Genomic DNA, 1,153,433 nt, shown 5'->3' on the forward strand with positions numbered 1-1,153,433 from the left:
CACTCATCCCACAGTGTGGAATCAAACGGTTACAGAACCAGAATTCCATGGGATGGACTCAAGTGGTTGGTAGTAGGGTGCCTCACTCTCAACTCCAAGTATTAAAAAGAACCCTGAGAGAAAAATGCAGAAAGCCTACCATACTTTTCCAGAAGTAATCGTGTTAGCTTTCTGTTACTAAAAAGAAATACCTGAAGCAATCAAGTTATAAAGTGAAAAGGTTTAAGATCTCACAGTTTTAGGGATTTATTCCGTGACTAGGGGGTCATGTTACAGCAGCCCAGCACAGCAGGAGATGAGAAGTGAAAGAAAAAGAGGAATGGCTTGGGATCCATCTGTTCCCCTCTGAGGACATGCCCCCAATGACCTGAAGACCTCCCACTGGGCTCCACCTCTCAAAGGTTCCTCCACCTCCCAACAGCACCATGGACTGAGAGCCAAGCCCTGAACACACTTGGGCCTTTGGACGCCATTGCAGGTCCAAGCTACGAAGTGATCTATGCTATGCTGTGAAAGTCCAAAGTGAAAGGAGGGTTTTGTAATTTGCAATGTGGTTTTGTCAGGAAAAGTATGTTTACAATGTTCACGTTGAAGCTGGGCACTGGTGCCTCAAACCTGTAATCCCAGTTACTTGGGAAGCTGAGATCAGGAGCATGGAGGTTCGAGGTCAGCCCAGGCAAACAGTTTATGAGCCCTCCATCTCCAAAATAACCAGAGCAAAATGGATTGGAGGTGTGGCTGAAGGGGTAGAGCGCCTGCTTTGCAGCACAAAGACCTGAGTTCAAACCCCAGTTCCACCCCCTCACCCAGAAAGTTCATACTGAGTCATTCTTTGTTCATTCGAACAATTAGCACGTTTCAAATACAACAGAAATTTTGTTTTTTTACTTGCAGTAAAGTTGAACTCAGGGCTCATACATGCAAAGCAGGCACTCTATGAATTGAGTCATGCCTCTAGTCCCTTACAACAGAAATTTTGACGATTACAAAACAAATTTAATTTTCCGATTTTCAGTTTTATTTAATAAACTTCAGACATGGACAATTTCTGATTATCTTAAAAGGTGCCCAAGCACCAATCCGGGGCCTCAGACTGAGAGGAGGGGGTAGGAGAGGAGGCAATGGGGTGTCTGGACTCTCCTGTCCCACGGTACTGAGCCATATCTGGAGCTCAGGTGCTCTCTGATTTCCATGGATGTCACATGGTGGCAGCTGTACCACAGGGGTCTCTAGATTTATAAGGGTTACAAATCTGAGGAAAGAAGGAAAAGGATCTGGAAAGCAGTTGGTGTGGAAACCCTTTTGTGCATTCTGAGTTAGTGATGGTACACAGTTCTCCAGGACTATCAAAGCAGGATTCTTTTGTCTGGGAACACAGGGTAGTGTAGAGTTACGACCTAAACACTACAGCCATGGACCTGCATTTTCTGAATTGTTTGTTCATTGGGTTTATATATTTATTTCTTTGGTGCCTATTACACAGGCGAGGCAAGCTACCACTGAGCTACACCACCAGCCCCCGAATTCAGATTTTTATTCATCAACATTTAAGAACTCTCACGATCTTTCAATTCTGTGTATGGACCCAAGCAATACAAACTCCTGTGTTCTTTTAAGTTTAAAATCAAACGCTAGTTTAATGTTATTTTTTAAATTGGTGAATGTACACGAGGAAGACATGCAGACTTTCCTTCTATGCCTCCCACTGCCCCCACCAAAACCACAACGCTGGTCAGGCTCTTCGTTACAAACAAGTCCACTCGGAGTCGTATTTAAAATCAGCAAGAGTTCCTGTTACCATTCAGAGTTAGACCACAGACTCAAGGTGCATTTCCCTGCAGTGCTGGCCAAACCCTTGCTTCCCAAGTGCCCAGTGAGAAACCCACCGCCACTCGTGCCTCCAAGACTGAGCACAAATGCTGCTGCAGTTGTCCCCACGCCACCACCTCAGGTCCATTTCCACTCTGGGAAGTCCCACCTTGCAACACTCCTGCTCCCAAGGCCAGGCACCTCTGCTGCTGGCTACAAAATGATTGTGGCAGGACCCTTTGGTCATGTTGATTGCTTTTGATCAAAGTCTCATCCAGGTGTACAGGATTGGCACTGTCCATGCCACATGTCACATCACTGCCGTGTCCACAGCTCAGCAGCAAAGGAGTCTGGGAACTCAGCACTGTGGAGGTGGCGGGCCACATCGCTTAGAAACTTCTGCAAATATTAAAAGGCTACTCAAAAAGTAATGAGCAGGCACAAGCTCAAAGTTTAGTTAGCCTGATTCCTTGCACCTCTTCACCGAGAAAAAGCAGCCCCAGGGGGCTCTTTCCCTTTTTTTTGGGCGGGTGGGTACTAGAGTTTGAACACACTTGCTAGGCAGGCACTCTACCATTTGAGCCACACCCGGGGCCCTGTTGCTTTAGTTAATATTCAGATAGTGTCTCACACATTTTGTCTCCGGCCGAGCCTCCCCCCTATGCCTCCCAAATAGCTGGGATTACATGAATGCACCACCACTACTCAGCGTGTTTGTAGAGATGGGAGTCTTGCTAACTTTTGCCTGGGCTGGTCTCAAACCTCAATCCTTCCCATCTCTGCCTCCCGAGTAGTTGAGGTCACAGGCATGAGCCACCACATCTGGTCCTACAGGGGATGAAATTGTGTATGAAATTGCCCAGGTAACAAAGGTGCTGAATCAAAGCAGGTCTGTTCCCCTGTTCATGATGAGCCAGCATCATTTACTGAGCTGTGCAAAGAGCTGCACGATAATATTTCGTTTTTCCTCTCGACAACCCTGGAGGAAGGAATGCTCACCATGGTTTCACAGGTGAAGGCTCTGAGGTATGGGGAGGTCAGCCTTTGCCCTAAAGACCCAGGACCTGTATGAAAAGCTGGGCTTTGAACCCAGGATGCCTGGAAATTCAAGGTTTGATCACTACCCTCTGCCAACTCACTAGGGCCTCTCCTGGGACACGCAGATGCTCCAAGCGCATGGAGATGGTGGGTAGAGAGGGAAGCACGTGCTGTTTACCTGCCCAGTGCCCCTTCCTTGGGGAGCCTGTCCCTCCTATGCCCCAAGGTCCTGTGAACAGCGATTCCTCAAGTGCCCCCAGTGGTGAACGTGACCCAGGACTGAGTCAGACAGTTCTCCCAGGACTTCACTGCTGGAGATCTCGGGAAGGAGGTTCTTGTCTCCTCCTTCTTCCTCTGGAAGGAGTGTGTAATAAATGTTTCCCTGGGGAAGGAGTTGGGGATGTTTCAGAGCAGGCCACACACCTTCCACATGGAGGTGGGCCTCCAAAAATTTGCAAAAGACTGTGTTGAAGATGCAGAGTTAGTTCTACAGAGAAGACTCGGACAAGTGTTAATCAAAAAAACTATCTTAGTCAAGCATGGTGGCACCTGCCTGTAATCCCAGCACTCAGGAGGTGGGAGGATCATGGGTTTAAGGCCAGCCAGTTTTGCACAGTGAAACCCTGCCTTAAAGAAAAACAAAGTCTGGAGATGTAGCTCAGTGGTAGAGCACTGGACTAGCATGTGTGAGACCTTGGGTTCATTACCCAGCACCACAAAAAATGCCACCCGAACCCTAAAAAACCGAGACCTCAACGTGCAGGCCATTGGCGGTAATGAAGTCTATGAAGCACGGAGTACAGTTAATGACCACAAATCAACACAAAAAGCCTCAGAATTCCTTCATTCTGTCGACTTACAGGCAAAAAGGGATTAGTGTCACTGGCAGTTAATAAATATCTTTGTCTTTTCACTTGATAGGTGTACTCACACATTACCAAAACTGGTTAAAAGTAAGCTCCCTGACTCCTTTGCTCCCAAAATTCTGAAACCATTTTACAGTCTTATAAATGCTTTTGAAATAATTCCAACAAAAACTTTATTTTCCTAAGAAACAAGTAAAACTCTGAGTACACATTTTTTTTTCTGCTAAGATGATTGCAAAAGAAGATATGTGTGCCAGATGCAGTGGTTCATACTTATAATCCCAGCTACTTGGAAGGCAAAGATTGAGAAGATCAAAATTTGAAGCCAGCCCAGGCAAAAAGATACAGAGACCCCTGTCTCAATAAACAAGCCAGGTGTGGTGGCTTACACTGTAATACCAGCTACGCAGGAGGCACAGGCAGGAGGATGACAGTGCAAGGCCAGCCTGGGCAAAAACTGGGGATCCTATCTGATAAATAACCTAAAGCAAAAAGGGTGGGAGGCGTGGCTGAAATGGTAGAGCACCTGCCTAGCAAGTGCAAGGCTCTGAGTTCAAACTCCAGTACCACCAGAAAAAGAGGAAGAAATAAAGCAAAACAGAATGATGGGAAAACATCATTCTCAGTATATTCTAAATAATGTCAACATGCTCGAACATCAACATATACATTGATAGTGGGAATTAAACGGCTATGAATCAGTATGAGGTTTATCCCTGCTTGAATGAATTTAACAGGATTATGGGTCTTGATGGAGTCCAGAGCCCTGTCTCAGGGACACTGCAGTCGCTGCCTCTTCACTGGGGATGCTGGGAAAGATGGTCAGACTGATGACTGGGCTGTGCAGGACCAATGGCAGCAGAGGTGCTGCCTCTGCGCCTGCACCTGGCTCCTGTTCGACTTCTCAGTTGGTGACATTCCCACTGGCAGCCTGAGAAGCTTTTGTTTCTTTTTCCCTTTCCCTTTGTGGTATACTTAGGTATTATGGGTAGACGTCGGGCACTAGAAAAACACTAGGCATATATGTATTTGTCTGACGCGCACATTGCTTCCTGGTATTATCATTTACGCGTCGTAGGTACACATGGATGCATGCATGAGTGTGTGTGTGCATCTGAGCATACGCACGTGTGCAGGGCTCCGGTGCCTGAGACGTCACATCCTTTGGTCACCCTTGTCACACAACAGACACCTACCTTCAGTCAGGTGTCGAATTAGATGGAAGGCAGGCATCCTGTGTCATCTGCCTCATGTCACATTCTTCTGAGGCCCCAAGGCTAAGGACACCCTCCAGTGGCACTTCATCCTCTAAAACAAAATACAAGAAAGAAAACAACACTCACACCTCCCTGAGCCACGCACGACTGGCAAAACATTTACAGTAGAGGAAAAGAAAGATCAAGCGTTTAGCCCATTTGGACTTCTGGAACAAAAGTGCCATAGGCCGTGGGTAAAGACATTTACTTCCCAAGTCCTACAGGCTGGCAAGTTCAAGATCGAGGGGCTAGCTGCTTCTGAAAGTGGTGAGGGGGCTTCTCTTAGACGCAGCTCCTGCGTGCACCGTGGAGGGAGGGGCACTAATCATTCCTTATGATCTAATCACCCCTCCAGACCCTGCTCCCTAATACCAACGCCCTGTTGTTGAATAGATGTTCACGTATCTATTTTCAGGCTGGGGAGTGGCTCAAGCGTGAGGCCCTGAGTTCAAACCTCAGTGCTGCCAAAAAAAAAAAAAAAGAAAAGAAAAGAAATACTATTCCTTGTTATAAAAAAAGAATGAATTTTCAGGACAACACAGACATTCAGACTATATAGCACCATGCAAGAATGAATTTAAAAAGAAAAGCTACAAAAGCTGTTTGATTATCTCCAGAATAATTAACCCAACCCTTCGTGAAGCTCCCATCTCAACAAAGATAGCTCTGGTCAGTCTGAAAACTTAGGTACTTTGCATACCGTAACCAGCAGCACACTGTCACTGGTGGGTGTCTCAGAAGACCCTGGTTGAGACGATCTCAGGTCCTTAGCAGCTCAAGCAAAGCCTTGAGCAGAGACGCACAGACTGCAAAGTAGCATCAAAGTTTTATTGAGAGTGAAAGCAGGGAACACACTCCCCAAGGAAGGGGGAGTGGCTCTGAGCAAGGCGGCTTAAGAGTGGCACTTGTAGAAAAAGCTCTGGTGCCCTAGTTTGGAAGGGTTTTTATAGCAAGGGGAGGAGATTTGGGTGGCACTGAGGAGGGGCTTTTAGCGATTGACAGACTGATTGACTGCACCTGTGGATTCACTGGGCCTTCCATAGTCATTAGACTGTAATTAGGGACCCGGATTTGTCTGCCCCAGTTAGGGTCCAGATGAAAATGCTGTTTCAAAAGGGGCGTTTTGGGGTGGTTCTGGGTGGAGCTAAACCTCTTGTTCCTTGCAAGTGTTCTGCAAGGAGACCACCTGTTCCCTGTGACCTGGTTTGGGTACTTTGCTTGATCTTCCTGCCTCAATACCAGGCAAATAATTCCACCTTCAAAATTATTACTGCCAAGAAAATTTGGTAGCAGCAAAACCAACAATGGACTGAACTCTTCAGGTCAAATAAGGGGAAAAAAAGGGAGTTTCCATGTGGGTAGCATGACAGAGGAAGGCTGGATGATTGGGAAGGGTGAACCTGAGATCCCAAAAAGAGAGGTGGCACTGCCTGGGGATGGAGAGAGAGAGCTTGGTGGTATAGCAGGAGGGAGGGACCATGCCTGGTCTGTGGGTGAGCTGGGTCCCCTGAGACCCATGGAGTCTCTCAAGATGGCTTCCTGCAGAGGCTGGCCCTTGGTGGGGATGGAGTGAAAGCCTTTCTGAGGTGTGGACTCCAGAGAGGATGGCAGCTTGCAGGTGAGAGGAGAAGTCGGGGCTTTTGGAGACCCTTCCTCAGTGTGTGTCACTTGGAGCTGTGTGGCATTGAACTGCTCCCAATCCCCAGCCACAGCAGTTCCCACGTAGAATCAGAAGCTATTGTCACCTCCTCTTTCTGGGGAGAACACTGCCCAGATTGTCCCCTGGACTCTCAGTCTGGTTGTCCTGCTGGGGTCACCACACCCACCTCTGTGTGGGAGCAGGGACCCAGAGCAGAGTTAATTGCACCTTCACCCCCCCTGCCTCAGGGACATCTCCATCAGACTGCCTGATGCCACTGGGCCACTGGGAGGCCATGAGCCACCTCCTAAGAAGAGTGGCACATGGTATTCTCTTCCCTCTGTGACTGAGACCTGAGCGGATGTAGGTCACATCTGAGGCACCATCTCCACACTGCTGGAGCTATCTCATCTCCATGGGAGATGAAAGTGAGCATCACTGGGGCCCCTGAATCCAGCCAGGCCTGCTGAGTCCATGCTTAGACTTTCTTTTTCCTCACTTGGTTCTCCACTAAGTTCACCTTTTCTTTAAACTAGTTGGGCTCAGGTAATTACGTGTCAAACTTGTGCTGCTTCCTCTGCCTGGACTTCTCCTACTTCACCACACCTCCCCCCCACCAGCAAATCACTTCTCTTTTGTGTCAGTGCACTTCACGTTACTGCAGCGAAGTACCTGAAGCAATCAGCTTACAAAGAGTAAAGGTTACTTAGCTCATGGTTCTGGAGGTTCCAGTTGAAGATGGGGTTCCCTTTGCTTTGGGAAGGCAGGAATGTGTGGTGGAGCAAAACCACTTAGATCACAAGCCAGGAAGCAGAGAGACTGAGGGGCTGAGGTCTGACAGTTCCCCGCAAGGGGTCACACCCTTGACTTAAGAACCTTCTATGAGGTCTGGCTTCTTGAGGAAAGCACTACCCTGGGGGGGCCAAGCCTTTAACACACGGACCTTCAGGACACTCATCCAAACCATAGCACTTAAAGATGGCTAAAAACTGATCAATCCAGCCAGATGGATCGATCACCTATAATCATGGCCATCTGGGAGGCTGAGATTGGGAGGATCAAGGTTTGAGGCCAGTCCAGGCAAATAGTTTGGGAGACCTCATCTCCAAAATAACCAGAGCAAAATGGACTGGGGCTGTGGCTCGAGTGGTAGAGCGTCTGCTTTGCAAGTGTGAAGTCCTGAGTTCAAACCCCAGTCCCACAAAAACCAAAAAAGATTCATCCACCCTCTTCCTACGTGTTTATGAGCTAGGGTGTGGTGTTTTGATCCGTGAGTCCATTGGATAGTGATCAACTCAGGGTAGTTAGCACACCCATCACTTTAGACTTTATCATTTCTTTATGGCAAGTATATCCAAATTTATTTCCTTTAATTATTCTCTCTCTCTCTCTCTCTCTCTCTCTCTCTCTCTCTCTCAGAGATACTGCCTTTTTTTTATTGTTTTATTATTCATATGTGTGTACAAGGCTTGGGTCATTTCTCCCCCCTGCCCCCACCCCCTCCCTTACCACCCACACCGCCCCCTCCCTCTCCCCCCACCCCCTCACTACCCGGCAGAAACTATTTTGCCCTTATTTCTAATTTTGTTGTAGAGAGAGTATAAGCAATAATAGGAAGGAACAAGGGTTTTTGCTGGTTGAGATAAGGATAGCTATACAGGGAGTTGACTCACATTGATTTCCTGTGCGTGTGTGCTACCTTCTAGGTTAATTCTTTTTGATCTAACCTTTTCTCTAGTTCCTGGTCCCCTTCTCCTATTGGCCTCAGTTGCTTTTAAGGTATCTGCTTTAGTTTCTCTGCATTAAGGGCAACAAATGCTAGCTAGTTTTTTAGGTGTCTTACCTATCCTCACCCCTCCCTTGTGTGCTCTCGCTTTTATCATGTGCTCATCGTCCAATCCCCTTGTTGTGTTTGCCCTTGATCTAATGTCCACATATGAGGGAGAACATACGATTTTTGGTCTTTTGGGCCAGGCTAACCTCACTCAGAATGATGTTCTCCAATTCCATCCATTTACCAGCGAATGATAACATTTCGTTCTTCTTCATGGCTGCATAAAATTCCATTGTGTATAGATACCACATTTTCTTAATCCATTCGTCAGTGCTGGGGCATCTTGGCTGTTTCCATAACTTGGCTATTGTGAATAGTGCCGCAATAAACATGGGTGTGCAGGTGCCTCTGGAGTAACCTGTGTCACAGTCTTTTGGGCATATCCCCAAGAGTGGTATTGCTGGATCAAATGGTAGATCAATGTCTAGCTTTTTAAGTAGCCTCCAAATTTTTTTCCAGAGTGGTTGTACTAGTCTACATCCCCACCAACAGTGTAAGAGGGTTCCTTTTTCCCCGCATCCTCGCCAACACCTATTGTTGGTGGTGTTGCTGATGATGGCTATTCTAACAGGGGTGAGGTGGAATCTTAGTGTGGTTTTAATTTGCATTTCCTTTATTGCTAGAGATGGTGAGCATTTTTTCATGTGTTTTCTGACCATTTGAATTTCTTCTTTTGAGAAAGTTCTGTTTAGTTCACTTGCCCATTTCTTTATTGGTTCATTAGTTTTGGGAGAATTTAGTTTTTTAAGTTCCCTATATATTCTGGTTATCAGTCCTTTGTCTGATGTATAGTTGGCAAATATTTTCTCCCACTCTGTGGGTGGTCTCTTCAGTTTAGAGACCATTTCTTTTGATGAACAGAAGCTTTTTAGTTTTATGAGGTCCCATTTATCTATGCTATCTCTTAGCTGCTGTGCTGCTGGGGTTTCGTTGAGAAAGTTCTTACCTATACCTACTAACTCCAGAGTATTTCCTACTCTTTCCTGTACGAACTTTAGAGTTTGTGGTCTGATATTAAGATCCTTGATCCATTTTGAGTTAATCTTGGTATAGGGTGATATACATGGATCTAGTTTCAGTTTTTTGCAGACTGCTAACCAGTTTTCCCAGCAGTTTTTGTTGAAGAGGCTGCTATTTCTCCATCATATATTTTTAGCGCCTTTGTCAAAGACAAGTTGGTTCTAGTTGTGTGGCTTCATATCTGGGTCCTCTATTCTGTTCCACTGGTGTTCATGTCTGTTTTTGTGCCAGTACCATGCTGTTTTTATTGTTATTGCTTTGTAATATGGTTTGAAGTCAGGTATTGTGATACCTCCTGCATTGCTCTTTTGACTGAGTATTGCCTTGGCTGTTCGGAGACACTGCCTCATTGTTAATTATACTCTTCCTATCAAACAATAACACTGTGCCCGTCAGTTCACCTCTCTTCCTTGCCCTCCCCTCACCAGTGTCCCCCGTCTCTGTGACCACTATTCAGCTCTCAACTTCTATGACACCAGCTGTGAGACGATACAGCATTTGTCTTTCTGTGCTTGACTTGGTTCACCTAACACAATATCATCCAGGTGCAGCCCCACTGTCACAAGTAACGGGACTGCACGCTTTTTTGTGGCAGAGTAGTATTCTCTGTGCATGTATACTGCATTTGCTTTATCCCTTTGCCTGTTGATGGACTTTAAGGTTGATTCCCTGCCCTGGCTGTGCCGACTAGTGCTGCAGCCAGCGAGGGGGTGCAGTGAACCACGGTGTCTTTTCAGATTCGCTTCAGCACCCATCGTCTGTGAGTGTTCTTAGCCTCTGGGGGATGGACTGCCCCTCTGCTTGTCCCTGTTTTACCCTGCACACTTGTCACAGCACCTCCACTGATTGAGGTCCTGCTTTCTTACTGCTGTGGGCCTCTCTCTAGAAAGCTGTAATCTGTCGAGGGCAGGAGCTGTCATTTGTGGGTTTTGCAGCTTGAGTCCAGTCCAGCTGCTCACGCAGACCGCTCCTGACTAGTATTTGTGGCATGAATGAATGAGTGAATGAATGAGCGAACAAATGAAGCAAGAGTCTCTCCCCAAGTTTTTCAAGAAGAGATATTTGCATCTCAGCAGATAGAGGCAGGGCAGCATTTGGAATGGATAATGAAAGGAACCATTCTATCCATCAGTCTGTGTGTCCATGTGTCTGTCTGTCTGAATGTCCTTAGGCATAGCTGGAGATGGGGACTTGCAGGATGCAAGAGTGGCTCCTGCTTGGGAGGACAAAGCCAGGGCTGTTAAGGGCTACCTGCCCCCAGCACTAGTTTTTGTAGCAACTATCATCACCACCTGCTCTCAGGTGGGGAGTTTGGTGGGCACCTCTGGGAAACTGAGGCAGAACTGAGGAGGGGGAGGGGGAGTGCAGGGAGTTGTCTCCAAGCAGCTCGTGTATTCTTGTTGGTTGATTGAATTTGTTTCCTGTAGGGATTTTTCCTCTCCATCAGTATGAGAAACCGTGTAGGTTCTAAATAGACCAGAGCAGAATCTGATTACATTAATAGATGTAAAAAGAAAGTGCTCAAAGCATCAGATGGTTTTCTAAAATTATTCTCAAGACCATCCTAGCAAATAGACCTGATTAACTATTAGTTCTTTTTTCCAGTATGGGTTTTGAACTCAGGGCCTTGTGTTTGCTAGGTAGGCACTCTGCCACTTAAGCCACACCCCACACCCTTTTGGCTTTATTTATTTTTCAGGTAGGGTCTCAAGTTTTTGCCCAGGCAGGCCTTAGACCTTTATCTTCCTTCCTGTGGCCTCCTGTATTGTGGGGATCACAGACACTCATCACCACACCTGGCTTGTTAATGAAGATGGGGTCTCACTGACATTTTTGCCCGTGTGGGCCTCAAACTATGGTCCTATCAATCTCCACTTCCTGAATAGTTGGGATTACAGGTGTGAGCCACCTGGCCAGGGCAACTGTTAGGTTTTGATGTACTGACCTTGTTCCTACAACAGAAGGAGGCCAGCTCCAAGCTTCGTCATGTATTAGCTAGGAGACTTGGGCAAGTCACTCAACATCCAGTGACATACTTTTATCACTTCGACAACACAATAAAGCCATCACAGCTACTACTCCCTCATGGGTGTAGTGGGATGAAATGAAGGGGAAGTAGTCTTATGTTCAACCCTGTGCTGCTTTTTATAGACGGTACCTGCCATGACTTTCTCTGTTTTCAAGTGACAGAGAAAACAACACAACCACGGAAGCAAAACCAAAATGTACCGGCTCTCTCTCAACACCGGAAGGTAGGTCTTGGCTCAAAGACTGCACACCTGGAATCCCAGATACATAGGAGGTGTAGCTCAAAGTACTGGTACTTCTGCCCCAATCTCCCACGGCATCCAGAGGGCGGAGATGTCACACACCATGCAGAAAAGACCAAATCCTTCCGCAGGAAGGTGTCTCTTTCCACTTCTCCAAAGGGCTTACTCCCATTTCTGCCACCCACTTCTTTTTTTGTTTTTGGTGATACTGGGGTTTGAACTCAGGGTCTCATGCTAGACTTGCTAGGCAGGCACTCTACTACTTGAGCCACTCCACCAGCCCTCACCCACTCCTTATCTGATAAATGAGGGCCAGAAGTTGAGCACTTGGGCAACTGGTAAGCCAGGAGATGGAGGTGGAATACCATTATTTGTGGTTCTAAAACCAAAGACAGGAAAGGCGTGATGGTGTACACCATAATCCCAGCTACTCGGGAGGTGGAGATGGGAAGATCACAGGTTCCAGGTCAGCCCAGGCAAAAACATTAGTGAGACCCTATCTCAACAGCTGGGTGTAATGGCTCTTGCCTATAATCACAGCTAAGCAGGAGGCATAAGTAAGAGGATTGCAATCCCAGGCCATCCCTGAGCAAAAACAGAGGTCCCTGTCCAAAAAATAACTAAAGCGTAAAAGGGCTGTGGCATGGCTCAAGTACAGCGCCTGCCTAGAAAGCGCAAGGGCCTGAGTTCAAACCCCAGTACTGCCAAGCAAAGAGAACAAAATGAAACAATCCAAGTGCATGCAGTCATGGAGCCAGTGCCAATTCCTGGATGCCTTGCCAGTTCAAGCCTCAGTTCAGAGCCCAAGTGCAGGGAGGAAGGAGAGCAGCTGGCTGAGCACCAATGTGCCAATGGCCTTCAGCCGTGCTTTCCCATGGTGGCTCCCAGAGCTGACGCCTGGGCAGACACAGTGTTCTGGTGGGTGGGTGGGAGTGGGGCATGCCTCCTCTTTCTTGTAACCTGTTGCATTGGGAGCCCCCAGGGGCTGCTGGAGCCTCTCCCTCAGTGGTGGCTTGTTATTGCTGTCAGCGCAGACCCAGGGTCCCAACTCTGTGTCCCTCAGGTGGGAATCTCCCAGGTCCCTTTCTTCTCCATGAAAACACAGGCAGCCCATCCAGCTGCAGGCTCTGCACCCATGGCTTCCACACATCGCTAACTGAAAAGATTTGGGGGAAGTCTTGCACTGAACACATACAGACGCCCCCTTCCCGGTCATTCCCTAGACAACACCGTCTGACGTGGCCTGCTGAGCACTTATATGTTACTGTAAATTCCAGGGGTGTTTTTCACTGCCTGGGAGGATGGGCCTGGGCTGCATGCAAACACAACAGCATTTTAGGCAAGGGGCTTGAGCAGTTGCAGATTTTGGTATTCAAGGGGTGCCAAACCAGCCCCCCTACCATAACCGGGGAACTGTGCCTGTCAGGTAACCGTGTGGCAGTTGGACTTGACTGCTCTGCTGGTGCTCCAGCCATCTCTTAACACTGGAGCCAGGCGGGGATGCAAGGACTTAGTCCTCTTCACTCTTTTCCACTGTTCTGGTGAGGTAGGCTAAAATTAGGGAAAGTTTGGGGCTCATTAAAAATATATAGATAGATACAGATATAGATCTATATATCTCTCTATATATTTTAAACATCTTAGATTAACCGTGCTGTGGCTTAGGACCCACCCACACCTGGCTGGGACCATCCATGCCTTCCCACTCATCGATTATTGGATGGGAATCACCTGGCTCCCGCCGCCCATGGGTTAGCTTAAGTTTTCAAAGTACCTGAGAAAGAGAAGCAGCTCTCTAGCCAGCATACTCCACCTGCACCCATCACGCTCCCTCTTGCCTAATTTTTAATAAACTCCCTTTATACCCACGTGTCCTGCCATGGATTCTTCACTCGGGACAAAGAATTTGGAAGTCTTCTGATCACAGACTGAACTTGCGCTGCTAATACTGGGAGCTAGGAGCTGTTACTGCTCACAGGTTAGGATGAGGTCCCAGCAGCAAAGAAAGGATTAGTAAACATAACACTGTCTGCCTCCATCACCGACACATTCTTTTTTAAAAAATATTTTTTGTTTATTAGCATAGTTGTATGGGGGGATCATTGTAACATTTACATATGTGCTTACGATATATTTTAATTCACCCACCCCATTGTTCTCCCTCATCTCCCTCCCCCCTTCTTAGAACAAGTTCAACAGGTATCCATGCAGGAATACAAAGTTCATCCACCTTCATTTATCCTTTCCTCCCACTGTACCCATCCTGGAAAAGACCTGTTTTTCCTTCCTGCCCTTCATTTTTTAAAGTGTGTATTCATTGTTTAAGGGGGTTCCACCCTGGTATTTCACCACGTATATCTTGTACTTAATTAGATTAACCCCCATTATTTTTTCTCTGTCACCCTGCTCCCTGTTACTTGACAGCTTCTAGTGCGTTTCCTTATACTGTCTCCATACACAGTTGTTCCCAAGGCCTGATCTTCCTTCCTTCCTTCCTTCCTTCCCTCCCTCCCTCTCTCCCTCCCTCTCTTCCTCTCTCTCTCCCTCCCACCCTCTCTCCCTCCCTCCCTCCTTCCTTCTTTTGGTGGTTTGAACCAGGGCCTCATGCTTGCTGGGCAGGCGTTCTACCACTTGAGCCGAATTCCTACCGCTTTTTGCTTTAGTTATTTTTGAGACAGGGTCTTCTGATCAAGGTCCTCCTATTTGTCCCCTCATAGTTGGGAGGACAAGTGCATGTGCATACCACAATGCCCAGCTATTGGTTGAGGTGGGGTCTTGTTAACTTTTTGCCCAAGTTGTCCTTGAACCTTGATCCTCTGGATCTCTGCTTCCTCAGTAACTAGGATTATAGATATGCCCAGCCCCAAACCACCATTTTTTACGGTGGGGGAGGATAATTGGGGTTTTAACTGGTGCTTGCTAGGCAGTCACTCGACCATTGAATCAAGACCCCAGCCCTGATTTTTGAGTTAGTCAATAATGTTTTTTTGAATTGATAGATGGTGCCATGGATGTTGTGTGGCCTTTCTGATCTCTTGTTCAAGGTCAAGGCTCTCATTCCCCCAGACTCTGGGTGTGTTGATTGCTAAAGGCTTCTGGGTGGCATCTCTCCAGGAATTTCCCACACAACAAGGTTACAACCCCTCCCCAAAGACTGCACCCAAGACTGCTCCATGTAGGAGTTAAAAATGTGATCCTTGGCTGGTCACTGACTGGTGTCTGTAATCCCTGCTACTCAGGAGACATAGGTGAGAGGATCATGGTCCAAGCTGGCAAGGGTGAAAAAGAGAAGTGAGACCCTATCCAAAAAAAAAAAAGCTAAAGTAAAAAAGGCTGGAAGAGTGGCTCAAGTGGTAGAGCACCTGCCTAGCAAGCGTGGGGCCCTGAGTTCAAACCCCAGTATGGAGAAAAAAAAATCAGTCCCAATTGTGAAGACTGCAAGGGCCACCCAGCTCCATCTGAGGGTGGACCCTCTGAGCGCCTGTCACACACCACACTGCAGCTCAGTATCCCCTCTGCCTGTCCTGATGCCCTCCCCTCCACAGGCATTGTTAGTGATAACAGTCCTAAGTGAACCCCTGCACACAGGCTCCCCAGAGGACTCAGGCCAGCAGAAAGTGCTACTCACTCAGCCTGTGGCTGTCACCTCTGCCATAGTCTCCGTGGGCCGCTGGAGGCAGACAGTTGCTCCAACATGTGGTGTTGCAGAAGCCTAGGGCATCCTGACCATAGCCTGGAAAGTTCTGAAGAGGCCACCTCTCCTCTCAGCTGCTCTCACACTGGAGCTCTGGACTCAGCCCTGTGGCTGGGGGTGGCTCCCTCACCCACTGTAGAGGCCACAAGATACCAAGAAGGCTGCTATACCCTGTGGGATGCTGTCAGGAGCTCATCCAGCTAACAGCTTTTGCTAGTGGCGCCTCAGCCATTAGTTCAGGCTTCTCCCACCTGCCAGGTGACATCCCTCACAGGTCTCTTACTCTTGCCTGTCATCAGGGCCACACTTTAGAACCACACTCTGGTCCACCTTCTCCCCCTGTCTCCTCTGTAAAGCCGCCTGACTCTCGTTCCTGTCACCTGTCCCCAGTAACCTACAAATTCTGCAAAGACAGAATGTGTTGGAGCAGGGAAAGGATGAGGTGGAAGGAGAAGAAATGACACCTTCTTGAGAGGCAAGGCCCAGACCCTGACAATGTCTTGTTGCTTACAGCAGCGCCCAGCCCCAGCAGAGTTCAGAACCCCCCGGCTTCCCAGCTTATCACGTGCAGGTTGAGGATGCTTCATGTAAGACAACGAGTCAGGTAATGCCTGCACAGCACTAGGCATGGTGGCTGACTCGCAGTGAGCCCCAATCAATGGCATTTGTGTCAGCTGCCAGGTTTTTGTCTCTCAGCTCCAAACCCACTGTTGTGTGCTCTGCTCTGTGGGGCCGGGGCTGGGGCTCTGGGGTCACAGTTTTGCTGTTATCATTTTTGCTGTGGCCATGGGGAAACCGGAAGGAGGTGCAAGGCTGGAGGAAGGAGAGGGGCCTTGCTCGCCCCCGTGGGCTTGGATCTGCTTCCTGTTCTGTGAGCATCACACCAGCAATGCTGCCTTACCCCTTCCTGGAGCAGAACGTGAATCCAGCCTGAAGCCCCCTCACTTCCACCCCGTCCCCAGAGACCCTTGATCGTCCTCTCAGCTTCTCCCCCTTTCTTCTCCTCTAGAGGATGCCAGCTGTCTCCTGCAGCTGCTGCTATCCTCTTGTAACCCGTCAATTACCTACGTACCTTTATGCCCAGCTGGCGTTTTTTATATTTACTCCTCACTGCTCAGGTAACTGGAATGGTTTCTGTCTCTCACCCAGACCCCTGTGCATACAACTTTGTATGATGAGAAGACAGAGGTTCGTGTTGGTTCAGGAATTCCCGCAAGGTGACAGAGCACTTAGGTGGCTCTTTGGCATTTGAATTCAGGTCCACCAGATGTCAGGACTGCGACTTTGAATCTGTATAACACAGCTGAGACAGACAGGACCCTCCGCCCCAGGGCACTGTCGTCTTTTCATCTCTGCTCTGGCCTCAGCCATCTGACGCATCATGGGATGTGCTCCATCCACCACCGTGGGGCCTGGAACTAAAGATAAACCAGGGGTGCTGCGCTGGAAAAGGTGACACCGAGTGCCTCCGAAGGTGAGGTCTTCTCGAAGATTCTCTGCTTGAGAGAGTTGTTTGAGTCAACTGCTGAATTTTTCCAGAAAAAGAAGAATCGATCATAAATTAGTTATAAAACTTTCAGAAGCTCATAAATCAAAACAAAAAATTCACGAAGGGATATAAAATTGTCTTCACAGAATCTAGTTCTGTGAGGGGGAAAAAGTCTCAAAACACAGCCATTTTAATTTCACTTTTATTAAAAGAGATTCTCACGAGTGTCTTTTGATGAAAGGGAGTCAGCGCAAAGGAGAAATCATTCACAGCGAACATGGACGATGTTCACCATCCCAAGGTGACAGCCAGCGTTCTAATAGGCTATTTGGGGGAAGGCACAATGAACCACGTCGCTGGGAAGCTGACCAAAGTAGGGAGTATTACTGGATGTTTCTGACTTTGTTCAGAATATTCCTGGAACTCAAATTTCTTTATAATGTCATAGAGGTAGAATTGTTTTTCTCCTGTGAGGAAAATACACCACAGTCCTCTAGCAGAAACTGAGCTGTGTGTTAATTAGAAATGGTATCTCAACGACAAATGAGCTGTTAAATAATCACTGTCGGGAAATGAGCAAAGCTGTTAGAAGAATGCAAAAGGCCTTCAGTGAAAGCAGAAAATGCAGGCCAACCTCAGGGTCATTGCGTAGGAATGGGGGCAGAGCATTCCAAGCAGTGATAACTTCTATCCTGATGTCTCTCTGCTAGGAAAAACAAAAATCACATAAGCAAAAAAGTCATTTTTACATGTTTGAGAAATTAAGGCCACCTAATTTTTTACATCACCAAAAAAGAATGTTCCTAGGGAAAAAAATCTCTGACAAATATAATTTTTTATGAGAAACTAGAGTCAAGCCAGGTTGTTGAGCATTCAGAATTTATCAAATATTAAACATTGCTAAATAAAAGCCCAGAAAAGCACATATTCCTCCCCTTGAGTTTCTTCTCTTCTGTGTGGTGTTCCCACATCTTGCTGGTGACTGACTGCATCCTGCCTGCTTATTTATTGGATGATCCTATTATTTACGCTGTTTACTTATCACCGAATTTAAAGATGTTTGCCAATCTTCCAGCTGCCTAAAGTTCACATTTTAAAATAGTTTTTATGACTTTTACTGAGATCACTGGTGGAGCATTTTTGGTTTTTTGCAGTGCTGGGGATAGAAGAGCTCTACCCACGAGCTATATCCTCAATCCTACTGTGAACAGTATTTCCTCAAAAAAAATCTTTTTTCGTTCTACAAATCCACAACAAAAGTCGAGAGAAGCCAGCAATGGCAGCGTGGCATCCTGGGTCATAGGTTCCAGGGGCCAAGAGGCCTGTGTTTGGAGTCTTGGTTCAGACACTCACTAGCCATGTGACCATGAGGCCAGAGAGGTCACCCAGCCCCTCATCCATGGAGGATGTTCACAGCCACTAATAGGCTATTTATCTGAAGCACTGAGTGTGTGTGTGTGTGTGTGTCTGTTTGTCTGTCTGTCTCCGTCCGTCTCCCTGGGGAGTTACTATTTCATGAGAATGTAGGGACCCAGAATAGGACTGAAGCGGGGGTTGCCTCTTGTCAGACATCACTTATGTATGACAAAGAAACACGGCCACGTTCAGTAACATTTTTAATTATTACGTATACTTAAGGTATACAATATAATCTTTTAATACACACAGCAAGTGAAATGGCTGCTAAGGTGAAGAACATCTGTCATCTCACATAACGACTCATTTTTTGTATGTGTGACAAGATCATCTAAGAATCTACTCTTAGCAAAACTCCCAAGTGCAATGCTGCACTAACCGTTGTCGTGGGGCGTTAGCTCTTGTCATCCTTGGGTTCTTCACTGTGTTGCCTGCTTTCTGTTTTCTCCACCCTCCCTGTTTTATTCTCTATGTCTGTGTGTTCATCTTTAAAAAAAATAGACTTTGGGCTGGGGGGTTAGCTCAGTGGGTTTGATCCCCAGCACTCCTCCCATCACTAAAACACTAAGGGTATGAAAGTAAGTTTTTTCAGACACTGTCAGCTTTTTCATTGACACCTTTGTGCATTCACCTATTCACAAATAGATCTATGTGTGTCTTCTTATTGAAAGTGGTTTTCTTGTAGACAACATATAGTTGGGCTTCTTTTTTGATTTACTCTGACAATCTGTCTTTCAATTGATGCGTTTAGACCATTAAAACATTTTTTTGGCAGTACTGGGGTTTGAACTCAAGGCTTCGTGCTTGTGAGGCAGGTGGTCTAATGCCTGAGCCACACCTCCAACTAGACCATTAATTTTAAAGTGACTATTGATATGGTTAAATAAATAAATAACCACATGTCTTACCATTTCTATTTGTTTCCCTTTCTTTGACCTATGCTTGTATTCCACTCTTTTTCTATCTTTTGTGGTTCTTTTTTGTTTGTTTGGTGGTATTGGAATTTGAACTCAGAGCCTTGTGCTTGCTAAGTAGGCAGTCTACCATTTGGAACCCCCCTCCAGCCCTTTTGTCTTTAGTTCTTCTTCAGGTAGGGTCTCACATTTTCTTTGCCTAAACCAGCCTCAAACTTAAATCCTTCTGATTTCTGCCTCCAGAGTAGCTGAGATTACAGGCATGAGCCACCGTGCCCAGCCTCTTTTGTGGTTGTCATTGAGAATTTTATGATTCTATTTTCTCTCCTTTTAGCATGATACTTGTACTTAAGAATTTTTTTTTAGTAATTTCTCTAGATGTTGAAATATCCATTTACAAATAATTCATGTCCACTTCCAAGTAGCACTATAGTCCTCACTGGCAGTGCAATTTCTTATAATAGATTAACCCTGATTCTTCATTTGTGTCATTGCTGGCATTAATTTTGCTTATACATAAATGTATACATGAAAACCTATATGAACTATATATATATATATATATATATATATATATACACACACACACACACACGTACATGCACAGACTGTTGTATTGCTTGTTGCTAGTATTGTTTTGAGCAAACTGTTTTTGCTAAATTAATTAAAAATAAGGAAAGTCAGCCAGCACCAGTGGCTCACACCTATAATCCTAGCTTCTTGGGAGGCAGAGATCAGGAGGCTCAAAGCCAACCCCAGCAAATAGTTTGTAAGACCCTATCTTTAAAAAAAAAATCACAAAAAAGAACTGGCAGGGTGGCTCAAGTGGTAGAGCACCTGCCTAGCAATTGTGAGGCCCTGAGTTCAAACCCCAGTGCTGCCAAAAGAGAGAGACAGAGAGAGAAATCACAGGTTTTATTTTCAATTCACTTACTCCTCTTCAAACATCCTTCTTTGTTTATGTAGATCAGGTCCTGACCTACGTCACTTTTCTTCCCTAAAAGGCTTCTTTTAACTTTTCTTGTGAGGCACATCTGTGGACGCAGCTCCCTCAATCTGTGTAAATCTGAGAGCATTTCTCCTCACGTTTGAAGAATAATTTTGTAGAGTGCAGAATTCTAGGCTTTCTGCACTCTACAATATTTTATGTTTCTCTGCTAATTTTTTGTGTATTTCATTCCACTCTCATTGTCTTATTTTCTTGTCCCACAGCAGTCCTGGGATTTGAACTCAGGGCCTCATACTCACTAGGCAGGTGCTCTACCGCTTGAGCCACACCTCTTGCCCTTTCTGTTCCTGTTCGAGTCTTGCTTTTTGCCTAGAATGGCCTGGACTGTGATCCACATTCTAACTTCTGCTGTTGCTGGGATGACAGGTGCTCACCAACTTACCCAGCTTCTTATGTTGAGGTGCAGCCTCGAGAACTTTTTTATCTGGGTTGACCTGAAACTGCAATCATCCTGATGTCAGCCCCCTACATAGCTGGGATGATAGGCATGCATCACAGTGCCCAGCTATTGGTTAAGATGAGGTCTGGAGGACATTTTGCCTGGGGTAGCCTTAAACCACAATCCTCCCAAGCTCAGCCTCCCGAGTAGCTAGGACTACAGGTGTGAGCCACTGCACCTGGCTTTCATCTCTCTTCTTGCTCTTGTGGTTTCCGAGAAGCCACATATGATTCTCATCTTTGCTCTTTTATAGGGAAAGTGCTTTTATCCTTTGGCATCTTTTAGGATTTTTTAATTTGTCTTTGATTTTCTGTACTTTGAGAATGATTTGCCTGGATGTAGTTTTCTGGCATATATGCTTGGTGTTCTCTGAGCTGCCTGGATTTGGATTTGACATTTGAGGAAATTCTCAAATGTTGTATCCGTTTCAAGTATTCTTCTGTTCCTTTTTCTCTTTCTTTTCCTTCTGGGTTCCCCATCATACATGTATAGCTTTTGTATTTGGTTACAGTTCTTGGATATTGTTATTTCTTTTTAGACTTTTTTCTCTTTCTGTATCAGCTTTGGAGGTTTTTATTGAGATATTCTTAAGCTCAGAGAGTCTTTTTTCAGCCCTTCTTCACCACTTACCAATGAGCACATTAAAGGCTTCTTACTCGTGTAACAGTGGGTTTTTAAACAAATCTTTAGTGCTTCTTTTTGCTTCTTTCTTAGAATTTCCATCTGTCTGCTTGCCCTGCTGCCTGCCGTTCTTCTCTGCTGTCTACTGGATCCATTGCTGCTCTCAGCACATTAATTATCTGTTTTAAACTCCCAGCTTGAGCATCTAACATCCTTGCCACATCTGGATCTGGCTCTGATACTTGCTCTACCCTTTCAAACTGTGACCCAGGGGTAAAGAGAACGGCTGTGACTGGGTCTTCAGAATGTGGAAGTACAGCCTGGAGACTCTGGACTGTGAACTTCACGTGTGCTTCTAGGACATACTCCCCCCCCCCCGCCACACACCCCTTAGGTGTGACAGGATGGCTGGAGGAGGCTGGGGTGGGAATTCCCCTGCCCCATGATTAGACTCAGATAAAAACCCAGCAGGTTAGGCTCGGGGTGAATATTGTTTCCTGAGGGTCAACCCTGTTAAGAAGAACAGAATGCTATGTTGGTTTCAAAATGGCTCTTACCCTCTCCCTGCTGGAACCACAAGGGGATTTTCCCTCAATATCCACTGTGAGGCCAGTAGAGCTCCTAGAGGCAAAAGTCACAAAAGTGTGGGGCCTTCCTAGGACTCAGCTCCCTGGAGGCTCATCGTGTCTTAGGCTTTCCTACCCAGTCCTGCCTCCCTGGGCATTTCTGCTCTAGGAAGTTGTGGTGTCTGTATTTGCCCATCTAGCCCCTATTTGGAGCACTTAGTGATGTCACTTCTCTTACAGTCTAAGAAGAGTGTCAATTCTTCCCTTTGTTTTGCTTTTTACATGTTACCTTTTCTTGTCAGCTTCTTCTGTCTTGTTTATTTTTTAGGCTTTGCCTGAGTGTCTTCCTCTAGGAACATTGGCCTTTCCTGATGTTCTGGTCTGGATTAGAGACTCTTACTATGTGCTCTCAGAATTCCATGGCTTTTATCCTTCTGTATCATGATTGGTAATTCACTTTAAGGGCCAGGAATGGTGGTGCAGGCTTGTAATCCTAGCCACATAGGCGTGGAGATGGGAGGATCTGGGTTTGAGGCCAGCATAAGCAAAAAAGTTAGTGAGATCCCACTTGAAAAAACAAGCCAAAGCCAGGTGCAGTGGCTTATGCCTCTAATCCTAGTTACTTGGGAGGCTGAGACCCAGAAGATCGTGGTTCAAGGCCAGCTAGGACAAAAAAAGTTTGAGAGACCCAATCTTAACAGAAAAAGCTGGGAGTGATGATGCATGCCTGTCATCCCAGCTATAACAGGAAATGTAAAATAGAGAAATCTTGGGTCTAGGCCTGCCCAGGCAAAAAGCAAGAGCCTATCTCAAAATAACCAGAGCAAAATGGCTCAAGCAGTAGACTACCTGCCTGGCAAGCAAGAAGCCCTGAGTTCAAACTAGCACCACCACCAAAAAAAAAAAAAAAAAGCCAGGCATGGTGGCACAAGCCCATAATCCCAGCCTCAAGGCAGTTCAAGTGATAGAGCACCTGCCTAGCCAGTGTAAGGCCCTGAGTGCAAGCCCCAGTACCGGCAAAAGGAAAATAAAGATTCCCCCTTAGGCCATTACTCTGTGTGGAAAGGGCCGTGTCTTTCTTGATCACGGCTGTGTGCCAGCACACTCACCAGTGCCCGGCATGGGTGGTACTCAACAGATATGAGTTACAGAGAGAATGAATGAGCTAGCTTACTCACTCATGCAATCTATAGTTACAAATGACTTAGGAACAACTGTTTTGTCTTGTAATAAGCAATCCATCCAATCGCTGTTTACTAAGGGCGAAGAAACTTCAGAAATACGGAAAGATGTTTACAGTGTCATTTAATGAAAGAAGGAGAAGAAAACAACACAAAACAAAATCTACAACATGATTACAACCCTGCAAAATATGGAAGAGGCACCCTGGTATGGTGCAGTGGTTTTAAGGTTTTCTGTTTTTAGCTAAAACCTCATTCTTCAAAGGAAATCTTAGGAGCCCAAAGTATAAAGAAAAAGGCAGAAGTTTCCTGCTTTGTGCTGGGGAGTGTCAGAGCCTGGTCTCTTCCTCTCCTGTCCCCTTCCTCTCCTGTCCCCTTCTTCTCCTGTCCCCCTTTCTCCCCTGTCCCCCTTCCTCTCCTGTCCCCTTCCTCCCCTGTCCCCTTCCTCTCCTGTCCCCTTCCTCTCCTGCCACCCTCCTGGCCCAGCCCAATGCACCCACTGTGTCTCTTCAAGAACATTATTTGAAAAACCCCCAAATAGACTCTGGTTAGATGTGACAGTTTAAAAACATGCCTTTTCCTTTGAGCTCTCAAAATGCCACCGAACAGCAGCAAGAAGCCCTGAGGCCAAAGTTCCCAGGACAGAGGGAGTGGGTAAAGAGTCTATGTCAGCATGCTTTAGGGACCGGGGCAGGACAGAGACTGAATGAGGGGGACTAGCCCAGCAAGGCTGAGAGAGCTGAAACCCGGTGTGAAAGCTGATTCATGGCATGACACCCCAGAAATGCCCTGAAGTAAGAGGGAGTGACTTCTGAAAAGGATGGCGTGAGGCAGTGCTGAAAAGAAGGTTTGTGGGAAGTCTTGGAGTAGTCAGACCCCTGGATTCCATCGTGGCCTCTCAGCCATCTCTTTCCTCCCCCAGGCCAGGCTTACCCTCTGGGGCTCCAGGCTCAGGGACAGAGGCCAGCCTAGGGTGGTGGAGAGACTTCACTGAAAGAGGACACTTAACTGATTGGCCCAAGGTCTGGCAAGTGACCTACATGGGGTCATTTTAGTCCATTCTTGGCATTTTTATGTTCTGAAGTTGGGAGGGAAGCACAAAATAGGAAGTATTAAATAAAAATGACAGGAAGCCATTGTTTTGGACTAATCCCAACACACCAGGCTAAAAATCAAGATGGAGTCACTCAGGCTAAAATTCCATGCCACCAGCTGTATCTGACCTTGGGAGATAATAGTCAATATCCCAAGTAGGTAAGTTTCAGTTGGCACAATAATGGAGTTTCCTCTGCCTCAATCCTTATAGGGAGGAGGTAACCTGAACCCACTGATCTCACCTAATCGGTCATTTTCCTGCTGCTCTGCCTTACAAGAAAAGTAACCTTGAAAAGACCAGTCTACTTGTCCTTTTTTTTCTGCTTTTCAGCCCTTTTTCTGTCTATAAAACAGACTTCTCCTTAGTCCATTGGAATATTTATTCTGTTAATTGGTATTTTTTTTTAGGTCTGGGGATTGAACCCAGGACCTCACACATGCTAGGCGAGCACTCTGTCACTTGAAGTTTTGATTCTTCTGCCTCCACCTCCTGAGTAGTTTGGGATTACAGGCGTGCACCACCTTGCTCAGTTGGGACACTTATTCTATTTTAAGAAGTGAAGTGTTGCCCGATTCTAGAATTAAAAAATAAATTGTTGGGATTTCGCCCTTTCACAGACACTATGCTTCATGTCCAAGGGAGAAAGCCCATCTAAGACAGACAAGGATGAAGTCAGACATGGCGGGGTGGAGGAGACAGAGGAAAGAAAGACAGGCTGTGTGTGTCCTGGCTGTGAGGCCCTTGTCCTCATCCCTGAGGCTCCTGGCTCTGACAGGTTCGGTGGCTTTTCTTTCATTCTGTGAAATGCTTGGTATTCCACCTTGGTCTGCTCAGCCTGCTTTAACCAGGCACACAGGCAGGGCGTTTAAAGAGGAATTTGTTTCCTCATTTTGGAGGCTGGAGGTGTGAGAGCCAGGCACAAGCAGGTTTGGTTTCATTCTGAAGCCTCCCTTGGTGGGCATGTGTGTCTCCTCTACGTGGTCTCCCTCCATGTGCCTGGGCCCAACCTCATTTTCAACAGAGACACCAGTCAGGTTCCCTGAGGGCCCCTAATGATCTCGTGTGACTTAATTACCTCTTGAAGGCTCAGTCTCCAAATGTGGCCGTCACATTCTGAGGTACTGCAGATAAGAATAACACTGGGATGGGGGGGGTTGCAATTCATCCCATCCCTTCTTTTGATACGGATAGCAAACAGCTTTTTCGTGGGGGGGCGGTATCAGGGTTTGAACTCAGGGCTTTGCACTTGCTAGGCAGGGGCTCTACCACTTGAGCCACTCCCCCATACCCCGGCCCTTTTGGCTTTACATATTTTTCAAACAGGGCCTTGCATTTTTGCCTAGGCCGTCCTGGAGTGCGATTCTCTTACCTATGCCTCCCACTTAGCTCGCTCACAGGCGTGTTCTGCCGTGCCCCATCTAATTGGTTTCTTTTTTAATAAAAAAATTGTATTTACTTAGAAGCATTCAGAATGTCAACAAAACAGCTGCAACTTTTCTTTTTTTGCAATTACAGAGTGGTCTTCAGTTAACAGAACAATTATTTCATATAAGCTGCATCAGAGACAACTGAAGATGAAAAAACTACCGTCCCCACATAGAACAAATTTGCGCTATGCCCCAACAAGAACCTGCTTTAAATTTCCACACCAATTTGCAACCCCCATACTGCACGAGATCAGTGGCTATTGAAAATACCACCAGGACAGGGCAAGCTAAAGACACATTTGGCAGTGTGTTGACTACACAAAAAAAGACTCTGTACAGTTTAAAAACAGATCTTACACAGCCTTACATTTCAACTTTTTTAAAAGGAGTGAGTGGTGTATGGGCGGTTAAATGCTTCCTGGACAAGAAAAACTGTGCTAGACCCAACTTACTCATCGTCATCGTCTTCCTCCTCTTCGTCCTCCTCCTCCTTCTTTTCCTTGCTCTTTTCAGCCTTGGCAATTCCCCTTTTCGCTGCATCAGGTTTGCCTGTAGCTCGGTAGGCAGTGACATTCGTTTCTTGCTTTTCCTTCAGCTTGGCCCTTCTTTCATAAGACTGCTTTTTGTCTGTGCCACTTGTCTCAGCTTCTCTGCAGTGTCACCAATGAACAGGCTGGGTGCTCACCTTTGACTTGGGCGATGCTCAGAACAGAGCAAGGAGAAGCAGGAGGCCTCTCGGGTGCACTGGGGTGCTGGAACTACTTTTCTGTCCCCTTTAGGAGGAATCTAAGCTTTCATTTCTCTTTCATAAGCAGCTTTGTCCGCCTTTGCCACGTCTTCAGATGTCCCTTTCTCTTTAGCAGACATGGTCCCACCTCTCTGAGCACGTCTTAGAAAGCTCTGAGAAGGTGACTGAAGCATCGGGGTGCATCTTGTGCTCCTCCTGGCAAGTTTGCACGAAGAATGCATGTGGTGACAGCTTGCCTCTCAGCTCCTTAGGCTCTCCTTTGCCCATCTTTAGCTTTTTTCCTAGCGAGGCGCAGGGTCGCCCAGTGCCCCTCTGGCTCCCACTTGCCTGGCTCTGGCTCCATAGAGCCCAGTGCACTGCAATGGCTGTGTCTGGTTTATTTGTAGAGATGAGTTCTCACTAACTTTTTTGCCATGGCTGGCCACAAACGCTGGGATTAGAGGCTGGCCCTGTATTTCTTACCTGTGAAAGAGTGTCTTATGTGATCAGATCCTTTAAAAGATTCCTGGAAAGTTACAACCTCCTCTCTTACTCCAACTATCGTGGCAATAACAGTGCATGGTGACTCTGAAACACGTAAGATGTGTGCCTAGGTGTCAGGTATATGAAGGAGAAAGAAATGATCAAAATTTGGCAATATTAGTATCAGTTATAATATTGTAATAATTTGAGTAGTGTTTTATTTCCCAATAATTAATCACCCCCCCCAAAACCCTGATATGGCAAGAAAAGAATTAAAAATGCTATTTTATTGAATTTTAACTCCTTGGCCAGTCCTCACTCTTCACAATAGCACTCTGAGCCCTGACCTTGTAGAAACAGTTTGTCAACTGCAGAGTCTCCGTGCACTGAAGGACCCGGGTGAGCATGGCAGGGGAGGAGGCAAAGGAAGCGAAATATGTGATGTGGCTGCTACTTGGTATTGTGACTGCTCGCACAAATCACACAGAAATATTAACACGTGTGTCCCCCATATGTGTGGCATAGCATCTTTATCTCATTCAACAAAGTGTGTCAGCTGTCCTCTCTGGTCCTGGGGATCTCTGAGGACACGACAGAGGTCTAGCCCTTGTGGGCTTGATATTTTAGTAAATATGTGCCTCTGAATAAAAGAAGGGACTTAGGCACAGTGAGGGCGAATCATCCCTTCACCAGCCCCCCGCCCCCCCCCCCCGGAGGGTTCCCACAAGCGGCAGGGGGCGGAGCGGTCAGGCAGGGAGGACCCCCATCCCCAGGGCAGCCCAGGGCTGAGGGAAGCTTGTGCCTCTGGGCTATCTCCCTGCTCATGGAGCAGACTGACTTTTCACGCCAGCCTCCCCAATGCATTGTTTTTAGTAACCATGGAATAAAGGAAATAATTATTAGTGACTTAAAAGAAATATAGTGAGGTTTTTCTTTTATTGAACTTTGTATATTAAATATGCCAATAAGATAAGTAATAGAAAATTATTACAGTATGAAAAAGAGGGGAAAGTAATAGATTGAATTCTTAATTACATCATAGTGTTGAAAAGAAAGCAAAAAAATGCATCTGCCTTCATATCAGCCTGCAACAGAGACGACCAATAACACGAGTTTAATAGTACTTACTGCTGGAAGTTCTACTAAAGATACCAAAGGTGCCACCCAAGTGCAGTAAAATACTTCACCTGTGAACTAGAACTTGTATCTACCAAACAAAAATATCACACCTAGGCAATTTAGATTTTACTATATAAAATTTTTATCACGAACAAACACTCCAAGTGCTTTTATGAGAGAATTAAATTGAATAAGAAAGAAGTGAAGGACTCAAGTTCATCTAAACATAGGTTCTGGAATGACGCGTGGGCTGTTCACCTGTTGGGTGCGTGCACGGGGGAGTGGGTGCATGTGTGTATGTGAGTGCAGCCTGTGTGGATGGGGTGAGGTCAGGGAGGGGGAGCAGAGCACTAGGTGACATGAGATGAATTTGTGCCCTCTCCTGGAAACAACGGGAAATTCTGTTTTTAAATTAGTGTGAATTTCAACCCTCTTCTGTCCAAGTTCAAATACTCACAGATCGCACAGCATTTTTCCTTGTGGTTTCCCTGCAGGTTCGGCAAAGACCAGTTTAATAAAGCAGAAATTGTGGTGGGATATTTGGTGACCCCCTCCCCCTCTCCAGGAGGAATCTGGGGATCAGTAGATTGGTTTTAGATAAAAAAGAAAAAGAATCAGACCGAGTCAATAATTGCAACTACTCAAAGCTATTATTTATTTAGGAGTGCAATCCGACGTGTGGGGGAGGTGAAAACGGATACTCCCAACCATCCAGCCATGGCTTTCTAGACACAACCAAGAAAATGTCCTGTGTGCGCCTGGAGACACATGTAAGAATGTTCTGTCAGCTTGAGTGCACTGGGCCTCGGCCAGGCTTTTCTACTCAGATATGGAGACCCTGCAGGGCGATCACCTTCTTCTGAGCTGGAAGAGGGGGTGTCGGTCATTGCCCTGGGGAGCCCATCACTGCAGAAGCTGGGCTGTTGTGATGTCCCCCTGCTCAGCAGCTGGGCGCATTGCTCCGATCATTCCCACGGCCCAACTCAAGTTCACACTACCTGGTGCCTTGGATTGCAGGTGCAGGCTGCTTCTCTCCCACCCTGGGCCCTCACTGTCACCAGGTCCAAGATGTAGTGGGGTCACTGGAGCCCAGGAAGCTACAGGTTAAAGGCAGAAAGACTCCTTGACTCACGCTGTGATCTAAGGGTCACAGTGGGCAGATGTCATTGCAACTTCCCTCATGGCTGCCCAGAGGTTCAGAAGTTAATTCCCACTGAAGTGACAATTGCCCACTGAGAGCCAGGTGAGGGAACTCATGGATAACTTCTTCTCTTTCCCTCCCCGAAGGAGCTTTCTGAGAAGGGTTTCTATGTGGACTTTCTGGAAACTTTCATAAAATGGAGCAACTAGTGAAGCCGAGGCCAGCTGTGTATGAGCCACCCTCCCCTTGCTCCTCCTGCCTCGTCGGCTTGTCCTCCCTCATTCTGTGGCCCTGAGTTTGCACAATTACGAAAGCCGCGCAGGGTAGGTTCTGCCTCAGGCTGACACAAAGAATGTTTACGGCAGCAAGATTGTCACAATCCTCAGGCACTGTCAGAGTCACAAAAAGCAATTGAACCATGAGTACAGAGAAAAGGAAAAAAAATACAGAAAGAAAGGAATTGCACAGCTGGAGACGAGAGTTAAAACAGACATGGGCTCCCTGCAAAGAACGGTCCATGACTGTTCAAGATTTCCCTTCTGCTCTTTCTCTGCTGCTCACTAGCATACAGTCTTGTCAACGCTGTATTTTAAACGGTTGCAACCTTGTGGAAGGCTTTGAACTCTTAATAAATGTTTAAGTACAGTTATGTGTCACTTAATGACAGGGACATGGACTGAGAAATGCATCCTCAGCAGGTCTCATTGTTGGGTGTGAACAGCACGGTACCCTTATACACTTGGGTGCCATAGGTCAATCACTGGATGCAGTCTCTTTTTTGGTGACACTGGGGTTTGAACTCAGGGCCTCATACTTGCTAGGCAGGTGCTCTACCACTTGAGCCACTCTACCAGTCCTGTTTTTGTGTTGTTATTTTTTTGAGAGAGGGTCTCCTGAACTATTTGCCCAGGCTGGCCTCAAATGGTGATCCTCCTGATCTCTGCCTCCCGAGTAGCTAGGATTGCAGTCATGATGTCTGAGGCTACTTATAAGGAGAAGGAAAATGAAAATAGTGATTAGGAGCTGGGCAGGTGGTTCACTGGGAGAGTGCGTGTTCAGCATGAGCAGGGAACCATAAATGAATGGATGAAATGCAGAGCGCAGTAAATACGTACAGCAATGCCGTCATTTATTATCTTTACCCAGTATTGTGGATGGCATGTGAGCATATCTGCTACACTTTCATTTGGCGGCCAGCACAGTAGACAGTTCCACCAGCATCACCACAAATGCATGAGTACTGCAGTATTCTATGACGTCATGATGGCACCCATGTCACCAGCAATCCAATTTTTCATATATGCGCCATGGCGTATGTGACCCAAAGTTGACCAGATCGTCAGAGGCTCTGTATGACTGAACATGCAATGATTGGCCAACAAAAGGAGGAAAAACTATTCAGAGGAAAATTGTGATTTCAAGTAAAATTTTAATATATTTTGTTTTGCGAAATAGGTCAGTTTCAGAAGTTCAACCAAGAGTTCTGGGCTCAGGTGTCCTGGGGATAAAAACCTGGCTCCAGCCATCAATTAAAAGTTATTTCTGAATATATTCCCTCCCTGCCTCCCTCCCTGCCTCCCTCTCTTCCTCAAGATCTCACTATGTAGCTCAGGCTGGCCTCAAGCTCATGATGCTCCCATTTCAGCCTCCCAAGTTGCTGATATTACAGGCATGCTGCACCACGCCTGCCAAGTGGCTGAATCTCTGTTAAGTTTTCCTTTTCTCTTCTTTGAGATGGGGATAGGGTAGCACAGGCACGGCGGGGCGGGGGTCGTGGGGTTTAAAAGTGATGATTTGCTGTCTGGCACACAATACTGGATAGACATTTCTACTGTGACCCACAACAGTCCCGGTGAGGAAGACTAACTGTTGGTGAGCAAAGGTCGAAGTTGAACAAAGCTACGTTGATGCTTCCTAACTTGGGAGATGAATTCCAGTGGAGCTTTGCCACAGAAAACAGATGAGTTTTCATTCTTTTAGCGTGCACATGTGTGTGAACTCACTCTGCCCGTTCTGTGAGGCACCTTAGGTGGGTCTGACATTTTTCTAGGTGTGAAGATAGGTGAAAACCAGGATTGACTACCACCCTATTTACAGAGATAGAGTTTTCAGTTCATAAAAACTCACTCGTTACTGCTTTTCATTTGCCTTCTGTTTCAAAAGTACTTTGTTCTGCACTTGGCAGTGACAGAAGAAATCTTGATCTTGGTGTTTTGATGCACCAAGGTCTCTTTTGAAGGAAACCGGGGAATGCTGGTCCCTGGGGAGGTGTGAAAAGAGGCTGGAGACCACAGCCCAAACACCTGAGGCCACAGGGGGAAAAAGGTCCCGGCCAGGAGCCCAGGAAGTCAGCAGGAGCACAGCAGGGACAGCAGTGTCAGAAGCCTTGTCACCTGGGCTTGCTCTGGTGACAAGTATAGCTGAGGTATGCACCTCCTGGGGGAGAACTGGATTTTGTACACCCTTGGGAAGATTGTTTTTTCCACTGTGGGCTTCCTAGAGCTCATGCTACCCTGTCACAAGCCTGTCACTAGCCCCATGAGGACTTCCCTCTCCCTGGGGATTGCTAAGTCCCTGAAGCTACTTATCCCACACCGTAAGCATGGACTTAGCAGGGAAGGAGGCTTTCCCCAGACCATCTTCTCCATTTTCCTGCCGGGCTCCCCTCAGCCACACTTGTCCCTTCTCCTGTTCCTTGAATAAGCCAACTGTATCATCACAGTTCACAGTGTACTATGACTGAGTCCCTTTACTTATTTAGGCAGTAGTGGGGTTTGAACTCAGGGCTTAGCACCTGAGCCACTCCACCAGCCCTTTTTTTTGTGATGGGTTTTTTAAAGATAGGGTGTCCTGAACTATTTTTCTGGGCTGGCTTCAAACCACTATCCTCCTGATATCTGCCTCCTGAGTAGCTGGGATTACAGGTATGAGCTACTGGCTACAGGCCCAGTTACCTTTCTTTCATCTCTGGTTTCCACTTTTATTCCACGGTAAGTTAAGGGTAAGTGTTCTTGCATACAAGTGTGGCATCACGTGGAAGTGCTATCCGGTTTGTTAGATGTCTTAGGGTTTGATAAGTAGAATTGCACAATGGACCTTGTAGTCACTATGCTTTGTGGCCCCGCTGGATTTAGCCATCCAGCTACATGTGCTCTGTGCCTGTACCTTTGCATATCATCTCTAGAATTCTGTGGTGTGGCTGTCCCTACCCCTGCCGTGCATGCATCCACCTCCCGACTCCAGGTGTAGTAGCTCTGCAGGGCATAGCTTCACTTTTGTCCTTTTGGGACCCTTGTGGGAATGGATTTGGATAGATGTGCTGGGGAGAGGTAACTGGGCTGTATCTATACAGATATATTCTCAGTGCTGTGCACTCAGTCCTCACAACCGTATGAGGTAGTCCTTATCTTCATTTTACCCATGAAGAAACTGAGGCACAGAGTGGTTAATGATTTCCCCAAGATCTTTAGTAAGCGGCAGAGCTGGGCTTTAAATTTGCAGGTGGGTCCCTCCAGGTGAGTGTAAGAGCCCACTGGGCGTGGTGGTGCACACCTGTAATCCCAGAACTCAGGAGGTGGATGCAGGAAGATTACAAGTGTAAGGACAGTCTGTACTACAGAGGGAGACCCTGTCTCTATTTTGCCTTCATTTTCACCCAGCTTTCTTGAGCTATAATTGACAAATAAAACTTGAATACGTTTGTTCTACAATGTGTGTTCACGTACACGTGCGTTGTGAAATGATGAGCACAGCCAGCCTAAAGAACACTGAAGCCATCTCAAGTGCACAGGGTGCTGAGGTTAACCACAGTCCGTGCTGGACACTCAGCCTCTCGAGCTTCTTCATTGCCGTAGGAAATCTGTCCCGTGATCGGCGTCTGCTTTCCCCACCCTGACCCTCCGTAGCTTCGGCTCCGTTTCTGTGAAGTCTGCTCTCACATTCTACATGTGAGCAACCACGCGGCACTTGTCCTTCTGTGCCTGCTTTCACTTCGTTTAGCATGTTTTCCAGGTTCCTGCCTGTTGTAAAAAATAACAAGATTTCCTTCCTTTTTTGAAGGCTGAGTAAGATTCCTCTCTGTGTGTGTGTGCTTATTATACTTTCTTTTTGCAGTACTGGGGCTTGAACTCAGGGCCTACACCCTGAGCCACTCTTTTGGTGATCACCTTCTTTTGGTGATGGGTTTTTAAAGATAGGATCTCCTGAACTACTTTTCTGGGCTGGCTTTGAACCACTCTCCTCCTGACCTCTGCCTCCTGAGTAGCTGAGATTACAGGCATGAGCCACTGGTGCCCAGCTGCACATTTTCTTTATCCATTCATCTCTTGATGGAAGCTTAGGTGATCTCCATATCTAAGGTACTGTGAATAATTCTGCAGTGAACACGAGAACACACACATCTCTTGGAGACACTGTTTTCATTTCCTCTGGTTGTATACTTAGAAGTAGAATTTCTGGATCATATGGCAGGTCTATTTTTAAATTTTGAGAAACTTCCCCACTACTTCCTATAACAACTAATCTGATTGCCACTCCCACCCTCAATATATCAGAGCTTCCTTTTTTCTACACCCTTGCCCTTGAGTATTATCTTTTGACTTTTTGGTAATAGCCTTGTGTGTTAGTCAGCTTTCCATGACTGTAACAAGATACCTGAGATAATTCACTTACAAGGAGGAAAGGTTTATTTCAGCTCACACATTCGGAGGCTTCTGTCCATGATCAATTGGCCTCATTGCTTTTGGGCCCATGGTGAGGCAGCACATCATGGAAGCAGTACACAGAGCAAAGTCATTGACCTTGGGAAGCAAAAGACAGAAATAGGAAGGGGATGGTCCCATTCCTCCCTCAAGAGCATTCCCTCAGTGACCAGAAGACCACACTAGGGCCCGTCTCTCAAAGTTTCCACCATCTCTCAATAGCACCAAGCTGGGTTCTAGGCCTTTAACACATGGATTTTTGGGGTACAGTTCCAATCCACACTATAGCTCCATCCTAACAGGTATGTCACTCATGGGTAGTTGTTAAAATTGGTAATTCTTCAGGGAGATGATGGTAGGAAGCTCCCGTTCCACCATCTTACTGATGTCCCAATTTTTATTTCTTAAGTGAATCAAATTCATCCCCAGAAGAACTGATAAAAATAATTTCAAAATAAGCTAATTGTATCAGCTACATACTTCTCTGAACTAACACCCTCAAAATTCTCAGGGGTGTGTGAAATAAAATGTGTAGCTCAAGGGCGTGAGTTGAGCATCAGAGGACCTGTGGTCTGGGTTTGGAGCTGGCACATTTTCACTCCTGTCTTGTGCAATTGGCCAGACAAGTCCAAGGATGCACTGTGTGGGAGAGGAAGGGCAAAGTGACCTTGCCAAGAGAGTGGGTTCAGGAGGATGGATGGACAGAGGTCATAGTACACTCTACCGCACCGGCAGAGGGAAATGAAGGCTTGATGCAACTCCTGGTCACTACCGCTTAACATTGGTGATCCCAGAATCACAGGGAGCCTTTCATTGTTTTTCAAATTGCTTATAAAATGGACTTATAAAATGGACACTCAATCCATAAAATCCTACTTTTGCCAAATTTCCACGTTAGTTATGTAAGCCGGTTACAATTGAACTCCTAAGGAATGTTCAAAGAACTCCCAAAATAAGTTCTTTCTAGTGCTCGTCTGCAAGAGATGAAGGGTTATACACACTTGGCCTCTAGCGTGCTTTCTGGCAGTTGGATTGACTGAGTAGCTAATAGGGTGCGAATAGTAATTACAAAGTGTATTATTACATCAGTTCACCCAAAGGGATTAGTTTTGCCACTGAACAGGGCAAGGCACACTTTTGAAGGAGTGTGTCTCTTCTGATAACCAGTTGTATTAATTGAGCTGCAGACTGGGGTAGGAAGGGAGGAGAATAAAGAAATTAATTAAAAACATAAAACCAAAGGCAACACACCAAGACCCTTCTTGAAGTCTATGGGGTCTAAGAAAAATAAGAACAATCCCTCTCTTGGATTGGTTCTTTTTGTCCAGGTAGTCCAAAACCCTTTCAAAGGAATCCCTGTGTCCTTGTTATGGGAAAGAGAAGTATTTTATTCTCAGTTTGTGTAGAAATTTAATGAGTGTCTGTGGAAATGAACATAACTGGTGTAAAGTTCAGTAATTAGTTGTTTGGTCCATTTTAATTTTATTTCAGTGGTGTTGCTTAATTGATCAGTGCCAATGAAACAATGGACAGCTGACCTTTAATTTATTATTTATCCAGTGCCTATCATGTGATAGATACTGAGGGAATTCTGAAGATAACCTAGCCCTTGTTCCCATGGAGCATATAGTCTTTGGGGGAGGTAATAAATAGGTATATTTTTAAAAACTAGTAAGAGAATAGAGAAAAAAGAAAAACCTTATAACTTCACCTGTAAGTTCTGTTCAGGGGAGGGGGCGATGTTTTCTCTCCAACTTCCACGAAGCTTCAACTCATTTTGAAAGTCACATTATTTATGTGGGGTTACACGGAATCGCCCTTCCCCCAGCTCCAGGAATCGTCCCTAATTGGCCTAAATCAATCAGGACAATCCCACCCTCCAGACAGAAGTGGTGGGTTCCAGGAGTTCAGGGAATCCCTACAGTTCAGGACTTCTGTGGAGACTGGGACATCGATGTCCTCTCTCCTTCTGAATGGCCATAGGAAGTGGCTGTGATGACTGCACCTGCTCCCTAACACCTTGCCAGGTTTGGGGAGATCCCCATTCTGTGCATATCTGTCTTCAGTGTAGAAACTGCCAAGGGCCAGATAATCACAATCCCAGGCAGTGTCCCCACCGGGACACAGGTGTGCCCAGTCTACTTGGCCATCGGAGTCACCTGCAAGGCTCTGTGAATCCTGAGCTAGTGAAATGAATGCGTTCCTCACTCCCAATCGCAACCCTTCTCAAGTGTTGAGTGTATTCTGGACGCTGCTTCATGAGTGGCCTTTGGTGTCCTCCATCCAGTGTGGAGCCCTATCACCAACAGTGCCAACCTTCTACAGCCAGATTTGTGACTGTCTTCCTTTCTGCTTTGGAATTACCCAGAATTCTTTACAAATTTGTTACTACGGACTGCTAAGCAGGGAGTGTGTGTCACACATCGCAGTCTAGTGCATCCATGGCTGGCTAGGTGGTTGTGACATAGTCACTTGGTGACCGCAGCTACAGAGGGGACTCAGGGCTGAGCTGAGTTCAGCAGCCTGACTCCTCCTGGGATGGAGGGTGGGCTCCATGCCCTCTCTTCCTCCCTGTTTGCTGTGGGGAAGGCAGGTGGGAAAAATGACAGACTAGCTTTCCCTTCGTAGAATCTCCAAACTCCAGACCAGTTGTATTTCAATATTATCAGGGACAGGTTCAGAAACCTGGTCAGGTGTCTGTGGTCTGACACTGAGATGCCCAGGAACGTTCTCTCCCAATGGCTCCTATCTGGACTCGCCCACGTGCATAGGTTCCTCAAGGCATATCGGACAGCCATTGAACGTGGAGGACTTACTCACCAGGTCCTCAAGACATGAGCATATGAGGGAAATTCCCCACACAAGCTAAGAATGCATTCAGAAATTATCTGGAGTGGGCACTAGTGGCTCACGTCTATAATCCTGGGTTCTTATGAGGCTGAGATTGTGAGGATCACAGTTCATGGCCAGCCAGGGCAAAACGTTTGCAAGACTGAATCCCAGTGGAAAAAAAGCTGAGCCTGGTAGCATGCACCTGTCATCCCAGCTACAGCAGGAAGCATAAAATAGGAGACCCTATCTCCAAAATAACCAGAGCAAAAGGGCTGGAGGCGTGGCTCAAGCAGTAGAGTGCCTCCCTGGCATAGTGGAAAGCCCTGAGTTCAAATCCTAGTACTGCCAAAAGAAATTATCTCGAATAAATAATATTGATTTCATCAGTGTGCTGATTCTCCACATTTCCACTGGTGCTTAGATTTTGGCTTGGTTATTTCTTATTATCTTGTTAGCTTTTTAATGCATCTAACTTTCTTTTTTTCTAATTTAGTCAGTTTTCAATGGGAGAGTAATCCAAAGTGTCTTGGTCACTTTTATTAACTAGCAGAAATGGAAATCTCCCATTGATTTTTAAGTTTCATCATCAGTTTTTTCATTCTTAAAAGTTTTAATTGGCTTTTGAAGTTCCTTTGACATTTTTAAATGAGTTCCCACTGCACACCTGTATTTTCGAGGTTGTGCTAAATTTTTCTAAAATTCTTAGGATGCTTATTGTATGTTTTACATCTGCTGTGTCCTATATCTGCAGTCTTTGGGGCCCTTCACTGCTATCTACTTTTTTCTGCTGGTTCTTGATCATGGTGTCCTGTTGCCTTATGTGTTTAATATTTTTTTTGTTCTTTTTTTTGGTGTTTAATATTTTTAATTGAGGGTGTTTTCTTTCTTGGAATTCTCTCTCTCTCTGTGTGTGTGTGTGTGTGTGTGTGTGTGTATAAATTTCCAGAAGTGATTGAAAAAAGTCTCTAGATTCAAAGAGGCACCTTTTCCCTAAGAGGACAAATTAAAAAAAAAAAAAATATATATATATATATATACACACAATTAACATTCAAAATAAAGCTATGTTAGCTTGAAATAAAAGCTCGAAGTTTGCGAATTGGTTGTCGATGTGGATGGATGTCAGTGTGGAGGTGAAATATTAAGAGGAGAAAGGAAAAGGAAGTGGTGTTGAGGGGAAGGACAGCAAGCAACAGCAGGCGACAGCAACAAAAAAGGGACAAAAAAGAAAATTTCCATCCTTTCTTGGTGGGGCATTCACACCTTTGACAACGCCAGCCGCTACCCATCTGATGTGAAAGAAAAAAGAGAGAAAGGAGAAAATGAAAAATTTTGTGAAGAATTTTTATAAAAGTACACATGTAGAAAGTTTAGAAATAAAGTCTTTTTTAAAAAAAACACTTAAAAATATGAACAAAATGAAGCAAGATATCTCTTCTTATAAAGTTATATATACAATAATTCAAAATTGAGTGTGAAAATGCATTGAGGAATAGTGCCCTGTGGCCACACTGAAAAGATGATTTAATTTTAGGAAAATCTATCAACATAATTCAGTGGATGTATCAACTAATTAAAAGTCATCTTGTGTTAGAATAAATAGATGCTTCCCAAAAGGAGTTGATAAAATTCATGAAGAGTTAGTTTAAAAAAATCAGCAATTAATTAAAAAGAAGCAAAGGACCTTAAAAGGTCAACTTCAAAAGGGGAAAAGCAAGTAGTTAATAAAGATATGGAAAATTCAGTTGTCATTAAATTCAAAAGCACACGCACTGGGAACCTTCCACCTTCCTCTGTCATGTCTGCAACAGGCTTTCTCTTCTAGTCCAATTCTGGCTTTCTGGCCAGCGTGCAGGCTTCAGTGCTATCATGCATTCAGATTTCTCGCTCTTTTCATTTATAACTGTGATGTCATTGTTTGCCCTTGAGATTTCCAGAAAACTGAAGAGGTGATGCTAACACAGCATGTTGACAGGTTGAGGAAACCGATCTTCAAATTCTGTCCTTGGAGGGGGGACAGCAGATTTGATATGCAACCAAGGCAAAAATATAAAAAGTGGAGGAGATGAACCAATTCAGGTTATGATACACACATATACGGAAATGTCACAAGGAAACTCCCTGTGTAGCTGTCTTAGACAAACACAAGAGTCTTTTTTTCAAAAACAGAGAATAGGAAGGTAAAACAGGTGCCGTCTGGGAGTTGGCACCAGTGGGAGGAGGGAAGATTTAAGGAAAGGATGTAGGAGAGTGAATACGGTGGAGTATTGCGCACTCACGTATGGAAATGGAAAAATGAGACCTTTGACTCTGTTCCAGGAATGGGGGGGAGAATGATGGGAGGTGGGGGTGAATTGAACTAAGACATTGTAAGAACTTTTGTAAATGTCACAATGTCCCCAGTACAATAATAAAAAATGAAATAAAAATAAATGAGTAAAAACACACACATTGTCTCCTGCTCTTGCATTCCCATTTGAGAAGTCTGCATTCTAGAAACAGATGAACCACACAGCACAAGGATATTTCTTGCCATACTATTTATAGAATAAAACTCTGCAGGAGGTGGAGGAGAGCCAAGGGGACATCCATCGGTAATGGAATGGTGTGTCTCCTGGGGATTCCTGTCATTGGCTTGTATTATTCTGGGTAATTTATATGGAAGAATATTCTGATCCATACTACAAGGGAAGACGGAAGACACAGAGCACACATAGATGTGTTGCTTTGCTCACCTTTCTGGTCAAATGGAGTGTGGGCTTTCATTTGGGAGTCTACTCTCGATCTGTGTGTGTCCATGACACGTTTCTGGTGGTGCCAGTCCACCTCAGTCCAAGCATTTCTCTGGCCACGGGCATTGGTTCAAGAATAGCCATTCAATTTTATCAAGGCGCTGAGTACAAACTCTCAGAACTGTTGTTGATCCTGTTGAGAGGTCTTCTCTTCTTCCTGTTGGTTTTGGAATTGAAAATGTGAGTCACCAGAAAGAAGATCTGCCTATTGATGGACCAATAGAGAGAAATATGGAGCTAAGACAAAGCCAAGTTGAGTGCTGGCTTAAGTTCCTGGATCCAGCTATTCCTAAAGCCTTCCAGGTACATGAACCAATAAATCCCCCTTTACCCAAATCACACTCTGATTCTCTGACTTGCTACCAAAGAGTCCTGACTAATAGAATAATGTAGATGATTCGACTGACTTTATAAAACAGAACCTTTGTAATTATGCACTCGTGTGCAGGGGTACGACTGGTGTGGGGTGGAGGTGATCCAGTACAATGAAATACCAAGAGTCTGAGGGGAGCTGGATTAGAAGTGATAAGGGGGCAGTCACGGCCCCACTGTTCTCCCAAGTAGTATTTGACCCACATACAAGTGTATAAGTCTTTTGTATTATTAAAATCCTGTAAGATTCAGATGAGCATTATATAGATTTTGTGTTTTTCCAAATACCGGGTTTTATAGAGGAGAGAGTAAGACAGGTGACCTGGGAAAAGAAAACAAAAGCTAACATTTGAAATTAGAAAAAAAATTAGTAGCTGATGAAAACCTAGAAAAGCTTTTCTGAATAAGATGATTTCAAAAATTAAACGTAAGTGAAAGTGATGATTGCTCTTTGTATATTAATCCTGAATGCAAATGGCTAATTCTCTTAGAATGTCCTCCCTAGCTAACCTGACGGACGTGTAACATTAATCCAATAATTTATGAACGAGTACAGGATTTCTCCCTAAAGATTAAAATATACCCTCACCCAGGGCAAGAAAACAAAGTACTAAGTTATTTCACTTTTTATCTCATAATTTGACTTTCTCAAATTAATTCTGAGTTTTGAAAAACCTGATTATAAGTGTTTATTATAATTTTTGCAATGTCTTAAATGATTGCTTATGATCACATGTGAGACATTTTTTCCTGCAATGGTGCCTTTCATTTTTGACTATAAATGTTAACCACATATATGATGAAAAATCTTGATGCCAGCTGGGCCCTGGTGGCTCATGCCTGTAATCCTAGCTACTCTGGAGCCAGAGACCAGGAGGATGGCGGCTCGAAGCCAGCTTGGGCAAATAGTTCCCAAGATCCTATCTTGAAAAAACCCACAAAAAGGGCTGGTAGAGTGGCTCAAGGTGTAGACCCTGAGTTCAAACCCCAGTACTGCAAAAGAAAAAGTCTTGATGCCAAGAGTGGTGGGTGGCTCACGCCTATGATTCCAGCTACTCAAGAGGTAGAGATTGGAAGGATCAAGGTTAGAGGCCAGCAAGGGCAAAAAATCATGAAGACCCATCTCAACCAATAAGCCAGGTGTGGTGGTGCACACTTGTGATCTCAACTACAAGGGAGGCAAGGTGGGAGGATAACAGTCCAGGGCCTGAACAAAAATTTCTGACTGTATCTGAAAAATGACAAGCAAAAAGGCCTAGGGGCATGGTTCACCTGCCTAGCAAGCACAAAGTCCTGAGTTCAAACTCTAGTATGACAGAAGAAAAAAAAGTCTTGACCTCATAATTTTATGCAAAGACCATTCAAAGCCACAGGAGTACAATATTTACATTTGCATTATTCATGAGAGCTTTTCATTCCCCTCCTGGGGTCAGGGAAAGAGGAGATCAGGCAGAACACTGAGGCAGAGTGCAGGGGACACTGCCATCTCCAACCTTGAAGTGGCACCTCACAGGTCTGCAGCTTGCAGTCCATTTCAGTCCCAGAAAAGGTCACTTACCTTCTCTGGCAAGCCTTTAGCCACTTGAGAGACCAAGCACCTGTGGATTGGGAACCTGGCTTTGGGGACTGGCTGTGCAGTAGCTAAGGTGAAAGATAAACAGACAGTAAACATTTGTGCACAGAGGTCCTCGGTGCTCTGATTATTCATCAGTCCTGTCTTCACAGCCCGTCAAAGCTCATTTTCAACATGAGTAAAAGTGGGGGATGGTCTCCCTGAATTGGAGCAAATCTGATTATTATATTGTTTTGTTCCTGCAAATCCAGGATGCCATACTTAGATAGTTCATGTCTGTTGGAAATTTATAGAAAAGGACACACTTTTATCAGTGTAGGATTTTTTAAATGTGCCAGGTGTTAATTTTTTGGAGGACTAGTGGGGTTTGAACTCAGGGCCTTACACTTGCTAAGCAGTTACTCTACCATTCAAGCCATGCCCCCAGCCCTTTAAACATTTTATTTAAAAGAAAGTTTTAACAATTGCTAATGAGTGACAGAAGTAGGCAAAGCAGAATAATATGTAAATAATTTTTATCTTATAAACTCTAACCCTTAAGGGAACAAAATTGATCTTATTGATTTATAGTACGGTCGGCATCTTGTAATGTTAAATTCAGTAGGCAGCTTAGACATTAAATTTTAAACTCAGTCAGCATCAATCTTTTATTTAGGTCTGATAAGCTTCTGAGGTTGTTCCAATGGTGGAATCCTAATATGGCCTTCCGCAGAGAGCAAAATTCACCTTCGGGATATTATGTCCTTAATCACGAATCTGGAAACAGATGTTTTACTTACTGTATCAGAAATAATGTATAGCTATAATATCCTTCAGTTTGTTTTAGGATTACGGTGCTTTGCCTCACAGCTTATTGCATTCCCCTCAGCGTTATTAACTCCAGCCAAGATCTTAATTTTCACAATTAGAATTGAAAATGCTTTTTTTTTTTTTTCTGGAATCTTCTGAGTTAAATTCTGGGTCACACAAAGATTAAGCAAAGTGACTCCAAACCAAGAATCCTGTAATTCTTGAATGTTGCTGCTTATTGTTCCTTTTCCGTCTCTGAAATTGGGAACAGAGTTTTGGGGACTGCGAATTAGGAAAGCCTTGCCTTGCTCATCCATGGTAAAGTCAACAGATTTCAACAAGGCATCTACGGGCTGGAGGTGTGGCTCGAGTGGCAGAGCTCCTGCTTTGCAAGCACAAAGCCCCGTGTTCAAATCCCAGCCCCACCAAAACAAAATAGGCCAACTATTACTTTTGTTTAATCTGACATTAGGCCAAGGCGTACAAAGGAAATCCATGAAATTTGGAGCGAACAGGATCTTTAAGACAGTGTTACTTGACTGTCGTTTCTTCCAATAGCCTCTTCTGAGTGGTCTGTGATGGGAGGTGGGGAGTAAATAATTTAAACTCTGAAGAATTCAAGGATGACGATCTGGAGCAAGCAGAAATATCTGCAAAGTGATCTAACACTTACGACAGGATTTCTAAATGACATCCTGTTTCTTCTCTGATTTTTTTTTCCTTTTGAGTCAGAGTCTACAGCCCAGGCTGGCTTCAAATCTCAACCCTTCTGCCTCAGCCTCCCAAGTGCTGGGATTATAGCAGTGTGTCACTGCGCCTGGTCTCCTAACTACATTTTGGGGCATAATTTATTTATTCTCTCTCTTTTGTATTAGCATATATTAATTCTACAAGGGATTTCACTGTGATATTTCCATGCATGCCCACCATCTGATCAATTTCACCCCTGTTACTCATTCTTAACATCTAACGGGTTTCATTATTTTCATACATGTGTATGAAGTACTGTGTTCACTTACCACCCCGTTTTATTTTCCAAAATAACATTCCAATGGGCTTCATTTTACCTGATTTTTAAAGATGTTTGTAACAATTTCTTTAAAGATTACTGATTTTTTTGACCACTGACTATCACCTCAGGGAAGCACATGAAATTTGTTACTGTAATGACCTGGTGAGGAAAGCCCCAGGGGAGGGAAGGCAGCACTCTGGCTTCTAACTGTGCTGTGATGAAGCAGAGGCACGTCACAAGGGGACACGGGGACAGGAGGGCTGCTGACCTGTCCAGAGCAACCCGTAGGCAGCAGGCCTTGTTGTGTAAAGTCTCCAAGAGCCCGACACTGAGCACCTTCTACCTTCAAAATTGGACATTTTGTTGAAGAAGGACTGCCAGAGGTAGTGTGCCCTTTTGCCTATAGACAGTATTATTTATTGATGAAGAGTGTTACATTAGTTCAGTTTACTTTCATAATTCCATAAACTGAAGAAATGGCCAGTGGTCCTTCAAAGTAGGAAAACTCATTTTCTGTGAGAGGGATGATGGTGAGTTGGAGTGAGGACTGGGGACCAAGCAGAGGGACAGACCTGAGTTTCCATCTCAGCATTTGCTTTCAGGAATCCAGTGGCTTACCAGGTCACGGTTGCTGGCCGGCTGACCGTGAATGTGAACTCACTCCCTCTGTTTCCTCAGTCAGGTGGGATCCAGGACAGTTATATTTACAGTAATGTGTGCAAAGTGCCCAACACATAGTACATGCTCTGATGTGTTGCCTTCCTCCTGCTTCCTTCTGACCCCTTGCTAAGTCACTCAGCCTCCAGGTGGACTGCACCATTCTCTTTGCCCCAGCTCCTAAGTGCCTTCCCTTGTGAAAATGGGAAGGTTCGCCTACAGTTGGGATGTTATTCCCAAGTGGTCTTCTTGTTCCTCCAAAAAACAGAACAAATGGGCTTCCAGCAGGGAAGATTCCAGCAGAAGCTTCAGCAGCAGACCACGAGCCAGGCTTCTGAGTCAGGGAAGGTCTCTTTTGTACCATCCATCACTAGCTCTGCCAAGTCAATCTACTAATCTCCAAACCTAATAATGTCTGGCTCATCTCCCCAGTTGATTTGTCCTTTGGTCTAATTGTCCACGCCCTGCCTGCCTGATTGAGAAATGGGTTACATCTGCAGAAACTGAGCAGCCAGCAGTCACCTGACCTGGTGCCATGTGGCTGCCCCTTGGTAGACTTTCCTCCTCTCGTCTGTCTGAGGTCCCAGGTCTTCAGAGTGGCCCTCGCCGCTCTGCATGTGTTTTTGTCCTACTTCAGTGAAGAGAGACAGCTAGATCAATACTTTTGATCTGTTTTGCTGCCAGAATTCGATGATCTGTCATGGTTCTTGCCCAATGCACCCAATCATTACGGTTAAAATGTTTTTGGTGTAGTTCAGAGAATTGCTTTCGTTTATAATCCACCTTTGAGAGCTAAACCTTGAAGCTGATGGAACATTAGCTCCATTTCTCTATGCTTTTTCATAACCCAGAGCAATTCTGTTTTATGCCTAACGGCTAATCTAATTGCATATGATCTTCCACCTGGGAAAGGCTTTGCTGAATCACCCCGCCCCCCAGCCCTTCTGTGTCACCAGTCATTGCTCAGCTACAGACTAAGCAAGACTTGGTCGAGTTGATCTTGACTAAGACGCTATGGTCCTATAAAGTCTTTGATGTGTGTGTCAAAATTTAATCACTCATAGGTTTTCTTTTCTTTTTTGTAGTACTGGGGTTTGAACTCAGGGCGTTCACCTTAAGCCACTTCACCAGCCCTTTTTTGTGAAGGGTTTTTTGAGATAGGGTCTTGTGAACTATTTGCCTGGACTGGCTTTGAACCTCGATCCTCCTGATCTCTGTCTCCTGAGTAGCTAGGATTACAGGCGTGAGCCACCAGCACCCGGCTGTAGGTTTTCAAAAAATAAATCTTTCACTTCTGCAACTGGGAGTGTTTATGTTAAACAATTTCTCTATCATGCTTTGCACATTAAATAAAGCAGCCCTTTCAAATCAATTTTCTGTTGTGTCTATAAGGTTATCATTTTGTCAGGGGTCCACAGATTTTTCTGTGAAGGGCCAAATAGTAAATATTCTGAGTTTTGTGTGTCATTCTCAATTCTGTCATTGTAGCTATAATGCAGCCGTAGACAATATACAAATGAATGTGGCTGTAAGCCAACATAGCTTTATTTATGGACATCAAAATTTGAATTTTGCATAGTTTCACATATCATGAAACCTTACTCTTTGATCTTTCTTTCAACCATAAACATGTCAAAACTATTCTTAGCTTGTGGGATTACGATGAGCAGTAGACCAGACCTGCCCTGGGCTGGACTGATCTAACCACAGCATAGTTTCTGCTCGCAGGGAGATGTAGGTTTGTGTGGGAACTGAGGTCTTTATAATTAGGACTCTTCTTTAAGACAAGGAATATAAAATTACAAATGCAAAATGAGGTACAGTGGTTTGGAAATGATCCAGAGGGGCCCTAAACTTCAAGCCTCTCCCGAATCCTGATGAGTCTGCCTCTGGTAACGTGGAAGATTCTGCTCAGAGTTCCCAGACCTGGCAGACCACCAGTGTCACCAAGGGAGCTTTTCGTTTATTTTTTAATTTGCTAATTTATTTATTTATTATTTTCTGGTACAGGGGCTTAAACTCAGGGTCTTGTGCTTGCATGCTCTACCACTTGAGCTGTGCCCCTAGCCTTTTGCTTTTAGTATTTTTTGATATAGAGTCTTATGTTTTTGCCTGGGGGCCAGCCACAGACCACGATCCTCCTACCTTCACCTCCCACACGGCTGAGATTATAGACGGGAACCACCACACCTAGCTTGCTTTTGAGACAGGGTCTGGTTGACTTTATTGCCTGGGCTGGCCCAGAACCCTGGTCTTCTGCCCTCACCTTCCAAGTGGCTGGGATTACTAACATGTGCCACCACACCCAGCTCCTGTTTTAATTTACTTAATTTTATTTTGTGGTACTGGGGCTTGAACTCAGGGCCTACACCTTGAATTACTCCACCAGCCCTTTTTTGTGATGGGTGTTTTCAGGATAGGGTCTATGAACTCTTTGTCCTGGTTGGCCTTGAACCTCGATCCTCCTGATCTCTGCCTCCCGAGTAGCTAGGATTATAGGCATGAGCCACAGGCATCCAGCCTATTTTTTATTTTTTGAGACAAGGTCTCAACTATGTAGCCCACATTTTTCTGGAACTCCCGATCCTCCTGACTCAGCCTCCTGATTACAGGCTGTGCCACCACACCCTGCCCAGGGAGCATTTTAAATGCTAGCCTGAGGCGAGCACCTGGAATCAGCTGTATGGAGAGCTCCCTAGGAAATTCTGCTGCACAACTGGGTTTGTCCATAACAGCACAGGCCCAGGCCCCTTGTGTGTGTCGAGTTTGGCTGATATAACATGAACTGGCTAAAATGCACTGAGCAGTTACGGCGTGTGGCATTGAGCCAAAGTGTCTTGTGTCCATTCACTGAGTCCTTACACTACTACAAAGTAAGAAATATTTCTAACTCCCTTGTAGAGCTGAGGAAAGGGAGGACTAGAGAGGCAAAGTGTCTTGTCTAAGACTATGAGATACTGGTGTGAGAAGTCAAACCCAGATGCAAGAGATAAAGCTTAGAACATGGATGCAAGCCCCAGTGCCCAGGCCTTGACTTTGTGTCCCCTGGGCCCCATCACAAGGCCAAGACTGCAGCAGCAGTGCCCCACCAGACTGGCCTCCCCAGGGGTCCAGTAGGTGAGGTTCCACCTCACCAAACAGGTTCTCCCACTCCCGACCCCCTGCAACCCCTCCCATGCCTAGATCCCAACCCCCCCACCCACCCAGCATCCTTCTGGAACACATTCCTGAGCCTTGCCCAGGCCCTGCAGGAACCCAGCGAGAGGCATTTTCTTGCCCCCTCCTTCCACAGCTCATTTCCCCTGTGCTCTGTTTTACGTGGTCCTGAAAGGGCCTTTTTGGGAACCCTTACAGGTTGGAGATCACCGTGCAGTGACTTTGGGTTTGTGTATGCAGGAAACATAAGAAAATTCCACTGCCCCCAACATAGGGTCCAGATTTTCTTACTTGTTGTGAACACTTCAGGCTGCTCCTCCTCAAGGTTGTCTGCTGTGGGGAGCAAGGGGACAATGTGGCAGACACAAGGAACTTGTGGGTTCTAAAATGGCCCAAACACCTGGGTAGCTATTCCAGGCAGGCCTCTCATTTTTCAGGATGGCACTTGTTTTCCTTAGGGATTTTTCTGGAGAACATTGTGAACTCATGGGCAACTAAGTGACACTCTGACTTGACAGGTACCTTTTTCCAAATCATTTATGGGATTGCGCAGCAAGAACAGGGAGAGAGACTGGAGACATAGCTCATGTGGAAGAGCGCATGCCTAGCACGTGCAAGGCCCTGAGTTCAAACCCCAGTGCTGCCAAAAAAAAGAAAAAAATGGGGAGAAAAGAATTTATGTTTTATAGGTACCCTGATATTTATGATAGGCTCCATTTTATTATGCCCAAGAAGAAAGGGAGAACCTGTCTTCACCATACTGGAGTCTGACTCTCAGGACATCTGGGACTCATCCTTCCAGGACAATGTCCCGTGCCATAATAGAGTAAATGATGGCCTGGGGGCTAAGATATTCCTGCGAAGCAGTAAGATGTGGAGAAGGTGGTAGACTTGCCACCTCTTCTCTTTAACCTCTGCTTAGCAGGCTCTCCCGGGGAGCACAGTGATTTATGCCACTGGCTGTGGATCCTTTGTGTGTTAAGGTGAAAAACTGGCACCCATTATTGCAAAGCTTTGCACTTGGCAAGACATAAGTAATACCAGGAACCAAATGACGGGCTCCTGGGCAGGATTTCACCTGTGCCATCTTTCCTATTTGGTCCTTCCTCTAGGAGTTAAAATTGGCAAGAAGAAAATATCAAAATAAAAAATTTCAAAAATCAACTCAAAACCAAAAAAATCAAAAAAGCAGCAGTTACAACAGGATAAGAACACTTGGACTCAGCTCTCTTATTTTCTTCTATGTTTATCTGCAGAAATATCTGTGTTTAAATACATTTTTGTACTTTGTGATATTTCCGTCGACTAAAATAGGACGACTAGGAGGGAACGCTCAGCTGAGGTCTATAACCACCGTCACAGCGAACTTACAGTGGGGTGGGGATGCACTAAGACAGAATTGAGGATTGTGGAGTAAAGAACCACCCCGGTCATCTTCAAGTGAGGGGTGCATCGTGGCGAGAGTGCCATTTTGTGCTGGCACATGTTCAGATGACTTCCCTCCTCCTTGCAGCTTTCCACGTGTACGTTTATACTTGCAGAGGATCAGGCTGGGAAGGATGGGAAGGATGGGAAGGATGGGAGGTGTGAGCAGGCAGGCTGTGGCGCCTTCTCTTCAGTCAAGTTTCAAAGGTGATCATGCTCCTTAGATTTCCAACAGCTTTTAGGAATTCCTTTGCTATTTAAGAAAAGAATTTGAAGGTCAGAAACTGATAGTGGACTTCTCAGAGGAGAGGAAAAAGTCATTTACAAGTGAACCAAAGTCATGTCATGTCTATGTGCAGATTTTCCTTCCCTGACAAGCTGTGGATTTTGAGTTGATGGTGTATGTCAATATTTTTTCATTCCCTTCTCTGTTCTCCTTCTAGTACCCTTCCTTCCTTCCTTCCTTCCTTCTTTCCTTCCTTCCTTTCCTTCCTTCCTTCCTTCCTTCCTTCCTTCCTTCCTTCCTTCCTTCCTTCCTTCCTTCCTTCCTTCCTTCCTCTCTTCTCTTCTCTTCCTTCTCTTTCTCTCTCTCTCTCTCTCTCTCTCTCTCTCTCTCTCTCTCTCTCTCTCTCAGCAGTAGTGGAGCTAGAACTCAGGGCCTAACACTTGCTAGGCAAGTGGTCTGAACCATGGTCTTAGTCCTTTTTGCTTTTTGAGTTTGGTTTTCAAATAGAATTGCACTTTGGCTCAGGCTGGCCTCAAACCCTAAGCACTTACCTCCATCACCTCAGTAGCTGGGACCACAGGCATATGCTACCACACAGGCTTGTTCTGGAGATAGGATCTCACTGACTTTTGCCCTGCTGCTGTTCCCATTTTACACGTTACAGCTTTTTTAATTGTTCCATAGTTCTTAGATATTCTTTTCTGGTGTGTGTTTTCTCAGTTTTTTTTTTCTTCCTCCTTTTTCAGGTTTAGAAGTGTGTGTTTGCATTGGTGTTTGAATCTTTCTTAAAGTTCACACCTATCTGGAATTACTTATCTTTGGTGCATGTTGTCTACTTTTTCCATTGAAATCCTTAGCATAAGGATTTAAAATTCCCAATCTACTAATCTCAGCATTCCTGCCATAGCTGGAGGTAGTTCTGATGCTTGCTCTGTCTCCTCAAACTGTTTTGTTTGTTTTTTGTTGAAAACTAGACATGACACGGTCAACAGGAACATGTAAACTTTGACTTGTCAAATTCTATGCTGTGTGAAATACTAACTACTTTATGTATTTTTTTTAAAAAGAAAGAAAACTAGACATATATTCTGGGTCATAAAACAAAACAAAATAAAAGACAAACTTGGTACTGGTTCCTGCAGAGATTTCTTCCCTGGGTTTCTGCTCTGGGGCTCTCTGTATCCACCTGTCCATCTCTGCAGTTTGGGAGCGGGTGGCAGTTTGATCTGTGACAGCTCTAAGATGAATTACTGATTGTTCACTTCAGCTTGTTACTTGTTGCTTTTCACTTGTTAGTGACAATTTCCAACCTGTCATTCTGGAAAGTGGAAGTCCTCAGTGTATATTCTTTAATCACAGGAAACAAAAACCTTCTGACTAACTTATGAGGGGAAAAGAGTGAGGCAGAATTTATTGCAAGGCGGTGGGTTAGCTTGCCAGAGGCATGAAATCCTGTGCAGGTGAGTAATGGAAAGTGTAGAATAAGAGCAGCTTGGCTTGCAGGCCCACCTTGGGTCACACGCCTCCCCTGGCCTAGTAGAAGAGTCCCTCCAAGGTTCAGTGGGAGTCATCTTTACTAAAGGAAATTTGTGGTACTGCTGGTAGAAGAAGGGGGTGTATTACAGAGAGAAGTACCTTTGTCCAGAAGAAAACAACTTCTGAAATTCTGACTCATTTCAGGCCACTTCCCACTGGGATGGAGGGCCACACTTAATTTTAAATCGAAGACTCCAAGAATTCTTGTTCAGTGTTAGAATTTTGTGTACCCTTTATAGTAGTGGACTTTTAGTTATTAAAGAAGGGGTATTGAGATGAGCATTATATAAACTACATTGAGAACAATTATACAAACTACCTCAAAATACGGGACTACCATTAATTATGTGATTTTTTTAGATTTCTTTCATTTGACATGTATCTGTCTTATGTCTCCCTTCACTCATTTTAGGTTCCATTAAGGGAAAAAGTTTTCCTAGGTAATATCTTCCTAATGTTTCTTTTTTACTTGATCCAAAACCTGCCTTGTCTTGCCAAGGAAATTAAAGGTAAACAAATCAAGAGGCCCAGCAGCCTACTTGCCAGTGGTTTGGGGAATAAGGAACCATGGCTTCCCAGTCCTGATCCTCATCTGTTTCTGCTTACCTAGTGCATCAACTTGAGATCTGTTGCAGACAACAGAATCCACTCAAGCTAGGTGGGGTTGAATTGGATTTTTCACAGGCATCAGTTGGCTTACAAAGTCGCTAGATGATTTGGAGGAGAAGACGCAAGGTTGAGCTTCCTGAACAAGAATTGTGATGCCTCTGCTATGAGCAGGAACAGTGACAGGAAGAGCAGAATCATAAAGCTTTTCACCAAGGCCTCTTACTACTAATAGAGATGGTCTGTGTCACACTTTGAGAAAACTGACTTTGGGCATGACCCTGGGAAGACAAGCTAGGAAAGGATATTGTATAAGATTATCATAGGGCTGGCAGAGTGGCTCAAGTGGTAAAGCACCTGCCTAGCAAGTGTGAGGCCCTGAGTTCAAACCTCAGCACCTCCAATAAGAAAAGAAAAAAAAAGGAGTATCACAGTCACAGAGGCTGAGGAGAGAGTGTCTCATGGAGAAGGGAATGAAAAGGATCGAAGAAATGTCTACCAGTGAACTGAACAAGGAGGTGATTAGAAAGTTTAACAAGAGTCATTCTAGTGAGGCTGATGAAGCCAGAATGCAATGGGTGGGGAGTGAGTGATAAGAAAATATAGACAAAATATAGTGCTCTTTCACAAAAGCCTGCTGGTAAAAGAGGAGAGAGAGGGGGTGGTCGTTAGAGAGTGACAGAGTGACGTAGTGTTTGCTGGCCAGCTGGGGGCTGGGCTGTGAGCACACTTCCCCTCCCCCTGTCTGCAACCAGACGCTCCTGAACTCCAACAGAAACACCACATCGATAGGATGTTTGGCTTGACATGGCATCCACAGGCCACGAACTTGTCCCCTGGTCCTTGTCCTCATACTTTCCAAGGGTGGAGATGAGTGGTATGCCTGTGTGCCACACAGCCAAGGGGTTGGATGAAGTGGATGCTGTTCTTGACAACCCATCATACCTTCCTACGGGAAACTAGCTCCACCCTGCTGGAGGATTTGGAAAGGGCTCAAGTCACACATCTTGTCTTCAGAACAGTCCATGTGACCTCAGGTAGGCCAACCAAAATACTCTTGTCCAAGAATTTGAATTCTGGGGACAGACACAAGGGGACCAGAGAATAGTTGACATTTGCCTATCTGGTAGCAGAGCCTTGAGAGGCTGGCGCTCCTGGCTGCAGTCTCTAGCATTGCCTGGCTAGAGACTGGTCCTTCCTGGTCCTTCCTGACCCATGGATCAACTCTATGCACTGAGTGAATTTCCCATTGTTCCTCCTCCAAACCTTTTCTTGCTTCATTGAGAACCAACAGCTTCTATCAGAAACATGAGTCATGTGATTTAAACAGCAATTGCCACAGAGCTAAAGGTCTGAAGTTGGCTTCCTGGCTGCTATAAGAAGAACATGCCAAGGGCTCTTCTTAGGACAAACTTACACTCTTCATTTCTGTCTGCTGATTTTTATTTTTTAAAAAGAGTAATTTTTGATTAGTGCTCCACATATTTTACTGGTACTTTAGAAATACTTTGCTGAAGAATATCTTCTGAACACACAAGAGGCATACAGAAGCAGTCCTAAATGCTGCGCTTACAAATAATTTATTCACATTTTATACATTTGTTTTTCAGCAAAAAATGCATAGTTACATTATTTATACAGAATTTCATGTTCAAGACAGTAAGGAATAAATGTCTTCCAAAACCTAAATCATAGCAAACGATACAAGGGAAACGAGTCACAATTTGTTCAGCTACATGCACAGTTGACTGAAGAGATATCTATTTCTATAGATTATTTTGCTTAATTTCTCTGGGATTGTGATTAACTAATGCTCTTCTGTCAGAATACACTATGGATTGGAACCCACCACAGACCAGGTGGGAAGTTCTCATCCCTGAGCCTGCCTCTCCAGCTGACTAAACCTAGCTCTTTTGGGTGTCAGGGTAGCCTAGGAAGAATTAATTTAGCAAGCAGTGGGAAAAATTCTTTCTTTATGCCTGCATTTTCCTTTAACTCCCTTCTTCCTCCATAATCACCATGAAATGAGTTAAAAACAAAATAAAACAAACAAAAAAAGAAAACAGACACACACCAAGGAGGTTTCTATTGTGTCACTGGTTGAATCCTCCCTCTGCCTCTGACCTGAGGAAACGTGAAGATGGCCCTTCAAATATTGTCCTTTATTGCAAAAGGGGACCTGGTGGTTGTACATTCTTGCCAATCTGACTACAGTTACCATATTTAAATCCTTAGATTAGAAATGAATGCACCTCATAAGGCAGATGGTTGAGGGCCTGAAGTACACACGGAATCCTTTCAGGCTGGCTTTGTGGGAAGAGAAGGCTTTCAGGGTGGTGGAAATGGGCCGAGAAAAGTATGGAGGGAAGGTTCAAGTTCAGAGCCAACACACGCTTTCTGGAGAGGAAAGAGTAGGCACGGACTCCTCACCCAGCCCTGAAGTACAGAAAGCTTTTCCTGGTCCATGAAGCAAAGGCATGAGACTTCTCTCCTCTCTGAAGAAGCAAGGGACACAGTGCCTTGCTCTCTCCTTGTCACTGTGGTTACACTCACCAGCAGGAAATGTCCCCCTCCCCTTAGTGCCTGGACACTCAGTTCCTTGGTCAGAATAATTTTGCTCACAGCAAAACCATTTGGCAAAAAAAGACCACTGGTAAGCCTTCCGTGTAGAGGGAATTCAATGAAGAGTCTAACAAGAATTTTTAAACCTTTTAAATTTAGTCTCGCTACACACTTAGGACCTATCTGACATCTTTTTTTTTTTCCTTTAAAAAATGGTTTTCATCCTTGTTTAAACTATACAGTATTTACATTTTTAAAGACCTAGAAGGTCTTTCTTGTTTAGGTAAAAGGTTGAGGTGATTAAACAACCAGGACAAAGATGAGGTTTTCCAAAAAGCACTGGCTCCTACCTACGTGCTAAGGCCTATTTCTACAAATTGCTATTACAAACTTTTGGAATATAAAATTAAAATACTTTAAAATTTTTCCCAGGAATTGCCTCTATTTTTTGCGTGCAGCATATTAAAAACAGATTATGCTTTCTAACTCAGATGGACCTGAAAGACAAAATGAAATTTTGTTCCAATGAATAGTGTCCCACTATTTCATTCAGAAACAAGATTTAATGACGGGGTGTCCTTTCTTGATGTTGTGATAAACTGAGAGACACAAGGCCATCTTTGTGACATGGCTCAGTGATCAGCTGAAGACCCTCCTACTCTGTCTGGAGTGTTTATTGCATATTTTGGGAGGTGCTGTAAGGCCTGAGAAGGGTGGCCTGCCATTTTTTACACACTTGAGAATAAGTTTGTACACTCAAGAGATTTTCCTTAAGAAATGCCCAGTTTGGAATAGCCTCAAGAGGTTGAGAAACAAAAGCATTAAAGTTCCTGTATTACATTTAGAAACACAAAACACTTGGAAGATTTTCAAAAGCTCAGCGCAAAGGCTGCTTTTTCATTGAGTGAAACAGAAAAAAAGTGAACCTGTAAGTGTGTGTTCAGAGCTCTCAAAAGTTGTGTCGTGCCACAATTAATAGCTAAGTGAGCATTCTTGGCCCCTGATGTATAAATAAACACTCTAATTCTGCAACTTGCTCCCAGACTCTGTAAGAAGATGATTTAAAACAAAACAAAAAAAAGCCTGCAAACTCCTTAGAAATTTGCAAGCCAGAAACGCAATACAGTTGTCCTTTTTAAAATGATAAGCGAAAATGGTGTTGAGGTATTTGGAACAGTGACTAAGAATTGACATCCATTTTTTGCAATTAAGAAATAATTATTCACAATATTAAAGAAATCAAATCTTCAGTAGGAGGGCAAGAGGCCTCTCACAAAGGAATCCAGCAGTGATCAGGAAACGCCATTGAAGGTTTCCTGTACCAGTGAGCCTAGCTAGGCTTGCAGGCTTTCTCTCTGATAGTATGTCAGAGAGTACTACAATTCTTCAAGAAAATGATTCAAAAGTGGATTTCCAATTGGCTGGTGCTAACCCCCAATGCCTGTTCGAGTTATGTTGTAATTTTATGGAAACAAATTAGGGACGTTAAGCCAGGGAGAAAATGCCCTACTCAAAATATATCCCAGCACCCTGTGCTCAAGTCAAATGTTACAGGATGTAGTTCAGATGCCAGATGGAATTCCTTGCTACCTGTCTGGGCACTTACACCTTAGGAGTTCACATGCTTTTCTAAGGAAAAAATTTATACCCCAAACTGTCCAGAGTTCAACTTTCTGCCCCAGTCTAGCTGTGTCCTTCTGGTTCTCTCTTTCCCATGCCCACTTCCTGTCTTTTTTTACCCCTGTTTTGAAAAACGATTTCCACCAGATGTATTGTTTCTACAGTATGTTCTAAACAACCCAAAGATCTTAAAACAGGAAAAGGGCTAGGGCATTAATTAGTTTTATTTTTGGAGATTTAAGCATTTAAACTCATTTGTGAGTGTGTTCTGTGTTTTACTTTATTATACTGTCTATAAAATTCACTTAATGTTAGCACAATTTGGCACTTTGAATGAATCACACTTTATAATGATCTTGACACTATTAGCCTCCCAACAGTTATTGTCATTATTATCTTTATTAGTAGCAAAGATAAGATTTTTCATTTCTGCACACTATCCCTTCATCTGAATTGTACATTAAAATTTTCAAGTTTTTTTAACCTTAGTCCTTGGAGCAGACAGAAAAACAAGAAACTGACTGCAGATAAATTAACAGATTGATTCAGGTAAGATTCTATGCTCTTATGCTAATAGGAGAAAAGATCCAAACTTCTAACTCTGCTCCACCACAAGACAAAGTAATGACTGTCAATAATACAGACGGATGGACGGATCCTTGTCCAGTGTCTTGTATACAGAAAAGGTGTTCAGTGGTCCTTAACAGGATTACATGAATGAATGAGCAATGACTCAAAAGCCCTAACAGAACCAAGTCAGCAGTGTAAACTTCAACAGATAAACAACAAATGGAAAAAAAACAGATGAAGAACAAGATGACAAAATCATTTAAGTGGCCAATAACACTTTAAGATTTTATAATCTAAGATCTAATTTTGAAGACAGCTATCTCTTGCTTTGCTCTATTTAAAAATTATATGTTGTTAATAAAAGGAATATATATCTAAATATTATATATAATATATCCAATTAGCATCCCTATCTGTTATTGCTGTTAGCCTTGATTCAGCACCAAATCAGACAAAAATGATAAAAATCACCTCCCTCCCCAAGTTTTACATTCTTAGAAATGGTTCCCATGACATAGGATGATGAGTTAGGCTAACTGGTTTGCAGGACTGCAAGCACTTAGAGGCACGATTTATGAATGGAAGTTGTGAAGGCCACTCTGGTTGGTTCGGGAACCCCACACTTTCTTCCAGGGCTATTTATGGAAAGTGTAGGGCCAGTGGAAAAAGATCACGTTTATTTTTACAAACCAGTCATGACATGAAAAAAGGATACTACTTCCTCTCCCTGGGAAGGTCACCTTCTTTACCTGAGCTGCAAGGAGGACAGGAAAGAGAGGAAACCCATTAACCAATGAAGTCAGCCCCAGGGACCCACGCACAGGGTGACAAGCACAGAAGACAGACACCCTCATTTCTCAGGCATGACTCCAATGTGCTCCTCCTTGAGCTGTCACCTAGATCATGACTGACAAGTAAAAATAAAATGTATTACATAATGTGCTTCCCAAATTCTACTGCTAAAATAGACTGTATGAAGACAATGGGGTGAGCTCTTATTCTTAATTTGTCCTATATTTCAAACAGTTGAGCACAATAAAGCAAAGCCAACTTTGAATGGATGTGGCAAAACAAAGAGGGTGGAAAAATATTTCTAAGATATTTATTCTGATTCCCACATTTCCCTGAAGTGTGTAATAAACCTGGAGAGTTTCATGCAAATGTGGAGAGTCAGTGAACAACTACTTCTTAAACAGTATCATCTTTCTTGACAGAAATCTGATATACCATTTGGCGAATAACCTACATAGTTAGACAAACCATCCCTGGTCTTAAATAGCATATGTGGTACCTATTTGCGAATATGAAGCGAAGCCAAACCACTGCTTTCAACCAGAACGTTTTCTTGCCAGTGTAATACATGGTACGGAACATCTAAGGCAGAAGAGGAAGAAAGAGTAGGAGGAGGAAAAGGCAGATGAAAGGGAGGTGAGTCCTCATTCTGTCTGGAAATCTTTCCCAGGAAAAGTGTGCCATCTCACTGGTTAGTGCAGCAGTCACTTCAAAATGATATGGGTAGCATTTTATCCTTAAATGGCCTCTGCAGAAGACACAGGGCAAGAAGACAATTGTTTGTGGACACAGAAGAGCTCCAAGAAAAATTTAAAATGACAAATGCTGAGGTTATTTTCTGTTCTCAAACTCATAGCTCCTTTGAAAGTTCCTTCTGAAGGGGAGTTCCCATTTGCCAAGGAAGCTGTAGCATACTCAGCCCAGCTCCCTAGCTTCTGAACCAACATTCTGTGTGGCTCAAAGAGATAAGAGTGACATGAGATAAGCTTGTGTGTGAAAATATCCTGGTTAACAGTTGTCCTTGAACTTGTGCTGAATGAAGTCAGAGCAGAGGAATAATGTCCGTGGTAAGTACAACTTACCAACCTCTGTAACCTAACAGGAATTCCCTTGAACTTGGCAAAGGACAAGACACTAGCTTTCATTACGAGTTGTGCAAAGGGTATTCACAATCCCATTAGGAGGACCTGAATTAATTGTAGACATCCCTGTGCTTAATTTCTGTGTGCAAATTAGTACACACAAGGATATGTCTCCTTCAGGGAACTGTCCTGAACTCTGTTCATCAGCACAGTAGCAATTTAAAGTATCAATAAAACAGCAGTGCTTTTAGGAGTGCCATCCAATCAGTGCTGAGGTAAGGATTCGCCAATCTTATGTGCATTAGGCCATAAAGACTTAACCCAAACCATTTACCAAGCAGTATCAACAAGTATTTAAATAAGCTAACTCAGTGGTTTGGGTTCATCCAGAGTGGCCATTTCAATTGCATGTTAGCATTTATAAGAAATATCTAAATAACACCAACCAACCTGGCCATTTGAAAGCACCTTGCGATGTGTTTGTTGATTTTTCTAGGACTCAGGGTGACTGACAACCATTGCCATAGATCTGGACCCAAATGAGACCTTAGTGTTTAACTGGGCAATGTAACCTTACTTAACTCAAAAATTTCAGTTACAACCCAAGTAATAACAGGCCTGACTTTCGTAATATGAAGTCTCATTTATTCCTGAAGATTACACTTTCAGTTTTAAGCAAGGATGGATGGCATGAGTGCCCTCTTGCCCTCCCCCACGGCTGCATTAGGAACCACAGTCACATTAGTGGGTTGGCTCTGTCTCCAGAAAGAGAAGTCAAATGCCCTGTGCGCCCCTATGTAAGCCACTTCCAATCCTACTCAAAACTTAAAGGCCACACCATCTTCCTTCCTTCCTGGGTGGAATGTCAAAACGTGGATTTGCAATAAAATAAGAAACCATGATTTCTGCTACTCTCCCCATTCAAGAAACTGTGTCTGAGGACCAGTCATTTGGGAATTGCTTCAAAAGGTGCATTTATTCCAGTGGCAATTGAAATAAGTAGAGAGGAAAGAATAAGATAAAAAACAAAACAAACAACAACAAAAAAAAACTGGGATGGATTTTGTGGAATACATTGAAGAGGAATCTGGGATCTATACAAACCACTTGAGCTTCCTCACCAACAGTCTAAACCAGAGTCCCTAAGGTAGAGTCATTCACAGTGGATCATGACACTCACAGGCCTTCAGAAAACACTGCTTTAAGAAAGTAAGTTGAGAACTCTCCAGGTTCCAGTGTGCGCAATGTAGAAGGCTGCAAACTTCTAAATTATGTGACAAAGAAAATTCAGTGCATATCACAGGCTTTGATAATTTATGAAATAAACTTGTATATATTATTATTTAAATAATATCTGAGAAACATTTTGAAATCATTTGCTCCTGTTTACATTCCATGCACTCTAGCAGGTTAAGCCCTTGGGTCTGTGTCTTTGTGCCCCATTTTCTACAAAGCTCCATTCTTTTCACAAATCCAGACATTCCTCAGGCTAAAATGGGAATACCCAGAGATTTTGTCTATCCACTATACAACATACCTAACCTCTGGAGGGCTACCTGTTACTATCGCCGACACAGAAGACCATTAGAATAGCCAACTGTTTGGGGCTTTATTTGGGACTTTATTCGCTGCCTTTGTAAAATCCCTGGACATCACCGACACTACCTGCATATTTTTCCCAGGGCCAAGAACCAGCAGGCCCCTTCCTCCTGCGGGATCCCATCTCCCTCTTCCAAAGCCCCAAGTGGACTGGGAATTAATCCTCCCTGGTCGCAATGAACTTCCTTTCCCCCCTTGTGGCTTTGCAGCATCCTTCTCTACTTCTCTAGCATAGAAGGAAACACAACAAAACCTGAAAACAAACCAACAACAGAAACTCCAAACAGGTGGGCAAACCAGCAGGAGCCTCCTTCTCCTCCTCCTCCTCGTTTTTCCTCCTTGGTGGCAGTGGTGGCAGGCTCACTTCTTACTGCAGAATTCCGAGCTGTTTAGGAACTTCCTGATGACCAACCCTAGGCAGACGACCAGCAGCAGCATGTAGCCCACGGTGCCCGAGAAGGTGGGCGCGGCGGGCGGCGCCTGGAGGAACTGGCGCAGGCCCTCCTCCACGTAGTACACCTGGTCGTAGATGCTGAGGAAGGTGAAGATGTGGAAGAGCTGGTGGCTGTGGCCGATGATGTCAAAGAGGCCCGGCTGGATGCGCTCGGGGATCTTGCTAACATTGAAGAAGGCGGCCACCACCAGCCAGAAGTAGCGGCGGTAGAAGTGCACGAAGAGCGTGGGGTTCTCCCCACGCAGGTCGAAGAGCCAGCTCTCCAGCATGATGGGACAGGCCATGCTGAGCGGCATGACGAAGACGAAGGTGCGCAAGGCGAACGGGTAGGCGCACCAGTCGGTGCGGCTCTTGCAGCAGGCCACGGTGCAGGCCACGGCCAGCACGAAGGCCACGGGCAGCACGAGCGCGCGGTAGGCGGCGATGAGGCGCGTGCAGTCCACGTGCCAGCCCAGGCGCTGCTGCACGTAGGGGGTCATGACTCTGGCGTCCAGCAAGCTCAGGCCGGGCAGCAGGTAGTAGTAGTAGGCCACCGTGCTACCGAAGCCATAGTAGCTGATGGATGCATAGTCCAGGTAGAAGAAGGCAGCGCGCAGGCGCAGAGACAGGCAGCTGAACACGTGCGCCGTGCAGCTCATGGCGAAGGTCAACAGCACTCCCGACGCGTAGCACCACAGCGGCAGCAGCCAGGGGTGGTGGAAGGGCACCTCGCGGCCACTCAGAAAGAACAGGCGACAGAACTTGCTCAGGAACAGCAGCAGCGGGATGAAGTGCGTCCAGAAGTTGAGCGTCTCGTTGGTGGGCTTCAGCACCGAGGCCAGGCACTCCTGCGCCGTACATGGCAGGCGCCGGTAGCCGGACAGGATGAAGCACTCCACGAAGTCATCGGGCACCTCATCCCAACGCAGCAGCGGCTTGGCCGACGCGGGGGGGTCCCCGGAGGCAGCGGGATGGGACTGCCGGGCGGTCCCTGGAGCTGCCACCGCTGTGGCAGGCGGCCCTTTTGTGCCCGCGCCCCGGGGCTGCAGACGCCGCGGCATGGTGCCCGGGGCTCGGCTAGGGCGCGCGCAGGCGACCTCTGGCGCCGGCTCCCGCGCGCTCGGCAGTCCCCGCCGGTCGCCGTCGGAGCCTTTGTGCCAGCGCCGGGGGCGTCGCTGCAGGCTCCAGAGCAGACCTGCGCCTCCGAGCAGACGCTCCTAAGGAAAAGGATAAATGGGAAGGAGAGGATCAGCAGGCAGCGCGGCGAGCCGCAGGAGCGCGCGGGGCTCGCCAAGCTCCCGGCTCTGCTCGCGCGGCCGGCCGCGCTGCGGCAGCGGTGGCGGTGGCGGTGGCCGTGGCCGTGGCCGTGGTCGTGGCCGTGGCGGTGGCGGTGGCAGCAGTACGGCGGACTGCGGCGGCGGCGGCAGCGGCGGCGCTGCGGTGACTGGGCATCGCGCGGTGCGGGCGCTGTGCCGCCGCCCCCGGAGCGGGAGGCGGGGATGTGCTGGAGGCGCCGGCGGGAGGGAGGGAAGGAGGGAGGGATCGGCGCACCGGGGAAGGGCGGGGGCCTCCCCAGCTAGGGTTTCGTGGCCGCCGCGGGGGAGAGAGTTGTCCCCAGTCTCCAGTTCCGTACCATCCCCCTCCTCGGGCTGCTGCAGCTCAGGCCAACCCGTTAATGATTGATGTGGGGGCCAAAGGCTGGCCAGCGACTCCGTGGCCCGCACCGAGGGCGAGGAGGGCGAGGGTCGGCGCCGGGATTCGAAACTCAGCCACGCGGGCGTTCGAGAGGACACTGGGGAACCGCGTTCTCGGGGTGGGGGGTGACGGGGGGGCGGGGAGCCGCGCCGCGGGGGGAGGGGAGGGGAGGCGGGCACGCCCGCACCCGGTCGGCCCCAGAGATGCGCTAAGTGTAATCGGCCGGGGAGGGGGCGCTGGCGGCGGGGGGGGGGTGTCTTGGAGATCGTGTCGCGATCGAGCGGTGTCAATCGTCAGGTACCTACCGGGTGCTGCTTCTCTCTCGTGCTCCCTCTTTCTCTCCTTCTGTGCGCGACATCCAGCCCTGGTTTATCTCCTTTCCCTCTAGTGGACTTCTGCAGGTGCGTCACCATCCCTAGCCCTTATCGTGTGCAAACGGACCGTCCCCAAATTGGCCTCGCATCCTTCTGAGCCGCGGCTCACCTATTTGCTTGTTTTGGAGCCCAAAGTCTGCCAGCTCGGGACAGGCTGCCCAAAGTCTACTATTAATGAAAAATTTCACCGGATGTCTGGGACATCCAGAACTCCTCTAAGGATCTGAGGAATTGATTTAAAAAGGGCTGTTGACGGGGGAAGACCAGGAGGTAGGTGCACAGAAATGAGAATTGAGACCATTTTGCAGAGACGGTTGCATAAAACCCATGTGTAATTAACCAGAGGTACCTGGCAGGCTAAGTTAGGTGGCTGGAGGCCAGAAGAGAGAATAACTTGAAGGGTCCAAACCGGGTTGTGGTGCACTGGTGTCTTTTAAAATGCATCATGTCACAGAAATTTCTCTCAGCGATGCACAGGGCATATGACAAGAGGGTGACTTGCATCTCTGACCTGTGTTAGCCATAACAAGAACTAGCTTTTAAGGGGCTAGACCCTGTCTAAGTGGCTCATGGTTGTAAATCTTTTAGGTACTGAGGAGAAACAGAGGTGCCTTGACAGTAAAGTACATGACCAAGTGGTAGAAGGAGACCCTGAACTGGCAGGATGTTTCCAGATTGATCTGTTAAACTAGAGCACACGACTGCTCTAAGGAAACCACTAGGACAGTCTGGTTTAGATATAGGCTTTGACTTTTCATTTTAAAACTCATCTCACGCTCAGTTTTAACAATGACAAGCTACCTTCATCACTGGAGCAAATCCTGTAAAAGTTAAGGAAGATGTACTTAGTAGAGGTTCAAGGTGGACTTAAATTATGGATAAGAATAATTTATAATGGGGAGATCAATATTGACAATGTCTAGAATTACTTAACACTCTCTTTAGAAGTTTCAGCCTTCTCTTGGACATATTTTCTGCTGGTAATTGATTTAGCAAACTCTTACACAATTAGGGTGAAGGTACACATGGGCCCTGTGACTTTCTGACTATGTCACACATTCCTCACGGATTTTTAATAAATAAGATTTTGCTAAAGTTATTTAAATACATCTTTTGTTTTTAGTGTTTTCTGGTTTTCCAATGTCTGTTGCCTTGTTGTTTTAAAGTGAAATCTAATTCCTTTTGCATCTGGACCAAGTCCCCATGCTAATTTACAAAAGGGATTAAGAGTGAAGCACTTAATTCAAGCCTAGGAATGCTAAATCCGATTCAGGGCAACTCAGAAAATAAAAACAATGTTCATATTCTCTGTTAGTCCACAAACAACCCAAAACCAAACAAAGTGTTGACCATACAATAATTTCCACATTTAGCAATCTCTTACTTGCATAACTGATTCATTTACATCACTGGGAAAAAATATGATAGAAAGTTCATTTCAAGAAAGTATGGGACTTGACTAAATGAGTTGCAAAACCTCTAAGTTAGATAACAGTTGTCTTTACAACCAAAAGTGATGAGATCAACTCTAATAAAACATGATACTTTTATTTATTTTTGGTGGTACTGGGGTTTGAACCCAGGCTCTCACACAGGCTAGGCAGGCACTCTTACCACTTGAGCCACTCCACCAGCCCTGTTTTGTGTTGGATATTTTTGAGATAGAGCCTAGTGAACTATTTACCCAGGCTGGCTTCGAACCTCAATCCTCCTGATCGCTGCCTTCTGAGTAGCTAGGATTACAGGTGTGAGCCACCAACACCTAGCAAGATATTTTTGTGGGGGGGGGTTGAATCAGGGCCTCATGCTTGCTAAGCAGGCACCCTGTCACTTGAGCCACTCTGCCAGCCCCTGGTATTCTTTTTAAAAAGTCAAAATATCTGTCATGATATACTTGTTTTTCAGAAAGTCTCTGTGACTTTTTTCTCATAATTCCCAACCCCATAAAACCAACAGGTGCTGTGAGTAGAGTCATGCTCTTGAAAGTTCTTTGCTGTGCTTTGCTATGGCCTGACATAACTAAGTAAAAAAGAAACAGGGAAACAGCAAAACTTAAAATTATGGAATGTTTCCATTATAAGACAAAACAGCAATATGCCTTTCCCTTAATTACTAATCTATAGGATTAATTTCTCCTACTTCTTAAAGTTGAGGTAGGAAAATGTGTCTGGGCTTCACAGCTTAACTCTGGCAAACTGTCACTTGACAGTAGGAGTCTTGCCCAGGTTGCTGGGGTTGGCTGAACAGACAGAAGCAATAGGGTAGCTGCCATCCCCTGAAGGTGCCCTGGGAGATAAGGGGGGCAGGACCCACTACAAAGTTCCTAGCCACTAGCCACCAGGCCTGACCTTGGGGAATTAGCTGGGTCTCCTGTGACTTCCTGTAGCTTGGGTAATCTGTGGAAGTCTGTATGTTGAGGCGCCATGGGTATAGACTGCAGCGCGGTCACACGTAGGAGCTGGAGCAAAGGGGACGAATGTTCTTCCAATCTGGTTTTCTTTGGTGGCGTTCTTCTAAACCTGCTACAGGTTCATTTGTGCGTCTCTCTCCAGTAGCGTAACGAAGCATATGTAAAACTTCCACTGCAAATTTGATGTCTAATGAGGACAATTAGCTTTCTGTAAAAGCTGCACGTAGCATTTGCTAATAATACACGTTTTCAGAGGAAATCATTTTTCTAGTAGGCAAGCAAACAAACAAACAAACAAACACCACTTAATTGTACTCAATAATTTGTATAAAGAGGACTTTGGGGGTTGAATTCTAGTTTGGTACCTGATCATGCCAAGGGCAATTTGTTTCTATCTCTTAAAGTCAATGCCATGTTCCCCAGTCTCTGCCAGCTCACCTTTTCTCTCCCAGTACCCTTCAAAGCAGTGCGCACAAAGACTAACTGAAAGCTGGATGTGGTAACCCTTGTCTGTCATTCCAGCTACTGGGAGGCATAGGTAGGAGGATTGAGGTCCGAGGCCTCCCTGGGAAAAATCTTGAGACCCTATCTGTAAAATAAAGTAAAAAGGGCAGGGTGTAGCTCGAGTGGTAGAGGGCCTGAGTAGCAAATGCAAAGCCCTGAGTTCAAACCCCAGTACTACCAAAAAAAAAAATAAGATGAAAAATAGGGCCAGGCTTGGCTCATGCCTGTGTCCTAGCTACTTGGAAGGCTGACATTGATCGGAAAGATTGTGGTTCAAGGCCAGCCTGGGCAAATAATTCTTGAGATTATTTGACCAAAATAGTCTCCAAATAACCAGAGCAAAATGGACTGGGGGTATGGTTCAAGTGGTAGAGCACCTACTTTGCAAGTGTGGAGCCCTCAGTTAAAACCCCAGTCCCACTAAAAAAAATAAAGATAAGGTTGGCATGGAAGAAGTTCTAACCGACTGACACAGGTGTGTGAGCAGGGCTGTCCATTCATCTCAGCCCCATAGTCCACTGTCCTGGCTAATTCTGTCCGCCCCCATCCTCTCCCACTTCCAGGCTGGACTCCCCTTCCCAGCCTTTCAGGTCACCGGAAAGGTTCTTTGTGGGTCACCATCTGTCAGCACCCAGTCCCTAAGCTCAGATCAGACCTGCCCAAATACCTGGGCCTTCAGGGCCCTCTACAGCTTCCCTGACCAAAGCTGGTAGTCTCCATTCTGGAGTTATTTCTTCCCATTTTGCCCGTTTCCTGACCAGATCCTGTGTTAGCTTCCTGCAAAACTTCCTATCTGCTTGTTACATTGAGCCTAATTCTGGATTATCCTCTGGGGAGGACACTGTTGTTGCTGTCCCTTGATTTTGATAGGGCTTTTTTTTTTGGGAGGGGGTCCATTTATTTAATTTGAGAAGCAGTTATAGAACTGTGGAAGGTAGATGACCAAGTTCCCCATCATTTATTCAGTTTTCCTTGAGGCAGGTCTTCGCTCATAGCAAACACTGGACGTATTATTATGTGGAAAATATTGTCAGTACTGTAAGCCTTTGGAAGGTCAGATCTTTGGACCCTGGAGTGTGAGAGTAAGAATGCTACATAATCCGTGGAGTCGTCCAGTCTTCCTCGTCTCATTGGTGGTAATTGCTTTGTCTACTGAGCGTGTTCTACACACAATAACGCAGTAGGAGCTTTACACGTTTTATCTCGAATTCTTTGCAGATATGTTTCTCCCATTTTCAGACAAAAAAACCCAAAGACAAATGAAAAACCACAGTCAGGCTCAGAGAGCCTGCGCAGCTAGGTGCAGAGCTGGGGTAAAATTGTCCTTGTTCCAAAGCCCTCGCTCCTCTCTCTTACAGAGCGCTGTCCCCCGGGTTGCTGCCGTGTAGCTGGCCTTGAACGTTTCCAGTAAGGGCCTTAGCATCTTCCATTTCAGGTTGTTTTCATCGTTGTTATTGGAAAACCTTGTTAATAATTAAATGAGCATCACTGATGAGAAAAACACACCATTGCATCTTGGGCCAAAGCAGGGACATAAGGCTCATTGGTGAATATGGCTACCCACTGGATCTGGTTAGAAAGTCGCCCAAACGATAATGCCAGTGGGACAGGTGGGCATGTGGGATGAGATGGCTGGATATGGACCAGAGTAATTAATATAAAGAGCATCATCTTCCAAGCCAGTCGCATCTCCTGATCCTTGGGGCCTTGCGAACAGATAGCCACAGAGAGGCAGGTAGAAGGTTCTGGGCGTCCACAGACAATCGCTGCGTGTAGCAGAGTGTTATTGATCTTAATAATTGATTCATCCAGGAAGGAAAGCATTCGCTTGTGATGTCACTGTGCATTTAATACCAAAGGGTAGGCATCACAGTTACTGGGTGTTTGAGCCTCAATTAAATTCAGCTGCCATTGGTTCTGTTTAGTTTTTCAATACAATGCTGTTCACTTTCTTCAAGATTCAGTAACAGTTTGTGAGAATAATTATCTTGGTGTCAATTGCTAAACCAATGGAAGCATTGTAGCCTATAGATACTGACTGGGAGACTGTGCTTCGGTGACCTCACATTCATCTGCGCCCCATTTATGTGAAGACCACATGGATTTGTCCCCACGCGTCTCCTCAGAACACCAGGCGTTTCTACACAATGAGCAAGGAGCATTTTTTTTTCTAGCAACATATTTATTCATAACCATGATCACACATTGGTGTATTTCCTTGGAGCCTCGTGCTCTGGGAAGTCTAGAGTCAGAATGCATTGTTGTGCTGGACTCTTGGTCCCTGCCTTGCTCCTCCAACGCCTCTCCCTTCCTCCCTCCTTCCCTCCCCAGTCTCCACTCTGGGCGCCCCTCTCTCATGCACACTTAACTCCCTGTCTGGAGATGCTTGCCAGTCCTGGGAGGGATTGTTGGGTAAGTCTGCAGTCAGCAGTCAGCAGTCCACACTTGCGTATTTAGCAGGCACTAAGAAGCATTACTGTGTGCAAAGCTGGTGCAGGAGCTCAGGGTATAGCTGAGCAGAGCCGCAAATCCAGGCACAAGACAGTGAACTCAGAATTGACCTTGGTCTGAGCTGTGGGGAAATGGCTCCCCTGCTTTCATGCAGCCTTTTGTGATTACTTAGTTGGTGTCACCATGTTGAAACCAGGAATATTTTAATGCTGCCTTAAGCACCATTAAGCTCTGGATGGTTTGTTTATTTTTTATTTAGGCAGTACTGGGGTTTGAACTCAGGGCCTCACGATGGCTAGACAGGTGCTCTACCACTTGAGCCATGCCCTCACCTGTTTTTAGCTTGAGTTATTTTTCAGGTAGGATGACTGGATCTTGCCCAGGGCTGACCTCTGACCACAATCCTCCTTTCTGACAGACGTGCACCACTATACCCAGCTTGTTTGTTGCAGTGGGGTCTTGCTAACTTTTTGCCCAACGTGGCCTTGAACCATTATCCTCCTGATCTCTACTTCCCTAGTAGCTGGGATTTCAGATGTGAGCCGCTGTGCCCAACCTGGATATTTTTCCCTAAGTAATATGGTAAGTAAACACCAGCCCTTCATTCTTGACCCCAACCCCATGGGGGTCAGGGCTAGGGTGAGGGTATGAAGCACCTTCTGGCAGCAAACCACGTAGAACTCGGAAACTTGAGTCATCCACACTGGCACATCTCTGGGAGAGCTGTCACTCCTGCAGAACTGTCATCTGGCTTGCGTCTCGCAGTCTGGGTTCCCCTTTGCAGTAGCAATGCACAGGCTCACTTACTGGTAATGAACAATAGGTTTGGATGCTGGAGAGCAGACCTTTCTTTTGTACTTGAAATTGCATAAGTGGCTGTTTTGCATTTAGCAGGCTTCCTGATTCTACCAGTCTTATTGAATTGAGTGTATGTTGGGGGGAGCTCTGTGGGCTCCAGTTCTATCCTGTCTTCCCAGTGCCACAGTGCCCTGGAAATATTCATGTTTCAAACCCGTCTCTTGGCCGTGTACATTCTTTATGACTCCTTTATAATAACCACTCAGGGACAAACTCACACAGTTCTGGCAGATGGAAACACAGCACAATACTTTGTTTTCTCAAATTATTTTTAAAATGTCAAGTCTCAAATAATTGAATGTGGAGTTGTCAAAGCTGGAGATTTGTAAAGCATCTGAAACAACTCAGAAATAGAAAAGAAAAATGAGTCTTGTAAAGAAAGGAGTTCTCCTGGAAGTGGGGGGGGGGTGTGTGGAGAGAATCTGATTTACCTGGGGGAGGGTTGTAATTTTAAAAATATTAGGGCTGGGTGTGGTGGTGTACATCCTGGCTACTCAGGAGGCAGAGATGGAGAGGATCAAGGTTACCAGGACAGCCCTGGGGAAAAAGTTTTCAAGACCCCAACTCAACCAATAAGCAGGTCTTGGTGGCAAGTGCCTGTGATCCCAGCTGTGCAAGAGATAGAGGAAGGAAGATCACGGTCAAAGGCCAGCCGTGGGGGAAAAAAAATCCATGAGACCCTATATGAAAAATAGTTAATGCAAAGAGGGCTGAGATGCGGCTCAAGTGGTAGAGCACTTGCCTTGAGTTCAAGCCCCAGTACTACCAAAAAATATTCAATAGTAGCCGTCTTACACTTAGGTGAGGCTATTTTGACTTGGCTGTGCAGAGTGCCTTGCGGCTTGAAATATTCAAATGGAAGGGCTGGCAGGAGGGAGGATGTTACTCTGCATGAGACAGTCATGGAAACAGCCAGCCTCACTTTCCATATTGAGATTTTATTGCCATCAGGGCTGACATGATTTTAAAATTCTACCACAGCCTCCTTGGTGATGGCAGGAAACCATCCCCTGATGGGAGACAGAAGGGGACCCAGCAGAGAGGCTGCCTTTAAATTCTGGTCTACATTGTTTTTTGGAGACAGGGTCTTGCTATGTAGCCCAGGCTGACCTTGACTCATGATCCTCCTGCCTCAGCCTCCTGAGTGATGAGTTTACAGGTGTGCACCACCACGCGTGGCTCAAGAAAAGGGTTTTTGAAACGCTGAGATTGCCAGGTGCCTCTCTCCCTCCCATCCTCTCTCCTCTCTTACTGCACCAACCTTCCTATGATTCCACCAGGTGCCCAGAATGTGCCACCAGAAGAGACTTCTTGTGGCTGTGCACAGGCTGTCCCCTGCACAGTGACCCTGCTGAGGGGGCAGAGGAGGTTTGATAGGCAGCTTATGCTCTGCCAACAACACCTTAACCCCAGGCATGTGCTGTCTGTTCCAGAGAAGACACACCTTTCTCCTGACTCACTGGTGGGTGGGCTGGCAGCTGCCCCAGGGCCCTTGCACTTGCTGTTTCTTAACTGCTTTCCTTGCAGACAGTCTCCCTTCATTCAACACTGCTTAGCATCACTACCTCTCTGGAAACTTTGCTGCCCACCCCATCTAAAAATGACAGCCTCTGTCACCCTCTGCTTCCTTGCCCTGCCTTAATTTGTTCACATTCCCACTATCTGACATTGTATATAATTCCTCATGCAATATATTTGTTTATTTCTTTCTCCCCTGGGAGGGCAGGAACTTGGCTGGGTGGAGGCAGCCCCCAGCTCCTATCAGACTGCCTGGCACCTAGAAGCACTCAACAACTATTTGGAAATGATTAAAAGACACTCCCTCCAAAGGCTTTCTAAGCCCAGAGCTGGGTTCAGTTGAGAATATTTGTATTGACATGGTCCCTGGTAGAATCATTTCCAACTAACTGACCTCCACAGCCCAGAACTGCAAAACCAAAAATAGAAAATTGGCTGTGATCTTCACGAGCAGGGCAGCACTTTCTGCACTTCCAAATCAATCACTCGGGGACCTTAAAAAGAAACGAGAACGCAAGCGATGCCTGCTGCATCCTCCACCCCCCCCTTGCTGGGCCTCCGGAACAAGGCCTGTGGATTTGCTGGACCAACAATTTATTGCAAAGAATCCTCACAGAACATGGGCCCTTATGGCAGGAAGGACCCACAGCGCTTTGATTCAGATTTGAAAGGTCAATTCTAACAAAGTGGTTTGTAGCAAAGAGAATTCCTCAAAACTCTACAGTTAATAGCATCGTGTTGCAGCCCTGCAGCTTGGCAGAGCAGTTCCGGATTCTGTCTCACCTTGACTGAACTACAGTAGAGAGCAGCAAATGTCAGCGCACACAGCGTGCCATGGAGGTGTAAAGAATTCACTTGACCATGACCTGAGCTTTCAGCACGTACCAGAGCCCGTCCCTAGAAGTCTGGTTTTAAAACATTAGGAGTTTGCAAATGTCCTAAGAGCTTGTAAGACTGCTGGCCGCTGGTAGGAGAGAGCCTGGTTTACACAGGAATCATGTCTACCCCTGCTGGCACTGGCTCACAGGCACACATGGCCTCCTGGCAAGTCCTGCTTGGGAAGGGCAGCAGAGAGGGTAGCCAGACTGGGCTTGCCACCAGCTTGGTTGAATGCCTTCTCTTGCCCTCTCTTGAACGTGGCAGCTCCTGCAGGTGCCAGGTGACCTGTGAGCCCAGAGACTCAGGAAGGGAATTGCTCTGGGAGCTGTGGGCGAGGGAGAGGTGGGGAGAGATCTGAGTTGGGCACCAGTGATCTGGACATCCAGGTTGATGGAAGGTGGATCTCACATTGCCTAATGCAACAGGAAGTTTAGAGCAAGTATTGCGGTGTATTTAAGAGCAGTACTGATGGACCTATGGAGGAAGAAGTAGGGAGGTGGCAGCTAGAGGGGCCTCCTGGGAACAGCTCAGTTCCTATCTCATTGCCTGACCTGCTGACACTTCCCTCATTTGCATTCTGCAAGCTTTCTTTGGTGACAGAGAAATTTCTATGGTGAAATTATTCAGTCTTGAGGGCAAAAACTACATGCAGATGGAGTTCTTCCTTCCATCCCTTCCTGCAAGTTCACACCATCCCCACCCTGTCCTGGGACCTCCCATGGCTAAGCAATCCTGCACCCAGGGCCACAGCTGAGAACATCTCTAGCCCGACCTTCCCCAACTGGGAGCTGTCTGTCAGAAATGGCCCTCTTGCTGTGTGAGGATCCCCAAACTTGCTTCTTCACGTGACGGGGGACAGCGCTGACCACACTTGACCCTTTCTCTTCTCCCACACAAATGGCCAACTGCCCAGAGTTGTGCCTTGTAGGGAAGTGTGATGACCTATCCAGCATGGTGAGATGGGGTGAAGTAGGGGCTCTTTTGCCCACTTCCCAAGCTCTTTCTTTTTCTACTGGGCCTTCTTGGAAGCCCAGCACTTTCACAAAGCCCAGAGAAGTGAAAAGCAATTGTTCACGGTCACACAGATGGGTTTCTGATAGTGAAAGAGATTTCAAAACGCCCTGGTTTTCAAGTCACATTGTCCCAGGCTTGAAGCTGGATTTTGTCAGGTACCAGCTGTGTTACCTGGGGCAAGTTTAGCCTCTCTGATCTGTGAAGGGAAACCTTGTGGCTTTCTGCAAAGTTGTGAAGATTAATGTAGGAAAGCTCCAACCATGGGAAGGTGTCAGTAAAAGGTCACCGCTTCTGTTATCCCCATGTCCCCCTTGCTCAAAGACTAGCAAATCCAACCCGGATATTACCAAATGCCAGCTTAAGACGGCCACATCTCCCCAGGGTGTTCGTCTTTTACCAGGAATCCATGAAAATGCTAAGCCATTGAGATCGAAAGGGGTGGACTGTAGGAGTGGGTGCACATCTGGGAGTTCTGTTACCTGCAGGGGAAGAGGGCAAATCCACCTGAACACCAGCAACCCAGAGGAGGAGCTGTCACGCTTGGTCTACACAGCTCATGTGAGTGTGATGGGGTCGCAGACCCCATCTGTTGGGGACAGATGGACAAACCCCAACATATAGCCAAATGCTTCTGCTCTTCCCTTTGAAGTCTGGCAAGAATAGCTCCAGTAAGTTGTTTGAAATGTCAGGTGACATTTGTTCTAATTTGCATAAAAGAGTGTTGGGTTTTTTTTAAGTAAAAGATTTATAGGGGGAAAAAACCCCTAATTACATTCTAAACCATTGGCAATATTCTAAGTTCTCTTCCAATCCTTTTTAATATACCTACAGATGTTTCATACCCTTATAGCGTATGTGTGAATTCCATTTTATGTTCTATTTCAAATGTAGATATTTCCATGAAATATCATACTACACACCCTTTCACTTTAAATCTCTCTGTTCTGTTTCAATCAGAGCACATTTTTGTTCTCCAGTGAATTATTTGAGTTGCTAAGACTATCATGATTACCGACTACGCTGTTATGAAAATGTCTTTGGATCCTTTTTGGGGGGCTGTTTCCTCCCTGTAAATTCCCCCAAAATGGAATGAGGAGATCAAATTTATCAACAGTTCTGCCACTCCTGCTTTGATTAACAAATTTCTTTTTTGAAAAAAAATAGTTTTCCCTTACTACCCCGTCAACCTAAAAAGACCTTGTAAAGCCCACACTTCTTACTCCTCAGGGAACCCCAGATTTGTGCCCCACTGTGCCCTGTACCCTGGAGACACGCACTGTGTGCCTCCAAGCAGGGCCAGCCTTGAGGCAGAGGGATGGCCCATGCTGATGGACTAACTCATGGTGGCCTCAGCACAAGACTGACCTCAGTCCCAGAGAGAAGGCCCAGGGGAAGTGTGACTTTTCTCTGCTTAGAAAAGGTGTACCTGGCACAGGGCAGGGGAGAGGACACAGAAGAAGGCTGGAGAAGGAATTTCCTACATGTCACTCTGCTGAGTCTGCCATTATCAGGTCTTTCATGATTAATAAAGCCCTCCTATTCCTTTAGATGTGGAGGCCATCACTCCTTCATTTGTTGATTGCATTTTATTTTGTTGTTCCAAAAGACCTGGGTAGTACTGTCACCAGCCCATAAGCTCCATGAGCATAGGCGCCTGCCCCCATGTGACCAATCTATCCACAGCTCCTGGTACAGGGCATCACCTGTAACAGTGTTGGCTACGTTCATCAATGAGCATGTTCTTAAATATAGGAAACTGCCCATCAATAAGCAACCAGTTTTTTCTCTCTTGAGAACTTTCTATCCAAGGTATATGTGTGGCTTTTTAAGCTACAGGAACAGTAATGTGAAAGTGAACAGCAGTCCAGCCATGGGTACAAAGACCATCCTGAACAGAAGGAAATTAATTCCAGAAATTCTCCTGTGTAACAAAAAACTTCATTAGTAATCTTCTGGGAAGTCAGAGGATTGTTTTGAACTGGGCTGGAGCCTGGGTCCAAGCAGAGGGAAGGAAGAGCTGTGGTGGGGGAGGTGTCCCAACCCTCTCTCTAAATGGTTTCCCATGAATTAATCACCAGGCCACAGGCACTGCTCCACCCGCTCTTACCGCACCTTTCAAGATAAGAGTTTCATGAATATCTGAATGATGCTGACAATCTCTCCTCCAAAAGTTCTGTTAAAAAATAAAAGTATAGGACTTGTGGAGTGGTTCAAGTGCTAGAGTGCCTGCATAGCAAGCTGGAGACCCTGAGTTCAAACCCCAGTACCAGAAAGAAAAAAAAAAAAAAAAAAAACTGGTAGAATGAACATTTTTTTTCATTTCCAGTTCTAACTGGTTTTTGTTGGTGTTTAGGCACTGTCATTCTTTTACACATTGCTGGATTTAACTTGCTTCTACTTTATTTAGAATAGTTTACAACTATTTTCATAAGAAATACTGCTTTTTAGTTTTTGTGTTAGGTGTTTTGTGGCAAATTTTGGTGTTAAAGATATGATAAAATCATACAGTGAACTACAGAGCGCCTCATCTTTTTCCATGGTCTGGGATGGTTTGAAATGCAATGACCATGAATTGTAACATTTTATAGCATCAGGAAAATATCAATATCTAGAATATTGTTATCAAGTTAAAGGTAAAATTATGTGATTATGGCAATAGATTAAAAAAATGAAGTTAAGTAGGATTTCGTTTGTTTTTGCAGTGCTGGGAATTGAACCAGGCTCTTGCACACACTAAGGGGAGCACTTACCACTGAGCCACAGCCCCAGCCTGTTAAGTAAGGTTTCTAATTCTAAAATTCCAAGTGTAATTGGAACAGAACCTAAACTTGATGAAGATCATGACTTCCTATCATACTCCCGAGTGAAAAATAAGGTCACCATCGTCAAGGACAAAGCTGGAAATCCACATTCATCACTACTATCCAATAGTTTTTGAAGATTTTAACTAACATAATAAGATTCTCTGTCCATAACTTTAGCAACTGGTATAAATATTGTGAAATACTTAGAAAATGCAAAAGCTTCCATGAAAAACCAGTTGGAACAATTAGAACTTTTATCTCAATTGCTGAATACAGGATGCATTTGCCCAAATCACTAGATTCCCTCCACAGCTGCTCCAATCCTTGGGAAGGCTAACACAGTTGGCAAATGAATTAAAATTAAACTTGTTTATACCCTTTTACTCAGCAGTCCCACTTTTGAAAATCTAACCTATAGAAATAAAAATGCCAGTAATTAAAAGACGTAGATGTTTAAAGAAATTTGTTACACTTTTTTGGTCTTTTGGCTACTGGGGTTTGAACTCAGGGCTTCATGCTTGCTAGGTCACACCTCCAGCCCTTTCTGCTCTGGTTATTTTGGAGACAAGGTCTTGCTTTTTGCCCAGGCCACCCTGGATTGTGATCTTCCTATTTTGCACTTCCTGCCGTAGCTGGGATGACAGGTGCGCACTACCACACCCAGCTTTTCTCTGTTGAGATGGCGTGTTGCAAATGTTTTTGACCAGACTGGCCTGGAATTGGGATCCTCCTGATCTTGGCCTCCCACATATCTTGGGATGACAAGAACATGCCAGCATGCTTAGCTACTGGTTGACATGAGTTCTCAATAACTTTTTGCCTTGGGCTGGACTCAAACTGTGATCCTCCTGATCTCAGCCTCCCAAGAAGCTGGGATTACAGTCCTGAGCTGCCGGTCCCAACTTGTTGCACCATTTTTTTTGGGGGGGTGGGTTGGTGTGTTGGTGTTCCTCCTTTGGAGGAGGGAGCTAAAATGAAAATAATCTGAACATTTCTTACATAAGGGAATAGATGAAAACGTTACAGAATATTATGTACTTCTACAAAAGAATAGATTACATGGCTCTGTATTGACACAGAGTAACAAGCAGGTCCCAGATAATGGTATAATAACATTTTTTGAATACTTAGACTTTGTGCTATGGTTGGGCCTCCAGGCTAAATATAGCCCAAGGGTTCCTATGCTGGAGGCTTGGTCCTTCGTGTGGTGGAATTGAGATGTGGTGGCTGTTTAAAAGGTGGGGCCCAGAGGGAGGTGGTTAGGTTAATAAAGCACTTCCCTTGGATGAGATTAAGGTCATTCTTGTGGGACCCCAGTTAGTTCTGGAGGAAACCAGAAAAGACCGAGTCTGACCCCTGTATTGCTCTCTGGCTTCCTATCTCACCACGTGATGTCCCCCACTTTCCCATGTTCCCACCATGGCAACCATCCATCGTGCTGTGACAGAGCCAAGAGAGTCCTCGGTAGAGGCTGACCCAATGAGGCCCACCAATCTTGGATTCCAGACTCCAACACTTTGAGCTAACTAAACTTCTTTTCTTTACAAGTTATTCAGGTATTTTATTACAGCAACGGAAAATGGTTGATAGAACCCACGTGGATGTGGTGTCCTTGTTAAGCTCGTTACAAGGATCCTCAGCCTGTGTGTATTCTCCCCCTGGTGTACTCTGGGCGCTGGCTTTCTCTGCTGTTTATCTGACTGTCTTCCAGCAACATATTGTCCAGTGGTGGCTTCGTCTCCTTTTCTCTTTGATTATTCATTTTATCTCCCTCCCTTTAAAAATATCCACACAGCAATGGCCTCTGGGACAGCAGAGGCAAACATGCATGCTTAGTTAACACCTTTGATTTGGGTGGGCGGGGCCCAGCTCTGCATCTGCATGCATTAGTTAGACTTCCACCAGGGCAGGGGAAGGCATGAGAGACACACAAGAGTTACCTAGCCCTTGATTGACACCTAGGCAATCTACTGCCCTCCAGTGGAAAGCTCTGATGGTTTTGTAAATGACATCATTTCACTTTACAATTGTGGGTATGAGCTGAATCAGCAAAGTACCGTGTCTACTGTCATCACACTACTTTGTCACTTTTGAGTATTTGCTCACAAAGGCAAAACTGCTACAACATATCATCTTGGCATATTAATGCCAAGCAGAATAAAGTCTTTAAAATCCAAGTACCCATGAACAAATCATGATGTTTTAGGATTTAAGAAGTGCATTGTATTAATTGGGTAGGGCTGCCATACCACAATATCGTAGAATGGGTGACTTAAACCCGAGAATTTTATTTTCTCATTTCTTGGTGGTAGAAGTCCTGGGTGGAGGACTGGTAGGGTTGGTTTCTGCGAGGCCTGTCTTCCTGGCTTGCAGACAAGCTGCCTTCTCACATGGCAGAGCCGGAGTACTCTGGTGTCTCTTCCTCTTATAAGGACACAATCTGTATCACATGAGAACCCTCCCTGATGACTTTGTTTAACTTTAGTCACTGCCTCCTGGGCCCCATGTCCAAATGCAACCAGGCTGCTGGTTAGGGCCTGGTCATGTGAATTTTGGAGGGACACAATTCAGTCCAGAGCAACTGCCCTTCAGAGTCCTATGCTAACTTTTGAAAAGAGCTATAGAGAAAAGCCTGTAAGAAAAGGAAAGTACATTTAAGTGCATCTGTGTGACATTCTGAAGACATAAGGAGATTTTAAACTATTTCAGCCCTCTTAACATGTATGTCTCTGTAAAATTATTTTCTTTGCTTTTCTGCTAGCCAGTGGAGTAAGCTCATTAAGGCAGTGGAGCTGCATGTTCCATTATCAGCCCACTAAACCACAGGATTAAGGAATATTCTAGCAAAGGCAATCACATTTATTAATGGCCTCATAGAACTGTGGTCTAAAAAAAAATAAACTTCACCATAACAATTTGATATCCATTAATCTGGTCTAAAACAACAAATTTCACCGTAATAATTCACCATTATCTAATCAAATAAATTAATTCCCCAATCTACTCTTTCTATTATATTGCAAATTTCCTGATAAGAAAGGGGGAGAGGACAGACATTTTATTGTTAGAAAGGATAGTGTTGGAAGAATAAACCCAAAGGTGTGTGAACAATTAATTTGCATCTCCACTTAGGATTCTGCAATGGAAAGGGTTAAGTGGACTCCATTTTTAACCACATTCCAGAGTTGGAGGAGAGGGCCTGAGCTTGTGGGGTGAGGGGACCAAGAACGGTTCTCTCAATTCACTGTCTAAGTCAACGTTGGCTTCAAGAAGAATGCAGCGTGCATGACTTGTTAGCCAACTATAAACAAAGGAATAAAAAAGATTTCGAGGCTGGGTTCCTGGGGGTCACGTCCACAGTCAGGCCCTGGGAGTAGGAGACGTGCGGGTCTAGCCATGTGTGAGTTTTGTCCCCTGGAAATGTGAGTGAATTGAAATTTACTGTGAGTGATGAAGACTTGTACAAAAAAAGGAGAACGTGAATTTACACATCGGTAATCCTTACTATTGATTACATGTTGACATGGTAACACTTTAGACATATTGTGTAAAATAAAATGTGTTATTAAAAGTTATTAAACTGCTCCCAGGTTGTTTTTTCTTTTTTTTGTGGTGCTGGGGTTTGAACTCAGGGCCTATACCTTGAACCACTCCACCAGCCCTTTTTTGGGTTGGGGTTTTTTGAGATAGGGTCTCACGAACTTTTTGCTGGGGTTGGTTTTGCACTGTGATCCTCCTGATCTTTGAGTAGCTAGGATTACAGGCGTGAGCCACTGGGGCCTGCCTGTACCTACTTTTCCAGTGTACCTATTAGACAATTTTAAGTTAGGATTGTGGCTCATATTTTTATTTCTACTGGGCAAAGTTAGTCTTAAAAATTGAAGGAAAAGACTGGCTATGTGGTTCAAGCAGTAAGCATGCCTGCTTAGCAAGCATGAGGCCCTGAGTTAAAATCCCAGTACTGCCAGAAAAAAAAAATTCAAGGGAAAGGTTGGTGGGGGAGGCGAGGTCAGAGCAGGGCTGAGGGGCACGGAGATGAGAGGCATTTTGAAGATGATGGCTTCACTTAGGTACTTGTTAGTCACAGATTGTATTTGGGTTTATCTCAGCTTGGCGGGGAGAGCTGGGGCTGGACAGGTCGAGGGGTGACATCAAAGGCCTGATTATTGGAATAATAGTTCAGGATTTTTCCAGATTCCCTTTTTCCTTGTTAAAATGCACTTCTTCCTCAAGTTTTCACTCAGCTAATAATACCTTAAGTTCATAAAGCAGGAGCTTTAGGAAGATGAAGTGACAGAGGCTGTCAGAACTGTAATCCAACACTTCCAGGTAGGCTGCGACTGATGACCCAATCCTGGCATTTATCTGCAGAGTCACAGTGCAAAATGAAATATGTAAGAAGGTCTTCACTGCAGCACTGTTTTTTGTGACAGCTGAAATGTCCATTCGTAAAATCTGATTAAAGAGATTATGGGAGGCCTAATTTTAAGAGAAGGTAATGTAACTTCATTAATAACAAACATCAACAGGAGGCAGCCACTTCCAATAATAAGCCAATCTGTGTCCAGCTGTGCAAGTACCTCTAGGATTTAATAAGTTAAAACGAAGAGGCTGGCAGAGGGGCTCAAGTGGTAGAGCACCTGCCTAGCAATCGTGAGGCTCTGAGTTCAAATCCCCAGAGCCACCAAAATAATAACAACAAAAGCAGAGAAGAAGGGAAGAACAGTGTGTGCAGCACGCCGCCATTTCTGGGGGGGAGAAAACTGGATAACATTTGCTGAGCTAAATGTCTGTAAATGTAGGATATACAGAAATTAGTAAGCAGTGCTTTCCAAGGTGGAAGCTGGGGTAGGGAGAACAGGGTACAAAGAAGACTTTTCCTTTTGCCGTCTGTGTTTTGTTCTTAATTTTTTTCTTAATGATATACAGGTCAGGTGTGTAATACATGCCTACCAACCCAGCTACTCAGGAGATCAGAAGGACCAAGGTTTGAGGCCGGTCTGGGCAAAAACTTAGTGAAAATCCATCTCAATAATAAACTGGGTGTGGTGGTAACATCTGTAATCCCAGCAACTTGGTAGGTCTAAGTAGGAGGATTTCTGTCCTGGGTATAAGTGCAAAACCTCTTTTTAAAAATGATAAAAGCGAGAGCACACAAGGGAGGGGTGAGGTTAGGTAAGACACCTAAAAAATTAGTTAGCATTTGTTGTCCCTAACGCAGAGAAACTAAAGCAGATACCTTAAAAGCAACTGAGGCCAATAGGAAAAGGGGACCAGGAACTAGAGAAAAGGTGAGATCAAGAAGAATTAACCTAGAAGGTAACACCCACACACAGGAAATCAATGTGAGTCAACTCCCTGTATAGCTATCCTTATCTCAACCAGCAAAACCCCTTGTTCCTTCCTATTATTGCTTATACTCTCTCTACAACAAAATTAGAAATAAGGGCAAAATAGTTTCTGCTGGGTATTGAGGCGGGGGGAGGAGGGAGGGGATGGAGTGGGTGGTAAGGGAGGGGGTGGGGGCAGGGGGGAGAAATGAACCAAGCCTTGTATGCACATATGAATAATAAAAGAAAAAAAAAGTTAGTTAAAGCAAAAGGGCTTGGGGCGTGGCTCAAATAGTTCAGCACCTGCCTAGCAAATTCAAGGCCCTGAGTTCAAATCCAAGTACTGCCAGAAAAAAAGAGCATGCTATACATATATGGCCAATCAAAAAACTAAATAAAACACGTGAGAGCTGTCTAAACAGGAAATTTCCTCTTTGCACTACTCAGTAGTCCTTCTCTTCCCTTTTCCCCGGGGATGGGACCATTTTTATTTACCAGGAGTCAGAGCTCTTCTTCCCACTTAACACCTGAAGAGAACATTTTATGCATTGATCGATTGTGAAGGACAAACCTGGATCTACCAGGTTTTAGAATTCAAAGATATCCCTGTCCTCCATTTTGTCCCTTTCTTCAAACTTAAACATTTACCATTAAGCAAGTGAATGATTTTCTAAGATATTTACATAAAATTGCATCTCTGGTCTTCTTTGACATTGTCTTGAAGTACACATTTTTTTGTTGCTGGGAAAAGTGGTTATCCATCTGCAAGAAACTGCAACTAGATTCAGGTCTATCATCCTGTACTAGTATCAACTCAAAATGGATCAAGGACCTTAATATCAGACCTCAAACTCTGAAGTTGGTACAGGAAGGAGCAGGAAACACTCTGGAAGTAATAGGTATAGGCAAGGACTTCCTCAATAAAACCCCAGCAGCTCAGCATCTAAGAGAAAGGAAGGACAAATGGGACTTCATAAAACTGAAAAGCTTCCGTACAACAAAAGAAATGGTCTAAACTGAAGAGACCACTCACAGAGTGGGAGAAAATATTTGCCAGCTACACATCAGACAAGGGACTGATAACCAGAATTTACAGGGAGCTCAAAAAACTAAACTCCCCCAAAATCAATGACCCAATAAAGAAATGGGCAACAGAACTAAACAGAGCTTTTTCAAAATTAGAAAATCAAATGGCCAAAAAACACATGGAAAAATGCTCACCATCTCCAGCCATAAAGGAAATGTAAATCAAAACCACACTAAGATTCCACCTCACCCCTGTTAGAATAGCCATCATTAGCAACACCACCAACAACAGGTGTTGGCGAGGATGCAGGGGAAAAAGGAACCCTCTTACACTGTTGGTGGGAATGTAAACTAGTACAACCACTCTGGAAAAAAATTTGGAGGCTTCTTAAAAATCTAAACATAGATCTGCCATATGATCCAGCAATACCATTCTTGGGGGTATACCCAAAAGAATGTGACACAGGTTACTCCAGAGGCACCTGCACATTCATGTTTATTGCGGCACTATTCACAATAGCCAAGTTATGGAAACAGCCAAGATGCCCCACCACTGATGAATGGATTAAGAAAATGTGGTATCTATACACAATGGAATTCTATGCAGCCATGAAGAAGAACGAAATGTTATCATTCGCTGGTAAATGGATGGAACTGGAGAACATCATTCTGAGCGAGGTCAGCCAGGCTCAGAAGACCAAAAATCGTATGTTCTCCCTCATATGCAGACTTTAGATCTAGGGCAAATGCAGTAATGTGATTGGACTTGGGTCACATGACAAGGGGAGAGCACATAAGGGAGATATAAGAATAGGTAGAAAACCCAAAACATGAAAGCATTTGATGTCCCCACTCCAGAGGAACTAATACAGAAACCTTAAAGTGACAGAGGTTATCATGAGAAGGGGATCAGGAACCAGTGTAATGATCAGCTAGAGATGAATCAACCTGGATCATAACATGTGTACACGAAAGCAATGCTAGGAATATTTCTGTATAGCTATCCTTAACTAGCAAAAACACTTTTTCTTCCTTATTATTCTTGTGCCTTTTCTTCAACAAAATTAGAGATAAGGGCAGAACAGGTTCTGCCTGGAAGTGAGGGGGCTTGGGGGGCAGAGGGTGGGGAGGGGGCAGGGGGGAGAAATGACCCAAACAATGTATGCACATGTGAGTAAATGAATAATTAAAAAGAAAAAAGAAATACACTTTTTTTTTTTTTGCAGAATTGAAAGGGGGAAAAAAAACCCAACCCGGATACAATGCGCCCTCTAGTGGTGAAAGAAAATATTCTCCAACTGTTCTTCCACCAGCCCTATTTTCACAATGATCAAGGGTTGTCTATTAAAAAAAATCTGAGCGAAAACTCTAAGTTCCAAAGAAAAAACAAATATGTACATTAAAAAACTAGAATTAAAACAACACAAAACATGGGACTCATCAATATGACATTTCTTATGGAGGAATCGAACAGTAACACAGGAAGGAGATGAACAAAGATGTCTTTGGTTGGCTTCACCATCCTCCTGTCCAGTATGACTCTCCAGTCTAAGCTGAGTCACAGGGATTACCGAACTGAACTGGAGATGGAAAGGTAAACAAAGCAACCAGGACTCATCATGAACCATCATGGTGATTGGTTATGAAAGAATGCCTTTTTGATAAGTGATCTAACAATGGAATTTGTAGAAAATTGTCCCAAATTGTGTCATTTGTGAAGGATTGTTCTGCCCAGCCATGGTCTGGAAGCCTGTGGAGAATTGGGGTGCCCTCTTCTCAGAGTCCCTTTGTTCAACAGGCCTGGCAGATCAGCTAGGTGTGGGGTGGTTGGTGGGGGTCTTGACGAAGGTGGTCAGCGAGTCCACTCAGGTCAGTGGCAGGAAAATGTGATCTAGAACAGGTATCGTAAGGGGAGCAATGACAGAAGTGACTCCATTTTGCATCAGAGAGACACTTTAGAAGCAGACGTGTAAAAGGGCGTGGGAAACAACGGGCTTCTCACAGAAGTAACAAACCCCCCACCAAAATAACAAGATGCAGCTGCAGAATGGGGGTGGTGGGCCCCAAGGCCAGGACGACTTGGGGAGACTTCCAAGGCCAGGACGAGCTGACCAGACCTTTGTGGAATGCTCAGTTCGATAAGGAGAGGGACGGACAGGTGGCCGAGTTCAGCAAGAAACTGACTCAATCCCAAATTTAGTTTCCAGGTAGAATCATCGGCCCTAAGCCAGTTAGTGCCCTATGTCACCTCCGGGACTTCAGCCACAGTTCTACTTAGCTCTTTTGCTAAGGCCCACCTAGCAGGGTGCTTTGCTATAAACTTTGTGCTTGCTTTGCTCTTAACTCGTCTGGCATCTTCAGTCATCGACGAGGCCAGGACTTGAACTCAGGGTCAACAATCCAGTATCAGTATGGACACTTTTCAAGGAAGAATACCCAGTCCCCATGCCTGTCCTGCTTGGACTCTGGCAACAGGTCACAGAACACACCACATTTTCTTGAAAGTGGCCTTTAGATGGCGATATGACCTGCAAATGTGATTTTTGTCCCTGGACTAACCCTTCCTCTTTCTTGGCTCTTGTCTTTTCTGAACTTGACAATTCTTTAATATTCAATGATGACAGGGACACGAGTGCAGGAAGGGACAGAGGAGACGAAGGAGCTGTCCTTACCCCTTTTTTCTACCTGGACTTCAACTACAAGGCTCTCAGGTGACTATGGTTCTCAGTTCAGGGCACATTGTTGCTGTTGATCTGGGCAGAGTTCTGTTGTGACTGACTGACTAAATAATCGCTTCTTCCCTTGTCTACTTTAAGCCCTCTCCCAAAGGCAGCAATGATGTGCTTAATGTGTATCTCTTTGTTTATATGCTTCTTGCAAGTCATTTATTGTTTCTGTGTATTTTTTAAATTGCTGTGCTGACTGGGGTCCGCTGAAGCGTTTACAAAGGTTCTTACAACATATCAAATATGTCATATTTGGACTTGACCTTCCACCACTCTCCTTTATCTCCCCTCCCCCACTCTTGGGATAGTTTCAACAGGTCTCATTTCTCCATTTACACTCACGTGTACACAGTATTTGCACCATATTCGCCCTCCCACACCCTTTCCCCACCTTCCCCCTCCTCCCATTGGTATCAAACTCCCTCCCCAGAAGAACCTATTCTCCCATGCTGCAAAAGGGGGAAAAAAGAAATGACATTTTTTCTTTTTCTTTTTTTTTCTTTTCCGGTACTGGGGCTTGAACTCAGGGCCTTCACCTTGAGCCACTCCACCAGCCCTTTTTTGTGAAGGGTGTTTTCAAGTTAGGGTCTCGTGAACTATTTGCCCAGGCTGGCTTTGAACTTCTATCCTCCTAATCTCTGCCGCCTGAGTAGCTAGGATTACAGGCGTGAGCTACTGGTGCCCACCAATTTTGGTTGTTTAAGATAGCTACACGGGGAGTTTCCTTGTGGCACTTCCCTGTTTGTCTCTATTACAGCCCAATTTGGTTCATCTCCTCTATTTTTCCTTTTTCTACTTTAGTCCCTTTCTTATAGTTGTTTCAACCAGTTTAAAAATTCTATATTCATTCTTGTATAGAGAGTACATCAACCATATTCACCTTAACTTCCTTCTTTTACCCTCCCTGTCCTGAATGTGACTTCCCCTTAGTGTGACCTGTCTTTCATAATATTGCTGTATTTGTGTTAGGTCTGATGTCCACATGTGACAGAAAAACATGCAGTTTTTGGCCCTCTGAGCCTGGCTAACTTTGCTTAAGATGATGTTCTCCAGTTCCATGCATTTACAAATGTCATTCTTCTTTGTGGCTGAATAACGTTCCATTGTGTATAAATACCACATTTTCTTAATCCATTTGTCAGTAGTGGGGCATCTTTGCTGTTTCCATAGCCTGGCTACTGTGAATAGTGCTCTAGTGAACATGGCTGTGCAAGTGTCCTTATCATAACCTGACTCACGTTCCTTTGAGTAGATCCCTGAGAGCGGAATTGTTGGGCCATATGGCAGATCTGTTTTTAACAGAATGGAATGTTGTATCATTCACCTCATTCTCTCATTCATCTCAGTCCATCCAGCCTTTGAGATCTACTCATATCATGTGTTTCCGTTAACCCATCATTTTTATCTGCCACGTAATACTCCATGTTGTGTATTCATCTCTTTTTAATAATCCATTCACCAAGTGATGGTTATCCAATTGTCTCTAACTCTGTACCACTACAAATGTTCGCTCCTTAGGAGCCAGTGAGAAGATGGTTGGGATATACACTCAGCGAGACAATTTCTGAACCATAGGATATGAGTATATTTCATTTGACAATAGTGCCAAAAAAAAAAAAAATCAAGTTGAGTCTCTTTCCCTCCCCTTTGCATCTGATTTGACCTTGTGACTTTTTCGAACAGTAAATCCATTGACAAGAAATACACTGTCTGACTTCTGTACTGAGACCTGTAGAGATCTTGAAGTTCCTGTTGCAGAGTTTGAAGCCTGTCTACCATCATGTGGATGCTCAGGGAAGTCGATGGAGGGTAAGACGCCACAGGGAGAAAGGGCCTGGGTGGCCCAGCCACCTCAGCTGAGGCACCAGCCACCTGAGGGAGCCAAGAGCAGTTGGAACAGAAGATGGCTTCCTAGAAGAGTCTGCTCCAAATCTCCAGCTACAGAGTCACGAGTTATTAAAATAGTTGTTTTGAAGCAGTGTCCAACCACGCCTGGTGAGATCAGTATTTTATCTCTATTTTCCATAGAAGGAAACAGTGGCCAAGAAAATTGAAACTCATTGCCCAAGGTTCACGTGCTGTTGATGGCACAGTTACAATCCAGAGCCTCATTTTCCTGATTCTACAACATGCCCAGCTCGCCAGCTCAGCGCCCAGTTGTTCTTCAAGTTCACTGAGGAGCCTGACCAACTGGGAGTGGGGAAAATTCACCCTGTGTATTTCATGGCTGTAGGTTATAGTTGACTCATTCTTCTCACTCAGTCCCCATGGTATTTTAAACAAATAAGACGAGTACCAGAAATGGTCAAAGTTTTAAAATCCATGTTCTGTGCTGGATTTGGCTAGGACATGTGAGATAATTAAAAAAACAAACAACAAAAAAAACCAAAAACAGACCTACAGGTGCTACGAATGATGTAACATTTTAGATTACAATACATGTAATTTAGCTAAATAGAGAAAAATTAAAAAGTCAATGAGCCCAGGTCTTCACAATGTAAAACGCAGTGTAGTTATTTCCCTCCCCCTTCCTCCATTCAGCAGACCCCTGATTGTCCTGAGATGACTCACTCCCCAGTCAGCCCCGTGGTCCTTATGAGGCAATCACGGTCACCTGACTCGTGTCATCAGTTGGTTAGGTGTGGGTATCTACACATCTCTGGCCAATGAGACCAGAGGAGAAAATATGCTAGGGTGGCATCTAGGAAGTCTTAAGCAAACAGATACGCAAGCTTTCAGGAAGAAAGGAATGTTTCTTTCTTATTTTGGGGGAGTGATGTAGGGAGCTGCAGCAGCTGTTCTGTGACTGTAACGAGATTAGGCTGACCTACTGAAGACGGCAGAGCAAAGAGATGGCAAGAACCTGGGTCTGTGATGAGACCGAGCTGAACCAATATGTCCTGGCCCAGTCTTCTCTCTGAACTTCTGGAGTTTAAGCTACCCTGGGGTGGGGGGAGGCTTCAGTCAATTGTAACTGAAGTGCCTGCATGTGCATCCTATGCAAACACTTATGTCTCTCACGAGTGCAGGTCAAGTGTGAGCAACCTCTATGTGGCAGCCACATGCTCTCCTGTTCTGGTAGGACCGTGCACTGGAAATGATAAAGCTCAAAAGTCACGGTCTCCATCTCCCTGCTTTCTACGTCTTTTCTTTTCATCTCCAAGGAGATCACTGTCTATTGGGAGAGATGGGTAAAAACCTACCTGGGATTAAGAACAGGAGTGGCCCAAAGGAGTGGGGGGACAAAGATGAGAGGATTGGGGCTGGAGTGGGCTGAGAGTAGAAGAGAAGAGCCTGCAGTTGGGTCTTAAACTGTGCACAGGAGTCAGAAGAGGGGCTGGAGGAAAGCATTTCAAGCTGAGAGAAGGTGTAAGTTGAGGGAAGGCAGGGAACAAGAACCAGGATGAGCTGGAACCCCAGGTGCGGCTGGAGCACAGGGGAGCCAGGCCAAGAAGCAGACAAGGAGGCAGAAAGGAAGGGATTTTTTGCTGTTCCTCCAGAAAGGTGGAAGGAAATAGTCTACTTCTCATGTGTAACAATTTGATACATGCTGAAGGTAAAGAAAGCACAAGAAAACTTTTTTTTAATGGTTCTGGGGTTTGAACTCAGGGCTTCACAGTTGTTAGGCAGGTGCTCTACCACTTGAGTCATGCCCCCAGTTTGAGAAAATTCTTTGTGGGCAGTGAAGGTAAGTAAATATGGAAACACATTTCCTTGAGAGTTTCAGAACTGGCTCTTGGGAATTAATGTTTATTGGAGGGTGTTAACGATACTATTAATAAAAGATTTTTTTTTCAGTACTGGGGTTTGAATTCAGGGCCTATACCTTGAGCCACTCCACTAGCCCTTTTTTTGTGATGAGTTTTTTTGAGATAGGGTCTTGCCAACTATCTGCCTGGGCTGGCTTCGAACAGCAATCTTCCTGATCTCTGCCTCCTGAGCAACTAGGATTACGGGCGTGAGCCTCTTGCATCCGGCAACAATACTGTTAAGAACTGTGAACAGAGAACCAGGCATGGTGGTGAATGTCTGTAATTCTAGCACTCAGGAGGCTGAGATAGGAGGATTGTGAGTTAGAGGCCAGCCAGCCTGGGCTACAGTGAGACTTTTGTTTTTGATGGTACGGGGGTTTGAATTCAGGGTCTCATGCCTGCTAGGCAGGTGCTCTACCGCTTGAGCCACTCCACTAGCCCTTTTTTGTGATGGGTTTTTTTGAGATAGGTTCTTGTGAACTATTTGTCCCAGCTGGCTTTGAACCATGATCCTCCTGATCTCTGCCAACTGAATAGGTAGGATTACAGGTGTGAGCCACTGGCACCCAGTTTATAGTGAGATCTTCTCTCAAAAAAAGAAAAAAGAATCATGAATGGGGCAGTTGTATATGTGTGCATGTGTGTATATATATATATATATATATATATACGCACACATATATATGAGAACTACACACACACACACACACACACACACACACACGGGCCATGACAACCATTAATAAATCAATAGTAGTACATATTAATATTGAAAACACAGAAAATAGTAACCACATCCCTCTTGCTGTGCTCTTCTCATTACTACTATTTAGTTATTTAAATGTGACTTTGTCCTCATGTGAAACCATGACAATTTCCCAAAACAGACCAAAGGGTATACAGTGAAAAGTAAATTGTCTGCCACCCCCACCTCCCAGAATCTTGTTTCCTTCCCTAGTGGCAAGTGGAGTTACCAGTTTTAAAAGAAATATTGTATGTATACATCAACGCACACACGTTTTATTATACAAGGTAATAAAATCACCCAATAATTGTGAACTGGAAACCACAAGCATTTACCATCTCACCCCCCTCCCCACAGGGCTAAGCTGGCCCTCAGCGCTTGGAGGAAAGCTGGAGTCAAGCTGTCACTGGCCCATGATCCTCTCACAGCTCTACTCAAGTGGCAGCTGGCAGGGTTTAGTTCCTCCCAGGCTGTCGGACAGAAGGCCTCATTTGGGTGCAGGCTCTTGGCCTAAAGCCTCCCTCAGGGACAGACAGACACACGGTCACTTAGAACACATATTTTCACAGTACTCCTTTTGGATCATCCTGGGTTTATTAATCTTGTTGATACAGCAATTGCTACACAAGTGAAGGTATTTTCATCAGGATCATAGTTAAAACAGCAGTTTATATTATCTTCAATATATCACCAGCCCATTCTTAGGTTATTGAATTTTTGACAGCATTTTTACATCTCTTACTTCCCTGGCCTTTGTGGTTTTTTTGTTTTTGTTTTAAATATACTGCTGCTAACTACTATTATCAAAAAATTCTCTATATAATAATGTCAGGTAATTCTGTTTCTGGGAGGGGGGGAAGAGAAGAGGGGAGAAACTGCTGTTGTCACTGAAGTTACTTGAAGGGCTGGGCTCCTTGAGTGGGTGTGGGCAGGAAGAATGGGATGTCCATGCAGACACCCTCGAGGGCTGTTCTCAGACTCTTCCTTTAGGCAGCTAGGCTCTGTCTTAGCAGGAAAGGTAAGTCTGATTTTTAGCCACCTCTTCCTTCATCTTCTTCCTCTAGAGACTTTTACATGCTAGAAATCCAGCAAATGCCCAATGACCAAGTGGATGGGATTATGTTTTCATCTGAACTCTAGACTTCCCCATTTTCCCAAGAAAAGCTGAGCTTTATGTAAAATCTCCCAATTTTAAAGTACTACCTCAAATTTCAAAGACAAGCTCTTCCTGATGGAGTCAAACAAAAACACCCAGATGGATGGTCTCTTGAACTACTTCGTGATTTCTCCTGAATGCAGGCACTGGCCGGGTACCCTTGCTAACAAACAGCAGCTGTGGGGATTGGAAAGCCATGACACCAGGAAGGGAAAAATGCTGCTGTGTTAGCGCGATAGTAGAAAGATAATGTCGAGTGCAGGAAATTATATGCTCCCCATAAATTATGTGTGGTCTTTTGGTAATAATCATCCATTAAATTAAAATTCTTCATATTCTGTAAAATTCCATTTGAATTATTTTCAGGCTGTGCCACTCTGACTGTAGTTTGAGTAATAGAGCAAAGATTTCATAACTTAAATGCATTAATGAGAACCCTGCTTATAATTGTTATTTGGAATTTCTTAAAAGTATATTTAATTAGGCCTTACTAAAGGCCTTACTTACTAAATATCTTACTTCCAGTCAGATCATATTATTTATTTTTTATAAAAACAAATTTATTTTTTTTTGGCCATACTAGAATTTAGACTGAGGGCCTCAAGCTTGTTAGCAAAGAGCTCTACCACTTGCACCACACTTTGTTTTTTGCTTTAGTTATTTTTTTAGATAGGGTCTCATGCTTTTGCCTGGGGCCGGCCTCAGCCTGCAATCTTCTCATCTCTGCTTCCCAAGTAGTGGGGATTACAGGCATAAGTCACTGTGCTGAACCCCATTCCTTTAGCCTTCTAGAAGTAAATATTTAGTAAAAATTCTTTTTAAAAGCAGTAGGACTTTGGTGGTTTGATGGAAAAGTTGTATGTATTCACTTTCTAGTGAACAAAGTGAGCCTGTGGCATCATTGCCAGAGAACCAGCAGGCACACCACATCCCACAACTTCTTTCATCTCAGTGCAGACTTCACTTTCTGAAGTCTAAACAATTAAGCTATTTCCAGTGGGCAGGCAGAGGTTCCCATGGAAACAGAAGTAAGTCCTCCACTTAGGCTTGGTGGGGGGAGGGAAGTCTATAAACCTTCCTGAAGGAAGTGACACTCATCAGTAAGAGTAGAAAATTTGATTAGACTTTAGTTAGAGACTAGGGCAAGGGTGAGGGAGATGCTCAGAATTCAAAAAGTGTAACAGGATCCCAGACTGGAATGAAATTCAAGTGGGGTGAAGGGTGCAGAGCATCAGTGTCTTTTAACTTCATGTACAGTAATTGTCACTTTCTGATCTTGAACGGATGTTCTTCTGCCTCCATCACCTCACAGGAGGCTCAGCACACAGGATATATTGACCTCGCCTGAGTCATAAGTCACATCCTAAGAGCTATCCTCAACCCCCCTACCCCACCCACCATCCAAGATAAAATTTGCCTTCTTCAGAGCAAATGTTTTCTCCTCTGTGAATCCACCCCTCTTTACCCTACTCCTACTCTCTCAGAATTAATTACTTCTTTCAGAGTTCCCCATCTACTGATCTTTGCCCGAATCAACTTAATTATGCATGATGCTAGTTGGCTGTTTGATTCCCCATTCCTCACTAAGTTTTGCAGCAAATAAAGACAGCCTAGAATTGTCTCTGTAAGCCTCACACTTCGGGTAGGCTTTAGACACAAAAAGGGGTTCAAAAATATTTTGAATGAATTAGGGACAGAAGATCACGAACATTCCCCTTCTCTAAGAACAGCATTTTATCCATTTATTTTTTGTGGTACTGGGGTTTGAACTCAGGGTCTACACTTCAAGTCACTTCCCCAACCCTTTTTCTGTGATGGGTTTTTTCATAGGGTCTCAAGAACTAGTTTCCCCGGGGGCTGGCTTCAAACCTTGATTTCCCAATCTCTGTCTCCTATGTAGCCACCTGGCGCCTGGTTCCTCAGAACAATTAAAAAAAAAAAATGTGACCACACCACATCTCTACCTAACCCTGAAGGCCACACTTGATCCTTAGGATTGTTAACTTCTAACCACACTGGCTACAATGTGCAGCCCTATCTGGACCTGTTCCCATTCACCACCGAAGCAGCGCCCTCCCTACACCTGGTCTAATTGGATTTGACTGCTTCTGGTGACCTGCCCATGGGGCTGGACTGATTCTTGCTACAAGGCTTCTATTTCAACTACTTGTGCCTGGAATGTCCTTTCCATGTTCTTTACCTGGCTTGGTTCCTGGATGACGTTCCTCTCCTTGAATCTACATCCTCATTTTTTTTTCCTGCGGTAGTGGGGTTTGAACTCATGGCCTACATCTTGAGCCCCTACACCAGCCCCTTTTTGTGAAGGGTCCGGGAACTATTTGCCTGGGCTGTTTTTCAACTGCGATCCTCCGGATCTCTGCCTCCTGAATAGCTAGGATTACACACGTGGTCCACCGCGCCGGGCTCCAAATCCTAAGAACTTTTTTTTTTTTTTTTTTTTTTGTGGTGCTGGGGTTTGAACTCAGGGTTTCGTGCTTGCTAAGTAGGCGCTCTACCACTTGAGCCACTCCACCAGCCCCCAAAGAACGCTTAAATAAAAGTACTAAGTTCCTGGTGCTCACCCATTTATGTGATTAAAACAACACTCAAGCGTAAACTACAGCTTTAAAGATGACACAAGATCCCGCGTACGCCTGTTTGGAACACCGTCCATATTTGCAATTTCCTCGGTCTCTGCACCGACCCACGTGCAGACGCTCTGTAAACGGCTTCCATCGAATCGCCCTCCTTTGCAGTCAAATGGTTCGTTTCTCGACCTCAATATTCACCATCCGAACCTGAGCAGCTTGCAAATTTGCCTTCCCCCCAGGGTGTGAGCTCCCGAGGGGACGCAAACAGGCGTCATTTGTCGCTCAGACCTATTCTGAGTTAAAAGCTCTCCCCGGTGGCTAGACCTTAAGAAGCAGTTCGCTTCCTTCCCAGGCAGGACCACTGGTCCTGCACCAATCAAGAACCGGCTTTGGGAAACAGGAGTAAAATCTCAGCCGGCCGTGAAAGTCACCCCAAGGAGATTTTCTAAATTCCCAGGCGGAACAACACCACCACGCAGCTAACACTCTCACAGGAAGTCCAATGGAGTGGGCGGGGCCGGGGAATTACGACACCGGAAGTCACGTGGCGCTGCGCGGCCGTAATCCGCCGGCTCGGCGCTCGATTCGTCAGCCTCGCAGGCCTCTGGCGGGCTCTGCTGACATCCACTCTTTCGGTGCTCGACTCCGCCGCGCTGCTGCCGCCGCCGAAGGAGGGGCAAAGCTCAAGATGGCGGACAAAACGCCAGGCGGGTCTCAGAAGGCCAGTTCAAAGGTAATTTCTTAGAGGCCTCCGTAAGTCAGTGGGACTGTCGCTGTCGTGTGGGGCCCGTAGCCGCTTTGGACCTACGAGAGGTGACTGGGGTGCGGGCCCGAGCTCTGGGCGCAGCGTTGGGCCTGGGCGCCGCCGCACCGTGGTGCGCAGGTGGGGAGGCCTCCTGTCGTCCCTCGGTTCTCTGTCTGGGTTGGGCTCGAGCCCGGCGTGCCCCGTGGGTGGTGGCGTGTGCAGGTCGCTCCCTCGGTGGCATTGGAGTGAAACGAGAATTCAGATTGGGATCAGGAGCCATGAGAACGCGCCCTTGGATCCAGGCTTTCTGCGCCCCGAGGCCGCGGGATAGCGCCCGGCAGAGGCGGGAATCGCTTCCCAGGGCCTCGATGTCTCTTTTTTTCCTTCCGTTCTTGGGAATCGCGTTGCCTCCCGGCTTCCCTTCAGTTCCCTTCGGACCCTCTAGGGATAAACAGCCTTTGGGGTGGCAGGGACCGAAGGTGGAAGGACGCGGGGCGGGAAGTGCAGAGGCGGGAGCAGCGCAGCTTTGCAGGGCTGCGTGGCCAAGGTTAATGCTCCGCCCTGCACGTGGCCCCCCCCGTTTAGAGGAAGTGGCCGAGGAGCTCGGCTTTTGAGGGGGTCTCTATCTCTGCGTGCCGTGTTTCCCCCCGGAAGGAAAACTTGCGTGGACTGGGAAGCTGTTACCTGATGGGGGATATGGCATTTGCGTTTACAAGAGAGCCAAGTGCGGGTCTTGTGAAATCACTGAGCTAACACAGCTTAGCATTGGGAGGGCCGTTTAATCTTTGTGTGTGTGTGTGTGCTATTATTTTTGCTTGGAGGTTAAAAGTAATAAGTATTGTTGTGCAATAGTTAAGCTTTTAGATGCTGATAGAAGAAGTAGTGTAACACATATAGAGCCCAAAGACCTAGGTGTGATTTTTAAGTCAGTTGTTAGGAAGTTAGGGTTCCTGTGGAGAGAGACTTGCATAACCCAGCTCGTACTTGCCCTCTCAGTTTCTAACAAAGCTGAATATACCATTTGGTGAATGTATTCACCAGATAACTTAGTTTGTAAATAGTGATGACCGTATTCATTTATTGACTTTAGTTAGGTGAAACGGTGGCAGGGGGCCGGTTGTGAGTGCTTTCACATCAAATCACCATTTTCCTCTCTCCCCGGTAGGTTTCCCCTCTTCCTCTTCAACACACTCATGACAAAAACAGCTCCACATCTGGTTAGGAAGCTATGAAGCTGGTTACATCCATAATCACTCACAAATTTTGTTTCTTTTCACAGTATTAAGTATCCCTTATTTGAGGCCTTGGATACATTGAAAACGTTTCAATGTATATATTCCGGCTTCCTTCTAAAATAATACTTCTCATAGTTGTCAATGTGTGGCGCTTCCTTAAGTAAAATTATTGGTTTTCCAGGAATAAATATTTTCAGTTTAAATCGCTTTAGATATCATCTATTAATGCTGTTGGCAGGTTTCTTACTGCTGTCTGTAAAAAGATCAGAATATTTATTTTTATTTTTGATTTTTGTCGGTACTGGGGTTTGAACTCGGCCTCACACATGCCAAGCAGGTGCTCTACCTCTTGAGCACTCCACCAGCCCCAGAATATTTAGATTCAGACAGTATTGACATGATTTCTTTGTTAATGGGGGAGTTCCATAATGTAGTGGGAAGGTTATGGATTTGAACTCAAATCCTGACTTGGGATAGTTATGTTTATGATAATATTAAGGCAGATTACTTAAGCTCTGGAGCCTCATTGTTCTCCCCTGTTTACAGGGTTGATAAGAATTAAGTGACCTAGTGTCTGTAAAATTACAATAAATCTTAGTCCTCTTCCCTTCTCTTTTTTGTTTGTGTAGGAAGTAAAAAGTCCTTGCTTTTCAAAATAACAGGATGAATTTTAATCCTGAGATTTGGGTTTTTAAGTCACCAGCTATCATAATGATTGTCCAGATTATTGCTTTTTATTTCTGTCATGAACCCAGAATTTAAAAGAGTATGAGATCATTTTGGGTAGAATTACAGCATTTGGAATTTGGCCTCTGTGGCTTGATTTCCCTCTTGTGGAAAGAGCAGATAGATGGTATAGTCTACAATGCAGATAGTGGATGGATACTTCTATTTCATACTCAGTGTTTGGTAGTTGAGTTTCCATTGATATGGGTACAGATACTTATTAATTATGATTCTAGACATTAAGGAGCATGTTAACTTAAAAATGTACAATTATAGGATTTTTGCCATTAACAGTGGCCAAAAAATTAACATCTCTTAATTTAAAAATAAGGAAATTAAATTAGTAACTTCTAGAGCTCCTTTTAACTTTAAAATTACTTGTATTTATTTTTTCTTTTAGTTGCACTAGGATTTGAACTCAGAACCTCATGCTTACTAGCAGATGTTCTTACCACTTAAGCCACTATGCCAGCCTTTCTGTGTGTGTGTGTGTGTGTGTGTGTGTGTGTGTGTGTGTGTGTATGTATGTATGTATGTATGTATGTATGTATGTATATGTATGTATGTGTGAGTGAGTGAGTGAGTGAGTGAGAGAGATAGGGTTTTTCGAGGTAGGGTCTCACAAACTGTTTGCCTGGGGCTGGTTTCAAACCGTGATCCTCCTGAGTTCTGCCTCCAGTAGCTAGGATTACAGGTCTGAGATACTGGTGTCTGGGTTTAAAGTAATTTTTGAAAAAATTACTTTCCTTTTTATGCATGTATAGTCAAATGATGCACCTGGGTGTGTAGTTGTCACTAATGCCCTTTTGTTTTCTGTGTAATTTTACCAAACTTTTCATTTTAAAGCCTGGAGTATGTAGACATTCAGTAAATGTTTTAGAAATTACCAGAAATTTCCTATGCATTCATTTCTGTTAATCATTGGACCCAAATATTGCTTGGGTGGGGGAGGGGTTTTGGTGCCATAGTATAGCTTTGATTTTTGAGACAGAACCTATAATTATTAGCTAAAAAAATTGGTTAACATTTTTTAGAATGTAATTTGTAAAAACTTAATTCTTTTGACTTTAAGAACTGGTTGCATGTTCAGAGCAATGAGATCAGAAGAGAATGTGATATTTTCTTTTTTCTGTTATTTTCTTGTGTCTTTATCTCTCTGCTGGAAGATAATATAATAGAATTGTGTGTTCTGTTATTTCTTTCTGTGATACTGCTTATTTTTTCCGTACCTTTAGAATTTGGGTTAGAGAGGTGAGTAGATAAAGTAGGAAATACTTCTGGTTACCTTGGATATCCAGCATGAATTGATTTGGGAACTGTTTTGATTTACTGCCTTTGCTGATTAGAAACAAAAAAACACTTAAAAATAATTAAAATGAGGATCTGATCAAGTATTTATTACTTCTGCTGTTCATTTTTTGTGATACCTGACAATTTAAATGAGATTCCTAACAAGGACGGTGTGGTGGCTCAAGTCTTAATTCTAACTACTCAGAAGGTGGAGATTGGGAAGATCTCTGTTTAAGGCCAGCCTAGGCAAAAAGTACATGAGACCCCCATTTCAACCAATAAAAGCTGGGCTCAGTGACCTGCACCTGTCATCCCAGCTACATGGGAAACAAATAGGAGGATTGAGGTCCAGGCTTGTCAAGGCATTCAGTGAGACCCTATCTCAAAAGTAGCCGTGCAAAAAAGGGCTGGTTGTGTGGTACTGCACTTGCCTAGAAAACGCTAGGCCCTTAGTTCAGCACCCAATACCGCCAAAAAGAAAGAGAAGAAAGAAAAAAACCAAAAAATTCAAAACGAAACACAAAGAATTCCCATTTTACTAGACTGGATTGTTCTCTAAAAGCCCAGCTTTTATTTTCTTTTGGTTTTTATTTCTGAAGCTTTGTGTTCCTTGGAAGGTGGACCTAAGAAAGAAAGTCATTTGCTTTAGTGGCAAATGAACCAAGAGATCATTTGGTGCACAAGTTGAAGCCTCTTGCCTCTACCTCTTTACAAAGAGCATCATTTTTGAAATAAAACTTGCTACAGGATTTGCTTCTTCTGCTGTTTTAAGGAATTTCAACATTTTTATTGCACATCAGCCGGGTATTGGATATTTTGCTGAAATAGCTTTTTTTTCCCCCTTGTGTATTGATCCCAGGGCTTTGCACATGCACAGTGTGCACCCCCAGCCCTGAAATAGTTTTTCTGAAAGCCAGATACATTTGCCAATAACAGTGTCTATTCCTTGAGAAGTTAACAATTTGTTAACTTCTTCCTCAGTTTAGATGCAAGAAATTCAAAGTGTACTTAAAACTTCATAAAGTATTGATAATGTTTTGGATGTTGTTGAAAAAAATATTAGACTTTAATATAATTATATTGTACACAGTGCATGTTTTAATGCTCTTGGAAAAATTTTTTTTAAAGAGGTGGAAACCTTGGTTTGTCTTGTTTGTACTAGGCTCTATAAGCTGTCCTTGCTAATTTATGGACAGGATATTGTGTTGACAGTATGGAGTGTCTTTTTGTTTGGTAGATAGTTGTTTGAACAGGTTAAGCAGCAGTTACATTGAGGCTCTGTCACTTGTCAGATCTCGTGTTTGATGTTGAGGTAGAAAATGTTAAATTAGACTGTACCCACTCTGGAGGAGCATGCTATTTAGTAGAAGACAGTGAACAGATAGAGGTATCTTTAGGAAGTGGTGACATCTGTTGGGAGTTGTGGTTGGGGAAGAGAGAGGCTTCAAAAGCTTAGTGGAATTTGACTGAGTCTTTTGAGCAGTGAGCAGTGTTTTGGAGGGAATAAATAGGGGAATAAAAGAGATGAATGAGGTGAAGAAAACAAGTTGCTAAAGATGTGTTGATAACTGGTCTGGTTTAGTTAGTGCATAGCGCACTTGCATGGAGAATCAAAGGAGCTGAGACTGGAAAGACAAGGTTTGGGCTAAGTTGTGGAGTGCTCTGAATGCTAGGGAATAAAATTAGCTATGAGAAATTTGAGTCCTGTAGGAGAGCTAATCCAGGATATAGGTTGGGAAAGACTTGAGGGTTATGAGGACCAGTGCTGAAGTTACTGCGGTGTGAGTGCTGGCCCCTACTGAGATTGCTTCAAAAATCTCACCTCAGGTCCTCTCGGGAAGCTTTTCCTAACAACTTTCCTTTCCCCACCCAGTTAAGATTTGTCTTCCTTTCTGTTCCTGTGACTTAACCACATTGTTTTTACCTGTCACTTTTTATTAGCTTCTAAGGCCAGGAGCTATATTTTACTTTGTATCTCTAATATAAGCACAGCATCAATCTAGTAAGAGGTGCCCAATAATAATAAAGGGAAGATCTGGACCACAGTGATGTGTTTAGAAGGACAAGAAAGGTCCCCATGGGCGATCTCTGTTAGATGATCAGGATTTGGCTCAGCTGACTGAGGAATAAGGAAGGAGTCTGATACAGTGCTGCTGCTGGCTAATACTGAGCAGATTGCTAAGTAACAACTGCTGTAAGTGCTTTGCCTGTATTTGTCCTTCACAGCAGTCAGGAGGCAGGCGTTCTTCAGCTTCATACATGAAGAAACTGGGCCCAGAATAGCTGAGAAGTGCTAATACCAAGAAGTTTGATCCAGAACCTGTGCTCTTAACATTTTGCTACTTCGAGATTATGAGTGTTGAGAGTTATGTCCCAGAGTCAGGATGAGAAAAGATACTTTGGGAAGAACTTTCGATATGTGAGGCTTCAGGAGCTCGTGGACATGCAGGTGATGTCCTGGAGACAGTTTGAGATCTACTGAAACCTAGGAGATGGCCAAGATTGAAGGTCAAGAATTAGAGATGGCAGTGTGGGAAAGGCGTTGGTGTGCTTCCTATGGGCGAGATGGTTAACTTGTGGAGCTGAAAGCTCATGTTAGAGGGTGAGAGGAGACCAAGGATGTTTAGGAGGCAGGGAAAGGAGAGCTGACATGCAGAGTCATGGTGGTGGAGGAGGATGTTTCTGTGCTAATTTGAAAATTTAAGTTTGGCTGCTTTCATCTAAAGTAAGGTAAAAGCAGTGAGAAAAACATGGCTCTTCTTCTCAGCCAGCATGGTACAGACCATCAAGTATGTGTGGTTGGCTTTACCTTTACTCCCAGTAGACATCAGGACGACGCCTTTCCTTTTGCATTTTCTTGCTATCTTTTCCCACATCTGTACTACTTGCTTTTCTCTGCTCTAAAATATATTTCTTTTGTGTCTGTTTTTCTTCCTGAAGCGTCCCTTACCTCCTCTTTTATTTCTTCCTTTTTTGTCTTCTTTTGGTAAGGAAGTACACTGTACACTTCAGAAGATATTTAAGCATCATTAGTTTGTGTTTTTTGGTTAACAGAAATAAATACAACTGGAGACATTGTATAGTTCAGTTCCAGGTTAAGGAGAGAGAGAGAGAGGCTGAGCTTCTGTAGTGTTTTTTACTGTTTGCCTCTGCCAGAGCTTTCTAAGTTGGCCCTTATTTTAAAAATCTTATTAATTATATTTGCGTCACTCTAGCAATCCCAAGTTCCATTTTGAGTGCTGTGTATCAGTCTGTGGTACGTGATTGGTTTGAAGTAAATATGGCCAGTGACATTTTAGGTTAATTGAAATCAGCCTATTCATTTTCATAAGCCATGCTGTTACCACTGTTTGCAAATTCATCAAATTATGTTACTTGGGAAGTAGATGGCAGTGGTACTTTTGAACTGGTCACTTGTAATGTGTCGGTTTGCTGAATGGTTATGCAAGTGATGTCATGATGATTAGATTAGAGCTTCATCTCTTAAATGACTTGGAGTCAGGAAAGAGTTAACTAATCAGTTAGGGTATTGTTGACATGGTCTTTTTACTGAGTTTTCTTATCCAGGAATATTGAATGGCTTGAATAACTGAATCTTTCCATAAAATTTTGTGTTTTCTTCACAGTTATTCTATATATTTTATTGGTGCCTGGGTGTTTTCTATTTTTTGTTGCTGTTATGATTAGGATTTTTTTCTCCCTAACAGGTTAATACTGGTGTAGTGGAAGATGGTTCATTTTATTTTTCTTTACTCCATTCAGCCTGTTGATTGAATGTGTCTTTTGTATAAGTAGGTATTTATTACTTTGGATTTTCTAAATTCTACTGCCTGCAAGTGGGTACATTTCAAAGAGTGTTTCGCAGAATTAAGTTAAATGTAAACAGTTTTCTTCTGTAACATCTTGACTCTTAACAGCGGTTAGCTGGGAGAAGAAAATGAATGTAGGAACACAATAAAGGTTGTCAGAAAACGATGGAGAGGAAGACTCAGGATGGGCAGTATCTCAGTGCTTGGATGTCTTGAGCTAGTTTTTGCTTAAAACTCAGTAGAGGGGAGTCGGGAGTGAATTGAGTTGGTGTGAAAATATGTCCAGTTGTTTTTAGTCTGTATTGACCCGTATTGATCTTATATTTGCTCTTTCCTGTGACATACAATTTTAATTTTTCTCTAAGTTAATGTTGTTCATTTTATTAGAAATTTAGAATGCAGAGCTAAGGTCAGGTAAGATATTTATGATCTCAAGATTCTTAGTTTCACTTTTAACACTTAAATATTAATAAAATCCCACTACTCATTATTTTCAGTAATAAAAACACATCAGTGACAAAGTTTAAATTCCGAGTCTCCAAGTACAAATTTCCGAAAGATTTTATGTACTTAGTAGCCTTGCAGCCTGGCTTCTTTGTCCTTAGATGTATAATAGGAAAAACAAGTAATTACATGCCTTGTGTAATCTGAAATGTAAATCAATTAAGAGAAAATAATGTGAAATTCTCACAGTTGACATTGTTGGAAAGTGCCATTGTTTGAAGAGAGATTTCTTCTTGGGCTGGCAGTTAGCCTGTGGCATGCTGAATTAGAAGCAGCACTCTTAAAACAAGTTGAAGGTGGTGGCCTTTTGGAGATTTGATAATATTTCCCTTCTCTTGAACTGTTTCTGAGTAGAGTTTTACTTAGCAGGGTTTATATTGAGTTTTCTTGCTGTTAGACTCTGCTTCTTTATGTGGCTTTGAGTGGTTGGAAAAGGAAGAGAGGTCTCTTTGCATTCTACCAAGAAGTTGCAGGTTGGGCAATGTGGCAGTGGTTTATTTTATGACTTGGGATGAGGGTTGGAGGCATGGCTCCAGTGGTAGAGAAATGAATGACTTAGAAAGAGTTTTTGCACAAATACTGTCGTAAGGAGTGGCTATGTTTCCACTCTGTACTATAAAAAGATAACTACGTCTCTAGATTTATTTCATTAGACTTAGCGCAAAACTCTGGAAATATGCATTCTGAGTTTTAAATAATGACTTGTACATGTTTATCTTGGATCACAGTCTTTTCTGAAATCAGAAGTTGTTTTTGTTCAGTTTTATTAGCTGAAAAGAAATCGCTAAAAGTTAGGGGAACATTAACCCATATAACATGAGAAACACTGTTAGTATAACAATATCTGATCCTTTAAATAGTGACTTTTATTTTTAATGCTTGCAGACCAGATCATCAGATGTTCATTCATCTGGATCTTCAGATGCACATGTAAGTATAAAAGATAATCTTTGTCTTATTTCTTTAGAAAATAAAATTTAATTTATACATATGTCTGGTTTTATAACGGTAAGTAAATATGATTCTATTGTATGTACATTTTTTTCCTTTTACCCTTCCTTTTTTGTGTTCTACTTGTATGTTCTTTCAAACCACGTTAGAAACCTAATAGGGCTATTTCCTTATTTTTTATTGTATCTATAAAATTTTATACACTTACAAATGTGTGTACGTATACATTAACTATGGAATTGTATTATACACACTCTATTTCCTCACTGCACATTACACCTGTTGAAATCCCTGGAAGTAATCTGTTCTTCATAATGATGTTGTCATGTTCCACAGTGGAGATACAGTTATTTGTTAAGCTGCTGCTCTGTTGGTGGGCATTTGCTTTTTGTTTAAAGCTTTCTGACATTTTGAATATTGCAATAAATATTTGTTTACAAATAGCAGTGTTCACAGTGTGATCTTGCAGACCCCTACTAGAGGTGGTTGAGACTCTTTCATAAAACTATTCTGTAGAAATACTAAGTCACTGGCTTTCTCACTGTTAACATTTTCACTGATGGTGCAAAAACAATAGATAGGTAAACCATTGGTGCTTTACTGTGGGTCAAGGAAGCGATCTGAAGAGGTACTCGTAGTCATTGGATTCTTCCTCACTAGGCTCAGTAAAAGCAGGCTAGTTTCACTTAGGAATGTTTTTAGTGGAGCAGTAAAAGCTATTAATATTACTAAGACTTGACTCATGTCTGTGTAATGAACAAGAAGCACATATAAGTCACCTCTGCTTACCTAAGTGTAATGCTTGTCTAGAGGGAAAACCTTGTGTGATTGTTTGAAGTGAAAAATGAATTAGCTGCTTTTTTCCTGACACACAAACTCTGGTTAACTAGGCTTGGGTATTTAGCAGACATTTTCTTGGAAGAACCTGTGGCTTTAAGAATAACTGTTAACCAATGTACCTTTTGAGCTTTTGAGTACAAGTTGGAATTACTGAAAATTTGCCCTGTTCTTAATGACTTTGATGAAGTCTCTGGTGATAATTAAAAGAATGTGTTTTTGGATAGTCTGCAATGAAATTTGTCAATATTTAGGCACTTGGATTATTTCTAGTTTTCAATACTGTATATGTGGTTTTTAAAAGTTTTCTTTAAACCTTTCCTGAAGATGGACGCATCGGGACCCTCAGATAGTGACATGCCAAGTCGGACACGGCCTAAGAGCCCCAGAAAACATAACTACAGGAATGAAAGTGCCCGTGAAAGCCTTTGTGATTCTCCTCATCAGAATCTCTCAAGAGTGAGTATGGGTAAAAATAAGTAAGAACAGGTAATGATTTTAATCTGTCCTTGAGTGGATGTGGTTGTGGAATATCTTGGTTTTGTACTTGATTCATTTTGTACTGTTTGAGAATATTATTATTGATGCTAAGTTCAAGTTCATGTAAGGAAACGTTTTTTAGGTCATATGAGATGCTTCATTTACAGTGTTAGCTTTTGCTTGAAAAATAAAGAGGTGTTTGAATGTGAAGTGTTTATTGTCATATTTATCTTCTTATTTATTGAATCAAGTGCTAAATACCAGTCACTGGAAACACACAGGTCATTCAGACATAGTCCTTGCTCTGAGTGTGTGGTCAGACAGGAGCAGGTGCTGTTTGCTGTGGTGAGTGTGGTGCATGGAGCAGTGAGGAACAGAGGGAGGTCCTTTATTGCTGGATCTGCAGGATGCCCTTGGGCTCTCTCAGGGCTTTTTTTTTTTTTTTTTTTTTCTTGTGATTAAATTTTGGAAATGAAGAATGTAATCATCAGCCAGTGTTAACCACTGATAACACAATTTTTTTGCTTAATATTTCTATGCAAAGATTTATTTTTACTTATCTGAGATCAATTTTTATAGGAACACATCTTAAAATATCTTGTTTTCAGCTCTAATTTTTTTTTTCATTTCAGCAAAAACCATAAACAAATTTTTTAATGGACTGTATTACTTCTTTGAGTAAACACTCCCTATTTTCCTTAGCCATTTCTTCCCTGAGTACCTAAATCAAGCTGTTGGGATATAAATAAAATTTAAGCACACAAACATTGTTTTGTAAAACTATGTTTTTCATTGAGTTTATGTATAATTTTACCATTCATTTAAACTTCTGAAACTGACTTAGAATACTGAGTGATGGTAAAACATTTTGAGGGGAAAAAGATACTTTGATCTGTTCCTGAAATCCAGTATTGACTTTTGGGCTATAAACTGCCTTATTTTTCTCAGGGATTTTAAGTTAACTTTTAAATAGTTGGCATTAATGTTACTCTTTTATTCCACATCTTCCAAGGGCAAGACTAATAGCCAGGGAATTGATAAAGTGTAGTTTGGCAATTTGTTAACTCTTCTCATTTTAGTAGGAGAGGGAGAAATCTTCATAATTCAGTATTTTGGGTTGTGCTCTCCTCTCCCTTAAGTTTGAGTCATTGAGGGACTTAAGGAACAGCTAAAAGGTCTATAGCCGTTGAGACCATCTTTCAGAAGGAAGTTGCTCTTCTAAGTACATAATAAGGGAGTCACTAAAACACCATTTTCTTACATAGGCTGGTGTCCCTTATCTGAAGCGCTTGAGATCACAAGTGTTAGATTTGGGATTTTTTCACATTGTTTGATTTTGGAATGTGTCTATACGCATGAGGTATCTCGAGCTTGGGACTCAAGACTAAACCTGAAGTTCTTATGCACAGAGCCCAAAGGTGATTCTCTCAGTGTTTTTAGTGCTCTTGAATTTTGACCACAACCTGTTCCATGAGGTCAGGTGTGCAGTCACCCACTTGAGGCACCATGCTGGTGCTTAAGAGATTTTCAGAGCTTGGATTTTCAGATTAGGAATGCTTAATTAATGGAATTTTACTTGCACTGAAACCTAAAATACTGTAGGTGATACATTCCCACCAAAGAAAATGAAATGATTGTGTTCACTATGTCAGTGTTGCTGATGAAGAATGAGGTGACATGCTAAATTCCTAAAGGACATGATGTGATCTATTGTACTTGAGATGGGGGTTACAGATGGCAGATCTCTGGACTGTGAAAGTGTATGCCTTTGTCTCCATACTGGAGCATCTCTCTCTCTCTCTCTCTCTCTCTCTCTCTCTCTCTCAAGTCTTTGCTACTTTTGCCTAGAAATGTCTGTATTTCCCCTCCTCATAAGCTTTTACTTTTGTTCTAAGGCTGTGTGTTTTTTTTCTCTGTTCTTTTTACGGCTTTTACCTGTTACTGACCTTGAGCTAGCAAATAAAACATTTTTTTCATGAATCAGAATACAAGACCAAGGCAGGTACCTGATACTTAAAGAAAACCCAATTTTTCTTTCTAGTCAAAATTTTAAAAGCAATAACTTGTTCCAAAAACTTTGTTATCAGTTAAGGTGTATTAAATTTATAGATCGCATTAAGCACACATAGGTAAAAACTAACTTTTTATTTCTTTTCATAGCCTCTTCTAGAAAACAAACTTAAAGCATTCAGTATTGGAAAAATGAGCACAGCTAAGCGAACTTTAAGTAAGAAGGAACAAGAGGAATTAAAGAAAAAGGTAATGTTGAAGATGTGTTTTGAGTTAGTGTTGGAAGTGAGTGTGTCTAAGGGGGCTGTGCGTATGGGCAGTAGAGAAATGTTTCTCAAAGATTTTTGATTACCAAGATGTACTCACCTCTACCCCAAATCAAATCTGTAGCCATGAGGTATGTTCAGAGGAGTCCAGCTTCACACCCTGTTGGCGCTCACCTGTTTTCTCTCTGTGGCATAATAAATTGGTTATTTTCTGGTCTGTTCTTTGTGTGTGTGTGTGTGTGTGTGTGTGTGTAATAAATTGGTTATTTTCTGGTCTGTTCTTTGTGTGTGTGTGTGTGTGTGTGTGTGTGTGTGTGTGTTATTGTGCCTACTTTCCTTGGATGAATGATAGCCTGCTATATAGTAAGTGCTTTTCTCCATGCTGGTTTTTAACTTAACATTGTATCTTTAGAGATTACTTCTAGTGTAGAAATACTCTTTTTTAATAGATGTGTAGATAGGAAGTAGTTTATTCATCTAAAATTCTGTGGAGGGCTTTTGCATTTTGGTTTTTTACCTTTACAGATAATGTTATGGATAGTTTTATACATACAGTCTTTTGTTGTTTGTTTTTTTTACAGTTTGTCTTTGGGATGTAGTCCTAGAAATGAGATTGCTAAGTTGAAGGGTAACCGTCTAAATGTAGTTCAGCTGTATTTGTCATTTGTCAAACAGTTCTCTGTGGGGGCAGGGACACCCTCTTGCAAGTAGAGGGTGAAGTTTTGCCAGTCTACTAGGTGAAAAGTACTATTTCACTGTAGTTTTAAGTCTGTATTTGTCTTGCTTGCAAAGTTGAACAGTTTTTCTTGTGCTTGTTTCTATAAACTATTTTCCCATATCCATCCTTTTTTTTCTAGAAGTTACACTGACTATAATACAGGGTGCAGAGGGTTTTTTTTTTTTTTCTTTCTTTCTTTTTCTTTTTCTTTTTCTTGATTTCTTTTTATTTTCCTCCTGGTTTTTTACCCCATAAAAAAAACTATTGATATGTGATCACATCTACCAGTGTTTCCCTATGTTTTTTTAGTCAAGTTTTTCCCCCTCTGAGCTTCTAATGGAATTTCCCTATACTTTTAGAACTTGCATGTTTTCATTTTTAAGAAACTCATTTCTGATTATTTGGAGCTTTTCCTGATACAGGATGTGAAGAATTGATTTCATTTTGGGGAGGGGGACTAGCAGAGTGAATGGCTCAAGTGGTAAAGCAACTACTTAGCAAACGTGAGGCTCTGAGTTAAAACACCAGTATCACCAAAAAATAAAAGGGCTTCATTTTTATCTTTTTATCAAATAGTAATCCTGTCATCCTGACATCATTCATTATCAAATAGTCCACGTATTTATCATTTATTTGAAATATCCCTTTTATTGAATACTAACTCTCCACATGCTGTTGGATTTATTTCTTTATCCTTTTATCTATTCCATTGGTCTCATTCGTACATATTTTGGGGATATTTAAATGATCTACAAGCAAGATGTCAAGGTTCTTGTGACTTTTTTCTTTAATGCTATGTGTCAGGAATAAATATTGCTGCTTTAACTTCTGATACTCATGCTAGTGGTTTGAAGAGGAAATAAAGTTTAAGTCCTGCCTGGGAAACTTCTTAAACATACTACTTTTTCATACACTTAGTTGTCTTATTTAGTCTGGCCCTTGAATTGACTGTAAACAAATGAGTGGTTATCCTATACATAATGAATTCATTTATGCTTCTGAAAAATTGCCAGTAAAGGAGAAAAACCATTTAGCTTCAATGTCCTAACAAGAATTACATTACATATTAGAGCTATTTAACTTGGGGAGAGAGAGGTTTCTTCCACATCATTATTTTTGTGTGTGGTACTGGGGATCGAACCCAGGGCCTTGCACACTTAGGCTAGCACTTTACCATTTGAGCCACACTTCCGTCCATCTTTTTGTTTTGCGTCTGCCTCTAGAGTAGCTGGGGTTACAGGTGTTCACCACCTTGCCCCTCTTTGTCCGCATTACGTCTGGATGGATTTAACTCTTACGTTATTACTATTTTATTATGTATATAGGAGGATGAAAAGGCAGCTGCAGAGATTTATGAGGAATTTCTTGCTGCTTTTGAAGGAAGCGATGGTAATAAGGTGAAAACGTTTGTGCGAGGAGGGGTTGTTAATGCTGCTAAAGGTAAGTGTAATGTGATAGTCTTCGAGAAATTCTAAGTCTTGGTTGGATGACTATAGGTAGATGATTATGGAAGAAGTTTGACTTTGAATTTCACATTTCCTGTTCTGTCAGCACCCTCTAGTGGTTATATTAATTAGCAAATAAATGACTGAATGTGGATTAGTGAGATACTCAAGCCAGATAATTAAAAAAAAGTACCTTCCAAGTTTTAACACAGCAGAATACTCTGCAAAAGTTTTAATATATTGCAGTTATCCTACAAAGTGATTAAGCTAGTATTTTTGAGGGTAAGGTGATAATATTTGATATTTTAATATGAAAGCATGTTAGTTTTTGAGTCAATGTGAAATTGATTTTGCAACTTAGTATTTTAAATTTCAGAAGAACATGAAACAGATGAAAAAAGAGGTAAAATCTATAAGCCATCTTCAAGATTTGCAGATCAAAAAAATCCTCCAAATCAGTCATCCAATGAAAGACCACCCTCTCTGCTTGTGATAGAAACAAAAAAACCTGTAAGTCATTCTTCAGTAATTGATCTTTGAAGTTCAAAGATGGCACTGTCACCAATATTTTTAGTACTTGCACTGTGGGCAGGAGTTTGGTTTTTGTGGTTTTTTTTGGGAGTGAATGTTTAGTGTTGATGCTTCCTAACCCATGAATTTGTGTAGTGGAGAGATAATAAATTAGAGTAGGGTGTACAGGCCATGTTCCGGCTCTTAAGTACTTTTGCCTGAGGCTGTGCTGGGACTGAGATCCTCCCATCCTCCCTTTGAGTGTCAGTTGTTGCTCTTATTTCCTGAGCAGTTGGAGTCCCATCCAGAAAACCATCACCTTTGCCTATGTCTTCCTGTCATTTCCTGTGCTTTCCTCTGGTAGTTTCAAAGTTTCAGGTCTTACAGTAAGATCTTTGATCCATTATGAATTGATTATTGTGCAGGGTAAGAAATAGGGATCTAGTATCTATCTTGTACATATGGGTGTCTATGTACATGTACATATAGTACATAGTTAATTTTTTAAGTAGGGTCTTGCTTGTATGCCCTGCTGGCCTGGACCACCATTTTCCTATTTATACTTCCTGCATAGCTGGGATGACAGGTGCCTGCCCCCATGGCCCAGCTTTTTATTGGTTGAGATGGGGTTTTGCTTACTCTTTTGCCCAGGTCAAACTTCAGTCATCCACATCTCCACCTCCTGAGGAGCTAGGATTACAGGCATGAGGCAACATCATTTCTTGAAGAGGCTGTCTTGTCTCCAACATGTGTTTTTGGCTCCTTTGTCAAAAATCTGATGGTTGTAGCTATGGATCTTCTGTTTTATTTCATTGGTCTATGTGTCTCTTTTTGTTACTATGGCCTGTAGTACAATTTGAAGTCAGGTATTTTTTGTTGTTTTTATTTTGGTGGTACTGGGCTTGAACTCCGGGCCTCATACCTGGTAGGCAGGTGCTTGCCTCTCCACCAGCTCCTGAAAAGTCAGATATTGTGGTACCTCAAGCATTGCTCTTTTTGTTCAGGATTGCTTTGGCTACTTGGGGTCTTTGATGCTTCCATATAAATTTTAGGATTGATTTTTCTATTTAGGTGAAGAATGAGATTGGGATTTTGATAGGGATTGCATTGAGTCTGTAGATTGCCTTGGTAATATGGCTGTTTTCACAATATTAATTCTGCCAGTCTGTGGACATGGGAGTCTTTCCATTTTCTAGTGTCTTTCTCACCTTCTCTCTTCAGCGTTTTGTAGTTGTCACTGTAGATGTAGCTTAGTTTATTCCTAGGCTAGTTTTTCCTTTTTCTTTCTTTGAGCCATTGTGAATGGGATTGTTTTCCTGAATAAGCATAATTACATTAAAAAGGGGGACTGGATTTTCTTACTGGCTTTTAAGATGGCTCGAAAGCAATTAAAAGAATAACAGCATTATTGAGATATAATTCACATACCATAAAATTCACTTTTTTAAGATGTACAGATTGTTGGGTCTTAGTTTATTAATGGTTGTTCAACAGTTACCTCGCTGCAGTTTCAGAACATTTTCATCATCCCCTAAAGAAACCCACCATTTTATCAGTCATCCCTTCAGACTCTAAGCACTTGGCAGCAGTCCGTCTGCTTTCCACCTCTCACTCGCTCATTCTGGGCAGTTTGTTCAGATGGAGTCAAGCAGTATGTGGTGTTCTGTCTACCTTCTTCACTTGGCATGGTTATTCAAGGTTCATCTTTGTTGTGGCATGTGTCAGTGCTTTAGTCCTTTTGTGGTCACATAATCCTCCATTTAATTATATGCCACATTTTTTGTCCATTCATTGATGGACATTTGGTTGTTTCTGCTTTTTAACTTTCATTTATGAATAATACAAAATAAACATTTCTGTATGGGCTTTTGTGTAGACATAAGTCTTAGTTCTTGCTGATATACCAGGAGTGGAATTGCTCAGGCACATAGTGGCTCTGTGTTTAGCATTTTGAGAAACTGCCAAACTTTTGCAAAGTTTTCCATCCCATCAGTAATGTTCGAGGCTTCCAGTTCCCCATCTTCACCAGCGCTGGCTGACTCTTCAGCCATGCAAGGGTGAGCTTGTGCTTCATCCTAAAGGTTTTCTTCTGTTTTGGTGACTAGGCTGGAACTCAGGTCATTGCACGCTGCACCACTTGAACCACTCCCTAGTCCTTGTGCTTCTAGTTTGTTTCTAAATAGGGCCTTGTGCTAACTTTGCCTGGGGTGTCCTTATGCTGCCCTCAGACCCATATCCTTTCACCTCTATCTTCCTGAGTAGCTGGGGTTGCAGGCGTATACCACCATTCCCAGCTTGTTTTTTGGATAGGGTCTTGCTAACTTTTTGCCTGTGCTGGCTTCAAACTGTGGTCCTTCTGCTTCACCTCACAAGTAGCTGGGATATTATAGGTATGAGCCACCACTCCTAGCTCATTGTAGGGTTTTTTTCTTTTTGTGGTACTGGGGTTTGAACTCAGCCTCATGCTTGCTAGACATGTGCTCTACCACTTGAGCCCTTTTTTGTGTTGGTTATTTTTGAGACCCGTTTTCCTGAAGTATTTGTTCAGACTGGCCTTGAGCCACAATCCTCCTGATGTCTGCCTCCCAAGTAGCTAGAATTACAGGTGTGAACCACTGGCACCCAGCTTCATTTTAGTTTTGCTGTGCACTTACCTGATGATGTTGAGCGTCTTTTCGTGTTATTGCCCATTTGTAATTTCTTTGGAGAAATATGTATTCAAATCCTTGGCCCATAGTTTAACTGTGCTGTCTTTATTGTTTAGAGTATTGTCTCTCTTCTGGGGTCTTAATTATCTATATGGTTTGCAAGTGTTTTCTCCCATTTTGTGACTTTCTTGATTGAAGCACAGAAGTCTTAAATTTTAATTAAGATGTCACTTATGCTTTTGGTTTCATATCTAAGAGACCATTGCTTAACTAAAGCTTACAAAGCTTTATTCTTATATTTTCCTGTAAGAGTTTTATAGATGTAGCTTTTACTTTTATGTCTGTGACCTTTGAGTTAGTTTTGTATATAATGGGAGCAGGGGCTCAGCTCCATTCTTTTGCATGTTGATATTCAGTTGCTCCGGCACTTTGTTGAAATGACCATCTATCCTTCCCCATCAGATAATCTTGGCAGATTCCTAAGACAGATTCTAAAGGGAGTTTTAGAGTTATTTTTAAAAGAAAAATTCAGCGTTGTTACTCTTTGTTTTAGTAATTCTTGTGCTCCAAAGGTGATTATTTGAATAGCACATATGTTTGATAGTTGGTCATGACCGTTACTGTGCATGGTAGTTTAGTTACTGAATGTTCATGAGTTCCCTTGACCCTCTGTCCAGGTCTGCCTAGTGTAGGCTTGTGGGGAATAAAGTCAGTGGCTCTCTTTCATCTCAGACTACAGTGTCATTTTAATACTTAATTGTTTTAAAGTTTAATTCCTTAGTTGTGGTTTTGGGGGAGCAGGAAGAAAAAGAAGTTGAGTGTTGATGGGACTGTTGACAGAAATGAGAACTAAAAGTGAAAATGGCTTCAAAGTGCTTTTAATTGAGCCAGTAGTTTTGTTTAATCTTGTTTGAGATGTAACTTGTCATATCCTTTGTTGTTATATAATTCCATAGCCACTAAAGAAAGGGGAGAAAGAAAAGAAAAAAAGCAACTTGGAGCTCTTCAAAGAAGAATTAAAACAGTAAGTAGTAGTATGGAGAACTGACTGTCATAGCATATCAAGTTGATTCTTAAGAGATGTGAGTGTGAACAATGTTTGTACCAGTTATTATTAACTGCCTTGCCGTGAGATCCTTTGAGAAACTGTATTTGGCAGAATGTGTTTGAAAATGCATTAGCATTTAGTCTAGCACCTAGATCACTTACATCATGTGCATTTATCTTATGGTTGGAGTCCTCTTTGCGGTGAGGAGCAGTGGGGTAAGGTGAGGGGCTGTCAAACTAAACAAAACCAACTAATTCGATCTCCAGGTCTTGCCTCGGCTGTAACTTAGAGGCTCACTGACTTTGGTTATCATCACTGGCATTTAATTACAAATACTTAAGCTTAAGATGTGAACACGAACATTATAGCTCATTTTTAGTTGATTATAAATGTTTTTAACAGAATTCAAGAAGAACGGGATGAGAGACATAAAACAAAAGGGAGGTTAAGTCGATTTGAGCCTCCTCAATCAGACTCTGATGGTCAGCGTCGTTCTAGTAAGTGATGTTTATTTTAATGTGTATATTTATGATTGATTATTCTAAAAACTAAGAATTGTTTTCTTTTTTCCTGTTAAGTGGATGTGCCTTCAAGAAGAAATCGCTCATCTGGTGGTAATACAGTTTTTTGCTTTTGAATCAGTAAGAAGTTGTCCCCTTTGTGCTTGGCAGGTTGTAATTGTTTTTTTCTCCTGGCCCTAGTTCTTGATGACTATGCACCAGGCTCCCACGATGTAGGAGATCCAAGCACTACCAATTTATACCTTGGAAACATTAATCCACAGGTAATGCCAGTAAAGTAAAATGAACACTCGTCCATATGTTGCATGCTTTTTAAAAAAACTGCTGTACTAGTCAATAAAAAAAATAAAGATTCTGAAGCTGGCAATTATGATGGAACTGGGTAATCTGTAAAATTATTTTGTAAATTTGGGACTTACTGGTGTGGCCCACATACCTTTGCTGAAGATTCCTGGGGACTTGGTTCCTTTTCTAGTGACTGCAGTGTTTGCTAGGTGCTGCTTTGATTATTTAGCAATGATTAGTGATGACCAGGGATGGGTAGTATTCTTTTGAGACCTACTTGCTTATACATACCTTGCTTCCTTATGGAGTTCCTTTTTCTTTTACCTGCTCATAACAACTTTTTTAGGATTAATGTTTTTGAGACAGGATCTTGCTATGTAACCCTGGCTGGCCTGGAACTTGTAGTCCTCTCTGCCTCCCAAGTGCTGAGCTTATGCATGTGTACCATGCCTGGATTGTCTTTTATATTTTAATTCTTTTCTACTTCAGTATTGTTAATTATGTTTTGGGGAATGTGGTGGCTATACAGAATATTCTATTTTTTAAGAATTACAGATAGCTTTGACCTTACCTACTTATTCTTTCCTTCTTGCTGTGCTCTTGACTACACTGACGGTTGGGTGCTGGAAAGAGGAAAAGTAACGAGTTTTTTTTCTCTTTTTATCAAAAAATACACTCTTTAACTTGTTAACCACTCCTTCCTGAAAATTGTTGCTGAATTCCTAAAGATGAGCCATTGCTATAGAACAGGTTATTTAGGTTCTGGGATCTTAAAACAGGAAGGATGGAGTTGAAGGGTGCTTTTGATTTCTGCAGCTTCCTGTATTTCTAAGTCCTGGCATCTTACTTAGGTAAAACAAGAGATTTCTGGTATGAAATACTTACTTGCACGCGCCCCAGGAGGGCAGGGTTTTACCTGCGTAGAGTTCCCAGCACTTGAATAAAACATTGTAGCATTAATGTGTTGTTGCTTTTCATTTTGCAAAAACTACTTTGGTTTCTGTTGTGTAGAATTCTCCCTTCCCTCCCTTTCCTGTTTCGCATACCAAAACAATTATACTTTTAATAGATGAATGAAGAAATGCTGTGCCAAGAGTTCGGAAGATTTGGACCACTAGCCAGTGTAAAGATTATGTGGCCTAGAACTGATGAAGAGCGAGCGAGAGAAAGAAATTGTGGCTTCGTGGCCTTTATGAATAGAAGAGACGCCGAAAGAGCGCTGAAGAATTTAAATGGTAAGTTTTTTTTTTTTTTAATGCACTGATAGAATTTATACATTTCTTTGGTTCAGAAAAGAATTAAAAAAAATTCTAGTGAGGAATTGAACTGAAACTGGAGAGGCTAAAAGGAAATTTAATTGAAATCATCAGATATACTTACATTTTCTTTTGAGACTTACAGAGTGGCCTTTTCTTCTTTCTTGTAGGAAAAATGATTATGTCTTTTGAGATGAAGCTGGGCTGGGGTAAAGCGGTACCTATCCCACCACATCCAATATACATTCCACCTTCTATGATGGAGCACACACTTCCCCCGCCTCCATCCGGACTGCCTTTTAATGCGCAGCCTAGAGAGCGGTTAAAAAACCCCAATGCTCCTATGTTACCGCCACCTAAAAACAAGGAGGATTTTGAGAAGGTAATTTGACAGATGTACATAGGGCTGAATCTAATTTGTAAATACTAAATCTGTGGTAGTATTTCTTTTCAACAAGTTTATAGAAAGTGTGTGTGTTATTCTGTTTAGCACTCTTAAAGAGATCAGATGTGTTCCCTGCCTTAGCCCATGGAAACCCTGTATTGAAATAGTAGGTCATGTTTTTATTTGTGGCTACCATTCCTTTTTTGACCACTTGCTAAGTTTTTTCCCCTTTGTTCAGCGTTCTATCCAGGTTTGCTTAAGTGCAGTATCTAAATTTACTTTGTTCTGAGAAAGCAATGGTTTATATTTGCTTAAGTGACTTTTCAATTAGAAAGATACCTAAATAGTTAAATCGTGTGGCTGGCAGCTAGCTAACTTAATTCTCAAGGTCTTGAGGTATTAGAATATTTGAGAGTGTATGTGATATTTAAAAACCAGTTAATCTAGTAAAAGTAAAGGGTGAGTATTTCTCTTTATTAAACATAAAACCAACTTAATTTCAAGTTCAAAGAATTTGTTGGTTCTATTATGACTTTTTAATTACACTTAAAATGACAGGGCTGGTTTTAAAGGCTTGGGAACAAATTAGTAAACTGTATGGTCAGAGGCAAACAGTTAATTATTTCACAAATTAAAATCTTTATCTGATAATTCTCAGTGTAGTACCTATTTCAGTGCATTGATGTGCATTCTGGCAGGAATGTTCTGATTCTTTGCATTTGGTGAACATTAATTGTTCACTGAACACATCCATTTGCATTTATGTAATTGCTTAGTGTATGATTACTTCAAGTGCAGTGATTGCCTGCAAAACTTGTGATTAGATGTGTAGTATTTTCAATGCATATGTATATTTTTGCTTGTTACTTGTTAACAATACTCACATATTCTATGTTTATTATCTGATGTGACTTCATATACAGACTCTGTCGCAAGCCATAGTCAAAGTGGTTATCCCAACAGAAAGGTACATGTTTTTCTTTATTATTACTGATCTAAATATAGACAATATCCCCTTCTGAATTAAAAAAAAAATGGTGTTGAGGAAAAGGTAATATCTTGACTGAGCAATGGTTCCTTCCCAGTACTTTTGAGGGGGGGGGATATGTGAAATTTAACTTACTTTAGTATATTTTGCAATCTTATATCATTATCTTTTTGGTTTTATTGATATCAGTGTAGGGAGTTTTTATAGCTTTAGACGTGAGAATGTGTTTAATGGGTGAATTTGGAGTTGTTGGTCTAATGATGTGAAGGAAAAATAGGTATTTTATATAAAATGTGCCTTAAATTTTAGATGTTACGATTTGACTCAATCTGTTACTTTCTTAGCTTTTGGATTATCTACACTGAATTTACAGCCTTGGATTTAGTTCAACTAACTGAAGGCATTTGCAGTTTTATTTTTTTCCTAATTGATTTTAAGAAGAAAATCCTATTTTCATGGACACTAGATATATCAGGAACTTTTTTTTTCTAGAACAGCAAAGGTATTTGGATCACTTTTATTTTTCTTTCTTCCTTTTTTTCTTTTTTCAATCTACTGTTAATGCAGAAGAATTCGTGTTCTAGGTATGCTCTTGCTCAGTCAAGCTAAGCCTTTTCCCAAACACAGGAACACAACACTGGTTGAATAATAAATGAACACAAAAGAATACCAAATTCTCTTTGACATTGGCCTTGGTGAGCAACACCAGCTGAACTGTCTGCGGCAGCGGGGGACCAGGAAACATCATGGGATGGATTGGGAAAGTATACAGTTTTTGACCAGACATTGGTACGATCAACTCCAATAAATGTGGTTTTATTATAACTGAGACAATTTTTGGTTTTTTTTTTTTTTTTCATTGTGGTTGCCCAGAATAAGATAATTACCATTTTAAAATAAAATAATGCACTTTAAAATATACATCCTTTTTTTGTACTACACTGTTTCATTATGATAGAAAATTCACCATTTTTTAAAATAATTAAAGTATGATTATATTTCTTTAATCTTGAATTCAAGTTAGCAACAATTAATTGTCAGATTTTGATTTTAAATAATCATATGAAACACTTAAGGTCTTTTAATTTTAATTTTATAAAAATAGATTTTATCAGTTACAAGCCTGTTTAAAACTATAGTGGGTTGTTTTTTTCCACTGATAGAGTATTCACAGGAAAAGTATTTTTGTAGCATTCAAACACAGAGATCCAGTAGTAACTTCACGTGTGGCTCAGCTCATTCCTAAACAAAATGTTGAGAATACATTTTGCTGTAAAGTCTTAATCATTAAAATGAATCCTTTGGTTTTAAGCTTGCTAAGCCGTTTTTTTCTTCTTCTTTTTTTAATCTATCTTTAATACTGAAGTCAAGTTGCTTTTGACTTAATTCTTGCAAGTTTCTGGGTGTATAGCATTGTCCACCTAGTAGGTCATATATCTTATACATAAAACTTCCCTTATCTTTAATTTGGCAGCTACTAGCAGGAATTTATCTCCCTTCAAAATAATGTCATTAAATGTATGGATGCTGAGAATTTGTTCTCACGGGGACATCAAGAACTGCGTATTTGCAGAGCAGTTAGCACTTCTGCAGAAGGAAAATAATTTTAATGTTTAAAATTAAGCAATGCTTTTTGTTAACCATTCAAGGTTGAACTAATAGTTCTAAATGTGTAGTTTCCCCTTTGTAAAGATTTAAAGATTTTTGATCTCCTTTAGAATCAAATTGATTTTTTTTCCATTACATAGCAATTTTAGTATCCACTTAAGTAGGTTTCCTTGAAAAACCTACTTAAACTTGAAAAACTCAACATAAGAGATTATTTACTGCTCAGGTACTCTGAAACAGGGCATTATAGAGCCAAAAAAATGTCTTGTTCTATATCTCATTTATATTCTAGCAGTTATCTGAACTGAACTTGAGCTGGGAATGCTAAAGATGTAATTTAGTGTGTGTCTTCTATCACGAGCCAATATCCTTTTGCTTTCCCAATTGTTGTTTGCCATCTCTGTGTACTGGGGACTGGTGAAATAGAAGTCAAAAATAGCTTATAAGAAAGCTGAATCATTTTTGCCTGACCGCATAATCAATGTCTGAAATTGTTGGGAGTCTCTTTATTAGAGATTTTAGCTTCAGATTGAAAAAAAGGCTTTCGATGAATCCAATCAGTAAAGTGACTGTGTTAGAAAGTAACTCACACATTTATTTTTTGGCTCAGATATTGAAGGATAATTGTTACAGAAAATGGGAAGGGCATCTCACCATGTCCCCTATTTTGGAATTTGGAAAGAGTAGGACTATTCATATAAGGCTTTGGCAATAGAATTTCTTCATGGATTCATAATATCCTGATAGAATTACACATCATGAATTACAAGCTAGTTTGAAGTGTGATCCAAAGGGATGTTGCCTCATTAAAGGTCAGATTTAATAAAATCTTTATCTGGTATATGTGTATAAGAAAAGCACAGGAATTGGATGGATCTTTTATTAAATCAGGCCTTAAATTTGTTAGTTTTGCATTTTCATAAATTATAATCATGGTTATAACATTTCAGAATCACTACAGAAGTGCTTGAATTAGGAATATTTTCTTAAAAAACTCAGATAGTATGTAAATTTTTAGATGACTATTCTAACATATAAGCTCTAAGTTACTGATTTTATATATTTACAGCTTTCTAATTAGTTGTAATTCATAATTTAATGTTTTGCATTTGGAAAATAAAATTAAGTGGCATTTAGAAAGTTAAATCTTTATCACTATGAGGCTGTGTTGTGGTTTCTCACCTTCCCTTCAATTTTCCTTCCCTTCCACTCCCCTCCCCCACTGCCCTCTTCCCTCTTCCCTCATAATGCAACAGGCATTAACATATGCTCCAGATTACTTTTTTGGTGTTAAATTCTATATTAGGCAGCAGAATAATCTTTTCTGCACAATTATATTAACTAGGTCAAGTGTAGTTTTACTATAGTGGTAGGTCTGAATCCATTTTCTTTAACTGTGTTATTGTTGTAGGAATTTGCTCGCCCTGATACATCGAATGATAGAGTTTGTTGTACGTGAAGGGCCGATGTTTGAAGCTATGATTATGAACAGAGAAATCAACAATCCTATGTTCAGGTGTGCATTCTTTAAAAACTATGGGAATAGCCTGTAACAAAAAATACCCTTAGCCGTTTTTAAGTGTGTAGTTCAGTGGCATTAAGTATATTAACATTGTTTTGCCACCACCACCACCACCACTGTCTCCTTCCATCTTCCAAAACCCAAGCCTTGCACCATTATGCAGCACCTCCTCATCCTCCTGGCCCCTGGTAACCACAATGTTGCTTTCCGTGAGTGAGTTCGATAATTCTTGTTATCTCACCAGTGGAGACACATAGCATTTGTCTGTTTGGGACTGTCTTATTTCACTTAGCATAATGTCTTCAAGTTCATCCATGTTGTAGGTATACCCAGAATTCCTTTCCTTTTAAAGGCTGAATAATAATCCATTTTATGTGTATGTCATATTCTGTTTATCTTCACATGTATATTGAAAATTGCTTTTAATTTATTTTTTTGGGAATTAAAACTGTTTCCAAGAATAAAATTCTTTAAGTATAGGATTATTTCTGCAGAAGGATCACAAGTCAGTCTTACGAGTTAGACTAGAATGTGCTTAGTCAGTTTTCCATCACATTTTAATTTAATTAACCAGCATTGTTTTTAGCATTCTCTAGGAGGAAAATCCTTTTCATTATGCTTTTCAGTGAAAGAGTCTTTCATAACTAAGGTAGTTGACCCAGAGGGTTTAAAAGGAAATTGCATACATATCTTCTGAATTGCTATGGTATCTAACATACTCCTTGAATTCTCTTTAAGTAGTACAAAATCACTGCTTTTGAAATTACATGTTGAGAAAATGTCTGCATGGCCAAGCACAGAGTCTGACTTGTGTTTCATAATAGCGATCTTAAGACCCAGCAAGATGGATGGATGCCTTCGAGGTGTTAACATTAGTCATCAAGGCAGTCCAGGGGGGAGCAGGGAGGGGTGGCAACAGATTGCTCTGGGTGAGGATTTCTCTTCAGGGGTCTTTGCTTTTGGTTTTACCTAGAACTAAGCAGGCAAATAGTACTTCTTTCTTAATTGAAGATAGCTCTTTCTTAAAGAATATGGTATTTTTTCCACTTGTTTTATTTAGGTTCTTATTTGAAAACCAGACACCAGCCCATGTTTACTACAGGTGGAAGCTGTATTCTATTCTGCAGGCAAGTAAAACTAATTACTGTGTTAATTATGACTCTGATTCATTAGACCTTTCTAGTAACCTTCTGGATGTTTATTAGGGAGATTCTCCAACTAAATGGCGGACAGAAGATTTTCGTATGTTCAAAAATGGATCGTTTTGGAGGCCGCCACCATTAAATCCGTATCTGCATGGAATGTCAGAAGAGCAGGAAACTGAAGCTTTTGTAGAGGAGCCTAGTAAAAAGGGTGCACTTAAGGAAGAGTAAGACTTTCTTTTTTCCTTTTCTGTCGCATATTCAGAAAAGTTGCTTTAATGGTTTCTTTAGTTAATAGTCTTACCTAGGCTATTTTGACCTAAAATAAAATGTTGTTTTTACTTGTGAAATATGACATCTTTCATCATATGCTTTATAGTCTTAAATGTCTTGGCAAATACAGGTGTGTGTCCTATTCACCTTGACATCTGAGTGATGATCTCTTCCCTATAGTTCAGTTCTTTCTCTATTGTTGGAATACTTGAGATTCTTACAGAAATTATCTCGGGACTATTAGAATTCTTGCCTCTCTAGGTGCCAGTAAAAAGGAAAAGCACTGCATGATTGGTAGGGTGAGACACTGACAGTACAAAGCACTTGTTTCCATGGAGTTGGCAGCATGGCACGCTGTGAGATGGCCACTGTGGAAACATGCCATTTTCACTGCTCGTGCAACATTGGCATAGCATAGTCAGCCTCTGTTAGAAAGCAGTGACGTTGCATTGCATCCGTGCATCATTTGTGAGACTGTTTGCAAATGAGTGCTGCAGTATTGTGGTGTATTTCTTTCCATAGATGTGTGTTCCTTACTTCAGCTCCAAACTCAGACCACAGGCTAAATACAGCTGTCTTTTATTTTTGCAAATGAAGTTTTATTGGAACACGACCATTCCCATTTCTGTACATGTTGTCTGTGGCTGCTTTGGTACATAACAGTAGAGTAACTGTGACAGATACTACACAGCCTGGAAAACCTAAAATATTATGAACTTATCCTTTGGAGAAACAGCCTAAGCCCACCAAGTGCTAAAGTAATACTTCATTCAAAGGAGGGGAATAAAAAACTTGAAGACTCTTTTTCAGTGCAATGGGATAATAGGATACAGACACTTTGGAAGACTTGAAAAAATGCCCTAATTTAAAATTTACTTAATTTGTAAGCTAAAGAAATTTACTCTAATCTTCTGTTCGTCCAGGAAAGCTATTCTTCTCTAGGAGAATAGCTAGGTAAAATTCTTCAAAAAAAATTATAACATATTTGGGGGACTTAACACAGTTGGTCGATTGTTCAGAATTATTCTATCTGAGTGGGTTATAAAGAAACTAGTTTGTGAGCAAAACTGTAATAGCATTTGAACTTTGTATTTATAGGTATTGATAAGTTAAACATTTTTATTCAGACAGAGGGACAAATTAGAAGAAATCTTGCGGGGATTAACTCCAAGGAAAAATGATATTGGAGATGCAATGGTTTTCTGTCTTAATAATGCTGAAGCTGCTGAAGAAATAGTAGACTGCATTACTGAGTCGCTGTCCATCTTAAAGACACCTCTTCCTAAAAAGGTATTGGGAGCCATTTCTCTTTCTGAATGCTTAAAAGAAAAGGGGAAATAATGGTTGACTTTTTTTTGGATTGGAATTAGTTTCCTTTTTTGCATGAAGAACTTAACTGATGAAATCTTCCCTGAGCAGTCTTGTTTTCCTTCTGCCTGGGGAGCTTGCTATGTTCATTGGTACACAGGTTTCCAGGTTGAAATGCACATGAGTGATGAGAATTTACTCCTGCCGAAGTCATGGTTGTGGGGACATTGAACTTAATGCAGCTCTGCTAGTTAGTGATTATTAAATTATAGCTAAACTATATATATGTATATATGTATATATACATATAAAAACTTTCTATACAGTTTAGTTTTATAGCCTTAAGCCACTATTCCAAGAAATGAGAATGCAGATAGCGGGTTGTTTTTTTTTTTTTTTTTTAATCTTAATGTTATCTTTTGGTATTATAGATCGCCAGATTATATTTGGTTTCTGATGTTTTGTACAACTCTTCAGCCAAAGTTGCCAATGCTTCATATTATAGAAAATTGTAAGTATAATGATATAGGCTGATAATCCTGAAATGAAATATTTAAGGGTAAGGCGTTCAGAAAAGAGGATTGCTTTGTTAGCATCCTTCAGTAATAAGTAATTTGAATTTACTTGTTTTGTAGAATTTTTGTTTTAAAAAAACAGGCTTGCATTTATTGGGAAAACATTGGCAAACTCAGTTTTTTTTGAAATACTCTTATTTGATAGTATTTTTTAAATTATTGACAATAGGACAAATAGGTGGAGTTACAAACTAACTTCATTTCTTAATAGCTTCATTTTTATTGCTTATTTAGCTATTGTATTAGAAACTAAAACTGTAAGTAGTGACAAACATAAAGGAAGAGATCCAAGAGGTCACATTAGCTGAAGCATCTGTTTCTTCCGTCATCCATTTGTACTGATGGCTTTTCATTGCTGATGTTTCCCAAAACACTAGGGAGTTAGACTGCTGTGCTGTCATTCACGTGTGACTCTTCCAGTTCCATAGACTTCCTCTGCTGTGTTTAGCTCATGGGTAGGCTCAGAGAAAGAAATTGATTCTGAAATAAAATTTAGAAATACGGGTCAATTCTTAACTCTCAATAGTTTTTTTCCCTGGAAAAGTTGCCTGACTTTTAAGTTTCCTGTCTTATGAAACAAAGAAGTTGGATTTGATGGCTCAAAGTATCCTAGATATAAAGTTGCTTACTAATGAAGGGAACTAGTGCTTAAGGCTCTTGGGGAATTGACAGGAAAGAAGATAGGAGTTAAATCAATTCAGCTATAATTTTAGAGTTCAGATACCTACCTCTTGATTTTTAAGAATTTCTTGATTAATTAATTGAGAAGTATTTTAAATCCAGGAGGGGTTTTCATTGACTAGCATACTAAAGAGCATATGGATTTTTAAGCAAATTCTATTTTAAAGAATATATTATTTAAATTTCAGTTTTGAAACAAAGTTATGTCAGATATTTTCAGACCTCAATGCTACCTATCGTACAATTCAAGGCCATTTACAATCTGAAAACTTTAAGGTATGTGTATTGTTTTACTATTTTTGCCCGTATGTGTTAAATAGATAGAGGAGGAGGGCATCGGAGGGCACTTCTTTTTAACTTCGTAAACTGTAGACTAATGTTAAGCCAAACAAGGCCAAAAAAAAAAAAAAAAAAAAAACCTTAAAATGGAATAAATAAATTTTCATGGGAAGAAGACTTTGTTAAGAAAATTTTTTAGATGGGAAAAATGCCCATGACCGCATCATTCAGGGAATTAAAACAATTCATTTAAAAATGTTTTGACCCTAAGTAACAACTTACAGAAAAGCTTAGGGAATGGGCCAGAATCAGGATGTACTTCATTGGACTACAGGGATTCAGGTCAAATCCTGGCTACTTGGATGCCCAGCTTCCTAAGTTACTGACTGTGTATTTCTCAGAATGTGGGTTACTGACGCATGAGAGTTGGCCTTACGTGGTAAAGAGCAACTACTGTGCCCCTCTGCCCCCCAATATTTTTACTGTCCCCCGCAGCCCCTTAAATTTTAAAAAGAGATTCAGCTTTAAAGAAAATGCAACAAATCTTGATGGTCATTCTCATGAACTGACATCCAAGATACATTGTCCCAAATTGTCATTCATTGTTTGCTTCCTGTTTGTTTAGCAACGGGTTATGACCTGCTTCAGAGCATGGGAAGATTGGGCAATCTATCCGGAACCATTTTTGATCAAACTACAAAATATTTTCTTAGGACTTGTAAATATCATTGAAGAGAAGGAGACAGAGGTAGGCATTCTGTACCCATATGTTTTTGAAAATTGTTTTAGAGAGGAGAGTGCTGTGGTATGATACATATGCAAGTAGCATTTCTTTGTGAAAAATCTCCTGTTCTGTTAAATAGTGGATTTTTATTGTTAGAATTTTAGAAGCCAGGAGTTAGGTACATATAGCAGGAGTTTTCTGTGCTATCCTCCTATATGAAAATTTGTGACTGGTTTTTATTTGATGACATGAAAATATTTATGATACATCAGTAGAAAAAAATGTACAGATGCTCCTCCACTTACTGTGGAGTCCTGATAAACCCATTATCAGTTGGTTATTAAATAACAGGATGGCGATATGCTTCTTTTGTAGCAGTTATATGTGTATTGGATTTCCTGGGGCACTTCTCTAACAACAACCACCACCTTTACTGAGCTGTGTGACAAGAGGTTCTTGTTACTGACTCAGTGTTACCTGGTACCAGTAAGCACTTGGTAAATATTGAATAAATGTATAGATGACTGCTGCTTTGGCAGATGGATGATAAAATATTATGGGAATGTGAGTATCCAGCAAGGTTGGCTGGCACTGGATTGTTTGCCATATGACTTTGGCAAGCACAGGGAACATTACAGTACTCGCTGGTTCCATAGGATGTTCCAGATGATCTGGATGGTGCTCCCATTGAGGAAGAGCTTGACGGCGCCCCTCTGGAGGACGTGGATGGTATTCCCATTGATGCCACTCCCATGGACGATCTCGACGGAGTGCCCATCAAAAACCTCGATGATGATCTGGATGGAGTGCCTTGTGAGTTCATTGCAAACATCAAGTCTAGGTAGTCAGTTCAATTAGCAAAGCTCTTTTATTTCCACAGTGCCGATATGGGAAAAGGTAATCTCTGATTGTATCAGTCACAAACTTTTTTCTGACTTTTAAAATTTTGAATATCCAGCCGTATATATGACTGCCAAGGAAAAGGCTTTTTTTTCATGGTTACCTTCTTTGTTGGGACAGTCAGCTTCCTATAATTTTAGCAAGTTTTCCTTTTTGTCTTAGTTGTCAGGAAATTATTGGCAAAATCTTGTGCTCAGTTATATTTGCAATACCAGATACCTGGTTTTATCTGTTCTGTTTTTATTTGTTTTCCAACTTAAAGGTTCAGTTTTCCTAGCTGCCTAAAATTATGTTCAAATATTGAACAAATGCTGAATTTTGTAGTTTAGACAGTGATTAGGTACGGTGTTAAAGATTTTCCTTACTTCTTACCTCCACTTGCTTAAAATATTACCTGTGTTTTCTGAGCTGATAAACACAGTAGTCCCCTCACCCCTTATTTGCAGTTTTGCTTTCCATAGTACTCACCCATTGTCAGTCTTCATCCAGAAATGTGGAAAATTCCAGAAGTAAAGAATTCATAAGGTTTATGGCTGGATATGGTGACTCATGGCTGTAATCTCAGCTTCTTGGAAGGCAGAGATTGGGAGAAATGCAGTTAGAGGCCAGCCTGGGCAAAAAATTAGTGAGACCTCAATTCCACCAATAAACCAGGAGTGATGGTACATGTTTATAATCTCCGCTACATAGGAGGCATAAATAGGTGGGATTGTAGTTCAAGCCAGCCCTGGCAGGGACCCTATCTGAAAAATAACTAAAGCAAAAGGGCCCAGGTGTGGCTCAAATGGTAAAGTGCCTGCTTAGAAAATGTGAGGCCCTGAGTTCAAACGCCGGTACCACCACAAAAAAAAAAAAGTGTAAGTTTTAAATAACTTGTATTATAGTATTTTATTATGATTATTCTGTTTCCAGGTTGGTTGTGTTAACTCTTACTACGCCTACTGTATAAACTTTATCATAAGTATGTATGGATAAGAAGACACACAGTAGATTTCAGGGTCAGAACTGTGTCCTGGTTTTAGGTGTCCTCCATGGGTGTGGGTGGGGCGGGGAAACTGTGCTGTCGTATAGTGTTTAATGTTGGGACGTAGAAGCAGAGAACTGAGCTGATTAGAATCTTCGCTCTCAGTACTATTAGTGTTCTCCACAGGTGGCCTTAGTTATTCAGTGTTTTAATAATTCAGTAGCCCCCCCAGGCATGTTAGTGTGGGTCACATGCTACTAGTCAGAGCTCACAGCCATCTTTGTCTGACAGTGGATGCCGCTGAAGACTCAAAGAAGAACGAGCCTATATTTAAGGTTGCCCCATCAAAATGGGAAGCTGTGGACGAGTCTGAACTGGAAGCACAAGGTGAGTAAAAGCACAAGACATACTGAGCTTAAAAAGTCGAGTACTGGGGTAGGGGTGTAGCTTAGTGGTAGAGTGATCGCCTAGCATGTGCAGGGTCCTGGGTATAATTATAAATTAATCATTGGTGTCTTTGTATGCCTGTGTGAATGTACATGAATGTACATGTATGCTTTCCTTTTATGTGTTGTATAGCATTTTTCAAACTCAGAGTTACTTTATATCTAGTGTAAGCTTTCATTGAGGTTGGTGCTCCTGTGATAGTGTTCTTAGAACCTTAGTTTGGAAGCTGTGAGAGTAATTGGAGAAATCACTGAAAACCTTTTAGTTAAGGTATTGTGATACACAGTGTGGCCAGGAAGCTGGACCTATTTGGAAATATACTTAGGTGGGTTCCAGAGAAACCACCAGCGGCCTCCCATAATGCCTCTCAGCTGCAGTTCACCTGCTTTCACACTTACTGGACCTGTATCCCACTGCTGAATTATTAATATTTGCAGCTTCTGATGAAGGGAGTCTTAACAGCAATACAAACCAACTGAATTTGACTAAAGATTAATACAAATTTTGAATTTGACTAAAGATTAATACAGGTGTGAGGACAGAAAGAGACTTATTCAGCACATAGAATTGGCTGTTCAAAGAGGAGATAAACTGAGGTAAAAAGTTGTGTGATACAGACTTTGAGCTCTAAAGCTGAGCCTCTGCTGTGCTGCTATAAAAATGCTCACTTACCTTAAGGAATTACATCCTCTCTTTCCCTCCACCCAGCTGTTACCACTTCTAAGTGGGAGTTATTTGACCAGCATGAAGAATCAGAAGAAGAAGAAAATCAAAAGTAAGAATCTTAAGTTTTGAATATCCTCATTTTCTTGTGCGAACCTCCCTTTTTCTCGAAGAGGTATGGTTGAAATACTAGTGAAGAGGAAAGCTTCCTTTTAAAAACCGGTGAGAGGATCGTGTTTGGTTTTCCATTGCTTTTCCAGTAAGGAGCCTTGGTTTCTGGTCTTTCACTCTGCTTTTGAGTTTATTTTCTAGGCTGGGCTGTACATTCTCACTTTTTTTTTTTTTTAGTTGATCACCTGCATTTGTTTTGACTCTTTATCATCAAATGTTTAGGCTCCACAAAAGGTGGTTTTAAAAGTGTTGAGTGGAAAGGTTACAACTATTCCTTTTCTTTTTGACAGTACATTGCTAAGAAAAATATTGCAGTGTGACTGTTTTGTTGCTTAAATGTAAATACCTCAGTGGAACTAAGAATAAAGGGGAAAACCATTTTCTTCAAAGTACAGAAAAATTATAGTATTGATTTTTGCTCTTTAGTAATCACTCCAAAACTGTTTTTGTGGTTGAATTGCTCCCAACTTTCCTGAAAAATTGTCTTGTAATTTTTAGGAAGCACTTGACACTTTTTAAGATCATTGCAATGTAAATTGAGTTTTCACATAGGAAGAGATGGCATTGAGGACACAAAGCAGAGGTTTTCATTTTTTTTAAATCTCTATATTCCTTCATTGTTCTCAAATGGAAGAAGGAACAAAAGGAGCCCACTTGACTGTGTCCCTGTAGAGGGATGTGCACTGTGCAGACTCAGCACAAGAAGTAGGCTTTGGATTGTTGAGGAAGTGGGATCAGTCAGCAGTTTGGAGAAAGTCTGATGGGATGAAAACTTGTCACAGTGACATCGTCCCAGAAATGTTAGGGTGTTGTAATGACTCAGCAGTGATTATGGAAAAATACTTAGAAAGTGGCGATGTGGCTTACTAATGGAAGCAGTGTCTGAGAATGTTGAGCAGTACAGGAGTTGGGGGGGTTTCGTTCAGTTTGCTTTGAAACAGTGGCTTTGTTGACTTTATGCCCTCGATCCTATCATTGCTCACACATCAGCATTTTAAGTCATTGCTTTAAAATGTGTATTACACTCCAAAGTAGTTATTTAATTTAGAAGGAAAAGGGTGGAGAAGCCATCAAAGAACTCAGAACATACTGCTGAGCTGGTTTTATTTCTAGAGGTATTAGTGGATATTTGTGTTAATGTTTGGGGTATGAATACATTTTAACAGTGATGTTGGACTGATCACTGACAGAAGCGTTAGAAGTATGATACATGCAATGATTTTTCTCAGAGACGCCAGATAATTGTGATAATATAAACATAACCAAAGGAGAACAACTCTGTGCAAATTTCTGATCCTTGAAATTTTCTTATTTCTTGCTGCTCTCTAGTGGTTGAATCCAAAAATGCCTTTTTACTTACTTTGGGGCTGCTTTATACAGCTAGTAATTACGGTATCTAGGTCAGAAATGTGATTTTTTTGTTTGTTTGTTTTTGTTTTTAAATACAGCACTTGTAACACTTTGGAGAAAAATTCCAAAAGGTAATTTCATTTGTAATGAGTTCTGTATGGATTTAGAATTTTAAATTTCCCCTTTTTTAATAAAAGAGTGCAGCAGGATGCTGTAATGATACCTGAACCTAGAACTGGTAACTAAATGCTGAGGAGAAAACCAATTAAAACAAATTGCTCAGGCCTTAAAAATTATAGTAGCAGTGAAAACTGGACTCCTTTAGAGTTACCAAGGAGTGTAGCTCATTTTAAAAATCTTGAATAATATGGTTAATGTTAGTGCCAGCCATTGGGAACATTTTGTTACTTCTGTTCCAGCACTGGCAACTGGCTTTACCCAAGCTGCCTGCCTGTCTAAATTGTTCCTGGAATGACAGAAGAATTTTCTTCTTTATATCCTCTATGACCTATCCATGGTGCTTAGTTGGATTTCTGTTTTCTTCATGTGTGACTTAGAAGTGGTACAACTTCCAGCATCAGCTATAACATGAGCACTGCTGTTTGCTGCTACTTAAAATTTATACATTGCTTTATTCTTAGGGCTGAGTGCTAATCACATGAGGTCTTTATATGCCTCATCATTTCATGGTGACTGTGACAAACTCACTTATTTTCTAGATTGTTGGCTCTGTTGAAGGAAGGGTAACCACCTGGCTTCCTACACATAAGCCTTCATGAAGTTCCTGTAAACTGAGGAATATGTATACTCCTTGTTTATTTGTTCATGTAACTGCACAGAGAAGGTTTACTGCAGAAGGAAAGGCTCCCAGATAGCATTAATGTGAGTGGATCTTAGGGAGTGTCCAAGCTCAGCTGCTTCTGTGAGGAAATGGCCTATTAAAAATTGTCTAAAAGATATGTGGTCAGTTACTTTGTAAATTTTTTTTTTTGGAGGAGTTGTTCCCATATGTTTTACTAACATTATTTAAGCACTTCAGACAGTGAAAGAAGAAAAGAATCCTGATTATAAAATTTAACTTTTTTTTGCCGCCTTAACATACAGTATTTTCTTTTTATTTCCAAAGTCAAGAAGAAGAAAGTGAAGATGAAGAAGATACTCAAAGTTCTAAGTCTGAAGAACATCATTTATACTCTAATCCAATCAAAGAAGAAATGACTGAGTCCAAGTTCTCTAAGTACTCTGAAATGAGTGAGGAGAAGCGAGCCAAACTTCGTGAAATTGAGGTTAGCATTGCATGGAAGCTGAAACTGCATTTTACTGGCCTTTATCCTCCAGACTGAGTGAGCTCCGTCTTACTGTCATACCTTGTCATTGTGCCACTCTCTCCGCTGAGACACCTGCACTCCAGGTGGCCCTCCTTCATGCTCCTTCAAGCATCCCTTTTGTACTTGCTTCCTCTCCTTATCTCTATGTGGTTTTCCAGAGTTGTGATGGGCCTGTGGATGTATGTGGGTGTTTTGTTTGTGTGCCGACTTGCTTCCTTATTAATGTCTGGCTCTCAAGTACATGATTCTAATGAATAGATTAGATCTGATCCTGTAGGAAGTCCATTACATTTGAATGTATGTAGTGTGTAATAGGAAAAAGCAAAACATTTTCTGGAACTTTCAAGTGATGTTTACATGTTTATTTTAAAGGTTTGCACCTTTCATAAGTGGGGAGAAGGTAGATTGAGTGGGTCTTAATATTAAGAAGGGGAAAATGTATGGTCTCCTATCTCTGGTGTCCCTTCTCTTCTCCTTTTGATAATTCTTTTTTTTTTTTTTTCCCCCAGTACTAGGGATTTAGCCCAGGACTAGGCAAGCACTCCGTTACTTGAGCCATGCCCGTAGCCCTTTTGTTTGTATTTTGTTTCTGGGATAGGGTCTTCTGACTTTCTTGGCTATCTTCTTCTAAGTACCTGGAATTACAGGCATGTACCACCATGCCCAGCTTTTATTGGTTCAGATAGGGTCTCGTGAACTTTTTACCCAGACTTAACCTCGAACCACGAGCTTCCTGATTTCTCCCTCCCAAATAGCCAGAATTATAGGCTTGGGCCGCCATACCCAGCCTACTCATGTTTTTAAAATTAGATTTCCAGGGGAATAGTTGTGTGTGAGTGAACATACTATCCTTGGATCTTGTTCCTCCTGCACATGCTGCTTCATAACTCACTAATCTGTCCATTTTAACTGAGAAGCTCTGCTTTACTGACCTGATGAAACTATCTTAAGAGTAGAAGTAGACAAGTGTAGTTGCGCACCTGCTACTTAGGCGGCAGAGATTGGGAGGATTGCTGTTCAAGGCCAGCTTGCGAAAACTTTAGGTGTAAGTAGGAGGATTGCAGCCTGGGCTGGCCCAGGCAAAAATCTGAAAAATAGCTAAAGCAAAAAGGGTTGGTACATGGCTCAAGTAGTAGAGAGCCTGCCTAGTAAGCATGAGGTCCTGAGTTCAAACTCCAGTACCACAAAAAAAGGAAAGAAAAGAAATTAGTTTAGTGCAAACATTTCATGATAGTTGAAGTTATCCTTTTAAGTTCTTTACAGTGATTGCTTCCTTATTACTATGTAGAGAAGAGACGCCCACCCACGTAGCTTTAGTTAGGTTGGCTGCTGTACGCACACTTGTTTTTCCACATTGTCCGTGCAGGCACACGCATCCATCCTGCAAGTGTGCTTTCATCACCTGGTCTTTCCCTTTTTGGACGGATAGTCAGTGATTATTTCTCTCCTGCTTTCATAGCACCTGCTTCTGGCATAGGAGCCAATCCTAGTTTCAAAATGCAGGTCTTAGAATTATCCAGTCCCTGTTCCTTGTTTACTTTGAGAGATTTAAGTCATGTGGAATAAAGTTCCATAGGTGGTGGCAAATTTGGACTTCAGCTCGAGTCATGAGCTTTTCAGCAGTTCGCTTTCTTCTCTGCTTCTTAATTTGAGTATCAGTTTCTGAAAAACCATTAATAATGGATAAAGCTCTAAACTAATTTCTCCAAATTATTTTTTGCTGTGTTTTATATTCTGTAGCTTTTCTTTTTAAACACTATCTCTTCCCCAAATGTGCCCCATTAAAGACATCTGTAGCTGCATATTTTTAAACAAGGGATTAATAAAAATCAAAGGATTTGTGTTATAAAATACTGAGCATTCTCTGAACACTCTGAAAGCTTCTATCCATATGATAGCATAGTGTTGACCAGAAGCAAGTTGTTAATTTTTCACATACCATCTAGAGTTGTGCTTGGGCTGGATAGAGTTGTCTTTTCCTATCTCCTGTGTCCATTTGTTCCAAGAGGGGATGGAAGATTGAAGAAACCAGTAGAGAAGAAAATATCCCTTTGGATATTGGTGTGCTGGTGGAGAATAAATGGCCCTTTTTGCCTTGGGCTCTGAGTACAGAAGGACTAGTTGTGTGGGAATGTGATACCTGCCATTGTTCCTAGACAACAGGTTGTAGGTGGCTAAGGATCCATTGCAGTGATCTTTAAAAAGATTTCCTGGGAGTGCCTCCTGTCCTTTAACATTCAAAACGGATTTACCAAAAGTACATTGTGTAGAACAGAACTGCTTCTGGTGAGTGAGTGAGTGAGTGAATGAGTGAGCCATTTTACATTGCTCCTTCTTTCTTTTTCCTTAGTCTTAACTACCTTTTAAAAGTGTAAATGTTTCATTCAAACATGAAAAACTGCCAAGAATTTTTAAGATTTTTAGAAGGGAAGACGGAGATAACCTTAAAGCTCTGACTGTAAAATGCATTTTACAGAAGTGAAATTTGGTTAAAAAAGAGCAGAAATTGGAGAACTTACAAGAAACATGAAGTCTAAAATGAAAATACCACTGGGTGAGGGTGAGGGGGAAGGCTGTAGCCTGTTTCCATTGTATCAGAGCCTCATTTGTAATGAAGAGGGGGGAAAAAAGCCTAAAATAAATAGGTGTTGCTTTTCCAATGTAAATAAAATGCTGTTTGGCAGACGTTCCGTTTAAAGGACATAGGAGTATCTGAATGAAACAATGTATGGTGGTAGCCTGTGCAGGAATTTCATGAGACAAGACTGTTTCCTCGATGTCTTTGTGTAAAACAACATTGGGCACGTTTGGGACAGCGATACAGTGGTATGACCCAGGACCCTGGTGCTCCCTACCTCCGCCTTTGACATCCTGTTTCCCTGGTGCTTGTCACCTTGTTTGCCCTCCCATAGTTCAAGAAGAAGGAATTCTCACCTTTGTCAGTCTCTAAATTTAAAATGCACCATGACTTTATTCTTTTAGTACAAAATTTTAGTATAACTTAGTATAAAATTTTAGTACAGAATTTAGTATAAAATTCTTTTAGGATAAATTATATGGAATGGAATGAGAAAGTTTTATAATTTTTTTTTCCTCAGTATTTCTCGTATTGTCTTAAAAAGTACATTCTGCTGGGCGCTGTGGCATACGCCTGTAATCCCAGCTGTTCAGGAGGGAGAGATCAGGAGGATCGAGGATTAAAGTGAAAACTGGGCAAATAGTTGGTGAGACCCTATCTCGAAAAACCCTTCATAAAAATAGGGCTGGTGGAGTGGCTCAAGGTGGAGACCCTGAGTTCAAGCCCTAATACTGCAAAAATAAATAAATAAAAAGTGCATTCTCAATATAAGTGAGACTTTTCTTTGTGTCAGCTGATGTCCAGTGATGAGCTGCGCTGTAAAAGAAGTAAAGTCATTAGATGGTGCAGCCCTGTGTTTGGTCATACATGAGTTGTAACCAGTATACTGCCTTTTACAAGGCTGCTGAATTCATTATTGCTGGCTTGGAGAATAAATAGTCTCTCAAGTGCATGAAGCACAGGTGGTGGCTTTGGAGCCCTCTTCACAGTGGCTGTGCAGACAGCATGTGTGGGCTGATGTGTGACCCTTGCCTTTCGCATGACTGGGCTTGTCTGTGACAAGTGGCCTTCTGATGAGAGAGTCTTATGTTGAGGCTGTTGTAACTGAGTCCTAATCAGTTACCATTTTGCTGTAGTAGCAAAGCTGTGTTTAAAAAACGGTAAGTTGTGGAAATACCTACTTTAACAGTGTTTTATTTCACAGCTCAAAGTAATGAAGTTTCAGGATGAATTGGAATCTGGAAAAAGACCTAAAAAACCAGGCCAGAGTTTCCAGGAGCAAGTAGAACACTACAGAGACAAACTTCTTCAGCGAGTAAGGAATAAGTTTATTTAATAATAAGCATTTTCCATAGCTAGTTACTTGACTTGCTAGAACATTTGTATATTGGTATACTTAAGGAAAGTGTATTTCAAATTATGTTCTTCGATGTGTACGTGTCAAATACTGTCGACAATCAGGCCTTCATTGGAAATTTGATGTTTTAAAGCCACTTCAACATAGAAAAGAGATCTTAGGGCAATAGCACACTACTTTATTCTAGTATTTCCTGTGGACTAGAAGACTAATCCTGGTAAGTGCATGCCTTCAGAACAGGAGCACATATTCGTGGCAGTGACACAACAACAACCCTAAGAAGAGGCACAGAGACAAAGATGGAGGCCGGGGTTAGGAAGTTCATTTAGAACTTCTTTCCCTCTGCAAGGAAGGGGCAAAGGGGTAGAATTCCTTACCAGTGAATTCATGCTTTCAAGCAACTTTGCATTCTTTTGCATAACGAGAGGACTATACAACTACGCAGAGGGTTTTAGAACCAGCGCCCCATGTGGTTATTACTGAGAGAACACTGGAGTTGGGCTGGGGCAGTTATTTAACCCATACCTTGACTGTTAGAAAGAGAAATGGTGAAAAGGGAGCTTGCAGTCACTATGAAGTTGTGTTAATTTTCAGAACTGGTGATGGGAACAACCTGCTAAAGTGACTGCAGCTACACAGATCTATGGAATCCTGGTCCCATTCTGCTGTGTTCCTTGGCTTTTCTCTGTGGAAATGGGTGGATGGTCCCTAGTCTTGCAAGATTGTTAGACAGTAGCTATTATTATTACAAGCACTCTACATTATTGAATTAAAGTATTTTAAGTAGGTAACAATAGTATAGTTTCTGTAAAATATGCATCTCAATCAGGAAATAAGTTTCGTTATCAGCAGGAAAATATTCTACAGATGATTAGAGGAAGTCTGTCTCCTCAGTGCCGCTTCTAGAACGTGTACACTCTGTTGTATTTAGAAAAAAAAGGTAAATGAGATTTCTTGAAAGATTCTAATTGAGTCCCTTTGGAATGGTGGTAGTTACTCGTCTGCATGGAAAGGAACACAAGATGCCTCCTGGTCCTACTGTTAGTAAGCTCAAAATAAGCACTGCATGAATTCCTACTTCAGTCTCCTTGGCTGCATTTCTTCAAGGTGCATGCCAGGGACCAGGGGACCAGGGCCATGCCACTGTCCCCACCTGATTTTGTAAATAAGAGCACATCCCTGCCCGTTCAGTTAGAAGGTGGCTTCTTGCTGCAGTGGCACAGTTGAGAAGCTGTTACAAAGACTGTGTGGCCTACAAAGCAGAAGATGCTTACTGTCTGGCTCTATGCAAAAAAAGACTGCCAGTGTCTAGTGTAGGCTTTTTTAAAAACAAGAAGAATCCGCTATTAGATAGCTTTTCTGATACATACAAATCATAGAGAAATTCCTTTTGTTAAAGAATTAAATAGGGTTTATGGGTTCACTATCTGTAGCCACTCCTTAATTCTATTATCAACAGAAAATAGAATTTCAAGTGAGAAGTGGGGATGAGCAAACAAGTGATTTTTTTGGTTCATATGATATCATTGTATAGTCAGTTTATAGTTTTACAAATTAGGGTTTAAAATTTCCTTTATAAATGGGTACTTGTTTCTCACTAGTAAAATCTTAATGGAGATTATATGAATAGCCATTCCCACTGTAAGTCTGAATTTTTTTTTTTGGTGGTTGCTGGGTAGCAGTGGGGAAGACTCTTGATGCTTTGATCAAAATCTTGACTTCAGTGACCATGGTGACCACGAACAGTATCATCTTTCTGGGTGTCTTTTTTCATCTGTCCATTGAAGATACTCTGTTCCTAGGGGTATTGCAGAGGATTGCGTAAGATGGCATATGGAAACCTTCAGACCCTGTGTGGACTATGATAAGCGCTCAGTAAATACTTAGCTGTCCTGCAAATACTATTCAGCCAAGTAGAAGAAATGGCTGGAGTTCCTGGAAGGGTAGATAGTTTTTGAAAATGAAAATTGTATTGTACCTTAATTAATGTTTAAAAAAATTGTTTCCTAAAAGAGAAAATAAGCTTACAGAAGTGGAATTAGCCTATATTGATATTTTTTAAATAACTACTTCCTTTTAAAAAACAAAACAGGAGAAAGAAAAAGAACTAGAAAGAGAACGAGAAAGAGACAAAAAGGATAAAGAGAAGTTGGAATCTCGATCCAAAGACAAGAAGGAGAAAGATGAGTGTACGCCAACAAGGAAAGAAAGGTACAACATTCCTCATTTAATACGTTTACTGGCTCCAAGATTTGGAGTGGTATTTCATTTTATGTTTTCCTAATTGATACCAATAAACTGGATGTGTTTTTCCCTGGCAAATAAGTTTGGCTCCTGCCTGCAGGAGACAGAATTAGCTGAGAAAACAGGGCAGTTAGCAGCTTTTGGTTTAAGTGACTAGGACATCATTTCTTTATGTGGTTCATGTGTCTTTAGCCTGACTTCACGTAAGAATTCAGTTACAGTATTAGGTATCAAGCCTGAAGCTTGAATATCCTTGGGGCCTCCACGCTGAGCATTTTTTTTCCTGTCTCTATGCTGAGGCTGCTCTGCAAACTCAAGGAGACTGTGCACCTAGGCCACAGTTAAGCCTTCAGTCATCGTCCTAACTAAGCACTTTGCTCTCAGTTTTTATTTCTTTCACAGTTCCTAAGTCTCTAACTTAGTGAAAAAAATTGCTTCAGTTAGCAGAATTGAGGTTTTCCAAACTATAAAAACAAGTGAGTGCAAATAAAAAGCTCTGACTTGGTCACTCTATAGATGTAAATAACAAAGTTACACTTATTGGTTAAATTAAAAAAATTTTTTTAATTATTTTGGCATCATTTATAGGCAAGTTGCAAGAATAGTATAAACAGTCCTTGAATGGTCTTCACCCACATTCCCCAGATCTTAAAATATTTCTGCTTTAGCTTTCAAATCTTCCTTATCCACTCCACATCCATCCTTACAAAATTTTTGGCCAGTATCGTTCATTTCCGCTCTCTCTCGCTCTCTCTGCAGTACTGGGGATTGAATCTAGGGACTTGTGTTTGCTGGGCAGGTGCTTGGCTATTTTTGAGACAGGGTCTCTTCATGCCTGAGCCACCCTGGACCAGGATCCTCATTTGCACCTCCCCTGTGGCCAGAGTGACAGGCACATGCCACCATGCCCAGATTTTATTGGTTGACGTGGTCCAGCCTGACCTTAAACCTCCATCCTGTCGATCTTTGCCTCCTGAGCAGCTAGTGCCCAGCTGCCCCATTGTCCTAACCATACTCAATCTCAGTAATAGTATAGATGAGAAAATTTGCTTGAAGAACTTCAGTTATCCCTTCCAGAAACCTTGATTAAAATTTGTTAATCATCCCAGTAGTCTCTCTTACAGCGAAAGAAAATGAAGTATAGCTGAACTCAGTTGTCTCTTGGTGAGCCTTTTTATTGGTGGTTCTGTGGTTTGAACTCAGGGCTCAGTCACGTGAACCACTTGTCTAGCCCTTTAGCCAACCTGTTTTAAGACATGCTGGTTTTTCTGTAAAGGACTTTGAGTGTTGTTGGAGTGTAACATTGAATGGTTAGAATAAAGGTAGCGTAGACTGGTAGAAATTAATAGCAGGTTTAGTGAAGGGGAAATGGATCTGTGCTCCTTTGCTCACCTATGGAATGTGTTGGGGCTTTGTTCCTAGGAAAAGGCGGCACAGCAACTCCCCCAGCCCATCTCGCAGTAGCAGTGGTAGAAGGGTGAAATCCCCATCGCCAAAATCAGAACGATCAGAGCGCTCAGAAAGATCTCATAAAGAAAGCTCTCGGTCCAGGTCGTCTCACAAAGATTCGCCCAGAGATGCCAGCAAGAAAGCCAAAAGGTAAGCGCAGGTCGTCATTTCCTTGTCATTCCTCCAGCTCTTGAAAATAAATTTGGTTGGCAGGCGGGCTTTTTTTCTTTTTTTTTTTGTAAGATTTCTACATCCTGTCCCAGTCTCTCTCATGACTCAAGTATAAGAAGGCTTCCAGCAAGCTAAAGACCAGCCAAGAATTTCAAACATCCATTTTTGTTATGGAATGGGGTTGGGGGATGTGGAGGTGGAGAGGCCTGCTTTACTTTCATTCTGCTCCTTTGTTTTTGTAGAATAGTCTCAGATTTTGTCAAAGTTAAAAGAAAATTCACCCCCCCCCCCCATAGGATTATTAACAAGTTCGTGGGTAGAGATTTGTGGAAGTAAATGCCATAAATACTGTTTATCCCACTTGTTCAGTTACTTCGTATATGTTGTATTTAAACCTTTTAGTTCCAGAAAAGTGGTTCAGAAATGTTTTGTTTGGTATAACTGAGAGGAATTTTCCTGAGAGCTACAATTGCTTTATATGCTAACATTTAAAACTATCTTTAATAAAATTTTTGTATAATAGCTGGCTTTCTCCCGTTATAAGTGATACTTGAATGTGTGCATGGATGGGTGTGGATGTAGATGTGGGGGTGTTTTGGAAGTATTCATGAGCAGCACTTAATAAAATCATGCTGTCGTAAGTGAATGACACTGTAGTGGTAAATGCTTTTTCTCTCAAGGGTTCCGTGAGTGATCTGAGGCGTCACCTTGAACTTTAGCTAGTATATTAGTATATTAGAGGTTCAAATTTTGGGGGTGTCAATAACCTGAGGAGCTCATTCTCAGTGCAAATGCTCAGTAAAGCAGTTCAAACAAGCACGTGGCTGACAGTTATTAATGCAATGCATGGTAAACCTATGTGTGGATTTGAGAGGTTCACGGTCTCATTTCTTCAGTGACTTATGTGCCCGCTTACAGATCATTGTAGATAGTTTACAGATGTACAGTTTTGATTCCTGAGTATCTTGATATATTGGCTTTTTGTTTGTTTGCTTCCTCAGATCACCATCGGGTTCAAGGACACCTAAAAGGTCTAGGCGATCTCGGTCTAGATCCCCTAAAAAATCAGGGAAGAAATCCAGATCCCAGTCCCGGTCTCCACACAGGTCTCATAAAAAATCAAAGAAAAACAAACACTGACATACATTTTTAAGATGCTGTCACTTATTGGAAATGCAATTTTGTTTTGTGCCTGAATGGTCTGTTTTTTTTTTTTTTTTGTTTTTGTTTTTTTTTTTAAAAAACCAAAACAACAACAACAAAAAAAAATCAAATGAAAGAGCATTCCTGGGATTTTTGTTTGTTTGTGAATGCATGTATAAACTCATGAGTAACTGCATCTGTAGACCTGTCACTGTTTTATATTGTATAAATTACTTTCATTGTGGCTGTTTCTCAAGATGAAATTTTTATTGTGCTAATGAATTTCATCAGAACTGTGTATAATGGATCTGCTGGCAGTAGTAGTGTTTGTTTCAGGGTGTTGTGACTTAGCAAAAATAATACAGATGTCGTCCCCCCTTTTGTAGCTTTGACAATTTGAATTAGATTTCAAATAAAATCTGAACAGAAAACTATAATGTTGTTTTTTTGCCCACCTGGTGATATCAAGTTCCCTAAAGTCCTTCTGAGTCAATTTGGCACTGCTGTTGTGTATCTCACACCTAACGCACTTACAAGCCCCAGCGTTCAAGCAGCTAAAATTTTGTATTTAGTAAGATGATGATCAAAATTGAGGGACCTGAGACTCCTATGTAGCAGGCTTGCTTACCCATTTCTTTAATGAGTCTTGGATAATACTTATACCCAGAGATAAATGACTAAGTAGATATGACATGGTATTTTGCTGATGGAATATCTTGCTAAAACATTTCTGTTTTCAAAGAAGCAATATGATTTCAATATACTTAACCCGTGTTCTGAGCAACTATGTATTTTTAGAGGAAAATTATATCTCTTTTGATTTTTATCTTCTATCATGAAAAGTTTATTTATAAGAGAAATTTTGTAACTAGATCTGGCCATAGAATTCTTTTGTATAATAGTTGTCTTTTTATAATCTGTAGGCTATCTTTCAAACACTGGTATCTGAATATTTCTACAAGTTTATGTTTAAAACAGCATAATTTTTTGTTTTTAAGGATTTGGTTTTGGCTGTAGTGTGAGTAAAATTTAAAAATAAATGGTTTTCAATAAATTTAATACACAGTGGTTTGTAACTCAAGGTGCAAAAAGTTGACTTGAACCATTTGCAGAGTTGAAGTCTATTATGAATGAGAAAGAAATTGCTTCAGCCTGAGGAGGAAATGAGAAAGTTATGTAATGTTGATCATAATATTGCTATAAAGATGATATAATAAAGGGTTACAGAGACTTGAACTGACACTTTTTGTCAATCTCTCAGTATTTCATTGAGACACTTTATGCCGTGGTTTGATGTATTTGCCCTGTAATAGAGAAAGTAGGAAATGACTCTAGTATTGGATTGTTTTGATTTAACTTACTTACTTTAAAAAAATATTTTTTTAGCTTTTTTACTTAGTTTTGTGTAATTACAAAAGTAAGACACTGGCACCCAGGACTTGGGGAGTAGCTGCCTTAGCTGAGCAGTAAGGCATGCTGCTTCCAAACCGGGCAAAGCAACAGACTCTGTGGACATGAGCCAGTCACACGGGTCCCATGATTGTTGTTAGCCTTCACATACTGCTTAGGCACCATTCCCTTACTCACTCTTGTTTATCCATTTTGTTAGGAAATGGCAGTTCCCAAAAGTTGCTCAGAATTAGTATCATGAGCAAATAAACTTACTTGGTGCAGATATTTAAAGAGCTCTAAATATAGTTATTTAAAAGCAACATGTTTTTCTCTCCTGTTCACTGCTAAGGAGAAGGGAATTTTATATAATCTACCTGTCTTTGCAGAAGTAATAATGCTGGTGAGTTTGGCATTCTCATGCATTGGAATCTTGTATAGACTTAGAAATAATTGGCCAGGTAGCCATTTTCCCAGTCAAGTTATGAGACATGCCCCTTCCCTTTTCTCTCTTTCTCTCCCTCCCTCTTTCCTCCTTCTTCTTTTCCTTCCTTCCCTCTTTCTGTTTAAAAAAAAAAAATCCTGGGGAAGGACAGGTGAAGTGAGTATAAACTGTTAGGTTGGTTTGGGGTGCTTGTTTGTAATATTTTTCTTCCTTCAGTGGAGTTGAGCAGTTTTCTTTATCTGGATATCTGAATCCTGATACAGCTATCAGTTTATATTGCAGTGGATAAAACTGACTTCTTAGGAGGTAGAGAATTGCTTAGGCCTGTTAGAATATGTGTTCTGTAGCTGTTAGTGTGTGTCTTAGGTTATACTGGAGTTTGTTTTCTTGGATTGCACATAGTATTAGATAGGTATTTCCAAAGTTACTTTATGAGGAAACATCTAGAGAAAGCATGTTTAATTCCCTATAGATTGAGCTGGACATGGTGATGTATGCCTCTAATCTCAGCACTCAGGAGGCTGAGGCAGGGGGGATCATTTTAGCTCAGGAGTTTGAAACTAACAGGCAACATTTCTCAAAAAACAGAAAGACTAAATTTCATATTAGGTTCTAAGAAAGTACAATAGGATCAGAAATGGGTGAATTATAATAATGAGGCAAATGTTCTATCATATTTTTATAATAGTGTAGTATTCAATTATATCTTATCTAACCTAAAGAACACTGTTACATAGCCACAGTTCTAGAGAGGGTGATCTTGTAAGCACGATCTTCTAGTTACAGGAGAGACTGTCCAGCCATGTGATGGACAGCTGTTGTACTCTGCCACAGCCACTTGCAAGAGAAAATCCTCTGCTGTGTGTCCTAAAGGAATTCTGTACCAGGTTAATGCCACTCAGCTCCCCTCTTTCTTCTAGGAGAGAGGGAGAGTGTCAGTCTGTTTCTTACAAAGAGAGACTGTGACTGAGAAGGATGGTGTTGGCGAATCTTTTCTTTGACGTGTATTTCCTTATTATTCTTCATAAGGTGATGGGGATTTCTAAATTCTAACAGATTTGAGAAGTTATTGATTAAAGAACTAACATAACCCAAAACCCTGATCCGAAAGAACACTTTCACTTGGCTCAAAAGAGTTTTGGTTTTTCTGCTAAAGTTTGCAGAAATTACTTTGCCCGACCTAATATTTCTTTATTGCAGACCATTCCTGAGGGTTTACCCTGAGCCTTTCATCACCATTAGCAAGTCTTAGAGGAAATACATGTGAGTTACGTGTTTCCCCCAAACTTTAATCTTCTTGAGCACTTGAAGATACCCCGAAAGGAATGTTGAGCATGATAAATTTAGGTTTGTTAAATTATTCTGTACACATTTGCCTCGAGGGTGGTGCACGTTTTGAAAAATCACACTGACCATGATAACAGTTTGTTCTTGGTATTAAAATTAAGGGCAAATTAATCTCTATATTGCTAAAATGACTATTCTGATGACCACGACAGGATGATTTCTTTTGCAGAGAGTTGGGTTTTTAAAAAAATAAATAGTACGTATTTTAAAAACAAGCCTTTTTGTTGTTTTTCTTTCATATTTTAATGGAAAAGCTAATTGCAGAAAACTCAGTGAAGACACTGGTATAAGCGTAAAGGCATATGTGACTAAAATTCAAATTTAAGGGCTGGCAGAGCGGCTCAAGTGGCAGTGCCTTCCTGGCAAGCATGAGGCCCTAAGTTCAACCCCCTGAGTTCCACCAAAAACCAAACCAACTACCACAACAAGAAGCCTCACATTTGCAAAGTGTTTGGTGTCTTCATTTTTCACACGCATGTTTTAGAGTAGATTTTAAAGGAGTGTTTATTGTCCTTTTGACTCTTACTTTTGTTACGGACTTTCTAGGACTTAGATAATACACGAATACAAATCCCATGGGAAGTGCAGTGACAGACTGAAGGGAATGTGCTGCTGCTCCCTGTTGACAACCCTGAACATCAGTGTACGTGGATTCTGTGTATAATTGGTCATTTGTATGAATTTTATAGGTCAATTTCATGTGTAATTGTGCTTGGAGGGTTTGTGCTTTCCCTTTTCACTTTAAAGGCTCCTGTATGTTATGTCCCTGTTGATTTGAAATATCAAAAAAGACAAATTTTTAGAAATAAGAAGAATATAGTTGAAATCAGCTGGAATACTCTACAGGGAGATCATTTCTTTTGATGAGCTGAGTTTTAGTTTCTCTTGACGTAAGTTAGATTTACTGTGGAGCTGCTGACCTGATCACTCCCTTTATCCTTTTTCTACATGAAGATTATGTAGTTGTTAGCAAAACTTGTGGAGTTTCTCTTTTGTTTTTTCGACTTTTAATTAATAAAAATCTGCTTTTTCATAGTGAGTTTAGACTCTTGAGCTCATTTTGTCCATGTAACTTTTCTGATGCTAGCCCAGTAAGCCATCTCTGGTTTTCTACCAGGTGAAATAGGTTGTACCCACTTACCAGTTGTAGCAAACAGGTTGCCACAGTTCACTTTGAAACTGTAGCAAATAATTTCACATAGCCGGTTCTCTGTCAGGAAATTTATTTCCCAGTTCTCTGTTAAAAAACTTGAAATGTCATTTTGTTTATTTTATTTCATTGAGGGACATTTCAAATACAAAAAATGCGTAGTACAAGCCTCCATCTACCAATCAGCCTTTAAATACCAGCTTAATAGTGTGTACCTGCTTTGTTTTAAAAACATGACTACACTGTTACCACATTAAAAATATTTTGTGTTTCCTTTTTAAGAAAACTTACTTATTTTCAATTGTGGTAAAATGCTCTTAACAAAATTTATCATCTAGGCCATTGTTAAGTGTACAGTTCACCGTGTCAGGTGTATTTGCATTGTTGTGCAACCAATTTCCATGACTTTCATCTTGCAAAATTGAAACTCTGTACCCATTAAACAAGTCCCCATTTCCCTTTCTACCCCACCATGGACACATTCTGTTTTCTGTTTCTGTGAGTTTGACTACTCTAGAAAGTGAAGTCATACGATACATCACTTAATTAAAATGCTTTACCATTTTTACAACTTGGTGTGTGCTCTGTGTTCTCTTTAATGGTTGTGTCTGATGTAATTTCACATCAACACTTCGTAGCATGGCTTCCTAAAATGTACTTAAGAAGCAAGCTGAGTTTGAAATTGCACTGGATTAATATCAGTGACATACATAAACGCTTTTCTGATTTTATTTATTGCTTGGTGGAAAGGAAAGGAAAAATTTAGCATTAATAAACTTGGTATGCATATTAGATTCTCATTTTGCCACACACACAAAAACTTCCCTGATTTTGGAAAATGTTATTTTCCCCTGTCTTGGAATGCAGAGAGCGTATCTGAAATTGTTTTACAATAAAGAACTTACTCTTGATTTTTTTTTTTTTTTTTAATGTAATGTGGCGTACCATCGTTGATGAGGGAGAGGAAATGAAATGCCTGGGACGTGGAGTTCTATGTGGATTTGAACACCAGCTGTTCTCTGTTAAGCATGTGATCTTTTGGGATCTCACCTACAAAGTGGGGATGATGAGTTTGGTGATGGACAGGATGAAATAACATGTAATCACCTGCATGCAGTGGTACCCAAGTTAAACAGTCAGGGTCCCCGGGAACTGACGGCACGGGTAGCACAGCCTCAGTGCCTTTAAGAGACTTTAAAGTACTTGACTTACATTGGCTAACATGTTTTATAAACTTGGTGTTGGCATATTGATTGCATACTAAACACCACTTTACAATCTGCTGTCCCAGTCTTTTAGGTGACATTTAATTCCTAATCCCCTTGGAGAAAAACATTTTAAGTAGACTTTTAAAATACTTTTTACCAGTTGTCATTTTTTTATCATGGAATTCCACTAACCAAAGTTTCTTACGAGGAAGAATTCCTATGAAGGAAAGTCTCAAGTCCACAGCTGGCGTAGGGGGTGTGTGGGGAGAGCCTGTGCAGTAGTATGAAATCTGATGAAGCACTGACTTTACTTTCTTTACCCAAGATCAAAACCAAAAAGGAAAAATCTGAACAGATTACCAATTTTCAAGAAACAAGTGGATAGAGAATAATACTGAGAGACGTGAGGTTTAAGCCACGAGTGTATATTTGCAAGTTAAGAGTTTGCATTTTCAGATTGTGCAGGAAGGAGAAATGTACCCTAAAACTACTTTTAGAACACAGCTGAAACTATATAGAGTTTGAAAAGGAAATTACACTTTAAATCCTATTCAGAAATAGCTTCGTGAACATTGGCAAAGCCCCTCGGAGTTCTCGAAGCTGCACACCGTGTCTGGAGGAGCACAACTTTGTTGAAAACACCATTGGGGCCCTTCCCCTGCATCACAGGAACGTTGAATTTGAGAAGAATAAACGCCTCACTACAGACAGGCTGCCTGAGCAGCTAAATATTCCTATTATGTGAAGTAGTAGGTGTTTTTTCTTGTTTTAGCTCATCGTGCTGTGTAATAGCTGTGGCTGTGTACAGTCTAGTAAGAGCATTTAAGAAAGGGTTTTCCGTTGGCTTTTGGCTATGCTAACTCTTGCTTCCTTTTGGGGAAACTAAATGGTCTGGACCTGACAAAGGCCTCTGTCATGGGGTGCAGTGAGTTATCAGGAACCAGCATGTATTCTAACTAGGTGTCTTCTGATTGCAATAGCATTTAGCTAATGTGAACTTAAACCCTGCAGATTTCAAGTTCGTGTGTTGTGTAGATGCTTACCGTCACTTCTGATGATCCCATATATATATATATATATATATATATATATATGACCAGTACTGGAATTTGAACTCACGCTTGCTAAGCAGGTGCTCTACCACTTGAGCCACTCTTACCAGCCCCATCCTATTTTTAAAATGTTCTCCCCAGAAGAAATCCACAGCGCATCCAACTCTGTCCTTCGTACTGTATGTGTATACGTGCCACAAAGCAGAAATACTACTCGTGAAACATTTCTTGAGACGTCTGCACCTAAAAATACCAGTTTAATTCTGAATTGATTGCTCTGAAAGCAGGCTTAATTTGACTTAAATAGGTATGTTAGAGAAAGTCTTTAAATCAGGAAGGATCATTTTACTTGTTTGTTCTCATGAGTGACACAGAAATTGTCAAAACTCAGTATTCATTTACCTGTAATTTGGAATAAAGTCTAGGTGTTTCATGGTACTGGGTTTGAAATCGGCCTTGCGCTTGCTAGCCAGGGGCCCTAGCACTTAGGTACACCCCCATTCCTTTTTTATTTTCAGATAGGGTCTCTTCTGTCCTCAGAAGACTGTGATCTTCCTACCAATACATAACCTCCTGTGTAAGTGGACGTGCCACCATACTTGGCTTGTTGGTTGAGATATGGTCTTGCTAACTTTCTGCCTATGCAGGCCTCCAACTGTGATCCTTTCTGATTTCCATCTCCTGAGTAACTGGGATTAAAGGCATGTACCACCATGTCTGGACCATGTGCTTTCTTTGCAAGTATTTCTTGATAAAACAATGACTGAACACTATAGAGACGGAGAAGAATTTGGTGTTACTCTACCTGTGTATCTCAGAGCTGTACATAAGTGGCAGAATTCGGCTCTCTAGAATAGTGTATATTTTATATTTATTTACTGTTGATAATGTATCTTAATGATAAGCAGTTGGGATGCATAACGAGACACTGTCCTCTGTGAAGAGTTCATATAACCCCTTCCAGCGCCAGAGTTCATGCCTTAGCTACGCAAATCGCCACCTCAGCATTCCTTGCACCTCTGTCTCCTTAAGTAACTCAGATGCTAGGAAGAAAAACTTCCCGCTGTTTTTGGTGTCTGACCGCATACTTTGGCCCTTTGTCCGTCTATCTCCATGTGTCCTTGTCACACCCTTTGTGGGCCTCGCAAAGCTATGACTATGGAAGGTGGTTACTCTGTTGATGCAAACCCTTTATGCGACCAGGGAGCAGTCTGATGGCCTTTTGGAAGAAATGGAAGACTTGTCTTGCCCTTCCCACTTCCTCTGCAGCTTCTAGTTCTCCTTGCAAACAAGATAAACATGATAAACAGCCTGGTCTCAGCCAAAGTGGTATTTCTCTATAAACTGCTTATTTAAAAGTTTCTTACCTTTGGCCAAAGCCCTTCCCAAAGCAAGAAGACTGGGGCAAGGATACGAAATACTAAATGTCAACACTTTTGTAATCTGGGTGATGTGACTCAGCCCTTCAGGACCTTTGAACTCTGTGTGTGGAATATTTCTGTGCATGACTTTCAGACTTTTATCATCTTTAATAAACCCAGGTCAGCTCTCAGGGGCTTGATGAGACAAAGTTGACACAAGTTGATGTCTTCTTACAAACCTAGCTCTTGGTGTTGGGTGGCCCATCAGGACTTGGCCAGCCATGCAGCATACTTTATGGGCGCAAAGGCAGCCTACACAAGTGACAAAGTATGGGTGCCAGCGGCTTCCCAGCTGTGTGCCTTCCGTCACGATGTTTGGGGCTTTGGGAGCCTGGCCCTCACCTGCAGTGAGTCGTCCACTTCACAGGGCAACTCTGCAAGCTGAGCTCTCGCTGTGCACCGGGCACTGGGATGACTATGACAGGCAGGCAGGGTCCTTTCTGTCCTGGAGTATACTAATGGGAGGAGCCAGATCAAAGGGGAACAGGAGAATTGGAGATGGTAAGGCGTTCTGAAAAGTGAAAAATGGCGGTGTGATAGGGAGGGAGGGGAGCTAGAGTTTAGACAGGATGGTCAGTGTCTGAGCTGAGAGTGGAGTTCTGAGGTGGAACTGGCCATGGCAAGATGGGGCAGTGAGTGGTCCAGGCCAAGGAGAAGTCGTGGGTGCATTGAGGCAATTAGTGTGGCCCAGTGCGCTGAGGAGAGGAGAGTATGGCACGGGATGAGGTTAGGTAGGACTGGACAGTTTTACCAACAAGGAAGTGTCGTTTTAGATCACTGGCTGCTATGCAGACCAAATGGGACAGGGGCAAGAGCAGCAGGGAAGCCATTGAGAGGCCCTGGGCTGAGAGGAGTAAATGCAGCAGAGAAGGAGGGGGTCTGGCACTGCCCCAAGTGCACAGTGGCTCCTACTTCCCAACCTGTCGTGGTATCCTGGGAGTCCCTTCCCCCAGCAGAGGCTAAGTAGTCACCCTGCGGTAACTTCACTGGAATCGCAGAAACCCGACCAGCAGATGATCAAGACGGAGCCCTCCTGATGCTCTCAGACCACCCAGCATCTCTCATTCCTGCCACCCCCTGCCTCAGCCACCCAGTACACTGCAGGGTGTTAGCGGAGCATTTGGGAAGCTTTGTCGTGGGGCTGACAACACTGGCAGTGTGAGGTTCAGCTGGAAGGTGTAGGGCTATGCTGGGAGGAATTGTGGGGTGTCCTCACCGCAGTGCTTTTCAGAGCCTTGCGTGGACTGTGCATCCGGACACCCTGTGCTTCTGGAACCTAACTGATTTCAGAAGACTGAAGTGCCACCCAACATGTTTTGGAAAACACTTTGGAATTATGAGTGACTTTCTTTTTCAGAGGGTCCTTTGGTAAACACAACAGAGACTATCTCTAGCTAAATTAAGAAAAATTAGTCCAGTGGGAACCTGTGAGGCTCTGAGAATGGACAGAACCTCCTGGAAATGCAGCTGTAGGAGTCAGCAGGGCTGTAGGGGACAGTGGGAGGCCATGGAAGCCAGGATCTTGGGGGGCAGTCCAGCCAGGACCCCACCAGGAAGGAAGAAAGCTCCCTTATTCTTCAGCCTCTGTCTTTCTGCTGGAGGCTCAGATCCAGGAAGGGGGCACCTGATGGGCTTATCTCTCTGGTACGAACCTGCAGAAAATGGAATTCCAAAGGCTGCACATGATCATTTGCTATGGTTGACTTTGCCAATACCCTGTTGGAAGTTTGGGTTGTTTCCACTTTTGTCTCATCGAAATAATGCCGAGATGAATACCACCCATGCCTAACGTTTTTGTTTCCATACATTTAAGTTTTGGGAGATTATTCTCAGCTATGGAATTATTGGGTCAAAGAATATAAACGTGAAAGCTCCTATGAAGCCTTGTCAACTTTCTTTTCAAAAATGTACTATTTTAGACTTCTCCTCGGGTTGGAGAATGAGTATTTACCATACCTTTGGCAGCACTGGGAGTTTGTGACACAGTGTTGTAAAAAGTAATTCAGATTGGATGAAATGACTTGCTCCCAGCTGGGGAGATTTCTGGGATCCGTAAAACAGAGGGAGGTTTTGGCAGGCTGGCTAGATGAGTGAAGTTACTGGTTTGGTTATCTGGAGACTTTTGTACATCTCAAGCAATGCCACTTGTATCAGCCATGCTGAGTGACAGCCATGTCCCCAGGATCCACGCCGGTACCCTCTGACAGCCGAGGCAAAAAGCCAGACTCCCGAATGAATCCCTTGTGGCCCAGATTCTCGCTTTTTAACCACTATACTATTTTTAGAAGACAGAAAATATAATAACCCAAACATGTTAAGTCTTTGGGTGACTTCAGCTGTTTTCAATTTTTAGATGCAATTTTGCCCAGTGAGTTGTGTGTGTGTGAAGTATGCGAATGTAGGTGTGTGTTTCCAGGTGAGGATAAGGGAAGCGAGAAGGGAAGACATTTCTGATAAATCTGTAAAACTCAAGCCAAGTAATACAGCGTCTTCTTCCAGGCCAGGACTCGCACAGCTGGGTTACCGTTTTCCTGCTGTGTACTGTCGTGTGGTCAGGTGGAATCTCCTCCCGAATGGGTGTTTGGATGGAACGCTGTGGGGTCCTCCTGCACTGGGAGTTCAGCAGAAACTGGGCCTCAGGTTCTTATCCTGCAGATCTTATCTTGTGCTTGATTAAAGAGCAGGGGTATTGAACGTCAAATGTAGCCATGCAAAATAGAAAACCATTGCTCCCCTGCGCCTCCTACTCCCTTACTCATGGCTGAAGAGACACCCCAGCTTCTGTCTCACAAAAACTGTGCCACAGTTTTTGGAGTGGGTCGACCCCTTTCCCAGTAGTGGTCAGATTAGGAATGACACCCCATCACCAAAAGCCAAGAAGAGGCCCTCACATGAAACGGTGGTCAGGAGAAAGTAAGACCCTCAACCCTCCTCTCCTTTTGCTTGTCTCAACCTCTCCTACCATTATGTCCCTATAACCCAGCAAGATGGAATTGACTCCCTCCTTTATCATCAGTTGTCATGAGAAGTCCAGACTCACAGGTTACCCTAATACCTCGAAGACTGGACACCTCCTTTTCTGTCCAGGATTCAAAATCCAGCATTAGCAAAATCCCCTATATCCTCAACCTCAAGAGGTTGTGTTTGGCTAATGAGAAGCAATATTGACTGTGAAAATCACTGTGGCCAGAAGAGCTCACAGAGGGCGAGGGTAGAGGACTTTTGCTGAGGTGGACTCGGAACTGTAAGGATAATGGGGAAGCTTTGTGACCTTCATGGAGAATCTGGTTTAGAAATAACGTCAGCTGTCTGTGTGTGAGCCCCCATGTAGCTGTGACTCATAGGGCCCCTTCCTTTCCACAGTGGACACCAAGGTCCTCACAGCCTTTTGGAACTATGACTTCAGGGATGAACAGAAAGCTGTGGATGTGTGCATTTAAACTGGGTCATCCTGTTACCTAAGAAGGGAATACATTTAGAGGTGAGGACTTTAGCATTCCAAAGATTGCCTAGATCTCACACAGGACCCTGGGTCAGAATTTCACAACTTGTCTTCCTCCATGAGCTGGCTGTGTGAGCTTGGGCGATAAATTTACTGTCCCTGCCATCATGCTGCCTCAATTTTCTTGAGTCAAATCATAGTTATTCCAGGCATGGGTCCATAGACCAACTTCCTCGACTCCAGAGCCCCAGCTCTGAGAATCTGGTTCAGCAAGTCTGGGGTGGGGCCTAGCACCTGACATTAATCTGTTTTTTCTTTTAATTATAGAAAAATTCAAACGTGTACAAAAAGAGGAAGAGGAGTGTAATGAAACTCACGTATGGTCATCATTACTCTGAATAAATCCCAGCTGTGTGATCTTCAATTGTACATGTGTTAGAATATTTTGCACAGATACAGATTTTAAAAATATTCATGATATTATTATACATCAGAAAAAGTTAAGTGGATCCTTAATATAAGTCCAAATTAGGATTATGTATTATAATTGGCTAATAAATCTTTCCGGTAATTTTTAATCCGTTGGTGTCCCTCCCTTTCAATATTTTCCTTTAAATGTTTTATTGAAGAAACCATGTTCTCTTTCATAGTTTCCCACGGTCTTGAGTTTGTTTACAGCCCTCTTGCCGGTGTGTATTTTCTGAAAATGAGTAATTTGATCTAGAGGTTTGATTAGATCTGGGCTCAAACATTTTGGTGAGCCTAGTTCATAGGAAGTGGTGTGCACTTCCTTCATGGCACACAGTGTCTGCTGGTGTCACTAACAGGACATTAGCTGCCATTCTGCCTGAGTCCATTGTCCACTAGGGTTCGTGGTGTCCTCAGTTTACCATTCTCTTTCCACTTACCCTTGCTACTCTCTGCCTTTTGCATGTTAACTGCTCCTGCAGGAAAGGCGGCCTCAAGTGTTTGATTCTCTCCCTTCTCTTCCCAGTTTTCAAAGTCAGAAGTGAGTATCATCCTCTAAAGTGACCACTGAAGTGCTATTACTGTCAGTGTCATGATAATTGGGTTTGATGTTGTTTAATGCATCCCAATCCTGACTTTTAGAATTCCTCTCTGTGGCCAGTGGGTGCCTCTTGAGCTGGCTCCTGAGCCTTCCTGATGGATGCCATCGCTCGCTCGTTCTCCACGCAGTTCTCCAGGCCCACCTTACACAGTTTTTACTCCAGACTGCAAACACTTATTTCTCCATGGAGCTTTAGTGGGACTGGTGTCATTCAAAGACTCCTCAGGTAACCCTGATGTGCTGTCAAGTTCAAGGAGCGCTGGGTTGGATCCAAGGTCCAAACTGCTGGTTTTTTATTCTTTCCTGCCCATTAGAGCTGTATTTTAAAATTCTGTAGGTCTGTGTAATTTAGAAAGGACAGGGCTTAGGGATAAGGGACACAGAGCACAAGGCACATCCCAAAGTTTGGGACATTGCCGGGAGAGTGACGTGGTGGGAGAGAACTGTGATGCACTGGGCAGAGAAGGGTCAGTGTGTGACTGGCCCTCACGGGCAGTTACACCTGAGTTGTCTTCACTTTGCTACAAGTGTGGACTTGTCTCTCTACAGACACCTCAGAAATGTCACCAGGGAGTACTCAGGGTCAATGTTCACACCACGGACATCACGAATGATGTATGGACAGATGCCCAGCCTGGCATCCTAAGGAATTTGGTAGCCAGGAGAACTGATGAGAATTTGAATTTGTCCTTTTAATGACTGAGTTTCTTTGGGTTGTAGTTCTTGGTAGTCCGAGGCTTCTTTTTCAAGTTACTCCTCATAGCTCTAGTGTGTCCCCTCACTTTCTCTTGACAGGAGGTGGTACCTGAGGCAAAGTTGGAGGAGGGGAGAGAAGCTCCCGACTGACTGCCAGCACCCACCCCTGGTCTCTTTGACCCACTTCATGACCTCTATTCAAGGGCACTTATCACTCCAGCGTTTTACTGTTATGAGAGAGATGGCATGTGGGGGTGGAAATGGGGCCAGGCGACCAGGAGCCCCATTACAGAGGACTTGGAATGCAGGGCAGCTTTCCAACTTTGTTCTATAGGTACCAACCAAGGGGTTTGGAGCAAAGGATTGGTGTGAGCTGACCACAATGTAAGAGAGCCACTTGGCATAGACCTTGACTTATGGTGTCAGGGGGTGTCCTGTCTCATATGCAAAGTCCAAACATGAGTATAAGACTGTAATCTATTCCCTCAGAGTGAAAAATAGATAAAGCACAGGTCTAAAAGACATTCCACAAACGCTCTTTGTCCTTCATGTATTTTATTTGGTTTCCATAGGGAACCATTTCTGGGGAGAACTGAACACAAGACAGGTGTTAAACTCAGCTGCACTCAGGCTGAAATTGGGTCCCTGGAGACTTGGTGGATCAGGGTGGAGAAATACAGGGACACATGTCACAGTGTGAAGGGGGAAGGGCTGGAGGGAGTGGGGCCGGAGGTAGGGGAGCAGTCCAGGCCAGCAGAGCAAGTTTCTGGATGAAAACAATTTGGTGCACACCTTAAGGATTTTTTGGTTGCACACATATTCAGAAGTCATAAAAACTTAGGTCTTATACACTACGGAGTGGAATGGAGGTGATAGCTAACAATTTGTTCTTAGGATTTCTGAATCCTTTCTTTACATACTCCCCACACTCCTCTCCCCCACCTTATTTTAACTTGCTTTTTATACTTACGATCTCTTGGATATACTTCCTTGTTGTTGCCTATAAATCTGCCTTGTTGTTTAACGGCTCTTGACAGAATGGAAGTTATTTCCATTTTATCACAAACACCATTGCAAAGAACAGGCTTTGAGCACTGTGCATGCACTTCAAGGAACGATCCCCGCAGGGGAAGGCGCTGGGGTGGGATTTCCGTCTAAAGAGAATTTAAATTTCCCTCCCAAATACACCAGTACTTTCTGTTTTTTTGAGGGCCAGTTGTGGAGTCAAGGAGGTTGGCGGAGGTGTGGAGGGAGGATGGGTCCTGGTAGAAGACAGGAGGATGAGGCAGAGGAAGAAATGACTGCAGGCTCCAGCCATCAGGCCGCGGGGAAAGGGGCACAGGCTTACTTTCATATTTTCTTGTTACTGTATTGACAGTATTGACATTCTTTTTTCCTTTTTTTGCTGGTACTGGAGATTGAACTCAGGGCTTAAGTCATGCCCCCCAGTCCTTTTGTTTTTCTTCTTCTGTTTTTTTTTCGTTTCTTTTTCAGGCTGGGTCTCATGCTTTTGCCCAGCCAGGTTTGGACCTCGTCTGTGCCTCCTGGATAGCTGGGATTATAGGCATGCCCTCCCCCCACATCCAGTCCTTAAAATTCTTAATTTGTGAACCACGAGCTCTGAATTTTCATTTTGTATTGGGCACCCAAAATTATGTAGCCCATCCCAGCAAGGGCGAAAGGGGGGGGGGGCAGAAGCCAGCAGGAGGGAGGAGCTCATGTGCACAGATGACACTTGGTTGAGGTCAAAGTGAGTTGGTTTGGGCTCTCCCGGGAAGGTTGGGCTCCCAAGAGCGTGCAGGATATCACAGTGCACCCAGTGGGATTTGAGGGCCAGAGTCCAAAAAAATAGCTGGACTGAGCTGCTGGCAAGAGCCTGTGCTGAGTGGCTCCCTTAGAAAGTCCTAACCCATCCTGGAACCCCACTGGTTCTAGAACTTGGTCCCCAGACCAGCCATCAGTGTCCCCTAAATGGTTGGAAATAGTAGTTCTCAGGCCCCACCCCAGGCTGACAGAACCAGAACTTCTGGTAGGGCTCAGAAATGTGCATTTAAAAAATCCAGCCCTCCAAGGTGGCTCTGAAAAGTGCTCAAGTATGAGAGCCACTGTCCAGACCAACCCAGAATCCGAGGGGACCTCACAGTTGATTTCCAGAACAGCACCAATATTCTGGCCTTTAAGGGACAGAGGTGACTAGGGTCCTGCCTTTCCCCGTGCCCCAGCCAGGACCTCTCTCTCCTGTTTCAGCCTGAAATAAAAGCTTGGCCCATCACTAGTCCCCGGGGTGCTACCTTGCCTTTTCCCCTCCATCATTAACTTGATCTATTGAGCCAATAAAATGCCTTTGCAGGCCTCATTCTGTGGGTCCCCTGGTGCCTCCAAGATGCAGTCTGTAATAACTCCTCCCCACATAGGGGGATAAAGAAGAGCTAAAAGACTTATTAATGATGTGAATTCTGCTTTGGAGAAGATAAAAGTCACCGTGTTAGCTAATAGCTTTCTGATCGTATTTTAGACTCCTGGAAGTTACACATATTGAAGGTAAATATCTTTGTCAGGAAAGGCACCTCTTGGGATGCACAGAGTATGGAAATATTCGATTTGAAAAGGGCAGCTCGAAGTGCTAATAAAGTTGTATCTCACCTAGGAATAATATTGAAAAATGCTAACACAAATTATTGAAACTCTCTGAGGAGTTAGCTCTTCCGGCCGTGGCCTGGCGAGGATGGGCCAGTAGAGTCACTGTACCGAATGGGCATGGTGGGTGACCCAGGTGTGCACACCTCCTCCACGTCCCCACCTGCTAGGGACAGCAGGATTCCAGTGGAACCTGGAACAGCTGATGCTCAGGGGGTCACACATGTTTTGCAGGCGTGCAAAGGAAGTACACCCATCTGACTGAGGCCTCTCGTTATGCCCTGGAAGGGGACACGGCAGGCTGAGGGCACATGTGGGATGCCCAACCTTCCCTACCTTGGAGGCTGGAACCCCATCCTCCCCCCAGGCCCCTACAGAGGCCCAAGACTAGGGGAACACCTGCCGTCCATAAGCGGTGCCTCACAAGGGTCACGGATACAGCAGAGGCAGGAGGTCACCCTCTACATCCAGTTTTAATATTTTCTTGGTAGCATCTTCCCCAAAAGGAATCTCAGACTGGCTGGCCATAGCCACATCTATGCCTGTTGGAGATACGCCAGGGGTAGGTGACAGACCGATTCACAGAATTTTCTCTAAGCTGCAGGTGTGAAAAAGAGATGGGTTCAGGGTGTCATAGCAGATGCCAGAGGCTCTGGGGAATAACCTTGACTTTCCAAGACATGGACTCCAGGCAGGCAGGGAAAAGTGATCTTGGTTCGAGCAGCTTGTCCTGGTGTCAAGTTGGGGAGGCCCAGGGGCCTCCATCTGCCTGTGGCACCTGCGGGGGCGGGGGCGGGGGCGGGGTCCCTTGTTCATATTTTTCAACATATCTGCACCAAGAGGGACAGGACACTGTTGGACAGATTTGCAAATAAAGCATGTGACAGTCTCTAATAGCATGGGTATCTTGACCTTGTATGATGGGATGTTCTTTAGATATACTGCTTCAGTTTTTAAAAAGATTTTATTCCCCACTTTTTTTCTTTTTCTTTGTTTTTTTTTTAGCTCTTCTATCTTAATGGTATATCCATTCTGATGGTAAACCTGTCCAGCCAAATCTCCATATTTTTCCCCCTTAAAGTGACCTCTTCCTGAGAACAGCCCTCTGATGTTCAAGGTTTCCTTGTGATGGCAGACTTTTCTCTTTCTGGGCTCATTCTGGTGACATGGTTACCACGAGTCCCTGCATCTGCTCTGAAGGCGTCATAGGAAGTTGAGGCTGGTAAGACGAATTCTTAAAAGGCTGGGGTCCTGTGTTATCTCGGTAGCAGAGAAGAATCAGGCAGGAAACCGCATAGACGCTGCGATAAGCAGGGCTGCAGGGCTGACTGAATAACGCTCTTGGGAGCATCAGCTGACACTGTGGAGTCTGAGTAAAAGCTCCCTCTTCTCCTAGGGGCTCTATGAATCCTGAACCCCGAGCCGGCTCCCCTGGGGCTGGGCTCACTAACTGCCTGCAGGAACTGGAACCTGGAGAGGGAACAGCTTTTGTGCAACGAAGTCTCCTTTCTCCTCTGGCTCTAAAATGTAAAATCAGCTGGTTCAGAAACATAGACGTTTTTGTCCACATCATTTAATAATTCCAAATGACATTTGCATTTTTACAAGTGATTTTTAAAAAAGAATTAGTGTGAAATACAGCTAATGTTAGCAGGGCCCTATTTTTTTTTTTATTGTTGTGCGGGGTGGGGGTACATTGTGGCATTTACAAAAGTTCTTATGACATATCAAATATACTTAAATTCACCCCTCCACCACTTTTTGATCCCCCTCCCCCCATTCCTGGAATAGTTTCAGCAGGTCTCATTTTTGTATTTACACACGTGTATACAGTTTTTGTAGCATATTCACCCTCTCACACCCTCTCCTCACCTCTTCTCCCCCTCCCACTGGTACCAACCCCCCCCCACTCCCAGGCAGGAAGCAGGACCTTATTTTTGGTGGGAAATTGAGGCATGAGTTAGAGATCTGGCATCTAATCAGAGCACAGTGCAGAGGAAGTGAGTTGTTGGTCATCTCCTGGAATCACTAGGGGGAGTGGACAGAGTCCAAGGCCCCAGCAGCACAGACGTTTGGTGGCCACTGCACATGGATTCTCATCTGTTCCAGGCTCTGCACGGGGGACCAGCCAGACGGGGGCTGCAGATGTGAAGGTCTGGCTCCTCCACGGGGAAGTTCCCCAGCTATGAGAAAGGGACCTGGTTTCTGGTGACATCTTTTCAAATCTGGCCCATTACTTTCTTATGTTGATAACTCATGAAATTTTTTCTTTCTGAAAAGTCTTTCTGTCTTTGGAATTTCTGAAAAACAATGAATAATTTAGGAAGATGAGAACCAGTTAATTGATAAGCCATAAATTTAATATTAAGAGTATTTACTTCACGTACTAAATTATTTATTGCACGCAGTTTGGAAATATTTGGTGTGTGGAACTAATAAGGAGCCCTGGATGTCTTGACCTTTCATTTTTCTAGCTATCAGGCATAATCTCAGAGCTGAATGCAAAATAATTAAACAACTGGGGAAGAAAAGAATTTCATTTGCTATGTTTTGATTTTCAGAAGAAATAATGTCCTAAAATTCGAACCTCAGAAACAAAACAAGTGTTCTAGTTGAACCAGGAGTGCCTCGCTGGTCTAAAAACATGAGCTAGAATTTCTTTGGGGCTCAGGTAAGCGGCTATTGTGATAGTAGAAGTACTTCTCGAAATCTATCTATTCTTTTAAAAGCTAAGCAATTATAGTGTCCTCTCTTGTCCACCCTTCCTTCTTAAAAACTCCATCATCAAACAAATAAGCATCAAAGTCCCCCAAAGAAGCAAGTCCTTCCAGAAGACCCAAACCTGTCTGTACCTTGTGGAAAGGCTGGTGAGCCACCCTATCCATGGCATCGGTGCAGAAGCAGCTTTCAGTCAAGGAGACACTTGTCCTGTTGGGGACAGTGGCTTTTTGATGGTGCGATAGTCAGTGGTTACGGGGCAGGCAGGGAACCCCAGTGGAGTGATGGGTGTTCCTTCCCTGGCATTTGATTCAGAGATTGAGGCTTGGCTCTCATTCACCCCCATGGCTGTGCCTGGTCAGGACTGCACGGTCTCTGTGGCCCCTCCACCCCTGGCCAGAACTTCTGGCCTGTTCTTTCTGAGTTTCCTTCCTGTGCACCTGAGATCACCTTCCCACACAGCTGTCTAACACAGACTGGAGTGACAAGGCCCCACGCGACCTTGACCTGCACATGGAGAGCAGCCACTGAGGCAGGGGAGAGAAAGGCACTTTCTGCAACACTGGGCTTCTCTTTCTCTCCCTTTCCCTCTTCCTCACCTCCTTCCCCACCCTGGCAGCAGCCACCCAGCTCAGGCCCGCCTGGCTCTGCTGGCTGAGCAGCCAGGGGTGGTGGCAGTGGCAGGCTTATGGGGCTTGGAGGTCACCTTGCCCCTAAGGAGGGGATGACTGTGGAGTGGAACTCCATTCTGCAGCTGAGGCCCCTCCTGATGAGGAAGGGACCCCTTTCTGCTGTCTGCTTTCACCCCCGTTCGTCCAGGTGGAGGGGCCCTGCAGGACTGGTGGGCAGGCCCCTTCCTGCTCACCCCCACTCACTGACCTCGGGGTCTCTTAGCTACTTTGCCAAGTCAGAGTATAACGAGGAGCTGACCACTGGAGCCTGAAGCCAGAACTCGCCTCCACCCACTGGCTCTGGACCCTGGCCAGCTCCCAGCCCTTCCAGGGCACAGGGGGGTCCAAATCCCACACCGCCTGCAGGCTTCATAAGCACGGGCATTGTTCTGTCTATTGCAAGACTTGGTGGCTCTGTCTTCATTCTGCCACACGGATGGGACACATCTGCTTTCCCAGCAACAAACTCAGTGGGCTGCACTCTGCTCTCTGGGTCAGTGATCTGTGGTGCCAACAAACCACCTGCACCTTTGGGTCTGAACACCACAGTGCTGGATGATTTCACACTTTGGGGGGCACCAGGCTGTTGATGCTGCCCACGTGCACTCACCTGGTGGGTCTGCCAGGCCAGTGGTCCTCTGGGGCCTCCAGTAGGTGGCCTCCAGTAGGGGGCCTCCAGTAGGGGGCCTCCCTCCATGTCATCTTCCATCCTGGGCCTCTTTGTGCTGAGGCGGTCACAGGATGTGGTTGGGGGATGGGAGCTGCAAAGCCTTCTAAGCCTCGACTCTGAAGCTGCACAATTTCCCTGCCACTATTTTCCCTTGGCCAAAACCACAGGCAAGATCAGCCCAGATATGAAGAGTGGGGAACTGGACTCCACCATTTGATAGGAGAGAGTCGAATTCACCTTGCAAAGGAGTAAGGACTGGGGAGGGGCGGTGTGAATCATGCAGGAGGACTGGGCATGAATTGTAACAATGTAGCTACTGAAGGTTTTTTCCGGCATACTGTATGACTCTTAAAACCCTCTGCACTTAAAAAAAATGGAGGGAGGGCTGGACGTGGTGGCACACACCTGTAGTCCCTGCTGTCTTGGAGGTGGAAACAGTCCAAGACTGGCCCCCAGGCAAAAATGGGAGACCCTACCTGAAAAATAACTAGGGCAAAAAAGGGCAGTTGTGTAGCTCAGGTGGTAGAGCACCTGCTTAGCAAGCGTGAGGCCATGAGTTCAAATTCCAGTATGGCAAAAACCAAACAAAGCAACCAAAAAACCCTGGGGTGTTTAAAGTGTCATTTTCAGAGGAAGCCTAGCTTAAAGGCGAAAGCAAGTTTTAGCTTCTTCTCTTTGTAGGTGTGTGACTTCAGATAAGTCACTTTCCTGTTTGTGTCTCAGGTATCTTAGCTAAAAGATGGGGACACTGACAACGACAGCTCCTCCAGGGGTGATGGTAAGTAGCAGGTAAAATGCCTACACGGAGAACACTGGAACTGTGGCTGGTGCAGAGAGTGTGTTATAAACATGCGGTGTTGTCACGAAGGTCCCCACCATCCACTTGGGTTTGAGACATTAGAACTGGAACTTTGAAGTCACCCTGGGATGAGGCTCCATTTTGCAATATCTTCAGAGGACACATGGTTCTTTCCTTCAATTCCAACTAAAAGGCAAGCACACACCTGTCATCCCACCTATGGGGGAGGTGGAGGCAGGAGGACCGAGGTCTCAGACGGCCCCAGAAAAAAGCACAAGACACTGTCTGAAAAATAGCTAAAGCAGAAAGGGCTGAGGCGTGGCTCAAGGTGTATGAGGTCCTGAGTTCTAACCCCAGACAAAACCTTGTCTTTCTCTTCTTTGCCTCTTTTTTTCTTTCTTTTTTTTCTCAGTCTCCCCCTCCCTCCCTCTCTCTTTTTTCCCTCCTTCTCCTTTCCTCTCTCCCTCCTTCTCTCTGTCTCTGTCTCCATCTCCATCTCCCTCTCCCTCTCTGTTTTTGGTGGCACTGTGTTTAAATTCAGGGCCTTGCACTCGGTAGGCAGGTGCTCTACCACCTGAACCACACCCAAGCCCTTTTTACTGTAGTTATTTTTCAAATACACTCTCATGCTTTTTTGCCTTTGCTAGTCTTGGACTCTGGTCCTCCTACCTCTATGTCCCAGAAGGTGAGATTACAGGCATGAGCCATCATGCCTGACCCCAACCTTGCCTTTCTGACATTGGGTTAATGCTGTTTGTGCACACACACACACACACACACACGCACACACATGCACGCACACACACACACGCACACACACGCACACACATACACACACACACACGCACACACACACACGCACGCACACACACACACACGCACACACACACACGCACACACACACACGCACACACACACACACGCACACACGCACACACACGCACGCACACACACACACGCACACACACACGCACGCACACACACACACGCACACACACACACTGCATCAGTGGCTGCTGGGACTAGCGGATTTTTCAGGCAGATGTTCTAAACCATATGATTCTCCTCCCCAGCCCAGGGTGCTAGCCGCCTAACCAGCCGTCTGGTGGGAGCAGTGGATGCGCCTCTGCTCTTAGAGCAGGAGCTGGTTCCATGGTTATTTTAAGGGCCGTGAAGCCACTGACCAGGGAGAGGCCCTCACCCCTAACTTGTTCTCACAGTCTCTCTTATTCTATTCTGGTGGGCAGTCCAATTCCAAGCTGTCTGACTATGGCCATGGGTCACCTCTAGACTGGCAGAGCCGTCATGACACTGGTTTGACTTGGGTCAAGTTTATTCCTAGCAACAAGGCACTCCAGGAGAGCCCTGAGCAGAGGGAGGTGAGGGTCAGCTGTGCTGGTCACATGAGTCCCAAAGCACAGGGAACAGCAGCAGCACTGTTGTCCTTACCGATCCCACAGAGGAGGGGGCAGCAGGCCACGTGGGGCTCATGACAAGAGGGGGCTGTCTGGGGGGGCATGAGCACTTGACCAGGGAGCACAAGAGAGAACCAGGGACCCATGGCCCCAGACCTTTATTGGGGTGCAGGCGATACCGAAGGGGAGTTCTAACCGGTGGGTTGGAGCGGCCAGGCACGAGTCTCACAGAGCCACACAGAGATGAGAGGTGACCATGGAGCAGCACATGGGGGTGGAGGTCAGTGAGGTCAGCCAAGGAGCTGTCCCATGGGGAGGTGGCCGGTTGTGTGGTTGTGGAAGACAGGCATCTCTGGATGGACCACACGGAGACTGGGAGCAGGCCTGGAGCTGGAAAAGGTGCCCATGGTGGCTAAGCCCCGCTTTAGGCATGAGAGAGTGACAGCTGAGTTCAAGACAGGCGTCAAGGTGACATGATGTTATAGGAAGTCCATACAAATGGGAAGACAATGCGTTTTTATTGCTGCTCTTCAAAGATGCAGGTTACAGCAGAAATAATAAGAGGGAAAGAGATTCCCATGATTTCACCCAAAGAAACAAGGAAGGGACACTGGGGGGCGCATTGATTGCTGAGATCCCAAAGGCCACAGAAGTTTGGGACTTTCTCCTGGCCTCTCCTTCTCTCCAGTCCGCTAAGCCAACCCCAATATATGTCATAAAAGTCGCCATTCTCTCCTTCACCACTGAGCTCCTGGAGAGCTCGCCACTCAGAGGGCCAGAAAAAGCATAAAGCATCGCCCAGGCTTCCCTTAGTTTTGGTGGGAAATATTTGGGGTAACAGGAATAGTTTTGGAGCACATGCTTATAAATGAGTCTAAAAGTGCACAGTATTGAGTATGGTTTTTTGGAGTTTGCACACAAACAACTACTTATTTTTTTCTTGTAAGAGAAAAACTTCTGAGACTTCATTTTACTTAGCAGGAAGCTAATTAAAGTGGATTTCACAACCTGTCCAGGCCACAAAGCTGTGCTCTGATTGACTGTATTACAAAGTCATTGGTGAGGACCACATGGAATAAGTGCGGAAATTCTTAGATATATATATCTATGGTAAAATAACAAATTTCAAATGGATAAAAGAGTTAAAAACAGAAACTAAAAATCTCTTCCTTCAATTACCAGGACCTAATCCCACAGGCAAGTAGTGTCAACAGTTTTTGTCCTGCTGGGGATGTAGCTCAGTGGTAGACCTCTTGGCTCGCTCGTGTGAGGCTTTGGGTTTCAACTCCCAGTACTGGGGAAAAAAAAAAGCGTTTTTGTCCTAAATTCTTCTATCACTTACCATTATGAATTAATGTAAAATGTTTGTACCTCTGTTGATTTATCAACTCTAAATGGAAACTTTTAATTTCCCTCTATTAAGAAAGAAGACTGGCCAGGCATGGTGGCTCACATCTGTAATCCCATCTACTCAGGAGGCAAAGATTAGAATTAAGGTTTGAGGCTGGCCTGGGCAAAAAGTTAGTGAGCTCTTGTTTCAACAAAGAAGCTGGGCATATTGGTACATGTCTGTAATGCCAGCTACTCTGGAGGCATAGGTGAAAGGATTTTGGTCCTAGCCTGGCCCTGGACAAAAATATGACACCTGATCTGAAAAAAAACTAACACAAAAAAAGGATGGGCATGTGGCTTAAGTGGTGGAGTGCCTGCCTAGCAAGCACGAGCCCTGAGTCCAAACCCCGACTACATTCTGCGCGTGTAGTTGTAACTGAAAACCCACCAACAGCGTTTACAGTTATGTTCTTATGTAGGTCACTTTTCGTCACTGTGACAAGATTCCTGAGAAAACAACTTAAAAGGAGGAAGGATGTGTTTCAGGTCATGGTTTCAGTCCATAGTTCTTGGCCCTGATGCTTCTGGGCCCATGCATGGTGAGGCAGAGCATCATGGTGGAGTGTGATGGGGAGCAAAGTGGCTGTCCTCATGCTCTCATGGTGGACAGGAGGCAGAGAGAGGGAGAGGGAGGGGACAGGGTCCCAGCACGCCCTTCAAGGACAGGCACCTCAGTGACAGACTTCTTCCCACGGACCCCACCTCCTAACAGCCCATCAGTGATGAAGTCATCAACGGATCATTGCACTGATGAAGGCAGTGCCCTCCATGGTCCAGTCCCTCTCAACAGCACCACCAGAGGGGACCAAGCTTCAGCAGGTGAGCCTTTTAGGGGACAGTTCATATTCCAAGCCATAATAGTCGCTGTAGAGCCAACAACAATTTGGGCTATACAGCAGAAGTTACCATTCTTCTTCTTCTTTTTGTTAAAAGCAACTTTTAGGGCTTAGGGTGTGACTCAGGGGTAGAGCACTTACCCAGCATGCCTGAGGAACTGGGCTCAATTCCCCAGCACCGCAGGCAAAAGAGACACAACACAACACAACACCACCAAACCAAGCCACACAGCGGCATTAACAACCAAATCAAACAGAACCAAACCCCTTTGCTCACTGAAGGAGAATTTCCTAAGCATCCCTGCCTGGTGGATTTTCCCTTATTCTTTCAGTTCCTTCACTATTAGAAAATCACATTTTTTATTACATAATGTGAAATTTGTTTTATTTTATTTAATTTTGTTTGTTTAGTTCTTTCATCTAAGGTATGTGGGAGGTAAATCTTTTGCTACTTGTTGACTGGAATTATCTTTATTTTACCCTAATATTTGACTCAACATTTGCCAAGGCATAAAATTCTAGGTAGAAATAATTTTCATTAGCGTATTAAATCTATTGAGTGATTGTTTTCAACACTGTTGGGTAAGAAAAGCGTGGCCTTTTTTTTTTTTTTCCCATTTTAGGAATCTGATTTTTTTTTTCTGGAAGTTTTTGTTTGTTTTTCAAGATAGGGTCTCACTGTGGAACCTAAGCTGACTTCAAACTTGAGATTCTCCTACCTCAGCCTCCTGAGTGTTGGAATTACAGGCATCCTCCATCTTTCTGGAATTTTGTAGGATTTTCTTTCTATCTTTACAGTCAGGCATGTTAGCAGGGTGTGTCTGGATGGCGGTCTTTTTCTTTAATCTCGTTGGAACTTGGTGAACCCTCTCAACCTGAAATCCACATCTATTTTCACATAAAAGTTTAGGGCATCTTCTATTACCATTTGATTGTTTTCTCTTCAGGTGTGAGTGGACACTCTTACTGAAGTCACCATTTGATAGATGTCAAGTTTCCTGAGTAATTGGCTCATGTCTACTTTTCTGCCTCATTTACAAAATTTGTCTTTTACTCTGTATTCTGGGAGGTTTGGGCTCTGCCCTTAAAATCAACAACTTGGTCTTCAATCCACCCTACCACCTCCTCCCTCTCCTCCCCCTCCTCCTCCTCCCCCTCCTCCTCCCCCTCCTCCTCCTCCCCCTCCTCCTCCATCTTCTCCTGCTCCTCCTCCCCCTCCCCCCTCCCCCCCTCTTCCCTCTCCTCCTCCTCATCCTCCCCACCCTGCTCCTCCTTCATTTTGGTCACACCCTTCTCCTTTTCCTTGTTCTTCTTTTTGGTCACACACACACATGAGCGTGCGTGCACAGTTTTTCTTTTTGAGACAGGGGCTTGCTGTGTTCCCCAGGCTGACCTCAAACTTGTGATCCTCCTGCCTCAGCCTCCCGAGTAGCTGAGACTATAGACATGCTGCATCATGCTTGGGTTGAACATACATTTTAATTGCTAAGGTTTTTTTTTTTCTGATCACTTTCCACAGCACCAGTAGCTGGCGTGCATTTCCTCTTTGGATGTGTAGGTTGAGTTTTCCTGAAACCAGAGCCTTGCACTTTCATGTAAATTGGTGGGGAATGATGAAAGGCCACGCTAGGCAGGTGACCTGGAAAACCCCACTCGCCAGCCTGAGGATGGGTACATTGTGGGAGAAGGGTTCAGGGTTCCCAGCCCTTCTGAGAGCACTGCCTGGCCTGCCTGTCCTCTCTACCATCCCATGCTTGCTCCAGGGTACCTCCTTATGCCTTGTGGAGCTTGTGGCTTCTCCAGGGTGCTTCAGGATCACCCTACACTTTACCACTCTCTCTCTCTCTCTCCTCTCTTTTCCCCCACTCTAGTCATTTCTTAGGGATACCCCCATCCCTAAATTTCTCATCTGCTGTTGGTGGATACTTTTTTCCTGGTGGCTGGGGAAGGGTATGAGATAGGCGGGTGTCCTGGGTCCATCCTCAGAAGCCAGGAGGCTGGAAAGGTTTTCTCTTGTGTTGGTCACCATTTTGCTATGAAATGCCCCTCATGGAACACCTCCCACAAAGAAGCATGTGTTTTCTAGATTTCTAAAGGAGCTAATATGCCTTGGTGTCTGGATGCCCAATTAGCAGGAAGAAGATGCGGTCTTTGCACATTCCTTGGGTGATTAACTCTGCTATGGAATCACTCACTTGATGGCCACCCTGAGGGAGCTAATAGCGTCCTCTTCTGAGGCAGCCCGCTCCTGTCCCTTAAGCACTGTACCTCGCCCAGCCTCACTGGCACCACAGCCAACAGACTCATTATCTTCCAAATTCTCATGTCTACTTTCACGCTCTGTTGGTTTCATTAGATACGAAATAAAATCACTACCTATTAAAATTGCATTAAAGCGCTAACTTAAATTGGCAAAAGCTGAGAACTTGGAGGGTGAGCTCTGGTTGGACCTCTGGAACATGTGAAATTCTTGTCTCATTACAGATTGAGTGGATGGAACCTGATGTCATGCCTCTCCCTCACTGAATGTGAAGCCAGCTGCCAATGAGTGACAGGTTCCTCATCAAGGAGCCACTCAACAGTATTTTGATGGGTCACTGATTATTTTCTGATTGCCAGGATCTGATGGAGGTGAAAGTAAGGATGGAAAGAGGCAATTTTCACGTGGTCACTGTAATGCCTTCAGAAAGACCACTGAAGGAGACACTCCCACTGTCCTGGCTGCTTATACACTGGCGGATAGGGTGGTATCTTTCTTGCATCATGTGAAATTAACAGAGATTTAAAAAAAATTTTTTTATTCATTTATTCACATGTGCATACATTGTTTGGGCCATTTCCTTGCCCCCCCACTCCCTCCCTTTCCCCCTAACCCCCCTCACTTCCAGGCAGAACCTGTTCTGCCCTTTTCTCCAGTTTTGTTGAAGAGCAGACATAAGCAATAATAAGAAAGACACAGCATTTTTGCTAGTTGAGATAAGGATAGCTATACAGAGAGATTCCTAGCATTGCTTCCATGCACAAGTGTGTTACAACCCGAAGTGATTCATTTCTTCCTGACCTCTTCACTACTTCCCAGTCACCTTCCCATATTGACCTCTGTCACTTTAAGGTTTCTGTATTAGCTCCTCTGCAGTGGGGACATCAAACACTTTCAAGTTTTGGTTTCTTACCTATCCCCACACTCTCTCCCTTTAGCGTGTGACACAAGTCCAACAACATTGCTATATTTGCCCTAGATCTGAAGTCTGCATATGAGGGAGAACATACGATTTTTGGTCTTCTGAGCCTGGCTAACTTCGCTCAGAATGATGTTCTCCAGTTCCACTTATTTACTTGCAAATGATAAGATTTTGTTCCTCTTCATGGCTGCATAAAATTCCATTGTGTATACATACCACATTTTCTTAATCCATTCGTCAGTGCTGGGGCATCTTGGCTGTTTCCATAACTTGGCTATTGTGAATAGTGCCGCAATAAACATGGGTGTGCAGGTGCCTCTGGAGTAAACTGAGTCGCATTCCTTTAGGTATATCCCTAGGAGTGGGATTGCTGGATCATATGGCAGATCTATGTTTAGATTTTTAAGAAGCCTCCATATTGTTTTCCAGAGTGGTTGCACTAGGTTGCATCCACGCCAACACCTGTTGTTGGTGGTGTTGCTGATGATGGCTATTCTAACAGGGGTGAGGTGGAATCTTAGTGTGGTTTTGATTTGCATTTCCTTTATGGCTAGAGATGGTGAGTATTTTTTCATGTGTTTTTTGGCCATTTGAATTTCTTTTTTTGAGAAAGTTCAGTTTAGTTCAGTTGCCCATTTCTTTATTGGTTCATTGATTTTGGGAGAGTTTAGTTTTTTAAGTTCTGTATATATTCTTTACCAGAGATTTAAAAAGCAAAAACTAACCAACCAAACAAACATACAAGATGACCTTGGTTCTGATATAAAAAAAAATAGGAACAGAAGGTTAAGTGGTCACACAAATGTCTCTAGAGGGAGTGATGGAAGGCAGCCACCCAGGGACATGTTTGGGGAGTGTGTGATTGGCAGTAACAGAGGGAGGAAGACACAGGCTGAGAACAGCACTCTGTTCCTGCTCCACAGCTGGATTAACTTGGGCTCTTCTGTCAGTCACTCTGTGGGCGTTAGCTTCCTGGTCTGCGAATGGGTTGATTGGACCACATTAGACTGTTCCTCTCACATGCCAGCCATGTGTACATGTTGTGATTTTTTTAAAAAAAGTGCTCTCTTAAAAATTGTCTTTTCCCAAATTGAGTAACACCACTCAGCTCTGGAATGTTTGTCTTAGAAGAATGCAGGTCTGATGTTGCCAGGTCATCAGATTTTTCAACACAAGCCAGAAATTGGACTTTTTATATGAAATCTCAGGATTTGCAATGTGGACAGTTGTATAAGTCAGGCAAAGCCGCTGTAACAAATGTACTTTGGCATACTGTTATTAGATGGAAGTTTACTTCTCCCTGTGGGGTGGCTGTGTTCCACACGGGTATTCAGGAGCCAAGGCTCCCATTTGTTGTCTTCTGCCATCCCAAAGGCATTGTTCTCATCTGTGTAGTCAAGCTGGGTCACAGGCCTGGCTGTGCTCCCATGGCTCTGGGCAGCTGAGGTCGAGACCTCCAACCACTTCCTGCCCCTGGGCAGGATGTCCTTCCTTGTGTGGGCACCCAGAAGCATCTCTCTGTGGCTGCACACTAAATGACCCATCACATCAGTGAGTCCATTTCTACAATGTCATTTGTAATGGTATGTAGGCTTTGGCCACATGGGTATACTTATTTGCTTCTCATTTTTGAACTTTTAGATTACTTATTTACTGTTGTTACAAAATGTTGTAAGTGATGGTGGGTTCCCCAAAGCACTCTTCTCTTTCTCAATCACACATTGCTTTCTCCTCCATGACACAGGAAACCACCATCTGACCACTTTGGAAATCATTTCTTGCTCTTTTAAAATGTAATTTTCTTACCTGTGTATACATCTTAAAAGAGCACACTTTGATTTCACCTGTTCTTCACCTTTATGTGAATGAGACGACACTTCATCTTTTTACTCACCACTGTTTGTAGCAGCCATTCATATTTTTGTTTAGCTCGTTCCTTGTCATTTCACATTCCATTCCATTTGTCTGATTTGGTGTTTGGGTTTTACAAACAATATCACTTTGAAGACTTTAGTCTATGTCTCCTGGTGCACAAGTCCACACAGTCTCTAAGAAATGTGCCCAATGACTAGAATTGCTTCTAGTTTGCCAGAAAATACTGGAACTTTTTTTCCCAAATTATCAATAATTTATGATTTTCACAGGAGTATGTAGGAGTTCTGATTCTCACCTATCTGCTGCCAGGTGTTTTACATTTTCAACAATTTGATGGCATGTATAATCTCATTGTGGCTTTTAATTACACCTCCCTCATTAATAACGGGATGGAGAATGTTTTCATGTCTGTTGGCTATTTCGTCTTCTTTGTATTCAAATCTCTGGCGTTTCTTTCTGTTAGGTCACTTGCCTTTTCCATATCTATCTGCTGAACTATTTCTGACATGTGGCTAGAAATTCTTTGTCACTTGCTTGTGTTGGGCTCTCTTCTCCCATTCCATGATTCATCATTTCACTAGTTCTTCATGGTATTTTTGATGAACAGAGTTCTCACACACACACACACACACACACACACACACACACGTTCCACAGTCAGTGATTTTTGTGTGTTGTTTAAAATTCTTTTCCCCTGTTGAGACCAGTAAGCTATTCTGCTACATCATTGCCTAAAAGCTTTATTGTTTTGCCTTTCCCATTCAGGTTTATAATTCAGCTGGAATTGAGTGCTATGTAAAAGGCAGGTGTCCAGTGTGACTTTTCCCCATATAGAAAATGCTTGCTGTACAAGCATTATTTATCAAAAGACTGTCTTTGTCCTACCCTTTCGAAGTGCCAACTTTGTGACAACTCAGGGTCCACATGCATGAGTGTGACAGAACCACTTGGTCTATGGTGTAGTTTTTATCTTTGCATTAATACCACATCGTCTGAATTGTGAGAGCTTCATACTAAGTTTTGCTCTCTGGAAGAACAAATCTTCCTTCTGGTTTTTCTTTGAAGGTTTGACCCTTTACCTAATATAGTCAGTGGTGTGCTGACCTGTAACAAGTTTGTCATAGTGGAAGCAGAACCTTCTGTCAAAAGATACCCAAATCCTTAAAAATATGTCAAACGTTTTGAAAGATTTTGGTGCATAACAGCAAATGGCTTTCTGGAAGAGGCAATACTGTGAGCTGACTATAACAAGATTGGGGTGGAAAAGGACAATAGAAGAACTGTAGTTTGTGATTTCACTTAGGGTTATTCCTTTCAAAAGGAATGCTGGATATATGAGTTATATTAGATTTTGGAAGCAGAGTGTATTACTGTAATTGTGTATGTGGGGCCTGCTGTCGGGTGACTGTACCCCCAGTTGCATGTGTTGGAACGCTGACCTTCAATGTGGTGGAATTTAAAGGAAGGGCCTTTGGGTCCGAAATAATCAGGGTTAGATGAAATCATAAAGATGTGACCCTCACGATGAGATTAGTGGCTTTATTAGAAGGAGAACTCTCTCGCCACCAGCTGGGAACACAGACAGAAGGTGGCCATCTTGAAGCCAGAAGAGGACCTACACCAGTTGCTGAGTGAGCAGCAGACTTTTTTTGGACTTCCCAGCCTTCAGAACGGTGAGAGACAAAGGACTGGGAAGCCACCCGGTCTCTGGTATTCTGCTATCAGCTGAAATAATCTAACACCCACATGGCTTTGAACTTAGAAAATATTTGGCTGGAAACTATGCTGAAAAGAAAGCCTAGATACATGTAAAAGTGAAGCAAAGGCATGTTTTAAAAATCCTTTATAAACAATAAACCTTATTAACTGAAGCGAACTCTGTGTGTTTGTTGTTTCTATAAGCATTTCAAAAAGGATTCTCAGATTTTGGATGCATGATGTTGGCTAGCATTTTTTGCAAGGCTTGTGAGCCAAGAATGAAAATGTTTACCATTAAATTAATAAGAAAGCAGCATGCAAAATTTGCTCAGTGAGCTGATGCCAGAGCTCCAGGTTGACTGAAACTGCTTTAGGTTTCAGTGTGGTAAACACAAACTCTCAGGTACAGAGCAAGTTTAGTGACTGGAGGAGTCCTATTAGATGTACAGACCTAGACCAAAACCCAAACTGAAAATCCAACTAGTGGTTCTGATCAACCGTGTGCGTCACGACTCAGCATAAACAAAAAGGGTGACTTGGCACACAAAATGGATGGTGTAGGAAACAAACAAGAAATCCACTTCAACCTCCAGAAGGGACCAAGCTGACTGCCACCAAATCACATGCAAATCAGGTGCTGTCCACTTGAATTGTATCCCCTCACAGGGTGGGGGACACTCATAGGGTCAACTTTGTGTTGCACTGGGGAGACACCAAAGACTGCCAGAGGTTAATGGAGCAGTTTTACCGAGGAAAGGCACAAAATCAGTTTTACAGCCAGGATACTTATACAATCCTTCATTCATTTTCTCAACAAATATTTGTTCCGTGCTCGCCTAATTCAAAGCACTCACACTGAATCCTGAAGCAGTTTTAAAGATGTGCATGACAATTCTATAAAATCTTCACAGTGATCTCTTATGGGGCAAAATGTTTACTATTGAATCGTCTCCTATAAAATATGGCCCTTGTCTTTGAGAAACTGTAAATTTCTGGAGCAGTGTTTCTTAAAGAATAGGAACCTACTATTTCCTAATGGTACGTGAGATAGTTTTCAGGGGAATACAAGCTGCTGCTTTTCCTTGTTAGCCTGGCACAGTCTGTCTTCAACACTATCTAATAGTTCGTGTACATTTCCTTTGAAAACATAAAACAAAACAAAGCAGAATTTAATCAAACCAGAATTTAATAACTTCCTCCAATTCTTTAAAAATTTTTGTTTTGGTTGCTTTTCATTTCTGGAACATGGTAATGGTTGGCCATTTATGGTGGTGACGTGTGATTTCTGTTTAAAATAAACATAACTAAGATCTGACACAGAGAGCTAGCTGAAAGAAAAACGTAAACAACAGGACAAACCGTATCTGCACGTGGCAGAAGAGAATGACGCTGTAGAGGGATGTGTACGTGAATGAAATAAGATGCAGAGTATCTCCACAGTGGACTCTAACTCAGGGGTTCAAACAGGAGCTACAGAAGGAGCTCTGGGCACTGGATGCCTCTTCTTCCAGGAGGAATTCTGGAAGGCTCCCTGGAGGAAGCTTTCTATGGATAAAGACTCGCAGTGGAACCAGGGGCCTTCCAAATAGAGGGGCGTGACTGAGAAAGGTAAGCCTGCTGCCCTGGAAGGTGGTCACCCAGTTACACATGAATCAAAACCAGCAGAGGGCTTTTCCAACATGCTGAGTTCCAACTGTCTCCTCAGAGTTAAGGGTTCAGTGGTGAAAAGAGAATTTTCCAACTTCACTTTGACGAAGACTTTGGACCACTTGACTGTAGGGGACCAATGCAGAGCTAGAGGGCAGAAGGAAGGACTGAGCCTGGAGGCAGCCTTCCTATGCAGGTGGTCATTTCAGTATGGTGGGCTGCTTCCAGTTTCAGGGCTCCGGGTTGCAATCAATGGCTAGCTCAGTTTCAGCACGGTCATATGTCCCTTGAGTTGCCCATGAGGCTCACTTGCAGATTTGTGACAACCAGGCATTGGGAAGAGGATGCGTGGATGTGGGAGCTTTCTGGATGCCACTGGGCATCCAGTGGTCTTTGGAGGACACTGTGAAATGAGAATGCTACCATTCTGCTCGATCTCACTATTTATGGGCAGCAGTCTTCTTGGAATTTCCATCCTCTCTGGCGAGAGATTAGAAAGACTAGCATCTGGAAATTGCTTTGGAAGTAGACCGCGGTTGTGGAAGGAGATGGCATTTTCTGCCTTCCACTGACAGCGAGGATCAGTGATGGGGAGGAGGGTCTCATAGGCAAATGAAGACTCTGGTTCTGGTGGAACCATGGGATTAAACTGATCGCGAGCCCCAAATACACACAGTGCATCATACTCAGCACCTTGCGTTAAATTGCCAGATGGATAATGTTCTGGGCAGGGATTACAGCGTGGGTTATTTGAGAGGACGAGAAGATTGCTGACCCAGGCTGGGACAGTGGGCAAGCTGTGGGCTTGTCTGCAGTATTGAGCACATATTTCTAAGGCTTTCCAGGGAACATTAGTAAGCCATTGTCTGCTCGAGTGAGATGGGACTTTCAAAAGGACCATAAACATCCAAGCTGATGGCTAACATGGCTGGCCAAATCCAGCTGTTCATAGAATCAATGCCATTTAGCCAAAACCTTACCAAAATGGCACCATCCTCTCTATCATGGCATTCCAAGTGAAAGGGGCACTTTGAGAGGTGGATCCCCAAAGAGCTCTGATCTGATGACACCAGCAAAAATGCTGCAACTATGTGACAGTGTTGACCTCCACATCCTCACGGACAGAACCGAACAAGCCAGGGATCCAGAAGCTTCCAGAGTAGTTGCCAGGCATCTGAATTGAGAAAATTAATTTTCACCGGCAGGAGAGGGCTTCCTCTGTCATGAGTGATGGCTGCTCCCACTTAGTCAGCATTGCCATTCTGTCAGGCACAACACCACAGGCTCTGATGTATGTCAAATTTGCATTTTCTGGGTGCAGAGTCCAGGCAGGGGCATGGATGAAACATTTGCGTGGTTTTCGTAATGAGTACAAGGCAATCAACTGAAAAGATACCTCTGAAGCCCTCTGGTCTCCTATATCCTAGGTAAAGAAGATGGAGGAAAAAAGAAATAAAATAGCTATCATTAAAATAACAATGAAAAAGTAAATTTGATAAACCCAGGCTTGTCATCAAAAATCAAACCAGACATCTCAATACCATAAATTTCTTCTCTTGTACTGAAATTTCTTATATTGCACTGGAATATCATTGGGTCAATTAAATCCTGAAATAAATGACAAAGGAGGTATTGACAGGAGCTGGAAAAAAAAACTATGCATTTTCAAAGGAAAGCTAGGGATTTAGATGTTTGTTGTTTGGCATTTGACCTATGGCATAAAATTGTAGATTGTCTCCAAAAATTGTAAGTGGGGCATGGTTTTACAGGAGAGACACTTCTGCATAATAAGTTGTATCCTAACAATGAAATCTTGTATAAAAAGAGACAGTTAACAAGGCAGAGGAAAAGAGACAGTTCACCGAGTCAACAAAACATTTTGTGCTCTAGAAATGGATATGCAGAAACTGCACTTGAGCCGAGAGGTTGTGCTTTTGAAGCAAGTCGAACCACGTGTAATGTGGTGACTGAGAAAAGAGAAGTCTGCAGAGGATGAGGGTACATCACTGGAAAACTAATGAGTTGTTACATTTTGAGCCAAGATTGCATCTGACTGTTCAGAATGGAAGTAAGACAAGATCAGAGCAAAGTATAGAGAGTGGATATAAAACTTTGGGAATTCAGAGTGCAGACACTGCAACAGAAAAGGAAAGTAAGAAAAGAAACAAACTGATGATAGAGTCCAGAAGTTGCAGAATGAGACCATGTAGGTCCAATACTATTTTCTTTCTTCAATTATTTCCCCTCTTGGATTTTTCTGTCTTGTGATACCTAATGAGATATGCATGAACTTGTATATTCCAATACACCACAGGAATTAAACGCTTGGGCTGGGTGTGGTGGCTTACACCTGTCATCCCTATAACTCCGGAGGCATAGGTAAGAGGATCACAGTTTAAGGCTGACCCCAGGAGAAAAGCACAAGAATCTGCCTGAAAGAAAAATGGGCTGGTGAAGTGGCTCAAGTGGTAGAGCACCAATTTAGCAAGTGGGCTGCCCTGAGTTCAAATTCTAGTACCAAAAAAAAAAAAAGAAAAGAAAAAGGAACACATAAGCACAAAGGTCACCTATGGAAAACTCTTATGTCTCTGTATAATGGTTTATCTGTGAAATAGCATTGCCTAGAATGGAATTTGCTTTTGTGTGTGACAAAAGGTACCATGAGGCTCACGACAAGCCCAAAGTACTCACCTTTCATCAGAGAGAACCTGTGCCACATGTGATTCTATTGTGATTAAATGCTGCTACAATATCATTTGCTTTCTGCTTAATGCAAGCACTATTTGACTAATTTTCACCCTAAGCCCTTCTATGCTGTGTGAAGGTTGTGTCCTGCCCCAAAGCTCCTGTGTAGGGAATGAGTGACTCTGAAATACAGCCTGCATCTGCTCTCTGGCCATGCACCCTGGTATGGGGTGGCACAGGAAGCCCATGGGGGTGGAGGGATGGCTCTTTTTGATTTTCAAATTTGTACAGCATGGGCCACCAGTTGCATCAGAAGAAGCCCCTATTGGCCACCTGCAAACCTCATGCAATAGAAGGTCAGGGAAGAAAGTCCACCCATGTATAGCCCTGAGTTATTCACCGTAGATGTTTACTCACCACTAAACACTAGCATGGCCACTACCATGCTTCTTGAACTCCAATGTGCAGACCAATCATCTGAGATCTTGCTAACATGTGGGCTCTGACCCAGGAGGTTTGGTCCCCTAACAAGCTCTCAGGGAACTCTGATTAGCCTGATCCACTGGCCACACCGTGAGTAGCAAGATCTGTGGATGTCAAGGCCAAAGAAACCCATGGTAAACTCTGGCTACCATGGACCCTGCACTCTCTGCTGACCATGGATCCCACCCAGCTATCTTTCTGTCCCTGTGAACTTCAACCAGAATCCTCCCTACCTTACTAAACAGCCATCACCAAACCAAATTCACAGCATCCCAACCAAGAAAGGGGTAAAGAAAGTGAGCGAACATCCTGCTTCTTCCTGACCCTGGGTTATTCCACCTGCTTCTTCTACTTTCTAGGGAGAAGAGGCCCTTCACTCCAGCCTTTTCTGGAGCCAGGAAGGAGTCGTTGCTGACTAACCACTCTGTGTGGCTCTTATTATTTCTGTGTTACAGATAGGGAAACTGAGGCTCAATGCGATTACATCCCTGTATAAGAGCACAGATCAAGTGGGTTAACTTGTAGGAAATTAAACCGAGGGTGGATTCCAAATTCATGACCCTTCACATCTTGTCTCTAAATTTTAAGAAACTTAATTCGTATTGTCAATAAAGAGGACATTTTCCAATTTACAACTCTTATCAGGTGCCATGGCACCTGATGTAGAAGTGACACTGAAAGGCAGGTGGCACTGCGGTAGACATCCTTTTGTTTGTTTTAAACACAATTCTATTACTGTAGAGCCAAATGTGTATCTCAAGGAGTTTCTCCTAATATGACATTATCTCTGCTTCCTTGTGACAATTGATTCTGGTGACTATTTTTAAAGCATTTTGATCACGGACTAAAACTTCAATGTCAAATCTCCTCCATCCTTTCAAACATCGTGATTCTGAATAGAGCAGTGAGGGTCTTTTCTCCCGAGTGATTGGGGCCAGATGGGCGAGGGTCTGGAATGTTCATAGTGCAGGGGACGGCCAGCTCTGCAAACAGGGACAGGGCACTGCCTTCTAAGCAGCCAACCATCAAGGGCAGTCCCCGTGGACAGCACAGGCTGGCTCCCAGGAGGAATTCCTGCAAACTGGAGCTCTAGGCAGGGATGAGGGACAACGGTCAGACCAAGCACACAGCATAATCCCAAATGCACCCCCTCATTTAGTGGGTTCATGGCTCATGGGAAGCTGAGGAGGAAGGAAAATGATTTTGAGTTGCTTCAAGACCACTGTGGAGCTGAGGAACAACTGCTGGGAGACAGATGTGGCAGAAGCCAGGACTCTTGTGTTTGGGCACCAGTTTCTTCTTTTCCCAGAAGGTGGCTGTCTACCCACTTTGGCATGATAAACAGCTTTGCAAAGCATGCTGAGCTGAGACAGCAGCCAGCCCAGCAGAGTGGGGACACGGGGATGCACCCCACCCTAAACTGCCTTCAGTTAGCATGGAATTGACGTTACACCATTGCATTGCATCAATTTGCTTTCTAAGAGCCGGCACTTCCTCCTCAACTCTGCAGTTGTTTTTGTTATGCATAGTTAAGGACACACCTTGCTTTTTATACCACATAGTTCTTTTTATAAGGACTCACAGGAAGTCAGTCAATAAATATTTATTGAGCACTTATATGCCAGACACTGTTAGTCCCTTATAGAGCAGTGAACAAAGAAACCACATAAATGAAACTCACATTGTTGTTGGAGGGAATTTTTTTCTTGGGTCTCTGCCAGGCAAAGTTGTCAAACTCCTAAGAAAATTTCCTTCTTTACTGTGGTTACTAGGAAGCTCAGAGCCAAGTTCTTCAGTTTACCTCTAGCAATTTGCCCAGGATCTCAGGGAATGAATTGTTATACAGACCATGCCCCCAGTTTCATGTTGTTTTCCTCTTGATAAATTTTGTCATTTTTATCTTTTTAGGCTACCTTATGTCCTTATTAACTTTTTAAAAATAAGGGTGCTATAATGATATAACAATAACAGCAAATCCTTGGGACAGACATTGATGGGGAGATGTGATTTCTGGAAGTGAATCCATCTGGAAACACATGGTAGTTAGTGTGAGGCCATGCTGGCTGCTGGGGGTCACAGGTGGGCAGCCCAGCCAGTGCAGGTGAGAAACAAAGCCAGGGAAAAAGAGTTAGGGTGCCTGGCAGGATGCCAGAATTTAAAGGTGGAAGATCAGAGAGAAAGCACCATTGAAAGGTGGATGGAAAATAATGCAGAGATGTGAATGGAACCAAATTTGTGCCTCGGCAGTGAGCTGCTGGGTGGATTCTTCATTGTAAGAAACAGAACTGGACTTGATGAATCTGATGGGGAGAAAGGAGAGAAGTGTGAAGCTTACAGAGTCTAAAAAATCCCCAATTAAAGAGCTTCAAAGAGACAGGGTCCCCTCTGCGAGGATAACAGGTTTCACTGTTGGGATGAGAAGGCAGCAACTGTTTCCCACCTTCTTGTCTCGCTGCTGAAGAATCAGACTGCTTGACACGTGACAGGGTTGAGTGAATTGGGAAGTGAAGGAATGAATGAACGAAATGCCCATAAAACAATGTCTAGTTAGCGGCCGTGCACCTGCCCATCAGAGGAGTGCCTTCCCCGAACGTCTTACGAAAGCCACAGACAATGGAACGGGGTGTTTCAGACTCTTACCAAAGAAAGGGAGAATGGGCGTGGGGCAGGCTGGCAGGCTAGAGAAGGCAGTGGCTCTAGTTGTGGCAGTGGCATGTGTCCTGCTCCAGCTCGCTAGCCCAGGTCCTCCAATGTCTGGCAGGAAAGTAAAAGATGCAGGAAGAATCTCCCAGGCATCACCATCAACCCTCAAGATGGGGTTAGACCTAGGATGGAGGCAGCTGCGCTAGGTCAAAAAGGTGGAGATGCAGATGGTGTGAGCAAGGCCAGGGGAGGAGGGAGTAGCTCTCAAACCAGGACAACCCCAGAGTGACACATTTGGACACATATGTGTTTGTGGAGAAGTGAACCTGAACGCTGTTGGCCTCTGTTTTAAAGTCTAATACCCTTTGGGTATTGCAAGCCTGGGGAAATTGGGACCTCCAATCAGGAGCCACCAGGATCTCACTTGCTGGGCTCCAGCCCATCAGACCTCTTGCTGTTCCTTACACAGGTCTGCACTCATGGCATCATTCACGTGCAATTCTCAGCCCTTGGGTTTCACTGGGTTGCATCCTTTTTCTTTGCAAGGGTCACCTCCCCTTTGCAAAAGTCACCTTGCCAATTTGATGGATTTTATTTTCTCTACAGCACTTGTCACATTGATGGATTTTATTTTCTCTACAGCACTTGTCAACCTCCACAATAATCTTGCTTACAAACACATGCACTGGATGTCTCCCACTAAAGAGAATACGTTTCGTGAGGGCGGGAACCACGCCTGTTTCACACTTGTGTCCCAGAGCTAGACCAGCTCTGGTCTAGAATTACTTAGTAATTCTGCCTTATGTTCCTGGGGCAAACGCAACTTTGCTGTCCTGCACTGCCCTTCCCTAATACGTGATTAGGTCTGTTTTGTTGAAGCTTAAGCATTAAGTACACACACATATTCATATCTATATAATATGTACATTACACACACATATATGAAGTATTCCCTCTTTTAATTCTGTGGAAGGGTTTGTATAAGACAGAAACTATCTAGGCCTTGGAAGTTTGCTAGAGCCCTCTGTAAATCCTCTGAGCCTGTTGTTTTCCTTATGGGAAGATTTAAAAAAGACTGCTCAGTTTCTTAATAATCCCAAGACAATTCAGGCTTTTTCTTTTTTGGATTACTAAGGCAAGCATTTTAAAAACTTACCTCTGGGAACATCACATTTCATCTAAGTTTCTAAATGAAATCAGGTAGGAGTGGTTTACCTCTGGAGATTCTGGGGCTGTTCATACATATTTACAGTAAAACATATAAAAGAAAAAAGGGTCACTCTTGGACTGGTCAAGGATTAGTTAGTTCAAGGATTTTTTTTGGCAGTACTGGGGTTTGAACTCAATGGCCCACACTTGCTAGGCAGGCGCTCTACCACTTGTGCCCCTCCACCAGTCCCAAAAGAAGGATTTTAATCTGGTCTGTGCACTCAAATTCCATTGAAATTTCCTATTTGTTGAAAATACATGGGAATGAATGAATGTAGCTTAGTGTCTAGGGACAATGGTCCCCATACATAAACTTGCAGGCTCCCAGGGACACAGGCCTGGATGAGAAGTGTCCAGGTGACTCTGCCTTACATTTTCCCCAAGTTCAGACTCTGCAAGAAGGTATTTGAAGATCTCTCTGCCATTTCTAGGATTAGGTAAAAGCCACAGCAAGTTTCCATCAGCACGTTCCTTCCAGAGGCAGAGAAGAAAGACGGAGGGCATCCTAGGAGGGATCGAATTGCCATGAACTAAACTGTGAGCTGAAACTAAAGACAGCCCTGTGGCATGGCTACATTTTCTGCAAATGAAATTATTATGTGACTTATTTTATGTCTGGGTCATTACTATGCTAAAAAGGATAAGTAGATTAAAATGAAAGGAATTTCAGAACAAATGCGGGAAGGAAAGCATTATTAAGTTTTTGGATGTCATGAGCTGTCACAAAGTTTGGAATTAATCATGACACCGTGCAAAATGGTAAAATATTTGCAAGTAAGGAGAAGGTAGAGAAAGCAGAGCCTGCAAATTTCTGCCAGCTGTGCACTTACAACTCAGCCTTGCTGTGGGAGTGTCTGACAAATGGATTTACTATTTTGTCAACTCTAGTAAAGTGTTACAAAACTGCAACAAAACTGTCTCTGTGCAAACAATTGTTTTAACAAGGGTCTTTACCTCAAATGACCTCAAGTCAGGGCTTTCTGGGTAAGCACAAAGCCAGAGAGTAAACTGAAAATATTAGAAATTCTTTCTCTTGAAATTATACTGAACATTAGGATTGCAGGCTTTTTTCCTCCCCAGTTCTTCTCTCAGTCTTTTGGTGTGACAACATTCCTTTAGTTTTTGTAGGGAAAGAGTACAGGGAGGAAGGGACAGGGATATTTGAAGTAGCACTGGAAGGGGCGGGGGTGGGGGGGTGTCCAGAAAAGGAAAGAGGGGAGGTGGGTCCATCATTTAAAGTCTATCAGCTTCATCTACATATAGGCAGGAAACACTTGTCTGTCCTGACCAACTCCCAGAAGTGATGCCTTGCTACTTGAGAAAAGTATAGGGTGAAACTGGAGCTCTGCTCCCCTCCCACCCCCATGAGCAGTAAAATCTTAGAAACCTCTCATCTTTACACTTTATCAGAACCTCAGGGGAAGACATTAGCCGAAGTCTATGTGTGATCTTATGGATTTTTCTGGAAAATGGGACTAGGTCAAGTTCTTTGAACATTTCTTTAAATCCTGAAACTAAATTCATAAAAACTCACTGTTAGAAACCCAGGAAAGGAGTTAGGTAGCTTTTTCAAGAGTCCTTGAAAAAGGACTGAGTCCTTCACGACTCAGTGAAGGATAATGTGTCAAAGACTACATTTAAATTTAGAAGGGTTCTCTGGCTTTGAGAAGGATGTTCAAATAACGCAAAGCTAATTTTGCAGGAACTTTGTCAAACTTGTTAAAAAACAACAAAGGGAAGGGAGGCAACAAAGCACCTGCAGGTGATCCGCACTGTTACCCACACCAAGTTTTAGGAGCCCTAGGCGGGTCACCTTCTGCACTTGGAGGCCTGAACTGGAGTCTAATCTCAATCTTCCCTGTGCATGTCTAACCCCAGTCACCTTAGTCACCTTTTCATCGGGGTGGGGGAGGGGGTGTTACAGTCGCTTCCAGTTTATTGATGAAATTGAGGCTATGGCTTAGTGTTCTCTCTCTCTCTCTCTCTCTCTCTCTCTCTCTTTCTCATATACAAACACAGAGTAGCTTTTAAAAAGTACATAAACCAACCCAACTCAAACTAAAAATAACTTTCAGCAACGCTGTTACTATAGATTAGAATGAAATGTCGCCGCTCCCCCTTCTCCCCCGCAATTCCGGAGGATGTCAGTCAGTCACGGTGGACCCAGCCTCAGGAGCAGAAAGAGGGACAGCCTCTGCTGGGGGCGCCAGCGGCCCTGCCATAGGTCCGGTAAACCGGGAGAAGGCGCCCCGCCGGCATATTCCTCTGGAAAACCGAAGCGTCTTTCTTTGAAGCTGGGGTCAGGAAGATTTACGACTTCCTCCTCGACGGACAAACCACAGACCAGCTGGGAAGGGCGAGCAGGGTGTCCGTCGAAAGTCTGGGAACCGCGATGCTGGTTCTGCCGGCGCTCCGGGACGCGCGGTGCGTCTTCGGCTCCCGCAGGGGACGCCGGTGTCGACCCCGAGGACAGAGCGCAGCGTGTGGCCGCCGAGGGATTTCTGCCCAAACTTTAGCACCAACTCTTTCCGAGGGCGAAACGAGGGGCCGCGGCCGGCAGTCACTCAGAGTCCAAGTTTCTCGCTGCGCATCCCGCATCCGCGCCCCGGCTCGGTGCGCGCGGAGAGCCACGGCCCGGGACCCGCGGCTGGCGGCCCCAGCAGGGCCGCTGTAAGGCGGGTGGCACCTCCAGCCCCCAAGGAGGCGGCGGCGGGAGTCGGGAGCCGCGAGGAGGGCGGGCCGGGACGGGCAGAGGGGGAGGGCGGCGCGGCGAAGGGGAGGAGCCGCGGCGACAGACGGCGGCGCGCACCAACCCGCGGCGGGCAGGCGGGAGCCGCGCAGAGGCCGGCCGGGCGCGTTGCGGGCGCCGGGCGTAGGGTAGGGGGAGTCGGAGAGCATCCTCCTCCCGGGAGCCGCTTTCGCGCGGCGGCGGCTGTGGCGGCGGCGGCGGCGGTGGGGACTGCTCCGCCCGGATCCCTCGTTGGCCAGAAGCTGCGGGCGCCGGGGGCGGGGCGGCCAGGGGATCGCTGCGGCCCTGGGCTCCTCTGCCTACAGCTGGATGTGCAGGGACCTTGCGGGCCAGTCCGAGGCCACGGAGCGGCGGGACTTGCCTGCGCCGCCCTCCCGGGCATCCTCCCGGTGATGGAAGCCGCCGCCACCGCCGCCCCTGCGGGCTTGTGCTGCGCCCCATCCGCCGCCGCCGCCGCCGCCGGAGATAGGGACAGATTCGCCGTGCGGAGGCCGGGAGCCAGCGAGAGGGAGCCTCTCGGCCGGGAGCTGGGTCCCGTGTAAGCCACCCTGCCCCCCCCCCACCGTCGGCTCTAGCCCGCTTCGCTCCCCGGAGCCAGGAAGGAAGCTGCGGTCCCGAGAGAGTGGAGGAGACGTCGCAGGAGCCGGGACGCACCGGGCACGGCGGAGCGCGGAGCAGGGCTCGGGGCCCGGTGAAAGTTTCCCTTCCCGAGCCGCAGGGCGCCCGCTGCCGGGAAAGTCTGCTCAGGGCTAGGGCTGCGCAGTCCCGCGGCCCCCTCGGAAGCGCGGGGACCCCCAGCAGAAGACAGCAGGAGAGGGATCGAGGAACGAGTGACAGCCGGAGAGTCCGCACATCGGCGACCCCGGGACGCTGCGGGGCGCGCCCGCCCCTTCAGGTGAGCGGGGAGACGGCGGACCCGAGGGTGGGCGGAGGAGGTAGCCGGGAAGGAGATCGGGGCGCACCCACTCACTCCGCTTCCCCTCGCAGGTCCTGCTCGGAGCCGCTGCCATGGGAGAGCCAGCTCTGGGCGCTGGGGAGCACCCGCCGCTGCCGCCGCGCCCGCCTCGGATCCGCGGCCCCAGCCCCGGCGCCCGCAGCCGGCCCGCTGCGTCCCCTCCCCGGGCTGCAGGGCCGCCTCCACCGCCTTGCCGGCCCGGGCTGTGCCTGTGATGAGCCGCAGCTCGCCGCGAGCCCTGCCCCCGGGCGCGCTCCCCCGGCTGCTCCCGGCTGTGCCTGCAGCCGCGCCGCGCGCCCTGCTCCCGCCGTGGCCCCGGCGCCCAGGACGCCGCTGGCCTGCGTCCCCGCTCGGAATGAAGGTGTTCCGCAGGAAGGCGCTGGTGCTGTGCGCGGGCTATGCACTGCTGCTCGTGCTTACCATGCTCAACCTCTTGGACTACAAGTGGCACAAGGAGCCGCTGCAGCAGTGCAACCCCGACGGGCCGCTGGGGGCCGTGTCCGGGGCAGCCGGGGCCGCCTGGGGGCGCCCGGGGCCGCCTCCTGCCGCGCCACCCCGCGCGCACAGCCGCTTGGACCCTCGCACTCCGTACCGCCCTCCCGCCGCCGCCGCCGCCGCCGTCGGGGCGGCTTCTGCAGTCGCGGCGGGGGTCGTGGGGGCCGCGGCTCCTCCGGGCAATGCCTCTCGGGGCGCCGGGGGCGGCGGGGACAAGCGGCAGCTGGTCTATGTGTTTACCACGTGGCGCTCGGGCTCGTCCTTCTTCGGTGAGCTGTTCAACCAGAACCCCGAGGTGTTCTTCCTTTACGAGCCGGTGTGGCACGTGTGGCAGAAACTGTACCCGGGGGACGCTGTCTCCTTGCAGGGGGCAGCGCGGGACATGCTGAGCGCGCTTTACCGCTGCGATCTCTCGGTTTTCCAGCTGTATAGCCCCGCGGGCAGTGGGGGGCGCAACCTCACCACGCTGGGCATATTTGGGGCAGCCACCAACAAGGTGGTGTGCTCGTCGCCGCTTTGCCCCGCCTACCGCAAGGAGGTCGTAGGGCTGGTGGACGATCGCGTGTGCAAGAAGTGCCCGCCTCAGCGCCTGGCACGCTTCGAGGAGGAGTGTCGCAAGTACCGCACGCTGGTCATCAAGGGCGTGCGCGTCTTCGACGTGGCCGTGTTGGCGCCGCTGCTTCGAGACCCAGCCCTGGACCTCAAGGTCATCCACCTGGTGCGTGATCCTCGCGCGGTTGCCAGCTCGCGCATCCGCTCCCGCCACGGCCTCATCCGGGAAAGCCTGCAGGTGGTGCGCAGTCGGGATCCCCGAGCCCACCGTATGCCCTTCCTGGAGGCCGCCGGCCACAAACTGGGCGCCAAGAAGGAGGGCATGGGTGGCCCAGCTGACTACCATGCCCTTGGCGCCATGGAGGTCATCTGTAACAGCATGGCCAAGACACTGCAGACTGCCCTGCAGCCCCCGGACTGGCTGCAGGGCCACTACCTGGTGGTGCGGTACGAGGATCTAGTGGGGGACCCCGTCAAGACCCTACGGAGGGTGTACGACTTTGTGGGGCTGCTGGTGAGTCCTGAAATGGAGCAGTTTGCTCTGAACATGACCAGTGGCTCCGGCTCCTCGTCCAAGCCTTTCGTGGTGTCAGCACGCAACGCCACGCAGGCAGCTAACGCCTGGCGGACGGCGCTCACCTTCCAGCAGATCAAACAGGTGGAGGAGTTTTGCTCCCAGCCCATGGCGGTGCTGGGCTACGAGCGGGTCAACAGCCCCGAGGAGGTCAAAGACCTCAGCAAGACCCTGCTTCGGAAGCCCAGGCTCTGAGAAGGGGGTCCCAGGGGATCTGATGCCCTCTGGGGACACCCATAAAGAGGACTACGTTGTGTTTCAACAAACACAGCCCAGACCCAAGCTGAGGACGCCCACATAGTCTATTATAGATGTGTAATATAAATAACCACGCGGGCACTTGCTGTCAATGTTTTGAGTCAGTGAATTTCAAGGAACACACACACACACACACACACACACACATGCACACACATGCACACACTCCTCAGAAAAGGCAAGACTTGAAAGTTCTGACCAGTCCTCCCTCCGCTCCTGTCCCGGTTTCCCCCTCCTCCCCTTTTATCCCACTTCTTATCCTTTCCCCCACCTGCCTTCCATACTGAGGTGGAATGGTGATAAAATCAAGTTCCAGTAACCCAAATCTTGTTTACAAAATTTTTGTGGTATCTGTGAACATGTATAAGAGTCATTAGGATTGGGGGTGGGCTGGGTGGAGAAAGGGGAAGAGGTCCAGGAACAAAAACTCCCTAGGTGTGATAAACTGAGCAGGCATTCTTCAGAAGTTGACTTTTGTGTAAACAACAAAGGTGACATGTGAGTATTAATAAAGAAGATAATAAATAATATTCTTTTTTTTATATTTGCCTCCGTTCCTTTGGATTGACCTGTGTTACAGTTCTTTATAATTTCAGATCACACCTGCTCCCCCACCCCCATGTCCTGGAGGACAGCTGAATGGGGAGAGGCTTCTGGCTCCCCAATAATAACCTGGGAGTTGATTTCTCATATGTAAATCACAGCCTGCCCAGTGCCCAGGAATGGGACAAATCTCCACATTGGACAGGCATCACTGAACAGGGCGGTAGAAGAAAAAGCACACACCATTCTCCCATTCAGCTTTGAGTTGGGAAAGGAGGAAGCAAACCCCTGGAGGGTTTGAAAGCAGGTGGTTCTGATTACTACTGTATTGAGTTAAGATGGGGGACCCAGAAGCAGAGGGCGATGTTTTTGTTCTGAGGTTGGTACAGAAAAAGGATTGTGTACGATTAGAAAAAGTTTGATGTTTAGAATACAAGCCTCAAAAATGAGTATGACCCTGTCGCTGTTGATGGCAGCAGCTTCTTTGGTTAGCAAAGTGACACAGTGACAGAATTATCTGCAGTGTTCTTTTCTTTCTTTTTCGCCTTTGACACAGTGTCTGGAGGCACAGGAAGGCAGGGAAGTTTTATCTGAGAACCTTCAGGGAACCCACAGGCTTTCCCTCCCAGTCCTTGCTTCTCATCCAAACTAGCACAAAAGTGAATAGGATTTTGTAGCTTACTTGGATGCCGTGTGTAAGGAACTTCTTTGTCATGTTCCCTAAAAGTAAATTTGCAAAGAAAATACCATGTTACAGACACTGTAAGGCTCTGGCAAAGAGCTTCTTTTAGATATGAAAATGAATTATGGGGAAGAGGAAGTAAAAAATCTTAGCGTGTAAGATTTTGATAATTTGGTATTTTCCAGGGAGAAAACCATTGAGCTTTCCTGCCGTAGTTAGGCTGTTTCTGTGTCCTGACCCAATTCTGTGCTGAAGTACTCTCTCTGTTCAACATCATAGTGTGGTAAGAAGTTGTGAAGCCCAGTACTATACATAGCTGTGTATTACGTTAAATTCACCAAGTCCAATTTCAATATCATCAGGGCTTTATTTCCTTATAGTTCATTTTGAGATTTCTGAAAGACAACAGGAATAGCTAAGATGCGGAAGATTTTGTTTCAGGGAAAATGTTGAAAACAATATGTATATGGGAAATCTTTTGGTACAAGGTGACTCGTAGGTGTGATTGTCACTCAGTGTGAAATCTAACTACATTGGTAAGAATTCTACAATGAATAAGCATATAGGTTTTAACCTATATGGATTTTATAATATTCTAGAGTGAGTGTTTCTTAATTTACCAAAATAGTTTCTAGTATTGTGTTTATTAAGCTAGATTACAGCTATAATATATCCATCATATTTTTCATATTTTTGTGGTAATGCCTGGGCTGAGTTATCTTCGGCAGCAGTAGAATATTTGGAAGAGCTTTAATTTAAGAATACTTTAAAATTAAATGAACAAAATAAATATTAATGTTGGATGACTAGCGATGAAAAGGGTTTAGCAGGAAATTAAGATAGCATCATTAAAAAGCAACCACTCTGAATAAAATAACCATTTAAAAACAAATTTCATGTGGTACAGGATGAGTTCTTATCAAGCACAGTGAAATTCTCTCCTGGTTCTTGAGCAAAGAATTTTTAAGCGGCGCACTCCAAGGACTGGGATTGCACTCAGGTACAATTATGAGGCTTTTGGATCTTGTATTTAAAACTCGTTAGATGCTACACCGCGCCTTTGTGGCCTACAGCACATTCAAGGCCTCTGCTCAGATGAAATTTTAAGCCAATGCCAACAGTTCACCCTTTCACTGTTTGCACAGGGTTTCTGCCTGCAAGTCCCTTGTTTTGTAGCAGCTGTAGTATTCTCTCCACTCTGTCACTCTTGGGCTCTGTGATTTGAAAAGGTGAATTTTTGCTCCTGGACATCTGCACCTAGCTGCATTCTAGGAAAGTGAGAAGGGTGTTAAGGCTGAGATAGTCGAATCAGTGGCATTCAGCTTCCACAGCTGAATGAGAAGGACAGAAAGATTTTTGGTGTTAACAAGCTCCTGTCAGTCCTGGTGCAGGCAGACCTGTGGCATGAACAAATTGCAAGAGCGCCTGGGACCAGTTCAGAGACAGCATGGATGCAAGAGCTCCTCCCTCATTTCCCAACCCTGCAAGGTGCCCATCAGCAGGAGGAAATATTCTTCAGAGTGGGTTATCAGAGTGATTTTTATTTTTAAGTTCTGCTCAACTGCACTGTGACTTTGGGATATATTTGTTTGTTAGAAAGCTCTATTTAGAAAATGAAGTCCGTGCCATGCATTTAGTGAACAGTATGAGCTTGGACAAGGCGGAGGCCCAGGCTGGGTGCTTGGGTTTCAGGAGGTCCAGAGCTACTCAAAGGCTGCATTCAGGCTGACCCATGGGACACCTGGCAGGCAGGGATCAGAGTACATCTGTACTCTTCAGCGTCCTCTACACACTGAGTACTGGATAAATATTTATTAAATAAGTGAATGAAATATGTGAGTATCAAGTTTTGAAAGCACTCAGAGGGCAGGAGTAAAGGAATGTGGTACCTGTTTGGAGAAAATGCCAGCTACTCAGCAGTTTGCTGATGGAAGTGGGCTCTATGTAGATGTAGGGTGTGAATTCCAGGTGCATCTTTGAGATTCCCAGGGTGAGTGAGCACAGACCAATACTTCCCACTGAAGAGTTAGAAAAAAAAATTGCAGAATTGATGAAGGTGGAGAGCTAAAAGTTTCAAAATAAGGAATTACTTTTTTTTTTTTTTTTGGTGGCAGTACTAGGGTTTGAACTCAGGGCCTTGCACTTGCTAGGCAGGCGCTCTACCACCTGAGCCACACGTCAAGCCCTTTTTTTTCTGCTTTTGGTATTTTTTTCCAGTAGGGTCTCTCACAGTCTATGCCCAGGTCAGACTGGACAGTGATCTTCCTAGTTATGCTTCCCAAGTAGGGGGATGATAGGCAAATGCCACTGTGCCCACTTTTTTATTGGTTGAGATGGTGGGCTCAAGTACTTTTCAAGAGGGCTGGCCTAGATCTCTGTCTCCTGAGTAGCCAGGATTACAGGTACGAGCCACGGTGCCTGGTTTGGGAATTAGGCTTTTAATATTTGCTCTCCTAATTGCGTGAACAGAAGAAACACAGAGACAACCTGTAGAACAAATGAGGTCCAGAGGCCTAGGAGAAGGCTATGAAGTTCACTTTCACAGAAGCCTTGTGATTGCTGTTTTAGTGCTGCGAACATGCAGACTGAAGGACTGCAGTGTGAATTTTACCCAGGCACAGGAATGACTACTCTTGACGTTTTTCCTCTTGTAATGCTGAATAAGACAATGCCTGTATCTATGCATTGCCTGCCTGCCTGCGGCCAGTTCCTTCCAGGATTGTTGTCACCTACAGTACAGTTGTGGCTGGATTAAAGTGCTGGTTTGAAATTAATGTGAATTTGGATGAGACTATTAAGTTCTCAGACCCTGGGAACTGGGCAATTAAGTAATGATTATGTTTGAAACCCAGTCACTAGACATGGCTTCAGGAATACGAAGAGTGAAAAAAAAAAGATGTTTCTTATTTGTGGTCATAGTAAACAGGGATGAGATGTCACTTTAATCTCCCTCTCCAACCTTCTTCTTTCCTTACACACAGTGTACACGCCCACGTGTGCTTGTGGGGACACACGCTATTGTTGAGTTCCTGTGTTGTCTTGAAGGAGCCTTGACAAGAGATCACTGCCCCCCCACCACCCTTTTTGTGGTGTTAGGGATTGAACCCAGGCTCTTGCACATGCTAGGCAATGTGCAAGCCACATCGCCAACCAAGAGAACCTTTTAATACCTGCTAACGGGTATATGGTGAGTTGACTTTGATCTCAGGTCTCTGGAGAGTGAGTGGCCAATTATTCTATCAGAACCTGTGACAATTTGGTGTCAAGATCCAATGTGGATAGGTAGAAAATGACAAACTCAATTTGAGAAATGACTCCAGGTGTGTGATGGGATGTCCCCAGGTAGATGCATTGTTTACAGACCCCTTTTGTCACTCACCCTGAGGCAAGCCCTTTCAAATCTGTCATGGCTAAGAAAATAATTTTTTGAAATGCTTTCCCTCCTTCCTGGACATTAGGCTGTACTTTTGCAGTTCAAGTATGAGCCACTGAAGTGCTCTGGGATGGGCTATGGTACAAGTGTTTAATAATTGAGATTATAAGATTTGACTTTTATTACATCTGATACAATTCTCACCCTTAATCAAATTACACTAAAGAAAATGTGAAATCTTGCAGAACACATCAAGTTTACAGAATGGGAAAGTTTATGACCCAGTGTTTGGGGATGGTGTTTATGAACTTGAAGGAGCTTTGTAGGAGCCCATCACTTGGTGACAGAGTGATAATGAGGCTCAAGGTCAAAGCTTAACTTGTGGTCAAATCAGTTATCTGTGAAGAAATGGCAAAAGTATTTTGGGGCTGCTTGAACTGTTGGCTTGTGGTAGTCACCCTGCCAAATGAATGATGGCAAAAATAATCACCGCAAGGCAGATGCTGGTGGCTCACGCCTGTAATCCTAGCTACTCAGGAGGCAGAGAGCAGGAGGCTCAAGGTTCAAGACCAACTTGGGCAAAATGAAAGTTAAGACCCTATCTCAAAAATACCCAACACAAAAAAGGGCTGGTGAGTGACTCACATGGTAAAGTGCCTGCCTAGCAAGAGTGAGGCCCTGAGTTCAAACCCCAGTGCCATTAAAAAAAAAAAGTCACTGTAGCTAAAAGCTATACTCAGAACCATTTTGAAACAACTTACATCCCAGATAGGTAGATAGGGCTTGATTGAAATTCAACTTGAAGTGGTTAGTTTTCTGGACAGGACCAGCTACATAATTTGCAAAACTCAGTAACAAATGAAAATGTATTGTTCCTTGTTAAAAAAAAAGTTAGTAAGCCTTTCAAGATGGCAACTACAGAGAATTAAGCCAAGTGTGGCTCCATTCTAACCATGGGGCTTTGTGTAACTATGCAGGCTGTACACCTCTGGGGTTCCAGTCTCCAGATGCAGGAAATGAAATGCCTAGCCACAGAATATAGCAAATATGGGTGCGAAGGAAAATGGGGTGCCCAAGTCTGAGCTATTGTGCACAGCTATAATGAAAGCAGATGCACTAGTGTACATTGCGATGAAATTCTAAGGCATTAAATGCACATGCAGTGAATAACGTTTGGTGGCTGCAGCAAGTGACCAGGCATACCCTCTCAGTCACTGATTGGGCTTGAGGACACACAGGATGATCCTGTGGACGATGGAGACAGCAGTTCCTGGAATCCTTCTCAGAAGAATGGGTTGGTCAGCTTACATGTGGATGCTGGCAAGTTTTGCAGCTACTATTCCCTTCCTTCTGGAACTTTTGTGGGACTCTCCTCCTTCCATCTGCTTAGTATGTAATAAAGACAGAAAGTCCAAGCAGAGAGCACAAAGTCAGGTTACAATGAACTTAAGGAATAAAGATGTGAGATGTACGAAGACAACTGGGATACCTCCTTATTATGTAATGTGTGGCTGGCCGAGGTAGTTTTTATTATAGATTTAATACATCACATTTTCTCCTGGGTACCAATTCTCTACCTTCTCTGCTCCTCTCCCTGCCTCTCGTTTCTTCTTCCCATTTTATCCTCTTCCTCCTCTCCTCTTCCCTTCCTCTCCTTTTCATCCTTTTCTTCCTCCTTCTTTTACAGGGTCCCATTGTGTACCCAAGGTTGCCTCGAACTCCCACTCCCCCTGCCTCCACTTCCTATGTGCTGAGATTGCAGGCATGTGTGTCACTACACTGGGCCAATTTCTTCTTTTCTTTGTTAATTCTTACTCATTATTGAAGATCCTGGATCTTTTTGAAGCTGTTATTTAAGAGCCCGGCTCCAAGGTGCAAGAAATCTTTCTGTTCCCTGTTCTCCCTTGCTGCCTTGTGCACAGATCTGTCAGAATGTGTCACTGCAGACTGGAATTATTGGTTCATAGGCCTATTTCCCTTTCCTAGGCTAGACCCTTCAGGAGGGAAGGGATGGGGGTCTTAATTTGTGCTTCTGTATGTCTCACCAATGCCAGAGCAGTGCCTTGCACATAAGTCTGTAATAAGTGAGTACTAAATGAAAGATGTAGAGTAAGAAGCCAGAACAGAAGGGACTGGGGACAATATTTGTCAAATAGGTTTTAGAGTTGGTACAGCCAGGTCCCACTGTGTCCTGTCCTGCATATAGTGGTAGGCAGAAACTGAGAGAGCAAGACAAATGAACACAGATGAAAGCAATGCCTGAGGAAGGCCTCAAAAGTGGCTTTTCCATATGAGTGTTTGAAATAGAGAAACAAACAAATGAGAACCCTCCAAAATAAAGTTAGCAAGTGAATTACAGTCAAACAAAAGCAATGCATTTTTTTAAAGATCCGAGTAGGAAAACGTTTTATTGGAATGTGGGTTGAGGCTGTGTAGTTGTTTTTGACAAGCAGAGGTCACCGTCAGTATGACCATCTTTTAAGCATTTCAGGGACTGGAAAAATTTCAAGAAACAGCGTTGAGGGCTAAATATTACCTTTCCATTTTCAGATGCCCCAGTTCTTCTGGCAAATTCTCAGTCTCTCTAGGATTGAACTACTTCCTGGGAGAAATGAAACTATTTCAGATTCTTATATGTGTGTTCAGTATTTGCAGGAAGGATGGCATTGCCTTATTACCTTCCAAGAGAAGAACAGAAAGGCAACACGTCTTTCTGAGGTGATGGCCTTGACACCTGTGGTTTTCAGCCCAGTTATTTAACCAGGCCTACTTGCTGGCCAGGCCTGTGTTCTCCCATGGCTGTGAGCTCTGAGTTCCTTTATGGAGGTGAAATCTGTGCTCCAGGTAGTTTTCATTTATATTTTCACATTTCCCAGGCGAGTCTTTCATGTGCCGTGTTGTCTGTGACTTGCCATCACCATTTTAATTTAACTTTCAAACACTCTTAACGAGCAAGAGTGACGGGTTTCAGTCCACGTGCAGAGTGCTTTCTAAGTAGGGCTCCATTGGACTCTCCTAACAATTCCACGAGGAGGTATTATGGTGGTCTCCATTTTGCAGAAGGAAATACAAGTTTAGGTAGGTAATTTTATTTATTATCTTTTTGCAGTACCAGGGTTTGAATTCAGGGCCTTACACTTGCTAGGCAGGTGCTCTACCATTTGAGCCACTCTGCCAGCCAAAAAACTTAAGACTTTTTTTTTTTTGGTAGTACTGGGGTTTGAACCCAGGGCCACCCTCTTGTTAGAAGCTAGGCTCCCACTTGAGCCTCATTCCCTAGCTCTTTTTTTCTTTAGTTACTTTTCAGTTAGGGTCTCTCATTTTTGTCAGGGGTTGGCCTGGAATTGAGATCCTGCTGATTTCCGTATATCTGTGCTTACAGGTATGTATCAACACAGCCAGCTTGTTGGTTGAGATAGGGTCTTGATAACTTTTTGCTTGTGCTGGCCTTGAACTGTGATTCTCCTGGTCTCCACCTTCTGAGTAGCTGGGATTATAGGTGTGAACCACAGTGCCTGACTCTAGGTGCATAATTTTCTTAAAGTCATACAGCTAGTGAATGACAAACTTTCCTTCTATTTGCTTGGTACACACTTGTCCATTTAAAGGTTACCAACAAAGTAACTTCTCTGTCCCACCCAAATGCTTCCTAAGTACTCCATCCAAATACCTTCTACACTTCGCCTGCAACACGGAATATGTGGTAGGGTCTTTAGAGCTGCAGCTGTGTGCAACAGAAAGAAAAAGGTAATTGTTATTTTAAGGACAGTTGGTCAAAATCCCTCTTAGAATGACTTTTGTTCAGGAAACATTGAAATCAGTCATTTTGGGTTAGAAAGAAACTATGTAAAAAACCTGAATAGGAAATTTGGAGGTAGAGAGAAAGAAGGGATAATAAGGGACAAGCCCCATGACAGGATGCTGGTGTCCAAGAGGAGAGGCCACAGTCAGCTCCCTGGAAGGCAAGAGACTGGCCAGGAACAGGGATGGCAGGTGTCTAGCTTGGAGCTACTGAGCCACCATGCAGCCATCACTGTTGTCCCAAACTTCTGGTAAAGGTTCTACAGTACCTTTGCAAGTTGAAGGGGTTAGGACAGTGCTACCTGGGCTGACAGGAGGCAAAGCTAGCCAGTTCCCACCAGAGGTGAAACCCAGAGAGGCCAGTGGCAATTTAGTGGAAGCCGGAAGTCAGAGCTGGAGCTGACCTATGGGGTTGGATCACAGAGGCCTCCCCCAACTGAGTCTCTTCTCAAAGCAAGCTTCTGTGATGAAGTTGTAAAGCGTCGGTGGCCTCAGCCCAGCTCAAGTTACAGGGGAGGTCTGGGGGCCTGACACAAGGCCTGTACCTCGAAAGGCTGCACAGGTAGGATGGGTGGGCAGAGACATAGCAAGGTTAGGAACTGTTGGCGTGGTACATTCTTTGGTTCCTACCAGTCTTTTACCAATGTCTCTGTAGAGTATCTGGGGATCAGAGAAGAAGGGCACCTTGGATTTCTGGTCAAGCTTTGGGAGCTGATGAAGTTGGAACCAAAGCAGACAGCTGAGGTGTCTGAGTGTCAGTCTGGGATCTTTGATTGCAAAACCAACTCATGTGGAGTAGAAATAAAGGTCAATTGGAAAAGATGGGGGGCATCCACAGGTGGGGAGCAGCTGAAGAGCTGGGCCAGAAACTCTTTGGTTCCTTTTTTTTTTTCCGTCCCTCCCTCTCTCTTTCCCTGTGTTTTTTTCCTCTCTTTTCTTTTCATTTCTTTCCCTCCCTTTCTCTCTTCTCATTCTTCCTTTCTTTGCCTTTCTCCACATATTCAGAAGTCCTGGAAGAGAGAGTTGGATTTGTTGAGGTTGGATCAAGTGTTCATTCCTTGGCACCTGAGCAGGGGCCCTTGGCTGAAAGTCCCACCAATCTGCAAACAATAGGGGCTAGTCATTTCTCACCAAAAGATCAGGCATAATCATTAAAAGTAGAGGAAATGGATGCCAGGAGGTCTTAAACCAGTACATGTCTTCTGTACTCATTTGATACATTTATTGTTATGAATGGGTAATTGGGGACTATTTTCTTTAAAGTCCGTTACACATGAGGTTGTCCACATTTCATTGCTATGTTAAAATGTGGGCAGAGATAGGCCTCATTAGTTAATTGGGCTGCCATGCTTGTTGAACACAAATAAGACCATTCATTTATTTAGTCTTCATTAATGCAGATGGATGGGATGTCAGGGAAGATTCATGTGGTGACATTCCTGTAGGTGCCATATTTTGTGATGTGCTTTCCTTCAGGTTTTTATAAGTATGCCATTTTACATGTCCAAAATACTTTGGTGTTTACTAAAGATATTGCTGGCTTCCCACCCACTATCCAGTTTTGTCTTCTTTTTTACTCCCAGAACCTTAATTTTGTTCAGGGATGCAATATGCTCAGCTAAAAATATTTCCTAGTGTCCTTTGTGGGTAGGAATGATGGTGTGACGGCCACAAGATGTAAATGGACGTCAGCTGGGGTATCTGGGTGAGTTTTGGATTTCTGATATAAGCAGGGCTTCTTCTTGCCCAACCCCCTCCCTCCTTCCCTCCCTTACTTCCTCCCCTCGTGTCTTTCACTTTCTTTTTCTTTGCCTTTCTCCACATATTCAGAAGTCCTGGAAGAGAGAGTTGGATTTGTTGAGGTTGGATCAAGTGTTCATTCCTTGGCACCTGAGCAGGGGCCAAGGAATATTATGGAATCATACTCTCCCTTGTGAGTGACAGGCATTCACGATGGTAAAAGCTGCTTTCAGAAAGATGGAGGGACCAGGGGTATCATCAGCCATGGGCCACTAGTCTCCAGAATACTTGAGATGTGGGGAAAATACACATGTACTCATGTCAGCTGTTGCTGCCAGCTTTCTGTTACAAGCAAACAACCCTAATGAGCTCACCAAATAGTCTGTTAATATTTTATTAGGTCATTTGAGACTTGTAACCATGACTAGAGGTGTCATTATGATTCTTCTTTTATAGAAGAAACAGGGGGGAGAAATGAACCAAGCCTTGTATGCACATATGAATAATAAAAGAAAAATGAAAAAAAAATAGAAGAAACAGATTCAGAGAGGCTACAAGGTTGGTTCGAGTGCTGCAAGTCAAGCAGATGTCAGCTTTGGTGTCTAGTCTTACGTTCTCTCTACTTAACCAGTGGTTCCCAACTGGGTATGGGACTGTCCCTGAAATCAAGGGTGGGGAATGTTATGGAGGATAGCCTTTGAGTTTTTTATTTTTGCCATGAATGGGAAAGGGTACTGGTCTTCAGTAGACTGGGAACATCAGTGTTGTTCCATGTTCCGGCCAGTTCCTTGGGATGAAGAATTGTCCTGCTGTCACTGCAGTGTGGTTCCTTTGAGAAACAGTAACCGAAATTAAGCCAAAGAAAATTATATACTTACTGATTCAGAACCAAACACAAGACTGGCTCCTAACTGTACTAAATAAATGTTAGTAAGTGAGGTCACCATCGTCATCGTTGCTAACTTGGACATTTGTGGCTGTAATGAATTTAAAGATTGCTTGATTTTCTCTAGTTACATTCTGCTTGAGGTTAGGTATGGAGAAGAAGGGTAGCTTGATGATGCGTCGTGGACAAAATAGGAGGACACTGGTTTCCAGCTCTTTATGAGATGGAAGATTTGATATAGGAACTATGAGATGACAGATTATATGTATAATCCTTATGATAGAGAAAGTAAAGAACGTATGCATATTTTGAGGGCTTTGGTAGGACAGAATGTAGAACGTGGCAAGGTCAGGAATTCCTGAAATCTGTTCTTCTGAGTTGGGTTGTTGCTGGTTAAAGACTGGGATAGCTGTGTTCAGTTAGAGACCAAGGTGATAAGAAACTGAAAGGCCAGGATGTTAAATGGCCAGTCTCCAAGATGGACACTAATGTCATGGGTAAGTGTAGACGGGGTCATGATGGAGAGGAAGTCATTGACCTGGGTAGTTGTTCTCATTTTTTTGGTGGCACTGGGGTTTGAACTCAGAGCTGTGCACTTGCTTGGCGTCCCTACCACCTGAGCCACAACTCCATCCCTATTTGCTCTGGTTATTTTTGAGATAGGGTCTTGCTTTTTGCCTGGGCTAGTCTGGACGAGATCCTCTTATTTCACTCTCCACTGTTTTTAGGATGACAGACATGCACCACCACATCACAGTGGTGGAGATGGGGTCTCTTGAACTTTTTGCTCAGACTGGCCTTGAACTGTGACCCTCCCTATGTCCACCTTCCAAGTAGCAAGGATTACAGGTGTGAGCCACCATGCCAGCTTGTTCTCATTTTTGAAGATGGCACTGTGCTCTCCTACCACTCATTTGTCCTCTTTATGTTCCAGTACACAAGACAGCTCCTTACTGTGTTATCAGGTGATGCCTGTGGAGGCTTCTATCCCAGAGGAAGGGCTCCATTCTCTGAGCACAAATGAACACTCAGCCACACAGCCTTTTGTACTTGTGTGGCAATCTGGCTTATACTCCAACGTAACCATCATCTCCTATGGAGAAATTAAGCCACACTTTTCACTTCATATCTTCTGCACAGGAAGTAGTGAGTGAGAAATTTCTGGAGTGGCTGATTGTCTTGGGATCCGTATCTTCTGCTGTCTTGATACAAGTGGCACTGCTGAGCTCTGGGGCTTGCCATGCTGAAAGTTTGGTTTTCTTAGGACCACCATGATTGGTTGAAGATTGAGCACATGAGCCAATTGGAACCAATGGAGACTTTTGCTGAGATTTCTGGGATAGGTAGGCTTTATTTATTTATTTATTTTTGGTGGGACTGGGGTTTGAACTCAGGGCTTCACATTTGCTAGACAGGTGCTCTACCATTTGAAGAAGGCTTCCATCCCTTTTTGTGCTGGCTATTTTGGAGACAGGGTCTTGCTCTTTGCCCAGACTGGCCTGGCTACTCCTATTTTACACTTCCCACCATCACTGGGATGACAGCATGTGCCACCCTATCAGCTTTTTCCTATTGAGATGGGGTCTTTCTTGCAAACTTTTTTGCCTGGGCTGGCCTGGAACCATGATCTTTCTTATCTCAGCCTCCCATGTGGCTTGGGATGACAGGCGTGTGCCACTATGCCCAGCCATTGTTGAGATTGGGTCTTATGAACTTTTTTTTACCTGGAATGTCCTCCAATGACAATCTTCCCAATCTCAGCATCCCAAGTAGCTAGGATTACAGGCATGAGCTATTGGTGCCAGACTTCAGACTTTCTTATTAAGAGGAAAGCCCCTGAGAACTAGTTCTCAGTGCAGAACTTACCCAGTGTGTTGTAAACTGTTTCCCTGTTACATGACACGCCCCTCTAAGGCAGGGTCCTTGTCCTATCATTGTGTATCGCTAGCAGAAGGCACAGAGCCTGGCACCTGGGATGCCTCCAAACCGTGTTCGTTTGATTGTGAGTGGAATGACCTCATGCTACATAGAGCATCGCTACTCATGGTGAGGCCCTCAGACCCCACTCCCCGAGTGCCACGTCAGAAGCTGTATTCTGATGAGATCCTCGGTGATCCACGTGTTTAGGGGACAGACAGCTTTCTGGACCTATAGTGAGCATTATTTTGTTAACATCTAGCCTGGAGGGGTTGCACTGGGCAAGAGTGTTTGGTGCACTTGGCCACACTGGCTGTCACCACTGAAAGCTGAAGACAGAACTCAGAGTGGTGGGAAAACCCCACAGAGCCTGGCGGGACATGGCAATCAGCTTGTTTTCCTTATTATAATAGGCAAACATATGTGTGTGTGCATTTTCAGGGAAGCTATCTCATAGACCAGTAACATTTTGCCATGTCAGTGCAGTGCAGGGTGAGGGTTGGGCTACCCAGGGCTTGAGTACCTCTGATGGCAAGAGGTGCCTTCTTCCTCCAAGAGAGCCAGGCTTTGTAGATTTGCTAAGCTCAGGGTTCATTCGCTTTGGAAAAGAGACTTTGTATTTGCAACGAGTGAGTAAAACAGATCTTCTCCTGCCCTTGGCATCCTTGGGATGGTGATTGGCAGCCTTGATTGACAGTCTAGCATTCAGGCAACCTCAAGGTCCCATCACTCACTTTCCTGTCCACAGATGAGGCTTAGAGGGGTAGCATAATCTGCCCAAGGTCACATGGTTTGTAATTGGTTGAGCCAAGCTGTCTCTTCCTGAGCTTTTACCATTCAACTCTAGTTCCCAAAGAATTTGTAGTTATTCTTTTTTTAATTTATTTTTTGAGAGAGGGTCTTGCTTGCATACCCGGACTGGCCTTGAACTCCATCTTCCTGCTTCAGGCTGCCTAGCACTGGGATTATAAGCCTGTACCACAACTCTCAGCTTAGTTGTTTTCATTTTCAACCTATGTGGCTACACTACCTTCTGCCAAGTAAAAAGCCTAAAAAGGTGTAGTCATTTTTCAAGAAGGTGAAAACACTGCACAACTCCTTTATCACTTGTGGGTAACTACTGAAGGGTCCTTTGTTTCCTTTTCCTTAGGCTTTTCGTAGTACACTTCAAGTTATCTTATCCAAATACCCAATTAGGACCTAATTTCTGACTTGAGTCATCATCACGTATCATCTCTATTTTGAATCAAATTAGCAGTTTTAATGGGAATGTCCTCTCTGGGGAATGGGAAAGTGTTCATTCCTGCTTGGGCTGATGTAGAGTCAGTCAACACGGATTGGCTAGAGAAGACGTATTCACTTATTCTCTTAATCAGAAGTACAACCACGAATCTCAGTGACCCCACTGTTAATAAACATGCATGTCTAAAACTCAGTCACACACCGGTAGTGTTTTTTAGAGATCAGGTCCTCAAGGCATTGTGAAGATATCCTGTGATGTTTGGAGTAGGTTGGAAGAAACACTCCAAGGCTGTCACCTTCCGCAGTGTCACATATGAGAAAGGAGAAAGGCACTGTTTGTGTGACAGCTACAGCCGCCTCACACACTAGCATGGTGCTCCCTGACAAGGGACAAAGTCATGGAACCGATTTGGTTATGCATGGTCTACACAGTAGACCATGCTACAGGGGATGTCCCCTGGCCACAGGGGACATCTAACACCTAGAAAGCAGCAAGACGTCAGACCCACTGATGGATGGTGGTGTTATCAGTTGATGGTATCACAGACTAGTGTGAGCCAAGGACCCAGAATGATCTCTGGGCTTATTAACTTCTTAATAAAAGAGTTCCTGGGTACCTCTCAACTTCCCCAGACTTATCAGAGAGAAAAAAACCAAACTTCTTATTCAGGTGAGAATACAGTATCATTTACAAGTGGAGGCCCACTCTGAGCTCCATTCCATAACTGACTTTGTGTGGCTACAAGAAATTAAATGAGTTGAGCCCTAGGATAGCTGGACGCTTAGAATGCTGGCTGTTCTAGTATTGAAAACCCTCCCTTCCCTCAAACTGAGAACAGCAACCCTCAGCCCACAAACACAGGTTGCAAACTGTGTTGGAAGTGAACACAGCAGTAAGCAAAGAAAGGAGGGCAGGTGGATCTCAGCCCAGGAGCGGTGAGGATTAGGGTTCCTGCACTGGGTCATCCTTGGCAAATAGTGACTTCACTTTATTCTTCCATCTGGGCTGGATAGTTCTCTGTCTTTCCCTTTGTGGAAACATGGGCAAGCAAAACAACCCAGAACCACGCCTCTCACTTTCCTTCACCAAATAAACAAAAATAAGCCCTGAATCCGCAGACATATATTTAAGACTTTGATTTGAAACGAAAGGAAATGGTATTGAGGGAGGTGAGTTAGTGTTTTGGTTGAAATGTTTTTTCTCTTTGGCTCACACAGTTTTGCCTTCAGCTCACAGGGCAGCGAAGGAGAGATTAATCTGGAAAAAAAAAAATCAAAGGCTTTTCCCATTAAACAGGCTTTTCATGTTCGTAAGCCATCTGTGCTGTGACTTCAACCAGAGAAGTCCGGATGTTGCCACACGAGCTCTCCTTGCTCAGGAAGCGAGCACGAGCTGGCTGAGTCCAGAGGCTCCTGTGGGTTCGGCTGAGCTCCTCGCGGGAGGTGTGGGTGACGACCTGTGTTGTCCAGCAGCTCAGCTGCTGTAAACACAAGCCAGGAGCAGGGAAACTGTCCCTGCGGCCACAGCACTTGGATTGATTCCTTTCATAAGCAGTGGGTCTGATTCACTGGTGCCTCCTCTACCCAGCCTGGGTCTGGGACGGGGTGATCATACTTATTCGAAGACGATTCTGCCATTGGGCAAAGAAACAGTAGCTTGGAAAGTTCTTGAGAGCCCACACTTAATAATGCAGCAGGAATTTCAAGAGCTGTAGCGTGTGAGGGGCACAGAGTTATTCTCTGCCCTTTTGTAGTTGACATTGTCATAGGCAGACTAATAAAGAGGTCAGGGGCAATGTGACAGATGCCAACATTGCACAAATTCTGGGAAGAGGACTTGAGTGAAGGAGGAGGAACCCATCTCTACTGAGTGGCGGTGATGTCAAGAAAGTAAGATGTCTTCCTGGGAACTAGGGATTCTCCAACGTGCTGAGGTTAAGGACAAGTTAGGCACCAGGCAAAAGGACTGGTAAGTGCTGATCCCAGGACTGGGGTAGAGAATGTCAAGGTCAAGAGAGTAGAGGGTGCTGGTGGCCTCCCTTCACCACAGCAGAACCACCAAGTTTTGGCAGAGCCCCCAGCAGCCAGAATAACGAATGTTTGTCAGCCTTCCTTGCAGCTGGGTGTGGCCCGTGTCTGAGTTCTGATCCGTGAGACGGAAACAAAAGTGATGTGGACATCCCCACAGCTCTGCCCTGAAGAGACATGCCCTTCCTCCTGGCCTCTTCTGCTTCCTGCTGACAGGAATGTGGATGAGGTCAGGAGCCTTCTGGGAACGGCCCCACCCCTACAGAGGAGCTCTGTCCTGGTCCTGGAGGCGTCTTACAGTCACATGGTTATGGGACAGAAAAAAGAAACTTTGGCCTTGCCCCGGTTGCTGGCAAGTTGGACCTTTGTGATAGCAAGTGGGTTTATGTCATAAATAATTCAAGAAGTCACCTAGGTCTGGATTCTTTTTCCATTCGAGTAGCATGGTTATCTAGAGCCTTCTCCGTGGACAGCAGTGACCAAGATGGACAGAGTGCCCGCTCTCATGGAACTAGAGTCTGATGAGGGCTTTAAGCAAAAGAGTAATGGTGATGAAGATTGACAAAAGAGCAGTCAATGTTTATCGGGAAATTTCTCTCCACCACACAAGTGTTCTCGGCGGTAATGTCACCTAACGCCCACACCTGCCCTAAGATTTATCTGCTGTTATTGGACCCATTTTTACAATGAACAATGAAGAGGTGAAGTGACTTGTTAAAGCCTCCTTAAGGCATTTGCTGTCCTCTTGATGCCTTTGGCCAGTTACTTTGTGTATGGTCCCTTAATTAAGGCTTGTCTAGGTTTCATGATGATTAAATTCAGGCAATGAATTTTTGACAAGAATGGCACAGAAGTGAGTCCATGTCCTTCTGTGTGTTATGTATCAGGAAAGTAGCTGGAAGCAGGGTGTAGATGAAGCACCTGCGGGTATAACCAGGTAAGGGCAGCCCCAGCTGCCCCTACCTATAAGGTTGGCAAGTGAGTGTCCCTTGAGGTCACTGTGCTTGCTTCTGGGCCTGATTTCTTAGCTTTCTGACCACCCACACAGACTGGTCTCTACGAAGTTGGTTTGAATATCCTGCTCTGACTTGCCAACCCCAACCATTCCCCAGGAAGAACCACTAAAAGCCATTTTCTTTAGTTTTTAACACTTCATTTTGCAATAGTTTCAGACTTGCAAAAAGTTGTAAGAATAGCATAAAGAATTCTCATGTACATTTCACCCAGATTCTCCAAGTGTCAGCATCTCACATACCTCAGTAAAAACGATAACATCAAAACATTGACACTGACGGAATAACCTAGAGACCTTATTCACATTTCTTCAGTCATCTATCTCTCCAATGCCCCTTTCCTGGCCCAGGATCCATCTGGGACAACAGGGCACATTTAGGTGTCATGTTCTTCTTAGTTTTCTTTCATCTGTAAACTTGCTCCTTGGTCTCTCCTTTATCACCCTGAAACTTTTGACGAATACTAGTTATTTTATGATGGTCCCTTAATTAGGGATGGTCAAATTCAGGCTACAAATTTGGACAAGACACCACAGAAATGATGCCATGTTGTTCTGTGTGCCATGGATCAGGTAACACCTGAGATTGCTTTGTTCTTTAACTGGGGATATTAACTCTGGTAACCTGGTTGAGGTGATGTCTGACAGGTTACTATTTTTCTCTTTATATTTAACAAATATTTGCACTCTACCACTCTAGCTACTCCACCAGCCCTTTTCTGTGTTGGATATTTTTGAGATGGAGTCTCATGAACTTGCCTGGACTGGCTTCAAACTGCAATCCTCCTGATCTCTGTTTCCTGAGTGGCTAGGATTACAGGTGTGAGCCACGGCTCCCAGCTTGTGTAAATATCTTGTTTGCTTTTCATTCTTGTACCCATTAATTTTAGCATTCACTGCTTGTTCTTGCCAAACAATTGCTGTGGCATTTGTTAAGTGATAATTTTCTATTTCCATCATTTTCTACACTTAATTAAAATTCAGCAGCAAAGAAAGCTTTTCCTTCTGTCTTGTTTATTTTATTATTTTTATTATTATTGATAGCACTGGGGATCGAACTCAGGGCATTGCACTTGCTAGGTAGTCACTCCACTACTTGAACCACTTTACCAGCCCTTTTTTGCTTTAGTTTTTATTTATTTATTTGGTGGAACTAGGGTTTGAACTTAGGACCTTGTACTTGCAAAGTAGGCACTCTACTGCTTGAGCAATACCTCCAATCCATTTTGCTTTGTTTATTTTGGAGATGGAGTCTCACAAACTATTTGCCCAGACTGGCCTCAAACCACTATCTTCCCAATCTCAGCTTCTCAAATAGCCAGGATTACAGGCATGAGTCGCCAGTGCCCAACTTGCTTTAGCTATTTTCCAGTTAGGGTCTTGCTTTATACCTTGGGCTTGCCTGGACTGTGATCCTTCCTTTTGTGCTTCTATGCATAGCCTGGCAGATGCATACCACTGAGCCAAGCCATTGGTTGAGATGGGGTCTTGTGAGTTTTTGCCTGAGCTGGCCTCAAACCTTGACCCAAATGATTTCTACCTCCCAAGTAGCTAGGTTTATAAGCTTGAGCCACCTGGCCTGGCCTTATGTTTATTTATTTATTCAAATTTTATACCAGTGTGGATTGGTGAATTTTATTTTATTCTATAGGAAAGCATCTGTTCCTATTTATTTTATCACCAAAACTGTCCAAGATTTTGCTCACTGGTTCCTGTGTCATTTTGACATAGTCACACTTGTTTGTGAAGATTTCTTACTTTTTTGGTAGTGTGATATTGTTCAGACTTATCTTTTGCTTTCCTTCCTTGATCTGGAATCAGTCATTTCTCCAAGGAGCCCTGATTCCTTTTCGAGGTATAATAGTATTTTGAAGTAAAGATCTGGGTGTGAAATTTGGTAATTCAAGCAGAACCATATTAAATCTCGATATAAGAGGGCTTTGTTAACCACACTAAGATCACCCTGTTAGAATAGCCATCATCAAAAACACCACCACCAACAGGTATTGGTGAGAATGTGGGGAAAAAGGAAACCCTCATACACTGCTGGTGGGAATGCAAGCTGGGCAACCACTCTGAAAAAAAATTTGGAGTCTTCTTGAAAATCTGAACACAGATCTGCCATATGATCCAGCAATCCCACTCCTGCAAATATACCCAAAGGAATGCCACTCAGGTTATTCCAGAGGCCCTGCACACCCATATTTATTGCAGCACTATTCACAATAGCCAAGCTATGGAAACAGCCCAAATGCCCCACTACTGAAGAATGGATCAAGAAAATGTGGTATTTATACACAATGGAATTTTACTCAGCCATGAAGAAGAATGAAATCTTATCATTTGCTGGTAAATAGATGGAACTGGAGAACATCATCCTGAGTGAGGTTAGCCAGGCTCAGAAGATCAAAAATCATATGTTCTCCCTCATATGCGGACTTTAGATCTAGGGCAAATACAGCAATGTTGTTGGACTTGGGTTGCATGACAAGGGGAGAGCACATATGGGAGGAATGGGGATAGGTAAGAAACCCAAAACTTGAAAGTGTTTGATGTCCCCACTGCAGAGGAACTAATACAGAAACCTTAAAGTGACAGAGATCAATATGGGAAGGTGACTGGGAAGTAGTGAAGAGGTCAGGAAGAAATGAATCACTTCGGGTTGTAACACACTTGTGCGTGGAAGCAATGCTAGGAATCTCTCTGTATAGCTATCCTTATCTCAAGTAGCAAAAATGCTATGTCTTTCTTATTATTGCTTATGTCTGCTCTTCAACAAAATTGGAGAAAAGAGCAGAACAAGTTCTGCCTGGAAGCTAGGGGACGGGGGTGCGGAGAGGGAGGGGGTGGGTCAGGGGGAGAAATGGCCCAAACAATGTATGCACATACGAATAAATGAATAAATAAATGAACAAAAAAAAGAGAGGGCTTTGTTGGTCTTGTCCTTTTGCATTCTTTCCTTTTTGGTTACTTCTTTATTATGAACTTATTTTTAATGGCTTGTGAGGGATCAAAACATAAGCCACTGTTAACAGTTACAGAATATCAGTATAAATGTTTGTTTTTATTTACTATGTTGCAACAAATATTTACTATTTATTGTTGTGACAATTCATCTGTTTTCCCAAGAGCACCAAAATTTATTGCTGCTGTAACTGAGAGGAGAACAGATTACATGGGTAATCTAACTCTGATACTTGTATGTTTTGGTGTGAACAGTCTGTAGCATTCCATTCCTTACTGCTTGTAGTTTGAATCTGGAATGTTCCCCAAAGGTCCATGTGTATAAGTCTTGGTCTGTAGCTTGGCATTATGGAATTTTAAGAGGTGGAGCCTGATGGGAGGTCTTTAGGTCACGAGGCACGTGCCCTAAAAGGACTCTGGTCTCTTTCATTCGCTCTCTTGTGCTCCCTGGCCATGAACTGAGCAGTTTTGCTCTTCCATGTGCTCCCTGCCATGATGCCCTGCCTTGCCACAGGCCCAAAGGTGTGGGGCCAACTGTGATGGAGTGGAGCCTCTGAAAATGTGAGTCAAAGTAAACCTTTTCTCTTTATAAGTTGATTTGTCTAACACATAGTGACAGAAAGCTGGCTAACACACTTATCAACTGTTTAACTCAAGGAATAGCAAGTGCAAGTCAAGCAGTCAAGTCAATTTTGTGGAGTGAAAATAAGACTGGCTAGTTGTTTGCCATTGTTAGATCCGAATTAACTCATTTTCCATGTTTTAAACAATCGTATCATTGCATACCCCAAACTTTTGTTAAAAATTCAATTTGCCAGTTGGTAATATGTCGGCCTAGATGGTTGAATCTTGTCAAATGTCAGCATGCCCGATGTTCTGGAACACCCACTTCCCTGAGGGCTATCACACAGTTATGTGCACAGTCAGCAGGTAATTTATGACCTCCAGGGGCAAATCTCCCAGTGCGAAAGTAAATCTGCTCGGTTCTAACAAAGGAGGTCCTGATTTCATTTTCTAAGGATTCCTCATCAAAATCACTCTTACGGATCAAACGGGAGCAAGGAGAGAAACCCTTGGAGCACAATTCAGTCATGTTGATTTAGCCAACAGTTTGCCGCATGGGTAACGCAGTTAGAGCAATGGTATAAATCAAAGCACAAATTCCTCCTGTCCAGACAGTACAAGACTTTGCCACATCGTGGTTGATGGTTTTGGTGGCAGATGATAGATAAAGAAGGAAAGCTGCAAGAATTGAAGAGGATTTAGAGGGAATTCTGCACAGCCTCATTAAACAGGTTTTTTTGGTTGCTGTTGCCTAGCACCCGGTCTTGAAAAGTTCCCGCAATGTTCAAACTTGGGCTGCTGTGATAGAAGTGGCTACCATGCAAGACGTGCATTTGCATAGGGTGCCTACCAGAATTTACAATGGTGCCACTCTCTCAAGGACACCCAGGTGTCCCTTTGCTTCCCGTGTGCTTTGAAAGCTGCTTTTGATCAGTGGTTGTGCCTTGGAGTTACGTTAGGAAAAAGCAGCATCAGTTGGAGTCTCTGACTTAAATCTTTCAAGACCAACATGGTGCCATGCTGGAGCCACTTGGGAGCTTTGTTTCTTCATTCAGAGCTCCTGGTGTGGAGGAGGTCGCTTCTATCACCCTGGCACACATAGACCTGTCTTCTGTTGGCTCCGGCTCAGATGGACAGTCCATCACCTCCCAGGCAGCCCCTCTTACCATCATGAGTATGGGAAACTTGTGGTCCATCCAGATCAACAGAGAGGGTGACTGCTTAATATTTGTGAAAATGTTTACAAACGACCTGGTGTTTGTCCAACACCTCAGACCTCCCCACTTGCACCTTGATTCCCTGTGTGGTCGCTACTGGAAGGGCTTAGAAGGGGACTCCGTAGGCCATTCCTGGCTCCTAGAAGACAGCGTTCATATTTTTCCTCTTCCTTGGGACTCCGTGTCCTCATGATCTTTTCTCACTGCATTTACTACTTCATCAATAAGGTGACCATTTTGTGTATGGGAAACGCACCCATGTTCTACCCTGGAACAGCACCATCTATGTAAGAAATACTGCAGTGAGAACATCTGACTCACCTCAGGGCCTTTGCACATAAAGAGCCCTCTGCCCGGGAGGATTTTGTTTTCCTCAGAGCTCTGCATGGCCGCTCCCCTCTTGCCTTTCAAGTCTCAGCTTCCACAGCCCCTCCCCTGAGTTGCAGTTCTGACCACAGGGCATGTTTCAAATTCTGTACTGTAATTTTCTTCATCACACCTGTCATTGTCTGATGTTTTGTTTACTTGACACTTGGAGCTAGAACAGGATCCCCTAGAGAGCAGTGGCCTCACATATTTATCCTCAGGTTTAGAACAGGAATGGCAAATCTGCTTGGGAAGAAGCCTGCAACGCCTGTGCTGATCAGTGCACAGATCAACTGAACCTGGACAAACAAGTCTTTGGGCTCCTTTGCTGCAGGTCACGGTCTCAGGCAGAGCTCCAAACTGAATGCACAGGCCCGGGCTGCTGTCTGTCTGACTCTCATTTTGATCACCGTCTTTGTAGAGGTTCGGAAAGATGGATTTTGGTGACACATAAAGAGTCATTTACCTCTTAGCTAACTTACTTTTCCTTCCTTCCTTCCTTCCTTCCTTCCTTCCTTCCTTCCTTCCTTCCTTCCTTCCTTCCTTCCTTCCTTCCTTCCTTCTTTCCTTCCTTCCTTCCTTCCTTCTTTCCTTTCTTCCTCCTTCCCTCCCTTCCCTCTCTCCCTCCCTCCCTTCCTTCTCCTCTTCCTCCTTCTCTCTCTCTCTCTTCCTCCTTCCCTCCCTTCTTGGCAGTACTGGGGCCTTGCACTTGCTAGGCAGGCTCTCTACCGCTTGAGTCATTCTGCCATTGGTTTTTTTTTGCATTGGTTGCTTTTGAAATAGGGTCTTGTTTTATGTCCTGAGCTGGCCTGGACTGCAATCCTTCTATTTAAGATTTCTGGAGTAGTTGGGATAACAGGTGTGCACCACTGAGCCCGGTCATTGGTTGAGATGAGATCTCATGAACTTTTTGCCTGGGCTGGCCTCAAACTGTGATCTTCCTGATTTCCCCTTTGAGAGTAGCTAGGATTATAGGTGGAGCCACAGTGCCTGGCCTTACTAAACTTTCTAACCTTCCTCCCTGCTGAGCATTTCATCAAGCAAGCAGTCACACGTCCAGGTCAGCAAGCTGTCCTCTGTGGAGGGCACATCAGGCTGTAAGGCATTCCATCACGGGTGGGGAGTGAAGACAGGGTTTACAGCTACTGCTTTGTGGGGTTGAAGAAGTTCTGTGCCGCTGGGCTGCCTCACCGCCGGAGCCGACTGAAGGCCTACCATCTGCCATCTCTCTCTACCCCAATTAATATCACAAAAGGGCAATGTTTATGCAGAACCGCATGCAGAGAGGCCTTTTCGCACCTAATTTAAACTATTAAAATGTCATTAATAATTGCACAGCTCTGTTTTCTTTCCCTATGTCTTTTTGAAGAACAGCCATGTGGAGAGGAACGTGTTTCCTTTGCAGGCAAGGGGGGCTCGTTTTTCAGGACAGTTTATGATGCCCTGTGGTGGGATTTACAGTCCCCTCACCCAGCCCTGCTACACAGAGATGGAGTCAGCAGATACGATTTCTATGCACGAGAACAAGTATCGCTGATAGGAACGTCCCCGGCATTTATTTTAAACATGTGGCTGGGTAAATTACCGCGGTTACCACGCTGGGGACAGTGCTCAGTTCAGCCATGAGCATCGGGGACCCCGTGATATTTCTGTTCTGTTTGCTTGCTCCTCTTCATAAAGCACTGTTCTTTACTGAACCATGGCAAGTGCCCCATCCCAGGTCACATCTGGTGCTCAGACCCAAACACGGTTTTCATGAGCACATAGTCTACCCACAGGACCTGTCATTTTTGAAGCTTTGGGCCCATTTACATGTTTTGAAGATTAAAACACACACACGGTTTGATCTCGGCTTTGACCTTTTCAGTTGCTACCAGTTAATCTTTGCTAAAAGCACGGGGAGTGGAAATAGCGATGTTTTGTGAAAGAAGCAGGGTGTAGGCACAGAGGGCAACAGCAGTTATGGTAATGTGTCTCGTGGACCAGGTGTCCATGCTAGCAATGGTCCAAACAAAGAAAAGCTGTGTTTTTGTGCATTTTTATTGAAAGAGTGGCCTTTGATTCTGAGGGTAGCTGCTTTGCAGACCAGCCCCTCCTCGGCGTGTCTTTGCCTGGCTGGTTGTCCCCTGCGTCAGTGATGATTCTTTCTGGCAAACACCACCCATGGGCACTGTGGCAGGACACAGGGACACTTTCCAGGTCATGTACTCAGTGATCCGTTTAGGGGGCAAGGGTGGCTTGGTCTGAAGTCACAGACCCTTTAGGTTAGGCCATGTCTTGCTGATCTGTCTTCGCATTTTTTTTATTGTTGTGTGGGGGGTACACTGTGTTACTTACAAAACTTCCTACAAATACCTCAAGTACATCGTAACTGAATTCACCCCCTCCATCACTCTCCTTCATCTCCCCTCCCCCCATTCCTGGGACAGTTTCAGCAGGTCTCATTTTTCCATTTACACACACGTGTGCACAGTATTTGCACATCTTCCCCTCCCACACCTGCTCCCCCCACTGGTACCACCCCCAGACAGGACCTGTTCTGCCCTCCTCTTCTCCAACTTTGTAAAAGAAAAAAAAAATGACATTTTTGTTTAGGATGGCTACACCCATGTACATATGTATTATAACCTGAACGGGTTCATCTCTATTTTTCTTCTTTTTACCTCAGTCCCCTTTCTTATGGTAGTTTCAACAGGTTTAAATTTCTGTATTCATTTTTGAATAGAAAGTGCATCAACCGTAGTCACCTTCCTAACTTCCTTCTTTACCCTCCCTCTCCTCTGTGACCTCCCCTCAGCGTGGCCTGGTTTTCACAATATTGCAGTTTCTGCATTAGGTCTATATTGCACATATGAGAGAACTCTCTCTGACCTTTGACCTTCTCTCCCTGGTCACTCCCCACAGCTAGGAGAAGGTGGCTCCTCGGGGACCCTTGACTTCCAGCTGAAAGGGACAGAAGTAATTGCTAAGCCTGCTGGTAACACTCCCGTGCTCTAGGCTTGGCACCCACTCCCAAGGAATGTTCCAGTCATCCCCATTTTGCAGGTGGGGGAAACAGAAGTCGTCCACCTGGTGGGAGCCACATCCGGTCTGTCCTTCACTTCCACCATCTGTGTGACTGTGCAAGTGAGCAGAAGTTCTAGAATTCTCTGAGCCCCTGTGTGCTCCACCGGGAGAGTCCATTGTGTCCTCCCAGGGGATAAGAAGCAATGTGGTGTCACATGGTGAGATCTCACCAGTGGTGACCACCAGGTAAGTCAACCATTTTTGAACACATGTGTGACCTCCCCCAAGGTCAAACCCAGTTGGAGGATGGCTCCCTCCAATGATACTTCCGGTGCCAAAAACACGTTTCTCTTTCTGCTGCCTCCTGACCTCCATGTTCTGTGCTGGACCAGGAAGCTTCTGTAGAAATGGGGGAAAGGACACGGACATGGTGTCGTAGGCTGAGGCTCCCACCTGGACTCTGATGACAACAGAATAGGTGACCGCAGGCTGCTGAGTCTCCACTTCCTCTTCTGTGGACTGAGATAATTATGACCTTGACCTTGTCTCCAGTGAGGGGCCAGTCTTATTTATTTATTTATTAATTCAGTGGTACTGAGGATTGAGCTCAGAGCCTGGGGCTTCCAGTTCTGGCCAGTCTTTGTCCTTTGAGGATGGGGTTGATTTCTGGGAAGGAGCTGTGACAAGTGGAGTCGGGGTGTGAGAGGCTGGGCAGGTAGACGTGACTGTGCACGACTTTGCTCGTCGTGGGACTGGACACTGACCGCACAGAGACTTCAGAAATTACTGTCACTTTGGCATGCCACAGAAGAGGTGCAGCGCTTCCTATTGGACGGCTGGAAAAGTCCCGTTGGATGGATTTGCCTCTCGTGCAGCACCTTCTAGATTTCTATGTCCTCTGACACCATGGTTGGGTGCTTGCTGCTTCTTAAGTTTTCTTTGTGAGGCTCTCAGGCCTGGGTGATGCAGAGAAGTTTTTGACCATATAGTGAAAAAGAATATGGTCACTTACTCCTTCTGATATTACCTTAGACAATTCACTGAAATTCTTTCCCCCTCCTTTGGCTGTCCTGGGCTTTGAACTCAGGGCCTTGCACACCCCATTACAGGTAGCTTATTGATTGGGATGGGGTCTCGCTAACTTTTTGGCTAGCTAGCCTTCAATCTCAATCTTCCTGATCTCTGCTTCCCAAGTAGCTGGGATTACAGGTATGCATTGCCGTGCCCTGCTTTCATTGAAACTCTTGATATGTTTCTCAATTCAAAAATGGGAAAATGTCACCTTCTTTACAAGATTATTGAAAGGAGCGGAAAAAATGTGAAAGACACACAGAACACTGATTGTGTGAAGTAGGTACTCAATAAATGGATATGACAAAATTACATCTGTCATCTGACCAGTGAAATTCTTTGAGACATTGTTTTATCAGTGCTGGGGTTTGGACTCAGAGCCTCACACTACTTGAACTATGTGCCTGGCCCTTTTTACTTCAGTTTATTTATAGAAAGGGCCTTGAGCTGTTGCCTGAGACTGCAATTCTCCTATCTCTGCCTCCTAGTAGCTGGGGCCACAGGCATCAACAACTGTGCTCAGCTTGTTTTTCGAGATAGGGTCTCTCCAACTTTTTCCTAGACTAGCCTTGAACTTTGATCACCCCATCTCTACCTCCTGAAGAGCTGGGATTACAGATGTGAATCACCACACTTGGCTGCAGCCATTCTGGTTAATATGGAAAATTAGGTAAATATGAGAACCAAAAAAAATCACAGAAGGTAAGCTACATGCAGCTGAGTGGAAAACTGGAATTACACCCCTATAATTTTAGAGGTGCTACTTCCCCCTTTCCCCTTGGATAATCCCAACACTACTTAGACCCACTTCATAGCCTTGGAAAACGGAACCATTTACAAACTAACCCAGGTACAAAGATGCAGCATCGAATGTAAAATGCCCGTGTTCTTCCAACCCCTTCCAGACTCAGCCGACTACAGCCCATGCACGGAATGACGGACATATTGCTCAGGCTGTTTGTGACTGTGCCACCGAGCTGGTCCTGCTGGTCGCCTATCTGAGATATAGACTCACTTTAGTAACAGAGCGGAAATTTGGGTAGGAGGTGGTTATATGCCAGCTAGAAGTGCACACCTGTCAGACTCCTTTGCAAAAAAGAGTGGCCATGTGACACCACTCTGGTCACTGGGTTGTAAGTTGTATGATTCTCAGGGATTTTTGGAAAAGAAAACAAACCTGTTATCTGGATACAAATGCCACCCCTTTCTGTTTCTTTCTTTTTTTCTGGCCTGGAATGTGGATGTGATGACCGAAAGCATAGCAGCTATTTTGGAACCTTGAGGCCTAACATCCCAGGCTGTGGAGCAGAAAGAAGGAAAAGGTTGGAATGGTGAGCTGGTCTTGAGTCTGAGTTGTTGCGAGATTCCTGACTCGCACACAGCTTCTGGTAGAAGACCCACAAATCCTTCCCCATTGAAGCGCCCCCAGTCAGGCTTTCTGAATGCATTTCTGAGTGATATGGAGGGTGTCCACGCGGACGGGTGAGTGGACGTGTACATTTCCCGTTGGAGATGGGCACCGGGTTTTACGTGACAGCTGAGGACACTCAAATGAGTGGACAATGAAACCAACAAGCAGGCCGCGTCTTGGTGGAGAAGAGGCCTTTGTGCTGCTGCTTTCTCTTCAGGTATGGCGTGTGGCCTCCTGGCTCTTCTGTTTCTTGAAGAAATGCGAATCGAAGCAGTGCCCTGTGAGACAGCAGGTGGCCCTTGTGACTGGGGGTCTGGCTGGGCTTCGGCTGCTCTCTCTCGGCCTGATTCCTGGCCCTGGCTCTTTCTTTTCCGTCACACCCTGGGCTGTTCCTGGTGCTCTCTCTGCAGCTGTCATTTCACACCCCACCAGGTCAGCCAGGAGTGACCTGACCCAAAGCCACAAGGGTGGCCACAGAGGCCAGTGACAGTCCTATTCACTTTGCCTGGCTCTTTAAAAAATATTTTTGGCAGTAGTGGGGTTTGAACTCGGGGATTTGTGCTTGCTAGACAGGTGCTCTACTGCTTGAGCCACACCTCCAGCCCTTTTTTGCTTTAGTTATTTTTCAGATAGGGTTTTGTGCTTTTGCCTGGCCAGCCTCAGAACACAGTCCTCCCACGTATGCCTCCTGCATAGCTGGGATCACAGACGCACACCACCATACCCGACTTTTTGATTGAGATGGGGTCTCCCTAGCTTTTTGCTTCAGCTGGTCTTGAATCATAAATCCTCTTAATCTGTGCTTGCTGAGTAGCTGGGATTATAGATGTAAGATCCACACCAGTCCTTTTTAGCTCTTTAGGAAGAAATTCAATGTCCAATGGGCCCCAGGTGACTGTGTTTTTCACCCCACCTCCTTGCTTCAGCCCCTGGTTTGCTGAAAGAGAAAGAAAGCCACAGTTGCAGGCAGCTGTAGGTGGCATTTGATGCTCCCTCCCCACCCTCTGACGTCTGCCATGGTGTCACCCAGCCTTCAGGCTCCTCTTTTCTGCTGTGTCCACAACTGTCTAGAGGGTCCACACAAAAGAACTGCAGGTGTTTCCTCTTCCAAATTGATGAAGGGCATGTGAAATGAAGAAGGGGTGAAATGCAGAAGTGAATACAGCATTTATTTCATTTATTTATTTTTGATGGCAGTGGGGTTTGAACTCAGGGCTTCGTGCTTGCTGGGTAGGTGCTCTTACCACTTGAGCTGCTCCTCCAGTCCTTTCTACCTGGTTATTATCTTTAAGATGGAGTCTCTTGCTTTTGCCCAGGGTGGGTCTGTGCTGTGATCCTCCTGCTCACGCTTCTGGTGTAGCTGGGGTGGCAGGCGTACACCACTGCACCTGTGTGGGTGCAGTGTTTGTTTTGTTGTTTTTCTTTTTAAATTATCATATTATTATTGTGCTGGGGGTACATTGTGACAGTTACAGAAGTTCTTGCAACATATCATAGTTGAATTCACCCCCTCCATTATTCTCCTTTATCCCCTCCCCCCCATTCCTGGGACTGTTGCTGTGTTTATGAACTCTCTTGCTGCGGGGGACAGTTGCCCTCACTGTCCCTCCTTTCCCAATAAACAGATAATGATATTCTCCATCTAGAAGTGCTACTACCACCTACCTGCAAGTACCACAAATCGTAAAAATATTGAAATGAAACAGGACTCTTCAAAGTCACTCTGTCACCCTGGGTAGTGCTGGCAACTTCTGCCTGCTGCATCTGAACTCTGTATTGTATGAAAGACATTTTTCCCAGGCTTAGACTTCCTTTTCGTCACCTCTTTGTCCTTGTGTTATTTATGGGGCAGGGCTCAGAAGCAAATGGCTTGGGAGCTTTTCAGCATATGCCTCATAAGTTTTATGACCCTCGACTGAATTTGCTCTTCTCTTTCCCCAGTGTAGACTGAATAAGTGCGGTCCTGGATTAGAACCCCTCCGTGGCTGAATGCAGTGAGTACAGCCCTAGTCTTCCCAACCACATCCTTCGTTTCCTCATGGGACAAGGACACCTGAAACGGGGCATGGTGATCTGCGGGCACTACACCACTGCTCTCTTCTTAGCTCAGTAGGTTCCCCTCCCATGAGCACCACCCCTGACTCCCTCTTCAGAAGCTGGGCTGCTCTGGTCTGGGGAGCCTCTGCCCTTCCTCAGTGCTCACCTGAAGCACTCAGCAATCAGAAGCTAAGGAATTTTCTAGATCTAGGAAAATGGATAGGCACTTTGGGTCCCTGTTGAACAACCAAGCTAAACATATAGTAGAACCATCCATGCGTGGGTGACATGTGTCACTGTTGGCTTCCTGAGCATTAGAGAACTCTTCTTATCTGAGGCCATCACTCCCTGTGGACTCAGGGGAGTCGGGTCCCCAATGCTCAAATGAATCAGAGATGGAGACAGACCCTTCCACCTTAGGCTTGGCACTTGAGATGTTTCCCCAGAGTCTGGAATTTCCAGGGAGTGATGCAAAGATGCAGGGCCATTGGAAATTGGAGGTGGCAGGCAGAGCTGTGGCTGTGGCTCTGCTGGAGGCGACCCGACAGTGCCCTGCCTAGTGGGGACTTGTCTGAGTCCCTGGCTGCCCGGCCTCCATTTCTGCCTGTTTTCTTTTGTTTTGTTTTGTTTTTCTTCTCTGCTTGTTTTCTAGTCTAGCTCTTCAGATTGTCCACATCCTTTCAATGCAAACTGCAGCCACAACTCGCACACCAAAGACAAATGAAATTCTGGCTCCCATCCCTCCACATCCCCTGGTCTACTTCAGCAAAATGGCGAGACAGTGGCCTGGTCCTCTGTCAGTCATCAGTCCTGCTGAGATGAACACCAGCTCATTTGTCTATGTGATGGGGCTGTGACCTCACTCCCAGCTGTCATGGTCTGGATGAAATTCAGGCTTGTTTTAGGGAGGAGAATGGAAGAGGCACTCAAGTGCTGGTGTTTTTACAACACAAGTCGTGTGCGAATGGACACTCCTTGTGAGAGAGCCAAACAGCACAGGACTGTGGAGGTGGCTGTGAGGGCCTCTTTCATGCAGCCCCACTTCCCATTCCTTCTGCTCATGTGCCTTGAGCAGATGGGACGTCCTGTGGAGGTTGCTTTTTGACTTGTTTTTTCAATGAACAATTTGAGAGATCTTTCCATAAAGCCACTCATATGTTCTTTTCATGACTGCATAATATTTCATACCATACTTTATTTAACCTCTTTTAGGAGTATCTAATTTTTTTATTAACGGAAAAACATTCCCATGAAAACCCATGCATATGCATCTTTGTGTTCATATGTAAATGATTATTTTTCTAGAATAGATTTTTCTAGAATTGAGTTCTTCCTAGAACAGAGTTTCTGGATCACATGTTATACACATTTGAGTTTTGATAGATGCCACCCACAGCTTTCTTGATTCGCAGTCCCCCTACCAGGACAGCCTGGAGTTCATTCCTTTCAACAGTTGTGTAGGCAACTGGCACTCTTTCCAATTAAAATCATCAAAGTGGTTTTAATTTTCAGCAGAACTCTGCCAGTAATCACAGCTCCTTTGTTTAAAGCACTCAGGTGACAACTAAACACAGTCCCAACTGAAATGTTACTTGCCTCCTTCACCCTGACTTTTACTCACAGACCAGGCATAGCTTCTCTTGTCTCGGATGCCAAGAACGACTCAGGTCACTTTTCAGGCTCTCCAGAGTACTGTCCTCTGGCCTCACAGTCAGTGTGGTTCCTCTGTGTCCTCACATCCATCCTGTGTCCTAAACAGCCTGTCTCCCACTGGTCTCTTCTCTGCAAAGTGGCACTGCTTGGCACCTGCCCAGATGTACTCCTGTCACCAGCTCCTTGCCCCTTCCTTCCTTCATCTGTGCACACCAAGCTTAGGACGATCCCTGGCTGGCGATGACAGCACTTTTTCTCCTGCTTGTACTCCTTTCTGAGATCTGTGCTTTGGTGCACACTTGATTGTATCAGTAAAGCTTTTCTTTGGTGACTATTTCATATATGTATATTTTGTCCCGATCTACAGACAACGTCCTCATGTACAAAGTCTAATATTTTACTTTTGTTTTTATTTTTTGAGACAGGGTCTTCCAATGTAGCCCAGGTTGGCTTTGAACTCTGATCCTCCTGTCTTAGTTCCCCAAGTGCTGGGATTACAGTCACACACCACACCTAGAAAACGGTGCTATATCTTGTTTTCCTTTTGTGCCGTAAATGCTTTAAACAAGAGAAAAGAAAAGAAAGGGTATTACTGAATACCTACCTTGGATAAAATGCTTTCTTAACACGACCTCATTTAATATTCACAGCAATCCTGGAAAAGACATTTTTATATTTCAGAGATAGGAACAACTTTCCCCTCGAAATTCCCTAAATTCAAATTCAGCGATGGCTTAGAATGGTGCTTCCTAAATACGTTGACTGACAGTTGCCCTGAAGGCCGCTGTACTGCAGTGGCAAAAGCGGTGAATGCCTACTGTGGGTAACTAATTCATGGAGAACGAGCACGTGCTCTTCCTAGAAAGACAATGTTTCAGAACTCCAAAGTATTTCCTATGTGCTTTTTCCCCTTTCAGATATTAAAATACAACTTTTGTTTTTTTAGTGGTACCAGGCTTTGAACTCAGGATCTCACTCTTGCTAAGCAGGTGCTCTATCACTTAAGCTATGCTCTGAAACCTTTTTTGCTTTGGTTATTCTTCAGATAGGGTCTTGCATTTTGGCCTATCTTCAGCTAGGCCACCCACATAGCTGGAATCACAGGTGCATGTCACCAAGCCTGACTTATTTGTAGAGATGAGGTCTCACTAACTTTTTGCTCTAATTGGCCTTAAACCCCAATCTTCCTGATGTTCATCTTCTGAATAGTTAGAGCTACAGGCATGAGCCACTGTGCCTGACCTTAACAACCTTTTATTTTGAAATCATTTTAGACTTAGAGAAAAGTTGCAAAAATAGCTTCCATATAACCTTTACCAGGTTTTTCCTAATATTAAATCTTGTGTAACTATAATGAAAATGAAGCAAGAAACTCTGGTCTAGTGTTATTAACTAAATTACAGACTATTATTAGAATTTCCTATTAATATCCTATCCTATTTCAGAGTCTTGTCCATCTTGGTCCACAGTGGAAAACCTGAAAGTGTTTCCCATAAACTGAGGAGCAAGGCAAGGATGGCCTCTCTCACCACTTCATTCAACATAGCATTGACATACTTGCTAGAGCAGTTAGGCAAGAAAAAGAATTGAGAGGCATCCAAAGTAAAATTTCCTGTACTTCCAGATAATGTGAGCCCATATGAGGAAACTCTGAAGACAGCACAAGAACCCAAATTTATTATGAGTTTGTACATTTATTAACTAATAAAGGGATGGTGCAAAAATATTGGGCACAAAATCAGCACATCAAAGCTAGCTACATTTCTGTACACTGGCAATGAATAGTCTGCAAAGGAAATGAACAAAATAATTCCATTTGCAATAGCACCAGAAAGAACAAAATACTTAAGAATACACTTAACCAAGGAGGGGAAAGACTAATTTATTTATTAGCATCTTTTCATGTATTTATTGGCTGTTTTAAAAAAATTAAATTAATTTTAATGGATACATAATAACACAAACATACATATTAATAAAGTAATGTGATGTTTGATACACTGATATACATTGAAAATGTTTAAATAAGGTTAAACATATCTGTCTCCTCACCTAAACGTGTATGATTCCTTTCAGATAAAAACTTCCTAAATCTTTTCTTCTAGCTTTTTGAAAGATATTTACATCAAAACTATAAAATACTGTGAAACTAAAGAAAAAAAATTTAGAGAAGATTGCATACAATGAGAGAGGTTCAATGTGTATATACTGAACCATGCTTTAAAAGAGGGTTATCATATATATATATATATATACGTATATATATATATACATATATATATATATACATATATATATATATATACATATATATATATATATACATACACCTATATATAAAAATACCTGTATATATCTATGAACATCTAGTGGATGAAAAGGCTCAGACCTTGGGGGACAGGAGGCCCCCATGGGGGACTTGATGGTGAGACACAAAACCAGAGGGGCACAGAGCACCTCTGTGCCACAGTTTTGTTTTGGAAATTGTACCTGGACCTGTATATTTGTGAAGCTCCTTATCCACCCCCAGAGCCTCCATGCCTCCCGCCCCATGTTCTAGCATTTAGCCTGCTACCTGGCAGAGAGTTTTAACTTATTAACACCTGAGAAGGTTTATGCTGTGTTTAAGGGGATCGTCTAGAATGTACGTCCAGCCCAGCACTGGGCTGTCGGCCCTCTGGAGCCTAAATGACCCTTCAATTAGAAGTGGTTCCAGTGGGCATTTTTTTTTTTAATTTCCTGTGGCTCTCTTTTCAGGGGAATTAGATTTCTACAGGATCTTTCTTTAGGAGATTTTGGTTTTTTGGACTTCAAAGTGAGCTGGTATTTTCATACAGGTTCTTCTAATTATTGTGTATTCTAGGCAGGAGTCATTGTCCAGGGGTGACTGTCCTGCACGCAGGTTCAGATATTACTAGATGCTACAAGTTTATATATATCAGTATATAATTTATTGAGTTTTACAAGATGTATTTGCTGTACACTTAACACTTAACACTTCTTATGTAATGCTTCTCGACTTTTATAGCCTGGACTGGTACTTTTCAAAGCTGTGAATTCAGTTTTGTACTGTTAATGGCCCCAAGCCTGTGGGGCTGCTCCTTGCTGGTCAGCCAGGGTTGGGGCTCAGAGGGTCTTTTCTTAGGCTCAGCAGCATGGTTTGTTCACACATACTGGCAGATTTGATTTTGTTAACCTAGTCAATGTACTTCCCAAAAAATAAAGAGAACAAGTGGTTCAGAACCCCCCTGCCCCACACACACACAAAAAAAAGTTTATCATAATTTTTTTTTTGTGGGACTGGGGTTTGAACTCAGAGTTTCATGCTTGCAAAACAGGTTCTCTACTGTTTGAGCTGTACCTCCAGACCATTTTATTCTGGTTGTTTTGGAGATGGGGTCTCTTGAACTATTTGCCCAGACTGGCCTTGAACCAATTTCTCCTGATCTCAGCCTCTCAAGTAGCTAGGATTACTTTTGGGAGTCACTGGTGTCACTGGCTTAATTTTATATTATGTATATTTTATGTATATTTAACCAAAACAGTTCTAAATTCACACTGCTATCTCTGGCTTCAATCCAACATCACATGGCTTATTCTGGCCTCTCCCTTTATTTGTAATTTTGTTCTCTAATACTAAGAAACTTGGTTCTCATTATCTATAACAGATCTATTTTTATGTTCAACAGTGGTAATGCATACAAATATCAGGATTGCTAACCCAATACCCCTGTGAGAAACAAAGTCACCCACAAGAGAAAGGTGTTTAGTATGTTCTTTTTGTCTTTAGCCTTGTAGTATATGGTACAGATTCTGCTTTCCAGAACTACTTAGCTCGGTTCCTCTCTTCCTCACCTTCTTCAGTGTGCTTATGTCATTCATTTGCAGTATATCAGATGCATTTGTCAAAAGTACTGACTTGATGGCCAATGAGACAACGTGAAGTACTTAATGCACTCCCTGGCAGGGAGCAGGATTGCAAGAGATATGGGCTGAACTTGACTTTGCGGCATGGATTAGTATTGTCTATCAGCTTCACAACTCTGGCCCCATGGAAGTCAAAAGAGCCTTGACCTGGTTTGGAGCGCTATTTGGGTCTGCGAGTCTCAACTAGAGTAACCAGGCCACAAGGATCAAGTCAGGACCACTGACCTTGTTAGTGTCATATTCGAGACAGCTCAGCAACTTGTCACAGGACATGAAATCTGTGTGCTTAAACGATGAGTAATACTGAAGGATGTGAATCATGCATGCAAGGTGCAGAGGACGTTAGGGGTGTCAAACTGTCCAATACCCAGCAAAACAAGAGTGTGTTCCTGCATCTCCTTGTTTGTTAAGGCAGCTCACACTTACCCACTCTCCAGCTCTTCCATGTCACATGTCTGGGTCTCTGTAGTAGCCTCTGATCCCACAATGCACCAGTAAAATTATGTGTCTCCTATACCAACCTGACATTCAATGAGGATTTGTTTTTGTTGCATGCAACAGACACCAATCCTAGCAGCAAAGCAAACTGAGCAGAGGAGCAATGGGTTGGGGAATATGAGGTGACTCACAGAAGTGGAGGGAGAGCTTCTGGGCTTTGTTTCAGAACAATGGGGGCTTGAGAAGTCCTGGGAGTCCAGCAGCAGGAGCCAAAGGTCAGTGTGTCCAGGGCAAGTCTCTTGGGATGATTAACTCCACAGAAACCTCTCCTGAATCTGTCCCCTCAAGACTCCTGGGAGTGTCCTCTGGGCCTAGACTGAGTCACATGTCTGTCCCTGGGATGTGGAACGGCAGATAGAGACCAACTCCTACGGAATGAGAAACTCCAAGCAACAGATACCCACAAGGTTCTCTGAGGTGCCTGTCTTCTTCCCATCGAGCATGAGCACCAGATTAATTTATCAATAAAAAAATAAAGGAATAGACTTTCTTTCCCCGTGTTATCTACAAGTCTTTAAATCCTCTCCCTTCAGGGCCAGGACAGGTGTGTGAGCTGGACAATAATATGGAGGTTGACATTATTGTCCAAAATCCCTCTATGGCAGTATGAAGACTGTGGGCGGGGGTGGGGGGCGGTCACTCTGACATCTATCCAGCTTATTATGGCCAGCCCTTCACCATGGGGGTTGTTTTGAGGCCCTAAGATATTCCTGATTTCATATTTTATTGACATCCTGAAAGAAAATCCAAATAGAAATGAGATTGCATGTGAGAGCTGACTTAATACAACACTGATTTTAAGAGCACGTGGAACTGGAAGGATTGAGGCTCAGATCCTGACATGGTGACTCTTCAGCTCTGTGTTCCTTGATGACATCTGACTTCTGCGGGGCTCATTTTCCCGTCTGTATAGCGTGGAGAAAGTTAAGCAGGCTAAGGCAGAATCAATGGGGTCAGACACTTGGTCAGGTCAGACCTGTCTACACCAGTCAGATAACTGCAGGCAAGTTATTTGATCTTTAAATTCTTTTCTTCTCTGTAAAATGGGTTAACAGTGGTATCTCTCCAAGGCTTGATTTGAGAACTAAATGAGATAATTTGTGTAAATTGCCACTATTATTATGAGAGTGTTTTCTGGAGGATTAACTGAGTCTGTGAGGTGAGGAGCCTGGCACAGGGCCTTTTTCTTTTTCTTTTTTTTTTTTTTTACTATGATAAGCCCTTCATAAATGGTGGCCAATGATATTTTGTGGCTTTGTGGCTGTTTGTGAATCATCTATGTGGGTAATAAATTGAGTTCTTGTGATGCACATATATTTCATGCAAATTGCTTTTATCTGGTGAGAGTCTCCCTCTTGCTGTTATTTTCTCCAGAGAATTCAAAAGATTGCAAAGACTTAAGGAGATATTTATAAACTGATTTGATTCAGCCCTATGAATTCCTCTTGAGTTACTGGAATGGTGATCCTTGTCCCTAATTGACAAGATCATGTTGCCTTTACAGTGGAGCTGAGAAAGTACTGTAACAATGTAGATGAAGAAAACAACGGGACAATCATTTTTTCTTTTAAGGTTGAGTTCTTTGCTCCTTGCTTCCCCAGATTTGTGGCTGTGGGACTGCTCCATTGTGCCAATATTAGGGCCGCCCACAGATTCCATGGATGGATTTCAGAGCTCTCCTTCTTGGCCATCTAGTTGGGAGAATTTCTCTTCACATCTGGGCTTCATATCTAGTTGCATGCTCTCCCTTTCAGCTTGCTAATTCCTTCGGAATTCCTGGATGCTGCCTGTCCTCATGATTTATCACACCTGTGTTTCTCCAGAGGCAGCCTTACCTCTCCCCTGAAGCCCTCAGGCTTTATTGCAGCCACCTCTTGATTTCCTGTTGACAGCATCTGTGGGATGAAGATGGCAACTCCTCTAAGGGACAAGCCATTTTGAAGATTTCATTTAACTTCTCAGTCACTGTGTTACCCCTTTGGTGGGCCCTGGTGGCTTTTCAGATTCCCAGACTCTACCGTCCTCCAAGGTCACTGCTTTTTAGCTGTATTTCTTGATGTCCTTTGAGCTTCTGGTGGGGGCTTCCCTTTGGGTAGCTCTGCTCCATGACCTCTCATTCTGGTGAGAGTGGCCTTTTTAATTCTTCAGAAGGACTTCTTTGGGATTTCCCAGAATCCTTCATACTGACAGCGCCTCAAGTTTCTGTTCTCAGACTCCATCATAATTGTTCTGTGTCTAGTAGCCCACACATATTTTATGTTTATGACAAAGTGAGATGCCTGGAATCTTTCTGTTTACAAAGCAGCTCACAAACACCATCCCCATTACCCTTCATGAGATGGGTGTGCAGCAGGGCGAGTGGTGTTGTAGGGTGACACAGAGATTCAGATTCTAGATAGTTGCAGTTGATAGGGAGAGAGTGGGACATGGCCAGAATTACTGAAAAGTTCTCTAAATCATCTATGAAATGCATGGTGGAGGTTTCAACTCTGTATGGTAATATGTATAATTCTATAATATTGCAAGGTAGAGTGGGCAATACAAGTGCACATGCAGACTATAAATTTTTAATATTTTAATTAAAATATCATTGTGTTGCTTAACCCATGTAGGAATTGCCTAAGGAGTACAAGATACACCTCTCCTATGGTATGAACCCTTTAGAAAAGAGGATCCTGGATTATGATGAATTAAGGGATCAATAGGCAGCTCTGAAGTGTACAGCCAGGCTTTGAACTCATGTTTTCTCCTTCTGACTTTTAAAAAAATGATTTTTTTTCTATTTTCATACTGTAGGATGGGAGGTAAATGAATACAGTAATACTTCTTTCCAACCATCTCCTCTAGCTAATTTCAACATCCTAAATTTACTTGACTCCCTCTGATTCTTGTTCTACTTATTCCCTCTTGCTGCCTCATGGTGGATGAAGGAGATTTAGCTATTGTCTTCAGATTTTATCTTTTCATTTCCTTCCTTCCTTTTCTTTCTTAATTCTTTTTTTTTTGGAGACAGTATCTTGTTAGGTAACCCAGGCTGGCCTTAAACTCACAGTCCTCCTGCCTCAGCCTCCCAACTGCTGGAACTATAGGTGCAAAACACCACACCCAGCTTTTAATACTCTGAGCTTCCAGAGTGGGCTTATTTGTTTTTAAACTTTCCCTTCTTAATATTTCATTGTTTTTCCAACTTCTACATAAAGGAATTCTCTCACTAAAATTCTACAAAATTTGCACAATAAACCCAGGGTTAGGCAGAAGTGTATGGCTTTAGGAATGCTGAGTTGTGGGGGAAAAACTCATTGTATTCATCAAAATATAACTAAATTTAGTTTTTATCATTTGGCAGTTTAAAACCTTAGGAAGTTAATTTCTTTTTTTTTTTTGGTTTTAAATCCACCATTTTTCTGCCCCTCTGCATTATCATCACTTGGTTATGCCAACAGTGGAGGGAGCCTGATAAACCATCTGGAGGCTTGGGAATTGAAGTCCTTTTCTGTACCTCGATGTGAGATAGCAGTGACGCTATTTATTTGTGGGGGTGCCTGAAGCAGGATCTCATGTAAGGCAAAGTATCTTGGAACAAGGTATGAGGTGCAGGACTCACTGCTCAAATGGACAGTTGTTTTGTCACTCAGAGGGCATTTATTGAACACCTGCCATACACCCAGCACTTGCTTGGTAGTATACAAGACATGACATTAAACCTCAAAATAATATTGCTGGAATTGGAAGAACAAATTAGACAGCTAACGTAGGTATCAATTGGAAAATGATGCAAATTGGTTTAACAACAACCATCACTGTAATTAAATTCAAACTCTGAATGCAATGGGAACTTAGGAAATGAGGTAAGGGAAGAATGGATGTGCTTGAGAAGTCTGCTTGAGTGGGTCTTTGAAGGAGGAAGCTGTAGTAGGAGTTCTAAAAGGGAGCTCTTTGTAGACAGTAAGACCTAGATATGAATCACTTGTCTCGTCTCAGGAGTTGTGGGGCAGTGGGTAAGTTGCTCCGTCTTACTGAGCTTCCGTTTTTGACATGTGAAGTAGGATTGTGGCAAAGATTAAGTAAGGTGGCAAAGTAATTTGACCAAGTTGCCAAGTTATTTAGATGGGAGAATAAAAATTCTTTTCAACACAGCACTAGAATAACTACGTCTGTCCACATATAAAGATGGATTCTTCCAAAGTGGTGAAATTTTGTGGACATAATATTAGTTTGATGTTGCCATGACAAGTACATGAGAAAATCACCTTAAAGAAGGAAAGATTGATTTTTTTTGGCAAATAAGCCTTTAACATGAATTTTGAGGGGATTTTTTTCATGTTCAAGCTATAACATTCCATCCTTGGTCCCCAAAGACTCATGCTCACATCACAATTCAAAATCCATTTAATCCATTTCCAAGAGTCCTTAAAGTCTTTATAGTCCCAGTCCAAGTCCAAAGCCTCTTCTGTGACTCTTTGCTGTGAGCCCAGGTAAAAATATAAACCAAGTTACATACTTCCAAGGTATAATGGCACAGAACAGACACTGCCATTCCAAAAGGATGAGTGGGGGCATAGAAAGAAGGAATTAGACCAAAGCAAGCTTGCAACTCAGCAGGGAAAGCATTAAATCCTGTAACTCTATGTACAGCACCTGCGGCACCTGAGGATGTGGTGTGGACTCAGAAGGACCAGGGCAGTTCCACCTTACAGCCTTGAGGCTGCAGCCTATGTGGCCTCTCTACTGCACTGGCTGTGCTTGCTGCCTGTGGCTTTTCTCAGCAGATAGTCCATGCTCCAGGTATCTCTGACTTCCTGGGGTCTCCATTGCATCTTCAGTTCTCTCTCAGCAAACTTATATGTCACCCTTTGAGAGGCTGCCCACGGGTATTCTTACCCTGCCACACATGGTGTGACTTCTCAGGCCTTCCTTTGAAGTCTGGGTTGAAGCCTCTGTGACTTTACAACCCATGCATTCTGCATACTTGCAAAACCAGCATCATGTGGTCAATGCCAAAGTCTGGCCAACCTGAGTGATAAGTGAGCCTTCTTGGATCCTGGTTGCAGGTGGTCTCTGAGTGCCTGGTGACTCAGCCTGGTGAAATGAATCATGGGAAACAACTTCATGGGTGGCCTTGTGCAGCCAGGGTGCCCCAGTGGGGAGCCTTTTAAATGAGTTCACTCTTTTATACCCTTGAGCCTATGATGGGTGGGGTCTGGTCAATTTCTGACATGACTTTAAAGGGCATATTTCCTATTGGCCCTGTGAAAAGTATTCAGCTTCCATTTAATGGTGATAAACTCTTTAGCAACTATATTCTCCTTGGCTCCAATTTTACACCTGCATAATTTCTGGCCAAACTGCAAGTTTTAAAAATTTTTTCCACTCACTTTTTGCCCACAATCCTCACTGCAAACTTGGCTAAAAGAAGCCAGTAATAGCAATGCCACTGCCTGAATGCTGTGCTAGCTTGAAATCTTCTCTATCAGATAAACTAGTCTGTTACCTTCAAACTTAGCCTCACACAAAGTCTCAGGGCACGGACAAAATGTAAATAGGTTCTCTGACATCCACACCTCTAGTTCAGTTTCCAATAGAACCTCATTCTCATCTGAAGTCTTTACACATTCCTGTCTTCATTCTGGTCTTCTGAGTCCTCAGCAGAATCACTCATTAAGCTCTGCACACAGTATACCAGGACTTTACTAAATTTTTTCCATAAACTAGCTCCAAGGGTTTTTCAGTCTTCTGTGGTCTCAGCAATGTTCCCACTTCTCATTACCAACTTTCTGTCAGTTTTCCTGTTGCTGTGACAAAAACCTGAGAAAAACAACTTAAAGGAGGGAAGCTGTATTTTGGTTCACTGTTTGAGAGGTTTCAGGCCATAGTCACATGGTCCTATCACTTTGGGCCTCAGTGACACTGAACTTCATGGTGGAGAGCATGTGGTGAAGCAAAGCTGCTCATAGCATGACAGTCAGGAAGCAGAAAGACAGACAGGGGGGTGCCGGGGACAAATCATGCCTCCATCACTTCCCAATAATGACACCAAATTGCAATGGAGTCAGATTATAGTGAAGTCAGAGCCCTCATAATCTAGCCATCTTCCAAAAGCCCCATCAGTTGGCAACACACAAGCCTCCAGGGGACATTTCAGATTCAAATCATAACAGCAGATAAAAATCAGAATCACAAATCTGAAAGAAAAGAAGAGAGGGTATCTTAGTAATCATAGGCAGAGACTATTGTGTCAGAGCATAAAAAAATCACTAACCATAATTGAGAATTTAGACTATATTACAACAAACTATCCAAAAGAAGAAATGAAGAAAACAGTCTTGTGTGGAGTGTATAGCTCAGCAGTAAGCACTTGCCTACCAGGCATGAGGCCCTGGGTTTCATCCCCAGCTCCAGGAAAGAAAGAAAGAAAAGGATTCCACCTACAAATACAAGGAAAGAAGAAAGAAGGAATGAAGGAATGAAGGAAAGAAGGAAGGAAGGAAGAAATAAGGAAAGAAGGAAAGAAAGAAAAAGAAAGGAAGGAAGGAAAAGTACTTATAATACATTTAACCAAGGAGGTGAAAGGCCTGTATACTGCATTATAGTTTTATGAGACATTGATAAAAGAAATCGAAGACGATGGAAGTAACTGCACTGACTGACACGGTGTTCATAAATTTAAGACTCAATGCTGTTACAATGTCCACGGTACCCAAAGCGATCTGCAGAGTCAGTGCACTCACTGTAAAAAGTCTAACATTATTAGAAAATAAGAAGCAATCTTAAAATTTGTATGGAACATAAAAGGATCTAGATAACTAAGCAATCGAGCAAAAAGAATAAAACTAGACACATTACACGACTGACTTCAAAATAAACCAGAAAGCTACAGCGATCAAAACAGCATGGGGCTGGCAAGAAAAACAGACATGTGACCATTGGAACAGAACAGAGAGCTCAAAAACAATCCCGTCATTAAGTTGATCAATTGTCAGTAAAGTCACCAGAGTGCAAATGGGTAAAAGGACAGTGTCTTCAATAAATGGTGTTTGGACAACCAAACACCATTCGGTTTATTATATATATTTATTCGTATATTCACATGCAGAAGAACAAAATGAGACCTCTGTCTCCCATCAAGAACTGAAACCGTGAAACCACTGCAGAGCAAACCATCGGAGAGGAAAGGCTCCACGGCGTTGCTTGGAGCAATGATTTCTTTGGGCATGAACTCAAAAGCACAGCCAACAAAACATGGACAGACAAATGGGATGACATGAAACTAAAAAGCTTCGGCACAGCCAAGGAAAGCAGCAGAGTGAGGAGGCAGACTACGGCATGAAAGAAAATATTTGCAACCCAAAATCTGATAAGGGATTAATATTTAAAACATGTAACGAATTCAGACAACTCAACAGTAAGAAAAAGTAACGGAATTAAGCATAGGCAAGGAACGTGAACGGCCATTTCTCAAAAGGACACACATGAATGGCCAACTCTTGTATGAAAACTGTTCAACAGGAGGAATCACTAGATAAATGAAGATTAAAACCACAAGGCATCCTCCAACCCGGACCATCATTCTGTTGTCATTCTGCTAGAATGACTGTTATCAGAAAGACACAGGTAAGTGGGAGAGGGATGGAGAAGGGGCAAAGCGTGCCTCATCTGTCTTCGCTGGCCCAGGGGTGACATGAGTGCGTGTCACTGTCCAAACTCACCAGGCTGAACACTTCAGAGTTTTGCATTTTTTGTGTGTAATTTATTCCTAAATTCAACAAAAGATAGCATGGGAGACAGATAGTCCATGTCTACTTCTCTAACGGGGCTGTGCTGACCAGGGTGGACACCACCACCAGGAGTGTCAGTTTTGACTCCCTACTTGACCGGCCATCTCTTCTGTGCAGCAGGATCCCCTGGGACTCTGGACCAACTTTTCTCAGATGCCACATTTCCATTCTGTTTCTCCCAGTCGTGGACTTCACCTGGACAGTTTGTTTTTTACATTCTTAAAATGGGATTCCTTATGACATTTTCATATAAGTACAGAGTGCACCGTGATCTTCTTCACCCTTTCCTCCCACTACCCTTTGTTGCTCCCTCTCCTTCTCCTGCTGGCTCCTTCCTCTTCTCAAGTAGTCCGTCTACTGCTTTTACGCCTTTAAAAAAATTCTGGATTCTGCACATGAGAGAAAACATGTGAGCTTGCCTGCTAAGCCTGGCTTATTTCACTTAACGTGGTGCTGTCCAGTTCCATCCATTTTCCTGCAAGTGCTATCATTTCTTTCTTCTTTATGGCTTAATAATACTCCAAGGTGTACATATGCTGCATTTCCTTTATTCATTCATTGCTTGATGGACACCTCGCCTGACTTCATAGCTTGGCTCTTGTGAACAGCTGTTGCTAAACATGGCTGTGGAGGTGCCTCTATTTTACGGCGATCTTGAGCCTTTTGGGTGACTACCCAGCAGTGCCAAAGCAGGATCTGTGGAAGTTCTACTTGTAGTTTTTTGAGACCCTCTATACTGATTTCCATAGCAACTACACTAATTTGCATTCCCACCAACAGTGTGTAAGGTCCCTTTCCCCCTGCGTCTTTCCCAGCGTTGTTGTTTTCTCGATGGTGGCCACTCTGCCTAGGATATGACGGAATCTCAACGTAGCTTGATGTTCCCTGGTTGCCTGGGCAGTTTTTATGAAGAACTATTCGGGAATCAGATTCTGTCTCTCTCACACACACACAACCATAATTGGATCTTTTTCTTCCATCTCTCCCTTCTTCCCTCCCTCCTTTCCTTCCCTCCTTCCTTCCCCTTTTCCTATCTTCATCCCATCTCATTCCAAGGCTGATTTAATGTGACTTATAAAAATATGTGTCGGCCATTGGTGTAGGCAGTGTAAAACCAAAGCCACAAAGAGAGAGTCACCACTTGATCCCTCACCCTTGCTTGAGGCAGGTGACAAATTTGGCAGAGTTCTGCAGCCACAGCAAGAGAAAGGGAAGGCTGGCTAGGGCACATTGGCCTGCTCCAATTTGTTGGCCTCAGTGGTGACTTAGTGGCAAGGAGAAGCTGGAGGGTTTTGCTCTTGGCTCTGTACCGTTGGCAGGAAGGCACTGGATGTTTCTTTCTGGAAGGGAGTGGTGTTGGGGTTCTCCCTCCAGCAGAGGCGGGAAGCCATTATTAGTATTCTGAGTCTGTTGTCATCTGCTGTGGGTGTCAGTTGTCCCACTGCACAGTTCAGTCTCACACTGTCCTCCTGTAATCTCAGGTTTGATGTTGACACCTTTTGTTGAGTTTTTCTGGCAAGGTGTACCTGTCACTGAATGGCCAGTCCACTCAAGTGCTATCATTCTTTCATTCTTCTTGCTGGTTTTCTTTGATTGTGGTAGACTTACTGGTTTCCTTGTCCATTCTCAGAGTTATTTTAGACTTAGGGTTTTAGCTGGAGCTGACAAGCACATGGATGCAGGCATGTGTCTGTGGAGAGCTCTCCCCCTTGACCTTTTAAGAATGAGCTAAGTGTAGACAACTGCTGGTCTTGCAATGGATTGGAGATTCATCTTCTGTCTGTCTTAAAGAGTTACTTCCCCTAAGACTTGCCATTTGAAAGCTGGAAATAAGATTTTCAGAGAGCTTGCTGGAATTAAATCTTGACTTCCTAAAATGGTAGCATCAAGTACACCAAGAGTGGTTTCTGGGATACAATTTCAGGTTAACTTCAAGGAGATAGGCAGCAACACAACACTTCCTCCTGGTGCAACAAGAGAAATAATTTCCAAAGGCTGTTGAGAAGGTCAAACAAGACATAAAAAGTGCTGTGTGTGACAATTCTAGAGTTCACATTCTAAGTCTTTCGGGGAGAGAACCAGAAGGAGTGTATTTAATACATTTGATCACTGGTCACCAGCATTGACTCTACAGGTTGCATTCAGCATCTTGGTGGGGGATAGAAGAGACAGGGGGAATATCATTTCCCATCCTGAAGTGTTTCAGACAGAGATCAAAGGTTGTGAAATACAAAACAATTACTTTATTTTTTTTGGCAGCTCTGAGGTTTGAACTGAGGGCCTCATGCTTGATAGGCAGGTGCTCTTGCCACTTGAACCACTCAGCCAGCCCCCCATTTTTCTGATAGTTTTTTTTTTTTTGAGATAAGGTAAACTCTTTGCACGGGCTGGCTTCAAACCGTGATCCTCCTGATCTTTGCCTCCTGAGTAGCTAGGATTACAGGTGTGAGCCACTGGTGCCTGGCTAAAGCAGTTACTCTTAAAACTCTTTCTGTTTGGTCTGAAGATTTTAGGCCTCAAATTGTTTGTTTAAAAAATATTTTTCTAAATATTTAATTTCTTCCTTCTGACTCTGATAACTAGACATTACGAAATATCTTTTTTTAAAACCTCCCTGGAGTGAAATGTTTGAGATAAGTAGAGTTAAATAACTCATGTTTCCCTTTTCACTTTGGCTACCAGCAACCTCAGAGTTACACCTATTGCTTTGTCTAAATAATCATGTTGCCCTAGGTGTTTGAAGCATTTTCTTTTTGCACTCTTTTTTCTTACATGATTTATATAAATTGGAAGTCTAAATAATGCCACAAACAAAATAAAACAGACCCTGTCCTACAGAAAAGGGAGATCTAATTCAGCATCTGTCCTACTGCCTCGGCGGGTGAAAGAAGAGCCGTGCTGAAGGACATGGGTGCCAGGTGGAGGCTCCAGCTAAGTGACACTTCTGGAGTTTGAAGGGGGAGGGAGTCTTTCAGGTGGTTTCCCTCTTGCAGCTCAGGGTGATCTGTCTGAGTGGTTCCCTGGTCTCCATTTGCGCACATGGGTATGTTAGTGCTTGGCACTCCACCCAGTGCTTCTCAAACTTTAAAATTCACAAGAATAGCTGGGTGTGGTGGCACACAACTGTAATCCCAGGTAATTGGGAGGTGGAGGCAGGAAGATTTCAGTTAGAGGCCAGCTTGGGCAAAGTTAGGGAGAATATATATCAGAAACAAAATTCACAAAATGCCAGAGGTGTGGATAAAGTGGTAGAATGCTTGCCTAGCATGTGTGAGGCCCTAAGTTCAATTCCCAGTGCTGCAAACAAACAAACAAACAGACAAACATTCATTTGTGGAACCTAGATCTAAAATGATGACAATGGCCATGAATGTGAAAGAGGGATGGTGGGGGGATCAACAGGAGAGGGGAGGGGAAAGGGAGAGGATACTGAGGGGAGAAGAGGATTGAAATATGCTACTTGTGTATGTTTGATGACAGCATAAGGAAACCCAGCAGACACTGTTTGAAAAAGGGAGGGGGCAAAAAGAATGGGAATATAATGGAGGGGACGAACCTGTTAAAAGTACTGAACTACACAGAGAACTCCTCTCGTATTATTAACATATACTAATTCAAAATATAATCATAAAAAAGAAAACGAAAATGTATGTGAACCACTTGACAAACTCCAGCTGTGGAATCACTGCTCCTGGGATGGGGGTGGAGGCGTCTACACGGGTAAGTTCCCAGGCTAGGCTACAGCTGCTGTTGTGTGGGCGATGCTTCCAGTAGCAAGGCCTTAGAAGTCTGCTGAATGCAAGAAGGTGACTCTTTCATGAGTCACACTTCTCATTTCAGAAGTGACCATGTCACCAGCTCTGTGTTCTTTTAAAGCTCTTCATTCTTCTTAGTTCCTCCTTTGTGTCTCTAAGATTCTTCTGCCAGAAACTCACCCTCTCTCTTCTTCTTGATGTGTTTCTTCCTTCTTTCACTCTCTTCTTCTCTCCAGAACCACACCACTCCCTGAAGTCCGTTCCCAAACAGAACATGCTGGAGCCAAAGTGCCATTGGATGTCTTAGGACACATTGGCCCAGTACCCATCAGGTCTTGCGTCTAGTGCGTGCTTTTTGGATGTTTGTTAACCGATCGATAGGCCTATGACTCTAAATAGTTTAGATAACAGGAAATTGATAAAAACAGGTGACCCTCCACCAGCCTTTCTGCGTGTAGGAGCAGAGGCTACTACTACTGCAATTGCCCCGGTCTTTCAATAGTTTCTGTGAAGATTACAGCTTTAATCTGCAAAAGACCAATAGGTGAAGACGGTTATTTGTGCCCAAGCACTGGTGAATTTGGGGCAGTCTTTCAATCTGTAGTGTTGATCACCGTACATTTGACCGCAGTGACCACAGGCATTCACAGCCCAAGGGCTGTAGCTGGAAACCACCACCCAGTGTAGGGTTTGAACAAGTGAAGCCACTGTCACCACTACCATGCCATATGCTCTCTGCTCTGTCACTTTCCTTCCTGCCTTTCTGTCAGGGAGGTGACTCAGGAATGCCAGGGACCATTGGACTGGCTTTCTTCTTTGCCCCTTGATGTGTGATAAGTATTACAAAGTAATACTTATAACCTACATAGCCACATAAACGGGCCTCTCTGGATTGAGTCATTCACGTTGGCGTGAGATCATAATTGGCCAAGTGAAGGAAGGGCTCCATTTATACAGCAAAACACCAGTTGAGATGTGTGTTAAAAGAAACTTGTCATTACTCAGGCTTATAGCATCCAAGTTCAGTAATAATAGATTTTTAAATAACTTACAGCTGATTCTGGGGTTTCTGAATAATAATTTCATTCTCATTGACTTGCCTTTGGTATGATTTTGTAAGTGGGAGGAAAAGGTTTTGTTGCAATTCGTGAGTGGCAGCCTGCGTGTGCATCAGACGTTGAGTGACACTTCTGCTGTCAGTGGAAAGCCAGTAATGATAGGACCATTCATTTGTAGGGTCTTGTTTCTGGACATGTCCCTGCAACACTTAAGAGGTGTGATCATCAGCCCCAAACCACTTCCTACCTCAGTGAAGACAGGACTAGAAACCCAGGGGCCGACCAAGGGCTTGGATCACACAACCCAGAGGGAGGAGGCTTTGGCTCTTCTGCCCAGCTTGGGTGGGGGCTTCCCAAAGAGGGATGGGTGCAGCGTGAGAGACAGTGGAAGTATAGACCACTGTCCACCCTCTGTGGGGGTCAGGGCGAGGCTGAAGTGGGTGGGCGTTCCGTCGTTGAGGGAGAAGAATCTGAGCACTTAATTGCATGAGACTGATGTTTGATTGAGCCTAGACAGAGCCCAAGAGTGACTCGCAGTTAGGAAAAGGAAGTCTGTTTATAGAACTGACAGTGATTGGGAGATTCTGGACTCTGTCCAGTGGTAGCCCAGGGGCGGAGAAGGGAGGTCTGACAGGGCCAGTCTGCAGGCCATGACTGCAGGAAAATTAAGTTTTATCCCATCATCAGAATGAGGCTTCTTTCAGACCAGTCAATCAGCTGGCTGCCTTGTAGCCGTGGGTGCAGGTGTGGGAGAATGTTTTGACAATGGTTTTCATCTGTCCTGGGGGTTTCAGGGGAAAGGAGTAGGGAGGCTTTGGGTCAGACTTTCGCATTCCAGTAACGGCCACCTTGGTGTCAAAGGAAAGATCTGAAGAAGGGTTGGAGGTTCCAGTCCCAAGAATCATCCCATTTGATACTGCTTTCTTTGGGTTAGCAAGCACAGTTTGCTTTTATGATTTTTTTTTGTGCGTGTGGTACTAGGGTTTGAATTCAGGACCTTGTGTTTGTAAGGCAGGTACTATTACTGCTTGAGCCATGCCTCTGGCCCTTTTTGCTCTGGTTATTTTGGGGAGATATGGTGTTACTTTGGGGAGATATGGTGTTACTTTTTGCCCAGGCCGGACTGGACCACGACCTTCCTAATTTAAACATCCCACTGTATCTGCAGTGACAGATGTGCACCACCAGGCCCAGCTTTTTCCCATTGAGATGGCGTCTTGCAAACTTTTTTGCCCAGGCTGGCCTAGAAATGTGATCCTACAGATCTCAGCTTCCTGCATAGGTTGGGATGACAGGTGTACACTACCATGCCCAGCTATTGGTTGAGATGGGGTCTTGCAAACTCCTTGCCTGGGCTGGCCTTGAATGGAAATCCTTCCAATCTCAGCCTCCCAAGGAGCTGGGCGTACAGGGTAAGCCACCATGCTCACGTTGTCTTTAGGAAATTGTTTATTGAATTATGACTTTTCCAGGAGGACGTCACCTGAGGCAGGATCAGTCAGCCACTTGGGAGAGAGCGTTGTCTGACCTGATCAAGTCTCCATCCCTGCTGAGAAATCGCCAGTGGTGTAATTAAGTCTGAACAACATAGCCTGGCAGACAGGGTCCTCCAGAACCTGGGCCTAGGAAACTCCGACTGGACTCCTCCTAAGTTCTCCCTCATGTTGACATCACGTGCTCTCTGCAACATGCTGTTCCTTTCCCATCATGCTTTTCTCTCCATCATTACCTTTAAAAGGTCTACCCACTGGGAGCTGGGTATGGTGCTGAGTGCCTGTAATCCCAGCTACTCCAGACGCTGAGGCAGGAGAATTGCAAGTTTGAGAACAGCTTGGGCTACATAGCAAGACACCGTTTTTAAAAAATTACAAGCAACCCCCCCAAAACCTGAAGTCCACCCATGGGACTGGCTGCCTTCTATTATCACGTCCTTCATAAACTCTTTCTTGAGCCTCCCGGTTGATTTCTCTTTCCCCCAGGGATACTTCATGGGGAATCCAGCCCCTCAAGAGAACATTACCCACCAGCAATTAGAGAGACACAGTAAAGATTACCAAATTAAGTCAAAATGACATTGAGGGTCCATCTCACCCCGCTCAGAATGGCCATGAACCAGAAAACAAGGAACAATCGATGCTGGTGAGGAAGTGGGGGAGAAAGAACCCTCATGCACTGTTGGTGGGGATGTACATTAGGGCAGCCACTATGGAAATCAGAAATCTGAAAACAGAACCAGCTGTACCCCTTCTGGGTGTCTATCTGAAGGAATCAAAGTCCGTGTGCAACAGACACACCCGTGCACCCATGTTTATTACAGCACTATTCACGATCACCAGGTTGGGGAATCAGCTGAGGTGTTCACATACAGATGAATGGATGGAGAAAATGTGGTTCCCATACACAATGGAGTATTATTTAGCCACAAAGAAGAACAAATTTGTGTCATTTGCAGGAAAGTTCAAATAGTGTGAAGTAAAATCAGTTGGACTCAGAAAGACAAATATCACATAGGAAATCTAGATTAAAAAAAGCAAGAGGGAGGTGTTTAAGCAGAGGAAGGGGCTGAGTTGGAAGGGGGAGGGGGACGAGAGATGGTAAGGGGTGAACATGTATGAAAATGCTATAAAGAGCCCCGTTATTTTGTACAGTTAATATACACTAATTAAAAAGATGCAGCAAGCTGGCAGCTTGTGAGTTTTACTGGACAACCTGGGTCCTTTTTCAAGTGTCTGTTACCAACACCCTGCTTTTTTGTTATTTGTTTAAAGCAATCAAGGTTTTCCTTTTCTTCTTATACTGAGAGCTCCTGTCCTCTCCTCTGAGTCACCAGGGTCCCCTCCCCGATGCTCCTAAGGTGACTGTCAGAAGGCTCCTTTGTCTTATGTGCCAACAAGCTGACTGACAAGCTCCCCCCTTCCTGCAATGCAGGTCTTGCAGCTCTGATAGTGCACGGCATCAGTCTCCCGTCTGTCCCAAAAGAGACGTCATATTTGTTGGTGGTCTCATCACTGGGAACACAGTTCCTACTCCACAGAGCATTCTGTACATTGTAGACGTTTAGCAAACGTTTGGTGAATGACAGCCTGTAACAGCTGGGCCCAATGAGAGAAAACTCCAGACAGAGGCAAAATGGAGGTGGAAAGAGGTGTTAGAAGTTTTGGAGAAGCAAGGGCTTTGAGAACCAGCTTCCATCATGGCGCCATTTTGCCTGAGATGGGCCTGGAAACAGGTGGAATCATTCCTGTTCACCCAAGGTCACAGACATGACCTATGGGGAAAGAGAACCTTTCTCCTTCCTTCAGGGCCTTGCACTTGCTAGGCAAGCACTTTGCCACTTGAGCCATGTCCCCAGCCTTTTTTGCTTCAGTTTATTTTTCAGATAGGTCAAGCATTTTTTGCTCAGGCCAGCCTCTGACTGGGATCCTCCTGCTCTGCCTCCCGTGTTGCTGGGATTATAGGCATGAGCCACTGCACCCAGCCCCACTTTACCTCTTTATACATGTTCAAGTACGTGTGTATAAGATGGGGGAAGACAGCACAGTGTGTGTTTGGGAATGAGGGGAAATAGTTTTGATCACATACTTCATTGTGTGAAGAAGGTTTGAATTTTCACTGGATTCCATCAGCTCCATCATATCTTCCTTGACTGAGTGGCAAAATGCAACACCCATATTATACCCAGACCCCCCCCTCAAAAAAATGGGTACAAGAAGTGCACCAGTGTTCTTATGGCTGGTTTTCCCTTCTTCATGGACTATATTGTATAGTCCTCAATAATCATTCCTACAGCACTTAATACTTGCTGCTGCTTTATCTAGCCTCGAGGATAAAGTCTTGCTATTTTGGGTTAGTTTCTTTAAAAATATAACTTCTGCTCCCTCAGACTTCAAATCTCTTCATTGCTTCTTCTTGTTTCAAGAAGCAGCGTAAAACCTGCAGACAGAAGAAACTGAATAATTTGGAATTTTTTTACACTCTTATTAGATCTCCTGCGGAGCAAATACTGTAGGGTGCTGGTTTTTAGGGGTGCAGGAAAGGAATTTGGGGGAGTCATCTCCAAAGAAGAAATGTACAAATTTGAACAGAGTTTGCCTCTCTGTACTGGCCCCAAGGACTTGAGGCAGATCAACAGACTTTTTAAGAAATAAACCACAAGCAGCCCAAAACACACGAAAGTTCAAATCACATCCGGTGCAATGCTGAGAGAGAAGTTCTAGGGTGGAAGGAAGTCTGTCATTCTCGACCCTAACCTCAGTTATTTCTGCAGTCGTGCAGGAGCTGCATTAATCTCTCTGATGAAATTATATCTTATCTATAAGTCTCATCTGAAACGAGAGAAACCGTTTGGCTGATAGAGAAAATGTCCCCAGCTGCCATGTACAGACAGCATGGTGTGTACACTTAAATCAAGCTGACTAGCTAATTTTATAGCAACTTCATCTCAGTTTTGAGGGGGTGTTTCTTCTTTATTTGGTGTGCTTTATTTTGAAAACACAAGACTCAGACTTTAAATTAGAAATAAGGGCAAAATAGTTTCTGCTGGGTATTGGGGGGTGGGGGAGAAGGAGGGGGTGGAGTGGGTGGTAAGGGAGGGGGTGGGGGCAGGGGGGAGAAATGACCCAAGCCTTGTATGCACATATGAATAATAAAATTAAAAAAATGAAAAAAAAAAAGACTCAGACTTTGACCTCCCCACCCCCACGCCTCCAGCATCATTTTTGTTGAAGCTTGCAACCAGGGGGCTTGGCAAGATCTTTTTTAACCACAGTTCCCATCATTAGTGTTTCTGCTATCCAAGCAGAAAAAACTGGGATGCAGTTAACAACGGGCTTCAGGAAAACAGAACGGACGAAGGGTAATAGATCTACTTCTCAAACGGTTTTCCTGGGTAATGAGTTGTCCTACTGACTTTTGTTTTTTTTTCAGTTAAAGTATTTTCACTTATCTCAAAATAGGTGACCCAGGAATATTTTGGTGGACTGATTGCCACTTACTGAGCTGTGTTAAGTTTGGGGTCACTGGTCTTAGCTCAGTTCTTGCCTTGTCAGGCTTCTCCAGGTGACATCTTTCCCTTCCTGGCTCTCCCAGCTTGGTGTCAGCTCCTGCTGTGACATCTGGGTTCCACACTGGACAGACAGTTCAAAAATGCTCTGTTGAGATTTCTAAGTCAACGAGCCCCCCGACATTATCCCCAAGCAACCCTTGTGTGACACTGCCCTGACATCCTCCACACACTTGTGTCAAATTTGACTTACTGTCCCAGCCGGACTTGGATGAGACCCCTTTCCTGCTGAGACCCTTGGGTAAGTCCCAGTGGCCTGTGAAGCCTTTCCAGCTCTGTACCTCACCTTCTGCAGGTCCCCGACATCTCCCCGGGGGAACCCCAAGAGACGGCTCATTATGGCTCAGTGACAATCCAGCTTCACCCTCCATCCCTTTGCTTGGGTTTCAACTCCTCAGCACCTAGAAGACCACACACAAATGTTCTGTGGCCACCTGCTTCCCCTCACCTGCCTGCCCCACACCTCACTCTTTCTTTGAAGTTTTTTTTTAATTCTCTTTGGCAAGCTTTCTGAAAACTTTGTTTATATTTCTGTCTCTCTTCAACATCAAACTTGCATCCCCAGAGCACAAAATTTATCTGTCTTTGTTGAGACTCATCTGAATGGTTGCTTCATAGTAAGTGCTCAGTGAAGTCGACTTGCTGAGTTAATGAGTTCTTGCTGTCATTTGGATCTTTATCTGCTCTTCTCAAGTAAATTCATTTTCTCTTGTATATACCCTTTTGTATTTATCTATGAGTTTTTTCTTTGTATCTGGTTGACAGCACTTTTTGGTTTTGGTTTCTTTTTTGTTGTTGTTTTTGAGCCAGGGTCTTGCTCTGTAGCCCAGATTGGCCTGAAAGTCATCATTCTTCTGCCTCAGCATCCTGGGTGCTGGGATTACAGGTGTGTGTCACCTTGCCTGGCCTAGGTTCCACCTGTATTAATGATGTGCTTTGGTGTGTTTTCTTTTGTAGTTTTATCCTTGTGTGGTCTGAGGTGCTTCTTGAGTCTGTGGTTTGGTGTCTTTTGTCATCTGTGATTTGGAAATTTCTTTGTCATTATTTCTTCACCTATTGCTCTGCCCCCCCTTTCCCCCTTTTCTTTTTTTGAGACTTTAATTCCATATATGTCATATTTTCCTCCTGGGTTCCCCATGTTTCTTGCAGACTTTTCATTTTCTCTGAATGAACTTTGCTGTCTTCCACATTGTAAGTTCTTTCTTCCATCTATGTCTAATCTATTAAATCTATTTGTTGAGTTCTTAACTTCTATTATTTATCGTGGTGCTGGGACTCAAACCTTGCATATGTTAGGCAATGTAATATCAATTTAGAATTTCCATTTGATTCTGGGGTTTAAACTCAGGGCTTCACATTTGCAAAGCAGGTGGCTCTGCTGCTTGAGCCACACCTCCAGTCCACTTTGCTCTGGTTACTTTGGAAATGGGGCCTTGCAAACTATTTGCCCGGACTGGCCTCGAACCTCCAGATTTCAGCCTCCCAAATTGTTGGATTACAGATGTAATAGACCTACTATATAGATGTACAGACCTAATTCTCTGGTGAATCTTTCGTCTATTTTCATTAACTTATCCACATCAGGTGTTTAAAAATATTTAAGTAGCTCCTTGGATCTCTGTTTTTTTTTATTTATTGCCATGCTGAGGAAGGAACCCAGAGACTCCTCTGTGACTGCCAAGTGCACTAACATTGGGCTCTATCTCCAGATCCGAATCTGTTCCTATTGTGTTTAAAAAATATAAACCTCTTAGTCATATCTCTTGGTATGTCTATGAACATTTATGTACCTATATTTTTATTTTATTATTTTTTTGGTGGTATTGGGGTTTGAACTCAGGACATTATGCTCGCAAGCAGGTGCTCTACCACTTGAGCCACTCTTGCAGCCCCTTTGTGAACATTTTATTGGATACCAAACATATGTATAAGAAATGACAGAGGTTATGGATGATGCAGAGGGAATTTTAGAAATCTTCCTTCATGTGACATTGCTGGCAGCCCTGCTGGCTTCTTAGGGTCTTAGAAGCCACCATCTGCCTCTCTGTAGGTGTTCTGATGAGTCAGTAACATCTCAAGAAGAAATGTCCAAATTCTTGGGCTCTACCAGGTCTGGTGGCTCGTGCCTATAATCTCAGGCAGCGGTAGGAGGATCACGGCCCAAGGCCAGCCCAGGGAAAAAGCAAGACCCTACCTGAAAAACAGCTAAAACAAAAAGGGCTGGGAGTGTGGCTCAAGTGGTAGAGCACCTACCTAGCAAGTGCAAGGGCCTCACTTCAGCCTTTAGTGTTGGGCTCCTCTCCTCCTGCTTCCCCTTTCTCTTGGCTCCATCAGTCTTGGGTGTTTTGTTGGCCCTGAACTCCCCAGCCCTGTAGGGTCCTCCAAACTCTGCTCAGCTATTTGTTTGTTTGTTTGTTGTTAGTTTTGCCTCTTAGCACTGACTTCTGTTTATCTTCCCAGCCACACAGACTTCAAATGCTCTGAGGCCAAAGAGGAGGGGGAACCCACCTGAGGGAGTTTGCACGTTCTGCATGTCCTGGCTGCCTGAGAGTTTCCAATGTCTTCAAAGTGATTTTATTTATTTTTACATCTTTTCAGCCTTTTGCCATTTGTTTAGTGACACGATTATTCTGCCACAGGGTAGTTTGCGCTCTCTGTAGTGGGAGCCCGTGCATTCTTTATAGCACTTTCTTCTGCTGTAACTTTCAGATTTGTTCCTCTCTCTTATTTAGGAGCTCCTCAAGAGCAAGAACAGTGATTTAGTCTAATTCAAATGAGAACTATCAATTCATTCAACAGCTTCTTATTTAGAGGTACTAAGAATTGAACTCAGAGCCTCGAGCTCGAGTTGCACTTGAGCCCTACCCTTAGCCCTTTTGCTTTTGGTTTGTTTTTTAGATAGGGTTCTTGGCTTTGGACCATGATTCTCTTACCTCTGCCTCCTGAGTGGCTGGGATTACAGCATGTGCCACCATACCTGGCTTCAACAATATTGTTTGATCACCTACTAGGGCCACACGCTGAGGATGTAGCAGTGAGCAAGACAGACAAAGTCTCAGTCGTGGAGCTTAAAGCTGAGCACAGGAGAAGGCAAATAAAGAAGCAGGAACAACATCTAGTAGCAAAAGCTGTGTGTACAGGATTAGGTTAGGATGCTAACATAGAAGATGGCGGCCACCTAAGGCTCTCTTTAAGTGGGTAATCATTAAGTAGAGATTTAAATGACAAGAGCTCTTCAGCCATGAAGGGATTTAGGGGATTCCAGGTAGAGGGAGGAACAAGGGTAAGGGATCCACTGGGGTTGCTAAAGTGGATTAATGTTGTGAGATTCTAAATTAAAATTTCCAACATAAGATTTTTTTTTAAAAAGAGAAAATTACTTTACACACTTCAAAACATTTCCAATCTTTGCTAAGTAATTCCTTCCGGGTTGTGAGTGGGTGCTACGGATGGGGTACTTTAACTCATCTAGGAGTCGTGGATATTGCTAACAGTGCCTAAAAAAGTTGGATACCTGCCAGAGGCATGGCATCTTGCAGGAGGGACCCCCACTCACCTGGCTGGTAGAGCTGAGTACAAATAATACCGGTTTTTATGACCTTTGAGACTATATGTATATGTAAATATGCTATTTTTGTTTAAAATAACATTAATAATTTGCATAAAGTTATTATATTTTTACCAGGGCTTTTTTGCCCCACCTCCCACCTTGCTTTGTTTTCAATTTTTTGTTAGCACACAATCGTTGTGTAGAGGCAGATATTTCCATATGTGCTTACAATACACCTTAGTTAAATTCACCCCTCCATAGTTCTCCCTCCTCCTCCCTTCTTAGAACAATTGCAACAGGTTTCATTCTTCTATTTTCATATATGAATACAAAACACATCCACCAAATTCCCCCTTTCCTTATGCCCTCCTCCCTCCCACTGACACCCACCGCCTGAAATCCCTGTTTTACCTTCCTGTCCATTTTTTAAAAAAAATGTATGTTGATAGTTCAAGATGGTTTCACCTTGGCATTTCAAACCTGTATAGATCAGGCTTTAATCTGTTTAAGCCCCATTCCTTATACTTTCTCCATCACCCTGCTTCCCTATTTATTCAACAGCTCACAGTGCATTAGGTTACATTGTGTTCATATATAAATGAAGTGTTCCAATAGTTTTCACTCTCTATCCCTCTCCTGCCTCCTGTAGTCCCCTCCGACAGACCCACTAATACACTCTTCTCTCACTATATATATATATATATATATATATATATCCATGTGTGTATTTATGTGTACTATAGGTCTAGCCTCCACATATGAGGAAAACATGTGACCTTTGACTTTTTGACCTGGCTTCCTTTGCTCTCCAGTTCCATCCATTACCTGAAACAACATAAATTTACTCTTCTTTATGATTGCATAAAACTCCACGTGTATAAATACCACACTCTTGATCCATTCATCAGTGCAGGGCATCTGGCTGCTTCCAAAGCTTGGCTATTGTGAACAGTGCTGCAATAAATGTGGGTGTGCAGGTGCCTCTGTCATATCCTGGAGCACATTCCTTCTTAGTCCACAGGTGAAGAAGCTGCTTGCAGTGGTGTGGATAAGATTGAGGGAACAGGCAGGACAGCGAGGTTCCCAGAGGCCAGCAGCAGTGGTAGACTTTACCACCTCAGGTGTGAAGGGACAAGGAGATTTACAAAGTGTGTGACTTCAGTCGAGTGGGAGTCAAAGTCAGGGAGGGAGATAGCCAGAAAACATGGCCCAGGGCTGGAGAGAACAGGAAAGAAAGGTCCTACCTTCTCTCTCCTCTTGCCCCACCCTGAAGTTCAAAGTCCCTGGTTAAAATCCAAGCAAGGTCTGCTGGCAGCGGGGCCAGGATGGTGCTGGTTATGGGAGCCAGGCTCTGGTGCTCAGCACTGCACAGAGAAGGGCAAACAATGGAACTGGGGAGATGGAGGGAAGCAGACACAACACCCAGGCTCAGTTTTGAAATAACATGAAGGAGTCTACAGGCTTTGCTTGTAGCTCCAGCCTCTCTGGGACCCGTGTGACATAAAAATGTCTTCCTCACACCAAGGACAGAGAGTCTGAGGGGTTGCAGTCCTTCATTTGTCTTTAAGGACAGAAAATTATTTTGAGGAAGCTTGAAATGAGCTTGGGAGAATATGAGGCCTTGGGAAGAGTTTTAAGTATTGTTTTAAGGAAGAGCTTGGCATTTGTGCGGGTGGGAAGAAGAGACAGGCCAAGAGAGAGACTGGGGACAAAGATGAAGGAAGTCAGAGACAGGGCAGGCAGGGGGCTGCAGAGACACATGGATTCTCAGTGTGTCATTGACACTCAAGAGACTGCTTTATATCTCCTCGTATACCGAAAATCTGCTAGCGAAGTTCACAACGTTGATAACAAATAGGAGCTTATGGCCCAGAAATAGCTATTTTTTTTCAATTTATTGATTTTAAATGGTGAAATTTTATTGCACAGCACACACGAAAGTATTCATATTTTGCATAACCACCTGTACAAAATGTCAGTATCTCCAGAGCCCGGGACTTGGTGTAATTAGGCTAACTTGCATAGAGTTCTTGTCTGATATTTTTCTGTAAAATGTCCCAAATGGAACAACCTCTTATTTCTACATATGAATATTATATAATGTTCCAGTCACTATTTTTGCAATGTCTCTTTAAATTTCCATGGTTTCTTTTTCTTTGACTGTCCTGGGATTTGAATTCAAGGCTTTGTGCTTGCAAGGCTGAGCTTCCAGCCCCATAGTTTCTTTTCCATATTGGAAACAGGACAATTCTTTGCTAGGGAAATGGCCACAGGATAAAGCTTGTGCTCCAAAGTGTACATGCACTGTTTTGCCCCTGAGAGCCCAAAAGTATTCATACTACATATTATTTTTCCAAAAGCTTTGTTAATATTTACTGTTATAAGCACTTCCTATATTTTAAGCTCATAAAATCTCACAGCAACAATGTGAGTAGGTATTACTATCATTCTCATTATACATATGGAGAGGCTGAGAGGTACGACACAGAGGGCAAATGACCACACAAGACCACACATTAAACAGAGGAAGCCAAGATTCAAACCCAGGGAGTCTGATTCTAAGGTCTGCGGGCTCAATCACTAAGCCAGGTCATTTGCCCCCAGTGGAGACTTGGGTTTATGGTAATCCTGCCCTGCGGGGATTCAGATTTCCATATTATGAAATAAAGTATTTGTCAAACATTCAATCCAACACTTGCGAATGTATCCTCACCTTAAAATGTTGGTTAGAATAGCACGGTGAGGAAATCTATTATGATTTCTTGAGGGTCGGTCGATAAAAGGAAAAGACAAAATCCAGCATCTCTTAGCTTGTGTTCACCACAGGACTGGCCCTGTAGGAGGTTCCCTGTAAAATGGTTTCCAATGTTAAAGAAGGGTGACAATCGTCACATGCCACATGTAAGGGTCACAGGTATATACAGGAAGTCCTCCAGTAAAGACACCCATTTAATTTCTTTCAACCTAGGGTTTACCAAATTAAATTAACCTAAGAATTATTTTTTCATAAAAACACTTAACATCCTACAGACCAGTGTTGGGCAATTTTGAATTCTGAGAAAATTTTGAACATCTTGAATGTTTCTGAATGCCCAAAGCACAGGAGGCGAGATTTCTAGGAAGTCTGTGCGAAGTGCAAAGTGGAGAGAGGCTGAAAGAAACAACACGAGGACAGATGAGGATACAGACCGCGCTCTCTGTCTGCATGAATTCACCTTCCACGCTTATGGCAGTCTCCCAGTGGATCTTTCACACAGCACTGAACAGTGTTGTCTTGCTTGGATTTCCTTCTCATCCTAGGCAGCTTAGAAAAGTCTGGAAGTGAGTGGAGGGCCTCACTTTCCCGGTGGGGTGTGACATGGATGCCTCCTCATGCACCACTGCTTTGTTTGACATTTTGGAGTGATTTCTGAATGCTCAAAAAGGGCACATTCTAAATGCAGACCTGGTGAGACATGGTGTGACTTCTCTGAGAAGATCAGCCATGAAGATGGCAGTCACATGTGAGAAGGAGATCATTTAAAAACAGAGAGAGACAGAGAGAGTTGAAGGTTGATGTGGGGATTTATTTATTATTTTTTGAAACTGTAGTCATCACAATTATCCCATGGTGTAACTTATCTCTATCTGGGCTGGAGTTCTGAGCACACTTCGAGAACAGGTCAAGACGATTGCATTTCCTCTTTCCTCCTGTAATGCAGATGCATCCTCTCTCAGCACCGATCAGATTTAAGCTTACTGTGCTTTTGGATATCAGGCTCTGGCTGAGGTATTGGGTCCCTGGGTTTGTGTTCTCTTTTCCCAACTTCCCAGTGGTGGCACTTCCTTCCCTTTCACCCTCCTCCCTCCCCCAGTTTTTTTGGTCCCTTCCCAAGAGCAACAGTGGAGGTTTCTCATGGTCAGTTCTTGATTGTGTCTCACTCCCTCAGCTGGGCTCCTAAGATCAGGGCTTTTGGGAACCACTGTTGCATGGACCCTCAATGCTGCACTTCAATTTTTCCATTAGACTTGGGCCTGCTGTGGCAGGAAGGAAACTGCTCTCTGGAAGTAAACTTGTGACCTGTGCAAAATGAATTCAGTCTTCCACAGCACCAAAGGACCATTTAGTAAATTACTTTCATTGCACAGAATACTACACCCTGGTGTCCTGGATGATGGAACTGGTGTCACGTGGTGAGTTATTTTCTCCCTGAGAAGAAGTGTGCTTACACAAAGGACCCTGGTGTGTTCATAGAGCCTGACTCTGGTGGGTGGACTGGGGGATGTTTGGTCAAGGGTCTACGGGGACAGGGCAAGACTGCCTAAGATATGCTGCTCCTACTGGAATTGTGTTTGGTTTCTGAAGATTCTCAAAGACCAGGAGGATTTTCTGGAGACTCTAATACTAATTTCTGAGCACAATTTACTGCAGTAACATTGATTAATGATGGCAGCAGCAATAACAACACATTCGGGCACAATGAAAGATACTTATATGACACTTACTTTAGGAACAACAGCCTTCCAAAATATATGTGTGTCCAGTTCTCCTTTGTATTTTTGATGCTCCACACAAGTGACAGACACATAATAGCATTAAGACATGGATGGATTGGGTCAGTCCAATCACTCCCCTCTCTGAGTTCATTCATTTTGGGGGTCTTATTTGGTTCAAAATGAATGAATTCAGAGAGGGGAAGTGATTGATCCAAGGCAACACAGTCAGAACCAACATAAGAACCCAGGGAAACCAATGTTTAGTTCACTTCCAGCTAGTGCCACCACTCACGATGTGCAGACTGCACACGTGGCTGAGCCCACATCGGGATAGATATGCTTGCTACAGGAAGGCAGAGGAACCAAAGTCTTTTACCTCTTACAAAATACTTTATGCTGCTCAAGCCATGTACCTGAGAGGCTTCATCTGCCAGGAAGGAGGGAGTGTCTTTTCCTGGTTTTCAGTAAGGCACTATAAAGGCTGGTCATTGTCTTTTCTCTTTTGATGGGCGATGTTAAACACCTGGTACCCATTAACCATGCAGGCCAGGTGGCCTAGCCTCTAGATCTGTGGAAGAGTTCTTTTCTAGGTCTCCATGAATGGATCACATGGACACCTCCACTCTTCACCTTAAGGATAGATGGGTAGAAAATCTGTTTCATCACCACCCCTCCTTGTACCTTTTAAAACTTGTACAGGGAAGCAAGTTGCCCAGCAGAACAGTCTGGGAGAGGCCTCTGCCCACTCGCCAGCCCTCACACCACTTTGAGCCGTACGAACGTACAGTTGCTTCCTACCTTTCCCATTGGGAGACTTCCTGGACTGATCCCATGTGGGTTATGAATATTTCAGCCTGACCCTTAGTCCCCATCAGACAACTCATCATTGCATGTCCCTTGTCTTTACATGTTTTGTGCATGCCAAAATCTGACCCTTCTTCAGAGCTCATGATCCAAAAGGCAGACATAAATTCTCATCTCCTTCCCTGAGAGTTCCCTTTTCCTTCTCAGTCTGACTGGAACCTGGCTCTCCCTAAGGACACTGCTTCTCCAGCAGTGCTCTCAAGTCAACCCTTTTGATTTCATACCTCCCAGACCTTAAAGCCTGGAAAAAGAGTGAGTCTCTTCCTTACTCCCCTTTTCTGCTTTTAATTAATCCTTTCACTTGCTTTCGACTTCAAAGGCCTTGGCCCCTTTGAAGCGCATCATCAGATGTTACCAGCTGCTACCCCACCTTGTTGCTGTCATTCCCTGACCTTAGTCCTTCGTGCCTCGAGCACCTGCTGGCTGCCTTCATCTCTACCGCTGACATAATGAGAGTGAGCATTTATGGAGTGTTTCTCTTTTCCTGGACCCTTCTAAGCACTCTAAAAGCATTGTTTTACTTAGTTCCTACAGTACTATGAGACAGGTACCATTGACAACTTCATTTATAGATGAGTATGCCGAGGAGCAAAGGGACATTATAGTTCACCTAGTATCACATGCACAGTGACAGAGTCAGGGTTGAAATATAACTTGGTCCCAGAGCACATGAACCTGAGGACCGTTAAGCTGTTTTCTTATCGATGTTGCTGGCACATGGTGCGTCTGATGCCCTGGCCTCTCTGTGGCTTGACCTTGATGGCTGCTCTGCCATCCATAACTACCCAGTCTTGCGGCCAAATCCATCAGTTGCAATAGAATGACCTCAAACCACTGATTTCAACTCTTCTGCTCTATTGCATCACTTCCAGTCGTTGCACTCCTTTACAGAAGTTCTTCAGCTTTGTGGAAACCTCAAACCCATCCGCTCCATCAACCACTGTTACACCTACACCAAGCCCCACTGAACTCCAGATTTTCTTCAGTAGCTGATGGCAACAAGGCTGAGAAGTATTTCCCACTCCAGTTTTCTGATGTGGTGTAATGTATCACTCTGAAGCTCAGTGGTTCCAAACAACAACTATTTGATTTGCCCGTAATTCTATGTGCCAGAAATTTGAGCAGGGCTCTGCTGGATGGTTCTTCTTGTCCATATGGTATTGACTGGGATTTCCCCAAGAGGCTGTGGTTAGATGGTGAATGAAGTTAGAGAAGATGGTTTCATTTACTGGTTCCTTGGTGCTTGGTGGTGATCTCTCTCTCTTTCTCTCTCCTCTCTCTCTCTCTCTCTCTCTCTCTCTCTCTCTCTCTCCCTCTCCAGAGATACCTCCAGATTAGGCTTCTTTACATAGCAGCTGGTTCTCAAGAGCAAGCATTGTGATTAGTAAAGGAAGAAGCTGCAAATTTCTTAATGCTCTAAGTCCAGATCTGAAGGGGGTGGAGGAATACACTCCACCTCACGATCACACTGTGAAATAGCATGTAGAACGAGGGTGCTGGTGTTTTGTTGCAGCTCTCCTTGGAAATGAAATTTAATTAGGATACAACATTATAATTTCTTCTCTGCAAGCACCATGTGTCCCATGTCCTCTACCCTTTCTTACTTGACAATATTCTTGACCTGGCCAAATCCAACCTGCAGTTGAGTAGCTAAATATTTCTGGAGAAAAAAAAATCACACAACTTCTCTAACCATTCTCACTTTCCCATTATGACCATGAATCTCAAGTGATCATTAATGACTCCTAGACAATCTTAACAGTTCTCTTCCTCCCTCTCTTCCAGGATCATTACACACCTCTTCATAAATCCTCAGGAGCATAGTAACAAACTAGTTAACTAGCCCAGCCCTCTAGTTAGCTTTACAATGGGATTAAGTTCATCTCATAATTTATGGAGAAAATAAATGCGATTATATAGGAAGTACCTCATTTTTCCATCCTTGCATTCATCAACTTACATGAGCTGCCCTCACAAGGCTATGCCTTCCCTTCTGTTGATGTGGGAAGAATTCCTGAGCCCATCCAATGCAAACCCTTCTGTGTAGGCATGGGGCTTACCATCTTTTCTCATCTCTCACAGACTTCGTTCCTGCAAATAAGTTTCCTCTTTTCAATATTATCAATTTAGTTCTATTTAATGAATTGTTCTCATTAACATTCAAGCAGTTTAGTTAACACCACATCACCTTAAAACAAGACAAAACACAATCCTTCTTTGACCATGCCTTCTTGAGCTGCTAAGACACCTGTCTCTTCTCCTCATACATAACTCCTCAAAAGAATTATTTCAGCTCCATAATTCTAATTCCTCCCCTATTCCCCTTTCAAGGCATTCCTGACTCTGCTACTCCATGGAAATTTCTTTTACCTTATCAGAATCAATGGTCAGCTCTGTGTTCATGTGACTTGACTTTTCTGCAGTATCCAGCACAGCTGAGCACTTCCTCCTTCTGAAGCATGTTCCTCTCCTGTTTTCAGTGACACCATCAATTGTCTGGTTGACATCCCACCTCATGAACCATTGTCTTTGCTGACTTCCTTCATTGTCTTGATTGATTCCCCCTGGCCTACTGACCTGCTAAATATTGGTGTCTCCTTGACTAGTCTCTGGGGATGTCTTCTTGGTTTTATTTGGACTCTCTTCTTGGTGACTATATCAAGTTTCATAGCCTTAAAATGCAATATATCTCCTGTTGACTCCTAAATTCTATATCTAGATAGAACTTTCCTTCTAAATCCCAGACTTGCATATACTGTTGCATATTCCATCTCTCCACTTGAATGTCTAATAGATATTTCCATTTTAACAGGGCTAACACAGAACAATGGATTTGAGTCCCTACTCTTACCCTAAACTTCTGCTTCTCACATTCTCACCTTAGTTTCTCAAAAAAACTATCACACACACAGTAGGTCCCTTGATTTTCTCCATTCCCTCTTCCGCTTCCCTCTTTACCTCCATCCATTCATCCATCCAAAAGTCTTTATTGTTCCTCCAAATACATTCTGAATCTGACTGCTTTACTCTAGTGCTAGTCTCCTGTTTCAAATCACACACCACCTTGCTGCCCATCCTACCTTCAATGGATGACAATTAATTCTGTTGCCAGTTAGAAAGTGGCCAAAAAAATCATAGCTTGTGTCAACACACTACCCAATTCAAATGACAAACTTGGTAGAGTGAGATTTAATTCAGATATCACTCTCCTACTTAAAACCTGTTAATAACTTTGCATTTTAATTGCACAAAATCAAATTATTAATCATGACTTAAAAGACCTAATAAAATCTGGCTCCCACCAAACTTCCTGAACTTATTTCCCCCCATTCCATGTCAACCCTGGCTTGTTTTCTAGCCTGTGATCATGACAAGCTTCTTCTAGTCTCAGACCTTTGAAACCAACACTTTCCCAAACACTTCTGCCTTTTCTCTTCTGCACATCTCATTCAAGTGTCATATCCTCCCAAAGGCCTTTTTGGATTTCCTAGATAAAGCAGATTTTACACGCCTCCCTTGTAGGCACGCCATACCTCATTACCCAATTTTCATAGTAATTATTATCCCAAACTTACTGATCAGGTCATTTCCATGTTTACTGACCAGAATGTTAGCTTTTTGAGGGCAAGGATTTTGTTTTCCTGACTCTCAGAACCTAGAGAAGGCTTGGAGGACAGTAGATACTCTACAAATATTTATTGGCTGATTAAACCAGTGAGTTTTAATTTATGAAATGTAAGTAATGTATTATAAGAAATTCAAACGCATAAGAAAAATTTCAGATAGCATTGTCCTCCTGCCAGCTTGCGAGACATCCCTGACCCTGTGCTGCCTGTTCCTGCTCGAAGTCACACACTAATGTTACTACTTTCCTCCTCACCACATAAAGGAGTTACATTGCCTAAAATGTCTTCCTTAGGTTATTTTTATTGCCATCAACAGCACATTTGAACTTTGTTGCTTGGATGCCCACTATATAAGGAGAAAACTCGTGTGTCCTCTACACTTTCTCCCTCTCTTCCTGGCCCCTGCCTTCTCACCTTTGATTATTACTTTTAGAAGATCAAGGTTTATTACATTTATATTCTTATCTGTGACTGTAATTAAGTCTTCTGTGCTTTGACGATGGGTTAGTTTCCTAAAATCGAATACCATTAGATGGCAATTGGAAATTATGATTATGTAAATATTATTCAGCGGAGCATCAAGTAGTTTGATTAGACTTGTAGAGAAGGAAAAATAACCCTAAATTTCCAAGCCCACAGCCCTCAAAGGCGAAAACGCCCACCTTCAAGGTCAAATGAATTCTCTCTTTTCAGTTTATCTACTCATCCGCTCAGAATCATTCTGTATCTTCATTTGATTTGACATGACATTTCTTGACAGCTTTATTTTGTCTTTTCTAAAATCTCTAATTGCCTCTCTTTTTTGATACAAAAAAGTATAACAATACAAACAAACCTTTTCATAGAAGTTGCTGAGGGTTGGGTATTAAATTTGTATGAACCATTGCATTTAATACCCAGTATGGTTGTATGAAATAGGAATGATTTTTAGCTCATTCTTTTTTTGTCTTTTTGAGTCAGAGTCTCACTATGAGCCCAGACTGGCTTCAAACTCACAATCCTCCTTCTTCAGTCTCCCAAGTGCTGGGGTTACAAGCATACACCACCACACCTGCTTTATATTCATTTCTCTTTCTTCCTTTCTTTTCTTCCCTCCCTCTCACTCCCTGTCTCCTTTGCCCTCCCTCCTTCCCCTCACCCTGTTTTTTCCCCCCTTCCTCTGTCCTTTCCTTCCTTCCTTCCTTTCTCTTTTCTTTTTTTGGCAGTACTGGGATTTGAACTCGGGACCTTATGCTTGCTAGGCAAGCAGCTCTGTCAGCTCTGTCATATGAACTATGCCTCCAGCCCATTTGCTTGAGTTACTTTTCTGGGAGGGTCTTGAGTTTTTGCCTAGAGCTGCCTCCTAACCCATAATTATGGCCTCTTCCACAATCCTACTTATGACTCCCAAGTAGCCGGGACCACAGGTGTGTTCCAACAAGCTGAGGTTATTGATTGAGATAGGTTCTGGTTACCCCCTCCTTTTTTTTTTTTTGCCCCATCTGTCCTCAAACCTCAATCTTCCTGATCTAGGCCTCCTGAGTAGTTGGGATTAGAGGCATGAGCCACTGTGCCTGGCCTCATTTTTCAAATAAAGAAATGAAGTCTCAGAAAATTTAAACAACTGTCCAAGGTCGTATGCATCATTTGTGAATATGAACCAAGAAGTCTGGTTCTGGAGACTGGGATTTTAGCCACATTGGGATATCTTTACACAGTTAATAAATTTATCAAATTTCTTAATTGCAATGTTATTGAAGTAAGCATGCATTTTTAAATTGAAGACCTTTTGGCGGGGATTTCTGACTTCCTGTTTGATTTTGCTCTTCTAGTTTTGGTATTACTGAGTGGATGTCATCTTGAGATCTTATTTACTGTTTTATTTACTTCATTTCTGGTTTGTCCCATGTCATCCTTTTTCTTCTGTTTAAATTATTTTGCTGGCTTACAGTGACAGATGCATTTTTCAGAAGGATAACTTGGAGGTGAAAACTCTGAGTCCGTGCATGTTTAAAGTCACTATATTGCCCTCACACTTGTCTATCGTTTGGCTAGCTGTAGAATTTAGGTTGAAAATCGTCTATCTTGCTCCACTGTCTTCTAGCACGCAGTTCGCTGGGTGAGAAATCTGAAGACAGTTCTGGAGTTTTGGTTTTTTTTTTTTTGCCTCTAGAAGTTTTACATTCTTCACTTGGTCTTTGGTGTCTCAGAATTCACGAGACTGTGTTTCGATGTGGGTCACTTTGCTCAGTTACTGGACCATTCGAGTTTTGTAATTGCGTCTGCTCCAGGAGATTTTCTTCCATGAGTGATTTAATTTTTGGAACTCCTGTTGGATTAGTATTAGAATTCTTGGACTGATGTTAGATGTACCATATCACACCTCCCCTCTTCTCCTTTCCTCCCTCCCTTCTTTCTTTTTTCTTTCTTCTTTCCCTACCTCCCTTACTAACTCAGTACTGGGATTTGAACTCAGGGCCTTGTACTTACTAAGCAATCATTCTACCACTTGAACTATACCCATGGCTCATTTTGATTTAGTTATTTTTTAGACAGGGTCTTGCATTTTTTTGTTCAGGCCAGCCTGGAATGTGATCCTCCTATTTACTCCTCTCACAAAGCTTTTTTGTTGAGACCTCTCTTGCTAACTTTTTGCCTGGCTAATCTTGAGCAGCAGTCTTCCTAATCACTGCCTCTTGAGTAGCTGGGATTACAGATATGAGGCACTGTGCCAAGCCCTTCTCTTTGTTTTAAAATGTCTTCTTCATTTCTTTTTTATTCTTTATTTTTACTCTGTAATTTTTCTTTGACTTTATCACCTAGGTCTTACATTAATTTTATTTTGACAACTTATTTTTCTAAAACTTCTAAAATGTCATGTTGGTTCTCTGCCCCATGTTCGAGTAAGCTGCTCTATTTTGATGGATGAGGTCTTTCTTCAAACCCTCACATGCATCTTTGATAATCCGTTATTCTGTTTACGTAGCGATTCTCTTTCGTCATGTTGACTTTCTTTGAACGTTTGTTGAGTCTTGACTGCTTGTTCCTCTTTGTAATACAATGATTAGATTGATTAATCTGGACCACTAGGGTAGAGTTCTTCTGTAGTTGAATGGATCGGTTTCCAGGACAGATCTCACCACCCTTTTCTTCTTAAAAATGCTAAAATAGCATGGAATTTCTAAGAAGCATCACCATTCATGTGAAAAATTTCAGCATTCCCAAGGTTCTGTACAGTTTCAAGTTGAAGCTGAATCCTGAACTAAACAGCGTTGGGAGGCAGGACCTTTAAAATGTGATTAGGCCACAGGGTCTTTAGTGATGGGATTAGGGCCTGGGGTCTGTCCCTTTGTGCCCTTCCGAATTTTGCCATGTGAAGACACAGCATCTGTCCTTCTGCAAGAGGTGGGGAGTTCAAGGTGTCATCCCGGAAGCAAGATGAGGTGTCTGGGCTCTCATCAGACACCATGTCTGCTGGTGTCTTTACCTTGGACTTCTCAACCTCTAGAATTGTGACAAATAAATTATTATTCTTTATGCATTACCCACGTGTTGTCGTACAGCACAAATGGAGTAAGACACAAGGTAAATACGCACTGTCTTTACAGAAGAGTTCTGGCCTTATGTAGAGGGCAGTGGTGTGGCTGACATATTCCCTCACATACGGGGAAGGGGCAGGCGTTGGCGATCTGCTCTGGCTGGTTTGTGTAATCACTGGGATGATAGCCCCAATCCTTTCCATTCCCAGCCAGGGGGTCTCATCTTCTGGAAGAATAGCTCTGACTTTGGCTTGAGCCTTATCTTCTTTGCATCCTGAGATTCCGTTGTCTAAGCTCTGGCTTATTCCTCAGTAGAGTCACTTTGACTTACACAGATTCACCAGTCTCTGGGATATTTGTACTCTGGGGACAGTTCACACTGCTTGTTTTCCAAACATACTCCATGCATCATTTTCCAAGTGAAATTAGCATAAAGTGAGTATTACAGGAATGCTTGAGGGAGACAGACACGCTTTGTGAAAACTCTGTATGGCTCTTGGGGTAGGTGTGAGGAGAAGTTTGTGTTATGGTAGTGGTTCTACCATTGGTTAGTGTTCAATGAGATGTATCAGAAACCTAGAAGGTTTTTAATAGTGTGAGCTTTATTTTCCCTTTAAACAGCACTAGCCAGAACTGTCTCCTTCAGCTTCTGAGTACCTCACAGAGTCACCAGCGCCCAGCCATAACCATGAGCAGCACAGATGACCTAATGGTCTCAGAGTTGACAATTGTTTAAATCTACATCGTCTAGAGAAATGGCTTGGTATACAACTCTTGGACCAGCTCTGAACCCTTCCTGACTTGATATTCAGTGTCTATTTTACTAACAAAATTTTTCTCTTATAAATATAGGCCATTATGAAAATGTGAAAAATTCAATGGAACGCTGAAAACTGTTGATGTTATTTTAAGATGGGGAATGGGGTAGGAGGGAGAATGAAGGACATGAATGAAACCAGGGTGTAATACACACACAGGAAACTGTCACAATGAACCTCCCTGTATAGCCATCATACACTAATAAAAACGCTGAAAAAAGAAAATTTGAAAAATCAGAAGAGTTAAAAGCACCAAATAGCAGTAACATTCTTCCACTCAGAAAAAAGATTAACATTCCAGTGTATGCTTTTCCAATTTTTTGGAGGAGAAATAAGTGGTCTACACTCTGTAGTTATCAGTGAACTTTTAGCTCTCATCTTTCAACATTCTTGAAAAAGCATAATGCTTGATTATGTACATGATACACATCTCATGGCTACAAGATGGTTTAATTATTCCCTACTTTTGACTTTTGGGATATTCCCAGAGTTTTAAAAAATTATGAATAATACTACAAGGAAATCCTTATTCATGAAGTTCATACAGAAGAACAAGTAGTCAGGAATTTATTCTTTTGTATGAACTTCACAATAATTCACCCACACTCCTCTGTGTCTGCAATCTACCAAATCTACAGAAATTAATTAGTATAATTTCGTGTAAAACTCTTCAGCATCTTCATATTACCCATGCTTCTCCCGACATGGTCTACCTTTTCTTCAATTAGTCAGATAGTCAACTTATTTCTACATAATCAGTAAAATACTTGTGATAGCATACCTTGAATAAACCTATAAAATTATGCAGAAGTGAGATTTGACACCATCATTCCTGGATATTCCTTGTTCTTGCCCAGCTCTGCCACTGATTGGCTGTAGGAGCTTTGACCGTGAATGGCTTTGGTTGACAGTGCTTTCCTCTGTAGACGAAGAAGGTTTGCTTGTGTTTGCTAAGATTTTTCCAGTAACTACGATTTGGATTCTACTAAACATAATGGAAAATTCAGCTTGCAAGTGGTCTTTAACAGGGGAGTGTAGCTCACTGCACCGTCACAGGCAGTGTCAGACCTCGAGTGGACCTGACCGTGCACCTCTCCTTAGGAATTCACTAAGAAACAGAACTGGGTATACTTTGGAATTAATTCAATGCTGTGCTAAAAGACAAATCTAAAACCACTCCGCAATACCTTTGTTGCCATTCCAAAGCAAGGGTGAGATGTGCTCCTGCAATGGGAGGGGCCGGACCTCATGTTGAAGACAGGAACCCTGGCCCTTGTCACCATTTTGCAAAGCTCCAGGGAACTGAAATGAAAGAACCAACAGCTTTGGAGGCCCTGCCAAATACCTCCTAAGAGAAATAGGATAAGGAGGAAAACGAAACTTCTAGGAGCATGAGCAGGCTTTCAGTACTGCCTTGGATCCCACAAAACAAAAATACAACCATTGTCATCTTACCGCTGAAGACATGAAGGATGATGGCTTTGCTTGATCTCTTTAATTGGATTATAAAGCTTACATGAAAATTCTTTTGCCATGAAGGGTTCAAAATTTTATGGCCAGGACAGAATAACTGAGAGAAGAAAATCAGGTCCACTCAAAACTTTTTATTCCCAAAGGAAGGGGGCTTAATTTTATATTATAAATGGTTTTAATTTGCACAATTTTTCCTATTGCTCTCAGAAACAATTTAATTTTGAGAACAACAGAAACTTGAACTCACTTTGGTGGTGACCATTAATAGCTTTCATCTGGATGAATATTTTTCAATTTATTATTATTCTTTTGTTATCACAAAAGAATAAGCTGGCTATGCACTAGCAAGTACTAAAGAACAGAGAAAAACCCAAGCACGCACCAAAGGAATATATCATGGACATAAGCCATAAAAATATTTTCAATGTCTTCCGGTGTTAAGATATAGCTTAAGAAACAAGTCAGTTTCTGGAGAGTCATTTGAGGCAATTTGCATATAGAATGTTTACTGCAGGATGGCAGATGTGTCTTTGAATAAGCCAGGCCAAGTCTTATGAATTCTGCTGTCCAGGCTACCAGCATCTGTGGGGTGTGACCAGGCTGCAGTAAGAGAAACGATCCAAGGGACTGAGAGACAGTATTAGATCTTTTCTCCCAAGTTAATTTGCCCCTAATTGACATAGCACTGTTAGAGGGTTTTGGAAGATGAGTCCTCTTGAGGAACTCTTTCAACATCAAGAGAAATGTTATGTTTTTCCCCCAGCCCTAGAAACTTTAATTTTTTTAAATAAAAACTGGTATAGCATAAATTCATCTTGTGTACACGTTGAGGTGGTTTTCCATTTTATCAGGGAAATAGCTTGCTACAAAGCTTTATTGACAGCTGGATTGTTGGGAAGGATTTAGTTACATACCAAGGGATGGAGTGAAGGGTTCACGTGAGTAAAGAGTGAGGAAGAGCCTAATATGCTAGATTGTGAAACAACCGGCCAGTTTTCGTGGACTTAGAAAGAGGCAGTACAAGCCAACCATCTGTGAACAGAATGGCTGTCCCCTCTAGGGGCCCTGGGAAAGGGGAGGATGGGCAGAGAGAGCTCCATAGGTTGCAGTACATTAAACATGTCCCATTTCAAATACAAGGTAACAATGGACCAGGCTCACTTTCTCTTTTGGTTGCCTTTGGTGTTAGGCTTCAATGCTGAGCGAGAGGCTACCCATGAGCCTCTGCCAGCATGGCTTCTTTTCCAGCCACTGTTTATAGGTTCCCAGTGTTCTTCAAGAGCAAGAGTCACCTCTCAGAGAGTCCTTCCACAACCTGCCATCTAAGTGAGACCTCCTGGTTACGAATGCACACAGCACCCTGTGGGTTTCCTTTAGAGATTCTACTCTTGTCTTGCCAATGGGCATTTATCTGTGCACTTAACTGGTTTCCCTGGCTAACTTGGGTATCCCAGGCAGGTCTCACTGCTACTTCCTGGAATGCAGGACAGGCCTGGCACAGAGAAGGTGTGATGAATGAACTTTGTGGTTTTCCAAGGAAGACTGGTCTCCATTTCTCTGCCTTGTCCAAAGACATTTCTCCCGCAGTTTGATTTCCATCCATCTTCTTTCACATTTGTCTGTCCCTTTCTCTGTCCCTCCTGTCTTTCCTCTGTTCATTTGTAACAGCTTTATTGGTTTCTGTGCTTTTTCTCCCATGTCGCTGCAGAAGGAAACAGATGGGTGGAGGATTTCAGATGAATACTGAGTATCACACCCCCATTGATGAGATCATTTTGGAATTTTCTAAAATTATTCTTCATGGTTACATGGCCAGGGAGAAAATATCGCTGGGTTTTTGAGAGCTGGGAAGCTGCTGCCTGGATTAAATCATTATTAAAGAGACAAAGACTCACCAAGATAAAGCTGTGGAAAGTTTTCTCCAGCAGAAGAATATATTCAATAAATAGTCCTTACCTGGAGGAACGTCAGGCGAGAACTCCTTCCTTTGTGTGTGTAATTACTTGTCACTGTATCTAAATGTCATATCTGCAGAGTTTATCTTTCTTTAGACCTTTACAATAGCATCTACAGTGGCACTGCCAACAGGAGTTATTTGGCCTTGGAAGGAATGTTTTTAATGGTACAATATTAATAGCAAGAGATTTGTTTCCCCTCCCTTCAAAAATGGGGGCCAACATGTTGGAAGGGTGATGTCATGCCTAGAGCATGTGAAAGGCCTTCCAGGTATTATTTTCTACTTGCCACGTTTGATTATGTCATTCTTCAATTTTGGACAATAAACTGCCTATGGGTTTGGTTCCTGCAGAGAAGCAATCCACACTTTGTCAGAGTTAAGCATTGATAGGTGAAGTTGAGTCGTTGGACTCAAAGAGCGAGCAAACAGAGCCATGGTACCTGCAAGCTAAAAACCTTCTCTTTCCATTGATGCTTATAGCAATTTGACTCTAGGCCAATCCTCACTCTCACTTTCAGCTCAGCTAGGGAAAGGCTGCCTTTGAGCAAGGCTGCAGCAAGTCTCAACATCTCAGGCAAGCAGGGAGGTCTGCCAGTAACCTAGCAACGTGGCCACAGAAGCACCCTTGTGCCATCTAGGTTTTCAAGTAATGAAATGATAGTCACAACATTTTACATTTCAACAGCACAGTCTTGGAGGATCTTCAAGTTTGTTATAGAAAAGGAATCCCAAGAAGCTGATCTTCTAGGGATGGTTAAGCCCATTTTACAGATGGATAAAGTAGAGTAAGCAGGCACAAGGGCTCATGCTATGTGAGTGGCAGAATCACTGAGGAAGTACACAGAGAGAATTTCTAACTAGCAGACAAAAACTAGAGAAAAGATGCTGTAAGCAGCCCATTTTTTAAATGGGCTCATTAAACTTTACAACTCTTAGGGAGCAGAGTCTGTGTTCTTTCCATATTTTGGAAAGTACGAACCATACTGATTGTTAAATTATAGATGAAATCAATGGGTGGGTGGTCTGTCTATAGCTTCTCTGCTAAATAGGAAATTGGCTATTGGAAACTTTTTGCAAGGCATTTTCCAGAAGTGTCATTATTCTGTGATTGTTTTCAGAAAATGTAACTGATTTCTGATCCAAAAGTAGAAATGTTTGCCTTCTCTTGCTTTTTGCTAACAGTAGTGATTTTAAGGAACAGCTACAAAGGTTTTGATTTCCTCTTTCCATTGAGGATAGTCTTATGCTCTCCCCTGTGGCTAGGGTGGGTTTAGGACTCATATAACCAATGGAGGTTGGTGGGAAGTTATTCTATATGGCTTCCTAAAGGTGGTATGGCTTTCTCTGTGTCCACTGCATCACTGACATTTGGAGCCCAGGAAAGCAAGGGAAGAAGTCTGACCATCAAAAGGCCACCACACTATGTGGAAGCCCAGGCCATGGAAAGGGCATGGGAGGGCCCTGTGGCTAATCACCATCTGATTATCATCCTTCCAGTCATTTCCATCCAGGCACCAGGTAGGAGAGAAAGGAGCCTCCAGATAACTCTTCTGGGACTTCAGAAAATTCAATCTTCCTATCCGAGACTTTAGATGTCATAAAGCAGATAACATCATTACTACAGTGCCCTTCCAAATGATCTGTGAGCATAATTAAATCATTGTTTTATGATGATAAGTTTAAGGATTGTTTTCTTTGCAGTGCTGGGTTTTGAACTCAGGGCCTACACCTTGAGCCGCTCCACCCACCCTTTTTTGGGATAGGTGTTTTTGAGATAGGGTCTCATGAATTATTTGTCTGGGCTGGCTTCAAACCAGGATCCTCCTGATCTCTGCCTCCTAAGTAGCTAGGATTACAGGCGTGAACTGCTGGTGCCTGACAGAAACTACATTTTTGATAAGGCTTAAAATGGGTGATGTTCAATTCCTAGAACTACTTCTACCAGGCACAGCTTCCTAACTGGCTATTGATATTTCATAGGTTCCAGGCTAAGATACAGGTTCAAGTCTTGGTTCTACAATATATGAGGTATGAAATTTTGAGTTGCTCTGACCTTGAGTCTCCATTTGTAAAATGAAGATAAGAATGTTTTCTCATTGAATTCTTGTGGAGATGAAACTACAATAAGCACTTACCGAGAGCTTGCTTTGTGCTCACCCCATTCCTAGTACCCGGAAATTAGCTTTGAGTTAGACAGGTGAGTTTCCAGGCCTCAAGGTAGAGAGGGAGACAGACAGTAAACAAATAAACTGGTAAGATAATCTCAGAGAGTAGCCAAAGGGAAAAAGACACGAGGTATGGAAGTATGCAAAAAGTTTAGCCCTAGGGCTGCTACCCAGAAAGCAATCAGTAATGGACTTGGACTGCTGTAATGCATACATCGATTGGGTGGATTAAACAGTATTTATTTCTCACAGTTTTGGAGGCTACAAAATCCAAGGTCAAGGTACTTGTAGGCATGGTGTCTGGTGAGGCCTTTTTCTTTGTTCATGGATGTTTATCTTTGTGCAGTACCCTCAGTATATGGAAAGAGAAGACAGGTCTCTGTATAAGGACATTAGTCCCATTCATGAGGGCTCCACCCTCATGACCAAAGGATTTCAGCATATGAAATCAGCATAGCATCCTACTCCCGACCCCAGAACACATCCTTCTTGCATGAAAGATCAATGAATTCTATCCCAATAGTTCTAAAAATATTAACACATTACAGCACCATCACTAAACTCTATAGTTCAAAGTCTCATCTAAAGATCATCTGAATCAGATACGGATGAGACCCAAGGTATGATCTATCCAATGGTGAGCTTCCTCTCCAGCTATGAGCTGTGAAACTAGACAAGCTATATGCATGCCACTACACTGTGAGACAAACGTAGGATAGACATTTCCATTCCAAAAGGGAGAAATGGGACAGAAGAAAAGGGTAATAGGTCACATGTAAGTCCAACACCTAACATTAAATCTTGAGGCTCCATGGTCTACCCTCTGGGTGGTGGTTCTGTCCCCCAAGCCTATTCCATGTGGTGGGCTATATGTCTTAAGAAAAAGTGGTGAGTTAGTCAGCCTTTTGTTGTTGTGACAAGATACCTGAGAGAAGCAAGTTATAGGGTGAAGGGTTTATTTTGGCTCACAGTTTCAGAGGTTTTGGTCCATGGTTCACTTTCTCCATTGCTTTTAGGTCCACAGCAAGCAAGAAACATCATGATGGAAGGGCGTGGAGAAGAAAAGCTGTTGACTTCATGATGGCCAGAAAACAGAAAGCTAGAGAGAGGGAGAAAGGAGTTGAGAATAATCATACCCTTCAAAGGCACACTCTCGGTGACCTACTTCTTTCAGCCAGGCCCTATACCCCCAATAGCTCATTCACCATGAACTTATGAATGGATTAACCCATTGAAGAAGTTAGCATCTTCACGATCCACTCACTTCTTAATATTGTCACCTTCTGTGGCCCAAGCCTTCAACAAAGCACATGAACTTTGGGGATTGGGGTGGGGAGGGAACTTCATATTCAAACCATAGCAAATGGTATCTCTTACTTTTAAAATTAAAGTTAATAGTATTAAAATCACCATTAGGAAAAGAGGGCTTGAGTGGATTTCGGTTTTGGCCTGGGGGTTGTAGAAAACTGAAGGGTACTCTCCCTCCATTTTCACTCACTAGGATTAGATAGCTGAGGTCAGCTCTGCAATGTACTGGTCTGAATTTTCACTGCTTGCTTAGGATCCTGGAATTGGCTCTTTTCTTGTTTCTGCCCCACACTGAATGAGCTGGGGAGAGGTGTGAGTGTGTTATGGGTGAATTAGCAGAGCTAATTCATGAGCCTCAGGGCTTGTTCTAGTTCCAAATATCTCAAATACCTAGAAGTTGGAGAATAATGACAAAAATGACTCAGTGTGAATTTTGGCAGGAAGGCATGAGGCTTTTGCAAAGTGTCTTTAAATGGTAGTGATGTCTAGGAAAGGTTACTGCCTGAAATGTCCCGACTCTCAGCTCAAAGTGAGTGGCAGAAAGAATTCTCTTGTAAGGTGGTCTGCATCTAATTCCCATGACTGACAGAGCTCATACTACCTTTTGCACTGTTTTTTTTTTTTTGCTTTTCTCTATTAAGGGCCTCAACTACTTTTTCCTTGTTCACTTTTTCCTAGAATCCTCAGCTTGTCGATGATAAATAGTGCTTGGGAACAGTTTTAATACTCACCCATGCCACCAGCTGAGAAACTCAGTTGAAGGATTTCCTTGCCTGTCTGTTTCAGAGTGTTGCTTATGCTGTGTGGCTGCCTTGACCTTGGCTAAGCTGGTGAATAGCTTCTTATGTTTCAGCTCTCTGCCTGCACTGGAATTTGATCTGGCTGGTTTGCTGGGCAGTCCTTTAGACCTGGCTGAGGACTTCAGGCCGCTGTTGTCAAGCCCATGGACTAGACAAGTGAGTGAATCTTCCTAGCCCTCGATGCTGGGCTCTTGACAACTGCAGATGTGTGGCCATCCTGCCATGGGTAATGGGCCATGACCACTCAATGGTGCAAAGTCTCATCTCCAAAACTTCACCTGTAGCTCTTGTGTGTGCACACGTGCATGCACATACAGGCCTGATTCTGTTCATGGAGACATTCCTTGGAGCTCAGGATGGTGCATTTTTAAGAAGAAGACTGTCTATTCCAAGTGCTTCTTGTAACCCTGCAAAGGAAACCTGCTAGTTACTAGGGATGGCCAAGTACCGTGGCCAGAGCTGACATTTGTTGGGCGTTTCTGATGGGCAGTACAACGCTTAAGGTCTGTGAGAAGGGGCAGGTGGGTTTATGAGGAAGCTTCTAAGTTCTAGAAGCTTAGCTGTCAACTACCTTTATTATTTCCCTCTTTTGGTTATTAAGAAAATGCATGGGTTCCTGGATCAGGCAGACATAGGCTTGAAAGCAGAATTTGCCAATTAGACAGTTTGACCTTGACTTTGGGTTAAGTTGCTTACTCTCTCTGAATCTGCTTTTTTTGCCTAAGGAAATGAAAAAGAAAAACCAAAAAAAAAAAAAAAAAACAAAAAAACCTTAATTCAGAGGGTTGTTGGAGGATTGGATGAATTCACTGCACCATTCAATGCTCAATAAGTATTTCGTTTTCCTTTTCAAAAAATGCAAGTGTCAAATCAAGGATTCTCAAAATACAATGTGTGCTTATCAATGAACACTGCCTGTCTGAGTTTATTATGGGTGCCAAATCACTGAGTGATTTATAAACCACAGAAATTTATTTTTCACAGTTCTAGAGATTGAAAGTCAGGAAGCAGAGTTACCAGGACGGTTGGGTTCTGGTGGGAGCCCTCTTCCGAATTGCAGACTACTGTCTTCTTGCTGTGTCCTAGGACAGTGGAAGAAGCAAAAGATCTCTTTGGAGCTCTTTCAAAAGGGCACTGATCTCATTCACAAGGGTTCCATCTTCTTGGCCTCATTACCTCTCAAATGGCCCATCTAATGCCATCACTTTGAGGGCTAGGATTTTGACATATAAATTTGGTGGGGAACCCAAATACCAGAACATAGCAATCCTTCATCACCTAATGATAAACACATCAAGTATTGGCAGGAATTAAGTAGGGAGGGTCAGAGAGGAGAAATAAGATCTTGTAGGAAGGTAGCACCAAGTAAGTGATAGCACCAAAGATCCTGACTGTTTTATCTCATGACTTTCCCTGGGGTGAAGCCCTTTGGGGGGAAACTATTGTGTACATCTAGAAAAGAGCTCTAAGGTACACATTGGTACACCTATTGATTTAATATCACCTAAGTTTGAAATTATTAGACAATTTATTTGACAATTTATAGCATTCTTTCCCTGGTTATTTTGAGATGAGGTCTTTTTTATTTCTTGGTGGCACTGGGGTTTGAACTCAGGACCTCATGCTTGCTAGGCAGGCATTCTTATTGCTTGTGCCACTCAACCAGCCCTTATAGCATTCTTAATGACTTTCGCCTTTTGGTGCTGGAGATGGAACTCAGGGCCTTGTGTATGCTAGGCAGGAGTTGTACCATGAGCTGCACCCCAGCCTCATTTGTAATTATAAATTTAAATGGCATATGAAATAAGAATGTGTCTATTGATGACATCTGAGTTTTCATGATTATGGTAGCACTTTTTGTAAACAACAACAGTTTCAGGAATCTGGGGCCTTTGTTGGGATCTTGTACACTGATGTCATGTGATACAGTAACGTGAGGATTTTGAGCACTTGAAATTGGGGCTAGTTCAGACTGTGATGTTCTCCAGGGAAAGCGCTTATAAGATCTTGAATACTTAGTACAGAAAAAAAGTAATCTAACTTATTCAAATTTTAAAAATTGATTATATGTTGAAATGATAACACATTTTGGATAAGTTGGCTTAAATAAACCATATTGTTACAATTCATGTCACTCTTTTCAATTTTTAATTGTGGCCTCTAGACATTTCACATTTTCACATGCAGCTCACACTACACTTCTAAATGGTTCGGCCTTAGAAATCTGCCCTTGATGGTCATTGGCTGTGTCCCTGAAACACTGGACGCCCTGCCACCAGCAAAAATTTGGTTTCGATGTTGAGACTGATGATATGGGTCTGAAAAGGTTTGTAGTTCAGATAATGGGACTTTCTGGAGAGAGCAAGGTGGTTTCCAGGGAGGTCCCAAAATGGCTCAAGAGCAGAGGAAGGAGGCTAGCATGGGGTTTTGGCAGTTATGGAATGAGGCCAGGGTGAGCATTCTTGCACGCTGGAGGGTTATGTGGTTTGAAACTCTACCCAGTGACCCCCAGGCTGCCTTATCAGTGTTCCCAGATGTGGAGCAGAAGAGCAAGAGGGAGGGGCGAAGCTTAAAAGTGTCTGTTTCAAGTGCTGACAATAAACAAATAAGACTTATTATATTATCTAATTCAGTGCCTTCATTCTACCCATGAGACTCAGAATCAGATATGATTTGCCAGGGCTCCATGGCTAGGTAGTGGCTCTGTTGGCACTGGAATTCAATCCTCTGCAAACCAGAAACTTCCCCTCTCCTCTATAGCTCCTCATGGAAAGCCACTTAAAGGACAAGCTGATTCTTTCTCCAGGGGATGGTTGCCATGTTTTGTGGGCAGAAGCAGTGCTGATGGACAGTGGTGAGGCATAGCGTCAGCTACCAGGGTCTCTTTCATGAGAACTGCTCCAAGCCAACTCTGCTGATGTTTATTGACAAGGTGGATCAGGAAAGTGACCTGAAACTTAAATACTAACTCAACAGAAGATGAAACGGAAACGAAAAGGAAGTCAAGAGTCTAAAGAAACCCCAAACCAAAACCAAATCCGTAAACACAGAGTGGGCCTCATGCCTCTCTTCTGTTAACATTAAAGGAGCTTTGAATCCAGCCAGAAAGTTCCCATACCTATATTCTGCTTGAGTATTAAAAACTTCTAAGAGAGGTTATTAGTCCAGGGACAGAGGTATCCCCTTGCAGGAGAAGAGCCTAAATGCTTTAGAAAGAAAAGGAAATAAACTTATTGCAGTTTGCTTTAATACTTCCAGGAGAGCAGTTTTGAACATACAGCCTGCATTTTGAAAGTCGTGAATTCTTAAAAAGTCACCTGGGAAGGGACTGGCTCTAAAACTGGAATCTTTGCTTGGCTTCTCTGAAGAATCAGTAGGTTAGTATTTGCTGTTTATTGCGCCACAGAAAGAGAAATCTAAATTTGTTTTGATTTTTCTGATTCTCTTTAACTCTGAAAGTAGAGTAGACTTCTCAGTGGAAGCGACTTTGGGTAGTCTCAGATCATTCATTGCCAGTTTCAACTGACAGTGGCTGGATACCTGCTGTCTTCTAGGAAGAACAAAGGATGGAAAGAGATAATTAGGAGCTAGATTTCGAACTGAGTACCAGTGGCTCACGCTTGTAATCCTAGCTATTTGGGAGGATGAGATCAGGAGGATCACTGTGCAGGCCAGCCTGGGCAAATAGTTTGAGACACGCCATCTCAACCAATAGCTGAGAGTGGTGGTGTGCACCTGTCATTCCAGCAATGGTGGTAAAGGTAAAATAGGAGAATCGAGGCTCAGGTGGGCCTGGGAAAAAAGCGAGACCTTATCTCCAAAATAACCAAATCAGAAAAGGCTTGGAGGTATGGCTCAAGCAGTAGAGCTCCTGTTTAATATATGTGAAGTCCTGAGTTCAAACCCTAGTACTATTTAAAAAAAACCAAAACCCCAAACCAACCAACCTCTCTCCCCAGACTCCAGAGAACTCCGTAAGTATTTTCACATAGAGTGAATCCTTAATCATCTGATGAATGGCACTCAGTGCAGTTGACAGTCGGGTCCATGTATTTAGCACACTTCCCCAGGTGTGTGGGCCTCCATGTCTCTAGGCTTCTGGGAAAATATGTTTACAGAACTTCAGCCTCTCCTACTGGGATTCTTTCCAAAGTGTTGTGTCATGAATTCTGTAAGAGTCTCCTTATATCAGGAAACTCTTTTTTGGCACATTTTTATATTCTACCCTCACGGTCAGTATCACTTGATCCACCATTTCATTCATTCTCTTACAGTCGGCTGTCACATGTTGGCAAGAAGATAGATTGACTTGGTCAGTTGTCATTTGCCATCTTGTGCCATCAGTCATCTCAGTGTTGACTTAATGGGTCATGTCCACAAGTTTCCATGGTGACTGAGATGGGGCTATGGATGCACATAACTGCAGGCACTTACATCACCAGGGCTGTTCTAGCTACTATTACCACTGGACGTCCAACCCAGCAACAACAGACACCAATGTTACGTCCCAATGTTCATTGATGACAGGTTGACTGGTTAGGCTACTTTCACACTGGAAGAGGTGGAGGTGAAGGTAGTGCATTTTCACTAAACTCAACATACTTACCAGGCCTTTCCCACAGGGCTGAGCCAGCACTGCTAACTAAGGACTTACCAAACATTTTGCCCACTAAAGTTCTATAAAGCTTTTTACCGGACCGAGGAGCCCATTTTACACTAAAAGAAGTATGACAGTAGGCATATAGTCATAGGAGCTATGATCTATGCACTGTATCCTCTAGAAGCTTCCAGCCCTGATAGAGCAATAAAATAGCCTTTTGAGAGTATAGTGGAGGGCTGGGTATAGTGGCTCACACCTGTAATCGCAGCTACCTAGGAGGTATAGATCAGGAGGGTCATGATATGAGGCTGACCCTGGGCAAAAAGCCCAAGACCCTATCTGGAAAATAACTAAAGCAAAAAGGGCTGAGGGGGAGGCCTCAAGGGGTAGAGTATTTCTCTAGTAAGTGTGACATCCTGAGTTTAAAACTCCATCAAAACAAAAGAAAAGTGTATGTCTGAGGTGCCAGTCTTTGAGAGCACACGGTGAACCAGCAGTTGTTATGTGGTTCTATGTCCCCAGTAAGTAGAGATGTGAGTCTGGAAAGAAGAGTGTGCAAGTAGGAGTGGCTCAGTTTACTGTCATTCCCAGTGGTTCCTTTGGGAAATTTTTGTTTCTCTCTCTATAATTCTAGGTCTGTAGGTCCTTGACAGTCCACCAGGGAACCCTATATGAGTACCATTAAACTTGAAGCTATGGGTACCATGTAGTCATATTGGAATTCTTGACCAGCAAGCAGGGAAAAGTTACTATTTGGCAGAGTTACCTTGACCATGATGATCAGGAGATAGAACTAATGCTGCACAAAGAGGCAGAAAAGACCATGTATGGCACATTGAACCAGCTGACTCTCACCTTGCTGATTTTGAGGGAAAATGGACAGTGTAGCACCATGGCCTAAAAAGAGCAGGGTAGCAGGAATCTAGATCTGAGAGGGAGAGGGAACTCTAGATTAGCCAAGTTGCTTACTGCCATGAGGCTTCTAGAATAAATAGGCAAGAAGGGAGATGCTGTATATCCACTGCAGCCAAGCTAACCAACCATTCCAGCTTTCCTTGAACTGCCCTGGTTTTTAACCACTGAAAATCTCACATCCCAGGAAACCTCTACATCTTGGGTGAGCCAGGGCAATGGTTTGCACTTGTTTCAGCCTGGAATCCTGCTGTGGTGGTGGGCACTTGTCCTACTAATTTTTATCTTGCAAGTTTCTCTAGGAAAAGGAACCAACTGGAAACCAGGAGCAGCTATTTCTAAGTGGAGTGGACTGACAAAATATGAAGCAAGTACACTGGGAGTCCCAAGGAGTGGACTGTACATGTGTACTGCAGAGTCCGTTTCCTGCAGTGTGCTATTTCATCCTCTTGGGTACAAGGCTGGACTCTTTGGAATGGGTCACTGTGTGTAACCACTGAGGTTATTGGCTTCAACCCTCCCTTTGCCTCAGTCTACTGGTACTGCTCCATCCTTCCTATTCCTGATCTATAGCAGAAAACACTCAAAATAATACTCATTAAAATCCTTACAAATAAGGCATAATTTGTCATATTCATATTTATTTTTCATTTTGACTACCATCTTGAATAAATTATATTTTTTGCTTTGAGTGGGATAGAGAATTCATGGTCTTTCACACATATGTACACACATATAATGTATTTCCTTTTTCGCTATCGTACATGTTTTAATGTAATAACTTAAAGTTTCACTACTCATGGTTACTACTATATAAATATTTAAACAAAATCATCAGCGATTTTAAATAAGAGAGTGTGTGCAAGCAAGACAGGAAACACGACAGTTCTCCTGTTTCCAATCTTAGACACAATGTGTTTCGATCAACTTTAAGTATGCTCTCCATCTGTACTCAAACAGTCCCATCCTGACCAATTGGGATCTTTTCTCACAGGTTCCTTTTACTGATCCTAATACTCTTTAATGCATTCTTACTTATTTCAGATCCATCTTGAACTTTTCTCCCCACAAGATATGGAAACTTCCAACTTTTAAGGATCATGGTTCTCTGTAGACCAAGATTTGAGTATTAGGGCGACATCTAAGCTGGTCATTGGCAAGGTACAGCTGCTGCCACTGGGCCACTTTCATCAGTGGTAGTGTTGGAGAAGATAAAGTTGTAATTTCAATCTAATATCTCAACTGGACATGGTGTACCTTCTTTATTCACGTTTCCATTGATCACGAAGTCGATCAAAGTTCTGTGGACTGCTAAGACATTCTACCATATTGATAGTCTTATTGATTTCTAAATGACAATTTTTTGAATAGACATTGCTATTTTATCTAAAGATAATGATAATGAAGACCTACAAGTTTAAGAGCCTTCCAAAGGCTCAGTAAGATTGGGTTCCAGCTTGTGTGTGTGTTTTGTTTTTCTTTGGTGGGACTGGAGTTTGAACTCAGGGCTCCACATTTGCAAAGTAGGTGCTCTACTGCGTGGGTCATACCTCTAGTCCCCAGCTTGTGTGTTTGCAAGTCATAATGGGTCCACTGGCTTTTAGCATAGTCTAGTAGCAGGTACTGGAATTAATAACACTGACACTAAGAATGACTCTCTCTTTTGAAACGTACTCTATAGGTGTTGGAGTCCATTTTATTTTTGGCTCCAACCAGTCTCTTTCTATGCTGGATGTGGAAAGTACTATACCTAAATTCAATTTCCTTCTCATTTCCTGAGCTGTTTTTTTTTCTAGGACCAGGTGAACCACAATATTACCTGGGAAAGAAATGACTGTCTTGATAGTTGGGTCTGTGTGTGGTGATAAAACCCCAATCCTCCCTTACCGTTGACTGGCGTAGTGTCTATCTGGTCTTCTGTTTTCGTGGTTTGAACACTAAGATTTGCTACATAATATTAACAAGCGCTACTGTGTATCTATTATAATTAATTCTTACCTGTGCGATCTGAATCTTTAGTACAGGTCACATGCCTAAAGATGGTTAGTATCACTTAGAAATGTATATGATTTGAAAGATAATGTTTTACCTTTCCTTTGGTAATAGACTCAAGGCATCACTTTGGTGACTTCTCAGCTCACACTAACTTACTCTTTTGGAGGACTACTCTCTTACTCACAGGGATGTACTCTTTGCAGCCAGGTTGGTAGCAGCAGACTCTGCCTCTCTGGCTATGGTTGATTGAGCCCAGGGTAGACCCGTGATCCCTGGTTCAGGTGGACCAACCAGCATTCTTTTCAATGGAATTTGAATTGAGAATATGTCTTTTTCCACATGGGCTGGCCTTCTGAAAAGGGAAAACACAGTCTTGGGGCTTTCCAAGTTCACCCTCTGCCCCTATGTACGTAGAGAAGTATCAAAGGCTGGCCTCAGAGGGAAGAGAAGCAGATGGTCAGAGAGTGTTCCTCTTTTTGGCTTCCCCTCCTCCCTGATCCCAACTTCCTTTAGCCTCTGGAGATTGATTCTGTACACTTAGAACCTCTTTTCCCCTTCTTTAAGCAAATGCAAGCTGTTACAACTGAGAAGACTTAACTAGGGTAGATGCCCTTTTGCTGGGTTCTACTTCTGACGCCCGAATGTGCTATATGCTATAAAACTTAACTTTCTTTCCCCACTCCCTCCCTTCCTTCCCTCCTTTTCCTTCTTCTCCCTTCCTCCGTCCCTACCTCTACTATATTTTTTCTGCAAAACTGCATTATGATTGTGTATTCAGGTGGCAGAGGTTCCCTGCTCTAACCCAAAGCCATTTTCTTGCCTGGAATCCCTAGCTTCAAACCTTAAGCTTTGAAGAGGGAAATTAAACCTCCCAGAATATAGCTCACTAGCTATTGTCTGAGGAAAATAAGCAAAGCCATTATTCTTCCCTAAGGGCAGCCTCCTCTTAGTTAAGTACATATGTTGGTTCATTTGTGCGAGTGTCAACAGCTCCTTTTACAGAGAAGGGAATAATAAGTACCCAGAAGACAAGGGGAAACACGAAGGTATGGAGGCCCTTTACATGAGTTTCTTCATTCTTCTTTAAGATTCCTTAATATAGAAGAGAGGCTTAGCAGTCCCCTCACCTGTCAGTCAAACGGAGCAAAAATGCATGGATTTGTTTAAATATATTTCAAGAAATCCTCACTCATATTCAATACTTTTGCTGTGTGGCAAAGGGAAAAATAACAAAAACCTGGAAACAGCCACGCATGATTGGCACAACTGTAAACCCAGCTACTCAGGAGGTGATGATAGAAAGATTATGGTCTGCGGGTGGCCCAGGTGAAAGTTAGTTTTGTGTTTCAAAAATAGGCCAGAAGGGATGTGTGTGGTGGCACACTGTTGTAATCCTAGCCACTTGGGAGGTGGCAGTGGGAGAACAGCAGTTCAAGGCTGGCCTCGCCAAAAGCATGAGACCCTACCTGAAAAAGAGACTAAAGTAGAAATGACTAGGGCTGTGGCTCAAGTGGTAGAGCACTTGCCACCAAGTGCAAGGCCCTGAGTTCGATTACCAGTGCAGCAAAACCAAACCCCAAATTTAATTCAGACATAGGAGGAAGTTTGGGTAAACTGTAACATATCCACACTTAGAAACTGAGCAGTTATTAAAAAGCATGATGTAGAGCAAATATTTCCCTTCCTCGTCTCCCATAAATCTAGCCCTTTCCAGGATTTTTCACTGACCACATAGCGGCCAGGGAAAAGGACTACATTTCCCAGTTTCATTTGGGACAAGATGTAGTCTTGTAGAACGGCATCTTACAGAAGACCATTGAAAAAGTATTAAGTAAATTTAAAATGACATTCCTAATTTGACATAGGCATAGTAGAAAGAACTCAGAGTTGGGATCAGATGGATCTGGTTTGTCCAGTTCTATTAGTGCAATAGGATGTGAACCTTCTTTGGTATCAATTTTGGCTAGGGTTTCAAGACCATGATACTTATTTCTGTGACAAAGTGAGGTCTGAGACCAGCATGCAGGACATAGAAAGTGTGTTCAAAGCCAGCTTGGGGACTCTTCCCCGCCCCCCACCCCCAACTGTCAAGGTTCTAGAAGGGTTAGAGCTCAGAAGGAAATTTTGTTTGGAAGAACTCTAGGAAGAGGTCTTTAATGGGGCCACTAGTGAGCTTGACATATGTCCCAGTGGACAGACATCTGAGTCACATCTGGGATGTCAGAATGGGGACAGACTGCTGCTGTTTCGCTTCTTGAAGGAAGGAGGAGAAGACATTGCTGAGAAGGCGATGACTTTCACAACTCAAGTGGATGGGACAGGGAATCTGTTTCCTTTTGATCAGACATTGAACATGAGAAAACTGAGGGGATATTATCTTAAATATCAAGCAAGACGAGTGTCTGGAAGGGCTGGGAAGACCCAGCAGAAATTGCTCTTGGGTACTGCTGGACCCAGAGTCATGACCCAGTATTGTATTTTTTTGGGGGTGTCTCCTTTTTCACTCTCAAGCCTAACCAGAAATGAGCACTGGAGCCTTTGTCCTTTATTTCTTTTTTAAGTTTAAATTAAGTGTATTTTACCTGATATATAAAAACATAATTGTACATATTAGTGGAGTATCTGTATTGATGTTTCAATACAGGTAATGTAGTGTAATGTTAAAAGCAGAATAAACATGTCTATCTCCTCAAACTTACTATTTTTTAGTTAGAAACATTCAAAGTCCTTTCTCCCAGCTGTTTGAGATAGAGCGTACATAATGGTTATCTATAGTCACCTGTCGTGCAGGATCACACCATAATGTCTCACTCCTGTCAGACTGAAATGTAGCACCCACTGACCAGCCTCCCCCACCTCTCCACTGCCCTCTGCTCTCCCTGGCCTCTGGTAACCACTGCTCTACGTTCAGTTCCTATGAGGTCAACTTTTAAATATTCCACATGTGAGTGAGGTCATGCAGCACTTGTCTTTCTGTGTCTGGCTTATTTCATTTGACATAATGCTCTCCAGCACATCCATTGCAAATGATAGTTTATCTTTTATGTCTGAACAGTATCAGTATCCTCTTGTATATGTGCACTAAAATCCTTTGTCCATTCACTGGTTGGTGGACGCTTAGGCTGTTTCCATTTCTTGGCTATTGTGACTAGAGCTATGACAAATAAAGCAAAGTATTTTCACAAATCGTTTGGTTTTATGATGAAGGACAAGGGTTAAGATTCCAGTCTTGTGACTTTAAGAACAGGTTTCCACGATTAAGTGATAGTTTGCACAGCTGAGAAGATGCAGGGTTGAGATGTAAAACGTGCTCTTCTGAGCCACTGAGGCAGGGAACTCAAAGCAAAATGACAACTACCTTTTCCCAGCACCCTTTCAGTTAGTGTGAGACTGTGGGCCAGATTCTGGCCATCAGATGAATGCAGAAGTGCTGTAAGCTGCACACCTGGCTCTTAAAAACCTCCTGGGCATACCCTCTGGATTCCTCTTTTTCTGCCACTGTGACACCTAAAGGTCACTCTTTCTAGAGGGAGCAGCCTCAAGAGGGAGGATGTCCTCCTGACCTGCACCTGACCTGTCCAGGGCTTTCCACAAGCAAGTTAAGCCACAAACTGTTGGGTTTAACTGTAGGTTGAAGTAGCCTCACCGAATATACAGGAAAAGAGCCACAGAGAATAAATGAACAAGAAGAGGCAGTGTTTTTCACACACAGAGCTCTGAACATAGAATCAATGTTTCTTTTAGATCAATGCTTGTTGGGGAGAACAGGAAATAGGCAAAGAGAGGAGAAAAGACATTGACTCACTCTACTGTGTGCTGAACTTAAAAAACAAAATTTTTAATCGAAGAAAAAATATACTTATTGAAATGTACTGCGTAGAATGTTTACGAACTGAACATGCCAGCATGGGAGTAAGAGAGTCTTAGGAGGATTGGCCTCTTTCAGTCACAGTTTCACACGAGTAGACTCCTTCTTGACATCTAATGCTTTGGCCTCACACCGGCCATTTCTTGATCACATGGTTAAAAAGAGTGTCCCTTCCAGTTCCATTTCAGTTCCCACATTACTCAGAAACCCTGAGCTTCTAGAAATTTCACAGTTTTTCTAGTTTTTCATAACTAATGGAAACATCAGAACACAATGAGGAATTGAATGAAGCAATTATAAAACTGATTTAAATTCTTTTTGGTGCTGGAATTGAACCTGGGTGCTTGCACATGTTTAAAGAGGGAGATTTTATAAGGTGAATCCTATGGTATAATCCAATACAATAATAAATGAAAATACTGGAAAGTACACAGTGATTTTATTCTTATTCATAGAAAACAAGAATAAATGGTTAATTCTTGGTAAATCCAAACCAAATTTGAAATCTACTGAAAGTCAATGAAAATAGTACTTTATATGAAAAGACTAACAGTTACACAAAAGCTGTTCTAGAAAAATCCACAGCCCTAAATATCTTTATTAGTACAGAAGACCAAACATAAGTGTATTATTGATCTTAAAAAGTAGCAAAAAATGTAAAAGAACCCAAACAAACAGGAAGTGAGGATTGCCATGTTTCATCAATTCGTAGGCTCACTATATTTTTTGACTTCTCTAAAATTAGGATGTGTGCTCAATGTCTGTGGATCACGTAGCACTGTGACATCACTGTTGCCTATTTGTGTAAGAACTCAACTGTTCTTTCTGGTGGCATGATTGAAATCCCTTCTTCTCAGGCGAAGCGCCATTCGAGCAGCATCTGAGGGGGATATTAATGCTGATAGATGTCTGAAATATTTGGATGACAATTCCATTGAGAGAACCAGCGTTGAAACCTGGAGAACGAGGATGAAGAGCTTGGGAGAAAAGCTTGCAAACCACAGTGGAATCTTTTTCCAAGAAACGTTGCCTTCCCAGCAAGGATAAGACTGTGTCAAACCATGAACGTGGGTGATTCAGTCCACAGTGACTTCGAAGAGCTGACTCTGGATGGGAAGCCATTTTTAAACATGTAAACCAGTTTTACATCTTCCTTTTATGGGTGTACAAGAGAAATCTGATTAAAATTTACACCTAAATAAATCTAAAAGAGCTCTTCCAAGAAGTACAAAATAAACATTGTAAGTGATAAGGAGGCCTTATGGTCTACACTATGTGAAAGTGCTGTGTTTTTCTAAGTGCTCCAAAAAAAAAAAAAAAATAACGATGAAATGTAACACAGCCAAATGCTACAGTAAGTGAAATAGGAAACAAAGAGTAGAACATATAACTGAGTACAAAAACGAGCTTTTTGGAAAAGTTAAGAATGTATATATAAACTCTTTGGGAGCCTGGTTAAGAACAGAGTGTGAAGCAAAAATTTGCAGGAGTGGGAGTAAGAAAGATGGGGCTTCAGCTAGTGCAGAGATTGAAGGGTTGAGGGAATGTTCCAGACACATTGACAAGCTATTTGGAAACCCAGAACACAGGTGAGCAAACTTTGTAGCAAATATACCTCTGGCTTTGTGAGTTAAAAGGTAAAATGGAGGTTATTAAATGTGCATTTAAATAGCCATTTAAAATGTAGCCATTTCAAAATTCAGAACTCATTTTTAGCTCAATCACTAGAAAAATGGTTGGGGGGCCACGGTCATTGTTTTGTGACTTGATCCAGAAGAAAACAATGCTTCTCAGAAAAAAATATAATCTCCTCAAACTGACTCAATAAGAAGTGGAACATTTGAATCGAACACTTACTGCATTAGAATTAGAGTCTATTTAAAGATCTATTAGTACAAAAACCAGGAACAGATGATTTCACAGCTGGGTAATATTTTATCTTTAAAGCACAAAGAATGCCAGTGAAATTATAGCTCACAGGAAGCTCAGATCATAGAAAAAAGGTGGGAATCCCTCAGATTCCCTTAACGAAGCTGGCGTAGCATTGATATCAAGGCTAGCTGTTGCACAAGTAGTACAAAAGTATAGACCAGCACTACTTATGGGCACAGCTGCAGAAATTATAAATGAAATATTACTGGAAAGAACACAGCAAATTAACAAAGCCTGGCCGCCACCTCCAAGTAGGAAGGCAGGGTGATGGGGTATCTGGAAATTGTCAATGTTATTTATCAAATTAAGAAAGAATCACATGACCAGGGAGATAGTTACTAAAAAGGCATTTATTTAAACATAACAAAAGCAAAATAATAGCCATCAGTGATTCCTACTAAAAACCCTAAATGACCCCCAAATAAATGAAAGTTATTTAAATGAGATAAAGACTATTTTTGAAAACAAATAGGAAATACTCAAGTACTAAAATAGTAAATGTAATTCAGGGATGAGACAGCGTTGATTGTTTGATATGATTTTGGAGACCTTAGTGAATGCACCAAGATAAAATAATAAAATAATATGTGTAAACATCAGAGGAAAATGATCTTGTTTAGCTAGAAAGTTTAAAAATCTAGTTTTATTCATTTCTAGAATGATTAAGAGAATTTGGTAATATTGAATACAAAACTTTCTTTGTTTTCAAAATGCAAATAGGAAAACATACCAATTACAACACCAACAAAAATTTTAGGATATTCCTAAGAATGTATAGAATCTTTATGAAGTAAGCTCTAATTGCAAGTGGAAGAGTACAAATGAACATCTGAATAAGTGAAAAATTTATGTTCCTTCATGGGAAGAGCTAATATCATAATAAATCAATGATGTCAATATTATGATAGGGATGGAATCCCAATTAAAATTCCAATCAGGACTTTTGGGGGACGTCATTGATATGATGATCTTAAATTTCATAAGGAGGAATGACGTTTGTGAACAGCCAGTAAAAGTGTAAAATGAAACACACGACACACCTGCTTCGCTACAAAGACACTGAATGCTACATAATAATCAGTTTGATAGAGAACACAGATGGACCCAGCAGAAGTAGATCCCACTTTGTATGAGAGCTTTGTACATGACAATGAGCACCACATCTCAGTTCAGTGGTGGAAGAATGGCTTATCTTGTGATCTCTGTGGTGCAACAGGCTCTCCATCTAGAAGATGGAGGACAAACATCTAGTAACATTTTATAAAAATAAATTTCAAATAGTTGAGAAGAAGGAGACTTACGAGGACTGCATGTTTCAAAAGTCTAGTTTGGCAACTACATCTCGTGTCATGTTGTCCTAAGTCCTCCCAGGATGAAGGAGAAGCTGCAGGGCAGATGACAAGGTCAGTCAAATCTGCCTAGCTGCAAGGAAGACAGACGTGAAAGAAGTAAAGTCTTAAACATGATGATGACAAGGAGATTGGGAAACCAGTAAGTCTGCTAAAGAAAGCCGGCTGGAGAGAGATGAGTGTGTGTGAGAGCAAGATGTCAACATTGGTGTAATGAGACTTTGGTCAATGACAGGTGACAAATGATAGTAGTCTCATATGGCTGTAATGGAGCTGAAAAATGCCTGTTGCTCAGTGACATCACAGCAGCTGCAATGTTGTAGTGCCATGTATCACTCCTGTGTTTGTGGCAATGCTAATGTAAATACCACATTGGTAGTTGCGTAAATGTGTATATTATCTACAGTGTATATTACTCAATAGTGACAATAAACAACTATTTGTTACTGATTTATGTATTTACCGCACTATACTTTTATCATTATTTTAGAGTGTACTCTTTGTACTTGCAAAAACTGTTTACTGAGGCTGGGTGTGTTGGTGTGCACCTGTCATCCCAGCTACTTGGGAGTTGGAGATCAGGAGGATCACAGCTCAAGGCCAGCCTAGGCAAAAAGTTTGCAAGACCCCATCTCAATCAATAAAGCTGGGCATGGAGGTGTGTGTCTGCCATCCCAGCTATGCAGGAGGCATAAATAGGAGGACTGAGGTTCAGGCTGACTGGGGCTAACCCATGAGAACTTATATGAAAAATACCTAAGGCAAAAACTGCTGGGGGTGTTGCTCAAGTAGTAGGGCATCTGCCTACCAGGGGAAAGTCCCTGAGTTCAAACCCCCGTAATGCCAAAAATAGCTTTTTTAAACTGAAAAGTGGTATGTAATACCACGGAGAAAGCAGCCTCATAGGTCTGGTGATTCCAGTCTCCTGATTGCATCAAGAGCCCACAGGGTGTGATTGGTCCACACCACCTGGAGACCCAACAGCAAAGTCCCCTACCGACACATTTCTCAGAATGTAACGCTGTTGCTAAAGACATACTTGTAATCGTGTGTTCCCCTCATATGTGGACATTAGATCAAGGGCAAACACAACAATGGGATGGGACTTTGAGCACATGATAAAGCGATAGCACACAAGGGAGGGGTGAGGATAGGTAAGACACCTAAAAAACTAGCTAGCATTTGTTGCCCTTAACGCAGAGAAACTAAAGCAGATACCTTAAAGCAACTGAGGCCAATAGGAAAAGGGGACCAGGAACTAGAGAAAAGGTTAGATCAAAAAGAATTAACCTAGAAGGTAACACCCACGCACAGGAAATCAATGTGAGTCAATGCCCTGTATAGCTATCCTTATCTCAACCAGCAAAACCCCTTGTTCCTTCCTATTATTGCTTATACTCTCTCTACAACAAAATTAGAAATAAGGGCAAAATAGTTTCTGCTGGGTATCGAGGGGGTGGGAGGGTAAAGGAGAGGGTGGTGGAGAGAGGGAGGTGGCGGAGGGAAGGGGGGAGAAATGACCCAAACATTGTATGACTATATGAATAAAAAAAATAAAGACATGATCGTATTTTTGTCACTGGCTGGGATCAGTCACTGTTACTACATGACAGACCTTTCCTCTGGTCCCTGCAAGCTGCCCTAGAAGAATGGGAAGACTGGCCTTTGTCACCCCAAACACTTGTGTTAGAAAACCAAGCGAAACTGCCCACTGTGCTTTCTTCACCAACTTTTAAGGGACTAAAGTTAGTCACTGTATGCAGGTGTAGGGTTGTGTGTCATTTCCCCAGCAGCCAGGGAAGAGAGGCCTCGAGAGGGAACGGTTAGCAGGGAGCAGTTAAGGCCCATATTGACTGCTGTCCCAGATAGATCCAACTCCTGATGCTTCTGCCACTATTCTTAAAAGACAGCCAGGCCCAGGTATCTGCTGGCTGAGACAAGTGGTGGGCGTGAGGAGGAGGCTGGCTGGGCAGTGAGCAGGGTGAGGCCAGCACACTTCCCCTTAGGGCCTGCCACCTGCTGGGCTGCAGGGAGAGCAGTGATCTAAACAAGGTCACAAGAGAGGGAAGTGGCTGTTCTCCAAGCTCACTGGGGCTGGGGACACTTGAGCTCCAATCCCAAGGCAATGCCTTGCCTTGGCCACAGCTAACCATAGGCAAGATGGAGGAGGTTTGGGGAGGGCGGCCATGGGGGCTCCCTAGAGACATATAGCCCTGCCCCAAGCCAGACAGATGTTTATTTAAGGGGGAGGTAATGAGGACAGAGGCAAAGCTCATCTGGAACCTTCAAGCTCACTGCTGGAGCTTCCTAACAGAGCCAGGTCAGGACCTGGGCAGGGCTTGTATCCGTGGGTCATGATGGAGACATGATAACAGTGTGAGTCATCTCCCCAGCTCTCACCAACCATGCCAGTTCCCAGGAGTTCCCCAGTGCGATGTGAGCAGGGTGGCTGCCCCTCAGGAAGGGAGTCTGAGAAACAGGTAGCTTGGGGTCCCACTGACCTGACCTTGAATCCTAGTGGGACACTCATTAACTAGCCATCTGACCTTGGGCAGCCTCAAGCCCTCTGAGACTCACTTGTCTGGTTGATATGACAATGACAAGACCTCGAAGTTCCTCAGCATCATGAGTCAGGCAGCACCTAGCCTCCTTCTCTCAGAGGGAGCAAGGGCAGCCTTCCCAGAGCCTCGAGGCCACCTCCCTTTAGCTGGGCTCACCTGGCCCTGTCCTAGGTGGGGTGGGAGCTCTAGTCAAGGTACAGTTTATTATGTCATTATCTGCTATTTTTTCTAACTTCTTCACTATTCTGCTTCTTTGCCAAGATTGGTGCCTCGTACATGGAGGTGGTCACTCAATCCTGTTGAACGAATGAATGCTTTGGCTTCTTTTATCCTTAGACTACTTTGAGAAAAACCTTAAAAATTCCACAATTTTCACCTAACCATCATTGTTACCTGGACTGTCATCTCCCTTTTCCAATTCAGCATTTGTAACAAAGAACTGTTACATTATAAGGCCAGTATCAGTTTCTGAACCTCACACCACCCTATATACATGAATACACCCAAAGCCCACATTAAAAATGTATTTTATATAAAATGAGAGATTTCTGTAGGATTCTTTGGAAATGATTGGCTACTGGAAACCTATTTAACTGGCAATTTGTTAGGCCCTGTTGGCAAACTTCACGTTCACCCAGGAGGTTTTATAAGGTGAACAGATCTAACAGATGTAATGAAATTCTTAGGAGTACAAAACCAAACAATTAATAAGGTTAAAATAAGATTATATTTTGGCAGTGAGCATCTATTAATTTGTGTTTTGTTGGTTCTTTTTGTGTTTGAGAGTCAATGCTTTTATATCCTGGCCTCAAATATTTTTGTAGGTCCCTGAAGAATTCACATGGTGTAAGCACTGAGCCTACAATGCTGGATTGATAAAACAGTCTCCAAGGACTGACGACTCAGCGTGTTTGTAATGTATCCTTATCCAAAGTGGGGCAAGGTGCTCTCTTGAAAGGGAAAGGACATTGTAGGACACACTCTTTAGCTCTGGCCTCTTCTCTATTCAGTGCTATTTCTCCTTTTCGTATCTTCCTCCCTACCCATCTCAGTTTGTCTTTTTACCCTCTGAATTAAAACCTCATCTATTACACCACCTGCTTCAAGGCCGTGGTTCCTGCTTAATGGGACACTGATATACATTATTAAATTCTTGCAATGGTAGATAGAGTCATTCGTTTTTGTATTTCTTCAAAGGGAAGTTGGTGAGTGTGAAAGTAAGAAATAGTGGGTAAAGCCAGGTGCAGTGGCTCGTGCCTGTAATCCCAGCTACTCAGAAGGCAGCGATCAGGAGGATTACCATTCCAGACCAGCCCCAGGAAAAAGTTACCAAGACCCCAAAAAGTACATGTGTCATCCCAGCTTAGCGGAAGGCATAGGTAAGAGAATGGAAGTCTTGGCTGGCTGGGCAGAAAACATGAGACTCCACCCAACAGACAACTAAAGAAAAAGGGTTGGGGGCATGCCTCAGCTAGAACAGCCCTCGCCTAGCAAGTGCTAGGCCCAGAATTCAAATCTCAGTGCCATCAAAAAAAGAAAAGAAATAGCGGTTGAATTGTTTGCATCAGCACCAAGCCATCTTCCCTTCCCAGGTAACGAGGCTGTCCCTGTGGTCTTGGGGGAAGGCGCTGCTGTCTGGAAATCTGAGTTTCGTCTCCTCATTCTAACACTGATCCTGTGTCTTTGGTTCAGAGAGCAGACAGTGGGATGAGGACATGAAGAAGTGGATGAAGGGCAGGTAGGTGAGACCTATTTCTCTAACTGCCACTCAGCCTGCAGTCTGAGGAAGGGCATGTGTAGCACCTGGGCTCTTGATGGAAATGCACCATGCAGAAGGCGCCACTGCCAAGCTGCGGAGTGAGCAGTGCATCTGAAGAAGCCCTCGGGTGAGTTTGCGTTCACATTAAGGTTGAGAGCCCTGTGCTGGACATCACCACCTTGACGCCTTTTAGGCACCTCAGTGTCCACTTTTAGAAGCTGTCCTGACTGTCTTCCCCCCACACTGGTCCGCCTCCTGGAGTTCCTCCTTTCTTCTGGATATCTGGCGTGCCTTACACATAATTTCTTCATAGAAGTTGCTTGTTGTATGTTGTTCTACTTTTGCTGCTTTTCCCCAACTAGATTATAAGCTTCTTAAAGATGGATTATGTACATTCATTTTCTAGCACCAACAGCTTTCACTGAGCCTGAAACAAGACTGGACTTCTGTAGACCTCAGTGTTCTTATTTCCGTGTGGAAGCTGGGTCTCATCTCCCGGTTCTAACAAAAATTCTCATTCTATAATTAACCTGCAGAATCAGAACTGCAAGACCGAAGAGTGCCTTGCATGTCACCTAGCTCAGCAACTTCTTCTCACCCACACCACCCACCCGTTAGGTGCATCCATCAAATGTGTTGTTGAGTGACAACCTTGGCCATGTCTAGTGATAGCGGCTTAGTTCCTCTGTAGTAGAGCCTATTTTCAGAAGACTCTGTGTTTGTAGAACCTTGCTTTTATATTTGTGAAGCTGCGTGGTCAAATAGAAAGACAATGAGAAACAGAACTGGTGTCTAGTTACACTGAGTGTGTGACTCGGACACACATGAAGGTGACCGGGACCCTTGACTCCTGGTGCTCAGGCCTTTGTGTAGTTCTGTTCTCTTGAGTGTATGAGTCCTGTGACTTTACTTTTAAATGATAGAATAGAGCAAAGGTAATGGGTTGTCACTCTTGTGATTATATTATGTGGCAAAGGTGATGTCACTCTGTAATTATTAGACTCTGGGCCCCTCCCTGGGTTGTTATCTCCAAATCTGTTATTTTCCTCCATTGTTGTTGGGAGTGGGGTTTTCTCAGGGTTTCACACTTGCTAGGCAGGTACTCTAGAACTTGAGCTACTTTTCCAACCCTTTACTCTGGCTGTTTTGGAGATAGGGTCTCTCTTTTGACCCAGACCGACCTGGACTCCGATCTTTCTACTTTAGGCTTCCTGCTGTTACTGGGATGATAGGCATGAGCCACCATGCCCAAGTGTTTCCCACTGAGATGGCCTCTCACAAACTTATTTTGCCCGGCTGGCTTGGAACCTGGATCCTCCCTATCATAGCCTCCCATGTAGCTTGGGAGACAGGCATGAGCCACCGGCACCCAGCCAAAGTGGTTTCGAAGAAGCACGCAGTCATGAGTTCCATAGCTGCAAGGAATACATTCTGCCACCAAGCGAGAGAGCTCAAAAGTTGTCCCTTCCCCAGTGGAATCTCCAGATAAAAATCATCTGACTGACACCTTGATTACAGCTTTGCAGAGGGCCCAGCCAAACCACTCCAAGCCACAGAAACTGCAAGAATAAATGCTTGCCGTTTCAAGCTGTTAAATTTGTGTAATTTATTATACAATCCAGAAAACAAATCATTGTATAGTCTTGGCCAAGGTTCTTCACCTTACCAGGTTTCTGTAAAATAGAGAGAATGGTATCGGAGGCAGTTTAGTGGCAGATATTTGATCCCCATAAACAGCAGCTTTACTTATTTTGCTAGTTTTGGTCACTTCTTCTTGTAGCTCCTGAACCTTTTCAGAGACAATGTCGTGAGCCTTCACAGGCCATCGCTGCGTCTTTGCTGCTCAGCCACTGGTCAGCCTTCTGCCACCTAGATTCTGTTTGAACCTTACCTTTGAAATGGCGCTTGTCAAGGTGACTGGCGACTTCTAGTTTAAATCCAATGTCTGCTTTACTCGGTCATCAGTTTACTGATGTCTCACTAGATTTTGCTGACCACGCCTGCCTCAAAATGCCCATCTGACTTCTGCGACAGCACACCCTCGTGGTCTTTCTTTTTTGTTATTGCCTTCTGTCCTTGGCTGACGTTCTGCCTCTACCCCGTGTCCCGGTTCCACAGGGCTTGGTGTTAAGTCCTGTTTCCTCACATACTCTGGTTTTAAGTCCATGCATCTATAGGTTTACGCTCCCAAATCAGTAGGTCCTCAGTGTGCTCCTCTGCGATCTCAGTTCATCTGTCCACTGTCACCTGACTCCTTCACGTGGCTACTTCGTGATCAACTTAAATCAACACATCCATCACTGAATGCCCCACGCCTCCCACGCCAGCTCATCTGGTCTTCTTTTACCTCTTGATACACGTACCACCATCCACCAGTTTGTTCCAAGCAAAAACCAGGGAGTCACCCTTGATTCCTTGCTTTCACTTCCTTTCCCTGCCTCCCCCACAAGTCCTACCTACTCTGATTTTTAAACTATGTCTTGGATGTGTTCACTTCTCTCTAGCCCTCCACGAGCAACCTCTCAACACACTACTATGCAGGCTGCAGTCATCTTTAGAAAACTTGATTTTGTTTGTGTCACTGTCTTTTAAAGACTTTTAACGGCATGGCTTTCCTTTGTATTTAAATTAAAATTCTAACTTTCGAAAGTCCTAAAACTCCCTCCTCTTCCATTTTCCCTTCCTTCTTCCCTCTCTCCCTCCCTCCTCCCTCTTTCCTTCCTTCCTTCCTTCCTTCCTTCCTTCCTTCCTTCCTTCCTTCCTTCCTTCCTTCCTTCCTTCCTTCCTTCCTTCCTTCCTTCCTTCCTTCCTTCCTTCCTTCCTTCCTTCCTTCCTCAGTGCTGGGGAATGGGATCCAGGGTCCTGCACATGCAGGGCAAGTGCTCTACCACTGAGCTACAGTCTCAGTCCTGTTTGTATGTCTCTCTGCAGACACAACAGCTCATTGTTTAAATGAACTATTCTAATATATAGGGTAACATTTTGAAAGCCTTTTAAACCTCACTGACCCTTATCACTTACCTGGCAACCATGTGTTTAACTCAGTTGGAATGATGACAATATGAACATTGATGACCAAGTTTGTCACTCTAGGCAATGACAACTCTACCATGATTGCCTTGGTTCTAAGACACATGGGGTTAAAAAAACGTGTGTATGTGTGTGAGGCAGTTTTAAAGTCAATGAAGTATGGTACATCTGAATAGCTCCATAGTCAGCGGCTTGATTAAAACCGTTGATGGCTCCATGTCCCTCTGTGTGCCTGAGTAAGCAGGGTCACTGTAGCATGCTCAAAATGCAGGGGAGGCAGGTCAGTCCTGGCATGAGCGGTTCTAATTAGATCAGAGAGACGCAGTGCAGGGAGCTTTGCTGGGCTGGTCGTTCAACATGAGTGGTTACCATCACCGCTGGTAATTTTCTTACTGCTAATTGGACAAATGCTTGTGTCATCTGTCACTTCCTGCATTTGTTTTCTGCCTGACTGCTCTTTTCACCAAGGCAGTGAGATTCTGCTAGAAAGAAAGGTGTGTGTGTGTGTGTGTGTGTGTAGAGAGAGAGAGTGAGTGAGAACTGGTCTGTCTGTTTTGTGTTTAGCAAAGAAAAACCCTTACCTTTAAAAAAATCAGTTCCAGTGATGATGGGATTCGATCAGCCATGTGACATCAAAAGGGACAACACAGGCTTTGGGGGGTGGGAAGCTGTGAAAGGGTGACTTGATGCAGTTTCTCCCAAGGACCCCTCACTGAGACGAGGTCAGGCCCCTGCTGAGTCTGACTCAAACCCCTGAAAACTGTAGAAAATAAAACCAGGCCTAAGACCAGCCCTCCCTGCTGAGATACAGATTTCTAGGGGAAAAAGAATAAAAAAGATGATTTGAGAGCCTCTTGTCTGAAGTCAAAGGAATTGAAAAGGTGCTTTTCTTTTTTCAACAATTCACTGAAGAAGGCAAAGTTCCACCCTGCTTTAGAGCTTGTTTTTCTTTCTCATCCTGGTCCCTGGACCACCCACTCTGCGCGATTCTTTCCTGCGTGGAATGAACTAGACTAACATCAGTGTGTGCTTGTCAGATCTAGAAAGGAAGGATTAGTTTACCAAACATCTCTTCTCCTGATGCCCTTCTCCTCCTCCTTCTTGTGGTACTGGGGTTGAACTCAGGGTCTTGCACTTGCTAGGCAGGTGCTCTGTCACTTGAGCCTCGTCCCCAGCTCTCTTAGCGTTAGTTACTCTGGGAATAGGTTCTTGCGTTTTTGCCCCAGGCTGACCTGGACCATGACCTTATTTATGCTTCCTGCCTGCTGGGATGACATGCATGTGCCACCATGCCCAGATTTTTTTGTTGAGATGGGGACTTAACTGTGATCCTCCTTATCTCTGCCTCCTCAGTAGCTGGAATGCTAGGCTACTATGCCTGGCCTCCATGTTGCCTTTTTTGCTCCCTAGGCAGGCTATGGCTGAGGCAGTTTCCAGTGTGATTTGAACTTTTTCTATTCTTGCTTCTCATAGCCTCCAAATCATTAAGTTTCTTCTGCTTGTATTATAAAATTTCACTTTTTTGTTAGAATAGAGCAGAATCAAGCAAATTTCTTTTTTGTAAATAGTACATGGATTAGACCATCACATTTAGTTAAAGGCTTACACTCTATAGTCTGATAGAACGAGATTCAAAACTTGGCTCCTTTGCTTACTCAGTTGGCATCTTGGACCAGTTTGTCAACTCTGTGAGCCTCAATTTGTGCCTGTGAGACATGAGGAGAGTCGTGGAAGATCCCAGTTGTTCTGAGGGTGAATGAGACTGTCACTGACAGCCATATAGTGTGTGGCACCTGCTGTCAATAAGTGATAGCCACACTAGGAGGTCTAGGTGGCTGGTGAGGTTTCAGTCCATGTTCATCTCTACTGATTTCCCGGGTGTCCTGAATTGAGGATCCTGACCTTGTCCACGTTCTCCTTTCACAGACATGCCTACCTCCATCCTGGCTTTCTGGGCTTCTACTTCTTTGCTCAAGCCTCTCTTCCTAAACCCAGACCTATGAACCCAAATGTGGACAAAGCCCATCCTGCAGCTAAAACTAATAAAGTCCCTGTCCTCTTCCCAACTACGCTTTTCCTCCAAGGTGTTTTTCTTGGTGCCATTTGCCAGTCTTTCAATGAAAAAAAAAGATTCCCTCTGGCCCCTTCACTCTGCCTCTCCATGTCCCGAGGTTCACCGAGTGTCCTCTGTCCCCTCCATGCCATCCTGCTCATTCCCTCTTGAGGCCCCTTGGTTTCTAATTTCACTATTAACTAGTGCTCCTATCTGGCCCCCTCCACTTACATTTTCTCTGTCTTCCAATCCATCCTGCACTCTGTTGGCTATTCACCACACCCTGCACAAAGCCTCCAGTGGCTCCCCATCTCCTCAGTGTGAAATCCAAGCACTTTGACAGCCCTTCCTAAGGTCCCCTCATCCAGCCCACCTCTCTCCCTTTGTCTTTAAGTCCCTCACACTTGTCACACTGGAATGCTGGGATCATCCTCCTGATCTGATGGATGCCCTTGGGTTTTATCTACTCTTCCTTTTGTAATACAGTTTCCCTAAGTTTTTCATCGGGTTATTCATTTTTTGAATATTCAGCTCAGTTGACACTTTCAGAAAGCCTTTCTGACTCTTCCCTCAAATCTGGGCTGAGTCTTCCTCCCTTTACATCCTAGGTATTTCTTAATTCCAACTTGTGTCACATTCATTGAATGACGGGAATTCACTGATGTTATAGCTATCACTTTTTATCTCTGTACCCACTGTATTTAGTTTGGCTCACAATAGAAAAGCAGTATCTGTTTCCTGAAGAGTGTGAAGGGAGAAGGTAAGAAAGAATGGACAAGATGTTTACCCTCTGGGAGGTCGATTGTTGTCTAAGATATGGTGTCTACACAGTGGCACTTGCACAGGGAACTTAAAATTATGAAATGAGCGGTCAGTAGTCCTTCTCAGTTATCGACACACGGAGAGCACCTCCAGTGATTCCTGTACTCTTGACAATTGAAATGACATTGCACACTACAACCAGGTCCCCAGGCTAGAAGGAGCTAAGCTACGGGTATGGCAGGTTCTGTCTTTGTGACAGCAGAGGTCACACAGAGGCTGTAAGTCATCTTCTTGGCTATTTGTCTTAAGAGAACTGAGGCATTCAGAAGAATGGAGGCCAACATGTGTTGACATGTCAGCCGATCCCAGCTTCCTCACTGGGCTCTGCTGTTGAGGTTCTATGATCTGCTCTGCAATCACTAATACCTTCGCTTTCTCCCCATGGTCGATGTAATTTCCTGTTTCCCCATAACAAAAATGACATGTTGACAACTCATTGAATTGTGTATCTGGAGTGGCCTTGGAAAGTTTGTGTAGCTCTGATCAACTTACTTTCCAAAGCATTTATCATCAGCACCCAGAGGGGATTGTAACATGTCCTTTACCTAGTTTGGTGCATTTCCAGTATTTTTGTCTTCTCTTCTTTTTTTGGGGGGGATGGGACTGAGTTTTGAACTCAGGGCTTTGGACTTGCAAAGCAGGGACTCACATTACAAAGCAAGTACTCTACCACTTGAGCTAGATTTCCAGTCCTGTCTCCTCTTTAAATAATGGATGTAAAGTGATGGAGAGGGAGGTAAGGTAGGATCTACTAGGAGGACTTGACTATCTCTCCCATTCACAACTCATCCTTTCTTCACTCAGTTACTGTAGATCTACAACTCATTTTAGATGATGGCTAATGCCTTTTGTTTCTCGAAAGATCTTTTAAGTGCCAAGAAGCCCACGTAAGTGGGCTAAACTGTAAATGGGTAAACTTGGCAAGGGAGGTTGATAGATTTATCCTACAGCATGTAGCAAATGAGCATCCAAGTCTGGGTTGAGCAAACATCACATGTTGTCACTTCAAGGTTTTGCTCACTGTACCAACTTTGTTGGTGACAAGGTTCCTTTATCAGTCACTGTCCTCCTGTGTGACTGGACAGGGCGATTTTTTTTTCCTTCTCATAGCAGAGGAGATTTGGCCTTCTTTAACACTGACCTCAGAATCCTTTAATTCATAAGTTTATCACCCACAAGGACTAGAGACACGATGAGTGGGACATACAACTCCACAGACCTTTGTAGATGGGGTAGGTGGATTTTCCCAGGTGACACCAAACTCCAGATGAATCAGAAATGCTGACCCAGACCTGCTGCCCAGGAGCTCAACTTTTTCTTTGCAGTTCTTCTCAACTTTGCTGGACATTTAAAGAAAATTTTAGAACTTAGGCCCCAACCTCACAGAACTGTATTTAATTGGTTTAGGGTGATTCTCAGGCATGGCTATTTAAAAAATCTTTTGAACAATTTTACTGGATTATCAGAACTAAGAACCCATATTCTTGGCTATGGTACCAATTTGGTGTGAAACCACTTCATCCTAAAGAGTTGACTTTGTAGAACCGTGGCCAAATACATTAGAACTTTGTTCTTCTTATTTAATTTGAGTCACATTTATTATATACCAGATGTTGAAAGAAGGATATTGGCTTATCCTTGGGAATTACAGATGGAAGATAAAACTCCTTTGTAAGGAGGAATGAGGCAAATGAACTCACAGGCCTTCTGAAGCAACCGGCTGGGTAGAATTTGAGTGGAACAAACCGGGTGTGAGTAAAATTATGCCTCTTGAACCTGTCAGAAGTTCTAAAAATAAGACAGTGGATAAAAGGGCCCAGTGGCTATAATTTATTTAGCCTTTCCAGAGGCCTTTGATGAAGTCAATTCATAAGAGGACTCAGTAATCACGTGGGAGACTGGGGAACTGCCAGGGATTGGGGACTGATTAGGAGATGGGACACCCTGAGCCAGGAACAAATGGTCATTTTCCATGTAGCCAACTTTGGTGGGGACCCACGCAGTGATCTCTCAGCCACATTTGTGGTTTAAAATTTTCTCTTCTTGTTTTTCTTACCCATTGAGAAACGAACCTCCTCAAATGAAGGGCTTGTTAGCCCTCTGACCTGCGCCTGCTCTCCTCTCAGCTCAGATCCTTTCCCCTGCCAGTCCATGACCGAGCAGCAGGATCGAGTGGATGCCTGGGTACATTGAGTGTGCCCAGACCATATGCACACTCAAGGCAATGTCAAGCCCTCAAAGGCTATAAAGAAAATGAGTTGTGGCCATGCCAGGGCCAGCAGGTGGAATGTGCTCCACTTACTGATGGGCAGACAGGGTGAGATTTGTAACGCACACCTCTGCTTTGACATTACCTGTCTCCACTCTCATCTCCAGGGCCTTCCACCATGGCTGGGAGATCGCGTGTTGCCAAGGTGACATAGCTTCAGTGTTCCGGAAGAACTAAGAGCAAACTACTCATCAACCAACTCCCAATTCATGAACTCAGGTGGGAGTTGACACTATGGCCCCCTTCCTGCAACATCCATATGTGTTAGACCCAAGGGTGCGCATGTTCCCCAGGTCTGGCTGGTTAGCAGATTTCATTCCTTTGACTGAATGACTGGTATAGGGATGGTCACTTGGTTCAAGGTGGTCCAGTGAATTCTGGCCCAGGATTTTGTTGGAACTCTTGAGAAAGAGGCTCCTACTGCCTGCTGACTTTGCCAGGTTTGTGACCAGAAGTCACTCTCAGGGGCATAGCTTCTTGAGAAAGGGAAATAGAACAGAAGAAAGAAAAGTCAAGAGATGGAGTGTGACTCAAATCTTGACAATGTCTGTTACCTACCAGGATCCACTCATATCCACCAGATAGTCCTACTAGACTTTTCTTGCACATTAGGGCAACTCCCCTGCCACACCCTAGCTTTCTCTTCTGACCGCTATTAAAGCTGTGTTTCTGTTACAGGATCCTTTTACAAGATGTCTGTGGTGGATACCTTACTGCACACCTCTCATTAAACCAGGCTGCCCGATTTCCTTAGAAATGGGCTTTGAGGGCAGCAGTGCAGGGTGAACTTATCTGAAAAATGAGTGTTGGCCTCTGAGGATAGGCAAGGGTCAGGGTGTGGTAGAGGGTCACTCTGGAAAAAAGTTAACCTTTTGACAACAGTTTTCTGAAGCCACTGGTTCATCCTTTATGGTTAACTCAGCAGAGTGACTGGGGGGAGGTTAGGGAAATGGGATTAGGAATGAGTCATTTCTAAGCACTTTCCCAGGCCAGGTACTGTGTCTGGTGCTTAATGCATGATGCCTCACTTGGTTCTTACCAAAAACCTTGTGCATATTATTATTTCTGTTTCAGAGATCAGAAAATCATGTCAATAGCTGTCGACATAGTATTGGGTACTGAGCTCCAATATTTCCATAATTCTATTTTATCCATTACAATTGTAACCAGAAAGGTAGATTATAATCCATATTTTATAGATGATGAGGCCAAAGTTTAGAAAAGTTAAGTACATTGTTTATGGGCACAGAGCTAAAAAGAGGACATGTCTGTATTCAGATAGGCTCAGTTTGGAAGCCAAACTTGATATTAAACAGATCTTGACTTACAGATTTGTAATAGCACTGACTGGGGAGATGACTGGACTAATGAGGATCCCTGGGTGTGCCTGGGCTCTAAAGGGATACTTTCAAGATGAGTAGAATTCATGTACAATATTGGCCCTAAGCCACCCACCCCAGCCCTTGTCATAGTGACCACCACCTTTAGTAAGGGCCTCTGGTGAGGTTACTAGCTTAATAAGTATTGAAGGAATTATCTACCCAGGACTTTATAAAGACATCAAGAAGGAGTAATTAAGAACATAGTGTAGAATACAATTCTCATCTGCTTTATATATTATAAAAAAAGCACAAAGGTCCTGAGAATTGAGCATCTGGTGTCAATTTCTAGTTGGACCTGTCTGGGATCACGGGATATTTGCTGGGCCCTATCTGTATTCTTTCCTTGCATTCTGGGGCCACACTAATGTGTTGTGCTAACCTGTGTCTCAGGCTGACTCATGTCAGCTCACTTCACACACTGAGCTGTGTCAACTTCTTCCTGAGCCAGAGCCAAAATCCAAGTTGCAGGGTGACTGCAGCCACTCAGAATCCATCTTTAAGGCTTATCAGCTGCAGTCAGTCATGCCATTCCCACTCACGCTGTTCTGTTCCCACCCATAGCTGTGACACTGAAGTAGACTGAATAATGCCTCCCAAAGATGTTCACATCCTTCTCCTGTGGATATGTTACTGCACACAGTGAGAAGTACTTTGCAGATTCGAGTCAGGAGTTTGTGATGGGGAAATCATGCTAGATTATCTAGAGTCTATAAGAGCGGGGATCAGGGAGACTCAGAGTCGAGCAGAAACTGTTATGATGGAAGTCAGAGGCTGAGTGATACAGGGAAGGGGTCATGAGCCAAGGAATGAAGGCAGCCTCTAGAAGCAGAAAAGGCCAGGAAACAGCAGCTCCCTGCAGAGCCTACAGAAGGAACCAGCTCTGCCTATACCTGGGCTGAAGGCCAGTGCCACTGACTTTGGACTTGACTTCTAGCACTGTAATATAATAACTTTGTGTGTTTTAAGCAACTAAGTTTGAGAGGAGTTTTTACAGTAGCAATAGGAAATGAATTTCAGGCTTAGATGTCAGCGATTGTTTTTTTCCTCCAGCAAATGCCTTCTGCCAACACCTGCCTTTATCGTATTTTAGTTACACGTTTGTGAAGGCGTGAAAGTGACTTCCCTTGTTCCTTGTGGATGGGCTTCAAGGATCCCTCTGGCTTTAAGAGAGGAGAGGACGACTTTTGGCTTGTGCATATCCTCAAAAACCCACCCCTCCTTTACAATGCCTTTTTCCTCCTGTGTCACACTAATCATCTTCTGTCTGTAGCAGGCAGAGGTAAAACCAGTCCAATTGCTCATTCACTGGGTGTTGTTGATAGAAGAGTTCTTATCAACTGACTGTTTCAAAACTAACCATGTGAAGGTACAGAAGACCATCTGATGGGTCCCTGAGAGCCTCAAGGGTGGTGAATTCCTAGTGGGGCTGGTCCTCAGCTGTACAGGAGGGTGACTTACTTGCAATATGACCCAGGTGTTCCTGGGACCAATTAAGCTTGCAAGAGATTGATGATTGTGCTGGATTTCCCACATCTGTCATTGGGCATATGTAAGGCTGGGGACCGAAACTTGTATTTGCCATTTGGAAGCCTTCTTCCTTTTAGTTTTCTTAGTAGCCATGATGTCATAGCAAAGGGAACTATTAGTATGTAAGAGAATCTTGGAGATATTTACTTCAGGAAAGCTGTTTTCAAATGAAGGCATTTTTTAAAAAAATGACATGTTCTGTGGAGAACAGAAATCACTGAGTCTTTGTAAGAGTGGAAATCAGGTGGCTCGGAGTCAAGCAGGAAATGCCATGATTGAAGCAAGAGGTTGGTGCAAAGACCATGGGACTCCCCAGGGGGAGCTGTTCTGGGTACTTCAGAGCTTGGAGTTCCAGAACACAGCTGCTGGGTTCCTCCACCTCACCTGTGCTGGCCTTGGGGTACCTGATGTGTCAGTTCTCACCACAGCAGACTGGAGCACCTTGGTGATACCTGCTCACCTGCAGCTGCCGCTCTGTGGTCTCCTTTCCTTGTGCTCCAGGTCAGCCAGCCCCTTTGCTTTCCAGAGTATCTTCTTAAACTGGGTACAATGTAATTGGTTAGGATTTATTTTTCTCAATTACAATCACAGTCGAGTTTGGTTTCTTTGAAATTACACCCTGGTCCCCTTGATTGGAGTTTTGAATGTTTCTGATCGCTCCTGTCACTCATCTACAATTGTTTGGTTCATTTCCACAGATGGCTGAACTCATGCATATGAATGGGTTTTACTGGTGATGTCTTGGAGGGCAAAGTGGTTCAGAGCTTTTTCTGGGTCCTATAGTCACTGTTGTGTCTTACCTAGGTGTGGTGACAGTCTTACCTCTGAGTGGGGATGCCTACTTTCCTCATGGGGTACCCACTCAAGAGCATATAGCAGGGCAGGGTGGGGGAACAGAGAAAGTATGGGTTCATGTCCCCCCCCCCCACATTTCTGAATGGGGAGGGGACTCTAAGTGTTGAAATTGAACCAGAAGTATCAAAAGCCTATAAACTCGGCTTCTGAACTTGGGGAACTCAGGTCATGGTTCTCTTAGTTCTGCAACAGTGTACAATCCTGTACTTTTCATCAATCTAGAAGAGCAAAACAAAAGCAATCTGAACACTTGTACAACTCCACCCCAGCATCTCTGTCTTCCACGTGACCGTGACTGTGCCACCTAAGCATGGCTTGGCTTAGTTCCAATGCTTCTTACTCTCCTTTAATAAAGTGCTACTTCTGCTGTGGTTGGCTGTGACTTCTTTCTGGTAACTGAGTTGAACGAAAAATGATGTCGAAACAATAGTTTCCCCATTTGGGTGGCCTTTAGGGGCTATGCATATGTTGTAGTTTCTCGTCTCTTCCTCTGCTCCCTCCTCTTTCACATCAGCGTATCCCTCACCTGGCTCACAACTCTTGGAGAAATGTCATCTGGGCCTCAGGAGGAAGAGGAATAGTGATGCTGGCACACACCCATCAGTGTTTGCACCACCTCTCCAGCCACATGCCATATGGGCTAAACTGTCCTGTCACCAGGGCATCAGTGTTTGTGCTGAGATCTCTTCGCCCAGCCCCCTCTCTACAAAGGGCTCACTGTAATGATATGCAGCTGTGCTACCTGCCTTCTTCACTTGAACTTGACCTGCTAATGCTGTTCAGAAGATCAGCTCAGGGTGGGAGATGCATCGATGGGCTAATTATATAGGAGAGAGGAGCGTTTGTGCCTCAGAGTGAGAACGGTTTTGGGATCAGAGTCCCCATAAGTGCCTAGAGAGAAAGAGGTAACAGTTCTCTTGTTGTTTCCAGGCCACCAGAGAAAGCTAAGTCTCCTGGGTGGTGGAGGGGAAAAGCTGTCATTGTAACAAGTGTGATGACTAGAGGTCATCTTCATTGAGCTGCCACGTGGAGCTATGTTCTTTTTTTCCTTTTAATGTGGTTGGGTCACTGTTTTTATGACTGAACTTGTTTCATCTTTCTTATAATTCGTTTGGCTTATTGGCACAGATGGGTGTTGCTGACTGAAAAATCACTAGGAGTATTTTTTTCCGTCAGATGGAGAGCTTCCTGTGCTTGATCCTAGGCTATCTGTCACAGGCACTTAGTGTAACCTGGCTGTGGAAGGCAAGGGAGTGAAGTGAATGTGCTTACAGCTTCTCAATTCATGTCTCAAAATGTAAGGAATTCATGAGCTGTCTATCAGCCGTTTGGTAGACTTGGAGGCCATTTTCATGGGAAAAAGATCTATTGCTGTTTGTCCACAGTAAAATTAAAACTGCATTTAAATTGAAAATCATAAGAATTTTGTCCCAGTGGAGACGGGATAATCTGTAGTGTACAAGCCTTCCCTAGTGTCACCACCGCATGTTCAATGGTGGAGTTTGAACCAGGATGAGTTTCTCTATCCAGTTCATTGGTTTTTCTTAGCTTTTTTTCTCCTGGATTTGAAGTCTTTGGTGATGAATGGGCATGTTTAGTGGCTCAGCCAGGTGGCTCTGGATATTTGAACAGGATATGAACCCAAATTACAGAGCACTCTCCATAGCGTCTTGGTGCCCTCCAGACCTGGTTTCGATCACCATGTTCTACCATGGAAATGTGGGCACATCAACAGGGAAGATGGTGGTGAATGGGTTCCTTATTTATTCTTTGGTTGTATTTGTAAGTTTTATTCTAATTCTGTCATAATATTTATACATGGCATTTAAATATGCCCACTTACTAGCGACATATTTCTCACTGTTAGAAGATTGTCTTAGAAAATTGCCATTTTCAGGGATGGAGTTGTCTTCAATTTGTTTCTTAATGATCCTGATGTCTATCCCTGACATTAAATATGTGGTATTTCAGCTGTTGAAATGATAGGTTCAGGTTATTTGGGACACCGAACGTGACTATTATATGGAACTTGAGCATCATAAGTGAAAAGAGAAGTTATAAAAATGGTCTCTTCTGGCATCCAGTGTCATGAAGCGAAAAAAAAAAGGGATTATCTATTTATCTATCTATCTATTTATCTATCATCTATGTACCTTTCTATCTATATCCATCCATCCATTTGTCCATCCATCCATCCATCCATCCATCTTATCGTTCACTAAAAACCATTCCATAAGACCCTCTGCCTTCACTTTCAGAGCATTTTGACAAGTCAAAGCACAGAAGACTCACTGTCCATTCTTTACACAGCATGTTAAAAACTATACTCAGTGGCCATGATTTGATTTGATATGCAACTTTAATGTGAAATCAAGATCATAGCTTGAAATGTCATCTGTAATACCAATGATTCCCATAATAAGAAAATTCCAGGTCTAACCAGCTGGTCCCAGAGGAGGATGGGAACTGGAGCATCCCAAGAGTACCCAGCCTGGTTCAACAGACCCTCAAATGACACACAGGTGCATGAGCTAAATAAATTCTTACTGTTTGTGTCACTGAGATTTTGTGATTGTTTGCTATACAGCAGTGGCTGACCCAAATTCCTTATTTCTATCATTACCTCCCTAGCCTCTGTTTTCACACAGTAGGCAGAGTGAGTCCTTTGGAAGTTGTGTTTTGTCGTTTGCTTGTTGTGATTGACTGCAATTCGTTCTTATTTCACCAAGAATGAAACCAAAGTCTTTCCAAGAACCTACCAGAACTGCCTCTGCCCCTACTGCTTTCCACTTGGACCTCCTCTTGCACAGCTCTTCCCCTTGCTCATTCTGTTCTAACCACACTGTTTCCCTGTTGCCTCGAATGTTCCAGACAAACTTGGAAGCCTCTCCCTGCAGCTGTGGTTCACTGTTCACCTTTGCTGAGTCTTTGCTTAACTGCTCATCCTGTTTAAAATTCTAGGCCCCACAATTCTTCCATCCTGTATCTCCACCTCCCCTACACTGCTCACCCACCCCTCACCAAACTATGGCAATATACTAAGTAATCTACATACCAACATCAGCCTTCCTTTTTAAAATTTATGTATGGTTTTTATTAATACTCTAGGTGGGGTACATTGCAACATTTACAAAAGTTCTCACAATATATCAAATATGCTTGAATTCACCCCCTCTATCATTCTCCTTTTTCCCGCCCATCCCTCATTCCTGGAATAGTGTCAACAGGTCTCATTTTTCCATTTACATACATGTGTACACAGTATTTGCACCATCTTCACCTCCTACACCCTTTCCCCACCTCCTCCCCCAACATCTGCCTTCTGTTAGATGTGACGAAGGAACACTGCCTGTTATTCATTATATATTTGTTGAATAAATAAAGGTCAAGAGATCTGTTGGTGACTACCAAGGTTCTCTCTGACTAAAACAGTGTGTGGTCAGACATTTTTATTTACGTAGGAAAGATATTCCTGGCTACCCCAACAGTATTTTGTTTATATGATCCTGAGATACGTCACCATGCACAAAATAATCATTTTCAGAATGGAAAGTCTTTTCTGCATTGAGGGTTTTCAATGACAGGAGGAGAGAGAGAGAGAGAGAAAGAGAGAGAGAGAGAGAGAGAGAGAGAGAGAGAGAGAGAGAGAGAGGAGAGAGGAGAGAGAGAAACCGGTTTTATTTCATCTATTTATTGCATATGTAAGCTGTGAGCTGATTCATATTCTGTGTTCAGTGATGGCATTGTCCAATGGGAAAATGAAATGCTAACTAGCAAATGCACATGACCTTGAAAGTCATGTCCTAGAGTTCTTTTTTTTTTGTGGTACTGGGGATTGAACCCAGAGCCTCGTGCCTTCCACCACTTGAGCCACACCCACAGTCTTTTGCTTTTAGTTTGCTTCTGAGACAGAGTCTTGCTAACTTTTGCCACAGCTGGCCTTGAACTTGATCCATCCAGCTCCACCTCCTGAGTTGCTAAGGATTACAGATATGCTCCTCCATGCCTGGTCAAGTTCATTCTTTTTAACAAACTTTGGTTTGTTAAAGTTTGGTTTAGCAAACTTTTTTTTTTTTTTTTTGGCAAAAGTATAGTCTGACCTTTTTTTTTGCTGCTTGGTATACATTTTGAATGACATTCCTGTAACCAAGGATCTACTTCAACCTTAGACCAAATTTGTCAATTTTGTGCTAGAAAGAATTATTTTTTATTTGCTCTAGAAAAATCCCAGAGTCATATGAGAAAGGGTGAGAGAAGATTCCCTCTGTGCTCTGGAGATGAAGATAAAGCTTCACTTATGGACTTATGTCCACCTCTGCAGGCTTCAGAGCAGATGGGGTCATGCCGAGTAGATGGATGAAATGACAACACTCATTTTTGGATACTTTTCTTTTGTGGGCACCTATGTGCACCTGTAGCCTTGTGTGCTCACCTGCCTGGCCTCTGGAATCACAGTGTATGTTCTTCCTGAAGTCTTGTACGCCATCCTGATTCGCAATATTTTACATTCTTATTTACATCTCTAATTCTGTGTTCCAGTGAGCTACAACTCATTGGCCAATGTTTATGAGTTGTGGTGGCACAATACTAACAACCAAATGTGTATTTTTTGAGACAGGTTCTTGCTGTGTAGTCTAGACTGGTCTCAAACTCTTGATCTTCCTGTCTCAGCTTCCTGAGTGCTAGGATTACAGATGTGTACCACCATGCCCAGACTAAAATGCATATATGATAAATGTAAACGTTGATGCCCAAATAAGATGAAAATACACTAATCAGAGTGAGCTGTGCCCTGCTAACTGGAAGATTAGTTGAGGCAAATAGACTAAGACCATCCTTATCATATGTGGACAAACTTTAAAAATAGAAAATCTCAGTTAATACATGTTAAATGACAAGACAGTGAAGAAGACAGTTCTGTTGCTTTATCTCTGAAGCTGCCAAACTACCTGTCCACCCTTGACAGATAACCAAGTCCCTAGTCTGATAAATACCACTCTGGCCTCCGGCTACTAGAGTGTCACAGCCACATGGGAGCTCACTAGCAGACTTCCAGGTCCCACTCAGACTTTCTGAGTCTGCATTTTAATACTATGCATCCAAATGCACATTAAAGATTGAGAAGCACTGTTCTAAACATCCCTTTGGACTGAGATGGATCGGAGGAGGGCTAATTTGCTCTCTCCTGAAAGAGAGCACCTACACTAGTAGGTGCTCAAATACTTACTGAAGGAATGAATGATGAGTAAGTTTGCACTGGGTTTTAGAATCTGGAAAATACACTTTTATGTATCCTGTTACTGTAACTTCACAATAATTTGGAATTTTTATAGATGAGAATGAGGTTCAGATGAGACTTCAGGAAGAAGAAGGTAGCTTCTGGAATTGAACATTGCTTGAGTTCTAATTCCAATTCCAACACTGACTTTGGGGGTTTCAATGGCCCTAAATGCAAAGGAAGGTTATCTTGGATCCTTTGGACTGCTGTAATAAAACATACAGACTAGAAACTTTATGAAGAGTACAGATCGATTTCTCATTGTTCTTGAGACTGGAAAGTCTACGATCAAGGCACCAGCAGGCTGAAGGTCCAATCACCACTTCCAAGATGGTGCCCAGTTGCTTCGACCAGCAAGGGGAAAAGTGCTGTGTTTTCATGTGGCTGAAAGGGAAAGGGAAAAAGGGACAAACTCCCTCTGCCAAACCATTTTATAAGTACACCTCATTGCATTCACAGCTGTCCACCCTCAGGACTTCATCTCCTCCTGAGGACCAGAACAATAGTGACAAATGAAGTAGACACCTACTTACAGTTGTTAAAATCTGGTTGAATCAATGATCGTGTTTCTGTTTTCAGCTAGTGTAGACTGTGGGGTGAAGGTAGGGACAGGAGGTAGCTGTTGCTCAGGTTTCACCAAGAAATGAATGCACTTAGAAGTCCCCTAGACAAGTTGGACCGAGCCAGAGTGGAGCCGAATTCTGATGCAGTTCTCAGCTTTGGGTCTGGTGCTAATGAAAAGGAGACAATTAGAAGTGATGTGACAGATGACGTCACATGGTCACGGACCATGCTCCATGCTTGGCAGGAGCAGTTATTTTTTCTTCTTTTGTTCAGGCAGCAGCTGTGGGTCCCTAAAATGATATCCCAAATGCGTTGCGTGCCAAGGACTGAGAACTTGGTGACGCACAGGTTTTGTGAGTTGGAGCTTTTATAGTCAGACAGAGGTCTGAGCAAGGCCAGGAGTTACAGCCTGAGGGCTCCGAGGGAGAACACAAATGACAGCAGCATCCTTGTCACCTTGCAGGGACTTTTTATCTTATACATGCCTCGTTGTCCCAGAAGATGGGACAACACCTCTGTGGGGAGAACTTGTTCAAGTTCTCTTCTCCTCAGCTTTCCTCCCTCGTTTGCAAATCTCTTCCAGTCCATCCCAACTATGGCTTCCCCAGGGAAGCCTCTGACAATTTCCTGTGACCAGAAGACATTTCTCCTGGAAAGTCCCTGTAATCTAGTGGTTCTCAACCTTGGCTGCACATGAGCCACCTGGGAGGTTTTAAAAAAGCTCCTGAAATTTGGGCCATAGTCCAAACTGATGAAGTTGGCGGTGCCCAGGCATTAATAGTGTTTAAAACTCTCCAGGTGAGTCCAGGTAGAAGAACCAAACCATAATCCCTTTCTTCTTAGGATTCCTTTGGAGCCTAACCCTTCCATAGATTATGGAAGAGAATGTCATGTTTACTTTATTCCCATGGAAGTTACTAGAAGTCAGGGCACTTTTCTCCTGTCTGAATCCCAACAGCATGTAGCTGAGTGCCCCTGCTGTCTCTCCTTCCAGGCACTCATCCTTCTGTGGGGTTCTTGGGTGACCATGATTGGAGGGTGTGTGGTTACCACTGCTTTTCCTGCCACCAACCATCACCTTCATTCCTGTATCCAGGATTGGGGTGGAGGAAATCAGATACATGTGTGTTAAGACTGGGCGATCCTGATCCCTTGTCTTCTAGGGCCTTCAAAATTAAGCAAAAAAGTGCTTATTGGTATGGGTGGCTACAGACTTCTTTTTGTACATTCAGGCACTTTTCTTGGAACTATCTATTGGTTAACCAATTACTCCAAACTCTAGTGAGTTAAAACAATAGCAAGTGTTTATTATTTTGCACAATTTCTGTGAATCAGGAATCTGGGAACAGGTACACGGGGTAGCTCTGGCTCAGGGTCTTCCATGAAGTTTCAGTGAAGATGTCACCCAAGACCGTCCTCATCTGAAGGCCTGGCAGGGGGAGAGGATACCTTTCACAGTGAGTCACTCATGTGGTTGACCAGTTGGTGCTGGACATTGGGAAGAGGACTTACTTCCTGGCCATATGAACGTCACATGACTGTTTGAATGACTTTTTACTACAGGACAACTGGTTTCCCCCAGAGGGGAGATCTAAGACAGCATGGCAGAAGTTGAAATATTTTTAAATTATGAAACATTACCTCCACAATATCCTATGGGCTACACAGGTTAACTTGGGAAGAGACACAGAAAGGACTTAATCTTTGTTCTCCACAGGAGCTTCACTTACATATTCCTACTTGAGCCATCATGACATGGGCACGTGACATAGGCTGGCCAACCCAGCAACTCTGCCCCTGAGTGAATATGACTGGGAAATAGGTGGGCATGTGACCTAAGCTTGCTAACCATTGTGTTTCTAAGAATTTACTAGAGCAATCGAAGGAAAGCCACCTCATGGTCCAGGAATTACTGGCTGTAAGAATGGTGGAAGTCCAGGCCGTTTCTGCCATTGCACTGGGACTACTGAGAATGAGGTCAAATGGAGAGCAATGAAGGAAGAAAGAGAGAGGCAGCTCTCTCTTCTCCCCTTTATTGCAGTACTGAGGTTTCAACTCAGGGCCTTGTGCTTGCTAGATAAGCATTCTACCACTTAAGCAAAAAGCACAAGACCCTGTCTGAAAAAACAACTGAATTAAAAAGGGCTGGTGGGTAGAGCACAGGGCTTCAGGAAGGGTGACTTGGTATTTCCCTTAGGCCAAGCAGGGCTTGGTGAGTCTCACAGATGATTCTGCATTGCTTTCAGCCATATTATAAATCTCATCCTTTCACTGGTTCCATGCTGAGTGCTCCCTCCCACTGAACCAGTTCCCAGTGGGCAGGGGCATGAAAGAGGAGGCTAGCATGTACAGACACCACTTGTGTGTTGTAGTCAGATGGCCCAGTGCCTCCTTTTCCCACAGGTTGGCTTGTGGGAGCTCCCCAGCCTTCCCAGCACATTGCTGGAATTAATTAAGCTGTGTGATGATGTGAAGAGGTCATCTGGCCTCCAAATTCGTGGACTTTCTGGACTTGATCATGGCTCTTTCTGTCCCATCTGTATTTATCCTATAGTGACACTGATATTGGTAATTCCTATCCTTGGTTATCAGTAACACATTGCAAGTGTTCAAAAATGTTTGTTGACTTGGATGAATAACAGGTTAGTGGAAAACTTTTGGGAGGTATATGGAAACGTCTACATGAAACAGGTAAACTTCTTACGTCTCCAAACCACTCCCTCACCTGGCCTAACAGCTACCTTGCCATGAATGATGGGTGCACTTGAACACTTCTCTGCTGGTCTGGCAAGTACTTCAAGATTTTGTTTCAGGGCCATCTTTAAGAACGTCAGTTCTCCTTGAGTTATGCTGCAGATGGAGAAGGGGTGGGAGACTGCATCAACATAATGGAACATGTTTTTAAGAAATAAATCCTGGAAGTGCTCCTTTCAAAAAATTTAAATTTATCAAATAATCTCCTTGCTTCATTTATTTTTGTGAATATTCTTCTTACAGCTTTCATCCTTCTGTTCCTGTCTGAAGGAGGGAGGGAGAGAGGAGGGAGAGAGAGATTTATTGTGAGGATTACAAGGCTGGAGAGCATCTGGAACCCTCTGGCATGGGCTGAAGCCATGCCATAGGTGGAATTTCTCCTTCCCAGAAACCTCTGTTCTGTTTTCGAGACCTTTCAACTGATTGAGTCAGGATCTCCAAGATTATCTAGTATAATATTGTTTAATTGAAGTTAACTACTTATCAACATTAATCATATCTACAAAGTATGACATAGAAACAACTAGATTAGTATTCGATTGAATTCTGGTAACCTATTTAGATCGACACCTGAAAATGGCTAGGAACATTCATCCTTGTCAACTTGGCACCATACATATCTCCTTAATTCATACTTAGTCTCCAAATAAAGAAAGACAATAACAAGATTATTTCCTCCTAATGCTATAACTACCCAGCATGCAACAGGAAACATGTTAACCCTTTTCCCAGAAGAGAATGAAAAGTTTTTGCATCATTTTCTTTTTTTCTTTTTGACTTTCTATAACCTATTCCTGTTAACCAGTAATTATCTATGAAATTAACTATTATTAGTATATTAACTATTAATGTATCTATAAAATTAACTATTATTAATTAATATATCTTACGTTGGAGGGTAGCATCTTAAGAGAAGAAAACAAAATACTTGCTTATATTATAAGAAATATTTATAATATTTCATAGGAAAAAGAGAAAGAAATAACCATAGCTATTTCAGCCTCCATTTCTGCAAGTAGTCATGTGTTTGTAGCTATCTTCATCTACTGACCATTCCACGTTCCCTCTGCTCTCAGTAAGCCCATTGACTAGTTGTGGTTCTTAGACTACAGAATAACCCAGAACTTGGACCATTAGCAGCTTTTCCTGAATTGCCCTGTTGTGATTTTCCATTGACTTTCATCACAGGATCTGGTAGTACTAAGAAATGCCCTAAGGGACCTTTATTATTCTAGACACAGTCTTCTTTTCCTCCATTGTGTTACACTGGTTTGCCTCAAACACAGCCTCCTGGAAGACACAGCTCTGCCAGGCTTTGCCACCTACTTGGCACTGTAACTAAGTTTTCCATGTCCATTCCGTTATTGTCAGGCCAGAAGCTTCAGGATGGTGGAGAACATGGTAAGACCAGTGGATTCCATGAGCACAGCTCATTGCTACACCTCTTTGTTGGAAGTGTTGAGAAGCAATGCTGTGTGTGACTGCATGAAGGCTGACAAGGCAACCTGCAAGTCCTTCAATGGCAGTTTCAGCAGAAGCATTGCTCACATAACATCCAAGTGGGTATCTACGAACGAAGTGTTGATGAAGTCCAGTGTAATCACCTTACTACCAGAGCTCTTGTAACCAATTGCCATGAACTGGTGGCTTAAAACATGGAGATGGATTTTTTTCACAGTTCCAGAGGCCAGAAGTGTGTAGTAGGGTGTTGCTTCTTCTGGAGGCTTTGAGGGAGATGGGTTCCTTGCCCTCCCCTGGCTTGTGATCTTGCAGCAATCCTTGGCATTCTTGGCTTATAGCTGTGTCCCTCCAATCTCTGTCTCCATTGTCATGGCTCTCCTGAGCCTCTGTCTTCTTATAAGGACACTAGTCATGAGAGTTAGGGCTCACTGCAATCCGGTATCACCTCAACTTGATTACATCTGCAACAACCCTGTTAGCAAATGAAGCCACATTTGTAGATATTATGTCTTTGGGGGAACAATTCAACCTTGGTAAGTGGGCTGAAGCATCATAAAAAGAGTATATTGTTCCACAATCCAAGGCATTGTGCATTCTGCCTTTCTTTGGTTGTACAGGGGACAGTTTCTCCTTCACCTTAGAGGGGAGACCTCAAAATGCCCATAGCACTGCACTTGGCAAATTCCCCAAGACAGAAGTTCCTGCCACTTGTGTCATATTAATTTCAAACTTCTGACAAGCAAATTTCTTACCATTATGTCTAGAGTAATAGCTACTTCTTGTTCAGTAGGTCCAAATATCACCAATGCAATGGGCCAGTGTGACATCTTGGCAAAGAGAAACGTGATCAGGGTCCCTGAGGACCAAATCATGATGAGACTAGAGTGTGGACATGCCACTAGAGTAGGACAGGGAGGCTGTATTGCTGGCTTTGCCAGCTGAAAGCACACCGCTTCTGGTGGTTTCTAACAGGTAGGGAAAACAAAGCATTTGGTGGATCAAAGCTGCAAAGCAGGTACCAGGGGATGGGATCATTTGCTCATGCTGACTGTCACGGCTGGGGAAGAGGGAGCAAGTGTGTAAGGCCAGTAAGAGTAGAGATCCACGTTTCTCTTATACCATTCCCTGTACAAGGCCTGTGCCAGATCTTCTTGGAATGACAGTGAGGATTCTCCAAGGTGTGTCTCGCAGGTGCACAGCCAGTCCAACCAGAATTTAGTGCTTCTCAGTTCTCTTACTCCCTTCTTCTTCTTGACAGTGTTCCTCCCCAAGGTGTGAGTCACAATCACTGGTGGTGCTTTTTGAAGAAAAATATGCTTTTCTTCTCAGAGATTATGACATAGTCCTTTTGCAGGGAGAGGATATCAAAATGTCTTCATAGGAGTTAGAGAAAAATGAGGAGGGCTGTATGGCACATGAAAAACGCATCAATAAACCTGTGGTGCCTATCTGATGCCTCTGAATATACGTCTAGAACTTTGACTTAGTCTTTTATTATCATTGCAGTGCTAGGGCTCTAATTCAGGGCCTGCACATGCCAGGTGAGCACTCTGCCACTGAGCAACACAGCCAGCCTCTACTTAAATTTTATTTTTATTCATTTTTCTTTTTTTGGTGGCACTAGGGTTTGAACTCAGGTCCTCATGCTTGCTAGGCAGATGCTCTTACCACTTGCGCCACTCCACCAGTCCCCTACTTAAACTTTAGAACCACTTAAACAACACAGGGGTTCTCCCTGCATCTTTCTATAGGAATCTCGGGCTTAACAGACTCAAGAGCCAAATTCCCTGGCTTTCCTACAAACCTGTCCTCCTCTCAGTTCCCTTTTGATGGCTGGACTTATCAACCAATCACCTAAGGCTTAAACCTGAGGTCATTCTGTCGCTCTTAGGTCTCCTTCCATCCAATCATACCAACTTTATAGATATCAGCTCTGCAGCTGGGGAGACCTGTCCTCCTCCCCATCCTCTCACATTCTGCCCTAGCTCTGTGTCCCTTCATCTCTTCTGAGCTAGGGTAAGAGCAGCTGGGATGGGCTATTCATGGCCTCCAGCCTTATCTGCACCACATGTCCCCATAACCCAGGCAACTGTCTTCCCTGCTTGAAGCACTTCAGTAGCTCCGTGTTCTCACAGGGTTGGAGCCCAGACTCCTTACTTTGTGCTCCACTTCCTCCTACTGCGTTTCCCAGTCTCACACACATAAGCAACACATGGGTGCCAGGCAACTTCCCACCCCTTTGTCTCTGCCCAGGCTCCTTCTTCTGCTGGAACGCCTTGCCAGACACCTAGCCTTCCTCTACACCATGGGCCAGAGCCAATCAGGCCAGTCTGCTTGGGAAAAGTCTCTCGTCTTTCCAGACCTTGATCAATTTAAGCATTTCTTTGAAGTCTTTCTTGACCATGCTTCCCTCTCTTGTCTGGAAGGCAAGGCTACTTTTTTCTACATTTTCTTTTATGGCTCCTCCTTATCTCAGACAGAAGTCAGCAAGGTTATGTATATTACTTTACTCACTTATATTTTTCATCCTTTTACATTGATTCCAGTAAACAGGGAAATCATGATTATTGTATGATTATAAAAATTAAACAATCCTACAGACAAACCAAGAGGTTCTCTTTGATCCAGCCCTCCTAATCCCAACTCCCTTTTGGTTGTCAGTTTGCTGTCATTTCAGTTCACTGACAATATATCTTGGAAACATTTCCATCTGAGTTAGACTCAGTCTACACAGAGTGAGAGTGCTGTGGCGTACCCACTACCACAGGATTGGTGTATCTCAGTTCACTCTTCTGTTTTTGACAGATATTTTCAATAATAAATAATGCCACAATGAATATCATTTTATATAACTCCTTATGCATAAGTGCCAAGCCTTTATTTTCCATGCATATACCAAAAGTAGAAATTCTGTATAGAAGGTGTACATATTTAATTCTGTGCGGGCTTGGCATAATTTTGTAATTTTTAATCTTTTTCTAAGCATTGGTAAGAGTACTTTGTATATTCTTAAGAATAATACTTAGTCTAATTCATATACATATCCAAAAAGAATATATATAACACATACATATGTATATACTTACGCATATATTATTTGCATATGTATTTTTCTCCTAGTTTATTTCTCATTTGAAAATTTTTATTGTGTCTTCTATCATAAGAAGTTTCATATATATGTATATAATAAACAGAATACATATGCATACAAAATATATATACATACTTATATGTGTATATATTTATATATGTCATTATTTTTTGGTGGTACTGGGGTTTGCACTCAAGGCCTCGTGCTTGCTAGGCAGGTGCTCTACCACTTGAGCCATGTCCCCACCTCTTGTTTTGCTTTTAGATACAGTTTTCTTTCAGATACAGTCTCATCCTTTTTTCCCCAGGGCTAACCTCAGACCAAGATCCTCCTAACTCTACCTCCCATGTAGCTGGGATTACAGATATGTGACACCATGCTCAGATTATTAATTGAGGTGAGCGGGCCTCACTCTATGTTCTATCCAACTCTGCCTCCTGAGTAGCTGGAATTATAGACATGAGTTCCCATGCTCACTCCCTGGTAGGTTTCATTTTTCTCTTTTCTTGTTCATTTGTAAGAGTTCTTTGTAGGGCGGGGTGTGGCTCGAGTGGTAGGGTACCTGCCTAGCAAGCACAAGGCCCTGAGTTCAACATTAGTACCATAATAAATAAATAATTTTTTCTTCCAGTTTTTTCTCATTTTAAAATTCATTTCATTGTGTCTTTTAATATGAGAAGTTTCATATTTTAAGTAGTCAAATTTCTTATTTTTTTAGTCTGTGTTTTTCTTAGGAAGATTGTCCATATTCCATGATTATTAACATTTTTTTAAGTTATTTACTGGTATCCCTTAGTTTTGTTTTCATGTTAAGCTATTTAAATTGCTTGGAATTTAACCTTAGATATGTTAAAGGATATTATCTATTTTTCTTCCTTTTTTTTTTCTAAACAAAACCAATCAGTTTAGAAAAATTGAAACAGCATTTTTCTAGGAACTAAATTTCTAAATATATACACGGGTCTGGTTTTGTACCTCATACTAGATTTTCTTGGTCTCATTTCTGTTTCTGGGCCAGTATCGCAGTGAGTTAGTTATTTTCATTTTCTCCTGTGCAGAGAGGTAGTATTGTTAGGCATGGAAGCGAATTTATTGTATCTAATGGAAAATCATTGTTCAGCTGCCCTCTGCTCCACGTTGGATGGCGATGATTACTTACCACGGAATTTCAAGGCCTCTTAGCGTGTGCATGCATCTGTGTTGACCGGCATAAATGAGTAAACCTGGAAACTCATGGGACTGCTGGTATGTATTTGTACTCTTAAAGTCTCAAAAAAGATTATGGTGAAAAAAAATAGCCTTTTACTCCATCTCCTATGGCAGGTCAGTTCTTGGAAGGAATTATTTTGGAACTCATTACATTATTTTATAATTTTGTCATCTTATTATTACGACTCAATTTGGTTTTGAAGAAATAGTGCGTATGAAGTGTACAAAGCTAAAAAGGGACAAGTGACACTTTGTCTCCTTCAAGTCTGTAAGAGGCAACCAGTTCTACCTATACTCTAGTCTGCACCTTGCCGATTTAACAATCTTCCTTGGAACTCATTCCATAGCAGTGTACGTGATGTTGTTTTGCAAAATGGCTGCATCATAACTTACTTAACCAGACTGGCAATTCAATTGTCTTCATAAATGCTTTAAATATGCACAATTTCTCACATGTCTAGAAGACAAGTTCTGCACGTGAAGTTGGTGGGTCAAAGGATAGTTAAAATTTCAACCTTGATTTATATTGTTAAATTGCTCCCCAGGAAGTTTCTAGAAATTTTATGACTTAAAAACTCTGATGGCACTTGCTGCCTGGCTCCAGACCTGCTCAGACATGCATAAGTGTCAAGGGAGACCCCACAGAGGCGCTCGCCAGGTCCCTGATGGTGAGTGGAGGTCTGCGTGCGTGTGTGCGTGTGCACTCCCAGGATGTCTGTGTGATGTGCACATCATAAGAAATTGAAGGAAGACCTCAAGTCAGCTAATTAATTAGAGTCCTGTTTAACGCTCTCATAATGAGTGGAAATATTAGTAGTTTGAATAAAGCTCTTTGGCTTTTATTATTCATTAGAAGTTGGCAGTAAATAATAGATTTTTATTTCACAGTCCCAAGGCTGCTATCAAAGCACAGAGCATTTCTTCAGATCATAAATATTATCCTTCACAACAGGAGCATAAAGGGAATTTGGTTTCATGAATTGCTGACTGGGACACCAGCCTGTGATGGGGTCTTGGGATGATTAAGAAGAATCATTCTTCAGGAAGAAGGCTGGTAATCACATCTTGATGCTGGCATACTGTCTGTCAGGTTGAATGGGCCCGATTTCCTCACTCACAACATTGTACATACCTGCAGTCAGCCCGGTAAGCGGTACCCAGCTCTCCTTGTTCCAGAAATTCAAGATGCTCAGTTGGAAAGCACTTGTGTTTTTAAGCAGGAAGAGGTCTTTGTCTTAGAGGCACACTTATTTTTGCTACGCCCTCTTAGCACTTTATCTCATTTCCATCTGGCCAGTCACGTTCCCCTTCCCTTCTGCTCCCATTAATGCTGCCTTTGGGGGTGGGGGGCTTTTCTCTTGCCCACTTGTCTTTCTTCAGACACACGAAACACATTGTTCTCAGCTGTCCTTGTCACCTTATCTTCTGCCTTTCTTTCCTCATTTAGAGTCTCCTCTCCTCATCTTTGTAACTCTTCATAAGTTCTGGTCACTTTCAGTGGGAAAGGGAGAGGCTGTTTCATTCTGCTTGACTCAGTTTCCCTTCTCTGGGACATCCTCCTGCCCAATACCACTTGCTTCATTCCTTCAGTGGCTTGTTGTGCCAGCTCCTCTGGCTGTTCTTGGGCCCCAGGGCCTTTGCATCCTCCTTATGTTCATCTAGCACTCTGAGTACAAAACTTTAGGTCTACCAGTTACTCTGAACAGAGAAGCTGTCTTTAAATAAAGCATTAGCCAACACAGTCATACTTTATAACAAAATTTTATTAGGATTAAGTTAAATGAGAAAATTTCATGCTTCCCTTTCTGCCATGTTTACTTGGAAAGACAAGATTACTCTTAGTTGAGTATAAAACAGTTTATATTCCAGATTCTACTATTTGGAAAGCAAGAAAATGGATAAGTACAGTAGCATACCTGACAACTCATGGTGAAAGTTTAAGGCCTAACAAGTGGTCAGCAGTCAGCAAAGCATGCATTAAACTTTGGGTTTAAGGAAGAAGTTACTCCCCACCTCCCTCAAAGGCTGACCTGTCATAGCCTGGGCACCTGAGTCTGGAGCCTGCTCTTTGGAATCTAATAACCTGTGTTTCAGGCGAAGTGAGGCTGAGGTATCTATGGCTTCAAGGCACAGGGCATATAGCTGAATTCAAAGCTACTGTGTTGGTCTCTCCAGCGTGGGCCACTGAGCCACACCTTGAGAGGGGGAGTCCTGCTGCTTGTTCTTGCCTTCTCAGTGTGACTCACACAGCCCTGTTCCTGTGCTGCTACTCAGCTGTACTTGCTGCAATGGGGACAGGTCCAGCCCCTGCTCAGTCTCTTGCATGTGAAGAGCAATGTGTGTTGTGGAATCTTGCTCCCCAGCATTGAGGGGACCTGATGCAAAGCCAAGAAGAGGCTCTAATGCAAGCAAGGAAGACAGGCTCCTTCTTCAGATGAAATGTGGTATGTGGAAAAGAAAGCAGCTTTCCCCAGAAGGGGTCCTTACTGGCTGGAAAGCTCCCCTGTGTTTAGCATAGGTGCACCCAACTGCAAGCAGGCTCTTGGACCAATGGGAGAAGGAGAGTGGAGAGGATGCCAGCAAGAATAAGAGGGCCCCGACTCACATGGGTTCTGGGAGGCCATCAACAGTGGGTGTTGAGCACTTACCAGGCTTTGCACATAACCTTGGGGTCATTTAGAACAAGTGTGAGTCAAGCCTTAAAAATATAAAACTTACCACTTACTAAACAATTGCACAAGGGTTCAGCTTAGGCACTGCATGGTTACACTTAAAAGCTTGATTTTTCTGATTTTTAAAGTCTCCCTAATGAAGAGAATAAAACCCAAAATCCAAGTGAATGTCCTGGAGAGCTGCCCTGGAACCGGAACTCCCCCCCCCAATAGAGCAAAGCACTTCCGGTTCATCCTGACAGCAACTTGACCCTGACTCCCCCTGCCCCCCACCCAATCCAGTAATAAAAATGGTGACTGTAAATAATTCAATTCAGTTGTAATACAGAGATGACAATAAGTTTTCATTTCTGCAGGTACCAGAGGATACACGTGACAGTCTTGCTTCTCTCCAATCTATGCTTAGTACGTTTTCCAGTGTCTCCCTTACCCTGCATCCTTGTATTACGGTCATGACATCTGCACTCATGCCAATTAATTCATCTGGGATTGACCTGGAGTCTGCTCAAGCTTGAGTTCATAGCCTCCTAGGCCGAGGTCTCCCTCATAAATGTTTTCCTTGCTTGGAGTCTGGGGTGAAGCTTTCTGCTCCAGACCTAGCCTGGCAGGAGGACTGCAAGGTGAGGAGGCTTGCTCCTGGTAATTCATGGCTAGCTCGTCCTGGGTTACAATGCACTCCACATCGTCCCCTTTCAGCTGGTCCTGGTTTGAGAAAGAAAAAGAGAGAGGCAGGTCACTTCATGATGAAGGCAGAGAGAGATAGCAGTTCCACAAAAAGAAAATAGAATTTTCCCTTTCCTTTCCTTAACTGCCCTGCCTTGCCTTGGCTGGGCTCTGCTGTGGCCATGGCCTAGCATTTCCTTGAGGCAATATTGAAAACTGGTCTCCATGCCAAGGCAAGAGCTGTCAGAGCACCTGCCAATGAAGCACTTCCTTGGGTTAAGGGAGTGAAAATGGAATCCGATGGGATCCCTCCATTGGGATCCAGTAGGGTTGAGAGGAACCAGGAGGGAGCTGAGTTTTGTGACCTCAGGGCAGGGAGGAGGGGCACCTGTTGGTTTTGTAATACTCCACAAAACAATTTCTGTTATATTTGATCTTAAAAGCATGTCCTCTCAAGACGTTCTTGGGATGAGCGTCTCAAGACTAGAAATGGTTGGAAGTCACCACAGTGGGTAACGGTAGAAACTAACTAGACATGGCCAATAATAGTCTTCTTCATTCAGAAGTTTCATTGAAGGAGGCAGCTGGGATCTCAACTTTGATTCCACTGTGTTGGGGAAGACCACATGAACTACTGGTATAATGAGGGCCAGCTAGGGTGGCCCTAGCTGGTGGTGGTTCTCACCTTCAGCCTGCATCAAGAGAGCCTGTTAAAAGACAGATTGTGGGGCCCCAGGTTCAAAGTTTCTGAGGTTGGGCCCTGAGACTGTGAATTTCTAGCAAGTTCCCAAGTGACTCTGAGGCTGCAGGTCTGGAGACCACACTTTGAGAAACAGTCATAGGCTTTTGTGCCCTGAATATGTCTGAGACATGGTTTTCTAGATTTATGCATGGGGACAGCCAGCTGGACAGCCTCTAGGGGAACTTCCAACCCTGAGACTGTCCTCCTCCAATTCCCTGACTCTGATTTGCTGGTAAAGACCCTAATAGCTTCTCAGCATTTTTATTCCACTCCCTTGAGCTGTATAGCACAGGCCTAATATTCAAAACCTTGAAACACAGCAGTTTGTGAGGACACATTTCTTCTTTTACACTTTCTAAGTTCATTTTATGGTTAAAAATATTGGTAACAATAAAAAATTGCATTTTTAAAAGAAGAATAAGCTAACATCAGCAACAACTGGAAGAGAAAGAAAATGCTTCTTGGTGCAGTAAATTTAAAAATGCTCCCTGCTCTAGTAATAGCCCCGAGTTTCCCGGGCTCGTCAGTGGTCACCATGTGGGATAGTTACTCACCCCAAAGGCCTGGGCGCTGGTGAGCAGCCTGGAAACTGGACCGCACCATTCAGGTAGCGTGGTGGTCAGCGGAGGGCCGGAGTGGGTTAAAATTGGTTTCAGATATCTGCAAGGCCTGTTAAGGAACACTAGTCCAGAGGAAGTTAGAGGTTCGTTTCTCAGACAGCACAAACCTTCACCTGCTGCCAAAGAGACAGTTATGTTCACCTTTAAATCTCCTGCTCCCTCATTTAGAAAGCAATTTGGCCTGCAAAAATTGCTGTTTATAATCTTTGCTTCACAGACCTCTCCAGGCCTCCTGATAGGCTTTAATCATGAAGAAATGGTGAAAGGTCCATGCCGTGTCAGAGAAAGGTGCAAATGTGCCTCTTCCCGTCCCCTCCCTCACCCCATGCCTCTTCTGCTCAGAGAAGGCATTCTTAAGAATTACCTTGAACAGTAGCAGAAAAGATTGTTTCCTTAACACAGTCCTGCACACACACTCTCAGCTTAAGCCACCACTCATTTTCACAAAGAAGCAAGAGATATTTCAGAAAATGCTCAGTAATTTTAGAGTCGGGTAGTCAACACAGATTGTTTTCCAAAATACTTTATTTCTACTACTCAACTCACTTTATACGTCATCCATCACTGCATTTCTGTACAAAATTATGTAAATAAGTGCCAGGTTTATTTCATTGTCTAGCACCTATCTTTCTCATCTCCTCATCCCAAAGTGCCCTAACCAGTTAAAAGAAAAACCTGTTCATCTAAAGCCATTACGTTTCATTCCAATCTAGCGATAATGAAATCCCCAGAGGCCTGCCTAAAGTTGCCTTATTATTATTATTGTTATCATCATTTTTTTTTTTTGCTCAAAGAAAAGTAGTGGGATTATTTCATCATTCCATCAGAAATGACTTTAAAGCTTCATATCATTTTTCTCTGGTGGAGAATATTTCACCTCATCAACTTTCTGAAAAAGCTTTAATAAAAAGGGAACAGGAAAAAATTGGAAAGCAGTTAACATCCGTTGTCTTGTGAAGATCTAGTCACCCCCAGGCACTCGAGGTGTAGAAGATCTTGGCAATTCCTCCACAGGAGCTGCCCACACTGGACAGCAGCACGCTGTCCTTCCTGCTGTGCCCTGAGCAGGTAGGCACAGAGGATGCAGCCCAGAGGGGACCAGGAATAAGTTGCCCCTGGCTACAAATCATTGGACAGCAGAGCAGGAGATGGTGGTGAGCATGGTCTACTGGTGATAAGAAGAGAAGGACTGAAAGGAAAATCCATTATCTACGAGAGTCTGCAGCTCCAACTGCCAATGCAAAGTCTAACTCCTCCTCTCAGATGGGGCGCTGTGGAGCCCAGCGGAAGTGTATCTGCAAATCTGGACAGCCTTTGATCTTGTATTAATTAATTTTCATTAGTGTGTTGTTCCCTCATTTTTATGGATGAAGGAACTGACACCTGGAGATAATATGATTTTAAATAATCCAAAGATTCCCTTTGCTGTATGGAAACTACCATGATCGCCCACAGAAGATAATTTACTGGGCAAAGTTATACACAGTGATCAGCTGGGTTCTGTGGAAATCGCAGTGTGCAGGGCTCCTTCCTGCAGGTGGGCTGACGGCCCTCCCAGGCTGGGGCACACGAGGCATGTGATCTTCCTAGGGTTTATGGCACGCATAGGCCAACAAAAGTGCTCTTCAGGAAGCTGCAGAAGGCAAGGTATACATACAACCGAAGTGTAAATCTAGGAAAATCCAGCCACCTTTATTTCAAGATGGAAAGGGGCAGTAAGTAAGCAACGTTTTTAATGGTGTCACTTGAAAAAATGAAGTTTGTCAGAGCTTTATGAGTTTGAGAGAGGCCTGAGCAGCTTCCTTTGAGCTTCTCAGTAGACTGAGATGACAGTGCCCAAACAGGTGATGCAAGTGATATAAAAATTTAGAATTGAGTAATGGACACTTTTTCCTTTTGCTCCTGATGAAGTATCTCTGTAAATTATGTTTAATGGCATTGGTGCTAACACTTAAAGACTACATTTATAGCTTTCTATTAAAATGAAGATTGGACCAAATGAGACCATATGGCTCCCTCTGGTCACACTCTGGGACTTTGACACAAATGTCAACTCTGCCATACCGTAAAACCTGTGGTCTCCTGAGGCTCAAGTTCATTATGAATCTGAACTGAAATCACATATGTACAAGTGTTTTTAAACTTGAGCTTGATATTCAAATGCTGTTTATTTTATTTTTAACATTTATTTTTTGAGCCATGCTTTCTGGAGAAACAGAAAGTTATTCAAATAATGGTGGATCCCTCTAGGCATTGGGATTCGTGGGCTTTTAAGTGTGTAGAAAATTTAAGTTAGTCTTATACCCCAAATAGCTATCTTAGTTAACCATTATTGTACGAGGGATTAGCATAAGGTAGTGAGTGAGAGAAATAGGCAGCACTTATTGAGGTAAAACTCTCTTGGGAAGCACGTGGTGCCACTTTGGCTGCTCTGGTACCTGAGCAATGCTAGTCAAAGGAATGAAGCCATACAGGAGATATGCAGAGCGCTCCCTGGAGCCGTGGGGTGCAAAGATCCCAGCACTGCTCTCTGACCTGTGATGTGTTCGATGACTGTCTGTTGTATTTTGAGTATAGGAAGCATTCTGAGGTGTTATGGCAGAAGGAAGTAGATTCTGAGTAACTTCCAGAGAAGAACGAAAGGGTAGATTACAGTCAGTCAATGAGGTTTTCTTGAGGATTAAAGGCTAAGAAAGGTCAAACTGAAAATGGATCACTTGGGTGTGAGTCATAGGTTCCAAGAAGAGTAGTAATGGAAAATAAGGTGCTTAGATTTTGATTACCTTTCCGTTTCACTCACTCACTCACTCACTTGTTTTGGATATATGTGCTAAACTAGTGAGGGACAGAGACAAGGCACCCACACAAGGAAAGTGACAGTTGTGTTACAGCATGGAAAGCTTCCTTGTCTCCAGTTTGTGGAATCCTTGAAAGCAGGGCTGGTACTTCACCTGGATACGGTGTGTGGCACATTTTAGATGCTCAAGAGCTTGTGGTTGAACTGGTAATGACAATGGACTTAGAGAGGGCAAAGAAATTGCTCAGTGGAACCCAGCCAATCAGCTTATGGCAGAGCTGGGCCTGAGACAAGGGGCTCTTCTGCCACATCTAGCTGTCCTCCTGCTGTCACAGAGATGCTGATTAACTGAATTTGCCTAATGGGATAAATCCAGTGATTTTCTGAGTTCTTCCTTGCAGAGCACTGTCTGGAAAGTGGCTGGATCTCTAGGGCTACCTGAATTATTAAAAAGTAAGAAAAATCTTTTGATCTAACAAAAAGCCTCAGCAGCAGATTTTGTAAAATGTGTTATTTTTCTCATCAGGTTCTTGGTGATGTTTGGGGAGGGAGATTTCCCCATTGGGTACTTTTTGGTAGGGCTAGTGTTGCTTCTCTAATAAGTTGGAAATGCGTTGAGACAAAATTTTAAGTTCTTTGGAGAAAAAGAGTGACTTTTCTCATATTTAAAGGGCATAAGCTTGGGAATAGCAGTTTTTGTTCAGGAGTAAGTAAAAGCTGGGACTCTACTCAGAATTTAACATGCGTGAAATAGAAAAGACAATTAACAAACGCATTTTCTCCTTTGGCCTGGTCTATCAGCAGGTCCAGAGCTAAATTTAGTGCTTAACTGCACTAACAACCAAAAATGCCTGGTAACACTCATTCTCTCTATCTCTTCTGTTTGTTCTGGGTCTGATTATTTTAAATCATCAGGTTTTGTTCATTTTAAGTTGCCAAAACAATGGACTCACAGCTTGCTCATGCTTGTGGTTCATGTAAAGTGGTTTTACATAGGTTAGTGAAAAGCAAAAGCTGTGAGCAAAGATCCAATTCAATTGAACATCTTCCCCTTTGAAGGGATGAACCCCCACTGCTACTTGTTAAGGACTAAATTTTTGTTCACTCCCTTCCATTCCTATGTTAGATGTAGCCCTAGTTCCCAAAGTGATGCCTTTGGGAGGTAATGAGAATTTGATGAGTAGGGGGCCCTTCTGATGGAATTAGTGCCCTCAAAAGAAGAGACACCAGACAGCTCTCTCTCTCTCTCTCTCTCTCTCTCTCTCTCTCTCTCCTTCACGCAAGGAAGAGGTGTGAAATCTGTGGTCTGCAAGCCAGCAGAGGGCCCTCTCCAAACCTTGACCAGAATGGCACCCTCTTCTTGGATTTCAGCTTCCAGAACTGTAAGAAAATACATTCTGTTGCTTAAGCCACCAGTCTATGGTATTTTGTTATGGAAGCCCAAGCAGACTAAAAGATCTCTGTAAAAGTCATTGGTTTGACTAGATAGAACTATGTTCTATGTTGGTTTTTACTAAACTTGCATCATGTGTTGAACATCTAGGATATTTGTTAAAAATTCAGATTTCAAAGGCTTCCCTTGGAGATTATGACTTAGTAGGTCTGGAAAGTGGCTGAGATTTTATTTTTAATAAATACCCAGGTAACTGATGATCAGGTAAGCGTGGAACCCAGTGGTCTCTCCCTGGAATATTACCTCCATATGAGATTCAAACCTTCAATAGGAAGACAAAGAACATGGTCTTTTGTGTTCAGAAAGCCATAATTCTTAGGATGAGGATGGGTATTAAGAACAGCTCATTTGGGCCTGAACCCAGATCTTTGTAATGGTCCTGACAATGGTTCCATCTTGTCTGAGGGATGAAACAGATGCTTGGCTCGAGAATGCTTGCTGTTACACCTGGGAGTGGATGACTGGAGCATCAGGTCTCACCTTGTGGAGGAAGAACTTGTCCTTGTTGGGAACGTTTGCATGTGTCTATAGGTGTAGGCTTGGTAACTGGTTTTCATATAACGATAAAATGTTTGTCGATACACAGCTGCATAAAGAATGACAGCACATTTATCTTTGTATAGGGTTTTAAGGACTACTTTACATTCTGTACCTCTTCATAAGGCATTTCCACATCTATAGTCCCATTTTACAGGTCAATAAATGTGTAAACAGATGGATTTTCAAGTCTCTTCTGATCCATTCTTACCTCCATTTCCAGAATGATTTTTAGCATCAGTGCCAGCTGGTCAGGGACCAATGCCAGTTGGCTGAGAACGTTAAGTGCATTTTGGAGTGGGTGCCAACCTTGTTCTCCTTGTTCTGTTATTTTCAGGGCATTCAGGTGGTAAGCTGACAAGGACACCATTGCTCTTTGACTCCAATTCACAAATCCTAGTCCTTTGGGTTGCCTCTCAGAAAATTTGGCCTAACAAATTTTGTCCTTCTTCGTCCCCCTGGATATGTCATATTCTGAAATTGGATATATACCTGCTTGCCTTGTTGGTTAAACAGGTAATAAGCCATTCTATGGAGCTGGTGTTTGGGGTTCAGGTAGGAGGAAGGTTCTTCCATCTCTGTGCACTGAGTGCTTGTTTGGAGATTCTGCTTTTGCAGCAGCCGCTCTATTTTAGAAGAAGCTATGTAGAAGCTTCCTTATCGCAGATCATCCATGAGGTTCTGGTTTTAAAACAAAGAAATGGAGAGGGGCTCTAGTTCATTCACAAACTCATGTGAAAATACGCTCTTTTGGTCAGTGATCCGAACCTTCAGTATCTTAGAGGAAATGGCCCTGGATAACTACAGGGTCACAGAGGAAGCAGCAATGCCAGGATGAATGTTGTGGGGTGTGCAGGACTGCGTGGAGGAAGCCACCAGAGAGTGACTGGGAAGAGACCCCTGGCAGCCCAGACTCTGAACTCTGCCACTCACATTTCCATTCAGAAAAAGCTGTCCCTTCAAACCTGGGCTGTGTGTCCCTTCCTCCTTGCAGCCCACTTGGACCTGCCCCGCTGAATTGCTTCAGCCCCACATTGGGCCCATAACAATGTGTATATACCTGGTTGGGAGCAGTTATCATATTGCTGTGATGCTATTTACATCTCTGTTTTCCTCTCTAGACTTTGCGCTCCTGGAGGAAAAGAATTTGATTATTTTAAAAATATTTGTATTGCAAAATGAAACAAGGACTTGGTAAACCTTATAAATCCAAGGCACAACTTAATAAATCATTATAAGGTAAGGAAATCACCCATGCCAGGAAACAGAACTGTCACCTACCCTCAAAGACCCTCCCAGGTATCTCAGCCTCATCACAGCTCGTCCCTCCTTCCACAAAGATCACTTCCTTGAGCTTACATCATAGTTCTGTCACTCAAATGGGCGTGCTTACACACTACAGTTTGGTCTTGCCCATATCTAAAGGCTCCTTTTCCATCTTTTTAATCCCTTTACAATTTATCATCTCATGATTCATTTGACCTCTGGAGTTTCCCATACAGTCTGGAGTTTTCTGATTACAAACTCAAGTGCAACTGGAATGTTCTCCTACCCTTAGTATTTCCTGCAAATTTCCAGTTGAATCCAGAGATTGGATCAGATTCAGGTTCTATTCAGATCTGACTGTCGCTTTGTGTGATCTTAGCAGTCATTACACTAATGTGTAAATCTTAAATCTATTTGTTCACTGAAGATGGCAAGATAGTGAAATTCCAACGATATCTTTAAAATAATGTATTAGATAGAAATATTTTTTGTAAAGAGACACTTATCTACTTGGTATATTCAGTGATACATTTGCTTGACTGGTTCCATGCATTTGTTAGTTTTCAGGATGATGGTTTATTCCTGATCACTTTCTGAAGATGAAGAATTCCTTTTTTTAAAACTAATGTAATTGTGATTGTCATCACTGATGTCTGGATTGAGCCACCTTTGGTCAATGAGAGTCTTTTCAATGTAGCTCGAGTCCTAGTGACCTGTGTCAGTATCTTTGATAATTTCCTTATCATCTGTGAGACAAGTCGTTCTAGGCTCATCTCGTACATATCCTGTCTCAGACCTTGAACCAAACATTTCTCCAAAATTTCCTGTTTTTTTCCTTTTAGTGAAAAATGATATTTCAAACCACAACCTAGATACTAAGAATTGCTATATGTAGTGGAACGCAGTTAAATGTTTACAACGGACTCTTTTTTTTTTCTTTTTTAAGCCGGGTTAATTGCACTTTCTAATTTCCATCGTGCAAATCCCATCATGGCTAATTTCAGCCATGTGAACACAAGGGAAAAGTTGTGTGCAAACTATTCTCCTCGGGGATAGCAGTGTGTATCTCTGGTTATGTATCTCGTGAGCTCCTGCGGTCATTTCCCAGTGAAGGTCAAGAACTTGTGATTCTTAAGGGCACAAAAAATTCTAGAACATTCTCTGATCACTCGATTGTCTTCTTCTGTATCACACACACACAGCAGTCACAGAAAAATAATAATTACCTGACACATTAAAACTGCTTTGCACTAAAACTTTTTTGCATTCAGACTCCTCATTTACATAAAACACATAGTTCAACTGTAGATAGCTGTCCTGTATCTGTATTTGTGATGCACAGCTATTAAATCCTTCTCCCTCCTCTCCCTCATTGAGCCCTTGCTCTGCCAGTTGCTGTGTGTTGAATGCTCGCCACCAGGCCTCTGTTGGTGTCTCTCTGGTTGTTCTGTTTGAAGCTTGTTATTCAGGAAATTCCTCAGGAAGGGCTCGTGAGATCACCAGCCTCTGAATTTTTGCATATTGATAAGTCTCAGCCTATTATATTTTGAAAGTCAATTTTGCTGGAAATAAAATCACTAGCTTATACTTTCTTTATTTGGGTACCTTAAATATATTATTCTATTTATTTTGACACAAGGAGTTGTTCTCAAAAAGTATAATGAAAAAGTAATTTTCCCCTTATAAACTATATACTTGTTTTCTAGATGTTCAAGGGATCTTTTCTCTGGAGTTTATTCATGTTACTAAAATTTGTCCGATGTTGTTTGTCCCAGGTTGAGAATCACAGGTATGTGGTGTGCTCTTTCAATTTGTAGCTGCAAATACGTTATTTCAGAAAAGTTCTCTTAGTGTTTGTTCTGTTTCCTTGCTGTTATGGTTTGGATAGGAAGCATTTCCCCAAGACTCCTTTAATGAAGGCTTGGTTCCCAATGCAGCAATGTTCAGAGGTGAACAATGATTGGAGCAATGACTGGATCATGAGGGCACTAATTCCTCAATGGATTAATAAGTCACTAATAATCATAGCTGGAAGGGCTATTAGGAGGTGTGACTTAGTTGGAGGAAGTAGGTCACTGAGCTATGTCCTTTAAGCATGTCCCTGAAGGAATTTGTGTATTTTCTCCTCTCTCTCTCTCTTTCTCTCTTTCTCTCACACTCTCTTCTTCCTGGCTGCCATGAGGTAAGCAGCCTCCTTCAACACATGCTCTCACTGTCCTGATGCTCTGCCTCACCTCAGTCCTGAAGCAACCATGGAATGAAATGGAAGGAAACTTCTGTAACTGTGAGCCCAAGTCAACCTTTCCTCCTTTAAGTTGCTTTCTTTAGGTATTTTGTCATAATGAGGAAAGGATGACTAATACACTTGCTTTCCTTCTTCAGTGTCTCTTGTTTTCTGAATGCTCAATTTTCTTTGATATTTGTCACTTTTTTTCAAATACTTTTTATACTTTTCTTCATTTCTTTCTGATTTAAGGTTTTTCATCTTTTTTGTCTGCTGTTTCTCTGAAGGTATTATCCATTGTGTTTATTTGCATTTGTATTCCTTTTAACTTAGTCTTGATTTCTGAAATGATTTTTTTAATCATTTTAAACTTGACTGATGCTGTCTTTTCGTATCTTGTATCATTTTTTAGTCTTTTAACTTATTTAATGTAGTAGAGTTTTTATTTATTTTATGGGTATATCTTTTTGATACACTTTTTTTGCCTGTGGGGATGTTATTCTACGCCTTACTCTCTTTTTCATGGTATGGGATTTGACCTCAGGGCCTCGCACTTCCTAGGCAGGCGCTCTGCACCTTGAGCCACCCTGCCACCCCTCTTTTGTGATGGGTTTTTTCAAGATAGGGTCTCACAGACTGTCTGCCCAGACTGCCTTGCAACTGCAGTCCTCCTCATCTCTGCCTCCCAAATAGCTAGGATAACAGGGGTAAACCACCAGCACCTGGCTTTTTTTTTTAAATAATAACTACAATGGACTTGACCTCTATTCTTTGCCATTGTTCATTTTTATGTGAAATTGTTTTTCTTGAACTTGTAGAATGATGTAGGGTTCAGGAAACATTTCTAAATTCAGAGTCTTCTCTTCTGTTGTATTTGTAGTGTTAACTATGGTGGCTTACAATCTGATCTTTCCTACCCTATTTGCCTCCTCAGCTGATCTGGACATCATTTTATCTTTGCCACCATGTCCTTATCTGCTCATTATTTTTTTTAAAGCCTACAGCACCCAGTATTCTTGTGGGGTCTCCCATCTAAGTACTAACTAGCCTGACCTTGCTTAGCTTCCGAGATCAGGTGTGATCAGGGCAGTATGGCTATACACGATGACCCCCTAGCCTGCTCGGTTCTAATTCTCTTCCTGACAGTCTCTTCTCAGTGCACTGATGGATTCATCTTGAGGGCTCTCAGGGGTCTTGACTACTCCAGCCCCCTTCAGTCTCATCTGCTGGGACCCTTGCTTGAGTTACTCCCATGATCCTTCATTTATATATGTGAAAGGTGATAACCTCCCATTCCCTGCCCAACTCCACTTTTAGGACCATGTTTTGAAAACACCTCAACTACCCTTTCCAGTTCTGCCATTGGCTCTTTGGGTCCTGCTGGTCTCAGGTCAGCCAGATTTGCTCCATTGTTTCTTCTTTCCTTCTGCATGGACACCTTACTATTGGTGGATTGTCTACTTGTAAACTGGGCTTTGACAGAAAACTGTCCCCAAATTTTGTAAACGTGTCCATGGATTTTTTGTTTTGTTATCTAATTGTTCTGCCTACTTTTACATAAGGATTTGGAGAGATTGAAAGATGGTGATGCCACTGATGTCTTCCCAGAGTCATCCAAGAACTGTGCTATATTTGATCTTCTGTACTTGGTGATTAGTGAGCGTCTAGCATGTTATGAATGAACAGGAACATGGTCTATTTTAATATTGTACTCTATTGGCTATAGCTGCCTAAACTGCCTGAGACCTGTCCATGGTCCAACAATGTATCTTAGAATTATCAAAATGAACATCCTATGTCACAGCAAGGTGAGCCAGGTGACCAGACAATCCCTGTAGCCATCATTCTTAACCTTCCCTGGCAGTGAACTTGGAAATCTAAAAAGTTCCAGCATACTCATCATTTGCACACAATTTCACACAACATTTCAGAGTCCCAGATGTCTTGAAGCTCATCCATAATTCCCTAGATGCTTGAGTTAGGGAACTCTGAATGGGAGCGATTAGGTACTAAGAATGAGGGCAGATTAAGGACTGATAAACTGGTATGCCTACTAATCCTATTTGTATTGGGAGTTGGGCTTAGCAGGGCTATCTATAGGATCTACTTAGCACTTGCTAAGTTGATTCTATTTGGCTTCTCTGATCCAGACAATCCAGGGACAGGAAGAGGACAACAGGGTTTGTTGGAAAGATTAAAGGAAAGAAGATAGTTCCAGGATACCAAGTAACCAGCATAAGTAGGACAAACGGACCCAAGATAAAGGAGTGGACATATTGGATCATGAGGCTGGAGGAAACCTGAGAGTTCATCTGATCCACATTCTTGATCTCCATACAGAAGAAAGTCTAAACCCAGAGTCTCTCTAAGTGGGTCACCTAACTGCATCAGAATCTCCTGTTGTGTTCATTAAAAATGTAGCTTGCTGGGCCCTTGAGCCTTCCCCTCTCAGATTGCCTTGGTGATCTGCACTTAAATAATCACTTGAAAACCATTGATTTAAGTGATGGATACCAAAATGACCTCTGGTCTCTTGAAGGACTCTGGGTTTGGAGGTGTTACAGTTTGAGCCTCAAACGCAGGAACACTAACAACAACAATTTACTTTTACTAATACTTTTCCTCCTGCTGTTGTTTCTTTCAAACTTTTCCCTTTGGATACGTGATGGGACCAACAGATTTTTAGGGCTCTTTGCTGCCTACCAGATGCAGGTGAGATCTATTTGGCCATATGGCTTGGTACATTTGGCTCAAGTTGTCTTGAAAGAAAACAGTTCTGGAGAAAAGTGCTTCTGCCTCTCACATGGAGTGAGTCTTGCTTTTGGGGGCTTTCTGCTTGATGGCTTTCTGCTTGATGGAGGTGCCACTTAGACCCACAGACTCTCTGTTAGTTCACAGGGATTTTGACAATGGACCTCTTGAGGCACTCTGGTTTGGGGGAACTTTCCATTGATATCTGCCCAACACTGATTATAGTCTTGTGAGAATTAGAGGCTCAGTTAGATAGCCCAGAATTCATATTTAAGACAGTGGTAGCCAGTACTGCCCAAGAACATCCAGGCTCATCCAGCACCTTTTGAAGCTGGTCTTTCCCCTGGTTCCCAGAATGGAGTGGGAGCCTTAGAGGGGGCAGTTCTCCATGTGCGTGGACAGGAATTCCATGGGGATGCATTACTGTATTGTCCTCTTCCTCTAGGAAGATAAGAGCAATCATTTTTGCCTGGGCAACCACAGACTAGGCTTCACAATTCAGGATTTCAAGCACAAAGTTAAAGTAGAAACGACCATCAGTGCATTCATGAGTGAGACAGCCACACCAAAACATATGGGCAAGGATCTGTAACTCCTTAATTTGAGCAAAAGCCTCCAAATCTTTGTGTCTTGATTTTCTTATTACTAAGGATACACATGATGTTAAATCTGGGTAGGTAATTATTTGGAGATTGTAATTACTCTATGTACTCATGTCCCACCACACAAAGTACCACATACTGGGGTGGATTAAAACACTTTATTTTCGCTCAGCTCTGAAGGCTAAAAGTACAAGAGCAAGGCATTGATGGTGTGGGTTCCTTCCAGGGGCTCTAAGAGCAACGGGTTCCATGTGTCTCTTCTGGCTCTTGGTGATGCCCAGCAATCCTTGGTGCTCCTTGGCTTGTAGATGTGTCACTCCAGTCTCTATTTCCAGGGTTCTTCTATTGTTCTGTGTCTTCACATGGCTTATCCTCTTATAAGCAAACCAGTGGTGTTGGACTAAGGCCACACTATTCCAATGTGACCTCATCTCTGAACTGTTTATCCCTCTGAACTAACCCACTTCCAAAAGATGTTATATTTTGAGGTTCTGGGAGTTAGGACTTTAGCATATCTTTCTTAGCCTATAATACACCTGAATAATCCCAAACCTTCTGTTTGTTTATCTACGCTTTTGGTAGTAGAAAGACAGAGAGACTGCATTTGAGTATAGCTCTACTACTTATTTGTGAATGGCCAAATTTCCTGAGCTCTTTGAACCTTGCAAAATGGAAATAACTTACGGTAATGACTTCACAAAGGAGAGGATTAAGCAAGATCAAAATCGATATAATTTTAGCACCATTCTGGGCACATCATGAGCTCTCAGTAGATTTTAACTAACATTATTAATTTTTCATTGTGTCCCTTGAGGAGTTACAAGTATTAGAAGTATATTTCAAACATCCCCAAGTCAGTTTACTCATGTAACACCTAGCGCATGCCCTGCGGAATTGATAACATTTCTTTCGCTGGCAGCTGGAACCTTGAGAAAGACATTGCTAAGTTTCTCCCAGGAGGTTTCCTTCTTGTCTTCTCTTCCTCCTGGAGGTCCCCAAGGAAAGACTGCTCATTGTATGTCTGACACCACTGTTTCACAGCAAGTTTCTTCATACAGAAGTGACCGTGTCTCCACAGAAGTGAGGTCCTTGCTGAGCAGGTGGGGGTTTGCGTACCAGGCATCAGATTTTTGCTTTACATTTGTTTTTGGTGGTACTGTGGTTTGAACTCAGGGTCAAATGCTTTCTAGGCAGGTGTTCTACAGGCCACAGATTTTTAAATACCATCTTTGAGCAAGCTTTTTTCATCATCGTGTTTGTTTCTCTAGTCCTGGTTGTCCTTGAGTTCACCTTCTAACTTTCCTACGCTCTATGGAAGCCTTCTCTTCCTGACCATTTAGTCTTGGTAGGATGCCTGTCTTGTGGTTCTTTGAGAAAGACAAAGCTTACACACACGCACACACACACACACACACACACACACACACACACACATATACACATACACATATACACACACACATACAAACACATACACATATACACACACACATACACACATACACATATACACACACATACAAACACATACACACACACACATACAAACACACACACATACACATATACACGCACACACACACACATACAAACACATACACACACATACACATATACACACATACACACATACACACACACACACACACACACACACACACACACACTGGACAATGTTAACTATAACCTACTGAGTTTGTTACAGGTGACACTGGGTGATTTTGATCTATGGAATGAAAACTCTTCAAGAGACATTAGAAAGTCTATTTTTCTTTGAGCAGACACAAAAGAGAGCCCTTTGTTCTTCCAAGGTTATATGTCACAAATTATCCCTTTGCTCCAGGCACATTTTTTCCCTCTCAGATACAGTCACTTTCAAACTTTTTTTCACTTCCAACCCCTACTACAAATACATTTTACAATTGCCTTTCAGTACATGCTCAAGCATACACAAATAAAACTAAAACTACTTTTTGTGGTGCACTTGGAACTATTCTGTTCTATGTTCTATTCTGTTCCATCCCATTCCATTCTGTTCCATTCATTCCATCATCTTCTGTTCTGTACATATTGGACATTGCTAGCTCAGGTTTCCCAGTGCTCAGTTCTCCTCCTCTTCCAGGTACCAGAAGCAGGTGCATCAGTATCCTTGAGTAGCAAAGCTCTATATGACTAATTCTGGACAGTGCTATAGTCATAAGGAGTAAAACATCACTTCTACATAGAAACACAGGAAGGCCACCACCTTCCAGCCTACTCTTTCCCTACAGAGGCCAGGAGGCCTCAGGTTGAGACAGTGGAGCCACTGTCTGGATCACTGAGTTACCACCTGGAGGACAGTTGTCTGAAGAGTCACCTATCTCCTCAGCAGGCTTCAAGTGTGAGAGAAATAAACCTTTGTGTGATGAGCCACTGTGATTTTGGAAATGTTTGTTACCACAGCGTGGTCTATCCTATTTTGATTGATACAAGTTGAGTATCCCTTATCAGAAATGTGGTTCTTTGAGACCAGAGTGTTTAGGATTTCAGAGTTTTGGGGGGCTTGGGATTTTGTGTATACAAAAGGAGATATCTTGGAGATGAGACTCAAGTCTAAACACAAAAGTCATTTATGTTTCATATATATATACTTTATACACCTAGTCTGAAGGTAATTTTATATGACGTTTTTAGTGTGCTTGTGTTTTGACTGTGACCTACCACATGAGGTTGTATGGGAAATTTTCAACTTGTAGCATCATGTTGGCACTCAAGAAATTTCAAAATTTGAGAGGATTTCCTATATGGTAGATTCATAATACCCACCATATTCTGGCATCTCCATGAACCTGAACTAAGACCTTGGATACATGGCTACAAGGAAAAGCAGGATAATTTAGTAAGACAAGGGAGAACACCAGAAAAGGAATAGACAGAGAACAAGGAAATAAAAAAATATTGAACTTTGATCTCTAGAAGAAATAATGGGAAAAATTCACTCAAGTGGAGCCCAGAGAAGCTGATCAACACTATGCAAAAAGAGTACCTGGCGGGCTGAGGGAAGCCAGTAAACACTGCTGCAGGCAGCCTTAAGCTAACTAGAGCAGAGTCTGGGTTCCCTGTCCAGGGCAAAGTCCCTTAGGCACAGGGCAAGCTGCAAACCATGGGAGTGACCAAATTCTGTGGAGCATCACCTAACACACTTTGTCTCTAAACCCTCAGCCCCATAGGGTTATAATCCCACCAAGTTGTAAACAGAGCTTTGCCAAGCTGTAAACAAAGCATACAATGGGTTAGGGCAAGACAGAAAATGTCACTGTGGATGACTCAGAGCTAACTGAAGTAGAGCCTGAGTCCCCTGCCTGGGGTGAATTCCCTTGGGCAAAGGCAGAGTGTGAGGTATGGGAGAGACCAAACTCCATGGAGCACAACTTAACTTACTTCATCCCTAAACCTACAGACCCATGGGTATAGGGTAGAGCTAGCCACTGTAAACAGAGTGCTCACCAAGTTGTTAATAGAGTGCCCAATGGCAAACATCACTGCAATAAGCAGGAGTACTTGGTGCTCTGAGTCATCAGCTTAGGGCAGGGAATGGGCCAAGAGACAAGCTGCAGGAAGAAGCATACTTAACAGAGCACACCCTGACCCACTAACAGTGCATGGAGGCCACCCTCACCCCAGTTGCTGCCACCCATGCCTGGAACAGCCCTACCCCAACCAGAACTGCTGCAAAGGGCTATAATGGCCCCACCCCAGAGGACTCTCTTTCTGTGGAATTGCTGCCAGGAACCTCCTCCCCATCCAACCACTGTCACAGAGCCTTAACCAGCCATCAGCACCCAACATGGAGTCCAGGGACCAGACGGCAATTGGATGGGAACATGTTGGGAGAATCAGAAACAGAAACTGAGGGTAGAGATTGGAAGAGAATACTTGCTACACTGACTGAGCACAACTAGTAGACACTCTCCTCCTCAACAAGGAAAAAGTACCAACTTTTATTTATTTTATTTAAAAATTTTTCAATATTTATTTTATTTCACTTTATTTCTTAATTTTTTGGATCCTTTTCATTCCCTGACTATATTGTCTTTCTCTGCTGTAATTTGTACCGCATTCTCCAACACCATCATTTTGTATACTCTCATCCCATATTCTACACTGCTCTCTCCACATTTTTCTTTTTCCTTCCCCCACCCCCATTTCTTTTTACTTCTTAATTCTTAACTCTTATACCTTCAATATTTTCTAAACTACTAGCATACCCTACAAGAGGCTTAGTTCCTTTTGTATATAATCTTATTAGGTATATAAATTGTGTTTCCAGTTGTTCCTTACTTCATGTAAATATTTGGTTTGGTTTTGAATTATTGATTTTATTATTGCTGAGCTACAACCCAAGTACAATGGTGAGAAACTGCATATCAACCCTGCCACTTTCTGGTCCAGCCAGACCATTAAGCACATTTCACATGGAAGACTACAGGTGACTAAAACCTCTAGCCAACAACTTGACTGCATATGCACAAATCTCAACATAGTAACACTAGAAATATGAAAAAAACAAGGCAACAGTTGAATGAAATGAGGACAATTCAGGGTTTGAAAAGAGAACTTAATAAAGTTATAGAAAATTTGAAAATGAATCAAATTAACACTCTAGAAATAAAAACTCAACACTCAAATAAAAAACTTGAGCAGGAGTAGCCATACTCATATCTGGCAAATTTAGTTAGAGGACAAAATGATGGTCATGTCATTTTGATAAAGGAAACAATCCATCAAAGGGATATAACAGTTGTAAACATGTACACCTTGGATTTTGGCATGCCCAGTTTCATAAAGCAAACACTACTGGGCATGAAAGAATACATAAATTCCAACATGATAATAGTGGGTGGCTTCAATATCCTACTTTTACCAATAGGTCATCCAGATAAAAGAAATTAACAAAGAAACTTCAGAATTAAATGACATTAGAAATAAAATGGACTTACCAGACACATTCAGAATATTCCACCCAACAACCAATGGAATACACATTCTTCTCAGTAGCCCATGGAACTTTATGCAAAATAGGTAATTTCAGACATAAAGTCTTAACAAATATAAGAAAATTCAATAACTGCCAAAATTTATCAGATCACAATGGAATAATACTAGAAATCACCAACAACAAAACTACAGAAAATATTCAAACACATGGAGATTGAATAACACTGTTGAATGATCAATGGGTCATCAAAGAAAACAGCATAATACTGGCAACCAAAGCAGATGTGTAGACCCATGAAATAGTGCAGAACAGCCAGAAATAAACATGCATACCTACAGTCATCTGATCTTTGACAAAGAAGCCAAAATATGTGTTGGAGAAAAGACAGCCTCTTCAACAAATGGTGTTGAGAAAACTGGATATCCACACGTGAAAGACTGAAACTACACCCCTATCTCTCACCTTGTACAAAACTCAACTAAAAAATATATTCAAGATCTTTGGAACTACTGTAGTAAAACATAGGGGAAACATTTGAAGATGTGGGTCTAAGCAATGACTTTCTGGATAGGACTCCAATTGCTTAGGAAATAAGATGAAGAATTAACAAATGGATTTATGTCAGATTAAAATAGACAACAAAAGATCAGATAACTTAATAAATGGACAAATAGTTCTCAAAAGAAGTACAAATGGCAAATAAATACATGAAGAAATGTTAAAAATCCTTAGCCATAGAGGAAATGCACATCAAAACAACACTGACATTCCATCTTACCCCAGTCAAAATGGTAATCATCAAGAAAATAAATAAAAATGCTGGCAAGGATAGGTGGAGGGGAAGGAACTCTTATACACTGCTAGTGGGAATATAAATTAGGTAGTCATTGTGGAAATCAGTATGGAGGGTCCTCAAAAAACAAACAAACCATAAAATGGAATTACCATATAATCTTACTATGTCACTCCTGGGCATACATCTGAAGGAGTGTAAGTCTGCATACAATAGAGACACCTGTACACCCATGTTTATAGCAGTGCAATTCACAATAGCTAAAGTATGTAATCAGCCTAGGTACCCAACAACCCATGGATGGACAAAGAAAATGTGGTATGTTTACACAATGGAGTATTATTCAGCCATAAAGAAAAATGGAATTGTGTTGTCTGCAGGAAGGAACTGGGATCACCATACTAAGCGAGATATGGCAAGCTCAGAAAGACATATGGCATGTTTCTGCTCAAATGTTGAATCTAGATCTAAAAACATACTATGACATGGTTGTAGAAGAGAGACTATTTTCAAGGGGGATCAATGAGAGGGGGAGGGAAAAGCAGAGGGTGATGAAGGGTGGATGTGATGGAAATACATTAGGTGTACATCTAAAAATAGCATAATGAAACTCATTGAAGACTTAAAGGGGGAGGGGAAAGGACGTTAAGAGAGAGTAATGGAGAGGGTGAGGCTGTAAAGTACAGTATATGCAAGTATGGAATATCATGATGAAAAGTAAGACTAACACTAGAGTTTTTCTAACATGTGAAGATAAGGTATTAATTCTAGCGTGGGTGCTGATTTTGAGGAACGTTTGAAACGAACAGTTCTTAGATTCTGGGTATCTGTCAGTGCAATATGACTGCCTTTTGCATTTTCAGTGATGTATGCAAGAAGTTTCTTAGAAAAATGAAATGTAAAAAGTGGGACATTGAGCACATGTGAGGCACGGAGAGTGTGAAGCAGGGTGCAGGGGGATAAGACGTAGAGTGTAAATGCCACCCTCAGTACAGCCATATTTTACTCATTTTAATTTTTCACTTATTTAAAGGTAATCTCACAGTAAACAAAATTTGCAAGCACCTTAAAAAGGAATTTCTTTTTCCCGAAATCTTTGAGAGTGAGTTGCCAACCTAATACTCCTCCACCCCTGGATTCTTCAGCATCTTCTACAAACAAGGATGTCCTCCTTCATAACCAGCATATAATGAACAAGACCGGGAAAATAACAATCGTACATTACTCTCACCTAATCTTCAAAACTCACTTAGGCTTCACCAGTTATCTTGATGATAATGCTTTAGAGCCAAAGTCCCCAGCTGAGAATTATACACTGCATTTAGCTGTCAATTCTTGTAGGCTTCAATTTGGAACAATTCCTCAGTCCTGACTTGACTTTCAGAAGTTAACTATTTTGATACTGCTGAAGATTATGGGGTTCTTATTTGTAAAATGTTCTTTAACTGGTGTTTGTCTAATGCTTCTTTGTGATCAATAAGTTTGGCAGAAATGACACAGTGTTCTTCTCCCAGCATCCTAGCAGGTGGTACAGAATTTCTATTTGTCCTTTTATCAGTGAGACTAACTTTGACACCTTGATTAGCCAATGCTTGTTTTACTCATTTTTCCTGTAGTAATTAGAAAGTATTTTTCAGAATGGGTGTAGTGGATATTTTGAGACTATGTAAATATTCCACTCCATGTTTATTAAAAGCTTCAGATTTTGGAGCATTTTGGATTTTTGGATTAGGGATCCTCAATCTGTGTAGCATTCTCTTCTTTTTCTTTTTTAAATTCTGGTTCTGAGCTACTGAAATGACATGACCCATTATGGAGAGTTGTATAGACTTTACAAATAGTTTTTCTGAAGCCTCTGCCCCAATCTATATCCTGAGTGGAGATGGAGAGCTCCATGGAGGAGGGAGAGTCCAGTGCTGTCCTTCCTCAGGCCCTAGCCTCCTGGGAGTGACGGACCTGAGGATTAGCAACAGAGTTAGGCTGTGGTGGCAGCGAAGGGCCCAGGGGCTGGTTTCAAAGCAGATGGAGGTTGTTCCTTCTGTAGGATTCTGTCATTCTGATGTATACGGACCCAGATTCTCATGCATCCTGTGCTGTAACGACAGGCCTCTGTGCATGGAGAATCCTGCTGATTCATAGAAGACTGGGGTGCAGAAGCATAACTGCTAGTGTTGCACTGTCTGGTGGTGAGCTGGGAGGCCCCATCATGGCTGCCCTTGCAAGATTCTCCATCTGCGGGATTCCCATCAATCCTCGTCCACTTGCCTTTCCAGCCTTCCTCCCCACACTCTTTCACAAACCATTTCCCACTCATATTCTCTGTCTCTCTGGACTTTCCCATATGTTGTTCCTTCCATTTGACCAGCTTTTCTTTGTGCCCTGACACTTGGAAGCCCTGTATCCATTCAGATACAGCTCTTCTGCCACTGCCTCTGATGTCCCAGAGATGTTTTATTTATCACTCTCCCAGGACTTGTCTTTCTCTTACATTATAAGTATTGAACTTCAGTGCCCTTCCTTCTTCTGTACCCTGAACCAGAGCTACTTCTCTTTTAGCTTTTCATCCTGGGGTTCCAAATAAAATTTCACCCAATTGAAAGAGTTCAAGTGAACAACAATGATACTAAGGCAAGGTTAGGAAAGCCAGTCACTTGAAAGGACAAGGTTGACCTACCAAGGTGGATGCAGAAGGCCTTTCTATGCTGAGCACAGTTCCCCGTGTCCATCAAATACTTTTCAGACTTTCATCTTTGCATACTCTGCTACCAATGTCCTTCCTCACTTTGTCTTTCTGCCCATTATTCTTTGAAGCCTGTGGAGTAGATTGCTATTTGCCTACTCAATACCTTTCCTTCTTATAATAAAAGCTTTAATCCATTGAAAGTGTTCTGTTTCTTAAATGGATTGGGTGGCCAATGAAATAGAAGTTGTTGGGTAGGATTTCTAGCTACTTAAAAAGAGCATCAGTTTTACCTCTTCTCCATTCCAGTCTAGAGAATGAATGAACTGTATGGACCTCCAGCAGCCATTTTGAATTCAAGAGGTAAACTTGAGGGCAGAAGCTATACACGAAGAGAAGAAAGATGGACGCATTGGTGACATCATGGTACCCCATTACCTTCCACAGATTATCTAATGGCAGACTTCTTTTTTTTTTTTTTACACTACTGGGGCTTGAACTCAGGGCCTTCACCTTGAGCCACTCTACCAGCCTTATTTTTGTAAAGGGTTTTTCGAGATAGGGTCTCGTGAACTATATGCCTGGGCTGGCTTTGGACTGTGATCCTCCTGACCTCTGCCTCTTGAGTAGCTAGGATTACAGGCATGAGCCATCGGCATCTGGCTGTCAGTCTTCTTTTACTGAAATTAAATATCTCTACTCTAATTAGCTCATAATTATTTGGATATTTGTGTCATAGGCGGCCAAAATAATCCCAATAGATTTAATGGCCCAGTTCAAACAGTGCCTCTAGAGAATTTCTTCACTAAGGCTCCCACAGACCTTCACTCACACCTTTCTGATTATATTTATTATAATGTATCAGAATTGTTTGATCGTTCATTTCCTCTCCTGTTAGACTGTGAGTTTCTTGAGGCAGGAACACCTTGTCATTCTTCTTTGTCCACAATTGCTCAGTGTTCAGTAATTAGAAATAAGATGTTTATTAAATTTAATAGAGACTTGAGTTTTCTGTTAACATGCAAATTCTTTGGGGAAGGTTGTTACTGAAACCTGCATGTAATGCTGGATTTAGTTGGTGAGTGATGAAGTCATGGAAAATGAAGGGGCGTTACAAATGTGTTAGGGGCGTTACAAACGAGTGGGGACTCCACACTTCCTGCTGGAAGGAAAGGGGGAACAGAGCAGCTGTGGATTTCAGCTTATCTGGAGTTCCCTAGTGTAGTTTAGTTCCTGCTTCCTGTACAAACTGGCTGTCCCTGGAGAGCTCTAGGGGTGGCTGCCTGCCTTGGGATGCCTGCATGGTTCCTCCTGCCTCCCTGTGAGGCAAGGCTGTTCTCCTGAGACCAGGTATCACAGATAACTGGCTCCTGAGGTCCACCTGCATGCATTCTCTCCACCAGCCCCAGCCCTGTGTCCTCGGTCCTCCCAAACCACTTTGGAAGGGCCTTTCACTCTTGAGTTGCAAGATTAAATGAATGTATATTTGGATAAGATGCTTTTAAGCCCAAGATCAAAGTCTTCACTGCTCAGGGTCTGGACCCCTTTCAGAGTGAGTACAAAACCAGCTTTCCCTTGGAGTCCATTATAGCTGCAAAAGGAGAGTCCTGCCTCTACCCACAGCATCAGCTCCTCTTCTCAGGAGTAAAGCTCTGACAGCTACTTGGAAAACCAATATGCTGAGAAAACAGAAAGATGTACTTTCTATTAAAACCCCTCCAAAATTTTATTGGCGTGAACAAATCTGATCCTTTGGCTAAATAAAACCACTAGAGAGCAAATTATACCATGACTCATAATATGATTATTCTCTCTTAGTAAAAATAATAAAAAAATGTTTTGGTAGGTTTTCTGGTGGGTGTTTGTGTGTTACTTTAATAAACAGTTCCAGGGCCTTTTATTTTATTTTTTTTTTGGTAAGGTGCAGATCTGAACCAAAACCAGAGGAGGGGCAGGAGTTGCCTTGCCTTGCCATGGGAAGGGAAGAGAAAGTCCCGAGTCGTGGTACACTTTCATTCTCCTAAATCAAACTTTCCATTCGCCACAATTATTTACCATTGCTTTGTAATCATGAGCAGACAGCTGAGTGGAGCTGGAAGTCTATTCATTCTTTAAAGTGACATAAAGTGGCACTTGGAGTCCCAAACGATAATTGTTCTTTTCTCCTTGTTAATATTCCAACTGCTGCTCTGGTTCTGGGAAGGAAGATTCATTGAATGCCAGCTCCAGAAATTTCAGTGGGATTCAATTCTTGGTCTGTTTTTTGAAACCCAGTTTGAAATCACCCTGGGGAATTGGGAAGGCTGAATTGATTGTGACCTTCGTGTAGAATTCCTCTCTAAATGTTTTAGCAGAATGGAGAGTTTTTCTTCATTTACAGCTGCATACTACTCAGTAGTTGTCATGAGTGGGAAGTATTAGCAAGTTTTAGGAATATTGTGTTGTGGATACTTCCAGTTCAACCTGAGGCGTGGGGAACTGGAATTTGGTAAGGAAAACTGGAGATAATGGGATTTCCTTTCACTCTGATAGGATCACAGTGTCTAGACAGTCTGGTAAGCATTTATACATCTCAGAAAACTTGAGCCCATGGAACCACACTTCAATGGAGTATGGGACTCTGTTCTTCAATCATACTTTCAGGGGCTCCCCTAACACACATAAAGGTGATCTTTCATGGACCACCTGCTATAAACCCCCAAACTTTCGGCTGGTGAACTGCATGGTACAGACAGCTGGATTCTTTGGAGCTACATGAGGTTTCAGATACCTTTGTGATCCCTGTTGACTGACAATTGATAAAGCTGGAGAAGTAAATGCATGGTGATGAAATGGCCCTTCCATGCTATGGATACTTTCCTGCTGTGCCTGCCCCCAGTTCCGTGCAACATGGTTCAGCTTCTGATCTCAGAAACAGAAGCAGCCAGCTCATGCTTCTCTGACCCTGGGGCTCAGAATTGCGAAATTAATGGTGTCTCTCTCGCATTTATTGCACAGGAAGTGTATTGGAAGCTTGGTGTAAGGATTTTTATATGAAACATCTCCTTTAACCCAAGGATACAGTTTTATCATTATTCCCATTCTAAGGGTGAAGAAACTGAGGCACAGGGAGGTAGAGAGGCCAGTCCAGGGCTATGTGGCTCAGAAGTTGTGAAGGCAGATGTGAACTCTTTTTAGAAGAGTTCTTCTGAGTGTCTCCAGACTGAAACTGGTACCAACACAGGTCACCTCTGAGACAGTGTAGCCCATGTCATCAGAAGTCTTCAATCAAAATGAGGCTCCCCTATTTCTGGACCTCACAAGCGTGCATTGGCAATAGTCCTCTGTCCTGGTGCCTGGGTTGACACGGGATGGGAGGAATGGTCAGCATGCAAGGGAGGCCCAAGAATGACCAATCAAGGCAGGTCAAGATGGATGGTCAACCCTGATGGGAGGAAGTGGCAAAGTTGGCAACACTTCTTGTTTTGTGTTTGACCTTTGACTTGTTGAGGTCTCACCTTGAAACAAAGTTTTTGCTTTGCTAATTTAGAAGTGTGCTAGCAAGGCAAACTGTGATTATTTCACCTCTCAAATAATAGCCTGGCAATGGGCAGATATGAAAGGGTTCTATAAAATAAAGGGAAAAAAATCAAAATCCTTTAAGCATTCCTTCCCCTCCAGTGTGCATCATTTTGAGTTTCTCCTGTGATGTGGTGTCTCATTTTTAAGGATTCAAAAGAAATAGCCAGAACAGATCACCCGTTGTTTTGGGTTCTCCTTGCAAATTCCCTCTGTTAGCTCACACAATGAAGGAGCTGAATGTGTAGCTGTTCCCTCAGAGTTTGGAGACATTTCTGAATCTCCTGCTCATCAGGCCTGTACATTTCTGCTCTGCACCTTGACCTTCAGTGGTAATGGAGTAATGGGATTTGGTTTATGACTACTGTACCTGTAGAGCAGCTGCATTTTAGTTAGGAGGGGCCTGGGTTAAGAGGGGCGCTTGCATGGCATGGTCTCTGAGGAACATTTTAAAGATTAAAAAAAACTTTCCAGAGATAAACTATATGATTTTTCAGAAAGGGCTCAAAATTGTACCAACTGCTTACTTTTAAGTACAACTAGAATGGTGGTCACCAGTAGACGCTGGTCTGTACCAAAAAAAAAAAAAAAATAGTCTTACTGAAAAAGAACTTAGGCTTTTGATTGATTTGTTTTTGTTCAGAAGAGCTGAAACGGAATTAATTTTAGATGAGGGGAACTGGTCATTTCATCTACTGCTGACAGTTCTACAATAGGCAAAAATGGAACGCTTCCTTCTGAACTGAGTTTCAGTGAATTGAGAACTAAAGAGCTTATGGAAAATAGCTTTCAAATGATTATTTTTGTTTGCTTAAATGCTTGATTATGGTGATTGTAATTCCAGCTATAAGCAGAAAGATCAAGGAGAAAAGGCTAAGCCTGGGCTCCCATTAGAACGAAAACCAAAGAACACGTCACACTTTATAAAGTCCAAATGTTTGCAGGTTTCTTGGGACTTCTAAGTAAAAATTAAATATACAGTTCAAGTTATACTTGTTTGGATTTTTAGGACAAGAATTCTTTCTAGGCTATCTTTAAAAGAGTTACCTTGTTCCTGGGTCACTGTAACAAATTATGAAAGGAAACTTGAATTTTCTTGCTTTCTGTGTAAAAGTTGCCTCCTGAACTACAACCGATGGTCCTTGGAAGGAGAAGAATACACCTTCAGGTGGCTCAGAGTTCTAGACATTGCACTTAGCCCATCACTGATAGCTGCCTTTAGATGAGATGATGTCACGATTTCTATAGAGGATACCGCCTGCTGTAGCGCCACCTACTGAGCACAACCCAACTGATGGAGATGTTCCACAAAGTCATTCTTCTTGTTCTTTGGGTGGAAAGAGTAGAATTACTACAGATATTTGGTCACTTTAATTTCTTAGACTATGACCAAGAAAAGACTTGATCAAGATGATCAATAGACTTTGAATCCCAGAACCTAAAGGCAAAAATGGTTGGAGAATTAACTAGAGGACTTCAAATGACCTTGAAAGATCTGAGGGCAACCATGGCTAATTAAAGCTCCGATCAAAACAAATTTCATTTCCCAGAACCTCTTCCCACCTGCATAATGACCCCAGAGTGATTTGGTACCCGGAGAAGCAGCAGCACGTGAATGGATGGGGTTGGTGGATGGTTGTCAGATCATTCACAACCAGACTTTAAATCCATATCTGCCTGAGGAGGGACTGAGGCCACTTGATAACTGGTGGTCCCCAGCTGGGCTGTTGGTGGTAGCAAAGACTGGAAACCAAGGGCTCTGTGCTCTGGGTGGATGATGCTTTCAGGGCCTTTGTCTATACCCAACTGTTGTGGGGTGAACAGAGGAGCTAGGCGTTGAAGGCTCAATTCACTGCCTCCTGAACAACAGCAGCCAGTGATTCATCGTGCCAGTAACCAAGCCGCTCTGGTACACTTTGACTTGGCTTTTTGTTTCATTCAGTTTCAAAAATGTTTCTGAATCATTTTTTTAAATGTCCCTTTGTCTTTACCCTGTTGGCACTGAAGCTCTGGAAAGGGCCAAGGACTCTCAGAGGCACAGGAGGTGGCATTTTTCATTTATCCTCACCAAAACTGAACTCATCGTCTCCCCTTTCCCCCAGACTCATCAACCAATTTCATGCTCAAAATGGGTATGACTTTCAACTCTTCTCTCTTCCCCACCATAGCCAATCGCTCACCAAGTCCTGTCCACTATACCTTCCTTATTCTTCCTTGCATCCATCTGTATATCCATCCATCCATCCATCCACCCATCTCTTCCTCCCTCCAAACATGTATCCCTCCATCCCTCCTTCCGTCCATCCTTTCCAGCCCACAACTACTGCCCCTATCCAGACTGCCAGCACCTCTCCTTGGGGTAATTGCAACAGTGCCCTCATTGGTCTAGGGGTTTTGCTGACTGGCCCCTGCTCCACCTCTGCTTCCATTCACAGCCAGAGAAGTTCTTCTGCAATGTTGATCATGTGACATCTCTGATTAAAATTTCATCAAAGGCTCCTTGTGGTTCTTAGAAGGAGTCTCAAGTATGTAGCCTGATACATCTGAGACCCATTTCCTTCTGTGGAACTGCATGAGCTAAGCCTTGTTTTCTGTTCACCCTTTGCACTTGCACTTTCCTCCCCTGAATGTAGACCCCACCACTGTCTTTGGTTACCTCCTCTTCAGTCACTCAGAACCCAAGTGTCACATCCTCTGAGCAGCTTTTCTTGACCCTCTTCCCTCTGGACTTTGACAGTCTGTACCCATTATAACCATGGGTAACATGTGACCTAGTGTCAAAAACTAGGATACTTATGGGAAAGAAAAGGGGCATCTGTCCATATTACACAGAGATGACAGGTGTAAACTATGAATGCCCTGGGAAAACCAGGATGATGGTCACCTCCATTATGGCATTTAACATACCATGAATTGTGAGGTCAGGCCCCTTCCCACTCTACTTGGAAGACTGGAAGCTTCCCGAGGACAGGGACTGCTCAGTTTTAAGTGTAGCTGTTTCCATAGTAGGTGCTCAGTTACATACATGTTAAATAAGCCACGGGATGAATGTAGCAGAAACAAGTAGGAGTCTGCTCACGTGGTCTCAGGCTCCAGAGCACAGTGGGAGGTCTTCATCCTCTACATGCTGCCAGAGGCCTCGATGTCGTGTAGAGCTAGACCTTTCCTGCTTCTCTTCTGATGAAGCCCCCAGCCATCACACACAACACAGAAAAAGAACGTACCACATTCTGAAGGCATATCTGGTTGAAATTAACCAGAGGGGTAGGTCTAAAAGTGAGTTCCAGGGTGGACAAACACCTTAGTATCTTAAGGTACAACAGATGGACTCGGGGCCCTAATAAGTCATGGACATTAAGCATATTCTTTCTTGCTAAGACCTTCAAAGGCACTGCAATTAAAATTAGTTGCTCATGTATCTCTAGGTGGCTGACAGCTTAAGACTGTGCTTTGTTGATGTCCTGTCAGGGCCTATCCTAGGACCTGGCAAACAGTTGATGCTCAAAAAATGTTTGTTGCAGTGGAATAGAATGTCACACACTCAACTGGGGACAGAACAACTTGTGGTTGGGGAAAGTCACATATATTTTACAGGCCAGGAAAAGCACTGTAGGTGGCTGAGGAGTAGGGAGAATTCTGACTTTCCTAGAAATGATACAGCGAACATGAGTTTAGAGAAGCTTGTCTCTCACACCTTGATGTCCTCCCTTTGAGCAAAGCCCTCCTTGGTCGTCCTGCAGTGTGTACTTCCATTTGTGGATTTGGTTGTCAATCTCTGCTCACCAAAGTGCTAAGCAGATGAGATTTGGCCTCCATCAGAAGCATTTGCCTTAGATGGCTCCTGCTGACTGAAACCCTCTGGACTCAAAGAAGAATGGTGGAGTGGCAGAAGGCCAGGGGGCAGGAGCTGTCCACCATGCCTTCCCATTGTATTTCCTACTCTGCCATCTTGTAGGGCTGGTCTTGTCACATGCCACATCCCTATATTCCCTCCATGCCCCTGGAAAGGACAGCTGGGGGCCTCACGGTCAGCATTCAGAGAGGAAGAAGATATGGCTGTTGAGCTGGAGATATTAGAAAAGGAGAGGAGAGATCCCACTCCTTTTAACTACCCAATAATGGAGGAAAACAAAGATGATGATCAGAAGTTCAATCCACTCCCCAAGGAGCAGGTATAGAAAGTCTGTGTCTTCAAGGATTTTTGCAATGTCCCTTGGCTTTTTTTTTTTTTTTCCTGAAATACCATTCCTTCTTTCAAGTTAATTCTATGTCACACAGTGACAAAATTCCACTAAGCTACAAGCTGAGTCTCTTCCTTTTCTGGTTTAAAAGGGGCAAAGAAAAGAGTCAAAAATGCCACAGTGAAATTTTGCAGCTGAACCAATGTGTTCTTCAAGTCTGGCTGGAGAGAATCTGACCCCATACCTCTGCTGTAAACCATTGCGAATGGGTCCAACAAAATTCTGCAAGTTCTGTTTGTCTGAACAGAAAAGCCACCCTCTGGACTCTTCCTGGCCTAGCCTGCTACCCCAACTAGAGTGAAGGACAGAGCAAGGAGGCATGGGATCAGCAGATGAGGATGCAGAGCCAGAAGTCTTACAGTTGCCTTGGAGACCCCTCCGCTGACCCTGGGCACGGCACTCAGCTGCTGTGGGATGCTGTGTGGCCTCACATTTACTTCTAGTCTGCTTTTGTCTCCAATGAAGCTCAATTCTGGTCAGATTTACCTCCAAATTTGCCAAAGTTGTTTTGCCTAAGACAACTTGTGAACCTACACTGTTATTTCTATTGTATAGTTGAGTAAACTGAGGGTCAGAAAAGTTAGGGCTTTTACCTCAGTTTACACATCTGAGATTTGCAACATGCATGGCCTAGTTATAGAGCCCAGGTTTTCTTCCACATCCTGTATCTTGTCACCTCAAGGTCCTTTGCTCTTCTGTGTCTACTGAGTGGCCTCTGTGTGGTTGGGGGATGTCCCAGAGCTATGGGTTAGGTGATCATGAAGGTCACTTCTTGACTCATATTCCATGCCTCTGGCATGTCTTCCTGACTAAGATGGGCTCACTCCTGAGTGTGATACCTGGGGAGAAAGATATGCAACCCCACACCTGCAGGACCAATTCCAAAGTAGTGATTTTGGACCGAGTGGCGTATGCGAGTCCTCTGATCCCTGTGTGCCTGGTCAGACTGCAGCATAGATGGCATTAACTAAGACAGGAACCTGATACTGGTTAGTGCTACCCTGCTGAGGGACAAAAGAGAAGAAACTAACTATACTAGGACCCCAGAGCAATAACTAGAGCTCTGACTTCTCTTTCATTGTGGGACGGGGAAGGGTCCCTTAAATTAGGGAACATATAGGCGTAAATCTCTCTTCCCATCTATCTTTACTTTGGAGTCTGTTTAAGGATACAAATTATATGCATTTCTCTTCCTATATGTCTCTATGCTCATATCAATTCATAAATAAAATAGATAGCTCCTCGGCTAAAATGTATCACTTGTCTGCAAGATTCTTCCTGCAGGTTAATGTTTCCTGCCAGGGGAACTGCCCTGATTTGCACTGACTTTCAATGACCTACTTGTATGCATTGGTTCTGGCCTACCTTAACAAGTGGCCTGGTGGATATGTGCCTCTGCACGTATTACTCATTCTGACATTATTTGAGATTATTTGGTGTCCCCCTGCCAGAAATGCACACAATCTCACCTCACCATATGCAACCTGACATGTAACTACTTTTGGAGATTGTTGGGAAGGGGAGACTAATTCATACTGTTTGTTATTGTATGACTCTTCTGACATTGCACAATTGACATTTTCCCCAGAACAGCCCCCAGTCTCCTCGGTGCTGCTAAAAGAGGACTGAGGAGCATTATGCAAGTTCACTGTGTTTTGTTGAATGTGATCTGAGATTGAGGTTGGCGGTTGTGCATTTTAGTATGTTACTGTCAATCACAGAAGCTTATCTGAGTCTTATTTGGCCTGGAATTGGAAATTCTTGAATAATGTGACACTCAAGTCCTGGGTAGTCTTAGACTCAGAAGTTGGTTTAGTCACTGCAATCAGATTTTAAAGTAAGATTCCTACAGTATTTACTCATCCTGAAGAATTCCATCCTTTAGCAAAAGTCAATGTTTTCAGTGCCTCTGTAGCTTTTGTAGGAGATACTCATCGTTAATACGGAAGGGAAAATTTTATAAATCTCTTTTCTCATACATGTCTGTAAAAACAAATGGAACACATGCGGTGAGACGGTGAAACGTAAATTCACGTAAAATGCTGCAGAACATTACTTAGCTAAGTCAAACACTTGGTGCATTGAGAATGGTCCTGTGTCTTGTAAACTAAATTACAAAAAGTTGGATAAAAAAAATCAATGGACTGTTATTTATGTTTCATTTAATCTAGGTGCTTTAATAATGTCTATCTGGCCAAATACAGTATTGATTTTTCATTGCTGTGGGATTCACTTAACCTCAAATAAAACTAAACAAAACTAAACCCAAATCGCCTACTCTTTCTTGGAATTGTTGGTGTTTACAGTGGGAAAGAGCACACTGAATTTAGGCAGGCGAGTCAGGAAGAGGAACAGATGTAGGAGACTTGGTTTTCTGCCTGCTTTCAGCTAACAAAACACCTATTGCAGGGCAGGACTCAAAATATTATTGCACGTTTTCAAATTTTGACAAGGCAAGGTATCCAGGAAGTGTGGAATGAGATATCTAGAAGAACCTGCTTCAGACAAAATTAGAAACTCCAGTTTTTATTTTACATTAACCTTGTAAGGAAATCAACTGGATTCTAAAAGGGCTGTCCAACTGATGAAAGAAAAGAAATACACAGACAAGGGGGTTGGGGGGTAGAAGATGGTCAGTGGCTTTGATCAAGTTCCCTCTGACAGTCCTGTGTACAATAACATCTAATAATCCCTCATTTAAATTTTCTATCAACTGTAATTCACAAGTCAGTGTGGCCATTTTTCAGATGGAGAAACTGTATGCTTAGAGTGGTGAATTACTCCAAAATAAAATTAGCTCAAGGTCATGGGGCTCCCATGTAACAGAACTGGGATCCCAAGGTTGTTGCATCAACATGCATGTTCTTTCTTACACCTGCCCCATGGAATAGTTACTGTATGTCTAAAATAACATGAGGATTAATATTTATGAGTTCAATTAGTACTTAGGACATAAATTTTTTGTCTGATCAGAAGGTCACTGGGACCCTGTCCGAGGGACAGTTGGCTCTGGGGAGCAGTTGTTCACTTTAGCTGTTTTCTGCAATTCACCTTTTTGCTATTGTCCCCCATCAATCCCTATCGTCTCCACAACACTGATGCACAATGCTCAATGTTTTGCTTGTTTCTTTTTTCCTTTTTCTCTCTCAAATCTGGAAGCTCCTCTTATTTACACTATCTGCCTTGCCCTTGTAGACATTTTGAGGTGGTTTTCCTGTCACAAAGAACAGTGAAAGCTAGAAGAGACTTGTGTTCAAGAACTTACCATGCTACAGATCAGCTCTGTGATCTTTGGCAGGGCCATTAACCACTTGGAGCCTCAGATTTCTCTTTTGTTACACAGGAATGATGAATGGTTTGGAAAAGATTAAATAAAATGACCCATGAGATTGTACTCAGTAGGTAGATATTAACCAACTCTCAAACAGTCTTAGAAAACATTTCTTAAAGCAATGTTGTCCCTGCATTTTCTTTATCCATTCATGGATGGATGCTTAGGTTGATACTAATCCACAGAAGATGCTACAACTGACAAAGAACCTGTGACCTCTGGTGTCCATTCTCACAGCTAACCTTTCTAGCCACTTATACCCTTTTCTAGCTTTTCCCCTCCCTCTTTCATTCTCTCTCTAGCCAAGTGACTTAATTATGCTTTTAGACCATTTTCAGCATTCCTGTAATTATGAGGCAATGGAACACAAAATGGAACAAGTGAGTAGAAATGTGCAAATGCTCCTGCTGTCCCCTCACCTAGCTGCTCACAGCCTGCCTCCTTTTCCCATTGAGAAAGGAGGTCCCACACTTTCTGGATCTATCCATTATTCTGTTTCAAGGCCCTGCAACAGTCAGTAATATGGCATTTCCCATTTTAAAATTTGTTAAGTAATTGTTAGAACTCTGGAATGAGATCTACCCTCTTAAGACTTTCTAACATACACAGTGACAATAGTGCTCACTATAGCTGTGACCTTGAACAGACACAGTGTTGACCTGTATTTATAGGCATAATGTTTGTCTCTTAGAACTGAATCATCTTGTGTAATCAGAACGCTACACCAGTGAACAGAATCTTCTCATTTCTCCCTCTCCTCAACCCCAGAAAGCACCTTGTACTCTTCAATGAGTCTTCTCTCCTAGACACACCATGTAAGTGGAACCAAGCAGTGTTTATCCTTCTGTGCTGGCTTATTCCATTTAGTGTAATGTCCACCAGGTTCAGCCATATTGCCTCACATGGCAAGAGCTCCTTCTTTTTAAAGAAGAGTAATATTCCTTTGTTTGTGTACACTTGAATTTTCTTTATCGATCCATTGATGGATGCTTGTGTTGGTTGATTCCATATCTTGAAAACTGAATAATTTCAAATATCCTTAGAGATCTGACTTTCAGTTATTTGGAGATGGACTCAGAAATGGCATTGTCAGTCATATAGGAACTCTATTTTAAGATTTTCAGGAACCTCGGGGTTTTTTTCTATAGCAGCCATACCACTTTACATTCCCACCTGAAGTGCAGGAGTGTGTTCCAGTTTCTCCCCATCCTCAACAAAACCTGTCTTAAAAATAAAAAAACTGCCATAATAACTAGTAGGACATGACAGCTCATTGGAATTTTGATTTGTGTTTCCCTAATTAGTTGTGACATTGAGCATCCTCTCACATGTTGGGGGTCATTTGCATGTCTTCTTCGAAGAGTCCATGTGGAGAAATACCTACTCGGGTCCTTTGCCCGTTGTTAAATCAGGACTTTTTTTCCCACTGAGTGGTAGGAGTTCCTTATATATTTTGGATATTAAACCCTTATCAGATACATGGTTTGTAAATAGTTTCTCCCATTTTGCAGGATGTCTTTTCATTCTATTGACTGTTTCTTTCCTTGTACAAATGCTTTCAACGTGATGTAGTCTGGCTTATCTGCTTTTTCTTTAGTTGCCTTGCACTTTTTGGTGTCATGTTGAAGAAATCATTATCCAGACAAAGTTGTGAAAATTTCTCCCTGTTTCGTTCTAGGAGTTCTACAGTTTCAGGTCTTATGCTTATTTATTTATTTATTTTGATGAGCACCTAGGGCTCCTTGCTTGCAAAGCAGGTACTCTACTGCTTGAGCCATTTTTCTCTGGTTGTTTTGGAGATGGGTCCTTGAGAACTATTTACCTGGGCTGGCCTTGAACCGTGATCCTCTGTATCTCAGTCTCTTCCCAAGTAGTTAGAATTATAGACATGTGCTACCTGCATCCGGCTTGTACTTAAATCTTTAATCCATTTTGAACTGATTTTTGTGTACCCAACTTCACTGATTTTTCATGAGTATATCTAACACTATTTGCTTTGAGAGATTCTCCTTTCCTCATTTTGTTCCTGGCATCCTTGTCAAAGATGAGTTGACTTTATATTGACCAATGGGCCAGAAAGTCTGTGTTCTGATTCATTGATCTGCACCAGTTACATATCAGTTACATACTGTTTTAATTACTCTGGTTTTGTAGTATGTTTTGAAACCACGAAATGTGAACCCTTTAAACTTGACTCTTCTTTCTCAAGATTGTTTTAACTGTTTGGGTTATTTTGTGTTTCTATATGAATTTTGGGATTGTCTTTTCTATTTTTATAAAAAATGCCATTAAGATTTTGATAAGGATTGGATCTACAGTTCATTTAGGGTAGTCTGAACACAAGGTGTCTTTCCATTAATTTGTGCTGGCTTTAATGTCTTTCATCAGTATTTTGTAGCTGTTGGTGTACAGGTCCGCTCCTCCCCACTCCCCTGCCCCCAGTCTTTATTCTTTTTGATGTTATTGCAATGGGATGGTTTTTCTTAATTTCCTTTTTTGGATCATTTATTGCTAGTGAATATAAACAACTGAGCTTTGTAAGTTTGATTTTACATCCTGTAACTCGACTGAATTCATTCTTGACTTGAGTCTAAGAGTTTTCCCCTGATGGTAAGGTAGGTTTCTCAAAGAGGTGGTGGGATTAGAATTTGAAGTCCCAGTGGTGACAAGTAAATGAGGATCCCAGGGCTGAATGCAGGTTTATAAGTAACCTCAGGCATGACTAAACTCTAACAAGAAGGAAAAACGACCCTTATAGAAATAATCGACCTGCGTTTTGGCAACAATATATAATTCAAATAAAACAGAGCAGAGAGTGGCTTTTCCTTTGCATGGATGAGAAAGGCTAAGACTTTTTTTTGTGTCTACTATAGTCGTTTGGACCAAGTGCTGTTAAAACTTCCCTCATCTTGATGTTCAGGCTAACCACTGTGGGTCCCTCCTGCAGATAAACATGGTGACTGGGAATTGGGTGCCTAAGGTTGTGCTGGGACAAACAGACAGGGAAAGAAGCCCATACAGATCCATATGCAGTCCCTGCCGACCTTCAACCATCTCGCCCATTCTGTTCTTTGTTGGATAACTCAGTGCCTGACACATTTAGTAGCATAGACAAGAGCTCTTACTGCAGAGGTAGGGAGGATGGAGCTCACTAGCACTACCTTCATGGTTCCTTTACCTTGGTGTTTTGTTCCCCAGGTTCTAGGTGTGGCAAAATGGTTTCCTGGTCTTGTGAAGAGCAAGGCTTAAGGCTGCTCAGCCAGGCATTGGCCACGCCAGCTCTGCTGCCTTGGAACAGAGGCTCCTGGTTAAGAATAGGCTTCTAAGAGTTTTGGGTTGTGCAAGCGCAGTGGAGCTGTTGCACTTTCCAAGGCCGATGTGGTCTGAGAGCAGCTCCACAGAACATCAGCACAGGGCCCTCCCCAAAGACACAGGAAAAGAGTGCTGAGTTAGGCATCCTGGGGCTTTAATGGGAGCTTGTTCTGGGATTTCTGCACTCCAGTTGTTCCATATACCGGAACGATTAAACTCGTTTCTGCTGGAGGACAAAGAACACAGGGGCACAGGCTACGGAACAAGTCCTGGGGCCACCATTGCTACTTTGTGATCTTATGCAAGTCACTTCATCTCTCTTGAGTCTGTTTCCACATTCCTTAGACGACGGGGATCGCTGTGCTCATGAGATAATGGGTGAATGAAATACGCGTGCTATGGCCCTGGAGGCCTATGGTAACTGCTCCAGAAATGCCAGTTTTCCTTCCCTTATTATTATTTTTGGGACAGGGTCTTACTACGTAGCTTCGGCTAGCCTGGAACTTGGGATCCTCCTGCCTCAGCAGTGTTGGGGTTACAGGTGTGCGCCACCACACCCGGCTCTCTCCTTTTCTTTCTGCTGTCCACATGTTTACTGCCCCAGCAGAAAGTGGGTTAAGAGCATGAAAAAGAGCATTTAATATTTTATCTGTTAGCCATCATTTTCTCTCTCCTCTCTAAAGCATTACAGCTCTTTCCTAAAAGGTAAAGAAGGCCCTAAGAAGATTAAATCGGCATGTAAATTTCAGCTTAGTTGAACGCTAAGCCCCTTAAGAAACCTTTGTTTGGAGAGAAGCTGTGGGCCTGGGCTGTAGCAGGGCTGGGAGTCAGGGCAGGCAGTCACTGGGGGCTGCTTGTCTCAGCGCACTGGTTCTCACACTGGTTCTCACACCGGAGAGCATCAGAATCACTCCAAAGCCTTGTTAAAAAGCTTGTGGGGTGGGTGGCAGTGGAGGTAGTGGGACCTGCAAATGTGAGTCTCTCACAAGTTCCCTGAGGGCTAGATGCTCCTGATCAGGGACTCCTTCTTCATTGGGAGGAGGGGTGCAGGCAGTGGGGACTCCTGGGTTCTGGGCCCATCCGAGTTTTAAGGAGCTGGCTGGCCTTTGGCAGATCACTTAGACCTTAAGGAGACATAGCTCCTCCTTTGCTCAACAGTGGGCAGCAAGGATGATTGGAAGAACTGAGAGCAGAGCTCCTTCATCATGTCTCTAGTGGGTAGCCACCCAGGCTCCATGAGGCCTGGCTCTGGGTGCATCTGGAACCCACTCAGAATTTGGCACCCAGGCTGGACAATTCTGACTGAGTGGTTAAAATATGTGGTTTCTTTACCTTATCGTAAGCCCTCCTCTGCTTACCCCGAAGGTCTTACCGCTCTTCACCTAGGCCTGAGCCTCAGTCTGGTCATCTGTGACGTGGGCACAGTGCTTGTAATGAATGTCAAATGAAGTGATGCATGTAGGATCTTTGGCATGTGCATTATTTCCTCTTATTAGCTGACATTATTTCCATTTCTAAAATTCTGTGATTCACTCTCTTGCTTATCCTATACCTAATTGGAAGAAGATAAACCTCTTCAGTGTTGGGAATGTAAAACCTTTTTGTTTTTTTTCCAGAAATGGGGAGGGCTCTAAAATAGTGTCTCTCAGTCTTTAATGTGCATTCAAAACATCTGGGGATCTTATTAAAATGCAAAATCTGATTGAGTAAATTGTGGAAGGAGCCTGAGAGGCTGCCTTTCTGAGCAGCTCTTAGGTGGTATCACTCAGTGAGGCTGAGTGGCAAGACTGCAGCAGTGGCCTTTGAACGTGGTGGCACATTGACCCTCTTGGGGATCTCTTACCAAGCCCAGGCCACACTCCCAGCTAGTTAAATTGAAATCTCTCCGGGTGGGATACAAGCCTCCCCGTTGGAAACTCCCAGGTGATTCTGATGTATACACGGTTTGAGTACCACAACTCTTTGGCAGGGGTCCTCAAAGCTGAATGCATACTTGACTTTAAAAAAATAATGGTACTTGTGCCCTGCCCCCAAAGACTGATTTGGTTCAGGGTGAGGCTGAGCACCAACATTTTTTAAAAGCTCCCTGCAGCAAAGTTTGGGTAGCACTCTCTAAAGTCTAAAACACTGTTTAGCAAAGCACAGGGAGAAAGCAAATTGATTCATTTTCTAGGGGCTTGCAGAATTAATTTCCCTTCAGATGGTCCTTCTTGTCCCCAGGAGATCTGCACCGAAATACAGCAAATAAGAACTTTTTTTAACCTTTATTTTAAAGACAGAAGTCTGTTTCACATCTGCTTTGGGGAAGGGGGGTTTTCCAGTTGCTCAGAAACAGGACCAAGACACAAAGAGCACTGAGCTCTGATCCTCTTCACTGCTGCCTCCAGTGTGACCTTGGGGGATCTTCTCATGTTTATGGTTCCATCTTTTCTCATTTGCAAGACTTGGCTAATCCTATAAAGTGACCAGGGGACCGGTGAGTGGTCAGATGCAGCTTCAAAAACCCTTGTGCTGTGTGTTTCTCACGCTGCTCTGATTTACTGACTGAATATTGACAGTTATGCAGAATGCATACTTTGGAAGTCTTGAAAGTTGGTCATATGTTAAACTGTAGTTTTCTATCTTTCTCCTTTTAATGGAACCAATGGCTTCCTGCTCCGTTCACACCAAGTTTAGGCTTAATTACCCCAGAGATACAGGGAATGACCAAGAGGGTGGAAATGAGTTTTTAAAAACTGTGGAGGGTTAGCCTGTTTTCTGGCTCTCCGGTGGAAAATTCCATCTACCCTGGAGGCTGGGGGTTCACGGGAACAGGTTGGTTAGTAGGAAGCTATCTGGGAATTATGACCATCCTGCTGCAGGAAGATACACTAGAGGCAACACAGCAGTGGGTCTTATGCCTGGGTGTGTGACAGAAGCCCTGGGGCCACTAGCAGAACCCATAGAGATGCAGGTCATCAAGGCAGGAGAGGGCCTGGCTCTTGTTTTTTGGCCAAGTTCCCATGGTGATTCCAGTACTAAGGAAAAATTAAGTTGAGAAGCTCTGTTTTAACCAGTTCTTGGTGTTTTCAGAAAGGCTCTGATGTACAAAACCCCAGAAGACTGAATTCTGAAGCCACCAGAAAAGGACAAGCCTGACAGAGTATGACAGAATGGGAATAAAAGAGAGGTTGAGATCCTCACTGTCTCACCCTAGGAAAAGTGAGGGGCAGGAGGAAGCATCGCTGTCTGCTGGCCTGGTGTATGCTGAGTCAGGTAGGGGACAGAAAAGGGCAGGGCTGAGGCTGAGTCTGCCCTTGTGATCCTCAGAGCACAGAAATGCTGTCCGGTTCCCACCTGGTCCTGTCAGGGGCTCTAAGAACAATGTGTGACCCTCTCACCTTTGGCACAGTTGGCCAGGAGCCCCTTGAAGTGATGGTGAGGTCGGGTGGTATAAGTGACAGGAAGGTGGTGGTGGAGGGGGTGGGGAGGCTGATGCAAGCTGTCACTTCTGCACAACTCATGCCTGAACTCTGCTGGGTATGTTTGCTTCCCTCCACTAGCAAGCTGCCTAAAGTATGACAAGGAGGTGCTTAAGAAGTACTTGTCAAACCAGTGAATAAATGAAGTGTCCAGAAGATGTAAGGCAGGCAGCACAGAGATGCCAAGGATGCCAGAAAGCAGGATGGAAATGATATTTAAGGAGAAAAGCAGGTGAGAGTCAGGTGTTGATTTAATAAGTACTGAGAGAATTGAGCAAAGGCTGGAAAAGCCTCTCCAAGGAGCTGCAGGAAGGGTGGGGAGTCTGAGAGGACTGAATAGAGCAGAAAAGGGCAGGCCCCTGAGACAGTCAGAGAAGAAGTCAAAAATGACAGGAGAGAAAGAAAGGGACAGAGGGAAGGTGAAGACAGAGGAAAGAGCCAGGAAGAGGAGTCGGGGACTGAGGGGCCTGGCGGGCAGGACCCTTCCCAGGCCAGGAGGGTTGGTCTCACCCATGACTGAGGGACAGGCAGAGTGACTGTTTCTGGAGGAGAAATGGCTTAGGACTCCAGGAAAAGCCAGATCCACACAGGTGAAGCGGGCACTGACAGGAATCGTCACCTTTTCTGCAACTGGCTGTTTTCAAATTGCATAAACCTCCTTATTCTCAATTATCCTCTACAAGACAGCAGAGTCCCTCCCACGTCACAAATCCACCTCAGCTAAGCCCCAGACATCCTCTACTAATACCACAGACAAGTCCTTGGCAGTCTTCTCCCCTCACCTTCCCGCCCACCACATCCTGGATCTCCAGGCATTTCCCTTCCAGGCTGTCCTCCTGACACCTTCCTGTCCCCACAGACCCCCTCGCTCCTCCGGGGTCACTGCCAGCCAATCCACAGCTTTTGTATAAATTAGAAAAAGGAGCCCTTGTGGGTCCTGGGCAGATGAGCTAGAAAAGGTGTAGGGAAGAGGAAACAAGACAGAGACAGAGACTTGACCAGGAGGAAGCTTGGTGTATGTGTTGGGGGAAGCGGTCAGGAAAGGTTTCTCACAGAACAGTGTTAGAAGTGAGTTTCCAAAGGTGCTCATGTTTTCCTGTGACTTTTGAGGAATGGAGGGACAAAGGGAGAGGCCCCTGGAACAGCTGGTGTGATGGAGCAGAGGTGTGAAGAGTGTGAAACTGAGTATTCCTGGAGTGAGCCTGTGGGAGAGGCAGTGTGGAAGGACCAAGCAGCTGCATGAGGTGAGACTAGGTCAGAAGGCCCAAGTGTCTGACATAAAGCAGAGGCAAGACACAGACTCGCCTGCCTGTGAGAATGATTACTTTGAACAGGTATGATTTGCTTTCTACATAGGCGCAAACTAGGTTTCAAAGAGGTATTTATAAATGACCCTGTCACACCGTCCATGGTGGAACCAGAACCTCAGTTCACTTTGTCGTGCTAAACCCAGGAGGTCTTCGCCCACACTTCAGGTTGGGATGACCTCTGAGAGATTTCCCTGTGGAACTTTCCAGGCCTTCTCACCACCCTCTAAAGCCAAAAATGTACTTAGATTTGGGTCAGCACAGATATTGCCCTTGGCACCCTAAAGAGGTGGTTTAAATAGCTCTTTCCTCTGTTTCTTAACAGAAGGATTTTATTTGTTCCATGTTACTTTTTAGGAAGTTAAACCAAAACCTTCTACTGGGTGTTTATTGGCATGGATTTCTAGAAAACATTTATACTGAATGTCAGTTAAATTGGGGGGTGGGGAGGAGGATAAAGAGCCCAGGTTTTGTGGGAAGCAGCAATTACAGTCACTTCTTAGTCATCCACTGGAATGGTAGATGAGTAAGCCAAGTCAAATCCATTGGCTTTGGCCTAGTCCTTCCTCTTAACTTTGTACCAGGTCTGCTGATGATAAAATGAAGTTTCTTTATTTCTCCCACCTTTCCCTGTCTCCTTTATGTACGTGAAGTTACACTAGAGAGATGACCTCATGGAGAAAATGATGGGAAATGGCCAATAAGATCCAAACCATGGCCATGACCTTCTGTGTCACTGGCTCACTGAGCCATTGGGAAACATCTGCATTGATGGGGGAGCCTGGGGGGAGTCTGTGTTTGACTCCAGCACAAACACTGGACTGAACAGGGGGATGCCCCCCAAATCTAAGACAAGAAACTGAAGGAGGAACTCAGAGAGATCCTAACTCCTGTGGAGTTTTACCAGAAAGACTGTGGGAGAAGAGGGAATTGCTCATGCCTTTTTTAGACTTGACTTCATCTTGGCCGTAGTCAGGCCTTGGGTAGAAACTCGGTCCCAAGTTGACAAATAAAAGTCCAGCCAAGGCTGGCTCATAAACGAGACACCGAGATTTGTCTTGCAGAGAAGCCAATAAATTACAGTTATCACTTGATAAAGCAGTGTCTCTTAGGAGTTTGTCTCAGCAAAGATAATGTAAATAATAATGACTGTTTTCCAAATGTTCCCTCAGACATTCAAAACCTACCTCCTTTCAATTTTTTAAACTTTGGCTTAACCTCCTTTCCCTCTTCTAGAATATTGCTATTAAAATGTAAGTGCTGTGGAATTAGGGCTTAGTTCAAACACATGGATCTTTCCAACGATTGACTGTTTACCTGCATGAAGAGTGTCACCATCCCTAGGTCTAAAACCCAGCCCTACACACTCTTTGGTGGTCTAGCTCCTCCTGCTGGTGGCAGCTCATTCTGCAGGAAACTTTATAAATCAATCGATTGACTTGGGTCTTTGGATAATGATTTTGAAGAATACTTTCATATTTTTATATCTGACCCAGGGATGTCAGAATTGTTAATTTCTGGGATTAAAGATAAGATTCCCTTTTAAATATACTCAGGCAACAGTAAAGCAAAAGACAGCTTTTATGTTCTATGTGTTTGCTGGAGAATTCTAAATGCTAACTGGTGGGGTCATTTGGGAGGGTTGCGAAGGGGAGGGTTGAAGGAAACTTTCGGTAGTGCCATTAGGCATTTCTGCTTCTTCTCACATTGTCCTAGTCGTTACCCTTGATTCCTCTTCTTAACGGTCTGAGTCACAATCACTTAGCTAGGCTGCTGTGTGCTGTCTTCAATAGTGGTAGCGATAGATGTTCTGAATGCTAAGAACGTTATGAATTTTGCCTCATTTCTTCTTGACAACCATAAAAGGTAGACAATATCATTTTATAGCTGAGAAACAGGCTCAGATAAGTTAAATAGATTTCTCAGAGTCACAGAGCTCGTGAGTGTGAGAAATCACGACTTGGAGACTTGAACTGGGTCTGTTTGACTTCAATGTCTTGAAGGCAATTTTTTCCCCTTTACGAAAACTCACAACCACTTGGGCTGCAACGTCTTTATGACAGGGATGCTGAGGGGAAGTGAGCGATTCGGAAGAGAAAGCCTGAGGAAGACACTATCTACAAAGATATGAGCAACAGGATATGCAATGGTCTCAAGGAAATCTTTTGGCCAATTTGATGGATCTAGTTACAGAGGTCAAGTCTGTTTAAGGCCTCTGATCAAAACTAACTGCCTATTACCCCATAAAGAAAGAAATGGCTGAAGATAACAAGAAGTGTGTCTCTGGCCAGAGTAGCTGAGCATTGCTGGAGTCACAGAGCTGTCTCCTTGGCTGCTTTCCTGCCTTGCTGCCATTTCTCAGCTGCCAAGTGGTGGAGAAGCACGCTTGGCGTTTGTCTATTCTCTCTCTATTTCAGCAAAACCTCCTTTTGTGGTGTGTTCTAATTGGTAAGTTAATAAGGTGATGAGTATTTGGGTTTTGCTCTTTGTGTGTATTATCTGAAAATCATAAATATGGAATTCCTTAGAACAACATTCTAAAATGTGAGCCTGTCACGAGTCTGGATATCATTCTTCTTCTTGTCCCAATGTAACCTGGTTGTTTCCTGAACTAAGACCCAACTGTATATTAGCAGCGCCACCAGGGAGAAAGCAGGGGAGCTAGGCTAGGGCCATGCACAGGAGGAAAAGGGCTGGTTAGCAGAAGTTTGGGGGCTCCCCTGGGGACCTGGCCCCCTCTGCCCTCACTTCAGCACCCACATACCTTGCAGCCCCCACAGCTCACCTCACAGAAAGCAGCTAACATCCTGGTTCCTGTACTGTGATCCCACCTGCTTCATTTTCCACCCAGTATCTCAATCCAGGGTAACATCTGGATTTATGCTCACAGCTGTGTGAGCTAAATGAGACAACACATGCCAGGTGTTAAGTACTGTGCCTGGCGTGGGGTAAGCACTCAAGAGTTAAGTGCTATTATAATTTTAGAGACATTTTCTACTTGCCTGTAAGTTCCATGAATGCTAAGAAAGCGTGCTTGATGAATCACCAAGAGCAAGAACAGCAATAGGTGTGGCACCAACTCAATAAATGCCTGTTAAACAAGTACAGTTGGCCCTGTATATCTGGGGACTCACATGGCTCTGCCTCCATAGACTCAATTAGCCATGGACTGAAAATCCCTCAGAAAAATGTGTGATGGCTGTAGTGCACGTGTACAGACAGACATCTCTTATCATTATTCCCTAAACAACACAACATAGCATCTACATTCTGTAAGAGGTTATAAGCAACGTAGAAGTGATTTGAAGTATAGTGAGTGTGCCTTATTCACGGGTTTATTAACCGGTATTACCATGACCAAATGTGGTAATAGAGATAAATAAAAGTAAAAAAAATTTGAAAACCCAAAAATTTAAAATCCCCCACGCACATCACGCAATTTAGTGGATTGGAGAAGCCCTCGCTCAGTCCACATGATCCTGGGGCGTGTTCGCCATGCGTTTCCCAGTCTTGATTTTATGAAAATATATTTGCCTCCTCAGAAGCAAATTCTGCCCCCAAAGCACGGTAGAAGTTATGGCAATCCTCTCAAGCCAAAAAGGACACATAATGTGCTTAACATAAGTGATAAAGTGAAAATTTGAGATTTGTTGATGGGTAGACTGTCTTTCGCAGAAGTTGTGGGAAAAAAATCAGTGACGCATCTTCAGAACAGCATTGAACTTGGTGCGTTGTGAGCACGCGTACTTTTTCCTTTATGGCAGTCTCCTTGGAACCAGTTAGTCATGGATCCCAAGTGCCTGTGGGAGTGGGGCTAGGGGTGAAGCTCAGGGGTAGAGTGTTTCTATGTGCAAGGCCCCAGGTTCCATCCCTAGCACTACAAGAATAAACAAAATAAAAACAGTATTCAGAGGGAGGTGCGTATGCTATAAGCAAACACAATGCCACTTTTTATGAGGGACTTCAGCATCTGTAGATTTTATTATCCACAGAGGGTGCTGGAATCAATATCCCATGGATACTGAGAACAACTGACTACAAATCCTGGCCCAGGGCACCAGCATTTTTTGCCTGGGACACTGCTGTGGCCTGACCTCCTGCTTACACTCTTATCCCCAAACGCATTCTCCATACTGCAGCCAGGGCAATGGCTCTAAAATAGAAGGGTTATTCCCATGACTTCCTTAGCACAAAAGCCACCTCTGGAACCTGGCAAACTTGGCCCCTGTGTTCTCTGGCTTCTGCCCCCGTATAACCCTATCTTTTCCTGTCCTGGGCCTTTCTCAAATACGCTCTTCTTTCTTCCTGTTCTCTTCCCTCCTGGCCTGCACATCAGCTGTTTTCTTGTTCCATTTATGCTGTGGCCATCGTGTCAGTAGAATATCTTCTTCCTCAGGGAGGCCCTCCCCACTCTCTGTCTGCAGTCCTCTTGACCGCTTTTCCCCTCTCTGTCCTCTGCTATGGTACCACAGTCTGTGTGTTCTTTCTAATAGAAGGGTGTGCCCAGTGATTGGCTGGTGTAGGCTCCCTAGAGCAGCCTGTGGACAACTCTCCCCAGCTCTGTGTTCAGTGACCTCACAGTGGTTAGACTGATGTCAACCATGGTTGATATTTACACCGTGGAAACTGGTATATGCTACCAAGTAGTTTTTACTTTTTCTCCAGACAACTGGATGCCATTGGTTGGTCTCACAAGAGTGGGGAGTGGGTATTGCAGTCTGTCCCACAGAGCCTGGCTCATATTAGCTCATATATGTATTAGAGCTCTATAAATATTTATAGGATTAAATAAACATAAATTGAAACTTTCAGTGTGGCCGTCTGAACTGTGCAGTATGTAGATGAAATCTTTCATCTTGACATTTGCCTCCTGAGGTTAGTATGACTTCCCTAATGTTTCAAATGAGGAAATATTTAGGCTTAGCAACGTAAAGTGACTTGCCCAGGTCACAGAGCAAGTAAGCTGGAGATCCCCTGAGCCTGCACGCTGGGGTTCTGCTTCAGCCTGTCGCCTTCTGCTCTTAGCTGTCTGCATCGACACTGTCTGCAGCCTGGTTTGGGTCTCTGAACATGGCCTGAAGCCTGCCTGCTTTAAGATAACTGGTCCCTCTGGCTTCATTTGCCTGGTCCCCAGCCTTGCAATGACAGCAAGTTGGCTGTCTGCCCATTCACTGCCTGGATACAGGTCTCCAGCCTACCCTTTAGGGGACTCTGTCTTTGGGAGCCCACTTATGGCATAGGATAGGGCATAACACATAAAGGCTGAGAAGCTTCTGGAGCCCCATACCTAGGACTCAGCAGTAGGACAGCCAACTCATTCCAGTTTCCTAGGGACTTTTCTGATTTTAGCATTGAAAGGGGATTCTTAGGAATTTCCTACAGTCCAGAGCAAACTGAGATGGTTGGTCCCTCTACTTGGCCACATGAATCCAGAGCACAGAAACTTGACGTCATTGGCAGAAGTGAGATTCCCAAAGAGCTCTGGAGTCATGGGGTCCACTTAGTATTTCCTTTGGTCAGCAATGTGTCTGCCTCCTACCTTCACCCTGCTGCTGACTCTGTTGTCTGTAGCCTCATCTTGGCAAGTGGTCAGGACCAAAGAAAGCAATTTAATTTCTCTAATCCTCTGTTGACACATTTATAAAATGGAGATAATGAGGACCAGCTACATAATTTGTGGGGCTCAGTGCCAAATGAAAATGTGGGGCCCCTTGTTCAAAAATAATTAAGGATTTCAAGATGGTGGCTACAGAATACTAAAGCAAGTCCAGCACTCTTCTGAATGGGGTTCCCTGACGCACAGATCTCGTGACCAGCAAGCTGGCCCTGGAGATGATGTGCAGATCATGCAGAGCTGTGGAGTTTTAATGGCCCAAAATCTTAATAGCATTGAGCATGTGCCCAGCCCTAAGTAACGTCTGGTAGGCAATAGTGACAATGTCTGAGGTCTGGCCTAGCTTCCCTTGTTTCTTGGCCTGTCTCAGAACAGACACTTGAATTTTTACCTTGACATTGATATGTACTGTATGATCTCTTGTAAGTCACTTGAGCTTCTCTGGGCTCAGTTTTTTCCCTCTCTGAAATATAGGGATTGTAGGAAATCTCCAAAGAGCTCACCAGCTCTAAATGTGCTTTGGCCAACACCGTGACATTTATACATAAGAGCATGGTCTTTCTTTTGAAAGCAGCTTCTTCTTCCTCGGACTGGCTGTAATTCTATTTGAACTTAAGTTCCATTCATATCAGAGTCTCTACCTCCAACACCAAATATATAAATCCAGGAATCTTAGATTATTTCTAAAATTTCTCTAATTCAAAGGTCAACCCATTTTACACATAAGCAGCTTGAGGCTTGGAAGGGTTGGATGACTCTCCTGGGGCCACATAAGATGTTGGAATGTGGGAATCAAAATTAGTTCTCCATAGTATTAGATATTTGTTCTTTCTGGACTAAGAAAACACCATGGGGATACCTTTATGATTGTACTTTGCAATTATTCTTTCTTGAATAATTTCTTGTAGAAAAAAAAATAGAAGAAACAGAAAAAAAAAAGGAAAAAAATTACTTGTCATTTGTGCTCACTGGGTGAATTTTCTTTTTTGAGAAAATGTCCCATTTTCTTAAATCTGGGACACCTGACCCAAGCTGAGTTTTATGATTTCTCAGTAGTGTTTCTTTGGTAAGGATAAGGGTTTCCTCTCTTCCTATGCTTTCTTCTCACATTTCTGTACTTGGGTGAATAAGCAGATGTTGCTTTAAAGGAGCATCATCTTAGTCTTTTGTTTCCCTTTATCTCAAGTAGCCTTTTGGGAATTTGTAGTCATTCCCTTGAAAGAAAAGGTTGGAAAGGGAAGGAATGTTCTTGGCTCTGGATCTGGTCCCTGCGAATTCCCCCTGGGCCTCTGGTTATGTGCCTAGTGGTTGAAAATTTTTGAGCTTTTCCCAAGGGTGAGAGTTAAAGAGGAAAAATGTCTCTGAAATCCTGTGGTGCTGGTCCTTTCACTGCTGAGCCCTGGCTGGGCAATGAATCTGGCTTACTTTTTAAGTGATTAAAAAAAAAAATTCATGTTACACTTTCAACATGAACTGACTTAGGACCAAAACACTGCTTATTGGGAACCATTGTGACTTGATCATATTTAGGCTTGCTTTTTTCTTGGTTTCATGCAACCTTCTGATAATACAGTGTCACTGAATGTCAGAGGCACCAGAGGCAAGTGGAAAGGGCTTCCTGGTGCCACTCACAGTACTTGCCGACATCCAGGGAAACATGTCTTTGTCTCCATTTTCAAGCAGCTTAGGAAGGAAGCCCAAAGGCTCAACTTCTAAAAGGCACTGTGATTTGATGGCCAGTGTGAGTCTGCCTTCGAGTGAGGCTTGTAAACTGAGAATAGTTTCCGGTGGGCACTTTCTTCCTTTTCCATCTCTTCTCTAGAAGAAAAGTCACATAGATCTGGGGCTGCTATGAATTTACAACTGGTACCAGGCCAACACAAGAGCTGACATGCTTAGAGTGAAATGCGGGGGTGGAGTGGCCTTTACAAAACAAAACCAGATAGTCTTACACTTGTTTTTCTTTTTAAATCTTAATTTAGAATTCCAGTTTGCACCAATGTCAGAATGGATGCTTTTGGTTTCCTGCTGACTCTCTTGATGCAGGGAAGTGGTGTACTTGTAGAAAACTTTTCTGTCATGGTTGAAAATGGTGTGAACATAGGTGGGACCTATACTAGGGCAATAGGTGCAGATAAGGCAGTGATGAGAACTGGGTCAGGCAGAAGAATTGTGTCCTGGGTCCCTAACATGCTCACGAGAATGCGTAAACATTGGCAAGCACAGGTATCATAACCAGAAAATCTAAAGGAATATTTAGAAAAATCGTTTGGGCCTCTAATCTCTGAGAGCTCAGAACGGCTGTGAGTCAAACTGGATTGTTTATCTGGGAGGATGTCGGATGTCCTCAGGCCTCTCATTTTAGTGATCAGGAAGTGGGTGCCCAGAAAGGTCAAGTGAGTTGCCCGAGATTGTAAAAGGGAAGAGATCTCTGTGTAAACAACTTGATATCCAGGGAACCTCTTCCCATCCAGCTTGGCCAGCACTAAAACTGGCTTTTTACACCTCACAGTCAGTGGAGATGGTGGTCTTTTCTTTAAGAGCAAGTCTGCTGTGCTCTAAATGGCCCTTGCTCAATTGTCTTGTGTGCAGCCCTGAGGCCTTCTCCTCACTGCCCAGCACCTCTCTCTATGTGGTAGGGCTCTTGCTTTGGCAGTAAAGAGAAGGTTGTCTCAGTAAGCAGAAAAGATGATGACATGGCTCTGAGAGCCAGAAAGCAAAAGTAATATGACTTTATAGTCTAGATCTTGATAATAATATTGGTCTACACAAGCAGAGGAGGTGCCTTCCATGACTAGTGGGGTGAAATGGCATATTATATCAGCATGGGGTCAGAAATAGTCTGTATTAATAAACTAATGGGCCTGCTTTCCTTGCTGGCAGTGACCCTCTCTTCTGGCTAGCTGGGAAGGTACATGGAATAAATACATTTAAATGTCGTTCTCTTAGCATACATTTGAACGAGACTTCACAGTTTACAAGGCCTTTCACACACATCATCTCTGCATCCCAAACATATGTTTCATGAGGCACGAGTTCCCATTTTTACAGATCAGGAAACTAAAAGCCTAAGAAAGAACAATTTGCTGAAGAGCCTGCTATTAAGTGGTAGACGTGGGTTTTGAACCCAGGACTTTGTATTCCAATTCGAAATTCTCTTTCTGCCACATGAAAATTCACCTTTGCTTGGTTGTAAGAAATTGTCTCTAGGACTCAGGTAAAGGCAGACATGCCTCGGGCAGGCTGGTGCTTTTATCATCAGTGACTACTTCTTTGACTTGAGAACAAAGCAATGGTAGTGGGAGGATTAGGACCAAGTACAGTTGCACTACTGGCAGGTGAAATGCAAGGTCTTATGATGAAAAATAAAAATATTGGGAAAAAGTCCCTTCTTTCTGTGATAGCACGTTTTCTTAGGATGTACGCCTCACTTTGGTGATGGCAGTGAGGACAGGAAATACATTCTGAATGCTTTTCTGTGGCCATGTCCCTGGCTGACTTGATTCCCATTAGCACCAAAGACCAACCTAAACATGGGAATGAAGAGTGAAGACAATAATTCCATATTTTAATTTCTCTGAGAATTTCCTAAAATCAGGCTCAGAAAACATTTTGAAAATATATCACACGTCCCTACCCAATGGAGAAAAATTTACATGAGTTAGTCCTTTTGAGAGATAGAAACATTGCTATTTCTATTTCTAGAAGGAGAAACAAAACATTAGGCTCTGATATTCATGGAGGAACAAAGCTTGAATGATGCCAATTTTGTTTCTTAAATATTTGTTAAGTTACAGAGAATTGACATATCCCAGGAAAATAATCAAGTGCCCTCCCTTGGTGTCAGAGGATAGGGTCTAACCTATTTCTGCCATTTAGTGAGCAAGAACTGGTGTGTGGGTGGTGGATGGTTTAAAGTGCACTGCCACGAAGCTCAATCTAACAGTAAGTCCAAAGGAGCAGGAATAAACTTTGGAGGAACAACAGAAGTGTTTTTCAAACAGTTGACCCTATTGCAATGAATGTCACAGCAGACCCTGCAAAAGGTCTGACCTTGCTGTTTTCAGAAGCATTTGTATATGTTTCAGAGCATTTGTGTGGAATGAGGTTATTGTCAAATTGTTGCACAAATCTCCATCTATGAATCTGTCCCACAGAAAAGAAGCAGGTAAGCTGCTGGATGTCACCCTCCAGGGTAGTAAGCCATGTCCACATTGGACACTGGCTCAGCAGACCAAGGGACAAAGGGAAATCAGCTGTTCCATTGGCCTGTCTTTCTGTCCAGAAGATGAAAACTTAACCTGCTTTACACAGATAACGAGGTGGCAATTTTCTACATCTTCCTTCAGGCCCCTGATTCCTTGAGGTGACATTCATAGTCATTTGGAAGAGCTTCTCATTTTCAGAGCTGAGTCCCTCATGTTGCAGAGTTTGGCCAGTACCTTACCTACCTTCGGTACAGCTGATTACCCTTTTCTACTGCAGTCAGGCATTTGAGGACTGAAGTCACCCCTCAGGTTTTTGTCCCTCCATTTCTGACCATTACTCAGACCAAGATGGCAGCCTCTGCTCCATGATAACCCCTGCCTTATGCTGCTGACTCAGAGCATTTCCTGGTCAGTCTTCCATCCCAGAGAACAAGTCTTTTTTAGACAAATACCACCTCTTCTTTCAAGAAAGGTCACTGTCTGGTCAAGAAAGCTAACTAATCCTCAGTGGAGATTGTGATGAAGCTATCCTATTAAACAAGAAACAGAACATAGGCTGAGGAAATTAAGAAAGTAACAAGAAGCTAGAATTAATTGATCCTCTGCTTTGGATCAAATACCACACCAAGGGCTTTCACATGGAACACTGTGGTGGCCCTTGTGGGAGTCCTTTGAGGTAGGTTTGGCTGCTATCACTTGTGGTTGGAAAAGTGGAGGCTGAGTTGGGCATCAGTAGGAGAGCTGCAGTTCAGTGTCTTGTTGATGCTCCAGCTCTACTTAGCTACATGGTTACTGAAAGATGACAGGACCAGTGGTGGGAGTGAGTTCCATCTCACAGATCAACTCCTGTTCCTGTCTCTCTTTTTTTTGGCTTTCTACAGTCATAGGAACATAGCGCCATAGGTAACTCACAAAACACACCTAGGGCTCTGCTGGTTTAGTGACTGGCGATCATCTAAGCTACACCCCTGCTCCTTCTTGGTGGCCACAATGGCCAGTAACACAGCCCCCCTCTCACCACTGCCTTTTTTCACCATAAGATTTCTTCATGCCCCCTTGCCAGAACACTGACAGTTCTACTTACTCCTCAATCCTTCCTAAAATGTCTCGAGTGTTATTTCCTTTGTACAGGTAGAGACACACATGTGCTGAGAGAAATGGAGGAGTGAATGTTGACAACCTTTGGACGCCTTGGCTTTTGGAGAGCACTGGTGTTTTCCCACTCCCACCATTCTGACTAGACTGTGTTTCTGTCTCTGTTCTAGAAGTTCTGGTGGATGGCACTGGGTAGGATTCTAGCTTTCAAAGTGGCCTTGTCATTCACAGGAAGTGCCACAGTGCTGATCAAGATAGCAGCCAGGGACTCAGTACACCAGGATGCCACACCAGGCAGAACCCTCTCTGGGGAGTGGCAATGCTAGGTGCAGGCAGGAAGCTGGTCATGTCACCCTCATGTCTCTCTGTGGACAGCAGATGTGAGTGATGTCGGTGAGATGGAGGAGTTCAGCAGCCCTCCTCTGAACTCCTCCTATTGGAGATCTCACCTCAACCTTCAGACTTAACTCAACCTTCAGACAAAGCTTTTTGGAACGCTTTGGTCTCCCCCATTGCACTGTGAACTCCTTGAAAATAGGGTACCCATTTTTCTTTCTCCATCCCTAGCAGACAGCAGCTCCCTACTGCATAGAGACTGCTCAATAAATGTGAACTGGACCATGGAAAGAGAAACACTTAGAGCTCACATGGATCATGTTCCTTGCAGCTGAGACCTCTGACTTTTGTGTCTTATCAGATGGCAGGAGCCTGTGCTCCTCCCCTGACACTGCTGACCTCTCCCTCTGACCTGCCCCACAGAATGGCTGACCCAAGGGAAGAGCAGTGGGGAACCTGGCCATGCAAATGAGCATTCCCAGTAGGTGGGGAGAGGATGGTTTGAATTATAGTTTTCCAGGGTTCGAAGAGGGTGTGACACAGCGCAGCTGTTTCCGCTTAAAATTGATTAGCAAATATCACTACCAATGAACTCAGATTTAAAACCAGACTCCATAGAAACGGATCATTCTCAATCATTCTAAACTGGCTGAAGGAAAGAACTGTCTCCTGATGACAAAAAGAATCTTCCTCAGTCCTGCTTTTCCAAACTGACCTCAAGGCCTCATCACAGATATGCAGTGAAGCCCGATTGCTTCCTGATGACTGCTTGACATGAAAGTTGTCACTGGCTCCAACAAATGTCCTGGCACTGTCTACAAACTGCAGGTGAAGTGTCATCTGAGACAGAGCTGCCCAGCCAGCCTCATCCTCTTTGGGCAACAGAGATTAATCCCAGAACCACCCTTGGGACTCTTAGAACTGGTCCATTACTGTACTCCACCCACAGTGTGCTGATTGGTTGGTAGGCAGTGCTTACCCTTCCTCACCTCGTATGTTAAACATAAAATACTGTTTGGTTTTTGAAATGCTCTCATTAGAATTAAAAGTCTAACGTGCTGAAACAAATAACTCCAAGGTGTGATACTCAAGGAAATTTCAGAGTGTCCTGTGGTTATTAATGGCCAGACAATTGGGTAGTCTTGGTAGAAAGCCTGACAGGGGAGGTAAATCAAATAAAATCAATTTTTGAGAATAAATTAAATTTAAAATGTGTTAGCTGTAGGGCCCCGGCTAAGACAAGTTGTACTACATCTTCTGGTCATCTGACTAATGGAAGTCACACTTCATTCCCATTATTCTGGGCACACATTACCAAGATCTGACCTCTAAAATTAGATATTTTCAAAGATGCAGTTGGCTCATCCTGACCAAGCTGATGGGCGGCGAGGGCCTCCAATAGCAATGAGCTCCTGGGCAGAGTCTGCTCTGCTCAGCTCTGTGAAGCATTGTTTGTAATTTGGGAGCCGATGTGCTGCTACCTGGCACGATGAAACAAAGCTTGTGGGCTGCTTTTTCCTCTGTTGCTTTACAGAAAAGAAAAGTAGTTGGCTGGTCTTAGCCAAATTTCTTGATAATCCCAATAAGCATGGAGAGATGCTACTTTGTGACTTTTCTAAATTTAAAAATCATGCATTAGGCTCATGGATTAGGAACCGTAAGATACTGAAGACCCAGGAGCTGCTTGTCCCTTGGCTCATGGATTAGGAATCGTAAGATACTGAAGACCCAGGAGCTGCTTGTCCCTTGGGAAAAGAAATTTAATGATACTTATACTCAGTACCAAGTGTAGGCTTTTACATTATCTTCTTTAATTGTAAGAATTCTCATTTGGGCAGAATTAAAATAGACCTCGCTTTTAATGCTGCCCTGGAGTAATGCTAAAATATGTATTAATTGTGCAACAGTATGGGGAAGATGATCGTATGGCCCTATTTTGTGGAGAGGAGAGGAATTGGAGGCTGAGCTGGCTGAAGAGAAGGGGTCAAAATGGCAGCCAATAGCAATCAGGATCCTTAGCAGGCGAGGAGTCAGGAGCCAGAGAGAGAAGATGCTAGCACAGAGGTCCTGTTGCCCAGCGGGTTCTGTGATGTGTCTCTGAGTTTCTGAAGACAAGAATTGGTTCATACTTGGCTGAGGCAGCCAGGAGTGAGGGTTTTGGGGATGGAGAGTGAAGCCAAAGATATGAGGCAGAAATGCTGCATTGTTGAAATTATCCACGTGACAACATTCCCCCATTGTTAGCCGTTGAAAACTACCCACCACCCACAAGACACATGGGCAAAGGAGGTTGCCAGTTTTATGTCATTTTATTGACAGAGCCACCCAACATTTATGAGATGTCATTAGTATGTCAGACTTTGCTAGCCAATGGGGATGTAACGGTCATCACGCCACAGTCCCTGCCCTCAAACTTGATCCTATTCTATGAAAGACAAAGAAAGTAAAGGCACAATTTCAATTTCAAGTGCTCTGAGAGAAGTGAGATGGGATTCTCTGCAAGTACATAGGACCGGCAGCAATTAGCAAACGGTGTTAGGCAGGAGGACCTCTGCTATGTTACAGTGCTTCTCAGAGGGCTGGTTACAACAGGGTGACAAGCCCACAGTATTTCATGCAGTGAGCTGCCTTTAGGATGTGCCTTTAGGATTGTACTGTTATGGATAGATCACAGTACTATTAAGAGAATACCTTGTTAATTCCACATCAGATATGTAAATAGGAAGGAAGACACTCTTGGTTATTTTTTGGTCCATGTGGCATGAACCCAAAATAGAACAGTGGGGAAAGTTGGCCCTGCTAGGATATGGCAGACAGAGCAGTAGAGAAGGATGATATGGACAACATAAACAGAAAATTCGTATTGAGCACTAAAACATTTTACCAGTGTTACTGCACTTATTTCTCCCAACAAACCATTGAGGAAGGAGCTGTCATTATTCTTATTTCATTGGTGAATTACAGAGGCTCAAAGAGGTCAAGAACAGTAGTTTGCCTGGGATCCCACAGGTACCAAGTGGTGAGTGCAGAATTTGATCTCAGTTTGGTAGGGCTATGCTGAGAATTAAACACTTCCACACGTGGAGCTTGCTAGGATCAGTGCCAGGAACACAGTCAACACTAGATAATTGTTACTAGTGTTTTGAACACGCATAAATTTCCACTCTAGACCTCTTCCAAGAAAAAATTAAATGATTTTCCACTCCCTCCCCCCAAATAACCAACCTAACAGATTTTCAGCGATTATTGGCACTAATTATCCGCCTCTAAAGGTGAAAAATGAGACAAGAACTTGCCAGCTCCCCTGTCCAGCCAGGTACCAGGTCCAGACTCTCCCAGGAGCCCCAGCCAAGGATCTCCTGGGTTCATCTGCTCTTGGGCTGGATGTCTCAGTGTTCCCGAGGTTGGAAGCCTTTTCCCCAGTCACAATCCAGCAGGAGGGTGTGAGTCATCGGGGGTGACAGATAAGAACTGGTGAGCCAAACTTTCCCCTAGTGGTGTGAAGATGTGCACTAGCTGCCTCCTGGGGTAGGCAGACATCTATTTTCTTTCAAGAAAGCAGAACCTGTAGTTTTCATTATTTATTTCTAAGGTTTAAAATGGTTTGTGTTCCATTTTCTTTCACCTCTCTCACCATCCTGATTTTATAGGCCTTTGCCACCCAATGGGATTTTTAGAAGGTTGTTACAGTCACCAGCAGTGGGCCTGGACAGTGATCTAGAGACTTCTTTTTATTTTTACTGTTTCTCAGACAATGTACTTTCAAAAACTATACCTAAGATTGTCTTAGTACTGATGAATAAATGCTTTTAAATGCATTTTGCCCATCTTTCAACAAATCAAGCCTGGGATGTCTCAAAAAGAAGATGAAAAATAACATGAGAATCTGTCATTCATGTGGTCTTTAAAATAAGAAAAATAAGCAGATATTTTTGTGTCATTTCTTTGAGGAACTCAAAGTAACAATTACTGCAGTGAAGTAATTAATGGAGAAATGTTATCAGGAACTTTGTTTTCTCATAGGGCACAAACATGGAGGGGAAAAGTGATTTGCTTGTTCAGAACACACAACGTGGCCATAAAGACATCACAATTAGTCAATGTAATAACAACGGCCTGGATCATGTAGTGACTCAAATAAAACAAAGCAAACCATCAGTCTCAAATGACTGCCTTTTATGGGACAAAAAGCTCTCAGGCTTGCCAGAGCTCACACCACTTCTCCCTGAGATGGGGTAAAGTCTTAATTGTCATTCCTGGTCTTTACTTGGCTTGCCATACCCAGTTTTGTTAGTAACCTGGAAATAAGTATACAAACATAGGTGTGTTGGGCAGCTTTGTGTAATTGTGACCAAATGTCGGGGAGATATATCTTAAAGGAGAAAAGGTTTATTTTGGTTCACTATTTTGGAGGTTTCAGTCCACGGTCAGCTGGTTCCATCACTTTGGGTCTGAAGTAAAGCAGAATATCATGGCGGCAGCAGCATGTGGAAGGTTGCTCACAAGTGAAGAGAGAAAGAGGAAGGAACCAGGCACCCCCAAGGGCACACCCCCAAGGACTTATTCCTTTCCACTAGATCCCAACTCCCAGTTCCTGTCATCTCTTAACAGCCATCAAATTCAGAACCCACCAATGGATTAACTCATCTATGACATCAGCAGTCTTGTGGCCCAATTACTTCCTGAAAGGTCATTAGTTGGCCACCAGATCTTCAGCATATGGCTTTGGGGGGACAATTTAGACACAAATCATAACAATAGGTGTTGCTCAGATCCTTGAGACAAGGTGCATGGGACCCAGGCAGGACAAAGGGAGTTAAAGATGAGAGATGCTAACAGGAAGGCTGCTTGGGAGAGATGGACTTGAACTTGGCCTTGGAAGGGGATGACTGACAAAGTGGAGAGGGCCATGAAAGGTGACAGAGAAGGCCTGGGCTGTGACTCCACTAAATAAAGGAATTGACACAGTGAGGCTGGGCTGGGGATGTCTTCCAATTTTACTTGTCTCTGGCCCTGGTCTTTGGACAATCTCTTATCCTGACTTTGATTTCCTACAATACAGAATTTTGACTGATAATAAATAATTGTCTAAAAACACACCACCCCGTATGTAAAAACAGTGGAAATGGCCACCTATTTGGCCTCAAGAAGCTGTACCATCTTTGACCTGGATTGACAGAGAAAGCCCTCCATAGCATTTCAAGAATGAATGTACGAGGTTCAAGGTGGACCTGGGCAGCCTCAGCCAAGGCTTCTAGGATTCTCTTCCTGGGTGTCCCACAGATTTCCTTTTTGACCTTGGCATAACCACTTTGTTGCCTCAGGTCTCCATCTGCAAACAGTAACTAATGAGTGACACCTACCCACAGGGTGTGGGTGGATTAATTAGTTAATGTTTGTCAAGAGCTTTGAAGATCTGAGCTCTACCTGCAGGAAAAGCCTTTTATTTCTGTTCCTGAGAAGTCAACTTCTTCAGAAGAGGCTGCTCTCCATCTGATGGTATATCTTCCCTGCATTTTCATCTGTCAGAAGAAAGGGGCTTGTTTCATTAGCAGGCAGCGCTTTCTAGAAACAGCCTGTGTGAATTAGCAAAGAGGCTGCAACTCTCCAAGTATTATTATTGTTTGTCTTTTTCCTTGGCTGACATTTGCAGTCTGCTGCAAGACACAAATTCCTCAAGGATAGATGTATTGGGGTAGGAAGGAGCTAAATGGGACAGTGACAAGTCACTATGGATTTCTGCTGATATTGAAATGTAAAATCTGGTCAGAAGCATCTGTAAAGATCATCAGGGCAAAATGGTAGCAGCGAGAGAGCGGGCCTGGAGGCCTTTCCAATTTGTGTTTCTATTTTCCTAACTCAGAAACTGGGGAGATAGTCCTGACCTGTCCCTTTGTTTCCCTGGCATGGGGTATGGGCCAGGGAAGTCACTTGTCTGTTGGAGATGGAGTTCTCTGTTTCCTGGATTGTCTCCTTGGAGTGGTAGCCGATGAGTTTTTACCACTTTGCCATTTATTTTGCTGGCTTGTTCAGAGGCTGTCTCTCGCTGGCCCCGTGGGCTCCATGAGAGCAGGCACCTCGTCTGCCTTACTCACTATGGTGTTTCAGTGTCTGGACTGGTCTGGGCATAGTAGCTGGTCAAAAAGTAGTTACTGAGTGGGTTACTGCCTGGTCTCTATGTGACCACTCCAGCGACAAGGTCCCGTCCAGAAGAGGAGGGCGTTTCCCTATCTGAAGTTTTGTGAGTTGGAGCATCAACTCACAAAAATATCAACTCAAGATATATTCAAATCCTAACCCTGATACCTGTGAATGAGACCTTATTTGGAAATAGGGTCTTTGGTAGATGTAATCAAATTAAGATGAGGTCATACTAGATGGGTTAGGTGGGCCTTCAGTCTAACATAACTGGTGACTTTATAAGAAGAAGGAGAGCCAGGTGTGTTGGTGCACACCTGTAATCCCAGCTACCTGAGAGGTGGAGATAGGAGGGTCTTAGTCTGAGGCCAGCCCAGGCAAAAACTGAGAGACTATGCAAAAAGCAAGCTGACAGCAAAAGAGCTAGCTGTGGGTCCAGTATCTAGCAAGTGCAAGGGCCTGAGTTCAAACACCAGTACACCCTAGAAAAGAGAAGTTTGTACGTAGAGACAAACTCTCAGGGGAGAGTGCCTCCTGGAGACAAAGGCAGAGACTGGAGTGGTACATGTATAAACGAAGGGATCCCAAGGATTGCCAGCGACTATCAGAAGCCAGAAGAGGCAGGGAGAGGTCCTTCCCTAGAGTCACTAGAGGAACCTGCCATGCGACATCTTCATTTCAAACATCTAGCTTCGAACACGGAGAGAAAAAACTCTTGTTTTAAGTCATCCCCAGTTTGCAGTACCTTGTTGCGACTGCCCTAGAAGACTCATACCTGATCACAGAGTAACAAGAAGCCCTCTGGGGATGAGATGGGAAGGCTTGTTCACCTGTGCTCAGAAGCTCAGTCAACGATGGCCTCTACTTCAGACCAATCCCAGAAGACTGGCCAGAGAGTAACAGATGTGTCTAGAAAGGGAGGGAAGTGTGTGGAATTTACCAAGGCTTTCCCTCTGTGCCAGCGTACCAGGGATCCTTGCTGGTCTGTCTGTCCACCTGGAGTCCTCCTTGTTCCTGGAGGCATTTCTCCTGGGGTTGGCTTTACTCAGGTGTGTTCACTGCCACAGATATATCAGCTATTCGCTGATTGCCCTTCATGGGGAAGCTTTAAGTTCTTACCTTGTGTGCATGGTGTTTTCTGTTTCCAGTGAGACCAGTAGGTCTGCTCTGAGCACGGGGATCTGCATGTCAGATTTGAGGACATCTCCCCGCCCGGTTAGTGATTTAATCAGAAAGGCTCCAAGAATCAGCTGAAGTGGCACAGACATTGTTCTGAAGTACACTCCTTATACACAAGGAATAGTTGGAAATTCAATTCTGATAGAGATGAAAGGTCAGTGGTCCTGGGTTCTGAGTTTTATCTCCTTAAGGAGGGCTCCACCCCCCTGGAGCAGCGATTTTTGATCTCACTGAGGTGTAGACCTGTGAGAAGCTGACCATGTTATGGAGTCTTTCTCCGAGAGGCTAGCATCCACACAACATAAGAATGACACCTCTAGGGCACTGGACTGCAAATTAGGAACCTGTGCTCTGCCCTGGCTGGATCATTTTCTCCCTCATTCCTGTTGGTTAAAGGGGAAGCTACTTGACCCTTCCTTCCAGTGACTTCTTTTCATTGATCAGAAAAAGATTAAAATCGACCTCCAACACTTCTTCTTCCATACCAGTGAAAACAGTTCTGAGCTTACTGTTCAGTGGCCCTGGTTGAATTTGTTCTCAGTGGCTATGTCACCATGTCCGTTCCTCTCCCTCAACCTCAGATTCTCCACAGCTATAAAGTATGGCTCACACTAGCACTGAAGGGGAAAATCATGTAAGACACACACCTGGCGTTTAAGCTGTGGAGGTGATGAGCCCAGGAAGGGCTTGTGACCTTGGCCTTGCTAAGTATTTGTCAATAGATCTGAGGAACTTAGTCTACTACCTCTGTCATTTCCTCTCCCTCTGTAACCTCGCCCCTAGCCTCAGCTCAGACAGAGCTTACTGTCATTCTGGGGTTTGTTTTGACAGGGCCAGTCTGGCTGTCCTTGTGGTGTTTTCCTCTGTCTGTGACCAAGATCCCGAAGTCATGGCACTGCCTTCCACAGTACATGTGCAAGTCAGGGTGTGAGGACTTCTTTAGCTTTGCTAAGGGTGAGGATATCATGGGCAGGAGCAACTGAGTTCTAGAGACAGTCCTGGAAGGCCTTGGCCAGTTCCGCAGGACGTGTCCTGTCGGGCTCTGTGGGGTTTTCAGATCTGTGGACCTTGTGATGGTTTTGGAGTAGCAGCCTCGAAAGGGATAACTGTGGCCAATTTATTGGTCCCTTGTCAGTGACTGCTGAAAGTGAGTCCTGCAGACCTAGCTTTTCACTTTGGGATCTGTCCTGAGCAAACACAGAGAATGTCAGATTGGTGCATGTTCTACCATGATGTATCCTGCTTCAGTGTGACATAAAGTGAGTCCAGCAGGCACCTCTAGAAGCAAGAGCCATCCTCTGCCTGACAGCACTGGAGGACATTACTCACCTGAGTCATGGTGGCAAACCCCAGCTGGATCCTCACCCTGACAGAGACAATGTGGTGGGCTTTTAGAAGACTTTCTAAATTCCCATTGTCTGAAATGACTTGTCCTGCCCCTCTCCTGCTCTCCCCACATAGCCAGCCAATAATCTCACCACAGACTCTATTGAGAAGAGGTAGCAGATGTGAACCCCCCCCCCCCGTCTTCCCACCCCTGTCTGTCTGCACACTTGCCCTCCTGCTCCTCCTCCACTTACTCTTTTCTCCATGTGCTCGTTCCTCCCCTCAAAGGCCAGTCCCTCCTCTTGGATCCAAACAGCATGCTCTGATACCTCTTTAGGCCATTCCTTTTCTTCACTTCTTCTCACTGTCGTCTGCTCTCTGTGGAGCCATTCCCGTCAGCTTCGCACCGACAAGAACGACTCCTTCCCATATGGACCTCTTCTCAAATTTTCCCCAGTCCTTTGCTTTCCTTTAAAGCTCATATTCTCTAAAGAATTCATTTGTACCCCGTCTCCTCTTCCTCATTTTGGTTCACTCCTAAGTCCACCCCCAAATGGCCTTTGCTCCTGCCATTCCACTGAATTTGCTTGTCAAGGTCATCCATGACCTCTGCATTTCTAGCTGTAAAGGACTTTTCTCTCTGTGTCCCTCAGATCTGTGGCACCTGGGCACTCAGGGCCCTGCACACACATAGTTTGCCCCTTCCTCATGAGCCTTATTTCAGTCATCTTTCTGAATGCCCATGCCCTAGCTAGGTCTAAATGCTACTGTGCTTAGAGGCTGTCCTCAGACCTCCTCTCTTCCCCTAAACACTGTCTTCATAAAAGACCTTATCCCACAGCTTGAAAGAGCATCTGTAGATGAACAAATCACAGATTTTCACATCTATTCTGAGCTCTAGACTCAGTTATCCAACTGGCTACTCACTTTCTCCATTAGCAAATGTCAAATTTAATACATCTAAAACTGAACCCTTCAGTCCTCCAAGCCCCTACTGTGTTCGTCAGTATCTTGTCACTGTGACAAAGTACCTGAGAAACCAACTTAAGGGGAGAAGGGTTTAGTTTGGTTCATGGTTTCAGAAGTTTCAGACCATCGTCAGCTGGCTTCTGGGCCATGCAGAGGCAGAACATCATGGAGGCAAGAGTCTGTGATGGAAGCTGCTTACCTCATGATGGCCAGGAAGCAAAAATAAATAACAGGAAGGAGCCAGGGCCAAGACACCCTTCAAAGGCATGCCCCCAGTGAGCCATTTCCTCCAATTGGTCTCTACCCCCTCTCAATAGTGCATTCAAAATTTAATCCATCAGTGGATTAAACCATTCATTGTCAGAGCCCTCAAGATCTAATTACTCTGGGTCCCTTATAAACACAGCCAGAGGCATGCTTTACTAATCTTCTGGGCATCTCCATCACATCCACTCAGGCCTCCCTACCTGTAGGCAGCACCATTATTCCCATGGTGCCTGAGTCAGAAGCCTGGGGATCAGCCTTGACTTCTCCTGTCTCTCACCCCCCTCACACTGAGTGCGCTGGAAATGATTCTGCCTGCAGAATGGATACCAAAGCACCATGATGTCCCCATCCAGGTCACCACCTTCTTTTGCCTATATTAATGCAATAGCCTCCTAACTAGCCTCCCAGGGCCACACTGGCTTTCCTAGACTCCGCGCAGTAGACTCCATCATTTTCACTGCTCAAAATGCTTTGATGGATGTCTAGTTCACTTGGAACGAAACCTCCACTCCAGCTGTTCTGCTATGTGGCTGTCTGCCTGTAGCTACCCCTGGGACGTCCCTCCTTGCTCACTCTCCTTTACTACACTTCAGCCACACTGCTTTTTTTCTTTCAGATCTTCTCACATGCGATTCCTTCTTCCTGGAAAGTACTTCTTGCAGTTTCTTGGGAGACTGGCTCCTTCTCATGCTCTTTTCCAGAAAGCCTTTTCTGGCTACTTTCTTTAATGGAGCTTCTTGCCTCTGTTGTTTGTCCATTATGGCAAATAATGATTACATTGCAAAATTGTTCTTCATGGTTAATTTGGCTATAGCTTCCCCCAGCCAATACATTCTTAGACTGCAAACTGCATGAGCACAGGAGGCATATCTTTCATTCCCAGCACCTAATACAGTGCCTGACACTTAGTAGGCACTAAAAATATTTGTTCAATCAGTGAAGTGTTATGGCTTTGTGCCCTTAAGATCAATGGTCACATGAGTCTCTTGTCTTCTGCTCATAGTTGTATAAACAGGAATAGAAGCCTCTCATATGGTGAAAAAAAGTAATTTTTATTTCTCAGTGGTAATAATTTCCTTGAATTTGTCAATAGACAGAGTATACTGTTGAAACAAAAGTACTGTTTGGATAATTCCAGCCTAAAAAAACTCATAGGTGGTCCTTGCAAGTATTCTGAGAGTACAGGGAAGAGCTGGTAACAAATTCTTGTAGCATTTCACTTAGAACTTCACTTGAAGAGGCTCCCTCAGACAGGATAGAAAGAGGAAGGAAGACTAAATTCTCCAAAAATGGCAGGTGATGAATCCAAATTTCCTTTCTAAAAGGTCACCACCTCCCACAATTGAAAAACTAATGATCAAAGTAGACTTGTGGGGGTGAGGTCCAGTAGCAAGAGGAATGAGCAGTAAAGACTTCTCTTAAATGTGGGTGGTGGTGGTGATGGGGGACCAGTTTAGACACTGAACCAGACAGTGCAAAAAGTACCTTATGAAATGAATTTTTAATTCAAGAGAAACAGCCATGGCTTCTGCCTGTCTTACTTTTTCTATCTCCTCTTGTTACTACTACTAGATTGTTTCTGTTTCTTGTGCCCTGAGGCTTTTCTTGTTTCCTATCATTTGAATTTAGAAGTTTTTTCTCCAGCCCCTCTCCCACCTCCTCTTTGCTGTTCTAGGTGCTTCACCAACATCTTCCATCTGTGACCATCTACTGAAGATCCAGAGATACCCCAAGTTCTTGTTCAGTGTACTCAGGAGGGTAATGCTCTTATGTAACCCAGGATTTACAGGACACGCTGATCTCAGGGTCCCCATGAGCATATTCCCACACTGTCTGGGATGCAGCAATTAGAGGCTGCGGTTTCCAGGTTATCCTGGGGAAAATCAAGCGCGTGGAGTGATTTTTGTGAGGATCAGTGCCAATTATTCCAAATCAATTCTAAACTCTCTTTGCTCACTAACTAGTCTAGTCCTCAACTTTTTTGTTCCACTAGAAGTTGTAAAGGAAGTTGGATAAGATGTTCTTATTAAGAAAAGAAAGGTTCTGAAGGGCAGTGCATATCGACAGAGTGGGTTTTTCCATATGGACATTTTTGCTCTTTGCACAAGTCCCATGTGTGCTTTAATCAAGACTAGGTAGGTTGCTAGAAATCAGAGTGTGAGTTTCCTTTAATCAGTGGTTACGTATCTTACTATAATGGTGGATACGTGGTTACATATGTGTCAAAACTGTAGAATGTGCAATACAAAGACAGAACTCCAATGTCAACTGTGGACTTCAGTTAATAACAATGTAGCAACATTAGTTCATCAATTTTAATGAAAGAGCCACTAACGCAGGATGTCAGTAACAGGGAAAATTATCCAGGGGCGATAATAAGGCAACTCTGTACTTTTTACTCAAAATTCTTTGATAAATCTAAGCCTATTGTAAAAGAAAAATATATTTAATTTAAAAGTACAAAGTAGTTTATGATCCTTTTGGTTTAAAGATCTTCAATGATATCAAAGATTATTCTACTGAACTAATTATGAGCAGTCTGAAAACACAGCGATAGTGAACCAGGAAGAGGCAGGTGCTGATGGACACTTGGGCTTCTGTGTCCGCGTCACACTGGACACATTCTCCTCTCTCCCTCTCCTGATTCCAACTCTATACAGCATTCAAAGCCCACTTCAGTACTGTCTGCTTTGTCAGGACCTCCAACTCTCCACCTGGAAGTCAGTTCTGTCACTCCTGAATGCACGTGGTAATTTTCTGGGATGTCCCCAGGCTGCACATGCTGAACACAGGCCTCTCCTTTAGCTGCTGGAAGGTACTGGGGTTGTTTTTCCTGACTGGCTTGATTCCCCCACCCCCCATCATCTTTGTTATGGACCCCAGGGACCCTACAAATAGTACTTGGGTTTTTCCTTCTTGTCTGCTGGTAAGACTGAAGGGTTTTCCTGCTGGCTAATACCTTGTTAATTTTGCTTGACTATGTTCCACCCATTTGAGGATCTTGCTGAAAGGTCCTGAAAATATGACCTCTTGCTTGCTGTGGGCCCTGACGTTCCACTCAAGCTGACCTCTGCAAGTGGCACTTGCTCAAAAAAAGATCATGGAGTCAAAAGACCAGTTTTCAAGCATCCAACCACGTAAGAGGTGGGAGTCGTTCAGGGGCCCCACTACAGCCATAATAGGAACAGCAGGCGCAGCCCGGCTCACAGTAAGTCCTGTATCAGCGAAGGGATGTTTTCTATAGAGGAACTGTAATCTACTGCAGCTTGGAGGTGAGTGCTCCTGTCTGGGGCAGAGGATGAGAGCCTGAGACATGGGCAGAGCAGGGGACTGAGTAGCGCCAAGGGGACCAAGACAGCTTAAATGAAACCAGAAAGTTGTAGAACCTGCCAGGAAACTCGCTTGCAACAGTACCAGTCTGTACTGACATGAACTTTGAAATAAATGGCTGATGAGAAAATCACACTTCTCATCAAGTTTTTTGTGCTTGTGTGTGTGTGTGTGTGTGTGTGTGAATAATATCAGTAGGCGAGGCTGTGCTCACCCGAAGCTCTGCTCCTTGCCGGGGCGTGCAGACACCTGTGCCAAGGCGGTTCTGCTGCTTCTGGGCTGGTTCTTGGGGCAGGTGAGACGCGTGGACCTCTGGCTCAGGGAGCTTCACTTCCGATCCATTCATGTCCCTGGCAGCACCCTATCTGTCCCGACCTAGGCGTCTTGGGTGGCAAGATCTGGGATCCTTTCCAGCTTTGTCCCTCACAGCACCTGCACCTTTCCTGCTTGCGGGTCTGGCCCTGCGCGCATTCTTGACCTGTGTTTTCTCCTCCAAGATACAGAAGAGAGGGAAATTGGGGGGGGGGGACATCCTGAGAAAGAACCTTCAAAATACTGAAAAAATACCGAAAAAATGCTGGCGGTGCAATTCATAGAAAGCGGAACTTGGTCTGGCAGTGACCCCGCAGCCAGGCTTTGGCTCTGGGTGGAGGAGACAGGTGATGGCAGGAAGAGCGGCCTGTGACCCGACCATCCGAGACCAGGACAAGCAGCAGGAGCTGGTAGCAGAGTATGGCCCATTTTGCAACCAACATGGACTTTAGGGCGGGAGAAGAAAAGGATGAAACCTAAATCGGAAGTGAAGATGTTTGGGAAAGCTATGAGCTCCAGCGTTTTATTGTAAATTCAGAATCAAGGTGGGGGGAGGGGCATGCATTTTACCAGTTTCAAACCTCACATGCAACATTGGCGACAGCTGGCTCATCAGAAAGGGACAGTCCTAGTACTTTTCTGAGAAATGTACCCTCAGTCAGATCTGAACTGCGGAACACAGAAGCAGCTCAAAACTTCTTTCTCATTCATCTTCATTTATACACAGACAGTGAAGCGGTTTGGATGTTATTTTGAGAGTGTCTCTCTAACCAAAAATTTATTACTGATGGCAAATATTTTAGGGCATAGTTATATATATGTCTTTCTGAGAGTTGGACACAAGCCATTTCTTGAAAATAAAAAAAGAATATAAAAAAAGAAAATAAAAAAAGAAAAAAAGAAAAAAAATGCTCCCTCTGCTCCTCAGAGGAGTGACATGTCCCCTTGTCTTGTTTCCACAATGCTTAGCTGTGTCATAGCAAATGTCAATAGTGAATCAGTTGTCCCTTTGAATGTTTCAAATGTGACTTTTAATTAAGCATATTAACCTGATGTATCATCATTTGAGCAGTAACTAAAATAAGATTATATGCGTTTTAAACTTTTGGATGCCTGTGGAACATGAAAAGCACTTTATGAAGCTTGCATTAATGTATATTTCATTATAATGTAATTTTATATTAGATATTCCACTTACGCATTAGAGCCAAAATAGTTTCTGCTCTGTAGCAATGATGATTTAAATGAGTAAATCACAAGGAATTGAGAGAGCTTAACACTTTGTGAATCTCAGCATTTCTGTGCTTGTAAAGAATTACGAATATACACACTTTTTAAAAAAAATGAAGGGTAGGAATGCGAGACAGGTCCTGTTTGGGGGGGGTGGATTTTAGTGGAAGGGGGTGGGTGAACAGAGAGGGAAAAGGAGGGTGAATTTGGTCAATGTATGCCATGTACTTATGTGAAAATAGAACAATGAACCCTGTTGCAATGGTTTTAAATAGGGGCGAGGGGAGTAAGGGAGAATGATGGTGGGGGGAACCTAACTGAGGTACATTGTAAGCATATATGGAAATGTCATGATGAAACCCCCATGCACAACCAATGAATGCTATTAAGTGTTTAAAAAGGGAATTCCTTGAAGCCAGAATCTCACCTGCAGTAAACATAGTCCAGCATTTAGGTTTCAGTTGGGATGGAGTGAGGAAGGATAGATATGACCATTCTTCTGCACAAATTAACCAATTCGAAACCATCCTAAGTGATTTTTCCTTTACTCCACACATAGCAGGTGGTGGGTTTTGACACACTGAGCAGGCAGTAAGGCCGCATCACTTGGGAGAGACTTGTGAGGGGCTGATGGGTTGCTTGATACACAGATAAGAGCACGTGCGACGTCATTGCATAAAGAAAACCTGGAATCTAGATGCGTGGTGCTCTGCAGGGCTGCCTTAAAGCATCCCATGCACTATTACGAATAGACCTGTTACGATTTTTATAGTTTCCTGAGTTATTTTTGAGTCAGTGCTAGCATTCAATTATTTCCTGTTGAATACAGAACAAAACAGGCCTAAAGACTGAAAGGAAAAGCAGCTGTGGGGAGCAGTCTCTCCAGATGGAAGTTTTCTGGCAGATTGTGATTTGTGACTCAGAATGAGCCCAGATTATTGTGCCATATGGGTGGCAGCAGAGTCCAGAGACACTGATTCAGTCACTTGGCAGATTCTTCCTGAACTCCTACTATGTGTTGTTGGTTATCACTAGGCACTGGGGAATGGGTAAATGATCAGGTTTGCAACCAAGGAATCTACTCATGTTCATTCATTCATTCATTCATTCACTCATTCATTCATTTGTTGGGCATCAGTGATTTGCATTCTATATTAGAAGCATGCAAACATGGAGTAAGTTACCATATGGTGTGACAAAGTCAGTTACAAAGATAGGGAAGAATGCTCTGCAGTTTAGAAGTGGAGGGAGAGAGAATAATTATATTTGGGGCAGTCAGAAATCTGCAGAGAAAGGGTGACATTCAAGCTGAATTTGAAGTAGGATTAGGAGAGTATTGGGAAGAAGGAAGGGTAAGGGTATTCTAGGCAAAAGGCCTGGTGTGAACTAAGTTGTTGAGTTAAGGATTCATGCTTGGGAGGAAAAATAAGATAATAAGAAGTTGTGGGTATGTTTTTAGGATCTTGGGCAGGAAAGGCAGCTAGCAAAATAACCTGTGCAGGATCTTCTGTGTCATGTCAGAACTTTGGCTATTTCTCTAGGCTAGGAATGGCAAATCCCAGAGCTCCCTCATTTCTATCCTTATGGCAGATGTCCCCAGTCTGGCATGATCGGTGTTCTTTTGTGCTGGGCCCCGGCCAACTCTCAGAATCCTCTACACAGTGTTTTAAGAAGCTACATCAACTTACTGGAATTGGTGCATAGGAAAAGTATAGTTACTATCTTTGCTATACAGGCAAAAGAAGTTAAGGTTTAGGCAACTGTCAAGGCCACTTTTGATCTCAAGGGAGATTACGTGGTTCAGCACCTTTGAATGAGCTGGAGTGGGGAAAGTCATGGAATAGGACCAGGAACAGGGAAGTGATTAATCGTTTAAGTCACTGGTTCTCAACTTGGATGCACATTGCAGAATCTGGGGTGCTTGTTAAAAAATGTTACACTGAGATTCTACCCCAGACTAATTTATCCACAATGAAAACAAAATAAAACCAAAACCAAGTGGTTCCGTGTATGCTCATGGGTTGAGATCTATTTGTCTGGGTTGCTGATAATGAAAACATTTATTTATTTACTAAGCAGAAAAGGTTTTCTCTTCTTTGATATGGATTTCAAGAGGAGAGAGAATGACTTAAGGAAGACAGGAAACAATTTGCCCCTATTTGGCCTTCACTCATGCAGTGCTACTGAAAATGACTGCTTTGTGGTTGTTTTCTTTGTGTCTGCTGACTTGGGTATAGACGTGTCTTTCATTTAGTCTCCCACATTAACCTCTGAATATGTATCTATTATCCCCAGTAAACAGATGAGCTGACCAACCGTCAGAGACATTTAAGTAACTTGCTTAAGATCACAGGGCAATTAACTGGTGCCACCTACGATTGGCAACACACCTACTGTAGCGTTTTGTGGAAATGTGAGGATTTCTTCCAGGGTTAAGTCAAGGTCATTTTCACCCATCAGGAACTATGCTTTCACTTTGTGTTCCTATTGTCTCAAATTCTCATCCTCTGCACATCACACCTACCCTGATAGAAATCCTAATGAAGAAAACATGCCTATCTCCAGTACAAAGACACCCTCCTCCCCCAAACGAGGAGGGTCTCATTCATTCTCTTTAAAGTGCTTTCACAAATGTCTATAAAAATTGGATTATTTTCCCCAATTATTACTTATCAACCAAATAATGCTCTATGGCTGCCTAATTATCTGGATTATTTCAGAAGTAGTAAGCAGGAAATTAGTAGTTGTGGTAGTGTTCTTGTTTTGTCTGAAACTTCCATTCTAGAATCTGTCTACACGACTAAAGCCGCTGTAATAGCTAGCACCCGTGATGTGCATTTAATTTGACATCCTGGATCTCATCTATAAGCCAGCAGGATGCTTCCTGATCTGTGTGATAGGCTGTGGAGCTTGGACTTCAGGAGAGGTGGGCTCCTGCAGCTAGGTGAGTCCCAGGGCCTGCCTTAAAGATAAAGGATGTCAGAAACTGAGCACACGAGAGAAGGAAGAATTTCTAATTCTGAATCTCATGTTTTCAGTGATCAGATCATTTTAATTCCTAGCAATGGAGTCAAGTAAGGGGAATTTTGTTTATTTGTGATGGCCTACTCTCCTACAAATCATAGCATTTCACTAGCACCTGCACTTTTACTTATCAGTGGGGAAACCACCCAGGACCTTGGCTTTTCAGATGGGCTCTATCCAGGATTCCTTAGAAGGGGAGGGGCCCTTCGTGGATGTCATGGGGAACAGAAAAAGATGGAGGAGAAGGGTGAACTCATGCTCTAGGATTTCTATCCCATCTTCAAGCAGAGTGGGTTTGCTTTATTAATTTTATATCTGAAAAAAGAATCTGTTACAATTGGTGTTAAGAGATAAGAGAAATCTCTAGGAAAATATTTACATATGTCAATCAATTGAACTTCTTATTATTTTAATTATTGGGAAACCCAATTTTGATCCTATACACGTCTTGAAAAAGTGGCATGAGCATAGCAGAAAAGCATTGTCACAAAGACCATGAACTTGACTCTTAGGAGAGGACTGGGTCCACTTGTAGCCCCTTATAACATGGTCAGAGGACTTAAACTGGGTTTTAAGACAAGATTTCTGATTGAATAATCCTGGTTCCTCGATTTCAAGAAGCAATGTAGATTAGAAAAGCCTGATGGAAGTAGGCATGCTGAAATGCAGCACAGGTCGCAAGGGGAGAAGTGAGTCAAGACTTAGTCACTCACTGCACTGCAGGGACAGTCTCATAGTGAGCGAGAGTGTGGACTCAGGAGTGCGGTAGATTTTGGTTCATGACCCAATTTCCCCTTTACTTGCTTTGTGACTTGGAGCCTCATTGTTCTCGTCTATAAAATGGGCAGAGTTTCAATACCTACCTCATTACATTATTGTGTCGATTAAATGGGTTTGTGTGTGTATAGTGTACTCAGATAAAAGGCCCAGCCACAGAAGCTCTACTATGGAGTGACTCAGGTCATTTTTTCTTTATAGAAGGAAAACTTCTTAAGGGATACCAGAACACTGTACCTTTATATTTTATATCCTAATTCATCATGATAACCCCAAATCATAAAAGATGTGGTAAACTATGGCTAAGAAGACAGAGTCTATGTGATACATTTCAGAAAACTTTACAAATAACTTCATGTTTAAGACAAAAACAACTTTTCAGGAATAAGGGAAGTTTCTTGATTCTTGTTACTTCTAATCAATGTAGTCATGGAAGTGCTAGTCAGATAAATTGCATTTCTATATATTGACACTGAACAAGCTTAAAAGGAATTAAGGAGCCAATCCCATGTATAATAATGTCAAGAAGAATAAAATACTTAGGAATAAACTTACCAAAGGAAATGACAGGCTTGTTCACTAAAAGCTATGAAAAGACTGATGAAAGAATTAAAGCAGACACACGTAATGGGAAGGACATCCTGTGATCATTGATTGGAAGACTAGAATTATGGAAACGTCCTTTCTACCCAAAGTGGCACACAGATTCAATGCCATCACCATCAAGATCCCAATGGTACTTTTCACAGAAATAGAAAAAAATTCTCAAAATTTATATGGAATTTCAAGGACCCTGAATCATTCTTGAAAAAGAAGAACAAAGCTGAAGACCTCATACTTCCTGATTTCAAACATATTACAAAGTTACAAAAATCAAAATAGTGTGGTACTAGCATAAGGACAAGTGGACCAGATTAAAGAACCTAGAAATACTGTCCTCTTCATGTGGTCAGATGATCTTCCACAAAGGACCATATAATGGGGACAAAGGACAGTCTCTTTAAAAATGGTGTTGTAAAACTGAACATCCATAGGCAAAAAAATGAGGTTAGAGTATCACCTTACAAAGTAAAGAAAAATCAATTCAAAATGCATCAAAGAGCTAAAACTGTAAGATTCCTAGAGGAAAACACAGGGGAGAGACATCATGACATTGGGCTTGGTGATTATTTCCTGGATGTGACACCAAAAACAATAAAAGAAAAGTAGACAAGTATCCTATATCAAACTTAAAAACTTCTTCACATCAAAGGAAACATAGAGTGAAAAAGTCACTACAGAATGGGAGAAAATATTTGCAAATCAATTGATAAGGGATTAATAGACAGAATATATAAAGAACCCCCACAAATTGACAAGAAAAATAAATTAGCCAGATTAAAAAAAAAATGGGCAAAGAACTTGAAGAGACACTTATTCAGAGAAGATATGCAAATGACTAACAAGTTTATGAACAGATTCTTAACATCACTAGTCATTAGAGAAATGCAAGTTTAGACTTCAATAAGACATCACGTCAATGAGGATACCCACTGTTAAAAAAAGCTCCCCTTGTCTGTTCATTTATTGGATTTGATCACTCACAAGTTGCCTACACTAGGTGAATGCAGCAAGGCAGCTCCTTCCTAGGACTTGGATTTTTCCAGGACTTTTCTGTCCATTTCCTGTAACAGAATCCCCAGGGGCACTGGTTAAACATCCAGATCTGCTGGTGGTACTGCAAGACTACCTGAATTCCAAAGTTTAGAGGCAAGCAGGCCTGTGAACTGAGCTCTAAATTCTGGATAATTCTGTACCTGAAGAGACTTTCAAAAGAAACCCTGATGAAGGTTCTTGGGAGAGAGAGTGGGAAGAAGAATCTCTAGTACGGCAACCTTGGCCCTTGGCCTGGCACATTCCTTTCTTTGTAGACACTTGCCCTCTTTGCTGATGTTGGAACATCTGCCTGCAGTCTTTGGAAGTCAGAGCTGATGGAAGCTTCTGGTCAGGGCCAGAGTAGAAGCAGTCTTGGCCCCATGAGGAGCCCCATGCTTTAAGCTAGTCTGTCCTTGAAGAAAAGGGTGAAAGAAGAAAGGGGATATTTGAATGGCAAGTAAGTGGTTTTTGCATATGTTAATATGGATATCCCTTTAAATAAAACACGCTCATGTATATTTGGAGAGATGTGAAATGTGTACTTGCACACAGGCTGAAGAACAGGCCCTGTTGTCATAGTGGTCTTGGATACTGTCAGGAAAGGAAAGAGGTCCATTTTGGCAATGTCCAAGTGTTATGGTTGTCGACCAGGTGTGCTTAAGTACATTTTAGGAAGCTTCGCCGTGAGTAAAGCTAAATCCTGCTTTCTGTAATGTTTCAGTTTGCACAAAGAATGCAGCAAAGGGGAGGGCATTGTAAACATTTTCGGTCCGATTTGATCTGTATGTTTTTTCTGTGTCAGACTGGAAATCCTGACAGGCAGACAGAGCGGTGTTATATTTAACACACACCTTTGTAAAGCCCAGGGAGAGAGAGGGAGGGTGGAGGAGAGAGAGTGGGAGTAAGGGAGACAGCAGCTAGGCAGCTCGGTTTAATCCTTTGTTTCTCATTAACTCTTTCCCAACCAAAACTGTGTGCACCGACCTTGGGATGTGCGTACATACATTTAAAAATAATTCATCAAGGATGGCAACACAGCTGATCACATGTCTGTGGTCTCATAGGTGTTTGTTTTTACATGGGCTGTCACCTGGGTAAGGAAAAGGATCAGAATGTTCCTGGGCAAACCCATGATCTTTATGTTAAAACCATCTAAACGCGGTCTGAGAATTGTGTACTTCGGCTTCCACGTTATGAATAATCGTGAATATGGCCGTGGCTCTTGGCACTTTATCCTTATAACAATGTATTTCTCTCTTTCAAAATATTAGAAAACAGAGATTTGAAAACATGACTTGCCCAGGTCACTCAGTTATTAAGTGAGAGAGTCAGAGATGTGAACCCATATCCACAACACGCCCACACCTTAAACTGAAAGAAACAACCTGGAAGAATGCTGTGTGACCCGAGATTCTCTCCAATCCTGTTCTCTACAAGGCTTTGCTGGCTTAGTAAGGAATTATAGCCAAGGAGTGGTTAAGAAAGGTGGAACCATTCAGATGCCGTAATTTGAATATCGATGTCCCCCACACAAGGCACTGTGTCAACTGACAGCCTGAAGGATGGAATTCTGGTTTTGCTGTGCCACTGCCTGCCACCAATGGTTTCCCTCTCAATCATCATCAGTAATTATTTGAGAGCTCCCTGGCGTTCGCCTGGCTCTGCCTCACGATCTCATTAGAACTCTGTCCTGGTGCGGGGCTCCTGTGTGGCTCCTTGGGACAGGGGCGCTCAAGCCTCCTTCCCTGCTGGTGTGTCTTGTCTGTCATCTTTCTCTTTCATAATTAATTGCAATTTGCACAGCTTCCTATGAGGTGAGCGGCTGGAGGGAGAGGCAGCTTCCAGCTCCCTTGCTCACCTGCACAGCTCAGGGTTTGGCTGAAGATTTTCTCTGCGTGCATCGCAGGCTGCTCATTTCTCACTCGGTGGAGAGCAGTGCTTTTCCCTCTACCTGTCTTTCCATGGTACCCACTCCTACATTGACAAACTACTCTGTTTCTTAACCTGAATAAATTACTCTCCAGATCCTTCTCGCTGATGTTCTTAAGGCCTTTCCCTCACATTCTGTTGTCACATCATTTAGAAAGGCTGGAGTGCCTGTCAAACAATAGTTGTTACAAAAGCAGATTGCTGAGTGTAGTGTGGAGGTATCAATAATCAGATACTCAGGTGATTCCTTTCCTACGCCAAACCCCAGCCTGGCGATTCACTTCTGATCCTCAGGTTCATGTGAACAAATGCTCAATTCACTGTTTTCTTATAATTATGAATTCAGTTCTAGGAATGACAGCTACTTCTGGAAAAGAGTGCTGCTGACTGAATTATGGGGTGCGCTACGTACAATTACAGCTTCCAAAAGGGTGTTGACTGACACGGAAAGAAATAGCCACCAAGTCAAAGATGAATACATAGAAGAAATCTCAAAAGCACTGAGCATAGGACACGCAAACTTTTTTGCATTGTGACATTGTAAACAAAATAATAAGGGATTTGGACTCATGGTTGATTAAATTCATGTTAGAAGCTTTCTGTACTGTTATATCCCCCTCAGTCTCCTGGGCACCCTTGCACATTGTTATCAGCCAACAAACCATAATTTCATGCTTGACTGGCCTAATATAGTCGTAGGTTCCAGATTCTGTGTACAGTCATGCTAGGCCACAGAACTGACGTGCAAAGCAAATAAATAATTCAGACGATGGGCAGCAGTCAAAGGACAGTGGCCACCAGCAACCTGAAATACAGCTGAGAGGTCTCCTTGGAACCCAGCAGGGCTTTTGCTGTCATCCAACCGAAGGGCTGATGATTTCCTGCTGATTCAACTTAACTGGACACTTACCAGAGCCCCTGCCTTGGCCAGGCACAGTGGAAGGCCTGCGGAACATAACGGGGAGCGCATAGGTACTAACGAGCAGCTGGAATTGCTCAATGGAAACCCAGGTGGTTCTCCATTGCAACCACTCAGTCGCTGGTGGAGGTTGTGAAGACACTCATAAAAAGGTTTCAGTTCCCGTCTTTGGCAACTTTCCCAGGGCTTCGTTTGCACTTTCTTCAAGATTTGTGCAGGACAACAGTGCACCTGCTTTACTTGTTCTCATCAACACAGAGTGGTAAACACTTGCCAAATGTCATCAGGGTTAGATGGGAGATGATATTTTGTGGTGGCTATTTTCTCTTATTGTTAATATTTTTAATGTGTTAATAACCACTGTGAACTCCCTGATGCCAGCATCTGGCATGTGAAATCAATGCTTATTGTTGACATGCATTTATTCTTGGCTAAAGTTGAGGTTTCAGTCTTGCCCAGTTTTGTCTTATGATTATAGACCACACCATGTTGTTTACATCTTTTATATTTGTTACTTCCCTCAGTTAATTATTCTTATTAATTTTTGATAAATTACATTGCTAAATTACTAAAATTTGTGAAATACACAAGTTTAAACAGACAGTCCTATTTATTAATTTCTTTTCAGAGTTCTTTAATTTTTTGCTCTGGTTTCCTCTGTGTTGACATCAAATACTCACCAATATTTTTCATAGGGGCTTTTTTTTTTTTTTTTTTTTTGGCAGTACCAGGGCGTGAACTCAGGACCTTGCACTTGCTGAGCAGGTGCTCTACCACTTGAGCCACACCCCAGGCCTCTTTTTTTTTAACTTGTTTTTCAGATAGGGGCTCCCCTTTGTCCCCAGGGCCAACCTCAGACTGCCATCCTCCTACCAGTGCCTCCCATCTAGCTGGATTATAGATTGTTGGTTTGAGATGAGCCCTGGCCTGCTTTGGATGGAGATCTTCCTACCTTCACCTCCTGAGTAACTGGGATTACAGGCATGAGTCACTTTGCCCAGCCCTGCTCAAGTCTTATCTGTGGTCAGTCAAGATTCTCTTAGGCCCAGAAACCTATCAGCAGGCACCTTTTCCTTTCCTCTTTTTAGGGTGACAATATAAATGGGTTGGTGTGAGGACTATAAAGAAGAAAGACTGGAATTTGTTGAAGTTTGTTTGTAGTCAGCATGAACGACTTTATTCGTTTCTGCATATTTTGGGTAGCTATGATCATCTGAACTTATGCACTTTTGCTGGTAGTAGAATCATAATTAAAGCTGAAAAGGATACTTAATTCTAAGAAAATTCTTTAAGAACAAAATTCTTTGGACTATCTCTCCCATTATCCTTTAGGTTGAAATGTCTGTCCAAATGCTTTTGGCACTTGCAATGATTTAATAAATTCTTCTTTTGGAGGCTGTCTCAGGGTGGCATTCATTTGGTATGATTAGGAGGCAATTTTCTTTAATTAGCATCTTTTTCACTGTTCTTAATGGTTCTATTGAGCAGGCCTAAAGGTGTGTAGTTCCTGGGAATTTTGGTCTTGAGAATGTGAGCTGGGATCAGTTTGGGAGTCTCTAGTGCCTGCAGTCTAAGGAATTCAGAGTAGGGTTTTAAAAAATATTAATCAATGCATAACTGGACTGAGTTGCAAGAATGGTAGATGATTTAGTCCAGGCCGTGGTTGTACATTGCACATTTTGATGAGGAATAAGGGGTATTGGAGGCTCCCTGCAATAGACATTGAGCTACACCGTGAATCAAGCCACACTCTTCAGGAGGTGACAAGTTACATGCTATAGTGATATGAGCAGGGGGAGCTGTGCAAAGTGATTGAGGAGGGATGATTGCATTAGCATCAGACACCAAATTGAGAATTAAAATTCCTCAGGAATTTTTGAACGCTGCTGAAATAAACTGAAAATGTATTCATTTACCAAAACCACTCCAGTAAGTAAATGCAGAAAGTGGTGTCATATTGAGTGCTAGGGATTGAACTCTGTCATAACTGAGACTTACTGTGCTATTTAGTATTGCAAGACCATCAGTTCTTCCTATTTTCCTACAGTGTTTGCTCACGTGGACTGGAAAAGAGCCAGATTTTGTGAAGCATGACGTTTATCCATGGTCTCTTGAAAGAGGACCAGGGAAGTGCCTTTGCATCATAGATACAGGAGTTTATTTGCAAAACAGACACAGGAAGCAGAGTGGCTCTGATCCCTTCCCAAGAGGAATCCACTTCTGCACGTAGGGTTGTGATATGGGGACTGTGTCCTGGGCAGGACCACACTCTCCTGTCACCTCATAGGACGCAGATGAAGGGAAGTGAGGAAACCACAGTTCTGAGGTTTGCACTGCATGCTTGAGTACTTTGCTGACCATCTTAGAAGCTGCTGGTGGATCCTTTCAGAAGAGATCTTCCAATGAAACAAATATCAGAGCTTCTGTATGACCCATGGTCAAGAATTTACTGAGTTAGAAGGTTCCTGATGAGGCCACTCATGAATGTATTACTTATGTGGTCCATGTCACCATCAGGCAACTGTGGATTTAAAGCACCCCATTCCATGCTGCTCTCCGTGGAGCAACTATAGAAGGCTCCACAAATTAAATAACCTTCAAGGCCAAACAGCTGCCAAAAACCAGAGTTTTCAAGATTAACTCGAGCAAGTTTTTAAAATCAGGCAATGTTTAAAGACCCACACCCCTGTGGACACCATAAAATATCACCTTATTTCAAAAGATTGAACAAACTGAAAATGGACTGCAAAAATTCTCACTGTGTGAACTGTTAGTCAGTCAGGTAGAGTATGGCGTGTCTGGAGCAGGATCAGCCTTGGCCACATGGGCAGACTCACGTCTCTTCTGAAAAGATGACTCCTTCTTTCTGTCTCACCAGTCTGGGAACAAATTGTCAAAGCAACCCTCAACCACTGGGTAATACAGTCCTCAAATACTAGTAATATAAAAATGACTGTAATAATATAAGTAATATCATTGCTGTCCATGACACCGGTTCTTTTACAGTTTCTCAAATCTGCACCAACCCTATTTCCCAGTCTTTATTCCTTTAGTTACCAGAATGACTGACATGGCACTTTAGACACCCAGACGAGGAGATAGTGTTCTGACCTTAATAGGTGGTTTGACTGTGTGGTGCAGGCCGTGGATGCAATCCTGGCAGAGGATTTGATGTTTCCCCTCGTGCTGTTTTTCTCTCTTTATTGTTTAGGAGACTGATTGTGTGTGTCATGTGTGTGACAGGAAATGTTAAATTCCTTTTGATTTTTCTTTTTGTGCTGCCAAGAGCAGGAGGACATTCTTTTAAAGTTCTTTTCTTTTACTAAGCAAAGTGTGAGAATGGAGGGTGAGAGTTAGTCAATTCTCAGAATAAGATGTTCTACCAAGATGTAAAGGGGGGGGGAGGCGGGAAGTAATTTTCAACAGCTAGGACAGAAAGTGCCACAAGCGGGAGTCGAAGAAATCAATGACACGGCTTCATTATGGCGTCTCGGATTCGGTAAAAAAACAACACTAGGGAGAGAAAACCTCAGGAGTCCCTATTGTGTCCTCCCCATATGAATTAAATGGTCTGCTGGAACTTTGAGGGCTCTGAGGGGAAGTGGACACCATTGGCTCTTCTGATCTCGTAGACAGGACGCACTCTTTGTCTGCTATCTGTATCTTTGAAATGGGTTCATCTAGGAGATTTATCCACATGGTGCCTTGCAAGCCTAATTCTAGGTCTCAGGAGTTCTCACGTTAGGAGTCTCTGTCTATGATCTGAGACTTGAGCAAGATACTCAGATGACTACGTGAGCAATGTTCTTTCTAAACTGACAGCCAGGTGTAGTGATCAGCGGTTGGAACAGCTTGCAAATTATGGCTGAAAGAATGGCTAACCCACGAAGCCCATGTAACTCCTGGAATAATTATGATTCTAGCTTTTGGGCTGGAAATTATTTAAATGAAAGATTATTTACAAAAGGAACAGCAGGGGAAGAATCGTGTAAATTAGCTTCATTAAATGGATGGATTTCATGCCAGTTTTCTCTGATGTCATCTGCTGCTCAGGTTAATAATTAGTCAAGCCCATTATTAACTGACAGGGGTGGGGTGTTGCTTTGTGTATTGGCAGAGGGAGGCCTGTTATTTGGGGAAGTGCCTGTGACAATGAGCTTTCAATATGGATACAAGAGTTTATTTGCAAAAATGCAACTTTCATTTTCCCAAAGAATTCAAAATCCTGATGCATTTATCTTCAAAGTTTCATGAGCCTGCGAAGTGTACAAATAATCAAAAGAGAATAGGGCAAAGCATTTGTTTAGTGCTTTCTGCTTAGAACGAAAGGTAATATTTTTAACTATATTAAGAGATGTCTCTTTTATAGGCCAAGTTTCTGACCTGCTTTTGAGAGGTCTAATGTGAAGATGCTCGTTCACCAGATTTGATGATCGCAATGTTAACCAGAATTCCACCATGTGTAAGAAATATATGTATCTAAGAAGGTGAGACATTGAGCCATATAGACTTTTTGAAGTTCTTGATACAGCTGGAAGTCCTTATGTGTCTCAATTCTGTGTAATCTAGTGACTCTGACCTTGAGACAACGAGAATGGTGCCCACTATTAATGGTGTTTCTGAGAAAACAAAATGTTTCCTGGCAAGTAATTGTTTTTTTTTTTTCTAAAAATGCTTGACCCTGTGCAGTATTTTACACTTACATCATTTCCTCACTTATAATTATTTCATGTTTTACTGTGTTGAAGGGGAAAAAAGTATTAAGTAGTTCTTTTATAAAAAGCACCCAAATGATAATAAGAATCATAATATTCTACAGTAGTTCCCTTGAGCGTAGATTCTGAAGAAATGCGCAAATGACGATTTACATAACATCTGGTTGTGGGGGAGGGTATCCGTTACTCTGGAGCTCTTTGTTTGAATAGCAGAATGGAGGGAGTACTGTGCTTAGTTTTGGATATGACTGTGATGTGTCTTTGGTACATGCAAGCAGAGATAAGAAGTCAGTTGCATTTAGGTGTCCAGGGATTGACTGAGGTATAAATGTATGATTCACCTGTTACCAAGTTATTTTAATCCAAGGATATAATGAAATCACCTAGGGGTAGATAATTTAGTAAAAAGGGAAGAGAGCATTGAATAGAACCTTAATTAACTCCAGTATTTAATGGACAAAGGAAGATGAGCTTGAAAATGATTGTCCAGAGAAGCAGGAAAAAACTCAAAAACAACACTATGTTAGGGAAGACAAGGGCAGGTGCAATCAGCAGTATCACACGCTCCAGAAAAGAATTGAAAAATACCAATCTGGTTTAATGACACAGTGGTCACTGTGGACCTAAAAAACTGCTTTAGCAAAGTGGCTGAGGGGAGAGCCAGGTAAGTGGGTGAGGAGTGAGTAGAAGGAGAGAGCAAATGTAGAGAGATGATATGATCAACTCTTCTGAGTTTACCTCTGAAAGGAAGGTGATAAAGGTGATGCAGATGGGTTGTGGAGTCACCACTTATGGGGTTGTTGTTAAATGCTTAAGATTTATGCATTTAAAAGTCATTTCAGGGGATTTGGTTGAGATGAAATGTAAGAAAAGATAAAGTGTAGAGGTAGATTGGCTTTGATGTTTGGTTGATTGATAGGAAGGGTTGCCACCCAACGTCTTCCATGTTTTCAATAAAGTAGGAGTAGGATCAGTTGTTGAGAGTGAGAAGAGAGGTTGGAGGGCTGGAGATTTCAGGAAAGTAGAAATAGGTTTGGAAAAGTAGTCAAAATGAAAAATGATGGTGGGATGTAGGATAATTGGGTCATATGGGTCAATTTGAAGTTGACGAAGAATAGTTTATAAGGAAACCAGTCCTCACATGTGTAACTCTCTTCACCAGGACTCATCTACTCAGAGATGGCTTCCCCCAAAACCAAGTGTTAGGCTTGGGGCTTTTCCAGATGGATGTAACAAAAAAGGTGATGGAATCTGGAATGTTTGAAGGGTGTTACTGAAGTCATGGAGCACGGGTTCACACCTGGACAAATAGGAAAGTGGACAAAGGATGGACCTTGGTGAACTGGGGCCTATTAGCTTGAAGAAGGATCTCATTTTATCATATGAACATATGTCACCTTTAATACAGGTGTCCATATAGAAGGAGGAAAAACACATCTTTTTTAAAGTTATAAATTGTTACAGCCACTGAATAAAAAGAATTTCTTTTTGATTAAGCTAAAGGGAAAAAGAGAATGAAGTCCAATTTGAACATCTCTTTCTCCCCTCAAATTTGTAGGAGGCCCAACCACAGACAAAATAAGTTCCAGACAAGCCCAGGCTTATATATGTTCTTATCTGAATATAGATTTCTCTCTATGTGCTGGTTGCAAATATCTCAGCATAATAAATTTATGGAAAAAAAGCTCTATCTTTTCACTTGACTAATGGTAAAGGAAGACAACTGCATATAATGAATTGTAGTCCAGATAAGGATGAAAGCAAGACAGGATAAAAATTATAATTTTACTCAAACGGGAACCTCATTTAATTTTTCCAGTACTCTCAGTGAAATAAAAGCTGAGCCTTTTAATTTTACATTATTTTTTTATTAAAATCATTGGATGATATGAAAAAGGAAAGAATAAAGCACTATGTAGAAAAAATAGCGAGGAAATGGATTTATAGTCAAACTTTACAAAATTTTTTCCCCTGACTCATCAATTTCCTTCATCAAATAATAAGTTCGGTCACAGTTAAGGGCAGGTCTACCCTTTCTTCTTTTTCCAGAAAGGAATATGACTAGTTATTTCAGAGAAGCAAATGAAAGGAAATGGAATTTTCTTTGTCACCAAGAAAATCTCAAATAAACAAAAAGCACCAAACAATTCAAAGACCTGAAGTTGGGTCTGGGAGGAGACACACATTGAAGCAGTGGGCTCGAACCCCAGGATGTGCTGATGAATGAACCTTGGGATGATGGTTCAGGTTTTTCTCAGCAAGGAACAGCCAAGCTGTTTTAAAAATCATATTGAATTTGTCTGTGTGCTGGCTCAGTGGTCTTCAAGCATAGCAACCAGTCACTTATGGCTTTAATAGAGAAGGGGCCTTATGTATGACTTAATCATATATTCAACTAAGTGTTGTTAAGGAGCAAGAATAGTTTTCATTAGCAAAGGGAGTGACGAGAAAGATGGAAGGGGAAACCAAGAAGATTGTTCAAAGGAAACAGGTAAGTGAAGAAATGAGAATAAAATTAAAACTTTCCCAAAGAGAATTTGTCATAAGGAAATGCAGCTATTTCTGGCTTCATGGGAAGTCCAACAGAAAATACATTTATTTGTGGTCCAGAGTTACAAGGCACAGGACAGGAAAATGACCTCGGGATAGGGAAGTCCCTTGCTCTGGATTTTAGAACTAGCTTTGCTTAGCTCCAGCTTCCTCCTTACCACCCACATTGCCACCTGCCCACTCTCATCCACTGCCATCCTATTTGACTTGGGATAGATGTCTTTTCAACCCTTTCTTCCAAATACTTGGGATCTATTGTAGACACAGATAACCTATGAGTAAGCAGCTATTTCTCACTCTTTCTTAAAGGGATTATTCCCAGATCAAGATGATGAAGGGAAGGCAATGAGGAAAAATATTTGTAAGGTGACAATATTTGTAAGGACTTTCACAGAATAGCTGCCTGCATGTCAGGAGCAAGGTAAGATTGCTTGCTTTGTTGTTTCTGCTAGGAAAAAGGCAAAAGCATGTCATATTGGGGGCTAGATATGAAGTCAAAGAGTTATCGATGGTGGCACATTAGGCTTTATCCCATTCATTTCTTCCATATTCATGTGTGCTTCCTATGGCTGAATCACAGAGAGTTACTGCATCCATTCTTTACTTCCTGGTCACCTAAGAAAGCACCTTCATTTTACTACATGCTGTTGAACAGAGCTATTACATTTTGTTGAACACATGACAAGTGCACCATATTTCTGGAAAACAGATTTGAAGTGTGTAACAGAGAGCCAGGAATCTTGCTCCTTTCTTCACATAAAACCATGGGACAATATGTATTCCTTTTGATAAAGGTAGCTTTTGTTTGGCCAGTAAGAGGCCAAATTCTCACAGATTAAAGCACTTCTGTAGGGAATATGATTTTGGTTGACTAACAGAAAAGTGAGGGAGTTTCTCAGCCAACTGAAAAGCATGGAGAAAGCCTGATAAGGACATGGGTTCACAAGGCTGTTGGGGATCTTGAACTTGTGTGTAGACTGCCTTGGGTTAGGGAAGTTGCTTTTGTGACTAAAGATCAGGAAAGGCATTTCCCTTTAATTTACAGATGAGGAAATAGGACTTAGGGAATGGTTACACTCACATGGTGGGCAACGAGTGGGCTCAAAGCTACCTCTTTTGCTCCCGTTCTGGTGACCTCTGGGTCACAATTGCATGTTCCTTGAATGTGATTTTTAGTTGAGTTGAAAAATACCTAAATTTTCTTACAATGAACACACCATTCACTTAACTAATAGGAGCTTGTGTGTAATACTTACAGTCACATTTTATGATAGAAAAATAGGCAGCTTATTTTCATGACCAGATGAAATCTATTCTCTTGGTCATGGGTCAGCTGCTACAGGCTTCTGCTGATTGCAGTCATTAGGATCCACTCCCCCCCAGCCCCTAGCTACTTGGAGATCAGAGAATTGTGCATGCAGTTATCCCAGCTTTGCCTGTTATTCTTGTGGGATACTTGGCATTTTTTCAGACCAAATTGAGCTGAACAAAGTTATTTTGCCTGAAGAGTTGTAGCTGGGCAAAGGTGTTGACCAGATAGGAGAGGAGCATGAGAACCCTTTGGTCCTGCAGGGCAGGACCTGCTGGGCCAGCCTGGAAGCTTCTCTCCTTGTCAGAACCTAGGGCTCTTCCCATGGAACTAGGGAGCAGCTGCAGGGTGTACTTGTGAAGCAGACGCATCCGTATAACCCTAGAAAAATAACAAACCAGTCCTTTATTACGGGCCTATTTTTTTCCTAAGCATTGTGCTGAGTATAAAAGTATGAATCTCACCAACATCCTGCAAGCTAGGTGGTATTATCGTTGTCATGATCCCTGATTTACAGATCAGGAGATCAAGGTTTAGGGAGTTCAAGTAATTTTCCTCATGTCACCCAGCTAGTAAGTGACAAAGATCTGAACTAAGCTGTTTGACTCGTGCTCTGTGCTGCTCAGGCTAATGAGTTTGAACTTGACGTGGTAGGATGTGGTACAGCAGTGCTGCATTTACAACAAAAGTTAGCCTGGGGTTAATTTAAGTGAGATCTACTGGGAGAAGACAGGTTGATGAGACCAAATTAGCACAAAATCTTAAAATAAATGTTCTGCCTCTTTTTGACTAGGATATGGAGTAGGATATTAATTGTGGAGCATTTCTCTATGAGAGAGCAGCTCAAAGAGAAAAAACAAGTTCACTCAGAGGTCTTGAGAACTCCATCTGTGAGGCAAGACTGAGCAAGTGGCTTGTTTATTCCCCTAAAAGAACAGGCTCAGCGAGAAAATGGAGCAGGTTCACATGAACAGGGTTCTACCTGGGGCAAATCATCCCTCTCATCTTCTCCCCCAAAGAGTAGTCTGTCTACCTTCCCTGCTGCTGTGACTGCCATAAGCTTACCAACAGTCATCAAGCCTGCATCCCCCAGTTCCCTGCTCTCCCCAATTCCTACAGCTGGCCCCTGCCTGGCCCTTTTGTCTGTAACCCTTATCACTCCAATAATACCGACCAGACTGTGAGAATTTGGGGCCAGAGTTTTCAAGCATTTGTCTCTTTTCTTTCTATTCCTATTGTAACTATCATAATTCAGAACCCTGTGACTTCTCCCTAATCAATGCTGTTAGATCGCTCTTTCTAAAACAACTGTTTGTCACTCCTGTGTCTACAAACCACCTGATTCTTCATTATCTACTGAATCAAATCCAGACATCTTCCCCGATACTCAAAATCTTTACAAATTTCTCTAAAGCAGCTTTGTAGTCTCTCCTTCTCTGACAGCTAACCCTAAATGTGCTAATCCTCCCATTATTCCAGGCACACATAATCCTTTCCCTCCTTCTCACCTTTCCTGGTGACCTTTGCTTTGTCTAGAAAAAAAATCAATGTGCATAACTGGTGTTTTGTACTTGATAGTTTTCAGTGTGTTTTCGCTCCATTTGGACATTACAGTTTCTCTTCATGGCAGATGCAACCATATTTATTTTGCATATTGGAAAACAGTAACTCAGGGCAGGTTGAGTGTGAACCCTAAGGTTCCATAGCTACAGAGCCGAGGCAGGACTGGATCTTGCAACCCATTGCTCTACACCACCTCCATGTTGTTTTTCTTTCTCCTTCATCTGGCCCTCCTGTTTTCACTTGTCAAGTTTCTACTTGTCAAATTCTACTTTGATAAAACTCTTCCAAAATAAAGAATTCTGCAGTTTTCCAAAATAAAGAATTGATGGCTCTCTCTCTTCTCTGAGCTCGACAGCTCCTTGTCCAACTTGCTGGGCACTAAAATCATTGCATAAGGTCCTGATGCCAGCATAGACCAAGGTTTTAAAGCCCTTTGCACACGATCATATTAAGAAACACATTTTATATCACAACCAAGTGTCCACATACCCACACACACGTCTTGAAATGAGTGTCACAAGACATTTACTTCTAATTCTAAAATGTACTTCATTTATTAAAAAGTTCTGGTTAGGAGCCCACTAAATTAATTTTGAGAACCACTAATGAGTCCTGAAGAGCAGTTTGAAAAACTCTGATCTAAATCTTATCTGCCTCTTCTAAATGGACTGACAACATTTTCAATGATTTGTGAAAGTCTGGGTGAGCAGGAGAGATAGGTCCGCCAGGATTTTAATCTGTAGTTCCTATCAGGAACACAGATATTTCCCAGAAGGCTGGGCCAGGAAGGAAGAGGCTCTGCAGAGAGATCTGCTCCCCTGCTTGCCATGATGCGCCAGGGCAGGGATTCTCAGAGAGCTGACTTGAAGGGAGGGGAGTGTGTGTTCCACACTGGGACATCTTTGAAGAGTGAGATCTGTGGGAGCTGAAGACCTGAGGGGGAAGATTTCTCAATAAGTCACATCTGAAGACTGAGAGGAGACTTATGTGCTCATCACGTAATCAGCTAGGATTTAAAAAAATAGTAAAAATGTAATAAACTCTTTGTTTATACCTGCATAGTGAGTCTGAGGGCCTTCAGGCTTATAAACCTGCCACTGAATTTGGGATCATTTCAACTTTATGAACCACTTGACGTTTGCAAAGTGCCTGTACAATTGCCAGTTACCACAATGCGCATCTTCTGAACATTTCAGTTCAGAGAAGGCCTGAGGACTTCAGACTACACATTTTAAAAAAAGGGAAAAAATGGTTAAACTAGTTAAAGCTCAGGCTTCTGAGCATGTGCTGTTGGACCTGGGTAAGACAGGGGGTACCTGCCTAAAATACTTGGGGATCCCTTCGTCCTTCAACACTCAGGGCCTGTGGTGCATGCAGCCAGCCTATTTTGACTAACTCCCATGATGCTTTGGAATAAAGAACATGAGTGAAGAGCATGAGTTGGTGTCTATGTGAAGCTGGGGAAGGAAAGCCAAAGGGCATGGCACCTGCAACCCAAGGGCTGGGCGGTAGTGAGGGATGTGGGAAGAGGTGTTTGCAGTTGCTGGGGAATAGCAGGGAGAGGCTGTCACAGTCTTTCCTGTTCTAGCTAGTTTTGGATCAGGAACAGGTTTGCCTAGTGAACTGCATGCACTAGGAATAAGTCTTGCCCATGTTTACCAGCAACAGGTCAGTGACACCCAATCCACTGGAGGATTTCAAGGAATTCCAAGGAAATGATTTTAAGGGATGTCAAAGTCATTGATTTCAGGATGCATCTGTTTCCTTTGGAAAAAGGTTAGCTTTTCTGGTCTTCTTCCCTGGTATTTAAAAGCTCACAGTGCCAGTAACTATGGGCAAGAGGTTGCCCCAGGAAGCTAGTTATAGATGGGGTACTGGTGTCATTCCAGTTTAGCAAGTTAGGAACAAAAGGCAGCTTTTCATTTGAATGTACATTTTAATTCAAGTATTTTCAATTAGTTTAGTTGAAATGTTTGTCAGCAATTCTTCAGGTTCTGACTATGGGTAGCTGATTAAATACCAGAAAATTAGCTGAGACATGGATTGGGGTCTTCAGCTGGAAAAGCATCTGTTAGATGACCCAGGCCCTGATAATAATTCCACCACTGGTCATTTTCACTAGCGGGAAATGGAATGATGCTTCTGTATTTTAACACATTTGTGTTCTAGAACCCATGGCGAGTATCCCAAAACATCTTTTAAGTTGGAATGCGAACATTCCTGTCCTGTTTTCATCCACATAAAAAAATGGGTGGGTTTTTTTGGGAGCAACTGGATTCTTTTCAGTTTATCCTTGTCCCCCTGTCACACCACCTTCCCCAGGGGCCACTAGTTCCCTTTATCACAACTAATTGCACCATGAGACTGTGCTTAAAGTGCTTCATTGGTCTCCTGCTGTCCAGAAATAAATCCGTTGTCTTGACCATGCCACTGGGACAGTCTTTGTGCCAGGGCTAAACATCCCATCTCAATTCCTACCAGTTGCACTGGAACTCTTGCCTTTTTCCAAATGCCCCATGTCCTGTTTTGCATGAGCTGTTTCTGTGACCAGAAAGCCCCTCATACCCTCATTCTTGCTCCTGACAGATTCTGACTTGTTATCCTCCCCCAGTTCCCAGGTTCTCTCTGTACAGCTTCCTAGTTCTCCAAAGCTGTAACTCTTGCTCTGGTTTGAATGCTCGTGTCCATTTATCCCACTAGGTGATGGCATTGAGGGGTGGGGTTCTTTGGGAGGTGATTAGGTTTGGAGGCTCTGCCTCTTGAGAAGACATATATTTTTTCCTAAGGAAGAAGTACTGAAGCTAAATTCATTTAAAACAACTGAAGAAAATGTAAACAGAAACTTATTTTCTACCGGGGGGGGGGAGGGAGAAATATTAAAACTAAACTCAGTATTGGAAGCATTAAGTGTGTAGAAACCTGATAAATGACTGTCACAGGAATGAATCAGATTTGTGACAAAAAAGAAACTTTAAAGGACACTAGCTTGTGACATATCACTCTATCTTTAGCCATTGGAGCCACCAAACAAAAACATAAAATTAATACCAATGAGAGAGAATTCTGATTACACCAGGCTTTGGGAATGAGTCTCCTGCTTTGCTTCAAGGGTTTACACGCAGCCTCTAGAGACTGCCTCCTTCTCTTCCGTCTGATTCTGTGCCCTGCAGACTTTCTCAGGCTCTCCTTCATTCCCTTTCTCGCCACACCTTCATAGGATCTTCCCCACGTTATCCTCTCCGCTCTGAATGCTCTTCCTCCCTCTCTTTATTTCATTTCATGTTAGGAAATCCCAGTCCCTCCAAGGACTCTTTCCCACATGACTGGAAGAATAGTGTTTACTTCTCCATCAGGCTTGTCTTCCTTTAACTGTCAGCACTCATCTCTTTGCCTGCTCTTCTTTATGAGGTGGTTTGATAGATGTTGCAAATGGATCGTCATCTAGCTACCCTGTGAATAAACCTTAATTAAGGCAGGGCCACACCTGCCGGCACGCTCTGTGTGGTGTCCATGACAGCTTTACATGGACAGGTAATGAAGAACCACGGTCCAGCAGGGAGACCCAAGATGGTGCCACTGTCAGGTGACAATACGTGCAGCCTGTAGCCCGGGTCCCTGCTGATAATGTGTCTTGGGTAGCTCAGGAATTTGTTGGCAGCCTGCAGATACCTTGGCTGCTACACTTGAGCAGGAGTGACTAAGTAACAATTAAAGAAAATTTAACCAAAAGACTCCTTTTCCCAGATCAAGAAAGATCCAATAAGAAATATTAAAACTAAACTCAGTACTGACAACGTGAAGGTAATAGGTGTGTTTTTGTAAGCATTAGCATTTTTCCTTCTCCTTGTTTTCTAATGAAATGATCCGATACTGACGTAGACATCCTTAATGGAACATCATACTGCTAATGACAAAACACCACAGCCTCACCTGAAAGGTACAATTGAAAGGTTTCCTTTATCATGGGAAGGCACGGGAAGAATAATTATCATAAAAGGCTGATATTGCTTCCATTGTGGGAGAGAAAAATTGCCGTACTTCTCTATCAAGTCAAAATTGCTATCTGTGGTGTAATTTCCGGAAAAATAACTGTGGGATGATGGACCATAACTTAGAAAAACCATAAATGAAACAATTGCACATGCAGAACAGAGGGCACAAAAGAATAGCTTAGCATCCAGCTACAGTCACTGGCTCAAGATCAAATAAGAATTATGCCTGACTTACAGCCACAGAGAAGTTTTTGTTTATGGAGACTGAAGATTTTCTTATGGTATTTGTTTTCTTTGCACTGGGTTTGAACTCGGGGCTTTGCTCTTGATAGGCAGGTTCTCTACCACTTGAGCCACACCTCCAGCAGCCTTCTTATGGTATTAAAATATAGCAGTTGCAACTAAAAACTATTGCCAGAGTATAAAATATGGAAATTTGGGTCACTCACACATAGTAAATGACAATGAATATTAAATACATGACCTCTGGTGTTTTTCTTTAAGAGGATGTGGTATCAATAGGTAGTAAAGATAATGCTAACATTTATGGAACACTGTTTTAAATGCTTTGTGTTAATTTTGTTTAAATTATGAAAACAAGCCTCCGAAGTAGGAACCTGTATTATCCATAGTCCTCAGATGGGAGACTGGGGCACAGAGAAGGTAAATAACTTTGCTAAAGTTATGTAAGCAGTAGCAGCTAGCCATGTTAGCAAGTCAATAATTCCTTACTGCTAACCCAGACCTTCCTCTAGTTGACTAAAAACAATTGTGGAGTGTCTTTCTTTATTCCATGCATGCGTTTCTGAAAAGACATCTGCAAAACAGAAATTTGAAATCAGAACCATATTGGAATGTAAGCTCTGTGAGAATTTGTCCATGGCAGCAGTGTCTCCACTACCAGGATGGTGATGGGCACATGGAAGGCTCTTAATAAAGATGTGATAAAAACAATTTTCCTTGGTCTATCAATTAATGAAGGAGTTTGGAAAGTTTAATGTAGTGCTTTGCATTGAAAGAATACTCAATATATTTCTTTGGTATTGAGTTTAAAGGAATTTATTTTGTGACTAATTCATTTTCTATGAGAGAGGAGTTATCTTCTGATTTCTTTCCTTTTTTTTCTGTTTGTTTTGAGACAAGGTCTGGCTAGGTAGCCAAGACTGGAGTAGCTGAGATTATGGGTGTGAGACACCATTCTGGGTTTGTATGATATCATTTTTTTTTTATGGTGCTGGGAATTGAACCGAAGGACTTATACATACTAGGCTCTACCACTGTGCTATCTCCGCAGCACCTTCTTATTTCTTGTTTGTGTAAATCTATGTTTTATGCTGTTTACTTAATGTTAAGATTAAATGAGAAAGCATTTTTATTTATAACAGAGAAATTAGCAATGAAAAGGGAAAAGGCAAAAATAATGCAGTGATCCCAAAGCTCATTAGGATCTTAGGGCCATTGTGGAATAGTCAGTTGCAACCTCTGGACTCACGACGTTTTACAGTCACTATGGGGAGCCATTATGTTTAGGCAGGTCTCCAGGAGAGTTTTATTCCAGTCAGGAGGTATTGCAATACATTTAGGCCACGGGGTCTTGAGAGTACCACACTATTTGAATGTATTAAATGTTTCATTTGAGAGGCAAGTGAATGAGTTGCCATCAGTGGGATGCTGTCTTAGCAACCAGCCAACTTTTCTGATGGATTCAGCCAAGACAGAAGATAGCATGGATGATTTCCATTAGATGGAAGAAGAAATTATGGAAGATCTAAGTTATGGTCTGAATGAAAGACAGCTTATGTTTCATTGTTAAAATTCCCTTGCATTGCTTCTCACCAAAAAGTCACAAGAACACAGGGGTCCAGGAAGCTGGTGTTTTCTTTCAGGGAGTTTTAATTTCACTTCGTTTCAGCACTAAGACAAGGGCTAGCTACAAGATCTTTCTGCAGTAGCCCCTGTGAAGACAAGATGACCCAAAGCTAAACGGAATGCCCATGATCTAACCAGGGGATGACAGTGTGGTCAACCTGCTACTGCCCAGTTGTAAGAACGACTCCTCAGAACAGCCAGCTTCCAGGGGAAGCCATTAAAACACTGGGTTGCACTCTTGTGAGGATGCCATCAGGGAATATAGTGAGAGAGAGTTTTTAGAAAGCTGTTTGCTTTTGTTTGTCTTAAATATTTTGAAATTTTGGTGCTTTCTGAAATCACTTGGGAGTTATCTGATCATATTTTGTAACAAATGACTTTAAGTTATGGCTCCCCTAAACAAAGTCCCCATATTTAAGTGAATACTGGTGAAGCCAGTGTCTTCTCTTCTGTGATTTCAAATGGGATTGGAGTTGTGACTCATTTCAATGAGGCCGAAAGGAAGACTTCATGATGGTTAACCCCACCTACCTTGTCTGCTGCTGGGCCCTAGATGATTGCCTGGCACATAGTGGGCACTCATTAAAGTATCCATTGAACAAAGGATTGATTGTATCCCCAGCTACCTCTCCTGCTTGCTAATGAAAGTAAAACACACCTCACATCCAGACTGGCAAAGCACTAAAGAAGTAATCACATGAAAACTATCAATGACATGCCAGGCACTTTTGCAACAGTGACATCACACACATATGAATGCTACCAGACCTTAGTGGATGGACCACCTGGATGGCCCAGGGTCCTTGGCTTTCTCAGGGGGGTTCAACCTGCTCTTCTTTTGATTATGAATGTCAGTTCTGAGTCCATCTGTACAACCTTGGATGTGCCTTTTCTTTCCTTTGGACACAGGGATCACAGAACTAACATTCCTTGTTCCTTTGAGAGTATTTTGTGAGGCAAACTCAAGTCATTCACAAGGCCATGGTACTACCCCAATAAATAATTCATGGCTGCTTTGAGATGGAATAGGGAAAGCCTGAAATGCAGGGATCATCATTTAAAATGGAAATTGCTGCTCACAAAATTCACACCTATGATTTCACATAAGCGTGACTGTGTGGGATATAATGAATTCTGTCAAATTGTAGGACGGGAAGTGTTTTTAAACTTTTTTTTAATTAAGACTAAAATACCATTACATTTAAATCCAAGCATTGTTTTGAAGAACCCTTGATACTCATGTTTACCTGTCCTGGAGTAGAAGTTGAATCTGTAATACCTTGGGATGGGAGGGAGCCTGGTGACCAACACTTTCCTTCCTAGATTCTTCAGGAGTGCACACATCCTTCCATTTTGTGGGCAAGGCCTTAGTGGACTCTCATTCTAAAACAGTGATAGGAAGGCGTTTCCATCCACATGGCTTTGCAGAATTTTGTTAGGGTGTCAACTCACCAATCCATTGTAATCCCTGAGCATTCGTTATACTTGTGTAAACTGTCTGCAACCACACTATCAATGACTTATTTTTGGTTGATGTCAGCACATGGGAAGTGCTAAGAATGATTTTAGGCTGCCTTTTTTCATTTGTCTTTTTACCCTGTGTCATTCACATTTGTAGGACCAATACGTACACATGCTCAAGGAGAGTGAGGATAAATGAAGGGGTGGAGAGAGACACTAGGAAGCAGACAGTCCACCAGGATCATTATTCACCTATGAATAAGGCAATGCAAGATTCCCACACCAGCTGTATCTGTGACTCTAAGCAAATAATTTGATCTGATGTCTTAAAATATGAATAAGGAGGCATCAGTTTTAGCCTCTAGCTCCCTCATTGTATGAGATTGTTAGTGAGGATGATAGGTGCCCCTAACATCTTGAGATTATTGCAAATAAAATCAACACATGACTGGGGAGCCATGCATGACGTGTTCAAAGTCAGCTATACAGAGCATGGCTTCAGTGCTGGAGCCAGGCTTGATTCTGTCACATCAACTGTGCTAATAGAACCTAAGCTACTAAGTCTAATATCTGGGTCATTTATCATTTTCTTCTAGAGGTCAGATTGCGTTTGACCTTAAAAAAACCTTTCAGATGAAATTGATACCCATGTTACCTTAATTAGAGGCTTAGCCTTGAAACTGAACTCTTGGAAGTGTTATTAATCAAATGACTTCTAATTAATCTGTAAAATTCTGGTCGTTGTATTCATAAGACGGATGAAAAATGTTTCTTTCCTCCTACATAGGGTGGGAGCTAGGAAGGGATGAACCAACCACAGGAAAGAGGTCAGCTGAAGCAACGAGGGCCAAGGTGTCTGCGAGTGACTGTCCCTGTTTAGGAAGCGAGACAGTGAGGCTATGGGGTCATTGAAAGAGGGTTGTCTACATGGGTATTTGGGATGAAAATAGTGATATTATCTACTTTCACACTCACTTAGTAACCTTCAGATAATGAACTGGCTTTTCCTCCTGGTTCAGTATCTGAAATGAAGGTGCTCTGGATAGAACATATTACTTGCTTGTCTAATCAACTCATTCATTCATTCATTCATGCATTCAACAAATCACTTTTCTGTGCTCTGAGGGCATACCAGTGACAAACACAAACCCAAATCTCAGTCTCCAGAGATCATATATCCTGGCTACAGAAGACAATGACAGCAAAGCACATAGTGTGTCAGGAGGTGGCACCTGTTACAGTAAAAGCCTAACTCAGGGAGGGATGGCGAATGTACCTGTGTGAACTGGTAATTTAATGGCGTCAGGAGGGTTTCACTGACAAGCTAAATGGAAGAAGTGAAGGGAAGAGGCCCTGGAGGTCCACGGGAAGCCCTAGGACAAGGCCCTGCACACTGTCGCACGCATGGTGCGTATGAGGAAGGCCAGAGTGTGGGGCCAGGAGCCAGGAGCAGAGCAGAGGAGGATTGTGACTTGGGCCTTCTCATGGCTGGCAAAGGATATTCCTCCCCTTGGGAATATGGGGTTTAGGAATTTGGTGTCTGGTTTACACTTCGGCCTCCTCTGAGCTTGGCTAGAGGGAGTCCATTTCTTATGTGAATGAACCATTCTTGGAGTTCGTGGCACATTTGACTTGCTGCTCTGGAAATGTTGAAAATCTGACTTAGAAACTTGGGGACTTCGTCCTTCATGAAGGTGTTCTCTGGGGGATCAGCAAGGACCCCAACCACTGTCATCAGCATGTATTGTTCGTAGATGTTTGAGATGGGAGCTCTGCACCACACATGGAAGGCATCATAAGTACTCATTGTGTTAGGAACACATGGAGACATGGGTTTCACAAGAGATGTCGGGGACAGGAATTGTCAGTGATAAAGCTCGTGGGAGCAGTTGTGGACTTTGCTGAGATCTGGGCTTCAGTCACGGGATTGGGCTGTGCTAGCTATGGAAACTGAAGAAAGTTACGTAAGTTATCTGGGAATTTGTCTCCTCCATTACGAAGAGGATGGCAGCAAGAATTAAATAAACCAAAAAGAGTGGCTAAAAGGAATACAGGAAATATTGTGCCTGATGACAGGGCTCTGGGGCTCAGACTCATTTACTCCTTCTCGTCCCCCACATTACTCAAGTTCTTCTTTGCACTGCATGATTCAGAATTGTTGCCCACATCGAATCGTCTTGAGATCTTAATTAATCGTCAATTTTGGCACCACAAGGTTCCAACAAAGCTCTTGAACACGGGAGCCCAGGTTGCTGCATGGAGGCCCACCCAATCAGCAGTCCCTTTCTGTTATTATCTAGGTCCCCCCAACTCCTTCAAGCTGGGGTGGTAGAACGAAATGCTACATATACAACACTGAACACAGCCCATGGCCAGTGATCTTCCCTGAATGTCAATTTTTAGAATTTTTTCCCTGTACGTTTTGGAAAACTTTTATGGGAATGTATGCATGACTTCCTTAATGCTCTGAAAAGGTAAAACTAATCTATGTGCGTGAGAGTGTTTTGTTTATTGACAACAATGGTGAGTTAAGAGGGGTTTCTATCCTTGGGTCTGAATGTGAATTGGGGGTTGTGGTGGCTAGTTTTCTGTGTCAACAGTTATTCAGCTGAAAACTGATTTGAGTGATGCTCTTAAAGCATTTTGTAGATGTGGTTAGCATCTGCAATCGTTGAGTCTAGGTGAAGGAGGAACTCCTCAATAATGTGGGTGGGCCTCATCCAATCAGTTGCATGGCCTTAAATGCAAAACTGAGGCTTCTTTGAGAAAGAAGGAATTCTTCTTCCAGATTGCAGCATCAGCTCCAGATCCAGTTTCTAGACTGAGAGCCTGCGCTTCAAATTTTGCATTTGGCAGTCTTTATGAGGCAGTCCTTGAAATAAATCTGAATGTATGTATATATGCACATGTAAATTACTTCTGTTAGTTCTGGTTCTGTTTCTTTGAAGAATCCTGACTGATAACCCTGAGGCTGAGTTGCTGTTCTTTTTCTTTTATCAATAATTTTTTTTCTAGTGCTGAGGAGCCTCAAACATGGTGGGCAAGTGCTCTACCATGGAGCTACATCCCAGTTCTGTCAGCAATTCTTTGTAATGCTTCATCTGCATGTTATGATTTTACTGAAATGAAGCTTGAACAGCTCCAAGTTGCACAGTCCATTTCTTTCAGCTTCTGAAAGTTTCTTTGAGGTCCCACCTGACTGCAGGGTGGGGGAATTCACCCCTATACTGTCAAGGCCAAACCTCTGAGGTTCGCAGGCATATCAGCTGGGTTCTAGCTGGACAACAGAATAAGCACAAATGCCAGGTAGATAATTTGTCTCTAAAAATACAGATGAGTCAAAAGGCCACAGAGTTGAAACTGGTTGGCTTGCTACTAGCTAGGTATAAATCCAGAGTCTAAGTAGGATACAAAAACTCTGTTGTCTAAGGGAAAATGTATTTGTGCCACGATGGCTGCAGTGCAATTTCTAGAATGAATGCACAAGAGGACAAATTACCTCAAGAAGAGATATTACAGAGAGTATAAATCTGCTTTCATTTTTGCTAGTCTGTCTTTAATGGTATGGAAATAAACCCCTGGTGAGAAGTACACTAAAAGCGATGACATCACCTGAATTTAGTGCCACTGTCTAAGCTCAAATTCTGAGTGGGCTCCAACTTTCATTTTCTTGTCCCTGAGTTAATTTTTTTCACACTTTATTCCTTTTCTTCATGGCAAAGCCTTCCTTGAAGCACTTTCAAAATAATTTCACAAAAATCTTTAATTCCATTTCTGATTTACCATTTTCTTGCTGTCAATCTGCTTTTAACCCCCTACAAATTTGGCTATCAGATACTAACAAATGGCAAGGGAAAATTCTGTTTCTAGAAGAGCAATCCACCAGGACTATAAACCAGCAATAACCTGCTAAGAACTAGCTTCTTTTGGAGAGACAGGTTTAGGTACCTAATGAGACCAGGACTTCTAAGGGGTCTTTAGTGGCTTTTCACATGGTGGCAACTTACAACTGTCCGACTGAGCAAAGCAAGCTCTGAAGCCCAAAGAGCTATGGAAAAACAAAACAGTCACCTGGGAAACCCTCTGCCCTCCACATCACTGGAACTCTCCACTTTTGTACAATTGTTTCCTAATTCTCACTGTGTTTTACCTTTGCCTATCTGTGCAATCTTCCATTGGCTTCCCTCGTCTTTTTGTATATTTTTAATTTTTTCAATCATTTCTTTAATTTGCCTTCCATCCATTCCTGATGCAAATTTCCTGTATTTATTTATCCTCTCCTTCTCTTTCCATCTGAACCTCTTCTTCTTCTTCACCTATTCTTTGAATTTCTTTTCCCTAGTCTTAATTCTCCCTCTCCCCAGGGTTTGTTGTGGCTTTGGGGTTGAAAATCACCCTGTGACTGACATTTTCTCCCTGAAAGGAAAGGGATTTGTGGCTGTGGAAAACTCACTACAAAGAGCCAACACATTCCATTTAAAACAAATTCTTTCCATTCTTCCATGGTGCTCTTGCTTGGGATTAGAGATGGGCTGCTCACTGCCGCTCACAATGATGAAGCATGCCAGGCCTGACTTCTCAGCCCTTGGAATCACATGGCAAGGTATAGCTGAGCTGCTGTGTTTACACTGATTGCTAGAATTTTAAAATTGCCCATCAGGGGAAAAAGCTCATTCAAGTCTGCCTGGAAAAAAAGCAGTGCTATTCTACAGCATGACAACCAGGTCCACTCTATTCAGCCCATTCATTCTCACACACCCCTTCATTTTTCTTTTTTTTTTTATAGCCTAAAACAAAAGCACAAAAATGGGCTCCTGAGAGAAGGATGCAAAGCTCTGTCCAGGTTCCCTGGGACAAAGGCTGCTGGGACTGTTCAAAAGACACCCTCACTCAAGCAGGTCTCTCTGGCCTACTTGGTCAGCAGTAAGGCCTTCACGAGGAACAGCAAAATAGGTCGATTCCTTAGGACCATAATATTTTGACATCAAGCCTTAGAAAATATCAGATGGCCATGAAAACACCAGACATATCTGACTTGGAGATAGGACTTTAGCTTTTTGCAACACTTAAGACTGAACTCCACAATTTTTAACAATTTTTTGAAATCATTTCTTTTTTCTAAGTTTGCTTTACCTTTCTGGTTTCTTGAGGTGCAGAGTGCATACCTTCATGATCAAGTGCTCAGAGTAGTTCTCTGCCATGCAGCAGGATCAGCAGAGTCATCATTACCAAAGGATACTTGTGGTCAAAACCATACCACATCCTGAAGAGCCGAGCACTCTCTGTTTTTGTCACGTTCTTATCCGCTTTGTTTGCTTCCTGGAGAGAGACGATAAAAAAAAAGGTATTGGATAAAGAGTCAAACACATTTTAATATGAAAATACATGTCAAACCAAATTCAATTTAACCACAGGAAAAAGAAAACCTTTCTAAGTATAGGCATTTTTACCTAACGATGAAGCAGGTACCAAGAGAATTAGCTCACAGATCTTACGCATGGATGAGATTACTCTGGCACAATTCAACATTTACTCTTAATAATCCTAATTTTATTAAATGACTAAAAATGCTACATTTTAGACATCAATAAAAATGGTATTTTCATCAGATTTTTATTGTGGGAGTTTTGCAGTTTACTTTGGTCAACTGTGGTGGCATTTATTTATGGATTACCAAAAGGCCAATGCTAAAGAAATGCCAACAGTCTAAAAATTGTTACACTAGTTTTTATCCATTTGCTTTTGGGTAGATCACTATGGAAGGTTGTGGTTACTTTTTGACATCTTCCTGCTTAAATTATGGAGGGTTTTAAAGAGGTGATCCTGATAAGAAGTCTGTAACAACTGAATATGTTTGTCTCTTCCCCACCTCACAAAGGCCACTAAGGGAGGGACCAGGAAAAGAAATTAAAAGGGATGGAGAAAGACAAAGTGTTTGATGTCATTTACGTGAAAGTGGATGATGAAAATGTGGGAAAGAGGAAGGAAGGCAGGTGAAAAGGTTTTGTGATCAAAAATATTTGCAGTGTGGTAAGAACCATGTCGGGCAACATTTTTACTTCTGTGTATTTCATTTTGATGGATTTGGAGTTCCAATCAACTCCGATTGTTAGTATCTCCATGATTAAAAGCATTTATAGCTTACTGTTGACTTCAGTTTTTTTGGGCCCACTGTTTTCATCCCCAAACTATACCATGGGTTGGCAGACCAGTGATAAGGAGGCCCGTCTCCTGGGGTGGGATCATGCACAGAAGACAATGGAAACCCATTAGCTGCACTGCAGCCAGCCCTTAGAGAAGCCTGGGCTCATTTGCCTTCATGTTATTTTACTTTCTTTTGCCCTTTCCCAGGCAGTTGCATTGTGGGTTGATGATAAACAGCTGGACAGGAAGTGCTGCATTCTACCCTGTACAACATGTGTACCAGCAGAGGCTGTCGTTCAGTTCCATCCCCTACAAATGAAACAGGAATTCAAGAAAGGCAAATGTGACCGATTTTTAGTGAACAATTTATTCTCTGGCTAAAGTGGTTAAAACAGAGACGTACAATGAAATTAAAATCAAAGCTTTTCATTGCCTTTGTCATTGGCTGTTTTAAGATCTCTGTTTTTTCAAACTTTGTACGGTTCCCCTAGTATGCCACCATTCATGTGACACTGATGGAAATTCTATGCCAGAGCACTCAGGAAAAGATCAGTTGGACAGTGTTCAACAGGTTTCTTATAAAGTCGAGGTATCTCAGTCTTTGAATTTGTAGTTGTTGTAAATCTTCAAGAGGAAAGTGCTTCTCAAACTTACTTGGTCATAGAACCTACTTCCCATTCCCAGTTCCCACACGGGACACTGATTGTGTCTCTGTGATGTTAGAGCTCCACAGATCTCGTTTCCTCAGATGAAGTGCCATGCCCTGGTGTCTAGAGTGAGAATTTATATTCATATTTCTTCCCAAAGGAAATCAAGCTGTCTGCTTCGATTTCCATTCTTCCCTGCACCTTTTTCTAGCTATTTCTACTCCAACAAAGGTGTCAGATTTGCAAAATCACTGCTGCACATAGTGTTTTCTTCCTCATCTTACAAAATCTGCAGGTTGGTTATGAGCCACCACCCCGCAACAGCACCTTAGGGTTCAGCTGGCAGAGCAAGACTGCTCAAACGGAGCTGAACTAGTTGGAACAAAAAAACAGCTCTGGCCAACTGTGGGGACAGTCCTCTTCCTTTTTTTTTTTCCCCCTGCCCTGGCCCTTTTCTCTAAGAACAATAAGGATTTACAGAGTTTTATATAGCACAACAGGCACAGGTGCTTTTTGATTACTGATAATATCTATTGTTGACAAGACAGTCATTGTATAAAACTGATAAAAAGGAACCTCAGAAAACTCCTAGGTGAGGTAGTGAGCTTTCCTGACATTCAGGGGCCCAGCCTTCCAGCACCCACCCTGCAGCAACCCAACTGAGTGACTGCAATAGTGACAGTCCCCAGCTACTGAACGCTCATTAACTACTAGGCAGCATGCTAACCACATTATCTGGTCATTAATTTCTTCAGTCATAATTTTTCACTTCTCACCATCATCCATCAAAGTAGGTCGTGTTACATGGATTTTGCACATGAGGAACTAGAGAGGTCTAGAGAAGGGAAGGATCAAGTTCAAAGTCATCAGCTAGCACAAACAGCTGGGATTTGAGTTCCACTGCTGTACTCCAACAACACAATGGGCTTTCTGATCTGTTTTTAAGCTTTGGAAAACGTAGGCATTCTGAACTGGGTTACTTAGCCTCATTGGGCTGCAGCTTCCCTGTCTGTCAAATGAATTGAGGAAATTGGACTATTTGGTCTCTATGGTCCTAAAATCATATGGCAAACACTGTATTTTTATTGATGACAACAGCAATAGCAGCTAACACTTCTTGAATTTGTACCAAATGCCAAGCACTATTAGTTTTGTACATTAACTCTTTAGATTCTCATAAGAATTTGCTAAAGTATGTTCTGTTATTTTCATTCTATGGATGAGGAGACCAAGGCAACTGGGGGAGGCAGAGGAGACCAAGGCAACTGGGGGAACTTGTAGTTCCAAGATTTTGCTCATCTAGCTGGAGCCCCAAGGTGTAAGTGGGGAGCAATCCAGGGCAAAAGGGATGTCTGAACAGGAACGTGAGGCCAGACACCAAGGTGCTCATGGAGACTGAAATGGATGGAGCAGCCACATTTACCCCAAGACACCATAAAAATGCAGAGCTCCCCCTGGCTTGCTGGTGGCTTTGAAAGAATCCCCTCAGAAGCTTAACTTCAGTGTTGGGAATTCCTTAGATTCCTAGACATTCATTTCAAGAATCTTCTAAGGTCTCAGGGATCTTCCCTAGCTGTATTTCCCCTTTCCCTCTCTTTTTTATTTTATTTCCTGATGGGTGTATATAGTAACTTACAACACTCCCCAAAGGGCATCTGCTCTGTTTCTTGCAGAATTTTCAGGGACCACAGGTCCCAGGAACTCAGGAGGAGGAGATAAGAAGACCATGGTCTGAGGCCTGCCTAGGAAAAAATGTGAGCCCCTATCTGAAACACAAAGTAAAAATGAAAGGATTGCAAGTGTGGCTCAAGATGTAGAGTGCTTGCTTAGCATGTGCAAAGCCCCAGGTTCAATCCCCAGTCCTGAAACTTCCAGGTATATAGATTGCCAGCTGAAGGCGTCATACACATTAGGTAGCATTTTGGAAAAAAATTAGCATATGTAATCTTTTTTTAATAAAACTTTATTTTACTTGGGTAACTGGAGAGATCAGTCATTTCGCTACTTTGTAGAGAAATACACAGGGTTCCAAGTAGAACAGAGCATTTGGGGAATGTGTTTCCCCAGGTGGGGGAAATTCCACTGATGACCCAGCATTGACTTTTCAGCTGATCCTAGTTAAAATCTTCAGCCTCTATCCTAAATATCTGTTGGCCCAGTTCTGGATCCATTCATTTATTTCTCTGAAGTTATTGATGACTTAATAACTTGGTTATGAAAGACCATCAATAAATGAGTAGAAATAAATGAGTTAGTTCAGTGTGTGTTCTGCTTGTGCACTGGGGGTTGAAGATAAATGTGCCAAGGGAAGGCCAGCTTTTACAGTCACCCTGGCACTGGACAGGTATCTGATGAGGCAGCACAGAGGGCATGCCCATGGGAGGGTCCAATGGGCAGAGGACAGCAGGTGGCATCAATCTATCTGGATTATTCTGAAGTAGAGAGTAGCTCACACTTCAATGACAATGGATGTGAGCAGTCGTCAGAAGTAGGATCTGGAATGCAGTGTTATTTTTTTTTTTTAACCAGCAATATTTCTTCTCTTACAAGTTCTTTTATTTCAGAGGAGAAGTTCTGTGCATGTTGGACAAACAGGGTGCAGAAAGAAGAGACCATTTAATAATGGAGCACTGGCCAGTCCTGAACCTCAAATTTCACAGGTGTAAATGGGAACCTGAGATTTAAGTGTGGTGAATTTCAACTTTTATTTGCCTTAACACTTCTAAGAAGCAGAAGGTTTGATATCTATATCTATATCTATATATATCATCATTGCATATATATATATGTAATTTATATTTCCTTATTATCTTTATTTCTGGGAACACTTAAAAATCATGGGACAATTCAATATCTTTCTTTTTTCACCTCAAACAAGGGAATAGACCAGGTATTGGGAAATGACTGGGCATAGTAGGAAGCGGATAGTTTTCTTTTTAGTGACCACCGTCATGCTTAGAATCACCAGACAGGGGAAAAATATGATGGTACTCTTTGTTTTGGGGCTTATTTGAACCCCTGAGAGAAAACAAAAGGCTCTGGCCAGAAGTCTGTGAAAACTAGATGCTGAAGCAAAAAGGGATTGTTTATTGCATTAATTTTAATGAGAAAGAACTGAGGAAGTGTAAACATTCCTCTGTCAATACTCAAATATGGGGCCTCTGTCAAGTGAACTGTGAACTCTGCTCTGGAATAATCACACATGGTTTTCATCATTTCAAGGTGATTCAATAGGTTAAGTGAGGGAGAGAGGACTTCCCTTTTGATTTCTCAAGATTTTATATTCAATATTAATGTCAGCGGAAGTTGGGTGGAATGATAACAAAGACAAATCATTCTATAACAAATCTGTAACGCTCATACGGGTTCCCGAGCACTTTTTCAGGCAGGACATGTGAATGGAATTTGTTGGCAATACTTTTGCCTTACCTTCTTCCTCCAGTATGGAGTGTATTTGTGCAGTAATTTCAAGTTCATTGCCTTGGTTTTCCAACTGATAAGGAGAGAAACACATTCTGTGCCCCTACAGAAAAATATTTCTTGATTCTAAAGAGGGACTATTCTATATAGTATAATTGAAGGGCAAATAGGAGTTTTTAGAAAATGTACATTTTAAAAGGTCAATAATTGATCCTGAGCCTCTACATAGAAATCACTTTATGCAAATATTCTCATCTTTCCTGTATGCAGATAAATTCATAAATGATCCCAAGAACACAGTCAGAAAGTACATGTGGAAGGAGAAAAACATGGAGAAAACTAGCTAAAGACAGGCCAAACTATTAAGCTCACACAGAGAGATTACAGCTCTCTAGATATTCCAAGAATAGCCCATACTACCCGATGGGTTAAGCTCATGGTTAAGCTACAAAGGGCTTGGTCCAGATGACTTGGCCTGTATAATAGGTATAAGTTTCCAGGGGAAAATAAATTGTTTGGTATATTGTAGTAGTTTTTAAATGAAAAAAATTCTTTGAATCTACATTCTTTAAAAGTTGGAGCCTATTTCTCTCTGTATGGGATATGGGCCATACTTAATGGTGTGTTTCTAGTGAATAAAATATGGCAGAAATGATGGTGACCCAAGATTAGGTTATAAAAAGTCATTGTGACTTCCTCCTTGCTAGCTCTCTTGAATCGCTTGCGCTGAGAGAATCTGGCTGCCATGTTGTAAGGACACTCTCACAGGCCTGTGGAAAGATCCAAGCATTACCACTGAGTTTGCCCAGAGTTAACAAGGAGCTGAGGCATCGTGCCAAAGTGGAAGTGGATTTTCTGGGCCTGGTCAAGTCTTCCAATGACTAGCTCTATCTAGCTGACATCTTAACTTTAACCTCAAAGGAGACCCTAAGTCAGAAACATTCAACCAAGTTGCTCTCAAATTCTTGGTCCATAAAAACTTTGAGATAATAAATGTTTGTTTTTTTAAGCCTTTATACAAGAATAGAAAACTAACAAAACTGTATACTGGAATCATGTGTTCTAGATATAAATGGCAATGGAATAGGAACCTGGAAGAGGTAATAAAATGATATGCTTATATTTACAGTTTACAAAGTATTTTCACCAAGTAACTTATTTATGGTATAGAAGACTCATATCCCTTAACTAAAAGCTTGTCACAAACTAATACTGGACCCAGTGTGCCTATATTATAGACTAAAGATTGATATCAAATGATGGACCAACCTATAAATGGGGGGCAGGGGGGGAAGTTCACATTATCTCATGGTACTTCTTTTACAGTACTCATGCTTAATTTATATCACGGTTAGTTAGTGTGATAACTCTTTTATGTATGTGTACACATGCATCCATTCATACACGTATGGATAATGGAAAATGCATCTTGGAATAAGAAGCTTCTGACTCAAGCTATTCCCAAAAAACAGATCCCAGAAGCACAACTACCATAGTAAAGGGAAGAGTGTCACATTTAGACTTGTGATTCTCTTCTATAGTATTCTGTATGTGTCTGAAAATGAAGCAAAACAAAACAATGTTTCTCCCTATGAAACCACTTCAAAATCACTTTCAAGATATGTAAGGGCAGACAATGATAGAATAACGGGTATCAGAAACATAAGAGGTTCAGGCAGCAAATACTTGCTATCCTTGAAGGAATGGGACGAATGAGAAAAATCCTAGATTTTCCTTGACTTTCTGCTCTGGGGCCCTTTCCCAATCAAAGTGCAAGGAGTTCAACCTCAAGAGCCATCTTACTGAATTAAGGAGCTAGAGATGGGAGTTTGGTTGTCATTGAAACGTCTGGAATTTTTAAGACTGTTCCAGAGAGTAAGGAACTAGGCAGAGAGGACACTAGAAGTCTGTGTGGGTATTTCCCTTGGGTCCTTGGTTGATGACTGACCTGTGCACAGGTGAGGTTCACAGAGCCTTGTAGAGATCAGCTGTTGTATAGTTGAGAGATACATAGGGAGATTAAGGACACACAATGCTGGAAAACACTGGAGTCTGGCCAAAGTCTAAAGTCATCTATTCAGTTGAAACTTTAGAAAAACCATTCTTAATGAGCCCTTGCAAGGATGATGTTCTAGAATAATAACCATGCCCTAAAATTAAGAACAAAATGCAAATATATCAGTCAAAGCAAGCACAAAACCAAGACTATGTCTTCAATTGCCTGGCTGCATAAGATTCAACACCTCTTGGGAAAGCAAGAAAGCATGAGGTAGAGACCAAAAAAAAAAAAAAATAATAATAATAAAGGTAATTTATACAAACAGACCTTGAAATGACTCAGGTATTGGAATTAACAGGCATTGGCATTGAAACAGCTATAAAATATGATAGGAAATTTAAATGGAAAGATCGATGCAATGATGCAATGAATGCACCAACAAAGATTTCAGAAGAAAAACAGGGCTATAAAAGAACAGCTGGAAATTCTAGAACCAAAAAGTGTAATATCTGGGAAAAAAAAATCTACGATATTGGCATAAGGGCAGATTGGATAGTACAGAAGAGAGTGGCAATGAACTTGAAGAGAGATCAATGAAAAATATCCAATTTGTAGAACAAAGCAAAATAAGATTAAGAGAATAGAATGATAGATAAAGTGAAGTGAGAAAAAAAGTATAAATTCTAACATATATCCTGCAGAGTTAACAGGAAAGCCAGGGAATATGGAATGCAAAAAATATTTGGATATTTCCTAAATTTGATTAAAAACATCAACCTGGAGAGAAACTCCGTGAATCTGCAACAGGAAAAATTCAAAGAAAACAAAAGTAGACATATAAGAATCAAAGTTCTAAAACCAAAGCCAAGAGAAAAATCTTACAAGAAATCAGATAAAAACAGGTCATATTATGTTCAGGAAAATAAAAAAAATTCTACTGATTTCTCATGGGGAAAATGGAGGTTAGAAACAGCAGAATACAATTTTCAAGGTGTTAAAAGAAATTGCCCATCAAACTGAAATCCTATATCTGGTGAAAAGCTTTAAAATACACGAAGCGGTATCAGACAGAACTAAATAGAAGAAACAGGAAAACCCCTAATTACAGATGGGAGTTTTATCAGTACCTGATAAAACAGAATACTTGCCAGAACCCACATCATTGCCAAGTACACACGGATTGCTTACCAAGGCAGACCAGCTGGGGCTATAAACTGAGTCTCAAAATATTTCAAAGACTCAAGTTTTATGGATCACTGTGTGGCCCAAACTCTTCACCTTGGCCCAGACGATCAGTTGCACTAGCAATCCCATTTTTCATCCCTTCTTGGACCATTGGCTTTTTCCATGGAACTTGGCAGCACTTTCAACCGAAAAGTTGTCCATTTATACACCTGTTTTCTAGGATGGCCTTGTAACTTTATCAAGAGAGTGCAGTAACCGTGCCAATGGATCAGTGCTGAGGCTCTAAAACCTTGCATGTTTTTGCTAAAATTCTTGTCCTCTCTCTGTCTTTCCCAGGACAAAGACATGGCCAGGTAGCCTATTAGTCTCTGAGTGAGATGAGAATTATAGGCAGCACAGCTGGGTCCCCTACATCCTCCCAGTTAAATCCCAGATATGTGAACAAGCCCAGGAAGAACAGTAGCATCCCCTAGCTAACCCTATGACGAAATATATAAACAAGTACAACCTAGAGCAGCTAAACAACAAGCCTGTGGGATAAATGTTCACTGTTGCACACCTCTGAGAGATCTTGTGTTTGTGATACAGCATTAATATGGCAATAGATAACTGGTTTCAGCTGGCTCCTGCCTCTAGCTCCCGCTGGCTCATAGGCTGTGGTACTCTCTCCCAGGGTCTCACTCAAGCTGTACTGCATCCTTGCTACTTGTCAAACAGGTTAGGAATGTGCCTTCCTCAGGGCCTTTGTTCTGTCTGGAGTGTTCTTTCTTTAGATATCTACATGACCTAGGGGGGCTTTAGGTTGGCTGGCAACTCAGCCCTTGCCAGGAGGCTGCAACAAGCATTCCTGCTGGTGGGGGGCAGTGAATCCTGCTCCCCTATGACTGAAGTAGAGAAAAGACTTCCCAGCTAATGGACCAACCTCCAGCTTATTGGTACGGGTGAAGGGAAGGAGTGTACATTGAGGTAATCAAAATCCTGAATGAGGAATACACTGTAGTCCTTGAAATGAGGATGTGCTTAAATTCGCAAAGGAATTGGGAAGTTAGGTTGGCCAGGAGTAACAGGAAAGTGATTATTTAAACGTCAACAGAACTACTACTTACGGGGAAGGAAGAGACCATGTGTACAGACCGGACAACGGCCCCCGAGGGTGTGGTACAAGGAACAGTGAGGATGCAGGCTTTTAGTTCTGGTTCAACATATTGCTATTTTTTTTTTTTGTCTTGGAGAATTACTTTTTAAAACATTTCCATGGCATCATTTGTTAAATGGGACAGTGATAGCATCGTGATGGGTCAAAGTAAAGATGAAATGTGATTTTAATCTTATCTATAAAGTATTTCAGAAGTGCTCACTTGGTTGGAGCACCCACCTTTCTTTGCTTTCTCCTCCTCATTATTCCTGCTTTCTAGAACACGGAATTCTAGAATCTACTGGGAAGACAAATATATGGGATTTAGTCCTATACAGTAAAAAGGTAATGGTTGTGTAAGACATAAAGAAGTACAACTAAAAAAATTCAATGTTAGACAAGAGAAAACTCAAGGCGTTTGCTCTGAACTATTCATCTTACCTTAATCACAATATGATTATCTATAATGTAGCATTAAAAACTCTTATCTGGGTCGTATCAACTTCTAAGCCTAGAATTTTGTTTCTGAAATATTTGTGGGGCTGTAGTGTGGAATTTACATCTTATGATACCAACTCCAACAGCATAGGAGCAACGGGTGAAGCAAGTATAGAATAAATGTTGATAGTTGTTAAATTTGGGGGAGGTGTATATGGGATCCATTATTCTGTTTATTAGGAATATCTGAAACTGTTAACAACGAAAAATTAAATCGTTATCTGATGTCCCCAACTTCTGCTAGTGAATCTAGTCTCTTCTCCACCTACTGGTATTTCCAACTCTGTCAACTCTGGATGACCCTGAGTAGGAGGTATCGAGAAAAAATACTTTTCTTCTTCACCAGTGGTCCTCTTTCAGGTTTCAAGTATGCCAGCTATGGTTCTGGGAGTTGGCAAACAAGTTTTTGTCCACCTTACTCCCACTCCCATGTTTTGACAGACAAGTGCTAGTCTTTCTGATGAAGAAATCCTAATCCTTTTAATCCCTGTCACTCTGGCCTTCCATACTTGCCCTTCCGTGGACCTTTCTCAGCTGTGCTCTGCCTTTCTTGAGCACCAGAACTGGTCCACCCAGGTTACACACAAGCACAAAGAGCAACCCAAACCAGAATTTCACTGAAGAAATTTGAAAGTTAACATTATGAGAACTCAGAGAGAGACAAGCATTGTGTTAAAAAAATTGTGCTAGGGAACATGAAAATTAGCCTCATTGTAAGAGTTGACAGAGTGGGATTGAGAGAAAACCAAAACTTTTTAAAAAGGTTAATTCTATTACTTCTGAGTTCTAAACTATAAAAGATGTTCATCGCATGTAGAACAAAATCAAATTACCACCATGGCCCACAGGCTGGCCTCTGTCCATCTCTCCCTCCTCACCTCTGTCTGTTCCCACCTTGCCTATTCATCTCCAGCCACCCTGCTTCCTACTGCTCTTGAGCAATGCTAATCATTGTGACTCCAGCACCTGCACCCTTGCTCTACACTCCGGCTGGATCTCCTTCCCCTCCACCTCAGATCTCACTGTGCGGTGCTTCTCTCTGCACATCCTTCAGCCCTCTGGTCAAAGGCCATTTATTGCTTTCTTGCTATTGTTCTCTGAATGAGGAGTACAGAGTTGTTTACCTTCTTCATCTCAGTTCCTCCCTATTGGAGTAGAAGCTCTGTGAGGGAGAAGACTTTGAAATGCTAACTTCTAAGTCCTCCTCACATCTAGATTAGGGCCTGACACGAGTGGGTGGCAATAATTACTTTTATATTGGTGAAGAGTGTAATTTTTACAGCCAACTTCTCTGAGCTCAAATTTCACCTCTGTCTCCTATGTGCACTTGATAAAATTATTTTCTATACACAATTTCCTTATTCGTGAGCTGGAGATAATAATAGCACCCACTCAGGTTTATCTTGGAAGCTAAGTGAGATAATACACTTAAGGTGTTGAAAACAGTGTCAAAAATGATGCACACTATTCAACAGACATTGGACGATTATGACAATGAAGAGGGAAAGAGAGAAGCAATACTAGCGGTCTTAGAGTGCTGGCTTTTTTCTACGAAAAGAATGAAGGTGAGTGCAGTGCTGCACTCTGTTGTAAAGGTGTCCAAGGTCACAGGACTGATGACAAAGGAAACTTCCTGGGGGATGGGTATTTTGTTTTGTTTTTTTTTCTTCTCAAGTTTGGGAGACAGAGGACTCACAACTCTCTCAAAGCAGAGTCCCATGCGTAGGGGACATGCTCTGCAAAGCTTCTGAGCCCAGCACAGTAAGAGCTCAACACCATTTATCCTACTGGTACTAGAAGGTAACAAGGAAAATCATGCCACTTCCAGTTAGTCACAGATGTAAGATCACATCGCAAAGGTTATTTTATTCCTCGCAAGCAGAAGAAGAGGGAATTCCTTTACAAATAGGCACATGTAATTACACAAGCTTATTCTTGATTTTGAGAATGTACTGTCAGTCATGGCCATAACTACTTGCAAACATTTTAGTTTTTAAGTAAGAATCGGATCTTTTTTTAAAGGCTGACCAGTGCAGAGACTTGTTAATGCAACCTCCTTTAATCAATGCAAATCAAGTGGAAACATGCAATCCTCTCAAGAATTACGGTTATGCTCTGGAGCCCAACAGCAATGGATGCTGAGAAGTAAGGTGTTGCCAGGCAGAATTAGGGCAGAGAGGTTCTTGACAGATGGTTTGGAAAGTACCAAAAACCTCTGTCCTGGTTGAGTGGCAGCTGCACAACCTTGTGACTAATTTCCTCTGGTGGGAGTCCACTGTTTCCTGTATTTGACACTAAATGTAACAATTTCTCCAAGATGTGGAGAAACCTCTCTGACGTGTAACTACTTTGGTAGTGAGACACAATGATGAATAAGAACACTTACAGGATCCCCAAAAAGACAGTGATTTGTATGCGGCTGTGGTTCACTTGGAAGCATGTGAATTACAATATTAGTTACTTAACATTTTGATAGCTCTTTATATGTCCTCTACAGGAGTCTTCAAGGGAGAAATTTCTTTTGAAACGTAATGAGTTGTGAAGTCTTGTACCCCTTGAGGAGAGGGTGTGACTTTTTCCCTTCTAATGATAAGAGTTAGTAATTTACCAGCTATTTCTTTTCTCCCTCTTTTGGCTACCAGAAAGCTTACTTGTATTTTGACTACAGTGAGTACACAGTCCTTGCATCTTCTTATTAGTGACTCTTTTTACCCTTTTGGGTTTACTTTCTTTTATTATTATGGTTATTTTATTGAAATTTAAAATTCTTCAAAAATATCATCCTATTATTTAATTATATGCAGTGGTGTAATGAAATGTGTTTAGCTTAAGTTTTCATGGTCGTGATTTCCTTTGATTCTCATAACAGCCTGGAAGAGTGGAAATTATTATCACTCACATTGAGTAGTTGGGGAAACTGAGACTCAAAGATGTAAAAACTTGCCTGAAATCAACATATCATGTAGTGTCCATTCTTCATAAAGAAATGTATAATCCCATTTCTTTAGCAATAAAAAAACACCTTACATAGCTGTAGTAGCTTTAGGTAAGAGTTATTACTGAATCAACAATGATGAATTTTGCTTTAAAGGGTCACATAAATAATCTAAAATGAAACACATGCAAATTATAAAAGAAAGTCTAGTAGGAAATTTTTACCAATAATTATATTGGTAATTTACCAATAAGTATATGTGATTGTAAAATATTAGGCAGTTAAAGAAAGGTAAATATTTTTCTTTGATGAATTTTCTTTTTCTTTTAAAGGAGAAGGTATATGATAGGGGAAAAATGTAGGTAAAAGTTTGCTTGAAGGCAGGAGAATAGAGTATTTGACATATGGAAAATGAAAATGCTTTTGAAAGATCAGCCACCCACTCCTTATGCATTACTCATTACAGCCCACCAGGGCCAGGAGATGGGCTTTGATCTCCTTTCTAAGGTCACCGAGTTGGCCCTAATCCCAGTGCTTTGGCACCCCTGCTATGCTTGGTCCTGCAGTTAGGTGGGTTTCCTGGTCAATGAAGTCTGTGAAGATAGCACAGCCTGGCCTTGGAACACATGTGCCAACAAAATTCAAAGTACACAAGAGTCAGGTTCATCAACTTAATTTCCCAGTCTCTGCAGAGCACAGGCTCTTGCCTTCTTTCTATCTTTGTGAACCAGGACAGTGGTACCTTGCTCAGGAACACCAACCAGCTGTGCCCCCTTGGTGCTATGAGAGGGGAAACCCCACAATATCCAAGCAACATGGATCTCCTCAAATGCAAATGTGACCATAACACAATTCATTCAACAACCTCACTTATTCACAGAATTATCCTAATCATGTTTGTCTACTTCTAATTTCAGCAAAGGGTGTAAAATTTCCACACATTGTTCACCTGTTTTAAGTAACCAGGTTACGAATGACTAATACAATATTAACAATGACAGATTCTACTTTGATGTCAAGTTCAAATCCATAGTCTGGAGAATAGTTTTCTTCTACTTGAGGAAATAGAACATCATCTGAACAATTTTTTCCAGAGGGTATTCTGGTCTCTGTAGATAAGCATTGCTTGGTTAGCAGGAACATATCATCTAGTTTCACTATCTCTTATCTGTTTCAATATTTTTATGTGCCTACACCTAATTAACGAGAAACTATGCAGGAGAAACAGGTCCATTTGCTGTGTGTACAACATGCATTGAGCATGCCTCAAGTAACTTCACAGAGATCCCAGGTTGCTGGGCAGGGATTTGAGCTATGAGATGACATTTTAAGAGCTATGTTTTGTTCCCACAGTATGTTCCATCTTTCTTGCCATCACAGAGAGGCTCTAAGTACACACTAGTTCTGAGCATCCATGAGCTACAGATGATCGACACCCTGACCCCTGTGATTTTACTGCCATCTGATCCGTTTCATTAACAGAGGCAGCCTGGTTTAGAATGAGCTTCTTGGCTACATGCTGGATAAGCATTCAGCAGTCCATGGCACAGACCATCTCAGATCTCCATATTCTATGTGTTGGCTTGTTTGACTTGCCTGGTGTGAGGAGGGCTCCTCCTTCAGATTTTCTTCTAGGTCCACACCAACTCTGTTAAAGAAAGCAGAAAGTGGGTAAACACCTGCTGGAGACGGGAGAAGGCACTCTCATCTATCACCTGACCCAAATGTGATACAAAGTCAAGGGAAGACTTGGCAGAAAACCCATCTCTGGGTCAGAAGAACCTCAAATGCATTATATCAGAATGAGAGCTTGCGTAGCTGGGCCTCTGCTCAGCTCAGCTGGGGAGACTGGGCATCAACAGCAGGTCCTCCTCACTGCTGTCCTTAACAGGACCGGGCCCTGAGGCCTGAGGTTGGGAGCACCTGTGAAAAACACCCCCAGACTCCAAAATAGGGGTCCTGGAGGCAGACAACCTGGGACCCTACAGGATTCTGATCAAACTCTCCCAAGATTATGGGTACCCAGCCTGAAGCAAGGTTCTCTGAGGCAAAGAAAGTCAAATCTTGGCATAGATATTCACGGAGGCTGGCAATAGGCAGGAAACCAGGCTATGGGACCCCAGGCTTATACAACAATTGTTTTTTTGGGGTGGATTCTTTGAGAAAATGAATACATAAATACAATATGAAATTGGGAATGAAAGAGCCTCTTTCGACAGAGAAAAAGAAATTGCAAAAAACTGCATTTTTTAAAAGCTGGAATACTGCATCTTAAAATCTAGAAGACACACATAATGTTTTAGTTCACAGCCCTGACACACCGCTAAAATAACTTTCCTCTTATAATTTTTGTTTTGTGTACTTTGATAATCTCCTTGTATTGCAATGATTTTATATTAGCATAGGAAGATAAGGGAGTCTTTCCTCTCGCAAGATTGATCAAAGTTACTGATATCCAGGAAGCATTAAAGCCTGCTTCCTATCCACAGACACGCTTGCTGGGTGCAGTGCTGTTATGGCAATACCCCGCAAATGCAGGATTCCTGATAAATTTCATTTCACGCAATTTCCATAAACAATGTGCAGGACACTTATCAGTACATGCTTCCTTCCTGAATATATTTCTGAATTTCCATTTTGACAAGGCATCAATGAGAACTGAGTTTTATACCTCTCATGATTGGAAGGATTTTCCACAGAGTTGCTTCTGCACAGTGCATGTCAAGCCTTGGTTTTCCTCCACTGCCCACAGACTTCTGAAGCCAGGTGCCAAAGGACATGTTCATATTTAATTTGGTCTTTGTGCACTATTTTTATAAGCCTTTCCTACCCCAGGAGGGCCAGCAGTGACTTACCCACGCTCAGAAGAGACCATAGCTCAGACAAGTGTTTCCCACTCAATCCAAACCAAATACACTCTCAATTCAGTTTTCCCTGAGTCAGACCCCAAAATGCTCACAGCCATCTGACCAGAGGACAAGCGTGAGGGAAGAGAAGCTGCAGTGGAAAGGACCCAACTGTGTAGAAAATACATTCCTTTTGCAAATTTTACAAAAACACAGGACTCTGGGAACACAGCACTGGGGTTCTTCCCAGGGCCCTGTAAGGACCAGACCAAGTGAGGGGCTCTGAAGATTGAACTCTCTTCCCCAGAGAGTAGGCCTCTGGACTAGGGGGTGGGAATTGGTGGGTGTGGGGAATGGTGCCTGGCTCAGGCTCCAGCAGAGTCCCTCCTGTGAAGGCCACCTGTGCTGGACCTTCAGAGTCTTTTCTTAACTCCTGTCCCTCTCAGACAATTCTGCAGTCATGCTCCAGGCCTCTTCTCTGGGTGGGGACCTCAAGGCAGGGTTAGAAGCTCCATTCAGGTCAGGGTGTGAATGTGGGAAAGGAGAGCAGTCACAGGACACAGTTTGTTTTTTAAAATCCCTCTTATTTAAAAATTACTGTTTCCTGAGCACTAATAGCCTATCTGTCTAAGGAAGGGACCAAAATGAATAGCTGTCTGTTGTACGTCGAACTTGTGGTACTCGGGTAACTGGGGAGGGCCTCTGGGGGGGGCCTAATCTTTGATTTTCCACAGTAGAGTATAAAAAGCGATTTCAGCTACTTCACTTAAAAAGGGGGAACAGCAAATAGAGAAGAGAAGGCAAGGGGGTCCGGGAGGAGACGAGGAGGGGGAAGGGAGAGGCTCAGGAGGAAGAGCAGATGGGAGACAGGGAAGGAGTGGGTGGAAAGTGGAAGGGCATTAGGTGTGGCCTCTCCAGGTGAGTTCAGTCCTGGCAGTGACCACGGGGTGCTTGTGACCTGAGTCTGACAGTAGGGTCCTTGTATGGTAGATCTAAGCTCTCTGGTGGATGCTGGAGAGCTTTGCTACTGGAATAGTTCAGGTCTTCCCTCTCAAGGGCTGCTGGGCACTCAGGTAGGCTGGGAATAGAACTGAGCTTGTGGCACCTGTTCAGGTCATTTTTTAGTTTCTGTCTAGAAAACTGGAGAGAAAGAAATGAGATTCCATAAGAAACCCCGTGATTTAAGTTTGAGGCAGTGCTGAGGTTTTCCATTAAAATTTAAGTGCCATCCCCCCCGCCCCAACACAGCAGCAATCAGAGCAGACAGACACTTGCAGTTGAGTTACTCTGGCAGCCAGATGGAACCCAGGGGTGATGGCAGCATATTTAGTTCTCCAGCTTCCTGTGCACAAAGCATCTCAGAGCCGTGGCTGGGAAGGAGCCCTCATCCCAGCCTCAGCCCATTTCCTGCAGGCCGGGAACTGTTTTCTGTTGGTCTGCAGCTCCTCTTGGCCAAGCCCAGAACAGACATGTCAAATGGCTTCAGGAAAGAGAAGCTCTGTGAAGGTCATGTGCCTTCTGGGGCAGCCAGGGAGAGCAAACAGCCCTCTTACACATTCAGTTTGTGAGGTTTAATGAGAAGAAAATAAAAAAAAAAAATGATTGCAGTGTAGGTACCATGAAGGGGAGGTACATAAGAATGACGCCTTCTTTCACTCGCGATTTTGGCAGTTCTGGATCAAAATCTTGCTAAAATATATTACTAGGTTTCCTGCCTCCTTGAACCACGTGACAAGAAAAGGGTGCTCTAGTCTTAATGAGGCTCAGCGCGGCCCTCGGTCTTGTGAGGTCTGACACTCCCTATATTGCAGTCACTTCCGAGAGGGGTTTGAACCTCTTCATGACCACATTAAATGTTCCCTGGCTACTATTATTTTTCTTTTTAAAATTCCTACCAGTTAGATTGCCTTGCTTTCCTGCCTGTGATCATATACTTTTAGTGTATTGTTCCTATATCCGCCTCCCACCTCCTTTTAACTGAGTTCAGGACTTATAACCTGATAATCAAATTTAACACATTTTTCCTTCCACATTTACAATGTCTATCTATCTATCTATCTATCTATCTATCTATCTATCTATCTATCATCTATCTATCTATCTCTTTCTATCATCATCTATCCATGATCTCTCTCTCTATCATCTATCTATCTATATCTATCCATTTCTATTTATCTATTTATCTATCTCTGTCTATTTATCTATCTATCTATCCAAAGAAGAAAGTTCAGATATTGTAGAAGTGCTTACAGGAACACACAGCTGTTCTTTACTTCACTCCCATACAGCCCCAGACCAGTTCCCCCCTGCCTCTGAGGGCCACTTTCTTCCTTTCTTTGATTATGTGTGGCACATCCACCACATCCCTGAGGTTATGCAAACATGTTGGCTGCATCTATAATTCTTACTCTAATCAAGAAAGCAAGTCAGAGTGCAAAAGAAATGTATTTTAGGACTAACCTGGTAGGCATTCACTTTTATGCATAGAAGATAACTTACACACTATGGGTTTTTGAGAGCTTATTAGAAACAAGACATGTTGTCACCCCATCTCGTGATGCTACTTGTGTGCATTGTAGCTACCAACGTGAGATCACAGGTGTATGGGATGAAGTCCAAACTGCTTAGGTGCTAGTTAAGGCTCTTCAGCACCCCTGCATCAGTGCCAAGCTCTCTTCTGCTCATCTGATCTGGACACATACACTGATGTGTAGTAACTGGACTTGTCCATGCTTCAAAGTCCAGTACCTAATACTGCCTATAAACTCTATCTGTAACCCGATCTGCCAGTGCCTTTCCCACAGCCTGACCCCTTCCTCTAAACTCCAGGCTGGTAGTTTGACCATGCTGTCCACCACTGGGCTTCTGTTATATCTTGCTTCCTTTCTTGACCTTCCAAGCACTTGGTCCCCCATTTCTGATCCACTGTGGCTCCTTCATCAGGCTATCCTTCCTGGCTCTCAGATCCTTGTCCTTTACTTGGATTGAACTATGTGTACTCCTCTGGCTCTGTGTTCTATGTGGCCTGTGATCACTCTTCTTTGTGGCCACTGTGGCCTGCTCTTTGTCCACCTGTTTGATTAAATCCAGCCATTCAGGGCAAGCTAGTGCTCTGCCTAATTTTTCAGTCCTGCTGGAATCTGGGGCTCTAGGAGCACCCTTCAGTTGATGGAGAGTTAAGATGGTAGCTAGCTGAGTTGAGAAACATGGTTCTGCCTCTCAATCACTCATGTCGTCTTGGTCTTGGTTTCTTCACCAATGCAAAAGGAGTAATAACAGATAAGTGAGAAAATATTTATAAAGTGTTTAGCTTAGGACCTGGTACACAGAAAGCTCTTAAGAACTGTTAGCAGCTACTCTTGATAGTACTTTTTAATTATTATCAGCAGCATTTTTTTTGTTAATGGTGGAAGAGCTCAGTGCTGCCCCATTCATTGCTCATTAATCTCTAAAATGAACCTTTTTATCCTGGAACCTTCACTGAGGGATCATTGAATTTATAGTGACAGCCACACGTGAGCCATAGGGAGTGACCAGTACACAACAGGAATTTCTGATCTCATAGTAGAACATCACTTCTCTCTAAGCAGGGCCAAGCTTCTCAGATAGGGATTTATTTATCATTGATTGGTAGGCTAGTGGGGTGAGAAGGCAACAGAGCAGGAAAGGAAGATACCTAAAGAGCAAAGGGAAGGAAGAGGAGGTGAGAGCTGAGCAGGACGAAAGCAAAGAGAAGGAATGCGACAAGGAAACACTACAGAGAAAAAGAAAGAAATACATCATTATACAGAATGAGTGCAGGTGGTGGATAAATAGATGAAAAGGCACAAGAAACCTTAGAAAAGAGAAGCCAAGGGTGGATGGATGAACAAACCCACAGCCCAAGGAAATATCTAAAAATAGAGAAATGAAGAACCAGTGAAGGATTAAAAAGCAGCTAAAAGGGCTGGTTAAATTTTGGTACAATGCTTTGCATTCTTGACGTACTTTTTAATTTGAAGCAAGTGGAGAGCTGCCCCTATGGTATTCAAATGGAAATCAAAGTGAGACTTGCACATATTCTGAGCCAGTCCTGCAACAGCTCATGCTGGGCTCCTCATTTACAGTAAATATCCAGCTTCATTTTCAGAGCAAAACACACCTCTTGTGTACCACAATGTACCTCTATTTCTATTGTGCCTCCATATTCTTCAGTGAATTTTATTAGATATATTAAAATCTCAGAAGGCTCCCATACCCAACCACAGCCAAAAAGAATGCTCTGAAAGTTGGGTTTTTCTTAGAGGGAAAACAAGATAAGTAACTAACAAAAGGCTCACTTTTCCCATTAAAGCCAACAAAATCCATTCTGATTCTTATCACTTAGCACCTCCAGAAAGGCAGTGAAATATTACTAGGGCTTAGTTTCATTGTGTGAATTTCAATAGTCTTAGGTGCAGTTTTGATTCTTTTGAGCCCCTGCTGGGTAGTGGGGGAGGAGAAATCATTCCCTCTAAGAACTATACTTGATGGCAAAGTGTAAAAAATGACATTTCCAGTGAGGGAAGACTGACTGGATATCGAGCACATAAATAGAGCTGGACAATGGACGAGTCTGAAAGACATCTGCTGAGGTTGGGGGACTATTGTGTAGTCATGAGAACATCATCGGGGGACCAAAATATGGCAATGCACCTCTCCCCCCTCTCCATATATCCTTTGAATAAATATTACTGGAGCTGTGGATGACCAAAATTAATCATACGTAATTAGTAGCTCAAATATTTTAAATTTGTTCTGAGAAAACAAGAAAATGAACTAAAGAAGAAGTTACCTTAATTCATTTTGTTATTTCAGCATGACACAGCAGTAAAGAGTTTAGATCCTGGATCCAGGATCTCTGGAGCCACGTGGGTTCAAATGTCACTTCTGTCATTTACTGTATCTGGAACTTACTTAACCTCTGCAAATGTCAATTTTTTCAACTGTAAATGGGGATAAGTCTATATCTAGTTTATGGGTCATTATAAGGATGAAATGAGTTAACATACATGAAGTATATAAAAAAATTGACCACTACCTTGGGAGCAGTCATGAAATATCAGTTGACGTTCTTGTTATTAGTGATGTTACTATGAGGAAGACACTGAAGTACTCTAAAGTGGGAGATAAATGCAATATAGGTTAAAGTCAAGAGTGGATTTTCAATAAATGATAGATGCTAAGATGAAAAGGTCAATAACAGGATTCTTGCCAACAATGACCCAAGTTCTAATGGGAAGACAGAGATTGGAAACAAAGAACTTATTATGGCATGATAAGCATTGTGCACAGACTATTTGAACATACCAACAAGGAGTCCAGCTGAGGTGGGCTGTGGAGGGGTTAGGTATGCTTCAGGGAGGAACTGAGTATTGAAAATTGAGGAGGGTGGCAGGGGGGAGTGCAGGCACAGCATGGCCAGAGCCATAGAAGTTTAAAAGAGCAAAGGTTGGAACATGGTGAATGGCTCTATGTGGCTAGACTTCACGGGTCATTCACACTGAGGTAGAAGAGTTGTTTTGGATGACACTAAAAGTAATTCGAGGCCAAATTATGAAGGATGTTGAGTGCTGTGCTTAGGAAAGCACTTTGTTTTGTTTTTCTGTAAGCAGCAGGGGGGGAAATAATTAGACCTATGTGTTAGAAAGATTACTGGAGGGATATATTGTGATATTAAGACTGGAGGCATGGAGGTTATTGAGCAGATGACTTCAATAGTCCAACCAAGAATACATTAAGGTCTACACTAAGACAGTCATGGAGAAGAGGAGACAGATTTCAGAGATGTGCCCATGCATGGTGGGATGGTAATGGGGCCCAAGACAGATTGATCAGGGGAGTAAAGACGAGGAAAGTCTGGAGCTGTGCTTGGGTTTCCACTTAGGACACCCTGGATCACTTATCCTTGTCACTCACCGTGTTGAAGGAGGAGAAGTGTGCGTGAGAGTTCTCCCAAGGGACATGCTACAGGAAACATGAAGCTGAGGCCCAGAGTCCTGGCATCTGAGCCTTCTACTGTGAGTGGGCCTCTCCTGGGAGCCTCAGGAAAAACAGGGCCTCCCTCTTAAGAGTTTTGGCTATTTGCCTGTTGGAAGTAGAGATTCAGAATAGAAGATAAAGTAAGAAGAAAAAGTAAAGTAAAGACAAGGAGTAAGAAAGGGAAAAGGGCTCTTCAAGGCTAAGGTCAATGGACTGGGAACATTCAGGGAAGCTGGGGAAAGGTGTGATGCGTTCAGAATTTGAAGACAGTCTAGACACCTTACTTGATAAGACTATAGAGAGGCTGGCAGGAAAGAGGCACAGGAGACCAGATTTCAAGAGAACAGTGGAGAGAAGTCCAGATTTCTGGAGAATGGTGGAGAGAAGTGAACATTTTCTGGATGGAAGACAATGAATGCATGATTAAGTCATGCATGAGTCATGATGCATGATTCATGATTGACAGTGAATGATTTTGGTTTGGATTAATACACACTGCCTGGGACTGTACACACTGAGGTTACCAGATGTAGTCAATGCAGGCTCGGTATCAAGGAAAGCAACAATTCCACCCTTCAGTTCTTTGATACCTTCAAGCAAGGGATGATGAATTGTGTTAGCCATGCTGCCGTAGTGAGTCACTCGGTCAGGGACTGAATAGATGATGTCATGTTTCCACTCAAAGACTGGTTCTAGAGCACAAAGGTGAACTCAGTGGAAGCTCTGATTCTAAATTTGGAGAGTGATAAGATTCCATAATTTGGGGGTGTGAGGAATGTGATATGATGGTGACCTCACCACAGGAGAGTATGATACGGGGCTTGGGGTGTTTCTCAGAGCACAACTGCCCCTGTGGGCACAGACACACTATTATTTGTTGGTCTCTCAAGTGCTCTGCTAGGTTTCACCTCCCGAACCCTGAGTCTTGTCTTATTATCAAGTTGAAAATAGCTGGATTGAGGGTTTGTGTGACAATCCTGTCTTGATGTTCGGAGGCTTCCCACATGTGTTTGGTTTTCTTGTAAAGATTATGGAGCTGGGACAAATGCCATGGAACACTGTCAGGATGATGAGGCCTGGTCTCTTCTAAACTCCTCGAGGATGAAGTTTATTGAAAAGCCTGCATAACAGGGACAAGAGACATATAGCAGAATCTTCAGGAGTAAGACCTGGATTTGCTGCCCATCACTTACTTGTGTAATACAGGAAAGAAGCTGTTCTTCTCTTTCTTCTTCCACAGAATGGAGACATGAGTGGTAACTCTCTCATGGAGCTTTGTGGCTAATGCATGCATGGGGTTCAGCACAGGTACCAGGAAGGTGCCTGGCAGTGGTAGCTGTTGTTCTGGTTGTTGATGTCATTGTTTTTGTTACTTAAACTACAGAAAGATTTAACTGTGAGTCTCTCCAGCCTAATTGTTGTGATTTTTCCCCCTCCTGAGCTGGTCTGAAGGTAGATTTTCATTGTGACTTCTGATTCATGGGAGGCTTACTGACAGTGGAGTTTTGGGAGTGCTTCAACTGAGATGGGTAGATGTACTCTGGCTGCACAGATGAGCCATGTGGCCAAGGTTTATACAAGTTTAACAATTGGGGAGTACATTTGGGAATATATAAGTGCGCTAAACACACTGTGTTCTTTGACAAATAAACACGAATAAACAAGTGCATGTTACAGACACAAATACATCCTGTGCTTCGGGTTTGCCAAAACTCTTTTTTGAAGCGTTTAGTTCTGCCAAGATGTAAGCTAATTTCAGGCTACAGATAAGATCAATTAGAAGCTGGATTTAGAGTGAATATGCAAACTAATTTCATTTGACCGAAGCCACAGCACAGGAACACCCTTTGGTGAGAAGACAGATGTAATAGCTTATCTAGGAATCTGGTCTTTCTTCTCTATGGCGTCACTCCGGGTGCCTTGCCCGAGCAATTAGGGATTTATCAGAGACAAAAGCGCATCTCTAGAGAAACCATCTTTTTAAGTAGATCAGCTTGTTTAAGTTCTACAGTGTTACCAGGTGGGGTGTCTTCTCAATGTCAGACTGAATGTGTTGCATGGGAAAAGAGAGACATTTTATTACTGAATATAAAGTAGTTGTTAGAGCATGCTTTATGTGTTGGTATGAAACCAAAGGTGGTTGAAAAAATAAATTCCAGACTGTCAGGGGTCTGAGTGAGAGGTGGAAAACCTAAAACCTGAAAACTACTGCAGTTACCGTATAGTAAAACAAATAGAATTACATGACAAGGCAGTATCAGAAAAGTGTGTCTCCTTCCCTCACTCCAGGCCACACTCAGCTACAGGAGACCTCAAATCATGACCTGCTCTAAGTGCTCATGCCTGAGCTCTTTTAGCATGGGATAAAGCTCTCCATTCTGTAAAGAACACCAGCTGGAAGGTGGCCCAATACCAGCTCCCCATTGAGATCAGGCCTGGTGTTCAGTGTGGATCACAGTGCTATTCTTGGCTGTGTTCAGATTTTAGTGGTGGCCGGGAAGGAAAGCAACCTGCCTGGGGATGCAGTCTCTTGATGTATCTTCTCGGGAAAATCATCTACAAAAATTGAGGATGAACTCTGACCAGAAGGGGGAAATAGATGAAGAATTTACTTAGAGCACATTTAATAATAATTAATAATCTGGGAGGAAAGCTGACCCAGCCAAAGCAAATTCTGAGCAGGAGATATTTTTTTTGTGGAGTGATGTCCTGGAAAGAATCCTCAGAAGTGAACAACAAAGCTTTCAAAATGGACAGATGTTTATCTTTGAGACCACTCATGTTGAAGATAAAATTCCATGCAGAACTGTTGGTTCTGAACCCTCCTTCCCATGTGGCCTTTAGCTGCTACTAGGGCAGGAAGTCTGCAAAATGTTTTGAGAAGGTGATGTTCCAAAATCATGACCTTCTCTAAGTTCTGTGTTTCCTTAACCTGACTCAGAGCTCCTCATCCCCCATTCCACACTGGACCTAACAGGCAAGGGCATGAGAGAGGTAATATTTGGGCTTGTATTCACACAAGGTATAAGTGATTGGGTCATACTTATTCCTACAGCAGAAAGTGGTAGAACAAAAGCTCAAGGTCACCACATACATTGAGAGAGGGCACTGTGGAGTATGAAAGGAAGAGAAGCGGAGGGTGAAAGGCAGCTGGAGACTCAAAAGTGTAATAGGAATAGCTAATATGTAAGTCTGCATTAAGACTTTTAATGTGTCTGTTGTATAAAACATATGGAGTTTGGGAAGAGGGTCTGAAGTCATTGTCACACCATGTATTTTAGTAATTTAAAACAATGAAAAAGAAAGATTTATGGCCTGTTTCTTTAAGTTAGCCATTGCAAAGGTTTTGCAACTGAGTTCTGATACAATTTTGAGCCAGCAAATCTGTAGCTTCTGGCTATCCATCATCAACATCCTACACACAGTACAGCGCTGTTAGCCATGTGGACTTAAAACATGAAAGAATAGCCAAAGAAGATTGTTTCACCAACACTAATAAATCACTAAAATTGAAATTAAAACAGCTTTGGGATAAACAAGGAATGCCAAGACCATTATTTAGGCCCACAGTTGGAAGTAGATTGTAATATATAATCTTACGAATAGTCTTGCAAACTAACAACTGAAATCTTATTTTCCTTTGGGGTGGTTAACACTTTGTAAGACTACGTGATGTTATTGATAATTAATAGTCAGATTTGTGCTATCTACACACATATTTACAGGTATCACATATATATATACTTTTTTAATGAAAAGCTTCTTTCCTAGTCCCTGAAGTGTTAAGTCAGAAATAGTCTTAATAATGCATAACCTTGCTTTTTGCAACAAATGAATAAATACCTTAATTTTAAAGGGGAAATGGGCAGGGAGAGATAATGGGTGAGCTAGGAAGCTTCTACTGCATGACTCATCAAAAGAGAAGAAAATAATTTTAGTTCCTTGCTGAGAGGGATTAAAGTAAATCACTAGGAAAATAATGTTTTTCTCTAGCCAAACCAACTGCTATTAACCGTGGGGCCAAAGAGCACGCTTGCATGCATGACTGTGCTAAAATGCAATTAAAATATTTAAACTTTAAAAAGATAAAGAATGCATGCTTCATGCTAGAATTATATTGAAAAATGCACTTTGATTTCAGAATCAATGGTTTAAAATCAGGAAAGTGAGTTGATCAAAATGCTATTAGGGAGAGATTGTTTTGGAGCAGATGGAAAAGGACAAGATGAAAGGAGTGGGTAAAATTCTTCTACAAAACAGGATCCCAAATTATCACAAAGACCACAGAAAGTGCACAGCATGGGAACAGAATTAGCATCAATTTGGCAGGAAATGAAATAATGAGAGTTACCTGGATACTCATGGCTAACGCTACACTCAGGCCTTTTCAGTTTATCATTGCAGAAGATCACGACCATGGTGAGAGCTTAAACAACTATTGTGTATGAACTGATATCTTTGCTGGCATCATACCATCCACATCCTAAAAGCAAATACCAATTTTAAGGCCTAGTATTACTTTATGTACATCCAAGAAAAAATACTGCCAGTTAGAGTTGGAACACCATTGACTGTTAATCACATCTTGACTTCAGAAATGTCAAGATGTGAAAAATGTATATTTAAAATCAATTACATATGTCTTCAAAATAATCAAAATCCAGGGTTCAATAGCAATGCATAACTATTGAGCATGCTAGCCTCTGGATATTCATGGATAAGTAACACATTATTTGCTGTTCTTGGGTAAAAACTCAAAAAGAGGTATTTTGAAATCTTTTAACAAAATGTTCTGCATATGCTTACTGGTTAAAGGAAATCAATCTCTCTTCTTAATTCTGTTATAAGCAACTCTAAGTCACTGGGTAAAATAAGCCAAGTCTAGAGTGAGGCAAGCGAGATACCCTGTGGGCCAGGGTCACTTGAGTGCTGAGCATCTGTGTGTTCGAGAATGAGATTTGTCCCCGTCCTGACCTTGGGTGAAGAACCTCACAGTCTTCTTCTGGACTCTACCCCTGCTTTTTTGGGAACTGTGTTGACTGTTTTCATTTCCCGCTCTACGCCCACTTTCCCTTGTCCTCCACACTAACCCAGACCTGGAGGCCAATGCGGATGGCACAAACTGGGTACTCCTGCCCCTTGGTCTTACATTGGCTTTGTCTATGTATATGAAGCACCATCAGCATGTTGAAAGGAGAGAGGAGAAGAAAGACAGGGTGTTTACTTTTCAGAATCTCTTCCTGCCGGATCATCATGGTTGTCTGTGTTCCTCTACCAAAGCCTCCACTTCTAAGAGGTAGCCCTGTCTTTCTAGCAACCCTCTCTAGGTTCTTTAGCCGCTCTTCCCTGATTCTAGCCATGGGGTACTGCACTATCCTTTGTTGGTTTTCTTAAGCCAGTCCACAGATTTCTAAACAGTTCCTTTGTTAAGTCTCTTTAAATCACTCAGTTTGAATGTCCCACCTTTTTTTTGCTGCCTGGACACAGACTAATACAGCAATTTACTTGCATCTGTAAGCATATGACTAAAGAAAGGTGTCACTTTGAACTGGAAACTAACTTCGTAGGCACTTGGAGATTTCTTAAGGGGTTCCTGAATATAGTAAATCCCAAATAAGCATACTTCATACTTTTTCTTTCCATCCTTAATGTTAGAATCATGTTTTTAACTGTTCTAAGGTGCACGAATATTCAAGCCCAACTTGACAGAAACTGCTCCCAGCCCTGGGTTAGGTTTTCACAGGGAATTCACATAGAAGTTATGGCCAATGGCAGGGGTTAGGAGTGAAGATCTTACCACAAGACACAGTAGAACCTAAACAGGAAGAGGAAAATATTCCAGAGCAGAATTCACTTATTATGACTTTATTAACCACTCTAACTTAAACCACTAAATTCCATACAGATGTTAGGAGTTCTCAGAAGTCTTTCTAGAGGTTGAAATTTCACCCTACTGAATCAGTGAGGTTGATCTCAGCAGCTCAGGCTGAGCAATTTAGATCCTTCTGGCTTTCCTCATGGAGAGCTTGCTGAAAACTTTATTTTCAACAGGCAAACACCAGGCTCAGAATTCCCCATGGAAGGACCTCAGATTTCCTCATCCTACCGCATTATTTGAAAAATGAGAGCATTGAGGCCCGTGGAGATTGACTAACTTGGGAGAGGTTGCATAGATAGTAGGTAATAAAAGCAAGACTTAAACCAGTTTTTAAATTTAGGTTGTTTTATTTAAATTTGTTATATTACCTCTCTTAAATGAATGAATACAGTTGTAAATCAGAGGCAGACACTGGTCAAGTATGCAAAGTGAACTTGAAAATTGAACCTAACGTGGTTTTAGTATGGTATAATGTAGTATTTCTCAAACTCTGGTAATTTGCTTAGCACCCTTGTGAGTTTTTTGCATAACCAAAGCCACTTGTAACATGAACCACTATGTTTTAAAAATATTTCTCTTATCTTACCTTCATTCTGTCAGCTTTCTATGTTTAATTCCTTCACTGATTTTTTTAACTTTAAAAAATGTTTTCTTGCTGACTGAGCTAGGGATTACAATACACATCTTAATTTATCTGACTCTGCTATGGATTTATACTAGCGTAATTCCAGTGAGATACAGAAAATCTGCTCCACTCTATTCCCTCCCGTCTGCTTTGTGCTATTGTTATTAATCTCATTTATCGATGACATACACGTTGTAAACACAGTGCAGTGTTATTCTTGTTTTATGCTATCTTAGGTCTTTTGCAGAAATGAAGTGAAGAAAGCAGAAAAAATACACTTACAAAGCTTTTCTATTTTTCATTTCTGATACTCTTCATTTCTTCCTGTGGATTTGAGTTACTGTCTCATGTCACTTACTTGTTCCACTCTAACTTCCCTCCCTCCCGCTTTGTGCTGTCAACTATCCATCTCTAAATCCCATAGGCCCCACAATTCAATTTATAATATGATTTTTTGCTATTGTTTTGCATTAATTAAGAGAAGAAAGGAACAGTAACCTGTAATTATGCTCACTTCTACAGCTAACACAATTACTTTTAGTCTTTCGTGTGCATTCAGGTTAGTCTTGTGTCACTTCCATTCATCTTGAAGAACTTCTTTAGAATATTTTTTGTAAGACAGGTATATGAACAACAAATTAATTTTTTTATTTCATTTATTTTTTTGGTAGTACTGGGGTTTGAACTCAGGGTCTCGCACTCGCATAGCTTACTCTACTCATGCTATTTAAGTTATTTTTTCAGGTAGGGTTTCTCACTGTTTTGCCTGGGGCCAGTCTCAGACTGTGATCCTCCTATCTATGCCTCCCAAGTACCTGAGATTACAAGTGAAAGCCTCCATGCCCAGCTAGTGAAGAACGAATTTAGTTTTTGTTTATCTGGAGATGTATTTTATCTTCATTTATGAAAGATAATTTTGTGGACCTTGAATTCTTGATTGACAGTTTTCTCTTAAAGGGCTTCAAATATGCTACCCCACTCACTGCCTTCTGGAGTCCATTGATTCTGATAAGGAGAACTAATGGGATTCTCTTGAATATGATGATTCATTTTCTTTCATTGCTTTTAAGATTTTTCTCTTTGTTTTTCTACATTTTAGTATTATGTGTCTAGCTATGGTTTTTCTTTTACTTTCCCTAGTTGGAATTCATTGAACTTTTGAATGTGTAGATCTTTTTCATTTTATTTTGGAATATTTTTAGCCATTGTTTCTTTGAATATTTTTCTGCCCTTTCTCCCTTTTCTTTCCTCGTTGAATTCCTATAACATATAGGTTTGTGTGTTAAATGATGTTGTAGAGCTCTCTGGCCATCTGTTTATTTTGCCACATTCTTTTTTCTTTCTGTGTGGTTTTAGGTATCAAACCCAGGTCCTCATGAATGCTAGGAAAACAATCTGGCACTGAGTCACACCCTCTGCATGCCTCGTTCTCTTTATTTATTCTTTGTTCTTCAGGTCATACACTTTCTAATGACATATCATTGAGTCCACTGATTATTTCTTCTTCCAATTCAAGTCTACAGTTGAGCTCCTCTAGTTAAACTCTCATTTTAGTTATTATACTATCATCTCTAGAATTATTAATATTTAACATAGCTTCTAACTCATCAACATTCTCTATTTGGCAAGTCCTTATTATTACACTTTACTGATTTAAACAAGGGTTCCATTAATTACTATTTCTTTCATGGAGCTCTTAGCTTTCACTTAATTGCTTGTCACAGAGATCTCTTCTGATTTAAACAATACAGAGGCATGGGTTCCTCCCTGCTTCATTCCAGGAAAAGCTAACTCCCTCAGCAGACTTTTGGACCTGCAGATAGCCCATTTTGCTCCTCTTAGAGTGGTACATTTAACTTACGACTTGAGTGCTGAGGAAAGGGATGATGGGCCTCATCTTTTTGTGTTGGCTCTCCTTTTTTATGGCTCTTCCACCATATGAGCAGAAGCTGAAAGGGGAGAGTAGCCCACACCATTCTCAGTTTGCCCCTTCTGTTATGGGACCTGTGCTATGAGTGGAAGCTGATGGTCAGGTGATTTTGCCCCCATATGCTTGGCCTGCTACATGTGGGGTACAGCCTCTACCCTAGGGTGGGAGAAGGGAATAGTTTTTCTTGCTATATAACCTGGAACATACCAGTGGGTAAAACCATTGTTCTGTGATTGGAACCTGGGGACATCCCTGTATTCTCAATTGCATTCACCTGGAGTAGGGCTTCCATAGCACCAAAGGGGAAGCCAGGGCATAAAATATCACAGACTTCTGCTATGCTTATAAAATTGAATAGATTTTCTTGAATAAATGCATCAGGATTTTCTGCATATCTTAAGGTGAATATCTAGAGACTTTAAATCATTCTGTTTTATAATTTTCAGCAGTTAAACGGCTTTTTCATTGAGAAGATGGCCTGCCAACTTCTTCACAGAGGATTTTGGAATTATTGCTTATTTGATGTTTTACAAGCTTAGTTTAATCCAAGTAATAATATCTACAAAATCATGAATTGATATGCCAGTTATATTTTTAATACCTCTTAACTCTCAGTGTCCATTAGACCTAATTTTTGTTGAGTTTCTCTTTTGAGTAGTTCTATCTGTACTTATTAATATTTTATGACTTTAAAATTCTTTCTTATAAATTTTCCAGAGCACAAAGCAAAATCTTATTATAAAAGTAACACTCTTCTGATATCTTCTTTGATTTCTTTCTTTAGTGATTTCATTGTAGACATCTTTCATTTCCTTCATTAAATTTATTCTTAGTATTTTATTTTGAGGCTATTGTGAATGGGATTGTTTCTTAATTTCTTTTTCAATCTGTTCATTGTTGGTGTCTGGAAAAGCTACTGCATTTTTCATATTGATTTTGTATTCTGCTACTTTTCTGAAAGTGTTTATGATGTCTAAGAGTTTTTGATGGAATTTTAAGGATCTGTTAGGTGTAAGATCATAACATCTGCAAATCGGAATAATTTGATTTATTCTTTCCTTATTTAAATTCTTTTTATTTCTTTCTCCTGTCTTATTGCTCTAGCTAGGAATTCCAAAACTATATTAAATAAGAGTGGGAAAGCAGGTATTCTAGTCTTGTTCTTGACTTTACAAGTGGTTACAGTTTCTTCATTTAGCATAATGTTGACTATAGGTTTGTCATACATACTTTATTATACTGAGGTACTTCCCTTCTGTTTCCAGTTTCTTCAGAGCTTTTATCATAAAAAGGATGTTGAATTTTATCAAAGGCTTTTTCTGTATTGAGATGATCATGTGATTTTTGTCCTCAATTTTGTTTAGATGCTGTATTACATGTATTGATTTACGTATGTTGAACCATTCTTGCATCCTTGGGACGAAATCAACTTGATTGTGGTATCTGATATTTTTGATATGTTATTGGATTTGGTCATTGAAGAAAGAAATAGAAGAAGACATCAGAAGATGGAAAGCTCTCCCATGCTCATAGATCAGCAGAATCAACATTGTGAAAATGGCTGTACTAACAGCAGTAATCTATGTGTTCAGTGCAATCTCTATTAAATTCCAATGACATTTTTCACTAAGATAGAAAAATCAGTCCTATAGTTCATATGCAAACACAAAAGACCTTGAATAGCCAAAGCTATCCTGAGCAAAAAGAGAAATGCTAGACTATCACAATACCTAACTTTATAAAACCATAATAATGAAAACAGCATGGTACTGGCACACACACACACACACAAACACACACACACACAAAACTGACATGAAGACCAATGGAATAGAAGACCAAGAGATAAATCCTTGCAGCTAAGTCATTTGATCTTTTGACAGAGGACAAAACACACGTTAGAGAAAGCAGCCTTACCAGCAAATGGTGCAGGGAAAACTGGATATCCACATGTAGAAGACTGAAAGTAGATCCTTGTCTCTCACTAATGTGAATTTAAAGTGGGTCAAAGATTTCAAGCAAGACCTCAAATGGTGAAATCCCTACAGGAAAGAGCAGGGAAAACACTGGGACATGCACATAGGCATTAACTTCCTGGATAGAACTCCAATAGCTCAGCAAATAAGAGACAAGATTGACAAGCAGGATTGTATTAAACTAAAAAGCTTTTTACAGCAAAGGAAATAGTCACTAGACTGAAAAGACAGTCTACAGAATGGGAGAAAATCTTTGCCAGCCACATATCTGACAGGGGATTAATAACCAGAATATACAAGCATCTCGAAAAAATTAACTTCCCCAAATCAACAACTCAATGAAAAAAATAGGTAAATGAACTGGACAAACAATTTTCAAAGGAAGAAGTACAAATGGCCAATAAATTCATGAAGAAATGCTCAACATTTCCAGCCATAAAGGAAATGTAAATCAAAATGACATTGAGATTTCACCCCATAAAAGTCAGGATGTTGTCATCAAGAACATAAACAACAAATGCTACACACTGGGAAAAAGGAGACTTTTTACACAGTTACTGTGAATGTAATTAGTACAACCACTACAGAAAGTAGTATGGCGGTTCTTCAAAGAACTAAAAATAGGTGTACCATATGATCTAGTGAAACCACTCCTGTGCATATATCCAAAGGAACGTAGAACCACTTACACACCCATATTTGTTGTAGCATGATTAATAATAGCCAAGCTATGGAAACAGCCCTACAACTGATTAGTGGATTAAGAAAATGTGATACATACACACACTCACAATGGAACGTTATTCAGCCACAAATATCTGCAAATTATGTCATTTACAGGTAAATGTTGATCAGTCACGTTCTGGTCATGTGTTCTGTCTCAATGAGTATTATTGATACCAAGGAGAAAGGAAGAAAGAAGTAAGCCTTTATTGATCAATGTCTTCATCTGTTTGTGCTGCTATAACAGAATTCCACAGGCTGGGTAATTTATAAATAACAGAAACTCCCTCTCTTACAGTTCTGGACCTGGGATTCTGGGATTGAGGTGCCAGCATTTGTGGTGTCTGGTGTGGCCTGCGCTCTGTCCCCAAGAGGGAGCCCTATTGCTGCATCCTCCAGAGGGGACAGTGTGGTAGCACATGGCAGAAGGGACAGAGGGGTGAATCACCCCCTCAAGCCTTTCATAAGTCATTAATACATTCATGCAGGTGGAGCTTTCATGACTTAATTGCCTTCTAAAAGCCTTAACTCTTAATACTGCCACATCGGGACTAAGCCTCAACGTGAATTTTGGAAGAGATGCAAACTTGCAAAACATGGCCACCAACTCTTTTTTTCTCCTCAGAAAAATACCAGGTGTTCTGAAAAGGATTGATAAATATTCCAAAACACATAGTCCTGAAAACTTGATGGAATCCTAAGAATACTGAAGAGTAGGCAGGCAGCAGAGATAAAATGTGTGTCTATGTGTAAGGTGGCATGAGGTATAAATGAAAGAATTATGCCTTAGCTCAATTTTGCTCCATACAATCACTGATGACCCTCTTCCAAACCCCTCTTACACAGAGAATGGAAATTTTCCAGATGCTCAGGGCTTCTCGGGGATGTTCTTCATTCTTCACTAGAGCCATGGACTCTACATCTCAAAGAATGGCAAATCAAGGCTGAAAAAGCTCTTTAAAGTCAGAAAGTTAGGCTTAAAAAGCTCAAGGCTCATTTCAAAGTTCCTGGCTTGAGTGTCTTCCACAGGAAAATGATTTAGGAAGGGGTTCATTTATGTCAAGGTCAAGGTCAACCAAAACAGACTACTTCTCAGACTTTAACATGCAAGCCTTACCCCTGGGGGTCTTGTGAGAACACATATCTACATTTAGTAAGTAAATCAGCCAGCGTGGGCTGCCATAACAAAACACCCTAGGCCAGATGGCTGAGGGGATAGAAAGTTATTTCTCACACTTCCAGGGGCTGTGAAGTCCAAGATCAAGACGCTGGCCAATTCAGTTCCCTATGACACCTCTCCTCTCAGCTGCCATCTCTCTGTGCTCACATGACTTTTTCTTTCTGCTTATTTGCACAGAGAGATCTCTCTGATGCCTCTTAAAAGGTCACTAATCCTGTCAGATTAGGGCCTCACCTATATACCCCCATTTAACCTTCACTGCCTGCTTGTAGGCACAACCTGTACATACAATTATTTGGGATTCAAACCCAACACATGAACAGGAAGGGGGCGGTCCCCATTCAGTTCACAGTAGCAGGTGTGTGGCCCTGACAGTCTGTATTTTCAAAAGGTCTTATGTGATGTGAATGCTACTGGTCTTTGGATCACATTTGGGGTGTCAGGATACTAAAGTCAAGGCTTGGGTTCTGCATTAAGACAGAGTGAGGTCACACAACGATGAGCAGAACAATAATCAGGCAATAATGTCAGTAAGTCCTGCTCAGGAACACTGCTGGTGACAATAGCAGCACCAAGTCACACTTGTATGTAAGGTGTCATCAAAAAAAAGCAAAAGACATGAAGGAAGTCCTATGCTGATAGTCACTTTTTCAAGGAATGAACTCATGTAAAACCATTTTGAATAGAGCATCTTTCTCCAGATTAATGCCTCCATGCCTCTGAATCTGAAAGTCTCTTGTCCAAACCTCCTTCTCTGGAACATTATTAAAAGTTCATTGTCAGCTAATTCAAAGAGACAAAAACACCAGCACCAGAAGAGGAGAATAATGTCAGTGCATAGAAGGGGAAGAAAACTTCACCCAAATTTCCAAATCGTACTTTTATTAACTCTATAGAGATAGGTGCAGCTTAAAAAAATCAAGAATTTGACCATTTGCCATGGTTTGATTTGAACTTCTAAAAAGCATCACTAAGCCAGGAGAAATGGGAATTGACTTTACAAAAGAGCAGCATAAAAATAAAAAGAGAAAAAGGAAAAAAAGAACGCTACCCAGATGTGTTTTGATGATTTCTTGCAAATAAGGTTAGCTAATTCTGAGCTCAGGCTCAGGAATACCGTTTTCTCTAGTGATCTTGTCAGTGGTTCTCAGAACGACTTTGATTGTCTACATTTTCCTTGAGCGTGAATTGGATTCGTTCAGATATGAGGTCAAGTGATAGGGAATATAATCAGTTATCATCAATGGTAAATGGTGTGGTGTCCTTGTATTTCTTTAAACTAAAACATGGTAGACACAAAAATAGTTATCTGACTTTCCATGGCTTGAACTGGGGAGACTTCTTTTTGGGATAAGGCACAGCATTCCTTTGTAACTGTCAGCAGTTACAAGGCAGGAAGGACCAACCTGAGGTCTCCATATTGTAAGCATCCGTGGGAGTCTAGAATGATATCTTAGCCTCTGGTTCTTTTGTTTCACAGCCTTGATCAGTGGATCAGAAAGGTTTGATTAAAATCTGCTACCATTTCAGTCACAGTTCAAACCTTACCAAGGAATAAGTTAATGTGGCACAAATCAGTCATAGAGAACCCTGTAAACACACTTTGCTTGAAGCTAGCCTTTGTACACAGAGAAAATCAAGATGGCCCCAGTAGAGTCACAGCATAGACGAGATTCTTTCCAGCATGTTCCCTGCCTAGCTCTTTTCTTTTTGCTTCCAAGTGAATATTACTATTGACCAACTGCTTTATCTAGAAGCTACAGAGGAAATTTGGATAGAAGTGAGAATATTTATTACCAGATTTGTTTAAAAGAGTTAACTGAACATTAAGAGATCTTCAGCAATAATTCTTTTGATTCTCAAGATCTAAGTTTCTTGGTGATGCGTTGCTGGAATTCTGGGCTCCAGGGGCAAGAGGAGACCAAGGACAAAGAAAACATAAATGGAGTTAAAGTGCTAAAGGTGTATTTAATAGTCACTGAGCTACAACTGAGATGTGTTTAAATACTTCAGGGACAAATCTCTTGAGAAGTTTACTAGTTTTCTAAGTAGGGCACTTGAGTTGAATAATGAAGAAACTGAAATGCTGGCCTTGCTTGTCTCTCTCTGCCCTGACCCCAGTCCAAATCTCTGAGGATGCTACCTCTGAACTGTAGTTGAGGTGAAGGATGGAGAGATAGGGTCTTCTCCCTCACTCCATAGCTTGCATTGAACTTTTCTGAGGTTTGCTTACATTGCCATGCATTGTTGCTTATTTGTCACCATGAGATGCCAGCTATGACCCTGAGCTAGCAGCAAGGGAACCAGGTGAGCAAAGGCTTGCTCAGATTTATAAGGAATACAGAGCCCCATGTAGAGCCTCACACATTCTTGGCATTGCCAACTCCTTAGATTTAAAATCAGTCCTGTCTTCTGCTATAGCTTGGATCTGGAATGTCTCCCAAAGGCCCATGTGTTAAAGGCTTGGTACCTAGATGGTGGCACCATTGGGCAGTGGTGGAACCTTTAGGAGGTGGGGCCTAGTTGAAGGAAGTTGGTCATTGAGGGTGTTCCCTTGTATGGGATAAAGGGATCCCAGCCCCTTCCTCTCTCTCTCTCTCTCTCTCTGCTTCTCAGCTGCCGTGAAGTGAGCAATCTCCTCTGTCACATGCTTCTGCCATGATGTACTGCACTCCACAGGCTACGTGACAGGGCCACGTAGACTAAAACTCCTGAAACTGTGAGCCAAAATAGACCTTGCTCTTTAGAAGTTATTTCATGAGCTAACACGTTTCTCTCTTAACTTATTCTTTCTGCTCTGTTTGCTATTTTACTGATAGAATTATCTTATACCAAGTTACTTGAGCTCAAACTCTTTCCCCTCTTAGACTTCTCTAACTTCCTAGTCCTACTTCCAGAAGTTTCTGCATCCAGCTCTTCCTTTTGGATCCTTTTTGGTTTCCACCCTTTGTCCTTGGGGCACTGGGGGGTCAGAATCGTCTTCCTTTGTACTTTGCTATTCTTTTCTAATATCTTAAGGTGAATACACAATTTTTATTTATTTTCTTTCTTTACTTTCACTTAAATTTTTCAAATATACTAAAAGTGTTTAAGGATATATATTTTCCTTTGAGTATAATTAAACTATGTCCTATATACTTTGATATAAAATGTTTACATTTTTTGATGTCTAGATAATGTTAAGTTTTAAGTAAGGTGTGCCTATATATTAAAAAAAAGATAATTTAAAAAATATTTCTTAATGTGCAAGTAATTACATTTTTGGGTAATTATTTGTTGCTGATGATTTTTAATATCACCAAATTACAATTAGAGGATGGGGCCTGTAATATTACTCTTTCCTTTTGTCTTTGGTGAATGATAGTTAGGCTGAATTTAGGAATTTAGAATTGTCATATGATTTTATTAGTAATCCTTTTTTTCTATAGATGTTATTTCAATATTCCCTATAATTTAATATGTCAGATGATAAATAAAATGTTCTTTCTATCAGACAACCTTCAAGAGTTCTCCTTACTATAGTAAGGAGAGTGTTAAATGTCCTCCAACTGCCCATGTTAGAGTCTTGGTTCTCCACAGACATGGTATTGGGAAGTGGTAAACATTTTAAGAGGTGGGGCACAACCGGAGGTCTTCAGGTCATTGGGTGTTCCCTAGAAGGGGCTGTGCTCTCATCTCTCGCTCTCTTTCTCTCCCTCCCTCTCTTTTCTACACTTCCTGGACATGAAGTGAGTAGTTCTATGAGCCAAAATAACCTTTTTCTCTTTATAAGTTGATTATTCCAGGTATTGCTATAGTGACAGAAAGCTGGCTAACACATTATCCTTATAATATAGAATTCATCAAAGTATGTCTAAGGATTGCTTTTTCTGGCTAAGTCTCAGTGGGACTTTTAATCTGACTGACCAAGTATTTCTTGAGCTTAAGGAAAATTTTCAATATTTTCTTTTACAATTTGCTTATTACTTTCCATGTAGCCTGCATCTTCAGGCATTCCCATCGATAATATGGCAGATTCTCTGGATTTATCCTCTAATTCTTTTCCATAGTATTTCTACTTTTCAAGTCTATTTTTCTATGTCTTGAGATAGTTCTTAACTCAGTCTCCCAGAACATGAATTCTATTCTCAGCAGTGAACACTTTAAAAAAAAAATTTCTCTATTGAATTTTTAAAATTCAGAATATCACTCTGAGTTCCAGAAAGCTTGCTCTGTGCTCTAATTATGTCTTTGTTTTAATTACTTTTATTAATGTCTTCTCTCCCTCTCCATTAGTTCTACTATAAATGAAGCTGCCAACTTTAGGTGCTCAGCTTGGTCATTTGGTCTTTCTTCCTCTGGTTACAAGGTCCCTTTAAGTCAGCTGTAATTTTTCATTACCTACACATTTTTGTGTGCTCCTCCAACACCTTCCCAGGTCAGCCTGTCAGGGTGTTCTGTCAGGTGGAGCCGGGGCATGAGGTGTATGCACAGCCAGCATCTATTATGTAGGCTGGTGGCCAGGAAGTAGGCAAGCCATTGCCCTTCTGCTGATGAGCTGATTGAACCCTTTCTCCACAGAGTGGACTGGGACTGAGATGCCCATTCTAAAAGCCCCACTTAGGTCCAAGGGGGTTAGTAGTTGGTATGAATTGGTGATGTCTTCCAATTGCACACTCTGTAATCAGGAGAGAGATAGCCACCTTCTAAGAGGACAGATGGGCTTCTTCAGAGAGCCATGGAGGCGAAGACTTTAACTTTGAGGAAAGGTAGGGCTCCTCTTCCACTGTGGGTGGGTAGGTCTTATGGGGTGCCATAGAACTAGAAGTCCCTAACCTGATAGGTCTTTGGAATCAACTTAAAACCTCACTTTTGCTGACTCAAGTGGTGAATGGACAAGGGCTGTCTCTTTGACAGCTACCTTAGACTCCAGATCATCTTTAAGTGCAGGTGTTATAGCTCCATCACCCTTGATGGCTCTCCCATTTCCTATAGCACAATGTGCAAACCTGGGCCTTTGAGCTGAGCTTTCTTGGGGCTGGATCCACCACATAAAGCTTTCTCTTCCCTGTTGTCCATCAACACAGACACCTAGGTTTCTCCAGAGCCAGACTGTGCATTCCCCCTTCTGTGTCATTGCACACATTCCCTCCAACTGGAAGTATTGTCCCTCCCTCATTTGACTTTTGGAATCTTTCTCATTCTCTAATTTGGATGCCACCCTTGACAGGAGGAAGCCTTAGCTGGAATTTATTCCTCCTTCTTAGTACTCCATAGCTCCTGTTTGCTCCTTGGGGGTAGCACTTAACACAATCTGTCTTTTTCTAGGAATTTGTGCACCTGTCTCTCTCTCCTTTCCCAAAATGTAAATGGCAGGAGGACAGGTTCCAGATCTGTGTCATTTTACCTCTTTCCCATAGGATCATGTATGAAATGGGTGACAATCTTTGCAGTATTAAATTGACATGGAAAGCAATTACATAGCACACTGATGGACCAAACCTGAACTTTTCTTCCTCAGGGTGGGAGAGAGAGCCATGGAGCTCCAGGTAGAATTTCATTAGAGGAATGGGTATCCATAACATCCAAAAAATGCATGGCCTCCAGTGAAAGTCTTTGAACCCCACAGGTAGAACTTCCCATGGTTTTCTCCGACCCGATGATGGTGTTGAGAAAGCAATTAGATAGTATCAGGGACTGTGATTGGTCACTGCAACTGTGTTTCATGCACAATCTCCTTCCTTAGTCGGCTGGGAGCATGATTAGTGAAGCAGAGGACAGCTGGCTTCAGAATCACTGTCCCCCAAGTTTGTGCTTTTCATGGTTACAAGTGGATTATTGAAAAGATGAACTCTGAGGGAGAAATGCTCTGACACTTTAGGAAGTTTGAAAAGTTTGGAAAAAGAGATACAGCGCTATGGGATGCTTGGGAAGAGCTAGGAGTTACCTTTTTGAAGGTGGCTCATTGTGCACGACTCACACTACTAGTTTCTGAGTACAGATTCTCACCTCAGAGACAGAACCAGACACAGTGACACAGGTTGGGGGTGTGCAGCAGGAGCTACTGTGCAAGGGTGGTAGGAAGAAAGGCCGTGGGAGGGGGGAAGAGGAGCCATAAGGTTCACCTGTCACTAGACCTCTGTGTGATTCAGGAATGAGCAAAGAAAAAGCTGCTGACTGTGCCTGCCCTTACCTAGTCTTAAGCATTTTTCTTCTGGGGGCTTCTGAAAACTGCTGGTCTCATGGCACCATTTTCCTATTCTTGCTCTGGAAGCCATATTGGAGGTACTAAACTACAGATACTGGCATTGTTAACAGAGAGAGAGAGAGAGAATGTGTGTTTATTGTAAAGGTGTGTTAACATGCTCCAAGCAGCCTTTCCTACCCGAAAAAATACCAGTGCTCTTCTTGGTGCAGGGACTGTTGTCCCCTTTAAAAATCCCATTAAGCACTCTGTCGCTTTAAATGGCCCATTTAAAAGCAAGGGCCAGTGCCTTGCCCAGGGCCAGACATGAAGCAGGCGCTTGAAAAATGTGCTGAAATGGAAGCGTCAGTGCTCAGTGGAAAGGCAGAGATTCAATCTGAGCTCTTTTTCCCAGCTTTCACATCATTTGTTTTGTCAATTGGTCTCTAATTTCTCTCTTACTTTCCACAGTCCCTCAAGACTTTGTGTGTGTGTGTGCTTGTATATGTGTGTAATGTGTGCCTTTCCACTGTGTGCATTTATATGTGTGTATATCTGTACACATATGTGTATGTGTGGTCATGTGTCCATGCATGCATATGTATATCGGTATCAGGTAGCCACTATAAGCTGTCAATCAAGCCATTTCTTCACGAGAGCTACACCGAAAAGTGTTATCTTGCTTGAGTTTATTCCCCGTCTTGCAGCACTGCTGGAGAAGTGTGGGACAGGGTAAAGAAGAAATGCTTATTTTAGTGGGATGGCATGTGCAAGAACGTGCTAGTAGGCTGACATTAGCCATCCAAACCAAAGGGAAGTGTTGATGGTGCATAAGGGAAGGAGGGGGAGCTGAGGGAAGGAAGCTCTGGAGAAGTGAGAAGGGTCCAGGGCTCAGGGGAAGGGTACCTTTGAGAGGACAAGAGGTGAGTCTTATGTTGGATTAGGAAGCTCTTTGCAAGCTGGGTGAGCCTCTGGCACTGCTCTCAGGCAGTAGCACCTGTAATGAGTCTGAAATACCTTTTGCCATGGACTGAATTGTGTCCCCCATGTTTGTATGTCGAAGCCTAGCTCCCAATGTGATTTTATTTGGAGATTTTGGAAGTAGGATTTTTAGGAGGTAATTAAGGGTAAATGAAACCATATGGCAGAGTCCTAATTCAGTAGGAATGGAGTCTTTATAAGAGGGAGGGAGACAGGGAGCAAAAGAGGAAGAGAGTGAGGGAGAGAGAGAAAGAAGAGAGAGAGAAGAGAGGGAAGGAAAGAGAAACAAAGAGAAGAGAAGAGGAGAGAGGGAGAGAGAGAGAGAGAGAGAGAGAGAGAGAGAGAGAGAGAGAGAGAGAGAGAGAGAGAGAAAGAGAGAGAGAGAGAGAGAGAGAGAGAGAGAGAGAGAGAGAGAGAGAAAGAATTCCCTGTTCTTTCTATATGCAGGTACCAAAAGAAGGCCAGGTGAAGACAAAGTGAGAAGACAGCTGTCAGTAAGCAGGTTCTCCCACAGGGAGCAAAGTCTTGGTCCTCCCACCCTCTAGTACTGAGAGACATAAGTTGGTGGGATAAGCCACCCTGTGTGTGGCATTTGGTTATGGCAGGTCCAGCTGACTAAGACACCCCTCCAAGCCTCTGTGCACATGGTCATTGGTCTAGCCGTCAAGGTGCAGGGAGCCCGACTGGGGAATCATGCCTTGCTGGATCTGACAGGACCATGACTGGGATAATGGGAGGGAGACTCTTAGAGTGAAGAATGTCAGGGATCTGTAGCTGTCCCTTGTGAGTTTAAGGAGTTCTTCCCTTGCAGTCTCCCAATCGTACTGAGGTCCCCCTACGAAGGAAGTGGACCCAGAAGGGGGTCTCTTTTGAGTGCTGAAAAGTTGACATAGAAATCAGGATCTCTTATCTCTTTTATCTCCACATCTGCTCTTTGGTCTTCACAGTGAGGTCATGCAGGGTTAAGAATTCAGTGTCTAAGTCAGATGCCTCCACTCATCATTTGCTAGTATTGAGGCCAGGGTAGACAATTGAAATCCCTGCACTTTGTTCTCTTATTTCTAACGTGCGTAATGATATTACAAGAGGCTCACTGTAGAGAATCAAGAAAATGGATCAACATAAATGCCATAGCCCATGGTAAACAGACTTGGGTCTTTTTTGCTGCCTTGCATCCTCAAACTCATCAACAGGGGACCTGTGGCAGTTCCTGGAACAGATGGGAGGACATTTGAGGCCCAGGCACATATTTCTAAAGGAAATTGTTTCTCAACTGTGTTGGGAGAAGGAGATGGAAGCAAGCACAGCTGGGGTGGCAGGTTTGGTGAGGGGTTCAAGCCTATGGTCTTCTGTTTTCTCAGAGTCAGACAAGGACTTTGGCTGATGGGACACATGGAGGAGGGAGGTGGGAGGTTTGTGAAGGATGGAGAAAGAATGAATTAGCTGTCTAAGAGAAGGGGAAAATGAACGTTCTAAAGAAACCTAGTAACCTTGCTGAGCAATACTGAATGCCAATTTGAGTCTTGAGATCATGAATTTAAAGTGAAAACAGGCTTGATTGTGTGAATTTCTTCCAGCTTCCCGCAGCCAGAGTTCTGGCTGCAAGAAGGCACGAAGCTGCTTTCTGATGGATTTTTCTGGTTTGCAAGGATGTGTGTGCATTGTGCACCGAGGTCCACTTTTAGACACCACGACTGTGCCAATTTTTCCCTCACACATTATGCTAATGACGGAGGGAAATATATCTGAGTTCTCACCTCATTGCAGCTTCATTTTCATCTCCTTGTCCCTGCTTCTTGAGACCACATGTGTAAATTACCAGTTTATGGTAATTTAATTTGTGGAGTGCTTTAGACAAAGAACACATTTTCTTAGTTTATGTGGCTTTGGGTGCTATATTTTCTTTTCATTACCCTGCTGGGGTTTTGTGCTTTGGCAAAGCAACAAAGGCACAAGTTGGTCATAAAAGTGGATACATACTTCTAAAGCACCTACTATGTGCCAAGCACATTTGTGAACACACTCATTTCTCACAACAATCCCTTTCACAGTAGGGCACAGAGAGCTGAAGTAATGTGCACGGGGTCACACAGCGAGCAAGGGCCAGCCATGTCTAGGCAAACCAAGCAGCCTTTCTCTTGACTCCATGCTTGGTATCTCTCTGCTTCTCTGATGTATCTTTAAAATAAGCTAAAACATTTCTGTCACTCTAAAGTCTTTACTTCCTGAGAAAATTTATAATGTGTTCTGTCCACCTCTAACTGCCCTCTCCTTCCCTTCTTGTGTGTGTTTACTTCCCCCTTCCCCACAGCACTGAGCATGAAGAAAACCAGGCTTGTTCATCCACCCAGGTAACTAACACAACTGGTCCTACTGTGTGTTAACAGGAGAGAAAGGATGCTCACACACCTCTCTGGCCTTCCCAGAACTCACAACCTAGCTGGGGATCCAGACCAATGAACAGGCAAAGTACAACGAATGATGCAAGCACACCCCAAACACACAAGGATCTATGACAAACAAGCTACATAAAGAAAAAGAATGGGTCACTGATGCTGAAGTGTTACAGCCTCTGCGGGACTCTTTTTAGGGCCTGAGCTGGTGCCAACTTTTTGTCTGATTGTGTTGGAGAAATACTGTAGCAACAAGAAGCCAAGGACTCTGGTCATTGTGCTCTTGAATTTCCCGGAATGAGGAGTGGGGAATTCTGGGAACTGCAAGTGATATACAGAATTCATTTAAGCAATTTTAATTTGCCTCTTTGTCCAAATGTACATGTCCAGAATTCCACAAATAAACTGGACAAGGTCATGTCCTGGCATGTTTCTCAGACAGGGAATTCACTAGAGTCCCTCACGCATGGGATCCAGTCTGCATTTTCTTGGCTGTGTAGTCTGAGGGAAGATTATTTCAACTTTTCAAACTTCAGGTATCTCATTTATGACATAGACAAAGTAAAACCTACCTTGGAGGGACAATAATAAGGATTAGCAATGGGATTTGTAAAATTCTTAGTATAATAGGTGTCCAATCAACCAAAGCCATCATCATTTATTATTACAGAGTTGGGCATGACAGTTGAAATTATATGGCAATCTTTCCTTAAAAAGATCCTTTATGGCTGGAGCAGTCATCTACCCCTCCTAGCTCACCTTGAGAAAATTCAGGAAGGGTGAAAGTGCCATAAAATGCAACTTATTATACTCAAATGGTATCTTAGAAGGTTACCCCTGTACTATACCTAAGAAAGTATATGATCACTTTAAATGTTGTTGGGTTTTCTATTACCTTATACAGGTATAATTAGAATATTATTCCTTACCATTGTGGTGAGAAGAAAGGTTAAGGGAATACATATTTGGTTGTTTTTAATCAGGCATTGTAACAAATAGTTTTGTATATACTTAAATATCACAACTATCTTGGGAGCTTTGAGGTAGCATTATTTACATTTTAAAGACCAATAAGACTTAGAGAAGTTGAGTCACTTGTTCAAAGTCACAGAATATCAGAGCATCAGAGCAGCCTGGCCCAAACCCTGTGCTCTTCCCTACCCCTGCTCTGACACTATAGTATGGTCATAGCCATTGTGCAGATGTAGAAGGACAGGCCCAGAGAAGTTTCAAGTTTGATCAAGGTCATAGAGCTATTAAAGATGAGATCCGTGATGGAACTCCAGTTTTCCTGATGTTGAATCCAGTTTTCCTCCTTTTCCTGGACCCTCTGGTTAAGGATGCAGGATGCTAGCTTTCTCACTGTCAGAGAAGGGAGTTCCAAATATGGAAAGGGAAAGACTAGAATGAATCGTGTGGTGTTAGACTGAAGTTGAAGGTATCAGAACACACACACATACCGATATAGACATGAACCTGAATGTATCTCTCTGCGTGTCTTTCTCTGTGCATGTCTCTCTCTCTCTCTCTCTCTCTCTCACATACACACACACACACACACTTGTTAATTATTTCCATCAAGAAGGCTGACTTTGAAGCAGAGTGAGCACACTCAGACAATTCTCTATGAACAGAAACCAGAGATCCTTAGAGAAGAAGTTAATTCCACTGCTGGAGCCAGGAAGGTACAGAATGAACCTGAAACATTGTATTGCTCCAATTAGTAAAAGTGTTCTAAAATGATGAAGGCATGTCAAGGCAGAGCAGGCAGTTGAAGGGGCTCTGGATGGCCAAATTGAAAATGGCTTGAATGTCAAAATAAATAATGGTGGTAACAGATTACAATCTTGGATAAAATAGAAAACCGTGAATCTATGCTGATATAAATGAATGACTTGAACGTTGATGAGGGCTATAATATTTACATAGCTTCAAAGTATATTCCCACAAAATACTTATTAATTATGGGGGGGGGTGGTAAAAAGAGTAATGTTACAACACAGAAACCTGGTTGACACTGTTTTAATTAAGTGATCAAAGTGAAGACCACCATGACTATATATATCCAAATTGTCATCACTGGATAGCATGCACTGGAACTGTTAGCATACATGTTAACAGTGCAAAACTGGCCTCTGATTCTGAGGGAATCACCCCAAATGAGGGACCCCTTAAACAAATCTGACCTGCTAACTTAAAAAATATAAACACTGTGAAAGTTAAAGTCTGAAGAACTATCCCAGATTGAAGGGGACTGAGGAGACATGACAAGTAAACACAACACGAGACTCTGACCTCCAGCCTTTTGATTAAAAGACTATTATTGAGTGAACTGGGTAAACTTGAATGATTTTGGTAGCTGTATTGTGTTTGTGTAGAATTCTGGTTTGTCAGGGATTATATGCTGGTGTATTTGAGGACAAGGCAGTATCAGTTGAACAACTTGCAGTGGTTCAGGAAAAAGACTCATGTTGTATTAGAACTCTTCAAAAGTCTGACTTTTTTTAAAAAATGACTTTTTAAATCTCTCCAACAATGAGAACCTCAAAAACAATAGAAAAGAACACAGGTGCTGAATGCTGAGGGTTAAAACCACAGGCTCTGTGTTTGAATTCCAGCACTTACTATGTGAATTTAGGCCCTTGTTATCTTCCTTGCTTTCTTGGTTTATAAAATAGGGGTAAAAGAAGCATCAACATAGGGTCCCTATGGACTTAGGGAGCTGGCAACCACACAGAACTTAATATCGTGACTTCTATCAGAAGTGCTGAATGTTTTTGTGGTGTTTATTACATGGAGGCAACCATATTATTCTGTGTGATCTACTTTCCCCTCAGGGCATATGCCCGGGAGGAAAGTCTGGTGTGATCCTTCTGTCCTGTTCACAAGAATATAACTCAGCTAAAAACATTCCCTATTTGGTCCATGCTACTATTCAGGCAGATGGCTGTTCATTTTATAGATGGATAAAGTTTAAAATAATATGGTTATGTTTATAATCTTCAGCTATAAATTCAATTTTTGATATACATTTGGGACCCAATGAGGCTTAGTTGTATTTTTTTGACAATACGTAATCATTATATCTGGCCAGAATTTTGCCTGAGGAGTGATCCAAGCATTAGATAGGATGAAGAAAAAGTGACTATCTCATTGACAAGATGTCTCAGCAGTTTTAAAATACACATGCGTGGTTTATTACAAAAGACAAGTGTATCCACTACCAAAGGTGTCTAATTCAATTAAAAATGGAAATGTTTTGAATGGCACTGAAAACAATGTTCTGGTTGGAAGGGAAACATAGACAGTAAGCACTTTGATATTGATTCTTTGAATTTATTCATTTCCTACCCTTGGATACTTCATATCAGCTGTAACAGCGCAATATTAACAGCCGTTTGATTTTGGGTTTGAGAGTGAGGCTAACATTTTGCAAGTCATCTTTTGATGAAGAGTTTTTTCAATTCATCTCAACTAATCAAATTCAGTTTCAAGAACTCTGAGTTCTTTTCCAGTTAGCTTCAGTTGACATGAGAGCAGATGGCCTCTGACAATGTCTCTTTGCACCTTCATTTGATGGTCTCTTAAAATGTTACTTTAAAACATTTTATGTACTTCACAATGACCATTGTGGATGTGACAAAATGGGCTCCCCCACCTCATAGAAAAGGGTGAGAGACTCCAGCTGCAGCTAAACTGTAACCTCGCTCCAAGGATGCACCCCACTTGAATATTCTCTGTTCCAAACTAAAGAGTCACAATGGCTTTTTTTTTTCTCAAAAGACAGAATTTTTGATGTACCTTCAAGATTCCATTTATATCAGTGCATAATGGTGTCAGCTCTTTGTAAGAAGAAAGAAGAACAGGCAGCAACTGGTATTATATCGTTAAGTGCCCAAGAATCAATTACATCCTTGCTGAGACAAGAGGCAATTTTCCCATTTAAACTTCACAGATGTACAGACTGGCAAATTATTGTTGGGTTGTTGCTTCTTTTTTATAATTAACAATTAAAAAACCCATATTATAATGTAATTAGATGTTTACTAGCTCTTACTGGCACAGGTTGTAGCAAAGACTTTATTTTCTAGGATATGAACAACTAAAAATGTATTTTAATCAACCTTTTTATATTCGGTCACTAGTGAGGAAGCATTTGGGCCCTTCACAATCAAGCCACTGGAAATTTCCAGACTGATTCAGGTTTATAAGGAGCATCTTATGGAAACTTATCAATTTCCTTTCTTAAAATACCCAGCTCAGAGTTCATTGAGTCTTCATTTTCTCGCCTTTTCTCTACCCCACCCCCTTTGCTTCTGTTCATCTCTGAATAATTTTTTTATCTCAGTGTGGGCTCTAAAGGGTACTTACTCCGCACCATGCACTGTTTTCAGTACTATCTACTTAAAGTACTGTGCATGCTGGCCACATATGAAATCATTTAATCTTCACAAGGGCCCTCTGGGGTACTTTCCATTTTATTCCTCAATTTATAATACCTATTTTCTACTATAATCCCCCAGTAATAGAGGCATCAAGAGGCATCAACAGGACCACGACTATAGAAAAAAGTGACCAAGCTGGAGTCGCAAGCCAGCAGCTGAATTCCAATCCCCGACTTGCAGATATCACAGTCTGCCAGGGTCTACACAACACTACGGTGCCTAATAAAGCAAGGCCCAGCCAATTTTTGTCTTTAGAAAACAATCCATGAAAAATAAAGTAAAAGAAATTTGGAAAGCAACCTCCTCAGATCCTCCAACAATCAGCAAGACGGGATTCTGGGGAATGATTTACTAGAAGATTCTGCCCTAGGCTAAAGCATGGCATGGGTTCAATGCCCAGTAAACACAAGTGGAATCGTAGGCAAAACATACGTTGTGTGACACACGTGTGCACAAAACAATGACTGGAGTGGCCCTATCACCGCCTATTGTCTCAGAGTCCAAGTCCAAGAAATGGTATTTTGTCATGTAATTAAAACTGTTTAGATAGATAGATAATTAAGCTACTTTCAGATATTTAAACATGAGTCTGGAGTCTTCTTCCAGTGCTACTAAGGCATCGTGTGCAGGGGAATAAGCCATCTCTAATGATTACCAAGTAATCCAGTTTCACTTGTACCCTCTTCTTTTTTTAATAGGAGCTGAGGCAACTTATAATAATAGACTTTAAGTTAGGATGGGTGTTATGTGACAAAAAAGGAGGTGGATGGGATGAGGGACCCACTATCAGAAAATGATGGTTTCAAAAAACTTGGGGCTGGACACAGGTATTATAACCAAGCCTTGCATTTGCATTTTGCACTTAAAGGACAGGAATGATGTTGATAAAATGTATCTTGGGCCCGGATATTTCATCATTTATCACTGTTCTCTGTGCATTTACTGCTGATATTTCTCTCAGGCATGTCTCCTGGGGTTCCTTCCCACAGGGCTCTTCGTCTGGCTGTCAACTCAGCCATTAGAAGCCATAACTTGATAGCTACCCCTCCCAAGACAGAGCAGAAGAGAGGGCTTGAAAGCTTGAAAAGGCATTAGGGGTACCTATTATTATTACCAATGCAACATTTAAAGCAACAATGCCTTTAACTGAATCAAACTGAACCAGGCAGCTCTGGTAGGTTACAAGGATGTGTGTATGGGGTAAGGTATGTGTGTGTAAGGGGTGAGGTATGACTTGGGACTTCACAGTGTGATGGCAGGTTTTGCCTTGTAGTAGGAAGAGAAAAGGGTGGGGGGAGGAAGGACAGACAGAAGGCAAAGCCATACTGAGTCCATTTGCAAAAGGAAGAGTAAAGAGAGAAGTCCATTGCTTCTATCTTTCTAAACACTGTTTGGGCAGGTCATCTTTAGAAGCATTTAATGAGCACTTGCTGTGTGCCAGGACTGTGTTGGATGTAATGGAGAGGAGATGTCCTAGACTATCAGCTTGTTGAGAGCAGGGAGGGCACAGGGTAAGTAAATGTAGGAAGAATAAGAACTAAAAACATGATTTACACAGAGGGCTGTTTTACCACAATCACACTCATAACTCACTCAGAAAATGGAAACTACATGGTCTCAGGTTTGAGGAAACTTTACAAAGAAAAACATTACAAGCAGGTTGCCCTGGAATCTGGATTTATTTAAAGAAGTCTTTCCCCCAGAGTGGTGGCCACCTGTCTGATCTTGCCTGGATTTTATCCCAACTGAAGCCACTTGTCACCCTTGGACTCAAGACAAACTCTGATGGGGTCAAGGGTGCCAGTCAGCTCCCAGATATGAGTTATAATCCCAGTGATAGTGGTAACTTTCCTTTCTATGAATTTAACAATGAGAAGGAGTTTAACCCTAGCAATAAAAAGTTATTTTCATTGTAGCTTTGGGGACCATTGATCTTTTTAGGCAGTTCTGTCTAGGCTCAGGAGTAGGAATTGATCTTGGTAAGTTTGCTCTTGATTTCATAGAAGGGTGAACAGTTCATTCAACAGCAGCAAAGGTTTCTTTTTTCTCAAAGTGTCAGGTTAACAAGAGCTCCTCTTGACTTTGTGGTTTCATTTTTAGGTAGCCAGTTGGTCTTTTTAGGGGTGCTACCCCCTTAATCAGTATGAAGATTTATTTACTTTTATTCAAAAATATGGATGTGAATAATTTTTATTGTGTTTTGGCTCTGCTTATCTCTTTGATGGAAAAGTACTTTATAACCAATAGGCATTTCAGCAGATCAAGGAGATTCATTACCTTGGCGGTTTTTCATTTTCAGATAGAAATGAGTAGAAATGATCCAATTTCTCTTTTTATAATAACGTCCAATTCACTTACTGTCCAATTTCCCACTGCCCCTTGATTTATGGCATTTGCCAGATTAATCGAGATCTGATGATAAAATAAAAAGTTCGATGCCTTTTAACCCTTCAAGCACCAGGAGGCAGACATAGAGGACAACACAGGGAGGAACCTATTTGACTCCGATGCACACTCCAGAAAGTAACTAATTTATATTCTGTCTTTTCATCGTTTCAGCCTTCTCCCACCCTGCCCAAAATCTTGAAGAAACATGCAGTTCTTGACAGCAGAATAAGTCTGAAAAATTTGTTAAAACTAACTAGGAAGTAAAGTAAGAAGAGAGGTAGGTATCAAACCTGTAGAATTCTGATGGCTTTGATGCTTAGTAAACTACATATCCCAAACCTTTACATGGCAGGTTTTTACTAAGAATACCTCCCATTTCCTCTCCTCCTCACTAGGGGCAACAAACTGCATATGAGCTTTGGGTCACTCCCTCTGGGCTACAAGAGCACTTATTGCCCACCTGGCTTTGAATAGGTAACTCCATCTCTCAGGACCTTGGTTTCCTTATCTTTAAAATGGATATAATAAAAAAATAAGAAAATAGATGTGATATAAGATAACAGCAAGGTGTATCGCATTTGGTAGCACTGCACAACAATAGCTCTCATATGTACACTTAATTACCCTTCATTGAAGCAATCAATGGGTCAGTCCACTTCAAGATCTTTCAACACCTTTTTCAAGGTCGCTGTTATCATGAATGAATTAAAATCAGTGATGCAGCGTTGATATTCGGATGCAGCTCTGACTGCAAACATATTGAGGGTCATTTGAAAACAGGTATTGAATTGTGTTTCTTTGGCTTCCTGCATAGAATAAGTGCTTCATGGACATTTAGTGACTGATAAGAAAGAAAAGAAAAAGAGAGGCAGAAAAGGAAAGGAAAGTCTTATAGGTTATCCTTCTTAGTAGGAGAGCCCCTGTTTCGCTTTCATTACTTTGCTATCTCCTGCAATTCCTCAGAGCTGAAGAACTCATGGAAGGACATCCTGTAATTTTCCTTTCCAGCCACTGTATTGTGCTGTAATTTTCCTTTCCAGTGCTCTCCTGCAAATAGTGATCACCCAGACTCTTCTGACTGGCCCAGCCCAGTCTGAGGGCATGGGTTGAAAGTCACCCCTACACTCCTTATTTCCTCAGAATATGCTCATCTACCTCCCATCTCACAGCTATTCCCCTGGGCCAGGTGTCATATTTTCTCACCTGGATTCAGTCCCATAAATTTCTATCTCTCTGAACCCTAGTTCATGCCAACCTCTGCTACTGGGTCAGCATCTCAGTGCCCTTGACCACAGAATCAAATACCTCATCCCCACCCCTGGCCAGCCTCTGTGGCCTCTCCACACTCAGCTCTCTCAGCATCACCTCTATCTCTTCATGTTTGCTGGGCTTCCTCCTAACTGAGCTCATGTGGTCCATACCCTCTCTTCCACTGCTCGTGGGGCAGAACCCTTCCTGCCCCAGCTAACCAAACCACCTTGTCTGCAGTCCTGAAATCTGTCTTCTTAGAGGCATTGCTTTCAAGTTTCCCCATCCTTCAGCTGGAGCTGATTACCCTCCCCCACACTTGGGGTACTGAGGTTTGAACTCAGGACCTTGCACTTTCTAGGAAAGTTCTCCACCACTTGAGCCACACCACAGTCCTTTTGCTTTTAGTTCATTTTTCAGATAAGGTTACCTGCTTTTTCCCTGGCCAGCCTTAGATCACATTCTCCTATGCTCACCTCCCAGGTACGGGACCATAGGCACACGCCACCTTGCCAGGCTCGGTAGATCCCTTTTACCGGCATCTCTTGGACCTTATCAAGATCTTTTTTAAAAAAAAAAAATTGTCCCTCTTATGAAAGTTTTATTTTTGGATTTTTTTCTCTCCTGAGGCCAGAAGCCAAGACTGTTTGTCTTTGATTTTTAAGCAATTTTCATTTTCCATCATCAACCCAACACACTTCATTCTCAGAGTTGGAGGAAAGGCGCTGGTAGATAGGTGGTAGATAGAAAGGTGCGGGTAGATAAACTTGTGCTTTCTTGGAGAAGATAACAAAGTCGAGGTTGTAAAGTAATAGTTTCAAGTAACCTTTAAAAAGAGAAAACAATTTGTCTATTTCTCTAATATTGTTTTAAAAAAATATATGTTTATATATTTCCATTTCCAGATATAATTCCACAGCAAACAACATTATCCAAAAAAACTGTAGACTCATTACAGAAAATTTGGGAGACAATGAAAAATGGGAGTAAGGAAAAATGCTTCACTTTGAGTCTAACATATTATCTGGAGCATTAGCTCTTTAACAAGTTATCTTGAAGGAATGAGTCCATGAAATCAAGCTTTTTGGGACCCATGGGCTCTGGGAGGAAGGAAATGTGAGGCAGGGGCAGTTTCTAGCGCCCCTGTGCCATGGTGGGATTTTAGGGGTGACAGGAAGCCCACTGAGATTGCTCCCTAGGACTACTCAGCTTGAAAGCCACTGAGCCCAAATTGCACACTCAGCCCAGGCAAACCACTAACACACCTGAAGGGTGAACCTCATGACACACCAAACTCAGCCCCCTGGAGGTACAGACTAGGGCCTGAGGCAGCACCAGGAGAAACAGTAAGGAAAAGGAAGCAAAATCACTGCCAATACGCCTTTAAAAGATCACGAGAGCCTGTTCTCGAACCAACCAATTCCCCAGCAAAATCACAATTCTCTTTGTCCCCATCCCTCCTCTCATCCTTAGGACGGGCCTTTCCTATTTGACCACAGTCTTTCTCTGCCATTCCCTTGCTCTTAAGTACCTGTATGTCAGCTCTCAGGTCTGGGTGTTACCACTTACAGAGGGAGAAGTGAGTCTGAGCCTGCACGGGACTCCCACACGGGCCCTTGTGGTCATAGCACTAGGTGGTGGGCAGGGGCCTAGCCCACTCTGGGAGAGTGAGCATATGACCCCTTTCCCAGGCACGCCTTCTCTCACACCCAGATGGTGAACGAAGCAGCCCCTCGCCTGTGAAACCATTTTGAGGCCTTCAGCTGGAAAGTGCTGTAAATGCAAAGCAGCCTCTGCCAGCCAGCTCCTGTGCACCCATCAGGATCTGAGAGGTGAGTTACTGCCCTGCTCCAGGGAGGCCCTTCCTATTCGGTCACATGATTTGTGAAAATCAGAGTACAGGCTAGGGCTTCTCCTTTGCTTTCTTCCTGGTGTAGACAGAAGAGGGAACAGAGAGAGTGTGGGTGCCCTGGTTCTCCGTATAATACAGAAAAATAGAACATTTCATCTCCATGGACTGTAATTTGGGGATAATTAGGTGTAAATGCATTCTGGCTGACCAGCTCCCATTCAGAGGTCAGCTGGTGTGTTTCCTAATGGACCAACAAGAGAGAAGGCAAATGCTTATCACAGGGAATTGAACATTCCCCAGCTGACACGAGCAGCTGTCTCTGTCAGCACTGTCCCCTGCCTTGGGTCAGAGTTGCCTGAAACCCTCTTCTTCCTAGTAATTCCTACTCACCCTTTATGTGTTCACTCAAAACTCACTTCCCCTGGAAGGCCCTCCCCCTCTTCCTGCTTGGCTAGATCTCCTTGATAATTCTCACATTGTCATCTCCTGTTGGGTTTTGTGAAGAGTTGATTCCACCCACTTCCTCCATTCCTGAACCCTGGGTCAGCAGGACTCTGTGTGCTTCTGCTTCCCATTGTTTCCCCAACCACAGCGGCTGCTGCATGGCTGGTGCTCAATAAAGTCCGAGTGCATGAATCTCAGGTTGTCAGCACCAGTCAGGGCATGAAGCCCCCAGAGGTGGCACGAGTGTTCTTGTGGCAAATCACATGTTCCTGATTCCAGTCCCCATTCACTTGCAAGCCCCCTTCCCTCAATGAAGCAGGTTGCTCCCAGGACCACCCTAACCCTTCATCAGACAAGCCCAGACTCCAAATAGTAATCAGTGGCTGGAGGAAGGGACGCTCAGCAAGGGCTCTGTCACATCCAGCTCCCTCAGACTTATTAATGTATCCTGCTTCTTTTGAGGCACAGCAACACTGTATTGAGCTAAAGATCTAAGACTTTAACCCAGAAAACAGCTGATATCTGCTGGAAGAACATTTGAGGCCTGAGGCAGCTCAACAGGCAGGAAAGTAGGTCAAATTAAATTCTATCCACAGTGGGAGATCCATTGCTGGATGACAGGAGGCAGATTCTGATCCCATGGTTAGGTCTTGAACAAAGAAGGATTTTCCCACCCCCAGTTGCCAAACTGGCAGTGGAGACAATGAAAGGACTTTACTTACCAGAAACATCTATTCTATTCAAGGAAGAAAAACAGTTCTTGAGAAAGTTCACGAAATAATTTCAATCAAGAGCATGGCTATAAACATAACGGCATGAATAGTACAGAAAGATATAAAGAGCCAGGTGTACCGGGAAACACACTGTCTTTAAGTTAAATGGCCGGCTCTCTCTTATGGTCACTAGAAAATTGTAGAGGGGAGTCGTTAGCTTGGCATTTCCTTTTTCAATAGCAAATCAATGGATCCTTCATTTTCACTAAATTGTTTTCCTGCCCTCCAGGGAAAATATGACACAAGCATAATGCAGATGTGGAAAGGAAAGGCCAGGCTGGGACAAAACATTTAATTAAATCCCCTTTTATAAAACAACCTTCCTTCATCTTGACAAATGGACGCAGCAAAATGTGCTTATACAGGCAAAACAATTAAGCTAAGCGGGCCCATCACAGTTTAGAAGCAGCGTGGCTCTGTCACAGGTGGTGATTCATTTTGTGCGTGTCACGTGTGTGCTGGGGGTGGGGGTGGGGACAGGTCCATTTTCTTCAGAATGGTGGCCTCAACTCTTCATTGCCCTCAGAGAGCAGAGGTCTGTGTGAGCATTGAAAGAACCAAGGTTCTGTGTTTAAGGAACAGGGTGGCGGCAGTTCTTTACAGTAACCTTGGGTGTATGTGTCATCTCTGTCCTCCAGCTTGAGAAATCTGGTTCAGCCATTGCCAAACCGATGTCCAGAGTTCATAGAAAGGCACAGGTGAACTGTGGAGCTCATGGGAGCTTTTATAACACCCAGATTCTGGGTTCCACCTCAGACCATGGAGTCAGAGTATCCCAGTGCAGAGTCAGAACAGTCTATTTTGCAAAGCTATCAGCTGGTAATGACCCTTATGGTTTGGGGTCCTATGGTCTGTCTAGAACCTGCTTTGACAGCTGAGGAAACCAAGTTTGGGGCTTGCTCAGGTCACACGATTCCTAAGCAGGGACTGAACTCTGATCACCAGCCACTGGCCTAGAGTACCTCAACCTCTTATGTTGCCTCCAGAGCCATATCCTGCCCAGACCAGGAATGCCAGTGGCTGGGATGACTCATTTGACTGACAAGCAGTCATGTCACTGGCTGAGTTTGGGTTTCCTGGATCTGAAAGCCCAGCTCTTTTGCTATAATTCAATGCTGCTTCCTATTCCTTCCTAAGGCTCATTCACTTGTTGATTCATTGTTTAGTCAATTCTTCAATTTGTTCAACATTCAGCTCATGTGTTTGTTCAGTCTGTGCTGTGCTCAGCTGCAGGTGAGGAGGGCAACAGGACAAATGAGCACTGCCCCTACATTGGAGAATCACACAGCCCACTGGGCATGACAGCCTTCAGAATACATAACAGTTAGGGACATTAATGACACGGTAGGCACCATTTGAGCCTTTGCCTTGGACTCAGGCAGCCCTCCACCAGGACCTTGCACAACAAAGCAGCATCACAGGAAGATGAAGTAGCTTGCCTTGTGAAAAGACTAGAAGTAGCATCTCAAGCCCATCTTCTAAACCACGAGCTCACACTGCCTGTTGTTCAGCTCCCTGTTTCTCTCTGAATCCAGTGGGCTCAGTGGTTGGTGGGATCAGGGAAGGCTCAAGGCGTCAGCACAGCTGAGAATGAGGCGGAAGGTGGAGTGAGAATGGGAAGTGAGCAAAAAGAACATTGTAGGCCAAGGTGCCTTTGGGAGCAAAGACCTGGAGGCACCTCACTGCAGGTTACTTGTCATATCTGGCTTGCAGAGTCACAGAGCTTCACATGTGTGACTCGTCTTCCTACTCAGGGATCAAGCGTTTTTGGGACCATGCCATCCTTCCCTGTGTTTTCTACTCCCTTCGTTTCCCAGAGCATCCAGTAAACACTGGCTGCCTAGAAAGAAAGGGGAGGAACAGAGAACACAGGGACCTGGGCTCAGAGAGGATGAAGCTGGGGTGGTCTGTTAAGGTGGGGAGGTGGTTCAGAGACTTGTGGACTGCAGGGCACAGCAGAAAGCCAATCATGCCAGTGTGGAGCTTGCTTTTCTAAAGTATTGCACCTGCCCCAGGCTTTAACATTAACTCCACAGCACATCCTTGATTTCAGGGGTTCAGAGGCCACCCTGGTACCAAATTCAGCCTGCCCCTGACCTTGTGGGGTTCTGGGAGCAGCAGAATCAGCCAACCCATACTTCACTGTCCTCCTGGCTCACTGAGGCTACGTTTGAACTGTGCTTACAGTAGGAAAGGGATAGTTGAGATGGAGTGAGTGGTGTAGGAAACAGGAGGAACTCAGGCTAATGGGGGTCAAGAATGGATTTGACTTTGGTTTGCTGCTTTGTTCCACAGGCAAGTCCCACCTAAAGATTTTGTGAGTGCTAAACACAGCAATTTCTAAATGTTTCCTGTAGGAAATCAAAAAGCCCTTTATGGCAGTCTAACGATATCTTTAATTGCTACTGTGATAATGTCCTGTGAATTCTGGAAGGTTTCCCTTTTGTTCATTGTTGGCTGAGTGTGTGGGGAGGTGCACACCCCATTGGGCATATGAGGCTATGTATGAAATGAGCAGTAGGAGCCTGGAGGAGGTAGCTGAGGTCCTCAGCTGGGTTTGCTTCCCAGAGCAGGCTCTTTATTGAACAGACTAGTGTGCCCTTGAGGTGAAATTTCAGAGGGATCCTAGCTTCATGGTAGAAAACCACTTGAACATGCACCCCTATGATACTCTGCTGGCTAAACTGAAGCTGTTTAATTATGTTCAAGTTGAAGAGTCTTGAAAATTAGCTCAGCATAACTTTTGGGGGTTGTCTTTTCCCAGCATGGGTCCAGAACTCTTCTTGAGAATTCTATCTTCTGAATTGAGGAAGTTTGTCTTTGCAGACAGGCTCATCCTTCCCCAGGACCTTGCTGGGCTAATATATTCTTGTTAATCTAGTTTTTCCCTTTCTTTCTCACCTTTTTACCTACCCTCTTTTCCTCTATCAACACTTGTCCATCCTGTCTCATTTTCTCAGTGTTTGAAACACTAATTAATAATCACATTAGTATTCATAAGTAAACAGGATGAGCTAGAATATTTCTCAATTCTCTCCCCAACCCCTTGCTATACTCTGTAGCAGAATATCTGTGTAACAGGTACTTCTTGGAACTTTAAAGGGTGCTTCAGGCTACGTGTAGCCTGTGAATAAGGTGGGACCCTCACAGAAAGCCTCAGCTGAACTTTTTTAGCATCAAAATTATAGTCCTCCTATGTTGGACACCTTACAGAATATTCATAGCCAGTTTCTTATTAGATCCACTTTCATGAAGAACTAAGGGTTAGTCAAAGGCACCTAAACAGGTAAATGTATCTCTGGAGCATTTAGGACAACACAAGACTGTGATTGCTAATTGTAGATGAGCCAGTGTCTGCACTTTTTTCGTTGTTGTCTGTCAGTGAAGAGTTATGTGGAAGTGATATTTGTGTGCCCTGGATGGGCTGTGGTTTCTGGCTTTTTCTATGCCAGCCTTTCTGTGGCCCTTCTCTTTGAGCTCCCAAACTCAGCTCTATACTTGAAATTTGACTATAAAGGGAATAGTCTTTAAATATCCTCTATGCAGCAGGTCATTTTCTCATCCATTCACTCACCCATCCAGCCAGCCAGCCAGCTAGTCATGCACCTACCTACCCATCCATCCACTGAACCACTCACACTCCCATCAACCTGACTAACACTGATACTTATATTTTCTGTATCTGTCACTCCTACTACAATATAATCTCTAGAAAAATGAGACAGTTTTTTTTTTTACTTCTGTGTGATATCCCCAGAACATGGATACCCACCAAGAATAGACAGTCAGTAAGTATTTGCTGAATGAATGATGTCTGTTCAATCTCAGGTGACTCATCTCTAAAGTGGTGAAGCTCAGATCCAAACCAATACTCTTTAACCCCTAACATCAACTATGAGATACTTAGTAGCCAGTTGCTTTATTGGGGGACCAAAATGAATGGCGCTCAGTCCCTTCCTCTGTAAGTCCGCCGGTAAATAGATGAAGTCAAACAGTAAATAGGTCATAACACTTAAGAGCAGTAAGCAGCAAGACAAGGTACAGAGAAGGGAATGTTCAGCTCTGGTGATTCTAGGTGAGATAGAAAATGTTTGCTAGCCAAAGGGAAAGGTCACTTTAGGTAGGAAGAGCAACAGGTACGAAGGCACTGGCTTGTGACATGCTTAGAGTGTTGAGTACTCTGAATGGTTTGTTTTCTGCAGTGGGAGAGAGTTGGGGTGGGGAGAGAAGGAGTCAGGGCTGCAGGGCCAGGCTTCTGTGCAATGGGACTATGCCCTTTAAGACTGATAGTGGCCAAAGTGGACATAAAGTGACAATTATATACAAACACGATGGGTTTCCCATAGAACAACTTCTGAAAGGACTAATGTACTGTAACAGAGCAGCATCTGGGCAAGTGGAGATGTACCCCTATTTTGACATAACAGAGAACACATTTCACCTCCTTGGTAGAGAATGCTCACCATGCTCTCAGGGCACGCGGAGAACATGGACATCCAAAGCATTAGTGGCTTTTGTCAAATTTCAACTTTTTAAAGCTACATGTTATAAGCTTTATTAAAAGGAGAAAGTGAACAGGGATTGGTGAGGTCAGTTAATAACCAACGAGGCCTCGCATAAGCGTGCAAGAGGACAGGAGAGGACACAATGTGGTATATGGAAACTGTGTCAGGTGGTGGGGCCCAGTGGGGTGGGAACAGGGGATAATTGACAAGGATTTTCCTACTCATTTGGAAGAATGTTCTCTGAGGTTATGATCCTTTGATTGTTTCCAGTACTTAAGCATGATCAACTGTCATTTAAGCCATGTAACATGTAACTAGGGACTCTGGTTACAGCCTCTGGGAAAGAAAAGGGCTTTTGAATCCTCTGTAACCCTTTCTGGCTAACAAGATGCATTAAGACAGGCTATAAAACAAACCGCCCCTGCAGGTGAGCAGGGTAGGGCAGAGGTAGGGCGACCTGAAAAATTTACATGCTAGAGGAAGGCTTAAAACAATCCTTGCACCATATTTTCCATGTAGGATTTCTCAACTCTATGTCAAAGACTCCTCTCCCTGCACCCATGCCTGCTACACTGCTGAGGTGAACAGGTTTCTTTTTTTTTAAGGTTTTCAGCATAATACTGTTTAAAGACATAACCTCATTTGCTGCTCCTTTAACTGCAGCTTTGTGATGTTTTATCTGTTTTAATGTGATGCGTGTGCCCTGAGGTGTTTTGGTGAAGGGTACCATTTTAAGAAATGAAAAACAAGATGAACAAATAAATGCACAGGTGAAGGATCACGTCACTCAGTCCCGGATCTAAATGAGCATTTTTTATTTGCTTTGTATTGAGTGTTAATGAATAATAGTCTCTATTATTAAATGAAAAATAGTTTTTCAAGTTGTAAAGACCGAGGTGTGATGTCCGAGGTCGGCCATGGAGCATGGGACAGAACAGAACTGGGGCTAGCAGGCAATATTCCCAATAGTTCTTTCAGTTTCCAACAAGTGGACCTCCTGCTATCATGTTTAAGTTTGATCTTATATTCTCAATGAGTCTTTAAAGAACAGTAGTTCTAATGAAGGTAAAAGTATATATTTTCTTACTTTCTTTGTTTAACTCTGATAGCAATTGCACTGTGGTTCCCTTGACCAGGAAACAAATTCCATAGACCCAGTTCTTAACCCGTGTCATATTACCTGTAGTCACACACTCAATTGCATTCTTGGCTTAATAAAGTAGGAAACGGACCTCTGGCACGGAGTTTCCTGACTTGAAGTGGATGGTGTAATGACTTAATGCACCTTCAACTGCCCTACAGACACCCCAAGCTTTGTATTTCCGAATTTAAACACAAGCAAGGTCAAAACAATAGATGAAATTTCATAAAACAAGAGTAGCTACGCCTAAATGTTTTTACTGACTTCCTAAAAACACTTTGGAATCAGTTCCAACTGCATTTATAAATGAAAAAGGAAGCAAAGCTCAACACCCGAGCCACAGAATTCTTTGGACCTAAGTTGGATAACTGCCTAGATTTCCTGTACCTCAACAGGGTCAAATGTGAGGCCGGCCGTTTGTAAATGAAGGCTGTACCCTCCCATATTCTCACGGTCAAAGATGTCAATGAAGCTGCTTGGTGTCTACAAAATTGTAATGTTAACTTCATGGTGTTGTGAAACCCAGGCAGATGTGATCAGGGAAAAACGCGGGAGCCTACAGCAAGCACTTGGAACAAATGTGGCTTCGTGATAGCTATTTTCTGTTGCACGTAATCACAACAGAACTTGAGTTTCATTCAGCGTGAGCCCCCTCCACCAACTTGCATCTGCAACAAGGAATGGTCTTTCTTTCTTCACACCTGATCTTCCCACCCCGTGCCTACTGCCAGCTTGGCTTCTCCAAGATTAGGGGACAGGGGAAGGAGAAGAGGTAAGTGGGCAAGACAGGTCTCTTTTGATTGGTGTGATTCTGGCACATCTCCCTTTGGCTATGGTGGATGTTGGAAGCTGGCTCCTAGAGGCATTTGTGAGGGCTCCTCAGAGACCCCTCTATCTGGGAGCATCTAAACTGTGCTCCCCTGGCTCCTGAGCGTGTAATTGGATAGTTTTGGCTTTCTTCTGCTGTGACTGCCCTGCCCCTCTAGGTGATGTTCTAGGACAAGGTCTAAGACAACTTCATACAGGACTCTCTGTTAACATCATATACATCAATAGGAAACACTCCTTAGGTAAGTTCTCGGTGGGAATGTTAATGCTGCCACTTCTTAAATGGTGGCTCTTGCTTTAAGGTTGTACATCAAATCCCTTAGAGACTTTGGGTGTTTGAGCCCTTTGGCGCCTATCCTCTGCCATGACAGAGAAGCTCACTGTAGAGGGGTGCTCCCTTTCCCTGGACCTTAGAATGAGAAAACAGATGTCACAGAGCCCCAAACAGAATCTAGCTGAGCCAAGCTGTAGATGAGCCCTGTGGAGTCAAGCAGGCCCATGGCTGATCATGTCATTTGTCACTTGAATAAGAACTGTATCTTTGTGTTTTCAAATCATGGGGATATTAGGGATGGTTGTTTATGAAGCAAAAAACTAACTTATACTATCCAAGATGCAGTCAGGAAGGTACTGGGAAATTAAGTGGAAGATTCAAGTGAACAAAGTGTCTCAAGTCAGGAGTATTGATTTTTATTAAGTGTGTTGCTAGTCCAATAGAAATGAAAAGTGAGGCTTGCTCACTGGATTCAGCAACATAGAGGGAGAGTTACCAGGACTAGTTAAAGCAGCCTTTGGGGAATGATGAACCACTGCCTGATGGGGCAGCTTCAAGAGAGGGAAAGAGAGGGTTTGCCGATGGTGTGAGTCTGTAACTCTTTGAGGGATTTCACTATGAAGGACAGCAGAGAAAGGATAGAGCTGAAGCTGAAGGGAGAAATGAGGAAAAGAAAGGGGTCTTATTTTTATCTTTCTCAAGATGAGAGTAATTAAAGCGGGTTTTTAAATTATGCAGTGAAAAGGATAAAACAATAATATGAGAGAGAAGAGAGACGAAGTTGGAATAGTAAGTGAGAGGGTGTTTCTGACACATTAACGAGTGGGGCCTTCACAGAGCAAGGCCATTTTGTCCACTGTGATCAGAAGGAAGGAGGTGTTTAAGGGCACTGATGCAGGGAGGTACAGATGCACTGGGGAACTGTGGAATTGTCTCTTGATGGCTTCTGTTCTCACAATGAGTTGCGAAGATAGAACATCAGCTTAAAGAGTAAGTGTGGAACGACAAGGGAGGGGCTTGCAGGAGAGAAGAGAAGCAGAACTTGTCTAATGGAGTGGGAGAGTGAATGGATTTGGGAACTTCAGGATGCTTGATGGTCATTCTCAAAAAGCCTGAGTGCCCCCTGCACACCAGGCACTGTGCTAAGAGCTGGGAGACAGAGGGAAGAGACCCAGCCTCACTATCACCCTCGGGAGTCCCACAGTCCATTGTGGAGAGCTGTCATTCACACACACAAGTGGACCATGAATTACTTCTAGGGCATGTGATCTGTCAGGAAGGGGTGTGTAGAGATGGTGGTGGGAACACAAAGGAGAAAGGAACCTATTTTAGCTGGTCTGAGATGGTGCTTATGAGAGACATTTTCTCAGAGGAAGTGATGATCTCTAGGTCTAAAGCATGGAGGAAACAAGGGAGCCATTCAGGTAAGGAAAGGGAGACCACTGTCTTGATAGAGAGAAAAGTCTGTACTGAGGATAGTGTGTCTTGTTGGGGGATAGTTAAGGTAGTTCAATATGGTTCAGATGTAGGGTGTGTGTGCGTGTGTGTGTGTGTGTGTGCATGTGTGCTCACTCCTGTGAATAGACTCGTACACTCTCAGGACGCATTATTTGGAAGAGGGGTGTTTGTATGACCAAGTAAGTCTCAGGTATATATATGTTGAATACCACGAACAGAAACATTTTGCCTTCTATTTCTGTATGAAGTATATTACATACTTTAAAGCACCTCCTTATCCTCCAAAGCTGCACCCAGCTCAAATACATGAGGAGGAAGCTAGAATTATGTTATATTTATTTTATAGCCTATATTTGGAAGCCCTGGGACACATGGTACAAGCCAATGAGAAATTTATGTGGAGGTGTCAATATGGGTCAGATTTCCATTTCACCTTAGTGTCCTACTGAGTTACACAGACTGAGGATTTGGCTCAGTGATTTAAAACAAAAAAAATCCTTGCCAAATGTTTGTGTTGCAGATTGAAGGCAGAAATATTAAGTAAAACAAATGCACAAAAAGTCAAAACTATACTATAGCTTTACAAAGTACCTTTGCTCTATAGTTTTGCATTTCTTCTGTGACCAGTAGAAAAATTCTGTCAGCAACAGGAATGATCTGAAAATTATTGCCTCAAAATCTACCTCAGGGAGGGGGGACAGAGCAAACTGTGGTGTATGAATTCCCTGTATGACTCCCATTCAAGATGGCTTCCAGTTACAGCCCCTAATGTGACTGCTAACTTCCCATTAAAATGCTTTTTAAAACCCAGAAATGGCCAACAATTCCAGTCCCACTGAACTCCACAAATAACAGACAACCTAGTGCTACAACTTCATAGGAACCTTCAGTAATTGTGAGGCTGGTAGGGTCCTTCGAAAACACACCAGTGGCTACGTCACCTCGTGGCCTAGCACATTCATGCCCGTCTGCAAGACAGCAGAAGCACACTTTATTCACAGCCGCCTTATCTGCTCAATTTAGAGAACTTGTGCTTGAATCAGTCATAAAGCCACAATTCACAAGGCAGGGTTAGGAGAGGAAGTTAGGGTGTAGTGCCAGCTACACAAAGGTGGGGACTTTTCTCATCTTCTGATCTGTGCTTTATTTGCTGACTGGAACACAGTTGAAACTCAAGAAATATTTGTTGAGTAAATGTGAAAAACTAGGAAAGGATGAGGATTGGAGGGTGGCATTTGCATCCTGAGGGGTAAGTACATGTCCACTGGTAAAATGGTGACCAGGGTTGGAGATGCCAGGTGCGGAATGTGCTGCCTGGGTCACAGAGTTTGGAAAGGGAGCAGTGAGGCCAGCAGAAAATTCTATGTGCCTGGGTTATAAATGTAAATCAACTTGCAAGCCAGAGCTCCAGGGAAGGAGTGCGCTGAACAACCAGATGGGTATCAAGGGGAGCCAGGGGCCAGACACGGAGTCTGGAATACTTCTCCACACTCGGGTACTAGCAAACTAGCAAGGACAAGAAATCAGCCCGGAGCCGATCAAGATGTTCTACTGAAAGAGGGGCAATGAACGTCTTCCTCAGAGCCAGGACAATGAGCGTCTGGAACAGGACGACATTTCAAAACACTCTTAAGATCCTGGGCAACACAGACACTCCTGGACTAACAGGAAGCAGATTGGAAAACTCCAAGGATGGAACAGATCACACTGCTGGGGTTGAAATTAGCACAACCTTACTGGAAAATAATTTGGCAAAAAAAATTTTGACTTTACAAAATATTTTACCCTTTGACTCCCTAATCCCGTTTTTAGGACTCTCTCCTAAGAAAGTTATCAGATCCAAAATGTTTTGTTCATGATGAAAATCATCATAGTCTTATTTATAATACTCTAAAATCAATTCTAATTTAATATGTTCTAATACCAATTTAAATAAATAATTTTGGCCTTCTTCATGATTCTGTTTTTTTAGTCCTTGTAAGAATGATTTCAAAGGATAACTAATAAAATTAGAAAATGATACCACTATATTTTTAAATAAAATATAGAATGTCTGAATTTTGTTTAAGAAAAAAAAATCTACAACTTGCCAGAGACAGGCTTTAGAAAAGTGTACTTCAATGTTAATAATAATTATCTTTGTGTGAAACTACTTCAGGACAAATTTATTTTTTTTAAATAATTCTTTAATTTTATGATTTTAGGTAACAAGTACATGTTATTTTAATGCTTAACAAGAATTAAACACTTGCTTAAATGACTGGTATTAGTTAATGAAACATAGAATTCAGTTTACTGTTTCAAACATATACACCTTCTCCCTTGAGGATTCCTTGTCATGCCAAAAGTGCTGTATAAAAGTGACCAGGCCTGTGGTGACAGTGAACCAAAAACAGAGAGGAGGGTGGGATTCTTTGGTGGCTAAGTCAGAATAGAATGGCACCAACAAGGACACAGTTAGGTAGAACATCCAAAGTGCCAGGTGAGGAACCAGAAAGAGGGCAGGTCAGTCTAATCCACCCCCAGCATTGCAGCAGACTGTGGTGTCCTGAGGAGGAGGAGGAGAGAGGAGGCTTGAAGGGACAGGTGGTGAACCCTGATGACCCCTTATGTCCACTTCAATCCTGCAGAAGATAAAGATAGCCAGTACTGCCCAGAACCAACTGTTTGGAGGTATTTTTGAATCATTATCTCCAAACATGGATGTGACTCCATTACTGGCCAATTCTATTCCACACTGAAAGCTAGCTCTGGGAAGAGTGTCAAAGAAAAGGAAAGGAATGATAAAAGAAGGGAAAACAGACAAGTTCCTCGGGCTTTTGCAAACCAGGCAGTTGTACTGAGCACAATGAAAACACATTTTCCTCTATGGGCAGTTCTCTGTCTTAAGCAATTTCTTCAGAGTGACTCTGTGTGACAGAACCCAGCACTTAGTTTTTAAAACTCCAGTTAAAATCCCATATTTTGGTTATGTAATCTTTAGGATAGATGCAAAAATGAGTGTTTTATTATAACTTCTTGAGTTTTACACAGTAACCTTTTAAAAACAGTTTCATTGAGGTTTAAAATACATACTAGCAGGTAAAAGATTACAATAGATTAAAAAACTAAGACTTTATTTTTCTGACAAGAAGTTAAGGATTCTGGGGAATTAAAGGAAATCTATTTCAAGCAATATTATCTCACTGCTCAGATAGCCAGAATGAAGTGGGGGAAGGGAGACTTCCCCCTGCCTTGTGCTTTTAAATCTTATTGCTTTCAGTCTTTGTTTTAAGAGCTCACAATACCAGGAGCAGATGATGAAAGAGGGGCCATAAACATATGAAGAGAAAATGACCATTTCAAGTTTTATTTCTGGGATGAGAAAGAAACATCAGACAAATGCTAAGGCAAATTTAAAGATTCTCTACTTATCATAACGTGATACGACAAACACATCAGCCAGATAAACTATAATATTAATATATAACATACCATAGTATACTTAATGATATAGAGATGCAAGACTTTGATTACAAAAACATGTTGGAAAAGTTAATGTTTATCTTTCAGAATCTGATACATCTAGCAAAAATAAAGATATAGAGAATTTTAGTCATATAATTTAGAAACTCAACTTCTTAAAAATAGCAAATATATTTCTATGTCTGGAATTATTACAGGTTACACAGTCTCATAGTTCAATAAATTAGAAATAATAATAAAAAGGTGATTAAAAAGTGCAATCATTTGGCAACTAAGACTCTCTCTTAAATTTTTATCAAAGAGAAATCAAAACTGAATCATCCCAAATGTAAGTGGGACCTGGCAAGGGTCATCAATGGATGCTAAGAATGGAGGAAAAGACCACTGGAAACATGATATCCATGTGATACTCTAGTGTCACCCCACAGATTGAAAACAAATTAGAAAGGCAAAAATAGGTAGCTTTAAAATGAGGCTAACACTGTTATTCTATGAAGAAACCTAGCATTCCAAAAGTGAGCAGCCTTGATGGCACATGCCTGGTGATCTGAAATACAGACCCTGGGTCCAATCCCAGAACCAAAGTCAAACCAGCAGAACAGACAGACATTACCAAGCACATGACATCGCCAGTGAATGTTCTTGCCAAAAGATGTTCCATATGAGTTTTAAGCCTTGACACGATTTCCAGCATACAGGAAATATATGGAGAGAAGAATATATTAATTGATGCTATGAGGAAACATACAAGTTCAGAATGTGGGCTAGGAAACAACTGACCTGGTTTCTCCTAAAAATCAATGCCATTGGAGGAAGATTCCAAGATGGCAGCTAGAGGGAAGAAGCAGAAAGTGTGCTTCCTAAAGTAAAATCTTGGAGAGATGCTGGAGATACACATTACAGGAAAAACCACCGAGAAGAGGCAAAACTTTGACTCCTCCACACCCCCAGCCCACGCATAGCATCCCCACTTCACATTAAATGGAAAAACCAGGAGGGCTCCTGTGCTGCCACCAGACACCAGTGCCCAGATGGCTTGGGAAGACGAAGACCACAAGGTGAGCTAAGCAGTACGCAGTACTCCCACAGACAACCCTGGGCCAGATCAACATAGCCCCCTGGACAGACCGACTCCCACCCAGGGAAAAAAGAAAAAAAAAAACTGAATAATAAGCAATAACAAAAAAAAAGACACGTAGCAAAGAGGGTGGAGTGCCCTGAGTGCCGAAGAAGGGGGGAGGGGAAATCCCTTACAGAACTGTAAATAAACAAGTCAGCCAGAGAAGGCAGGAGGAGCAGCACACACCCAGCAACCAGGAGCGGGAAAGCTTGTAAAAGTAGTGGTGGGAGTAAAACTCCACAGGGGAGGGGGGAAGACCCACTTCCCACATGAGCTGTAAATACACCCACTGGCCTGAAAAACCTGGTGCAGTGTCACCTCCTCCAGTGTGCTTGGAAAGGGGAAAGCTTGTAGCTGTGGCTGTTGTGCCCAGGAGAACTCTAAATAAACAAAGCCTGTGGGGCCAGGTGAGTGCTAAGCTCACCCCAGAGATCTGCATAAATAATGCCGCCAGCAACAGCAGGCTGACAGCAGTGGGCAGGTGAGGCACAGCCTCAGATAGCCATCCGCAGAACTGTCTCCAGACTCTTTATTTCCTTTGATGAGACAACAACCGAACTACACCTGCATGCTGAAAAACTTACTGAAACTGTATTGCATTTGAACTTGGAACACTTTATGGGTTTTTTTTTTGTTTATTTGTTTTGTTTTGTTTGGTTTGGTTTTTTTCACCTTTGATGAGACAACAGAACTACTTCTGAGACACCATCTCCAGGATTGGAGGCTGAGGGACTAACACCAAAACTATTAAGACTGAAACTTTATTGCATTTGAACATGGAGTTATTTTATTTTATTTTTATTATTTTTCTTTCTCAAGCCTCTGTCTCTCTAATGCCTGTTCAGCTTACTGTTGAGTAGTACTCTATCTCTCCCTGTTTATATCTTTGAAACTTTTGTTTGTTTGTTTTGTTTTTACTTATTTGTTTTCCCCTCTTTCTTTAACTTCATTGCTTTCCCTCTCCTCTCACCCTTCCATTCTAAATATCACCATTGTTATTATTACAAGCTAGAAAATACTTAATTGCACACAGTACAGGGACAATAACAACACCAAGGGCAATTACAGAAAGACAGAAAAAACAGGGAAACCAGTTTTCCCACAGCAAAAAATTAGTACAGGAACCAGAGGGAAATGAAGAAAACAGATACTCAGATCCAGACTCCAACAAAATGAAGATAAACTATGCAAAAGGACCCAATGAAGCCCACAAGAATAATTTAAAAGAAGAAATACTACATGTAATCAATGAGAACTTTATAGAGATGATACTAGATATGGTCAACCAAAATGTACAGGAGACACTTAAGAAATTCCAAGACAACAAAAATAGAGAATTTGAAAAAGCACAAGAAGAAATAAAAGAAACCATAGAAACACTATATAAACACCAAAGTGAAACAAAGGACACGATTAATAAAGAAATAAATGTACTCAGAATGAAAATAGACAACATTAAAGAGGAAACAACCCAGGATATGGAAAACCTCAGAAAAAAGAACAAAACAGAATTGCAAAACAAAATGGAAGGCCAATCCAGCAGAAAAGAACAAACAGAAGACAGAATCTCAGAACTCGAAGATGAAATGGTAATTAAAGGAAAAACCAAAGAACTATTAGTTAAACAACTCAAGACCTGTGAAAAGAAAATGCAAGAACTCACTGACTCTATCAAAAGACCAAACCTAAGAATCATGGACATTGAAGAAGGAGAAGAGGTGCAAGCAAAGGGAATGCATAATATATTCAACAAAATAAGATCAGAAAATTTCCCAAATCTAGAGAAATCTATTCCCATACAGATGCAAGAGGCCTTCAGAACACCAAATAGACCAGATCAAAATAGAACTACCCCACGACAAATCATCATTAAAACAACAAGTTCAGAAACTAGGGAAAGAATATTGAAGGCTGTAAGAGAGAAAAAACAAGTAACATACAAAGGTAAACCCATCAAAATCACAGCAGACTTCTTAACAGAAACATTAAAAGCAAGAAGAGCGTGGGGTGAGATCTTCCGGGCACTGAATGAAAATAACTTCAACCCCAGGATACTCTACCCAGCAAAACTATCATTCAAAATAGATGGAGCAATAAAAGTCTTCCATGATAAGCAGAAACTAAAACAATATGTGACCACAAAGCCACCACTACAAAGAATTCTTCAAGGGATTCTGCACACAGATTTGAAACCCAATTTAACCATGAAAGGACAGGCAGCACCAAACCACAGGAAAAGAAAAAGCAAGACAGTAGAGAGTAACCTCAACTTAGGTACACACAATCAAACCTTCAAACAACTAAGACAACTAAATGAGAGGAATCACCACATACCTATCAGTACTAACACTTAATGTTAACGGACTTAATTCACCCATCAAAAGGCACCGCTTGAAGAAATGGATTGAAAAGGAAGATCCAACCATTTGTTGCTTACAGGAGACCCATCTCACCGACAGAAATAAGCATAGGCTTAGGATGAAAGGTTAGAAGAAGATTTACCAAGCCAATGGCCCCTGAAACCAGGCAGGAGTAGGAATACTTATCTCTGACAAAGTAGACTTCAAACCTACATTGATCAAACAAGATAAAGAAGGACATTCCATACTAATAAAAGGAGAAATAGACCAAAAGGAAATAACAATTATCAACCTATATGCACCTAATGTCAATGCACCCAATTTCATCAAACATACCCTGAAAGACCTAAAAGCATATATAAACGCCAACACAGTGGTTGTGGGAGACTTTAACACCCCATTATCATCAATAGATAGGTCATCCAAACAAAAAATCAATAAAGATATCCAAGATCTAAAATATACAATAGATCAAATGGACCTACTTGATGTCTACAGAACATTTCATCCAACTTCTACACAATATACATTCTTCTCAGTAGCCTATGGAACCTTCTCCAAAACAGATCATATCCTAGGGCACAAAGAAAATCTCAGCAAATATAAGAAAATAGTTCTATCTGATCACAATGCAATAAAACTAGAACTCAACAACAAAAGTAAAGATAAAAAACATGCAAACAGCTGGAAACTGAATAACTCACTGCTAAATGAACAATGGGTCATTGATGAAATAAAAGAGGAAATTAAAAAGTTCCTGGAAGTCAATGAAAATGAAAACACAACCTACTGGAACCTATGAGACACAGCTAAGGCAGTCCTGAGAGGAAAGTTTATAGCCATGAGTGTATATATTAAAAAGACTGAAAGATTCCAAATCAATGACCTAATGATACATCTCAAACTCCTAGAAAAATAAGAACAAGCAAATCCCAAAACAAATAGGAGAGAAATAATAAAAATAAGAGCTGAAATCATGAAATAGAAACCAAAAAAACCATACAAAGAATTAATGAAACAAAAAGTTCGTTCTTTGAAATAATAAACAAGATTGACAGACCCCTGGCAAACCTGACTAAAATAAGGAGAGAAAAAACCCAAATTAGTAGAATCAGGAATGCAAAAGGGGAGATAACAACAAACACCATGGAAGTCCAGGAAATCATCAGAGACTACTTTGAGAACCTATATTCAAATAAATTTGAAAATCTTGAAGAAATGGACAGATTTCTAGATACATATGATCATCCAAAACTGAACCAAGAGGATATTAATCACCTGAATAGACCTATAACACAAAATGAAATTGAAGCAGCAATCAAGAGTCTCCCCAAAAAGAAAAGTCCAGGACCTGATGGATTCTCTGTTAAATTCTATCAGACCTTTAAAGAAGAACTGATACCAACCCTCCTTAAACTGTTCCACGAAATAGAAAGGGAAGGAAAACTGCCTGACACATTTTATGAAGCCAGTATTACACTTATCCCAAAACCAGGCCAAGACACCTCCAAAAAGGAGAACTATAGGCCAATTTCCTTAATAAACATTGATGCAAAAATCTTCAATAAAATAATGGCAAACCAAATTCAACAACACGTTAAAAAGATCATTCACCATGACCAAGTAGGCTTCATCCCAGGGATGCAGGGGTGGTTCAACATACGAAAATCAATAAACGTAATAAATCACATTAACAGAAGCAAAGACAAAAACCACTTGATCATCTCAATAGATGCAGAAAAAGCCTTTGATGAGATCCAACACCATTTCATGAAAAAAGCTCTAAGAAAACTAGGAATAGAAGGAAAGTACCTCAACATTATAAAAGCTATATATGACAAACCTACAGCCAGCATTATACTTAACGGAGAAAAACTGAAACCATTCCCTCTAAAATCAGGAACCAGACAAGGATGCCCACTATCTCCACTCCTATTCAACATAGTACTGGAATTCCTAGCCAGAGCAATTAGGCAAGAAGAAGGAATAAAAGGAATACAAATAGGTAAAGAAACTGTCAAAATATCCCTATTTGCAGACGACATGATCCCATACCTTAAAGACCCAAAAAACTCTACTCAGAAGCTTTTAGACATCATCAATAGCTACAGCAAGGTAGCAGGATATAAAATCAACATAGAAAAATCATAACCATTTCTATACACCAATAATGAGCAAACTGAGAAAGAATACATGAAAACAATACCATTTACAATAGCCTCAAACAAAATCAAATACCTAGGTGTAAACCTAACAAAAGATGTGAAAGACCTCTACAAGGAAAACTATACACTTCTGAAGAAAGAGATTGAGGAAGACTATAGAAAGTGGAGAGATCTCCCATGCTCATGGATTGGTAGAATCAACATAGTAAAAATGTCGATACTCCCAAAAGTAATCCACATGTTAATGCAATTCCTATCAAAATTCCAATGACATTCATTAAAGAGATTGAAAAATCTACCGTGAAATTTATATGGAAACACAAGAGGCCACGAATAGCCAAGGCAATACTCAGTCAAAAGAACAATGCTGGAGGTATCACGATACCTGACTTCAAACTATATTACAAAGCAATAACAATAAAAACAGCATGGTACTGGCACAAAAACAGACATGAAGACCAGTGGAACAGAATAAAGGACCCAGATATGAAGCCACACAACTATAACCAACTTGTCTTTGACAAAGGTGCTAAAAATATACGATGGAGAAATAGCAGCCTCTTCAACAAAAACTTCTGGGAAAACTGGTTAGCAGTCTGCAAAAAACTGAAACTAGATCCATGTATATCACCCTATACCAATATTAACTCAAAATGGATTAAGGATCTTAATATCAGACCTCAAACTCTAAAGTTCGTACAGGAAAGAGTAGGAAATACTCTGGAATTAGTAGGTATAGGTAACAACTTTCTCAACGAAACCCCAGCAGCACAGCAACTAAGAGATAGCATAGATAAATGGGACCTCATAAAACTAAAAGCTTCTGTTCATCAAAAGAAATGGTCTCTAAACTGAAGAGAACACCCACAGAGTGGGAGAAAATATTTGCCAGCTGCACATGAAACAAAGGACTGATAACCAGAATATATAGGGAACTTAAAAAACTAAATTCTCCCAAAACTAATGAACCAATAAAGAAATGGGCAAGTGAACTAAACAGAACTTTCTCAAAAGAAGAAATTCAAATGGCCAAAAAACACATGAAAAAATGCTCACCATCTCTAGCAATAAAGGAAATGCAAATTAAAACCACACTAAGATTCCACCTCACCCCTGTTAGAATAGCCATCATCAGCAACACCACTAACAACAGGTGTTGGTGAGGATGCGGGGCAAAAGGAACCCTCTTACACTGTTGGTGGGAATGTAGACTAGTACAACCACTCTGGAAAAACATTTGGAGGCTACTTAAAAAGCTGGACATCGATCTACCATTTGATCCAGCAATACCACTCTTGGGGATATACCCAAAAGACTGTGACACAGGTTACTCCAGAGGCACCTGCACACCCATGTTTATTGCGGCACTATTCATAATAGCCAAGTTATGGAAACAGCCAAGATGCCCCAGCACTGACGAATGGATTAAGAAAATGTGGTATCTATACACAATGGAATTTTATGCAGCCATGAAGAAGAATGAAATGTTATCATTCGCTGGTAAATGGATGGAATTGGAGAACATCATTCTGAGTGAGGTTAGCCTGGCCCAAAAGACCAAAAATTGTATGTTCTCCCTCATATGCAGACATTAGATCAAAGGCAAATACAACAAGGGGATTGGACTTTGAGCACATGATAAAAGCGAGAGCACACAAGGGAGGGGTGAGGATAGGTAAGACACCTAAAAAACTAGCTAGCATTTGTTGCCCTTAACGCAGAGAAACTAAAGCAGATACTTTAAAGCAACTGAGGCCAATAGGAAAAGGGGACCAGGAACTACAGAAAAGGTTAGTTCAAGAAGAATTAACCTAGAAGGTAGCACACATGCACAGGAAATTAATGCCAGTCAACTCCCTGTATAGCTATCCTTATCTCAACCAGCAAAAACCCTTGTTCCTTCCTATTATTGCTTATACTCTCTCTTCAACAAAATTAGAGATAAGGGCAAAATAGTTTCTGCTGGGTAGTAAGGGGTTGGGAGGGAGAGGGAGGGTGTGTGTGGGGTAATGAGGGGGTGGGGGAAGGGGAGAGAAATGACCCAAACATTGTATGCACATATGAATAAAATAAAAATTAAAAAAATCAATGCCATTGAAAAAAGACAAAAAAAATACAATTCATAGCCTTGACTGAATCCTGAATTTAGAAACCTCCACAAAATATGTTTTTGTAATAACTAGGATAATTTGAATACGCACTGATAATAATGTTTTAAATCTTATTTTTTTAGGTATGGCAGTGGTATTTGAATACTTAAGAGAATGTCATTATTTGTAGAAGACACACACTTCAGTATTGAGGTAAGAAGTGTATGATGTCTGTCTTTACATTCAAATGGTTCCGTGAAAAATAAAGGGATAAAAAAAAATTTAGAGGACTGGGGCTGTCGCTCAGGTGTAAAGTGCATGCCTAGAATGTGGAAGATGCTGGGTTCCATCCCTAGCACTGCAAAACAACAACAAAATCATTTCCATAGGAACATATTTAATATATATGCACACAGATGTATTTACAAAGAAAGATGAGGAAGTAAAGCCCATTAACAATGGGTAAAACTAAGCAAAGGGCATGTGGATATTCATTTTCTATGAATCCATATGAAATTGCCAACACTTGACAATTTTTGAGCTCCAAAAATGACAATTTTACTTCTGAATCCATCACTGAACAGGAGACACTGGAAGGTTATTAAAGACTGACATTAAAAATGACTCCAGGAATCAGAGGGCTTTTCAGCTGACTTCTGTTAGCCTTTAAAGATAAGATTATTTCTACGCTATCCTGTTTTAGACCATGAAAAAGTGGAAAAGGCTTTAGATCATGTTATGAATATAGCACAGCCTCTAATCCCAATAAAGACAGCCATTTCTCCCCACAAAGAGAAGAAATGATAAACTATATCAGTTATTATTACAGAAAAAGTTTACAGAAAAATAGCTATCCTGAGACTACAAGGAAAATTCAATTATCAAGACATTTAGTAATATACTTCATCATGTCGAGAAAGTAAAGAGGAAAAACTGTGATTATCACAATCAATGCTGAAAATGGTATTAATAAAATTTAAATAAAAGCCACAAGTAAAATAGAAGTATATACTGAGTACTGGGTACTGCTTAAAGGACTTCAATATGTATTTTCTCAATTAATCTTCACACATACAATCTTCAGCAATAGGTTCTGTTATTATTCCTGTTTGGTGGGAAAATGTCCAGGAAAGAGCATTTAGTAATTATTGCCATCTTTCTCCTTCTCTAAAGTAAGTAGTTAGCACCATTGAGCACTGCTTGAGCTACATCCCACTAATTTTCATTTTCCTTTACTTCAAAATATTTTTCTGGTTTTATCTTTGACTCATGGATTGTTTAGAATTGCATTGTTTCACTTCCAAGTATTTGGAGATTTTCCAGTTATTTTTATGATATTTGTCTCGAGTTTAATTTCATTATGATCCAAGTACATGTACTGTATGACTTTAATCCTCCCTAACTTAATAAAGTCAGAACTTAATTATGACCTGGGATATTTTGCTGTATTTGTGTGCACTTGAGAAGAACATGAATCATGCTGCTTGTTTAGAAAGATTAAGAGAAGGAAATAGTATTGTATTCAGCAGATATCGCTTTAGCCTCTGTTTCTTCATTTTTGTTGTTCCATCCTCTAGAATTTCCATACCACATGAAGAAATTCCTTTCATATATACGTATGTGTATATATATATATATGTAAAATATTAAGGATTGAATCAGGGTCTGTGCATCTGAGGAAAATACCTTACCACTTGAACCATATCCCCAGCCCTTTTGCTCTGTATTTATTTTTTGAGAAACAGTCTTAGGCTAACTTTGCCTGGGTTGGCCTTGAACTCACAAATCCTCCTACTTCTGCCTCCAGAGTAGCTGGGGTTACCGGTGCATGCCAACATGCTGGGCTTCTTTGATATATTTTTGAAGGGCAAGTCTTCTGGTGAAAAAATGCATTCTTGTTTTTGTACAGATTGGATGGCTTTTAATAATCTATCTTCAAGTTCACTTAAAGTTTCATCTGTCATCTTTTATTTTGCTATTAAGTCAATCCAGTGAATGTTTTGTTTTGGTCATTGCATTTTAGGGTCTAAAATTTCTTTTTTTTATATCTTCTATTTCTCTGATTTTTTTTCCATTTGCTTCCATTGTGTTTGCTCTTACTCCTTGGGGCATGGTGACAACAACTGTGTTAAAGTTGTTGGTCTGTTAATTCCAACATATGTCATGTTGGAGTTATCATTTTTTAATTGTCCTTTTCTTTGTGAGATATTAAGATTTTCCTAATTCTTCAAATGTCGAGTCATTTTGAACTTAATCTGGAAATTTTGAATTTTATGTTAAGTGTCATTGGATTTTCCTACGGAAAGTTTGATATTTTGTTTTCTTTGGCATTCAAGCAGATTAGGTCCAGAACACAAGTTCTCACCTGCCTTCTGTTGCCTGTGGGTCAGCATCAGTTCGGTTCCAAAGTCTTTGTAGCACTGTTCAGCTCTGTCTTGCGTATGTGCCACCAGTGTTCAGCGTGGGTCCTGAGTAGTGTTCTACCTGTGGTTCATTCCTCAGAGCCTTCTGTGTACTATTTAGGGTCAGACATATGCAGTCACAGCTTGTAGGTGAGCCCAGAAGTTAATGAAAACTTTATAGACTCACTTCCTTCTCTCAACATTTTGTAGCTTTCCAAAGCCCCTTTGGTTAGCCTTGTGGACAAGCCACCCACACTTCTGTGATTTTCCTATGATATTGCACCTGCTTTCAAAGTTAATTGGTGAGAGGATCAAGAGAGAAAATTGCAAGGCAGAATTCTCCCTCATGGTTTTAGAATTTCCCAGTTATTGCTGTCATGGTAGCCTGCTGCTTCATGGCTGTCTGCGTTTGAACTAAGAATCCAGAAAAACAAACCCAGGAATTTTTCCAATTCTTCTGACCCACAAATTCCCTTGCTTGTACCAGAAACAAAGAATTTCTTGTGTAGTTCTTTTTCCTTGCTTCTTTGTTGCATAATTCAAAGAAGACAATTCTCTGAATTGTCCTTGAGTCCAGTACTAGAGCTCCCAGAAGGGAAGAAAAAGCAAGAAACTCACTGCTGGTTTGACAGGACTCTGGAGTTTGGTTTACTTTCCAATCTGTCCGCTATCATTGAGTTTTTAGATTCCTCCTATAACTGCGACATGCATTCTGTCCAGGACTTTTAGCTACATGTGATGAGAGACATGGGGGAAAGTATGAATGTTCCACCTTGAGGAACTGAATCCTCTCTCCATAGTAGATAACGGGTTCCATCTACTGCGCCTAAAGTCACTTCTGTCAGATTTCATTTGTTATATAAGCAATGTCTATTACTTAAAGTAAGACAATTTATATTGGATCGTGCTTGATGGTAACAGTCTAACATTCTCTTCAGTAGAGCAGAACGCCCATCGTTTGGTAAACTTAGTAAATATGCAAAGCCTGTGGATGTTAATGTTCTCAGGACCATGCTCAGAGAAGGTGCATAAGAATAAGAACATGGCTTGTAGAGGAGAGCTGTCGGTGGAGGAGAGGAACACTGTTACCTCTGGAACTGGGAAGATTCTGTACATAGGAAGAAGGTGTAGTAAGGAACTCGGATGGCATTGAAAACAAATTTCAGATCTGCTTAATCCACAATGTTGGTTATAAACCTATGACATTCTTAGGTCAACCACAGGTTACTACAGTTATCCAATAGCTCTATGGCAATATGTGAAACTAGAATGATTTCAACAAGGAATATTTGGATTTATGAAACAATGTAGAAGAATTGAAAGAAAATAGAACATAATTTTAAAAGGGAGTAGTGAATAGGAATAGAAAGTATAATTCTGTTTCATGAGAAAATTGGTTTTCCGTGTTTCATGAGAGAGCATATTTCTCAGGTCTGATATAATTTGATACAAAATTTACAAATTGTTACAAAAATCAATGTAAGTATAGAAATAAAGTTGATGAATTTTTCAAATTAAGTATTTGAAAAATTCCTGAAATATCTGAAAAAATAGAGGTATGGTTTAAAAGGAATCTTTTTTGAGCTGTTGTTTAAATATACATAATGCTTTTTGAAGATTTTAAAAGAAGTTTATTATTTTGATAAACAACTGATGAATCTAGTTACTATGAAAACTAAACTAAGCTCTCCAGAGACTATTTCTTTCTACTTTCCATCTAAGCCAAACTTTCACAAATAAAATTAATTAATAATATTTTATATGTGTGTATATACACTAAACAAAAATAGTATTGGATAAGGAAAGTCACATAAGTGTCCTTTGGTTATTATAGCTATATTTGTTGTGCATTTACTGTATGTTTTAAATTCTTTAGACTCCTAATACTAAATCCTTCAGACATTTTAAAGAGATATTATTACCATTATTATTCCAATTTTACAGATACAGAGGTTGAATTTTTTGCTTACAGCCCCATAGCATTAAGAGGTGGAGGTGGGGTTGGGACTTACACACTGCGACTCCAGAGTGTGTGTGCACTTATTAACTGCATTAATATACCAATGAAGGAAGTTGTTAAACCAAATAGAAGATAACTATTAAGGGAACTTAATTACATGCATTCCTCTAGTATGTTAAATTGATAGTTCCTCACCTCCGTAATACAGGAAGTCTGTATGTAAGCAGCATAGTTAATTCTGTTAGCATTTATGACTTAAAAACATTATTAGGGACCGTTCTTTCTTTGTGTACGTTCCTATGGTGGCTATTATTTTACAATTTTGTAGTCTGTAGGTATACATGATAATGAAAGCCTTCTAGGATGGCTTTTGGTCATAAGCCAAGAATAGAAATTAAATATTTAATTAGAATATTGATAACTAGAATAATATCTAGACATTATTCACTCTACACTGGACACAGGCAAGTTTGTTTGATTCATTTAGGGAAGAGGCGGACAGCAGGACAGCCTGGGATACTGAATGAGGTGGAGATGGGCATGAAGATGAGCAGGTGCCAAGTTCCTGCAATTCCTGTAATTCTAGATTCCTATAGTTGAGGAAGACAAATGTTCCCTCTTGGTTACCTTGGACCAGGACTGGCTTTGTTCACTTTTAACTGTTCCAGGCCAAAGAGAAAGATTGCTCCAAAGAATTTAGAGGTTACACTCTGGCAGCTACAAAGGTCTTTTGCATGCTGTGTGGGAGACAAGTTCTGTACTAATATTTGTATGCAAGGCTTTCCACAACATTGTGGTTCAGTGTAAGTGTATTGAAAAGGTGCTGAGCCCAGCATCCTTTTCTGAGGAGTGCAGGAAAGGTTTGCACTGGTGTACAGCCACCATTCTCACATACTGTTTGCTGAAAGTTTACTAACTTCGCACCCTGCCCTACCCTAAACCAAGGATGGCATTACCATCCCAAAGTTAATTATTTGGTGCCACTGCCAGAGAGCTGGGTGCTCTTGGTCTTTGATGTTTATTTGTAAGCACATGTAAGTGTTTTGTCGATAATCCTGCTTACTGGCCTCTGCAGGACACCTTTGAACTCTTCAGTTTCCTGCCTAGCAGCAGAGCTGGTCCTCCAAGGCTGTGGGTTGGGTTTTCCTCACTGTCAGCATTAATGTATTCCACAGAAGGGAAGAGATCCAAACTCTAATCAAGAAAACACTCACTTTAAAAAAAAAAAAAGTAAGAAAACATTTAAAATAATGCTAGAGAAGTCTTTTCTTTTTCTCTAGAATTTAAAGAAACAAACATTTAATTTATTTCAATGCTCCATTAAACATATTTTATTGTTACTTAAAAAAAAATTGAGCTGCTTCAAGACAAGAAATTAGAATAGTGCTTAGGACCAGACTTTAATCAATGGAGAGTTTGCCTCACCTGCAAATATCATTATGAGTTTCTCAACCCATAGGATCATTGCCATTTTAAAGTCATTTCCATCAAAGTACAATTCATATTAGTACCACCAATTTAACATTATATAAAATGTGTTATTTACACTGTACTTTGGTAGTTTGTGACTAAATGGAAATTTTATTGGTATTAAAAAAGAAAAAAAAACTCTCCTGCCTTTAATCCCTGCTACTCCAGAGGCAGAGATTGGGAGGATCATGGTTCAAGGCCAGCCCAGGCAAAAAGTTCACTAGACTCTATTTCGACAAAAAAGCTGGGCGTGGTGGAACAAGTCTGTAATCCCAGCTATGATGAAGGTATAAGTAAGAGGATCTCAGTCCAGGATGGTCTGGGGGAAAAAAAGTGAGACTCTATCAAAAAATAACAAAGTAAGAAGGGCTGGGGCATGACCAAGAGGTAGATCACCTACCTAGCAAGCGCAAAAGTTCAAACAAACCCTAGTATTGCCCAAATCCCCATAAAACAAAACAAAACAAAACAAAACAAAACAAAAAACCCATCAGGCACAAGTCTAATAATGTAAAAGACAGATGTTGAGAATCAAGAAGGGAAGGCCATGTAAAGTTTGCAAATAAACCATGTTCTAGACAAGGATGTTTGGGTTCATTCACTATCACATCTGCATTGCCTTCCTTCTGTTTACCTATTTGTATCCAATTTTCAAAAGAAACTGACATGAAAGTTGGTTAGCCAGGACTTGCTAAATACAGTCTAAAGAATGGGAAACTGTGGGCTTGAACGCTATAATGTCACTGAGGATCTCAGTGATGAGATCATAAACAGGACAGGGAAGTGGAGCACATGGTGGTGTCACCATAACAGAGCTGAACCAAAATCAGGTCGTGCGTATATGTGGGTGTTTGCATACATACTAACTTGTGGTCCTGTTCTTTAACATTTATTGTGCTATGTCCTCTTTCTTTCCTACTGACCAACACACAATGACTTTTCCTCCTATACTAACCCTTGCTCCCTCTAGTTGAGGTACAGAGCCCTAGTATGCTTGACCTTGGACAACCCTAATCAAATTTGGCAGTATTTGAGGAAAAAGGAAGTCCTGGGACCAGCAGCACTAGCATTTCTGGAATGTGGTAGAAATGCAAATTCTTAGGCCTTTCTCTAGACCTACTGGATCAGAAACTTGAGCAGGGGATGCCTGGCCATATGGGTTTTAATGAACCCTCCTGGTGTTTCTGATGCTCACTCTAGTTTGAGAGTCATTGGTCTTGTTCTTGCTGCCCTGTATCCTGTCTGCTTGAGTTGACTTCCTGGGTATCACGTATCTGAATTTTAGTTTTGTTCCTTTGATTTCCTTATGGATGCAATTCTGTCTTGATTTCAGATTTATGCTCTAGGTCTCAACTGAGTATAAATCATATTGCCTACTAGACTGGAGCTCTGTCAGCAACTTTCCCTAAATACTTCACAGGCCTGCCTATATCTCTCTCCCCTCCTTGATGGCAGCCAAGTCTAGCACTGAATCAATTGGGCCATTTGGAGTCAATTCCCACTGGGGTATCTCCATGATCTGACAAACTCGTGCTATGTCTCTGGTAGGTCAAAGTAGCATTCACCTAAGTTGACCTCCAGGAACCTCACCCTGCATGCTGTTGACATCACTCTCCTTCCTTCTCACCTGAAAAACTGTGCTAACCTGTCTAAGATCCCATTACCATACTCCCCTTTCCCTGCTGACCCAGATATCAAGAGCTTACACAAGTCATGACACCTATGGGAAGTCAACTGACACTTTTGTAAAGCACTATAGAAGAGTTAAGGTAAATACTTCAGGATGAAGCAAGTTACTTATTTGGGGCCAACTGCTTCAGTGTTAAAAAGGAAACAGCATAAAACAAATGATATATGATTACCTTAAGGAAATCTTGACATCTCTACCTTATGCTTTGAAGATTCTAATTTGCCCAACTGAGTTTTTAATACTTTTTTCTTGTGGGGACTGACATCCTCTTACCTTTGCTTTTCAAGCCCTCATTTTTCCACGCAGGGATCCAACCTCTTGAATTTCATTTGCCAGAAACCTTAACATAGCCACTATCTTACTATTTACAGATGGTCTAGTGCGACAGAGTTTAATGCAATATATGTACTCATCCATAGGTGCCTGCAGGTAACCACCACTGTGAAAGAAATTGCAGGCCACATTTTTATGACTAGAAAATAATTCAAAAGGCACTTCAAAACAGTCTCTGTTCACCTTTAGTGAGAGCCTTTTTATGTGTTTAGCAATGTTCACAGTACTTGGAGGGGTCCTTTTTGCTTGAATTTGTTTTAATGCGGAGCCAGCATTGGCCTGGCTTAAGCATGAGTTTTCTTATACTAAAGGTGTGAGACCTGCTTTGGCTTTTTCTTGGAAAAATGGGTATAAAATTTTAAGTAAATGCTTAACAAAAGCATTTATGCTTGTGGTTACATTCATTAATTTTTTCTTGAATTATTTATTCAGCTCTTTTCTATGCCAGGCACAATACAAAGTATTGGAATAACAGAGTTCTCGTCCATAAGACTCTTCCTGGAAGTCCTTCTGCAGATGGATCTTTTCCTGTCAGCTGTGGTAGGTTTGTCTTAGAGAATGGATAAGAACAGGGGAAAGAACTACAGTGTGATCAAGATGTATGGATTTGAGAAATAAAATGTGACTTGCCTACACAGAGCCTTCTGGGAAACGAAAATGAGGACCCAGGTCACCGAAATATTTAAATTTAAAGAAAGCCATTGTTATGGTTGTATTTCCCAATTGGCACCAGCCCTTCATGTTTGTCTGATCTCTACCCAACACTTCAGGTTTATAGAACCAGCCTCCGGGCACTATTTACTGGTCAGGGTCCTGATGGAAGCCTGACCTCCTTTGCCGTGAGTATTTAACTTGTTTCTATGGCATTCCTTTGGCTAAACGTTTGGCTCCCTAACCAAATATATTTAAACATTTCCTGTGTCCTATTTCTATCTTAAGTGCTAGGAGGAACTAAAAACACAAACCAAATCCACTTTCTCATTGGTATCACTGCTTTTTTTGAAACAACCTTATTAGATTGTGAGTATCTTGAGGACACGGAGCTGTGTGTGGCAGGCACTTCAACAGTGTTGAATGGAAGCATTGCTGGATGAATAGATCATTACTAGGGAGAGACTGTACATGGACATCATTCTAGGCGTTCCAAGACTCTTGGAACTGGCAGCTCATAGGTGGTCATAGGTGGCTGCCAGGAGAGTTAGGGAATAGCTCTCCATCACTTTCTGCATCAAGTTGGATTTCCAGCCATCGATCCACAACACCCTGCTTCCAAATGCTGTCTTGTGCCACTCACCTGATCTGAAGCCAAGTCAGCATGGGGGTCGTTCCTCCGCCGAACACCCAGACGGTGAAGAAGACTAGGAGCAGCGTGGTGGTGAACACCACTTGCTTGGGTTGGGACTCTGTGTTCCGGATCGCCAAGGCAAATGCAATAGCTCCTCGCAGGCCTGGCAGAGAAACCCAACAGAGAAAAGAGACAATTGTAACACCGACTTCTCTTCTTAGTACGTGCGTCTTTACAGTTTGCCAACGCAATTACTTTTGATTAAAACCTTTCTTTGGAGATAACTGTAGATTCATGTGGCATTATAAGAAGTAGTAGAGAGCTACTGTGTGCCCTTCCTTGGTTTTCCCTGATGGTAACACCTTGTGAAATTATGGCACAGTGTCTCAACCAGAATATTGACATCGTGTGGTTAGGATATGGAACCTTCTCCTTGAGGATCCTTCCTGATGTCCTTTCATGGCCATACCTGCTCCCACCCCTCCTCAACATGCCCTCCTGGCCACCAGTGATCTGTTCTGCATTTCTATGATTTTTGTTATTTCAAGGTTTTTATCTAAATGGAATCATGCACCAGGGGGCCTTTTGGAATGGCCTTCTTTTTTACCCAGATATTCAGATTACTGAATGTACCAATAATCAATAGTCTGTTCCTTTTGATCCTTTTTGGTGGGGCGGGCAGTACTGGGGTTTGAACTCAAGGCCTGTGTTTCCTAAGCAAGTGCTCTACCACTTAAGTTATGCCCTCAACCCTTTTTGCTTTAGTTGTTTTTCAGATAGGACCACTTATTTTTGCCCAGGGCCTCCCTGGAATCATGGTCTTCCTACCTCTACTTCCTGAGTAGCTGGGATTATAGTGTTTGCCACCATGCCTAGCCTGTTCTTGGAGATAGTGTCTCGGTAACTTTGTGCTCAGGCTGACCATAAAGTATGTTGCTCCTATCTTTGCCTCCTAAATAGCTGGGGTTACAATGTGAAGACCCTTGCAGGTTTGAGAAAAGCTGAGCACCAGGGCTCATGCTTGAGTGCTCTGTTTTGTTCCATTGATCTATGAGTCTATTCTACTTCTATAGTATATGGTGTTGATTATTGTAGTATATAGTAAGCCTTAATATTGGGTAGTGAGTCTTTCCAGCTTATTTTTTATTTTCAAAATTGTACCTATTCCAGCTCTTTTGTCGTTCCATAAAATTTTAGAAAAAATATTGTATATTTGTACACAAACATCTTCCTGGGAACAATTATTCTTTAATTTCGACTGTATCAGGCAACAATGAAAGCTCACCTTATGGACCTCTGAAAATTAACAATTAATTCAATGACATACTTTTACAAACTCTAGTTTAGAAACTAGCTTGGTTTTACCTTTTCTTCTTTTATGACAAAATGCTAATTGAACTTTTATGAATCTGGATTAAATACATTTACAAGAGGCATTAAAGATTAAATGCTAAAGCTTCAACATGTGATGAGATTAGTAAAAATCAAATCCTAGACTTTGAAGAAGAGTAAATAAAAGCACAGGTAGGAAGGGACAGGAGTTAAAGGGAAAGGCTTCTTTTGAGTGATGAGAGAATTGCAAGACACTTATGGTCCTTTCCTACCGTGTAATAGGTGAAATAAAGGTTTCTAATGACAGCAACTATAAGTCAAAGAGGCAGGGATTTAGTTATTTTTATAGGAAGACTTAAATCAGATCCATAAAATTTCAGTGATTCAGTTTTTACAGTCTTTATATAGCACTAGGTTTCCAAATTCCCAAATCTTTATTCATACATTAAGAACATTTTCTTAAACAGTTGGACACAGGGTGAGAGGAAGAAAACTGTGACCATTCTGGGTTGTATTCCTATGTTTCACACTTGGAATAGAATACTCTTTTCTTATCTCCAGCACTGAGAATATGTAAAGGACAAATGGCAGATTAGACTGGGAGATTTAATACACTTTGCCTGAAACAAGGAAGCCTCAGAAAGAGAGAGGAACATGCACTCTGATTATAAAATACCTTCAAGGAACAAAATGTAACAGTGGAAGGAAATTATTCTAAATCTCCATGTAGACAAGGAAATGGCCTGAAGATAAGGAAGATAACATTTGAAGCAGACATTAATAAAAAAAAAAAGTTTCATACATCAGGAATTATGAACACTCAAGGTCTCTGTACCTAAGAACAGTGCCCCCACTGTAGCTGTTCATGTGTTCAGACCCAGCTGGGGACAAGGGGGCGGGGCTATTAATAACCCTTAATCCTGGAACTGGTGTATTAGTGTTCTCTGCAGGAAATACAGAGGGTATCATTACGGAATGAGAACTCAAGGAACAGTCTTAAGACAGACTTCTGCCTCTGAAGAGAGAATTTATCAGTCAAGGTTAAAGCTGCTAGCAGCGTTTAATCACAGTACAAACCTGGAGATGGAAGGTGAGTTTTTCATTTTTCTCCTTTCCTCAAGCTCATATTGCTAGAAATATCCATAAAGCAGCAACACCCAGGATTAAGTGCTAGTAGAAATACTAGGTGATATGTCATCAAGTATTTGTTTTGCTTGCTATGCATATTTTGTAGTTTTTCTTTCACTCTTGAGTTTTGGTGAGAAAAAAGAATAGAAAACAGATGAATTAAAACTTGCTATGTCATGCTTACTACATGTAAACCCTTTCACAGATATCAAGGGCAAGACAGTTAGCAGTCCTTAATCTTCCTAAGTATGTTTAATAATGAATTGTTGTTATGCTACATTAGCATAACTATGCTCTTAAGTCTAAATTATCTATACATGGGCATCTCTTGGTTTAAAAATATACTCGAGATAGTACCAGGCATGGTGGTACATGCCTGTAACTCCAGCAGTACAGAGACTGAGGCAGGAATTTGAGAGCAAGCATGGATTATGTAGCAAGACACTATTAAAAACATATATATATATATATATATATATATATATATACACACATATATTCATATAGTCTCAAAATACATCTGTTATTCCTATTTCTAAAAAATACACAGCTTATATATTAAAGCCTATATTTGTAGGGAATGTAGTGCAGATTTCTGAAAAAGAAAGAAAAGTATAGCTATGGTCTTGAGAACCATTGCTAATTAGAGCCAAACTTGAAGGTGTTGACAAGAGGATGACTTCTGAACGTGATGACCACGTGGACACAGGTATTTTTAGAGAACAGATCATCTGTTGGTAGCCTGGTCATATGTGGCACTATTGGCACTTGTCACCCAGGTGACAGTGATGGCGATGGTGTGACCACACTGGAAGCATGGTGAGGTTGCCAAGTAAACAAAGGGAAGGCAACTTAGAATTGCAGTGAAGACGAAGGGTTGCTTGTGTCCTACTCGTTTGTCCCTTTATGACTCTGCAAGTGACTGCTCACACATCTTGAGTCTAGACAAATGCTTCGTTCAGTGCATATGTATGGATTACCTTACTGTAGGCCCTATGCACCCTGATTCTGTTTTCTTAACACCTTGGATTTGGGCCATAGAGGATTTTAAAATTGAAACAAATCACTTAAGCTATCAGCAAAATAGTAAGTGATGAAAAATTAATATTGATCTGGGATTTTTCCTTCTAGCAAAACATTATTTCAAAAGAACACATACCATTTTGCTTAGAGATTTAGGAAGTACAAAACTCACGGACACTGTGTTTTATTTTGGTTTTCTGGGCCCATTGACCTCTTGACTTACCATTCTTTTTCTCTTTGTTTTGATCAATTAATCAAAATAGTTGTATACTTTTGGGAATTGATAGATTCTACCCCTTCGTTTTCAATAGGTTTACTTGGCAGAGATTTTGACAAATTTCTTACCCTTAATTGGAAAGTTAGCATCATCTTGGGGAATAAAAGGAATTACCTACAATTAAATGAGGTTTCATTTAAAGTTGGTCTCCAGGGAATTCTTATGTTAGTTATGTTGATGTTATATTCATAACAAGAGAAGACTGTTGAGCCAAGGAAAGCTTCCTAGCAAGGACTGCTGCTGCAGAAAAAGTACAGCTTCCTATTTAACCTTTAAAGCGGAAGAGTGAACCTTTAATCAATGACATGTGTTCAAATGTGTTCTGCTTGGGTGCAGGTGGGTAAATATACTTCACTGAAATCACAGGAGTATAAATACCTCTTAGGGCATGCTTATTTAAGATGCAAAGCAACAGGCAAAACTATCAACATTTGTTCAGGACTCACTGTGTGCTGAGCTTTTTCTAAGACACAGAGTGGGAATGCAATGATGAGGAAGGTTGTGCTCAGGGTCCTACAAAAGACAAACGAAGGCTTTGTATGGTGGTGCATGTCTGTAATCTCAGCTGCTTAGGAGGTGGACATCAAAAGGATCATGATTCAAGACAAGTCTAGGCAAAAAGTTAGCAAGACTCAATCTCAACCAGATGTGCAGGTACACATCTGGAACCCCATTTATGTGGGAGGCATAGGTAGGAGAAACATGGACCCAGGCTGGCCCTGGGCAAACATGCAAGACCCTAATTCAAAAAACTAACTAAAGCACAAAGGGCTGGGGGCATGACTCAAGTGGAGAGTACTTGCCTAGGAAGCATACGGCCCTGATTTTAAAACTGCTGTACCGCCAAAACAACATCAAAACCCCCCAAACAAATAAAAGAAACTGATAACATGTACTAGAGGTCCCAGACGGGATGCCTGATGAAGAAAGAAGGCAAGATTGCTTTGCCTCACGATGGCCTCTTTCACGACCATTGGCAACGGATGTGTAGCATTTGAGGCCCTGCTTTGCACTCACTGTCGTCAATGCCTGGATTCTGTTCTCATCCAAGTTTGCTCCAGGTCTTTTTCCTATAACCTTCACGCAATTCCAAGTAGTGTTTACAGCTCAGCTGACACACTGCTTTTCTGAAGCCTCCTTGGAGGTCTGAACCTGAGATAGGTGAACTCATACTTCCGGTGCAACCCAAGTTCACCCTCAGAGCACAAAAGTACAGTGCATCATAACTGGCTGGCTCTGTTTGTCTGCAATCCCTGGATCTGTAGCAGACACATGGTAGATGCTCAAGAAACACTTCTGGAACGACTCAATGAGTGGATGGCTTTTCTGATTCTTCATGAGTACAGATGACATATGGAAAAGTGATGACTACTTCCTAGTTTGATGCAATTGTTCCTGCAAGCTCAATGTCTGCCATTTTAGTATTTAATGAGAAACTTTAAGGTATTATGTTCAGATCCAGGAGCTCTGAAGTGTTCTCTGGCCTGTGTCTGATGGATGGTATGATCATAAGGAGGGAGCCTCATCTGGTTCTCTGGCACCTCATCTCTAAATGCACATAATAGAGGAAAGACTTGTGGTCTTTAAATAGAAGGGCAGATCAGAATCATCACAGGGAACTTATGCCAGGGGCCTGACTCTGCTGATGCTGACTTGGCAGAATACGAGTTACATGGTCGCTCAGGCCTCTCTGGCTTCCCACGGTCTCACCGTGGACCCAGGACCCTCACCTCACACCTGACTGTGTCCCCACTGACCCTCCAGTTTGACCTCACAGCATCCATCCTCTCGTCCATCTACCCCATGTCTTTCTGAACAGCTTCTTCAGCACCTGCCTTTGTAAGGCTGTGAGTCAGTCCAGCACCTGTAAACAGCTTCCTGCAGTCGACAGAACCCTTCAATCAGAACCTCACGCTACTCTTCCATTTTCTTCTCCGTTGAGACTCCATAAGCAAGGCAGTATTCTCTCTCCCACAAACAGTTCTATCCCACCTCTGTGCCATGACTCCCCTGCCTCATTTCTGAAATTCTGCCTTCCCTTTGGGTTTTTCCAAACTTCACCCATTTGAACCAGAACCACTTTTCTGCCCTTCCCCCACTCCCATGAAGTGTTCCTGGAATCTTCTAGGCCACATTGCTCCTTCGTTTCTTAGAACTCCTATACAGCATGGTGCTTATGCCACCTCTACTATGAATCTGCAGTTTGACATGAATCACTAATTTAATGCGGTCTGTTCTTTTCTCACAGCTCTTAACTCTTAAAAGGTTGGAATTACATCTTCCTTACACAATTCTTACATCTCCCATAGTATCCAGGAGATAAAACTCAGTAACTGCTCTCAAACTGAACAATGGTGGTGGTTCCAGGTCCTCTAGACATGAGATGGTACTATTTACAGAATTGTTCATCTATTCCTGTGTTCATTCGTTCATTCATTCACTCAGACTCCAGAGTTTAGTAGACATAAGGGTTAACTGTTTCCAGGTCAGGTATGTAAAGTGCTCTAAAGAAAGCCAAAGGAGGTTAAAGGGCAGAGAGTATGTTTATGTGAGGGCTGGGATGTAGAATGGTTAGGAAAGTCTCTCTGGTCAGGTGACATTTGAGCAGAGACTAATGGCGGGAGAAGCCAGGTGGGCATCTGTTCGCCTTTGGGAACAGTAGATGCTAACCCTTGAGGAAGCATGTGCCTGGTGAGGGTAAGCAGCAGCACAGAGGCTGGAGTGACTGGAGTAGAATAACGGAGGTGGTAGGAGTGGTAATGCCAGAGAGTCAGACCATGCCGGGCTTGTGATGATCAAGGTGCTTGACTTTTATTTTGAGATATAAAGGTTTTTGCAAGATAATGATATGACCTATTTGATGCTTAAAAGAGTAACTCTAACTCTGATATGGAAACTAGATTTTCAGGATACAGGCAGGCTGCCTGAGGAGCTGGCTCAGCGGTCTGGGCAGGAAGTGGAGGTAGATAGACCCGAGTGGGTGTATTGGATGGATGGCAAAGGGGGATAACCTGCTGATGGGTCATATGAAAGGTGTGAGGGAGAGGGTTGCAAGAATTTCTGCAGACTTGGGGAAAGCTGTGGGAAGAGTATTATTTTGGGCACATGTGAGTGATTAAAAGTTTGTATTGTAGCCATGCTGAATCTGAGATGCTTATTAGTGGAGAGGGTTAATGGGTGGTTGGATATGAGTCTAGAATTCAAGGTGGATGTTAGAAACTTTTTACTAGAGAGGATGCGAAGATGGGAGGAGCGTTTGGAGCTTGAGAAGGGTAAGAAGGTGAAGTTTATATTTCACACCATATTTGTTCTTGTGTCTAAGCCTTTGTACCTGCTGCTCCTCCCACCTGCAGTGCTCCTCCCACCTGCAGTGCACCTCTCAGGTTGTCTCTTGGCTGCTACTCATCATCTCTGGTCAGAAAGGCTGCCTGACCTCTGATCTAGATTCCGCACCTTCATCCAGGTCTTTGCTATATGTCTTTCATTGCCCTTATCAACATCTGAAATGATCAAATTTATTTTTTCCATCTTTCTGGCCTAGAGAGAGATCTTGGTGAGAGCAGCCCCCCATTTTGTCCCACAGCTGAGGCATCTAGAATGGTGCCTCTCATAGGGCAAGCACGCCTTACATTTGCCCCCGATGAGTGCATGAGTGAATGGATGAAGGAAAGGTCATTTTTGCATTTGAAAGTATGACTGACAACCAAAAGGAAATGATCAGCAGATGGACAGGGATACAGAAATGTCTCCAAGTAACTGGTTTGTCCTTTAGATGAGTTATTCCACTGTTTGTCTTTCCAATTGGAATATGGTCCATTGTAATCGTTTTTTTCCCCCTTCACGTAAGTACGCTGAGGGGGTTGATTTCAAAGATTTAACACATTCTTATCATTAGTCTGGTAAATCAAAGCCTAGCCTGGGCCGAAAATTGAATTATGTATTGCTTTTACACTTGCTAAAGTCTCATGACCTTGTAGAAGGGTAACTACTTTCAGCAAAAATGTCAGTCTGGTTTCAAAATACATTTTCCAGAAGAGTTCAACCTTGCTACATGGTTCCATTTTCAGTTCAACATCATTTTATCACATGGAAGTGAAGCCAACAGACTGTTTTCAGTGGAAAAGCCTTCTGCATTAAAAAATAAATTGGGTTTTTCTGGAAACCAAGTCTGTGTTAGACAAGCAGAACTTTCTTTCCTTCATCTCCCTTCCTGAACTTGAATCATATAAACTTAAAGCTACTGGGAAGAGATGTAACATAGCTTCAGTGTATTTTTATATAAAATGAGTTTGTTTTGGGAAGCCCTGGGCAGCCAGGAAGGATAATTGTAAATAGGATTAACTATCACAACTCTGAAGTCAACATGCACAGATGCCTCTGGCTTTGGAAGTTTCTTTTTATGTGGCTAAGATGGATGTTTGCAGTCCTCACTACTAGCTGAAATCACCACAGAGGTGTCAAGAGAAAGGCTAAGAGAGATCAAAAGAAAGTCAACGTTCTATGAGCAGTATCACAACCAGGTCAATTTAGAAGTTTTGTTGTTCAGTCCAGCGTTCTCAACTGAGGCAATTTGCACCCAGGGAGTATTTGACAGAATCTGGAAACATCTGTGGTTGTCCACAAAGGGAGGTTGCTATTGTTACTGAGTGGGCAGAGGCCAGAAATGCTGTCAACCGTCCTATGTCTGTGACAGTCTCCGTAATAAAGAGTTACCAGGCCTCAAATATTAATAGTCGCTAGGGTTGAGAAACCTTAGTTCAGATTTAAGATTTTTTTTTCCTATAGAAGCAATTTTATAAATGATAAACTATTGCTGGCTATTTTGGCAAAGATGTCTACCTGTCCACTTAAATCTATTCTTCTGAGTTTCCATGGCATACTGCTATCACTGCTAACTTTTTCTCTGTGCAGCTACACATTGCCATATGACTGGTTCTCCTTAGAGGAGTGAGAGAAGAATGATGTGTGTCACTTCTTGGCCAAGGCTTTTAAGAAGCAGCTGTTGCTACCTCTAGCTCTTTTCCCCCTCCTACCAGCTGGTTATAAATAATGAATTGATCTCCAAACTTTGGCTACATCAAAATCACCTGGGGGGACTTGTTCAACCTCCAATCGCTTCTAGAACGTCTGATTCAGTAGGGCTGTAATAGGCCCGAGGATGTGCATTTCTAATGAGTTGCTAGGTGATGCTGATTCTGCTGGTCCATGGATCACACTTCTAGTTTCCTTGTCTGAGGGAGTAAGTGGAAAAAGTGTGGTTAAATCTGAATTATCGTCTGAAGAAGTAACTCCAATGTCTGTTAATATCAACCTTTGTCTGTGACAGAAGCCAGGAAGGAATAACTGTTGGGATTAAATCACTGAATTCTGGGAGTCTGTGTGTCATAGCACCTTGGGATACCTTGAGGCTCTCTTGAGAATTTTACAAGGAAAATGGAAAGCTGTGATTCACCTATGCTATGTGTCTCTGTAGAATCACAGAACTTTTTTTGAGTCTTGAAATTCTTTATTATTAATTTTACAGAATAGTGAGTTTCATTATGACATTACCATACTTGCATATTATGTGTTTCTATCATAACAGAATGTTCCTTAACGGCTGAGGAAAGATGGAGTGGCCAAGGTTAATAGTGAAAGGGAACAGCTAACTATTAACCTGGGCTTCACTCCCTGTTGAATAGTTAACCTATGAGAAAGCTCAGAAATCATGGTTATAGTAGGAATTTGCATTCTAAGGAAAGATGAGAGGAAAATTTCCTTCCTTTTTCTTGCAGAAAAGATAAATGCCAAACAACATTGTGAAACAGTTTTTAAGCACCTTTCCTCCTAATTGTCTTGTCTTTGCTCCCAGTTGTGCTCAATCTTGCCCGATCCCCTTCCCCAGCATCATGGAAATTGGGGCCTTCATTTTGCTCCACACCCTTCTACCCGCCAAGTTGCCCTAACTTCAAATCAGCTGGGTTTGGCTCTAGTCAAAGCTTCCATGGACTCAGTCAGTCACAATGAGCTTCATACCAGAAAGAAGCAACTGGAAGAAATCAGTTGATGAAGGGTAGCACTGTAATGCTGGAGAGGATTGCATTTAAAAATACCAATCCTGTGGCATTTATGTCTCCTTGTGGAATTTAACACAGCTTCAAGGAACTGCAGTCAGATGTTTCAGCCACCATGGGAAGGTGGGTGGTGAGGGTGATCAAGGGGACTGCAGCGGAAGGAAAGGCCACACTCACAGGCAGGGCACCTGCTCTGGGATCTCCTTATTTTACTGTGCAATTGTGAGTCATCAAAGGTTCTAGCACTTTGCAGTAGACTTCCTAGCAGAGCCAGGGGAAGGCTAGGAGGCAGGACCAGGTGTCTGGCACTACTCACAGAAGTCTTGGTGAGAAACACTGGTTGACCAGTATTTGAACTTTCTCAATATATCAGACCTAATGCTTAAAATTCCGAAATTACTGAATGCCTTTATGGATATTTAGCACACAGCATTTTTCAGACGGAACTGCTTCTTGCTCATTTGCAGATACAACTTATTTGAGTCAATCTTATTGACTTCTTTTGAACTCTATCTATAGAACCAGAGGGCAGAATTAAAGGGATTTGTGCCTGGCACAGAGAGACTAATTTTTTTTAAGTGGTTTGCTTACGTTGATAGTTTTCTAAGGTTTTGTTTACTCCAGACGAAAATAAGCAAGTTATAAGTGAGTAAATTCAGGCAGAAAATAGAAAAAAAAATTATGTAGTCCATTTGTTTGCCTGATTGGGCAGGTTAACTTGGTTAAAACTATCAATCAGATATGTTTTCACTCTGAACATCCTGAAAAACCTAAGCCTAAATATACATGGAAAATCCCTGAATTGAGGGATTAAATGGCTTATTTTCCTGTGTCATTCTAAAACCTTTTCCCTGAAACAGAGGGAGAGATGATGAACAATCTGGAAGGTCTCTGTTCGTTAATGATTGTGTCGGGGCTGGCGTGCTTTCGTTGGCTACACTACCTCAATATACGGGATGACCTGTTCATCTTCCAGTTTCTCCTGCTCAGTAAATGTCAAAGTAGGTTGTGCCATTTCACATGTGTCAATTTGTGGCAGGGAGGGAACAATATATTTTTCTCAACAAAAACTGGTACTCTGAGCTGCAATGTTTTGCCTGATAGATAATCCAGGAAAGTAGAATATCAGCAGTTATCCTTACATGAAGGGCGGAGGGATACAGAGGCCACCTCTGCAGCTTGCATTTAGCTTCTGCCTCAGACTGTCCTGTGCGGGGATTAGCAGTCAACCCTTCTTTGGAATGAAGACCTCAATGTCTGAAAAGATGCTTTCCTGAGAGCACTGGGAGTTCATATGGGTTCTGTCTCTGTGAAGACACTAATGGCTGTCCAGTCATCAGTGATGATTAAAGAAAGTGAAAGGAACTCCCCTTCTGAGTGTCTTCCAGGCTGGCAATTTTTATATATTATCTAGTTCAGTTTTCAACACTGATCATCCAAGGTAAGTAGTTATTTTCATTTTACAGCCTAGATGGCTATGGGGTTGGAAAGGGTTAATCACAAGACGGGAGGCTGCTTCCAAGCCTGGACTCCTCACACTTTGCCAAAACAGTAGTTTGTATTTAAAAAAGACGATGGTGTGCCAAATAGCAAAACCTAATTTGCTGCTCAAAAATGCAAAAGCAGGTAATTTTTCTTGGAAATTTATTTTGGAGCTAAGTGAAGAATGATACTGTTTGGACTTAATAGGAGAAAGCAGCTGTATGGGGCTGGCTGCAGTGCTAAGCTGTTTCTCAGATATTCTGAATTTGTCATAATCATAGAACCCTTTCTCAGCATTTGAAACTGTGAGGAGCTAATGGGATCTGCAATTCACATGGGTTTGCTATGCTTGTCTGCTCTGTCGCAGCAACGCCACCCCTGGTCATCCATTATCCGAGATGACTTTTTCTGTGACTGCTTGACACTCTACTTAAGACATTTTTGTGGCTCATTTCCTGCATAAGCTGGTTATCCCGGTCCCATTTGAAGGCCTCCTAAGACCAATTCCAGTCACTCTGCTCACTAATGCCTGCCCCAGGCTAGTGGTCACCACCTGAGAGAGATGGGGGCTTGGTGGAAGTTCATCTGTAATGGAGAAAAAGTTCTGTCCTTGTGCCCCATTAGCTGGTTAGTGGTCTAGTACTGGCCTAATTAATTGCAGAAGATATGCCCAGGGCAGGAAGGAGGTGTAGCATAGAGGGTGAGAGAATGCTGGGTTCTGGGCAAGAGGGCTGGCTGCTAAGAGGTTGGACTGAGCAAGGGATTCTTGACCGCATGTTAGTAATGCTGGGGCTGTCTGCATGAGCAAGGGGAAGAGGAGGGAAGAAAGGTCCAGTTCTTAGACTCTCAGATACTCAGAAAACCCTTGTGTATGCATTTAAAGAATTCTTCCTAAGCAGAAGTTGAGTTTAGCTTCATTCTTCGTTCTTATCACCTAAGGGTTTTCTCATAGGAAAACAAACACATTCCCCCAGCACAGGGCAAGCGAAGATTTGACATATTCTCATATCCACCTGTTTCTTTTGATGTTGTGTTACTATGTTTACTTCTATCAACTTTCAGGGAAGGTTTCTTGTCGGCTAGATGTGAATGGGTCTCAACATGATGAAGTTGAGTTGAAGGAATCAGTAGCTAGACAACCAGAACTATGCTGATCAGATTGCAAAGGGAAGCATGACTGGGATCTTAGAGAGCATAGAGTAAAACAGAATGAGGGGTAGGGGGGAGTGGATTGAAGAGACAGCCTCAGAACAGAAGCTATGAATCGTGATTACATTCTAGGACATTCTTTTCAAGCTCGCACATGTATTTGAATTACCTGGGGACCTTGTCAGCCTGCACATTTGGATCTGGTATTTCTGACAAGCTGCTGATACAAAGATCACAGTTTTAATTTGACCGTGAAATGTCCTCCAAATACATGCCTTCGTGTATTGAAGACTTGGTTCCCAGCTGAGGGATCCATTCATTGAGAGGTACTGGATCATAAGGGCTCCGACTTCATCGTGGATTAAGTCATTGATGGAGTCATTACTTTGATGGGAAGTGGGTCTGTTCGGAGGAAGTAGGTAACTAGATATGTGACTTTGAAGGGTATCTTTTCCCTGGTCCTCTCCTGTCTCCTCTTTGCTTCCTGTCCGTCACGAAGTAAGCTGCTTTGTTCTACCACAAGCTTCCTAACATAATGTCCTGCCTCACCATGGCACAGGTGCAAGGGAACCAAGTGAGCAGAAACCATGAGCCAAAATAAATCATTCCTCTCTTAAATTGTTTTCTCAGATGTTTTGTCACAGAGACTGAAAACTGACCAACACAGATATCTAGGATCAAGAGAGCACAGAAGTATCCCTTTTACATGATGGCTGAGGACAGTCCTTTGGGCTTAGTGGAGTTCCAGTAGCCTGGGACAAATCATAGACAAAGATTCCTGTTTCCAGGCACTGCCGAAACAATGACCTTCCTCATTCTTCACATTCATTTTCAGGTGTTCTCATTTCACTTATATTTTCTTCCTGGCTGCAATTGATGTCAGCTAGATAAGGAGACTTTTGGGTCAAATTCTCAGATTGGATTTCTAATCATGGCTGGATTGGTGGTTTTCCAAAACGCCACTGGGAAAGGTGGCCTCCACACTGGCAGTGGGTCTTAAACTGTCCTGCTGTAGAACGCTGGTGTTCTGTGGGCTGGAGAACAGAGTGTTCCACAGAACTTGAATAGAACAATTGAAGGGGAAACAATAAATGCTGATGAAAAGTTTTTCTTCCATGTCTCTCTTAACCCATTGGTTTGGCAGTTATCTGAATGTTAATAATGCTGGTGAAGAAGTGAATGGGCTATGAACATTGCCAGCAAAAGCTTTTCCCATGCTTGGTGCTGCTGTTTTGAGTGGCTCCACGAGCTTAGAGATGACGTCCTACATAAATCCGTGCATTGGGGGGGTCACATTTTCCTAGCTAAAACTCTCCCTAGTTTTTTTGATAGGACACTCCAGGGTCTCGAGGCTTTCTTCCAAGTAAGAAAGCAGCAGGAAATGGGCCAATGCATGGAATTGCTCTTTGGCACATCGTTGGTTCCTACAGCCCACTCCAGTGGCTCACTGGTCCCTCTCTCCGCCAGATAAGGAAAGCATCAATGCATGGTGACTTTGTAGCCCAGGAGTCCACAGTTCCCAAGTCACAGTGGTTCCAGGAAGGCTGCCAGGGCTCAATTAGGCTTGGCATTTCCCCTCCTTCTAGGAACTCCTGGCTCTCATTTAGTTTTAAATTAAATAAAAATTGCAGCACATGGATTTGAATTAAAACAAGGGGACCGGTCTTTGTAATATGTACCACATCAATAGGGAAGCTAATTTGTGCGAAGCACATCTCCTTTAATTTAAACCACAGAGCGTTGCCTCCTTGGTTTCAAGGGAACTGAGAGCCGGGCGGGGCTGTTCACTCGTGGTATTAACCAGGGTTGCGCTGGAGAGCAACGGAATGAGTTTCAGGGGAGCTTAGCGTTCCTCTTAAGCCCTTCCTGCTGGGTGTCACATGATACACCAGAGCAGTGACAGCCTCCTGGCCTTGAATTTAAAGAAGTTCTCACACATGTCTCAGGGTGAACTTCCCTGGCTGACTCTTAACTGCATCTAAGCTACCAGGAACAGAACTTCCATTATTAAAAACTTAAGAGAGAGAAGACAGACTGAGGGGACAGGTTCCTCATCTAGGAACCTATTTGCCCATTAAATTTCAAATTTCATGTGTGAGGATCACCAGTCTACACAAAATGAATTGGGTGGAGGTTATACTAGTTCTGGGCCCAATAGTCACTTCATTCAGTTTAATTGGCCTCTAGGATGGAGGTGGGGGTACAGGGTGGTAGTGGCTGTGGGTCCTCCATGAACAATGTAAGATTTACTCAAAAACATGGCTGAATGGGGGCCCACCACACTGTGTAGCCTGTGCCCTTGTTTTAACACTCATGGAAGGCCCATCTTGCTAGTAGGAAATGAGCAAGAAGCACTGGGAGTCCTTCTTAAACTTTCACCTCCAGGTGCATCCAGATTTAGCAGCAGGTTTGGCTCAAGTTTTGAGGAACCTGAAGCTTGGACATTTTACATGTTTCTTAAGAGAAAGTTCATTACATTCACAGGAATTCACTTATACTTAAAAGGCTCCTCTTCTTCCCAGGGCCAAGCAGGCTTATCAAAGGTAAGGGTAAAAACACTGGGAAAAGATTTGTCAAATTCTAGATGTAATTGACAAATTCAGAAAATTCAGGTTCTTATTTGAATGGCCTTTGAACTGTCCAAAGTACACTGTTTCAGTGAACTAAGCTTGGACCAAATCTACCTTTCTTTTAAATGCAGCCAGGGCTCTCACCTTTGTCTTTGTTCACACAAATATCTACCTAAGAGGGCATATCAGCTGTCTGCTGAATGAATGAGCGAATGTAAAAATGACTCACACTCCCATTTTCGATAGTCAATCTTTCTTATCTTCCCCAAAAAACTTTGCAAAATTTTTTGAGCTAGGTAAAGAAAGACTTAGTCTAAGTTTTTTTGTGAAGCATGGACAACTAGATTCTGGCAGAGGACCACTGAAGTCATACTTCTTGTTAGATGACCAAAAATACTCCAACAATCTAGGCATATTAACATCAGACTTCTTTTGAAACAAGTGTTCTTTAAGGTGACTGGCTTTTTCTTCTGATTTCGGCAAGTATTGGTCTCACACAGCCAGAAAGTGTAGAGAGTGCCTTGTTTGATCTGCTGTTAATTTCCTCCTCTGGCTTAAGTTAAGTTGAGTTTTGAATTCCTTGTTTCCTGACAAACATATTTAAAACTTTAGGTCCTGGGCGAGATGTGGGTATCTGAATTCATGAAGAAAACCAAGGTGACTCTGGAGCATTCTCTTGTGAAGACAAATCTACCCTGCGTGTGTGAGCTCGCCTGAGGTTCTTGCATTTCTGATAGGGGTCAGTGAATGTGATGTAGCTGGGCAGGGGTCTCCCATGTGTTTGGTTTTTTGGGAACTAGATGGAAGTCAAGTTTGCAGGAAGGTCATGTTAGACATGCTGGGGTTGGATTGGGTTAGAAAGGACATGGTTTTAATTTAACTTTTGTTCTCGTGACCTTGAGGGTAAATCCACATAGATGAGAAGGTTCCAAATTCAAAGTCAAGAGGCCTGGGTTCAATTCACAATTTCCTCTCTAATTGGCTTGTAAGTAAAATTCTGAGCAAGATACCAACTCCTCTGTGTCTCACTGTTTTTTTTCATCTGCAGAAAGAGACCAATAAAGGAATTTGGGAAGATGCAGAGAAGGAAGCAGCAGGAATCTGTCTCCCCATGTAGGTGATAATTATGCTGGTACAAGCTGTCTGATGTAATTGTTTTGGAACTCTGGAGCCTATTAAAGGTTTGTGAATTCCAGGGGAAGGCTTAGACAGAAAATTGTGGTTGATCTTGGTCAATTTCAGTTCCTAGTACAGTAGCAGCACCCCATTACAGGGCAGGCAGCTACCCATGTGGTCCTGGAGCTGCACACAAACAGCATGCAGGAGCCACAATAGGTAAAAAGGAGCCTGTCCTCCAAATAGCAGGGATTTATGCTCTGATTGATTGCTGGCTCTGATCACAGAGGTGCAGAGAGAAAGTGATTGCTTTCAATGTAACCGTATTTCAATCAAAAACAAAGAAGGGCAGAATGGATAAAACATATAATCATATAATCCAACTCTATGCTGTTGACAAGACTTACTTTAGATCCAAGACAAAGACTGAAAGTCAAAGTATGGAGAAGGATATTCTATGCAAATAGTAACCAAAAGAGAGAAGGAGCACTCTACTAATAGCAGACAAAAGCGATTTTCAAAAAGGCTTGCAAGAGATAAGAAAGGGCACTATATACTGATGATGTTAGTGAAGGTTTCAGTAGAAGATAGAACAAGTGTAAGCTTTTAATTACATACCTAACTTACATACCGTCAAAATATACGAAGCAAAAACTGACAGAATTGAAGGGAGGAATAGACAGTTACTGTTATTCTACAATCATAGTTAGAGGGTTCAGTAGTCTACTCACGATAATAAATAAGAGAACTGGACAGAAGACAAGGAAGGAAATCGTGGGCTCAACACACTAAACCAACCAGATCTAACAGCCATATACAGAGCACCCTACCCAACTACAGCAGCAACTGCTTCTTAGGGACCATGTTAGAGCTCAATAAATTTAAAAATATACTTTCTCCAACCACAATGGGATGAAGTCAGTAGCAGAAGGAAAACTGGAAAATCCGTAAATTTGTAGAAATTAAAAGACATACACTTTCATAACCAATGGTGACTATGGTTACTATTAACAAAAACAGAAAGTAAGGGTTGGTGAGGATGTGGAGACATCAGAACTCGTATGCACTGTTGGAAGTCATGTAAACTAGTAGAACCACTAGAGAATGCACTATGGCAGTTCCTCAAAACATCAACAAACAGAACTACTATATGATCCAGCAATTCTAGTTCTGGGTGTATATTAGGAAAAATTGACAACAGGTCTTGAAGAAATATTTGTGTTGTTCAGCGTCATATCAGTGTAAAAAGTGTACAAGACAAAAATCCAGACAGATATAAAAATGAAGCCCTCCTTGGGTCAAGATGGCTACAACCCTTGCATTACAACCCTTGCATTTAGGCCTCTGCACAGTGACTCAATGCCTGGCAGATGACTCAGGTGCTCATTGTGAAGACAGTGGGTAGCACTCTCCGGACATCAGAGTTACATGTAGCTAAGTGTCCTAAAAATTGGGCATGCTGGTCTTTTTAATGATGGGAATAAGCTAAATGACATTCCCATGGATTAAACTCATCATTTCAACCTCATGCTAAATGACATTCCTGTGGGTTAAACTCATCATTTCAACCCCATCAATGGGATGGGTATTGCTTTCCTTCTAGCAGGTGAGAATGCTTTAGAACAGGACCAGGAAGTAAATATTTTAGGTTTGGTGAACCATACATTCTCTGTTGCTCCTACTCAACTTTGCCCCTGTTGCATGAAAAGAAATCCATAGTTTCTGTGTAAGCAAAGCGGCATGGCTGAGTTACAGCTTTCTCCACAAGATAAGCATGGGTCAGAATTGGTTCAAGGTCCATAGTTTGCTGATCTCCTGCTTTAGAATATTAGAAAGACATCATCAAATGATGGGCCTCTTCATGCTCCTTAGCTGTGTTCTCCATATTGTTGACCTCAGCTGGTTTTTATTTTATTATAGCCCCAATCCTACAACTAAGCAAACTCAGATAGTGCCAAAGCCTGGGGGAAACCATTAAGATTGGTGACCATTTAGGCAGAGGGTTCACATCTCAACACTGTTGTCGAAAACCTTACATTATTCTCCAAATATCTTTGTTAAATAAAACAAAGTTTAAAATATAATATCCAAGTTCTGAAAATACACTGCTATCCTCCAGAATAAAGACGGTGATGTTTTGACGGGAAAGAAAGACAAATGTTTCCCAACTCCTGGAAGGGCTTTGTAAAAATGCAGTTCAATGCTGACCTCCTATTTGTAAGTAATCAAATTTACCTTTTGGATTCCTATAAGTTTGCTCATTGCCACAGTTTGTTGTTGTTTTAAGTCAAATATCACATATCAATTCTCTCTCTCTCTCTCTTTCTCTATTTCTCTCTCTCTCTCTGGGAAGCTTTTCTCAAGTCCTTCCAGAAGGGTGATTTTCACTTTGGACCTCCATATCTTCACATCTATACTTGATTAAACTGCACATTTTGAACCTGGGGGCATCCATTTATTCTGTGATCTGGGCTACAGCACAACTGAAGGTGAAGTAGCCTTAAATTCCTAGTACTACATTTAAGAAAATGAACTCTGAGACCATGCTTGAGTTTGAGGTGCAGCCTCACCGAGCTGGGCTCAGGAATGATTTGTGTTTGGCCAAGTTATTTACCCCTTTGAGATCCTAAACCTATTTATCTCTCTACAAAATGTGTTAATATTGCTTCATAGGATTGATAAATAGTGAGCAGCAAATTATAAGCATGAATAAATGCTAGTTTCTCTCACTTCTTCTGTATGCTCTTGTGTGCCCCAAATTATATTTACTTGCACTATTCTGATAGCGGGTTTATTTTTAAGCTGTCACATATCCTGCAATGAACTGCCTCTGAGTGTGCACACATGGAAGACATACAGGGGCTCTGAAGTAGGTCTCTTAACAGGGAAAGAATGATGGTGGAAACATAGAAAGAAACTGCATCCCCCAGAGTTGTCCAATGGTCATGTCATTTGGTTTATTTTCTTTTGGAAAGGAGTCTTTGGTACCATTTCAGCAATGAGGATATAAGCTATTTTAGAGCAGAGACCTCATTGATTCCATCAACTGGTGCCTAGAACTGATTTTTGCTCAATTACTATCTGTTTTCTTAACTAATAACTGTATACACTCAGATCCTTTTAGCTTTTGTGGTAACCATGAGAAGTTTTGGGAGTCCTGCATGGGGAAAGAACAGGGACTCTGAGAAGGAACTTTAACATTGGACAAGGATAGCACTATTTTACACACTTTTTACCTTGAACATGCAATTTACAAAATGATAATTCACTTTTCCCCAATGTGAAAATTGATGTGTAATAGGTTAGAAGAAAGTCAATGCCTACTGTAGGGTCACTTCTGACCCTACTGTGCCTTGATGTCATGCCAACAAGTTCCCTTTAATGTCAATTCCTTTTTGGAGAGAGACGGCTACTCTGCTCAGCCCCCAGGAGGTGTCAGCACGACACTGGGTCCACTGAGGCAGAGAGCTTGTATTTCCCCCAGTGGAAGTGTGAAGAACAGCAGCACTAACACATAATGTAGCTCACATACCTGAAAACATCATCATATGCTGAAAGTTCCAGGGGATTTTCTGCTTCCGGCCCAGATTCAAGAAGAAGGAGAGAGGGTAAATGTTGCAGGCTCGGGCAACAAAAATCCCTAGCTACAGACAAGCACAGGGCACGTTGAGGAAAATGCAGCTGAAGTGAAGGCTCAACTTTGTGAGCTCAAACATTACATCCTGAAGCTTCTGTACAGTGTGACCCAGAAAACAAGTCTCAAAATGTCAATTCATATATGTCCAACTTGCTTCCAAAATTCATCTTTCAATGTCAGTTCTTTTCCAGAAATAATAGAAAACTCTGCCTTTCTTTGAATATCTACTTAATTTAAAATGGTTAACCCAATACCGTTTCCATCATTGTAAATGTTCTCATTGCATTCATGTTGTTGATGACTGACTCTCAGCTCAGTTCTGCTGTAAATGGGACACAGTGACAGCTCTGATGCTGTGGCGTTATCATCTCAAGCATCACTTTGGAAAGGACAAATGTTCTGCTGGAGATTTCCATCTTACTCCCCATCAGTTTATATGCCTGCATCCAGCAAGCTTTGTTTACTTTTTTCTTTTAGCAGATTTAATTTTGAGAGGAATTGCCTGTCTAAATATATAATACAATGACTGCTTTAAGAAGCATTTTACTAAAATCAGTCTCAAAAGTAAAAATCTATGAAAATATTGGTGGTGTCCATCTCTTTTTCTGTTGCCTTCGACTCCATCCTTATAGTCTGTCTGTTCTGGTTTGTCCTCAATGGAAGGAGGTTATTTGGGAAGAGGGGAGTTCCTTGTAAGCTCCAGGTTTCAGATGAAATTCAGGAGTTTGGGCTCAGTGAGAAGACTGAGGGTCAACTGCAGGAGCTCAGTGGGGCTGGGCTTAAAGAGAAGGGTCAACTGTCCTAGCTATTCAGAGCACCTTCCAGTTACTCGAGGTGCCATTTTCCAAGAGGGAAGAAAGACAGTAGCGACTGACTATTCCTGGAGACGTTCCTAATGACTCAACATCCCTTTGGACAGACGTCTGTTCTCACTGGGAATGACTCCTGCTCCAGGTCTAGAGGTAGGAGAGTCCTCTACATTAAAAGTGAGTTCTAGACTTTATCTTTTCTAGGACAGAAAAAGGTACTCCTAGTGAAATAAACTTATGTGTGAACAATGTTTATGATGTTGAAAGTCCACCTATTATGCTAATTTCATTAGATACTTTAACTTATTTTCAAAGTCCTTACTGGAAAAAAGGTTTCACCATCTTGCAATGAAAACATTTCCAAAGTTTAATAATCCTGGCTGCCTTGTGAGTCAAATTGTAATTCAAATTATATATATTTTCCTATAAGAAATGTCTTGTCATAACTTTTATGTAAATGATTCATAATTTTTAGCTAAACATATTTTGAGTACTTGAAAGACATCATTCTGCTTCAGTTTTTTCCTCAGTATTTCCCAAACTTCTTATCTTAAGGCCCCAATTTCTTAGGATTTTTTTTCTTGTCCTAACTGGAAATCACGTACCTATTCAGGGTTTGAGCCTCGCCTCACAGTGAGCCCAAGGACATAACTTTAATAACCAGTAGTTGGTTCTCTCTCTCTAATCACCCCATAATTTGTGTTTCAAAGGATACAAAGGCTCCGAGTATAAAAAGAGCATTAAAACTATGATTCTGGAAGGTGAACAGCGCCAGGCCCATGTAACAGAAGATGACATTTTCAGCCAAGAAGTTCACAAATTCAAACAACTGAAAATGAAACAGAAACAAAAGCATTCATTATGACTTGGGCTTGAGCCACTTTGTTTCGATGACTGGGTGGTCCTTGCTCATCAGGGAAGCCATCCTTTAGGTCCTGTGCTCAGCTTCTCAGTGGCACATGACCCACCATTCTGCCGGGTCAGGGGACTTAGCTGGATCTGCACCCAGTGACTTAACGCCATTCTTTTCAAGGCTGAGACTTGTGGAGATTCCCCCAGGTGTATTAGCCACAGATCCTCCCACAGAGCCATTCCTACAAGATGACAAAACATTCTGAATAAAGAAGCTAAAGCGAAGTGACTTGCTTGAGGCCTACAGGAGTAACTGATACAAAGATTACTCAGTCTCCTATATCACCCAATAGTTGCACTTGAGTTCCCAAGCCTCGAAGAAGTAAATTAAAATAATAATAAAAATAAAAACTTAGACCAAATTCCCCTCATTAGGCAGGCAAGAAGATGCAAACTTGGGAAATTTGGAATAAGGATGAACATCAATTCTATTTTCACGTAAGAATGACCAGTTTCTTTCAAAACCCAGACAATGAGACTCATTAAATTGACTGATGGAGGTTGATCCATGAAATGTCTGTAAAAAGACAATGATTAATCCCAGGAATCAGTTTATGCAGTGAGAACATAATAGATACATCAAATTTGGTCTGAAGAATGGAGTAATCACCTGCTATGCTGGGGGTGCTCCTGAGAGCTGTTCTTAGACCATTAACTAAACAATTTAAGTTGAATATGAAAAATGCTCTGCATCTTCCATATTAAAGGTAAAAGGGAATGTGGCCAGGGGCTACAACAAAGGCACATTGGGAAGAGACTTTATTTTATGTTCTAGACTTTTCATTTGGAAGTTTCTGAAACTTCATTCCCAGACCTACATAAATCACTGTTAGGTAAATGTCTCTAGAGGCATTTCTTTGGACTTTTTAAGGATTCATTATTTTTTCATGTAAGTATTTACAACACCACAAATAAGACCCAATACCTGTTCACTGACAGTTGACAGAAAGAAAAGCAGAGTGTTGTCAGAAACATTATTTAAAACCAGTAATAGGAAGAAAGGATTAAAAAAAAAAAAGACACAGATCCTTCCCTGTGAGACGGTCTTTCTGCAGTGGCAGCCATCATCAATTATCCTGAATGCTCTTTTTACATTCTACGCCAACTAATATAAACAAGCACCTTCATTTAAATAACCCTTGAAAATGTGGGGGAAGGGCAACACAGAGGATGGAGAACCCTTTCATCCTCGTTATACCTTTACTTTTTCCAAAAGTGAGATTTGGCCAACATTTTAAACTGTTTGGGCTGTTGTAACAAAATATCATATACTGGGTAGTTTAAACAGTGGGAGTGTAGTCTCACAGTTCTGGAGACTGGAAGTCCTGGAGCAAGGTGCCAGCTGATGCCCTCTGGTGACTGCCTACTTCCTAGTTTGCAAATGGCCTCCTTCCTGTTGAAATCTCACACAGAGGAGAGAGAACATCTCTCTTGTGTCTGTTCTTGTAAAGGCACTAATTCAATTCATGAAGGCTCCACTGTCCTGACTGACCTACCTCCCAAATTCCTCCCCTCCAATAGCATCTCTTGGGGCATTAAGGATTTAATATTCTAATTTTGGGCAAATACAAACACCCACTCCTTAGTAGCTAACTAGTTTTTAACATTAAGAAACAAACATCATATAAAATAAATTGATCATCAATTATCCTGAATGCCCTTCACCTGCCTCCACTTCTAGTTTATCTTAACCTATAGAAGGCATTTTGCCACCTGGAATCTATTCAGCCCTGTTCTTAGTGGCCACACCCCGGTTTCCCTCTGGAGGGTCCACGTCTTTCTCTGTAGCACTCACGGGTTCTGTAGCTCAGATATGAAGCCTGTGATTCAGGACTAAATCGCTGTAATCAATGTATTTCTTTACATGATGAGTTTGGCTCAGAAATTGGTGTGGCACATTTGGTACCAAAAAAGTTGGCTTTTTTGGGGAATTCTGGGACAAAGACTCCTCCTTTTAACTGGAGGAGAAATCAGAAAGATGCTGGCCAGTGGGCTGCTGGCTGCTCTCTGTAGGAGAAGCCAGGTCTTAGTGAAACTGTTTAAGCTCCTGTATTCAACTTCTCCCAAAGCAAAGTCCACCTCTGGGCTTTTGAATTGAAGAGACCAAAAAAATCACTTTGATTTGAGGTGGGGGTTTTATCATTTAAGATCATGCATACTCCTTACAGCCCTGAATTATTTTTTTAAAGACCTTTTCTACTCTATACAGATTACAAATAAAGAGTATGAGGTCAACTTTTTAAATTCTTTTTCAGATAAGAAATTCTGTTACTCTTGCCCACTGTCACTTCACCTTGAAGAGAGAGTAAAAGTGTATGGGACAGACAGTTGTTAGTGTTAGTCATTGAGGTGAAATGGGAGTTTTTCATTATACATTTTACATGGGGATCTATGGTTTGAAATATTTGCGTGAAAGATTTGCATCCTTCAGTTTGACTTATTCACTCAGCTTACTGAACCCAACACTACCCACCATTATAAGTAGTTCCCTTTTCCATTTAGGTTCAATTTGGATCTGCTCTTTGCTCTTATTATTGTCTACTCCTGTGTCAATATGACACTTTTGAATTAATGCATATCCATAATACATTGCAATATTTCATAGATCTGGACTGTTCCCATACTCTATGCTGTTCAGAGTTTTTCTAATTTTGCATGCTTAAAGATGTTTTTATTCATGCTTAATTGCTCAGAAAAACATAAATCATGTTGCAATTTAAGATTTAAAAAAAGGGAGCTGGGCACCGGTGGCTCACGCCTGCAATCCTAGCTACTTGGGAAGCAGAGATCAGGAGGATTGTGATTTGAAGCCAGCCCAGGCAAACAGTTCACAAGACCCTATCTCAAAAACCCCTTCACACACATAAAAAAAATTAGGGTGGTGGAGTGGCTCATGGTGAAGGCGCTGAGTTCAAGCCCCAGTACCGCAATAAATAAATAAATAAATAGATAATATAAAAAGGATCATCAGTGCCCCAGAATCACTCTCCTATACCACTCCAATGTAACTATTAGCACTTCTGCCACCACCAACTAGATTTTCTTGCTTTTCAGTTTTATATCAAGATTATATTTGGTCAAGTCAATTGCGATTTATGAAATAACTCTAATCAGATTTTTTTTTTTGTGGTGCTGGGGATTGAACCTAGGGCCTTGCACCTGCTAGGAGCTGTCTCCAGCCTGTTGTTCATTTGTCCATGAGTGGAATTAGAAGATATATACATTTTATAATCTTTCACAGAGATGCCTTATACTCTGCAATTCATTTGTGAGATTTTCCATTTGTATGTAGTAATTTTTTTCAATATATAAATATTTTGAAATTCATGCTACTATTGATAGACACTTGGGTTGTTCTAGTTTGGAGCATGAGGAATTCAGCAGCCATATGTTTGCCTTTCTGTAGAATTACTGGGATGTAGTGTTGTGTCATGTTCCAGAGTAGTGGTACCAATCTGCACTCCCGTCAGCAGTTGTGCTTGTTTCACATTCTTTTTTAGTTGATTTTTTTAAATCCACATTTTGCCTCTTGACATTGCCATTTGCACTTAGGAATCATCTTGTCAATTTGCACAAAAAACACTTACTGTTATTTTAGTTGGAATTGCATGGAATTTGTAGATAAATTTGGATAAAATGTACATCCTTCCAGTTTGGAAGACTTGAATCCATGAACATTGTATATCCTTGTCACTCTTTGGGTGTTGATAAAGATTTCTGCATCTTTGTTGAGGCTTATTTCTAAATATTGGATGCTTTCTCTTGCTTTTGTAAGTAGTTCCTTTTTCAAACTTCATTTTCTACTTTGTTTGGAGTCACACATGCAATTGACTTTTAAAATGGATTCAGGATTTAAGGCCCAGAATAATAATTGTCATAGTTTATTGGTAGATTCTTTGGATTTTCACAATCATGTAGTTTTCAAATAGAAATAGTTTTGTTTTTCTGCTTTTCAGCCAGTGGATATTTTGCATCTTTGTGCATTTGCTGTTCTTTCATTACACTTGTAAGACCTGTAGGATAGTAAAAAATGTCATGGACAATATAGGTGTCTTTGTTTTAGTCTCAATCTCAAAAGGAACTCTTGGGAGACCATAGAAACTCTTTAACAGATTAAAGAAGTTCCCTGTAATTATTAGTCTTTCAGGAACAGACACTTAAATGATGTGCTGATTTTTATCAATACCCATCAAGACGATCTTGTGATATGTTTTCTTTCATTTTTTAATACTTAATTACATTACTTGCTTTTTAAGTGCTAAAAGAGTCTTGTATTTCCACAATAAAACCTACTTGGTCATAGTTCCTTATATTTTTCATCTGCCACTGAGTTTAATTTTATAATATTATAAAATTAAATATCTTTCCAGGTGAAAAATATTTTTTTTTTGGCAATACTGGGGTTTAAACTTAGGGCCTCATTATTATTACTAGGCAGGTGCTCTACCACTTGAGCCACTTAGCCAGCCCCTGAAAAATCATTTTTGTCAGCACCAATCCCATTAATTTTATCATATTTTTTGTATTATGACAAATATGCACACCAGTCTAGAGAGAAATGGCAGTTTATTTTATAACTGGGGGAAAAGATAGATTCTTTGGAAAGATTACAGTACAAGTTAGCTAATTTGGGAAAAAATGACAAAAACAGAAAACTAATGATGGATCCTAGCTCATTTTATATATATGCAAATAAACTCCAGAAGAGCCAGCAATTTAAGTGGGAAAACCAAAACTCCCTTATGAGTTATGCAGGAAGTCATCAGTAATTGTGTGTCTATTATAAATGTATATAATCAGGAAAGTTTGTAGTATTTTTTATATTAGCAATAACTTGGAGGCAAACATCCATGATAAAAGAAATGGTTAAATAATAACTCATTCATATAAGGGCATATATTATTAGGAATTCTATATGGATTGACATAGCATTGATATTCAAGATCCAATGTCATAATAAAAGGTAAGTTGAAATAAAGGAAATGCTTGTGTACATGTGAGTCCTTCTGAAGTTATTCACATAAACATAACTTTCACATTGCTTCATGGACATCTGGCCTGGACTGGGATCTTCCTGTATATGCCTTCTGTGTAGCTGGGGTTACAGTGCATAATAACTTTTCATCTGGGCTAGACTTGAACCATGACCAATTATACATTTTCTTTTTTAGCAGCACTGGGGTTTGAAGTCGGGTTTCCTGCTTGCAAGGCAGGTGCTTTACCACTTGAGCCATGTCTCCAGCTCCCCACCGCCAACTTTTGTTTGTTTGTTTATTTTTGGTTAGTTTGGAGATAGGGTCTCACCTTTTGCTCAGACCAGCCTGGACTGCTATCCTCCTATTTTATGTTTCCTGCCATAACTGGGATAAACACACATGTTACCGTGTCCAGCCTTTTTTCTGTTGGGATGGAGTCTTGCAAACTTTTGCGTGCTCTTTTTCCCAGGGTTGGCTTAAAAACCACAATCCTTCTGATCTCAGCCTCCTATGTAGCTAGGGATGACAGGTGTGCACACCGTGACCTGCTATTCCAACTCTACAATTTTTAATGACAGCACTGTATCCCTTTGTATCTTTTACCTGCCAAATTTACCTTCACTTCTCTCATTATTAGGCAACTGTTGTTTTCAGATCTTTCTGCTTACAATGCTACTCAGTGTTATCTTTGCTCCGCCATCTCTGCCCTGCTGAGTGATTACTCCATAGGTAAAATTCCTGACCCGGACTGCTCTGTCAAAGGTATACATTAATTTTCCTTTTGAAGCATATTCTCAGTCTGCCCTTCAGAAAGAACGAACCAATTTGCTTGTCATGCTGCAGAGGGTCCCCTTCTCCTCACACTCTTGCCAACATTAATTTTTATCAATTTTTCCAGACCTTTGACAATCTGGAAAAATCAGATTCACTGATTTTAAATTGTAGATGGTCATTTGCATTTTTTTAAAAAAAGTTTCCTTTAATAGCAATTCAGCCATACTGATGAGCACTTCTTTGTTTAGTTATATCCTGGGTCAACATTCCTCTGAACGAACAGGCTTCATAATAATTCCTTCTTGGGCACTTAATGAAAATCTGTGGGAGAATTCAATTTTGTTTCACATGCAAGAGTCTCCTAAAGATGGCCAAAAGGAGAGTCCACAGCGAGTCCTGTCCCTCTCCCCAACATACACCTAATCTGAGTTTCAAGCTCACTGCCTGGCCCTGGCCTCAGCTAGTCAATCTACCTGAATTATTGGTCAATGTGCAAGAAAATAAAAGACGAAAAATAAAAATCACAACCAACCATAATAATACCAACAGGAACAGCAAATCTCAATCTAGTCAACACATAATTTGGAATTAATAAACTCTAATTTACTTCCTCCCCATTCAGGGCCAGTGAAAAACAACTTGACTGAAGTTTCTTCATCAGCACAATAAACAACATTTACTTTGTGGGACCCAGGTTAAAAGTAATCGTTGCTTAGCAAAGGTTTTCTTCAGGAGAAAATAAAAAGCCAATGTTAACAGTGCAAATAAGGCTAAGGAATATGAAAGCCACATGAAAGGACAGTGTGTGATTTAAAAACTGAAAGTTCCTGGTAGCCATTTATATGATAATTAAGCAATTGACTTTGGTCAGCAAACCATTTCTCTGATGACTTATTCAATCGTAGTCAATCTATGCTCTTTAGTTTGAGTTATTTACTGTGCTTATTAAGAGTTTAAAAAGTCATATCTATTTTGTAAACTATGATTATCACTAATTCTGATTGACTTTTTTCCCTATTTGCCCAAAAGAATGAAATTTTATCACATTATTGTGACTCTGTAGAGAATTTTTGCACCAGTTCAGTTTTACTGGGTAACTAATACTGATGAGAGTCCCATGAATTCCTCAACGTAAGTAATGCAATGCTTGGTACAACTGGACACAATTGACTGACTGACTGACTTTCTCATCTGCTTGTCCAACAAAGGCATTGAAATTCATTTTAACTGGGAAGTTAAAGAACCCAGAGAACTGCACTAAAAATGAAGTGAAGGATTAAAAAATGTTATTTTACTTTATCTAGAATTTTATCCCAGATTTAATTTTGCATTTTTGCTTTATTAATAACATTTTACCTTTATTTCTAACAGGGAGCTTATTACAGAAGACATCTCAGATTTCATTTTTATATAATGTCAAGTGTACCTATTCCATTTGAACAATAAATGAATAATTTTTATTCACAGTTCAGTGAATTCTATTGAAAAATGTAAACTTTGTTCCTGAGGTTTACTTCTAAGTGGCCAGGAAATTTGTTTGAGGTGAACTTGGCTCCTTTGCCAGTCAAGGTCATGGCTGTCAGAGTGAGACCTCTAGATGAAGGCTCATGGTCACATCCAGTAGAGTGCAATCCTTGGAGATCCTTCTTAATCTAGGATGTTGTAATATCAACATTGCTCCTCTCAAAATCAGAATAATACTAGCAGAATGCCTCATTCCTTAAGACCTAACCTGTGCTAAGAAATGTGTTGAAGACTCTTATTTAAAAATTTTCCAAAATCTTATAAAGGCAAAACAAAGCTATGGATTGGTAACATGACTCATTTTGCAGTTGGGGAGACTGCATTCAAGGCATTAATGCACTTGCTCAAGTGAAACACCTAGTGGGAAGAACTGAGCTGTCCTCAGCTTCCTGCTATGCACGTTCGGGGGTTGGAACAATAAGATGTTTTGTTTGCAGAAGTATCGATGACTATCTGTAATGCACTGGAGTTTGAGAAATACACACACACACACATGGTGGTACTGGGGTTTGAACTCAGGGTCTTGGGCTTCCTTTTGAGCTATGCCTGTAGTTTGTTTTTCGAATAGGATCCCACACTTTTGCTGGACCATCCTTAGACTGTGATCCTCCTACATCTGTTTCCTGAAGAGCTGTGATTAATTACAGTTGTGCACCATCACGCCCAACTTGTTTCTGAGATAGGGTCCGCTAACCTTTTCGTCAAACCACAATCTTCCTGTCTCTACCACCAAAGAGGATTACAGGAGTGTGCCACCATGCCTGGCTGAGAATCATATTGTCATGCTTATACTTTGATCATCTGAACAGCTCGAGGGCTAGCAGGGATGTGACTCTGACCACATTTTTCAAGTGAAAAAAAAAATTGAAAAATTTAGAGAAATAAGTTTACTCAAAATATAGATTTCTTTTTCTCAATTAGTGGAAATTGAGAAGGGGTCCTTGAGATAGGAGATACCTGTCTTCTCCCAAATGTCTATTATCTCTCATCTACCCAAACTCACCCTCCCCCTCCTCACAGCCTCTGTACTCCAAAAAGTAAAAACAAAGCTTTTGCCATGTATCTGTGATTTGAAGTTGGATCTCTTGCAAAATAACCTCCTTTCTGACCTGTGTCTCCCTAGGGAAGTTCTGGAATTTTTCTCTGTGCTCTAGAATAACATGACAATGGCTCTATATGTCTTTATATAGAGAGCCTATCCATATAGATTATCTACCTAGTTATGCAGATTTATAGATTATATGCAGATATGTATATACATACGCCTGAAATAAGATTAACTTCATTCAGTTCGGATGATCTGTTTCTGCTCTGCCTGCTGGAGGTGGACCCCAAATCCTGGATCAGATTCTTCATGTGATTTAGGAGTCTCCAGTTCCTTGGCTTGGTAAGGTCTTTGATAAATTCGGGGCCTGGATGCTCTCCTGTCTGCTCCTCAATCCTCTCTCATCCCTGCCTTTCATTGTCTTTTCTAAAACGTAATTTTACTTTTTAAAACCTTGAGAATTTCAAAAAAAAGCACAGCCTATAAAAACACAGCCAAACACATTTTAGGAAGATGAATAGGCGTCATTAAATAAGTAAAGTTAATATAGGAAATAAGCCTAGTTACAGCTGCAAGGAATTGAGCTCCATTAAACTGAATAAATACTGAACAAATTCTGCAGGCAGACTTTCTTGAAATCTTGAAGCTTATAATGTAAGTGGAAGGCTTTTGTCTTTGAATTTTCTAAATTACTTTAGCCAATAAACACTGATGGTAATGTTCTTACTTTGAGCAGGTTTTTCCACTTTTGACTTTTTTTTTTGTCCCTACTTTTACACTTACAGGGTTTTGTAAGGTTGTTACATTAAGTTAAGAATAACTTCTATGTCTTCACAAAGTGCTATTCTCATATTGATCAGAGATACTGGTTCCAAAATGAGACTGGCCCTAGATCTATTTTGATGGGCATGCATATTGTCACATGTACACACTCACACAGGTTCAGGATCACAAGATTTCAAGGGCACAGTCGTCTGTGCACAGTCTGGACATCTCTCCAATTCTTGATTGCTCCAGTGCTCTTGTCACAGGGCTGCCCAGCCCAGAATTAAAATCATCAAAGGCAGAAACCTCGCAATGCCCAGGCAAGCACATGGCATTTTGGGACACGTAAAACTGTCAGAATACCCTTCCTTATGTTGAGCTGAAATTTAGCTATCACTTTCATCCACTTCTACTTTTATTTCTTTGGTTCCTGGAAAATAAATCATATAGGAGGATCATTTTATTTCATCCTCAGGCAGCAGAGAGGATTTCTTGAAGAACAGCTATAGTTGAGGTAGCAATGCTACCTTCGTTCAACACTCTTTTCAATCTTGAAAGTAAACGCTTGGCATTGGGGTCTCGGATCTAGAATATCTGCAAAGGCTGGGGTGGGGGCTGTGGTAACGAGAATGGTGTTCAAATAACGTCCAACAGGATTTTTTTAGGGAACCTAGTAGTATGGGCCCCTAGGAAAAAAAATAAGTGTGGAATAACGTAATTAGTTTCTTGAAATTTTGCTAATAAACACTGGCTAAACAAAATTACCTAGTTGAAACAATATATTTTGTGCAGAAATTAAAACTGTGCTAAAAAAGAAAACTTAATGAATAAGCCAAGAAAGACATTGATATGAACATGAAACACTGGTAGAAAATTTCACACATTATCAGTTTTTTTAAAGGTTATTCCTCCTTTCCTTTCACTTTTTTCCATTTACTTGTATTCATCTTATGTGCATTTTAAGAGACTATCTCTTTAGAGAGTTTTAGGGACATAGCAAAATTGAGGGGAAGATACAGAGCTAGCCTAATTCCTATCCCCACCACATGACACCTCCCTGTTATCAGCACCCCCTCAGAGTGGTGCAGACGAGCCTACAATGAGGCATCATTGTCACCCAAAGTCCACTGTACATAGCAATGAACAACCAGAGTTGTTCATCATTTGTGCATCTTTTGATTTTTGTGATTAGTGTACACTAAACTCTTGAGTGGGAGAATGAAGAATTTACCTGCCTTAGTTCAGGCTGCTGTCACTAATATATTGCAGACTGAGTGGCTTAAACAACAAATATCTATTTCTGACAGTTCTGGGGGCTGGGAAGTCCAAGATGACGGTGCTGCAGATCCAGAATCTGCTGAGGCTACATTTCCTGGTTTGCAGATGGTGGTTTTCTCACTGTATGCTCACAAGATGGAGAGCAGTGACAGAGAGGCAGCCAGTTCTCTCATGCCTCTTCTTCCCTAATTACTACCTAATTGGCCCCATCTCCAAATGCCAGCACACTGGGGTTGGAATTTCAACATATGAACTTGGGAGTGGAGTACAAACATTCAGTCCATAACAATATAAGAATTGAAAAGGGAGGTTTCTAACAATATCATTTTTTAGCTCTCTGATTTGAGGACCAGTATCCTGCCTGGACAATCATGAGTGACAATCACCCAAGATATGGCAAGGACCCACCACTCCAGCCACTCTAAGAACCCTGTGCTCTTCTGCCAACAAACAGAATACTGAGTTCCACACTTCACAGGCTGTGTGTAATCGCTCCATGCAATCCTCATTTCCTTCACTAAATACTGCAAACTATAACAGCTAGGATTGAGGATGCTACCCAGTGTTGTTTCTTGATTGGCTATCTCACAATGAAATGTATCAGATTGTCAGGACAAATGTGAACCATTACAACTAACCCAGTCTTCATCAAACAGGCTTTGCCCTCCAGTGTTCTAGACCTGAAGCTCATGTCGGAAGTAACACTCAGATGTATAACCAGCTTGAGCATTTTGACAGCTTGTTTGCATTACGTTATTTTACTCCTAGTAAACACTACCATCTATGTGAGTTCATCTGTCAAATTCAAATTCCTTTCTAAATCAGGTAACTTTGTATACTCTCTAGTGTTACAATAGGAACCAGAACTTTTCAGAAATAATTTCTTTTACCACTCTTCCCCTAGCTTTATTTTTGAGGGAAAAGAATGTGGTGGTCATTAAACTGATTTGCTATTTAATGTGACCCAATTCCTTATTAAACTTTTTCTTTTGCTTTGGGTCATCTTTTGGACAATATGTGGAGATATTTCACAATACAGAATTAAGGAGGCACACATTTTCCTCGTGTCTTTCAATATGATTTTAAATCTAACAAATTTATATAACACTCAACTTTACAATAAATGTAAACAATGTCACTCAAATTCTTAATATTTATTCTTTAATTTGATTTGGCTATAAATGGAAGTTAAAAAGCCACAACAAAAGGTTAAATTTATTTTCATCATGCAGAAAAGTTTGAGTTCAATTTTTGAACTCTGTTAGAATGTTAATAGAAAGCTTGAAGCTTAGAATACAGCATTGATTCTGTTGGGCTCGATGAGAAATTGATGAGTATGAAAGAGTCTTTATAAATCAGAGAAATCAATGAAGATGAAAAATAAAAAAATATGACATTTGAATAATGCCATTCAATTGGAGAGCAAACATCAAATGATTTTAATGAAGTCATGAGTATCAATAAATCAATAGCTGATGAAAATGAAGTTTGCTTGACTGGTTCCTTTGTAACAGGCAGTTAAAACATACTGAATGTAGACTGTCAGTGCTCTTACTGAACTCTAGAAAATTCTTATTTTGTACCGATTAACTTCATTGAGCTTTCTTTTTCAGGGAGATTTATAAGGCTTCCTTCATAAAGCTTCTTAGTGTTAGAGCTACTGGATAACCTTGACAATATAGGCAAAGTGTCAAAAATTATGAATTATTATAGTATAAAAATGCATCTCTCTTTGTTTCCAAGGAAGGCAGTTATATTTGCACATAAAAACCTTGCATACATAAATTCTGAGTGAGAGCTCCAGCTCTGACTTATTTTGATGGTCTGTTGGCCGATTTTATTTTTATTTTAAACTGTTCAGGGACTTTAAAGGTACCACACAAATGTGCATAAGAAAATTCTCTTGGCTATATGTGTATTTTCAAAAACTATATTCAAAACAAATCATATACATGTATAGAGGGAAAAACTCTACCAAAACTATGCCCTAGGCACAAGAAGATCTTAATCAGTCTCTACCCTCTTTGTTAACCCTCCATTCCTTCTGCACACTAGACTCTGATGACCATTAGGCTACTCTCCAGGAAACGCAAGTGACTTCTGCTCCCACCTGCTTGATAAGAGTCAATTATGAACTAGTATTGTGGTACACATCTATAATCCCAGCTATGTGGCATTTGGAGGCAGGAGGATTACAAGTTTGAGGCCAGCCAGGGCAAAGTTAGTGAAATCCTATTTCAAAACAAAATAAAAGCAAAAGCACTGGGAGCATGGTTCAAATGGTGGGAGTGTTTGCCTAGCATAGGAGATGGGTTCAACCCCAAGTATTGAGAGAGAGAGAGAGAGAGAGAGAAAGAGAGAGAGAGAGAGAGAGTCAATGCCAATTATGCTTGTTCTAGAATCTGTTTGTGTTTGCTTTAAACTAGTATTTGTAATTGTGTGCTTAACTATAGCTATTTATTAAATATGGCTATATAAGAGAGTTGATGTTTTTCAAAGAGCTAAATTAAATATATAGGAAGACTTGTTAAAATGGAGTTGCTTAGAAAATGCTACTAAATTAGTAGTTAGCAAGACAACTGTAAAATGCTGTGAGATGCATGTTTAAATATAGAAGAAGCATTCTTAATTTATATTGCTTTGCAATGTCTAACTTTTGGCTTAAAACTAGAGCGAGGGAAATAGATACTGGAAATTCTGGTCATTATAATCTGTAACTTTCATATTTCAAAGAAAAACATTTAAAGAAAAAGCACTGTCATGTTATAGCTTAGATCAGAAATGCACCCCAAAGGCCAGGTTTGAACGGGTTGGTTCTCAGCCTATGGCACTTGGCAGGGGTGCAGTGGAACCTTGAAGGGATGGGGCCTTGTAGAAGAAGTTAGGTCACTGGGGATGACTAAACGAGAGTATTGGGACCTGAGCTCTCCTCTTCTCTCTCTCTTTGCTTCCCACCCACCAGGAGATGAAAAGGCCTTTTTTGCCATGTGCTGTCATCATGAGGTGCTTTTGCCATCACTGGCCCAAAGTCACAGGGATAAGAGACCATTAACTAGAAAACACAAGTGAAAATAAACATTTCTTTCTTATAAATTGCTTTTCTCAGGTGTTTTGTGACAGTAACAGAAAGCTGACTAATACACCATTTTATTAAGTCATTGGCAAATAAGTATGCATTTATATATTAAAAGTGAAAAAATAAATGTCTGAGGTATTTGTACCTTTTAAAAATGATTACTTGATTTGGCTATCTTTTCCATTAATTGCTGTATTCCAATCCTATGTTAGATGAAAGCACATAGGCTCGTGGGTCTCGTCTTTCTGTATTTCAGCTTTTAAAATTTAATATTTCTATTTGTTTTTCTTACATTTTTTTATACCTACTTCATATTACTCCTCTTTTTTAAGTGTATTAATTGTGCCTATTTTAAAGTGCTGCTCTGTCTGTTCCAACAACTTTGGTTCATGTGATCTACTTTCAGCTTTTGGTCTGTCTTCCCGAGCTTGTACTCATTGGTCATCTCAGTAATTTGGCCTGTGAGGCCATGTTTCCCTGGGTCGAATCTTGTCTGGCAACATGCATGGAGAGGCCCCTACACACACTGGAGTGTCTCTTTCGTGATTCTGTGAAGAGTGGGAGGGGTGAGCCCTTGGTACCACTAAAGCCTCAGTACCTCCATGCTTTGACCCCTCAGTGAGCAACTCTGCCAGGAATTCACCTTGAAATTCTTAGATGAAGCAGCACTGGACACAGTGGACTCTTCAGGTTGTCTTTCACCTGGGCATCTGGAGGTGCAGGGAATGGGGGAGAGGGTGTCCACGCGCTTTTATTAACTTCTTTACTCCCTGATCCTACAACAGATGCCTGGCCTGTGGCAGTGGGTGATGATCACCTCCAGAAGGAGGTGCAGAAGTGAAGGCAGAAGCTAGAACCACCACCGGCACCTCTCTTCCTATCTCTGCTACCAGCTGCTGTCCAGGCTGCGGCCCTTCCACACAACTTCAAGACGACTCCAAACCCTCCTGTGTTCTTACGGTTTTGAAAAACCCTAGCTCCAGGCTTTCTCTCAACTAGAGTCTGTCCAGGGTTGATTTGAGAGGAAGGAGCCAGCAGCTGAAGCTAGCGCGTTGATTTCTGGATTCTTCTTTGAAGTTAGGGTGATTGATTGACAATGAAATAGCATTGAGGTGTTCTCTGTACAGACATGCTCACTTAAATTTAAGGCAAGTCACGGTGCACGTCAGAGGCGCTGAACTTGAGCTCATCCGGAAGTGCACCCCTTGTGCAGTGTAACCACCAGCACCTGCTCCAGGAAAACCTGGGGGTCCGAGGTGATCTGTAGCTTCTCTCTGATGAATCATGACTGTGTTTCAGATTTGTTCGGACTGATGTATTTGTAGAAACTTCATTTTGTCCCCATCTAAGTGTAATTGTGCTTTTTTACCATTTGTTCTATTTCTTTTTTGTTTAGAAAACATAGTTATTCTCCCCAAAGAGATCTCATTCCTTGTACCTCTTATATTTCACATCCTGAATACCATAAAATCTCACCTACCGGTAAATCAATCTAAATGAGTCACAAATAGGCTATTTCTTAGAGGCCATGCGCAGAGAGCACGAGAGCCAGTCACCGGAACCCTGTACATCCCACAAGGGCGCCAACCACTTTGCTGAGCCTATGCCTGACACCACGTCCTAGCAGACAGCTTAGCATACCCTAATGCTCAATAAACACCTGGCAAATGAATGAAATGAATAAAAATAGAATTCCCAGAAACTGCTTGGTGACGCTGAAACTGTACGATGTTTTCTGCATGGAAGTTTAGGATTGTATAATAAAAATATATAGGATATAAAACCTTGAACAGAGTGCATCTTCTTGAAATTTATCCTAAGGAAGTAATGTGACAAGTATGTATAGATTTATAACCAAGATGTTCACTGCTTAAAATAGAAAGGATCGAAAATAAAAACGCACATAAAACGGGGCATAGTTAAATCTATGTAGAAGGGCTTCTACTCGTAAGGCTTTCTACCACCATATATCACGTTTCCTAGAGTTTCTAATTAGACATTCTTCATCAGATAAAGGGAATTCTTCCCTTTTATATATTTTGCCAAGAAGTTGTATGATCACTCAAACTTTGCTTTTTTTTTCTTTATCTACTGAGATAATATATTCTCTTCATTTGTTAATGTGGTAAATTATACTTATGTTTTTAAATGTTTCCATTCCTGAGGTAAACCCAGAATATGTGTAAGGTCCTGTTTTTATCTTCATGAATTTGACTTGCTAGTTTTGCTCATGATCTTTGTGTCTGTATTCACAAGTGGATTGCCATATTCTTTTTGTTTTTATTTCTGATGCTGACTGGTTTGATTTCAGAAGTCTTATGCCAGCCTTTTGACTTGGGCTGCATCCCTTCATCCTGTCTGTTGACACATGTGTATAAAATTGAAAATTTATGGAGAAGTTGTCTACAAAACAAGGTGGGCCGTGTGGTTTTGGATTTATTTTTTTAGCCAGTGACTCAATTTCTTTAATGACTACAGGTCAATTCAGTGCTTTGTTTTTTCAGAGAGTTTGGTAAGTTCTATGTTTCTAGGAAATTTTCCATTTCATCTGAAATTGTACACAACGTGATCTCTTGTTTTGTTTTCTGAGGTACTGAGGATTGAACCCAGGGCCTCATGTATGCTAGGCAACCACTCAATCACCAAGCTACATGCCCAGCCCCAACATGACATGTTCTTATCTTTTTAATCTCTATAACACCTCTGCTACCCCTTCTTGTCTCTTATAGCACTGTCTACTTTTGTTCTGTGCAATCTTTTCTGCATGGAAAAGGTTATTAGGAGTGCCTAATAACCAAAATTGTCTATTTTAAGCATTTTGTCAAAGAAATAACTTTTGACTTTGTTGATCTGTTCTATGTATAGCCTCATTTTCTGTTTCTCTTATGTCTGCTTGTATCTGCAGTCTTTTGCTTAATTCTGCATTCTTTAGTTTTATCCTGGGCACCCTTTTTCTAACCTCTCACACTGGCACCTTAGCTCATTAAATGTAAGTCTTTTGTGACTTTTCATATAAACATTAAGGGATATAAATGCTTTACTTTCAATTAAATGCTACATTTAATTAGCTACACCCAGAAAATTTTGGTATGCAGCTTTCACTTTATCTCTTTTATAAAATCATATTATACAAGCAAGATAGAAATATTTTCTTAAAAGTAAAATATTGCAGACAATAAAGCCCCCTTTGGTTAGCCTTTTGTTTATCCCTCTCCTACCACACACAAAATATTTTTATCTAAAGAGACATATTAATAAAAATAGTACCATTTTTATATGTTTTTCAAAAATTATATTATTTTGAACATACACTGAGGAGTAATTTGCTGTTCATAGGTTTACCCATGATTAGTTTTAATAGATACTACAAAATTGTCCTCCCTGAAACCTTACTAACACCTAGTCTGATCAACTTTTACATGTTAGTCAATCCCAGGAATATTATTTTGTTATGGTTTAGTTGCAGTCTCTGAGTAATAATCAGTTGAAACCATTTCCCGTGCCTTTTGGCCAGTTGGAATTCTTGTTTAATGAATTTTTAACCATTTTCTTTTATCTTCTAGATTTTTGTCTAAAGTTAAATCTTCTATGTTGAATTGACATTATGAAATACTTCTAATTGTGAAGTATAAAAATAAACAATACAGTAAGTATCTCCACGCTTCTCATGTGGTTGAAGGAAAATGGCACGACTTTTACGATTAGAAATCGCTCTGTACTCCTCTGTGGTCTTGTCCCTTTTTATCCTCCACTGGGCAGTCACTGTCATGGATGTGTCCTTGCTTTTCCTTGTACTTTTATTGTGATATTACTGACTCTTAACAAGATGCTATTTTGTTTTTACATTTTCAAGTGTGTATAAATGAAATCATGCTATATATATTCAACATCTTGTTCTTGAGATTCACTGGACTTATTTTGCTACAGTTATGATTCACTTATTTTTCCTTGGTACCTAGCATAAATAATTGGAAATGTATTTCTGTATTCCACTGTTGATGGACAATTGGATTGTTTCCAGTTCTTTGCTGTTACAGACAGTAGACTGACTAATTTGTGCACCTGTCTCGTGATGCACACAGGAATAGAGCTGCTGGATCAGAAGGAATATTCATCTTTTGCTTCACTAGATAACACAGGATTGTCTTTCAAAGTTGTTCAAATGTATACTCCTACTAGGAGGAGTATACATGTTCCAATTGCTCCACAATTTGATGTTGGTTCATTCATGATTTATTCACCAGCAAAGAGCAACTGAGGATATAGTTTGAGCCACTGCACTAGGTGCTGAGATGCAGTGAAGAACAAAATTGCCAAAAATTTATGGCCTTTGAATGCACACTCTATGGAGGACACATTAGACCAAATGAACAAATAGTCAGGTAGTGATTAGAACTAAGGTGCAAAAATAAGGCAGGAAACTGGGCATGGCTGGCTCATGCCTGTAATCCTACTCAGGGAGCAGAGATCAGAATTACAGTTCGAAGCCAGCCCAGGCAAATAGTTCACCAGACCCTTTCTCGAAAGACGCCCATCACAAAAAAGGGCTGGTGGAGTGGCTCAAGTGGTAAAGCACCTGCCTAGCAAGCAGATACTGAGTTCAAACTCCAGTACTGCTAAAAAAAAAAAAAAAAAAGGAAGATAAGAAGGGAAATATAAAAGGTGGTTGTTGAGATTTTAGTGTCAAATGAAGGCATTTTTGAGAGGAGGCCTTGAAGAAAAGACCTCAAAACTCAGGGTGGGAGCAAGCCAGGCACACCTTTAGAACATTACAGTAAGAGTGAGCAGCAACACAAAGGCTCTGAGGAATAGCAAAGACCTGGCAAGGGTTGATACAAAGAGGAAAAGTGGAAAGATAGGGGTGAGAGTGGGAATCAGGGGTCCTGGAGCCTACATTACTTCATTAGGATTCTGACCATAACTGGGGGAGATGGGAGGATACTGGAGGGTTCTCGAGGAATACAGCAACAATTCTGATTATGCTTTGGTTAAAGCATCTTTCTGGCTACTCTGTTGAGAACAGCCTGTAGGGATTTAGGGCTGAAATAGAAAGACCAGTCAGAAGGGTGATATAATAGTTGGGAGATATCAGTAGCCTGGATCAATGTGGTTACCATGGGCTGTGAGAAGAATAAAAACGTTTTATATATTTTGAAAGTAGAGGTGAGAGTATTCACTAAATGATCAAAGTTAGGGTACGAGAGCAATAAAGAAAAGAGAGATGACACCAAAATGTTTGGCCTGGACAGAAAGGAAGAAAGAGATTAGTTCTCGTTAGGAAGTTAATGCCTGCCTAGGTTTTGGGGTGAGCAGGTAGCGAGTATAAGAACACATTAGGTTTCACGTGTGTGTTAGATATTCATGTGGAAATGTCTAGAAGACACACAAATAGGTAAGATTACAGCTTGGGAGTCTGGGCAGAAGTGAATGTAGATAGAGAATAAAAGAGACCCAGTGGCATTGGATATTCATAACTGTTAACATGTCCATGGAGTGAATGTGTGTCACCCTCAAATTTATGTGTTGATGTGCTGATTCCTAATGTGACGGTATTTTTGGTAGGGGTAAGTATTTACATTTAGATGAGGTCATGAAAATGGGGACCCTAGACATGAGAAAATTCTCTTGTCTAACTTGCTCAAGGGAATGGGTTCAAGTCCTAGTGCTGCAATAAATAAATAAATAAATAAATAAATAAATACAAAGAGTTGGGACCATACAGGACCTTTATAGATGATTAAGACTCTGCTATTATGAACAAATCAATCAATTCATGTGATTAGTGGGTCATAATGGTTAATGCGTTATGTCAAGAGGAGGTCTCCTGAGCCAAAGCGAAATCCCTTTCTATATGACTTTTTCAGTCTATAACAGGCTGGTATTCTTAGCACAGCAGGAGCTAACACAAATAGGAAGAGTTACTAGCCTTATTTTATAAAGGAGGAAGTCACAGCCCACGGAAGCAGAAAATTTGCTCAACAGCACACAGCTAGTGTTTGGAACTGAATTTGAACCCGGATAGTCTGACTCCAGAGTGTGAGTTCTTAAGCACTGTTTTACATATTTCTTTTGCCCCCAATTTGGTGGTTGTGGTTTCAGTGTGACCACTTTGTAATGTGTTGATAGCCATTAAGATTAACTATCCAATGAAATAAATGTGGTCTTTTTGTCCATTTAAAAAAATCAAGTGTGTCAGGAAGGTAAAACAGGCCCTGTCTGGGGGTTGGCACCTGTGGGAGGAGGGAGGATATAAGGAAAGTGTAGGAGGGTGAATAAGGTACTCATGTACAAAAATGGAAAATGAGACTTGTTGAAACTATTCCAGGAATGGGGGGAGGAGGGATGAAGAAGGGTGTGAAATCAACTGTGCTGTATTATAAGAACTTTGGTAAATGTCACAAGGCACCCTCAGCACAGAAATAATACAATAAAAATTTTAAATAGAAAAAAATCAAAGTTTGTCTTTCTCATTGATTTGTAGGAATTCTTTATATATTCTTTAAAAATGACCTTTAGGTAGTTATAGGTCAAATTGAAAACATTTTTCTTATTTGTGACTAGACTTTCTACTGCTTTTATGATGCCTTTTGGTGAACAAAAGTTCTTTATCTTAATGTAAAAAAATTGATCATTCTTTTCCCTTATATATTATTTGTGCTTCAAAAATCTTAAAACTCTGAAGTGATAAAAATCTGTCTTCTGCCGTTTATATGTACATCTTTAGTCAAGTCTAGATTAAAAACAAAAACAAATGTATGCTGTTATGCTCAAGACAGCTGCCCTTTTGGAGGAGGAGCAGAAAGGTGACTGAAAGGGGCTGGAGCGGGTTTTGGAGGTGGGGGAATGTTATGTTTTGTGATCTGAGTGCTGGTTACCCAACTGAGTTCAGTTTGTGAAAATTAACTGCACTGTGCACTTATATGCAATTTGTGCATATTTTACTTCATTGAACAGTTTAGGAAGTCAAAACGTGACAGTCACTCCCTTTTTACTCATGATTTTAATATGTTTACAATTTTGTTAATTATCGCTACGTCCATATTCAAATTATTCCAGCTGATTTATGCTTCTAAGTTTATCTTTGTTCCTATTTTCTACTTTCTTTTGTACTGATTGAGTAATTTTTCCCTTTTCTCTCTCTCCTTTGGGTGGAAATTATGCATTCTACTATAAAGCATATATTTTACAAGGTGAATTATCAGATACCCCCTTAAAAGGATCTGTTTTCTCATTATTTTAATAATGTCTGTTCCTTTACCAACTTTCTTGTTTTCATCTTTCATTTCTTTAAGTAATCTTAAATATGTACATTCTATGATTCTTATCCAATTATTAAGTATTTAAAAGTTTGGGTCTAATTCTGTAGTTTGCTTTTCTGTTGTCTCTCATGGTGATTTGTTCCCTTGTGCATTTTTATTTTGGGCTATGTGTTAATGCTTGGTGAGGCTTTAGAAAGGTGACATCTTTGTGCCCTTGGCAGAGAGTGTGGCCTTCCAATGACACTTTATCTTTGTTTTTTCTTTGTTTGAAGAGTATTTCCCATCTAAGACCGTGTTTAAATTGATTTTTCAGTTTGAGTCTCTTGGATGTCACAGGCAAGATAAATTTAAACCACAAGCCCTTATAAAGTCCAACTGGAGGTTTAAATTTCTCAGGAGCTATATCTTTCTCCATCTAGAACACAGCAGTGCTTTCTGAGATACTGTAGATATGGCTGGTGACATTTTAAGAACCATTTATTAGGAAAACCTGACCTATAATTTAGACACAAAAATAGTTCACAACCATTATTTGCATACTCTAAATTCAATTCCCATCTATTTTCAGATATTTTTGGTTGACTCTTTCATTTATGCCAATACTGTCCTAGATAAGAAACAAAACGCAGCTCTTGTCTTCAAGTTCATTATCAGAGGACTTTATAGTTTTGTTACAGAGAAATGGCTCAAACTGAGAAAGAGCACCATACCTTCTCATCCCCATAACCGCGAAGGCATTTCAGTGATCCAAGCTCTCTTTCCCATTGAGTTTTGAACAATCGTGGAGTCTTCCACAATGTACTGTCTATTCACCTGAGTCATACTCATACCTTCTTGCCTTCTCTGCCTTAAGAGGAAAATTCTGAAGCAGCTAGTAGTTCCACCAAAGACAATCAGCTTCCCGGATCATAGAAGACTGGGCATCTCAGGATGACATAGAAACAACCAGACCTACTAATGACTTTCCTGAGACACCTGACATGAACCCATGTACCTATCGATACTAAGCCAGAGCCTTGCCACTTCATGCTATAATAATCACTGCACCAGAAAACCTATAAGAGTAACAGAAAGCCTAAGAGGAAAAATGCTCAAAATTGCTGTAAAACACAACCTACAAAATTACCCTGAAAAATAGAGAAAGATTAACAGAAAGAAGAGAGAGAGTAGCTGAGCTTCTCATTAGGCACACTGCCTGCCTCTCATTACACGGACCTCTTGATTCTCATTAGGCCTGCCCTGATTTCGTTTGGGTCCCAGGCCATTGCTTATTTTCCTTTGGGAACACTACATAACGAGGTCCCTTCCAGTTCCAAAAATCCATGTGGAGAAAAAGAGAAAATGTCAATAATTAATGAGCTTCAGCTTCTCCTAAATCGGGCAAAAAAGGAAAAAAAAAAAAATTCCGAGTACACGGGTCTTGGGAATGACAAGCTAGAGGTCAGCCTTTAACTTTTCTGACTTCATTTTTATATTTTTCACAAAATAACGCTTGCTTTGCTTCCTTGGTGCATGATTTTATAAAGGTAGAAATACATTGACTTGTAAATTGAAATAAAAATAAGAAGTGATTTTTCAACCCTTTTACAAAAGCCTGGACTTCATATTTTTCTTAGTGTTTGGAAATGCAAATAAATAAAATGATTGTATAGTTAGTTTTATCAATACTGAAAGTATTGATAAATACTTTTTTTATCAATACTGAATTTATTCAGTATTATCAATTTATCAATTGATAATAATAAAATATTATTTTAATCAATTGATTAAAATACCAATACTGAATGTATTGATAAATTACTCCTAGTAATTGTCTCTCCTCATAACCTGGGCCTCTTAGTATAGAATGTATGTAATGTTTAATGACCTATGCTAGAGTGAGGGAAACCTGCTGGGAGAGAAGAAGAAGTTGAAGACACGAGGGGGAGAGAGGAAGAACTAAGTCCCTGAGGAGATCCAGGTCCTGGTTGAGATAGGAGAGGAAAAGGATGGAGGCTGAGCTGGGATGGTGAGTGAGGGTGATGGCTTTCCCCACTCAGCCGATGGCCTTGGTTGTCTCAGTCACACCAAGGCTAAGGCCATGAGACCAAGGATGGCTCGGAATGGAAAATGTGTGGAGAGAGGAGAAAGTGGGTGAGCTTTGACATAGGAAGAATGTGTAGTGACCATCTTGTTTCTTTATATGTCAACAGCTGTTTTGAGAAAGCTTGCCAGTATTAAAGTCAACTTAATGCATTTATATTTAAAAAAATCCCTAGATCAGAATTTCCAGAGCGCCTCTGATTATAAGAAATAGATTTATTAAGCATTTACATCCACACGCTACCAAGATGATCAAAGCATATTGAATCTAGACAGATATCAAAAACAAAACAAACAAACAAAAAGCAACCCTGTGAACCTAGGGAAAATATGAACTACTTGTTTAAAAAAAAAGTTAGCCAAGTGGGAATGCAGTTAATTTAGAAACTAGCTCTCATATTTTTAAGTCCTATGAAAAGGTTATTTCTCTTATTTTTATAAACTATAATTTAAATTAACCCAGATTTGAAGGCCTCATTATGAACTACAAGGTCAAACCTCCAATAAGCGTCAAGTACACTTAGCCGTCTCCCTGTAGGTGTCCTCTGGCCCATTTTGTAGATAAGACCTCAGAGGCTCAGGGAGGTTAAGTGGTACATTCAAGATCACACAGCAAGGAAGTGACAAGTGAACTCTAATCTGGCTGAGCCAGCCCAGTGACCGATGGGATGCTTCCTCTGTAATGATGAGGCAGCTGGGTGTCTCCCACAGGCGCTCTTTGCTCTGGGAGGTTCCTGCTGGGATTAGCATTCAATTGTCATCCCAGCCTGGGAGCATACTCCAGCCTGTGAGTGCTGAGGAGCACTTCATCCTTCTAAGACAAACCACTTCACTTAGATAATGTTAATGAATTTTTGCAGGAATCTGACTTAAATCCATACATAAGTAAGGAAAAAAGATGACATTATCAAAATCCAATTTAAACTGATGCATAAATATGAAAGAATGAAATTATCAAAAACCACTGGTTGTAACAGAAGTAGATGGAATTTAGATAAATTTATTTGGCCAATAATGACAAAAGAAAGAAGAGGAGTTAGAATTTAGGTTATAACTCAAGTAGACAGTGCAGAATACAAAATTGTACACATATAGTTTATTCTGGGCTAAATTAAGATTGCTACAAAAGACTGGAAGGGAAAAAAAGGTCAAATTATTGGCAATTAAAGTGGTTGACTTTAGGTAGCAGGATTTTCTTTTTGTCTCTTTCTCTTTTACATTCAACAATTATACTATGTGAACTGTTGTTTTCATAAATAGGAAAAAATAATTAAGTCAAAGACGTCACTGAAAGCATTTGCAGGTGGCTGTAATGTCTGGGTCTTTAAAATCAATAGGGGGAATTAAACCCTCTAGCCAGAGAAATACCTGCTTGTTTAGGGAAGAAAGTGGAGTAGCAAATGCTTAAAAGCACCACAAGGAAAAGTCTCTCGAGTGTGTTTTCTTAATTCCAAAGAATGGAGCCATCTGCAGAGCTGCACATGTGTGTCTCAACTCACTCATGTCAAAGCAGTGAGGACGTGAATGGCCGCCCAGGAGTGCTTAGGGAGAAAAGAAAAGTGGCCATAACAGCCCAGCAATTCCAGTTGTCTCTAATGTAACTCCAAGCTAATACACTTAGTGTGTTTTAGCATCTACACCAGGTTTAAAGAAACAGACCTGTCTATAATTTAAGGTAGCAGCTCCCCCCCCCGCCGACCCCCGCCCCTGTCCCCACACCTCTGCTGTACCCTGCGTCCTCACAACCCTGCTAACCTCAAGCAACCGATTCCATTTCTAAGGAGACAGAGAACAATTTACTCAGCTTCAGTTTGCTGAGAGGAAGAACCTATTCTCTAATATTAATTCTTAAAGCTGATTCAAAAACAATTATCGCTCCTCACCAAGGTTTGAGGCTTTGAAAGCTATTAATGTAGACAGTCTTTGGAATGTTAGGAGTTGGTGGCCTTCAATAAGGATCCTGAACATAGCAAGGCATAAAAGGAAGTCTGAGGGCGAAGTGCATGTTATCTTGCATGTTGAAATATATCTCAAGCTTCCTGTGGGGCAAGGGGTTGGGTGTCCTGGGGACTTACAAATAGCTGATGCTACATCCACTTAAAGCACATTCATTTGCGGAGTTTTTTTCTCATTTCAAAGTAGGTTCTGTACCTCCACTTCTGAAATACATCCATGCAGGTTTAGATAGCTAATCTTGGAATTCATAAGCCTAGAGTGCTGTACAGAATGATGATAAAATGTTTTAACAGACATTTCAGTACTTCTTTCATTTCTCTCTCTCTCTCTTTTTTTTTATTTGAGATAGGGTCCTGTCCTGCTCTGTAGCTGAAGCTGGCCTCAAACTCAACCTTCCTGCCTCAACCTCCTGAGTGCTGGGAGGAGAGGCTGTTTCTGAGTATTATTATTTTTCACAGATGACATGTGTTATGCCCCCACTGCTTCTTTTTAAGCTTTACTGGAAGAGTAATAAACATGAGCATTTAACTAAACAGATTAGTACACTAAAAATATAGCAGGTTCTAACATTCCTAGAGTGTTTAATTGATAGATGACAAAACTTAACCTTTCTTTTTGTTTGTTTTAGAATTTTCTATTGGTCCTAGAGAGTAAAAATCAGAGAACAGTAGCACAAGGCTAAAGGAACTAGACTAGGTAATTTTTCTTTCATTTAATTGACTAGTTTTCTTGGTGCTTAGCAGTATTGCATCCGAATTTGTCAGTTCTCATATAATGAAGACAATCTGACAGTCCTATAGATTCCTTGCCCTGGTCCATCTTATCTTCCTAAAACGCAGATGTGTTCGTGTCAATGCTTATAAATATTACATGGTGCCTTTCTAACAAATAAAATTCCAACTGTTTCACATCACATTAAGATTAGACTCTTCCAGCTCCAGCAGTAGGCCCACCTCCCTCCCACTACTCAATCTTCCTACTTACAACCCCTCAGCAGTGGGAACAGAACCAAGAGGCTGCAAGGGCCACAGACAAAGGGGCTTTGCAAGACATGGTGGTCCAGGAAGAGGTAGGGGTTAGGTTTCATAGGACAGGGAGTGACAACTCATGTCAAGAATGAGACAGAATGCATCTGGGTCCAGGTGGGGGGTCAGTTGGCTGGGGTCAGCTGTGCCACTGCCAATGCTAACTGACAATAATTGAAGGTAGATACTCAGTGCACAGGATGGGAGGAGAGAGAAGACCAAAGACACAGAGAGAAGGAGAAAACATTCCCTTCCCTTTTCCTCCACAACGACTTCCATGGGTGCCTTTGCAGGAATCACAGCCATTCATTGAAGAAGTGGGTTTCACTCCTTTGAACACTAACTATGGAGCCAGATTCCTTTGCTCAGCTCCCTGCTCTAGCACTGTAGGCTCTTGGTCAGGTATTTTGCTTTTCTGAGCCTCCTTTTACCCACTGGTAAAATGGAGAAATAAATGATTGGAAGAACAAAGAATTAATTAGAAGAATTTAGAATTATTGGAAGGATTAAGCAAATTAACTCAGCCACCTATACATTAGTAGTTCCTCAGTAATCTTACCTGTCATAATTATGAGTTTATATATTTTTTCTTTACATATTTAGGAAATAAGAAAACATAGAAAGCAGAATTTGACTGCAGTGTAATGATCAGGGGAGTGACTAACTAGTCCCAGGTTGATGTGACACCTTTTCTCCTTTTAGTATAGAAAGTTCCACATTCTGGAAGTTGTCCATTTAGTCCTGGGCAAACAAGGGTTCTTAGTCACCCTGGAGATGAGGGTAGGAAACCTTTACAAAAAGAGCACTGAGCTGCTATTTTATGACTTTTATATCACTGTGATCAAATACCTAATAAAAACAACTTAAAAGGGGAAGAATTTATTCATGGTTGTTCAGTCCCGGGTACTTGGGGAGAACATCATGGTGGAGGGAGCACATGGTAGAGGAGGTAGACAGGAAGCAGAGAGAGGGAATACAGGAAGAGGCCAGGGCAAGATATAGTAGGGAATGTCCCAGGGATTACTTCCTTCAAGAAGGTCCAACTTCCTCCCTTTTATCAACTTCCAATGATACCATCAAACTATGAAGCCATTAAAGGATGAATCCATTCATTAGATTGGGGCCCTCATGATCTAACTGTCTCTGGTTATGCCCTAAGACACACCCAGAGGTGTCCTTTACTAATCTCAATCCAATCAGATTGACAATTAAGATTAACGATCACAGTTACTTAACAGCACAAAATTACCTTTTTTTAGTAAGACTTAAAACATCAAAAAGCAGTGTGTCATCAAACAGGACTTAGTAAAAGGTCCTAATGTGGCAAGGGGGGAGCTGAGGAAAGGAAGGTTCCTTTTATGTATTAGTTTCCATTTAGATATGTTTGTCCTTCTAGCTCAAAAGAAAGAAAAGTCCACAAAATATGCCTTCCAAGAGTATTAATTCCAAAGAGTAACAAAAAACCCTGAAGTGAGCATGAATATCTAAAGATGAAGAGGAAAGATCCAGCGCTATGAGGGAGGAGACAGAGCCTCAGATGAGGCAGGTGAATCGTCATCACATAGAGAAGCTCCCCTTCTCTATGGGGTCTCGAGGGTCAGAGACACAGCCACACTTGATGAACAGTAATGTCAGTGGTCACTTTAGGGTGAGATATGTCCTTCTGGAAGGAAGTCAACATCTCATCTGAAGCCTAACACTGAGATAGTTAGGAAAAACACAAATTCAACTTAGAAAAAATTGTAAGTACACAGGAGACAGAAAAAGACTAAGTTCATTTGGGCTTTTGGAAAAGACCCAGAAGATTTCTTAATTCATTTGAAGCATTTTGGCCCCATTTCTACTAACAAGTTTTTAATTGTCTTTGATATGTAATCTTCTCTAGGGGGTTAGATCAAACAAGGGCATTGAGAAGTTTTTTTTAGAAGAGTCATCCTATGAAAAGATCTGCAAGTGGATTTTGGAATGAAATTATCATGGGTTTTATTTATTTAGTTTTGGGGGGTGGTTTTATAGATTGTGTGAGTTGAGAAGGGATTTTTAATCCTTAAGAAAATGAAGTAAAATTAAATAAAGATAAGAGAATAGAAGTCATAATTTCCAATTTCAAAGACTCTGTGATCATGATAGTTACTGCTTCTCAGGAGAGAGTGAGAAGCCAAAGTATTTTATAAAGGTTTTACATTTATATAAAGTTTTATAGCTTTTACAAAGTCTCTGATACATACATTAAAAAGGGAGGAATTCACAATGAAGACTAGATGATCCCATACTGTATCTGATGTTGTATTTCTAATAAATTTTGCGAGGGAGTGCCCTATTTTGTCCCTGAATTTGAGATGAGAGGAAGGGATGCCAATCGCCACCCCCCACCATGACTTCAGCAGGGAGGAGTGAGAACAAGGATCTCGACCCTAGGTTGTGCTTGCTTGGAAGCTAAGCCATGCATCTCTTATTATTAGGACCCCAGGGTGCATTATTGAAGTTTGCATTTATTGAGTCTGTAACATGCACTGTGCATGTCTTCAAGGAATTTTTTTGACTAATAAATAAGAAGTGGCCATAAGGACATGAATTATTATTGTTAGTAAAATAATCAAATGTAATTGCTAATGTAGTAAGGAAAAGCCCTGACCAGATGGAAAAGTGCACATGCATTTTTTCAAGTTCATGAGAAATCCTAAAAATACTACTCAAATAGTTGTTGCAATACATAGGAAAGAAGGACAAGAATCGGACACCTGTGCAGGGGCAGAGCTGCCTCTTGCTGTTGATATGCATTTCTCACCACATGTTTTCTGATCTAACACTGCTTCAGATTGGTAGCTACTCTATTTGAATTCATCAAAAATTTGCCACAATGTGGATTTTCCTCTGTCAACCCATCTTCTTTTAACATTTGAAATTTTATTTCATGGAATAAAATAATCCCGTTATAGATCAGAATTTTGAACAGCAAGCTGTAATTATGAGCCTAATTCTAGTACTCAGAAAAAAACCAAAACAAAATGTAACATGCATATAGTGCTTGTTATAAGCCACAAACACTTTGTAAAAACTAATGTGTGAAAACTAATTTAATCCTTACAAAAACCCTATTCATTCAGCAACAGTTATTTAGTGAGGATAGTCAGTCAGCCTCCATATCTGCAGGTTTTACATCTATGGATTCAACTGGCCATGGCTTGAAAATATCTGAAAAAAATATCGTGCATATATTGAACAAGAACAGACGTTTCTCTTGTCATCATTCTCGAAACAATACAGACCACGTGCCCACTGTTTCCATTGGAGATATAAGTAATCTGCAGGTGACTTAAATGGGCATAAGCTACAGGCAATGCCATGCCCTTTGACATAAGGGACTTGAGCAGCCACAAATTTTTGTTTCTATGTGTGCATGTTGGGGGTGGGCTGGATACCAGAACCAAGCTCCTGAAGATACAAAGGGTGCCATCATAGTTTCGGGTTCCATGACCTAAAAATCTATCATTATTTAAGAATGAACTTGATTCAACACCCCATGCCTCCTGTTGGGCATCCTGGTCTTGTTCAGCTCTTGAGATGTGAAGTCTTTCCTTAGAAGAGAAATGTAAACCATATCCTCAAATTTCCTCAAATTTGATCTCTGTTCTTAACTCTCTGGAGACTGAGGTGACTGTAACTGAATTTTACTTACTTGAGTTCATCTCAAAAGAAGGGCAAAGGGAACTTTTCATGTCTTTGGAGTCAGGGATTCAGATGAGGAATGAAGGAACCCTAACTGTGAGCAATTGTATTACATATTCCTGCTGGAAGTGGCACTGAACCAGGGAAGACAAAAAGTGCAGGAGGCTCATCCTAAAACCGTCAGAAAAGAGGTAGCTTACGCCAATTCCACTGAGTTCTACCTCATCTCCTCTTTTCCCTCTTACTGTCTAGGTGATGCAATATGTGGGTAGAAATGAAGAAAAGTAGACAAAACAAGAGCCAATGCTACTCAGCATATATACTGCAAGTCTTTTTAAAAATAAATTTGATTTTCATCACAGCCCATGACAGTGTTTTCAAAAAAAGCTTTTTCAAAAAGGTAAAAAGTAAAAGAAAGCTATTTATGTGTAGGGACAGTTCTCAAAGTATGAAAGTGACCCCTGGGACTCCCTAAGGTCAACATGGTTTTTTTAAACACTGTATTATGAAGACATTTGCCTTTGTTACTCTCCTTCTGTCATGGACACAGGCTGGAGGTTTCCAGAGATAATACAGCTTGTGATATCACAATAAATTGATTGCAGAAGCAGATATGTGAATGCAGCTGTCTTCCATTAAATCAGACACCAAAGAGATTTGCAAAAACATAAACAGAAAATGTTATTTATGTTATCATTTTTCTTTTTTAAATAAATTACTGAATATTTCTAAAATATCATTTTAAATTTCTAGTACAATAAACAATAGTTCATGTAGTCAGTAGTGTGTGGGTAAATGTTTGACAATTGACTCTCTGGGGAGAGGGGAGAGCCCTGATTTGTTGTCTTACCTGATTCATTGGTGTAAATATTCCCTCTGTGGTTGACTTTAGGCTACAAGTAAATGTGGATGGAGAGTTACTTCTAGTTGGCTGTAGTACCCCACTGGATATAATTCACAAAAACAAAAGATCTTTGGGGCCCTCAATAATTTCCAAAAGTATAAAGAGGCTATGTTATCAAAAAGCTTAAGAACAACCAGTGTATGTAATAATCACATTTTGTTTAATAACGTGTAGAAAAATTCTAAAAAGATATACACCAACTCTTTTGGGGCAGCCTTTTTCTAAAATACATCAAATTACTTCAAAATAGTAAAAAGATATTACCTAGTTTTCCACCAAAATAGGTCTTTTCAGGGGAGGGTACCAGTGGGAGGGGGTCGGCATAAGGAAAGGGGGAATGAGGGTGAACATGGTGGATGTATTTTGTATTCATATATGAAAAGAGAAGAATGGAACCTGTTGAAATTGTTCCAAGAAGGGGGTAGGCAGGAATATACCAACTTTTAATAGCAGCTACTTATAGAATAGAGAAACTTAAATTTTACTTTAAAAACTTTTGAACTGCTTGAATTTTTATAAAAAGCATGAAATGTAAATTGAAAAAGAAAAAAATCATTTTAAAGTCTGGAACTTGCTCAGAGATCTCTGGGTCTCAGTTTCCCAAATAACATGTAGCTAGCTAAGATGGGCTAGTTGAGTGACAGGATTTCTTGCAGCCCCATAGTTCCATGACTCTATGCTATTTCACTCATTTTGACTCACACCTCACTTGTATGATCACTCTAGGATGTCAGGGCCCTTCAGCCTCTCACATGAACCAGATCCTTCCTGGGATGAAGTCTCATCTTGCAAGGCTCCCATTTTTCCCTAGACCTTTCCCTGTTCACATCTAGTTAGTCTTTAAGCCTGTGCTGAAGTATGTGCTCAATGACTACTCTGAACTCTCATGGCAAAAGGATCCTTTATTATATACCCTAGAGGACCAGTTACTCCCTCACAGAGGACTTCCTGCCATGCACGGTCTCCAGTGAGAACAGAGCCCATGTGACTTTCACTCACTGCTTTCCAGTTCAGGGTTGGGTCCTACAGGACAGAACACTGAGATTCATCCATTCACCCCAAAAATATAAAGTGAGCATCTGCACACACCAGGCACACTGTGGCCATTGTGACATAACAGGTAACAAGCCAGAGCAAGACCCTGCTTTCCTAGGGGGCTGACATTCCATGCTGGGCCATTTCTCCATGACATACACAAATACATGAGCACGCAAGGTTGCCTAGGTCCAGTCCTTGTCCTCCTACTGGTGTTACTTTCTAGATGCAGAGGTGGTGTGAAGATCAACCTGGAGAGAGGCATGACAATTCAGTACTTTATTCTCTGACTTCTGGAAAGCATTGTGCCAAATGTTATACTTCTAAAAGTCATGAATACAGCCCAGTTGAAGATACTTTGAAAGAACGAATGAAATCTAGAAAAATGTGGGAGCTGAGGCTAAAAAGTTGAAGTAGTCAGAGATATGAACACAGCGTATGCAAAATGGAGCAAAACTGACCTTTGTTGTGGTACTGATGCATAGCCATGAAAAAACTCCTACATCTTTAAATATCATATATCTACAGCATTTGGAGGTAATGGTATTTTTTTTCCTTAAAAAATGTGACTGAGAGGGAGAGAGAAAAAGAATTCAAATAGGCCATTGTTGTGAATGTGCCTCTGTCAGGAAAAGGTCTTTGTAGCTAAAGTGAAATGGCATTTCTTTGTTAATAAGGTGAGCATTTATGAAGAGCTATTATTTTTCGTAAATAATAACGTGGATCTGTCCTGCAATGCACTAAATGTCTCGGTTTAGTCCATCTAACCTATTGTCTAGAGCATAATGCAATTTCTAACAGTCACACCTATGAATAAATCGAGTCTTATTTTGCAAGTTGGAATATTTCACAAAGCTATGGTAAATGCTTTTCCTATTAAAGACTTCACATGGTAAAAAGTGAGCATAATAATCAACTTGCCAAGATTTCACATAAAAAAACAGTCTGTTTATGAACAGAAGGCCTACATTTTTCACATTGAAAATTAACTCAGTCATCAGACAATACTTTGAAATTTAAGACCAGCTCACAGTAATTAAGATCTGATAATGTTTTATGAAACAGGTAAATCTGGAAGTCAAAAGAATACAAAAATGGGGGATATGTTGATGCTTTAAAAAATTGGAAATGAATTCTAAAATAACTCTAAATGAAGTATAGCTTCTGTTCAGCAGAGTCACAAACCAAATCATCTCTCCACTCATCTAGGTCAAAGTTAGAGAGGTAAAGCATGGCTTTATGAAGTTTGACTGACTGTGAAATCTGAATATTTTACACTGTGTTTCTCAAAATGGCTGCCTTGCATCTGGTCTTCCTGTGTTAATCGCTCTCTCCACAGCATGCTGCATTGGATGTCTCTCCCAGGGCCCCAGAACTTTCCTCAGTGTCAGGCCTGACGCTCTTTGGATGCAGATGGTAGGGTACTTTAGCAGGCAGATCACTGGCTCATATTAAGCTTTCGTGCATTTTGGTTTACAGAGCTTGGTTTACTCCCAGGAAGTAAAAATGGGGTGAAGCTGGGGGCCTGGCACCAAACTGAGTCCTGTGTGCTGACCAGTGGGGCAGATTTAAGGACTTCTTTTTTGGCCCAGGTGGTTGTTTGGCTGTGCGTTTGAATACTCTGGTCAACGAGCTGAGGTGTGGACAGCAGCATCAGAAAAATGTATTTGGGATAAAATAATCAATTTGGCTTGAGGTTTTCTTTGAATCACAACCCTTACTGAAGTCATTGGGAAACTAATGGGACACCTAACATTTCATTTTGTTTAAAAAAAAACCTTTAAGAAGTCACTTTTCTGTGCTCTGTAGCATAAGCTGAAACTTTTGATGAAATTTAAAAATCTTCTCAAATAGAGTTCCTAGGTTGAGATCTTTAAAAAAAGATAGAAAAAGTAACTTTGATCGCATAAATCATCAGAATGTTCAGGTGAATAATAGAAATGAAACCAGCCTTCTTTGTAAAAAGCAGATCTGATACCTAACTCCTAGAGGTTACCGCTTAAACCATTATTTTTGACCAAAGAAAACATTCGGGAAGAATCAATCACTTAAAAACACTTAAAAGTGCTGAGAAGGTATCATATGTATAGATATCTATAGATATCTATCTTTATATATATATATATATATATATACACACACACACATACATACATGCATGCGTACATATTCAAGGAAAAGTAAAACTAAGCTACTTATGGGCATACACTTTAGAGAAAATCTTAAAGATAGCTTAAAACACCTCATTACTCTGCAATGATAGCGTCTATATCACAAAACCTGCTGGTGCATATTGTCTCTCGATAGAAAGGTAAGTGTGAAAGCAGGAACTCAGAGCTAGGTTGTATCTGATTATTCTCTGCCGATGACACCTGGGTGACATACCTTACACCCAGTTGGACATTATCAATGAGTTTACATACTTTTTTGCTTAACTTTGGAAAATTGAATAACTTTATTGAAATTAAACAAGAATATGCTTTTGGAAGCAGGTTTCTTTTTGTCTATCACCAAGTACTTAAATCTGACCGTTACAGTGATACGGGACTGTAAAGTACTTATGACATAAGATACAAAAAGGAGCTCTTTACAGGAGAGGGGTTCTTTGAGTAGAATAAAGTGTTCTCAGATGAAAGCTCTTGAGAATGGCAAAGATTCTAGAATTCATAACACAAATACATAGGCTATCTGTGCATAAATTATAACCTTAAATACACATTGGATTCTTCTTTAAGCATTTACCCTGTTACATGTGACATGTTCCATTTTTGTGAAGTTCTGAAAAATTATGAAGTGTGCCTTAGCCATAGCTTTTAAGAAATAAACATGGCAAGCATTCTCTTAAAAGTCATACACGGTATAGAATGCTAACTAAAATCATTGTCATTTCAGAAACACCACATCCTCAGCTAATGTAATTAGAGAATTGATTTCAGTCTCTCGAGCCTCAAGAGTATAGACTCTAAGATATTGTTATTGGAGCTCCAACTAATTTTAGGTGAAGTGGGAAAATTTTACTCTTTTTAGGTCAGGTATGGTATGGCATGGTGTGCTGCAGTGTGGTATAGTAAGGTAGTAAATAACAGGATAGGTTAAGATGGATAAGCGTGCGTTTCTACAGATTCTATATGTAGAAACATTCCAAATGCATTCCATGAACTGCACCAGATATGAATTACCATATAAACTGGAAACTGAAAAGGTTGAGCTGTGAGAGACTTTTGATTCACTAACTAGAGATGGAAGAAACATAGTTTAGTGAGGTGGGAAGAGAACTGGATTCAGTATTGGTTCTAACTTCATTTTTCTCACCCACATCTGCTGGTTGTGCAGCTGTATGTAAATTACTTTTCTTCTCTGCACCCCAGTTTCTTCCTCAGTAAAACAACTGGAATGACTAGCTCATTGGTTATTGTCATGAGGATTAAATATACTAATTTCATTAAACCACTTAGACAACGACTAGCCAATATCAATAAATACTTATCAAGCCTATATTTTACCAAGTTAAAAATTAAACAAGTGGAAATCGATGTCCGGTTTTGATGTAGTATGACAGCTTCATGTGCTGTGATTACCACAGTGACTCTATGAGCCCTTCACTTCACTTGTGAGCTTCAAGTTAGGTAGATGAGCAAATCATCCTATAAGGAACCTGTCACTTTAGGTGTGGGCTGTGTGACTGCCTTTCCAGATTTAAGAATTGTGGGGATGCTTATTTGGGTAATGTTTTGGAAACACCCATCTACGAAAATAAATGAATTTATACAAACCCTCAAATGTTGATGTCTTTAAGTCTCCCTCTACTCACACAGAATTCAAAATCCCCGACAGAGTTCCTTTTGCTCTGAAAGATTTATGGAAACCCCAAAGGGGAGCTTCATGAGGACTTTTAACGTCCCCAAGGTCAATGACTGTCAAGTGCAAAAGCACATTAGAAATATCTGGGGAACTTTCAACAATCCGTTGTCCAGGCTGCACTTTTCCAATTAAGTCAGGATCTTTAGAGGCAGCATCAGACAGGCAGAATTTGACAACTCTGGGTGCTTCCACTGTGCAGTATGGTTTAAGAACCAGTGCCCCAAGACTACCTTGAAGTCCCTGGGACATGTTGAATCTGATCTGGTGGATCACAACCCTCTTCATCTGCCAACTGAGAAGACCTCAGCCTTTCCAGTGTCTTTCTAGATCCTCAACTCAGGCCACTCATTAGAACCAGTTTGGTGCAGTTAAAAATATTGCAGTCCAGGCTTTACTCCAGACTTAAATAAATCAAAAAACCTGGCATGGGGCCCAGACATCTGGGATTTTATTTTTAAAAATTCTGATGTGTACCCTGGGTTGAGAATTACTGAGCCGGGAGTTTCCAAGAGCAGGGACTTAGGGTAGCACATATCATCAGGGTATGGTTGACCGCTCTCAGCTCTGGTTAGTGCTCTGCCCAGCCCTGCTGATTCTGCCTGCTCCAACCTGCCTGGCTTCATTCCAAGCTGCTGCCCCTGTCTCCACTGCTGCTAACATTGCTACCTTTGCCACTTGCAATTCCAGGACTGCCTTTCTCCTTGGGGCACCTGCTATTTCTGCTGCTGGCACTTCAAGCTCCCTATTTCCCTGATCTTTGTCTCTATCATGTATGTCCTTTTCCTATCAATAAAGGAAAACTTTGTGTGTGTGTGTCCATTTCTTCTAATGATAACCCCTTTGAGTTACTTGGACACCTGCTCAAATTCTTTCAAGTTCACTGCCCAGCATTCTGGGAAGAGGGGTGGGCCCCTGCAGAGTCACTTGTGTTCCCAGGGAAAAAAATCCTGGCCCCTCCTGCCTGGATTTTAGCAATAAGTGCTCTCTTCCTCACAGTGCAGGCATGCAGCAGGTGGGTGAGTTAGAAGGGCTGAGTTCATTCTCACAGTGTCCCATAAGAGGATGCTGGCCCACAGGCTATGTCAGACATTTTTCCATTTCTAGGAATTTGACTCTTAGGTGTTGACTTATCCATTCCTGCACCTGAATTCTTTCATTACCCCTTGAATCCCAATTGTGCATAAAATTCAGATTCCTTCCATTAGGCTACCTAGGACTTGGGAAAATCAGGAACTAAGACTGGACACAGGTAAATGCCTGTGAACATTCTGGAACCTGTAATAGGCATTTTCTGTCCATAGCATAGAGAAAACCTTTAAAGAGGGACCTTGCTTTGTTTAACAGGCCAGTGTATCTGAGTCCTTTGACCAGCACAGCCATTATAGGGAGAATCCAGTAGGGGCAATGAAGAAGTAATGCTCTCTTAAAAATCACTTTTCCCTGGAAGGTTAGATGATCCCAAATTCTTTTTAGTCCCCGGAATACTCCGATGAGTCAGAAGTCCCTTACAGACCATCGACTTGGTATTAATAAAAGCGAAGTAAAAGCCAGTAATAAATCAGCACAAAGGGAGAAGAATGGTGGATTTTTCCCTAAGAGGAAACTGTCAATTATTCTGTGCCAGAAATGAGTACAGGCAGTGTCATAAAAATGAATCATTATGACACCAGCCTGCAGACCACCATTGGAGAACACCTGTGTAAGGACATAAAACGTTAAGATCCAGTTCCCCTTGTGGCCCTAGGGAAGACACTGCTCACACAACTTCACATTAACTATCCAGAAACCTGTTCTGTCAGAACTCAGAATACCGAAACTCTGCCAGCTCTCAAAAAGCTAGCTATGAAACCCTTCCTGCCTGCCAGTTTCTAGTTGGCCAAGAGATCTTTTGCCCTAGCTGCATGTCAGAGGCCCCCATGCTATTGTCAGAGGAGTATCTTTAGAAAGGAAAGACAAGCCAAGGGCTGAGTATGAAGTCATCTTTCTAGAAATCCAAAGTAACGCTTTGGGAGTCTCAATGACCATGTTTTTACAGGTCTCTGGGGAAGGGCAGAATTGTGTAAAGTTGGGTCCTTACAATCACTAAGACAAGATTAGACATTCTTTCTCTGCAGAAAAATTCCTTAGTTTTCAATCAGATGTCTTTTCCCTTCTAGTTTGTCCTTGAAATTTTAATTCCATCAGAGGAAGGAACAGTACAAAAAGGGAAAAGAAACATGTTTTAAAGCACAGTTTTAAACAGCTTAAAATCAAAGGAAGAAATTACATCACGAACAGCTTGTTATCTGGGGTTCCCTCTTGTAGCAGTCCCTTTATGCTCTCCTCTCCTCAAGAACACATGGCTCCTTCTCATTCCAATCAAGTTCATTTGCAATGGAATACAGAATAACTGTGTTAAGTGACTTTTCTAAAACCAGACTCTTCCTCTATGTAGATTTCCCTTTCAGGTGCTCTAATCACGGTCTGTTTCCTACTTCCACTGATATATTCTCTGGATTTCTGAGTGTGTCCCTAGAAGCAATTCAATTTCTCCTACGAAGGAATTTCACAGTCTTAACATCTTATTAAATACATTTCCTGTATCTTTCCAGACTGTTAAAGAAATAGCATCCTTAAATCTAGCCATATTCTTTAACAAACACACATTTGGGCCACACATATTCAGCCTTGGTTTTTCCTGTACAGTATCAATAAAATTTAATTAACATGAGTAGAAAAATTACAGTCATTTCCATTTGTCATCCCCAAGTGCTATTATGAGACGGAAGCCCTTCATACCTGCACCAATCAAGCAGGGTGGTAAAACTATAATGGGCTATTAAAGGGTTATGCCATTGTCCCTTAGAAATCCTAAGGTAATAACAGGCATCCATCTGTCTTGAGTGGTATCAAAGTAGGAACCAGGCCAGCTGATCCACTGAGTTGTATTCAGGTTTTTTTCTTTTTTGCTTTGTGCATTGAAATCAGACCTATATATAAGAGGGGATATCTATATATACATATATATAGATATATATATGTGTATATATATATATCTATATATATAAACAAAAAAATCACCAATTCATATATATGAATCACATCACCAATTCATTTATATATAAATGAATTGGTGATTTTTTTGTTTTCTAAAAGCAATAGAGAGAGAGAGAGAGAATCTCTGGGAGGTGAGTTGAAATTCATTTTTGTAGCCCCACCCAGCTGTGAACTTTTTTGATTTTATGACTTGAGGTTCCCAACTGCAATTAACTGCTATAAACAAATACAGATGTGGGTTGAGAGAGGATAGATTTAATTGAGCAGTTACAGTCCAACAATAGTTTGTCAGAGAAAAAAATGTCACATGAAGAATTTTCAAGGGGAAGCAGGGCTCATGTCGTACTTGCTTTCATTTCTCTCTGGTCCCTGGGCTCCAGTATTTAGGTTACAAAATAGTCATCTGTGGCCATACTGTAATGCCAGCCAGTTTAGTTGGTTGTGGAGAAAAGGCTTCTCCACTCGGGGTTCACAGGCAATAATTCTTTCTGGGCACTGAAAGTACAGTGTGTTCTTGCCCTGATGTGGGAGCTCCACTCTCATTACCATTTAAAATGGAACACTTATTAGTCAAACTACTAAATGTCCTTTATGCAATATAATGAGTTTCATTGAAAAGAACCACCAGCTTAGCTAAGGAGAAATTTAAACACTTTGCCATCATTTATAAATTCAACCCTTCTAGGATGGTATTTTTAAAGGTACTTTGAATGAAGGGAAGAAGAAAAGTGGTAGAAATCTTGACAAAAGAAATGTAATTAGAGTAAGAAATAAAGGCAATTCTATGCTCTATGAAGATATCTTTGATCTTCACAGAAGCCAGCGAGGCAGGTGCATTGTTGCCCACGACATTTTCCACTGTGCCTGGGAACAGGTAACTGGGATGGAACGTGCTGCTTTTGTTAAAAGTGTTGGAGGAAAAAAAAAATGCACAAAACCATAATCAAAAACCACTGTAATGCAAATCAATAAGGGAGAGCCACACAGCAGGAAACTCACACAAGTAATGGAATTGTACTTGATCTTTCTTTCAATATCTTAGGATTACTCTAGACATTTGCCTTATGCATCCAACTCGTTAAATTTAAATTAATGCATGATATCAGAATTAAATAAAACCATTAATTAGCATATATTGTTTCTCCTTTCTATTTTTTATCTTAGAATGTTAATGGTCATCATCCAATCATTCTATTTATTTATTAATTCAGCAAGAATTTATTGAGCTCCCAAGTCCAAGGCAAAGTGAAATGATAAATTTCCGTAAATGTTTCACAGGTACCACAACATCTTAAGAGATTAGATAGGAGAAGATTATGTTTAAAGTTATAAAAGATTAATTTCGATGTTACATGTGTAAGGAGTTGAATAGGAGGGCACGCCGTGAGTGTTAAGATTAATGTCATGGAAGGCGATGACCACGTTTGCTCATAACAAACCCTTAAACCCGAATAGAGACAAGCACACTACTATTCTCCACTGGCCTTGCTTCAGTCTCTCCTCAACGATGCTATCATGGTTATCTTTGTAAGGCAGAAATCTGATTATTATCAGCATCCCAATGCCAAAATCCTTAAGGCAATGATCAGCCTCATAGGATAGAGTTCTTCAAAACATAGCACACTGAGACACTGCAAAGTTCTCCTAAATTCATCTCCCCATTTTAATTCTCAGCTCTCTCCCAAATGCCTCCCCTTCTCTGTGCTTCAAGGAAGCACCCAAAACACCTACCAGCAGCCCAAAACACCCCTACTTACTTTTCTAAGGTAATATAGTTCCTAATCACACTGTAGTCTCTTTGTTTCAGTGACACGCAAAGCTCTTTTTTTTGTTTTATGCTTCTGCACACGTTGTTTTCATGCCTCAAGAAATCTGTATGATAGTCTTCTAATCAATCAGCCTGAGCTCCAAAACCTCCACCCTCCAAATGAGTGTCCCATGAAACTTGTCTCCTATTACCAATTCAGTTCTTTGGTACCCACAGCATGGTGTGCACAGCTTAACATTGGCATGGGGTTGTTTGTGCAAGTGAGTGAATGCATGCATGTGCACAAAGATGTGTGCATGCGCACATGTGAGTTTCCTTGCTCTTTTGGACCTCCTACAGGTAAGAGCTGGTCTTATTTGCCTTTGTCTCTCTGGTGTTCAGTGCCAGATGCCACTGTTGTGCTTAGTGCATGCTCAGTCCATGCTCAAATGGCAGAGCTGGACAGGCCTTCACTAATGCCCTGAGAGGATGAGTGCTGGCAGAACTCACTGCACTGTGGATGCAGACAGTCTTAGAAAAAAGCCATTGCCCTCATTTAAGACCAGAGAATTTTTCCAGGAAGAATCTTCCAGTTTTCAGTGTGAACTATTTTAGCTCAGCATTTTGTCAAGGATTTTCATTTTTTATTGCCTCATCCTTGGATTTAACTTGACAACTTATTGAAATGGTCTACCCAATGCTGTGACCTCCAGATCAGTGGCAAGCTCTGTTGCCTCATCTCATCTCCAATCACTGAAGGTTTTCAGCCTGTGGTCCCTGTCCAAACTTAGTCTAGGAGAAGGAACCAGATGTATATATCTATATCCGTATCTGTATCTGTATATCTATCTATCTATCTATCTATTTATCGTGCTCTGTGTGCAGTTACAGAATACTAGGTTTAGAATATGATCTTTAAAAATCACTCACTTAGCTCAGTAGTTTATTTTACCGATGAGAAAACTGAAGCTTAATATGTCAAATTAATTTTCCAATGCTTTGCCATTATTAGAAGAGTTGGGGATAAGGTCCAGTTTTCTGGACTCTCAGTCAAGTGTTAGTTTCACCATATCATTTTGCTGCTCCATATTCAAAATCCTTTACTTGAATTTTCTTACAAAGTCACGCACAGCACGTCCAATTTGGCTCCCATTGTCTTATTTTTATTGGAATTTTAAATTTGGATTTGCATTGCTGCTTTTCCATTCAATGGTGATAAACACTAAAAATATCATCTGGGGGGAATGGAAATAAAATAAGCATCTGGAAAGAATGTGCTATAATGAAGATACAATTGTTTGCCCATAAATGCTAGACAAAGATTCTGGCTTTTCAAAAGCAAATGAATGAAAACATTTATGCCCAACCGAACCTACATTTTATTTTAAAAATTAAAATGCATTGACTTTGGTTACGTTTTTCTAACATGGTGGAATCAAATACAGGATAAGTGACTCTCTGAATTAACTAAAGACATGATAAAAGGTATCCAAGCATTCATTCATCCATCCGTCCATCTACTAAAGGCTTATTGAAGAAACAAAGTTAAGCATCACAATTGCTACAATCTCATTTATTAATGAAAGAATATTTAATGAAAGGCAAAATAGTTTGACCCACAACATAAGAAAATATGAGTTTGAAGTCTGTCACTTAGAAGACCTGGCAAATTGTCTAGCCTATCTTTTTTTTGCTGTATTATTCCGATCAGCACAGAGTTATTTCTTCCACCTTAAAAATAAAAAGGTCTTTCCTTTGGTTCTGTTTCCTTCATTTCTCTGTTTCTCTTTACAGTGAAATTCCTTTGAAAGACTTGTCTGTACATGATGTTTCTTGTTTCTTTCCTCCATTCTCTCTTGAACCTGTTATAATCAGGCTTTTACCCTGCCACTCCACCAATATGGTGCCGACCAGTGTCATCAACAACTGTTCATGCTTTCAATCTGTCCTGATATTCTAGCAGCAGTTGGCATGACTCGGCATGCTCCTTCTTGAGCTATATTCTTTCTTCCTTTGACTCCTGGAACATCACAGTTTCCTGGCTTTTCTTTTTCCTACTGGTTATTACCTCTCCTTTGTTGGTTTTTGACCTCTTAACATCTGAGTACCTCAGGGCTTCATTTTTGAGCCTCACCCCTAATGATCTTGTGCTATCAATCTTTCCAGAAATATTTCAAATCACCTGAGATAATGTATAAAGTGAAAAGATTTATTTTTGTTCATAGTTTTGGAGGCTGTAGTCCATAATTGATTGGGTCTATCGCTTTGGGCCTGTGGTGAGGCAGCATATCATGGCAGGTGTGTGCTGTACAGCAAAACCACCGACCTGATGGCCAAGAAGCAAAAGAGAAAGAGGAAGGGACAGTGTCCCACAATCTTCTTTGAGAGCAAGGAACAAATCCCTCCACAAGGCCCTACCTCTAAAATAGTGCTACCCTGGAGACCAAGCCTTTAGGATATAGGCCTTTGGGGGAATATTCAGCGTCCAAACTATGGCAGATTTCATCCAGTCTCTTATTTGCAATGTCATCTCTATGCTAATGACACCTGACATTGTGTGCATAACCTAGACTTCTCTCCTGAATTGGAGCATTCTGTGTCCAGCTAGCTCCTCTAAGGCTTCTCTTGATTGGCTAATACACTTTCAAAGCTCAGCAAAGTGACACTAGGCTCCTGATTGTCCTCCAGCCTGTAACGCTTGCATTCTTCCCTAGCTAATAAATGGTACAGCCACTCTTTTCAAACTTAAATCATATCACATACTCAGCTGTACTTAAAAGCTTCCAGTCTTTCCCACGTCACGCGGTTCTCCATGACTTGTTGCTGTCTGATTGTCTCTCATACTCTCCCATCGTTCACTCTGCTCCAGACACCTTGGTCTCTTTGCTCCTAGGGACTTTGTTAGCTATTGTTCCCAATTTCTGGATGGTTCTGCACCAAGTGCCTACATTGCTCCACTTTCCTTCAAATATCACCTTTTCTCTGAGGACTTCCCTGGTCAACCTGCCTTCCCTCGCAATCCTAGCTCCATTCCCTGCCTGTTACTGGTTTTATGACTTACTGTAAACACTATATATTTTGCTTATAAATTTTGACTACTTTAAAGTTCTTCTACTAGTAACTTCTTTGCTCCCTGTTATATCACCAGTATCTTGAACGATGGCTGGAACACAAGAGGTTCTCAAAAAATGTTTGTTCAATGAATGAAGGTAGTTAGTGATAATAAGAAGAGCTGTCTCTTAGGTAGAGAGGTAAGTAGAAAGTAAATATGTACTTCCTCATGTCAATGAACAATCAATGTTAATTATTTATATGCATATTATATACCCACGTGTATCTGTGGGAAATAATTTTTAGGTGGGAACTGTAAAAAGGGAAGGAGAAATTCTAGTTAAAAGGGATAATGTGGAAATACTGGAGTTTGGCTTAGATAACCAGCTCCAAGGCCTGCCTGGGGGGTGGGAGGATGGGAAAGGAATGAGGAGGGTTGCCCGGCTGGGACTTGTGTGAGTGGGTGCATGGAGTCTGCATGAGGTGTTCAGGAGGGATCAGGGTGAGACCTCTAGGCTGCAGTGCTGTGTGCTGATGTCCACCTTGAGCGTCCCTAGCAGTGCTCAGCTTCCAGGGCCAGAGGCAGGGCTAGCAGCACCTGCCTGTCCCTAGAACTGAACATGTGTACGCTAAGGCTGCGAACCACTCCATGCCAGGGAGAGGGATTGCGGCATGCTCTCAAGCTCTTTAGTGGAGTGTTTTGTCATTTGCGGTGTAAACGCTTATGGTGGCTAACAGTGCCACATGTCCGGGCTGGGCTGCTTTGGGCCTAATGCATAGTGATGTTACATGTTTTCTTCATGGGCTCAACCAAAAATCAATTTTCTTACATCTAGGGGCTAATTATCATTTACAAAACATATTTTTAAATGAAAATGCAATTTTTAACAAGGCAATCTAATTCTCAAAGATACAAAGAATATAAAATTGCTTTGTAAATCATATCACCTTTGTATTTTATAACACAAAGTTGATTTGCGTGGATTTTCCCTAGACTTCATTAGCTGACTTCCTATTCTTCCATTAAACAGTCTTGAGGAGAGACGCCAGGTGGCCAAGCCACTGCTCTTTATCCCGTTGGCAGTGTAGACACAGAGAGAGAAGATGCAGAGGGAGAAGCAGTGTCCTGTAGCCATGTAATGTCACATTATGCTTTCCACATCTTCCTTGGTTGCAGAGTGAGGACCCAGTGGCAACCTCCATAAAATGTGCTTCTGCAGTTCTCTGCAGTTTGTAGTGGCTTTCCCACACAGAGTTTAAACTCCGCTTGCCACCCTGTGCAGACATGGCTGAGCATCTCTGGCCTCGTTTCTTTCAGAGTGGTGACCTTAGGCTCTACATACGAAGGGTGGTTGTGTGTGGATACATGTGTGCATAGATGTACAGTGTTCACACACGTATGTATGTGTGCCATGTTTGCATACGCTATGAGAGAAAAATAACAGGTAGAAATAGAAATAAATGGAAAATGATACTAAGAAAAGAAGTGAGGAAGCCAAAGGGAGGGGAGGGATTAACATAAAACTCCTCTTGTGATCTAGGCTTCCAGAGAAGGAGTCAGTGGGGGAAGAGATGGGAGTACTCAGTTCTCTGGATGTTAAAGAATAAATTTGTAAAACTCCCCTTCCTGAAAAGAGAGAGCTGTAAAATGGATTGTGACAAGCCACCAGGGACCACTTGTCATGAATTCAGAGGGAGAACAGAAGGCCGTGGGGTACTGATTCTTATTTTGTCTCCCCTAGGTGCTGGCTGCTGTCTTGCCACGAGACAGTTATCTTTGAAGTTTTGTTGAGCAGTCTAGATAGCATGACTTGAAAGTGCAAGTCCCTACACAGGGGTCAGCTTCTCAGAATACAAAATGCTCAGAGAAATGAAAGAGTCCAGGAAAAGCCAGCTCAAGATATTTCTCCTTAAAACCTTAGAGAGTGCTAGAAGTCTTCATAATTTAAAGGATCCTACAAGATCCTTGGAGGTCTCTAGGTATTGGTATCTTGTTTTTGGTCACTTTGTTTTTGTTTTACTTGGGGACCCTCTATATTTCTGTAATTTGCATTTTGTGATTCCTCTGAAATGCGTGAGGTGATGGGCAGAAGGGAAGACTGGCCTTAGGGAGATCCTGGGCAGGTGGGGGCAATCAGGAACATCTGAGTATGAGACATGACAAAGAGAGAGAGATGAAAGCATGAGCCATCACGAAGAACTTTAAAATAACTCTTTAAGAACTCCTGGTTAGGAGTTCCTGGCCAATTAGAGGTATTGCTCGGAGGTCACTTTGCTTTCCCCATTCCCTCTGCCTCAATATTCTACCACAGGTCCTCAGCTTCATCAGGTCTATTAGAAGAGGGTCTCTGACTCCAACTGTATTCAGTCCAAGTCTTCGTCATTCCCTTTATCCATACTCCCTGCCATATAACATTGCAATGTTTGCCTACTAAGTGGGCTGGGGACCAGTTTGGCCTCTTGACTTTGAACTTTCTTTGGCTGTTTAGGAGATACGATGCAATGATTGAAATGGCCTTGTTTCAATACTGTGGCTTATTCTCTTTCCAGGGAAGAATGATAGGCACATGGCACTGGCAAAGGTGCTCCAGTCAAGCTTACCCTAGAACAGGACCCTGAACAAACCCAAAGATATATGAATAAGCTCAGATGATGCACCACTAAGCCCAGCCCAGTTCAAAATGGCTGAACCTTGCAGGAGAGTGATAAATGAATGTTTATTGCTAGATATCACTGGGGTGGTTGGTTGGTTGTTAGACAGCAAAACTAACTGATGCACTTTGATGTTCCACATATCTTCCAGAGTGATATGTCTAAAATTGCACTTCAATTATGCTAAAATTATTCTACATAAGTCCCCTCAACAATATCCTGTTTGAGCAGACTTGTGTTCCTCCAAATTCCTAATTCTTGGTGTCTCTGAGTGTGACTATATTGGGAAGTAGATCATTGCAAATGTAATTAGTTGAGATGAGGCTATAATGGAGTAGAGTGGGCCCGTAATCTAATATGGCTAATGTACTTAGATAAAAATGACATTTGAAGATAGACAGGTGCACAGGAAGGATCCATGTGGACATGAAGGTAGAGGTCATGGCTAATGCATTTAGATAAAGACGACATTTGAAGATAGACAGGTGCATAGGAAGAATCCATGTAGACATGAAGGTAGAGGTCAGAATAATCTGTCTACAGGCCAAGGATCGCCAAAGATCTCCAGAAAATGACCAGAAACCAAGAGAGAAAGAAAGACTTAGTAAAAAATTTCCCTAACTGCCCTTAGAAGGAACTAATGCTGCCAACACCTTTGTCTCAATCTCTATACTCCAAAACTGTGAAGCAATAATTCCTGTCATATAAGCCAGAACCCATTACTTTTAGGATAAAGCCTAAATTCCTTCTCAAAGCCCCTAAGCCCTTGCATAAGTTGGCCTGTGGCTCTATCTATGGCCTCATCCCTCACCATATCCCACTTGCTTTAGCTTGTCCTCCTTCACTGGCCACACTGAAATATTTACAGAGCTTCAGTCAGTTACTTAAAAGACTTTGCTCAGCTGATCCCTTGACCTCAATGCCCTCCTTGTTAAAACCATCCATCCTCTGCTGGATCCCAACCCTTTATCAAATTACTTCTATTTGTGTGTGTGTGTGTGTGTGTGTGTGTGTGTGTGTGTGTGTGTGTGTATATATTTTTTTTTTTTTTCTAGATTGAACACCATCTCTGGAAATGTTCTCCTGATTATTCCAGTTTTAACTAGGGAGGAAGCCTTACAAAGTGCTCTCCAAACACTTGATAAGGCTCTTTCTATCCCAGCACTTGTCATCTTGTGGATTACTGTTCATTGTATGTCTTTGTCCTTATCAATAGACTTGATAATGGACCTCTTGAAGGCAAGGTCACACACTGTATGTCTTTGTATTCCTAGTACTTAGCACAATGCTTGGCACAAAGTGGTCACCAGAAAATGTGTGTGGAAGGAATCTGGCATGCTTATATGCAAATATCCAAACAGATGTGTTCTCAGAATAAGGGAGATGCATTCTGCTGGTATGACAACTGGCAGTTGAGTTTTCTTAGAAGCAAAAGCACTCAATTAAAGACCAAATATCACTTTTGTATGCTTCTTCATTTCCTTCTCTCTCTATAACTACCCAATCTCATATGCTTTATAATGTGTTTAGATGTGACTGTGAATTATTACTGACTGTAGGCCTTTCATCTTCAAGACCGACAGTCTACGTTTCTGCATCTCTCAGGAGGGAGAGACTGTTACAACTATATTTTTGCTTACCAAGAGGATTGTTAATGGTTATCCTGGAGGGGAAAAGAATCTATAAATATCCAATCTGTAATGAAGTCTTAAGCTCACTTTCTTCCTTTACTAATGAAATTCTTTCCGTGTGTGCTGCCAGAATCGCTGAGGAAGAGACAAAGCCTGGAGTGAATTTTTCTTTTACCTGTTTAGTCCTCATTTTGGAATCTGATGACAGATTGTTGTAGGTATAATGTGCTTGTGTGACTCCACAGAAGAGAACAGCGACTATTCCTGAAATTCAAAAAAAGACCAGTCAAAACCAATTTTCTTTCCCATCTGAGTCAAACAGCAAGGCCATCCCAGCTGGAAAACGGACTTGATGATAGTAGAGTGAAAACTTTTAATAATTATCATGATAATGAAGCCTGGATAAATCTTGCTACTTGCTTTAAACATGGGTCTTGGGGGTGAAGCATAAAGAAAAGCATTAAGAAGAATACTCTTAATAAAAATGAGAAGAAGATTCTTCCTGGAGATAAGTGATTCCTTGGTCATGATTTAGGAACATTACAGTTGGAAGCACATGAACAAAAGACTGTATAGTCTATTCTGGGCTTCTCATATCCAGTGACAACTTCTTTGCTGCGTTTTATACTAAATATTGGCATATTTGCTCAGACATGTGCTTTCTACTGTGTACCTTGGAGAGCCTGGAAAGGCTCCTGTCATACCATAATTTAGTATTAAAAGCCATGAGTCACAAACCTAAGACATGGACAGGGCTTTGTTACTTTTGCCAACGTTCCTACTTGCCAGGCAAGAGAGAGAAGTCTTTGTTTGCCCCTTTGGCTGTTTGGCAAAGCTGGTTTACTTTCTGCAGGGTAATCTAATGAACACACACATATAACCAAGACACACACTCCTTGAAGGGAAGCCTGCCTGTGGTCTTGTATGACTCCTACCAGCTGTGGGCCATCAGCTGCCCCCAGGCCAGTGGTGGGGTTCATTTCTTAAACATATTATACTGAACTTTAAATGCTATAAGAAGTCATACACATAGTAGATATTCCTTTGGGACAGAGAAATAGCAGTGATGGGACAAATGTGTTGTTTGTCCCGGGGTTTGGGTGAGGATGTGATGTGAGCTGCATTCCACTTTGGATTAAAGATTAGATTAATTATGGGAAATTGGGTATAGAGGAGGGCTTCGGGAAAAACACAAAATAGAAGTGTTCCTCAACTCAGACCAAGGGGATTGAATTGAATTTTAAGCAGCAGAATCTTCCCATCTAAAAACACTCATAAATTAAATGCTGATGATTCTTAAGAGTACAGAGATATGTGAGTGGAATACTGACATTTCAAATGAATCTGCCATAAAGAATTTTAAAGAACTGAGCTTATCTTTTTGATATGTAAACCATATGCATTTATTTATATGTTGGTCATTTTTCAAGTTGACATTGGAGAAAATATTGCTGAAACATATCTACATAATGTAAGTGAATAGACATTTACATGACTTACTTCCTTTTAATACTATGCTTCCAAATTTTAGACAAAAGAATAAAAATAAGAAGGAAATTTTGCCAAGAAATATATATTCACTAATGCATTTCTAGAGTTTTTTTGTTAATTTTTCAGTTCTTAGAATCTCTTCAGAGAGGGGTTGGGGATTTAGCTCAGTGGAAGAGCGCTTGCCTGGCAAGTGCAAGGCCCTGAGTTTCGTCCCCAGCACCAAAAAAAAAAAAAACAAAACTTAGGAGACACTATATTTCAGTTTTCACAGAATTTCTGATAAAAAAGACAATGAACAGCAGAGAAATGTAGGGTGCTGAGCACGGGAAGTACTTTGAGGCACTAGGAGAATTGCCATGCAAACATTTCTCTTTATTTAAAAATGTGATTTCCCTATCTCTGTTGAATGTGTTGGGTTTTTTCTGGATGAGGATCAGCTGACTCTCTCTCTGCTGTGGAACCGTTTGGACTGTATATTGATCTGTGCAGAGGTAGTGTGTAAAAGGGCAGGTGTGTGGGAGCAGCGAATACATTCATTCTCAGAGTAAGAAGGGGTGAGGATTGTTACAAAGGGCAGAGAAGGGGCTCAGCTTCATGGAACACCTACCATGGGTGGACAAGGGGCTGCTTTAGTTTCCATCTTCTTAGTTACTGCACTGCTTTATCATCTCACAACAGCCTTACCACGACTAACCAGCCCCACTCACTGCCTTCTGTGTATCAGATCACCAACCTCCCTATTATTCTGGTCAAAACTTTGGGATCACCCTTTACTTCTCCTCTCACTGTATATCAGCAATTTTATTGGTTTGGACTTTGAAACTTACCTTAAACCCAACCACTTCTCAGCTCTTCCAGCCCTACCATCCAATTCTAAGCCAAAATCATCCTTGGCCTAGGTAATAGCAGTATCTTCCTAACAACTTTCTCAGTCTTCTGTTGCTTTCTCATAGTTGATTCTTCACCCAGAAACAACGGTTCTTTAGAAACAATTCAGATCACGTCAGTCTTCATCTCAAAACTTTGGAATGTATTCCCAGGGTATGGTTACATGCCTTTCTTCCCTCCTCACAATTCCCTGGCCCTACTTGTCACACTGCTCACTAAGCAAGTCCCACCACGGGGTCCTTGACTTCTAGTTTCCACTGTTGGGAAAGTTCTCCTCCAGAAATTCACGTGGTTCCCTCCTTCCTTCAGCTATCTGATTAGATGTTGTGTTATCAGCCAGACAATTACCCCTTATCCTTCTGTGCTCACCTGTCCTGCTTTTTTCATTTTCTCTTCTGCCACCTAACATTTTTTGTATTTGTGTGTTTATTTTCTGTTTTCCTGTAGTGAGATGCAAAGCGCATTAAAGATGAAGGGATTCATTGTTCCCCAATCCTTAGAGCAGTACCGGGCACAAGGTAGGCTCTCGTGAGTATTTGTTGAATAAATAATTGAATATTTTTATTCCCATTGAACAGTAAGACACTAAAGTAATTTACTCAGGATCACCTTGAAGTGACAGAGCTGAGATTCAACACTCCACAGACTTTCTGTACTTTTCTTCTTGGATGGCCATCTGTGAACATTTTGAGGTGATGCTAAGGCAACTAAAAATATTACTGCTTGATATCCTAGGGGACCAGAGATCTGATGATGACGGCTATGCATCTGAGCTGCCTGGGCTTGTCACTTAAGGGTATTGTCCCTCTTCATTCCATTGATTTCTGTTTCCTTGCCTTCCATAGAACACTAACGCGTTCCTACTGAATACTCTTGGAATCTTGTGTGTAGGGCTGCAGCATATGAACAACAACCTCTGAAGAGTGTCCCCACATGATCAGGGCCTGGTGTTATGATTAAAACAACAAAGTTGATCTGACCCTCAGCATTAGCATATGCAGTCATAATTCTATAGCTGGGTAATTAATTAAATCACACAAATTACTGTAATTAGATGACTTTTACAAGCCAAAACACATTTTGAAAATGTCTCATCTGAATACATCTCTTACAGTAGTCTCTCCTAATCTGCAGTTGCACTTTCTACAGTATTATTACCTGCAATCAACTGTGGTCTGAAAATGTTAAATGGAAAATTCCAGAAAGAAAGCAATTCATAAGTTTTAAGTAACTTTTACCGCAGTCTATTGTTTTAAAGGTTCTATTTTTTAAATTAATTACTGATTAGTCTCGTACTGTGCCTAATTTATCAATTAAACTTTACCATAGATGTGCATCGAGAGGAAAAGATGCAGAGTTATATACTGCTGTGTGTGTTCATATATGTACATACATGAACACACACATATATTTATATATATGGTCAGGCTTTGTTTGTGGAGCTGGACACAGACTGAGGATCTTGGAACATATCTTCCATGACCAAGGGTGAATTACTGTACCTATAAAATTCTCTTCTGTAGAAACATTCTGTTTTTCTCAAGTATACTTTGTCATTACGTTTATATATACTCATGCCTGTTAGTACTATTGTGCTACTCTTAAGTGGGGCCTTAGACAACTGTCTTAAATGCTCTTGATTTACCCAGAATCATGTGTAAGAAAGAAGAGGATGAGGACTAAGTGATCTTTGTGCCAGGCATCAAACCAGCTGCTCAGCTCCAAGCCCACCCTTCCTTTCTGTCTGTGTGCTCCTAGCACAGAGGCTCTCAATCTCACTTTCCTTGGCTAGTGCTGTTGGCATTTGCCATTGTGGAGCTCCAAAGGGAGACAAAAGCTCAGGAAAGAAGAGAAGCTTGCTCCCTTCTTCTGTCAACTGCATCTCGGCATGACTCTACACCGTTATCTGACAGCTGGATCCAGCCTCATTTCCTACTTTTCTTTTCTTTTTTTTTTCCTGCACCACCAGACCAGCTTCATGGCACCTCTCAGAGAAGGCAACAGAAGCTAGGCAATACTTCAAAGGTCTGGATCCCAGCCCAGAGGTTCTCTCTTAGGAGCTCCTGGGTTCTCTTCCCTTTGCTTCTCCTAGTCCTGGGTTTCGTACTTGCTTTCTGTAATTACTGCCCCTTTGTTACCTCAGTGTTCTCTTTACTTTTTTGGCTCTCTACTACCTGATTACCATATTTCCTGCATTCAACTCTGTCTATCAATTGCCAGGTGGTTTCCTTTTCCTGTCTGCAGGACTTTCTTGTGGGTCCCTTCTCATTCTAAACTTTGGGGGCCCCTGAAACACTTGCCATTTACAAGTGAGATCAACTCGTGTCTTCCCTGTTATAACTGGGACAATGAAGGACACAATAGCAGTTGAGACATTTTGCAAAGTCCCAGAGGTCTAGACTTACATTCTTTACAATCCTACTTATGGTTACAATGGTGTTTTTAAAAAGTGGTGTGAATTTGAGTCTTCAGACTGAAGTGAGTGGCTTAGGGGCTAGGATCAGGTTAGGTCCAGAATTATTAAAGATAAAAAACTGATTCTCAGTCATATGATCTTTTCAAAATACATGTACTACTGTACAGTGGAGTGGCTGTCTTGAAGCACAGGAAGTTCCCTACCATTTGAAATGTTTGACTTGAATGCTCAATCGTCTTCTATTTTAGAAAGGATTGTTTTCAGAAAGTAGAAGTTGGATTTCCTCCAATTCTGTGAGTCTCAACTTTTCCTATACATTATGTCATTAATCCATGAAGATTAACACCTCAATTTAGTCTTCATTTTAATTTCAGAATGAAGAAACAATAGTGGTACCAAATGAAACCTTCAGACATTTTGAATAGAGGCAGTCTAATTTTCTTAATAAGTAAAGATGTGATAACTTATAGATTTTCAAATATTCTTTCAATGTTAAACAGACAACTCTTCAAAAGTAAAATTTAAAAACATGTTGTTATCATATCTTCTGCTCACAAAAACTCAGTTTTTTTCACATAAGCTATGAGGTTAAGACAAACTCAGAAAGTCTCTGTGTGTTTCTAAACCACAAGCATTCAGATCAAAGGACATGGGAAGTAATGAATTCTGATGTCTGTCCCCAAGCAGCTGAAGCAGCTCGTCCCCAGAACTCACCTCCTCTCTCCTCTCTCACTGCTGTTTCTCACTCCACCCTTTGCCTGTCTTCCTTACTCCAAAAGCTATGCTTAATTACGGCCTCTATCACCGTCCTCTCAATACATCAGAAGCCCCTTGACCCCATCTGGAGGCTCAACTGTGGCCCAATAACTGTATTAGGCAACAGAGATTTCAGAATTTGACCTCAACTGAGTTAGTGAACAACAAAATCACGTGGAAAGCTGATTAAAATGGAGAGTCTAGCTGGGTATCGTGACACATTCCTGTAAGTTCAGCACTTGGGAGGCAAAGGCAGGAAGATAAGAGTTCAAGGCCAGCCTGGGCTACCTAACAAGACCCTCACTCAAAAGCAAACCTAAATAAATAAATAAAGCAGGTTCTGCTTCAGTGGGTTTGGGGTAAGGCCTAAAATTCTCCATTTTTATACTATTAGGAGATGTCAAACTTCAAGAAGCAAGGCTTTGTTCAAAGTCTGGTAGTGAGTATCAGTTCACCCTTCCTCTGGCTTTGCTTTCACCTTGGATGGTTTTCAAAAACACTTTTGCCTTATTCTTGACTCTTTAGCATTTTGAGGCAATTATAGGATAGCACTGAAGGAATAATACAATTTTTGTTACCCTTTTTTCTTGTCTTATAAATGTATTTTGCTGAACTTAAGAAATATTATAGATATGTTTTTGTGTTCTGTTCTGCTTTTCTTTCTTTGGCCTTCTAAAATTGACATGGTTCTATGCACTAATTTTAGTTTCAGGTAACAATTATCTAGGACCTTTGTGGGGTGTAAATTTTTTTATCTTAAAATTTTTTTAAAATCTCAGCAATATCAAAATATGAAACTGCTTACATGGAATAAAAATGATATATATTTTGCCATCAAAGAGGTCAATAAACTTTCCTCCTCCCCAAATGCAAGCAAATAATATACCCTGGTCATAATGTATAAAATTATCATGTCTTTTGATAAAATTGGTAAGAATAGAAATTAACAAAAAAAAGCATGGACAAATAAATGTATCCATTGACATTCTTAAATGTTATTTTAAATAAAGCTGATGATAAAATCAAGTAGAAAATTTAGCTTGCTTAGAAGTTGACAACAACAGGTGTATACTACAGTGCTGACCAAAGCCAGTGGGATAAAACCAAAATGATTATCTAGAGAAAAATTTATAAATTTGCATGTATTTTACTAAGAAAAAACTGAAAGTAAATGGGCTATTTATTTCATGAAGCTAAACAGGAAACATAAAGACAGACCTGAAATAAGTAGCATTAAAAAAAAAAGTACCATGGTGTGGTTTAAGTGGTAGAGTGCCTTTCTAGTAAGCACAAGCCTTGAGTTCAAAACCCAGTCTCACCCAAAACAAACACCTTAATTAAAAAATTAACTAGCTGGACATGGTGGCTCACACCTGTAATCCCAGCTACTAGGAGACATGGGTAGAAGGACTGTGGTCCAGTCTGGCCAAGGCAAAAATCACAAGACCCAATCTGAAAAATACTAAAGCAAAAAAAAGAAAAAAAAAAAGGGTTGGGAACCTGGCCCAAGTGATAGAGTTCCTGTCTACCAAGCACTAGGCACTGAAATCAAACCTCAGTACCAAGAAAACTAAGAAAAAAAAAAAAAAAAGCTACCCAAGTAATAATGTAGACTTGGTCAGGAAAATGACCTGTTCTTGGGCAGACACAGTAGGTATAAAATGGGTGGTGGTGGCCAATGGCTTCACGCTTTGAAGACTTAAACTTTGTCATCTGGATAGTGCTCTCCTGCCTCCTAGGTCTGTTCTGAGGAGAAAGCAATATCACGGACACTCAAATGCATTCCAAATTTAGCACACTGCTAAGTAAGTAAACAGAAGGTTTGCCATTACTATCAGAAGTAAACGAAAGGAAGAAGGAACAATCTGGAGAAGCTCATTTCAGGGGTAAACGGGACATTGTCTGTTTGAAAAATCACTGGGGGGATGCAATAATAAGTGCTGTGACATCCTATGCCCTTGATCATCATTTGTTACCTTCTCTTCTGACATCAAGGAAAGCAGGTGAAAATGCACTCCTTGCTCCTAGTGATGCAAACTTAGACAATTCTCAGTTATGCTACATACAAGGTACCAAATTCTCATGAGTTAGCCTGAGTATGTGTTACTCACTTAATTGCCACTTACCTACTAAGACCTAACACAGCAAAGCACCAGTTGTGTGTGCCCTACCTGTGACGTTCATACAAAAACACCTGAGACTAGGAATAACGAACAGGATGACAAGACGATAGGAATCCTGAGGGGGACTGACTTCCTTCTGATTGAGAAGGTGGGAGAGGGTTGTAAAACGCTCTCCTCAGGGACACCGAAATATTTGGCTATTGAAAGATGAGAAAAATTTGGGGGTGCAGATTTAGAAAAAGGGAATTCAATATTAGCCCAGAGAGAAAGGCAAGAGAACATGGAGCGTGTCTGAAAAACCTGCTGTACCACATTTTCTGAGTTTGAATCCATTATGAACAGGGAGTAAATGCATGCTGAATTAATTTTCTTTCTAAATACAAATGTTAGGATAAGCAACTAATAAAATCTATGCTTAATTGTCTAATTATTATATAATTATTACAGTTTGGTGGGTACCAGTGGGAGAGGGGAAGGCATAAGGAAATAATGAGTTAGGTGGAAGTATTTTGTGTCCATGTGTCCTGTTGAAATTGTCTAAGGAGAGGGGAGGAGAATAATGGAGAAAGATGGAGGAGGTGGATGTAATTAAGATATACTATAAGCACTTATGTAAATGTCACAATGTGCCCCTGTTCAACTACAATATGCTAATAGTGAAAAAGAAAAAAATAAAGCATCGTTCATGTTTTACTACTCCTAGTGCTCATAAGAATTAGATATATGAAAAACTACTGTCTATCCTGTCTTTCCCAACAGAAGTAAAATATGATTCCTTGATTTCCATTTCTGCAGGCAAAGCAAGCAGTCACGAAGTGCAACTATTAGGTTGCATTATATTCACGGGGTCCCTATGGCAGTGAGGAATAGAATCAAGTACATGCATTCATGTTCTCCTGGAGTGGAGCATACTCAAAAAGATCTGAGATCTAAAACAAATAAGGCACTCCAAAAGAAATCAGAAAGTGACCTGGAGAAAATGCAAACTTACAATCACGTTTGTGCAAAGATGGCCTTTCAGTAATCTCACCAAAGGACTCATTTATGCAATTCTGAACAAGAACTAGAACCAATACTTTCTGACACTGGCTAAAAGAACTGTTTCTGAGTTGAAGTTAATTGGCAAGCAAAGAAATTTAGGAAACTGCATGAGGAGGCCCATAATTCTTTGGGAAAAGTGATTTCCAGAGAGATGAATTTTCAGAAGACAATTAATGCTTTTGATTAACAGAGTATCACTTAACGCTGTTATCACTGGATCCTCTCAGACAGCATATCATCTGTATCTATTTTCTTGCTTACACGATCAAGGTTCAATGCGTGATTGGAAATTATGCAAGAAAAATGCATTACAGTGGGAGTCAGGAGACCTAGAACCTGCAGGTCATAGTTTAGACACTTAACAAGATGGAAGACTTCCTAAATTTAAATTCATTGCCTGGTTCATTGTTTTCTCCTCACTAAATTAAGGAAGGTGGTCTGTGGTAGTGATGTTCAAATTGGGGTGTTAGACAAGCCACTGGAGGGTGGAAGAAAATATGAGAATTCGTAATTTTATCCAGCATTTTTGTGTGTTAATAAATATATAAGCATATGGCATATATTAAACCTATTTGGTGTTTTTTTCCCAGTAAGGCTTAAGAAACTGGCAAACATGGCCATAGAGAATGTTTAAGCACTTTCTGATTTTAAATGGCTATGATATGATTGGTTGAATTTTTATAAGGCTTCAAGCTCTGCATACATGGAATGGAAGAATTGCCGGGGACTCCACAGATCGCATTGGCTTCCTGTCAGCAGATTACCCTGTATCCTGCTCTCCACCAAGTTCTCCTCAAGGTCTGCGTCCACTACCTTCCTCTCTGTGTTGTTCACAACCCCTGACTGTGCCCAGAAGACATTAGGTGCTCAAACAGCAGGTTTGTCAAAGAAATTAATCTCCATTTCAAGAACTGCTTATTTGCTTTGAAAAAATATATAAGGAGATTAGTTTTTGATCCTCACATACAAGTAGATGTTTATATGGATTTATTTGTGTCAGGGCCCATCTTCCTCTTATATCTCAATGTTTTATTCAAGACCATTGTCACCTATTGTCTCTGCCACTGATGACATTTTTCCACAGCTCTTTTCCCATTAAAAGTTGATGAAGCCTTCAGATGCAAAGCAGAAAAATAAACGTCTGTCACAAGGAGCATGATTTTCTTTGACGTTAAATGTAGACTTGAGGGATTTCTGAGACTGGGAATATTGCATTCTGAGGCAGGAAATATTGATTATGTCATCAGAACGCAGAAAGAGGATAAGGAAGGAAAAAATGTGTCTTGTTCTCAGCACAGCACTCTGAGGGGTTTTAAGGTTGACGGGTTATTCTTCCACGCCACACTTTTATTTATTTTTGATCTAGTAAAAAGAGACATTTTTGACAGGTTTCCTACCACCACTGAAAGTGAACCTGGAACAGAAGTCAAAGATTTAACAGAATGGAAAACTCCTTGAGGGAATATGAACGAATCCAAGTTTCCAAAGAGTACAATTACTGTCTAGTTCACCATGCTTGGCAACTCCATAGCTGGCAGATTAATCATGAGTCTGCAGAATATAAGAATATTCATCAATAGGAACAGTATGAACCTACTTATTTCTGGCTCCTCCAACGGAGAGGGCAAACATGTGTTTAAGCGTTATTTCATGTCTATGTTGCAAGGTTTATAATTTTCCACCTAACAACAAGAATTCCTTATAGAAATTCTTCTTAATGCAGAAGTGAGTGCTTATATAAATAAACTTGGAGAAGAAGAAAAATCCTTTTTAGTTTAGACTCCTGGCATTTCAGCCTCATCAAGCTCAGCCCACTCGCCTTCCTATGTCCTTAAAATCAGCTAACATGTTTATACCGTTGTCATCTGAGTTTCTAATTTGCCATGTTATTGCAAGTAGGCAGGTCCAGCTTCCCACTGCCCTTTCCTATGTGGGTATTCCGCACTTGTGTAGTATCCTGAAGGCCCTTGAATGAACTAATTGTTGTGCCTCCTTTTCTACTGCACTACTCATTCACTTATATTCCCCACTTTGGTGAATGAATCATTGATCCAGTTGATGTAAGGATCTGGAAATTATTTTTGACTTCCTTTTCTCCTTCACTTGTATGTTAGTTATTTGTGTCAGCCTCTGACAAGTTTCAACATGCCCACAGAGAATATGGGTTCTTGAGAAAGAAATTTCTTTTCCTCTCTGCCTCTTTGCACCATGAAGGGATGTTCAATAAAGAATGAAAACACAGTGAAGAAAACGGGGGTAAATTTGTCCATTACTTTGGGAGGTGCATGCGCAGGTTGGTTGGATATTGAAATGAAGAGCAATTTGGTTCAAGAAAGTGCAGGTGTGAGCTAATGCATTATTATATGAGATGCGTGCACACCTGTGTTTTTTGGGCTAGCATCACTGTAGGTTTACCCTTGGTTCAGCGCACTGGTTAACTAAGCCCCATGGGAATGATGTTGACTGTCTATTTCTGCAGCTTGACCGTCTAATATTTTGGGCTTGGAAAACATTCACTGCACCTCGTTTGTTGGTGATTTGTTGACTGATTCACACGGTCCTGTCGCCATGAAAGCAAGAGTAGTTTAAAGCTAAGAGATGGTGGCTAATGGTATGTACTTAGAAGGTGAAACTGACCACAAATGTTTTGAGAAACAATTCAAAGTAAATCCCATCCTGGAGGTTTGTTTTATTTACTAAGCTCTAGAAATATTATTCTCATCCAGCCCTGCAAGGCTTCAGTGGCAAGCCAAATGGAACACATTCACCCCTGAGTTAAAAGCCTTCTTAAGAGTTTCAAACCAATATTTGCCAATCTGTGAGATGATGGAGATGAGGAGTAATAAGCCTTACACCGATCAAGTGAGGTCTCCACATATTAGAAATCTTTCCTCTTTGTCTATTGTGATAGAGAAAGAAAAGTTCCCCCTTTCCTGGTGGCTTACACCACAAAAGCCTTTCACCAACTGACCTGATAGATGAGTGGACCTGTTTCCCTGTGTCAGCTCTTCCTCATGAGGCAGGGTAATCAGGCCCTTGCACAGCCACAGAGGGTGAGCTTGGGTGATGGGATTGAGATGACTCCACTGTTTGTGTTGTGCTACCATATGGGGTGCCATGAGTTTTATTTTATTTTTTTCAGACGTCATGTTCAGTTCCCCAGTGAATAGACCAGGGTGTTACTTCTTTTTACCGTTCTACATGAATTTTTTTTAGAGTTTTTTAGTCTCTAGATTCAAACTACAAAGCCCAGTGGCATCTCTTAGTAATCAGGACTTCTGTTGTCTTCCCATTTTTACATGTTATTTTCTGAGATGGAAGCCATTCTAAGCTGAGTAAATAATGGGCTGTATCATTTAATGTTTTGTGTGAGAAAGGGAGACCTGTCCATGACCCTTCTTCCTCCTTTGCCTCCAATGGACATAAAATAGGCCCCAGGAATCTAAAAATGGAAGCTGCCTTTATTACAGCAGTGCCTGAGAGCAGAGAAATCATTAGCAGGGTGTCAGTGTTGCCATTAGAAGTCTTACTCCTCTGGTGCTTAACGACAGTCCTGAAAGTTTGCTCCTGGCAAAAACCTGACCCCCAAAGTCTCAGTTGGGAAGCAGATTATAAAAATGAATTTTCAAACAACCTGTCCAGCTGTGCTTTTTTTTGGTTATCTTTATAAACTGAAAAGCTGCTTCTGTGACAGGATTCAATTTTATTGGAGATTATGCTATCCATAATACTGTTGAATTATTTTCAATATTCAATTTGAAATAATGGCTCAGTAACCTAATGACTTTTCGAAAATAAGCCTGTGGACCAGAAAAATTCTGCTTGATCAGAAATCAGGGAGGCAGGTGCACCAAGTGAAAGAAGACCTCAGGGTCATGTGTTTACTCAAAAACCACATCCTGTATGTGCATAATATCCTTCCATTAGAAAATAATAAAATCCTTTTTAGTTTAGCAGTGAAGAAAATGAGACACTAATTAATAGAATGACTTACTCCAGTCCCTCAGTGAATCAGCTGAAGAGCCGGAAACCAAAGGCATATCCCTCAGTGACTGATTTTATAAGTAGGGCAGACATATCTTGATGTATTTTTCCTTCCTAGGCACTCCTGGCTTGCGAGGAGCCCCTGGAGTCTATTTCTGCCTACACATTCTCCTCCCTTAGAAAGACTCTCTCTTGCATTTTGTATTCTGGCCAGTCTTCCCAAATAAAAGTTTTCTCAAACTGCACTTGTATATTTCCAATAGCAGAAAATCAGACTTCTGGGTAATAGAAATGCCAGCCTTCATTTGCATGTCTAAAAGCCACTTTGTTCCCACAAAACCAAGTTCTTCTATTGAACATTTGCAGGTGCAATTTCCAAGAGTCTGAGATGAGGTGGCTGCAAATGTGGCCCTTGAAGTAAAAGATGATCAAAATAAATCAAACGATCTCATCACATTAGTAACAACTGAAAGTGAACGTAGGAGACATTCCAACCCCCGCCCAGTGTTACTAATGAATTCAAAAGAAGCCAAAATGACAAGGATAATGAACACTGTGAAAACTCTCTTTAAAAGCTTGACTCTTTTTTGTCTTCAAGGATGCACCTGCTGTAAGATGGTCCCAAGTATCCTTGCCTAGAAGCTGTGCTGTCTTTCACCTCACTTCCTTTCTAGTCTGGGACCAACACATGCAGATCCTTTTGTTGAAATTAGCTTGTGGATTATTCCTTTGCTTATACCATTTAGGTTTCTTTGCAAGCTCTGGCTACTGGAATCAGAAAGAAAGTTATTGGAGGGAATAAACAGAAGGTCTCAATAGGCACTGCTCTTGCAAAGAACAGGTGTCTACAGTTACGAATCTTTCTCTGTCACTCCCAAAGTTTTACATCCTAGGGAAAGAGGGCCTGGTGGGACTTAGCTTCTGGTGTCCTCATTCCCTTTAGCAGGGGTGGATGGGACACCTTAATTAACAAGATGTCCTGGCTGGGTGGGGCTTCCTAAGAAACAATGGGATACTGTAACCAGTGAAAGTAAGAGTGCATGCTGGGAAGCCCAGACCAACACTGCACATCCTTCTACACAGGACTCTTCTCATGTCTGTGTGTCTTTATTTTTACCTTAATAGACAAGACAATAAAGTTACACATTAATGGAATTTCAGCATAAATGCAGTTCTGTAATGTCTGGATCTACTATGGGATAGATATTATGACTAGCACATGTAAAGGAGCTGTAGGATATAAGGATGTGTGATAAATTCTCTTACAGTTTTAGTACCAGATAAAGCAAGGTTGCTAATTTTATAAATAAGTATGACTTCTGTTTACAATACTGTTCTTTTCCTTTGTAACTCATGCTTCCCTTTTGACTTTGGCTTCCAGCAAGCCCACGGCTGTATTTATTGCCAAACTATAGCAACAAACAGCTGCCTAATTCTGCAGAAAAACTCCATCCCAGAACACTTGAGTGTTTATCCTCAACTAAAAGGTCCCATGATATGCATGGTTCATATTATGAGTTGTCACAAATCCAATTTGGAAATAGGCAAGGCTTAAATAATAAACAAACACATCAGTAATTTGGATTAAGCTTGGTCTTTGGCAATAGGAAATGCTCAGATCTAAAAGTTTGCTTTGTGTCAAATGCTTGTGAGGCATATTGCTTAAATATAGAGCACTGCTCAGGCGTGTGTCTGCAGCAGGGTGCAGCCCTGGGTGTTTGGGTCTTCCTGCTATGGAGGCCCACACCTGCATTCATCCATCCATGAGGCTGGCTCCTTAGGGAGTCTGCATAGCATCCAATAGGGACATCAGGTTTAAAGAGGTGGTAAAAGAGCAAGGTGCAGATAAACTAGCAATTTACAGTTCCCCTTGGACTGTAACCTTTAAAGTAGTTAATAGAGCACTATCTTGTTGAGATGGATCTGAAAACAGAATTTTTACACACAGAAATGTACCATTTTTCAGCAACTATGTGTGTGTATCTTTATTACAACTACAACAGAGGACTAAAAATATTAGGTGAGTTAATCTGCTTCTTTACCTTTCTGAAAGGTCAAATATTTTTTCTTCTCATTACTATTTCATAGATCATTTTCCAACAAGTGCTGAATGCACAGAACCTGGAGGACAGGGCATCAAATTTTTTAATGACAACGATGTAAGCGGTTCACTTGCATTATTTCATTTGAAAAAACCTGATTATTCCTTTATTTCTGGAAGGTATAAGCTCTTCAGCAACTTCTTTACTAATATAGCAATATGCTAACACAATAAACTTTGTATTGAAATAGTTTGGTTACAAGGGCCCAGTGGGGTGGAAGCTGGGAGTGTGGTCTTTATTTATGGTGCCATAAGAACTGGCAAGGTAGCTTTCTGTGTCAGTACAGACAGCCTTGAAGCCTGTGGGAAAAGCTTGGCCTGTGCTGCTCTGCAGCAAGCTGAAGCAAGTTATGAGAGTAATCAGTTATCATTACAAAAGTGACTTGCGTAGCCTTCACAGGAGAGTAAAAACCAGTCTAGGAGCAGGTGTATCAGGAAGGCCCCTGGGCTTCCATCTTCCTCCCTCTCTTGCATGTCTGCCTGATATTCCACAGGTGGAATTTCATTCGAGGTAGCAATGAATGGTGCCCAGGGGATCAGGGTCTACATTCAAATTTCCTACCTTTAAACCTCAGCTCCACCACTCACAGTCAGCTGAGTAAACTGGGGATGACTTCTAACTTTGAGTCTTTTTGTAAATTAATGAGCTTGTCTGTGAAAGGCGGTGAGCCAGCACCTGGCTCATGGTTTATCTTCAATATGTGTCTGTTTTTATTACTATTTGTTGTTTAGACTTAACACATCACCTATTCAAATGCAAATACCTGGGGAGGCCTGTTGTTACTGGTTACACCTTCCAAGAGATTCTCACCATTTTCATGTCAGTGAGGATGTAGTGAGTAAAAAAAAGATCCAGGACTTAAACTTGGGAGAAGCAGGGAATCAAACTGAAGGGAAAAAGTAGCCTTGACATTTGTTTAGAACCCCAGTCATTTTTCTACACGGAAAAGCACCCAAGTGTTGCAGCTACCCAAGTGCAAACCCTCGCTGTCACAGAAATGCAATATAACTGTGGAACACAGATGACAGGACCAAGTCCGCAGGACCCCTAGGACTGCTTTCTCTCTATCAACTGCTCCACTTCAGAGGACTCTCTGTAGACTTTTTATGATATCCAATATTGAACTGCAGAGCAGCCCATCTACTCTTGCTTTTCTGACTTGCCAAGGCACAAGTTCAAAATCTGAACACTGGTGTGTGTGGAGGTGTGCACGCCCTGGCGTGGCTGCCCACATTGGATTCTGGGGCTGGCAGCCAATGAACAGCCACCACCCTCTCTAAAAGCAGTTGCCTTTCACACTGGGTGGAGACTTCCATTGGCAAAGTCATCCATTGCCACCATAAATCAGTCATTTCAACATCCCTCCTGTCCAGCAAGGAGAACAGAGCATTTTGGAGTTGAGTTAAGCTATTTGGTACAAAATGGATGAAATATTCTTATATTTCTCCCCAGGATGCCCAGGAGAGGCTGGTTCTGACCCAAATTATTCCCATTCACTATTTCAGAGAGATTTCATTTCACCTTCTGGGTGAGGGAGTGGACACATACAGACGCAAACACATTCACACATCTAGCTCCCAGTACAGCATGACGTACTGACCTGTTAGGCCGGCGGCCTCAGCAGACAGGAAGGCACTCCAAGAAAGGAGGAAAAACAGGCCTGTTTCCAGCATTGGGAACTCACACAGCTTGGTAAATTTGGTCAAGTGACAAGATGTGTTAAGGGAAACAACAATTGCTTTTACAGCTAAATCTTCGTGTTGGCTGAGAAAATTTGATATAGTGATGATATTTTAGAACTAAGAAGCTGATTTTCAGATGTGACAGAGGGCATCATGACCACTGGACCCTGCTTGGAAGACCAGTATAAGTTCAATGATTCACTGGGGGCTGAACATGCCTGCAAAAACTCAAACCTGTGTTCAGGTGAAAAGGTGTCTATTAAAACCAGTGTACTGTACTGTAGGTACCAAGCCTCTTGAATTTGGCCCAGGCTTTAGGGCATGCCTGTTAGGAGAATTGCAGCAGGTACAAGAAAACAGAGCCAAGAGCACGTGGTTGAAGGTGGTGCTGGTTCTTGGCCAGTGCAGCCTGTGGGCAGTTTCCTCACCCCTCTACCAATAGAACCTTTCCTCCTAGCCATGAAAGCAGGATGGGAGAAGCAGTTACACTCAGTGGAAGGGAATCTTGCCCATGTCCGAGGATGGAGGGGAAGATATATTATTTCTAGGTCAGATAAGACACCCTTGGGTAGGCAAAGGTTCATTTTGGGATGGATGACTCTTGGGCAATAGTTTGTAAATTGCAAACACAACAAAGGGATAGTGATACAAATTTGGCAAAGAATGGGTTTTGGGGAGATGGTAAGGAATGTGTGATTGATCAGAAAAGATTACATTATAATTGTGTCCATATTAGGCATAAAATGCCCTGGCAGATAAGGAGATGCGATTATGTTGCAATTTTACGTTTCCAGAGCAAAATATAAAGCAGATTCCACCTTAAAAGATATTTAGCAGCAGGTTAGGGAAGTTGGGGTGAAGTATCAGGGTCTAATTCTTGACTTAGCCAGTCAGTGGGTGTATGATTTCTGAGCAGTATATTAACCTATCTGATCCTCATTTCTTTCCTATGTGAACTGGCAAGAAAATAATACCTTTTTCTATAGTGTGAAGAGTGAAATGAGATGAAGTATGTTAAAAATGTTTCATTAAGTTTTAGGAAGCACAGAACACCAAGAGGCCAATAATACCAAGGTTGGAAGTGTGGCCTCTGGAAATGGGATCTACCTGGAGGCAAACTCACTTCATCCACTTGGACATGTCTCTGAACCACTCTATGCTTCTGATATCCTTTTAGTAAATGGGGTAATAGCAAATATACCTCATTGCTATGTAAATAGGTTAACCTATGTTATATATGTTAACATATATTGAACAGTGCCTGGCAGACAACAAGTGATGTATAACTTTCACTGTTGTGATTTAAACTAATTGGTTAAGTAATTTTTTAGGTAAAGCATCTCTTCTGAAAATAGAATCAATAAGGGTCTGGAAGCAATTCTTTACCTGGAGTAAACAATGAGCTGCCCTTAGGCCCTTTTTCAAAATCTCGCTCTACCGGGGAGGGAAGGCTTTGTATCTGGAGGAGTTTACTCTGAATTCCCTCCTCTAGTTTGTTTTAAAGAGAGGGCTCAGGCCAGTTTGAGTAACAGAATATCAGAGCATTCTTTTTTATTTAACTTCTTCCACAAAGTCCTTCAGTTTTGAGTCAGTCCCCAAGTCCAGAGTCTGAAGCAACAGACTAGGAGGACTGTCAGGTTACGAGAATCCTTGTTGCAAGACGTCCAGGGTATTGGGTGGAGGGAACAGCAGTGGGCACCTGTCTCCTTCACAGCCTGTGTCTGTAAAGCCTGTGAAAGGTCACCAAATGCCTCATGATCAGCCCACAGACCACAGTTCTTCTGTGATTGACCCCACCCCATCTCCTCTGCTCTATGCCTTTTCTTCCAGATATAATCTTGTGGCAGACCTCCAGCCTTTAGGAATTGTTTCCTTCCCTTACTACCTGCTCACTTCTGTATCTACACCTCCCCCTCATGTCAGCCAAAGCAAACTTCTGATCTCAGCTTCTCCACCTAGTGTGGATTCTGGAGCTGAAAAGCCTGGTTTTGAATTTTGGCCCTGAAACACCTAGCTGGATGGCCTTAGCCAAGTTGTTTAACCTTAATGGCCTGAGTTTCTTCAACTGCAAAATTGGCATAATAACACTAGCTACCTTCTGGGATCCTTATAAAAGCTGTCTAAGACAATCCAGGCAAAATGCTTAGGGCAATGGCTGGCACATGGTACAGTTCTCAGAAAATGTTAGATGATATTATTATTATCATCATGCTCTTTATTACTGATATGTGACCCAGAGTGTGGTCTGTTACCACCCAAAGCCTCAGTTTCCTTGTGTGTAGAGTGAGGACAATAACAACTTGTCTCTTGGGGTTGATTCAAATGCAGAGGAGCACATAAAAGCCATGTCAGACACTCACTAAATATTCTATCATCACTATTAGTATGGTAAATGACATATGCCCTCTACCTCAGTTCCACCTATGACTAGGGGCATGGTCTGCCTCTTGAGTCTCCATTTTGGGGTTCACTTACTGACTGTGTGACCTTGGCCAACAGCTTCCTCTTTCTAAGCATTATGTCCAATAAAAATAGAACTGATGGTTGTGAAGGCTGGAGAAGGCTTTGCATGTGAAACATAGCAGGGCACCTGACATATCATAAATACTGGGTTGGATCATTGTTTTTTGGTGGAAACCATTTATTCCTGTCAATGGAGTGCCATTTACCAAGTTCTAGGAGTAAACTTTGGAGTGGGCTTTGACTCTCTTCTCTTCTTTATCTCTTATAAACAGCTGATTATTTGGTCCTACAAATTTTTCCTTCTAAACATTGGTCTCCCTTTCTGATGCTCTCCAACAATTCATCATCACAGTTTTCCTTGGTTCTAATTCCCTTCCTTTGAGCCATCCTACATACCAGATCCTAATATATTTAAAAATATAACTGTCAGTGTGTCCCTCTTCTGAGCAGAAAACCTTCAGCGGCTAATTGCGGACTGTAGAAGGAAATTCAGCCTCTTAAAAACAAACAAACAAACTACTCCACAAGTGTTTTCATCTCACTTATGTTGCCTCATCTTCCATTTCTCACTTGCAGGAGCCCTGTGGTCCTATGGTGCACATCTGCCATGCGTCCATTGGTCAGTCCCACCTCCACACCTTAATGAATTTTGGTCTTCCTCTTCTGAATCACTTACTGCATAGCTTTAGTTTACATCCTACTTATCTTCTAGGCTAAGCCCAGGCCCTACTCTGCATCTAAATAACACTTCTAAAATTACTCATCAGGATGGAGTAATTGGCCAAGTCTATTGGACTATTCCAGATACAATGACCTTGTCTCTATTTGAATTTTTATAGCAGTAATAAGTTGCATATGACTTTGGCACTCACTTTCTATTCAGCTTCTAACGTAGAGTTTGTCTTTCCAAGTTTGTCACTCACAGAGGGCAAAGACCATGTTTTTACTCATCCTGACTCTTTGTAGGCACCCTCAGTAGAACTGAGCCGTTCAGCAGCTGCTCACTGAATCTCTGGACCACTCCTCATAGAATAAGCCCCAACATTTTGTTTTATTTTTCTTGGACCCTTACCCTTTTGACACACTTCTTCCTTCTCTTTTCTCTGTGGCCCTCCATCTTTTGCTTTGCCTTTTCTCTCTGGTCTTCATTTAGCCCTAACACTTAGCACTAGTCGTCTGATTTCCTCTTCAACTTTGACTTACCTTGGTTCCATCCACTATTCTAGGTGAAAAGCCCACTAGATCAGTGTTTTTCCCTGGCTCAGATCCTTTTAGGAATTCTAACTTTCCTCCCAACTCCTAATAAAAAAAAAAGAAATCCACTAATACAGTTGCTCACATATGACAGACCTGTCTTTCCTGCATTGCTTGCATGCCCCTTTCTATAAAGTAACTGTGGATGCTTTGAAAACCCACTGCGATCATTGGTGTGGCCTACCCTGTGAGCTAGCAATTGACATGGTTCTAAAAGAGGCAGAGGGGCTAGTGGAATGGCTCAAGTGGTAGAGCTCCTGCCTAACAAACATGAGGTCCTGAGTTCAAACCCCAGCACCACCAAAAAAAAAAAAAAAACCCTCAAAAATAAAAGAGGCAGGAACATACTCAGTGTTTCATTCCACTCAATCCTGTCTTGTTCTTCACCCTGGATCTTCAGTTCTTCCTTCTGACCCTAGTATAGCTAATCCTAATGTTTCATGCCTACTAGTTTTCCTGGATGACATTTTTGAAATGTTGTTAATAGTCTAAGGCCAAACACTATCAATAGAGCTAGAATTGACCTTGGACAAGAAAAGAACCTGGTTCATTCTGCCATTGGTATCAACCTACACCTCCTGGGATCATCTTGAACCAAGATGGCCTCAGCAATGCTATATTGAATTTGATCCTTTCTATCTCACCATATGCTGGCCTGGAAGTTGTTCATCCTCAGAAACATTCTATGGACACTGACTGCTCCTAAGAGTCCCCAGCTTTCCATGTGTAAACAAAGGATATCAGTGCTGTGACAACAGCATATGCAGACCCCATTGCAAATGAGCCAGCGAAGATTCCAAGGAAATTCCCCACGGACTGGAAGAATGCTGCAGTGTCAAACGCATTTGGGTTCTCCTTGGGACTGTAAATGGATATAGAACTGAAAAGAGAAGAGGGGACAGGTTAGTTATTGACTTCCATCTTCCATTGCACCCCATTTTGGGAGGGGCATCCTTTCTTAGAAGGCTGGGTACTTGTTGGAGGAGTTGAAGGGAAAAAGATGACGAGTGGAGAGGATGAAAAAGCTGATAATTTTCCCCTTCCTTACAACCCAATCCCATGGTATCCATCTATTGCTGCCAGTCAGTAAACATTTTTATATTGGAAAGGTCGTAAAGAATATTGTTTCTGAGCAAACTAGGCATTAAAACATGGTAGGTGTATAAGGAATCTGCTGAGCAGATAGATAACTGTGAATTATTTAGTGGCCATATGTCTTCAGTGCTGTTATATATTCACAAATGTTCCTGATAAAAAGTGCACTTTTATGGCCTGTACACAAATGGGCGATACAAATCACAGTGTGCACAAAATATTCTGCTGTGATCTTGTCATAAACCACAAAGCATTCCTCTTCTCCAGTGTAACCCCTCAGAAACAGAGCCCGTAGTAGTGTTCAGACCATCACAATATTAATCCCCAGGGAGAGCGAAACCCTCATTTTCCCACCAAAACAAATGGCAGCAGCTGCTCAAGGTCATCTTTTATACCCCAATTCCAGTGGCTGCCAACAGATTTATTTCCATAGAGAAAACCAATCTACCAATAGGTAGCCTGCTAACTTAAATATTTTTGAAGATGTTGCATTTACTTTTTTTTTAAAGCCTCAAATCCCAGAGTGTTAATAGGAAGGACAAGGTATGTCCTATTTTAGAAAATATGAGCTCCCCATATTGTAGAATTAAAACAAACAGATGTGCTCAAACTGGTAGGTTCAAAGACTAATGAAGTTACAGTTTTGATTGTAACATGGAGTCTTGAGACTAATCAGGAAAATCAAGCATTTGTGGGTGGATTCTGGAATGGATTTTCTAGAGGTATAGAGTCAACAGTATCCTAAACATACTTACTGAGATTAGATTGGGTTTTACAGAGATGTAACTGAATCTTTTATGTTCGGATGATTAGTGCGTGTTAACTTTCTGACCTGACTTTTTGCACCCAGAGACTATTTAAGAGAGAGCAGGGGTAGCAGATTCCAGCTCTCCTACAGGAAGATATGTGGCATAAAGCAGGTAGCTTTAAATGTTCTGAGGTTTTTCCCTGGATGTCTTTAAACCCCCAAAGTAGGCCAAACACTTCTGCTTTGATCCTGTAATTGGATAAGAGGGATGAATGTGGGTCTTGAATGGAGCCCTGAAATGTATGCGAGGAAAGGAGTACCTTTGAAGTGTCTCTTTTTTTGTGCAGTGTTATGCTTTGCAGGAAAAAAGGGAAAAGCAAACCCACATTGGGATCCTTTGTATCTGTCATTCCAGGGGAAAGGTGTAAAAACCTTGTGGTGGTTGGAAACCTGGTGCCCAAGGCTGTGAAGTCTGATGTGTTCACCTTGACATCCACCAGCATAATTCTTCATTTCAGTGAAGAAACGACGTGATGAGAAAATGCTCTATTTCATTCTTCCCTTCAAACAAAGGCTTTTGCACAGTACTGTAGCTTTGTAAATAAGTGAAATCCCCAAGGCTACTCCAGTAGATCTGACCCTTTGAAAAGGCAGCTCTCTATCCTCACCTCTACCTCACATCCCCAGAAGTGTTTCCTCTGTCTGATGTACCTGGACCTGGGACCACCACCATCACTAATTCAGCCATATCTGGTGCCATTATTTATGTAGTGTTTTTCTTTAAATCAACTAATTTTTATTCAAAAATAAGAGCTTCTATGATAGTACACCTATGGAATCATAAGTTTGGTGTGCTAAATATATTTTTAATACATTTGAGATTGTGTAATTTCACCAAAACTATCCCTGTATGTCACCTAAACTTGCCTGGGTAACCCCATTGATTTGCATTCTGCTCTTTGGGAGGTTTTGTTCTCTTCCAGCCCATCCAACAGGGCACAGCCTCTTTGTTTGCCCACTTCCATCCCCTTCCCTGTGATGTTTGGCTTAGATGAAGGGAAAGGCTTAATGCCGCTTGGTCTCTGAAGACTGTCCACTGAATTTGCTGGTCCTAAGGCTTTCCAGGGAGTATGTATTGGGTGCCTGCTAGATGCTGGGTGATGCACTAGGTACAGGATGCTGGAAGCAGATGGGCAGTTGAAAACAATTTGATTCAACAAACATTTTGTTAACACCTGATTTATGCAATGTATACTTAGGCAAAGAAGCCTAAAATATGGATGACAAGTAGCTCTAGGTTCAGTTGTGGTGGTGTGAGAATACACAACACGTAATTGTATAAAAGAGGAAACATGCACTATTTTTACAATAAAGGAGCTGTTATTTGAGCAAGGTATCAGGTCAACACACAGGGATGGGGAGAGGGTATTCCAGGCAGTGGAAAGAGTATGAAGAAAGGCAGGGAGGCAGGTGGGATTAGGGCACATTAAGAATGGCAGAGTGGTTGCGGTTGGAGCTCAGGGAGTGTGTACATGGGCCCATGTGGAGGGGTAAAGGTGGGTGAGGTGGCATCTCTCAGAGCCTTCACTTCCATGCTAAGGATACCCAAAAGCCATCCCATTAACATAGTATTTATCCTTTCATGCTCACACTCTAACTTTGCTTAATCCTATAACATCTCTGTGAGCTTCCTTCTTTTTATAAAATAAAGAAGCTGAAGAAAAGAGAACTTTGAGTCACACAGCTAGCAAGTTTGCCATGTAGCTTTCTTGTTTCTTCCCTGAAAAAGGGATCTTTGGGGGAAAAACCCATTAACCCACATTAGGGTTAGTTGAGGATAGTTGAGTGACACTGCTGCACTGACTGAAAGGACAATGAGAACTCAGGACGGAGACTTCATTTTCATGCCTAGGATGGAACACGGGCTCCACCTTCCTGTTGGCAAGGATGAGTAGCTTACACTGACCATGAGCAGGTGACCCACAAGTTCTTCAGGAAAACTTGCTTCATGCCTGGCTTCCATGCCCAGACCCGTAACTTCACTGGGCCTGGCCTGGGCCTGCTTCCTTTCTGTGTGCCCAGGGCACAGTGTGGCACCTCACATGTGACAGGCTACAGAAAGGCTAATGGAATGAAGACTAGACTGGTAAGTAGAAAGGAAGAAATGCTAGAAAGAAGGAGGCTTGTAAAAGCCAGTCATCTCTTGGAAGGAACCATCCGTCTCAAGACGTTTTTTTTTGGCGTTAACTCTATGGAGTCATGTTGTGGGTACTTGTGGAACCATCAGGCTGACCTGGAAGATGATTCTTGTGCCTCTTTACTTGAGCCACAAATTTGACACTTGTTGGCTGTACAGCCTTGGTCAGGTTACTTTGTCAGACTGACTATTTTGTTGCTTATTAAATGGAAATGATGATAGTACTGGTCCTTCAGAAATGTCTTGGGGTTATAGGACACATTTAAACTCGTATCTGTGTCTTAGGGATTCTGGGGCCATTCACCAAGCGCTTATGGGCATTCAAAACAAAAAACTGTTATTTATCATTGCCTTCATTGTCATCATCTTGCTAAGAACATCCACAGGGGTCACAGTGACATACAGCAAAAAGCCATGTACTGAATCAAGCCTCAGTTCCAACTATGGACAGAAGGGGTGGCTGCCCTGCTGTCACAGCTTTGAGGGTGTTAGAGAGAAGCGAGTCACTTTTTCACAGGAACAGAAGTGGTTTCAGGGAGAGGAGGTACCAAACAAGCACCCTAGGGAAACAGTTATAGGAATGAGGCTGAAAGGTTGTCATGCTTGTCACAAAGCTCTTGAGTCAAAGAGGGAAAGAAGTGTCCTCGGCAGGCTGGCCAGGGGTCTTCTCCAGGGACAAGAATAGGCTGGGTGACTCTGTTGCACTTCACCAGGTTTCCTGAGGGATGCTCTGCAGGCAGTGCCCTCTGTCTCCTGGTGAGGCACGAGATAAGGTGGGGAAGGACGAAGTGCAGGCAAGAAGGAGGTGTGCAGAAGCTACTTGTCTCTAGGGAGGCTGCATCTCTCTGCACTGCCAGGAGTTTAGAAAGTTGCTCCTCCTGGCTCTTGCTCCTGGCAAAAGAATTCTCAGAGCTCTGGTTTCCAGTTACAACACTAAGCCTATGGACTTGGGAGCTGCAGCTGCAGGGATTGGTGCTGGAAGCAGTTGAGGATTTGGGGAGCAAATGTGGAACTTTCCAGTTTCTATCCAAGGGAAAAATATCATTATTTAAGTGATTTCAGCCTTTTGGACTTAGCCCTTGTGCCAATCCCAACTGAGGCATTAGTGGATGGAAATACTGGAGGGGAAGAGGGAGAGAAAAGGAATCAGGTTTTCTGTTAACCTGGGCAGTGGTTGTTCTTTGGAACACCGGAAGAGGCACGGTTTATGGCACACACTGGTGAAGGTGGATCTACAGTCCCCAGACATTTTTGATGAAGATAGATACTTGAGTTGGATGGAACCAGTATCTTTGAAAATAATAAGACTAGAAATACACAGTGGTGTTTAAATATTCATCCCATAAATTGGAAATGAATCCAGGTTATTGATTTGTTCTGTTTAGGAACAGATTATTCAGCAAAAACTGGTTGATGACAGTATATTGTATCCATACTTAGAAATAAATGTGTGCAGCATCTTTTATTCAAAAAATTAAAAATGGATGAAATATCCTAAATTCCTTTGATGAAAGCAACATTAACAAGGAATTTTTTTTTCTGTGTACCATTTCAGTTTCACGTACACATGGAGATTACTGTTCTCAGCAATCACCTTTCTTGCCTATCTGAAGCTTCTGAAAGGAATTAGCCTTGCAGCACAGGGAGCGTTAAGAACATAGAGTCTGGATTTGAGATCTGGGTATAAATTTTGACTCTGTCTTATTGGCTGTGTGACCTTGAGCAAGTTACTTAAACTATCTGTACCTCAATTTCTGTGAAAATTAAATGAATTTGTGTTTAAAAAGCACTTGAAATGACATTTGACACCTAGAAGGAACTAGTCATTTCTTAAGTAAATATTTCTTCTTTTTTGAGTGACTTCTCTTTTCATTCCTGTTTCTGTATGACATTCTCTCTCTTTCTCTCTGCTTGCTTCAGTTCTAAAAGAAGTATTTCAAACTAGATGCCCAATAAACACCTCAATCCAAACAGAATGAAGACTTGGTCACCTGCTTCGCACACCCTGATTGACTAGTCCCTGATCAAATCTCTAGAGGGCAGGAGTCATTTGAACATATAAATTGTTTGTGCATATAAATTCTTGATATGTGGCATGTGTGTGCTCAGTAAATAGTAGTAGTGAAAAAGGGAATGAAGGAAAAAGCAAGAAAAAGAGGCAGAAGAAGAGGCACTGTGAGTGAAATGGTGCTGAAAGTGAAAATGAGCCAACAGTAAGGAAAGCATGAGGCATTGACACCACCATCATCCCTGCCCAGTGCCACCTGCCCTGTGACTCTGACCACCTTTCCATTCTGGACCCTAGTGAGTCATCAAGGTCCTGATCACTGCAATCTTCCTCAAGATCTTCCCGTTTCCAACATCATCCACTCCTGATATTCGCCATTGCTACTGCTGATATACTTTGCTACACAGTTACCCCTGGGAATTGCCCAAGCATCAGTGGCTTCAAGCTCCCAGGCAGATGTGCTTCAACAAAACACCCTCCTTGGCTTGCTCCTCCCAACTCCCACAACCTTCCTGCCACCCTGCTGCCTCATTACAAAAACATTTTCTCTATTCCTCCGGCCACTCTTACTTCCTTTGTTAACATGAAACCAATGTCACTTGAAAACTTCTAAAGAGAAAGTACCAAGTAAACACATTGTATCTTTTTCAGAATTTCTATGAATTTAATCATTAAAGAAAAACATGAGAAAATGATTACTATAGCCAAAGATATTCAAAAGAACCTTCTATTTTCACTGCCAAATCTTTAATCCCTAACAAAAAATTTCTAACTATTGGCACCAGTTCATGGAAGAGTTCTTGATTAGTTGGGACATAAATATGAAATGGTTTATTTTTTTCCCAATTACTGCATGCAGCTGTACTGTATTGAATCCCCCTTCATGCTGGGTTGGTGGTTCCATTAATGATGTCTTGGTCAAATTCCATTATTCAATTTGTTTTAGTGATTAAAAGTTCAGTCCAGCTTTAAACCTAAATCTTCAAAGCAAGCATTCTCCCTACAGAATATTCTAGGGCACTAACAGGGTGGCTTGAAAGGGAAAGGAGGCAGCACGGTCCTCCTTCTTTCACTTGGATACCCGTGCCTACTGGTGTTGGAGGCTGGCTCCAGTGCAGCCCCTTTTTCCTACGTGAGGGGAGAGAAAGTACCTCCATGGGGAGGCCTCGCAGCTGCATGCCCCAAACTCTGCACTCTCTCCAAGGAAGACCCCTCCGTCCTTCTCCACAGCTCAGGAATGAGGCTGCTTCATTTAATTAAGACAGTTGGGAGGTGTGTGTTCTTCCCTGATAGGGAGTCTTGATGATCTTTTTGTGGTCCCTAACCCCAATGTGGGAAACAGAAGACCTACAGGATGAATATATTCTGACTGGTGATGTTTACATCCTGGTGCTTATAGGTTCTTTCCTCCCACCTAGGTAACCTAGAGTTACCATGCCCTTCTGCTGTTCAAGATACCTTCTAAGGAGCATCATAACACAGAGGGGCAATGAAAATATGTAAAAGTTGTCCCATTTTCTTGGGTCTGGGTGTCACACACAAGAAACAAGCAAGAAAAGAAATAATTAAAATACTGTTTTGTGTTTAATACTCTTCACACAAAAGAAAAAGGAAGGAAGGAAGGAAGAAAGGAAAGAAGGAAAAGAAACAAGTAGATCATTATTTATTATTTATCTTTTAATAACTATACCAATCTGCCCTTTCTTAGAGAAGTTGCTTAATTATGAATAAGGGATTGATTTTTATGGGGTCAAGAATTGTGTGTACACATCGGAATTCATTCTGGCATCTGCCTGCCCATTATTCTGGCTTATGTTCTGCCAAAGGGTGATGAAGCTCTGTCAGGAGAACCTGCTGTAAAACATAATGACTTCAGGAATTGGGGGCATTCCAGGCACCCTGGGAGGTTAGAAGAGCTGTCTCTTAATAATAAGAGGTCCTGGCCAGAAGTTCACTGAGCTTGAGTTAGAAGCATAGGGTTTCACCTTCCCAGGGGCCAAGGGCCCTGCAGAGAGCTTTGCACGGGAGGCACATTAATTAACTCTTTGCTTCTGGAGGACTAATTCATGATTGCTCCCCAAGAGTTCAAATTCATACCCAGAGAGTGATTTTCCAAATCCTTGACAAATATACGCTGTCATTTGGATGTCATGCATGAGAGAAAAAGACAAGGAGAGTTCTGTGGGAAGGAGAAACTGGTGTGTATTCTTCCAAGAATAATGCAATCTCAGGCTGCATTGATTCCTTCCATCAGTGTGTATTTGTTGAGTACCTACTGCATGCAGACATTGCTCTAAGCTGAGGATACAGCAGGGGACAACACATCGTTCCTGACCTCGGTTGCAGTGGAGAAGATAATAGAAAACAGCTAAGCAAATAAATATATGAACGAATAACAGTGTCAAAAGGAAAATAAAGCAGCATGACAGGCTGGAAGAGAGTGATAGGTGCTGTTTAGAAAGGCTTCTCTGGGAAAGATGGTCATATGGAGCTCTGAGTGAGATGGGATGGGAAGAGCTTCTGGCTCCTGAAACAGAGCTTGCTCTGTGGATTTGAGGAGTGACAAGGAGGCTAGTGTGGCTGGAGAGACATGAGTGAGAGAAGGCTGGGAGGTCTTGTGAAGCCTTCCAGGCCTGGTTAGGGTTTTCTTCTAGGGGTGAAAGGGCAGCTACTGGAGAGTGTGGGGCAGAAGAGAGATGCCATATGGAATATTCCAGGTGCAGCTTCTGTTAATAACTATAAAGGAAGCTGACAAGAGGCAACCTGGCTCCAGTACTCTTCAAATGCTCCAGCAGCCAGGCCTCACTCCAGTAGCTGGGTGCCATCACCTGTATCAGGCCACAGGGGAAGTCCAGCACAGTGAGGAGGAGGACTGAGGAAGGACAGGAGTTTAAAGGATGGATGAATGTAGTCACTGCAGCAAATATTTGAAAGGTGGAAGGACCTCGCTTCATTCTTTATGATTCCAGCAGGTGAGAGAAAGTCTAAAATTAAAACATTACAGGGAGATATTTTAGCTTTAAATTCCATTTCAAGATTTCCTAATTCTTAGATCTGAAAGAAAATGATATGGTTCTCTAACAGGGAAGGAGTTCTGTGTAGTTGGAGATGATTGAACTTAGAATGAAAGGGTTACTTGCCTGGGTGCTGCGGAGGAAACTCATGTACCAGACAGTTGGACAGTGTGGTCTTGGGGAATCTTTTACCCCGAGGGTCACAGACTTGCTATTTTCTACCTTCCTCTGGTTCCACCAAGGGAGGGATTGTCCGGTGCTTAGCTTTCCTGTGCTCATCTAAATCCCAACATTGGGAATGACTGAGTGTGCACAGCCAGTAAGGAGCAGTACTTCAATGATGGCTGCAGTGGAGGTGCCCATGATTTAGGTTGGAGCTGAGTTGATAACGACATCAAGAATGGTTACAAATTTTAGTACAGAATAATGCCTTTGACAGCTTCCTAAGTGGCTCTGGTCCATTAAGTTCCAACTTTAAGGTGACAAAAAGAACTCTGAGTTTAAAATTGGTTGAAAGAGAAGAGAGTTAAAGGAGGTTTGTTATGAATTATATGTGCATTTTCTTTAAAAAGAGATCTTAAATTACCTTGTAATTTAGCCTGAAAAGTCTTGTCAGAATTGAATTAGTCTGTAGGCTTTGAGAAATTTTCTCTAATACCTAATATTGAAAGTGAGTTTTAGATAGTCCTAAAGATAAAAGTAACTTGCAAATACTCTTCCCATGTCTTTTTCTTTTTTTTTTTTTCTGAAGTAGAAACAAGAATTTGAATCCTGCTATGATAAGCCCATTCATTTGAGAGAGAGAGAGAGAAAGAGAGAGAATAATTCTCATGCCCTAATGGGAATTTCCACCTTTTTTCCAAATTTTCAGTTCCTTTAATCCTCATTAATGAAATCTTAGCTCCAAACAGTGCTGTGATATGTGAAATTTTTAGTCATAATAGATATAAAAAGATACAGAAAAGCAGGTTAATAGTCACTAATGATGAAAGTCTAGTTAAAATTAAAATATAATCACGAATAGGTCCAAGAAGACCAAACATTAACTCTTAAGGTTGAAAATCAAGAAAAGAGCCTGGCTGAGCCCCTTTGGGTTTACTGAGCACTCAAAATCCTTGCCATTCATTCCCATTCCACATTTGCTGTGTGTCTACGAGCTTTGTCGCATATTACCCCCTGAATAGGTGCCATTATTATTTGCATTTTATAGATGAGGAAACTAGGCCTTAAAGAAATTAAGAAACTTTATTTTCTTTCATTTCATTTAAACCTTTTGGTAGTCTAATGAAGAAAGTATTTTCATTTTAGAAATACACACACCCAGGGAGATTAGATCATCTGCCCAAGTTAACTTGCTGGTAAGTGGAAGATCAGATATTTAATTCAAGTTTCATTGGTTGAAAGCTTGTGTACAAGGAAGACAAAGGAATGGAACACCTGGATATATCACCTGAGTATGCTCACAGAGAGAAGTTAACTCAGCAAAAGCTTCGCTTTCACAGGATTGAGGCAAATACCATTCTTTGAAGTGGAAGATTTTAGGACTCCTAGTCCTAAATTGCAAGGCTAAAAATTGCATTGGTTAAAATATTCATTTCAATATGAGTAGTATTGCTGATAATCAATGGGCCAGACTTTCTTAATGGAGGCCTAGCCTCTGTATTAAATGGGTTTATTATAAGCTGCATCCCATATCTCTGGCTTAACTCAGGTCTGTTCTCAGTTCAGGCTGGTCAATCTTTTCTCACATGGGATTAGCGTGTATTTATAGTCATTACTTTCCTGTGTCTCAATGTTTTCATCTAGAAGATGGTTATAACAATTGATTTTCTTCCATTATGGGGAATAAATGTGTGAATACATTTATAATATTTAGAATAACAGCTAGAACATAGAGAACACTCCACAGATGTTAGCTGTTAGAATTGTTGCTGTTCCTGTTTGTATTAACATTATTGTTGGAATGGTTACTATATATTTCAACATTTATTTTAAAAAATCAACATAAACTAGGTCTATTTCTAAGAACATGGAGGACTTTAGGAATTCCCAGTAACATGTCAGAACACTGTTAACATCTTTTGGGTAGAATGAGCTATATGGCTGGTTAGATCAAATATTGGATTCATCTTTGTCTTAATGAGGCCTGTAAAGCGAGGGCTACTAGAATAGTATGAAGCAAGAAGATGCATATAAAATTTTTAAAACAACTAAGAACAAAAGGTCCACAGTTGTCTTGCAAATCTAACAGAGCTGAATTTCTAGCTGCTTTTGAGGAAGGGGATACCAAGATAGGCATGCCACATAAATTGTGTTGCTTTACCTGAAGGAAAATATGTTTGTGAGCAGAATGTCTAATGAAGTTTTGTGGGATTGCTGATTAGTAAAAATCAAGGGGGAAAAAACCAACATGAAACCAATGGAGTCTGCTTTCATGGTGACCACCAGCTCATAGCTCACCACATCTGCACAGAGATAAAGAAGAATCAGCAACTTGGTACTTTCTTGCATTGAAGTCTGCAGTGTTCCACAAATGCTGTGGCTGAGGAATGAAATGCTAGTGTCTTCTGGCTGGCTCAAAAGTCTTTTCATAGACAATGAGATGCCTTCCTAGTAAGAGGGCTTTTCATTCATACCTAAGAAACCTCCCCACTCTGAATGTAAACAGCTGCCTGAGACAGCTGAGGGAATGGAGTTTCACCTGGTGACAGGACACTTCCTGAAAAATATTGGCACTGATCAACTGATTCCCCCAGACTCCCTGACTACTGCTCTTCCATTTATTAGCAATTAAGTGAGCATCTGGGCCCCAAATCACAGTTTAATTTAATTAAGAATCTGCAGCCATCTTTGTGGAGTTGCAGACAATTTCACCTGAGTTAAGTCATCTTTGAACGTGAAATACATAGTGATCTTAAACCAATGTATTTTACTAAGGTGGTTGTCTCATCCCTGCACAACTCAATTTTGTGTTTGAAATGTGAGAACTGCAAGCCACACATCTTACCAAAAGGGCTTTTCTTCTTCCTAATGTTCATAAATCATGTTTCTAGAAGTTTCTAGAAAGTGGATATTCTATAGAGGAGTCACCTCAGGTACTGGATCTTCAGGACACAGCTTTGTTTTAAGAACATGGACATTGAAGACAATGTGAAATGAATCCGGTATTAAATAGAGAGCACAGTGGACCATATAGGCATAGAAAATAACTTTGTGAATGGAACTCAAAATAACTCAGCAATTAAGAGAAAGTATTGACCAATGGACTACATGAAACTAAAAAGCTTCTGCACAGCACAGGAAACAGTTTCCAGACTAAAGAGACAGCATACAAAAAGGGAGAAAAATCTTTGCCAGCTATACATCTGACAAGGGCAAGGAGTTCAAAACACTAACCTAAGACTCAACCATCCACTGAATAAATGGGCAAATGAACTGAACAGACAATTCTCAAAAGAAGAAGAAGAAATGGCAATAAACACATAAAGAAATACTCAGCATCCTTGGCCATGAAAGAAATGTAAATCAAAACTACACTGAGATTCCACTTCATGCCAGTCAGAATGGCTGTCATCAATAACACAAACAACAAATGCTGGTGAAAATGTGGGGGAAAAGGACACTTGTACACTGTTGGGAGGAGTGTAAATTATAGCAATCACTATGGAAAGCAGTATGGAGGACTCTCAAAACTAAAAGTAGAGCTATCATATGATTCAGCGATACCACTCCTAGGCATATATCTGAAGGAATGAGCTCCAGCATAGAACACAGCCGCTTGCACAGCCATGTTTATTGCAGCACTATTTGTAATAACCAAGCTTTGGAAGCAACCTAGATGCCCCACAACTGATGAATCGTAAGAAAATGTGGTATATATACACGATGGAATTTTATTCAGCCATAAAGAAGAATGAAATTATGTTGTTTGTAGATAAATGGATGGAACTGGAGAACTTCATGTTAAACACAGTAGGCTAGGCTCAAAAGGTTATGTTCTCCCTCATATGTGGAAGCTAGATCTATAAGTTAAGTGTATATATAGAAACATATGATCATATATATGTATATATATACACATATATATATAAAATGAGAGCAAGAACAAAATTGTATTAGTGAGTCAGGGGGGCTACAGGAGGCAGGAGAAATAAAGAAAATGTTAAGAGAATGAAAACTGTCGAGACAATTCCTCTATATATGAATATAATATAATGCACTATACAGTAAGCTGCTAACTATTAGGGGAGCATGGAGATAACGAATAAGTAACAGGGAGATGGGAGCAATTTGATTAAAGTATGATACATACAGGCTGAAGTACCCAGGTGAAACCCCCTTGGCTCATTAGTATACACTTAACTAAAAAGTGAAGGGCAGGAGGACAAAAATAAGTCTTTTCTGAGGGTGGGCACCAGTGGGAGGAGGGTGGGCACAAGGAAAGGGTGAATGAAGGTGAATATGGCAGATGTATTTTGTATCCATATATGAAAATAGAATAATGAAACCTGTTGAAATTGTTCTAAGAAGGGGGGAGGGAGAAGAAGGGGGAAAGATGGAGAGAGTAAATCCAACTACAATATATGTAAATATCACAATGTATCCCCCTGTACAACTATTATATACTAATAAAATTATAAAAAAGATATATTTAATCTCAAATGAATACAACTTATAAGAGTTGATAGATTCCCAACTCATATTAATTGACCTCTCCACTCTGTGCAATAAAGATAGTTACTAAAACTTGGAGTCAGAGGTTTGTAGGAAGACAAACACTTCATTTATCAGGCCATTGCTGAGCTACAGATGGGCACAAGCTATTGCTTGGCTCAGGGAACCATGGCTCTGGGTGTTGAAACAGCCTTGAGGACCAGCAGGAAGGTTTCTGCAAATAGGCAGGCAATAACTCACAGCTTGGGGGATGCGTGGTTTGGATGACTTGGTAGGGGCGGAGGGAGGTCAATGGAAAACTGCAAATTAGAACCAAGGAAACAGGCCATAATTACTATGGGAACAACCTGCAAGGGGCCCAGGGAATCAATGATTGTGGGAGTTCAGGAATGCATGTGAAACCAATATTGGTAAATGTGCACAGGCATTTTTCTCTGGAAGGGGACTGCATTGAGACAGTTTTCCTCTATGTCTCCTCCTTTCGTAGACTCTCTCTTGCTCTGCTCTCTGTCGCTCTCTCAGTAGACTTTATTGATCAGATCTTTTTCTGTTACTATTTTACCCATTTAACAAATATTCTAGCAGCTAATGTTGTGCCTTACTTCTCACATGGAACTAAAGTTATATGTAAATGGCAAATTCTTTGGGAGAAAGGATAGAATCGATAATTATACCTCACTGTCTCCTCTGAATTAAGTGTATTCATTAGATTTTCATTCAAACCTATTACTGCCTTCTTAGTAAATTCAGTTTTTAAAAAAATGCTCAGGGCCATTGTTAGAAAGCATTCAAAAGGAAACAGAGGTGAGTCAGTGAGAAGAATGCCATTTAATGAAAAAGATAAAGGACTGTGGCACCTTTCTGATCCATTGTGTGTGTGTGTGTGTGTGTGTGTGTGTGTGTGTGTGTGTGTGAGAGAGAGAGAGAGAGAGAGAGAGAGACAGGGAGACAGAGAGAGACAGAGACAGAGAGACAGAGACAGAGGAGAGAGAGGCCCTTAAACAACTGTAAGGTGGGGAAAGAAAATCCTCGCTTGCGTTTATGAGAAGTCTGCTTTATGGTTTAATGCTAATGAGCGTTATGTGGCGTAGGCTGATGTATAGTAGGAGATAATAGCCCCTTGACGTCACAGGAAATATGATGGGGATGGCGTCCAGTAACTCACCCACAGATGGAGCATGATAATCCCTGCAAATCTAATGCCAGAATTTGGAGACCCTCATGAGATGGTGTCTTAGAGAAGTGGGCAGGGGCCCTGGCTATTCTCAGCCTTAGGTTTGCCTGGCAATCCCTGGTTCTGGCCCCATCCAGTCTGTGTAAGTAGGAGTGGGAAAGAAGGAGGGTACTGGCAGATTTGTTAAGTTAGTTCCATTGAAAACATTCACCTCTTAAAGTTCTGGGTTAGAAAAAAAAAGTCTAATTGGTAAAATCCCAAAATGATAAGAGAGAAAAATAACTCTGGACTTTTCAAGCCATAATAGAATGTAATAGGAAGATATAAAAAGACAGTTTGTTAGTAAGTTGAGTGATCACCCTGCACAATGCCAGCTTAATGATAGTGTTAAATAGTGGATTTGGAAAAGCAGACATGGTCTGTTTCAGCAAAATGTTCAGTGCTGTAGTTCTCTTGGGCTATGTGCTTTCCACACTGCAATGTTAAAAGCTGCCATTTACTGAGGGACTTCTGCAAGGACGAGCTGCGATATGCATTTTGTATACGTTACATTTTGACTCTCACAAAAACCCCACAGTCCAGATAGTATTATTTACACATTATAAGGGGAAACTGAGGAAAGTTAAGCACGGCAACAGTCATATAGCAAGTAAGTGGAAGAACTGTCAATGTGTTCCAAAGCTCCTATGAGATGCCCTCTCTCCCTTGATGCCTCTCCCATGAATGGCTTAGACGGGGCAGTCCTCGGGGAGTCCTAGGGAGGAGCTTACCCATTGGTCCCCACTGGTGAGGTCTTTCAAATGTTCATTTTAACACACCTGTAACACAAGCTGCTTGGGAAGCAGAGATCAGGAAGACTGCAGTTGGAGGAAAGCCTAGGCAAAAAGTTGTCCAGACCCTACGTCAACAAAACAAGCTGTGTGTGATGGCATCATCCCAGCTCTGTGGGAGGCAGAGGTAGGAAGATAAGTCCAAAGCTGGTCCTAAGCAGAATGTGAAACCTATCCGAAAACCAAGGAGGGCTAGAGGAGTGGCTCCAGTGAGAGCAATGTCCAGGAAGGACAAGGTCCTGAGCTCAAACCCCAGAAAAACTATCTAGCTTAACTTGCATTTTCACATTTTTCAGTTCTTCAATTGTCACAAAATTTTCTTCCTTTCTTTTCTTCTCTTTTTGGCAATTGTGGCCCTAAGGGTTATTCCAAAGAAGAACCTTTGAAGCAGAAGTAGAACAGGATTATTTTTTTCCAGACTTTCCCTCTAGGCAAAACAAAATGTTTGTGTCTGAAAGGCGGAGTGTGTGGTTTATTATCTGGCAGGAAGAAGCCTATCTGTCATTGGCTGCTACTGAATTTTGTGGATAATTGAAACATTATTTTTCTATCAGAATAGAATATAGTACCAAATTTAGACTTCTTTAGGGGCAAAATGGTTTAATCTTACACCACCAAAGCAACCTTTAGTACGTCTATGTAGACAGGGTATTTCTAAGAAAGTGGACCCTGGAACAGTGCTCTTTGAAAGTATGATTTGTTCTTTAAAACACACAAGGACTCTGAACAAGGGCTCCATATGACTTAAGCCCAGTGACAGAAGTGCTTGGTAGAGTTGGTCAACTTGGCCTTTCTTGCTGAGCTGTTGGGGTGATCCTCCCATAGAACCATATTCTTTTTGGCTTCAAAGATAGTTCAGCAAAACTGGGTAATTTATTAAATGAGAAATTAATTATACTAACATGCATTTTTTTAACCAGAGTACAATCTCTTCTCTACCAACAACCCTTATCAAACATCTGCCCGAGGCTCCCCTATTCAGAAAAATGTACTGACTTCGAAGCAGAGAATTTCAATTTTACTTTCCATTTTCATTTGTCTTACATCAGGATTAAAATCAATGCATCCTTCATTCTTGCTTAGTTTAGTGAAAATAAAAGTGTGGAAGTTACATTCCTCTCGAGCCTCTCATGTAGGATTTGATGTAGTGCAATGAATAAACTGACTAGGGTGGTAGGGGTGAAGTGTAGAAATGAGAGTTAGCCAGAACCTGCAAGTCAGGCAGAAGCTCATATTGACTGAAAACTTATCCTTAATTGTCAAGACACAGGATTTGAAGAGTTTTCTGGAAAGACCCCGTCAAGTGGCATTCTAATCCTCAATTCTAGTGCTGTTGGATGTATCTTGGTTTGGTTAGTTTGAACAGACTTGGTCCCAGAAAGGAGGGATCTGGAAGGAACTGCTTCTTGCACAATAGGTTCTAATACGGTGCCCTGTCCTATAATAAAAATAAAACAATCCCTGATGATTGGGCCTGAAAAGGGGGTAAGGTTTTTGGTTTTTAGAATAGAAGGAGAGGAGCCCTTTTGCAGTGTGTTTTCTATAGCCCAAGGCAAGAATATTCTCCAGGCATTTCTCTGCCTCTGCTGAATGGTGGGAGGAGGGAAACCAGGATACAACATGGCTTAGTAAAGTTTGGATGAAATATAATTTTTGTGGTCAAATACATTCTCTATAAAGTTTTAGGGCCCATAAAACATGGACTTTTGTTTAAGGGACTTGGATCTTGTAAAATAAAAACTAGAACATCTAAGTCTTAATTTCTTCCCAAAGCATGTACATCCACACTCAGGCACAATAAATATAACTTCCCCTCTCTGAACCCAAACCACTCATTAGGTGTCAGAGTTGTTGGATGTATGAAAGATTTGGTTTTGCAATATTCAAGGCTTATTCGTCCGTAGTCCTAGAGATCACAGCCTTTTATCTTTGCTATAAATTACCCAATATCTATGTGACTTCTCTGTTCCTTCATAATTGGCTAGTTCCCTGAAAGGCGTGCTATATGTGATCATTAAAAGGATGTGACTGCATGCTTAGGGAACACGAAAACTTCACAACCAGACCGTCTTCCCACAATATATGAAAATTTGAACACATGAAGGCAAGTCTTTCTTTTCTAGCATTTCTCTAACTTACCTTCAGCAAAGGTAAGTGTTCAGCAAAGAGAAAGTGCCAGAATACTTGCATGAGCCCATGAAAGATGCCACTCACTGCAGAACTCAGTTCAGAGGAAACTTGAGCACACTCTTCAACTATTTCACTTATCAGCAAAGCTGGAAGGAAACTGGTTCTCAAATATAAAGGGTCCTCAAAGCTCTAAGGAAGGTAAGATGCTAAAAGATGCAGGAGATGGGGCTCAATGAATAGTCTAATCACCACTGTCATTGCTATTAAGCAGTTTCATTTAGAGTGGCACATTAAGTATTGGGGTGTTAAGTACAAGCACTGTACACTGCCCCCCCAGAACTTCATACCAACAGCTGTTGCCACACAGCTGGATTTTAACTCAGGCCTGCAGATAAAAGGCTCCATTCTCCCTTACCGATTCCTTGAGCCTTCCAGCTCCCTGGTAAATTTCTTTTAAGCACATTCTCATACCTACTTCTTTTTTAAAAGCAGAAATGTTTGTAGGAAAAATCTGCCCTAGTGTGAGGCACACCTTATTGTGAGAGCCTGGTTTTCCCCACAAATATCAGCATCACTTCCACTGCTCTGTAATAAGTGGCTGCAGCCGTTGCCATGGTGATTTTCATCTCTTAAAACTGTATCCACACAAAGACAGACAACACAGCTATTTCCACGAGGCATTGCAAAATAAGCCTAAATATCATGGTGTTCCTGTCTTTTGTCAGAATGAGGGTGATGTGTCTCTAAGTGTGAGCAGAAGCAAAGGAAAGGGCTGTGACTATACCTTGACTTATTTTCATTTTAAGCTCAGTAGAGTGTAAGTTAGAGCTAGTGTGAGTTGAATTTTTTCTTGGTTTTCTTAGGCAGATTCTCAGCACTGGATCAGTGCTATTTCACTATTTATTACAGTATTTATATAACTTCCTCCAATAGTATCTGAAAATGGTACCCTCCGCCTGCCCCTCAGCCTGCACATGTTCCCCAGCCCTTACGGGAGCAAGAGCTGCTGATGAGATCAGACCTGTATTTCAGTCTTAGAGCCCTACCTACACACTATTAAAATGCTGCAAGCAAGTCAACACAGCGAGTTCAAAATTAGCCCCACTTTCCAGTTGTACCAGTGTGCTGTGCTTATCCTTCAATAAGGAGGGAGTTTGGTTTTCTCCATGTGTGGTCTGGTAGGCACCAATAAAGGCAAAAGATGCCTGGAGTGGCGTTATCTTTCTCAGGGAGCAGGATGGAATCTTTTGTTGTTTTTGTTGTGGCTCTGATTTGCTAGCCAAGTCAGATGCTAAAAAATTTGTGAGTAGAGTAGAACGCTGAGCCTTGAAATGGTGGCCTTGATTCCTTTTAGGGGAGGGAGGGGAGACTTTGGGGGTTGAACTAGGCCACTGATCCACATGCTCAGTCCTTTTTGCCTTTTACTTTGCTTCTCAAATAGGGGCTTATGCTTTTGCCTGGGCCAGCCTTGTCCTCCTACTTCTGGCTCCTGAGTATCTGGGAATACAGACTTGTGCCATCACACCCAGCTTAGATGGCCCCAATTATAAACAAGATTCTACCAAACAAGCTACCCCTCAATCAACTTGGGGGCTATTTATTGCTGTCACTATGGTGTGGGGTACAATGTACAAGTGTGACCACAGAATAGCATTGGGAAGAGTCTACCATGTCTTTCTAGAGGAACATGCTTGAAAAGAAATTATTTTCCCTGTCACCAGTACCCCATAATACTACCAAACATTTAAAAAACACAATGTTATTTCTGGATTTTAAAATTTTACCAAACAATTGATTAGAGCTACTTTGCTGTTACTAAGAACATTGAATTATAAGCAACATAAATCATTGAATGCCCAGGAATCTAAAAATAAAAGGATTTTGCTTGGAAAGCATAAGTGGTTCTTTTATTCTGTGAGGAGGGCCTTTGTTTGCAAGGAAATATGGCTGTGCTTAATGTGTGAGTAATCAGCAGTCTTGGTGGTGGTGGTGGTTGTTAAATGCTAGCTTGAGATGTAACCCACAAGTAATCCATGGAAGCTGCAGGTTTTAGGAACTAAACAATAGCCTGTGTTTGATCCTGCCTTGCCAGGGACACTCTCTGTGATCTTGCCAAATAGCATTTCACTCCTGACCACTATTGGGACACAAATGGTGCCGTGGGCTGACCAGAGGCTAAGGGGAAAAGGGAATCCAAATTCCCTCAAGGTACCCTTAAATGTTACAATTTCATATATAAAAATATACATATATAAGAGAATGGAAATAAACAGGTGGATGAAAATTTTGAGTGTCCTAGACTGGGTTTGGTGGTGCACATCTGTAATTCCAGGTACTCAGGAGGCAGAGATAGGAAAATCATGGTTCAAGGAAAGCATGGGCAAAAAAGCTAGCAAGACCCTATCTTAAAAATAAGCCTGGTGTGGTGGATCATGCCCATGGTCCCAGCTACTCAGAAGGTAGAGGTAGGAGGATCATTGATCCAAAGCTGGCTGGGAAAAAGCTGAACCTATATCTGAAAAATAAACTACAGCAAAAAGGGCTCGGGGGTGTGGCTCAAGTCGTAGAGTGTGAGCATGTGAATCTGGGCTCAAACCCCAGGACCACAGAGCAGACAAAACACCACCAACAACAAGAAGTCAGAATGTCCCAAAATATTTCATCTGATTTCTCATTGTCTTTCTAAGATATCAATGGTTATTTCCAGTGTTTTGGTTTTTTTTAACCCAGAAACCAAAGAAAATATGGAGAAAGAAGTTACTTGCTTAAGCTCCTGGAACTCTTGGGTAAATATCCCAACTATAGTTTTCTGACCTGTTCTCAACCCTCCTGTGCTGCTTCCAGATGTCCTGTGTCCTGAAAGGCAGCAAGAACTGAGAGAAGCTCCCTTCACATGGACTAGAATTCTATAAGTGCGTGAAAAATAACAGTAGAACTCATTAATTTATTAAATTTAAATATTAACATTGGTAAGTTGATCCTGAAAGCTAATAACTGCTGTTTCTAAGTACTAATGAACCTGTGGAGACTGGTGACATTCTTGTTCCTCAAATGGATTTGAAATCATCCTCTCAAAACTCAACTCACAGTGAATTAGGAAAACTGTTAAACATAAAACATCCTTGTGGTCAGCAGCCATGGCTCAGGAAAGAATTAGGAAATTATTTCAGTGTCACCAGAGGAACTAAAATGATGAGATAGAAGGGTTGCAGACCACAAGGCTGAAATGTTGTTTCAAAAATGCTTTCAAGTACTTCCAAATCTTTTCCACTGTGCCTAAGGCTGCAAGAAGAAACCACCTGGCCACTTCTATCATTCCTGGCAAGGCTCACTGAGGATCAGAAGGACAGGGTAGGGAGGAAGGTCAGTTCGATGTATCTTAACTGAGCATAACAAAATGGCATATGGGGAGGTAAGCAGAGATGCTGAATTGTAATTCTTGAAGCACATATTTCATTTCTCTTAGACGTGGGAAGCTGAGGGGGGAAACAGGCTCAATAAAGAGCCTTTGATGAAATTCTTCTATACTTATTTGTATTAAGATGTGTGTTTTTCACTTAGTGAAAATTTGCTAAGTACCTACTCAGTACCTGGCAGTGTTACAGGTGCTGGAGATGCAGGTGATATAGGTGATAAATATGGAAAACAACAATCAGTCTCTTGAAACAGGAAGTGACTTGTGGTCGTCTCTAGTCCCAAATTTGAAATGCTTCAGAATTATAAGTGCTTTCAACAGCATCAGTCCAGTGAGGTTGAGACCTGGCCAAGTTCATCCCAATAATAAATGGAGGGGCCAGGATTTCTGTTCTTCAGAACCCCTATTCCCTCGCTGTATTACATCACCCCTGTGGATCATTTCCAAATGTGTACATGTATACACAGTTTCCAAACTCAGTGTTAAACAGCTCACCAAATTCACATATTTACACTTTGACCCAGTGTGCTAATTTATAAGATGCCATCGTTCAAGTTTTAGTGCTCTCAAATTAAGTTTACTATAATTGGAAGGCAATCTGAACAATTAGGAGTTCAGAAGGCTTAGTCAGTGTCAGCCCCTGGTTTGGGTTTGCAATGACAGAGTTTTAGGAGGTAAAGCAGGGCTCCTTTTGCTTATGGAGTTTGTAATTTCAAAGAAGAATCAAGGCATAGTAATATTTTACAACACAAGTTTTATAGATCCCAACACATAGACAACCTGTTTCAGTGAGTCAGAGATGTGAGAGGAAATTCTGTCATGTGTCCTACACTTTCACGTGCATCTACCTTTTCCATTACAGCGTATGCATTTGCATCGTTGTGGAGGCACAGGAAAGCTGGTTTTACACCCTCCTAGTTGGACAGTGAACTCTGCTATGCTGGTGGTTGGCCTGTGTACTGGACAAGTTACTTGACCCCTCGAAGCACAGCAATTAATAGTGCTGGGGTAAGGGTTTGTCAGGATAGGAGCTTAACACAGCACCATACTACGACCCGATCCTGGAGAGTTCCTACTTTTCTTTGCTCTGTTGGCTCATCTGTAGACAGGGAGGCATTTTGATGTTAGTTTCCTGTATCTATCAGGTTGTTAAGAGACCACATCGTATACTACAGGGGAATGGTGAAATGTAGTTATACCTAAAGGAATCCTTTAAAATCCCTATGTGATGGATGGCGCGTTGCTAGGTGAGGCTTCTCACTGTTCCTATTCAGGAGCAGACTATTCTGCTGAAGATTCTCCTGCGTGACTGTCATGGATCGAACAGAGCTCCTGCTCACAGAACAAGCGGTCTAATTCTAAGCTTCTCCTGCCCAGAGCTCCGGGAAGCACAGCTTTTGGGAGCTATTTAAGAACCTCATTCTTTGGCCACCACATAGAATCACCCAGAATGAAGATCCAGTTCTGCATATGTCGCTAGGTGTCCACATCAGATGGATGATGATGACGACTATGTGTGGGCAGTGCCCCTCTGCAGACTTCTCTGGGGGAAACCATTTCATGGGGCCCTGATGCTCACTCTGCCTCATTTCCTCAGTGGGCCTACACGGTATCTATCTCCACTCCCACAGCCTTCTCAGCCCTTATTTCCCCTATGTCATAGTCACTGCCCTTGTTGCCCTGCAGACCTCTCCATCCCCCCCACCCCTGGCACTCACAGTTCCCTGGCTAAGGCTGGAGGCCCTGCTGGTCCTTCCTGGAGAAATTCTTCTCCGTGGCAACAGTCTTCCCATAGCTGCTTTCTGTTTATTTTAAACTCTTAGCCAGTGCTTTTGTTCGATTTTGAAAAACTAATTACTCCTACAGGTTTTATTTCTCCTTAAGACTGTCACATAAAAATAAAGTTTGCTGTTGTGTTATTTGATGTTTCAAAATAGTCAAATAACAGTCAGGGGAAAGGAGGCTTGTTTAACTGCTTTGCTTTGGCAAGGCACTGGCTTGTCTACTACGGGACCAGCTGCACGTAGCCCTAGCCCTGAAGAGGCCTCATTCCCGTGCACGCTCCTGACCTAGCCAAGGCTCTGAATTAGTCCCAGGAACTCCAGGTCAACACCTTTCAAGGTCTCAAAGTGAGATATTACAGGCTGCGACCTAAGTTCTCCCAATGACGAAGGCCAGCCGTTCACATCAGTTCAAACTAGCCACTAACTGCCTTTAAAGGACTTAGCTAGTTTTAGCAAATTTTAATCTTCCACAAAGTCTTGCTACTTTAACAGTATTAATTAATAGTTGTTCAATTAAATTAATTGTTATTAATTCCTTTAACTGATATTTCATTTTTGTTTAATGGTTTAATCATTCTTTTTAAACGGCTATAGGAAATCTAGAGAAAAGTGTGGAATGGCAATTCTACCCATCTGAAATGAGCTAGCTTGGTTTCTTCCTGGTTGAATCTGATAGTTGACATTTATCTCTGTAATACTAAGTTGCTTAATCCACCTGTACAGTGGGATGATAATCGTATCTGGCCCTCCCCAAAGGGGCCCCTTTCCCTTCATTCAGTATCAGCTTTGTCCCCAGGGCCGTGTCGGATGTACTTCGACTGAAAATCAGGCATTTGAAAGTGTGTTTCCAAGATTTGTGGGTGAGAATGCTGGGAACCACATGAGAACTTAAAGCTTTCAAAGTCAAGATTTTCTGTCCCTCGATGTGTGTGTGAAAACCTGCAGCCTCAAGCCTTTGTGAATGCTCCAGCATGTTGGGTTCTTGTGAGAACTCTATTGATGTTAGCAATGCAAAGAAGGGACAAAACGTGCAAATGAGGCCTGTGCATTTTCATATCACTTGGCCCAGGTACATTTGTCTCTTGACACTGGAACTATACATTTGTTACTGATCAACAGTATCAATATTGACTTCTCTCCATGAGTCAGTTCTGCACGATCTCCATCCAATACTTAACTGGCACATTTAGAAGAACCATCTAAAGTGTAGGACAAAGAACACTCTTCCTATGACCATGGTATCAGTCTTCCAGATGGCCTTCAGTGGTCTCTGACACTTGGGATTCACATTTTGTGTGGTCCCTGCTCACATTGTACTAGGGTTGGTCTGTGTGACCAACAAAGTGGGTCAGAAGTGATAATGTCGCACCTGAGATTAGATGTGAGAAGTGATTGCATGAGCTGTGGGTGTAGCTCAGTGGTACAGTACTTGCCTACCATGCACAAGGCTCTGGGTTCAATCTCAACCAACCAACACACACACACACACATCATTGCAGCTCTCTCACACACATTCTCTTGAATTGTTCTCTTTGGGAGAAGCCAAGTCTTATATGGACTTGTTAAGAAGTCAGTGTGGCAAGGAACTGGGAACAGTAGACCAGCAGTCACACGAGCAAGCTTTGAAGTAAATCCTTCAGTCTCATCGTGTCTGCAGTTACTGTAGCCCTGACCAACGGCTTGTCTGCAACCTTGTGAGAGACCTTAAACCAGAGCTACCCAGCCTAGGTGACTCAAAAACTGTGAAATAATAAATGTATGTGCGGCGATCTGTTGAGGAGAAGTAGATAACTAATAGTTGCTTAAATTCTAACTTTGACAGTTGATCATCAGGAAACAAATTTACAGAACTATTACACATAGCATGGTTAGGGACCATTGTTTTTCTTTTAGCTTTTATAGAGGAGTATTTTAGAAGGCTTACTTGAAGACTTCTGTATCTATCAGAAGACTACATAATTAAGACCCTTGATTATGATGTTACTCTATACTTTATTTCACAGAGAGTTCAATAACAGAAAAAGGTAGTGTTGATGATTTGTGTATTTTCTTTAAATGACCTGGGGAGCCATGTGAGCTGATGAATTTCCCTTTCACTTCATTTCCAGGAGGCTCTAAATGAAATGTAGTTCTAAATTGGAAATCTACTTTTTCCTTCCTTCCTCCCTCCCTCCCTCCCTCCCTCCTTCTTTCCTTCTTAATTCTTTCTTTTCTTTTTATTCTTTTGCTTTATTTTTGATTTTTGAGATAGGGGCTCACTGTGTTGTCCCCACTGGCCTGGAACTCACAATCCTCCTGCCTCAGCCTCCCAGGTACTTGGATCATAGCCCTATGCCACCACACCTGGCCAGGTAACCATATTGCCGTTTTCTTTTAAGAAACATTTTATTGTCTTTTGCTTTTAGTTTCCTTCTTGTGTAGACCAACTCAAGTCTTCTGTGGGAGTGATTAAATAAGTTTGATACATGAACCTGTGAATTTATTGAGTGCCAATTATATTCCAACCAGAGTGCCAAGTCTGGAAATACAAAGTTGAATAAGACACAAAACAGAGCTTGCTCTTAAGAAGCTCAAAAGCTGGTGGTGAAGAGCTATGTGAAGAACCAGCCATAAAAACAGGTGAAGGACCAGGTGTCATAGCACAAGCCTGTAATCCCAGATACTTGGAAGCATAGGTAGGAAGACTGTAGTCCAGGCTGGCTCAGGAGAAAAGTGCAAGACCCCATCCAAAACATAACTAAAGCACAAAAGGGTTAGGAGTAGCTCAAGTGATAGAGCATCTGCTTAATAAGCACGAGACCCTGAGTTCAAACTCAGGACCACCAAAAACAACAAACAGACAAATAATAAAAAGGTGACAAATGTGCTCTTCTTAGAGTGAATAAAACAGAGCGGGGTGCTGAAGAGAGAAACCTATGTGTGACCTGGGCTGAATGAAGGAAGCCAGGCTGGCATTGGGATTTAGGAACAGTAAGAGTTGTGTAGGACATGGGGAGAAGCTTGGAGGTGGAAGGAGATGGGGTGCAAATAAAAAACAATTAATATGACTTTGAGTATTTGGGAGCACAGCTTACTTGGAAGAGACTGCAATACACAATAAAGGCTATTTTCCACATCAGTACTGGCCAAATTAATAAATAGCTAACCTTCCAGGGAATGATAAAGCTGTTTAATAAGAGGTTTGGGCATTCCTGCTCAGCTGTGATATTGTTGAATTCTTGCAAAACTGGAATGAAGGAACATCACAGAACTGGAGACATATCTGATTCTTATTTATTACCCAGAGATCCTGGCGAGTTTGCAGTAAGGGCCGCAATGACTGAAACCGACTTAGGGAGAGTTCTGCTTCCAATTTCAGAAGGACAGATGAACGAATGCAAAGGCAGAAGGAAAGCCCCCTTTCTGCCTGTCAATACCAGCCTGGACCCATGGGGTTCATGCTTACTGCAGCTGGTCTATATGCTTTTTCTAATGGGCCTTGGATCACTCCCCAGGACTGATGCACTATTTGCAGCAGGCCAGCAGAGTAGACTCACATCCCGACCTCTGTGTGACCAGTGTGCTAAAGCACTCTGCAGCTACCAAGATTAATCAACCCTTTACATATCTAATAGGGTCTTAATGGTGATTTATTTGAGGGAACTCTGTAAATTTTTCCAGTCTTTACTCCAGAAGTTGCAACCTCAGGTGCCCGCAGGCCCCACCTCTAATGTAGAAGAACCAGCTGTCTGTGGAAACCCAGGAGCACAAGGGGAACTCAAATACACCAAGCCAGCAGCTGCTCACACACAAGCTCAGGGCTGCAGGGTGGTAACATCAGTTTCCTGGATTGGTTTGCTTGCTTGTTTGTTTGTTTTTAAGAGAAACCAAAAAGCTACACCATTAAATGAAATTTGCCCATCTTCAAATGTCAGAATTTCATATAGAAGATTTCATCAGTGTATGGACGCACACAGTAGGTCTGCAGACAGAATCTGACTGCAGAGCATGCATTTGTAAACTCAGCTTTGGATAATACTGTTAGTAGATATTATTTTTTTGGCACATATTAAAGGAATTGTACAGAAACCAATTTTAAGGGCTCTAGTTTGTTTTCAGTGACCTCAGGACATCATCTAGTGCTGATAGGACCACAAAGCAGTGTGAAGCAAGCTAGGCATCCTCAGATGCCTACTGAAGGGGCTCCAGCAACCTGCATCATTAGACAGGAGAAGGAGTCTCTCTTGTATTAATGTATGTAAGTTCACACAGAAATTACAGCAATGTTCTAAACACATAGCTGAACTCAAAATAAAGAGCCAGAAATCCCAGTCGTAAGAAACAAAGGGAAAACTCCCCACTACAATGATAAACTATATCTGATGCATTTTTTTAAAATAATCCTCATGAAAGATGAGTTTACAAGACCTGAAGAGTTGTATAAACAGATTCCCTTTCCATTATGCCTTTTTACAAAAAATATATTTAAAATGTAAATATTTTAAAAAGAGGGACCACCATGAAGGAGAGGTAGAAAATTTAAAGCTGTATATTTGAAAAAGAAAGAACTTGTATCATAAAAAATAGAAATAGTACAATCTGAAAACTCCTCTAAAAAACACACTTAAAATGATTAAAGATATCGTAAAATTAACTATAAAATAAAATGAAAGAACATAACTCTAGCCAGTTTAAGGGAAAAAAATTTAGAAAGTAAAGTGTAGGCAATAAAATTAAAACCTAAGTTTGTACCAGCTGAGAAGAGACTAAAACAGGATCCAAGAAAATCATCCAGAATAAAGGTTAAAAGAGAGAAACAAAGCATAAACAAATGCCAATAAATTGAAAAGACCCAACATGTACCGGTCAGGAGTTCCAGAAGAAAGAAGAGAGATGAGAGAGATGCAATACTTTAAGAGGATTTTTGTAGAGTTAAAGAATCATCTCAAATCCTGAGTGGAATAAATCAAATACAGACTTGCCACGGTAAAAATCACATAATTACAATATATAATGAGAAAACAACAAGCAACTATAAATAAAAGATAGATTAGCTTTAAAAGAATAACAATTACTGAGAGTATTTTTAACATAACACAAACATCCAAAGCAAAATTTTCTAATGCCTCCAGTGTTCTGAAGGAAAATGTTTGTCAATTTTGAATTCAAAAGCTGAATAAGCTGTCCTTCAAAAGTGAAGGTGAAATAAATTTTAAGCCAGAGACTCTACTTTACTGCTAAATTACCTGCACTGAGATAAGTTATTAACTGTGTGCGTATCTTTCGTGAGAGAACTCTGAAGGAAAGGCTTCGGAAAGAAGGGAAGTGAACACAGAGGAAAGAGAGGGTGCATGGAGCAACACTACAAAAAGAAGCCGTGAGCACATGGAAGCTGAAACAATCACGAGGATGGATACTGATTGGGGAAAAGTGGAGTGGAACTAAAACACCAGATGATAACGCGAATTCGCCACTCACGTGAAAATCAATAAAACATTTTAATGTCTACACAGTGTCCAGGAGTCTAGAAATATTTATTTCAGGACTTTGCTAATTATTGATGCTAAAATCTAAGGATAAAGACTAAAATAATGGAAGAAGCTAGAGTGAATCAAGCTGCAGTAATCAAAAAAGCGACATAGAAAACCCAATTTAAAAAAATCAGGAAAGCTTATAAAGAGAACAGAATAAGATGGGACTCATATCAGATAGAGATACAGCATATATAAATATTTAAATGTTCTATATGTGGCTTATATATTTTCAAGTGTGTTTACATAGGCATGTAAATTCTCACATGAGCACAAAGAGATATATACAAGGATATTCACAGACATTTTTGTAACAGTGATAAAATAGCCACTACTTAAAGATCTAGTAATAGGAAAACTCACAGTTTTTGTAATTTTACAATGTATAAATATGTCACAATGAAACACTGTACAACAATTAACATGAATGATTATATATAGAGAATTATGAATACGGAATGAAAAAAAGCAAATTGTATGAAGATAACATAGCACATGTGAGATTTAGTGACCATTACTGGGCACCATTCCCTCCCCAAATAAAGAGATAAAACTCAGCAAGGAAAAGGCTTTTGTTCATTGCCTTCCACCTTTAGCATCCTTGGGAGCAAACTTAAGAGGTTTAGGATAGCCAACTTACAAACAGCAGATGAAAAGTCCCATGCTGGGCTAGTGGAACAGGATGGTACACAGCCTCATTTTCATCTCTGATGACCTCCATGGGCCAGTGGACCACCACTGGACCGTCTTTTCATCACTAGACTTGCTATGTGAGAAGGATACTGCTCTAATGCCCTGAGAAGGATTTTTCCATTACTTGTGGCTAAATAGAATCTAAGTGAAACAAGTAAGGACAATATGGTATCAGTTTTTCAAATTTTTAAGACATAGAAATGTTTTATATATTGTATATGGATGCAGCACAGGCAGACACAGACATATGAAAGACAAGCTGATTGGTAGATACCCATGCTCAGTTAGGATGTGGGTATTTGGAGGTGTGGACTTGGCTCGAGTGGTAGCATGCCAGCCTGGGATGAAGGTATTTGCAGACAGAGGATTGTGGGGGGAAGGGAGACAGTAAGAAGGAACACAAATAAAACTATTGCTATGTTTTCTTCATTAGAAAAAAAATTGGGTGATGGGCATGAGGTTTTTTTCTATATAATTGAATTACTTGAGAACTTTTCTCTGGAACAAAAGAAAATTGGGTAAGTAAAACTCTCCAGTTATCATGATGGAAGATGGCTTGTTGTGTCTTTTGGGTGGTGCTCTGTAAGTCCCTTATCTGAACTTCAACTCTCTCAGATGAGTTGAAGCAGGAATGAAGATAAGATCTTTCTCTGTCAGACTGTTCTCTGTACAGAGCTGCTGCAAAAGTACCAATGACCTAAGAGAAAAGAAATCTGGGACACATTCATGCTGCAACAGGCTGAGCACATAAAAGTTCTGGAAAGCGTTTTCCAAAAACTTCAGATAACATCTAAAGAATGCAAGCAAGAAAACATGATGACTGACACTTGGAATTGGTGAGGACAAAGATGTGGGATGATGTAGGTTCAAAGATACCCCAGCTCATGGACCATTTTGCTAGAGAGTAGACCAGCTCAAAATCAATATTTTTTCATTTAAAAGCTGTTCACATAATCCAGTATTTAGCAGCAAGCTAGAAATGTTGTAACTAATGTTTAACAAAAATTATATACACAAGATATATATTCTTATGGGGCAAAAATGAAAAAAAAAAGCAGTGCAGAAGGTACAAATAAACAAGCAAAAAAAAGACTCTCCAACCCCATATCCCACTCCCAGAGGAGAGCACTGTTAATATTTCTTCATATTTAATTATACATCTTTTATGTACAATTAGCAAATACCTATGCTTCCAAAAGAATAATTATGAAATATGTTTATTGTTGAGTACATCACATTTTAACTTAATTCATATATTGGAGGTCTTTCCGAATTAGCTCATGTAGACCTATTTCATTCTGCTCAACAGTTACAAGTGTTACATTCAGTTACTACATCTATTAAACCAGGTCTGTATTGATGGACATGTAGGTGGCTTTTAATGTTTTATTATTAAAAACAATGCGACAATGAGTATCGTCATATAATTCTTCTTCTCCCTACAGATATGTAAAGTCACTTTTGCTATATTCAAAATTCCCGCATGTATATTTTAGGATTTTTTTCTGACTCAGCTCTTTCATAAGTCCTTCAGGCTCTTCCTTCATGAGCACCATGCTTTGATGGCCAAGATTCAGGGCACATTTTAGCATCTGGTACAGCTCGTTCCCTTGCATTACTCAGAACTTTCAGAATTTTCTTTGCTATTTTCAAGTGTGTATTTTTCCTGATGAACTTTAGCATCACCTTTTTCATTTAAAATATCCAGTCTTGTTTCTCTGAGCAGCCAGCCATGATCGCAATCGCACCTTGGAGGATTTCCTTTCTTGAGAAATTGAACCAAGAAGGTTCCGGACTGGGGACAACAGGCAAAGGGGGAGAAGGAGTGGGATGCAACAGTGAACAGAGACAGGTGAGATGAACTTAACTGTTCCACTCAGAACTTCCAGAATGTTGGCACTCAGCATATACTTCCTATTAGGGGAATTATCTGAAGAAACAGATAGCTCAGATAGTAAGTTTGCAGCCCTTGTCCCCCAAAAGGGACTCCACAATGTTTCTACAGTGAGGCCACCAGCTGACTAGCTCAGAAGTTGCCTTCCTCCAGTGACCTCCTAGGCTCTCCCAACCCCAATCTTAAATATAGCTACTCAATCTAACCTCTCTGGGGAAGTGAGAAAAAAAGATAACAAAACAAAAAAGAGAGGGAGAAAAAAAGAATAAGCAGAAAGATAAAAACAACCACAACTTAAGGCACTGAAAAAAACTCCCCATGTTCCTCACTATTTTCAGAGGCAGGAGAAGGTATGGCATCCACAACAGAAATAAGAGGCTCTAAAAAGAAACATCCAGGAACTAATGAAGAGGTTTTGGAAATCAAACATACAGGATTGAAATGAAAATTTTAAATTTCGAATATAAAGTTGAAGAAATCTCCTGTAAAGTATTTAGACAGACAGATAGACAAAAAGATAAGTAGATGTTTATGTAATATAATGAATTAAAAAGTAGATTTGAGAAAAGGAGATCACACCAGTTGGTTCAACCAACACCTTATTAAATGGGTTCCATAAAAAGAGAAGAGAGGACAGAAAAGATGAAATTATCAAAGAAATGGTGTGAGAAGATTTCTCAGATTGAAGGACATGAGTTTGTAAATTGAAGAATCCACCAAATACAAAATACAAGGAATGGAAAAGACTATACAGGCTTGGTATTATGGGATTTCAAAACAGAAGAGATAAAGATAAGAATCTCAATGGTTCCTTGAGAAACAAAAGATAGAATAGGAGCAAGGGGGTGGAAGTCATGCAGCACTAGATTTCTGAAGGAGCTCTGGAAGCTGGAAGGCAATGAAACGTGTCTTGACAATTCTGAGCTAACATGATTTCCAACCTTTCAACCATGAGGGGAGGTTAAAGCCATGTTCATTATGAAACATTAAAAAAAAATCATCCTACATTCCCTTTGCAGAAACCTGCTACAGAATTGCTCTATAAAAATATTCTACAAAATAGATGAAATAAAGAAGATGGTTATAAAACTATGACAATATTTAATTGTTAAAGGGAGTAAGGTCAAGATAAATGGCCCAGGGTGAGACTTAGGGCTCATCGGTCTTGGTGTCAGGAGACAGGAGTAGTGTGCAGGAAGGGGAAATGCAAGCCCTTGCATTTGGGGAAAGGCAGATGGCACTTTAGACTACTGAATACTTGAAATAAGCGGAAGTGGGAAAGGTCCTCAAAGGATGGGGGTGGGCAGTGTTTGAGGCTTCAGAGAAGAAGAAAAGTCAAACTTTTAGAAAAAAATCAGTTTGAATAGAATAAAATGAGTGAAAAAGCAGGTTTGATTGAGAAAATGGGTGGAAGCCAGGTTACAGGAGTTAAGATGGAATGTGAAAAAGTAAAGTAGCACAAAACATTGATTAGCTTTGGTGATGAAAGGGAGAAGAAAAATACATTAATAACAAAACCAGACAGGAAGGATAAGTAAAAGTACTATTTAAGAAGAGGGGAAGATGGGCATATTTGAAAGAAAAAATAAAGATGATGATACAGAAGAGATTCAAGATGGTAGAGGGAAAATGAGTTTAGAAACAATATTAAAATAAGCATAAGGGATGAGGATCCAAATGAAGATATTTGCTGTATAGGGAGGGAAAGAACTGCTCAAAAATGAAGAAAAGAGTGAGTAGAGGCACAAGCAGTGATACCATGTTAAGGTCTGGTTGATTCCATAGCATTTACATTTAAGATAGAACATGTATTTCTGCAATAGGTCCCTACATCTGTGCCTGGGGAAGTGACTCCTCCAGGAGAGTAAAAAGAATTGGCAGTTTAACTATAATCCCAGTTATGCAGAGGGCGTGGGAGAAGGACCCCGGTCTAAGGCTGGCCCATGCAAAAATATGAGACCTCATCCCCAAACAACTAAAACCAAAAAGGGCCGGAAGCATGGTTCAAGTGATAGAGTGCTGCTCTGAGTTCAAATCCCAGTACTGCAAATTATAATAATAATTATTAATAATAATAATGATTAAATAGACATGAAGTAGGTTAAATGGGCAGAACATCTAGGGCCTGAGAAAAGCAGTCTTTTGTTGAATGGATTGCCTACAATTTGGATAGTCTTTCAGCTTGTCCTATGTATTTTTAAAGATATTTTGTCAATTTCAGAAGTTGTCCTTCCATTTTTTTTCCTTCTTTATATTTTTAATTTCTACTGTTTTTTTACTAATTATTATGATTCCTATTTTAATAGTAAAATTTACCATACAATAAAATAAAACTATATCCAATAGATGATTGGTTAAGTGTGTGCTAAGTGTGGTTTGATAAACTTATGACTAAGGCATATGTGCATATTAGTATATGGACATTCAAAGAATGATCTAAATGTATCTATTATACATGGTGTGTGTGACTGTTTTCAAGTAGGTTGGATCATTTTGGTGTTCTAATGTGGTCATTTTTGCTTATTTACAATTGGTGACTCTCTTCTAAAGCATGTAAATTATTTTTATTTAAAAGTAGGAAGAAAAATAAAAACACTAAGTTTATCAGACTTGTAGTTTTTGAATTTTTATTTAATTTATAAAGTTTGAGTTAATTCTAGTCAAGTATTTTACTCATCTGTTTGACTTGTTCTGTGTTTTCAAACATTATCAATAAGCACTTTACAAAAAAGTTATAAAATCATGATAGTTGAAGAGAAGCATTCTTTTAAAACAAGTTTTGCTTTTAATCCATTAAAAAGAACTTCTCAAATAATTATGGCAGGCACAATCCCCAACCAGTGAATATTATTGTTTTTTCAATAAATATACTTTTTTGAGTAGTGGGGTGGAATGCAGCAGAAGCCAAAAAGACAGAAATGTTCAAAGAAGAAAATAAATTATTATACCACTGATCCTTGGTACTTCAGAGATCAAAAATGCATGAAAAAATACTCAGACTGGACTCCATTTGGGGGAGAAAATTTTGATGGGTCAATTTGTTTGCAACCAACCCATGTCAAAGTTTTTTAAAAATTAGATTCTATTCTACAAGATGATTAGGAAGCATTCTCCAGCTGGGGACTTGAGTGAAAAAGCACAGAGTGGGTTAATCTAGAGTGGGTCTTGGATGGAAGGTGAAGGGTTCAAGGAAAATAATGTTCTATCAGTTAACACAAAGCAACTGGAGATTAAAGCAGGGCATACTTTTAAATTAGTTTTGGGCCTCAATCCATGCCAGTAAGAGTAACTATGTATTAGAAGCATGGAAGATACAGACAGTAAGTACTGGATTTAGCAATGACATCTTCCCACCTGGCTGCCATGTGTTGTGGGTCCTGCAGGATTGTATTGGTCCTGACCACACACAGATAGCAATTGCCATCAGCAGTTGTCAAGCTTGAAGAGAAGCAGATATCACTCTAATAACACAGCAGTTAAACTTAGCATTTTTAGCCTGTTTCTCTCAAAGTCTGAAACTCTGAACCAATGAGAATTTGCTTGAGTGTGGCCCATTTAAATGGAATATTGTCTGTGAGGTAGAACCAAACTCCACTCAATGGTTTTGTCCTCAGACAGCTGCTCTCACTCATGGGATCATCTATGGTGACTAAGGAAAGAGCTGGCCCTGGGAAGTCACACTGGTCTTCGGGTGGTACCCTGGTGCTCAGACATGTTTGCAAGAGGCAGCTGGGGATTAGGATGTGAGACTGATGATGTGGAAGCCTGATTGAAGGCACAGGTAAATAATTGTTCTCTGAGGCTATTTCAAGGTCCCCAACAGAACCATGTGTTTATCAAATCTTCATTTTGTAGCATACTTTTCTTTAAAGCAAAAAAGACCAAAATACATGCAAATAGTCTGAGCTGATTTGAAATGGCAGGTATGGGAATTCCCAGTTGATTTGCACCAAGTTAGATTTTCATACATCCCTGAAGGCAAATTCTGTGACACTTCTCACTGAAATATTTTAAGCCTGACACGTAGAAGGGACTACTGTGATTTCAATTTGAATATTAGACATAAACAAAAGGAATTACCTCAAAAACAACTTACTTCAAGAACTCCCTTAGAAACCTGAAGCACTTGAAGAAAGTGAAATTGGACCAATATGGATTTGTTTCCCCTAATGTTGAAAAAAAGAAAAAAAAAAGCCAGTAGGGGCTGAAATAAGTGACAAACAATTTGGAAACAGCTGTGCTGATTGCAATCGTCTCCCATAATGTATTGTCTTCTGGGTTTGAATCCTTGACACCAGGAAGTACGGAAAAGATACAAAATGTGTTCCCATGCAGGCTGCTGCTAACACGACCAACTGCCTTTCCTTCTGTGTGCTGCGTTACAGTTATGTCTAACTCAGGGGGTCTGAGTTATGCTCTTTCTGTCCCTTTCTTTTTAAAAAACATATTACAATAGAAAACTGTGGAAAAGGAACCTCAGCTCTCAATAGCAAGTGGTTAATTTGGGGGCAGTTAACTTATCAAAAAGAAAAATTAAGTAAAGACTCATGAAGAATTTATGAAACAGACTATAATTTCAATATTTTAAGGCCCTGGCAACCAGAGTCTTCAAAATGTTGAAACTATTCAAGTTTCACAATCCAATCTTCTGGCCAAAAATATCTTGCACAAATATTAAGTGTTTACTAGGTAGTGGTAAATAATAGCATGTCAGTTACTTCTAGTGATGTTACATATTTTTACATAAAAAAAAACCTGTCATCTGTTTGTTTCTGGGTGTTCTAATTTGTTTATTTGACCTGTCTATTCCTGTATTGGTATCACATTCCAGTAATTATAATTATTATGTTATTTCATTATTCTTTATTTTTCAGAAGTACTTTACATATTATTGCAATTCATTTGTTCTTCCATGTAAAATTTAAATAGTTATCCAATTCTAGAAAAAAATGTTATATTGTTCTCATGGGAATTTTATCACATTTTTAAAATTAAAGATGCTGTGGTTTGAATGTGTACCCCAAATCCATGTGTTGGAAACTTGACCCCCAGTGCAATGTTGGGAGGTAGGGCTTACTCAGAGGCAATTAGCTCAAGAATGCTCTGCCTCCATGAATGGACTAATGCATTATCAAGGAGTGGGTTACTTGTTATGACTACGTTTGTTACAAAAGTAAGTTTGGCCCTCGCTTGCCTTTCTGCCTTCAGCCATGGGATGAAGCAGCATAAAGTCCCTCACCAGATGCTGGTAGCATGCTTTTGGATTCTCACTGTCTGGAACTGTAATGCAAAAAAATCTGTTTTTTTTTTTTCCATAAATTACCCAGTCTGTGGTATTCTATTATATCATAAAAAATGGACCAAGACTGGAAAGAATTAGCATTTTTGATATTGAGCTTGCAGACTCAAGAACATACTGTATTTTGCCTCTATTTTTCTTAAGCTCTGCCTAATTCGGTTTGTGTTTTAGTTAGCAATCAGTCACTTGAGTGAGCCTCAGGCCTTCCTCTGTTTCCTCTGAGAGTCTTCATCAAGGCAGGTGATGAGTACGTCATTTCTGAGGAGTGAGACTGGTATTTCTTGGACTCAGTTTCATGTTTCTGCTTCTGGCTAGTCCTGTAAACAAGCTGATTTATTCATTTGTGGTATGCCTCTATCAGTTTCTGATCCCTTCCCCCTCCCATCCTTGCTATGCATCGTTTCGCAGGCTGTATATTCAGTCCTGCAATCTGTCTTCTGGCTCAATCATTTCTGCCTCTCTCCTCTAATGAGCCACAACACATATTCAGGGATAGCTCCAGCTTGAGAGAAAATAGAGTGCGCAGACAGAGCTCTCTTCAGATTCCAACCACTTTAATTCATAGTCCTCCAATGGACAATGGAGTACATCTTACTGATTGCCTAATAAAAAGAGGAGAAATTGCTCTCTGAATGTGCTATAATTGGATTGTCTTTGCTCACATGGCATTCAATAGAGATTCAGGACAATTTAAGGGTTTTTTTTTTTTTTTTGGTCTCTTTATTAGTATGAGAAAGATATAAACCAGTTAGGACATCAGAAATTCTCCACTACTGTGAAGGGTGGTAGAAGTATCAAGCCCCATTCCACATTTAGGAAAACCTTTTATGCATTAGGTGGGGTCCTGGGGGTTCACTCAGACACTATCTGACTCGGCTTTTCAAAAAACATCATGAACCCAGAAAATTGAAATAAAGAAAATATTGTCAAAGCTTAAGTCCATGTATTAAAATGATTATAGGAGGTAATTATTGTGTTCAAAGATCTTGGTTGGTGCTTCAGATAGCTCCAGTCCCCCAGGAAGGGGGGATAGGCTCCCAGGAGGAGGATGACCCAAAGGTGTCCCTGTTTTGAAGAGCTGGCTGACTGGTATGGCTTTAGTCTCTGCTGTGAGAGGAGCCCATTGCCTGGAAGGCTGCTGGCATCACCATGCTGCAAGCTAAGAAGGATGAGGTAAAGCTTGTTTGCAGAAAGCTTAGCTGCTATTGTCTACCAATGGGGGGGGGGGTTCAGAGATTAGAAGACTATCCCCTGGTAGGTCTCTGAACTAACAAATTACCAACAGGGTTACTGATGCCCTCTGTCCTTCTTTGCCCTCCCAATGAGAAGGAGTGGCTTCTTGAGGGGTGTGCTACCCGTAGGATGTCTGTTTGCAGGAGCATCACACCCAAGTCACAGGGGCCCACCTCAGAGCAGCCTCACTGTGCCTGACAGACCCAGAAGCCTGTGAGCTGTGGAGTGGTGATCCCCAGTGCACTGGGTTCTGCTAGCTGTGCTGCAGGCTTTGGCAGGCATTTCCACCGGGTGCAGGGTTCAGAAAGCAGCTGCTATGTTATCCTTGGCTTAGAGGCAGCTTTCATGAACCTTAAAACAAAGCTTACCCTTACAAAAATAGCTTAAACGCCCTTTCTGGATGAAATACCTGATAACTGATCTAGACTGAATACGGATATAATAAAAGGGGTGAGAATGCCCCAGACTCTGAAAATAATCTCCAGATGGAGACCTTCCTGGTCATCTGGGTTCCTGTCTCTTGTCTGTGTGCGGTGCAGACCACCTGCATGTTTCACTTCTCCATCCCGTGAGAATCCAGCCAGAGTAAACTCTTGAGTGTTTGACGGTTTCCACGACTCATCTTTGATGTGAGTTGTCAAAGGAAAGAAAGCCCCTACCCCAAACTGGTTAACTAGGACCATCCCAGGGCTCTAAACATGGCAATGGCTCAGTGCCAATGATCACCGTAAAATAAATGCAGCACATATCATTTATTGAGTCTTTATAATTATCAGGTGCTACAGACAATTCACCATCAACTCTCAATCACATGGAGTGTATATAATTACAGTAAGCCTGCACTCTACACAGATTTGAGACGTGTGGTTTTGACAAAGTGTGGTCCAAAACTAACAATAATAAATTTTAAAAATCAAAAGAAGTTTTAAAAACAAAAAATTTAAATTTTCATGCACATGTTACCCGGCTCAGTTGATATAGAGAAGCTGTCGGTCAGTCTTAGGTTATCATCACTTGTGTTTAAATCCTCATGTGCTGCTGAGTATTTCTCTGCCCTTAATTTTTGTGAAAATATGCTTTCCCAAAAGCAAATTTCCCCCATAAGCATGGTGAAAGTTAATGTGTTTAAGTGATAAAGTGAAAATTTGAGATTTGTTGAAAGGTGGCATGTCTTTAGCGGGAGTTGTGCAGCAGTGTGGGAAAAATGAATCAAACATCCACAGCACAGCACCAAGCTCTATGCATTTTGAGCATTTAGGGTTTTTCTTCAACAGCCGTCTCCTCAGAACCAGACACCTGTCCGTGCCAAGGGTCTACTGTATTCCCATCTTAGCAATGGGGAAAATGGTCCTCAAGGAGATTTGGTACCTTCCCTAATGCTGCACAATGTAAATGACAGAGGAAGATTTAGATATTCAACTATGATGATATTTTGTCTTTTCAGTACAGTGTTCTGCTTTCATTCACCTTCAGCAGCTGTATAATCCTAAGAAGTTTAGAGAAGTTTGGTTAGTCTGGCATTAAAATGTAAGATGTCAGAGAGTGCAAATTAGAAAGAATTGCTGTACTGCCAGCAGTACAGACACCTAGAACTGAAATTTAAGGAAGAGAAAAGGCAATGATTGGAAGGACCTAGAGTGCTAGGACTCAAACCCAGAGCCTTGTGGGTGCTAGGCAAGGGCTCTACCACTGAACCACATCCCCAACTAAAATATACCCATAAAAACACAACTCCCACAAAACCCCAGGAACAAATAATATGGGGACATGTAGTGAAGAAGTCAATAGTTCCATATGTCTCTCAATAATCTTTGAGGTTATCTTGGATTGTGGCAGTGAGAAGAAGGGTTCTCCCTACATTGTTTTAAAATGTTGAGAAAATTTCCTAGATAATTTTAGGGATGGCAGTGACACTTAGGGATCATCATGTCCAGCTGACTTTATAGGTATAAACAATCAAGTTCCAGAAAGTTGACAAAGTTGACCCCATCATGTGCTGGTCACTGTCAGAACTAAATACAGCCTTCATTTTTCCTAACTCTGGCCACAGGAAACTGACCACTCTTCCTAAACACATCTTGCAGGGGTGTTTAGTGACACCTCCTAGGAAGCGTCTCATAAATATGGATGAAAAAAGATCTCAAAGTATTAGAAGAAAACACAGGGGAGAATATCATGACATTGGAACGGGCAAAGGGTTTTTTTGTTAAACCTCAAAAGCACAGTGAACGAATGACATTGCATCAGACTCCACAAAAAGCATCTTCAGAGGACCCTGAAACAATCAAGAGTGAAGGAGGAGCCTGCAGATGGAGGAAACATTTGTAAACTATATATCTGATAAGGGCTTGGTATCTAGACTATATAAGGAACTCAAACAACTCAATAGCAAGAAACCAAATAATACCATTTAAAAATGGGCAAGAGACCCAAAGAGACAACTTCTCACATCAATACATACAAATGACCAACAAGTCTATGAAAAAATGCTGAATATCATTAATCATGAGGAAAATGCAAAGAACCACAATGCGAGCTATTGCTGCACTCCAGTCAGAACAGCTCTTATCAAATAGAGGATAACGAGTGTTGGTGAGGGTGTAGAGAAAAGCAAAACCTTAGGCTCTTTTAGTGAGAATGTAAATTAGCACAACCATTATGGAAAACAGCATGCAGATTCCTCAACAAATTAAAAATAGAACTGCCATATGAGCCAGCAATCCAATACTGGGTATATACCCCAAGGAAATTAGTATGTCAATGAGATACCTGCATCCCATGTTTACAACAGCGTTGTCCACAATAGCCAGGATAGAATCCACCAAAGTACCCATCGATAGGGGAAAGGATGAAGAAAATATGGCACATGTACACAGTAGAGTATTATTCATCCATAGAATGGACAAAATCTTGTCATTTGTGATAACATGGATGGAACTAGTAAGTGAAATAAGCCAGACCCAGAAAGACAAATCCTGCATGATCTCATTCATGTGTGGAGTCAAGGAAAATTGTTCTCAGAGAAGTAAAGAGCACAGCAGTGGTTCACAGGGGTTAAGGAAGACAGGGAGAAAGCAGGATTAGGGAGAGGTGGGCTACAGTGGATAAGAAGAATAAGTTCTGGTGTTCTGTTGCACAGGAGGGTAATTACAGTTAGCAATAATGCATTGCATTTTTCAAAATAGCTAGAAAAGGGGATTTTGAATGTTTCGCCAGTAAAACAATGATATTTTTTAATGTGAAGTATATGCTAATTGCCCTGATTTGGTAAAAACACACTATACACATGTCTCAAAGTAGCATCTTATGCCCTATCAATGTGTACAATGATTGTATCCATTCAAAAATAGATAAGGAAAGAGAGCTTGTGTTTGATGTTGTTAAATGAGATGGTAGCAATTATTTCCTTTTGCTGAATAAATTAGATATTAGATACGTCTACCTGAGGGATGACATGGTCTTGTTAGAGAGGCAGAGAAATGAAACAACAGAGAAAGAATAGTGTAGAAAGAAGAAAGTTCAGGGAGAAATGGAAAGCGAGAGGCCAATCAACACAGCTGGGCTTTAGAAAGAGTCAGTCTTGGTTTCTCAAATGAGTGTTTTTCAGTTCAGTCTTGATGGATGCCTAGGAAAGAGCTAGGTGGATGGAGGAAAAGACATTTTCAAGTAAAGGAACAGAATTTACTATCACAGGGAGTCTCAAGAGAAGTCTCAGTTATCTTAGTTTGATTAGGCGGGAATCAGCAAACCAGAACCAGCCCATGGGCTCGATTTAGCCACTACTTCTTTTCCTGTTGTATAAATGCTATTTTATTAGAACACAACCATGCTCACTCAGTTACACAGTGAGTATGTCTGCATTGGCACCACAACATAGGGGTAAGTATTTGCCACTGAGACCATCTGACCATAAAGCCTAGTGTATTTACCACACAGCCATTTACAGGAAAAAGTTCACCAACACCTGGATTACAGTAGATTTTGCACACTGATGGCTGGGGGATTCCTCTGATTGCCTTTTTAAAACTTGGTTCTTTGTTTAAAAGAAAATAGGAAATATTTTCAACATTGAAAAATTCAAGATATTTCACATCAAAATCTAGATTCCTAACTTCTTTTGAAAAAATCAGATCAATCAGTTTTAGATTTAATTTTTGCATGGCAAGAATTAGACAGCACTGGTCGCCTTCAGATGGTGCAGGAGTTCTCCATTTTCCTTGCTTCCTTCCCTCTCTCTAGCAGCCTACCTCACTCATCTGTCTACACATCCCAAAGAGGCTGGAGACCGTGGCAGAGGTGATTCAATGAAAGACTAAGGATGCCTTGTTGAGGAGTTTGGACTTGATCCTGAGATACCCAAGAGCCACTGCAGCATTGGTACAGACTCTGACAGAAGTATGAAGAAAGCACTAACAGACATGAGACTAGAGACACTGAAGCCAGTGAAGAGGCTTTTGAAGATGCCCAGGAAAGGATTGGGAGAGGACTTAAAGTAGTGTCAGAGGGCGGGGAGAGAATAAATGGTTCCTAGGAATATTTGCATAGTGGTCAGAAGCACAACTGGGATGGAGAAACACTAGATCTTAGAATGCTGTCATGGTGGGAGGAAGAGCAGTGACACCTAGACCCAGTAAGGGAACGTCAACAGAGTCCTGAAGTCAGCAAAGTCTCGAGCCTGCTGTATGTGGCTGACTGAGTGAACCTGAGTCCAGACAATTTTATATAGTATGAACTTTAGTGATGACACGAATTGAGGTAGAACAGAAAAGCCCTTGCTTTGGGAGAGACTTAAAGAAGATTTGGGGGCTCAGGGTCATGGTCTTTTATAACAGGGGTGGAATCTCAGAGTAGTTGAAGGGAGAAATGGAGTTGTCAGGAGCCCTGGGGTCCAATTGTACACTCCAGAAGTGGAAATCCTGGTAGATACAGATAACTGTGGTTCAAAGATAGTGCAGACTCACTTTCCTAATGTTGCCTCTAAAACCAAGAGCAGCTCCTAAAAGCGAGACAGAGCTGCTTCAGGACACCCTGGCACTGGAACGGGAGGTAGAACATTGTTCTCAGATGCTCCACAGTGGAGTCATTTCTTGCCTGGAGGAAAGACCATTTTGAGCCAGTACATTCCCAGGTAACAGAAAGGAGCACCATCGTTCAGAACTGAAATTCTACTTTGACTTGTGAATGTAGGATAATCTCAAAACAGCTATTTATTTGAAGGGGGAAAAAAGCAAGTAGATAGAATTTCCTATAGATTTTGGCCTCGTGTTTTTCAAATAGAGCATGAAAGACACAAAGAGTTAAGGTCATTTCTCTGAGGAGAGAAGAAATGGCAGTTTCCAAGGAGCATCACATCAAAGGACTGAAACCATATCATCTTGCATTTTGAAAACTGGGATAGCTTCCCAATCAAGTTCATCAGAACAGTGAAAAGAAGCTTACAGATCAGAAAGGAGTTTTCCTCAGCAACTCACAAACCTCTACCTAACTCATTCAGGGGGGTTGCTGAGGCAATTTTCTAAGCCTTATATTATTAATATTATAGAGAAATGCAGAAGAATGTCCTCAAGGTATGACCAGAAGAGGACAAGCAAGGAGGTTAAAAAGAAGACCTAGAAAATGCTGTCAGTATAATGATTATACAATTTCTGAAGAAAGATTCTAGATAGTGCTGTTTCTGAGAGAACTTGTAATAAATACTCTAAGCAAAATAATTTTGTTTGTGTTTGGGGAAAGGCGGATGAAAGGAAATGCATTTCCAAATAGTAACTAATATTTAGAAAGGAAGTGCTCTTGAAGCAAACCAGAACTATTATACTTGTCTGGTGAAAATGGGATTTTCAAATTTGCAAAAATTTACATTTTATATATAATGCACACACATTTTCCATGCATAGAAGCCAAATATTAAAATCTTTATAGAAGCTTTTATTTAGTTCAATGCATGTGTAAAATGTTTTGCAATGCCCTAGATAAAAATTCATCTCCTGGTGTCATGCTGTGTCAATCCTGAGGGAAAGCGCACAAATCCTCATTTTACCAGGACAATGGCTTTGGGTAAGCAGATAAACCAGACCTCCTTAATCTCTCCACTCCCTTCCAGCTGACTCCAGAGGACCACCCACATGGCTGGAAGTTTGGGGAAGATCTGAGTTGAAACACTTCCAAGAATTGCCTTTTCTTTCCTAGTATCTCAGTTTGCTCTGACCACACTAACAAAAGAGGCCAAATAATAGACACCATCTACGTGATGTATATGGCTAGCAAAGAGCCCCTCTCATTAAGCATCCACAAAAGTTGCGCATTTTGTGGAAGGTCAGATAGAACAAGTGATTTGTCCAGGGTCATTAGAAAGTGGCTAAGGTGGAGCTTCAACTCAGGTTACTTTGGGTCACCCTACACCCTTCCCACTGAGCCCCTGATCACTACTACTTTAGCCATAGAATAGCTGCTAGAGTGAGGAAATCCCTGTTGCTGGGTATCTTCTGTCTCTGGGAGTCATGCCACGGTCCTTTGGTTCATTTGCAGTCAAAATTCTTGTAATAGGACCTTCTTGATCTTTTAAAAAACTATTTATTTCGCATATCGCACTTAATTGTACCAAATGTCTGAGCAGTAGATGCCTCCTACATTCTTCTACTTTCTAGGAGGAGTTTGGGATAGGAAGCTTAATCTTCCGCAGCCCCAGTTTTCTCATCTATTAAGTGGAGAAAAGAAGTGTATAGCAGAGTGAAAGATGAACGAGATGGTGTTTGCAAATCACTTATCAATACATCACATGGGTAAACACTTAATAAGTATCAAAATAAAACACCAACAGGGTGGAGCTGCATGACTGCCTGGAGCTAGGCAGCAGTGAGGGAACTGGAGCTACTCGGGTTTGTATGCACTCTTTGAAAAAGGAGAACTAAATAAGAATGATTATCCCAGGACAGGTGGACCCCTGTGCAGGAAAAGGATGAGTTGTGGGAGACTTGCTTCAGCTTTGAAGGCCAGAAAGAGATTGTGAGATGCCTTGAAGGTTGCTGCACATGCTTTGGAGAGCGATGTCATGAATGGGCACAGCAATCATTGAGAGTGCTGGCACAGTGTCACCACTGGTGTGCTATTATACCACGTTGTCATGGACTGGGAGACAGAGCTCAACCTCTAGTTTACTGTTTAGCATTACCAATCAACACAATAGAGAGAAGAGCAACACAGAGGCTGGATGTTCTCTAGTTTCCACCCCATTGTGGTATGAATGTCAGTCGCATTTGCACGTCTGTTGATAAATCCAGTGCTGCACAGTACAGGCACTGTGCAGAGGCGAAGCACACAGCAAGGGAGGGTAACGAATACTTGGCAGTTGTTCTTCGATGGCAGACCTCTCAGTGACAAACTAAAGTTGGAAGAGCTGGATGATCCCAAAGGACTGCATTGTACAGATTATAGTGAGCCAGGTTTTGCAGAACTCAGCATCAGTTAAGAACTGAAACAGTCCTATTGGCTGATACCCAGGTCCCTCCATTACTTTTTAGTGGTATTTTCTACCCTATGACATGAAATTTACTTTTACTTCTCCTAATTACCTGTGAATGGATTGATTGCTAAGAAATTACCAGTGAAAATTCAACCTATGCAGACCAACAAAAATAAATGATAAAATACAAAGATCCTCCTGATAAATAAATGTATGTGTTTAATTAAGGAATTAAACCATAAATCAGCTGTGAATTTTTTAAAAACAGCTCTAATTAAACTATAAGCTGTCAGGAGGGCAGACTGCTGTTTATTTAACATATCTGTATTTCTGCTTTGCATATTTAATTTAGTGTATCCTGTACTCTACTCCGAGGCGTCCTCCAAATACATGTCGATCGTTTTGGGCAGTATTAAGGTTTGAACTCAGGGCTTTTTGCTTGCCAGACAGGCACTCCACTGCTTGAGCCACACCTCCAGCTACATGTTGATCCATTCTAGAAACCCATATTTCTCCCTGTTTGTGACCTCTTAGAAGAAGCATGCAATGGTTTAGAATGTGAACAAGTAGGGGAGGAGAAGCTATTTTCCCAAAGGACAGCTAGAGTGAGATGGAGGGATAGGATAAAAGGGTACGGAGAGTAAGTTCTAGAATGACTCACTCGATAACAGACACTGTTAGTAGGTGAACTATACAGATGTATTTGAGTCATTTGAATTGATGATTTCTGTTAGCACTATGAAATCATTATTTTTCTGAATAGCACTTAGGTAGTATCAGAGTCACAATATGTAAAATTAGGATACATTTAGTAAACACAGATTTTTATAGATGATGACAATCAGGCCTAAAGCGGTGTTTAAAATATCACAGTCAAACCTATTTTATTTTTTTCTGAGATTAATATATTAAAATTTTCTTCTTGTGCAAAATTAATTATTTTAAATGTATGTCAGTTAAGAATTTTTCCTTTGCCAAATATATTAAAACAAACACAAACATCATTGGCAGACAAGCTTCACTATCAGTGTCTGATTAATTAAAGTCTTTTGGTAAATTCATAACTCCCTGATTTCTTCTGGAACATCTGTACTTTTAGAAGTCACCTTTGAGGTGACATCATCAAAGGAAAAAAGGTAATAAATATTCTCTAGTGTAACTGACTGCAATCCGCCATCATGTGGGGGAGGAGCACGGAAGAAATAAGTGGTCTGTCCACTCAAGTCATTAACAATTAATGGACAATCATTTGCTAAGCTTGATAGCTCATCTCATCTCCAAACTTCTCACTCAGCAGATATGCCCTGAGCATCTCGTATTTAAAGAAGTGGTGCCAGGTGGAGGGGTACGTTGGTGAGGAAAACAGGCTGTGTTTAGTGAGTGTCTGTTACGAGCCAGGCACGAGGCAAGAGGCACAAAGGAGAGACGCACTCCCTACCTTCATGGAGCTGTAAGTCTGGAGGGAAAGTTGAGGATGTCAAGACATCACAGCAGAGGAATCACCCTAGCAAGAGGAGGAAACCAACCCAAATGTGCCATTTTTATTTCCTTAGCTGCTAACATGAGGCTCAATGAAAAAAACAAAAATGTCTATTTTTATCTGCAAAGGGGAGGGGGAAGGGGGGAAATGGCTCAAACAATCTATATGCATGTGAGTAAATGTAAAAATGATAAAATTTTTAAAAATTCAATAGGGGAGAAATAGAGAGGCAACCTTTTGTTATCCTTTCCTAACTGTCTTTGGGTTACTCACCAGTCAGTGAGAGTGATATGAACTCACTAGAGAGCTTTTAGACTAATTTAAATAACTCCCAAATCAAGCAACGCTGTGTGTGGGGTGTGTGTGTATAAGCAAAACTCAGAGAAACAATGCAGAACAGCCACTTGTTGGATCTATTATGTCCTAAGAAGAGCAGAAGTGCTCTAGAAATAACAAAAGAATGAAAAAATGGATAAATTCTAGCAAAGTAGCTAACTTCTTAGAAGTTCCAGGGTAACCACAAATATTATACTGCGGCGAATTGTCTTTTTGCTCAGAATGTATCAGTTTGTCTTTTTTTTTTTTTTAAATTAGTTTACAGAAGTGATTCTTAGGGAGAAGAATTCAAAGCTATTCCTTTCATTCTAGAAGCTAAAGTAAATTCTTTCTGCTTTGACTTAAGTTATCTGTGAGATTTTTAAAAGATAATAGTCATTTATTAGTGACAGTGTAGTTCGTGGGGCAAAAGTGATCAGAGATGAGCTCTCAGGCCTTGGGTTGAGTTCATTATGTGAAAATTTAAGGGGAAAAATGGAATTCTCATTTACAACTCATTTTTTAATTTGCTCATTTTGCCAAATTAAAAGAGAATGAATAGTCCCGTGTATTTTCTGAACACTATAAACTTTGCTTTAAAAAATGTGTCTTTGGAAATGTTCTTACCTAGGGTTTTCACCAGTTAATAGCCTAAAATGAAATGTGTCAGGATGATTATGATATGGTAATTAAATTCCAAGACCAGTGATGGCAAAGTAACCTTCACATGTCATAGTCTGCAGCCTGTTGCTATCTTTTGGGAATCGTGATATTTCATTCAGTATATTTGCTGTACCTCACAGATTTATATCAATTGCAAATTTGACAAACCTTTAATCTGTCCCATGATCTCAATAAAAATAAACAGATTAAATCCCCATAGCTCTCTGCCAAGCAAGTAAAATACTGGATTTTATTGCTACCTCAATCAATACTCAATTACTTTATTTTGCCTACACCTAACTCTAAATTCTCCATAACAGTCTACAAGTTTCTGATGAGAGACCAAGCACCTTGCACAAATCCACACAAAATTTAGTAGGGATTTAAACCAATCCCTGCATTTGGGTCAAAAACTTTAATGCACGTTTGAAAACAGAAACTAACTTGTTTACAGGAGAGCAATAAGGGCAATAAACTGAGTCAGAACTTTGTGCTGTGTAGAAGAGAAGTAGGGATTTGCAAAAGTGAACACAGTGAATGCTTCTCAGTAGCTTTACATTTCTACGCTGGGAAAGGTTTTCATATCAGAGAGAGGGTGCCCTTGTTTAATACTGAGGGTGTGAAATTCCAATTTCCACAGGGGGTAGGCAGGTAATGTGAAGATAGCTTCACTTCCTTTCTTCCTCTACTTTGACAGAGAAAAGAGTACAAGAAATACTGCCTTTCCTCTCACCTCTTCCATAAACAGCCAATGTGCAGACTCCACAGGCCACGGCAAAGGATCCCTGGGCTCAGGTTGGAGGTGGTGGACTGGAGTTAAAGGGGACAGACAGTAACTAAATCTGGGCAAGTGAGCTCATGCTGATCATATCGGAAATCAGTTTTGTCCATGGCTAAACTGATTGACCGTAGAGCTTTCTTTGGTGGTTCAGACATGGGAATCCATGACTGGACGGTTCTTGAGGTTGTTTATCACAGAGGTAGGATATGATCTCAGCTTTTCAAAATCATCACCATCTGGAGGTAGAAGACTTGGAGGGGACTCGTGGCTGGCAAAATCGAGGTACAGAAGAGGAAAGGTGGCAACAAGCATGGCCTGAGAGGGGGTGTGAATGGAAACATTCTCACGGAGGCAGAGGGTCTATGGCTGTTAATCCTGGGGTCACAAACTGGCCAGGTCTATCTGTTTGGCCATCACATTATCTAAAATTAAAATGAAGTGTGTGTATCTTCCACTTAGGCCCTGGTCCCACCATTTCTAATTTTCTCTCCTGGATCATCATTCATTTAACATGAGCTGACTGGCCTCCTGGCAATAATTTTTGATTTTATGTAAAAATGTTTTCCTGAGATAAGTTCATGATGCATACATCTAATACCTCATAAACATTTTTATGTGGCTAGGAATTTGAAACTTTGATACTGGAGGAAAGTTTCATTTCTATTTTTGGAAATCCACAAGCTGGTAACATATCTTAAATTTGGCTGTCTTGATAAGCTGTTCTCATATTTTGGGATACTGATATAACAGTTCCACAAACATGGACGCAGTTCTGCTCAGGTGTGTCAGGGCTCTATTAAGGCTGGTGAAGCTGATTTTGTTACAGAGCAGCTGATTAAATCCCCAAGCTAATCATTCAAACAACTGGTTGGTTGGCCAAAGGTTTCAGTTTTCAATCAATAGTTCTGGCAACAGAGACACATATATCATTCCTAGGGTCTTACTCTCATCATTTAAAATCAGGTTTTACTGTCACATAAATACTTTCTGCTTGTATAAGCCTTTTACAAGCACCTATCATTGGGTCCTCATTAAGTACCTATTTTTTCATCCATTGGTAGATACAGACCTACTAACAAAAAAAGATAAACTATTATGCCAATTGTAGGTGATAGCAGTAATTGTAGGATATAGCAGTAAATTCAACTTAAAACTTCTATTAGGTGAGCAAGGGAGATACTTTTATTCCCATTAAAATACATTTATTACTTAAATCATTTTTATTACAGAAGCAAAAGATATGCTCTCTGCCTTAAATATTAAGGCAATGCAGAAGTATAAAGAATAAATTCCCCAAAGCCATTCTGTTACATTTATTTGCATGTGTACACATATGTAGTTTATTTGTACAAATGCTATTATACAATGTGCATTTTTCAGAACATTTATTTGTAACTTAAAATGCCTTAGAGATGTTTTCATGTGATACTGTTCTTACAGGCTCCAAAACTTTTCATAGCTTTTATATAGCACAATATATTTAATCCCTTATTTGTCAAGAGACGTATTGGCTATTTCTATTTTTATTGTTATTATATACATATAAGTACATACACACAGAGAGTTGTAAATCACTTGTTCATATTTTTAACTCCAATTTTTATTGCATTATCTTTTTCACATTGTTCACTGTGTATTTCAGATACTAAGATTATCAAAGATACTGCAAATATTTCCTTCCAACCCATCATTTGTCTTCTATTTGTCTTTTTAAACTGTGTGTAGTTGTTTCATGCTTTGCTTTATTGTTTCTAAGCTTTGAGTCTGATTTAGGAAGACCATTAACATTCTAAAATTATAAAAAATGTTTCCAGATATTTTCATAGTGTTTCATAACCCTTAGCTCTGAAATCTTTCTGTCGTTTCTTTTCAGGAATGATGTGAATTAGGTATCTAACTTTTTCTCATCAAGGAATAGCCTATTGCCCTAAACTATTTATGAAAACCCTCAATCTGTTGCCTTTGTATTAGTAGAACAATTTGGTTTGGGTTTCACATTCTTTCCCTTAGAAGTGAAAGTGTGCTGCTTTTCCATCTTCTGAAATTAGATGTCACTGTGGTCAAGTCAAAGGCCAACCTGACTATTTCTGCTTTTGCAAGTGACTTGTATTTTCTGCCTAGTTGCTCCATAATTCTTTCTTTAATCTTGAAATTCAGTAACATTACCAGATTATTTCATAGTGTTTATGATTCCAAATGAAATTTTCCGGGAATCCAGTGGTCTCTTTAACTCTATTTATTATATCATTTCAGGACAAAATCACTTGACCATATTTTAAAATATTCTCCATGCTTTTACTTCTTTAAAACCATCCGATTGTCTGTCATCCATTTCTATCATGTTTTCTGTAGTCACTAGCCTATATTAATTCTTTTCTGCTTTTTTTTATTTCCTCAAATCCATCTTCAATGTCCCTACCAATGTTTTCAGAGTTCATTTTCTTTCTGTTGCTTCTAATGTATCTTTTGTCTCCTTCATGTTCTTGTTTAACTCCCCAGTTTTTGAGTGTTGCCAACATGCTTTTAATCTCTCTTGGATATTCAGTCTCTTCTACAAAATCTTGAATTAAGTACTTACAATAATGGAGAACTTAATGTTATACGCTGAGTTTGGGAATACTTTGAAAATGTTGGGAATTATGGACTCTTCTTTGGTTTAAATTTCCCCTACCACCTAAAAACAAAGACTGTAGTTTTAACAAACATGTTCTAGTTCCTCCTTTTGGTCATTTCTCATTGTCTTAGTTTGTCTCAGGATACCTGAGAGTGAGTAATTTATAAGAACAGATACTCATTTCTTACAGTTCTGGAGGCTGGGAAGTCCAAGATCAAGAGATCCACATCTGGTAAGAATGTTCATGCTGTATGAGAACAAGAGAGGGCAGATGCTGATACAGACACACAGACACACAGACACAGATACAGACACACACACACACACACACACACACACACACACACACACACACACACACAAGAAGGAGAGACAGAGACAGAAGAAGGACCAAACATCCTTTCTTCAGGAACTTATTCCTGTGATAATTAGTCCATTCTTGTGACAGAAGCACTAATATATTCATGAGGACAGAGACCTTGTGACCTAATCACCTCTTAAACGACTCTTCTCAACATTGTTGCTTGGAGGATTAAGTTTCCAACACATAAATTTGTGGGGGCACATTCAAACTATAGCACTCATCTTTTAAAAGCCTGGTGTTAATTAAAGAATGGTGCAGGGAAAGGGGTGGAAAGGGGAGGAAGAAGCTGAGGTCAAGTGCAGTTTGAATTTGGGTTTTGTTCTGGTTATCTAGGGATACATAGTCAAGAGCCCACAAAGTAGTGACTTAAAGCAGCAATCAGTTATTTGGTTCACATTTCCGTGTGAAATGGGCAGAGCTCAGTTGGTTTATGTCATTTGTGCTCCACTTGCCATCAGCTGAGACAGCTCGAATGTAGCTGCAGGGTCCATTTCAAAGACAGATCAGCCACATGTCTGACAAGCCTTGCCCGCTGTCATTCTCTCTCCAGGTGGAACTCTCCAAGGAACAGCTTAGCTCCCTCACAGCAAGGTGGCTGGGTCCCAGAATCAGTGCTCTGAAGGACAGGAAGTGGAAGTTACTAGTTTCTGACAGCCTGGCCTACACACTGGCCTACACACTCTCTCTGCGTTCTACAGATTCAAAGGGAGGGAACATAGAGCCACTTCTGGATAAAGAAGTGTCAAAGAATTTGGGGGCTTTGTTTCAAAACTTCCACAGGTTGTCTCAAGCATCTATCACCAAATATATTATTTTTTTGAGAACACATCTTTTTGTATTTATGGCACTCAAACTGAGACAGAGAGAAGTTCCATACATTGCAGGAGAGTTATGTATTGATTTGGAAATCTCTGCCTTGCCCCATTTCCATGCAAATACCCTCCATTAGTGTCTCTGGCTGGGAACGTAGAATGTGGTCTGTGTGATTTCTACTTGTCCACCGTTTTGAAGGGTCAGACTATTTTGCCCCCATCTCTCCCTTGGCCCCTTCACCTGATCTTATCTGTACTGAACAACAGAATATTGGCTGTTCCTTTTAGTAATGGGAGGAACTGACTTGGCTTAGCATTTTTTAGTCTCTTGTAAGATTTTACATTATTGGCTTAAATATTTCATTTTTTATGGTTTGGAGTTTTGACTTTCTCCATGTTATAAAGATTAAGGAATTTTTCTGTTTTTCAGGGCTTTTTTTTTTTATTTAAGTTTTAGTTTGTTCTGAGGAAGTCTAGTACAGTAAAAACATTTTCTGACATCTTAAACGGAAGCTCTGTGAGAACTCTGGAATCATCTTATAAAACTCCATTTGGATTTTAGAAGGAAGGTACTGTAAATATGTACATCACTTGGGGGAGAGTTCACAAATTTATAATGTTGAATCTTCTTAGCCTATCTCAAAATTAAGATTTTTCTTTTTAGCTACATTTATTATTTCAGGCTATTCTAATTATTTTACATTTGTAAATGCTGCTATGAACAAAATAATTTTTATCATTGTATCTTATCATTAATTATTGCTGAAGTCTACGAAAGCCACTGATTTTTATGTGTCAATTTTCCATCTGGCCATTTAAGTCTTATATTTTCTAATTAGATAATCATCTCTGTTAAGTACTTTATTTTGATTTTTGTATTTTAAATTCATATAATATTACTTTTAAAAGTTTCAACTCATTCCTGTTTAATAACAGCCTTTATATTTATCTTAGTATGCAATATTGCACACGCTTTGGGCTTTGAGAGTTTCTATAGCTTTGTATACCCCATAAAGTTGATCTTATCTGCTTTCATAATCTATAGCTTCAGTGTAATCTCACTTCTAAAATCCTAACAGACTTTCGATTGTTAAGTTATACATACTGGAGCTGTCATCTTGATGAAATAGGAAAGCCAACTAGAAAAGGTTGGCTGACTTGCTCAATGGTATGAATAGTACAGAAGAGTCAGCATCCTCATTCTAGTCGAGTCTCCACTTCTCCATGGGGAGCTAAGACACACTTCTGAGGTATGTTCTAAAATTAATATTTTTCCACCAAAATTTTGATCAAAATTACTAATAAAAAGAAAATTGAATGCTATTTGGAAAACAGGGCACTTGGTATAGAATTTGGGATTTGATTTGTATATATCCAATTTGAATTCAGCACCTCTAGGAACATCAGATGAAGCTGCACTATGATTCTGATCCTACAGGATGACACCAGGCCAGGATAGCCTGGATTCCCTGTGTCTCATTCACATAAGAATTTATGGGGCCCTCATCTACTATCTTCTGAAATGAGAGAAACTTGCTGTTAACTCATGAAGAACATCTAAGTGGTGAAAGGATTTCTTCCTTTTCCTTTCAACACTGCCTGCCATTCTAGCAATGATAAAAATGATATATCTGAGAACACTTGGGACAGGAAAATTGATAAGGGCTCCCAACTTCTTTCTCATAAACAACCGATATTTTAAAGCTATTAGTGCAGGAGCTGAGCATTCAGACAGTTCATTTTTCACGCAGTAGCTGGTAAGAGTGTCGGGCCTTGCAGTCAGACTCTGAAAAATGGGCCCTGAGTTCACTCTCTATTGCTGAACAGCTGCTCCTTCCCAAAGTTTTAATCAGATTCCCTAAGCATTACATGGCCCAGTAAGGCAGAACCCACATAGTACCTGCAATAAGCCTGCTGTGTAAATTCGTTACAAAGCTCAAGTAATACGAACAGATTATATTCTACAGGCCAAGAGAGAGCTTTTAATTTGGACCAAAATTATAGCTGTACATTGATTTGGCCTCTTGTTCTCTGGAAATTTTTTTTTCTTGGGAAAAAATCAGAATTGATCACTTTTTAAAAAAGAGATTTTCTTGGTTGTTCAGAATGAGAAGTGGCTAAGTGAATGAGAAAGAAAATATGCTGGAAAGGGAGAGGGGGAAGAAGAGGAGGAGCTCCTGAAACTATTTATAGAGTTTTGTCTTTTTGAGATGAACCTTTCCCCACTGCTCCCACCCAGTCTCTAAGTTTATGACTTCCCATAATATTGTTACTAGAAGCTAGTGGTCAGCCTTTGGAAATCTTGCCTCACCTGAGGTCAAAGTCATGATTGGTTCTGTCTTCTCAAAGACAGACCTGATACTAGCTATGAACAACCACCTGCCACCAGCCACCATCTTGAGAATGTACACCATTGATCCCAGCAGAGTGAAAGGGAGGGAAACACTTCAACCCTCCCACAGGCACTAAGGGACGCTAGGTCGAGACAGATGGCATTCATGTATGATGACAAGAGTGCAATGTGTCGATCAGAAGGATTGGTTGGTCATGGAAGACAGGAAAGAATCACAGAATCACATACTTCAAGTCACCATCTCAGCTTTGTGCAGTGGGGAAAGAGCCAGACGTATTTATCTTACCAAACTTTGAGTAGGTTTTAATTACCCTCGATGAACGTTGGTATAGACTTGGGTGGTGGTGGCCCAAGTACTTCAAAGTTTCAAGTTCCGATGGATAAACAATACCTTTTGTGTGAAGAATGTAGAAAAACATCCGGCACATCAATCTATCCTGGATATTATTTGCTTTATTATGCAGACCTGCTGCAGGAAAGGCTGCTTTTATCATCTGATCTTTGGGGTACTTGAAATCCCAATGACAGTAATTTCCTGTGGTGAATTAATTAAGTGGATGCTGATTATGATCCAGCTTCCTAAGTAGCTTGACTGTAGGGAGAAAATGAACTAATCACACCAGCATGGATATTGCAACCTTTGGGTCAGTAATTTCTTAGTGTTTATTATATGAGCACCCTGCCTCATATGTACTTTGCTTGGTGCTAATCACTCCCTTAATATAAGGCCGATCATCCTGGGTCCAGACTAGAGAACACCACTAGCTCTCCAATTGAGAGAGACAGAATTTTAAACAAGGGGTTTAAAATGAATAAGGAGCTATTGTGATATTGACGAAAGGCAGCAGAAGACAGAAGTGCCTCTTCCAACTCTCAAAGCTGGTTTTTGCCTAGAAAGATCAGCTCAAAGTCACTTGTGTATGTACATAATGGACAATATAAAAAAAATTCCATTCCATAGTCCATGAATAACTGATATGGCAGAAAGTGGCACCTGCTTACCATGGGAGGGAAACTCTTCCTTAAGAATTTGAGAAAGGTGGACAGGTAGATTCCTTCCATGGATCTTAACTCTGATAATTAAAAAAATACATGAGGAAATCAGAACCAAGAGTAAGAGGAACTAGGAGGACAAAGGAAAAGATAGAGGCTTAGAAATTGTTGAAGACCACCTATAATTTCATAGCAGATACTGACTGATTTTAGCGTCTCTAAACAAAATCCCCACACTCTTTTGCATCATTTTGAGAAAATTTTGGTGAAGAGGGCTACTTAAGTGAATCTTGGATTGCTTTAATGAGCTACGTCTCCACTTTGTCCAAGTTCTCTCTCCTTCTACGGTCACTTAACGTCCACCATCTTTGAGTACTGTAGTGGATTGTGGAGTCATTGGATTTACTTTATTTCTACCCCCCCATTAATCATCATCATGGTCTTTCCTTCTTATATTTATAAATGTTTATACCAATTTCTTTGTGTGGCATCTTTTGCTTCTCACTCCCTGAGTTCAGTTTCCTATTTTAATTTTAGTTTTTGGAAGCTCTATCGCGGATGATTTATGACTGACAAACTGTCTATTTGAAAGTGCATTTAATTTTTAATTTTAAAATGATATTGTAATTGAATTTAGGTACTAGAGTATTAGTTATTTTTCCATAGCACTTTTAACATATTATTACTGCCAATGAGAAAATTTATTTATTCATTAATTTATCATTTATTTTATTTGTTTATTTATTAATTAATTATTGCCTATGAGAAAATTGTGTTAATTCAAATTAGTTGCTTTTAAAGTTTCCACATTAAGCCAGGAGCCAATGGCAGCCTAGCTACTCAAGAGGCAGAGATCAGGAGTATTGCGGTTTGAAGCCAGCCCAGGCAAGTAGTTTGCGAGACCCCATCTTAAAAATACCTAACACAAAAAGGACTGATGGAGTGGGGTTCAACGTGTAGGCCCTGAGTTCAAGCTCCAGTACTGCAAAAAAAAAACGTTTTCCACTTTGTCTTTGATGCTCTCACATCTCACTACACTTTAATCTATCATCAAATGCCTTATAAACATTTTCCTCCTGTACTCCATTGGTGGAGAGCCAGCCACTGAACAGCCCAATTTATGAATCACTGCCTTGATCAAATAAACCCATTAAAACTAAAAAAAATAATAAAAACCCAAAGAACTACAATGTATTTGAATATAAATTAGTTTTGATATATCCAACTTTGGACATAATGTAATATTTCAATTTGCCTCTTTAATTCTGAAAAATTATCTGCTATTTCTCCAAATATTGCTACAAATGGTTCTCTTGAGTTTCTGCTTTTGAAATTTTTATTGATGTATCATGGATTTCTTTCATGCTAGCATTCATGTCTCTTAACCAGCCTCTCTTATTTTATTTCATTTTTTAGCTTGTGCTTCATTTAGGTCATATGTCAACTTCATCTTCTGATTTGCAAGTTTGTTTATAATGACATATTTGTCATCCATTTAGCTTTTTAATGCCAATATCTGCATTTTTTTCATTTTGAAAAGCTTTTTTTCTATTCTTTCTTAATTTTTGTCTGGTCCTCTCTTGACCTCTTTAGTCATTTTTAATATGTTCATTTTGTAATTTTTCTCAGACTGACTTTTGGTGTAGCTCTTCTGGGTACTTGTACTTCTGATTTATTTTGTTTTGCTTATCTCCTGGTGGAGTTACTTCCTTTGGCGGCCTTTTCCTTTCCTTGTGAGCTTATTTTCAGGAAGGATTGTTTTATTTTTCCTGTGGGCTTTTCATGTGCCTGGGTATGAAAGGCATCACTTTAGAGCAGTTTTGTAGTATATGGAATTAGGAGTGGGAGTGTGGCTGGGAAAGGTGTTTCAATTGTCTTGAACATTTTTGTGTTAAATTGTTGGCTTGCATTTCCTGTATCACAACTGCTGGAGTTTTGATTTCTTGAATTCCAGATGGTTATTTTCCTCTATTTCTTAAGGCTACTGGAAGAATCTGTGTGACTAAATGAGTACTTTGAAATTCCAAGCCTTATTCAAAGAACTTTGCTTAAGTTAAATTATCATGAGTAGAAAACAGGTTTCTGATTTCCATATGGAAATGGGATTCTGTCCCCGAAATCTTTGGACTTACACTGAATCATGGAGTCACTAATAATGGTAACTTCCCATTCCAGTGATTTCTCATGTTTCTCACACATAAGAAATTTCTTTTTTTATTCTTCAGAATCTACTCCACATGCAGAAAAGAGTATTTGTTATATAAAACATTTCTTCAGGATTGTAGCGGCTCATTTCAATCCACTGTGTTGTGACTATTCTATTATTGTGAAGAATGGTAGTTACTGTTTTGGGGTCCTTGGTTACACTTGCCCTTCAACTGTTTTCTTCTAGTAATAGACTTCAGTAATATGATTCAGATCTGACCAAACATCATACTTAATTCTCTTGGAGAACTATATGATGACCTAGAGGTAATCTGATACAAGCAGCACCAATCAGAGTCCTTTTGACTTATGTACAAATATTGGGAGAGCAGAATTTTAAAAAAAGAAGCTTGGAGATGCCATTGGTCACATTCTCCTGCTTCATAGAATAAGCCATCTATCTGAAGTAGGATAAAGTGAGGCTAGCACTCAGAGAGAATCAGGACCCAAAGACAAAGAAAGAACAGGCAGCCATATTGAATCATTGAGCCTCACATATGCAGAGTCACCTCAACCCCTATTAAGCTAATCAATTTGCTTAAGCTAATTTGAATTGGGTTTCTGTCACTAATAGTTGACTTCTACACTAATAAATTAAAGTACAATGGGATTGAGATCAGAAACCATCAATATGGATTAATTTTATTTATTTTTGGTAGGTCGATTTGTCATGCATGACTTGACATAAGCAAACCAAATTCTCAGTCATGGGTCTGAGTCTTAGAGAAGCAGTGAGCAAATGTCAGATACAATCTGAAGGAAAAAAGATGGATTAGAACACAGGATAAAGCCAAGGTCAAGTCCTAATAAGGACTTGTCCCTGAAAAGGGACAAAACTGAGATAGGGGAGGTACCAGAGTCATAGTCAAGAAACAGGAACCAGGTATCGGGAATGAGCAAAACCAAAATGCAGCAGCAACAGGCAGGGGATGAACAGCCAACACCCTATGCCTGACTTACAGCTGGATGTCAGCTGAACACTGCTGATCCCAGGGTGCCTTTCCCATTCCTGCCATGTGATGCCACCTGGTGTCTGTGACATAAAACCAGCATGGAAGTGACTGCATGTACAGTCACTTGCCTGTAGTCCTTAAGCAAAAAGCCATAACTTACTCTTCTTTTAATTATGTATCCCACCAGTAATTAGATGGGCATCAAAACAGATGACTTTCATGCTGATTATCAGCTTTCAAGGCAAATATCAAAGTAGAGTATCTCAGAAAGATGTGCCAAGGCATAAAAAACTTGTTTTCATATTAAACAGCTTCATGAGAAATATACTTTCTGGTTGTGATGACAGTTTTCGTTTATTGTCATCAAAAGGCGACACCTTCTTATCATGTCTGGGTTTACAGCTAGAGATCAAATGGGAAAAGTAGAACTAAGGAAAGTATTTACTAGGACTTCTCAAATAGAAGAAGCAGAATGAAGAAGATGAATTATTCATTCTTGGAATAGGTTTTAATTAGAGGATCAATAAGTTGTCTCCATCTGTATCTGAATAAATGCACTCATTGACTCACTAATTGTTGGAGAACCTATTGAGTAATTATCTCTGTGTTGTACGGGATGAAGAAAAGCATAGCCTGCCTTCAAGGAGCTTGCAGTCTTCTTAGAGATGATGCTACTAAGAGAAAGAGTGGACTTTCCTCAGAGGCATATTTTTATAACCCTACACAACTATTTTCTGAGAGGATCTTTCACAGCAAGGTTTTGATGCGCATATAAATTATGTGGTAGCTATTGTGTTTGCCTATTTCAGTGAGAAGTTATTGAGGGTAAGGGATGGGTGACTGTGCCCATCCAATCACCAGCACGCTGCGTAATGTCTGGTGTATACAGGTGCTCAGTACAGTTTTGTTGAATGGCTTTATAATATCTCAAGGTTCCTCTTAGTTGCATGGTTGTTTGAGTCTCACAGCCATCCCATTAACTTTCATGTTAAATTTCCCTTAAGATGCTTGGGCTGTAGGAAGTATCACTCACTCTAAGTGCCAAGCATTCACTGCTATCACACTTTAAATGACATTTTCTAGTAAGAACTTCTAAGCAGCGTAACAGTCTCATTTACAAGAGAAAATTGATGCCCCATTTCTCCTTCCCTTTTAATGAACCACATTGAATTTTCTTATAAGCGTTTGCTTTACGGGGAATAAAGGCACCTAGTATGTATTTATTGTCATCCAAGAGCTGGCTGTTTAATGCCGTCCTTATTTTCTCTCAAGAAAACCGGGGCATTTGCACTCTGTGGAATTATTTTGTAAGAAGACATTTCAGTTCAATATTGGCAATAGTTCTGTTTTGCAGATAAATGGCCCAAAAGATCCAACATCGTCTTTCTGTTCTTTCACTGGTAGAAAAGAAATTCAGACTTCTGTCTCTGTGGGATCTGCATTTAATGCTCTTTGGTAATTATCAACTATATTAATAGGGACTTTTTTGGGCCAGAGTTGGTCATAAGTAGTTTACTCCACTTCCAATAAATAAATAAACATATATATGTACATATATAAACCAAAAAAGAACATAAAAATCACATGTGAGTTCACATATATATATATATAAACTACACCTATTTTATATGTAAATAGTATAGATTTTATATATGTGATCTATGTAATTTATATAGATAAAATGTAGGGTTATATTTTTATAATTCTATATAAAAATCTACACTAACATAAACTATATAATCTAATATAATTATACTGTGATATATAAATAGATAACATATATATATTTGCCTATGATTTCTAATGAAATTGGGTCTTATTTTATATTAAATTTCCCAGTGATATTTACTAAGTCGAATATTACTATTTAATAAATGTAAATATTATATATTAAATTTTCTTATTTGCTTTAAAATACATTTTGAATTTCTTTAAAAAAATTCCATGACATCAATATTAAAATTTGCTTAACAAACTAGTTAACCACTAGTTAACCATCGTGTACAACTTCTTGCTCAAATCAATGCACATATTTTCATGAGAAATTATTACACATGCCCTTAGTTATTTCTTAGGATAAATTTCCAGGAATGGAAATTAAATTATTAGAAGTCTAGTGACTGTTAGTAAATATTGCTAAATTCCCTTTGTAAAAGTTTTATCACTTTTCCCTTTTGCCAGTAATATAGGAGGGTTCTCGTTTCCCAAATTCTGACTCACCCTAAGTATGATTATTCTTTGAGTTCTGAAGATTTGCTTGGTAAAAAATACTCCGTGTTTAGCTTAATGCTTTTGTCACCCATCATGTGAAGTTGATTGTAATTAATACAGCTATTAACCATTGATGTTTTTTCTTTCGTTCATTGTCTATGTATCTGCTTTGCCCATCTTTCTATAATGCTTACCTTTTGTTACTGGTCTTTGCTGCTAGGAGTAACAATAGTTAAAATCTAAGAGTGCCTTGAATGTTAGGAGCCAGGCTCTAAGTGTTTTAAGTTAGTCCCAGCCAATGAGGTAAGAGCTGTGGCCATCACTATTTTACTAAGGAGGCAGCCAAAGCAGTGAGAGATTCAGTAATTTAACCAAGGTTCATAACTAGTAAGTTTGACATATTAAGGAATTAACAATTCATCATGTATATTATGAAGACCATTAACCTATTAATATGTGTATTGAAAATCTTTCCTTGGTTTATCATTTGTCATTTGATTTTGGTAGGTTTTTTTTTTTTTTTTGCCTGCCAGAATGGCTCAAATCAATTATTATCAAGTAAACTGTCTTTCATAGTTTCTGCTTTTGACACTTTGATCATCTGAAGAATATTTAAATAAATATAAGTCAACCACATTAAATCATTTATAGACACTGAGGAACGATATACAATGTATATACTTCATCATCATTGTTCCGTTTATCAAAGTCATGGTCCTATGCAGCAAAAGTATCTGATTTCAAACACTTATGTTTCACTTATCCTAACAGGCGCCCTGCTACTCCTCACAGTATGCATGCATCTTCATTTCTCAATTTATCAGCTCCACACAGTCTGATGTCGTACTACGAGAGATGTGGAACTTCAGTCAACTTAGTCCTAACTTTCCCTCTCCACTCTTCTATTTAACTTGAGTAATATCAATTTTGATTGAAAGTACTTTGAAACTTTAAGTAATATACTTCAATCTCTATTTCTCGATTTATCAACTTTGGGCAGTATGTCATAACTACGTGTTGCATTCCTAATGGGGGAAATCACATGTAAAAATAGTTATTCTCCATATTCTTTGGATCATAAAATACCATATTTATGAAGGAATGCTTCACTGGAAGCAGGTCTATCTCTAGTCATAATGAAACCAGAGAGATCTGTGTAAGTAGAGTGAAAGATATTGATAGAAACGGTAGTATAAATTATAATAAGAATATTTATATTCTATATCATAGACTACACAGATTATAGAGATATAGGGCCTTTCCAACTGTTTTGCTTTGTTTTTGCTGAGAATAATTCCTTAATGCGTATTAACCAACCTCAAAGGGAGTGGGAAAGAAGTTAAGGATTATAGTGGGGGTGAATTTTATCAAAACACATATGTATGCCTGGAAGTATCACAGCGAAACTCTGAAGTACAATTAACACACACTAACAATAAAAGAAGAGAAAAGAAACACAGGCAGTTTATGGCCATACTAAATCACTATATGGGTCATCTAGGTTTGTTGGTTATGTTTCTGTCCAGCAACTACTTTTCCTTTGTCACGGTGACATTATCTGAACAATTCTGCCTTCCCCCAGTCCCAGGTCACAGGACTTGCACGTGGAGCCACTTCTTGCTCTGAACTCAGGGAGCACATTTCTTAGACCTGACCCCATAAATGCTGTGCATCCTCCTGCCCTCGGTGGTTAAAACCAAGTGACTCTGGAACTGCATTAGAATCTACGAGGGGCACCAAGGTTTACGCTGGGAAGGGCAGGGCAAAGCTTCTTGCCATTTCTCTAGAAGAAAGAGACAGCCCTGGGAGATGCTGACAGCCACCTTGTGACCAAAACAGGAAGCTCACCAGGAAGAGGTTGAGTAAGGAAAAAAAGAGGTCGGGCCATTTCTCCTTTTGCTGCTCATTTAAAATCAGTTCACACAGATTCTCTTTTTGCTTATCCCAGTTTGGAGTGGGTTTTTTTGTCAACTGGAACAACTGCACAGTTAATTAGTGGTAATCCTGACACTGATCTTTTGACTTCTAATCTAGGCTTTTTTTCTACTCTTCCATGCCATTTCTGAGATTAATATCTTTGTTTGGGATTCAAAAACACACACCCCTCTAGATCTTGTCACTGTGTCTTTTATATTACAATCTATTACATGGCTTTTAGAAATGCAAACGTATCGTACAGACTTCATTCATGAGCCAGAATGCATATGTGTGTGGGCACAACATGCCAAACCAAGCTAATTTCAGAACTTCTGTGTTAAACAAAGTTACATTTGTTTTAGGACCAAAAACGATGGGTCATTTTAAACCAAAGGAACCTGATATAGCACCCATCATCTGTGCTAGGCATAAGAGTTGTTGTCATCAAATTCAATTATAAGTTAATTGTCTGAAGTTCAGAGGTCATTTGCCTAAGAAATGGTATTATAATTAGGATTTTGCTTATCAGCTAGCACAGAAAAGATGCTTTGATGTAAAATGTGGCTAAATAGCAGAGCACAGTATTGTTACAACACTAACAGTTAAAGATATAAAAATACTAAAACTCTAGAGAATGATTCTTAAGCAAGATTTTCTGGCAGAAGATGGGAAGGTAAAAGGAAATGTACAATCATTCCAAAGGGGCTGTCAAGACACTGTCACAGTCACAGTCATCAGTGACTTGGGTTCTCTATTATACTGGTCCCCACTCATCTATGATTTTGCTACTGCAATTTTAGGTCAACTGCAGTATGAAGATATTGAATGGAAAATTACAGAAATAAACAATTTACAACTTTTAAATAACTTTTATCACTGTTTAGTATAAAAATGCTCTATTTTATTTTTAGCTATTGTTATTAAACTTTTTGCTGTGCCTAATTTGTAAATTGAACTTTATCATGGGTATGCATACATAGGAAAAAACCCTAAAAATATATAGGGTTAGATACTATTTATGGTTTTAGGCAGGTATAGGGGTCTTGGAATTATTCCTCATGGATAAAGGTAGGACTCCTACATACATTGTCAAATCAAAATGTATAACTTGCCTTTTTTAATGATACAAGAATATCTCTATCACTATTCTTTGTGTGTGTGTGTGTGTGTGTGTGTTGCTGAGAGTTGAACCCAGGGCCTCACCCATGCTCCACCACTGAGCTCTAGCTCAGCCCCTTCCACTGTGCTTAAACTTCAAAACCTTTGAAAGGTGGATCTAAGAAAGGGAAAACACAAAAGAGGTTTTCATTTGTTCTTTCACTACACACTTCAAGTACATATCTCTCTTCCCAAAAGGTACTGTCTGGAAAGGCAAATGTAATGTAAACCCAGTGCTGGTGGGAAGAGAGTTGATGGAGGTAGGTGCAGAGGTGAAATAGGGGCTCAGCCTGTGGGCTGCTCATTTCTGAAGGAGGAAACTGGGGTAGGAGTTGCAAGATGCAGTTAGGAAGAACCAGAGCTGAGAGGGCAATGCAGGAAGAGGGAATTTTGTGCAAAGGTGTGGAGCTACCGCCTCGAGAGTTGTGTCAGGGTGCTATTTGTGGTTCAGTGTGGAGGGAAAGGAAAATAGAAGGATAAATATTTTAACTTTTTGTGTGAAAGTTAGGGAAAACCTTTAAATGATATTCAAAGAGGGTTGTCCCAGGGGAACTAGAAAATGGTTGGAAGAGAAAAGGTGGAGATGGAGAATCCCAAGGAAAAGGAATATGTGCACATAAGAAGTTGCAAGAAGAGATGGTTTTGGAGGCTATAAACTAAGTTTCAGAAGCAAGTGAGCAAGTGAAGACAACACACGGGATCTGTGCACAGGGAGGAAGTGGTAAGCAGCAGAGAGCACCGGTGTACAGGTAGTGCAGACCTAGGAAATTGTAGGTATACCGTGGAAAGATGGTAAAGCTTTTGTAAGGCCCAGTGAGGTCCAAATGCACCAGGCTAAAGAAAGAGCCTATAGGTTCTAATATGTGGACTTTGAGGGGGAGGGTGTCAGATGTTTTAACTTGGGATACTTTTGAGTTTAATTGGAATTCCTTGGGGTCATTCTGCACAATGTCAGAGTTGCCTAAACTGGGCAGCACAGGGATTTCAACTAGAATGGCAAATGTCTCCTAGAAAGGAAAAGACCTCACCATAGTGCAATCACAGACTCATGATTGAGACCTTATTGAGACACAGGTAGAGTGGTATTGCCTTGAAGAGATAGGAATAAACTGTGTCGAATGCCCTCCCAGGCTTATGCTCAAAAGCATCAACATGCATCCTTAGAGATTGCATTTTTAATGGGAAACTACTGTGAGTAGTAGCACTAAACACAGAAAGACCAGGCCTTCGCTGGGTGGGACATGCGTCTTTCCCAAGCTCATTTGTGCTTTAGTTTTGCTTTGCTTGGCCTTTTACAACTTGGCAGCTCAGGAGTAAAAGTGAGGAACTCAGAAGATTTTAAGTTTTTTGCTCCAAATAGTCCTTTAATGTTAGTATTCCTTGGACAGAGATCCCTGATGTTCCAATCACTTGTTCTTGGTATTTCTTTGAAAGTATCCTTTAGCATTTATGAATCTGTCCATCTGTGCTTTTGGCTTTTAATTTACACTTGCTGAGACTTTCCTGTAATGCAGGTGGCAAGGTGAAATATAGTTGTAGACTCACTTGAGAATTGCTGAATTCCATGGTAACTTTGGGGTGGCAGCATTGAGAAATGTGAACTGGCCAAAAAAAGAAGAAAAAGACTGGCACTGCTCAGCCTGTTTCTTACTCCCCTCTGTGAGATCTGACTTTTAAAAATCCTTTGTTACTTCACAATACATTTTCAACTGCATTTAAAGTAATTAACACCCGGAATAGAATCCTGTTGTCACATTTAATTATCAGATAGTTACTTTCTCTGGGACTATTGACAGTTGCCCAAAATGTTGGTCTTAATCTAAAACCAAGAAGAGACCTCTGACATAGTGAAAGCCACCAAAGTGGCAGTCATTAAATATAAATGGTAAATGTCTGAAGAAGAGGTGAGGAAAGAGCACCGGCTCTCGGCTCAGAAAGAAAACCGTCTCAGCACAAAGGGAAATCACATTAGCTCTGATGGAAGTTCTGTCAGTTCCATGTGTCATGTGATAACTTAAAAATGTGTGCATTCCCATAGAGCATTGCATTTGCATTGAGAAATGCAAAGTTTTCTGACCTTCAAGGTGTTCTAGTGCCAATTTGCCAAACTCACTATTAAAACAAGAGTGTCTATTCGTTCATTACCTGGACTTGCATGAGGAAAAAAAATTAAATGATAGTCATTTAAAATGAAGAAAGCTCATTTATGTGCATTTTAGGAACCTTCAGTGAACAAGCTAAATATATGCATGAGAAAAAAATCTGTTACCCTCTGGGTAGTATCTTGTAATAAGCTGGAAATGTGGAATCCGTTAATAGTATTAGAAATTAGGTGCCTAATGAATTGTGCCCATTATTGGAAGTTTTCTGTAATAACAATTCCTTAAAAGCTAAAAACTGCCTGCTAGCTCCATAACTTAGAGAAAAGCTACTGTTAAAGACATCAGGAATTGTGTCCAAGTGGAGTCGTCTTCCACGTGGTTAAAGAAACATAGACCGACTTCGGGTACTTACTATGTGAGCACTATGGCCACTGCATCATTCAACACACTCTCCCCAAACAGGAGTGCATACAGGTCAGGGTCAGCGTGCAGTTCATGGAAAATGGCCAGCACCGTCACTAGGAGGACAAATACAAAGATGATGGGTTAGCTGGGACACAGCCATGGAATTTTCCTTGGTTGTGGTCACTTCTAAAAAGCATTCATTAAATATCAATTGTCTCAAATCCATCCTCCATCCCGACACCAGACCTTTATGCAGAAACACCTGAGTATGCCATCCATTTCTCAGAGATTTCTCTGGGCTCCTCAGGGCTTACAAGGAAAACCTGAGCTCTATAGTTCAAGTCCTGAGCAAGCTGCACCTTGTTTACCTTCCAGCAACATCTCTCCCTCTCTCTACCTCTTGCCCACCTTTTGCTGCTTCCCTCAAGCCACATGAACTTGCCATAATTTTCTAAGTACACAACATAGTTTCCTAACTGCTTCTGCATTTTGACTCCTTTTTCTATCAGAGCAGAGATTTCTTTCATTCACTTGCTGTCATTCCCTATTTCTTAAATGCACAAACATACACACGTTCTCTTGCTCCTAGAGACGCCTTTATTCGTTCTTTAAGAACCTTTCAAGTGACTCCCTCTAAATCCCCTGACTTCCTCAGCAGCCACCTGGCTCATTCCTTTGTGATCCTAACATCTGGATCAAATCACAATCTTACTATAGAAGGAACTGTGAGCTGCCTGGGGACAGGGCCCATCTTTGGAACACTTAATAACTGATGCATGCTTGCATGAATGAATATTGTTACAGTGGCCTACTCCTGTGAAGGGAGAGGTGGCTGATACCCGGTTCTCATTTGCTCCTGAGATTATATTCAGCTATACAGACAGAACTAATGTTCCTAAGAGCAGGACTTGTTTCAGGTGGCCTGCTGCACGGTTACCAGATGCAGCATACTTGCCTTGAGCGTCTGTGACTACATCAGGACAATAAATAATCTGTGTTCATCAAAACTTTTCAGTGTCTTGATAGTTGAAACAGTTATGCAACGTGTGAACAGCAGTCATTAGGAAAATGATGCATTGAACTGATTGCCAAGGGGGAATGAGAGTGGTTGAAAATGATACTGATGGTAAAATTTTAAAGCCGAGTGGGTATTTTCCTCTCTGTTCTTCTTATTTCTTGGACTGTGAGGATCGTAACTACATTGCATAAAAGAGTGCTATTGAGAAAAGGCAAGAAAGGCAAGTTGAGTTTGCAGCTTTTACAAGTAGGATTGAGACGTTTGGAGTTCTTCCTGCCTGCCACAACAGGAATCATGGAAGGATTTTAATAAGAGGGATACAATCTGACTTGAACTTCAGAAATAAAGCTCAGGCAGTAGAGCAGAGGGCAGAGTGAACAGATAGCCAGAGGCTTTCCCAATGGTTGCAGTAAGAGACAGGTCTCTCTAGGACAGGGAAACAGCTGGATTCAGGCCCCCAAACTCCTGAACGCACTGTGCCACCCTGCACATTTGCCATGCTGGGTGCTGACAGGCCAGTATGCACAGTGCTCTGCACTTCGCTCACTCATTGGTTCTCATCTTCCCTGTGTGTCACCAGCCCAAAGCAGTGCTCCACCATACTAAGCCATTAGTGGGTAGATGAGTGGGAAATGTTGGTGAGGACAAGATATGTGGGGTACTCCCAAGATCTGCGGGGTACAGAATGGTTGGTCTTGGTGCTTGAGAGGCTGTAAGGAATGACTCTAGATTTCAATCTCTTGTAAAACATGTTAAGTCTATTTAAACACAATGCATTGTACACTTGAAAATGGCTGAGAGCAGTTTTTAAGTGTTCTCATTACAAAAAATTGATAAGCATGAGAGGCAAATTAGCTTGAGTTCATCATTTCATAATGTATACATATTTCAAAACATCGTGTTGTATACATAGGCATATAAATTATAATTGTGAATTAAAGATCAATATTTTATTTGCTTATTTTTCTTAAATATTTTATTTTAAAAGAGAAGAAAATTCTGTAAGAATCCCAAACAAAAATGAAGGAAAAGAAATGTCATAAGTTGGGATGACAATTGGCCGTATCTCATTTTTTTAAGAAACCATGCATAGAATTAACTTCATTCTCCAGGCTGAGTGGGGTCCCATTAATTATACTAGGCAAAATGGCAGAGAGCTACTCTGAGCTAGTGGGTAGCTGTTAACATTTGCCACAACCCTTAGCCTTTGCAGATGGTGACTTACTCTGTTAAGTAATCTTTTTCTGCTTGGGTAGAAGACTCTGCATCTAACCAAAGCAAAGAGGTTCCAGTTGAGGTCTGAGTTAGCAGTTTATCCCTCTTTTCTCAGATCTTGTGGAATACGTTCTTTGATGGAAAATTCTATGACTGTGGCTCCATTGTTGGTTTTAGACTTTGTAGCTATTTATTTGTATTTCTGAGCTCTGAAAAGACTCCGTGCTCCTCTCCACTCCTAGGCAGGTTTACTAGGCTCACACATAGGAATGTAAGACTGTGTGTGGGTTCCTTTCTCCACTTGCCCAGTTATGGTTCCACTCTGTCCTGTGGGGATGGGGTCTGCATCTTTCCAGGCAGAAACTTAGACCTTTTTGCGGAAAGCCTTTTAATTAAACATGCAGTTTTGTTTGAAACTACTCTACGTTCCCACACTCTTTTTGAACAAGGAACTGAACTGCATTTCACAAATGATATCCCATGCAAAATAGAAAGAGATTGCTTTGTGCATTCCTATCCGCCATGAAGAAGTGGTACAGCTTTGAAGTAAAGCCAGGCAGTGTGTCCTGTGAGAGGGAGTATTTAGTTAGGACCACAAATGAGTCGAATAGGTGAGTCAGGAAATTAGCCACCCACTCTGCTGCTGATCTTGGAACCTTTAAAAAACCTCACTTAATTAGCTCACTGGCAGGGCTCAATCTCACACACGATGACCAAGACTCTGCAACACCTTCCCAGGACGGAATCTCCCAGTACAGCTGTGGACATGCTCACAGCGGCTCTGCTCACACCTTGCTAAGTTTGTAGGGGACAGCCCCGGCACAAGACTGGGCTGAAAAGCAATAGCATAAGGAAAGTATTTTAGACACTATGTGGACAGGCAGAGACAAGACACAACCAGACTTCTTAAACCTCTGATTTTATTAAGGGCTTTGGTGATTTTTGCCTTTACCACACTTTAATTCCATTTGCCTTTTTGTGGCAGGTTGTAACATGGCTTGGAGTTCCTTCTCTACACAACCTTTTCCTACTTGATTGTCTTAGCTACAGACAATTTCACTTTGCCTTTCAAGGTGGTACAAGGATGTAAAAGTGCATATGATCTTATGCTCAAGTAGATAAACACACACACACTGATAACTGAGTCCTGAGAAACGCCACTGGATCACTGGAGTACTAAATAGTTTCAGCAGCCAAACAGAAAAGGGCCACTGGGGGAGGGGTGAATGGCAAGACAATGGTGTGGCCAGAGCTTCTGAGAAGCTGGTGAGGAGGGATGGAGAGAAAACATCAGGGACCAATGCATGAGTCAGATGTCACAGGAGGCTGAAAATGTGGAGGGTATCTGTTGGGGGGATGAATTCAAGGTTAAGACAAACTGTTAAGGTCAAATATAGGACAATTCTCAATCTGCAAGAGAGAAACCTTAACTCTGAAATAATATTGTTTTTATTAATTTCTTTGTCATCCAAGAGCCTCATCCCCTACCACAATCCTATTGTAGCATCAAAACTAACCTTTGCTTATCTCACAGGAAACACCCATTCCTAGAGATAAAACAACAGATAATGACTGTCCCCCATTGCTATCTCAACGTGCTACTGACCCATTTTTTTTTTCTTTCTTTTCTTTTTTCGCAGCACTAGGGTTTGAACTTAGGGCCTTACACTTGGTAGGCAGTCCCTCTACCACTTGAGTTACATCTCCAACCCTCTTAAATGATGTCTTGCATTTCAAAAAAAAAAAAACTGCTTGAACTTCAAGTGACCACTTTCTTGATAGTCTTTTAGTAAGCCTTAAGTCTTTAGGGTGATTTAGTGACAGTCCCTTCTCTGGAATCTCTGCTAGCAGCTCTCTGACCCATATTTTCTTGATGTTTTATAAGGAATTTGAATTTCAAATTATATTTTAATGTGGTAGCTCTCAGCAACCTAGTACAAGATTTGCCTGGGTCGATAGACAACAAGACACAATTGTTCCTATTCCTGTCATCCTGAGTCATCATCCGGCCTTGTCAAAGTGCTGGCTCTCCCAGGAGAGTGTTCTCTATGGTTTTCTGTGCAAATCAGTGTGTATGACACTTGCTCATGACATGTGGAGAATCAGAAATTCTCGGGTTTCTGCAAGTGAATCTGTGTTAGACCTGACAGGTGGAGAATCCTGGTGTTCTCCTAAATAAGGCAGTGTTCTTTTCCAAAAGTGATTTCTTCCTGCTGGGGCAGGACGATGGGAGAAGAAATTCTCCTGTACCTTTTCCCACTTTCCTGAAATATTATACATGGTGGGATTTTAAAGAGACGATACTTAAAAAGTTGTGGCATCTGGGTACAGTCTGGAATAATGGAATTCTTTTGAGTGTGAATCCTCTGTGAAGATTTGGTGGCAGAATCAGTGCATAGATGGGTTTTGCCAGTCAAGTTCTAGAAATATAGCTAGAAATCCTAAACCTTCTGAACTGATTCCAGGTCTGAACTACTAATGATTATATGTTACTATGTTGAGGTCACTCTAAATTAGACATTATACAAATCACCGTAGAGGATTTATCCCTAAAACACTGCAATTTTATTTTGCTCCTCAATATGATACATGATTTTGGCACCAAGTTAGTAGTGGAAAAGGTTCTATATGCAAGCACACTGTTGAAACCCATCTCAACCAGGGTTCCTTGGGAGAGACAAGCTCCAATTCCCAGGGCAGTGATTTTGAAGTGTGGCTCAAGGACCCCTGGGGGTTCCTGAAACCAACCAAGGAAGATCTTCAAGGTCAAAACCATTTTCATTTTACTTGCAGTTTTAAATTTTTGTTCTTTCACTCATAAGCAATGGAGGTTTCCAGAGGCTATGTGATGGGCACTACTGCAACAGGTTTAGTGCAGAAACAGATGGAGAATCCAGCTGTCTCCTCTTGCACCCCAAATTAAAAAATCTTGCAAGAAAACTCCACAATGCCACTCTTCTCACTGATTTCTTTTGGAAAATAAGTTTATTTTTCATAAAATGTGTTATTTATATTAACATAAATTATTGCTATTTTAAGTAAACAAAATTATGTTTTAAGATATGTCTTAATTTCCAATATGACAAATATTAATAGATATGATATGTGTAAACAGAAACTCTTCGGGGTCCTTCCTAATTTTGATGAGTTATGAAGGGTTCTGATAGTGAAAAGCCTGAGAACCACTGTTCCAAGATATTTGTTGAGGTAATGACTAAAGTAACTTCCTGCCTTCCTGCCCAATGGAAGTGATACTGACTAAGCATCATCTTTGAGGGAAAAGAGAAAACAGTAACTGAAGTTACTTCCTGTGGACTTAATTCTCAGGTTGGATTTCTGTTGAGCAAAGCTCTCTAGATCTTGATATCTTTTCCCATGCAATAACCAAGTGATTCTTTTGGCATACATACAGAGTGTTTCTAATAATTCTTAAATGAGTAGCATTATTCTTTTCACATTAATTCCACTAGTGTATTTTTAGATTCACATTTCTGTCACTGGTATTTCTATTTGTTTAAGACCTTTTTTTGAAATATAAGTGCATTGAGGGGAGAGATTGCTTCTTCAGTGGATGGATGCATGATAAGAACATTGGCTATTACACACTCTTTCCTGACTTTAACCATGGCTGCATGGTATTCAAGAAAAAAATCTACTTCCTCATTTGCTTAAAAGCCAGAAATACAACCCCAGCAGTCACTGAGTGTAGGAAAAGGCAATTAGAAGGACGTGAGGTTTGACATGAAGACAATTATGACATATAAAGACTGGAGATGGAAAAATCTCATAATAAATCCAGGCAAGAAATATTTTCTGGGTCTCATATCTGGGAACTTATGGACTGAAATCTGCTGGCACAAAGCTAGGGCTTTGAAATTTTTCCGAGGTACCTACAGCACGAATATTCTAAATTTAACATTAGCAAAGAACATAAACATTTAACAAAGACCCAATTTTCTCACCAATGGGGTTTAATGAGCCATGGTGTAGTTTAATGGGGATCTGTGCAGTATACCCAATATCTGAGGACAGATGACTCACCCTGTCGCACAAAGCATGGTCCAATCAGGATTATCACTTAGTGTTTTGCCATTTAAAAAATGAAAATGGTGGGCAAGTGTTTACCTAAAAGTCATTAAATAAATCCAAAGGAAAGCCCAGTGGAGTCAAAAAGCAGCCAAAGTTAGGATGGGTGACTGACCAACACTTGGAGGTAAAAATAGCACTGTGGCTCATTGCTTGCAGCAATTGTAAGGAAAGAGACAAGTCAGAAGACAACTGTGTAAATCATGGTGATGGCTGAAATAAAAGAAGGGGTTCCAAGCGAATTTTTCTCTTTCTATAAATAGATATGAAACAAACAGACATCTTATGCCGTCATATCCCAACCTGGGGGAACGAGCCTGGTGGGCATTATAGAACTGTTTCAAAAGGAGGGCAAATAGTCCTGCGTTCTAGTCAACAGTGCAAAGCTAAGTAACATAGAGAAGCATCAACAATGGGCCTCTGTGACTGCAAGAGCGGAAAGACAGGAAGAAAAGGGTCATATCTGGGAATAAGGATGTACCTCGGTCGTAGAATACTTACTTGCTTAATATGCATGAGGTCCTGGGCTCAGGCCCTAGCACTGACGTCGGAGGGTTGGAGCTTGGGGATCAAACCATGACAGTGACATGGTCTGTGTCACTGCCTTGTGTGGGAGGCTGAATAAAGCCCCCTGCCCAAAGATGTCTACATATAAATCCCTGGAAACTGTGGATATGCTACCTTACATGGCAATAGGGGCTTCGCTGATGTAACTACGGTGAAGGACCTTAAAACAGGGATATTATGTTAGATTGTACGAGATGTGAGTTAAATTGAATTATATGAACGCTGAAAAGTGAGAAATCTCTTAGGCTGGGGTGAGAGATGCAACTGAAGAGAAGTGAAAAAGGAGAGAGTTGGGAAATTTCCAAGCCCTTGATGGCTTTGAGATACAAGAGCTACTTGCAAGGAGAGAAAGCCCCCACAGAACCAAGGGTGGCTTTTCTGGCCACTGGGGGAACAGGGGAACTCATTTCTGCGACGGCAGGGAAGTAGGGAAATGTATTCTGCCAACAACCTGAGTGAGCCTGGAAAGATGGTCTTCCTAGAACTTCCTGAGAGTCAGCCAGCCAATGCCTTCATTTTGTCTTGGAGCAAAGAACCCAATTGAGCCAACTCCGATTTCTGACCTTCAGAACAGTAAGATAATAAATTTGTGCTGTCATAAAGCACTAGGGTTGCGGTAATTTATTATGATGGCCCTAGAAAACGAATTCATTCTGCTCCCTCTCACAATAGCAACTTCCAAGTGATGGGTGAGCTAAGCACCCAAACATTTGGCTTTTTAGTACATGAGTCCCTGAGTGGGGATGTGGTTGGAATGACCGTATTCTCAGCAACTACACGGTTCTCCTGCCCCTACTGCACCACTGGCAAAAGAGACATCACTTAGAAAAATCCATGGTTTATTTAGCAAGGAAAAGCCCAGGCCAATGAGGGCTTTAGCTATGTGTGTCTACAGACCTTCTACACTGGTGTAGTTATCCATGTTTATGCTTCTTGGTGAGATTGTGGCACACGACAGATCACTCATCTCCTCAGAATGTACTGTTTCATAGCTAATCCAATCTTTTTATTCCTCCATGTTTGTCCTACCTGGACTGCACTGTTGAACACAGTCACTGTGAGGAATTGGTGAGATGGGAATGATGAATCCCAAACCAGGAGGCGATGCCACAGGGCAGCTCTCATGATAGAAGCAAATAGCGGCCATTTTAATTTTCTTCTTTGAGCCTTTTTGTATTTTTTTAATTTTCTGCAATAAAGATGTATTATTTTTATTTTTAGACTCGGGATGGAAAGCCATTTGGATATATGTGTTTGTGTGTGTGTGTGTGTGTATATACATATATATATATATATATATATATATATATATATATATATATATAATGGCACAGTGAAACTCCCTGTATAGCTATCTTAAACAAAAATGCCTTTTTTCAAAAATGGAGAACAGGAAGGTAAAACAGGTCCTGTCTAGAGATTGGTACCAGTTGGCGAGTGAGGGGAGAAGGATATAAGGAAAGAGTGAAGGAGGCTGAATGTAGTGGAAATACTCATGTATGAAAATGGAAAAACAAGAGCTATTGAAACTATTCCAGGAAGGCGGGGGGAGATAAAGGAGAATGAAGGAGGGGGTGAATTCAACCATGATATATTATAAGAACTTTTGTAAATGTCACAATGTACTCCAGTACAACAATAATATAATAATAATAAATAAATTAAAAAAATAAAGTTGGGCAAATTGAACAAGAACATAAAGCATGGTACCCAGAATTCCTTTCCCAAGACAATGGATGCTGTATGTGAGGACCTAGCCCCCCTCAGGACTTCTCCCTGGGAGAAGTTCTTCCAGATTGAGGACCCCTCTATGTGGCATGGCACTGTGACTCCCTCCTATCTCTCTAAGGCCTCTCTTCCTTCATTTGGGGGAGAGTAAGCGCTCATGGTTTTCCTTCAACCTTTCCAGGCTCTCTTTTTCTCTCCTTTTAAAAACACATCCCTTTAATACAAATGTTGCCCAGGAAAAATTACTCAGTTTCCTTTTCACTGTGCAAACTCTTCCTGAGTTGTCTCATCCACACTCAGTTATCTCAGTGTTGAGCCTCGTTCTTCCTCTTTCTCAGATAGAGATGCCCATATCCCTCCCCTGCCAAGAGAGCCTCACCCGGAGTGGTCCTCCACGAACAAATATTTACTAAGCTCCTATGAAGCCAGCACTAGCAATGGAAGTTCTAGAGGTACCCCAGTACCTAACAACCAGCCTCAGTAAATATGCAGCTTTTGCCCTTGAATTCCCCATCTCAAGGAATGGCATCATTGCTGACCCAGAAGATTTTTGTGTTTTTAAAAAAATTCTGATTTATCTTATTTGCCATGGAAAAATCTCTAGCTTTAGAGAACACAATATTAAGAGTCAAACCATACTTTGCAGTTCAGTAGTTTACAAGGTCAGGCAAGGAGAGAAAAAGAAATCCGTTCCCGAGGTTGTATTACCTCACATACTGCAGTACGAGCTAGCTTTGTCATTTCTGAAACTTTAGCCTTCCACAGTAATCCTTTCTAGACTGGAAAATAGTATAAGAATAAAAAAGTTCAGTTGCAGATAAATGCATTTTCTTATGAATGAAAGCAGCATTCTTTACAATAACCCCTACAAGAAGTAACCTCCAAACACTTTAACTTTCTTTAAACTGGTCCTCTTGGATAAAAAGTTGGAAATCATTGGTATCAGTTGTTCATCTATGTGACACCTTGATGGTTTCTGACAAGCAATGGCAATTAGTTTTGATTGCTGAATGAATGAATGAGTGGATGGGTGAATCTCTAAAGTCATAACAGATGGTTACTTCTTGAGGCTCAGTGCAGCCCTGCCCCTTTTGTATTGTGCCCTGGTGGTAGTCTCTACTTTGCCCTCTCACCAACCTGACAGTGCTTGTCACAAAGAGCTGTCTCCTCCATTTTTGTTAAAAATAATACATGGAACAACAAAATGTTTCTTATCTGAAGCACATAGGCAAAAGGTCAACCCTTGCTCTAGAAGGACGGAAGCTGCTTCTGAAGAATTCCCGAGTCTTTGCAAAGCAAGAAGAACCAATCCCAGTTTGCTATCAGTGGGTGTTCTTCTGCCCTAGGCATCTTTCCCTTAAGGAGGAACTCACTTTCAGGGCTGTGTAAGTACTGATTCTGTGGTTACATGATTCTCAGAATGAGTGCCTCCTTAAATTTTACTCGGCAATTGATTCACTTTTCATGGTTTTGGCCTCGCCACTCAGGCTGACCCCTATAAACAGAAATACTCTTTAAGAAATTTCTGAATCCGGTTTGTTCCAACACTCAACATCTTCGACACATAAATGGAATGTGTGGGGTGGACACTGACTTTCAAAACTTCTGTCCTGCAGGTCTGTCTTTGAACATTGCTGAGAATGAACTGCTTTCATTTAAACAGAGTCATTCTGTTCCCCAAAGCAACAAGCCAGAGAGGTCTGTCAACCACAGCTGTTTCCCAGCTGTCCACAGAGTTGTTGAATTGCTTCAAATGGTTTTTCAGCCTGCTCTTGAAATCCCATCCTCAGAACACCTGGAGTCTAGCTTTATCCACTTTCAATCCTGAAGCATTTATAGAGTTGGATGACATCTATTATTGTCTCCAGTTCTGTTCTGTGGAGCTGACTTTCCATAACTGGGCTTCTAACTTCCGAAGCAAGACCTTTGTGCAAAGACCTTGCTTTTCATAACTGTGTCCTGAGGTAGTGAACGTGGATAGAGAAACTTGACTCTGAGGTCAAGCTCACCCACCTGTGATGCAAATGAACTTGATGATCTTACGCCAGTCACTTAACCTCACTAAGCTTCAAATAAGCTTCACAGAAAGTAAGAACAAAATGTTTTCCTCTCTCATAGGTTTTTGCAAAACGATGAAATGGGATAACTTATGGCATATTCGTATCGCAAGTACATAAATGATGGTAGTTACTATCAGCTATCGTTCATGTTATCAAAGCCATCATGACTGTCCATAAAATAGAATGACACCTTCTACTTGTTTGTTTTCTTTTTGACGCTCAAAAATGACTTAAAGAACAAAAACCAGATATTACCAAGAAAGGAGAGCGAGAAAGTGTTCCCTCCCTCCCTTCCCTTCTCACAATTATCCCTTGAATTTCTGCATGTAGAAAGAACACCTAATTTGTAATTGCGATGCTTCACTTTCTCTTTCTGAGTCTTAGGGGCCTAGTCTAAAATGAGCGGATTAAGAAAGAGTGTCTTCAAGGTCCTTTCACATAAGTTTCAATGACTCTCGGACTCCAAATGTAGATTCCAGACATGGAATGTTCCTGTTTTCCTCATTTTGCCCATGGAGTCCTGGTTTGGGGTTGGGATCAAGGATGTGATTCGTAGAGTTGCAGAGCCAGAAAAGCAGTGGGCAGATCAGTGTCAGGAAAGTTCTCAATGAGAAAATCAACTGACTGTGGTGATGATTAAATTAGATGGTATGTTTGTGTACAGTTAATGACTTTTCTCCCAGATGACACACTCTCTGGGTAGACAAATTCAGGTGGGGCTTTTAATTTTGTGCCAACTAGTGGATTTGAGTTGCTTCAACACATTGACTCAAGTGCAATTATTTCTTCAATGGGTGGAATAAGGACATTACTGATTTTAGAGCTGGCTGAAAGTTAGCTAAAGTTGGTAAGATATTTTGATCACAGAGATGTTAGTCTTGCAAAAACACAGTCTAGAAATCCAGGGAAATAGAAACTCTGCTTTTATATCCAACTTCATTGACATAAAATGAAAGATTGAGTCAATCTTAACATTTCTCTGCACCTCAATTTTTTCTCCTAAGAAGTAGGTCTTCTCTACCAAGAAAAAGATGGGAAAAGAATGGAAACACTGTGTATTGAAGCTATTTGAGTTCTTTGAAAGAGATGCACAATATAAATCCAAGCTGTTATTTTTATTTCTGAGTAAATTTGCTCAAGAATAGAATCCGGGTTTCTGTGATGGTGTTTTATAGACTTAGGTTTATTTAGAGGCTTTTAACTGATGCTATCTCAGTGTGCTTACCACGGAATCGGACAGACAGAGAAAACAGTCAAGTACTGTTCAGTGACAGTGTATGCAGGTTTGAAACACAGATTGCATAGTGAAAATGGCTGGCCTGTCTGCAGGGTCTAGAAGGCTGCTGGTTTTGGTGGGAAATACTTTGGTCTAATATCCTTTGACTTCTGCAGAGGTGTAATTCTTTTCCCCTTGCAACTCAATGAAAGCACATGAATATTCCCCACTACTGTTCTCTATGGCAGTAGCTGTGCAGTATTTCTCTTCCAAATATTAGACACTAAAGTCACCCAAGTTTCTCGATAGATGACTGAGCAAATAATTCAGGAACATGAACTTTAGAAGTGAGCATTTATTTTGTTATCTTTAAGAATATGGATATAAAATCACCTTGAGCTTTTCCTATACTGCTTAGCCAATATTAAATGAATGTTGTCTTTGTTCTCTAAGTCAGTCCTCATAGTGAAGGACCTGCTTTGTCAATTAAATCTTATTTTTTTTTGGCCTGTGAATAAAATTTATTCAGTTTTCTCTTGAATTCTTATGTAGGATGTTGATGATGCCAGTGATAAGAAACCACAAACCTGGCAGTCTGAAACTCTGAAATGCAGAGTCAGGGAGGGCCAGAAGGTGAAAAAGAACAATATATATACATGATTTTAAAAAGAGGATGTGATTTTAAACAAAAGAAATAAATAAAGACCACAGTTAAATATTGAAATACAACAGTGATCAGAGACACTGAAGGAAAAGAAAGCTAAAAGGTAAAAACTGTTCTGGTGATGCCAGTGTTTGTAATCACTTCTTCTGTGATTAAAAAAAAAAAAGAAGACTTTAACCATGGAGTTCAATAACAAATGAAAAAAATATGAGAGACAGCCCAATTAAGTCACCCTTACTGAAGAGGCTTTTCTCCAAAAGTAACAGTTCTGCATTTAATTATAGGTTCTTGGGTCTGTTAATCAGCCATCTTCCTCAAGGCTATGCTTGGTGCAAATAACAGAGAAGGATTCAGCAAAATTCCCTGTTTAATTAAAAAGAATTTAATTAAAAATATTTTTATACACATGACCAATCGCCATTATTTATGCAGATGTTGCCTCATAAATGTCTCCACCCCCTTTAAATATGCTTCTGTAAGATCTACTCTGATACGAGAAGCACCACGACTAGTAGTTAATTCCTATTTTTATCAAAACAGCAGTGCAGCTCACACATCACCCGTGCAGCTGTAACCATAGTAACCCCAAATTGAAAGGGTCTTTGGATTATCAACACGATCAAAGGTAAGCTGTTTCATGTGCCTCTGGAATAGTTATACTGCAGTAAACTTTAAAGGATAAAGGTGGCTCTCTTTTTTTTTTTCTTCTACTACTTAAATGTTAAATGAAAATTGTGACTTGCAAATTTGGTATACAGAAATGCCTTTCAGTTTAGAAGATTCTTATTTACTCAAAGTGTGAATAGGAAAGATGAAAATTCAATTCTGCACATTTCTCCAGTGCTTCTAGCTGTTTATGACACGGAGACAATGGTTTTCCACATTGGAGAATTTGCCCCAGAGCAAAACCCCACGCTCAGGAGTCCTGCAAAATGAGAGGCCATATTGTGTGTCCATGTACTCAGTGAGAGGACGACTGTGGGTGAGGGTGACTGTAGACACACATTTCATGGGCTGAACTATGGATGGTGACTCAGGGTGGGGAGGTCTTTAATTAGAGAGGCAGTGGAACTGGCTTGAAATAGCAGTGTAGTACTGACCCAAGCACAGATCTGAATGTGGCTTCATAATTTACGGTTGGAGTAGGATGGGTGGGAAAAGATGAGAGGGCAGGAACTAACAGTCTGAAGTGCCCATCTTAATTATCTCAGAGAACGATGATATTAGTAACCCAGAACAGAGACTAACACAGAAGCCTGTGTGACCCTAAGAGCAGCCCCTGGAAGCATCAGGAAACTCCTCTGAACTTCAAATATTTAAATGTGCAGTAGGTATTACAAAAAGTAGAGATTCCACCTGTTACTAAATATGATTTGATTACTTTATTTGTTTATTTACATTTGGGATTAACCCGGAAGTGGATGGGCAAGGAATGAAATATGAGAAAGCAGATTCTTTGTCATGGCCACTTTAAATGAGGATGGGTTTCTGGCCATTTTACGCTTAATGCTATGACAGTGTTATTTCAAAAGCCAATGAAGTGCCCAAGAAGATTTCACTGTCAGTAAAGATTCATTTTAAAACACTTAGCAGTTTAAAAATAATTTTCAAGATGGGATTTTATTTGAACTGACAACAATTGCGTGGAGAAATGTAAAGTACTTCCTGTTTTGCTTTATCTTGTTTTGACAGCATCTATTTCAGGGATGTGGGCTGTGAGGTTCCAAAAATTTAGAGCACTCAGCTGTGGTGCTCTAGTCTCTCACAACACTTTCAGCATTTGGGATGTTCTGATCACTGGAAGCCCTGATCCCAACTTCATTTTAGGTAATTCTTCTATGCCATCACACGCCTATTTTACCCTTTGTGGCAGTTCCTCTTAAGACGAAAAGTTCATGATCCGTCCCAAACTGTGCTCTTTTCTGCAATTTCCCAGGACTTCCCTTAGATGCTTTCTCCCACAAACAAAGAAGCCTGCCACATTCCCCAAGCCCTAGCCCACACTTGACTTTGAAACCAGTTTCCCCCCTGAGTTAGAGCGACACCTAGCAATGATTTTCGGCAGTGCAAGCTAGAAGGCTTGTTGAGGCATTGGGACTGCCAAAAGAAAGGGCATTTGGCATCTCTGGAGGTCAAGACCCCCACAGATGGAAGTCTCAGAAGCTTTCTAGCAGTACTTTCTCCACTTCTGCAGGCTCCTGGGAACTAGGACTTTTGTAGTTCACACCGTCTTAGGAGGGGATACATATGGTAAAAGCTTATCTTTTTCGTAATTATACTAAGAAATAAGCTATGCCACCCTGGAGCTTATACTCATGTCCTACAATTGCATAAATCGGTATTTATTTTAGCCTAAAGAATAGAACTTAGTTAATTTCACTCTCTGTAATTTACTCAGAAAAGCAAATATATCACCCATCAGTTTTTATATTCAGCAAGTCTCTGGACTTCTACCATTGGCATTAATAAACAATTGTTAAAAATGGGGTCTTGGATTCAACTCTGGACCTACTGAGTCAGAATTTTTGGACCTGGAACTCATCAATCTGTATCTGAACAAACTCTTTCAGTGAGTCATATGCATGCTTAAGTTGGAGAACCACTAACAGAGCAGGAATTAATCTTAGCTATCGTCACATTCCTCCAGAAATATAGAGGAATAATAAGGCTTAGAGAGGTTAAGTGCCCTGTGTATTTGGAATAGGAATTGAACTAGACCTCAGGTCTCCCAACTCTCAATAATAAAATAGCATGGGTCTATGACACTTGTCAAGTAGTGGCTGGTTAGGCTCAGCGTTAGCAAAACAGAAACTTTGATTTTGTATCCATATTCCTCTTGGCTTCTAATTTCAGTAAATGAATTATCATCCATGCATTTAATTTAGTCTGCAGACAGGATAATACCACAGTGGATTTTCTAAATTCAATTAACATGAGCCAGTAGTTTCCTTCTGAAAGCCAACAGCCAGTGCTCAGGGCTTCATCGAGCACTTTGGATTCTTAGCACACATTAGTTGCTGGCGCAAGTCAGGATGTGTGACTTCCATGCAATGTGAGAATTCGTCGAACTTTTTCTTCTACTTCATGGCCTGTGAGATAGCATATTGAGTTTGAAGATTTTCCTTTAAGATCGTTTCATTATACTTCATGATGATTTACTAATATGCCATAAAGTGATTGGTTAGTTTCCACCCTTCTTTGAAATTCTGAGGTTTTCTTATTCAAATACACAGATGTGCTTCCTACTCACATGCATAAATATGTCATAATGTATCTACACTTTGTTTTTCTTTTGGTGCTACTGGGGTTTGAACTGAGGGCCTCACCCTTGCTAGACAGGTGCTCTACTACTTGAGCCACCCCACCAGCTATACTTTGCTTGCTTTAATAGTCTTTTCTCTTTTTTGTTTTTCCCATTTCTTCCTATCTAATGCCTCCTCCTAGCAAGTAACCCAAGTTTACCATGTAGTATATGTCCCATTAGTTTCTCTTTGTACTAAAATTCTCTTTAAAATAGTCGCCACACATTTGAAACAGGTGTAAAATCAGAATTTCAAACTGAGGAACAAAGAAAGAAACACTTTCTACAGGGAGATAACAATCTAAAGCACTTCTCTGACAACCAGTAACATGGTTCTTGAAACTCTCACTCACAATAAGATGGAGAAAGGGTCTCAAGATCTTAGCCTAGAGTTGAGGTTTACAAAGGGAGTTCTTTTGCTACTTGTGAGCTGTGAATGTCACACTCTCACAGGGACGGGGGTGACCTGGAGATGTATCCGCCTCATTCCAAGGGATTGCACCTAGATCAACAGGCAGCTTAAGATATTACCGTGGAAGTTTGGGACATAGTGGGATAACCTTGAGACCTCTCATCGGCTGTGGTTGTGTAGCTGCAGTGATGATAGTTTATAATCAATTAAATAAAAAGATAAATTTTCTCATCTCTTCCTTGTCCCCAACTTGGAGAAGTCAGACGCTGCATCTACCAAGGCAAACCTACAAGGCACGTGAAGAAGAGAGAAGAGACCCAGCCACACTTGCCCTCCCAAAGGCAAGCGGCTGCCTTCGACAGGCTAAGGAAGGTGGTCAAGGCGTTCCATAAATTACATTGAAAACTCGCATTGTTACACCACTAGATGTGTTCATTACTGAACTGACTTGAGTCTTCTGGCAACTTATAAAACAAAGGTTTCTATCCAGCAAATGGGAAATTAGTAGCTCCCAGAATACTCTTAAGGGGGGCAGTGGGAGGAGAAAGCAGTTTGTGTGGCTATACCTCTTGAGTCATTCTTTTCAAGGTACAAGTTATGTGTATACACATGAATACAGGCTCATTATCTACACATAATGCATGAAGGTGACCTGTGTCACCTTCATATTTTATACGTAGTTTTCTGCTTCTTCCTTCATACAGTCAATAAGGTCCCCTGGACAATGCTCAAGTCAACTGGAAGAGCACTGACTCATCCTTTCCTTATCCTTATTCCTTATGACTTATCCTTATCCTCCATGTGACATGGTGGAGATGTCCCACAAACTATCCTCTAAAGAATGTTGCAATACTGTTCCTGTTTCAGCAGCCAATCCTGACCGGAACTGCCCGCCTCATGCCTCAAGGTGAGCGTTTGCTTTCCCAGTAAATCATTCTTTACTATTCAAAAAATGTTGCAACACCCTTGTGCATAAATCCTTCCTTAGGAACTAATGTTTTTACTTGTGGAACAAACTGCCAGGGTCAGATCGCTAGGTCAGAAGGGGTTAAGTGTTTTCAATTACAATGGCGGACGCCAAATTGCTTTCCAAAAATCTGTTAATGATTTACATTTCCACTAGAAATGTGTTCGAGTCTGCTTTTCCTGTATCCCTGCTGCAATGACTGTTACTCAGTGCTATGATCATTGCCAAACTGTTACGGGTAAAATGATGCGCAGTTACTTTACTGTATATTTCCATGATTTTGCTTGAATTTGAAAACTGTTCATGCTTGTGCCCACATGGATTTGCTCTTTTATGAATTTTCTCTTCATAGCTTTTGTTCATATTTGTTACTTCTTGATTATGATATCTTTTCCCATTTAAAAGTATATTTTTATATAGCCAATATGTCTATTCCCTATCCATACATTCTGGGTTTCCATTTTATATCAAGAATAATTTTATATTTGTAATTTAATATAGATTTATAAATGTTCTTGCAGGAATTTTTACTTTATTTGCATTTTAGTTCTTAGTATTTTTGTAAATGATTAATGTCCAATTTTACTATCTTCTAAAAGGGCAGTTAATTGTATAAGTACTGTTTGTTAAATAAACCATCTGGTTTTTTAGTGGTACTGGGGTTCGAACCCTGGTCCTCACACTTGCTAAATAGGAGCTTTACCACTTGAGACTTCCACCAGCCCAATAACCATCTTTCCCCAACTATATTGAAATACCGCCTCTATCATATTCCCATTTCTTCTGGGACATGTTTCTTGATACTTTATTCTTTTTTCCCACCGGACTTTCTATTCCTAGGCCAAGGCTATACTGATTTGATTATGATGGGTTTGGAGTATTTTCTTATACTTGGTTTGACAAACCCTCCTATGCTTTTATTCTACATCATAAACTGTAAGATAATTTTATCCAACTTCAAGTTGAAAGTGCTAGGCTTTCATTGGAACTCTATTAACTTTTGATATAAATTTGGGGGAGAGTGACATTTTATGAACGTATTCTACCCCGAGACAGTGAGCTATGTTAGACTACTGGTTCCCTTCCCCAAACTAATGATGTAGAATGTCCCCACAGATGAATGGAATTGGAACAAAGAGAGGTAACAGAAAAGCCACGGGAAATCCCCAGCAAGGAAGAAGGCCATTTGCATTGCTGAGTGGAGAAGGGAGGCGATGGAGATAGGAAGAAGGCAGCAGCCTCCAGCAAAGGCAGTGACACACAACCATGAAAGAAAAATTAGAAAACCAAACAAAATAGTTTAAGCTCTGCTTTTTTGGCTCACTTACATTTCCATGGAGAAATTATTGCTTAGAACTTTACTACGCAAAGCATACACATGGGGTGTTCATGTGGGTAATATCAGGACAGTGCAAAAGATCTGGGGTCAAAGTTGATGAGAACAAACAGATCAGGGGAACTTCTTTCCCTACAAATCCTGGGGTCAGTGGATTGTCAAGGCTGTTTCTCCCTAAAAGTCTAAATCCTGTCCTGAGAAGCTGGCTGGGGCAGGGTTGCTCGATCTTGAAGTTATTGACAATGGAGTACAGAAAATTATCCATTGTGGGGGCCTGTCCTGGGCATTAGCAAGGCTTAGCAGCACCCCTGCCCTCTGCCTATGAGATGCTCACTACCCCCTCTTACAACAAGTAAAAAGTATCTCCAGAGCTAATGTCTCCTGGGAGTCAAACTCACTCCAGAAAAAGCACTGAGCTAGTGAAATGATAGCAAATGAAAGTGCTAGCTATAATTTCAAGGCCCTTCTTCACTGCACATTGTCAATTCAATAACTGATATTCCTATAGGACCATGAGCAAACAAAGCAAAACAACTAGACATGCAGGTGTTACAGCAACATACAGAGAAAAGCAACAGACAGAAACACAAGTGTTATAATACGCATAAACATTTTTAAATAAGCTTACTAAATTACTTAAAGAGATGGGAAAATAAAAAAAAAAACAGGAAATATTTGCACTTTGAATAAAGAACATAATAGACTATAGGATAATGGATATGGCTGAAGAAATGAATTAGATAAATGGAAAAGTCAATTGAGGAAGAAAGATTGAAAATAAAACAATACATTTAAAAATATTAAGAGACATTAGGGATAGAAATGGAGGTACAATATCTCAAAACTAAGAGCACCAGATCTAAATTAAAATAAAAATGCAGAGAGAAAATTTAAGGCAACAAGGGAACAAAAATATCTCTGAACCCGCAATTTTATACCTAATAAAATTTCTGTTCAGCTACGAAGATGTAATTAAAATATTTTCAGGCATACAAAGCATTAGAGAGATAGTTTTGCAAAGACTGACATTAAAAACACTTTTTGGAGGATATATTTAATTAGAGTGAGATATCTAGAAGCTGCTGGAAATTTTTTGAGAAGTAACAGGGATCATACAGCTTGCTAAAGTTTTTGTTATTTAAAAGCATTCAATGGAAAGGGCTGCCGGAGTGGCTCAAGTGGTAGAGCACCTGCCTAGCAAGTGTGAGGCTTTGAGTTCAAACCTCAGTAACACCATAAAAAAATATTCTGTGGAAAGAAAATCTAGGAGCAAGTAAAGGAAAAAGAAAAAAGATTATCCATAATTATGTCTTTCTGTCCTAGAACATGTTATGTCACTTCATTTCTTCATGTTTATATTTTACATCCCTTAATATAATTTTTTTCTTAGTAATATTAGTCCTGGATATTGTACATTTGGTAAATACTGTGTTCTATTTCTAGACATGTCATTGCCAAAAACAATTAAAGCTATAGGGTTTTGTATATGTATCTTGTATCCAGTTACCACACAAAAATTCCTTTTTAAATCTGATAGTTTATTTTTCATGCACCTACCTGCTACCTACTGTGCTAATGAGACACCTTTCATAGTTTATTTTAGGTAGTATAAAGTCAACAAGAAATGGTAGCTTTATTTCTTAATTTCCACTGTATGTAGCTTTTTACCCTATTGCTTCCTGATTTCATCTGCTAGCCTGTGTCGGTATCTTTCATTTGTCCCTCCAGATCTCCATATTCTCTGCTAGGGCACACTGACCACCTGGACTACATCTATAGGTTCCAGGCCCTCTAGTTTCTGATTGTCCAGTGAGGAGCCCCAGGACAGACCAGAGGAAAGGTAGAAAGGGAATTGTGGACATTTATTCCCTAGTATTTTCATGAAATGTTACCCTGAGCAAAAAGTTCCCATCAGAAGCTCACTGCTCTCCATAAGGACACAGAAGCCACAGCTTTCTCCCACTGGGTTCTTCTAACAATCCCCTTTGTCCTCTACACTGCAGGATAAGATCAGGAGTCATAACTGCTTGTATGGTTCCAAGATTCCGATTCCTGCGCTGTTCTTTGTAGTTCTTCTCCACCTTGCACCATTGAAAAAATTCCCCAATAAGTAAAATCTCCCTGAATTATCCATTTCAAGTTGTCATTTAGGATACTATTTGCTCTTAGATTTTGGAAAACATTTTTAGCTGCATTTAAATTATCTTATTTCAGTTTTCACTTAAGAGTCTTAGTAATGTTCCTGTGTATTATCAAATGACTGCACCTCACTGTCATGATCATGTAAGTTTTGTTCCCCCTTAATTTATTGATGGAATGGATTCTGTTGATGGATTTCAAGACACTTGACCACTCTTATTTCCATGGAGTATCATGCTAAGTGGTATTATTCTTTTGATGTGTTAATTTATTCTGCAAATATTTATTGAGATAAGTTACATTCAAAGCATTGAGGATAGAGTAATGAAGAAAATCTCTGAACTTTTGCAACTTACAGCACTAGGCTCTCTTTGCAAGTATTTTATTTCATACTTTGTATTTGCAGGTAGATGTGGGATACCTTTTAAAATTTTCTTAATTTGGTGTGGTTCTTTTTTCAGATTTTGCTAGTAGTGTTACGGCATCTTAAAATTGGGGATATTTTCAGGGTTTCGTGAAGCTTGCAATAGTTTAGCCTTTGTCAGAATTCTCAGTCCTTTAAAGTTAAATGTAATTCATCTGTGAAACCGTCTGATCATGGTGTCTTCACAATGGTAGTTTTATTTATAGGTACTTGACATAATTACATTTTTATCAAATTCTTGCATTTCTAAATTTTTAAACAGGTATTTAAAAACCACATTTTGGTACATGTGATTTTATAGTAGTTACATTTTCTAAACAAATTATGTCATTTATTATAATTTTGTACCCTTATGTGGTGCTTTAACCTTAAATTCCACTTTGTTTGATATTGTTATTGTTACTCAATTTTCCTTGTGCTTGCATTTTCTTGGTGTTTCTTGGCCCATAGATTTACTTGCAAACATTTTGTAAAAAATCACTTCTGAAGTGTGTTTTGGTAAACAACATACAGATAGGTTTTGATTTTTAATCAGTCGTAAGACTCTTGCTTAAAAAAAGAACTTAATCTGCCCATGTTTAGAACTGTGCTGGCATCCAGTGACGATATTCTTGCCTATTCCAAATAGCTTTCTTTCACTCTGACAGATGAGCGATGGCTTGGCTGGTATAAGATGTCTGAGCTGCCATTATGTCTTTCAGTAGTTCAGAGCTATCACTCCACTCTCTTTCATCAAGGGTTGTAAATGAGAAATCCATTGGCAACCTGTTTCTTTTATGTGTGTGTGACTGTTTTCTCTTATTCCTAGGAATTTTGCTGGAATATATACATCAACCCTATGTGAAACTGGGTGGATTTAGATGGATTTAATCTCCACTCAAGTCTTGTTTTTAGCCCAGAGAGATGTACTTGATTTAATTATTATTTACACTTTTCCTATTCTTTTTTTCTCCTCTTGGAACTATTATTATTCACACGTCATGCCTCTTGGGTTTGTCCGTCAACTTTCTATTCTTTTCTTCATGATTTGCATGTTTTTATATTTTATTGTGTTTTTCAAATATTTCTTCAGTTTAATCTTCCACTAACCCAGGCCTTAATTGCACCATAATCTTATCTATGTAACTGTCACTTGGAATTTCCTGGATTATATCTGCCTTGATTCTTTTCAGGTCTCTTACAAGGTTGTTCAGTTGTCTGCTGAGTAGTTCAGGAATTTGCTCCCTGGATGTGTTACCTGCTTATTCTTACTCACCTTTCTCTCTTGGCCTGCTGGAAAATACTTAGGGATTTTTATTTTTCTTTGTTGGCCTTCTCTCCATGGCAGCAGTTCTGTAAGTTCACAAGACAGGCGACTGGTACAGAAGCAGGTGGGCTATTCCTCAGGTGCCTGGAAGTGGTCACCACATTACCCAGGAATCAAGGAGGTGAGGTTCCCTCAGGTGGGGCCAAAGTCAACTTATTTTCCCCTTCCTACTACCAAGATATGCAGTTTTCTACAACCCAAACTTTTTTTCAGGATTCATAGTATTCTGGTTTCTTTTAAAGCCTTTTCTGAGGCAGGTTCCTGGCTGCTCGTGCTATTTATGGTAGAGAAGGCTTAGCACCTGTTTTTTTGCAGGAACTGAACAGAGTTCAGGGGTTCACCAGTGCTCATCTGTATAAATGAGTCTTCAACTTAGATAAAGTGGAGTAACAAAAGGGAAGGGAGGCAAGTTAAGGTGATAACTTCTCAGAATCTACTGCTGATCCTTGGGAACGTTTTAGACTGATCATAATATCAAGATCTCTCTCTCTCTCTCTCTCTCTCTCTCTCTCTCTCTCTCTCCCTCTCCCTCTCCCTCTCTCTCTCTCTCTCTCTCTCTCTCTCTGTGTTTGTGTGTGTATGTGTGTGTGTGTGTGTGTGTGTGTGTGTGTCTTTCTCTCTCTGTCTGTCTCTGATATGTTAGCACTATATAATCCTAGCCCAGGTTAGCCGGGAACTTGCTAGGTAGCTCAAGCTTGTCTCAAACCCACTATCTTTGAGCCTCTGCCTTCTGAGTGCTGGAATTACAGGTGTGTACCACATGCCATGCTTGTAATATTTAATTTTGAAATGATTGTCCCAGAGCCAAGTTACTCACCTCTAAAATTTAGTTTGCTCTTTTGTAAAATAATAATGTTAGATTGAATGACTCTTAAAGTCTCTATTTACAAAAATCTTACTATTTTAAATAATTTCTAAAAGCATTCTGTACCTATGTATCTATAGCCAACTGATCTTTGACAAAGAAGCCCAAAACAGACAATGAGAAAAGGCAGCCTCTTCAACAAATGCTGCTGGGAAAACTGGATCTCCACATGCAGAAGACTGAAACTAGATCCCTGTCTTTCACCCTGTACCAAAATCAACTCAAAGTGGATCAAAGACCAAATATAAGGCCTGAAACTTTGAAAAACTAGGAAGCAGTAGTAAATACACTGGAACAGATAGGTATAGGGAACAACTTCCTAAACAGAATTCAAAAGGCTCAGCATATAAGAGAAAGAATGAACAAATGGGACCACATCAAACTAAAGAGCTTCTGCACAGCAAAGGAAACAGTCTCAAGAGACAAATTCAGGAGACAGCCTACAGAATGGGAGAAAAATCTTTGCCAGCTACTCATCCAATAAGGACCAATATCCAGAATCTACAGGGAACTCAAAAAACTCAGCCCCAAAGAATCAACAAGGAATGGGCACATGAATTAAACAGGGAATTCTCAAAGGAAGAATACAAATGGCCAGTAAATACATGAAGAAGTGTTCAAATCCCCTGGTTATAAAAGAGATGCAAATCAAAACAACACTTAGATTTCATCTCACCGCAGTTAGAATGGCCAGAATCAAGGGTGATAACAACAACAAATGCTGGAGAGGATGTGGTGAAACAGGAACACTTATACACTGCTAGTGGGAATGCAAATTATTACAACCGTTATGGAAAGAAGTATGGAGATTCCTCAAAAAACAAGAGATAGACCTGCCATATGATCCAGTGATACTGCTCCTGGGCATCTACCCAGAGAAACATAAGACAGGATACAGTAGAGACACCTGTACACCGATGTTCATCGCAGCACTGTTCACAATAGTCAAGCTTTGGAAACAACTCAGGTGCCCTACAACTGATGAATGGATCAAGAAATTGTGGTATAGATACACAATGGAGTATTACTCAGACATAAAGAATCATGATATGTGGTTTGAAGGTAAATGGATGCAATTGGAGGCTATCATATTGAGTGAAGTAAGCCAGGCTCAGAAACACAAAGGTTGCATGTTTTCTCTTATATGTGAGAGATGGATCCAAAAGATAAACATGTATGATCATATGCAAACTCGGATGTAGAACATGTTTGTGACAGTGGAACTACTCTATGGAACTTGGGGAAAGAGGGAAAGGAAAAGAGAATGACAGCATCAGTAATATCATAAAACATAAGATGTGAGGGTAGAGGACATAAGGATGTGTATTGAAAGCTGCTGAAAATGGTGGGGGGAGGCAAAGGGGTAAGGGAGAGTAATGAAAGGGGTTGAACAAACCAAAGTAAAGCACACCCACAGTGGGTGTACATTGAGACACACCTTTGAACATCAACTTAAATATTAATAACGAAAAACAGGACTATAAAATAGGCACAGTGTGTGGGCAGGGAGGGTACTAGTGGAGGGGAGGGTGAAGAGGGAGATTAAGTTGTCAGTGCATGGTAGATGGACTTCATACACTTCTATGAAACAGAACTAAGAAACCTCTTGCAATTGCTTTAAGTGGAGCAGGGAGGAGGTTGAGGGGGAGAGACGATGGGGGTGATGTAACTAAATGTACAGTATAAGTCTAATCAGAATTGTCACTATTAATCCCCTCATATAATGAATATATCCTAATAAAAAATTTATAAAAAAGAAAAGCATTCTGCAGGCATTGTCTGGGACTCTTGATCAAGGAAAGCAGCTATAAAAGTTTTTATGGGCAATTTAAGAAATTTTAACCCAACTATATATTTGGTAACATTTAAGAACTTTTTCTCTATTGCTACTGTAACAATTTATCATAAAGCATGGATTTATTGTTTAATAGTTCTGTAGACAGAAGTTCAACATGAATCTCACTGGGATAGAATGAAAGTGGGACTGAATGCATGTCTGGAGGCTTTAGGAGAGTGTCAGTTTCCTTGTACTTTCCAGTTTGTAGAAGCCACCCACACTCCTTGGCTCACTGCCTCTTCCCCCACCTTCAAAGCCAGCAACACTGTATCTCTCTTTTTTCTCCCCCATTGTCATACCTCCTTCTGATCACAGCCAAGAAAGGTTCTCCAGTTTGTAGGAACCTAAATTGGGCCTACCTGGATAATCCAGGAAATCTCTACATCCCAAGGTCCTTAATTTATTCATGTCTATAAAGTCTTTTGTGCCATGTAAACTAATGTATTCCCATTCATAAATTCTGAAGATTAGGTCTTTGGAGTGTCATTATTGCTAATATTTTAGGTGTGATTGATGGTCTTGGGGTGTTAAGAGTAAAACCATATGTTTTTAATGTAAATGTGTTTATGGCTGCCCTGTTTGACCAGTGTTCTGTGTCTGTACATTCATTTTTCATGCTATAAAGATTGGTTTAAAGTGACAACATCATGGTGGCACACACACATTTATAATCCCAGTACCTGAGAGGCAGACAGAGGAACGAGGATCACAAGTTCGAGGCCAGACTGAGCTACATAGCGAGATCCTATCTCAAAAAACAAGCAAACAAAAAATAAATAAATAAAATAAGAAACATATTGCATTTTTTTGCTGCAGGAAAAATTGTAATAATTTGGAAGAAAGGAAAGAATTAGAGAAGAATGACCATTTTGTCATTCCTAATGAAGCTAGTATGTTCAGAAGATAATTGTCAGTAGGAAACCGTGATTTGAAAGTCCAATAGGGAAGCTAACTTTCACTTAGAGAAGTATGAGCACACAGGAACAATGAATTGGCGTCACAGGGAGCAAACAGCCCAGTCTAGAATGTCGTATTTCCTATAGGACCGACTCAGTTTCTTCAATAACATAAAAGAAAAGGGATCATTGCTCCAGACTAAAAGAGAAGGTAGAGATTTGACAACTGAACGTCACATGTGTATCTTGTTTAGGTTTTGTTTAAAGACAGAAAGCAAAAATTAAAGACTCTGGGTTTCTGGTCTAGCGTCAGGGTCTGGGAAGGGGAATAGGTACCATGTTTGGCCACGAAGGTGTTAAGACGAGCCTGCGAAGCAGGCCAAAGATGGATGAGGAAGATAAGGTTTTCAAGCTGCAATGAAAAGAGGACCAGAAGCATCCGAGGAGCTAAATGCAAAGGCTGCAGGGCAGGGCCCCGCTGACCTCAGGTGGGCTTAAGAAATCTGGCAAACAGCAAGCTGTTCCTGCACCAGACATGATGGCAACCCTGGATCCCATTTCTATCCAAACACCTGGATGCCTTACCGTAACCTCTTTCACCACCTATAGTTAGAATGAAGCATTGTCTTGGAGTCTACTGTACATTTAAGAACAAACTTTTGTTAAAAAAATATTGTTTTTCTGAAAAACCTGGGAAACGGAATGTGAACTGGATATTTATTTGATGATGGCACTAGATTGTGGAAACATTTGCAGGTTTGATAATGGCTTTGTGGTTATGTTTGAAGAATGTTCACGACTTTAGAGACTCATACCAAAATATGAGTAAGGGTAAAAGGACAATACTCACATTTACTTTAAAGATTCAACGCACAATTGTCTCATTGCAACTTTAACCAAACATTGCATAAGTGAGTGTACTGGGTCAGGAGAGAACTGCACTGGTCAAGCATGAAGAGTTGTGAAAACTTAATACTATTGGGAGGAAAACAAGCAAAAATGTGCATGTCTCACTGTATCTGACTGATGGTGAAGTAGTATCCCCATCTTAGTGGCACCATAAAAATAATGGTAACAATAGAAGGACATACTGCCTCCTTTGATCTTTATGACAGACTTTTAAAGTGAATCTCACCCCCATCTTATGGGTGGAGAGACTGAGATTCCTTCAAGTCAGAGAGGATGACCTCCTCCTTGCTATGGGCAGTGTTCTTGATAGTCATCGTCTGCTCCACTTCTCAATGGACACTTGCTATGTACTGCGCAAAACTCAACAAGCTCCCTCTATTTTGAGGTATGTTAGGTGCTTTCCTAGACCTAGTCACTAAATGTTACTTGGTGATAATGATGACAGACAATGGATCCTATTAAGGACTGTGTGTTTTTTGCCTGATTTAGTTGAACCTAACTTGATGCAGAGTTGCAGACTATATTTTTCCCAACTGTCTACACAGGTAGTCTCTATTTACTCCTTTTAGATAAATATTTACTTCTGATACTGAGTTTACACAATTTAGGAATGTTAAATGCTTCAACACACTTTGAACTCAGGGCTAACATAATGCAAATGTCAGGTTTCTTGGATCTGTGACAAGTTATATAAAATAAAACAGTAATGGGCCTTTAAAAAAAAACAAGTCTGAGATTGTCAGGCCTTAAGAACTTGCTATTTATGTCCTACTAAGGAAAAGAACATAATTGAAACATTTGGACTGCAGCTTATTGAATCTACTTTTCCCAAATCAGAAGCTGCAATATTTATGGTTTAGATGACACATCTATAGTATTTAAATCATAAAATACTTACTCCCCATTCTCTTTGCTTTGCTTCTGAAGCATGATGCAAACTACTTTATGGGTTATTATGCATTGCAGAGGAAAAATGGGACTGGGAAAAGAGACTTTTAGAAGTAAAATTTCAGACATATTAGTTTAATCTCATAAAAATAAATTGCCTGTATTTTACCAAATGCCATCATCTGTCTGTGCTTAACTCATTGACTCAACTTTAAATGGCTGTGCTGTTTTTATTAAGGATCATGTGTCTGACTTGCAGTGGCCCCATTTCTACATTGCTCTCTCACAGCACTGTCTAATAAAAATATAACATGTATATGTAATTTTAAACATTCTAGTAGCCATATTAAAAAATAAAAACAGATGAAATTACTGTTAATAGTACCTTTTATTTAATTCAATATTAAATAATATTTCAATATGTAATTAAGATAAAAACTATGGGCTGGAGTTGTAGCTCAGTAGTTAAAGCACCTGCCTAGCATGCATGAAGCCCTGGGTTCGATCCTTAGCACTACAGAAACAAACAACAATCACAAAACGTATTAATGACCTTTTCATGTTAGGTCTTTGAAATCAAGGGTGTGTGTATACTGAAAGTCCATATCAATTTGGACTAGCCACATTTCAAATGTTTATAGCCTTGTGTACCTTGCAGCTATTGTATTGGGCAGCACACTTCTAGACTATGCTTTATCATATGTTTCCTAAGCCCACGACACCCTGGATTAATTCTCTTGGGGGAAAATCAGATAAGTCTGTGAAGTATGAATTATTTTCTAGCTTTGAATGCTTCTGGAGTTCAAAGTAGTGCAGCTGTATTTGAGTCTCAATGCAGCTGCATCGTATAAAATGAAGACATTTTAATCCAAGTAGGAAATTGACGAAGTGACAAAATGCACAGATCACATGTGCTTGAATGAGTGGCTTCCTGGAGACCTTGGAGGATATATCAGTTCTGTGAAATACCAGGGTGAGCTCCCCATCTTCCGGGTGATTATTCAATACTTGATGTAATGGGATGAGTCTTCCTTTTCCTAAAGGAAGCTACTATTTGAACAACTTCTAACCTAAAAAAGCTTATACTATTACAACAACTTCTGCAATGCCACAGATCATGATTTGGTGTTTTCTGGAATGTGTTAAGCAGCTCCTATTACAGAGAAAGAAATGCCACTACATGGCTGGACAGGAAGAAAGGCACATAGAGCTGGGTGTGTGGTTATGCACACTTGTAATCCCAGCTACTTGGGAGTCAGAGGCAGGAGGATAAAGAGTTGAAGGCTGCCTCAGGAAAAATTAGTGAGATCCTATCTCAAAAAAAAAAAAAAAAGGTGGAGTGGCGGGTGGCTATTGGGAGCATGGCTCAAGTGGTACAGTGCTTGCCTAGCATACCTAAGGTCCTGGTTTTAACCCCAAGTACTACCAAAAAAAAAAATAGAAAAAAGTTAAAAAGGCACATATATTTTTTATTTGAATATGTCTTTTCCAGGGGACAAAATCAATATTGTCAATCAGGCGTTTGCTAAGAGCTCAGCTACATGTAGGGATTTCTAGCCTCATGTTGTGTGTAGGGGCCATGAGACGTCTTGACTCTGGAAGGGATGTGTGATAGTCACCTGCCTCACATTGTATGTCTGAGGAGAGACCGTCCTCCATGCTTCACACTCTCTTCTAGCTGTTCCTTCCAAAAACACATCAGTCCATTAATTTAGCAATTATTTATTGTAAACTTACTGCTCTAGATACTAGACATAAAAGACTGAAAAGATACAGTGGTGGGGACCTTCTCATCTAGGAGGCAGACAAATAAATAAATAGTAACTGATTGCCAGGCATTAGTGGCTCACGTCTGTAATCCTAGCTTCTCTGGAGGCAGAGATCAGGAAGATCACAGTTCAAAGCCAGCCTGGTTCGTGAAACCCTATCTAAAAAAAAAGAGGCTGGTGGAGTAGTTGTAAGCCTTGAGTTTGAACCCCAGCACTGCAAAAAAAAAAAAAAAAAAATCCTCAAAACAACAACAAAAAAACCCTGATGGATCATCTTTAGTGCTGTAGAGGTAAGTAAGAATAGGGGAAGGGAGAGGAAACAGTGATGTGAGGGTGACTGTGGAGAGAGAAAGGTGCAGTTTTTGATAGGCAAAAAGGGTGTCTCACTGACAAAGGTGATATGGCTTCAAAAGTGACATCTGAGCAAAGGCCTAAAGGAGGTAAGGAGGGCACAACAGCAAGAGCATGTATTCTGAGCAGCAGCAAGACGGGGTACACTCAATGCATGCAGGAATGCTGGGATCCCCATGCGTTTTTACACACCCTAAAATCTTTTCACCTCACCTACCACATGCAAAGGGATATGTCAAACTTACTGATCAAAATCATTTTCTTCGTCGCCAAAATTTCCCAAACTGGGTCACAAGTCAGAGATTGGAGGGACAGGAATGTAGTAGGGGTCAGAGGGCTGTTTCATAAGCTTTGACCATCTGCAGAATGAGGACTACCGTGGAAAGCATCTATTTGCAGTCGTCGGGCTTTCGCTGTACTGTATTGTGTGTGTTTTTCCTCTCTTCTGCCCCATCCTCCCACTCTCATTTTTCTGAACATACCTAAAGAAGATCTGGGTCATTGATTGAGACCTTGCTTCCCTTCCCCTGCTATTTACCACACTGTCTCTTGAGGGGTTCTGCCCTTAGTTATCCACTCATTATCTGTGCTGTGATGACCTTTCCATTAGCAGCAAGGTCCTTACCAGTGAGGTAAGGAGGAAATAAAATTAATCAAATTATAGTCAAATCATCCTAACTGGAGCTGAACTGAAAATTGACTCAATAGAGTCTGAAACATGCAGGAGAAATTAAAGTCTAAATCTGTATCTATACATGATAAATATGAGTAGCTAATAACACCTGTCTAAGATTTAGCTAAATGGGGAGGAATTAATTTAAAGAAGGCCAAGAAACAGCAGACCCGAGAGCATAGGTTCTTGTTATAAATTAGAGAGTCTCAGGAATTTAGGCAATAAATGAATAATTGTGGGGTAAGATTAACTAGGTGTTTAAGGTTGTTGAAGATCTTAAATTACACCAGTTAAGCAGAGAGTGGGTTCGGCATGCTTTAATATAACAATTAGCTCCAGTAAAAGAAGGGAGCTCATGTTCCCACTTGTATACTGGTTTTTTCTCTATGACATCATTTCTAGCACTTGCTGAGTTGGAGCTAAAACCCTAAAATATCTGGGTGATAGGCATTGGGTTGATTTTACTTTCTTTAAAACAAAAGCTAGTTTTAAAATAAATCTCACAGAAGTAAGAATCATGGCACATTAGAGCAGGAAGGATATTAATTCTAGTTGATACTTTTCATTTTACAGATGAGGAGTCTGTTTCTTCATCTGTAAAATCAAAGGGTTTTAAGGGCTGAGACTGCATATCTTCCACCTCCAAGAATCCATAAAATCTAGAGAAGTTAAGTAGTTCCCCAAAGTTGTACAACTGGTCCACGCCAGCCTTGGAAAGCGGACTTGGTTTCCAGGATTCTCTTCATGATTATGAACCAGTCTTATATTGTAAAAAATTCAGTTGTCTCAGTTGTTTGACACAGTGCAGATAAATCTGCATCTTACGAGGTTGTATTTTTTTTTCCATTTCAATCAGACTTTCTGTAAACACAACCTCAGGGATATTACCAGCCACCGAAGGAGGAAAGCTTGAACATACTTGATGTCAGCTGAGTCATTCAACAGAATTCAACAAACTCAGGCTTCAGTTTGGGACCAGAACACAATGGATGCAAGGCTTTTCAACACAAAAATTTGTGCAAAGGTGACCTGAAATGGGATCTGCTCTGAAAAGCAGAATGCCGATTAACAGCAGCAGAAGAAAACTAGTTAGAAATTGCCAGTTGATTGAAAATATTTGTCCTGAGTCCATGCTTTTGGTGGCTGCCAAGAGACTTCTGCATTTCCCCAGGGCTGTGCAAATGTAGCGTGTAATCTTTCAGCACTGAAGGAACAGCAGCTCACTCCTAACCCTGTGGATGGAGCTGTCTATCTCTGCACAACACATTGGAGTTCTGACCCTCTAAACTACACTGTGGATTCCAAACCTGAGATCCACTGTCATTTCATCTTTCTCAGAGTCATATATCACACCCTGCCAAGCACCCCTCTACATTCACTATGAGCAAAATAAAAAAAAAAAACTTGTGAAAATATTTGTAACACATTGCTGAAAAAAAGATGACCTTTTATCCGCAATATATCAAAGATTTATAAAACTTGAAATGTAAAAGACCAGTAACTCTATTGGAAAAGAGCATCCTATAAATATTTGGTTTTCAGAAAAGAATTCTTATGTCCCCCAAAACATATAAACACATGAGTAAGAGAAGTACTAAGTCAAACCACCATAGGGAGACAGAAATCTTCATATAGACTATGGATAAAAATCCAAAATTTTGTTAAACTACTGCATTGGTATGACTGTGAAGAACAGAAAATGCCACACAGTACAGGAATGAATGCAAAATGGCACAAACTGTTTGGAGAGAAATTTGATATCTAGGAAAATTTTTACCTTTCCATCTGTTTCTAGAAATCTATCTCAAAGAAACACTGACAAAATATGCAAAGTTTTAAAATTTCACACAGTGCAGATAAATCTGCATCTTACAATTAGTAATATACTAATTATAACATCATTTACAATTGCAAAAGACAAGAAAGAACCCAAATGTCCCTTCAGAGAGGGAAGGTTGAATAAGCAGTGTAGAACTCTGCACCTACAAGGGAAAGTAAGACGGATCTGTACATGCTGCCATGGACTAATCACCAAAATGCTACTATTAATTAAACAAAAGCAAGATGAAGAACCATGTGCAATGTACCATATACTATGTTTATGTTCCTTATATTTACTTAACTTAAAAATGAAAGGATGCCAGGCACTGGTGGTTCATGCCTGTAATCCTAGCTACTCAGGAGGCAGAGATGAGGGGGATTATGGTTTGAGGCCAACCCAGGCAAATAGCTCATGAGAACCTATCTCAAAAAAAACCCATCACAGGAAGGGGCTGGTAGAGTGGCTCAAGGTGAAGGCCTTGAGTTCAAGCCCCAGTACTACAAAAAATACACACACACAAAACCAGGAAAGGTAAGCTAAAAACTGACCAAAATGTTAGAAAATTAGGGTAGAGAGGATGGTATAAGAGTTAGATTTCTCTTATTTTGCTCTGTGGTTTTCATTTAGGAATCCTATAGATATCTAATCTAATTTTAAAATAAAAAAGCACAATGAAACAGAGGAGCATCATTGTGGACTGACTTGTGGCTTATCCATGCAGAAGAATAATTTCAAGTGATTTTAAAACAGCAATTTTTAACTGTACACCCCAAGTGGAATATATTTAAAGGTTAAAAATAACCACAATGAAATTTTTTCAGTCACAGTATTTTAAGCAATAATATATGTATTATAACGTTGAGAGAATATATTTTAAACTAGTAAGAAATTATATTAATATAGTAGGATGAAGAAAAGTAGGCAGAAGAAAAATGCAAATGTAAATGAAAACTAAAGACAGCTAAGTAAAATTTCTAAAATCCTGAATTTGAATTGCAAATATTGATCTGGATTTTTGATATAATTTCTCCTTACAATGACCTGTCCAATGCCCAGACTGTGCTTTTTAAACAAATTTCTTCCTTGAAAGAACTAAGACTCTTTGGAGAAATGGCTGATTTTGAGTCAGAGATCAGAAAACATAAAAGGTAAGGTTGGAGCATCTAGTCCTACCCAAATGAAAGCTTATAAAAGACCACTGGGGTCGTGAGAAAGGGTACAGGAGAAACTAAAAGAGGTCCCCACTTATTAAAAATGGAGCATTTTGATCATCACAAACAGTAATAAGCACAGACCAAAGCATATCAACTCCATGTGCTCATAAAGACATATTTTAAAGACTAAAATGTTGGTAACATGTGGAAGATGTCATATTATTTTGAAACAGCATTTTGTTTTGAAAATTAGTAAATGAAAGAATCTATTGTTTGTCCTGCTTTTTGTCGTTTGTTTGTTTACATTATACCATGAACTACTCAAATAGTCAAACTGGAAAACTGCTTCTTTTTTTTTTTTTTTTTTCATTTTTCTTTTATTATTCATATGTGCATACAAGGCTTGGTTCATTTCTCCCCCCTGCCCCCACCCCCTCCCTTACCACCCACTCCGCCCCCTTCCTCTCCCCCCCTCAAAACCCAGCAGAAACTATTTTGCCCTTATTTCTAATTTTGTTGTAGAGAGAGTATAAGCAATAATAGGAAGGAACAAGGGTTTTTGCTGGTTGAGATAAGGAATACTATCTAGTAAGTGCAAAAAGTAGGATAGAATTTGTACACCACTAGTGTTCAAGCCCTAATAAATACTGGTTAAAAAAGTAACCATTAACAGGTACTATGCCATTAGCTAGAATGGGAGCTCTACAGTGTGAAGTTTTTCAAACTATAATAAGCATATGACTTAATTGGGGATACTGCTAAAGTCTGAAGTTTGGGGTTGAACCTGAGATTCTGCATTTATTTGTAACAGGTTGCCATGTGCTACCCATACTGCTGGTCAGAGGGCCTTCCTAAGAAAGAGAAAAGCAGCTCCTAACATTTGAGAGTTGGCTTGGCACTGTTGGCTATTGAACATAAATAATTTCACAGAACAGCATCAGACAAGGTCACTCAGTGATCATGATGGATTATATAATTATGTGTAAACACAAATGTCAAACATTGTCCAAGCCACAAAACAGACCAAACATCCCCTAAATGGAATTCCATTTCTGACATCACCTAATCCAGAGAATTTTGCTTCACTAAAGTCACCAAACATAAACCCAAGTTCTATCCTAAGTACCTTCTCACCCCCTCAGAGACATCCTGTGGTCTCCCACATGGAATAAATCCACCTTGTTCACCTAGAGGTGTATTCTGGTGGTCTTTGCTGGAGTAGCAGTTCGGTAATGTGATGGATCAGTCTGACAGCTGAGTTGCTAGTCACTGACTCCTGACGTAATATAATAGAACATTTACAGAGCCACCTTTAAAGTAATCTTGACCAAAAAAAAGTTCAAACTGAATCTGGTTAAGCCTCCAGCTCTAACCATCAGCTTGCAAGAAATAGGGGGCATATGAGAACATTTTATGGAACCATATTCAATTCAACCACAAGACAAATCACTTCTTTTTTTTAAACAAATGACATAGAAAATGGAGAGGAACTTAAAGATTAAAAGATACTCAACAGTCATAGTAATCAATTATGATGTTTGACTTTTGTTTGGATCCTAATTTGTACAAACTGCTACACAAACTAATATTGATAATAACAAGACAACTGGGAATATTTAAACAGTGGCTAGATCCTTGATATAATATATGATTGTGAATATTTTTAGGTTTTTAAATGGCAATGGTCATTTTTCAAAAATATTTACATATCAAATACGATGTCTGGGATTTGCTCTAACAAACATAATGCAGTCATAATGAGAGAGTATGAGTGGAGGGATATAAATAAAATGTTGGCCATATTTGGTAATTGCTGAAGGGCATATGGCAATCTTTTTTTTTCTTATGTTCCCTACTTTTGATATTCTTGAAAAGTTCCACCATAAAATTAAAAATATATATATATTGTAAGCCATTTAGTTCAATAGATAATTTTGAAAGAAGACATGCTGAATGGAGAAAAATTAAGGAGTACAGATCAAAATGGCTACACATTCTAGAGCAAAAAACTGTAGATATTTCAGAATCTCTCTCACTACTGAAATTGCTTTCTGACCAATTTTTTGAGAACTATCTGAATATTCACTTATTTTTCTTTTATTTCTTTCTTTTCTTCTTCTTTAAACCATTAACATGTGTCAACTGCAATCAATGAGGTATAAAGAATGATTAGCTGGATGACTGAGATGATGGTCTTTGAGAAACATTCAATTTGAATATTTGGATCTTAAAAAGAAGGAAATGTATTATTTAGAAAATTACCTGGATCTGTAGCTGACATCAGTGAACCAAAAAATAAGCAGTCAGTGAAATGAAAGTCTCCATTTTTCAACTGGCCAGTATGTATCATAACCTTCACAAAACCATATACAATTAACCTGTAAAAGAGGAAAATAAGATCTTTAAACATCAAGTCGAGTCCTGTGTAAACCTATGCTGTCAGAGCAAACATTCGAATCACCACTGTGCTGCCAGCTCCTAGTGCACTATACCTCCTGGCCATGGAAGGTTCTTTCACCAAATATCACAATTCATTCACCTAGTGAAAGGTAACAGAATATTTTACAGCACATTTCAATGAAGATGAGATGAATCTCGAGGATATACACAATAACCTGTCAGATGTGGCACAGCAAATCACACCTACAAATACAGTAACTGTGTTGACATCTGCAAATGAAGTGCTTTTCAATATTCCTTGTTTTATCTGCTGGGGGGGGGGTGTCTGAAAAGGGCTCAAATTTCAAGTCTGTCAGTTTGATAAGACTATCAGCCACTCACAAGGCACAGTCAACCAGTCACTTTACAACATATGAGTCTACATTATTCCTTGGATAGGACACTATGTGTTTGGGAAACCATTTGTCACACTATCATTTTTAATTGCATTTGATCACTAATTGATTTTGCTAAAAGTGATAGTAGAGAAAACACGGAGATTGGTGAACTGAACCACAGTATAAAGTAGGATCTGAAACAGTCCTCGAAACTATAAGCCACTAAACCAACACAGGACTGTTGAGCTACTCACATGCACTTAAGTTTAGCTTTTTGAAAATCATTCTGAGGTTGTGAGCATGGTTAAAAAAGGCTAACTGTTAGAGATTAGAAATTGCAATTTTCACAAGAATGCAGATATTTCAAGTTCTGTTAGGAAAAATATCTCTATAGGAGACTATTTCAGACACATCTGAGTTAAATATACTCTACCTATATGACCTCAGAATATTACTAAAACTTTTTTAGCCAAATGTCTTTACTCACAACAATGGCCCCTTGAGTTTTTGAAGGATTCCCTGAAATAATAAACATTTGGTGTCCAGCACATAGTAACTTGTCATTGAGGTCATTATTTCTAACAATGATCAAAGTAGCAGGTAATGTTCACTTATAGTTTCCATTTCTTCACATGTTGTAATTCACTTAATCTATAAATTGATCTGAAAAGGTGGCCAATGCTATTTGCAGTTTATACATGAGAAAACTGAGCACAGTGACCTGCTTAAGGTGGCATAGTAAGTCATGAGGGCGAGTTTTAAACTGAGACGGTCCGACTCCAGAGCCTGGGCTGTCAACCACCACATCGTATTTCCTAAAGAACTGGTTCTACGTTTCACATGGCAGGTTATCTCCCAGAACATGCTCTTAACCGCAGGTCATCCAAAGGGACAGCAGTGGACTTCCCTGAGAACTGGAAATAATGCTGCTCTCTGAGTTGACCTATTGAGTTGATCCACAGTGGGTTAGAGATCAGACCCAACATTGCTTTGTAGAGCCTGAGTTCTAGAACAGGAAGCTGAATCTTAACCAGGCCAAATGTCGAAGCATTTACAAAAGACTGTGCTATTAGGGCCTGGCAATGGGGCTCGTGAAGACACAGGACCAAGAGGCCTCACGCCTGGTGGCTCATCCAGACTGAGCCAGGGAAGCCCACATGCTGGCCACCAGTGTGCAGTCTCCCACACTTTGATTCAGCTTATTTATTTGGTCAATAGGTATTTATTCTTGAATTCCTACTATGTGTCAGGCGCTCTGCTAAGTGTTTAAGATGTATTAGTTAGTAAAACAAAGATCTTTGCCTTTATGGAACAGGATGTATAGCTGGATGGGCAATGATAAAAATAATCAAAGATTTAAATTACATCTGTTATCTCCATCACTCCTTGAGCTGGAATCTGCAAGTCTGATGAACACTGGGATATTCTGGACATCACAACATTGCCAGACAAACTCTCCTCATTATCCTCCCCTCCAGTTTCTTCCTGCATTAGCCCAGCTTTACCATGGTGCTTTCTTGTTTGAACTACACTTCAAATACTGAGCACCTCCAGGTTCTGGAATCAATACAAACTTTATGATCTGTGACTACATTTCTGAATTCTGCATCTGTTAGTTAACTTTACAGATCAGGAATCTGAGGCTCAGAATCAAAATATACTTTCCGTAATCTGTAGAAGTCATTAAGTTGGATGAGCTAAAAAAAAAAATGTATATATGCTACCTGGGCTTGGCAAGATTACAAGAAAGCTAGACGCTTTGAATTACTGCTGTAAATGAAATAGAAGTCCTTATGGAAGCCAACGACGCGACTTATCCTAAAAGGACTTATTTTTAGATAGTCTATAGCACATTAAATGGTTTACTATGGGTTTATACCAATAGATTTATCAAGTATATATCAAAAGGAATGTATTCAGATTCATATCATGACAATTTATCATAGCAAAAAATCCAAAGCAAATTACAGAATATACACAAAATTGGTTAACATGCAAGTATTAAAGCTATATACAAGAATATCTATTGAGCATGAGAAGTTATTGAAAAAACTAATAGACCATAAATTCAAATTTTATAAAAGATGAATATACTTGGACATTCATTTAAACAAAAAAAATGAAAGCACACAACACATTATTAATGTTAATAGCACCCTTTACTTTTTTGCCTTGCTGCATTTTCCCAGTTCTTTTTAAAATAATAGCCATAACAAAAACAAAAAACAATGTACATTAGTGAGCTCAATTACAGATACAATAGACATTTAATCCTTATAATCCTCTGAGTTAGATACTGTAATTATCTCTTAAAAATAAGAAAGTTGGGGCTCAGAGAGGTTATGTAACTTGCCTTCAATCACAGAGTGAGCTTGTGATAAACCTCAATTTCAATCTAGGCAGATGGATGCTAAAGCCTACACACCAACAATAATTCTAGTTGCTTCCTTAAGGTAACGTCAAAAAAAAAAAGAAAAGAAAAGACAGAACAAAGAAAAAAACCCCACAAAAACTAGTTCATTCTAGTTATTGTTACTGATCTACCAGTGATCATTATCACTGCTAATTATAATAAACCAATTATTACTGTGCACCTTCTATGTGCCCAACATTCTTATAAATGGTACCCATTGTCTCTGTAGCTAATTATTATTATTAACAAAAAGGAACCAGCTGTGAATATGGTAATTGGGAGGCTAAAAAATGACCCATTAGCAGCCACCATATTCTCAGAGAGTGGTATATTCTATAGGCATTTTACAGAAAGCATTTTGGATGGCTTGGGATACAAAATGGGGAGAAGGGATCCATTGATGTTCAGTGCATGCAATGCCCTAAAAATGGCAAACCTGAGTGAGAAGTCTTCCAGAGGTCAGTCTGAAGTTTCACACAGCCTGAGTTAAGGGAGTGGGTGGCAGCAGGAACTGCCTTATAAAAAGCAAAATTGTTGATAACATTGATTTCAACTTAGTGCTCGTACACTAAGTGAAACATCCATTTAGTGCTATTCTTTGGAAAGCAGCATGCTGGTGCTACAGAGGATACAAAGATGGAAATCCATGACCTGTCCTCAAAAGTGGAGCATCACAGGATGTCAAGTGTGTCGGCCAGTCCAATACAAGGCATCGGGGAGAAGGGAATTTGGGGAAATGCTCAATATATTCACTTTCCTAAGTGTTTATAACACATGTACTGATACTAAATTTCACGAGCTGGTTTCACGCTCTCAGAACTCCACACCTAAAGGCATGCAGAGAAAATGTTTCAAAACAAAGGTTCCAGAAAGTTTGAGTGCTTGTATAATTTTAAAATATGCTTTCTTAACCTCAGCATTTAAAAAAAGAATCCTCCTCCTCTCTTCTTTCTCTTCCTCCATCTCTTCCCCTCCTCTTCCTTTTGTTTTTTAAAAATAGCTTTCACCAAGTTTTGACTATATCATCAGAAAAGGGAGCTTTTGAGTTGAATTATTATGATAATCAAAGGAGGTTGTTGTTGGAGGTGAAATTTTGGGGATCAGCTCCATTAACTGTCAGAAGGGCCACATCTCCACCGGTGAAAGCATGTGAAACAGGCCACATGAGAAGGTCACTCACCAGTGGGAAAATCTAGGATCTGCAGATCCTGAAGTCTATGTAAAAGTTATGATTGGCACTGAGATTTCTGAATCCTACATGCAAATTCCTTTGGATACGTATATTTTCCTGTGTATTTGTTCACATGTATGGACAGTTTCAGTCTCACACTTTCTACTGGGGGATACATTAAAGGGCATTACCAACTGGAGAACTTGTACATTCTTAGCACTGGGTTAGATAGGATAGGAAGGGTCTTCTAGTCAAATTCATTCATTCAGTCACTCACTCATAAATCCATTAATTTTTACATTAACTCATTCTTTCAACAAATAATTACTAGTAGACACAATTTCTGATCTCAAGATGCTTACATTTTATTGGCACAATCTAACATTTAATAGGCCATTTGCAATTAATTATTAAATTGCAATTTGCAGTTTATCATTTATTACTTTATTCATATTTTGTGGTCAAGTGCTATCGAGAGAAGTACAGAAGGCACACATGCACATTTCTATGTGTTGGGGAACTTGCAATGGGGACTCTATTTTTTGGAAGCGATCACAAGTTCAATTTTAGAAATAAGGAGTTTGTGATGATGAGAGACTATTGGGTATCCAGATATGGATCTCAGTGAGGGCTTTGCTTAGGGCACAGACTCAACAATAAACAAGTGAGTGGTGTGCCATTACAGCTTTGGGTATAGATAAAAGTCCAGAGAGAATACATACAGTGTATTGAGGCTGGGGGAACTGACATTTGCAGGAAAGTGGAGGAGGATGAGTCAGGACAGGATGCCAAGAATCAGTCAACGAAAACTTCAGTGGAAATCTAGCAGAATTCACAGAAGTCAAGGGACGTAAATGTTTTAAGGAGGGCATTAATGAGGTTGAACACTGCAAAGAGGGCAATTTTATTTAGGGTCATTAAAGTGTAGGTGCTAAAGTCAGATTATAGTGGGTCAAAAAGTCAATGCAATAGAGTGAGGGAATTAAAACCAATAACAAACCAGTCCTTCTGAGATATTGGGCTATGAAGGACCCAAGTCTTTATACAAACCATGAAGGGGAATTGCATAGGTTGCAAAAGAGTGAGGAGAAACGGTAAAGAAGCTGACATCTCATACTGGTTCACATACAAGTTAGAAAATGGTACTTCTGCTTAATCACATTTAGAGACATGAGTGGCAAGGCTGGCTTTGGATAGTGGGATTACGTGGGTCCTAGAGGGTCATCAGTGCTCCTGCGGGTGTCAAGTGGATGATTCTCCTCTTTTGTCACTGTTTCTCCCATCCCATGTGTCCATACAAGGCATTTACTATCCTAAAAGTCTTGGCCAATCCTATGAGAAATGTGAAAGTGAGTCTGACACATGATCTCTGTCCTCAGGGAGACAGAAGTGACCTCTCTCAGTAGAGTGATGGGAGAAAGTGTGTGTACAATGAGAGCTGCAGATCAACTTCAAGAAGAGAAACAGCCCCCTTACTGAGGACTCAGGTGACATTTGTTGACGTGAAAGATGCATCCAAGGAAGGAGACTACCACAAAGTTCCATTTATATATTGGATGTCTCAAATTCTGATTGTTTTCTTGGACTACAAAACTTCTCCTAATGAAGGTGGTTTCTTGCAACAGTACAAAACCTCCTGGACAAGAAAATGGTATCCCTCCTTTGGCTATATGGAAACTATTGCCATCAGGCATCCACTGCAGAGATGAAGGGACAAGGCCTGCCCTGAGTGAGCTCCATTTAACATTTTACCCAAGATCCCAGTGTGGTCTGGTCTTCCCAGGATCTCAAAGAGCCTCTGGAGCCCTGTTGTAGGTGAAATGTGTGCTTAGATTGCACAATGCTAGGTAAGTCTACTTTTCCAGCTGGTTTCGACTATTTTGTTTGTTTCATTAGGTTGTAGAAAAGAGGGTGAAGACATCAATTGGATGGTATATGGACTTGGTTAAAGAAAATGGAAGTGTTATGGTGATAGGCGAGCCACTATCAGGTTTCTGTATCAAATTTCTTGAACAAGGAGAGAAAGACTGCAGACTGCTTGCCCTTAACCCTCTCTCCTCTGAAGGGGGTGACCAGAGATATCTTTTACTGAGAGACATTTGCATCCATTATTTTGTTCCTAATCTGAAAGAGCAGGCTGGAAAGAGAATGGGGTGGGAATAGTGGTAAGGTAGAGAACAAGGAGGGAAGAGATCATTGTCAGGAGCATAAGGGAGTGTGTTGAGCTTAGGAAATGGACATTTGACTATCCCAAATTTTTGTTTGCAAGAATCATTCCCACAGTTCTTTCTGTCCCAGGCCCCCATTCTCTTCTTAGCTTTCCTCCATTCCGTGGTTCCCTGAGTATGTACCTGTCTTTGTGAAGGGAGCTCTTTGGTTCTGAGAATTTAAGAAGACTAAGATAGGAATAAAGTATGTGGAGAGGGGAGGCAATAAACATTTGTTGAGTACTTGTTTTGTTCCAAGCACCACGTTAGTGTAATATATAAATCTAAGTGAGTCTACTTCTCATATATCTGCTGCCTCGTTGCTTGCCATCCTGCCACCTTCCTGCCTCCTCTGGAGGCTTCACTCACCCCTGCATCTGTGTGCCAGTTCCTGCTGCTAGAGCAACCTCCACAGTTCCCTGCAGGAGATCAAGGCTGCCTTCTGTGAAGTGCTTCAAGGTTCTTGGAGAAAATATGATATAAATCCCAAATATGAATATGAAATTGGCATAAATTGAGCTGCTGAAATGCAGTAGGAGGTAGAGATCTACTCAAAGATGAAATACATACAGGAGAGAGCCTGATGAGGCATCCTGATGGTGTATCTGTCACATCTCCTGTCTAGGAGTCTGCTGTCCATTCAGGAATGAAAGCTAATCACTTCCAGACCCTTTGTGCAGCACAGGGCCCACATGACTGCTCTCTGACCTACCTAAGTACACCCTGAGGATAAGACTGAGATGAGCAATTGAGGCAGTATGGAGCCCAGCCACACTCATTAAAGGTATCACACACCCCAAAAGGAGAGCCTTGGCCAGGGAGAAGAGGGCATTGGAGTTGAGTATTTCCTGAAGGACAAATGGGGTCAGACATGAGTCATGGGAAGAGGATGAGGAATAGGGGGAGTCACAATAGGTAAAGGTGACATAAGCCATCAAAACAAGTTGGGTGATGCATGGAGTGTGGACAGAAAAAGCTGGGTAAATCAGTTCAATGAATTATCCCACTGCATATTTCTCTATAGTCTTTCATTGGTTCTCAAATTTTACTACATATTAGAATAACATAAGAGATTTTGAAAATCATGACCCCCCCCCCGCCAGGCTGCACGCCAGGCAAAATAAGGCAGAATCTCTACAGATGTGGACTTGATGTAGGTATTTCTGAAATGTCTCATTGTTCTGTGATGCAACCAGGACTCAAAACAACTGTTCTAAATCACCACTTCCTGTATGCTAAATATCCAGGCCGAACTCCTCAGAACCAGGGTGGGGCCTGAGAGTCTGCATTCCTGATAAGATCCACAGTGATTTCATGGCTGCTAGCCCCAAGCTTCACTTTGAGTGAGAGACTCTAAATGAGCATGCGGTTAGCTAAATAAAACAGCCCAGCCGTTTGTGTGCCCAGGTAGAAATCTCCTTGAAGGACAGCTCCTTGAATTCACAAATGGAGCTTGCTGAGATGCAATTAAAACAGGTCTACATATCTATAAGTACTCAGTACCACTGCTTAGTGATATGGTCCCCTGCTGATTTGTGGCTGATAGAAAAGTACTGAATAGCATGTGAGAATCCAAGGTGTTGTTACTGCAACTCCAGGTTGGAGCTCCTCCAAAAGGGGTGAGGGAGAGGGAGTGGTAGAACATGTCACCCACTAAAATGCAAAGTGCAAGAGACCTGCTTGTGCCTTTCAGCTGCAGTTTCATGGAGTCTTGCATCCTAGGAGTGGAGACCCACCCTTTCCTGACTGGGAGAGAGAGCACACTTGCCTTGGTTTTATCACATCTGACAGTGGTCTTACCAACTGCAAGGTCCTCCTGAGTTTTCAGAAAGTGGCAAAAGGAATTGTCACTATTCTCATTTTAAATATTTAATAATTCCTGCAGAAATTTCATATTTGTTAAAGGAATATGTACTGGTTGATAGAACACTATACCAGGGTTCTTAGTTTTGGGCCAAATTATATGAATTCAGAAGCTCTTATTAGCAGTACAGATATATAGATACAAGTGTGTGTGTGTGTGTGTGTGTATGTGTGAGATGTGTCTATGACACACATATATATGCACATATATACATGAAATCTTTGATAAATAATAAATAAATAGTAAATAAGGAATCTTGTCAAAAATATCTCAAACTGTGGAATTCACTCAGGAAGAAAAACAGGCTCTGTAATGCATACCTAGCCCTTGGCCATGACTTTTCATCTTTAAAAACATATGCATAGGCTAGGTGTAGTGGTGCATGGCTGTAATCCCAGTGAGCCAGGAGATGAAGAGTTTAAGTCCAGCTCAGGCAAAGTTAGCACAACACCCTGTCTGAAAAACAAATTAAAAGGGTCAGGGGTATGACTCAAGTGGTAGAGCACTTGCCTAACTAGTGCAAGGCCTGAGTACCATAAAAACACTTGCAGGACTGTTACCTCATTTACTTTCATCTTTCCTTGGAGGGGAATAAAATCCCCACAAAGTGCTTAGTGGTTTATCCACACCCACAGCCTGTGCTCTGCCACTTTTCTATGAAGCATAAAACTGAACCACTGCTTAAAATCAGTTGTTTAGGTGAGAAGAGAAAAAACAAACAAATTAGGAATTAGACCAGAAACCTTTTCCTAAAAATACGTAAATCAGTATCTAGCCAGGTTAATGATTGACTTGGTCAAAGTCATGCTGAAACTTGTTGGGGAACCAGGACTGGAATTGTATCTTTCTCCTAAAGACAGTTCACCGGAACTGGTGATTTCTGTAGATTGCGTGCCACCTGAGACTTCCACAAAGGGAATAAAACCTGTGATTCGAATATAACTTGCCTAGTATATCACTCATAGAAAATTTTCTATCTCCTTTCATATTCTCTAAAGCAAATTTATGTTCTCTAGCTACACTGTTTAGAACCCTGAAACCAACTGCTGGTTGCTATAGCATGCGAATAACAAGAAAATGCAACTCTGGATTTTTCAATCAGATTAATTTCCAACAGGTAGCAAGTTCATAAATAATGTAGATGTTTTGAACATATTTAGTTCAAATTAAGATGTTATACTATTTACTGCTTGATTGATGGCCTTAAAATATATTGTCATTACTCGTGACAAATTCGAATGAATAATCTATCTTGTGAATGATGAAAATCAAACATCAGTTCCTTGTCCTGATTCTTCATGTTCAACCACATCAATATATTTTTGAAACCTCTTAAATCTAGAATAAAGAGCTGCAAATGGCCTATTTTGCTTGTGATGCATGTAATACAACTTGTTACTTCAACTTCCTTTGAGACTTCAAAGTGAACTTCTTTTAAAATGTTTCAATTCACTTTTCAGACCAGATCCTCTTCTCAGAGTCTAGCCACTAATCAAATATAGAAAAGCCTACCAAGTGCTTTAGAGAACAAGAGCACAATGAAACATTTACTCTTACAAAGTATTATCCCTTGTATGTCCCAAGCATTCAGATCACTCCTCCAGCAAGCCGAGTATCTATTTAGAGAAGGTAATTTGTTTGCTGGACCTTGCTATTATCAAATGCCCCTGACATAATATTAACTGGCCAGACTAGGGCTGAATCTACCTGGGACCCATACTAAGTGATCTACGGGAAAATTTCTGACAGTCACCCAGTAATGTGGTCTACACAACACCAGACAAGTTATATAATTTACTGTTCATTCATGCCTCTTCTCCCCACCCACTAACTCTCACCAAGTTGACACACAGACTGGCTTGTACTATTGGGCATTGAACTAAAATGTCTACAGTTCTGCAGGTCTCCATCTGATCTGAGTTGACTGGGATTTGAAATCAGTCTATAACCCAGAACATGGTGGCATGAGCCATCTCAGGTGAAGGCCAGGAATAAGTGTGTCAATAGTCCATGACCTGGCTTCAAACAATCCCATTCTTTTGTGGAACAAAGCACATGTTCTTATCAAGCTACTTTTGTTAAGGATACAACATAGAAAAAATTGCTATCTTTCCTTTGTAAAAAGAAGGTTTAAGAGAAAAAGAAAAGACTCGAGTTTACTTGTTTAGCCATGAGGTACATTTCTTCACAATTTTATTGGTGCATACTAATTGTACTACATGGGGGGGTTTCACTGAGCCATTTTCATATAGATATAATAATAAATAATACATCTTTAATTGAGTGCCTCATGTATGCCTAAAACCCTGGATATGTGCTAGACATAAAATGAAAGAAAATTGGACTGGGGGGTGTAACTCAGTGATAGAGCACTTGCCTAGCATGTGTGGGGCCCTGGGTTGCATCTCTAGCACTGAAAAAAAGAAGATAATGGGTAGTCTACTGAAGTAACAGAGAAATAAACAGATTGTGAAGATCCAGTGTGGAAAACACATCTGCTGTTAGAAAATCTTGCTGTTTGACCATAGGCAAGTTACCTATGCTCTCTTTTCCTCAGTTTCCTTCCTCATAAAATGGGCACACAAGTAGTTCTTGTATAATCACAGCCGAATCACCAACAGGTTCCTTGGTTCATTTACCTATCACATTTGCTGGGAATCACAAAAGACCATTTAGAATTAACCTTCTCTCTTAAAGAACTGATGAGTTGAGAAAGGCTCCAATTTGGACATTGTCAAAAGATGCCTTTAATAAGCTGTTTCCAACATGGAAACATGTGTTTCCATCCACTGTCACTATAGAAAGTTGCCAAGACCTCTTCGGGAAAGGATGACTCATTTAAATGATTGATTCTTCATACTGGATTTTGAGAGAATGGGAGCGGGGAGTCTTGTTGCACTCATGTATCGATTGAACCATCTCTCCCAACATCCCCACATCCAGTCTCAGGATATCCTGAAGAATGTGGGAAGGTTCCCAATCAGAAGATGATAAAGTCAATCTTGTCAGGAAGTCACTAACAGCTTCATAGGTTTATTCACCCATTTGTAAGTTCCAAACAAACAACACAAAATCTCCAAGGCCCGGTGAAATGACCAGAGAAGCTGACAAGAGAAGGCATATCTTTGGCAAAAGGTGGGGAAGAGACCTGTGTAACAGAAGCATATTAAGAAGACCTTGGGTCTTCCAATATATTTGACACTGACCAGATCTTAGCTAGTAGTTTATTGTTCAAAACACCCCGTTTTGAAAATGCCTTCTAAAATGCTAAGGACTTAGAAACATGTTAGTCAGACAAGAGTTGAAGGGCTTAGTTTTCTGTCTGGGAGAAGGCCAAGAAGGACATGACACCCAAAGTTTGAAACTAAAAGGTAGTCATAGGAATCAAGACAAAGGATTTAATCTGTGTTGGTTTGGAAAGCCAGGAAAGAAAACTAAGGGGTGGATATTTCAAAGAGTCCAGTTAGTTTACTAAAAAAACTGTCCAAAGAATGAAGTGAGGACAGTCTATAGAGGGAGATCATGATCTTCCTTTACTGGAGGAATTTAAATACTACTTAAGTTTCTGTAAAATGGATATTGGTTTATTCTATGAGAAAAGGTATAGATGTACTTGGGAGAGCAAATTTGGAAGATGGAACTAACTTTATGGTGATTTCAAACTCTAAAACTTTATGATTCCATAAAAATTTGAATAATATTGAAATCAAATGCCAAGAAAGGAATGGGATATTTTATAATTGACAATATTTTCTAGTACTTAGTAACTCGTCAAAACAAAGTTTAAAACAAGTCTGATAAGATCCCAGATGAGACAGCAGATATTTTATTTACCAGCACTCTTTTTCTTAACTTTATGGTAGCTTCTTTACAAATGATCAGTTTGGGATTACAATGAGATCAGACAAAGTTATCCTTGTCTGAGTGGAATGTCTCCATCTTTCCAGATGATGAAGGATGCCATTCACAAAATGTATTGAGCTCCTCAAGACTGGTAAGCAACACATTTTGCTTTCCCAGTAATCCTAGAGAGAATATCTACCAGCCTCTCTCCTACATTTAATACCAAGGCTCTTTTTTTGATTTCAAGGAGTACTGCAGGCACCTCAAACTCACCAGCTCTAAGTCTGAACACAGAATCTTCTCCAGAATCTGGTGTTACCCCAAGTGTCTCATTTCCTCATGAAGACATCAATCCCCATTTGGAACACTAAAGTCAGTGTGACTTGTCATCCTTACTTCCTCACTATATTTAGCCCATCGTTAAGCTGCCATTTTTCCCTTTTACATTGCTTTGAAGTCCATCCACTAGCACCACATCTCTCACTACTTCTCTGGATGTTGAAATGGTCTCACTGTATCCATCCTCTTCTCACCAAATGAGAATGATCCGTTTAAAGCACAAATTTGACCTTGTATCTCTGCATTCAAAAACCCTTTGATGACTTCATGTTGCTCTTGTATTAAAACTCCAAATACTTAAAATGATTAAGTATCTTGAACTTCCCAGTTCAATTCCCTACCCTTTCCACCCTACTCTATTTCTCAAGATTCTGACCTGGATGGGCTCCAGTCATGAGCAACCTTGCTCTCTGGCATTTGGTTAGATCTGATCAACAGTGATGAAGGGGTACTGGCAAGATATCAGAGTGGGGCAGATGAGTAAGGCTCAGGTACTTATTCTTTATTCTCTCGGTTCTTTCTCTTCAGGGTCTATATGGGTTTACTTTGTTCTTCAATTAAAGGTCACTTCTCCATTCAAGTGGCAGGTCCATGCAGTCTTCTCTCCAGGTCCTAGTAAGCACTTTATCCCTTTCCTATTTAGATAGTAATGGTGTCTGACTTTTGCTAGTCCTGGAAACTGAACTATCCCCAATGATTTTATGCTACCCATATCTTTCAAACAGTCTTCATGTATTACTCTCGTAAGGAAAGCTTTCATGACTGTCCTGCAAAGAGTCAGATCTATTTAATAAAAGCATTTTTAATGTCTATTCTTCTTCATAACACTCACCATAAGATTAATCATGTAACTGATTATCTTATGTCCATTTTTTCTGCTGGGATGAGGGCAGGGACCTGCTCTGTCTTAGCCATCTTCAGATCTTTGGATCACTTACACATAGGTGCTTAGTAGCTATTTACCAGACAAAAAGTAAAGAGTAAGAGTAGAAAGGAGGGGAGAGAGGGAGAAAGACTAAGGCAGTATTGATAGAACCCTTAAGGGACAAGAGCCATCATAAACCTAGACGTCATACACATACTGACTGCAAAGTCAAGAGGTGAAAGCAGCATAGAGTGTCTCTCCATTGTCATTGAAAAGCTGCGGAAGTATGATATTAAAAATTGATAAGATACATTTCCCAAAGAGATTATTTCCAAGAGGATATCTTCAATTAAATACATTTTCAAAATGTGAGGTTTACTGGTAAGAATAACTCATTTTCTATCCCACTGCATGCCAAGCCATCACAATCCACAGCAACTTGGCTGGATTTAACAGAACTGTTACCTTGAGCAATTTTCATAAGAGAAAGTATGCTTTTTCTTTAAGATTCAAATGTCAATACTTTTTAGGAAACTCACATACAATTTGTCCATGGTTTCTGTGGGTTCTGCATCTGCATATTCCACCAACCATAGATAGAAAGTATCTTAAATAATTGTATTTGTATCGAACATGTACAGACTTTTCACTTGCCATCATTACCTAAACACTATAATATTTACATGGAATTTACATTGTATTGGGCAATATAAGTAATTTAGGGATAATTTAAAGTATGTGGGAAGATGTGTCGAGGTTATATAGGACAGTACACCACTTTATATGAGATTGAACATCTGTAGACTTTGGTGTTACTGGGGTTTGAGCTCAGGACCTCACACTTGCTAGGTCACTGCTTTACCTCTTGAGCCACTCTGCCAGCACTTTTTGTTTTAGGTGTATCACTTTTTTTTTTTCTTTGCTTGGGCTCAGCCTTGGACTGTGATCTTTCTGTCTTCACCTTATAAGTAGCTGGAATTATATGTGTCCAGCTGTATTTTGGTATCCATGGGACGGGGGATAGTCCTGGAGCCATTTGTCTACAGACACCAAAGGACAACTATACTTACTTTCTTGTTATCAGTTCACATCAAAGAAGACATTAATTAGAACATCTCATCCCAGACTCTTGACAAGCGAAGAAGAGTGGCCACCATTGACCTGAGAGACTAGGCAAGACTCAGGCAAATTTCCTGAGAACTTAGAGGAAGGACACTCAGAAGAAGTATCTTAAGGAAGAATTCTGTTAAAGGTAGGAGATCAGGGGTTGAGGGAGGGGGTGGAGGAAAGGGGGAGAAATGACCCAAACATTGTATGCACACATGAATAAAAAAAAAAAGTAGGAGATCAGTCTAGAATGGGGATTCCAGTTCAAATGGTGATGGACAAAGAATTGAGGCAAAACAAACAAATGAACATTAAAAAAAACCAAGCACGGTGATAACCAAAGAGAAGGAGCTACAGACAGAAGATTCCTGAGGGAGAGGTGTAAGAAGCTACTAAGGCCCTTTATTTGGCTCTTTGCTGTTAGCTTGGGCCTCTGGGAGGGAGGAAGGAAGGGCAAGAGACATGACAAAGGATGGAAGAGAGGGGACTGTAAATGAATCACAGTCAATAAACAGCTCTTAGATCTTAATAAAGCCTGGGGCAGTATCTCCTAGGGTGGATACATCATGGTGAAGTCCTCTTGGGGACACTGGGGATGTCCATACAGGGATGCTCATATAGGTATTATAGCTTTCTCAAACTCTGATGTGCAGATCAATCACTTAGGAATGTCATTGATGCAGATCTAGAGTGGGCCTGAGATGCAGAATTCTAACCAATCCTAGGTGACACTAGTTCTGCTGGTCACTAAACCATATTTTTCTTTCTATCTTTTCTCTTCTGCAAAATCGGTGAACAGGAGGGCAGAACAGGTCCTGCCCAGAGGGGAGAGTTGGCACAAGTGGGAGGGGGGAGGTAACTGGGAAAGAGAATAGGAGGATGAATATGGTGCAAAACATGTGCACACATGTAAGTAAATGCAAAAATAATACCCACTGAAACTATTCCAGTAATGGGGGGAAGGGGGAGTAGCTCCCATTGGGAATGGTGGAGGGGGTGAATTCAAGTATGATATAATTGATACATTGTGAGAACCTTTGTAAATGCCACAATGTACCCCCACTCAGCACAACAGTGGGGGCGGGAGAATAAGTAGTGAGTTGCTAAACCACATATAGGCTCATCATTTCCTAACAAATGGAACAGTCCTCACTTACCACAGAGTTGCAAACTGGAGGGTGAGTGGCAGTTCAGTCTTTTTTAAAATGTTAGAATTAGTGACTAACAATAAAAAGGTATGTAAAAATTCAGATTGTGAGATTCTCTGGGAAAATAAGAGGTTCTGACAGTGTTGGGCTAATGTTGCCTAATGTCAGCTATCCATTAAACCTAAGTGGTGGCTGCTTCCTTTTAGAAGGGGGCACCTTCTGCACTTGCCACAGTCTGAATGACTCTTACATCAATCTTCAATCTGTCACCAGCCTAGCCTCTCTTTGTACTTGCATTTGTGATATTCTGATATATTAGTTTGAACCAAGATGCTCTCCATTTATTGGAAGAGTGTTTTGCTTCCAGTAAAGACTTTTTGTTGTGGAGTACCATGTCACTAGAATTGAGGATGGAAGTGTTGTAGGGTGGCCTTGTCCATTTGCAGATAAGGAAAGATGAATAGTTGTACAAACCGTAGCAAAATGTGCAATGCTAGATTCTCAAGTGGCAAAAATGGAGCAGCTGACAGTGTCCAATGACAACAGAAGAATGATTAAAAGTTCAAGCCACAAAAGATGAAAATTGAATAGATCACGGAGAGCTATACAGGAGGGAAAAAAATGATTGAAAGTAGGGAAAAAGGAAGAAAAGAGTGCATCTTGCCTAAGTAATTTCTTAGGAAATGGCAAGGTTAGGGGCCTCTGACTTGAAAACAAAAAAAGCCACATTCGGAGAGAACACAGACTGAAATTCCCCCTTTCCCCCTCACAATCTTCGGATGTGCAAGCTTGCCCACTGGTTTGATTTGCACTGTTTACTTACATTTTTCTGTTCCTCTTACATAGTTTTCTCCCCCACACATAGGATTTTGAGAAGAAACTCAGAGGAAAATGTTTTCCTTGCATAATTCTTTCACGCTTTTGTTGATACAGTATCTATAACACCAACGGAGTCCTCACAGAGAGAATATTCTGCCTTTGCTATAGAATTGAAAGATTTGAATTGAAGGCACAGGCAGGAATGCACCAGCCATTCTAGATCAGGCTCCTCCATGTTCCTACTATCCCAGCCCCTCTCACCTGGAGTAGAAAGCCTCACAAAGTGAAATATGCTAGATTCTAGCACCTTTCTCCGTCCATCTCCATTGCTGGAGGGTGGGTTCTGCCATTGCCCTAAGCCCTTCAAACCCTGCATAATGCTCCCTGCAGACTTCTGGGATCCAGTTCTGCTGCAGTCACTTGGATCAGCTCTTTTGCATTGAAAATTTCCTTCTCCTTTTAACAAAATTATAAATCATGAATTCCATTCCTTTAGAACCCTGCTTTCTCAGTTTCTTGCTGTCGATTGAGTATAAGGAAAATAGCATATGACATACAGTCAAAAACTGAGTTCAACTCCAGACACTACTACCCTGCAGTGGTTTATCCTAGGACAGCTCAGCCTCTCAGGACATAGGTCTCATTCTGCCACACTGAGCATAACAGAACCAACCTGAAGAACTGCTGTGCAGATCAATGGAACATTGTTATTAGTTGTAGCATTTTGCTGGAACTGGGGTTTGAACACAGGACTTAGTGTTTTCAAGCTTCAGCCATGCCTCCAGTCCAGTTTTGTTCTGGTTATTTCAGAGATGAGTTCTTGCAAACTATTTGCCCAGGCTAGCCTTGAACTGCAATCCTCCTGACTTCAATCTCCCAAGAATTCAGTCTTAGAGGCATGAACCACTGTACCCTGCAAATTTCCTAGTGTACTTTATCATGCTTGCATCTTGATAGGACACAACACACATCTACTAATGGCTCTAACTGTGAGCATTTGTGTTCCATGGCAGACAAAGGGCTCATATTTTCCTTGTGCAAACAGGTCTTTGAAGCCAGTTGGGTGATTTGCTATCATTTAGCATACTAGCTTTTTGGGATAGGACTTGTATCTCCCTCAAGATACTTCAGTTCCCAAGTGGAAAATGGGCCCCGTGGCACCATATGCACAGGCATGATGCTTGGTGATAAAATTGTTCACTTAAATTCTGGTTTTATTTGGGGAAAAAGTCTCCTTTCCTTGTGTCCAAAATGATACTAAAGACAAAGCTATATACCTCCAACATATCCTTTAGCTCTTAAGTGGGGCCTTTCACAGATGGGAGAAAATAATTTAAAAGATAGAGTTTTGGATCTCCAGCTTTTAGTCACCGTGCTAGTCAGTTTTCCATCACAATGAGAAAATAAAATTAGAGGAGGAAAGATTTATTTTGGCTCAGGGTTCAGAGATTTTAGTCCATGGTCACTTGGGCCTGTGGTGAGATAGTGCATCATGGCAGAAGGACCTGGCAAAAGAAAGATGCTCTCACCAGATGGTGGCCAGGAAATAAGGGAAAAGGAAAGGAGGCCAGAGTCCAAATATACACCTAAAAAGCATGCTCCAGTGATCTACTTTTTCCAACAAGGCTCCATCTCCTAAAGGTTTCACCACCTCCCAATTGCACCACTGGCTGATGACCAAACTTACAGCACCTGACCTTTGGGAGACATTTAAGATCCAAATCATAAACATTGCTTTTACCCTGATTCATTTTGTTACCATTTTACTTGAATATTTGTTCATTTTTCCTCACAGAAAATTGTGAGGTTCTTAACAATGATGTAGAAGATGGCGGTGTAGAAAAAATAAGAGTCCCTATTTCACTTGAAAACAAAATACATGCAAATATGTGTGTGATCTTCCTTGTTGAACAACATGTAGCGTTACTAAAATCACGTCATTCACTTTCTTTGTGCCTCCACCCCTTCGAACCTGTTGTTTCCTTTTTATGAGTAGCTTCTGCCTCTGCCATTCCCACCAGTCTTCAGTGTCAACTGGTATAGTCCTACATTCTTCAAGTCTTAGTTCAGGGACCAATATCTTTGGAAAGCAAGCTCACTCTGCCCATCCTCTCAGCTGCATCTCCCACGTAGGTGAGTCTATGACTCAGTGGTAGATGTTTTGTAACTTTTTAAACTTTATTGCCTTTTCAAAACTAGGTTGTAGAGGCCCTCAGGCAGGCATTATGTGTTATTCTTCTTTGTGTCTTTAACATCTAGCACAGTGCCACGTATGTAATGAGTGCTGAATAATTGCTTATTGAGAGCACTTATGATAAATTGAAAAGTAGCAAAAGTATGCTAGAAATATTGAGGCACTCCTAGTTTTTATCTTGTGTTGGTCCCTTTCATCTTCCAATCTTGAATAACCTATATTAGTTAGTTTTATAAAAAATGCCTAAGATGATGCAACTTATAAAGAGAAGAGGCTTATTTTGGCACACACCTTTGGAGGTTTCACTCTATGATTGGTTAACTCTATTGCTTTTGGATCTGAGGCTAGGTGACACACCATGATTTGCAGCATGGAACAGAGAAAAACTGCTCATCTCATGGTCAAGGAGCAAAAGAGAGGTGGAGGAGACTGAGGTTTCACAGTCCCCTTCAAGGGCATATACCCGCTAACTTAAACACCTCCCCTTGGGCCCCATTTCTTAAAGGTTCATCACCTCCCAATAGCACCAGTCTGGGGATTAATCCCTTACGTAACACATGAGACTTGGAGGGACATTTAAGAGCCAAACTAAAGCACTATCCTCATTCATCACTCATCAATCTATATGGCAGATTGCACACGGTAAAACCTGTGGCAGACCTGTGTAAACAGGTCACCTTTCAATCAGGTAATCAAAGGTTCTCCCACACGGACAGTGACCCCCTAGCTTTCTTCTGGAAAATCTCTCATACTACTGAATAGATGGCTAACAATTATTCAATTAAATAACGAATTTACTTTTTCTCTCATACTTGACTATAATTCTAACCTTAATACCTGGAAGAATGAATGTTCTAGACTAAGCCTAATTGCTACTTATAAAGCTTGTGATAGTATATAATACACATACACACACACACACACGACATATACAGATATAGGAGAGGCAGGCTAGAATTAGGGAAAGTCTGAGACTCTTAGAACATATGTGACTTGATACTGTATTTCAGGTTGAACATTCCTGTTTTTCTCTGAGCCTTCTTTTCAATTGCAAATATGTGTAACATCTTAGCTCAGGGACAATGAAAGCCAACCTCACCTGCCCCAGGGACCACACATACCCTTCCTCACTCATTGGTTATTGGCTGGGAATCACCAAGTTCTTTCCTTCCTATAGTTTAGTGTAAGTTTTAAAAGCACTGGGAAAAGAAAAAAACCTCTCTCTCTGCTTCCAGCTTCCACCTGGTCCCACCATGTCCGCTTTTGTAATTCCTCTCCCTAGCTTTTAATTAACTCCATTTACACCTATGTGTCCTGACATGGATTCTTCATGTGGGAAACAAAGAATTTGGAAATCTGGTCACAGACTGCACCATTGCCGTTAACTCAGATACACATTACTTGAGATTTCCTATAATATATGATAGATCATATGAGATGAGAGCATGTGCGTGGATGGACAGGTGGACGGATAGATAGATTGCTCTTTCCTGGAGCTGTGAGGCAAATATTCCAAGAGGTCCATATAGCTGTAAATATGACAAGTAATTTGAAAAGCAAACAGATTTCTGCGTAGGGCCAGAGCCTTTCTCTTCTGTTCCTTTCTTGGCAGTCAAAGTCAGGACCAGCACTGTGAGGCTGGGGGCCACCTGAGGAGGTTGTAGTTGCTGCCAACTCCTCTGGCCTCACTTGCTGAGAAAAGAACAAATGAACAGGTGTACACTTTTTTTTTAATTATTATTATTCAATCCAGACATAGGGAGATGTCAGGAAACAAGGCTCTCCCACCAATCTAAACCTCCACAGAATGTCTCATAGCCTTCCTGGCATCTTGACATCTTGTCGCAATTGCAGTGTCAGCCTCACTTCCCCCTCTACCTGTGTCGCTTCCGTCAACCTCTCCCAGCACCCCTCCACCTGGCCCCGAGAAACACAGGCTGCCTTGCACAAGGAATCAGGCCGAGGGCTGAAAAGTGCCTTCTTGTGTTCACACCTCTTTTCTAGGCCCAGTTTAGGAAGGTGAAGGGCTGGATGAGTGAAATCTGACTGTGGGTAGAGGAAGGACTAATTTAACATTTTAAAGCTTATAGCCTATGTATAGTTCAGTTCTTACGTATCATCTTTAAGCCTTATCTTAGTTAAACAAATGAAGTCCACATCACTAGGTACAAATTTTATATCCTCTTAAATTTTCTTTAAGTACCTCTTAAAGATCTCTCTCACATCTGCAATCCCAGGCAGGGAGAGTACTCTCGGCATGCGGGAAGGAGCTACACAAAAAACTAAGTCAGAAACTCCTCATGTAGGCAGACACAGAGAATTTTCCTGGGAATTTCCATTTCTCCATCTTTTTCCTGCCATGGTCTAAAGAAATTCTTTCCAGGTGGAAATTCTTTTCAAAGGTGGAGACTTTGAAGGTGCAGGTGCAGGCAGGGGGCATCTGGAGGAGGAGATAATGAAAAGAGAGTGGGGGGCAAAGCTGGCCTGAGCTTTACAATCCACAGGCTGCTCAGGGAAGCCACTGTGGAGATGCGCTGCATACCTGTCCCCAGCTATGTCCTGAGACGCCTTCCCTCAGCAGTCAGGCTTTAGTCCCTCGCCCCAGCCCTGGCTACAAACTGGGGCAAGGACAGGAATCTGGAAGCCCTTGCTCAGATGAACTTTGACATTGAGGGACAGTCTAGTAGAACATTGTTTTTTTTTTTAAAGAGGAGAACTGCTTTTATAGTTCAACAGTCTGGCTAGTCAGTGTCCTAAACAACTTAAAACACTGCTTTAAATATGGTTTTTAAAAAATGTTTGAAGCCAAAACAATTTTGAAAGTGATTTAAGAATAGCAGTATATAAGTGTTGAGAAGTTGATGGATGGGAAAAGGGGGAGGTTGTTAAATTGCAGTTTTGCCAGGTCTAGAAACCTCCACTACCTTCTGAATCCAGCAGTTATTCCTGCTTCATCTTCAGTAAAAAAAATGGATGGAAACCCTAGAGTCTAGCCGCTGTACCCCCGTCCAGCCTTCCCAGAATCCCACGAAAACTGTAGCATTCAGTGTGTTCCAGGCTCCTCGCTCTAAACACTCAGTCAAAAACCTTCTGGCCTTAAAACTAAGAAAGTTCTTTTCTTGTTGTTTCCTCTTCTTTGTGTCTGATGACATATTAGATTCACTTCCCAATTCTTACCAAAGTTTCTTTTCATTTTTAGCCAATTCTGCCTTAGTGACCACTAATTGGTCTCTGTGCTACATTTTCAAGACCAATTTCTATTTATTTACCCATTCTCTATTCCTAAGTCTCAATTATCTCGGATAATTGCTATTTTACTATTCACTGAGTACAAGCGGGGCTCAGGACACCAATAACTTGGGGGCCTCCTAGTCTCCATTTGACTTAAAAATGAGTTCCTGTGCAGTCCTCGTCCCACATCACCAGTTCCTGCGATTGCTAAAGCTGCCTCTCCTTTCTGTAGCACTTTCAAGTTGTAATTTTTCCCCTCAGCTTCCCATCTGCAATGTAATCTTTCCTCTCCACTTCCCGCCTCTCCAGTCAACCCAACAGGCTGATTTAGTTCAGGTTCCCCTCAGATAAATAAAGCGAGCAACACATAAATCTGCCCTGAGCGTCAGCATCTGCCTTCCTTAGGTGATAAAAATAATATGTCTCCCTGGGTATGTGATTGATGGAACAAAGATTGCTTTTAGAAATCAACAAACCAATAAGCAGGGAAAAAAAAAAAGCAAAAAAAAAAATATTGTGTTGTTGAAAAGCAAGGTCAGGACAAAGTTTTGCTCAGACTCCTGCGTACATAGTTACATGGTGAACTCTAAAGTCAGGTGCCCTGAGTGGAGGGAACCAACCCTGTCATTGCCTCAAGTCTGAGTCCTTCCAGAGGCCAGCATGGTGATGGATGGGACTTCAATACCTTGTATACTGGTCCCTGGGGATTTGAGGCAGGGGATGATGTCACATTTTTCATGTCAATTCAAAAGATGACACATTTTCTAGCCAGAAGTCTGGACTAGTGGTTGGTTGCCCTGTTGAACGTGTGTATTTTCAGTAACATTTCCAGCACTGTCGGAGTACTGACTGCATATTGGACTCAACTCACAGGACGCATATTCCTGAGTGTGTTGCAATTTCTCAACTATTATCTTTTATAACATAAGGAAGTTGAGAGTGGCCTATGGTTCTGTTACCCAGTTCCTTCAAGCCCTCGAGCACCTCCCCACTGTCATGACACATACAGGTGTGTTCCTTTGTCCAGGGGCCTCTACTCAGTCTCAGCCTCCACTTCAGACTACTGACTGGACTGTGCATTGCAGCAAGACTCCCAGATGATTCCAATTCAAGAAGTTTTTAACTTGCTGAAGTCTGAGAAGTGCTGCCTGTTGAAGAAAAATGAAATACCCCTGTTGGATGGAGGTATTAAGACATCATTTAAATAATGACCTAATTATTCATTTGGCTTCTAGAAATGGAGTTTTGTTCTTTTTGGAATTAAAGGCCATTGTAGAAGTCTCTTCTCTCCCTTTCTCATTCCCTGTTTGAGCAAGTTGTATCTTTCTGGAAATGCAACTTCAGAGGAAACTATCTTTGGGCAAAGGTGACTGACCAGCAGGAAAGAGGAGGACTAGTGAGGACAGCCTCTTGTCACTATATTCTCAGTGGAAAACATCAATTAACACATATCTCAAAACTAAACTCAAAGGTTGATCTTTCAAATTATGTAAATAGGTTGAAATAACACTCCAATGATTGCTTCTAAAGAGAAGAATCTAATGTGCTCAACATTAAAAATATTAACTTGTATGAAAATGTATTTGGTGAGTGCAGTCAGACATTTTACCTGCCACAGACTCATTACAGACTTCCGCACAAATGGTAATATAAGAGACTAGCACAGTCACCCTTGAGTGTGAAACAAAGAATGGGATGCCAGTGGGCCTTTAGAGGTCAGGTGGTTCATGTTCTTCATTTTATGGGTGGGAAACCAAGACGCAGCATTAGGAAATAAGAATCTAGGCCTTATGTTGCTTAGTTCAGGATTCCTTCCATCCTCTGCTGCCTGGGCACACCCTTCACAATTGAGTATAGCACTGTCTTGCTATGCAATTTCTACCATGTTCATTTCTTCTTCTATTGTTCAGACTTCAGAGGTGGGAGCTATGTCTTCCCCTGTATTCTAGCACAGCAATTGGCATAAGTTAGAATCATGGCTTCAATCAGTTCATACCTGTGGGAACAGACTGCACAGTGACACTGTGGAAACATTTGGGGTGACACAAATGCTCTACTGATTGAGGAAGATGATGTTAAATGAGATACATTGGCTAGAACTCATCTAACATACACACACAGAATGGTTGCTTTCATTATAGGCAAGTTACACCTTGATAAAATTACTTTGCAGGGAAAAATTAGGATCATTACCATATACTGTTAATTTTTTGTCTCATAATACATGATTAGATCTGCTCCTGCCTCTGAATATTCTGAACACAGTCGATGACACATCTTTTCAATAGATAAGCTACTTGTCCATGAAATGAGCTACAATGTAAGTATTTCCAGAATAAGAGGCAATGAAAAGTGAATGTATATTTTGTTATAGAGTTTTTAGAAGTATTGACCCAGTTAATTAAATAATGTCTTCATAGGTTTGGAAAAAAATCCATCTCTTCTCTAAAATACCTGAGGGAAAAAATGATATTCTAGAAGGATATGGTTGATTGGAAATATAGTGATCAAGATAGTAGTTATCTTTCCTTAATTCTCAAGGAATCTGTCATTATAGAAGTACCCACCACAAAGTTTAAAGGACTCATGTCAGAGTCTCAGGATGAATGAGCCATGGGCTTTTTAATAATTGCTGGAGGGTTTAGGTGAATCATAGATTATTAGTATAAGAGATACCTACCCCCACAGAAAGTCATGAAAAATTGAAATAATTTTTTAAAATTAAGGAAAGTAGTCACCTCCCTGATTACAGAATGAACAATGATAAAAGTCTAGCATTTCAACATGACAAAAGAGAACAAACTTTAATTAACACCGTCTGGCACATTGCAGACATTCAATAAATATTTGTTGAATGATAACTAGAGATAAAAAGAAGTTCCTCTGAATCTCTGAGGGGACAGCAGTCTAAAAACCTTATCTTTTATTTCTAACCAAGGTAGCTCAAGCACATGGACTATGTTTCCAAATATAAATATCGAGTGAAGAACATTATATAAAATGCTTTCTCTAAGGAGGCTACTTGGGGCTTCAATGGAGTGAACCATTTTTGCCTTTTAAAAACCAATTTTGATGGCGTGGGCCACTGTCCTATTTGAATTATAAGCGTTTAAACATGTCCCTACTCACACTGCATTACCCTACAAGGACCAAAATTCCTCCAGCCACTCTTCAGGTGTCACACTCACTTCCCTCACTATTATTAGATTTCTCTTTAGTGAATCACATTCTGTTCACTACCAAGGGAAAGGCTTCTGCCTCGATCCTGCCAAATCTTTACAGCTGGCAGGGCTCATCTCCCAAAACAAAGTGAATCTTGACTCCACATTTGAATTGTAAAGAAAGAAAAAGGACAGTTGAGAAAATAAAACATTATTTTACTGAGTCTTGCCCCTTCATAGATGAAAAAAATGCTTTCAACAATGACCCATCTGTACTTGGGTATTACTTTAACTTGCCACTATGGAATCTTTTACTATTGGATTATTTGTTTTTGTCAGCAGACTTAGTAAATCATTTAGCTAACCTTAATTTATTCAGCAAATATTTATTGATGCCTCTTCTGTGCCAGGCACTGTCCAGAGTAGTCACTGGAGCCCCCCCATGCCTGCTGAATCAAAGTCATGGCATGATCCCTTCATTTCCTGCATAGGTTTTTTTTTTTTTTTCATTTATTCACATGTGCATACATTGTTTGGGTCATTTCTCCCCCCATCCCCCACCCCCTCCCTCTCTCCTCCATCCCCTCACTTCCAAGCAGAACCTGTTCTGCCCTTATCTCTAATTTTGTTGAGGAGAAAACATAAGCATGATAAGGAAGACAAAGTGTTTTTGCTAGTTGAGATAAAGGTAGCTATACAGAGAGATTCCTAGCATTGTTTTCATGTACAAATATGTTACAACCCAAGTTGATTCATCTCTAACTGACCTTTTCACTAGTTCCTGATCCCTTTCTCCTGTTGACCTCTGTAGCTTAAAGATTTCTGTATTAGTTCCTCTGTAGTGGTGACATCAAATACTTTCATGTTTTGGGTTTCTTAGCTATCCCCTTACCTTCTGTGTGTGTTCTCCCCTTGTCATGTGACCCAAGTCCAACCACATTGCTGTATTTGTCCTAGATCTAAAGTCCACATATGAGGGAGAACATACGATTTTTGGTCTTTTGAGCCTGGCTAACCTCACTCAGAATGATGTTCTCCAGTTCCATCCATTTACTTGTGAATGATAAGATTTCATTCTTTTTCATGGCTGAGTAAAATTCCATTGTGTATAAATACCACATTTTCTTAATCCATTCGTCAGTAATGGGGCATCTTGGCTGTTTCCATAGCCTGGCTATTGTGAATACTGTTGCAATAAACATGCATGTGCAGGTGCCTCTGGAGTAACCTGTATCACATTCCTTTGGGTATATCCCCAGGAGTGGTATTGCTGGATCATATGGTAGATCTATGTTTAGATTTTTAAGAAGCCTCCAATTTTTTTTCCAAAGTGGTTGCACTAGCTTGCATTCCCACCAGCATCCTACAACACCTGTTGTTGGTGGTGTTGCTAATGATGGCTATTCTAACAGGGGTGAGGTGGAATCTTAGTGTGGTTTTGATTTGCATTTCCTTTATGGCTAGAGATGGTGGGCATTTTTTCATGTGTTTTTTTGCCATTTGAATTTCTTCTTTTGAAAAAGTTCTGTTTAGTTCAGTTGCCCATTTCTTTATTGGTTCACCGATTTTGGAAGAGTTTAGTTTTTTGAGTTCCCTGTATATTCTAGTTATCAGACCTTTGTCTGATGTGTAGCTGGCAAATATTTTCTCCCACTCTGTGGGTGGTCTCTTCAGTTTAGAGATCATTTCTTTTGTTGTGCAGAAGCTTTTTAGTTTTATGAAGTCCCATTTGTCTATCCTTTCTCTTAGTTGCTGAGCTGCTGGGGTTCTATTGAGGAAGTCCTTGCCTATACCTATTATTTCTAGAGTGTTTCCTGCTCTTTCCTGTACCAACTTCAGAGTTTGGGGTCTGATATTAAGGTCCTTGATCCATTTTGAGTTGATACTAGTACAGGGTGATAAACATGGATCTAGTTTCAGTTTTTCCTGCATAGGTTTTATACCTTCTCCCTGGTCTTTTTCATCATACCTTGTCCCTCAGCTGTACTCAGGTCTGCAGTTGTTACTAGGTGAAGCTGTTGTTAAACAACTGACAGAAGACAACTATATTTTTAAGGATGGGCTATTCTGGTCTAGCCGCTCAAGGTTGAGTGTGAACAAAGTGCATGTGGTGCTGTTCTCTTGGGAGTTGACAGACCAAGGGAGGAGACAGACACAGAGAAGTCCTGCAGTAAGAACACTGAAGAGAATGAATTTATCAGTGATGGTCATTGAAGTCATTGAAACTGAAACCTGAAGACTGAGAAGGAGGAAGTCTGAGGTTCTGGGTCAGGATCATTTCCAGCAGAGAGAGCTGCATGAACTAAGGCTTCAAGGTGAGAAGGAATTGAGTGCCTTTGAGAATCCAAAAGGAAGTGGAGCCAAGTAGACAAGGGGGTGAGAGAGTGCAGTGAGCTTGGGGAGGAGAGCAGAAGAGCCTTACCAGCCATGGTAAGATATTTGGATTTTATTTGACATACAAAAGAAGCCATGGGAAGATTTCAAGCAGGAAAGGAAGGTATGTGGTCTGATTTACATTTAGAAGATTGCTGTGGATCAGTAGAGGTCACAAAGGAGACCTTCATCAGATTCTAGGTGAGGAATAATAGTGTATGGTTTAGGGAGAGAGTGAGAATGGAGAAGGGAACAGATTGGAGATGTCTTTAGAAGGGAGAAAGAGCCTTGAGTCCTAATTTATTGAATAAGGTGGTGGGGAGATGAAATTATCAAGAATGATCCTAAAGGTCTTGCAATGGGATGGATGGTGGTCCCAATAACTGCTGCAATGGAGGTATTGTAGGAGAGGGGGTGATGGTGAGATCGTTGAGATGTCTGTTGGTTTTTCTAGGATTGACAACTTCCAACTTTCTCCAAAGTTGATCTGAGATCTGGCCTCTGTTTCAGGCTCTTCTCCTTCCCTCTCTGCCTCATAATGCAGGCTCAACCAACATCCAGCTCCTCCTACTTCCAGGCAGCTCCCCACCTCACCCCTGCTCATGCTGCTCCCTCTGCCTGGAGCACCGTCCCTTACAACCTGGCCAACACTTCTCACTTTTAAAATTTGGCATACACATCAACTCCCAAGAAAGCTTTTGTGGAGCACCCAGCCTAAGTTAAGTACCACTCCGTTAAGCTTCCAAATGTCTATATTATTATAGCTCTGAAACTGCACAGACCCCAGTCTGAATCCAGACTCCTCTTAGCTGTGAGGTCTTGGAAAAGTTACTCAAACTTGCTATATTTCAGCTCCACCTCTGCAAACCTGGCAGAAGAGCATCCATTTCATCTAATGTTGTGAGGGATACATGATACCGTGTAGTTACAGTGCTGGCACAGTCCCAAGCTCTATACACCTCTAGTTCTCCAATTCCTGCCTATGTCTGTGCCATCCACTGATCCAGGCCTCCTCCTGAACAGTGCCTTTCTTTTTATGGCTGTGGATCCTAAAGCAGTTCTGAGCATATGGGGAACACTCAACAAATACACAACAAATGAGATCCAGGCACCTCAGGACAGCACACAAGACGTTTACTGATGCACGAGTCCAGTCTTCCCTGCATCACCCCAGCCTCCTTTCCACTCACTGCCCTCTGCTCCCCCTAACTCTCCTCTTCGTGATTTCTTGAAGATTCTCACCTTAGACATCCTCTTCTTCTGGGACTCCCTATCTCTTTGGTTCTTCCTATTTGAAAGGCCTTTCCCAGATTTGCAACTCCTACTGTTTCTTGTTCTTCAAAATCAACAGAAATATAACCTGCTCTCGATACTTGGTCAACATGTCCCCACTGCATCCCCCAAGGACGTCACCTGAGTACATATTTTATAATAATATTCCACACTGTATGACAGTTACGTATGATGTGCATGTTTTCCTATTTAATCTGTGATCTCCTCTAATACTAAGTCTGCTATTCATCTCCGTATCTCATTATTCAAACTGTATCACACACAGTGTAATCAAAGTACACATATTAAAGACAGGTGGGCCAGAAGGAAATACTTTCTGATTCTGGTAATCAGAGCCAGAGAGGAAGGCATGAGGACTTCAGGGAGAATGCTCACTTTATTTGGGTAATTGGAGAGAAGGATATTTTGGAAACGCTGACAGGACTGTGTAACTCAAGAGCAAGGATGAGTTTTATAATGCATCTCTCACCCTTTCTCTCCTCCTCCTCAAACCCACCTTCTCCTTCTTGTGGTATTTGAATAAAATAAAATGACCTCTGTTTCTTTTTCACCATTCTGCAGGACTCCTCTATAAAGCAAAACCTGACTTTCTGCGTGGATTTACAACTATTGATGTGGCAGGTAGGGTTTCTTTGCTGCTGTTCTTTGCTTCTACAGTTTCGACTGCCCAGAACATATATTCTGCTGGGCACAGTCTTATCATCCTATTTGCCCATCTCTATTCTGACCTGGAGATAAGAACTCAATCACTCATCACTCCAAACTACCAAGACATTTTACACATTCCTGTGCTACAGGACTTATTATATTATATTAACATCTGTTAACAAGGCTGTTAGTGCTGCAAGATCAGGGGCTGTTTCCAATTTATCTTCACAATCTTCAATACTCATCAAAATGCCTGGCATATTATAAGCACCTGATAAATGACGAATGGGTGGATGGATAGATGGATGGATAGACAAGACAGAAGATAAATCCTTACAGACTGACCTACCTCCACCCCACATACCTCTATTAAGCTTTCTTTTTTTAAATAATTATTTTATTAGTATGTAATTGTTGTACAGGGGATACATTATGATATTTACATATGTGTTTACAATATATCTTAGTTAGATTTCCCCTTCCATTGCTCTCCCTCTTCCCCCCTCACTCCCCTCTTAGAACAATTTAAACAGGTTTCATTCTTCTATTTTCATATATGGTTACAAAATACATCCACCATTTATATCCTCATTCTCCTTTTCTTTTGTTCACTTATTCACATGTGCATACCTTGTTTGGGTCATTTCTCCACCCTGCCCCCCTCCCCTCCCCTTCCCCCACCCTCAGTTCCAGGCAGGTCCTGTTCTGCCCTTATCACAAATTTTGTTAAAGAAAAGACACAAGCATAATGAGGAAGACAAAGCATTTTTGCTAGTTGAGTTAAGGATAGCTATACAGAGAAATTCCTACCATTGCTTTCGTGTACCCATGTGTTATGACCCATGTTGATTCATCTCTAACTGATCTTTACACTGGTTCCTGTTCCCCAGCTCATTATAACCTCTGTCATTTTAGGGTTTCTGTATTAGTTCCTCTAGAGTGGGGACATCAAATGCTTTCATGTTTTGGGTTTTCTCCCTATTCCTATATCTCCCGTATGTGCTCTCCCCTTGTCATGTGATCCAAGTCCAACCACATTGCTGCATTTGCCCTAGATCTAAAGTCCACATATGAGGGAGGACATACAATTTTTAGTCTTCTGAGCCTGGCTGACCTCGCTCAGAATGATGTTTTCCAGTTCCATCCATTTACCTGTAAATGATAAGATTTCATTCTTCATGGCTGAGTAAAATTCCATTTGTACAAGTACCACATTTTCTTGATCCATTCATCAGTAGAAAAGACAGCTTCTTCAACAAATGTTGCTGGGAAAAGTGGTTACCCATCTGCAAGAAACTGAAACTAGATCCATGTTTATCACCCTGTACTAGTATCAACTCAAAATGGATCAAGGACCTTAATATCAGACCTGAAACTCTGAAGTTACCACAGGAAGGAGCAGGAAACACTCTGGAACAAATAGGTATAGGCAAAGACTTCCTCAATAGAACCCCAGCAGCCCAGCAACTAAGAGAAAGGATGGACAAACGGAACTTCATAAAACTAAAAAGCTTCTGCACAACAAAAGAAATGGTCTCCAAACTGAGGAGACCAACCACAGAGTGAGAGAAAATATTTGCCAGCTGTACATCAGACAAAGGACTGATAACTAGAATATACAGGGAACTCAAAAAACTAAACTCTCCCAAAATCAATGAACCAATAAAGAGATGGGCAACTGAACTAAACAGAACTTTTTCAAAAGAAGAAATTCAAATGGCCAAAAAACACATGAAAATATGCTCACCAAGTCTGGCCATAAAGGAAATGCAAATCTATTAAGCTTTCTGAAAAGTTAGCATAACTTAAAAAAGTTATATCAGTTAAGAATAATATAGGCTACAAATGGCAAATATTCTTTTCTTGTATTGGTTATTTTTCTCATCTGCTATTTTCAGTCTGCTTAAACAGACTGAGTCTTCTTGTGATCACAGGGTCGCTACAGTATCTTATTCTCCTCATTAGATATAGACATGACAGTCTCTATAGATGAAAGAGCTATTTCTTCTTAGGAGAGCGGGTTCCTTTCTCAGAAGTTCCCAGAGATGGCTCTCAACCATCATTGACCAGATCATGGTTTGTCTTCTTTCTACCACTCTGGCAGGGGGCCCTCATCACACCTATAAGGATTTACTTGTGAACTAGGGAAGAGGCCACCTTCTTCAGAGTCAAATGGGTAAGGGGCAGATGCCCAAACAGGCTAGAGACTCCATTGGAAGTGAGGGAAAAAGATGCTGAATGCATCTGTGTCCTAAGTCTAAGTTTCCAATCAATTCTCTTAAGTTAATATTTATGCCCATACAAGGGTGAGCTGAACTCTGCTACCTTTCCTGGGCTTGTGCAGTACCTGTAAAAGGATGGGGAGAATTTTCCCACTGGTTATTCACCCTTACTTCATTTCCTTTTTTCCCCATTCTCCAGATTCGTAGCTAATCTCATTCAGCTTCCACCTGCAAGGCCAGCCTCCTATGTGTTCTTAGTCATACTTCCAAGACAAGAAGTACATGTCTGTTCCTGTCCTACTGCAGCAGATACTTACCATCAACATGATCTTGAATGCAGTGCCCCATGATGAACGTGGGACTCTTAAGATGTGACAAAGGAAGTTTTGCTGCATCCCCAACCTAGCAGATGTCCCTAATATCTTTGTATTCATCATTACTGAGGTATTCGTCATGCCCTTACCAGTTGCTTTTTCTCTGGAGAAAACCTACTATGTCTTCTGCACAAGTCATCTTTGAGTCTAATCATTCCTTTCTAAACATTAACACAGTTCGTGATCAGTTTGCTTCTATCACTCTCCAACTGCCACAGGACGTGAGACATCACTTGGAACTGTGCTCCTGTGGCTCCTTTAAGGACTCCTCGTGGCTGCCATCTGTTCAGCTATGGCAATCTGTCCAGGAGCTGCCTTGATGTCTTAGTCTGATTCACTTTCTGTGCATGACCTACCCAGCAGAGTTTATTTACATGGCTTCTGTTCCTGAGGATTGGAACTGATCCAGGAACCCTGTGTTGGTTAGTGACTAGGAGCTGTCACTTGATGTTTATGGGAGCATGTGTCACCAATTCAGAGACAAACTTGATGACAATAGAAGGCCCAGATCTCACACCTTGAAAGGGAAACACACTGTGCCACGAATTTAAAATATTTTGCTTTGTCTGAGTCTCACTGCCAGTTTATATGTCTCTGTCAAAAATACACGAGTTCCTTAACTTAGCCTCCCAAGCCCTATTTACTATTTTATGTGAAATGGTCTTCCTTTGCCTTTAATCTGTGAGCTATTCATGGACAAAGTGGAGAGTCGACAAAGAAAACTGGGGCAGCTCTTTATTACCCTCATCTCACCTCAAATACCATTAATGACCCATTTCTCATAAATGGAAGTGTGTGTTTATGGCATTAACCTCAAAGAAAGAGCCTTTATACAATGTTGCCTCCAGCAGTGTGAATGTCTCAGTGAGACCTGTGGGAATTTTAAATGGGGATTTGAGGACAGTCTCTGACCACTTTGACTCTAACTTCTCGTTAACAAAGCTATCACTTAAATGTTTAATGTCCAATTTTATAAACGACAAATCCACACTTTAATAGAATCCATCTAAATACTTCACTGACCTCCTCCCTGGCCACATCTCCTGGGAATCCAAGACACTGATGTTATCTTCTCTAAAGGAGCTTTTCTACTCACAGAAAATAATGGTGATCAGTTTGTGAGCTCCAAACAAAAGAAACTTGGATCCAAGAAATGAAAGGTAATAAAATATGGCCTGATTATTATTAGAACAAATACAGTGAGAACCTAAGGCTGTCTTAGGTGTGCTAAGCGACTCTATCCAATTCTCTGAGCGATGTCATTAAGGTTAAAAAGTGGTCAAGACTATCAGTGTCCTAAAGACTATTTATTAGGCAAGGACCATGCTTTCTTTATCTTATTCCCTGCATCAAAGTCCCTTCCATGAACTATTACTTTTTTTTGGTCTTACCTGAGCTCAGGGGTTGACCCCAAAATTCTCAAATTTTGAAATTTAAAATAGATAAAGCTCAGAAATAAAATGGTTCTAGGGTTTTCCCAAAAGCTGAAGTTTTAAATGTCGAAAAGCAAAGTTCTTGAAGGACTTAGGTCACGATGAATAGATATGAAAGAATAAGAATAAGAATAAGCCTGATCCAGGTTTTCCAGTCTCCCCAGTCCCAGCTCTAAGTCCAAATCACAGACAGTTTTCGAGGTTAGGGGGGATGAAGATATAGAGTAGGGGAGGTGAGTATTTTACAAATTGATGTGTCTCTAAGCTGAGGACTGGGACTACTCAGATAGACTTGGCCAGTTTCAGAGCATAGGACTTGCCGATTGCTTCCTAGGTGGATCCCAGGAAAGCACCCTCCTCATAGAGATCTCTGGTAGATCATGGCTCAAGGGAAGTAGAATAGAAGCAGGGGATGAGGTGCCCACACAGAGAGGCCTGAGGCAACCCTCTGTATATCCAGTGTCACTTCTGGAAGGCAGACAAACAAGGCAGTCAACAGTGCCAGGAGGTCTTGTTGCACAATGAGGACATGTGCTCATCTATTTGGACTGAAGACGAAAAATGATTCAGAAAGCAGATCAAGTCTTGGTCTGTGGACAAGGATGGACCAGATGCCTGTACTTTCCACTCACACTGTGACTCCTGGAATTTAAATTATCCCCAAGAAAAGAGAGAGAACCCTGAACCGACTGAGGACAACTTGGATAAACTAAGAAAACCTTGACTTTGTTGAGATTCATGGAACTAGTCAAGATTTTGATTTTGCCCCAGGCATAACAGTGATTTGCATTATAGAAAATGAAGTTACATGGCTTATTTACCTAAATTTGTATGTATATATAAAAGAAATGTAAAGATATGAAAATCCCTAGAATCATGGGATTATATTTCTTTTTTCTATGTTTTTATTTTAAAACATTTTCTAAAACATTGGAATATCTAATATTAAGACAAAATTATTAGTATAAAAGAAAGAGTTGGTATAAGTCACCAGTTGTGAACTCAGATAAATGATAGTTGACCAAGAGAGGATCCCACCAAGGCTTTCCCACTCTAATGTCAAGACCCCATAGCACCTCTGTCCTAGGATATGGCAGGCAGTTGGGTTAATTACCTTATGCCCTTTCCTCTCCTTCTTTCTTGAAAACAAAACCCTGAGTTTGTTCAGGTAGCTCCCTTCCTACAGGCTGGGTGAGGGAAACCTATGCCCGGCCCCCAGAGTAAATCTGACTCATGTAACCCAGTGGACATGGAAGGTAATTGAAGGTATCTGGTGAGGGTTGATGGGTATTGTGGCAAATGTCTCTGAGATTTTAAAAGGAGATTCAAGGGAAAAAATTACTCCCCTTCTAGCATCTGGAGGTCGATATATTAAAAATAGCTGCCTGGAACTGTGTCTGTACAACTGTGAGGGGTCTAGTTTGATGAAAAGAGGATGGAGAGGGCAGATAAAAGGACAAGAGGAAAGCAGTCTTGAAATGAGTTGCCCAGTTAACGCACTATGGAACCTCCACACGTCTATTCATTTGAGATAGCAAATCCACCTGTTGCTGAAGGCATTTTGAACTGTTTTTGCTTGTTTTTACTTAAAACATTGTTACACAGTGTGTTTACTTCGATCACTGTAAGATCAACAATGACTGATTTCCCGTCCTCCATGAGTCCTTCTCTCTCCTGTGTTATTTATATATCTTTACCTACCCAATCCAGGCATGAAGTGTAGGTGCTCAATGAACTTAATCTGATCAGAAATCATTCAGCCATAAGGGAAAGGATGTTCTGATACTTGCTATAGCATGGATAAATCCTTAAAACATTATCCAAGTGAAAAAATCCAGACACCAAAGGACAAACATATGCTTCCACTTATATGAAATATCTAAAATAGTCCTATTTTGGATATAGAAAGTACATTAAAGGTTACTAGGGGACTTGGAGGAGAAGGTAACAAGGAGTTATTGCTTCAATCTGGCCATAGCCCAATTGTATCTGTTGATGAAATGACAATACTTAGAGTCAACACTTGCTTTGGGTAGAAGGAGGGTCTATAAAACCCCTGACAAATCAACAGTAACACAAGTGAATGCCACACTTCTTATCCTGCTGGTAAAATAAAAATGAAAGCAAACTCTTTTTTCCCAGTCACCAAAGAAAAAGCACGGCTGAAATGGCTTTTGAGAAGTAGCTGCTTATATGAAAATCTTAATAATAATTAAACCTTCCTGCAACAATAATGTGAAGTGGAAAGGTAGATGATACCCCTAAAGTCCTCAAATGAAAGGACTCCTGTCCTTTGGGGGATCTCCAGGAGTTATTTGATAAATATTATTTTATTCAACCCAGAAATCCTAGGTTTAAAAAGATGTTATTAATAAAATTAGATTTGCATTAACACTCGGGTGACCCTAGGAAATGCAAGGTTGGGTGGAGATTAAGGCTTTTCTCAGAGTCCATGCAGCAAAGCCCAGGGCAAGAGTGCCGTGAATCCATGTTCAGCAGGGAGCCTGGCGTGCATGAGTTTAAGAACTGCTGAGGGAAGGGAGGGAGAGAAGGAGGGAGGAAGGAAGGAAGGAAGGAGGAAGAAAGAAAGGAACAAAGGAAGGAGGGAAGCAGATAAAAGCTAAAGGTCAAACAGGATTCTGTAAAAACATTCAAATCATAGGCTTTCTTTTCGTTTTGTGATCACCAAATAAGTCTTTGAATACTAATTTGATTTCTTGGGCATAATCATTCAATGAAAGAATGGACTGAATTGAGTGTCACAAATACTGCCGACAGTATATAGTATTAGAGAGCAAGCTTATGGCTCTAGAGAAGGGACAATGATGTCATATCCCAGCTCTGTGTGCTGACATTCACTACCTGTGACATTGAACTACTTACACTTACTTGGCCTCTCTACACCTTGATTTCTTCGATATAATTTTAACTATTCCACTTTCAGATTCTCCTTTCAACTGATCTGTCCTTCTCCATGTGCTGTCTTGAAAATCATGACCATGAAATCTCAAACACTTATAGATTATGCAACAAACATCCCTTGTCATATTTTTAATAGAAAAATGCTCTTCTGGAAATGTGTACCTTTTTATATGTTGTACTCTTTTTTTCTGGAACCTTCTTTTGTTGAGTACTTGACAATTGTGCCCTCATCCCTGAGAACTTTTCTCTGCCCAACCTCCAACCATCTACCTGATACCAAATTTAGTCTCTCACGTCTTAGACTCTTCCTTGTACTTATATTTTAATACTGCCTCATCTACTACTGTGTTTCTACTTGTTTCTCTTCTAGTGTGGGAACTCCCTCAAAGGAAGAACCATATTCTTTTACTATTCTAAACTAGCATCATGACAAATGTTCCTTTGCTCATTTAAAACAAAATATTTATTGAGTACCTCCTGTAGTCTAAGCACAACGTTAGGCATTTGGATTCAGGCAGAAATGAGCTAAGTCCTATCCTCTTAGAACTTATATTTCAGTAGAAGTAGATGTTTAAGAAATATTGAGTAGGCAAAGTACACACCCTCAATAGGAGACTCTGTGGAAATAAGTATTTACTTTTCCTTTCATTTTTTAATCTGAATTTTGGGATATATTTTAACCAATACCAAGAAGGTTGAACCCTGAGAAATCTCTCCCCTATTTGTTCTTAGTTCATATTATGTTCAAAATAAATGACTGCAATAGGTGATATCTTAAAAAACGAATGCACCACAGTTCTGAGCTCCTGCACTCTAAGGAGAGGGTAGTTAATTGGCTCGCTAATCAGTTCTTGAGCAAAGGGCTAACACAATAATGAGATGAGTCTTCTGAGCTGGGCTGCTGGCTAATCACATCTGGTATGAAGTATTCATCAGCTCTGAGTCAGTGGGTAGGGAACATTGAGAATGTGGTTACTTCCTAAATAAATTATTTCCCACTTACTCTGACAATCATAATTGGTGTATTTGAAAAAATTATTTTAATACACTAAGTGGAACAAAGCTCAGATTTTGAGTCATTCTAGTAATATTCTTTGATTAAAATACTGCTACGATATTTTATGTTATTAAAGATTTATAGTAATAATAACTCAATAGACTTCATGCCACATTAAAAATGTCAAAGGAGTGTGTCACATTTTCAAATTTGTTTGGAAGGATCATGCTTTCTAAATCTTTTATACAATTCCATCTTGAAAAACACATTTTCTGCCCATGTATTTTAATTAGTCTCTAACTGAAATTGTCTGTCTGGGTTCACTAAAAAAAAAAAAAAAGCTGTTTACATTTTTCCTAAAACGTGCAGTGTGCTAGGTACATTTAATGTGCTTCCTGTTAGTCATTTGACTTTTCCAATTTTTACCATGATGTTCTAACAGGAAGTGGAAGCATTTTTATTTTGGGAAGACAGCAGGTAGAATAATTAAGTTTGAATCACAGAAATAAAGACTTGATTCAGAATTCACTCAATACCTAAAATAAGAATCTTATTAAAGAGTTTGAAAACTCCCATGAGCAGCAAAGTGGGAGAGGACTGATCTAATGACAGGTTAATTTAGGGTTTCAAACATGTCCAGCTTGAAGTGCTATGTTTTTGGTTTGTGTAGAAATATATTTTATTTCAAATAAGTGAATGTTATAGTTTCTTAACTTTGTATTATTTATGTCGGTGATTACTTAATTCGCTTCTAAACAGAAATTGTTCTACTGTAGAAAATTTGACGGTGTGACACAAGTACGGGACAAGATAGAATATTCAGTTTTACCCCCTCTAAAGATGTCATCACCAGGAATGCTTATACATACTTATTAAGTATGAAAAAATTTCCATATGCTCTGTTAATGTTTTATATGTACCTTCACTTAATCTTCACAAAACCCTATGCGATAGTATGCTAGAACTTTAAAACTAGTTTGCGCTTTCGGCATTTATGTCTATGCCTTATAGTGCTTTATCATAGGGGTTGGAAGACCAAGCACTACATTCCCACTTAGGTTCTGAATGTGATTTACATTTTGCCATCTAAGAGCAGGCTTTTGCACTGAACTTGGGAGGCAGGAGGGGATCAGAAGCCATTCTTCCTCTTTCAGTGGCAGAAGTTAGTTTTCCAATGGTCTCCGAGTCCCCTTCTAACCTTATACCTCAAGGCTTAGGTGGAACTGTGTAGCAACAAAGATTTCTACAGTCCCTCACCTGTGTGTGGGATCTGCAATTCTCCCACTGGCAGGGGCATAGTTATAAAATCCAGTGGCTGTCATTTTAACTTCCCTCTCCAGTTCTCCCAACAGTTTTACAAGCCCTCAAATATGATTACATCCTTCCTGTTTGTAATGCCTAGAGTAGATCTGTTTGCTTGACTAAACCCGTATGTTACAACCAGTATTACTCCCGGGTTGCTTTCTAACACCAAAAACCAATTCTTCAACTCTTCCCATGCCAACAAGGTGTCCACAATTTAGTTCAATTCTCAAATTACTGGGAGTTAGTATCAGATCCCAATAAATTAAAGGTCTCAGTCCCACAAGACTGTCCCTCTTTGGATGCTAGATATAAGAATCAAGCCACCTGTGATTCTGACCCATTGGCTATAAATCAAGTGTTTCCATAACTATAATTTCTTTTCATGTTCAGTAATTTGTTAGAACAGCTCATAGTACTCATGAAAGTGCTTTACTTAGTAATACTGGTTTACTGTAAAGGATTCTACTCAGGAGTAGCTAAATGAAAGAGCAGCATGGTGTAAGGGGTGTGTGTGTGTGTGTGTGTGTGTGTGATTTTCATGTCCTCTTTGGGTGTACCACCCTCCTAGACTAACACCTTGATGTGTTCATCAAGCAAAAAGCTCTGTGAACTTTGCTGTTCACAGGTTTTATGGAGGCTCCACTGTACTGCATAATTGGGTAAAATCATGGGCCACTAGTGACTGAAATTAAGTTCCAGCCTCTCTCTCTTCCCTTAAGGTTAGGGTGGACTGGGTCAGCGTTGGAACTGAAAGCTCAAGCCTCTCATTGTGCCCTTGTCTTGGTGGTGACCAGCCACCATTCTGGAGCTATCTAAGGGCCCAGCTCTAGTCATTAGCATAACCTACATATGGGAGCTTGTTATCAGTAACAAAAGTTTGTCCATCATTCCTATCATTGGGGAAATTCCAGGGGTTTTAAGGGCTTTGAGCCAGACCCCAGGGAAAAGATTGAACACATATTTCCCATTGTATCATGACTCCTGTATCACCGTGAAGGACCCAAAGAGATTTTTTAGATGCATTTTAGGACATGGCTAGAAGTGGTCAAGCTCAAGTTGCCCACTGGGGCTGTATCCAGAGGCAGCATCAACTCCTATAAATTTTCTCTCACTTTGGATCATTTTCTGCCAGCCTAATTTTTATGCATTTTTCCACATTTATAATTCATTGCACTTGTAAAATGTTACAATTTGCTATTTTTTTCATGATAGCATGAGGATTTTCTGCCACTTACACATTTTGACGTGTAGGTGCTGCAGAATATTCCCTTGTTAATATTTAATGTAATATATTTTAACAGTCTCCTAAAATTGGATATTTGGATGAATTCCAATTTTTAACTCTTAAATAATTCCAGAATGATTATCTCTGTTCTCAAGCTTTGCCTACACTCTCCTGCATTTCATTTTGTGCCAAAAAGAGAGATTTCTAAACACTGAGTTACCTTGTCTCAGGCTATAGATTACAGTAAGACACCAATACTTACATTTTAAGGTACCCACCATGTGGACAAATAACAAAATGAAGTAAATCTAAGGTATGCTCTAAAACTAAAAATGTTTTTAAAATCTGGAAAAAAAAAATTCCTCCAATCTACTTATGGCTTCAACCACCACCTAATAGTAGAAACAACAAAATGTTCCAGATTTCAAGAATTCAAACCTAAATCTGAAGTTCTTTGGCATGAAAGAAAAGAATTACAACAAAGATGATGATGGTAGTAATGACTTTTATCACATTTACAGGTAGGCACTTCCTCACTCAGGCTACCTTATTTTGTGATCAATAACCACAATAAGATTAAGGAAACGCCACTGTCCAAGTTTAATTTCATTTAGATACCTACACTTCATCTGAGGATTTTTTTTCTTCATGACATGATATTTTCTACAAAAACATATGTAGGATCAATCTCTTTCTCTTAAGCCACTGCCTGAACACCCAGGCCAATGACTGCAGTGTGATGCTCAGTCTCTCAGGTTCAGTGTCTCCTGGGAATCTGTTAGAAATGAAAATTCCTGGATTCCACCTCAGAATCCAAATACAAATTTGGTGGGGGCCAAATTTGGGGATACTGACAAAAACAAACACAAATAAAGGTGGAATTTATTAAAACACAAATTGGTGGGGGACATCTCCAGAGTTTCCGATTCAGCGAAACAATAAAAAAAATTTTGTTAAAGTAGTTTGGGATTAATGTCATAACTGGGCCCTGTGTATAAATTAATTCTGGATTTCTCAAACTTAGCTATTCCTTGGTTACTTGTCAGTTTTCATTAACATGAGTCAGTTTAAAATTAAATATATTTATGTTTGTCTTGCTAATGTTCATGAAACCAGACTTTTTGTTTTTGTTGATGGTATTGGGGCAATCAGCATGCTAGGAAGGCATTCTACCACTTGAATCATATCTCCAGCCCTTTTTGCTTTAGTTATTTTTCATATAAAGTCTTGAATTTTTTGCCTGGGCCAACCTGGATCATGATCCTCCTACCTACACCTATCCTATAGTGAAATTACAGGCAGGGACCATGCACCTAGCTTTTTTGTTGAGATGCGGTCTTGTCTACTTCTGACCAAGGCTGGCCTTGAACCACAATCCACTCACTATCCAACTCCCATGTAGCTATGATTACAAAAATGTACCACCACATCCAGCTCTGAAACCACTGTTATAAATTTCTGTAGTAAAATTAAAATAAAGGTACAGCCATTAAAACAAAGACATCCATCTTAGAAACTATCATGTGTACAATCAGATATGTTTTGACAAGCACAAGATTAACTTATTTAATAAACAATTACATCTTCCCATCGAAAAACTATAGGAAAGAATGCACAAGATAAGAGAATCTATCTGTATTTCTAAGGTATGAAACAGCCTCACTTTAGGATAGCAGAAGCAATCTGACCTTAATTATTTTTTTGTAAATGAATGGAGTCTGTAAGACTAAAAGTACATGGGATGGTATGTAGTTATGTACCTTAGTTGATAAATGGAGGTACAGGTTAAAAACTTTGATACTGCAAAATTAATTAAGCAACTAAATAAGTGGTTTCTTACGATCAGAGTGAAAATTTACAGATTGGTAAATGGGGAGGCTAGAATCCTGTCATAGAATTGACTTGACTACATCAATAAGAACTCCTGTTTAACTTAATATTGATATAGATGGTTACATATAAAAAGATGTATAGATGTGTATATGTACACAAGGAGCCAGGGCTGCCTGGAGAAATGGCTGATTCTAGCATTGGACAGCAAATATTCAACATGAGTCTAGAGCAGAAAGTAAAGAAGTAGGTTACCCATTTCCTTCCAAATATCCACGGTAATGGAAATATGGCAAAGAGGCATGGGAGCCAAGTGAAGGAACCGCCAGTGGCCAAAGCTGAAGTAATGTGAGCAACAAAATAAGGTAGTCCTGGAATGCTGACCAAAGTATAAAACAAGTATCCATGAATCCATTCTGGTATAAACCAATAATTGAATGGAGCACTAAATCGAGAGAAAGAAACAAATCCCTCGATGCAGAAGAATTTTTTTAATCTGTGTAGATATTCTAGTAAATGTAAGGAGGAAATAACTCTCCCTTTTGTGTGGGCTGCTCATGGTGACCTCCTTCCAAAGCATGCATGGAAGAGGAGAAAGACTAGCCTTACAGTGGAGAAACCTGACAAACTCTACCTCAGCCAGTGATAGAGAATGTCACCAATAGCCATAAATTATGTTGTCAGTATATTCCCCACTATGATGAGATGAAAATGGCAGTTTACAACTATGAGATCCCTTTCCCAAACCCATAACCTCAGTCTAATCATGGGAAAAGTTTCCAGGAATAGTAAGGATGTTCTGTAAATACTAAAGAAACCTGAAGAAACCGTGCACGTTAGTTACTAGTAATGTATCAATATTACTTTATTATTTGCAACAAATGAACTAATTAGTTATAACAAATTAGTTCTAAACTAATAATATATAATAATGAGACAAGTTATGTGTATGAGGGACAGATGGCCTAATGGAAACTTTGTATTATGTGTTCAATTTTTCTATAAATCTAAAACTGTTCAAAAATACAGTCAATTATTTAAAAAACTAAATTAAACACATCACAGCTCTTAGGAGAGCCTGTTTCTGCTCCCCAGAAGTCCTCTTCAGATCATTGCAGTAGGACTTCCATGGTTGGCTGTGCCAGTTTATTCCAGCCACAGTGTGAGTCAGGGCTGACACTCAGCCCTTACTCTGCTGGTAGAATCCAGGCCGAGATAATAGGCTGCACCCATGGGGAGAGGACACCTTTGCATAATTTACATAAAGGGCACTGATATTTGCTTACTGCTTATAATTCCTGTGAGACCACTGGTGCGTGCTAGCTGGTGTCCCATGGTTTTCCTAATTATTTCATGAATGAAGGCATGAGTGTGAGAAGATGTTTTGTTTCCTCCTGCACAGCTCTTTAGATATGAATACAAGTGGAAAATTCAGCTTAATAACTTCTGATACCTTTAAGTCTCTAAAGGCAAAAGTTTGGACCATAGGAGCATCCAGGCATTATGAGCCTATGAATGCATGTGGTGAGTAACTAATATGATTAATGGTAATCATATCAATTGAATACCTACTATGTCCCAGACTCTGGCAATATAGAACTCAAAGTAATTTTTGGCTTTGAAAAGTCCAAGAATTTTTAATGCCCTGGCTAATGCCAGTTCTCTATTTTGCTTGAAGCTTAATTATTTTCCAGTTGTGTCCCTAGAATCTTGTGTCCTTAGACATCCACAAGGGTGGTAGAAATTTGCTGACACCCCTGTCCTACCTTGACACCTGAGCAACATGGCTGCTCACACCCCTCTCAATGACATCTCTCCTGGTGCCTCTTGATGTGCAGACTGACTTTCTAAGAGGCCCCTATGTTAATTAGACATGACACTCACCCATCCACAGCCATCTCCTGCACAAGTGTCCCTCACTCAAAACCCCTTCAGAACTAAGCCATGAGAATAGAAAAATTGGCCCTCACTTCCTAGGGCTCCATCCCTGCTCACCAGCCTGCCCAAGCCCTGCATGTGCTCCTCTTATCAGTAAAAGAACATCCTGATTCTTTCTCTCTCTGTCTTATTTAGACAATAATTATACCTCACCATTTTATGCTCTAATGGTTTTAATGGACTTCAAAAATCTCCACTAGTCTAGTACCTTTTTTAGTCAAAATGATTACATGATAAAAAGCTTCGAATGTTTCCTGAATTAGGCAAATAAATAATGATTAAATCTGATTAAGTGGAGCATCAGGAGAAAGAGGTACAAGCTAGGGATAGCTCTTTATTCCAGATATATACCATGCCAACATCCAACATCCAAAGGAAGTTTTTAATGAGAAAGATGATATTTGTCAGTAGTGTGCCCACTAAGGAAAACTACCTTAGATGTGGTGGATAACCCAGAATGCAAAGTTAGGCATTTATTTTCAATACAGTCCAAGTCTAATGGCCAATTAAAGCCCGTTTGTTCAACTTCCCCAGCCTCTTTTGTTGTTTACTGCCTCAACTTTGAATGCCAGAAGCTTTTCAAAAAGAGCTTGACCTTTCCACAAAGGAGCTTTTTCAGTTTAACCTCTAATCTAATATGACTGGCACACAAAAGATACTAGTTTGATGCTCAGGCAATAACTTAAAGAAAAGAGATAAAGCTTCCAGACAAAACAGCGTAGAGACTAATAAATGAAAACTTCTGACCACTGAGCATTTTAAGCAATCAGGATACGGTTGTTGCTTTTTTTTATTTATCATAACCTTTTTTGGTTGCAAGGAAGTTACAGAAATTTTTATTGTTGAGTGCAGAAAGAGTACCCAGAGAATGAAGAGACATAACTGATTAAAATTGCTATAATTTTATCTCTTGAATTGTTCTCATTTTAAAGCAATACAGTATGTTTTTTAAAGTTCATTTTTACTGCTGCATCGTAATTCTAGCTCAGTGTCGAGCCTGAGTTTAGAAAGAACAGAATGCTGAAATTGTCCTTCATAAAAATGTTATAGCTGTGCACTGTGATCTTTATGGGGTTAACTCTTAAGTGTGCTTAGAGGCTTGGGGTAATAATATCACCGGAGACTAAGATTGCTGTTTTGTTTTGTTTTTATTTTTGAAGGGTTTTGATTTGTTTGGAAATTCTTTTCATAAAAGTGCTGACTTTGAGCAGTACAGATTTCCAATTTTCATATTAGACCAGGTGCCAAATTTTCCATCTATTTTTGTGACAGGCACTAGGGATAAAATGTTGTACAAGATTAACAAGATCTCCCACCTCAAGGAAATTGTATCTCAATAGAGGATGGAGAAATAAATAGATCATTTTGGAAATCAGTAATTGCTATGAAAAAACAAACAAAACATCAACTGAGAGTGCCTTTACATTAAATAGCCAGATGCTCCTTACAAGGAGCACACCTGGGTAGAGACCCACAGAAGCTGCAAGGACAAAGGCTCTTGGGAGAAATGAGCTCAGAGGTCTGGGAGGAATATGGTGGGAGAATGGAGAGCATGGGAAAAAGTCAAAAGGTAGGCCAGCCAGCAATCTTAGTCCAATGAGTTCAGATAAAATTGGAGGTTGTGGGCAGAGAAGACATGGTCCCCTAAGCAGGAAATGGATCTGGGAGGACAAAGGTGGCACCTGGGGACCAGTAAGGAGACTATTCAGCATTTCAGGCAAGAGATGATGGTAACTTATACTTGGGATAGAAAGTGGGGAGAAAGCAGAATTCCATTCATTCAAATACCTATCTGGCATTTCCCTGAATGTCAGGTACTTTCCCAGGTTTTCTGTGTTCTCCATTTGGACCTCTTTGCCTGGTACCTCACTCATAACCCTCTCATAACCCTTAGCACATTGCACTTTCATTTTCTAAATTGTTTGTTTCTGTGTCTCTCACATGCTAAATTGTGAGCTCTTGGAGGATATATATAGGATATCATTTATCTTTCTTATTTCTAAAACCTAGCCCAGTGCCTGGCATTAGTAATTCCCCAATAAATGCATTTTGAGTTTAATTAAAAAGTTGAATTGAATTCAAGACTGCTATCTCAAATTTGCAGGGCAAAAAAGCTTGTCATCAGGCTCTGCCAATTTGAGTACATTCACCTTTATAAAAAATGCTCAAATAATTTCTTTCCAGCATGGTATGATTTGCTGCCTGCCCATGACAAATAAAAATAGCATTGGTTAATAGAAGCAAAATTGTTGACTACAAAGTCTTTCTTTCTCAGTCATCTGCTATCAGTTTTCCGTGGGAATAAGGTGGCCAAATTTTAATAAATTATCATCATTGATGATGGTTTTTGCAATGTCCAAGATGAAAATACTTATCTTTCTATATTAAACTCTGTAATGAGTTTAATTGCTTTGCTCCCCAAAAGTGATATATTTTTAAATCATTTTTAACCAAATGCTATCACTTGAATCATCAAACAATGACAATGCTGGGGTAGGTTGAACAATGGTCCCATAAAGTTACCAGATCCTAATCCCTGGGACTTGAAAATGTTATCTTATATAGAAACAGGAACTTTTGGAAACAAAATCGAGATGGAAAGCATATTGAATTGTCAAATGGGTCCAAAATGCAATCACATGTTTCCCATGACAGAGATGCAGAGAGATTTGAACACACACACAGAGTGGGGGATGTGAAGATGGAACGGAGAGAGATCTGATGACATTGGCTTGACCACTGGAATGACAGAGCCATAAGCCAGTGAATTCTGGCAGCAGCCAGAAGCTGGAAGAAGAAAGAAAGAATGAGTTCTCTCCTGTAGTGTCTGGAGGGACGTGGCACTGCTGACAGTGACACTCTTTGTATCCGAGTGACACTGATTTCAGATTTCAAGCTTCAGAACTGTGAGAGAACATATTTCTACTGTTTTAAGTTTTAAAATTTGCAGTAATTTGTTATAGCAGCCATAGGAAATGAATATAACCATGCTTTGAATGATTCATTTTTAGAAATCTCCTTAGGGACCTGGTCTGCCTTCTGTCCATGTATCTTTGTACCCCATCTCTCAGCTTACTGGGCAGGGAGCGCTGCCCTGCACTTAGAAAATGAAAGGAAAAAAACTTCTCTAGGATTGTACTTCATAGACCTTATTATAGACCGTTCCCGACAAGCCTTCCCCACAGGATAGGGAGCATGTGAGTCCCCAAATTCCTATCCTAGCCACACTGTGGATATCTGAGAATGTAGAATCCCCAAGTCCTGGTCCCAACACTGCTCCTGGGTGTCCATGGGTCATTTTTCTAAGTCTAGTATGGAGCCAGGGTGGGACTCTCAATCCCACTGCCTCTGTATTCTGGCCCTGAATTTAAGAGTTTCGAAGTTCTGATGCCCTAGACTTGTAGGTCATTATGAAGATATATGTGCTAAGGCAGAAGTATAAAGCATGCTTATTTAGCAGTCTGCTAACTTGTCTTACAATTTTAACTATTTGGGCATAAAGTTTTTGGTCCCATTCATACTCTTTTCTTGGACCCACAAATGATAGAAACTTCTGGCTAGGTCAGGACTCAGAAAAGCTGATAAAACCAATGTTGTCACCAAAAGCTTTCAAACTGCAAAACAGGGATCTGTCAGCTTAGCTTTGCTGGCCTCTCTCCATCACCTGAAGATTCTTCAAGTCTTATATCTAGAAATCTTCTTAACTGGCTACCTCCTGGACTCACCACCCAGGTTTCCAATAATCAATCTTGTTGGGTTTTGTTTTCATAGAAATTTCCCTTATTAAATGCCTGACTGCTTGTACCATCTGGCAAATATCTCCTGCTATCAAATGGTTTAGCTGATCCTTCAAGAACAAAGAATGCAAAAGAGAAATGGATGTCACGTAAAGGGATGAGGAATTTCATTTCTTCTTTTCTTGGACCAACAAGAGGGAACTCACAAAGATTCTTTCCTTGACCAACCTAGTCAGATGCTAGTCTAACTGGGTCCTGCCCACAAGCAAGAATTCTCATGTCTGTCTTCAATTAATACCATCCTTATTTATTTATTTATTTATTTATTTATTTATCTTTTACATGTCTCGGTTTACTGAGAATCCTTTGCTGTTGATATCTGGTTACCCTGATCTGTCTTCAGCAAGAAGGTTGCTGAGTTTAGTAGGAACACCCCCATTACCTGTGATGATTCCTCTTAAGGGGATTGTCCACTAAGCTCACCCTGGTTCTAAGTTCCCACTTTTCTTTGTTTAATTGGAATTGAGTCCAGTTCTACAATGGGGTCACTTCTCCCCTATTATAATAGTTCCTGATTAAAATCTGTTTTACCTGTCTAACTGCTATGCAGCTCTAGTTTTCTTTGATGTTACTCCCTTGTGGATGGCTCTCCAAGGACTTCCGTCCACACCATAGTAAAAGCCAAACTCTGTCACAGCGCCTGGTCTGACTCCCCTCTAATGTCTTACTTCTCTCCATCCATTTTTTTCCAGACCCACCTTCCTTTTGTTTGCTCCTTGAAGATGCTGTGTTCATGCCCATCTTTGAGTCTTTGTGTCTGCTTGGAATGCTCAGCTTTTGAGTCTCCTCATTGACTCCTTCCAAGGACACCCCAGAACACCTAGACTTCCTGTTGCCCCACTCTGAGGCATGCTTGATTGCCTCATGCACTACTGTTGGCGTGTTGGTTTATTTAGTGACTGCCATCTTTCCTAGTGGAGTAGAAGCCCCATGAGCAGGGATATGACTGACTAGTTGCCCGCTGTCTTCTCAGTACTTAGTATAGTGCTTGCTCACCCCCGGTCTCTGACAGGATGGGGTTCATGGCTCTCTGGCCTCACTTTCTCTTGTTTCTCCAACAGGTGAGAAGCACAACCAATTAGCCCAATGAACATATATGTTCAATGTCTACATTTAATACATATAAAATCCACACACAGCTTTCTTTCCGGTTGCAGTCACTTGTTTATTCGATTATAGCCATACAAGAGGTGCAGGTCTACATATGTCTGAATGCTTTTAAAAATGCACTTGGTTATTGACTTGTTTACCTGGTGCTACCATCTTTCTTCCCAAGTGCGCACACACACACACAAAACCCTTCTTCATAAAAAAAGATTTCAAGACCCGATGCAGCGGCTTGTGCCTGTAATCCCAGCTACTCAGTAGATCAGGGTCAGGAGGAGCACAGTTTGAGGCCAGAGGGGGCAAAAAGTTAGTGAGACCCCCCCCCAACCATCTCAATAAGTAAGCCTAGAAGGGTGGTACGCAACCTCAGTGGAGGAAGGAAGACACAGTCCAAGACTGCCAGAGCAAAGCAGTGGTAGAGTGAGCAAGGCCCTGAGTTCAAATCCAAGTACTATCAAAAAGAAAAGAAAATGAGAAACCTTAAGGAGATAATGCAAAACATGAAAGATTTATGTCAGCTATACAAAATAGTTGAAAGAGGGGTAAAAGATTTAAAAAGGAAAAAAAGTCAGATGATACTAATCAAAAATAAGTACAAGCTAAAATTATAGAGTAAAAAAGCTCCAAACAGCAACGATGATTATAGTGGTGTTAAATAAGTATGTGAATAATAAAAGTGCCATTTTTAAAAAGAAAATAGTTAAACATAACAATCTAGTTTCTAACTGAACATAAGTTTTTGAAGTCTTTTTCCTTCTATGTCTCCGTTTGCTTCTTTAATAATATTGATAAATTACAGATGTAGAGTAGAGAAATTTTCAAGGATTATGCTCTATGTAGTTAGAACACATGCTATTATATGTTGCATGTTATTTTAGACTGGTGTTCATAAATGCCACACATATCTCTTTGCCTTACTTTGGAACTGTTGTGTGTTGAACTGTTGTATCATTCTTTATCACACACAATTGAGATATATTTTGTCCTTTTAGAAAAATGTATTCATTTGTAAAATGTGATTTTACAAATTACTACAGTGATTTAAAAGACTCACAACCCACAGCAAATGGCAAGGAGTCAAAGAGCTAAGCTAAGAATTCCATGTCTGGAGCCTGAGCTGGAATTCCTCTCTTACTCAGGACAGCATCAACAGATGCTGAAAATTAAGCAAGCTACTTCATAGTGCTGATGTTAAATGTTCCCTCACTCATTCACAATTAAAATCACGTCATTCATAAACTTCAGCACTTTATCAAAGTACAATATTGTTGTCATACCTGGTAGCCAGGGTTTAGGAGAATGGATACTTTGGATAAAAGATTTGATCTTTTGTTGGCTTTCAGACATAACTGGCTCTATGATTGATTTGCTTTTACTATAATTCTCAGATAGTCCAAATTGTCCATGAAAATCCCTTAATGAGTGCATGAGGTTCAGGTATTCTGGTTTCAAGAGCCTATTTCTATATGGTAATCCTTGTGTACACTAAAGTTTGAGAGCCACTGGCCAGACTAGAATCAGAAAGAAAAGGAAAGTCTATGTGCAGATGCTTAAGCATTACATCACTCACCTTTCAGATGTGATATAACCCTAGCAGTGAGCTGGGGAGAAACCTAAATTATGCAGACTCCCTTGTAAGTACTACTCCATTGTCATAAGATTCATAAGATGAAGTCTCAAGTCCTGGGGATCTTAACATTCGTTAGTAGGTTTATTACTAGGGGGAGAGGGGGAGAGAGAGAGTAAAGCTTCTTAGTTAAATGTATGGTTTATCCTCTCAATACTGCAGTTAAAAGTGGCCTTGAATTTAAGTGGAAAAGGAGCGCAATTAATGACTCCAAGGTCCAATCCTGTCTTCGGTTATAATAATTTATTTTGAACTTTGTTCTAACTTTCAATAGAGCTTTTAATGACTTCAGGAAATGACAATGTGTTTGAATTTCCACTGGCATTTTCTATTCTCACAAGCTTAGCATTTCTTTAGAGAGCCCCACTTCCCTTCTATTGTATTTTTTAATACCTGTAATCAAGGCCTTAACCCAGGTCCTAAGCAAAGTTAACAAATAATTATCCCTTACAGTGGGGCTAAAAACAGGAGTCTAATTAATTAAAGCACTAATTGAACTTCCCCATTACTGATACATTAGTTCCTGCTCTGACATAAACATTAATCAAATTCACTGAATAACTCAGCTCTCCACTTCCCTCACCTGTGTAGACAAAGTTGCCCCACTGAACTATAATGGTAACATAGATTATAATGTTTCCTGATGTTATTTGGTAGTGCTTTTGTTAGGTACTAAAAAGCAATAACATTCTACACTAAGATGGAAAGAGGGTGCAGCATCAAAGCAAAATGAATTTAAACTATATATATATATACATATCTATATACATATCTATATATAGTCATATACAAATTGTAAGATTAGAGCTATATAGTAGATATTTAAAAATTAAATGTTATATATTTGTAACAAATATTCACTTGTTGAGGACTAGGGTAGGATTCAAGTGTTAAAGTGTTTGTCTAGTAAGCACAAAGCCCTGAGTTCAAACTCCTATACTGCCAAAACATATAAAAAAAGAAAAGAGTTGAAAGTATTTCCTATGAACTTCTGATTTTAATGGAGTGGACCATTTAGATTGCAACTGTACAGGGCAGTGGATCTCCTGTAATTATGTGATTAGATAAATATTTATGTATTTCTTCTTCATTGAAATTCAAGCTTCCTGTGGTGCCTTGATGCTGGCTGTCTCCTCTCCAGCTGGCAGACCCAGATTTCAGAGTGGCCGGAGAAGACACACTGCAGATGCTGCTTCAAGGAGATATGCAGGCATCCTCAGTGGGTAGTTCTATTTTTGAAGCCAGTTCACTGGGACCTGGATTCGGTTCTGTAGGGTGACCCAAGGGTGTTGCACCTGCTTCGGTCCAACCAAGCCCTTGCCACATGGAAAAGTTGCACACACTTGGAGAGCATGGCCTTCTTCAGTTAATTTTTCATCTTCAAATCAACAGTAGGATGTCCCAAGCAGACCCACCTAGTTGTCTAAAGGGTGTGGATGTGGAGTTGGATGATATGATGCCTGTCCTTCATCTTTTTTAGAAATGTATAACTTATTCCTGCTGCTGCTATAAAGGCAGCCACAGCTATGAGCCCTTACAGAGCTCACTTTGGTTGAGGAAAGTCACCTTGCTCAAGGGCTTATTCCTAATACAGGCATCAAAGATATCAAAGGTGTAAAGACCTGGCCTCCTAGGTCAGTTTAAGACAACTTTGAAGTAACATTCCAGTTAATTCCATGTTCTTCGGCCCCTTTAGGTCAGCTGGGACTTTGGGTGGGAGTATATTGTAGTCCAGAGTTTACCTCTGAGCCACCCTTCCTCCTTCCTCTCTTCCATAGCTCTTGACCACAAGAGTTCTCCTTCATCTTCACTTACTGGCTTCTGCTTCAGAGTCAGCTTTCAAGGTGCCTGACCTATGATAGATGTGACAGGGGTTTCATTCCAGAAGTAAAAAGTATGACATTGGTTAAGTTCAGAGTAATGACAGCAATGAGTTGGTTATGGCTTCAACAGGCAAATGCTGAAAGGAAGTGGGCAGGGGGAGACGTAGACCACACTGAAGACTAAACTACAGTTGGCACTGCTTTTCTTTCTCCTTGGAACGGAGCAGAGTTGAGCATGATTGAGGGCCAGGGCCTGGGGCATCCTCAATGAATCTGTCTCTCCAACATGGCAGGCTGGTGAGAGGAAAGAACAGCCAGGGTTGAGAGGAGAGGGCTGTGCCTCTACCTAGAACATTTTTAATCACCTCTCAAACACTCATCAAACCCTTCAGAAGCAGGTTCAGAGTTACTTCAAAGTAGCTTACTTCAAAGTGATGTTCAGAAATTTTCAAATAAACCATAGAGTTTTCAGAAATTGCCTCAGCTGTAGCAGCAGAGTGGGCACCACCCCTGCCCTTATGGTGGAAGGAAAACGAGATTCCAGAATTCTATCTCATTATCAGGGAGAACAGCAGTCTGTCTCCAGCACTGCTGATATGAATACAAACGTTCAGAGTTTTCTAGCAGAATCTGGTTGCCATTCTGTGAGCTTTGAATTCCTTTCTTACCTTAGCCACAAGCAGTCTATCAATCTCTGGTGTCAGACGCCATTGCCCAGTGAAGGTGAGATATAATTTAGCCCAGGAGATTCTCACTGTGCTTTACTGACCAGTGTTTTTTACAAGAAAAAACATCATGGCTGCCCTGCAGCTTTGCCCATGGGGGAGCAACTGGGTGGACATTGGAAGAAAGGCAGGAGCATGGTGACAATGTAAAAGAATGAGTGTAGACCTAATACTTGGTGATGTCTTTGTCCTCCAAAGCCACAGCAATTCTGGCTGCCTGAACAGAGCCCTCACTCATGAAAGGGCACCAAGAGAGCTGTGTGGAAATGTTTCTTTTCTTTTCTTTTTAAACAGTTATCCACTAGATGTTCTGCAAAGAGCTTTTTGTGTTGAGCTTAAGGCAGCCCAGTTTAACTTAGCAGTAGAGCATTGTTAAAAACGGATAAAAACGGGACATAAGCTTTGCTCCCACAATGCTCCCAATGGATACAGAAAATAAAAGAGGTAGCTCCTTAGAGGCACATTGTTCCTGCCTTCTTGGGCTCAAATGCTTTCTGCTGGAATTAATATTTACCTCCGATTACAATTTCCTGGGGTAAGAAGTTCCCGCCAGTGATCCTGTTCTGAACAGCTTTGATTTATTGAAGGAGTAGGCAAATCCACTCTTAGATTCCTCGTCACAGAAAGAGCTAATGAAAAGCTTAAAATCAGAGCAGGGGGAAATTTTATTTACATTTCTTTGAAGTTCATACTTTCGTTCCTCCTCTCTTTCCATTCCCTTGGAACAGAGTAGCTTCAAGAAGTTTTGTTTTTGGAAAACTCACATCTGCCTCCAGGCTGCAGCTTTGCCTTCTTGTGTTTGCTACCTTTGGAAGGATTTTCTGCCAAATTTGGATTTGGCTTATGTGGAAAAAAGGTGTCGATGTATTACTTTGTGCCCACCAAATGCATTCAAGGTGGAGAGCAACAGAGCAGACATCAAACATTGAAAGCTCTGCTTTCTTTTCTCCATCCTCTGTTGTTTGCATATCATACAGAGCCCAACTGCTTACCTCAGTGGATGGAAAACACAACGGAATGTTTCCTTCAAGAGAGAAGGCCAACAGACTTTGTCCCCTTCCCTTAGTGCAGCTTGGGCATTTGCTCTTTCCTAGTGTCCCTCAGGACACTCACTGATGACCGCAACTGGAGTTTCAGCAGGGTGTGTATTCATGGTGACCTTAAAGTATTTCACAGGGATGGATTCTGTGCCATGCGACGTGAGCATTGTGAGTCTCTGTCTGCCTCTGATCGTAGATGAACTTGGCTGAGTGGCTGAGCACAGAGGGGACCTGGTCCTCTACAGCCTTAAGCTACAGCCATTCCTATCCTTGCTAGGATCGTTTGCATTATCAATGCTGCCCTGATGGTCATGTAATAATAATAATAAATATAAGAAAGTTCTTGAAGTTGATTTTCTTATACTTCACATAAAGCAAGAAAGAGATGACAAGAGGGATGAAGAAGAAAAAGATTTTTAATAAAGAGGGAAAAATTAAGCCCATTGTGCTAACTCACCCACACTTTCTGGCAACAGGCAATGGAGCAACAGTGGGCTGAATCTTGCTGTACCAGCAGGCATTTCTGGATGTCTCAGGATTTCTTTCTCCCAGAAGCCAAGACAGGGGCTTGAGGCCCAGCCATCCTCCAGAATTTTGGATAGGCCTTTCAAAGATCACCTCTGAGAGACTCTTAAGACAAAGGGATAGAAGAGAGACTTCCAGCTGGCAGGATTAACTCTCAGAATCCACATGGTAGAGAACTTAGACAGAATAGAAAGTAGAACAGAACATAGCCTCTGTGATGATGAAATAGGGAAGGTGTTTTTGCAGCCAGGGTCTCTTTTCAGTCAAAGTTAATCCCAAATTGGGCATCCCAGGGCCAGGATCCAGTGCCTTGGGACTTTTCTCCTGCTCTTATCCCTCCGAACAGGAGTAAGGTGAATGGCTGGGAAGCTCCTGCCAGCAAATATTCCTATTCTTCCATTGTTAGGTTTCCTTTTGAAGCTCTCAATAAGATCATTTTGCCAAGGGAGTGTTTTCTTGTGTGGAAGGGTTTTGGGAATTGTTTGTTCTGAAAAGATCTGCAGACAATAATTGGGAAATGTATTAAACCTGCCATCAATTTGCTTTATTGACGTGGGAGCCCAGTGGGTCCCATGCTGAATAGACTTTTCCCCATATGAGCTAGCTACTGAAAAGGCTGAGCTGCTGAAAGGGATGTGTCAGTCAGAGGCAGGCACCAGGAGAGGGAAAGGACAAGGGGAAAACAGAAGGGTGGAAACTGAGCCAGGAGTCCTGAGACAAAGCCCCTGATGATAGAAACAAAAGCTCCTGGAAATGTTGAAAAGGAAAGCTGGTTATCACAGAAGCTCCTCTGAAAAAGGAATTTTCAGTGATTATATAAGGGTGGGTGGTGAGGAGATATGAGGAGGTGGGTGCATCAAAAGAACCTCATTTGAGCGGCATGTTCCTGTCTGCTAAGCAGTTTAGCTTTAATAAGACTCCCCCCACCCCAACACAGGTTTTAGTTCTGCCATAGAGAAATCCAAAGTCACTTGACTTGGCTTATGGCACCTGGACAAATGGTAATTATCTGTCTATAATTCCTCTGAGGGGAACTGATGTTTTATAAATTATAAGAGCCAAGCTTGAGAGGTTTACAGCACCATCAAAGTCTTGCTATGGATGTATAATCTTATAACCAGAACTTGCTAGTGAAGAGATGTTTGCACAATGAGTGGTTTAGATGCCTTCAGCACTCCACAGAGAGCACAGGAAGCTGCCAGTCTACTTCCCAGCTGCCCCTAAACCACCCCTAAAAGAAACTGAAGATGTTTCCTTTCTCAATAGTTTGCTGAGGTTCACTGCCTTGCTTTCTCCAAGTTGAAAACATATGGGTCCACCCTGTTATAAGTATCTGCAAGACATGGTGAACCATGGAATATACCATAGTATATTCAATGCCAAATATATTCCATAGTTTATATGCAGATTTGTGTGTGTGTGTGATTTTTCCTATGCCTGGGGAGAGAACCGTGTTGGGGATCAAGGAGTGAGTGAAAACAAATTAGCCCTGAATTTCTCCTTAAGCTTCCTAGGAAAAGAAAATATGGCAGATACCACTAAATCTTGGGGAAACAGGTTTGGTAAGAAATATGCTCAGTGGCATGCCTTAGGTGATGCAGTGGTGGCTGGAGGTGGGGGCAAATCTCCAGGAGACACTGCCAGGTAAGTCACAATTTCCTACCAACCAGGTGCTCTTCCTCCTCTCTGCATCCAGATAAAGTTAAACAAGTAGCTGTTTAGCCATCACACTGTCACAGAAAATATCTAGAGGCCTTTCTGTGCCACAACCCCATAACTGGGAAAGAAGAGCTCTTCCTCACCGAGTAGCTGTAATGACGAGGCTTTATATATCCTTGGAATGAACCAATTAAAGCTATTGAGTGACCAGGCAAGGTCTCCAACATGGAAGCAGTGGTTCCCACACACTATCTGATTCCAGTGCTCACTGTAATTGTACTTTTTAAAAAATATCTATGTCCCAAGCTGCCTGACAAACTTTGGCACCGACATCTAGTTGCCTCATCATCTTTGTACAGTATGTACTAAACATGTGACTATCCATGTCCAAAGATTTCTAAAAGTGCTTACACTCAGCCCTCTAGATCTGAGGACTCCACATTCATGGAGCTATCCAACTGTGGAACAAAAATATTTGGGAAAAGAACTAAATTCGCTATCTACACGTATAGGCTTTTTTCTTGTCATTTTTCCATAAGCAATACAATATGTAACAGCTACTTACACAATTTTTGCATTGTATTAGGCATTAGGAGTAATCTAGAAACAAACTAGTGTCTATGATAGGATGTGGGTAATTTATATGCAAATACTACAAAATTTTATACAAGAGACTTGAGCATTGGAAATTTGAGCATCTCTGAGGGTTCTTGGGACAATGCCTCACAGATACTTCAAGGGATGACTGTGTCTTCAAAGTATTTATTCCTCCTCTACATTTTTTTGCATATTAGAACCCTGAGCACTCTTGGGAGAATGTTGGTTTGTTAGATGGATAATCCATTTTTGTAGCAATCAGTACAGGCAGGCTGAAACTGTTAATAGGAATAGTTATATTATAAAAATAGTAGAATAAAATATTGTTAGACTTCAATATCAGCTCAAGAGGTCTCCCTCTCTACTGGTGTATGCTTGTCTTAATTGGACAATATAAATTATATAACCTATTTTTTTATCCAAGGAAGCAGAGTTGAATTACATGTCTGACTGAAGAAACAAATTAATCCTGGTGGTTCTCATCCTTTTAATTGATTTCTTAAATGTTTTTGTTCCTATTTTTAATTTCCTATTACTATATGCTACCTCAAACTTTTTAGAAAGGCATAAATCACAAATGTACAAAATAAGAATACATTCTACAGTGGCTTAGATAAATTGTAGGAGGAATCGCTACATTCGTGTCAGAGCATAAGAGAAGTTAGAAAAAAAAGGCCTCTTGTAATATCCCAGGAACTGCCCCTGGTAAACAGTGCCAGAGATGATCCATGGGACCCAATGATTCACAAATGTCAGTGGAAGAAAAATCAAACTAAGACGAGGAAGAATTCAGGGCTTGATTTTCTTTCCAATAGTATAGGTTTGTGACACCAGGCAGAGTCAAATACCTTCAAGTTCTAGATGAGTAGCATAAGTGAGTGACTTGGGGAAAAACAGGGAGACGAGCTTTGTGGAGAAATGGAAAATGTACCTCCCACCAATCATATTTGAATTTTTATAGAACATGCTTCAGGGCAAACAAGACACATCTGCTGGTCACAGTCACTGGCTCGATGTCCATTTTCTGAACCCTGTTCAATATCCTGCTAGCTAAACAGTCTATTCCACTCCACTAAGGTTTCTTAGCAGCAGAACCACTGGTACTTGGAGTGCAATGATTTTTCACTGCATTGCACTGAAATTCCCCTGTGCATTGCAAGTCAATGAACATCTGATCTCCTAGGAACCAAACTCCATAACACCCTTCAACAGCTAAAATGTCCCTCTCTCAGCATTTCAAGCACTTGCCTCTTCCCACCCACCTAATCCACCCACCAAGGGTGAGAACAAATGGGTCCAGTTTCATAGCTAACTTATTTCATCTCTTCAAATTTTCACATCTCACCTTGTATTTTTGCATCTTCATAATAACGAGACATGATTTTCAGGTTCAAGGATAGTATAATAGATGATTCTTTACCTTACACTGGGTTTGAAAGAGGACCATGAAGGGGAAGGCCAGAAATACGAAGATAATGAGATGATGAGGGGGAGGAAATGATCAAAGGCAGGTCAAGCACAGGGAACAGCGGGGAAAGCATGTGGGGAGGGAGGTGGAACCAGTCATCTTTATTATTGCTACCACCACACAGTTTTTCAAAGCTGTTCTCTTTCATCCTCTTCCATGGCCCTGGAACTTTTCCAGAATGCCCAGTTTGGGAAAGTCTGCATTTTGTATATTTGGCCCCTAAATAAAGGTAGAATCCTGTTTTCGTGACTACCATTTATAACATCTATCGCTACATAACGAGGCCATTGCCAACAACAATCCTCACTAACCCAAGGTTGCTGACATGGATGCAATTAGATTCTTCAAATGAGAAACTCATGTAGGAAGGATGCATTCCCAGGTCCTTGTTCATTTACAGTCAGCCTAGCCAGTATACCTATTACACAGTGTTGCATTCTGAAATAGAAATTACTTTTGAATGATCATGTTACAATATTCTTAGTCAATTTGGCCTGGATTCTCAAAGTAGAGCTTTTCATTTGCCTCCTCCGAGTTTCCTCGCTGCCTGTCAGACCTAATTGTTGTAGACATCTCCCCTGATAAAAGAATGGCCTTCATATTTTAAAGAAGATAAGGTCTCCAAGAGATAGGAGATAACACTCAGATCAGAGAAAATTCTGGAAACGTAAGTGACTCTAAGGTTGTATCAGAGCAAACACTAACAGGGGTGAAGAGAGGAGAAAAGGATCCCTAAGCCTTAGTATAAAACTGGGCTTTTCAACATAATGTCAGAAACTTACTCAAGTTTGCTCTGCTCGTTAAAAAGTCTATACCATTTAATTAATAATTATAACCTCAACTTGTGTTGTGGGCTCTGTGTGGCCACCTTCACGAGGATATCTTTTTATTTATTTATTATTTTTTTTTATTCATATGTGCATACAATGTTTGGGTCATTTCTCCCCCCTTCCCCCACCCTAACCCCCCCACCCACCCTCTCCCCCTACCCCCTCGCTACCAGGCAGAAACTATTTTGCCCTTATTTCTAATTTTGTTGTAGAGAGAGTATAAGCAATAATAGGAAGGGACAAGGGTTTTTGCTGGTTGAGATAAGGATAGCTATACAGGGCATTGACTCACATTGATTTCCTGTGCGTGGGTGTTATCTTCTAGGTTAATTCTTTTTGATCTAACCTTTTCTCTAGTCCCTGGTCCCCTTTTCCTATTGGCCTCAGTTGCTTTAAGGTATCTGCTTTAGTTTCTCTGCGTTAAGGGCAACAAATGCTAGCTAGTTTTTTAGGTGTCTTACCTATCCTCACCCCTCCCTTGTGTGCTCTCGCTTTTATCATGTGATCAAAGTCAAATCCCATTGTTGTGTTTGCCCTTGATCTAATGTCCACATATGAGGGAGAACATACGACTTTTGGTCTTTTGGGCCAGGCTAACCTCACTCAGAATGATGTTCTCCAATTCTATCCATTTACCAGCGAATGATAACATTTCGTTCTTCTTCATGGCTGCATAAAATTCCATTGTGTATAGATACCACATTTTCTTAATCCATTCGTCAGTGGTGGGGCATCTTGGCTGTTTCCATAACTTCGCTATTGTGAATAGTGCCGCAATAAACATGGGTGTGCAGGTGCCTCTGGAGTAACCTGTGTCACAGTCTTTTGGGTATATCCCCAAGAGTGGTATTGCTGGATCAAATGGTAGATCAATGTTTAGCTTTTTAAGTAGCCTCCAAATTTTTTTTCCAGAGTGGTTGTACTAGTTTACATTCCCACCAACAGTGTAAGAGGGTTCCTTTTTTCCCCCCGCATCCTCGCCAACACCTGTTGTTGGTGGCGTTGCTGATGATGGCTATTCTAACAGGGGTGAGGTGGAATCTTAGCGTGGTTTTAATTTGCATTTCCTTTATTGCTAGAGATGGTGAGCATTTTTTCATGTGTTTTTTGGCCATTTGAATTTCTTCTTTTGAGAAAGTTCTGTTTAGTTCACCTGCCCATTTCTTACTAATTTGGGGATAATTTAGTTTTTTAAGTTCCCTATATATTCTGGTTATCAGTCCTTTGTCTGATGTGTAGCTGGCAAATATTTTCTCCCACTCTGTGGGTGTTCTCTTCAGTTTAGAGACCATTTCTTTTGATGAACAGAAGCTTTTTAGTTTTATGAGGTCCCATTTATCTATGCTATCTCTTAGTTGCTGTACTGCTGTGGTTCCATTGAGAAAGTTCTTACCTATGCCTATTAATTCCAAAGTATTTCCTACTCTTTCCTGTACCAACTTTACAGTTTGGGGTCTGATATTAAGATCCTTAATCCATTTTGAGTTAATATTGGTATAGGGTGATAGACATGGATCTAGTTTCAGTTTTTTGCAGACTGCTAACCAGTTTTCCCAGCAGTTTTTGTTGAAGAGACAAGGATGGTATCTTTTCATGTTAACAGCTCTATGGAAATCCTGCTTTTACAGATGAAGAAACTAAGACAGTGAAGGTAAAATAACTGTCCAAAGTCACATGGGAGTAAGGGCAGAGTGGGGATTTGAGCAAAGCTGTCTGACCATAAACCCTGCTTTTAACCATTGGGTGACACTGCTCCTCGTACGTCTGACACCCTCTGCTATTCCCTGGATGACAGACCCCTGGAGAACAGCCCTAAAACCTGGCCCCACGGCCACCATGTGTGCATGCCCCCCCCCAGCTCAACATTCAAATCAAGGCTGGCACGTGGCCCCTGTCAGTCCATTCAGATTCTCCTCTCAAAAATTTGAGATCAGTATAGAGGGACAGAAATAATTAGCTAGTCAGATTGGCCGCTCTCTCTGTTGCTGAGAAACTGTCCATTCAGGAGCTGTGAAATGTCTGCCTTCCTTCCTCCAGATCTGTTGAGAGACAGAAGAAGGGTCTTGAGTGGGAAGACAGAAAAGAGTACTTCTTAACTTTTTAGTGGCTGTTCATCATCTCGGTCAAGGTCCTTCCTGAGGCCTTACTTCTCTTCTGCCATCAGATTTGATGAGCCATCATCTCCATCTTCATAGTAAACAACCATTTATTTTCTTAAATGTTGCAGTGATTTCTGTCATGACCAGAATCATAACTACAATGACTGTGGCTTCTACCTCCCTTATTTACTTTAATATCCTCCACATTTTGTCAACATTTTCTATCTTCTTATAGATAAGGAATCCTTTCCTAAATCCTGTTGAGATTTAGTCTTTGAATAATGACAACATCACTGGCACCAGCACATCTCCACCTTCTACTGGAAATACTAGCAACAAAACAAACTAACCAAACCCACTGCAAATAGGATCTCTGTGTCCAAATCTCACACACTTTCTTGTGAATTTTCCTGGGGAATTCCCATATAGGAACTGAAGAAACAGATAGAATCAGAGCCATACTCTCTCTGTCTTCTTTCCCTAAACAGTCCTCTTTAGACATCATCTGCTGCTGAGTTTGATATTGTAAACATGAAGAAAACAGTGGCTTTATAGAAATGATTGAAAAATAACCACTACCATCCCCCCCCATCCAAAAAAACAGTTTTTCTTTGTAGATTGGCTTTAATTTTAATGGCTTTGGGGCTATTTTGGTAGCCTATCAATTTCATCAAGAAAGAATGCCACTGGAATCCTCAGTAAATTATTAAAATAGTTGCTTTATTTGGATGATTACCACCCAAGCAACTTCTCCAAGGGAACTATGTTCATATGAAGGAGGCAGGCAAGGTGTTAGCTAGGAGGATTTTTGAAGGTTGATCTGAGTTTGCCTGAGCAACTGATACTCGTGTGGATGACCACAGGTAGAACAAGGAACTTGTCTTCTCAGTCTCCTTTTACAGATGAAGATGATGAAGCCTAAAGAGCAAGGCCACACAACTTAGTGGCCATGTTAGAACTGGTTGTGAGTCTGTTGATGTTCCTTATATTTTTGCGTGTGTGTGGTACTGGGGATTAAACTCAGGGCCTTCGAATTGCTATGTAAGCACTACCACTTTTGTTTTTAGTTTCCTTTTTTTTTTAGATACAGTCTCATGCTAAGTTTACTCCAGTTGGACCTCCTAAGTCTGCCTCCTTGGTAGCAGGGATTATAGGTGTGAACTACCACACCCAGCTTGCTTTTGATGGAGACTCATTCTAACTTTGCCTGGGCTGACTTTGATCCTAGATCCTCCTACCTCTGCTTTCTGAGTACCTGGGATTACAGTCACGTGATATTCCAGATTTAAAGCTCTTAACATTTCACCATTTGCGTAGGCTTTACGGGTTTCATAAGGAGTCAAGCCTATTGTGCAGGAACTCGAGAAACTCAGATGGGTAGTGAGAAGCAGCCCACAGAAGGCACTGGAGGAGGCATTCTGGTCATGCTGTGCTTTGAGGATCCATTTGTAAAAAATGAAGAGGAGCTGGAACTACTGGGTTTAAGGTTTTCTTGACATCCTGAGGAGTTGTTAGACGCCTGCACAAGGCCTTGCTAGTCTGTGCTTTTGGTGTCATCTTGTACAAGCTCTCCCATTCAGTGTACAGAATTGAAAATTCATGTGCTCTTCTTGGGAGTCCCCCACCTTCTTCCTTCAGAACCCAAGTGACATCCATGAGATGAAACCCACAATGGCATTCATATATCTCTGTCAGTTGCTAAAGCAAGGGCCATTTAGTCCTCAGGCTTAGAAATTTACATTCTTCTACTTTTTTCATCTTCACTTTATCTTACCAGGCTGAACAAAGAAATTTTGAGTTGAAAGAGTCCAGTCATCTGATTTAAGGTAAATGTCTTCATAAACAAATCAGTTCAAATAATTGATGCGAGAGTTGGTCACTGTGGTTCTAGGGAGAAAAACACAAGCCCCTTCCATTTCTCTTTGATAATAAAATACCATCACGGATTTTGCACTCCTGGTTTCTGGTATCAATTCAGCCTCCTGTGATAGGTGTTGCTAAAAACCTTTGAAGTGCTTGTTTGTACATGCCAGGTTTTCTTTAATATACCAACCAATAAATAATCCCACTCTGCAATCTTTGAAAAGGAAAAAAAAGACCATGAAAATTGAAGAAAAAAGCAAAATAGAATGTTTTTCACATTTCTTTATTCATGTCCTAAGCCATGGAACATGGCTCAGGATCGCCACCTAGTGGCATTTTAGTGGTAATAACTGTTGAAAAAGCCAGGAACACAGGAGACTTGGGATGGGGCTGTGAAGTCAGACAAATGATCTTTTCCCACACACAGTGAATCTACTGAGAGTCTGTCCTTGCTAACCAGAACCACTGACAACCCTAGGTTGTTGTCAATACATTGTTCTCTGCTAAGACCTCTTATTCTTGAAAGGCCATCCTTTGTCATGTTGTAGGTAGAACACCAAGTTCTTCCTTTCTCCTCCCAAATTCCATATTATAGGATTTTACTGCTTAAAAAAACAAAATCCACTCTGACTGGGTAAGGAAAGGGAAGGGAAATACAGACCTCAAAAAGGCCACTTTTCTCCTGGTTATTAATTCTATCAAACCATAAAAACAGGCCCTCTCATTGTTAGCTGATGGTGACGTGGTATTTATCACACCAGCTGGGTATCGGTCATGTGAGAAGACCAACTGACACAAGAAGAACCACCCAGCAGAGCAAGTCCTAGACCTGAGCCATTGCTTTAAGCCACTGAACTTGGGGCGTTTGGTAAGCAGCATAGCTCTGTAGGTAATAGCTGACCTACAGAGGATGTACACTAAATTTTGGAATGAATTAGGGGCTAACCAGAGGGAGTTCGGGTTGAGCAACACTGAGCTGTAAGCAAAGAACTACAGCTTAAGAAGCAGAAGCATGAGAGCCAGAGGGAACAAAAGTGAGAAAATGCCTCATGTTGAGGATAAGCTGACATGTTAAACAGTTGGAAAGGATATAGTTAGACAATAAGGCCAGAACAAATAAAAACATACTTAACCAAATATACAGAAGGAAAGGAATCCCAAGGTAGGAGAATGGCTACCACAGAGGGTCTCCTTCCAGCACACCTTTTAACATCTGAGCCGGTTGCTTTAACCATTAGAGAACTGCAAGCATGATCACTTCCATAACTAGGTCTTGATTTTCTTAACCGTAAGTGGAGGGGTGGACAGGAAGAGCTCTACGGTGTCTTCCATGCGTCCCTTCATTCTATTATTCTCACTGTACATCAATTATATGGCTGGTATATAATTATTACTCTTAATCTATACCAATTTATCCTCTTGCAAAGTAATCTTAAAAAGTAAGGCAGTCATGCCCACAATTGCTGTAACAATGAGAAAGCAGAATCTGTGGCATAATACACTGGGATTTTGGTGTACTTGAGGTAGAGAATAGATGGTGTGAATTATGCAAACACCATGGTTAGGGTGTACAGAACATATGATTCATGCGGGAGGTGTGCCCCTTTCCTGGACACCTCCATTTTCTGAAGGGAACTCAGTCAAGGAACTGTTTGGGCTAGTGCATTGAGTATGTTATTTGTGGCAAGGCATCTTTGGGTAGGAGGAGCAACACGAGCTTGGAAGATATGCAAGACCCCCCCCCTCCCACTTATGCCAGTTTCCCTGCTGAGTAAATTAATTTGCCCCTTCCCTATCATGGCATTGACCTTCAGATGATGTGCTTTATAAAGCACAAAGAATGTGTGTGCTGTTATGTGTGTGGAATAACTTCAGGGGTTACATTGACTGTCTTGTTACCTCAACTAGAAAGCTCCCTATGGTCAGGAACCCATCTCATTCTTATATACTTGTAGCATTCAAGGTTACTGGAAAGAAAATTGTAGATTTTCAACAAATATGTATTATTGTATTGCTTCTAGTCTTTGCTGATAAAGAACTTTTTGTATAGCCTTGTTTATAGGGAGAGAAAAATACTAGATTTTCTTCAACAGTAAGTGTAAATCTTCCTCTATTCTTTTTTTTTTTTTTTTTTTTTTTGGCAGTTCTGTGGTTTGATCTCAGGGCCTTGCACTTGCCAGACAGGTGCTCTACCACTTGAGCCATGCCCCCAGCCCTTTTTGCTTTACATATTTTTTGAATAAGGTCTTGAATAATGGAGGACCATGATCCTCCTATTTAAGCTTCCTGTGTAGCTGGAATGACAGGTATGTGCCACCATAACAGGCTATTGGTTGAGATGGGGTCTTACTTTTTGTCTACCCTGGAGATCCTCCTGATCTGCACCTCCCAAATAGCTAGGATGTGAACCACTGAGCCCAGCCTGTCTCCCTCTTTCTTTATAGCATGATTTAGTTTTTAAAAAAGCCAATGAGCATTTTAAAATGACAGTGCATTTCCTCACAGAAATGATTATTTAGAAGTCATGTGTCTATATGTCCCCTTTCCAGCTTATAAACGAATGTTGGTCAGAAAGGGAAAGCCTAATGAATTAGAATTAACAATACAGAGGCTAATTATGTCTTCTAGTGTCTCACTCCTTCAGAATTCGGTTCCTGATCAAAACACATTTTGTTGAAGTGAGCTGCTGTGAATTGTAATGTTTTATCTGCTTGTTATTATTCGCTGGTAAACGGATGGAATTGGAGAACATCATTCTGAGTGAGGTTAGCCTGGCCCAAAAGACCAAAAATCGTATGTTCTCCCTCATATGTGGACATTAGATCAAGGGCAAACACAACAATGGGATTTGACTTTGATCACATGATAAAAGCGAGAGCACACAAGGGAGGGGTGAGGATAGGTAAGACACCTAAAAAACTAGCTAGCATTTGTTGCCCTTAACGCAGAGAAACTAAAGCAGATACCTTAAAGCAACTGAGGCCAATAGGAAAAGGGGACCAGGAACTAGAGAAAAGGGTAGATCAAGAAGAATTAACCTAGAAGGTAACACCCACGCACAGGAAATCAATGTGAGTCAACTCCCTGTATGGCTATCCTTATCTCAACCAGCAAAAACCCTTGTTCCTTCCTATTATTGCTTATACTCTCTCTACAACAAAATTAGAAATAAGAGCAAAATAGTTTCTGCTGGATATTGAGGGGGGGGAGAGGTGTGGTGGAGTGGGTGGTAAGGGAGGGGGTGGGGGCAGGGGGGAGAAATGAACCAAGCCTAGTATGCACATATGAATAATAAAAGAAAAATGAAAAAAAAAAACCTTCGGACTAGATAATGAAAGGTAAACAGGTAACAGCCACACCACTCCCTTTGCTCTTCCAGCTGGACTCATCCACATTTCTCACTGTTTCCTTTCCCCTCTTTGCTACACTATCTCCTCATCTGACTTTCACATCATAGTCACTGGGAAACTGCCAGACACCACGAGGATGCGCCTGAGGGACTCCTCACTGTCCTTGACTCTCGTTCCAAGTAGCAAAATGGATAGACACTGCTACCTAAGAAATAATAAGGATGTTTGTGACAATAAGCCATCAGAAGAATATCACGAAGGGTACTATGTAGCTGGCATTGCTCATATTTTATCTCCAAGTTATAAATGTTGAGAGAGATTGTTATATTTTTAAAGAGCATTTCCTGGAGTTTGTAGCTGTATTAGTGGAATCCTTTTGTGTGTGTGTGTGTGTGTGTGTGTGTGTGTGTGTGGTACTGGGTTTGAACTTGGGGCTTTGCACTTGCTATGTAGGATTCTACTGCTTGAGCCATGCCTCTAGCCCCTTTTCTCTAGTCCTTTTGGAGACAGGATCTCACTTTTTGCCCAAGTGGTCCTGGACCATGAGCCTCCTATTTTTATGCTTCCTGATGTAGCTGGGGTGACAGGCACACACCACAACATCCAGCTTTTTTTTTTTCCAGTGAGATGGGGTCTTGGGAAGGTTTTTTGCCTAGGCTGACCTGGGGCAGTCTCCCACATAGCTGAGGTGGCAGGCGTGAGCCATTGACGCCTGGCCTGAAATACTTCTTGCAAGATGTTGGAGCTCTATCTTTTCTCAACACTGGAAGAAATGGATTAAGATCCCAAAGAACAATTTTAGGTTAAAACAGTTCCTAATTATGCGTGCAATAGGACACACAGATTCCATACAGTGTGACTACAGACATCTGCAGTCCTATGCATAAAATCGGTGCTGTATAAGTAATTATAGAATAAATAACTTGATATCTTAAAGTGTTGTGTATACATCTTCATTCAGTAAAATGTGGGAAGCAATGGAGGGAAATGGGATTTCTTGGAAAAGTTTCTGACATCTTTATTAAAAAATTAAAATGAGATAGGATCTCACTATGTGGCCCAGGGTGGCCTAGAACTCACAATCTTCCTGCCTCGATCAGACAATGCTGGGATTATAGGCACGTATCACCATGCTGTACTCTACTTCTGATATTCTAATGCAGTTTTACTTAAATAAGATTAGACTCTCACCATGGTGCAGCAGTTAATATAAATGTTTGTGTTTTATTATTTTTAAAAACTTATGTATTACAATAAACAGCTATAAACAATAATATCTTTTAGTCTGTCATGAAAGACCAAGCATGGTCTCGTGGTTAGGAGCCCACATTCTACTCAGAGTCCCCCACTTACTATCTGCCTGGCCTTAGCTGAGCTGTACAGCTTTTCTAGGTCTTATCTGCAGAGTGAGAAGAAACACACCACAGAGTTTTCAGGATTCAAGGAAAAAATGTATGTAGAGGGCTTAATAATTGACATGTGGGCACAGTGAATATTATTACCACTAGTAATTAAAGATGAAATAAAGAGCTGATGGGGTAAATGGAAATAAAATCACATTTTATAACCTTGAAAATACATGAGTGGTTCCTTCAGCCCTTACAACAACCTCCTCAGTGAGCTTTGGCCCTCCTTTCTGCATCAAGGTCTTCCTTCACCTAAGACCTTGCTTCTCTGTATTCCCCTTGGTGGACTCCCACCAACTTTACCTATGTTAACATTAGTGGAAACAAGCCTGTACTGAATTTGGTCCTGGATACTAGCCCAGTCTAATTAATGTTTTATTCTCCTGTCCCTGAGTTATTCCTCTGAAACAAAACAAAGTCAGGAGAAAATACAGAAAACATGAGAGTGTTTCTTTTCTACACTGTTACAAATGCTGTCTTTTGTTACTTTCTTCAAGTAGCCTTGTGACCCAGAAATCTCTAGGAAGCTCTGCTAACTTGTAATTCAGTGTGAACTAAAGAAAAAAAATTTCATAAGACATAGAAAGACATAGCAGTAAGTTGGGCAACATAGATCTGAACAAGTGGTACTCCAGGAAAAGGTCAATGAAGTCCAGTGATGTGTGTTAGATAAATAACTGCATGTGCTTGGCTGCAGTCCAGCCCCTCCCAATGCGATGCAAGGGCAGAAGATGTTTTCATGTAGAAGACGCTCCCTTGCTCCCTCGGGTGTAGAAATAAGGCAGGTCAAGAGGCTGGCGCAATTCCTGGGGATCTAGCTGCAACCAAGGTGCTTACTAAAAAGGAAGGATATCTGAATACAGTGTGAGTGCTTGCAGACAGCCTAGAATTGATTATAATCACACAAAACATAAGTAATTCTCTCACTGACACTTTATTACTCTTAATAAATTACTTGCAACACCTCACACTTCTTGAATAGGAGGACTCAACTCATAACTACATCAATTATCCACAAATTAATCTATAAATGTAATGCAATCCCAATTAAAAACGCCTAGTTCTAGATGATTTGGGTGGGAGAGATTAAACTGGTGAATCCCAAGTTAAACAGGTGGAAAATGAAAAAGCAAAAATATCCAGAAAAATTCTAGGGGAAGAAAGGAAGAGACAATAATCTATCAGATATTAAAATGTATTTTTACAGGCGCAATTAATAAAATGAAATACAGCATTTAGGAATAGATCTGAATATACATGTGGCTATGATATGTCCCCAAAGAAGGTATTTTGAATTAGTGGACAAGGTATGGATTATTCAACAAACATTTCTATGAAAATAGGTAACTTTTTTTTGTGTGTGTGTGTGCGTGTGTGCGTGCATGCGTGTGTGTGTGCGTGTGTGCGTGTGTGTGTGTGTGTGTGTGTGTGTGTAGGGAGTTAGGGTTAGAGACTTTCACTTTAATACCAGAAATTGGAGCTAGGACAGTAATTAGTCCATGTACAAATAATGAGACATGAAACTACTCGAAGAAAATGGGGAAAGATTTAAAAATTTTAATTCAAAGTGGGAAGAGCTCTTCTAAGAAATTCCAAACTTCTGCAACAACAAAGGATTGATAGTATCAGTTATAAGAAAGAAAATATTCTTGCAAAAAACACAAAATTCATCAAAAACAAATGACAAACTGGGAGAAAAATATTTACAACTGACATCACAGAGGACTAATCTCAGTGAAATGTAAAGAGTTCCAAGGACTCAATAAGAAAAACACAAAAAGAGCAAAGACATGACAGAAGGCATCAACAAAAGGCATCAGAAATTTAAAGATGCTCAGCTTTGCTCACAATAGGAGAAGTGTGAATGAAAACTACACTCAGATACTGTTTTTCACCAGTCAAAATGGCAAGGACCAGATCAAAATGTATGCAGAAAAGAAAATGCCTCCCCTGTAGCGCTCTTCTTGGAGCCTTGATTCAGAGTACATGACAGTAGAAAGATGCAAGGGGACCTTGTGACAAGCCTCAACTGTACTGGCTGACCGAGAGCACCTGGAGGGAATGGGGAAAGCATGTTCTCGACATAGAACCCACAATGTGGAGTGCCTGTTGTAGGTCAATGCAGTTATTCTTTATTATGACATTTTCTTTTTGCACAATATGATTCAACCACGTATAATACTTGATGTGAACCAAAGAAGGGCGGTAATAGAGTGATTAGATCAAGCAAGGCTTGTCTTTCCAGATTAATAATCTCTCTCTCTGTCTTTCTCTCACACATACCCCTCTTACAGAGTAGGTGCCATGGAGAAAAGCTGGACTGGAAAGCTTGAGGAAAGCTAGAAGTCACCTAACTTGTAATTTGGCCTTCAGGGGACTCCTTAATGATAACCAGGAGTTTCAGTGACCTTCAGAGTGGATTGGGTTGGTAAGACATTGTTCCTTTCTGCTCCTGTTGCTATCTCTCACACTATTTCTTGCTGTGGAGGTAACTGAAACTGCTGAGTAACTGAAACTCCTCTTGTCATCCCTTAGATGTCTCGACTTCCTGTCCTCACTTAGAGGGTGTACCACACCCTGCAAAGGACAGAAAGAAGCTGCCTCCTTTCCAGACCATCTCACAGGGTAGGCATGAGTGGAAAAGTAAATGCTCAGCAATGGTCAGAACCTTACGTCTAGACAGATGGGTCCATGAGAGACTCAGCGTGTTCCCGTATTCCTTGTGTGTGTGTGTGTGTGTGAGTGTGTGTGTGAGTGTGAGTGTGTTAGAGGGCGGGGATGGTCAGAGCCTTACATCTAGACAGATGGGTACAGGAGAACACAGAGTACTTCCAGTGTATGTCTACGTGTGTGTGTTGGGAGCAGGGAGCAGCAGAACAAGTTTCTCATGGGATCAAGAGTGGCACAGACAGGACCCAGGTTGCTGGTAGCCATAGTGAGGTTTTGTGCCAGGACAGGAGGGGTGAAGGAGTGAAGTGTCTGACCAGTGACGAATGGTCTGAAGTGCAGACCCCCAGCATGCCAGAGAACAGCCAGTACTGGGGGCCCCCACTCCTGACACCCTGGTGCCCTGAAGTCTCCTGGAATTAGACATGAACCCAGGGAAGGAGGTTGACTGGCAGGTGCCCAGCATATTAAAGGCTCAAAACAGAAAATAAGTGTAAGTATAGGAAAGTGTAAAGAAGAACATTTGTGGTACATGCAGGACTGTGGATGAAAATGTGTTCCAGGAGGAAGGGTCTAGTTAGAATTACTTCAACTTCAGGTTACATCAGGTGTAATTAAAACCCAGAGATTCCATGGGTGTTTCTGAGCATTTGTCTGCCTTGTTATCTGAAGTAAAGCCAGTCGTGGGAGGAACTAAAACCATTCCCACACCATTCAACACGTGGTTAAATACTGCAGATGCTTTTCCACCGGCAGGAAGAGATGTGACCGTTCCTGTGAGGTGCTGATTAGTAAGCAGAGTGGTTGCTCCCAGCCCAGTTTGTGGAAAAACAGATCACAGGGCTGTGACTGGAAACATCACATATACCACTGCTCCCAAGTGGCCCCACCCGCCGGTTCCAATGCCAGAAGAGTTGACTCTGAATTTCACCCATGTGCAAATTCCAGAGAACACTAGCTTCTTGGCATATAAGAAAATGAGGCTGATTTTATTTATGCTAAAGGATAGGTAGTACTTTAAATTAAAAGTCAAGAACCATGCAGGGGTTTGTTTGGTTTGTTCCATTTTCTTTTCTTAGAAATATTTGAATATGTGTATGCAGTGTGCTGTTCCAATCACAGGCCAAACATTCTACTGCGCTAGAAGTTGTCTGTTAACCTGCATTGTAACTAGTAGCGAGCTACTAAATGTTAGAGAACTAGCTGTTTGGGAGGAAAAGACTTGGTTTGTAGCATTGGTTGATTTCCATGAAGTAAATAAGTGATGACCAATTTCAAGTACCCAATGCTCTGAACTGGAGTTGAGAAGAGAGGCTTAATGTTCTTGGTCTGTTCCACCATGAAGACACAAGGTATCTATGCAACCTCAAGAGCATGAATAAAAGGAAACAAAAATTAGGAAGTGAAGAGTTTTTAGGATTCCTTGACTCTTTTTAATATCATTTATACATTTATATGTTTATGTAATTTAATTTTTAATAATGGTCACGTTTGACACTCGTTTACCAAATTCCCCAAAATGTTAACCATTAGCTCTCACGAGCCAGTACAGGTGATTATATCCCTCTGCTTGGGATGAAGATTGCAACCAGTAGGCATTTTATACATGCATAGTGAGTTAATGAATGGGTGATTATCACCACCTAAAAGTTTTCCAAATGCAGCAAAAGACTCAGGTCTTTTGTTTCAGATCAAATAAGGATGTTATTAGTTTGCATTGCTATGGCAAATACATCAGCAAAACAATTCTTAAGGGGAGATTTATTTTGACTCATGGTTTCAGAGGTTTCAGTGTATCATGGTGTAGAAGTGTAGGAGCCCTTCACGTGACGGTGGCTAGGAAGTGTGGAGGGAGAGAGAGCGAGAAAGAGAGAGAGACACTGCGTCACTAACTTGCTTATTTTCCCCTTTTTATTCGATCCAGAACCCCAGTCTATGGGATGGTGTGGCTCACATTCAGGGTGGATCCTCACCCCTTTGTTAGTCCTTTATGAGAACACCCTCACAGACACCCAGAGGTGGCTTTATTAATCTCCTAGATTGCTTCTAAACGTGATCAAGATTAACCATCACAAGCCCACTCCTTGTCAACTTGACACTCAAACACATCTCAAACCATCCCATATGTGGGCATAAGGCTTAATGTTTTCTTATCCCTGGACATTTTGTATGATCAAACTTCAACTTTAGGAAAAATACATGGCAAATTTCTGAGACAGAGTTGACTTAGGTGTGAACTAATCCAAACTTCTAATTTTACCCAGAGATGATAAATAATTTAGTAAGGATGGAAAGCAGTGCCCACATTTAAGACAAAAAGATAAAAAGGCCATATAAGAAAAACATTCTGCTTTATTGGCCTCAGTAAACAGTCAACCAGCTTGTGCTACTATGTAATATCCACCTAACTCAGTACAGCAGTCAGATTTTAAACTTGGCAGGATGTAATAACCAAAGATGGGCCAGTCACCTGGCCTATATAGAGTGGTTGACTCAACTGGAAGAACAATCTGGGAAAGGCACACAGGAGGAGCCTGCCCTGGTCCAGGATTTTGTTTTTGAAGTTGAGCCAGGGATTTATGTGAAGGTGGTTGATTTATCATTCCTAACGTCACATGGGCACAGGTTAAAGTCTGATAACCTGAAATCCTAGCACTTCACACTTAGTGGTCATGTGGCCTTTGCAGGGGTGCCTGTTCTCTCTGAGCAACTGTTTCTTCATTGGTAAATTGAGGACGAAGCACCGCCCACCTTAGGGCGTGTGTGTAATGAATGGATTAAAAATGTGAAGTACTTAGAACATAATACATAGCAACCTATAAGTGTTAGCTCTTATTAAGTGTGTTTTGTGGTATATTATAATGAAGAAAAAAGCAAGACAATTTAAAAAACCAAAACTCAAACTCATAATTATTGTAATGTCTTGTAATTAGAAACATTTTCACATGCTATACATATATGCCCGATCTGAGCCTTTCAAACTGACCAGGTAGTGTACTTACAAGCCCACCCCAAGGCTGGGTGAAAGCTGCTCCAGTGTTTCCAACTCCTCTGGGACCCTGTCAGCTCCTTTCCCACCCCAACTGCCCAATTGTCTCCTTGGTGCATTTTCCCCTTTCTGGCTTTCCTGGCCTTACTAGGCCCACTGTGATTGTCCACCATGGACCTTTGTTTCCTCCTGCTCAGAAATAAGTGGCCTTGAGTTGGGATGTCTAAACCCACTGCTGACCTTGTGACAGACCCCAGACCTCAGGGCTCTGGTCTCACTAGCCCAAGAGAGAATACAGATAGGGCTTTCTCTAAAAGGAGATGAGAGCCAACACTTAAAGCTCAAATGTAAGTGTCAGTAGCCTGAACATGTGATTTTTGGAAAAGCCTTGAAAAGACCTGAAGGCAGCAGAGAAAACAGAGGGAAAGTCCTTAGATGAAGTTCACAGTTAATGAAGTCAAGTGATGCTTATATTGTGTCTGACACCTAGTAGGTGCTCAATAATTAAAACCTGCCTGGGACACAGGAGAACTGAATACTAAATAGTTCACTTCTTTCATGCCTCACTGAATCATTTATCAGCCCCAGGTAAAATTGGGTGGATGGATTAACTCATACCTCAGGCAACTCTGCCTCAAAGTCTAGTCATGCATTTTCCCTAAAGTTGGGGTTTGATTATACAAAAATCTCAAAGATAAGAAATAAGCTTTATTGAGTGAGTTCAAAGCTGCTGAAATTGTGATTTGTCAATTTTCCCACCAGAGGGCAGAATATAAAAGCCAATGTCTGAAGTGCTACAGCTGGGGCATCCTTCACCAGCTGGAATTGTTTCACTCTGCTGATTTTGGAACGGAGTTTCAGCTTCCTTGGTGGTGACAGTCACCCCCCTCCTGTTTAGCATCCATTTTAATATAATCCACACGCCATTCTTCACATATAGGGTTTTCCTGGCCCTGAAATCTGCAATTTTACCAAAAAGGTTTTTCGCATCTGCTTATTAAAACAAACCTTTTTTCTTTCCAATAGACAAAGAGATCGTAACTTCAAAATGATCTTGAAATTTAAACTTAGGATAAGTTAAAGACTGTGGTGTTTTTAAATACAGTTAAAATCTGGCTTCAACCCTGAGTGGCTGTTAGGGGTTTAAAAGCATGGTGTACTTTTTCCAACTTGTTTTGTGCTATGGATATAGTTTATATGCACATCCTCGGATTGCTGAAGAAAGGTACACATCTTTGTCACAGTCTAAATACAACTATCACCCTGAAAATCTAAATCTATTTTTGTTAAATCTCAAATTCCACGTTTTTGGCTTAATTTACTGTTGCTTTCTCAAAATGTTTATTTAAATTATTGGCAGTTTGACAAGATTTTTAAGACAATTAATGGCAGATCACATACTATTTTTACCTATGGGAAGGAATAAAGGTGATTATTAACAGAACTCTGAGCTGGGTGTGGTGGCACAGGCTGATCACCCCAGCATCAGAAAGCCAAGGTAGGAGATTGCAACTTTGAGAACAACCTGGGGTACCTATCAAAACCCTGCATCAAGACACAAGTGAACTAATTGACAATACTGTTGATCCATTGGGCTAATGGTAAAGTCTTCATCCATCTTTCCTTTTCTTTCTTTCTTTCTTTTTTGGCAGTACTGGGGCTTGAACTCAAGGCCTGGCCTTGCACTTACAAGACAATAACTCCACCACTTGAGCCACACCCTTTTGGCTTTAGCTATTTTTCAGATAGGATTTTGTGTTTCATTTGTTTTTGCTTTGCCTGGGGAAGGCCTTGGGCTGCTATTCTCCCACCACCCCCTCCCATGTAGCTGGGATTGTAGACATCAGCTGTGTACCCCCAATGCCTGTCTCAGTTTTTGAGATAAGGTCTCACTGTTTTTGCCCACGCTGATCTGAATTGCTATGTTACCATCTCTGCCTCCTACGTAGCTGGGATTACAAGCATGTGACATTCTTGTTCGTATTTTCAAATCAAATTTTGTGTGAAGGATGTTCAACCCTAGTATTTGTGTCTTTTATTTGGTGGGTCTGTGGTTTGAATTCAGGGCTTTACACTTGCGAAGCAGCTGCTCTACCACTCGAGGCATATCTCCAGCCCTTTTTGCTCTAGCTATTTTGAAGAAAGGGTCTTGTTTTTTGCCCAAACCAGCCTGGAAAGCATCCTCCTATTTTGCACTTCCTGTCATTGCCACCCCACCCAACTTTTTCCCATTGAGATGGCATCTCACAAACTTTTTTGCCCTGGCCTCAAACTGAGATCCTCCTGATTTCAGTCTTCTAGGATTATAGGTGTGAGCCACTGGTGCCAGCATTTTGTGTTCAGCATTTAGTGGACTTATACAGTGGGGTTATAGATTATTGAGAAAACATTAAATCTAAACAGGCGATGAAAACAAACACTAAAGCATCATAAAGACAAGCCTTCCATTTTCAGAAATATAATTCTGATATTTCCTTGCTCCTGTTTTAAAAGGGGGAGAGCAGGGAAGACACCATTTAAAATAAAAGCTATTTTCCATAGCTAAATTCTCCACAAGATAATGGATTTTTATAGTGTCTGAATGATGAAAAAGAAAAGATTACAACTTAAATTTTAAAAAGACCCATAAATATTATTTAATGTTTCAAAAAATAGGAATTTATAAAGGAGGGAATTATTTTTCTTGAGCAGAGTTATTTTCAACCATAAGTAATATTCTAAAGCAATATTTCATTTCCCTTTCAGCATGAATGCATTTTGTATATAACTAGGATTGGAATGTTGTTTCAACAGAGGGAAATGTATCCCAACATATGTTTGTTATTTTAGAAAGATTGCAAGTTTTGAACACTTTCTATCACAAGAATTTTGTAAATTCACTTACGGGGGTGCAAAAATACATTTTTAATATACAAAAATATTGTATATTTTTAACATACAAAGATATTGAATGTTGTGAGTTCTTGAACTCACAATATTCAGGAGATAAATATTTACCAGATGAAAGATACATCAATTTGGGTTTTCAGAGGAGCAGAATTAGTGACCTCACTAACGGGCATTTTGTGACCTCTTCCTTGGTCACATTCTCTCTTGGAAACTCCAGCTGGTGTTGAAGCACCTTGCAGAGATCATGCTGAAAGTCATCCTTGCTGGGTTCTTCTCAGAAAACAATGATTTTCATTTAAACCTGAACAACCAGTAATCTGATGCTCAGTCTCCTCAAACAACCCCATTCAGCACAGAAAGCTGAGGGCAGGGAGGGCACAGCCACGCCAGATTCTAGTCTATCAAACTGCCTCTGTCTACTCTGACTCCAGAGAAAGAAAATCTGAATCAAAGTTTATCTGGGCCTGAACATTTCTTTTTTTTTTAATCAGAAATCTTCTAGAAGGGCTGGAGGTATGGCTGAAGTCGTAGAGCACCTGTCTATCAAGTGCTAGGCCTTGAGTTCAAACTCCAGTACCATAAATAATTACATAAGTAAATAAATAAATAAAATCTTCTAGAAAAAAATACTATCCCTTAAAAATGCTCAAGTCATTTTCTGATGAACATTAAGATTTGTTCTTAGAATTAAGATTAATTCTAAGAATTAATTATGCTCTTATAATTAATCTTAGAACTCTAATGAACTTTATTAACTTTTAGAAACTTAAAAACAACTTTCTGTCTATTCTCTTCTCCTATATGACATGGTCCTACCAAGAGGAAATCTTTGACCTTTCTGAGCGCTCTCTGTGATGGGGCATTAATTAATTTAAATTGATATTATCATTTCCAAATTATTGCCATTAATACTTTTGCAAAGTGCATTAAAAACAAATGCTGAATTAATAACACTTTACGTTATATAAAATATGAGTCCAAATTTTAATTATTACATATGACAGACATAAGGCAATTCTCTCGGATCATGGTGACCATTACTAAATGTTTATTTCCCATTTTTGTGGTGGTTCCTCATAATCCATTTGGAACTCAGCTCACAGGCCAGCATGGGTCTGCAGACACATAGCGTTTCTGCTTGTACTAAGGTTGTAATAAAACATTGATATGTGCCCATAATTCAATTATCTGAAGAGTAGTAACACCACTCAAGATATGCTTCAAAGCTCTTCACTAATTACGTCTAGCTAAAGTCTCTTTCCTTTTGTGGAGCTATAAAACAAAAATATCCCATGATTACTGACTGTTGCCATTTTTCAATATGGCAGGAATGGAGGCAAAGACTGGTTTTGGAACTGTGTATCAGTGCTTAGCTAAGCATTTCCCGTGTGACCTTATCCAACTGGAAGCCAAAGAGGAAGAAAAAGAAAGGAGGGTAGAAATCGTCTGGCAGCTGTGTGAGAGGACATCTTTAAAAGTGGAGCTGTAGTTTCCTAATATGACAGATGGAAAATAATAATATGCTAGATGGAAAACTGAGAAGGAAAGAGAAAAATCTTTGGGGAGATTTTTTTGCAAGAGAAAAACCAATTTCCTTACAAAAAATTATTCAGTGGAAGTTACGAAGCTACTCTGCACATCAGTGGAAGTAATAGACCAGTTAAATCTAAGAAAAGTTTAGAGACTGGGCTCCTGGAAAGTATAATTTGAGCTGCAATTGAGGGAGTTAAAGCTAGCTGCCTTGCATGCTCTGTGTGTATAATTTCCTCCAGCGTATTGAAATTCGGTTCTCGAAGCTTCTGTGAACAGAGTGCTGTTACCCTCACTGGATGCTTTCAATGCCATGAACTTACACCTCCAGCATCCTCAACAATTTCACTGCGTTTGTAATTACGCACGATCTTGTTCAGATGTCTTTTGAGGGAAATTTCGTATCTCAGCTGGCTTGATGGGCAATTGAAATAACATATAAAAAACTCACTAAAATTGAAGATATTTGTGTGTGTATATGGATATATTTTATACAGTGTATGTAATGTCTGCTATTAATTACATATGTATTGTAAGTGTCAAACTTTTCTTGTTTTGAGTGGTTAACAGGTTGAGTGGGTGTCAAGGGTGGGGTGAGCCTTTAATCAAGTATGAAAAGCATTTGCAGAAAACTAGGAATTAGAAGAATTAGATATTATCTCTGGTTTTGACAAATATTAACTAGTAGTATTTGAGAAAGTAACTGAACCTTAATTTTCCTTTTTTTTCCCCAAAATTCCAAAAGGAACTGTGTTTCAAGCACAATCATAAGGGAACATTTACACTTAAACAAAGTGATAAACAGGAGTCTTGCAAAATGAACTCGGTTTTCTTACCCGTAGAGTAGAATAATTCTTGCCCAACTACCTCACACACTTGAGCAATGAAAGCAGGATAACCTATGTGAAAATAGTACATTTTTGCCTGTATGTCTAGCACACGTGTACCCTTGCTGCGTCTGAGCAGTTAGACAATTTTGAAGTGCTTGTCGTGCACAGTAACTGCTTACAGTCTTCCAAATGAGTCTCCATTTACTTTCCCCTCTTAGAAGATAATGTTTACCTTTTCCTACATTCTTAACTTCTCTCTGATGGACTAAGGCTGTAATTTATTTAGCTCTGTGAAGTGCTGTAGATAACTTGTTAAGTAATCAGGTCATTGATTTCTGTGGAGGCCGTAAATTTGCAACCTAGGATAGCTAGTATTTTGCTGCAAATTAAAAGCAACACCTTCACAATCATGTAAGCAGTTTATCTACATGCGTTAGAAGTCATAGATTTGCCCGGGAAGAGGAGAGTCCAGTGATGGAACACAAGTTATACACATCAATAGGAAAAACCGAACACATAAGTAAACTTTGAAACAGAAGTGGCAATGTAGAGACCCAGACAGAAAGAACCAATGAGTGACAGGTGATGTGCAGGGAAGAAGATGTTGGCACATGGTATGCAACCAAAGAAATATAGTGAAGATTTTACGACAATAAGCACAAACAAAATGATCCTTGGACATGTAATTACTGACTTGCAGTTAATTAGGGACGACAATACAATAGGATCTCTCATACAAAGCTTTTATCCGATAATGACTTCGTCAATAACATAGCTCAGATACTTAAAGAGGAGGAGCAAGAACCTGAGGGGGGCTAATATCCATTCTTTAAAAATAAAAGAAATAATTGGACCAAGCCTTGTATACACATATGAATAATAAAAGAAAAATGAAAAAATAAATAAATAAAAATAAAAATAAAAATAAAAGAAATAAGATGAAAGGGAAACTAAGAAAGCATCGTCCTTGTAACACGTTCTTGGGGACTAGGACAGGGACCACTATATCTGTGAGGCTAATAAGATGGAAATTTCCAACAGCCATGAACAGTCTAACTTCCAGTGCTATTCTCAGGAATTCTGATACAAGGACACACAGGTATAGAAGACTGTCAAACAAGGTGCTACCTTTAAGACGGACTGAAAGAGCCCTGGGAGTCTATGATCCTAAAAGAGAATCCTAGATTTAGAGAGGGAGCATCACTCTTTCATTTTCATCCAGTGTTGCATCAATGGGGCCACAGGCAATGTCTGTTAGATTCTATTTGCTATCAAAGAGACTATGCAAAATATTTATAATGTAGGCATTCTTTTTTAAATTAAGTCAATTTTTTTCCAAGTAGTTTCAGGATTATAGAGAAATGGAGCAAAAAAGTACTCAAAATACGTCCCTGTAAACCTTCTCACTCCATTCAGCTATTATGAACATGTTGCATTAGTGTAGTACATTTGTTACAATATATAAGCCAAAGATCCATTATTATTAACTAAAGCCCACAGTTTACTTTAGGATTCACTCTTTGAATTATACATTCTATATGTACATCCTTTCTTCAGTTCCCTAAGTTTCTAATGTAAAGTAACAAAATGTTCAGCCAAAGTCTATTCTATAAATTCTATGGATATTCTATAACTATCCATAAAATACCTTTTCAACCTTTTTAGTAGTCTAAAGTCTCATTGACAGCCTTGGGGTTTGACCGCAGGGCTTCATATCTGTGGGGCAGATGCTGTACAACTTGAGCCATGCCTCCAGCCCTGTTTTCTCTGGTTATTTTGAAAATAGGGTCTCACTTTTTCCCAGTCGGTTCTGGATTGTGATACTTCTATTTTATGCTTCTCACAGTCATTGGGATGACACACCACCACCCTCAGCTTTTTTCCATTCAGGTGGGGTCTTGCAAACTTTTTTTCTCATGCTGGCCTGGAACCAAGATTTTCCAGATCCTGGCTTCCTGTGAACTTGATGTGACTGGTGTGCTTGGTGGGACAGTGGCTGGCATAAAGTCAGCGCTCAGGAAATACAAGCAATTGTCAGTAATGTCATCAACATTCTCATTAGTGATAGAATTTACTCGAGGTGGGAGAGCAAGTGACATGGTGCCCCCCGATACTCTGAGAGAATGACTGAGTACTTCTTTTCTTCACAAAGTCTTCTAGAAGCTCCAAGAAAAGTCAAGTCAAAATGAGAACGAATTCATGTAAGTTTTGAAATCACCCTTACATTTTAAAAGAATTAGATACAACCACAGGGAAAATGGTAGAGAGTCATATGAAAATAAAGATGGAAGGCACCAATCCTCTTGTAGCTGTGACCTTCAAGGTTACCCTTGCTAATCGATGCTACAGCAATGACACCATCATTCATATCTACAATTCTGTTGACAATGTGTCCTGTCTATGGGAAATTTCTTTACAGCCACCTTTCATGCAGTGGGAATTAGTAAGTAAAGCTGAAATGGAGCAGTAAAGCATCTTGGAGCTGTAGTTAAGACTGATTCTATTCCTTTTATTGGGGCCATTTTAATTTAATGACATCAGAGTGTAATTGCTAAATCAGGTTGAGCACCTCCCACACTTGAAGTGCTAAAATTCTTAGACCAGAACGCTGAGCATTTTTCACTGTAATGGCTTGTGTGTCGGTCTAACAGTATTCTACCGATTATCTGTTATATAATATACACACAATTTTTGATCCAGACATGTATCATATAAATCTTGTTGATCTGAACTATAAAATTAATTGATTTTGTTAGTTTCAATGATACCTAGATAATATGGATTAAACGCTGGTTGAAGTGATTTTCATCCTTATAATCTGTACTTACTCAATCCTAAGGTGTTAAACCTCTCTGCTAAGTTTGAGAATACTGCATAGCAAATTGCAGTGTGCCTAGGGAATCACTGAGGTCTCCTGTAAATATATCGTGAAAGATTCAGGAGGTCTGCGGTGTGGCCCAAGATGCATTTCCAACAAGCTACTGGTGCTAATACTGTGTTCTAGATCCAGTGATGTGATCATGTTGCAAGGGTGAATTCAGCATACAAACTTTGGAATCAGCCCCATCTCATGCAAGCTACCTAAATAAACAATCAGAGCATTAACCATCTCTCTTATAAAAAAGGAACAAGTAGCTATCTCTACTGTTCATGGTAAAATTAAATGAGACTACAAGTAAAGAATGGTCAGTTCTTTTTTTTTTGGCAGTACTGGAGTTTGAACTCAGGGCCTCATGCTTGTTAGGTAAATGCTCTACCACTTAAGCCACACCCCAGCCCTTTTTGCTTTAGTTTATTTTTCAGATATAATCTCATGCTTTTGCCCAGGGCCAGTCTTGAACCACAGTTGTAGCTGGGATTGCAGATGTGTACCACCACAAAGCTGGCTGGTTTTTTGAGATAGGGTCTCACTAACTTTTTTGCTCAGTCTGGCCTCAAACCACAATTCTCCATTTCTTGCCTCCCGAGTAGGTGGGATTACAGGCTGAGTTTTATTTCTAATGCAAATCTCTTACCTTGATATTCTGAAGATATTTTCTAGTATCTTCTTGTGGTAGATGGTTTGAAAAGATGGTCACTACAATGGAATGAAGTCTCTAAATTTGTATATTGAAACTCTAACCTGCAATGTGAAAGTATTCTGAGAGGTGGTAACTAGGCCATGATGGTGGAGTCATTAATAGAATTAGTGCCCTTGTAAAAAGGATCCCCCAAAGCTCTCTTGTCTTCTTTCCACTCTGTGACAAAGAGTTGACCATCTACCGTCCTAAAGAGTGCCCTGTTGTAACCCAACTGTGCTGACATCTTGATACTGAATGTCCAGCCTCCAGAGCTGTGAGAAGTAACCTTCTGTTGTTTGTAGAACCACCTGTGATGCTTTCTTATAGCAGTCTGAACTCACTGAGAGAGCCTGATGACTCTTCCTACTCCTGTATGCAATGTGGCTTTATCACACTTCCTAGTGTGATAAAGAGGTAAAACTTATGCTTTGAATCTCAGCTACCCCTGTGATAGTTTGACCAATAAATACAATGCAGTGAAAATGGGGTTAGCGCCAGCCTCAGAGGCCTTGGATGTCTTTTCCTATCATCTTGGGATGCTGAATTCAAACCATCTTATGGAAAGGCTATGGGGTAGAGATGAATCATCCAACCTGTGCCACCAGACCCATCAGCCAAAAAGTTAGAATCAACCAGCAGACGTGAGCGAGCCCATCTTAGACCATCCAATCCCAGTCAGGTCACCAGATCACTGAGGTTGCATGAGTCACCTCTGATGAGAACCACAGAACTGCCCAGTTGAGCCCAACTTAAACTGCTATCCCACAGAATTATAAATTAATAATGGTTGCTGTCTTAAGATACTAAATCTTTGGGGTGTTTTGTTATAAAGAAGTAGAAAGCAAATATTTCCTTTTTTTGTTTTATCTTTTATCTGAGTGGAGTCTCTTTCTCTCTTTCCTTCTCTCTCTCTCTCTCTCTCTCTCTCTCTCTCTCTCTCTCTCTCTCTCTCTCTCCTCTGTATGTGTCCATCTGATTTTGGTCCAACTGAGAAAAATTATTCAACTTTTACATCTAAGGCTACTAGTGATAAAGATGAACTGGATACTTCCAAATATTACATTTAAAAGGAATCCCATAGTTAGAATCCTTAGGAGATATTGTTCAATAGTAAGACTCTTCAGGTAAATTCTTTTTCAGAATAGAGTACTTTTCTATTATCATTTTTTATATTATTGTTATGCTGGGGGTACATTGTGACATTTACAAAAGTTCTTGCAGTATATCAAATATATCATAGTTGAATTTACCCCTCCACCATTCTCCTTTACCCCTACCTCCCATTCCTGGAATAGTTTTTTTATACATTTTTCTTTTATTATTAGACATTTCTGTTTTTCTACCACAACATTTATCTTTCTAATTTGGGATTGGGTTTTATTTGCTTCCCTCAGAACTTTTTATTTTTTTGCCCAGCACTGTCATTCTTATCCCCAGCACTGTCTGGGTTGTGGCAGGACTAGGCTGGTGAATAATGCATACTCATGGCTTTGACAACTTCCATCCTTTGCCTGAGTACTACACCTCTGATGTCACCTGTCTCCTACATCTTACTTTTTGCTTCTTTATCCAACAAACTTCAGTCTCCTCTATGTTGCCAGTAACACAGCCCATGCGTTCTATGACATGGATATGAGAAACTGTACTGCTAAGCAACTTGGGCTGTACTTGACAGATTAGAGACTATTTTTTTCTTATTTGGCTGTGTCTGGGAAGCAGTATATTTCTTTTGCTCTTTGAGATCAGTGATAGCTTTTACTGCCAGCTCAGAATCTAGACAGTAAATGAATGCACAAAGAAGGCACAGGCCTTCCAGGCTGAGTCAACACAGTCTCCCTGAGCTCTGTGTTTGGAACCTTATGGAATCACAGATGCAGCAGCCCAGACAGTCTCATGGGGCAGTGAGAAAAACATGACTGGGAAAGAGGAGCAGGGAGAGGGGGGAATGAAGAGAGATGTAGATGAGAGGAGAGAGAGGGAAAATATCCAGGCTTTGGAACTAGTAAGAGTTAACCTGGTGATACTAGCACAGCCCCTCTTGGCACTGTTGCCTCTGTGCTGCTGCCTGCCAACCCTGGTTCTTATAACAACACACAGAGAGAAAAACGAAGCAAGATCCAGAGTTTCCCAGGAATGGCAACAAGCAGCATAATCATGCAGAAATCACAACTCTGTTCAGTAGTTCCTCCCACTTGTTATGTCTCTTATTTTCTTTTTAATGTGAATGACACATGTAAGAGATTATGTGGAAGACATATGGAAGTCATACATCATGATAATACATTGACTACCTGGGAAAACACTCTAGCCCACAAGCGAGCACATTATCAGTAACATCTTTTCTATGTGTTTTTTCCCATCCCATTCCTTTGCCTCTTCCCCAGAAAATCATCATGACAACTGAATTTTGTGTTTATTACATACTTGCGTACACACTTTCAAACCAACATGCCTATGTGCTTAAATGACATAATTTAATGGTGGTCATTTGTGAACATTATGAGTATTGCCATACTACATGGGGACTTGCAGGATTTGGTTTGTTGATTTCACATTTTATGTCTGAGATTCATCCATGTTCTCACAGATGACTTTGTTACTTTTTGCTACTGCGTAATATTCTGACAAGTGAATTTATTTATCTATTCTCCTGCTAATGGAATCTGAGTTTTCTCCAAATATGAGCTATTGTGAGCAGTGTTGCAACAGATATCCTTATGCATGTCTCTTCTTGCTCATGTGCAAGTAGGTCCCTAAGGAAAGCATGTATGAGTGTAGTCATAAGGTTTACAAATATATAAAGTATATATGATATATGCAAACAAATTTTATTTTAGGAATTAATATGAACAAGTGAAGAGTTAATAATAGGTGAGGTATCCCTGAAGAATATGCTTTATGTCTTTCTCTATAAGATATAAAGATACATCTTTATAAGATAAAAGGTTATACTAACTGGACATCATCATATCAAGCGAGATAAATAAGAGATTTCGCATGCTTTCACTCATGTTCAGAATCTAGGTCTACAATGACAACGACGACGACAACAATAATAAAAACAAATGAGTGTAAAAGAAGAATTATCTGGTGGGGGGACCCAGGGGCAGGAGAAGAGGAGAAAGTGCTGGGTGGTGAACATGAGTGGAGCATATCATATATATGTGAATATATATGTGTCTTTTATGAAGATAGCACAGTGAAACCCATTAAATAACATTTGGAAAGGAGGGAAATAAAGAAAAGGAGTTAAGTGTATGATAGAGAGGCTGAATTTGATCAAAGTACATTGTGCATATCTATGGAAATATAAAAATAAAACCCATTTAGACAATTAATTTATGCTAATAAAAATGTTTCAGCAATTAGGACCAATTACTAATTGTGCAGTATTGATGCAGAGATAGATAGAACAATCAACTAGAATTAAGGTTCTAGAAACAGAAACCACAATACACGGCAGAACATCCTGGGGAAAGGCAGGACTAGGCCATCAAAGGTATGATCATAGTTGGTATCCATTTGGGAGAAAATTTAATTGGATGTTTACGATCCATTGTGTCCAAAAATCACTTCCAGAAAATAGACTTGTTGCAAAAGGAAAAACTTTAAAACTTGTAAGAACAAAATATCTTAAAAAAAAACAAGAACAAAATATCTTTCTGATTCTGGGGTAGAGAAGGACTTACTAAGCAAACTTCAGAAGTGCTAACCATACAAGAAGATATTTGTACATTTAACTACATTATAATTAAGATCTTTTGTTTACTAAAAAAAATTAACATCATTCACAATGTAAAAGTACAAGACACAAATGAAGAGAAGAATTTGCAAGCCAGTTACAGAGACCACACCTGTAATCCCAGCACTTCAGAGGATAAAACAGAAGAATCACAAGTTTGGGGCCAGTCTGGGACATAAAGCAAGACACTGTCTTAAAACCTAATCCCTCCCCTCCATAAAATTATTTACAAAATATATAAATGAATACAGATGAAAATATGAAACATGTAAAGAACACTGACAAATTAATGAAATATGACAAAACAACTCAATATAAAAATAGGAAGCCTGAAGAGATACCACATAAAGTTATAACCAATTTAATTAACAATCAGAGAAATACAAATGAAGACCACAGTATAATTTTACTTTATACCTACTAGATTGCCAAAAATAAAGTGGAAAATTGGTACCAAGGCTTTGGAAAATGATCTGGCATTATTTTGTAAAACATGATTATTCACTTGTAGACATATAACCCAGAATGATGGCCCTCAAATCTGGGAGTACAGACAAGCACATAGTAACTAGTTATTATGATTACTTTATAGTATGTGATAAAATAATACTACCCATATTTCCAGGTTTTACGGCCACCCTCAGTGCATTCTAGAGAAGCCTTCAGTGCTAACTTATCATGGAGATAGATGAAACCCTCCTGCTCTATGCCTTCACCCAGACTCTTGAAAAACATACTGGTTCTTTGTTTTCTAGATTGCAAGGCCCTAGAAAATGTGGTGAAATGATGAAATCTATGCAGACTCTCTCCTATGAAAAGTTCACAGATAACCTGAAGAGCTTCATTATCTCCCTAAAGTCCTTCTGTAAGCCATCTCAAAGTCTCTGCTTCCTGGGTTAAGAACCTAACTCTAAATTGGATATGGTAGCTCACATCTGCAATCCCAGTACTCCAGAGATTGATACAGGAAGATTGTGAGTTCCAGGTCAATCTGGACACATAGCAAATTCAAGGCCAGCCTGGCTACATAGCAAGGCCCTGCTCAAACAATTCTCAAAGGAATTCTTTTTTTTTTTCATATGTGCATACAATATTTGAGTCATTTTTCCCCCTTTCCCCTGCCCCCTCCCTTAACCCCAACCCCCGCTCCCTTCCTTACCCCCCCAACCCCTCGCTACCAGTCAGAAACTATTTTGCCCTTATCTCTAATTTTGTTGAAGAGAGTATAAGCAATAATAGGAAGGACCAAGGGTTTTTGCTAGTTGAGGTAAGGATAGCTATACAGGGAGTTGACTCACATTGATTTCCTGTGCGTGTGTGTTACCTTCTAAGTTAATTCTTTTTGATCTCACCTTTTCTCTAGTTTCTGGTCCCCTTCTCCTATTGGCTTCAGTTGCTTTAAAGTATCTGCTTTATTCTCAAAGGAATTCTGACATGAATGAACAACAATGAAAGAAAACAAAAAGAACCCAACTTTAATTTGTTCTCTTTCCAACGTTAGAGCTTAAGGCACTGCTCGGTATCAGTGTATGAATTACACATTTTCACATTTGGGTTCTAGAATTTCAAATGTGCCCTTTCTTTCTGCATTAGGACTTGGCAGTTTGGAACCACTGAGCCACACCATACCTTTCCCTAGTCAAGGACAGATCAACAGTAATTCCAGAACTAATGCCAAGGTCACTGAGGTCTGAAAGTACCCAGAGCAGTAGGCATGATGACCCAGAGGGCACAGGTGATCCAGAGTCATAAGCATTCTGGACTATGGCAGATGTGCAGGGCTGTCTGGGGTGTCTACTGAAGATCCCAAGTGGGAGAATCCACGGTCCTGAGGAACTCGGACATGAATAATGTGAACAAACTCATGTCCATAACCCAAATTTTCCTGGGTGAATTACCAAGTCCAGCAATTCTGAAGAATCAAAATGGATTCAAGCCATGCCTCCACCTACTTCCAGGAAGAAAACATAAGCTTCATTTCCACTTTGTGATTATACTCACAGGTAATTCTTAAATATTCTGATTTTTCATTATGGCTAGCCATTATGACAAATTTAAGATTTTGAAATTATTGAAGACTTAGTTTTTCAGGCAGGTATAGTTAGCATGGGGAATGTAAAGTGTCAGATTAGAAGGACAAGGAGATTCTAAGAGTGTGTGTCCTGGAGTTGGGCTGGCTCTGCTATTCACTTCTATTTACTTACTGTATAACTTTGGGCAAGTCTCAGTCTTTGCATCCTCTTATGCACAGATGAGGATAAAATCAGTATGTACCCCATGAGGACAATAAAATGATCTAATACATGTAAAAAGCTTTTTCCAGTGTCTGGTACCTGGGAAGGAATTTTAAAAGTTACCTAGTCTGAAAAATAGCACCCTATTCTTAGATCATTTAGACTCATGTTTCTTTCTCTAAATGTGTTTGATATTGTGGAATTTTAAAATTTTTCCTCATTAACGGAGAAACTAAAAGAATATCATTTTCATTGCTCTTAAAAAAAAAAAGAAGCATTTCAGGGATACAATGTATAGGATAAAATGTATAGGTTGTCATTGTGACACACAGTGTGACACATAGAGTGGATGCATAGGAGCAAAGATAAAGGAATGGTTCCCAAAGATGGAGAAGCCAAAAGAGAAATATGTCAAAGCTAAATAATATTTTTAAATCTCTTAAATAATATTACTTTTTAAAAACAGTGTTTCCTAAGCTATCCAGTAGAGGATGACAGTAAGCAAGGTAGTTGAATTCTTTAAGAACAGTTGATCCTTAAAACCCAGAATGAAAACAGCTCAAAAGGTTTCCCTGGTAATATTACACGAAGGAATACTGTTGAACTTTCCCATGTAATCTGAAAGCTGACTTACATCAAGTTTCTGGAATGATACTGGGCAAGAACTTGGGCAAGAACACATTTAAATGAACTCAAGGATTTCAGTTCTTATAAAGCTTGAGTCTAGTTCCAAAGTCAATGTGCAGATTGACCAGGAACATCTCTACCTACAGAGGACCATGGCTCACTAGCTGAGCTTCCTTCCTGCCCCACAGTCACTCTCCATGGCCTCCACATGCTTGTGAGTTTCTGCATGTCCTTCTGTTTTCTACACTCCAGTCTGTGAGGTCCCACCTCTTCTGACTGTTGTGTGAAACCTCCTCTCCATCCTGGTGTGCACAGTGCTCCCCACACACACCAGCACAAATGCCTCTGATGGCACTGGCCATCAGACTGCATCAACTCTTCTCCATTAAGTGACTTCCCGGGATCCACTTTCTCCCTGGAGTCACTCTCAGGAAGTCCCATCTAACTGACTGCTGGATCCTTCCTCCTGCCCAAGTCAAGCAAGCCTGAGTATATCAGCATAAATCCAGACACCTCTTCCTCCTCTCGGAAATGTGAATTCTTGGGTTGGGGGTGTGGCCAAGGGTCAGCGTGACTGCCTGGGAAGTGTGAAGCCCTGAGTTCAAATCCCAGTACTGAGAAAAAAATTTTTTAATTCTTTATGGATAGAGTTTCCAAATTGAAAAAAAAAAAAAAACCCTCTCATGTCTACAACAACTCCTACTGGGCTAATGAAGAAACCTGTAGCCTGTTAGTGAATTTTGATTGATTGACAGGATTTTATTTTTCAGTGATAACTTTCAACAAGTAGAAGTAAAACAAGATTTTTTTGGCATTATGAATTTGACTCTGGAGCCAAAGTATTTAGTTACTAATCCGAGCTCTATTACTTCCCACTGTGTTATTCTCTTTGATACTTAATTGTCTCATTTGTTAAGTGAGGGTAACAAATAATATTTACTTAACAGGATTATTTTAAGGATTAAATGAGATAAACCATGCAAAGCTCTTTGTTTAAATGGCACAGTATGCATTGAACATTTAGTAAATGGTTGTGGTTGTTCTTTACACCTTTAATATATCAGAAAAACTATAAACTATAGTTTTAATAAACAGAAAAACTATAAGCAGTCATTTTCCAAGGTCTGGGTGTACCTCATATAATGGGATCACCAAGCTATGAAAGTACCAGTTTGTTCTTTTTTTTTTTTATTTAGAGAATACTTTATTAGTTTCTGTAATCAAACCCACGTAGATAAGACCTTACATATTTAATACAGTGCATTACCCCTGTACAAATGGAAAAAAAAATTAACCAGTTTGTTCTTAATGTACCTTTCTTTGCAAAGCTCTGAGATTGTATACAAAGATTGATAGCATAAAAATAAATTCTTGTCTTTTACCATACCCTACTCAAAACAATATGCTCCCCTCATTTCTACCCATAGAACAAGAATAAAGTCAACCCTTAGCTCCCAAGGGTCAAATCCAATGGACACCAAGATTCCTATTTCACTTGACCTCCTCTGTGTTAGACACTGTCGACTCTCCCTCTTCCTCAACTTCCAAAATACAAGCTCTATTGACTTGATTTCTGGTTGGGTGGGTGGCGATTCCCAATTCTTCTTTGTCCCCTTCTGAGCACCCCTTCCTTTTCTTCAAATAGCACTGTTCCTTTGATTTCCCCTGCTTTCCACCTTCACACCCTTCCCCTGGGTAGTATCATTTTCCCCCAGGATTTCAACAAACAGATGATTCCACATCCATCTTTTCTGCCATTGCCTGAGTCTAAGCACTCCTCATTTCCCACCTGGCCTGTGGAAACTGCCTCTTAAATGACCCCCTGACTGATACCTTTCCCCATTCTAAAGTCTCTTCCCCATATGGTCACCAAAATGACCTTCCTAAAGTATAAATCTGACCTTGTTGCGGATAAAACTCTCTTACCTTGCTAGATAAGATCGTAAACTGCTTAAGCTATTTATCCCGCATGGACGTCTATCTAATGACCAACAGTGAGAAGGCATCTTATAAGCTTTGTTGTTTGGACCATACCCAGTTCAAAGAATACGGTTCTGAAAGATTTCAAACCTTTTAGATTATTCAAATCACTTGTATATTGCTAGTTGTACCTTTAGATCAAATAAGAAGTTCTTAATTCCAGCATATGAAAATCATCAGAGCTCTTAAATTGAAATATTAAGAGCACTGTAATTATAAGTAAAAATATATATATATGTATATATATACATATCATAAATCATTCCTTTTTACAGGATATAAAATTTGAAAGAATGTAGATTTTATAATAGTGAAAGTATATAATATAAATACATGTAGATACACTTGAAGTCAGATGTTGAAACTTGACTATGCTATAATTTGTTACAGTCTAGTACTTTGAAATTTGTATCCATTATAAATTACACATCCCCATATTATAAAACTGCTAAAAATCAGTCTTTGCTATAAGCCAGCAATCACTCTGAGAAGCCACACATCTCAGACCCTATGTGAATGTGCAGGAACAGCGTTCGGGGATGTACAGGAATTCAAGAGAAATTGCTCAAGGGAAAGGGGATAATGACACTACCTGGCAGGTCAGAAGCTGAACTTCTAACTTCTTGACCATGACGTCTTGACCATGGCCCTACTTCTCCTTGATGAGACTGACCTAATTCATTCATCTGTCAAGATGCCTTGTCTTCAGAATGAGCAGCTTGAATTACAGATCTCTATGGCCCTCGCCAGTCTTCAGATTTGAGTATTAAAGCTACGGTGTACTCACAGGACAGGAGAATGCCCCCAGAACACGCTGTTGGAGAGATCAGGCACACAGCTTCTCTCGGATCACAAGCGGTTTAAAAACCATATGGGTATCTGGACTTAAAGAGGCTCCTCTCCCATCTGCATTTCTGCAAGCCTCTACTCTTAGGTGCTACAATCCTTAGCTCCTTCTCTGCCTTAACCATGCTGAGCATTTCCATGTAACACAGCTCAAGCTGCTCTAGCCTTGACTCAACAAGAATTGAGCAGTGCTCAACACACAATCTCCCTGCCTCCGGGTTTGAGTAAAGACTCCTCCTGCCACCTCCTCAGCCTTCACTGGCACACAGTAAGCACTGCGTACGAAAGGGCTGGAGGCATGACTAGTGCCTGTGTTCAGCATTGGTTTCTTGTGTTAGGGTGATAACAGTTACACGCGGTAAAAATCCAGGATAGTCTGTGTGTAATACACAGTTTAAAAGTCTGCATCACCACGGTCAGAGCAGTTGGACATTTTCTGCAGTGGAGCTTTACTTTATTCGATAGTGTCAGAAGTGAATTGGACAGGTTTCGCCATTTTGAACTGCACTTTGCTTTATGATGAACTGCAAGCCAGAATCTAGGCAGTTTGACTTAGGGCTCAGCAGCATAGCCAATAAAATATACAGAAAAAAGTTCATATTCTACAGTGTATTGACCAAAAAGCACTCCAGCAATATACAATTCTGCAGATATTTGGACATATTTGGTTCGGATTGCTCTCTCGTAAACTTTCCTTTAGAAAGAAAACGCTTGGCATATAGTTACTTTTGTCAACTATAGGTAAGGTCCTGTAAAGCTGATGGCAAAAATACAGTGAGCATGTCTACAAATTCAAGCTAAAGAGAATGCAATATGTTTGCATAATTCAAGCCAAAGATCCACATTCTCCTCTGTAAGTGTTGGATCAGAAGTCCAACACTCACAGAGAAAATCCAGCAATTCAACTGCAGTTTGCTCTGCTTTGAAGCCTTGCATTTGTCAGAAGAAACGCAAGCTTTGGAACTGAGTCAGAAAAATGTGTGAAGATGTGCTATACTGGCACTGGGCTTGTGGCTCAGTGGTCGAGTGCTTGCCTGGCACTAATAAGGCCCTGGGTTCCATCCCCAGCATGGCAACAAAACAAACGAAAAAAGCTAAGCAAACAAAACAAACCCAGATGCGAGCACTTTCCAAAATAGAAAACTGGCCCAGCCTGTTCTTGGGAGTCCAAGAAGTGTGAGGTCCCTCCCTCAAATCACCAACCTCCAGTCACCCAAAACTCAAGCTCTGAGTATAACTTACCCTATGACGACACAGGAGATGGCAGTTCCCAGGAAGGCATATGTTAAAATAGATCCTAAGTTTTGAAAAAAGTGTCTCTGTGGAGAAAAAATAGTATGTCATAGAATACGTCTGCATTTCTTAGTGTAACTGGAAATAAAAATAAGTTTGTGCTAGACACAGGCCCTCTCTTCTCTCATGGTTTAGGCAAATTTTGTTTTTGGAACCTCATGCTTGGCTTTATGGTGCCCATAGAGACTTAAGGAATTTCACTGCAAATGATAGGGGAAAAGGAAAGAGAAAAATATCATCCACAAGTTGACAAGGTAGGGATGAGACCAGAGCCAGCTGGATCTGAGACAGACAGATGGAAGGGCTGGACAATGACTATAGAGGGGTCTGGGATGATCAGTGAGAGAGTCTTTAAGAATCTTTGTTGTAAACATCACACCTTTAGCATTGTTAAAAATACTAGTCTGAGAAATTTAAGTTGCCTTTGACTTTTATTGTGTCTCTGATTGCCCTGACTTTTGTATATTTTCCAAAGGTGATGTAATCAAACTTTCAAAAGCTTAAGTATTTTAATGAATCACAAACAAAATGATGTCTAGTGTTGGGGATGGAAGATGAAGAAGGATGATCTGAATACATGCAGCCTTCTTTTTCTTTTCAAATGCTTGTTTAGGAAAACTCCCTTCTATTTCTTTGGTCAGGAGCGAAGTAGCCAGTACTGACAGCAAGAGGGAGCCTGGAGTTCATACAAAAAAAATCAGGTTTGTGAGGAAGTAGCTGCCAGGCTGCTAAGATGACAAGGCAAAGGGAGGAGGACTCTAGGAGTCCCCAGCATGGGAGCAGGGAGTAGAAAAGCAGCCATGTTACCTACAAGTCAGAGCCTCCTTCTGTGGCACTGGGGACACCATCACTTAAACTCTTGCAGGAGTTACTAACATATGAAATATACACAGGCGATGCCTAAGTATTGTTGGGTGAGTACACAGAAACTGAAAACTGGGCTTTCTTGCCATGAACCTCAATAACATTCTTGGCTTTATACCCTGATGGATAAACCCACTGTTAACTCATAAGCAAACTCTGGCTGTAATCATGGCATCCAGCAGAAAAAGAACTTGAGTCGCTGTGTCATTTAAACTTTTTCTCATAGCCCCATTAAAATGAATTTTTTGGTGTTTTGTTTATCCCAATATATAAATACTATCATTTGCATGTGAAATCAATATAAGACATTATTGAGATGATTTACATTCTTTTTTTAAAATGCCAAATCTTTAAAATCTGGTGCACATCTTACAGTCACAGAGCATCTTACTTCAGACTAGTCACATTGTGAGGATTCAGTAGCTAATGACTTGTATTTGGGCAAAATAGGTTTAAAAGAATTCTAAGTATGTCAGGTTAGAATCTTTATTACATAACCATGACAAAGACATTCTCAGTAAGTTGGAAATCCCATAAAATAGCTATTTTTTTATAAGTACTGGAAAAATTCTCTACTTAATGATTAAAAAAAGAAGATTCGCTTCATAGATTTACCTTTTTTAGACTATATCCTGCATGAAATATAATTGGTGGCAGTAAAACATTGAAGAAGATTTCTGGGTCAAATGTCATCTGTCAGAAAAGACAAAAGTACAGTTAGAAATACATTCCTTTAGGTCATTAAAAATGTTTTTGAAAAAGCAGTTATTGTCACTTTTGCTAATATTGTCCGAAGCCTGTATTCACATGCTATTAAATTAGCAGACATGAATGCATTTCTCAAGTGCAAATTTAGAAATTCATAAGTGTAGTCTAATGTAAAATAATATTTTAAATGTAAAAGCTATATATTTTCATCTTATTGCTAACAACAAACACAAATACTCAATGAAATCTGTCTAGAAAACAGTTTATTTTATTTTGAATAATGATTCATTCTCATATTTTGAACTTACAAAAATACCTGATCAAAAGAATGGGTAGTGCTCCAATGTTTTGACTGCTGACAAGAATTTATTTAAACTGCTTCCCAAATTTAAAAAAAAATAGAAAACTGGTCTTCACTTTTCCTATTTTATCCTATTCCAACATTTAAATTATTTTCCAGACTGTAGAAAAATGCATTAGAAGATAAAAATGGATTTTTCTGGCATTTCTTCCTTGGTTTTATTTAAGTGTTAAAATAAACTTGGCCAAAAAACAAGTATGAGTAGGTATGAAGTACAATGAAATGAGATGTAAGCATTCTTGAATCCAGTATCTGCTATATACTTGGTAATCTGAAAAAAACCTATTTAATTTCTAAAACTGTCCTAGACTCGTCCTCATCCATCTTTTTTTACCTCTCTCTGCCTCTTATCCTTTCACTCTCTTTCTCCCTCCCCTCCCCGCTCCCCTTTCTTCTCTCTCCTCCCCCATCCTCCTCTCTCTCTTTCTCTCTCTCTCCCTCTCTCTTACACACACACACACACACACACACACACACACACACACACACACTGCTGTTCATTGCTTCACCAATAAGACATTCTCACCATTAGAGCACTCATCAAAATCCTTCAGGTGTACATGGGTTTTGCAACTATAATTTATAATGTCCTTCCCCTTGCATGCCTTTTCTCACTCCTCTCTGAAGCTGGGTCTCAAAAGTTACTGACCTCCTAGTTCCAAACTGACCATTCTTCCTTCTGTGCTTCTGTAGCATGTAGGACCCTCCTTGTAGCATCTATGATTCACGACACACTTGGATGATTATTAGTTTCTGTTTGACCACTTCTCCCACTAAATCAGAAGCTTATCAAGGATCACAATGATGCCTTAATCAACTCTGTATCACTTCTGTCCTTCCCAGGGTCTAGTCCAACACTCAATATATATTTTTCAATTGGAAAGAAAATAAAAAACTACTTCTGAGAGTCAATTCTATTAAACTGGAATGAATTGTGCTTACCCTAAGGATTATTTAGGTAAAAATTAAGAAAAGCTTCTCTTGATCCAGTTTTCACTTTGGGCCTCATTGGACATTGTCACAGACTCTCTTCTCTTCCCCACACTGGTCCTTCAACTCTGCTTATCTAATTCATATTTAGGAAAGGGAAAGTAGAGGAAATAGGAGCCCCTAACTCAACATGGTCCTCTTTCCCGAGCTAATCAGGCAACCCATTGATGCCATAGCCCCTTGGGCTAGTCAGTAAAGGAATAGGTCAGCTTGACCCCAACCTCCACCATGCTACATTCTCTGCTACATTCTCAGCTCTCTCCTTGTCCTATGTGGCCTTGCTCTTATAGTATCTCCTGCCCTATTAATTACCTTGGCTTACCATGGTTCAAACCCATGGGAAGTAGGATATGATGATCGGTTCACTTTATCTTTTCATACCAAATTTAGGGGCCCTGAGCACTGACATGTCATAGGTTGGATGACTTTGGGTAGATGACAATTCCTGGGCCTATCACGCATGAGTTCTGGTTCCTACACAAGCTTTCTCTTTTCCAGAAAGGATGGAGTCTGTGGCAAGATTTCTAAAATTAGTCTGCCAGTGCACACACCTCTAAGCATTTAACATGATGCTCGACATATAAAAAGAGGGAGAATAACAGACCTATTTCCTACCCACTTCTGTTCTTGATAAGGTCAATGGACTTATGCCTTTTTGTCCTGACAACTGTTTCTCCCATGTTATTCTAGTTTCTTCTAGTAAGAGGTGAACTTGTTCAGCAAAAAGAACATGCTGTTATATTGATTTGCTTCCCCACATGATACCCGGTTTACTACCTGGTAGGGGCAGAATGCATTATGTAGTTTATTAACTGATTGGAGACTATACCTGAGAAGTTCTTGGTGTAAGAACATTCCTCGGTTCTCTGGATTCTAGGCTTATGCAAAACCAAGGTGGTATATGTGGACCGTATTTTACCTGTGACCAAACACCTGAGAAAAAGAGAGGCCATCATGGGGAAAGGAAGAGATGTTTTCTTAACAGGTGCCTATTCCTTCCCAGGTACATCACTGGATATTTCACTTAGTCCCCACAGGTAAGAAGAGAGAGCTGGGCATTCATGCATTTAATTCTCTCATCATTAGGTCATTCAATTCAGGATGCAAGCTGAACACTAAAGGTCAAATGGTGAATAAGTCCATTTTACAGAGGAGAAAACAAAGGTGTGCAGGCTTTGGCTTGTCAAGGTCTGGCAACTGCTGAATTCTAGATCTGGGATTCTAGACCATGTTTTTGTTTCCAAGGTCTGGCTGTGTTTGTTATGTACTCTAACATACATGTTAGAGAACCCGGGTGGGTCTGCCCTCTTTTTTGCCATCACAAATTACTTAAGTTTACTCTGCCCATACCTGGCTCTCTCCTTGAGGGGATTTTGTTATCAGAATTGTAAACAAAGTAGGCTGCTCACTAACTATGTGACTTTAGACAGTTTACCTCAGTGTCATTTTCTAAAAATGAGTGGATTCTATCAAGTGGGGCTACTCAATTTGTTTGAACAATAGTCATAAAGAACCTCTTTGATGCCTTGTCCTATACTAAATACCAGAGGCAGTGGTGACCAAGACCTAGTTCCTGCCCCCAGGAGCCTCTGTGTTGGGTTAGACCAAACTAACTAACTAATCAACTACCAACTAACTAAAGTTACCAATAGTCATTCAAGTTCCATGAAGGAAACAATCAAAGGGTTGTAACAGAGAATAACAAGATGGGATTTGTTCCGGTAGAGTAGACAGGAAGGATGCTCTGAGCAGGTAACATTTAAGCTGAGCTGCAAAAGCAGAAAAGGGTCCAAACAAGGGGAAGAATGGAGGGAAAAGAATCCCAGGCAGAGAGAATTAACACATGCAGAGATCTGAGGTAGGAGGCAGCTGCTTGTGTAGCCATGCAGAAGAAGGCCAGAGTGGCTGGGCAGAGCAAGTGAAGGTGAGAGTGTGGGAGGAAGGTGAGACTGAAGAAGATGGAGGCCAGATCGGGGGAGTTCTGGGAGGTCATTCCAAATGGGAAAGGTGGAAGTAGAAGTTTAAGCTGGGATGAGAAATGATCTGACTCATGCTTTAGGAGAATCACTTGGGTGATGGGGGTATGATGCAGATGAGAGAGGGTGGTGGCCTGGAGTTGTGGAGAAGATGGCAGCTTCCAGATGGATTGGGATGGACAAAGGGCAGCTGGCAGATAGGTGTGGGGGGGGTAATAGGAAAGGAAGAAATTGCTTCTAGTTCTTTTGCTTATGTAACTAAGAAAGCTTTAGGTCAGTGCCTGCTGCGTAGTAGAGCTAATGAAATGTTAGTTTGCTCTCACTATGCATATTCCATTCTTCGAGAAAAATTGTAGACCTTGCATTAATGCACACATGATTAAATTCTAGCCATTTCTTTTATGACATTGTTCATTTAAAAAACCTGAGTTAAAAAGTTCCATTGAATGCAACAGTCAGTACAGAAGGTAAAGATAATGACTTGTCCATCCCATACATAAAACCAATGTGTTACATTGCTTTATTTTCAGAAAATCAGCTTTATTTTATCAGGTTTTGCCTTTTATAATTTATTCTGGGTTCTTAACACATCTTCCCTTTGGTCCAGAAATTCTGCAATTTGTTTTGAACAGACACATCCATATTTTGACTTCACTGTACTTCCCAAACCTCAGCTTTTAATACATGAAAAGAGAGCAGTACATTAGGAGAAAAAAAAAAATCATCTCAGCTCACGCTCTAGGCTCCTTCTGTTACATAAGTTATCTGGAGTAGCTTTAAGGGGATGGACACTCAGAGCCAAACAGCCTGCATTCAAATCCTCAGCTCCTTGGCTTTGACGCCTGTTTAACCTCTCTGTGCCGTAGGCTCCTTCCTTATCTGTACCTAATAATAAATTATTTATAAGGATGAACTGAATTAATACTTATAAATCCCATGCAGCATCGCCTGGTGTCTAGTATGCACTTTATAAGAATTCATTACTAGAGAAAATAAAATATGTGAATAAATATTTTCAAGTTAGAGTCTTTTCAAACCCAGCTCTACTGCGAGGAACTCCTAAGGGTTGCACAACTGTGTAAAATGTGAGCGAATATCTTAATTTTCCTTCTAAGTTGATTCTTTTCTAAGATGGCAGAAAAAGCACTGTTGATCTACTCTTACAGGGGGTGTGTTTGCAAGCAGAGCAATTGCATATCTGAAAGTTTTAGACCCAGAGCTCCAGTGAATGAAGTCATGCAGTTGTGATCATCTGGAAGAGAGACACCCAGAGGCACAACCCTACTGACAGAGAACCCCTGGCCTCAGCAGTTTCTCTGCAAAAATTGGGTTAATCGTTCAACCAGAACATTTCAATAATCAGAGTGCCCCACTCCCTGCTTGCAGGTTAACTGATGTGCTATTGAATCGTATTTTCTGGAGTGGCCAGATGAAACTGGCAGGCTGAGAAAGGCACGCAGCACATGAGGGTTTATTTGTATATACAAAACAGATTTGTGTTCCTTTCAGACTTGCTGGAGGCTTAGGAACTGCTAAATCAGAGTTCTGGGAGTAACTCCAAGCCCAGACACTTTCTCAGCCATGTCTGGATCTGCCGCTGTACCAGCCTCCAGATGGGAGTTCCACGTGTCATTTCCCGCAGACTTTGTGCTAAAATTGTGGCCTCAGAGGTGAAGTTGTTTAAAAAACAAGTTGTTTAGTTTTTAAATTATAATACAGGGGAAAATCTAAACAAAGGGTGAAGGAAAAAAGCCAAAAACTAAAAATGTTTTGGTCAAAGGACTTTCCTTAGGCTTTTAAGATACAAACCTTACAGATAAGCAGTGCCCAACAGAACTTTTTGTAATGAGGAAAATGTTTTAAAACCACAGGTGCAATATGGTGGCCACTAGCCATATGACTTTTTGGGCTCTTGCACTGTAGCTAGTGCCATGGAGAGCCTGAATTTTGTGGCAATTGGACATTATATTTACAGTTACCAGGACTTAAAATTCATATTATTTAATATGTAGCCATTCTACTATATTATCTAAGATATGACTAATTTGGAACAATAGACCTGAGACTCTGAAATGGAGACATTACCTATATTTCATGCAAACAGTGATTTTTTTTATAACATTAAAGTTCAATTCTTAATGATAATACAAGGGCAGAAAAATATCAATATGTTCAAATGATGCAGTGCATTTAAGATTTTATCTCATATAAAATTTACCACTTACTTAGAAATGACTCAGGTATACGTTTACCAAGAGAACCAACTGGAAAATTCCCAAGAGAAGAAAGAATGTACCAAGCTCGATTCCCAAGTTCATCAGAAGGTTAGAGATACAAAATTTTATTTGTGTCTAAGTACTAAGACTACAGTGACTCAATGTGACTTATCTGGGAAGAATATCAGTGTTCTACTTAACTACTAAATAAATAAGCACTAAAATAACTACTGTAGCAAGGAGCTGTGATTCATGTGGCATAGTCCTTCTAAAGAGGTCTTTTAAAAACATTGTTTCATCAGTTCTGACAGCACTCCTGAGTGGTTGCTGGCAAATGCATTTATCCCATTTTCCAGACATAGGAGAAAAAAATTAATGGCATGCCCAGTGTCAATCAATGCAACAGGGCCGTCACTGGGATGTGGATATATATGCATGGGAAAACTAAATGTATGCATTCCAAGAGAATACCAGGCTAACAAAACTACTTCAAGTAAGATTTAGGACCGAGGACTAGCCCTTTGTTATTTTGGCAATTACTGATTCCCTTGGACAAGTAAAAATTGCTAGCATAATGCTATGTTCAATCACCTTCAATGATTTATTCATCAAAAATTTATCAAGTCTCTTCTTGCTGTAAGGAATTCAAAGATACTCCACAAAATCGAGACTGATTCCATGAAGGTTATAGGACACAGAAAGGAAAGACTGCACAATTGCAGTATAGGGCATTGAGGTAAGCTGTGATTAGGATTTCTCCAGGACAGAGACACCACGCTAGGCTTGCTGACCTGCAGTATGGTTTGAAGCAGCAGATGAGGTGGGTTTTGAAGGCTGCATGAGAGTCTGTCTATGGGTACCATGTTTGTTTGCCTGTCCCAGGGCCAGTAGGCTAAGATTTCCAAACCACAGAAGTCTGGCAGCTTCTTGGAATTTCAGCTATAGTTAGTTAGTAGCAAATAATTTTAAATATTAAAATAGATGCAGATATATTAAACAGTGAAATTCAAGATCTGTATGCATTTTTCATCAAAATAGGAGACTTCAAAGAAAACTTTGCTTGTTTGGGGCAGACAGCTTTAGGACATGCCTAGAGGTTGTTCCAGAGTGTGCATTTCCTATCCATTGCCTCAAGTTATACTTAGTCTTGAAACATCAGAGTGGGAGAAGGAACAAATTCAGAATAATTAATGAATTTAAGTATTAGATGATGAGCTTTATTTATTTATTTAATGTCTCTGAGTCTTGGTTTTCTCATTTGCACTGCAGGTATGAAAATAGCTACATTCTAGAGTTACCCTTGAGGATCAATAATGAATTTAAGGAATTCTGATTGGTATAGGATTGAATGTAAATGAAAGAAAATGCTGAAGCACAAACAGAAATAGACTGGGCACTGGTGGCTCACGTCTGTAATCCAAGCTACTCAGGAGGCAGAGATCAGGAGGATCACACGGTGCAAAGCCAATCCCAGGTAAAAAGTTTGTGAGGCCCTATTTCAGAAAAACCCACCACAAAAAAAAGGCTGATGGAGTGGCTCAAGGTGTAGGCCTGAGTTCAAATCCCAGTATCAGACACAAAAAGAAAAAAAAACAACCCAGAATGGAAATAAGACAATGACGGGTCATGACAGATAGAGAAAGCAAGGCCCAGTGGGTAGACATCATCCAGACTGCAAGCCCCTCTCAAATTCCCCAGAGATAAATTTAAACCATATTAATTCAAATATGAAGAGAAGTTGAGATTCTTTATGTAAACAGGATTAAACAGGAAAAAGTTTATTTTCTTCTAAGAAGGGCAATTTGATAATAGCTATCACAATATTAACTGTCCATACCACTTGATTCAGAAACACATCATCTGAGAGTTATATGCACATATGAGGGATCATATAAATATAAGAGTATTCATTGCAGATGGAAGACTGGGGCTATGGGGTGGGGGGAGAATTGAAGATGCATTAATAGAATTCTGTGCAACTCTTAGAAGAGCCTAGGAAACTTTCTATGAACTTACATGGCTGCTTTCTAAAATTGACTGTCAAGGCAAAGAAGCGGGGTATGTAACTGCATGTCTGGCATGAGTAGCTGAAAGAGCTATGAGTTCACACATGCCATTTCTTTGGTCCTGGCTAGACATGCAGACCACATTTAATTATTGAAAGGTGGGACCCTATGAGCTCTGGCCAATTGAAGATGGACAGAAGTAATATGCATTCCTTCCAAGCTGGGTCCATGAAGGTTCCCCACTCTCTGATGCTTTCTGCCTTTCTTCACTAGATCATGAAAAGCATCCAGCAGAGGTCCCTAAGCCTCTGTATTTCATTTTGCTCTTGATTTGCATCCTTCTGACTTCTGTGTCTATTTCTCCTCTACTTACAACATCAGGCAAGCCAAAGAGGTGCTTGAATGAACCCTTCCAGTTTCTAACATACCACTTAGAATCTTTAGAACACTGAGCCAGATGAATGTATTACTTACTTAAAAATAAATCGGTTTTTTTCTTACCAAAAAGAAGAAAGAAAAGATGTCTTATGTAGATTTGTTTGTAGGAGCATCAAGATTGGGGTGGATGGAGAGAAACACTGAGGCTGCAGTTATCAGAGTGAACACAAGATAACGTCAGTGTGAACAGAGGTGGCTGTGAAAGACTGAAAGATACAAACCCAGGAGACACCCATGCACTCAGCAAATACTTACTTAAAATAAACCAGCCATATGGCAGGGAGAAGGTGAAGTAGGAAGATCAAAGTGACGAACCCCAGAAGGAACTTATGCTGTCGCACCTGGGTGAGTGACTGAGAAGATGTGGTGGGAAGTAGCTGACTGAGCAGGGGCAGAGGGGCAGAAAAACTGAGGGCTGGGAGGCTTCTGCTCACTAAGTCCAAGGTGTCTGTGAGACACCTTGTGCTTGGTGGAAAGTTCAGAGCCTCGGAGAAAGGCTCCAAAATAACCAGTGTGGAAGAAATGGTTTGCTGAGTAGGAGAGGGATCTCTGGGGAGTGAGGGCCACAGAGAAGAGAAGAAGACCAAGGATAGAGCTGGAAAGGGGAAGAAGGGCACAGCCAGGGAAGGGACAAGGACAGAGCAATTGAAGAGAGAGGAGAATGAACGTCAGGGCCACAGAAGCCCAGGGAGAGAAGAAGGATGCAGTGACAGGGTTAGCAAAGTAAACTTGGGATACCCAAAGACACAGGGGCTTTAGATAAACTATCGTTGGCATTCAGAATAATCTCTTAGTGCTTCATTTGAGACATACTTTCCTCCAATTATTCACTGTGTATTTGAAAATTAATAAACACAAAGGGCGAGAATGTGAACCCCAAAATAAACCCGTGCTTTTGCATCTGGCCAAACCAGAGGTTGATTGGGGAGGAGCTGACCTCCTAACCCACCATGATTTCAGCTACTGAGAAAAGCATTTTAAGGACTAAGAAACATTGTGGATTTCAGAATTTGGAAGTATATACGTTCATCCTTTTTGGCTGGCCTCAACCATGAAGTGAATACAGGGGATCAAGGAAGAAGTGAGTGATATGAAAGTAGGTGTGGAGGGCGCTGGGTCCCTCATTGGAAAGGGTGAAGAGTGCGCCCCTTTGGAACCTGGTAAAATGCTTTAGATATAGGGAAAGAAGAAAGAAAGAAAGAGAGAGAGAGAGAGAGAGAGAGAGAGAGAGAGAAAGAAAGAAAGAAAAAGAAAGAAAGGAAGGAAATAAAGGGACAGAGGTCACAAGAGAGAAGGAAAGTGGCAGGAGGAGAGTTCGGAACATAGAATGGTAACAGCAACAACAATGAAGATGTACCAGATAAGTTTGGCGAGTTAAGTGAGTGATAAGAGCAGCAATGAATGAGTTAATAAGTAACTTCATAAATAATGAGCTAATGCTTTAAAATGAGATGGAATCTTATTCAAGACTTGGGTTGTGAGTTCATCCTGTTAAGTGATGATTATTCACATCCCTTGGATGTGGCAGGCACTTGTCAGAAGAACCGGGCTGTTCTTCATGTAGGAACCCCCAGTGCTGCAGGCACGTGGACTGTAGATGGAGAAGCATCCTTCAGATGAGCTAAGCGAGCCCTGTGGAGAGGCAGGAACGGGAAGCAGGGACTGTGCTCTGGTGCTCTGCCCTTCTGCTCCAGCAGTTTGATGCCACCTGCTTTACACACCATGAATTTATGTCTCATCTTTTTTGAATGAAGGGATCCTCTGCTAAAAACGATTCGAAGCCCCGAGTTAATACTTGATCTTTCCTGAGAGATCAAGGGACATTTGTCAGGTCTGGGTGATTCAGAGGCAGCACTGAGCTTGGAAATCCTCAATCAGAAATGTTTCTCTTTCAGTATTATTTATGCCCTCATTTCATTATTGTTTATTTTTTGCTTCTAGCAAATTTTAAATGATATGTCAGGGTAGTGGTCCCTGTCTCCAGCCCTGCCCAGAAATAACGCATACCCCAAAGACAGTGTCCTTTTCTTCCATAGCTGCGTCTTTCCTTATACTTCACATATATCTATCCATAAACAATTGGTATTATTTGTGTATTTTTCAATTTGACAGAAATTTAATAAATATCTTTTTGCATCCTGCATTTTTGCAATCAGCATTTTTGAAATTTGTCTACGTTGATGAACAAGTGGATCTAGTCCATTCACTGAAACCACAGTGCAGCACTCTGTTAGATGAACATGTCATGATTTGGGTTTTTCCCCTTCTGTTTGATGGACACTTAGGTTATTTTCCATTTTCTACCATTACTAAAATTCTGCAATGGGCATTCATGTACTTAAGTCTTTGTAAACATGGGAAAGGTTTTCTAGAAGTGGAAAATGCCTAGAAGTAGAACCACTAAGTGATAAGGAAAATGAGTCTTCTCTTTTAGCAGGTACTTCCAAATTACTTTAAAGGGGTTACACCCCCACCGTAGCTTATTAGAATAGTTCTCCACATTCTAGACAACACTTAGTATTGACGAATTCTTAATTTTTGGTAATCGGATACGCATAAAGTATCACATTATTATGTATTTTGTGCTTCCCATTTCTAATGAAATAAGTGTATTGCCTTTTCTGATACCTCTAAGTTTTAGGATTATATTTTTACCTACTATGACTTCTTGGGGATTAGGTCTTCACAGAATCTGATTTACTAGTCTCTTCATTTATTTAGATTTCAAGTACATTCTTCTAATTGCATTATCTCCTTAAACTTTTTGTCTTTTAGTTTTGTTGATAGGGCTTCTTCATACAAAGTTTTACAAGTAAAATTTATTCAATTTCTGCCTTCTTATTTGAGTTTTTAATGATGAATTTAATTTATTTCCATCCTGATGTCATAAATAGATTTTCTCCTGAATTTTATAATGTGATTTTTAGATTTAGGTCTCTAATCTCTGTCAAATTTATTTGCTATATGATGTGTGGAAGGGGTTTGATCTTTTCCTGTTTCATGTGGATAGCTGATTGTCCCAAGAAAGTCACAGGTGTTGGATGGGTCATCCTTTCCCAACTGCCTTCACTTAGCTCTTCAGCCACTGTCTAGTGCTTTTTCAAAGACCCAGAAGACATTCATTCTAATGAATATTTTATAGTGGTTATTTTATAGCTAGCCTACTCTATACTTCAGAGTATAGGAAAAGCTTTGTATAGATAAAAAAAATCATTATTCACTGAAGCATGATTTATATCAGTAAACATTTAGAAACAACTCAAGAATCCAGCACATTTTCATCCATTACTAAAATTCTAAAAGCCTGAAAAGAAGGTTAGATTATAATAGTAAGTGCATAAAGCAAGTTAAAAGGTACAGAGAACATCTAATTTAAAGTACATACAAAAACATTTGTGAAAAGACTGCATGACTGCATGACAATTTAGCAAAATTTACAGTGGTTTCATAATATTATAGAGTTATTTGTGTTCTTTCTTTTAAAAAAGCTGGCACTGGTGGCTCATGTCTATAATCCTAGCTGATCAGGAGGGTCGTGGTTTGAAGCCAGCTCGGGCTAATAGTTCACAAAACTCTATCTTGAAAAACCCTTCACAAAAAGGGGCTGGTAGAGTGGCTCAAGGTAAAGGCTCTGAGTTCAAGCTTCATTCTTGCAAATAAATAAATAAATAAAATAATAAATCTTTTCTGCACTTCTAAAATGAGCAACTTCCTAAAATTATCAGTTAGGAAGTTATAGCACAAATGTAACAGAATCACTAATTACTATCACAAATGACAAAGAATTAGGGACATCTCAAATAGACTGGAATCGTTGTAATAAAAGGTAAAAAATAAACTATAAGGAAGAGTTAGGAATTGGGAACCCAGATTTGTTATGATTTTTACATATAAGAAAATATCTGAAAGGGTGTGATGCAGAATCAGAAGGATGAGCAATAAACAGTCATGACTGGTTAACCTTCACCATGTCCACACTTATTGTTCTATTTTCATTCTTTTCAAAAATTACTGTGGGATGGGGTGTGGCTAAAGAGGTAGAGCACCTATCTAGCAAGTGTGAGGTCCTTGGTTTAATCCCCAGTACTGCCAAAAAATACTTAATAATGATGGAAGGCTGGATATTGCCTTGCCTACTAGATACTTGGCCTTACTAGGTTAAAATGAAGATCATTGAAATATTTATGTATAATTGAAGCTCATATAACTGGAACTAAATTATAGAGAAACAGTGATAGAACAATGTGGAGAAAGAAACAGCAAAAGTTATTAATGAGAAATTGTGAGCGAGCCAGGCATGGTGGTCGTGCCTATAATCCCTGCACTTGGGAGGCTGAGGAAGAAGGACTGCAAGATCCAGCAGTCCAGTGAGACCCTATTGAGAGAGGGATAGGGAGAGGGAGAGGAGGCGTGAGAGGGAGAGAGGAAGGGATGGAGAGGGAGAGAGAAATTATAAGACTATAATGCTATGGAAATATGATTACTTTTTCAAGTAATTAAAATTTTAGAAGTTAGAAATACATCATTGTGAATATTAAGCACAAAATGTAAACATTTAAATATTTCATCAGAGGCAAGTAGTGCCTACAACACCAGACAAAAATTAAGTGGGACATAAGATCAAAGCATTTATACAATTCTAAATATTTAACTTGGAAACAGGAAGTTGAGGGAAGAACATTGAACATGGAGTCAGACCAACAGGTCCTACTCACAGTCTGCTGTAGATCAATCCTGATCAATCATTTATGCTTTCAGAACCTCCTCTGTAATACTGAGTGACTCCTGTTTACTTCATGGAATAAAGTGCAATTGAAATGAACAATGCAGTAGGAAAAACCTTTGTAAATAACAAAACATCATGGGGAAAAAAGGAATCTCTGCCATTGTTGAGGTTAGGGATTTGTCTTCTTATAACCTGGTTCATATACTACTTGCCAATTAATTGTCACAATAAATAATAATAAAAATAACAGATGGTACTCCCACAATGCTGTTACAGTTTTAAAATTTCCATAATTCATAGCATCTCACTTTTTTTCTTTATAGAAACCCTCTGTGTTAGGTATTATGAGCTCCCATTTTTAAAAATGTGGAACCAAAGCCCTGGTATATGACTTGTCCAAAGTCACATATCTTATAAGCAGCACTAAACTCAAACCACTGCTTCTACATTCAAGTCTACTGCTTTATTGATAACAATGATTTTTTAAAACCCAACAGTTATCACCTTAGCACTTACTGTGAGCCAGGTACTATCCTAAGTGTTTTACATCTATTTTCTCATTTGCAATTGACAATGGCCCTTCAAAGGAGATAGGAATATCCTATTTCATGATGGAGAAATTCAAGATCACACAGTTGGTATGTGGCATTTTATCCAAGTTATATGACTTCAGGGAATGATCTATTAGCTACAATATCCCATCTGCTACTCATAGTGGATTCAGGTCATCTATTCCATTGCTGACTTCTCTCTCATTGGCTACAAATACATGAAGGACATATACATTTTCTAGATCATTGCTGTAACACCAAATTATCACTAGCTAGAGTCTCATATATTTTGTACATAAGTTTTCATGCATGACATCACCTCTGTTATCCACGTGATATTTTACTAAGATAACCATGCATCCTGATTTGAACAGATAATGTCTGTGTCCTTGCCTAATTATTCATAGGACACTTTTGCTCTTGAGTCCCAGTTTGTAAGACCAGTGTTATGGTTTCTTGCTCAGCCCCAGGTGCCTGGATTCCTGGCCTTTTAACTGTAAACTCGAATTGATTGCTGTTGGGCTTTTGTGGCCCTTCCCTTCATAAGTGTGGTACTCTGCCACTCTTCACTAGTTGTGACTTGAAACTGAGACTCCATTCTAAGACTGACATGGTATCAGCAGCAGAAGAGAAAATAACAGGTGGATGTGAGAAGGGCCTCCTCCCCCATCTTACCAAGAGTAGGACTTGGGCATCCAACACAACTGAAACCCTTTGCATCAAGAGTGATTTCTTTTTCTCCAATCTAGAATTGATCTTAATTTTGGCTAGCCTTTGTATTACAGACAAAAGGTACCGTGCTTTCTATCACTTCAGAATATACAGACAATCCCAATCCTGTAAAGGTCCTGTTTTTTTTTTTGGAAATGTGCATGCAGCTTCCCCATCACAAGACCTCACCAGGGAGCAATGGGCCCAGAGAAGCTGGAAGCTGGACAGGGAAGGGCTGAGTCAGCAAAGGGCACAATTAGAGCAGCACGCTTGAGGGGACTGGAGGGGGAGGAATGAGTGCTGAAATCAGCAGAAAGTATGATTAAAATTACGTGATGCATTTACTAAGTGGGGCATTCACCTTAAAAAATGGTGCATTAAAAAAACAACACCCAAACTTCCTCCATCTGTCCACCTCAGACTTCTCACGCTAAGGGGAAATCCACATTACCAAGAGCAGATAGTATGGAGGGGAAAAAGGAAACAGACTAATATTTACAGCATCCCTGACATTAAACACAGCTTTTCTCACTTATTTCTGAAACGCAAGCCTCTACAGTAGGTAACCTGATCCCTGAGTTAGTTTTCTCATCACTGTGTCAAAAGCAACTCAGGGAGGAAGGATTTATTTTGACTTGTGGTTTCCTCATGGCGGGAGGGCATGGTGCAGCAGATCGGCTTGAGTCATGGTGGCCCAGAAGCAGAAAGAGAAAATGCGTGGGCTCAGGGCTTTCTTGTTTTCCCCCTTTTATTCCATCTAGGTCACCAGTATATGGAATGGTGCTATCCACATTCAGGATGGGTCTCCCCCTTAGTTAATTCTTTCTGGGAATATCCTCACAGAGCCAGAAATGTGCTTTCTAATCTTCTAGGCATTCCTCAACCCAATCAAGTTGACAAGCAAGATTAACTATTACATCTGTATGACAGATAAGGAAAAATACACTCTGAGGACTGGTAATGGTCTCAGTCTTGAATGTGGCAAAGATGAGGATCTAATTGTAACACTTTATATGTTTCCTGACATCATCTTAGAGGTAGTTGAAGTTTAAATTAAAGATGTGACATTCTAACAGTGGATTTTTAAGGCCACCACATGAGAAAGATTTTTTAGCATGCTAAAAAATGAGATGTTGGATATCTCCAATTCTCCCAAAAACACAATTAAGTAAATATGTATTCAGTGGCGTGCTGTTAAATCGTCTCTCTGGAGGGAAACAGAAATAACCACAGAACCCCACAAGCTCTGATTTGAAGCATTTGCCAATTTTCATGGTGTAAATTCTCTTAAGGTGGCCCATTTCACACTTGCAGTGATTTTACAACTGGCTTACAAATTTCCTGAACGTTTAATAAATAATAAACTTTTCAGAGCTGGGAGAAGCCTGCTGTAGCACTCTGTGTTAACTCTGGTTCTTGGGTATAAAAACTAGAAAGCCTTGTTGTTCCTAATGCCATGTGTGAGGTCAACCCCTTCAGAGTTGCCAAGACTGCAGAGAGACACCTCTGTCCAGGGCACACCCCTTTCCCTAGTGGTCTACATCCAAAGACAGAGGATTTGGTCCATCTGAGTCCAACCTAGGCTGACTCTGGGGCCTGTTCTAGTTCCACAGCATCCTGAAGAGCCAGCAAAATCTTTGATCCTGTCACAGCTTCACTCCTCCCGCTGCCACCAGGTTTCCTTCCTCCTCTGTTCTTAAGTGTGGTCTCTAGGATACTTAATAAATAGCCCACGCACTAAAGCCCACGTCAGGGCACAGGCTTCTCTGGAATCTTCAGCAACAGGTGGAAGGAAAGGTGAAGATCACTTGATCACAGCACATCTTGCTCCCCACACCCAGCCTAGGGCAGAACCTGGCTGCCCATTTAGCCTTGTGATTACAAGAGAGGGGCTGGGGATGTGCCTCAGTGGTAGAGCACTTGACTAGCATGTATATGGCCTTGGGTTTGATCACAGCATCATACAATAATAAATGAATAAATAAATAAATTAACAAATAAGTTAATTTAAAAAAATGTATCTGAGAAGAACAACAGAGACACCCTGTAATTCAGGACAAGCTTAGATGACAACAGGAGACAACCAGGTTACCTGTCAGGCTTCCTTGTGTTCCACCACCTCTTCCTGTGTCACTGTGTGGCTCCTACCTTGGGCTGTGTAAGCTCCTAATGAGCGTTTTACTGACCTGAGCAGAGAACCAGGAAATGCACTCAAATGGAACCCTACGTAACTACTCACTGGAGACCAGTAATGATAAATGTGCACTCTGCCACTGTTTAATATTTTAGAAGGAACAAAGGAAAAGGAAAATGTATGGAAAGATCCATTTTAAGTTTTATCTACTCAGGTTTAAAGTCTAGTGGAAATCTCTTTCTCCCTCCTGCTCCCTCTCTGTTTGTTCTCAGATGCTCAGCCTCCTTTTCTTTTTCCCTGCTTTGCATCTCTCTTTGTCTCACTCTCTAGCCGACTATTTGAAGATGAGGGTTCCAGCCATTCGGCCCTCTAAAAAGTAAACAACCATCACAAAGCCCACATACTTCACCCTGAGGAGAAATTGTGATAAATATTTGGTTGCAAAATTGCCAGCAATTAAGATAGGGCAGAGTAGCAGTGACAAGTAGCCACTGATAAGCAGAGAATGATAGATACTGAGTTATATCATGTATTTATTTATCAAGATCCAAAGAGTATCCACCAGGTACCATGAACTCTGGATTACAGTATGTCTCAAAACCAGACCTAGTGCCTGCCTTCCTGGTACTTGCAGTCCAGTGAGGAGACAGACATTAGGCAGAACATCACGATATAAGTATTGATTTACAACTGAGCTAAGATATGATGGGAGAATGACAGGTGGGTCTATGAGAATGTAGACTTAGGACACAAAGAACTAGATATTGAGTACAGTGCTGTGAGATCCTTGAAAATGGGATCAGGTTTTCCCACAAAGCTAATCAGCCCCTAAGAACATCCCCATGTCAAATTAAGAGCCCATGAATGCACTGCTGCTGTAAGACTCAGAAACTGTGCTAAAGATTTCAGAGGAGTGGGATTTTTACAGAAAGGTGTTGCTATTATTTGAATGTTTCCCCCCAAGCTCATGTGTTGGAGGCTTAATCCCAAACACAACAGTGTTGAGAGGTGCTTAGGTCACGAGGGCTCTGCTCTCTCGAATGGATTAATGCTATCACCCAGGAGTGGGTTCCTTGCTATGGGAGTGGGCTCCTGGTAAAAGGATGAGCTTGTTCCCCTTTTCCCGAGTTCATGCTCTAACCCTGTGATATCTTCCATGGCTATCCAGTTTGTAAATAAGTAGGCACTTTGGGGGTACATGAGTTCAATGGCATTTTACTGATGGGGTGTGATATGGTTTGGGTGTGGCAGTGTCCCTCAAAGGGCTGTTGTGATTAAAAGTTTGGTCTTTAAGGTGGCATTGTTGGGAGGTGGTGGAACTTTGGGAGATGGGGCCTAGGCGGGAGGTCCTTAGGTCAGTGGAGACATAAATTCTCATGTTAACCCCTTAAATCCTTTAGAAAAGATTGCTATAAAAAAGAGCAAGACTGGCCTTTTTCTCTGTTCCTTTTCAAGATGTGACCACTTTTCTACTCATGTTCCACGATGATATGTCACCAACCGATAGCTTCACCACAGACCAAACCAATGGGGCTGCCTGATTTTGGACTTTAACTCTCCAAAATTAGGAGTTAAATAAATACTTTCTCCTCATGGTTGTTCATCTCAGGTGTTTTCTACAGTAACACAAAGTTGACTAATACAACGTATATTATCAAGAGTTTGAAAATCAGTGTTTCAACTGCTCAGCAGTTAGCTGGTGCTCAATAGTAATGGCTAGTTCTTACTGAGAACTCATCACATGCCAGGAATATTAACTTGTCACATGAATTATTCTATTTAGTCCTCATAATAACCTTCCAAAGGGGTACTAACATCATCTCATTTGAAAAAACAAAGGCAATGGCATTAGGTCACCCTCTTCAGTAAGCACATCAGCTTAAGGGTAGACCTGGTGTCGGAGCCTAGGTACTCTGACAGCACAGTGTGGTTCTAGCCACACTGTTTACCATCACATATGTGCTGATGCTCAAAGGATAATATTTTGATGATTTGGAAAGGTCATTCAGGAGGGACCCTTTATTCTGGCACAACATGCAATAAATACAGACTGCATTAAGAAATACTGAGTACATTAAGAAATACGGAAAATAGAATCAAGTAAAAGGTATGAGCCATGCTTTTTAAAGATCTTCCTCTCATGAAAATTGACAACACTATGATTTTGAACAGGGAAGTAGCAGGAATAGTTCTATAGACTCCAGTCACTCACTCCTCCCAAACAGCTCTGGAAACCTGTCCGCTGGTACCTAAGTAGGCAGCATCTCGTCAGCATCCTGAAACATCAGTACACCGCATGCTCTGCCACTCCAGCTCCCATAGTTCCTGGTAATGTGTCTGTGCTTCCTCTTTAAGTTCCTTCTGGAATTGGGCAAATGGATATACAGATGGATGAAGTCCTGAGTTTCTATACATGGCCTGGTGCAAAAACCCAAAAACCACCAACATGCTTCCAATGTCTTGAGATGATGCATGATCAGACAACAGTCAAAAAATATGAGGGATTGGGAGATGAGGGACATCCCAGGGTCCATGGTGGTCTGGGATACTTTCTGGGGCTTAAAGACAAACACCTTTCTGAGACATTTGGTTTACTGCCATATTCCTCTCCTCTTATTATTAAATTTTTTCTGTCGGAAAGAACATCAACCCCAGTGTCCTACCTACTCATACACTGTCCTGTGATTTCTTTCCTTTCTCAACCAAGAGTGAGTGTGTGAAGCATCAGTCACATCTGTGTTTGAATCACATGGCACCCCCAGAGACCACTGTCACCAACAGCCTTCACATAGCTTGGAGTAGTTAGGATTTTTGCTTGTTTATTTTTAAGAAATAAAACTGGACAGTTGTTTGAAATGCAGTTCCTGCCTCCCTAATAAATGTTTCAGGGATCTGTTTCCTTAGAACTGAGTCCTGTGCAGGAGGAGGAGGAGGGAAGAGGAGAAAGTGGAGGAGATGATGGGGACAGAGGAGAATGGTCTACCTAGAGGTTAGAAGAATTTCTGAGTGCCCTTCCCATGCCCTATCTCAGAAAGCAAAGCTGCATTTCAGGGGGCAGGAGTGTAACCTAAACTCTCCCAATCTTTATAGTGGGTGAAAGAAGAATAACTCATGTAATTCATCTTAATCCCGCAATTTGCAATGTTCCAAGTCATGGTCAAAGTACAGTCCAGAACCCTTCCTTGTCATCTATCTGCCTGAATACTCTGAAGACAAGTCTGCAGGAGTGGCCAGGCCATCTCTTAACCGCTACATGCTTGGGACAGAGTGTGCCCATCCATTCTGGACTTTTACTCTTCATTTGAAGTTGACCTCTTCCCTCTTCTCACCTTTCTGTACACATCATATATTTTTTCTAAGACTGCATGCAAAAAAATGATCTTGGAATATTGATCAATAGTATAGCAAAGACCTAGGAAGGGAAAATGGGTTTGAGAAAGCAATAGGCACCTCTTGTTGTTAAGTTTTGCCTCTATTGTGAAATTTTCTTCTACATCTGTGCATGGCTCACTTCATTTAGCTTTCTGCCCCTCAGTGGGGCCTTCTTTGGAGAACAGAACTAAATACCCTTTGTCTGCGTCTTCTCCTGTTGCAAACATTTTTTTGTAGCATCTGTCTCCTTTGACATTAGATTACAAATGGCTGTGCTACCTTTCCCCTAGACTCTAAGCTCTGTGAGGACAGGAACTTTGTTTTTGTTCACTGTTGCACTTGCAGCACAATAAAAATGTCTGGCAAATGATAAGTGGTGAACAAAAAAAGTATTTGTTGAATGGCTAAATGAGTAAGAAAATCTGGATTGTTGAATTAAAATCAATTGGAATATTTAGAGTCTTGGAACATTTCTGAGTTATCTTGCTGGCCAACTTTCTGCAAAGAAAGTTGAACAAAGGTGTGAGAGCAGAGCTAAAATAAATAATTTTAAAGTTTCTTCTCTACTACTTGATCTTCAACAGAGGTATAAGACCAAAGCCATTAAGTCAGTCCAAACAGCCTCTTCCCATTCACTGCCAAGCCTGAGACTTTCCAGGACCATCTCATGTGGTAACAGTCAAGACTTGTCTGGACAGAGAAATACAAATCAGGAAGCCTTGTTTCCCTGTAGAGTGAAGAATAGACCTTATTGCATGTGAGAGGATCCTACAAAAGCTTCGAACCCCAGATGCTGATTTATCATCTTGACACTTGCTCCTTCTCAGCAAGGCTAGAAAAGTTTTAAAGGGGATATCTTGCCAGTCTTTTCTTTATCCTTCCCAAGAGTGTCCCAGTGGTAGCTGAACAAATTTATCTCATGGTCTTGTGACGCTGGCCAAGTTTTTCCTGTTAATGGAAGAGGAAGAGCTCTGTCCCTGGCCTCTGTGCTAGAATCATCAAGAAAAGGGAAAGGCTGGAAAGTACAAAAGAAATTTACAATAAATACATGAAAATTAGAACTCATAACCACAAAATGTCAAGTGACCATTAAGAAAGGTTGGACAGTGAGAAAAAAATAGGCTTAATTTAGTTAATTGGTTAAATTACAGTCATGTGATTAGCTATTTCAATAAGAATCTCCTTAAAACATCTCTAAAATATACAGAAATATCTATTGTGATCTGCTGACCTATTTGCAGCCTGGCAAATTCTCTTTATTGAAACAATGGACAGGACAGATTGCTCAGCAGTGTAACTTACCCCAAAATAACTTCCCTCACCAACTGATAGTGTCAATTTGCACATAGGAAGTGAAGCCTTGGCAAAATTTCCACTGTGCTGTTTCCTTTGTCTTTGTACGTTATAGTCAACTGATTTATGAGTGACGGGAAGTATATATTTAATTGTGCTGACAACTTTTTGAAAATTGACTGGGTCTGTAAGATCTTCCCAGGCAGATGGCCTGCTAAGCCTTCCAACTGCATATTACAAACACATAATCTGCTATATCAATAGTTAATAAATTAATGGTCAGGTAGATTGATTGATTGATTCATTAGTTTTAATCCATACTTGTGATTTTCCCTTTAAATCAACTCCTTCTCCTAAATTCTAACTTTCCCCTTTTTGCCCCATCCTCCTTTCTGTGAACCCACAGGATCAAGGGATCAGAGTAAGCTGTTCTCCCTGTCCTCCTTAGGTCCAACTGGTCCTAACCCATGGCCTTCCTTCTTTGTTCTCTTCCATCTGCCTGTTGGTTACAACCTAGGTTTAGAATTTATCTGTCTCTTTGCTTTGCTTCTGCTTTATATCCTGTACACAGCAGCCTTTAATTACCCTTTTTTTTTTTTTTTTTTTTTTTTGGTGGTACTGGGACTTGAAATCAGGGCCTAAAACCTGAGCCACATCTCCAGTCCTTTCTTGTGATGGTTAAGGGTCTCATGAACTATTTACCTAGGCTGGCTTTGAACTCCGATCCTCCTGATCTCTGCTGCCTGAATAACTAGGATGAGCCACCAGTGCTCAGCTTCCCTTTGCTTTTATTAACATTGTATGTTTCCACTGACTACAAATAGAGTAGGTGCACTCAGCTTGACTTCTATAATCTAGATTTGTCTTTTATAATTAAGATCTACCTTCATTTCCAGCTTTGACTCTTGGTCTTCCATACTTGTACACAGTGGAAATTTTTTTCTTTCCTGGTATGCTTTTCCTCTCTTTTCCTACCTCTATAACACACTCCTCCCTCTGCCTCAAATGCCCTCCCATACCACACACAAGTGACAGCCAGAGTCAATCAGCTCTTTTCATTAAAATCCTTTCCATCACCCATACCAAACAGAAAATACTGACCCCCCTCTGAGGGCCTGTGGTTCTTGACCCACTCATTTGGTACCTGACTTTTAGTGTTATTCACTTTGTTACTTGCTGTGTTTCCTCTGATTTACTACTTTATTCACTGACACAATGTTTTTCTCCAAAGATGGGACTGGCTCAGTTCATTTGAATTGAAAGAATAAATGACAGAATTAGTAATATATGAGTTTTTTTCTTTCTTTTTTTAACCAACTGTTCTTCAGAACTAAGTTCTGAACTTCTTATTTATATGAAATTCAGAAATACTTAGTAAACGTTTTGATATTCCTAAATATTACATAAAAATTAATGTTTATAAAAACATTGCATAATAGAATATTGGACCCAAGTGTCCAGTAGTTAAGGATATCTTGGATCCACAGAGCAACTTGTCAAATGGTGTTGGAAACACTGACTGCATATTTACAGAGCAACATGGCCTATTTTAGCTGTCAGAGGCTGTTTTCAGTTCATCTGCTTACAATGTGTAGAATATTGTTTTTACTAGTCTTTAAGTGAAAATATTTCTTCTCTACACTTTTATCTATGTAGAATATGAATAAAACAAGCTTGGAATATGGTTATTTCCTGAAATTGTTATATGTTTACATGTGGCATGAAAGCAGAACACAGCTGGACATGGTACATTTCTAATCCCAGCACTCAGGAGCCTGAGGTAGGAGAATTCCCACCCTGGGTTATATGGTAAGACCATGTCTCTCGACAATGACAACAACAAAAATCAGAGTACATTGCTGACTACAGACAAGCCAACAGCTCATATCAACCGGTTTTAAACTTTCCTTTTGGAAGGAACTCATGAACCCATCAAGCTTGTTTCTGTTTCCAAGCATATCCCCTTCAGTGTCTAACCAGAGGCGATTCCACAGCACAGGAATTCATTCTAGTCTCCCCAAGTACTGAAGTCAAGAATTCCATCCAAGCCTCTCAAATATACTCCTTCAATTAAGAGTAAAGCTCATTCTCAAACTCTGTAACTTTTGGAAACAAAGGCTGAATGCTTCCTTTAACACATACCACAAGGGAAAAGAACCAGGGAGGCCCTCCTGGGGGCTTTCTATGTCCCTGTCGTGGGACTGCTTCCTGAGCTCTGACTGTCCCCTCTCTTTCCAGCATTGGCCATCTCTTATGCCTACAAAACTGTGCAATTCCCTAGGCCTCAGCCCCAGGCACCCTCCCCTCCTCTGCCCAAGAAGCCTTTTCTAGAGCCTGTCCAACAATGTGGGATAATCACTTGGGACTCAGCACAAAGCTCTGTAAATCCCAGACTGCATCCTTCCACCCACAGTGGGGTCTGTTCCTAGCATGGAATTTCTCTGGATGCTGACTTATTATCTGCAAATGCACAAGCAGTATAAGAGAATAATTCAGATTTCTTTAAGAATTAAACATCCAAGGCACTACATTCTACCAAATGCTAGAAGGTAATTTTTAAATATTGTATTTTTTCCAGTTATATGTACTTGCCAACTTCACAGAGTCATTTGATTATTCATTTGCTCATTCACCAACTATTTAACAACAATTTGGCTATTAGCTATGGTAGGCTTTGAGGACCCATTGGTCAACAAAGTGGCATGGTCTTTGCCATGGTGAACTTTTGTATCTAGTGACAGTAAACAATGTGGCCTAACCACCAAATGAGTGTTAAATAAGCAGATTTTAAAAACCACACATTTTACTAATCCCTAAGATGCATTAAGCATTCAGACATTAGAAGTAGCACTGCGAGCATTATTGCTAGCAGTTGTGGAAGTGTCAATGACATTGGTGATGCACTGGCTGTAGGAGTAGTGGTGGTGACAATGGTGTGATATAAGGGCTCCATGTTAGCCAGGTATTTTATATACATCCTCTCCCTAAACTAAAGCAATCCTTCAACATGGGATTTAATCTCCCCACTTACAAATATGAAAGTTGATGTCATAAAAGTTGAGAGTTGATCATAGCCTAAAGAGAATGGGGTGGGAGGGAGAGAAGGATGGGAAGTGTTTGATCAATAGTTCGATAAAGCCACAGTTAGATGGGAGTAAGGAGTCCTGGTGTGCTATTGCACAGTAGGATGAATATATAATAATGAAATATTGTCTATTTCAAGAAGTTAGAAAAAGGATTCTGATTATACCATAAAGAAATATAAATGTTTGAGGACATCATTCAATGTATACATGCATAAAAACATCAAGATATTCCATTAATATATATAATGTTTACATTGCTGCATATCAGTTAAAATAAAATTTTAAAATAGAAATTTGGGGATTGGGAAAATTTAAGGGACTTAGGAGAAATGGCCTATCTGTGTGATCCATGTGACCTCTTCAAAGCCTACTAAAGAATGGACCCTTCTGGGCGGGGTGGGGGGGACTTTTACATTTAACATTGATTGGTTGAATGACAGGAATAGCTTCAGTACAGAATTCCCAAAAGGAAGTCAGGGACTGAGCATTGTACATTTCTACAGACCAAGCGGAGCTCACAAATATTGACACAACAAATATGAAGTAAGATATACTCCAACCAGTTATATTAATATACACAAACAAGATGCTGTCCCTTGGAAGTCATCTTACATGGTAAGACTACCAGTAGATTTCCCTTATCCACAAGCAAAGAGGATGGGCTCTGCTCTGAGTGCCACTGTCAACCCTGAATTATTGCAGTGATAAATTCTGATTGTGACTCAGAGTTACATATTTTAGAAGTATATCCAGAAAGTGTTTAAGGTATTCAAGGTCAAGAAAACATTTTATGTGCAGAATTCATAATTGACCCATTGAAAAAAAACAAGAAGCTGTAACATCTTAGACATTTTCTCCATCTCCTGCCTTATTTTTTCAAAAGCAAACACTTGACTCTGGCTCTTGATAAAGCAACCAATATATCAGTAATACAATGTCAAAATTTCTAACCTGCCATTTATTGGAAATCCTGATGGAGCAAAAGGAATAATTATTAATATCTTTGAAAGATCAACCTGCTTTGAAAAATAGTGCTGCCTAGAATTGCAGATAAAAATGGGAGAGTAAAGAGAGAAACAATTTATACCCAAGTACTCATCAAGGGTAAAATTGAAGAACATATTTTAATTAATATCCTATGTTGTTAACAAGGTCATAGACAATCATTTATTTGAGGATAGATAATTTTCTATTATCCATGTGAGCAAAAACAATCATATGGAAGAGATAGTTTCAAAATATAAAATATACAAGTTGCTCATATTTATTTCAGAACTATATCATGTAGCTTGCTTTTTGTGTGCTTACATTCACTTTCCTAGGTACTTTTAATTTTGGTTGATGTTAAATTCACTTTCCTTAATCCTAACTAAGTTCTATGAGGAAGTTAACCTACAAATGTACTAGTAAAAGACACCATGAAAAAGAGACTGTACATTACTCATCTTGATTGAGGAAAAATGGCAAGCGCTCTACCACTTGGGCCCTAATGCCCCAAGTCTTTCTAAATGAAAAAAAATGTATATTTTAACAGGAAAACTAAGTTTGTATATGATTAAAGTGATAAAATATATTTCCACAATGTCGGCGTGTTCTCAGCTCTGACCCAAAAGGGTCTGAAATAATTCATGTGCGATTCTGGTTCCTACCATACACTTGTATTGCTAAACTCCTTATTCCAAGGGCTGATCCAGGACACACCACAAAAGAGAATCTCCCCTGACTTCTGACCCAAAATCCTGAGGGTAGAAGAAGGTTTCCTTCCAGTCACCGAAGCAGTTCACAAATTTATAATTAATAAAGCCCCTCCCCACTTTGTTCTCTTCCCACACAGCCTCATAAATACAAGGCATGCTTTCTATCACTATCTCTGGCCCTAAGCCATTTTGTAAAAGATAAATTGTTTCACAGGTTTTCTTTTACTACCTAAGATTCTCTGACCCAACTGATGGAGTCAAGATCTTCATATATACAAACAGCCAAGTGGCCAGTGTTTTGTGTTGGCAACCAAAAGCCACTCACTCTAGATCAAGGTTTGCAAGGGAAATTTTTCCATTCCTATTTTTCCTTTAGCTTAAAAGACATTTGAACCAGATGACAATATTCACAATGACACTTAAAACATGAGTGAGAGCTTGAATCAAGTATCGAGAAAAGTAGGGCTTTCTGAATTTAAAAAGCTTAAAAAAGCTTAATATAGCTGACTTTTGAATGGATTGTTTTAAAAACCTTTGCCAACTTCTAGGAGAAACATACCGACTGCTGAGTTTATAATGAGAGTATAATTCAAAGTGTTGACCCCTTAGTCAACTAAATGGCCCTAATAATATAGCATTTAAAAGAACATACAGAAAAGTATGTCAATGCACTGTATTTTAGAGGCACTTATAAGATGCAATTTATTATTCTAAAAACAAACTATCTGGGTAGATAAAATCCTTACCTTTTCTAGTATAGCATTGCCTTGGTGAGGACTGATGTTGTGCTGACTTATTTCTCTCTTGTATTTATATTCATAAACTTGGTCAGTGATATTAACCAGCAGAGTTGATGGACTGGAGATCAATTTTCCACAATCATAGACAGTTCCACTTTCGCTATCAGTTGGTGCTGTAGCATATCGTAAAATTAATCCCATTATGAGGCCTAAAAAAGGAAGAATAAATAGTTGTGTTGGAGAAAGGTAGTCTAAAATGTTGATGATTGAATACTTTTAAATACATGATTTGGAAACTTTAGAAGTAGCAGAAGAAAGGGTTGGGTCACTGTGTGGTTTAAAAATGGTTCACGCATAGATACCATCTCAATATGATGTATTGTTAAAATACTCATAGCAGACACTACTGCTGGAATATTCAGAAAGTATTCCTATGATATTTTTCTCATAATGGACTCACAAATTTTGGAGAGAGGAGATACCCACCTCTTCTATCCATCCAAGTCTTCAAGAGAACCTGTGCTCTGTGATAGACACAGAGTAATCTAGCCAATCAGAGGATGGAATCCCCTTGGCAGAGTCTCTGGTCTGCAGGCCAGCACATACCAGCTGTCTATGCCCCTTCAGACTGAAAGAAGCCATGTGCACTTCATGTTTGTGGGGAGGATGTTGTTCTCTCTTTCAGGGCATGATGTAGGCAATGCTTCATCCATTTCCGGTGGCATGTATCTCATGACCCTAAGGGGTTCCTCCCAAGGACATGGCCCCAAGGTGCAGACAGACTTCCACAGCTGAATGACATCTCTGAGACACTGGATCAACCTGCTTAATTTAGAGCTACCCTAATTTGAGACTCCTTGCTAGGTGATATAATACATTCTCTAATTTTTTAAACAACTGTTTAAAAAATTTCTGCTTGCCAATAACCAAATGCATTCTAATGGTATATCATCCTTTTCACGAGAAGTTGATTCCAACTGAACATCCTTGATTTTTAAGTTCTTAAGCTTTGTTAGGATACTCATGATAGAGTGATAACTCTGAACCCTTTTAATGTGGATTTATTTTTTTAAAAAATCAAAGAGGCTCCAGAGGGCTAAATATCACTCAAATTAAAATTAGATTTGGTGGAGAGTATGGCTCAAGTGGTAGAACACTTGCCTAGCATGGGTGAGGCCCTGGGTTCAATCTCCAGTACCCAAAAATATAAAATAAAATAAAATTAGAATTAGAATTAATACATCTATTTTTGGGTAAATAATTGACTACTCACTCTTTAAAGAATCAAATTTTGGAGGTTTTACCTTTCTCTTATGAATCTAATTTTCATTTAATAAGATATTTGTTGGGATGCATATTTTGTGACAGGCATTTATAGGCTCAAAAAAATATATAGTCCATTCCTGCAGGAGCTGAAGTTTGTGAAAGTGAAGAGATAATAAGCATACAACCATAACACACCACAAGCCATGCTATGGCAGCAGGGAAGCACTGTATGTTTTGGAAAAGAGACATTGAGAAGCCCTTTGAATCTTGCAAAGCTTAAGAAGCATCTTGAATGTTCCCATAAGATTTGACTAGATGAGCTGTAGCAGAGAAGCTGCTGGGATCCAGGCAGCACATGTGATAGCAGCATGAAATGACAGCAGCTGAAAGTTCATCAGAACCTCTCTGTGTAGACCTGCCATTAAGTGATGGCTCAGCCAGGGGCCATTTTCCTGGTTGTCTTGCATTTGGCCCATTCTCACCAGTGGACTGTAAACAAAAGTAATGTACGTCACGTCTGAGCTCAGCAGTGAAGAGATAGGTCAACTTTTTCTCTTTTCCTGTCTACCAGTTGGACGGGGAAAGATCGAAGGCTCTAAAGATTGTCACTGTGCTGAAAGAGGATGGGTCCTAGACAACCTAGGAGGCCCTGCCATCTAACCAACCAGCAATGCCTGCATTGAACTGTTGAGTGAAAAAATAAATTAATTCTGTTAAGACTCCTCAACATACTAAGTAGTTTTGATTTTTAGAACTATTGGAAGATTTCAGGCAGAAGAAAAAAATAATCAGATTTTTTAATAAGAAAAACTAGTGAGATGGATGAATGAAAACAAATTCTTTCAATATTTTTCTCTTATTCCTACTTCAGTGTTTGGCCTACTCCTCCACAATACTTAAAAATATTGTATCCTAATCTTTCAAGCAAGAAAAGACACTTAACTGTTATGGTTTAGATATGGATAAAAAGAAAAAAAACGCTCATGTGTTGAAGTGTGGACCCCAGCGAGTGGATCCAGTCATTGAGAAGTGATTAGATTCCGAGGGCTCTGACCTCAGAATGAGATGACCACTGAGGGATTCACAATATTATGACATTACTGAGGGGTGGTAGAAAGTAGGAGGTGGGGCCTAGTTGGAAGTATGTCACTGAGGCGTGTCATAAAGACACACCGTGTCCTGAAGCCTTCCTGTCCCTCTCTGTTTCCCAGCTTCCACGAGGGGAGCACCTCTGGTCTATACACCCTCTCCACCATGGTTCTCTGCCTTACCACAGGTCCACAGCAATGGAGCCAAACGACCATGGACTGAAATCTCTGGAATTGTGAGCCAAAATAAATTCTCCCTCTCTTAAGTCATTTTCTCAGGTATTTTCTCACAGAGACGAGAAGTCTGACTAACACATTCATTGAGTAACAGTCTGCCACATAACAGTGGGGACTTTCTAGGCACAGTGTTGAATGCCTACAATAAAATTAGTCAGGAGAGAGGAGAAAATTATATCATCCATACTCCAAGTGGATTAGGGTGCTCCTGTAAGAATGTCACTCTTTTGACACTCATTTCCTAAAAGTGATTCAACAGGTACCAGAATGATACTGTTGGTACTCTCTCTACTGAAGTAGGATAAGGAAAAGGGAAGCAGAAGGCAGGATCTGAACAGAAAGAACCTTGTTAACGTCGTTCAAAACTCCTAAAAGGTGAGCTATTTATTTTGGAAAAATCTTTTCAAGGAAATAACAAGAAACAAACAAGAAGTGTCCACAGTCATTTCCCACCAGGGAAAACAAGTCTTTGTCAAGAGCAAATGCCCAGCATTTTAGTGTGGATTAAACTCACACAGGCCTCGAGACCTAAAAGGCCATGCCAGCCTGCCTCTGCACCAGGACTTGTCCCAGCCTTCAGGAAGAAGCACCCTGAAGTAAATGGAGGAGGCTTGCGACTAGGAGTGACCAAACATAAGAACCACGAATGTGCACCTCTCACAGGGCTCAGCTTCTGGGCTCTGGAATCCATCACCACATTCATGCCGAGGCTTTCCCGCCCCCTGTTCCTAGCATAATGACTGAGCACAGCACTGGAACTAAGGCAGAGGGGGCGGGGAAGCTTCTGAAGGAAAACCAGGGCTCAAGATGAGCCTACAAACCTCACCAAACCTATGTTAGGATTGTACTGCAATCGAAAGATCTCCTAACCAACTTTCCTTCCCTCTCCACAGTGAGGGCTCTATCAAGGCCTGACAGCAGGGCCAACGTCTTCAGTCCTTCTCCCCATTTTCTTTCAAAGAGATTTCCCACATCTACTCCATAACCAATCTCTTCCAGCTTTTGCTTCTTAGAGGACCCAACCTAATACATAAGCAAAAAGACTCTGGCCCTACTTCAATCCCAGGGGTTGAGAGGAGTCAATACCTTGGCAGATTATAAGAACCAGTGGAAAAAATAGCCACATGCCCACTCATCAGCAAACCAGGCACTCGCTCAAGAGCAGGAAAATCTTCCTTTGTCAAAGGCCAGACACTTACCCATAGAGCCTCCCAATGTTTCCTACAGCCAAACTCAGTGCTTGCCCATCTGCTGACACAAATATAGAGGCTGAAGTGTCAAGATTATAGGAGAGTAGATGACAGATAAAATGCAATTACTAGGAGGAAGACAGTTTTAATGAGAAGAGGTTGTTTCTGCTCACACACATGCAGGGTAAAGAAATAACCCACTTTTGCACACAAGGAAGGAAAAACCCGGCTGCCACAGCCTATTAACGGTGAACCATACAGACAGAACCCTACATGGTACAAAAGGAGCAAGCCTGCCCCCAGTAAAACACCAGCCGCTCAGCAGGTGTGTGCATTGTCCTGGCTCCAGATTGTGATTCTCACACAGGACACCTCTTTCTCTAAAATCTGCCCCCTGCCAGCCTTCTATAGGCAGAGTCTCTAATTTAGACACATTTCTGGTTCTTCAAGTCTGGGTACTTGAACACCTAGTGTGGCAGCAGGTGGACCTGCTCTCCAGTGAACCCTGACTTCCTTTCCAATAGCATACAAGGCATGGACCTTGGACAATGGCTTCATCCCAAAGCACTCATGATCCTACAATGTCCCTCTATGTCCCCTCTTCAGGAGCCCATGCTCTGATGGAGCCTGTGCTCACCGAGCATCCTCATCTTTGAGGTCTCACAGCACTTGCAGCTTGAAACGCACACCTTAGGAACCAGATTTCTCTGGACTTGTATTGTTCAATATTGCTTTACAAACCATAGCTTTGTCTTCTCTGCTGCACGATGTGACTGTTTAGGGCAGATTCTGTGTTATTCGTCATTTCTTTTCCTCTAGAAAAAACAAACACTTGAGGTAAAATTGTAGCCAAACTTTCTCCAAGTCCACAAACTGCCCCGGAGTCAAGAATAGGACCCGCCATGGAGTCAATCAGTTCTAAACGTCTTTCTGTGTCCTATATAAGCAACATCACATGAAATGCTGTGATCTGGGCCTTGCTGAGTTTTCAATAAAGCTGTAATCTGACAGATGTCTGACATGCAGTTGAAACCATGACGTTTGTCGGAGCAGGAAGAAAGGAAGGAGGAAGGGAGGAAGAAGTGCCTCAGGGGTCCTCACACCAAGGAACATTTAGAAATATGAACCTTGGTTCTCATTTCATCACTCACATTGCAAATAAGAGAAAACTCCACCCCTCACTCCCTCACTCCCTTTATTCTGCTTTCATACCACAGACATGTTAGACAAGACCCTGGGCTTTGTACTAGCTAGAAAAAATGAATACAAAATGACCTTGTCCCTAAAATATTAGGATAGCCTAGCTTACGGCTGCTTTCTTCCTGCCCACTGTGGTTCTGATTTCCATTAAAAAGAAGGTCCGAGAGTCTCCTTACAAGGAGGCCTGTATTTCATAACTAACTCCCTCTTACATCTTGCGGACATTCATTCTACATAATGAATGAATTATTCATTATGAAATAATTATTATTCATTATTATTATTATGAAAGGAAAACCTTTCCTAAAGGTTTTTTTTTTTTTTTAGAGGAATATGACAGGGATTTAACTTCTTAAAGTCTTTAATGAAGCATTTAGCAGGGAGGTCTTTGTTTTTTTGTTTTGTTTTTTTTCAGGTTTTTAAAATAACCTTTATTAAGTTAACGTGCGCATTACAGGAAACAAACACATGAAGCAAAGAACAAAATCATCCATAGCCACAAGCAGTACAGTTGGACTGTCCTAAATCCTGTGTACACATAACGATCCATTTTAGGTAACTGAGATCGTATGGTCTGTATCATGCTTTTCCACACATTGTGAATACTCACCAACTCAATCCCAAAACTACATGAATATTTTGACAGCCAAGAATACACTACACCAAGTCAATCTGTTAGGAAAAAATTATAATCCTGCCTTCCTTGGGGACAAAAATTTCACTGAAGACAGAAATGGCAACAGGCCTCTCTCTAGACAGAATTATTGGCAGAGTTACAATACTGCATTCCCTTAATGCTCAGGGAGGTCTTTGAAACACAAGTGGATTACAGTCTCTCTGACTCTGCTCAACACTACAAGTGTGATTATACATGTCACATCCAGTGCCCCACCACACGGCACAACTCCAGCTCCACTTTCAGATTTGCTTTCTACAGGAATCTGTAGAAATCTGGAGCTGCACAATGCAACATTCCCAACTAGTCACACGGACCTGGTTAGAGCATTGCAAAGGGGTAAACTTAAATGCTACACAAGAATGTGGGAGCCTGAAGCAAATGTCATTACATGAAGCCTGTGGAGGAGCTGAGTTTTGTAGTTCCTTGAATGGTAACCAAGGATGATCCAAACTCCTGGGGTAATTGCTCCTTCCCTAAAACAAGAAGACAAATCCTTAACCTGTAAAATGTCGTACATTATATTTCTACCTGATATGTGTATCACACACTACTGGTTGCCAACCAGCATCTCCAATCTCCTTTTTATGCAACAAATGCATCATTTGTTTATTTATTTATTTTTTTGGACACAAGGCTATGTAGCCCATGCTGGCCCTACATTTTTAACTTTCCTGTCTCAGCCTCCCAAGCAGCTGGGATTACAGATATGCACCGCCACACCTGGTCAGTGCTCTGGTTTATTTTAGCTTTCACTCATCCGCACCCAGCCATGTGCTTGGGTGAGTTGACCTCATCCTCAGCTCTGGGGATGTCCCCTTGCTCATGTGATCCTATTTCAGTAAATAGGAAATGGAGGTAATCTTGCCAGGGAGTTTCTTAGAAAAATTTTGATAGCCTAAGAAGATAGAGAGAGAAAGAGAGACAGAGAGACAGAAAGAGAGACAGAGAGACAAAAACAGAGACAGAGATCCAGGAGAGAGGGGCTCTCTTCTTTCTCAGAATGCTACTGGATCTGGTTGGGCCACCTCCCCTGCCAGTCTGAGGTGGGAGTCAGCACAAGAGCAGAGCAAGGAGTTTGGGTCTCTAATGATAATGGCAGAATTCTGACCCAGCCCTGAAGTCTGCCCTTCTCTGGACTTTCCACCATGAGAGATGATAAATGTCTTCACTGCTCTGTCTGTTTTGGTCAGGGTTTCCATGACTTGCAGCTAAATGTTTCTTTTTTTTTTTTTTTTTGGAGGTATTGGGATTTGAGCCCAGGGCCTTGCCCCTGCTAAGAAGGTGCTGTACCACTTGAGCCACACCTCTATCCATTTTTAATTTTGATGATTTTCGGATAGGCTCTTAGGCTTTTGGCCTGGGACCAGCCTTGAACCATGATCCTTCTACTGTGCCTCCTGGATAGCTGGGATTATGGACGTACCCCAACACATTATTTGTTGAGATGGGGTCTCACTAACTTTTTACACAGGCTGGCATAGAACCACAATCATCCTGATCTCTGCCTCCCAAGTAGTTGGGATTGCAGGTGTATGCCACCATACCCAGCATGAATGCTTCTTAATAGATATAGAAGCATTTATTTTTAGCGCTGGGGTTGAAACTCAGGGCCTTGTACATACTGGATAAACTGTCTACTACTGACCTAGCCAGCCCCATCTCACCATTTTAAACATGTGCATGTACAAAGTCCTAAGGGACCTTAAAGGAAAGACCACTGCCCTCTACCCACTGCCTTAAGGGTTGGAGAAAAGTTCCCAGAGAAAGCTCTTAAGGATGTGAAAGAGTTCACCAGTAGATGACAGATGTGCAGACATCAAGGAGCACAGCCCTAATCAGGACACGGGCAGCTTGGATGAGGGGCCTCAGCACAGCAGCGGGGTGTGGGGTACACAGCTGTCCTGCAAAGAAGGTCTTGAAGAACTTAATGAACTCCATTTAGGGAGACTGGTCTGCTCTGCTTTGAGCAGAAGAGCATTGAAGACAAGTATTTTAAAGGAGAAAAGAGACTTGAAGTATGATGAGGTCACAGAGAGGAAGTTAGTGTCAGATTTAGTTTATATTTGCATGAAGGACAATTTAGAATTTCTGAGTTAGAACTGAGATTCAAGATGAAAGGAATAAAACAAAGCTCAGGAGGAGTGTTTCTTTTCATAGTGGTGTGGGGTTTGAACTCAGGGTCTTGTGCTTTCTAGGCAGATATTCTACCACTTGAGCCATGCTCTCAGCCATTTTTTGCTTTTTAGTTATTTTTTCAGATAGGGTCCTAATTTTTATTAACCTGGGGCCAGCCTTGGACCATGATTCTCCTACCTATGCCTCCAGTATAGCTGGGGTTATACAGATGTGCACCACCACACCTGTTTTATTGATTGAGATGGGGGGTCTCACTAACTTTTTGCCTGAGTTGACTTTGAAGTACAATACTTTCAATCTCCCACGTAGCTGGGATTACAGGCATACACCACTAGGCACTGAGGAAAGTTCTTTATATCACTGGACTCTTTCAGTGGGACACTCCTCAGGACAGCAAACCTGTAAAGTTATTCATATTAAAAAATATCAACTAGGGATTCAAATGTGGCATTAAAGAAAGAAAAGGCATGACAAATAATTGATGATAGCGAAACCATTGGACAACATTTAGCTGTCTGCAAGATAACATTCACAAGCAGTAGACTTTAAATGCATCTCCAACATTTCTGACATTTTATTTGACATTTATCCATCCCCTTCCCATCTTGTGAGTCCTTTCTACAACACTGACTTAAAGGGCTTGAATCTCCAATGTCTAAATGCATTTCCTAACATCTTCCTTTTTAGCAGTTTAGTTTTCCCTAAGATTAGCCAGGGATGGACTCAAAAGTAAGTATACACAATGCCTTCTAGTTATTTAGGACTTTTGTTCTTTCTCTCCTTCCCACCAACCTTCTAAATTCAAACCACAAAAGGAAGTGTGGGTGTTGCTAAAAGGGACAAAATTCCCGCCTTGTGTTAGCTATTGACTTGCTTTGGTGAAGAAGAAAGTCCCATATTGTTTTCAATCAGGTTTGCATCATCATCAGCAAGAGTGCTCCATCTTGTTCCACAGTGGAAAGTTATCTGTGGGGTCCTCCACTTTGGGACAAACTCTTCGAGTTTCTGTTGTTTTATGGACTAGAGTCACACGAGGAAAACCAGGAAGTCCCAACCATCATATTCTCTCCAGGGAAGGGTTTCTTGTGTTCACCACTCACCCTGACATCACAGCAGACATCTTACTACATGCACACACATGCACAGTACATGACACACAACATACAAGTGTACACATGCACACATATGTACACACATGCACAATATATAATATACAGCATCCACGTGCATATACACATATACACAAAACACAGTGCACACACACACATAGCACATGACATACAGCACACATGTGTGCACACACACACACAACACATGCACAGCACACACTTCACTGGACTGTGGAATTTCTTCCTTTTTTTTTGAGACAGGGTCTCACTACCTAGCCCAGGTGAGCCTTGAACTCACTATGTAGCCCAGGTTGGCCTCAAACATGAGCCTCCTTTCTGAGCCTCTTGAATGCAGGAATTACAGGTATGCACCACAATGTCCAGTCTTGGACTCTGGGATTTCTAAAATAGTCATCTAGATAACTTCTTCCTGGAAACTAAGCCACCAACTTATTCATAGCTAACACCCTTCTTGCAATCATCTCAAGAAGTTGACAGGTGAAATATAGAATAGAGATATCTAACTAGATGCATACTGACTAAACAGCATCAGTACTCTTATTTCATCAGGTTTACACAAAACAATCTGTGCTTTCTCAGCTGAGTGGTGGACATCATCACATGGTGGTGTAGACAGTGAAACGATGGCCCTCCAGTAAGGTCATGCTCCTCTAATCCCTCTCTTCACCCTAGTTGGGGAACAGGGTGAGAAAACAATGTGGCAACTATGAAGTTTATGCTCAGCTTTTTCTTGGTGACGTTCTTGTGAAGCCTTATAGAGTATCGGAACCACTGGAGGGTTGGTTAAAACCTAGACTGCTGGACAACAACCCAAGTGTCTGACCCAGTATGTTCAGGTTGGGGCCCAGGCACCTGCCTTTCTAGAAAATCTTCAGCTGATGTGGATGTGCTGGTCCAGGAACCGTGCTATGGAAAGCTGGTCCTGTAAGACAGTGTGGTTCCTTCTGAGTCTCACAGCAGTCATGAAATTCCATCAAAATCCCACATCATCTCAGGTTCATACACACCCAGCTTTCAGATTGAGAGCCCAGAGACAGAATCCATGACTCTGCTTGCAGTCTCCTCCAAAAATAAAATTCTATGAAAGCCTGCTTTGTATGATTATAGGAGTCTATGGTCCTTCCTCAAGCTGTTTGCAGCACCTGCCACCAATTCTGATAAGGACAGTCATTTAAAACCTGGGTGACCTTGAACTTGCAAAACTGCTTCCCCTGGTGATGCCGGGGCAAGTATTTCCAGGGACATTTCAACTCCAGCTACTCAGCGAAGATGTGTTTTCGCAGTATTGCTCCCATGAGGTACCTCTGCTAGGTTTTTGCTGGGGACAGTGTCACACTTCCAAGACTTTAAGGTAAAAGACAAACTTATCCACCCTACTCCCACCTGTTCCCCACCTGACTTCACGAGCATACAGATGAGAGAACAGCTGTGGCCCAAATTTGAGATCCCTAACTTTCAAAATGGTGCTCTTGCCAGTTACTCTGGGCAGCCTTAGCCAAGCTGTGTATTTTCTGAGTTTCTGTTTCTCTGTATTTCTTCTGTAAACTTCCTAACATACCACTGCCTGGTACAAAATAGACAGTAAATCACAGCAACTATTCTAGAGATAAATGTCAGAAACAGGAAAAGTGGATTTTACAGTCCTGAGTTTGAAGCACAGTTCTGTTGGTTAGCTATACGTTATTTTATGTCTAGGAGTTTTGGTTCCCTCATCTGTCACATGAAAATGGTTCTTCTCCTCCTCCCTACACACACACACATGCACACGCACACACACACAGTCCTGCACACGTGTGCACAGACCCAAGTTTGTGATATACCATGTGGCCACACAGAACCAAACCGTCAAGGTTTGAGCTCCAGTCCCAGCATTTAGTACATGTGCAACATTGAGCATGTTACTTAATTTCCTGGTGCCTCTGTTTCCCTATCTAAAGATGGCTGTTGTGAGGATTTAAATGAGTTAACATATACAAATTCCTCACAGGAGCATAGTTTATATCATCAATCCTGTTTGTGTTAGTGATTTTTATTATTATATATCAAGTTTTTGACATAACAGGTACTACACAAATGTTAATTTTGCATGTCTTCACATCACGATCTGTATAAATTTAACTCAATTTGGATTATAGATAACATCTATGTAACTAATATTTTGGGGGCACTGGGGTTTGAACTCAGGGCCTCATGCTTACTAGACAGGTGCTCTACCATTTGAGACATGACCCTGTCCTTTTCGCTTCAGTTATTTTTTTTAAGCAGGATTTTGCTTTTGCCTGGGGCTGGCCTTGGATCATGATCTTCCTACTTGTGCCTTCCATATAGCTAATATTAAAGATGTACACAATCATGCCCAGCTTATTTTTTGAGATGGGGTCTTGCTAACTTTTTGCCTGGACTTGCCTTGAACCAGAATATTCCTATCTGTGCCTTCCAAGTAGCTGGGATTATAGGCATGAGCCATTGCACCCGGCTAGATTTATTTTCATTTTCAGAAGCCTAAAGGAACCTGAGCAGTTTGCGGTAAAAGTTCTTCTCCAGCTTCTCTGCAATTCAGAAGCAGGGCAGAATGTAGGGGTTATTTATTGAGAATATAGAGGACATTTTATTAAAATGAACTTTTACAAACTGATGGAGGCAAAATGTCTCCGATTCATCCACTATTTCATCTTTAATTTGGCATACAACTTTAAGCATGAAAAACCTTGTCCAGATCTCTGATGGTCCTAAAATCCATCTTTTTACACCAAAGGGAAGAATAAGTTTAGTGCCCTAGGCTCCCAACCCTAGCTACCTTTCTTGAAGATCCCTTTGCATTAAACCAGAGCCACTCTGTTTTCATGAGATAGTGATCTATAAACCCCTGAACACAGCCACCCTCTCTGCTGTAATGGTGTAACTCACTGTCCTCACCTTTCTCGTGGGAATCCAAGAGGACTTACTGAGCACCCATTTAATCAGAGCAGGACTGGAAGAACTAAGAGTGGTAAAAATAATGCTAACTAGAATCCTGACTAGGAGAAAGAACTAGATTGACTTTTATGTTCTAGGCAGAAAGATATTGGTTGGGGCAGAAGTAGCTGAAAGATGCCCAATGGTTGATGTCAGTCTAGGTCCAACTTTTGCATGACTTTTGAAGCTGGAAAGGAGTTTAACGACATCTGCTCATTTCCTCCCCATTTTATGGATGACAACTCTAAGGGTAGAAGTTAAATTGCTTGCTCAAAGAAATCCATCTAACTACTGAAAACCAAATCATCAGGATTAAAAACCTCATGTCTCAAAGACAGCATCAATGTTTTCTCCACAAAACATGCTATGTTTGAATAAGTCAAGAGCCTCAGAAGGACCTTCCAGGGAGGGCCTAGGGAGTGAGGGAGTAATACACATCTCCTACTGGCCTGGCAGTCAGGCAGGCATGGCTGAACTGGAGGAGAGTAAAAGTGGATCGGTACGGCAGACACACCATGTCCAACCATCCGATTTTATCCACAGAACCTCTGAAGAAGGCTGTACTGAAATCAACACCTGCGGAAGATTTTAAGGAGAGATGGCTTTTAAGACCTTGATGGTGCACTTGTGGAACTGTACTTTCTTTAAATCTTGAAAAACTTGCTGTTGAGTAAACTAAATTGACCTTATTAAACTTCAGCAAAGTTTATTCTTAAAGGATCAGAAAACACTTTAATATGAAATAGTTTAGCGAATTCAAACACCTAAACTTTGTGGCTATGAATTTCTTTGTGCCCACTAAATGGCGAGCGAACTTTCTACACGAGTTTAGAGACTCCCTTATATAGGAAAACTACAAAATCTAAGGCAGAATTCTAAGAGGTTTAAATTCTTCCGTCCTTAAGCTTAAACCCCAGTGGTATCCAATGGATACCTTTATACAGTTTCTATAAAATGTGGCACCCCCTCGTGATATATAATGGAGTTCTCAATGCGATCAGGGAGCAAGGAGCATTTTTCTTTCATGAACATTGAACAGGGAATACAAGGCCCTAAGTGGGTAGTGCTAAGTGCACCAGCTGCTGTCAATCAATATTTTGGCCATTAATACTCATTCAGGCTTTTAGTCCAGTTTTAGGAAACAATCCATATGGCATGTATTTTAAACCAGCATGGACTCGAGTCCTTCAAATTTGAAATAATGTGAGTCATGGAGTGTCATGAGAGACAATTACCAGTTACTATCCCTGGTGAAGCCAAAATACTGTTATAATTCTGCCACTAATTTTTAAATGCATCTTCCGATCTTTAACAATAAGAAAAGGCTATTTTTCATGCAAAGGATTACCTCTATTTGGAGTATCAGATTTATTTCCAATCAACACAAAGGCAAGGTGATCACAATACATGATTTTCCTTGGCCTCTACAACCATTCAAATGGTATTTTAAGGCTAGCAATGTGAAAATTGTTTCTTGCAATAACTATAAAGAAGCAACTAAGCATGCTGCTTGGTCACTTTTCTCCTCGTTTTCTTCTGACTGCTCATTTGCTGAGCCTCTGATCCCCAGAATTTTAATTGGATTTCCAAGTAAACTGATTAAAGCTATTAACATCTACTAAGTCTTCTGAAGGACACTTAGCACAGTCAAGGGAATGCCAGAAGAAAAGCAAAAGTGGCCTGGCCTGAGAGGTACAGGAAATGTGGTGCTCCGGGAAAATGTGGTTCAGGGGCAAATTAGTGCAGTGCACACAGCTGATGAGATAAAGAGCAGCACTTAGAGGAATGGGAGACCAGGAAGCTGTCAGCCCAATTTGCTGATAAACATTAGAGGAAGACCACTGAATCTGGGATGCTTCATTCTAAGTCTGTAGGAGAGAGGTGATGAGTTACAGTCTGTTCTTAAGTAGTTGTCTTCCTCCAAAAAAAGTTTTTTAAGTCTAGGTTTTCAATGTAGTTTGATTTCTTTCTCATTGGTCATTGCTATGCCCCCAGCATAACTCCCGCAAAAATCATGGCTTCCAACCTCGATGGAAAACAGCATCTGTATAGTTTTATTCTGAAATTTCCCTTTTTTGGGCCTTTTGGAAAAGAGAAGGGGTGTGATGACTCCTGAGAGTGTAAACAGTAGGAGGATGCATCTGGATCTCACAGGCACATCTCTCTCCCGGAGGGTCACTAACAGAATGTGCTTATTTCTAACCATCTCAGCATTTTTTGTGAAGTGATGTGGTTTGAATCCCAGCTCAGCAGCTAATTACATGACCTTCACTTCCCTAAATCTATTTGTTTGTCCACACAGTGAGGACTGTGTGGACAGTTGGACTTCTCTAAAGCTTCTTCTTAATCCAAGTTCACTTACAAATATGGAGCAATTAATTCACTTGGCACCTCCTTTCCCTTTATGATTTAAAAAGTGCTTATTGGAGAGTTCCTCTTTTCCCTCTTTTGTAGTTTCAGACTATTTTATTATATCACTGACAGAAAGTCCCTAACAAACATTTCAGATATAACACTTAAATGATCTGTAAAGAAGAAATATGAGCTGTCACCAAGTCCATCCATACAGACTGTTTTTCAGAGACTACTCTGTAAGGTGAACATGAAACTTATTAACACACTGGGATGTGTGAAAGCACCTGAGTTCTGCCATGAGTGGGAACTCACTCCACTTCTCTGGGATTTGGTTTCTCCTTTGTAATATGAAGGGGCTGGAGAAGATCCCCTAAAATTTGGACAATTATGTTCTACGGCAACAAAAATTTAACAACTCTATAAGTCCTTTCATTGATTCATATAGCCCAAGATACTTTCACATTAAAAAAAAAACAACTCATGAAAGGGACAGAAAGCATAAAACCCAACTTTAAACAACTTAGAGAAATGCTACCTCAACAAGAGTGGACCATGCACAAATATGTGATAGCTCCAACTGTAGTTTTAAAATGTATCATGGAGTTTTGGAGGATGAAAGGTAATCTTTCTAAGATAACTTTTTAAGTTTGAGAAGTAAAAGCCAGTTTGTGGGTTGTAAGTATAAACTGCATCGGAATTTTAACAGGTCATCAAAAGTAAATGAAAATTTAATTTGATCAGAACTTAGTCAGGTTTACAAAGCAATATCCCCATCAAACTGGTAAATGAATCAATCCAAGCAAATTCAGGGCTGTGAAGAAACCTTTCCCTCTAATAAAGCGTTAGTAACCTGAAATCTGTGTCATTTTGCTAAAGTATATATACCCTTCCACATGGTACCCAGAATGAGGTTTCTGCCTGCTCAAATTACATCCTCAATCCTTGTGGATTATTTATTAGCCAAGACAAGAGACAGATTCTGGACCACTGATGACTAAGAAGGGAGAATTATGGGAGTCTAGGGCTTTGCTCTGATGGCATCACGTCCTTACTGATCACCTATTTCTCTTCTAGCTGATTATAGTTCCCCTCCCCCAAATAAGAATTTTATTGTGTGATTGAAGGCTTGTAATACAAAGGAACTTTGTTCTGTGCTCTGAAAAGATCAGTAATTAGCATCCTGAAAAGAAACTGCATGGCTTGGCCTGAAACTTCTGCCTCTGAGCTCAAGTATCCCACGGTGGGATCTAGTTAAGGCATAGGATTTCTTGTGTTCTCAAATCATGACTATACATTGCTAACATCAGGACATCACATGGTCAGCATATAAAATGTACATTCATCTTGCTCTGAACTCAGGGAAATAAAGGGGCCTCAGGACTTCCAAAATGGGGAAAGCCCAAAAGTATGTTCTTTGCTACAAATGATAGCAATGACTGCCTGTTTCCATAGCGTTCAAAGTTCCTGTGTATTATTAGGCTGAGCCAAGAGTGGTGAGGTCAAGTGCTCAAAACATCAATATCATCACTTTAAAAACTACTGGTGTCCTGCGTTCTACTTGAAGAGATGACAGTACAGTCTAGAAACCTCTAATGTTTTATTAACTTTCTGAAAAGGATGGCATAGAAAATTGTATGGCTCTTAAAGGAATACTTTTCTATTAGAGAGAGAGGAAAAATACTACAGCGACTGATTAAAAATTCGCACATCTGAAAACAGGCTAAGAAATGAAAAATTCTGCATAAGGAGACTCCTTCCTTTAGAACACTTTTATTATAAGAAAATGAACATTTGCTCACTTAATCAAAAAGGAGTTTGACGTGATTATTCCCACAGGTATGGGTGGGGTCTGCTTCTGCAAGTTTTCTTGACATTGCTGGCTGTGAGAGTATTTACTCCATGCAATTTTAAATGAAGTTATTCCGAGAACTTTACGTTGCTCACGCATGCTGCCTGTGGAAGAAGCCTGCTCTTTTGGGACTACACAGCCATTGCTTCCCCCTGCCACCATAAAAACAAACAACTCCTTGCTATGCTCCCCACATGACAAGGGACCAGCAGCTGTCAAGAGACTTGCATTCTGTGCAGCTGGAGAACATGACTGTGACATTTGCTCTTGTGACAAGGCAGATTTGGGCAGCTTGTCTGGAGAGAGCTTGGCATTCATTGTGCCTCAGCACCTTTCATCAAGCCAATGACATTTCAATCGGCACATTTTCTCCAGGTTCGGACTTTGCCATCGGAGCACAAATCTCTAATTACGCCCAAGCAACAAGTTTTACATCAGTCCCATAATTTATCCACTCACCATACACCATCGCTCCTCCAGTTTCGTGCAAGAAACGGAATCGGTGATTCTTAAACAACCAGATTGTCAAAATGGTAAGGATGAGCAAAAAATTAAAGACCAGCAGCTCCACGGCTCCCTGATGTTGAAACTGGTATGCATCCTTGTGTGATGTAAACCGTTGCTGTCTCTCCATTTTCCAGCCTTCTAGGGATTCCTTAGATAAAACCTGGAGAAAGGCTATTTTATCAAGATTTGCCCAAGACAGTCTGGCTGCCTGAGAATTTCAGAATAAACCCTGCCACTTTACTTCTATTTCACAAGCATTCTGCCCTGGCTTTGTATTCAGATGGCTTCTAGTTACAACTTCCTGTTTCTCTCTTAAAGCAGCCTCGTCTCTTTTCAAACTCCACGGTGGTTTCATCATGGTCTCTGACTGTCTTGAAATGATTCATTCTGTGAAAATAGCTTTCTTATTGGGCAAATCTGCAAACAGTGATTCTGAGATCTTGATTCAGGGTCTTAGCCTTTCAAACAAGTTTTTCTTTTTTTTTTTTTTTTTTTTTTTTTTTTTTTTTTTTTTCATTTTTCTTTTATTATTCATATGTGCATACAAGGCTTGGTTCATTTCTCCCCCCTGCCCCCACCCCCTCCCTTACCACCCACTCCACCCCCTCCCGCTCCCCCCCTCAATACCCAGCAGAAACTATTTTGCCCTTATCTCTAATTTTGTTGTAGAGAGAGTATAAGCAATAATAGGAAGGAACAAGGGGTTTTGCTGGTTGAGATAAGGATAGCTATACAGGGCATTGACTCACATTGATTTCCTGTGTGTGGGTGTTACCTTCTAGGTTAATTCTTTTTGATCTAACCTTTTCTCTAGTTCCTGGTCCCCTTTTCCTATTGGCCTCAGTTGCTTTAAGGTATCTGCTTTAGTTTCTCTGCGTTAAGGGCAACAAATGCTAGCTAGTTTTTTAGGTGTCTTACCTATCCTCACCCCTCCCTTGTGTGCTCTCGCTTTTATCATGTGCTCATAGTCCAATCCCCTTGTTGTGTTTGCCCTTGATCTAATGTCCACATATGAGGGAGAACATACGATTTTTGGTCTTTTGAGCCAGGCTAACCTCACTCAGAATGATGTTCTCCAATTCCATCCATTTACCAGCGAATGATAACATTTCGTTCTTCTTCATGGCTGCATAAAATTCCATTGTGTATAGATACCACATTTTCTTAATCCATTCGTCAGTGCTGGGACATCTTGGCTGTTTCCATAACTTGGCTATTTCAAACAAGTTTTTCTTAACTGGTGAATTATAGACGAATAATAAAAAACTTCACCTTGCATCAGCAATGTTTTCTAGGTTCAAAAAGACATTTCTTGACTCATCCTCACCCATTCATTCTTGTGAGGTTATTTCCTCTCCAATTAGAGCCTACCAATGTGATTGGGACTGATAGACCTGGCTTGACCTGAAATGATTTCACAGGAATTTTTTTTTTAATTGAGAAGCATGAATTTAGTATATGATTCTTTAATTGGTAGAGGAAGAGCAGCATTTAAACTCTGAATCAAATTTTGGGTGTTTTTTTTTTTTTTAATTTTAACAAAGGGGGGAAAAAAATCAAAATTGAAGAGGAAATTCTGTCCCAATATCCATAACTGTGCTGTTTTGGATATGCTGAGTCGAAAAGAAAAGGGAAGGGAAGGGAACGGGAAGGAGGGGAGGGGAAGGAAGGGAGGGGAAGCCAAAAAAAAAACCCTAAACACATATATCTGAAAGGAGAAGCCATATAGCCATCAGCAGAATACACGACTGGATTTCTCTTTGCAGGGCTTCTGGCCCCGACTTACAGAACCCCAGAAACCTAAGATCACAGCTTCCTCTGTGTTCCTTGCTTCCTGCAGAATGGTTTTGGCCTCAACAATGAAGGCTCCAGGGCCACGGCAGTGACTGACCTTCAGACCATCCTCCATTCTGCAGGTTGGTTTTGCTTGAATGTATATTTTTAAGCTTTTTTTTTCAAGACAACACTATCATGGGCTCTGCTGCTTTCTAAGCAAACATTGTGACTTGCTTGCCTTTAACAGTTGGTCTTCTAATGCAGTTGGGTTTATTCTGGGGTTATGTGAGGGTTTTCATCATTTCACCACATTATCATAAAGTAGGAGTATTAATCTCCTAGTATTTCTATTTTGATGGACTCAGCATTCAATTTATACAATGTGGTTGATTGAGTAGGTAGAGCCCAAACACGTCCTGAAAAGATCTTTGTCACTAAAAGCTTTAGGACAAACGTGATAATATTGGGGCTAATCACCTCCTCAATAAGTAAACAAGTTTACCCTCAGAGAAGGTTTACCACCATTAAATACAAATTTCTGCGGTTTCAGCTTCTTTGCCTCGTGCAACTTTGAAGCTGATTTCCTCTCGGAGATTAACTCAACGGAGGGTATTTTGTGTGCTGCTGATGACTTGCTCCTAACACACTACCCTTTTTGGCAGGCAGATATCTGCGATGACTAATATTCAAACTGTTTTGAAACCTGTCGGGTAATGCACACAAGCATTTTGTGGAGCTTTGCTAGCAAGTTCCACCTTTATAATCTTGCAATCCCACAGGTTTGGTCTTGAGTTGTCAGATTTACAAGATAACACAATTTCAAAACCTGGGAACTTCCTATGCATTTTTATTGTTGTTTATTTATCATTAAATTACTTTGGTTTTCTTTTATCTCAATTATTCCATCTGAGTAAATTAAACATTCTTGGGTGGTCTTTTGACACCAAGTTTCGCTCTCCAACCCAACAGAAACTCAATAAAAGAATTAAATAGGCCATGGAATTGTTTTGCTGGGCTTCTACACTGTTTCTAAAAGTTCTCAATTTGATGTCAACATATTCAAACCAGTATATGTCACATAAAAGTCACACAGAGAAACAATGAAAAGATCTGGCCTGCTGGGTCCTTCATCTCCTGTGACTGGTGTTTGCTGGCTCCGCTTAAATCCATTTACCCACTTGACTCTTCATGGACTCTGTGGCCCCTGGTTTATTCCAGGAATGGAGCGTACTTGCGGATGCTGTTCAACACTGCGATAGAAAGCTGGAAGGAGAGGGGATCAGGAAGCTTCCCCAAGTCTTTCTCTCAGAAAAATAATTCATATTCTCTCATTTTGTGTTTTCTTCTCAGAATGCTATTTTTTTTAAGATGGACATCATGAAGCATGCCTGTAATACCAGTGAGTCTGACGCCAGTCTGGATTACACAGAATGATCCTGTCTCAAAATAAACAAACGCAAGCAAACAAAATCCTAATTTTTGTTCAGTTGTACCACTAACAGTAAGAAAATGAAACAGAGGGAACTTGGGAGAAGAGGGATGAGAAAGAATAATGGAGGGGGTGATTATGATCAAAGTGTATTATATGAATGTATGGAAATATTACCATGAAATCCCTCACACAGTACAATTAGCGTGTGCTAATAAAAATGTGAAAAAAATGAAAATGACATAGAAATGCATGACAGTGGGGCATCTACTATGGACTAGGAAATATGCTAAGGAGTTTAATTGAATCGAATTTAATATTTACAAAACCCTTCTACAGATGAGGCACTTACGAGTCAGAAAAGGAGGCAACACATCCAAGGTTGCACAGGCAGAAGAAGTGAAAGTCATGTGAGGGACTCAGTGGTCTTAAGATGGCATTTCAGCTACTGGGATGAACTCATCCCAGCTGGGCTGGATTTTAAGCACTGAAAGTGCTGTGTCCCAGGAAAACTGATAGTTGATTACCCTAACAGATTGAGGAATTTTGAGGATCCCCAATTCCTAAATCATGTAACAGTTAAAAATGACTGTTCTTTATGCGATTGCTGAGAGAGATACTCACACAAGGAAGACCAGTAATGAAAAATTAAGGCACTGCTGTGTTATCTGGTAACCATAACCCTCATAAAATTGAGATGGATTCCAATATTTAAGCATAAGGCCCAGAGAGAAATTCTTGACTGTCTCTAAATCCCAGTCTTGACATCTGCTGGACTCTGAGTTGAAGATTCTTGCTGCAAGATACAACACACAAGTGGCAGCAGCAAGGAGAAAGAACAGAACAGACTATTGCAGTCAGGGTGCCCTACCTCAGCTTGCCTACCCAGCACCATGGAAAGGAAGAAGTGAAGCCAGGAGATCCCAGGCCAGGGTAACCTGGTGGAGCCCAGAAACCCCACCCACTAGGGGATATGATACAATCAGCTTTATAGAATCTAGCCAATCACAGGAGAGCAGTTGCCTTCTTCTAAGATGACAGTGGAAACTGTGGGGTCAGAGAATTGAGAAGGTCCACTTGCCTAGGGTAGGGAGGGATATCAAGAATTTATTTCCCTTTTTCTGCTCCTCAGAGTTCACCTTGCAGGGCAAGGCAAATCTGGGACCCTGCCTTTGATCTAGCCATGCCATCCATAGGCCTTACAGCTAAGACCTCAAGAAGAGGAAGGTTCCAAATGGACACCCTTTGGTGGCCATCTCAGCCCCTTCTCATCCTGTTTCTTGCAGTATCTTCCCTTTTGTCTCGAGTCTTTTGTCCATGGCACTGTTCCCCTTTTCTTTTGGAGAGCACCACTTCAATGGAAATAGAAGCTTCCGGATATTGCTCACTTTTTTGTCTTGTACATCTTGAAGGGCTAGTCATGGGGAAAAAAGTCACTCATTGGCTTCTTATTTTGCTCAGTTTCTGTTGGCTCTACATAAGTCAGGGGTAAGTGTAGACTGATCACAGTGACTGAAACCAGCCCCCAAGTCAAGATGGAGACTTCAAGATGGAATGGAGCACGGACTTTGGAACCAAGGACAGGGAGGACAAGATGGAGAGAGGACACTCCAAGCTGTAACTTGTCTTAGCCCCAAATTACTGAGATCAAAGACCTGAGGAAAATAATTTCTTTGATCTCCCATTATGTATCCACAGGATAAATTCACATACTTCTTAGTATAAAAACTTCTACTCTAATCCATTCCACTCTGAGCCATTCCTCATTTCACCTACATCTTTAAATCTGTGCACCTTGATTTAAAGAAAAGACAACTCAATTTAGTATGCTCAAAACATTCCTCAAGTAGTATCCAAATGAATTTTATGTGTGCATAAAGTAACTAAATTATAACAAATTTTGTGATAAACAATATGGTTCTCTTAGATTAGAAGGTCAAATGTAAGGTCAGTAAAGTTAAAACTTCATGGAATGTGTGCAAAGAAGATTCAATTTGCCTTGAAATGCCATTTCCTGATGGCAGTATTGTATCTGAAGTAAAACTTTATAATGAAGATTTAAGACAGAGTGTGGTTGCACACACCTGGATTCCTAGCACTCCACTTGGGAGACTGAGGCAGGAAGATTGAGAGTTTGAGGCCAGCCTAGGCTATGTAGTGAGATCCTATCTCTTCAAAAATATAAATAAATTAAAATAAGCATATAAAATGGTTTAAAACTATACCAGGACTCTTTGAAGACTGTGTGACTTGGCACAAGTACCTAAAAACCTGTACGTTCACTACACCCCCTCAATCCAATCTTCCTCCAAACGAATTTTAAATCAACCTCAGGTGTTTCCCATTCGTTTGAATCTAGACTAACAGGTTCTAAGGGATGCATTAGGACAATGTGATTAACGCATTTCTTTAAAAATGTTTTCTGCACTTCAGGGGAAGAAACAGCAATTTCACAAAGCAAGATAGAGCATCTAATGGTTATTGTTTTCATTATATCAGATGTAGATTCAGCAATGTTCCTTGGTCACTTAGGCTGACAATTACGGCATTCAGTCAGAAAATCCAAGCACCTATATAACCCTTCTCATTTCTGCACTTAACGTGCAGGAGAGAATTGTTTCTCAGAATATAATCAGTGCCTACAGATTTCAATTAACGCTGTCACAGAGAACATTGTGTTATGGCAGTTGTTGGAAAGGCTCTTCTGAGTCCCAGATCCTTCAGCAAAATCACTAAGGAGATGGAAATTACAAATATTTGCTTATTCCTTATATCTTTGATGAAAGAATATTCTAAATAATTTTTCTTCAGTAAGTTTGGGATTCAAAATTAAAAACTCTAAATTATAAATAGTTTTTAAATGTTAAATGAAGAACCTCTTGTAAAAAAATACAAATGTCTTCCTAACTGTACTTTGAACTTATTTCAACCTTGTCTGTTAAGACACCATAACTTTGACAACCTTCAAATTTGCAAAAAAAGAAGAACCATTTGATTGTCAGGGATTTAAAATTCAAGCAGTATTAGATTTCACCTGTCTACTCTTTAAACCAGATTTTTCTCCATGTGAAATGCAGGATTGTTCTGTTTGAGACTCAGCAGCCTCCCGCCGTCTTCACCAGGGGAGAATACAAGGCTTTTAGTGAACTATGAGAATGTAGCTCACACCAGAGCTTCCACATCTCACTTCAAGTCTGCAACGAGGCTGAGGGCTCTGAAACACACCTGCCGGGGTAAAACCTGGACTGAAAACACAGTGCACACTGTGACCCGAAGCTCTCCAAAGAAGCTGCATCCTGTCGACTGCTTAACCTTGGCAGAGGAGAACATCATGATTAAGGAGGGATGAAACATGGTATGCTGCAGATCAAGTGCCAAAATTATCTTGGCTATCTTTAACACATTTTAATAGCCAATTTCTATCAACCTCTGAATCTGGCCTTTTATTCTCATGACATTTATTTATTTGTTTATCTAACTTATTCATTTACTCATTTATTTATGTGCTAAGAATTGAACCCAGGGCCTCATGCATGCTAAGCAAATACATTGCCAGCCCTTTTGTTTGTATTCTTTTGTTTTTGAGATAGCATCTCACTAACTTTGCATGAACTGGCCTCAAACTTGTGATCCTCCTGCCTGGCACCTCAGGAATATATCACCATACTGGGTTCTTACGACTTTTAGATGAAACTCTAGAATGTATCTTTAAGCTTGACATGCCTTTGTTCTCCACTGACCCTACAGCTAAAAATGTGACAAAAGAGATTTCCCCACTTGGCTGTACTCCACCTACCTGATGACGTCCTCAATGTATTCTGTAAATACATCGATTCATGACTTTCTTTTGTTCTATGACTATATAAGCTAATGTAACCTCTTTCATGGTGGAACATGTCATTCAAGGTAACTTGGATTTATGTCCCTGATCATTCTGGCTCAGAATTAACTAATTTGTTTTCTTAAAGCACACTTGGCATTTTATGCAAACAAAATCTATATATTCAGTCTGTCTTAAGAAGGGAGGCTTTCACTAACTATGACAGCCTATGACGGTGGTCCCAGAAACTCAGCATGTGGAAGCAGGCAGATTGTGGCTGAAGACTAGCCTGGGCAAAGTTAGAACAAGACCATATCTGACAAACAAAAGCAAAGGACTGGGGCACGGCCCAAGTGGTAGAGCACTTGCTGAGCACATAGGAGAAGGGAGAACACCTGAAGACACACTGGCAGGAAAGAGAAAGAACAGTGTCAGGGCTCTATCCGTCCACCTCAGCCTTGTGGACTCACTTTCACTGGTGGTCAAAGAAGGAGCAAAAAGATTTGTTCTCTTTTGTTCCTGAGCCCAAGAAACCTTTAACTAAGTGTGACTCAACCTATGTGATGCCTGGACAGCCCACTGACCATTCCTATCCCAAGAGATCAACAGTAGGGAAAGAAGATCCCCTATGACATTTCCAAGGGGTCATAAGTGTAGGTAGATATTCCTTCCTGTATGGCCCACTGTAGAATTGTGGGGACAGGAGTAGAAAGGTCCCCATTAACTTCCAAGTATTTTTCTTAAAACCTGTTGGGCTGTCTGATCTCTCTATCTTCTAAAAATTGATAGTAATTCTGCTGAAATAGACTGACAGAAGCAAGATTAACCGAAGAAAGGATAGGCAAATTTATTTTGTGCCAGGGCAAATGGGATGGGGGGCATCACAAGAGTGAAAGTGAGGACCCCATAATCTAATGAGATTTAGAGGGTGTGTGACTTTCTTCATAGAGTTGTAAGCACATCTAGAGGAAAGCAAGTGATTTTTAGGGGAGATGAATGGGCTTGAAGAACAGACAAAAGCCCGGAACAGAGTGAGCTCTACGGACACTGGTGACCACTTCTGGGAAGGTGAAATGTGGAACTGCACTTCAAAGGTTTCATTTTATTTTTTTTTAATTGTTTTATTATTCATATGTGCATACAAGGCTTGAGTCATTTCTCCCCCCTGCCCCCACTCCCTCCCTTACCACCCACTCCACCCCCTCCCTCTCCCCCCCACCCCTCAATACCCAGCAGAAACTATTTTGCCCTTATTTCTAATTTTGTTGTAGAGAGAGTATAAGCAATAATAGGAAGGAACAAGGGTTTTTGCTGGTTGAGATAAGGATAGCTATACAGGGAGTTGACTCACATTGATTTCCTATGCGTGGGTGTTACCTTCTAGGTTAATTCTTTTTGATCTAACCTTTTCTCTAGTTCCTGGTCCCCTTCTCCTATTGGCCTCAGTTGCTTTTAAGGTATCTGCTTTAGTTTCTCTGCGTTAAGGGCAACAAATGCTAGCTAATTTTTTAGGTGTCTTACCTATCCTCACCCCTCCCTTGTGTGCTCTCGCTTTTATCATGTGATCAAAGTCAAATCCCCTTGTTGTGTTTGCCCTTGATCTAATGTCTGCATATGAGGGAGAACATACGATTTTTGGTCTTTTGGGCCAGGCTAACCTCACTCAGAATGATGTTCTCCAATTCTATCCATTTACCAGCGAATGATAACATTTCGTTCCTCTTCATGGCTGCATAGAATTCCATTGTGTATAGATACCACATTTTCTTAATCCATTCGTCAGTGGTCGGGCATCTTGGCTGTTTCCATAACTTGGCTATTATGAATAGTGCCACAATAAACATGGGTGTGCCGGTGCCTCTGGAGTAACCTGTGTCACAGTCTTTTGGGTATATCCCCAAGAGTGGTATTGCTGGATCAAATGGTAGATCGATGTCTAGCTTTTTAAGTAGCCTCCAAATTTTTTTTCCAGAGTGGTTGTACTAGTTTACATCCCCACCAACAGTGTAAGAGGATTCCTTTTTCCCCGCATCCTAGCCAACACCTGTTGTTGGTGGTGTTGCTGATGATGGCTATTCTAACAGGGGTGAGGTGGAATCTTAGTGTGGTTTTAATTTGCATTTCCTTTATGGCTAGAGATGGTGAGCATTTTTTATGTGTTTTTTGGCCATTTGAATTTCTTCTTTTGAGAAAGTTCTGTTTAGTTCACTTGCCCATTTCTTTAACTGAAAAAGAATGTATGAAAACAATTCCATTTACAATAGCCTCAAAAAAATCAAATACCTAGGTGTAAACCTAACAAAGGATGAAAACTATACACTTCTGAAGAAAGAGATTGAGGAAGACTATAGAAAGTGGAGAGATCTCCCATGCTCATGGATTGGTAGAATTAACATAGTAAAAATGTCTATACTCCCAAAAGTAATCTACATGTTTAGTGCAATTCCCATCAAAATTCCAATGACATTCATTAAAGAGATTGAAAAATCTACCGTTAAATTTATATGGAAACACAAGAGGCCACGAATAGCCAAGGCAATACTCAGTCAAAAGAACAATGCTGGAGGTATCACAATACCTGACTTCAAACTATATTACAAAGCAATAACAATAAAAACAGCATGGTACTGGCACAAAAACAGACATGAAGACCAGTGGAACAGAATAGAGGACCCAGATATGAAGCCACACAACTATAACCAACTTGTCTTTGACAAAGGAGCTAAAAATATACGATGGAGAAATAGCAGCCTCTTCAACAAAAACTGCTGGGAAAACAGGTTAGCAGTCTGCAAAAAACTGAAACTAGATCCATGAATATCACCGTATACCAAGATTAACTCAAAATGGATCAAGAATCTTAATATCAGGCCACAAAGGTTTTAGTTTTTATGCAAATAAAATCTCTCAGGGAAGAGCCCTCAGAAGAGTAAATGAAGAGTCTGTCTGGGCAGGTGTGATGATGGTAGCAGTTTGATTCATCTTCCCTGGTGAATGAAAAATGAAATTTCATGGAGTTTGTCTAAGTCAACTGGTTTTCTTCCAAGGGTGTCTCTTCCTTAGTCAGATAAGGGAACTGTACCCGCCCCCCATGCTGTAAGAGAGAAAGAGTGTTGGAGGGCAGAGGCTTCTGCAGCTCATGTCAAAGTGGCGTACCTTGGCTGTCATTTTCTGAGCCCCAACACTGCCATACCTGTGGTTGGCCAGGGGCAGGGCTGGCCCACCCCAGAGAGGACACCAGTGCCTCTGAGAAGGTTGCTCCTGGGTTCATGAGAATTCTTTTTGAATCCTGGGACCTGTACGTTATGTGCTCTAACTGTTAATCAGTAAAGGCTGCGAGGAGATTGGGACTCATTAAACTTACCCTTACTCCATGCCACGTCAAAGAAGGAAAATTCACTCCTTCTTAACCTTTTTTTTTCTTAAGCTGAGTTGAACTTTTGTGCAACCAGTCTGGCAATGAAGTATCCCATCTTTATGCAAACATAAAAGTACTCAAAACATAGACCATAAAAACAATACTCAAATACTTCAAATTTGAATTGAAATTATTTGATTATTAAATTGTGAAAATAAGCACATTCCTGCTTTTCACTTTCATTGGTCTGGCCTCACTCTCGTGGAGCCAAATTTTCTGCAGCAGCTCTGACGTTTTGGGCCATCTTTCAGCCCTAGAATTTCTATAGCTTCTTCAGAAACTACAAAGCTGGGTTAATCCAACCACAAATTACTCGTGCTATGCAAAGAACAGGAAACCCAAGAATGCGAGTCCTGTCCCATTAGAGCAGTTATCCAAAGCAAGAGTATCTGTTCCTAGTTTCAAAAACATACAGTCCAAACCCACATTTTTATTTTCATCCAGGGAATACTAGAGAGTTTTATTGTAGGGAAAGGCGGGCACATGAAGAAAATGCAAAGTTATAGGTAAAGAATACTTGATGACCATCTCCAGGGAATTTAAACCCACAGGGAGAAATTACCTGGTCATAGTAACACCAAGCTTCCTGAGCCCCTGGGGAAATCGATGGCATATACCATCTTGCTATCAGAGAACGGCATTTGAAATACTCTGCTCTTCCAAAAGTTCAAAATATACAGAGCTGACACCTCTAGTTCTGTGGTTTAAACCAAGACTACATTGGTGCCCTTGAGTGCATCCTGTGTGCTAAAAACTTTATTATTTGTTAGTGAAATGACATGACATCTGGGTCTTTTAACATATTCTGCCATAAAACCATAGGTAAATAATAGGTAAAACAAGAATGGAGACAGTTTTTTGTTTGTTGAGGCTTCATAATAGGAATATATTGTACTATTCTCTCTACTTCTGCGTGGTTGAAAATTTCCATGATAATTTTGTTAATTGCATGTTTACTTCCTTCCTGATTGTTGCATTTGGTGGATCCTCCTTGAGCTCAGCGCTACCTGGTGATGTCACCTCCATTCCCTCCTTAATTGCATTCATGGTCTGAATTCTTTGCAATCTCCCTTCTTTCCCCTCTCTATTACTCCATATACAATAGAAACCAAGAAAGTGGACTGGGCTATACTCAGTGGTAAAGCCTGGCATGCATGGGGTAGTGGTTCCATCCCTGAACTTTGGTACTGGGGTTCCTGTATGCTTCTTATAAATAAAGTCCCTTCTTATCACACCACTGGCCTCATTTGGAGAATTATCCACATTAAAGCCCTAACTAACTGAAGCTACAGCAGCTAAACTGGCCTGGAACTGATTTCATTCTTTCTCTTTTTTGTGGTACTAGGGAGTGAACCCAGGGCCTCATGATTGCTGGGCAAACACTCTACTATTTGAGCTATGTTCCCCAATGATGCCTGGACTGGCCTCGAACTCATCCTCCTGCCTGTGCCTCTTGAGTAGCTAGGATTACAGGCACAAGCCACCACACCCAGTGCTGGAATTGATCTTTTTTGAACCTCCTACTCTCCTTCACTGTGTTTCATCTTGCCCAAATCTGGGCCCCTTCTACCATGGTCACATGTGCTTGACCACCTGAAATGACTATGTCACCTTCAAACTCATATAACAATACATAATGAACAGTCTACTGATCTTCCCAGGGCTTCTCGCATAAATATCGTCCAGCATTTGTGGAATCACCCCACATTCTCTTCCATATAGTTTCCCAACTCTCTCTTACTGAAACTCTAAGACAGTGCCTCTCAAAATGCTAGAAGAGACAAAGTTTCTGCGAAAAATATAAAAAGAAAAAGAAAGAGAAAGAGGAGGATGAAACAAAACTTAATGGACATGTTGACCAAACGTGTGTGAGAGAGAGATGGTGAGAGAGAGAGAGAGAGGGGAGAGAAAGAGGTATGTGTGATTTATAAAACAACAGTGAAATTAGAAAACTAGATAGACATATAGGCAAAAGTTATTAAGACATTTAAATGTGAAATTACATTGTGGCTAAGTTTCTTTTAAAAAATTTTTATTACTTTGAGGTAATACAGATGAAATCACATACTGTCTGTAATTGACATTATTATTTTCAGTGGTACCAGGGTTTGAACCCAGGACCTCGCACTTGCTAGGCAGGTGTTCTACTTGGATCAACTTTAATCCAGCAGGTGTCGGGGTTTGGAGGCGTGGAATGCACAGATGAAACAAGAGTGGTCCCGTGCTGATGATTGCTGGATCTGAGAAGTTCCAGCATGGAAGTTCGTAGTATTCCCTCTACTCTAGAAAGTTTTTAGACATTTCTATAGCAAAGTGTTTAAATGGATGAAATAAAGGAAAGGGCCTCAATCAATTCTTTTCTGTGCCTGAGCTTTCACTGCGAGGTGTGGGGGCTTTGTTAATCCAGGTGGTTCTCATATCTTATCATCTTCATTGGCTCTTTTGAATAACTCTCCTTCTAAACTCTCCCTGAGTTACGGCTAAAACATTTGCTCTCTTCACATTCTCATCTTTTTTTCAAGAATTCAACCTTCTTCATTTGCCATCCCATCTTCCCTCCCGATGTGTAGCCTTTCTTTTGCTTTCACTTTTTCTTGTTTGCTGATCTGGTTTCAACATCAAACCTCTTCACAGTTTCTTTTTCCAGTATGTCATTAAGAAAACCAATGACAATGTTCTTGAGAGAAATTTTTTTTCCAGGCCCTTTTTTGTTTATTTATTTAATCATTTATTTTATTTACTTAATCATTTTTACATTTATTCACATGTGTGTGCATTGTTTGGGCCACCTCCCTCCCCCAGCCACATCCCAGCTTCCGGGCAGAACCTGTTCCACCCTCTTGTGTAAGATTTCATTAAAGAGAAAATAAGAAAGACATAGCGTTTTTGCTAGTTTGAGATAAAGATAGCTGTGCAGAGAGGTTCCTACCATTGCTTCCATGCACTTGTGTATTGCAACCCACATTGGTTCATCTCTACCAGACCTCTTCACTACTTCCTGGTCCCCTTCCCATAGTGGCCTCGGCCAGTTTAAGGTTACTTTATTCACTCCTGTACAGTGAGCACATCAACCACATTCAAGTTTTAGGTTTCCTTCCTTTCCCTATTCCTCCTGTATGCATTCTCCCCTCAGTGGGTGACCCATGTCCAATAATATTACTGCATTTGTTTTAGTTCTATAATCTGCATATGAGGGAGAACATGTGATTTTTGGCTTTCTGAGCCTGGCTAACTTCACTTAAGATGAAGTTCTCCAGTTCTATCCATTTACTTGCGAATGACAAAATTTCATTCCACCATCACCAACAAATGTTGGCAAGGATGCAGGGAAAAAGGGACTCTCATACACTGCTGGTGGGAATGTAAGCTAGTACAACCTCTTTGAAAAACAGTATGGAGGCTTCTTAAAAAACTAAACATAGATCTGCCATATGATCCAGTAATCCCACTCCTGGGGATATACACAAAGGAATGTGACACAGGTTACTCCAGAGGCACCTGCACACCCATGTTTATTGCGGCACTATTCACAATAGCCAAGTTATGGAAACAGCCAAGATGCCCCACTACTGACGAATGGATCGAGAAAATGTAGTATTTATACACAATGCAATTTTATTGAGAGAAATCTTAAAATGGCTCCTGTCAATCTTTGGTTAGGAATGAGGGTGACTTTATTTTGTTTTAGCCTCTAGTTTAGCTTAAAGTTCTGCCATGTTCTATAGAAGATTCATATTCTACTTGTCTGTTCCACCTCCATTTTGTGGCTGAATCTATAATCAGGGTTTCTAAAATCCATACCCATGAGCTGACTTTACAGAACCCAGTTCACAGCCAATTTAACAGATGGAGATAGAACTTGGGGATTTCCAGAACCCCATGCAGGAGCCTCACTAGCCTGAGATTATTTGTGTCATTTATAGCAAGGTAAAGAGGCTTGAATTTGGAGCAACTAATCTTGAACTACCACTGAAGCCTGTCCCTGACAACCCAAGGGTAGAACGAATCCATGATGCCTGGTGCCCACAGGAAACCCAACTGCCTTTGCAGACCTAGCTGAGAAGCACCACACAGAGAAGAAGACAACGTGAAAGCAATAATTAGTCTTCCTGCAAACATCTATAAAGGTCTTACATAGCAAAAACCACCTGCTTCAAGATGGCCCTTACCCTGAATTCTGCCTCTGAGCAGCTCTGGGCCTAATGAGCCAGCTGTGACTCATGCAGGTCACTATATTCCATACGAAGAGCCACCCTTTGCTGCCCAAATGCCCATTTCTTGTATGTGTTTGCCTCCCAGCCTGTATTTTAGAAGTCTTGATAGTCTAAAATTCTGTCTACTTCCCTCTGGCCTGCAGACTGATGAAGGAAACAAAGGACAGACAGTCAGGTCTATGAATGGCTCAGCAGGGCTCTTGCTGTAGGGAGGATGCAGCTGAGACCTGGAGTTGCCTTAGGTTCAGCCTCAGCACACTCATATGAGGGTCATCCAGGCCTGGCTTTAAGGCTCTGAACCCACACAGCCAGCTGGCTGCAGGGACAACCCTGCATTGTACACTGTCCCCTTCAGGGACCTCTGCCTGTGGAAGAATGCTGCCCACATAGGCTTACTGCATGGTGACAGAGGAAGCAAACCTGTTCACACCTGAGAGCTGAGGGACTTAGACAGAGCACTTCCTGTAGTCCCAACACGGTCCTCTAGGGTACACATGGCCCACCATACAGTAGCACTCTGTCCGCAGGGCATAGAGAGAGGAACACAGGCTTCCTTGCCAGGACTAGGCCAAGAGGACAGTGCTGATGAATGTGTCTTTCTCTCTGGGCCAAACTCAGATCACGTGGGGAACAGGAGAAATATTTCTCCACAACTCTGAAGTTTGGGGTTTTAAATGGCCAGAGCTTCATGTGAGTCGTATAATTAGAGAAAGTCAAGTTTCAGACACTTTCCCACCAACACCTACAGAACTCCTTGGTTTTTTTATAGTGACATAATAATAGCCTTAGTCACTTTGTATATTAATGCTTCTAACAAGATTTTTCTAGACCTTAAAACTGTCATGCTGGGGAATACAATCTTGTATCTAAGTATTTCTGTTGTAATGGTATTCACACACAGCAGGAACACCCTGTAGCTTGTCAAATGCTACAGTTCTCAAAGAGAGGCCCTTGGAGCAGCAGCAGCATCACTTGGAAATTTGATAGAAATGCAAACTCTTCGACCCCAGATCAACTGCATGAGAAGCTCTGAGGGGTGGAGTGTAAAAAATGTATGATTAGCAAGTGTTCTGAAGATTCTGATGCCAATAAAAGTTTGAGAGCTGCTGGTCCAAGCAATGGTTTGACAGATGTATGGGTCAATAGACCAATGCATGCCGTCGTTTGTAGAGTAAACAAAAAGGTACGAAAGGCTCATTTTAAAACAGGCCTCGTTAAATGACAAATTTAAGCTTAAAATTGTAAAGAATTTATTTGATATGACAGAGGTTAATGTGTTGGACAGTGCCAAAAAGCAAGCAGTTTAGGCTCGGCCAAGGTGACCAGGGGAAAATTTTTATGATATATTTGAAGAAACAAGACAGAAAACATTTGATTGGCTAAAATGTCGGTCCACGAGTTAGTTGAGTTAGTTGGTGGTCTCTGATTGGCTAAGCTTGTTTCATTTTACTATTTACACTGAGATGGTTTGGGTTTGCGTATGTAGGAACTCAAGGCACTGGGAGTTGTCTCAGCCTAGTGGCTTCCTAATTAACTCTTTTAAAAAACTAATAGCAAAAAAACTAGTGCATAATATCATGTGTAAATAACTACCATAAACACCAAAGACTCAAAACAACAGTTAATTAACCCAGTGATGGTTAAATTGTATGTCAGTATGTTCTTTTAAAAAGAGTTGTGTATAGCCAGTGTCATGATTTTTTTCTGTTTCTGTCCCTCTGTCCCTCCCCCTTTCATTCCCTCCTCTCTCCCTTCATTCCCTCCCTCCTTCTCTTCTCAGTCCCTCCTCCCTCCTCCATCCTTCCTCTCTTCTTCCTTCCCTCCTCCCTCCCTCCTTCCTTCCTTCCTTCCTTTCTTTTTTCTGTGCAGAAACAGGAAACATCTTCTCATTCTCCCAGGTGTTGCATCACTTCTATTCCCAAGGGTTCAAGGTCAGCCTCCCTCAAGTGTCCCACAGGACTTTCTTTCTTCCTCCTTCATTATTCCACTGACTCCTCCTCCCCTTCACACACACTGCCTCATCAAAGGGCACCATTGTTCTGAAATAAGATTGGATGTAGTTCTGACTGCAGTGCCACTAAAAGCTTGATACAAGAGACATGAAATTATTTTACAGACACCAGGAAAACCAAATAGCACTTTCTTATTCCTCTACCCCTTCTTTTCTTGTCTACTCTCCGGAGCTCCTCGCAGGTACAGTTTCTCTTTCCTTCTTTCCAGTATCCAGTTCTATATGGACATTGCAGCCCCAGGTACCAAGTGAAGTCTTTTTGATTTAAGGCTTCTCCCATTCTCATGCTAACTTATCTCTTTCTTTATGGCATCTCATTTTCTTCCTTGCGTTCCTCTTCTTGCTTTTCCTTCACTCTTGCATTCTCCCACAGATTCCCCTTGTTCCCTGTTGTCTTTTCTCTTCATTCAGCTCATTTACTCTTTCAGCTCAGCTATAAAGATCCAATAGGGGGATCCCCATGGAACTACTGAATCTTATTTCAAAATAGTTATCTGTTTGATAAAGCACTGGAAGTGGGACCCTGAAGAAGCTTGGCACTGGAGAGAGAAGCCCACTCCTCCTCTGGGCACTCCTGGCAGTAGATATTGAGAAGCCAGATTTGCCATGACATTTATGACCCATGCCCCTTTCTCAGGCGCATACTCAATTTGATTATTGTAGTTCAAACTCTCTCTGGTCTCACTTTCCTAATATCTCCCCCACAATCCTGCCAAGAATATACAGAACAGGCAAGTTTACACCTCTCTTGCAATTGTAACCTCTTATCAATATGAAACAGGTGCAGAAGAAATAGTCTAAAAATCCATATCCACAAAAATCTGTAAGTCTCTAGGTGACAGACTCAAACAACTCAGAGTTTTCCTTCTGTCAAGGTGTGCCCTATTGTCATAAACCTCAGCAAGAAATCCAGAGCCGGTACCAGAGTTTTATTCTTCTGGCTTTTTGGAAAAGCACATTTCTGGGCAGCCATCTGAACATTTTCTTCTTCTTTACAGTAGATTTTGGTTTAGGAACAACTACTGTCTTGCTAGCAGCACTCTGTGGGTTCCTAATATTCAGCTGTGCCCCTGTAATGTCCAGTGAGTGAGCATACCTGCCCTAGTGACATACTGAACTCACGTGTGACCTTTGTCACCTCTCAAGGATCTGCCCCTAATGTCTTGTAAATGGCACTTGGTATCATGCCACGAGCAAGACCTAAGTAACAATAATCTAAATCCAATAGCTGCTGGAGAAGGACTAGCATCCTGGGAGTTAAACCACCTTTGGTGCCACTCCAACCAAGCTGGCAAAGTTCAGACAACTTTTCCAGTAATTGTCTTACATGCACATTCATCGTGGTATCCCTGTTGTGTGGCTTTTTCAAGCAATGACAATAGCTAACTTTATTGTTGCAGTACTATTTCGTTAAATCTGCCCATCTGTCCAGTCAACTAGGTATTTGTCATTGGGTTCATTCACCGTGTAAGGAAGCTAGGTGTGGAGAGGAAACCACTTGGCCAAGGTCTCACAGACAGGATGTAGGTAGTAGAGTTGACACAGGAAATTCTTACAGTGGGCTTCTCTAAATTTGAGGATGATAAGGTAGTTTTAATTAAAGCCTTTTTGTATTTCTGCCTGAGCTCCTTTTTTTCTCTCTACTTTTTGATCTCTTATGTAAATCTTACTAATACAGCCTTTGAATACAAGGCTTTGAGAGGCATAAATTTGTTCTTCAAAATAGCATCATTAATTGAAGAGCAAAATTTCTGTTTAATGAAACAAAACATGATGAAAATTGGCAGCACATTTTCTTGGGGTGAAGGTGGAGGAAGATTTTGAGCATAATACTTCCAAATGAATGTTTGATCATGAAAAACTCTTTACTCATTTTTTTTTTTTGAAACAGGATCTTGCAGTGTAGACTTGGCTGGCCTAGAACCCACTGTGTAGCACAAGCTGGACTCGAGCTCACAGTCCTCCTACCCTCAGTGGTCCAGGTGAGTCCTGAAATTATAGACATGCACCACCACACTTGGTTGACTCTTTGTTTTTGCTTTTTTTTAAGGGTGAGCAAGAACCCACTTCCTGTCGAGGCAATAAGGTGTTTCTTGTTTTTTGCCCCTGTTTTTAAAACATGTTCTGTCAAACAACCACTCTTATCACAGGTACATCAGGAACATAAGAAGCCTGCTATCATTTCTTTTATGCCAGGATTGGATGGCGCTGTCAGTGTATAAGTAGACTTAAATTCGCTACTGGTAGAAGCTATTCTTTCCTTCTCCCCTTTTAATGTTGTACGTAAGGACATTTTGTTCACAAGTACAAGTTCTCCTACGTGACTAGCTAGACTTCATTTCAAATATACATACAAGGCAAAAAATTTTAAATGCTTAGGATTTCCTTAGGCTACGTCATGCCCTGCTTAGCAGACTTATATGAGAAGCCAGTTACACACTGGACTGCCAGATTCTTTGATTTTTACTTTTGAGTTTGCCACAGGCATATGGTGTCTCTAAGAAAGGCTTTGAAAAACCTTGTTTTCACTTCTTCCATTGTAAAGTGAGACTCTACAATCTGCTGAGGAAATTCTGAGGATTAAATATCAAATGATGGCAAAGTACTTTGAAAGTACTAAATGGAGTTATTAATAATTTAAGGAAGAAGCAAGCCTTCATCTGGGTTGTTGAAATGAATATGTGGCATATTTATTTCATCATTTATTATTTCACTGAAACCTTAGGTAGTCAGAAAATCATCTGATTCTGTTTAAAATAAGACTTTAAAATTAGTTCTTGTTTTATAGTTTTCAATGTATGTTCACAGCAGTTATCTTGCTGTTTTCCTAAAAATGTTTTTAAAAAACCAACAAGGTGTTATAAACAACACATGGTGAGCCCCTCATATTTGTGGGTATCATACATATCTGTGGATTCAGCCAAACCCTGCTTGAGATATTCTTTTTTAAAATCGTGTATATTGAACTTGTACAGATACTTTTTTCTTGTCATTGTTCCCTAAGCAATACACCATAACAACTTTTTATATGTCGTTGTACTAGCTATTATAACACAGACATGATGTATTGTACAGGAAGATGAGGAAGATGAGGTTATATGCAAATATTTGCCATTTTATGAGATATGACATCTAAAGATTTTGGTATCCACAGGGCTGAGCAGAGAAGAATTGTGACACCAACCTCCCACAGACATCAAGGGCAACTCTATGTTGTAGGAATTAGGCTGCAAGGAATAGAATATTTGCAAAAGCTTGCTTAAACAAACAGAGGTTGTTATTCTTATTTAAGGAAGAGTCAGGGGTAAGGATGTAGAGACTCAATAGTGTCATCAAAGATCCAGGCTCATTGTATCTTTTCCCTTCTTGTGATCTTTGGTGAATTGGCTTGTCACCTCCTGTTCACAAAATGGCTGCTACATCTCCAGATACAATATTTTTTTTCAAGGTAGGAGAAACAGAAGGGAACCCCGATTAACTATATCTGTTCTTTATAAGGAAAACAAGCTTTTTCAGAAGCTATCTCAACAAGAGCTCCCCTAGAACTGGATCGTATGACCACTGCTGAGGCAAGAGAAGTGAAAGCAATGAGTGTACTTAGGGGAGGGAAGCAGCAAGAAAAAAGGGGATCAGAGTTTGGAGGAAGCCCAAAATAGCCCAATGTGAGAAGCCATTTTGGTGGGTAATGAGAAGTTTTAAAAAGGCAGTTTCTCAATATGACATAGCAGAGGAGATAAAAGCAGACCTGAATCTCTCCGATCAGGCGCAGATAGCTAGCTAACAATAGCTTGTAAAGCCAATCAATATTTTTAAGGTGTGGCATGCCGAGGGTACCTGATTTCTCTCACTCCACTCCATTAACGGTGCTGCAGTAGTTGTGATAGCCCTGTTTGCTCTTGTTTTTAAGTCTTTCTAACCTCAGCCTGCTCTTTCCATTTCTTGTTCTGCACCTTTATAAAGAGAAGCTCAGCAAGGTTGCAATGAATAAGCTAGAAAAATGAGTCACTTAACCAAGCACTGCTGTGGGGAAGATACATTTGTGACTTTCTGTTTGAATCAGTCAAGAAAAGGAGCTGAACTACGTAGAGAATTGGGCATTTATGTAGTTGTCGGAGGCACTGGAAGAGGGGGCTCTAAAGTGACTCCCAATCAACAGCAAGGAATGGGCCCCCCCAAGGAACTGCTACCTGTGATGCATTCAGACAAGAATGAGTGAGTGAACACTGGACCTCTTTAGAAAACTCAATGAACTCACCTCCATGTTTGCCATAGAAAGAGCCAAAGCAACAGAGACATGGTGCTTTCTCACACCTACCTCCATGTCTCTGTAAACACATCTGACTGGAGAGCCTAATTTCTATCCCTCATTCAGGTGTTTGGGAAAGGTGGGTCTTAGTTCACTGGGCTTTGGAGGATTCTGGGAACCCTTGGAGAAGGCTAGAGCTAATGTTGAGTGTCAACCTACCATATGCCTGCCATTTCATAACTGTTAAGCATGGACAGAGATGAGAACCAAAGGGTTAGCAATAGAAAGGGGTTTCCCATTGGCGCCTGACTCTTGGCTAGGATTTGCTCACACTGTCTGACTTTACTTTGGCTGTAAGTTCTACTGACAAAGGCTTACTTTAGGATAAATCCCACAGAGAATATCAGATCTGGTGTCTGCTATATAAAAATAACAGTCGTTACTCACTGGGGACTTATTTTCTGCCAGACACTATTGTTACTGCTTCACATGTAATTTATTAAAGCACACAATAGTCCTATGTGGCAGGAACTATGATTAGAGCTAATGTTGAGATGAGGAAATTGAGGCACAGAGACAGGTACCCATGGAAGAGTCCCATTTAGCAGAGCAGTCTGACTCCAGAACCCAGATTCCTCACAACTATAGAAGAGTGTTGGTGCTCCACAACACTATTTAAGCATCAAATCACAACGGAGGAAGTTGTCACTTGCAATCTCTACTTGCTGTTAGGGTCCTGCCAACTTCCTAATCAATGGATCTCAATAGCTTTGGTATCAAAGATGAAAGAAGGTACTATTACAAGATTTCTGCTCAATGAATCCTATTGGCCACTGATTTCTATCACAAAAATTAAAGCTTCATTTTGCTTGAGATTCTGTCTGAGATTTAAATTCACACTGAAAGCAGTTTGTTATTTTTGTAAGGGATCCTCCAAAGTCAAGAGTTAAGGCTATTTATTTTATAATTTCCCCTTCCTACAAAATAGGTCCAATTTTCAAGCTGAGATCCAGGGACCCAGGGAGAAGGACGGATAGAAACTGATGGAGGGACAAAAATTCCTGAAGGTGACCAAACACAGATGCAACCTATGCCTGAGACTCACTATATCTCTGCCTTTATTTTACAAAGTTACCTCTGGAGCCTACTCAAAAACTTCCAAACATTTCCTTTGTGTTGTGATGATTTATCACCATGTAACAACAAACCGTCCCAATATGTAGGACTCTAAAATAATTTATCTTTAATTTAACTTCTGAATCTGCAGTTCAGGCAGAGCAGGGAGAGGACAGGTTCTCTCTGCTGCGGTCAGCAGACTGGGGTGGCCTGAAGACTGGGGCAGCCTGCGGGTGAAGGCTGCCTACTCACTCCCATTCCTGCAGTCTAGGGGATGGGAGATGCCAACTGGGACCTCAGTTGGGGCTGGTGTGGGAACCCTGTCCCAAAATCTTTCAGTGTGGCTAGTTAAGCTGAGGTCCAACAGCACTGAAATTCAAATAGCACTTTCACATGCCCTCAAGGCCACCCAGATTCAAAGAAAGTACTGGTGACATCTTATAAGAAGCATTTATGGTGAAAGGAATATGAGGTCTCAGCGGGCCCCAACCCCCTTGTTGGAGAAACCAGTACCAAACATCCCATGTAGATAAGATAAGCAATGAGGCAGGGCTCAGTTAGGGCATATAGAATGTGAGGAATGCAAGATGTGAGATACGAGCAAGATGTGAGATACGAGCAAGATGTGAAGTACGTGCAGGATGTGCTCTGCCTGCTTGTCTAATGTTGATAACAAAAATATGCACGCCACTGCAGTCTATATAAGATTTCCCCCTAAGAGGCTCAGGGTCTTGCTTTCCTAACCGGTCCTGCGTGTCCGTGTGGGAGCTCGACCCTGGCTAGCCAGTCCAATAAACTCTGCTTTGTTGATTGCATTCACGCCTGGCTCTCTGTCTCTCGGGGGAATAGGATTCCGGGTCCTAACATTTGGAGGTCCCACCGAGATTTCATTTTCTCGAGAGACAGAACCTGCCTGCGAGAAAGCAGGGGCGATCCCAAGTCCTAGGCGTTGGGAGGGGATCCCAGACCCTCATTTGGAGGAACTTGAGTGTTCCATTTGGGCCGCGGCGGGGATTCGGCCAATCCCCAGGGAGATTCATTCTGGGAATCTCGCAAGGAGGACCACAGGGTCCTATTGGGAGAGGCTTTCCTCTCATTTGGGCTCGAGCATTTTAGGAACCCTGGCGCCAGGTGAAGAACTAATTGAGCTAGTCGACCGACCACCCGTCAAGTGGACGCCTTTCGGCCTGATATCCCAGTTGGACGGTGAGGAGGTTGAATGGGGTGCGCACCAGTGTGAGAGAAGGACCGGTCCGAGCGAGTGCTGGAGAGTGTTGTGTGTGTGTGGAATTATTGTTGCCTTTACCCTTTTTGTTCTATCTCTCTTGGTGTTTGAGTCTCCTTCCACAATGGGACAGGGACAAACAACCCCAAAGTCTCTGATCCTTTCTCACTTTCCAGAAGTTAAAGAAAGGGCCTTAAATGCGGGTCTGGTCATCAAGAAAGGTAAGTTCAACACCTTTTGTTCTGCAGAGTGGCCCACCTTTGGAGTCGGGTGGCCCATTCAAGGTTCCCTCTCCCTAGACCTGATCACTAAGGTTAAAGCAGTCATTTTTCAGCCAGACAATCGAGGCCATCCAGACCAAGTTTCTTACATTTTGGTTTGGGAGGATCTGGTGAGGAACCCTCCCCCTTGGTTAACAGTTTTTCTGACCCACCCCTCCAGTTCGGCCCCCGGGGCTAAAACCCCAGTCACGCCCGCCTTGGTCATAAAGGAGGAGGAAAAACTTCCTCTTCCCACCTTGACCGGTCCTCAAATTAGGGCATCTCCTTCACCATCTCCGGTCTTACCAGAGAGTTCCCCCCTTTACCCATCCCTCGCAGGGGCAGAGGAAGATCGGCCGCCTCCATACGTGACTCCCCCTGGCCAAGCCAGTGCCCCGGAGGAGGAAATTTCCTCATCCTCCTCAACAGGACTGGCAGCAGGAGGAGGAATGGGTCGAAGACTTCGCCCCCGAGGGATCCGGGAAAGGGAGGGGGAAGACGGGCCCCCCTCATCAACACAGGGGGAGGAAACTGTCCCTACACTTCCAGTCCGGATGGTGGGCCAAGGGGGACCGGGAGGAGGGCAACAGTTTCAGTACTGGCCCTTCTCCTCCAGTGATCTATATAACTGGAGGACGCAGAACCCGCCCTTTTCTGAAGACCCCAAGTGTCTCATAGATCTCCTGGAGTCCATCATGCATACACACCGCCCCACTTGGGATGACTGTCATCAGCTGCTCAATACTCTTTTTACGACGGAGGAACGAGAGCGCATCCTCAACGAAGCGAGGAAGAATGTCTTGGGGGATAATGGGAGACCCACAACTCTCCAACCGGCCATAGACGAGGCTTTTCCCCTACACCGCCCTGATTGGGATTTCGGGACCGCAGAAGGTAGGGAGCGTCTTCGGATCTACCGCCAGACTCTGATGGCCGGTCTCCGAGCGGCCGCTAGAAGGCCCACCAATTTTGCAAAAGTAAAAGCAGTCATTCAAGGGGAAAACGAAAGCCCAGCCGGTTTCTTAGAGCGCCTCTATGAGGCATACCGTCAGTACACCCCAATTGACCCTGAGGCGGACCTCCACCGGTCTGCTGTGGTACTCTCATTCATTAATCAGGCAGCCCCAGACATTAGGAGAAAACTCAATAAACAGGAAAACTTAGGGGAGATGACTATAAGGGAAATGCTACAGGTAGCAGAAAAGGTCTTTACCGCTAGGGAAACTCCAGAAGAAAGGGAGGAAAGACAGAGAAAGGAAGACAGGGAAGCCCAGGAGAAATTGAGAAAGGAGGACCGGGAGTTCCAGGCTAAGGAAAACCGAAAGCAACAGAGAGAAATGGCTCGTATTTTCCTAGCGGGTGTCCGGGACCAACCCAGAGGAGGGGGCCACGCCAGGACCCCGGATAAGGAACACTGTTTTTACTGTAAGGAAACGGGGCATTGGAAGAGAGAATGTCCTAAGTTAAAGGGAAGAAGAGGGTTTGGAAGGAGACTGGGGGAAAACAGGGAAAGGGAACGAGCAGTAGAGCAGGCCAGAGTCCTACTAGCCGGAGAAGAGGACTGAAGGAGACGGGGCTCAGACCCCCTCCCCGAGTCCTGGGTAACAATGCATGTGGAGGGGAAGCCGATGGGGTTCATGGTGGATACCGGCGCCCAATATTCGGTTTTAAACAAGGCACATGGACCTTTGAACAAGGCACGAACAAGTGTTGTTCAGGGGGCCACCGGTACGCAGTTATGTACATGGACTACCAAAAGAAAGGTGAACTTAGGAAAACACCAGGTCACACACTCCTTCTTGGTCGTCCCTGAGAGCCCCGCTCCCCTGCTCGGACGGGACCTACTCACCAAAATAGGGGCCCATATCCATTTTGAACCAGATGGAATAATTGTGACTGATCGAGAAGGGAGCCCGATTCATGTCTTGTCCCTATCATTGGCTGACGAGCATCGTCTGTTTGAGAGTCAACAGGAACCAGGAGGGGACATGACTCATTGGGTAAAAAGATTTCCCACGGCCTGGGCGGAGACTGCGGGAACCGGCCTCGCCAAACACCTCCCGCCCGTAGTTATACAATTGAAGGCTTCTGCTCTCCCCATTCGGGTGAAACAGTATCCTATGCCTGAGGAGGCCCGAAGAGGCATAGCCCCTCATATCCACAGGCTAATAAAGGAAGGAATACTGCGACCTTGTCAGTCTGCCTGGAATACTCCTCTGCTCCCTGTCCGAAAGCCGGGAAGCGGGGACTATAGGCCTGTGCAAGACCTACGAAAGGTAAACGAGCGGACGGAGGACATTCATCCCACCGTTCCAAATCCCTATACCTTGCTCAGCCACCTACCCCCCTCGCAAGTATGGTATACAACCCTTGATTTGAAAGATGCTTTCTTCAGCATTCCATTGTCAGAAATTAGTCAGCCGCTATTTGCTTTCGAATGGCAAGAAGATGGGGGCCAATCCGGACAGCTCACTTGGACCAGACTGCCGCAAGGATTTAAAAACTCTCCCACCCTGTTTAATGAGGCCCTGAGCCAGGACCTGGAACCTTTTCGTCGGAGCCACCCACGAGTCACTCTATTACAGTATGTTGATGACTTACTGTTAGCGGCAGAAACCCGAGAGGAGTGCATCAAGGCTACTGAACACCTGCTAACGGAATTAGGTGAGCTGGGGTATCGGGCAAGTGCCAAGAAAACTCACATCTGTAAAAGGTCAGTGACGTATTTGGGTTATCGGATTGCAGATGGGGCAAGGTGGCTGACTGATGCCATGAAACAGACTATTCTGGCTATCCCATCCCCGACATCCACTAGGGGGGTGAGAGAATTCCTGGGCTCCGCGGGGTTCTGTAGACTCTGGATTCCAGGATTTGCGGAAATAGCCAGACCCCTATATGAGGCCACCAAAGAAGCTCCAGATTGGAGTTGGGGAGAGAGAGAACAACAGGCCTTTGATCAGCTAAAAGACGCTCTTTTGCAGGCCCCTGCCTTAGCCTTGCCAGATCCTACAAGACCATTCACTCTGTTTGTAGATGAGAAAAAGGGGGTAGCCAAAGGAGTCTTGACCCAACAGCTAGGTCCCTGGAAGAGACCAGTGGCATACTTTTCCAAGAAATTAGACGCAGTAGCGGCAGGATGGCCCCCCTGCCTCCGCATCATAGCGGCCATTGCCATGCTGGTGAGAGAAGCCGATAAACTAACCTTTGGACAGGCCCTCTGGGTAACGGCCCCTCACCCGGTGGAGGGAATCCTTAAACAACCCCCTGGGAAATGGATGACGAATGCCAGGCTCACCCACTACCAGGGGCTCTTGTTGGATTCCCCTCGGATCACATTCACAGGTCCCGTAATCCTGAACCCTGCCACCTTGTTGCCTAACCCGGAACTGCAGACACCTGTCCATAACTGCAAAGAATTCCTCTCCGAAGTTACACAGGTACGGGCTGACCTAAAGGATACCCCCCTGTCCGGCTGCAAATTAAACTGGTACACGGATGGAAGCAGTTTTTTCCAAGATGGAGCCCAAAGGGCAGGGGCAGCTGTAGTCAACCAAGAAGGAAGTACGGTATGGAGCAGCGCCCTCCCACCCGGAACATCAGCCCAAAAAGCGGAATTAATTGCCTTGGCAGAGGCCCTGGAGAGGGCAAAAGGAAAGCGAGTCAATATCTACACCGATAGCCGCTATGCTTTCGGTACCATCCATGTCCACGGGGCCATCTATCGCGAAAGAGGATTCCGCACAGCAGAAGGAAAACATCTAAAGAACCTAGCCGAAGTCCAGCGTCTATTAATGGCAGTGGAAAAACCGAAGGCAGTGGCAGTGATGTATGTCCCAGGCCACCAGTCTGCCAAGACGCCGGAAGCTGTCGGTAACAACAGAGCAGATCAAGAAGCAAAGAGAGTAGCAATGGTGAGTCCTCCCATGGAGACAGGGCAACCTTCCACGGTTGCGGCGATAGACGTGCCGGTCCCAGAGCTCCCTCCGCTACCCCCCCGACCAGAATACTCCACAGAGGATTTCACTTGGATGAGAGCCCACTCCCCCTTTAGAGAAGGGGAAGACGGATGGAAAAGCGACTTGGAAGGCAAGTTAATTCTGCCTGAAAAACTCGGACGATTCCTGTTGGCTAACTTACATAAGTCCACCCATTTGGGGCGGAGAAAATTACTAGACTTGTTGACATCTGCGCAGCTCCGATTTCCGAACCAGACCATAGCAGTCCGCCAAATTGTGGAAGATTGTGCCAGCTGCACAATCATGAAACCAGGACGAAGGGAGGGGCACCATACAGGTACTCGGGAACGGGGGAGGGCTCCGGGAAGAAGTTGGGAAGTGGATTTTACTGAGGTAAAACCGGGAAAGTTTGGGTACAAATATTTGCTGGTATTCATAGATACCTTTTCAGGCTGGGTGGAGGCTTTTCCTACAAAGAAGGAGACGAGTCAGGTAGTGGCAAAGGCTTTGCTAGAGGAAATCATACCCAGATATGGGGTGCCTGAGGCAATTGGGTCAGATAACGGTCCGGCTTTTGTTAGTAAGGTCCTGCAGGGACTAGCCCAGACTATGGGGGCCAATTGGAAGCTACATTGTGAATATAACCCCCAGAGCTCAGGGCAAGTAGAAAGGATGAATAGGACACTAAAGGAGACTTTAGCCAAATTGGCCCTGGAGACTGGCGGTGATTGGGTGACGCTCCTTCCCTTGGCCATCTTCCGAGTCCGGAACTCCCCCTATGTCCATGGGCTAACTCCCTTTGAGATCCTGTATGGGGCTCCACCCCCCATCATTCAGAGGACCTTAAGCCCAGAACTAGGTGATCTGGCCCCAAATTACCTGACCATGTTGCAGGCTTTAGCTAAAGTGCAACAATGGATTTGGCCCTTAATTCAAGCATACCACGCTGTTAAGAGGGACCCGGCTCCGGAACATGGCATAGTCCCGGGTGACATGGTATGGGTTAAAAGGCATCAGTCCAAAACCCTAGAGCCTAGATGGAAAGGACCTTATGTTGTACTGTTTACTACCCCTACCGCCCTCAAGGTTGATGGCATCGGACCTTGGATCCACCACTCCCACGTGCGTCGAGCCAATCATCAAAAACAAGAAGGGGTCAAGGAGTGGACTGTACGGCGGCACCCAGACAACCCATTAAAGCTAAAGCTTTTGTGGCCCCGGGAACATGCAGAGCCTTCAGGAGCAGCCACGGATGGGGTGGCTGATCGCTCTGATCTTGCTCAATGCCCAGAGCGGGAGCCTCGCAGAAACCAACCCTCACCAGCCCTATAAGCAAACCTGGATACTCACCGATGGGGAGACTCATACCACCCTCAACGAGACTACTCGCACTGCCCCCATAGGAACTTGGTGGCCGGAGCTTCAGTTCTGCTTCAGAGACATCAATCCTGCCTACAAGTCTACTGCCCCGGAGTCAGCCCGACGTTATGGGTTTTATGCCTGCCCCGGCCACAAAAAGAACCAGGAATGTGGGGGGATACAATACTCCTTCTGTAGGTCATGGGCATGTGTCACATCCAATGATAGTGAATGGAAATGGGGGATATCAAAATCAGACCTAGTCAAATTTGCCTTTGTAAATGGGATATTAAGGGGGCACAGAATTCCAATACCCACCCATAAATGCCAGCCCACGGATCTAGATAGAATCAAGGTCACTTTCACTGAAACTGGCAAGAAGGACACCCCTGGGTGGATACAAGGTAAGGTATGGGGACTGGTAGTTTATAAATATGGTGGACATGCTGGCTCGACCATAGTGGTCAGATTAAAAATTGAGCCCATAGGGCCACCGTCCACAGCAGTAGGCCCCAATAAGGTACTTAGGCCACCCAATGTAAAGCCATCTCCCCAACCTTCCACAACTCACCACCTTCCCTCAACCATAGCTCGGGCTAATGTTACAACTCCAAGACCATCAGAAACCAGCCCTCCCCTGGTGAGGCCCAGTCTCATGACCGCATCTAAAGACCCCCTCTGGGAGCTAGTGGGTGCTGCCTTCCTGACGTTAAACCACACCAACCCTAACATGACTAACTCCTGTTGGTTATGTTATGATGTGAGGCCCCCATTCTATGAGGCAATAGGGCTAAACACCACTCACGATACCTCATCTGAGGAAAACCCTACTCAATGTTCCTGGGGAGACCGTAAGAGAGGTCTGACCATACAGCAGGTAAACGGCCAAGGAACCTGCTTAGGAAAAGTGCCAAAGAACAGACGGGACTTATGTACTGTTATTAACGCCAGTTCTACCTGGGGAAATGCTATTAAATGGGTAATTCCAAAGGACAATGGGTGGTGGCTATGCTCGCGGTCCGGACTCACCCCGTGCCTATCAACTAAGGTGTTTAACAGCTCTAAAGAATTCTGTGTTATAGTGGTTGTGCTGCCCCGCATCCTCTATCATTCGGAGGAAAGTCTATATTCATACTGGAATATAGGAACAGGTGAGAGAAAGAAGAGAGAGCCTATTTCTACACTAACCATTGCTACCCTACTTAGCCTAGGGGTGGCTGGGGCAGGGACCGGCATAGCCTCCCTGGCTACTCAACATAAAGGGATGTCTTCGCTGCGCGCAGCCATAGATGAAGACATAGAGAGAATAGAAACCTCCATTAGCCACCTAGAAAAATCCCTCACTTCCCTGTCTGAGGTAGTACTTCAAAACCGACGAGGTCTGGACTTGTTGTTCCTCCAAAAAGGGGGACTATGCGTTGCTCTAGGGGAAGAATGTTGTTTTTACGCTGACCATACCGGAGTTGTTCGTGACTCCATGTCTAAACTCCGAAAGAGCCTGGAACAAAGAAAACGAGAAAAAGAGGCAGGGGAAAGCTGGTTCGAGTCTTGGTTTAACCAGTCCCCATGGTTGGCTACCCTTTTATCTGCACTGGCAGGGCCAATAATAATCATCCTACTGCTTGTTACCATAGGACCCTGGATTCTAAACCGACTTATGACTTTTGTCAAAAGTCGAATTAATACTATCCAACTTCTGGTCCTCCGCCAACAATATCAGGCTCTTCATCCTCTCGAGGATGATTCCTCAATTTAGGCCATAAGAAAGGGGGGAATGAAAGGAATATGAGGTCTCAGCGGGCCCCAACCCCCTTGTTGGAGAAACCAGTACCAAACATCCCATGTAGATAAGATAAGCAATGAGGCAGGGCTCAGTTAGGGCATATAGAATGTGAGGAATGCAAGATGTGAGATACGAGCAAGATGTGAGATACGAGCAAGATGTGAAGTACGTGCAGGATGTGCTCTGCCTGCTTGTCTAATGTTGATAACAAAAATATGCACGCCACTGCAGTCTATATAAGATTTCCCCCTAAGAGGCTCAGGGTCTTGCTTTCCTAACCGGTCCTGCGTGTCCGTGTGGGAGCTCGACCCTGGCTAGCCAGTCCAATAAACTCTGCTTTGTTGATTGCATTCACGCCTGGCTCTCTGTCTCTCGGGGGAATAGGATTCCGGGTCCTAACAATGGGATCTTATATAAATGATATAACTGTCTTTGAGAAATATGATCTGCTACACTCTCCTTAAAGTGATATTGTGTTTCTTAAAAAATAAAAGTGTTTGCTACTTACACATTAAGGTGTTTTTAAGTTTTTAAATTGACAGTACATTTGCGTGGCTCAAAATTCAAATGTACAAATATGCATGTGCAGTGGTGGTGGTGGCATATGTGTAGACAGAAATACAGGGAGAGGTTTCATTCCTTCCGTAATCCCCAACTTCCCAGTTCCCCTCTGCAAGGTCACTATATGCTGTCAGTTTCCTGGGTGTCCTTCCAGAGGTATTTTTTCTTCTGCAAGCAAATACAGTACATATAATAAATTTTTACTCCAACCATTCTAGCCAATGGTAGCTCTTCTTTCAGTACTTTGCTTTTTTTTTTACTTATAATTAGTAGTTGTTGTCTATCTATCTACTATCTATCTGTCTATCTATATCTATCTACCTATCTATATCTTTGGTCTTTTTAAAGCTGTTTAATATTCCAATGTAGGGATGGGATAAACCATGATTTATGTAACCATTGATTTATTAAGAAGTATTTAAGGTTGTTTCCAGTAAGGCACTATTGTAATCAAGACAGCAATAAACAACCTAATGCATCTGTCACTTTGTACTTGAGAGTATATTTGTAGGCTGAAGTTTCTGGAAGTAGAACTATTGATCAAAACTATATGCATCAGCAATTTTGTTAGATTTTGTCAAATCTCAGCACTGATTTCGACAGTGTCTGTGTCATGCCATGCTTTCTACCACAGTGAATTTTCAAGCTTGCTGGTCTTTGGCAAGGTGCTATAAAAATGGAATATCTGAATAATGTACATTTCCCTCATTCTCAGTGGTGCTGAGCATCTGTGTTAAGAGAGCTTTAAATTTCCATTTGTTTTGAACTGTTTGCTTGTAGTCTTTGCCCTTCAAAGGGTGTTTAACTTCACTTTTATTTTTATTGACGTTATTATTGTTATTTTGATTCTTTACAATGAACCAGCTCTGACTGAACATGACAGACATGCAGGTTCTGACCACACGTGGCAGACATATGTAACCACTGTCTAGAATTCCTCTCTCGGCACAGAGGTCCAAGGCAAGGACAGGGACAGGACCTAGGATGGTCAGACCATTCATATAGTGATGGACACTGGAGTAGGAGAATACCGTTTAAGATTAAAATTAGAAAAAAAAAACAACAAAATTTGTTTTATGATTCAAATGTAAAAAGCCTTCTAAGTGAACCACTCACTCAAAGTGGCATAAGACAGATTTTATTTACTTTCAGTAACTTAAATAAAGGAGGAATGACACACACGTTTATTCAAAGGAAGCCATGCATTCAGTGCTGACTTCCATGAACTTTCAACCTCTAGAACTTGTCTTTAGGGAAGGACACAAAATGTCTTGAAGGGTTTCCTCCCTTGGTTGATTGCTTCAAAACAAAGCAGAAATGCATTTTACAGAGGTGTGGCTTATCTGTTGACTCAACTTTTAGGAAAAATTGTTCTGATTAAAATGATTATGGTAAAAATTACCTGAGTGAAAAATTATTCTTCTTGGCGTATTTCCTACTTCAAGCACAATCTGTATGTATGTGTTTGCTTGTTATTTTTACTCACCTTAGAATGTTCCTAAGCTGGACTGGGATAGGCTTTTCTGTCTGGGTTTCTGACCACAAGTTATTAATCTAGTTGGGTATAGAGACCCTGTTTGGGCATGGAAACCCCCCTCACTCAGCAGCAGTTTGGGCGTGCTTTGTGGCAATGAACCTGAACATGGAAAGAGGGCAAGGTAAATGTGGAACAAAGGCAAAGGTGGCCAAAGGTAGTGTCATGTTACCAGGCTGTGATGTGACTGCTTTGGATGAGGCCGAATTTGGATTTCCCAAATTTGGGATATCCTGGGGATATAGGACACACTAGGCAGTGGACTATGTGCAAATCAAATTGAAAAAAAAAAAAAAGAAAAAGAGCATTCTTCCATTATCTCAACCCTTTCCGGGAGACCTTATAAATAACCCAAGTGACTGACTGAACTCCCTCCCTCTTCCTACTCTGCCCTGCCCTGGGGAAATGCTTACAAGGTGGAAAGGCACAAGATAAACCCCAAACCGGGGTGTACACATTTGTCCATGGCTGTCTGTGTTTTATAATCTTGCTGCTCCACCAGTGGTGGGTTGAGCAGTCGGGATTATTATATCCATATATTGGTCTCCAAAAAGAAATAGCAGCGTAGACTTTTTATAACTTGAACGGAGTTAATGTGAGTCCCTTTGATATAAAGAGAGTGTTGATTATTTCCCCTGTACGAGGAAATGTTTCTCTATAATGTAGATATGTGGGCATAGTAGAAGACATCAACTAAGTCTCGCTCTTGTTGGCCTCATGATGCCTGTAGATGGATGAAACTGCAAATATTTTTCTGCACATCATGTAACACAACATTTCTTTTTGTGCAACAATTCATATTAGAAAGAAGAGGGTCAGCCCTGGACAAAATGCCTGTCATTGCTGGCTATCTGTGGGCTCCCTCTTGGAGTTTTTCCCCACTTTCACTTGTTATACACAAGCTGATGCTAGCTAAGAGGTCAGCTTTTCATGCTTGTGGCTTTACTTCCCCATGGGGGGCTTTGGAAACAAAGCTAACTTTGAACATCAAAACTTACATACTGGTGGCTCTTGAGTATTTTCACAAGGTGGAGGAGGGGAAGACCCTGAGACAAAAGGGGTGCTTCCAGTTGCTTATGAAGAGAAAGATATGTTTTTCCTTTCCTCTTCTTGTAAGGGGGACAACCCTGTCGTGAGTCCTAACTCATGATTTAATCTAAGCTAAATAACCTCCCAAAGGCCCTGCCTCCAAATACTCTAACACTGGGACCTAGGACTTCAAGATACGAATTTTGAGGGACACAAACATTCAGATCATAATAGGAATGCTCTAGAAAGACAAAAATCATGTGACAAATGCCCTTATTTCCCTGTGAGGAAACTGGATAAAGTGCAACCCAGCCTAGAGAGAGGCAAAGCAGCAGTGGTTGGGGAGTCTAAGCCCAGGCATCTAATCAGATCTCACAAGACCTGACCAGTCCCATAGCCAGGGGAGAGGCAGCCCAGAGGCCCCTAGATGAAGTGGCTCAGAGGAAACCTGGGGCCAAATGAGGAAGCTTAGCCAGGCATGGTGGTTTCCATCTGTAATCCCAGCTACATGGGAGGCAGAGATCAGGAAAATTGTGGTTGGAAGCCAGCACAGGCAAAAAGTGACACCCTATTTCAACAAACAAGCCAGCGGTGGCACACACCTGTCATCCCAGCTTTGCAGGAGGCAAAGGTATGTTCAAGGGCAAGGCCAACTCCAGGCAAAAACATAAGACCTTATCTGAAAAATAACTAAAACAAAAAAATAAAGGGCTGGGGGTGTGTGGCTAGCAAGTGTGAGACTCCAGGTTCAAACCCCAGTACCCCCCACCACCAGTGGGAGAGAGAGAGAGATTGAGAGAAGGCTCAGTGGGAGGGGATTTGACAACTGAGGGCAGTAGCAAGGTCCATGGGCGTTCTGACCTTGACACTTACTTACAGGTTGTGGGCTGTACTTTCTCTAAGCCTCACTTTCCTTATTTGTATCTATCTCTCAGAGCCGGTATGAGATTTACATAAGTTACTACACATTAAGTTGTTAGAGAGATGCTCTTGCATGTAGTGTATACGCTATAATAGTTGGTTATTATAAACATCACAAACACTGCCTCAAACACCAGGAAGAAATGGCCTTACCCTATGTGGTTGACAGAACAGGAACACAGTGATTAGGAGTCAAGAGACACTGTGGCTGATGTGGAAAGTGCCCAAAGAAGTAAAATACTGTAACCAGGGCCAACTAAGACCAAATAATACTTCTCTGGATCCAATTTAAGAACCATGTTCCAAAAAGTTGCACCACTCAAGCAAGGAAGAAATGGGGATGGGGGGTTTACCACAAATAGCACACAACAATTACCCAAAATACATTATTTCTAACTGAGATGGAGACTGCCTTAGCTGACAAATCAAATATTTTCTACCATCAAAAGACATGAAAAAAGGCAGAGTAAAATAGGACCACTCATGGAAAATAAAAGAAGTTCCTTTTTATAAAAATTTGAGTCATAGAGTGACTTTTTTTTTTTTCTGATAGGACTGGGGTTTGACATCAGGGTTTCACACTTGCAAGGCAGGCTTTGCTTGAACCATACCTCCAGTCCATTTTGCTCTGGTTATTTTGGAGATGGTGGGTCTCACAAACTATTTCCCTGGGCTAGCAAGTAGTTTGCCTGAACCACCATCTTCCCTGTCTTAGCCTCCTAAGTAGCTAGGATTACAGGCAGGAGTCACCATTGCCTGGCTGACCTAGAATGGCTTAAACCTTGCTCAGTGTATATTTGGCTTTGCTTTGTAAGACAGTGAGCTGAGTTTTATGTATGCTTGATGCCTGTTCATCCACCCACTGGTCCACACTGTTAGTGGAAATGATAATGACCACCAGCATTCACTGATCATCAGTTTCTCTACTAAGTATGATGGTTTTTAAAACAAATTTTATATACTTTTCTGATTCTAACAATAAAATGTGATTATTAAACAGAGTAAAGAAGAAAATTTAAATTTAAACCACGAATTGTCCCTAAAACCAAGTCAATCACCATCATAAGGATTTATTACAAACTTATGTATGCATAGTTTTAGATGTTTGTGTTTTCCTTTTTTACTTAGAATTATGCCATCTGCAGTCTCCTAGGAATAAACTGAGAACAAAATTTTTTTGTAAATCACTTTACTATCTCTATATCAAAATATGTTCTATATTTAGGTATTCTATATATACATAGGTATATATTATACTGAATAAATATCTAATATCCTATCATGTGAGTAAATGAAAATAGGGTTTTCCATATTAAAATGTATTACACCATTTCTCTAAATATTGGACATATAGATTGTTCCTGGTTTTTCATTATGATTAATTATGCTACAAATAAACTCCTTTTTCCTAAATCATTTGACATGCCATATTCTGGATTTTGGAATTAGAATGACTAAGTCTTAGAAAGACATGGAACCTCATTAATTTACTTTCCTATTTCCAAAGTATTTCCTAAAATTATTATCTAAATGTAAATGTTCACAAGCAGTATATGAGGACATCCTTATCAAATAGCCAGTGTGAATAATATCCTTTCTTTAAAAAGAAAATCTCTGCATATTTCATTGGCCTTTCTTCCCAGTCATCCATCTACTAATTTATTAACTCAGCAAAAACTTAGTGAGTGTCTGCTCTGTGCTGGGCACTATTCTAAGACAGCCCTGCCCTTATGGGAGGCCGTGTAGCCAAGGTTGCAAATTATCCGGCACCAGATAAAATGAGATCTTCCACTCCAAGGTGCATAAAGACTGGGTTTTATTCTAAATGTGACAGAAGTGATACAGAAAGTACAGACCGAAGGATGATATGGTCTTGCTCACAGTTTTAAAGGATCTTTATTACTGGAGGGCGCTGAGTGGAGCATAGGGAGGTGTCCATTAGTTTGTCTCTGCTTCTAGAGCAGAAATTGGTCAGAATGACTTGGACAGGAGTGCTGGAGGCGCAGGTGGTGAGCCATGGATTCTAGATTAGCATTTGCAGGTGTTCTTTTAAATGCAATGATGTTTATTAGCCTCTTATTTGTCATTTGGTTAGTATATTCCTGGTCATCACTGAGTTTTGTATTGGCATGCTACTTTTGATCCATTAATTATGTTCAGGCTTCATAATCTCTCCTGCCTTCAGATTTTCTTTTTTGTAGTTAATGGTTTTATGAAACATGATATTAAAACTCTAATACTTTCTGTTGCATCATTTTCTGAAGCCTAAAAGGAAGGGGGGTAGGTTTGTTCCCACATTCCAAAGTGGGGTGCCTCAATAGCAATGGCAAAGGAGTGACAAACACCAGTGTGTGGTCCTTAGCTAACCCATGGATAGAAAAAGGTCTAAAATGACTAACAATGAAACAGCCAAGTGTTACATTTTGAGTATCAGTAGTGACTTCCAAAAGCCCATGTGTAGGAGCCTGCTCCTCAGGGTGATGCTATTGACAGGTATTCTGAACCTTTAAGAAATGAGGCTTAAGTGGGTGGCTCACACTTTTCATCCCAGCTACTGCAGGAAGCATAAATAGGAGGGTCACAGTCCAGGGCAGCCTGGGGAGGGGGAAGGGAGACCCTATCTCAAAAATAACCATAGTAAAATGGGCTGGAGGAGTGGCTCAAGCAGTAGTGCCTGCCTAACAAATTACAAAGCCTTGAGTTCAAACCCCAGTACTGCCAAAACACCAAAAACTGAGGTTCAGTGGGAGGTCCTTCTGTCCTTGGAGGCGTGCTCTCTCTCTCTCTTTCTCTCTCTCTCTTTCCCCTTCCTGGCTGGAAAGATAACTTGCTCTGACATTCATTTCTCTATTCATCATCCTTACCAGAGACCCAAAGTAATAAGGACGCTGTATCTTGTTGAAGATCCAGAATTTTAAGCAAAAATAAACTTCTCTTTGCTGTATAAGTAGCTTGTGTCAAGTGTGTTGTAACAGTGATACAAAGCTGACTCAAACACAAAGGGAGGGTGGAGTTCTCTAGAGAAAGTTGTTGAGTGGGTCCACACTTGATCTGAAGTAATTGGGGGTTCCTCTCAAGCCCAGTTGGAGACTTCCAGAAAGCCTCTCTGGGAGTTTGGTCTGCAGTTTCATAGCATTTTGGAGATATAATGAACCAGAAGCTAACTCAACCTTCTCCCCAACAGTCTTTGGGGACAGATTGCCTGAAGTAACCATAGGCAGAAAAGGCTGTGTTTGGGAAGTGATAGTGGTCAACAGAACTTATTTCTCAGGGGCCAGCTGTGCATAGAATTGATGGCAAGGAGATCAGACTGGAGGTATTTAAAAGACTCCTTCTGTGATGCCCAACTATTCTGGTTTGCCCAGGACTGTTACCATTTCAGCACCGAAAATTTCCATCCTGGGAAGCCTCTCAGTCAGTCCCAGATAAACTAGGAGTGTTGGCCACTCTACATTTTGCCAAAGAAATCATTGAAAAACAGCGTGGCAGTATATGAGTGAAAGAGGCTGAGGCAGAAGAGAACCAGACCATAGAGAAGCTCTGTGCCTAAAGGGATTTGCAATGGAAAGGGCCCAGCAGGGGAATCTTAGAGACTTCCCCCTTTCCAAAGAAAATCCCTGCATGATAAAGAGCTTGCTTTAAATATCTGTAATAGTCAGAAACACCAGGTTACAGGTGCCTGTTAATTAGACCCTTTGTTCCCTCACCCCTTTTCCTTTCGTGGCTGAAGGTGACTGGAGAGTGCTTTTGCTGCATTTTACTGTATAGAAATGATCAGACAGATGAGAGGACCTACCCAGGAAGTTATCCAATTACACAGGAAGAAGGGGGCTGATGTGGCAGGGTTGGAAGAAAATCAGTATAAAACTTGTTGACATTGCCCTACTTTGTCAATGTCATAGTCACAATGACATGCATGGGAGATGAGGTTCTCACTGGATTCTTATTCAGGAGCCAGTTTTCACAGGTCCATTTGCTGAGGTCTATAGCCTTTCTTTTCTGGGTTTTTATATTTAGTTCTGTTTGGCCTATCTTTGATTCTTTGTAGATTCTTCTAGAAATGTTATTTCTTTTATTGGAGTCTTATTAAATTTAGTTACATGTTTACTATTGAAGATAGTCTTTAGAAAATTTTCATAAATTCTCAACACTAAGTCTATTAGGATTTTAATTGAGATTATATTAAAACACATTAATCCAGGGCAGCCTAGCATTTTAAAATGTCTTTGCAAACTGTCCTGGCTTAATTTAAAGGGTAATTTTGTCACTTGCAAGCTATGTGGTCATGAGCAAGCTATTTAAGTCTCAGTGTCTTCATTTATAAAATGAACTAATAATCACTCCTGCTTTAGAGAGTCGTAGTGAGAATTATGGTGAGTTAACTAATATAAAACACTTTAAAAGGTCTAGCATGTAGTAAACGCTATGGGTTTGCTATTATGATATTGTTATCTAGAGATATGGTATGTGTGGTTGCTTCATACCAGGTCAACTTAGCAAAGCCAACCTATGCTTCTTAGATTCCTCCCTCAATATGGTCTAGATAGGGGTGACCACAAGAGAAATTTATGCAAGATTCAAAGGATGGAAATGAAGCAACAGCCAGGATCTCTGCTTTGTGATGGATCTCCTTCCCCAGTTTCTGAGTCTGAGCCCAGTTCATGTGATGAATTTCTCACTGAGAGCCCACGCTTATCCTCAAGGTCATCCTTGTCATTGAGGTTGGAGGTGAAGAAAGATGTAGGTTCTATTTTGTCCCACTCTGCTGTACTTAGGAGCATTTTTCTTTCCCATTTTACAGATCTGCTGACATGAGGCCAGCACCAGATGCAGAAACAACAGCCTTACATCGATTTCTCAACTGGCTCCATCAACTTTATAAGTCTACTCTCTATCACTCGTATGGCTTTACGTCATTGATGGAACCCGGGCTGATATGATATGTCTTGGTCTTATTCGAGTATTTCAGCATACCTCTCAGTATGCTGTTTACAGAATGTATATTATGCACATTTCTTCATACGGTTATTCTGAGCTACTTTATGTCTTTTGTTAACATTGGGTATGGGATCCTTTGATTTCCTTACCGTGTTTTCCGTAAATAAACTTAGAGAAATTGATTTTCATGTTTGATATTGTATATTACCATTGTAGCCACTTTCTTCTTGGTTCTAGAAATGTTTTTCTGGCATTGTTTACACCACTTATGCAAGAAGATAATTCTGCACCCCTTCCCTTTTCTTGGGCTGTCTCAGCCTGTTTCTTTTTTTTTTTTTTTTTCATTTTTCTTTTATTATTCATATGTGCATACAAGGATTGGTTCATTTCTCCCCCCTGCCCCCACCCCCTCCCTTACCACCCACTCCGCCCCCTCCCTCTCCCCCCCAATACCCAGAAGAAACTATTTTGCCCTTATTTCTAATTTTGTTGAAGAGAGAGTATAAGCAATAATAGGAAGGAACAAGGGGTTTTGCTGGTTGAGATAAGGATAGCTATACAGGGCATTGAATCACATTGTTTTCCTGTGCGTGGGTGTTACCTTCTAGGTTAATTCTTTTTGATCTAACCTTTTCTCTACTTCCTGTTCCCCTTTTCCTATTGGCCTCAGTTGCTTTAAGGTATCTGCTTTAGTTTCTCTGCGTTAAGGGCAACAAATGCTAGCTAGTTTTTTAGGTGTCTTACCTATCCTCACCCCTCCCTTGTGTGCTCTCGCTTTTATCATGTGCTCAAAGTCCAATCCCATTGTTGTGTTTACCCTTGATCTAATGTCCGCATGTGAGGGAGAACATACGATTTTTGGTTTTTTGAGCCAGGCTAACCTCACTCAGAATGATGTTCTCCAATTCCATCCATTTACCAGCGAATGATAACATTTCGTTCTTCTTCATGGCTGCATAAAATTCCATTGTGTATAGATACCACATTTTCTTAATCCATTCGTCAGTGGTGGGACATCTTGGCTGTTTCCATAACTTGTCAGCCTGTTTCTTAATTCCTTTTGTTCCCCTCATTTACTCCTTCCCTTCCACCTGGAAAGTTCTGGGTACCAAGAAATTTCTCTTCCTTCTTGGTGCTTCAGCAAAACGTCAAGCTTTTCTCAGCAGTCCTTTGGAAAATGCCATCTGTAAAACTCTTCCACAATATCCTACTTCTGAGAAATAAAATAAGAGCAATTGCTCTCTACACTAAAAATTTCTCCTGGTTTTTACCCTGGCCCTTGGGATGGGTTACCCAGTTCAGTCCACATAATAAAGCTCTTAGTGTTCCTTCCCAGCCAGTGATAATCAGATCAAATGGCAGACTTGAAATGCAAATGACCCAGAATATGAATGAACCCTGGTGAAATTTCAGCCCCACAGAAAACTGGGTCTGGCTTCACTCTGAAAATCCAGCAGTGAGCCAGCAGTGAGCCAAGAGAAACTAAGTAAGCTGAAAGAGAGATGAAATAAGCAAATCATAAACACTTAAGAAAAAGAATAATTTTCCTCAGTCCATGAGGCCATTAAAAAATCAGTTCTTAATGACCAGAACATAACATCATTGCTTACATAAAAAGGACTATTGTTCACCCACAGCTCTTAGCTGAACCACTGGTATTTAACATACAACACAAATCATACTTTAAAAGGCTGTAAGTGGAAAAAAAAAAAGAGCAAGGAATGAATGAATAGTTTTGCTGAATGAAAATACTGTGCTTCCTCTAAATTACATGGAAGCAAAATGCTTTCTCTTCACAGAAATTTGGTCTCTGTCATGGCCATTTGTTACTGTATTTGCTACAGACTACGAATACTCTTTATGTTTTAAAATCCTTGAAGAATATCAAATATCAAATAATTGTAGTATATGAAAATTTCATATTTCAAATTTCAGTGTCTATATAAAGTTTTATTAAAACACAGCCATGCTCATTTGTTACACAGAGCGCATGTATTCTTTTGCATTAGAAGTTGAGTAGTTACATCAGAGTACGTCTGAAATACTATCTACTGTGAACAGAGAAAGTTTGGTGACCCCCATGTAAACCGGTTTCTCATTCTTGACACTATTGATATTTTGTAACACTCCTTGTCTACCCCATCCCACCCATCCTTACCAAAGCATCTTCAGACCCTGTTGTCTCCTGTGGGACAAAATCCTTCCTGGTAGGAAGGATTAAGGACTATAAGCATAATTTAGGTTGCTATAGGATGAGAAAGCTGAGGAGAAGGGTAGGGAAGGGGAGAAGTGGGTAGACAAGGCAAGGGAAAAAGAAAATGTCACCATACTTTTTCTGAGTTTTTTAAATGCCAGTTTTAATTCAAAAACCCTCCAGGCATGAAATGTATAAGGTCATTCCAAAATAGAGCACACACAGATGCTAAATACCATCATAGATAACTTTTGATTTTCAAGACATCAGCCTTCCTCTCAGCAGCCCCATTGGTAAAATGCAGCATCTCCTACTTGCAAAGATTTTTCTAATATGAATTTTCTGACAAGCTCCCAATGGTATTCTGACGAGGCTATACATTTATTTATTTTGCTGTAGGCCCTGGCCTTATTTCTTTAGGTTCCAGAAGGTGGAGAGAGAATTTGCTCAATAAGAAAAGGATTCCCCCAGGGGAAGAGCCTTTCCTCTGAGAGGTCATTTGGTTTAACCTTGGTGAAATTCTGAACTCCTGCTGGGAGTTAGATAAGTTTGGCCTTTCTGGAAACTGTGGGGTGGGCCTGAGCAGTAAGAGCCTCCCAAGGGAGAATTCGTCTTAAAGGGCACAGGTGCCAGACACAAAGCCTTCGCCCAGAACACCTGATTGGAGAGAAGGCTGTGAGTTTGGTGAGTCACCTGCTATACATGTTTGCCTCTGGGCCCAGCTCCCACCAGGCTGGGCCTCACATCACTAGAATAAAACTGGAAGAGTAATTGTCCCCAGACACCATAATGTCTATCTAAATAGCAAATGTCCACACCTACAAAGTGTTTAATTTTCTGTTTTGATTCTCAGAAAGTTAAAAACATAACTCATACAAATATAGGGAGCACGTGTCAAATATTTATCAGATTTGGGTAATAAAGAAACCAACCAGATGAGAAACTGGTTTAAAAAAGATAATGAAGGCTGGGTGAAGAGGCTCACACCTGTAATCCCAGGAAGCTGAGGCAGGAGGATGGCCAGTTTGAGGCCAGCATGGGCTACATAGCAAGACCCTGTCTCAAAAACACAAAAAAAGACAAAACAAAACAAAAGTAATATGAGAGTTGGGAGTGTAACTCAGTGGGAGAGCACTTGCCTAGTATACCCTGGTTTACTACCCAGCATTGCTCCCCAACCCCCCAAAAAGGATGTGAACAACTAAACAATTGAACCTCATTGTCCACATATTCTATACTTGAAAATATACATTGCATTTGTGTTTTGCTTAGTGGCAAAACATTTGGTCACCCAACACACATTTTCTAGCTGAGGTACCAGGGCAATGCTCTGCCTCCTTGCTTCAACCACAAGCAAGGGTCTTTTCTTGGGGAAGGGGGAGGTGAGAGGGGAATGGAGTTTGAACTCAGGACTTTGTGCTTGAGCGAGGGTCTTTTTCATGGTCTATTTAGTATCATATCTTTTCACATTAGGTTTTTTTGTGATTTAATTATTCAAAATGGCCCCCACAAATAGTTTTAAGTGCTGTGGTGTGTCTTATAGGGAAAATATACAGTAGAATGCTTTGTTTGGTCAAGAGTTATAGTGCTGTTGGCTATTGGTTTAATGTTAAATCAACAAGATATATTAAATATGGTGTCTTTAAATTGAAACATAAATAAAACAAGGTTCTATATTGATCAAATGACAAAGCAGTTGTAACCAGACATTTGTGGAATTTAGCCCTGCATTTTCTCTAGGAGCAACAGCTCAGAATTGCCAATGAGTGTTCTTGATGATTGTATGGGGCATCACTACCTGTGATAATGAGCATCCTGGTACACATATTCAGAAAAATAAAGAATACTGGAAACAAATTGCAAAGTTTTACAAAAAATGATTAATGGCCACAGAGACAATAAAACTTTTCTACTAAACAGAAATCATTTGGTGCTTATCAATCTTCTACAAGTTAACATCTACCTTTATATAGTCTAAGACCTAATCTGTGGAAATTCATACCAGTTGACTCTTAATGAGGCACGGTAGATAAGGTTTTAGTACAAGTCTTTTCAACCTTGGTATTTTAGGCCAGGATAACACCATTGGAGGGGGCTGCCCTGTGCATTGTATGATCTTCTGCTGCTTCCTTGGCCTTGATGCTATTGGCATCTCCTCTCCGAATTGTAACAATTAAATGTGTCTTCAGATATGCCAAACACCTCAGGGGAACAAAGTCATCCTGTTGGAGAGCTACTAGTTTAGTATGATCTTGAAAGGGCTCACAGTTATCCTTTGCCCTTTTTCTAAGTTTTGGATGATTCTTCTTAATATATCCAGGTCTTAGTACATTTGGGATACTGCAACAAAATACCATAAAGCAATCAGCTTATAACCAACAGAAATTTATTTCTCCCAGTTCTGGAGGCTAGGAGGACTAAGATAAAAGTCCCAGCTAGCAATAGCATATTTTCTGCCTAATATAGTTGACACCTTCTGTCTCTGGTCCTCACTGATTTTTAGAAAGGCCTATTCTCCCATTTATAGGACCTCCACCTTCATTATCTAGTCATCTCCCAAGGCTCTACCTCCTAATACCATCACACTGTGAATAAGCTTCCAAAACATGAATTGGGGGATAGGCACAAACATACAGACCACAGCACTCAGAAGAAGGGAGAGAAAGGTGTCCTTTGCCTACCTTTGCAACCACACAGGTTTGAAATCTTCAGAACATGCATCATAATTTTTAGTAAAATATATATAAATACATAATACATGTATATATATGTATAGACAATTCTTTAGCTGGTTATTTTCTGTCTTGCTCAACTGGGAGAACAACAAAGCACAGTGCCAGCATCACAGACAACACTTGATAAACATTTCCAATAGGAAGCCATAAAGCTTGATAGTCCAGGATCTCATCGCAGAGTGAAGGTTGGGGATTTGCAAGGGTAGGGGGCTAAGGAGACCCTGGCTTGCTAAAACTGACTTATTGCTGCTCATAGGAGACATTTCCCTGTCATCTGCCAGATAAGGCCTGGGGACCCTGAAAGAGCAGGAAAAGACAGTCCCAGTTGGAACTGTCTGCATTCATACACACGGGCTGCTAAGGTCTGGGGAACTAGATGGCACTGACATCAGCCAGTGAGGAGATGATGAAAGAGTGGCTCCATGATGGGACTGTGGCAATAAAGGCACCAGAGCCTGCAGGCAGAGCAGTACAATTCCTGATCTTTCCCTTGAATAGCATGAGCCTCTGTCTATATGAAATAGAGATAACAGTATTACCAACTTCATATCACGGTCAGGAGAATTAGATGAGAATAGATGTACAACTCCTAGCACAGTGTTTAAGAACCCCTTATATTCTAACCGAATAAGACAGAACCTGAAACCACAGTGAATGGAGGCTGACTGTTGCACTGACCTGGAAATGCCTCCATACACAATATTTGGGGTCAAATGGTGCTGTTATAGCAGGAGAAGCTGCTACTTTTACTAATTTATTTTGTAATTAAAAATGTGAATCAATACCGGTCTCTAGTGTGCAGTTATAGTCACACATTTGACTTTTTAAAATTAAAAACACTTTATCCAAGTCACTATTTAAGCAGGATTCTTATTCAGAAATTATGTTTTGCCCACTTTCTTCAACAAACCTGGTGTCCTATAGGACATTTTATACCAATTTTGACTGGTTATCAAAAGCACTCCACTCCCATGCTAGACAAGCTCAACTTCCCTTCTCCTTCTCTGCTAAAAGGAGGGCAACTCATGACATTGAGTCAAGGGCACAATGCTGGGGAAGTCGAGGCTATGGGCCCAGTCCAACAGAAGAGAAGTGAAGTGGTCATTAGGACAATAGTACTCTTTCTATTCCATCAGCAGCAAAAGTACTTGAGTTCAAATGATAGGTTTAGACTTGAATGGATATCAGCTTCCAGAAGCACTTGATATATCCTTCCTTGTATGAGTAAAAAGGAAAACTCAAGGGAGGATTGACATCTTCGGGCCAAGCCCTAGAGTCTTCCATTCCTGACTCCATCTGAATCACTAGATTTCCCTCAAGAGAGGAACTTCCTATTCTCAAGAAAACTGTTCTTTACTATAGTCCAAATCCAGAGGTAAGGATAGGTGTTTCCTAACATGACTCTCCAGAATTTTGGACTTCTAGAAACAAATGAAATTTCCTAAAGTTTTCCTATTTGTCATTTCTCTTTCAGTGCTGTGTCACTGATTCATTTATAGTGCTGACTCATCATGGCTTTCCTCTTTAACTCTGTGGTCAGAGACACCAGTATCATTGTCAGCTTCTTTGTCCTCTTTATTCAAGGTTCCTTGAGTCAGAATCAAGTCAATACAGGTTGGGCATCTCCAATCCAAAAATCCAAAACACTCTGAAATCTGGAACTTTTTGAATTGCCACTGAACTATATACCCTCCTCACCCTCTTTTTATTGTAAAAATTAACTCTTAGAAAAAAACTGACAACAATCACAAAAAACTAGAAGACACGTTATCTGCACAGACTCTACAATACAACCAAAACCAGGAAAAAGGCCTACCCAGTAGGGTCTGTGTGAGTAAAAAGAGATGGACTGCAGTAATAGACCTCAAAGGAGGAGAACTTCAAAATGGCCAAAGAGCTCCGGTGTCTATGTCTCCACTGCACAGGAGATGTGCTATCTTTTCCAGTCCCTATGTCCAAGACTATGGAGGCCATATTTTTCTTCAGGTGGGTAGCTGTTCTTTCTGCTGTTCATTCTGTGCACTGTGATTTCTTCAGACACTCACACTCAGGACGATACTTGCTTTCATATTTTTCTGCAGCATTTGTGACTTGCATATGGAGTTCATTAAAGTCAGTGCCAAGAACAGCAGAGATCCCACCACTCTGAGTGAGCTGTGAAACTCATCTGACACCAGGCTCGTTGAGAGATTAGGCTACTGATGGATGTAGTCTCTCTCTTGATTCAAGGTGCCTTGGGAGACCTTAAACTCCTCCAGCCGTGGTATGGCAAAACCACGGTCAGTGACGTCAGTTTTGTTCATGACCACGATGACTGTAGGTATGGCTTTGTACAAGCTGCTGCAGGCATAGGGCCTATTGGATATGGGGGGTCACTGGGTTGGTACTTCTTAACATTTGCATCACATAGATGACCACTGTTAGAAATGAGGAGGCCAGGGCCTCAGTGATGACAGTCCTAGAAGCTGACCAGACGAGTATCTCAATCTGCTCAGGCCTGTCGATCAAGACATATTTAGACATGTTCTGGGCCTTCTCAATAAATTTTACCATCTGAAAAATCAGACAGATAAAGAGAAAAAACCAGGTTACCATGCCATCATTGGGTCCAAGTACATATTTTCTTGGGACATTTTTGTGTTTCAGTATCCTGAATATGACTCCTGGCAAGGAGTCAGCTGGATCCATGTTAATTATGTGATTAACATAATTAATCACATAATTAACACATTATTATTATGTAATTAATCACATAGCCTTGGCTATGCAGGTGTACCATGAGCTCTGTACAAAAGCAGTATTCTCCGATCTTACCATCCCTAACACTAACTGACACGCAGAGGGCTGAGGACCCCCAAAGCCTGTGACTCAGCTGGAGTCGTAGGTGTTGCCAGCTTTTCCCCAGTCCTGTATATCCCACAAGCTAATTAACTTTTATAGCTATCAAAAATATATTGGATTCAATCAAAAATGTACACTACTGCCTTTTTGAAGGGGTGCTGCATATTATATTCTATTTATGCCCATCCCACATAGCGTGTGATCTAAAAGAGGCTCATGTCTGTGTGGAAAGTGAGAAATCATGATCTCTATAAAGGTAACATAATGCTTAGCCCAAGACTAAACTTGGAAGGTTTAATATCAGATAGTCATGTGATTCTTACACAACAGAACATGAACTAATGAGCCAGCATGGCCCCGTGCTTTATACAATGAGGACATTTTCCACTTTCATTCAGTCTTACTGTCAATACTTGGTAGATATTGAAATATTATTTCTATCACCTTCTTGTTCCATTGTTAATCCTTTAAATATGGTGACCATCTCCTTCTGTGTTTCTGAGAAAATGAACAGAAGATAATTAGGAAAACAGACTTTATTCTTGGTGACACAACTTCAGTCAATAGGGAGTTCACCAAAGCCCAAATGAAGGGTAATTTTGGTGGGCACAGATTAAAAAACATTATAGGGCATGCTCCAGAGAGTCTGGAAATTTTCTTAACATACTTTCCAAAAAACACTTTATTTAGGCAATTGCATGAAAATTATAAAAGTTTCTTTGTTTATAATATTTAGGTAGAAAATCTTTCTGATTTAGAACATTTATTTTGAACATCTTGTCGTATACAAAATGGTCTTTTGTTTGGGTGAATTAAGAAACTGTAATAATTTTTGCAAAAGGTTTCTACCTATTGTTGGAATGTAAAAATGTTTACAGAAGAATGGATGCAGCAGTGGTAATCCTTAGATTCAGAGTAGGTGAAAGTCTGTTGAAGCAGGGCACAGGTCTCCTCCTCATAGCCTCATGGCACCTATGGCTGCTGGAGTCTAACAGGAAGAGGATTTGGGTCATGAGCAGAGCCTTAGGAAATGTTCCTTCTACCTCAATGCTTTTGCAGAAGTAAATCACAGGCCTACAAGGGGGGTATTGGTACTTCAGGGCCAGGTTTGGATGTACAGAAACAGAGAAGGGTTAATGCCAGAAGCACATATGAATTTTACCCTGTAGACCCAGGTGTGCAAGAGTGTTGTATCTCTCGATTTCAATAAAACTCTATCCCAGTTTATGACCTGATCTGTTAGAGCCATTAGGAAATTCAGTCATAAGATTGTAAGGCCTTTTTACCAAGTCATGGGATGGCTCTGGAAATCTTATGCACATAATGAGAACTATACAAGATTTTGGTTTCCCTTTATGTGTATTAGTGAACCCACATGGTCCCTTGAAGGCAAGCTGCTCCTCATGATTTTCTAGTGGCATGTCACTATCTTCATCTCCCCAGGACACTCAGGCAGGCTCTGGGCCACACAGAGCCTTTCTAGTTTGGGGAGATTGTTTTTTTTTTTTTTTTTCTTATGCAGCTTCTGAAGTACCCTTGGAACACGGGCTCCCTGACTTCATTCTATCACAGGAGCTCTTTAAGTGTGATCCTGAGCCCTGCAGCTGCCACAGCATCTAGGAACACTTTAGAGATGGCCAGGCCTCCTCTCACCTGCTAAATCAGAATCCCCAGGAGAGGACCCAGCAACAAGTATTTTAACAAACTCTGATGGTAATTCTGAGACAAGGATACATTGTGAGAAAAACTGACCTTGTACCATCCTACCAATTAACTCAGACTTTTGAGAACAAAAGCATTAGGTCACTACTGTTTCAGCCTTCAACAGACCACTCCAAACCCTACTCAAAGCAGGGGATGTGGGAGTCCTGTTTATGTTAAAAAAAAATACTAAACAACTAAACAGAAAACATAAATATGTCTCACTTGTCTCTTTCTGATTTTTCAATAATGGGAAAACAAACAGGTGGATTAATATTTCAATAAATACCTTAATAGATTATCCTGGACTAACATTTATTGTGAACTTTAACATAAGAGATTTCTGAGAACAAATTCCAGAAATGATGAGAGACTGGCTTTGATCAGGAGTTAGAAAAACAGGATAAAAAGTGAAAGGAAGGTGCTCCCTCAAGGATGGGGAAGGAAGATGTTTCCTGAACAGGCATGGATAAACTTTCAGAGAAGCTAAGCATCAAAACTTGTTTCCAAAAAAGAGGTCTCTGAATGGCTTTTAGGTAGGGACAGTAAAGTGTCACTAACCTGTACTGCACAACCGTGTGAAGCCTACGGAGCCCTGGTCACCCAGAGGGGTTGTGACAGATTACTTGTTGTCTATCAATTTCTGCTCTTCCCTTCCTCCATTAGGACCTGTGCATGTGGCCACATAGCTAGGGCCTGCCACTTCCCAAGCCCCCTTGTGTCCAGGTGCAGACAATGGAGCATGGACAGAGGTCACGTGTACACCATTTCCAGTCTGGATCTTAAGACAGTACACCTGCAGCTTTCTCCCACTTTTCCTTTCCATGAATTAGAACAGGGAGATCCTTGTGCATGGTGGTTCAGCATACAAGTGAGGGCTATGACAGAGCAGAAGCCAAAACGAGGGAAGCTAGCTCCCTGAACAACCGTGTGGCAGAGAAGCTCACCTGCCCATCCTAGATCACTGGGGGAGAGAAATGATCTTTAATCCACTAATTTGTTGGGTTATTTGTTATCACAACTTGGATTTTCACATAACTAGTACAAAAACTAAGAGCCCATTGGAAGAGTCAAGGCGATGCTTATTATTCATTGAAGGACAATTAGTACTTAAGACCTCATGGGGCCTGGCGTTAGGTGGGAACTCCACAAATAGTTACTAAATGAATAAATGACTCAGGAATAGTTGAGACAAGACGTGCTCTACTATTTCACAAAATACCCTGCTTGAACAGATATCTCTAAGGGATACGTTACAAATGATGATAAAAAGAGCAAACAGCAGACAAATAGTAGCATCAGGTTAAAATCAAATGGGAATCTTTGTGAGTACAATGTAGAAATTATTGTTAATTATACAGCTGTCATTTAAGTGATTTGCAGATAGTAATCACCATCACTGTGTCATTTTCCAAAACAAAAGACTTACACATGCACAGACATACACAGACAGGTAAATTCTTCTTTTAACAAGTTTGATGAGACATCAAGATTGCTACATGGTCCATAAAAAATGAAAATTCTTTGCTACAATATGCAGAATGAATACAAAGTAGCCTTTTATTAGTCTGTGAAAAGCTTTTTTGGTAGCAAATGGCATGACTCCAAGTCCATTTTCTGAACATTTTGAATGTCTTTTCCTACTATGAGAGAAATACTGCAAAAAATACAATGAGGAACTTAAAGATACCAAAAATAAAATGTATAAAGACACAGGAGTGAGAGGATATTGCAAAACCCAGATAGTGAGATTTCTAAAAATGGCAATTAATGGTGTTTACACAGCTGTGGCTATGTTGAAATCTTCTGTGGTATCTCTGGCTTATGCTTATCACATACAAGATCCTGAAGTTAAAACGAAATGATACACATATAAAGTACATGGTACATTGAATACCATGTACCAATACCAGCTAGTTGCTTTCTCCCTACCTTGCAATATAGTATTTTTAAAAATGTGAAATAATTTTCAAAAATGTTTCATTGGTGGTTTATTCCAGAGTCATAAAAACATTTTTGCCTATTGCAGGAGCCTACATATGTGCTCTGTGCACGCACACACACACCCTCATCCAGAGTAAGTGAAGAGTGTTGCATTTTGAGGTAAATGGATGGAACTGGAGAACATTATGTTAAGCAAAATAAGCCAAGCTCAAAAGGTCAAAGGTCATATGTTTTCCCTCATATGTGGAAGCTAGATTTATAAGCTAAATGTACACATAAATATATATATGATCTTATACACATATTCTTATACACTCACATATATATGGTGTGTGTGTGAGAGAGAGATAGAACAAGATATATTATTAGGTCTACCTGAGGGGACTACAGGATAAGGGAGAGGGAAAAAGAATGTTCAAGGGTAAAAAATACTGAAACATTCCATTTATAGGTGAAGACAATATAAGGTAACACACTGTAAGCAGTTGAACGATAGGGGAGCAGGATGACAGAGAAAGAGTAAGTACTGGGAAGTTAATCTGATTGAAGCATGATACATGCATATCTGAAATGTCAAGGGAAAACCCCCTTGGACTATCAATATACACTTAAAAAAATGAAGGACAGGAAAATAAAACAGGTCTTTTCTGAGGATGGGTACAGTGGGATGAAAGGGGGCATAAGGAAATGGGGAATGAGGGTGAATATGGTGGATGCTTTTTGTATTCATGTATGAAGATAGAAGAATGAAACCTGTTGAAATTGTTCTAAGAAAGAGGAGGGAATCAGGGAGAACAATGGAGGCGAATCTAATTAAGATACACTATAAGCACATATGGAAATACTACAATGTATCGTTCTGTATAACTATTATATGCAAATGAAATCATCTTTGGAAAGCTTTAAACAAAAAGAGTATTGTATTTTGTAAACCAGAGAATAATGGATTGTGATGGACATTAGGGCGTTGAGAGGCAAGCCAGAAAATCCACTCTAGTAACTTACGTTGAAGGCTGCTTTATAGAAAGAAAATTCAGTAGCTTACAGAACCCACAAAGGGATTCAAAAATGATTGTCCATTTCCATTTTCCCCTAGCCATGGGGACAACTGTTAAAATGCCACTGCTAGCACAGTCAAGTTGGGACACTAGGATGTGTCCTTAAATAATCTCAGTTGTTTTCTTCACTATCTATGGTAGTCCCAGTTTCTGCAGCACCCCAAAGCTGTTGGGTCCTTGTGTCCTCAGGTGGAGGTCATTTGCCAGGTGGCTTCCCAGACAGACAGTACCATAAATGGCTCCTGCTGTTCCTGTGGTGCTTCAGGCTCTGCTGGAGACATTCACCACCCCCTCTTCTGCTTTACCAGCCTCCTACCTCACTGTGCAAGCTTACCTACTTTATCAGTCCACCTCCTCCCACCCCCAGGGATGAGGTTGGGTTTTGCATGGTCAGTATCCTGTCACAGTATTGTAGTAGGAGCACAAGCAGCTGCAGGGCTGGTCTAACCAGTTTACACAGGGCCCTTAGACAAGGTTCTCTTCACCTGCTGTATACGTGTCCCATATGACTGAGCCACCAACTGCATCTTCTTGAGAAGGTGGGAAATGCATCAGTTTTGATTTTCTTTCCCTCCTGCTCTACCTCACTTCCATCTTCCCTTTCACTCCTTCCCTGGGATTGCACGGTCCCAATAATAACTTGATGTCTAAGCTTTTTTTAACCCAGTCTCTGTTTCCCAGGGAACCTGGGCTAAGTTGGTGTCACACCCTTAAACTTCAAATTGCTGAGCTAGAGTAGACAGCTGGCTGATACTGGGCTATGTGTCATGTTGCTGCCAGGAAGCTGGGAAAAGGAACATGTGACTCACTTGTGATGCTATGGTAAGAGGTGGAGTCCTGCCTCTCTTCTACTGGATTAACCCTAAGTAGGAAGAGTGGTTGAATTCTGAACACAAACATAACAAATGTACCCCCTGAACTAGTTTGACCTTAACAGTTTTCTTCCTGTCATGAGTTTCTTCTTGTGAAGTACCGTCCCTCTATGTATGGCTACCTTAAATATTCCCTCTGTCTACATCTCCCAACCCTGACAAATCAGTGTTAGACTGCTTTGCCTCCCAAGTGCTTGTTTTTTTCCCTTTTTCCCATTTGACCAAATGCTCCATGCTGACTCATTCTTCCTAGCCTCCCAATCCCTGAATGCAGTATTCAACTCTCTTTGTGTTTCACAATGCACAGGTCAACCAGCCAGCTCTCACCTTTAGCTCTGGCACTGCTCTCCCATCTGGTTAACATTCTAGTTCTTTGCTGCCTTCAACACAAGAACTGGGAAAGATTAAGTAGGGGGTTAATCTGAATGAAGTACAATATATACGTGTGGAAAATGCCATGGTGTTGCCGCTTTTGACAATGAATATACACTTTAAAACTGAAGGACAAGAAAGTAAAACAGGTCCTATCTGGGAGTGGGTACCAGTGGGAATGGGGAGAGGAAAAGGAGAGGGTGAAGGAGAGCAATATGGACAATTGAATATATGTATGAAAACAGAACAATGAAAGCTAATAAAATTGTTCTAAGAAGTGGGCTTTGCAGGGAGAGGGGGATGAGGATGATAATGATGGAGGGAGTGAATCTAATTAAGATATATTGTAAGCACATGTGTAAATGTCACAATGAAACTCCCCTGTATAACTAATATATGCTAATAAAAATGTTTTTTAAAAAGCAAGAGTAGATAGTTTCAGATAGAAATTGGACATCTTCCATTTTACAGGGTAGAGAGAAATTAAGTCAGAGTGAGCAGGGATCCAATTTTTTGGAACAACAAGGTGACTAGGCATCTAAGTCTTTCTTTTCAAAGAAGTGTCTGGGGGAAAGTCTTAGGCTGGCTTCAAAGGGAACGTTCCTGTAACTGTAGATGTCCTGGACAACAACGCAGTCATCTCTTTTGCAGCTTAATTTGGTGAAAATGTACACATTGTGTAATTGTTTAGAGACGTCATTCGTTTATGCAAACAGAAGTGCCAGTGATTTTTATGGTCAGCCTTTCCTGCACACATTAGCAGGTTCTCACACACTTCTGAGGATCTCCAAGGCATGCTGATGCATTGATTCTGTGTCTCTCACCGATGCAGCTATGTGTACAGCTATGCAGCTTCTACAAGGACACCACACATAAGGGGGCGCCATTCCCATTATAAAGATGTGAATTTATTGCAACACTTTTTCTGGCATATGGGAGTAAAGGACTTTGTTTTAACACACCTGGAATATTAAATCAATTTCCTGGCAGAGGTAAAGGGTACTGAAGACTGTGCATTTTTTCTAGTTTTATACAGATGCTGAAGAGCTAACCTACAGCCCTGTGTCTTTAACTCCCAGGTAAATGCCTTGTTTTCAGTGAATCGGTTGCCCAACCTGGAAATGCCTTTCACCATGTCACAAGGGAAGGGAAAGTAATTCCCTCTCCAACCTGATGTCCCTTGAATGCGTGATAATCTCTGTAAAAAATGTCACTTTGGGCAAATTGAAGACATTTGACTAAAAGCTCAGTCTAGCTCTCCTGTGTCCTAACTTATAGTTAACTTGATATAACGAAAGGTCCACCAACATATTTTTTGAAAGTATATTTAGTCTTCCTCCTACCTAAAGCATTTCTAGTAATCACTCCTTCAGAATAACTGAGGTTCAGTTATTTCACAAATATTTAGGTGTGCCTTAGCCCTGGGCTAAGCACTGTAAAAACCACTCAGAAGGAGGTTGGCACAGAGTTACTTTCCAGATTGGGGAAAACGCCAGGTAAACAAGCAGGTCCAAGATACTAGCAAAGGAGTGATCATACAAGTTTGCACATGTACCTATATAAATGGCATAAGTAGTAGGTGTAGAAGTAGCATGACCTTTTCAACAGGGCTTGGAGGAGTAGAATTATAAACGCTTCAAAAAAGGAGGCAATTACAAGCTGTTGGCATGGTAAGTGACAGGGAGAGGATATTCCTGTTGGAACAACATACACAAAGGTGTCAGAAGACCCCAAGCAGCTGGGAATATCAGAGTATAGGAATGTGAAAATGCTCTTACCAAGAGAGAGAACTGGAAACTTAAGAAGTCTCTAGGTGATGAGCAGACTTTCATACCAAACCAAAAAGTTTTGAACTCAAAAGTACTGAAGACTGACATGGCCTCTTTTAATGGTAAAAAGGCTACAGTTTTATTCTTGCCAATTGGAGAACTGATTTGTTGGAGATACAAATTCTCAGATGTCACGGTGGTGCCGTTGAAAAATTGTGATAACCTTCACACGGTTACATTCCAGAAAATGGAGTGAATGAACACTGGACATGTTAAGAACTGAGTGTCAGGCAGGGGTCACAGAGAGAGGGTAGAAGGTGGGAAACAAAACACAGAAAGGAGAAATAAGTTGTAACTGTATGTAGCACCATAAGGTGAATATAGTTTACAATTTATTATATAATAATCAATTGTACATTCACAGTACAAAGAAATGATAAAATTTGAAGTGATGGTAATGTTAATTACTATGATTTGATCATTGCATATTATACTCATGCATCGAAATAACACACTTATATCCTTTAAGTCTGTGCAATTAATATGTGCCAGTCAAAAATTTAAAAGAAAAGGATATGAAGAAATTATGATTCTTAAAAAAAAGGAATTACAGATCAATAGAACTTGGTGATTATTTGAGAAGGGATCAGGTGAAAGAGGCAGGGGATATTTCTGTAGTGTTTTAATGAGAGAAAACACAGAAAATGCATGTGATTGAAGCAGGTGTAAGAGGTTGTAGATGAAATTAGAACGATGTAGGTTCTAAAGTCCTCTTCATTCTCACATCCTGTGTACCTGAGTGCCTCTTCATGTGCCCCATGCTCTGCCTAAAGAACCCTTGGGTAAGGACTTTACCATGGCCTGGGAGTTGGGGCATGGGATTGTTCCAGTCTTCACTGTCCTTCTGCAGGCTGGATAGCGTCCTGTGCATTTACCACCCCATTTCCAGATTCTCTTGGCTGGCTCTCTGCTGGCATTCCAAACCACAAGGGACCACCTGGAAACCCAGTCTTCAAGTACATCATCAGAAGAATCCCAGGAAGAAGAATGCTAAACTCTAGAATAAATCAAATCTTGTGGTACAGATCCATCAGACCATGAAACTTGTGTACACATTGGAGTCATTTGCCACCTCCACAGCAAGAGTATCTTACACAGTTTGGAAGAACAGCTGAGCTAGACAAGAGAGCCAAGGGAAAAGTTGAGGAGTGGCCATGACACCCCAGAGGGCGAAGATCTTAGAACCACAGTGGGTAAGTGGAGGGATCAGCCCAGCAAGAAAGAAGGAAATAGAGGTCTCAAGGTCTGTAGATAAAGTCAGACCCTTTCGTTACTCAAGCTTGGTGATCAAAAGAAGACAAACGGAAAACATCAAGGGATATGCCACAGCCGTCCCTGCCTTAGAAACTGTTTTTGTGGTAGACATCACACATTTCCTGTATCTTGAGACAAAATGCATTCAGAAATTTTATCTTAAGGCCTGCAGCCATAGCCAGTTCCTTTTGCCATACAGTTTCTGTGGATTGGTTTAGACATTTTCATTGAGAAAAGCAAAACACATTGTTCCAGCAGGGGTCTCTCTCGGCACATAATATAAAACTTTCCTAACAGTTGCCATGCAATGTTTTCATTTTATTTATCCATTTTACAATGTAAATGGATGTGATTGCGAAATATGTCAAAACTCTTTTCTTATGCTATTAGAAAACCAGCCAGGCATGGAGGTGCATGTCTATAATCCCAGCACTCAGGAGGCTAAAGTAGAAAGATTAAGGGTTCCAGGATAACCTGGGCTAGTACTGAGACCGTCTCAAAAAACTGAAAAAGAAAGAAAAAGAAAATTACTGAAAAGGTATAATATAATGTTCACATCATGATTTGGGTGATGATTAAGCAGGTATGCTCATGGTATGATAATTCATCAAGTAACACATTTATAATTAACAACTTTTTATTTTTATACATTATACTTCAATATATAATGTATAAAATATATTTTAACATATAATGTAATATATTTTAATATATAATATATAATAGAATATAATATATAATGTATAATATATATTTTAACAATATAATTTCTAATTTGACTTTTATTTACATTTCTCTGATTTTTTTTTGTTTCACTTGTTATATACCTAGAAGATTGAGCATTTTGGCTATTTTATGTTTGTAAAATAAGTAAAATATTTGAATTATTTTTCTAAGATAGGGTCTTGTTATCTAGCTGAGGCTGGCTTCCAACTTGCAACCGTTCTCCTCAGACTCCCTAGTGCTGGTATTATAGGTGTGTGCCAAAATGCCCAGTTATTTCATTAAATTTTATACATATGTAAAAAATAATAATGTTTGCTGTGTGTGTTGTTAGGGGAACAAAAAAAAAATAAAACGTGGCTTCCTTCAGTGTTCAGCAGAAGAAAATTACCTTGTTTGCGAGTGAAAATTATCCAGTGAAAACCACTGTGTTGCCTTTTCAATGTGAACTTTCAGAAAGAGATGTTGTTGCATCCACGCTTGTGGGATGGATCCCAAGGTCCATCCCACAATGCTCCTGGGATGCCATATATGGCTTGGTCTGCACTTCTGGCCATTGAACACTTTGGCCTTCCCAAAGAGGTTTATTCATCCTTCCTGTCAACCAGTTGACTTATTCTGAACAGAAGAGAGAATGGCCACAAACCACCCTTACCATGTGAGCAAACGACACCTAAAACACAGTGCTTGAGAGAAATGTCTGTCATCTTAGCACATCCTATTCACATTCTTAGAGCCACATTTCTGCAAAGAACACAGACTGCTGGTTTGATTTCTGTGCTTGAATCTCAAGCTTTTGTTATTTTTCTTTTGCTTTGTTTCTTTATGGTGGAACTTATTATGTCTTTCCCTGGCTCTATTTTAATTTTTTCTTTAATCTCTCAAGTATGAAAATCATGTCTTAATTCTAGAACAAAGAATCAACATTTTAGTGACAACTTTTAATTAAAAAAAAAATATATATATATATATACACACATATTTCCCTTCACAATATAATTAATTGTGGACCATAAAAACTACAATTCTGACTGATAATAAAACACAGAAAATATTAAGTGAAAAAGCTTTATTCCAAATGACATTTCCACTTACTTTTTAATTGTATTAAAGCAATTACCTTAATTCTGTCATGGAAAAAAATCCATTAAGATCCTTTAATGAAGGAAATATACATTTGTAATGGACAAAGTGGCAACATGCCCTTGTCTGAAGCAATCATGACGTCCAATAAAGGAAGATGCACGTTCAAATGTGGTGCCTCTGAACACCAAATTTACAAGAATTCCTAGTCAGGAGGATACTATGCCAAAAGCACTCCAAAAATTGGCTTGCCCTGTTGTACTAAATTGTGGTCTCATTTTAATATTTCTTCAAAATTACTATTAGCACACTGGATAGCTCCAATATGGACCTCACCATCCTACACTTATTTAACTCTGGGCTATAAAAATCAATATATATTATATATCCTTCTCATTTGCACACGCTTCTCACTGCTGTTAATGTGTTTCTTCCTGAATTCCTCTTTCCTATGCAAGCCACATCTCTGCCCTCTGTTTTGCTTATTGTTTCTCTTCTCTCCTATTTGTTCAGCTTCTGTATAACCATTTCTCTTTGCTCTGGCCCTTGCTCCAACCTCATGTTCATTTCAGCCTCCGCCTTTTTCCCTTGTAAACCTCTTAGATTCCAGTTGACAGTCTAAGATTTTTTTCTTTCACTTTCCAGAGGTTTCCGTTGCCATAGTGATGCTTCATGATTACCATGACCATGACAACCTCCATTGGCACTCTGGTTGCTATAACAATGTCAGTTAGCAGACAATTCTGTGGGAACTTGTGAAAAGGATGCTAGTTCACACCTTTCTGTGGGACAGCCTGCCAGGAAATGTTTCTTATTTAACAGTTGTTCATAACGCTAAAATTTGAGTCCATAAACTTAAGGACAGCTCACTCTTCTGGAACTGAAAAAACTAAGATACTAATGTTCATTCTTTATGCTCTGAAAAATTTCCCTCCTGTCCTTGACTTTCCCTGTCTTTTCTCCTTGCTGTTTTAATTTTTGATATTAAAAATATAGTTGTTATGGACTGAGTTGTTTTGTCCCCAAAATTATCTCTTGGAGGCCTAATTCAAAATGTGACTATTTTTTGGAGACAGTGCTTTTAAAGGGTTATTAAGGTTAGATCAGCTCATGAGAGTGGGGACCCAATATGCTAGGATTGGTGGCCTTATAAGAAGAAGACAGACATCTACAAGGCAGGAGAAAAACTCTCACCAGGAACCTAATCAGACTGCCCCTTAATCTTACACTTCCCAGACCCCAGAACTGTGAGGAAAGTAATTTCTGTTGCTTTGTCCACTCAGCTATGATATTTATTATTTCAGCACAAACTGACTGCTAAACCCTACCATTATTTAACATTTTTAGCTCATGGTAAATGCTTTTGGTTTTAGGATGTCAATTTCTGGAAATATATCTTTCTCTTGTAGCCTTCTTGTTCTCAAGCAAATGTAATTATCTGAATCATTCATGGCAAGTTGGACAAAATTTTTCTTTTATTTTGTCCTAATTGTCTCACCTCCCTAGACTGTAAAATTAGTCTGCTTACAACCATTCACACTGGTCTTCCCGTTTGCAAGAACTCATGTGACAGAAAGACACAAGGATAGCATCAAAGTTTGTTTAGGACAAATGTCAAAAGACCTTTCTAGTGAGACATGTGCTATTATACAAAATGCCAGATGAAGGTCAATAACTAACTGACCGTGCACAACCAGAAAGGAAGAAGAAAAACTTGACACATCTCAAAGTATGTTAAAGATAAAGACATAAAAACACAGAATTTTACTAATGAAGAGTTCATGGATCAGTTCATTCACTACCTGCTATTTTTGTTTCCATCAAAGGTGTCAATCAAGATAACATGAATTTGTTTGCACATATGTGAGGCACCAGTATGTTGCAAAAAAAAAAAAAAAGCACTACTTTTCTACATTATCAGTGCATAATTTTCCTAAAAGATCGCAGACCATATATACTTTGAAATTGTTTGAGAATTCCTAGGGAAATTCAAGAAAAGTGAAGATGTTGCTTTTGATCGATAGGAAAAATAGTTTCCAGCCAGGCCAGGTGGCTCACGCCTATAATCCTAGCTACTTGGGAGAATGAGATCAGGAAGATTGCATTTCAAGCCTGGGCAAAAAATAAATAAATGAGACCCTATCTCAAAAATAACCACAGAAATAAAAGGCTAGAGGCGTGGCTGAAGCAGTAAAGTGCCTGCCTAGCAAGCATGGAACACCGAGCTCAGACCCTAATACTGCCAAAAAAGAAAAAGAAAAAAAGTTTCTAGCTATTATAATTGTTCTAATTGTGCTACAAAATCAGCTGTTTTTTCCTATCATAGTAGAACAAGAGTCTCAGTGTTCTTCTTATTAACTTTCAATATGTGCCAGCACCATGTTAAGGAAGTCACATCTATCATCTCTAATCATAATTATAAACATGGAATCTGAGATTCTGAGATGTAGGGTACCTTGCCTAACTTGACCACATTTCCAATATTTCTCTGAGACCTCTAGACTTTAAACTGACACCACAGCCCAAAGCACAACCAATCAAATGAACATTTGGGAACCCCTGAGGCTGGCCTCACTCGGAGTTGCATACCTTTGAGGCTTACCGTGAGCGAAACTAGTCGAACAATTGCCGCAAATACACACGATCCTTGCTTTGATTTGTTGGTTTACTTCTTGCACTATCTAGATGTTAACCCACAGCACTTTTCCTGGGCACCCTCTCTTAATGAACCAGGTAGAAGGTGGTTAAAAAAAGAAAACGAGATTTCTAAAAGCTTAAGTGACTTCAGACTGAGTTTAATTATTTAAGAAAACTTCAAGTCTGAAAGGCAGAAACTTTGGTCTCCAAACTGCTGCAGCTCTGAGTGATCAAGTTGTTGGAAAGGGGTGTGTGTGTGTGTGTGTGTGTGTGTGTGTGTGTGTGTACACGCACATGTGTATATATAGAGAGAAATGAACAAATAGGCTAGAATGGGGGCAGACTGACTCAGGAGGAAGCAGGTCTGTTGCTGTCTTTTATAACTTTGTTAGTCATTTTATGAGTAATGGATTAGAAATTATTGCAATTTTAGGAATGCACATATTACTAACTGACATATAAATAAAGAGCCTCTGAGTGTTGTGATTTTATACACTTTGGTGCCTAGGAATCCCAAAGTGTAAATGATTCTGACTAATACCCGGGCTTCTCACACAAAACCTTTCATGTTCCTTAAGGGGAAAATTCCCATCAATAAAATGTTCTTCAAAGAAATTTCTTCTCTTTGAAAAATGCTCATATCATACTGAGCTCCACAGAAATATGAGGAGTCTCATAATTCTACAAGATGATCCTTCTGAAAGGACAGGAAGAGTTGGAATTTTAGGGATAGCAGAAGAGAATGACCTTTGTGTTGGGCTTTTGTTGTGAACAAATAAACAAGAAAAGCAACTTAGAGGAGAAAATGTTGATTTTGGCTCACAGTATCAGAGTCCATCTTGGTAGGGATGGAAGTTCACTTCATGGCAGCAAGGGAACAGAGGATACAGGATGGGGTCCACGGCTAGATATTGAACACCAAGGACACACACCCCTAGTGACCTCCTTCTTCTAACCAGCCACCCCCCATCACCTACTTTTCACCACCTCCCAATAATGAATCCGTCAAGAGATGAATCCATTCATTAGGTTAGAGTCCTCAACATATAACCTCTGGAAACGCCCACAGGTACACACCAAGAGGTGTGCCTTGCAGATCTCCTAGGTATTTCTTCTTCTGATCAAGTTGTCAAACATCACAGCTGTACCAATTCAGTGGGCAATGAGACAAAAGACCAGTGGACTGCATGTAGGGCTATTTAACCTCTGGCCACTTTGCCACCTTATATTCTTATCAACTTTAATGCGCTAAGCCCAGGAAGTGGAGTGAATGGGAGATGGGGGTTTTCCTATTGCTTAAGACTTGGGTCATCCAAAGCACATCTCTGACATCCCTGTTTGGTATAGAAGACAATTGGTACGAGAGGTTATTTCCCTCCTTGAGTGATCCCTGAAAGTAAGTGGCGTGGATGTAGTGTGGTAAGGAAAGGACTGGGTGAAGGTTCAAGAGACCTGCCTTCTTACCTCAACTTTCTCAATCATAGAATAATTTTTGGTCAATTGATTAATATTTCTAGGCTTTGATTTCTTCTAAAAATTGGGGGGTATTCATATATAACTTGACAGTGTCTTGATAATTAATATTAATAATTAGGCTAATAAACATACATACAGGGCTTACCTGTATATATTTCTACTCATCAAACAAGGTTGATGCCCACTAAAGACATGATGCCATGGCATGTTCAAGGGAGGCAACAAACTGAATAAATGAGCTTCTAGTTCCATCCTTACTAATTTATTTACACTTTGTTGCAAAAGTATTTGAGGTGATTTAGATAGCTAACAAGCTGATTAAAATAATTGGAGTAAAGAGAAAATGTGGTAATTCAGACTGGCACTTCAATATAAACAGGTGGGAAATCAGTTCTGACCGTCCAAGTAGCTGAAGTAAAGAGAAAAAAAGATGATCAACTATACAATGTGTTTCTAAAGTGTGTTTAGTACTGTGTTTCTAAATCCTATGTACAGTGGTGGTGGTTGGAGGACAGGTGGGGGACAGGTGATTTGCTCCGGACAGTTCCTCCTAGGGTAGATATTTTTCATCGTTTCCTTTAAAAGAGGCATATATGATGTGTGATAGTGGTTTTCACCTACAATATGCAACAGAAGAAGCCCTTGACAACATATAGAATTGTATGTTAACATATAACAATGTGACATTGAATCTTAACCCCAAGGTTATGATTTTCAGCTTGGCATTTGACAAGATGGTCCTTTTTTTTTTTTTTTTTTGTAGTATTAGGAATTGAACCCAGGCCCTTGGGTTCCTCCTCTAAGCAAACATTCTACTACTTGAGTCATGCCCTCAACCCTTCAAATGCTTTTCATGTAGCCAAGTTAATGGACATACTTTGGGAAGCTGCTCCTATGATAAAGATGACCAGTTTCAAGGGCTATTTTTTTTTCATTGCATTCTTCAATAGGAGTAAATCACAAAAGGACAAAATACAATTAAATACAGTAATTTTATGTGGACCAAAAGAATACAATTTGCATAGGCTGTTCTCTGAGGTTCATGTTTGATCCTAGGTTAGGATTTAAAACATCGAGAGATTTAAGAATAGGTGACACCTTACTGTGAGTTTAACAGTTGTCCCTTCATAGCGAGGGGCTGGTGGCCACCAGTTGTACTGTCAGACTGATCTGCACAGCCAGGACAGAAGCATGTGCAAAATTGTCTCTTCCTTTAGTTCAGATTAACTTATTCCAATCCCTGCACAGTTCACAGAGGGTTTAAGGGATCAGGATTTGTTTCTTGACTGTTGTCTGTAGTTCATTAAAAATGTGAAGCAAAATATTATTTATTTATTTATTCACTTATTTTTGGTGGTACTGGAGTTTGGACTCAGGGACTTGTGTTTGCTAGGCAGCCACTCTACCACTTCTTTTAGTTTATTTTTCAGATAGTATTTTGTGCTTTTGGCCAGGGCTGACCTTGGATGGTGGTCCTCCTACTTCAGCCTATCATGTAGCTGATATTATAGGCAGATTGTGCCACACCTGGCAAATCTTTTTGGTTTTCTTTGGGTAGTACTGGGTTTGAACTTGAGGTACTGTACTTGCTAGATAAGCATTCTACCACTTGTGCTATGCCACCAGCCCTCAAAATTTTAAACTGTCAAGGCACCACCATGTGGACCCTCATCCAAAGCTCGACATCTAGCTGTTCCAGCAGCATTTGTTGAAAAGACTATTTTTTTAAAATAAAATTTTATTAGGAAGTATTCATGATACAGAGGGGATTTCATTGTGACAATTCTGATTAGACTTATGTTGTATATGTTTCATATAGGTATATGAAGTCCATCAACCATATACTGTCACCTTAATCTCCTTACTTCACCCTCCCCACTTCCACTAGCATCCCTTGTACACACTGTGCTTATTTTACAGTTCTAGTTTTCATAATTAATATTTGAGTTGATAGTCAAAGGGGTGTCTTGCTATATGACCACTGTGGGTGTGCTTTACTTTGGTCTGTTCAATCCGTTTGAATACTCTCCCTCACCCCTTTACCTCCCTCCTCCCATTTTTTCAACAGCTTTCAGTACGCATCCTTATATCCTCTACCTTCACATCTTAGGGTATGCGATATTACTGATGCTCTGTCATGCTCTTTTCCTTTCCCTCTTTCCCCGAGTTCCATAGACTAGTTCCACTGTTATAAACATGTTCTAGATCTGAGTTTTTATATGATCATGCTTGTTTTTGTGTATATGTTTATCTTTGGATCTATCTTCCACATATGAGAGAAAACGTGGCTTTTGTGTTTCTGATCCTGGCTAACTGCACTTAACATGATGTCCCCCAATTGCATCCATTTACCTTCAAACCCCATGTCCTTATTCCTTGTGTCTGAGTAATACTCCATTGTGCATTTGTACCACAATTTCATGATCCATTCATCAGTTGTAGGGCATCTGTGTTGTTTCCAGAGCTTGGCTATTTGTGAGTAGTGCTGTGATGAATATTGGTGTACAGGTGTCTCTATTGTATTCTGTTTTATGTTCTTTTGGGTAGCTGCCCAGGAGAGGTATCACTGGATTGTATGGCAGTTCTATTTCTAGGTTTTTGAGGAACAGCTATACTGTTTCCATAGTGGTTGTACTAATTTGCATTCCCACTAGCAGTGTGTAAGTGTTCCTGTTTTGCCACATCCTCTCCAGCATTTGTTGTTTTTATTACCCTTGATTCTGGCCATTCTAACTGGGGTGAGATGAAATCTAAGTGTTGTTTTGATTTGCATCTCTTTTACAACTATGGAAGTTGAACACATCTTCATGTATTTACTGGCCATTTGTACCTCTTCCTTTGAGAATTCCCTGTTTAATTTTTGTACCCATTTTTTCATTAGGGTGTTGATTCTTTGGGCCTGAGTTTTTTAAGTTCCCAGTAGATTCAGGATATTAGATCGTTGTCTGATGAGTAACTGGCAAAGATTTTCTCCCATTCTGTGGGCTGTCTCTTGAGTCTGGTGACTGGTTCCATTGCTGTGTAGAAGCTCCTTAGTTTGATGCAGTCCCATTTGTTCATTGTTTCTCTTAATACTGAGCCTTTTGAGTGCTGTTTAGGAATTTCCCTATACCTAGTGTATTTCCTATTGCTTCTTGGAGTTGTTTCAAAGTTTCAGGCCTTATATTAAGGTCTTTGATCCACTTTGAATTGATTTTGGTACAGGGTAAAAGACAGGGATCTAGTTTTAGTCTTCTGCATGTGGGTATCCAGTTTTCCCGGAAGCATTCATTGAAGAGACTGTCTTTTCTCCATCATGTGCTTAGGGCTCCTTTATCAAAGATCAGTTGGCTGTAGATGCATGGGTTTATGTCTGGATCTTCTATTCTGACCTATAGGTCTTCCTGTCTGTTTTTGTGCCAATACCATGCTGTTTTTATTGTTATGGCTCTGTAGTATAGTTTGAGGTCAGGTATTGTGATGCATCCAACATTGGACTTTTTGCTCAGAATTGCTTTGGCTATTCGAGGTCTTTTGTGCTTCCATCTGTATTTCATGTTTCCTTCTTCTATTTCTGGGCAGAATGTCTTTGAAATTTTGATAGGGATTGCACTGAACATGTAGTTGCTTTTTGGTAGTATGGCCATTTTCACAATGTTGATTCTACCAATCCATGAGCATAGAAGATCTTTCCATCTTCTGATGTCTTTGATTTCTCTCTTCAGTGGTTTATAGTTTTCATTAAAAATGTCTTTGATTTCTTTTCTTAAATTTATTCCAAGGTATTTTATTGTTTTTGAGGCTATTGCAAGTGGGATTATTTCCCTGATTTCTTTCTCAGTCTGTGTGTTGTTGGTATATAGAAAAGCTACTGATTTCTGTGTGTTAATTTTGTATCCTGATACTTTGCTGAAAGAGTTTATGATTTCTAGTAGCTGTTTGGTAGAGTTTTGGGGGTCTCTTAGAGGATCATATCATCTGCAAATAGGGATAGTTTGATTTCTTCCTTCCTTATTTGAATCCCTTTTATTTCTTGCTCTTGTATTATTGCTCTGGCTAGGAATTCCAAAACTATATTGAATAGTAGTGGGAAAGCAGACGGCCCTATCCCATTCATGACTTTAAGGGAATGGTTTCAGTTGTTCTCCATTTAGTATGATGTTGGCTCTTGGTGTGTCATACATAGCCTTTATTATGCTGAGGAATGCCCCTTCTATCCCTAGTTTCTTCAGAGCTTTTATCATGAAAGGATGTTGGATTTTGTCATAGGTTTTTTTCTGCATCTATTGAGAGGATTGTGTGGTTTTTGTCCTTGCATCTGTTTATGTACCATATTACATTTATGGATTTACTTATGTTGAACCATCCTTGCATACCTGACTTGGTCATGATATATGATCTCTTTGACATGTGATTGAGTTCTGTTTGTCAGTATTTTGTTGAGAATCTTTGCATCTATATTCCTGAAAGATACTAGTCTATAATTCTCTTTTCTGGTTACATCTTTATTGGGTTTTGGAATGAGTGTAACACTGGCTTCATAGAATGAGTTTGCTAGTGTTTCTTCCCTTTCTATTTTTCTGGAAAAGTTTGAGGAGTATTGGTGTTAGTTCTTTAAAGGTTTGGTAAAATTCAGCTGTGAATCCATCAGGTCCTGGGCTCTTCTTTGTAGGGAGAATATCACTGTTTCAATTTCATTACATGTAATAGAGTAATTTAGGTGGTTAGTATCTTCTTGGTTTAATATTTTTGGTTGCATTGTTTTAGGAATTTATCCATTTCATCTAGATTTTCCAGTTTACTTGAATATAAGTTTCAAAGTACTCTCTAATGATATTCTGGATTTCATTGGTAATTGTGGTTATGTCCTGTTTTTCATTTCTGATTTTATTAATTTGGGTCTTCCTCCTCCATTTTGTCATATTGGCTAAGGATTTGTCTATCTTGTTAATCTTTTCAAAGAACCAAGTTTTTGTTTCATTGATTCTTTGTATAGTTTTTTTGTTTTCGATTTCATTTATCTTGGCCCTGATCTTTGTTATTTGTCTCTGTCCACTGCTTTTGGGTTTAGTTTGTTCTGGTTTTTCTAGGAGCGTAAGGTGCATCATTAGGTTGTTTATTTGAGAGGTCTCTGTTTTTTTAATGTAGGCACTTACAGCTATGAACTTTCCCCTTAGTATGGCCTTTGCTGTGTCCCACAGATTCTGGTAGGTTGTATTTTCATTTTCATTGGATTCTACTAACTTTTTGATTTTTTCCTTTATTACTTCAGTCACCCATTGGTTTTTCAGCAGTGTGTTGTTCAGTCTCCATGTGTTTGAATATTTTCTGGGATTTCTTTTTTGTTGTGGTCTAGTTTTATTCTGTTGTGATCTGATATGATGCTGGGGATTAATTCAATTTTCTTGAATTTTTTAAGACTTGCTTTGTGTCCTAAAATATGATCTATTTTGGAGAAAATTCATGAGCTGTAGAAAAGAATTTATATTGCCTGGTTGTTGGGGGTGAAATACTCTAGATGTCAACCATGTCTATTTGGTTTAATGTGTGGCATGTCTCTGAAGTTACTTTGTTGATCTTTTGTCTGGATGACCTGTTGGTAACAGTTGGATATTCAGGTCTGGATGTCTGTTGGTAACAGTTGGATATTCAGGTTTCTCACTATCATTGTGTTAGTGTCTATCTGTGCTCTTAGGGACATTAGAGTTTTTTTTTTTTTTTTTTTTTTAATGTAGATGGGTGTCCCTGTGTTTAGTGCATATATGTTTTAAGGATTGGTATTTCCTCTTAATGAATTGTTCCTTTCATTAATATGAAGTGACCTTCATTGTCTCTTCTGATTGATTTTAGTTTGAAGTCTACTTCTTCAGATATGAGTATAGTTACTCCTGCTTGTTTATGGGGCCCATTTACTTGGAAAACTTTCTTCCACCCTTTGATTCTAAGCCAGTGTTTATTTTTTTCAGTGCGATGAGTCTCTTGTAAGCAACATATGATTGGGTCTTGTTTTTTAGTCCAATTTGCTAGTCTATGTCTCTTGACTGGGGCATTAAGCCATTTACATTCAGTGTTAGTATTGAGAGGTGCCTTTTGCTGCCAGTCATTTTTGTTTCTCTGTTGTTTAGTTTTACTTGTTCCTTGTTTACTGGTCCGATTGCTCAAAAGGGTTTATTATTTCTTGAGTCTACCTGTATCAATCTATTTTCTTCTATATGTAAAAGTCCTTTAAGTATCTTCTGTAGTGCTGGCTTGGTGGTCACAAATTCCTTTAGTTTTTCCTTGTTGTGGAAGGTTTTAGTTTCCACTTCAATTAGGAAGGATAGTTTTGCTAGGTAAACAAGTCTGGATTGACAGTTGCTTTCTTCCAGGGCCTGAATTATGTCTTTTCAAGACCTTTTCACATTTAGAGTTTGAGTTGAGAAATCTGCTGTTATTCTAATGCATTTGCCTTTATATGTGACTTGTCTTTTCTCTTTTGGAGTTTTCAGTATTCTTTCTGTGTGTTCTGGTGCTGAGTGTATTGATTTTGATGTGTCTGGGGTGTTTCTCTTTTGGTCCTGATGGTTTGATGCTCTGTAAGTTTGCTGCACCTGGGTGACTCTCTTTCTCAAGGTTAGGGAATTTTTCTGCTATTATTCTATTGAATAGGTTGTTAATGCCTTTAGTTTGTATCTCCTCTCCTTCTTCTACACCCATGATTTGTACGTTTGGTATTTTCATGGTATCCCAGATATCTTTCATGTTCCATTCATTTTTTCTTTCATGATCTTTTACTGTTTGGTCTAATTCTTCTACTTTGTCTTCAGTTCCTGATACTCTATTTTCAGCTTGCTCCACTCTGTTTGCCAAGCTTTCAATTGTGATATTTCTTTGGGATATTGAGTTGTTTATTTCAGATTTATTATTTTTCAGGGTTCCCATACCTTTATTGTATGCCTCTTTCATATCCTTGATAGTCTTCTTGATTTCATTCATCTGTCTGTATTCTCTTTGAGCTCATTTAATTGTTTAGTCACCTTCTCTTTGAGGACAAACACTAACTTTTGCGTTTCTTCTTTGAGTTCATTAATCATTTTTACTATTGTTTTTTGGAATTCATTTGATAGCTCTTCCTCTCCACAGGTGTTTGGTTCCTTAGCAGTGGAATTGGCTTTTGATGGAGAGCAGTTTTCACGCTGTTTCACTCTGCATTGAGATTTACACATCTGGAATTATTTTTGGAGCTCTCCTGCAGTTACAGTGGGGAGCGCTGGGTCTTTGTGCACTGTGGGGGGTAGGCCTAGCACCAGCACAGTAGCAGATTGCACTTAGTGGAGGAGCTGGGATTCCAGCTCTTGACAGTAGAGAAGTGACTCTCCTGCTGGGAAGTGCAGTGTGAAGCACTGGGCTTCTGTGTACCTTGGAGGAACATGGCTTCTGGTGCTGCCTGCAGTATAGGGGTTTAGCTTTCCTCCCCTCAGTAGGGTATCTAGTGTCCTCTCTCTTTGACAGGGGAGCAAGGGTTCTCTTGCTGTCAGGAAACCTCCTGGTGCTCTGTGCTCTGTGGGGAGGGAAACCTGGCACCAGGAGATTGCCAAGGTCTGGAGCCTGGGGTTCACATGGGTGTGTGGTGGCAGGCTCCTGTTACTGTGTAGTAAGTTGAGGGTACCTGTGGGGCAGCAAGGCTAGCAGGCTTGAATTGTCTGGTGCCAACCAGGCAGCAGAGGCCCTGGGGTCTACCTGCATTAGGGCGTGGGCTTCCAGGAGCCACAGCAGCTGCTGTAGACTTAGGAAAACAAAGCATGAAGGCAGCAGCATTTCAGGCCCTGATTTCCCACAGGGGCCTCAGCACCAACAGTTCTGTGGGACTGTACCCACTTGGGAGAACCAAGCCAGTACGCAGCAGAAGTTTTGAGGCCCAATTCCCACAGGCTTCTGGAAGCTTAGTGCTGTGGTTCTGCTGCTGGCTTAGGAGAACCAAGCCTGTGAGCAGCTGGAGTTGCAGGGAAATCTCCTGCATGGGCTTCAGGGAGCTCAGTTCTGTAGCGCTGTTGCTGAGGGAACCAAGCCTGCTGGTTTGTGCCTTCTGTTACCCATGGAGAAATGGTTGCTATGGGACTCTTACACAGAGGCATTGGTTTTCCTGGTGTGTCAGGGTGAAGGTAGCAGGTAGTAGGTAGTGGGGAGCGTGGAGCTCTGAGTCCCCATGTGTGCTGGGTAGCAGGTCTTACCACCAAGTAATGGAACCTGGAGCTGCGAGGTGACTTCAGGGGCAGGGGATCAGGAGTGTTGGGCTGCAGGTCATTCTTCCCATTCTTCCCTTGGTTAGTTGTTACTCTGTTTGCAGATTCAGAGAAGGTTTTGCTTCTTGCTTGTTATGGGAGCAGTGGGTGCCTTTTAGGGTCCTTTGATCTTCCTTTTTTGGGGTAGTTGATCACCACTAGGCTATAGGAATGTCAGCAATTCACCATTTTGCCCGAAAAGACTATGTTTGCTCCATTTTATTTTGCTCCTATGTAAAAGACCAGTTGATGATTTTTATATGGCTCTCTATTGGAACTCTATTCTGTTCCATTGGTGTATATATCTATGCTTACCTATTTATCTTGAATGGTCTTGATTATTGTAGCCTTTTAGTAAGTCTTGAAGTCAGGTGGTGTCAGTCCTCTGACTTTGTTCCTCTCTTCCAACATTGAGTTGACTTTCTGAATCTTTTGCCTCTCCATACAAGCTTTAGAATCAATTCTGTACTAACCACTAAATAATTTCCTGAGATTTTGATAGGGATTGCATTTTTTGTAGTTTATCAGATTATATCTTTCAAGGAATGGGTCCATTTAGTCTAAGATATCAAATTTGTGGTTATTCATTTGCTATCCTTTTAATATTCAAAGGGTCTGTAGTGATGTCTCTTCTTTCATTTCTGATTTTAGTAATTTGTATTTTCTTTCTTTTTTCCTTATCCTGGATAGAGGCTTATTGATTTTATTGATCTTTATAATAAACCAGCTTTTGGTTTTGCTGATGTTCCCTATTGATGTTCTCATTTCACTTTCATTGATTTTTTTTTTTTTGCTCTAATTTTTATGACTTCTTTTCTTATAATGACTTTGGACTTAATTTGCTTTTTTCTAGCTGCACAATGTGGAAACTTAAATGATTGACTTTAGATTTTTCTTCTTCAGTATATCCAGTCAATGCTATAAGTTCCTGATAATTACTTTCACTGAGCTCCACAATTTTGATAAATTGTGTTTACACTTCATTTATTTCAAAATATTGAAATTTTTCTCTTAAGATTTCTTCATTGACTTACATATTATTTAAAAGTATGTTGTTTATCCTGTGAGTATTTTTAGATTACTTTAGATATCATTCTGTTACTGATTTCTAGTTTATTTTCACTGTGGGCCAAGAACAGACACAGTGTATTTTCTATTAAAAGTTTTAAGGTGTGTTTGGTGGTCCAGCATAGGGCCTGTCTTGGTGAAGTTTCCATGTGAGCTTGAGTAGTGTGCAATCTGCTTTTGTAGGATGAGGTAGCCTAAAAATGTCAATTACATCCAGTTAACTATTTGTGCTGTTGAGTTCAACTAATGATTTTTCTGTCTGCTGGTTATCCACTTCTGAAAGAGGGGTGTTGAAGTCTCCAACTATAATAGCTAATTCATCTATTTATCCTTTTAGTTCTATCAGTTTTTGCTTCTTTAATTTTGACACTCAGTTGTTAAGCCCAGGCATATTGAGGACTGTTATTTCTTCTTAGATAATCCATCTCTTTACTTTTAATCTCTCTCTCTCATATATATATATTTATATTTAAAGTGTAATTTTTTAGACAGCATACAAATATGTTTTATTTTTCATCTAGTCTGGCAATCTCTCTTTTATTGGAATATTTAGACTTGTCTATATTTAAAGTGATTATTGATACAGCTTGATTAATATTGATCATATTTTCTTACTGTAACAGCACTATGATTTGCAGTCAGTGCAAGTACCTTATAGTTATAAAATATTATTAATTTCTCCCTTTTGTCTCTATCATTATGGCCATTCATTTCAGTAATATGTACACATTTATATTTGAATACATGGCTGTTCTTATTTTATTATAAAACTTTTATCCACTACATCAAAGAAGAATAAGAAAAAGAAAAAATATATATTTTACCTTCACTTATTCAATCTCTTTTTTTTTTTTTGGCAGCACTGCAGTTTGAACTCAGAACCTCATGCTTGCTAGGCAGGCACTCTACCCTGTGAGCCACTATGCCAGCCCCTTTTGTGTTGGGTATTTTTAAAATAGAGGCTCTCAAGCTATTTGCCCAGGGTTGACTTCGAACCACTTATCCTCCTGATCCCTGCCTCTGGGCCTGAACCATTGGTGCCCGGCTCTGTATCTTTGTCTCTCTCTTCTTGGAAGTACTGGGATATGAACTCAGGGTTTTGTGTTTGTTTAGCAGGCACTCCAGCCTTTTTTGCTCTGGTTATTTTGGAGCTAGAGTTGTGCTTTTTGTCCAGGGCAGCCTAGACTGCTATCTTCCTGTTTTAAGCTTCCCACCATTATAGAATTGACATGTGTGCCACTATGCCAAGCTTTTTTCTGTTGAGATGGGGGTCTCACAAACTTTTTCTTCTTTTTTTGCCCATGCTGTCCTGGAACTACAATCCTCCAGATCTCAAATCTCCTGTGTAGTTTGGGATGAGAGTTCCACACCACTGCAGACAGGTATTGGTTGAGATGGGTCAGACCTGCCTCAAACTGTGATCCTCTGGCTCTCAGCCCACATTGCTAGGATTATAGGTATCAGCTACTGGCACCTGGCTTAGATTTGAATCTCTGCTTTACATTATTTTCCTTTTCTCTGAAGGAAATACTGTACTATTTCTTCTGAGGCAGGTCTACTTGCAACAAATTCCTTCAGTTTTGTCTCTCTGAGAAAGTCTTTATTTCTTCTTCACTTTTAAAAGACAATTTCTCAGGTACAGATTCTAGGGTTTTTATATTATTATTATTATTATTTCAACACTTTAAAAATTGCACTCCCTCTATTTTGATTTCCATGGATTTTGGGAAATCCCATGCAGCTCTTTTTTTTTTTTTTTTAACTCCCCCTCTGTAGGGAAGCTCCCTCTCTCACTTCTTTCAGGATATTTTCTTTTGGTTTCATTTTCTGATATTTGAATGATGTGCTGTTATGGTTTGGATCTGAAATGTCCCCACAAGGTCTATGTGTTAAAGGGATAGCTCCCATCTTGGTGCTATTGGGAGGTGGTAGAAACTTTAGGAGGTGGGACCAATAGAGGACATGCCCTCAAAGGGAACTGTGGGTTCCATAGCTGCTCCTTTCACTCTCTTCACTTCCTGGCTCCCATAAGGTGAATGGGCTCCTCTGCAACATCTTTTTGCCAAGGTGGGCTGCTTCACTATAGTCCCAAAAGTGACAGGGCCAACTGACCATGAACTGAAACCTCCAAAAATGTGAGCCAAAATAGAAACATTTCCTCTTTTTAAGTTGATTATCTCAGGTCTTTTTTTTTTTTTTTTTTTACAGTAATAAAAGCAATAAAACACACGCCGAGGTATAATCATTCATTGTTTTACTTCATTTATTCTTCTGCTGAGCTCCTGGAATTTGTTTGTTGTCTGACATTAGTTTGGAGAAAACTTTTGGTCACTATTTCAAAGTACTGCTTCTATGACTTTCTTTCTTCTCCTTGAATCCTATTTATACATATCACATCTTTCAGTTTTCCCACAGTTCTTGAATATTCTGTTACTTTTCTTTGTTCAGTCCTCTTTCTCTTTGTTTTTTGGTTTGGGAAGTTTCTATTATCATATTTCCAAGTTCAGAGATTCTTTCCTTGGCCATGTCCAGTCTACTAATGAGTCAATTAAGAGCAATTTTTGCTTTTGTCATCCATGTTAGTGTTCTTGCTCTCCAACATTTTGTTTTGATTTTTTATTAGAACTTCCATATCTTGCTTCTACTTACATTATCTATCATCTATGCCCTCAGCATTTTTTTCTTTTAGAGCTTCAAACCTTTTTTTTTTTTTTTTTTTGTGGGACTGGGGTTTGAGCTCAGGGTTTGCTTCATGCTTTCAAAGCAGTCACTCTAACACTACAGACATGACTCCAGTCCAGCCCCTAGCATATTCATATAGGTTTTCAAAAGTTCATCTATACAAAGAATTGATAAGTATTTGATGTGATAAATATGCCAGTGGTCTTAATCTAATCACTATGCATTATATACATAATTGAAATATCACATTTGTGCCATAAAAATGTGCAATTAAAACAGGGCACTGGTGGCTTACACTTGTAATCCTAGCTAGTCAGGAGGCAGAGATCAGGAAGATCACGGTTCGAAGCCCACCCTGTGCAAACATTTCGTGAGACCCTGTCTTGAAAAAACCCTTCACAAAAAATGGGTTGGTGGAGTGGCTTGAGGTGTAGGCTCTGAGTTCAAATTCCAGTACCCCCCCAAAAAGTGCAATTATCATACCTCAATTAAATTTTTTAAAAAATGTTCTTGGACTGGCTGAGCAGCTCAAATGTTAGAGTGCCTGCCTAGTAAGTGAGAAATTCTGAATTCAAACCCCATTACTAAACAAAAAAATCAAAATTATTCTTGGACTAATAATTCAAAACACCTTGCCATATCTGACTGTGGCTCTAATACCTGTTCAGTCTCATCAAACTGGTTTTTCTTGTCATTTAGTAATGTATTATAGATTCCTGTTGGAAGGTGGGCATGCTGTACTGGGAAAAAGGAACTATAGTAAAAGGCCGTTGGTGATGCATGGTAAGCTTTTGGGGAGGAGAAATTTTCTACAGTTCTAGATTAGATCTCAGTCTTCAGGTGAGCTTGTGTCCCTGGACTGTGAACTTCACCCGTGATTCTCAATTATTTTTTTCCTGTTAGGTGGGACAGGATGGTTAGAGGGAGCAGGAGTTTCATATTTTTCTCCCTGACATAGGTTATGCTCTGGTAAAACCCCATTGGGTTAGGTTCTGGTAAAATCATCTCTCTAAAGGCAGATCTTGTCAAGACCAGAGTATTCTGGCATACTTTAAAATTGTTCTTTCTAGAAAATCAGTTCACCAACCTGAGTAAGTATCTCCTCCCCCATTTGAGTCTCCAGATGAGAACCCAACTTCTGATCAACATTTGAAGTCTTGCAAAGGATCCAGCTAAGCTATGACTGAACTCCTGACTCACAGAGACTGTGAGATAATGAATGTGTATATTCTAAAAAAATAAGTAAATAAAATTGTTCTTTCTTCCTTCCTTCTGCCCAAGCACAGTAGTATTTTTTCTTCAATATTTACTGTTAGAACCCAGTGGAGCTACTGGAAATGATACTCACAAAAGTGTGGGGGTCCCTGATGACTGGGTGCCCTGGGTTTTTTTAACTCATAGACCTCACACAAAGTATCTTCCCCACTAGAAATTCCTGCTGATATTATTTCTTAGAAACACATTTTTATAAGAGCTAAGTCATAAAATTCAAGGTTGTATTACCTGACTAGTACTTCAGAGTCAGTGCTCAGAATTATCCTTATTTAAATATGTATTTATGGAGCCCTATTAATTTGCATGTTGGGGATCTGCAATTGCACTAGTTAACTGAGCATTTAACAGAACCAAGTATAATCACCAAACTTAAGAAGTCAAAGGGAGGAAGTATAGAAGGAAACATGTGATCACTATTTGAAAAAGAAAACAGTTATCCCAAACCTGATCTGAGCAAGAACATATTTAGAGTGATATGATTTATATAATTTAATTTATATTAATCCCTGATTAATCCTTAAATAATTTTCCTAAAATGTTAGAAGATGAAATTTTATTCTGGGAGATCAAGTGATCTGCTACCAAGATGACTATATTAAGAGTGTAGTGATCTTTAAGCAAACATACTTTCTGCTTTGTGCCTGGTTCAATAATAATTATCTAAGTATTTTTATTAATTATAAGATCTCCTACTGAGAAAGTATCTTTAAGTTGGCCTACTCTTTCATAGAGCTTTTCCTTGAAGTGAGGTTGTAACATAATTTTGACACATAACTAAATTGGCAGAAAAGCCTTCTTAAACATGGCAATAGAAATTACTAAGAGTTGTGATAGAAGTAAGTGCAAGGATGAGGGGGCACATGAATTTCAGATGTATGAGTGGGTGGGAAGGAATTCCTGAAAAGTGCCACCTTTAGTCAATACAGACTTTCCTCAGCGTAAAAGGAATTACAGCCTGCTACATTCATAGTAAGTTGAAAATATCATTAGGCCAAAAATGCATTTAATATAGCTACAGAATATAGCCTGCCTAAGCACATTCAGGGATTTTGTGTTGCTTTTGCATCACTGTGAAACTGAAAAATCAAGTCAAATCATCATAAGGGACTGTCTGTGCTATAGAAAGAGTAGAACAAAGGGCAGTGAGGGGCAAGGGAGGAGGAGTCTGAGAGAGTAGAAGAAAGGGCCCTCAAAGATGAAAAGTACTATCTGAAGCTGTTCTTATCCATACCCTTGGTCTGAAAACGTTATTTTCTGGCAGTGCACTTCTAGCTGCTTGCACCGACATTTCTGCCTGAGGGCTTTTCCCAGGTGGCAGAAGACCATTCTTCCCTTTCCTGGGAAAATGGCAAGAGAATAATATCACCTCCTTTAGCCTTCAGCTAATGAATGACTGATACAGTTGATATGTAAACACCCAGTTTCTTCCATAGGTGGAATAATTCTGAGTGGGTTTTATTCCTCAGAATTTCCCCAACAAGATTCAGCTGCAGTCACCCACAAAGGGCAATAACTTCCTTTTCCTATGTCATTTCACCATTCTTTAAGCAGTGTTTATGCGCTTCCCAAATAAAGTGCTTGTACCCCAGTCCGTATCGGCAGGTCTGCTATGGGGAATCCAGACTGAGCAGCTGTAGTGGAGAACTTGCAAACAATGAAGTGCCACGGGGAACTTGGCAAAAAGCAAGACTGGGTCAAATAAGTGGGACCCTGATTTGCCAGATTTAGCACATAAAAACATAGGATGCTCAGTTAAACTTTAATTTCAGATCAAGAATTTTTAGGATGAGTATGTCCTATGCAACACTTGAGCTATACATATAGTGTTGGTTAATCTTCATTGTCAGCTTGCTTGAATTGAGATATGCCTAGGAGATTAGTAAAGCACAACTCCGGATGTGTCTGTGAGGGCATTTCAGGAAATGATCAGGTCAGGGGGGCTCTGATTTAATAAATGGTTTAATCCATTAATGAGTTAAAAATTTTGAGAAGACTATTGGGAGGTGGTGGAACAGTGGAAGGTGGGGCAATGCTGGAGGAAGTAGCTTATTGGAGGAAAGTCCTTAGGGGCTGCACCTTTCTGTGGCCCCTTGCTGTTACGGCTTTGCTTTTACTTCCTGTCTGTCATGACGTGAGCTGCTCAACATGTCTACCCCCAACATTATAAACTGAACCTCTGAAAGCATGATCATTCTTTCCTTAAGTTGTTTCTATTAAGTATTTGGTTTCAGTGGTAATGAAACAAACACATGTATACTAAAAATTATTGTTTATCTGAAATTTAAATTGAATTGGGTATCCTGTACTTTATCTGACAACCCCATGAGACTTAAAAAGGACTTGAGACATTATCTGTAGGATACCTCGGCTCCAGTTTGGAGCACGGATTTGAGCAAGTGTGGGGAGACACATATGGAGGTGTTAACATTTCCCAGGAGGAAGCTTGGACCAAGGGCAGACAGGAGGTTGAGAAAGTGTGGAACACATAAAAGCCTTTGGAAAGCTACCTGTACTTCTCAGTTAGCTTCCAGGACAACAGAATTATCTCACTGTATGGAGTGCAAAGAAGCTTCCAAAAATGAGTTCAAGATGTCCTTGAAACATTCTGAGACTGTTTGGAAAAAGACACCAAACCTAGTAGTGCAGGGACTCCCTTTGGGATGTGCTCCTTGCTGACCTTTCCTGGGGAAACAACTAGCTCCATAAATCAGGTGACAGGAATGGCTTTGGATCAGAACATTCGCCCTGAGCTGCTTTGCTAATTGTTAGCATGGGCTCAGCTTAGTTCTAGACAGGTCTCTGACCTCTGCCTCTGGAAAGGGGAGACATGATGTTTGATAAACCACCAGTGATGGGTGTTCTGCGGGGTATAGTGGTGGTAGGATCTGAATGGGGGCGTATAGAGTGGTAGAAGGATCTGGAGAGTTACAACTAAAACTCAGAAGTACGTGTGATAGCATTGTCCTTCTTGGTAATCAGTTTATACCTTAGATTATGAGTAGTCTCAGAAGTAGGAACTAGTCCCCTTCACATAGTCTAGCACAAGGAACAGGAAAAATCGCAGTGTGGGGCCCCATATTCTTTTCCAAGACACCCTATCTCCAGCCAGTTTCCTGGATATTGCCCCTGGGGACTTCATCATTAAAGGATAAGTCCCCTCTGAATTAGCAAAGATCTTCTGGGGTGGACAGGGCAGGGCAGAAACCAGTCCTAGTCCCAGTGACCCAGAAGTGGCCTCTAAATGCTGAAAGGAGCAGTTTCCCCTTCTCACAACATAACCTTTCTTCCTCAAAATTTCCATTTGCTTTACAAGAGAGGAAGGAAACACAATTATCTAGGGAATTCAAGTTGCTTGAATGCTACTTTGAATGAATCTGTCTCTTTCTGTGTCCATCTCTGTGCGTCCTTGACTCGCTTTCTCCCTCTCTTTCTCCTGCCACCCTAGAAAGAAGATGTGATTTTTCTTTACCTACTCAATCTCTACTATCACCACTACTCTCACAGGTCAGTTTTCTCAGTCCTGAATCCTCTAGTCTGGGTGGATTCTCAGTTCAGCTCATGAATTCCTGTGTTGTAATATCACTTGTTTTATCAATTAGTAAACACCCCAAAAATATTCTCAAAATCTTTGCATTTCCATCTGTGTGACAGTCAGACTCTCCAAACCCAGATCTCAGGGCAGGGAGCACAAGGAGGAAGGGGGGCAACTCTCTAGAAATAACCCTAAAGTAGTGAGATACTAAGACTGCTCTCTCAAAACTGCTAGTGGGTTTGAGATGAACAAGGAACAGTATAACATCCATGGCCATGATGTAATAAGTAGAGATTGACCAAAGCAGCCTTCTCTTATAATTGTTATAATTATATAATGCAGAACCATTTATGTTACTATATAGACCTTCTCCTCTGCACAAACATAAATTCCTTCGAGGTGGGATGAGGTTCCACGACATCTGATCCTCTAGGTGAATAGTTGCATTGGTCCATTGGTCATCTTGTAGATTTGAATTCTTTCTCCTAGAGAGCTGTCTGTGGTTGATGTCAAGTCATTTTGTCAGAATCAAATAGCATCCATGGTCTCTGGCCAGAGTTTCAGCTTCTAAATGTGGAGACAACTTAATAATGACATGAACCTCTGCAGTAGAAGTAAGGCCATCCAGCTACAGATGCTTAGGATTCTCCTGTCTGTCATCAAGTATTCTGTGACTGTTTCCTCTAGGGGCACTGCTCTTTATTCCCATGCTAACATTGGACATATGTAAATTAGAGTGACATAATACTGCAGGATAGCTGAAGTGGCCCTCGGCCTTTGTGAGTAAGAATTGATAAGTTGCTGTGGCCAGAACCGGCACCTACAGTCCTAATTAATGCAATTAGGAACTGTACACTCAGTTTAGCTTTCCTCAGCTAACTCCCTGCATTTCAGCTGCCTGTGCCTGCTAAGATGCCATACAGGACCAGAGAATCCACACTCTCAGAACTACATGGACAGATAGATGTTATCTGAGCCAGTCTCACCTGATGAGGGAAATTCTACTGCTGTGTCTCTAGAGTTTCAACTGCTGCTTCTTCAAAGCCAATAGTGTCAGGATGCTCACTGCTTTGCGATGGAACCTACTCCCTTTCCCACAGATCTATGCAAAGATGTTTCTATAGTTTTTGACATTGTGCTAAAATCGTCCTACAGCATCTAGGCTCTCTTGATAGTGCCACTATCCTAGATCGGATCCAGTGAGTCTGCTCATCAGTGGTTCATAAAGTGTGCCTCTCAGAGTCTACAACCTACTCCCTGATCTTACCCCTCCTCCCATTTTTATCTGCTCTTCACATTGACATCCTGTGTAAAATTTCAGTTTCAGAATGGGTTGCTGTGCTCCATTTAAAGGGATCCCTTCCAAATCCTGTAAGCTTCACAGAGAGCATGTTCCAGTCCTGAGTAGTCTAAGACATTCTCTAGGAAGCCTAGCAAGGTGAGCTTAACATAGTCTGTTCCAATCAACAATTTATATAAATTAAATTATGTAAGAGAATAAACATATAAGAGCTTGCTTTTTTGGGGGGCAATTTTGCATGCCAACATTTTGTAAATCTGTCAGAAAGTTAAGGAAGTTGGTCTCTGATGGCCCTAAATGAGAACAGGACAATTGGAGACAAGTCCTTACTGTCACTATTCCTACTGAGTAGAAAAGAGAGACAACTCACCTCAAGAGAGAGGAGGAGTGGCCCGATTGTGCCAGAACACTGCACTGTGGATGGCTCTCTTTCAGTCTTTCCTAAGTGTGTGTTTGTGCTTCCTTGATTTATTTGAAGAAGCAAGGTCTCACTTGGCTGATTGAGACACTAGTGTAGGTAATCTGTTACCTCATGTTTTCTTTATGTTATTTTTTTTCTTTCTTTTTTTTTTTTTTTGGTGGTACTGGGGTTTGAATTCAGGGCCTTGCACTTGCTAGGTAGGTGCTCTACCACTTGATCCATACTGCCAGCCCTTATGTTTTCTTAAATAGGAAATTAAGCAAGTTTACTTAAAAACTTGATGGGCCAGTTTCTCCCTCCCTCCCTTCTTTTCCTTCCTTCTTCTCCCTTCCTCCCTCCCTTCTTTCCTTCCAACTACATATTTATAAATGCCTTTATGAAATTAAGGTAGAATAAAGTGATAAAGATAGGGCTCAGAATCAATAAAATTAGTCCTTATAAGAAGAGACACCGGAGGGGTTGCTTGTTCTCCCTCTATCACGTACAGACAGACTAAGAAGGCACCATCTGTTAGCCAGGAGGAGAGGCTCACCAGAGATGGGCTTCCAGATCTTGATTTTGAACTTCCTAACTTCCAGACCCATAAGGAAATAAATTTCTATGAAGTCACAGTCTGTGGTATTTTTCTATGGCTGCCTAAGCAGACTAAGACAATACATGAATAGAACACATGCTTGTCTCAGGTTTTGAAGGAAAACATTAAAAATATCACTGGCTTCCATGGGTTTATCATTGGATACTTTGCTTTATATGCTTCTCAAGTTAGTTCTTAACAGCAGAGCAAAGTGGTATATTAAAATATCATTGTACAAAGAGAACAGAAGAAGGAAGCTGATGCATGTGGTGTCACACTGATAGAAAAGACTACCCCGATCATCTGGAAAGCTCTATGCAGGCACAGGAAACGGGTGGTGTGCAGCAGGTAAGCCTGGTGCTACTGATGCTTCTGCAACTCTGACAACAAAATGGAGTCCTCACAGATGGAGAAAAGAGCATTCTAACATGAAAATCAAAAATATAAAGGAGGTTGGCTGAAGGCACCTTATTTTTCTTTGAGTTTTTCTGGTTACTTCTTTTGCTGCATGTTGTGACTTCTCCTTTTCCTCTGATGATGTGGAAAGCTGAGGCCTTGAAACTAAATTCTAAATCCCTTAAATGAAAGTCTTCAAGATTTCACAGGAAGTGCTGAAGCAGACCTCATGAAGGACTGATAGGAAGGGGAGATGGTTCTCAAGAACATTCGTAGCAACTGTTTCAAGGCTGGCAGAACAATTGGACATATAATCAGAGAGCATACAACTTTGATTATAGTGGATTATACCAAGAGCCATAATAATACTCCTGTAATTACATGTCAGCAGTTAGTCTTCAAGTTCTTTTTTTAGAAAATAACCACTACAAGTTTTACAGGAACAGATCCAAGATCACAAGAGACATAAGGATCCCAGTAAGACCCTTTGTGACTAAGGAAGTGGCATTAATGCCCCTTCTCACTTCTCCATCTTAAACCTCCTCAAAAATAAATCTTGCTGTACAGGAAAGTAAACAGGAGAGCAGACTCAGCTTTGAAGTCATTTTTTTCCTTCTTTATCATTTGATCCTGCATGAACTAGATGCATGCTTTCAAAATTTTTACAGATGTTCAATGGCTTAAAGAAGACTGATTAATTTGGCAATACTAATAGATACTTTGTATAATTGCTTTCCTTCCTCTAAACTTATAAAATGCCACTGCCATTTACCAAAAATGATGAAAGCCTTTTTTATAGTTATGGAAATCTGAAATATATAAAGGAGATAATTTTAGAATAAAACCCCCTTCCCTGCCTCCCCACTTGTAGATCCTACTTTTCTCCCATCTCCAAAGTTCAATAAGGTTCCTGTCAGGATAGCATATACGGCTGAATGTTAGGGATCCAACAATGTATTTTCCAAAAGAGAAGATCTCCTTTAAAAAGGTTTTGGCCAGCTTAAATATGTAAATGATTGCTAAAGATGAAATAATCAAATGTCTTCTAATAGAATTGAGCTTGTTGGGTTAATCACACAATCGTATTTGAAGGCACACATCATAAGGGGATACATACACTTTTCCCATTCTCACAGTTGATGAAAATTCCTCACATTTGACACGGAAATTCTTGCCATCAATAGAGTCATTGTTGAGTCCTTAACAGAGTTTTCCAAAGACACATTGAGTTCATTTCTCTCTAACAAGTTTAAAGTATAGCATTCTAATCCAATCATGCTTTTTTATGGAAATTTTATCCTGTGACATAACAAACACTGCTTATTTATATTCCCCATAATATATCCACTTAATTTATTGATTTTTAAAGTAGTCTTAAGCCTTATTTACAATGGCATTCCACACTTGCATTTAGAGGTTGTACTGTGGAATAAAGACTACAGCTGGGTTAAATTTCTTTGCCGTTTTTGTGTAACCAATTCTCTTGGGTGACCTTTATAAATTACTAAAATTAACATTGATTGAGGCTGTTTTAGGAATGTTCTCTAAACAGTTTTGTTTTCCAACATGAAACTATTGAATGTCTTACAACATGAGATTTGAATTTAAAGTTGTTATCTGTTCTGGAAGAAAAATAATTTTGGGAAAATAAACATAAACTCATATTTTACATTCTATTTTATAGTCAATTGTTACTTAGTTTTCTCCCTAGAGAGAATTGTGGTTAAAATTTTCCTTGTTACACATATATAATTTATAGTCAGCCCTCTGTAACCACAGGTTCTACATTTGTAGGTTCAAACAACCAAGGATAAAAAGTATTAAAAAAAAAAAAAGAGTATTCCAAAACTATGTAGACTTTTTTTGTTGTCCACATTCCCCAGACAATAGAGTATGACAACTGAGATGCATTTACTCTGTATTTAGTATTATCAATAATGCAGAGATGATTTAAAGTATATGGGAAGATGTGTGTATCATTTATAACAGGAAAAATATTAATGCCATGTTACAGATGGGAAAACCGAAGTCCAAAGAAATAAAAAAACCTTCTCTTAGCATCATATCACCAGGAAATAAAGAAATTGGGTCAAGTCTAAGCCATGTGATTTTCCTTAGAATAAAATAAAAACAAAATTCTTGGTTAATGGCAGATTTAAGGGGAATGTTTTCCTAAAATCTGGCTTTGTAAAATAAAAAAGTATGGACAATTCAAAGTATTCCTTCATTACCAAACATTTTCAAAAATCCCTTGAAATTCTTGTCAAAGTCTTTCTGATTTTAATTTAAATATTTTTAGTTTTATATTTATTTTTCAGCACTGGGGATTGAAGTCAGTGCCTTGTGCAAACTGGGCAAGTGCTCTACACTGAACTACATCACTAGCCAAAGCCCTTGCCTTTTTACTTGTGATAGGGTAATTTGTTACCAAGCTCAAGGTTTAAATACTGATTTTCTCACAATACATTATTTTTGTATTTTAAAGAATTTATACTTATGCTAAAATAGGAACTACCCCATTTGGTACTGACTTGTCATCCAAATAAAAATGATCCAACATTCCAAGACTGTCTTTCCAAGACAGGTTTTGTTTCTACCACTGCACCAAAGTAAAGGATTTTATTCTTCCAAGTCTTGGAGACTGTTCAGCAGGACAGCATTCAGAGACACTGCTCTTTTCAGGGGCAGGGTAGGCAAGAAGGCAGATTTTGAAAAAGGTAGGGCCTGGGTTAAGAACTGTGAATGCCGGGAGTGTGGGTCAAAGGACCACTTGCAAACAGAGAGAAATTGACTTTCAAGCAGCTGCTCCGGATACGGAAACATGGAGGAGAGCTGCTACTAGAACTGTCTGTAGCTTTGCTAGGGGACGCAGTGTGATGGGACTGTGCCATTCCTTTAGGAAAATGCGTAACAAACGTCCAGGTTGTCCTCAGGACTGACTTCACACTTTGTGTAAAGTTCCCTTTTTGGGTAAGACAGAGTACAAAAGGGGCAGACAAGCCAAGTTCTTTAAGTGGAGGCCGGCTTGAGCTGGATGACCTGCCAAATTCTGGATTCAGGCCAAACTTTTTTCTTTTTATTCATTTATTCACATGTGCATACATTGTTTGGGTCATTTCTACCCCCAGCCCCTCGCCCCCACCCTCTCCCTCCTCCCTCCTACCCCCTCGCTTCCAGGCAGAACCTGTTCAGCCCTTTTCTCCAGTTCCGTTGAAGAGTAGAAATAAGCAATAACAAGAAAGACACAGCGTTTTTGCTAGTTGAGATAAGGGCAGCTATACAGAGAGATTCCTAGCATTGCTTCCATGTACAAATGTGTTATAATCTAGGTTGATTCATCTCTAACTGATCTTTACACTGGTTCCTGATCCCCTTCTCATGTTGACCTCTGTCGCTTTAAGTTTTCTGTATTAGTTCCTCTGGAGTGGGGACGTCAAACGCTTTCATGTTTTGGGTTTTTATCCCCATACCTTCCGAATGAGTTCTCCCCTTGTCATGTAACCCAAGTCCAACAACATTGCTGTATTTGCTCTAGATCTAAAGACTGCATATCAGGGAGAACATACAATTTTTGGTCTTCTGAGTCTGGCTAACCTCGCTCAAATGATGTTCTCCAGTTCCATCCATTTACTTGCAAATGATAAGATTTCATTCTTCTTCATGGCTGAGTAAAATTCCACTGTGTATAGATACCACATTTTCTTGATCCATTCATCAGTAGTGGAGCATCTTGGTTGTTTCCATAAGTTGGCTATTGTGAATAGTGCTACAATAAACATGGGTGTGCAGGTGTCTCTGGAGTAACCTGTGTCACATTCTTTTGGGTATATCCCCAAGAGTGGTATTGCTGGATCAAATGGTAGATCAATGTTTAGATTTTTAAGAAGCCTCCAAATTTTTTTCCAGAGTGGTTATACTAGTTTGCATTCCCACCAGCAGTGTAAGAGGGTTTCTTTTTCCCCACATCCTCACCAACACCTGTTGTTTGTGGTGTTTTTGATGATGGCTATTCTAACGGGGGAGGTGGAATCTTAGTGTGGTTTTGATTTGCATTTCCTTTATGGCTAGAGATGGTGAGCATTTTTTTCATGTGTTTCGGTCAGGCCAAACTTTTAACCTTGAAAAATGCTCAGGACTTCGCTTTGTATTTCATTCTGGAATGGTAAGACTGAGGTGGGTTCTTCCTAAAATAAATCTGAACTGGAGGAAGACATCAAAATGCCAACCTGTTTGTGCATAACAAGAATTCTGTCCCATGGATTGGAAATACCCGCAATTATTCTGGGCCCAAACATCATCAGAAAGTCATTTAATTAGCTCACCTTAAGCAACCTCCATCATAGAAATCAGAAAAACTCAAACCTGTTTAACTAATACAAGAGATGAGCTCATGTGAGACCAAATCAGAAGGCTCCTGGTTAAGATGGATCAAGCAGAAACTCTTGACTTTAACTTCTGGATAAGAATTGTCTTGATTAAAAACAATTTTATAAAAGCCCATTGTTTATACTCCCTGTATCCACAGTTCCACTATGGCTCACCTGAGGTGAAACACTGTGAAGTCCAACTGATAAGTAGGTGGTCCTTGTTGGAGCAGCCTTTATGTTATTGGCTCATGTTCCTTGCACCTGATGATTCGGTCATCTGAAGCATTTCCAGTGACTTTGCTTACCTAAGTGATTATACCCTTGGCTCTGACCATCAACTTTGCATGTCAATAAGCAGTTAATTCCTTCATTTCCTGGACCACGGTGAGACCCACACTACCGGGTTTTATTTTGTTTTGTTGTAAAATAAAAAGTAAAATGACATTCATTCTTGAAACTTGAGGCTTTGAATACTGGTGGAAAAGTAGAAAATAGGTCTTTGTCAGTATTCCTGTCAGGGCCTCATTTGCTCTCTTTTAACATTTTCAGATTCAACTGTAAATTCTCACCTCGTTTCTTCTTCATTAGGTCCAAATGAAATTGTAACATATCACTTGTTGTTGTTGTTTTGCAGCACAGGGGAGGGGGGGGGATCACGCTCAGGGCCTGGTGCAAGGGGCAGAGGGAGTGTTGGTGTCACGCTCAGGGCCTGTTTTTTTTTTTTTTTAATTGTTTTATTATTCATATGTGCATACAAGGCTAGGGCCTTTTTTTTTTAATTGTTTTATTATTCATATGTGCATACAAGGCTTGGGTCATTTCTCCCCCCTGCCCCCACCCCTTCCCTCACCACCCACTCCGTCCCCTCCCTCTCCCCCCCCAATACCCAGCAGAAACTATTTTGCCCATATCTCTAATTTTGTTGAAGAGAGAGTATAAGCAATAACAGGAAGGAACAAGTGTTCCTGGTTGAGATAAGGATAGCTATACAGGGCATTAACTCACATTAATTTCCTGTGTGTGTGTGTTACTTCCTAGGTTAATTCTTTTTGATCTAACCTTTTCTCTAGTTCCTGGTCCCCTTTTCCTATTGGCCTCAGTTGCTTTAAGGTATCTGCTTTAGTTTCTCTGCATTAAGGGCAACAAATGCTAGCTAATTTTTTGGGTGTCTTACCTATCCTCACCCCTCCCTTGTGTGCTCTCGCTTTTATCATGTGCTCAAAGTCCAATCCCCTTGTTGTGTTTGCCCTTGATCTAATGTCCACATATGAGAGAGAACATACAATTTTTGGTCTTTTGGGCCAGGCTAACCTCACTCAGAATGATGTTCTCCAATTCCATCCATTTACCAGCGAATGATAACATTTCATTCTTCTTCATGGCTGCATAAAATTCCATTGTGTATAGATACCACATTTTCTTGATCCATTCGTCAGTAGTGGGGCATCTTGGCTGTCTCCAAAACTTGGCTATTGTGAATAGTGCCACAATAAACATGGGTGTGCAGGTGTCTCTGGAGTAACCTGTGTCATAGTCTTTTGGGTATATCCCCAAGAGTGGTATTGCTGGATCAAATGGTAGATCAATGTTTAGTGTTTTGAGTAGCCTCCTAATTTTAGGGAATTTAAAAAACTAAATTCTCCCAAAACAAATGAACCAATAAAGAAATGGGCAAGTGAACTAAACAGAACTTTCTCAAAAGAAGAAATTCAAATGGCCAAAAAAACACATGAAAAAATGCTCACCATCTCTAGCAATAAAGGAAATGCAAATTAAAACCACACTAAGATTCCACCTCACCCCTGTTAGAATAGCCATCATCAGCAACACCACCAACAACAGGTGTTGGTGAGGATGCGAGGGTGGGGGTGGGGGGAAAGGAACCCTCATACACTGTTGGTGGGAATGTAAACTAGTACAACCACTCTGAAAAAAAATTTGGAGGCTACGCTCAGGGCCTGGTGCATGCTAGGCAAGTGCTCTACCATTGAGCTGCATCCCTAGCACGTGGGGTTTTTGAAACTATGTAGTCCAGGCTGTCCTTGAACTGCTAGTCCTCCAGCCTCCACCTCCCAAATGCTGAGATTATAGATATTTGCTACCAACCTCAAATTTGTGTGGGCTTTTTACAATTTGTTTTTATTTTGGTCGCTAAAAAAAATAGAAAATGAATTTCAGAATGCTCTGTGCTATTGCTTCCTGGGACTGTCCAGGATTACAATAATCACCAAGTTTAGTGTTCTGGGAAAAACAAAACAAGCCAAAACCCCATCAAAACAGGTCTGTGAAACATTGATTCTGCCTATTTGTGAATTAGGCCTGTTTCCATGACATTCAAAGGTTTAAATAATGCATAGAGTCCTTCTCTACTCATTCTTATTAATTATTCATTCACAAATATTTACTGACATCTCTACTCCATGTCAAGCACTGTATTAGGTACCAGCCATACAATAGAGAACAATGAAGTTTGTACCTACCATTAGTGTCTACAAATCTATAAACATTTCTTGACACTTAATATTAGTTTATTGAAGGTTGCATGATAATTAAGACACATGGTGAAGAGAATATTACTAGAGTGTACTTAGAATGTGAATTCATCAAGCATTGTTTTTAGTTATTCTTTTAATAGTACTGCTGAGTTTACTTCTAATAATATGTACTATTTATTTATCAGCATATATAAATCTTGTTATTTTAAACTTTTATCTGCATAGGATTTATTAGCATTTATGAAGTCCTAAGCACTGAGCTAAACAGTGTTGGAGATAATGAGTCATAGTCATTGTCCTCAAGGAACTCAAGGAACTACATTCTTGGGATGATACCATACTTAAATAGCTAGAGAACAAGATATAAGGTATGGCTAATCAAATGTGCCGGGTTGGATATTTATATTTCTTTTCTTGAGAAAATACCCTTATCTCACATCTTACACAAACTCAATTCAAAATACAAAACAAATGCAGTAATATTATTGGACATGGATCACGCGCTAGAGGAGAACACATACATGAGGAATAGGGAAAGGGTAGGAAACCCAAAACTTGAAAGCATTTGATGTGTCCACTGTAGAGGAGCTAATATAGTAACCTTAAACTGACAAGAGGTCAATATGGGAAGGTGACCGGGAAGTAGTGAAGAGGTCTGGTAGAGATGAATCAGTTCGGGTTGTAACACACATGTGCATGGAAGCAAGGCTAGGAATCTCTCTGTATAGTTATCCTTATCTCAAAGTAGCAAAAATGCTATGTCTTTCTCATTATTGCTTATGTCTGCTCTTCAACAAAATTGGGGAAGAGGGCAGAACAGGTTCTGCCTGGAAGTGAGTGGGGGTGGAGGGGAGAGGGAGGGGGTGGGGGGCAGGGAGGGACAAATGGCACAAACAATGTATGCACATATGAATAAAAAAAAAGTTAAAGGTGAGACTGGGAACTATAAAAGTACTGAAGGAAAGCATAGGGGAAAAGCTTCTGGACATTGGTCTTGGTAAAGCTTTTTTGGTTATGACACCAAAAGCATAGAGAGTAAAATCAAAAATAGACAAGTGGGATTGCACCAAAGTAAAGAGCTCTGCTGCAGCAAAGGAGACAAGCAGCAGAGAATAAAGATAACCCATAGATCACAGACCATATAGTTAAGAAAGGGTTAAGATCCAAAATATATACGGGGCCCAAAAGCTCAATAGCAACGTAAAACCCCAAGTAACCCAATTACAAAATGGACAAAGGGCCTGCATAGACCTATCTCAAAAGAAGATATAAAAATAGCCAAGAGGTTTAGGAAAGATTTCTAACATCAGTCATCACCAATATGTGTTCTCATACTTTCTTTTCACTGCATCTGTTTATTAAGTAACCAAGGAGTATGCACGGTTCTTTGAAGACCTCTGAACCTGTTGACCAAATGCATTTGACTTTGATTTTAAATAATGAATTTTAAGTCATCTATTTTAGAGATTAATAAACCTCTTTTGAAATATAATACTTAAGAATTTAAGAATTCTATGTCAATGTAGGAAAACAGTTAAGAAGAAATTTATGTGTTTTTAAAAATTCTGGAATTCCCCAGAAACAAAATTATTAATTTAGATTGGTAGCTTAAATAATAGGTGACATGCTGTTAGTACCCCATTTGGAATTCTATTGAGAACACAAATACTTCACCCCAGACTTCTAGCTCTTCACCTTGTACAACCAAAATGAATTTAAAGACAAGCTAATACACAATAAATTACAATTGTTAAACAGCATTGCACAGTTGATAGAATACTGACTAATTGTGATTCTTTAATTTTCTGTAAAATAGTGGAGGTATTATTCTTTATTGCTGTAATTCATCTTATTGCTATCATAAAGATTCTTTTAAAAACTTTAAGGAAGATGAATGCAAAAAGTAACAAACCTGGTCACTAAAGATGGGTTGGGTAAAGGAAAATATCCTAACATTTTTAAGGATTCTAGAATCTTATATTTAAAAAAATACAGATATTTGTCATAAATACATATGTGTACACATTTGTACCTGAGAACCATAAGATTTAAAAGGAGAGTGATGCTATACATGAAATTTCCTTAGTGGAATGAATCTTTAAGATTAAGGATAAAAATAAGTGATCTGTGTTCAAAAGAGAGAAAGCAGCTTCTTTGGAAGCCTCCACAGTCATTCTCTATCCCCTTCAAAAGCTGCACTTTAGATCTAATGCAGAATAAGGATATTTTAGACAGAAGATGGAAAAATTATCCCAAGTGAAAATTATCAGCTGGACTATTTTTTTGAAAAAAGGGGGGGGGGGGTTGGCTATATTTGACGTCTCTCAATGAAAGCACTTAACTTCTCATCTTTAAAAATGGAGAAAAATGATAAAAAATAACTTTGATATTCATCTTAAGAACATGGTATCAGAAGGGCTGAACATTTGTCGGTTTTTAGCAAAGAATTGTATCTGTGAATACCCTATATGCTAGGGTTGCTGAAACTTTTGGCTGGAGAGGAGAATTTTTGCCATTGGCCACACGAGATTTCCCTTTCTGAACCTTCTTCTGTGGAAGGCATTACTTCTCCACCCCCCCATTTTTACATTTTCTCACTTACACTACCAAAATTTTCTCAGGAATGACTTGTTCCATTCAATTACAATGAGGATGTTACTAAAGATGACTGTATTTTGCTTTAGGGGATATTACATTTAAGACAAAGGAGTAAGTCTCTGAGGGTAGGATTTCAATGACCAATCCATAGCTAAGCGAGATGTTTTCGTGTTTTTCTCAACTACCATCTCTCTGATATTTTGCCATGTACACAGTTAGCTACTTGACAGATTAGTCTTATGAAAGTACTTTGGGAAGTGTAAATCATAACAAAACTGGGACTTGGGGAAATAACTGTTACTGGTGAGTACACTTTCTCACTAACAACTGCCTTTGCTTATCCTTTTTTATCTAATATCATTCTGTGTTTGGTTTTACCTAATCTCCTAACATCCCCAAATTTCTGGAAAGAATTTTTTGGCCAAGAGGTGATGCTTGAAAAGTGATGTTATCAGTTTACGGACGCTGTTAACGTAACAGTACCTGAACTACATTAAAGGCAGCATCGGTATGCAGTTGTATCTGTGGCAACTGCAAAATTTTTTTTATTTGTAACAACATGAGTTTACTGCTTAGTATGATACTCAGGCAGCATTTTCAGTGAGGTCAAAGACTTACGTTAAAACTCTACAGGAACATCCCACACCACATAATAAACTTAGTGTATAGCGCTAACTAATATCCCTGGAAGTGAGTGATCTTTTAAGGTAAAAAAACTTAAGTGGCAAGCTAAGGGAATTTTATAACCCCAGCTAATGTTGCTGCAGTTTTGTGGCAGTGAAAATATGTTCTTATAGTCCAATCATCACAAAACCCCATGTCCCCCAAATTATAACTTTGAGTTATGATTATGTTGCTGGTTTTAATATAATTCTTTTTATATGTTTAAAATTTGAGAACATAAAATCAGAAGAAAAGTATAATCAAAGTCATGGATGTAAAGTTCAGTATTGGGATTAGCTTGAAATATTTTGCTGCTTTTCATTACTTTCTGACCCCCCACCTCCCACTCCACCAGGCCCACTGCTCAGAACACAAAGTCTGTTTAGGATGTCAGTCCCTCCACAACAGTGACTGAGAGCCTGTGAATTCCTAGGCACTCAGGCAATAAAGGAAAAGAAAAACCTGGCCCTTTCCCCAATATTTGCAATCTAAGTGAAACAAAACAACTCATTAAGAATGATTTGATTTTATTAGAGGATAATAGGGGTGAATATGATCAAAATACATTATATAATGTATGAAAATGTCATAATGAAACTCATTATTTTGCATATGCTAAAGAAGAAAAAATAACGGTAATGTGTGTAAGATACATAGATTTTATATAACATTCATATACACAAACACTAATTATACACAGTCGAATATGACTGGCATTACAGGATTCAAGACAGCTTTGATTATAGCTTGACAAATTTCTGTGATGTAAATGCTCTTACCATCGCCTGGTATCAAAGTACTAACATGACATCAACTGGCCTGTAGGATTCCAAAAGTTAACAATCCGCTGCCATGACGACACTGATACACACCTGTTTTAGAACACTACTGCTGAACTGTCTATGAGTATAAATTATTTCTATAGAATGTACACATGGATCCACTTAAGTATCTGCTAAAATCAGGTATTATACTAGAACATTAGGTATAATGTATAATTAACATAGGTGATTAATTACAGTCTTTGCACTCAAGGGGTTTATAATCTAAGAGAGTGGAATTATAGAAGTAAATACCTGACTAAAAAGAAAACATAAAGAAGAAAGTAACTGGATGACGGATTAGAAATGCTTCAAGTGGAGACAGTTGAGTGGAATGTTGGGAATGAAGAGGAAGTATTTATTCTCAAGCATTTCTGGAGATCTGACTTCAGCAATCTTAACTAGGGTTAGGCGAAAGCTGTACATACAGACACTTTGGGGGAATAAGTGGATATTATTTTCTCCTTCCAAATCTTTTCAAAGACAAGAATTTTATATAACAAAATTTCAAATCAACTAGTAGATGTCGGAATTGTTGAGTGAAATAGCAGCAATTTAGTTAGTGATAAAAATCACGTATCTTAATACCTTTTGCCAGGATATCCCAAACTTCCATGGAATGTTAATAAATCACATCCAGAATAGGATTTCAGGGTTAAGCAGGCTAAGAAATATTTAGTGAAGAAAGTTCAATAGGTTGTTGCAACAGTTCCCAGAGCCTTTAATCAGAGCTCCTGTGCCTTGCAATACTTTGAGAGCAAACTATACTAGGTCCAAATGCCTTTATAGGATTCATGCTGCAAGAAGCACACTTCTAGAAATGCGAGAAGTACACTGACTCACCAGCACTGTCTTAAATGATTTTTTGCAATAGACTCTTTGAGACACATAGTCAAACCAGTAATAGCTCTTAATTGTCATTGAGGAAATGACATGAAAAAAAATCAGCACACTTGAATTCTATTTCATTATTTCTATTACATCATGGGAAGTATGATACCTGACAAATGAGACACTTAAACATTTCTATAGATTACTAGCTAAGGTGTTAACAAACATTACACAACTTGTTTTTAAAGTCCCAATGCATCTGGTGAGGCAATACAATTCTGCACTCCAAACTTGGTTCTTCGCCATTATGAAGGTTGACTTTCTGGACAATTATCTCCATGGTAGGAGTTTTGTCTCTTTTGTCTTCATTTTCTACAAAGCAGCTTTAGGTACACCTTTATAAATTTCTTCCTTACCTTTTCAGGCATTTCTTGGAGTCTTCTAATAAAGGGAAACCCCACTTTGGGGTTAACACTTAGCAGATGTTTTATAAATGTGTTTCAGCAGGAAGTCGTGTAAGAATAGCTACAGAAGCAACAGCTTTACTTTGGAGGAAAATGGAAGGCTGTGTGGACAATATGGAGTTCCTGTAGAAGACAGCAGTCCAGCTTTGGCAGGCAGTGAAGGATCTGTGTTTGAGTGAGGCATCTTCAAGGCTGGAGGAGTTTCTTTCCCCTCCTATCTTCTTATCTTTTGCTGGTCTTATCCCAAAACCTGAGGGTGACAGGAGGGAAGAGCAGGAGGAGCAGGAAGTGGGAGCAAATCAATGAAGCAAAACCTGCACAATTTCAAAACCAATGAGACAGTGATAGATACCATCACTTTGAAATTTCCTCTCCCTAATCTATGACAGTAGATGTTTACTTATTACATAAAACAGAATGTGTCTGGGATCTTTAGTGAGTTTAGACAGAACCAATCAAATGCAGCTCACAGCTGCTTGTTTTCGTAAATAAAGTGTAATTGGATCTAGCCACAACTACTCTGCAAATGTAAAGTTGAGTAGTTTCATGAATGACCACATGCCCTGAGAAGCCTAAAGCATTTAATGTCTGGTCTTTGACAGAAAAATTTCACCAGTTCTTGGTTAAACACTTTCCATTTTGCTTCATTCTAATTTTCCATAAAGTTCCCAAAGTAAAGTTTGTGTTTTGTGAGTTGAATTTTCCCTGTGAGTTTTTACACAGAGGTTATAAGCAAACTATAATTACATCTATAATAGCTAAGCTAGCATATGCAGTGGAAAAGAGAAAAAAAAAAGAATGTTTGTTTTGAAAATCTTTTCTAAAAAACCACAAATGTTTGGATGCTTCCCAAGACACATAACACCAACTGATTGACTAGCTATATTTAGCCAGGTGCATTTTACAAACATTAGAGATGAAAACCATGCATTCGGAGTAAAAACAATAATTTCATGTAGTATCTCTGTAACAAATGCTTCTAGTTTAAAATACTAGTTTTCTTGCCATCTTTTAATATGCATTGAGAAGTACAAAAAGTCTGTAACAACATCAGATTTTTGAGAGGTTAAAGGATCTATTTTTTAAAAATTTTGGTTGCACAATCTCTGTATTTTCATATTTGGAATGATAAAAAATATATTTTTGTGATGCTTAAAGGCCTTAAAACTCAGAGTGAACAATATACTTTTAGGTATACAGAAAGAAGAGCATCAGCAAAGTCATACGAGAAGGTTCCATGTCAGTACTTGAGTTGAAATAGTGTGCTTCTTGGTCACTCTCTAATGTCAGCTCTCTAATGTCAGAATCACACTTGGTTAAGAGATATAAGCAGAGCCAAAGAGATTATCCTGAAAAGATCTGGGGCTTTGCAGGCTGACTAGGATTTGAATGTGGGGTCAACTACTTTCTAGCTCATCTGAGCCTAAGTTTCTACTCAAAATGAGAGTAATATTTTTCTTAGTGATATGATGTGTATAATGCCTGAAGAAACAAAATCATGGCTTTACTTACAATCGATTACTATGTGACAGCCACCAAACTCAGTGTCATATTCCTTATATCATTTAATGCTCACAAAAGCCTTAACAGGTAGTACTATTATCTCTAATTCACAGATAAGTGTTAACTTCAAGCTTACAAATTCTACCCTCAGAAGAGCAGCTACCAGTCATCTAATGCCTACTAAGTGCTTGGGGCTCTTTATAAATTTTCTAGCTTAGTTCACCGTGCCAGGAAATACATGTTAGTATTATCTACAGTTTACAAGTGAGGAAATTAAGGTTTGGAGAATTAAATAGGTTGTCAAAGTTATACAGCTAGTAAGAGGCAGGGTGAGGGTCAAAATTCAGGAAGAAAAAGCTCCAGAGCCCTTGCCTTTAACCTTTCCTATACTTCCTCTTCAAAGACTAGCTAGTATTATTACCATAGGCATCAGTTAAAAAATCACAAAACTAATGCATTAAAAAACCCACATCTGTACATATGTTTGGAACGTGACAAATGTAATTGGAGATCAAATACTTCTAAGTGTAATCTCGAGAGTGTTCACCTTTGCACTGAATTTCAAAGTAACTGTGAGGATAACTTCTAACAGTCAAATAGAACCAGGCACTCTACACCCAATTCTCCTTCCTCAGGATAATCCTTAGAGGAAAAAAAATTTGAAATTTTGTATTCCAAAGTTATGCTTAGGTCTGCATCAATGATTATAGTGTGTGCTCCTGAGAACAGACAAGTCTGCAATTGGCATATCAAGCTCTGAAAAAGTTGCAGTAATGTTTACATAAAGCCAGATGCACTTCATGGCAGAAAAGTCAGTTTGAGTCCCTGTGTTCTTGAATAATCACCACAGATTGTCCAAACAGTCTCAATATTATGGGACAGATATATTAGAATTTGTTTTATTCTCTTCAGATTTTTAAACTTTGCTTGGCTGTCAATCATTAGAATTACGGATGGCTGCTAAAATTTCTGCAAAGAAATTATATTTAATATGAAAAATTGCTTTAAAAACCTTTGGGTTTTGTTACAGTATTTGGACAAATGTTGATGAAAATGTCTTTAAACAATAAAACACAGAGTTCAAATAAAGTCAATTATCTGTAGATAACCTAATTTGAAGTATGCCACTTTGTAAATACTGCAGGAAGCTTAGAAACCAGTCTGTTATTTGCAGTCTGGTTGAGGAAAGAAAATGTTAGAAATGTGAAGTTAATGACTACCTATCTCTGCTTTGTATTTTCATCATTCCATTCTTTCTATACCCATAAAGAACCATCATTGATCCTTTTTTGGGTCAACCCATTGGAGAATTTTGGAATACGTGAGTTTGCCACCTGGTGGTGCAAAGTATTTGCTTGACATTTGCAAAGGAACAACGGGGACTTACATAGGGCCCTTTAAGAAAAAGTCAGGAACACTGAAACCTGTTGAAGTCAGTTCAGTCCCATAAGGAGGAGACTGGGATAGAAAGCAGAATAATGGAGGGGGATGAACCAATTCAGGGCATAATACATGCATATATGGAGATGTCACAATGAAACCTCCTGTATAACTATCATAAACTAACAAAATTGTCTTTTTTTATTATTGTGCTGGGGGTACACTGTGGCATTTACAAAAGTTATTACAATATATCAAATATGCCATACTTGTCTTTTTTTTTTTTTAAATGAAGGACAGGAAGGTGAAAGAGGTCCTTTCTGAGGAGGAGGGGAACGCAGCGGGGGGGTGGGGAGGGGGCAGAACATAAGGAAAGGGTGAAGGAGGGCAAATATGGTAGAACTGTCTTATATTCATATATGAAAATAGAACAATGAAACCTGCTGAAATTCTTGTAAGAAGGGAGACAGGGAGGATAAAGGAGAAAGGGACAGAGGGTGATTCTAATTAAGACGTGCTGTAAGCACTTACGTAAATGTCACAATGTACCCCCTATACAACAATAATATGCTAATAATAAAAAATAAATAAAAATTCTTTAAAAAAATATCCTTGAGACTTCTGCTTGCAAAACCAATTACCCAAGTGATTTGCTCCAATGATTTTCTTTTCCCACCATTAAAGTCAGGTCTTCTTCATTATTACCACGTAAATTGTCTTTTAGTTGGTCAGTATAATGAGTGGAAAACAGCTAAGGAGACACAGAGGTTGGTAGCCTGAAGGAGTATAGTGGTTCTCACACCTCCTAGAGGCATAGAGAGTTCAAAATACGGCACCTGCGATGTAGCCCGATTCAGAGGTCACACTAAGAGTATACTCTGTAGGACTTAAGAACACTGAGTTTTCTTTTTAGTCTAGGGTATGTGATTTGATAATTCAAAAACAGGTACTGAAGAATTTAAATACTATATTCATTTGGAAAACCTATGTGCAAGAACTCATCTTATTTTTATAACTGCTGTATTAAGGCCTAAAAAAGGAGAAGGTAATTCTTAAAGATAATAGACTTTTTATAGTAGTTTTATATAGCAGAAGATAGATCAAATTACTTCAACAGTGAATTGTTTAACATTTGAAAAAGCATGCTGATTTTTATATTATAAGAGGATCTTAACTATTCTCTCATCAGAGTTAAAAATGTCAGATAAAATACAAGATACCCAGCTAAATTTGAATTACATATAAATAATGAATACATCTCTAGCATAATTATGTCCTAGGCAACATATGTGTGCCTAGCTGTCACGTTACCGGTGTGAATTAGGTACCGCAAACTCAGCATGGCCCTACTAGGACTCTTGTGTTACTCCTCATCCCTATCTTAGAAGGTAAAGTTTAATAAATCTTATTCTTTCCTTCACACTCTACACTCAACCCCCCTCGAGAACATGGGAATGGCACCACTCACTATTATCTCTTGGGATCCAGAAGCAACATATTTGCCTCTATTCCTCTTCTGGTCTGTTTCTGCTACTACAACAGAATACCACAGAACTGGATAACTTATAAACAATGGAAATTTATTTTCTCACAGTTCTGTAGGCTACAAAATCCAAGGTCAAGGCACCAGCGGGTCTGGCAGTCTGGGAAGGATTATTCTCCCAAGATGGAAGCACCTTGGGCAGAAGCATCTTGCTGCATCCTAGGGAAGGGAAAATGTCTTTTCCTCACATGGTGGGAGATAGAAAAGCAAAAGAGGGATGAGCTCCCTCCATCAACCCCTTTATACTGACACGCAATCCCATTCACAAGGGAGGAGACCTGCGGCCTAATGACACCTTAAAACCCCACCTCCTAACACCTGGCAACACCTGAATGTTGGAGGGGCACATTCCATTCCATTTTATGACCCGCTGGTCTAGAGATGTGAGTTCAAAAGGAGGAATGCCTCTGATGGGGGATACAGGAAAGCACCTTGTGAGAACAAAGAGGACTAGAATGACCATCTACAAACCCACGAATGGAAAAGACCACTGACAAAGCACCAGGAGGTAGGAAAAGGCAAGGGAGGCGCTCCCTGCAGGTTTCAGAGGGTGCAAACCAAACACCTTTAGACTTCAAGTTTCCCTCCTTGCAAGACAATAGACTTCAGGTCAATTTTTAAAGTCACCCAGTTTCTGGTACTTTTAAGACAGCCCTAGGAAACTATTCAGCCACTATTTTGACAAACTTTCCAGATATGAACAAGCTATAGCCCTTGTTGGGAAGATTTACTATTTTCTAAGAACTATGGAATAAAGTACTGTGTCTGATATGGATCACAAGCAGCTAAGGAAAAGTAGGAAGGCAAATATGAGTGAGACTGTGCAGTCTTTAAGTGAAAAAATGTTTATGCTCTCCACAATAAAGCATATTTTTTCTATTTTAAGAGAACAGTAGGGTAATTGCAGGTATGGAATCAACTGACAAGCAGAGTGGAGAGTATTAGCCAGTGTTAATAATGAGTGATGAATTAACATTCGATGATTTTGTTTGAAACTTCAGTGCCAAAGGTCTAAAAGACAAGGGAGGTCATTGTCCTGCCCAAATTCTTAGGAGCAATATTTGATATGGATCAAGGCCATACAGATGCTCCAAACAGATGGGATAAGGGGAAAGGGAGAATTTTAAGTAATCCCATAAGGAAACTCTTAAAGGAGTATAACATTCATCATTTTGTCAACAGTGATTTTGGCATGGCTGAGATTTTAGAACAGTTCAATAGAACTTTGATACATAAAGAGTGGTGTCATTTTACTGTTCAAAGCCATTTTAATACATTCATATTATTCTGCACTTTATCACTATTTACTAACACCTGGCAATCTGTGAAAAAAAAATCTATAAATGTCATAGCCACAAATTCTTTAGATCTTTAAGAGAAAAGAACTCCTATTTTATAGGAAAACCATGACATGTCATCTGGGTTAAAGAAACTATATGAAAACTGGTTTCAGGAGATCGTAACAAGCGAGATATGTTTAATAACAAAAATGGTAACCAGGAGTTAGCAACAAGCTTATAGTTCAAAGATCACAGGGATGGAGAGATTATCTGGGTTTTTATCCAGAAACACCAGAAACTGTTTGCCACAAAAGAGAAAAAAAAAAAAATCCAGATAAAGGGACATGACTGGATGAGATTATTCTTACAAAATGGTTAGGCTGATGTGAAAATGTTAAGTTGGAAAGGCATTTATTTGGAAATACATGGTGGAAAGTAGGTGACTGAAAATGATTTCTATACTGCACGACCCAGGTGTCACCTGAAGTGCCAGGATATCTGATAGAGGGGATCTGAGCAGGTCCAGGCCCCAGAACCACCTTTGAAAATGCTACCTCCTGGTAAAAAGGCCATAATTTCTAGAGTTATAAATTATAAGCTATCAATAGATATATAAGAACACTAGTTCAAGCCATCTTCCACAGACTCTAGAACTTTTTGTGGATCCTTTGCTTTTAGTTTGCTGAGAGGAACTGGGAAAATTGCATGGGATTTCTTTGCTAGGTCTGATGTGAGCACATCACTTCCACATTACATGGCTGGAAATCCGGTAACAGGACCATATTCTCATTGTAGTGTTGGGAGTTAGGACGGCAGTTTGAGATTGTTGATTTTTTCTACAATTTTTACAGATTGAGAACTACAGGGTTTTTTAAAATATATTTTTATAACTGTATTTCTTCTCTTCCACACTGAGAATCTTGGGTTTTTAAGGCCAGAAAATGACAGATTTAGAAAATATCATGAATAATTTGCATTATCCCACTTTATAATAACACCACTACTAATTATATTCTTTGTCCTTTATAAACTTTCAATTAGCTTGTTGGATATAAAAACCTTGACTTTCCTTGGATATCTTAAGGAAATTAAGCTTACACAGGACAATTAAGCTTATCCAATGATAATTTTAGTGGCCTTATAAAACATGTGCTTTTATCCTAAAGTCCCAAAGGATATTTTTATTTTATTTAAAGACTAGTCATTTTACTAGTATATGTCTTGGTTCAGGTTATAAGTTTATATTCTCAGGTTATAATGTGCTCTTTTAATGTACATTTCACAATATTTTCAGTAAATTTTAAATATTTATTCCATTTTCTAGATTCTGCTTTAGGAATTCCTACATCTATATGTTCAGTATTATTGTCAACATTTATTCATTTTTTCTTAAAATACTTTTTGCCTCTTCATTTTGTTTTTGTTTTCTTAAAAAATTCCGCCCCTTTAACTTACTATTTTTTATAAGGCATTATTTGTTGTGTTTAATGTGTGTGTGTATGAATGTAAGACTTGTTTTATCTTATATTCCTTCTGATTTATTCATTATTTCTGAAATATTTTATTTATTTGGGGCTATACAGCTCATTTCTAAGCTTTTCAGTTTTGGTTAATATCTTTTATATCTCATGTTATTTTCTTAAAAGTTTGTTAAACTTTAAGAAGTAGCTTATACATATGTTGAATATTTCTTTCTAGTATGGTTTCAATGTCTACAGAGTCTTCTGTTTCTCATTGTCATCTTTCCTTAGAGTTACCTGTATGTTATTTAACTTCAATAGTTTTCCAGTGTACATTTTTATGTGAACTTATAAGAACCATATAGAAATTCAGAGTTGAAAAATACATTACCCAAAATGAAAAAAACAGACTAGACATCACAGAAGACAAATGAATTAAAGATATGCAATAGAAATGATCTAAAATAAAATGTAGACAACACTGGAAAAAAAATCAATTGTCAGCTGTCTGTGGAAAAACATCAAGAAGCCTCACTTGTGTGTAATTATATTATAGGTTAAAAAAAAGGGGAGAAAAACATTTGAAGAAGTATTGGATGGAAAATGTACATTTGATAAAAAAGTATAAATGCTCATGTCCAAGAAGTTCAAACTTCTCTAACAGAAGAAACACAAAGGAAACTAAAGCATAATAATCATATCGCTAAAACAAGGGTGAAGTAAAAAGTTTGAAACACAGCCAGAAGGAAAAAAAGGCACATTACAAACAGAAGAACAAAGCTACAAATGCCAACAGACTTCTCAGAGAGTATGCCAGGCACATAAGGGAGCAAAATCTTTAATGTCAACCTAGAAGTTTATATTCAAAGAAAAAAATTCAAAATATTGAGGCAATATAAACTGTTCAGACCAAAAATCTTAAGAAGTCTGGTCATTAATAAGCTACAGAACAAAAAGAAATAGAGAAGAAAATAACATGAGATGGACATTTGTAATTTGCACAAAGGAATGGGAACATGGGAAATAGATGACCATCATTTTAAAAATTGAGTGCCAGGCATGGTGGCACACACACACCATGGTTGTGGTTCCAGGTACTCAGGAGACAGGAGGAGGAACATGGTCCAAGGCCAACCTGGGAAAAATTAATGCAAACTAACTTTCCAAAACACAAACTAAAAGCGAAAGGAATAGGAGGTATAGCACTTGCTTAGCAAGGCCTTGAGTTCAATACCCAGTATAGGAAAAAAACCCAACCAACCAAACAACAGCAAAAACCAGAAAGAACTGCTTCTTCAACCCATATCTGCATTATACCTTCAGGTGGTTAAAAAGATGAAACTCAGAGTCCCTTCCCCTTGCCTTTACAGATGTTAATTTACCTTGTTTTATGTAACATTTTCAGATCAGTTATGGTTTTGAGATCAGAGCTTAATAAAAAGGAATTGAATATTTTAAACATAGATATAAGTTCCTTAAAGCCAAACATTATAGCTTGTGAAACTAGAAATGCAAAAGTCAGTGAATCATTTTACAGGGTGAATTATTACAGTGCATTGGCTGGAGTATACAAAATATTAATGAAGTTGTGTAGCGATTACAATGCTGAATGCCTGCTGAATGAAGAGTCACTAAAAAGTCATAAAAGTCTCATTTTCTAAATGAATTAAAAATTTAATTGAAGCATAAAGACTAGGTTGACATTGTGTCTGCGGATTTGCATTTTTGTCTACAGATTTTATTGGACTTGCTGTTTTACTTGTATCTGTCTAGTATCAGCACCAACTAATTATCAAAGCTATTTTATTTGAATGCTTTGTATTAAATAGAAATTATGCTGAAAATGTGAAAAAACTTCTTGAACATCATAGTTTATGCTGGAATGCCCATGTGAACATTTGCATCGATGACTCCAAAGCAATGGTGAGAAAACTGCCAGCACAGATCAAATCCTTGCATTCTTCCCTGCCACATAGACACTACTGAATAAAGCCAGTTTCACGCAAGAATGTTTTTTCAAAACTGTTAATTTACTGAGTACAGATCCATTTAACCTTCGGTGATTAGTGGAAAATACACGTAAATTACTTCTACTCTTAACTGAAGTGTTATCATCAGGAAAGCACTGTACCAAGCTCAGGTGCCTGACTCCCCCAACCCCAAAGGCCAGTTTTAGTTGAAACTTATTTGATTTATTGGGTATTTAGGAGATTTTCTTGAACAGAAATGAAGTTCCTCTACTACTGCAAGGAAGACAACTGAACAAATGATGCCCACAGTGAAATCCAAACCACAGATAGGGCTGAAACCAGCTCCTCTGATTCTTCAGAGGCATATCTAAGTTTGCTGGATCTGAAATTTATAGATGGGTGGAGTGGTGGTGGTAGTGATGGTTCATATTCAAGAAAAGAATACAAAATAACATATTAGGTACAAAGTATTTATGTAGAATGAACAGCAAAAATCCATAAAAAAATAGTGAAAGAGTGCTAGTAAAGGTTCCTTTTTGAGGAGATCTCTTTACTTCAGTGGAAATGCTCCGACTGAACCGTGACCTCCCCTCTGCACTCGGAACCTACTCCTCCCAGGAACACCTGGCCCTTGCAGAGAGGAGCCTCAAGTTTAAGTCTCATTAGCGGCACAGTGACCTGTTTACTCTCCCACCACCTCCACTACAGCATGATGTCTCTGCTTTTCCACACACTTACCTGAGCTTGCCTCAGCCCTGGAATAAAACCACCTTTCCTCACTGCACTGTCTGGTCGTGTTTGCCATAAGCCAGCTGATCTGTGTTTTTAGACTTATTCTGTCCCACTGATTTACCTAAATTTCACAAATGAATCATTTTCTTAATTACTGATTCTTCATCACTGAACTTCAAATCTCTTAGTTTAAGTCATCAGCTTTGTTTTCCCTTTTTGATTGGCTTGTCTCCCTGTGGCTCTTGGTATAGCCATTTGTATTTTCAGTTTGTCAATTTAATACAAACCTGGCTGGCATTTTGATAGGGGTTATGTTGAATTATAAACTAACAGCTTTTACATCTGACATCGTTATAATACTAAGTCTGTTAATCTGCAAACACTTAGATCTTCTTTAACTTCTCTCAGTAATGATTTTAGATTATGCTGGATGATAAGACACTTTCACTGTTAGTTCTCCAAAAACAGGAAATCTTAACTATGTTAGAAAAGTCCCTTCATTAGAAAAAAAAAGTTATTTCTAGGCTATATAAACTTAAATTTTTTATTAGCATATATTCATTGTATGGGGGGATTCATTGTGGCAATTCCAAATAGGCTCACATTGTACATTGGTTAGATCACCCCTACTTCTCCCCCTTGATCCCCTCCCTGCTCCACTTAAAGAGACGGCAAGAAGTTTCATTGTACTGTTTTGTATAGGTATATGAAGTCCATCAACCATGTTCCCTCACTTTAATCTCCTTCCATCATCCTCCCCCTCCCACAAGTACCCCCAACACACACTGTGCATATTTACAGTCCTGTCTTTCACTACTCCCTAAGTCAATGTTCAAGGGTGTCTCAATGTACCCCCGCTGTGAGCAAATTTCCTTTGGTCCCTTTTATCCCTTCCATTGCTCTCCCTTACCCCTTCCCTCCCACCCCCCATTTTTTGACAGTTTTTAGTACATATCACTGTATCTCCTATCTCACAGATGTTATGTTTTATGATATTCACACTCTGTCATTCTCTTTTCCTTTCCCTCCTTCCCCAAGTTCCATAGAGTAGTTCCACTGTTACAGACATGTTCTACATAAGAGTTTGTATATGATCATGTTTGTTTTTGTGTATGTTTACCCTTTGGATCTTTTTCACATGAGAAAAAACATGCGGCCTTTGTCTTTCTGAACCTGGCTTACTTCACTTAACATGATGTCCTCCACTTGCATCTATTTACCTTCAAACCACATGGTGTCATTCTTTCTTATGGCTGAGCAAAACTCTATTTTGTCTCTCTATCTAAAATCATATTTTCTTGACCCACTCATCTGTTGAAGGGCATCTGGTATGTTTCCATAGCTTGGCTATTGTGAATAGGGCTGAGATAAACAGCAGTGTACAGGGGTATCTACTGTATTCTGTAGCCTTTGGATACATTAGGCTGTATAACTTTGAACACTAACTAATACCCAAGTAAAAAAATCAGCTGGCCTCCCTCAGTTGTGGCTGACTGGCATAGCCATTAGATTGAGGATTTAGCCGATCCTTTACCTACGTGTATGGTTTCCAAGAAGAGATCCTAATAAGGACACCTGAAGGTAGAGCTTTAGCTACTCAGAAGGATGCTTTTGTTCTGAACAGGGCATTTGGTGTTCTCCAAGCTTTCTGGCATGCTTGCTCAGAGAAGAGCTGTTGGCTGTAGCTGCAATTGTCCAGAAGAGGTAGTGGGAACATCATTTACACAAGCCAGCAGATGGAGAGGTAAGAAATTTACAATGTGACATTTAAGAGGAAAACAGGCTGACAAAGAGAATGAAGCCATGTGCCTGCCTAACAAGCACAAGGCCCTCAGTTCAAACCCCAGTACCCACCCCTCAAAATAATTACTGAGCAAAAAAAACGTGCCAATCTGGACTAACCTTGACAATGTGAAGAACTCTATATAATACTACATGTTAATTGAATTTACTATAAACCATGAATTATGATGATGCAGCTGTATGTGAACTAACTTTCATTATTCTAACCAGATCAGACAACAGTGGTATGGTATGAGTATGACAATCCTATTTTTACAACCAATGCGGCCAACTGTTTAATACCAGATAATATTTATAGTCACAGACTTAAGATACAATGTTTAAAATTCTATTGAAACACTGAACAGCTTTAAAAAAATACCCTTTAACCAGAAAATCTATCCTTAAAGTACATCTCCTAATATACATAAGTCATAATTAATTGTACTTAGTGGAAGGGTTACAGCTAATATTGTCAAGTGTTTGCATTTTAGGCACTGAAAGTAGAAACAAGAGAACCACTCTGCCCATATCATTTTGTCTAAAATGATTTCGTAGATCTTTTAATTAGACTGAAAGTGATACACAGCACTAGTGTGCAGGCATAAGTGTAAGTTTCAATAGCTACATTAAGCTTAAAAACACAAGTGTAGCATTGAAAAAAGTGAACAGAGGATACTTGCATTCTCCTCATCTTTCTCTGCTCAGTTCCTTTCCTTTCAATAAATGGTACTATCGTCTTAATATCTGTGTTCCCCACAGCTCAAGTGCTGGAGCAGACATGATGGTATTAGTGTCATCCTTAAAGAGACCTCAGAGAGATCTTTTAACCCTTCCTCCATGTGAAGACAGCAAAACTAAGAACATCTGTGAGTCAGGAGGCGTGCTCTCACCACACCAAATTGAGAGCACCTTGATCATGGATTTTCTAACTCCAGATCTGTGAGTAATAAATTTCTGTGTTGATAAACCACCCAATCTATGATGCTTTTGTTATAGTAGCCACCATATAATTAAACAAAAGCTAACTCTTACAGTAGTTTTGGACAAAAACCATCAGTGACACCTTGCTTCCCTTTCGCATCCAAACCTTAAGTGCATTTCCTCAGCTCTATCTTCAGAATATATCCAGAATGCATCAGTTCTCAGTAGCCTCCCTGCTAACACTCACCATTTCTAGCCTAGATTATTACATTATTTAATCCTCAAGTGTTCATTACTTCAATTCTTTGCCCATTTAACAGACCACTCACAAAAGGAGTGTCTCTTACCCATGTGCAGGACATAACTGGCAGGATATTAAGTAGAATCAATATGAGAAAATAATTCTAATGACTAGGTTAAGTTAGCATTTTCCTAATCTTAATAAGAAATACATTTCAACAAAATATGAGGTAATAAAATATTTTCTTTTATTATTGAAAATTAGGATATTTGATCAGCTGAACACTAGTAATAGTGATAATGATAAAAGTCTTCAAATTGACTTAATGCTTAGAACATTATGGTTATGATATTCCATAAATTTAAATGGACACATTTTTTGTTGCAAGTATGATAACCAACAAAACTTTCACGCCTAAAACCACACTACATCAAAGCTGTGCAGGTAAGGGCTTCTCGGCAGCTCATTACTGGCATGGTGGGTTGGTTAATTCCCTGTTGGGCGTTGTTTTGGGCAGTGTGGCATGTTTTGTAACATCCTGACCTCTTCCTAGCAGACACCAGTAGCATCCCACTCCCCCGAAAGTCTCCAGACAGTACAATGGAATACTTCAACTTAAAACAGATGATTTGTAAAGAAAAAACTAAGTACTAAATGTCACTGGATACAACTAAAGCAAGGATAGTTATACTGGAAATTACATTTTTTAAAATGATGGTCAAAAACTTCAGATAATAGTTTATGATTCATTAGCTAAAAGCATCCTGTAGTTTGCAGAAAGGTGAAAAATATAAATTAACACTCATTTACTGATGTTTTTCAAATCTCTGAATTTATCTCAAATGGTTCTAATTTTTTTTCCTTTTGAAGAATGTACTAAGTTCTTGAAAACTATGGTGAAAATTTAACTGAAAAAAATCGGAAGTAAACTAGATAGATGCAAAGTAAACATTTTTCAAAACTCAACTTGCACAAACCAGTAACCCTTTTTTACTTTCACTTTTCAAATGATGGCTATACAATTCTGAGGCACATTGCAGGAACAGTTTAAGAAATGCAAATTTCTTTTCCATACAGAGAAGCAGCACCTGCAGTACCTCCTTAATTGTCACTAGTTACCTAATTCTCTCAGCTTAGTTTATTGCCAAGAATGCCAATCATCAGTTCTAAATATAAATATAAAAATTTATGTGGTCCTTTTAAAGCAACTCAACACATAGTACCTAATAGTAATCAAACAGATAGATGTATGTGTGCAGTTAGGTATGGCTCGCCTAGTTTACAAATCAGCAGCAGCTGCACCGCTGACCTACCGCTCAAGTCTCCCGATCAGTCACTTGACACTTCAGAGGAAAACCTCACTCGACCTTCTGCTCCTAACTCTGTATTGTGGGAGTCTGGGGGAGTCTGGGGGATGCTTGAAAGGCCCAGTTACATCGAGTTCTACCGAAGGCAGCATGGAACACTCAGCTGTAGCAGCCACTTTGTACAAGACTTTGAAAACTAAACCTTAAAATCTGTCTATACTCAGAGTAACATCATGCAAAAATCACGTCTGCATTGGGCATAGCAAAACACTCAAGGACCTTTCTCAAAGTTTCAACACTTACATCACCAAGAACAAAACATTAACCTCGCCAGTACTCTTCCAGCAGACGGGTCCACCTGTTACAACCAACACAGAAAATTCAGGAAAGTGAATTCCATCAACTAGGATAGCTATTTCTTGGTACGTCTCCACCCATAAAGAGTTTACCTACACATTCCAGTTACCAGGTTTTTCCTAAATAGCTGTTCAGCCCCTAAGAGCAACTCAGCAAAGACCTAAATACTTAATAAATAAAATTAAAAACATTTACTAATTTAAAATACTTCATGGATATAACTAACAATATCAGGAACTGCCTAGGCATCACTAAGGAGCCCTCCTCACTCTTCTAGCGCTAAGAGCGGAAAGCACTGCGATCAAATACAAATCCTGAGTTCTGCGGCAGCCAGCGCCCAGGTGTCCTGCGAATTCTGCCCGAGCTCCATCGAGCAATCTGGTCCACCCCCAGCCAACCGCTGCACAGAGCCCCGGCGCCTGGGCGCCCATGGTTACCGCCATAGCAACGCGTCCCGGCGCGCGGGGGGCCGGCGGGCGGGCGGGGCGGGGCGCTCCTCCGGGACCCGCGGGGGCGGCGCCCGCAAATTCCCGTGGTGGAGTTGGGGAAACGCACAACGAGCATAGGAAAACCTCATCCCCGCTTCTCCGCGGCGCTGGGAGCAGACCCTCCGGAGACCCCAGGCCGCATCGGCTCCCCGTCAGCCAGCTCCCCTTTATTTAACACGGTGTCTTCCTTCTTCCCGTGCTCGTTCAGGGAAGTTTAAAATCGACGCCACAAACCCGTTCAGCACAACTCACGCTTTTCCCACTGTTTTCCTGTCCCCCAGGCCCCGCCCCCTGCCGTGCGGCGCGCGGGCCGCGGACCCCTCCCCCACAGACGCTTCCCAACCTCGCCCCGCCCCCGGCGCGCACCTCCCTGTATAAGGCCGTGGAGGGGGCGGTCCCACCCGCTTAGGCTCCGCCCCACGCGTCTCGTCAAACAGATGGGGCAAGAAGGAGCGGGATAACGGCCCCGCCCACCCAGGCTCCGCCCCGTGCGCCTGCTGAGAGGGCAATGGGGTACAATAGGTTCCTGCGGTTCACTTATTTTCGTCCTCTTCCCCTTTGGAGAACTTTTCCACGATAGAAATGGGCAGGGCCCAGCAAAAACCAATCATCACAAAATAAAAGGAGTATTTCTAAATCTCTTCGTCTCCAGAGCGCTCGAGCTCCGCCCCCTCCTCCCTCCCTCCCTCCCCGCCCGTCCCTCACACAGCCACCCCCGCGAGCCCGCGCTTACGCTCTCGGGGCAGCGCGCGACACGTCGGCCCCGCCCCTCCCGCCCCGCCCCCGCCCCTCCCGCCCCGCCCCCGCCGTCCCCGCCTCCCAGGAGGGCCAGCGTGTACGAGCAGGGGCGTGCGGCGACAGGGACGCGCGGGCGCCTCCGCCTTCCCACTTTCCTACACTGTTGCCACTTTGGGGTGTGAAACATTTCCACCTCCTCTTCCCCTCCTGTGCGTCTCCTCGTTTCCTCTCTGCTCGCCGCCGCCGCCGCCGCGCTAGCGCCCCGAGCGAGTCGTGCGCGTGCGCGCGCCCGTCCGCGTGCGCGCGGGCGTCGGGGCCCCGCGCTCCGTCCTCCACCCCCCCACTCCTCCCCCCCCGGCCCCCTCCCCGCACTCCACCCCTCCTCCCGCGCCTCTATAACTTGGCTGGCGTGGAGGCGGCGCCGGCGGAGTCGGAGGGCGGGGAGCTCGGAGGAGGGAGCCGGAGAGTTGTGCCGACTAGTGACTGGGAGAAGTCGCAGCCCGTTCGGGTCGGCGCCCTTCCCGCTCCCAGGCTGCTCCCGCTCCGCACACCCCTACCCCGCCGCCCGGGCGCTCTCCGGGCCTCGGTGGAGGTGGTGGGGGCGCCCCGGGGGTGCGGGCGGGCGGGATGTGGCGCTTGGTGCCCCCGAAGCTGGGCCGCCTGTCCCGCTCGCTGAAGCTGGCGGCGCTGGGCAGCCTGTTGGTGCTGATGGTGCTGCACTCGCCGTCGCTGCTGGCGTCCTGGCAGCGCAACGAGCTGGCCGACCGGCGCTTCCTGCAGCTCAATAAGTGCCCGGCGTGCTTCGGCACGAGCTGGTGCCGCCGCTTCCTGAACGGGCAGGTGGTGTTCGAGGCGTGGGGCCGCCTGCGCCTGCTGGACTTCCTTAACGTGAAGAACGTCTACTTCGCGCAGTACGGCGAGCCCCGCGAGGGCGGCCGTCGCCGAGTGGTGCTCAAGCGCCTCGGCTCGCAGCGCGAGCTGGCGCAGCTCGACCAGAGCATCTGCAAGCGGGCCACCGGCCGGCCCCGCTGCGACCTGCTGCAGGCCATGCCCCGCACCGAGTTCGCGCGGCTCAACGGCGACGTGCGGCTGCTCACGCCCGAGGCGGTGGAGGGCTGGTCGGACCTGGTGCACTGCCCCTCGCAACGCCTGCTCGATCGCCTGGTGCGCCGCTATGCCGAGACCAAGGACTCGGGCAGCTTCCTGCTCCGCAACCTCAAGGACTCGGAGCGGATGCAGCTGCTGCTCACGCTGGCCTTCAACCCCGAGCCGCTGGTGCTACAGGTAGGTGGTGGTGGTGGGGGGGTAGTGGCCGGCCGGAGGGGCGGCCCCGGCCACCTAGACGCCCGCGGGCGCAGCTCACGGGCGCACTGCCTGCGGGTTCTTTTGAACGCCAGAGGGAGTGCGGCTCGCATGCACGCACGCCCCCAAAATGTCTCTCCGGCTGCGAGTTTCCTTCCGCCGCCTCCTCCTCCTCCTGCTCCTCCCGCTCCTCCGGCTCCTCCTGCTCCCCGCCGGGGCCCGAGGTCGGCGGTCCGCGCCCGGCCCGCGCGCCCTTGGCCCCAGTGTCCGCGCGCCCACCGCGCCCGCCCTGCCCTGCCCTGCCCTTGGCGCTGGCCTGACCTCGGCTCCGCCGTCGTCTCTCTTTGTTTTACTGCTTAGCTCCTTTACCAGGCTGTCATTTGGAAAGCCGCTTTGGGGACAAGGTGGAGGAAGAGAGGGTCAGAGGAAAGGACAAGTGGTCAGGGTCGGGCACAGTCGTGCTCTGCGTGGGATTGCGATCTGCAAAAGAGGGGGGAAAAGTCAGGCAGCCTCCCGAGCGGGGCCGGGCAGGGTGGAGGCCCAGGGGGTTGCATCCCATCCCGTGACCTGCCCTCCTGCTTTGCCCCTCCGTCCGGATGGAGGAGATGAAGTGTGGGTGTTAGGCCGGGGCCAGAGGCAGGGCAAGGGGTTCTACCTCTCTCCAATCGCCTTCTTGGCTCGCGTCTGACTTCATGTTAAAATGAGTGTGGGTTTTAGGGGAATAGGTTGGGGTCTTCTTACTGGTGACAGGCAGAAAGCAGACCCGCACAAAAGCCCTTCTACCCTGGAGGAGTTCCTTCCGCATGCCCGCCCAGCTTGGGGCCCTGCCCTGGACCACGGTTGCCGCGGAGGGCTGCGGTCCCTGTGGTCGCTGCAGGCGAAGTTGCTGCGCTCCTCTTCCACGCCAGCTCTGCTGTTTGTCAAGTAGGCGAGCAAAACATCACGACTACAGATTAATCACAAGCAGTTTGGGAATAGTTCAGGCCCTTTCTGCGCTGCTCGGAATGTCACCGATGGCTGGAGGGTTTGAGCAGTGTTGTTTTTTAATCTAAAATGCACCAGCAGGAATGTGCGCTATTTATTTATGCTGTTTTCTTCTCAAGTTTTCCACTGCCTATCGTAGCTAAAAGAAACCAGCTCTGTTTGATTAGTTCAGCCAAATAATCTTAACACAAATACTTTGCCTCAAACGAAATGTGAGGCTTGGTCTTAGTAAATTTTAAGGTGTCTTAGGATATGTGTGATGGGTTAATTTTAAAGTTTGGATTACGTGGTAAATACTGCTCTATCTCCTCCAAACAGTGAATGGAGCATAAAACTAGTTAAACTTCCCTGGAAGAGTTAGTTTGTTCAGTAGTTAAATTAGCTGACTCCACATTGATGATAATACACACTTGAAACTTTTTTCATTTAAGCTGTCTTTTCAGTTTAAGAAATAGAAACCTTATTGTTCATATGGTAAGGTTGGTCCCTGGAGGAAGCTGTAGCAGTGTAGTTTGCCGACGACATAGCTAGTCACAATCTCTAGACCCAAACATTTACTGAGCAGCTTGGTGATACACATTTCGTGCATTTAAAATATCACTGCCTTCTGGAAAGGTCTTTATCGGGTATTAGAAACAGCTACTATTTGGGCTAATATTTTTAAAACATTCAGTGTCTAGTTCTTTATAAACATAATCATGGCATTTGAATTTGAGAAACTTTGATATGTGATCCACACTAAGGTAGATCTGCTTGACTTGAAAAGCATTTCTATTTTGTTTGAAGTTCTCTTGGCATTTCCAGTTTGCCTTATAGTTGAGGTGTGCTTGTGTTTTGTTTTTTGATTAACTTTTCCCTCATACCACGCTATCTACTTTCTTCTTGAGTGGTAGGTAATATTTTCAAAAAATTTCACAAGTATTTTCTTCTTATGGATGAAGGGATGGTATATGGGATGAGAGCTTGTTTTTAGTATGTGAGAAAATACGTATCAGCTTTGGAGACTGACATTTATAACTTGCATTTTTAGACAACCCAGTTCCTAGGAGTAGTGTTAATACTTCTAGCTAATTACGTACTCTGAAATACAAATTTTGGAGTTATTACTAGTCATATTGGCATGTTAGATTTTTTTTTTTAACTTGATCAGGAAATTGAAGATTTCATGGAAGAATTGCCACCTGACTCACAGAACCACTTGATTTTTAGTAAAAGTGATTTTGAAAGTATGAGTATTGGTGATGGTATAAAACCTCCAAAGTGAAAGGAATTTTCACACTGTGCTCAGGTGCACAGGTTTTTAATAACTTCTTGTTAGCTGGGCAGACTATACATTTTTAGTACGGACAGCTTTCTATAGCTTTCTGTGGTGATAGTAAGAGTACAGATGCTGGTAGGAAAACTCACATTTGGCTTTCTTCTGATAGGGAATTTTTGCTTCATGAAATTTTAAAGGTACTAGAACAAACTTAAGAAGGAACTCACTTTTGGTTTTTTTTCCCCAGGAGAGGGAGCTACTTCTCGAATGTTTGGATGGTTGATGTCAAACTAGAATTTTCTTGTCTTCTGTTGTCCAAAAATGTGGGAAAACTATTTTGAATGTGCTTCAGCAAGCTGTTCTTAACAAAAGTTCCATATAGTAAACACCCATTCAAGATGAGCATTTTAAAATCCCTTTTGAGAAGATACTAAAGAAAGAACTGAAAAACATAAATTTAACCCATTAGCCTCTTCTGATTTTAGGAACCAGTAAAAAAAAAAAAAGTTTCTGTTGTGTCTTGGAGGGAGACACAAAAGGTGTTGTCTGTAAAATAAATGCACACATACCTTACCTATGGGAGGTGATACAGATTTGTAATGTAAATGCCCCAACATGAAGCCGTATGGGAGTGGGACTCTGTTCTTGTGGTTGAATGGTTTTACTAGTTTATAGTAGCTTATCTGGTTATTAGGAAAGTTCTGTGGTAGAATTGTCTTCTGAAGAAAATAGGCAAACATCAAGCAACAGGATTGTAGCAGTGCCTTTCTATTTCTTTTTCTAATACATTCTTTTCCTGTTCACATTTTTACTCCACTAAGAGATGTATTTTGATGTCACGTATGTATGCTGTAGTCCTCTGGAAAAACAAATTGTGGAGAGAACGGCTTTGTTGACTTGGGGATTGTGTAATAACAATCCTGGAATATTTTTTAAAAAAAACAGCCAAAACTCAGGTATCATAGTAATTGCCAAGAAGAAAAATTATTTTACTGGTAAGTTTTCTGTTAGTATTTGTTCTTACCTGTTGTTGAATTTGCACAGGTTGGGGTGGTGAGGCTGGCTTTCTTGATCTCCTCAAGCCCAGACATTCTCTCTGACTTTGACCTCAGAGTGCTGACAATGAGCCTTGACTGTAGAAAATAAAGAAAACTCCCATGGAGCACGTGCATGCTGATAGTACCCGCACTCGCACTCGGGAGGCTGAGGTAGGAGGATCATGGATATGAGGCCAGCCTGGGTTGCAGAACAAGTTTGGGGTCTGTGTAGCAAAACCCTGCCTCAACAAAACAGAACAGAATAACCCAGCGCACACACGCACACACACTCAGAGAGAAGGAAAGAAAAGCAAAATTTTTAAAAAACTCTTCTGGTTGTTTAGGGGAAGAGCTGAGAATTTGTTTTATATTTGCAGAACTTTTTGAATCATGGTGTTAATAGGTCTTAATTTTTATAGTATGTAATTATTAATGTCTAAGCTGTGGATATTCAGCTTTTATTTCTTGTAAATGGCAAAACATTTGCAAATCATTTATATAGGGCCTGATGCAGTAAGTACTGAATAAATGTTAGTGAACAAGGGAAAATAGTAACTTTAACCCTCTGGTACATTTGATCAGCTGTTTTGAAGTTTATTTGGGTTATGGATGATCTTACAAATAGAGGTAATTCTGACTAAAAACTATTTCTCAGTGATACTGATTTCATCTTTTCTTATGTAGGAAGAGTTTTTATAGAGAACTTTGAGGAAATTTTTTTTCTTTAATAATTTTATAAGAAGAATATATATTTAAATTGTACTGCTGAAAATACAGTTTTTGAAGTAAACAAAGGAAAGATGACTATTTAGCTAGCTGTGTTACTTTGGACAAGTTGGTAAGCTTTTTTGTGGCACTCACTTTCGTCCCTATAAAATGGATTAGGTCCTTTCCTGTCAGACCCAATATCCTGGGGCTCTCAAATGCATGATTTGAGAATTTCAGTTTTTTTCTTTTTTAGTTGTTTTCTGAGTTTGGCTTAAGCAAGCCCCTTTAAGAGGGGATTGTGGATCAGGTACTAGGTTTCTGCTAGAGGATGAGTTGGAGGTCAGTACCGATAACCTTTCAAGCCTTTCTTCCTAGCCTTAAATTTTTATGCAGTGAAATTTAGATTAAAACAAAACAGAAGCCAGATATTTCCTTTAATGGGAAAAATATGTAGTTAAGTGAGGCCAAGCATCTTGTGAGCAGTAGTTTCTAGAAAGGATGTTCCCTTCTTTGTCTCTGGAGTTTCAAACGGTGGTTTAGGGAGCTTGGTAATTTTCTTACGGTGGCTGCTGCTTTAGAATGTACATTCCTAGATATGGGCTTCAAAACACATTAAAGGTTGTTTTGCTCATTTGCTGTTGTGGATGTTGCTATTTTGAGGCAGGTTCTGGGACTCGAGATCTTCCTGCCTCCGCCTCCCCAGTGCTGAGGTTACAGGTGTGTGCTGCTCCTCCAGCAGAGGGTGTTCGGGGGTTTGAACTCAGAGCTTCGTGCTTGCTAGGCAGGTGCTCTACCACGTGAGCCACTCCACCAGCCCTGAGCAGAGCACTTTTTATCCATTATGTTCATAAACTTTTAAACTTCTGTGTTTGTGAGGTTTCATTGACACTTTTGATATTTGAATATCCTTTGTGAGATAACAATTCTTTGTACTTCAGGTCAAGAAAAAGTAGGGAGACTTATATTTTAGAAAGACCCTAGCAACAGTCACTCACTTCCAAGAAAGCATCACTTTAGAATCAGTGGAACGTAATCATCTGACACCCTGGTCTAGTTTCTGGATTTAACTTTCTACTCTTTATTTTTATTCTTTCTGTATTTTTGTCTAATCTTCAAACCATTCATCCTAGTTCCACTGCATGGGCTGGTACATATTCCTCACACATACTGCTGGGGAATAATAACCTTGTTCTTTTTGTGGGGTTCTTTCTGGATATAGGTGTCCGGTTTCCCAGCAGATCCGTATACTGGCTTTTAATTTTGTTTTTCTGGCTTGTGGACTCTGGCCTACTTCTTGTGTTACTACCATTGCTGCTCACTCTTCACAGAATGCTGACTTTCTGCTCTTTCCACTCATTACCTATATATTAGATCAATAATGGCCTTAGAATGTAAAACCTGCAGTTTTTTACACATATAACTTTTGTAAATAGTTATAAAATGTCTTAAGACTGAAAATTGTAAGATGAGGATAGCTTCACCCTGGTTATAGAGCCTGGAAAAGTTTTGAGTTACCTATTAAAATCATTTATTCAATTCAGAGGTAGGACGTTATCTGAAGTACCTGAGAGTTCATTGCACTTAGAGTCAGAAGAACTGAGTTTTGCTGTTCATTTGACAGATCATCTTGTTTTAATGACTTTGGACAGAAAGGATGAAAGACTGTCCTAGGCAGCAAGTATCTTACTGTGTAGGACACACACACACACACACACACACACACACACACACCCCCAATTAAAATGAGTGCAGCATAATAATCACTGAAGTTCAGATACAGGCACACTGTCATGTCACTCATTGAGGCAGAGGCATGAATGGGATTTTGCCAGCATGGAGGTGTGGGGTAGCAGGAGTGATGGGACAGTATTGAAATAACATTCAACATTCAACATCCTATTTTACTACAAAGTTGTTGGATGACATTGAGAAAAATCACTTAATATTTTAGATTCTGCACAGCTTTTCCTTTCTGCAGCTAACTTCAGATTTCGCATACGGTGAAGAGGAGAAAGATCTGTGGTGATAAAGGACCGAACTGGGGATGGAATAGCACTGTCAATTGGGCAGTCAGGAGGAGTGACATTAAAGCTGAGATGTGAATGATGAGAAAAGGTCAGTGGTGCAAAGTTCTAAGAGATAAAGGGCTTCGGGTAAGACGTATGTGAATCCCAAAGCCCCAAGTAGGATTAAAAGCATGGGAGTAATAGGAAGTATGGTGAAAAGAAGATGGAGGTAGGCAGGGGTTTGGTCCAGCAGAGCCTGTAACCACTCTTAATGAGCTTTTATTTTCAGACCAGTAGAAAATAATAGAAGTGGTTTTAGCAGGGCCAGATTTGTAGAGAATGGGTTATAAGGAAGAAGAGAAGACTCAGGGAGAGGGGCTTTTGTATTACTTCGTTGGAGAGAACTTGGTGGTCTGTACTGTAATGAAAAGTAGAGGTTATGAAAAGCGGTCAGACTCAACATATTTCAGAGATAAATCTTGCAAGGCATGCTACTGGGTGAAGGTGCAAAGGAAAGGGAAAAAATAAAGGATGTCTTGGTTTTTGAACTAAGCAGTTACTGCTTACCTTATGAGAAAGCACAGAGAAGAAGTGGGTTGGGGAAACAAAGTTTTGTTTTGTCCTCTTAAATTAAGATGACAAGAATCTGAATATATATCAACAAACCACAGTTATTTAATGGGAGACACTGCCTTAGGGATGATTTGCCGTTGTTCCTAAGGATTGTGTTAATCCAATTTGTGTTTTAAAGGAAACAGGGAAGTTAGTACTCTTTGTTCTCCTTGTCACGGAGAAATCAGATCTTGGTTAAGAACAGTAAGGTAGCATTCTTAGGTTATTGGGTCCAAAAAAAGCTTATTATGTCATTTTTATTTCTCTAAAATTTTGTTTTTGTTGGGAGCAAATGTTTGTGTATGGCATTTGTAGTTATAGTCAAGTTAAAAATGTAGGTAACAGTTGCAGGTTCTGAGAGAAAGCGTCAGTCAGAACTAGTAAATTTATGCACTTAAAACTTTTTGCCAACTGAGTTGTCTGGGTGGGGAGCATTTCTTAAGCTATTTGTTCTGAAAGATGATTTATTTCTATTAAATTTAGGGAGTTTTTTGTTGTAGTGTTTTGTCATTAGTTTCCAACTTTAGATACAGCTATTTGACATGTTCAGAATAACACAACCTTGCTGTTTTCAAGGCATTGCTTAATATCATTGGAATGTGAGGTGGGTGGAAAGCAGCATTCAGAAAATTATTTCTTGATAAATAGGACATATCCTAGGACTGAAAATCTTGAGTTTATTAAGATTCCACAGTATTTGTCATGGACTTTGTCTACTACTTGGCAGTACAGATTAAGAAGCCATGGTCTTAGAGAAATTCTAGCAAAAATTAGGTAACCATTAAATCATCACAGTGATTTTGCTGAGTCCCCCTCCAGAGAGTTCACAAAATTGTGAGCACATTAGCCTGTCACCAGCACAGCACAGTCAACTGGTCTGTGACAGCTGTTAGAACATGTATCACCATGATGGGATTGCATTCAGATGTGGACTTTTAGAAATAATTTAAAATTTAAGTTTAACCTTAAACATTTTCTGTGCTTTTTATAACATTTACTTTCTAAGAGGGTTCTTGAGTTTAAATTTTGTATTTTTTTAAGCAAAAATGCTACCTGCCTATGTAGAAAATCTTATAACCAGTTTTTAGATTGCATATTTTAATTATTAATAGACTTTTTCCAAAGTTAGTTTATCATGTTGGGAATTCCTCCTTTTTTAAAATACCAGTCTTGAGGGGTAACACATCTCTTGTTCTGTATTCATTCATTTTATCTTCTTACGCAAACTGCAGAGTTATGTTTCTCTTAATGGAATGTTGTGAAGTAATGATTATAAAATACTGTATATTGCTTGTACGAATTTTAGTGTTTTAAATTTAGTTCCAAAACGCTACTTTGATCACAGAGGAGACGAAAAGACAATAGAACACAAGCATTTTTAAAGCTGACCTCATCTCAGTCTGTTAGTGTGTCCTTCATTTGAGAATAAACAGATAACAAGATTCTCCTTACGTGTCTTTACTCCCCATGTCAGAATAAAGTGATCTTGTTAACCCCGCAGGATGATGGCCATTGATCCTGGGTATCAGTGAGGGTTATATTACGGTATTTTAAGACTCTTTTAGGAAATGTTATATTCCACAGGACATTGATTGATCCCTGTGTGTAAGACAATCCTGAATATTCGTGTTTTCATCGCACATACACCATGCTCTAAAGACCACTTGGGGGAATGTGTCGTAGTCTTGTAAGTCCCACCATGACTTTCTTTACACCCTTTCCAGGTTCTGTAACCTCGAGCCATTTCTCTTGTTCATTTTCCTGCAGCTTCATAGGCTCTTTTTTCAACTTCGTGCTTTAACATATGCCTGGAGGGTTCTTAAGTTCTTCCCTGTCCGTCTGTCATGCTGGACCTTAGGCTCAGCCTGGGCAGAGGTCACTTAGGTCAGTAATCTTAGTTCGCAACATGGTATCTGCTTGTGGAGTGCTGCCATGTGTTACCTTTCTAAAACTGAAAAATTCTTAATCAGAATGGTACTGGATTGAAAAGTGCTACAAGTCTATCTTTTCAACCTATTTTGACTCTTGCAAAAAGAATTGTAGCCTATTTTGGCTACAACCAGGATAGCCTGGTTTTGCCTGTCCTTCTCTCTCTCTCTCTCTCTCTCTCTCTCTCTCTCTCTCTTTTTCTTTTTTTGGCAGGACTAGGGTTAGAACTCAGGGCTTTGTGCTAGCAAATCAGGCATTCTACCACTTGGGTCACACTGCTGTTCCATTTTATTCTGATATTTGGGAGAAGTGGTCTCTCAAATTACTTGCCTGGGCTGGCCTTGAACCACAATCCTCCCAATCTCAACTTCCCAAATAGGATTATAGGTGCCCAGCCTGGCTTTGCCTTTTATCATCTCTATGACTGTAGGCAAATTAATATTATGCTAATAGGATTTAATTAGATTTATAATTCAGGTGACCTCCAACTCTACATTTTTTTGAATTCACATCCCCTTTTATTGATCATTAAAATGTAATCATTTGATTTTGATTAAGGTAATAATAAGTTATTTTAGATTTAGATTTTGCTGTGTGGTACTTACAGATTAAAAAATGAAAAGCAGGTTGTACTGCGTTTATGTGTGTATATATTACCAACTTTTTAATTTCTTTTACTCTTAGAGTTTATGGGTGCTCTGTACATTTTTTTACAGCATAAAACTTTGGAAATTTGGTAACTAATTTATATATCCCATTATAAATTAGAGACTATTAGAATGCAGCGAAGATGTTTCTAAATTTTGTAGTTCTTAGTTGTATTTGGAAGGTATTACCTTTTAGTAGACGTTAGGAAAATGAGCACACCTCTTGATGAATACCTGGAATTTTAGTAAACAGAGTTTTAGAAAGTACTACTGAGCCTACAAAGTATATGTCATATATTTTTTTCCTTTGATCCTTGGATTGCCTGATAAATGTGATGGGTACAAATACTATTCTAGTTTTACAAAGGAAGAAACCAGAGCTCTTAAGAAGTTAATACTGTGCTGTGGTTCTAGCTAGTGCTATGTAAGGTTGAGGTGGACATCAGAACATAGGCTTGCAATTTCAAGTTCCATTACTCTGTGAACATACTAAACTATATTGTCCTTTAAATATAGAAATTTCATCAAAGTTATAAACTACAAAAAGCATGTATCTGAATTTTCTAATCTTTACTATAATATTGATTATATACATTATATATTATACCCATAATATTTTTTCTTATAGTGGATGATGACCTTAGTGGGTTTTGTTCATTGGCTTTAAGATACCATCAACAGCATACAATATTTGAGTTTTATGATATTCTAGTGGCTTACAGTTTTCATTGCCAGAATGCTTAGATGTGATCATTTGTATTAGGTTTCATATTCAAAATATTTTTATTTTCCAGATTAATAGTAAAGGCATTCATAATATTTGTTTTAAATCTTAGCAGTTAACCATGTTTGTATTAATTCTTCTTTCCTTTTTGTATTTTTTCTAGTGTTAGGGATTGAACGCAAAGCCTTGGGCTTTCTAAGCAAGTGCCATATAATTGAGCTACATGTCCACCTCAAGTTCATATTTTCAATTTTTATATTTATAATTATCTGTAGTTGTTTTGCCAATACCTAATTTTTAAAAAGCTACACGAATTGAAAAGGAAATACGTTTTTTTTTTAAACTGTTTTGTATTTTTTGTACAAGTTACTTCTAAAAACTTTCCTTACACTTTTATGACGTATATTCAAGCCTGATTGCAAGCCTGGGGAAATTACATGAAATACTTCCCACCTGATTGAAGTGGTTACCACAGTTCAGAGGAGCTTTCCACCAGCTGAGAAAAAGTACTTACACATTTTTAGTTGTAAATAAGTCATTATTTCAGATATATTAAACTGTTCTGGACAGTTTGAAAGTCTGGTTTTTAGATTTTTATTTTAAATAATAAAATGTAGACCTCTATGATAAACTTCTACCCTAGCTACTATGTTTTATACCCTGTAGGAGTTTGGTAATCGGGAACAATTTGTATTTTCATACTGCTTGATGTATTTAACACATTCAAGCTCCAATGTCTCAAAATTTAGTCTCTTACTCTTTGACCATCGTAATTTGGTTTTAAGCCAGAATTGCTTTAAGTGCAAATCACAAATATTTTGGCTTCCTTTGAGCATTTTTTGTATTAGTGTCTTCAATAGAATTCTGTTCTCATTATTGAAATCCATTTTGATTATATAATGAAAAATTCTTGTTGTATAAGCAAAAGTTGTGAATTCATGGGTTAAAGTTTTTCCATAAGATTAGGTAGTAAAATGTAGGAAAGAATTGTAGTGCTATTCTTAAGATGAGGCATAACAAGATTTCAGTTAAAATTGTCAGCAATCACTATATGAATATAAAGTTGCTCAGTGTGACATTTGTTCATATATTTCACCTCTTGTGTGAGGGAGTTGAGTAATGTAGTGTAGATTTGATTGTCATTTGCCAGTTGGAACGACTCCAGAAGCAAGGAGGCATTTGTACATGTGCAGATGTTGGCAGAGTTCCCTTTTCTCCTGTTGTCAAAGAGCAATTTTATTTTCACAAAGATATGTTTGTATCTGTTGTACAATATGGCATGTGAGTGATAAACCAGTAGTACATGGAGGAGTTCTTGTTTCACTTTTTTGCATGAAAAAGTATATAATTTCACGTTTACTTGTTTTTAGTGTTTTCATTTTTATATCAGGGACTTTATACATGAGTACTTACAGGAAATAATTGAATCTTTTGTAATTGTCTAGCTGAAATGTCAAGGTCATGAGATATTTTAAATTAGGAAAAGTTGATAATAGTGTGTGGGTTAGCAAACAGTTTTTGTACTACACGTTAGACATGAGCAATATGTCATTTTTCTCAATCCCCAAAAGAAATGTAAATTCTGTTAAGAGATTAAAAAAATGACTACCTCTAATTTCTAAAGAATCAGCAGATACTGTCTCTGAGCTAGAAATGCATTTACTATATTTAAAGATTCATCTAAAATTTTTGTGTAATTAGTATTTTATCACAAAATTTCAGATGTTAAAATTGAAAAGAAACAAGTTATGTGTACTGAGAACAGTTATGGTTGTCATGCACTGATAGGACACAAAGGGAGCACAAATGAGAAGTGGTAATTATGGATGAAGTTTAGCTCTAAAAATATTTTATTGTTTTATAATTGATAAGAATTTTAATGTAAAGATACTGTGTTTAGTCAAAGCTTAGGGTAAACTGCTGTTGCCTGTTTTCTTAAGAGATATAAGAGCCTTCTAACAAGAGCTGTTAAAATGTATGAGGATCACGCAGTTTTTACTGATGGAAGTAGGTTACATTCATACTGTTTTGTGCTGTCCTCCCAGTCCACCTTTATTCCTCTTCAGTGATTGTATAAATGTCTTCTCATTGTTTTTTTTTTTCCAACTTGAAAGTTACTTGGCTTCAGGAGTGGCTCCTAAACTACATTTCTGGTCTTGTGATCTTATTTATGAAGTTGTTTAAAATATCACTTTTCATCATTTTTTATCAACTCATTTTGTAGCTACACATTTTAGCAGTAGAAAGTACCTTAAATAAAACACATCATTTTACTGAAGTTGAAGATGACTTGTTTGTGGTCATAGAAGATTTTTTTTTGATTTATGGTGATAATCTTCCCAGTAGATAAAGCACATTAGAAACCCTCCCTAAAGGTGAGAAGAATAAGTAATTTTGAGGTTGGATCAAGGTGGAAGGAAAAGAAAACTAACTCAAGAACAAAGGTGCTTAGAGTTGAGGTTGCATTGATGGGGATCAGTTTGTTCACTTCCAGCTTCTGCATGTAGGTTAAAAGCCCCAAATCCTTCCCTGACTTCTGTTCTTGGCTGCTTGTAGACCAGGGAAGGCCCCTACTGAATGTTCGTTAGGATCTGCCACATGTTTTACTAACTAACCCTTAGCAAATTCATAATCATTTGATTGGTGTGTGTCTGGTCTTCTAAAATAAAACTCTGTGGCTTTTATTTTAAACAAACTGTTTAAGTGGAGCATATAGCCACAGCACCTGGTGCCTGGTAAATAATGCTGGTTAATAGACCTGCAGACTGTCAATTAAAAGAAAGAATTGATTGCTTGACTTACATGAGTCAAGAAGATACCAGAAAGCATAAATATTTTTAGATTGTTAATAAAAACTATATCTCATACTTTTTATTGATCCTTTTGGTTCTGAGATTTTGGAAAGCAAGACTTGTAAAAATCTTATTTTAGCTTTAAAATATAAAACTGTTTACATTTTTCAGGTTCATAGTAATGAAATAACCTAGGAACAAAATGAAGTTGATTTCTATGGGCTGCTGGCTATATCAAGGAAATCTAAACCCATTCCTAGTAGCAAACTCTACAAAGAGCATCTGGGGAGAGACCAGGAGAGCTTCATCAGAATCTCTTAACATATTCAAATACTTTTTTTGTAGAGTTTTCCATCTGATGAAGGTTGGCCATTTGCAAAATATCTTGGAGCTTGTGGAAGAACGGTGGCTGTGAATTATGTCGGAGAAGAACTGTGGAGCTACTTCAATGCACCGTGGGAGAGACGAGTTGACCTAGCTTGGCAGTTAATGGAAATAGCAGAGCAGCTCACAAACAATGACTTTGAATTTGCACTCTACCTCCTGGACGTCAGCTTTGACAACTTTGCAGTTGGTCCTCGAGATGGGAAGGTAATCATCGTGGATGCTGAAAATGTTTTAGTTGCTGACAAAAGATTAATTAGACAAAGTAAGTATATAACTTCTAGGTTTATATTTTTGTATACTCTATTTCAGAACAGTATTTCTTTGTTGTGTAAATGAAGGTAAATACACTTTGCGTGTGTATGTGTACATGACTTGTGAGTACTGGGTGCTGTATGCTGTGGTTTAGGAGCCTAATGCAGAATTAAGTTCATGTTACTGTGAACTGTCAGAGATTCAGTACTGCTTTCTTGGAGGCCTCGTGTCTCTGGAGGGTCTCTTACTATGTTCCCTACAGTGATGGTTGCTTTGCTTTTAACCATTGGGATTATTCCTAACTGCAGATCTAACTTTGGTTTGACATTCTCTTTATTACGTCACATCCCAAACTCTGCTCTCTATTTATTGGTGACCTCAATACAGGTCAGGTAAACAGTATCTGAAGTGTTTTGAAAGTGAAATGCCATAGCAGTTTTAAAGTGTCCAGGATAAAACTTATATTCTAGAACCATTTCAATTAGAAAGAAACCACAGAGGGAAGCCAGGCACAGTGGTGCAGCCTGTAATCCCAGCACTCCTGAGGCTGAGGCAGTTCAAGGCCAGCCTCGGCTACATATGGAATTGCAGGACAGCCCAGGTTATATATAACAAGATTCCGTCTCCAAAACAAAACAACAACAAAAAAGAGTTTTTGCTCCATGGTGAGGGTCTTTAATCCATCTCCTCCCCTGAAATAAGGGATGTAAGAATCTTTGGACAAACGGGAGTTGCAAATTTCTGGCAGCTGGGGAATGCAGCTGATGTGACAGTAACATACTAGGTTGATGCTTGCTTTTTCATGATCGTAGCACCAGTTAAATACTGGATTTTCCTTACTACCTCGTTCTGATCTGCACTCCCCAAACTCCTTTCTGATGGTTTCTCAACTTGGGCTGCACTGGCCATACAGGTCCTCCCACAGGGAGTGATGCTCTGCTGGGATCTTTCACTCCTTCCTCTTCCTCTGCTGCGTTTGCCAACGTTGCAGCAGCAAGACACCATGCTTTTCTTTTTTAAATTTCTACAATTGAGTGCTCTTTAGTGTATTCACTGAGATGTATAATTTGCCCAAACTTTTAAAATTTCCATTCTAGTGTTTGTAAAAATATTTAGTTTCATTTTATTCAGCTATATCTGGGATAAATTTGTTTGTTTGTTTTGGCAGTACCAGGGTTTGAACTCAGGGCCTTGCACTTGCTAGGCAGGTGCTCTACCACTTCAGCCCTTAATTGTTTGCCGTATAATAATTCCCAACTAACTCTATAGCTTCCACACCTTTGAATTTTGTAAGGTAAGCATTGCTCCAGTGCTGCTGTAATCTGGGAAGGGCTCACTCACTGGCCACTTTGCAAAGGCTCTATTCATCCACTCGCCCTCTTCCTTCCCACTTTGAAATAAATGTTCATTATTTTTATCTTCACAAGGAAATTAAAGTTTTGCCATGGCAACTCCCTCAGTGTCTTCCCCTTTATCATCCAAATGCACATAAAGCAGCACACATGGAATCTCCTTTTTAGACAGTGTGTCATTCTTTTGGCACTTGCTGTCTCAGTTATATTCAGCTTTCCACTCAATGTCCAGCTTCTTTTACCTCCATCAGCAAGCACATATAACAGCACCTCCTGTTTCTCCTTGCTTTTCAACTGTTTAAAAGTATTGCTGGCTCAAAAAGAGAAACATCGCATGCTTTCTCTCATATGTGGAATCTAGATCTTAAAAGAGATGTGAATTGTGTAAAAGGGGCACCGTTTGGGGGTTGCAGTAGGAGAGGGTGAGGGGGTGAATATGATTTAGTGAAAATAATGTATCACTTTAAACTTGTAAAAGATAATGGGGCAGATAAGAGTAACAGAGCGAGTTTGATCAAATTCATTATATGCGTGGATGGAAATACCTTGAGTCCTCTTTGTGCAGTTAACACACGCTAATAAAAAAATGAAGATATTTAATGTAACTCTGGGAGCTGCAATGGTATAATGGTCCAGTCCTTCCCCGTGCAGCTTTATGTCACATTCCAAAAAGCTGATTTGCTAAAGAAATTCTTATCTTTTTTTTTTAATTTCATTTTTTTAAATTTTATTATTCATATGTGTATACAGGCTTGGGCATTTCTCCCCCCTGCCCCCACCCCCTCCCTTACCACCCACTCCGCCCCCTCCCTCTCCCCCCCACCCCCTCAATACCGGGCAGAAACTATTTTGCCCTTATTTCTAATTTTTGTTGTTTATCTTTAAAACAGTATTTCTGATTGGCCTATCTTTGCCTCTCAGTCCTTCTCATTCCTTAACCCTTTGGAACCCTATTGAGGTGGCTGCTTTGCCATGAGCAAGCACTGGGGTGCTTAGGGAAAGTGAGCCTTGATTCGTGAGGAAACACTTTCCTCTCTTGCTGCTTCTACTAAAATGTATGTCTCCTTGCTTAAGTGGTGGTAGTGACTTCTCTTTCTTCAAGTAAAATCCAGATTCCTTGCCAGGACACAAGCTGTGTGACTCAGTCCTGTGCTGCTTCATTTTTACTGTCCCACTGTATCCAGTGCCTTTGATGCTTCTGGAACAATGACCTTTTGTTTCTCAAATGAATCTTTGTACTAATGGCTTTCCCAAATTCAGTTTCTTCTGCCTAAAATGCCTCTTCTTCTTTAGGTGCAGCAGGCTACTTGTCCTTCAGCCTTGGCTGCGTCAGCACGTGTGTGCTGAAGCATACTCAATATGGCTGTTACAGCTCTGACCTTAGTCATGAGTGGCAAGACTAGTTCTGGTTGCATATCTGACAGGCCCACCTGAATACCATAGAGCTACTTTATTTTATTTGTATTTCGTACCTACCATATTATCAGTTAGAATCTTAAACTTTACTCATAACCTTCCCATTAGTTTTTGTCTTACATGTTTCCTAATTCAGGCTTTTCTCACAGGCCTCTTCATTTGCTCTCACCACCGTAGTCCCTCCCATCGTCAGCCTAAAATTGTCAGTCTGTAAAACAGGTGGTGGTTACGAGCACGCACTGCACCATGCTACCTCTCCATGTGTCTGGCTCATATGCTGACCACTGTGGGCTTCTGCACTCTCAGCCGATGGACCAATCCCTAAGTGCACGCCTTCGCCTGTGTAGTAAGCCTCCCTTCTGTGCGCGTTTATTACGTGTGGTTTTGACCAAGTACAGCCAAAAGTAATGAGTTAAAAATCACAAGGAATTTCAGAACCAAAAATTTTAAATTCCCATGTGCATTACACAGCTCGGTGAATGCGGGGGTGCTGTCAGTCAGTCCTGCAGTTATCAGTTGTGTGTAGATCATTGTGTGATCTGTTGAGTGTTTTCGGCCCTTGGTTTTATGAAAATATGCCTCCCAAAGGAAGGTAAAAGAGAGTGTGCTTAATTTAAGTGACCACGTGAAAATTTTAGATCTGTTAAATGGTGGCATGTCTTTAGAGGAGTTGGGCAGCGTTTGGGAAAAATGAGTCAGGCGTCTGCAGGGGGCAGTTTTACTGAGCTCTTCTGTCCTGAGCACATGGTTTTCCCTCAGTAGTGGTCTCTGGGCCATAGGACTCCCGTGCTGTACCCTGGGCCTAGAATGCTATCTCCATACTTTCTTTTCAGACTTGTTATCTTTAAGACCCCAATCCAGACACCTCCTCTGTGGAGCCTTCTGTAGTCCCAGGCAGAAGTGCGACGTCTTCAGCAGCCCTATGGTACCGTCTCATTCTGTGATAATGGAAGGTCACCGGGCCGACCTGTAAACGGGGGACCACGTCTCATCCTCCTGCCTGATATGGCTGGGCTCGCAATAAGTGTTTATGTGAATTAATATACTTAAATGCTTAAATTTATAATATTCTTTTAAGTATAATCATGCAGGACAAATACTATATGTAATTGGTGATATGTTCTATATTTGGAACATAACAATTTTGAAATATGTTTTTCTCTGTTTTTCCCCTCTTTCACAGATAAGCCTGAAAATTGGGATGTATGGTATGAAAGCAAATTTGATGACTGTGATAAGGAGGCTTGCTTATCATTTTCAAAAGAAATTCTTTGTGCTCGTGTCACTGTGGACCACAATTATTATGCTGTTTGTCAAAACCTCTTATCCAGACATGCCACTTGGCGTGGCACTTCTGGAGGACTACTTCATGATCCACCAAGTGAAATTGCCAAAGATGGCCGCCTGGAGGCCTTGCTGAATGAGTGTGCCAACCCAAAGAAGCGCTATGGGAGATTCCAGGCAGCAAAAGAACTGCGTGAATACCTGGCACAATTAAGTAACAATGTGAGGTAGTCTATGGTGAACTTTTTTTTTCCCCTCCATTTAAGTAGCACTGGCAAAACTAAACCACCAAAAACTACGTGGAAAAACACAATTTGGAAGAATTACCTTCAGAGGAGAATAACTTGCACTGACAGATCTTATGTTAGCATCCATCAAATAAAACATTACCGTGCTTCGGAACTCACAGGATGCTTGTGCAGATCAGTGCGCTCTTACACAGTGGAGACTTGAGGTATCATTGACTGCTTCCCTCCCCCATGCCTGAGTGGCTTCATGAACATTGCTAAGCTATTGGAAAGGAGTCTGATAGTTGCATTGGCTTGTGTATCAAAGGGTACTTGGTACTTAGTTTGCATTGCTATCATGATTTTGTGAACCTCTTGCATTTACTTTGAATGTCAAATTAGATCGGCCTGTTTTATAGGCCACTTTTTCCTTCTGATGTATAGGGGTTTTTTCCTGTTTTTTGTTTTGTTTTGTTTTTTAATTAAATTTTAAACATTCAGGTTACTGTAGGTGTTTGTTTAAATTTTAACTAGTTTTCGTTCAGTGCTATGCGGTACATATTTACTGTTAGGGCAGGATTCCCAGGTTTACTGTGTTTTTTTCAGAAAACTGAATATTTTATTATGTAAATAATTTTTCCTTGTCTTCTATGGTTTCATCCTTGCATGGTATCATTTCAGGTTATTTAAGGGTTATATCCCTCTACTCCAGTAATTGTAAGTACACTGAACATGAAGGTTAGCATATGCTACAAAATGTCATTTCATCCTTTACTAAAAGGCTTTAACAAGAGAATACTCGCAATCTACATTTTAATGGTAATTTTGGTTGAGAAAAAAAATGTAACCCAGTATTTTAAAAATGCTAACTAGTCCAAGATAGTAATACATATGCCAAAGAAATACTAGATCTAGTCCTATGTTTAGAATTTAAAATAGAATTTGGTCACCTTCTTACACGTCTTACCTTACTTCCAATATTTTACCTCTGTCATTATTAAATTCACACTTCCCTGGTTATTCTTTAATATTGACAGTTAAGCTACTGCTTTCAAAAATATGTAACTTAAAGATATTCTACCCTTTTATTCACTGGTAGTTTTGAATAATTAATGTGTTAGTCATTGTTGGAGTTTAATTGGGCATCAGAACTTTTCATTTATTATTAATAATAATTTTTAATATTTTAAAGCAGTTAAATAGTCTTCCTATCAGGGTTGTCATCAGCAAATTGATAAACATCAGAATATCAGACATAAGTAGGTGGAAAAACATTGACAAATGTGTGAAATTTGCAGGCCATTTCAAAAATGTTATAATATGTAAATTGACTAACATAGGTAATACCTTTTTATTTGAAGTATTACTTTTGTTTACAACAAAGTTCAGAGTAGTTTGCAGTAGTTAGTTCTAGTGTGACCATATCTAAATCAAATAAAACGTGATTAAAATATGCACAACCAAAGCCAAGTTTTTTTCTTTTTTGCTCATTCAGCAACTATTTATTGAGTATCAACTCTGTGCCAGGCATGTTAGTAGCTGCTACACACAGTCTGAACAATATATGGTTAAGTAACTTTATCAAACACTTTAATGTAGGGATTTCTTAAGTTGAAATACCATTAATTAGGATGATTCTTTCATGTTATTTGACTATTGAAATGGAAATTGTACTTGTGCCATCTACAGTTGGTTTGCTACAAAAATAGGAGGATGAAATTTGTCAAGTTAATGTCAGTTTAAAAACTGGCAGATAAAGGATCTCCATTATAAAGTAGATTGCACCATGTTAATTTTTATACATCGGTATATTGTGTAGCTCTCAGTGAAATATTTAAGTGCTGAAGCTCTTGTTAAGCTAACTTTTTACAACTTGGAAGGTTTTTGAGGGGGTGGGAAGAACCCACTGGTTGAACGTTTTCCTCTTACTCAAAGCTATAATTCACCACCTTTTATATTTGATAAGTAGTCATAACCTTAGGATGCCAGTCACAGAGGTGTCTGAGGTTCAGCAAACCTTGATCTTACGTTTTGGAAGATTGATTGTGATGGCGATTGAGGAATACGAAGGGCAAAAACACTTCCGGCAGTGATTGTTCTCCAGGTAGTTTTTTATGACCGCCATTTTCCCCCATGAGATTATGTGGAATTTCTTTTATCTTTGGAAAAGATTGAGGTGACACTAGTAAAAGAATTAGGAATTTAAAATTACAGGGAAAAATATGTATGTGAAAAGCAATAAATATTTTGTTCACTTTGCTATCAAGATGTTCACTATCAGATATTTATTATACAGCAGCAATTTATATTTTTAATCATTGTCCATTAATAGACGCAGTAAAATATTTTTGAATCAGACATTTGGGGTTTGTATGTGCATTAAAATTGTCTTTTGTACTGTAAGTTACTGTTTAATTTGAATATTTTATCAGAACTGTCTCCCTGTGCCTTTATAATATAAAGTTGTTTCTACAACTTTTAATGATCTTAATAAAGAATACTTTAAGAACCATACTGTTTAGACTGTCTCTTACCTTCAAATATTCAAAATTTTCTTGAGTGAAAAGTGGCTATTTTTTTCCCCTCATGAATGCATTTTTGTTTGTATTCTGGGAAACTGGATGGATGTGAACTGAGCTTAGGTGTGTTTTGTTTTTTGTGTAATAGTGACTTTTTAAACTTTTACTACTAAAATAGTGGAAAAGGGAATTTTGAAATGCGTGCGAGAGATTATAGTGAGTAATGGATAACTCTCATTACACTAACTTCAGAAGTTAGTAACATGACCAAATTTGTTTCATCCCTAGTCCAACCTACTTGCTCAAGCTTATTTTGAAGCATATTTCAGTACACATTAAGCATTTTCTGCTCTAACAAAACCACAATACTATTCACATTAAAAAAATTAAGTAATACTTCAGTATCACCAAAGCAGGAAAACTCTGTGCCACTTTTACTTTGTAAAAACTCCAGATCCAGGGTTTAGGATTGTGGCCCAATTGGAAGAACACCTGCCTAGCAAGTGCAAGGCCCTGAGTTCAAACTCTAGTACTATCAGATAAATCCTCCAGATCCAACTTCAGGAACTTCTGGCTGTATGGAATGGAGCAATTTCATGTAAAATAATAACTGAAATGGATTACGTTAAAGATGTAAATCTGTGCATTCTAAGTAATACCAAACACAGCAACCGAAAACCGCACATTAACTGTCACCTTTGATAGGATATTGAAGAATTATTTGCAAATTGGCAAGTTGAATAAAAAACATATCCTGCCTTACCTCATGATAATCAAGTGAGAAGGAGAAATTTTTGTAGAAAACAGAATTATTCTAAATACTAAATCCAGAGAAGAGTTAGAATAGCACCATTTTGCAATTCACGATGCATTGACTAAGCAGTGGTCACCAGGGACCGCTCAAGTAACTGAGGAGTGAATGGATGAATCAATATGGCAACACCTACAGCTGCAGATACCATGATGGTTTTTCTAATAAGACTCCATGGAAAGTATCCACCACCACCTATGAAATGTCTTGCCAGAAACACAAAACCAGAAACCTGGAATCTGGCCAAGCCTCTAGATCTCTCCATTACTGGGAAATACTCCACACCAAGGAGCATAGGATACCATTGGGGTTTAGTCAATAGCATTCAGATCACGGGCAACTCCACCTTTCTCATGACCTAGTTTTCTTTAACAAATAGCAGGGGACAGGAGGAACTTTTTCATCAAAAGAGACTCAGGATAACATAAAGGAAACCCAAGTGTCACCTTTGTCTCCTAATTTGAGGAAATCAACTTTTAAAAAGTTGGAAATTTAAAAAAGCCAAGCAAGTTATGGATGCCTCTGATAACCCCATGTGCTTCTATTTTGGACTTGATTAATGTAGAAAAGCCATAAAATATGTGTTCCATACAAAGTAATCTATAGTTTACTGATGTGTAAATTTTGAACAAGAGTGTTTTCTTTCAAAGATTATTTACCCGTAGTCACACAAACAGTGGTAATGCTAGACTCATTGTTTTTTAAATAGTGGTGGGAGTTGGGCTCAGTTTTCTTTCTTTTAAACTGACCTTTGATTGATTTTCTGATTGGCTCAAACACTTTTTTCTAGTTTACCATATTCTGTAACTCTCAATGACCAGAAGTATGTAGTTGAATGCAAGATCATGTAATTATCAAAGAAAAATCATGTGTTTCCTAAATTATCATAAATTAGGGGAGGGAAAGATTTGTGAGGACAAAGAGGGAGAAGCCTCCCAATAGAAAAGGTAAAAAAGACAAAAGGGTGAAGAAGAGTGGGAGAAGTGGGAGAATTAAAGAACTTCCTAACAAAAGGGTAAGATTATTCCCTTTGACTCAAAGCTTGAGACTGCTTACATATCTATGAAGATTACTTCTCAACATGAGATTACTAATATTCTCACTCCAGGGTTTTACCTCACATTTTTTTTTTCCTTTCACCTTTATCTACAAATATTGTTGAAACTATAAGTCATGAGTATAGACTTGTAAGAAAATCTATGAGAGGACACACTGTTAAAATTACACTCTCAACAGTAAGGCTTGGAATTGTGGTCTTAATTTTAGCATTTCTAGGTATGATTTCAGACACTAACTTGAAGTATTGAAAGAGGTCACCCCTAGACTGCTAGAGAAAGGTCTGACAAGCAGAATCAAGGACATGGATTATTGGTTTTAGTTTCTGGTAATGTGTCTTGATCCTTTCTTTTTTTTTTAGCTACCCTAATAAATTACATTCAGTATCCTATGGACGTCTCATATAGATTATCTTTCATGTTTAAAGACTTAGTAATACTGGGTGGGTGGGAAGGGAATGGTTAAAAAATATATGTACCCTCAGTTTATTTTCTGAGACTTGCCTTAAAAGGAGTGTTTCCAGTGGTCTCACTAACAATTTTAAAGACAATCTTTTGGAGTTTTATTTTAAACAATGCCCATAGTTTTCTATTAATATCATAGGTTGGGTTTCTTTGATTTTCCCACAATTACTAGAACACCATATGTTCTTGTGGTCCTTTTATGACTTTCAGATGAATTATTTTCAAAATTTTGTGAAGTAGAGTAAGATAAGGATCAGAAATTGGTGGGCAGATTTTGGTCTTACAGAAGTAGACACTGGGGTTCTCAGTGAGATGTAATGAAGTTTTGAAGATCATTCTTATCTTTCTGTGGCACTAGTATTTTCCACTAATAAGTTATCGTTATTGAAGCTAAAAATCTCAAACACTTGATACCCATTTGTTCCCAAGGGAAATGTTTCTGTGATGCCGTTGAAAAGCAATTTTTCAAAAGATATCTTTGAATTGTTTAAAATGAATACTGAGATGTTTCTGAGAGGTAGCGTTTGAATCTCTCCTTTGAATCCTGTCAGTTGTGACTGTAGACAGATTGTTAAGCATTTATGAGACAGTGTCCAAACTTAAAAAACACAGACTCTTATTGTGAGATCACTGGACCAATGAGGTAATGTACGGAAAAGCACTCTGAAAGCTTGTGAAGTGCTATACGTATGTTGCAATAACAAATATTGATGTTTTGCAGGAGAGAAAGAAGGAACTTCATTCAGGATTAAATAACTGGCTTCTTGCTCATTGGCAGCACCCAGCCACCAGTGACTTTTATTTACTTCTTTATAACTCAAGACTATAAACTAGGTTTAGCTGGTATTTTTAGAAAATCTCCTGTGGCTCGAAGGAAATTGCTAAAGGATTTTAAGTGCGGTTCCTTCAACTTCATAGGATAGTTATAATCAACAGGGAAAAATACCTTGGGAGAAGAGTACTGTTCTAAGACTGGTTAGAATTGCTAAATTCTCAGTTTTAAAGCTAACTTTTTCATCTTTTGTTGAAATGTCAAAAGTAAGGAAAAATCTCGTTACCATGTCTTGTGTGACTGTCTTCAGCCCATGGTTTCATTTGGGATTATCTTTAATATGATTAACCTAATTATGTTAGTTAATATTACAAATATATATATATATTTATATATATATATAATACATACAAGAATATATCAGCCAGGTGTGGTGGCACATGCTTATGAGCCCAGCATTCCAGAGGCTTAGGCAGGATCATGAGTTTGAATCCAGCCTGGGCTACATGGAAAGTTTGGAGCCAGCCTGGGCTACATAGCAGGACCCTGTCTCCTGTCTCAAAAACCATGTATTAATGCATATACGAAAGCAGTAACTATAACAAGTCTTTGAGCTCTCAGAAGAGGAAATAGTAGATGATAACATGGCAAGATATACAAGCTAATTAAAATTAAATAATGTAGTACTCCATCTCTACCTTCACCATTGGAAGGAAACACTAACGTACAGGTAAGTAATAAAGACTAAGACTTTTCCTCCTGTCTTAGCATGACATGAGTCTTAGGGAAGGAATGTGGGGAGGGGGACAGGGGTGCTAGGAGGCAAAGGGCAATTAGGTGAGTTCACATACGTCGTTGCCCTGTGCAATGCCTATACTAAGCGAAGCTACAAAAGCAGTAAGTCCGGATTTAGTTATGGGTCATAGTTTCCCAACCCCCATTTTAAATTAGTGCATAGTATTTCTGCATAAAAATATGTCATATTTTGTTTAACCATTTCTCCACTTAGTCCTGTCCAATAGTTCAGTATTAAACATGCTATTATGAATATTCTTATACAAATTACCCTATGTATGTGTAAGCTCTTTGTCGAAAGTGAAACTGTTAACTCAAAGGTGTGCACATTTATGTAATTTAGCTTCAAAATTATCATCCCAAGATCTTCATGCACTTACAGTCTCCAAAGCAGTGTATGAGAACGGGCTTCTCACCCCCTTGCCAGCACTGGCTTATTAGTTACTGTTTTATTTTTACCATATTACTCGTAAAATACTAGTTCCCATGTTTTTATTTGCAACTGCTTAACAAGTAGTTGATGAAGCTTGAGAGAACTAAACCCGTTAGCGTCCTCCTTGATTCAAAATAAGAGACAGATGCAAGAATGAAGAAGATAGGGCAGTGTCTCCTGTGCAATTGGTAAAGCTGGTGAACAGCATGCCTGTATCCAAGGTAACAATAATTTCTTCCCAATGCTCTCATCCGGATTGACCAGGGTTAATCTTCACTTTTATCACAGGCAAAATTGGAAAACCACAGACCTTTTGCCATTGGCTATCTTGCCTTGTGACACATCCATGGAAAAGCAGAGAATTTGTGATTCACAAAAAAGTCATTTCCTAAAAGGAAAGAGAAAGTGGACACACTCATTGTTCCTTTTCCCACACTCACCAGAGATGAGGCACTAGTGAAGAAGAAAAGTCAGCTCAGGACTGCTCTTCTTTGGAGGTCCTACTACCTAGAAACTTGAGAAGTACAAAGTTGTCTTGCCCTAGCACTAGCTCCAACCTTAACGTTTATTATCTTTCCAATGAGTTCAATGGCCGTTTAACTATGACTATTTTTGTGAACTTCTTGTGTTATTCTTTGCCTATACTAAAAGCAGACACAGTGGGTCCTTATCACTTAGCAGTTTTGAATTTTACATATATTGAAAGAGCCTTAAGGAGAAAGCATAAACAAAGTGGAGTTTGTATTTGGATTTCACTCACTCTTGACTTTCTTTTGCATTCGGAGTCTTGCTAGGCATGCTTTTCACACTGTATATCAACCCCAGGCCATCAAGAGCACGGGAATGGAGCCACACTTCTCAAGAGCACCCTGGTGCTGTCTGCAGCACTTTCTTTAACCCACGGCCACCAAATTCCCTAAGTTTCTATGCTACTACTTTCTTGAGCTCACCTGTAGGTTTCAGAGAAAAACACAAAAACTTGAACCCATATTTTTCATCTGAAACGGCTCTTGAATAGTTTGTTGACTGAAATATTTAGGGGTTGCACCTTTTCAATAATAGCAGGAATAGCAACCAAATCTGACCATGCATAGGTTATGGTGCCATGTTACAACCACTTCCTGCCAACAGCTTATGTAAGGCACTACTGATTGCAAAACAAATGTTGACTTCAGATATGTTAAAACTTGAAAAATATTTGTTAGAATCAATGATTTACAGTGTGTCCTCCAGTGTTATGTGTCTTTTTCATTTTTACATTTTTGTAGTAAAATATATAAGGCAAAATTTGCCATTTTAACTATTTAAAACTACAGTAAAGCTGGGCATGATAGTGGAACCCATAATCACAACGCATGGGGGGCTCAGGCAGGAGGATAATGAGTTCAAGACCAGGCTGGGCTACATAGCAAGACCCTATCTCAAAAAAAAATGTTTTAAAGCACAATAAAGTGTCATTAATTACATTCATAGTGTTGTACAACCATCACCATGATTTCCAAAATATTCATCATCTCAAACAAATTCTGAACCTACTGAGCAATGACTCTTCATTGTCTTTTCCCCTAGCCCCTAGCACTTTCTAATCCATAAATTTGCCTATTTGATATATCAGGCTTCTTTCATATAGTACAACATTTTTTAAGATTCACCCATGTTTTAACCTGCATCAGAACTTCTTTCCTTATTATGGGCTGTTTAATATGACATTGTGTGTACATATATATCTCACATTTTCTGTACCCATTTATCTAGTGATGTATATTTGTTTCTTTTCTTTTCTTTTTTTTTTTTTGCCTGTTGTGAATAATGTCACAATGAACCTTGGTATACAACTTCCTGTTTGAGTCACATATATACCTGGAGTAAGCTTGTTGGGTCATATGATAATTCTATGTTTAACTTTCTGAGGAGCCATTAAACTGTCACTCATCTTTCAGCTCTCAACATCTGATTGATGCTGTGGGAACAAGTAGAAAGTTGTCCATTCTTGTTCCAGAGCCAGTAAGGGAGCAGCAATGACTCTGAGCAAATGGGGAGTGGCCCGTCTATCAACAGTGTCCATACAGGTTTATGTTTCATCAGTGCCAGAATTGCCAGAGGCTCTTTAATCTCATTTTTAGTAACAAAGTGATTAACTATTGTAAATAAATCTAAGGAGTAAGCCTATGCCCAGAGTGACTGAACAACTTATCTTTTTAAGGTTGAGAATAGTAGGTAAAAGAGCTAAGTGGCTCTTGAGAAAAGGGGCTACTGAGAAAACCCAGGGATCGTTTGGGGCTTGGAAAGGGAAGAAGCTGGTGTGAGGAGTCAGGAAGAAAAAGAACAATTAATTTAATTCTGTTAACATCATTTCGACTAATACTACTCTCATAAGCACACGCTAAGTGGTAGACATTGTGTCAGATATATTAATCTGTAAAGCAAATTGGCTTGCTCTCAAGTTACTTGTTCAAGGCTACAGAGCTGGCAAGCTGCAAAATGGCTCAGAATGGAGGGCTCCCCGGTTCTTTATGCTTCCTGGCCCTTTTCTCTGTGCCACACAGGCCCTATGAGTACGAATCCAATTTTCCTTGACTATCGCTCTTTCCTGTTCACAGTTGTCTTAGAAAGATCAGCCCCACCCCCCTTTCCCCTCGCAGGTTTGCAATGTGACTGGCCATTGCTTTGTAGTGAGACTGTCCTAAGCCCTGCAACTCGTCTAGTGTGTCTGGTGTCTGGGAATTGAAGCACTTCTTCCCCAAATTCTTAAACTGGCATTATGTGTTGGCAGGGCTATTTTACTTTCTTCCAACCCTCTTCTGCATACTTGAATGAAGGAATTACATCTGCTGAGTGTGGATCTGATCTTTCGTCAGGAAAACTGCTGTTCTGTGCTTCCTAAGGAGCCCCAGTGTTTACATAGAGGGGGGAAAAAGTACAATATATGGGGATGTCTTTCTTTTTTCTTTTTTTCTTGGTGGTACTATGGTTAAAACTCAGGGCCTCACACTTGCTGGGGGGGAGGGTCCTCTACTACTTTAGCCACACACCCCCAGCCCTTTTTTGCTTTATTTTTCAGAGAAGGTTTTGTGCTTTTGCCTTGTGCTGGCCTTGGACTGTGATCTGTCTACATATGCCTTCTAAGTAGCTGGGATTATAGGTTTGCACCACCATGCTTGGCCCTGAGGGTGCCTTTTTAAAGTATTCCTGGCTATAACCCCCATGGACTCTCAATTTCCCTTATTTATCTTTAAATTATGTATATATTTTTCATTTCAAAGTAACTGTCTCCTGAAATCATATCAAGGAGCCTCATGCCTCTAAGGTCGCAACTACCACCACAGGTGTCTTAAATCTTACTGTTTCTCTTCTTGTCTCTCTGAGAGCTACACTTGCACGATGAAAACACTTGTACTTCTCCTGATGAGCTGATTTTTAAAGGACCCATTCTCAATATACAGCATCCTCACATTGATTCCTTGAGAACCTGTTCTTTTTTTTCTATTGTCCCAGACTTACTCCTTGTCTGCCATCAGCAGCCAATAGTTACCAGGGGAGGAGCCACAGTGGGGTGTCTGAATTGAGTGTAGGGGCTTCAGGCACCAAGAAAGCACTTAGAGGAATTCTAGCTGTCTTAGCCTGGTTTGTGTTGCTATTATAGAATACCAGATGTTGGGATACGTAATAAGAAAAGAGGGTTATTTTGGCTCATGGTTTTGGACATGGGGCAGCCATATCTAGTGAGGGCTTTGTTCTGCATCAAAACAGTAGACGACATCACAGAGTGGGAGCACAGATGAGAGTGGTGAGCAGGATGTGGGGAGGAGCCCAAACGTGGGGAGACCTCCCTTTTGGAAGGGAGGACAAAAGAGAGTAATGGGGAGGTGAATATGATCAAAGTACATTGTATACATGTATGAAAATGTCATAATGAAATTTTGTGCCATTAAAATATACTAACAAATTTTTAATAATAATCAAAATAAGCCTGCTCTTTTGGTAACTGATCCAGTCCAAAGAGAACTTGCAGTGGTGAACTGGTCCTATGAGATGAGCACTGGTCCATTCTGACAGTGGGTGCCATTATGTAATCACCTCCTCCTGGGATCTCTCCCTTGCAGGTTCCATACCTCTCAGTCATGTTACATTGAGGGCCAGGCATCCAGCACATGACGAACCATACTCAAACCATTGCACTAATTCAACACCCACCCAATATTATTCTGGGTAGTATTCCAAAGGATTTGAAAACCTAGGTGTCTACTGAGACTAAACGGAATAGTCTCTCTATGCAGCAAAATTCTGTGATAGTCTCTGGCAATTAATGCAGATATATGTTGACTCACTTAAAAATAGATGAATCTAGATTCTGTGGGACCCAAAGTTTCCATTATTTTAGGACCATCTTTAAGAAAAAAGTAGATTCAGGTACTTGGAAGAGGCCTATGCCAATGTGGGACTTTGAAGTTTAAGCTTCCTAGATATATTTCATGAAAAAAGTAGGTTTTTGAACACTGCAACATGACTTTCCATAAAGTAAACAAATACATGCGTACATACATAAAAGTACATCCATATATTTATATCAGAACAAGCCTAATGGGCTATACAGAGGACTGTTATCTGTTGCATATTTATTTTTGGTGTACTTATTTTCATTTTGCATCTCTGTAATACAGCAACTATATAAGTGTGTGTGTGTGTGTGTGTGTGTGTGTGTATGTATGTGTATGTGTGTGCCTTTTAAAAATACTTACCTAAGAACAGCATTTATATACATTTCCTTTGATCTTACAATTTCCAGTCATAGCACTATTTTCCAAAGTTACATAGGTCAACACCCTTTTCTTTAAATGCCAGGAGCTGGCACTCCAGGAATAAGGAAAGAAAAAAGATAAAACACTAAAAATACAGTTGTCTCTCTTTTCTGGTATACAAATCCCTTTGCAATATGACTTTTCTGTCCCTTCCATGAAGATTCTAGTCCCTCACCCTTGAATCTGAGACTGGACCACAAGAATATGACAGAAGGCTGTGACTTCTACACCTGGCCTAATGAAGCCTGCAAGGTTTTGCTCTTGCCCTCCTGGCAGTGGCTGCTACCCTGTGAAGTTTCCTGAGCAGGACGCCTGGAGGCACACACTGCCAGAGATACCCATGAGGTCATCCTGTGTTGTAGCTGAGCCACAAAATGGCTGGAACCACATGCATACCTCTAGACAAAACCCATGGAAGTGTACAGTTGAAATTGCAGACCCCCTGAGCCATGAGAAGATAAGGTGGCAGTTGACCCACGCTTATAGTTTTGTTATTAAGTTCTGAGGTGGTTGGTTAAGCGGCAATCAATAAAAGATCCTGACCTTGACCCAGCCTGGACATTTTTTAACATCTAAGGAGGTACTTTGAAAAACACAGCGTAAAAATAGCTCGTTGAATCTGTCTTCTTCATCTGACGTGTGAAAAAACAGATAAGAAGGGGTTCAGGTCACTTTAGGGAGGTGGTTCTGGGACAGCTGGCAGTAGTAGCTGAGTCTCTGGCCTCAGCTTCTCTCACCACACCTCCATTCCCATTTGATCTCCTCCCACCCAGTGAACTCCCATCATGTAATTACATATGACAGGCGTGGGAGGACCCCCCCCCTTTATATGTCTACTTTAATATTTATTTAAAATAGATACAAGTTCTATATCCATCATGGTAGGGGATGGATATTTACTTATTTTTAAAGAACTTTATTAGGAAAGAAATTTAGTATAGCAGGATAAAAGTGAGGAGAGTTTAAAGGGAAAGAGAGAGAGAGAGAGAGAGAGAGAGAGAGAGAGAGAGACAAACATGTCCTGCCCCCATGCAGGAAATGTGAGTAGAGACTCCTGAATGCTAGGTATTTAAAAAAAGAATTTGTAAATACGATAAATGATTGAGGAAATACTTAAACCTAAAAAAAAAAGAAAAAGGATTTATCTTATTTTTAATAGTAACCACAATAAAAATCTAAGTTGGAAGGTACAGAAGCATCTTTATATTTCTCATATTTTATTCAAGTTTTCTTCTTGGGATGGATTCATTTATCAAGTAGAGATGTTTCAGTCTTGATTTTGAGAAATGATTTCTGCACTCAATTCATAAAGCTAAACTCTGAATTGTATGCTGCTCTGCCATCTCTAAAACCCAGATGAATTCTGCTTGGCAATCGTGGGGAAAATGTTAAGCTCTCTAGATCTTTAGCCATGCTTTTGTTATTCTGACAAGCTGCCTAGGCTGTCAAAAACATATCTAGGTAATTTGGTCCCTGAAGGAAAAGTAATTCGTGTCCTACCTCTGGCAGAAGAAGCTTTTCCCCTTTGCTATTAAGTAAATAGTAGTTTGGGTCCCTCTTAAAATTCCCCAGGATTCTTTCTCTGGCATATTGTTAATAAACTAACATTATTTTAATTATAAAACATTACCTTTCTGCATGTTTTTGTGCATTCTGTGGGAATAAAAAAGTGGTTGTAAAAGCTATGAATTTGAACCATCCGTTTTTAATTTATCCTGCATGTGTGGTTTTAATAAAAATTCTAAATCTGAATTTTGACAACAGCTAAAAGTGATGTTTATATCTGCTTTGTGTTCCCTTTTAAAATATTCAGGTCACATGTTAGGAAAACAAGCTTAGCTTTTTAGTTCACGTACCATCTCAGGTTCTATTTAGTGCTCCTGCCCAAAGAGTTTATGATTCTGCAGATCTTTAAACTTTGTTCAAATTTTTGACAAGATTTTTTTCCCTGCCTGAATGATATTTGTTTCCTTATGGCAAATTTCTGACAACTTGATGTTTTTAAAAATATATGTCTGTGATGCGGTCTTCAATATTTTCCTTGCACCATTTTATTTTTTAATACTAAAAATTTCGCTTGTACTAGGCCTTGAGCTGAACAAAATATATTCTTATACATGTTGGCACATTTTGAGAAGCTACCCTCTCTTTGCAGGGCATTTCTATTTGTGAATGAATGTGCCTAGAGTTACATACATGAAAAACTGAGGAAGAAGAGTTGTAGCCACAGGACATCGTTCTTTATCTACTCACCACCTGTCTTTGACAAAAACCATGAAGAAATCCCAGACCAGTTTTTCAGCATTTTACCAAATAAGAGTCTGTTGAAAACTCATTCCGAAAGGAGGAAAAAGGCTAATCCAAAATAGTAGAACACATTCATAAATGATCTGTCTGTTTACATTTTGAGACATCAGGAAAACAAGCTCATTTTTTACCACTTTAAAGTGATTTAAAAGGACCTAGGTATGGACTATCTCACCATTAACTATTATCCATTAGTTGACTGCAGATTTGAAGTGGATGTTCCAAATTGTCGAACTCTTCTGGGAGGACAAGTGTAAATTCTGTAACAGTGCATGTGCCTCAGAGGCTCACCTCTTCACGTTGGCTTCTAGTGTCAAATGACTACATTTGTCACCATGGACTGCACTGTCCAATGTAGAAGTCACCATCCACACGAGGCTTGTTAAGATTTAATTAAAAACAAGAAATTAAAAGATTCAGTGCCTCAGTCGCACTAGCCACAGTTGGAGTGTTCAGTGGCCATAGGTAGCACCAGCTACTGTGTTGGATAGCACAGATGTAAAACACACATACCTAAAACAATGCCGTATTTTTTCTGGTGTGATTGAGTAATAAAGTACAATGTATTTTACTTAAAATTCAATCTATGTGCCTTTAGGTATAACTCATTTGTATCTCAACTTGGCCGTTCTTCCTTACAAAATACATAGTGCTTAATGGATATGGGAACCTTCACACAAAACATGACTCTAGGCCAGCTAATCTTTCATACAATTTGCCTTTCTTTTTCTTTGCTTTGCTCTTAAAAGTATTTTCTCATCTCAAATGAATTTTAATCACATTACAAAACCTTGGGAGAAATACTGGGTTTCCCCTTTTGGTCTCTGAACAGCTGGCTGCCTTGTAAATAAATGTCCACACCAGTTTTCATTTATTAATTCATAGTAAATGAAAGAGAATATTTAGGACATGTCTATGATCCCTATTAAGAAAAAATATTCCAATTGTGAGCTTTACCTCCTGCAATATGCAAGGAAATAATCTTTACCACAAGCCTCCACTATAATTACCATATGGACCCCATGGCCACATAAAGAACTCTTTCTCATTTTTTGTGTTATAATGCCCTATTGAATCTCCACCTGTACCCACCTTTTAACTTCTGTGCCGCCATTCCAGAGTTGAGCTGCCACAAATAATTTCTTTGTCTTCAAGGCTGAGTTCAGCCTGCAGGACAACATTAGAAAATGCCTTATCTGCAAGGCTGAATTTGCCCTTTGGGTTTCAGAATTAGTTGTTTTGTGCTGAGAGCTGCTACCATGTGTACCTAAATGTCTTCATCATAGAGAATGGGTATAGCAAGGCCAATACCCATTCTGCAAGGCAAAGGCTATGTTTACTTCTCTTAAACTTGGTTTGGCAGAGAAGATGTAAGCTACCATTTGGCTATGATGAAACTAGCAGTGTCTATGGAGTAAATTTAAAACTGTACGTTGTTTGAGCAAATGTAAGCCTTTGAAATCTATTTTAATCCTTCTTAAAAATTCAGTTTGCTGAATCATAATTCAGAGTACTGAATTTTAAGATTTGAGTCATTTACCTGGTTTAGAGAAAAGAGATGTGATTTGATGTAAGGATGTTTGTGACAGAGCCCTGTCCACCACTAATGAGCTGAGTAATCTTGGGAGATTACTCAGACGGATCTTTGGTTTTCTACTTTCTCCTCTTAAAAAGAAGAATGATTTAATTATTCCTAAGGATTCTCAGCGCAGTTCCCTGCAAGTTCAAGCTTATATAAATTTATAGTGGTCTGTAAAACACTGAAGCATCATATTTAAGAATTCAACTGTCAAAAATCTCTATTCTAAAATACTAAGTACTATGTCATTGAATGAGTCATATAGAACAAGTTAGTGAAAAGTTGTTAAATATTTTAAAATTTTTTCAATATATCTTATCAGGGAGATAGGAAGTAACACTCAACTGTAGTGTGAGACAAGACCTGTAGAAAATCTTGCTGGAAGATTGCGTGTGCTCTAGAAAGTTGGTCATAGCAAATGGTCATAGTGGATTTTTGAGAAACATGTTGGTGCAGAAAATAAGACCTGATTTTCCCCATTTTCTTTTCTTGGTATGCAAATGAAATACTTTTCTTTCATAGATGTGTAGGTGCAGGTGTGCACGTATGTTCAGTTTGTTGGGATAGGGTGTGGCATTAATGAGGATGAGTTGGAAGATGATCCTGTTACTGAATAAGTGCTTTTCTCTAGAATTTGGTAAGATACTCTTATTTATAGTGGCTATTTATAAAGTTTTATAAAATTGTATTTCCTTTGTACATTCTTCTAACTCTTTAAATAGCTATATGTTTTATTGGATCCTAAACTCATTAAGGTTCCTGTCATATTTCTCTTAAATATTTGTAAAAGTAATTATATTACATTTGAAACAGGATATAAATGTTCTACCATAAAAAGATGCATTGAATATGAATATATCCCTTCCTTGGTTTTCTCCAGCAAGCTTTATCATCTTATATACTCTGTATTTTAGTTTTTTATTACCACTTCTCCCCCACCTCCTGTGTTCCTCTACCAGGGCAGGGTTTCTCATTTATTTTCATCACTGCTTTAATCACAGTAGTTAAGAACATTGCCTGGCAACAACACTTAAGTAATATCTGTGGAATAAATGAATGAGAGTACATTCTAGAATTTTAAAAGATTTACTGTTTTTTTTTAATTTTAAAATAAACTCTAAATGCTTAATAATTCTCATTATCTAGTATGAAAATAACCAGAAATTTCAAACCAAGAAATTTCTACCAAATTTCATTTTCCTCAAATGAAATTAAGTTTCCATTAGACAATTGTCTAGAGGTTGTTTATTTTTAATTACAATATGTATTGGCATAATTAAATCAAATATTGATGTATTATGAAAATCATCTTAGAAGTAGCAACAAATGATCCTTTACTCATGCTAGGAAAGAGACTTAAAAGTCACCTGATTATTTCCAACACCTGTCTGTTTCCAACAATTTTGCCTTCTATTGAAATTGTTCCATGTAAGTAATAATGATGGTGGTTCCTGTGTTCTCAGGAAATCATGTTCTCACTAGGAACAGATTCTAAATTATTTTTTATGAAATAGACTCCAGTGCCTCTTATCTTGTAAAGTTTTAGTGTCTATTCTTGCTTTTGCTTCCATTGTACATAGGATTAAAATTGATGGATCCTACAATACCTGCTGAGTACAACACACTAAATGAACAAGTAGGAAGGAAAATGTACCATGTTGTTCACATACTATTACTGATCAAAGGAAAAGCATGGCTATTTTGTTCTAGTAGAATCCATTGAGACCTCAGTGCTATAAAGAAAAATATTATAAGAAGGTTTGTCAAAATATTTATAAAGAAAAAAGCAGCAAGACTCTAATGTCAAAGTGAATGTTAAGAAAAACATGTAAACATGACAGGACCAGGAAAATGAACATATTATTTTCAGCAAGGACAGGTATCAAATGAAAGATATGACACAAATAGTGTTGGACAATGTGGAGACTAAATGCTGTCAGTATTATATTTGGAAAATAATACAAACCATTAGTATTTAAGAAATGACAGACTCTTCCGGGAAACTTCCCCACCATCAGGAAAAACTTCCTGGGAGAGCCACCCAAATGTGGTCAGTCTTCATTACATGAAACCACTGAGCACATAGCCCGGAAGTGCACAGACGGCAATACCAGGTAGAGGAAGTGATTACAGAGCATAGAGTGAATATTCTTTAATTGAAAGTTAGCAGAAAGTAATTCAAACTCAAACACATTTTAAAAAATAGCATTATAAGTGCCTCATATTCCTATAGCAGGAAGGTGACCAGGCTTTGAGAAGGAAGTAAAGCCAGGAATTAAAAACAACAGTTTCCCCATTTCTTGTCTGAGCTTTCCTGCACTTTTGGCTGGGAAAACACCCAAAGGCAAATTCTATATAGTCTTGTAAAGTAAAGCTATGGAGTCCTGGGAGTGTAGGTCAGTCATGTGTAAATGTTGGACCTGGGCTGGAGAGTTCTTCTGATGACACTCCTTAGGGTTTACACTCAGCATAGGACAATCTGTGGGTAAAATAAGAGTGGAACAGGTCTCTCTCTCTCTCTCTCTCTCTCGCTCGCTCTTTCTCTCTCTCTTACCTTCTCCCTCTTCTCTCTCTCTCTCTCTCTCTCTCTTTCTCTCTCTGGTAGTGGGGTTTGAACTCAGGAGCTTGTGCTTGCTAGGCAAACACTACCAATTGAGCCATGCCTCCAGACCTTTTTGATTTTTAGTTTTTTATTTATTTATTTATTTATTTTTCATTTTTCTTTTATTATTCATATGTGCATACAAGGCTTGGTTTATTTCTCCCCCCTGCCCCCACCCCCTCCCTTACCACCCACTCCGCCCCCTCCCGCTCCCCCCCTCAATACCCAGCAGAAACTATTTTGCCCTTATCTCTAATTTTGTTGTAGAGAGAGTATAAGCAATAATAGGAAGGAACAAGGAGTTTTGCTGGTTGAGATAAGGAGAGCTATACAGGGCATTGACTCACATTGATTTCCTGTGCGTGGGTGTTACCTTCTAGGTTAATTCTTTTTGATCTAACCTTTTCTCTAGTTCCTGGTCTCCTTTTCCTATTGGCCTCAGTTGCTTTAAGGTATCTGCTTTAGTTTCTCTGCATTAAGGGCAACAAATGCTAGCTAGTTTTTTAGGTGTCTTACCTATCCTCACCCCTCCCTTGTGTGCTCTCGCTTTTATCATGTGCTCAAAGTCCAATCCCCTTGTTGTGTTTGCCCTTGATCTAATGTCCACATATGAGGGAGAACATACGATTTTTGGTCTTTTGAGCCAGGCTAACCTCACTCAGAATGATGTTCTCCAATTCCATCCATTTACCAGCGAATGATAACATTTCATTCTTCTTCATGGCTGCATAAAATTCCATTGTGTATAGATACCACATTTTCTTAATCCATTCGTCAGTGCTGGGACATCTTGGCTGTTTCCATAACTTGGCTATTGTGAATAGTGCCGCAATAAACATGGATGTGCAGGTGCCTCTGGAGTAACAGTCTTTTGGGTATATCCCCAAGAGTGGTATTGCTGGATCAAATGGTAGATCGATGTCCAGCTTTTTAAGTAGCCTCCAAATTTTTTTCCAGAGTGGTTGTACTAGTCTACATTCCCACCAACAGTGTAAGAGGGTTCCTTTTTCCCCGCATCCTCGCCAACACCTGTTGTTGGTGGTGTTGCTGATGATGGCTATTCTAACAGGGGTGAGGTGGAATCTTAGTGTGGTTTTAATTTGCATTTCCTTTATTGCTAGAGATGGTGAGCATTTTTTCATGTGTTTTCTGGCCATTTGAATTTCTTCTTTTGAGAAAGTTCTGTTTAGTTCACCTGCCCATTTCTTTATTGGTTCATTAGTTTTGGGAGAATTTAGTTTTTTAAGTTCCCTGTATATTCTGGTTATCAGTCCTTTGTCTGATGTATAGTTGGCAAATATTTTCTCCCACTCTGTGGGTGTTCTCTTCAGTTTAGAGACCATTTCTTTTGATGAACAGAAGCTTTTTAGTTTTATGAGGTCCCATTTATCTATGCTATCTCTTAGTTGCTGTGCTGCTGGGGTTTCATTGAGAAAGTTCTTACCTATACCTACTAACTCCAGAGTATTTCCTACTCTTTCTTGTATCAACTTAAGAGTTTGGGGTCTGATATTAAGATCCTTGATCCATTTTGAGTTAATCTTGGTATAGGGTGATATACATGGATCTAGTTTCAGTTTTTTGCAGACTGCTAACCAGTTTTCCCAGCAGTTTTTGTTGAAGAGGCTGCTATTTCTCCATCGTATATTTTTAGCTCCTTTGTCAAAGATAAGTTGCTTATAGTTGTGTGGCTTCATATCTGGATCCTCTATTCTGTTCCACTGGTCTTCATGTCTGTTTTTGTGCCAGTACCATGCTGTTTTTATTATTATTGCTTTGTAATATAGTTTGAAGTCAGGTATTGTGATACCTCCTGCATTGTTCTTTTGACTGAGTATTGCCTTGGCTATTCGTGGCCTCTTGTGTTTCCATATAAATTTAACAGTAGATTTTTCAATCTCTTTGATGAATGTCATTGGAATTTTGATGGGAATTGCATTAAACATGTAGATTACTTTTGGGAGTATAGACATTTTTACTATGTTGATTCTACCAATCCATGAGCATGGGAGATCTCTCCACTTTCTATAGTCTTCCTCAATCTCTTTCTTCAGAAGTTTATAGTTTTCCTTGTAGAGGTCTTTCACATCTTTTGTTAGGTTTACACCTAGGTATTTGATTTTTTTTGAGGCTATTGTAAATGGAATTGTTTTCATACATTCTTTTTCCGTTTGCTCATTGTTAGTGTATAGAAATGCTAATGATTTTTCTATGTTGATTTTATATCCTGCTACCTTGCTATAGCTATTGATGATGTCTAGAAGCTTCTGAGTAGAGTTTTTTGGGTCTTTAAGGTATAGGATCATGTCGTCTGCAAATAGGGATATTTTGACAGTTTCTTTACCTATTTGTATTCCTTTTATTCCTTCTTCTTGCCTAATTGCTCTGGCTAGGAATTCCAGTACTATGTTGAATAGGAGTGGAGATAGTGGGCATCCTTGTCTGGTTCCTGATTTTAGAGGGAATGGTTTTAATTTTTCTCCGTTAAGTATAATGCTGGCTGTAGGTTTGTCATATATAGCTTTTATAATGTTGAGGAACTTTCCTTCTATTCCTAGTTTTCTTAGAGCTTTTATCATGAAATGATGTTGGATCTTATCAAAGGCTTTTTCTGCATCTATTGAGATGATCAAGTGGTTTTTGTCTTTGCTTCTGTTAATGTGGTTTATTACGTTTATTGATTTTCGTATGTTGAACCACCCCTGCATCCCTGGGATGAAGCCTACCTGGTCGTGGTGAATAATCTTTTTGATGTGTTGCTGAATTCGATTTGCCATTATTTTGTTGAGGATTTTTGCATCAATGTTCATTAAGGAGATTGGCCTATAGTTCTCCTTTTTGGAGGTGTCTTTGCCTGGTTTGGGGATAAGTGTAATAGTGGCTTCATAAAATGTGTTTGGCAGTTTTCCTTCCCTTTCTATTTCATGGAACAGTTTAAGGAGGGTTGGTATCAGTTCTTCTTTAAAGGTCTGATAGAATTCAGCAGAGAATCCATCAGGTCCTGGACTTTTCTTTTTGGGGAGACTCTTGATTGGTGCTTCAATTTCATTTTGTGTTATAGGTCTATTCAGGTGATTAATTTCCTCTTGGTTCAGTTTTGGATGATCATATGTATCTAGAAATCTGTCCATTTCTTTTAGATTTTCAAATTTATTTGAATATAGGTTCTCAAAGTAGTCTCTGATGATTTCCTGGACTTCCATGGTGTTTGTTGTTATCTCCCCTTTTGCATTCCTGATTCTACTAATTTGGGTTTTTTCTCTCCTCATTTTAGTCAGGTTTGCCAGGGGTCTATCGATCTTGTTTATTTTTTCAAAGAACCAACTTTTTGTTTCATTAATTCTTTGTATGGTTTTTTTGGTTTCTATTTCGTTGATTTCAGCTCTTATTTTTATTATTTCTCTCCTTCTATTTGTTTTGGGATTTGCTTGTTCTTGTTTTTCTAGGAGTTTGAGATGTATCATTAGGTCATTGATTTGGGATCTTTCAATCTTTTTAATATATGCACTCATGGCTATAAACTTTCCTCTCAAGACTGCCTTAGCTGTGTCCCATAGGTTCTGGTAGGTTGTGTTTTCATTTTCATTGACTTCTAGGAACTTTTTAATTTCCTCTTTTATTGCATCGATGATCCATTCTTCATTAAGTAATGAGTTATTTAGTTTCCAGCTGTTTGCATGTTTTTTGTCTTTACTTTTGTTGTTGAGTTCTACTTTTACTGCATTGTGGTCAGATAGTATGCATGGTATTATTTCTTATATTTGCTGAGGCTTGCTTTGTGCCCTAGGATATGATCTATTTTGGAGAAGGTTCCATGGGCTGCTGAGAAGAATGTATATTGTGTAGAGGTTGGATGAAATGTTCTGTAGACATCTACTAGGTCCACTTGATCTATTGCATATTTTAGATCTTGGATTTCTTTATTGAGTTTTTGTTTGGATGACCTATCTATTGATGATAATGGAGTGTTAAAGTCTCCCACAACCACTGTGTTGGCGTTTATATATGCTTTTAGGTCTTTCAGGGTATGTTTGATGAAATTGGGTGCGTTGACATTGGGTGCGTACAGATTGATGATTATTATTTCCTTTTGGTCTATTTCCCCTTTTATTAGTATGGAATGTCCTTCTTTATCTTGTTTGATCAATGTAGGTTTGAAGTCTACTTTGTCAGAGATAAGTATTGCTACTCCTGCTTGTTTTCGGGGGCCATTGGCTTGGTAAATCTTCTTCCAGCCTTTCATCCTAAGCATATGCTTATTTCTGTCGGTGAGATGAGTCTCCTGTAAGCAACAAATTGTTGGATCTTCTTTTTTAATCCATTTTGTCAAACGGTGTCTTTTGATGGGTGAATTAAGTCCATTAACATTAAGTGTTAGTACTGATAGGTATGTGGTGATTCCTGCCATTTAGTTATCTTAGTTGTTTGAGGGTTTGATTGTGTGTACCTAACTTGATGTTACTCTCTACTGTCTTGCTTTTTCTTATCCTGTGGTTTGGTGCTGCCTGCCTTTTCATGGTTAAGTTGGGTGTCACTTTCTGTGTGCAGGATCCCTTGCAGAATCTTTTGTAATGGTGGCTTTGTGGTCACATATTGTTTTAGTTTCTGCTTATCATGGAAGACTTTTAATGCTCCATCTATTTTGAATGATAGCTTTGCTGGGTAGAGTATCCTGGGGTTGAAGTTATTTTCATTCAGTGCCCGGAAGATCTCACCCCACGCTCTTCTTGCTTTTAATGTTTCTGTTGAGAAGTCTGCTGTGATTTTGATGGGTTTACCTTTGTATGTTACTTGTTTTTTCTCTCTTGCAGCCTTCAATATTCTTTCCTTAGTTTCTGAACTTGTTGTTTTAATGATGATATGTCGTGGAGTAGTTCTATTTTGATCTGGTCTGTTTGGTGTCCTGGAGGCCTCTTGCATTTGTATGGGAATATCTTTCTCTAGATTTGGGAAATTTTCCGTTATTATTTTGTTGAATATATTACGCATTCCCTTCGCTTGCACCTCTTCTCCTTCTTCGATGCCCATGATTCTCAAGTTTGGTGTTTTGATGGAGTCGGTGAGTTCTTGCATTTTCTTTTCACAGGTCTTGAGTTGTTTAATTAGTAGTTCTTCAGTTTTTCCTTTAATTACCATTTCATCTTCAAGTTCTGAGATTCTGTCTTCTGTTTGTTCTATTCTGCTGGATTGGCCTTCCGTTTTGTTTTGCAGTTCTGTTTCGTTCTTTTTTCTGAGGTTTTCCATATCCTGGCTGTTTTCTTCTTTATTGTTGTCTATTTTTGTCCTGAGTTCATTTATCCATTTATTCATTGTGTTCTCTCTTTCATTTTGGTGTTTATACAGTGCTTCTATGGTTTCCTTTATTTCTTCTTTTGCTTTTTCAAATTCTCTATTTTTATTGTCTTGGAATTTCTTGAGTGTCTCCTGTACATTTTGGTTGACCCTATCCAGTATCATCTCTATAAAATTCTCATTGAGTACTTGTAGTATGTCTTCTTTTAAATTATTCTTGTAGGCTTCATTGGGTCCTTTGGCATAGTTTATCTTCATTTTGTTGGAGTCTGGCTCTGAGTTTCTGTTCTCTTCATTCCCCTCTGGTTCCTGTACTAATTTTTTGCTGTGGGGAAACTGGTTTCCTTGTTTTTTCTGTCTTCCTGTCATTGTCCTTGGTGTTGTTACTGTCCCTGTACTGTGTGTAATTAAGTATTTTCTAGCTTGTAATAATAACAATGGTAATATTGAGAATGGAAGAGTGAGCTGAGATGGAAAGCAAGAAGTTAAAGAAAAGGGGAAAACAAATATACAGAAAAGAGGGAGAAAGCAGAACAAGGTATCAGACAAGAGAGTTTCAAAGGTATAAACAGGGAGTGTTAGTGTACTAATCGACAGTAAGCTGAAGAGACAATAGAGTGACAGAGAGAGGATTGAAAATCCAAGATAAAAAAAATAAAAAATAAGTATATGAAAGTAATATCTATTTATAAAAATGAATTAAAATAAAATGGAAAATAGAAAATTAAAAAAAACAAAAAAAACCAAAAAACCAAAAAACTTCCAAGTTTATATGCAATGCAATTTCAGTCTTAATAATTTGGATGTCCGTCTCAATCTCCAGTCCTGGAGTTGGTGCCTCAGATGTTGTTCTGTAGTTGTCTCATCAAAGGGGATGCATAAAGTAGAACAAAACTACACTCACACACACACAGAAGAAAAAAAAAAAAAAAGCCCCACCAAGTGTCCCCAGTTCAAATGCAATACAGTTTCAGTAAGTTTTTCGGCTTGCAGGTGTAATTCGGTTGTTCTCTCATCAAAGGTAGGGAGAAAAAGAAAAAAAAAGCGTCTGGAGGCAGTTCTGAGAGTGGTATCTGCAACTGTGGCTTGCCTGCCTGCTGCTCTCAGCCTGTAGCTGGCGGTGTTATTTATGCAGATCTCTGGGGTGAGCTTAGCACTCACCTGGTCCCACAGGCTTTGTTTGCTCAGAGTTCTCCTGTGTGGGGGAGGGGGGCCTCTGCTACAGGCTTTTCCCTTTCCAAGCACTGGGAAAGGTGACACTGCCCCGCGTTGTCAGGCCTGCGTGTTTATTTACAGTTCACGTGGGAAGTGGGTCTTCCCTCCTCTCACAAGCTTTCCCGCTCCTGGTTGCTGGGCGCGCCCCGCTCCCGCCAGAGCCTCTCCGGCCCGCCCGGCTCGTTTATTTCCAGTCCCGGGAAGGAGTCCCTTCCCCCAATCTTCAGCGCTCAGGGCGCCCCACCCTCTTTCCAGCGTCTTAACTGTTCTTATTGCTTAGTACTCAGTTTCTCTTTTTTTCCCGGGTGGAGGTCAGTCTGTCCAGGGGGCTATGCTGCTCTGGCCCAGGCTTGTCTGTGGGGGAACCGCGGTACCGCGAAGCTCACCTGGTCCGCGTCTTCCCAAGCCGTATGGGCGCCGGCCACTGGCGGCCCGGGGGCCTCCTCGGTTCTCCGTTTAACGTGAAGTGGAGATTCTCTGCGCCGGCTGGAGATGTGGAGGAGTCAAAGTTATGCCTTTTCTCGGTGATTATGCCTGCAAAGTGTGTCTCCAGCATCTCTTCAAGATTTCACTATAGGAGGCTCGCTTTCTGCTTCCTCCCTCTAGCCGCCATCTTGGAATTAGTTATTTTTTTTAAATAGTGTCTCACTTTTACTCTCAGGCTCACCTGGACCATGACCCTCCTGCTTCCTATTCCCACTTTCCTGGAATGACAGGCATGCTGTACCACCATGTCCAGCTTTTCCTTGGTTGAGATGAAGTCTGGCAAACTTTTTGCCAGGGCTGATCTTGAACCACGATCTTACGAAATCTCTGGCTACTGAGTAGCTAGGAATACAGTCATGAGTCACCACACCTAGCTCTTTCTGCTCTTTTAATTTGGAGAAGGCTTTTGCCTGGGCTGTTTGTATGGCTTGCATTCAGAGTCAGGTCAAACATCCCATACTCAGAAAGCTCTTCCATGACCGCAATGTTTAAAGGAACATTCACACCACGCTCAAAGCAGTGTATCATGCTTATACTTGCAGCTAAGAGAAAAAAGAAGCTTGTGTGGTGTCTTGACCTTGTAGGTCAGGTGAAGATTTTTCTAGCCCTATCATAGCCCCCTACCATGTTGTGGGCTATATATTATAATCTGTGCTTCAGTGGGTTGAGAAATCAAGACTTAGTTGGTTTGGGATAAAATGGTCAGAATAAGATAAGGGATTGTGTGCTCAGAGCATAAAGGGCCCTTGTCACATCAGCCATCTCTATGCTCTATGGAGAAGGGCACAGTCCTCTCTTTCACCTTGTTATTTTACATCTATTGCCTGGCTTCCAGATTCAGTGGAAGACAAATGGGCTTGTTGGGTAAGGAAGAAGTGGCTTCAGTTATTACACTGGTTTCTTTTCTTTTTATTTTTTACAATTTTTATTTTTGTGCTGGGAATACAATGTGGCATTCATAAAAGTTCTTAGAATATATCAATTACATCGTATTTGAATTCACCCCCTCCATCATTCTCCTTTATCTCCCCCCCCACCATTCCTGAAATAGTTTCAACAAGTATCATATTTCCATTTACATACATGTGTAACTCTGTATTTGTACCATATTCACCCTCTTACACCCTTTCCCCACATCCTCACCCCTCCACTGGAACCAACCCCCCAGACAGGATCTGTTCTCTAATAGGGATTTTTGGTGGTGGGGGGGGTTGATAGTTAGTGGAACAAGAGTTAATTAATTCATTAATGAATTTGAGTCAGGGTTTCCCTACATAGCCCAGGCTGGCCTCAAACTCTCAATCCTTCTGTTTTACCCTGCTGAGTACTCATATTATAGGCATACACCATTGCACCCAGTAATAATTTACTTTAAGCCATCTGTACATATTCAAAGGACCTAAATTAGAGGCTATGAAAAGTAGAATATATTGAGATAAGCCAGAGTATTGGAGTTAGGACACCATGTTTTCCCCCATAAAATTGATCAACATGTCTGCTATCATAGGAGTCGAAATGAGGTAATATTAATACACAGATGTCTTTCTGAGTTGTAAATTTCATGAAAACATAGAAATGAATTTCCATTTAAACAGAAGGAATTTCTCTAAGAGTAAGCCAGAGAAGTTGGTCAATTGTAAGCATTAACTTTTTGATAAAACTGCAACTCATGATACATTCTGGCAACACTGGATTAAAATTCACTACCAAGTAAGTTTATACTGTATCATTTTTTTTGTCTGGAGTAACCATATCTTTAAATTTTTTGCTCTAAAACTAAACTTGTTTTGAAACAGGAAGCATTGTATTCTAAATGTCTTAGCAATCTTTGACTGAACAAATGAGTTTAACTTAAGGAACCTATGGCTTTCATCACAATTTCTTCTCCTTGTGTTTATGAATACATTAATTACAGGCTATTTTTGGAGACATTAAAGAATGTGATTAAAGTTCACTTTTCTCTAAAAAAAATTAGGACGGAGAAATGTTAGCATGTTTTCTTCCTGAGTTTTTCTCCTAAAGAATTTACACTTTAGGATCACGTGCATTTCCCAGGGATGGTGCAAAAACACATTCAAAAGTTCCTGGCCTTTGCAGAGGTATGTCAGGTCCCAATCTCAATTCTGTATCCTCAGTTCCAAACGTCTGTTGAAATTGTGCTGGGTGACTCTCTCCTGCTCGTTCAGAAGAATCCAAGCCCTATGCAGAAAAGTAGAACTCAGATCCAGTCTCTATTTCTTTTTTCCTTACAGAACATTTTCCAAAAGCTGAGGTTGGAAGTTGGGTGGAAGTGGAGACCTGATTTGAGTAGGAAATGTTTCCTGATAGCCTCATGTAGCAGGGACTGGTTGCCAGCTGATGAGTTTTGGGAAGTGATTGGGTCTTCAGGATCTAATCAATGGATTGATCACTTGATGGGTTCAGAATATAATGACATTATTGGGAGGTGGTAGACAGCAGGAGGTGAGGCCTAGCTGGAAGAAGTAGGTCACTTGGGGACGTGTCCTTGGGGCTAAATCTTGCCCTGACCTCTCCCTTTATTCCCTCTTTCTGCTTCCTTTCTTCCATTAGGTGAGTATGCTCTGCCCTCTGCTCCCACCATCATGATGTTCTGGCCAGAATCAATGGAGCCAAAGGCTATGAATTGAAACCTCTGAAACTATGAGCAAAACAAAGCTCCCCCTTTAAGTTGTTTCTGTCAGGCATTTCACACAAGTGGAGAGTAATGAATGGCAATTTCTACAATGCTAAATCTCACTGAAGGGTAGAGGGGAGTGGGTGCGTGTGGGTTTCTTCCTGTCTTAATCATATCGTTTCCAACTCTGGTTTCCTCTGACATTTTCTCATCACATTTTTGCTTCCAGCTAAGGTAGAATTACAGATATTGAATTTACCCTTTTGCCAGAAACGAGCAAGAAAACAAAGCAAAATATATATAACAGTGGTTTTCAAGGCACTAGACATGAAAGTAATGGAAGATAGTGATCCCTGAGAGATGAGAAAGGTAAGATTGCCCTATGTTGCCTGTTTCATTGCCTGAGAGACTTTTCAGGCCACGATGCAGGGGGAAAAAAAACCGAGGCAGAGGATTTCCTAAGCTGAAATGATGCTGCATGGAGTCCAGAGAGGTTCAGGTAGGTGGAATTTCCAGAACTGAGTGCTGAAGAGGAGAGAATTGCACAGAGAAAATCCTGGGAATGTAAAGGGGTCCCCTCGGTATTTGGTAGAGTAGGAAGCAACACATGCTTGTGAGGAAACTCCTTGAGTTCAAACAAAGAACCGTCCACAAATGATTAAAGGTAGTAACACTTGGTATTCATACACTGCCGGGAAGAGGACTTAATCCCACCAGCCTGATTAGAAAAACCTCGTGACTCACAACCACTGGGAGGAATACTCTGAAAGGTCATGGTAATAGATAACAATTAGCCCTGAACGAAATGCTGCTTTAATCCCCCATAACAAATCCTTTTTAAATTGACAAATACAAGTTATATGTATTTATGGCATATGACAATGTTTTGATTTTTGTATACACTGTTGAATAAGTACATTGAGCTAATTAGCATATCCATTACCTCATAGACTTATTTATTTGTGAGGACATTTAAAATCTACTGTCTTATTATGTTAAGTGAAATAGTCCAGGTATAGAACGATAAGTACCAATGATCTAATTCATTCCTGGATTATAAAAAAAAGTTGTCTAGAGGTTGAGGGTGGAGCCTGGGGGAAAGGACGGGTGGGTAGAGGTTGACCAGTGGGTGCTAAGTTGTGCTTTGATAGGAACAAAAACTTCTGGTGCTACAGCACAGTGGTGTGACTATAGACAAGTGTGCACCATCTCAGAAACCTAGAAGAAAGGATTTAGAATGCTTTCACCGTGATGAATTGCTAAATGTTTGAGGACATAGATAACATTGAACCTGACGTGAACACTGCACAATGTATATGTTGAGCTGTCACATGACAGCCTATGAATATGTATACTCTTTATGTTTTTATGTTGCCATTCAAATCTTTAGTTTAAATTAAGAAATAAAATAAAAAAGTAAAAAAGAAGATGTTCTAAAGACAAAATAAAAACTCTGCCCGCAGCAATTTTCACTTATATAATAAATTGTGATTCCTCCTATACCCTGGGTCCTTTGCTCCATCCCCTCCCTAGCCCAAGTTCCTGGAATCCACTGTTCTACACTTTTCTCCCATGAGTTCAAATGTTTTAGATTCCACGTGTAAGGGACACTGTACAGTAATTGTCTCTCTGTGTCTGGCTTCTTTCACCTTAACCATTCATCCATTGATGGACTCTTATCATCTTACAAATCTTCAAAGCAAGTTTCAGTAAGATCAAACTGCCTGAGAACTAAACTGTAATAAAAAAGAAAGCTTAGCAACATCTATAGGAATACAAAAATATAAAGTCCTTGGCAACATAAAAATCCCCAATACATGACACCTTATTGAACACTAACAGGCATTGAAAGAAATAAAAAGATGACTTAAAATGAGGAAAATCAATGAATGGAAACTGACCTAGAACTGAATATAAATAAGAACATTAAAACATTTAATTTAAGTTACTATAACTGTATTCCATATGTTCAAAAAGCTACATAGAATACCTTTAAAAGAGCCAAATCAAATTTCAAGAGAGGACAGCTACAAGGTAGATGAGATTTGAAATCTGCTATTTATTGATAAACAGCAGATATAAAATTTTATTTAAAGTGAGCCATAGAGAGACGAGGTGGTCTCATCAAAATTAAATGACCTAAAAGGAGTGACAAAGCCTTAAGAGCAGCCAAAGGAGCAGGATGGCAGTGGCTCACAGTGGTAACCCTAGCTACCTGGGAGACTGATATTAGGAGGATCATAGTTCAAGGCCAGACCGGACACACAGGTCATGGGACTCTATCTCCAAAATAGCCAGAGCAAAATGGTTCAAAGGTGTGGCTCAAGCCTGCTCAAGTGCCTGCTTTGCAAGTGCAAAGCCCTGAGTCAAACCCCAGTCCCCCTACACACGCACACACACGCACACAGCAGCCAAAGGAGAAAAGAAGCACAAACACTCACTAGACTAATAATGATAAAATCAACAGCAGATTTATTTGTCAGATTCAATTCAAGCCCAGCATGTGCTCGCTGGCATGGAGGGGTTTCCTGGTTTTGCTAAATACATCAGTACAGCCTCCGAAGGCCTGAAGTTGAGGCTTCCACGTAACCTTTGCTGGCCTGGATAAGGATGGGCTGCAGTTTTTTCCTGTGCTGTCTGGTTGGATTGTAATGGTAACGGTCTAAAGTGTCCTGTCTCACTAGGTTGTTTCTTTCCTCATTCTTTTCTTGGTTGCAGGCAAGATTTCTAGCCTGATCCCTTCTCTAAGGGCTTTTTGGTTAGTTTTCATCGCTGTTTCTATACTATTGGCTTCTTTCAACTCCAAGCCTGGGTTATGTGAGACAAAAAGAAAGCCACACATCTCATCCAATTTATCATTTCTTGAATCCTGAGTTCTCAGTCCAATCTGCCATCACAGTCTTTTTGCGTTGGTTTTATATAAAACGTCTAAGGTTATTCTTGCACTTCATTGAAGAAATTGGGGAAAGTGTATTTATTCTATCATCTGGACGACTCACTGTGGCTCAAATTGCAAAGGCAAATCAGTGAAGAAAGAAAAGGTTTTTCAACAAATGCTTCTCAACATTTGTTGAGAAACCCACAGGCCATAAAAAGAATGTGGCATGATGTGATAGTTCATGTCTGTAATCCCAGCACTCGGGAGGCTCAGGGGGCTACATGATGAGTTCCGGGGCAGACCTTGTTTAATATATATAAAAAAGAACTTGATCCTTAACTCACACCATAAACACAATTGGTTTGAAATGGATAACTGGTCTGAATGTAAAATCTAAAACTATAAAGCTTATATAAGAACACATAAGAGAAAATCTTAATGGCTAAGGCTAGAAGAACACTTTTTAGATTCAATACCAAAACTGTAATTCATAAAAAGACAGACTGATAAATTACACTTATCACATGTAAAACTTCTCAGAACCACCATCAAGAGACAGAGAAAGGGCAAGCCACAAACTTGGAGAAAATATTTGTACAGCATGTATCTAGAAGGATTTGTATCTAGAATATATAAAATGTACTAAAAATCTGTAAGAAAACAAGCTATTCAGAAATGAGCAAATGAAATGAAAGTATAATTCACAAAGAAGATAAGAAAAATAATCATGTGAAGATACTCATCATTATTATTTATTAGGGAAATGAGAATTAAATCCTCAATGAGGTCCTGCTATGCACCTATTAGTATGTGGAAATGAAAGATGACTGACCATATCAAGTGTTGGTAAGGATCTAGAATTCTCTCTTATACCTGATGGTGACAATGTAAGTTGTAATCACTTTGGAAATCAGTTTGACAATTACTTATGGCATTAAGTACATGTCTGTCTTATGATTCACCCCTTCCACTTCTAGGTTTTCACCCAAGAGAAATGAAAGTTATGTCAACACAAGTATTTAAACACAACTACTCCTAGCAACTTATTTGTAACAGTCTAAAACTAAAAACAACTATCCATCAACAACCTCACTGATAAATAAGTTGTGACATTCCATACCATGGCATGTGAGTCTGCTATCAAAAGGGATGAATTACTGATGTATGCAAACCTAAAAATAATTTGAGTGAAGAAAGCCAGCAAAAATAAAAACAATTGAGAGCTGAATTGTGTTCTTCCCCCCAAAAATTTGTTGACGTGCTAATTCCATTAAATATGGAAATCCAGTCTTTGCAGATGTAATTACCTTGAAATAATATCCTACAGTGAGAATTAAAGATACTATAGAAGCTTTAGCAGGAAGAAGCCTATATGAAGACAGAGGTGGCAATCAAAGTTATGCTGCCATAAATGCAGAATGCCAAGGATGGCTGGCAACCAGCAGAAGCTCAAAGCAGCAGCAAGGAGGGATTGTCCCTGGAGCCTCTGGAGGAGCATGGCCCTGCTGATACCTTGATTTCACACTTGTATCCTTCAGACAGTGAAAGTACATTTCTGTTGTTTTAAATCTCCCATACATTTGCGGCACTTTGTTGTGGCAGCTCCAGAAAACTATCTCAAATATCTACTGAATGATCCCATTTGTGGAAAATTTTCAGAAAATGATAAAAACAGATTACTGATTGCTTGGAAAAAGGGGTGAGGATAGCTGGGTAGGATCAGAAAGAGTTTCTAAGGTAGGGCATGAAGACACCTTAGGTTTATGGATTGGTCACTGTATCTTGATGGTTTTATAGTTGTACACACACAAAACTTATTTAATTGTATACTTCAAGGATGTGCAGTTTGTTGTACATCAACTGTATCTTGATTAAAAAGAAAGAGATTCTTCACTTATATTTGAGATTGCTTTTTTCTTCTGATTGTCTTCTCACAGTGAGTCATTAATTTTCATAGCATAGGTTGTAAAACCATGCCAAGTGGACTAGATGTGACATGGTTGGCCCTATAGTATTTTAAAAATTAAAAGACTACACAAAAAACTTCATTCTTCTTCTTCATTATTCTCGATTCCCTCTAAAATTAATAAACTTGAACCACACTGGATCGTCATCCTGCATACCAGAATTGGCTGGAGCTGAGTAGCATGGCATTCCAGCTTTCCTTAGTCCTTACCTGTTACCTGCCTGGCCCTTGTAACCCTTTGATTAATCTGGTTGATTTCTGCTCCAAATCCATAGGAGAAAGAAAATGATTTTCATTTACCAGGCTACCTCTGTCATTGTACAATTTGCACTTCAGTAGTGTCTGTTCCTTTTCCTATTACCCTGCTCTTCCCTGAGACTCAGCTTTCACACTGGGATCCCTTCCAGCAGTGTCAGCTTGCATAGCTGCTCCTTTGATATGATCAGTAGTAAGGATGTGATTAAATACTTCTTTTCCTATAGACTAATCTTATAACCTGTACTGGTTATAATAAAAAGAATGCTCTAAAGTAACATGACCTCTATAAATAAAAATTCACATAAATATTAAATACAATTCATCTCATTCAAATTAAACTCCTAAAATTATACTGGAAATGGAACTTATTTGATGTGTCCATGTTTTAAAATAACTGTCTTAGTTCATATTGGGCATTAAGCCATCACTGAGTTTATGACTTGGAATTAATCGTGTAGTTCTTTGAGGCTGCATTTGTCATACTGTCACCTTCCCACGGAAGCAAGGAACCTAGGCCTTGAGGGTAAGGTTTTTGCACGTGTTTGTACTGCCTTCTTTATCTTTACATATTCACTCGAAAATATGTGTCCCAAAATGGATAGCATCCAAATATGTAATTTCCACAAAATAATTCCCCTACATGATTTTCCTTTGCTATTGAGACTTTCATTTCTTATCAACTGACTGAAGAATGGTGAAAGCTGATCTTTATTAATAAAAAAAATTCATTTTTTTAACTTTTCTGGAGTTTCATTTATGTCAAGCCATCCCTACTCAGCATTTACATAATTTTTATGTAAACTTTCTCATGAAATGGTCACTGTTAATCGAATCCTTTTTATCTTTTTTAATACTAATTATACAAAAGAGTAAATTTCATTATGACATTCTGTACATGTAGATAATGTACTTTGAAGTCCCCTTCACCCACCCATCACCCTCTTATTACCCACCTCCTGCTGACCCTCTTTCTCTCCCCAAGTAGTCCCCCTTCTACTTTCATGACATTTTAAAGAAAACCTGAATCCTGCAAGTGAGAGAAAACATGTGATGTTTGTCTTCTAGCATCTAGTTTCTTTTCCTTAACATGATGATCTCCAGTTCCATTTATTTTCCTGCAAACAGACTGATTTTGATTTTGCTCTTCTTTACAACTGCATAACACTCCATGGTGTGCATATACATCCAGCATCTTCATCCAGTCATCTGTTGATGGGCTCTCACGAATAGTGCTGCAATAAATATGGGTGGTGTTGTATGTTGACTGTGATTACTTTGGTTATATACCTGGGAATGGTATTGCTGGATTCATCATAATTCTATTTTTAGTTTGTTGAGAAATCTTATGTAGGTGAGTTTTTTAGGTGTTTCCCTGGGAAAATCCACTCAGGAAAAAAGCCCACACTAAATCTTTTGACCACTGTTGTGATTTGTTGAGGCTGGAAGTCACTGAAAATTGAGGGGACTCTGAAAACTTAGATTAGTATAAGAAGTACACCTGGATGTTTATCGTAATTTTATTTGTAATTGCTAAATCTGAGAAGCAACAAATATATCCTTCAGTAGGTGAACAGATGCATAAAGATGGAAATCCAGACAATGGAATATTACTCAGTGCTAAAAAGAAAGAAATGGACTATAAGACATGAAAAGACTCCAGGGACCTTAGATACTTACCATGAAGTGAGGAAACTTCCTGGCAAAGGCTACCTGCCACCGGGTATGATGCCTCATGACTGTAATCCTAGCACTCGTGAGGCAGAAACAGGACATCATGAGTTCCAGGTCAGATAGTCTAGAAAAGGTAAAACTAAGGAGATCGTAAAGAACAGCATCGGTGACTGCCAGGGGCTAAGGAGGAGAGGTTTTTAGGGCAGTGGAATTAGTGTACATGACATTGCAACACTGGATACATGTCCACTTGCATTTGTCCAAAATCCTAAAATGTACAGGTGTGAACTGTAATGCAAACCATAGCCTTGGGTGATAATGATGTCAATATAGGGTCATCTGTTGTAGTGAATGTGCCAGTGAATTGTGGGATATTGAGTGGTGTAGGGGAGGCTATGCAGGTGTGGGGATGGGGCGGTATGTGGGAACTCTGTGTTTTACCATGAATCTAAAACTGCTTTAAAATAAAGTTTATTAATGAAACAAATTGATGGACATTTGGAGTTGAGAAACTATTTAACACGGTGAAAATAACATAGCTTTTCTTGCCACGTCTATAATCCCAACATCAGGAAAAAAAAAAAGGAAAAAAAAAGAACATGGCTTTTGAATAAGACAGGCATTGTTTAAATCTTGACTCCACTGATTATGTGTCTGATAACTTTGTGAAATTTCTTTTCTGGCCTCAGTTTTTTTTTCTGGTGAGAAAAAGGAACAAGTAATACCCAGGAGATTGTTAGGAGGCGTAATTGAGATAACTTCCAACAAGCTCAGTAAATAGTAGCTACCACTTGCCATACATTTCAGGGTTGGGGCCAGTGAATTGATTCTACAGTGGGAACAGGAGACAAGCCCATTGCTGGCAGACTCCCAGGAACAGGGGCTCTTTGATGTCAACAGATAAACTATACCCTTTTCAGAAGCAGTAAACAGGAGCACAGAAAATCTGGTAAATTTCAAGTATATTGCACTTTAAATTTTACCTGCTGTCCTAGCAATGAAAATGTGTGATCCCTTGAGATAAGCAGACACTAATTTAAAAATACTTTGCATTTATCTATACCTGAAAAAATATTAGAACTTATCCACAGAAAGCTTTTATTTCTTGATTTTTTTTCATTAGATATTAGAAAAACAACTAGTATTTCCCAAAATGGAAGAAAGAAGAATATTCAAAGTTACTATGTGTATTGGGTCCTAGTAACTAATCTTACTGAGAAATTAAGTTTGCCTAAATGGAGAAAGACGAAGGGGGAAAATACCTTGATAAATATGAAAAGAGATAAATTAAGGGAATTAAGGAGTGGATAAGCATAAAAGCTATCAAGTAGCTTCTTTGCCATTTTATCCTTTCCTCCCCACTAAAAATCTCCACTTAAAAACAAAACTAACTTCAAGTAGTAGAGCTTTTTGATTTGCCACAGCATCCATCCTTCCTTTTTCTCTTCCTACCTTTCCCACACTTCCCTTTTGTTACTCTATCCTCTTCCCCCGCCAGCCCGTGGGCTTCAGAAGAAGATCTCTCTCGCCATTCTAAGGGTGGGTCCCCCTTCTTTGCCACTGTGACTCCTTTAGAAATGGGTATGGATTGTGACCTTTAGACAGGACAGGAGATTGCTAGGGGTTCTGGGAAAGAAATTTCTTTGAAGAGAGAGCTACTGAAAAAGTCATTCTCTCTTTATCTGGTCATCATGGAGTTGCATATCTAAAACCCAGAATCTCACCTCAAATTTTCCACCATAAGGATGCAGATCTAAGGATGAAATTAGAACAGTGAATGACTTAGTCAAAGTAATTATAGAGGAATGGACTAGAGTTATCGGCCTGTTCCAAGCCTATATGATGCTATCTTCTGGATTTCTAGGTATGTGAGCCAATACATTCCTTATCTGAGCCAGCGAAAATCAGTGGTTTTGTTAATGAAGTTGGACGCATTCTAGTTAATATCAGCCAACTAATGAACCATTATAATGGTTATTTCTGTTATGTTGGGTTTCATTGACATAGTGCGCAAAAATGTTAACAAAGATATGGTAAGACTTTATGACATGGCACAGGATAAAAGAAGATCAGGAATTTGAGTGCCTGGGAACACAGTTATGAAAAGGCAGCTGACTTGCCATCTGAAGCTAGCACCAGGTGATTGTACTGTGACACTAACATCCTTTTGGTTCACTTTTTTTTTTGACAGTTTTTGAGGTGTCATGTGACATCGTGCCCATCTAGGTTAAAGACAAAGCCAAAGTACCACGAATAACTATGTGAGACAGCCGAAGTAGATTCAAACTTAACTCATGCTGTGATAATGGAGCTGAGTAACATTGACAGTTCAGCAAAGTTGATGGCAGAGGATTTCTTTACAAGTGGGTTTAATGCATTTTAAGAGTACGTTTGCTAACAGGTAGCTTTAAAAGGATAAAATGTGTTACCAAATTGTGGGGATTAAAAAAAATCAAACCAATATTTTACATGATGTGAAAAGAACCTGTCTTGAGTTTTCAATACAGAAGTAACTTTCAACATAGGGAGATAGTATATACTTCTTGTTATTCTGAGTTACTTCTCACGTACCTTGAATTTTACTTGTAAATCTTCTTAATAGGAATATTGTTAGAAAGACATTGATGTAGAATAAGGATAATGTGTCGTTTATCCTGAAAATAAATGAGCAAATTGAATACACGAGTGAATGAATATAGATTAATTAATTAATTAATAAACAATGGTAACGCTTGTCTTGGTGACTACTTCTGACGGAAGTCATTCTACCTGAGGAGAATCCATTCGTTTAAGATGGGGGATCCTACAAAGCAGTCAGGAAACCCTTCACATTCACTGTCAGGTCTCACTGTACACTCTCATATCAAGCTCATCTTTCCAGATACCTGTAGAACATTTTCATGAGTGCCCCACTAGCTCAAACTTGAATATTCCAAGTTAAACCTTTCCTATCTGGATCTTCTTCCATCCCTCTTACCATTTGGTGGTCTACCTTTCAGTCAGAAGGGAAAGCATCCTTCAGTTATCAGTGGCCTTTTCACCCCGGTTATGTCTTCTACTCCATTATCCATAGAGTCCTGTTCACTCTTTTGTTATGGCCATACAACCTCAGCTTACTTGTTATAGACATGTAATTCTTTTCTTAAATTTTATTTATCCCAATTCTAATGACTTTTGCTTGATTAATCTTTCTGAAACATTATGTAAGTTTTCTTTGAAAATTCAAACAGTAATTCTATATTCCTCCATGTGTGAAATCCAATTGAACTTGACTATTTTTCTAGATCTTTTATCATTGGTCTCATATTACTCATAAAAGCTGTCTTTCAATTCTTCACAGAATATACTTACTAACTAGATTCCAGTGCCAGCCCTTTGCTTGTGTTCCCGCATCTGTTAGAGACACCCAACAGATTACAGATGCTACTTTTCTTTTCTTAAGTAAACATTTGTGGCTAAAGCCAGCACTCCATGAATTAATGGCACAGAGGCACAGCAACAGGAGATGGGCAGAGGTGATTGGGCCCTGGATCTGACTCTAACACCGGGTTCTAAGAGTTGGTTAAACAGCCTGTGTGACTTGATGTGATCATTCTGTGCTTTATCTTTGTGTGCTGAAGAAGATCAGGTTAATATGTCATCAGGTTTGACGTGGAATACCCCAAATTCTTTTTAACTTTGGTTCTTCCTTTTCCAAAATCTATGCCTGGGGAAACTCATTGAAATTCATATTGGCACATAACTCATAGCATTTGGGACTTTGACAGAGTGAGCACTGAGGATTTTAGGGACGAGGTCTTTAGACACAAACTCTGAAAACCAGTGTGGTCAACTCCATTCTTTCCAGCTAAGTGGTTGCACTGTGTTCAAAATCAGAGGAGAGAAGCTGTAACCTGTACTTTGTCTTCAGTGCTGCCTTAGAGGATTTTCCAGCCTTCCTCCCCACCCTGTGGGTTTACACAGATGCTGCTGGTTATAAATCAACTTTTATTTGGGATAACATTCACATTTGGTATTTGAAAATGTGACAAAATGTTTTGAAAATGTTATATAAAAGGTACTGTGACTAGGCCCAAAGAAAAAAAATCCTTATACAAATTTTGCAGTCATCAGAATCATAATTGTAGTTTCTAACACAATTATCCTAAAAATAATTTAAATATTGTCATGTGTGGTGAGCCCAGAAAAAAAAAAATCAAGGAAATCATATGTATCTGGTTTGAAATTGCAAACACTTTTGACCATATTCTATTCTCTGTAAAACATTTTTAAAGGCCATTCAGATAATATTTTAAATTTGCATTTTAGTGGAGTAGAAGATATACTCCCAGTGTTCTACAAAACTTACTGAATTAAGGGCCAGCTAACCATTGCTTTTTGAAAACCATTATAAATTAAGTATAAATAGAGTATAAAAAATTATTCATTAGGAATTATCAGACAGGAAAATAATTAAATGTAATATAGAGATTATTTTGCTTTGACTGTAAAAATATAATAGGAGCAACTTTAAAAATGAGTAGCTTTCTTTTGTTCATATTCATTGAAATTCAAAACATACACAAAAATAGAGTGAACAATAAACACTCTTCTTACCCAGCACTGTGCTTTTACAATTGTTGAAATTTTACCGTACTTGCTTGATCTATTTTTCCTTCTGAAGTCGTTAAAATATTATAACGTCATAACATTTTATCCCCGAATACTTCAGAATGTATCAGAGTACAATAAAAATTGCTTTTATTGTCTACTCCAGAGTCCATATTTAAATTTCCCATTTTATCCCCCAAAATGTCTTCTATGGTTACTTACTATAACCAGGATCATAATGAGAACATCCAGTGCATTTAGTTGGGATACCATGTGTCTCGTTTGATCTAGAATGTTCCCCTCCAACCCCACTGAGCTGGGGATGGAGCCCAGAGGCGAGGGCTTTACCACTGAGCCACATCTCAGCCTCTACTTCATTCTTTGGGATATTGACTTTGTATGACTGGGCCAATTGTGTTGTAGAACACAAGAAATAAAATCCTCAGACAAAGGATTTTTGTGAATTTGTTTTCTGGTGGTGCCACTTTACCTTGTTCTTTTATTGAGGTTTTCTACAAACCAGATGAATCTTTAGGAGTGATTTGTTTCAAGTGAAATATTTTTCATATGATTACTTTGTGAAAGAAGCAACCTGCTTTGTAATGCATTCCGTCAAGAGGTAGCTGACGTCTGGTCCTCCTGATCTCTGAGCCAAGGTGACCCCAACCAATCCTCCTCAAAGCCTTCCCTCTGCTCAACAATCTCTAGTGATAGATACCATGGCATCAGCTGGAAACTGGATGTTTAAAGAATGATCACTTCTCTGACAATAGACTCTTCTCTATAAGTTCAAGTTTAAACATACTTGGTTTAGAAATCCCTTACAATATGTAAAAATACCCTTGATTTTGGAAGATCAACTTGCTATAGGAACCACAGCAACACTGTATTAAATCAAGTGACTTCAACTGATGATTAATTTTTCCTCAAGTACAAGCTCAAAGTTCTTTAAACACTTTCATGTTCTGCTAATAAAAATATGGATATGCTTCCGTCATGCTGTGGAACTTAGATGGCTTTTGCTGGGTAAGCACTCAGAGGCCCTCACACTGCCTCTTTTCTGGGGCTCCCTGGAAGACAAGTGTGCTTTTGTGTGCTTGGCTGGGCCTCTCAAACTGTGCCGCCTGCCAATCAAAACTCACCGCTCCTGCTGTGCCAGGCTCTTGCATGGGATCTGGGCTTTTGCCAGTTCCTAAACCCTGGCAATCAGATTTGTGCTATGTCCATACATTTCCCACTCTCTTTTAATTCTGGGCAAAAATATGACTTTAATGTTTCTTTGGGAATGTACTTAAATATTCCTTTCTAACTTTGGACTCTGGAACTCATACATGGACTTTTTGATATGTTTACATAAAAGTGGCCACAATTTATGCAATTTCAATAAAGATTTAAATGAATGCCTTTAACCAAAATTAACCATGTGCATTTACTTTGGTTGTTGTTGGACAACATTAACCTAATGAATGGAATAAATACTAGATTTACTGGTACGGTAGTAACATTTTAGAATGGAATATGGTTCTTGAATTACATAATACTCTCAGTGATGTTATAAAAACTTGGAAATTGCTACATATTTAGAAAAAGTAGGAAAGGGAGTTGATCAGTTCCTTAATGCTTAAGTGAGCAGATTTAAATCTCAGGATGAGTCCTTGAGCTATGTTTGCATTAGAGAAAAATAGTATCTTCTTAAAAATGCAAGAGTTAGAAATATTATAAAAATAGTATCTTCGAAATGCAAGAGTTAGAAATGCTAGGAAGGTAGACAAAGATGTGGATAGAAAAAGAAACTGGTTTACTTTTTACCGTTATTAGTAATCTGCCTTCTTCTCTAGAGTTGCCTTCAACTGGAAAAGATGATACAGTGTATGTTCTCCAAACTGTTACGTAAAATTTTATTTTTTCCCCGAGTTCTTAAGCTAGAAGCCAAAACAATATTTTTTCTGGGTTTAAGTGCATTGCCTGAGCTCCCAAAGCCTATTTCATGGTCTGCTAGATTCCAATGGAAATGGTTGGTAATGAGATAATATTTATTTATGTGGAAAAGAAATTTACAACCGAGTGCAAAAAGCATGTAAGCAAGCATTACCAGCTTTAAAAAATTCATAGCGAAACCATAGGAATGTGACTGGCTTCCCCAGGAAGACACTTTCTCCACCCACACACACCACGCTGTAAGTTCCTCGTGCAAGTTCCTATAAACACACACACGTTCCTTTTACTCGTAGGCACGTGAGTTCTTTGGGATTTCACGGTGGTTGTTTCTTGCCATCTAATTAAAGCTGTAGGATTTTTACTAGTCCCCAAACTATTCGTCACTCTGCTCCTTTTTTGGATGCAGTTGGTAGCAAATGTTACAAAGTTTTTCGCTTAAAGCAAATCCTCTATACCAGGTAAGTGATTTTTATTTTTCTCCACCTAAGAGCAGTGAAAGAAACTGGTGGAGTGTCTTTTGGAGACCTCGATAGCTGATGAGTTAATAACATTTCAGACTGGCGATTTGCATCAGGCTTCTTGCCCAAAGGTCTGCAGCAAATTACTGCTGCATTGCAGATTGTAATTTCTAATTCCTCAAGAAACACCAGCATTCCCAGGTTCTCCGTGTTGGGGCTGCAGATTTCAAAGCCACACTCAGTGTGCGATATCTTGGAGAATCATTCATCTACAAGGAACTTAATGGGATTCATAAATACACTTTGTGCCAAAAACGTACAGTGTGATACCTAGCTTAGTGACAACTTTGGGAATTAATCTTTTTGTGAATACGTCGGCAGCATTAAAACTGTGAGAAGCAAACCTTGTTTAGGTAGTTAGGATTGACAAATGTCTCCACATTGCTTCCCCTAATCAGGTTAAATAAAGGTAGATGGGCTGCATTGAGCACATTTGTGAGGCTTTTATAGTATGCTTCACCTTCTTTTTCACTTTTACCCACCCTAAGCCAGTGCTTTCCTTTCCTCTGTATACTCAACTTTGCCAGGACAGTGGAGGCTCTGGTAATTCTAGTGACTGAATACTTTTTCATGACAAGGTCACAAAATGTCCATTTGCACCCTGGGTTTGATGAGCAAAGCTATTTTTGTTCACTCTCACAGTGTTTTGTGAATTAGTTACCAACATTGGAAAATGCAAAAGTTTTACATAAGGGTCATGATCAACATTTCCCTTGAAATATAAAAAGCTCTGGCAGTATTTGTAACCATCCAAACTTTTCTTTTACTAACACCCTCAACTGAAACCGAGTAATAGTGTGTCCTTGGCCAAATCCCCTCCTCGATGGCTTTACGTTTGTGTCATCTGCTGGCCTTGTAGGCATGTGAGTTTTTGGCCCCCGAGTATATTTAACGTCGGTACCATCCTAAATAGCCCTTCTCTCTACAACTGAGGTTTTTATCTCTTCATTCCAATTGTGGAGGGGAAGATTTGGTTTCCTCTTAAAAGACCTTGAGAAGTGAGTGTGTAAGAGATATCAAGCCATTAGCTCTCCAGGCCATGAACTAAAGCTGATCCAAAATTGCAGGGGTAGAGAACGTGCCTAGAATGTATAAGCACCTATATTTGATCCCCAACACTTGGGGGGAGGGGTTGGGAATGGGAGGGATGATTGTCCAAGTCTTTTCCCCAAGAATATTCCACCCAAACCACCCTCCATCCTTCTGGATCAGCAGTGCCAACTATAGGGTCTGTTGGAGCTCCATGACATTGAGGGTTTGTCATTTGAGTGTCTTACTAAAATCCATGCTGCCCTTCCACAGGTCAGCAGGTGAGTCTTCCTCGGTTTACTTTCCCCCAAGCTCACACCTGTCTTGATGGCAGGGGTATATTGTGCTTCTTCTTTAATATCATTTAGTGTCATTTTCTTCTCATTTACATCTTTGCTAAATCTTAAGAGGTCTAGTTTGTATTTCCCAAAAGACTTGGTCTATTTTCCTTAATATTTTATCATATTTTTATACCCAATGTCATATTTTTACTCTCCTATGTGAAGTTCTGAAGCTCATCTCAGATCTTGATCTTTTGTATTTTTTTCTGTCTTGCTTGGGAACTATCAGATGAATAAGTGTGTCATTGGAACACATTCTCTTCATTAATAGAGGTATTGCTGCAGGCCCTAGTTAATGTCCCACTGGAAATAACCCTGCAGGAACGCTCATATTTCCAACAGGTTTTATTTGCTGAATTTCTCCCTGGTGCATTCTTTCAGAGTAAAGTAAGAAAAATGCATTTCTTATGCCTGACATTTGGGTTGTATTTTAAAAGTGCCCATTGTTTTTATTCACAGTTATACACGCTGGGGCCTAAGGCTGGTTGGTAAAAGTGCTTGTACTAGAAACCTGTTGACCATAAAGTTTTCACTTTGGGCTTTTCTGTTCCGCCCGGAGTCAAGTCTGCTGGCTGAACAATGGATGTAGACAGCAGCATTTCTTCAGCTGTGCTCCAGACAGGATCCATTCAACCTCATCTGGGATCTGTAATAATGGGATTTTACCAATCTAATATTGTCAGGCACATTGGTAGTATAAAAATAATATTCAGAGGGGGAGAATATTTCTTTCTCACGTAAGCTTAGAGACAGACATAGTTATTGAAGTATGTTGGAATACTTGATCGGAAGCAAGCCAGGCTTCCTGTCCCTGACAAGTGCGGTGACCCCATGTAGGTGAAGGACAGTGGGCTGAGGTGTCAGGGAAGACATACAGGGGCCTCTTGGGTGACGTATAGCATGAGCTTTAAGGAAAAATCCTGAAGGAAGTTGGAGGGAGTATTTCTTTACTTAATCCACCTTTTCTTCTTACTTTACCCACTACCTGACATGTAGGCATGACCAAGCATTCTAGCCACAGCCACACTGTCAGCGAAAATTAACCCAGTCAGGATATTGGGCTTCAAAGGTCCAGTGAGCCTGAGGCCTACTTGAGTAAAACTTTCCAAAGTACTGATTGTGGCCATAACGCAGACAATTATGTTTAAAAAACGATATGATACCAATAAGAGTGCGGTGGAGTAAAATTTAATTTTGGGCTGCATTTCCTTAAATTATGGATAAAGCATAGTGTTCCTGGTGCACATTCAGTATCATTCTGCCTGACAAAGAAATCAGGTTCTAAAATCCGCACAAAGGCAAAATTTGAGTCAAAATTGTCCTTTTTAATTCTCTTAAATTAGGGTGTTTGTGGCTTTGTATTTATAGAACTGTACACTGATTCATATGCACACTAAGACTGAAAACTCTGAGCTAGAGTGGATGAAAGAATAAATAAAAGGAAATAATATATGCAGATGTCTGAGTCTTCAAACTACCCAGGTTTTTAGGTTTTTTTTTTTTTTTTTTTTTGCAGTACTGGGCTTCGTGCTTGGTAGGCAGGCGTTCTACCATTTGAATCACTCCTCCAACCCAACTACTCAGGTCTTACACTGACTGTTAGTAGATTGGAGACAGCAGAGATGTTGGAACAGTTCCTGTCTGCCTGAAGATTTGTTCCATTCTGCTCCAATACTGAATCTCTGTAATAGATAATGTTTAAAAACATTTGTCCATAGTTGTGAGAATCAAATGAATAATATTTATGCAATCAACTGGAACCCTCTTTTCAATTTTCTTTTGATATCCTATTCCTTATCCAGCTTAAACAACTTTCCGTGATGAGATTGTATTTAGATTTTCATTTTTGGCTTCCAGCACATCCCTGATTCTAAGCCCACATGTCAATCGCTGATCTTTACCTCCTGGGTCTCTGGCAGCCCCTCAAAAACTTACACTCATCTTCTTATCTTGTCTGTCCCTGCCTGCCCTTTGAGCTTTGCCTTGTACAACCACCACACCAATGAATGGTGTCACCTCCCTCTCAGGCCCACCCATGGTACATCTACAAAGACAAGGAGGGGTTTCTCTGATCTCTTCCTCGCCCATCTCCTCAGGCATTTGGTTAATCATAAGCCTTTTGACATACCTGCTGAACTGGTCTTCCTGCATCTCAAGCCTTCTCACTTTGGGTACTAATTCTCCTTCTTAGAAACCTTTGGAATGCCACCATTTGCAACATGGAGGTCTCATTATGACATCTAAGGCCCCCTGTGACTGATTCTAATCCATGGTTCCAGGCATAGCTATCATGTATGATGCTTGTACACTGTGTACCATTGGACTCAGTCTTCTCACTGTGGACCTTAGTCAGGGAAAAATACCTTTCTATGCATTTTTGCTTAGGGTGTATATGCTTCCTACCTTTGAAGACCCAACTTATACATCACACAGTCCATGAAACTTCCAAGAGAATTCCCTGAGGAGTGAGCCATATTTGCTCTTGTGCTTTATTTTAACATATCTATGGTATCACATCCCACTTGCTTGGCATTTATAGTTGCTTGTGTCACTATCATAATTCTCACAACTATTTATATGCAATCTTATCATATATAAAAACATATAAAATATGTATACGTGATCTCACAAAACTTCTTGTGTATATACACACACGTACTCATGGAGAGGAAAGATATTTGCTGCTCTTTTTATTTTCTGTAGTACTCAGCACAGTCTTATTTATTTTGGCAGTACTTGAGTTTGAACTCAGGGCCTTGCACTCACAAAGCAAACACTCTACTACATGAGCCACACCCCAGCCCTCCTGGCTTCAGTTTATTTTTCAGATAGGGTCTAGTGCTTTCTCCCCAGGGCTGGCCTCGTACTGCAGTCCTCCTACCTGTGTGTCCTCTGTAGCTGTGTTTACAGAAATGTACTGTCATGCTCAACTTGTTTTTGAGATGAGGTCTTGCTAACTTTTCTGCCTGGTCTACATAGACCTTATTATGCATAGCTGGGATTACAGGTGAAATACCACATCCAGCCTAACAAGGAAAACTGCTTAATTTGGGCGGAAATCTTAGAATCAGACTTTTGAGAACTTGGTAGTTTAAATTGTGAAAAAAGTAGAAATTTGAAAGTGGTTGGAACAATGCTGTATTCAGTGGAATAAAGACTAAGGAATGATTGGGATGAGACTATGAGTAGCTAGCAGCATCTGTCTGGTTTAGTAATTCTCAGCATATATGTGCTGGGAAATCTTCCAATTTGTGCAACATAACTTAAGCACCACAAATTCAGGGTCATCTCAGCCATATGGTATAGTATTTGTGCAAAAGGAAGGAGAGCACGATTGCATCACATTTGCCTGGTCCTCTCAGGATCACGCCTTTTACAGACAGTCACTACTGACACTTGACGTGTTTCCAGCAGTATTTTCATGTACACACCATACACCGCACACGTATACACCCAGAGGAAGTAGTTTCACCCCCCAATTCTCCCACTTTTGTTATGTAAAATCAAGGCTCAGAAAGTGCAGGTATTCAAGCTTTTTATTGATTAAAAAAAATTTAATATGAGAAATTTCAAGATGCATGTAAAGGAGTTAAAATATTAATGTGTGTGTGTTTGTGAATGTGTGTGTGCATGTGTGTGAATGGATGTGTGTGCGTGTGCATGTGTGTGAATGTATGTGTGTGTAAATGTGTGTGTGAATGGATGTGTGTGTGTGAATGTGTGTGCGTGTGTGAATGTGTGTATGCACGTGTGAATGTGTGCGTGTGTGAATGTGTGCATGTGTGAATGTGTGTGCGTGTGTGAATGTGTGCGTGTGAATGTGTGCGTGTGTGTGAATGTGCGTGTGTGTTAATGTGTGTGTGTGAATGTGTGTGTGTGAATGTGCGTGAATGTGTGTGACTGTGTGTGCGTGTGAATGTGCGTGTGTGAATGTGTGTGTGAGAATGTGTGCATGTGTGAATGTGTGTGTGAATGTGCGTGAATGTGTGTGACTGTGTGTGCATGTGAATGTGCGTGTGTGAATGTGTGTGTGAGAATGTGTGCATGTGTGAATGTGTGTGTGAATGTGTGTGCATGTGTGTGAATGCGTGTATGTGTGTGAATGTGTGTGCGTATGTGAATGTGTGTGTGCGTGAATGTGTGTGTGTGTGAATGTGTGCGTGTATGTGTGTGAATGTGTGTGACTGTGTGTGCGTGTGAATGTGCGTGTGTGAATGTGTGTGTGAGAATGTGTGCATGTGTGAATGTGTGTGTGAATGTGTGTGCATGTGTGTGAATGCGTGTGTGTGTGTGAATGTGTGTGTGTGCATGTATGTGTGTGTGCGCGTGCAGTACTGGGGACTGAACCAGGCCTCATGATTGCTAGGCAGGTGCTCTACCACTCGAGCCATGGCCCAACCTTCACACCAGTTTCATTTCATCTCTATCCTCACCCAGTTCCTACCTCCTGTGTTGAAATAAATCCTATATATTACTATGTGTATCTAAAAGATAAGGCTATTTATCTTAAAACATCCACAGAGCATTACCGTGAAGAAATTCTGTTAACAATATTCCTTCTTTTCATCAAAAAATAGTCAATGACCATATTTCCAAATTTCCTCACAAATCTAATACTTTTTTGTATACTTTGAATTTTTATTTTCATTTACTTAAATAATTTGAGTCAGATACACACATTATGGTTAGTGTGACTTTAAACTTCTTTCACCCTATGGGTTTCATATCTTTTCTCTTTCTTTCAGTATGATTTATCTGTTGAAGAAAACCTATTATCTGTCCTGTGCTGCCCTCCACCAAGTCGTTGTGAATTTAAATTTAAGTAAAGCTTAGGGATTAAAGCCACCTCTGACTTACACAGAGGAAGAGGTATCAGAATTTATAGACAGTAAATTCTGTCAAGCCAAGTACGGTGTGTGAAGGATAGCTTTTGTGTGGGGAAGATATTTATTAAATTTCCAGCACAAATGAATGAGTTTTTCAGAAATTAGTTTTTTATGAAATTCAACGACTGGAATGGCATCACGTGTGTTACAACCAATCTCTAGAGGTGCCTGGTGAGTAAATCCATGCTATGGATTTAAAGTAAATAATGAGCATCATTTAAATGACCTTTTTGTGATAAGTTTCAATGAAAACCAAAGGAATCAGTACAAAGACATATTTAAAACACAACAAAGAAACTAAGCAAGTTAGTATTTGTTATGGCTTGAGTATGAAATGTCTTCTACAGGCTCATGTGTTTAATATTTGGTCCCTAGCTGGTGACACTATTCAGGAGGTTCTGGCAACTTTAGGAGGTGGCATCTAGCTAAAGGGAGTAGGCCACTGGGGCAGGACTTTGAAGGTTCTACTGGGCCTCTGGTTCTTCCCTTTCTCTCTGCTTCCTGTCCGCCATGAGGAGAACAGCTTCCGAGCTCTCAAAGGTTTTGTCCATTATATTCTTGGTCTTTTGTTTCTTTTGTTTTTCCAAGATAAGGATGAGCTCATGATGAGTCAAGTGACAGAGGTTTATTGTCATGATACATGGGGCAGTGGAAGAACAGAGGTGGCTGTGTAACCCCGGGAGACTTGGAGCAAATGCATGATCAAGAGCCAGTGAGGCACAGCAGTTGACCTGCTAGCAGTCCTAAACCCATGGCATCTCTAGAAGCTCTACTTCTCAGAGCTGCATCCTTACAGTGGAGGGGCTCCATGGGACTGTGACCCGCTGAGCTCCACTTCTGCTTCTGTACTTCTTGCCTCTACCTCTTAACTTCTCTGTACTCTCCTTTTGGCCTCATGGTTTTGATGCCTTGTAGCTTCACCCACCTCATGACTTCTTTGACTCACAGGTTCTTTCTTCTTACTGCTTTTGTTCTGGGTGTTTCTTCACTTCGGAGTCTGCTTCCACTCCTGTCTCTGGGGGCTTTGCATTCAAACAGTTTTTCAGAATTAGTTTTTTCATGCCTTTTTCATGCAGAGCATGAGTAATCAGGTATGTTTTTATTTTGGTCTTTACTCTCTGGGTAAATCTATCTCTTTCTATATTCCCTAAGTATAGCTGGTGGCATCAATTATCCAAATCTCAAACCTGTGAGTCATCCTTTGTCTCATCTCAAACCTAATGGTCACAGCTCCCATAGATCCTATATCCTTAAGTACCCTAAATTCACTTGACTGGTCCCTCATTATCTTCTACCTTTCCCTAGCAAGTCTTCCTGTTCTTGCCTGATTTCTTCTTTAGCCTCCACTCTGGAACTACAGTGATCTTTATATCTTTGTTGGTTTGTTTCTTGCAAGATTTTTTTTTGAGACAAGGTCTCACTGTGTAGCTAGCTTAGACTGTCCTCTGTTAGGAAAACACCACACATCGCACACAAAGGAGGCTCATGAGAGGTATCTCATGTCCAAAAGTTTAATAGCAGGCTGGCTGGCCGAGAAAAAATGGCGCAGCAGCCTCTCTTGGTGGGTCTGGCCTTAAGTAGCATTTGGGAGAAAGCAAGGGCTAGGGACAGGCAAAGGGAGGTGGCAGGAGATGAGGGACAGTGGGGCTTTGTTCTGCAAGGGATGAAACCAGCTGTGGCTCAGGCTGCAGAATGGTGGCAAGGGGCAGTTCTTATCGTTCCCCCAGTTTTTGTTTCTTAAAGAGAGAGGGAGAAGAAAAGGGTTGGGTACTGGGGCACAGTTTGATCCTCTGGCTGCTTCTGGCTGGTGGGGGCATTGATTGTAGGGGGCCCTCATAGCAGTCCTCTGGATGGTTTTGGAGAGGTTGGTATCCCTGGAGGTACAACTGGTTAAACTTTTGATTAGCAATAACAGACATGCAGCATGATACAAGGGAGGAAGATTAAGAAAGGAGAGCAAGAAACTTAGGCATTAGGATGGGCATTAGCCAGGAGAACCACTGTAAAATGTTGTTCCTTAGAGGATTCCAAGTGTCCATTCCTTAAGAGGTGCTGCCACTGGGGGATCCCATTGAGCTTGACAGCAGTGGGTGTTGTGAGAATGACCAGATGATGGCTGGTCCACCAAAGTCCCAATGGAGAGAGTAGAAGATCCTTTAAGAGAACAAGATCCCCTGGCTTAAGAGAAATTGTTATAGGGTGGAGCAGGATCTGGTCTGTATGTCTTCTGAGAAGTTCCCTAAGAAGGTTAAGATAAGATAATAGGTAGCCAGAGGAGCAGAGTCTGTTGGAGGCAAGGTTTCTAAGAGAAATGGGTGGCCATACATTATTTAAGACCCAAATAGGAACATTAGGAGGAGCATAAAAGGTGTCTTGCTAAGGGACTGCATACCTAGGCATCTAAATCCTGCAAAATCCTATAACTCCCAAGAAAGCTGTAAGCTGCTTATGGTATGAGGGGAAGGAAACAGAAGATTGGGTTGATGCACTCATGACTCAGGGAGTGAGTCTGTCCCTTTAAGGCCACACCTAGGTGGGTGACCTGTGGGAGGCAGGGGCTGTCAGGATTTAAATGTAACACTCTTGGATAAAAGAGAGCTTTAGTTCATTGTTTTATATGAATTGACACTTTTAATTTTGTAAATGTTTGTACCATACTTAGATAAAATATAACATAACACTATTACAAGGTGGTCATTTAAGACACATAAGCAAATATATGAATGAACTCTGATTTAGTAGTACTTAAAGCTTGACAAGATCAGCAGAAAACACAAATAATTTCTTTGATAAAGTGTTTCTCTGTGACAGTTTTTTATAGATGTTACTCAGAGCAGAACAATATTAAGATAACCTTGTTATTTTATAGACATAGAGAATGTGATTTTAGTTTGATATGGCCCTAAAAATCTTTTAGGCAACTCTTAGATTATACTCAACTTCAACTTTATTATACATTGAAGCTTTTTATTATACATTTTTAAAACTTACTCAGACCTTTATATAACATACTAAACCCTTTGATGGCTTGTCTTTATCCCTCCTATTTGAAATAGTCTTTAGGACAAACCCTTCTTTATTAGATCCTTTTTTATTTAAAAAATCTTTTTTTCTCTGTTAACTTTTTAAAAATGCATTTAATATCTATTTATATTTTTTCAGTTGTTTACTTTTTAACTTGTATTTTAAAATTAACTTTTATAAGAATTTTAAATTTATTATAGGGGTTGGGGCAACCAATTAGTAGCCCTTGTTTTTTAAGGAATTTATGATAGGCATAAGGCTTAATTGTTCTTTAGAGGGGATATTGTTTTGGGTGTGCAAATTGTGAGGGATTTTTGAGTTTTATTTGAATAGGGAGGGCCATCTAGGCTTGCTCTACACTCATCTCATTAGTCCACACTGTGGAATCTATTTGTTTCTGAAGGAGGGGGCAGCAGAGAGAGAGCTGCCTGGGGAGAGGAGAACTTGAGCTTTTAGTTGAGATAGTAAATCTTGTCCCAGCAGGGGCGTTGGAGTTTTAGATACTATGAGGAAAGAGTGACAGAAGAGGAGGTCTCCCCAAGAGCAGGCCAGAGGCCAGGTAAAATAGTGCTCTAGGGGCTGGCCAGATTTGTCCCAAATGATAACCTTTGTCATTGAACTGGAGACCAGGAGAGAAAGGTAAGACAGAGAAATGGGCTCCACTGTCTAGGAGGAAAATGACCTTTCGCATTTTTATCATTATGACTACCCCAAGTCTCCAAGAAGTGGAGTGTGGACAGGAGGCTGGGAGCCATCAATCCATAGGAGGTGGCACCTCGCCTTCCATCTGGAGGAGGGGGCACTTGGACCTCCAGTGGTTACCTTTGCAGAGAGGGCAGGGTCCTGGCTGGGGGCAGGGCTGTCTCCTGGGCTGTCCCCCCTTAAGCATTCTCTGCAGAAGTGCCCCTCCTGTCCTCTATGGTAGCAAACTCGAGATGTAGGCCCCAGTTGGGGGGGCAGCAATGAGGTCATGTCTCTTATCTTTCTCTCTGTTAGTAATTCCCCAGTTATAATATATAAACATGGCTAGTTGTATTAGTTGATCCAATGACTTTTCTCCTTTAGGCATAGACTGAGTTTTTTACAAGTATCAGGGGATGACTGTTAGAAATTTATCTTTGAGAAGAACGTCTTTCACCTGTGACTCTGGGTCCACCGTGGTATGTTTTCTGATAGCGTCCTTAAGATGCTACAGAAAGGTAAGGGGATTTTCTTTAGGGTGTTGCTGTAAAGCAAAGTTATTATTTTACATTGACACCTGACACTCTGGAGAGCATGTCTCTGAACTGTTCTAGGCCTCAGTTTCCTCATTTGAAGAATGAGGGATCTGGTCTTGGTTAAACTACTTTTTCTCACTATGAGATGGCTGAAGTGACATTAATGCCAATTATTTTTTATTATTATTATTTTGATTTAGTAATGTTGGGGAATTGAACCCAGGGCTTTGGACATGCTGGGCAGACATTTTCCCATTGAGCTACTTCCTTAGCCCCCAATTTTTTTTTTGTCTTTGGCTGTGCTGGATTTGAACTCAGGGCTTTATGCCTGTAAAGTGGCACTCTACTGCTTGAGTTATATCATTAGTCCCTTTTAGTGTGGATCAGTTAAGGGGACTGTCTGTGCCCCTGTAGGTAGGTGTATTTATTTCCTCATTTATAGGTGTCATTAGTATTGGGGCTTATTGTAAATAGTAATCATTATTAATCTGAGTGGCCTGGGCCAGAACCCATTGTTTTTCTTTAATGAGAAAAGAGTCTGGTCTAGTAGAAGCATAATATCCATTTATGTCAATTGAAAGGTTTGGCTCACAGAGATAAAGGCTTGAATGTATTTGTCTGGGCATCAGTATAGCTGTCTAGATGTTTTAAAATTTTTCTTAGATCTGATAACCGGAAGGGAGTATAAGATTTGTCCTCTTTTTACCATTACCTGTTGAAGGGGGATGCACCCATTATGAGGTTTTGGATATTAGGGTGGCTTAGAAGGTAGAAATTTGTATAGGGGACCTCAGTTTACCTTTCTTACTTTTATAGAAAAGGTTTAATTGGAGTATGGTATTGTAATTTAAGGAACCCTGTGAAGGCCACTTCTCTTGGTCACCCAAGGCATATTGAGGCCAGGCCTCAGTACAAAGCTTTTAACATCTACCAGCCAGAAGACTGGAAGGTGCAGGTCCCATCTAGAAAGAACAAAACATTAGGATCCTGCCTTTTAGCTAAGAGCAGGCAGGCTGTTTAATAAAGCCTACCTTTTTAACAAAGGAATAAATCATGGGTAAAGTTAGAGAAGGGCATTCAGAGGGCATTTCAGGACAATAACAGTACCATATGGGACAACTAGTGTTAATATTTGGAGGGAAAAATTTATGTTGAGGCCATTTGAAATGGGAAGTTTAGAGACCACAGTAATGTGTTATTTTTGGGACTATAACCTTGAGTTAACAATTGGCTTACAAGGGCTGAGTCTGGTGCCAGGTGTGAGGTGGGGCTAGGAGCAAGGCTTGTGCAAGGCACCAATGCCCTCCACACACACCTGGGACGAATGACCCTGACTGCCTAGGCCTGATCCTCTGGCCTGTTGCCCCTCACCCCTTCTTGTGTACTCTGCGTGCGTTTATTCTAGGGGAAGTGGTGGCGGGCTACAGCCATCGCCACGTGTGGTGGTGGCCCAGGATGTGCTGGGTCCTCTCTATGGATTTTCTTAGCTATGGCAGGCATTTTTGCATCTTAGCTATGGCAGGCACTTTTGCTGTGTCCAGGAGTGGCATCCTGTGCACAGGTGCGCCTGTTTGTTTTCCCTCCTCCCCTTGTGGGGGCGGAGTTACAGTGTGAGCATGGTGGCTGCAGTTTTTTGTAAGTGCTTTTGTAAAGCAGCTGATTTAAAGTTACTTTAGATTGAGAAGCCTGGCAAACTAGTTGGAATAACTTAAGTCATAAGGTATCATGTTTGAAGTTTTTCATGGGAGGCAGGGTCCCAGTAAGCCCAGGGAGGGGAAGGCAGATAGAGACAAAGGACATGCGGTGAGACCAAGGAGGAAGCAGAAAGGGTGTCCTGACATCTTAGGTAAGGGAGGGAAAGGCAGAGCCTGGAGGCATGACACATGTCTGAGGGATTAGCCAACACCTGTGCCTCTAGGTTGCTCCCATTGACTGGTACTGGAATGCTTTTAGCAACATGAAATCTCCATTTTTTGATCGCTGTCTCAGGAAAAAGAGACATTAGACAGGAGGGGAGGAAAGAGAAGCAGTCGCCAGATGTCATAATGAAATAGGACTCCCCCAGTGTAGCATAAGGCGTACCTGAATAAATCCTGGGCTTGGTCTCAGCCCATAGGGAGGGAGCATGAGCTCCCCAGAGCCAGAAGGATTTGGGCAGGGGAGCAAGGGGTACAGAGAGAAGGTTTAGATCAGAGGTAAGAGAAGCCCCGGACATAGGGAATATCCTTTCACTTTCCAGTGCGTTCCCAGAAGTTAAAGAGAATGTTAGGGTAGGGTGTGCTGTTAAGTGGCCATTTTGAGTCATTGTCCAATTGGTATTGTGGCCAACCCTGATTGGAAAGAAAAATGAGTTTTTGGGCTTTGAGATCAGGTGAGAGCCGTAAGGGCTTGAGGTTGGCCAGTAGGCAGCCCAGAGGAGTGTCTGAGGGAATTTTGGAAGGTCCAGTCCCTATAGTCAGACCTGGTCTGAGGAAGAATATGGCGGGTGTCCCCGAGATACGGCTTTCCTGGACGAAACGAAGAAGTGGAGGATCTTTAAGGGAACGTCTTCACTGAGAGGATCGTCCACACCCCAAGAACCCGGTTCCTGAGCTGATGTGAGTTGGGACCTAGTACTAGGATTTTGACCATGAGAGAGAGAGAGAGAGGAAAGAGAGAGAGAGAGCCACGACTCACTGTGTGACAGCGTGAGGGAACTCATCAAGGGAGGACCAAGGAAATCAACTGGTGGTGGGCGAGTAAAGGGAGCGCACTGGTCTTGAGGAGGTTCCCTGTGAGTGAGAGTGGAGATGGCAGCACTAGTCTGGGGTCAGGGGTCCTGGCAATGCAGCTCAGATCCCAATAAGTTTATCTGGGCTTAAGGAAGGCAGCTCCCACCTACGTGGCTTTGGCAGGCCAGTATAATCCCCTGGACAGTCACCCCTATATAGGGGATGTCTGCCTTGTGGCCAAAGTAGGTTTGGGAGTGCAGTGTATATCAGGAAGGCCTGAATTTACTGACTGGGAGAGCAAGATTGATGCCAGAAGCTCACCTGGATCCAAGTCATGGTACCAAAATGTTAGGAAAATGCCGCACATTGCACACAAAGGAGGCTCACAAGAGGTAGCTCATGTCCAAAAGTTTAATAAGCAGGCTGGCTGGCCAAGAAAAAATGGCACAGCAGCATCTCTCGGTGAGTCTGGCCTTAAGTAGCATTTGGGAGAAAGCAAGGGCTAGGGATGGGCAAAGGGAGGTGGTGGGGGATAAGGGACAGTGGGGCTTTGTTCTGCAAGGGATGAGATCAGCTGTGGCTCAGGCTGCAGAATGGTGGCAAGGGGCAGTTCTTATCATCCTCAAAACTCACAATTCTCCCGCCTAAGCCTCCTGAGTACTGGGATTGCAGGTACTATGCCAAACTTGGTTGTTTTTTGAGAAAGTGTCTCAATATATAAACTAGGAGAGCTTGGAGCTCTGTGTAGCCCAGACTGGCCTGGAACTCTTCTTCCTCAGGCCCCTTCCAAATGCCACCATATCCCTGTCTACAGTGATCTTTTAAAAGTACATTTTAAGAAATGTCATTTGGCTTGCTTTTAACGTTAAAAAAAAGTAACAACTCCCTTTCTCTATTGGATGAAATATAAATACCTTAAAATGCCCGATAAGACCTTTATGAGTCATTCCCCATGCCTGGCTTGGGCCACATTTCTCAGCAACCTCCTTCCTCCCCTTGCTTTTATTCTCCAGCCACTAAATCCCACAAACAAATTATTGCCTTTCACTCATCTGTGCCCTTTCTCTTGTTGTTCCTCCCCCTTGTAATGTTGACATCTTCTAGCTCCCCTTTTCCACCTATTAAAATTCTATTGCCCTTCAAGGCAAAACTAAAGGTCATCTCATTAGTGGTTCCCCAGAATGATGGGGGCTGCTCACCAGCAGTGTTACCACAATACTTTACATGGTTATGTTAACCACAAAACACACCATTCTGTCAGTGTTTACTCCTAATACTGTCTCCACCACCACTGTGAGACCTCTTTTAGGACATGTCCTTGTTCTCAGATGAGTGCAGGGTCTGTCACATGGCAGATATTCATTACTACACATATTTGTGGTGTTATAATTGTGAAGCTAGTCTTTGTTCTTGCTATAGTCTTTAACACTCCTTGTTGAAAGGATACAGGGCTGTTGAGGTATCATTTCTGGAAGATTACCTTGCTGAAATATGCATAAAATGAAATTGCTGCCTGTGGCCACTCCACCTGATGAGGAAATCCATTGTTACTAAATTTCATATCCAACCGGAAGGAACCACTAGAATGGCTGCTTAGTAAGAAGTATCTCTCTATATGAGGAAAAAGCTACTGCTTTCTGATTAAAATGAAGAAAAGAGACTGCAGAGATTTTATCATCTGAGAATGCACTCTATTGATTTTTTTTCTTTTCTTCCCATGTAGAACAGATAAATGAAACTATGTAGGACCTGAACTGGTGGGAAATGATCCAGCAGCAGGCTGGAATCACACAAAAAATTATTCTTTGACCTTAATATTCATGACTATGACTATAAGACCCGTCAGGAATTTCAGTACTAAATTAGTCTCAAGTCTAACTCCAGAACCTTCCCTCTTTACCCCCATTCCTTATGTCTCTTAAGTGATTCTTTTTATTATTATTACCTGGAGGTGAATTGGCTTAAAACCTTGAAATTAAAAAAAGCAGTAATTTGGGATCTTCAAATAGCTAAGGTCATCTGTCATGTGACTTTGCTTGTAGAACTGGTAAAAACTGAAACAATCAACAAACAGAAACTCAGCATGATTTACTTTCTTTTCATTAGAGATGGCTTCCCTTAGTAAGTATGGAGCCGGACTGCAGTGTTGGGTTTGTGTTTTGCTTCTGCAACTCAACTAACTGTATGCCCTTGGGTAAATTATGTGACCTTTCTATGCATCATTTCCTTATCTGCAAAATTGGAATTATTATGATACGCAATTCATAGGAAACTGTGGATTAAATAAATTGCTATTTACTATTGTGCCACTGCCTGGAACCTAGAAAATGTTGCAAGTGCTTGTTAAATATATACATTCCCAAAGGGAGTGAGTAGTGTATGTGAGTGTCACCTGTTCTGTAAACTTTGGTAGAAAAAAATGTGAGAATTTGAGCCTTATTTATTCATTTTTAACTTTTGAAGCACTGTCACATATATTTTCTTGCTTGATCTTTACTACAATACTCCAAGGAAAAGAAATGATAGGTAAAGCTGTTAAAATCTGAATGACTTGCCCAAAGTAATACCAATAACCAATCAGCAGCATGGAGAGAGTTAGTGTTCAATTCTCTTGGCTTTCCAGGGCATCTGCCTTTATAAAAAAGTGAGACTCTATGATCAGAAATCATGTTATAAGTTAAAAGTATTTTATTGGCAAATTTTTATTGACAAATAAAATGACATAATTTAGCCTGTTGATTTTTAAAATGCATACAAATGTAGCTTAAAACCATCTTGTCCAAATTTACTGTACACTGTGCCAAGTTTGAGTTCTGTTTATTGATTAATTCTTATCTAGTCAGCAAGAATATTAATGTTTAATACAGTGAGATTGCCCTTATGCTGTGACTGCAATTGTTAGGTTTTGTGTGTAAATATCAAGAGTTTCTGGTGATCTGAGGTCTTTGTGCCACCACAAAAGGAATTCTTCTTACAAATTCTCCCAAGTGAGTCAGGACTACCTGGAAGCTTCCTGATCTGAGGGACACGCCTGGCTCTGTCATTAGACACTTGGCCAGTGAGATATGAGGTTTGATTCCTAGGCTTTTCTATCGACAAAGGAAAAGATTGCAGACGTAGGTTTTGTTATTTACTTAAAATTTTCGTGTGGAAGAAAAAAGGGGGCATCTGTTAGTCAGAAATCAAATTCTTAGGACATCAAATTAAAAGTGACTCAAGTATGTATTTGGAAATGGCAACATTAGCAATAAATTAGACCAAATGTGAATTAAAAAATACATTTTAAATGCGGACACCATAAACAAAGTAAATGTAGATTTGAAAAGCATGGCAATCATGATGTTCTGTGTTTTGATAGAACAAGCATCAGTATGACATCGAAGAGAAGTTTGTTCCGGAGAATAAAGATCAAGGGTTTTAAAAAATTCAGATTTAAAATTTTAGGACATAGACTATGAACTTCTGCTGATTATAGAGGGACTAATTTTATCATTATATATTTCCTCTTTGGCATAAAAATCCATATATTTATGCACACATATATACACATATTTATATGTATCTTTTTATCCTTGGCACATCCCTTTTTAGTACTGTCACTGCGTACTGTAGGACCTGCTTGGGGAACTGGGTGGCAAAAAGTGGGTAAGAAGCATCTTCCTGGACTGATAACCAGAATATACAGGGAGCTCAAAAGACGAAACTCCCCCAAATCAATGAACCAATAAGGAAATGGGCAACTGAACTAAACTGAACTTTTTCAAAGGAAGAAGTCCAAATGGCCAAAACATACATGAAAAAATGCTCACGCTTCCTGGCATTAAAGGAAATGAAAATCAAAACCACACAAAGATTCCACCTCACCCCTGTTAGAATAGCTATCATCAAAAAAAACCACCACCAACAAATGTTGGTGAGGATGTGGGGAAAAAGGAACTCCCATGCACTGCTGGTGGGAATGTAAGCTAGTACAACCACTTTGGAAAACAATTTGGAGGCTTCTTAAAAAACTAAACATAGATCTGCCATGTGATCCAGCAATACCACTCCTAGGGATATACGTAAAGGAATGTGTCTCAGGTTGCTATAGAGGCACCTGCACAACCATGTTTATTGCAGCACTATTCACAATAGCCAAGGTATGGAAACAGCCAAGATGTCCCACTACTGACGAATGGATTAAGAAAATGTGGTATTTATAAACTATGGAATCTTATTTGGCCACAAAGAAAAATAAAATTTTTTCATCCTCAACTAAATGGATGGAACTGGAGAACATCATCTTATGCGAAGTTAGCCAGGCTCAGAAGGTCAAAAATTGCATGTTCTCCTTCATATGTGGATTATAGACCCAAAACAAATGCAGTAATATTATTGGACATTGGTCACATGCTAAAGGGAGAAGACGCTCAGGAGGAATAGGGAAAGGAAAGGAAACCTAAAACTTGAATGTGGTTGATCTGCTCACTGTAGAGGAGTGAATAAAGTAAACTTAAACTGGCAGAGGCCATGGGAAGGTGACAGGAAGTAGTGAAGAGGTCTGGTAGAGATGAACCAATGTGGGTTGCAATTCACATGTGCATGGAAGCAATGCTAGGAATCTCTCTGCACAGCTATCCCTATCTCAACTAGCAAAAATGCTATGTCTTTCTTATTATCTCTTATGTTTTCTCTTCACAAAATAGGTTCTGCTGGAAGCTAAGGGTGGGAGGGAGGTGGCCTAAACAATGTATATGCATGTGAGTAAATGTGACAATGATAAAAATAAAAATAAAAGAGGAAGCACCTTCTTGGTATGTGACAGCAAATTACAGCTGAAAGTGAGGTGAGGGTACACCGGATCCCACAGGCATAATCACCCATGGGTTTTCCAAATTATGCTGCAGTGTGTTTGACTTGGGTCTCTGTGCACGTCCTCCAGACTCCCCTGTTGTGGTACATGTGGTAAAACACGAGGTGTTCTTTTCAAGGATGTGCTGAGCCAATTTATAGTGGTTACATCAATTATTCTACAAATTCAAGAGGTAGCAATCTTTGGGCCATACTCCCGACCTCGTTACTCCTATCTTTTGATTATTCATAGACGAAGTCTGTCGCTTCCACCTAAGCCCAAGTCATTCCACTGTGATGTCCTCTTGAAACCTGATGGAAATTTGCATTCTTTTTTTAAAATAGCATTTGTTTTGCAGGTACTGGGGTTTGAACTCAGGACTTTGCACTTGTTAGGCAGACACTCTACTACTTCAGTCAGGCCTCCAGCCCCCTTGAAATCTTTTTTTTTCTTCTAGTCATGCAATCTTTAAAAAATATTTAAACTTAATTTAATGGAATTGTGTATATTTGTATGGCTTTGTCTGACCTCAGGCCATACCTTATGGAATCTTTCTATTGATATTTTCCTTTTCTCAGAAAATGATTTCTAACTGGTGTGCTCACGTTCGTTTCTATATTTGTCTTTGATATAATAAATGATTCAATAAGATCACATTTTTTATTTAATTTGGTGGTATTAGGGTTTGACCTCACAGCTACACACTTGCTGGGTAAGTGCTCTATCACTTGAGCCATGCCTCCAGTCCTTTCTGCTTTGGTTTGTTTTTGAGTCCTCTATCTCCCGAGTAGCTGGAATTACAGGCATGGGGTACCATGGTCAGCATCAATAAGATCATCCTGATTGAATACAAAACCAATATAAATACACTTTTTTCTGTTCTTTCCTGAGATTATTTTATTTTAGCTTTTTCTTTTCAATATATCATTATGAATGTTTTGCTTTTCAGATTTAATGTGTGGTCAATTTCAGCCAGTTTTCTCCTTTTGATGCTTGGACAATCACTTTGGCTTCTGTGTGGTTTAAACATGACACCATAAACTTTGAAAGCTTTCTTGCTTTTTGGCACAATAAGTTGATCTCCATTCATCAAAACACAGCATCACCTATTTCTCTAAGCCCAGGAAAAGTGGTATTGGAGGCCGAGCCTTGAGTTGGGGTATGTTATGGGAGTGACACCAATCCCAGGACATTCCGTCTACACTGCTAGGAAAAACGTCTTCTGTTTATTTGCTTGTTTGTTACATTTTCAATTTTTTCTATAAAGACATTCCAAAATCTTACTTCATGGACATTCTTCCTACAGGAAATTCCCCATTTATTTGATTAGTAGTGTGCTCGAGCCTTAATTTTTGACTTAAAAATACGACCTCCTGAGCTGGGCATGGCAACCCATGCTCATTATCCCAGCATTTGGGAAGCTGGGGAGGAAGGTTATGAATTTGAGGCCCGTCTGGGTTACATAGTGAGATCCTGTTTCAAAACCAAAACTAAAATATTACTTCCTTTCTTTTCCCTATACAATATGTGGTATGCTAAGTCTAGGTTATTAACACAACCAACACAACTGTTTATTTACTTCAGTAACAGTTTCATGCAGCCAAGATGAAAGAACAGCCTTCATAAAAACAATTTAAGCACTGGAATGAAGTCCAAGCACTTCTATGTGTTTCGTTGCTCTAAGAATTTGCAGATTGCTTTGTAAATTACATGTCTGGGTGTGGCTCTGTAATGGCTTAGTGATGGACAGTTATTTGAATCAGCTTTCAATTTGAAGAATTGGTAATCTCAATTCTTAAGGCAGTGCCAGCTTTTATCTGCTAGTCTTTTCTTGGTGGCTGTTGTCCACAAGATAAAATAAAGTACAAATAGTTTGGCCTTCAAAATTCTGTACGTCAGATATGATAACATTCTCATCCTTCATAAAGCCATATAGCTGTAACTCCATGTATGTAATATTGTAAACATTATTAAATTATTACTAAGATCACAATCTCAACATTTGTGTAATTAATTGCATGTATGTTTTATATTCTGCTGAATCATTTCCTGATCTTTTGAGCTTTAAGTTTGTTTTGCTTCTCTTTCTGAGTTAAAAACTCTTTTTTTATTTTATAATATATAACTTCCTCTTTGGAACTCAACATGTCATGATTACATGGTGAAACCGAGTGTAAAGTATATGGAGCCAGTTCTCCTAATTAGAACCAGATTGATCCAGGGTCAAAATCTTTAATTTTGCTTCACCAATATGAAAGCAATATGTCATATGTTACAGTTCATATGATTATCAATGAGCAAAACATGCATATGTAGTTTCTTGAAGTTTTGCTGGAATAATGGGTCAAATTTAGGCTTACTACATATGTATTAATGGTATTTTTAATTTCATAACAAGTCTAATGTACAACGCTACTTTTCAGATACTTGAATAAATTCAAGTAGTTATCATTTTAGGACTTCTCTAGTCTCATTAAAATATTGTAAAACATATTAAGAGTATACAGAAATAATACGCAAGTGATTAAAAATAGCTAGAAAATGTGGAAGATTTTATACTCTTGTCAAATGAGTATCAGTTACAGGGTCCATTTTTTAGACTAAGATATGGCATTGGGTCATAGAACAGAAGTCAAAATGGAGTCACCCTTGTTAAAGGTTCAATAGGCAAGTCGAAACTAAGTTGTTAGCTGACGTTCCCAGAAGTCAGGAGAATAAGAAGTAGTCAAGTTACCCAAATAGTCCAATGAATATGAGAAAGGAGTTCCCTCTCTTTAATCCTTGGTGTCTTTAATCCTTACAAAAATTACCTAAACTGATCTGATGTTAACCAGTTATTTTTCTGTCTCCCTATCCCTACCTTACAAACAAAAGTATCTTTCAAATGACCAATCCATTGCTTCTGCTTTGTCAGCCTTTCTCAATTCATACAATTAATCTCTGCGCCCGTCTAAATACTTACTCTATTTTGGGGAATGAAGTATTCCCTATTCTACAGTTGGAAATCAAGCTGATTAAGATCTTGAAACTAAATTGTTGTAATTCTGACTCTTGACATCTGAGAAATTCAAGTGAAAATTTTCTGTGGATTCATGTAATTTTCAGATTATCTGAATCTTGTTAGATATTCATGAAGGACACCCAGGTTTACAATTATAACACATTTCACTTGCAATTCGTTTCCAATAAGAGGAAATGTCATGTTTTAGGTGACATTTACATAAAGTGTTAGTTCTTTAGTTTTAGTTCAGAAAGGCAAATTCCTGACTGGAAACAAATATGCTGTGCCTAAGAGTTCAAGTTCCATAACCCATAATAATTACATTTGTAATTCTATAGTACAATGTAAAATTATAAAATAACTAGAAGAAAGGCTTACAAATGTTCTTACTACACAAAAATGATTAACTGTTTGAGTTGATAGATATGCTAGATATTCTTGCAAAATATGTATGTATCAAAATGTATATATTATCAAATGCATGTATGCATAAATATGTGTGTATCATGTTGTACCTTATGGATTTGCATCATTATTATCAATTAAAAACAAAACAAAATTTCTTTCTTACTGCAGAGCGTTTTATTATCATCTGAAATGTAAAGATATCAAAATATAGGTCAAATCATTAGAAACATTATATACATAAGAGATATTACATGTATGCACACACACACATACACTCACTACTGTGAGTCAAAGATTTATTTAACTCATTACTGAGGGAGCCAGCAAGATGAAAAAGCTGGTTCAAGAATGAAAGAATGCTGACATAAGAGCCCTAAATGAGTTACAAGACAGAAAATAGTTTTAACCTTCAGAGTTATATTTTTGACAGAGCAGAAATTGTTTGCACTTCTACCAAATTAAAATCATTTACAATTTATCAAATTAGTAACTTAAATTACAGACTCTTGACTTTGAGGCTGGGGGGTGTATCTCAGTGGTAGAGCACTTGCCTAGTATGCATAAGGCCCTTCATTCAATTTTCAGCACCACAAAATAAAACAAACAAAAACAAAACAAAGATAAAAACAAACAAACAAACAAAAAACTCTGCCAGACATAATCTTGACTTTCATCCATGGCAAATTGTCAAACAAGTGTAAATTCCCCTAGTCAACAGACTCTGTAGACAGCGTTCTCATAAAACAATGGACGTGTTACTAAGAGAAAATCTAAATAAACCCTCTGGCTTCACTAGTACTTAGTTAACTTAAAAAACACAAATTTTGGAGATCATATAACTGAGAAAAGTGTTACTAATTTCCCACTTCTTTTGTTGTTGATAATAACTCTGCTATGTGGGTTATAATAACAGCTGCATATTCAGGTTACTTTTTTGGGGAACTGAAGGCTGCTGTTGTTGGAAACACTGACTCTTCACTTGGGCCTGCAGATGTGCAATAGGGTGATGGAAACAGAATGAAAAGGCCTGGCATTGTGCTAATACACCTGTGTCTGTCTGTCTCCTTTGTTGCTTTATCTTGTGGGACCTTTCCATGTAGACATGTTGATCACTTGAGAAATGTTGAATCCAGAACTATAATACAGGGTTAATGTGACCTAGCCTTGCCTAGTATCTCTCTCTCTGTCTCTCTCTCTTATTCTCTCTCCAGGCCATGACATAAGTAAAATGAGGTGGCAGCCAAATTTCTGGGAGAACTTGGCAAGACCTGAATGTCCTTTCCTTTTGTTTTCCTCTTTCTCTTTCTCTCTCATTGTTTTTTCCCTGTATCTGCAGCCCCTCAACCCCCTGAAGGGGAAGCTGATCTGTGAGCAAAGCTCTCTCTTTGTCATTTGTTGGCCACTGGATAAAGCCTTTCTTTATGCCCAACTCTGATCTCTGTGACAGTGGTTTTTCCAAGGGATGAACTTCTGGACAGAAGAAATGGACACACAGTCACCTTGGCATTGTTTCCCAATTCAGTGGGTCTTCCCTATCTGCAGTTTCTGCATCTGTAGATTCAACCAAACTCGTATCAAAAATATTTGACCTCCCCAAAAGACATGTGAGAGAAAAAAATTACAATTTAAAAACTTTATAATAAACCACTTTTGTATACTATTTACATAGTATTAGGTATTGTAAGTAATGCAGACATAATTTACAGTATGTGGGAGGATGAACACAGATTATATGGAATACTATACCATTTTATATAAGGAGCTAGAGCATCTGCAAATGGCGGTATGGGAGTGGTCTTAGAACCAGTCTTCTGTGGACACCAGGGGATGACTGTCCTGGGTGAATTTTTTCCAATAAGGATGTTTAACTAAAACCAAAACAGAATAATCCTCAAACTTGCAATGAATGGTTTGAAAGTAAAAATGAGATGAATGTGAATATTTTATTAAGAAAGGAGGAGGTAATTATGTCAACTCACCTCCACTTTTCTAGGACCAAAATGCCTGCTGTTTGCAGATTTTAAACTGATAGCAGTCTTGCCTCTCTCCCTCCTCTTTCCATTGCCTTTCAGGGCTAACCCAGGCCCAAGCTTGGCTCATTGCTTGGCTTGTGGATGGTCTTTACCAGATAAAGATAACTTTTTCCTTTTTGCACTTAAGACTCTGTTAGGAAACAAATAAGAGTTATTTAATATTTTTAGTTCAGTACAGCACTCTTTATTTCTTTTCTTTTTAAAATTAACGTACATTAACTGTGCAAAGGAGTTTCTTTGTGATATTTCCATACAGACATAGAATCTACTTTGATCAAATTCACTCCCTTTATTACGTTTTTAATCTTCTCTTCCCCCTCACCATTTTTTTTTACACTTTTAATGGGTTTATTATTCCATTTCCACATGTATATAATGTACTTTGGTCAGATCACCTTCTATTACTCTTTTTTATTCCCCCTTCCCTCCCTCTTTCTTTATAATTTTATTGGATTCGTTATTTTATTTTCATACATACATATCATGTATATTTCATATTCACCCAATAACCATTTCCTTACCCCCTGCACACACAGACTTTCAGTAACACCGTGTCTTTCTAGTTTAAAAATCATAAATGCTAGGCATGTTGGTAGGAGGCTGACTCAGGAGAATCAATTGTGTCCAGGAGTTCAAGGACAGTCTAGGCAACAAAGTAAGACCTTGTCTCAAAACAAATAGATAAAAATATTTAAAAACGCAACCATTATATCCAAACAAAATATGCTAATACAGCTCCAACACATTTTATATTTTTTAATCATATACATTTAAAAGAGAATTTTTATGTGGAAAGTGTATTTTGAGGATACCTTTCCAAACAGAAAGGTCTGAGGATTCTTAAGGAGTTCTCAACCTTGTTTGTGAGTCAATAGGTTTGGAATATGTGTGAAATTATCCAAGCAGGTCCTTATTTTTATTCTTATTGTTTTAGGGTAACATATTCTTTCATCTGTAAAAGGGAGATTGGCTTACACCCTGAAGGAGAACTGCCTTCAGTTATACCTGTTTGGATTTCAGTATGTAAGCTAATACTTTTCTGTTTTACTGTCCTTTGTAATTTTTTTTATTTGTTTAAAAAGAGGGGTCATTTTGATGTTGCTTCAATTACTTAAAAGCAAGAGTGGACAACAGAATTACTTTCTGAAAAATGGGCCTTAGGGATTAGTCTTGGTTCCATTTACTGCTAAGTGGGTTGTCTACCACTGGCCACAGTTTCTAAGCTGTCACCCCTACAGTGTTTAGATGCTGTTTCAAATATTTAATAATATATTGAAACAGCTTCATGGAAACTTTCCCAGCTTCTCTGAGAAGGGAGATCTTGTAGGGACTCACCACAAGGGCAATAGTAAGTTTAGGAAAAAGTATAAAGGTGCAGAGGCTACTCTGCACTCCTTTATCGATAGCAGGTATTTCACCCAAGTCGTGTTCCCTAGCACAGTCTGGTGGGGTTTGGTACTTGGGCCTGTACCCCTCTGAGGTATGAGGACCAGGATTTTTGTTTCTGGGGCTCTTACAGATATTTTCTCAAGGCTTATCCCTAAATTCTCTTTCTCTCTCTGCCTCTTTATTTGTCCATCTCCTTTTCTCTTTCTCTCTCTCTAATGAGATTTCAGACTTTCTTGGGTATTTAAAAGGAGTCATTTAAGGTTTGGTTTTCTTTTATAAGCTTTTCCCCATAGATACTAGACTCCCTCTGATAGTATGGAACTTTTCTGTTAGAAAAAAATTTCTAAAAATATTTAGAAAAATATTTACTAAAAATATGTCAAATGGTAGTGATGGGGCTAATAGAACATAGGAAGAAGAACAAGCAGACACAGCAATGGGTTCAATAGGATTCTAAGTAAAATGGTGAAAGCTCATGAACTGAAAAGTGCCCAAAGAAGATTCTCTGGCCTGCAAGATGATATGACATCTTTCCATGTGTTACGTGGACTGTGCTCTGTAGCTTGCCTTCTGTTCCTCAGGGTGTGTTCTGTTCCAGGTCATGCCAAGGCAGACCAAGAATGACATTGTCACTTTAGGGGATGTTCCAGCCATAGTCCGGGAACAATTGTCCAATAATTTTTAACAAACTAATTTTAAAACATCAAAGTAGAAAATGTCAAATTGAGATTAGAAAAGAGATTGAAGTTGGTTGGGTGGTGGCACATGCCTATAGTCTCAACTACTCTGGAGGCAGAGATTCAGAGGATCAAGGTTCAAGGCCAGTCTGAGCAAAAGTTAGCAAGATCCCATCTCAACCAACAAGCTGGTCATAATGGTGTGCACTGTAATCCTAGCTACATGGGAGGCATAAGTAGGAGGATTGCCGTCTAAGGCTGACTTTCTCTTCCCCCACTCCCCCCACAAAAACTGGAGACCCTATTCCAAAGATGACCAAAGCAAAAAAGTCTGGGGGAGGGGAGAGGTTTGGCTCAAGTGATGTCCAGGAAGCAAAAGGCCATGAGTTCAAACCCCACTGTCCACCACCATCAAATGAAGCGAGTTTCAAAAAGCCTTTTTTAAACATAGTTTTTTTTTATTGTTTATTCATTTATTCATATGTCCATACATTGTTTGGACCATTTCTCTCCCCTGCCCCCTGCCCCCTCCCTCTCCTCCACACCCTCCTCCCTTCCAGGCAGAACCTGTTCTGCCCTCTTCTCCAATTTTGTTGAAGAGAAAACATAAGAGATAACAAGAAAGACAAAGCGTTTTTGCTAGTTGAGATAAGGATAGCTCTACAGAGAGATTCCCAGCATTGGTTCCATGCACCAGTGTATTACAACCCACATTGGTTCATCTCTACCAGACCTCTTCACTACTTCCCTTTCCCATAGTGACCTCTGCCAGTTTAAAATTACTATATTAACTCCTCTGCAGTGAACACATCAACCACATTCAAGTTTTGGGTTTCCTACCCTTTCCCTATTCCTCCTGTATGTGTCCTTCCCTTAGCGTGTGACCCATGTCCAATAATATTACTGCATTTACTTTAGGTATAAAGTCCGCATATGAGGAAGAACATGCGATTTTTGGCCTTCTGAGCCTGGCTAACTTCACTTAAGATGAAGTTCTCCGGTTCTATCCATTTACTTGCGAATGACAAAATTTCATTCTTCTTTGTGGCTGAATAAAATTCCATTGTGTATAAATACCACATTTTCTTAATCCATTTGTTGGTAGTGGGGCATCTTGGCTGTCAAAAAGTTTTTTGATAAACAAATGCATCACTTAAACAATAAGCATTTGACATAAAAGGATGTCAGATATTCTTTCAGCAGAAGGAAGAAGGTAGCGTTGGATTTGCTGAGCTGTGAAGTCTCTTAAGACAGTGAGCTAACTTTCAGAATACAGATTGTATACAAGGAAAGTTCTGTGAGTTAAGGAGAGCTTCTTTCTTCTTATCACCTAGTGGCAGTGAGACCTTAGCACATACGTGACCTTTTTGTGCTGTTTCCTCATCTGTGACATGTAACTCTTGCACATCTTAGACATTGAGGAAGAGTACACGATATAGAAAGCTCAGAACAGCGCCTGGCACACAGCAAATGATCAAGAATCGTTAGCCCTTATTATCTTAAACTTTCACTTTTTGTTATTGTTGGGTTTTTTGTTTGTTTTTTTGGTAGTATTAGAGTTTAAATTCAGGGCTTCATGCTTGTGAGGCAGGTTCTCTACTGCTTGGGCCATGCTTCCAGGTCCTTTTGTTCTAGTTATTTTTGCAATATGATCTTGGTTTTTACCCAGACTGGCCTGGACCAAAACTTCCTATTTTAAGCTTCCTGTTGGTGCTTGGATGACAGGCATGTATGAGTATGCCTGGCTTTTTCTCTTGAGATGAGTTCTCACAAACTTTTTGTTAGAGTTGGCCTAGAACTGCAATCCTTCGAATCTCAGCCTTCTGAGTAGCTGAGGATAAGCGTGTCATTGCACCCAACTATTGGTTGACATGGGATCTGTCCAAGTCCCTGCCTGGACCCTCCCCATCTCAGCCTTCCAGGTAGCTAAGATTACAATTGTGAGCCACTGGTACCTGGCTTGTTTTTTGTATGATAGGGTCTTGCTATGCAGCCCAGGCTGGCCTCCAACTCTTGGTGCTCCTTCTGCTTCAGCCTCCAAAGTCCTGGGATTATAAGCTTGTGTCACCACACCCCACTATATAGTTTCACTTTGATGTAGACACAGTGTTCCACCAGCCTAGTGGTTCAGCTAGTTTGGTAGGTGGCATGGAGGAGGACTCAGAATCTATCTGAGCAGAAGGCTTAGAGTTGGGTCTTTCTGGATTTTTTTACCTAGTGGAGTCTGTATAATAATTTTAGTCCAGGTAAATTGCCATTTAACACCATTTACTTTACCAATGAAAATTATTTTCCAAACTGCCTATGTTAACTAACAAATATTCTGGAGCTGATTTCAATAGGGGCATTTGGAGTGTTTATTCGACCCCTCTGCAATGTTGATTTCTGACTGGATTTTGCCACTCACTAAAAATTCACCCTTGGGATACAGGTTAAAATTAATCACACATTCACACATACCATATTGCTTATACTTAAAGTAAATTAGTACACAGATCATTTGACCTCTTGGTAAGTATGGAGTGAAGTTTATGACACAAATCAACTCTGACCCCAGGGTTTCTCTATCACACTAGACTTTGCCAGCATGTTTGTAAATCAAGGTGTGTATTTAATTTTTTAAATCATTTTTCTCTTTACAAATAAAGCTTCAATGATTTAACTGAGCATCAGAGTGATATTCATACAGTAAAATATTATCACAGAAGATAGTTTATGTGATAGAAATCAATCATGTGAGCCCTATGAAGAATTTTAAGTTTCATTAAATCAAAGTTATACTTTTTCATGTTTGTGCAAAGAATTCTGTTAAAGAGAAAGATTAAGGACAGTGTGGAGAAAATTGTGGTGTGGATGCATATAGAAATACCCTTTTCTCTGAGAAAGAAGAATTTAAGACTTGAAAATGCAGTTTTCAAATTATGGGAGCAGAAATTCACAGAATATGCTTTCCTCATTTAAAATACTTTATGAGTGCAAAACATAAATGGATGAAATTTTTTAACAGAATTGAAGTAAAATTATGAGAATCTTAAGCCTAAAAAAATTCAATAAGCATTTTATTTTAAAACAGTGGTCGATGCAGGGCTGGGGTGTAGCTCAGAGGTACAGTGTTTGCCTCACGTGCATGAGGGACTGTGTTCAGTCTTCAGCACCACAAAAGGCAAAACACATACCAGAAACAGTGGTAGATTTTCAGAAAAATTACAAAGTTAACACAGAGTTCCAATACATATCAGATTGATTTTCCTATAATAACATCCTACAGCATCATGGAACATTTTTTGTGATTAGTGAAACAATTTTAATGTAACATGATTAACTAAAGCGCATACTTTGTCCAGAGTCCCTTAGTTTTTAACTGATGTCTTTGACCTGTTTCAGGAGGTCACATCACATTCATGGCTCCTCTTGGATGTCCTTACTTTGGATGTCTCTGAGTATCTTGGAGGGTGAAGGTATTTTGAGAAATTTGTCTCGGGATTTCCTCATGATCAGACTGAGGTTATGGGTCTGAGGAAGGGTGACCACAGAGGTGAAGGGCCATCTAATGACATCATGTCAAGCACACACTATCAACATGGGTCATCACCTTGGTTCCCTGTTTAAGGTAGTGTATTCCAGGTTTCTCTACAATACAGGAGCACTTTTTTCCCCTTTACCATACTGGACTCGTTAGAAGGAAGTTTCTCTGTGCAGCCTACCTTTAAGAAATGGGGAGAGAATCTTAAACCTTAAAAACTGTAAAATTGGTCGGACACCTGTAGCTCAATCCTCGCTACTCTGGAGGCAGAAATCAGGAGGATTGTGATGTAAAGCCAGCCCAGGCAAATAGTTTGCCAGACCCTATCTTGAAAAAACTTCACAAAAAAGGGCTGAAGTGGTTCAAGGTACCTTGAGTTTAAACCCCAGTAATGCAAAAAAAAAAAAAAAAAAAAAAGAAAAAAAAGAAAAAGAAAAAAACCCAACAATAACAACTGTCAAAGCAAAAGAGGAAAATGTAGGTGCCGAAAGGAATGCCTGTATCTACAATGTAGGAGCTTATTTCTGCACCTGTGAATGCAGTGTGAAAATATTTTTATGCCAGTACATATGTTTCTTCAACGTGATGGCAACAGCTGCACTTATTCTGCAGAGCTAATGTACCCTTATCCATTCAGCTGTCCGGCATTGGCTGTGTGAATAGACACTCAGAACACTAAAGCCCAAGGTTACATGTGTGCCCTGCACCAGCAAAAGGCTTAGTGCAGAAGACCTTGGGAGAAGGTTGTGTGCTAGCATTGCTTTAAGTCTCTGTCGTTCTATGGGACAGCAAGGTCATTTCTTCCCCAAGTTTACCCTCTACTTTTATGGAGAAAACACAAGACAGCAGCAAGATAATATTTAGTGCATTTAGCACATTTCAGGATTCATTAGCGATGAAGATGCAGTCTAATTTCCAATGTCAATATAAAAAAATATTTGAAATGTAGAAGTAGGTTGACTACTTGGAACCCTGGGTGTTCTTTCAGTGCAGTGCTGGGCTTCTACTGACTGAGCCATTTACAACTCGGTAGGGCAGAGGTTAACTTGAAGATTTTTGCTAAGCAGAGATGCAAATAATTTCTGCCCAATGGAACAGATAACCTCAGTTTATGACTCCAGGGCACTCACTAGCTTTAAATGTAACCCACTAATCTTATCCTAACATTTCTTTGTTAAACTGCCTACCTTTTCAAATGCTCTTTGGACCAGTTTTGGCATCTTAGTGGTCTTTTCATTAAATCATGAGTTAAACTCTTTAACAGTTACTTATTCTATATATTTTTTTGAGAGCCATGATTTACTCTTTTGACAATTATACTTTAATAATATTGTAGAATGAATGTTATTTATACTTACATTTCAGCAAAACTTTAAGATCCTGAAATGTAATTAACTTATGTTTTAGCAGAATATCATTTGCTTTTAATAGAATTTTTTTATAAAATCTAACAGCACAATATTGTGACAATTTTTGTTTTATGAATATTTACTGAAAAACTGTTAACATACTACATATTTAGTCAGAATTTTTCATTCCCTACATATTTGTGAAAATGTGAGTTTTGTGTACAGTAAGCCAGCCTTATTCATGGATCTATTACATGTGGTTTTGACTCAGAACAGTCAAATTCCCACACAGCTCAGTGGATGTGGAGAAGCTCTTTGTCAGTCCTGCGTTGTCATCAGCTATCTTTAAGTTATTGTGGGATCTGCTGAGTGTTTTCCTGCCCTTCATTGTGTGACAATCTGCCTCCCCAAAAGCAAATGGTGCCCCCAAAGCAAGGTAATGTGCTATATTTAAGGGGTAGTGGAAGTTGGAGATTTGTTGAAAGGCAGCGTGTCTTTAGAGGAAGTTGGTAGTGTTTAGGGAATTGAAGCACAGTGCTGAACTCTGTGCATCCCGAGCACTCATGGTTTCCCTCAGTGGCAGCCTCCTTGGGACCACATACCTGCCCACACCAAGGGTCTGTTACAACTAGAAAATGCAACGGGAATAAACTGCAAATACCAAAGTGACCAGATAGATCTTTTTCTAAATTGAAAAACAATTATTATTGTTGTTGTCATGCTGGGGGTACATTGTGACATTTACAAAAGTGCTTACAATGTACCATAGTTGAATTCACTCCCTTCTTTATTCTCCTTTATCCCCCCTCCCCAGTCCTGGGATAGGTCTCATTGTTTCCATTTACACACATTTGTACAAAATATTTGCATCATATTTACCTTCCTACTCCCTCTCCCCACATCCTTGCTCTTCTCCCTGGTACCAGCCCCCAGACGGGCCCTATTCCGCCTTCCTAGTCTCTGTTTTTTGTTAAAAAAAAAAACCCAAGACATTTTTGAACACTATTGGGTTTGATTTCTATGCTAAGGTTTGGCTTTTCAAGAGGTTGGAAAAGCTCTTGGATCCAAATCTGACCTGTCACCTCTTCTAGTTAATAAAGTTTTATTGGCTCACAGCCGTGTTCATTTTCTTGTCTACTGTCTATCACTGTGTTTGTGCCACAGATGCATAACTGAGTAACTGTCATGGAAGCCACGCAGCCTGCAAGGCCTAAAATATTTACTATTGTGAGTTTACAGAAAAAGTTTGTCAACCCCGGCTTGACCTATTCTAGGGTCTGAGTTTTCATACGGTAGGTTAATATTTTACTTTACTGACAGGCAGAAGACATGGAGCACCAAAATACTTTGTTAATAGCAATAGCTACTTTTCCACTTTGTAATGGAAATGCTTTTAAAAAATGTAATCCACTTCTAATATTTTATTGATTAACATAAATATTTATTATATTTATTAAATAAATATACTTTGACTATTCGTTCATCAGCTAGTCTTATATAATCAAGCTTTCTGAAATATTTAAACTATACTGTTGACAATGGCTTCTGAATCATAACATATTTTAATAGTTCAGTCTGGCAAAAAATTGCCTGCCTTAGGCAGGCAAAAAATCTGCCCTGAGTGAGGGCAGAAAGAGGCTTCTGTCCTTTTACTCCTAACCCACTTTTTGATGAAGTGATGCAAGGCAATGAACTTTGGATAATGTTTGTAATACTCCATTTTGATAAGTGAGTTTTGGAGTAGAAGAAACCAGATCTCATATTAGTTTAATAAGAATGGAGGAGAAATGCAAGTTTTCAAAATTTACATAAAAACCCTTTATTTTCATGAATTGATATTTTGCAGAAAGTGAAACCTTAGGCGTTATATAGTTTAAGAGAAGGACATTTCTAAAATAGTTATGCTTTTCAAATCTAGCTGTTACTAGGGTAGTTGATTAGTATCCAAATTCACTAAGCCAATCTCTGTCTAAATTACTTTCTTCCATTAAAAAAAATGCTCAAGTAGTTCTGTTGGCTCTTGTCTTTTAATCTACTGAAATGTTTCCACTTTCTACTGGGCTGTGTGCCTTCTCAATAGATGCTCATCCAGAGTTCCTTTGGGGCCAAAAAGGTTGAGTGGTGTTTATAGACAAAGTAAACAAGAGGGTAACACGGAAAGGATCTTGCTGTGCTCATCTTTCTTTCTGTCTGACAATAGCCCTGAACATGACAGAAGCCTAGCACATCCACTTATTGAGGATGATGGAGGGTAACTGCAAGCAGCTCATGTTTGTAGGAGGCAGCTCCTAGACTGTGGGATTATGTTCACCAGCTGCTGGGCAGTCCTCAAGCTTGCTGGCTTCCAGGACTACCAGCAGATATTTCTCTCCAGACTCTAAGGCCACCAGTAGATTTCTGACTTACTCTATTCTTCCTTTTTTCACAACTTTTTTCCCCCCCCCACAGACAGCATGCTGTTGGGAAGCTGAGATCATCCCAGAATTCCAGTTCTAAATCTGGGATTTCAAGAGTTAGTTGCTTGCTTTGTCATACTTCATAAACAGTTGTAGTTAGCCCTCTAGCTCTGTAGGCTCCACATCAGTGTACTCCAATAACCTCAAATTGAAAATATTTAGGGAAAACACAGTTACATCTGTACTGAACATGTACAGAATTTTTTCTTGTCATTGTTCCCTAAAGAATAGAGTATAACAACTCTTTACATAGGATTTATTTGGCACTGGGCATTATAAGTCATCTAGATATGATTTGAAGTACACGGAAGGATGTGCATAGGTCATATGCACACACTATGCCATTTTATATAAGAGATTGGAGCATCCATGTGTTTTGGTATTGGTGGTGAGATAGCGGCAGGGTACCAGAACTACTTCCCATGCATACTGAGGGTAGTTTATGTTTCCACTTTGTTCCTTCCAAGTCAGAACCTTGGTGTTAGCTGGGAATCATTTGGATAACTCAAAGCCACCTGAGTGACTGGCATTTTGTGAGACTGAACATGCCAGCTTTCCAAGATTATTCAACTTCAGACTTATAGCTGAATGTTTCAGATCCTTACATTGCTGTATCTTGAGATTTCAAATTGTGCCTAATAATTTTAGTCTCTACCTTTTTTTGTACTCAGGAAAAGGAAATGGTGAGTTCAAAAATGTGTGATGTTAGGAAACACTTCATGTGCTTTTAGGACTTCAGGAGAGGAAGCACTTGTGTACTTGCCAAGACACTACTCTGCTAACCCTGTGATGGGGCTGAGTTGACCCTGCCAATGTTGCAAAATTAGATTTTGTTTGCTTAATTGGGAAAGTGAGGCAGTGTTTTTCTAAGTAATAGTTGAAAGAATCATTAAGATAATTAGGATAATATTTGTTTAAAGAATCTAAGGCAGGAACTATAATCAGAACTGGGCTAGTGTGCTAAATAGGAAATTCTAGACGAATATTCTCCTTTTCTCTGACTTCCACTCTGGTAATTCTTCTATTTTTCATTGCCTAACGATATGGTTCATGGTTCGCTGACTTTCCCTGTCCTGTTCCTATTAAAGTTTAGCCTATCAATGAGATAGGGTAACTTTATTCAGCTTACAGAGGGTACAACTCTCCAGGTTGCTTTAAAACATTGCTTGGAACAAGTGCCTCGAAACTTAGGGGTCAGTCGTTCTTCCATGCTGGGACAGTAACTGCCAATCAGGCAATGCTTGAGATTGTCAACTTCAAATTCTCTCTTTTCCTCATCCATGCCCATGTACGTTTAGGAAGGTTAAACTGATGACCATAAGGAGAATCTTAATGTTGTGCTGTGAGTGACACTTGAACCTGACAATAACAAAACCTAAATTACATAAGCATCAAAAGTGGAGTGGCAGGTAATTTTCCAAAGTCAATGCTATGGACCAAATCTAAATTGAAGGTTATTCAGATAAGGATAGCTTGGCAGGCTTGCAGACACTGCGTTTGAGCTTTGTTCTTGTCGCAGAACTCTTGAAAGGTGCCAAGTCTAATGGAATTTACATAAAGACATTCTCATTTCAGCTAAAAGTGGAACATTCCTCTGCGTCTGATTCATTCCTATAATACTGTCGAGTTTGATAGAATTTCAGAGGCACTTCAGCATTTTTAACAGTCTCAGTTCCTGAGTAAGCTGTCACAGCATCTCAACCTGGGGGTTGGGAGAAAATACAGAGAATCATAGTCATTCTAGGCAGGTGAACTTGAAAGGTGCCAAATAATGGAAATTTCCAGTACAACATTCAGAACAAATGTGAATCAGCTGACACAGGTGAGTTAGGAAATGTCAGCGAGCAGGGATTGAAGCAGTTCGGAGAAAGCCCCAACTTTTGACTCAGTCTTTCTCTCACTGTCCTTAGACCAAATAGGGATCATAAAATAAAGTATGGTTCAAAGAGCAGCTACTGATATTTTCTACTAGTCAGTCAAACAGCTTTCTTCTGCAGTGTTGCAGCCTGCAGAGGGCAGGTCCATCTAGGAAGCATGAGAGAGAGAAAGAGAGAGAGAGAGAGAGTAGTGAGGGATAGAGATTGGCAATGCATGTGGGCGAGGTAGGAGTAGCAAATTGGACAGGTGCTTTGGGGGAAAAGAACTGAACAATGTCAGGGGAGGAGTTGCAAAGTTCTTGATCTGCCTGCTTGGGACCTAAAGGGCAGAGCATGTAGCAGCAGCATCAACAGCACTTAGAAGCATGCTAGAAATGCAAGGCTCAGACCCACTGAGTCAGATAGGGCAGGCAACAAGAATTCATATGCACGAGAAGGTTGAGAAGCACTGGTCTTGTGTGCTTCTTTTGTTAAAGACCTGCTCCAATAAATCAAGCTGCTGTGTTCTCCTGAGGTCATTTGATATGTATTCAGATGCACTAGCCAAACGGAGAACTGAATTCACTTTTCAAGCAATGTCATTTTGTTTAGCAGCTATTTTAGCTGAGAGAAAGGAAATTAAACCTTGTCTGTTTCTACGGATGAGAGTGTCTTTGAACTGCTAGAAAGAAGAATACATGTTAGGGACCAAATTAAGTCCTAGGAGAGTTAAATAATGATTGGGAAGAGGTAGGGATTTTCAATATTAGGAAATTTAGAGGCAAATGTAATAAAAGTTGAAGTCTTTATCATCACAAAACCTTTAAGAAGGCTATTGATTATGTTAGGGCACTTTTAATAACTTTTAGGTTTTTAATAGGAGAATTTTGTATCAGGATAATTTTTATAATGTGAAAAGAACGCTAGATTTTAAAAGATCATTTTCAATACCAAGAAACAGAGTAAGAGGCAGCCTAAGTGAATTAGAAAATGTAAACTTACTGAGCAGTTTCTGGATGACAGAATCTGATGGGAAAAGTCCCACCCCCCTACCCGCCCTGCTTTGGCTGTGCTGGGAATCAGATCCAGGGCTCTGAGCTTGCTAGGCAAGTGTCCTACTGCTTAAACTACTCTTGCTTAGACCGGCAGCAGAGCTAAGAAGGTAGAGCAGATGTTTCCTGGGAAATTACTGAAGACGATGATGTTACCAGTAAGCTTAGGGAAATGCCACCGTCAACTGGATTTACAGAGTTTATGGACCTGGTATTTTTTCCCAGGTGTCCTGCAAGATGTTAGTGATAGCAATGGAGAGAAAGGAAACTAAACCTTGTCTATTGCTATGGATGAGAGTGTCCTTGAACTGCTCTAAGGAAGAATACCTGTCTGGGACCAAATCATGTCCTAAGAGAGAGTTAAATAATAATTTAACTCCTGCTCTCCTTTTGTTCAAGTGAAGACAATTAGTCCTACAACAATCCAGCTTGTGGTAAGGAAAATGAAAAATTTTAACTTTAGCAGATGAAACAAAGGAGTGGAAAGAAGACAGGCAGGTTGGAGGCTGTTGAGGTATGGGGAGAGTGGAGAATGTTTTGGCTTCGTGCTACTTGGGATATGTAATTTAGAGCCTGGCAGTGTACTTGTCTTAAGTATCTAGCACTCTTTTGAGTCCTACAAGAACTTTCTAGTTTGCTACCCATGCCTATAAACAATTTGGCTTGCAAAAAAACACCAGCTGTACTATTAAAATTCCTCTTCTGCTTTGGTTCCTTGTATTAGTTGCCAAGATTTGGTAGTGATTTAGCAATATAATTCTTAAATGTTTGAATGCTTTTCATGATATTTCATTTTAACATGATTGATGGGAATAAAATTTAGTAACTGCCCCGATACTATACTTGGTCAGTTGATTAATTGAGTGGGGCTTATTCCACTGAGCTGCCAATAGAAGTAGCTTGTTTTGCCCTGAGATAGTCTCTGGCAGCTTCACCTCTACTACTTGGGACTATGAGTCCTAAAAGCCTTCCAAAGTCAAGTAATCCATTTGTGTGAAAAATCCCTAATTATCACTTCATTCTCATCTACAATCCATAGCAATTTTCTTAGTCAAGCTTTCTCCTTCATCTCTATTCGCAGAATGTCTTGTGTTTCTTTTCTGTTAGTTTCAAATGATTTTTTTAAAATTTGCAAACTAAAGTACTATAGCTGCTATTGATACTTTTCCTTGTGAATATAATGACCACATTTAACTACTATAATTTAAGGAACTGGTAGGATAGAAATTTCAGGAACAAGTGAGACAAAAGCCTTGAACAAGTTACTAACTAGGGATTTCTTACACCACAAGTAGCAAAATGGTGGTTGGATATGGACCACAACCACTTTTTGTTTGGTTGGTTTAACCTTTTGAGAGATTTTTATTTAAATATTTATTTAAATAAAAATTAATTATTTAATTATATAAATAATTATTTAATTATATAAATTTGGAAACTTTCATATAATGAAAAATTTGGCTTCTTGAATCAACTCTGAGTCACATATTCTCTCAGCAAAAGTTGGCTGGCACTAATGGTAGCTGCCTCTTTTGAGTTACATCCTCTTACCTGCAAAGTGCAGTTCAGCTTCTTTCATATTCTCAACTGTCTTGACACTCAGGGGGATTTGCATTTGGAAATATGGGCTTTGCTCATATTTAAGGAATGAATCATACTAAAGAATGAGTTAAATATTTTTGCCTCTTTGACATCAACTCCAAAATTTAAATATCAACTGTTCGAAAGTAAGAAAAGAGAATTTTTGGATTAAAAAATTAGTAGTCTTTGAAAAATCAGAGATAAATGTGGATTTTGAAGCTGAGGGTTGGAAAAAGATTTTACCAGAAGAGTAGGAAAAGCAAAGATTGATTAGGGTGCCATTACAAGGAAAAAAAAAAGGCAGGCAGTTAGACAAGAAGTATAGTAGAGTCAGGGTTGAGAGTAGGTTTTATACCTTGAGTTAGGTTACTTCTGTTTGGTTCTCTCTCTTTCGTGGCCCTTACTGACTGCTTGTCTCTTCCTCAGCTCCTGGTCTGAATTTTGTGCATGTGGGACTATCTTCAGCACTTGGCTTGCACTTCGGCTTCCATTTGACCCACTTTGTCTGCTTGGCTCTCCTCTGCATTGCACTGGGCTCTTGGTATGCTTCCATCCTCCATGTCTACTATACCAATATTGATTTAATATTGATATATTATATATATATAATATAATATTATATTGATATAATATAGATATATGTATCAATATTAAGTGGTCAATATTATCCATTACAGCCAGGTGCTGGTGGCTCACACCTGTAATCCTAGCTACCTAGGAGGCAGAGATTAGGAGGATGGTGGTTCTAAGGCCATTCTGGGCAAAGTAGTTTGAGAGACCCTATCTCGAAAAAACCCTTCACAATAAAGGGCTGGTGGAGTGGATCAAGGTTTAGGCCTTGAGTTCAAATCACAGTACCACACACACACACACACACACACACACACACAAAATTAGCCTTATATAGAGAGAAAATAAGTGGCTGTGTCTCTTGTAAAGGATTTTCATACTTTTAAAAAATTTTTTAAATACTTCAATTAATTTTATTATTTATTTATTTTTAATTATTCATTTATTCACATATGCATACATTGTTTGGGTCATTTCTCCCCCCTGCCCCCCTCCCCCCTCCCTCACCCTCCCTCAGTTCCAGGCAGGTCCTGTTCTGCCCTTATCACTAATTTTGTTGAAGAAAAGACAGAAGCATAATAAGGAAGACAAAGCATTTTTGCTAGTTAGGTTAAGGGTAGCTATACAGAGAGATTCCTAGCATTGTTTTCATGTACACATGTGTTATGTCCCAGGTTGAGTCATCTCTAACTGATCTTTTCACTGGTTACTGATCCCCTTCCCATATTGACCTCTGTCGCTCTAAGGTTTCTGTATTAGTTCCTCTGGAGTGGGGACATCAAACGCTTTCATGTTTTGGGTTTCCTACCTATCCCCATACCTCCTGTATGTGCTCTCCCCTTGTCATGTGATCCAAGTCCAACCACTTTGCTGTATTTGCCCTAGATCTAAAGTCCGCATATGAGGGAGAACATACGATTTTTGGTCTTCTGAGCCTGGCTGACCTCGCTCAGAATGATGTTCTCCAGTTCCATCCATTTACCTGCAAATGATAAGATTGCATTCTTCTTCATGGCTGAGAAAAATCCTATTGTGTACAAGTACCACATTTTCTTGATCCATTCATCATACTTTGCAAATGTGTTTTTGAAGTCTGTTGGAAACTGAGCCCATAGAAATAAAAGGAAATGCTGAGGACATTTTCTTTAATAAGTTCTATTAATAGTCCACTTAAATAAAAAAAAAATGCTTGCAGAAATACAACAGTTTAAAGTGGTACTGAGTAAAATTAAAAAATGTCAACATGAAAGTAATATACTTGGTGTGTTTTAAGAATGAAGAACAAAGTCAAGCATAACTAAAAAATTTGTCTTTTAATAAAGGAGATAGTAAGATTACCAAGCTAGAAATTCTAACACATTGCAAACTTAGTTGTGCTAACTTATACTTTCCATTTTTTTTTTTCATTTTTCTTTTATTATTCATATGTGCATACAAGGCTTGGTTTATTTCTCCCCCTGCCGCCACCCCCTCCCTTACCACCCACTCCACCCCCTCCCGTTCCCCCCCTCAATACCCAGCAGAAACTATTTTGCCCTTATCTCTAATTTTGTTGTAGAGAGAGTATAAGCAATAATAGGAAGGAACAAGGGGTTTTGCTGGTTGAGGTAAGGATAGCTATACAGGGCATTGACTCACATTGATTTCCTGTGCGTGGGTGTTACCTTCTAGGTTAATTCTTTTTAATCTAACCTTTTCTCTAGTTCCTGGTCCCCTTTTCCTATTGGCCTCAGTTGCTTTAAGGTATCTGCTTTAGTTTCTCTGCATTAAGGGCAACAAATGCTAGCTAGTTTTTTAGGTGTCTTACCTATCTTCACCCCTCCCTTGTGTGCTCTAGCTTTTATCATGTGCTCATTGTCCAATCCCCTTGTTGTGTTTGCCCTTGGTCTAATGTCCACATATGAGGGAGAACATACGATTTTTGGTCTTTTGAGCCAGGCTAACCTCACTCAGAATGATGTTCTCCAATTCCATCCATTTACCAGCGAATGATAACATTTCGTTCTTCTTCATGGCTGCATAAAATTCCATTGTGTATAGATACCACATTTTCTTAATCCATTCGTCTGTGCTGGGGCATCTTGGCTGTTTCCATAACTTGGCTATTGTGAATAGTGCCGCAATAAACATGGATGTGCAGGTGCCTCTGGAGTAACAGTCTTTTGGGTATATCCCCAAGAATGGTATTGCTGGATCAAATGGTAGATCGATGTCCAGCTTTTTAAGTAGCCTCCAAATTTTTTTCCAGAGTGGTTGTACTAGTCTACATTCCCACCAACAGTGTAAGAGGGTTCCTTTTTCCCCGCATCCTCGCCAACACCTGTTGTTGGTGGTGTTGCTGATGATGGCTGTTCTAACAGGGGTGAGGTGGAATCTTAGTGTGGTTTTAATTTGCATTTCCTTTATTGCTAGAGATGGTGAGCATTTTTTCATGTGTTTTCTGGCCATTTGAATTTCTTCTTTTGAGAAAGTTCTGTTTAGTTCACATGCCCATTTCTTTATTGGTTCATTAGTTTTGGGAGAATTTAGTTTTTTAAGTTCCCTGTATATTCTGGTTATCAGTCCTTTGTCTGATGTATAATTGGCAAATATTTTCTCCCACTCTGTGGGTGTTCTCTTCAGTTTAGAGACCATTTCTTTTGATGAACAGAAGCTTTTTAGTTTTATGAGGTCCCATTTATCTATGCTATCTCTTAGTTGCTGTGCTGCTGGGGTTTCATTGAGAAAGTTCTTACCTATACCTACTAACTCCAGAGTATTTCCTACTCTTTCTTGTATCAACTTAAGAGTTTGGGGTCTGATATTCAGATCCTTGATCCATTTTGAGTTAATCTTGGTATAGGGTGATATACATGGATCTAGTTTCAGTTTTTTGCAGACTGCTAACCAGTTTTCCCAGCAGTTTTTATTGAAGAGGCTGCTATTTCTCCATCGTATATTTTTAGCTCCTTTGTCAAAGATAAGTTGCTCATAGTTGTGTGGCTTCATATCTGGATCCTCTATTCTGTTCCACTGGTCTTCATGTCTGTTTTTGTGCCAGTACCATGCTGTTTTTATTGTTATTGCTTTGTAATATAGTTTGAAGTCAGATATTGTGATACCTCCTGCATTGTTCTTTTGACTGAGTATTGCCTTGGCTATTCGTGGCCTCTTGTGTTTCCATATAAATTTAACAGTAGATTTTTCAATCTCTTTGATGAATGTCATTGGAATTTTGATGGGAATTGCATTAAACACGTAGATTACTTTTGGGAGTATAGACATTTTTACTATGTTGATTCTACCAATCCATGAGCATGGGAGATCTCTCCACTTTCTATAGTCTTCCTCAATCTCTTTCTTCAGAAGTTTATAGTTTTCCTTGTAGAGGTCTTTCACATCTTTTGTTAGGTTTACACCTAGGTATTTGATTTTTTTTGAGGCTATTGTAAATGGAATTGTTTTCATACATTCTTTTTCCATTTGCTCATTGTTAGTGTATAGAAATGCTAATGATTTTTCTATGTTGATTTTATATCCTGCTACTTTGCTATAGCTATTGATGATGTCTAGAAGCTTCTGAGTAGAGTTTTTTGGGTCTTTAAGGTATAGGATCATGTCGTCTGCAAATAGGGATATTTTGACAGTTTCTTTACCTATTTGTATTCCTTTTATTCCTTCTTCTTGCCTAATTGCTCTGGCTAGGAATTCCAGTACTATGTTGAATAGGAGTGGAGATAGTGGGCATCCTTGTCTGGTTCCTGATTTTAGAGGGAATGGTTTTAATTTTTCTCCGTTAAGTATAATGCTGGCTGTAGGTTTGTCATATATAGCTTTTATAATGTTGAGGAACTTTCCTTCTATTCCTAGTTTTTTTAGAGCTTTTATCATGAAATGATGTTGGATCTTATCAAAGGCTTTTTCTGCATCTATTGAGATGATCAAGTGGTTTTTGTCTTTGCTTCTGTTAATGTGGTTTATTACGTTTATTGATTTTCGTATGTTGAACCACCCCTGCATCCCTGGGATGAAGCCTACCTGGTCGTGGTGAATAATCTTTTTGATGTGTTGCTGAATTCGATTTGCCATTATTTTGTTGAGGATTTTTGCATCAATGTTCATTAAGGAGATTGGCCTATAGTTCTCCTTTTTGGAGGTGTCTTTGCCTGGTTTGGGGATAAGTGTAATAGTGGCTTCATAAAATGTGTTTGGCAGTTTTCCTTCCCTTTCTATTTCATGGAACAGTTTAAGGAGGGTTGGTATCAGTTCTTCTTTAAAGGTCTGATAGAATTCAGCAGAGAATCCATCAGGTCCTGGACTTTTCTTTTTGGGGAGACTCTTGATTGCTGCTTCAATTTCATTTTGTGTTATAGGTCTATTCAGGTGATTAATTTCCTCTTGGTTCAGTTTTGGATGATCATATGTATCTAGAAATCTGTCCATTTCTTTTAGATTTTCAAATTTATTTGAATATAGGTTCTCAAAGTAGTCTCTGATGATTTCCTGGACTTGCATGGTGTTTGTTGTTATCTCCCCTTTTGCATTCCTGATTCTACTAATTTGGGTTTTTTCTCTCCTCATTTTAGTCAGGTTTGCCAGGGGTCTATCGATCTTGTTTATTTTTTCAAAGAACCAACTTTTTGTTTCATTAATTCTTTGTATGGTTTTTTTGGTTTCTATTTCGTTGATTTCAGCTCTTATTTTTATTATTTCTCTCCTTCTATTTGTTTTGGGATTTGCTTGTTCTTGTTTTTCTAGGAGTTTGAGGTGTATCATTAGGTCATTGATTTGGGATCTTTCAATCTTTTTAATATATGCACTCATGGCTATAAACTTTCCTCTCAAGACTGCCTTAGCTGTGTCCCATAGGTTCCGGTAGGTTGTGTTTTCATTTTCATTAACTTCTAGGAACTTTTTAATTTCCTCTTTTATTGCATCGATGATCCATTCTTCATTAAGTAATGAGTTATTTAGTTTCCAGCTGTTTGCATGTTTTTTGTCTTTACTTTTGTTGTTGAGTTCTACTTTTACTGCATTGTGGTCAGATAGTATGCATGGTATTATTTCTATTTTCTTATATTTGCTGAGGCTTGCTTTGTGCCCTAGGATATGATCTATTTTGGAGAAGGTTCCATGGGCTGCTGAGAAGAATGTATATTGTGTAGAGGTTGGATGAAATGTTCTGTAGACATCTACTAGGTCCAGTTGGTCTATTGCATATTTTAGATCTTGGATTTCTTTATTGAGTTTTTGTTTGGATGACCTATCTATTGATGATAATGGAGTGTTAAAGTCTCCCACAACCACTGTGTTGGCGTTTATATATGCTTTTAGGTCTTTCAGGGTATGTTTGATGAAATTGGGTGCGTTGACATTGGGTGCGTACAGATTGATGATTATTATTTCCTTTTGGTCTATTTCCCCTTTTATTAGTATGGAATGTCCTTCTTTATCTCGTTTGATCAATGTAGGTTTGAAGTCTACTTTGTCAGAGATAAGTATTGCTACTCCTGCTTGTTTTCGGGGGCCATTGGCTTGGTAAATCTTCTTCCAGCCTTTCATCCTAAGCATATGCTTATTTCTGTCGGTGAGATGAGTCTCCTGTAAACAACAAATTGTTGGATCTTCTTTTTTAATCCATTTTGTCAAACGGTGTCTTTTGATGGGTGAATTAAGTCCATTAACATTAAGTGTTAGTACTGATAGGTATGTGGTGATTCCTGCCATTTAGTTATCTTAGTTGTTTGAAGGTTTGATTGTGTGTACCTAACTTGATGTTACTCTCTACTGTCTTGCTTTTTCTTATCCTGTGGTTTGGTGCTGCCTGCCTTTTCATGGTTAAGTTGGGTGTCACTTTCTGTGTGCAGGATCCCTTGCAGAATCTTTTGTAATGGTGGCTTTGTGGTCACATATTGTTTTAGTTTCTGCTTATCATGGAAGACTTTTATTGCTCCATCTATTTTGAATGATAGCTTTGCTGGGTAGAGTATCCTGGGGTTGAAGTTATTTTCATTCAGTGCCCGGAAGATCTCACCCCACGCTCTTCTTGCTTTTAATGTTTCTGTTGAGAAGTCTGCTGTGATTTTGATGGGTTTACCTTTGTATGTTACTTGTTTTTTCTCTCTTACAGCCTTCAATATTCTTTCCTTAGTTTCTGAACTTGTTGTTTTAATGATGATATGTCGTGGAGTAGTTCTATTTTGATCTGGTCTGTTTGGTGTCCTGGAGGCCTCTTGCATTTGTATGGGAATATCTTTCTCTAGATTTGGGAAATTTTCCGTTATTATTTTGTTGAATATATTACGCATTCCCTTCGCTTGCACCTCTTCTCCTTCTTCGATGCCCATGATTCTCAAGTTTGGTCTTTTGATGGAGTTGGTGAGTTCTTGCATTTTCTTTTCACAGGTCTTGAGTTGTTTAATTAATAGTTCTTCAGTTTTTCCTTTAATTACCATTTCATCTTCAAGTTCTGAGATTCTGTCTTCTGTTTGTTCTATTCTGCTGGATTGGCCTTCCGTTTTGTTTTGCAGTTCTGTTTCGTTCTTTTTTCTGAGGTTTTCCATATCCTGGCTGTTTTCTTCTTTATTGTTGTCTATTTTTGTCCTGAGTTCATTTATCCATTTATTCATTGTGTTCTCTCTTTCACTTTGGTGTTTATACAGTGCTTCTATGGTTTCCTTTATTTCTTCTTTTGCTTTTTCAAATTCTCTATTTTTATTGTCTTGGAATTTCTTGAGTGTCTCCTGTACATTTTGGTTGACCCTATCCAGTATCATCTCTATAAAATTCTCATTGAGTACTTGTAGTATGTCTTCTTTTAAATTATTCTTGTAGGCTTCATTGGGTCCTTTGGCATAGTTTATCTTCATTTTGTTGGAGTCTGGCTCTGAGTTTCTGTTCTCTTCATTCCCCTCTGGTTCCTGTACTAATTTTTTGCTGTGGGGAAACTGGTTTCCTTGTTTTTTCTGTCTTCCTGTCATTGTCCTTGGTGTTGTTACTGTCCCTGTACTGTGTGTAATTAAGTATTTTCTAGCTTGTAATAATAACAATGGTAATATTGAGAATGGAAGAGTGAGCTGAGATGGAAAGCAAGAAGTTAAAGAGAAGGGGAAAACAAATATACAGACAAGAGGGAGAAAGCAGAACAAGGTATCAGACAAGAGAGTTTCAAAGGTATAAACAGGGAGTGTTAGTGTACTAATCGACAGTAAGCTGGTCCGCGTCTTCCCACGCTGTATGGGCGCCGGCCACTGGCGGCCCGGGGGCCTCCTCGGTTCTCCATTTAACGTGAAGTGGAGATTCTCTGCACCGGCTGAAGGTGTGGAGGGGTCAAAGTTATGCCTTTTCTCGGTGATTATGCCTGCAAAGTGTGTCTCCAGCGTCTGTCCAAGATTTCACTATAGGAGGCTCGCTTTCTGCTTCCTCCCTCTAGCCGCCATCTTGGAATTCTCCTATACTTTCCATTAAAGAGATGCAAATATATTCATGTGTCATTTCATAATGGTGATTTCCCTTATTAGATTTTATGACTAAAGTTATAAACACATGAACTCATAGCTATGAATCGCTTTTTAACTTCTTATTTCATTGTGCAATTTGTTTTAAATAAATATAAAAAAGGATAACTTTAGTTTAAGTAGATTGAATTAGAACCAAGTATTTCTACTGGGGTAAGTAATGCCATAACTAGAAAATTTAAAGGTGTAATTCTGGATGTGAAAGATAAAAATGCATTTGAATATGCTGAAAAGAGTTCTGTTTGTGATATTCAATAACAATTATAATTCTTAATCCCAGAAACAAGACTGTGTTTTCTCACCTTAAAATTTGTCATTGTATAGCTGCAATAATTTTTGTCACTGGATATTTAACTCTTCTTCACCCCAGGCGGGCATCTCTTTGAAGGGCGCCAGAGAGACTGGCAGTGAAGTAGTAGGTGATGGGAAGATCTCTATCTTGTAAAACTGTTTTACTATGCTTATTATTATTTTTTTTATTGCCAGAAGATAATGTCTTTTATGACAAGTTTCCATTCCTGGTTTTGAAAGTGAGATAACACTGTTAGAAAGGCAGAGTGACTTGCCCAAGGCTAGAAACTCAATGACCTGTTCAAAACCGACTCTATGGAGGCCTTTGTTTTTTTTTAGCTGGAAGCTATTATCTAGGTCTCTAAGCCTCCTCAAAGTGTTATTTTTGATAGACAGTGGATTTGAACATTGAGTTTTGAAACCAGGAGACTGGATCAATTTTTGTTCCTTTCTTTCTGAGGTTGTTTAATAGTTTCATTTATATGACTTTAGAAAAAAAAGAGATACAGAAAATTAACTTTTGGGAAGGCCTATTTTCTTTTTCATCCAGCCAACAGCCTCAGCAGCAGAATCAGATAAAGAAACAGAGATGCAGGGGTCCTGACTTGGAAAGGAGCAAGATTAGTCCATTCGCACCTTTTACCTGCATCCCTTCCCTAGGTCTCTGGAGAGGCTGTTGTCCTCCCACAGCACAGGGCTAATGCTGTTAAGAAATGTGAGAGGTCATTTTTTCCCCAAATATTCTTCCTTGATTGTACCCTGGGTTATTCACTTTCTCCCACCTCTTCTCCATAACCTATGTTTATTTAACATAAAAACTTGTCTCAATAGTTTCCACATTTGCTATGAAAAGCAATATTAAATTGCTCAAATGCATCATTGGAAACACATTTGAATTACAAAATTGGTTTTAATATCAATAAAAGCTCTAAAATATACATAACATTTACAGTTCCTTTTCTATTAAAGTAATATTCAACGATAGCAGAAACATTGAAAAAACTTTTAGGGCTGGGATGTAGCTCGGTGGTACAGCGCTTGCCTAGCATGTGTGAGGCCCTGGGTTTGATCCCAGCACCAAAAAAGAAAAGACAAAAAAAAAAAAAAAAAGAAAAAACTTTTAAAAACATAAATAAATAGAAATTATCTATAACTTTACTTCGAAATAAGTTAGATATACTTTGCCCAAATATATTTCCTATGGTATTCTATATATTTTAAATCACACTGTATATTTTTCTATACTGCTTTTTTCATAAGGTGTTTCTTTTCTTTTGGTAGTGGTGGTACTGGGGTTTGAACTCTGAGCCTCATGCTCACTATTCAGGCACTCTACCACTTGAGCCATTCTGCCAGCTCTCCTGCTTTTTTAAAAATAACGCTTTTTCATGAAAAGTCTCCTGTATACACACTTATCACAAAACATTGTGAACAGGCTGGGGATGTAGATCGGTAGCCATGTATGAGACCCTGGGTTAGATTCCTAACACCACAAAAAAACAAAACAAAACAACAACAAAAAATACAAAACAACCAAAAAATATTATTAGTGACTGAAAAGCAGTCCTCTTAGGAAGTATCATAATTTAAGTATCCATTTATTTTCAGTGAGCTTGGTTGTCTTTCTATTATAAATAATTCCGTGGGGGCTTTTTACTTAGAATTGTTGGTGCCTTTTAAGCTATTTCCTTGGAATAAATTGCCAGAAGTTAAATGAGTAAAACTGTTGAAAACACCAATGACCTCCAGGTTGTTAAATCCCAGGACACTTTTCATTCATGTATTACCTGACTTCTAGAAGTGTTACAGCCTGTGCACTTCTTATTTTGCACAACTCAGCACTTTTATTAGTAACACCAGCTCTCTCTTTTTTCTTAGCCTATCATATTGATTCCATGACTTCAAGTACAACTCTGTTGACAGATGTCACACTAGTTTCTGTCTCCTACCCAGAGTTCTGGTTATTTTGGAGATTTGGCCGGGGGCGTGGGGGTGTCTCACGACATCTTGGCTTTGAACTAAGATTCTCCTGATCTCAGCCTCCCAAGGAGCTAGCATTGCAGGCATGACCTGCTGATGCCTGGTTTCACTTAGTACTCTTGCAGGCATGTTACACCTAATGTTTTCAGACCTAATCTTGTTCCCTTCCCAGCTCGTTCCTCCTCTGGTGTTTGCCTCTGTCAGTGAATAATGCCACAATCTACCCGGTTGTTGGTCGCTCGATGTAGTTGACCAGTTGCTTGTGCTAGGAACTGATTCTTGATAGCAAATACCTCACATTAAACTCATGCATTCTATATTCAAAGTGGATTTGAAATTCTTCCTTTTCTTCCAGTTCATCATGCCTTGCCATTACCATTTTAATACTATCACCAAACAACAGAGGAGATTCATTTTAATCAGGTTATTGAAATAAGCAGATCACCCTAGATCAAATATCATAGTGTCCTGACAGGGTAGTTTCCTCTTAGACTTTTTAAAAGGGTAGGAAGTTTACATTTGAGAGGTTTTAGAATCAGAGAGTCTCAATTAGTTGAATGAGACAAAAAATGGGGAGCTGGAGGGGTGGGAAAAGGTATTATGTTTGACCTGGTTGTCTCCCAGTCTTAAGTCAGGAGAAAAAGTAGAAGGGAAGTATGTCTCAGTGATCGGGGAAGGGTTGTCCTTTGTCCTAAACCATTTCCTGGAACACAAATGTTGAGCTTTTGGTCACTGTTTTCCTGGAAGCACACGACACAGGCATAGTTCAATATTACTAACAGCTCTCTGGTTGATCTTCCTATAACCATCGTCAAATGTAGAAGGAAGATGGCTTTCTTTTCTTCTAATTCACAGTTTTCATTATGATGAAAATTCACCTCCTGACATATGTCTATTAACCATGTATTTTTTTTTTTGTAACTGTTTTAGATAAAATTTTTGACTGGAATGTTTAACTTATGTTAATTGATTTTGAGATTTGCATGTGAAGAGTACCAATCCTTCCTTAATGTAAGAAAGATTCTCCACTTAGATCCCTCCTGTTAGGCTCCTCTAAGTCCTCTTTCTGACTTTCCGGATTTTTGGCTTTGTTCTTTGGTCCAGTGGCTCCATCTGCTTAGCTCAGTTTGACCAAGAATCCCGCTGAGTCAGTTCAGTAAAATCTCACATGCTTGATAGGTGGTGAAATTTCATACCCACCATCCTTGGTATCTTAACCATCCTGGTCTGCCTTCCTTTAGCAATAATTCTGTTAATAACTCTGTTTAGACAGAGTCCCTCTTCTTCTCTTTTTCTTCCCCTTAGTAATTTTCTACCTATTGACTGAGCCCTCTACCACGCTGGGCTCCTTGGCTATTCGTGTCCACTTGTACTTGATCCCAATCTCTATTCCCCCACAACCCTCTATTTTAGTACTCCCCACCCCCATGTCACAGTAGAGTCTGCCTTACCATTCCTTAACAAGTCAACAGTATTTTTTTTCTTTGACATGTTATAGATGTTTCCCCAATTTGTCATCTGCCTTATTTATTTATTTATTTATTTATTTATTTATTTATTCATTGAGACAGAATCTTGGTGTATTGCCCAGATTAGCCTCCAACTCCTCGGCTCAAGTGATCCACCTGCCTTAGCCTTCTGAACAACTGAGACTACAGGCATGTGCCACCATAGTTTTTTATTATTAAATTCTATCAGTTATTTATTTTGTGGTTTTATCTTTTGCATTTATGTTTAGAAACTTTTCATCTTCATATGAGATCACTCATCTAATTTTTTTCTGCTTAGTTTAAATTTTAAAAGTATGTATTTTGCTCTGTTAATTATGTAGATTTCACTTTGGCTAATGGTATAAGGTAGGGTTGTACTTTTATTATTTTTCTCCTACATGCATATTTAAGGATAAAAGAACATTTTATCTATTGCAATAATACTACATAATAGGAACATAAAATGACCGATTTTTCACCTAATCAATTACAGAATACCTTAAATTTGTTCTTAAATACTAGTCTTCACTTTATCACCCAACCATTCTTCATAGATGTCTTTGACTAGCAGTCAAAGACAAAGTGTGTGTGTAGGGGAAGGGGTAGTCTACTTTTGTTCTTTCTGTTCTTCTCCTACTTAGTATCAGCCATTGCTGATGGGGTATGAGTCTGCATTGTCACATTTTCCATGTGTTGGACATTAATAAATTACTGTAGTTAGTTAGAAGTATTAATCATCTTTTTCATTTTTTCTTTTTGTTTTTTTGACACAGGTTCTTATTCTGCAGCCCAGGCTGACCTTGAACTTGCAATCCTGCTGCCTTCAGAGTGCTAGAATTGTAGCTGTGTACTACTACAGCATAAAAAACCATGTTTTTTTGAACAATGCTTCATGGGCTAGGGATGTAGTTGAGTTGTAGAGTGCATTCTTAGCATATACCAGGCCCTGAGTTCAATCCTAACACACTACCATAACAACAACAAAGAATTGTGGCCAGGGGTGTAGCTTAGTAGTAGAATGTATGGGTTTTTTTTTATTTTTTCATTTTAGAATGTGTGTTTAACATGTGGGAGACCCTGGGTTAAATCCTTGGCACCAAAACAATCCTTATAAAGGTAATGATAATAATAATTATGATACTACCTTTGCTACTACTAATGCCTTGCATCATTCATAGTGTTTTTGTCACTTTTTCATGCAAACCCCAAAGAATTTCTTAAACCGTTCTGTAGCAAGTTCAGTTTGCTTGCTCAACTTAGCACAACCAGTAGAGAATGGATGGGACTGAAATAGAATTTGGGCTTCTTTATTTCTCAGTCTGTTCCCTGTTACTATATTCCATGTGAATAATTAAGATAGAACCTTGTAATAGTGACCCACCTTACTTTTGTTGTTGGTGGTCTGTACTGGGAAATGGGAATGCTGTGTTTCAGGTCCTATTGGTTTTGTGTGTTTGTATATTTTCTACTTTAAAAATATATTAATTTGAGATTGGAAGCAGTAGCCAAATTCCTAGCAATGCATAAAAAGTTGGTCTCATTGCTCCAGAATGCACTCAGTCTTTTCTGAATTTATTACCCACTCAACATTATCACAGAACCACGTAACTCTCAGTGTTCATGGAGAGTTATCTGGACTCACTGATCTTGGTCCCAAGTCTGTTACAACAGGAGGTTAAAGCTGAAGGTTTTAGCTCTGAGTTCCATTCTTCAAATTGAAGACAGGCTTTTAAAAAATGAAATCAATCTTCTAATAGAAAGGAAAATTCTATATTTTAATAATGCTATTATTTGTTATACTCGTATGGCTTTTGGGCTCCAAACATCTTGAACGCTGATCTTCACTTTTCTATATCTGGTAAGACTTTTAATCTGGAGTTGTATTTGAATTACTGTTCTGGGTGTTGGCAAGAGTTGTAAAGAATTTATATTTTATTCCTGACTGGATTCTGCTTGAGAAATTGAATGGCAACACTGCTGAGCGACTAGCTTGCTGCAGACAATGAAGCAAGCAAAATGAAATCTCCTAAGGATACACTATAATGTTCCTGACGTTTTATCTTTTAGGTACAGGCTTGTGCCATCTAATTTTCTTGCTATGGGCTGAAAACGGAGACAGGTAAAGGGATGGGCTTATATGACACACACACACTCCCCTCAAAAATAAGTGGGAGTGGAACTGAAACATACTTCAGACACAGATATTGCTGCCTCTAAATTTTCTCTTTCCAGAATTATGTTCTATTTAAATATTCTTCCAGTGTTAATGAGCATTGAGCATGTCTGTATTCTTGTATTCAAAAAGGTGGTTTCTCATAGTTTGTAGCACAGTTTGTAGGGGTGAGAGCTCAAATCCAGTTTTTAGTAGAAAGACTTACAAAAATGCTTTACATTGGATGACAGAGGGATGATTTAGATAATCTAGGAGGTTAAATACTATAAATGGATCTTTCTAGGTTTTTAAAAAAATATGTCAATTCTTATTTTTTTTCAATTCCCATGGCAACACAACACTAAAAGAGTCTAGACACAATCTCTGAAATAGAAAATAACCTTTTCTGCCTCAAAGAATTTAATTCTTTCTATACCTTAAAACTATAAATCCTGCTCACTACTAAAATACTTATTGCCAAAATTCTAGAAAATTTAGAAAAATAAAATTATGAGAATGAATATGAAAAAACACAATTCTACTGCTCAGCTCATTTCTCTGTTGTCTCATTGTCTTTTCTTGCTCTTGTATACAAAACACTTCAGACAACACAAAGATTCTAATTTTTTTTTCTTCTCTACAGTATTATACAATACTCCTTTTTTTCCCTGCTATAGCCAATATTCCATTACAATATGAAAAGTGTATTGAACCAAGTCCAAGTCATTAACGTTATACAAAATCATAGGACCTTGAAGACCAATGGTAGCCAAGATTTTGGTTGCTCCATGGAACATTGTATGTATTTATGCTCAAAAATGTTTGCTCAATGAATGTCAAATTTCAACATAAAGCACACAGATGAGCTAAAGGAGAAAGTATCACCATTTTTACTGCTTTTCTTCATTTGTTACTTTCAGTCTACCAAGAAGCAGATACCAACATGGAATTAGGTTGCAAAAAGTATTATTGTAAACACTGGTTAGAGGGTCGTATGAGGGAGATGGGAGAGGTTGGGGACTCTATGAAGAAGAGACAGGGGATGGAGGATGGGATAGACTGAGCCTCAAACTGCAGTGTGGTGAGAAGAAAGTTTCATCAGGAGTCCTTGAGCTAAGGTCTCCAATCAGAAGGGTTTCATATCCTGAAGGAAGAGGCTTAGTTCTCTCTCAGCATCGATCATGGTCTGAGAGCAGCCCACGGGAGGCATCACCTGGTGCTTTGGTGTTAAACCAATGGTAGACTAAGAGCATTTGAGGGATTTCAGCCTCTGTGCTCTCAGCACCAGGAGATCACAGTGGTGCATTTGCACTAGAGTGGTGTAGATGTGACATGGCCCCCCAAATTTGTTTTATTTTTTGCTATAAACATTACAACTGGTATCAATATCTAGCCCTTCTCCCCACCTAAAAATCTGAACATAACAACTGACTTTTCAAGGATGTTTTTTTTACATCCTTTCAAAAAATTTCCCAAGCTATGAGGGAGGCTGAGACTAGGAAGATCATTGTTCCAGGCCAGCTCAGGCGAAAGACTTTGTGAGACCCATCTCAGTGGAGGGGGTGGGCGGGATGGGCATGGGGTGTCTGCCTGTCATTCCAACGACACTAGGGATTAATAAAATAGGAGATTCATGGTCAAGGGCCAGGTCTGGCCTGGGCAAAAAGTAAGACCCCCATCTACAAAATAATCAGAACAGAAAAGGTGGAGGTATGGATAAAGTGGTAGAATGCCTGCCTCACAAGTGCAAAACCCTAAGTTCAAACCCTTGTACCACTCCCCCTCCAAAAAAAAGTTTCCTCTCTTTTGTTCATCCCATAGGTACAGTGTGTCAGGTCCTTAACAGTTGTCATGCGGACTGTTAGGTCCACTCTGTAATTGGTCTGGCTCCCTGTAGTCAGTACATAGCAACAGTTCACTCCATATTACCAGACAAGATTTCTAAGACATGATTTACCTCTTGCTTTTCACTGTTTTTAGTTACCTTCAGGACAAATTCAGAATTTCTAATCAAAGATGCAAACCCCTCATTTCACCACTTCATCATGCTTGGTGTATTCTCATCAAGCCACATGGGACTTGTCACTAATCCCTTAATGCACAGTGAATGTACTCTGTGCCTCCCTGCCTTGGAACACCTTCTCCCCTCTGCCTGGAGTTCCCTTCTCAGGCCATCCTCTGATGACCTTAAACTTATTACCACCTTCCAAGGATTAAGAAACATTTGGATTTTGTTATATTTCCTTCAGAAACTTCTTATAGTTACATTAAAATAATGCACATAGCATAAAACACACCCATTTCAAATATTTGAATCAATGGTTTGGGGTATTGCCATAATCCATTTTAGAACACTTTCATCACTCTTACAAGAAATCCTGCATCAATCAGTAGGTGTTCCCTGTTCCTGCTCCCCAGCTCCTCACAACCATGAGTAGGCTTTCTGTCTTTACTGACTTATTTATTTTGAGCATTTCATATAAATGGAATCATATAATCTATGGCCTTTGTGTCTTGTTTTCTCCCAGAGCAAAATATTTTCAAAGTTCATTAATTTTGTAGCATTTCAGTGCTTGACTCATGGTGTAGTATCAGAACTTCCCTTGATTGTAAAATAATACCCTATTGAATGTATATACCACATTTTATTTATTCATTCATCAGTCACTGGACATGTGGGTTGTTTCCATTTGGGGCCATGATAAACATGTTCAAGTTTTTTTTTTTTTTGTATTTTAATACGTTAAATTTCTTTTGTGTTTACCATGTTACAATGTTAGCTTACGATGTTTCTTTTATCATAGGTCTTTAAAATATTTTTTTTGTTTTTTACATTTACTCACATGTGTATACATTGTTGAAGAGAGAACATAAGAGATAATAAGAAAGGCATAGCGTTTTTGATAGTTTGAGATAAAGATAGCTATGCAGAGAGATTCCTAGCATTGCTTCCATGCACTTGTGTGTTGCTACCCACATTGGTTCATCTCTACCAGACCTCTTCACTACTTCCGGTCCCCTTCCCATAGTGGCCTCTGCCAGTTTAAGATTACTATATTAGCTCCTCTACAGTGAGCACATCAAATACATTCAAGTTTTATGTTTCCTGCCCTTTCCCTATTCCTCCTGTGCACATTTCTCGTTCAAGTTTATGAGTGGACATATATTTTCATTTCTCTTTGGTGCACATCTATAAGTGAAATTCTGGGTCATATGGTAACTCTGTGTAACTTTTTGAACTGTCAAACTGTATTCCGAAGCATCTGCCCCATCTTAAATTTCTATCAGGAGTGTATGAGTGCTACAGTTTCTACACATTCTTGCCAACACTTAATTAAAAACTCATTTTTTATTCTAGTCATTCTAATGCATATGAAGAGATACATAATTGTGCTTTGAAGTTTCCTTTATCTGGTGACTTATTATTTTTAAAAATAAAATTCAGCTGGGCACAGTGGTGCACACCTGTAATCCTAGCACTTGGGAGACTGAGGCAGGAAGATCATGAGTTTGAAGTTAACCTGGGCTACTTTCTTTGATTCCCTGGGCTAGCTTCCTTTGCTGCATTCATGTGGCACTCCATACGAGTCACTATTACTACACCTGTTACACTGGCTAGCTACCATTTGTTAATGTGCAATTTCTTTATAAACTTTGAGCTCTTGAGGGCAGATGGGCTATTTTTATTCTTCCTAGATCTCATTTCTGTGAGAATAGGCTGCTCTAAACCAATTATTTCAACAATTACCTGTGTAGGTGTAGACTTGCCCTTTTCATTTCTGGCAGGAAGCTTCCTGGTCATAGCATTGGATAGAGTTTATGTTAGAAAGGTTAACTGTACGAAATAAAGATTTGTGTGTTTCTGAATCTTCTGAGAACCAATTTGTGCTGGGGAAATGAGGTCAGTTTACCAGAATTGCTTCTTTTATTCTTTCCTCACATTCCTTTATTTTATAATTTATGGCATTAATGTTTTTAGAAGGCAATGTTGTCTCCTTCCATGTGAAAATATTGATAAGCTATTTTTGTTAGAGAATCTACAGCTGCTTTACCAGGTCCCATCTTTCTAACTTTCAAAGGTCAAACAAAACTCACCTCTTCCAGCCTCTTTAATTCAATGAAACAATGAATTGCATGTTCAGTCACACACATGTAAGGTAGATACACAAATGTATTTAGCAGTAATACATTTTCTTATTTTGAAAGAAAATTAGTTCAGAGGGAAAAAAGCAAAACCCAATCCTCCATGAGGTTTTTGGAATGAAAACTGTGCTCTTGAGGGCAAAGGCTGGAAAATGACATTTTTTTCTTGTTTCCTTTCCTTTCTTTCTTCTTTCTTCCTTCTTACCTCACTTTCCTTAAAGATATTTCTTGACTTCTTCTTGCTCTTTATCAGGTACCATTAAAGATAATCAGATAATAATTAAATGTAAAAGTGAAGTTGATAAACTGCTAGGCATAAGAAACAAATAGGAATTTGGGGAAAGAGGGAAGAAGAGAGATAGGAGAAAGGAGCAGGGCAACAGGTCAGGCAGCTGGAGCTTGCTGAGATGGGTGACCAGTGAGAAATCCTGGTATGATTCTAGTAGGGTCTTTATTTTGTTTCAATGCCTGCTGTGTATTAGGCTTGGTGATAAGCTTTGGGGATAAACAGTCCATTGTCCCTGCTGTGCTTCTTTCTTATTTTTTTGACTTTGAAGGGCTTTGATAATTTTGAAGTCAGGTTTTTGGCAGGCACTGGTGGCTCATGCCTGTAAACCTAGCTACTTGGCAGACTGAGATCTAGAGGACTGAATTTCAAGGCCAGCCCAGGCAAATCCTTTGTGAGACTCCATCTCCAAAATAACCACAGCAAAATGGACTGGAGGTGTGGCTCAAGTGTCTGCCTTGGAAGCACAAAATCCTGAGTTCAAACCCCAGTCCCATCAGGACAAAAAAAAAAAAAAAAAAGCGTTTTTTCCAGTTCCAACTTACATAAGATAAAATGCACCCTTTTTAGTGGACTTTTACCACAATTAAGATACAGACAAATTGTATCACTTTCCCCAACAATATTTCCTAGAATCCCCTTAGAGCCTATTTCTTCTCCATCCCCAGCTCCTGGCAAGCATTGCAGTCTCCTTAGAGTTTTGTCTTTTTCAAAGTACCATGTAATGGGAATCTTAGAATACAAAGATTCTTTCTCTCTTGCCTAGCATAATATATTTGAAATTTATCCATTTAGTTGTCTGTATCAATAGTTCATTCTTTTCATTGATGAAAAGTTCTCTGTTCTTTTACAGTTTGTTTAGGCATCCACCAGTGGAAGGATATTTGAGCCTTTGTCTGTTCTAGTCATAAATAGGTTTTTTGAACATAAGTTTTTGTTTCTTTTGGGTAAGTATATGGCAGTGTATGGGATGCCTGGACCTCATCATGAACGCATTTTTAACTTTATAAGAAGCTTCTAAATGACTTTCTAAAGCGGTCACACCAAATGAAAGAAAATCTTTGCCTATGATTCTTTTGACAGGGGTTTAATCCCCAAATATATGAAGAACTCAAAAAATTAAACATCAAAAGAACAAATAATCCAATCAATAAATGGGAAAATGAATTGAAAAGACAGTTCTCAAAAAAAGAAGATGGCCAATCAATACATGAAAAGTGTTCACCATCCTTTCCATTAAGGAAATGCAAATAAAAATTATATACACATGTAAGTAGCTGTAAAAAAAGAAAAAGTTCCTCTCATCCCAGTGAGTATGACAATCATCAAGAAAACAATCCCACTCCCCCAACTGCAATTTCTGATATTTCTGATGAGGAACCCTGGGAAAAAGGAATCTTTATGTGCTGCTGGAGCCACTGTGGAAATCAGTTTGGAGGTTCCTCAAAAAAACAAAAAACAGAACTTCTATACCATCCTGCTAAACCACTTCTAGGTGTATACCAAAAGAGTATAAAGGGATATCTGCACACCATATTATGGAAACACACATACAGAATTGAGTCTTATTCACCATAAAGGAAAATTAAATTACGTCATTTGCAGGAAAACACATGGAAATACATGAATGGAACTGGAGAACATTGCATTAAGTGAAATAAACCAGACTCTGAAAGATAAATGTCACATGCTTTGTATTATATATTAAAGTTAGATTTTTAAAGAAATGACATGAGGTCCAGGTGTGGTTCAAGTTATAATTTCACCACTATGGAGCCAAAGGAGGAAAGATCACAGCCTGAGGTTGACTCAGGCAAAAGCATGAGACCCTATCTGAAAAATAAGCTAAATAAAAAAATGGCTGGGGGTATAGATCCCAGTACTGCCGAAAGAAAGAATGGAAAGAAAAGAAAGAAAGATGGAATTTTATGCAGCCATGAAGAAGAACGAAATGTTATCATTTGCTGGTAAATGGATGGAATTGGAGAACATCATTCTGAGTGAGGTTAGCCTGGCCCAAAAGACCAAAAATCGTATGTTCTCCCTCATATGTGGACATTAGATCAAGGGCAAACACAACAATGGGATTGGACTTTGAGCACATGATAAAAGCGAGAGCACACAAGGGAGGGGTGAGGATAGGTAAGACACCCAAAAAACTAGATAGCATTTGTTGCCCTTAACGCAGAGAAACTAAAGCAGATACCTTAAAAGCAACAGAGGCCAATAGGAGAAGGGGACCAGGAACTAGAGAAAAGGTTAGCTCAAAAAGAATTAACCTAGAAGGTAACACCCACGCACAGGAAATCAATGTGAGTCAATGCCCTGTATAGCTATCCTTATCTCAACCAGCAAAAACCCTTGTTCCTTCCTATTAATGCTTATACTCTCTCTACAACAAAATTAGAGATAAGGGCAAAATAGTTTCTGCTGGGTATTGAGGGGGGGAGCGGGAGGGGGCGGAGTGGGTGGTAAGGGAGGGGGTGGGGGCAGGGGGGAGAAATGAACCAAGCCTTGTATGCACATATGAATAATAAAAGAAAAATGAAAAAAAAAAAAAAAAGAAAAGAAAGAAAGAAAGAAAGGAAAGAAGGGAGGAAGGAAGGAAATCAGAAAGGAAGGAAGGAAGGAAAGAAAGAAAGAAAAAAGAAAGGAAGAAAGGAAAGAAAGGGGACTATTTGGGCGAGGAAAAAGGGAGTTGGTGACAAGAGAGGGTGACGGGTGAATATGGTCAAAGTACATAGTTGCATATATGAAAATGTCATAATGAAACTCAATATCTTGCATATATAACATACAGTAATCAAAAATAAAATACAAGGCTGGCATAATTTTGCACTTCTACCCAGTAATGTGTGAGAGGTCTAGTTGCTCCACATTGGAGAATTTTTTTTTCAGAGGAGTGGTGCCCACCATTCTCTTTCTCTTCATTAGTTAATTTTTTTAGGGTTTCAGTGTGACTTCATTCAGCTTTCCTAAATTCTCAATAGATTACCATATACCTCTTCAGCCCTACACAGCGGTGGTGGTCATGGCTGGGAGAGGGAAGGATGTGAAGTTATTGGGAAGCATGGCCTGGCCCTGATTCTGCTTTCCGTGGAAGCCTGTATGTCAACTGTGCCTGCTGTGAAGAGGACTGGAATCCAGGGACACTAGAGGTGACCAGCAAAATGAAAAACCATGGCTCAGATTAGAGAGTGATAGAGACAGAGTTTTGATGAGGATAAGCAGGGCCAGGTGGATAACCCCAGGAACAGGACCAGATTTTAGGACACGGAGGCAGCAAGGCTGGGTCGAGCATGGGCAGAGTTCATGGGAGGTAGGCAGTGACCCAGCACTGGGCACAGACTTCTGGGGAGGGGCGTGAGGGTGACCTTAATCACACACATAGCATCAAGCTGTGTGTCATGTCTTAAAATCTATTCCTAAAGTTACCTCAATCCTAGTTGAATGAATGAGCAAACAACTGGATTAGCTTTAGTTGAAAGCACCATTTTTATGTAGCTCCAATCTAATATGACATTAGTGACTTTAAGGATGTAAACATGACCTTGTAATTACAGGAATCTCTGTATTTTAATGGATGGCATCAGTTTTAGTGTTGAGTGCATGCTCATCTGAACACATGAAATAAGTAAAGTAATTCCAGTGTTTTAAAGTGATAAAGCTCGACACTGGAAGCTTGACACTGGCTGCCTATTTTAATCATCTGGAAAGATTTTGGAAAATGCTGATACCTGATTGTCATCTCTAGAAATTTAGGTTTACTTGGTATAGGGCTGGGGCTGGGACACTGGGAATTTCACAACTTTCCCAGAGTCTCTGAATGCGCCACTAGGTTGAAAATCATTTTAAAAATTTGTTTTATTTTTGGTGCTGGGGATCAAACCAAGTAAGCACATGTTCTACCACTGAGCTACATCCCTAGTCCCTAAATTTAATTTTCTATTTTGATAAAGATATGACATATGTAACATTAAAATTTACCATATTAATAATTTTAAAGTGTAGAATGTAGAGTTGGTGGGCAGTAAGTGTACACACAGTGTGAGTTTTTGTGAGTCATCTTTTTTCCCATCACAGCTAACCATCTCTGGAACTTTTTCTCTATACCCATTAAATAATAGCTACCAATTCCCTCTCCCCCCAAGCTTCTGGAAACCAGTATTCTACTTTCTGCCTCTATGAATGTGCCTGTTAGTAACTCGTGTGAGTGGAATAATAAAATATACCTTCTGGTATTTCACTCAGCATAATGTCTTCCTGGTTCACTCATGAAGCATGTGTCAGAATTTTCTTCCTTTTTAAGGCTGAACAATATTCCATTGTATGTATACTCAGCATTTTGTTCATCTATTTGTCTGTCAGTGGATATTTGGGCTTCTTTTACCTTTGAGTTATTGTGAATAATTCTTCTACAAGAGCTAGTATACCTATCTATTCAAATCCTTGAATTTAGTTCTTGTGAATGTATACCCAGAGCTGGAATTATTGGTTCATACAGTAACTCTGTGTTTAAATTTTTTGAGTAACTGCCACCACACTTTTCCACAGTGGTTGCTCATTTTATATTCCCACTAACAGTGCACAAGGGTTTCAATTTTTTTCTTACCATAATATTTGTTATTTTCTGGGCTTCTTCATTTTTTTGCTAGTAATCATGCCAATGATGTGTGGAGGAATTTTATTGTGGCTTTGATTTTCATCTCTTCAGTGGTTGGTGTTGTTAAACATTATTGCATGGACTTCCTGTCCATCTATATATCTTTTGGAGAAATTTTTATTCAAGGCATTTGCCCACTTATTATTTGGGTTGTTTGTTGATGAATGCTACTCACTTTTAATGCCTCTTTAGTGTAATTCACTGACTTTTTGGCACCAACTGTGTGGTTTATTCTGATACTCTTTCATGATGGCACTTACCACCAAGCTGGCGTGTCTTCATGTGGACAACTGAGGGGCAGAGAGAAGTCATGTTATAGAATTTTCACCTGATAAATATCAAGTTCCTAGGAAGGCAGGTAGTGTGTCAGAGTGCAAGGAAAGGAGTTACAGATGCATGGATAGTTCAGGAAAGCTCCTGGGTGACTCAGGTGTCTGTTCTTGTTAAAAACTACCCAAAAGCTTAGTGCTTTAGGACACGCACTGTGTTCTTTCCTATGATTTTGTGGGTTGGCACACAGATTCTCTTGTTGCTCTTTCCTGGGTTCACTCAGGGAGCTGTTTTCAGTCGGCAGCTGGGTTGGATGAGAAGGTCCAAGATGACCTCACCTATAGGTCATGTTGCAGGCCTGGGTGGGGATGTCTGGAAGGCTTTCTTTCTCTGTTCACAAGATCATTCTATCTTCAATAGTGTAGCCTCAAGCTCTTCACATTGTCCAAAACTCCAATAGCATTAAACTCAAACAAGTTACAGGATCAGCCCAGCTTTACATAAAAGTGCAGGAGACACCATGCAAGGGGGGCACAGTCACATTTGTGGAAGGGCTTGGGAAAGTAAGGGGCCATTGCTAACACTTTGGAACAAAGCCAGCCATGCCAGAAGATTCCAATATCTCCCCAGGAGCATGAGTTCTCTGCTTTCAGACTCACCAGTGAGAAAACTCAGCCCTCTGATGCTCTTTGTATTTCACAATTGCCTCTGCTTACATTGCTCTGGCTGGCTGTGTGTCTACAGGAAGAAGAAGGGGTTCATTATGGAACTGCTTAGAACTATGGCAACTGATTTGTAACCTTTCTATCAGGACTCAGGGGACAGAAGTAACCCCTAAACAATGCCAGTTTTTGAGTTGAATGTCTATAATATAATTGATAAGTTTATTTTTCATGAAAAAAAGATGAGTAGATGGTTCCTGACCCAATAATAGTAAGACATTCTTTTGAGTTCTGTTTACTGATTCATCTGCAGCCTTTCACCGATAGGCCTTGTATCCCACAAAGCACAATTATGAGAGAGCTGCCTGGCTTCGGTGCAGAGTGGCTGACAAAACTGTACAAACCAAGACTATCCAGGCAAAGTTTGCACTCTTTACCTCTTTATGAGAGACAGATTAGTGTGGAGAAACCAAAAGTAGCCAAGATCTAGTCCTGTTTTCACCGCCAAGTTGTATTGTCAGTGAAGGGACCCTAAGCTTCAGTGTCCTCATTTGGACGTTTGTGCTACCTCTCTCTGTGCTGTGAAAACCAAACCAAACAACCTATGACACCTACGTGACAGCTGGTGGCTACATTATTTTCTAATAAAATATAGCTCTGAATACCCAAAGTTAGAACACCAGATGTAAAGAGCTTGCAGATACGTTATTGTACATTGAGCTCCTTGTGCTGGCCTAGTCCGCTGAAAGCCATTTCCAGGTGGTTTTTTGTTTGTTTGTTTGTCTTGGTCCTTGGTTTCTACTCACTCTGATTTAGATCTGGCTGAGATTGTTGCTGTAAATAAATCTGATTTTCCTAAATATGCATAATTAAAATCAAAAGGGTGTGAAGCCAGGTGCTGGTACTCATGCTTTTAATTCTAGTTTCTTGGGAGACTGAGGTCAGGAGGATAACAGTTTGAGGCCAGCTGAGGCAAAATGTTCAAGGAGGCAACATAGCCAATATCCTGTTTTGCATTCAGAATTATGAGGTCACACAATTCTGTTGTTTAAGATACCTAGTCTGTTGGACTTTGCTTCCCCTGCCCTAGCAGATGAATCCTACAAGTTTTAGGAAAATTGACAGGTTCCTGCCCAACACCATTTTACATGTAGGGTGGAGTTGTTTATTGTCAGTAAGTGAACTCATTGTTGATACTCACAACAACAAATACACACTGGTGAAGTTTTATAACCCTCTTGCATAGACCGCTTGCAGCCTTCTCTTTGGTGTCCTATTTGACAGGTGTCTGAAGATAGTTGCAAACTCACATGCTTCTCACCTCAGAGAGGAGATAGAGACCCAGGTAGGATCCTCATTTCTAATTTGGGTTGCATTCCTTTCTCTAAGAATCCTTTACAAGGACAGGAACAGCTTCTTGGCAAATGGATAGAGTAAGCCTTGCTTAGTGAAGAGCAGACATTTCTTGATGACCTGTTATCAGTGCGGGCGGTTGGCATTCATGGGGTCTCCCACATGGTGGAAAGGTAGGGAAAGACATTTATTACTCACATGGTGACCTGTATAAAGGTGTACTTACCTAGGCTGTGGCAGAGCTCAGAGGGACATTTGAATTTAACAATGTGAGCATCTATTCCAGAAATCTTTAAGCCATGGCACTGGAGCCACAATTGTATATTATAGGTAGATTTTAGTGTCATTTTGCTCTTGTTTGAGATGTAAAGATATCTCTTTCCACCCATTTTTTTCTATTGGCAGACAGTATCTATTTAATGCTAAGAAAATTTATGTTTGAGCTTTGTAAGGACATGTTGAATGAGATGAGTATTTGTGAAACCTCCTAAGGCTAATTTCGTTATCAAATTCAGAGTCTAATTACCAGCCTACTTATGTTCAAAGGTTTAGAAAGTATATATTTTTCACATAATTGTGTTACTTTTCTCACTAGTTTTTATGGAAAGAAAATTGTGAGAAATTCAAAACTTGTAGAATCCTAGAGCAAATGGTGCAAATTCTTGTTGCCTGGGCTTGCACAATCACCAGGCTTTAGTAAGGGAAGACATATGGTTGCATCTTTCCTAAGAAATAGTAAGAAGACAAATAGCCATATCTTTTCTCATGCATGTGTCGATGCATTGCAGGCTTTGAGAACAATGTAGAAATTTACTTCATTATGAGTCTACAATCTGTCCCAATTGTCTTTGAAAAAAATGAAGGAGAAAGGGAGAGAAGCCAGCACTATCAGAAAGGAAAGAACCACTTGTTAGTGAAGATTCATGGGCTCTCAGTTATGGGGCTGGAATTACATTCAGCTAGAACATTTACACTACCTCTTTACCTGAGTTTTGTTTTTATGGAGGGAAGGCTGAAGACAGTGAAATTTGTCTTTCCTCCTGTAGTTCCTTGGGATAAACCAGGTTAGAAACAGCACTCTTTGGAATCTCTGGCTAATCATAAACTGTGTAAATCAAACTTTATAGAAAGATGTCATAATGAATGAGATGATATATAAAAAATACTTGTAAGGAGAAAGCTATTACTCTGCTAGTTTCCTTATACATATGGCTAGCTCACTTTTCTTTGTTTTAAACTTTATGAATGTGCACTCATGATTAATTAAGGCATTGTGGCTTTGTTAGATTTATTTTTACAGAAAAAAGTTGCATTTAATCTTAAATGATATAAAATGAGCACAGTATAAAAGTCAAGCTTATAGTAGGTATTAATTTTGTATCACATAACAGAAGTATCTCAAATAATGTATATTAGAATGAAAAGAAAATTCACTCTCCAGGGGATTGCACAGAGAGCAGCGCTTCTTATGGGAACACTGGAATGTGGAGTTTCCTGAAGAAACCATTTTAAGAAGAGTAAAGGAATAACAATTCAATTTTAGTTGAATACATGTTAAAATTTACCCTCTTTGATTTTCCTATATGTTGCATGTGACATTAACTGTCCCCAAACCAATAAATATTGGGAGGTCAGAGGCTTGCTTTGTATTTCAGCTTTCTCCTTCGTATTTATGACTGCAGTGGTCTTTGGCAAGAATGCTTATTTCCTGGAAGACAAATAGATCTAATATGAGAGAAAAAAGGCAGACCTCTGATGGAAAATTGCCATTTGATGGCTGAATTTTCCATTTATACACCATAACTTATTTCAATTATTCACATTAGTGTAGCCTTTGAAACACCAAGGTATGATAAAATTCCAGGTATACATCAAGGGATGTATCCAAAAATTAGATACAATATATGTCTGGCAGAATGATTTATATATGATGAACATATATATACATATATATATAAATTATATAAATGAATGCTATTTTCTCTAAAATGGAATACTTCACCTGTTCTAAAAGAGATGCTTTCCTCCTCTGACTCCTGATCTGTCCTTACCTAAAGCAGAATTTTTATAAATTGAATCTAGAGGCATCTATTCCTTGACCAAAAATTAACAGAGTCAATAAATGTATGACTGTGGGTCTCAATGCATTTCTTATTAGCCTTAATTTGTCTTCATCCCTCTTTAGAGTCAACCTACTTAATTTTTGAGGTATAATGCTTAATTTTCAGTATTACTATGGGATGTCCATAAAATAAAAAAAGAATGAGAGAGACCTATTAGTGAGGTTTAGAGACAAAAAGAAGTATTTTGGAATCAGCTGTTAGAAGCATCACATCATTGCTCTAATTTTTGTTCCTAATAACCCAGCTGAGTCTTTTAATCTCATTTAAGTAATGTCAGTTTCTTTGTGTATAAATTAAGGACAACAGCAATAGTGAGGCAAAGTGTGGTGATAAGGTGAAATAAAGTATCTGAACATGTTCATATGGTGTCTAACAGAACCCAGAAAAGGCAAAAAATACTGTTCTCTTGTGATAAGACATCTTAATGGTTGAACATGACCTTATTGGCTTCTAATGATTAAAATTCCATACCACCCTTCATCTATGAGTGATTTTCATTTCGTATGAAGGTATTAACTGTGACAGTCTGCCTCATGACAGGATCTTCATCTTTGTTCCATAAGGAAGTACATAAAGAAACTGGCACCACTGTGATAAAATGTAAAATTCACTTGCAGATTAGATGGTGAGTTGAGACATTAATACAGCAAGAGAGAAAAAGGCAAGTCATAGCATGAAAAGAAATTAATTGTACAGCATCCTGGCCTTCTGCATTGGGACTCGAAATGTTCTTGTTTTTAAAGAACTCTCTGGCAAGCAGGGCTGAATGTCATGCCCATTAATGTACCAGATGACAAATTATTTAGACAGGGCAAAAAATGAGAAAGGATCTTTAAAGACTCCCAGATCATATTAAATAGATGGGATAATTGGGGAACAAACATAGTTAATTGAGGGAAATAGCAGCAGGCGGAATTCAGCATAGGCAAGTGTGAAGGAGGACCAGCTCTGAAGACATGCTGTAAATCATTTTGTACACATTTGTGCATTCATCATTGTTGGTAAACCCTCTAAGGGAGATGAACTAAGTATTATGGGTTAGTTAAAACGGCAGATTTCCTGGTCTGCGAAACCTTCTATAGAGTGGGGTCATTTTCATATTAAGAACATGATCTCAATTCTTAAAAATACATTTTTGTGTGTGGTAAGACATTGCAAAGACAAGTGTGAAAAGTTGTGGAAAATGAGTCAAAAAAAGTCAAAGGAGTGAAAAACACACGAAATTCATCGACTATCCTGTAAGGAGTTGCGAGTTGCGTTATTCTTTTAACTGTTGTCATTCTTTGTATCCAGGCTGTTGGTTCCGTGGCTTTGGGGTGACTCCTACTGAAGACAAGTGGATTTCTATGCTCCATCAAGGCTGGGCTTGCCATGTGGCTTTTGTCGCTAGCTGAAGGTTAGTAGATGTTTAATGCTCTGTGCATTGGGACCTGTTCTCTTGAGTTCCTGCTGTTGACCTGAGCATGCCTCTGCTGGCCACCGGTGCAAGGAGGAAATGCTGTTTGTAAACCACTGAGATTTTGTATTTGTGGCGGTTAATTTCTCAGGTCAACATGACTGAGTTGCAGGGCTTCCAGATCTTTGGTCAAACTTTCTGCATGTGTCTGTGAGGGTGTTTGTGGATGAGATTAACATCTGAATCAGTACAGAGAATAAAGGAGGTTGTCCTCACTCATGTGGGTGGACCTTACCCAATTAATTGAAGGCCTGAATAGAACGAAAAGGCTGACCCTTCAACGTGTGAGGGGGAGACCCTCCTGCCTGCCTGCTTGAATGGGTACACTGGTCATAAACCAACAGACTTGAACTGAAATGGTGCTTTTTTGGATCCTGAGCCTGCATATTTTTGAACTTCTAACATTGAATTTTGTGACACTTCAGCTTGCTGACTGAAGATCTTGAAGATCTCAGCCTCTGTAATTGTGTAAGACAATTGCTTACTCTTTTTTTTCTCTCTGTTTCTTCCGGGGAACCCAACAGAGTAACTTTTTTGTTGCTATACAGCACTTTGCTATATTACCATTGAGTTAATATAGTTACAATCTTGTTATGTTGTTATTTCACTTAGTTTCCCCAATTATCCTTGGTGTTAGAATATCTCCCCATCTTTTACAGACATAGAAAGTCAGGTTCTAAATAGTTAAATGCTACTCATAAGGTCGTATGCTGATAAAAAATGGTAGTACTAGGATTTAAATCCTGTCTATCTAGTTCCCAAACTTGAGTTTGTTCTTTTTAATATGCTGTGTTGCCTTCCAAAACACAAGAGAGATCACAAATAGAGATCAAGAGGCACCTATGATGCACTGGTTCTTTTTAAGGGATTGTTTTAGAGTAGCTTTTTGTATCAAGTTGGACAGCACTTGCTGGTGCTCCAGATGTGGGCCCAGCAGTCTAAGCTGACCTAGTGATAGTTAGCTAAGAAATTATAGATTGGGACCCAGGGCCCAGGATAGACCCTGTCATCATTAGTTCTCCTTATCCTTTAGATCAAGTGGTTTTTCTCAGCATCCAAGTGTCTCTGCATGGACTCTCACTAGGGGAGCAATGAATATCTCAGGTCATTTGTTGTAACCCAAACAGTTTACCTCCAAAGCTGGGATGGAAAAGTACTAACCAATTGCAAAGTAATCCTGGAATCTTGCATCTGATGGGCTATCCACTGTATTTTACTCCAGCCTAATTATATTAAATGCCATCATAAATATGTATCTCTCAGAGAAGACACAACCAATTTGCTTACGTTGTTTTGTGTGTTGGTTAAATTTGACCTAACAAATTATGTTGCTTAATTCTAGATTGGATAAAAGTGTCTGGTTCTCAGCTTTTTGTCAGGGATTAAGGAACAAGATTCTGCCAGCAACGTGTATTAACCAAAAAATAAAAATTGAAGTCTCAGTTCAGATGCTTGAGGATAGAGTTCATTAAATAGGGCAGTCCTGTATTGTTGAAACTCACGTTTTCTATCTTGATACTTACTTGCCTTTTCCCCTTCAAAGATTTTGTCCATGTCCAAAATCTTTTGCTAACTCCTTTTGGTATACAGAAACTAGTTAGGAGGAAGACAAATGGAATGTGCTTGATTCTACGAGGAGTGTGAGAATAAATATTTCATTGTTTATAACTGCACTTAGATATACTTTAAATAACTGGTTCTTAAATTGTGCTGCACTGGAGTTTGTGAGGTATGACTTTTAGTATGAGCTCTTCTGAAATGTACCACATTTTCAGAGATGTTTATGTTAAAAATGTCTTTACAAAGACAAATAGCAAATTTTTGATCATCACTTTACTTTTATATTTCCCTTTTAAATGCCTTTTCTTTTCTGTTTATAAAAGTAATATGGGCTCGCCATGGAAAACTTGAAGAATACAAAGAGTATGAAGAATATATTTTTCATCTATTCATATGCAGATCAAAGGATTGAATATTTTTGATTATTTTGTTTCTTCAGTCTTCAATATCCACTTCTTGGAGGATGGCTCTAAAGTCTATCATTTTAATTTCAAGTTGGCAGCTCCTTCCTGAAGTTCATACCTAGGATGTGCTTCTTGGACCACTAAACTCAGTAGCCCTCAAAGTGCCCTCGTCTCTCCTTCTGGGCTATTTTCCTTTTAGTGTCCCAATGTCACTGTTAATGCTACTAAAAGTAGCATGGGCTCCACTTCCTATCATTCATTGTGCCCGAGAGTGGTATAATCTTAGTGATATCATTTGTCTCTTCTTTCCCTGTCCTCTTTGACAAATCTCCTAAGACCGTATAGGGCAGTGCCTGTTCTCTTACTGCAGACACAACTACCACTTTCCTTTACTGTGTTCCTATAGACAACAATTGTCCTCATCTCAATTACTATATAACCAGACTCAAACTCACACCAAGGCAGGTATAATGAGGAATGTAAAATATCAGTAGTGAAGCATCCCATGAAAGGATGCTTAAAGAAATGGAGCAATTTCTCTAATGTCAGTAGGGTGTAGGGTGAGTGGCACTAGAACCCAAGGTGTCCTAATTTGTAGAGTTCTTTCAACTCCATTACATCTTCCCCAGAGCCTTCTTACGCTTAAAAACAGACAAATCTTTTTTTTTTTTTTTTTTTTTTTTTTTGGAACTGGAAGGTTTTTTTTTTTTTTTTTTCATTTTTCTTTTATTATTCATATGTGCATACAAGGCTTGGTTCATTTCTCCCCCCTGCCCCCACCCCCTCCCTTACCACCCACTCCACCCCCTCCCGCTCCCCCCCTCAATACCCAGCAGAAACTATTTTGCCCTTATCTCTAATTTTGTTGTAGAGAGAGTATAAGCAATAATAGGAAGGAACAAGGGGTTTTGCTGGTTGAGATAAGGATAGCTATACAGGGCATTGACTCACATTGATTTCCTGTGTGTGGGTGTTACCTTCTAGGTTAATTCTTTTTGATCTAACCTTTTAAAGCAGATACCTTAAAGCAACTGAGGCCAATAGGAAAAGGGGACCAGGAACTACAGACAAATCTTTATCCAGCAAGTCCAAGCCCTCAATAACCTGGCTCCCAGCTTGTGTGTCTGGCTTCTTCTCCTTGACCCTTGAGCCTCCCTCATTATTCTAGCTGCATGGCTCCTGTCACTGTCCCCACCCAGATGGTATCTCTGTCTCATCTTCCCCCACTCACACTCATCTCTCCCAACGAAAAGCTTTTCATGAGTCAAAGTCATGAAAAAGTCAAACTTAGCCTCCGAGGCCAAATTTTCTTGGAGCTTCCTGTTGAGATGGTATTTGCTCTTCCCTCTACACTCCAAAGCATGTGAGTACCCCACAACCATCTCTTCAACTGGTACAGATTTTACATAAAAGTATAGATTTCAGTATTCTTACCAAGTTCTTTGTTCCTTAAGGGCAAGGATAAGAAGTTCTTAGTCCTTTTATTCATTGAAAGTATACATAATAGCTCAGGATCATGAAATACTTAAATTTGTCTCATCCATTTAGATAAAAGATGATAATGGTATTAAATATAACTATTCCCACAAAGAAAAAGTTTAACAGTACAAAAATTTTGAAAAATACCTAAATTAATTTTTGACATTTGATGCTAAAGGGTGCATTGTATAGGGAATGTATAATATTAAAGAATGAGAAGTAAATATTAGAACTTTTATTTATTTTTGTTAATCTTTAAAAGTTACTATTTCTTATGTACATTTTAGAATGGATATGCTTTATTACTAAACAAATACATACAGAAAGAGTATTAAAATGAACAAATATGTATGTATAGGAGGGTATAAGTCAAAATTTATGTTTCAGGGCTGGGATGCAATCAGAAATGTGTAGAGAAGAATTTCATTTCTGGTGATGGCTCACTAGAATATTCTGGAAAACCCTCCCACTGTGACAGAGGTTTCCTGAAATGGCTTGTTATAGTGAAAATCAGAGGGTTTTCCTTGTTGCCTTGTGTCCAAAATAAGTATGTGCACTTGAATAAATCGTCTTGATTTCCATCTTTAGGGAAAACCAGTTTCTACAGTGAGATGAAACTCAGGGTCCACCTTTGTGACAGGTCTAGTCATGCAGTGCTGGCTGTGACAGATGAACCAGGGAGGAGGGATGTAGGTTGGCGCCTTTCCTGCTGGCAGGTGCTCCTTATGAATGGGGCATGTGGCTGCAGCAAAGGGTTCTGTGCTGTTGTCGTTGTTATTGTTTTTGAGTTTTGCTATATAGGCTAGGCTGACCTGGAGCTTTCTTTTTTTTTTTTCATTATTGGTATTATTTAATGTAAAAGCAGAGATCTGATATTTCTTAAATCATGTTTGCCAGCTTATCTAAAATTAAAATCAACATCCAAATCAAAAATACTATAATTTAAAATTTACTACATATGTTTTCTCAACAGCTGACCAAAACAAAAATAGCCCAATTATTTCCCAAAGTACAGACACACAGACCTATGACCTATGAGCTGGATGGCAAGGAAATAAAGTCATTTCAATTATGAACTGTCACTGCATCAGAGAGCACACCAACAACACAATCAGTATGCATGAACTTGTCGTGATCTAGCAAGATGATCATCTTGCTGGTGAAGCAGAAATATTTCTTGGTACAATGTTTTGAGGAAATATGCTTAAAATTACACACCACTTGAAAATACAATTTTGACAAAGTTTACAAGGGCAAACAGCAAAGCTGGTAAAATTCTTCTGGCTTTTTTGTAAACAAAGGGTATATATATGCATCTCTCCACAAAATTCACTAACTGCCAGAGGATGAAGTATTTTTCTAAGAAAAATAAAATGAGTACAAGTTTGTCCTCTATTTTGCTCTATGCATCAGAGTCACTTGTAGATCCTGGTCTGCTGCTTCTGGTCCATCACTTTCCTTGTCCCAGTCTTTCACAGATGCTCCCATCATGAAATCATCACGCAGAATCGTCCAACCTGGGCCCTCTTCTGACTTCACTTTAGTCTGTTGTCTTTTGGGGTCTTCCCAGTTGAACTTTTCTCATTTGTATTTCCATCCATTCCTCTCAGGACACTGATGAAGTCTTTCTTGGAAACAGTTGATATCAATTTAGCACGCTTTCTTATAGAGCCTCCTGCTTCTTTAACCTTTTCATCAACGTTCTTTTGATGCTTCTGAACAGCATTAAATAATTGCACCACACCTCTCGTTGCAATTCTCTGGAGATTTCTCTCTGTTTCTTTGTCTTTGACAACATCTGGCTTTACTCTGCACATCATTTCCCACTCCCGCTTCTTATCAAGCTATTTTCTTTTCTCTAGTCTTTCTTGCTTTAACTTTTCTTTCTCCTTTTCTAACTCTTTATTTTTGATGAGGATGGTGGGTTTACTTTTAGGAGTTTTCTTGTTAAGGATTTTAGCCATAGCATCTGCCCAGCCAGTATTAGCCCCAGCACTTGATTCTGCAGCATTTTCTTTATCACAAAGTTCAACATTATCCTCGTGGTCAGCTTCTATTGCTTCATCATCAGACAACTGATCCATTTCTGATTCACAGCTTCCTATAGCACCTTCGCTGTCGGAAGCGGTTTTGACCTCCTCCTCTAGCTCTGACGCTATAGTCCTGGCTACCATCCTCATCTTCTTTTTCTTCTTCAGGGAACATTTCATCTTTTTCCCAGCGTTCACACGTGAGTTGTGAATGGCCGCAGCCATTTTTTCCCCCCGACCTGGAGTTTTCTATGTAGCCCAGACTAGTCTCAAACTCGTGATGTTCCTGTCTCTACCTTCTGAGTGCTGGGATTACAGGAATGCAACATCACGCCTGGCCCAGAGTTTTGATCTCTCTCTCTCTCTCTTTTTTTTTTTTTTTCCTGCTGAGTACTGGTGATTGAATCCAAGGCCTCACATATGTCAGGCAAACATGCTATCGCTTAAGCTGTTCTCTGACCCTTTTGTTTTTGTATTTTGTTTCTGAGATAAGGTCTCACCAACTTTTCTTTGAAGTTAAGAGGAGACTGAGTAGGGTTGAGGATTAGCCCCAAATTTGAGATCCACCTGTCTCTGCCTCTTAATTAGCTGAGATTTTGGATGTGTTCCACCATGCCTGCCTCAAAGATTTAACTTCTAAACCTAATCAATTTCCACATGCACACTGTTATAACCAAAACTAACCACTCCAAATGTATCATCTTTAGTAATAGTCAATAATTAAGTAACAAAATACCACTTTTAATTAAGCCAGAAGATCTACTCATATATTTTTTAACTTTTTAAATTTATTTTTTTCTGGGTAGAAATGTAAATCTTGTATTTTTTTACTACTTGTGATGATTACTGTGACATTTCATGAAAGAGATGTTGAAGCAAACTCTTTAAAGCAGTGTTTAACTTTGAATGGCAATGCATCCTTCACATAGCTAAATACTCAATATATGTAAGAGAATTTTCCACATAAAGGCTCTTTCTCCCAGCTCTGTCTCCCAGTGGTAAGGTCCCTTCCCGTTGGGAATGAGCATAATTAATTTCTAAGGTAGCTTTCTGAAATATTTTGTCTATAATAATGTATATTTTTCTGCTTTTCTTACTCTAATGGTATCATACCACGTGTGTTTTTTTTCCCTGTCCTTTCCTGAGGTATCTGTTTGCACATTAGTACTTATGTCAGCATCTTAGTCTCTTTATTCTATTATTGCTTGAGTTTGTTTTTGGTGGTACTGGAATTCTGAACTCAGGGCCTCATGCTTGCTAGGCAGGTGCTCTACCACTTGAGCCACCTTGCCAGCCCTTTTGAGTAATGGGGTTTTTCAAGACAGGGTCTCCCAAACTATTTGCCCAGGGCTGATTTTGAACCTCAAACTTCCTGATCTCTGCCTCCAGAGTAGCTGGGATTATAGGTGTGAGCCACTGGCATCCAGCAGTCTCTCTTTTCTCTTTGCTTGTCCACAGATTTATTTGATTTCCCTGTATGGACACAGCATATTTTATTTTTTAGCCAATCTTCTGTTGATGGAAATTTAGGTGTTTCTAGTCCTTTGTCTGTAAAGATATTTTTGCCCTGAGTTTTCTTGTTGCCACAGCACACCTGTAGCCTGATTTAAAGTGCTTTTCCTGGTCAGAGGGTGAACATTTGTGGAGTGGACATCCACAGGCAGCTTACTTCCATGGGTCTTCCCCAGTTTCCAACCCTACAGGCAGCAAATGCGGGGCCTGCCTGCTTGAAGCATTGTCTCTAGAGGATGTTACCAAACTTTTGGGACTTTGATAATTGGATGTGTAAAAATGGTGTTGAAGTATAGCATTTGACTGACGTTGAGTTATTTTTCACATGTTTAAGAATCATTTGCATTTTCTTCATTAGGACCTGTGTGTTAAAAAAATGTGTTTTTTTTTAAATTGGATTTTTTCTTTCCAACTTGTAGGTGAGCACTTACTTTCTCTCTTTTGTACGTATACATAAGTCTTTTTTCTGTGTATGAATTGTGCTTTTTGAAGCAGTTTGTTTTCTACTGTTTTTTTTAAAGCCAGAAACCCTGGATTCTTAATTAAATGAGACAATAATTCTTTCTTATCATTTAAGTTAGTTGAGTTGGGGTTTTCTGTCACTTGAACTTGAAGATTTCTAAGCGATACAATCTAGGGTTTAAATCTTTCACTCCATGACAAGTCTGAAACACTGCAGTTTTAAACCACCAATTTACCAAATTTTACTCAAAAATAAGAACAAGAAATACAAATAAAGGAAGAAAAATTAATAGCAAATTTCAAAGTGATATAGAAGTTATGAAATTACTTATTTTACAGATGAGGACATTATGGCTCACAGGTGTTAGATATCATACACAGACATACCAGGTTATGAGGTACTATGCAGCAGGCAATCTTAGTCACATCCTAAAGCTGTTCTACCGTTTTCTGATGGCAGATCTTCATTTCTTAGGCATGTACACTTGCCTCACTGACCTGATCCTGATTGGCCTCATCATGCAGTTCCATTCCTCTTACCAATATCAGTTTAAGCAGAGGCACATGTACCTGCAGCTGGCTAGTGAAATGGGAGGGGACATTTGCAGAGACTCCTTGTAATGGTTCTCTGGCTCATGAGATGAACAAGACAGCTGTCTTCTTTGTTTCCAGTTGAACTTTCCTTTTGGGATTTGATGTCTTGAACTAAGCAGCTTCCTAAGTCAACCATGAGAGATGCCGGTGTGAAGACAAGCTGTGTGTTAAGGATGGCACAGCAGAAAGGTGGAAATCACAGTGGCTCCAGATAATATTTTTGAGCTGCTGAATTAACTGTGTTTGGAAACTTCCTACCCTGTATTTCTAATTATAGGAGACAACAATTCTACTCCATCATTTATGTTAGTTGGGATGGGATTTTAAACTTGGAGTTGAAAGCTTTCTAAGAGATGCAATCCAGAATTTAAATCTTCCATTCCATGCCAAAGAAAGCTTTTAATATGCCATATTTTCATACACCAGGTATGAAAAGTTTACCATTCTAATAGAGAAGTAAGTTGAGAAAGATTCTTATTAATTAAAAAATAAACTGGGTGTGCTGGTACACACTCCTGTAATCTCAGCACTGGGGTTAATCTGAAGCAGAAGAATCTCAAATTCAAAGCCAGCCTGGCTACATAGCAAGGTCCTGTCAAAACAAACAACAAACAAACAAAAACCCCAAACTCCAAACTTAAAAACGCAAAGTTCTTCAGAAAAGGTCACTTGCTCTTTATTGTGAAATATTGAAATTTTTTGCTTGTTAGAGGTTTTTGTGATGTCTAAGTTGAAGAAGATTCTGATATTTTTAACTCAGTACTCATTTTGCTGTAAAAGACCACACCTGTGAATTTTCCACTGTTCCTCTCAAAGGTGTATGATATAAATTAAGACCTCTCCATGCAGCACTCAAGAGCCTGAATTCCTGTGCTTGAAGCCTCAGTCTCTGTCCTATCTCCAATTCCACCTTTACCATGAAATCTCCTGTAACACCACCCTTCTCTGCTCTCAACTCAGTGGACGTATTGCTCCTTATTCCAAACTCCCACAGTATTTCATCTTAGCCTTTTTAAATAAATTGATGCCTTGTAGTTGTCTTTCTTTTTTACATGTATTTTTCTTCTGGCTACTTTGCTTTGCTTTTCAAATATGTCTAAATTTTCAAGTATGACTTTAAAAATGGAAATATCCAAATAATCTTGAATTCCTTAACTAGACTCTAAATTCTCTGGGGAAATATTCATAGTTGTTTCATTTTTATGGCTTTCTTCTACTGCTAGCACTGACAGTGAGCTTTGCCCATAAGGCATAGGAAATATTTGTAGGATAAATAAATATGTTGATATACGGTCATATTTCTCCTCAAACACTACTTTTACAGCTCATTTGGATGTGCCTGTATTAACTCAACTAGCCATCGATAAATCTCAAGAATGGTCCCTCTGAGTTGAGAAACAAGGCATTGATCATACCCCATAATTCCTGAGAAAGGAAAGAAAGGATTTCAACAGTGTTCAGGTAGTGTTCAGTAGAGTAGCTTCAGTTGTCATTCATGCCTAGCCATGGTAGAATCAGTAAAGTGAGGTTTTTTCCTCCTCAATCACTGCTGTGCCCCTGACCCATTTTTCCCTAGGAAACTATAGCAGAACAACAAGACTGTAAGAAATATACCCATTAAGTCACTGGATTTTATAAGCTGATTTTGGCGGAGGAGGGTAGGTTACAATCATTGCTTTGCAATATGTTTTTAAAATACACATCTTTTCATAGTAATAGTTAATTTATATTATAAATAATCTCTGATTATATTACAATACAGTTTGCATTCAATTCTAGTAAGACACTGAAAGTGCTGGAGGTTTACTGGGGTTTACACATGTAAAAGAGCAGGAGTAAGCAGGAATACTTTCAAATCAGTACAACACAGCGAGTACCAGGAGTGGGAAGGAGGGGGATTGTGTAGGAAGAGTCTTAGGTTATGGTGCAGCTTAAAGGAGCCTTGCTTAAGTTCTGGTGCAAAGATGACCCTTGGAGAAAGTTTGCATTGTGCACAAATACTGGGCCTCAGTCCCTGGCTGAGCTCAGGCATTGGCAAGAAGCCTCCCAGTGACAGAGCAGCTGCTGTGGCTTTAGTCCCTTGGTTGATCAAAAAGGTGCTGGAGGCTGTCAGCTACCTTTGCCTCTTGGAACAACTTCTCTCTTGAAGGTAAACCTTAGCTCGCCACCCCATGGCTGCCACAGTGATCTTGATGCAACATATGGATTTACAGAGAGTCAATGTTTCAGAAAATGAGTCTATACATACCACACTTTCTTACATGCGCAATGGATTATTCATCTCTAAAGAATGCAATCCTGTATTTGTAGTAAAATGGATAGAACTGGAGGACATTATACTAAGTGAAAAACCAGAAAGACAAATGACACTGTTCTCTTTCACATGTAGAAGCTAAAAATGTTGACCTGAATGTAAAATAGTGATTTCTAGATGCTGGGAAGAGTTGGGGAAAGGGATGGGGAGGGAGATGGAAGGTGGTTGGATAACGAAAACCAAAACAGTGGAGCTAGAAGGAATACTCTGGTGTTCACAACGCAATTCACAATAGCCTGTTATATATTTAATGAAGATCGGGAAGGGAGGAGCTGGAAGGCCCCAGACTCTAAGAAAGATCAAGGAGAGGGAAGTGCTAGAGTTCCTGATTTGATCAGTGCATGCTGTGTGCATGTATGAAATGTCACATTATTAATATTCATAAGTACAATTAGCACAGACTGATGAAATATAAAACAGTAAAATGAGGGTATGAATTGAAAGCCTTTAACTCTCGTTAGTGAGTCTCTGTCAATGCCTATTTATAAGTGACCTCATCTCTCTGTGGATCAACATTACCTTCATCTGTCCCTGCTACCATCACTGAATACTACAGTCTAATTTATAAACAATTGAAGTTTATTCCTCACAGTTCTGGAGTTTGTAAGGTTCAAGGCACCCACAGATTTAGTGTCTAATGAGGGCCAGTCTCATGGATGGCCCTAAGAGACAGAAGCCAATTCTCTGAAGCCTCTTTTTAGAGGGGTATTAATCCCATTCCTGTATGTAGAAGCTTTCATCACTTGAATTTTTCCCAGCTGACTCTATCTTTTAACAGTAGCAGCTTGGCATTTAAGTTTCAATATTAGTTGTGGAAGCACAAAAACATTCAAATAGATACTGCTCAAAAATCAGAAAATGAGCATAAATGATGACTTTGCATTCTCCCCAACATTTCCAAGTGCCTTTAATGTTTGCTTGCAAATCACTGACTCTGGATGAATGAGTGACTTTTTTCTCCTGGACAAGTATCACTGTGGCCCCTGATTGAAGCTAATGATAACTTTGAATATGGGCTGAAATGTATGTGTTTCTATCCAAAGTTGGGAATAATAGCTGTAGGAGGCTGCCATGTATTGTGTAGCATTGTTTACACTTTGCAGATGAGTGTTCACAGTGAGTCCTCACTGTGTAAAGTAGGTTTATTCTCTAGTTCTTTTATAGACAGACAAACTCAAGTTCAAAGTGAGTAAAACTCAAGTCACGTCACACACTGAAAGTGGCAGGGCTATACCAGCCCCTAAGTCTCTCTCGCTCCTCAGCTGGTGGTTTTCCAGGGTGAGAATGGCTAATGGTTTCCCCACAACTAATTACATACAGAGGTTAAAACTTAAGACCCACACAAGAAAGGCAGAGGGGAGAGACCTGTTGTACTGAGACTTCCTTTACTCTCACCATGTAGTTTCAAATGTTCTAAAGTTTGAAAGTAGCGATATTTTGACTTCAGAGCAAATGGCATTTCACTGGTGAATATTAGCAAAATTTTATTAAATACTATGCCAGTTAGAATAATGCATACACAAAGGAAATGAATGTGTTCCATACATTTTTATTAAAAGAGCCAGCAGTGTTTTTTCTTCTGGTGGGTTTAACATTTTAGATATTTATGGCTTTGTTTTTCACTTTCTGTCCACTGGCAGGTCTTTAAATTAATAGCAACAGAAGAACTGTCTTAAGAATCTACGGTGTGTAGAGTTAAACAGAATTTGTACTTAATGGAAATTACGGATCTTCACAGAGTGTGTTGAATGGAAGTTGTTTCATCAAGTCAGGAAATAACTTTACATTTTTAATAATCTGTTCAAAACATTTTGTTTGCAACAGATATTGGCCTTTTGGTGACAGAGGCCATTTAAAAATTTTTTGTCATTTTTATTTCAAAATATTTAAACCATAACAGATAAACACAGTAAATAACATAAGTAATAGTTAGTATTTTCCATACCACTCTATCAGATTCTATATTTTTGCCTTCCTCCCTTCATATTGTTTCTTTAAAAATATTATAAATATAGCTTAACCACTGTTTGTAATATTCCTAGATCCTGTTCTGTGCCTCCATTTTTGAGGAAGTGGCCTCTGTCATGAATTTGGTGTCTGTCATTTTCATTCTCATTTTTGCTTCATTTAGATATATGTACAAACACATACCCCTAAGCAACACAACATTGTGTTTGCATGCTGTTAAAGTCTGTGTAGATTTATTCCTACATACCACACCATGTAATGTTGTTATTAGGAGTGGAAACTTTTAAAATTAAAATTTGAGTGGGTTATTACTACATGTGTCTCTCCATTTTCTATTTATTTGTTTAGAGGTTTGCTGACTTTTAATTGGGAAAAAAGTTGACTGAAACAAAGATCACATTTCTCAACTGAACTTGAAGAAGTTGAAGTTGAGGGTGGACAATTTATCAGCTGTGGCTTCCAGGTTATATAGGCATTTCAAAGTAAGTTATGGAGATTTCTCATTTATTCAGGTCACTGTAACAATTTCGCTAAGTAAAATTACCTCTATAACTGTCTAAACCTGGTATCTTTTGGAGTGGGAAACTTTTGCTCACCAATTCTGTTTCCTTAAAGTTATTGTTATAGCTGAGTTTTTCTTACTTCTTCTTCCTCCCTTCCCTGACCCATAATTCCTAACCCCTGACCACCAGTGTCTCTCTCACCCATTAGGTCTGTGCTGCCTCTTCTGGATTTGTGACCTTATTATCCTGTATCCCTGATCTCCACCTGAAACCCCAACAGGCAGTTCACCTGATGGTTTGGAGATGACCTTGCTTTGAAGGAGACAGGATCAGGTGGACCCCTTCCTTTCCCTTCCCACCCCTGTCTTCTCCTCAACAAGACCAGCACTGAGCAGTATAAGTAATCTTATGTAGTATAAAGCTATGTCAGCTAGTGGGGTCTTTCCATTGGTCTCATACAGAAAGTCTGATACAATCTGAGGTACTTTACAGATATCAATTGGTCCCTGGTGACACTTCTCTTTTCTTCTAACCTAATTCCTTTGTCCGCACCGTCTCCACTCTCCCCATAGACACTCTGTCTTTCTCTTCCCATCTGAACATACTCCAGAAAGGATCTTCCCCCTGCTCCCAAACCATTTGTCTTTTCTCTTATTTATCAAGTCCATCTTGAGCAAAGGGGAAGTTTCAGTCCTGTGGGTGAATTCAAGTTTCCCTTTTGATACCCCTCATATGACTGGTGAATCAGGAATTCTTAGACAAAATACCTAATAAGGAGCTCATCCTTCCAGAGTAAAGTTTAATGTTGACAAAGGGGGCATTTTAGGATTTTTCTAAGAATTTAATTGGCAGTGAAGACTCAGTCTTACTCTAGAGGCACAGCCTCGCTGGTGAGAAATGGTTAGAGGCAAACTTACCTAGGGAGAGAGCTTCACTAATGTCCAGTTCACTAATGACCTAATTAGTTTAGAGTCATCAGTCAGTCTACTTATAATAGTGAAAAGAAGTAAGAGAAAGGGAAAAAATAACAAATCTTTTCATTTATGCACTTTATTGAGTGAGACTATCACCTCTGTTCTCCAAATCTCTAGAAAGCATGAGAAGTAATAAATGATGATGAGAAATAAGTTTTGAGTTCTCCAGGCTCTGTGTCTAGAACTTCTCATGCATCCCTTTAATGGTTACCACACCCTGTGTGTCACAATTATCATCTCCATTATACAGATGAGAAAATTGTGGTTTAGATTACCAAGAAGCTTATTCAAGATCAGGTAGCTGGAAATCCTGCAAATTCAAGTCTAGATCTAATTCTAGAGGCCACATTCTTGATGGCTAAGGGATCTTCAACCCTATGCAACAACTGGCTTGTCATCCTTGTGTTAGGGAATCTCCTTTCTTAAAATTCAAATCTACCAGTTTCCTGATGAGGGGAAGACCATCTTAACTGATCAGCACCAAGTCCATCACCCACCATGTTCCCTATCTTGAGTGTCGCCATAACACCACATACTCCTCTGGGTTGAGGAAGTTGTGTTTTCTTTGTAAAGTGATTCCCTGATGTAGGCTAGTATATTAGTCCATTTTTGTTGCTATAAGAAGAATACTCAAGGCAGGCTACTTTATAGGGAAAACAGCTTTATTTTATCTCATGATTCTGGAGATGCTAAGTCTAGGGGCCACACCTTGTAATGACCTTCCTTCTGGAAGATTTCCAAGGTGGCATGCAGCATTACCTGGCAGGAGGCAGAGACTGAGTGTGTGTATACTCCTCTGCTGATAAAACTACTGGCACCTAGTCATGGGGCTACTCCCCAGATCTTATTTAATCCTAATCACTTTCCAAAGGCCCCACTTCTTGTTTTTAATTATTTTTTTTTATTGCTGTGCTGAGGGTACATTGTGACATTTACAAAATCTCTTACAGTATATCACAGCTGAATTCACCCCTTCATCATTTTCCTTCATTTCTCCTCCCCCATTCCTGGAATAGTTTGAACAGGTCCCATTTTCCATTTTCATACGTGGAAACACAGTTCGAGCACAGTCCCAGTGAAGGGGGGAAGACAGAGGAAGTAGCTATCTCTCGTAAGTACTACTGGTACATGTGCTTATTGCAAGAGAAAACTGAATACTACACATTGTTTCTGGAATTCCTTATTCTGTTCCTAATACCTCTCACTATCCTGACAGCCCACCTTCAGAAAAAAAGAAATTTAGCTACAAATTTAGTGCTTTCTCAGGGCAATAACCACACATAAGAATCTAATAACCTATTTATTTTAGGTTTAGCTTTGGACTTTAGAAACTTTCTTGATAGTGCCTTTTATTTGAGGAGAAGATGCTGTTAAATTTATTTAATTCCAACATTTCTCTCAGCAAGGCCCTCACAATTTTGGAAAGATATTTGTTGGCTTGAGGCTGCTTTTATTATCTATGGTCAAAAATCTCATTTTGTAAAAGAGATTGAGGTTCAGAGAAAAGGAACAGAGAGAATGAGCTGGGGTTATTTGCCCTTGAGTGAGGCCTCGCTCTTTGTTTCTTTTTTTTTTTTTCTTCTCCTTAATATTTAGCTTTTTTTTTTTTTTGAGTTCTGAATTTAACCACCTATTGGTAAATATTAAAGGTATCAGAAAAAATTCTGAAGCCTATGAGAAAACTGTACGTGGAAAGCAGAAGCAAGGATATGGTGTCAGGAGCCTCACTGTAGAGAAATATCTTTGGTCATGATTGCTTTCTGTTTTTCTTCCTTTTTCTTGTCTCAAGAGATTTTTTTTGGTGGAACTGGGGTTTGAATGCAGACTTTGTGCTTACAAAGCAGGCTCTTTACCACTGTGACCACAAAAAGAGTCTAACATCTGTTTTTCTTTCCCTGCTTTAAGTTTCAACTGGTAAATAACACAATCTTATATATTTTTTGGCAGTACTGAAGTTGGAACTCAGAGGCTTGCATTTGCTAAGCAAGCACTCTACAACTTGAGCCATGCCACCAGCCTCTTTTGCTTTAGGTATTTTTGTCTGGGACTGTCCTTGAACTATGATCCTCACAATTCCTGTCTCCCAGGTAGCTGGGATAATAAGTATGAGCCACTATAATCATATGCAGTTAATACAATCCCTTTGTAGGATATAAAATACTGTGAGCCTGACAACAGAGTAAACTGAATGCTGTCTGTGTAATCTCAGATGTCAAGCTATAAAGCTAAGAAGTTTACTCTGTGCTCTAAGAATTTAATCATTCCTTCTTCCATTATTTCATGTTCTTAAAGAAGCAGAAATAATGAAAGCTATTCTCAGGACAGATGGTACCATAAATAGGTTGGCGTAGTGGTTCATTGTGTCTCTGTGAAGTGCTGCCTCAGGATCCATTTAACTACGTGTTGCTCAAAAGAGCCAGCTATAGCTGTATTTTTGTCTTTGAGTAGTTATTGAAATCATCATGTAGCATTTTATAGTTTTCATTTTAGAATTTCTCTACTGGTAAGAAAACAGCAACTATGTTATAATAGAGATATGATTCAATCCATTTCTTTACTATGAATTACCCAAGTGGCTTAGAAATATCCTGATGGACAAAGAGCAATTTTAAATAATTTTATAATACTTTTGACCAAGGAATTGTTAGGAAAAATTCCGTTCCAAGTAGCATGACTATGTAGATTACGAAACCAGAATACGTGAGAACAGCAGACTTCTAATCTAAATTACTTTCCACAGGACACCACACTCAAAATTCATGCCAGTATCTCCATCTTAGCTCCAACTCCCCTCCACGTTGAGTGATTCCCATTCTCTTTAAACCTATATCCTACGAGTTCATTGTCCACCCAAAGTCTCTCAGTCTACCATCTTCCCTTACCCATTTTGCTTTTTTCCCCTTCAAAAACACGTGGGTCTTCTACCCACAGGGATCTGCATTCTTATTTCGAGGTGTTGTGAATCTGTTGCATGTCTGTGCAATCCTAGTTTGTTTTCACTGCTGGATCAGAATTCCACAGTCTGGGTATTTCACGAACCACAGACGTTTACTTGGTTGGTGGCTCTGGAGCCTGGCAAGCCCAACCACGAGGGGCCTCATATGGTGAACGTCTTTTTCCTGAGTCAACACTGAGGAAGGCATGAAGGAGAGAGAGGATGAAGCCGACTGATGCCCACCCTCTGAATAATGTCATTAATCTGCTTATATAAGTTTGCTCTTAAAAACGCACCTCTTTTTTAAGTGCTGAAGACCGAACCCAGATTCTCGTGCATGTACTGTACTAGTGAGCATTTTACCATTGATCTGAATCTCCAGCCTGAACTCACCTCTTTACTTATGTATTTATTTATTTTGATGGTACTGATTTGAACTCAGAGTTTCCTACTTGCTAGGTAGGTACTCTACCACTTGAGCCATGCCTGCAGCCCTCTTTTTATCTCTGGTTATTTTTGAGATAGGGTCTTGCTCTTTGAACAGGCCAACCTGAACCACCATCATCCTATTTTATGCTTCTCACTGTTGCTGGGATGACAGGCATAAGTCACCCACAACACCCAGCTTTTATTCATTGAGATGGGGTCTCACAAACGTTTTTGTCCAGGCTGGCTTGGAACAGTAATCCTCCTGATCTCAGCCACCCGTAAGTGCCCTCTTAATACCATCTCAGTGTCAATCAAATTTCAACATGAACTTTGAAGAAGACAAACTACAGCATACATATATTCCCAATCAATAAAGACCGAAAATAATCAACCATATACTTCTCCATGCCCCCTGTGTATACATATTTAGTATTTTACAAGAACTCTTACTTACAGGGCTGCCCTATACAAACACACAGCTTGTACATAGTAAACTGTATTTGGCCCCAGAGTGTCATACCCAGAAGGCGTGGAACTCGTAGCATTCTTGGTTTTATTTGTGTCATATATGTAAGGCTTGACTCTTGGACAATGCAGACTCCTCAGGGGAAGTAACCCATTCATTTTTTTATGTGCTAGCAGGTTATGCACATCATAGAGGCAAAATCATCATGCCTGATGAACTTGCGCCATCACAGACGCCATCCTTCCACTCTCCGCCTGCATAGCCACTCCAGGCAGGCTTCACGTCCTTTATAAAGTAAAGGAACCAGGAAGCCTGCGTCAAAGGAAGGTGAGAAAAACACATGACAACCTTTTCTTCAAAGGGGAATTAGCGTACCCGTTATTTCAGGGATCAAAAAAGAAAACTGCCGTCATTTCATAAGAGGAAAATGTGTGTCTGTGTGTACATGTACATGTAATTTGAGGATGTTTGAGTCTAGATAAGCCCAGAAATAATCAACCTTTATTAGAATTCACACGAAGCTGGGTGTGGCGGGGCATGCTGAGGCAGGAGGATTGTGAGTTCAAGGGCAATGTGGGTTACATAGAGGGTTCCAGACCAACCTGGGATACACAGTGAAGCTGTCTCAACAACGAAAAACCCCAAGGCTGGGGTGGTGGTTCATGCCCGTAATCCTAGCTATTCAGAAGCTGGAGACTGGTAGAATTGTTGTGTGAGGCCACCCCAAGCAAAAAGTTAGTGAGATCCCCTCCCCCCCATCTCAACAAACAAACTGGGGGTGTGGTGAGCACATCTGTAATCCCAGCCATGCAGGAGGCATACTTAGGAAGAGCACAGACCAAGGTCAGCCCTGAGGCAAAAAAAACAAAACAAAACAAACACCAAACACACATGTGAGACCCTATCTGAAAAACAACCTAAAAACAAAAAGTGCCGGAGCTGTGGTTCAAGTGGTAGAGCAGTTGCCTAACAAGAGCGAGGCCCTGTGTTCACATCCCAGTACTGTATGCACCCCTCAGATCTGAATATCTGATGGGAATCAGCTGTTCTTTCTCTGTCAATGCTATCACCAGCAGAAGTAACGATCTGAACTGACGATTAGGCAGAAAAGTCCAGGCATCTACAAGAGGGCTTTTTCATTCTGTTTCTGCCACATACAGAGGGCAGCAGATGCACGAGGAAGACAAGCCATGAACTCTGACTTTTCACTTCTCTTTTCCACCACCTGCTTGTGCCTTGTGAGGTCTCAGTGAAGCCAGGAGGCCACCTGGTGCCCCATTTCCTCACCAGGCAGCAACTCCACCTCCCACTCTGGTTGTTGTGAGCATGAAATGGACTCGCGCAACTAAGCACCAAGACCTGCTCTGGGTGTAGTGTGAAGACAATTCAGAGATAAAGATTTTTATTATCTGAGCTGTTAATGCTTGTAAGATTTAAAACGGCAGGCGAAGTAAATGTGTGACACTGTTTTGCAATTTGACAGCAGTATAGAAATGTAAGACATTGTCCCTTTTAAAATGCCACTTGGAAACTTGGTGCTGACATCTTCGAAGTCTCTCCCCAAACGCTGAGCTCTTTGTGTGCCTGGATAGCAAACTTGCGATGGATATCACTTTAGGTACTGCTGTTAAAATCTAGGCTTATATCCCTCCTAATGCCATTTCAAGGATGTGTTCTGTTATTGAATGAACGTGGAAGTGGTGGTGGTGGGACTCACCCTGCTTTTGGAAAGTTTGGTGGGTGTCTGGTGCTCTGTGGTTATTTTACACACAGTACTGATATTTACAGTCCAAACCCTTTAGGGAGATTTATGACACAAGGGACCTGCTTCAGTGCGGCAGTGGGTTCAAGAAAATGCTGGCTTTGGGTTCTGTACTACAGGAGCCAGCACAACTCTGCTTGTTGTGTAAGAAGCCTTCTACGGTCCCTGGCTTGCTTTTCTGGAAGGGCTCCCCTTCCGTCTCCACCCTTTCCTGAAGCCGTTAGCCAGTTGTTCTCCAACTCCAGTGCTCACCAGAATCAAGCAGAGGGTTTGTTGGGATCCAGATTACAGCACCTACCTCTAGAGTTTCTGGCACGGTGGGTCTGGGCTGGAGTCTGAACATTTGCATCTCTAACACATTTCCTGATGCTGCTGGTCCAGAGACACTCTTCGATTATCATTGCCCTAAACAACCTGCTAATTCCCTGGGATTCAAACTGACCCTTTGTGGTCATTATTATTGGCCACTGCTACTTTCCCTGGACATCGTTTCCCTCATCCCCACCTAGACAAGCTCAGTGTTCTTTTTTCATAGTTTATCCCAAATAAGGTTCATCCATAAAGCTTTTTCTGACTTCTGTGCTCCAACGCACTCCCAATCACATGCTCCCCCTCTCTTTACTGCTCTCCTCATGGAATCTGCCTTCCTTGTTACCCAACCAGACAACCAGGTCCTCCATGACAAAGGACTGAATCTTAATCTTTTCTTCTTAATCCTTATTTTAAATTGATTCTCAAAGAGCCTATGGTAGATTTCTTGAGTGGGACCCAAGCTTTATATCTATGGTATTGTTCACTATTTCTTCCACTTTCACTTCTACTAAATCCAGTATCAACTATGGTGAGCGTGGCTACACTGGGAGCCAGGCTCATCTTTGATCTATGATATCAATAGAGTGCTATTTATTCACTGCTTTGTGGACTCCACAAATCTGCCATTTAGCATTGTGCTCAATCTTTTTCAGTTTGAGACAGGAAGAGGGATGGCTTTGAATAATCCAAATTTAATTAGAAACTCTGGGTATCACATTTGATTTTTTTTCTTCTTTTTGGTGACAAAAGCTCCGTCCCATTCTTTCTGGAACCAGTTCTACCCTTTCCTCAACAACCTCCCCTCCCCTTTTTGGGCCATTTTTCTGTCAGCTATTAAATACAGGGGCTAAATTCCCAGAGACTTCATTTCTCATGGTAGCATGTGACTCGGGGAAGTTACACAGACGTCCAATTACCACAGAAGTCTAATAAGCTAATGACTGCCCTAGGCATTCACTTGGGAGGGGTTTGGGGACTCTTCTGAAAGCTGCTTGTCACCTGCCTGGACATGGCGAGAGCTCTGGACTCACATTTTCCTGTAAGAAGGGTAAACATGGAGGTTTCCTTGGAGATGGCTTTTCCCAGAGTTTTCCCACCCTTGTCCAGAGAGGCAAATTGCCAGTATGTTATAAAGGGCTAGCTTCTTAGTTATCTAGTACGAAAAAAAAAAAATGTGCCCAGACTGTTATTGTGGGAAAATATCAGAAATAATATTTTTCAAACTCTGCTTAAAATTATGTCACCAATATTTTTACTAACTTCTTTGTGGTAGTAAAAATAGACATTTGATTTGGAAGTCATTGTGCATTTAATAAGGAAGAAAAAGAATTGTTGAAAATTGTTTCATAATTTATTTGTAGAAAGACTAGCAATCATTTTTAGTTTATCCACCCCACCTCTAAAAAAACAACAAGTTATCCCAAATGGCAGACCCCTTTTCCTTTGATATATAAACTCTATTTTTTGCTGATCAAGTCTTTAAACAAGGGCAGGGGTTTTATAAGATTGTCTCAGAGTCTGGGAGCCCAGATTGGAGGACCTTCGATGCTGTCACTGGGTAAAAAAGGCTATTTCTACTTATATTTGTGCCAGGTATTTTCCAACCTCTTACTCCATTTTTCTAGAGTTAGAGATTGTCTATGGAAAGGAAATAAGAAAGAAAATTTGGGTCATATACTATATATTGCTTATCTGCAAAGAAGTAATGAAAAATACGTACACATAAAGGTGACTAAATAAAAGCAAAGAGAGCGATTCAGAAGATTAAAAAGGGGATCTGAGAAGATGAAATCTCTCAGTAAAAAAAGTATACATCATAAGGACTTCATAACCTGTCTACTGTCTGGAACTTGTACTTTTAGAATATACAATTTCTAAACAATTCCCAGATCAGGATTCGACAGCTTGGTTAGAATGGAAGACTGGCCAAAGAAGGCTGAAGTTATAAAAGATTTGGAGAAAACTTTTGAAGGTCCAAAAATAGCCAATGTGAGTCATGTGCCACAAAGTGGAGATAAACTCAGATAGAGTGGAGTATTGCTGAAACACAAAGGTGACCAGTCACCAAGTCCACCTCTGGATACTTAGGCCTTTGGGTAACAAAGTAACCAAAAACCATGTGATGTGTCTGGCTGGGACAGACTAGGGGAAGTGGGAGTGGAGATGGGGCTGGAGGTAATGTAGCCCCCAAATGGTCAATGTATGCGCTGGATTGGTTTTTGTCGCTGTTGCTGCTGTTTGTGGGTTTTTTTGGTGCATGAAGCCATTCCCTGGTTCACAGTGTGGTGCTCTGCTTAACTAGACGCCTTTTAGCCTTTCCAGGATGGCAGTTTGATGGGAGCAGTCTTATGAGGTTATTCTGACTCTTTCTTTTGATGAGGTCACACCAAGGTTCTATCAGTTGTTTACTCATAAACTTGTAATGGAAACTGGGTCTCCTGGAGGCTAAGTAAACAGAAATGAAGCAGGACACACATCACTGTTCAGAGAGCAGATTAAATGTTAGATGTTGCTGCTGGGATGCAAATTCAAGTTCCCAGGATAGTTCAGCTGTGGCTACTGTGAGGGGGATGGAAATGTTTATCATTATCTCAGGTTTGCAGATTTTTCTACTTGTTATCTGTGTATTATGACTTTAAAGGCATAACAATAGACTCCAATAAAGGATTCCCTCTGCTATCCAGTTTTTTAAAACTCTTAATGGATAACTGCCAGAAAACTTAGGTAATTTGGATTTTCTCTTACCACAGGAAGAATGAATTTGGATTATAATTTTTTTGCCACGGTTGAGATCAAATCCAGGACCTTGTATGTATTAGACCACTGGTACACCACTGAGCTACACCCTCTGACCTTGAACTTGAATTGAAAACAGCATTGGATAATGGAAAAAGTATGAAGTCAAGCTAAGTAACCCCAGGATTCAAAACCTGATTTTGTCCTTGAGATCTGTGTAATCTTGGACAGGTAACCAACATTTTGGCTCTCAACTTTCTCATTTGTGATCACATTTACAGAATGGTTTTACTAAGTAAACATGGCATAAATGCCCTACATTCAACTCAGCACCTGGTTTGTGAAGAATCGTAATCAACATTGGCTTCCTTTCCCCTTCCTTTATTTAGGGTTCCATCAGTGGCAAAAGGTAAATAATATAAAAAGAGCTCTTTTAGCTAGTTCCTCTGTCTCTTTTACACATACCATCATTGTGGATATATCCTCCCTCCATTTTTCTCTCTCCTTCTCTCTTTCTTCCCTCCCTTCTTTACTCCCTTCCTTTCTTCTTCTTTTATGTACAGTCATCATTGTGCACATTTCCCTCATCCATACCTCCTTCCCTCCCTCCTTTTCTCTCTCTGCCTCTCTCGTTTTATACTCTTTCTCACTTTATAACATAACATGATGCTTCCCGCTCATTTTCTGCAACAGTCCAAGAATCAACCATATCTCCAAAGACCCTTTGGTATTAGAACCCCAAATATGGGATCTAGATTTGATTACATGTATGATTCCTAATATTATTAATATACTTTATTTTATTTTGGGTGATCCTGGGGTTTAGAAATCAGGACCTTGGGCTTGCTGCTGAAGCATTTTACTACTTGAGCCATGCTTCCAGCTTTTTTGCTTCAGTTATTTTTCAGATGCAAATTCACACTTCTTGCCTGGGCTGTCCACAGTCATGACCCTACCTACCTATGCCTCCCATGTAGCTGGGATTACACGTGTGAGCCATGGCACTCACTCAATATACTTTATTCTTTATGGCAACTTTAGATTTGGAAAAATTGAGGAGATGGTTCTAAGAGAACCTACATATCTCATGATAAATATATTAATATGGCACTGTCATTACAATTAATGAGCAATGTTGATATACCAGTAACTAAAGCCTATCTTTTATTCAGATTTGCTTAGTGTTTACCTAAAGTCCTTTTCTTTGTTCCAGGATTGTATCCAGGCAACCACGTTATGTCTAATTGTCATACGTCTTTAGAGTCTTCTTTGCTGTGACAGTTTCTCTGACTTTCATTTTTTGATGAATGTGATAGCTTTGAGAAATACTCGTCAGGCATTTTGAGGGATGCCCCTCTGTTGGGATCTGTGTGATGTTTTCTTATGATTAGTGTGGAGTTATGGGCTTGGGAGAAGAATATGCACAGGTGACATGCTATTCTCACCACACCACATCAAGGGTCCAGACTATCAAGGAGATTTATGACTGTTGACATTGACCTCGGTCATCTGAGTAAGGTAGTCTTTGCCAGGTTTCCCCACTGTAAATTATACTCTTTTCCTCTGGCACAGTGTACTCTTTGAAATGAGGTTACTATGTACACACCATACTTAAGCAGTGGGAAGTTGGGTTTCCTCTGCTTGAGATAGAGTTTCTACGTATATTAGTTAGATTTCATTGTATAGGGTCTTTAATCAATGTTTTGTTTCCTGATATCTATTTCTCGATGCTGGAAATGCAGTACCTATTTATACTGCAAATTTTATTAAACAACTATATACTCTGACTCTTTGTATATTCAAAACAATTGACAATCAATTAGGCACATCTGTAACCTACTATTTCTCACTTTTCCATTATTAAAATCTGTGGTGGCATTGTATGCCAGATTCTGCTTTTTCCTACTTCAACACTACTTTCTTAAGTATCCTTATTTTAGCTGAAATGTACCAGATATAGCAATGCTAATTAAAAGTTACTTTTCATTTTTAGTATATTTTCTAATTTCTACCTGGTGAAACATTTTCAAGTTTTCTGATGGATGAACAGTGAAAATTGAGGTCTCAGCTTATTTAAAGAATAATTGGCCAGTCAACACATGAAGCAAACTAGACTAGCAGTGAGGAGTACATTTGCTACAATAATTATTGGGTTATTTTCTCATAAAGGCAGAGCTATACAGCATCACATTAAATATGAGAATGCATAGAAGCTGAGAGGAATTTAAGGTTAAAAGGAAAACAAAATACTCCCTGAGGTTTTAATCACTAATTACAGGTCTATAAATACCCAATTCTTGAATGCAGAAGGCATTTGGTCTCCTGGATATGATTTAGTTTGGCATATGGGCTTGCCAGGTTTTTCTCTTTTTTTCCTTTGTGAACTGCTTGAAATGACTGCAAAGGTCAGACATTGAGACAGGTGGTGAAAATATTCAGGGGGAAAAAATCCACAGAAAGTAATTGTCTAGATTTGCCAGAAGTCCTACTTAGAGACTTAAAGGAGTTGACCCCTCACTGTATTTAGACTTTGCGAGTTGACATGCACAACACTCTATTTGCAAGCCCTTATTGTCCAAGGAGTTATTGTATTTTCATTGAAAAGATTTATACCAGTTTGTTGTGGCACCTGGTCATTGAGATGTATAAGAAGAGCTCAAATGGTTGGTGAGAAACACACATTGAAAAAAAAAATTCAACCCAGACAGAAGCATAGCTATTTTCTCTCTTTTTGAGCAAAAACTTTCTGTGCATTTCAAAGTCAGCAACAAAACTTTAATTCATTTATAACAAGCGTGGGATCCTTTGAGAAAAGTGATATTTAAAAATTGAATCTGCATAACCTGAAAAAACCTTATATATATATATATATATATATATATATATATATATATATCTGCCAATATTCATACTCATTGTTTTATGTATCAGTGTTCTGGGTAATTTAGGTGTACGTCTACTTGAAGGCCCTTCTAGAGCTGGGATTATTATCTATTTCCCACTATTTGAAAGAAAATTAGCATCAAGATGCTAGTTATACCACCTATTTTGATGGAATATAAATTCTTGCAATATATAATGAGGTTGGATTCAAGGCATTTCCTGAAGAGTCAGAAAAATCTCTTTATTTTATACTTCAAAGGGAGAGATGACTGAATAGACATGACTTAAAAGTTCTATTCCAATTAGAAAATAATACAGTTCTTTTGCTTCACAAAGTTCAAGTTTTCCCTCAAGGTCCTCAATGCTTTACATGTATTTTTTCATATCTTTTGAAGGTGTACCAGAACCTAACTTTTGGCTTTTTTACATTATTTAGTAGAGTAGAAACTTGGGGCACTGAGAGGGCTAAGTCAATGGGTTTCCTACAGACCAAGTATTTGGAGCTTTAATCCAAAGCTTGTTCTACCATGGCCTCATCCTAAGAATATAAAAACTTTAGACTAATAAATGAAGGGTAGTAATACTCCAGGAGGCTGTCTTGCTCCTTTCTTGATTTCAGCCAAGAACACTCTGGGCCCTCTATTCTATGAAAGACAACAAAGAAAATCTGTTCACTGAGCAAAACTGAGTTTATTAGACCTTCTGTAGTAAAGGAGAGACTCACCATAACAGTCTCAGCAGTGTCTCAGAAAGGGAAGTCAAGGAGGGTAGCTACAGGGTCTTAGGTCCAGACTAGGTGATTTTATGCTGTGTCTGATAAGCAAAAATAGGCAGGGTTTGGACCAAAGGTGGTCCCAGGATTCTTTAACACAGGGACAGAGAAAATGTTGGTTTTAGTCCTCAACACACACATCTAAACTCTTACCATTTTAAGAGTGCCAACTGCACTGCTGATATTGGTTTAACCAGCTGGTATGCCTTAGTGCCTTCCCATTGTTCTTTCTGTTTGTCTATTCTTTCTTTTTTTTTTTTTTTTTATTTTCTTGAGGCAGGGTCTTGCTATGTAGCCCAGACTGACTTTGAACTCATAGTTCTCCTGCCTCAGCCTCCGGAATGCTGCAATTACGGGTATGTACCGCCATATCCAGATTTTCTTTTATTTTTCTAAAATCTCTTCTCTGCGTAGTTTCCAACTCTTTGTTTTTTTCCCTATTTAAAATCTTCAAAAAGTTTCCTACTTATGCAGTCAATGGCACTTGTTGTCTGTCATTAGGAGTAGATATCCAAGGACTTCTACCCATTGTACCTTGGAGTCACTAAGGAAGACACATGCAGTCAGGCACTGGAGGGAGCAATGCTTTGATCACATGGAAAAGATAAAGAGGTGTTGGTGCCTCCCAGCAGCCAACCTAGGGCAGTGGCCTTGTGCGCGCTCCTCTCCTGCTGCAGCAGAAAGACCTACTCCCCTCCCCACAGGAGACAGCTAATAGCAGAGGGCTGGCCAATTGCTCCATTACTTGACTCACACCCTTAGGCAGATCATATTGAGTCTGAAACAGGGAAAAACATCCTAACACTGGATGATATACCCCTTACCTGTTGTGAGGACTCATTCTATCAGGGAAGAAGTGTTCCAGGATCAAGATCCATTATCATATAGAAGTGGAGGGGAGTCTATGTACTTCAAGCAAGGAATTGGCTTTCTAAGCAAAATGCAGAATGAATCCCAAACTCTTGCATTGACATAGGAAGCCTGTGCTGAGTTTGGCTACCTACTGTCCTCTTTGACTTCAATGCCAGCATTCTCCCCACCTTGGTCCAGTTCTTTGCTCAGGCCACAGGGCCTTCCTCTGTTTCTGTATTACAGAAACTGCCTGGTTGTTCTCTGGCCTTAGTCTTGGGATAGTAGTATCCTTCTTGCAATTGAGATGTCATGCCAGAGATTATTTCATCAGAGAGAATTTCCTCAACTACTGAATGCACAGTAGTTCTGTCTTTCCCCTTATATTAGGCAACATAATTCTACTTCCTTCACTTGTTTTTTTAAACATTTTTGAAGTTATTTTGCTCACTTTTTCATTAACTTTTGAAATTTCTGTCTTCTTTCCTATGTAGAATACAAGCAGGGACCTCTATTTGCTTAGTGCTATGTCCTCAGTACTTAGAACTGTGCAGGCTTAGAGGAAATTTTTCATATGTTTCTGGAACAAATCTAACTCATGCACAGTTTGGTGATATCTACTTATAACAGCCGTGCTCTCAGCCTTTGCTGTAGCATTTCTACATCTAGGTATCCTGCACCTGCACTTGCATATTTTAAAAATCAGACATACAATGATATTTACTTTGCAGAAAAGAGTTAACATGGCAAGCCTGAGTCTGCTATCTTATGAGGGCTTGCTCGCAATGTTAGCTCTTGGCTAGCATCTGGGACTCAGCTGAGAAACAGTCGCTGCACTGATACGAAACTTTCTCTAAGTGATAAGTTGTTTTGCTTACCTGGGAACTGAACATCTGATTTTCTACTGCAGGTCTGGAATTTTGGTGGTTGCTTGGCAGGGGCTACCTAAGTGACTAGTCCCCAGGGAACACCTGAGCAGTAAGCTTTTCCTAGGTTTCCTTCCTTCTGCAGAAACACTGCACTCATAACTGCACGTTTTCGCTGTGGAAAGAAAGTGCACACTCAGTGTGTCCTCGAATGGGAGGAAGTGGACACAGGAAGCTTATGCATAGGTTTATCCAGACCCCACTTATGTCCTTTCCCCAGGCTGATGCTGTTGTGACCTTTTTGGCATGCTGAACCTTAGATGTTAGTACAGCTATATTCTGAGACTTGTGAGTCTGTCTAGTGAATCCTGGAATATGTGGACAGTTTGGGGGACCCTTAAACAGTCATTATAAAATTTTCCAAGGAAAATATTAAAACAGGCAAAACATCCATGTCTAGAGGATTAGTGATGCACACACATGCAAAAAAAGAAATACCATACAGAATTCCTACATGAGGCAATCCTATGTACGGATATGGAAATATTGACCAAGCATCTGGTTAAGAGAAAACAACAAAGGTTGAGAGCGGTTTATGTAACTTGCATACAACTATCTGTGCACAAATGCCCATATGCACGCTTGAAAATGCACAGAGTATCACAGGAAATACATTCAAGAATCTGACACTCGTGGTTACCTCTGTGGACAAGACCTTGATGAAGAGAGTAGTATCATTATCTATTGATACGATCTAATGTGTTGGCCCCTCGCTGCTTGTAGTTATTTCAATTTAACTTTGTTAAAGTTACATAAAAAAAAAATTTAGTTCCTTACCTGGAATAGTTGTAGCTCAAGGCTTGCTAGTTACATGGGGCTAGGGGCTGGAACAGCGCACAATACTAATACCAAACATTTCATCTTCACAGAGTGAGGATTTGGATAGCACTGATATGTATCCTTCTTTACCATTCAATATTTATACAAGTTTATATTTTATAATTTAAAAATCCAACCAACACAAAATGAAAGAGTAGAACGGGTAAATGGGGAATGCTGACTGAAAATCATCTCCTGGCAGACGATCCTGAGAATCTGAACACATGATATCAAGTGACCCACTTTTATGGTAGAAGTTTACATCTAGTTAAGGTAGGAATGATAAATTGCAGCTTCAGTAAAAGCAGGCCTTTAGCTTAGAGGTAGAAGCCAATTCCAGGTCTTGGAAGCCCTGGCAAAGTCCTAAGGAACATGCCAGATAGCAGAGTAGGACTGTTGGCTTCTTGCTGTCCTTTCTTGGCTGTAGTAACTTACACTGGTGTTTGGCTAGCTCTAAACACCAGAGTTCAAAGCAGCAGAGACTTGTGAGAGGACAGGAAAAGCTCTTGTGACTTCACATCTCAAAGTGAATTATAATCAATGTTATGTGCTGGCGTTGGGAGATGTTACTAACGGTGCTAATTATTAGTGGTACTTTTAGTACTATTTGTTAGTTAATATGTGAGCATTCTCCTTTAGGTCCTGTGGTCTGGTATGAGAGCTGGAAGAGGGAACAGAGTGTGTTGATATTATAGCATTCAATGGTGCCAACGACAAAGTTCGTTCAAGGTGCAGTGGGTCATGGAGAAATGATGCCTGACCCAGTTGTAAGGATGCATCAGACTTTTTAGGTAGAGAGGATGGGAAGAGTGAACCCAGCCAGATGAAAGTTTACCTTGACAAAGGCAAGATCATTGTGTAAGAGTATGACTTTGGGAGTCCTGTAGATAATGAGTGCTAGATCTCAAAAATATAGGTGGAAATGAGGGTAGGAAGTGACAAGAAAGACAGATAAGGGTTAGCTGGTGGGAAGACATGAGGCTGAACACTAAGCATGCTGGACTTTATGCTGCAGGAGTGAGAACCAGAAAAGACTTTGGGGGAGAAGGGAGGAATATCAGATGTACATAGATTTCTCTGAATACCTGTGGAGGGATGAGAGTAGAGAGGCAAAACCCAGGCAAGGGACCCCGGATGAAATCTGACGAGGACTTTATTTTTGTTTTTTATGTTTTGCAGTACTGGGAATTGAACACAGGTGTCTGTATTTGCAACACAGGTGCTCTCCTTGAGCTACTCACCCAATCCTTTTGTTTTTTGGACATGGTCTTACTCTTTTGCCTGGGTTAGCCTCAGACTGCGATCCTCCAACCTCTACATCCCAAATAGCTGGAATTACAGATGGATGCCACCATGCTTGGCTTGCTAGTGTCTTACTAACTTTTACCTGAGCTGACCTAGAAGGGGTCTTTCTATTTGTGTCTTTCTCTTACTTTTCTTTCCTTCCTCACTTAAACTTCCTGGAATCATCTTTCCAATGACTTAAACCCGAATCTGCTCTGTGAGAAGATAAGTGGTCAGTATAGCTACACAGATCTGGGAGTGTACTCAGGTGGCAGAGCTCTTGTGAGCCTGAGGTCCTGAGTTCAAACCCCAAATGCTCCACAGAATGCTAGTGACATTGCAACATACCTTCAACCGACTTCCTCAGCAGGACGGTCCTCCGTTAATTTTGTACAAGCAGATTCAGTGGAGTGTCAAAGGCAAAGCCAGATTGCAGAGAGTCACAAGTCATTTTGCGATGATGGGGAAGGAAAACACATGTGGACAGAGCTTCCAAAATGTTTGGCAAATGGTGTGGTGCTGGCCAGAATGGGACACAGATCCAAAGGTAGAATATGCCTAGAACAGAAGAAGATTCTACATTGGATACACTAGACAACCTTACAGCTTAACTCCTCACCAACTGCTTCTCAAATAATCTTACAGTGGTTTAAAAAAAAAAAAAAGGACAAAATTGAAGAGCAGCAATGGAGAAATGTGAATTATTGGCAGTTGTTAGAGCCCCTGGGTCTTCCTGCCTACAGCTCCCAGACTTGCCAACACCACAGGTGGACTTGTAAGTTAAGTGACTAAATTCTCCATTTTGCTTGAGTCAGGTTGAGTTGGGTTTCTGCAAATTGTGAGTAGTACAAACCTTCATATGCTATTGCCGTACTAAAAGGAAAAATAAATAAATAAATAAAGAGCCAGTATGAAGAAAGTGGTAGAAGGCAGAGTAAAAGTGGATAGCTGATTAAAAGGGGCTCTTAAGAGGCTGGTAGCTGATGGAACTGAGAAACTGAGAGGAATGATTACTCAGAAGTATTTTTTTTTTGTCAGTGCATTAGTACGGAAATTTTTAAATCATGCAGAAAAGTTGACGAATAGTGAAGGCAGCAATCCTATATCTGCCACATTGATTCTGGCTCTGACATTTTGCTATACTTCATTTTTTATCACACATCCAATGTGTCCATCCTTTGAATCATCTTATTTTTTTAATGCATTTCAAAATAGGTACCAGATGTTAGTGACTTTTCTTCCTAAATACTGTGGTATGCATAGCATTAAATTGATTTTCAAATGTAGGATTTTATCTGTTTGATTGCTATGTTTTATTTTGTCTGTTTATGAGACAGGGTTTCACTGAGCAGCCTAGGCTGGCCTTGAACCCTTCATGTAGTTTGAGCTGGCCTTGAATTTGAGATTCTCCTACCTCAGCTTCTGAGTGTCTTTGAATGCTGGGATTATAGATGTAAGCTTCCATACCTGACTTCCAAATTTGTTTGTCATTATAAGTATCTAAAATATTGAAAAAAGTTATCTATGATACCTCAATTCCAATGCTAAGTTTTAGTTATCTTTGTAAAATTTAAGCACTATTATTTTTATAGTGTTGTTATCATGTTAAAAGATATTTTTTCATCTTCCTTTCATATTTCAGAGCATGAGCACTTAAATTTCTGAAAAATATGAACCAAGCTTACTCAAGCTGGCTTTTAATGTGAGGGATTCTGTAGAGGTGTGGGGCTGTCTTACATAAAGTATCAGGCTTGACATTGCCTACTGCAGTCTTAAGCAGTTGCAGTGCAATGGCTCTTACACGCGACATGACCAACGGCCCTACAAGTGACCAGGCTTGAGTTTCAATGAATGAGTTTCCCAATTCAGTGTTGACCCTGGAAGCCATTATGAGCCCAGGCCTATGAAGAGTTTTGGCTGTTTCTAGCAGCGATGTCTAGTAGAATCTTCTACTTTCTTAGAAAGCATTCCATGCACATAAATATTTTGTGTAAGAATCTACCTTGGTCTTTGTCCCAGCCTTTTATTTGTTCTCTTTATATTGTAAGACCTTGTTTTCTGACTTTAATTTCTGGAGAGGTATATATTTCATGATCTGGTATCATGTGCTAAATTGCTGCTAAAATATTCTTGCTACTAAATAACGCATTCTTTTTTTTTTTCCTTTTCTTTTCATTTTTTTTTCCTTTTTCTTTTATTATTCATATGTGCATACAAGGCTTGGTTCATTTCTCCCCCCTGCCCCCACCCCCTCCCTTATCACCCACTCCGCCCCCTTCCTCTCCCCCCCCCAATACCCAGCAGAAACTATTTTGCCCTTATTTCTAATTTTGTTGTAGAGAGAGTATAAGCAATAATAGGAAGGAACAAGGGTTTTTGCTGGTTGAGATAAGGATAGCTATACAGGGCATTGACTCACATTCATTTCCTCTGCATGCTAAATAACCCATTCTTGCCCCTCTCCCTGAGCATGTAAGGACTCTTTTCAGTGACCTAAAGTGACTCCGTCAGTGCCATCTGAGGACTACTGTGCAGGCTGCCAGTGTGGGCGGGAAAACTAAGTTGTATGATTGACTTATCTTGGTGTCCTCTTTTCTGTGAGAAGGTTGAACAAATATTCATTAGACATGCTAAACAACTGCTGTGATTTTGAAAGGGGATTGCCCAGACAGGCTCAGAATTAGTGTTGGTTTACAAAATGACTTCACTTCTCATACTCCAATGACAGTTATTTTCCCTAAACTCAATTAATGGAGATTTTTCCAGTCCTAATTGTATATAGTTCTACTTAGTTCTTTTTGTAATCTAATATCTAATATTCTTTCATAATCTAATTACTAGTACTTCTTGAAGGCTAATATATGTTGTTGGACCTTAGTTGAAATGACAACTTTGAATCAATCTGTAGGGTAAATACTATTTTAATCCCTATTTGTCACATAGGGAAACTAAGGCAAAAAAGTTGGGAAGGTTCCTTAAGGTCAACCAATAGGGAGTGGTGGAGCCAGGATCCCAAGCTGGGCAAGTGACCTCAAGGCCACTGGGTGTGGGAGGCTGTTGTCCGTTCTTCACATTCTCGACCCACAAACATTCTCTTGACTCCTTTTCTTTCTCTCAAATCTGTCCATATTTTCTACCTTGCTGCCATGATTGTAGATTGGAGAATACTCACTTCCTTCCAGGATTATTTCAAATGATTCCCAAACAGCCACTCTATATCTAGGCTTCCCCTGTCCAGTCCCTTCTTCTGACCATGGTCAGGGTGGCCTTGCTGAATATCAGAGCTGATTACATGTTCTGCTTCAATTTCTTTGATAGCTTTTTTATAAAAAAAGAAAATTGAAAATAGTTATTAAAAGAGCTTCAAGAGGTGAAACCTTCTTAGCTAATGTGCCAAGTGTGCACAGGAGGATCATGGTCCAGGTTGGCCTAGGCAAAACAAAACAAAATAAAACAACAAAACAAAGCAAAGCAAAATAAAAGCCACAAGATCCTAGCTGAAAAAACTAACTAAAGCAAAAATGACTGGGGTGGAGCTCAGGTGGTAGAAACCCTGCCTAGCAAGCATGAGACCCTGAGTTCAAACCCCAGTACCTCCAAAAAAAAAAAAAAAAAGAGCATAACTTCTTTCAAATTGACCCTTTTTTTCTGTTTCTGAGAGTCAAGCCATCATTTCTTCATTATAGTCACTTCTTTTTCTCCCTCCAGGGCACCAGTATCCAAAAGAATGGGAAACAGCCATTTTCTGGGTCTATGAATTTAGACCCTTGTAAAGAAACTTTGGGCTCACAGAATTGTGAGTGCTTACTTTAAAAATTGCCTTGCTCCTGTATCCTGGGATTCCAGCCAGAAGGCAGAAAATACCAGTGGAGCACAAAAGATAACGGTGCTCTAATGAGAATGGCACTTCACTCCAGAGGTTCCTGGGGTTCAAGGACCCCCATGTCTATCTATCTTCTTGTGTATGTATGTACGTATGTACTAGCTTTGACCAACCTTTCATTGACAAGAATTCCAAGGTGGCGTTTTGTTGTTGTCATCTTTTGTATTTACTTGACAGCCTCTAGCATTGAGAGTGCAAACATGGTTTTGTAGTTGGTAATTTGCTTACTTACTCTCCAAATGAGGATGGCAATTGGCTTATTATTTCCAACAGCATCTTTAATTAATAGGCCCTAGATAAATCACACTTTAGAGCGTTTTGTACACATATTTCATTGCAGACACAGTGCTCAAAATTGACAAGGCAAAGGCCAGTGTTTTAGCTTTGTCATGCAACTTTGGGGCTTTTTCTTACAACCAGTAGTCTTTCCAATGTCCCCTTGCCGCCCCCTCCTTTTTTAATACTCATGACCGAGTCTTAAAAATGCTTAATATCTCTGTGAATTTTAAACTGTTGTTCCATGAGTTTTTGCTTTCATCAGCTATACATCACCTATGAATACAAAAAGCCAAAGATAGACAGAAGTGATGTCAGGGGGAGGCTGCTGTGGGTAAAATCTTCACAAAGATTCTTTCCAAACAAAACCTTTAAATAAATTTGGAGCATGGAATAGAGAATAATAGTGACAGCAGTGTCACTGCTGCTTACCAGTAGTTGAATTCTGTGACAGGAATGATAATTACAATCTTGGAAGCAGAAAAAGCCATCAACCCTGTCCTGATTACTAATTAATCAGGAGCTAAAAGCACTGAAACCAGTGACCCTGTCTCAGCAATGGATGCTACAAAGTGATGTGTAAGATTTAAAGGTATACTGTGTGTCCATCGCCCCCCCCCCCCATTAAAAGGTTAAAAGCAGGATTAAGATAATTCCCTGCTAGTTTTGTTTGGTTGTTTGTTTTATTTTGGGGCATCTGTTTTCGTAGGAGCAGAATAAGATAGAGTATGGCTATCTCAAGGCTGAGGTTGGAGCTGCAGGCTGGTGTCCTGGCGAGAGTTCCCTCCTCTAGGTAGATAAACAAGTCACATTTGTTTTCATGAATGCTTCTTTTTCATTTACATTGTTTAAGTTCTGTGTTTAGCTAGTTTATCTTCACTGGTAAAAATTCAAAAAATACAGAAAATATAGAAAACAATGAAAAAAAATTACTCAATGCTACTGCTTTATATTTTTGGTATCTATTTTGCATAGCCTCACTTTTTAATCATACATTAATATATTAAATCATGCTGTATCTTTTAAATATGATATGATACATTATTAATATAGCACTGGGATTTGAACTCATGGCCCTGTGCTTGCTAGGTAAACACTATGCTATTTGAGCCATTCCCCCAACCCTTTTTGTTTATGTTATTTATTTAAATAGGTTCTCATTTTTTTTTTTTGACTGAAGCTGGCTTTGGGTGTGATCTACAGATGCTGCCCACTTACCTGGGATTATAGGCACAAAACACCACATACAGTTTATTTGTTGAGATTATGTCTCACAAACTTGTTTTGCCCATGGCTGACCTCGAACCTCAATCCTTCTAACATGCCCCGCCCGAGTAGCTGGGATTGCAGGCATGTACCACCACACCCAGTCTCATGTGTTACATTTTTTGATCTTATGTATTTTGGACTAGCATTACTATTGCTTATTAAGTTATAGTGCTACAAATTCAAAGTTAATTTTCTTTTAACAAAGAAACTCCTGCATTACCCCCTGGGCTTTTTTCTTCTGTTAAGCCATTGTGAATCATTTCCATTGAAGAAATGCCACAGCTTTAGTGGCTTAGGCCTGCCACTTTCACCAAATTGCAGCTAATGATGATCTTGCAAACAGAAATGGGCAACACAATTATAGTTATCAAAGTTTTCTTCCTGACTCTGAGCCTGCTAAACTTTTTTATCATTCATGTTGACACACACAGTACATCTATAGCTTCTCTGTTAGTAGAAGTTCACACTTGAAGCGGCATCTGCAATGTCTGGTACTCCGAGGTGCACAGTCTGTTGACTGTTGGTTGTTATGGTGAGATGTAGCTACTAAGCTGTATTTCTAGATTTATGCGCTCTGTGGAGCATTCCCCATTTTAATATTCTAGCGGAGTACCTGGGGACATCCAAAACTCTTGGCTTGTATCAGAAGAGCAGGTTTTGCTTCACGATATTGGCTGAGTGTTGAAGAAGATTTTGAACTTGTGTGTGTGGTCTACCTTGATAGACCATGGGAGGCCTTTGCCATGAACGCAGGGCTCTCCTTTTGCAGTTTTTTTTTTTCCTATCACTTTAGAAACCTGCTTATGAATTCTGTGAACTGAAATTTCCTGCAGAAAATGTTTATAAGAAACCCTGACTCCAGGCTGTTTCTCATTAGATGCTGTGTTTCCTGTTTTGATCTGTACAGTTTTGAAAAATCCATCTAATGGCCAATTATTCCCAGAATGCTTGGTTTATAATTGTCAAGTTGAAATATTACCTCCTCCCCTAGTCTCACTGGAAAAAGGTCCAGGTTTCTCTTCAGGAAGTTACTATCTTGAGTGAAGTAGACTAGATTCCTGCTCCCTCTCTCAAACCCAATCCTCAACCCAATATAGTCATTTTACTTTTTTTTTTTTTTTCCAAAACTGATTACTTGAAGATGGTTCTTGCTTTTTTTAGGTTATAAACTAATGCAATGAGAATGAGAGTTCTGATCTTCTTGATGAAGATCTCTTTATTAGCAAGATTTCCTCTACTCTGCCCACCATGGTGGCACAGCCAATAAAACTCAAATCTGGTAGAGGAAGAATGATTCAAAGGAAGGAAGACAGGAAGGAAAAGTGAAAGAAATGCTCCTGGTAGTAGTTTTGGAAGGATTGTGGAAGGGAGACGAGAGCGAGAAATAAGAAAAACCAGGGCAGGATGGATAGGACCCCACGTCCTGTCTCGGGCTTTGGCTGTGCATGGTGATTATACAAATGGAAAGGGACAAGGTGGGCAGAGGTTTGGTTTTTCCATGTTGGGATTGTGTGAGAAGCCTGCCTGGTTGCCTGCGCCTCTTCTAAGCTAGAGCTGGTCACACTGCGGAACCCCACGGCACACTGGAGAGGACTTGAGTTTGTATCTTTGATCCTTTTGCTGATGTGTGATCTCGGAAAAGCCAGTCTCACATATTCCGTGGGAGATGTGGAAGTAAGCTGGCTCTCTGCATAGACTCTTTTCTAGAACAGCAACAATAATAAATAGTAACAACCACTTACACAGTGCTTCTGTGTGCTAGATACTCCCCAGAGCTCTTCATTGCTATAGATTAATCCCAATGGCAACTCTGAGAGTGGATGTGTGTCCTTCTCCCCACTTCAGAGATGGGGAGCCCCTGTCACAGAGATGCCAAATAGCTTGCTCAAAGCCTCGTATAGTAAGTAGCAGTTTGAAAGCAGACAATTAGAGGTAAGAAGCTGGGGATGACCTTTGCTAAGAGTGCAGAGGTCCTATGGGGGCCCAGCTATACATGATCCCTGATTGAATGAGGGATGGAGAAGGGATGGATGACATTATTCAACTGTAGATGCTAGAAATTCAGCAACGAGAGGGTCAGCAAGTAGGAACGTCACAAGGAACTCCCTGTCCACCACTTTGCACGCTGCTCCAAGGGCAAGTCAGACTCTGTCGTATATCCACTGCCCTGTGAGGGAGGAAGGGAGACTGCATTCTCTAAACTAACGCTTCAAAGGATGGTTTTGGAGTGAGATTACTCTATTAGATTAAAATTTCTTTTTTTTCCTCTGCCACCCTGTTGGTGGAGCTCAGGAGGGTAACAATCTATTCAGACAGATTAAAGAAACAATGTTTCCAATGTAGCATAGAAGGCTGGAGGGAAGTTTCTTTTTCTGTGCATAAGAGGTACTGGAGTACAGCTTTGTCCTCTTGCATAGGCAGAAAAATAAACTCTAGATGTCTTACCATCATTTTCCACTCAGATATGTTTGGTTGTATGACTCAACCAAAAGGATCTAAAAGTGTTTTTGTTTTATAAAACTTATGATTCCACGACTCTTGGATTCTTTCAGATTATTGAACTGCATGTTTTTTGTTAAAGTGGCCATTGGGGCACAAGTCTTTTGAACCCCATACAATTTACCCTGAGGGCTAATGTAGGAGCCCAGTACCTTTCTATTTCATGGAGGTAAGGAATAGCAAGATCATGTAAATTATTGCCTTGACAAACAGTGTCCTGACTATTGGTTTGAAGATGACCCAGGCTATGGGTGGACAATGTGGGTTAGACCTTCCAGAGCCTGCCTTCGCAGGTGTGAGTGTCTGGATGACCTCCCAGGTTGACAGAGGCCCCAGTCGCACTTTGAACTTCCCAGGCCTAAGACACCGAGATGTGGTCCAAGGACAGTGTGGCACTTAGACAAGCTGGCATTTGAGTTTTGGTATCATGCAGCTTAGAGAGTGTAGGAGACTTCGGGGTACCTGGACTTTCTGGAGGTTCTTATCCAGCGATAGTGTTCCAAATTTTAAACATTTGAAGATTATTTCTATAACCACCTGTGGCATTTATTTTTTTTTGCTTTTATTTAAATTAATTGACTTTGTTTACTTAAATACATCTGTTTACAAAGGCAAATTTGTATGATTATCAAAAATGGTTAGAAAAAGAGAAAACTGCCACAAACAAGTAATCATGACAGTTAAAAACACCAAAATAAAGTAAACTAGTAACATAAGATCCATTGAACTGCTGTTGTGTGATTAAACTCTGAACTTGTAGCTTGACCTCTTCTTTTTATAGAGAGAGATTTGTGTCTAAGAAGTGTTAAAGGCCTAACTCACACCAATGCTAACTTTCTCCTTGGTATGAACAGACTTGAAAGACAATCCAAAAGGCCCCGATGCTATTAAATTCAGTGTCTGTTGATCACTGGAAACCGTCAACTATGTTACTTAAAATCATCTCACTGAATTTTTTTGAATGTTGAAATGTCACTTTAGCACAAAACATGCTACTTCCCCCAGGACAACTAGTGGAGCCTCCCACCACCAGTGGTTCTGCACGTCTCTGGTGAAGAAAGGTTTTGAAGCAAGCAAGAGTGAGCTTCCACTGGAATTCAGCTAGGTGGCACGCCCTACTGCTTCCCAGCCAGTACTGTCTATGATGGAATGTGTCACATCCCATCTGCCCCCAGGATTTCCTCTCTTTTGAGGTGAAAAATTAAAGGAAAAAACAAGCACTCCTTATTTGGGTACACTAACCACAGAGCCCTGTATTTAATGATACAGATGTCATGACAAAAGATGGTCATCTTTGTGGACAACGAGAGGAATTTCAAATTGACCTTGAACAGTAGGTATTTGAATCTCGTACTGCAATGTGTGGCATTGATGGAATTAAGAAATTGCCATAAAGCATCATAAGTTTAAACAATAGATATTTATTCTTTCACAGTTCTGGAGCCTAAATCTAAAGCAGCTTCACTGAGTCAAAACTGAGGTGTCTGTAGAGAAGTCCTCCCTCTGGAGGCTCTCAGAAGGAGCCTCTTCCAGTTTCTGGTGGCTGTCAGCATTCTTTGGATTGTGGCTGCATCAGTCTAGTCTCTGGCGTCATTACCATCTCCTCTTCTACATTTGTATTCCCTTTCTGCCTTTCTATCTTGTCTATTTGGGTTGCTTTAACAAATTATCATACATGGTATGGTTTAAACCAAACACTTGTTCAAATTCTGTAGATTGGGAAGGCTAAAATCAGAGTGCTGGCAGATCCAGTGTCTGGTGAGGATCCTTTTTCTGGTTTGTTCTCTTTGCAGCTTTGCATTGCTCAGAGAAAAATCATCTACCTGTGTTTCTTTTTCTAAGGCTATTATAGTAATTCCATTCATAGAAACTCTGTCCTCATCCAGCTTCTTCCCAAAGGCCATCACATGTTGGGGTAGGAATTCAACATGTAAATTTGGGAGAGATGCAAATGTTTATTCCATAGTACTTTTTAAAATAAGGACTCTTATGGTTGGATGTAGGACCCACCCAGATAATCCACTGTAATCTCCTTGTCTCAAAATTCTTAATCATATTTTCAAGGATACTTTTAGCAAACAAAGTAGTAACATTTATAGGCTTCAGAGGTGAAGATAAGGTTATATTTTGGAGAGAACATTTTTCAGCCTTACCACTGCGAAGGAGAGTTATCTTACTGGGATGCAGTGGTAAAGTCTGCAAAGCTCCATGTAGCAGACCACATGCTGTGTAATTTGAATGCTAGTACAGTCACTCCTGACGACAGTCCTAGAAATTATCCGCATCTCACAGAAGAGAAAACTGTAGAAGAGAGCTTAAATCTTGCCCAGTATCACAAAACTAGCAAGTGGCAAATGCTATACCAACCCCAATTTGCTCCCAGCCAAGTCACAACCTCACCAGTCACCTATTATCACATGAACGTGCTCTGCATTCCTGGATGCATTGGGCCTGTCTGGAGTTTGTACAAGCTCCTTGTTTTCTGCTGAAATCACTCTAAAGATAAGCTTGCCATGACAAGCCAGAGTGAGAACGTAATTCTAGACAATGTCCTATATTCTGGGTGGCACTGAATTCATGGATGAATGTAGACTTCCTTAAACAAAAAGAAAAAGACAAAAACAAAAACTACCAACCCAATGGCAGTGACACATCAAATATCTGCTTATTTAATATCCAAGCTGCTTCAGAGTTAGTCAAGTGTCCAGTAGTTTTGTTGAATTAATCAACCACCGTGATAAGTTGTTTATCTTGCCTCCAGCAGGCAGAAACATCAGAACTGTTCACCTTCACACACGCTCCTTGTGTGGCTCTGCAAATTATTTTTAGTAGATGCTGTAATTGCTGTTAAAATGAAGCTTCCTAAGACTCTTAAGCATGAACCTGTCGAGCAGCCTTACTCTGACACAAGTTTTTGCAAGGGTAATGAAACATTTGGGCAGGCACAAACCTGCTTAGGATGCTTCATTCAAAGTCTAGACTTAGGGAAAATATTAGCAATGACCTCTGTGTGTCCTCCCACAATCCAATTGAAAATAGAAAGCAAATGACAATGAAATCCCTTTACCACCATCTGGTAAAATGAGGTTTCTTAATTATCTATGTCATGGGCTAAGCTGAACGAGGAAGAGTGGCAAGGAAGTAATTCTCCACACAAGGGAGGTGCGTTGATACTGTTTAAAATGCCTGTCAGCACCTGGCTTGTGAATCCCAAATATAGTGCTGCTTTCCATGGAGGTGGAGAAGGAGTGACCTAGGGCATGAATGTGGGGGCTGTCTGTTGACGCTACCATGGAGAAACAAATCTTGGGGTGGGTTCACCTAAGAACATTTAGTATTTTATTACAAATATAAAATTTTAACAGTCACGTGTTTACTTTTGCAGAGGTGCGTCCAAGACACACATATAAGTGGATTTTGTGCATTATTCACATCGAAGGAACAGACAGTATCTTGTGATTCAGAGCTGCTTGCTTTGGAATACTGTCTTTCCCTTTGTAAACTAAGTGAAGCGTGTTGTCTTTCCCTGTCCCTGACCTCATACCTCTCAAGCATCCACCCCAGGCAGTTTCCCATGATAGTGAGCAGCTGCTCCTCTCCAGTTCCTAAAGGTTTGTGTCACAGCTCTGTGTTTATCTTGGACACTCCGTGGGATTGAGCCTATTATCCTATGGCTTTCTGCTGAACTGATTGCATGGAAGAGGCTGCTGCTGGCTGTGAGCTATGAGTGGGGAGTCCAGGGTTTCAGAATCCTTGTGAACCAGGGCACCAGATGCCTAAGTAAGATAAACGTCTCCTCCTCTAGGGCTTGGGATGAGTTTCTCCCTCTGAACCCACCTTCTGCAGAGCTAACAATGTTGATTAAATTAGTTGAGAACACAGGAAGTCAATTTTCATTTGTAAAGGGATTAGTTTTTTTCTTCTTTTTCTTCTTAGGTTAGCATAACAATATAAACACAAAGGTAAATTGAAATGGGATTTCATTGTTAAATGGCTTTCACTAATACAAATAATAATATGAAAGGAAAACTATTTGGGTCATGCTGAATAGAGTCTGACTGTGGCATTTTAATACTTATAGGTAATAAATTTAAGGTTTTCATTGTAATACTAGTATTTTACCTGCTTTGCAGAAATATACCACAGTGGACTGGTAATACCTATTAGGTTCACCCTCCTAGGAGGACTTTCAGAGAGCAGTAAGGACCCATTAAACCCAAAGGTGGTGTCAAGGTACACAGAAGTGAGCCAGGAAGGCTTCATTTTACAATGAAGATTCTTAGACTTCATCTTAGAATAATTTACATTCATAATGCACCTTAATCTCTAAAACATTTGACTGCTTTATACAGGGAAAACTCTTATTCATGCTATAAAATATAATCAAATGCACTTCATGATAATGAAGTACTTAGGTTTAATGAATTTTTCTTTAAATGTGGAGTTAATGTCCTATTTTAGAATTACTTTCGTCCAGTGAGAATTTAAGTGAGTAATCACTCACATATCCTACAGAATCTTTCATAGACATCAGGAAAAGGCAGAGAAAGTTTCAGTTCCATTTTCTTCATTTGCTGAAAATGTACAATTATTAAAAAATATGCAGGATGGGAATTCTAACATGTTGAGACAATTCATACTTTTCTGTAGCTCGGGTGACTTGTGAAGGAAATGGTGTGATCTATGCTTACCACCTGCTCCTTTGGTCATAGATTAATAACATCTGACCAAGCATGAAGGCAAGCTGAGGCCATCTGCCATCACACAGAGCAGGATGTGTTTCAGCTTTCCCAAGTAGAACTCTGACAAACTACATGGGGCCACTCTCAGTTAGCAGTCATCCTATTTAGGTACATGACCTAGTTATTTTGATAACAGGGTTTAACATCCATCTCGGTCACACCACATCTACTTAGTCTGCTTGGTAGTGGTTAAAGCACTAGGCCAGCTATATAATTTTGATGGTAATTATGACTCTTCTTTTCCATTTATACAATAATAGGATGTCAAATAAGACCTATGCATTTGTCTCTGGGCTTTGATGTGGTCTACAAAGTTGAGGAAAATAGATATCAAGAACCTCTGCATTCTAAGCCAATTGAGTTCTCTTTCACCCATGCCAGTCTCTTCTTACCTCCCACTCCCTTCACCAAACACACCACCCCTGTCTTCACTGTCATGGTTATCACTATGACCACTGTTGTAAGAATTCTTCTTGCTCTTGCTGAGAGACCCTGGGTGATGAGAGGAATGGGATGATATGGAGACTGCCCTACTGGCCTGCGATCTGTAAAGGTTCCTGTGAGTCAGAGACAAAGCCCTTTCCAGCCTTTTTCCCCCAAGTTTCAGAGGACCCAATGGTGTTATTAACAGTGTTCCAAAGAAGTCACCTGGCTACCAGAAAGTAACACACACACTGAAAATGACATCAGCCCAAGGACTAAGGACTTGTTCTAAGTACAACTGACTGACCCACCTAGGAAAATCCATTTGACTTCATGGTTTTGTTTTCTCACTTAAAAATGAGGGGACTAGAATAGATGGTTTTGACATTGTGCTATAAGATTTCACAGCAGTATCTAGGAATACTAGGAAAAGCCATTTGACTTCATGGTTTTGTTTTCTCACTTAAGAAAAGCCTAGGAAAAGCCATTTGACTTCATGGTTTTGTTTTCTCACTTAAAAATGAGGGGACTAGAATAGGTGGTTTTGACATTGTGCTATAAGATTTCATAGCAGTATCACTAGGATGAGTGTCCAGCCCTCACCTTTCCTTTCTTTCTTCCTTCCATTGAGAATGAGACATTGCCTGTTTCCATGAGGCAACCAGTATAAGGATAAAGGTTAAAACCATTCAGTTTGTACAATTGGGCCCTAGTGGTACCACTCAGATGCCATCCTCCACTGGAGTGCCTTTTCTCAACTTTTTGTGTGAAACAATAAACTCATATAGTGAAGCGACTCTTAGTTGGTTTTCTGATGCAGACAGCTGAATGCAGCTTTGAATCAGAGCTGCTCATCAGATAGTTCAGAGATTGGTAGTCATGGTTAACTCTCAGTTAAAGTTAATATTTGTAACCATTCACAGTATAAACTCTGTTATAATTAGATACATAAAGATTTCTTTTAATAGGAGAGCTTTAGCATCTCTGTAGATAGATTCTTTTATAAACGTCTTGTCTTTAGATGATAAATCTGAGTACCATGTTTATTATCATCCCTTTCTTGATTTATTAATAATAGAATTTATTTCCTATATCAAAGCATGAAGTATTAAATTGGAGAAACGTCTCTAGCATTGATAACTCATATACTTAATAGATTTTTCAAACTAGTGAGTAGTGTTTTCTTATGCCTTAAAGTAACTAACTTCTTTGCTAGAAATAGATATGCATTCACTTCTTTTTGCTTTTAATAAAGCAAATACAGTCACTACTTGCAAAACTGAATGACTGGCAATTTTAACTTTGGAATAAAACTTGGATCTGAATTGCAATTTGCCAGTGAAATTGATTTAATAAGTGAATATTTAATCTATAAAAGCTTGATTGAAATAGTCTAGCCTGTTACGTATTCACATCAAGATAAACATCAGTGGAATGCTGAAATAAATTGAAATGCAACTTTAGTCTCCGAACAAACACAAAAAACCTTGCAATAAGATTCTGCCTTGAAATAGGAAAATGTTGAAGACTTATTTGGTTGAAAGATGTAGTGAAAACATGTTACCTAGGATACATGAATTTATGATAAAAATATAAAGTAGATCTTTTATAAGCATATAAATCCATCCAATTTAAATATATCTTAAATCTGCTTTGAATTTGATGACTCCTGCTTTATAACAACACTCATTTTTTTATATCAAAGGGAAAACATCTTTTCATAAGTACTAATATCCCTATTCCATAAAGACACAATGGTTTATTTATAACATGCCATTTTTATCATAGGTCATTAGAGAGAGAAATTGGGTTTTCTTTGAAAGAGTTCAGGATGGTAATAAAAACCTTGGTTTGGAATTTTTGCTAATTTATTAAATTCCTATAAAATAATTTACATTCTTGTAACAAAAGAGGTAGGTAGCATGGAGTAATGAAAAAGATGTGGCTTTCGAAGTCAAACACCTTACATTGGAAGCCCAATTCTAATTCTACCTGTGACAGAGTTTTTTGGCTAGTTCAACAGGTCCCAGAGTCTGTCACTCTCCCCAAAGGAGTTGAAAAAATAAGATGCTAGCTTCCTTAGATTCCCTTCCAACCAGGCTGTGTGATCCAGTTCTACCCAATAAACTAAAGGACATGTCTCTAAGGTATTTTTTAGGAAGTCTTTCCCTTAAAAAGAGAGAAAAATACAAAGAAGTCGTTCTTTTATCCTGGATTGGATGTGCAAATGGGTAAAATGACGGAGCCATCTCTTGACCAAGAGGAGGAGGAGGCGGAGGAGAAACCATTGTTCTTGACTAAATACCTCTACCTTGTTGAGTCATTGACCTGATCCTAGGGCTACCAACTTTTCTGATTCCTTTTCATATGCTAAAAAATACTTTCAGTGTTTGTAGCCAAAAACACTCTTTTCTGAGGTAGAACTTATTTTTATGATGGACAAATATTTTACCTTCCCTGAGCTTTCTATTTCCTTTTCTATAGAATGGGAATGACAGTACCTAACTCACACTTTGTCACTGCTGTTTTGTAAGGACTCGTTGAACTATGTCTTCATTTACTCAAATCCATTATTGAGTAAATAATAAATATTTGCTAAATAAATATTTAGCTCTGTTGAGTTATTTGGTGGAGCTTTGTTGCCTTAACCAACTTGAGGAAGATAGAATTTAATAAGGTTATCAAACCTTTCTTGTTTAATTCTTCCAATAACATACAATGAAGGTATGATTTCCTGTTTACAAATGAAGAAGTGAGGCTTAGAAATAAAAACTCTTCCAAGGTGATATAGTTTGAAATTGTCAGAGTTGGTGTTTGTAACCTAAAGATTATCTTTTATTCCTCAGGACATAGGGAAACCCTGAACTAGAACTGTGAGAAGAAACCAAAATAGAGAAGCAGCAGTTCTACACTCGTCCAGATAGGCCCCAGGTGGGTGTCAGAGAGTTCTGAGGATGTTGATAGGAAGTGCAAAGAAGGACTCAGGCAGCAAATGTGACAAAGATCAAGAGTTATGGATGAGAAACAGAAGCCAAAGATCCAGGCACAGAAAAGCGGATTAGACTGGTAGCAACTCTCATGCCTTCATGAACCAAGATGGTAATGTATAGATCTGGTAGAAGCAAGGGAAAATGAATAGAGTGATTGGGCAACTGGGGAGAAGATAGCAGGCCCATCTGAAGATTTTTTTAAGAGTTTAAAACACTGTCCTGACAAAATATATTCATGAATAATATCTGAACCCTGGCCACTGGTGTGACCACCAGGTTAAAGTGCTCTATTCTTGCACATTAGAAACTTCATCCCACTGAGTTCAACTTCATCTCTACATTCCATCTGAGGCTTATCCAGTGTCTGTGAGCTTATTTTGGATGTTCTGGTTGTCCACTGTCACTTTTTCTGGCTGGCGTGGGCTGAAATGTTCACATACCTCTCCTTAGATGTCAGTTAATGAAGGTTGCAGCTCCATCAGGCTTAATTCTGCTTCAAAGCTCTCCCTAATTCCGTTGGTTTTCTCTGCCTTCTCTTTGCCACTGTTGTGAATCCTGCTGTTCTTGAGTCAAGGAGAACGTTGTCAGACATTCTAACCGCCCTGCACATTTACACACACGGTGGCCACTTCTTCTCTGGGTCTTGCCACCTTCCCTGGGTGATACCTGGGAGAGACTCCTCACTCACTCTGCTCAGAGTTCCGACAAGCCTAATTGAGTGTTCTGTCCATTCTTTTCCTTAGCACAGGAATGGAGTTGGGGTGTGTGGCAAGACACGGGGTGTGAATCTCAGAGCTCAGGTAGCTCCTGAGTTCTTAATGTTTTCCTCGACTCTTCTTTCACATTATTGAACTAGAGCCACAGTCTAATCTCGTGGCTGGAGATGGAAGATTCTTCTCTTACAAATACCATTCTAAACAAAATATCCACTCAGCCTTTCTGATACCTTTTCCCTTTGAAACAAACACCTTTTTTGTGTATGTGTCTGTTCTAATACTATTCCCTGAGGTGACTTTATGTTAAGGAGCCCAAAGAGAGGGGCTTTCCAGTGTTAGGTGGAGTACAGCTAAATTATTGTCACACCCTAAATCAAATGTCTTAAATGAAAGAGAAGTTGACTTCTCATGTGTGAAAGGAAGTAGTCAATACAAAGGGGTGACTGCCCCCACAGGATCATTCAGAATGTCTTGTTTTCCTCCTATTTTTGCTCATTTCTCCCTTGCGTCAGTTCCTCTCCATGGCAGAAGCTTGGTCACTCTCAGTGTTCCGGAAGGAGGAGACAGGAAATGTAGATTACGTTTCAAGCAAGTGACATAGCTTTGCTCATATCACTTTCTCTCCTGCTCTGTTGGTAAGAACTCACTTACACAAGGAACACCTGTGTGCAAGAGAGCCTAGACTATGTAGTCCCATGTGGAAAACTGAATGCCAAGTTTACCTCTTGTAATTGGGAGTAGATTTTTTTAAATGTACAGAATGAGCAGAAATTTATTTTGGAGGAACAGCTAGGAGGCTGCACACTTCCTTTACATATTTTATTTGCTCCCTATTTTTGATCAGCTACCTCAAGGCCTTTAAGGTAAGATAGGCCTAAAGATTTGATTTAGATTGCATGATATTCCCCCAAAGCCTCAGCAATATTGTTTCAAATGCATTTTATCTCTCTTCCTTGCTTCCTTCCTTCCTCCCTCCCTCCCTTCCTTCTTTCCCTCCTTCTCTCCCTCCCTTCCTCCCTCCCTCTCTCTCTTGTTTCCTTTTCTTTCTGACAGCACTATGGTCTGAACTTAGATCTTTCTGCTTTAGAGGCAGGTGCTCTACTATTTGAACCTCACCTTCAGCTCATTTTGTTCTGGTTATTTTGGAGATAGGGTCGCACTTTTTGCCCAAGATGGCCTGGACTGTGATGTCCCATTTACCCTTCCCACTGTTGCTGGGATGACTGGTGTGCACCACTGTGCCCAGCTATTGGTTGAGATGGGGGTTTGCAAACTTTTTTGCCTGGAGGCCTTAAACCTCGATCCTCCAAATTTTAGCCTTCTAAGTAGCTAGGATTACAGGCCCAAGCATTTTCTTAAAGACTGGTGACATGCTTGGGAGAATACTCAAACTGTGTGCACTGCTAAGTTTAAGAAGCCTCTGGGTATGTGCTGGAGCTGGTGTATGTCCTGGAAAGCCTCCTGTGCTGCCGACCTCAACTTCAGGCAGGAAGCCTGCCAGGGCCAGCCAAGCCTGGGAATGGGGCCTTTTGCATTGGAAAAACAGCTGGTAGTGTAAAATGCTTGTTACTTAACCACTAATGGTCTGTTTGAGTCCTTGAGAGGAAGTCTACTGTATAACTGTCTCCAAAAGGAATAATTTTACCAAAATTTGCATTATTTGTGGACCCAAGGCACACTGCTTATGGCAGAGCCAGTTTCCCCCAAATGTTCTTTACTGACCATGCAGTAGTCACAGGGGTGCACCTGTGCAGGACTGTGGAGTCTAAAGGTGCTCCTTGGGAGGGGACCCTCCAGGTGGAAGCCATATAAGGTAATTTTAGGTGCTTGGTGGCACCAGTGAGGGGTTGGTTCTGACTGAGAGAGAGAGAGAGAAAGAGACTGCTGTATCTAGATAAAGACTGCAGCTGTGTTCAGCAGCTGTCTGGCACTGAGAATAATAACTTAAAGGATAAAAGGTTTACTCTGACTCTTGGTTTCAGTCCAGGATTGAGTGGCTGCATTACTTGGGCCTGGGAGGTATAGCAGAGGAGTCTGCTTACCTCATGGGAGTAAGGCAGCAGAGAGAGAGAGAGGGAGGAAGGAAGGAAATGAGGGAGGGAGGAAGGGAGGAAGGAAGGAAGGAAGGAAGGAAAGAAAAGGTCCAGAAGCAAGAGATAGCTCCTAGGGGTATTGCTCCTAGGATGCACTCCCTTCAACTGGGTCCCACCTCTGACAGCTCATTAAATTATGACTCTGTCAATGAGCTTGTGATCCAATCACTTCTCTGAAGTCCCACTTCTGAACATTGCTGCATTAGGAACCATGTCTTGAACACATGAGCCTTGTTGGATGGACATTCTGTATCCAAATAACAATAGAAGCATCTAGTGAGCAAGGCGGAGCAGATTCAGTTTCAGGGAGAGAAGCTTAGACACTGGCAAGTAGGCTGGAGATGGAGCACACGTGAGACCCCCCGTCCCCGTACACTCTAGGTGGGGAATTGGCAGTGAGTCAGAGATTTTCCTTAAGCCAGTAGAGACAGAATCAGAGTAATCAGGTTTTATATCATAAAACCTGATATTGCTTAGGCCAGGTGCAAAAAATTCCCCTTTACTGTTTAAAAAGAAAAGGGTCTTCTCAAATCATGCCTATTTGCAAATAAGATGCTTTACTTAAAAGATCTTAGAGACTCTATGAGAAAAGAACAGACTTAGATCTGATAAACTTTCAGAAAAGAATCTGGATACCAAATCAGCCGACAGAAACTTGTAGCTTTTCTTTATGCTAATAATTAAGAGGCTGAAAAAGAAATCAGGAAAACAATCCCATTTATAATAGGCTCAAAAACAAAAACAAAACACTAACCCAGGAGTAATTCTAATCAAGGAGGTGAAAGACCTCTACAATGAGAATGATAAAACACTGAAAAAAGAAGCTGAAGAAGACACTAAAAGAAAGAAAGATCATCCTCCTATGCTCACGGGTCTGCAAAATTCATATTGTGAAAATGGCCATATTACCAAAAGTGATCTACAGATTCTTTATAATCTTCATCAAAGTTCCAATGGCAGTCTTCCTAAAATAGAAGAATCTACCCTAAAATGCATATGGAAGCATACAAGACCCAGAATAACCAAAGCAATTCTGAGAACAATGCTAGAGGAATCACAATACTTGATTTCAAATTATACTACAGAGACATAGTAACAAGAACAGATTGACAAGTGGACAGAGTATCAGACCCAGAAATAAACTCAGATACAGCTATAGTTATTTGATTCTCAAAAAAAGGAGGCAAAAAACATACACTGGAGAAAGGACAACCTCTTTGACAAGTTGTGCTGGGAAAGCACCTCATGCAGAAGACTGAAACTAAACCCGTAGTTCTCACCCTTTTTAAAAGCCAATTCAAAATGAACCAAAGATCTTACGGAAAAACCCCAATCTTTGAAACTACTAGAGGAAAACAGATGGGAAACACTTTGAGAAATAAGAATGGGTAATGACTTTCTGAATAGGACTGTAATAGCTCAGGACATAGAACAAGAATTGAAAACATGGAATTGCATCGAACCAAAAGACTTCTGCACAGCCAAGGACAAAACTCCTAGAGGGAAGAAATAGCCTACAGAATGGGAGAAATGTTTTGGAAGCTATTGATCTTATAGGTATGAATATCCAGAATGTATGAGGAACTGAAAAACACAAAAGGACAAACATGCAAATTACTTGATAGCTGGCAAATTAACTGAACAGGTAGTTTTCTAAAGATATACAAATATATATTGTGAGCCATCAAGAAAAGGCAAATCAAAACTACACACTACATTGAGATTTCCTGTCACCCCAGTCAGAATGGCTATCAGCAAAAAACAAACAAACAAACAAAAAACAACCCCCACCCCCAAAATAAAAAAAATACAAATGCTGGTGAAGATGCACAAAAACAGAATCCTTATATGCCTCTGGTGGAAATGTAGATTACTGTAGCCACTATGGAAATCAGTATGGAGGTTCCTCAGAAATGTAAAAACTATCCTCTCTACCACTCTTGGATATATAAACCCAAAAGAATGAGAGTTAGCACATAATAGAGGCACCTGCACACCCATGTTTATTGCAGGACTATCCACAACAGCCAAGAACGGAATCAGCCTAGACTCCCAACAACAGATGGATAAAAAAATGTTGTAAACATAGGCAACAGATTATTATTTAGGCATAAGGAAGAATGAAATGGATGGAATTAGAGATCAGTTTATTAAGTTAGATAAGACAGACTCAGAAAGACACATATTGTATATTTCCTCTCATAGGCAGAATCTACATTAAACAAAAGTCATGAAGTAAAAGGGGAACTATTTGGGAAGAGGAAGGGGAACAGAAGGGGGTAGGAGGGGGGGACTAGAGAGGGTAATTGGGGAGGTGAATGTGATCAAAGTACATTGTATACGTGTCTGAAAATGTCATAATGAAACCCATTATTTTGTACAATTAATATATGCTAATAAAAATTTTTCAAAGGCCTCTACTTGCTAAATTCCACATTTTAAAACTGCAATTAAAATGTGAAATTATATAATTTAAATTTTACTGATTTATAGTAAACATTACAACACCAGACTCTAATCTGCATATCTTCAACATTTTGAGCAGTAGAGAAAAGACAGCAATGCAAGGTGAGATAGTATCCACTAGTAATATAAGTAAATCTGGAGAAAGACTAATGAATATTCTCTTCTCCTTTAGAAGTTCACCATATTTTTTATTTCTTGTTTAGCTCATTTCAGTCAGTATTTTTATTATAAATTATTTGATTTATAGATAGCCAAGGCTGGAAGATGACTGAGATTAATCGATGAAGAAATATGCAGCCCAGAGAGTTGACTAAGATCACAGTGTCTTATTTTCTGTATTATTACACCATGACATTCTCTGCAGTCATGACCTAGTGCCTGGCTCATTGATGGAGCTGTATGGACCTACTGAAATTAACCAAACTCATCCTTATTTTTAACCGCTGAATTTTAGGTTAGAAAAAAGAAATGAGATTAAAATCTTAGAGAAGCCAGACTTGAATTTAAAGGTCCATCTCATGTAAGAGAAACTGGACACTTACTTTATTGGGTAAGCTTAAACAGAAATTGTAATATAAACATTAGGTCATTCTTACCATGTATGGTCATTGTTCCAAATGCTTTACAAATTTTGACCCCTTTAGTCTTCACAGTAGGCTTGAATCAGGTTGTCCTCTTGTTAATTTACCTATGAGGAAACTAAGGCATGAAGGGACAAATGACTCATTGCAGATCACACAGTGATGATGGCAGAGCTGGGATTCAACCCAAATCTGCCTAGCTTAATGCTGCTCTTCCAAAGGTGCAGACTAAAGAGTTCTGGAAAATTGCCCCCCAATTCTTCCTTTCCTCTTCCTCCTTCTCTCCTCCTTTCCTCGTCCCCCTCTCTTTCCTTCCTGTCCCCTCCCCTCCCCTGCTCTTTCTTCTCTTCTTTTCTCTCTCAGTGCTGAAGTGCAGGGATTCCTATGTGATTTCTGTAGCGAGGTCACAATTGCCATGTGAGGCTCCAAGCAGCCCACAGTGGCACAACCACTGCATCTTGAAGTCTGTATCAGCACAGGATCCACCACCACAACTAAGCATGACACAATTGATGAGGATCTGGGACTCAGACTCTGCAGAACCCGGGGGCAGAATCACAGAAATGGAAACTTGTGTGGCTTTGCTGACACAGCTTCCCAGCCTCCAGAGGCTGCTGTGGTGGCCTGAGTGGCATGGAAGGAAGTAGAGATTCCCTCCCAGCAAGTTGTTGGCTTTTGCAACTTGCTTTATTTTGCAGAGGTTGTAATTCATTCTGGAAAGAGTGATGGAACTTTGAGCCTTAAATTTATGTCCCTAAATAACTTTTCTCATCCAAGATTTGAACAAAGTACAAAAGTGTTTAAGTTGTCGTGCAGAGTTGCCAGAGAACAGAGCAGTGAGTGGAACAAGTTGCCATAAAAGGAGAAGTGCTCATTTTCAAAACCTTTATTGAAATGGTTGCTTTACTCAGATTTCAAATTTTCCCTATAAGATACAAAACTAGCCAGAGTGTCTTGGTTCAGAATGAGCTTGTTTTAGCTTAATGACATGGTGGGGATTCAACAGCAGAAAACTGGGGAAATTTTACCCCTCAAACGTACTCTGCAGCAGGGGGTTAGTGGGAGAGTGGAACGTCGTAGATTGAGACTGAGTGGTGGCGGCATCAAAACCTTTAAAGAAACTTTTAAACGTTCTTTGTTGTGGTCGTCATGATCTGCCAACCTTCAATATTCTTACTTCAGCAATTTTAACACCTTAGGCTGCTGTGACTTGCCGGTGTAGAGAAAGGGGCTGCTACTTAATGAATAGTGATTTTTAACCAAAGCCCTATCTTGGGACAGACTTGACTGTCATCTGCCTAGTCGTTTCACAGAAATTCAGTAGAGGGAGCATCTTTTCTGTTATAAAAAAAGACAATTCCATTTTTAAAAGCTGGATAATTTTATACAGTTTAAATCAACCCTGAAATAATACTGGAACCAGATCAGATTCTGAGGCTAAGATAGATATCTTGGGACATATTCAACAGTTTGATGACAAAAGGCCAGCTCCTGGGATTTATAGCCTGACAGGCTTTCATTCAATTTAGAAATGAATTAAATGGAAAGACCTAGGCAAAAAAGCACAGCTCCCGAGAATATGTGGGGCTCAGGCATTTACTATTAATTTTTAAAGATCAAAATACCTATTGAATTCCAATTAGGTACTTGGTACAGTATAAATAGAGATAGTATGACCTCAAGAAGAATACAGATTGCATTAATTTCAGGAATTGCCATAATTTCTAATCTTTTTGGGATCGTGGACCCTGGGTTGGTTAGGAGTAGATTCAGCTGGTAGTGCCAGAAAACCACAACTAACTATGGCTTAAACTAGTGTAGCTTATTTCTCCTCCATGGAAACTAGTCAATATGAGACATGTCAGCAGTACAAGTGTTTGCCCATTGCTTTTGTCAGAAAAATTCCTTGGACCACAGCCTCCAGGGAGCTGAAAGAACATTTTGCTCAGCTTGGCTACATATGAAAGGGTACTGTACCTTTTGACAAAGAGACTGGCCTTCCAGAGGTCTGGGTGGGATTCAGATTGCTTCAGAAGTACTTCAGAATGCAGTACAACCAGAAAATCGTATTATTGATGGAGTAAAGTTGCATGTTCAAGTTCAAAGAACAAATTTTGCAAGGGGACAAATTTTGCAAGAGAAAGATTTCTGAGCTGTTTACTGCAATTAAACATAACTGAAAACAAACAAAGTTCAAATGGTTACCTCCAATGATCGCCAAGTATGTAGTCTGTAAGATGTTAAAGTCATTATTAAGAAATTGCTCCTCTGTGTTAACATTGACATTGTTGGAGATCTTCCCTATTTGTTTATCTTGCATATCAAGTGCAGGACACTGTTACTGTAAAGGAGATGTGTCCATACTTGAGCCAATGGTGACTGGAATGTCATGTCCACTATCACACTCGACTCCATAAGCTACTAATACTGGTCAGCAGTTTGGGCCTTTCACTCTCTGAGAGCAAGTTCAGTGATAATAATTATGCAAGCTGAAGTGTGACACACATGCTCTATGCCCAGACTCAGAGGAAGGGAATGCAAATTCTACATGAAGGGTGACAAAATAGTTTGGGTGTTTAAAATGATCAAAATGGAGCTCAGGTAATATTGGGGTTCACAATTAAGAAATGGGCAAGTGAACTAAACAGAACTTTGTCAAAAGAAGAAATTCAAATGGCCAAAAAACACATGAAAAAATGCTCACCATCTCTGATCATAAAGGAAATGCAAATCAAAACCACACTAAGATTCCACCTCACCCCTGTTAGAATAGCCATCATCAGCAACACCACTAACAACAGGTATTGGTGAGGATGTGGAGAAAAAGGAACCCTCTTACACTGCTGGTGGGAATGCAAGCTGATGCAACCACTCTGGAAAAAAATTTGGAGGCTTCTTAAAAATCTAAACATAGACCTGCCATATGATCCAGCAATCCCACTCCTGGGGAAATACCCAAAGGAATGCGACACAGGTTACTCCAGAGGCACCTGCACACCCATGTTTATTGCAGCGCTATTTACATAGCCAAGTTGTGGAAACAGCCAAGATGCCCCACCACTGACGAATGGATTAAGAAAATGTGGTATCTATACACAATGGAATTTTATGCAGCCATGAAGAAGAACGAAATGTTATCATTCGCTGGTAAATGGATGGAACTGGAGAACATCATTCTGAGTGAGGTTAGCCTGGCTCAGAAGACCAAAAATCGTATGTTCTCCCTCATATGCAGACTTTAGATCTAGGGCAAATGCAGTAATGTGATTGGACTTGGGTCACATGACAAGGGGAGAGCACATACAGGAGGTGTGGGGATAGGTAGAAAACCCAAAACATGAAAGCATTTGATGTCCCCACTCCAGAGGAACAAATACAGAAACCTTAAAGCAACAGAGGTTAACATGAAAAGGGGATCAAGAACCAGTGTAAAGATCAGCTAGAGATGAATCAATGTGGGTTGTAACACATTTGTACATGAAAGCAATGCTAGCAATCCTTCTGTATAGCTATCCTTATCTCAACTAGCAAAAACACGTTGTTTTCCTTATTATGCTTATGTCTTCTCTTCAACAAAATTAGAGATAAGGGCAGAACAGGACCTGCCTGGAAATGAGGGGGGGAGGGGGGAGAAAGTGGGAGAGAGGGGCAGGGGGGAGAAATGACCCAAACAATGTATGCACATGTGAATAAATGAATAATAAAAAATTAAAAAAATATATTAAATCCCAATGCCACCCAAAAAAGTAAAAATAATAATAAAATAAAAAGATTCTCTTTGCAAAAAAATATTGGGGTTCATTTTAAAACTTGTCCTACATTTTCGATGATTCACAACTTGAAGACTAGGAGTTGTATCATAATTAGGAAGTTATAAGCAAAATGGTGCAAAACTTACCCACAAATGATTAGCTTAAAAAAGCTTCTATCTTGACAATATGAACAGTAAAGTGTCCAGTCTCCATCAATCTCTCTCTCTCTCTCTCTCTCGATAGACATAGGCATATGTATGGGTACAGATATCAGCAAGTGCTGTGAATATAATTATACTCTTCCATTTCAAGCCACACTGATTCATTGTATTATAGAGGACTTTATTCTTAACTTTCTATTACCCCAATCCTAGTCCTCTGTGGCACATAGGCAATCACAGTCATATGATGGTTAAAATCCTTTAATAGGTCTGTGTCCTTGTAAATGTGTCGTGTTTTGTGTGAATATGTGTTCTAAATTTCTAGAAATATTGCTCTGTACATCTCCCTTAAAATTTAAAATGCAGCGCTATTTTTGAAATCCTTTATATGCATGTTGTTGTACAGCTTTCCAGTTCTTTGCTTCTAACTTCTACCTAGATTTCCATAACATCCACCCTCATCCCTTACTGACCTCTTCCCTGATCACAGATATCTTGTGTTGCCTCCAGCTCCCCAAGACTACTAGCAATATTTCTGATAGTCACATCACCTGAGATAAGATAAAAGAAATGTAAGCAACACCTGTCAAAGTAAAAGCTTCAAGCCCCTCTGGATTATTAGTCTTTATCATTTTTCTTACAAGCTACTCAATGCTTTTAAGGTGACTTCAGAGTTGGAGCTACAAAACCCATGGGAACATTAACAAATCTTCGAACACAGTGATTCATGACTAGGGTGATTTTGTTCTGTTCAAGTCACAGGGCATTAAACAATGTCTGGAAGCAAGTTTTGATTATTCTGACCACAACTGGTCAGTAGTAAACATCTCACAATGCAGGACAGCCCCTCACAGTAAAGAATTATTTATTCTAAAATGCCAATAGTGCTGAGTTAAAAAACCTTGTTATAGCAGAATTATATTCAGCTCTACAAATGAATGTTCTTCATACATTCTTTGAGTTTTCATCTGGCTTGATCTGGCTTCTGCTTCCTTGTTATGCTTTCCTCATGTGTCCTGCATTCTTTACCTATAATGCTCTGTCTTCTGCTCCATCTTAATTCTCTACCTGTCCATCTGCATCCATGCAGGCAGGTCCTCCATAGTGGATTGACTTGACTTTCCACTCTAATTCTTCCTACTCCTCAATAGGAAGCAACAATATTTCTTGCTGTGAAGTAATAACTTGCCATTCTGATTCACCCATCTGTGGAAGAAATGCTAGCAACCAAATAATCTCTGTTCTCCCTTCTGCCTTACTAGTGGACTCCACATTTTATTCTAGATGGAGTAAATTATTAGCTATGCAGGTCTCCCTTTAGTTATTTGGGATATGAAAATAGTAATTGTTGTGTGGGTCTTCCTAATGCTTCTTAACAAGGAGACTATCATGCCCCTTTATGTTCTCTACCCCTTCATCCTTATTTCTTCATAAATGTGAGAGAAGTAACACTCTATCCTTTCAATATATATGAGCTTAGTGCATGAGGCTTGCCCCTAAGTAGAAGGAGGTTCTCTGAATGTGCTGGCAAACAGTTTTGAGCATAGAAAATAAAAGACAGTAGTCCTACACTGTACTGGACTCATGAAAGTAAATCCTACTCTGTGAAGCCCCCACTATCTGCCATCTTTACTGGGTGATAGACTTTGATCTCACCTGCTTTTAGGACTCAAGATTTATACCAATGTAAGCTTTCAACATGATGATGTTTTCTAGGAAAATTTTATTTCAGGCAATGTGAGGAATATACACACAATATTTTCAGCTATTACTTATGGAAAATAGCACCAAGAAGCAACCTCGTATTCTGGAAAAGGTACTAACCTTGGCACCTTGAGAAAACACCAGTTTTCCAAATTGACTAAAAGAATGGTCAAGAATCATTATCACAGTGCTGACAGCGGCTTAAGTGGTGAACCACCTGCCTAGTAAGCTTGAGACCCTGAGTTCAAACCCCGACACCAAAAAAAGTCGTTATTGATTTTAAAAGATCATTCCAGAAAAAAAAAGATTATTTTTGTTTGTATTTTTCTTAGATTACATCCTCAAATAGTGTTACGTGTTTTTTTTTTTTTTTGAACTTTAAAAAACATGTGTACTTTATTTAAGGAGGCCAAAAAGCCAATGTTCAGAGGACCTGGGTCAACGATGTGTTACATCTTCCATTAAAAGGCTGCTGAGTGATTGATGGGTTAATATTGTAAGACTTTCCTTAGTTGTCTCCATTATGTCCTAGAGAAGACATGTTGCATGTATTATGGAGTTCTTGTTTCTACATCTTGCTTGTTCAACATCGAAAGGAGATCGTGCCATTGTAGCTAACGGTCATCGAGGGCCAATATGGTGACAACAGTGCTTTTTCTCAATTTCAATGTTATTTTTATAAGGCCGGTCAAATAATAGAATCAGCAGTGTGCTTGCTATGCAGAGATATCAAGGGTTAATGTTTTGACTGCATGACTGACCTCCTAAGGACATTTCAGAAGCCATAAAATGAAAGTGACACTAATCCTTCTTAAGAATCTACAAGTGCTGAGGCAGAGTCAACTTCCTGGATGTGGAAATAAGAGTTTTACCACCTTAAAATAGTAACCCACTTATCATGTAAAGGTCATTCCAGGTCAAGGCATGGAGGAGCTGGAGGGGCTGGAGAAGAGTAGGAACCACTGCTCCTCATCCTGGGGAGTTTCCAGTCTGAAGACCGCAGCTTCTGGAATGAGCTTTCATTCTTCTGTGTACCTGCAGTACTGGGTGGCCCATGTGCTTGGACCTACGCTAAAGAGATTGCAGTCTGAATGAATTAACGCCCAGGTGTTGGCATCTACCTGGCAGCCTTATGAAGGCTAGCATTCATTTTATTTACTTATTTTAGTTATTGTCAATATTCTGGCTGAAGGTTAGTTAATTCCTGGGACAAACCTTGAAAATGAAAACCATTGGGATAAAATTAGCACTCTACTGGGGAATATAGGTGTGTATGTCTATTGTTTAGATGAATGGAATTAGATCCTTAAGTCTCTTGACACAAGCTTATTCTTAAAGATTTTAATAAAATGTCTTTGAACGCTAACTTTGCTGTCCTTTTTAATATCTCCAAGGATTTGAAGGTCTTAGTTTTCCTTGAGTCACTTTAAATATGAGTTTCAACATTTCCTTTTGGTGGTACTGGGGTTTGAACTCAGGGCTCATGCTTTCCAGGCTCCATCACTTAAGCCATGCCTCCAGTCCTTGTATCCTGACTTCTGAATTGTGTATTTTCTATTGTAAATTTCAGGTAAATTTCTTCATACTCATCCTCACATTATGGCCTAACTAGCAGCCTTACTTCAGGGAAACTGAGGTACAAAGTGAATAAATAATTTGGCCGAAGTCACACACAATTAATAATTAAGAAGACTATGCATGAATCAAGTTCCCAGGAGCCTTGGCGTCTGTGTCAAGGCAAACAATGACCATATAGAACTGAAGAGCTGCAGTGGTGGGATGGAGAGTGGCTGAGTCACATTGGTACAGCAAGACCACCTTCAGGCTGGTCAAGTCACATCACACTTGAGTCAAGATTTGAAAGATAAGCAGGCATTTGAGGGTTGGAGGTGCAGAGGAGTGTCAGAAGAGAATGGTGCTATTCTATGGAATCAAATAGGGAAAGATGGATAGTTAGGTATAGATTAGGTCTTGTTCTATGAACATCAGGAAGATCACCTTGGAGGAATTTTGAACAGAGGCATGGCAGGATGGATTCATAGGTTATGCTATTTTAATGAGTCCCCCTAGCAGTGTCCTGCCTCTGTACTGGAGCCTCCTGTAGATGTGCATTCAGAAAGTGTCCAACAGTGAAGAAAGCATGTCATCATTTCTTCACCAGTTATAGTGAAACTACCTCCCTCTCCAAGTCTCTGAAATTTTGGTTATTCTAAGCTATAGAGCTCTGAGATCTGAGCCACATTTCTTTAACTTTACCTTCCTTTGGAAGCAGAATTTCAGCCTACAAAAGAGGAAGGTCACCTTGTTCAACCCAGAAGTCACTTGTTACATGAGGCACTGGCCTCAGCCAACTCTTTACAAGGTACCCAAAGTCTTTATTCTGCATCCTTAAGGATCCTAGGGACCCAATCCAGCAGCCACTCCCACGTACCTCCTTTGCAGATGTCTTAGAAATGTGGTCAGTTAAAGGCATCAAAAGCTCTCAGTAGAGACTCTCACTGCTTCTGAGAAATAACGCTCTTATAAATATGTGAAAATGCTCTCTCACAATTTAAGATGTCATGAAATTTCTGCCAACTCTGCCCTTTCAAACCACAGCCTCAACTTGTAAACTGGAGCACTGAACAGCAATTTTCTTCAGATTCTCCTAATCATTTGGCCATAAGTAACCTTTACCTAAGCAGTCTAACAGCAAAAGAATTTTCCTTCAAAGGAAATATTGCAACCTTTTATTTGTATTATTTCTTTTCCCAAGGCAGTTGAAACTATCTGAAATGTACACAAGACGTATAAAATGGAAATAAAATTACCTTAGCAAGACTTTAAGCTCATATTGAGTTTCTAAGTCATAGTTCTCCTCCAGGACTGGCCGGAGGCAAAAATGATACCATAGGAGATATTTGCACATACACTGCTAGTAAAATTTATTTCTCCCCATGTCTGCTTTCGGTTTCATGCCTTAGTGTGACTATTCAGTCATGCATTACCTCTGGCAGGTGATACATTTTCATTTCGAAACTAATTGCTTCATCACAGGGTCAGGTTCACCCTAGCGGAAGATTTGGATGACACACAGTAGTGGTGTTGGGTACTCTGCCTTTCTCTAAAAAATACCAATATGCATCCATTGATTAACCTAGTGAGAGAAGTCTCTAAGGAAAAAGTAATTGTATTCAAAAATTGCCTTTGGACTAATATAGATATTGCCTATCAACATGAAAGTCACAGAGCCTGATGCCAGTAATTGTTACTACTGTAGATGTGTGTGATTATTTGATACCTGTTCCCCCTCCATTGTAAGCTCCTTGAGGGTGGGGGTGTCTGTTTTCTTCATCAATATATTTTCATACTTAGCACAGGGCACATAAGTATGAATCAGGATTTATGGTGAGAACAAAATGGCCTGGAAGCTCCTCTCTCTCTCTCTCAGACCCACACGCACACACACACTGAGGTTGTTATGGAAGGCACTGAATTTCAGAGACAGAAGGTCCTGAGGTAAAATAATGATAATTTACTAATTATATAGTCTTCAATAGTTGAAAATTTTCAATACTCAATCTTCTTATATAAAAATGAGAATAATAATATCTGCCTATAAAATCATGGCAAAAATATAGAATACAAACACAATATTTTATACAGGATTTTCCATTATCAGGAACTCAATAAAGTTGACTCTGTTATCCTGTGGGGCTGTCTTGGGTCTGTCCTCAGGTAGCACTGAGACACCCATGATCAGTGTTGGTGCATAGGACATCCAGAAGCCTCCTTACGTGGGGCTCTTCTGTGGGGGAAGAAGTTGTGTATAGGAAATTCGACTACTAGGTAACACCTAGTCATCACATGGGAGAAATGTGATAGATGATCCTTCATATCTGTATGAATCCTTATTTGACTTGTGCCTAAGTTCTGAGGTGACTGGGGACAAACAAAGATGTAAGTAAAAGCGATGAGAGATTTCACTGAAAGTCCTGTGTGGGCAATATTAATAGGATTGTTTAGGTGTTTCTTTAACATAATGGAGAAAAAGAGGGAGGGAGGAAGGGATGAAAGGAGTGAAGGGGAGAAAGGGGAAGAGAGAGAGAGAGAGAGAGAGAGAGAGAGAGGAGAGATTGCTCTAATACAAGGGCACAAAGTCCACAATCCAAGTCCGGACTTTAGTGTGCTCTGCTGTGCCAGAGGTGGACATGCCCAGTTAAGACCAGTGGGAAATGGAAGTGCCCATCTGATCTGAAAGAAACCAGTACTCAGCACATGCCTGGCAAGAAAGAGCACTTCAGAACTGTGTCCAAGGGGAATAGTCATTTTCCTCAGCATGTCTCTCAGAAATATTTTAGTTCCTTTTCAGATGGATGAAGTCCAATCTGAACAGGAAAGGGCCAAGTGACAGTGGTTTGGACGATTACTGCTTATACAGCTTCTTGAGGCTGGCTAGCCTGTGACTCTAACTGGCTGGTACTTTTACTGCTTATTTATTGAGGTATACAGAAAAGAGAGCTGGACTTGCAGCCGGAAGTTACACCTGGAACAAACTCAGAGCTGTTACTCACCAGGAATATAAAGACTTTTTCCCCTTGAGGTTTAGTTCCCTTATACATGAGGTGGTGGTCATACTGGTTTTGAAGATTGAATGAGATAAAGTGTGAAGCGTTTGTCTCCTGGAGGGCAGTGAACATGTTGAACTGAGCTCTTTGGTCAGCAAGACTGATGAATTTTTGCCAGCTCTACCCAGCTCTCTAGTCGACTAGCTGGGTCCACTTTGGCCAGTCTTTGGTAATTGCCGGCTTGCTAGATTTTACCTTCATACAACCTGCTGACTCTACTGATGTCTCTGATCCATTTTCACCTTGCCTATGCAGCCAAATGTATTAATTTTCTTTTCATTTGTTTTGTAACTCGTTGGTAACAGGTACAGGCTATTGTGTGATTGAAGCTTGTTGCTGAGACAGCATTTTTAGTGAATGCCCACCACCCACCCCCGTGATGACCCCAAGAAAGAAGGATCCTATTGGAACTTGCAGCACCAAACCACTGAGTCCATTTTTATTTTCCCTGAAGAAATCTGGTTGTATTATTTCCAGAGCTACCTTGGGACCTTGGTTAAGCCATTCATTCTCTTTTGAGTCGATTTCTTTATTTACAAAATGGAAGGTGTTAGAATGGAGGAGATAAGTTTTTAAAAAACACAGTGACTGAGTGTTAAGGGCAAGTATTCCTTGGGAAGACAAAGTTGAGTGACCCCAAGTTACATCTGTGTCTTTAGCAAATGCTAAGCTTGTAATTGAGTAGTTATTAGAAATCAGTTGGTACTGGTACTATTTCTCTCTTCTTTCTCTTTCTTTCCAAAGAAATAAGAGAGTATAATTGGTCTTCTTTCCAACATTCCTTGCCATTAAAGGAAATTAACAGACTTTAGTGGGAAAAAGGAAGCACTTGTAGTATGTTAGAAATGATCCCCCATGCAGGAGAGAAGCCTGGTGCTTTGTATTCTCAGTTGGGAATTGCTCTACCCCAGGTGATTGGTTCTTAAACACCGAGAAGAAAACCAGACGGGCTGTAGGTGCTCTGAAGAAGTCATGCTGAGATGTGTGCCTTGGAGGATAGGGTGCTGTTCACCAGGCTCAGTGAAGTGTCCCCCATGGAACTTGGTGGGGAGGGAAAGAAGTCACAGTCCCTGAAAGGGTTGATGAGCCTGGTCAGTAAGCATCTTCATTATCAACACAATGGACTGATACTGATGCTTCATCCTTGAGTTTGCAGCCAAAGGTCCTAAAGTGGTGGATTTGAGGATGAGGAAATTATGAGGATGTGCGATACCAAACATCTTGCTGACTTGACCAGTAGGTGCAGGGTTTTGGTCAGTAAAAGTAAGAAAATGTAACATGTCTTGTACATCAAGCACTGTGTTACTAGTCTGCCTCCTGCTGGGGTAAAAAACTACTTGCTGGGCTGTGATTCCAGCGCTTGGAAGCTAAGGCAGGAGGATTGCCAGTCTGAGACCAACCTGGGCTACACATTGGGTTTATAGACAGGCTGGGGATGTATAGTTAGACCATGACTTAAAAAAGTCAAAACAAGACACCTCTACTCTTTCAGTAAGTCATTCATAAGCCTAAATGGGGGCCACTAATGAAACAGTCTGTGGTTTTATTACAGGAAAATATCTCTTAAAAATAAAAACATAAAACAGGTAAAATATCAAATCAGCATATTAAAAATTTAGAAAGATTCTAAAAACCCATCGGGGAAAATGAGTAAAGTATGAAATTTTAATGTAATGGAATTCATTGTCAATTTGTCTAAAACTTTGGTTAGAAGTCCTGTTAAAATACGGATTTCAATTCTCAAGGTCTGGGAGGGTCCTGAGATTCTGTTTCTGACAGTCTCCCAGGTGATGTTGGTGTCGCTAAGCCTCAGATATTACCTGAAGCAGGGATGAGATACCCAGCAGTTAAAATCAACCAAAGTCATGCTTGTCAAGATGAATAAATCTCAAAAACAAAATGTTGGGGGGAAGACACAAGTTGCAGAGGGGTAAGTAGGGTATAATGCAATTTATATACATTGAAATATTGTAAACTGATGTTGTGTATTTTTTCTTGATCCATGATGCATATAGTAAAAATATTAAACTCTCAGTTTCCAGTAGTGGCTAACTTTTGGGAGGGTGGAGAGCAAAGAGTTGGAGAACAATGTACAAGATTATTTCTAAAGACTGGTGGGAGATACAGAGATATTTTCTATATTTGTATGTCAATTGTAGTACTAAAAGGCTGTGTGTGTGTGTTACTCCAGTGGCCCAATGGAGAGTCTGTACAAATATTTACATATCTTTCCTTGTTATTTTTTCTATTTTTAATTAGTATATATTAATTGGACAAAGGAGTTTTTGTGACATTTCCATATGTTCATACAATATACTTTGATCAAATTCATCCCCTATCTTGTTTTTAAGTTGAAGAAATAATCACAAATGATTTTACTTTTTTGATAATGTGGAAAAAGTTAAAAGACAGCCAGTAGTGCTATGTATGTTTGGAAAAATAAAGTTTATTTAATAAGAAATACGACATTTTTTTGAAGTGTCTTTAGCAGAGTTTTCTGCTTTTTTTTCATGACAGGTAATTTTACACATACTTAATTGCTACATTTAAAAATTGCCAATGAATAAATGTTGATATTCTGGTGAAAGAACTCAGCACATTGTGAGGTTAGTTGTTTTGATACAGCTCATGTTTTGCCATTTCTCACAGGGAAGACTGATGTACTTATAAGGGAACATCTTTCCACTTAATTTTTCTATTTCTATTAGTTTCAACTTTTTTTCTAAAGGAACTTAAGCAAGGACTAGGTATCCTCATGAATAAAAAATACATGTCACAGTCTGAGAAAAAAGGTCAGACATACCGGAGGTTAATGAGTAAAAGAAACCAATAGAATTTTCGTGGAAGAGGAAGTGCAATTCACATACAAATATCTAGAATTACGTTCAAGTTCACTAGGTTCAAAAGTGTACATAATAAAGGAGCTGTGATGGATGATTTTGCCATTCTAATTAGCAAGACACTTTTTAAGAGACTGTAATATTTAATTCTGTGGGGGATGTGGCAACATAAGCACTTTCATTTGTTATTGGTATGAGATAATTGTAGCCATCTGAGAACACTATATGGTAAGATGTACAAAGTGTTCTAAAAATGATTGTATTGCCCACTGAAGAATCTCTTTTAGGAATTTTATCTGAAGTTCAGGAAAGTATGCAGAAATATTTTCATCACAATTGTACATATAATAGTAAAAATTCTGAAGTTGTCTCTGTTGGTTTGGATGTTGTGGGAAGGGGATATAAAGGTGGGATACACATGTAAGAAATGTATTAGGAAAAACTTGTGAAAGATAAAGAGAGCAGAAGTTTTACATCACTCTTCAGATTAAGATGCAACTCTGACACTGGAAAAGAGAGAAGAGGGAATTTGAGGTGAAGGCTGTAGGACAGTTCTGAACATCTTTGGCTATGTTGATGAAGAGTCTTCGAACAAAGGATGGAGCATCCTGCATTGCACAGCAACATTCTGGTTCTAGTTCTCACTCTGTGTTCAGTCCTTGGCTGGGAGCAGCCCAGGGGAGTGTGGCTTGGTGTGAACCCCGTCAGAGAGCCAGAGGAGCAGTACCTGGAACTGTCACTTAATAGCTTCCTTCTGCAGTAGCTCTTGTAGAAATACGAGCAGTGCACTCCATGACAGCCATCTAAGCAATGTGCTGCAAAGGCTGAAGTTTAAGGGTAGTTATGTATGTATCGGTTAGGTGACCAGGATGGTGTAATGATTGGTGATGACATGTTACAGGCCATGTCGCCATGCAGGTTCTTTCTATCTTCCTCCATTCCTGAGTCTTCAGCTTGATTCTCTGCATTAGCTGAGAGAAGACATGAGAGCACAGGCTCAGAAGTGACAGACATCACTCCGCTCAACATTTCAGTGACTAGAAATGTAGAGAAACAAAGAGAAGCATGTGGATAGCAATAGCCAGACTGCTACCCCCATGATACATCCAATCAGTGGTGTATCATGAATATATTTATGAGTATCTTTAAAACTCATTTTTAAATTTTATTAAAAACTACAGATAAACAGGGCTTTAAATTTATATAAATGATATCTATAAAATTACAAAAATACACATTTTACATATAAATATGCAATTTATTACATATAAATATGCAATTGCATATAAATATGCAATTATAGCTATATATACATGTAAATATAACTGCTAAAACTACTTTAAAAATAACTGAAATTTGCACAGAGAAATGACTCAAGAAAGAAATGTAAAATATTCAAATGATCAGGCTGGTGGAATGGCTCATAATAGAATTTCAGTTAGCAAGCACAAGCCCTTGAGTTCAACCCCTGGGGCTGCCAAAAGACATGCATTTTATATACATATATGGCATATATATACATATATGTTATATGTATATATTTAACGTTTATTATATGTGTATATATATATTTTTTTAATGATCAACTCAAAATGTCTCAACATGGAAAGTTTATTTTTATATTTATGGTAGGTTTGAAAATATAAAAGTTTCTTTTTGAAAAAGAAAATCATTTTAACCATTTCTTATTTTTCATTCTTCTCCATACGTCTATAAATTGCTCTTTTACATTTTATACACAGAATCTACAATAGATGTGCGAGAAATAACTCCAGCTTGTTAATATTAATTACCTAATTATTGATGCAAAATAGGAAAGTATGAGCCATGTCAAGGAACACAAAAATATTATAGCAAAAGAAATAATATATCAAAGGAAATACTCTCCAGGCAGTTAGTATAGAATTTTAGCAGAAGTGACGTTTAAATTTCAGTATGCAATATTTATTTTTTAAAAATATGTCATTTAAAACATTAAAATTAGTTTACTGATCTTTGCATATATAATTCTCAAAATTTAAGAAGTTGCTGCATCGTTAGCATGGAATAATTCTGACTACAGGCCACTGACCCACCAGGATGTGCACACCCTGCTCTTCTGGCCTCTGCTCCCAGTAGTAAAGAGTTGTTACCCACTATTGATGCTCTGGCCTTCGCCAAAGCCATGCTCTCTCCCTGTAGGGTAGTGCTATGTAATCAAATTTATCCTTAATGCCAGCCACTATTGCAGCATTTAAGCCATTCTTGATTAGTTAGAATTCATGCCATACATCTGCTTTAAAACTAGTACTTAAAATAAAGCACACACACACACACACACACACAACCTTAAAATAACTCACAGCAGTGTTTAAACATTCTGATATGAACTGAACAAAGAGTAAATTCGGTGATCTTCAAAACCAATCTGCCATTTCCAAAATAAGTGATCCAGACTCTAGGATTTTCCGTTCTATGGTGATGCTTGCTTCCCTTCCTTGGCGTCAATCTTGGTGTGCAGATGGAACTAAAGGCAGCTGAAGGCTCTCCCTGATTGGTTTAAGGTTGCTGCAGCAGCTGGAGAGAAACTCTGGGGAACTTGGCTGGTGTGACTTCTGCCCCTTTGATGAAGAGGCTCACTCATCATCAGCCTGAATCTCTAAATATGAATTTCCCATTTGTGAATTCCAGCACAGAATTTTCACCACACTATTGATTTGATGAAACACCACGACAGTCTTCTTTGTCTGGGGCAATTTTGTGCTGGTTACTAGACTGGACTCTGACATAGAATGCCTTTTACAGAAATTGAGGCTGGCTCATTTGCTTATATGGTTATATAAATAATCATGTATAATTCTTTTGCTTCCTAATATGCTGGTTTAATTTCTTGTGATGAAGATGTAGAAATGTTAGAATGGCTAAGAGTTATTTTCTAAAACGACCTTTATATTTTCATGGGACTTGGGTCCTGTCATTCTTGGGTTGTTGTTCTTAGGCTTTGGAGCCCAAACAGTTAGATTTTATGTGTGAATATAATGCATCTGTGAGAACTGGCACATGTATGATTTGATTTTGGACTTTGTATGTCCACTACAACTCAACCTATTAATACTCACATATCCAAACATGAACATTCGGTGAGTGATTGCTGATGATTCACAGAAGTGTCCAAGTCTTTGAGATTTGTTTTACTTTTAACAGCTCCTTATTTTATTCCCCACTGCACAGTTTGAAGGCCCAGATACCCAGCATGAACCTGCAGACGTGATGGTGTAGAAACAACAGTCTTTGTTTTTTGGTTCTTGGAATGCAAGTAAATGATTGGCTCTCCTAACAGTGCACAAAGAAATCAGCCAATAGTTGACTTAGATTTTTTTTATATCATGGTTGAACTACTGATATTCTCCTGTTTCTAGGTTATTGTCTTTTATCTATTGCTAACTCATTAGCACGTCTTTTTTCCTCAGTAATTACTTGCTCATGGTCAAGTAACATCAGGTATAGACCCTGGATAAGCCTAATGAATAAAGAAATAGGATTTTTTTGGTCTCTCTCCAAATAACCTCTTTTTATTTGGACAGTGTCTTCTTGAGTCATTGTCTGAACTGTTTCTTATTTTGTTTCAATTGTAATGCATGTCTTTTTATTTGCACTGATACTTTTTATTTCAGTTGTGTTTATCTGTCAGTTATCCACATGCTGGAATGATTCTTTCCCTGGGTACCAGATCCCCTAATATTTAGGGGAAATGTAGCATTGAACGCCTTTCTCCCTCCTCAGGAGTCTGAGTCCTGGCAGTCTAAGAACAGGATGGTAGACAAATCCACCATTTCCTCTCTGCACACTTAGCAGGTGCATTGGCATACGTTGCAATTTGGGGATAATTGTCGTTGCTGTCATGAGGCACAGCTCCCCCGTGGTCATCTTCTTCCTTCTTAGGTTTCCATATCACCTTCCTGTGAGAATAATGACGGAAGTCTGAGTAAATTAATAAACTGAAGTACTCTGTCACTGCAAATTATAATACCTTTACTATTTTATATGTGAAATTCTATCGATGACAGAAGAAGTTAAATATCTGAAACACCCTTGCTTTGACACCAAACGTATAAGATAATTTAAACAAAAGGATGATTCCAAAATTCTTCCTTTGGAACTGTTAACTTAAAAATTACAACCAAGCCAACCTAAGCAAACCAAGACAAATGATCATCGCCTAATTCATCTTATTACTATGTCAACATAGTCTAAGGAAATGTTGTGTGATCTTAAACAAATTTGTGCGTATCCCTTCAGATTTTATTGTTATTTTTGTTTTTCTTTTGAGGCAGAGTCTTGCTATGTTGCCCAGATTGGCTTTGAACTCCTGGACTTAAATGATCTTCCTCCCTCAACATTCTGAGTAGCTGGAATTGTAGGTGTGGCATCACACCCTGGTTGTTATGTGTTTCATAATATGAGTTCTGCAGTCCTGGACCTGGGAAAAGTTCCAAGTTTGAAAACTATTACCTGTGAAAAACTGAGCAGTCATTGAACCTTTCTAGGCCTCAGTTTTCTCACCTGTAAAGTGGGAAGTTGGCAGGGCTATGTAAGATAGATAATGTGCTCATAAAATGACCCGTTCAAAATAGTGCTCAATAAATGAATGTCCTAAACACTGAGTTATTCAGTGTACATAGACATCTCGTTTACACAAGCCCATGATTTTTGGCATTTGGGTGGATTGGTTGATGGTAGTGTCTAGTTAGTTGGTGTCCTTGTTGTACTGGTGATCAAACACTTGTTAATACTCCCCTTAGGTAGTTGTAAGCTGTGGGACTATTTCAAAGCCAGACATAAAAAAAAATATCTTCACTCTAACTTCCACCACTTCAAATTTCACTCCTCCTGTCTTTTTGATACATCTTTGAATAAAACAAACCAAATGCGATCCAAACAACAAAATACTCCTATTTGGAGACCATTTTATTGATATATTTCCTAAGATAAACATAAAATGTAAATAAATAAAAATTAGAGAAAAAACCCCCCCAAAATCCACTATTGGTTTCAGAAACTCTCTCATAAGCCATTAAACGTTCAGTTATTTTGTATGTTAGATTGCGTGCAAGCTTAGTTTCTCCTTTGAATGATATCTTTTTGATTTATCTGTTAGAGCAAAGGTTTCCTCCCTCCTCCCTCCCTCCTTCACTCTCTCCCTTCCTTCAGACTCTCTCTTTTTCGGTCTGTAGAGGAGGTGGTGTATCCTTTGCTGAGCTCTACATTAGGAGACCTTGGTTCTAACCCTGACTTGCTGTGTGACTCTGACCATCTCACACAACTTGTCTGACCCTCATTTCCTCTACTTGGTTGGAAGTATGGTATACGTAAGTGGTCACTGTATAGTGACCAGTATCATTTTAATAATTGTATTATTTTGGCTAAAAGTATAGGAATTCCTTAGTCTAAACCATTTCCTCTCTTCAGGAACTTCCATTTGTGAGAAACACAAATGCAAACCAAAACTATAATGGCAACACAAAGTTGGCAATGGTTTCACCTCCAAAGTTAGGTAGTTCTTCCACGAACCTAGTTGAAACTGGAGGAAGGAAGACTCCTTTTGGTTTTGTTCCATTTTGTTTTAACAATAAGCAGGGCAAAGATACTTTAAAACAAAACTTTCTTTGCTTGTTTGTCCCCTAAGCAAAATCCAGAGTCCCTGGTTTTCTCATCCAACAGACCTGAGCATACGGAGTATCAGGAGGAAACCAGCAGATAGCAGCTAGGCTCACCTGCCAGTGAGACCGCAGGAGATGGGAGGAGGAGGGAACCGAAGGACAGTGAGGGAAGAGAGAGATGAGGATCTGACAGCACTGTGACCCACTGACTATTCAGATATTAGAGCCTCAGGACCAATCCTTGCCTGGGTACGGAAATTACACTGACACCATGTGCAGTACACCCTCTTCCACATGGGCCTGTGACAGTGGGTACTCTACATTTGTGTTGGTAATTGGCAAAACTGGGGTACTGTTCCTTTTTAATCAAAAGAAATCATCTTTGGCTATTTTCCTAATTAGGAAATTAAGGGATTGAAGGCAGGAATTTTGTTGTAAACATGAACTGGGTAAGGGTTTGTTTAAAAAGAGCTGACGGTTGCTGGGTGCCAGGTGCTCATGCCTGTAATCTTATCTACTCAGGAAGCACAGATCAAGGTGAGGGCCCTGAGTTCAAACCCCAGTACCACACACAAAAAAAGAGCAGATGGCTTAGTCTGAGACTTACATTAGCTGGAGGATCAACCCATCATTGGGGTCCAATTCTGGATTCTCTGTGAATCAAACCCAGCATAGTTAGTGGTTAAAAGCTTAGGCTCTTAGTTTGCGTTCCAACTATACAACTAGCCATGGTGAGTCATTTGACCTCATTCCTCAGTTTTTATCTTTAAAATGAGAGCAATTAGAACATCTGTCTGTGTAGTAAAGAATTTGATCTTGTCTGAAGATAGGTTTGGCCTTTGTCCTTGGCCACTGGCCACTGGAGATTATCTCTAGGCCCTTAGAATGTCCTGTCTGATAAGAGTACCTTGTTTGCTCTGGGGGCTTTGGACTATGCTAGAAAGTCTGTAATGATGTGATTTCTGGTGGAGGCTGTGGATCATTTGGTATTAGTTTGACCTCTAAAGGGACTGGAAACTGAAGTCACCCACATGGGTAGTTGATGATGGAGTCCAGGTAAAGACTCCAGACACCAGAGCTCAGACCAACTCCCTGTCTGGCAATGTCCTATTGTCATGAATTGTTTTCAGGAGAAGTTAACACTGCTTATGGTTGCACAGGTCTAGGGCACCTGGAAGTTTAATGTTGGAAGCTGAACTCTTCCCAATGTGTTTCTTCCTTTAGCTGACTTTCATCTGGGTTATTTAACTATTATGCACTATAATTATAACAGCTTTCAGTGAGTTCTGCAAGTGTTTCTGGCAAATTGTCCATACCAAGGATAAACTTGAAGACCCTGTAGCTCCCAGTTGATGTCAGAAGAACTTAGATTACCTGATTGGAACTTGTAGAACATCAAGTTCTATAACCTATGTTAATTTACTGAGACTAGTGGCTGCCACATTCAACTTTGAATAAATCATATAGACTTACTGTTATTTTGTATCTCCTGAAATGATACCATGGGGGAAGTAAAGGACCTAAGAAGTCACTCTGATAGCATTGTCAAACTCAGCAAATAAAAATATGGAACATACTTACACTGTAAAATGATTTGTTCATCTGAAATTCAAATTTAACTGAGCTTCCTGTATTTTATCTGGCAAGCCTAGACAGGAGTTGATTATTTTCTGGTGAAAAGACCAATGTCCACAGAGATTAAAATGCCAGTATTATAGTTACAGTGAGGTTGATCTGGGATAAGAACACACATCTTTGACTTCCCAGACACTCAAAAAAATAGATAGTCAAACAACAAAACAAATGAACAAAAAACTTAAAATACGCTTCAGGTAGCGGGAAAATGCCTTGGGATAAATCCAAATATAGGCACATAAACTCAATGACATATTACGGGGCCCTGTAACTCTGAACACCTATAGCACTTTCATGGCCACAATAACCTAGAGGAGTAGACTGAGCAGACAATAGAATTTCCATTTTATGGGATACTGGGCTTAAAGAACTTTTGGGCATGTCCAAAGCCATTGTTTGTTATCCTGAGCAGAAGGTATTAGATCTTTCAACTCCTGGGCTAAGGTTTCTTCACTACTCAGCAGTTCATGATTCTAGCCATAGAGAATTAAAAGTGGAGAAGAGAACCATTTCTTTCCATTAGATATCTTTGTGTGATAATTCCGTTGTTAAAACTGAATGATGCAATGGGAAGAAGTACAATGCTTACACCAGACTGCCAAGATTCACTCCTATCTTCACTACGTCGTGGTTGAGCTATTGGGCAATTTAATCCCGTGAAATCTCATAATGACAACATCTTTTCCTTAAGTCTGATGTTGGTAAAATGCCTGACATACACAGAGGTCACTGTTCAAATGGTAATGCCATTTTCTATCAGTGTCACTAACAGGGAACAAAATGAAGCATCGATTAACTGATTAACTTGTCTTCATTATTACAGTGTGATTTATGAGGTGAGAATTGTGAAATTATTCACCAATCAGATTTTCTAAAATTTTATTCTAAATTATTTCCACACATTTCTGGTTTTCAAAGAGCATCTTGTCTTACAGTATATTTTTTTTATGGTTTAAGCATTCATGTTTAGCTTGAAGGATCCCTGGAAATACTTGTCTATGTATGGGTGGTCTAAAACCGACTGTTTTCAGTGAAGCTGTTTATTTTGCAGATACCTCAGTAACAATCCTGTTTTGACTTTCCTGCTCTGGACAGTATCATGTTTTACAAACATATAAGTGAAACATGCTGAAGTAACAAAGAAAGGTTCTTTCATTCAGAACAAACGTAACCTGCCCAGATCATGGGGATCTACTGCAGACTTGTCTACGCACCCTGTCTGAGTAATGTCTACATCATTGTTGGCTACAGAAGTTGTTTGAATCATCAACATAGAAATATAGAAAGCTTACTTTACAATGTGCTATAATTTAGTTTCCGGGTTTGGGAAAGAATTGCAGAAGCACTGTGACCTCATTAAAAGCAAAGATGCTAGATTTGCACTCATGATTTTGATAGTCTTCAATTGGATTTTTTGATGTTAGAAACACTGAAGGGTTAGGGTGGATTTATTTTCTCATTTTTTGTGGTTTTGTTAAAACCTTTGCCCTATCCTCCTAGAATATTTAAAAGGAGGAATATTTGGCTTTTTGTTGCTCTGATTGTTGTTTTAAGAACATTAGCTATAGTTTTAATTTCCCAGAAGAGATTTTACTATCCTGACACTCAGGTCTCACTTAGAACAATGAAAACAGACTTCCTGGGAAGGGGAAACAGGCATCTCTCCAAGAGCTTTCAGGCAAGAGTCAACATTCAGAACTGTAGTTTTCACCCAGCAAAATGCAAGTATCACCTACAAGACTTTAGATGCGCGATCAGGGCCTGGGTCCCCACTCTAAGGTGCTCTGACTTCATTTATCTGGTATTTTTCTCTATGGAGCACCGATTTCCTGATAATTCATGTCTATAGCTAAAATTACAGTGTTGGTCCCTCAAAGCAAAGGCATTTTCTTGCCTCTATAAATGTCTAGGTAGTTCTTAGATATACAACTCCCAAGTTCCATTGTATATTATTAAATATTTTAATTTTTACTTGCATACAGATACATGCATGATTAAAACAAAAGGGAAAAAAGATGACTATTTCCAAAATTAAACAATGTGCATTTTTAAAAGACAGAAATGTTAAAATAAAAACACCAAAATTGACAAAATCCAACAGCAGTTAACTTAATTTTCAACATTTATAGCGTCAAGCACTAGGCTAAATATGTCTGGTGTCTTCTCACTTAAACCTCACAAGAGTCTTATGAGGTAAAGATGGTATTTACTGTCAAGTTTTAGAAGTGAAAACTGAGGCTGTACTGAGATTCATTCATTTCCAAGGTCATATACCTATCAAGCAGCACAGCATCAGTTTTGAGCGCTTACCTGTGTTCTAAGCTAACATGTTAATCTCTCATTGTCTCCTGGATGCTGCTGGCAAAAGACATGACACTCCTGACACAAAATAGCTGTACAGTGGCCATTGCTTTGGGAATTGTCCTTTGCATAGTTCTTTCCCTTCCCCTTGTCCAGCATTTAAATTCTAAAGAAAAGCCATATCTAAATGATTCAAAGGTAAACTGATAAAATAATCTTCCTTTAGATTTACGGAAGCCTGGACATCTGGTGACCTTCGGACATTATCAGAATGTACCCTGTTCCTCCTTATTCTCTAGCCCTGTGCAACTGTCACAAAACATGTAAATTGCTGTGAGGTTTAACTTTGCAGAAAACTAATATATTTGTCTAAAAAATTGTAGGAATTAACCCCAGATGGCTAAAGTTAATTGTTATATTGTGGCCAGGGAAAAAATGAAATAGAAAAAATGGCAACCTCACTGGTTGATGAGATTTTACCCAGCATATGATCTTCCTGCATCTCCTCTCTCTTCCTCTGTAAACCCCTTCCCATCCCTGAGTGCCCGAACACGGTCATTTAAAAAACATTATTCATTTATTCACATGTGCATACATTGTTTGGGTCATTTCTCCCCCCCCGCCCCCCTCCACCTCCTCCCCCCTTTCCCCCTCAGTTCCAGGCAGGTCCTGTTCTGCCTTTATCACTAAGTTTGTTGAAGAAAAGACACAAGCCTAAAAAGGAAGACAAAGGATTTTTGCAGAGAGACTCCTAGCATTGCTTTCATGTACCCATGTGTTACAACCCAGGTTGATCCATCTCTAACTGATCTTTACAATGGTTCCTGATCCCCTTCTCATGTTAACCTCTGTTGTTTTAAGGTTTCTGTATTAGTTCCTCTGGAGTGGGGACATAAAATGCTTTCATGTTTTGGGTTTTCTACCTATTCTTATATCTCAAGTATGGAACACAGTCATTTTTGAGGGACAATAGTCTTGCACATCTTTTCAGAGTACTGGTCCTTGAATAAACCAGCTTTCTTCCACCGACTCTCATGTATTGGCTTTTGACCAGTGAGCTGATGGACTTGGGTCTAGAAACAGAGTCAAGGGACAAAGTGAGCAAGTTGAATTTCATGTTGCTTTTGGGTACCCATTCTCCCTCAATTCCATGGGGAGGATCTAGGTGACTTCTGTGTATGCAGAAGGTTTTCGTTATAGCTAAGAAACCACAAGACTAGGAAACCCTTTAGCTATGGTTTAGATGAGTGATAGTATTAAGAAGTGATAAGGCCAGGTGGCCAGGTGGGCTCCTCTCTTGTGAATACAATTAGATGCTTTTAATGGGCTTTATGGAGAGAGTTCACCCCCTTTTGACCTCTACCTTCCACCATGGGTGGGACACGGTGAGAAAACCCTCACTAGATGCATGGAATGTTCTCCTTGATCTTGGAGTTCCTAACTTTCAGAACTGTGAGAAATAAATTCCCGTTCCTTCTGAACTATTCAATCTATGCTATTCTGCTTCAGCAACTCAAATGGACTAGGATTAACCTTTAGCTTAGGAAATCTCAATCTTTTTAATGGGTTTTGTGCAAATTTGGCCTGTATGGAAACATTACCTTTATGATACTGGACAGCAAATAAATATGCTCTTTGTTTCAGAAGCCCTTGGGCCAACATTGCTCACTGTGCAAATATCTTTAAAAAGATATTCCAGAATAAGGGCTATACATGCTACTGCTTGTGATATGTACAAAAATGCAAGAGATCCACAGCAAAGTGTCTTTCAATATGGAATCCTACTTTGAGCTCAGGTGATTTGAATCTAGTCTGTGTTTTATTCACACTGCAACTTCTCTTTGATGAACTGGAATAAGTAATCAGAGGAAAGATTAGGAGAAACTTCAAAGTGATACTCTGGGAAGCTGTGGAATAAGTGTGAAAGTTGAGAGAAGAATTAAGTAGCTATGCACCATCTCCATTTTCCAGGAATAAAATTGCTGAGGATTTGAATCACCTTTGCAGGACCCAATTTCCATTGTATTTCTCTTTAACTCAAGTTTCTATGAATAACTAAGGTTTTTTTTTTTTTTAACCCTTTAGCTTACTGCTAGAACCCAATGAAGAAGGTGTGGAGATTCAATGTATTGACTATTTGAACACCACAAGGGGAGGTGAGGCCTTGGAACTTCCTCCAGAATGGAATGACTTTCTTCATAGCACTATCACTCTAAAGAAGACAGAATTCTTAATGCAATATTGAGCCATGACTAGATTGTGGGTGTCCATAATTCTATGTGAAATATCATTTTAGACATCCAGTCTTTGAATGAACTTTTTAAAATGTAATCGCTATAAACAGGGAGTATTTCCTTAATATCAGTTATGTGTATACATATTTTTTTCAAAGATAAATTCTGAGACCTATTTTTATGTTTTATTGAATGTAACATGACCAGGTACAATGTATCCTTTAAATAAATTCTTCAGTGGAAAAATTCAACAAATTACCAAGAGAAAATATCTCTCAAAACAAAGCTGCATGTATTCTAATAGCCACGGAATGAATTACCCAAATACACAATGCAGGTATAGGATTGTAGAAGAGTAATCGAAATGGGACACACAGTCACATGAGGTGAATTATATTGTTTTAAAGATATAAAGTGTCTGTTCCTCAATTTATAGTTGGATGTAGAAGTTCAGTGAGTGCTTTGCTGGCTTCCTACCCTTATGAGAACAGCCAATAATTATCTTAATATCTCCTGAAATGATCTACAAGTAATTGAAATTGATGATAACTTGAGTGGTGCCAAACGACTTGGCAGGAAGTTAAGAGACTTCTCTGAACATGGCCATTTGTACTGACCTGCTCTGTAACTCGATATAATGTGATTTGATGGATGCAGCCTAACACTGGGCATGTACTCCAAACTGGAAAGCATTGCTCTCTGCAAGCCATCGGCATGACAAGAATATGAGTCTGAACTCTGAACCCAACCAGTGGTGTTGAAAAGGACTCATTTTTTTCAGCTGTTTGCTACTTTAACACATGACCATTGAGTCTGGGACAACTGGCCTATGTAAATAAGCTGTGATATAGACCTAGAGGGATCTTTGACACTGCACCATCCAGAGGTGATAAGCTGCTTAGTAGAAGACAGAGTTGAAAACCGAGACAAGGTTTTGCCCAGTGTTATTTTCCTGTGGATTGATGCCTACAGGAATTTCTTCCTGCATTATAAATATCACTGTTTTTTTTTTTTTTTTCAGGCTCGTTACTCTCAGCTCTATTATTTATTTATTTATTGGTGGTATTGGGGTTTGAACAGAGGGGTTTGGTACTCTACCTCCTGAGACATGGCCCCCAGCCCTTTTTTTGCTCTGGTTGTTTTTGAGACAAGGTCTTGCTTTTTATGTTATATCTGTCTGGTCTACACCACAGTTCTCCTATTTATGCTGCTTACAATAGCTGGTGCCATCACACCCAGCCTTTTCTGTTCAGATGGGATCTTGTGAACTTCCCCAGGCTAGAATCACAGTCCTCCCAATGTCAGCTTCCTACATTCCTGGGATGAGCTCTATCCATTTGTATCTATTCCAGATCAGAAGATAATTCACATATTGTCTTGATTATCCCCATGACATTCTTGGTACTATATTACTTCCCTAAATATGTCAACTCAACAATCCTTGCCAGGGTCTGTATTGACCTGGTTGTGGGGGGCAGGATTCAACATGGCATCTCTTCCATCTGATCATCTACCTGTGATAATGCTAACATCCAATGAACTGGGCATTTCAATGTGTATTACATGGTTCAAATTTTATTACTTCGTTATAATCTTCCTTTTATTGCTACATGCTGATTTTTTTCAAGAATAATGTTTTATTTTTAGCTGCTTAGGAAGATAATGTCAATATTAAGGGTACATTTTGAATAGAAGCTAATTATTAAAACCTATTCATTAATTTCACTTAATGATTTCACAAATAATAAATGTGACTCCGCCATGAACCAAGTAGAAAGCTATGTACTACAGACAAAAGGATGAATTATGCACAATATCTACAATTAAGGACTTAATAGTCCTGCTTGTCAGAAGTGTCAGTTTTCCTTGCAAAGTAAATTACTTGCAATTTTTAACTAGCTGGTGTAAGTATGAGTTTCCTAAAATTAGGATACAAATAGATGAAACATATTAAATTAAATATGTTTGCTCATCTCTGGCCCTTTCTGAAATCCTATTAAATGACACAAAAGGAATTTTTTTTAAACTTTAAAACTTACAAGAATATAAAAAGAAAGAATCAAGGAGATGACTATGGTAGAATAAAAACCTACACCAATTTCCTAAATGCTGGAAAGCTGATGGGTAAGTGGTAATTGACTTATCCAACAAGAGAAATCTTAGATCTAAGCTGGGTGAGAGAACCAAGAACAATCAAACCAATTTGTCCTGTGGATGCCTGATAGCCTGATATCGTGCCATCACCTGATATCGTACTCCTCAGGATGCAAGATATAGGGTTGAACTGAAAGTAGGAAGAGCCGGTGAAAGTCTTGAAAGTATCAGTTCGATTACCAGCTCACCTCCCAAACCCACATGGTTATTCTTCTCCAACCCATGAAGAAGATTGGAATACAGTTTTCTGTCTGCAGATACTGATTTAGACAAGTTCTGATTTGAATATTGAATACACCTGAGGGTGGTTGTGGTAAAGCACACCCAAACCATCAGAATCTTAGTAAATTATTAAGAGTCTTGCACTGTTTTTCCCCTACTTGGTCTCTAGAATGTTTTCAGTTGGATGATTTCCCCAGGCAAAAGGCTAGAAAATTGCTTTTTGGGGGTAGGGGTATAACTGACTAGCCTAAGAGACTAGTCCTACACAATGAATTTAGGGCCTGAATGAAATTCATAGGCTTTAATTTGACCATGTTGTGATAAAGGTCACCCATTGTCAAGAGCAGTCATCATTTTTTGTGTTTTGTTCTCCCAAGTGAAGGGACAGTAAAAGGCAAAAACATATAAATGTAAACAAAACAACTTTCAAGGAAAGCTCTATAAAAGGAGAGAACAAAGGAAAAAGCAAGTGAAAATCAGATGAAACAGAGGCAATTAGGATAGCAGGCAAAAACACATACACAGATACTAGACACCTACGTTCACAGGTATCTCCTACCCCACACCCTAATTAAAATCCTTACAGAGATTGAGCACCTGAAATAAAACAAGAAACTATAAAATAAAGAGAAGCCAGATAACCATAAAGAGCTTAGAAATGAAGACAAATATCTAACAGAAATTAAAACAGGAGGGTTGGATGACAAATTATAAAATATCTTCCAAGGAGTACAATGAAAACAGTAAACAAGCTAAAAATAATAAACTCTGAAAGCTCGACGCTTAACTAATTTGAGTTCCAGAAGGAGAGAACCAAGGAAGAGAATGGAGGAAATAATCAAATTAGAAGTACATTTCAGAGTCTGTAGTTTGAAAAGCCCACCGAGTTTCCAGCAAGAAACAGTGAGTGTCCACAAAGTTTATCACTTTGATGTTTCAGACCATCAAGGCCAAAGTGAAGGAGCCTTAAAATCCAGAGTCTAAAAAAAGAAAAAAAAAATGCACATGAAATGGAAGTCATTCTGGAGTTTTAGTATCACTGGATTGTAGAGCAGAGATTGACAAACTGGTGACAATCATAATCTAGAAAGACATAATCTGAAATACCAGAATCCCAAATGCTGAAATCCCAAAAGATCAACATCGGTAATGTCAGTGTCCTGAAAAATCACAATCCTGAAAGACTAAACTCCCAAATGTTTAAGTCCTGAAATCCAAAATGCAGAAAATCACAGTTTTTATGAGGGGGCAAGGCAGCTACATATGAGGAGTAGAAAGCCCAGTTCTGGGTAAGGGATTAACTATTGTCATATGGCAATAATGAAAACAAATGTGTCATTTGTCCGCATTGGCATTCCTTCCAGCTGATGGAATTCCAGGAGTTTTTAATGAATTAAAGCCACATTTGCCTGAAGAAGCCAGCAAAGTTACTGACTACTTAAAAATGTGCACAGTAGGGTAAGACACTTATACACTGGTGTGGTATCCACTGAGTTTGTAGTTCGTGCATGAGTGCAGTGAAATGAATTTCCAAATACCCAAAACATCATAGAAATATGGCACAGAAGATGGGACAAATTATTAAGAGGCTCTGTCATCAAGTCTAAAAAACAGTACCATGTAGAAAATGAATGTGGATGTGATCTCCGAGGAGAGAACTGAGAGAAGAAATCTCTTGCTCTTTGTTTATCTTAATGTCAAACTTCAGAACCTGAAGCTGGCCAGCTCTGTGGATCATCTCCAAGTGAGTTCTCACAATCTGTGACTCCATGTTTTCATGTCAATTTTTTAAAAATTTCTTTCTTCACAACCCTCCGGTTCCTCCCTCCCTCCCTCCCTCCCTCCTTTCCTTCTCTCAAGTTTTTCCCTCGTATTCTGAACTGATCATTTAAAAAAATTTTCACCTTTATATCATTTCCAATACTGAAATTACAAACTGTGGAAAGGCTTTTGGGAATGCTTTTATTTTACGCATGTTTTTGCAAATCTAATGCATGAAAGTGTGACAATGTTGACTTTGCTTGTAAACACTGAGTGTACAAATAAAAACATTAAAATTTCCTCAATAAATGAAGAGATGTGCTTTTTGCACATCTGCATAGGTGAAAGAAAATTTCTCTAGATCTTAGCTCTTTGGGCAATTGCACCTGACCTGGTGACCCATGGTGGGTATGGATCTGTCTTAATATAAAAGACTTAGGTTATCCAATACAGTGTTTTGGATGAGTGGGTGTACACAGTTATCAACCATGTTAATATACTTTTGCATCTCTCACTTTTGGACCCTATATTTCCATGAGCAAGGTTTGTCCACTCATCACTATTATACCTATGTGACTAGTGAGCATTTATGGTTGCAAATATATGTGCTGATATTGTATTCTTAATTGGGTAAAGTGGCCCCTGCAGTGTTCTGACATGTTTTTGTATGTTTCTGAAGTAAAGTCCCTCTTAAAAATTTAAATGAATATATTTTCAAACTACTTTTTTCAAGGATAATATTTAAAATTTTTTTGACCTTTTGAGATTTTTAGGGATGTTAGATTTTAGGAGTTTTTTCATTAAATTTTATCAGGATATGTTCATTGTACAGGGGGGATTCATTGTGACAATTTCAAATAGGCTTATATTGTACATTGGTTAGATCACCCCCACTGTCTCTCCCCCTGGACACCCTCCCTGCCTTGCTTAAAACTATTGCAAAAGGTTTCTTTCTTTAGTTTGTGTAAGTGTATGAAGCCCATCAACCATATTCCCTCACCTTAATCTCCTTCATTCACCCTCCCCCCTCCAAAAAGAACCCTCCCTGTGCATATTTTATAGCCCTGTAAATTTTCCTGATTGTAGAGATGTTGGATTTTAGGAGCTTTGATGTGTCAAGATTTCATCCTTTGAGATTATGTCTCAAACCTGTGGCACACAATGGCCTGTTTTTGTCCATCAAGCTTTCTGGATCACAGCCAAGCCTTCTTGCTTACAAATTGTCTATGACAGCCTACATGTTTCAACAGCAGAGTTGAGTAGTTACAAAAAAGATCAGATGGCCTGCAAAACCTAAGATATCTTGATATCTGTTTATTTCTGAAAAATACTTGCCAAGTCCTAGCTAGAAGAAAACTAAGTAATGCCTTTAGTGTATGGTTTATACTGATAGTTCATAAAAAAGTCACAGTAAAAGCCAACCGTGAATATAAAGTAATGACATTTGCAGACATGTAAGACTCTGAAACTTTTCCTTCTTTTAGTATCAGAAAGATACTAAAAATGATGAAGTAGATTTGCAGAGAAGTTGAATAAAGCAAATTTAGGATGAAATCCACAGGTTAACAATACAATTTGAAGCAGGTAGGTGGAGGATTTAGAAGAAATATTCATAGGGATAAATGGTGTTGTTAGAGTACTATATGAATACACATGTATTTATAAAATGAATATATTTAAAAATATGTTTCATAAATATATTTAGTGCTGGGTTGAAGCATCAGGGATGACTTAGTGTTAGGTAAAATGGCATACTGTGAATTTTGTTTTTTGAGACAGGCTTTTGCTATGCTGCCCAGAGTGATCTTGAGCCTCAGTTTCTCCTGCCTCAGTTTCCCAAGTGCTGGGATTATAGGCATGCTCCAACCATTCTAGTACACCATACATTTAAAAGTAAATGCAAAGGAAAAAGTTTTATGAGAAATAAAACGCACTGACAACATACTTACTGTCTTAATTATGAACTCTATATACTGGTCATAGAATAAATACTGATTACTAATCAGAAGACAGCCATAACTGTATTTAGAAGATTGGGATGGGGGAATATGTGCCAATATACAAATATGTTTGTGCTGGTGTATGGAGAATGACCCACAGCGAGCTAATCTTCCATGTAAGAATTAAATAGCTGAAAGTTTATTATTTCTAATGTAGTTGCAAAAATTCCATGCAAATCTAGAAACAATGAATGTAGTTGGTTCTTATGGATGAGAACCAATTGTTGAAGGGAGAATTGGGAATGGGAAGAAATAGAATATAAAATTTTTCCCATTGTAACCTAGTCTAGTATAGTCTTTGTGTTTAAAACTGTGAACCTCCATCACTTACATAAAAATTAAGATTTAATTTTAAGAAGAAAGGTTTGAAGGTTAGCTTTCTAATAATGCAGACTTCTTTAAGTGTGTTGGTCAGCAGCTTTTCTGTACAAACATGAGGTTCACGAAGACTGAAATTTTTTCAGGACAAAATGTTACCATTTTTCAGATTTAAAAATTCCCTGATTTTGTTTGCACATAGCTATTTCAGAATGAAGGAACAGGTTTCAATCATTGAGAATTTCAAAATGGTTCACCTTCCTAGAAATAGGTCAAATATTTCTGGGAAAACTGTTGAAAAAAAATTCCTTCCTAGTAATACCAGCAATACATAATAAAGACCATCATTGCAAAGAGTTTTAGAATGTAAAACTAACTGTAAGGAATATGGTTTAATGCCAAAAGAAAATTAATAATACATAATTATAAGATATGAGGATAAATATAAAAACAACAGATTAAAATCAGTTTATTAGACTGGAAGATTAGCCTGACCTATGACTTGGAAATTTCAATGATATTCTTAGGAGCATTTAAACATGCATTAGCTTTATCGATTAACAACGCACTTCCACCATAATCAAGTTTTATAATGTGAGGTGTATTTTACAGAGGTTCAATCATATACCATCCCAAAGAAATTTCTCTCTCAAGTACACTATTGGAATTAGAAGAAAGATCCACTAATATTCTCACTAAAATTCATAGAAACATGGTGGTGATCTAAAAAATTAGAAATATAATTTAGCTGAATGTCAAAGACATAAGCACATGCATAAATTTTTGCAAAAATATAAGGACTCTATCAAGACTATGCATTTTCTAAGACTTTCTAGTTTTAGGTCTTAGAGAAAACAAAGTGATAAAGAATAAAATATATATATATAAAATATTCTGATTTTTCTAATGTAAAATAGATGTGGTCCAACTGATGATTGCTATTCTTGGGTTTCTCAGTAAACTAGAAGAGAGGCTCTGGTTAAATGTTTTTTTCTAGTTTGGGCTTTGCATTGGATTCCATGTATTCTTTTACCATAAGAAGCTTTCTGGGATGGTAGGAAATTTCAAGGCTATGACTACATTTGTCTTCTTCTTGTGTTTTAAGATTTATTTTAAAAACACTTTATTCAAAATAATTTAATTGGAACTAGTTACTTGAGGAGATTTTGGGGGTGATGTAATAAAGGGGATTTGGATACTGAAAATAAAAAAAGAAATGCAGCAAATGTTACTACAGCCCTGCAATTCCTGTGACTGTCTGACAGGCCTCTTCCAGAAGTAACCAGCCTACCAGCACACTTTTCACCTGTGTTACAGTGCTCCACTTTGCCTGAATGGAATAAGGTAGAGCTATATGTGAATTAATGGGTAATGACTAATGATTTGAAGACATTTAGAAAATTAGAAGGAATATAAATGTAGTAGTGATGAGAAATTCTGGAAGAAAAATTCAAGTGAATGTCTGTAGCTAAGTCCTCACCTAAGTCCTCACCTTAGTGTCAATTTGAAAGGAAAGTTCTGAATATTCCAGGGGCTAGTATACTAGTCAGACTTTTGTCAAGATGATAAATACTTGAGCGAAACAATATGAAGGAGCAAAGGTTGATTTTGGCTCACAGTTCAGAGGTTTTAGTCCATGGTGGGGTGGCCCCATTGCTGTAGGCCTGAAGTGATAATGGGAATGTGAGGTGGAACAGGAGGTGAGCTCACCTCCAGGTGGACAGTGACAAGGTATTTCTTTCCAGGGCAAATCTCCAGTGTCCTAGGTCCTCCAATGAGGCCATGCCTTTCACAGTTCCACCATCTCCCCAATAGTCTATCCAAATTTTGAATCAATCAATGGATTAAACCATTGATTTTAGGTCAGGACCCTCATGATGCAGCTCCCTCTCAAGACCCACGTCTGTACACTGCATTCAAGCAGTGTACAGATTCAATTCATTCATTTGAATGAATTCAATTCATTCATTCAGTGTACAGACTCTGATTCAACAGAGTCCAAGCCCTCAGTACATGAGTGTTTAGGAGGGATACTTCACATCCAAATCATAATGGTTAGGAAGTTCACACTGACTCTTAGTTGGCCATTTACCATAGCAATCCTAGTGCTTTTCCAATGACTTCATAAAGAAAGTGTTCATATTGGAAGGATCTACTACCTACCATGCTTAAGACCATAGTCTCAGCAAGGCTGACCCTGGCTGTTGCACCATTGAGAATCCAATTTGCCAGAGAGTAACTGCTAACCTGAGGCCTTGATATGCTTTTACACCTGTGGCCATCCAGCCATCGGATAGCAAATTGATTACACAGGAAATGCTTCAGTTCATATTCACTGTTCTGAATGTGGGTCTGTTTTCTCTTCACATTATAACTTTGTATATTGATGAATTACTTATCTCTTGTCATGATGTCACTTATGTTATTGCTTCTGACTTAAGCTAAAGAAGTAAAACAACAGGCCAATGTCAATGGGAATCACGGGAATTAGAAAAGATTTAGTTGTGGTTCTCTTTGGTGAAATGTAATATTTCATTAACATTAGAAACTGGATTTAAGGGAAATAAGCAGGGGTCGGGGCTGATGTTTGCTTTTGGGCACTGTGATGGTTGCCGTGGAAATTTCAACATTTTTCCATTTTGGGACTGTTTCTGCCAGGGGTACATCAATGGGTTTATTGCATTGGAAACTTGGACTACCACCTGGCAATTTTGCCTTTGCCATGCAACTAGGGAATTTGAGAAAAACAAAATTATGAGATAAACTTGATTATAAACCTAACTAATATTATTTCAGGGGAAATTGGGGTTTCTACCGTACAATATTGTTATGGTTTGAATATGAAAATTGGATTCCATAGGCTTATGTGACACTATTTTTAGAAGTTCTTTAAGAGGGGGATGAGTTGGAGGAATTAAGTTCCAGAGCCAGTGCCTTAAAGGTTATGCATGGTTCCCAGTCCTTCACGCGCTTTGTGCTTCCTGACTACTGTGAACTGAACAGCCTCTTCCTCCATATACTGCTGCCACCATGATGATTGGCTCAAGCACACAGAGCTGAGAGATCATGGAATGAGCCCTTCCAAACCATGAACCAAAATAAATCTTTTCTCTCTTAAGTTTTTCTCTCAGATATTTTTGGTCACAGCAATGAGAAAAGTAGCTATTATAAATGGGTGACACAAAAATAGAGAGCTGGAACCTGGGAAGTTATTTGGCATGCTACCATGTTTTAATATAGGTAAAAGTTGTAAGACTATTACAATCCTACAAACACAAGACCATGAAGCACACAGATCTATCACAATGAAAATTTAGATTGCATTGCAGAGCAAATACTTTCTACCAGCTAAGAACTGGCTAAAGGCTATGAAAACCTACAATAGGTAGTAGAGGAAGAAAATAAAAGAAGTTTCATGACTAGTGACAGAAATGATAGTGTTAACTTTTTCTGTTGTTGTTTTCTTTGTGTGCTAGAGGAATATGTTTTCATTTTAAATAAACATTTCCTCTCCTCTTTCTTCTATTCTGTCACTATTTTTAAAGGGTGTTATGGTGATGATTAAATTTTCCATTTAGTTTCTAGGTTATAGAATATTGAATGGTATGAAGAAATTAGAAGGAAAGGACAATGTCAGACACTATGGGCTTTGATTTTGGATGAGCATTGGAATACTGTAGAATAGGTGAAATTTTGTTATACAGAGACTTTTTTTTGGAAGCATATATATCTGACAGTTGGAGTGTATGGTATTGTATGCAGTCAAGAAAGAGTTTACAAGGGAATTTGTTTTTCATTGTCTATTCTACATTATCTTCCCCTTTTGTTCTTACTAGCATACCTACTCCTTCTTGAATAATTGCCTTTTCTTCACTGAATAGTCTTTTGTATCTGTTTACATTGGTCATGTTCTTTCTTAGTCAAGTAGCAGAATATGACTTAGTATAGGTGAGTTAATGCCTTCTTATTCAGTATTGATCAATGATACAATGCAACTTTTTGTGTTTAAAAGTAGATTTTACCTTGGTGGTGGTGTATTGACTAGATGGTCCATGTTAAATTCAATTGGCTCACACAATTCCCATGCTGGGCCTACCTCCTTCAAACAGTTTTGTGAGATTCCAGTATCTTCTCTTCTGTTTAAGTTAGCCAAAGTATAGTAGTCCCTCTTATCTGCATGGGATACATTTCAAGACTCCAGAGGGTGCCTGAAAGTGTGGACAAACTGAATCCTATGTGTTTAGCCTATGATATAAACACACTTACGTTATCATAAACATACTTATGATAAAGCTTAATTCATAAATTAGGCACAGCAAAATATTAACAATAGCAATTAATAATAGGAAAATTAAAGCACTATACTGCAATGAAAGTTATGTGAATGTACTTTTACTCTCTTAGAAGAGTCGAGACAAATATTAATATTTTTGGACCATGGTTGATCATGGGTAACTGAAACAAACTGAAACAAAGGAAAGTGAAATCATAGCTAAGGATGACTACTATATTTCTTTGCATGCAATTGCTTATTAATGCAGAGCCAAAAGTTATAGAGAATTTGGGCAAGTGCTGGATGGTGTGAATTATTTAGAAGTTATAAGAAAATAGCACATTGTAAATAGCAGAAGATATATAGAAGATTCTGACAACACCTTCTGGCTCCAAATTGTATTGAACATGTTAGAAAGCATGTATCACATTTAAGAAGGACAGATGAAGGTTGTGTGGTTGGTAGGGAGACAGGTATCAGTGGGTGAATTAAAAGACAGATAATTCTGTGAAGGATTTCAGGATAATTTCCACAGATAGTGGGCACAAGCTTAGTGAAAATGCCTGGTCATCTTAAAGTAGGTTTTAAAAAAACCAGGTGCAATGGCTCGTGCCTATAGTCCTAGCTACTTGGGAGGCAGAGAAAGGAGAATTGTGGCTAAAGTTATCCCAGGCAAAGAGTTAACAAATCCCCATCTCAACAAACAAGCTGGGAGTGGTGTTGTACATCTACGATTTCAGCTACATGGAGGCATAGGTAGGATGGGAGCAGTCCCTGACCAGCGTGGGCAAAAACCATGAGACCCTATCTGAAAAACAACAACAAAAGGGCTGGAGTGAGTGTGGCTCAAGCTGTAGAGCTCCTGCCAAGCAAGAACAAAGCTCTCAATTCAAACCTCAGCATCACAAAAAAAAGAAAAGAAATCCAAATTGTTCAATGGCTCTTAATAATCTTCCATTACAGTTTGTATGAAAATGAAAAGGGCAGGTGCCTGATAAGTACACTGACAATTCTTGAAGTACTCCAGAAAGGCACTGGCAGCTTCTGATATGAATATATGTCTTTTTAAAGTTTTGTTTTTAAATAATACATTTTAATTGTTTTTGCCTCTTGGTTTCCTGGAAAAGAATTATGGATGTGATGGTTATGAAGGAAACATCGGTGTTTGGCTCAGAAAGCTGGGGTGAGAGCTCATTTTCCAACTGTGTGAGTCCTCTCAGCCCCTGAGGGCTTCAGTTTCATAACATTCAACTTCATGAATCACTCATGAATGCACAAATGTCCATCCCAACTCCAGTTTGATCCATTCAATTTCAGGGTTCTAACAGCATAGAGGCAGGGTAGGGTGAAACCCATCATTGAGATATACCTTGAATTATTAAAAAATGTAAATGTAAAGAAAAGTAGAAAAGTAAAGGGACAAATGTTCATGAGTTTACCCAAGACTGACGAGGTTAATATTTCACTAGATATTCAAATTAAAAATAGCACACATATATATCTAATTCCTTTCCAGTATTCTTTTAGCCACTCGCTCTCTTGAGACAACCCTAACCCGAAGGTTGAGGGTATTATTTCATATAGATGTATATCCAGGTACAAAACATTGAGCCGGGGATATGACTCAGTGGTAGAGCACTTGTCTAGTATGTATACTAGGTTCAATCCCTACTACTGCCCCAAACAAAAAACAAAACCAGCTGGGTGTTGTGGTGCAGACATATAATCCCCAAACTAGGGAGACCAAGGCAGGAGATCTCTAATTCTGTTCAGCCTGAGCTACACGGTGAGACTCTGTCTGGAAAAAAAAAAAAAAAAAAATATATATATATATATATACATATATATATTTGAAATTGAAAATGCACATGGTTCTTTGCAAATATAAATCTAGAGCTGGGTACTTGTTCCATTTTCTCACTAAAATTATTTTTCATACTTATAGATAAACAATGACTATTTTCCTATATTTTTTCTCTGTAGGTTTACATTGCTCATTATAGCTAAGGTACAGAATTTCATTGCACACATCAATCATAGTTACTTATCTTTTTATATCCAAGAAACAGATTATTTTTCTTTTTTACTATTTACTAACACTGCTGCAGTAAACAGCTTTGAATTTGTCTCCTTGGGCACAAGTGATATTCTCTGTAGTGTCGAAACCAACAAATGCTACTGTCAAAATGTCTCCAAAGTGACCACAGAATTCAGCGTGTTCACTGCAAGTGTGCTGAGGTTCCTTTCATAGGACATTTTTCTAACACTTGCTGTTGGCTGGTGTTTCATTTTTCCCTAATCTATTATGTAATGATATGCCATTGTTGCTTTCATTTTTGTTTTATTCCAGTGGTAAGAAAACCAACAGCTCCCAGCAACATCCATGTCCTAATTCTTAACATCACAAAATGGACTTTGCAGATGTGAGTTAAGCATTTTAAAACAGGAGGATTAACTTGGGTTATCCATGGGGGCCCATAGAGTCACAAGGGTCCTTAAAAAGTGGAAGAGGGGAGGCTGAGGCATCAGAGAAGACAAGCAGGTCTTAGAGTGATGGCCACTAGCAGATGTTAGAACGGTGTGCCTGCTTGTTTTGAAGATGAGATCAAAGACCGTGGGCAGCCTCTAAAGCTGGAAGTCTTAATGCCAGGTACAAACCTATTAAATCATAGAGGTGAGACCATACTACATTGCTCCCCAGAGGGTTTACTCTTTCCTGACCAGTCAGTGTTGGGGCTGAACACATGAATCCAGTCAGAAACTAAGCTGTTTCAAAGTTGGCTGACGATTTTGGAAGAGCTTCCTGTACCTCTCTCATTTATATCTGCTCTTGGTGAAAGCCCCCCAGAGCCTTCAGTTGGGAGGCTTTTATGTTATTTGAGACTCCCTTCCTGTCATTCCTGAGCCCTAGTCTTTGCCTCCATGACAAAAGTGTTTCTAGAAAATTCTGCTCTGCTTTTCTGAGCTGGCTCCTTGGCAGACCTTCAGCATACTCCTCCGCAGAGTTTTAGAAGTTTTCAAATGTCTTGGGGAGAAACTTCATCTTTTTAGACCACCAAAAATCTATGCTGGGTTTTCTGTGCCAAGAAGGGTTTTGTGCACAGGGCAAATCCAAATTCTTAGCCTTTTGCTCTGTTCCCTAAATCAGCAATTGGACCAGGGACAAAGCAACTGCAAAGTCAGTTCATGGTTCCACAATCAAAAACATCCAGATCATATGGAGTTCATCGCTTCTGTCATCCTCCAATAACACTTGCAACCATATAGTTGTTGCTTTTATCCGGCTTGTCCTGTGGTCCTCATGAGGAATATTAGTCTGCCACAAATGACTCCACCTTATCTAGAATTGGGTTATTGTACCACACATAAAATTCTAAGAAATCAAATTCTCTTTTTTTATGATGTATCCTGTCTTGTTTGGATATATTTTTCCTCTGTGTTTTGTTAACTTTGATTGCAAACTGAATTTTATCAGGGTTCTCTTTGCCAATTAGCCTTGCTTGGTATGGAATGTGAGCAGGTCCCTCCATAAGCACGTGGTGATATGCATACATACCAATTTTTTTTTTTGCCCACACTCCAAAATATGGCGGACAGCTGTTCAAGTACTGTGCATTTTGCCATAGAATGTTCCCAATGCCACTTTTCAGTCCCTATATGAGCATAAAGCCTGTATCCAGATCAGCAATGCCGATCCAGTTCCACTAGGACACATGTAATACTGGTTTCACACCCTGTGATGTTCGTCAGCTGAGGACTTCCTCTGCAATCCCACCTTTTCTCAGATTAAGCTACGGGATGAAAAGTAAATTTATTATGTTTTATCCAACTTTTCTAAATGCTCATTTTAGAAACTTTTAAATTTAATACTCTAGTAATTCAGCTTTTCTACTTATTAAGAAAAATTTAACAGGACGAGGAAGGACAACTTGCTTTAAAAGACACATAAGCCAACTGTTCAGGCACTAGAGAATAAGTGTATTTGTTATACAAATTAGAACCCATTTTTATTATTTGTATTTATTGCCATAGATTGTTGGGTATATTTTTCATCTAGTTTGAGTTACCACATATATTGGAAGGGGATGAAAGATATAATGATTCAAGAAACAAAGCAAGGCAAAACAAATATTTCATAATTCAGATTTATCGCTTTCTCAAATTAGTAAAGGCATACTAAGTTTTATTTGTACCAGGAAAATACTTTTAAAATAATTTAAAATTCCATACTTGACGCAAGTTGGCACTGATGAAAATTATCCAGGGATAATATTTTTCGATGTTGCCTGCTACTATTAGCAATAAACAAAAAGAGAAAAGTCTTTTGCAATCATAACTTCTAGATGTATCATTTAATTCCATGGGATGTTACCGTGTGTCCTTTACTAAATTCAAAGCCAAAAATTTCCTTTTTTTTGTTATCTCGTAAGGTGAGGTCCTGAGTAATATTGGAAAAGAAAGAGGCAATTAGACGGGAATAAGACTCTTATTGATTACAACAGTCATTTTGAGATCTTTATTGTTGCAGAATTTTAAGCCAAGGATAGCAGACTCTGCTGAAATTGATGTGTAAATTTTACTTTGCTTGATGAAATTTTCACCAAATGGGCTTTTCCCTAAAAGTTGGGATAAAAGTCATGGGATAGAAGTCAGTAGCTGCCATCATTAGTGGAAACTTCCTGAGTGCTTAATGCATTCTGGGAAACCACCACAGCTTGGCCAAGTCTCTCTGTGGTTGTTTTATAGTGCAGAGCCTCAGTCTGTGTAGTAAAAATAAAACCAAATTCATTTGGGCACAGTCTTTTTGTTGCTTTATTTAATTTTCACTTTGGCATATGGCCCTTAAAGCTTTAACAGGGCAGATGTGGGTTTGGAAGAGCTTGCTAATCCAACTTGGTTAATGACTTCCATGGTAGAAATCAGCTCAGCATTTTTTTTTTTCTCAGTCCATATTTAGTTCTTCTTCTCTTTGATTTTTCCTTTGGTGGAAAAGCTCTCCATGGTGCTACTTATTATCAGTAGATGTTTTCCTGAATTTTGAAGTAACAGCCTTCACTTTTCTGGACTGCAAAGGCAAAGTAAATGCTACTAAGATGGAGCTATTAATACCTGGAGGTAAAAAGAAAGATTTGTGTTTGCATTTGCAGTTCTTTCATGATGGCCCCAGATTGCTCTGTGGGATAGAGTTGATTGTGTTTGGTTAGTTTCTGGGAATATCTGAAATGAATTTAAATTTTTGATGATACTTGGTGTTCCTGCAGATCAGGGCTGTGGACTCAGGCAGTGCACCCTGAGGTCCTGGGACTGGAGAGTGTTGTAGGTCTTGCAGAGTCCAATTCAGCAAGCTCTATAGAGCTGCTGTGTGGTGATGTTGACACACAGGATTGAGGGAGGATTTGGACACAGGAAGTGGGGTTTCCTGAGCTATAGTTATTCATATACCACGTGAGGAATTTTTAATTTATATTTGTGTTCTCTCTGTACTAGTAACACTTACTATTAACTCTGTGCTAGTTAACATTTGTTTTGTTTTGTATAACTCAGAGCTTCCTGCTTGCTGGGCAGGCGCTCTACCACTTGAACCACATTGCAGCCCTTTTTGCTTTGGTTATTTTGGAGATAGGGTCTTGCTTTTTGCCCAGGGCCAGCTTGGACTACAGTCTTCCTATTTTAGGCTACCTGCTGTTGTCAAGTGATGACAGATACATGCCACCCTGCCTAGCTTTTTTCCTTTGAGTTGGGGGCGTGTAAATGTTTTGGGCCTTGCTGGCATCCAACTGCACTCCTTCCAATCTTAGCCTTCCAAGTAGCTAGGATTATAGGAGAATGCCACCAAAGCCTGGGTTTACTTAATGTATTTGAACAACCAAATTCTCTCCCTCCCCATTAAAAAAAACAACATGCTCCTTCAGTCTATCCTGAGCAATATTTGTAGAATTTGTTGCACTGGTTATATTATTTTTTGTTACACACTGCACTGAACATTGTGAATACTGACAGTCTACTCCATAATACTTGACACTGCAGCTCCAATTGCACTGCATTTTATTTCCCACTACTTCACCAAAGGCTTTTACCCAGTTAATTAATTTGCTCCAATATCCTTGATACCTAGCATAATGTGTGGCACACCAGGAGAGGGGTTCAAATAGTCTGAAAATCACCCTGAAGTGTTTTTCCTGTTTACTTGGGAAAGGAGGCAGATGGGAGAGAAGACAAGTCCTTCTCCCACAAGAGTGCCTGCATCCAAGGTAGGCATCCCCCAGGATCCCTGGGACTTTCTTCAACTGGCAACAGGGACTATGCTTGAACCAAACTTCCCATGACCCCAAAAGCTGGACATTGAGTTTTCCAGATTATTGCAGAAACTTCTAGACTTTAACCTGGTTTGCATGATTTCCCACGATTGTAAATATCATATCTGTCACACACACATACAATGATATAGTGACATGGCTGTTTTCATATTTGTTGATCATATATTTATTTTCGTATTTGTTATCAATAGAGTGGCAGGGTTCCTGCCCCAGAATCTTCCTCTACAGTGGGGCTGGCCTGGGCATAGTTTTTTGCGGGATGTTGGAGTGATAGGGGTCTTTTCTCTTTTCTTATAACCGCAGGGACTTGGCTTGTAAGTTTCTGCACTTAAATCTCTGCTCGGTCTGTACTGTATGAAGTTGTGGAAATCTTCTTAAGTCTCCTTTATGATAGCTGGTAAGCAAAAAAGTACACAGTTCATGACCACAGGATATATGCGTAATCTGAATTCAATTTAACCGAGCCTTCTGAAATCAGAGCATATTTCTACACAGCGCCCACTCCCTGGGCCATGGCAGCACACAGTAAATATTTGCTGGTCCCATGATGACTGAGTAGATGAATACTTAAAGTTGATGAAAGAATAAACAGCTCAAGTATCCTTTCACAGTGTTGCTTCATGTTTAATAGAGTGAAAAACAGAAATATCAGAAGAGAAATACGTCAAAACCCAAGTTAGCTGGTATTTGTAGGGAATGGTTTATTCTAGGTAATCAAATTTCCTGAACAACTGAAATTTACACTTCAAAGCATATATTTACTATTAGAATAAACTCTCTTTAAAATGGTGTCTTACTTCTGTGACTTATTAAATTGAGTACATTACATATACTTTAGCCTTGTCCTGAATACTTGTTAGCCCAAGCAGTATTTAAAGAAAATAATTTAAAATGAAATCTAAAAGGTTCAAGAGTCTCCTTTTGAGTAATTTTTTTTGTTTGGCTGCAAAAATCATGTGTGTAACCAAGGGATGCAGACAGGAAATGTGTAGAATGTGGATGGTTCTTGGTAGAATTCTAACCTCTTTCCACAATGCTTATAGTGCATGACTATTTCTCTAGAGAAAGGAATTTGGAAAGATAATATAGTACATTTAGTTCACCACTTATCTGTTCTCATGCTTGTGTTGGTGTGAATCCCTGGCCTCTTCATCTTAGCTTCTATCTGCAGAACAATACAAACCTAAGATTGTTCTGATGTGAACTTCTTTTGGTATCTTTTTAAGGGATTGCATGCAGTCATGGATGTGTGCAAGGTCTCTGGCAGGAGACCTCAACAGTTAATGTTCGTTGAGCACAGGCTAGTGCTGGATCTCTTCTAAACACCTGAACTTCTCATTCACTCCATTGCAGCTATGTGAGGTCGTGATCTCACTGTCATTTTTAAACAGTTTTTACGATTTTTATTATCATATATCGGTTGTATAAGGGGATTTCATTGTGCTGTTTACATAGAGGTCAGATTCACCCCCTCTATAATTCTCCCTCAACCCCCTCACCCCTTCTTAGACAATTTCATTATTCCATTTTCATACAGGTATTCAAAGTACATTGACCAAACTCACCTTTATTTTATAGATGAAAATGAGGCATGGAGAGGTTTGGTAGCACTCCCTGCTAGAAAAGGCTTATGGTTTCCTCATTTGTTTTGGTGTGTCTTGTACCCTAGTGTAGTCTCTCTAGAAAGGTGATCATCCATCCTTGGTTTTACTCCACATAGACCGCTATCTCCTCATTCCCTCATACCACCATTGGTGGAGACTTGTTGAAGATAGTCAAGTCTTAGAGTGGTCAGTGGGAAGTTTAGATAATCAAGTCTAAGAATGACCAGTGGGAAGCTGCTTAATGTTGAGGTCAAATTTCAACATGGTAGAAAATTATTTTGCGTTCCTATCTTGAGGGAATTTCTTATTGGCATGCCCTTAGCTCCTTAGCACTTGCTATGTCATAATATCCATGCAGACTCACTGGTGAACTCAGGGAAGCCCAAAAATCTTTCACTTTGTTATGCAGGGCGCTTTGCCTTTCTCTTTGCAATTTCCTCTTTGGAGTATGTGCTGATTGTTACTTTCATGTCCAAAGAGGATTTTCTAGATGCTTTCCTAAACAGAGATCCATCTCCACCAGTGTTTGGAAAGGTAGCTACAATTAAATTTTGCTTCTTTGTTTTAAATACCAGTATGCGTTCTTCTTTCTACACTTACCAATGTAAAAAAACCCTGTTGGAAAATAAAAGATAAATTCATAGGTATAGTTATGTTTAATTATCCAGGAAAATGTTCACTCAACATTAAGTACAAAAAGCTTATTACAAAAGATTCCACATAACGCTATGTGCAGTTTGATACCGTTTCTCCTTTTCTTACATTTTATTCTCCTTCTCTCCCCTCTTCTCCCTCTCCTCCCCTCCTCTCCTGTCCTTTCATCTCCTCCCTTTTCCTCTCCTCCTTCCTGCTCTCTTTCTCCTTCTCCCTCTCCTCTCCTCCTCCTCCTCCTTCTTCTCAGAGGAGTTTAGGAACTGTATTATTTAAAAAGCCCAACATTTTCTTGTCACAGTCTTTACGTAACTGATTCCTGTCAAGGTCTACTTGTGTAAGTAGGATTGTTTGCTCTAACTCAAAGAGTCCTAAACATTGTGATTTCCCAACCTTTCCTAATGGCTAATAATCACCCAGGACTTACTCTGTGCCAAATCTGGTTCTATGCTCTTCACAGCATTACCATGCTCAAAACATCCCAGTGAAGCATATGCCCCTGAGGCACTGTTACTCTCACTCTACAGCTGAGTAAACTGAGGCAGAGAGAAGTTAAGTATTTGTTCCATTCAGAGAATAGCAGTAGGAAAGCCAGGTTTGAACCAGTGAAGTCTGGTTGTGGACCCTACAGACTTATCTATTGGTAATGCTTCTTCCTACTTCACTTGGTTGTGTTTCACTCAACTGCTGTTTCTGGTGTGTGTTCCTCCGTTTCTTAGAGTAGATCAGAGACACTTAGAATAAATATCACCTAACTTGCTAAGTCAATGTTAATTTTATGCTCAGTACTGTTTTCCCCCTTTTTTGTGGTGCTCAGATCATATGCAGGGCCATGCCCATGTTAGGCAAGAATCCTCCACTGAGTCATATCGCCAGCCCTTGGTTTATGCAGCCCAGGCTGGCCTCAACTTTGCCAACCTCCTGTTTGAGCCTCCTGAGTGCTGGGATTACAGGCATGCACCATCAAACTCAACTCAGTAGTTTCTGATGTAAAGTTTATTTATAGTAGCTTCATTGCCCCTTCACATAAGAGGAAATAAGCTTTTTCTTCTCACTTAGAGACCTTGTTGATTAAAAGAGGTATGCAGCTCTTTTCTATAACTGAATGGCTAGACAGCTATCAGACAATTGCCCAGGTGACTATATAGTTCATGGTATTTGCTTGTCAATCCTTCACTATCTGTGGAAGAACTCAGAGATAGGGGATTTACTGACTATCTGGTTCCTCCAATGATAAACTTAGAGAAGCCCCAGGCCTGTAAATAGTAGATTGTAGGTGGAATGCTTTTAAAATTATGCCTGGAAGAGTCTTGGCAAAGAACAGGGAGTGGGGGATTCCCATGCAGCCCCAGGACACTGATAACTGATTTGACAATGGGCAGAGCACTTTCTTCCCTGATTCATTTCAGTCAAGCCCCGGACAGGCCTGTAGAAAGCTGTTGCCTCTCATCGTTTGTTTCCTTCATGGGAGAGGGGAGCGACCCAGCTGGCATGAGAACAGTGAGCCGCAGAGGACTTTGTTGTGAGGTTATGTTTGTTTTCATCCTGTTCCAATTTCTGCTTGGCTGGACAGGAGTTTCTTTTTGTTGAGAGCACAACATAAATGTGTTACCACACTGATTCCCTGTAAGAACCTGTAATTCTTCATATCTACCTTCAAACACTTTAGTAATCAATTTCCCTGAGGTTTCCTTGCTTAAGAATTTTTTTTTTCGTTAAGAGAGAAGATCAAAGGCAACTGCCCAAGAGAAGGTGCTACGAAGGTGGAGAAGTAGCACTGAATTCCAGCTGATAAGACTATGTTTGTTGTTTTGCCATGGTTTCCAAAACAAAGTAATTGATAAGAACTACACATGAGACCCTGGACAAAGAGCTGGGTTGCATATGAGCTGGTTTCCCTTCCAGATGTGGCTGCCAGTCTGGGATGGACAGGCAGTGAGCAGGAAGGCCTACTTGGATCACATGAGAAGACTGCAAAACAAATGCCTTGCACTAAACCCATTATCCGGTTTAGTCGTAGAACTGTGTTCTCCTCACCTCTCACTGTTCTGCCACTTCTTACCTTAAACTATTAAAGGCATCCTTTAAACAAATATACATGACAAATCCCGTAATTGCCTCTTAAGCATTACCGGCTTATTCTGACATGTAAGACTTGCTTATGTTACTGCAAGGTATCATCCTTGGGTCATCAGAACGGCCCTTTCCCTGGGTTGCTTTTGTTATTATAGTATGTCAACCTAGATTTGCCCTGTCAGTAGATCAGTGTTGACAGTTTTAGCTATGTTTCTCCTTGTAACATATTTTCACACATACGCTGGCAAGAAGAAATGTAATTTGCTAAATATAAATTCTTCTGGAAACAGAGAAGTAGTTCCTGGGGCAAAAGCTATGAACTATTTTTGAGTTAATTTTTTTTCGTGTTGGGTCATGTTCTTTGGCTTTATACATGACAGAAAAATGTTTTAATACCTGGTGTATAAGAAGCCAAGGGTATTAAACAGAACACTAATGGATAATTTTAAGAAATTTGTACCTTATGTGCTGGTGTAGATCACCTGGCACACAAATGGGATAGCCTTACTAGGAGACATCTGTTCTGAAGCAGAGACTCAAAGGGATACAACAGTGTGTTTTAAAAATGGTCTCAGCTCACCAGCGCAGTTGGTAGAGCACAAAACTATTGAGTTTCTGGCCAAATCCATGCCAGTCTCTCAGCAGTAACAAAACCAGGTCTCTGAGTTAGCATCTATAGTGTATTTTCCCACCTTTATTTCTATACATTCTGATTTGAGTTCC

At 40.9% G+C, this 1,153,433-nt stretch overlaps 5 protein-coding genes, 3 long non-coding RNA genes and 3 pseudogenes across 11 annotated transcripts; 5 read left to right on the top strand and 6 right to left on the bottom strand.

The window, feature by feature from the left end:
• Positions 1–26,032: 26,032 nt before the first annotated feature.
• Positions 26,033–26,599, bottom strand: LOC109684905 (high mobility group protein B1 pseudogene; annotated as a pseudogene).
• Positions 26,600–55,292: 28,693 nt separating this feature from the next.
• Positions 55,293–61,679, bottom strand: Paqr9 (progestin and adipoQ receptor family member 9). The gene is made up of 2 exons (XM_074060367.1): positions 61,389–61,679; positions 55,293–60,605 (listed from the first exon to the last, which is right to left on the bottom strand). The coding sequence occupies exons 1-2, from the start codon at positions 61,494–61,496 to the stop codon at positions 59,316–59,318; spliced, it is 1,398 nt and encodes a 465-aa protein (XP_073916468.1). The 5' UTR covers positions 61,497–61,679; the 3' UTR covers positions 55,293–59,315.
• Positions 61,680–91,810: 30,131 nt separating this feature from the next.
• On the top strand, positions 91,811–137,997 carry U2surp (U2 snRNP associated SURP domain containing). 4 transcript variants are annotated; one of them, XM_074059517.1, is made up of 28 exons: positions 91,811–91,954; positions 100,416–100,460; positions 101,646–101,777; positions 103,959–104,057; positions 106,118–106,232; positions 106,614–106,747; positions 110,352–110,419; positions 110,846–110,940; positions 111,022–111,057; positions 111,145–111,227; positions 112,319–112,484; positions 112,676–112,887; positions 113,814–113,857; positions 116,898–117,002; positions 118,069–118,139; positions 118,218–118,377; positions 119,551–119,713; positions 120,163–120,242; positions 121,176–121,263; positions 121,892–122,014; positions 122,647–122,803; positions 124,146–124,241; positions 125,010–125,076; positions 127,612–127,771; positions 131,596–131,706; positions 133,841–133,959; positions 135,415–135,591; positions 136,614–137,997. In XM_074059517.1, exons 1-28 carry the CDS (start codon positions 91,910–91,912, stop codon positions 136,750–136,752), a joined length of 3,090 nt encoding a protein of 1,029 aa, XP_073915618.1. In that variant the 5' UTR covers positions 91,811–91,909; the 3' UTR covers positions 136,753–137,997. The 4 variants fall into 4 exon arrangements, with proteins under 4 accessions (XP_073915618.1, XP_073915619.1, XP_073915621.1 ...); XM_074059518.1 differs by having other exon boundaries at positions 111,022–111,054; XM_074059520.1 differs by lacking the exons at positions 91,811–91,954; positions 100,416–100,460; positions 101,646–101,777; ... (7 more) ...; positions 112,319–112,484; positions 113,814–113,857 and having other exon boundaries at positions 112,704–112,887.
• Positions 137,998–180,357: 42,360 nt separating this feature from the next.
• On the top strand, positions 180,358–182,659 carry Chst2 (carbohydrate sulfotransferase 2). Its single transcript, XM_020161501.2, has one exon. The coding sequence runs from the start codon at positions 180,453–180,455 to the stop codon at positions 182,052–182,054; it is 1,602 nt and encodes a 533-aa protein (XP_020017090.2). The 5' UTR covers positions 180,358–180,452; the 3' UTR covers positions 182,055–182,659.
• Positions 182,660–307,276: 124,617 nt separating this feature from the next.
• On the bottom strand, positions 307,277–818,331 carry Slc9a9 (solute carrier family 9 member A9). Its single transcript, XM_074059491.1, has 16 exons — positions 817,956–818,331; positions 801,418–801,620; positions 775,022–775,099; positions 773,492–773,568; positions 681,003–681,118; positions 645,145–645,250; positions 579,396–579,534; positions 574,856–574,961; positions 558,630–558,718; positions 510,912–511,025; positions 509,283–509,394; positions 489,630–489,783; positions 420,826–420,877; positions 406,506–406,585; positions 310,163–310,268; positions 307,277–308,905 (listed from the first exon to the last, which is right to left on the bottom strand). The coding sequence occupies exons 1-16, from the start codon at positions 818,128–818,130 to the stop codon at positions 308,678–308,680; spliced, it is 1,935 nt and encodes a 644-aa protein (XP_073915592.1). The 5' UTR covers positions 818,131–818,331; the 3' UTR covers positions 307,277–308,677.
• Positions 380,908–530,235, top strand: LOC141418553 (uncharacterized). The gene is made up of 10 exons (XR_012443183.1): positions 380,908–381,416; positions 456,929–457,034; positions 459,719–459,837; positions 480,624–480,693; positions 488,784–492,042; positions 505,247–505,373; positions 505,683–505,815; positions 507,870–507,967; positions 508,104–508,239; positions 525,332–530,235. It is a non-coding gene; the product is annotated as an uncharacterized lncRNA (long non-coding RNA).
• On the top strand, positions 658,153–673,327 carry LOC141418447 (uncharacterized). The gene is made up of 4 exons (XR_012443067.1): positions 658,153–658,316; positions 659,384–659,518; positions 661,661–662,311; positions 668,522–673,327. It is a non-coding gene; the product is annotated as an uncharacterized lncRNA (long non-coding RNA).
• Positions 818,332–863,980: 45,649 nt separating the features above from the next.
• Positions 863,981–872,203, bottom strand: LOC109684902 (GPN-loop GTPase 1-like; annotated as a pseudogene).
• A 38,275-nt stretch (positions 872,204–910,478) lies between these two features.
• On the bottom strand, positions 910,479–930,082 carry LOC141418603 (uncharacterized). The gene is made up of 3 exons (XR_012443244.1): positions 929,708–930,082; positions 929,374–929,532; positions 910,479–912,295 (listed from the first exon to the last, which is right to left on the bottom strand). It is a non-coding gene; the product is annotated as an uncharacterized lncRNA (long non-coding RNA).
• Dipk2a (divergent protein kinase domain 2A) lies at positions 928,161–949,179 on the top strand. Its single transcript, XM_020161504.2, has 3 exons — positions 928,161–929,034; positions 942,095–942,398; positions 946,340–949,179. Exons 1-3 carry the CDS (start codon positions 928,378–928,380, stop codon positions 946,669–946,671), a joined length of 1,293 nt encoding a protein of 430 aa, XP_020017093.1. The 5' UTR covers positions 928,161–928,377; the 3' UTR covers positions 946,672–949,179.
• Positions 949,180–1,059,291: 110,112 nt separating this feature from the next.
• LOC109680140 (RRP15-like protein pseudogene) lies at positions 1,059,292–1,060,570 on the bottom strand (annotated as a pseudogene).
• Positions 1,060,571–1,153,433: the final 92,863 nt, after the last annotated feature.

Source organism: Castor canadensis, chromosome 17 (assembly GCF_047511655.1).
Source record: "Castor canadensis chromosome 17, mCasCan1.hap1v2, whole genome shotgun sequence".
Taxonomy (NCBI): domain Eukaryota; kingdom Metazoa; phylum Chordata; class Mammalia; order Rodentia; family Castoridae; genus Castor; species Castor canadensis.

Excerpts from the sequence above, each read along its gene's own strand:
- Paqr9 (XM_074060367.1), bottom strand. The coding sequence starts at position 61,496 with ATGGTGACGCACCTGCAGAAGTCCACTAGAGGGAAAGGAGATAAACCA. Across the intron at positions 60,606-61,388 it reads CGAGAGAGAAGCAGCACCCG|GAGCGTCTGCTCGGAGGCGC; the intron begins GTAGGTACCTGA and ends CCTTTTCCTTAG.
- U2surp (XM_074059517.1), top strand. The coding sequence starts at position 91,910 with ATGGCGGACAAAACGCCAGGCGGGTCTCAGAAGGCCAGTTCAAAG. Across the intron at positions 91,955-100,415 it reads CTCAGAAGGCCAGTTCAAAG|ACCAGATCATCAGATGTTCA; the intron begins GTAATTTCTTAG and ends TAATGCTTGCAG. Across the intron at positions 111,058-111,144 it reads AAGAAATCGCTCATCTGGTG|TTCTTGATGACTATGCACCA; the intron begins GTAATACAGTTT and ends TCCTGGCCCTAG.
- Chst2 (XM_020161501.2), top strand. The coding sequence starts at position 180,453 with ATGAGCCGCAGCTCGCCGCGAGCCCTGCCCCCGGGCGCGCTCCCCCGG.
- Slc9a9 (XM_074059491.1), bottom strand. The coding sequence starts at position 818,130 with ATGGAGAGACAGCAACGGTTTACATCACACAAGGATGCATACCAGTTT. Across the intron at positions 558,719-574,855 it reads TGAGGCCGCCGGCCTAACAG|GAATAGTCGCTGTTCTCTTC; the intron begins GTCAGTACGTCA and ends TTTGAATTTCAG. Across the intron at positions 420,878-489,629 it reads CTGACTTGGCTTCAGATCAG|AGTTGGTGTGGACCTAGAAG; the intron begins GTGAGTGGCACA and ends TTTCTTTAACAG.
- Dipk2a (XM_020161504.2), top strand. The coding sequence starts at position 928,378 with ATGTGGCGCTTGGTGCCCCCGAAGCTGGGCCGCCTGTCCCGCTCGCTG. Across the intron at positions 929,035-942,094 it reads CCGAGCCGCTGGTGCTACAG|AGTTTTCCATCTGATGAAGG; the intron begins GTAGGTGGTGGT and ends CTTTTTTTGTAG. Across the intron at positions 942,399-946,339 it reads CAAAAGATTAATTAGACAAA|ATAAGCCTGAAAATTGGGAT; the intron begins GTAAGTATATAA and ends CCTCTTTCACAG.